The following is a 1153433-nucleotide window of genomic DNA, read 5'->3' as shown; positions in this document are numbered from 1 at the left end:
TGAATAGTAATCCCTTGTGTAACATGCACTCAATTTGTTTATTCTTCTGTTGATGAACATCTGGACTATTTCTAGTTATTGACAATTATGAATTAAGTTGCTATGAATATTCTCTTACAAGTTTTGTGTGTCTGTGTGTGCGTGTGTGTGTGTGTGGACATGTTTTCTTTTTAAAATAAATACATAGAAGTGGAATTCCTGGCTTAAAAGGACAGAACTTTATAAGAAACTGCCAGAGAGTTTTCTGAAGTGATTGCACAACATCACACTCCAATCAGAAATGTATAGAGTTCAAGTGCACCATATCCTCATCAATATTAGTGTTGTGTAGTGTTTAGCTATCCTAATGGGCATGATGTGGTATCCCATTCAAGTTTTGGTTTATTGTTACTTTATAGGAGTTATTTATATTTTCTGGATACAAGTCCTTTGTAATATAAGCATACTGTAAATATATTCTCTTATCTGTAACCTGCCTTTTCATTTTCCTAACAGAGTTTTTGATGAACACAGAATTTAATTTTTTTTTTTTTTTGAGATAGGGTCCTGTTCTGTCACCCAGGTTGGAGCTGGAGTGAGGTGATCAAGTCAGTCTCCCAGGCTCAAGTGATCCCCCTGACTTGAGCCTCCCACATAGCTGGGACTACAGGCGTATGCCATGATGTCTGGTTAATTTTTTAATTTGTTTGTAGAGACAGAGTCTCGCAATGTTAGCCACTCTGGTCTCCAACTCCTGGGCTCAAGTGCTCCTCCTGCCTTGGTCTCCCAAAGCGCTAGGATTACAGGCATGAGCCACTGTGCCCAGCTCCAGGCTTCGAATTTTGATGTTTATAATTTTTTTAAAAATCCATCTTCTTAGAGATATTAAATTTATTAAAATTTTCAAAAAAATAGCTTATGACTATGTTAATATTCTCTGTTATTTGTCTGTTTTTTATTTTATTTTTCTACTCTTATTTCCTTCTTTTAAAATTAATATTTTTAATAAAATTGTAATTTTAGGCACAATTATTTTGAGATAATCTTAATTGGCTTATCTACTTAAATTGAACACATGAGTTTTTAATTTTAAACCTTTTTTCCTTTCTAATCCTTTCTAGTATAAACATTTAAAACTATAAATTTCCTTCTAAATACTTTTTAGCAGCATTCTACAAATTTTGGTATTTTGTATCAGTTATCATTCCATTAAAATATTTTGTAATTTTCCTTATAGTACTTTTCTTCAATATATATTTTACATATATCAAACATTTATATATATTTGTATATATTTGTCAATATTCACATATATTTATATATATATTAGAAGTTTGATTTGCATTTCACATATTTGAGGATTTTGTAGATATATTTTTCTCCCAACTTCATTAAGCATAATTGACAAATAAAAATTGTATATATTTACAGCACACAATATACTTTTTTGTTATATATATACATTGTGGAATGATTAAACCAAGGTAATTAACATATCTATTCACCTCATATACTTATCATTTTTGTGTGTGGTGAGAACATTTAAGATCTACTTTCTTATCAATAGACATTATATTGTTACTGCTTCTCGTTTGATTCTTTTGCAGTCAAAGAGTGTAGTCTATAAGACCACAATCTAGAAATTTAATATTTTTTATGGCTCAACATATGGTCTACTTTGGTGACCGTTTCATGTGAACTTGAAAAAAAAAACCCTCCAGGGACACTGCTGGATTATGACAAAGTGGTTGTCAGTATTGTTCAAATATATACCCTTCTTAATTTTTTTTTTTTTTTGTCTAACTTAAAAAAATTATAATGGTTCCTAAAGAAATGACACTGTTTTCCTTTTTTTTTTTTTTTTTTTTTTTTGAGACAAGGTCTCACTCTGTAGCCCAGGCTGGTGTGACCATGGGCTCACCATGGTGTGAACTGGTGTGACCATGACTCACTGCAGCCTGGACCTCCTGGGCTCAGGAGATCCTCCCACCTCAGCCTCCCATGTAGCTGGGACTACAAGTGCACGCCACCATGCTTGGCTAAATTTTTTGTATTTTTAGTAGAGATGGGGTTTCACCATGGTGCCCAGGCTGGTCTCAAACTCCTGGGACCAAACAATCTGCCCTCCTCGGCCCCGCAGATTGCTGGGATTACAAGCATGAGACAGCATGCCTGGCACCTTTTTTTCCTTTTCATATTTTCCTCTGTTAATTCTCCTTGTCTTTAAATCTAATTTAAGCCTACTGAATTTGATATTTATATAGGCATTCCAGCTTTTCTGTGGTTATATTTGCAGTGTACATATTTTTCTATAATTTTACCTTGAAGTATTTTATATCTTTGTCTTTATTTTTCACATACATTTCTTATACACAGCATAGAGTTGGATCTGGCTTTCTTAAAAGTCAGTGTGATAGCCTATGCTTTTAATGAAAGTGTTTATTTTATTTACATTTGAAATAGTTACTAGTAAGGTTGTATTTGGTCTGCCATTTAGCTATTCGTTTTCTTTGTGTTCATCTATTATATGGTCCTTTGTTCCTTCTTTCTTGTCTTTTTCAGGTTAAACAAATATTTCTTATAATTCCATTTAAATTCCTCCAATGAATTTTGAGCTGTATGTTTTTGCATTTTTTTTTCTTTAGTGGCTGGTGAGTATGTTAACTGTGTTAAAAATCACTTATGGCTGACACTTTATCCAACAAGTTGTTAATTTTTTACTGTAACTGAAATAACATTCGGTCACAGTAGCTTACAAAACTGTTACAAATTAGTTTCAGATAATTAACTGCTGTCCTTAGTACCCAAGTTACATTAAAAATCTTGCACAAATAATAATTCGAGCTCTGAAGAATAAAACTAAAGCAAAAATTAGTCTTAACGGGAGGAGCAAACCATTGAAAACCTAGCTGTTTTGAAGAAGATTAACGAAATTTACCACCTAATGGATTAAACTACTCTCTTTAAAGCATTATGCCATTTTGAGACTAGCATATCTTTTCTCCCCATCAATCATCAACATCAATTCCTTTTTTTTTTTTTTTTTTTTTTTTTTGCTTAAAGTGGATCGGCATATTACGTGAGTAATACGCATGGCTAATTCAAGCACACTTGAACAAAATTCAGTGTTGAAATCATACAACCTCAAGGAATGCTACCAAGTTTAGGAGGCTGCAAACACACCCTGATGGGTCTTTTACACATCAGCAGTTGGCTTCCTTCCCATTCCTGTTTCATGTTTTATGGGTCTTTCAATTCCTAAACACCATGACCTCTGCCCTCTTCCCACTCACTCTCACCACATTACTTGTGTCTTACTCTATGGAGAAAACAGCAATCTCAGATGAAACCCCCTCCATTTCTCCCTCCCGTCTCCCTTCCCTCATTCATGCTGATTGGCCCCACCCATGCTTGTGGATATATCACTTCACTCCCAGTCATCTTTTGACTCTTTTTCTTCTTATGGGGTCTTTCTCCTCAGCACCTGTGACAGGTAAACAACAGCATTAAGAATCTCTACTTCCCTTCTTCCCTTTTTCTTGAAAAAGCAGTCTGTCCTTGTGGACTCCAATTTCCTCGTTGTCCACAGAATCCTCACATTCTGCCTGGAGATTGTACAATGGTGGATTGTTATGCAATCCAGTCAAGATCAACAAATGTCTTTATGCCACCAACTCTCATGGTCACCTTTCTCTGTGTGTTTTTTTTAACTTGACTTGTCTGCAACATTGACACTGTTCACTACTTCCTCCTTGAAATTTTCTTCTCTTTTGGTTTCTGTGATACCAAACTTTTTCTGTTTTCTTGCTGTCTCTATGACACTCTTGATTTTATTCACAGGACTTTAAATCCTGTATTCCCTCTCTAGTCTTTGGCCCTCCCTCCCTTCCTTCCTTCCTTCCTTCCTGCTTCCTTCTTTCCTTCCTTGTTTCCTCCCTCCCTTCCGCCCTTCCTTCCTTCTTTCCTCCTTCCTTCCTTCCTTGCTGCCTTCCTGGCTTTTTTCTTATTTTTTAATTTTTTTTTGGAGACTCACTCTCACCTAGGCTGGAGTGCAGTGGTGCAATCACGGCTCACTGCAGCCTTGACCTCCCAGTCTCAAGCAATCCTCCCACCTCAGCCTCCACAGTAGTTAGGACTACAGGTGTGTGCCACCATGTCTTGCTAATTTATGTATTTTTTTGTAGAGACAGGGTTTCCCTGTGTTGCCCAGGCTGGTCTCAAGCTCCTGGGCTCAGGTGATCCACCCAGCTCAGCCTCCCAAAGTGCTGGGATTACAGGCGTGAGCCACCGTGCCTAGTCACTCTTTTCATCTTTATACTATCTTCCCATACCTAATTCATCTCCTTAACTTCAACTGTCATTTATATGCTGCTGATGCCTAAATTTGTATCTTATGGTTATATTTCTCAAGTTAATTTCAAGCTTATATGGAAAAATGCCTACTGACATTTTCATTTAGATATCAACATCAACATGCTCAAATTAAATTCACTGCTTACCCCCTTTCTCTTCCTGTATTTCCTATTCAATGGCACCACTGTCCACCCAGATAACTTACGCCCATGTCCTGGGAACCACCTTCGTCACTTTCCTATGATGTAAATCATACATCCAATCAAATATTAGCTCATGTAGCTTCTACTTCATTAGTAAATACTTCTCGTGTGCATTCTCTTTTTTTATTCCCATTGTCAACTACTACTTTTTTTTAGCCTCTGACCATTGCTTCTATGGATTACTAGTATAACCTACTAACTAGATTTTCTGGCCTCTCAGTCTTACTCCTGTCCCTCCTGTTCCCTGAAATACTTCAAGGGTCAACTACTAAACATGTAAAATGTGTCCTGACACTCCCTTATCAAAATGACACAAACGGTTCCCAAGATCTCTAGGTTAAAGTTCAAACTCCATTGCCTGGCATAAAAGACTATGAATGCTGACACTCCACTTATTCTGATACTTTATGGCTGGTGAGGTTGAGAAATAAGCCCACCTTCTCAGCCTCACCAGCCTTAAAGCACTATGTATATATCTTTACCCCAGGAAAATCAAATCTGGCAGCTCTTTGGAGTTATCCAACCAGATCTTGATGTTTCATGCTTCTGAACCTCTTTCTATGTCAATCCCTTTCCTGAAATTCTTTTCTTCTCTCCCTTTCCTCAGAAATCCTGCCCATACTTCAAAACTTGGATCAAGTATCACCTATTCTTGTAATTTCATTTTTGTTTAGATACCTCTTCTCTGTTCTTCTGTAGTTTTTCTTGACTCTATCTTTGCACTCTTCACACTATACTTAAATATCAATTTACTTCTCTATGTCATCCCCTTAGGCCACTTGCTTCTTTAGGACAGGCATTAGACCGTGTAGATCTTTGCATCTTCATCACCTAACGATGGGCCTGGTACACAATAGTTGAAGAAATGTTTCCCGAGCAAATCAAACCAAGTCAAATCAATTCAGCATCAAAGTTAATTGATGTTTTAGTGACATACATATTTTAGTGGTATAGGGCCATCTACTATAATCACTAGACATTTCATGTTTAAAAAAGAATAATCACTTTACACATGTAGAACACGCCGAGAAGGGGCATTGGAAATATTGGGTAACACAAAACCTGTTCCTGGGGCCCCTCATATATCTCAGATTCCAAAATCTAATGGTATATGGAAGTTTCTTTCCTCCAGTAGAAGGTTCCCTGGTCCAGGTTTCTGATAGGAACAGGGCAGGTAGAAAATGAGACAGGAGGCGGACACTGAAAGGAAAGTAGGTATCCACCAAAGGGAGGTGGTCAATTATTTTGCTGATGGCAAATGGAAAGTGCATTTAGAGCTACTTTGTGGAAGCCATCTGTGTGCATTTCCTAAGAGGCACTCTGCTATATCATCTCGTTCTGTGTTCTATCAGCAGCATAAACTCTAACTACACATTCTATCTACAAATTAACCTACAGGGGAAAAAGTATATCCTGATGTGATTTTTCTTTTTCTTTTATTTTCCTATGCTGGACAACAATTTGTAAAACTATTAGGCTGAACAATGAAATTGCAGCCTTTCTGGGTCAAAAATGTTTTGTAAAAATCAGCAATTTCATATGGTTCAACAAAATACAGAAAATGTAACTAACTACCTTTACTAAAACAAATACATTTGTCAACAGCTTAAATCAGGGGTGTCCAATATTTTGGCCTCCCTGGGCCACACTGGAAAAAGAATTGTGTTGGACCACACATAAAATACACTAACACCAACAATAGCTGCTGAGGGTTGGACAAGCTTGGCTTAAATGGACTCATTTTCACTTACTATATTAACATGAGTTAGGAGGTATAATGGATATAATGCTTTTGGATTCCTTTCCCTGGCAGAGTAAGATGTAGTTTCTGCATGTAGAAAGAAATAATTTCTTGTTGCCACCAATTAAAATACTGTTTCAGGAGAGCCAGGAAGTATAGGTGAGGACCAATGGACCAACAGGTAATTTCAGAGTAAAATACGTTATTCTTCTTTTGGTCAAATATCCATTCACCTCTTGATACTCCAAGTGTAGTCTGTGGCTTGGTGGCAACTGCATTATCAAAGTGCTTGTAAAAAATGTAATGCAAAGGTTTGGGCTTCACCCCAGAACTACCATATCAGCATATGCATTTTAACAAGAATCTCCACCCACAGTGATTCTGAGCGTTCTTAGTATTTATGCATTGAATCAGACCATTTATTATCAACTTAACATTGGAATAATCTGGGAATTAAAAAAAATTGGTGCTCTGGTTCCAGCCCTAGAGGCTAATATTTAATTGTTATGGAGAATAGTTTGAGTGTAGAAATTTTGTAAGTTGGAATAATAAAATAACAATTACATCTCAGACTGGAACCAGGGGATTTAAATGTACAGAAAAAGTGAAGAACCACAACTCTAGATAAAAGTTTGGGAGAGAAATCCTAAATTCCAGGGAAATCTCAAATTAACATTGTAAAGTAGAAGAACTTTTCAGTATGATGATACATATATACTTAGAATAGGGTTAGTGCTGTCATGAAAAGTAGTCAAACAAACCAAACATAAAACTAAATGTCAAGATGTTTTACAGTTTTAAAAACAGAAAGTGATAGATATTCAATAGCCTGTCAAAATGAAATAACAGTTTCCCTTTGCTCATAGGACTATGATCTACACAAAAGAAGTGTACAAAAAAAATCAACGAAAAGTAGAAAAAAAAGGAAGATATGTTGCTTTGATGATTTATGTATGAAAGTCAAAAAATAATTTGACTGAATGACAAATGACTAGACGCTTGATCTATCACTACAGACTTGGTAATAAAAATATAACCTTAGAAGTATTCCAGGAAAAAGGCAGAATAATGTTCTAAAATTTTATCTTGGGATGAAAAGTCTTATGATATCTTCAGAAATAGAAAGCTAAACGCAACAGAAATAGAATTTAGACCAGCCATTCCATAGGACTTCATTCAAAGTATATCTGTTTTAATTCTTAGAAATCAATCACTTTGTAGATTTGTACCTCTGTATTAACTTAAACATGATCTTCAAACTGCTTAACATATCAACTTTGGTATCTCCTTGATGGGGACACCATCCTCTGACTTAAAAATGCAGCCTTTCAGAGTTCAGGTTCATAAAATTCCCAGCAATAAGAAGAAATGATAAAAATGCTGTCACCTGGAGTGCTGATACTTTAAATATTATCAACAATTAAGAACTTATATTTAAATATTTTTTAAGCAAACCTTAACTCGATCAAAGAGAAGAAACTTTAAATGAACCAAGAGATAATGCAGTTTTTGGTATTTTGATAAATCTCAGTTAACCAATTTTGAATAATGAAATCAAATCAGAATTTCAGAGCTTGAAATAATTTTAACATCTGCAGTGTAGCAGAGTGGCACAATTCAGTTTGCTAGACTGAGTTGAATCTGGTTGAAGACTTTAGTTTTCAATTAAAAATCCTGCCATTGATTCAACTTGCAAATGTCTTCTCAGCCCTGGGTATAACTTTATCCAGTTTGCATTTTGAAGACATTTACATTTCTAATTAGGAAGTGAATGCCACTTGGAAGCAACCTAATCAAATGTCAAAGAAGACATTTAATAGTTGTACCTGCTAAAATATATAGCTAGGTCATTTTTTAAAAAATGTAACTCTTCTAGTCAGCTACTTCTAGGATTTCAAAATCCAAAAGAAATGTTATAAATGCATATAAATGCATTTCCAAAAGAAAATGTTATAAATGCATACAACCATTACTCAAAGAAATACAGACATTTAAAAAATACAGCCGGGTGCAGTGGCTCACACCTGTAATTCCAGCACTTTGGGAGGCCGAGATGGGTGGATCACCCGAGGTCAAGAGTTTGAGATCAGCCTGGCCAACATGGCGAAACCCCATTTCTACTAAAAATACAAAAATTAGCCAGGCATGGTGGCATGTGCCTGTAATCCCAGCTACTTGGGAGGCTGAGACAGGTGAATCACTTGAACCCAGAGGTGGAGGTTGCAGTGAGCCAAGATTGCACCACTGCACTCCAGCCTGGGGGACAAAGTGAGACCCTAACACACACACAAAAAAAATGCATTCTAGGATTTTAGGTACCCCTTACAGGTGAATTAAATCCACATTTCTAGAGAAGCCAAGAAGGCTTAAAGAATCTTAAATCAGATTTTGAACATAAACTAGAGCATAGGGCTGTAACTTAGAGATCACATGACAAGGATTCTGACAACACTGAAACACACAAGAGAATTAATGCATTGTGATTTTCACAGAAAGGATTAAATGGAAATGAATACACAATTACATGAGAAAGGGAAATTTCACTTTCAAATATTTTAAGTATAATCAGTTGTTATAGAAAAGGTGAACTATAGTAGGTATAAGTAAAATAGCTTATTGTGGCATTTCCCATGGGAAGGTTGATTGTAAGAGATCTAGGCTGGGCAGGATGGCTTACACCTGTAATCCCAGCACTTTGGGAGGCCAAGGCAGGTGGATCACCTGAGGTCAGGAGTTTGAGACCAGCCTGACCAACATGGTGGAAACCCTGTCTCCACTAAAAATACAAAATAAGCCAGGTGTAGTGGAACACACCTGTAGTCCCAGCTACTCGGGAGGCTGAGACAGGAGAATCGCTTGAACCCAGGAGGCAGAGCCTGCAGTGAGCCAAGTTCGCGTCACTGCACTCCAGCCGGGGGGACAGTGCGAGACTCAATCTCAAAAAAAAAAAAATTCAATTCTGTGAAAGAGAAGGACTATCATGATGTTGTTAAAGACTTGGAATTTGCATCACGGCTAAATAGATTCACATCCCAGCTCTGCCATGTGCTAGCTACATAACTTAACATTTTTGTACCTCTGTTTCCTTGTCTATAAAGAATAAATAATAATAGACCAAGTCAGGGATGTTGTGTGAAGTAAAAGAGTTAATTAAGGTGTAGCATTTAGAATGGTGTCTGGGACACAGCAACCATTCAATTCAATAAACATTCTTCCTCTCTCCTCTTCTTCTGCCACTTTTTCTTCCTTTCTCTTTCCTGTCCCTTCTCCTCTTCTTCCTCCTCTTGTTTTTCACATAAACAAGAGACAGATAAACTATCTGATTATACCTATGTATTACTCTAAACTTAATATTACACACGTAACTGGAAATATTTGAGTTGGAGATAAAATGATGTCTTTACATAAGATCTTCTTTTTAATTTTTTTATTTAATTTTTTTTTTTTAAGGACAGGGTCTTGCTATGTTGCCCAGTTTGGCCTTGAGCTCCTGGGCTCATACAATCCTCCTGCCTCAGCCTCCTGAGTAGCTGGGACTACAGGCCCATGCCACCACACCTGGCTCTGCAATGGATCATCTGCGTTTTTAGAACCAGCCATTTCAATGGTCAATCAAAGCTCTATCTTACTAAAGAGACCTGAATTTATTAGGTATCTTTCTCTTTTGTTTCAATTTTTTCATGTTCCTTTTTCCAAATTATTTAGAGAGCTTAGAATTTCCACTCAACCCTGAAGACTAATAAAACTTCTCCAATCAAACAACTATCCTGAAACTTTAAGAGGCTCTAACTGGACCTAATATAAACGTATCAGGAAACTCACTGCACAATTGAAGATTCATCAAGAGTGACTTAGCAGATTGTAACTCAGTCTGGGTCCTCTCAATGAGAAACCCTGTTGTGTGACTTAGGTATCCAGCTGCTCAGAAGTATTTAATGCTTTCATATCAAAGATGAAAGAAAAATCTCCTGGAAACTGAATGTATAATCATGTCAGCAGTGGATCCCATTAAGAAAATCAACTATTTTAACCCATGGAAATGACCCAGAAACACTCAGAGAGAAAGTAATGCAATAACTAAGAAAGACAATGTAGGGAAAGGCAGTCATTTGTTTCTAGCTACTTACTGACTACTTTGAAAAATGTCACCCTTTTTCCAGAAAAGTACAGGCCCCTAAATAAAAATGCTTTTAAGAACAGCCAATTAGTCACCAAAAAGTAACTATGTGAGATGACAGACCTGTCAATCTGCTTTATTATTGTAACAATGGTATTTTCTATATGTAGTCCCATAAATTCATGTTGTAAACCTCAAATATACATATTAAAACTTATTTTTAAAAACAGCGGTCCAATTAAATAAATTAAATCAAGAAATCAAATGTGTTAAAATTCTTTGCAACAATACAAATAAATTTACAAAAATTTGTTAGCTTGCATGTTTTTAAAAATTAACCTCAGTAAATGTTAGAAAATATTAAATTAGGCACACTTATTCATTATTACCTCAATCTTGCAGAAATGTTTATTAAATTGGAGTGAAAGGACGATTCTGAAATGTTTTCAATATGCTTAATTAAATAATGAAGTTAGATTTAAATTGGTAATCCTTCCTGCATCTCCACATTCCATAAAATAAAAAACAATAGCACACTTACTTAGTCAGGATGCTATAAAAAGCAGTGTGTGATTTCCCTTAAGTACCCTTTTGAAGAACCGTTTATCTTAATACTAGTCAGGCTGGTCTGTTCTAACTGCGCTTGAATGTTTTCAGGAAAAGTGCTTTGTTAACAACCATAGATATAAAAAGAGTCTGAAGTCTAATTGCGATATTTTGGAATTCTCATGAATGCCTGCTGCATATCAATTATGTAAATATCATCTGAGAATCCAACAGTTGACTCTCTAGTATACCAAAAATCCTATGCTTAAATCGTAGGATTTACTTAACAATTTCTTAGCATCATAAGGCACTGCTTTAAGAAAATCTTCGAAGTTTTATGATTCTTTGATGGCTCAAACAAAACTAAGTATTTTCATTGCGATAAATGGTAATGTTCTAGAAAACTCTTTATCAAAGTATATTCCATAAAACATTAAGTGCATGACATACTACTCATAAAAAAAGTGTTGGCCGTGCGTGGTGGCTCACGCTTGTAATCCCAGCACTTTGGGAGGTAGAGACGGGTGGATCACCTGAGGTCAGGAGTTCAAGACCAGCTTGGCCAACACGATGAAACCCCGTCTCTATTAAAAATACAAAAATTAGCCAGGCGTAGTGATGGGCGCCTGTAATCCCAGTTACTCAGGAGGTTGAGACAGGAGAATCGCTTGAACCCAGGAGACAGAGGTTGCAGTGAGCTGAGATTGTGCCACTACACTCCAGCCTGGGCAACAACGAGTGAAACTCGGTCTCAAAAAAAAAAAAAAAAAAAAAAAAGTGTTAAGAGCAAGCAGTGGAGACATGCCAGTATGAATTCTTTATAACCGTCTTGAAGATTACTCAGGATGCATGTTCTCTCAAAGCAGAGATTTGTCTAAGTCTTGTTCACTTCTGTAGCCCCAAGCCAGCAACAATGCTTGGCAATTAGCAAGCATTGAGCAGAAATCAATGAATGAATGAATTATCAGTTTTCCAGCAGGGAAATTTCTTTAACTTTTTTTCCAGAGTCTCTCACACTTATTCGATCACAAGAATCCTTTGTTTGTTTTTTCCTATTAGCAGGATAGAATATTTTAGATAAACAAAATAAAGAAAGAAGGAAAGGAAGGGAAGGAAGGAAAGAAAGGAAGGAGAGAGAAAGCATAGAAAAAAATCTAACAAATATACATATAATGACCACCCATATTAAAATTTAAAGGTAACAAGTAAAAGAGAAGTCTCTTGGGGACTCTTCCCCCATTCCATTAACTTTATACCCCGTCTCTTCCCTCAAAATGAGGTAACCCCAACATAGGGCTTATGTCCATATGCTACTAACATCCTCCTCTGGGAAATTCTTAATTGAAGGATTGCTAAAGTCCCTTTATGCCCTAAGATTTTAATATATTTCTAGCTAGTATATATTTTGCAGATGATCATTTCTAAAACTATTCACTTACTGCATTAATACAATGATGAATAAGAAATGAATGAAATAAAACACGACAAAATGATGCAAGACAAGGGGAAATTGATATAATGGTATTTATGAACAGGCTAACTGTTCTCTCTTTCAGATGGATTGATATAAATTCTAAAGACATATATAGATATAAACAATGTCCTAAAAAGGCATGGAAGTACTAGCTACTTAACCTAAACTGAGGGGTTTTGAAACTATTCTCTACCATTATAGAGAAAAATATGCTTAACATGTATATATTGGATTTTGACTTACTCAAGAAATCATCTAGGGCTTTAAAGGCAAAACCATGCCTAGATCAAAGTCACAATGTGCTCACATTTACATAAAGATGCTGCCAAGAAGAGGACACCCTTTCCCTGAGCTGAATAAACAATTACTAATGAAAATCTCTTTTATTAAGACCCAGCATACATGAGCCAACATAGTTTAAAAGGAAAAAGATCTATTTCTAAAAACATAGCCAATATCGTTCACAATATTGTTTCAGTGAAACTTTTTTCCCTCAAATTTTCCAGTACCATTATAGATATTTCTAAATTGTCTTGGAAAACCTTTAAGTATGTTACCAACAAGATATTCTTTCAGATATCTAAGTTTTGTTCTTTGCTTCATAGAGCTGATAAAAAGACCTAGGACAATATATTTTCATACTTGCTGTATTTCTAATTTTATGCATAGAAGGTGCTGACCAAGGAGACAATTTAGTGAAATACAATTGAACCCAATACCTGTAGCTGTGTAGATAACTACACACCACTATAATACAACAAAGACTAGACCAACAAAGAATAGCAAGATGTGTGGTTGAATTTTCCACTTTATCATTGGGAATTGGTGTCACAGTTTTATACACAAACACAAGGGTGAGGATTTCATTTCACTTTCAAGCCAACCCACTGACTCCTTCCCATGTTAAATCCCAACGGAGAATAAAACACAACCTCGCCTTTTATCTAGAAGCCCGTATTGCCTTTCTCATATTAAAATAAATGAAATGAATTCATATTTAAAAGATGTTTATGAAAGAAAAGTATCAATTCCTACCTCCATTATCTTTTAGATGTAGTGCTATCTTGGTATCATCTGGAAGAGAAATTCAAAGTTACTATAACAGAAAAGGATTGATTTCAAAGGAGCATAAATCTTATGACTAGTAATTGTCTACTAACTGCCTTGGTCGGAACATGACTAGATTTTGATAATTTATTGTGGTAATTTCTAGTGCAATGAGAGCAAGTCCTTGCTTTACATGATGTAGTTCTAAAATTTCCTACAGAGATTGTAATGTCAAGATTTTGGTAACATCTTGAATGATCCTTAAGATCTACAAGAAAAGTAAGCAGTAATAATTAAAAGTTAAAATACAGCTATTTTTAATTCTCTAAAATCACTTATTGTAATTAGAACCTATAGTTATGACCTTATTTATTCATTTTAAAAAATCAAGATCAAGGAAAATCCAAATTAATTGTGATAGTTAAGATTTGTCAATATTTACAAATTTAACTCCAAAAGTTAAATGTTTACCCATTGCTAGAAAGGATGACCAAAATTCTATATAAAGAGATCTTATCCTGACTGAACAAAATGTAGGATATGCTTTTTTATTTTACTGGTTATATTTCACTCTAAAGGGTAGGGTTTAAATTATAGGAATATTTTCGTGGACTTTAATATAATAATCCAAAATAATATGGATTAAAAGATAATGTTGCTTTTAAAAGCAGTAAAATGCACTTAGCAGCTGCTTTCCACCCCACTTTATTCCAGTTCACCTTATAATATCAAATTAAATTCCAATTAAAAGTTCCATATTTAATTTAATTTTTTATTCAAGCCAAAGAAAGTGAGGCTTATAACACTAAACAAGTAAGACCCATTTATCCCCCTCAAACCTGATTCGTGGCCAGTCTTATGTTTCTGCCCTCTCCCTCCTGGTGGTATCATTCAGAATAGAAAATTATCTTATGTTGGGTAATACACTTTCTTCCTCCTGAGCTGTGCCCAAGCATTAACACTCTCTAGTATTTCTGCCTTCCTTAGAAGAGGAAATAGTTGTTTTCAAGGACAATTTCTATGACACATACAGTGTTTCTGTATAGGTTATAGACCAATATATTTTATTGACTGCATTCTGGAAAACATTAGAATTATATATTAATAGAATTATTTATTGTTCAGAATCCAGAATCAACGGACATTTTATATGCATTTTGCCTTTCTAACCTGTGATTGTGAAGTTGGATTTGCTTAGTACAAAATTTAGCCACATAGGAAGAAATCTGTATTTCTTTTCTAGGAAGGAGAGGACAAGAAGCCAGAATCAATGGTAAAAGCTATGTCTTAAAAAAAGGCACAGTGCATTAAAAGAATCCCAGCATTTACTTTTCGTTCATAATAATTTTGTCTTTTTCCCCTTTGGAAATCCCTTAGAAATCCAGTTTGCCAAAGAATAACTTTAGAGAGACCTAGAGAGTAGGAGCTATTCCAGTACATGTCAACACAGTGATTTTTCCTTCCTTCAGGGGGAAAAAAAAAAAAAAAAAGCAAACTATCTCTTGGGTACCTTCTGTAGGGAGGCTGGTGGGAAACTGAGAAGTCACTGCTCTTCTGGTGGTAGTTAGGACCCTGAACTGGGTGGTTGTCGCTCCTACGGTTGTGGTGGTTCGAGAAGAAGTTTCCACTGGTTCTGTATTCTCACACATCTTCTCTTTTGACTAGTAAGAGAAAAGAAAAGGAAAACAAATGGAGTGATCACAAATCTATTTTTAGAACTTACATCAAAGAAGCTGGGCTGTAAAGCACAAAAGCCTCTCATATCAAGACAAGGAATAAATTACTTTTGTACAAGACTATATTAATGATTTTGCTAATTTATGAAGTTTATAAAATAGGAAAGAGAAAAAGATGGATGGAACAAGGCATTTCCCTTTTTAGATATTTAGGTTTCATCATTTACTGCTGTTAAGCTTTCATATTACTGTTTACCTTGCCCTAAATTTTACATAGGTATATTTATAAAAGACACACTGTCAAAAGGGAAAATTTATACTAGAAGAAAAACAGGTGCATAAAGATAAGGTTTAAAACATACTCAGGTTTGTGGAGAAAAAGTGCATTCCTTTCGTATCAAACTGACAATGCTAAATCCGAAATATTTGCTAACTTCCCCATACTACTTCATTGTTTCAAAAATCATCTGTCACAAGTTGAATGAATGTCTAAAATTTTGTTTTCCTTTATGAAATATTCAAAACCACATAAGCAACGGATTGAACAGAACTCATGTAATCACTCAGCCTATCTTCCTCCTAGCAGAGCTATATTGAAAACATCAGGAAATGAGACATACTGAATTTTTTATTTTTAATTTCTGAAAACAAATCCTACAACCTTCACTGGTAACAACCTCCAACATCCAAACTTTTATAGCTTAGAAGTTGGTGTTTCTATCCACCTTTTGTGCCTCAGTGGACTCCCTCTCTCAGGTAGGCCTTGAGTAGAAAATAACTATTCTGGACATGAGTGGTTCTCATCCCACATTTTAAAATTATTGTTAAATAAATATCATTCTTAAACTTCTCTCATCATTAGTGGAGCACTAGGTGCCTTTCCCCTTGTTAATGCAGACTTCCTGAGACAGCCTCCTTTTCATTAATAGGATATGAAACAGGTTTATTCTCCACTTTAAGTCTAAACATACCAGGGTCTCATTTAATTCCCCAAATTCCAGTTCCTGCACCTCTGAGCCCCATTAATCTAATTATTTCCTTTCAGATACCACTTTAGTTGTCATCCCCACACCCTGGACTATATCTGTAGTGGAAAATGTTTTAGATCTGAAATCATAAGCTCAGTTATCCTTTTTCCATCTATCCCTGTACCTGTGAACTCCAATTCTTCTTATTCTTTGACTACTTAGAAAGCCTAGGAAAATGATTTTGTTTTTAAGTTTCTTTTTCCCCCATTACTTCAACCACTCATTTCAGTAGCTTCAAGCATCTTGCTCTATTTTTTTATTTTTTATTTTTTTTTTAGTTTTTTTTTCTACAACATCTTTAAAGAAAAGATCTGCCTTTTCCCTGCCTGCTCCAAAGCCAGGCACAGCTGGAGAATAATCACACAGACCCGCCATGGGGGCTCCACAAACATCTGCATCCTTAGCAGGGCCGTGCATACCACTTGGCAGCATTGCTGTGTCTTGCTAATCACCTCTCCCATTATGCTCAGTATGAATTTCAAGCTCTCTCCACTTTACCTAAAACTGCAATCCCATCATGATTCTCCCAGTTTTACTCCTTGGGTTCACCTTCCATTTCCTTGATAAATAGGCATGATCAGCAAGATTTCTTTAAATTTCTTAGTGAATCAGCATACTTACTTGACTCTGGGCTGACCTATTCTTTCCTTCTGTGATAATGAATGGGGACCTTTCCTTATAGCCATTCTTTCAACCTATTTCAACCTATGTCCTAGCTCAACTCAGCCCACCTTCACAGGTATTGTGAATTTGCTTATGTGATCATAGTCCTTTCTCTACAATATTTGCCACCTCTAATTCTCTGCTGGCTTCTTATCAACAACACTTAAAGGTACACAAGCATGCCTAATCTTATTTTGCAAACCCAAATTCCAGTTTGCAAAGGGAGGCAGTCCCAGAAGAGGGACTGCCTCCCTCTTCTCCCCAATGCATCCTGACATTATACTGCTTTCCCTCCATTCATACACAGTCATATTTCCAGAGAGATCAGTCTGCCTTGGTCTTCTCAGACTCCCAGCTTTCCCTTTTATGACAATCTTGCTCTTACCTAATCCAACTGAGTTGAAATTTCTCGTACCAATGTTTCTAAATATCTCCTTAGCTAAATATCCAACATCTTCCATGGTGTCCTACTGACACCTCATCAGCCTGTGGTGCAGATGTCCACTCCCCTGTCTTGGTTTCTGTGACACACCCTCTCCTCAATGTTCTGACACCTCCCTCACAACTCCATCTCGATTTCCTTTTATTTATGTCAATTCCTTAAGTGTTGGGGTGGTTCTTATGGATCATTCTTGCTCTGTCACTTCATTCTATGCATTATCTTTTGCAATCTCTTCTACACCCATGACTGCAATGAACATCTTTATGTTGATTATTCATAAATCTATATTTCTAGTCCACATTCCTCTTTTGGATTTCAGGCCCAAAAAGTCATCTATTGACCAGGTGTCTGCATGTGAATGTCACACACATCTCAAACTCAAGGAGTATAGAATGGAACTTGCCATATATTATTCTCTCTTTGTGTTTCTATTGTCAATGAACAGGACCTAGTATTCCGTAAACAGGATCTAATGTTCAGTAAACACCCTATGTTTAAGGTAAAAATCCTAGGCTCAGATTGCTTTTGGCAGTAACGGCAGACTAAGGAACTAAATAGCCCTCCTATAACAAAACAAATAGATTCTGAATAAAACTTGAATTTTAAAGCCTTAGGATTTGCAGGAGGTAAAGAATATCCCAATGGTGCCTTTCCATTGTTTATTCCCCTCCCCACTCAAAAAATAAAACAAAGCAAAAGCTATGTGCTATAAAGACAGTAGGAGCTGTATACACTAAGGGAAGTTAAAAAAGCAGAATTTGCCCTGAGGAAAAAAATCCAAAATCAATATCGCTCTAAAGAGAACAAGCCTTGCAGCAGTAGTAGACAGGGGAGAAAAATCTGAACTTCTCCTCCTCACATTAGGGCAGAGACTTATGGTAGCCTGAAAATCCTGAGGATCCCATCATCAAATCTTCTTTGGTGGAAAACATCACCTATTTAGGTCTTAGAATAGGATCAGACAAATATACACTAAAAAAGAAAAAAAAATAGCTGTCTGAGAAAGACTCAGCAAAAACAATGACCACACTATTTAGATCACCAAAACTTTAGATAATGGGATCATCCAATATGGAATATACAAAAATCATACACGGAATATTTAAAATCATAAAAGATAAAATTGAGAAATGAACGGTTCACATGAAACTATAAAATACTTGGCAGATGTAATAAGTGTCAAATTTAATTTTAGATATGAAAAATATGTTTGTTGGAATTTCTACTTCAGTGAGTAGATTACACAGAATATTAAACAAGATGAAGGGAGAATTAATAAACCGGTAAATACATCTGAAGAAATTGCTCCAAATACAGCACAGAGTAATAAGGAAAGAGATTACATATAATAGAGGTTTAAAAATATGAGGAAAAGATGAAAATGTCAAGCTTTCAAAGAAGTCAGAAGGTGAAAATAAAGAGAGTGGAGAAGTATAGCTGAAGAGTACATTTATCAAGCTTGACACCCAACCAACAGGAAAACACACATTTTTCTTGAACACACATAGACCCTTTGTACGAAATGCCCATGTACTTGTTCATGAAAAATTTCCAATCAACTTTAAAGATCATAACATGTTCTCTGATGATGACTCAATTAGTCTAGAAGTCAATAGTAAAAAATGTAAATTTTAAAAGCCTCTGTAATTAGGAAATGTGATATAATTCATAATTTAATGTATTTCCAATAAAATGTTAGAAAGATGTATTGATTGATGGATTACAGATCTCGACAAGGTGAGTTTAATATTTATATGAAGGACAAAAGCCCTAAAATACCCAAACACTTGTGAAGAAGAAAAAGTAAGGAGATTTGTCCTGTATATAGTAAGATTTCTTATAAAACAATAGTAATTAGTACAGTGGGACACTGATCTAAGTACTGACAGAGCTTTAGAAGAGGAGAGCCCAGAAAATATACATAAAACAGGTGACTTTGCAAGATATAGCCAAAAGAAAGGATTAGTTAACAAATGGTGCTTGAAATTTGGCTATCCATCAAGAAAAAAAACCCCACGATACTGAATCTCTATCTTATATAATACATAAAAACCAATTCCAAATGGAATAGATTTTGACGTGTAAGACAAAGCTTTAAAACATTCAGAAAAAAATACACAAAAATAATACCTAGATGAAATTTGGTAGGAAAATTCTTCCAAAACAAGATGCACAGGCATATAAAACTCATCATAAAAATAAAAGATTCATACATTTGACAGATTAAATTGATAATTAATGTTAGTGAAATAAAATCATAGAGAAAATGAAAAGATAAACCAAATTTGGGAGAAAAAATATACATCTGATTTACATTCTCAATCTTTACACATATGGAGATATTCATTTTCAACATTTTATATTGAGGTAACTGATTATATGAAAGAAATGATTGTCTCAAAACACAACTATGGCTTTGTCAATAGATACTCTTTGGAATTACGTTATTAGATAAGTGAGGTGAGATGGATGAGCACACACTGCTGTCATTCCCTAAATGAAATGCCAAAAGGTTGGTTATAGCTACACTGGCAATACTGCATTTAAAGTTCAAGAATGTTTTTAAAAATGTATTGCTCAAGATCTTTATGAAACATGCCCCCCAAAAATGAATTTTAAAAAAGTCTCTAAGTAACCATTGAACAAATAGTTTTTAAAACAGCATTTCGGCATGGCTTGCTTTGCTAAACTTTTGTAATTGTTAGCAGTTTTAATTCAAAATTGATACCCCAAAACTTAATGAAGGGAGAAGAAGTAAATGCTTTTCTTCATAAACTTTATAAGATATCTTTATATGATCTTGAAATGATAGTATAAATGCGATTCACTGCAAAGCTTTTAAACGGGTTAAAATTGTTTCTGGTGTCCAGTTGCTTACATGACTTCACTGCATCCTTGTCTCTATCATGTTTCCCTCAGAGTTAACATTATACCATCTCTCTATGCCAACTAATGTTATACAATTTCTCATTTATTACAGCACATCAGTTTGCTGCAGTCTTCCACCCTCCACAATACCACTGGTCTTGCTGTTTGAATTACAAAGAGGAACAATGGTTTCGTACATCCTAGAAAAATAGCAAGCATTTAAGAGAACTCCTCTTTGCTCATACAGATTCCAATCCTGGCCCTACTATTCCCTAGCCATTTACCTGACTCTCCAAGAACCCACACTTCACCCCTCCCCACAAGCTCCCCTCACTCCTCCCCTTTCTCTCCTTGGTAATATGGGGGTAGTGACAGTGCAGGCACTGTTCTTCATAGAATGAATATGATAATGAAATGAGATAATACATATAAATAGTTAAGCCCCATGTCTGCATCTATTAGGGGTTGTAGCAAGTTGCTACAATGTAATGAAAATGTTATCTAATTTAACAAAAATAGCCAGCTGTTATTGAACCCCTAATATTTGCAGACATTGGGCTTATAGAAGGATTCTTCTCCTTTCATTAAGTTTTAGGGCATAAATTTTGAATAAAAATTATTAACAGTTAAAACACATATATATGACAGCTTGGTCCCAGGATTCTGTCACAATAAAGCATGTGTACCTCTTCAGGGCATCCACTGTCCACCCAGTCCTGCCGATGACGATCAAATCCACTGGAACATCTTCAAAGAAGACCACAATGCAGTTCAGAAAAGGAAGGATAGGGTGCAGGGTGGTGGACAGAAATTAAAAGTAAAAGATTAGTAGGTAGTTCATTCTCACATGTTCAGTTTAGCGTAACATTAACTCTTCTATAGAACTCGCAACTGGAGAAGCAGGGAAATATTTAGAGGGTTGCTAAATAATCACTCATTGCTTAGGATGTCACTGTTAGGATCGCACATGGCAACCAAATCACTGTTAAAGCAAACTGCACTGTACGGAATACCTAGATCCCTGCACAAAGATAAGACCAATTGCTCTTCTATGAAGTGGATTTTCTTTTACCTTGTATTTTTTTTCTCATCATTGAAACAAATAAATACACACTTTTTTTTGCAAATATTGTATTTCATGATTTCAGGTTCATTCATTCATTCATTTTACTCATTCATTCAAGACCCACCATCACACAAACTCTTTCCCTTTTGTGCAGTAAAATGTTAACTTGGCAGTTGTGGGGTTTTCAGACCCTGCATGTTCCAAAAAAAAGACTGGCCCTTGACTTGCTCTTGAGAAGTAACCTCTAAACTCCTGGACTATCCTGCCTATTAAGAGTGTCTACCTCGGGTCTTGAGCCATGCAGATAGTTTATGCTGACAATTTGATTTATTGTGAATATCTGACTTCATTTACTTGGGACCCTGGGCCATGCTGTAACAGTTTGACCCTGGGGAGAGCTGACGACTGGAAGATAAGATTAGTCACAAGGGCATTCTATCCTGATGAATGAACCCTTAATAAAAACCCTGGAGACCAAGCTTGGGTGAGCTTCCTTGATTAGCAGTACTTGTTGTGTATTATTGCACATTGTTGTTGGGGAAATTAAGTATCATCTGTGCAATTCCACTGGGAGAAGACAACTGGCAACTTGTACTAGTCTCTCCTGGATTCCACTCTACGTGCATTTCACCTTTGCTGATTTTAACTCATCTCTTTTTCCTGTGGCAACCTTGAGTATAACAGCTTTTCTGAGTTCTGCGAGTCTTTCTAGTGAATCATGGAACCCGAGTATCTTCTTGGGGACACCCAGTTGCACTATAAATAGGTCATGTCTAAAATATCTAATTTAGCAAGCATTGTGTTAATTAGACTTTGTTCACTCATACTGTCTTCCTTGACTGGAATAATTTTCTGTCTTCCCTACGTACTCTTACACGGCTCAATAATTTTCTAAGACCCAGAAATTACTATCCAGAGCACATTCTGATAAAGCATTGCTACCATAGTCGCTCCTTTTAGGAGGTTTCAGTTATCCATGGTTAACTATGGTCTGAAAATAGGTGAGTACAGTACAATAAGATAGTTTAAGAAAGAGAGGAAAAGATCACATTAATATAACTTTTATTATACTATATTCTTATAATTGTTGTATTTCATTACTACTTGTTAATTTCCATGGTGTCTAATTTGTAACTTAAACTTTATCATAGGTATGTATATACAGGAGAAAACATAGTATATATAGGGTTTGGTATTATCCTTGATTTCAGGCATCCACTAAAGGTCTTGGAGAAGGGGGGCTACTGTATTGCTGTGAATACATCTTACTTTAATTTTTGTCTCTTTTATGTAAAATCTCATGTACTTATGTGTTTCAGGAAGTCAGGGACCCCGAACAGAGGGACCGGCTGAAGCCATGGCAGAAGAATGTGAATTGTGAAGATTTCATGGACATTTATTAGTTCCCCAAATTAATACTTTTATAATTTCTTACACCTGTCTTTACTGCCATCTCTGAACATAAATTGTGAAGATTTCATGGACACTTATCACCTCCCCAATCAATACCCTTGTGATTTCCTATGCCTGTCTTTAATCTCTTAATCCTGTCATCTTCGTAAGCTGAGGAGGATGTATGTCGCCTCAGGACCCTGTGATGACTGCATTAACTGCACAAATTGTAGAGCATGTGTGTTTGAACAATATGACATCTGGGCACCTTGAAAAAAGAACAGGATAACAGCAATGTTCAGGGAACAAGAGAGATAACCTTAAACTCTGACTGCTGGTGAGCCGGGAGGAACACAGCCATATTTCTCTTCTTTCAAAAGCAAATATCTTCCAAAAGCAAAAAGAAATATCACTGAATTCTTTTTTTTTTATTATTATACTTTAAGTTTTAGGGTACATGTGCACAATGTGCAGGTTTGTTACATGTGCCATGTTGGTGTGCTGCACCCATTAACTCATCATTTAACATTAGGTATATCTCCTAATGCTATCCCTCCCCTCTTCCCCCACCCCACAACAGGCCCCGGTGTGTGATGTTCCCCTTCCTGTGTCCACAGGTTCTCATTGTTTTCCTCAGCAAGGAACATCCCTGAAAGAGAATGCGTCCCTGAAGGTAGGCCTCTGAAATGGCCGCTTCAGGGGCAGCCGTCTTCTAAGGTTGCAGCTGCAGGGATGAAATAAGCTCCAGTCTCCCGTAGCACTCCCAGGCTTATTAGGATGAGGAAATTCCCACCTAATAAATTTTGGTTAGACTAGTTGTCTGCTCTCAAACCCTGTTTCCTGATAAGATGTTTTCAATGACAATGCGTGCCCGAAACTTCATTAGCAATTTTAATTTCACCCCCGTCCTGTGGTCCTGTGATCTCACCCTGCCTCCATGTGCCTTGTGATATTCTATTACCTTGTGAAGCATGTGATCTCTGTGGCCCACACCCTATTCGTACACTCCCTCCCCTTTTGAAAATCACTAATAAAAACTTGCTGGTTTTATGGCTTGGGGAGCATCACGGAACCTGCCGACATGTGATGTCTCCCCCGGACACCCAGCTTTAAAATTTCTCCTTTTGTACTCTGTCCCTTTATTTCTCAGACCGGCCAACACTTAGGGAAAATATAAAAGTACCTACATGAAATATTGGGGGTGAATTTCACCCAATATCTGGCTGAATTTCCCCCGATACTTATGTCTTAATTACCAAACTTAGTTGAGAACGTTTGAAAGCTAGGGTCTTATATTGATCATAATATCCACTATATCTGATACATAATATCTTTTTCATATGAGAAATTCAAACTACTTTTGCCAGTCCATTGAAATTAAAGATATACATTGCCCCTGAATGTTAACATATAAACATATACGATACACTTTGGCTGTGTCCCCACACAAATCTCATCTTGAATTTTAGCTTCCATAATTTCCCTGTGTTGTGGGAGGGACCCAGTGGGAGATAATCTAATCATAGGGGCAGTTTCCCCCATACTGTTCTCATGGTAGTGAATAAGTCTCACAAGTTCTGATGGTTTTATATGGGGTTTCCCCTTTTGCCTGGCTCTCATTCTCTCTTGTCTGCACCATGTAAGATGTGTCTTTTGCCTTCCACCATGATTATGAGGCCTCCCTAGCCATGGGAAATTGTGAGTCCATTAAATGTCTTTTTCTTTATAAATTACCCAGTCTAAGATATGTCTTTATCAGAAGTGTGAAAAATGGACTAATACAATATATCTATATATAATATATAAAAATCCACGTTAATTATATTACTCTAAATAGATATCTATATATTTTTCAAAATAAATGGAAGCTGTTCAACTTTTGCCTTATATTTTCTTAGAGTGCTCAAAGCATTACTTTGCAATCTTTCTTTTTTTTATTATTTTTAACTTGTTTTGCAATGAGTCCACATGATAGCTCTTTCTAAGAACGCTTGCCAGAGATTATGCACCATGGGATGAACGAGCATAATTTAATTCAAGTGGAATGTGAAAACAACCCTCCTGTCAACACAGAAGACCATCTCTCTCATTCTCTCAGGGCATGATCCATTGAAGTTAAGCTATTTTATGCCTACCATCTGTGTTGAACAAGCTTAAGTGTGGAGTAAACATCAGGGTGGGATTTGGCATCCTAAATTTGAGAATCCCCAGTTGGTCAAGGCCATCTCTGGTTACCCAATGAGATTTTGATGTGTGGAGTCTATTTAATTCCAGATGAGTCAGATGAGTGCTCCCTCCTATATTTTCCTTTCGAGTTTGTTTAAACATTGAAGAAGACATTCTGTTTTGGAAGATGGGGATGTATCAATTTTCTACAGAAGAAAAAAACATTTTCTTGGGAGCCACCTGACCATAACCATAAGTAATTCAATGGAACAGATCGTTCTTAAAGCACGGTTTGTTTTCAGTTATTCTGTTTCAAATGTATCCAAAGCCAATGGGATGTACAAACTTTTACCTTATGTTTTAATAAGACGGTGCCAAATCTTAAATTTGCATATCAACTGAAATTTTACCTTGGAATAATTAGTCCTTTAAATTATTAAATTAATCCCAGGGAAAAGTGCAGAAATGCAGTTTGCTTGATTTATTAATTAATCCCCCAATTATGTTGTGTGAAATTAAGTTCTACTGAAAATATAAATCAATTAAGTAATTCATCATTTATTTAAGACAATAATTTCTTATTAATTGAAATTTACTAAGGGCTAGAATGGAAAGGACTGAGAATGGCAAAACAAGTGAGATTTGGTTTGAAAAGCTCATACTTTTTGTGGCATATAGTGCCTTAAAAATGAATAAAACTGGATCCAGCCATTTTAGCATTTTTTAGAGGCCAGTAATCTAAATGGCATCGAAAAGCAATTATAAGCACAAGAATGTGTGTGTGAGAGACAGTTGTATAAACCACTAGGAAAAGACACCTTGATATTATTTCTGAATTCTAAATAAACCAAAATCACTTTTGAGAACAGCTTCCTGTCCCCACTGAGGTGCTGTGTGTGTGTGTGTCTGTGTGTGTGTGTGTGTTTCAAAGCACAATGACATTAACCATATCACTATCCAGCACATTGTTTTCCAACATTTTTAACGGTGATTCACAAAGAGGCTCTCCCACATTGGAATTACCTGAGATGCCTGTCCAAATGCAAATTCATAGGTCTAACTGAGTAAGATTCTCCGGCAATTGGAACTCAGCAATTTTTATTGTAAATAAACACCTTCAGGGGATTCTTACCACACTGACCTCCTCTACAATATATTCAGGCCTCTTGCTCACTCCTGTAGCCCATGCTCTACAACCCATTCATACCCTCCTTTTGCTCTAAGCACAGCAAATTTTTTTCCCTTCCCCGAAGGTGCTGTGCTCTTTCATGACTCTACCTTTGAACACACTATTACATACGGCTGGCCTACCCAACTGGCAAACCCAATCCAAATCAACCCCAATCTCCTCCAAGAAATAGCTCCTTCTCCTTCCACCCAGCAGATTCAGCAACCCTTGCTCAGAGACCCCCCAACACCAAGCGCAAATGTCCACTATTACACTACAATTGGCAGCTTTTGAGTTTATCTTACAAAGCTTTCAGGAGAACATGATTAAAAGTGAGGCTTTGGAATCCAATTGTTTGAGTTAGTATTTTTGCTTGGTCACAAAAAAGGTGTGTGATCTTAGACAAGTTATTTTTCTTTTCTGTTTTTTTGAATGATTGTATTGCATGTTGACAAATTATAATTGCATACATTTATGAGGTACAGTGTGATATTATGATATATGTATGTAATGTGAAAAGATTACATAAAGCTAATTAATATAGCCGTCATCTCAGATACTGATCTTTTTTGTGATAAGAACATTTGAAATTTACCATCTAAGCAATTTTGAAACATAAACTACACTATATATACAATATAGTCATTATATACAATATATAATAGATAGGTACAGCAAAAATACACAAAAATACAAAAGATACAATACGCTATACTCACTGTGTTGTGCAATATATCTCAAGAAACTTATGCCTCCTAACTGAAATGTTGTACTCTTAAGTTATTTTTCCTTTCTAAGCCTGTTTCCTCATCTGTAAGATGAGGTGGGGGAGGTTATATAAGGATTAAAAGTTCGGTATTTGTCTAGTAAAGATTAAGTGTTAGCTTGTTTAATACCTAATTATACCTTTGTGCCTAATAATACCTCTGGTACATGGTATGCATGTACCAAATCTGACTATCATAGAAAAATGAATAAATGAGGTTTTCACTTCATAGACAGGATTTAGAAAATGTTTAGGAGTTAATTATATGTACCATATTAATGTGAAATGTGTTTTATAACATAAAGTCCCTTATCATTTTTGGGAACTAATATCATAGAATATTATGAGAGAAACTCTAATTTGCTCTCACGTATGGGCCAAATCTTTATTCAAAATGGACAGAAATTACATGGTTTGTAAATATTTCTCACATAATTGATTTCAACAAAATGTGAACTCCTAACTGCAGTAGGGTTTTAATGTTTTTATGTCCAAATTATTCTCTTCTCACCATTATCTAATTCCAAAACAAATTAATAGAGAGCTATACAGTACTTCAAATTAATTATACTAATTTCCACTCAATTTCAATGGTGTGTTGATTTCAAAGCCCCCAGGGAACATAGTAAGAGAATTCCATTAAATAAGGCAGCCTAGAAAACAAGCAATATTCTCCCAGCTTGTGGCATGTATCAATTCAAGAGATAAAAGTATAAATCTCATCAAATCTCTAACTTATGTCAGTTCTGCAGAAAGAATTTCAGAAATAGGAATTATTTTGCAAGGGTAATATATTCCTATGTAGGAAATAGAGTAAATGTTAAAAGATACATAAGCAATACATAAGGATCAAAAATGAAGTGCTTGTCTTACTGAGCAATTGAACATGTTTCATTCTGCCAGCGAAATGAAACATCTATGAAGAATTTAGCAAAGAAACTACATAGAATCTTAAGACCCCATTAGAAATCAGTTTATAGATCAGGGCCCAGCAAATTTTTTTTATAAAGGACCAGATAGTAAATATTGTAGGATTTGAGGGCTACGTTGTTTCTGTCCCAACTAGTCACAGCTTGAAAACAGACACAGATAAATGTGTAAACAGATTGGGTGTGGCTGTGTGCCAATCAAACTTTATAAAACCAGAAAGTGGGTCATATTTTTAATTCATTTACTGTAGTTTGCTTAACTATGTTCTATATGTAAAAATAAAGCTCTGTAAAATTATTAAGATTTTTGGACAAATATTACATCAAATTATCTGGTGATTTATATGATCCTTTTAGCCTTAGGGTATTTATCACGATGTGTTATCTTAATGGAAACATCCACTGTGCATTTAGTAAATTTTCTTGCCACAGTATGCAAAAGTATGAAAAATGATCCTCCGGCATCAAAGAAATGGAAAGATGCTTTAAAAAGAAGCATCAGTATTTTAAATGAGATGATAAACAGCAGTGATTACAGCCAATAACATGTTTTATTATGACATAAAATAGGTAACTGGTAGTATGGAGCTGTAAGATATGGGAAAATAATTTTCTTTAGAAATACTGAAAAAGTTTAACTGAAAAATCGTCATAAAATTTAAAATGTTAATTATAATTATCCTTATTTCAAATTATAAATTAGTAAAAAATCGTATCTCATTTCCCATACAGGCATGCTTGCTCCTAGTTGGCCTCAGGCATGAAATGGACAAGTACATTTCTAAACACATTTCCCCTAAAATCAACAATCTTGAGCTGAAAATTTTCAGAATTTTCATACCTGAACCATTTATTATTTACTACTCTGGGAATGACAGATGACTCTATGCATAACCTATTACAGAGACAAAATTGTAGGATCACTTATGAAGTTTTACATCATTAGAATATGCAAGAAGGTGGAGTGTGTTTTCTTCTGATAAAAGATCTTGATGCTACTTGTAGCTGAAATCATAATCCAATGTTCATAAGAATAGTTATCTGCAGAATACAAGAACTTTGCTTTAGAGATGAATTTCATATGGAAAACTGGGATCACTTTACCTAATCACCAGAATGTAGTCATCCGTACATGTGGCATCTTGCAGAGGTGCAGGTTTTCCAAAGTAAAGGCTCAATCTTTCCTGCAGTTTTCTAGAATCTAGAGTAGCCCTAATACGTGTGTATTTACAAAGCATAACAACATCAGGGACTTTTATTCTTCCAATTCTGTCATCTCACTTAAAGAAAAAAATTCGTATTGGGCTGGGCACGGTGGCTCATGCCTGTAATCCCAGCACTTTGGGAGGTCAAGGCAGGAGGATCTCCTGAGCCCAGGAGTTCAAGACCAGCCTGAGTAGCCTGGCAAAACCCTGTCTCTACAAAAAAAAGAAAAAGAAAAATTAGTCAGGCATGGTGGTGCATGCCTGTAGTCCCAGCTACTTGGGAGGCTGAAGTGGAAAGATTGCTTGAGTGCAGGAGGTTGAGTGTAGGAGACTGAGGCTGCAGTGAGCTGTTATCATACCAGTGCACCCCAGCCTGGCCAACAGAGTGAGACTCTGTCTCAAAAAAAAAAAAAAAAAAATTCATCTTATTTCTCTCTCCTCCAAATAATAGGCAAAAAAGGTATTTCCATTACTTTTTAGTTGTTATCCTATCTTTCATTGATAAAATTTCCAACAAGGAAAATGATTTTTGCAATTGGCTTTGCATGCTGGAGTTCTTCTTCCTGTGAATGTCACCTCTTTATAACTAGTCTGTTTTCAGTTTGGGAGCCTGTAGGATAGGAAAGAGTTGACACTGGGTGAAGCTACAATATTGAGTCTTATCTGGAAATAGGTGAATCTTCTCAGAAATCGTTCTGATTAAAAGCCACTGATGATGTTGGCAAAATGTCCTCATTTGCGCATTTTCAGGGCATTACAGGGATGACAAATATATAAAAAGATAGACAGAAATACAAGTTGAAATTGCAATGCATTAAAACAAAGCCACTTATACAATGGGACAATCCACTAAGCCCAGTTTAGGAAACAGCAACTCTAGCTAGATTATTAGATACTTTGGTATTTATTTTATGTCTAAATTTTAAAAATTTCTTAAAATACTACTTAGAATGGGAAAGAGAATGAAGTATTCATTCATTTGAAAATAGCTAAAAGTTACAGTGTTCGACTCTAAAGACTTGACTGATTTGCTTGCAATACTATTCTCACAGTGAAATCCAATTTCTATCTTTGCTACCTGTGTAACTTCTTAAGTGATGCTAGAACATATTGAAATATGCTGGCTAAGGGAGTTTTAAATGGTGCAAGTTTGGGTGTGTATTGACTTACACAATCCTTTACAGAGCACTGTAGCTTCAATAATTTCACAAGTTTAAGCCCTGCTGGGTTATTGCCCTTGTTACATTTTTAAAAACCAACAGATGTGGAAATAGTGAAACCCGAATTCCTCACTGACTTTCAGTTTCACCTGCATCAGGTGGATGGAAATGTATTGGCAACATAAAGTATGAGATTTCTGAAATCTTCAATTAAAATTTCTCCAATATAGAGTCTTTGAACCTCTTTAGAATAAACCATAATAGCAAGTATATTTAACATTGTGTTTGGGTATTTACGTGTATATCTGTGTGTACATATTGAAGCTAAATATTTGTTGCAATGATTCCTTTTTTTCTTGTTCCTTTTTTACAAAGACCCACTTAAAGCACAGATATATTTTCTATGTCATTATATTTCATTTAAAAAATGCTGGTTGCAACCCACTGGGTGAAAATGCTGAACTGCAGCACACAATTTGAAAAATATTGTCCAATAAATAATTCAAACTCTAAATAATATGTATATGTTAAACAGCATTGGCTGGTTTTAAAAATAACCATTTTGCAAGAAATTTACAAAAAATTCACAAACAAACTAAAGTAGGTGTATCCCAATGCTAAGATGGTGTTAGTTTTCCGTTCAACCTCGTCTTTATTTAATGCATATTTACTTGTACCAATGAATTACTCAAATAATCGGAATCACAACATGTAATAGCTTGCTTTTCCAAGTTGATAGTCTAGGCATTTTCCCATGTCCATAAATATCCTTTGAGAGGAAATGTTTTAATTGATATATGACAATTTTACATATTTAATGGGGTATGTAGTTATGTTTTAATACATACAATGTATAGTGATCAGATTAGGTTAATTAGCATATCCATCGTCTCAAACATTTGTCATTTCTTTGTGTTAGGAACATTCAATATTCTCCTTCTAACTATTTGAAAATATATATTATTGTTAACTATATTACAAGATAGAGTTATTGTTAAATAGTTATACTGTTATTATATATGTTATATTGTTATATAGTTTTATATCGTTATAATCTATTATATTGTATATAAAATAGAACATTAGAACTTACTCCCATCTAGCTATAATTTATATCCTTTAACAAATCTCTCCCTTTCTCCCTCTTTCACCTACTCTTCCCAGCCTCGAATATCCACTGTTCTGCATTTTATTTCCATGAAATCACCTTTTATCTTTTAAAGCTTCTGCATATGAATGAGAATGTGTAGCATTAAACTTTCTGTTCTGGACTTCAAATCAGTGAAACACTTAACGTAATGTCCTCCAGTTCCATCCATGTTACTTTAAATCACAGGATTTCCTTCTTTATAAGGCTGAACAGTATTCTATTGTATATATATATATATATATATACACTACATTTTCTTTATCCATTGATCAGTTGTTGGACAGCTGGGTTAATTCCATATCTTGGCTATTGTGAATAGTGCTGCAGTAAACATGGGAGTGGAGATGTCTCTTTAATATACTGATTTCCCTTCCTTTCCATCAGTGTCAAGAAGTGGGATTGCTAGATCATCTGGTAGTTCTATTGTTTTTTGAGGAACTTCCATACTGTTCTCCACAGCGGCTGTACCAGTTTACATGCCCACCAACAGTGCATAAAAGTTCCCTTTTTCTCCATGTCCTTGTCAGCAGCATTTGTTACTTTTTATCTTTTTGATGATAGCTACTCTAACTGGGGTGAGATGATACCTCATTGTGGTTTTGATTTGCATTTCCTTGATGATTAATGATGTTGAGTATTTTTAAAATTATATTTGTTGGCCATTTGTATATCATCTTTTGAGAAATATCTGTTCAGGTCATTTACCTAGTTTTTAATTACGTTTTCGGTTATTTGCTCTTCGGATGTTTGAGTTTCTTGTATCTGGATATTAATCTTCTGTAAGATGAATAGTTTATCAATGTCTTCTATTTTGTAGGTTTTCTCACTTTGCTGTTTCCCCTGCTGTGGAGAAGCTTTTTCGTTTGTTGCAATGCCATTTGTTTATGTTTGTTTTTGTTGGTAAGGGGTAATTTTTAATGACAGCATACACACCATTACACGGTTTTATGGAGATTTATTCAAGCTATATATGAGATTACTTATGTCATTTTAACCCTTATAAAATACACAACCTCACCTTTTTTTGGATTTATATTAAAATGATATTTCATGTTTTAATTAACATTTCTTATATTACTCGTGAGGTTAAATGTTCATTGACTCTTTGTATTTCTACATTTTTAAAATGTACAATCACTTATTTTCCCCATTTCTTTTGATTGGGCTGTTCTTTTTGTTAAAGCAAACATTTCTATACAGTAAGAGCATTAAATCCCTGTCAAATATACCACGTGTCTGTAATTTTCCCTTTAATTCTATTTTTTTCTGTTTTGTTTTTGGCATACAGCAGTTTGTATATTTACATAGTGAAGTTTTCCAACCTTTTCTTTCAAAATTTCTTTTATTGCTTTTCTGCTCAGAAAAGCCTCTCCTACCTTAGCATTAAAGAAATAACTGCCAGATTCTCTCCTAGCTACCCCATTATTTCATTTCTTAGTTTATTTCTCTAAACTCTTTTAAATTTATTTTGGAATAGGGTGAAAAGTAAGAACCAAATTTAAAAATACATATTTTTTTTCCCAAATAGATGACTAACATTCTCAGAATCCTCTGTTGAATAATACCTAGGAGTTTAAATCCTCCATCCTTGTTTTCATTTTTATTTTTTCCTTGAGTAGTCACACACATTTAATTCTTCTCTGAAATTTTTATAATCACATTCTAATGTTCCAAATAATAGTGCTATTGTGAATCTGATCGAATAGATGTGGAAATAGTTGACATCTTACTAAATGCAACTTTACATCCATTAAATGTTTAGGTGTTAGTCAAGTGCCTCATTAAATATTCATTCTTCTTATATAATTTCCATATGTTACTAATTTTGTTAGTAACTATTTTTGCTAATGTTAAGAAGCTTAAATCACTGCATTTCTTAAATAGTCATTTCTGATATAGAACGCTATTGACTGCTGTGTAGTAACTGATTCTTTTATCTACAAATAATAACTTTTGTTTCTCCTTTCCAATAGTCTTATCTCTTACTTATGTTTCTTTTTTCTGTAACTAGAATTACAGAATTATGCTACATAAAAATGCTGATCACATCCTTGCCTTCTTTGTTACTTTAATGTTTCCTGGGCTTCAGTGTTTAGCATATTTTTATGTTGTAAAATAATATTTATTATTGCATGTAGTAAGTATCCTCTGTCTCAGTTTGCTAATGTTAACTTAAAAAAAATGGTTAAATTTTATCAAATATTTTTTCCATCTGTCAAGATGACCAAGTGATCTTCAGTACCAGTGCTACTAATTGCATTAATATATTTCTTTAAATTAAACCATATTTATATTCATAAAATAGATTTATTATTTGACTATGTTTTAGTTATTTTAACTATTGACTGGATTTTTAACTGTTGGGGTTTTAAAATTCTATACAGAATAAATAATACAGGCTATCCATGAATAATCTACAGCTAACCTCATACGTTATGGTGAAAGACTGAATGTTTTCCCTTTGAGTTAGAAACATAACAAAATGGCCAGTCACCGCTTCCAATCAACATTGTACTTTATCAGTATGAAAAAGCAAGTTAAGAACCCAAGAAAGTGAAGCCTTGGGAGAATAAATCATTAATTGCTTTCTGCCTTGTGTCTTCTTCATATGAATGCAAAGTAAAATGATAAATCAACTTACAGCTGGATTATGTGACAAAAACAAGGTAAACACATCAGATTATAGCAGAATTATTGAAGTGTTGACACTCATAATAACCCTCATCGGAGATATAATTTTTTTATGATGTTGGAAAGTTGAAAAGCTAATGATTTCATTAATACAAAGTCAGCTATAACCCAAAGGATATCTTAGGGTTAAATGACCAGAGTTGGGTAAATTTTTGTAGTAAGGTGGAAATTGTAGATAATTAAGAGTTAAAGGTTGCAGACATTTCTCTTTTTGAGATTAGTACCCCATAAATATGTACACCTACCATGTACCCACAAAAATTAAATTAAAAATAAAACATTGGGATTAGTATATACGAAATTTATATCTATAGTCATAGAAGAGTCATCAATATTGAGCTCAAGAAATGATGGGCTTTAGAATTTCCAGAGGAAGGTATTTGCTGGGGTTTAGATGAGAGTGAAACGCAAAGAACAATTAATAAACACAACATTTTCACTGACATTTTGCATTGCCTTTCTGCAAACTACTTTCCAAATCATTTCCCTCTGATTTCTAACATATTTCAGCTGCTTGTCTTCTGTTTTACCATATTCCCTTTTACCCTCCCATCCTACTCACACCCTCAGAAATATTCAACCCAAGCTGCCTTCCCTAGGGAATATTCTCTGATCAAGGAGTATTCTTCTCTTAACTGGAACTCCAATCAAGGTTACAGCACCCACCTTTAGGACAGAAAATTTATTATCTAACAGAAGTTTAATAATTACAAATATGAATACAAAACTTCTGTTTATCAAGAGCTATTAACATTTAAGATCAAGCTAGTTTTTCCAATATTATTAGGAAAATATTTCTTCATTGATTGTTCTTAACTATGACTTGGGCCACTAACCAGAGTATGGCTGAATGCATGTTTTAACAGTTTGGCTTTTTATTTATGAAAGATCTTCAACCTCTTTAGAAACACCATAGAATCCCAGCTACTTGGGAGGCTGAGCGGGGAGAGTCGCTGGAACCCAGGAGGTGGAGGTTGCAGTGAGCCGAGATCACACCACTGCACTTCAGCTTGGGCGACAGAGCAAGACTCCATCTCAAGAAAAAAAATAAAAATAAAGGCTGGGTGCGGCGGCTTATGCCTCTAATCCCAGCACTTTGGGAGGCCAAGGTGGGTGGATCACGAGGTCAAGAGATCAAGACCATCCTGGCCAACATGGTGAAACCCCATTTCTATTAAAAATACGAAAATTAGCTGGGCATGGTAGCACATGCCTGTAGTCCCAGCTACTCAGGAGGCTGAGGCAGGAGAATCAGTTGAACCCAGGAGGCAGAGGTTGCAGTGAGAGCCAAGATCACGTCACTGCACTCCAGCCTGCTGACAGAGCAAGACTGCTTCAAACAAACAAACAAACAAAAAACAAACACCATAGATCTTCAAAGATAAATAATAATCTGAAGCTGATGTATGGTTTTTTTGAAGGAAGACTATGATTGCCATTAGGTAAATGGTTTTGTTTTTTTCTGATTATGTATACATGAATGAAATGTTGCATATTTTTTACTTTAGAAAAAGATGCTTATATTTATTGTTATATAATTCCTAAGAGTAAAATTAGTTATTTTCATAGCTTTTGGCATCTATAATTAAAAGTGACTATTTCATTAAACAACACTGCTATATTTCCAGTTAACTAAAAGTACAACTTCTGAGGCTTGTTCTAGGCAGAAAATTAGCACATCCTGAAGAATTTGGGAGCACATTGCATCGTATTAGAAAAAAAACATCCAACTTTGCCACATCTGACTTTCTTTTCAAGTGCAGGCACTAAGAACAATGGAGCCTGTAGCCGTGAATTAACAATTAACAAGCCGATTAGTGATTTCCAACATTTTTACTTCCAGAAAAAAAAGCCACATTTAATATGGCTATAATGGGAAGAAGAGAGGGAAAAAGTGCAAGTTACTAACACTGTTTGAACTTGAAATAGTTGACATGAACTGTGTTCAACAATTGTCTGTTATACAATTTTCACATCAACTTGACACTATTTCTCAAAATTTTTTCCCATTTAACAACTGCAAAACATGAAGCTGTATTATTTAGTGGAAGGAACATGAACTTTAAAATTGCATGCATAAAACTGGGGCTGGTATCTCTCTCTGCTATCTACTGGAGATTACTGGGTGGTATCTACAGTAAGCTATTATTTGAGATTCTTTTTCAGTAAGATAGAGATTTTGAAATCTAACTTTGCTAGGTTTGGGTGTGTATTAAATGAGATAATGTAAACAAGGCACTCTTTTGGTGTTTGACGTAGAAGGTGCTCAACAAATGTCAGTTATTTTATTCTATACCCTCCACGGCACCTAGCACAGGTCGAGAAGTGCTTATGGGAAGTGCTAATTGAAAATAAGATGTTATTATTTGACATATAGAGAAAATCTACATGAAATCCTCCAAGTCAGGACTTCAGCCTCTTTAGCCACAGAAATCAGTTATAAAACAGGGAGGGAAAATCTTCTCTTTTTGGTAGATGAATTCTATCAAAATCTAAAAGGTCCTTTCCAGCATCCAACTTTGCTATCTTGGTAGGATGGAAGTGAGAGTTGAGTTTTCCAGGAAAGGAGGAGAAAAAGATCTCTCCCCATGGCTGTGAGCTGCCAAAGCAAACAGCCCATAACAAATAAAACTAGTGGAAGTGTCAGGAATCCGTTTTGGACACCCTTTCTTAAGAATTCTTGACTTCATACTAAACGTTATACTTGAATAGCACCTTTACATGCATAAAGGGGGAAAAGAGAGAGCTGTAACTTTTACTTTGTTGGTGCCTTGGAAAAAGGAATGTAACATCTTGGGGGTTGAGGTGTGCTGTGCCTCTGTAAAATGCTATCCTGTCACCAATAGATTTTGTTCAGTGCTGTTCAGTTTAATGGCTTCTGGTGTTTTAAGGTTGTCTATCTTCCTCAGGAACATCAACCATGAATGAATCAACTCATCTCTGTTCTGCCAAGATAGCAAAGTTGGACTGTGGAGCAGAACTAGAAATTATTTTAGATGAGACAATTGCCTCATCAAAGAAACATGTTTTTCCTAATTTATTAGTTTACTACAAATACGCTCCAGAATTTAATTTGGAGTGTTGAGAATTACAGAGAGATGGATAAAGACAGTATTTCTTGTTTATCAGAGAACTTGCATAAACTTTACTCTGTTTTTGAACCATAAACATTTAGAAAAGAACAATAAATGAATAGAGAAGACCATTATCATTGCCCCCATCTCTCAAAGAAGGGCAACCAACATCTGCCCCAGAGAAATAAACGGCTTTGATTTGCACCCACTCCACCCGCTTGTTGCTTAAGAGACAAAGTATTTCTAATCGCGGTTGATTTGGGTCCTTGGAAATGATCTGCAGAAAGAATGGCTGGGTGGATTAGGAAGGTTAGCATTTTCTAACCAGGAAAACATGCATGAATCACTGATCTTCGAGCTCTGTCCAGAGTTCAAGGATCAGTTTTGCAGTCTCTCAATGGCTGCGGTAGCCCTTTCAATGGAGGAGAGATAGACTTGGCTGTGAAGCCCGGACCACAGGCTGCACCCAAGGTGATCTCATCTTATCTGTTTTATATTTGGAGTTTTATTTTTCAAAAATGTTCCTCCTGCTTAAGGAAAATAACAATTTGAGAACCATTTTATGAAATCATTTGCTCATTTCACCCCATTAATTCATCTAGGCTTGTTATGATTATCTTTTATAATGTAATACAATCTTTCAGGTAAGCACTATGAGCCCACTTAAAATATGATAATGTGATATTGATAGGGGACTACAAGAAGAGAAGCACCTTTTTCCATAGAAGGTGCAATGCAAGGGAGTATAATGCCACATAATAGTAATTGAGCAAAGCTCACAAAAATCAGCAGAACATTGTCTCTTAAAAGGTATTTCTTCCTGTGTCCAAGTGGGGCCTGTCGTGGGGTGGGGGGAGGGGGGAGGGATAGCATTAGGAGATATACCTAATGTAAATGACGAGTTAAATGGGTGCAGCACACCAACATGGCACATGTATACATATGTAACAAACCTGCACGTTGTGCACATGTACCCTAGAACTTAAAGTATAATATATATATATATAAAAGAAATTTACCTCAAAAAAGATATTTCTTTAATGAAATTGGCTTTTACATCTTTCAAAAGATATCATATTTGTGAGGTACCTTTTCTAAGCACCAGATTAAATTAGAATATCTTTTAATAAATATGTGGTAATCTATATTAGTTTCTACTAATCGTTCAAACTTGAAAATAGCCATTGTTCAATTTCATTAATTTATTTTGACCAAAAAACATTATGTTTTTCCCTTCATATTTAGAGTTCATGGTAAATTCAGCTTTGTCATCTGAACCCTTAAGGATGATTATTCCCAGTCGAAGTAAATTGATTTCAGTAGAAAAACTTTATCAAGGCTTATAGAGTTTGCTACAAGGTTACCAAGATGACACCCTTAATATTTTAAAAACTTCATGCTTGAGAATTTTAACTACACACACACACACACACACACACACACACACAGCTGAGTTCAATTCGTCTCTCAAAGTCTAAGTTAATAACAATGCTTAAAAATTACATATATATATTTAGTAGTGCCTTTAATATAAAGAAAGCTTTGTTTTCTTTTAAAATTCTTGTTATACCCTCTTTATTATAAATTTGTGAGCTTGCCTGGGTCAGTTTCTAAGATTGCACCAAGCTCAGGTCCTTAAGTAGATTGCCAACAAAGAATTAGTAAATTCATTCCACTTTAAAGCATGGTTCTGGTCATAAAACAGTGTTCTTCCCTATTTCCTTGCTTTTTCTACATCAGATTTGTCAGGCATACAAAATATCAAATTACTAAATGCTAATTCCATTAGACTGTTATGCAGCTCATGTGTACCAATGTTCTATGTCTTATTAAAGACAGCACAAAAAAACGAATTTTAAGAATTTGGGTGTGAAGCAATTTTCTGCTTCATAAAATACACTTAATGTCATCTTATGTTAACAGAAGCACTCTTAGACTTGTAGTTTTTTCTTAAAATTTGCTTTTCCTGAAACTGACTTAGAATTTCAGAGCACACCCCTTTTATCCAGACAGAAAAATATTTATAGCAAAAGCTATGTAAGCATATGTAAAATGCATATATAGTGTTGAATCTTCATGTTCTCTCTCCTTCCATTTATAACACCCATCAACTCAACACCTTCAAAATCATCTCCATTATTCATCTGCAAACACTATTGTATCAGTCTGACTTGGTCCCTCACTTGCTGTCTGCTGTTTCCTTTAATAATACTCATTAAAAGTGTTCATATAGCACACTATCACTGTTTACACCATTAAACTGCTTAAAACCAGATAGTCAATATTTTTTTCAAACTAGATTATTGTGATTACATGTTTGACTTTTTTTCCCATTAATCAATACATTTGTTATGTATCCTCCATTTATCTGGCAAACTTGTACTGTAGTAGGCCAGATACGGTGAATATTCTGGGATTACAGGCCATATGGTCTGTGTCACAAGAATTCCATTATGGAGAATAATTGCACTAACATAGAATTTCTAGCTCTGTCTTAGGTTCTGAATGTACCAAATGAAGTAAAAACTTAGACAAGAGCAGGGATGACTGGAGGATGTCCAGGAATACCAGAATAATTCTAGGGAGGGGGGCCATATAATTTATGGGGCAAACCATTATATTTTTGTAAGAGAAGGAGGCACTCACTGACTAAATGGGACATTGGGACAACAAACCTAAGACATGTGGTGTAGAGGGGACTAATCTGATTCTCATCATTCACAGACAACATTGGTCTCTTTATAGACTCTGTGTTCAATTTCAGACAGTCTTTTTCGTCAAGTTTTCTTGTATACTTGTCTCCTATTACAAATGCATTCTTGTCCACTTTGTTATTTTAGATAACTTAGGTGTATGTTTGCATACTAAAATCTTAAATGTCTGAAGTATTTTCAGCCCATTTTTTCTAAAATGTTAACATCAAAGATTACTCTCTCTTTTCATAGGTCATGTGTCTGGCTCTATGTGGGTGCTGTAGAAATATAAATATATGCTCCACTTTCTGATCTATGAGTAGACAATGTTGCATAAAAAGTGATACAGAAATAATTTTCCCATGAAAAATAACAAATTCTTCAAACACCATTTTTGCTACATGCCATTTTAATTAATTATTCAGAAATTGTTTTGTCATAATTCTCTGTGTGCTATTTTTATTACTTTGTCCAGTCTGTGGTTTTAATTTTTTTATGAGGACCCTACCTTGTCAATTATGCACTTTGCAATAACCTCAATTATTTTCAAAGGCAATTTTATATTTATCTTTCATAACATGCCATTGGAATAATTTTTGATCGGAGGTTAGTATACATAAGCTAGTAAAACGTTTAGAGTAGGCCAGGAAGGGCCTCTTCCCCTTTCCTGATGGACACAACTGCTTAGGATTCATTAGCCAGTCTGTGCACATACTTGGTAAGGCTACGTGTAGCAAAAATTTCAACCTTAGCATTTGCTTTTTCATCTCTTCTACAATCCATGCAGCCTACAAAAAATTTATTTTAAGTCCTGCCTCCACCAATTCCTAGTTTCATAACCTCGGGTAAGCTTTACCACCTTCCTAATTCTCATTTACTTAATTTATAAAACAAGGATTCTAACTCTTAACTCTTCATGCAATTGTAAGGTTTGAATTAGATCAAATAATTAATAGACTTCAGTGACAGTAAAGCCTTTCATGGAATGTGTGGCACATAGTAAATACAAAATAAAAGGTAGCTATTATAAATATTTTAAGCATCTCTAGGTATAAGGCAGGCTTACCCTTAAAACAGCCCTCCTGTCCTTTCTTACAAAGCCCCTGTGATTTTTTATTTACTTACTTGTTTATTTTTTATTATTATACTTTAAGTTTTAGGGTACATGTGCACAATGTGCAGGTTTGTTACATATGTATACATGTGCCATGTTGGTGTGCTGCACCCATTAACTCGTCATTTAACATTAGGTGTATCTCCTAATGCTATCCCTCCCCGCTCCCTCCACCCCACAACAATGAGAACACATGGACACAGGAAGGGGAACAACACACACCAGGGCCCCTGTGATTTAAAATCAGCAAAAGCAGCAGGAAATCTGGGCAGTGACAAAAGAAACCTCTGTGTTAGTGGAGTGTAGGGAAAGGAGAGAATAATTCTGATGAGGGCATGGGTCAATACAAAGGTCTTCTCGGTGATCAGAAGACATTATTTTAGAAATGTAAAATCTGTGCATTTTTAAGAAAACCTATCATTAGAAATTGTTGCAGCCAAGGCCATAGTTCATGCAGAGAATAAGAATAGTTCTTCCTTGACTGTGAAGTGTCATTGAAGAAAAAATTCAAGAACTGAGGGTAAAAGTAAAAGTGGCTTTCTAGGAAGGAGAAAAAAATTAGTCTCATTAATCCAGAATCTGCCAATTGCTTTCTATAATATCCCAGAAAAAGAAAATTAAAATGTTGACCTTTGTTCAACCAATAAATCTTATTTTTATGCTAAATTATCTTTACCTTTGTTTTGCCTAATAATATATATTAACTTGATCACATTGGCTTAAAATAATATAGAATGATTCATCTGGATTTCTTGCACTTTTCCATGAATGACAGAATTCCTAACACATAATTTACTTCAAAACTCTTTGCAGGTCTTCTTAACGGGTAAGATTGCATCTCCGACTCAGAACTGGACAGAAAATAAATGCTTTGGGATTCAGAAAACACAATCAAAATCTTAAGTAGGATGTTCCTATTAAGAAATATAAAATAGTCATATTTCGATTTTCTGGGGTGTAGCTTTTAATGGAAGCGAAACATCAAAAACTTTCCTGATTACATTTTAATAATTTTCTTACATAAATATTAAAAGAGCTGGCTTGAGTATGAACGTGTATTTTAAATGTCTTTCTATATTTTAACATTAGATTTCCCACAAAACAAATAATCAAACCATAAATTACTTTTTAAAAATGTTCTCATTTACCATCGTATCAGCTTTTACAATAGAAAACTGTTAATGTAATGTTCCTTTTATACTCAATACTCAGTTTATATATATATACATATATATTTATTACACTTTAAGTTCTAGGGTACATGTGCACAACGTGCAGGTTTGTTACATATGTATACATGTGCCATGTTGGTGTGCTACACCCATTAACTTGTCATTTACATTAGGTATATCTCCTAATGCTATCCCTCCCCCCTCCTGCCAACTGTGAGCTTTGCCTTTTGTTTTTAAATTTTTATTTCCTTGTCCTCTAAGGATATTTTTTTCCATACCAATTTAGCACCTACTGTTCTTAAAGTGATTCCAACTTCATTTTTGGACAATTAACTTTTAATTATTTCCAGGGGAATTCATTTTATTAGTGCAAGCAAGCTAAAGGAATGAAATATATAATTTTCACTAAAATGCTCCATTTAGATACTCCATATATGTTTGTTAGATTGAATTTGTTGAAGTCTAGCCTTTCTACATTATAACCACATAAAGTGCAGCCACCACAGTTGGTTAACATATAAACAAAACTTTAAAATTACTTGGATCATCTTGAAAAAGCAATTATAAACATATGTAATGCTAAATAATTCTGCAGACTTTATCTCCAGTTTGCCAAATGGTACTCAGATGGGAAGCAAACACTGTATTTGCTGACTGGAAAATCAAAGATAACTTAAAAGAATGTCTTGATATTTCAGGTGGGACTTAGTTATTAGGAGAACTTGGCTTAAGCACCTATTTCTTCAGAGTTTGGAAAAAAAGAAAACCAGTTTTTTTTCTTTATCCACGTCCCTCATTAAAGACTGGTAGATGACTCAGTGGCCAAAAGAAGACAGAGACCAAAATGCAAAATAGATTATTAATAAGTAGATAGATAATATAGGTAGCTATAAATATACAGAGTTCAATACTATTCATATTTGGAAAAAGACAAGAATTACATGCATTTTATATCCCACATCTAGTAAGTCAAGTACTATCTTTCCAGAGGAAGGTGATGTAGCATATAGATTCGGCACTGATAATTTTCTGCTTCTGAAAAGTTTTGAATTTTTCTGAGTGCCCAAATTGCCCTAATAAACTTTTATATATATGTGTATATATATATGTGTGTGTGTATATATATGTGTGTGTGTGTATATATATGTGTGTGTGTGTGTATATATATACATATATATGTGTATATATATATATATAGCCTTTCTTTTAAAAAGTGTATTCCTTTGTTTATCGATGGTTTTATTATAGACAATATGTGTGTGTGGTAAAAATTCAAATCTTTCAAAGATCTGATTATGATGAAATGATAATACATATTTCTCTTTATGCCAGTTTCCAATTCATGACAGGTTCTCCAAAGGGAAGCCCTGTTATTAGTACCTTATGTATTTTTTTCAAAAGTATTATTTACATCAAAATATATTTCAAAATGCTTTTATGTTATGGATAAAATAACATCATACCTCACTGTATTGTTATATTTAATCCATACAAGAATAATTAGTACACTTTTGTTAAACTTAGGTTTGGAAGGCTTAAAAGGAGGTAAAAATAAACTTTTACTTTGCATTCTTAAAAGACAATCTTGTTTATGCTATATTTCAGGACAAGCAATTTAACAGAAAAGCGAAGATTCTTCATTAAAATTTGAAAAAAAAACGGATTATAAAAGGTCTTGTACTAAAATAAATTCAAAGTTCAATTTATCTCTTACAGCATTGTAAGCTAAAAACAACCATCTTAGTTGTATGGCATTTTTAGAACCTCCTTAAATTTCTTTAAAACACTGATTACCACTTGGATAGCAATAATTTAATATCAACTCAGAAGTAAAGAAAGTTCCAATCTTTTTAACTAGTTCACAACATTCTAAAATCTTCTGATTTATGTATCATATACACTACACTTATTCAAAACCTTCTGACTTTCTTTTATCAGGCTCAACTTCATTAGCTCTTAATATGTTTTAATAATAAATATATCTACAGATTTTTTCTATAATATTTCTCAATTCCATATTAAGGATGAATAAGTGCTTCCATACAACTTAGGCAAAATCACTGCAGCTTCCAGGCCCCTTAGCTCAGACATACAAGATCAGCATTTCTATTGCCCTAGTCCTAGACTACCTCAGCATTCCCCAAAAAGGCTTATTAAAAAGCCAAATCCCTGGGATCCACTTTGGACCTACTGAATATGAATCTTTAGTGAGCTGTAGAGCAATCTGCATCTTGACAAAATTCTGTGCCAATTCTTAACTGTATTAATATTAATATTATGCTGTGCAATAAGCCAGGCACAGAAAGATGAGTACTGCATGTTCTCACACACGGAAGCTAAAAATGTTGATCTCATAGAAGTAGAGGATAATGGCTACTAGAGGTAAGAAAGGATGGGGAAAGGGGGAGATACTGAAAAGTTTGTTAATGAATACAAAGTACAGCCCGATAGAAGGAATAAGTTCTAGTGTTCTATTTTTGGGCAATTAACTTTTAACTATTTTAATATATATTTAATAACATATATTTAGTATATATTTAATAACATTCACATTTATTTACACTTATATGAATTGGGGGGCAATGAGTCAAATATCCTTTTATTATCACTGGATGAACAGCATCTATTATGTACTTCTCTATGAAATATATATTTAATATATATTTAATTGAGTATTGAATATATAAAGAACCTTAGATTAACAGTTTTCTATTGAAATGGCTGATATGATGGTAAACGAGAACACTTTTCAAAAATAGTTTACAGTTTAGTTATTTGTTTTGTGGGGAACGTAATGTTAAAATATAGAAAGACATTTAAAATACATGTTTATACTCAACCAGCTCTTTTAATATTTATGTAAGAAAATTATGAAAGTGTCATTGAGATCGATTCTGATTTTTCACTTTCATTAAAAGCTATCCCCCAGAAAAGTGAAAAGATGACTATTTTACATTTCTTAATAGGAACATCCTAATTAAGATTTTGATGATGTTTTCTAAATGCTAAAGCATTTATTTTCTATCCATTTCTGAGTCAGACATGCAGCCTTACCCATTAAGAAGACATGCAAAGAGCTTTGAAGTAAATTATGTGCTAGGAATTACAGTTATGTCAATAACTGTAATTAACAATTTATTGTATATTTTCAAATATACAATAGAAGAGCAGATTATACAGGTTCCTAACACCAAGACATACTAAATGTTTAAGGTGATTGATATGTTAATTATATAGATTTGATCATTACACATTGTATACCTGTATTAAAATATCACACTGTACCCTATAAATGTGTATAATTGTTATGTGTCAATTAAAGATAATAAAAGCAAAAAGATCTACAAAAAAGAAACTTTAAGAACTACTGAAATTGGGTCCATTCAGCTTTAAGGAATATCAGAATCGGATGTATCTAGAGGCCAGATGTATTTTCCATTCTGGGATACAGAATAAGCAGGCTTTATTGCTTTGTTCAAGGTGAGATTGTTTATTGCTGGCTGTGCCACTAGGTATCCAACCAGACATTTCCACGTAATTCACCTAAGGTCATAAAACATGGCCTCCTTTCCCGTAGTATTCTTGGGATCTTTTTTTGAATCTTTTGAATAACTCAGGAATGCTTCCTCAACTTTTGAATGCTCCTGAACCTCAGGTACCCGGCAGCTGAGTACCTCCTGACACAGAAAGCCCAAATACACTTACTGTAGAATACACCATTTGACCCTGCAATCCCATTACTGGGTATATACCCAAAGGAATAAAAATCCTACTAGAATAAAGATACATGCACACATATATTCATTGCAGCACTATTCACAATAGCAAAGACGTGAAATCAACCTAAATGCCCATCAATGGTAGACTGGATAAAGAAAACATGGTACATATACATGATGGAATACTATGCAGCCATAAAAAAAGACCAAGATCATGTCCTTTGCAGGAGCATGGATGAAGCTGGAGGCCATTATCCTTAGCAAACTAACTGAGGAACTGAAAACCAAATACTGCATGTTTTCATTTATAAATGGGAGCTAAATATGAGAAAACGTGAACACAAATTGGGGAACAACACATACTGAGGCCTACCAGAGGGTGGAGGGTGGGAGGACGGAGAGGATCAGAAAAAGTAACTATTGGTTAGTAGGCTTAGTACCTGGATGACAAAATAATCCACATATCAAACCCCCATGACGTGAGTTTACCTATATAACAAGCCTGCATGTGTACTTCTTAACCTAAAATAAAAGTTAAAGAGAAAAAGAATACACTATAGAGAAAGAATCTCATGTAGTGCAGACCTACACTAGTGTGGTCATCAATTTCAGACTTATGAGCAATTTATGCACTGTTGTTTACTGCAAACAATTTAATCTCTCTTAGATGCCTTCAATTAGAAATGACAGCAGTTCTCTCTTTCTGTCTATGATGACTAGGTAGCATGACAATAAAGTATTCCAATTAATATTTTTCAATTAAATAATTTTGTTGAAACTGATATTTCAGCAAGGACTTTTTTTTAGCAAAGACAAAAATGGATTTTGTCCAAATTATAAGTAGATTCGTATTTTTAATTTTAAACTTGGCATTCAACTTATATAGTGAAAATTATAACACTTTTAGCTATCAGAATATTACTAATCAGTAATTCTGATAAGCAAAAAGAAGGAGTGTCAACTTACAAGGAAGTCAGCATATTGGAACCTGGATCAACAAAAGTTTGTAAAACTCTTAATGCTTGGTTAGTTCTAAATGTCTATCTGAAATTAGGTGCTTTGGCAAGCAAAACTTTATCCTATCCCAAACCATTAAAATAAGCCTAAAGTTGTAATTAATTTTAGAACCGGGCTCTTGGATTTCCTACATAGCTTTCATTTTGATTATTAGGTATGAATTTCACAACTAATCACTAAAGCGAGTTAATTTCCTTATATGAAACAATCATGTAAATGTATAGTCTAAAAGTAGTTTCAAATATGAACTTAGACCATAATGGCAAAAGGGTTATAAGCAATGCTTTGTCTCTAGGATATAAAAGGTACCTTTGAACAGGAACAATTATACTGACTCTAACTACTGATTTATTTTAATTTACAGATTTTACTCTTGGTCATATATTCCAAGAATATCTGGCTTGTCATTCAACAATTGTGGTGTCCTGATTCTCTCCTTTCAATCTTAAAATTCTTATAGCTAAATTAGTCCAAGAGAATGCTTTATATGCCCCTGAAGGATAAGCATGGAAGCTGCCCCTTGTTGGAAGGCTAGGCTCTGTGGTGAACAAGTAGGCAAAACTCAGATAAAATCAAAATATGCTAGGAATTCCCTTGGTATGACATTTTTCAGGAGCCTGACACATTGTGTCTTAATACACCCAGTTTTTCCTGCAATGTCAGAATGGACTGTGAGGCCTTGGGTTGACCCTACATAAAGTTGTTGGCTTACTTTGAAAACCTCACTGTATGGAAAATACCCATAGTTTTTTTTGTTTTTTTTTTTTTTCCTTTCAGTTCTGGGATGTATGTGCAGAACGTGCAGGTTTGTTGCCTAGGTATACATGTGCTATGGTGGTTTGCTGCACCTATCAACCTGCCATCTAGGTTTTAAGCCCCGCATGCATTAGGTATTTGTCCTAATGCTCTCCTTCCCCTTGCCTCCCACCCCCTGACAGGTCCCAGTGTGTGATGTTCCCCTCCCTGTGTCTGTGTGTTCTCATTGTTCAACTCCCATATATGAGTGAGAACATGCGGTGTTTGGTTTTCTGTTCTTGTGTTAGTTTGCTGAGAATTATTGTTTCCATCTTCATCCATATCCCTGCAAAGGACATACCCACAGTTTTATTAAAATCACACTTAATGCTGCAAATATACCCACTTAAAGGGGCACATAGAGACAAAACCAAAGGAAAAAGGCATATTCATGTTTCTCTGTTACTTTCATTCAGAAGCAAAAGATTAGTGATTCGGGAAAGGTTGGATTGGTTGAACTACTTAAATTTGTTTTCTGTCTCTGTCTGTTTCCAAACTTAGTTTAATTTCTGTAAGCTAAATGAGCATATGATATGAGTGCAGTTTATTTGCAAAAATTAGCTGCCCCTATGTAAGAAGGAATTATTTTACCCTTAATTAATTTTAATCAATAATACATTTTCATATTATTAACCAATTAGCCAACATTTCTGACTTGATAAATTTTCAGATTTTTTGAAATATAATACACATGATTTATTTAGATTTCACTATGTAAAACTATATATCGTTTGTATATAATTTTATATATAATATAATTTATATATTACATATAATTTTTATATATTATGTTTTATATATACATAAAACAGGTATAACACTGGCGCCTACTTTTAAATCAATTAATTTATGAAATATAGGTGATTCTTTTTGTTTCTCTTTTCATTACTGCAAAGGAATTAAGTTCATTCAATGGAAAATAACAGCAGTTCCAGAGTACACTCAGGGAAATGCAGTAGAAATAACAAAGTTGAAAAATGTAGAAAGTTGTTAGGAAATATCTTTTTTCCATCATCTCATATTTTTTCCCAAATAATTATGTGATACTACTATTCTGTAAATACATATCTTTACCATTTATAAGGAGGGGCTTATTCTGTTTATTCTTTTAATGGATGGAATCATGGAATACTTTTATTTATATGTTTTTACCAGGAGCAAGCTTATAACTTTGATTGGATCAAAGAAAACATAAGGTGGAAAATTTTGTTTTAAAGTGAGGCACCAAAAGACTAACACCAAGAGGTTAAGTGTTCAACATGCCTCACTGCGAATATCTTATGCCATGCTCCAATTTACTTCTCTCTATAGCAATTTGGTTAACACTGACAAAACCCAGTGGATAGTAACAGCCAAAATGGGCAATTAGAATTCTCAGGAAAGTAGATATTCCTGGCCTCAATTATCTGCATAATTCAGGCCAACCATATGTGTAAAATATCTGCATTTGTCCAGACACTGTGTTGGGTATTGTGGAAGATGCTAAAATGAGTAAAAGTGCGTTTCTACTCCTTAGAAGAGCTTATGTTTCCTTATTTCTCCTTTGCTGGTTCCTCCTTCTGTCTCCCAATTCAGGTGGCAAAAATTCAAATCATACAAAAAGTCCATAATAAACAGTAACAGTCTCATGTCTCTCCCTCTTCACTTGTTTCCTGAGTGACAAATATTGTTGTTTCTCACATATCTTTTCAGAGGTTTTCTATGTCTATCCAAACATACCTGTATGTAAATGTATTTAAAACAATTCTATGTAATGAAAAATTAGCATCATACCTTATGATGCCATGCCACAAGGTCAGTTTCTGAAACCTCTTAAGCTGCTTTCAATTTATACTCTCTCCATAGCTGATTTCATTCAGTCCCATGAATTTAAACACTATCTATATGATAATGATTCTACAATCTGAACCTCCAGCCTTTCTTGGAATTCCTGGCTTACATATCCCCTATCTACTCAACATTTCCACTTGAAGTCTGATAGGCATCTCAGACTTATCTTGTCCCAAAGCAAACTCTTCATTTCTTTTCATCCTAGTCTTTATTTCTTGTGCTGTCTTACCCATCTCAAAAGAGTGCCAAAATCCACCAAGTTGCTGAAACAGAAATCTAAGAAATATCCTTGATTCTTCTTTTTCCCATCTACTTCACTTCTAATTCATTAGTAAATAATCTGTTTCAGAAAACCGAACACCTCATGTTCTCACTCATAAGGGGGAGTTGAACAATGAGAACACACAGACACAGGGAGGGGAACATCACACACCACGGCCTGTCAGGGAGTAGGGGACAAGGGGAGGGACAGCAGTAGGACAAATATGTAATGCATGCAGGGCTTAAACCCTAGATGGTGGGTTGATAGGTGCAGCAGACCACCATGGCACATGTATACCTATGCAACAAACTTGCACGTTCAGCACATGTATCCCAGAACTTAAAGTAAAATAAAAAAAAAGAAATGTAAAATAGCCAACCACTATAGAAAACCAATTTGATAGTCCCTTTTAAAGTTACATATTTACCACCCAACCCAGAGAAATGAAAACATCTGTCTGTAAAAATAGTTGTACATGAATATTCATAGTGGGTTTATTCATCACTCATGAAAGCCTCTAAAAACAACCCAAGTCTTCATCTACAGGCAAATAGTAAATAAATTGTTGTGTATTCACTCACTCAGCTATTAAAAGGACCAAATTTCTGATATTTGAACTAGTATAGTATGGATTAATTGAAAAAATGTTACTTTGAGTGAAAGAAAGCTAAATTCAGAATTGTAAATACTGTGTGATTCCCTTTATATATAGGTGTAGATGGGGCAGAATAAATGTATGATGATAGGAAGAAGATCAATGGTTGCTACATAAGGTGGTGGTACCAGGTGAGGAGGAATTTGCTGTAAAGGAACATGAAGGAAATCTGTATTTTGATGCGGTGATGGTTACATGGGAATTTACGCTTTTTAAAGCTGCCTCATACATTTAAAATGTGTGTATTTTATTATATGTAAATTATACTTCAATAAACTTCATACACACACACACACACACACACAAATAACCAGTTTCCTTCCCAAACACCTTGCATTCATTCACCTCTCCTGATCCTCAGAATCATCATCCTCGTCCAAGTTACTATCACACCTCCCGTGCACTATTGCACAAGCTCACTACCAGCCTCTTCCTTTTCATTCTAAACCACTCCCCAAACAAACAAATAAACAAACCAACAAAAACTCTGTTCTCCATGAAGCAGCCAAAGTTCCATTTTTTTAATATGGTAAAATCACACCCCTTCTTCGCATAAGTTATAAAGTCTAAATGCTTTCCATTATTCTGAGGATAAAACTCTCCCTAGCTTACAGAGTCATCTGTGTCCCAGCACTTGGGTAGCTTTCTGAGCTTATCTGATGTCACTCTCACTCCAAACCAGCTCGGAATTCTCCCAATGCACTAGGCTTATTTCCTTTCCTCATCAGGTCAAGCTTGGACCCACCATAGGGCCACTGCGTGGGCCATTCAAATGGCATTGCAAGGCTCTTTGCTTTCACTTCGCTGTAGCTGCCTACCCATCATTCAGATCTTTGTTTATTTATTACCCCCTCCAAAAAGCCTTTCCTGGCCGCCGAGTCAAGAACAACTACTGGCTCTTTCAAATCCAGCAGACAATCCATCACTATCTGACTTTGTTTGCCTAATTATTAATTCATTAATTTTCTGCCTTACTAAGCTAAACTCCAAACTCCATGAGAGCTATGGTTTTGATTAATACTTGATTATTGCTCTAACTACCTCAGTGTTTAGATCAATGCCTGACATGTGTTATGCATTCTACACATTGTTAAGTAAATACATGAGTGAATGAATAAGTGCAAAGAATATATTTTCATTTAAAAACTAATCAAACCACGCTCTCTTCAAAAGAGCAAGGTTACTTAAAGACGATATCAAAAAGTAAACTCCTGCTATTGTTACCAATTTTGCTATATTATCCCCTTACATTTTCCTGTTTATTTCTCTTACCATAACACTCATCACTATTAACTCTATTTTCTATATATCTATTTGCTTAAACTCTGTCTCCGTATACCAAAATGAAAGCTCTCCTTGGGAAGTGATTTTGTCTGTCTTTTTTCACTACTGAATGCACAATCTTGGTAAGTGACTTGAACAGAGACGCTCACAGATTTTTGTGGAATGAGTGAAGCTATAAGGTACAGTTGAAAGTGATTGATTAGGTATTCTCAGTCTGCAATGAGGAAACATAAGCACTCTTAGTTCAAAGAAATGGACCAAGTAATTTAAGTAAGCACTTGAGATCATGGATCTTCTTATGTTCCTCTAACTCAAATTCTCTTAGAGGTTGGGAAAGCCAAAGCAAACATTTTGCCTTAGTTTTTGCTCCTTGAAAAATGGAAATTAAATGAAATAAACAAACCAATTAAAATTATATTATCTTTTTAGAGCAAGCCCTACTTGAGAGTTCAGTAATTACCACCAACCGATTATCATTCAGGGATAAGTAAGCACAAAGAAGAAAGTAAGAGCTATGGGAGAAAAAAATCAGAGGGGCAATTTTTGTGCTGCTTAGGATAAGACTTCTCCTGTTTTGTTGAATTTGTTCATAAAAGCTCTAAAGTCTGGGGAAATGCTTCTGGGCAGCAAAGCAAAGTTTCGAAGCTTACAGGTCTAAGGAGAAATTAATAAAATGCAGTGGGGAAATTAAGTTGAACAAAAGTGCAATGAGGCATAGTTAAACCGATTAATTAAACAGGTTTTGATATGTATATAACTGGGTTGCTGAAGAATTAAAAATAAATGCAAGATTTTAAATAAGTGTTCGGTATTCAATAAAACACCAAAAGGTAACATTCAGAAAACTTGTAGTTTTTTTTAGTAGCGTTCTTTGATGAATTTCTTTCTCATTCATATGCCTCACCAACTCTCTTTTCCCCAGTAATCTTAAAGAAACTATGCTTTCAATAATATGCAAAAGTCTTAGACTTTGCTCGATTTTCCTCTACATTCTTCTTACGCCAGTTTCAAAACGATGATACTTTCTTGTGGTATCAACTAGGAAAGATTTATTTTTCAGTAATATGTCTACAATTTTTCAGAAAGCAATGAAAATTATCTTGCTTAATGCACCTGCAACCTGGCAGGTGTGACACAGAACAGGTATTGAAAACACAAGACCAAAAGCTGGGTGTCACAAAGACGGAGGTTTGATTCCAAACTTATCACTTATGAGCTATGAGACCCTGCACATGTAGCTTAGCTCCTAAAAATTTCAGTTTCCTCCACTGTGAAAATGTTAAGTGTGATATTTGAAAATTCCTTGGCTTAATGTCTGGCAGAGACATCTCTCAATAAACTGAAAGTATTAACAGTAGAAGCAGATTCCAACTTGCAGATATGTTTCGAATGTCAAAATTGCTTGTTTGGAAGTTTAAACATATATTTCATCAAAAATTATATTAAAAAATGAAATGGTCAGTGGTAAGCAGGTTTCTAGATGAATCTTCAAAACCTTCATTTACCATAACATGATTTAAGTCAAAAATTCTTCTAATTGTCTTCTGGTTAGGGGGATCAAATGGTCCTTGTTTTTTTTCTGGACTTTCCTGGTTTTAGCATTGAAAGTCCCTCATCTTGGGAAACCCTTTGTGCTAGACAAATTTTAGCATGATTCCTTCGTTTGGAAGCTAATCATTATTCATTTGTTCATCCATTTTTTTCTGTAGTCCCAGGTATGTTCTTAGGCTCTGGAGATATAAGGGCAAATTGGATATGGTCTCTGCCTTTAATAAACTTAGAGCCTAGCAAAGAAGACGACAAATGAACAAGCGTCAGCAAGCCCTACACAAAATGCTAATGATGGCGGCTTGCCCAGGATGCAAAGAAACATAGCTGATAGGCACCTCATGCAGACTTGGACGAGGTGATCACTGAAATGGATCTGAAGTAGGTATGCAGGTCAAACCAGTGCCTCCTATTTAATTCCTTTGGACATTTTCCATTTCTGAGCTCAGAATTCCTTAAATATACATATTAAAATGCCGTCTCTTTAGATTCCCTTATGTTGTTATCTAAACAGATTTTGAATAACTTCTGATATGCATATAATCTTTATGGAAAACTTAGTAAAATATCAATATAAATAACCAGAAACCTTTGCTTTTATAGCAGTTCCTCCTACTTCGGATATATAACTAACTTAAAAATCTCCTTTTAAAATTGCAAACTACCTGCTTGCTTTTTTATTATTTGGAATTCATTTCACAAAGGAAATAACTAGAACACCCTGTTAAATCGAAAACAAAACAGACGTTATCATAAATAATATTGTTCTAGCCATAATACTGCAGTAGTTGCTCTAAGGTTAGTGAGTTAAAAATGTTTCCCAAAGCTTGTGATCAAAATATCGGCATTTTATTTTTGCATTCTTCAATAAGTTTTAAAGTATTCCTGGAGCATGTCTTTATCGTTACAGCAAATGCTATGGCAAGAAGATGATAAGACAGACTGCTCATACAACCGAAAGCTCGGGTGTAACATACACGGATTAACAGCATGAATATTCGGTTTCCCTCCTGGGGAAAGAAACATTTTTCATAGACTCTGAAGGTGAGAAAGGGACTTATTCTCGGACAGACTGTAAACTTCATGGGGGGCAGGTACCATGTCAATATTGTTTACTGCTGTGTTCCCAGTACCCGGAACATAACTGAGGCACAAAATGGTTGAGTAAATAACAAAACAAATTTACAAGTCTTCATCCTGTATTTCCAACAAATGATTATTCAGCCTCTGAAAAGCTCTAGCAACTGAAAAACCATCTTTGCCACTTGTCAAAATCAGTAAACCTCTTTGACACCAGTAAATTATGCAGCTTAAGTTTCAGGGTTAGCTAATTACAACATGACATCAAAACCACATGTTCTATTTTTGTATTAGATTATATCTCCAATCTTGACTAATAACCTTTGAGATATTGCATAGAAATTTACTAAGAATGTTCATGTGATTATTATAAACCACTCTTGCTATGAAAATATATCTCATAACATGCTTTCTGTAGAATATGAACCAAAATCTTTGGTTTATAGGCTCATCAACTGCTCTATAATCATCCTGTATTTTAAGTCCCACAGAGAATTATAAATATATGTCAGATAATGGCCTTACTGACTATAAATGCTGTTAGTAATTTTGAGCTCTCAAACAAAGGAAAATAGTAAAATATCCACTTACGAGTTTTGTTTTGCATTTTGATCATGATATCTATATATTTTATACATACAATATTGCTAATGCATACATATGCTACACTTTTGACATCCACTTCAAATTCAGTGGGACTTTTTTTTCTTATTTTTTGTAAAAATGGGGTCTGGCTATGTTGCCCAGGCTGGTCTTCAACTCCTGGGCTCAAGTGATCCTCCTGCTTTGGCCTCCCAAAGTGCTGAGACTACAGGCATGCATCCCCCATGCCCAGTTAATTTGTTAAAACTTTTTTGGTAGAAACAGGGTCTTGCTATGTTGCCCAGGGTGATCTTGAACTCCTGGGTTCAAGCATTCCTCCTACTTTCTCTCAAAGTGCTGGGATTACAAGTGTGAGCCACTGCACCTGTCCATAAGTTATTTTTAATTTCTAATCTTTTAAAATATCTTTTTAAATTTTATTATTATTCTTATTATTATATTTTTACCTTTGAAGTTTACTACACCAACTGCAGTTGAAGCCAATCTGAGAAGATACACAGGGGCCACATCTGTTAAACTGGAGACATGCTAGGGAAGAGGAAAGAACAGATTCACCAAGACTAACAGGCAACTTGGAGGGGAAAGAGATTACTCAACCAGAATAAACCACTGTCCCCTAATCCTCAGGAGCAAAATGCCCATGCATGCCAAACACAATTATAATGGTAATTATTTAATATGATTATTATAACTATTGAACAGATCAGATCATCAAATTTGGAAATCATGTTTTCCACCTAGGTTTACATATTTGCTTACTGGGTAATGGGGTCATCTCCACAGCCGAAATGTTGGTAATTTTTGACATTTGTAGCTCTACTCGGTGGTATTCATAAATTGTTCTTCTTCGAACATCTAGAAAAAAAAGGAAAAAAAATCAATTTTTAACATTTCCCCGCTTACAAAACAACAGCATTTTAATAATGGATATAGAATTATATACATATAGCCCAATGTGGTTTTAAAATTAAGCCTCATCCTGTGAGAAGACTGATTACAAAATACATAAAAATCACATGTCAAGTAACCAGAAGTCTTTTTATCAGCGAAGTTGAAAGTGTTGATTAGGGTCTCAGATATCTCACTTACCTATTAAGGCTTCGACTCATTCTCACTCAGACTATACTAAAGATTTTTTTGGATAAATTTACATATTTTCAAAGATTTTGACTCATGAAATCAAGAAGGTAAGATGATACCATTTCTTCCATACTAAAGCTAAAGTGTTTAGAAATGGGTAATTAGAAATGTTTCACACTCTAAATAAAGTTAATGGAGAATAACAATGTGATTGCTTTAAAAGTTTAGAATAAACTTCTTCAATAAAAGTAAAACGGAAGTTAAATCATTCTTCCATTTCCTGGTGATCATAGTTAATAACATTGCATTGTGCTTGAAATTCAATAAAAGAATAGATTTTTAAGTGTTCTCACGACAGACACACACACACACACACACACACACATAACTATGCGAGATGATGAATGTGTTAATTAGCTTGATTGTGGGGAACATTTCAGCATGTATAAATATATCAAATCATCACCCTGTATATCTTAAATACATATGATTTTTATTTGTCAATTATATCTCCATAAAGCTGGAGGGAAAAAAGGAAGTTAAATCACTTTAAAAATAAGGATTGCTATGTATTAAATATACAGTATCATATCTAAGGAAGGTTAATTAGCATTTATATTGCACGATGTAGTTTAAAAATCATTAGCAAATCCATCAATGTCCCTGAGGAAGAAGATAGATGGAGACTTTGACAAGAACTCTAATCATTTAAAATATAAGCAAACATATTTTAACATCAAACCACAACAAAACATTTAAATATACTTAAAATCCCCTTTTAAGCCTTATACTAATGTGCTCGCCTGGGTTTGGTCAATGTAAGTGGAAAAATAATGTTGTCAGCATTTTATTCCTCTCTTGAAATGCCTGTAGTGATAAGAATGCATTTCCGGAATAACACCACATCTATCAGTAATTACTGGGGCTATAAACTATTTTTATTTTTATTTTTGAGACAGGGTCTCCCACTGTTGCCCAGTCAGTGGTGCAATCACAGCTCAATGCAGCCTGGACATCCTGGGCTCAAGCGATCCTCCCACCTTAGTCTCCCAAGTAGCTAGGACTACAGGCATTTGCCACCATACCCACTTAATTTTGTCCTTATTTTTTGTAAAAATGGGGTCTGGTTATGTTGCCCAGGCTGGTCTTCAACTCCTGGACTCAAGTGATCCCCCTGCTTTGGCCTCCCAAAGTGATGGGATTACAGGCATGCACCCCCATGCCTAGTTAAATCTGTGTTGCCTCAGGCTCCTTTGCTAGCTTTTCTGTGCCTCAGTTTCCTTATCTATAAAACAGGGATAATAGCACCTATATTACTGCATTGCTTTGAGGATTAAAATGAGATAATATAGGAATATTGCTAGACAGTCCCTTTCACATTGTAAATGCTCAATACATATTAGATACAATTTTTGCCTAACTTTAATATGACAACCTTAGATCACACAAGTTTTTTTGCTGCATTTAATAATATAATCTCTATAGATCCAAACTCACTGAAATCACACTACAATCCTGGAATCAAACTTCTAGTAATTTTTCTCCATTCCTCACTTAGAGAAAGTTAAATTTATATTGAAATCATTAGACCCAACGATGACCTCCTCTAAAATATAGAGCAGGGAGTGTGGTGGCCCAGATGATAGTGAGTTACCTTTTAGTAGAAGTTTTCAGAAAAGGAAGATACCTACTCATCCGAGAACTTGCAGAGGCTGTCAAATGTTTACTAACAACCTATAAGTATCTCTCCTTCCCTCTACTCATATCTTTTTTTTTAATTATACTTTAAGTTCTAGGGTACATGTGCACAATGTGCAGGTTTGTTACATATGTATACAGTGCCATGTTGGTGTGCTGCACCCATTAACTCGTCATTTACATTAGGTATATCTCCTAATGCTTTCCCTCCCTGCTTCCCCCACCCCACAACAGGCCCCAGTGTGTGATGTTCCCCTTCCTGTGTCTTTTTTTCCACTTCTAATTACTCATCATGACATTATACTGCAGAAGGGGTGGAGAAAGGGTCGAAGCAAACCCTTTTGGGGCTAGGAGTGGCTCTGGGTCACAGGCTGAAAATATCTCAGGGGTATCACATTGGAAAACACTGTTTAAGAACTCTAATCCAGTGAAATTTTGGTATAACTGAAAGATGCATATACATTTTTCAAAAAGTAAACTTCATAAAAATCAGAGGAAATGCTGGTTTCATGGTACATAGTAAGGTTTCATGAAGTATATAAATCACATCCTTTTTTTTTTTCGTTTTTAAGACAAATAAAAAGATGGCTCATCTTCTGTCTGTGTCTAAATAGTATTCATTCCTACGTATTGCTTTCCCATGTATTTTGCTAAACAATTAAGTTCTTATCAATAAATAAATAATGTGGCCTTTCCATAAGATCACTAGGAGGGGGGTTCTTGAGTCTTTGCACAGTACCTGTCATATTACTTGGTGCTTAAAATACTAGTATTCCTTTTATTTCATGTTACACTTTGAAATTCTCAACTACTAACAATGATTGAGAAGCTTCTGAGAGTTATTGATAGTGCGTATGGAGTAAAGAGAAAGTGTGACCATTTTTTGCTATGCTAGTTCTATTACCTGCTCAGAAACCTCTAACTATTGAGAGGAGATGAATTTAACAAAACCCAAATTAATGAGAATTATTGTTGTTTGATGACCTGCCAATTAACGACAACTTCCAAGTGGTCATTTATGTAGTATTTCAGAGATACCTCTGTCAGAAACAAGTAATCAGAATTGTGGTTACCCCTGCCAATACTAGAAGCTTTCATGTGATTCCAAAAATATATTTCGCTCATGGGTCTTCTTCAAGAATAAGCCAAAATAAAGTTGAATTAAATGTTCAGTCTTAGCGATGGTGATTCAACTCCAACAGATCAATACTCACCCATTAGTGCCTTTTAAAAATTAAGAAAAATTAAATCTGAGCGGATTAACACAGAGAGAGAAAATGTGATCGAAAGCTTAAGGCGATGTGTTGCAAAGTGCAAATACTGCATGTTTTAGAAAGCCTGATCAGCATCAGCAGGAGGGACAATGTGATCATATGGAAACACCAAGAATCTTCTTTGATCAATATCCACTCTAGCTGAACTGAACACAGACTAATGAGTACCTTGAGGCATGATTAGCCATGATCTAGTTTATTTTTCTGTCTTGAAAGCATAACATTCACACAGAGACTATATGAGAAATCTCCTAACTTGGCTTACTCATATTGTGTAAGTATTATATTTTGTCTGAATTGTCAAATGAATGATTCACTAACATTTCCCTATTTATGTGTTGCCAATGCTTAATGACTGGCTCCATATGGTTGTATCTTATTTCTTTTCTGGTTCAAATCGAGTCCAGCACAAGCACCGTTTACTGAGTACTCTTTAATGGAAATAGCCTGTATCGTATAACCACAAGATTCATTTCCAGCATGAAGACTCAGGAGAAGAGAGACTCTTGAGATACAATTGACACTATTATAGTGGCTACAAGCTTCCCACAGAAAAGTGCAACGCATTAGCAGAATTAGCTAGTTGGAGTTGTTAAATAAAGTAGCTACAAATAAAAAATGCATTTGCCAGAATCATTTTTAAAATCTCTCTCTGTAGTTCTAATTCTCTGAAATAATAATGTCATTAGGCATTCAATAAAACATAAACCTTGGTTGAGCGTGAAATGCTAATTTAAGCCTTTTAGATTTTCCTGTCAACATTCCCTCATTGCTTGCAAAGTTTCAGGACACTGGTAAAACTTAAATGGCCAGAGTTCCTAAGTTACTTGAGTAAGCATGAAGGAAATAAAAAATAGGACCTAAAACAACCTTCAAATTTATTTTTCTCTCACGTATACTTTCCTAATGGCTTAAACCAGCTGCATTTCCTGCCTTCCTTTGATAATTACTTTGCCCTGGACTTGAAATGTTCCCAAGACATTAACTGATAAACACTCAAGGTGATGGACACCCCAAATACCCTGACCCGATCATTACACAGTCTATGCAGGTAAAAATACTCACATGTCCCCATATGTAAAGTATTATGCATCAATAAAAGAAAAAACAATTAAGGAATAAAGAGAGAATCGTAACCAGCAGAGGGACAGTAAATTGTCCATGCAGTGTCACAGTGGGCCGGTGAGGCAGGTGGGCTGCGGGCCTGTGACAATATCATTGCTGAGGGCTGCCTGTCCTGAACCTGGTGTTTTTGCAGGGGGACATGCCTCCCTGCTCCTGAGACTTATGGGAAGAAGGCATGATATATATTTGCCAAGTCATTACATCTCTCTCTCTCTCTTTTTTTTTTTTTTTCCTTTCCGCAAAGGAGACTGTGACTTCATTAAATTGAATCGGGTGTGTTGGGTCTCAGAAAACAATATCCCAAAATGAAGGCCTCAGAGGCAGCCACTGAAGCAAATGTTTCTCCTTTTCTTTCTTTTAAATTCGTATAAATGTAAGGGGTAGCAGTGCAATTTTGTTACATGGATATATTGTGTAGTAGTGAAGTCTGTGCTTTTGGCGTTTCTGTCACCCAAATAGTGTACATTGTACCCAATAAGTAATTTCTCATCCCCAAACCCTCTCCCTGCTCCCACCCTTCCCAGTCTCCAGTGTCTTTCTTCCAGGCTGGTCTGGAACTGGCGGGCTCAAGTGATCCTCCCACCTTGGCCTCCCAAAATGCTGGGATTACAGGCACGAGCCACTGCTCCCAGCTAGACACAGTTCTAAATTGTTAAAAATTTACTTTCTCTAAAAGTATTGTATAGGATTAAATGTTAATAAATCAAGAAAATGAAATAAAAAAAGAATTTAACCACAAGTCCATGAAGAAAGCCTTTCCTGTTCATAAAAATTTTAGAAAAATTCTCAAATATGTAAAAATTGATTAATCAGTGATTTCCATGTCCAGAAAATTTTAGATTTTTTTACTTATCTTTAAAAATCAAGTCAGAGTCAGTCAACTAGCTTACATTAGAAATGGATGCATTAAACTAATAAAATATCATTTTGTACAATGCTCTCTTTCTTGGAAGTGTTTTATGAGTAGTTACTTTATGAGAAAACATCATGATTTCTATTTATTTCTGCTTTTGTTGAGCCTTTGGTGAGCTAGTGTATACTTGAGAATGTAAGCACCTAATGAAATTGCGCTGTTAAGAGAAGCAATTTTATCTTCTGAAAAATGAATACTTTTGAAGGGTTTTCCATTTTGAGGCGAGCAAAAGTAAGATGACATAATTTACTGGAGATCTGTCGATTGATCTAAGTGAATGAGAAGACTACAACTTTGAAAATAACAAACGAGGCCTAGTTCCTCTGAAAGGGCTTGAACTGGGTTCTAGAAAATATTATAGAATAAAAAAAAGTTCAAGTTTTTCCAAGATTATTTGTATTTTTCATAAGTTTTGACCACATATTTTCATTATAGCTGCTACATAATTATAGTGAATGTGTCCTACCACTAAATCAAAATTGCAAATTGTTTTCTATGGGAAAAATTAGTTATAATGGTTATGTTCGAAAATTTGTTATTTAATAAATACACTTATATTTGAAAATTTATTATTTAATCACGTCTAATATTCTGGTGCCTTTTAAAAAGCAAAGAAGAAATAAGAATAATGTTTACATAAATATTACACTTGGCATTTAATATTTTATTTAATTAAATATTAACTAAATAAATTAATTAATGGATATGGTCTATTGTTACCCTATCCAACATGATAGCCACTAGGCACATCTGGCTATTTAAGATGAAGTTAATGAATTAAATTCAATTAAAAATTCAATTGCTCAGGCTCACTAGTCACATTGCAAGTTCATAGTAGCCACATGTGGCTACTGAAATCACACTATACGATTCAGATTCACAACATTCCCACCAGCACAGGAAGCTCTGAATAGCATACTGGTCTATGCTATTATTATTATTTTAAATTTAAGCTTAAGATAGTGTGCATATTTCAGGGGCAAAGCTGTGTTTTTGTTTGTTAAGGTTATCTTATTCACTGTCTAAAAGTAATTTTAAAAAATTACTGCCTGTGCCGGGCATGGTGGCTCACACCAGTAATCCTAACACTATGGGAGGCTGAAGCAGGAGGGTCACTTGAGGTCAGGAGTTCGAGATCATCCTGGCCAACATAGTGAAACCCCGTCTCTACTAAAAATACAAAAATTAGCTGGGCGTGGTGGATGCACCTGTAATCCCAGCTACTTGGGAGACTGAGGCAGGAGAAGCACTTGAACCCCGGAGGCGGAGGTTGCAGTGAGCCAAGATCGTCCCACTGCACTCCAGCCTGGGTGACAGAGTTAGACTCCAACTAAAAAAAGAAAAAAAGTGGTGCCTAGTCTGTAATCTTATAAAGAGACCACATACAGCAAAATATATACCTATAATTGTTCCTCAAAGAGTTCAAAGACCCTCTTTGTAGTATTTTTTAAATATATTTGCTCTGCTAGTTGTCAGTTTTATTTGTGAAAATGCTTAATGTTTCTTATGGAGCTATGAATAATAACCAGCCAAGCAAAGGTGCATTGTAACACAAACAATGTCAATAAATTTAAAACAGTAGATACTGATACAAAGAGGCCTGATGTTAAGAAAGTACCAAATAATGTACTGTGAGTGAGAAAAATGAAGGAATATTCTAAGGGACTCAGATATAGTCACTGTCATAACTTGGAGTAGAACCATTTTAAGTGAGGTCAGCTGCTTTCCAGACTGGTTTCTAGTGCAAGGCCCTGCATGGGAGTGTTAACGTAACTTTCTCTTTACTTAAGTGGCATGGCCTTATCTGTTCCAAATTAAAGAACCACATGGCATGAGTGGATTTTCCGAGTTTCTTGCTAGAAGGATTAAGCTCATTAAGTTCGGAAAGTAGAGAAACAGTGAGGCCCGATGGGATAAGTCAGCACCCCACAGATGATGATTGAAATTCAAAATGTTACATTGGAGGAGAGAGAAACAAATTAGTGCAAGTGGCACTAGTGAGAATCGTGCGTGTATCCAGGAAGACCTCTGCCTGTTGTGTAAGGATTTGGAAGGACATAAGCTGAGGCTGAGAAAGAATTACTTAATAGAGCTATTTACCAAGAAATTATGGAAATTACAAACAACACATGAATATATGACGGTGTTAAAACTTTCTGGTAATCGAAAGACAACAATGAAATACCATTTCGTGCTTACCAAATTTGCAGAGTTAAAAATGAATATTAGAAAGCTCTTTGGGAAATGGGATATTTCTAATCTAACAATGGGTAGTAAACTGGTACAACCTTGATGGAAAGCAATTTGTCAAAATACATTCAAAACAATATTAACATTCAGCATCCACAAATTCACTTTTTGAGAATCAGATACATGCAAAAATTTGAAACAAGGATGTTTAGCACCATTTTACTGATAATATGCGATGCAAACTATGTAACCAACCTCTTTAGTGACAGGTTACATAAATTATGAAACAGATAAATTTCTTATAACTATTAATGACCACATTTTAGACAGATATTTAACAGTGTAAAAAATATGTTTTATATATGAAGGTGAAAACAGGGGGCAGAATAATTTACAGCATAATGCCAATTTTCTTAATGTGGGTATCTTCATATATGTGTATATTACAAATAAATAGTTGGATACAGATACGTGAAAACATTTATTACTATTTCTCTGTAGTAGATTTCTAAGTAATTTAAATTTTCCTCCTTGGGTTTCCTGTTAATTTATAAATTACTCAGAATTATAATGTGCTATGCTTCTAATCATAATAAGTATATTTTTACATTCATATTTCTGAAATGAACAACCAAAGTCAGTCCTGTACTTAGACCTGTTTTTCATAGCTGTACCTGTGGATATTGAATTAGCTGATCTCTATGGTTCTTTCTGTTTCTAAAGTTTTACAAATACATTTTATGAAAAACAGTGATTTCGAGACATACAGATGGACAGACAGGCAGACATAAGTCTTATGAAGAGACATAAAACAACACACATCGACATAGTCAGAAAGCACTGAAGTTCCAGAGAGACACTGTCACTGTGTTTCTTAGTGGGAATCTCCTGTGGTTCCACTCTGAAGGGCACTCGGGTTTGGCAGTGACATCTAAGTTAGTATCGCTGTTTTTTAAAGTGATAACGATGATGGAAAAAACAGTAACTTTAAGTACAAGTGTACTACTTATTCTCTGCTAGGTAATGCATGCTGTGTACACATTGCATTTTTAGGTACTAAGATGCTCATTTTATATAGAAAGAAAGTTACAGAAATCAATTAAAAGTTTAATGTTTCATGACCAATAATCAAATGACAATATTCCTTATACTTGCTTTACTTTTAATTTCCACCTTTTTTAACATAAGTCTTAGTTTTACCATACTTTTCCCTCTCTTTTTGAGGGAGCAAAGGTATTTCTCTTGTAAACTCAGAAGGATTTATCAATTTACTAACACTGCCTGAATTCCCTTTGATATTGAAACTATCAGATCACCTGATCTTTTATGAAAGAAAATAAAGCTACTTTAATTAATCATGCTTGAAATTTACATTGAAATCATTTACTATTTGGGGGTCTTCAAAAACTGAAAAACAAGTGTTTTGTTGTTGATGTGAGGAAGAATGAATAGGGAGAAATTTTAATAATAAATAAATTAAAATTGCTTTACAGCATTTTGAATGCTTTACCAAATCTTCACCAAATCTGATAAGAATGATATAGTAATGGTGATCTACTGGGAAATACTATTTTCCAGGCTTGAGCTCACATTCCCATGTTCCCATGGCTACATGAAGCCAAAGGTTTAGGTAATATAACCTACGTAACTAAAATGATTAATAGAATAGAAAACTGATCTTATGAGAACAGGGTTCTATGTAACACACCTTGGAATACAGAAGAAATGAAACTACTCACTACTTAGAATAATAATCAGTTGTTCCCTAAATCCACTTGGTGGGGGTAGAAAAGTTAACAGAGGCAAAGTATTTAAATTCCCTACAAAGACAATTCCTAATAGTGAGTGTTGCTAAATAAGGGAACTGAATTTTGAAAAGGACTTAATATCGGTCTAAATTCTGATTGTTGAATATGTAACATAGGTCTGTAGGAATCAACTTATTTCTCACAAAAGAACTGTACTTGTATAACTTGCATTGTGCTAATCTTGGGTTATCCTAATCTCTGGCATAAAGATGCACTTTCTGTTAGCTGAGAATACAATGCAACCATGTATCTCTTGTTATACAGAAGCTCATGCAACAGACACAGTTATACCTTATAAATGTGGGAGAGACTTTTAAGGAGATAAAATTTTGTGTTCCCAAAATGATTTTTAAGTAGAACATATTGATTCTAATTTTCTTGCATAAATATAGTCGCATCTAACAGCAACAATGGCAGAACTTGAGACCCAAATCTTTCATTCCTTCTTGGCTAATTTTCTCAGGATGGAACATTAAGGTTAACAGAAAATGTGACTGCTTTTCCAGTATGCAAATTGTGTGAGGGACATTTTTCTCTGAACTCTACGTTTGAATTAAGTTCTTTTAGATAACTGCTGAGTCCCAAACTTTAGACATAATCTGGTCTGAAAATTCATATAAATGTTGCCAATTTATTAAATGAGATACGTATTTGAAAATATTTTTCCCCCAACACATAACAGTTATCCTTTTACAGCATAACAAAGGATGCAAAATTACACTTTAGGGCCCTGATATCTAAGTACAATTTTATCATTGGGAATATACCAACATAATACTTGCATATTAAACTACATTTGTAAAAAAAATTGTATTTTGGTTGGTGTTTTTTTCTTTAAGCAATAATATATCGGAACAACAATATGGACTAAAAGCCCTGCTGAGTAAGCTGCAAATAATTTTTTTCAGCAATTAAAAAAAGCAACTAATAAATTAAAACTAGTGTTTCTTTTTACTTGTGCAATAATTGACTCAAACCATGCTTGATTTAACAACTCTGAAAGAAAGAATGTGAGAACGGCCATCCTCAAACACAAGCCAACTTCAGCTGTCCTAGGGCTCAGCCTCTTATTTAAGAGCTCTGTCAGGATGCCTTTATGTTGCCTACACATACTCATGTATCCTTGCTTTGTTCACAGTACAATTTAGTTTCTGGAAAACCTGCTTTGATTTAACAATTCCCTTGAATATTGCCTCCCACAAATTCTCAGCTAACAAGGAGAAACCCCATGTTCTTCATCAAGCAGAACCACCACGTATCAATGCCATTCAGTTGTAACATAACCATTCAGTTCTAAGATATCTTACGGTTGTAAGATAACCCTTATAATATTTCTGCTAATCCGTTGCTTTAAAAAGTAAAGCTTCCACTCCGGTTGCTGTCTACAGTTGAGAGTTGACATAATTAAGTACAATCACCTCAAGTCACAACGAAAGAACATGAGCATGTGATAAATTATCTACCACTGTAACCAAATAGAAGAAGAAAAAGAACTTTGAACAAAAGAGAAAAAATGATCTCATCTTGAGATATATTTTATTATCTCCCCTTTCTTTAAATAAGAACACATAGGACACAAACACCCCCCACCCCAACTTCGCGTACTACGACACCAAAGCATCTCTCGGGACTGTTCTTGGAGTGAAGGAGATTCAAAAACCAGAAGCTTTCAACAGATGCCTATTTATAGGGTCAGAATGGCTAATGCAGTTAGCATTTTGGTTTCTAATATAACAAACAGTTGTCCAAAGCAACACGTCCCTTTTTATTCTATAAAATGTAAACTAGACTAGATGGGCAAACATAATTTAAAAAAAATACTTATCTTCTCTGGTGGTAGGTAGAGCTGCCCCCGGATTTTTACTTACCTAAATTTGTACCTTTTCTTTCATCTTCCTTTAGACTCCCAAACAGTTTTACACAAATACATTAAATATAAGATAGCACAGGGACATGGATGAAATTGGAAATCATCATTCTCAGTAAACTATCGCAAGAACAAAAAACCAAACACCGCATATTCTCACTCATAGGTGGGAATTGAACAATGAAATAACATGCACACAGGAAAGGGAACATCATACTCTGGGGACTGTTGTGGGGTGGGGGGAAGGGGGAGGGATAGCATTGGGAGATATACCTAATGCTAGATGACGAGTTAGTGGGTGCAGCGCACCAGCGTGGCACCACGTATACATATGTAACTAACCTGCACAATGTGCACATGTACCCTAAAACTTAAAGTACAATAATAAAAGAAAGAAAAAAAAAAGATAGCACAAAGCTGCGGTTTTGCTCAAACACTTAAGCCAAACATATATGAAAAGTCATATGCCTATCAATCCAATAATCTGTCACTGTTTTATGTCATTCTCATTAATAAAAGAACTGTATCTGCCAACTATCCCAAAGAATCTGGCTGGGCATGGTGGCTCACACCTGTAATCCTAGCACTTTGGGAGGCTGAGGCAGGAAGACCACTTAAGCTCAGGAGTTCAAGACCAGCCTGGGCAACAGAGCAAGACCTCACTTCTTCAAATAATAAAAAAAATTAGCTAAGCATGAGCATGATAGCGCATGCCCGTGGTCCCAGCTACTCAGGATACTGAGGTAGGAGGATCATTTGAGCCTGGGAGGTCAAGGTTGCAGTGAGCTGTGAGTGCACCACTGCACTCCAGCCTGGGTGACAGAGTAAGACCCCAAATCAAAAGAAAGAAAAAAGAACCAAGAAAAAGAGTCCAAAATTACACATTCTTGGTTTCACTACTTAATTTGTCTTTACCTGAGTTAGCTCAAGGGTGACAGAGATAGCCCAATCGGAGTTATAAAGCAAACAACAGAATTAACAAGCATTAATCAGCTAATCGATTAGCTATTTTTTTTTAATTCAGGTACAGCTGCCATAGACCAATTTCCTTTAAATTTACCCCCACAGAGGCTCAGTCATTGCGACTGCCCTTCTTCTACGTACTGGGAATTTGTTGGATCCTGTGGACAACGACAAATGCATCGGACAGTCCGACTTTCACTGGATGATTGGTTGAACTTATCTGTGTGACCAAGACAGGAATCTGGAAAAAAACAAAGCAGGTAACTATATGTTAGATCTGAATTTCATACAGGGAGGAAAGGTAGTAGGATCCTCTTGTTTCATGGACAAAACCATGGGAAGGAGATAAAAGACTAGAAAGGGAGTCAAAGGTATTAGAAAAGAGAGACATACGAAACCAAAAAATAACATCAGTTTAGTGCTATTGAATGAATAGAAGAGACAGAGAGTTCCTGGTTCTAAAGAAGGCTACTTGATGTTGAAAGTAATAGATTCTCAGATAATATAATTGATGTTAGATGCTGCAAACCTATCACACATATAGGCACACCATGAATTCATTTAGTGCTGGCTATAATTTTGGAAACAGATTTTCCTCTTACTATTTGTTTTCTGAAAAAAACTTTACTGTATATTTGTTTTTATACAGTTTTAGAAAATCTTTGTTTATAAGCAGTCTTATAGATATAAAATTTAGAGAAAAACAAATAAATGCAATGTTAAATATACATTTGACAATATCGTTGTTGATTAATATCTAATTAAATTTGGCAATCATTTCACCATTCTGGTTGAAACTACTATGAAAGACTTCTAAGTTCTTATGGGTCATCTCAATGTCACAGTTCTTGTATTTGAATCTCAATGAAACCAAGATCTGAATATGATAGACATTTCTAATATTTACAGTTAAAAAATTATGATACATTGAGAATATATGAAAAATGATATGAGAGTTATAAATGACATGAACTCTTGGGAGTCCATGTTTCCAGATTCAGAAAAGATCCATTGGAGATATGATTACTCTCTTTATTATCAGTTTTACAGAAACAAAAATGGGAATGAAACCATCTTCAATAAACAAAGAAACAGGAAAGTAAAAGAAAAGAATAAATGCACCAAAAACGTCTTTAGGCAGAATAAGCAGATTTTGGGTGATCTGTGGGCAATTCATTAAATAATATATTATATCAGATATTGCTGTGTAAGCCATAATAAACAGCATAACAATAAGAAGGGGAATAAGTTGGAGAGAATATATAATAAGTTGGAGAGAATATATAATACAATACAATACAATACAATCTATAATAAAAACTCTCTGACTTATTTTTGACCACGACATCATGAAACTGTGAAAGGGCTATTTTGTTAAAATGGACAAATTAAGAAAAAAGTTCATTGCTTTTGGAATTTGTGGAATTACCTTGAAACAAGTAAATAGAAGATGACATTTTCCCTTAATGTATTATTTCAGGTCTCTCTTAAACAACGTTAAAGTGTTTGCAAATTTTGTGTCAGTATGCTCAATTCTTAACCAATATAAATTAGTCTTCTGGTATTTGGATAACAGAAACACATAAAACAAGCAAAACAAAATCAAAATTTATATCCCAGTCTGATATACTTTATTTTTTATTTTTTATTTTTGGGACAGTCTCAGTCCATCTCCCAGGCTGGAGTGCAACCTCCACCTCCCGGGTTGAAGCTATTCTCATCCCTCAGCCTCCCAAATAGCTGAGATTACAGGCGTGTGTCACCACACCCAGCTGGATTTTTTTTTTTTTTTTTTTTTTTTTTGTATTTTTAGTAGAGATGGAGTTTCACCATGTTGGCCAGGCTGGTCTGGAACTCCTGGCCTCAAGTGATCCACCCACCTCAGCCTCCCAAAGTGCTGGGATTGCAGGCGTGAGCTACTGTGCCTGGCTGATATATTTTATTTACTGATTTACTAACCTAAATTCAGTATCAATATGTGAAATCCTCTTTCTTAGTGAGCATTATACTGTTTTCCAGTCTTATACCCCATGTTGAGTACTCTAATATGAAAGTAATTTGTATTTAAGACAGACTTACAGTTAAAACATACAAGAAGATGGAAAAGCATAGGGAAAAATTCCAATTCACTTATATTTTTGTATCCTAATAAGACATGATCATCTCATTTTTAAGCAGAATCTATTAATAGAAGCAAGCCTCTATTAATGCCATCATATAAATGCCACTGTTCCTGTCATTTGTCACTTGACCCCCTTCTCCAACATCTATGAGTTCAGTTTTCCTCTGCAAGTTGAAAAAGGCTTTACCAGATAATTCTGTGGTAATTTATTGCTTGTCTTCTTTTCCCATACCCACAGCAGTACTTGAGCTTATACTGCTATCAACTGGAAAATCCTATTATGTCATTATGTATAGTACATGTTTATGTCAGAGCTTGTTTTTTAAGTAACATGTCTTGGTTCCTGCAGCCCTCCCAGATGCATTCTCCACTCTCCAGATTATGCATTCCACCTTTTCTTTCTTTCCTTCTTTCCTTCTTTTCTCTTCCTTCCTTCCTTTTTCTTTCCTTCCTTCCTTCCTTCCTTCCTTCTCTTTCCTTCCTTCCTTCCTTCCTTCCTTCCTTCCTTCCTTCCTTCCTTCCTTCCTTCCTTCCTTCCTTCTTTCTTTTTCTGACAGAGTTTCACTCTTGTTGTCCAGGCTGGAGTGCAATGGCACAAATTTGTCTCACCACCTCCCGGGTTCAAGCAATTCTCCTACCTCAGCCTCCTGAGTAGCTGGGATTAAAGGCATGTGACACTACGCCCAGCTAACTTTGTATTTTTAGTAGAGAGGAGGTTTCCCCATGTTGGTCAGGATGGTCTTGAACTCCTGACCTCAGGTGATCCGCCCACCTCGGCCTCCCAAATTGCTGGGATTAAAGGTGTGAGCCACTGCACCCAGCCGCATTCTACCTTTTCTGTCTCTCTTCCCTATCTCTTCTTCCCTTACCCAGCCATCTTTTATTTTTATTTTTTTCCTCAATCTCTTTCCTTCCTTTCACCCCCTTCCTTTATGTTTTGTGTCTATGTCAAGCCCTCTCCTCCAGTGCTTTTTATTGGTGGTGGGTTGATTGCAGTAATGGCCTCAATCAATGGCTTCCTTGTGCCCAGATCCTCTGTCGTCCTCTCCCACTCAGATTCCAGGCTCAATAATATGGCAAAAGAGGACAGCAGGAAGCTTGAAGCAAAAAAAAAAAAAAAAAAAAAAAAAAAAAAAAAAAGAGAGAGACTTGAAAAACTGCTTACTACTTCCTTTCTTGGACCCTTGCTACAGCCAAGAAAATGTACACTACTGGTCTTCTGCAGATGTATACAAGACACATGAAGGATTTTTTTTTTAATTTTTATTTTTTTGCACCAAAAGTTATCCTTGCCTAGCCAGCTCCCAGCCAGTCCACCAGATAACAGCTTACACATTCAGAAGCTCAGCTGAGATCAGCAGGGTCCAGCCCTTATCAGTAGAACCAGCAAGCTGATTTATAGGCAACTTGTGAGAAATAAGAAATGGAGTTGTTTTAAGCCACTATATTTTGGGGTGGTTTATTACACAGCAATATCAATCAATACATTCTCTGTTAAAAGTCAAATAGCCAATAGAATAGAAAATGGGTGTTTCTCCATAAAATGAGGTAGTATTGCTCATCCTAATTTTCTGGGAATCAGATAAATATCTATTTTTAAGACATTGGGTCTCACTGTGTTGCCCAGGCTGGAGTGCAGTGGCATGATCATAGCTCACTGCAGCCTCAAACACCTGGGCTTAAGCAATACTCCTGCCTCAGCCTCCCTAGTAGCTGGGACTACAGGTGCACACCATCATGCCCAGATTTCAGATAAATATCTAATTCTAGGTATAATTAAACTTGAAAGATTGGAATGTTCCAGTAGAAAAGTTTCACTTTGTGCAGCATTTTTTTTCATTCTTCTGTCTCTTTAGTTTATTCTTTTGTCTGTGCATTTCAAAAACTAAGCCCAATATACATAAATTACCTAGACTTAGATTCATTTAACAGGAGAAAAATTTACCCGAAACCAAAATGGGTAGCCTCACGGTGTACTGAGTTTTCTATCACTGAAAATTATCTGATATATAACTGACCAACCCTCTAGGAAGATCACTATAAATGATCTTTGATTCTTTCAGTTATCAAATTAAATTTTGTTCAAATGATTTTGACTTTTCCAAGCTTCAACAAGTAAATTGTTAACAACGATACAAACTAAAATGATAAGGGTGAAATACTCTACCTTTATGTAAGGAGAGTAGAAGTTAGGTAGAAATCATCATTTGTAGTCAAGAGTTATGCTTTAACTTGTTGCCAGTTTTTTAAATGTACATATTCATGGGTTAATGATTTCTGATTACTGCATCTGTCAAACCACCACTACCATATAACTCTACTATGAGTCTTAATATAATTGGGGATTAGACAGTAGAAAATAGATTCCTAAGAATGATGTCTACTAGATATAAATTATTTTCCCCAAAAGGCATACACACTGTCCATTTGATAAGATAGAATCCATTCATTCATTCATCAGATATTAATTGAATATATTTTCTGTATTATTGTAGGCACTGGAATTACAGCAGATAGGAAAACAAAGACCCTTCTCTCACAGAGCCTACATTCTAGAGAACAGGGACAGGCATTAAAACAAGTGAACATAAAACCTATAGCATACTAGAAGGTGGTTAGTACCAAGGAGAAAACTAAAACAGAGTAAGAAGATAGAGAGGAACAGGGGTCTCTAGGAGAGAAGAGAGTCGCAGAAGCTCTCTCTGAGAAGGTGATTTTTCAGCAGAAATTCGAAGGAAGTAAGAAAATCTGTCATGTGGATATTTGGGAAACAACTGTGGGTAGATGTACCGGCACATGTAAAGGGCTTGACTGAATTTTAGGAGTTAAAAGGTTGTCTCTACAGCTGGAGCAGAAGTAGTAAACAAGTGTGTCAAAGGTGATGGGAGGTGGTAGGGGCAGATCATAGGGAGCGTGTATTCCTTGCAAGCCATGACAGTGACACTGGATTTTAGTCCAAAAGATACAGAAAGATTTGGGAGGTTTTGAGCTGAGGAAAGGACATTCCTTTATTTTGGAAAAATATCACGCTGGCTGCTGGGAAATCAAGACTGTAGAAGGACAACGGGAGCCAGAGAAACTAGTTAGGAGGGTATCACAGTTTTCCAGGTAAGAGAAGGTGCCATGCTCCACCCCAAAGTGGTAACAGTGGTGGAAGTGACAGAGGCCAGATTCTGGAAGAATTCTGTATGCACTGCTATTGAGACTCCCCATAGATTTAATAAAGACAGCGAGGGACAAAAGCAGAGTAAAGGATACCACAAAGGCTTTTGGTTTCAGTAGCAAGAGCAATGAAATGGTGTTTTCATCAGGAATGTTATAGGTTGTACAACTCCAGAGGACTCACTCACTTCACGGTCTATGAGAAGTGTCCTTTCGATATGCAGGGAACAACATATGCAGCTCTCAAGACCAGTCCTGAAACATTCAAAGACCAGGAGAGGAAGCGCTGGAGAGGGATGACCACTTTATGGCAAAACCACTGGCTTCAAATGTTCTCCATTAAAATTTTGTAGAGCTCATGAGTAAGAGCCCAGGATTTCTAAAACTGTACTCTTTCGTCCTGATTAAATATTAAAATGAAAATGTACAAGAAACTTTCAACTCCTTATATTTTCCTAGAAGCCACCCAAGGCTTTTATGAAACCATTACATGCCAGATTTTGAAAAAACTGATTTTGCCAAGTGAATTAAATGCCTAATGTCATCAAAGATTAATGACGAAAAGGTGAACAATTCCAGGCTTTCTCTAAAATTTCCTATGGAACATGTCTGCCTCTCCACACCTGATATTTTCCTATCGTGAGACCAGTCTGCAGGGTCCTCTGTCAGCATAAAATTAGAGACTATATTATTAAAAGGTACATTTAAAATAAACTACTTTTAAAAATATTTATTTATTTATTTACTTACTTATTTATTTGAGACAGAGTCTCATTCTGTTGCCCAGGCTGGAGTGCAGTGGTGCAATCAGAGTTCACTGCAGTCTCAACCTCCAGGGCTCAAGTATCTTCCTGCCTTAGCCTCCCGAGTAGCTTGCTAGTTCTTTTTAATTTTTTTTTTTTTTTTTTTTTTTTTTTTTGCAGAGACAGAGTCTCATTATGTTACCCAGGCTGTAAAATGAACTTCTTTTTGACTAATAACAAAGACATTATGTGTGTGCATATGTGTATGTATAAACAAGCTATTTAGAAGTATAGCTATTTAGAAGTATTGGGCAAATTAGCACAAGAATGAACATGTTATTGTCATGATCACGTATTTTATAGAAGACTCTGTATTTAGAAGGATATGAAGTGCCAAAGTCAATGAACATATGGACCAAAAACATGTTAAAGCACCAAAACTTTAAAAACTTTGATTACAGGAAGCGATTTTCTTATCCTTTCTACAAATTTATATTCATCCTCAAAATGTCTCGTGAGTCATCACGAGATCCTGGGGATGTCAGGAAGCCAAACTGAAATAATAAAAACTCTAAACTACAGAAGTTTTTTTTTTTTTAAACAATGTAGCTTTATTATTTTTAAGTGTCTATAATAGTTGCCTTAAGATTAAAGCAAAGCTAAATTTTAACTGGGCCTCTGTATGATCTGTATTGAATCGCACATTTCTGAGGAATTGGTTTTACAATTACATTCTCTCCACAGGATAGAAATAAAAGGAGCTTTCACGCTGGTTAAAATATGCTTCCATTTTGACCCCTAAAAGCATTCATGAATACTTCTTTTAAATAACAGTATAATTTTTGCTCTATATAACAAGATAGAGATAGGTTTATTACTTGGTATACATTTTTCTATAAGAGATATTAAAGCAAAGCAAAGTAAGCATAGAAGCAGAAAGTGGTTGCAATTGCTACACAAAATCAAGGCAGGAAAAGATGTCAGGGGTAAAAATAGTAGAGCAGAGCACACTGGCCTTTGGAAGGAGAGTCAAAGACAGAAGCTCCTCTCTTCTCCACTCTGTGGTATCTTTCTCCAGCACACAGGAACCCCAAACAATTCCTTAACCATGAGCTTTTTACATCTGTCTCTAAACCAGGGAGATAACAGCATGCCGCTTAAGTAATAGTTAATGGAATTTTATTTTCCTCTTTGTTCTGCCCTGAAAACATCACCAAAACATTCATTTGTTTCCATTACAGGCCCAGCTATCTATCCAGTAGGCAGCACAGTATCTCAGCAAGGGTTTGATTGTATAGTATGTGTTCCAAGGTGTGAATCATATGCCTATCTAACCTTAACTGGAAAAGAATTACTCCAAACTCATTTTTGTTTCCTTGCTAATCTGCAATATGGTGTTCAGTAGCTTAATATTAAAAACAACAGCAACAACAAAATCCCACAATAAACTCAAAGCTTTCTGTTTTACCCATTCTTATCTGCCTGTAACCCTTAACTTTCTCCTTTGTTTTACTTAAGTATCTGACCTGGCTTCAGTGTTACCAGCAGTGAATCTAATTTTTAAGAGTCATGATCTCTTTTATTATTATCAAAACAACAACCTGTAGCACAAGCTACCTTGGAGGCTGAGGCAGGAGAATCACTCGAGCCCAGGAGTTGGAGGCTGCAGTGAGCTATGATAGTGCCATTGCACTCCAGCCTGGATGACAGAGCAAGAAACTGTCTCTACAAAACAAACAAACACATAAAGTCCAAAATATTAATGGTGAGTTGTCTGTAAACTACACTTGAATAGAAGGGCTTTCAGTTAAACTTGACAATGTAAAAATCCATTTGCTTTCCAGGGTATCAGTAACAATTTGCACAATTATTTCCATCTTTTTTTATTGTACAGCTCCTGAACTCTCATCTGCCAGGTATTGAGCAATGCATCTAACAGCGTGAAAGTCAAGGTGAGCTATCATCAAACGATCAATTCCTAACATGCCTCCTGCCCCCATCTCCACAATCATAATCTGTAGAAAATCTGGAAGCAGTCAACTAACAGCATGAAGATGATAAGTAAAATCCACCTCCACTTTAAAAAAGAGGTTTCAAACTTCCTTTCTACATAAGCTACTGTGTGCCTTGGGTAAGAGAAAAAATTCATGAGGGAGAAATTGGAGGGTGCACACTTTGAGTGAATTTTCCAGGCAATATTTGCAAGCCAAGGGCTTCCAGGGCTTTCCGAGTCCTCAAGGAAAAAACGCACATCTATATTTTTACTTGAAATATTTTAATATTTAGATGTTGGCAACATATCTGTTTTACAAACGTGTACACTTAAAACATAAAAACATACACAGAGTAAAAAGTGTGCCCTCTGAGTTAAGACTGCTCACATTGAATTGGAACATGAAGAGTCTGAGCTTCACACAAAAGACAGTGATGCAGGGTGCCCACTTGAAGAAGCCTGTGCCATTGGACTCAAGATAGTCAAGACTCTGGTGTGGATTTTACCTGGGACAATAGCTAGATAAGGAAACTTATCTAAAAATGGCTTGGGACTTAAACATCAAGGGAAAAGAAAGGAGATTAAGGAAAGTCTACACCCTGGGTTTGGGGGAGACACAAAAAATTAGCTAGGCATGGTGGCATGCACCTGTAATCCCAGCTCCTTGGGAGGCTGAGGCAGGATAGTCATTTGAACTCGGGAGGCAGAGGTTGCAGCGAGCTGAGATCGCGCCACTGCACTCCAGTCGAGGCAACAGAATGAGACTCTGTCTTAAAAAGTAATAATAATACATAAAATAAAATAAAATAATTTCCTCTGGGACATTGATCTTTCTACCTGGCTACTTTATTTATTTATTTTTACACACAGCATTTGCCATCAGAACATGATCAAGGGAGAATAATTCAACTTATTTTCTTACACTAGGAAAAGTAAACAAAAAATTAAAATGTCAGGCACTTCTGTATGTGAGATAGCTAAAAAATAAAATATCTCTACAAATACAAATGAATTAGATCCCACATGAAGCTGTGTAGATAAAATTTTAATATTTTACTTGTTTAAAATATAGGGAAGTCCTATGATATAAAATATCTGTCTCTACATTTTCCTTAGAATTATTTCTTGAGAGCTTTTAATCAGCATTTTATTCAATCTGGTTTTCTTACCCTTGTATTAGATATATATGTACATATATATTATTCTTTTCTGCTCACACATTTATCAAATGTCTTGGCTGGATACGCTATATTCACACATCAAGTATTCTCACAGATGTAGCAATAGTTATAGAAGGAAATTACCTTATATCTAAATGGTGGTGGTCTCACTGTTCTGTTCTTTTTGGCCTTCTCTGACTTTCTTGAATTACCTTTTTTCTATAAATTCTACAAGTTCAGCCAATGTTCATCTTTCAATACTTTCAGGCGGCTAACCATGAATGAAGGGTCATTACAGTTTAAATAAGAGAAATAATCTTCAAAGAAATTTAAAAAAAAATGCATTAAGAGCACCATTGAAACTTACAACTAATTGGCAATGGTGATTTATTAACTATGTATTTTTCCATAGAAGCAGCAAATGTGACACCAAGGAACATTAGGTTTAAATACTTAAATAGAATAGATTAAAAAGTGATTTTACTTAATAAACAGTAAAGTTCCTCTATATTGACCTCCTCTAAAATTTGCTGCTGAAGGAAATGGTAAAGCATTCAACCAAGAAAATGAATAGAACAGGCTGACTCCTGGGCTAAGCCTGTCTTGTCTCTTCTGTGATTTTTCTCCTGTTGCCATCTAGTAGGATTATATGACATTTTTATTTAAATTACAGTTTCCTAACCTAATGACTATCCTTATTCCTCACATAAGCTAGTGAAAAAAAAGAACCCGAGTTTGCAGTTGACACAAAAAAAGTCACATCCATCTATAGTTTGTGTCCAGAGTGATTACAAATGCCAAGTATATCAAGAGAATAGAGATAAGACAAGTCAAAGAAACTGCAACTTCTACAAAGTAAGAGTATCCTAGGATAGACAGCATCAAGGCCTGTAAAGATCCTTATTTCAAATCTCCAGGATTTTTTAAATACATTTTTTTTTTTTTTTTTTTGAGACAGAGTCTCCTTCTGTCGCCCAGGCTGGAAGGCAGTGGCATGATCTCTGCTCACTGCAACTTCTGCCTCCCGGGTTCAAGAGATTCTCCTGCCTCAGCCTCCTCAGTAGCTAGGATTACAGGCGTGCACCACCATGCACAGCTAATTTTTGTATTTTTAGTAGAGACACGGTTTCACCATGTTGGCCAGGCTGGTCTCCAACTCCTGATCTCAAGTGATCAGCCCACCTTGGCCTCCCAAAGTGCTGGGATCACAGGCGTGAGCCACCGTACCCGGCCATTGGAATAAAATGTTTTTTTGAGAATTGTTAGTTTCCTTGTTACATTATCAATAGACCACAAATTTTAGAACCATATCTATTGTAATCAAGCAAAAATCATCACTATTTAATGGCAACTTAATATGAAGAAGCTGAGATTTAGGGTTATAGCTAATTACAAATAGAATAGGAAAATGAGAGTTTAATTTCCAAATTCCATGTATTTAAGAAAGGATCCGGTTTTTTTTGGCCTATGTACAGGTTCTTTCATTTAAAAAAGTATAGATTAATAAGATAAATGCTGTGGATAGGCAAACCTTACCTTTGTTCCCAAATGGCCTTGATATGCTATGATATGATATGTTAGGCTATGGTATGATAATGACTGGCCAAGGAAGACTGTCAAGGATATCAAAATGAATGAATTGATTCAGTCACTTATTGAAAAGAAAGTTTTTAAGAGGGCATTCTGGTACAGTAGCTAGGCCTTAGGGCTTTAGAGTCGTATTTCTTTGGATAAATCTTTGTTCCATATCTTTGGAAAAGTTACTTAAGGTCTCTGGGTGTTTCAGGTTCCTTTTCTGTAAATGACAAAAGTAGCTATTCATGGTTTTTGTGAGAAGTATACATAATTTATTTTAAATGCTTAGGTCCGTGCTTGACATATATGAAGAGCTCAAGAAATGCTAGATTTTATCAACTTTGGAGGTTATCGTTAAATGTGAATGTGACTTTCACTTCTGGTTATGGCACACAAGATTAAGATCCTTTCTACCACTTAAATCAAGCAGGAAATGTGAATAAAATATGGAAAGCTTCCATTGAAAACTCAGGTAGTTATCAAAGAGCAAGGTCTTGAAAAGACAAAATCCCAAAGAAAGGAAAATGCAGACGTAAACCCAACAACACTTTTCCCATCAAAGCATTTGCCAATGTATAAGCAAGTGTTAGAGAGTGAGAAGGTCTCACTTACTTAGCCCAGAGAGTTTAAGTTAACTACCCTATAAACTTTCTTTTCAATACATGACTGAATGGTTCAATGGTTCATTTTGATATCCTTGACTGTCTTTCCTGGCTAGTCATTTTCATTCCATAGCTTAGCACCTCATATTATATCAATCATATCATAGCCACTTGTGAACACAGGTAAGAATGATTTGCCTTTCCACAGCCTTTGGGCTGTCTCATGGAGCTGAAGAAAAATACATGCATTCAGAGGCACTAAGGAAAAGGTCCACAGTAAAAATTCAGATCTTTAGTGGAGATCCCTGAAGGACTAGAAGAGTAAGGGCTTACCAGAAATATTCTGGTCTCATAAGAACTGATGCTCAACTTTGAAGGGGCTTAGCTGTACAGTATTAAAGTTATCTGTTCCGTACTAACTGCCAAAAAAATAAACTGTCTTGTAGGAAGAAAACATTATCTACATCCTCAAAGTACTTTGGTACTTTGTAAACCATGTCCAATATTTTATTTTAAAAATCACCTAGCATGCAAAGAAATATGACCAATGAATGAAAATCTGGAGGAAATAAAAAGAAAACAGGTGATAGAGACAGACCTATAAGACATTTAGGTATTGGAGTTATTAGTCATAAGGTTTAAAATAATTGTTTTTAATATAGTCAAGGAAATAGATGTTATAGTTAATTTCATCAGGTAATTAAATCTGTCTAAAAAACAACTGGATACTCTAAAATTGAAAAATGCATTATAATGAACAGTTGGTAATTTGAGAAAAAGAACTTTAAAAAAATATTATTCTTATTGTATTTTGGCTGAATTCTAAGCAAACTCTATCTTTGAAGTTAATTAAAATATGCAGCTGTGTAACAGTAAGGGCCTATAATTTAAAACAGAATTTCAAATCTTTGGTTGAACAACACAGAGCTATAACCTCAGGAAAAATAACTTAATTATTTAAGGGAATCCATGCCTCCACAAGTCTTCTCTCCAATATGGTTCTAGAAAACAACAGGGTATTGGTGAAGAAACACTGAATATTATGAGCAAATCTGTATTCATTCTTATTTTAAGCAGCAGTTGTACTTCCCTATTTCAATCCCACTATAAGCAAGATTGTTATAACTCTAAATGTATTTTCTTATTTATTGATCATTCATCATTTAGTGTGCACTGCAAAAAAATTATGCTATTGAAGAAATGACAATATTTGCAGCATGAAAGGATTGGAGGTCATGTACGTGCTTAGCATGGTTGGCACATTTAAATACTAAGATAAATTGAATGAGGGCATTGAAAATGAAATTTACTTAACTAAATTTATTCAATCCATTACTAATTTTAATGTAAAATTTAATGGTAATTAAAATTTACAATTTTAAAACAAGTCCCAAATTGGTGGTGGGTTTTGTGTAAATCAGAATTTTTCTTCTCATTCACATAAAACATAATGAAACAAAACAAAGCTGGTGTTAGCCTATTAGAAGAAACTTATTACAGAAAGAATTACACGTACTTCCCTATGTATAATTTGGCAAGTTTAGCTTGGACAGCAATGGAAAATTTTACTCCTTGTAATTATATGCTCTTAGAATTTGGTTAGTTCTGCAAATGAAGTAGGAATACCTCTCTTATCTATACTTGTAATTGTGTGATATGACAAGTCTAATAAGCAAGATTGTTAAACAGCCAATATTAAGAAATGCTTATTGGAAAAACAAATGAGACATAGATTTGTGAATTGTTTTACATAATCTCTTTAGGCAGAGAAAATGGTTGAGATGTCTTGGGATCATCAAATTAAATTCTGGATTTATTCTTAACTAGCTCTGTGACCTCAAGTATGTCATTTAATCTCTCTGACTTAGCTTGCTCAGCTATAAAATGAAGATAATCATGTATGATCTATTTCCAAAATTAAGTCATAAACATTTATTGAACAGCTTCTATGTACCACCGCTATTGTAAAATACTTAGGATATTAAAGCTATAGGAAACTATTGAGGAATTAAATGCTATAATGCATGTGAAAGTACTTTGTAAGTGGTAATACATTACGCAAACTACTATTTTATGCTATCACGTGATTAGGAATATTTTTCCAGCAGTGCCAGGAGCTTCTAGCTCTCACCTCAAATGCAAGGGGACTCTCTTATGACAAATTTTACAAATAACAATTTGCCTTAGCAAAATAAAATACATAACAATTATTGGGAAGAAAAAAGTGGTAGACTAGAAAAGTAGAAACTGCTTTGTATCGAGAACAAAGAAAGAACAGAAAGGCAAATAATAAAGTAAAGTAAATAATAAAGTAAAAATGACTTCTTTGAACTCCAAGTGCAGAGGGAAGACATTCTTCAGGACAAGAGCCTGGGAATATCAAGAAAACATTAAATTTGCCTGTCATCTTGAAATTCCCCATAACAAAACAGGAAAACCATAGTGGAACTTTTTTCTTTGATTAAAATGAAGAAAAGAAAAGGCCTTTAAAAATACCAACCAAGAACAGAGAAAAGGAAGAATTCTGCAATGTGAGACACCTTTGAGAACAGCGTAAAGAAAGATGACAATTTCAATAATAAAGACTAGCAAGCGAAGCCACAATAAGAACACAAATTTCTGTTTTGACAAAGCCTCCAGGTGGTAAGACCTAAGTCTCCAAACTTACTGACCTTGAGTCTTTACAGAGACTTGACCAGTGTTGGTTCAAACCGTTGAAAATGAACATTGCAAAACGTCACTGTGCAGTTACAGCAATATACTAGATTGCAATGAAAACTAGAAATGAATAAGTCCTTTTGAGAACTATTCTCTCAGTTTCCAGGGAGTGTGACATAAAAATATAGTGGGCTCTGATATAAAAACATAGCCCTGATGTTATTTCTTTGAGGAATCGCCACACTGCTTTCCCCAGTGGCTGAACTAATTTACACTCCCACCAGCAGTGTATAAGCATTCCCTTTTCTCCACAACCTCACCAGTAAAACTACATTCAGGCCAGCAATCCCATTACTGGGTATATAACCAAAGGAATGTAAATCCATGTAACCAAACACCACCTATTTCCCCAAAACCTATTGAAACAAAAAACTGGGTAGAACAAAGAAAATTTTTAGGGCAGGGAAGATTCTGTAGGACACCATAATGATGGATGCATGACATTATACATCCTTAAAACCCTTAGAAAGTACAGCATCAAGAGGGAACTCTAATCTAAGAACTCTGAGTGACACTGATGTGTCAATGTCAATGTAGGTTCATCTATTGCAACAAATGTACCATTCTGGTGGGGCATGTCGATGATGGGGGAGGATGTTCAGCAGGGCAAGAAGAGTATGTTCAAACTCTGTGTATTTTCTGCATCATTTTCTGTGAATCTAAAACTACTCTAAAAAAGTAAACTCTATTAATTAAAAGAATAAGTAAATCATTCTGCCACACAGACACATGCATATGTATGTTAATTGCAGCACTATTTATAATAGCAAGGACATGGAATCAACCTAAATGCCCACCAATGATAGACTGGATAAAGAAAATCAGGTACATATACACCATGGAATACTATGAGGCCATAAAAGAAATGAGATCACGTCTTCTGTAGGGACCTGGATGGAGCTGGAGGCCATTATCCTTAGCAAACTGATGCAGGAATGGAAAACCAAATACCTAATGTTCTCACTTATAAGTGGGAGCTAAATGATGAGAATGCATGGGCCAAAGAAGGGAACAACAGACACTGGGGCCTACTTGAGAGTGGAAGGTGAGAGGAGGGAGAAGATCAGAAAAAATAACTATCGGCCGGGCGCAGTGGCTCACGCCTGTAATCCCAGCACTTTGGGAGGCCGAGGCAGGAGGATCACCTGAGGTAGGGCGTTCAAGACCAGCCTGATCAACATGGAGAAACCCCATCTCTACTAAAAATACAAAAATTAGCTGGGCATGGTGGTGCATGCCTGTAATCCCAGTTACTTGGGAGGCTGAGGCAGGAGAATCGCTTGTACCCAGGAGGCAGAGGTTGTGGTGAGGCAAGATCTGGCCATTGCACTCCAGCCTGGGCAACAAGAGTGAAACTCCAACTCAAAAAAAAAAAGAAAAGAAAAGAAAAAGAAAAGAAAAAAAAAAAGAAAGAAAAATAACTATTAAATCCAAGGCTTAGTACCTGGGCGAGAAAATAATCTGTACAACAAAACCTCCAGGACATGTGTTTCCCTATATAAGACACCTACACATGTACTCCTGAACCTGAAATAAAAATTAAAAAAAAAACACCATACACTTGGACAAAGAAACATAGAGTAAGACATAGTCTATAATTATAACCTGTTTATACAATTGCCCCCAAGTAAATGAAAAATTTCATTAAAAAAGTTTTTAAAGGAATAGAAATATCTGACATGGTTACAGAATTTTTAAAAGTTGGCCTATTTAATTGTAATTAAATTATGCCGCACTTTATGGAATAGATGGATTTCAGAAGATTTGACCAAAGGGCATTCTTTCTTTATCCTCAACATCCCTTTTATAATCTAGGATTCAATTCTCAAGGAAAAAGTAATCCCTCAGTTGAACATAAGATATCGAGTCTGTAATATTATAAATACCCATTAACCTATGGGTTAATAATGCTCATTAGTAATTCTCACTGTTCAGGTTTCTCTCATAATTAGAGACTATCTAAAACATTACATTTGTAGTTCCTGGAACTTTATTTTTATATTCTTAGTCCAACAGGCCTTACTTACTTTGTCAGAAGAGTTGGAAATCAAACACACAGTTATTCTAGTCTAAGTATTCTGTAAATTTAAGGCTACAATTTAGTAAATTTTCATTCTTTACTTTGTCAGTTTGTTAAAATGAAACAAATCTAAGTTTAAATTTCCTTGTTTTTTCTGTCGCTTAGGTCTCTAATTAATCTTTCCTATCTGGTTTCAACAAACATTAGCCAAAGCTCAGCCGTCCTAGAACTCTCTCAGTACTGGGTCCTTGAGCCACATAAGTTTTCGTGTCTATAAATGCTTTTGAAATTAGAACCAAAATATAACAAAGAAATCAACCAGGTGAAAAAAAAACTAACTAAAGGAAATACGTAAATATAAACATTTAGATTTAGATGAGAAATCCCTCCAAATTGAATTTTTTTCTTAGAGACATTTCACTCTAATTACTCGATAATTAGTCAATATAATTACTCAATAATTTTATGAAATTGATGAGTCCTGATGCCAACAATATCAGAATACAAAACAAAAGAGCTAACAATCAATGCACCCAGAAAATTAAAACTAATCAAAACATTTTTTATTAAGCAAAGGAAACCAAGAGGCAAGAAAATGATTTGAGGATCATGGCTGTAAAATGTCCCTTTCTTGACACTTGGAGGAAAGGCAGCAGTCAAGAACAAGGGGAAGGGAAAGAAATTATCAACGCATCACTTACTTCTTTGTATCCGAAGATGATTCGTCCATCCATGAGCAGGGTTGCCTGGAATGTGAAGCTTCCCAGGTTATAATTATCCTGGAGATGTACATGGTCCCACTGGACCACAAGTGCTGTGCCTATACACCCATTGAAAAAAGAAGAAATGCAATGAGAAAAACATACCAATCAATTCTGGTGGGAGTTTTCACAAAAATGTTTTTGCATCTGGCCTTCAAATCTGGTAGTTGTACTATTTCGATTTTATGTGGTTAATCAAATTCTGTTATTGAAATAGCATTTGGGATTTTTTTTAAAGGATTGAGTATTCTCTAAATATTTAGTAAAATAGAACCTCATACTAAGGTCAATAATTGAGCTAATGCAGTGTGGGGGAATTTTGCCTTAGGAATTTTATTAATGTTAATAGATACTGTCTGCTTAAATTTCCATAAGCCACTTTCAAAATGCAGCCCAAGTGGATTGAATGAACTTCAAATACATTTGACAAATGCTGAGAGAGAAACACATCTAAAAAGTTAGGACCACATACAAAAGACCTGAAAATGTCTTTTCCATACTTAGAATTATACTTTTCCACATTGAAGGAGTTCCTTTAACACTAATGGGAATTTTCTCCTTGAGTTCACAATGCTTGTATTTCTGTCTTTGTTGTGTTTCTTCCAGGAAGCTGTAAGAAGCTCAAAGGGCCCTGGGCTAAGATTTTTGAAGTCCCCTTGAAGCACACTGGGATGAAACTTCAGTGCTGTATATTATATTCTGAATCACTCTGTCAGTGTTTACCATAAACGATTGGGCATGAAATAAAAACTGAAACATAGTTTAATAGTCACCAGTGAGAATTCAAATTTTTGTTTTAACTGACATTGTGTACTCTCTTTTTTTTAAAAAAAAAAGAAAAGAAATGAGCTGCTAAGACTTTTTCTTCACTCTAAATATTAGATTTTTCTGTTTGGTTAGAAAAACAGTTGCCCAAAAAAGTTGTGCTGAAAATGAAAATCATAGAACTAAAAGAGCAAATCTTATCTCCAAGTAATAAATATCTGATATATTTAAAAATTACAATTGCATGGAAGAATTAATTTTCAGTAACTATTTGGTGCTATTAGTAATATCTCTTGAGCTGGTTGACAATTTTAAATAGACACATTATTTCAAATATTTTGAACACCCAATTGTAAGTCCTGAAAGGGTGTTGAAGTAAAGAAATGTATTTCTTTTGAGGCAAAACTTTAAAAGTAAAAAAGAAAAAAAAAGTGTTTTAACTTGACCTTGGTGCTTTTAGCCATTATCACTGCTGTGAGTGAAGACCACTCAGGTCTCTTCCTTCCACGGGCATCTCCGTGTCTATATTGTCCTGAGGGAGGGAGGGAGGGAGGGAGGGAGGAAGGAAGGGAGGGAGGGAGGAAGGAAGGGAAAAGAAAAGAAAAGAAAGAAAGAAAGAAACGAAGCAAGGAAGAAAGAAAGGAGGGAGGGAGGAAGGAAGGAGAAAAGAAAAGAAAGAAGGAAGAGAAAAGAAAAGAAGAGAAAACAAAAAAATAGAGCAAAAGAAGACAGTAGCCATGAAACCTCCCATGATTTTATAAGTATAGGAATTTTCTGATTGTGAAATGCCTCCTAACTTCTTTTTCCTTCACACATGTCTACAACCCTCAAGCTCTAGTCTATTCCTTATTTTCTAGTTTCTATCGCTCTCTGGTGATGCAGTGAAAACAATGAACCAGAGGGCAGAAGATTTAGACTTGCATCTTGTCTCTATAAAACTTTCCTTGTGAACTTGGACACAATTAATCTGCATGAACCCGTTTCCTTTCCTATAACATGGGGAGTATAGTTTTTGCCTTCAAGCGATTCCTGCATTAAATACAAGAAAATACAGTTACCCTTGATTATTTATGAAAATAAGAGGGCTATATAAATTAAAGTTTTTAATGCCAATTCTGAGGAAGGGATTCCTAATATTTTGTTAGTAGCAGGTTGTTAAAAAGCACACTGTTGGCCGGGTGCGGTGGCTCACACCTGTAATCCCAGCACTTTGGGAGGCCAAGGCAGGCGGATCACAAGGTCAGGAGATCCAGACCATCCTGGCTAACATGGTGAAACCCCATCTCTACTAAAAAAAATATTAAAAAAGTAGCCGGGCGTGGTGGCGGGCGCCTGTAGTCCCAGCTACTCGGGAGGTTGAGGCAGGAGAATGGCATGAACCCGGGAAGCGGAGCTTGTAGTGTGCAGAGATCATGCCATTGCAGTCCAGCCTGGGCGACAGAGTGAGACTCCGTCTCAAAACACAAAAAACAAAAAAAAGTGTACTGTTTGCACATGCTAAGTTTTATATTATGTAGTAGCATAGCTCTCTCAACATTTGCTGATTTAAATTTTCTAACCTGCTGCTGTCTTCTCCAGAGAAGTTTGCTTTCCTAAATTGTTGAGTTTCCAATCTTTAAGTATCCTGTCAATGATTCTAACCAAACTTGAAAATATTTCAGCAAGTTGTTGTGGTATTAAAAGGGCTTCGTGAAGAGTCTTACAGTGTTTAAAAGTGTTTCATTCATTTAATAAAACGTAAGTTTTCATTATCATATTGTTTGAACTCAATATTCCTCAATATTCGATTCCTATGGAATAAGTCATTACACAGAAGATATTTCAGTGGGTAAAAAATACATGCATTCTTGAGTATTAATACTTTTACAATTCTCAGACATAAAACTCACTTTACATATGTAATTATTTTTATTCATTCATTGAATAATTATTTAGGACCTACAGCCTAAACAATAAAGTGTCTATGCAGGGTACTGGAGATAAAATGATTTCTTACAGCCACAGTCCTTGTTTTTAAAGAACTTAAGAGTTCAGTTGGAGTAGTATACATCAATTTTTAAAAATCATTCAAATACAAGTAAAATTCAAATATTAAGAGCTACCTAGGAACAAGGTATGTGAGAATATATGAAGAGAGACTTATTTAATATGCTTTATGATTTTGATAGCAACAGTATAAAAACTTGGTCATTAGAATCATGTGCCCATGAGTAAATGACCCTAACATCACCTAGTGAATGTCGGAGTTTGGAAAATAGTCAATGTTCACTAAATCATTTATTATTTCTGTAGGATAGATTCCCAAGGCAATTTTGCATGGCAATCATAGAATAAGTTTCAGATAAGTTTCTGGCTGCAGTTTTGCCTCAAGAATAGTGTACTTACAGTCCACTTGCACATCCTTGGGTGTTAGCACCTCATGAGTTTTTAAAAAATGAAAGAGAAGAGAATATAATAGTTCTTAAAATAACAGAGATGAATCATTATTGCGGCTAACACTTAGAGTTACCTAATATTGGATCATACCTTGGTGTTACTCAAGATGTTCAACGTGTATTTCCTAAGGTGAATGTCTAACTATGTTTAGTTTCCTCGTTGTGCTATTTTGACCTGTAAAATGGCTTTCATCATACTGGTCAGGAGATGGCTCTTAGCAAAGTGATCATATTTCTCCAAGGCTACAGCTACCATCAAGTCTATTCCAACCATAAGCAAATTTCTTCCTTGATCATCAGAAATAAGATAAAAGTAGAAATAACTCTGTTCACCCCAAATGCTTGTATTATTTGCAGGCATAAAATTGTCTTTTAAACAAATAAATATCATTTTTGAATGATAAATACACAGAAAATTCTATATTTAATCATTGCAATATAAACTCTTTGTTACCTATAATTTATTTTCTCTACCAAAGTTACAGCTTTCAATAAGATGTTGAGATGAAAATTCATTTATGTCTCCAAGACCTCGAATTTCTCGCTTGGATTTTGGCACCACTTAATGATATATTATAGTTTTTTTCTCTATTTTATATGTCCCAAAAAGTAATAGCAGGGATACACTGCTCTTGGTATATTTGATAAATCTTGACAGGCTCTCACTCATTTTCTAAAGTCAAGAAAACTTTATTTTCTTCAGTTGAACTACCCACAGCTAACTACTTTATACTTTTAAAAATATGTGTTCATCTTATTCATACATACAAGTCATAAGTTTTGGAAATTTAATGTCAATATATTATGCCAATTGCCTCAACTGGAAGATCAGAACTAACAAAATTATTCTTATTTCCATTTTTTTCTGATGGGAAAATTGGAAAACTGACTTATTGAAATAGCATCAAATAAATGCGTTTGCTTTGTCTGAGGTCTTGTCTACAGCAACTCAGTTTTACTGTGTATAGTAGATGTTAATAAATGCGTTGAATGAATGAATGCCATTTGTGTACTTTATAAATCTTAGCAGTATAATATTTGTCCTCTCAGACCATTTGCATCAAGCAGTTTACACACCAAAAAATAAACAGTTTACAAAAACATTAACATGAATCTGATGCTTGAGGTTTAAAAATATACATGCAGCAAAAAATAGGCTACTCAACACATACCATTATCAAAATATCTGACAGTTGAATTTCTGGATACACTGGGATCGAAATTTGCCATTAAAGGTGCTATGTACTGTGTGGCTGTTAGCATTCGATGTACGACTTCTCCAGTGTATATGAAACCTAGAATTAGAAAAATAGGAAACATATTCAGAAAAAGAAGCCTATATAAAATTATGATTAAAATACTTCCAACTCAATTACAGTCATATTATGAAAATAAAATGTCATGGTAGCTGGAAAAAAAGGAACATATTTAATATCTTAGTATCTAATTAACAATACTTGGTCTGGATTAAGTAACAAATTCTTGTATAATTTGGTAGAACCTTGCAAATCCAAAATCTATAACATATACAATTTAAATTGGGGGGAAAGTGACCATTATCTGGATGAGATTATTAGGCTAAAAATGCTAATACAGTATTATAAGTAATTCAAATATTCAATTTGCTATTATTAATCCCTTGTTATTTTAACAATAGCTTACCACACAAGTCCTTTTAATTAGTGAATTCATTTTCATGATATTTATATAAGCTACCATCTCAGCATAGGAATTTTAGAAACGACATCTGGTAAAATGCAGAAAATGTTTTGATTCTTTTTTTTTCTTGAAAGTTGAAAGGGGGTAAACACCCATGGTGACGTTTTCAAATTGTTGGTTTGCTCAAGCCTCTATATTATCAGCACACTATCAAGAAGATAAAGTCTATATGTTTGCAGGTAAGGTGGTAAAACATTGACAATGCACAAATGCCTCTCTATTTAGAGATTTAATCAATGCCAGTCTATTCTAGCAGTTGGATAATGAGAGGGAATTTATTATGGAGAACTTTGGCTTTGAATTAACTTTCAATAGCTCCTATGTTACATGTCTAACCCACTTTCAATTATTCACACTAGGTTTATTTACTTTGTGGATTATCCATGACAAATTGTTAATCCTGTGCTGGCTTCTTGCTTTCAAGGTCTTTAGCTGCCTGAAAGGAGAGTCAGCCCAGGGATTGCTAACTAATATTAATATTAATCTAAGAAATACACAATTGAGATTACATATGCAAATGCACACACACAAATAAAATGCAAGGCAAATTATCTGTGACAATGCAATTGTAATGTTTGGGCAGTCATCAGTTAATTAGATACCCGACACTAATATAAATCATTTTTCTACTTTCACAGGAATTAATAAGATAATAATATTTAAAGCTCAAAAAATGTTAAACTTTGATCACTCATTTTATGGTCTGAATAAATATTTCATTGGCAGATTGCGGTCTTCATTGTTTCAAATTCAAAATTGTGATGTCTAGGTAAGTTATTGCAGAATTAAACCTGTAGTTATTTACTTAGAAATTAATTTCTCTCTTTTTGGCAATACCTTCTTTCCTTTGACTACCTTTTAACTTTTCATCAAAAGCATAATTGAACTCTAGCTATTCATCTAAAAAAATTTTTAACTGGAAAAATCTTCAATGTGTAATTTTATCATCATGACTTTTTGTTTCTTATGTGACTCCTTGCTTCTTATTTGCCAAGCACTATCTTTCAAAATAAATACCTGATGCTTTAAGCAGAATTTTGTACATTTGTAATTTCACATAGCTCGTGTATTAAACATATTATGGTGATATGGTCATTGCTTTTATTATATTTCCTTCTAGATTTTCAGAGTCATACTCCTAATATTCAAAGTGCAATATTACATCCTTAACATTATAAATGTGAAGAGTAACTGTTTTCCAGGGTCTCTATTTTTTCTCCTATCCTCTCCAGCATGCATTTATAATTTATCATTAGAATGAATACAAAAATTCTATAGATACCATCTCTTAAGAGAAATGTTTGAATTAGACTCTGAAAGTGTTATTTCAGAGAAAATAGCTCCAAGTAGGTTATTTTTCTTCTTTATATTCTCCAAGTACAAATAGAAGAAACTGCTTAACTTGGAGGATGGAGGGCAGTTATTCAAGGAAGGAAGATAATTTTAAATAAATACAAAATCCATTCTCCAAGCCAACTTTGTAAGAAGAACAGCAGCAATCCCTAGAAATACACTGTTGCAAAATGTAAGAGCATTGATGATTTCAGACACTTCAAACTTACTGTTAGTATTTAAGTAAATAAGATATATATACTTTCCCCTCAATGTTTCTACATAGATTTGCCAAGAAACTGCTCCCACTCTCAATAACCCAATTTTTAAATCACAGAAACCATTAACTGTTATTTCTTTTGATCAGGAAAATGTTTCCCAAATCTACAATTTATCAAATGTCAAACGTGAAATTTCAAATTGTTTCCAAAGAACTAAGTAGAAATACAGAAGAATTTGTTAACATGTAAAAGCCATAGATATAGTTTTTAATTTTATTACTAGAATATTAAAATAAGTTATGTTACTATGAGTATTATGGTTGCTACAACCAAAATGAACAAGAAACTGCTACCACAATTATTAGCATGTCTGGCACTACTATTACTACTACCACTATTAGTACCACCACCACAAAGACTTAATATGAAAAAAAAATAAAAACTCCAAGAAGGAAAAAAACCCTACTACTCTGCAAAATGAGTTTAATTTTACTAATTCAGGGAATATTGTTTGTTTTTCTTGGCCATATTGAAAGTTACTTATATCAATATCTCACGTCAGTTTCTAATGACCAAGAAATAAAATTCTTGACTTCTTGGTGAAGCCCATCTAATGATAGGCTTTACCTAGTTCTCCTTAATTTTCCAGATTTTAAAAATATTACTTCAGTAGTGGTTAATAATTGAGTGGAGAGAAACCTTACAAGCTTTCAGGGCAATGTAATTAGGTGTTAAATAAGAAAGAGTTATGCAAATTAATGCAACGAAACTCTAAAACTTTAAAGGTACTCATAGATACCAACACTCCATTAGATATTTACTTCTTTTCTTTGGCTGTTCTGGGCATTCCCAGCTAAAGATTAGATGGATAGATAGATAGATAGATAGATAGATAGATAGATAGATAGATAGATATAAATAGATAGATAGATAGATAGACAGACAGATAGATAGATATTTTATATATATATATGTTATTTTTCTGGTCCTTCATGTTTTGGGGTAATTTAAGCAATATGTTTGTTTGTTTATTTATTTATTTATATTTTTATTTTTTTGAGATGGAGTCTCGCTCTGTCGCCCAGGCTGGAGTGCAGTGGCGCGATCTCTGCTCACTGCAAGATCCGCCTCCCAGGTTCAGCCATTCTCCTGCTTCAGCCTCCCGAGTAGCTGAGACTACAGGCACCCTCCACCACGCCCGGCTAATTTTTTGTATTTTTAGTAGAGAGGGGGTTTCACCGTGTTAGCCAGGATGGTCTGGATCTCCTGACCTCGTGATCTGCCTGCCTCGGCCTCCCAAAGTGCTGGGATTACAGGCGTGAGCCACCACGCCTGGCCGTTTTTATTTTTATTATTATACTTCAAGTTCTGGGATACTTGTGCAGAACGTGCAGGTTTGTTACATAGGTATACACGTGCCATGGTGGTTTGCTGCACCCATCAATGCGTCATCTACATTAGGTACTTCTCCTAATGCCATCCCTCCCGAAGCCCCCCACCCCCTGACAGGCCCCCATGTGTGATGTTCCCCTCCCTGTGTCCATGTGTTCTCATTGCTCAACTCCCACTTATGAATGAGAACATGCAGTGTTTGGTTTTCTGTTCCTGTATTAGTTTGCTGAGAATGATGGTTTCCAGCTTCATCCACATCCCTGCAAAGAACATTAACTCATCCTTTTTTATGGCTGCATAGTATTCCATGGGGTTTATGTGCTACATTTTCTTTATCCAGTCTATCATTGATGGGCATTTGGGTTGGTTCCAAGTCTTTGCTATTGTGAATAGTGCTGCAATAAACATATGTGTGCACGTGTCTTTATAGTAGAATGATTTATAATCCTTCAGGTATATGTTTTAACTATTTTATTTACATGTCTTTGTAGCCATTTGAAGAGCTAATCATACAATGTCTCCTTTGCTTACTATGTGATTCTACTATAAATAGCACTCATCTGCTCATCTGCCTTTGCAGAAAAGTGGTCATTTATGCAGATAATTTGGGACTGAGAAAGACACCTTCATTTAAAAGAATCAAGTAAGAGAAGCAAACATATTTTGTTCTTTGAATCTCAAATAATAGCGAATACATGGTCACTCCCTTTTGCCTTAACAACTAGTAAAACCAGAGTCAAATTCTGAGATCAGTTGTAATCAACAGCTTTGTTCTTGTACCTTGAAAACTTTCCTTGGGCTGCTTTCCATAGGTGGTTTCTAGTCATGTGAATAATCTGTTTTTACATCTGTAAGCCTCATCGAGTCATTTAGGGGATTCTATCATTGTAGATCTTGTCAGGAATAAATCCCATTCAATCACTATAGATTTATTAACCACAACTATGTATTTACTAATCTGAAAAAATATTATTCTGATAATGGTGAAATTAACCAGTATCTATATAGGCCTTCACTAATTATATTATTTTCCTTTTTGTTTTTTTTTCTCTGAGACAGAGTCTTGCTCTGTCACCCAGGCTGGAGTGTAGTGGCACGATTTTGGCTCACTGCAAACTCCGCCTCCCAGACTCAAGCGATCCTCCTCTCTCAGCCTCCTGAGTGGCTGGGATTACAGGTGTGCACCACCATGCCCAGCTAATTTTAGTATTTTTAGTAGAGACATGGTTTCACAATGTTGGCTAGGCTGGTCTTGAACTCCTGGTCTCAAGTGATCCACCCGCCTTGGCCTCCCAAAGTGCTGGCATTACAGATGTGAGCCACTGCACCCAACCTTCATGTATTTTCTTTGTTGTATTCTTGCACTAACTTTAAAAATAATAATGGTGCAATTAGTATTATTTCCATTTATTAAATGAAGTATTTAATAAGGCTGGGCAATTTGCCTAAAGCCACATGGCTAGTATAGGTCTCGTGATTCCAAATGTTACAGACTCTTTACAACATATTTTTGCAGTCATTATGTGTCCAGCCTTACAAAAGGTACATTAGAAGACAGAAAGTTAGGCAGTATTATTTTTACTTCTCTTGAGGTCATTTCTAAGGCAATCACTCTGTAGCAATGCTGACAATCCCCATAAACAAGTTAAAATTGCCACCAGATGACAGTTTTCACAATTATCTGGTAAGTCCTCACTTAACATCTCCAGGTTCTTGGAAACTGCGTCAGTTTCTAAGACTTTAAAGTAAAATAGGTAAGGCAACAATTTCAGCACTGGCTAATTGATATCAGTAAGAATTAAGTTCCTGTGGTATATTTCTGGATACAAAACCTCACCAAACTTCTAAATAAAGTGTTCCAAAAACACTTCTGATATTAAATATTTAAATAAAATTGAGCTCTACATATATTTAAGAAAGGTTAATAAAAACAGATAAGATAATTATTTATCTAGTTATTTTGATTCTGGGTCACAGGTGGACTGAGCCTTTCCTGGCAGCTAAGGGAGTGAGGCAAGTACCAACCCTGGACCAGATGCCATCCCATCCTAGGGCACATTCCCACATACACCCACACTCAATCACATTGAGACCATGTCGACATGCAGTAAATCTGATGTGCACATCTTTGGAATGTGGGAGAAAACTGAAGTACCCAGAAAAAGCCTACACAGACATGGGGAGAACGTGCAAACTCCACACAGACAGTGGCCCTGGCCACGAATCAGTTTTTTTGTGTTTCTTTTCTCATCAACATTGAAGAATGATGTTGAACAGAACAGATTTATTCAAGGATCTGTTATATACTCTACCTCATTGGATTTTATACTTAAACAAGGAGGTTGAGGAAGAAAAGACCTGTTCTGTCTGTGCGAAAATTCCAGCACCAATGTCTTAGAGCAGGGTGGTGGCCACCTCAAATCATGCTACTTTTATTGTAATACCAAAGCCTCTGTTATTTTAATTGGAAAATTTCATAAATAGATTTATATTATATTCCTCTATTGCAATTCATAAAATGAGATGTAAATTGACATAGGAATCACACACGATGCGATAATTCATTTCCTAGTAGAATAAAATGACTTCCTAGTGATGTGACTAAGTTACTTAAACTCTGTATACCTCAGTTACCTAACCTGTTAATGAAAGTGTAACAGAGTCAATATCATTGGGTTGTTGTGATGGCTGAAAGAGTCAGTACTATAAGACGAATGCTTAAAAGTTTGCAGAAAACCAATGAATCACTTATATTTGTTCAAATTTTTACCCCTTGAGGCCTTTTCTATGAAGTATTTACAAGTTAATCTTGGACTTATGCTAGGAGATTTATATAACTTTAAAATTGTGCTTCAGGCCTAAATGTATGACATGTGTCTATCTGCCTTATTCTTGTTTGAGTTAAGGTACATTATTGATCCTAACTACAGGATAATAGATAACAAAAACCTGAGTGTCCAAAGTTCTTGGTTTGATATATTTCTCCTTACATTCTGATGGAACAAGCACCTTGTAAAAATGTTAACCTCCTATTGGTTGCAAGTGGTTGTTTTGTTTAATCGGAAGTGTCACAGTAATAAAGGATGCACAAAGAAGCTATAATTGCTTGTGAAACACTCCATAAAACTTGAATGTGTAAGGTACTCCATAAAATATTCTACTTCATCATATTTTAGTTAATATTTTGGACCCAAAAGGAAAGGTTGGAGTTAATGGGTATGCCTGTAGGGCATTGAACATTTGTAGTTAAATGCTGTCTTCAGAGTGCAAATGATAATGGTATATGTCATCTTTGTTATGACGTATGTACTGTTATCTCTACATATTAATCAAATAAATCTGAAATTTATGATCTTTTATCCATAAGGATTTGAAGACCCACCTTCTCATCGTGATCTCTCACTAACTTTATATATATTCCACTTCTTCTATTCATGAAGAATTGAATTATTTAACTGCGGGTTTGCAGTTATTGTCAATAGCTCAGTGTTGGTGGTGGACAAGTTGCTTGAACAACTTGATGAGGTCTCAGAACAATTCAAATTATGTTTTGCACAAGTTCTATTTTGTAAGTCATGATACATTTCATATACTATAAACTACCTTCTTTAATACAAATACTTGTCAGATGTTTTAACAAAACCATGTGTGGCAGCAATTGATAATTTGAAAATTAAAAGTTGTGGTAAGTTATTTGGTAATGTAACCGTCTGTCAGCTGCTACAGCACAATGACAGGTTTTACATAACAGACTTCCTCTGAATAAAATTGGTGCTAGTAGACCACATAGTTCACTATGAGGATATTGGCTCGTATTTGCAAACTAGACGGTTAATAGAAGAAATGAAGGGAAGAGATAGAAGCATTCAGAAATTCATGTGAGTTTACTAATCTCTGGTTCCTAGGAAGAAAACTATAATATTGTCAATCACCAAATACTTTCCCTTTACAATTCCAACCAGCTGTCAAGTTAAAATATATGAAGGCTTTTTTATATTAAAATATATCCATCAGTTCTCAGGAAGCAAACTATAATATTGTCAATCACCAAAGAGTTACCATATTTATACTTGTAACCAGCTGTCAAGGTAAAATACATCAAATAGATTTTGTATACAAAATTAAAATATATTTACATGTGTTAACATATATCACATGTCATAGACTTCTTAATTTTATTGGCACCATTGGGGATTATAAACCACAACGAAACCATTCCTTGGGGGGAAAAAAGCAACAAGTGACAACTCTGTTATCAGCTGCAAATTATGTTCATAAAATTACCAATATAAAAATTTGCGTTGACCATATACAGAGGCTCTCCCCAGCTCCAGAAAGAACAGGAGCTGAAATGTGTACATGAAGAGGGGAAGATAGACAAAAAACAAATGAACAAACAAAAGCCAAAAATCAAAAACCAAAAAGCCCAAACCTTCTTCCTGAATTTTCACTTTGAACTAACAACGAAATTGTTGATTTCAGTTCTTGTTTCCTCCATCTTGTTCCTCAAAGAAATTCATGTAACATGTTCTTAGTTAATGTTAATTCCTCCTAATGGTCACTGTCAACAGCTCCCCTCCCCACCTCCCTAAATGCTTCTGATTATCTAGGATTTCTAGATATGGGTTCATTCAGAACCATTTCTAGACTGCAGACTATGCATGCCGACCCTTGCAGTTTTATAGTACACAAAGTACCTGGCTTTTCATGGAGACATTGAACTGGCCATCAAGTTTATTTCCTCTATCAAAATAGAACCAAGTAATATTTCAAAAGCCTTAATCGTGCAGGTAGAGTAATGGCAGCAATATGGCAGAATAGGAGTTTCCAGTACTTGTCCACTCTCAGAAAATCAATTTATACAACCATCCATGGACAAAAATACCTTCACAAGAACTAAGAGATCCAGGTGAGAGATTATAGCACCTAAGTGGAGCCCAGAAATAAGAAAAGACAAATTGAAGAAGATAGGTAAGAAAATTTCACATTACCCACATCAAGTCTTCTCCAAGCCTATGCAACCCAGTGCAGAGAAATATACCCTCCAGGTGAGTAAAGTGAGCAGCACCAAGTTTCGCTATAGACCCCAACACTGGCCCATCCCAGTGAACCCCTTCAGGCAGGCTCATAGAGACCTGAGCTCCAGGCTGGCCCATGTGACTCCAGACTCCAGGCCCACCCCAAAACCAGGCCAGCACTTGCAATCCTAGGTTCCAGGCTGGCCCCCATGGCTCCAGGCCCCGGGATGAATGATGTGGCACCCAGTACCAAGTAGTTTGGCCTTCACAGACCTAGGCTTCAAGTAAGTGCCTGTGAACCCTTGTGCCAGGTTGATTCCCATAGACCCAAGATGTAGGCCCAAACTCATTGACCCAGGATCCATGCCTGTCATGCAGACCCAGACACTAGGATTGCCCAGTTAATCGAGGATCCAGGCCTGCATCTGCAGACCCAGGCACCAGGTTAGCTCCTGTGGACCCAGGCAGTAGGCCCACCCAAATGCTTATCTAGCCAGCCTGCCCAAAAACTCCAGAAGTAAGCCTGAACATAGACTTTGTCAGCCACCGGCACAGAATTTCTGGATGGACTGAGTGGTGAAGGACATTCTTTGTCAACATCAGTATATAAAGACTGAAAGAAGTGCCTACTTCTTCAAATGCAGATTACATTACCAATGCAAGGTAACAAGGCACACAAATAATCAAGGAAACATGATAGCATCAAGATAACCAAATAAAGCACCCATAACAGGCCTCAAAGAATCGGAGATCTATGAACTGCCTGACAAAGAATTGAAAATAATCATCTTGAAGCTGAGTGAGCTACAGGAGAACACAAGTACAAAACTAACTGATATTAGGAAAGCAATACATGAATAAAACAAGAAGTTTAACAAAGAGACAGAAACTATGAAAAAAAGAACCAAACAGAAATTCTGGAACTGAAGAAAAGATTAACTGAACTGAAAAATTCCATAGAGAGGTTCAACAGCAGACTTGTTAAAGCAGGAGAAAGAATCAGCAAGCTTGAAGACAGAGCATTTAAAATTACCTGGTAAGAGGAGCAACAACAAAAGAATTTTTAAAAGAGTAAAGAAAGCCTACAGGAATTATGAGACATCATTAAGTGAACCAATATATTCATTATGGGAGTTCCAGAAGAAGCAGAGAAAGAGAAAAGGCAAAAGCTTATTATGCATAAACAATAACAGAAAACTTCCCAAATCTGGAGAGAGAAATGAACGTTCAGATCCATGAAGCCCAAAGAATCCCAAGTAGTTTAGACATAAAGAGATCATCACAAAAACAAGTTATTAACAAATTCTCTGAAGTCAAAGACATAGTGAGAAATTTGAGAGCAGCAAGACAAAAATCTACTCATGACACGAAAGGGAAGGTCTGTAAGGCTATCAGGGTGTTTCTCAGCAGGAAGCTTATAGGGCAAAAGAGAGACAAATAATAAATTCAAAGTGTTGAAAGTAAACCAGCAATGACCAAGAATACTATAACTAGCCAAATTGACTTTTACAATGAAAAAGAGAGACAGAATTTCCCAGACAAACAAAAGACGAGGGAGTTCATCACCATTAGGACTACCTCACAAGAAATGGTAAAGAGAATCTTTAAGTTGAAATGAAATGATAGAAACTAACAACGTGAAAATATATGAAAGGATTAAACTCACTGTAAAGGTCAGAATGCAATCACACTCAGCTATTCTTATATTCCAATAGTGCTCCACAACTCACTTTTAACTCTAGTATAAAAGTTAAAAGACAAAGGTATTGGAAATATAGCTATAATAATTTATTAATGAATACATAATAAAAAAGATAAAATTGTGAAGTCATGTACAAAAAATATGAGAAGACAAGTTAAAGTGTAGTTTTGTATGTGGAGGAAGTTACATTTTTATCAGTTTAAAACATATGCTATGACTTGAAGATGTCTTATGTAAGCTTAGTGGTAACCACAAAGGAAAAATTGATGGTAGACATAAAGATAAAGAAATTAAAGCAAATCACGACAAAAAATTATCAAATCAAAAAGAAGGCAACAAGAGAGGAAGAAAAGAAGAAAAGGGCTATAAAATAGAAAACAACAAAACGGCAATAGTAAATCTTTACCTGTAAATAATTACTTTAAATGTATGGATTACATTCTTCAATCAAAAGACATATAGTGGTTGAATGGATTTTTTTTTTAAAGATCAAACTATATGTTCTTTACAAAAGACTTAACCTTAGCTTTAAGGACACTCATATGCTGAAAGTGAAAGGATGGAAAAAGATAGTCCCTGCAAAAATAGTCCAAAAGAGAGCAGGAGTAGCCATAACTATATCAGACAAAAGAGATGTTAAATCAAAAACTGCCACAAGAGACAGTGATAAAGATATCAATTCATCAAAAGGACATAAAATTGTAAATAGTTATGCCCTCAATATTAAGAACATAAATATATAAAGCAAATATTAAGAGAGCTAAAAGGAGAAATAGTTCACCAATACAATAATAGTAGAGGACTTCAATATTGCCACTTTCAGCAGTGGATAGGTCATCCAGACAAAAAAAAATCCATAAGTATACAGAAGACATGAACAAGACTGAAGACCAAATGAATTTAACAGAGATATACAGAACGTTTCATCCAACAGCAGCAGAATATACATTCTTTACAAATGCACATGGAATATTTGTTAGGATAGATCCACATGTTAGGTCAAATAAAAGTCTTCACAGATTTAAGAAGATTTAGGTAATACCAAGTATCTTTTCAGACCACGATGAAATGAAATTAGAAATCAATAAGAGGAGGAAAATTGGAAGCATTTGCAAATATGTGAAAATTAAATAACATAGTTCTGAACAACCAATGAGTCAAAGAAGAAATCAATAGTGATCTTAAAAGATATCTTGAGACAAACAAAAATGCAAATAAAATTTTCCAAATTTTATGGGATGCAGCAACAGCAGTCCTAAGGGGTAAGTTTATAGCAATAAATGCCTACATGAAGAAAAAAGAAAGATTTCATAAAAGCAACCTAATATGACACCTCAAGGAACAAGGAAACAAGAACAAACTAAGCTTAAGAAAGGATATAATAAAGAGTTAGCAGAAGGAAGGAAATAAAAAAGATCAGAATATATATGAATGATATAGGGACTAGAAAAAACAATACAAAAGATTAATGAAACTAGAAGTTGGGTTTTTTTTAAAATAAACAAAACAGTAACTTTTAGTTAAACTAAGAAAAAATAGAATAATAAAATTATAAGTGGCCAGGTGCAGTGGCTCACGCCTGTAATCCCAGCACTTTGGGAGGCTGAGGCAGGTGGATCACCTGAGGTCAGGAGTTCAAGACCAGCCTGACCAATATGATGAACCCCTGTCTCTATTAAAAATACAAAAATTAGCTGGGCATGGTGGCATGTGCGCATAATTCCAGCTACTCGGGAGGCTGAGACAGGAGAATTGCTCGAACTCAGGAGGCGGAGGTTGCAGTGCACTGAGATTGCACCATTGCACTCCAGCCTGGGCAACAAGAGTGAAACCCTGTCTCAAAAAAGAAAAAAAATTATAAGTGAAAGAAGAGATTACAATTGATACCATATAAATATAAAATATCAGAAGAAACTACTATAAAAATTATATGCCAACAAATTCGATAACCTAGAAGCAGTGTATAAATTTCTGGAAACATACATATTACCACGTCTGAACAGAACAGTATAGAAACAATAAATAGAATAGAAAATATGGATAAAAGAAACCAGAACAAAAAACAGAATAGAAAATCTGAAAAAACAAATAACAAGTAAAGAGACTTAATCAGTAATCAAAAACCTCCAAACAAAGAGATGCTCAGGACCTCATGGCTTTACTGGGGTAAATTCTACCAAACATTTAAAGGATATTTAACACCAATACTACTCAAAATCTTCCAAAAAATTTGAAGAGAAAGAAACACTTGGAAACTCTTTTCTCATGGCCAGCATTACCTGGATACCAAAGTCAGACGAAAACGTTACAATAAAAGAAAACTACAGGTCAATATCCCTGATGAATGTAGATGCAGAAATCCTTACCAAATAATAGAAAATCTAATTCAACAGCACATTAAAAGGATCACTCCCCATGATCACATAGGTTTTATCCTTGTTTTAACATACACAAATCAATAAATGTGATATACTACATTAATAGAATGAAGATTAAAAATTATATGATCATCTCGATATATGCAAAAAAGCATTCGACAAAATTTAACATCCTTTCATGATAAAAACACTCAACAAATTAGGTATAGATGGAATATAACTTAAAATAATAAAGAATATGTATGACAAGTCCACATATAGTATCACACTCAATGATAAAAAGCTAAAAACTTCTCGGGATTAGTAACAAGATAAGGATTCTCATTCTTGGCACTTCTATTCAATATAATATTAGAAGTTCTAGCCAGAGCAATTAATCAAGAAAAAAGAAATAAAAGACAAACCAGAAAGGAAGAAATAAAATTTTCTTTGCAGATGACATAATGCTCTATATACAAAACCCTTAAAACTCCTCCAAAAACCTGTTAGCATTAATAAACAAATTCAGTGAAAGTACAAGATACACAATAAACATGCGAAAATCAGTTGTGTTTCTATACACTAACAACAAACTATCCAAAATAGAAATTAACACTCTCACATACAATAGCACCAAAATTTAAAATATTTAGAAATAATTTTATCCAAAGAGATAAAAGATCTGTAAACTGAAGCATTGGTGAAAGAAAATTAAAGACATCACAAATAAAAGGAATGATACCCTGTGATCATAGATTAGAAGAATTGAAAATTAAAAATATTAAACTTTCCATGTGACCCAAAGCAATCTACATATTAAATGCAATTCTTATCAAAATCCCAATGGCATTTTAAAAGAAATAGAAAAAAAAATCAAGAAATTCATATGGAACCACAAAAGGCCTGTAACTGCCAAAGCTATCTTGAGCAAGAAGAACAAAGCTGGAGGCATCACACTACCTGATTTCAAAATCTACTACAAAGCTACAGAAATCAAAACAGAATGGTTCTGGAATGAAAACAGTCACACAGACCAAAGGAACAGAATAGACAGCCCAGCCCTAAACCTAAGCGTTTATGGTCATGGATTTTCAACAACTATGACAAGAACACAATGTCTGAAAAGGTAGTCTCTTTAATAAATAATGTTAGAAAACTAGATATCTGCAAGTAGAAAAATAAAATAGGAGCATTATTTCACACCATATGCAAAAATCAACTCAAAGTAGATTAAAGGCTTAAATATGAGACCAGAAACTGCAAAACTATTAGAAAAAAACACAGGGAAAATGTTTCCTGACATTGATCTGGGCTACATATATATGTGTATATATACATATATGTGTGTATGTGTGTGTGTGTGTGTATATATATATATATATGTGTGTGTGTGTGTGTATGTATATATAGGATGACCCCTAAAACAAAACACAAATGGACAAATGAGATTTCATGAAACTGAAAAGCCTTTAAAGAAAACAATCAACAGAGTCAAGAGAAAACCTACAGAATGGGAGAAGACATTTGCAAATTACATATCTGCTAAGGGGTCATTATTCAAAATATATAAAGAACTCAGCTCAATAGCAAGAAAGCAACCCAATTAAACAATGGACAAATGACTTGAACCGACATTTCTCAAATGAAAACACACAAATACCCAATAGGTACATAAAAAATGCTCAGCATCACTAATAATTAAGGAAATGCAAATAAAAACCAGAATAAAATATCATACACTTTGGGATGACTATTATGAGCAACATGAAAGATAACAAGTGTTGACAAGGAGGTGGAGAAAGGGAACTCTTATACATTGTTGGTGGAAATGTAAATTAGTATAGTCATTATGGAAATAATGCAGAGGATTTCCACAAAATTAAAAGTGGAACTACTGTATGATAAAGCAATTCCACTTCTGAGTATATATCTGGAGGAACTGAAATCAGTATGTGCAAGGGATAGCAGAACTTCCATGTTCACTGCAGCATTGTTCACAATGGCCAAGATATAGGATCAACCTAAGTGTTCATCAGTGGATGAATAAATTAAGAAAATGTGGTATAGGTACAAAATGGAATACTATTCAGCCTTTAAAGAGAAGGAAGTCATTTGTGTAAACATGGATGAACTTGGAAGAAATTATGTTATGTGCAATAAGCTGGTCCCAGAAAGGCAAACACTATATGTAGAATAAAAAAAGTTAGACTCATAGAATCAGAGAGTAGAATTGTGGCTGCTAGAAGTGGGGGGATAGGGTAAACACGGAGACATTGGCTAAAGGGTGTAAGGTTTCAGTTTTTCAGAATAATAAAGTTCTGGAGATCTCACATATAGCATAGACAACTATTGTTAATAATATTGCATTGCATACTTGAAATTTGCTAAAAGAATAGATCTTATGTGTTCTTACCAAAAAAAAGTAACTATGTGAGGTGATGGATATATTAATCAAGCTTATAGTGGTAATTGTTTCACAATGTATATGTATGTCAAAACACTATATTGTGCATCTTAAATATATACAAATTGCATTTGCCAATTATATCTCAGTGAAGCTGAAAAAAAGTCAATACCTCAAGAAAATAAAAAGTCTTACTCCTACATGGGGGACAAAGAGAGGGTTGCTTTGAATTATTTACACTCCTAGACTGAAGATATGGAGATCCTGTTGTCAAATGCTGGAGTCACATGCTGCAGCCAAATTATAGGTGAGAGATCATCCCCAGGACATGAGGTCTGTTTGGTCTTTGGGTAGACTGCCCTGTGTTTGCAAAGCGTCTGTCTTGAATCCACCTAATACCTTTGACCATGCTCCCTGCAGGCAGCCTTTCTAGAAGACAGTTATTCCACTTCCATGTTTGTGAGTGTTGGTTCCCCCTGGAATTTCTGTCTAGGTTGACCAGAGCCTACATAACCCATTTGGGATAGATACTGTCTAGAACAGCTCTACATTATTAGCAGGGCTTCCATCCTGGTTCTGTTCTGCTCTAGAGAGGGAAGCTCATGCATTATTCTGCCTTTCACTTCAACCATAATGCCCCCAACCTAATGAAGATAACAGTCTTTTTCCTTTTTCCCTTCCTTTTGTTTAAGAGATGGGGTCTTGCTATGTTGCCTAGGCTGCAGTTGAACTCCTGGGTGCAAGCCATTCTCCTGCCTCAGCCTTCCTAGTAGCTGGGACTACAGACATGTTCCACTACACCCCATTTTGTCTCTTTCTTTTCTAAGGACTTAAAAACTATCATTTGAAATCCATTTTTAAAATGTCCAGAAACAGCCTTGGAAGGAAGATGCCCATATATAAAGAGGGGGCTGCCTTTGGATAGGAGTCCTTCTTTCTACATCATCATACCTTATTGTACATGTTGAATATTCTATAGTAAATGAAGCCTTATTTTAAAAATCAGTTCTATTTAAAGTAAAAATATTACATAGCAGGAGAATATCCCTTTCAGATCCTTGCTCAAAATCCAGCCTCTGGTTTACAAAACAAATTTTATTGTACAATTTTGAAATAATTACACTTTCCCAACTCTCATTCTTCCAGAAATGTTTTTGTTTTCCATGATTGTTTACACATTTCTAGGAAAGACAGAGATCTCATCTCGAATTTTACCAGAATCCATCCAAATCAGAACATGCAATGTCCTGAATGTGCTGACAATCTCTCCACTGTCTTTCCCTTTTCATGGCAAGATAAATCCCATTCATTTAGGAAGGAAAAAAGCTCAAAAGGAGTAGAAGAGCTTTGCTTTCTCAAAGACAGCCATCTGCATTGTACCAACATTCCCAAATCAACAGTCTATTCCTTTTTTCTTTTTTTTCCACCCAAATACCTAATGTATCCCAATAATTTCTTTAGATGCTTTGGGTTTTAATTGCCTTAGCACTTATAGATTCAAGCTAATGTCATATCCTTATATATCCAACCTAGTGTTTTATATATATGTATATATAACACATATACAATGTATACATAATATATACATATTTACATATATAATATAGTATATAACATATTATTACATACACATATATAACATATGATATATATACATATATATCATGTTATATATACACATATATTATGTGTTATATATACATATGTAACACGTGTGTGTTATATATACATATGTAACACGTGTGTGTTATATATACATATGTAACACGTGTGTGTTATATATACATATGTAACACGTGTGTGTTATATATACATATGTAACACGTGTGTGTTATATATACATATGTAACACGTGTGTGTTATATATACATATGTAACACGTGTGTGTTATATATACATATGTAACACGTGTGTGTTATATATACATATGTAACACGTGTGTGTTATATACAGATGTGTATTATATATAACATATGTGTTGTATATACATATATGTATTATACATATGTTATATATACATATATGTGTTATATATAACATATATGTATAGATACATACATAATATATATGTATTATATATAATATATATGTATACATATGTGTTACATTATATATAATACATACATAACATGTTATATATACATATGTATGTTATATATAACATATATTATATATATTATATATAACATATATTATATATATTATATATAACATATATTGTATATTATATATATAACATATATATTGATGTTTTATATAGCCTGTGTATATACTATTAAATATATGTGTATATATGTATATGCAAATGTACACATGTATGTGTGTATATATGTAGTGTTTGTATAATAGGTTGTGTGTAAGTATAGCACATATAAAATATATATTATAAATATTATATATATATATATGTTCATTTCTCTCTGTAAGGAGTAAAAATGTAGTGGAAAGGCTCACATTTGAGTTCTCCTTTCTGTCTTACAAGTTGTATGACCTCATGTCATCACTTATTCTCGTTGAGTTGCAATCTCCTCTATAAAATGAGGCTAAAACTAATCCCTTTAAATAACACTGCTGTGTACATTAATCAGTTTAAAAAAAAGACAACATAAATGCAGCTGCAATTGCTCGAAGCAACACAAATATAAGGAGCATTGCACTGAACTCTGACATCCTTTTAAAATCAGAGCTCTATAGAGGCTCTCTATATAGCTGCATTGATTCCTCTCTTTGCTCTTGATCTTTGCAGTCCTATGGTCAGGCTCAAACCTCTGTGATATTTCCACCTTTATTGAGACATGTGCCCTTTTGCAATCTCAGAGTTGTGATCGTGCCTACATTTTCTCAGATGTTTTAGTAGTCTGGTCCCCCAAGGTGATGGTATACAATCTCTCTATCCAGCCCTTCATCCAAGACTACAAACCGGTTGGATTTTGTTCAAGCTTTCAATCAGTTCTACACCACTTCAAATACACCATCCAATTGTGTTTGCTCGGCTAGGACCAGGCTCATAGGATTCATTTCAATCTTCCTTAGGTGCTTCATTTCACTTTTTGGATACGGAGTTGTTAGTAAGTTAAGTCAAGATCTCTACAACATTCTCTTAGAGTCCCACGGCAAGGTGGTAGTACCACTTCCCTAATACTCTGCTTCTCAAGTGCCAGTGGATATTAGGAAATAGGTGTATGGGTAGGGGGTTGATTGTCACAATGTCTGGGGGACATTACTGGGATCAAGCTGGGGGAGGTAGCTGTTAAATGTTTTGGATTTCTGCTCAATGAAGAGTTGTCCTATCCAAATGCCAACTGCAATATTTATAAACAATTAAGAAACTACAAGTTGTTGCTGGTTTCCACGGTAGTCTGCCACTATATTACCCTCTCATAGCTTTCTAAATCAAAGGTCATTACTGTCAGGCCTCTGAGCCCAAGCTGAGCCATCATATCCCCTGTGACCTGCACGTACACATCCAGATCGCTGGTTCCTGCCTTAACTGATGACATTCCACCACAAAAGAAGTGAAAATGGCCTGTTCCTGCCTTAACTGATGACAATGTCTTGTGAAATTCCTTCTCCTGGCTCATCCTGGCTCAAAAGCTCCCCCACTGAGTACCTTGTGACCCCCACTCCTGCCCGCCAGAGAACAACCCCCTTTTTCCTTTACCTATCCAAATCCTATAAAACGGCCCCACCCCCATCTCCCTTCGCTGACTCTCTTTTCAGACTCAGCCCGCCTGCACCCAGGTGAAATAAACAGCCATGTTGCTCACACAAAGCCTGTTTGGTGGTTTCTCCACTCGGACGCGCATGAAATTTGGTGCCATGACTCAGATCGGGGGACCTCCCTTGGGAGATCAACCCCCTGTCCTCCTGTTCTTTGCTCCATGAGAAAGATCCACCTATGACCTCAGGTCCTCAGACCTACCAGCCCAAGGAACATTTCACCAATTTTAAATCGGGTGAGCGGCCTCTTCTTACTCTCTTCTCCAACCTCTCTCACTGTCCCTCAACCACTTTCTCCTTTCCACTCTTCAATCTCTCCTTTCTCTTAATTTCAATTCCTTTCATTTTCTGGTAGAGACAAAGGAGACACGTTTTATCCGTGGACCCAAAACTCCAGCGCCGGTCAAGGACTAGGGAAGGCAGCCTTCCCCTGGTGTTTAATCATTGCAGGGATGCCTCTCTGATTATTTACCCATGTTTCAGAGGTGTCAGACCACGCAGGGACACCTGCCTTGGTCCTTCATCCTTAGCGGCAAGTACTGCTTTTCTGTGGGAGGGGCAAGTACCCCAACCCCTTCTCTCCATGTCTCTACACCTTCTCTGCCTTTCTGGGGGGCAAAACCCCCAACCCCTTCTCCTTCACCCTTAGCAGCAAGTCCCGCTTTTCTAGGGGAGGGGTAAGTACCCCAACCTCTTATATCTCTGCACCCCAATCCCTTATTTCCATGCCCCAACCTCTTACATCTCTGCACCCTGATCCCTTATTTCCTCGCCCAACCGCTTATATCTCTGCGCCCCAATCCCTTATTTCCATGCCCCGACCTCGTATCTCTGTGCTCTGACCTCTTTCCCACTTTTCTGGAGGGTAAGAACCCCCGAACCCCTTCCCTCCGTGTCTCTACTCTCTCTTTTCTTTGGGCTTGCCTCCTTCACTATGGGCAACCTCCCACCTTCCATTCCTCCTTCTTCTCCCTTAGCCTGTGTTCTTAAGAACTTAAAACCTCTTCAACTCTCACCTGACCTAAAATCTAAGCATCTTATTTTCTCCTGCAATGCCGTTTGACCCCAATACAAACTCGACAGTAGTTCCAAATAGCCGGAAAATGGCACTTTCAATTTTTCCATCTTACAAGATCTAAATAATTCTTGTCATAAAATGGGCAAATGGTCTGAGATGCCTGACGTCCAGGCATTCTTTTACACATCGGTCCCTCTCTAGTCTCTGTTCCCAATGCAACTCATCCCAAATCTTCCTTCTTTCCCTCCTGCCTGTCCCCTCAGTCCCAACCCCAAGCATCGCTGAGTCTTTCTAATCTTCCTTTTCTACAGACCCCTCCTCCCCAGGCTGCTCCTCGCCAGGCCAAGCTAGGTCCCAATTCTTCCTCAGCCTCCACTCCTCCACCCTATTATCCTTTTATCACACCTCCCCTCCTCACACCTGGTCCGGCTTACAGTTTCGTTCCATGACTAGCCCTCCCCCACCTGCCCAGCAATTTACTCTTAAAAAGGTGGCTGGAGCTAACGGCATAGTCAAGATTAATGCTCCTTTTTCTTTATCCCAAATCAGACAGCATTTAGGCTCTTTTTCATCAAATATAAAAATCCAGCCCAGTTCATGACTCGTTTGGCAGCAACCCTGAGACACTTTACAGCCCTACACCCTAAAAGGTCAAAAGGCCGTCTTATTCTCAATATACATTTTATTACCCAATCTGCTCCCAACATTAAATAAAACTCCAAAAATTAAATTCCAGCCCTTGAACCCCACAACAGGATTTAATTAACCTCGCCTTCAAGGTGTACAATAATAGAAAAAAACTTGCAATTCCTTGCCTCCACTGTGAGACAAACCCCAGCCACATCTCCAGCACACAAGAACTTCCAAATGCCTGAACCGCAGCGGCCAGACATTTCTCCAGAACCTCCTCCCCCAGGAGCTTGCTACAAGTGCCAGAAATCTGGCCACCAGGCTAAGGAATGCCTGCAGCCCAGGATTCCTCCTAAGCCGCGTCCCATCTGTGCGGGACTCCACTGGAAATCGGACTGTCCAACTCACCTGGCAGCCACTCCCAGAGCCCCTGGAACTCTGGCCCAAGGCTCTCTGACTCCTTCCCAGATCTTCTTGGCTTAGTGGCTGAAGACTGATGCTGCCCAATCGCCTTGGAAGCCCCCTAGACCATCACGGACGCTGAGCTTCAGGTAACTCACACGGTGGAGGGTAAGTCCGTCCCCTTCTTAATCAATACGGAGGCTACTCACTCCACATTACCTTATTTTCAAGGGCCTGTTTCCCTTGCTTCCATAACTGTTGTGCGTATTGACAGCCAGGCTTCTAAACCTCTTAAAACTCCCCAAATCTGGTGCCAATTAGACAATACTCTTTTAAGCACTCCTTTTAGTTATCCCCACCTGCTCAGTTCCCTTATTAGGCCGAGACACTTTAACTAAATTATCTGCTTCCCTGACTATTCCTGGATTACAGTTACATCTCATTGCTGCCCTTCTTCCCAGTCCAAAGCCTCCTTTGCGTCCTCCTCTTGTATTCCCTCACCTTAACCCACAAGTATAAGATACCTCTACTCCCTCCTTGGCAACCGATCATGCACCCCTTACCATCTCATTAAAACCTAATCACCCTTACCCCGATCGATGCCAATATCCCATCCCACAGCATGCTTTGAAAGGATTAAAGCCTGTTATCACTCGCCTGCTACAGCGTGGCCTTTTAAAGCCTATAAACTCTCCTTACAATTCCCCCATTTTACCTGTCCTAAAAACAGACAAGCCTTTCAAGTTATTTCAGGATCTATGCCTTATCAACCAAATTGTTTTGCCTATCCACCCCATGGTGCCAAACCCACACACTCTCCTATCCTCAATACCTCCCTCCACAATCCATTATTCTGTTCTGGATCTCAAACGTGCTTTCTTTACTACTCCTTTGCACCTGTCATCCCAGCCTCTCATCGCTTTCACTTAGACTGACCCTGACACCCATCAGGCTCAGCAAATTACCTGGGCTGTACTGCCGCAAGGCTTCACAGACAGCCCCCATTACTTCAGTCAAGCCCAAATTTCATCCTCATCTGTTACCTATCTCGGAATAATTCTCATAAAAACACACGTGCTTTCCCTGCTGATCGTGTCTGATTAATCTCCCAAACCTCAATCCCTTATAAAACAACAACTCCTTTCCTTCCTAGGCATGGTTAGTGCGGTCAGAATTCTTACACAAGAGCCAGGACCACACCCTGTAGCCTTTCTGTGCAAACAACTTGACCTTACTGTTTTAGCCTAGCCATCATGTCTCCGTGCAGTGGCTGCTGCCGCCCTAATACTTTTAGAGGCCCTCAAAGTCACAAACTATGCTCAACTTACTCTCTACATGTCTCATAACTTCCAAAATCTATTTTCTTCCTCATACCTGACATATACTTTCTGCTCCCTGGCTCCTTCAGCTGTACTCACTCTTTGTTAAGTTCCACAATTACCATTGTTCCTGGCCCGGCCTTCAATCCGGCCTCCCACATTATTCCTGATACCACACCTGACCCCCATGACTGTATCCCTCTGATCCACCTGACATTCACCCCATTTCCCCATATTTCCTTCTTTCCTGTTCCTCATCCTGATCACGCTTGATTTATTGATGGCGGTTCCATCAGGCCTAATTGCCACACACCAGCAAAGGCAGGCTATGCTATAGCACAAGCCACTAGCCTGCCTCTTAGAACCTTTCATTTCCTTTCCATGGTGGAAATCTATCCTCAAGGAAATAACTTCTCAGTGTTCCATCTGCTATTCTACTACTCCTCAGGGATTATTCAGGCCCCCTCCCTTCCCTACACAGCAAGCTCGAGGATTTGCCCCCACCCAGGACTGGCAAATTAGCTTTACTCAACATGCCCCGAGTCAGATAACTAAAATACCTCTTAGTCTAGGTAGACACTTTCACTGGATAGGTAGAGTCCTTTCCTACAGGGTCTGAGAAGGCCACTGCAGTCATTTCTTCCCTTCTGTCAGACATAATTCCTCAGTTTAGCCTTCCCAACTCTATACAGTCTGATAACAGACCAGCCTTTATTAGTCAAATCAGCCAAGCAGTTTTTCAGGCTCTTAGTATTCAGTGAAACCTTTATATCCCTTACGGTCCTCCGTCTTCAGGAAAAGTAGAATGGACTAAAGGTCTTTTAAAAATACACCTCACCAAGCTCAGCCACCAATTTAAAAAGGACTGGACAATACTTTTACCACTTTCCCTTCTCAGAAGTCAGACCTGTCCTCAGAATGCTACAAGGTACAGCCCATTTGAGCTCCTGTAGAGACACTCCTTTTTATTAGGCCCCAGTCTCATTCCAGACACCAGACCAACTTAGACTGTGCCCCCAAAAAACTTGTCATCCCTACTATCTTCTGTCTAGTCATACTCCTATTCACCGTTCTCAACTACTCATACATGCCCTGCTCTTGTTTACACTGCCGGTTTACACTGTTTCTCCAAGCCATCACAGCTGATATCTCCTGGTGCTATCCCCAAACTGCCACTCTTAACTCTTGAAGTAAATAAATAATCTTTGCTGGCAGGACTAGGCTGAATCTCCTTAGGCACTCTCTAATCAGATGTCCTGAGTCATCCCAATTCTTAGACCTTTAATACCTGTTTTTCTCCTTCTCTTATTCCATTTAGTTTTTCAATTCATACAAAACTGTATCCAGGCCATCACCAATAATTCTAAGTTACAAATGTTCCTTCTAACAACCCCACAATATCACCCCTTACCACAAAATCTTCCTTCAGCTGAATCTCTCCCACTCTAGGTTCCCACGCCGCCCCTAATCCCGCTCAAAGCAGCCCTGAGAAACATCGCCCATTATCTCTCCATACCATCCCCAAAAATTTTCGCTGTCCCAACACTTTACCACTATTTTGTTTTATTTTTCTTATTAATATAAGAAGACAGGAATGTCAGGCCTCTGAGCCCAAGCTAAGCCATCATATCCCCTGTGACCTGCACGTACACATCCAGATCCCCGGTTCCTGCCTTAACTGATGACATTCCACCACAAAAGAAGTGAAAATGGCCTGTTCCTGCCTTAACTGATGACAGTGTCTTGTGAAATTCCTTCTCCTGGCTCAAAAGCTCCCCCACTGAGTACCTTGTGACCCCCCACTCCTGCCCGCCAGAGAACAACCCCCTTTTTCCTTTACCTACCCAAATCTTATAAAACGGCCCCACCCCTATCTCCCTTCGCTGACTCTTTTCGGACTCAGCCCGCCTGCACCCAGGTGAAATAAACAGCCATGTTGCTCACACAAAGCCTGTTTGGTGGTCTCTTCACACGGACACGCATGAAAATTACTACTTCAGAATGCATCACCCTTTCCCTTCAACTCAGCACATGTCTCTTACATGTTCATTACTTGATTGTTTTCCCCATCCTCATATACTCTTCTGGATGCCTCTACCCTCAGGTTCATGGTTTTCTCACGAGTATATTTATTTTTGACACATACTCCTAAATCACCTCTCCCAGGAGATTAATTTACCTTCAAGCAATATTTAATTCCCAAAGAGTTTCTACTGGAAAAGATATACAGGGTCAGAAATTGCTTTTGGAATTAAAAAAAAAAAAAAAGGCTTCAATGTAAATTCTGGCCCTGCCATTTAATAATTGCATTGTTACAAATAAATTATTTAAATGCTCTGATATTCAGTTCCCTGGCTTCAAAATGGAAATACTAATAGCCTCTGTGAGAATTATATGAGATAAATAATGAAAACCTAGTATAATCCTGTCCCTGGAATATGGTGGTTTATCATTAAATGTTTAGTTTCCCTTCTTTGCCTTTCTTCCCTGTCTGAAGTTTCTGTAATTTCCTTACAATTACCCAACATTCTACATAGTTGCTGATCATGACCCCATTTCTTGAAAAAAGTTTCCTGGGACCGGCTTTGGATTAAAGAAGAGCTACACTATGGATTTAGAAAAACAATTCACTTTTGTGCAGTGCCGCTCCTATCAGTACTCCTGACATGTCCTATTGGTCCCTTGGTTCTGGCCAGAATGTGGCATTTAAGAATTAGGTCTATGCCTTGACATGAAAACTTTGGGTACTTTACTAGTTCATAATCTGTCCCCGATTGCAGTTGTGTTTGCCATATACTCCTCCTCCTCTCCCCCAGCCCAGGAGCCATCAGATACTGTAGTCAGTGAGAGGGCCAAAATAACCATAACAAAAGAGCATTGACCTGGTTGCATATTCATATTGCAATTCTCTCTTTGTACTTCCAATATGCCCTACGATTTGAACACATAAGACACTGCAAACTGAAAGAAAAACTCACCCTATTTGAGAAAAGAAAGGAATTTATACCACATTTGGCTTAGTTTTTATAAAAGGGTGTGTGTGTGTCTGTGTGTGTGTGTGTGTGTGTGTAGGCATATATGGATGCATGTATATACAGACATATTATATAGACACATATGTATACATGTAGCTACATATATAGAGACGGAGACAGAAAGAGATGGCATGTTAAAGTACATTGATTTTACACATCAATACAAAACACATATCAAGTATCTTTAAATCTGAACCGCAGTAAAATCCAGGAAGCATCCAGCTTACTTAGTCTAAAAGCATTTCAGCCGTGGTCTTTTTCATTTTGTTGACCCAGATACACATACCTTTCAATATCTTGGTTAATTTCATCTTGACTGAGATTTTCAAAAATGCATTTATTTTCACAGACATAATGTGTTCCTCATAAAATTCATGAACTCTATTTTAGGAAGCACTGCAATTACTGAGAACAGGGAGAGACTGAAAGAAGCCCTAAGTCCTTCTAGCCATATCCATGCCTTGTATTTCTCTCCCTACTCCATCCTCCACTCTAAATAAAAAATAAACAAAAATCAACTTTACTCAGAGTCATCTCCTCCTGGTGAAGACTCCAGGGAAGGTTTATTAGAATGTACATTCTTCCAGCATGGTTACTTGTATTTATTTGAAATCTGTTCACAGAGACCAAAAAGAGTAGAATTTGATGAATGTATTAAATTATCATATGCACCCTGAAAATACATATATCTGTTGTGTATCAATTTTTAAAAAATAAAAATAAGAGTAGAATTTGGTTAGCATTACTATTTTTCTCCCTAATTATATCCATTTTCAAATGTTAGAGATTCTATTTCCTATAATTTCACCACAACAACAAAAAATCAACTGACAAGACTGATTTTGATCAAAATACTGATAAGGCATTTTCCTTTGACCTTGGGAGCCACGGCAAGGACAATTGATATTTTAAAATTCTTAAATACATATTCATACGTGTCAAAATATCTTGTGATGTTCATCGAATTTCTATTTATTTACATGTATGACTGTTTGAATAATTTTTAGAAATAAATCTTAAAAAGATAAAAGTCACAATATATGCATAGAATTTCTGTTCATGCACATATGACTAAGTAGGCAATGGGCACCTGTATGTCAGTTTACCTACCATCCAGACTAAAAGGCTTATCTAACAAAAAACAATAAGATCTTTATGATGCAGTGTTTCCCTCCTACTGAGAGCTAATGACTCTTACTCACTTTTGTTTACCATTTTCTTTGTTTTCTTTATAGTTTTACATTATACATTTGTGTCCCTATAGTGTAGCCTATGTTTAGATTACAAAATGATTGATGGACACTGTAAGCATTCTTCTTAAAATTTTTTATTTTTGTTCAATCTGCACTGCTAAGAGAGTCATCCCTGTTCTGCATGTAGTTGATTCCATTCATTTTTCACTGCTGTATCATATTCCTTTATATAAACATGCCATAATTTATTTATTCATTAGACTCTTGATTACATTTTTATTGTCTTGGGTTTTTTTCTTTTTTTTTTCTTTCTCGTTCTTTTTTTTTTTTTTTTTTTTTTTTTTTTTTGCTATTTCACAGTACTTCCATAATTTTTTTTTGCACATGCCCTGTTGCATATGTACAAGACTTCCCTAAAGTATAAACCTAGAAGTTATATGTTTAGGTCACAGGTCATGTGCATATTAAACTTCGCCAGATAATGCCGAATTGTTTTCATAAATATACCAATTGAGACATCTATCACCACTAAGTACATATTCTTGTGGTACTGGGCATTTTCTATATTTGTGCATTCTCATATTGCTATAAAGAAATGCCTGAGCCTATAATATCAGCATTTTGGGAGGCTGAGGCAGGTGGATCACTTGAGGCCAGAAGTTCGAGACCAGCTTGGCCAACATGGTGAGACGTCGTCTCTATTAAAAATGCAAAAATTAGCAGGGCATGGTAGTGCACACTTGTAATCCCAGCTAGTCAGGAGGCTGTGGCATGAGAATTGCTTGTTCATGGAGGTGGAGGTTGCAGTGAGCCAAGATTTCACCACCGCACTCTAGCCTGGGTGATAGAGCAAGGCTCTGTCTCAAAAAAAAAAAAAAGCCTGAGAATGGGTAATTTATAAAGAAAAGAAGTTTGATTGGTTCACAGTTCTGCAGCCTGTACAGAAAGCACAGCAACTTCTGCTTCTGGGGAGGCCTCAGGAAACTTACAATCATAGCAGAAGGCAAAGGGGGAGCAAGACATCTCACTTGGCCAGAGCAGGATGAAGAAAGATGGAGGCTGGAGGTGCGACACACTTTTAAACAACCAGATCCCAAGATAACTCACTCACGAGAAGATGGTGCTGAAAAATTCATGAGGGATCCACACCCAAGATCCAATCACCTCCCACCAAACCCCACCTCCAACACTGGGGATTACAATTCAACATAAGATTTGGATCTGTTAAGACACAGATCCAAACCATATCACTGGTAGTTGTGAAATTATATCTCATGTGTTATTTATTTCCATTTCCTTGAGGTTGAATTAACATAAAATTGAATATTTTCCAGAAGCTAATTTGCCATAGACATTTCATTTTGTCTGAAGTAACTAAAACACCTTAACCTTTTATTATTGATTTCTAGGTATGACTTTTAGCTTTAAAATATAGATCGATAGATAGCTTTCTATATTTTAGCTTTAAAATATAGATAGATAGATAGATAGATAGATATAGCTATCAATAGATAGAGATAGCTATCGATAGATATCGATAGATATAGATAGATGATAGATAGATAGATAGATAGATAGATAGATAGATAGATAGATAATATCCCAGATAATTTCCCAGGTACATAGAAAACACTTACCTGGTTTTTGCTTTTCATGCATTCTTAAAATGCTTCCCTACCCTGAAGTCAGAAAAATATTTTTCCCTACTCTGATGCAATAAATATATTTTTTTCTAAATTGTTCTCTAAATGATTTGTAAATTTTCCTATCACATTTAAGTTTTTCTTTCACCTGAAATTATAGGTTATTAGATACAGATCAATTTGATGCTTTTTTTTCAGTAGAGATAGCAGACTCATTTTTTTTTGAAAATTCCATCCTATTCTTACTGCTGGGCAATACATAGTTGAATTTTCATAAATATATGGGATTTTTTTCAGGAGTCAACTCTGATTCATCGGTCAACTTGTTTATCCCTGTGTGGATGGCTCCATGTTTCCTTGTTATGTCTTTAGACCTGGCGAATCAAGAGTCCATCAACTGTCTGCCTTGAATGTGTGAAAATCACTGTTCCTTTGTTCTCTCATATAAATTTTGTCAGTATACATGTGCACTCACACACACGCATGCACACACAAACACATAAAATAATCATATTATATTTTGACTGAAATTGCATTGGAGTTATAAGTCGGTTTGAGAGGAATTCATTTCTTTTAATTTTGAATCTCCCAATCCATGAACATGGTATTTATCATTATTTATTTATGTACTCTTGGAAATCTTTTAATTTTTTATGACATTTTTCACAACATCCTTCACATAATCTTTATATGTCTTTTGATTTATTTAGCTATTTTGAAGCTACTGTTATTGAAAACTTTATGCTCGATTATATTTTCTGACTGTGTATTCAGAAACACAACTGACTTTATATATTGATTTTATATTCTACAATCTCGCTCAACTGCTGAACTATTTTTTTTTCATTTTTAAGGGATTTAGTATGTGATAATTATATTGTCTGAAAATGAGAACGTATTTTTTCTTCCAGTCTTTATATATTTTATTTATTTTTTCATTTTTATTCATTGTGCATTATTTTAACCCAGAAACAATAAACTCTTCCTTTAAAATAGATACCTAAATGATAAATAACAATCTGTAGAATTTACTTGCAATTAGGTAATAAGCAAAATACAAGTCAGAGACCTAAAACAACTATCAAAAAAATTTTTGTTAAGACTGAATAAAATATTTTGTAGAACATTTAGAAGGGATGTCATTGCTTACAAACAACAATTCTGACTTCAAATTTCTCCTTTCTATGTCTTCTTACTTCTAGTGACATCATACACACTTTGGAGAGAAACAGGTACATTTCTTTCAAGCCACCAATCTGTAGGTATCCAAATACCTTACTTCTAATGTTACTTCATTAAATAACTTATTTTTCCATTCCCTTAACAACCTTTTTACTTCTATTAAACCTTAACATCTGATTATCCAACCAAAGTAAAGCATTAAGAAGTGCTCTCAAAAAAAAAATGGCTTATTAACTTCTCGATTTACTGTGACTTTGCCCAGAGCAGATTACTGATAACAGGGAGAAATGGGTATATAGAAAAAAAAGGCAGGCAATAGAACCAGAACTGTGGGACAACCCGAGAGCAGATAAGTAATAACAACACTACATCTCCTCTTAGTTTAACTGGTGCAACCAAGAGAAAAAGACCTTCCAAGTGCAGCTTCAATATTTTACTGTTTTCCGGGGGGGAAAAAGAATCTTAGGGTTATTTTTCCCATAGCACCTTTACATTTACGTCTACAAAAAGGCTTGGGGGCAAAGCTATGATCTCCTTAGGTTGAAAAGAGGCACTTCTGAAAGGGGACTGCAGGAAGGCATGCAAGGTCTTTTGTGATTGATAACCTGGTTTCCTAACATGCAGCTTTTGTAGAGGAGCAGCGTGAATCCACATCTCAAACACACTTTTGTGTAACTGGTTCAGACCAATCAGAACTGAAGGATGACTTTTTAAAAATTCCACTTTCTATCTGCTAAAGAAGAGAATAAAAAGGGTCATCGTGCTGCGAGGAATTCTTTCCATGGACATTTATCTGCAGCTCCCGTTTAATGTGTGAGTGCACCAGTCAAGATGGCTGAAGGTAGGATTTATCCCGGATAACCTGACCTGACCATGACGGTGCACCTTGTCTAAGTGCTCAAAGCTTCATGAAACTGGGGCAAGCCTATATTAGAGAAGACACTCAATCATACTAAAATAATACTTTTTAAAATTATTTAAATAAAATGTAATAGTATTTTAACCTTTTCACAAATTTTAGATATGGGAAGTATGGGGGAGGCGTAGACAAAATGTTCTAGAGTTCATTGTCTAATCTTCAACACTGTGCATTTCTTACATTGCCATTGTCAAAAACTCTACCCGGGTAAGTATGACATTAATTCTCTCCTGCCTATTTAAATCCTCTCTCAGGAAAGATATAATGGGTTTTTATGTACTAACATGTGAAGGGTATATATTTATTACATAATCACCCTTAGGACTATTTACACATTATTGAGAAAGATGACCCTCGTTAAGCTAAAAAAGTGATTCTCTACTGTTGTTACCAAAAAGGGGCTGAAACAGCTCCAGTGTGTGGCTACTTATTTTTGGCCTTAGATAAGGGGTCAGCTTAGGTGCCCCACACTCAGCCCAGACCATCTCGCAAAAGGAAGAGGACAAGCTGACATGAGTCAAGGTTGCTAATGCCTCTCAAGTGGCCTTTGCTATCCTTTATAAGCTTTGCAATGCTGAAGGTTTCTAAAGACTTGACATGAACACTCCTCCTGGATGTGCCGGTGACAGGTGAAAGAGTAACGTGCTGGCCCTCTGGTTTATGGCAACATGACTACTATCCAATGTCTATAAAAATGACAAATCCCCAATGTCATCAGAATCTAGCCATTCAGGAAACAACTGTATTTGAAGAGAAAGTGGTAAAAAAAAATTGCATTGCGGATTTATTTATCTCCTCATTGGTTGGATGAGCTAGCTTTTAAGGATAGACGGGTCAGTTTACTCATCTTTGTATTCAGTGCTTTACTTGGCACGATACATAAGTCATACATTGGGCTTCAAGTGTGAATTGCTGAATTTTCAAACACAGCAGCTTGCCATATAAAGCCCTCCCTGGTCTGGTCACTGCCTGGCTCTTCAACTTTACCTCTCACCACCCCTCCAGATGTATCCTGTGCTCCAGATACTCACAGTTCTCTCCAGGTACCATGGGTTTATGCATTTTCACAGGCTGCTGTTTCTGCCTGAAATATACTTTCCTGCTTCTGTGCCCTGAAAAATCCTATTCATCTTTTAAGCTTCTCCTCGTCTGTGAAGACTTCTTTCATTATCCACAAACCCAGAAGGCCTGATTACACCCTTTGTGGTCCACACCTGTGCTCATTCAGACGTCTGTTACAGGTCTTCTCACACTGAGTTAAAATTGTTTGTTTTCACATCCATTCCTAGGTCTATTCCCCTCTCTCACCACCTCTTACAGACCCCAGAGGACAGGGACCATAACATTTTCATGTTTGTATTTCAACACAGCGTCTGACATTGATCCGTGTACTCACTGGATTTACAAGTAATCATTGACTGCTTAGTATGTTTAAAGTATTGTGCTGGGCATTAGGGCTAAAGTAGAGAGAAAAGCCTTCTCCGGACTTCACAGAGAACGGTGCATGATGTGGCCAGAGAGCAACAGGCTGAGGTCAGATGGTGGAAGGCTATGCCAGCCCACAGCAAAAGTTTGGGGATGTTTTTCAAAGGCAATGGCCAAACACTGAAGAGTTCAACAAAGACTTGACCAGATTTGCCTAATTGTTTTCTATTTTATTTTATTTTGTTTTGACATGGGGTCTCACTCTGTCACTCAGGCTGTAGTGCAGTGGCACAACCTCAGCTCACTGCAACCTCCGCCTCCCAGGTTCTAGCAATCCCCCTGCCTCAGCCTCCTGAGTAGCTGAGATTATAGGCACCTGCCATCATGCCTAACTAATTTTTATATTTTTAGTAGACAGGGTTTCACCATGTTGGTCAGGTTGATCTCTAACTCCTGACCTTCAGTGATCCACCCACCTCAGCCTCCCAAAGTGCTGGGGTTACATGCATGAGACACCACGCCCAGCCAGATTTGCTTAATTGGAAGAGCATTCTGATAAGCACCACATTAAGGAGAATGTTTTCTTCCAAAGAAGAATGGAGGAAAAAATTGAGAAGGGTACATGGCAAAATCAACTGTGTCTATGTTTTTTTATTGTTCCCCTTCAAACTAGGGAATGGGTACACTAGTGTTTTCCACATTATCTATTGTTTATGCAGCTGAAGTGGTTCAAAAAAAATTTTTTTAAATAGTAAGTTCATTCAGCCAGAATGTGTAGAAAATGAGTAAGGAGGGGTTCACTGTTGAAACGAGAGAATAATTCGCTGTCTATCTCAGGAACCTACGGAACGATGGAATTGGCTTTAATTAGGAGTGGAGTGGGCAGAAGTAGACACATCAGAGAGTTTTTCAAAAGTAGAACCAACGTCCTGATGGCTTATTGGATAAAGGGCGAAAGGGCTGAGGAAGGCGTTCAATGGAAGATGATGGTACCCGTTACTACAGCAAGGAAATTGGAAGAAAAAAGCTAAATTTGGGTTTGAAGGCTGGTTTAGAGTAAAAGTTAACCCAGTCTTGGCAAGCAAGCTAGCTAGCAAGCTAAGAAAGCTAACCCAATTTCTGTAACCCATACAGTGTAAGGTATTACAATAAAAAGGGTCATTTGGTGGTTTTCCATCACTGAACATCTACTTGTTGAGGCAGTTTTCTTTGCATTAAGCCGTTGCACTTTGAAGTGAAAAGTCTGGAGATCTGGGAAAAGAATCCGATTCTCTGATCAGTATTCTCCATTGCAAAGCCTACAGATGGGAGGGATTACCTGCTAAACTAACCATGAAACTGAATTGGCATCTCTGTACCTGATAAGATGAAGATGCATGAACACACACTGGCAAACTACTCTTCCATGAAATAAAAAGATATCACTTCAAGGGTCATTTTATTTCATTTTGACTTATTTTTCCATAGTCTAAAGAAAACCTTAAGCAATGAGCTTATTTGATAAAAGCATTAATTTTCCTGTTGGCAATGTGTTTGTCTATAGTATTAGTACTTCACAAGTATTGTATAAAGAGCTACAGCACATATATTCCACGGTAAAAATTTTCTTTCCAACTTTCATGTGGTCTTATCTTTCGAATAAACTAAGGTAGCCTAAGTATTAACATAATGTTAAATTAAGGCAAAATGAGAAAATTTCTATACTTAAAAATCTAGAAAGCAGAACTCTCCAAGTGTTATAAATCCACCGTGACAGAAGTGTGTTCTGAGGGTTCCCCACTTAATACAGATGAACAAATATGACAGCTTAACAAATTAAAAAGGTCAGTAAATACGCCCATGGGATACTGTCTCACTGAAGCAGGGGATGATGGAGAGGAGGACATCGAGTCAGAGCTCAAGGGAGAATTCTTTTTTTCAGGAAAACAGTGATCAAGTCTGTACATTCAGGAAGAGGAGAAATTTGAAATCCAAAATGAGGCTAATGTCAGAGTGAATACTAATTGGAAAGTAGAACCTTTTTTTTTTTTTCATTTTCCTATGTGAACAATTTAAGTTCAGAAACTGAAAAACTTTGTGAGTGACTTTCAAATATAATTCAATTGCTATCTTGGTCTTTTCAGACTGCCATAACTAAATATCATAGACTGGATGGCTTAAACAACAGAAATTTATTCTCTTACAATTCCGGAGGCTGGAAGTCAGAAATCAGGGAGCCAGCATGGTCAGGTTCTGGGGAGGGCTCTCTTCCTGACTTGCAGACGGTCACCTTCTTGCTGTGTCCTCACATGGTATAGGCAGATGGAGAGACAATGACTCTTCATAAGAGGGCATTAATGACTCTTCATAAGAGAGCATTAATCCCACCATGAGTCTCCCCCTCAATAAATTCGTATAACCCTAATTACCTCTCCAAAGTCTCATCTTCAAATATTGTCACATTGGGAAAGGGGTTTCAGCATATGAATTTGGGAAGAATGCAGACATTTAGTTAAAAAACTGTTAATCAAAATATTGCCAGAGTGTTAGAAATTACTTGAAGTATACGTTAGGATCTGTGAACTTTCTGGATGTTAGAAGAATCTCAAAATACTTGTCCTCTGAGAGAATGAACTTTCTTACGAGAAGGAGTAACCGTGAGATTGGCATCTTGGGATTTCATGCAAAGTTTACAAAATATATTTGGTCATCCTTAACTAGTTTTAAAATGAAGTAAACATGTCTTTCCTGCAATGATTACAGTGTGATTCTTTTTACACTGTTTATTGAGAAAACAAACATTTCAGTTTGACATTTTTGTTTTATCTTTTGAACTAAACTAAACCAAATGTTAGTATATGTATGTGTATAATTTACTTAGAGAACACCTATGGTCCAAGGAAAATGTATTTTTTTCTGAATCACAAGATAATTATTTTCAGAAATCCAAATTTAAAAAGTGTCCTTATCTGTAAAATGATAAAATATTGTAATATTAGTTGCTGGTGTGTGTAAAATAAATACTTCTGTTTTTAAAGTAAATAGAGTCATTGAATCATTAACAAATGGCATGAGGGATTTACCATCAAGGTTAAAATTAATAAGCTGATGTGAAAGTACTAGAAAATGATATGAGACATGTTAAGGCACTTTAGAAGGTATTCCATTGTGAGTACAATGGTTTGCAAGTCTATCACCCACACAAAACTGAACATTCCTCTAGAGCAGGGGACGTATTTGTCATCATAACTCCATCTGCCTAGTGTTCTGTGCAGCCCACCATGGTTCTCCATAAATGCTGGCTGATTTCTGTTGTATAACTAGGCAGGAGAGAAAGTAAAGACACTATTTTTGTTTGGTAGAATTATATGGGTACCCTGGTCAGGGGGTGAGCATAGACAAGGGAGCCCAATAGGTGTCAGAGGTGACTGGAGTAGTACAAGTGTGAGGTGACATGGAACTTGGCTGTTGGCAGAGAGAATGGAAAGGGAGGGATGGCTCAAACAGAGTCTGTGTGGGGAATAAAAGAGCAAGGCCGATCAAAAACAAAACAAAACAAAGATAATTGTAACATGCAGAGATCCTGAAAAACTGGGAGAAAAATAGAAAGACTGATGAACTAGAGAGCAAGGGTTAGGAGAGGAGATGCTGATTCCCCAATCCTGAAGTCCTCCAAGGTCAGCTGCTGGGAGGAACAGTGTGGGGGCACAAGGAAGGGCTGACTGTGACAGTGACCAGCGTTCAGAGCCGAGCCAGGGGGCAGGCTGCTGAGACCAGTCTTGGTGATGCCTGAGAGTGGGAGGGAGCCAGAGAAGGCAGGAATATGCCAGGAAAGATGGCATTACAGAAATCAATGAAGGTGATTTCCAAAAAAAGGGGATTCCACAGTATAAATACTACCATTGAGGCCAATAAATAAGGAGACAGTTTCTGATCAAGCCATTCCCTGTTATTACTTGTGAGAAAGATTGCGGGAGAGACAACAAATTTATGGTGAAAGGGGAGGATAAGTGTTAAGTGGTACTGTCTGTCATTCACTGCCCTCCTTGACCCAGCACTAATTAATCTATCCTGTCTTCTCTCCAGGATAGGCAAGGGCAGGCCTTCTATTCTTGATTCTTTTCCTCCAATTCCTTCCTGCATGCTCTCATCTCTGCTTCCCTTTTCTGGAGAGCACCCCTCCTTGCATAACACCACCTGCCAAAAATCTCACCTTCTCTCCAGCTTTGTCTTCTTCCTGAGCAGTCTCCATTCCTGTCAGGCAGATGTCTTGTGTTCCCTTGAACTTTCCTGTCACTTTTCATCTTTTTTTTCTGGCATGTGGAATATTTTGGATGCCTACATATATATTTTTTGTGTGTTGACTTGTTTCCTTTGCTAGACATATGCCTTCTGAGAGAAAAAGCAGCAGATTCAGCTTTTATTACCTCTCCGTGAATGCTTGGGAATGAGAACTGTGCTTCACACATTTCATTTATTCCTCCGTTTAGCAAGCTGAGGGCTGACTTGATGCCAGATGTTGTTTTGGGAGTTGGATTCAGGAGTAAAATGATAGGGAGGATCTTGCCCTCTGGAAGGTTACTTTCCATGTTTGGAAGTTAATTGAATAGTTAAGTCATTCGAGTTCTAAAGATTTATTGCAATGGGGATCGTTTTCTAATTATAGTAGTTAAAAAAACATTTAAACCTTCTTCACTGAGATGGCCTTATAATTTTCTTCCATGTGAGAGAAGATATCTGAAAGATGGCTTTCAAATAGAAAATTAATGCTTACAATCATTAAGAATATCAAACTGATATTTATGGAGCTAAGCTTACAAACACTGGAGCAGAATGTCCTAGATGAAGAAAGACTCTGGTATAATGAGTTCTTAATGTTTTCAGTGTATCACTGGAAATATAATGTAATGTATCAATTTAAGAGAGAAGCTGCTTTATCTCTCACGGAGTAACAAAAATATCAATATGCTCAAGTTACCAATTTGTATGGAAACATTTAAAGCCAATGCATGGCCACAATTCCCATGGCAGGCAGCAAGATGCTGCTTTATAAAAATAATGCCCTATACAAAAGGATGACACAGTGTGTCATTGAGACAATGTGCAACTCAACAGCTATTGCTAAATGCCTCCTGGCAACAAGAGGGTGAAAACTCATCTTGATATTAAGATTAACTGGCATAAGCAAAATTTTGGGAAAATGTAATATTCTATTTCACAAAGACAAATAAATAAATATCGTATCCGCCTCCCTGAGCGCCAGGTTAGCATTTCAAATAACAATGAATGGGATTCCTCCTACTTATTTTACTAAGCAATTTATTGTCCCAGTATTAGGCAAGATCCAAAGTTCTTCTTTTTCTCCTTGGAGAAATGTTCAAGACATTTGTTGATTTCAGTTCTTATTTGATCTTTACAGTCTTTATTTTATACATAAACAAATGTCCATATAACTTTCCCTTGATTGCATCACAAAACATTTAAAGACACTTAGCAAAACCCTACATTCTTATTCACCTGCAATCTTACTTTGTATCTATTACAAACTTGATATTCATTGAATATTTCTTGTAAAAAATCAGGATAAGGCAGATACGTGGAAGGTTTTAAAGTCAAAGAGATTAGAAGATTGGGGATGAATGGTAATTTGGAAAACTATCAAGTGACATAACCTCAATTTAAAAAAGAGGATGATGAGATTTCTCCCAAATTTAATACTGATAATAACGTATATCCACCCCTTTTCAAGTACTGGCGAAGTGGTATGAGTCCTTTTCTGCCATTATATGATTTTACCTTATCCACCACGCACTGATTTTCTTAATTGCCACTAACAATTTTCTCATCTCCTCCACATAATACGTATCCACTGTCTACTGTACAGATGATATTGGGAAAAGGGTAGAGAAACAAATAAACAAAAAATGCTATTATTTCTGTTTTCTGTGCCTTGATTTTTCCCTTTAATGCTGTAATACTTCACCTTAGTACATTTCCTAAGAATTGTAGGATGCCTTAGAGTTTTTAATCTAATGTAAATTTCCAAGAAGGAAAATTGGTATGTGGTAATCCCCAGGCTTATTTGAGAAGGGATCCAATCTTTTTTTAAATTGCTGACAATCTCTAAGCCTTACAGAACACAACTTGGGAAACATTACATTAGAGAGAAAGGAGTTGAGCCAAAGGATCAAGAAACAGTCACTGTTAATGTTGCCTTGCTGTGCCGACGGATTTTTCATTCAATGCTTATTGGAAGATGAAGTTTTTCTTCTGTGAATTTTTAAGACTGTATTGAAGATTTACTTAAAATCTTTCAAAGTTGGATGATGATATCTATTTAAAGGAGTCCAAAAAGTCTAATAAAAAGAATTGCACAATATTTAATTTGTATCTGAATCATTTACAAAACCTGGTGCAAAGATTAATCTAAAATAATTATTAAAAATAATTTCCTTAGGCATAATCTTCTAGGTTTGTTAATTTTTCCTTCTTTTGCTTGTATTTATTGGTAAAATTGTTTTGTTTCAGATAAATATATACACCCTTATGCCTAGGAGTTAAATGTTTTGAAATAATTTTCATTCTGAGGAAAAAGAAACAGCAAAAGCTAAAATACTATAAACTGAATAAACTCTAATACTCAAAAACCTCTAAATTGAATACCTCTTCTCTACATTGACATTCGTATGTCAGGAAGACTGGTGAAAGTCACCTTTGCATAATAACTCTCCCAGAACAATTTTAGGACATAGATTCTGACAGTCTATGAAGGCCAGTAAAAATCACTACTCTTAGGACAATGTCTCATAAAGACAGATTTAATCTTACAATTGATTACAATTAAAAACAAAAAAAGAACTTTAGGTGTTTCCTGATAGGTGCTTTTTTTCTGCCTTTAATTTTTAATCCAAGCTATTTCAATTCTCCAATTTTCCATCAATGCATATGCCTTCTTTCAGAAATATCAAAGTTAGTCTCTTCTAGAAGATTATCATCCTTTATTCAGCCTTTGAGGAATATTTGTGGAAGGACTAGATGGATAACAGGAAACAACACAGACACAGTTTCTAACCTCATGAAGGCTTTTACTGGAGATGAAAGACATTTAATCAAATAATCAGACACAATGACATATACCAAGGAATAGTAATAGATGCTATCCTATGGAGAAAATATACAGTATGCAGGATACAGTGTAAAGAGTATAGTGTGCAGTACATAATGTAGAATACATAGTCTATAGTATACAGCACAGATATATACTATAGTATATATAGAGTGTATATATACACTATATATACAGTATATGGTATATATATATATATATATATATACACTACATGTCCCCTACATAAAATATAAAGGATAAAGGACTTTAGAGTTTTTTGAGTGTTAGCATTTAATCATTTTAGCTTTTACTGTTACTTTATCCTTTATACTACATGTAATATACATCCAGTATATAGCAAATAGTATATTGTATATTATGGTATATGGTATATAGTAAAAAGCATATAACATATGTGGTATATAGTATATAGCATACAGCAAATAAGCTACAGTATATAGGATATAGCATAGGACAGCTAGGTGAGTGTTCTGAAAGGCCGAGAGTTGAAGGATGCTTAAGAGTTAATTTGGAAAAAAATAGAGAGGTGAAGGAGAGTTCTGGCCAAAGAAAACAGACTATGAACAGCTCTGAGATGATAAAGAATATGGCTCCTTTGAGAGACTGAAAGGTCCTATGACAGCTACCCCCTCCTGTTCTTCCCACATGCACAATCCCATATGCACATTGCCAATGAGAGGCTTGGTGAAGGGGGTTAGAGGGGAGCAAGCTATCTCTAAGGACCATCTCAAGGGATATCACAGGCCAGATTCCAGCACTGGCCAATGTGTCAGTCAGAGTTATCTTTCAAAAGTCAATCCAAAAATGAGGGATTCCCCTGCTTAGGAACCTTCCAGCCTCCTGTGGCTCTTATGACAGAGACAAAGACCCTAACACAGCCCAGACCAACCTCATGGTAAAATCAAGGAGTTTCAGGGCAGCAGTGGCTCTGCCTACTTGGAGACCTGGTATTTTCTTATAATTCAACCCATGAGTCATATGATCTATGTGGCCTGATTTTAAACTTATGTCTAAGTGGAGATTCTTCAACCTACCAATGAATTTTGCAAAACATAAAACAGAAGGAAGTTCCTCCTGCCATGGAAATGAATGTGGTTAACAAAGCCATTATCATCCAATTCCTTACATAGCTGTGTGACTACTTAGAGGCAAGAATTCTGCTTTATCTTTGAATCCCTGATGTTTAGTTTAATGTCTGATACAAAATAACCACTGGAATTATACATGTGGAATTAATGGAAATTTTAAACTATTCAAGGCCAACACTAATTTAAATAATCATACTTTTCAAGGCTTTATTGATGGTCTAATTTAATCTCCAATTTTGAAATGAGCAAATTAATCTGTGGAGATTAAATAATGCTCTCGTCCACATCACTAGAGAGCAGCTCGAGGATTTGCACCGACTGTGGCTCTGAATATGATGATCTCACAAGGCACCAGGCCCGTCACTAGAAGGTTCTTAATGAGGATGTTGAGAGCCTGACAACCAAGGCGATACCCATTTCAGCTTCCTTTGAGAAACTTGCTCCGGGTTGCTGCAGAGAGAAAGGTGAGGTGGGGGTAGGGGGCAGGAGGAGAGACTACAGCCTTGGGTTTACTCTTGACAATCCACTTTGTGAATTATCAGCAGACTGGCTTTTCCTCATCACTCATTCCCCACTCCCAGCTGCTTGGAGAACACAAGAACTGAATTGCACAATGCTTGCTGGAGCCAAATAAGAACAAATATTTGCTTTTTAATGCATAGGTCATTGCTTTTTGCCATTAATATGGATGCCATGTTTATCAAAATAGTCATTCGAGGTTGGCAGTGTTACCACTAGTTGTAAATCATTTTACCTGAGAGTCAGAAGATATTTTCCATGGAAATGACATTGTACATTGTGGTTATATCTTCAAGCCAGTCCAAAAACAGGATGTTGTTTTATGTGGCACAAATATTTGTGGTACATGTAAAACGTTTCTGGAACAGAATGAAGCAGCAGTAATATGAAAATGAATACTATTTCACCATATGCCAATAAAAGGCGGGTGGAGAGTCTCAAGGAAACATAAGCATCACCTTGTTCCTTAAGGTCAAGCACTCAGAGAGCCGGTGGTGCTCCCCAGAGTCCAGGACCAAGAAGATCTGGAAGCTTTTTTTTTTTTTTTTTTTTTGGATGGAGTCTAGCTCTGTCGCCAGGCTGGAGTGCTGTGGTGCGATCTCGGCTCACTGCAACCTCTGACCCCCTGATTCAAGTGATTCTCCTGCCTCAGCCTCCTGAGTAGCTGGGATTACAGGCACACGCCACCACCCCCAGCTAATTTTTGTATTTTTAGTAGAGACAGAGTTTCACCATATTGGCCAGGATGGTCTCGATCTCCTGACTTCGTGATCCATTCGCCTCCGCTTCCCGCAGTGCTGGGATTACAAGCGTGAGCCACCACACCCGGCCTGATCTGAAAGCTCTTATGTTAGAGTTGGCAACATTGCAAGAAGTAAGAGAGATTACTGCTGAAAATGTGTTCCCCCCTCCCCCCCATTTAACAATGTTAATAGTGAAATAGTGAGAGAAAACCCACGTGCCAACAATATTTATATGTAGGACATTTATGTAAACTAATACATTAACAGCAATGGATGCCTACATGGAACCTAGCTGCTGCAGTAAAGAGTTGCTACTTTCATTAGAAAAACAACATATTCAAACAGTGAGCAGTTGAAATAACCTATAAAAATATGTATTACAGAATGCTGTCATACACTGAAGACTAAGTCTTCAGGGAATTCTTACAGGGGCTGGAGTTGGTCTACAGAAAATTCCTAAAGAATGTAGAAACCACTGCAAGATATTAAAGATAGGAGGCTTAAAATTTTCAATAGCTTTTGAAGTGAGAAAACTTCAGTGTAAAACATTTGACAACAAAAACCATAAAAATAAAAATAATATTTGATCCTATTGCCCAGAAGTAACTACTGCTGCTAACATTTTCAATTTTCTTACATTCTGTCAGCAATCTCATTGCGTTTCCCTAGACAATCCATTCTTTCAAGATAAATGTGACTAATTCATATTGTGTCCTCTCTCCTCAAATCTACCACCTATGTTCAGACTTCCTAAGTCTCAGCTAATGACTTTACTTCTTATCTCACTGTGAAAGCAGAAATAATTAGGAAAAACCTGCTCCAATCTTAGGCCAACTCCTTTCTTCAGGTACTGGACCCCATGTCCTTCTGCTCTGAAAGTCTCTGCTCCTTCAATTATATCTTATAAAAGATGTGTCAGCCGGGCACGGTGGCTCACGCTTGCAATCCTAGCACTTTGGGCGGCCAAGGCAGGCGGATCACCTGAGGTCAGGAGTTCGAGACCAAACTGGCCAACATGGCAAAACCCTGTCTCTACTAAAAATACAAAAATTAGCTGGGCGTGGTGGCGCATGCCTGTAAACCCAAGCTACTCAGGAAGCTGAGGCAGGAGAATTGCTTGAACCCAGGAGGTGGAGGTTACAGTGAGCCGAGATTGTGCCACTGCACTCCAGCATGGGAGACAACGATACTCCGTCTCAAAAAAAAAAGAAAGAAAGAAAAAAAGAAAAGATATGTCTTCCCAGTTTTCTCTCTCTCTCTCTCACACACACAAACCGCCTTTAACCCCACATCTCTTCCAGCTATGATGCTATTCCTTTCCTCTGCACCCCTTTACAACATTCTTTTAATGGTTTGTTAAAACTGCTATCTCTGGATCCACATTCAATTTCCTCTCCACCTCTTCCTTGAACCCACAAGTCTCGGGTGTCTGTGCCCAGGACTTTTTCAAAGCTGTTCTTATCAATATGAGTAGTGACATCTACATGGCCTGTCTAATGCTCATCAGAGCACTTGACGTCCTTTGTGGGCCTGATCTTCCATAAAACAGTATTAAAAATTATATGACTGCATTGTTATCAACACAAATACAACCCAAGCAGGTTTCATTTTTATATATGCATTGTCATTATATTTATATTTTTCTATCGATTTGAAAATAAATAAAAATTAAAATATTTTGTGGGCCCCTAAAAGTATTGTGGGTCCTTAGCACTGTGGTCCCTGATGGCTGCATTAACCCTGATGGCGAGATTTCTGTCCTCACCTTCTTAGACTCTCAGAGGTACTCCACATAGTTATCGCCTTCTTGACACCTGTTAGCAAATGTCTTCAAAGACACTGCACTCTTGGTTTTCTTCCCACCTCATTGGCTGCTGTTTCTCAGTCTCTTTTGGAAGCATGTTCTGCCTCTTCCTGCTTTGTAAACATGGATGTACTCCAGGGCTGGGCCTAGGATACCTTCTCTAGCTGCCTACACTCAATAATTTGGTGTTCTTGTCCTATCCCGTGGCTTTAAAAACTGAAAAACTCCTAAAATTATACCTCCAGCCGCCATTTTTCCTCTAGACATTATACTCAAAGATCTTAACTGCTTATCTGACATGTTCATTGGAATATTTTATGGGAATCTTAAATTTACCATGCCTGAAACAGGATTCCCCCATCTTGTCCTTCTGCAGTGTTCTGTACCACAATAATAGGCCCTGCCCATTTGCTCAGTTGCTCAAGCCAAAATCCTTAAAACCACCCTTGACTTTTCTATTTTTCTCGTACCCCTTACATAATTTATAGCAAATATTATTACCAATCCCTTCAAAATATATCCAGAATCCTTCTGCTGCTGGTGATGGAATAGGACAGACATATAGTCCATTTAATAGAAATAAAGGAGTGATTAGATTTATGGACTAAGGGATAGTAGGAATAAAAACAATGACTATATCTTGGGATAAAGGCTGTGGTGCAAAGAGAAACATGAAAGTGTTCTTTTTACCCTGAGACAGATAACGATAATTATGCAAATGCACTGCAATTTAGGAAACACCCAGTTATCTAAATCAAAATAATTTAATCAATATATGTAAGATATTGTCTAGGCGGAATAACAACATAGAATGTAGATTGTGGATTTGATATTACAGCAGACAGAAAACTTCTGAAATACAGAATTAAACAATGAGAAGGTTAGACCACAATGGTAGCAGTCACTGAGCTGAAATAGACAAGGATCTCTTAGAAAGGCTGGTAAAAAACTGACTGGGCACAGTGGCTCATGCCTGTAATCTAAGCACTTTGATATGCGAGGCGGGCGGATCAATTGAGGTCAGGAGTTTGTGACCAGCTTGGCCAACATGGTGAAACCCCATCTCTACTAGAAATACAAAAATTAGCCGGGCATGGTGGGGGTGGGGGGGCTGTAATCCCAGCTACTCGGGAAGCTGAGGCGGGAGAATTGCTTGAACCCGGGAGGTGGAGGTTGCAGTGAGCGGAGATCATGCCACTGCACTCCAGCCTGGGCAACAGAGTGAGATTCTATCTCAAAAATAATTTAAAAAAAAAAAAGGTTGGTAAAAAAACAAGATATTGTCACTTAATAGACTCTAGAAGAAGAGAATGTTTCCTGAGGAGGAGATGATCAGTAGAACCTAATCCCACAAAGAGGTCAAGAATGCAGGTCACTCAATGGCCTTTAGATTTGTTAAGGCGTGGGGGCACTACTGACTTGAGCAGCTGAAGTTTTTTGATGATGAACCCAGGAAGCAAAGTAAAAACATTAAGGATTTTTCAATGATAAGTATTAATCAAAGACTTTTTTTAGTAGAAGAAGTAGCACAATGACTGAAGACAGAAATTAGGTGAAATCAGCTTTCAAGATTTGAAATACAAAGATTTGAGATATGAAGTGCACAATAGCTGAAGAGAGAAAACAGGAAACTTCAAGAAGCAGAAAGGATTGATCTAGAGAGTAGATTCCTTAGGAGTCTCAGTCTAAAGAATAAAATGATTGATGACGGTTGACAGGAGTTTGCTTTATTTGGGTGCATAATTCAATTTCTCCTTTCTTCACTCAGAATTAACACAAACTTTCTGATACTGGCTGAGCTGAACTGAAATGAGAGCCATCCGCCTACTTTGGAAGAATGTGGATGAGTAGATCAACACTACCCCCATCCTCTCAAATCTTTATCCTCACACATCATTTTTAGAAGCCACCGTACCCCTAAACCAGATGCCATCAATACTTATCTCTATCACAATTTTTCCTTTTGACATATTTTCATCATTTGGCAGAAAAAATTTTAAAAAGAAAAAAAGAATCATAACTGTCGGCCAATAAATGGCTTGAAATCTTAGTAACAAGTTCAAATTAAATTACCAAACTAGTAAGTGAGAACAACATACAATATAATATGGTGATTGTCATTTAATTGCCAACACAATTCACAACATGCTGTTAATTTTTTTTTTTTAATTTTAGCATGGGTAGATATAATTAGGGCTGCTAATACATAGTATGCAATTTTCATCTCAATTGAGGTGAGTACTCAGCAAACACTGTGTTCTGGTAATGGACATTTTCAACATCACCTGATTGAACAGAGAATCAAAAGGTACAGTGCACCAAATTTTTGGCAAAAAATATTGAAGTAACCAAAAGACTCTCTTCCCCTTCCTTTCTGTCACCTGTGTTGCTAAGCTGTTATCAATTACTCTGCAGGCCAAGGCAATTTCATCTGAAATTACATATCAGGGAGAGAAGAGAAGGGCAACAGGAATGACATGTCCAGAGCAACCGTATTATAGTCAACTATCAATTAAATTAAGTGTCTTCTGAATTACACAAAATGCTTGCACTTGGCTGATGACAACACAATGTTCATTGTACTTCCACCCTTTCCCTTGGAGGAAAAAAAAATCACTGACATCACATCACTTCCATGTTATGGATTTTCTGTTATGTTACCATGGAAACACCATTTCCTTTCATTATCTCTCTTTCCCGCACAAACACACAAAACGAAAATGGAATTACACATTTATAAACACTTCATTACAAACTCCTCTGGTAACTAGGTCCAGTGAGAAAGAACAGGACTCGATTCTTGCTATGTCAGTCACTGGTTTAATCAGAAATCATTCCTCACTTTTCCCCAGTGCAACATACTGTTTTCCATGATCAGGATTATTTCCGTGGATATAATCAGCATTTGCTAGACTAAGATTCTTTTAAAGCTTGTGCTCTTATCGTGTAGTGACAAGAAGGGCATATTTTGCTTTCTTTAAGGTACTGGTCTAAATTCCTCCTATAAATTTTGTGACAGGGAATAAGTTGTTAGACTCATACTTTCAATTAATTCAATTTTTGAATAGGTAACATATGAAATAATATTTTATTTTTCTTTTGTATCAATAATACATACTGGTTTGTGTTTTTAGGCCCCATAAATCGTAACCGTGCAGTATTACTATTGCACAAAAGGTATTTTGATTTTTTTAAATGTCTACTTTAAAATGAATTACTAAAAACAAAAATACCGTAAAACAGATGATATGATACCAATTAAACATAATTAAAAGAATCTCCCTAGCAACATAATCACTCCCTCAGCCAACTCTAACTAGGCATTGTCCTCCCAGAACCTTTCTAGCAGATCTTTTCAAGTGAGAAAAGTTCTGCGAAAACATTTTCTGATGACTCAGAAGCCCTCACTCACACAATTTAGCACTTGTTTTTCTTATTTTGCTCTTCATGGACTGTTATTTTCTATTTTCTTGCTGAGCAAAGAAACCCCACACAATCAACATAAAGAAAAACTAACTTTGAAACAACATTCTTTTCAGGATCTGTGAGAAGTGGATGGGAAATGAAAGTACGTGAAATATTCAAATTTTCATTTCTAAATAAACGGTAGGTGGAAGATTTTTAAAACTATGATTTATCAAAATGATGGGCCATCAGGCAGATATTAGTTTTGCAAATTAATATTTATATGGTCATAACACAATCAGACCTTAAAAGAGAAATTTCCAAAATAGAACGAACGAGAAGATCTCTTTTGTATGGCTGGAAGAATATACTACAAAATGTTAACAGTGATAATTTCTGGTTGTTGGTATTAATGGTGATACTGTTTTCCTTCATGCTCTTCAGTATTTTCCAAATATTTCAGAATGTGCTTGTTAGTAATGCTTTTGTCTGCAGTAATAGAGAACTCAGCAGTGCGTTAAACAAACATGGGTTTATGTTACTTTATTATTTATTATTATTATTTTCTATATTTTTTCATATCAAAAAGTCTGAAAATGACAGTTGTTAGTATTGTTTAAGCTGCTTAATAATGATCTTCTTATTTCAATTTTCCCATTCTTAGCTGTGTCACTTTGTTGCTTATCAGCTTTTGGCTTCATGATTTAAAAAATACTTGCCTTGGTAACAAGGATGATGTCTAATTTCAAGGTGGAGAATAGGGCCCACGATAATGTTAGCCATTCCTATTGCATTCAGTGCTTCTACCAATGCTCCCTTCAGAGGACTAACTCCCAATCTGATTCTTTTCTTGTGTCTCATTTGTCAGAATTGGATTACAGAGCCATCCAGGGCTGCACGGAGTGTAGAGATAGACTCCCATAATTGGTTTAGATTTATTATAAGCCACTACCTACATATGATGGGAGCAATGCCATCTTGAACAATATCAGGATGCTATTGGCAGGAAAGAAAGTGAGAATGTGTACTGAATAGGATGTTAGGCTGAAAAATGCCCTAACCATGCTCTCCCATCATAAACATCTTCATGTCTTAATCTCTGGAATCACAAATGTTACTTTATATGGGAAAATGTGTTTTTGAAGATGTGATTAGGTTTAGGATTTTGAGATGGGGAGAGCATCCTGGATTCTCTAGGTGGCCCCTAAATGCAATCCATATATCCTTAAAAGAGGGAGGTACTGGGAGATGGGAGATTACATACATACACACACACACACACACACACACACACACACACACACACATGCACGAAAATGACGGGAAGACAGAGCAGAGAGAAGATACAGGTCTTGAGGATTGGAGTGATGTGGTCACAAGTGAAGGTCTTCTGGCTAGAAGAGGCAAGGAACACATTTTCCTGTAGAGCCTACAGAGGGAAGGCAGCACTGCCAATTCTGATTTCAGCTAAAGGACACTGGTTTTGGACTTCTGGCCTCCAGAACTGTGAGAGAATAAATTTCTGTTGTTTTAGGCCACCCAGTTTGTAACTTGTTATAGCAGCCGTACCGCCCCCCACAAAAAAAACAATAAAACTGATAGGAGACTAATATTTTATATCCGCCATATAGTTAGTCTCTCTCCACCACACACAACACACAACTTTGTAAGTAATATAAATAATGCTATATAAATATATAATACTATATAAATATATAATACTATAAATAATATAATGCTATATAAATATATATAACTTAATACTATATAAACATAACTTGAAAGCAATAATCACTTTTAGATGATTAATTTTTAAAATTAAATAATTGTAAAGCAAAGCAATAACTCTTCCTATATTTCCATTTCAAGAGAATATGTTTTCAGCAAGATGTTGCCTCACATTTGAACATATCTTCCCGTGGTCCACAGGCACCTATAACAAATTTCCACTGACTTTTGCAGAGACTACCTGAGTGTTTTCAAAAGTAGATTTGGCTGTACAGTGTAAGTTGTTGATATCTTACTGGGTTTTGATTCATCAGTGTTTTTCTATTCAATCACAACTTTAAAATTAGAAAAAAAAAGTTACAAGTAAAATCAAAACAATTCATGCAAAGCGCAAAAGGTATAATAGGAGGAAATTTTTAAGGATTACATTCAGGAAATGGGAAAAAGATCCTGCTCTCAATTTCCCTACAGAAACAAGTTAAAATAGTAATAGTATCTCTAACCAGCCATGGAAAATAAATGAGGGCTGACCGAATATTGGTTTTCACTTCAAAGTCGGTTATTAAATTTTTTTTCATTTTTCCCTGCAGAACGCAACACGACATGGGCTATTTTCAGACTATGAGGTCTCTTTCATCAAAGTCAGCACTAGCTGTGAAGACCACCTGCTTCCAGTAATTACCGTAAGCACACTCAGTGTCTCCGGATTCAAATGGCCTATTTCTTGGTGAAATAAGACATCTCTTAACTTCAACTGCGTTACATATACTCTCAACTCTAAATTACTTATTCACAGGAGACAAATGCCCCTAGATCAATTCAAAGCACTGATCTCGCTCAGTGGGCCCATCAGAACTCGAATCCCAAGGCACAATAAGAAAACAATCTGCCGAGTATCCGACAGAAATGACTAGATAGATCTGAAAACCAGCCACATGAAAAACTGCAAAACTGTTTTTCTGAAATTTTTATTCAGAGTAACTTAAGAAGGGAATTAATTTCGCTTTTTTTAATGTAGGAAAGAAACAGACCCTACATTTAGAAGAGTAGGTTGTTTGCTCAATACTTATAATAATTTCGTAGCACCAATTAACACTTTCTTGCCTAGCTTCTGTCCTAAACACATGCATCTATAAATCTGCTTGGATTTTCAAGTTTCAAGATTAAAACAAAATACATCTCAGTAATCAGACATACAAAACAATTACTTAGCTTTACAAATTAATAATTCACATAGAATATAAGCTTGAGGTCCTTAGGGCTAAATTATTTCTCCTACTTGATTCGTTTCTGCATGTGGCATGGTTGGTGTCTCTCTTTGTTTTGAGACTATTTCCTGCCTTAAAATCTGAGTACTTGTCCTCTTTCTTCTCTTCCACTTGCCCCTTGCCTCTTCATTTGCTTCATTTTCTCTTCTGCTGCTGCTGGCTGTTTAAATACTCATAATTTTCTTCCCTTACTTTTTATCACCATCCTACACTCCTCTCCCTTCCCTCATCTTTCCTTCCTTTCTCTTTTCTGTTCATCCCATTTTTAGGCTTCTATTTTTATCCCAATTTTCTCCTACAATCTTATTTTCTTTCAGGGTGATTTTATTATCTATAAGGTAATAATTCCACAATTAGTTTCTCTAGCCCTGATTTAAAAAGTGGGGGACGAGGAGTCATGCCCAAATCATTTAATCAAAACTGAAACGTGCACAGAGAGATTCGTTATGCACAAGATACTAATTAGGACAAGAAACAGAGTGGAAAGACCTTTGAAAGGTTACACCGTGCCCTCCTTTTATTCCAGCTAAGGCTTTTCCTAAATCAGCATTCCGGAAGTATTCCAGGGAACACTCGTTCTGCAAAATGGCTCTTGAAAAGAAGAAGAAGAAGAAAGAAGGAGTTCTATGGCCAAATTAATTTGGGAAAAACTGCATACTATGTCTCCCTCATGAATTTCAATGAACATTAACATTGTAAAAACTGAAACATCTTAGAAGATAAATATTTATTTGCATTTAACCCAACATTACACAAACTCATTTGACTCTGCAAGATTTTTAATAAGTCATCTCATCTTCAGAAACATTCCTTTGGCCATTGCAGTAACCTTTTAACTATTTTCTTCTTTAAGCATCATCCTTCTCCAATCCACTCCAAACTACCACCAGGATCATCCATCTAAAACATTAATCACACCTCACAACTCGTCTGCCTAAAATAATCCAGTGGCACCAGGCTATATACAAGATAACATCTGTACTCCTCAGTAGAGCACAGAATTTTTAGTAATTCTATCTTCAGCTTCCTTGCCTTCACTTTTTTTGCCACGAACTAGTCCTTAATCCACTCTCCCTCAGGGTACCTAACACTGTAGTATCACCAAATTACCTAAAATCTTAAAAATGTCCACTTACACCTGATCCTTTCCCTTCTCTCCCCGACAGGCTATTCCATATTTTTTCCATAGTTCTTACGTATGCTCCTTTTAAACACATTTTCTCAATCACTTTCTTTTATGTCCAAGTAAGTTAGTTGTTCTTTGCCTTGTGTTTCCTCACCACTTTGTAAATATCTCTAGAAACATGAATCCCTCTGAATTTATTGCACCTAGGAAATTGCAAGCCTGTAGACCTGTACTGTCTAATACTGTAGGATTAGCTACCATGTGACTTTTGAGCACATGAAATGTAACTAGTTTAAACTGACATGCTTTTAGCATAAAATACGCACTGATTTCACAAGAAAAGAAACAATAAACTTATACCGTTAATAATTTAAAATATTGATTTTATGTCAAAATTATATTTTGGAAATATTTAGTTAAATAAAATATATTCTTAAATTAATTGTGCCTGTTTCTTTTTACATTTTATGCAACTATCAGATATTTTTAAAATTACATGTGCGGTCACATTTGTGGACCACATTACATTTCCATTAGACTTTTCTAATTGTGCAGTTCTAGAAGGCTTGAGCCTTCTTTTATAATTACAGGATCCAGCTATCACTTGAAATCAATACTCAGCAAATGTTTCTTGAATCAATGAAGAAATAAATTAGCAGCAGTGTTTTTACATTGTCTTATAAAATAAAATTCTTGCAGTTCGTTAGCATGACATGAGTCCCAGAGGAAAAAGTCTTCCACATGAATGATCTCAATATTTGATGACTCTAAATGATGTCAGTAGCGACAGCAACAATACCCCTTTCTTAGAAAAGAGAAGGAAAGGAAAAGAAAGAAAAGGTCCAAGATCATGTTGACCTTTTAAATAAACCTTATATCATGAACTATTCTAGGTTAGGATGCACATAAAATGACATCACAGCCTCTATAACTTTCTATGAAATGCATGCTACCAGACTTTGATGAGATCAGAAAAAAAAATAATGAAAAACAAACTCAGTTGTAAGGCAGCTCAAGTCCTCTATCACTTCCAGTCATAAATTGTCTTTTATGAATCACTTCGAGAGCACAATTCCAGAGAGAAATGCTATAGAAACTCTTGTCTAAGCCTGGACAGAAAATCAAACCCATATGAGGTTGTGTATTAGTGAAAACTCTCTGTGTGACCTTAGGCGAGTTGCCTACTGTCTGTGTCTCAGGATATGCCAGAGTTAAAGCAATAATTCTGAAAACTATAAAGCAATTGAAACAATCTAATGCTGATGATGACGTTCTCAGATATTTTAAGCCATACCCAAATTACTTTCAACCAATGTACATGGTAGGATGTTCCTTTACTTCAGCTAAAAATCCAAGTGGTGACTTCATCTACAGATGAAGGCTTTATCTACAAAAGATTTAATACATGGCAAAATATTTTGTAAATTATTTCCTCTATTCCTAAGTTTTCTCCATGTATTTTAAATTTTTGTTAAAGCCATTTGTACTGTTTCCAATTAATGTGGGAAGTAAGAAGAGTAAGCTGCTATTTACAAATAATTTCACTTGAATTTAAAAGATAGTTGGCCAGGCATGGTGGCTCATGCCTGTAATCCTAACACTGGGAAGCCAAGTCCGGCAGATCGCTTGAATTCAGTAGTTCGAGACCAGCCTGAGCAACAGGGTGAAACTCCACTTCTATCAAAAATACAAAAAATTAGCCAGGCATGGTGGTGCTAACCTTTGGTCCCAGCTACTTGGGAGGCTATGGTGGGAAGATCCCTTGAGCCCAGGAGGCAGAGGTTGCATTGAGCTGAGACCGCGCCACTACACTACAGCCTGGGCAATGAAGTGAGACCCTGTCTCAAGTAAATAAATAAATACAAGATAAACTGGTTTTTGTTTTTAGCTATTTTCTCTCATGCAGTTTTTGTGGTAACTTACGTATAAACTAACTTTTTCTGGAAAAAAAAAATTGTTCTTTATTTCCTTAACTGAACAATAAACTTTCCTGAACTTGGTAGCGCATAAGTGAGTGGCCACCAAAGACTGCTGCTGTCATGACTACAAGCATCATGGCTGTGGAAACCAAAGTTCCTATGGAGCTCAGCAAGGGTGGAATCCAAATTTGCCAATGGCTGGCCCATTAGAAACAAGAGCTATATAGTCAAAATATTAATATAGATATTGATAGATAGATATTGATAATCCTAACATCCTATATTAGGATTAATATTCTCCTAATATTTCTCATACATTCTCCTAAATTATTATGGTCTAATATGAAGAATGGGGAGAGAGAAAGAAAACAAAAATAAATATTATGGTGATTTATTTTATACACGAAGTCATTCCATAAAGGGATGATGGAATCCAAAAATCTACTCATTTTTTCCCTAGACTTGTATCAATAATATAGTTATAAACTCAGATTAATCAATTATAAGGACAGAAGAAATGATAACATGGACATTATATTAGTTTCCCGTAGCTGCTGTAACAAATTTCTACAAACATGGTGGCTTAAAACAACATGCATTTATTCTTTCACTGTTCTGGAGACCAGAAGTCCAAGATCTGTATCACTGGGTTGAAATCAAGGTGCCAACAAGGATGGACTCTCTCTGGAAGTTCTAGGAGAGAATGTGTTCTTTATCTCTTCTGCCTTCTGTTGGGGGCTGGCATCCCTTGACTTGTGGCCACATCACTCTGATCTCTTTCCCCGTGGTTGCATTGCTTCCTCTTGTTGTGCTTATAAAATCTCCCTTTCCCTTCCTCTTATAAAGTACTTGTGACTGCATTTAGGGCTGACCTTGATAATCCAGCACAATCTCCCCTCAAGATATTTAATTTGATCCTGTCTCCAATGACCTTTCTTTCTTTATGAGGTAACATTTACAGGTTCTAAGGAATTGAGACCCAATATCTTTGTGTGGCTATTATTCAACCTTCTACAGATCATAAATAGTTTAATTCACTTCCCAACTTCCTTGTCAACAATCAACTTCTGTGAGATTTGTCCAAAATATATTTCCAAAATTTAAACACCTTGTAAGCATTTTTAACATCTTTTTAAATTTCGAAAACCTTTCTAGTCGTGGCCATTCAACCAATATTAACTGAGCACTTACTATAGGTCAAGCGATGCTAACAGTATAGAGTTTATAAAAATATTTATTCAAGCAAAGAGGAATCTTAGTTTGAAAAGTCAATAGCATACATTTCCTCACGTTAACTGTTCCATCAGTGCTACAGACTTTGAAAAATGGATCACCGGATAAGGCTTAAAGTAAACATATTTTAAGTTTTAAAAATCATATGATCAGTTTAAGCTTTAATTTAAAGCTAAAAGCACTGCCCCTCAATTACTTATGTGGTATTTCATAAATACATTACAGAACTGCAATGTGAAAGGACTGTGATCCTTTCCTTCTTTTCTCCACAGAAAGCATTTGTTAAATTGTCCATATGTTCAGTTCCCTAGGATATAATAGGTAGTAAAATGAAGTTTCGTTTAGTAAATATTTGTCTAAGGTTGGGATTAGATGTATAAAATTCACTCATGTATTTATCCAGTGAATATGTATTAACTGTCTTTACTATGATAGGCATTTGCCTAGGTGCTTGGCTGACAATGACGCCATCAAAGGGTGTGGAGGTAAATGAAGGGAATTGCAGCACAGAGGAACAGATGTTTTACAACAGGTGTGAAGAGCAGGTACTAGAGAGAGTAGTCCGGTAATATGGAACTCAGTCTTGGGGGCCGGGGGTGGTTTCTGTGCAGAAGTGCATCAAGCTGAGGCCCTAGGACCTGCAGGGATAATCCAGGTAAGGAATCTGAGGAGGAGCCCTCGCAGACTTAAAGATTTTAAAACTTCAAGCATTTAAAAAGGGCTGAGCTAAGAAGAGGGTTATTGGAACCTGGAAGTACTTAAAAATGTCTGAAACTCAGTGCGGGAGGAGGGGAAATGAACAGCCTTCATTTCATGAAATTCCTACTGAACAGAAAGGTCATGCCTCATCTTAAAAAGGTTCTTACTCTCTTATGTGAAGAAAAGTTTGGAAAGGCAAGATTAGGAGAATAACAATGAGTCAGAAAACTATATGAGCTATGTAGTGGAGAGGGGAAGGTGAAGACCGAAAGTATGTAGAAAACATTTTGCATTAGAGGAATATTTAGATGTATAACTGTTCAAGACTTGGTCATTGTTGGATACGATGAGAGCCAGTGAGAAGAAGAGTCAAGCATGACAGCAAGATTTAAGGTTTGGACAAAGGGGTGGATAAAAATACAGTTCACAGGGGGAAAGGTATGCTGGTGGTGAGAAGTGGGGAGTGTGATGTTAAATTCAGTGTGGCCTTCAAGGCCCCTTGAACCTACTGCCCATGTAGGGCCTCAGCACAGAGATGCCCAAACATGCTGGTGGACAGATACAACTGAATTCCTATAGAGTTCTAGGCTGAACATATCACATATTGATGTTTTAAAACCGGGGTGTGGGGGGGCTGGCAGTAATTAAATTCACAAAGCTACATTCATCCTGTGTGCAACATAGATAGCAAAATGATTTGTTACCTATTACGTCAGAATACTGTGGCTGAAATTGTATTCATTAGACACTTGATTGCATTTTCTAAGGAAAATACCTTAATATAAGAATTGTGCCAATGGGATAGTGCATTCATGATACTAATGATATTGTTTAAAAGTATGCTTTTAAAATTAATATTAACATCTGATAAATCTTTACCTTTTAGGATATATTTTGTGGGGTAATTATTTTCTGGAGCTGTTAATAAGCTAACTAAGTAATGTCAGTTTCTGTCAAAAATATTGTGCAAGTCGTGTACAACGTTAATGGAATATTCACAAGTATTATGCACAGAGAAAATATTCAACTTCAGAATTTCAGGACTTTTCTGTAATTTTTTTCTACCTTGCTAAGGAATCACTCTACTGGAGGCATTAAATGTACCTTAAATATTATATTTATGTGGCACAACATGAAGGAAGGTGAGCTAGTGAGAAGAATGCATATAGTTGGAAAAATAAGTTTAAATATATGGACAATATTGTTTCCAGGGCATGGGGGTAAAAGAACTCCACAACTCATCTCCCTGCATATATTCCCCTCCATCTCATTCATTGACTGTTCTCACCACCAGAGCCACCTCTTGCTTGGATTTTGTGGCTTCCTAATCCTCTATTACCATTTCAGATGTTGCTGGTGAACATAAGGGTGTTGCTTTATATTCTGTGAGAAAGAGTCGCTGTTACTTGATTTTGGTGGGAATTGTACTTGAACTTGAAAAAATAACCTGGTATCTGAGAATACACATGGGCATTTTTCTGTTTTATATTTCATTCTCCTGTCATCTTCCATGGCATAAGATAGACATATGAACCACTGCTGAACCACCATGAACATCTGTGGGCTCTGTGCACCCAGCACTTAGGACAGCTGGTTTACCAACTGGGAAGATTCAGCTTCATTTGTGGTGAGCCAGCTTCCTTGACACTCAGCGGTGCCACTGGCAATGATAACTAACCAAGGCCATGGTTTACCAGGGTGCCCAAGTCAAGGCAACGATGAGCCTTCCCTCTAATCTGAAAAAAAGGACTTGAACCTAACGGTCATGTCATCCTTACAAAGTCAAGATGGAGTCTGTGTTAAAATAAAAAAGATGGGACCATCACAAAATGTATGAATTTTATTTGTTCCGTGTTTCTTATATCAGTTAATTATTATTCTCTCTTGGGCTCTCTTTTACCTGCAGTGACCTAGCATATAGTAAAAGTTTTGTCAATGCACTATTCTCTCACAAATGCTTCCTTTGTAGTCTTTCACCTTGGCCCAATTTACGCACCACTGTTTTTTAATCAAACTAGGAAAATTATGGCCAGGACCCTGTTTTCCATCTACCTTCCATGATACAGACAAAAGAAAACCATAGTAATTTTCTCCATAAAACTTTCAATGACCCCAGCTTACTGGTTAGTAAATAAAGTTAGTTTAACCTTCTCCTAATATCAAGGACTTGTACATAATGTTCCTCATCTGTCTTCCTGGCCTTCTCTCTTAGTAACTCTCACCATGAATCTTAGGGACAAGTCACTGAACTACTCAACAGTCTCCAAACACATGTGTGCGGTTTACCTGTACTTCTACTTCTGCTGCCTGCAATTCCCTTCCCCAGCTTCTCAGCCTACCACAAGCCCACTCTTGCTTCAAGATTCAAGCCAAATGTTACTTCTTCCGTAAATACATTCATGACTCATACACTGGAAATTGATTTTATGTTTGAGCTTACAAAGCCTTTGCTAACATCTCTACATTGTATTTAAACACACACACACACACACACACACACACGTATATACAGGTATTTTTTTAATTTAACAGCAGACGTTTAAATTTTACTTATGTTAACGTTCCTTATTTTGACTCTAAGTTGTTCTGAAGATCCATGACATGTATTAGTTATGGTTCTGACAAAGCACAGATTCAATCATCCACTGTTGAAAGAAGACAGATGCTGGAATGAGTTTCACAATGAGTTGTGAGCCCAGCTTATGCCTGAGTATTCCAAAAGCGATGTGCTCCAGACAAGGTCAAATGCAAAATTTGGAGGAAAAATGATATGCAGTATTAATACTCCTAAATCATAGAGCATTCCTTAGCAAATATAAAAGTAGCAAATTTTCATTGAGTGTTTAGCATTTGCTAAGGACTGCTCTAGGCACTTTAAGTATAATATTAATCCTCATAATATTTTTTAAGATAGGTGTGATTGATATACCCAATTTTCAGATAAGACAGCTAAGGAAAAGAAGACACAAAGCTGTAAATAGCAGAGACAAGATGTGAACCAAGGCCATATTATTTCATAGATTGCCCTTTAACCAACATACTCTGTTGCCTACCTATGAGGTGGAAATTATGAATAGTTTCCTGTGGGTGGTGCTTACAATCTATCTCTACCTTTCTTGGGGACAAAGATCATGCCTTTTGGTTTCCTCAACAGTACCCAGCAGTGTCCCATGTAAATAGCAGACTCTAGTACTAACAATAGGCTTTACAACTGTTATGAAATCATAGTTATCGCAGAGTAACAGCTGTTCACTAAAATGTTGAACTCCAGTAATTCTTCTCAACCAAGAAAAATACCTTATTCACTCGTAATTCTGCTTTCCTCTTAATTGCAAGGCTACAAATTCTCATTTGCCTTGGGGATCTTCACTAAAATATTTAATACATACAGGAAACATTTAGCTCCTTCATTGTAGCTATGTAAAATAAGCATTGGCACAGAAATTGCAGCATTAGGAGATATCGTTACTCTACACATTAGGGACCACTTGTCAGAAGCAGAGTTAAAGTAGATTTGAAACATCTCCAGGCTGCTTAGGTCTCTAGTGCTCTGAAGTATTTGAATGTTCACTCTTTGACCCACGGCTGTTTAGATCATTTTGATTTTAGGAAAAAAAAAGAAGAATGATTATAGAGCCTGTTCCAGAGGAACTTATCCCTTCCGTTTCTTTCATTCTACATGGGCTAAAATGCACTTCATTAGCGTTCAAGTTAAGGCATGAAGATGGTAGTGTGACCGAATGTCATAACCAATGTGTCCTTTGTGCCCTTGATTAAAACACTGGGGAGGTTCATGAATATGTTGGAAGTGGTAGGGAAATTATTAATACAAAAATTCGGATGAAATACAAATGGGCCATGAAAACCACAGTCCCGTAACAGAAATGCTACTACTAAATGTAGCCTATTTATTTTTCTTTTAAAACAAACTGCAAATATATCGCCCTTGGTTTTAAATTATCTACTTCATTAGGTGAAGAAATTGCTTTTTCATTGCTAGCAAGCGGCTCTTCATCAGAGATAGTATATCCAACTGCCAACAAGTCAAGGCTTAACTGTTTAAACTGCATCTATTGGAGGAAGAAAAATTCCATATGGTTGGAAGCTCCTATTGGATCTGTAACCACTCAGGGTTTTACACATGTAGCTCAAGTAATATCTCCCTGGACAACATCAGTATTTCTTGGCTGGAAGTTACTCTCCGTGGAAGGCAAATGGAATAAGAATGATGAATTGTGCTTTACTACATGGAAATGGACAACTTGGCAAATTTTTTTAATTACTCAGCAAGCCAACCATTTTTAGTAGTAATAAATTATCTTAAATATTCTCTGAGTTACAGGTAGATCCTCAATATCTTTGAGCTAAACAGCTCACATGAACACCTCCTCTGCAAGCCAGAGTATGGAGGTGAGGGTGGTATCTGCAAATTTAATATGTGGTTCTCAGATACAATTCTGGGGCCTGTGTAGACCTGCCTAGCCTTGCTACAAAGCAAAGCAGGTTTGACTCCTGTAGGAAAGACAGGCCATGCATTTGAACTACAACCTGAAATAGATTTGTATGTCATAAAATTCAAACCCTTTGAAATGATCTTTTTGACATTGTTTTTTATTTTTGTTGCGTCTTCAGAATTAGGGGCTCACAGGAAGTCCTTACTAATTATGAAGGTATTCTTTATCCTTTAAAATTTGGAAGAAATATCTTCTATGTTCTTTTGCCTTAGATTTGGGATCCAACAGGCTCTATATGGTAGGCTTTAATCTTTGGAGAGACATTGATAATACAAGCCATGTATAAGTGGCACAACGGTTATTCAGATTGGCACTTACATTGCTTTTTTGAAGTTAACTGCTTAGGCGTGCTACAGGCTTGATTTTTCAAGGAGCTGCTACAAATGTTCACTTCAAGAATGGGTGATTTTAATGAGGTGATTATGACAGATGCTGTCTCTTTGAATCCTGTTCTCGAAGGGGAGGAAAAAGAAAACCTTCTCTTCTACGTACCATTTTGAGATCTTATCCAAATGGCAACAATAATGTGAATTTGAAGAGGCCGCCCCAAATTCTGCATTTGGAAGAAGCTGAGAGGCGCCCATAAACCCATGCTTTGCATTTAGGAAAATGTCAAAAAGAACATGCAAAATGCCCTTATTTCCTAAAAATACAGCATAACAAGGCTGAGCATAATGGTTCATGCCTGTAATCCCAGCACTTTGGGAGGCTGAGGTGGGAGGATTGCTTGAAGCAAGGAGTTTGAGACCAACCTGGACAGCATAGGGAGACCCAGTCTCTACAAAAAAAAAAATTAATAAATAAAATAAAATAAAATAAAATAAAATAAAATAAAGTAGTCAGGTGTGCTGGCTGGTGCCTAAAGTCCCAGCTATTTGGGTGGCTGAGATGGGAGGATTCCTTCAGTCCAGGAGGTCGAGGCTGCAGTGAGCTGTGACCACCCCACTGCACTCCAGCCTGGGAGACAGGGTGAAACCCTGTCTCGTCAACAAGCACTAGCTCTCTTTAAATACCATCAGACCACAAACCAGTGAAAATAACAAGTATGTGTCCCCAATGAAAAACTCAGGATGACGGAAATAAAACAGAGGTGACATTGAGCCTTGTAAGAACAATATCCTGCTTTGCAGTCTAAATCTGAATTTGTCAAGCAAACCATTACAAGAAAGTAATTAGATTCTATTAAGGGATGAGTAGTGCCTTAGTTTTTCCTTTTACCATTTATAGGCAGCTGTAGGAATTTATGCCTAAAACCTCTAATTGCTTTCTTGATGGTGCAAATAGAATGATTTTTATAACTATAGTTTTTACTACATAGTTCTCACTGACCAGATGTTATATAAAGGCAGTCTGTTTCTTAAAGTGCATTTTGTTTCTGTAGGAGTGCACATTAAACAAGAGAATCATCTTGAGGGAGGTGTTGAAAAAATGACATGCCTGGGTCCAAGTGTCAGAAGGTCTTAACTGTGTAGGAGTGGTGGTACCTAGAGGTACTTAGATGGGTTTTGGGTCCGCATATCCATATCACTTTCCCATGTCTCCCCAAATCAAATCATAATAATTAATTCTAAGTACTAATCTTGTATACAGTTTGAAATTTGAAACATTAGAAAATGTTGCTATTTTTACTAAAATGAAACAATCTTAGCAACAAAAATGTGGATGCTATGCAAATTCAGCTTAAATATCATGTAGCAGATCATCCTTCCCTTTCCCTCACCTTCTAACCAGGTTACTGACCCTCAGCACCTCCCGCACGCACGGAAATTCCAGAGCAGGCCCTGTAAGCAGGAAACAGCTAAGGACATTTTAGAGAAACACTCCAGGCAATTCTCTGAGGCAGCGTCTGCGGTGCATTCTAACATTTTATCAGTTCTGTGCTAGCCACCTGCTGCGCACAAACTGTTGAGAAACACAGCTGCAGTTTAGTCTATGAAACTAAGATTTTTTTTTTTTTAACAAAAAACCTAAATCACATAGGCCCCCCCCCTACCTTTTTTTTAAGCACACAGATGAGAGCTTGGTACTAACAGTGCCAAGCTGCTTGGAGATATGCTGTAGAAGGTACCGTTGGACAAAACAACCCAGCAACTCTGGAAGAAAAAAGAAATGCACACTTTTGTCCTTGACCCGAGGGTTGTGCCATTTACATATGAAAAAGGCAAGATATTTATTGCGTAGGAAAGACACTGAAAGAAAGATGCCACTGAGACCATATTAAAAAGGTACAGCTTTCTCGATAGGGATACTTTTCCAGAACCAGAACTCATGTGATTTTTTTTTTTTTCCTCTGCCACGGCCTTCGTGAGCACCTTCAGCATCTGGTCCTGAAAGCCTTCATTGTACACATTCTTGACCAAATATAAGATAGAGGAAATTTGTGACTGTCCTATCAGGCCAGCCTTTCCTTCTGTCCAACGGTGTATCTACTAAGGGCAGCCAGCAGCTCTGTGTTGTTAAACACAACTGTCTTTTTAGAGGAATCTCATTGTCTGGAAGTTAAGGTATAAGGCCAGAGGCTAGTTTATTCCTTCTTGCCTAAACTAGCCTCTGGCCTTATGCCTTACCTGGGCAGCTGCCTTCTACCTGCCTTCCACAAGGAATCTCAGATATTCAGAATGATTCTCCACTGTAGCTTCATGAAGGTATTACTGAGTCTTCTCATCCCACTACCCTGTTACAAGGCCTGCTATAAGGTCAGCCCAGAATGACTCCCCACTGTGGCTTCATGGAGGTGTTACTGGGTGTTCTCACACCACCTTCCTGCTATAAGGCTTGCTCCTGCTTTTTGGAGCCTTACTCAAAGACAGGGTGCCTCCAATCAGGACATTGTGACTTAAGTGAATTTAAGTATCGCTTTGGTCCAAAAGAGCTCTATTTCCAAAATTTGACTCCTGCTCAGCTTAAAGCCCAAAGTCACTAAGCCCTTTGGACAACCTAATTTAAAAATGTCTGGCCATCCTGCAAGAGGAGCTCCACCAGTCTTGGCCTTACCCATTTCTAACCCACCTCCTTTTCCGCATTGGTCTACTCTTGAAGTCCCAGTGCTTCTTGCTGCCCAATCTGTAAGACTTATGATAACACCTACAAACCACTTAGATTTTCCTGTTTCTCCTTAGTCTGGGGAATCTGTTTTTAGTTTGTAATTATAACATTGTTAATTCAATAGTTGCCAATAACATAAAAATATGTATTGGTTAATTAAATGGGGATACTTACTATTCCTAGTGGGACTGTTACATTTCAACCAAGAATCATGAAAATCTTTTTTCTGTCCTTCTTTCACTGCAACATTCAGCAATTTGATATTAATTCAGTTTTATCCAGAGGAATCCTGAATGTAATAAACTAGTGTTGTGGGTCCCTTGTTTTAGAATGGTACTCATAAGCCGTTTAATACACAATTTAAATAATTTTTCTTAACAAAATAGGCAATTTTATCAGCAATTTATACTGCCTCAAGCTCTAAAAAATTTGGAAATAAAATAGTTATGGAGAAAGCTTTATACTGCATACTCTTTTAAATATTGTTAATTTTGTTTGACAAATACATATTACAAGATGCTATTAAATAAAAACAAATACATGCACTGGAGAAATTATTCCTATCCAGTCTTACCAAAAAGAATTTTAAATATTAATGCTGTTTGAAAAGTAATACATGCACATAGTAATTTTTTTTTTTTTTTTTTTTTTTTTGAGACAGAGTCTCGCTCTGTTGCCCAGGCTGGAGTGCAGTGGCGCGATCTCGGCTCACTGCAAGCTCTGCCTCCCGGGTTCACACCATTCTCCTGCCTCAGCTTCCCAAGTAGCTGGGACTACAGGCGCATGCCACCTCGCCCGGCTAATTTTTTGTATTTTTTTAGTAGAGACGGGGTTTCACCATGTTAGCCAGGATGGTGTCAATCTCCTGACCTGGTGATCCACCCGCCTCGGCCTCCCAAAGTGCTGGGATTACAGCTGTGAGCCACCCCGCCCGGCCGCACATAGTAATAACTTGAAAAGCACAGATGATTGTGAAAATTACATCTCTTTCCTACTCCTAATCTCCAGCCATCTGTCAAGTCTCTTAGGGGGTTACCACTATTAATAGTTTCTTGTATATCTGTCTAGAGATTTTTCTGCTCACTTGGAAGCATATCTACTTTTCTTCCAAATTATTTTAGAGATAGCTTATACATGTATAAATACATCTGTCTGTACACATACATACATACATACATACATATATATATGTACATATATATGTAAGTAACATTTATCTGCATCCTGTGGTGTTCTATTTTTTTAAATAGGCATACATTAAATATCTCATTCTGTTTAAAGGCCACATAGTATTCTACTCTATGGGTTCCCAGTAGTTTATTTAACCTGTCCAAAACCTGAACATCCTCAATGATGGGCGTTAGGTGGTTTTCAGTCTTTAGCAGTGGATATCCTTATACACATTGTTCACACACAAATACACCTACAAGATACATCTTTACGAGTAGAAATCACAGTGTTAGTTATACATTTTATATTTTAGTGGATAATGATACATTGTCATCAGCAAAGCTTGAGAGTTTCTTTACTCCATACCTTATAGAAAATATCGAGCTACAAAACTTGTTTTTTAAAAATCCTTTGAAAATCACTCAAGTAAAAACAGCATCTCTATAGTTTTAACTTGCATTTCACTTATTAGGAGTGATATTATGTATTATTTAATATGTGTAACAGCTACTTGTATTTCCTTTTTTAAAAATAAACTTTTAATTTTAGAATAAGTTTACATGCACAGAAAGTTGCAAAGACAGTATAGGCCTCCCATATACTCCACACCTGATTTCCCATACTGCCGACATCATACATACCTTGACAAAGGTATGATACCTTTGTCAAAATTTTTGAAACAATATTGATATATAATTATTAGCTGAATTATTGATATTGAATATTGATATATAATTATTAGCTGAATTATTAACTAAATGTATTCAGATTTTTCTATGTTTACATAATGTCCTTTTTATCTTCCTGAATTATATCCACAATATGACATTATATTTAGCTGTTATGTTTCCTTATGTTCCTCTTAGCTGTGATAGTTTCTCAGACTTCTCCTGTTTTTTTTTTTTTTTTTTTTTTTTTTTTTTCAGATGGAGTTTCACTCTTGTCACTTACGCTGGAGTGCAACGGCGCAATCTCGGCTCACTGCAACCTCTGCCTCCTGGGTTCAGGCAATCCTCCTGCCTCAGCCTCCCAAGTACCTGGCACTACAGGCATGCGCCACCATGCCCAGCTAATTTTTTAAAATTTTTTTCTAGTAGAGATGGGGTTTCACCATGTTGGCCAAGATGGTCTCAATCTCTTGACCTTGTGATCCGCCCACCTTCACCTCCCAAAGTGCTGGGATTACAGGCATGAGCCACTGTGCCTGGCCAGACTTCTCCTGTTTTTATTTAATGACCTGGACAGTTGAGGAATACTGGTTGAGTATTTTGCAGGGAGGTGTAGTTTTATCTGGTTTATTTAAAGTTTGTTTGTTTGTTGGCAAATAATATGCCTACATGTGGTTTTTTGGTGATTTTCCAGTTGTTTTTCTCCGAGCTTCCTAGTTTGACATCTGTCAATTTTGGAAAGCACTCAGCTATTATTTCAAACATTTATTCTTTCTCTTTTTCTTCTCTTCTGATATTCCAATTAAGTACATGGAGGTTACAACTTTTATTATTATCCTACTGGTCTCTGATGTTCTGTTCTGCTTTTGTTTTTGTTTTTTTTTTTCATTTTTTTTCTTTGCATTTCAATATTAGAAGTTTCTTAGTCTTTAGTATTTAGTAGGTCTGTATCTTTAGGCTGTGACTCTCTTAAGGGTGTCTCTAGTGGAATAGTTTTCCCCCCTCCCTGCCTCCTATTCCCCTCCCTGGATATAGCATTCCAGATATATTTCCCTAAAGTCTTGATTCTTGTTGACTATGAATTTTTATTTCTCCCTCATGTGAGCCTAGAAGACTCAAGGGGCTTGCTCCAGTGGGAGAAATGACTTTCCCCCAGCTAGGATAAGGTCCTAGGAAGGTCTTTGTTCTGGAGAAGGCTCTAGGTGTATTTCACAATGATTACTCTTCCCTTGCTCCAGCAGAGCCATCCAGGAGTTTCACACATCTTCACTGGGAGAACCTTCTGGGGTTCCTGGGGCTCAAGCCCACAGAAGTTTAAAGGTCCCCCTAAGACTAGAATCCTCAGGAGTTTCTGACCCTTAGGCCAATCCACACTGAAATTCTAGCTTTGTGGAAGTTACCTTTTAAGTGTTATTAGCAATCTGTGGTTGCAGTGGCTTCTGCCCCAGATGGGCGGATCTCCTCTGTGTGTCTTTGGATGTGCCTGTGTCTCTACATTTTGGGGACAGTGGTTTGCCTTGTGTGATAGGGTCAACTTGATTGGATTGAAGGATACAAAGTATTGTTCCTGGGTGTGTCTGTGAGGATGTTGCCAAAGAAGATTAACATTTGAGTCAGTGGACTGGGAGAGGCAGACCCACCCTCAATGGGGGTGGGCACCATCGAATCAGCTGCCAGAGAGGCTAGAATAAAGCAGGCAGGAGAAGGTGGGAGAAGCTGACTTGCTGACTCTTCTGGCCTTCATCTCTCTCCTATGCTGGATGTTTCCTGCCCTCGAACATCAGACTCTAAGCCCTCTTCAGCTTTTGGACTCTTGGACTTACACCAGTGGTTTGCCAGGGGCTCTTAGACCTTCAGGGACAGAATGAAGACTACACTGTTGGCTTCCCTACTTTTGAGGTTTGGGGGTTCATACTGGCTTCCTTGATCCTCAGTTTGCTGATGGCTTCTTGGGAGACTTCGCCTTTTGATCATGTGAGTCAATACTCCTTGATAAACTCCCCTTCATATATCCATCTATCCTATTAGTTCTTTCCCTCTACAGAACCCTAATACAACCTGCAATCTCAGCTCTCTCATGGGTCTAATAGAAATTGTTGATTTTCAGTTTGTTTAGCTTTTTCTCGATAGAATGAGAGTGACAACCCCCAAATGCTTTATAATAAATACCAGAAACCAGAAGTTCCTGCAATTTCTTTTTAATAAACTGTCTTTGTCATTTGCTCATTGTTTAGTTGCTACAGTTCTCTTTTTCTTAAATGAGCTCTTTATATGTTAAGGAGAACAGTCCTTTCACTGTCATATGTGTTTTAAATATTTCCTTTGCCAGTTTTTGGTTTCTTGTTTTTAGTTTCTTTTTTAAATTTAAGTTCTGGAATACATGTGCAGAATGTGCAGGTTTGTTACACAGGTATACATGTGCCATGGTGGTTTGCTGCACCTATCAACCCATCATCTAGGTTTTAAGCCCTGTATGCATTAGGTATTTGTCCTAATGTTCTCCCTCCCCTTGTCCCCTACCCCCTGACGGGCCCCATTGTGTGATGTTCCCCTCCCTGTGTCCATGTGTTCTTATTGTTCAACTCCCACTTAGGAGTGACAACATGTGGTGTTTGGTTTTCTGTTCCTGTGTTAGTTTGCTGAGAATGATGGCTTCCAGCTTCATGCATGTCCCTGCAAAGTACATGAACTCACTCTTTTTTATGGCTGCATAGTATTCCATGGTGTATATGTGCCCCATTTTCTTTATCCAGTCAATCATTGATGGGCATTTGGGTTGGTTCCAAGTCTTTGCTATTGTAAATAGTGCAGCAATAAACATTCATGCTTATGTAGAATGATTTATAATCCTTTGGAATCGCCACACTGTCTTCCACAATGGTTGAACTAATTTACATTCCCACCAACAGTGTAGAAGCATTCCTATTTCTCCACAGCCTTGCCAGCATTTGTTGTTTTCTCACTTTTTAATAATCACCATTCTAACCAGCATGAGCTGGTATCTCATTGCAGTTTTGATTTGCATTTCTCTAATGACCAGTGATGATGAGCTTTTTTTCATATGTTTGTTTGCCACATAAATGTCTTCTTTTGAGAAATATCTGTTCATATCCTTTGCCCAATTTTGATGGAGTTGTTTGCTTTATTCTTGTAAATTTGTTTAAGTTCCTTGTGATATTTCCCAGGTTTTACTTCTCTTTTCTTAAGTGAGGGTGTTTAAATGCCATGAATTTTTAATATATGAAAATTTTATTATATGCATTTTTTTCAATATTTTTATTTATGGTTTCTGGGCTTTGTATCAGTCTTAGAAAAATGCTCCCAATCTCAGGATTATAAAATAATTCTTCTCTAGTTTTCTTCTAATGCATTGTTATATTTTATTTTCATGATAAAATAAATCAGGTTAATTTAAATAATATATTTCAAACCTTGTGGAAAATACGGGAATTCAGAATATAAGAAGCATTAAATACCAGTGGGAGAAATAAACTCTGACAAATAGTGTTAAAACAAATGGGTACCCATCTCTGTTAAAATAAATGGGTAGAAACCAGATTTCTACTCACTCCTTATAATTATTATTACAAGAGGACTGAAATATAAGCAACATTTTTCAACTGAATACTTGGAAACTAGGGAATAGAAACATAAACACAATGTCATCATTTCAAAGCAATCAGTATTAGCTCTTCCTTCCATTGCTGTGTATTTCTAAAAAATTACCATCACAATACACTTACAATATTATATCTTGATTATTACGATATAACATTCTTTCCCTGCTAACACATAATCTTATAACACTCATTTTTACATATCTAATGTTCCATGACTCTTATTTTTCAAACTGTATAGAAATTGGGAGCACTCAATTATCTCCAAATTATATTATCAGTTATTAGATTTTATTCTATTTTTTTAGAGACAAGATCTTGCTCTGTCACTCTGACTGGAGTGCAGTGGCATAATCGTAGCTAACTACAGCCTTGAACATCTGGCCTCGAGCAATCCTCCTGCCTCAGCCTCCTGCGAAGCTGGGACTACAGAAGCATACCACCATGCCCTGCTAATTTTTAATTTTTTTTTTCTGAAGAGATAAAGTCTCACCGTGTTTTCCAGGCTGGTCTCAAGTTTTATTAGATTCTATCTAATATAAAATAAATAGCTTTAAAAATTTCTGCAAGATAATCTTTAATTATTAAGAGGTAGAAAGGTTAAAAAGAGAGTGTGAGAACAGTAAACCCGGCTTATGAAAATATGTTGGAGTAAAGATTTGAAAAATAGTTGTGTTTTCAAGGCATTTTGGAAGAAACTAGTAAGTTACCTGAAGAGATTACCATGCTTCAAAGAAGAAGAAAAAGAAGGGGAGAAGGAGGAGGAGAAGAAGAACAAGAGAGAAAAAAATGTTTTTTCAGAGCTTAATGACTAAAGCTTCATAAACAGTAAATTCATAAATGGCAAATTTTATGCTTTGCGTATTTTGTCACAATTAAAATATTTTTAATGTTTTCACTCTATAATTTACACTTTTTTTACAAAATCTAATTGCTCTAAATTATCTTAATTTATATTTTTCTGGAGTCATCTAAAAGTGCTTTGGATTTTCTCTATAAGCTATTAACGAAATTGTGCTTATTTTTAAAATTAGCTGTGGAAATTGACAATAAGCCAATTAAAAGACATTTTCTTCCATTTTCTTTGCCTTCAGGAGAAGCTTCTCATTTGAACAATAATTCTAGCAGATTAAATGAAAATCTCTCTGTAGCCCTCAGGCTAGTCAGATCAACAAAGTAGTCTAACCCCATCGTAACCCCATTAGAATTAGCCAACAAAATATTTAGATCTATTACTTTTTTATGACTATGTCTCAGTTACAGAGCTATATAGCTCTAAATGAGAGCATATTTTTTACCTACTTTCACATTATACCAACTGGTTTTCTGTAATGTATTAAAAAATAGAAAAATATCTTGAAAATAAAGGTAGTAATGAAATAATGACTACACATAAAGAAAACTGTTTCCCAGTTCAAAGGCAAAATGTCACATAGAAATTGGACTAACATTTAACTTTGCATTTGGGGTTGGATCTTTAATACATTTTTTAATTGGGTTGTTAGCAATTAAATAAAACTCAAGGCAAAAGGCTACCTGGCTGCTACCAAGGGGGATGTCCATTCTCATCCCAATCATCTTACCCTTGATTATCTTTATGCTTTGATGACTTGTCCCTACAATTCTTGCTATAAAAAGGATAGAATGAATACGTGGGTATAATAATATATATGTCATACTGATTATAATGCTTGTTACCCAGTTATAAACCATGCTGTCGCAATTAGAGAAATATTTCGAGATTCTATCGTGTGTTACAAAATTGCTAAATTTTGTAAGGTTTCCAGACAGTGTCCCAGAGTCCCAAAATGTCATCATGGGACAGTCTTTAGAGAGATTCTGAACAGCACCAAAAAATGATAGGTATAGCCATGGTGATCAAGCGGACATCCCAAGTTATTTACATGCTATTCTACTTCCCAGACATCAGTGGTTGAGCCAGCCTTTAATAGGAGCAGTTAGAGATGACAATGGATTAGGTTCCTAAACACTCCTTGAGACCCCTTCTATGCTTTATGGAGAGAAATCTAATGAATGAGGTCATCAAAGAAAACAACAGACAAACTAAAAAGGCAGCACAGGACTTAAAGAGAACGCACTTTGAAAAGAAATAAAGGAGGAAATGTAAGTGGGGGAAAAATGCAGTATTAGCATATGCTATCTATGCAGCATTTTCTATGAAACAGGTATCATTAACATATGTTAATTAATTTAGTCATCACAACAAATTTATGCACCAGGTATTTTTATTGTGCTATTTTATAGGCAAGGAAACTGACATCAGAGAGATTAAGTCATTTGCTGAAGATCATACAGTTACGATTGCCTTGGCTTATGAACTGAAGTATTCAGATTCAAAAGTCTATTTATCTTAACCTGGAAGCCTAACTTCTTCTCTAAGAAAATGCAACTCAATTTCTGGCTTAAGTAGGAATTGAGGGAACTCTTTTGAACTCATTTCTGAAATGGCCAGGGTCTAATGTCAGTCCTGCACTATTTACTATTTCTTTCCTTTATTTTCCAGGATTCGACAATGTTAGAGCATCTGGCATATATTGTTACTTTATTAATTGCACAGAGTCACTTAGACACCCTTTATTTTCAATTGGGTGATGTATTTAAGGATCTGTGTAAAATTGCTATTTATCTGAATTACTGCTGCAGTGACTAGGAAAGGCTACAAGCAAAAATATCATTGCCAGTGTTTCCAATAAAGCCTGGATGTGCTGGAAGAAGATGAATGATGCTTTCCTGGTATAAACATCCCTAAGGGAGTATTCTAGCACTAGCAATCAGTGGACACTTCTGTGGCTGTTATGGCAATGGAAGGGGATGAGCCTGGAGACCATGTTTTTTACCCACACCCTTGTCTTAGCTGATCCACCTTCCCCCATTCCTGTCCTAAAATCATGACTTATCCATCATGTGCCAATGCTCTGCTCACTTTTGTTTACATCTAATTGTTCTCCTTCATTCTACCCATATTTCTGTCTCTTGTATTTTTCTTGCTGATTCCTATTGAGTCAACTCTTGCTCCTGGGTGCTTTCTCTCTGGGTCTCCTACTGGCTTAATTTCCAATTATGCTTCCCACCCCTGCCACAAGGAGCCAGTGCTAATGAAATAAAGCATGTATGGACAGACATGCAGGAGAAGCAAGTGGTTGTGAATATGCAATTCGTGAAAGACAAAACAACATAGCTTGGCGCAGTGTCTCACACCTGTAATCCCACCACTTTTGGAGGCTGAGATGGGAGGATTGCTAGAGGCTAGGAGTTTGAGATCAGCCTGGACAACATAATGAGACTCCATCTCTACAAAAAAATCTAAAAATTGGCCAGGCATGGTGGTGCATGCCTGTAGTCCCAGCTATTTGGGGAGCTGAAGTGGGAGGATCACTTGAGCCTAGGCGGTCAAGGCTGCAGTGAGCTGTGATTGTGCCACTGCACTCCAGCTTGGGTGACAGAGTGAGATCCTGTCTACAAAATAAATAAATAAATATATAATAATGGTCAAGCTACTGAATCTACTGCTGACACTAGACAGCTTGAGGGAGGAGTAAGTTATCAAAGAAGACAGCTCAGATGAACTCTCAGGTTTTTGGAGGTCTATCTCAGAGAATTATTCAGATTCAGCAGATCAGACATCACGCAATTTATCTTTCTCTCTAGGAATCCTTGAGACTTGAGTTTGTAACTTTAAATCATTGAAGCAAGTTGGAATGAATTTACTTTCATCCAGCATCTATCTCTTTAGTATCTTCCATAACACATAGATCTCCAGATTACCATAACCTGTGATCTCTGTTAATAATAATAATAATAATACAAAACAACTCCATTCACCTTCTCCCTAGATGCAGAAAGTTAATGGATACACCATGCTTTGTTTTATGGGGTTATACACTTGAAAGAAGATGTTGTTGGTATTTACAAATCAATCATCATGAGTAATAACTATCTTCCTCTCCTAAAAAGCCTTTTATTCCTGTTATTAATCAAGTCCCTATAAAGAGTATGAAATATTATTTGGGACTGCAATTAAAATATAACCGTTTGAAAGCCAGAACAAAAAAGGAGCAGGGAGATTTGGTAATATATTTCCTGAAAAGCTAATGAAGATAAAATGCATTAATATTTTTTAAAAATCTCTCTTAGTGGGAATTTAAACAGAAAAAAAGCTAATGATTATTGGCCACATATAGGAAACTACTCTAAGTTTGAATTTTAATATACCATACCTCAAAAAGTAAGGTTTTTTGGGGGGGAGGGAAACTGGTGAACTAAGAGACAAAGGAAGAAGGGAGATTTACATTTTACTTTTGCCTGTTTGACTTGTTAAATGTCCACGTTATTAGCTTTTCAGATATGTACAGGTATTACTTAATAAACATTTTAATCTTTTACATAGCAAATGAAATAAAATAGAGCTAAACTTTAAACAGCTTTCTTATGAAATCTGTAAGTAGAAACCTGTGTAGAAAGGGAAGGCAAATTCTTCCTATGATCAAGGTAAGTAATACACATTCATTATTAGCTTTTAAATTCATATCACCTTTGCTTTTCAATCTCATATTCAACTTCCTGCAATTCCACATATTATCTTAATTAAGAACCACCATCTGTCTACATACTTACATTCTGGGGCCAAAATTATCTGTATAATGTTACCTCTTCTCTTCCCCTTTACATAAAGTTGTAATTAACCCATCTCACATGCTCCCATCTCATCACTGTAATGGTACCCATGATGGACTCAGGTAAAAATATCATTCCTAGTGATAGCTATTTGATTACAAATCAAATCCTCAAACTTAAATCTACATTTTTGAACATTTAAAAGATCACACTAGCAGGCTAATAATAAAAAAGAACCAATTAAAATATTGAAATAGAAAGAAAATAATGTAGTGTGATATGCAAAAAACACATCTTGGTGGTATCACTAATGAAACTGTTTTGATGAAATTCACAGAGAACTAGGTTTCTAGTGCCTGAAATATTTGTATTCTGAAGTATTTTTGACATAGAAAGATAAATGAATGCTTTCAGATTCCACTATCAGTGAACCAGAAAATAAAGATATTTCCAATTCACTTTGTACATAAGGATGATTGAAGCTTTTGAATATTAAAATGCTTAATAGGCAAAGATTTTATTTTTATAGTTTATAAATGACCAGATGTTTAGCTATAATTCACATTTTAAACTAGAAACTTAAGCTTATTCGTAGTAAAATACATATAACATACAAAGAGGGGCTGTGGAACGATGTATATGTCTATATTGTTAAACAACTTTCCATTTTTAAATTGTGCTGACCTTAGCAATAACATGAGACATTATCTTGACTTAATTTCAATGTTAAATTTGTGTCTGTGTGGAGAGAGATAGATTTCAAGGAAATAAGGGAAATGGCAAAACAATGAAGTAAGATGAAGAGGATTGTGGTTTAAAGCATTCCCTTTATTTATTTGCACAGCATGGATTCACCATGAAAACATATCACTTTAATTTTTCCCACACCCAATGTAGAAACAGGTTCAAGAGGAATTTGTAAACACAATAAGAACTGACAGTCAACAAAAGAGGCATCTTTTGTGTTTCTACTTAAAACTCCCAGCCCAGGTCTATTTAGAATGGCCTGTAGTCAACTTTATTTAACCTGACTTGTGGTTTCCATTTTCCTTCCAAGCCTTCCATGGTTAAGAACATTTTTAAGATTTGTAAGGCTGGCAAGCATCTGTCAAATAGGTCTATCTGATTATAATATCTGTCTAGTCAATCACGGAAGAGATCCATCAAAAGTCTGTGGTTCAGAAGTCCTTGAAGCTGTTCTTAGCTTGATTCACTGCATCCTAGTGGATCCTTTTGTCTGGAAGTCTTTCCAACCACAGTGATTTAACAACTCAAATGATGTGTCTTGCACTGGCTCCATGTGTGTTTTCCCACTGCACCCATCCTAGTTCAGACACTGTATCCCACAAGCAAGTATTTAAACAACTGGTAACTATTTTTTCTGCCTTCACCCCCGTCACCCTAACCTGCCTTCCACTGACAGATCAGGCCAGATCTACTTCTCTAAGAAACCCAATGCTTGCTGGATGTCATCTAGATTTCTTCCTTTCTTTCTTCCTTCCTTCCTTTCTTTCTTTCTTTCTTTCTTTCTCTTTCTTTCTTTGTTCCTTCTTTCTTTCTTCTTTCTTTTTCTTTCTTTCCTTCTTTCTTCTTTCTTACTTTCTTTCTTTCTTTCTCTCTTTCTTTCCTCTTTCTTTCTTCTTTCTTTCCTCTTTCTCTCTTTATTTTTTTTGATAGAGTTTTGCTCTTGTTGCCCAGGCTGAAGTGCGATGGTGCTATCTTGGCTGCCCACAACCTCCTCCTCCAGCGTTCAAGTGATTCTCCTGTCGCCGCCTCCTGAGTAGGTGGGATTACAGGCATGTGCCACCATGCCCGGCTAATTTTGTTTTTTCAGTAGAGATGGGGTTTCTCCATGTTGGGCAGTCTAGTCTCAAACTCTGGACCTCAGGTGATCCAAACTCTGGACCTCAGGTGATCCGCCCGCCTCGGCCTCCTAAAGTGCTGAGATTACAGGCATGAGCCACCATGACCAGCAAGATTTCTAATGTTCAAAGTACTCCACAACACTCTTCCCAACTCCCCTTCACTAGACTCATTCCAACCCTCTCTTCAGGATAAACTAATTTTAGTTGACAGCCCTCCAAATATACCCAATATGGTTTCAGCGCTGTCATTTAACTCAGTATCCCCTTGTCTGGAATGCCTCTTCCTTCTCCACTTCTTCTCAACTGCCTCTTTGCCTACTAAAATTCTACCTTCCTCTAAGGCCAATGCCAAAGATTATCACTTTCCAAGACTCTTCTTAATTGACTGGCCCAACAAGCATGATCTCCTTTTTCAGCAAGCTCCTGCTCTTTCAGCACCTGCAGTCAGCCTTCTCTATTGCTTATTCGCAGCATGCCTGTATTAGTCTTTTCTCATGGCATACCCAAGACTGGGTAATTTATAAAGGAAACAGGTTTAATGGACTCACAGTTGTACATGGCTGGGGAGGCCTCACAATCATGGCAGAAAGCAAAGGAGGAGTAAAGGCATGTCTTACATGGTGGCAAGCAAGAGAGGGTGTGTGCAGGGGAACTCCCCTTTATAAAATCATCAGATCTCCTGAGACTTCTTCACTAATCATGAGAACAGCACAGGAAAGACCTGCCCCCATGATTCAATTACCTCCCACGTGGTCCCTCCCACAACATATGGGAATTACGGGAGCCACAGTTTAAGATGAGATTTGATTGGGGACACAGCCAAACCATATCAACACCCCTTCCTCTTTTTTGACTCTAAGCTCCTGAACTTAGCTTATCCTTCTCTGTATATAATGACGCATCTTGTGCTTTGTGTTTTGTAGGGGCTCAAGAAACACTGATTGAATGAAATGAACAAAGAAAGAGCAAGCAAGCTATGTATTTCACTGGAACCTTTTACATGAGACTCAGGTTTCATTTTGAAGACACCCAGGTCAATGTGTAGATTATCTTGACTCCGCCTCTTTAAATAGAGCACAGATTGTTATATGCAAGTTGCGTGCTAGTGTGTTTTAAGTAGAGAAACAAAAGGAGTGTCTTTACATTAATGTTTTCTTCAAAGAAGATAGAGATCACTCAGGATGCTAGGTTTTTTTTTTTTTTTCACTTATTTTGAGGATCTTTACAAAGGAAAATGGCTCTTTGAAATCGCAAGGATGATGTAGCTATCTGGTTGGGTTTGATCCTGCCAGTTCCGCTAGGAGAAATCTTACTTCATATTGGCTGAATTGCTGACATGAGTTTTAAAGATAAAACAATTTGAGAAATTGAAAATGCAAAGCTGTCATTATTTTTACACTGTGTGTACACATTTTAAGCACATGTGGTTCATAGTTCACTTTTTGAAAAATTCAGTAGAACACTCTTCACCTAAATTTCAGAAAACATGACTAATGTCGGTATTTTAGAATCACCATATTTCTATTATATTTTATGACATGAGTGAACAGGATATGATTCATGGCTTATTGGGGCCACCTTTCAATTTTCCTCTTCCCTTTTCATTTAACCCTTCAACAAAATTAATTAAATGCCTGGCACTATACTGGATATATCCGATGAGGTCAAAAGACATACTTCTTGTGAGCAATTTCATTTAGATATATTCCTTTTTATTTTCACACAAAATTTAAGTTTCACTATTGAAGTCACTGGTTCTCCCTAAAGCCAGTGTTTCTTGACTCTGTATTTGGTACCAATAGTATGATTCCTTTTCCTTGGGTTGAAGCAACAAAATCACCAAGGGCTTCAATATTTTTCACACAAATAGTTGCAATATTCTTCCAGTTAAATGTACTAACTTCAGTCTTTCTACACTTTAATGTATTACACACACATCTATATTCATCTTCTTAAAGTTTATTACTTAAGGACTAATGACTCGAACTATCCCTTATGGCATTTTGTAAAATTGCCCCAACCTACTTTTCCAATCTTAACATGCCACATTTTTTGGTAAAGATACCATTGACATAACTCAAACTCAATTATTTACTATCCCAAATATACCCTACCATTCTCCTCGTCTGTATATTTACTCAGGATCTTCCTCTCTGTGATCCTCTCTTCCTTCTCTACACAACCATAGAAATTCTGACATCCTCAAGAAAAACTTTGAACAACAATTTTTCTATAGTCTTAAACAACTCTCACTTGAAACTCATAGATGTCTCAGTTATATCATCCCTGGAAACCCATAGCTTATCATTTGTATTTTCTTTTTCTGGTTTTCATTTGTTTTTTCTTTAGAGACAGGGTCTTGCTCTGTTGCCCAAGCTGTAGTGCAGTGGTGTGGTCATAGCTCACTGCAGCCTCAAACTCCTGGCCTCAAGTGATCCTCCTGCCTCAACCCCTCAAGTAGCTGAGACTACAGATGCATGCCATCATACCAGCTAATTATTTCATTTTATTTATTTCATTTTCAGAGATAGAGTCTTGCTCTGTCAGCCAGGCTATAGTGCAATGGCATGACCACAGCTCGGTGCAGCCTCAAACTCCTGGCCTCAAGTGGTCCTCCTGCCTCAGCCTCCTGAGTAGCTGGGACTACAGGAGCACCCCACCATGGTTAATTTTTTAAATGTTTTTGTAGATATAGGGTCTCACAGTGTTGCCCAGGCTTGTCTTCAACTCCTGGGCTCAAGCGATCCTCCCACCTGAGCTTCCAAAGTAGCTACAGGTATGAGCCACTGCACCTGGGCATATTTCATCATTTGTATTTCCTAAGCAATTCCCCACATTCTCCTTCACTTTGCCTAATATTCCACTAAGCTACACACCTCTAAGGCAGTGGTAGACTTATTTACCATCACTCAGAGTTGGTGCTCAAAAAACTTCCATTTACTTGTTGATATTTCTGATTACAAATCTTCTTCTGAATCCTAAATATCTTCTAGGTCTTATATTAAAGTATGGCAAAAAATGGCAATACTTAACATGGTCTCCACACCATCCAGAAGACCCCTGGTAAGATTCAGTGAAGGAAAGAGACTCTGTCTATGGTGCTTTGGGCATAGATGCTCACAGCCTCTTTGTACACCTATGGAATTTCTTTCAATTACTTCTTTACTTACTGTTCCATTTTTATGTGTTTTTCTCCTTCTTCCCTACCCCTGCTTCATAAAGCCTACAGGGATATTCCCTGGCATTTTGCTTATCACTTCTAGTAGCGCTTGAAGATTAAAATATTTCTGACTTCTGAGATGTACAATAAAGAATGATAATTACTTTGTTAGGATATTGCTAATCTCTAAACTAACCTCCAAGCTTGTGGAGAAAAATAAAATTTTAAAAATTTGAGCTGGATTTCAGCTTTATTTGAAGACTCTCAAATGAGTTGTCAATCAAAATAGGTAACACTCAAGGAAAAAAAATGATCAAAGCTAATGCACATATGGTTGTGTGTTTTTGTGTATATATATATGTGTGTAAGTGCATATATATGTAAATATATATTATATATATACTATATATATATCATATATATATTATATATATATAGCAACTATATACATTAAAAGAAAATTTAAGATCACCAGCAGCTTCATTAAGCAGCCTTTCCTTCTATCTCTATTCCAATTTCTGCCATTTGGACAGTCTTACCACACTACCAAAAATGAATTAAAATTTAGAAGAAAAGCAGAGGTGATCTAGGTTGAAAATTATTATAAATACTTTTTTTATCTGCTGAGAAGTTTTTCCAATAACCATACCCTTTCTTTGGTTTTATTTATACCTATGACTTTGTGATAAAACACAATGGTTTTCTCAATAAATATCCATCTTGAAATACAGAGTAAATTAAAAATAATAACTGCAGTCAAACCATAGATTACTTAAGGTGAATGGGTAGAAAACCACTTACCCCCGGTTGCCACAGTGATTTCACGTAGGAAGTGGCCATAAAATGGAAAATCAAAGGACAGATTCACTCTCTGCAAAGAACAACACCAGAGAAAAAAATCAATAATGTGTAGCATAGTAAATGTGAAATGAAGAGCCTTTCACTTAAAACAAAAATGATGCTTCTACTTTACCCCATAATTATTGTAGTTCTCTTTTAAAACCTGAGTCCTCGGTCGTACTAAAGAATATTTTTTCTGGTAATTAAAGTTTTGAAGTATGTGAAAAGAATAAAGTTAACATCACCACTGCATTTTGGTTGTCCACTGAATAATCAGTTCAGTCTTGATGATGAGCAACTTATTCTGAGGTTCTTTTTAGTTTGACTATTTCCTCCAAAATAGTAGAGCATGTTAGGTCAAGATTCATTGGATTAAAAATCAAAATAGATTTTATGTTACATTATTACATTTTTAATTTGTTTTCTATACATCCCATAATGAAAAACAGTTTCACGGAAGAAGATGTCTTGCACTGGTGGATCTAGACCTGCAGAATTTTTTTTTTTTTTTTTTTTTTTTTTGAGTCAGAGTTTCTCTGTTTTGCCCAGGCTGGAGTGAAGTGACGCAATCTCGGCTCACTGAAACCTCTACCCACCTGGGTTCAAACAATTCTCCTGCCTCAACCTCCCAAGTAGCTGGGATTACAGGTGCCAGCCACCATGCCAGACTAATTTATTGTATTTTTAGTAGAGATGGGGTTTCACCATGGTGGCCAGGCTGGTCTCGAACTCCTGACCTTAGGTGATCCACCTGCCTCAGCCTCCCAAAGTGCTTGGATTACAGGCGTGAGCCACCATGCCCGGCTGACCTGCAGACATTTTCATCTTTCAAATACAATCAGCTCTTCAAATTTAGCATATTGTGTCCACTCTTAGAAACACAAGAGTTGTAGGATAAATAATAATGGTTACTGGAGAGCTACTTTTACTTGGTTTGGAGTAAATTACAGAGACTCAGGGAGAAAGTTCCTGGATTGCAACCTTTGTTTTCCTAAAATGGGGCCACGAACTTTAGCTCTTAATATTTAACTCAACAGGTATATAGTGTCTATTTTTTAAAGTAATATATATTAAAATGTTAAAACCCAAAACATATTAAAAATCCTAATCTTTTTTATATGTTTGAAATGATATTAAGTAGATACATTATTATCAGGCAAGAAACAAGAGAAACACTAAAAGTAATGGCAAAAACCGCAATTACTTTTGCACCAACCTAATATAATACAGATGATCAACTGAAATAAAAGTATCCAGAGGGAAAGTAATTAGCTGGTTGAGAGCCCAACAGCACACATGTACAAACTACCTATAATAACAGGCTATTACATTAAAATTCCACAATTGCTATATTATATCTCTCCCAATACACAAATTTTAAATGTAGAAAAGTATATCTAGATTGAATTTAGCTTTTTCCAATTTTGCAAATAATTGCTTTTTTATAGCCATCACGATTTCTAGTTACTTATTTGGCATGAAATTAATCACTCAAAATTTAAAGCGACTTTCAATTAGGTTTTCTTTTTAATGCAAGCCTCATCTTTATAAAAGGTTTATGATCACTTTTATTTTGTGCTGACTAACAGGAACAACAAAACTCATTTTCACAGAGCTAACTGAAATAAGTGGTCACTAAGAACCCTAAAATGAAGGAAGAGTTCAATGGCAGGATCATTTATCTCAAAGATGTCAGGAATAATTTTATAAAAGCACTTGCTTATTATATTGTTTTCCATCATTCTAATTTATTTCCGTGCTTATCAGTAAATTGGTAAAATTTACCTTATGCATTCTCACTTTCAGAGTCAGAGTTTGATTTAAACATGTATCTCTAATGAACCCTATCAATTACCACCAAATATCAACCAAAACGCTATGACATGAGTTTCTCAGCCACTGCAAGTATTCAAATATGTTTGGAATTAGATTAAGATATAAGTTAAAGACCTTTTCTTGAGGACAAATAGATCTTCAAAGGAAATTTGCAAATGCTTCAAGAATTCTGAAGAGCAACACCAGTGACTGAAATGCTCCCCTATTGAAATGACCAGTTTTCCTTAGTTACCACTATTATCTGCTTCACTCTGATATGGAATCATGATGGTAATCTAGGAAGATACTGTCTGCTAAACAGTTGTGTAATCCATTCATTTCTTGCCAGTCGCTACTGATACTCTTCTCCAAACATCAGTCACTATCATTGCAATAACTTCCTCAGAAGTGTCATGGCTCTACTTCTCTTTAAATTCATTCTCTAAGCCAGAGCCTCAACTCCCAGGCCACAGGCCATGGCCTGTTAGGAACTGGGCTACACAGCAGGAGGTGAGCAGCAGGCAACCCAGGGAAGCTTCGTCAGTATTTACAGCCGCTCCCCATGGCTTGCGTTACCACCTGAGCTCTGCCTCCTGTCAGATCAGCACTGGCAGCATTAGATTCTCATAGGAGCGTGAGCCCTATTGTGAACTGCACATGCGAGGGATCTAGGTTGCATGCTCCTTATGAGATCTAATTCCTGATGATCCATCACTGTCATCCATTACCCTCAGATGGGACCTTCTAGTTACAGGAAAACAAGCTCAGGACTCCCACTGATTTTATATTATGGTGAGTTGTATAATCATTTCATTATATATTATAATGTAATAATAATAGAAATAAAGTGCACAATAAATGCAATGTGCTTGAATCATCCCAAAACCATCCCCTCCTACCCTCTGTGGAAAAACCATCTTTCATGAAACTGGTTCCTGGTGCCAAAATGGTTGGGGCTTGCTGCTCTATATTACCTAGCATATCACTCCCCCACTTGAAATCATTTAATCTAGAATTCCATTTTCACTGAGAGTCACACCAACATGGTGAACATGAGTTCTAGAGCACACCATGAACTAGTCCCTGCTACTCGACAACTTTTGCCCTCATACTCTCTGCTCCAGCCAGCCATAGGCAACATCTTTTAGTTCCTTGCACTTGCTACCCTTAGCTCTTGTCTGTGGTACATACACATGACATCCCTTCTGACAATATTCTCTCAACCTTGGTCAGTCATGGCTTCCATATTCTTTAAGCCTTGGCTTAGTTTGGATTACCCCTAAAGCCAATCTTGATATAAGGACTTAGGGGCAGACAGTTTATTTGGAAGGTGATCCCAGATGGCACTTGCTCAAGGAACTAGGAAAAGTGAGACAAGGAAAAGAGAAAAAAACAATAGCAGGTACAGTGTTGGACATGTTATCATTATAGCCGGTTGGGCCTCAGTCCCCATGGTAGCCGGTTGGGCCTCAGTCCCCATGGACTGAGCAAAAGTAGAGAAAAAAAACCAAACAAACAAAACAAAAACCAAAAACAAAACAAAGCAAAAACATGCCCGGAATCATTTCACTGGAGGTCAGGAGGCTGGGACATTCATCTTTCCAATCCTACAGGAAGGACTTTGTGATTAATTGGACTTAAAAGTTGGGAGTGAGTGAGAGACATCTGGAGTCAAGCACAGGTTTCTAAGATTTCTAGCTGGTTGACTGGTGAATCACAGGTCACCAATTGAGATTATGAATGCAGGAAGAAGAGCTATTTTGGTTAGCTGTGAGTGAGAAACTTTGCTGTGTCACTAATTAGTTATGCATCCTTTATTAAATAATAAATGACCCCAAATAGTATATAAAACAAAGGACTCTTCTGCAACCAAAAAGGCTAACAGAACCCTGGGCATTGTCATAAAAAGCAATGTCAAAGAAAAAATCACAGCACTTTGGGAGGCCAAGGTGGGCGGATCGCAAGGTCAGGAGATCGAGACCATCCTGGCTAACACGGTGAAACCCCATCTCTACTAAAAATACAAAAAATTAGATGGGCGTGGTGGTGGGCGCCTGTAGTCCTAGCTATTCGGGAGGCTGAGGCAGGACAATGGCATGAACCCGGGAGGTGGAGCTTTCAGTGAGCCAAGATCACACCACTGCACTCCAGCCTGGGTGACAGAGCAAGACTCTGTCTCAAAAAAAAAAAAAAAAAGAAAAGAAATGTAATACTGAAACAATGGTGTAATTACTACAGTGTAAACATTATGTGCTCTTGGATTTCATCCTTTAAGAAATATTTAACATGAAAGAAAAAAAAAGATTCAAGAAAATGGTGGTGGGAAGACCCAATAAATGGATTAAGAGGCTTGACAAAATAGAAAACAAAAGCTCAGAAGTAAAATATTAAAGAACATAAAAGGCATAAACAAAATCGACTGAATTTGCTAACTAATTTCTTAAAATCTATGGAAAACAGTTAACTATTCAAAAGAAGGGGGAATGGTAACTTTGAGCCAAACAAAAAAAGTATTACGTCTTAATATGGTAGAAAATAAATTTATGAAACATTTTTTGAAGACTTGGTAAAAGCGTACAGAGTCCAGGTGGTTTGCAGTAAATTTATGGCACCTACATCCATATATGACTGTGCCTTAAGGCCACATCATGCTTTCCCAAAACATACCCCATTACAATTTCTCGGGACAACAGACTATCAGACTCATTCAGGTCATACTCCTAGATTTCTGAGTGTGCCTACACCTCTTCTTGCCTTCTTTACATATTTTTCCTATGTTAATTGCTATCTATTTTCACACTAATTATTACAATCTCTGCTAATTCTTTTTTAATAACACAGGAATTATAATCCTAAATATACCCAATTCCCATTTGACTTGTTTGCCTATTTCTCAGTGGTATTGCAAGGATGAATTAATTAGTCAATGCCCCAAAACCTTGAATACAGAAGCCTTCTAATAAAGAGCTAAGAATCTGGAGTGGGCACATTTACAGTCCTCAAAGCCATGTTTTAAAATGTCACTAATAAAAACTTCTTTTTGTTTTAGGACAGTTTCTTATTTACCATCATAAAGCCATACTTTTCTGACTCCCCAAGTCTTTTTATTTCAGCTTTATAAGAAATAATCCTGCTGAAAGTGGCTTGTAGGAAGAAAATTAGTAGTCACTGTGATTTTAATAATTGCTGATCTCATGAGTTTACCATAGCAAAGGATCAAAAGAATACAATGAGCATCCACTTATTCAAGAATGAATTGATAAATTAATCGTTAATTTTTACAGGCATATTTTAATATTCTATTTTTAATCATTCAAATAATTATGTTTGAGGGGCACATATTTGTCTCCTGAAACTCTCAAATAGGTGAGATGTTATTCTTATTAGTAAAGTGGTATTTATGATTTTTTTTCAAAAAACAATTTCAAATATAAGATCAAATAAATATTGAGTCACATTATTTTCAGTTCATTTATTTACGTCAAGTATTAACTTTGCGAAGAGTTGTAAAATAAAAGAAAAATTGTATTTGTTTTATTTATGTAAATATTTCTAGTATATTGGCTTATTTCTGGTAAGATTTACATCTCCAATACATAAAAATGATTCGATAAACACCATATACCTATAATAAATTTAACTGGGATGTGATATTTTCTTCCAAGATACATGTAACAATTTACTAACTTTATTGAAACTGTATAAGGTCCACATGAAATTTATTCATCTATAAATGCTTAGAATAGATTATTGTTGTCTTGCTCCTTTACTCATCATAAAACACACATTTTATCATCTTCTTTTAATGGAAGTATATGGAACTGTATTTTTAAATATTTAATCACTCTTTCCAAATTATTCAATGCTTTAGCATGGTTTTGGAGTTGCAGAGACCTGAAATTACATTTCAGCTTTGGTACTTAGTAACTGTGCGATTTCATACATTATTTAACCTTTTTAATTTTTTAAATTTATTTTTTATTATTTATTTATTTATTGAGATGGAGTCTCGCTCTGCCACCAGGCTGGAATGCAATGGTGCGATCTTGGCTCACTGCAACATCTGCCTCCCAAGTTCAAGTGATTCTCCCGCCTCAGCCTCCCTGGTAGCTGGGACTACAGGCATGTGCCACCATACCCAGCTGATTTTTGTGTTTTTAGTAGAGACAGGATTTCACCATGCTGGCCAGGATGGCCTTGATCTTTTGACCTCGTGATCCACCCACCTCGGCCTCCCAAAGTGCTGGGATTACAGGCGTGAGCCACCGTGCCCAGCCTATTTAACCTTTTAAAGCCTTTTAAAGTTTGCTCATCTGTAAAGTTAAGACACTTCTTCGAAAGATTATCATAAGGATCGAATGACCAAATAATACCTGGCCATCATAAGCACTGAGTCAATGAAGTATAACAATATGCTGTGTACATGAAGGTGTCTAGCAATAGTTCTTTAAAACTAGTTTCCTAAACAAGCATAGCTCCTTATTTGATTCCTAATAAATAGCTGAACATTATTTATGTTATTTCAAATACACCAGTGCATTATCACAGCTCTTAAAGACTTAAACCAATTCTGGTAAATTGTTTTTCTAATAGAATCGGTATCACAATTAGACATGTTTCTAGGCAATGTTACGATGTCTTCATTTTTGTTATATTAAAATAATCATAAGTATTGTATATGCAGGTGTTAAAAGAATGAAATTAACATTTAATAGATCAGACATTATGCTAAGTATTTTGCCTGTAGTTAGCAAGAGTGAACGCTAAAATCAGTAGGTAGAAGTATAATGAGAAGCAGGACATTTGTATAGTCTCAAAGCATCTTTCAACAAGACTTTTTTAATTACAAAAGGAAAAAATGGTAGCTTTACAGTGAAAAGACAAAACCTGGTAGGTATCACCTTAAGGTGATCAAAATTAACCTCACCACTACTGAGACATATTGTCATCATGTACCTCATGATATGATGCACAAGGAAGGACAAAATATCATCCCCATTGTAGTATTGCCAAAAACAGAGACCTACATTTAATCATAAAGCAAGAGTAGACACTCAAAATCAGGGACATTGTACAGAATAACTGGCCAATACTCTTTAAGTGTGTCATGTTCATGAAAGGCAAAGACTGAGGAATTCTTACAGATTGAAGGAGGCTAGAATATTTGACAAATCAATGCTATATGGGTCCTAGGTTGGATCTTGAATAAGAAAAAATAATTTGCTGACAATTAGCAAAATTGGAATAAAGCCCATGGATTAGCTAAGAGTATAGTACCAACGCGAATTTGTTGATATTGTCAATGGTACCATGAGTAAATAAGGTGTTAAAATTTATGGCACTAGGTGAAATCTACATGGAAACTCTTTAAAAAATTTTTGCAAGTTTTTTATAAGCCTGAAATTATTTCAAAACAAAATTTTACAAAAATAAAGGATGAGTGATAAATTCAAATCACCAGTAGGCATTAGAGCTAAGACTCCAATCCAAACGTGTTGGGCTCCAAAATCCTGCATCTTGACAACTGTATAATTTCTATATTTCTTCTTTTATACTACGTGATTCATTTCCTACCTGTTATAAGCTTTCAGTGACTCTGTTTTCTACCTGGAGTCTTTAATACTGTCAGTCTTTTGCTCTTGGTAGACATAACAACATAATTTTCTCTAAAATTTAGTAGTAGTAAAACATCATTTGAAACCACCTAGACACATGAGGCCAGAGACACAAAAGAGAGAAAATTTGAGAAAGGCACAGAGCAGTCTAATCAGATCAAATGCACCAAATAACAGGAACTGGGCTAACAGAGCACCACGCTGGGCTAAGCCTTTGCACCATCAGCAACACCTGGGCCTAGGCACAACAGAGGGCCCCTGCTCGCCCAGCGACCAGCCCAGCCTCAATGACTTTTTTTTTTTTTTTTTAACATTCCAGGATCAGATGTTTTCATTTCTTACCCTCTAAGTATAGTTCCAGGAGCCTGTCTTCTAAATGTATGAAACATTTACTTTCTTTTTTAAAATTCTCAATCGTCATTTCGTGCTTTATTCCCCTATTAAACTGAAATAACTTTGCTTATAAAAGTAATATAGGCCAGGTGCGGTGGCTCACACTTGTAGTCCCAGTGCCTTGGGAGGCAGGAGGATCACTTGAGGCCAGGAGTTTGACACCAGCCTAGGCAAAATAGTAAGACCCTGTCTCTACAAAAATAAAAAAGAATTAGCCAGGCATATTGGCCTGCAATCCCAGCTACTGGGGAGGCTGAGGCAGGAGGATTGCTTGAGCCTAGGAGATCCAGGCTGCAATGAGCTGTGATCACACCACTGCAATCCAGCCTGGGTGACAGAGCAAGACCATGTCTCTAAAAATATAAAAAATAAAAGTAATATAAACTAAAAAGTGGTTGACAGAAAAATGTTAAAATTGATAGGCTTTCACAACAAGCAAATATCAAAGACGGAAAATAAGATATGGAAAGGCATATATGTGAATAAGAGCATTGCGAACTTCCTTGTTATACCCTAAAGTAAGATCCTGCTTCTAGACCACAAGTGGGCCTAGTGTATCCCAAAATAAAATAGCATAGTGGGCAGGATAACTAATAATGCTTTTACCATGTAGAATTTTTTTTAATGGGATTTTTAACCATTCTCATACTCTGGGAGGAGTTGACAGACATAGGTCATTAATCCAGTCCCTGAAAACTCTGGAAACCTAATTAAAAGATCAAAATGTCCATGGAAAGGGGCTGATCAATGCACAAATACACAAACAGAGAACTGGCTACCTCTTTCAGAATAAAGTCCATCAATTGAATTGATTTTCTGAGTTAGGAATTCTAACCTCTTCAGCACTTTTTTCATAGCAGAACTTAGAACTTAATTAATCCTGGCTATTGAATGGTGCTCTTCAAGGGAATATTCATAAACTGGAAAACAAAATGCAAACATTTTCAATTAGCTGATGCTGGTGCACATGAACTTGCGAATAAGTGAACAATCACCATATCTTTTGACCTCTCTCACTGCATGGTTCCCAGCAAACACGTGGCTACAGTAGCTTGCCTGTACTTGCAAACGCTGAGAATTATTCATATTAGTTATGTGATATTTACAACTCAGGCAGAATTCAGAGTCCAGCTGTTCAGGGATACAGAGAGAGTGTGACAGGATTTTATAAAGAACACTTCAAGGAAACATGGGGTTTGGGAGAGAGCCAGAAGAAATTGCTTCTAGATTTTTCATGCTACCCTAGAAGCAAGTCAAGAGAGTTCTCCAAGCTTCTCAAACCTCGAGGTGCAAATGAATCACCTAGGGTTCTTGTTACAATTCAGATCCAGATTCAGGGGGCTGAAATCCTGCATTTCTAGCAAGCTCCTGGTACTTCTGATACTGCCTCCTGAACCCCACTTTGAGTAACAAAGCTCTGTTATAAAAGTGGCCTTTGAAACTCCAAAACCATTGCTGTAAGGAAACTTTGGAAAGAGTGAAATAGGTTAAAAGGATGAATAGACTTGTTTCTGGAAAACATAATCTCACTTTACCTGGTAGCACTTGTATGCCCTAAAATTTTCCATTGACAGAACTGAAATCTAGAGGTTCCTGCTAGACAAGTGTCTTTAAAACTATGATTTGCAAAACCTGAAGGTTGTGATGTTTTTGTGACATCCTTGACCAACGATCCTCAAACAGGGCAAGACAAAAAAATATTTTGTTGTGTTTATCGTTCAGATAATGGAAAGGTCCTTCCTTTTCTCAGTTGCTAACAATCTGCCTTTCAGAGAACAAACTCCCTAATTTCCATTCAGTGGACTGTTTTAAAGGTAAGTGTTTGCATAATAATTATTATTATCGATGTAACAGATATCTTGGACACTATGCCAGGTATTGCTTTAAGCATTGTATAAATGCTAAATTATTTAGTCCTAATGACAACCTTAGGAGGTAAGTGCTGTTATTACTTCCATTTAATAGATGAGGAAGTAATTAAGAAAGAGTAAATAATATACTCAATGTTAAACCTCACAGTTGGCAAAGTGAGGACTCAAATCCAGGCAGTCTGGTTCCAAGTCCATGTGTGTTGACACTACTTCAAGCTGCCACTCCACTAGCATGTTAGGATGAAACGTTCCTAACACACAGAAATGATGAATCCTCTATGTGATGGGTACCCTAAATGCTCCAACTTGATCATTACGCATTCTATGCATGTAACAAAATATCACCTGTACACCATAAATATGTAAAATATTATGTGCCAATTAGAAAATATTTGGAATTCAGTGGGTAAAGTTCATGAGCAAAGTGACTAAATAATTCAAAATTCAATTGCTGTTTGAAATTGAAAGTTAGACCAAGTTCAATTTTAATTCTTCATCCTCCTTTGCTAACTTCTCTTTTTTTAAAAAAAAATTATTGGAAATAATCTCAAATGAAAGAATAGTTACAAAAAATAATACAAAGAGCCCCCCACATCTTTTTTTTAAATGCAGATTCGTGTTTTCCATTTTGCCACATTTATCAACTTTCTGATTTTTTTCAAAAAGTAAGTACATTGATGCCTCTCAACACAGCGTCCGAGAGTTGCTCCCTTCTGACATCCTTTTTGCATCCTACAGTTTAGCCCACATGGAATCAGGACCAATGTGCTTCACCTTGGCCCAGTTATTAAACTTGAACCTTACTTGGCATTTCTTTTCAGACAGATGCTGCAGGGTAGGAAATTTCCGGCAATTTATCATTAATAGAGAGTGTCTAATAGGGTTTCACTTCCAGTCCCGTTGGCATTTTAACAGAGCACCTCTAGCAAAATCAGAAAACAAGATGCCTATTCTCTGGGGCTGGGAATTCTGATGGGAATACTATGTCTAGAACACTAGACATTCTGATGGGAATGAAGTTTATAAACAATCCACATAGAAACCTGGCCATTTTGCGTAGGGTATTATCCATCCATCACCTAAGTGATAAGCTATAATCAGGTAGAAAGGAACACACAAAAATAAAGATATTGGGACCAGGTATAAAAAATATTTTTAAAATATACTGAAATACTAACCTACCCAGGAAAACTCAAGCCTCAAACACAATCTTTTATAATTTAAGATTTTTCACAAGAATTAAGATTATTTGCTTTCAGATGTGTTTACTCTAAAAAAAATTATATTCCATTTACAGTTTGCTAAGTTTTCTGTTATGAAACATTGTCTTTCAAAGGAGCCATGTAAAATCTTTATCATTTAATAACTTTAGGATGAGAATATGTTTTACACTCATGTTATGTAAAATTAAACCATCGTAAGTCTTCATAGGCTCCTGAAGACATGGCAGAAAAGATGATAAGAGTTAAGTTAGAAAAGGGAATCTCAGCTGAAAGGCAGAGTAAATACCTGCCTTGTTTATTGCACCTGAGACATGGTTGAGGGGTCTCCCTTTTAGCAGCCTTTATGATTATAAAAGTTTAATATGAAACCTTCTAACAAAGTTTATCAGAAACCTAAAATGTTTGCCTCACTCATGCCTTTAAAAGGTGAATAGATGTTTATCTATCTAGAATTATTTGATAGCCTTCACTGGTAATAGAGAATGTATTATATTACCTTTCATGGCTAATTTTATGTAAAAGAATGGTGCTCATCCTCCACTAAAGACCCAAGATGAAGAAATAAGATTAAATTGTAATGAAATAGGAACTCAAATATGATCTGTCAAATAAGAAGGCAACTTCTTGCTTTGGGAAGCTAAGGTTTGTTATATGCAAAAGAAATGGATCAATGTGAATTTCTTAAGGCAGCTGTCCTCAAGGCTCTCCAAAGTCCTTTCCATGTCTAAAATGTGGTTCCTAGATTCAGGAAGAACAGTAAGGGTAGATTAAATTATTAGTAATATGCATGTATTTATGTAATTATGTCAGTAAAAGGAGTTGGTTAACTTCAGCATATTAGGTGGGCTTAAGGAATTTTTAATCTGTTGTGAGTGCCATCGGCAGGACAGGGGTAGATGGTTCCATGTACTTATTGGCTTCCAGGCTGGTAGACCAGCCCATTTCCCAGGCATGCAGAGAAATACAATTCAGCCACTCTAATCATGTTAATTTTGTGCAATGAAAAAGAGTCAGGCCCTGGAATAATACTTGGGACAAAGGGGATTAACCTCAAGTTTGGTAAGTGACCTAAGTATAATTCAAGTAAAATGAATTAATGGTAGAATGTGTTAAACTACATAAGTAACTATAAAGTGCCATAAAATCTCATTTGAATATATTGTATGTGGTAGGCAGGACAGACATCACTATCACAACTACATAGTACAGGATGAAATTGACAGGGAATTTAGGGATTTGCCCAAGGTCTCATAGTTGTAATAAACTTGAATTTGGATCCGATGATGCCAAATCCTATGCTTTTGAATCCCTACTATTTTTTAAACAAATTAATCTATGATTACTTTGGAATGTACATCTGTTTCTTAGGAAGTTGAAGACTAGAACACACCTTTTAAATATCCAAAGAGAATTCCTTTAATATTTTATAACTATACGAATGTTCTGAGTATTTAGAATTTGATTAGAGCAAAAGTATGAATAGTATTGAATAAAATATTACATTATGTCCAGTATATTTCTTCCTTTATGTATGTAAAATACTTTATTAAGCTGAAATTAAGCTAAAGAGACATAGGCAGATACAACTTATCCCAATCTGTTATCAAACTTGAGGAAAATCCTACAAGCAAAGACAAGTAAGACCAGGTTGATAAACTTGTGTCCCACTTGAATTGAAGCAACTCAAAAGACAGAATGCAGCAAGTTTATTCAACCAGTCAAACGTAAGAGTAAATAAAAAGCAACCTACTGTTTGACATTATGAACAGAACTCAGGCAAAAATGTGCAGTCTAGATAATAGCCTAATAGAGAAAGTAAATTAAACTGCCTTTCAATTTAATCATTTTGAAAAATGAGCACTTATCAACAGATTTTTGGATGCAAAGAAAAAAATAAATATATCCAATATGAAAAACCAACTTACTAAAGTCGCCATAAACAGCTAAATTTAGTTATCCCAACATAAACATTATGCAAATATGAGACCCATGGTAGTGCTAGCTGAAGCAATGAGTTATTTTCCTGAAGGGAACAAAAGAACCCTCCAGAAAACTTAATTTTTTAAATGAAATTTTCCATGTATATTCAAGTAGTCAGAAATGTCATCAAGGACAGTTCAATATAAAAATTTTAAACAATCAACACATAAAAAGTCATACAAGTTTCATCAAAAACCTTACCTGCATTATGACAGATATAGAGTGAGATAGACAGAGAACAGCACTTCAACCATTTCATTTTGCTGGTGTTTCATATTTAAAGAATCAATCTTCCTACCAACATATAGAAAGATAAAAAAATATTTAAGCCAGAGTATGTTTATGTCTGGCAAACAATATATTGGCAATTGTTTGGCAAAAATATATACATAGAAAGATATAAATAGAAATATATAGATCTATCAGTCATCTTTACCTATCCACCCATCTATCTGTTTTTTTTTTTTTATTATTATACTTTAAGTTTTAGGGTACATGTGCACAACGTGCAGGTTACTTACATATGTATACATGTGCCATGCTGGTGTGCTGCACCCATCAACTCGTCATTTAACATTAGGTATATCTCCTAATGCTATCCCTCCCCCCTCCCCCCTCCCTCCACCCCACAACAGGCCCCGGTGTGTGATGTTCCCCTTCCTGTGTCCATGTGTCCTCATTGTTCAATTCCCACCTATGAGTGAGAACATGTGGTGTTTGGTTTTTTGTCCTTGCGATAGTTGGCTGAGAATGATGGTTTCCAGCTTCATCCATGTCCCTACAAAGGACATGAACTCACATCCATCTATTAATATATCTGTCTACCTAGCTATCTTTCCATCTACCCATCCATCTATCCTATACCTATATCTCTATCCATTCTTCCATCCGTCATCCATCCATCCATCTGTCCATCCATCCATCCATCCATCCATCCATATTTACGCATCTACAAATTTCTCTCTCTGAGAGAGACTCTTAGAGAGACTCAGGTATTAACTTACCCGGGAATGACAAGATGCTAAGTTAGTTTAGCAAGACTCCCCACCCTTGATATCTGACCATCCTCAATACCGATCAAACCCTCATCCCCCACCCTTGCTGTCTAATCACCCTGACCCTCCTTCAGTAAAAATCCTAACAACTCAGTTTAGGCACAATCACCACTAACTTCTCACATCTGACGCCCTCCACTGACGCCCACTCTGCTCTTGGCCAAATTTTCCGTCTTGCTCACGCTACATTCAGAACTGAGCCCAGTTCTACATCAAGGTTCTTTCCCTCATTGCAATAGCCCTAAATACAATCTGGCTTTAATGCTTTAACTACTTTCTTTGACAGGGGTTATTACTTTTTTGTTGTAAAGAATTAGAACTCTCAAACAATAATACTCAGGAACTGTATGGTTTTGTTGAAGTTTTCAGTGTTCTTTTATAACTATTTCATTTTTATTCTCCACACCACACTGTGAGGCAGTAAAGGCAGGCATTTTTACCCCCTTTCTTCCAGGTTACAAAATTGAGGTGCAAAGAGGCCAGAATCCACCAAAATAAGTGTTGGAGATAAGGTCTCCTAACTTCAAACACTGGACTCCTTCCACCAGGACAGAGATATATCTGTAGGAGTTGTGAATCAGAATGTCATCAACTGTCATTTCAGAAGACAAAATAATTCTAATATGTCTGGCAGTTGAATCAAACTCTGTGTCCAGAAATAAATTAAATAACATGAATGTAGAAATATAGAGGAAAATCACAAAAATGTGGAATTTGAAATGTCTACCAAGAGGGAAAAGAACAAGTCCAGGCTGGTTTCTAGGTTTATAGTCAGAAACTTTTAGATTTGCAACCTGAAAACTGTGTGGCTCTGAATGAAGGACAAAATACCCAGATAACTGTGAGAATTTTAATATAAAGTGCCTGCCTCGTTGCTTACCGTATGGTAGGAACTCATACCAATTCTTCACTTTGCTTTATCTAGAAAGACATGGTCTTTGCCTTAATTTGTCAACTGCAAAACTTAGGTTTTAGCATCTGCTTATTTTGCAATGATTTAAGAAATGTTATTTAAACAAAAATGACAATGGAGAGATTTGAAAGCACATGTAATCAAATTCCAGTATATACAGATGTCATGTAAATACTAATGATTATGGCTGAGATGATAAAAGGAAAGAGATACCAATATATTTGGACATCTCAAATATGTGAATTAAATGATTTCTAAGTTTTATTCTGCTCTGAAATTAGAAGATATTATTGTGGATGGAAGAAAAGGGAAAACTTACTTTATTTCCACCCTCCTCCTCTTTCAAGAATATTATCTAAGATTCCAAAATAGTGTTTGGACCACATTTATATGCAGTGATGGTAAAGAGGGAAATATTTCTTTAAAAAAATGTTCCTAGGTAAAACATCTCTTGTAGCCTCCTGTCTTCCATTTCAAGAAGGAGGGAAGTGTGTGGGAAGTTGCCTCTTCTGGGTCAACATTCCTGCCTTCTCACTCCACCTCTTGCTTACTCAAGGCTAAATCGTTAGCCCCCTGGCCCTGGGACTATCCCTAGCTAAATCTTTCTTTCCTTTCTTTCTTTCTTTCTTTCTTTCTTTCTTTCTTTCTTTCTTTTTTTTTTTTTTGCATAATTTGTTGACGGAATATATATTCTTGGGCATGCAAATTACATGAACTGCTGATAAGATTCGAGAAACTCCCTTCTTCCCCTTGGAGCTTAAATTTAAATCCTGTTTCCCGCCAAATTACCAGAGAGCTTTTCATGTCAACGAGAACAAGAGCAAAGCTAATTAATAAGGTTGGATTCGTGTTTGCCATTTTCCATTTTCCTATGTGCTTAACCACCTCAGTAATATGAAGTATGTGTGTGTTTGTTGCATGTGGACGTGTATGTGGACATTACTCAGCCCCCTGGTCACAACATTACCTTAATATTAAAATTTTGTAATCTTTTGTAACTACTTGATTTTATTCTCAGAAAGTCACAATGGAAATGAAACAGAGAACCAGGCAGGATTGGAAAGGTAGAAAGGCCAGTTGAGGAAATACTAAAATATGGATTACTCTATACAATTTGGAAAGCTCAGGCTAATATTTAGTAATTGCATTTATGAAAAAAGAATGTAGGGAATTTAAAAAATATTCTAGCAAATAAATTTATAAGATCTAAGCAGTAAAGCTTATTTAAATGAAGGAGTTCACATAGCATTTTTTTTCAAATGGAAACTAGTTAATATTACCAATCTTGTTGTTATAAATGGAAGTGTGTGTCAGTGTGTTTTAACTGTGTGTGTGGTCATGTGTGTGGTGTGTGTGTGTTTTCTGTTGAGAGTGATAACAAAGTAGATACAGGACCAATGTCTTCTTTATTTCCATAAATAAAGTTTTACTGGAACACAACCATGTCTGTTCATTTACATATTGTCTATGGCTATTGAGCCATAACAGTAGAGTCAAGTAGTTGTGACAGAGACCATAAGGCCTGTAACAACTAAAATATTATCTGGCCCTCTTGAGAAACAGGTTGCCAACCCCTGCTATAGAGTCCAAGCATGGTCCCTGGATTAGTGGCATGAGCATGACCTTGGAATTTGTCAGAAATGCAAATTTTCTGGCCCATCCTAGACCTACCAAATAAGAGATTTGTTTTTTATACTAATAAATAAAAGCACAGGAGAGCACAAGACTGTGGCTAGCAAAGCTCTGTGCTGAGTCAGCCTTGCATGAAACACATCATGAAGTAAAAACTATAATGATGGAATCAGATCTGACAAGACAGAGGCCAAACATATTCAAAATTAAGAGAAAGAGTATTAAAAATAGGGTTTATACCTCCACTGTCATTAACAGTGAATCCAACCCTAAGTGTATATTGCATCTTGAGATACAACATAACCATAATAGCACATATATATATATATATATTTAACCTGTATTTTAGGGTCAGCAGTAAGTGTGAAAGTTTGTTACACAGGAGAACTGATGTTATAGGAATTTGTTGTATGGATTCTTTCATCACCCAAATATTAAGCCTAGCAACCAATTGTTACCTTTTCTGCTCCTCTCCCTCCTCCCACCGTCCACCCTTAAGTAGACTCCAGTGTCTGTTTTTCCCTACTTTGTGTTCATAACTTCTCATCTTTTAGCTCCACTTATAAGTGAGAACATGGTGTATTTGGTTCCTGTTCCTGTGTTAGTTTGCTAAGGATAATGGCCTCCAGTTCCATCCATGTTCCCACAAAAGACATGATCTTGTTCTTTTTATATGGCTGCATAGTATTCCATAGTGTATATGTACCACATTTTCTTTATCCAATCTGTCATTGATGGGCATTTAGGTTGATTCCATGTCTTTGCTTTTGTGAATAGTGCTGCAATAAACATTCACATGTGTGTATCTTTATGGTAGAATGATTTATATTCTTCTGGCTATATACCCAGTAATAGGATTGCTGGGTTGAATGGTATTTCTGTCTTTAGGTCTTTGAGGAATCGCCATACTTCTTTCCACAATGGTTGAACTAATTTACACCATCACCAACAGTGTATAAGTGTTCCCTTTAATCTGCAACCTCACCAGCATCTGTTTTTTTGTTTTGTTTTGTTTTGTTTTGTTTTTACTTTTTAATAACAGCCATTCTAATAGGTGTGAAATGATATCTCATTGGGGTTTTGTTTTGCATTTCTGTAACCATCAGTGATATTGAGCTTTTTTTCATATGCTTGTTGGCTGCATGTATGTCTTCTTTTGAAAAGTGTCTGTTCATGTCTTTGCCCACTTTTTAATGAGTTTTTTTCTTGTAAATTTGTTTAAGTTCCCTATAGATGCTGGATATTAGACCTTTGTCAGATGCATAGCTTGCAAATATTTTCTCCCATTCTGTAGGTTGTCTCTTTACCCTGTGGATCGTTTCTTTTGCTGTGCAGAAGCTCTTTAGTTTAATTAGATCCCATTTGTTAATTTTTGCTTTCATTGTGATTGCATTTGGTGTCTTTGTCATAAAATCTTTGCCTGTTACTATGTACAGAATGGTATTGCCTAGGTTGTCTTCCAGGGTTTGTATAGTTTTGAGTTTTACATCTAAGTCTTTAATCCATCTCGAATTGATTTTTTGTATATGGTGTAAGGAAGGGATCCAGCTTCAATCTGCTGTATATGGCTAGCCAGTTATCCCAGCACCATTTATTGAACAGGGAGTCTTTTCTCCATTGCTTGTTTTTGTCAGGTTTGTTGAAGGTCAGATGGTCATAGGTGTGGCCTTATTTCTGGGCTCTCTGTTCTGTTCCATTGGTCTGTGTGACTGTTTTTGTACCAGTAACATGCTGTTTTGGTTACTTCAGCCCTGCAGTATAATTTGAAGTTGGGCAGTGTGATGCTTCCAGCTTTGTTCTTTTTGTTTAGAATTGCCTTGGCTATTTGGGCTCTTTTTTGGTTCCATACGAATTTTAAATAAATTTTTCTACTTCTATGAAGAATGTCATTGGTAGTTTGATAGGAATAGCATTGAATCTGTAAATTGCTTTGGGCAGTATGACCATTTTAATGATATTGATTCTTCCTATCCATGAGCATGAGATGTCTTTTTCCATTTGTTTGTGTCTCCTCTGATTTCTTTGAGCAGTGTTTTGTAATTCTCATTGTAGAGATTTTTCACTTCCCTGGTTAGCTGTATTACTAAGTATTTTATTGTTTTTGTGGCAATTGTGAATGAGACTGCCTTCCCGATTTGACTCTTGGTGTGACTGTTGGTGGTGTATAGGAATGCTTGTGATTTCTGAACATTGATTTTGTATCCTGAAACTTGCTGAAGTTGTTTATCAGCTAAAGGAATTTTTGGGCCTAGACTAGGGGGTTCTCTAGATACAGAATCATGTCATCTGAAAACAGGGATAGTTTTACTTCCTCTCTACCTATTTGGATGCTCTTTATTTCTTTGTCTTGCTTGATTGCTCTGGCTAGGACTTCCAATACTATGTTGAATAAGAATGACGACAGAGGGCATCCTTGTGTTGTGCCAGTTTTCAAGGGGAATGTTTCAGCTTTTGCCCATTCAGTATAATGTTAGCTGTGGGTTTGTCATAGATGGCTCTTATTACTTTGAGGTATGTCCCTTCCATGCCTAGTTTCTTGAGTGTTTTTAACATGAAGGGTGTTGAATTTTGTTGATAGGTTTTTCCACCAATTTCTAACTCTGAAGAAATGTTTGTTAATGGCTTAAAAACTCATGGGTAACCAAGAACCCAAGCTATGACAATGGCAGGGTATCTAAAATAAAAGCCTCTAACAATTGTATATATTTAACAATCAACATAAAGAGCACCAGGTAAGTTACAACCAGAAGTTCAAGTCCTTCCATTTATGTTTGAGGGACCTCAAGTGTTAAAAGCAACAATGTCACTGCCACACTAAGAAAAAAATGGACTGTCTACAGTATTATCATTTTTCATGACACAATCAGAGAGCTGTCACAAGGCAACCAAGTAAAACCTATTGCAAAGAGAACAGGCTTCTTTAAGGAGAGGCAGGACACAAACTGTCTTACCTTGGGGGGTGGCACAGAGGAGACAGATGGTAGCCATATTTGTACAGAAGAAGAAATCAGCTAATACTTTAACTGAGGAACTCCTTTCTCTGCCTATAGGTGTCACCCATAGTGGCTGACACTAGGACTAGGCCACATCACAGAATCTCCATGTGCATACACCAACATTCAAAATTACACGAAGTATATTTTATGCTATTAAACACTGTAAGTGCAATAGTAGGAAGGTTGTCAAATGCAATACATCCCAGAAAGACATTGTTAAAATCTAATCTTTATCATTTTCTCTTCTTTTGACAATCTGTTGGAAATTCCACCGTGAATTATTTCTAAATGTGTCATCTTGCCTACCTGGGGTTGCCTGAATATAGAAAAAACTGGGGTGGGGGTGGATGATGGAATTTAGCAAGGAAAGGCAGCTACTTCATTTGCTTCTCAGACTCAGAAAGCATGTGCTCTACACTGAAAATTCAGTGAATCATCATGGTATACTATTCTTAATTTCCATTTAGCTTTTAGCAATTGATCTGATAACAAGAACATCTACATACAAACAAGGAAGACCACTGCCAAAAATTTTGATATTTAACATTTATTTAATCAATGCCTCTCTAAATAACTTCAGCCATTGACTCTATTAGTCCTGTCTTTATATCAATAATGACAAAAGCACTTGAAACGTTAAAGTTATTTTCTTTTCACTTCAGGTCATACTAAACTGAACATCTCATGGCTTCATCGATGACACTATCACCACTGTTACCCAGGCCAGCAAAACCAAATACCCTTTAAAATGTGAAATCTGACATTTATCATAAAATGATGATCAAAGAACATTCTGAGAACCAAGTGTGATAAATTTTACACACACAATTTGAGCATCAGCTTTGCTACCTAGGTTAACACCTCAGTTTACCACTTTGTAGTGGAGACCTTGGGCAGGTTATCTGAATTTTCCAAGACTCCTCCATTCTCTTATCTGCAATGTGTGATGTAATAATATTTAAATCATAGGATTGTTGTGAAGATTGAAAAAGCTAATGCATTTGAGCATTCAGGCTGGCCCTTGAATAGGCTATTCATGACCACGTAAGGCAAGGGAGGCTGGTATTAATATTCCTTCTCATCTCCAGTTTACACATGCAGAAAGCACCTCAGAATAGTTAAATTATTGATTTCAGGAGACACACTTAGGAAATAATGAGCCCAGTTTTAAAATATCAGTCTGATGCTTTCTATATTTTATTATTTTTCTTTATATTAAAAGTCTTCATTTAAGACCATAATTTGGTCATATATGTTATCTAAGTCATAAATGACTTCGGTTAAATCTTTGGTTAAATCCAAGACCAACAGCAATAAACCCATGTAAATGGGAAGATACCAAATTCAAGTAATTTTTTAAAATGTTCTATACACACTCATGGATTATAAGAAAACTAAAAATAATCCAAGATAAAGCTCAATTTTGAATACAATATATGTTCATCAGATATACTGAGAAAATTGGTTCAATTAATGGCAGTTTATCAAAATAATTCTATTTCATTTTCTTTAATATCTTATATGCAGTAATCATTCTAAATTACAATTACAGAACGGAATACACTTGAAAAGTGATTACCACAGATAAGGCCATTCTAATATTTAATTATCAAACTCATAAAAGAAATGGTTATAGGCCAATTAAAGCAATTATTTTTTTCACAGTAGGTAAAATGAACCCTGAATGTCCAAACACTTACTGCAGCTTGCCGATGAGTATTGGACAATATTCCATGAATCTTCACTTTATCTTTTTCCATTTGGTCTATGTTCACCCATAAATCCCGGCTGGCAGAATCAGATGGACCATATATTCGAGATATATAGTAATTGTGGTCTGTATCCTCCTGCAATAATAGATAATAATGTATATCAACAACCGAGATGTTTTACCTACAATTCTTTTAAAAAAATCCTATTGAACTCAAGAGTATTAATAGTTTTTAAAAGAGCAAAATGATTTAACTATACTCTAAGAGAAGTGAATATGGATTAAATAAGTAAATGTGCGCACACACACACACACACACACACGAACTGTAAGAAAAAAAGTTAATAAATAGCTCTATGATTTGAACAATAAAATTTAGAACGTGAATTTTGTCTAGTTCATTTATTATCTAAGTGCTAATCAGATAAAATAAAATGATTACTGAAATCCAGGCAAACCATAAATCCCATGTATTTTTTCACAAATCATCAATCGAGATATATACGTAATTGATTACAAAAAGGAAAAGAATATTCTATGCAGTATTCTAAATTGATTTTGCCTTGTGACTAAAAGAAATACTATGATCCAAATGTAAACGTGGAGAATAGTGATTAAATGTTTTGCATATTTAAAAATTTCAATATATATTTCCTTCTAAGTTTTGTATTTTATGTGTGTGTGTGTTTGTGTGTGTATAAAATTAGTAGCCTTCTTTAGAGGAAATTGTTAAATATACAAGACTTGGAAGGAAATATATACTGGGTACAAAGATCTAATTTGTCACCAGAACAAAAAGGTCCTTTTGAACAAAAATGTCTCTTTTGAACTTTTTACTAAAAACCTAAAGTATAATTACAATTAGTAATAACAAATTCAAACTTCTTTTCCTTAAAAATAAGGTTATATCAGGGCCTGCTTTCAGCTAATTGTCCTAGAAATGGAGACAATATATTTTTTCCTTTAATTTGAGTTACTACATTCTACTTTTATTTGAATTCTCATTGTTGGTGTTACCATAGTGCCTGTCACAAAGCCTTTATTCTTCATGGTTCCCACTCAGTGAGGAGATGTAAATGTTTTAAGAGGCAATTTTGATGAGAAATATCCAGAAAAATTATATCATTATTGGCTAATTCTGATTGCAATGTTTTATAACAATGAAATCAATTTGAGGAGTTAGTAGACAAAAAATATTTTAAAACATTCAGGTAAATGTAAGAAAAAATGTTGAATAAATAGGTCTATGATTTGAATAATAAGGTTTGGGATGTGAATTTTGTGTAATTCATTTATCATCTAAGTGATAATTAAATATAATAAAATTATTCTCAAAATCCAGTCAAAACATGAATCCCATGTATTTTTTTAACAAATCATCAATCAAGATATATATGTAACTGATTTCAAAAAGGAAAAGAATATTCTATGCAGTATTCTAAATAGATTTTGCCTCATGACTAAAAGAGAGACTATGATCCAAGTGTAAATGTTGAGAATAGTGATTAAATGTTAACAGTAAGTTTTTTTTATGTAATAAAGACCCTAGCACAGTGGCTCATGCCTGTAATCCCAGCACTTTGGGAAGCCAAGGCGGGCGGATCACCTGAGGTTAGGAATTTGAGATCAGCCTGGCTAACATGGCAAAACACAGTCTCTACTAAAAATACAAAAATTAGCCGGGTGTAGTGATGGGTGCTTGTAATCCCAGCTACTTGACAGGCTGAGGTAGGAGAACTGCTTAACTCTGGAGGCAGAGGTTGCAGTGAGCCAAGATCGTACCACTGCACTCCAGCCTGGGAGACAGAAAAAAAAAACAAAACAAACAAAAAACCCTAGGTATATCTGCAATTAAACTCTGGGTATGGAACACAAATTATATGTATACCTTGGTGAAAGAAAAGAAGGGTCTGCAGAGAAAGAAGAACAAAGTAGATGTAAAGAAAGAAGAAGGAAGATCACGCAGCCCCCAAAAGCTCTGAAACTTCAATGGGTTTCCAGCCCTCCCTCTGTTTCAGAACCTCATAATGACACGGATAGTTTGGGTTGTCTGAGGGTAAAACATACTGTGAATGTGTCTGCGGTATGTATTCTACTCATCTGTGTATATTGGGCTTCACCATCAGAAGATTTGGAGGTGGGAACCTTCCTTGACATTGGGCACAAGCCATTTTGCTCATGTTATTACACTGGTCACAGTGGTTGGTGGCATGCATGAGCAGATAACCTAAGAAGGAGCAATTACTGAGACATTCAGGAATTTAGGTAGAGAAGTGATCATTTCCCTTGCTCTGATTGCAGAGATGTGTGGGTGTGAGACCTGGAATCACTGGCTCCATTTTGCTACTATGAGGAATTTCTGTCTGAAGATAAGGCAAACACATTGCTAAAGAAAGAACTGCAGGCTGGACGCGGTGGCTCATGCCTGTAATCACAACACTTTGGGAAGCCGAGGCGGGTGGATCACCTGAGGTCAGGAGTTCCAGAACAGCTTAGCCAAAATGGTGAAACCCCGTCTCTGCTATAAATACAAAAAATAGCCAGGCGTGATGGCAGATGCCTGTAATCCAAGCTAGTCAGAGGCTGAGGCAGGAGAACTGCTTGAACTTGGGAGGCGGAGTTTGCAGTGAGCCTAGATCGTGCTGTTACACTCCAGCCTGGGCAACAGAGAAAGACTCAAGAAAAAGAAGGAAAGAAAGAGAGAGAGAGAGAGAGAGAGAAGAAAGAAAGAAAGAAAGAAGGAAAGAAAGAAGGAAAGAAAGAAAGAAGGAAAGAGAGAGAGAGAAAGAAGAAAGAAAGAAAGAAACAAAGAGAAAGAAAGAAAGAAAGAAAGAAAGAAAGAAAGAAAGAAAGAAAGAAAGAAAGAAAGAAAGAAAGAGGAAGGAAGGAAAAAGAGAGAGAGGGAGGGAGGGAGGGAGGGAGGGAGGGAGGAAGGAAGGAAGGGGAAAAAGCCAGATCCCTGAGCAAGTCTATCTAGACATGACCTACTACTGGACTTGTTCACTTCCATGAAACCTTGAGTCTTTTTCTATTGTTAAATCACCTTGAATTAGGTTATGGTCAACGAAAAGAATCATAACTGAAAAAACAGGTCTTTTTACTTGCAACCAAACTTAAGCAACTTTGAACAAGGCCACCTAGAATTAATTTCATTGACTATTTTCTTCAAAGCCACCCCTTTATATCATTCACTGAAAATTTTTAAAAATTAAAAATTAAATTATGTAAAATAATAATTCATTTAATTTTTCAGGGAATGGTATAAAAGGTGGTTTGGAAGAAAATATTCAAGGTGTTTAAATCAAAATTTAAATTTTTTCCCTATTGACAGTATTATTACAAAGATTTCAGGAACATTGAGGTTAAAGATGTAATCTTTAGGTGAATTACATAACAGATTCTATGATGCTGCAAAATTTCCCTATAAATACGGAATATTACAAAATAGATATTTTCTTTAAGGTGTCAAAATTTCACAATTGAGTTCAGTATAATTTTTGAAATCAGCATTTATAAAATAACCTTGGCATTTTCCTTAATCTCTGGATTTCTGTGATTAGTTAAGAAAGAGTCTTGAAGTTATCATAAAGAACATCATTGCACTTAAATAATGAATTACCTGCAAAAATATACACGATTTAGTCTAATTACGAAGTCTACCACTGACATACTATGTGAAAATACACCTTCAGTTTTTCTTAAATCAGACCTGCCAAAAACAATATCACATCTTCGAAATACTAGAACTTGGTATTTGACTTCTATAGCCCACGCTTGCCAAGTTGTCATGGCAACTTTTATTCAAAAAGGAAGACAATTTATTGTTTACTTAGGAATGCAGAGACACACATTATTAAATTCCAGAGAGGTGTTTGGTTCAGATATTCAGAAAAACCATAAAATAGATTTCTCAAAAATGTGACATTTTAGCACTAGTAAATTATTCAAAACACGTCTTATCCTTTTTTAGGAGTAATGGCACTTAAAGAGTTGTCAAAAGCCACTTTGAGTACAAAGATTTTCATTTTCTTTTCAAAAGTAAAGCATTTCTAACACCATAGAAAATAAAACAAAACACTACTGTGATATGCCTAGTTGCCAATTCATTTAGGAAACCAACTGTTAGAGAAAGTAGGTGGCACCATGTGTGGTATTAAATCATATAAATCCATGTTTCTCGAAAATGCATGGAAATGTGCAGCTGTAGACAGAGGACCTACACCAAAAATACGGAGGAAAAGTTATCGTAACTACAGCTTAGCCATTCTGCAGCAATCAATCTACATCATTCCTAACCCAAATGCTACCTTCTTTTCTAGCATGGATGTGTTGACTTTATGAGTGGTAATGTTTATGAATGCCTCATGTTGCCTCATGCAGTAATGATATTTGAACTCCAGCTTCATTTCATTTAGAACTTAAAACAAACAAACAAACAAAAAAGATCAAATACATATTGTATGACTATCAGTGTAGTAGTCATTTGATATACATGGATACTTAAAACATAATGAAAATTCTTAGTAAGATTATTTAATATTGAATCAATTGGCCACCACTTGAAGATCATTCCTTAATCAATAAAGGAAGATTATAATTTGAATGGTTCTTGCCAAGTCTTAACAAATATATTGCATCCTTATAAGAGTGATTTCACAAGGGCTACACAGTTCATTTAAAGGTAAATCTATTTTAAAATACTACTTGTGAATATTATACTCCTCAGAAATAGAGTTAATAAAAGAGTCCCCTGTGTTCTAAGAAAAAAACATGCTGGTATAAGAAACCAAAAGGACATGATGAAATAACAACAGGAGAGAAAGAGTGAACTGGCAGTAGTCAGGTAAAGAATTACAGAGATGAACCCACTACTAGCCAGAATAAGCATGACTAAATTACCAGTCAGGACACAGGAAATAGCCCCGAGGTACACACAACATGAAATGGAAAAGAACAATGAAATAAATGTCTGGGATGAATGTTATGGATTGAATGTTGGTGTTGCTAAAATTCGTAAGTGGAAGCCCCAATGCCCAGTGTGCCTGTATTTGGAGACAGAGTCTTTAGGAAGGTAATTAAGGTTAAATAATATCATAAGAGTGGGGTCCTTATTCAATAGGATTAGTGTCCTTGTAAGAAGAGATATGAGATTCATTTTCTCTCCTTCCCTCTCTTTTTAATTCTCTTTTTCTCTTATGTGAGGATACAGAAGGAGGCTGTCTATAAGCCAGAAAGGGAGCCCTCACTAGGAACCCAAACAGCTGGCACCTTGATTTGAGACCTTTACCTGCCAGAACTGGGAGAAAAAATATTTCTGTTCTTTAAGCCACCTAGCCTATCATCTTTTGTTAAGGCATCTCAAGCTGACAAGACAAAAGTCATCACATAAATTGCAGGGGAAAAAAAAGGAGATCAGGTGCATACGTAGTTGTTGTAGAAAACAATTAAAGATATATTAGAAAAATATTTTTCTGAGATTAAGACTTGAATTTGCACATCATGTCTCAAGAAAATTTGCCATAGAATTTTGAGTACTACAAAATTTCCTAATGAGGTTTCCAACAGATTAAACAAGGAAATCTTATAGGCATCTAGAAAGATAAATTGAGTTATCTATATGGAGGAAAAAAATTCAATAAGCTGGTACCTGGTACCTCTCCATAACATCTGATAATAACAATGTTTATGCAATCTCAGAGAATAAAGTCGTGACTCAAGAATTTTTTTGTTCAGCCAAGTTGTAATTTAACTATATAGGCAACACACATATTTCTAACACATACAAATATACAGAGAATATGCCACCAACAAGAACTTCTTAAAAATGTAATGCCTAACTATACACTAAATCAACCAATGGGTGATCAATGTACCTCTAATAAAAATTCCATAACTATTAGCTGTATTCAGCATGTGGTTATCTATGGGAAGAGAGAAACTATAGCAAATCTTCTGATGGTGAGCACTGTCTCCATGAAAATTATGTAAAGGGAAAAATGACCATTTCATTATTATGGTTATAAATCAGAATGCTATTACTATCAACCATGAAAATATAAAAATGACTATCTAATGTTTCATAGCAGGCAACCGACAGATAAATCGGAAAGCACAAAAATAAAGTTTTAAAAATAGTAAACTCAAAATTTTAATGTTTTAGGTAACCTTTTAAGGTAAAAGTCTACAACTAGTGGCCTTCAGGTTGTATACCTGGCACTGAAAGCCCATTATTTTCCTCAAACATAGTATTGTCAACTGAAGAATCATGAGGTTCATAAATTTGGAAAGAAAGCTTTATTTCTCCCTTCCAAATTCTAATAAACTTGGGAAAGGTGAGGGAGGGGATGGGATCTTTATCTCACATTGCATTTCATGTAGTCCACTCACAAACCAGCTGAGAGCTACCAGTCATTTGGCAAGGCAGCTCCTGCAAGCTACAGTCTGGCCACCCTGCAATGGAAAGGGTATCCTCCAGCAAAAGTCGAGAGCAAGACGGGGATTTATGTTAATTAGGGTAGCTGAGTATACATATTCAATAAGGTACAGGAGGAGTCATGAGTATTCATGAAAGGAGAAACACGTACAAGTGCAATCAAGCTTTGTGCTCCTTCAAGGGTCACATGTACAAAAAATGGTATTAGCATGATCCAAGCGTGGAGTTTTGGGCCCTCCAACATCAAAAGGTAAAGCCAAGGACACCAAAAATCTCACTGGGCATCCTCCTTGAGTCAGCGAAAATCTGTCCAGATGTGGCAGTCTAGTTTCAGGAAGGGGTGCATTGGGAAACTGGCGAGTGGTAATGTGGAAACAGCAAAGTGGGAGGGGGAATCCAGTCGCTGCCTCAGATGATTGGCTAAGGGTGATAAAGGAATGAGTCATCTGTTTCTTGTTTTCCAGAGCTGATTTCTGCTTATTCCTTAGAAAGAATTCTGGTTAAAGGTTAATGAGGAAGGGGCGCACTGAGGCATGACTGACCTCCCACCCCACCATGGCCGGGAACTCAGCTCTTAAGGTTTCTCTGAGGTCCTCTTGGCCAAGAAAGGTCGATTCAGCTGGTTGGATGCTTAGAATTTTATTTTTATTTCTCAGCACTTACGCTATAATCTCAGTTTTACAAAGTTACATCTATTCAAATATGAATGTTTATATTTCTACTCACCTATTTCTTTCTCCTCTGATAATTTGTCTAAAGATATGGGTGGAAGATATTTACCTTATATTGACTGGTTAATTCTGGATGATGGAATTTAGGATTCTCCTCCCTCTCATCTGTATTATTTGAATTTTTTATGATAAACACATTATATGCAAACCACTTATTTCTTTTTCTCTATATAAAGCTTTAGAAAATATGTGAAGATGCTCAAGGGTATTAATTGTTGATTTTTTGAATCAAACCGCCAACATATATCAAGAGACACAAGGCCATATGCTATACACAGTAAATAGTTCTATAGAATTTCTATCATAAGTACTTTGAAAAGTTCTCAAAAAAGAATCCTTTAACATACTATAGATCAGATATTCAATATGGAGATTCAAGGTCAATAACCTAAAATTGCTCTGCGAAACAGCTGATATATAAATTTCCATTACCTTTTCTTTCGAATACCAGCTTCGATAACTTAACTGCTGTAGAGTGCAATTTTTTTTACTAATTGCCATAAATAAAATCAGCATTAGGAGAAATGCAGTAAAATATACATCTCCACTAAATTTTGAATGAGAGATTGGAGTTCAAATCTTTATAAAGTGATTTTTTGTTGTAAGTGTTTTATAGAAACATCACAAAATCATCTCCTTTTTTCTCTCGTTTATATTGACAGTAAACTGGACACACAGCTACATTCTCACATAGTTGTGGGTAGATCAGGAAGGAACCAAGGGGCAGAGGAAGATATAGTGTGGTTGAAGACATTAAACTTGCAGACAGGCGAACTGATCTCTAGTTCTCACTGGCTTGGTCCCTAACAAGCTGTCACTTTAGTGAGGTCAATTATCCAGTCAGTTCATTTCAGTGTGGCCTTTCCTGCACATAGATTCCCTCTTTTGCCAGAAGTAAAATCGTACAGAAAAAGGTAGGGGTCTTGGACTTAAAGAGCTGACCAGTGGAATGAGTAACGACTCCTGGCTGGGTTGGAAACAGACCTCATTGAAAGCAATGTGAGATAAAATTCCCACCCCTGAATCTCCACCTTTTTCAATTACCTTAGAAGGTGACCTATAGGGAGTGAGGTGTGGACAGATAATTAAGTCACATTAATTTTTTTAATCAAAAAAAGTGAATGATTGATAGTATTTAGCTTTCTTTCACTGGGTTGCTAAAGAATTATATTAAACGAACATTATTTAAACACATTTGAAAAGCCTAAGAACAGAATATAAAGTATTCAGCATCCTTAAATCAAGCCCAGACAATTTCAGCATGATAAGAACAATCACATATTAGCTTTGAATAGACTTCAGTACCCATCATCAAATACTACATTAATACCTTCTTCAGATACTAAGAACAATTACATGGTATACAATTCAATTTACTGTTAGAGTGTCAGAAGAATTAAAATCAATCCATCTGTCTCCTGTTGGTTATATCAGATTATTGCACCAGCTCTCATTATGCACATCTTTTCCATGTTGTTACAGTTGTTTACCCATATCTTCATCATTTCCCCAAGAATTTTCACCTACTTGATCTATTTGCAGCATGGTCTATCCCTCTAGCGATATCTTATCTATGACTTTTCTAGGTATGATTTATTTGATTCTTTTTTAAATTTTTTTTTATTTTTTTGAGACAGAGTCTTGCTCTGTTGCCCAGGCTGGAATGCGGTGGCGTGATCTCAGCTCACTGCAACCTCCACCTCCCAGGTTCAAGCGATTCTCCTGCCTCAGCCTCCCGAATAGCTGGGACTACAGGCATGTGCCACCACTTCCGGCTAATTTTTTTGTATTTTTAATAGAGATGGGGTTTCACCATGTTAGCCTCAATCTCCTGACCTCATCATCCGCCCGCCTCAGCCTCCCAACGTGCTGGGATTACAGGCGTGTGCTTCAGAAGAGTTTAGTGAAGTGACCCTCCTAAAAACGTTAGATTAGTAGAGTGGGGTGTGTGTATGTGTGTAAATTTACTGTAAGGTCAGAATACTGTACAACACATTAAAGACAGGATTCCAGTGGTATTTCCATTATAAAACAGTTTCCATTTTCCCAGTAACCATCTCTCTCATAGATGAGATTGTCCTCTCTGCTATGCCTAGTTGGGTGAGCTATATGGCCATGAAAGCACAATACCCTTGTGATCTTTCAAATTCATAACAAAATTAACACAGCTCAGTTAAGTGCTTGCCTAGATCTACAGGCATTTTGAGGTATATTAGTATGTGTTTATGTTGGTTCATTTATTAAATGAAATAGAGTGTATTTTTTACTTGGGTACGCTACACCTTTATTTATCTACTCCCTGGTACAAACCTTGAACCTTTTCAAGAATGAGCCCCAAAGACTATTCCCAGGCATGGAGTGATGAGATAGAGCATTAGGAGATATACCTAATGTAAATCACGAGTTAATGAGTGCAGCACACCAACATGGCACATGCATATATATGTAACAAACCTGCACGTTGTGCACATGTACCCTAGAACTTAAAGTACCATAAAAAATAAAAATTAAAAAAAAAAAAAGAAGAAGATGCCAGAAAGAGAATCTGAGGCAGAGTTAGGTGAACTGCCAACTTACAAGGGATTTCTGAGGGCTTCACAAACTCAACAAAAAATGTGATAAAAAAATGTTTAGAATATGTATGAGATTTCTACTAAAATACATAAAATTAACAGTACAATAATGTAGCTCAGAGGAGATTTGAGTTGAAGTACAGTTTCTGACTCTAAATAGGCACTGTAAGTTCCAGGCTTTAGTCTGTATAGGAAGGAGTTGAACTAGATCTCTCATGGAATGCCTTTTAACTAAGCTTCTAAGATCTTTTGGCCAAAAGGCAAACAGAAAGTGATTGCTAGGTATAGCTCAGAAGACCATATGCCTGATTTAAGCGGTCCTCACTAAAAGAGATAAAAGCATGTGTTTGAATACCTAGTGCAGGTAGCTAGTTACAATTAGCACTGGTATCAATTGCATTGTTACATAATCATCCTTGTTGATAAATTGTAGATTGGCCCCAAAGTTGGAGGCAAAATTCACGAATGTGTTGCAGGGAATATAAGAATCTTGGAGACCCTATGCATTTTCTGTATAAATGGAATAAATTATGGGTCTTGCGTATGTGTGCACAACTATCTTTCAAATGCACAATATAATTGTGGTGGGTAAAATGCATGTTCATTTTTCAGAGCCACTGATTATTTCTGTAATTCTTGATACTGTGATTTTCCAATCCACTGGAAGTAAACAACTATGGTATGGAGGGCCTTAAAATTTTCTAATAATTAAAAAAAAATCACCATTTGTAAAAGATGGAAATTTCTGTTCTAGATTTAACAGGGCTGGAAATTGTGTACTGTTTACATACTGCCTTAGTTCAGGCTACCATAACAATGTATGATAGACTGGATGACTTAAACAACAGAAATTTATGTCTCACAGTTCTGGAGGCTGGAAGTCCAAGATCGAGATTCCAGCTGATTCTGTTTTCATTGAGGGCTCTCCTCCTGGCTTGTAAAGGGCTGCTTTCTCCCTGTGTCCTCAGAAGATGGACAGAGAGTTCCCTGGAGTCTTCTCCTCCTCTTATAGGAACACAAATCTAATGGGATTAGGGCTCCACCCTTATGGCCTCATTTAACCTTAATTACTTCCTAAAGGCCTTGATTCCAAATACAGTCACAATGGGGCCTAGGGCTTCAACCTATGCATTTGGAGTGGGCGGGGGGTACAACGTTAGTCCACAGCACACACATACAGGTCCTTTATTAAGTTTGGATTTATAAAAAAGCCCCAGATGCCAGATACATTACTTTCAAAAACTCATGTCATTTTCTAGTACTAATCAGAATTGCCATTCAAGCTTTCTAATATAAGGAGGCTTTTGGAAAAATCCACAGTTATCTGTCTTGATCTATTTCTTACCAAAAAATGGATAACTGACTTCTATGTATAATTTTAAAAGAATTATGCAAAAATTTACTCAGAATCAACTTCTAAAAATTATAACTCAGTTAAGAATTTCACACAATCAACTTCTGTGGAAAAGCTGGGTGGTTTCTTTCTACCAACTTGTGACTACTTGGCCAATAATCTCATTTCTAAAGTAACTGTTACTGTTTAGTCTGGTATTTCCAGTGAAAGGTAAACATATACTTTTTAAAATTTTTTTATTTATTTTTTTTAGACAGAGTCTCACTCTGTCACCAAGGCTGGAGTGCTGTGGTGCAATCTTGGCTCGCTGCAACTTCCACCTCCCGGGTTCAAACGATTCTCCTGCTTTAGCCTCGGGAGTAGCTGGGATTACAGGCACGCACCACCATGCCCAGCTAATTTTTGTGTTTTAGTAGAGATGGGGTTTTACCATGTTAGCCAGGCTGGTCTCGAACTCCCAACCTCAAGTGATCCACCCTCCTCGACCTCCCAAAATGCTGGGATTACAGGCATGAGCCACCACATCTTGCCTAATATACTTTTAATCAGTCAGATTTTTAAAAATACTATTACTCATTTAATGTCAGAGAATGAAACTTTTCTTTAGCCCTTTCTCTTTGTTTCTAACTTCTCCATGTCTTTAAAATCTTAGCCTCCCAGATTCAGGAAGTGATTAACAAGCAATTAATCAGCTGTAAATGGAATTTTTCTAGGAGGTTTGATGTCGTTTGCCATAGAGTTAGAATCTAATACTACATTACCCCTCTGCACATCATTTTGCAAATAAAGATAACTTTCCGAGCCTCTATTTTCAAGATTACAAAACGGAAGTTAGAATAAAACCAGTGTAATCACACTTGAGTTATGTCTACTTGAGATGAACATGTGAATATATGTTGGAAACTATAAAATGCTATTAGACATCACCTTTGTTAACACAAACAGTCATGGGTTGCTTAATGACAAGTTTCTGAGAAATGTGTCATTAGGGAATTTCATCATTGTACAAACATTATGGAGTGTACCTACACAAACCTAGATGGTATAATCTACTTCACACCTAGGCTATGTGGGATGGTCAACTGTTCTAGGCTACACACCTGTACAGCTGGTTACTGTACTGAAATCTGTAAGCAGCTGTAACACAATGGTAAGCATTTGTGTATCTTAACAGAAAAGTTACAGTAAAAATACGGAATCACTGTCATATATGTAATCTGTCCTTGACAGAAATGTTGTATGTATCACATGATTATAAACCATGGCAACAAAAACAAAACAGGCATTCTACATTCTTATGCTATTAACATTAATAGAAGCATGAATTCTCCTCAAACATTAGAGATCTCAAACCAGACTTTAAAGAGTGAGCAATGTTCTGTAGCCTTTGATATCGGAAAATAATTTTACAAATAAATGATATTCTGAAAACTCCCTTTTTACTGAATTTTATATGTGCCTCTAAGCATATCACTTTAATTACGAAAATATGTCTCAAACAGAACAAGCATAGAAAGAGTAGCAATCAAATAAATTAATTTCAACATTAATAGCATATATTATGCCAGCATAGAGAATTATTACCCTAAAGAGAATAAAGAGAATATTTAATCAACCTAATTTTATGAAAATACTGTTACTTTTAATAGTAAACCTAGTATCCAAATATATTTCTGTCTAATGGGATTAACAGCTACCTCTAAAATGAAATCATATATATGTAATTGAAATTCTGGGATTGCATTTTAAAAACCTGACAGGAAGGACAGGTAAAGAGGACATGCTATGTTGGGTGATTGTTTTCAAACTTATAATATTTCAAAATGGTAAAACAATGTATAGCTAAACCTTGAAGGAGTCTCTCTTTATGTATTAATTTTTGGATAAAAAATTCTCATAATCAACTTTTTCACATCTTGCACAATAAAACCTTTTTTAAAAAACAGGATGCATGGTACTAAGAGTCAAAAACAAAATTACAATAGATTTCATATTATCTTAGTTTGTCTCACCTTCAAAGTTTATGGCATTGTTTTGAGGAACGATGAACATGTGAAGAGAAAAAGAACAGTAATAAAGAGAAAACATAGCTTTAAAGCAAATTAATTTTTTAAAACAACCTACAAATATATGCATGATATGGTTTGGCTGTGTCCCTACCCAAATCTCCAGTTGTAGCTCCCATAATTCCCAAGTGTCATGGGAGGGAACTCGAGGGAGGTAATTGAATCATGGGGGTGAATCTTTCCCATGCTGTTCTTGTGATAGTGAATAAGTATCATGAGATCTGATGGTTTTATAAAGGGAAGTTACCCCACACAAGCTCTCTCTCTTGCCTGCCACCATGTAAGATATCTCTTTGCTCTTCCTTCGCCTTCTGCCGTGATTGTGCCGTGATTGTGAGGCTTCCTCAGCCATGTGGAACTCTTTCCTTTATGAATTACCCAGTTTTGGGTATGTCTTTATTTAGTAGCATGAGAGCAGACTAATACAATGCATAATTGGGTATGCTATAATACTTGGAATGCCAAAATGAAGAAGAAATGGGTCACTTACTTTCTGTGTTTCAGCATCCCCTTATGTAAAAATATTTCCAGCAAGCTTCAAGAAGTATCAAGAATATTGAATTAGGGTTCTACATTCTCTCCATCTTTAATCCATTGCCTCAATCCCTGCCATCTACCATAGTGGGATTTTGGTGCTTGTTTCTTCTTTTGGATCCTTTTATTTTTTTTTTTATATATTTTTTATTATACTTTAAGTTCTAGGGTACATGTGCACAACGTGCAGGTTTGTTACATATGTATACATGTGCCATGTTGGTGTGCTGCACCCATTAACTCATCATTTACTTTAGGTATATCTCCTAATGCTATCCCTTCCCCCTCCCCCCACCCCACAACAGGCCCCGGTGTGTGATGTTCCCCTTCCTGTGTCCAAGTGTTCTCGTTGTTTACTTCTCACCAAGAGTGAGAACATGCAGTGTGGATCCTTTCTTTTAAAACTAAGAAAATGATTAATCACATATTTACAAAAACTGGGTAATAAGTGTAACTAACATGTATGTACCTATGAAATTCCGAAGTCCTCTGCTTGGCACATAATATATATTATATATTTAATCCTTCCAACAAACCAGTGAATTAGATGCCACTTTAAAAATAAAGAAACTGAAGCTGAGACATATGGAGTAGCTTCACTAGCACTACATAAATCCCAGGGATATAAAACCAGTTCTATATAACACATACAAACTCCAGAGTCAATGTTCTCTCCACTTCCACAGTACCTTGTAGTTATCAAAATTTTTAGGATCTCAAAAAACAATCACACTTGCTCAGATTGTTTCTATTAGGCTACTTATCAGACCTTCTGTAAGAGCTCTCTCACTGGTCTCCCCGTTTCTCGTATAAGTTCCCCTCACTCTATTCTCTACATAGTAGAGTAATCCTTTTGAAAAGTAAACCTATTAAACCAGAAATCTAATCATATCATGCCCCTGTTCAAATGAGGCTTCTCATCACACTTAGAATAAAATCCAATATCCTTACCACACACTGTGCTTGACACAACCATCTCTCCAACTTCATTTTCCTCATCTCACATGCCACTCCAACCACAATGGTTTTCTTGTTGTCCCATGAATATGTCCATATTCTCCAACATCATACATTGCACCTGCTGTTTCATGCCTCTGAAATAATCCTCCTTTAGTCTGTTTTAATTGTTCTAAGTTCCTTTAAAACATTGTTTATCATCGGATCTTTTTTCTTCTTTCACCTCCACTGAACTTCTTTAAAATCTCTCTCTCTGGGCCAGGCATGGTGGCTTAAGCCGGTAATCCCAGCACTTTGGAAGGCCAAGGTGGGCAGATTACTTGAGGTCAGAAGTTCAAGACCAGCCTGGCCAACATGGTGAAACCTTGTCTCTACAAAAAATACAAAAAATTAGCTGGACATGGTAGCACACACCTGTAATCCCAGCTACTCGGGAGGCTGAGGCAGGAGAATCTCTTGAACCTGGGAGGTTGCAGTAGGCCGAGATTACGCCACTGCACTCCAGCATGAGTGACAGAGTGAGACTCCATCTCAAAATAATAAATAAATAAATAAATAAATAATAAAAACAACTTCCTGTATTGTGTCCAATTCTGTATTATAGTGATTAGAACTTTGCCTAATACCTAATAGATATTCCACACACGGTTGTTGATGTTAGCGCTTCTTTATATTTTACAAGGCTAATTTATTTGGCTTTGTCACCTCCTAGAAAAAAGGTCACAATGGCCTGGGCATGGAGCCCAGGGCACCTCACCAATCCAAAGAATCCTGAATGAAGAGATAGTTGTTTTAAGCCATCAAGTTTTGGAGTTGTTTGTTACTTAGCAGTAGACTACCAACAGAGGTGGCTTGGGACTTTTTGTAATAGAGCATGGACATTTCAAGAATCAAAAACTGAACAGTGAATCAAATTTATAAGTAAATTGGACTGGTTTGTAATGTGCTGCTACATCTTCCTTGCTGTCATGAAGAATCCAGCACTGTGACTTTTTTTCTTTAATAGGATCTTGCTCTGTCGCCCAGGCTGGAGAGCAGTGGCACAATTGTGTCTCACTGCAGCCTGGCCCTCATGGGCTCAGGAGGCTCGCCTACTTTAGCCTCCTGAGTAGCTGGGACTACAGGCACATGACACCATGGTCGGCTATCTTTTTAAAGTTTTTTGTAGAAACAGGGCCTCACTATGTTGCCCAGGCTGGTCTTGAACTCCTGGCCTCAAGCAGTCCTTCTGCCTCAGCCCCCCAAAGTGCTGGGATTACAGGCATAAACCACTAAGCCCAATTCTTTCTATTCCACACAGTGTCAGCTGAGTTCACTGCTGGCCTGCAATCAGTTGGTATGTCAGCTGGGCCTGGTTGGTCCCAGTCAGCCTTGGTCACATGTTTAGGGTCTCTATCTCCATTTGCTGTCTCATTTCTAAGTGGGCTAGATTGGGTTTATTCACAATGGACAAATATGAATCTGAAAGAGCCATTTCTTCAAGGCAGATCTCAAGTTGGTAACTGGGCCTAAATCTAAAATAGAGCCAAGTGGCCATTGGCTGATAAGGGGTCAAACACATACTCTGAGTTCCCCAGAAACCCACACCTTTTTATTTTGGGGACTTTCAGAGCTCACCTGAATCAACTAATCAGCGCTCACCTCTCTCAGCCAGTCAGGGCTCAGCTGTATAAACCAGTCAGGGCTCAGCTGTATCTACCAATCAGAGCTAAGCAAGTTTTGACCCTTTATTTACATAAACAGACCTGATTGGGAACTGTGGCAGGAATCTTTGCTACAAAACCTGAGCCTACCCTTTGCTCTCTGGAACGTACCTTTGTTTTACACCAGAGGCTGCTGCATCTCCTTGGTTTGCAAATTGTTCACTGGAATAAAGTCTCTTTCCTCCAAATTCCTTTTAAGAGGATTTTGTTCACATCATAAAGTGACAGAATCTAAAAGGGGTAAGAGCAGAAGCTGTACAGCCTCTTGAGGCATTGCCTACAAGGTACACAATGTCACTTCACACTGTTTTCATCAGAACAAGTCACAAGGCATGGCCTGGGTTGAAGAGGTGAGAAGAGAGATCCTATCTCCTTATAAAAGGAACTACAGGAATTCATGGCCATTTGTATAATACAATGCCATCCAGTTTTTTGTTGTTGTTGTTGTTTCTTGTTTGTTTGTTTGTTTTGTTCCTGAGCCGTTGAGCTGTTTGGCTACGTGTAACTGTATGGCCACTCTGCCCCATAGAGATGCTGTACCCATTTTCACTTTGTTGAGACATCATTTCATAATACTCTTAAGTAGCATCCATTTTTTTTCAAATAATCTCCAAGAGTGCCTTCATTTGGCATAGAGGAACTTTTAGCAGTGTAAATCTTCCTACTGCTTTCTAAATAAGAATTTAAAAGCCAAATTCAAATGATAAATTCTTCTAGGATCACATCTTAGAAGAGGGAAAACCTTGTTGCCAACTCACTTAATGTCAGGTGGCTGATGTGGAGGGTAAATAAGGGCAGAACAAAAGAAGAGAGCTTGCAATCCTTTCATGAGTTATTAAAAATAAAGAAGCAAGAAGAAAAAGCACAATCTGTTGAGCAGTTTTGTTTTAACATTACCAATGATACTTTCAGACAAATATTTTCATAATATGGTTTGCTGATTTTGCAGAAATATTCTCTTTCCGATCTATAAACCTGGCATTTATACTTTGTAAAAAAATTACAAGATAGCTAAAAGAGATTTTATTTCAGTGCAGCCCAAGAAGTATTTGTTCTTTTTTTATTTATTTATTTTTTATTTTTTTGGTTCTGTCTTGCAAAGTCCCAGGGGTGAGGAGGGGAATCAATATTATTAGCTTTTCACTTTCCTAAGAACTAGCTGGAAAGACCCCAAGAAAAAGAAATATACAGGAAAACATTCAAGAGACTATAGTCCAATATAAGAAGATGCTGTCAAATCGTCTATTTTTTTTACAAGCATTTCTTTTACATGTCATGCATTTAAGTTAACAAGTATTCATGATGCATGGATTATGTATGTGGGAGATATGAAGGGCAACTAGGTATTTATGATCTAGCCTTTGCTCTCTAGAAGTCTGCAGCCTAGTAAGATGATACAGATATTCAAATATCTCTTTTCCAAACCAGTAGAAGATAACTGCTGAAGTAAAGACAAGACTCAGTCTATAAGCCTTCTAAGAAAGGAAATTTCATTCAGTTTTAAAGGTAAGAAAAATAAGGTTCATAGAAGTAAGAGCATTAAACCTGGCCCTGGAAAAATGACTTAGAATTTGAGAAGGTCACTCTAGTCAGAGGCACTGGTCTGATCATAGCACAAAGGGCAGAAATCAACTAGAGGTAATACAGAAACTCTCCAGAACAAAAGCTCATACACAGGAGTAATGTGAATTGAGGACAGTTTGATAGCCAAAATTAGAATGCACAAAGCCTCGAATGTCTGTCCCGAAAGTCTGAACTTGATTCTGTAAAAGATGAGAGCCTTGGAAGCAATGGATTAAATGTGGACTTAGAAGGAACAATCTAGAAAATAGGGTGGAACAGAGAAGGTACAAATTATAATCAGACATTGGTTTGGAAGCTATTTCAATAGGCAAAGAATAAAACTCATAATAGCTCATACTGGGTTACCAACAAGAGCAAAAGAGAAAGAGGCTGTTATGAGAAAGGCTGTAAAAATCTAAAAGACTTGCCAGTATTTGAGAGGGAGAGGAGCACTCAGAAACGACCCTGAAGGACTTAGAATAACTGAGACAGTCCAGAAGGTTTAGAGTAACTTATGCCAGTTAACATTTTGAAACAGAACCTGGTATATCTATATATCATTTTAAATACTAAAAAACAAATATGGGAAAATAATACCATTGATTCCCAAATGTAGTACATTCGCAACTCACAGAAGCAAGGTCTTAGGAGTAATCAGTTGTAATTGAGAGGCCTCCCTCTCATATTCAAATAACACCTGCATTTCTATTTTTCTTTCACTGAGTATTTGATACATGCTTAAAGTGGGACACACCACGACCTAACAAATCCCTTTGAACTAGAGCAGTGTTTCTCAAATTTGTCTGCGTATTAGAATCACCTGGAGACCTTGAAAAATTCCAAACCCCAGGCCACGTTCTAGACCAATTAAATCAGATTTTGAGATGGAATGCAGAGTGTGATCCCAATGTGCAGACCAGTCTGACAACCGCTGAATTAAAAGCAAGTAACACCAATTAGCTGAAATGTCCAAATTGCAACACACTGTACTCTACATGACCATGCCCAAGCCAAGACTTTAGAAATCTATAAAGTATTTCAATTTATCCTTAAAGAGTGATCAAAATGTAAGAATTTCACTTCTGTCAATTTAGAGCTTACCACTTTGCACATCATGTACAGCAAGGTTTATGTTCCAGAAAAGTGTAGGGAAACAAATAGTCCTAAGTCTGTTTTTGAAATGGTGACTCCTAAAGTTCTACCTGTGTTGAAATCAATCTCAGTAAAGTAGGCTGTGTCCAGATTTCTCTTCCTTAATGGATATCAGATCTAGACAATTTCTGAGATTTTTAAAATGTTTCACAGGTTGCACCTATACGTGTTCCAAATATAAATATGGAATCTTCATGTCGTGGTTTCTGCTGCATTGATTTTATGGGTTTTTTTTTTTTTCAGGTTATCCCAGCTTCAAAACAAGTGTTGAGAGAAAGTATCTTCAAAAGTGCAATGGACAAGCTGCATCATGTTGAGATATCTACACAATTTTAAAGATCATTAATCAGACTGCAAGCACAATGCCTTCGTCCATTTGTGCTGCTATAACAGACTTGGCAATTTATAAAAAGAAGAAATTCATTTTCTCACCGTTCCGGAGGCTACAAAGTCCAAGATCAAGGTACTGGCACCTGTGTGGGCCTTCTCGTTGCATCCTCACATAGTAGAAGGCAGGAGGGCAAGACAGAACAAACACTGTACCCTCACAATGAGAAGGAGAGAAGGGGATGAATCCAGTGATTCACGCCCTTTTCATAACAACATTAATCTATTTATGAGGGCAGAGGCCTTATAAACTAAACACTTCCCATTAGGCCCCAGCTCTCAACACTGTTGCACTGGGGATTAAGCTTCAATCATATGAATTCTGGGGGACACATTGAGACCACCGCACTTAAGAACTAGGCTTCGCATAACTATGCCATGCAAAGCATTAAATTGGGTGTGTCTACATGTATTAGAATATATTATGTATATTAGAATATATTATAAAAGTATATTCTATATATTAGAATATATTATAAAAGTATATTCTATATATTAGAATATATTATAAAAGTATATTCTATATATTAGAATATATTATAAAAGTATATTCTATATATTAGAATATATTATAAAAGTATATTCTATATATTAGAATATATTATGAAAGTATATTATATTCAATAGATTAGAATATAATGCTAATTATACATAAGACTTAGTAGAAAGAGATTATATTTAGTTTGGGGAAGATTAAATTTGTGCATCCATCAGTTTAGAAATTTTGGCTAATTTGTGGTATCTGCTCTTGTTTGGTGGTTCCCAGACTTGTCTGCATGTTGGAATCACATCCTGCACTGCAGCCCGGATTCAGATTTAATTGGTCTAGAATATGGCATGGGCTTTGGAATCTGTAGAAGATTTTCAGGTAATTTTATCCATCATACTTTATCCTTAAAAAGCTAAAAGTTGAACCACTTTCCTGAAAAGATACCACTTCACTTATTTTTTCTTTCCTTCAAGGAGATAAATCACATGATTAAATTGACCAGTTTGGACTTCTTATTGGTATTTGATACCCTTAGGGGGAGACTCACAGAAGGAGAATATTCTCTTTCCAAGTCTTTGCAGTTGAAATGCCAACCAGCTGCCTTTTTAGATTAAATGTCATTCACTATTAGGATATTAAAAACATTTATTCAGGAGAATTTCATTTTAAGAAATATATAGCCAGCAATATAAAAAAAAACCATAGTCTCTGCATTTATGCTGCTTATAGTTTAGTGGAGAACATAGGCATTAAGTTTAATTAAACCTTAATAACATAATCTAGAACCACTTGATTTACCTATGCATCTCAGATGAAAAGTCCAAAAGAAATCAGAAAAGGAACTCAATTGAATAATCGAATACTCTACATTAGAGCTCCATATACTTGTAAAGTTCAATGCTTGTAAAAGTAAACAAGTTTCATTTGCTCATAGCTTTCCTCTGCCTGAGTTTATCTACGTAGTTCTTTTCACTAATCTGTAATGTGAATACAAATTGCTTAGAATTGTCAGCAATATAATAAATTTAGTTAATTAATATATAAAATTAAAATTATTACTCAATGGTGAAAATATGAATAATAATCTGGAGGGGAAAACAAGTGAAAAAAAGCTTATGTCAAAGTTATCCTTGGGTCTCATATCCAAAATGTATAAGGAACTTACTGTTGAATAAGTAAAAAACAAACAACTACATTAAAAATGGGCAAAAGACTTGAATAGAAACTTCTAAAATGAAGACATACCAGCAGCCAACAAACATATAAAAAAAAGATTATCACCACTAATCGTCAGAGAAATGCACATCAAAACTACAATGTGATACCATCTTATGCCAGTCAGAATGGCTAGAATTAAAAAGTCGAGGCTGGGTGCTGTGGCTCACGCCTGTAATCCCAGCACTTTGGGAGGTCAAGGCAGGCAGATCACCTGAGGTCGGGAGTTCAAGACCAGCCTGACCAACAAGGAGAAACCCTGTCTTTACTAAAGATTAAAAATTAGCCAGGCATGGTGGTGCATGCCTGTAATCCCAGCTACTTGGGAGGTTGAGGCAGGAGAATCATTGAACCTGGGAGGTGGAGGTTGCGGTGAGTTGAGATTGCACCACTGCACTCTAGCCTGGGCAAAAATAGCAAAACTCTGTCAAAAAAAAAAAAAAAAGTCGAAAAAACAATAGATGCTGGCTAGGTTGCAAAGCAAAGGGAGCGCTTATACTCTGTTGGTGGTAATGTAAATTAGTTTCGCTACTGTGGAAAACAATTTGGCAATTTCTCAAAGAAATTAAAACAGAGCTACCATACAACTTGCAACAGAATTACCAACTAGCAATGGAATTGCTGGGTATATATTCAAAAGAAAATACATCATTTTGGTGTCTACCAAAAAGACACCTGCACTTGTATGTTCATTGCAGCACTAGTCACAATAGCAAAGACACAGAATCAACTTAGGTGCCCATCGATGGTGGATTGGATAAAGAAAATGTGCTACATATACACCATGGAATACTATAAAACCATGAAAAAGAATGAAATCATGTCCTTTAAGCAACATGGATGCAGCTAGAGGCCATTATCCTATAAGAATTAGTGCAGGAACAGAAAAACAAATACTGCATGTCCTCACTTATAAGTAGGACCTGAACGACGGGTATTCATAGACCTAAAGAAGGCAAAAATAGATACTGGGGACCACTAGATGGGGAAAGGTGGGGATCAAGGGTTGAAAAACTAACTCTTGGGTACTGTGCTCAGGACCTGAGTATCAGACACAATATATCCAGGTAACAAACCTGCACACATACCCCTTGTATCTAAAATAAAATTAGAAATTATTTTTTAAAAAAGAAAAACAAAAACAAGAACAAAAGTTATCCTTGGATTTTCCTCTGGAAAAAAAAGTTTATTACTCCAGAGAGCAAGAATGGAGACAATGGGGAAAGACAGCAATGAGAAGAATTAGTATGTTCAATTGGAGACCAAAGATTGTTAATAAATATTCCTTGGAATCAGATGAGCAAGAACAGGCATGAACAAATAGCACATCAGTGTTCTGTTACAACTAGCATAAAATCCAAAGTTCAATATAGGTCTATGCACTAGATTATTTTGACTTAATGATCTCTTACCAATTAGTCCAATATGAAGGACATCATTTATCAAATTCAACACATATTTGGTTCCCTTATGTAACTGAGATTTTACAAAACTTGTGATGGCTTAGAGTTTTTTATTACAAGAAAAAACACCAACAATAGTTTTTAAACCATATAGAGGAATAAAAGGAATGTTTTTGAAAGTCAAGGAGGCAAAATAAGCAGATTGCCTTGGAAACTGTAGGTGGAAATTTCCTCCAGAATATCATATATGTTCCTATTCTGCAGACCAATACATTGACCAATACATCTTATATATGAGATCAATCAATATATTGATTCTGCAGAATAGGAACAAGGAAAATCAATGTCCTGGCAGTTGATATGAGTTCTTAATTGTTGTTATTTCTAGGGTAATGAAGTCTGGCTCCAGAGATCCAGAATGAATAAATAAATCCTCTTTTCTACCCTGTCTCTGTGATCATATGCCATCTTAAATGCAGCAGATACAAATTGAGAAATATATTAAGTAATCAAATAATTTGCAGGGTTTTTTTTAATAAAACATTTTTTTGAAAGTGGCTGCCTATAAATAACTTTTGTGGATTGCAGACTGTCTTAGTCTGTTTTGTGCTGCTATAACAGAATACCACAGACTGGGTAATTTATAATGAACAGAAATGTATTGGCTCATGATTCTAGATACTGGGAAGTCCAAGATGGAAGGGGCAGCATTTGATTAGGGCACTCTTGCTGTGGAAGAAGGGCAAAGAGAGGGCAAGAGAGAGCAAGAGAAAGGAGCTGAACTCATCCTTTTATCAGAAACCCCTCCATCAATAACAGCATTAATCCATTCATAAGGCAGAACCTTCATGGCCTAATTACCTCTTATTAGGCCCCACCTCCCAACATGGCTGCCTTAGGGGTCAAGTTTCAAAAACATGCTTTTTGGAGGACACATTCAAACTGTAGCACATACTTATAAGGTATTTATGACATCGAGAAATGTTTTAGATCTACAATAAAGAATTTGTAAAGCGGTAGTTCCCAAAGAGTAAAATGTGAATAAATGAGGATAACTTGGTAAGACACATGTAGTTATTTATCGATCATTTATTCTATCATGTTTTATTTCTTTTTAATGCTTTCTTTTTCTGAAACAATACGGATTGTAGATAATATATATATAAACATTGTATTGTGGATAATATATATAAACATATATATTTAAAATATTATATATATACATATATATATTTAAATGCCATTACTTTTCCAAAAAAATTAAGAGCCTTTTTTTGCGGGGGGAGGGTTATAATAATATCCAGGCTCCAGTGGCCACTGCCACAGTGTTTGTCTCCCCCTTTGGAGGTAGAATAGAACATATTTAAATAATCCAAGGTATTGGTCATTAAATTGCAGAGCTAAGGTCCAGAGTATTTCTCATACTCTGCCAAGTATTAACATATTTTATTCGCAAAAACTCTAGGAAAGTTGCAAGATTTTCATCTTCAAATTCACAACTCCCTCATCCCAATAACAATAACAATGAATGTAGTAAATGATTATTTGCATGTACATCACTCTTCGCCTTGGTACAGGGCCTTCAAGAACTCCTAAGCTCATTCTGGTTACCCACAGGAGGCGAGGAGGCTATCGTGCAAGCAAAAGGACCCATACTGAATGTGTCAAAGCGTGTAGAGGAGGGAGTTTGTTCACATATTTCTAATCTTCTAATCCTTATTCTAGAAAGCAGCCTGCAAGGTGCTCTGAGGATCAAGCTACCCATGATACAAATAATGGCCACAGAATACATCAGGTTCCAAAGAAATGCAGTCCCTCATGTGGCTTTCAAGGACCTCTGGGTTCTGACCTCAGCCTTTCTAACAAGTCTTCCCAATCATCCTATCTTAGAAGGCCTTTGTCACCCTCCGCTAATACCCCATGTCTCTGCACCCATTTTCTTTCTTCATATTTAAAATCATGGATTTATTTGTTTACTTTATTTCTATCTAACCCAACTAGACTGTAAGCTCCAAGAAGACTCCATTTGTATCTGCTTCATTTACTAAAAAATACTGGCAACTAGCACTCATGAAAGAGCTGTTGAATGAATAAATAGATGAACACAATCTAGGAACCTTATTGCTTTAACGTGTAAAAAAGTGCACTCTGAATTTCTAGATGACAGTTGATAAACAGATATATAGAGGAGAATCCGAGAGTAAATGAGGTATCATTGCTAGTCTGCTGCTACAATACAGTTCCGTGATGCATTCTTGCTGAGTACAATTGAAAGTTCAACATTTTAAGCAGATGTCTACAAAATAAAATGTGAGCTGGGCGTGGTGGCTCACGCCTGTAATCCCAGCATTTTGGGAGGCCAAGGTGGGCGGATCACGAGGTCAGGAGTTCTAGACCAGCCTGACCAACATGGTGAAACCCTGTCTCTACTAAAAATACAAAAATTAGCTGGGCCTGGTGGCGCATGCCTGTAATCCCAGCTACTTGGGAGGCTGAGACAGGAGAATTGCTTGAACCAGGGAGGCGGAGGTTGCAGGAGCCAAGATCACGCCACTGCACTCCAGCCTGGGCAACAGAGTGAGACTCCATCTCAAAAAAATAAAAATAATAAATAAATAAATAAATAAATAATAAAAAAATAAAATGTGACTGGAGGAGAAAGATCAGAATGAGTGAGGTTTGTGTCATTTGAGAAATGAATGGGGAAGAAACCACAGCAAGACAAGAGGGGGTGGCCTTATTGCGTACAGAGGTCAGGATGAGGATTAATATGTGAATAATCTGTGGATGAAAAATTTGGCTAAGAATTGTAAAACAATTTAATCAATTAAAATGTCTAAAACAGAATTTTCTCACTTAAAACAGGATAAAATTACACCAGGGCCTGTCAAGGGGAGGGAAAGCATTAGGACAAATCCTAATGCATGCGGGGCTGAAAACCTAGATGATGAGTTGATAGGTGCAGCAAACCACCATGGCATGTATATACCTAAGTAATAAACCTGCACATTCTGCGCATGTATCCCACAACTTAAAATAAAATTTAAAAATAAAATGGAAGTAACTATGTGCTAAAACAAAACAAAAACAAACAAACAAACAAACAAAAAAAACAGGATAAAGTTACCATAAGAAGATTTTGAGCAAAGGCTTTTGAGAATGTGCAAATGTTTCCTATGTGTGGATATAAAATGTGTTTTATAATATCTGACATCTTTTTAACTATGCTTAACTGTATACTATATTTTGTTTAGTGATGTTTAAAAATAGTTCTGGAAGTAAACTGTGACCAGTTGTTTGCTATTCAGACAGGAAATAATAGGAAATTATTCTGAATTTTCCAAAAAGCTCCAGATTACTTTTTGTCTTCTCCTCTACCTTTCCTTTCCAGGTTTTATTTCTGGCGTGTCCTCTTTTACTTGGGTCAGAGCTCTTAGGACACTATTTATCTTATGCAATACCTCATTCTAAATAGGATTATCTTGGGTATAAGGAAAAAAAGGACTGCTAATTGATGTTCAGTTTTCTCATCAGGCATTAATGTTTACTGAATAATATATGCAACTGTGAGTAGTTCTGTTGACATATGCAAAATGTGTTACAGATATAAAGGATTTAGCTACCCCAATCAGTTTCAAAAATAGCCTAAAGCTTTAAGAACATTAAGGAATAGTGTTTACAAATAATAGATCATGAACGGAGATACACATATATATATATGAATACACTTATATACATATATATATATCTCATGAACAGAGATACATATATACAGGTGGTTACGAAATCTCCAGCACCATAACCAGAAGGAGTCCATATGAATGAAGAAAGAGAAACTGTATAGTCTGGAAAATTAAAGTGGCTTCTTTTGTCTAGGAGATAAATGATCACAAGTTCACTGGGAAATGGACCATGAGGAACTGGGAGTGAAGATGTACTAGGAGTCTGGTATTGTCGGCTATCCATGCAGCCAGTCACAGGATTCAAGAGGAGTTGTATTCTCTTTTAATAAAAAGGTGCTTTGGGTGGCTGAGGCAAGGGGATTGCTTGATGCTGGGAGTTCAAGACCAGCCTGGGTAACATAATAAGACAACCTCTCTACAAAAAAAAAAAAAAAAATTTGCTGGGTGTGGTGGCATGTGTTTGTAGTCCCACCTTTACAGGAGGCTAAGGCAGGAGGATCATCTGAGCCCAGGAATTCAAGGCTCTAGTGAGCTCTGACTGTACTGAGCAGACAGAGCAAGCCCTGCCTCAAAAGAAAAAACAAAAAATAAAAAAAAAGGAAAGAAAAGAAAAGAGATTTTTGTTTTCTTTTTTAAAAAGTACCCTACACTCATAGCTGAGATCAGATTGGCAGGTTAGGTGTTCAACGGATGGAAGTTTCATGAGGATCCCTTTTGGAAAAATGTGTAATAGAACATTTTTCCACATATATAGTCTTAATATGCCTGTGCTGCCATGGCAGCTTAGTGGCCACAGCAAAATACCATAGACTAGATGACTTAACCAACATAAATTCATTGTCTCACAATTTTTAGAGGCTGGAAGTTCAGTGTCAAGGTGCCAACATAATCAGGTTCTTGTGAGGACTCTCTTCCTGGTCTTCAGATGGCCACTTTCCCACTGTGTCCTCACATGGCCTTTCCTCAATGTGTGTGAATGGAGAGGGATGTCTTTTTCTCTCTCTTTTTATAAGCCCACAAATCCTATCAGATTAGGACTCCGTCCTTATGACCTCATTAACCTTAATTGCCTCCTAAAAACCCTATCTCTATATACAGTCACATTGGGGGCTAGGGCTTCAACATATGAATTTAAGTGGATAAAATTCAGTTCATAGCACCAGGCATCAATTACCAGGAACCAGCAGAAAAGGTGCAATGTTGGGGTGCGGGGAAAGGGTCTGCCAAAATCAGTAGCTACAAATAGAAGATGTGGGTCCTGACCCTGCCCTTGCCTGTAATTTCTCAATCTACACTGGACCCAGTTACTTCATCACACACACCTCTAAAACCAGTGTCTTGCATAAGATATCAGCTAGCTATATCTGTAGAAATTATTACAATCATGAGAAGAAATTCTACCAGTTATTGGAGTTAAAGTTTGCCCCTAAAACAGTCAGCTATTTGGTTTTCATTCTTTTTTATTTGGTTGAGCTTCATTATTTAAAAATTTTTTATTAAATTGATATGCTGTCTCTCTATGTTATCCTGGCTGGTCTTGAACTCCTGGGCTAAAGGGATCCATCCTCTCGCCTTGGCCTCCCAAAGTGCTGGGATCACAGGCATAAGCCGCCATGTCCAGCCAAGTTCCATTCCTTTTTATTTAGCTGAGCATGATTCTTTTTTTTCCCCTTCAAATCCACAGACAATTTAGAAATAGTTATAGCTATTTTATATATACTCGATCCACATATGTGGTGTTCATATGATCCTACAACTTAACCCCATTTGTTTATTTTTAGTAAACTAGTAATCACCATAGAACAGCTCCTGTCTTATTAAAAATTGAATCTTTTGTCAATGTTTCAAATCAAGTTGACTTTCTAAAGTCTTGCTGGCAAGTGTAAAATGTTTCAGTATTAAAAAAAAGAAGAAAAAATGATTACATGAAGAAATGTCATTGTTTAAATGACAATATTTACATGCAATTAATAGTAGATGTGAGCTTTTTTTCTCCATATGTTTAAACACTTCTGAAAACTTGGAGTAGTAAACCGCTTATAAGCAGGCAGTAAATTTCCTGTGACTGCAATTTCAAAAACTAATATTTCAGAGAAATATGAACATGATCTTGGAAACTCTCTTCAAAATCACTAGAGGAGATGAGAGCTCTAAAACTATCTTCCATTTCTTATTTTTAATGATTTGTTCTTAATAGAAGCAAAAGGAAGTATTTCATCTGGATAGTGCTTAAATAAAATAAGTATAGGAGAATAGTAGAGAAGAAGTCTGGAATATATATCCAAGAATCATATATCTTACTGATTTCAACTCAACATAGTATGGGGAAAACAGGTAGACAGCAGTGAAGTGTCTCCTGGAATATGGAATAAAATGTTTTCTGGAGAGAAGGCCTAGTAAGATTACATCAGGAAGGTGATGAGTCATTTGCATGGTGTACACTAGCAATAGCAACTGGGGGCCCATTGGAGAGATGGCCCTGTAGAAATATTTTGTTTTGCCATCACTGTGTTGGGCTACATATGACTAAGAAATAATGAATGAATAGCCAATATGTAAGCGTTCGGATGTCTCTGGAGAAACTAGGAGATCTGGCATCCTGGGCCCAGGTTCCTACATGCCCCTAATCCTCCACAGCTGGGTAATGGCTGTCCTGTCAGGCTGGGCATTCTCCTTATGGTCCCCATGGTACCCATGCCCCACTATTTTCCTGCATCCAGAAAGAAAATCTCTTAAGATAACTCATGCTATGTGGTCTTCTGTCTTTCTCCTTCTTTTAACACCGGAACTATTTACCTGCATGACTCCAAGCCCACTTGAATTTGCTCATCAAATGTAAGTGCAGTGATCATCTTTAAACACGAGAATGAAAAAGAAATATGGAACTGAAAAGTTTGAAATCCTTAGAACTCTAGTCAAGTTAACTTTCATGAACTCAGGAAAACAAATTTGGTATGTGCTAGTAATTGAGGAAGTGGAAATCTCCTCTACTATTTGTTCAGATGAATTCTGTTCGGAGGAAGACTGTGTGAGGGCAAAGGGAGTAATCGATCCAAAATAGTGGTTAATAGAGCCCTCTTTAAAGCTGGAATTCGGTTTCTTCATGTGAGAACTAGGCAGATACATAATACTTCAGGAAGATGGAAAGAGAAATTTCAGATTGATCGCATCGCAGGGGAACTTGGAAACAGGTATTTCTTGATACCCTGAGGAGGTTGAGAGATGGATTACTGCATGAAAAGAACCTGAGGAGGGGCATGAATGAGTCTACAAGGAGCAAATGGGTGCACAACCCTGGAAGGGTCCCATGTTTTGATCAGCCTTGTTCCCTTTATTCTACTTAGCTGCCCAGTGGCCCCTGCCCCGCTAGAAGCACTGTGATGCCTGCTCCCTACTGACAAAGCCCAATCAGCACTCAGGGAGGGCAGTTTAAGATTCACAGCAGTGGCTTCAGGTTGTCTGTCATCACTGACACCAACGGGAATCAGTAAGGTGCTTCTCGGTTCTCTCTCTCTATTTATCTCTCTCTGCCTCTCTCTTTCTCCAGGCATGTGTGCTTTGCAGCATTTCAATTTGTGATTGCCTAGGAGAGAAAGCAGAGAGGAAATTAGCTAAGTAGGTTAAAAACAGCCACCTCGGAAGCAAAATGACCAATGTGGAACAGAAGCTGCAGCATGCTAAAGCCAGGAAGATGCTTTCCCTGTAAGCCCCCTCATTGTCTTTGGAAACTGCTGGTGGTTTCACTTTGCTCTGTTCCAGAATTCCGCAAGGAGTGAGGCTGCTAATATAAGCACTGCTTCATCTGACTCTTATTTTGTATGTGGATGGCCTCAAGTCTGTAACTCATCCAAGACACAGGAGAAGAAGGAAGAAGAAAATATGTGCAGGTAGCTTGAGCTTTGATCAGCATAGGTTATTGAGGACTACAGTAGACAAGGGTGGTTTCCAGAAGGTACTAAGCACTGTCCTGTGCCTGAGAGTAGACAGATTTTGACACCATGGCCACCAGGTAAACACTTTCTCATTTCCTCTGTAACTAACTTACTTTCCTCTGTTTTTCATCAGTGTATTCTTTTGCAGAAGAAAATGGTACTCAGATAATTTGAGTGTGAAAACAAATCTACTGCTAGACAAAGAATCCCAGTGGCAAAGCTATAATCACATATTCTACTTCACTATTCATTTTAGTGTGGAAATGGTCAAGTAAAAATGTCAGGCTTTTGTTAGCAACCTAGTTCGACTTCTTGTCACATGGACTCCATTTTACTTCCAGTCCAAACCACAAATGAGTCTTGGTTTTCTTGGTCAGAAAGGAAGTAGTCTCTCTATCCTTTTTGGTTTTATGTCTAACCCTCAGTTAAACACTACTTTCCCTACATCCATACAAGTTGCTTCAAATCAATGGATGCTTTATGAACATGAGCAAAGTACCCAGCATTGTTTCTTTTCTCAAGGAGATTCCAATCTCAGTTAGATTTTCCCCAGACTTGGTCTTTTGAAACAGTCCAGTCATTTCATGGCTTCTTGGTTTGGAGCGATATCCAGAGAGTTTAATTTTCCAAACCTTGATTTAAATAGAGAGGCCCTTTCACTTATTCCAGAAGAGAATGTACTTTATACTCGTGATGGCTTTGCCATAATGGTGACATGGGGAATGGTTTCAGACTACAGAAGTCGTTACTAGTATATGAGTTCTTAGTAAAAAGAAATACTTGGTTGAGAGGGCAAAGTTGCCAATAAGAAAGGAGAGTGAACACGATGGTTGGAACAAACCAAAGTGGACAAGGCTCATGGGGATTTATGTGCTTGTATTGGAAGGAGGCCAATGAGGATGAGAGAATTGGAGATTGCCATTTATGGTGCCCAGAATGTTGGGTTCACCATCGTATCCTCTCTCTATCTTTTCATAATTTCTGATCTCTGTTTTTTTTTAATCGATTATACTTGGTCTCTTTTCATTGTCTCTCTTCCTTGTCTTCCAGAGCCACAAACTAGAGAGCATATAAAGTTTAAGGAATTCAGTGGAGCAAATGGAGTCTTGGCCAGTCTTCCATGTACCTGTTTAGTTTATGTTGATTGTAATGCTCAGTGAAATAACATCTAATTGAAGAGGACAATAAGTATCATGTACAAGGGCTATCCAAGCCACCATTAATTTCTCCCACAAAAGTCATTTTTAATTAAAATCCTTTGAAATAATGCACACATGTTGAGTATGCACATACATATACATACAAACATACACAAACTCACACACAAACACACAGACACATGCACACACATACAAATTACCAAATTTCTCTTTAGAGACTTTGGAAAAAAAAACACTTTAGTATATTCCAACCTTGCCAAGACAGAAGGATTTTTAAAAGCACTGCTGACAATGCCAAGTTCTTGAGTTCCTAATTTTGCAACTGCAGCCCAAAGGAAGACAATGATACATTGATAAGGTGGCCATTGAGCAGAGAGAGGAGGATTGGGGGAAAGCTCTGTTGGAATAAAATGGAGTAAAGTGAGAAAATTAATATTTGTCCCAGATTCTGACTCCCTGCTGTCAACTCACTCCTGGCTTTATCTCACGGACTGCTTCAAAGCTGACAATCATTTTCTCTTCCTCGATTCTTTCTGACCAACATTTAAAAAGTCAATAGAAAATCAGGAGGAACAGTGCCACAGCCATTTACCATTTACTGCAATTTGCATTCACCAGTGATCACTAACTGGAAAAAAAAAATGTTCTCTTTGAAATGTTTCAACATTGTCCTTAAGGAAATGATAAAAATAGAGTTTTTTTCTTTTGTCCTTTTATGCAAATGACTTTGATTGTGTGCAGAATATATCACATTCTCTCTTTAGTAACAAGGTAAGAGATATACATGGACAAAGCAAAATTTTTTAAAATCCTTGAAATGGCTGTTATAATTATTGTTCAGCAACAAAACTATCTGAACAAAGCCTATTAAATACATTCTAAATCTGCTCAAACCATAGCAAACTTATTCAAGGGAGCAAAATAACATTTTGACTCTCACGGCAAAAGTAATTTTAATTTCCATTTTAGTTACTTATGGACCAATAAGTAACTGAGCTATAGCTGCTTCAAGAAGGTGTCCTGAAATAAACAGATTCACCTTGGATGGGTTGATGACAGAAAGAGAGAAAGAAAGAAAGAAAGAAAGAAAGAAAGAAAGAAAGAAAGAAAGAAAGAAAGAAAGAAAGAAAGAAAGAGAGAGAGGGGAAGGAAGGAAAGAAGGAAGGAAGGAAAGGGAAGGAGGGAGGGAGGGAGGTGGGGAGAAGGAAGGAAGGAAAGTGGGGGGAAGGAAGGAAGGAAAAAAGGAAGGAAGGAGAGAAAGAGAGAGGGAGAGAGGAAGGAAGGAGGGAAGGAAGGAAGAAAGGAAGGAAGGAAGGAAGGAAGGAAAGGGAAGGAGGGAGGGAGGTGGGGAGAAGGAAGGAAGGAAAGTGGGGGGAAGGAAGGAAGGAAGGAAAAAAGGAAGGAAGGAGAGAAAGAGAGAGGGAGAGAGGAAGGAAGGAGGGAAGGAAGGAGGGAAGGAAGGAAGAAAGGAAGGAAGGAAACAAGGGAGGGAGGGAGGGAAGGAAGGAAGACTTCCGAATGTACTAAATCATGTTATTTCCTTATGCACATGATAGAAAACATTACTTTCCATAGAGTTTTGAGGAATAGTGAATGTAAAAGATTTCTCTAAAAAGTGTGTTTGCCTTTAGGAGATAATTTTACTATCATCTGGTACAATTGGTAACATGAGAAAAATTTCTAATGAATACTTATAATTTTGTTCTAGCAGATTTCTGTATTTATTCAGAGTTGTTTCCTTACAAAGCCTTATTTAACTACATTTCTCCCATTTGAATGCGACACTCTTCTATTCTGATGAAGATTAACCTCATTTACTCGTAAAAGAAATAAAGCAGTATCTGATTACTCAGTGGACAGAGGAAGATAAGTCATTTTTTATTAAAATATGTTAAAGAAAAAGAAGATGATCATTTATACCTGGTTTTTAAGGTAACAGATAATTCTATAATCCTGTTTACAATGGACAAATGAATTGTTTTCAGTTCTTTGGGAAGGTTTGGTGAGATACCTTGTAAACATTTTCAGAGCATAGAATTTTAAATTAGCTTTTACTCTGTAGTAGTTTTAAGTGACAGAACTAGTAAAGATTTCCATTCAAATAATAAACACTGTGCAAAGCACTGTAATCTTAGAAAAAGGAAGAATATTATAACCTAAATGTTCTTAGGAAAAAATCTGAGAATCAAAATCAATGCATTCATCTTTGAAAATTATAAAAATTTTCATTAAACCACAAAAGATCAGGGAGCATTATTTTTAGGTAAAAAATCCTGTCATGAAATAAAACATCTTCAGTTTTGGAAGTACCTAAAAGAGTTCCTTAATAAGAGGTGATATAACATGTGAATTTTAAAAATTTAAACAATATTAATTAAAGTTTTCTTTGTAAGTTTTTCTTTCAAATTGTTTTGGGCACAAATGGGAACCGCACTGTGAATTCAAAATAAAAGAGATAGACGCTACGTAGGCAGGTAGGTAGATAGGTAGGTATGTAGGTAGATAGATAAACAGATTGATAGGGACAAATCTCTAGATATTATCTAAAAGGTGAATATTAGTGATTTATATAGCTTTGTTCTTTAAGCTAGAGACTGCATAAATATATAAAGTTTACAAAAGAGTTAGAAATTACTTATAAAAGCCAAATAGTTCCAGCCGTAATAGTTTATCACATTCATTCAATTCAGTGCAATGGATTCCAAACTATTACTTCAATTCCATAGCTAAAGCTTGAAATAACATATAGAAAATAACTCAAAACAACCGTTCCCAAGGGCTGCCAAGTTCAGTACTTTTGTTTCTAGACAGATTCAGACATCTATGCATTGCTCGGGCATGAACAGAAGTGTTTTCTTTCAGGGAAACACAAAAAGAAAACTAAGGCAGTCTCTTTTCATTCTAAACATTACCATCTTTTCTTGAACATTTGAGTATTTGATGCCTTCTTTAATAGTTCATAGAGTGACATGTTAGCAAATATTTCTATCACAAACACAAAAGCAATGCATGGATAAGACATGCAAATATTTTTATAAGGAGACCCTTATCAAGCCAGATGCGGTGGTTGACGCTTATAATCCCAGCACTTTGGGAGGCCAAGGTGGATGGATCACCTGAGGTCAGGAGTGTGAGACCAGCCTGGACAACATGGCAAAACCCCATCTCTACTGAAAACACAAAAAGAAAAAAAAAAAGCTGGGCGTGGTGGTGGCACTGTAATCCCAGCTCCTCAGGAGGCTGAGTCAGGAGAATCACTTGAACCTGGAAGGTGGAGGTTGCAGTTAGCTGAGATCGCGCCACTGCACTCCAGCCTGGGAAGCACAGCAAGACTCCATCTGAAAAAAAAAAAAAAAAAAAAAAAGAGAGAGAGAGAGAGAGAGAGACTCTTATCCCCTTATCTATCTTAGATCTGCTTCAGAAATACAAGGTGAAGTATAACTCCCTGAATATTTAGCAGAGTGTAAATATTAATCATTGCTTAAAAATAGAAACACAACTTTTCATACATATGTTTAGATAATCAGAGAAAAAATTAAATGCCTTCTCTATTTGTAATGGCCTATCGATGTGTCTACCTAATAGTGTTTCCATCTAAGTCACAATATTTGACAAAGACACAAGAGACATTTTTGGGGAAGGTTCATAGAAAATTCTGGTTGCCACCATACAATTACAGAACGTCACTGTTTATCAGACACTATCATCCTTCATGTTTTCAGTGAATTGGTGCTAAATTGTTGAGTACACATTAATTTGTATGATAAAATAAATGGCAAAGACTCACTGTGATTCGTGTACCCAAGTGGCATTAGTCTTTGTACATAAGTTCACGGACAGAGTAGATTCATCATACTACAGATCTTCATGGAAATAAGTAGTAGCTCTGATGTTCCCCCATATGCAGTAATAAAAATAATGCTATCAGCATGTCTGTGCCAACTCAGATTTATTTAGCCTTTGAGCTACAATCAATTCATTATTCCATTTGTGATTCTGAAAATCACAGGAAGAAAACCTAGTCTTTAAGGCCTAATCCATTGATATGGAATGGGATTGCCCAGTGAATGATCCCAGAAGCTCTCTCCTTATTGCCAGGAAAACAGATAGCTGAGAAGATGAGTTATGGCCCCCACAGGGACATGAGCTGAGCTGAATTCAATATTCCTTGAGACCTGGTAACTCCAATCTAGGCGCTGGTGGATGACGTTTTTCACACTTTGCTAAACTGCTGGCAGTTAAGCCTGGACCATATGGTGTGGGATCCTCAAATGTGAATTTCCCTGTACAATCCCCCCCCAAGGTTGGGAGAGCAAAGAATTCCCTCCCAGGAGTACCGTCCCTCTGTGGGTGCATCCAGCTGCACTCTGGCCCCATCACACCTCTCCATGAGCCACCAGGAGAATGGAGGCCTCCAGCATCTTTTGACCTCCCTGCTCCTGAGTTCCAGCCCATACTCAATGGCCACTTATTCCTTCATCCTGAGCCCTTCGTTCAACATATAAAGAATGGACATATTCTGAACTACCAAAACAATTAATTTTAACATGATTTTAAAAAATCAACTAGACAAATATTTAGACCTATGACATTGGGGCTGAACTATAATTTTCATATTGAAAATAATAATTTTCATCTGAGTATGTTTGATATGTCCTCTTGGAAATTAGTATAGGCAAAGAAGAGAAATATGTTTGCAAAATGATAAAACAGCAAGTCAGCTGATTGACTGTTACTTGGCATTCTCTATATTCGAATTCACCTATCACTGTCACTATTTAATGCAGAGTAAGGATATATTAAAGTCCTCATGAATGGCTATGGAATTAAAGTAGAAAGAACTGGATGTGATGATCATATAATTAATCTTAGGATCCCTTGGGGAATGGGGAGATTAAATATGAGATTTCTCTTTGAACATGGAGAATGCAAGAATATTATTCACCCTGAAATATAATTCTTGTTCTGAAAATAAATTATATGACTAATGCACTTAATAATTTTACAACCTGCATGTATCATTCTAAAGTCTATTTTCATGCCATAACTATAAGTAAACTCAATTAGCTAACAGTGAAGCATCAAAGAGAAAATTCAGTTATTCTTCATGGAACTCTTTGAAGGACAGCTATGGATTTTTTCCATTTTTGTTTCAATAAAGAGCTGACATGTCAAGCTAAGAATAATCTATAATTGAGCAAGATATATGATACTCTATTTTAATCCTCATTATCTTTTTTGAGGGTGAGCAATAATTGCAGATATCACTTCTGTCTGATTTACTATTTTTGGTACACTTTCTTCTTTGCAAAGTAAAGCCCTCATCAATATGCTAAAAGAAAATGAATGGGAGAAAATCAGAAGTTTAAAATCCATGTGTTTTTGCAAATTACCCAAACAGAAAAGACTGAAATAGATTTTGCTGTCAGTTAACACAACCTTTGGCAACACAGAGTGGAAGAAACAAGGCCGATTCTCAACCCACATTAGATAGGGGCTGTCAAGGTAGCATCAGGCCACTCTGCCAGGAAAGGCAATGACAGAGACCTGCAATTAACCTTCAGAATCAAGCAAGGAACAGAAGTTCGGGCAAAATTTCAGCAATATTGATTAATTTAAATCAATGAGTAGAAATCTAAATATTTCTGAAATTCATATGCTCATCCACAGCCTTTCCCCTAACCACTATCTCATGTCACACCACAACAATTCTAATCTAAATTTAACTCATCTTTTCACTCCTAGATTTGGGATTTCTGATTCAGTTCCCATAGCAATCAGGTAGGAGCATCATTGCAAACTTGCCTTTCTGTATTTAATATTGTATAGCAGTTTCCAAGTACCTTCCTGATAAATTCTAAACACCTTAGTGTCGTACACAATGAAGTTTAAAATCTTGCTCCTGGTTATCTGTGTAAAACACGCTATCTAGTATGACCTTGACACCTGGCTATCTTCTGACACTTTCTTTGTGACTTGGTTCAGATGACACCTCATCACTGCATTAATCCTGCCTCTCCACAGAACAAAGGTCTCCTTCTGCCTGTTCATGAACCAATGCAGTATTTCTCCTTTTCAATTACGTGCTTTCACATGCTTTCATTCTCATCTTCTGTGGAAGCCAACCTGACACCTACAAGCATTTGGAAGATTTCAATACACTTGGAGGTCCAAGATGTGCACTTCTTCAGGATTAATCTTTGCCTTCCCTTTGCACAATTTTCTGATTTTGCAGCCACATGTTAAACATCTACCAGTTTAAGATCCCCCCAAAAGGAAATATTTCACACACAAAAACTCCATCAGATTTTCACATTCGTAATAAATATAGTAAAAGGACTGTTCAATATCAAAGGATACTTTCTTTTGAAAAATGTCAAAAATCTACACTATCACATTCTCCTTGTACGTGTTTTATTCTAAGAATTCACTGAGCACAATAGTAATGTAAAGACAGAACCAGCAAAGCAGCATTCTGCAAAATTTTATCACTCTATTTCTGTGAAATGGGATGACGTCTTACTACTCCTTTATAGTTATATTCATTATTGTAACTGTCAGACCTCTGAAATTGAGTGAGCTTCCTTAGGCTTAAAATATAGAAGAGGAGTAAGATTTTCCACATCTATGGATAATCCAATGTACTCTTTTGTATTAGTCCGTTTTCAAGCTGCGAATAAAGACAAACCCGAGGCTGGGTAATTTATAAAGAAAAAGAGATTCAATGGACTCACAGTTCCACACGGCTGGAGAGGCCTGACAATCACGGCAGAAGGTGAAGGAGGAGCAAAGTCATGTCTTGCATGGCGACAGGCAGGGAAACTCTGTTTTATGAAACCATCCGATCTCAAAAGACTTGTTTACCATCATGAGAACAGTATGGGAAGAGCCTGCCCCTATGATTCAGTGATTTCCCACTGGGTCTCTCCCACAACACATGGGAATTATGGAAGCTATACAACTCAAGAAGAGATTTGGGTGGGGACATGGCCAAACCACATCATCTCTATACTGCAAACATAACATGGAGATTCTGTCCACATCAACATTACAAAATTTGCTTTTTCTTCATAAAATCATCATCAACACAATCACATTTTTTATTTTTATTTTTTTGAGACAGAGTTTCACTTTCATCACCCAGGCTGGAGTGTCATGACACGATCTCAGCTCACTGCAACCTCCACCTCCCAGGTTCAAGCAATTCTCCTGCCTCAGCCTCTCGAGTATCTGGGACTACAACACGCACCACCATGCCTGGCTAATTTTGTATTTTTAGTAGAGGCAGGGTTTCACTATGTTGGCCTGGCTGGTCTTGAACTCCTGACCTCAAGTGGTCCACCTGCCTCGGCCTCCCAAACTGCTGGGATTACAGGCGTAAGCCACCACGCCCGGCCTACATTCTTTTTTTAGATTAAATATTTTCTGGTGACTTATTTCCTCTTAAACAGATTTTCTAGTTAAAGGCTGCAATCAGCTATTAGAGCCCACACAATGACCTTGTGTACAGCAATTAGCAACTGGTAAAATTTTTAAAGAAACATATCGCACAATTTGTAAAAATAAGATGCCAACACAACTGGCAGTGTATGTGTGATAGCCGAAGATCAAAGAGAGTTTTTAGGAATGCATTTAAGAGAAAGACTGTTTCTCTCTACTTTTTAGCTAAATCTATCACATATATTTGTTGATCATTCTTGACTGTACTTTCCTCAGATACGAACTTTCATGCACATGAATAATACAACAGTTGCTGGATACAACTGAAATTTTTAATTAGGTACCAGAATGAGAATTCCGTGAAACATACTGTTGGCAGGCACCTAAATTTAAGCTAAGATTTCTGCTCTCAAAACTAATAGCTAAATCCTTGCAACCCAAAGTGTGGCCTATGGCCTACCCACAACTATATCACCTGAGACCTTATTAGAAACAGAATATCAGACCGGCTCAAGCCTAGAACTAAGAAATCAGAATATGCATTTTAACCAGATTCCCAGGTGATTTGTAAGCTTGTTAAAGTTTCAGAGGCATTGGCCTAGCTCCCAATCTCTGAGTCACTTTTGATCATGAAACTATACTAATATGATCCATAATCCCCATTTTTAAAACCTCCCTTCTTCAGTTATCCAGTGGCTTTTGAGTCAAGGCAAAAAATCACACAGTACAGTCCTTTTAATAAACACTTTCACTGTCCCAAGAGTGGAAATAGGACACTTCCAAATATTGCATGTGAATAAGTGTTCAAAACCACATATTTGGTCTAGCATGTCACAAAGGACTTTGAGACTGATTTCTATAAAGTGAAGAACACTATAAGTGACCAACACTATTCTACAGCAATAGGCTGGTGAAACTGAGCTTTATTAAGCATCAGTAATTTCAGCCAATACTGCTGAAGCACTCTCCATCCTATGAGGTGCTATCATTGCTACGAGAGCTTCATGCCAGATAATGGGAAGGTGCCAGCTTCCAGGGGAAGATGCTTGCCCTGCTCATTTACACATGTATCCCTGAGGTTGTGGAATTCAGTGAAGGCTGCTCCAACAAGGCCAAATCATGAATGGAATCCAATCCTGCCTGAAAGCCCTGTAAGCCTTTACATTCCCAAAATAATTATACAAAGTAGTGCATGCAGTGACTGTTTCCCGACACCTCATTTTTAATACCTACACTTCAGCAGAAGGTACTTTACTTCTCACCTGGCTAAGTGGTTATACGTCCGTATGAATGAACAGAGGAAATACAAGAAGAAAGGTCTCACAGAAATCAACATTCAGATCAATAGCGGCATTTGCCATCTGTTGGGCCCCTGCTTATTCAACAGGATATACAGTTGGCTTCTAGAGATTTTATATGCTCGTGGGAAGAATATTAGACAATGAAAACAATAACAACAACAAAACCTTAACTGGAAGAATTCTTTAACTGGGCTACCAAGTTTTACAATCCTTCCATTATCTGTTCTTGTGAAGAGCCAGAAAAAATACTGTCACCAAGTACCAAGTGAAGAGAATAACAGCCTTTGTGTCAAAACAGTAAACATGCTATTGTCTTGTGTTGGTTTGGGATTTTTGTTATTGTTGTTTTATTTAAGTGAAAGTAGAACATAAAGTGGAGACAATGAAAAAAAATGAGGAGAACATCTGAGGAATACCATTCTGGGTGGTTTTTGTCTCACTGTGATACACATAATTTTAACAGCCACTACTGCAGCCAGGGCTACGAGACAAAATAATTCTGATCCCTGAAACTGAGTTTGAAAGCATCTAAAGGAAAAAAGCACACAGAGTCTTTCTAGCTCATTGTTTGTATTTAGCAATATAAACCAAAAAGATAAGCAAGACCTTGTAACAATGCCAGGCACAGAGTATTCACTTTATAACCATTTGGTTTCTTTCTTATTTCTGTTTAACAATGGGGCAAAACTATTTTCCCCAAAAGAGATGCAATCGTGTTCACAAATGCCTTTTTTACCTTTTTTTTTCTTAGACTGAGTCTCGCTCTGTTGCCCAGGTTGGAGTACAGTGGCGGAATCTCAGCTGGCTGCAACCTACACTCCCAGGCTCATGCAATTCTCATCCTCACCCTCCTGAGTAGCTGGGATTACAGACACTCGCCAGCACGCCTGGCTAATTTTTGTATTTTTAGTAGAGATGACGTTTCACCTTGTTGGCCACGCTGATCTCAAACTACTGACTTCAGGTGATCTGCCCACTTCAGCCTACCAAAGTGCTGGGATTACAGGTGTGAGCCACTGCGCCTGGCCCACAAATACCATTTCAAGAGCCAGGATACGTAAAACTTTCTGATATGGTTTGTATATTTGTCCCTTCCGAATCTCATTTGGAAATGTAATCCCAGTGTTGGAGGTGGGGCCTGGTGGGAGGTGTCTGAATCACAGGGGCAGATCCCTCATGAATGGCTTAGTGCCATTCCCTTGGTGATGAGTGAGTTGAGGAGAGATCTGGTTGTTTGAAAATGTGCAGCACCATGCCCCTCACTCTCTTGTTCCTGCTCTCATCATGTGACACGCCTGCTCCCACTTCATCTCCTGCCATGGTTGAAACCTTCCTGAGGCCACACCAGAAGCCAAGCAGATGCTGGAGCCATGCTTCCTGTAGGGCCTACAGAAACGTGAGCTAAATCAACCTCTTCTCTTTATGAATTACCCAGTCTCGGTATTTCTTTATAGGAAGGCAAAAATGGCCTAGTACACTTTCCAAACTTTCAGAGGTAGATTTTTGTTTCCGCAACTAGTGGCAGTGCCAAGGAGCTACTTGAGGACTTTAGATCCCAATAATCTCCATCAATCCCCAGAACCCCAACAAAATAAATGAATCTTGAAATAAAAGCAGTGTTCTTAGTATGCAACCCTGGCTTCAAGACAAGTCTTTTATGAGCCAGACTGAAACCCCACAATTACCCTCATATGGATACTCAGGGGCTGCTGCTGTTCAAAATCACTACATAATTCAAGTGTCATTTGTCTTTCCTTTTGCTAGAAAGAGCAACGTCAAGCCTAAAGGATCAACCTTGTAAGCCTGGCAAAGCTTGCATTTGAATACCAGCAGGGTTTGAATGCTCATTAATGGGAGACCTTAGGAAAATACTAAAACCTAAATCTGAAATTGCCCTCGTGTAAAAAAATCATTGAAATTGCCCAGAAAACACAGGGACACAAATCTTTCAAGGCTGCTGTGGACCAAACAAAAGAGCATCCACACAGTACCTGGCAGCTCTTAGCCCTGGGTGAGTACCCACCAAACAGTCCCCTGGGCCATTCTTCTGCCCTCTTTTTACTGATTCAAAACTGACACTTTGTGGTCTCCCTCTGTTAAGGTAGAAAGTAGAAAAATTGGCTGAATCACAAAACTACAGCTACAGTAACCACCGGGATTGTATTTTCAGGAGTGTTAATATACCCCCAATCAAAGAGATTTCTTATTTTATAAATGATTAAGAAAATTCAGCACCCCACAGGAGAGATTACAGGGTTCTTGGAATCTGTGTTCTCCTCTTTCCTTTTTCGAAGAAATTTAAAAGTCTTTACATACTTAGGGGGTACGAATGCAGATTTTTTGCATTTCGTCATGGCAAAGTGTGGGCTTTTAGCCGAATAGGGATGTGTTGTTCCCTTTCAATATCCATCGAGTCCTACTTCTGGGCAGAGAGTAAACACCTCTGCTTCTATTCAGTTCTCCTTTCTTGATGCTGCACCCCAGCTAAAGAGTGGCTCAGGGAAGAATTATGTTGCCTACCCCAAGTTGCTATAACATCATCATTGCCAAAATAGCAGGCCACTCTGCAGGAGTCAGAATAGCCTCTTATAGATATCATAAGACTTCTGCTCCTGACACATCAACCGTTGCCTGGTAAGGGACCTGGCTGGGGCAGCCTGCCAACACCATGGCCACATAATAGCTAATGCCATGGAGTGGGGTTTGAGAAATTGCTGTATTTTTCAAATATACTGAATTCCCACAGCCTATACTTCAGATCTTTTGAAGATTTCTCTCACTGTGAGGGAACAAAATGATGCCTTGATACTATTTGCAGGACTAGGTAATATCTGCTTCAGGAAACTGAGTTTTTTTTTCTTAAATAATGAGTATTTCAGGGATTGTGGTGCAGTAAAAAGAATGCTGCCTGGTTCTTAAAAATCATAAGCCTGTCAGCTCAGAGAAAGTAGGAACTGAAACTTCAGGTTGAGAAAGAATGTACCAGCACGCAATGAGCAGACCGTACGTGACGACAGAACTCTGATGCAACCTCTCCAGCAGCCAGTTCAGGAAGCCACACCACAGCCTTGGCAGTAGTCAGCCCGGAAAGGTCAGGACTTCCTTAGTAACTGAGAGCTTCTCTATTTCTTTGTCTTCATACCACTCTCAGGACCAACCATCAAAAGCCAAAGATGTTCCTCAAACTAATAATAAAAGATGCTGTTTCTTGCTGGGTGCAGTGGCTCATGACTTTAATACAAGCACTTTAGGAGGCCGAGGCAGGTTGATCACTTGAGGTCAGGAGTTCAAGACCAGCCTGGCCAACATGGTGAAACCCCGTCTCCACTAAAAATACAAAAATTAGCCGGCGTGGTGGTGCACACCTGTAATCCCAGCTACTCAGGAGGCTGAGGCAGGAGAATGGCTTAAATCCAGGAGACAGAGGTTGCAGTGAGCCGAGATCATGCCACTGCACTCCAGCCTGGATGATAGAGCGAAACTCAGTCTCAAAACAAACAAACAAACAAACATGCTGTTTCTAATTATCCCACCTCCAGGTTTGCCATGCCAACAACCTCTGATCAGAGTGCATCTGAACCTTCTATTTTTCACCAAAAACCTTCCCACTCCCTGACCTGCCTTTATATCTCTGCTGAAAACAAGTGATGGCAGCCGAAGCCGTGCCCGAGCAAACTGGATAAATCACCTCTGTTTGTTCTCATTTGGGCGGTCTTCGCTTTTTTGCCCAAGTTTACTTGCTTGTTTCTGTTGTACCTAGTTTACAAGCAAGATCGTATTTTGTGATTTGCAGCGCTAAGGACTACAGAAACTTAAGAAATAACACCACCTTTGAGACCTTCGAGCAACCCTGAAATCTGCCTAAAATGCACCCTCTGCAAATGTCTGTACTTAGCAAACTGTTCTCTGACCATTCTCCTCCCTCCGCTTCATAGCTCCAACCATAATAAAGAATAACTCACAGTCAGAGAGACCAATCAACCCAGTTTGTCCAGAACTGTTCCATATTTAACACTGGAAGCCATCCTACGTTCCAGAAAACTTCTCGGCCCCAAGCCACTGGAACCAGTGGTCACCCTATGAGACAGTCCTGGAGATGTCATTCTACACCTCAGCCACTGCAGAGGAAATTTACTCTGCCTAGCATGCCCCTCCCTCTTCCCATAAACCGGTCATCAGTTAGGTGAACTCCTCTCAATCTGTCAAGCCCCCACCTAAATGCCGAGTTCTAGGCTAAGCCTCTTTGACAACACCCCAACTCTCAATCCCAAGCAGTTTCATCACACTCTCCTTGATGCCACACTACAGCCTGCATACTTTTATTGTACATATCACATGGCCCTGGGATGATTTGCTTATGGCACTTAGATGCTGTTACACAGGGCCAGGTGAGGTGGCTCATGCCTGTAATCCCAGCACTTTGGGAGGCCTTCGTGGGTGGATCACTTAAGGTCAGGAGTCCAGACCAGCCTGGCCAACATGGTGAAATGCCATCTCTACTAAAAATACAAAAAATAGCCAAAAGTGGTGGCATGCGCCTGTAGTCCCAGCTACTCAGGAGGCTGAGGCAGAATAATTGCTTGAACCCAGGAAGCAGAGGTTGCAGTGAGCTGAGATTGTGCCACTGCACTCCAGCCTGTGTGACAAGAGTGATACTCCATCTCAAAAAAAAAAAAAAAAGCTCTTACACAATGAATTCCTTGAGAGCAAGCACAGTATTGATGCCTCACTGTTATCACCACACCAAGCCTGTGTTTGTCTGTAAATGAATTAATGGATGGTAAAGTGGCTTAGTTATTATATTTATTAATGAATTAAATTGTTCTTTAAAAGAAGTCCAAAAGTTCTAGATTGAGATGAAGAGACAACTTATGTCTATATAAGTTGGGCACCTACATGAAATATATTCATTAATCCATTTCAATTACCCAGACTATTTATCTACCTCGATCTGAGTGTTATTGTCCTGCCCATCATCCAGCAGCAGGTCTGTGAAGCTTCTGGGCTCAGGAGAGTCTTGGCCGACGCTTGCTCGGTTCGTGTCTACAGCCTTGAGAAAGTCCAAGTTTCTTTTCCACCTGTGGCTGTACGCATGTGAATCAACTTCCACCTCCTCCTCTGTGTGAGGGAAGGCCTGAGTAACTCCATACTGCCAATCTGTTTGAAAAAGAAAGAAAATGGGTTACCACTCATTATGTGTACCATACATGCAAGTGCTATCGGCTCGAGAAGAAAAAAGAATTCTGTGAGGCACGAGAATAGGAAACTAACTTATAACAGTTAAATCTGTTTACTTGCAATATCTTGAGCTGGTACGAACATCTCTGATTGGAATGCAATTGCAGGAAACACCAGGAGTTGTGACAGTGGTTAACGGGCAGATCTTGCAGAGTTTTTAAAAACAGATGTGCAGCCCTGAAGCAATGCATTTTTATTCCCTTCCCTTGCCCCCTCCACACGCACACTTCATACACATTCTCTAGCTGTTCCGAGAAAGCAAGCTAGAATCCAAACAAAAGGATGAAACCAAGTAATTGTCAGATTATTTTGAAAATAAAAGTCAGACCTCATTAATTTGTAAGCTTATATTTATTTCATATTTATTTCATGCTGGAGAGCAAAGAGACACCAGTGTATAGGAACGGGTTAAATAATACATGAAATTGTCTTCGTGTAAATGGGCGAAACTACCTTGTAGCTTACAAGCCAGTCTTCATTCATTGCCTGACCCATTTAATAAGTAAGACCCTCAGGAGTCATCACTGTACTTTTGTTCATCTGTGCCGTTCTCACCTTGAAATCTCGTCAGGGTCTAAAGGATGACAGTGATGGGCACTTATAGAAATGGATGGGAAGGCAAGGAGATCAAATCACAAAGGCATTTTAAAGTCATCTGCAGGGACTGGCCTTGCTGACCCAGCTCATCCTGCTACTCCAGGAGGAAAAAATGAGATTTAATCATTGCTTCTCGTCTCTCATTTCAGTAGGTCAGCAGGGGAAAGCATGCCACAAGTATTGGAAATTCAGTTTCTGAACAAGAACAGCCTTCTTCTACCCAACTATTACTAAAAGATATGAATGGACGGGTTTTAGAACTGGCAAGATATGGGTTCAAAAAGGCATAAGGAGCAGTGATTTAATTACAGCCATTATGTTCCCCTTGGTACAAGAACATTCTAAGAAACCAAAATGTATTTAATGCAGCTTATAATACAATGATTCAGCTACTTAGAACTCTAATAACTAACTTAAGGTTACCACTACCAATCACAGGCATAATTACCTAAACTACCTCCTTTTCAACTCAGAAAGGTGCTAGTAATTCTTCTAGACAGAGAGGATATTATTTGGTTTCACAGTAAACCAAAGATCTCTGATTGTCTGATGTCAAGATGCATACAGTAAAAGATCTCTTATTGTCTGATATTATGATGCATAGAGTAAGGATATATGCCTGTCTCATACCAGAGAGAAACACTACCATGATGTCTGCCATCTAGACCTTTCCTTGAGCTCATAGAATGTTAGAGCTCAAAAGGACCACAGAGACCAAAGTAGCCAAAACTCCACAGGGAGAAACCCAAGAGCAAGAGAAATGTAGCATTGTGTTCTTTTTATTGAATTGTTAGAGGCTAAAAAAAAAAAAAAAAACTCACGTACATAAAGGGCTGAGTGTGGACACCCTCCTGCCCTCCATACAGTAAGTGTTTAATAAGCACATCTAAGCAGTATTGTCATCATCACTGTAGAAAATATCTCTTTTTATAACACTGTTGTCCCTACTGGCCATTGGATAGTACTCAAAATGTGTTTATTGACTGACTGAATGAATGGACGAATGAATTGTTGACAGTCTTTCTGGAGCAAGCATCATCGGACCAGGCAAAATTAAGTAATGAAAAAACTACTGTGCAAGGAAGAATCCAGGACTCTTGGGCTGGAATTCTGTCTAGTAGGTTTGCTGGTTGTATGATCCGGCATAATTCTAAAAAGTCTCCGTGCTTTTGTTATTCTATATTTTAAATGAGAATGAAAATATCCTGCCTGCAAAAGCAGACAGCTTTTCCTGAGAATGTGTCAGGCTCTGAGACCTACGGTTTTAGGCAAAGCTACATAAAGCAATTTTACTTGCTTTATTTATATATCCTGCTTCATTACCAAACATATATGAGGCACCTTATAACCCAGCAATAAAACTTTATGACAACCAGATAAGACCTCCTAGCACAACACTTAGGTCAATGTCAGATACCTGCATTTTCCTTGCACTTGCTATAGTAGCTCTTAGCAAGTTACACCCCTGACATAGCTATGCAAACACAAAGAGTCATGTAGGAACCACTGAAAACCCATGCAGGATCCTTGTTAGAATGTCAACCTAGATAAGAAATGGTAGCAAACATCATTCAGAGAATAGATTAAATGATTCCAGATTTTAAAAAATGGTATTTAAAAAACATACACACTAAGGCAATGGTGTTAACCAGAGGCCTATCAGTCTTTCAAAATGTAAATCAGAAAAAAAAAACACCTACAACTTCAAAGGATTTGTCTTCATTAAAATCTTCAAAACAGAATTTCAAAGCAGCTCTTGGTTTCTTTTAAATAAGTGTTACTTATTCCTCCTCGATATTAATTTTTACCATTTTTTAGATATTTATAACATAGGACAAAACAGAACTTTCTGGAATACCCATTAGCACCTTCCCTCCCCTTTTAAATTAGTTTCTGGGATCCTGGCACAGAACAGAAAGTAAACGGAATGCCTAATACTGGAGGAGCCTTCTGCATGGGATTCTACTTCTAAACTTTCTCAAATTCGCTTTCCTATTTTTCTTCCTGCCTTCCTTCTCTAGAGAACAAATGAAAAGGAGCTCCAAAACTTAGAAACGATGAAGTCTCTATTTCCCACTTAAGTTGAAATTTGAGAAGTCTGATGAATGTGTCAAACTCTTGTTTTTGTACTGAACATTCAAGCTCATCCTTTAGTAAGATTATTAGGAAACAGTAAATTTAGCAGACAGGTATGAGACAAGCATATATCCTTACTCTAGCACTTACATGGTTTGGTCTCTAGACAGCTGAGGTTTGATTTTTTTTTCCCCCGACTGTTTAGCAGCGTTTTATGATTTTGTATCTCTCGCTTGCTGTTACCATTGACAGCTGTTACAGTCAAATGTTGACAAACCTCCATCTCTGTGCCTCCTAGAATTTGCTACCTCAAACTTGGAAAACAGATCTCTTGCTTGCTCTAATTGTGTTTGCAAAGAGTAAACAGGATCTCAGGAAAAACCTGAGGTGTTTTCTAATGAGAACATTTGTGAGCTTTAGGGCCTGGCATCCATGAATATCCTTTTGGTTGCTTCTTTTGGTTGGCATTTTAAACCTAATTCTTTCTCTCTGGTTATGTCATGAATAAACAAGGCTACCTGGTCGTGCATAGAGGAAATCCTATTATATGTTCATAATTCAGTAGTACATGGCTCATCAAGACTGAAAAGTATGAAACTGAGTTAGATTTTGATCCCACTTCTAAATGATTTTTAGAGAAGATAAAACAAGTCAAAATATATGTTTTACAGAATAAAGACAGGATAATCAGAAAAATCACAGCTTCGTTATCTATATTGTAAATTACTCCTAGGCATTTCACAGACTTTCAAACTCATACAAATGTTTTAAATTACTCTTTAAATCAGCACCAAAACAAATTACTCAGAAGCAAGATGAAGGAATATATGTGATATAATTTTTCCCTTTCCAGCTGCAGTAAAAACAAAAACAACAGCAGGGATCTTTGAACAGTCTGGCTGAACAGATTGTTTGCTTTCGGTCTACTGTATGTTAATTAAACCACTGATGGAAAAACCTTCAAGGATCATTTTCCCCAACATATTTGGCTATAGTCATTAATCACATAGCTCATGGAAACACTAAATGCATTTCTTGATTCCCATTGGAATATAAGAAGACGAAGCTTCGAAAACACATTTCCGTAAATACAATATATACATTGATCTTAACACATTCTTGAGATTGTTTATCATAATAGCAGATAAACTATTGTAGAAAGTTCTTCATTGTTTTTCCAATAAACATGAGTAAGAAACCCCACAACGTTCAGTTAATCTGAGAGTAGAACAGGAAATTCATGTGTATCCTCATATATATTCTCATATTATTCTTTGCAAACCTTGCAGGTCTCTTTTTTGTCATCACATACTATAATATAATATAAAAGCAAAAGAGAAGAAAGCTTTGCTTGGAAGGATATGTTTATGTATTATTCTAATGATTTTATTAAAATATCTTGCATTTAATTAATAGTTATTTGCTGAAAACATTTGAACATTTTTTGAGTTTTACATACAAAGCACACACATAAGACAGGTGAAACCACCAAAAAGTAACTGCATAAATTGACATGCATCTTATGTAATTAGGATCCATCTCTACTGCACCTTATGACAAACACTTTGACCTGCACATTTCAAGTGAACCAAATCACTACTGTAAATCCTCTGAAACATTCAGATTGTTCACTGAAAGCAGATTGGCTGGATAGATACATTTGAGACTAGATGAAAATATTTGGCTAAGATAGAATGCCATATGTCTTTGCATCTCAATTCATTGCAGAACCAAAGATAAAATTCTACAGAAAATAGTTATATCTTTAGGTATGTCGATAAACTAGACTACTCCAGCTTTGAGGTTTTAACTGGCAGCATTACAGACTAAGGTAGCTACAGAAGATAAAGCTTACAGAATGTTTGGTTCAGAGATACTAAGGAGTTGAATGGGACCTAGACACTCGATTTTATTAAAGCTCTGAGGAAGACTTTTGTGTCTCCTAGGTTGAACTTTGCCTCATATTCTATTCCCACCATAGGTGCTGATATGGTTTGGCTGTGTCCCCACCCGAATCTCATCCTGAATTCCCACGTGTTGTGGGAGGGAAACAGTGGGAGATAATTGAATCATGGAGGCAGGTCTTTCCCATGCTGTTCTAGTGATAGTGAATAAGTCCCATGAGATCTGATGGTTCTATAAGGGGAAGTTTCCCTGCACAACCTCTCTCTCTTTGCCTGTTGCCCTCCATGTAAGATGTGACTTGCTCCTCCTCGCCTTCCCCCATGATTGTGAGGCCTCCCCAGCCACATGGAACTGTAAGTCCATTAAACCCCCTTTTCGTGTATAAATTACCCAGTTTCACGTATGTCTTTATTAGCATGGTGAAAATGGACTAATACAGGTGCCTCAGGTCACATTTCCATCATCTTTTGTCTCCTGGCTTCCTAGCCTGTTTGTTTATTTGTTTGTTTTAGAGACAGGGTCTTGCTCTGTCACCTGGGCTTTAAGTGCAATGGCACGATCATAGCTCACTACAGCCTCAAATCCCTGGGCTCAAGTGATCCTCCCACCTCAGCCTCCTGAGTAGCTAGAATTACAGGTGCACACCACCATGCCCAGCTAATTTTTAATTTTATTTTTTGTAGAGATGGGGTCTCACTTTGTAGCCCAGGCTGGCCTCAAACCCCTGGCCTCAAGTGATCCTTCAGCCTCAGCCTTCCAAAAATGCTGTGATTACAGGCATGGGCCTCCATGCCTGGCTAATTTTTAATTTTATTTCTTGTAGAGATGGAGGTCTCATTTTGTTGCCCAGGCTGGTCTTAAACTCCCGGCCCCAAGCAATCCTCCCACCTTGGCCTCCCAAAGTGCTGGGATTATAGAAGTGAGCCACGGTGCCCAGCCCTATCTAGTCTTATGTTGTCAAATTCTTCCTTTTACAACCTTTTCTCCACTTGCTACCAGAGACACCTTTCAAATTTTTCACTTCACTTTTCTGACAAGCCTCGAATGACTCCTTATATCCACTCAACTATAAGACACTCCATCCTCTTGTTCCAGCTACTTTCCTATCTCTTCCTTGTCCCCATCATGCCTATGTTCCCATCACACAGAATTTAATAGTTTCTTTACCTACAATGAATATAGTTACTATTGCATGGATGAAAGCCTTTACCCTACCCCAAGACTTTGGGAAATCTGATAACTCCTTCAAGATTCAGCTCAATATTGTCTGTTTAAATGAACTTCTCTTGACTCCCCCAGGTAGAGTTAATTGAGTTTTCTTCTATAATCCAGTAACTCCTTTGCCTGACTCCTTCAACATTCTTATGTCTACCACCACTGGAATGTGAGACTGTGCAGAGGAGAGTTAACACAGAAGGCATGAGACTGCTATCCTTAGAAAGTGCTATTTGCAAGTCTGGCCCATATCTGGCATCTGGAAATTTAGATTTAGGGAGGGTTCCCATCATTCCCTAACTGATAAAAGTGGCTCACAGTGCCTAAACCAGGCAAACAATGGGATTTATGCTGAACACCTTCCTTCCTTCTGGGAGTCTGGAATTTTGGTACATGCTAGACAAAAGGTAGTTTACATGACTAGCCCACAGTAGGACCTTGGGGACTGAGTTTTTAATGAACTTCTGGGATAGACAATATTTCACACTGTGAACGTGTTATAACAATTCATTGCTGAAAACATAAAATGCATACCGTGTGTGGAAAGGACTCTTGGAATTTTGGCCCTGGTTTCCCTGGACATTGTCCCATGTGCTTTTCCCCTGTACCAATTTTGCTTTGTCTCCTTTTGCTGTAATAAATCATAACCATGAGCATGACTATATGATGAGTCTTGTGAATCTCACCAGCAAAATCACCAAAGCTGGGGTAGTCTTGGGGACCACTGATACAGAGATGTCTCAAAATAGAGACTCTAGCTTATTTATATTTTTTGTCCCATCAATACAAGCATGGACATTGGCATATAATATGTATCTAAAGTTTTTTAATAAAAATTCAATGAGGCCTGGCGCTGTGGCTCACGCCTGTAATCCCAGCACTTTGGGAGCCGAGGTGGGTGGATCTCCTGAGGTCAGGAATTCGAGACCAGGCTGGCCAATGTGGTGAAACCCCGTCTCTACTAAAAATACAAAAAATTAGGCAGGCGTGGTGGTGCACACCTGTAATCCCAGCTACTTGGGAGGCTGAGGCAGGAGAATTACTCGAACACGGGAAGTGGAGGTTGCAGTGAGCCGAGATTGCACCTCTGGACCCCAGCCTGGGTAACAGAGCGAGACTCTGCCACAAAAAAAAAAAAAAATTCAATAAATGAATGATTAACCAGGTTAACTGCTCATCTGAGACGGTGTCTTAAAAGTTTATGTATGAAACCTCTTGTCTAACTTATTAAGATTTTAAACTGAGTGCAGTGGCTCATGCCTTTAATCCCAGCACTTTGGGAGGCTGAGGCAAGCAGATTGCTTGAGACCAGGAGATGGAGACCTGCCTGGGTAACACAGCAAAACCCCATCTCTACTATAACTGCAAAATTTAGTAAATTTTGGTGACAAACATTTGGGTATGGTGGTGTGTGCCTGCAGTCCCAGCTATGTGGGAGGCTGAGGTTGGAGGATCGCTTGAGCCTAGGAAGACAAGGCTGCAGTGAGCCATGATGATACTAATGCATTCTAGCCTTCCAGCCTGGGTGACAGCAAGAAGCTGTCTCAAAAAAAAAAAAAAAAAAATTTTAATCATGTTTCCAAGTAGTCAGAGAAAATGGTAAAAAAAAAAAAAAAAAAAAGGAGAATACAATGGGAACCTATGAAAGCTTCTCTTTATCCAAGATGATCTTAACCCCAAAATAGCTCACTGGACAGTTGGGTAATGTTTAGCTACACTTATGATTGCAGTTCATCATCTCTGTTCTTTGTGGTTAATGAAATCAGTAAGAAGTATAACACATGTCTTTTTGGAGAATGTGGGCATGGCTATGTGGGATTGAAAGGCTATGAAACTAGATGAAAAAAAGAACAATTTTAAGTTAAAACTAGAAGATGAGCAGAGAATGACTCTGGAAGTTCGAGGCATAAGGGTTCAATCTCTGAGGCAGCAGAGAATTAGAACCATGCAGGCCTATGGCCAAGATGCAACTGCCCTGCACATTCCCTACTCTCTGTCCTTACCCTTCTCTGCCTTTGAAGTCATTGCAGGAATTTGGGCCATTGTAGGGTAATGTTTTGGTGAAAAACATTTGGCAATTTAAAATATACATATATAAAACGAAACAGAACGGGAAAATCCAATTAAACAGGCACTCAATCCAAAATACACACTTGGCCAGGTACTGTTGCTGACGCCTGTAATCCCAGCACTTTCGGAGGCCAAGGTGTGTGGATCACCTGAGGTCAGGAGTTTGAGACCAGCCTAACCAACATGGTGAAAGCCAGTCTCTACTAAAAATACAAAACTCAGCCAGGTGAGGTGGCGCGTGCCTGTAATCCCAGCTACTCAGGAGGCTGAAGCAGGAGAATTGCTTGAACCCGGGAGGCAGAGGTTGCAGTGAACCGAGATTGCACCACTGCACTCCAGCCATGGATACAGAGTGAGATTCCATTTCAAAAATAAATGAATAAATAAATAAAACAAAAATACACACTTAACTAATTTACACTTTTAAAATGTAATGGTTTATAATTTTACTATTAAATAAAAGAGTAAAGAGACATTATAACTTTATGTGTAATTATGATATATTATCCTATGGAAAATATAAAGTATGCCAAGCCTAATGAGCCATAATTAATAAAATTAAGACAACTTTAAGGTATTGCTACATCTTTACTAAAGTATTAAAAATAAATAGAATAAAACTGTATTAATGATTATAAAACAAAGTTGTTTTACACATTGCTTCTAATGAAAGGTTAATAATAATAACAATAACCCTCATTTAGGGTTAGTAATGGGCTTGGGCTTGGCATGAATTATTATCCCATTTTACGGATGAGGGAATTGACGTATGTGAGAAGTCCAGTGATGGTTCGGGGAGGCAGCCAGAGCCGAGTCGTGAGGCTAGGTCTTAATTCCTGTCTAATCTGCCTCTGATTAATCGTTCAGAGGATCAGTTTAGCAATCTGTGACAAAGCCTAGTGATATAACCCAAGAAAACAATCAAAGGAGAAAAAATAATCTAAGCAAAGTGGGCTATTTAAAACAGCAAAAATCTGTAAACAATTCAGCAAGGAAAAGCAAATAAGAAATAGGATATCCCATCACGGTGACTCTGTTAATAGAAGGAAATGAAATGCTGTTAAGGTAAAAACGGAGCAGAAAGTAATACTACAGTAATATTGGTTGTTGTTTTCTATTATATCTTGAAATATTTGGGAAGTACTTTAAAACAATTAATCTTTGCATTAATTGAGGGTTTTCTACTAACTGTCTAGTAGGAATTTAAAAGAAAAATGAAATTCAAGACAATTTTAGCACTTGTTATACTGTGATAATGATAACCTCTTATCTTATAATAAAAGGAAAATGATCAAAGAACTCAGAGCATCCACTGAATTTTCATATAAAATCTGTGTGATTTATTTAAGGAATAGGCTTCTTTCCACAGGAGCCATAATCCACAGATAACCTATGAATAGGAAAAGAGCATTTAATGAAATCTGAAAATCTATTTTTTAATAAGATTCTTGTGATTTTTCACAAAGAACATTGCATCATAAACCCAGAAACCACATAAAATGTTTAGGTATGTAACTTCCCACCATTGGTGAAATGATAGGGTGCAGCTTTATAGCCATATGGTTCTTCCCACCTAGAAAAGTCTACTACCCTCCAGTTTAGCTAAGTGTCTAGTTTTTGTACTTTAGGCTATCTGGGGTCATATATTAAATATTCTACATTGATTTTCAAGTTTTCTATTTTATTTGTGAAAATTCATGTGCTATGATAGTTTAGTGGTTCCAGAGCACAACAATCAACTAAAACCACTTGGTAAAACACTTTCACACTGCTATTCATCTTTAGTCATCTCAAACTGCTCTTGTTTCCTATATTGGGCTAATTTTATAATGAGGGCTCTGAACTAACAGATAAGTCCCACTGCATGAAAAGTTTGAGTCCGCCAACCAGGGGAGATGGAAAATTCTGTAAACAAGGACCAATCATGGCCAATACCTCACTATGGAAAATATGAAATGGCTGAGGCAGAAGAGGCCAGATGTAATCAATTCTTTTAATGGTACCCAGTGTGAGAGATGATCTGCAAATGTCTCGGACCCAAATCACCGAGGGCCTTCTATTAAATCTAGGCTGCCAGATGTCTGATAGACTCTGATAGACTCAATCTCATTCCACATTGTCATAACATTATATTCAGTTTGTGGGGTTGGAATCCATAATGGTGCAACATTGAGCCCAGGCTGACTTACCCAAGGACCAGAGACGACAGCCAATAGATGTACTTCTATCTGATTATGTTTTATAAATTGTATATGATTTAAATCAGATAAATCATAACCCCATTATCATCAACTTACCCAGTTCCCATTCTGATTAATTCAAGGTAGTATTAGGGGTGAAATATTTTGATTTGAAAAACATGTTTTTCTAGGTAAACATAAGATTTTGAATTTAAAAAATCACTTTTCATTTAGCTTCTTTCCTCAAAATGGTAGAACATTAAGCCAAAAAAAAAAAAAAAAAAAGGGAAAATGATGAGAAATAGAAATTTCAACATCACTATAAATTTAACAAAGAAATATTGGGTATTCACAAACTGAATCACAGTTGTTGTTTTTTTTTTTTTGAGACAGAGTTTCAGTCTTGTTGCCCAGGCTAGAGTGCAATGGCATGATCTCGGCTCACCGCAACCTCTCCCTCCCAGGTTCAAGCAGTTCTCCTACCTGAACCTCCCAAGTAGCTGGGATTACAGGCACGTGCTACCACACCCCACTAATTTTGTATTTTTAGTGGAGATGGGGTTTCTCCATGTTGGTCAGGCTGGTCTCGAACTCCTGACCTCAGGTGATCCAGCCGCCTCGGCCTCCCAAAGTGCTGGGATTACAGGCATGAGCCATCATGCCCGGCCTGAATCATACTTTCAATACTATTTCACTCCACTGAATTTAGTAAGATTTTTTTCACTTTTTTGGGAATAAAACATTTAAATCTAGATATGAACTACTGTTCATCCAAGTAGCAGTTTTAAAATAAAGTTCCCAAGAATTTCTAAAATGCTATGAATGTCTGAATTCTGACATTGCTTTCCTAAATGACTTTCCCTAATTAAATTGCATGATTGCATATATTTACACTGATTACATAATTTAACTAACATTGTAAATAATCCACAATCAACAAAATTACATTAAAAAAAGAAATCAAGACAGTAAAAACTATACTAAAATTAGATTTCCATTTTTATGATATATTCCTTAAATATACAAACAACCAGTTAAGAATTAAGCACTAAAATGAGATAGAAACTCACATTTCAGAAGTAATCTATCAACACCTGTAGATTAGTTGAGCTCTGACACTTTTAGAATCCAGCGGCTTCTCTTTTTCTTTATTTTTGAATTACATTTTTATAAAGGGTTTTCATAACTCACAAAAGCAAATTCTAGATAAACTAGAAGACTCTCTAAATAGTTGTTAAAATATATATTTAGAATAAATTCCTTCTAAGGGTGTGGCCTACTTTAGTGTAAGACTAAGAAAAATACCTGAACTTCATAAAATAATTGAAAAACAATGTCTTTCATATAGGACAACAAATTCTTGCCCGGATTTTGCTAAAAATTATGTTTGATATATAGTCACTAATGCTCAGGACAAAATACTAAGACAGAAATCATGTTCTTTATTTTATAAATAAGCAACACCTGAAGAATATGGACTTAACGTGGTCCAGTTCAAAAAGTCATTAAGTGATGAATTTCATTGTATAAATAAAAAAAAAATCCTGGTGGTAAAGTAAGCATGACCTCATTCTAATTAAAAACATTGACCAGGTGCGGTGGCTCACACCTGTAATCCCAGCACTTTGGGAGACTGAGTTGGGCAGATCAGGAGGTCAGGAGTTTGAGAACAGCCTGTCCAACATGGCAAAACCTCGTCACTACTAAAGATACAAAAATTAGCCGGGCATGGTGGCGAATGCTTGCAATCACAGCTACTCGCGAGGCTGAGGCAGGAGAATTGCTTAAACCCAGGGGATGGAGGTTGCAGTGAGTCAAGATCACACCACTGCACTCCAACCTGGGTGACAGAGCAAGACTCCAACTCAAAAAAAAATAAAAATTCACATAAGTAAAAAAATTGAAGGACTCTATAAAATTATTAAATTAAAATACTTTTTTAAAAATATAAAAAATAAATCATTAAAAAGGAAATAAGAAAACAATTAAAATATTATTCTATCCTGGGTGCAGGGCTCAGAGTTATCACCTTAATGAATATGCTTCCAGAATATTTCTCTGAAAGCCTGCACATGTCTTCAAATATACAGGTATGCATGTGTGTACATACATATGTGTCCACATATGCATATAACTTGATTTCAGCACCACATAATAAATATCTTTCCATGTTATTGGCTATATATTATATTTAATGGACAATTTGTGTCTACCATAAACTATTACTGAATTGTTAACATTTTAATTTGATACTAGAGGCTATATTTTTGTGAACAACCGCAATCATTTGCTCAGAAAAAATTTCTGAGTAGAATCTGTATGCTAATGCACTCAGCCTGTATCAGTTTACACACTCACCAGCAGGACATGATAGCATACCACATTTTATAAGGTAAGCTCCAAAACATACTTTACAAACTTTTGCTTGTAAAAAACCATTTACATTTTGTTAAGCATCTCCCAGATATTTTCTTCTTACTCAGGCTAAACCATAGAAAACTGGATTTGTATTGTTAGTCACCTAAATGTGGTATTAGGCCAGGTGCGGTGGCTCATGCCCGTAATCCCAGCACTTGGGGAGGCCAAGCCTGGTGGATCACCTGAGGTCAGGAGTTTGAGGCCAGCCACACTGGGCAATATGGTGAAATTCCATCTCTACTAAAAGTACAAAATTTAGCCAGGTGTGGTGGCAGACACCTGTAATCCCAGCTACTTGGGAGGCTAAGGCAAGAGAATCTCCTGAATGGGGGAGGCGGAGGTTGCAGTGAGCAGAGATGGCGCCATTGCACTCCAGCCTGAGCAACCGAGTGAGACTCCATCTCAAAAAAAAAAAAAAAAAAAAAAAGTGGCATTATTAACTTAACCCTAACTTGAAATTTTGCCAATATAAATATTTTAGACCTTATCAAATGATGGAAAAATCTTGACCAGAAAATAACAATACTGAAAGCACTACAACATTTGATTTTATCCCTGTACAGTGAGAATATTGATATGTTTTATCTTTGCTAAACCATACAATTTTGGAGATAATATCATAACTAAATACTTCATTTTTAATATGTCTGTGGTATAGGTTGAAGTATGCTAGTCCTTGAATCCACTATTAAGTAAATATATATTTTTGAAACTTGAGACCTAATCTTAAATATTATCTATTTTCAGTCACTTCTCACAAATTATAGATAGTGATATTAAGAGGATTACTTAATTTTGAGAGTGAAGGTAAGATATAATTTCTCTAACCTACAAATGGTTAAGGAAAAAAAAGTATGAACTATAGCACAAAAAAATAGTAGGAAGTTGTCAGTTAACCCAAAAGAGGTTCCCAATTTTGAAATATTATTAGAATATCTTAATCTTTCCTGGAAGCTACACATATCAGGTATTTTCCAATTCTGTATTTCCTTAGTTATCAGTTAGGCTTGCAAAGGCTTTCAAAATCATTGAGCTTCTAAAATTCTAACAAAAGGATAGTAAGCTCATGTGACATTACCCCAACAAGGGTGATTATGTAAATGATGAACCTCCAGCCAAACCAAGGACAAAAGCATTACATTTATTCATGACTAACAAAGGCTGGGAGAAGAAAAAGTGTAATTATTTGGTGGTAAGAGTCTAAATTTTAAACAAGATGGGTAGGGGAAAGGGAATAGGGTATGAAATGTAAGTTATATATAAAATGTAAGTTAGATTATGAACTTTTCCTCCTCTTTTCTGTTAACAAAAATGTAAAATAAAAACAAATAACATCGGCTGGGCGCGGTAGCTCACGCCTGTAATCCCAGCACTTTGGGAGGTCGAGGCGGGAGGATCACAAGGTCGGGAGATCGATTGATACCATCCTGGCCAACAAGGTGAAACCCCGTCTCTACTAAAAATACAAAAAAAAATTAGCCGGGGGTGGTGGCGGGCGCCTATAGTCCCAGCTACCGGGGAGGCTGAGGCAGGAGAATGGCGTGAACCCTGGAGGCTGAGCTTGCAGTGAGCCGAGATCGCGCCACTGCACTCCAGCCTGGGTGACAGAACGAGATTCCGCCTCAAAAAAAGAAAAAAAAAAAAAAAAAAAAAAAACCAAATAACATCAACACTCAAAGAATCAACCTAGAGTAAAAAAAAGGATGGCAAGTGTACCTTAATATTTAGATTTCAACCCATTTACATCCAGATTTGCATGCATGACACTCTGGACTAAAGAAAGAGTATTAAATCGGTAAAAAAATTATGTTCTGGGACGGTGGGATGCACGTGACCATGAAAATCTAGACAAACTTTTAACAAACTAGGAAAAGGAAAAAAGAAAGTGACATTGTTTAGGTATTTAGAATGGTGGCAAAGTCACATAATAATAATTTTGATAGTTGGTTAAAGCAGAGGGAACCTCTCTGGAAAAGGCTGATCGAACATGTGGTTATTCTATGAAGGCATCAACTGCTCCTCGCCTGGGTCAGGGGTCATCTCTCTAGGCTCTCCAGCCAAATGGGATTAACCTCACTTGTCTTTTCACTAAACACTGAAACGTGGGTAATGGCTTTGCTCCATTTATGTTTCAATTAATACAAACAGTGGTAGTACTTGAGAAAACTGAGAAAGGGAGATATCAGTGAAATACATATCTTCCTTTCCCAATTAAATATATATCCCACAACCACTTCCCACTTCAAACATCTGTGATAACCAGCCTTGAGCACTTCCAGTGTTCATGCACAGAAATCACTATTTGCCTTGAACTCCAGTCCCACTCAAAAGTAATAATCCTGCATCTCTTCTAGAATAAATTAATGCACATTAACATGTTCCCATTCTACACAGATAATTTTCTTTTGCATTTCCCCAGAGGAAAAGCAAAATGCTCTGAGACAAACTTTCAAGTATACTGCTTATAAGGAATGGCATGTGGATAAAGAGAGGAAAAGACATCACCGTGTTCTCACTTTAACTTTACATAATGTTTCACAACTCCCAACACACTGCTCTGGAGTGAAGTGTTTTAACCTGCCTTTTGTTATGAATTACTTGGCTGGGTAACAGACAGGCAGCCTGGGATCATTTCTTTTTCTTTTTCTTTTTCTTTTTTTTTTTAAGCCATCAACATCTTTCAGTCCTATTTGGAATGCTGAGAGAATGCTTTGTTCCATTCCCATTTATCAATCGAATACTTCATGAAGTTTAATTAAAATTAAGTCAAAAATATTCTCTGTATTTGTATAAACCTTAAATTTGTTAACCTGTTATTGGATTTTCAAAAATACCTGTTTAGAAAACTGATTTAATTTTCTATTTATATGTAAATTCCAGTTTCTAAGCTTGGATTCAGGTCTGTTCTGAGAATGCTAATCCTAACTCGACTGTATTTAAACTCATTGTAAATACACTTAGAAAGACCTCTCACTAGTTCATAATACGTTTATCAATCACTGACATTTAAAACATTTCAGAGTGCTCTGCAAAATGCCTAAGTTCCTGTTTGTGAAAAAAAAGAAGTGGTTTCTCCTCAATTCGATGTAAATTCATCCATTCATTCATTCATTCATTTCTTCTTAATCAAATCATGCCAGCTTCAAGCTTTCCAAAGGCTTCCCAGTGGTTTGCAGAAGCCCCAGCCAAAACATGGTGCCAGCAAGAATTAGCCTTCTACTGGAGGATTGGAAGGAGGACCAGTGTGACTGGAGTGGAGGAAGCATAGGCAAAGTGGTCTGACACAAGGAGGGAAGGTGAGAAGAAACCGTATCCCCCAGGGCCTTGCAGAAAGCAAGGAAGTTGGATTTTACTCTAAGGAGGTGGAAAGTCACTGGAAGGGTTTTAGCAAGAAAAGGCTTGATCCAACACATGACTTAACATGATCACCTCCGCTAATATTGACTTCAAAATAGATTGCTTAAGTATATGTTTTCACCACGTCAGGCTCACTTGATAAAAGCAAACAATGCTTTTATTCTGAAGATATCCGGCTATCACACGTAAAGTCAGTAAAGGATTGACTAATTTGATGAGTTACTTGTTAGCATAAAGAGTGGACTCAGAGAAGAAAAGTAAGTACTTAATTAGGCTGACAGGTGAGTAAAAATTTTAATGTCTAGGATTGTTAATTCCCCATTTCATGTATTTAATAAGACATATGAAGTACCTGAGTTTTCCACATCATCAGCAACTTCTCTAAGTGGAAATAAGAAAACAACTGAACACTACTAAAATCCACTACAATAATCTCTACTATAGAAAAAGTGGATTTAAACTTCCTGCATCAAGGTGTGGCATGGAAGAGCAAAAATAACCTGATTTGTTCTATCCCCATTTTTCTCTGTTTAATATTCCAACAGGTAGAAAGGACAGCAATTAATTTTAACAAATAAAATCAAAGACAGGAGAAGGGGAGGAGTCACCCTAAAATTTATGGTGGCTTATTGGCCATAAACAGAGACTGTGTCTGAGGTCCATATCTTACCAGAAATCTGACCAAAGCATCTCAGTTTGCAATGCATGTATCGCCCTGATAATGTAGGAATGCAAAGAGTAATGAAATTGGTTTCCTAAACAGAAAATAAGCCTTCGCAGCTGTAGAAGATGCTCAAGAAATCTTTGCTGAATGAATGAACAAATAACATTTCAGAAGAAAGAAAACAGAAATGCAATTTCCTTTTACAAGAGTAAGAATTAAAGAAAAAATTAGGGACAGCTGTTACACAACCGAAATTCCTACACTTTGAACATCAATAAAATCTCTACATTCTTCCTATCATTGATAATAAAAGTACACATAAACTAGTTTCTCAAACTTTAGAATGCACTAAAATCACATGGTGTTCCTGAAGATTCCTCAAACCTACACGCTTCACAAAGACCCCTGGGGATACTAAGGCAGCTAGATCAGAGAACTACACTTGAAGAAACATTGTTGTCAGTAAAACACTGAATAATTCTATTTCTCCTGTGTCTCTGAAGTTCAAGGTCATAAATTTATACTTCGAAGGCATCAACCAAAATTACAAGTGAAATATGATTGCATATATAAGATAATCTTTAGATATTGGTTTTGATTTTATTTTAAAAATGACAAGACTTGTTCAAGTATTTGCAACTTTATATTAACTCCTTAGCGGCATACACCTCTTTGAAAAGTGCTTTCTTACTATCGACTTTGTTTTTCACAATAGCCCTTGAATTATGTAAGGCAGTGTCATTGCTCCAATTTTATAGAAGAAATTCAACTGCAGGTGGGTAAAGTGCCCTGTCTGAGGTCCCACCATGTCATGCACAGATATCACTATTTGCCTTGAACTCTAGTCCCACTCAAAAGTAATAATCCTGCATCCCTTCTAGAATAAATTAATGCACAATTAACATGTTTCTACCCTACACATATAATTTTCTCTTACATTTCCCCAGAGGAAAAGCAAAATGCTCTGAGACAAATTTTCAAGTGTACTGTTTACAGAGAATGGCATGTGAATAAACAAAGGAAAACACATCACCATGTCCTCACTTTGACTTTACACAATGTCTCACATCTCAGGCTGACACCTGAGCCTGGGTCTTCAGACCTCAGGTTCAGTTTCAGCTCCCACACAAAGTCCACCTGGGATGTTCAGTGTCATTATCCTGCCTCCTCCCCCCCTGCTTTCACTAGGACACACCTGCCCCAACACCAGACCTCTTACTGGAGTGGCCATCCAGAAATGGGGAACCCTGAGATAGGGGTACATGATGGAAGTGAGGGATACAGGGGACCTGAATTCTTTCTAGAACTTGAATTATACCCATATAGGAAATACATATGTGAAACTCAAAGTGGTAGCTTCTGCTTTTTCTTGCCTGACACTTCGACGACCCGTGGGAATATGTCATCATATGGAAAACCACTGGACCAAGTCTCAGTAACACATTTAAACTGACGTATCACCCTATAGTTTGGGCCTGCCTTTTATATTGTAAATATCAGGATTAATTATTGGAGTGATGAGCTGGGCAGGCCAGGTACTAAGGAAAATCTAGGAAAAGCTCCCACATGCCTAGGATTCACCTGAGGGAAGGTGAGGGACTATTAAGAGTTAAAATGCAGATCTGACTCGGGAGGTCCAAGGTGGGCCTGTAGTCCTGCATTTCGGACGACCCTCCTGGTGTTGCTGCTGCCACCCCTGGTCCATGGACCATACTTTGAGCAGCAAGGTTATAGGAGGGACCTATTAAACCTGGGATTCCAGAAAATAATAGGAACAAAAGAAGAACCCAGATACAGGAGGGAGGCAGAAGGAAATAAAGCTACATACATATTCTTATCTCACTGGGGCGTTAGTTTCTTTGGAGTTACCTAAAATTACTAAGTAAGAGCAGCTATTACACCAGAAGACTTAATGTCTTCACCCCCCCCAGCAGTACATTGTTCTAGTCCATCAGATAATTCCTCCACCTGACTTGACTTCCAAAAAAGTTAAGTAGGCATTTATCCTCTAAGAACAAAACAAACAATACAAAACCTTAGGAAGCCACATATATCAATGTAAGAACGCTTAGAAAAATGCTTAGTAAAGAAAAGTGTTTCTTTCCTTTCTTTTTCTTTTTCGCGAGATAAACAGTATGTCCTCTTTCCCAGTTTGGCTGGGTTAATTCAGAAAAAAGAATTAATTATAAAATAGCATTCACCAATTACTCACTGCAGACCTGATTGCTATCAAATCTACTACCGATAATTAGAAGTATCAAGTGATTCGTTCAGTAAATACTAAAGATTTAGAATTTTCTCTTTAGTGATTAAGTGGAGGTTACCTACAGAGATATGCTGCTTAGAAGAGGATTTATATCATCAAATGTGATATAAGTAATTTTAGATTAAAAACAGTCTAAAGAACATATAAATGGTGTAAAAAGTATGTTAACATTGATAATAGATGATTCTTTGGAGACTATGACCAAGTACTAAAATGAAATTTTAAAAATAATATACCTAAATTTTAGCAGATGTACTGTTTATAGAAATAAATGGACTTTCAGATCTACTGTTCTTTGTTCAATAAAGAGGCAATTGCATAATGATTCAATGTCCCCTCAGTAATATGAATGACCACCTGTGAAGAATGAAGGTTATTTAGTTTATTTCCTTATAATCCTATATTGTGTATCCACCAAAACTAATAAATAAGCTGATTTTTACAGATCATTTATTTTTAAAGATATAAAGGCATGTTTACTAGATGCTGGGTAGACATCTCAAAAAAGAACAACAAAAAAACTTACTGTCGTTGCTGTTGGGCATCAAAAATTTAGCTAGTGAGCATGTTTTCTATTTTTAAACGATGTAACAATCATATCACCTACCGATCCTGTATAAAAACATATATGTTAATTAATTTTACTGTCCTAACATTGAATTGAAGAAAACAAATAAGATTGTTAATATTATTGCTGGTATTTCTGGATTAGGCTGCAAAGAGCAGCCTGTACCACAACTGAAATTAACCTAGGAGTCTATGATATCCTAGAAGAAAGACTGTGAAGGTGTTTGACGGAGGATACTGCAATACTACACTTGCAAATAGACAAAGACTCACAGAACAGAGGGATGGTTCTGAATGTATCTACCACCAATCAGTCACACGGGACCATTCAGGGACTCTAGGATTAAAATTAGTCATGTGACATGTTGTCGTTTCTTCCTCAAGGAAAAAGATTTTGAAATATTATTTCAAATGACTCCTTCATTGTCATAAGATTTTACAAAAATTCAGTTTTAGAAAAATGAATGCATTTACTCTTTGGGGAAAGTTTCTTGTCATTTGTACCAAAATGTGGAATTCCAGCAATCTGCAGAGGCAGGCATCATGAATACTATATATTCTGGACTAATGATAACAGCACTGGAGATTCTCGTTTTACTCTGTCAAAGGGCTGTGGGTGTTTTCACATGCATTGCCTCACTGGACTGACCAGCTCAAAGAAAAGGGAGGTCAGGAGTTTCTGGATGGTTAGGGTTCACAAGAAAGCTTTACAATGAATCGGGACTAGCACTTCATCTTCAGAAAGGCCTGAAGGGCAATTTTGCTCGAACTCCACAGTGGGTCCTTACAATCAGTGCCATACTAATTTGAAATAATCCATTATTGTATGAAGTACATAATTTCAACTTTTTGTGTTTATATTGATCGATACCACTTACAAAGAGTTGGCTGCAACCTAACAAAAAGGCGCATGCTGAATTAGCCACCACTAAAAAATAAGATTGTCACCCACCAGCCTGACTTTCAATCATTCCGTGAAACTCCATCTTGACCCATCATTTTGTGCAGAGATGCTTCCATGTTCTGAGTAAGCTTACTAAGAAAAGACAGGTCAGATGTCTGGGTGAGTCCCAGAGATCTCCTTCTGCTAAGATTCTGCTGCATCAGGTATAGAATAAATTCGCCCATCATCTCCAACGGAATGAGGTTCAAGTCTCAATTGCACTTCAAACTACGTAAACTGACAAAAGACAAAAGCATGTACTACAAACCCATGTATCAAGACTTTAGTATCACTTCCCTCTGGGCCTCAGTTTCTTCATCTGTAAAAGTCTATGAAAACGATTTCATTTTCAAGGTCTAGGATGTGAAACAGAGATTGAGAGAGGCAAACACTAAATTGTTCAAATTGCTTTGTCTCTTCAATAAACTCAAAGAATTTCAAAGTAAATTTAAAACACAGAAACAGAGAGCAACTATTGAAATTCTTGAAGATTCAACTATCAAAGATTCAACTATTGAAGATTCAATGGCTGTCAGTAATTGTCAGTAACTACTCTTAATAATGGTTCAGCAAATGTCAAACAGCTGAGAAACAAAAATAACACAAGATTTTTTTAAAATCTTATACTTGTCACAAAAATCATTAAGCACCAATTCTCCCTATTGAAATAAAGAGGTAAAACTGATTTGGCATTTTTCTTGACAACTTTAAATGTAAACCTTAATGAATTAATCAAGACCAACTCAAAGTGAAAAATACAACAAAAGTTATAAAACCAGATGTTATGGACTGAATGTTTGCGTCTCCCTAACATTTGCATTTTGAAGCACTGACACCCAGTTTGGCTATATTTGGGGATGGGGCATCTATGGAATTAAGTAAAGTTAAATGAGGTTAGAAATTTGACACCCTGATCTCTGATCCTATAAGGTTAGTGCCTTTAGGAGAAGAAATACCAGATCGCACGTGTTCTCTCTCCCTGCTTATAATCTTGACTAACATTATTTACAAGTATTTTCTTATACGTATGTGTGTATACACATAGATGACTTGACTATGTTCTTGCTATATCATTTCCATAGATGTCTGGCCCAAACCAAGGAAATGCCATGTGAGAACATAGCAAACAGAAGGCCAGCTACAAACCAGGAAGAGGTCCCTCACCAGAATCCAGATCTGCTGCCACCTTGATAATGGACTTGTTGCCTTCAGAACTGTACTGAAATACACGTCTGTTGTTTACGCCACCCAGTCTATGGTATTTTGTTAGAGCAGCCCTAACAGGCTGACACAAGACATCACAAACATCACTGATCCTTGACTATGTGTTTAGCAGTTAATTAGTTTCTGGGAGGGATACTGAAGAGTATAAGCTTCCTTCCTAAGTACAACTGGCAAAAATCTGTCAGTATACTGAACCCTTCAACTAGATATACCCACTACAAAGATCCATTCATTTAAGCATAAAAGAGACGTCAAACAAACAAGAACATCTTGCTATTAAAAAATGCAGTCACACCATCAAATTGACATTCACTCTCATCTTTTCTATGTCTTGTATGTCAACAGTTTAGTAAAATATAATTGAAACACGAAGTCAGAGGCTCTATGAAAATCAAAGAGAATTTGAGTATCTCTTAAGATGCTTTTATATTACTTCAAATGGTAGCCAGGATATACGACACTAAGAAAAGGAAATTGTTTTTTAAGGAGACCTTTTCAATGATACACATTCAATTAGAAAAATGAACAGAATGCCAGGCTCCCAGATCAGTCTGAATTATCTAGGCTTAGTCATTTCTCCACTGTGGAAATGCCGAGGGGCAAGTTTATTTTAGGAAGTGGGAAGATGAAGCTCACATTGCCACGTTTAGTCATGTAACTAACCCCTCATAGTAAGGCAAACTGGTCAAGTGGTACCTTTAGAGAGTCTAAAGCAGGAAGGAAAACAAAACCCCAAACAACTCAGGTGATAATTTGAAAAAGTTGCTTTAAAAAGGTGCGGGAGCTCACGCCTGTAATCCCAGCGCTTTGAGAGGCTGAGGCAGGTGGATCACTTGAGTTCAGGAGTTCAAGACCAGCCTGGCCAAAATGGCAAAACCCCACCTTGGCTAAAAATACAAAATTAGCCCGGCATGGTCGTGGGTGCCTGCAATCACTCGAGAGGGTGAGGCGGGAGAATCACTTGAACCTGGGAGGTGGAGCTTGCAGTGAGCAGAAATTGCACCACTGCACTCCAGCTTGGGCCACAAAGCAAGACTCAGTCTAAAAAAAAAAAAAAAAATTCTATCTATCTATCTATTGATAGACAGATGAAAGGAAGAAGTAAAGCTTATCTAAATTGGCTCAGATTATTTTGAAACTATTTATTGAATATTGTGCCAAGTACTGAACTAGGCTCAGGAGGCACAAAGTTAGTATCACGCAGAGGTATCACAAAATTGGCTTTAATATCCCCCTTCCTTTTTTCTATGGGAGCATTTAAAGTCTTATGCAGAAGTGGGCGAGAAAGGTCCCATAGCAAATGAAGTTTATGAATGTTTGGTTAAAACAAGTTAAATATATTTTAAGGCTAAAGAACTACTGTGTCAACATGGACTGAGAATCTTCAACCTGGAGATCTTTTATCAAGAAACGTTTATTTTGTTTCCTGCTCCACAACATACACACTTTATATATACATGCATACATATAAGAAAATACTTGTAGGTAATAATAGTCAAGATTACTTTGTTCTTGTTCCATCATTTCCACAGATGTAAGAAATAATAATTATGAGAACTTACTCTTATCTTGTAATCAATACTTTGCAGAGTAATCAATAAACTATCATTGTAATAATGAGTTATTTGCCTCTCATGCCTCCAATTTAGTAATCATCAAATAGCAGGTCCAATTGTAATCAAAACTAAAGTGCTGAGTTTTACATGGAATTATGAATGATTGTTAGCACACTATTTAAAATCCAATTCAAATGCCAACTAATTACTGAGAGGTGAATCTAGAAATAAAACACACCTGCTATTGCTATATTTCTGAAACTCTAACAACCATTAGTAACACTGAATTCTGCTGGCCATAAGTTACTTTGACATCAGAACTGGGGTGAAATTAAATCTGAACATGAAAACTTTCTTCTCTACACCTGAAGATCTTCTTTTTCAAAAAAGATTGTATAGAATATTTCTATACAAGTAAATCCTTTTTAACACAACACTCTTTACTGCACATATGAATCAAGTATGAATGAAAGAGCTCAGGGTTTTATAAACAGTGGAATAAAAATAAACTATAAAGAAAAAAGTAAGAAAAAAATCCAAGTAACAAGATATATTTAGTCTATAGAGATAATAGAGAAATTGACATGTACAATTTGAGAGTCAGAAGAATCTTAAAGATTAATTAATCTACTTCAGGTTAAAGACTGTAAGCTGAATCTATGCATTTGTTTCTGCTGTTACTATAAAACTCACTAAAATAGGGACCTTTAAAAACCATAAACCCATAAAACAAATAAAATGGAAAAGAACAGAAGAGATACAAAGTTTAGCCTCCAGAAAAATAGAATGCTGATTTGCTCATAGGTTGGATATACCAGAAACATAGGGAAGGTAGGGTAGGAAATTTAGGAGGATTAAGAAGCAGCTAGACTACCAGATGATCTGCTCAATTTAGCAGAAAACTGGAGGCATATTATCTGGAAAGGGTAAAACAGAGAGACACCAGGTGCTATTAACTAAATGTTTATATTTTTCAAGATTTATATATTGAAGCCTAATCCCCAACTGGGTGATATTTGGAGGTGTGGCCTTTGGGAGGTGATTAGGCTCAGATTAGGTCATAAGGGTGGGCCTCCCATGATGGAATTAGTGCCCTTATAAAAAAAAAGAAAGACACATGAGATTTCCCCACCCCACCCCCTCTGCCATGTGAGGATACAGCAAGAAGGCAGCCATCTGCAAACCCCGGAAAGAGTCCTCACCATACATCAAATCTGCTGGCACCTGGATCTTGAATTTCCCAGCCTACAGAACTATGAGAAATAAATGTATATTGTTTAAGCCACCAATCATATGATACATCGTCACAGCTTCCTGGACTAACATACTGTGCAATGGTGAAAGCGGCCACACTGCCCTTATAATCAGGAGATTAGCTGAAAGATTATCATCAGAATGTGGAAACATTTGCCCTCTGCCCCCTCCCCCAGTGGCCTCCTAGAATGCTAATATCCAGGCTTAGGCCCTCCAAGCAGATGGATAGAAGATTGTTCTCCAGGGCAATGTTCCTATCCTGGGGATCTTGTGAAAGATTTTATCAGTAAGTTTGAGGTTAGGCCAGAGATTCTGCATCTAACAATCTTCTGGGTGATGTGGATACTGTTGGTCAGAGTCCATACATTTAGTGGGAGGTCCCAGAATCTCCCCAGCACAAAAGACCGATAAAAAGACCTGGTTGGATCCATCTAGAGTGAATGCCAATCGGCTTTCTAGCATCCCATTTCACAATACGAGCAAACAGCCAAGGACTTCACAACGTCTGAGGAATGCCTCTAGTATAAACAAGTGAGACTCAACAGACACAGGCAATTTGAAGGGAACAGATATTATGCCATGAGATGGACACTATCATTAATATCCTCAGAAAGATCAGAGAATACCTTTCATTCATGAATTAAGAACAGGATTTTATTTAAATAAAAAATAGGAGGAAATAACTCCTAGAAATTGAAATTTCAATATTAGGAATAAAAGAAGAATTAAAAGAGGACATTGAAAGAAAAAAATAAGGGGAAGAAATGGAAAAAATAAGGACAAGAAAATGAAAAAAAAAAATAAAAGAGAGTCAGAAAATATTATTCCAGAAGGCCTCAGAACTCAATAATAGACCACCCCGACACACACAAAAGGGAGAGAACAAGTAAAATATAGAGGGGGAGAAAATTAAAGAAATAATCCAAGTAAGTTTCCCAGCAATGATGAGTTTCCAGACTGATAGAACACAATGAGTGCTCTGCAATGAAAGAATTATACCCACATCTGGGCACATCATCATGAAATTTTTGTATGCTGATGGCAGCTAAAAGTAGTTAAGAGACTGAGAAAGAGAGAAAGAAGAGATCTCACACCAAAGATTAAAATGACTTAGGGCCAGGCACAGTGGCTCACGCCTGTAATCCCAGCACTTTGGGAGGCCAAGGAGGGTGGATCACGAGATCAGGAGTTCAAGACCAGCCTGGCCAACAGAGTGAAACCCCGTCTCTACTAAAACTACAAAAAATTAGCCGGGTGTGGTGGCAGGCACCTGTAATTCCAGCTACTCGGGAGGCTGAGGCATGAGAATCACTTGAACCTGGGAGGCAGAGGTTGCAGTGAGCCAAGATCGCACCACTGTACTCCAGCCTGGGTGACAGAGTGAGACTCTGTCTCAAAAAAACAAAACAAAACAAAAAAACAAACAACAAAAAAAATTACTTAGGATTTCTCAACAATAACACAGGAAAACTAGACGACAAAAGAGCAATGCCTTCAAAATTGTGTGGAGAAACGAATTTCAACTTAAAATTCAATGTACAGCCAACTTTGCATGGGGATAGGCCACTTAGGGATGCAAAGGCTGAGATACTTACCTCCAACGTATTCTTTTTTATTTTTATTTTTAGAAGGAGTCTCGCTCTGTCATCAGGCTGGAGTGCAGTGGCACGATCTCAGCTCATTACAATCTCCCCCTCCCAGGTTCAAGCCATTCTCCTGCCTCAGCCTCCCAAGTAGCTGGGATTACAGGCGCATGCCACCATGCCCAGCTAATTTTTGTATTTTTAGTGGAGATGGGGTTTTACCATGTTGGCCAGGCTGGTCTCAAACTCCTGACCTCAAGTAATCCACGCATCTCAGTCCAAAATATTCTTTTCCAGGAAACTATTAGAGGACATATTATACCAAAATCAGACAGTAAATCAAGGAAAAGTAAAGACAAGAAATTTATGAAATAGGGAATCCAACTCAAAAGAGAGGTGAAGGAATTCATAATATCTGAAACTTCTCAGCTCTAAATAGTGCTCTTATTAGTAAGATAGCTAACAATGTTAATATCGGAAAGTTGGGGGGATGGTGTGTGACAGGGGCTGGATTAAACTTAAAGAACTAAAATCTCATCTTCCTTTGTGTTTTATTTATTTATTTTTAATTAATTATTTATTTATTTGAGATGGAGTCTCGCTCTGTCTCCCAGGCTGGAGGGCAGTGGCGCGATCTCTGCTCACTGCAAGCTCTGCCTCCTGGGTTCACATCATTCTCCTGCCTTGGCCTTCTGAGTAGCTGGGACTACAGGCGCCTGCCACCATGCCCGGCTAATTTTTTGTATTTTTTTTTAGTAGAGACGGGGTTTCACCGTGTTAGCCAGGATGGTCTCAATCTCCTGACCTCGTGATCCGCCCGCCTCAGCCTCCCAAAGTGCTGGGATTACAGGCGTGAGCCACTGCGCCAGGCCTTCTGCTGTGTTTTAAGAGATAATTATTAAAGTTGAAAAACCAGAGCTAGCACTATTACCATATTATTTAGATATAAGTAGAAAAATATCATGAGAAAATAGCTAAAAAGAAGTGAAAACAGTTGCCTCTGGGAAGTGGGATATGACAGAGGCGATGATGGTTTACAACCTTTAAACTATGTGTTCATATGATTTTTATGAAAATGGAATAATGATAACTTTTCTAACACACTCATTTTCATTATGAAGGTCAGAAGATGACCTTTTCCTAGGTCCTTCAACAAGTTGCCTTTGAGAATCAAGACCAGAGCGTTTCATTGTTTCATTATTTAAACTGGAATGATTCTGTTACTAAACAAAATTACAGTCCAAGTTTAGATATTTGTTCACTTATTTATTTAACTGAAATCTATTGAATCCCAACTAGGTTCTCCATGGGTACAGTAGTAAGCAAACCAGACCCGGTCCCTGCCCTTACAGCGTTTATAAGTGGCTAAGAGACAGTATAGGGCATTTACAGCTAACTGTGAGAAGACCACAAGATTTGGAAATTAAGTCCCCTAATTGTATACTCATCTGTTTCTTTCCTTCATTCCCCATGAAAGTTTTTCTCCCCACATACAAGATAATTCTTGACTTCACTTCCAGACACAGTAAACACCAGAGCAATTTATTTTTCCCTTCTTCCTCTGAGCTAACAGTCCAGCCATCAGCCAGTGAAGTATGGCCTTTGAACAACTTCATATTTCCATGTTAATGTTGCTTTGTCACCAACATTTCAGCCCATAGACTGGCTGACAGCCCTCCCTGGGCCACAGAAACCACTAGCTGGTTGTGGAACTAACAATTTACATCTCGTGGTCCAATGAGGATCCAGCAATAAGTTGATTTTGTTGAAGATTGTGGAACTACATGAGAAATTGGCCACTTACCTACTTCCTGATGCAAACATGACATAAGTAATCCTACTTAAAGGAACAGCCACATAATCTAGATAATTTGAGTCTTTCTCTAGCTTTTCAAAAAGAGCTTCAAAAGGCAAACTATTGATGATCTCTATCAAACTTGCTTTCCACCCTTTTAGGCTCTCAAAAGTTGAGTATTGAAAATGTTTGGCATTTAAAACATGGTATACATAAAATATCCCAAGTCTTACTTTTTAGCGTAATCAAAGTAACTATCATGATTCTAGTTTCACCTATAAAACTCTCTTGAAAAAATGAGATGTTCTAATTTTAGCTCCTTATTCTTTACTCCAAATGAAGACTTTTTCAGTCTGTTTCAGGAAGAGTTTATACACTTCCATTCATTCTCTTACTGACAATTCTGAATGTCAAATGGAGGCAGAATGGCGCTCTCCCAGGGAGCTCAGTCCCCATAATGATGGGTGTTCAACCAAAGAGTGCTTATTAATGGTTGTTCTTGGGGCTTTCAGGCTGGTGGGCCACCATTCCCCAACCACTTCCTCTCAGACTGGCAATTCATCATCACAGGGAAAATTCCAGTATTATAACTTTTTCCTGTACTGGCAAAACTGCTGTTTCTCTAAAGGTAAACCTAAAACGTATGTCTTTTGATTCTGTAGGGTCTACCAAAGCAATTTTTTTTGTGTGTTTCTACTTACAGATTTTAACTTCTAAATAGAAAGTAGAAATTCCAATTAGAAGTGGAAAGCCTAAAGTATCTTTGAACAAATATCCTTCTTTTCCTACCAAATTCCTTGACAATAATGAAGACAATAAAGTAATTAGTACATTGCAAGAAGCACAATAGCAATGAGTATATATATTCACATATATATGTATACATATATATGTGTATATATGTATACATATATATGTGTGTGTATACATATATATGTGAGTATATATATACATATATATGTGTGTATATACATATATATACATATATATGTGTATATACATATATATACATATATATGTGTATATACATATATATACATATATATGTGTATATACATATATATATGCAGATCTTGAAGAAAGTTAATCAAAACACCTTCATCAATTGAAAATGACAAAATTTTCACAAAGATATAGAAATTAACCATAGGCACAGCTTATTAAGAAAAAATATAATTAAAATTCAAAGCCAAAAACTCTTTTTAAATCTCATTAAAGACTCTAAGTTAAAAATCTGAATTTTAATCTGTGGATTGAAAGAATTATTGTATTGCTTCCACCATAGAAAAGTTATTAAAATCTTAATAGGTTTTTCCTTTAGCAAAAATACAAGTTAACATACAATTTTAGATATTTTTCTTAATTCTGATTATTCACTACATGTAGATAGGAAGTAGTGAGGTTTTAAATATATTTGTTTCATCAGTGCAGTAAAAAGCACCCTAAGGACACTAATTAGCTCAATTTTCTCCAACTGGTCAATTAAGTACCACTTCCTTCTTATTTCAACATTACATAAAAGTTTAGGCTTTTTAAAAATAACTCTTCCCTATTTTAACAGCTCAACTGTGCCCCTGTATCCATTCTCTCCTTAATCAAGTCTCCCTTGGTCATGATTGCCAGATACATCATTTTTTTTCTTCCATCTTTTATCGTGGGAGATGTGTGTGCAGGTTTGTTACATGGGCAAATTGCATGTTGCTTGGATTTGCTGTACAAATTATTTCTTCACTCAGGTACTGAACACAGTACTCGATACATAGGTTTCAATCTTCATTCTCCTCCCACCCTTCACCCTCAAGTAGACTCTGGTGTCTATTGTTTCTCTCTCAATGTCCACAAGTCCTCAGTGTTTAGCTCCCACTTTTGAGTGATAACGTGGGGTATTTGGTTTTCTGTTTCTGCATTAATTTGCTTAGGATAACAGTCTCCAGCTGCATCCATGTTGCTGCAAAGGACATGATTTCATTCTTTTTATGGCTACACGGAATTCCACAGTATAGATGTACCACATTTCCTTTATCCAGTCCAACACTGATGAGCAGCCAGATATGTCTTGATAGTATCAGAAGTCCTGCTCAAAAATGTATACTGGCTCTAAATTGTCCACAGGATAAAGGCTGGGCATCTTAGTCTGATCTTCAAGTCCATTTCAAATGATACCTCAACTCACCCTTCAAAGCTTGTAGCTATAATGAACTGCTCCCCCATTCCCCAAGTAATTACTGGACCTTCCTCCCTCTATGCACAACGCATGCCAATCCCTGTTCCTAGGATCTCTCCCTCCATCTGCCCTGTGCTTTAGCCGCCCCTGCCCAATCAGATCCCCAGCGAGATTACACATTCACAAAAACTTTCTTCCTCTCGGCATGGCAATGAACATATGCTGACTTATATCACATGTAAACACATCTTCCATTCCTTCTTGGATGGGCTGAGTCGACTTGTTATAATCCCAGCTTGTTATGATCATAACAAGTTATGATCAGACACATTGCTTCATAAAAAAGGAGTTTAATAAATGTTTGTCGAGAGATGAATAAATGGAAAAAACACATGATAAGCAGAAAAGTCTAGAACAACACAGTTTCCTAATAAATATTAGAATGTAGAAAAGCCCAAAAGTATTTCTTTTGCCCAGAAGCTGCTCATTTTTCTTTATCCAAGAATTTCAAACCCCAACCTTTACATCCGGCCCCTATCCAGCCTTCTTACTCACCAGGGTACACAATGTACATCTCAGCCCTCTCATTTCAGCACTCTTATTGAATTCTTACCTCTGATTTCTGGTATAACAACTTTGATTGTTAAGGGGAAATAATAACTAGCCTGTAGTAATTTTTTGCTTACCCATGTTAATAAGGAACTGAGCTATGTGATAAACCCAAATATACAGTGAACTGGGAAGTTTAGTTTTGGCCAATGATTTTCACCTCTTGAAATAACTCACTCATCATGTTATGATTAGTATATAAAAAACACAGGCACATTCACTCCTCTCATTCTCAAGAGCTTCTTGAAAAACAGAAATAACTAAAAGGTAAGCAACAAAATGTGAAGAGGAACAATGAGTCAGTAAGTCAGCTTCTTTAAAATCTAAACAATAATCACCAACGGGCTGTATTATCAATTAACCATATATTATATTAAATCATATCTAAAATCAAAAGTCTTACTAAGACAAAGAGAATCAGGAGCAGAACTTGAAGTTTCTAGGAACAGCTGCGTGGTTTCATCTTTACCTACCCATGGGATTTTATGCTTTTTAGATCCAAGCCAACTTCAGCAAATCCTTCTGTGAGATTGGAACGAAGCTCAGAGAGAGACTCCCATGGAAGAACATGTTTAGTCTAGATTTCTTGGGACTGTTTTAGGACTACTCAGGGGCATCAGTGCAACACCAGGCTTGTTCTCTATTGCTTTTTCACTGCCCTAGTTCTTGAACCAATGGAGGTGCTGCCCGGATGTTGCATCCCACTCCCCAGAAATCCCTTCCTGAACCATGGCAGTATACCTGGGAGCTACAAAACCACAATTGAGGATTTGAGAATTTCATAGTCAAAAGCATCTAAAATATGTCTTTATGTTTACACAATGACATCAATAGGAAAATGCCACATCTATCTTCTCAATGAAAAAAATCGGAAGCCAAGATAATGTCTTCATTGGCTGTAGAGGACGCTACTACTTGTGCTTTGCAGTTAGCAACAGCTATGAAATCTGAAGGGTGATGTGTGTAATCCAACAGGGCTTTCATCATATATAGAAGGCTTAAGTTCACACGACAGTTATACACAGGAAGGCATTCACTGTCTATTGCTTGATTCCATTTCCCTCATATGAACTGTCTTGGAAATGTCATTGTAATCTGTCAAGGGGCTTACTGTTTTAAACTTTAAAAACATTCAGCCTCCTGATTATGATGATGATGAGGCAGTTGATGCATACAAAGTACGAAGGCCATGATGACCAAAAACAGAAAGTTTTTGTCAAACAATAAATCAGTCATTCATGACTGGAATAAACTAATAAAATACAAACAAAGCCTTGACCAAAGCCAATAATGCAAAATGCTTTCTTCATTTTAGAGGAGAGAATAATGCCTAGTAGAAAACAATGCAGCAGATAAAGATAAAATTTCTCTTGGTATAGGGAAGAGGCTGGGGGACAGAGGCAAGTTCAAGAACATAGGCATGAGATTAAACTTCTTCCAATGCCCTCTATTGCTTCTTCATTTAGACTAAAAATGTAGCCACTTTATGTGGCTGACTTCTGCCTTAGAGTTCTCTATGTCACTATGGAGAAAACGGAAAACGTGGACGTGAGTGAACTTCCGGATTATATGCAGTATGTTTTATTTGACTTCACATAGCATTTATTTTCCAAAAACAGGGCATTTTAAATCATTCTGCTGTTTTCTGTTACATTTCTATTCTGTTTTATGACCTGTCTCAATTGTTATAGATGCAGAAACTTACTGCTTCCATAAAGCAAATGCTTTTCTGACAAATTACTGAGTATAGTCAGAATAAAAATTATCTTACCATATTAACTGAAATACTGGCCAATAGCATTCATGAATATACAGAGATCTTCCCATGGTATGTCCATAGGACTCTAAGCTATTCGTTTTTCCCCAAATGGAGTAGCCTGGCTTTTCTACTAAATTCTCACTTTCCATCATACTTTCCAATGAAGCTTTGAAGTAGAAGACCCAAAGCTTTGAAAATATCGATTTTGGACAATGTTAGCAATTTATGTCTTTATCCATTGTCTTATATGTCAATTTCCCTATGAATAAACTTTAATTTACTTCCATCTCCATTGGGGAGGGGGAGGGTGGTGGAATATCATGTCAGAAAGGTTGGTAACATATTTTAAAAATGACTATTTTCAGTTCAAATCACAGTTCGGTTTTCGTGGGATTTAATTTCCACTGAACAGAAACCGAGTACATATGTATTTGATTTCCCCTTAAGGGTCGGTTATGGATGAATGGAGGAACGAGAGAAAATGCAACAGAGAAACCTTCTAGCAGTATAGACAGACAAGTCCATCTTGCCTTCCATCACATGTTTCTGATCTTTTGGTGTCGCCGAAATAAAATGTCTGGCTAGCATATTGTAACTTAGGCTAAAAAAGTAGAAGAGAATCAAACAATTGTCAAAGGTGATCAACTGCATGTATATTGTATATTAAAATTCTAATTAAATAAAGCTGTGAGGTTCTTCAGCTATTAAAAATGTCATCAGCAATGAAGCTAATTTGTGTCTGACCAGGGCTTTTACAGTAACTGATTACTTACAGATGCCAGGTCCCCCAGGGAACTTTTGCCACCTGTTTTCAATTTGTGAATTGGCGGCCTTACCCTGATGAAACTTACTGGTCTGACACTGGGTTATGCCGTCTGTTGCAATGATGTTGGTACTTAATCAATAGTTTTACAGGATACCATCTACATCACTGAAAGACATTTTATTTGAGTATTTCCTCTATATCCTGCTACTATTTACAATATATGAAAATAAAATGGCTTGAATGAATAGCACTGCTCAAATATTACAACCCTGCACAGTTGCTGAATAAGTTCAAAATGACACTCCGCCCCAAAACCAAACAGAATTTTAGAAATGGGCCGGGTGCGGTGGCTCATGCCTATATTCCCAGCACTTTGGGCGGCCAAGGCAGGTGTATCACTTGAGTCCAGGAGTTCGAGACCGGCTGGCCAACACGGTGAGACCCCCATCTCTACTAAAAACAAAAAAATTAGCCAGGCATAGTGGTGTGCGCCTGTAGTCACAGCGACTCAGGAGGCTGAGGCTGGAGAATCAGTTGAACCTGGGAGGCGGAGGTTGCAGGGAGCGGAGATCATGCCACTGCACTCCAGCCTGGGAGACAGAGTGAGACCCTGTCTCAAAAACAACAAAAAAGAAATGAAGGAGATCAGTGAGGTCGTCGTATTTAATCACTCATCTAATACAAGAATTCCTTCCACCATAAACCTGAACAATTGACTTCACTTTCCATTTGAACAGGGTTCACTGTCTCAGAGCAGTTCATTTCCACTTTAATTAAACAGCTGGCAATTGTACAAAACCCATCTTAACGCTGAGTGGAGACCTGTTTACTTGTAACTTCAACTTACTGATTGTTCTATTGTCCAATGCAATGACATAAATGAAGCCTATATCTGACAGCCTTTCAAATATTTGAACTAACTTATCTTTCTCCTCAAGTCTTTTCTAGGTTAAAATATTCCAAGTCCTTTCAGCTAATGCACATAATATTTGTTCCCTTTTCTTCATAATTTTAGTTGATAGAAATCAGATCTGTTTCATCAACATTAATGTAAGCCATGTTCTCTGAAAACACAATACCAAATAATAGTCTTAATTAGGATGCATCTTTGATTTTTCTGGAAAGCAAACTTCTGTCAATATAGCCTAATGCTACATTCACTTTTGATGCAGGATGATCTGATTTTTTACTGTTTTCTCTGCTTTAAAATGAGAAAGAAAGCAAGTCGTGCTGCTAAGGTGGACATGACATAGTATCTGCAATGTTTTTTCAGTATGCTGTAACATCGCTCATTTGTACCTGGAATCTTCAGCTGATTTTAAGTGGTAAGGTCTGATTTTAACATATTTTCACATATTTAATCTCCCCTTATGTTTATTATTATACTTATTATTATGATTGTTTTCTCTTAGTATGTTTATTCTATTTTTTCTAGTTCGAAGATTAGGTTTCATTACAGTAAGAAATGAAATAGTGTTTTTTCTGGGTTTAAGCCCAAATAACTAAATAATACTGTGTTTTGAGGCCATTTTGTTACTTTCTTTTGATTTGTCTTTTTCAATTCCCATTTCATCCAGATACAATGCAGTTCCTATCCTTTCTTTTTACTTGTCTTTGATACTGTTACCATCTTTCTGTGTTCTAGGCATATCTTATAAAAATCTAGCCCAATATGAGAATGCTAATGAACTCACATTGGTTCCCTAAATTACTATTTTTTGCTAAAGAAGTCCATCGGTGATTTTCTACACCCAAAAATTTAGATTGACGCAGCTAATACACTGTACCAAAGCATGTATGTTACACATTTTTGCTTTCTAGATAGAGGTGGGGAATGTGATGGTGTCATTATAGTCACATTTTATACAAGGTTGGCTGCTCCAACTGAGTATAAAATCTGTGCCATAAAACAAGTCTCGCCATGAGGTTGCCATCTGTTAGCACTGACAGAGAGGGGCTGAGATTTACGTCTGGGCAGACCTTTCACAGCTCCGGAATGTGGCTGTGGAAACAGCGACCCAGCACCAGCTGTGATAATCACACTGCTAGGTCCTGGGAGCCCTCTCCCCAGTGTTTCCCCCTGGCCTCTGCATTTCAGGCCAGGATATGTGAGGGAAGCATGCTGGGGGAAAAAAAAAAATGGTAACGCGAACTGTTCTCTTCCCAGGAGGCCTGTTCTCAAATTATGGGTCTCTCAGCACAGTGGGAATGTCTCAGGCCTAGTGTGGTGGGACTACAGTCTTGCTTAATGTTCAGTGGTATTAAGAAAGGTGAAGGGAAGGAAAAGGAAGAGAAAGACTAGTTCAATCACAAAATGCAAAACTGTGTGTTAAATTCATGAGACAAAATAATTTAATAAAATAAGCTCCTTTAATGACATTTCACTTGCTGCTTTACCTCATTTAAAAATGTGACCCAAATTATGATATGCATCTATTTCTATATCTATATCATACAGCTGCATTGGTCTACTCATCTATGTGTGTATATATACACACATATATTTTATATATATGTGCACATATATATTTTTTATATGTGTATATATACATTTATTATATATGTGTATACATATATAAAATAAAATGGCTGATACACATATATGTGTATACATACACATATGTGTGTACTTACACATACTATATACACATACATACATACATATACATATGTGTGTATATATACACATATATGTGTACTTACACATACTATATACACATATATAATTTTAAGTGTGTATATATGTATATCTAGTATATATATGTGCATGAGTACATATATACTATATATACACATGTATATGTGTGCGTGTTTATATATATACTATATATATAAAGAGAAAGAAAGAAATATGACTTTACTCTGTGTTTTTGAGTACCTGCAGTTCTATAGTTATATATTTCTCTAATTTGTAATACTGGTGATTACAATGCGATTATAATAGCACTTCCTAGTCTTCCCTAATTCAGGAAAATTGCTAAAGGTCTACTTGTCCCACTTTACTGATACCTAAAAGAAGCATCTTCTAGAATTGAGACTGAGATCTTGTTAATAAGAAGCGCACTGTCAATCCATTGAGGACTACTGAGATATAATTAAATTAGGAATTTCATTCTAAAACCAGGGCATACAAGCCCAGTGTTAATAATGGCTGTTTGAGGCCATGCCAAAGTCTGAAGTTAATCATCCTGATTTCTGAGATTCATACATTAAGACACTTTCATTGAATTATGTAACCCCCCCCCCAAAAAAAAACTGTTTTCCAGAGAAATCTGCTGTGCTCCTGCAGACCGGGATGGTTCAAGTACATGCAACAATAAGCTTCCTGACTCACAGAAGCCAAGGTATGTGCTAGCACCACAAACACAGCTTTATTATTCCAGAAGCAGATGTCTGATTGTATTGGCAATGTGACACACAGAACAAGTGGGAATTGTTGGTACCCAGGAATCCCAGATGCCATACTAAGGAATTCAGGTGATGTGAAAGTCAGTTCTATTAAAAGGTGATTTATTTTGCAAAAGCATAGCATTTGCCTTGGGACCAAAGGCACATATCCACACCTGTTCAATGGCAGTACCTACCGCCACCAAAAAATGGCCAATAGTCCATGGCAATTATTCAAAATTATCCAGGATAAGACTTTATGATTATGGTAGAACTCCTTCTCAAAGTGTTTGCAGTCTGCCTTGAAACTCTGTCAATCACATTAATCACAGCTAAGTCAGCTGATTTCAGTGCCCAGTGATAGAAACATTTTTAGGAAGTCAAAGATTCTCATGGATCATCTAGTTTAATAGCACCCTCAAGCAAAGGGCCATTGGTTTCATGTGATACTCAATTTTGAATAATGCAAATTATTTCATGCTGTGAAATGCATTACTGTAGAAAAGTGGCCAAACGAATTTCCAAATTTCTCTGTGCGATATTCAAAATGTCATAAATTAAATATTGTCTCTGAAATGGGGACTTACAAGCAGGATAACTGTTATGGAGCACTCTCAGGAACAATTCCTACCTACAAAGGCGTGAGGGAAGCTGGATTAAGCAAAGAGAAAATTTAATTGCAAAGTGGTTGCAACAGAAGCCTGGGTTGCTCCCAGAGGGAGATCTGGAGCTGGAAAGGCTCTTAGAGTTGCCCCCTATGGAGGCATAGAATGCAGGAAAAGAGCCTGTTATTAACCAGGCACTCTGCTAAGGTTAGGAGATAGTGAAGAAAAAAAAAAACAAAAACAAATGGTGCCTGCCCTCAAGGAGCTCAGGCTCTGTCTACTGGGGCAGAGAGACACGCAAACAAATAAAAACACAGCAAGGGGACAAGTGCTGTGACAATAGTGTGTGATCCTGTGCCAGAGAAACTGCATAAGCAACCCACACCCAAGGCTCAGAGGCATTACTACATGAATATAGCTAGGATGATGTATGCTTATTATATTTCCTATAGGGATTGTTTTTAACTCCTTTCAGTGTATTGCTCTTTTGAGTTTCTGAGTTATTTCTTCTGCAGTGATGAAAAATGGAAAGCTATTTAGTATATTATGCAGGAATGGGAAGCTGGAGATTGGAAAAGGGCCAATCCTGAAACTCCATTTTGCTCTCATAAAGGACTGAGGAACATCAGCCCGACCTCCCTTCCTTCTTATTGTTGTGCTCACCCAGTTGAAAACCAACCAACCGACAAAAGATAAAGTTGTAAGCCTCTAAGGGTGAGTTGGAGCCAGCTCCCCAGAATCAATGGTCTGCATCTCTCACCAAATCCATTTCAGTATGGTCTGGCCAGTAACTTGACTTCAGTCTTCAGCCATGGTGGGAATAGCCAAAGAAATTGGCAGAGGCTACAAATCAGGGGCTTTTTCTTTCCTCAGAGAGTCTGTTGTTAAATGTTCACTGGCAGACCATTGCTTATAACCGATGATGCTGTTTTGGCAAAGTGTTCCTAGTTGCCATATTCTTTATATTTTTCCCAATAATGAATTTGCCATTATTGCCCTTACACATTTTAGAATCACTGCATGTAGAAGGTGAAAAACTAATGCTACCTTCCCCAAGAAGCAGACTGCAAGCTCAATTTCTGACTTCAGGCAGGACCTAAAGCCTAAAGAAACAAAAGCTTGTTTTTTTTTTTTTATTATTATACTTTAAGTTCTAGGGTACATGTGCACAACGTGCAGGTTTGTTACATATGTATACATGTGCCATGTTGGTGTGCTCCACCCATTCACTCGTCATTTAAATTAGGTATATCTCCTAATGCTATCCCTCCCCTCTCCCCCCACCCCACAACAGGCCCTGGTGTGTGATGTTCCCACCCTGTGTCCATGTGTTTTCATTGTTCAATTCCCACCTATGAGTGAGAACATGCGGTGTTTGGTTTTTTGGCCTTGCGATAGTTTGCTGAGAATGATGGTTTCCAGCTTCATCCATGCCCCTACAAAGGACATGAACTCATCATTTTTTATGGCTGCATAGTATCCCATGGTATATATGTGACATGCACACATATGTTTATTGTGGCACTATTCACAATAGCAAAGACTTGGAACCAACCCAAATGTCCAACAGTGATAGACTGGATTAAGAAAAGAAACAGAAGCTTGGTTCTAATCAGTGCTCTCAGTGGACATTTTCTCTCTCTTTGGACATTTTCCATCATGCCCTCCCCAAAATCTGTATTCTTGGTTCAAATACATCAGATGTCAGATGAAAATAAAAGTAATGGAAAGGGTTCATACTCTAGTAGGATTCAATGGAGTGTGTTACTTCTGATTTCAAGGGAAATGAATGTGTGAGGGATTCCCCTTCCTTTAATGTCTACTTCTGAAATATTGTAAACCTGATATATAAAGTGAGCTACCAACAGAAAGAATCCAGACAAAGGAGTCTCTCCATAGATAGGGAAGGGAGGGCTCTGAGCTACAGCCTATTACACAATCAAGAAAGAGTAAAAAATACACTTTTTTTTTTTTTTTTTTTTTTTTTTTTTTTTGAGACGTAGACTCGCTCTGTCGCCCAGACTGGAGTACAGTTTCACGATCTCGGCTCACTGCAAGCTCTGCCTCCCAGGTTCACGCCATTCTCCTGCCTCAGCCTCCCGAGCAGCTGGGACTACAGGCACCGGCCACCAAGCTCGGCTAATTTTGTTTTCGTATTTTTAGTAGAGACGGGGTTTCACCGTGTTAACCAGGATGGTCTCGATCTCCTGACCTCGTGATCCGCCCCGCCTCGGCCTCCCAAAGTGCTGGGATTACAGGCATGAGCCACTGCAATTTATAAGTAAAGATGGCTGAGCCGGGCGCGGTGGCTCACACCCCTAATCCCAGCACTTCGGGAGGCCGAGGCAGGCGGATCACTACGTCAGGAAATCGAGACCATATTGGCTAACACGGTGAAACACGTCTCTACTAAAAATACAAAAAAATTAGCCGGGCGTGGAGGCATGCGCCTGTAGTCCCACCTGCTGGGGAGGCTGAGGCGGGAGAATGGCGTGAAACCGCGAGGCGGAGCGTGCAGTGAGCCGAGATCGTGCCACTGCACTGCAGCCTGGTTCACAGAGCAAGACTCCATCTCAAAAAAAAAAAAAAAAAAGTAAAGATGGGTGCATGAGACTCCATCTGAAAAAAAAAAAAAAGAAAAGAACCTCCTTTTCATCACATTTTATCATATTACTGTTGTAAGATAGAATCCTAGTTTCAAACAGAGGATCTGGGATGTATTTTCACTGTAAGCTCTCCTGGGAAAAATGACAAGACATAAAATCATCTAAGTGCTCTAAACTCAGTAAGATTTAACTTGCAACATTCATCCCTTTATTTCCTGAAACTAGTATCTTATATATAAGACTTTTTCCTAAATTTTAGCTTTATGGCAAGAAAAATCCCTGATTTATTTCTTTCCACATTTGAAACACAAATAAGTATCGTCACTAAAAACACCTCATTTCCACATGATAAAAGGCAATACATTCAGTATCATTTTCTTTCAAAAAAGGCATAGGAGATGTTATAATTGGAGCAAGCTCTCTGCTCACTTGGTATACTCCAATTGCCACAACAGAAAATGGATCCTTCAGATTTGTAAGCAAGCGCATGACACAGTAGAAAATGTGTCATCATTTTGAGGGCCCTCCTAGTATGGCAAAAGCATCACCCATGCAAAGCAATCAAGCTTCGATTCAGAAGTTGAGGCAAACCCTGATGAGCAAATTGACTCCTCTCATAGGTCACTGCGATGCTTCCCCAGAGCAAACATTTTTCCAAGACCTTTGTGCAATGTACCACCCAGCCATCAATGGCTGATGTGGGTATCAGTGCCATTTGACCCATTTAGGTGAACTACACACATTAACAGGATCAGCTTTGTCTTCCCTAACTTCCTGGAAAGTTAACCTAGCTCACTGCATGAATTCTAGAACCGATCATGTCATAAGACAACGATTCCTGCTGAACCCTCCTTACGCAATTTTTGTCACTTCTAGTGTATGAGATTTTGCTAACAATTTTTCTTTTCTTACAAGCTTTCTTTAATGTGACACTTGTGTCAGAAACTTAGTAGAATGCTAGGAACAAAAGGTTTTCAAGTTACACATACTCAGATGTGCTTAGAGCTCCACAGTGATCCAACTGTGGCCTCACATTGATCATCAGAGTACCACTATCTCATTTGGTTGGATTGTCATGATGCATGTTGATATATGCAGGGAGAATCAATGACTTCTATTTTGATCTTGAAAACAATGAGTTTGCACAGCGTACATCTCTGCCATGGGGTTACATCCATCTCCATGAGAACAATGCAATAATTATTTCATTATTTCATTTCATTTGTGATTTCAGTAAGAAATCACAGAAGTACTGCCCCAAAACACCACAGAATTTTGTTATAAAAACACACAGGAAGCATCCTGCTAACAACAGCTAAGTAAATTCAAACAGCCCATGCCGTATGGTCTAACTAGTAGCTTTCAGAACTACCTAGCAACACAGTAATACAAGTCAAGGAAAGTAACTTACTGCTCCTCAGCTTCCTGAGGCGCTAAAGAAACTGCTACACTTAAGCCTCCATTGATTTTATATTCTTAGTTTCCAGGGACAGCAAGCTATGTACACTGATGATTTGTATGCCAATTGATTATGCAAATAGCAACTGATTATGCAAATAGCAATATTGCTCAAGGTCTGTGTCGCTTTCATGTTTTAATATGAAATGCTTATTGTAATATGGAAGGAAAAAAATATGTAATCAGTCACCACAATTCCTTGGTCAAGGGATAAACAGGAACTGTCTTTGCTTGGAAAGATATTTTAATATGTGTTTGAATAGATGGTACGAGTGCAAGGTCATAGGACATTTGAAAAATTCAACTTTAGAGTATCTGGAGAGAAGTGTTCTACTTTCATAGAGGATAGAAGAATAAAAGAGGGTAGAGGACAGAATAGGAAGGAAAAAGAGAGGAGCTAGCAAAATCAAGAGGCCCCATCCTCACAAATGTAACAGGTTGGACTGCCCAAAAGACACTGCAAAGAGATAACCTCTGTTTCATTTGGCCAGTTTTTGGTTCTGTCATTTATTTTATTTTATTTTATTCTTCTTATTCATTTATTTATCTTACAGACAGGGTCTCACTCAGTCACCCAAGCTGGAGTGCAGTGGTGAGATCACAGTTTACTGTGACCTGGAACTCCAGGACTCAAGCAATACTCTCATCTTAGCCTCCCCAGTAGCTGGGAATACGCGTGTGCACTACCACCCTGGCTAATTTTTTTTTTTTTTTTTTTTTGAGACGAGCTCTAGATATGTTGCCAGTCTGGTATCAAACTTTGAGGTTCAAGCAATCCTTCTACCTCAGCCCCCCAAAGCACTGAGATGTCAGGCATGAGCCGTCTTGCCTGGCCTTGTTACTGCAATTTAAACCCCTTCTCCAGATTTCCCTTTCCATAACAAGTATTTATGAAGTCATTACATTTTGTGTGAGTGATTGGGGAGGGACTCAAAGATGCTGTGGATTTTCACATCTGTGCCACATAGTACAGCACAGAAAAAATAGGTAGGTGACAGAACTCTGAAATAATAGAGACACAGAAAATGTCCTTAGAATTTTCAGAAATCCTGGCTGTGGCTCTGTATTTCTATAGGTCATAGAATTGGGGGTGAAAGTGTTGAACAAACTCTTCATAGAAGATCTTCAAAATCTGTGGGTCCCTAGGGTTTCATTTGGGTTCCTGGATGTTTTACATTCTAAATACATCTGGCACTCCCAGGAGAGGAGTTTATAAGTGATACATAGACCCCAGGTTTTAAATTGCTGATTTAAATAAAGACCTAAGCTATTTACTCTACACTGTGATATATCTCAGACACGAATATTTCTAAATTTAATTTAAGTAAGTATCAAGGAGACAAGCCATTTCAGGATTCTTAAATTAAGATATGAACTCTTAACACACAGTCAGCATAAATTTAATAAAAACTTGGACAATGTCCCTGCTAAGAAAGGCACCAAATAAACTCACTGCTACAAAGACATCATTTTAATACTTGCTGTTTTCTTTTCAGTGATGAATTATTTTTTAGTAGCTTTCTATCAAAAGGTAAAGTTGGATGAGGCTTTGACCCCATTATTTCGAGTAATAAGCTCTTTGATTTCATCTTCCTTTTTGGTTAGAAATGTGTTTCTCAGAAACACCAAGACAATCATTCCAGGTATCTTTATTATCCTTTCCTTAAAAATCATTCAACAGTTTTGTAAGATTTAAAAAAAAAGGGCTTATCAGATGGACAGTGGGATTTTTATGGAAGGGATGATAATCCTGGGTAAACTGCTCAACATCTCAGGATTAATGTCTTCATTTGTAAAATGAACATTTAAGGAAATGACAGTCCAAATTTAGCTTGATTTCTCCCTTCTATTCAGAAATCACAAAGAAGAATAACAACTATGTTGCTTTCTGTTTCAACTTCTAATCAGAAGGCTGTCTGCCATAGGCCACAAAACCTGGTTAATGATCTGTTAGTGGCTGCTGATCACTCAAGATTTCCTGTTAGCTACAAAATAATGTGCCTAGACAGCATTGGCAAACGGCTCCTCTTACTTCTCTGGAAACAAGGTCTAGTTGAGTTTCAGAACTTAATTTGAAAAACAAAACAAAACAAAAACTTACATACACTTTCTGATATATTTATTTGTATAGATTTAAACACAATTATTTATGATGATCTGACCTTCCTTATACCTAATTTAAGATAAAATTTAAACAAAATCCCTTCCCCAGACAAATTCTGAACTGAGGGGGGAAAAAGGCAGATAGCTTTGGAAGTAACTTCAAGTACTGAACTACGTTACAACCTCTGAGGTATTAATTCTAAATGCCCTGGAAAATCATATTTTACATGCAGTTCCAATTAAATGTAGAACACGAGGAGATCTGGTTACAGAGATACTTGGCTTTATCAGACATTTCATTCATGGCCAAAGGGGATACGTCAGTTTTCCAGTTTAGATTTACATGTTTAGATGCCAAAGAACAGTAGAGCAAATAGGTTATAATTTATTTTATGTCTGTAGGTTTTATTACATATTTACTCAAGCATATAGTGAGTGCTCAAGAAATTTCTCTCAGTTCAGAAAGGAATCTAAACGTTCACTTTCCACAATAGCATGAGACAGGTGTGAACAAAGCCATGGAATTAGTCATTTGTGTCTCTCTTAGAGAGTATACTGTATAACAGGTACCTCACTGCTATACAATCAAGCTTGATTTTGCCCTGAGGTGATAAAGAAGTGGGTTATTATCCTCATCTGCTCTTCTCTACGTGAAACACCAGCAATATACATAGAAACAACAATTTTCATTTAAGAAGAACATGTGTTAATCCAAGAAGATACTAGATGCAATGAACAAGTTAAACTTGTAGCTGAAAGCTGAACTTAACAAGAATATGCAGATCTAAGTCAGACAATCTCAAAAGAATAATTTAACTATTTCACCTTGAGGAGATCACAATCAGAACAGTATTTATAGTTGTTAATCTTTCTGGTAGCACCTAATATATAGACTGCATAAAACTCAAACTCTAAAGAATAAATGTTACTGTCCCAGTAACTTTCATTGCAAAAACTAGATTTGTATTGCTAAGGAATGTGGAAGCAGAATGTAAATTGGTACAACTTCTTTGAAGACAGTTTAGCAACATGTATTAATAACTGCATAACCTTGACCCAGCAAGAACATATGGTCGAATTTTTACTAAAGGGCCCATCAAATCAGTGAACAAAAATGAATGCATGAGTCACTTCATCGCAGTGTTATTTGTATCAAAAACTGGAAAAGATTGACATGCCCATCATGAGGAGCCAGGTGACATATATTATGATGCATTAATTTAATGCAACATTATCCTGGCATAAACGTGGTAATTTCATGTGTTGATATGAGAAGAAGATATTTCCAGCGTATTATGAAGTTAAAAACCTTACAAAATTGACCTAATTTTTGTAAAATTGTATACATGTAATCCAAATGTGTGCATGACTAAAATGTTGTCTGGAACTTTGTGTGTGAAAATACTTTAAGGGCTACTTTCGGGTATCAAAAACTCAGATCTTTTTATTTATATTAAACTTTCTGTATTTCACATATTCTTACAATGAGCATTTACAGTAAATCGTTTATAGAGTCAACAAAGAACTACAAAGAGAGCAATATCCTTCTTAAAATGTGACACACATCAATAGTATACTCTCTGCTCAAAAACTAATTTCCACACAGTACCAGTTCAAAGACTAGAATGAGAGATGGAAGTAAGTTGGTACTAGTTTGCTTGTGAATGCTAAAAGCCCCAGTTTTCAAATAAAGCATATAAATCTTTTTTATGATTTATAAAATTTCCAAATTGTTGAATTTCATAAATTGAGTTGCCCTATATGAAGACAGGAACATTTGTGCTGATATTTCACAAATTATGCCAGTGCCCACAGAGTAGATACCTAAAACTGCCCTTTTATAATTAAACAGAATTGTTCCCAGTAGCACTTCTTAATTGCTAAGTTGTCTTAAGTTTTTACTATCTGCTCTATAAAATAGAAATGGTCATGTAACCTATGGGTGTAAAGCAAGGCATGAGTCATAGACATTCCCGTATTGACATAGTTCAATACACTTGGACTAAGCCAATCAAAACTTTTAGACAACGCTAGTACGTAAGACATGCATATAAGCACTTAACAGACACAGAATGTTCTAAATGCTAGGGACACATAAATATGTGAGACAGATACAGTCTGTGCCTTCATTGATCTTTTATTCCATCTCTCCTTTTGTCCTTCCATGTGTACATTTGCTCATTTATTCATTTACCTATTAATCTACATAATAAATCAGCTAGTGTCTATTATCAATCAGAGATTTGTAAATTCACAAGCCCAAAGGTTTCTTTGAGAGCTGATGTTTTTGCTGAGGAATGTTAATACTAAGATTCCAGAGCTGTACAATAGAAACGGAATGGGAGACACACATGTAATTGTACATTTTCTGAAAGGTAAATTTAAAGGTAAAATTAAGTTTAGTAATATATTCCAGTAAACCTGTCAGATCCAAAATGTTTTCATTTTAACATGCAGTCAATATAAAAAATGATTACTGAGATATGTTACATTGTTTTAAAAAATTTATTCAAGTGCTGAGACACCCCCCCGCACCTGAGAGTAGTTGCCATTCTTTCACTAATATTTCCAGTCAATTAAGACTCGTTTTCATGTAAAAGGGATTGTTTCAAAGCTGTGGAGATTACAGAAACAAATAAAGTATTTATAGTTTCAAGAATTTACAGCCTAATAGAGATGATATGTCCAATATCTACTCTAATAGAAAATTACGAGAATTTTTTTTTTTAATGGAGTTTCACTCTTGTCACCCAAGCTGGAGTGCAATGCCGCAGTCTTGGCTCACTGCAACCTCAGCCTCTCGGATTCAAGCGATTCTCCTGTCTCAGCCTCCCGAGTAGCTGGGATTACAGGTGTCCGCCACCATGCCTGGCTAATTTTTGTATTTTTTGTAGAGATCGGGTTTCACCACGTTGACCAGGCTGGTCTCGAACTCCTCACTCAGGTGATCCACCCACCTCAGCCTCCCAAAGTGCTGAAATTACAGGTGTGAGCCACCACGCCCAGCCAAGAATATTTCAAAATTTTAAATGAAGTGCCATGACAGGTCAAAGGAGGAGAGCTTATTTCCAGTGTGGGAACAGAAAACAGTTATGAACAACTTTTTTTTTTTTTAAGCTGGGAATTTATTTTATTACAGAGCACCCAATGTATTCCAGGTATTGTGTATGTGTTTTACGTATTTTATCTTATTTGGTCCCTAAAACCATTGTATATTAAAAGTGCTGTATTACATTTACAGATAAGGAAACTCTGGCTAATAAAGCCACTTAACCTGAATGAAGGCGGCCCTTGGACCTGGGACCATGAGCTTTCTCTCCCTGACCTTGGATAGCACCGGTTAGAGAATATGGGTGCCATGTAGAAAGATGATGAAAAGAGGAATCAAGACGAGGGTGCATTTCCCGGAAATGGGTTGGGGGATGTCATTTTTCTAGGAACATAGTTCAGTTTGGTACAAAATCCAGGAAAGAGGCTGGGTGCAGTGGCTCACATCTGTCATCTCAGCAGTTTGGGAGGCTATGCAGGAGGATCCCTTGAGGCCAGGAGTTTGAGGCCAGCTTGGGAAACACAGCAAGACCTTGTTTCTAAAAAAAAAAAAAAAAAATTGAAAAATGAGCTGGGCATAGTGGTGCATGCCGATAGTCCCAGCTACTCAGAAGACTGAGCAAGCACTCCAGCCTGGGCAACAGAACAAGACCCTGTCTCAGGAAAAAAAAAAAAAAAAAAAAAATCAGTGAAAGGCAGAAGGAGAAACAACTACAGGCAACAAGGAAGGCCCAACTAGAGCCCAATCTGGACTTCATTTAGTTGACAACAGAGAGTTAGGAATTTGTGAGAAAGAAGGTAATATAATCACCCATTTGCTTTAGGAAAAGGGTCCTGAAAGAAGTGTACAGATAGATATGACAGGGATGGGGGGGCAAGAGTGCCAGTTAAGGAATCACTTATGTGACCTCTCCTGTAAGTAGACCAAAAGGTGTTCTGATTATTTGCTGACTGCTTAAATTGTGACAGAAATATGTTTTTCCAACTTACATCCAATTCCATCTAACCAGTTTGAAACAATTTCATCATGCCTATTTGTTCTCTATGTGAGCAATCTGTATTAAACATCAGTCTAAGTTAAAAATATCAATAAATGGAAATAGAACCTCAATATAATAGTTTTTTAGTCAGTCCGAAATAATTCATTTAAATTAAATTTAAAATAAGATACATGTAAATGAAGTGGTATTGTGAAAACAAAATTAACGCTCATGCCATGTTTTTGTTCTAAGTCCTATATAGACAATATAGACTACAAATGGATCATCAAAAATCAGATATCATGTGCAAATAATAAATTACTCCATTTTACAAAATGCAGATCATCTGCAATATCTGAATAAGCTGTAAGATGTTAGATGCTTACTCCTGGGTTTCTTCTCAAATAGCATTTACCAATTACGTTAGCTGCCAATTACACAAAATTGGCTTAGAGAGTAATTTTATTCAAAATGTCCATAAGGATAATAAAAGATTAATATACACCAAATTTTGTTTTCAGTAGATAATGGTAAATGGGCTGATAGAGAAAATCAGTCAATATACCAAAAGCTTATTATACTTTTCATCAACTATCTACAAAGAAATTGCTTTAAAAGATAAGCCCACACATTTTGCTTAACTGAATCTACTGTTCTTTGATTATTATTCTCATAATCTCTGCCTATTCCAGTGTCTAACTCCTGAGTCCTCCTTCCATCAGATTCAGCTGGATTTATATCACTGCTGTAAATTACTAAGCTTCCAAAGACTCAAGCCAAGTTTTTAACATGATTTAAATGCACGATTTTATCACCCCGCCCACACTTCCAAAAATTATCAGCTGTCACTTTCATTTCCAGACTCTTTGAAATTAAAACAATCACCAAGGCTTGGAAGAACATCATTTCATCAAAACAGTACATTTGCTGTCATATTTAAAAGAAAAAAAAACAGGCTGGTTTCTTTTCATTTCACATTAAGGAAACTTTGTAATAAAAATTTTAAAATCACTCTTAGAGATCACTTTGAGTATGATGATCATAAACTCCTTTCAGAAAAATAATTTTAGAGTTCAAGAAAGATAGAAGATTGGCAGCTCTGAAATTGAAAGTTGAAATGTCTTTTGACTTCTGATCTTTCCAGTCTTAGACAAATCCAGAAGAATGGATTTTAATGCTAATACTACTTCTAGACCTACTGGAAATTTGAACTTTTGATCAAACTGAAAACAGGATTGGTATTTTTGCTAGACCTGTTTCTGTTTTATTGTTCAAAACAAAAAGGTGTTACCCCGGATTTCTCCTACTGCTTCACCTCCCATTTCTGGGCACACTTTTTACCCTTAACAAACAAGCACGTGTGAACTTACACACTCACAGGTATATACATCCAGTGTTTCTGCAAGTTCTAATGGCTCTACCCCAAATACTTAAATCAAATGTCACTACTTCCCTTCCCCTTCATTCCACGTCCCTATTCCGAATCACAACCACCTAGCATGGTCACTCTGTTCTCACTGCGATCTCCCCACACTTCATTTGCTACACAGCGGTCTATACTAACTAGTTGTAAAAATAAGGTCTGAAAACGATGGCTATAGTATCAGAAATTTGTTTCTTAAAAAATGTACAGAAACTATAGAATTCCAAGTTTACACACCTAGGTGGGTGGATCACCTGAGGTCAGGAGTTCGAGACCAGCCTGGCCAACATGGTGAAACCCTGTCTCTACTAATAAATACAAAAATTAGCTGGGCGTGGTGGCACATGCCTGTAATCCCAGCTACTTAGGAGGCTGAGGCAGGAGAATTGCCTGAATCCGGGATGTGGAAGTTGCAGTGAGCTGAGATCATCAAAACAAAAAAAAAAGAAGAAAAAAAATTAAAATTACTTTTCCTTAGGTTGACTCCCTTCTGGCCAGACAAAAACAAGTTAACCTGTTTAAAATGTGCCCCTCATGACTAAGTCTTATTTTCCTTCTGGAAAATCCGAAGCAAGTAACAACTAGCCTATTCTTCTACAGATCTCACTTACAGCTCAATGTATTTCCAAGATAAATGCTTTTTAAATAGGTACATATCCAAGCAGGTCCTCTTTACCCAAGCAATCATTTTAGAAATTCAGATACTCAACATTTCTCTGTATATTCTCTGAACAAAAGATGGAGGCAATGCTCTGAATAAGTCTGGAATGCTCTGGGGTTTTTGACTGCTAAATGGAATTTCCTGCATTTCAACTCCCATTAGTTTTATACAGCCAAAGATTGTTTAATTTCAGCTGAACAATTTTTGGTTTGCTTTTGAGATCCTGTGGGAGAATCCATACAGTATTTATTCAATTAAGGTTGAATGAATTTAGACGGTTGATTTTCATTACTTATTTGAGGATCTTAAGAAATCAATGTCATTTTTCAGAAAGTCAACGGCCAGTCAGCTGGCAAAAAGGCTGACTTAATGAATAATTCACTTTATGGTTCAAACAACAGCTGCTGTTAAGTAGCCAAGCGGACGGAGAGATATCTCTTGGATACTCAAGGGAGGAAGGAAGAAAGGGAGAAGGGGAAGAAAATACCACTTTGTTTTTCTTTTTACATTTTAAAAAATGTATTTTTTAAAATAATTCCAACTTTTATTTTAGATTCAGGGAGTACATGTGCAGGATTGCTACATGGGTATATGGCATGATGCTGCCATTTGGGGTATGACTGATTTTGTCACTCAAGTACTGAGCATAGTACCCAGTAGTTTGTCACCTCTGGCTCCCCTTCCTTCCCCCCTCACCGTGTAGTCTCCTGTGTCTACTGTTGCCATCTTTATGTCCGTGAGTACCCAATGTTTAGCTTCCACTTATAAGTGAAAACATGTAGTATTTGGTTATCTGTTCCTGTATTCACTGGCTTAGGATTAGGGTCTCTAGCTGCATCCATGTTGCTGCAAAGGACATAATTTTGTTCTTTTTTATGGCTATGTAGTAGTCCATGGTGTTTATGTCTCACATTTTCTTTATCCAATCCCCCACTGATGGGCACCTGAATTGATTCCACATCTTTGCTATGAATAGTGCTGCAATGAACATACTAGTACAAGTGTCTCTTTGGTAGAGCAATTTGTTTTCTTTTGGATATATACCCAGTAATGGGATTGCTGGGTAGAATGATAGTTCTGTTTTAAGTTCAAGAAATCTCTAAACTGCTTCCCACAATAGCTGAACTAACTTATATTCCCACCAACAGCGTATAAGCATTCCCTTTTCTCCACAGCCTTGCCACGACCTGTTGTTTTTTTGACTTTTAAATAATGTCCATTGTGAAAACTGGTGTGAGATAGTTAGTATCTTATTGCATTTCTCTAATGATTAGTGATCATGAGCATTTTTTTTTCATATGTTTGTTGGCTACCTATGTGTGTGTATGTGTTTGTTTCTTTGTTTTGAGAAGTGTCTGCTTATGCCTTTTGCCTACTTTTTAATGGGGTTGCTTTGTTTGTTGAATTTTTTAAGTTTCTTATAGATTTTTGGATATTAGACATTTGTCAGATCATAGTTTATGAGTATTTTCTCCCATTTTGTAGGTTGTCTGGGTATTCTGTTGATAGCTTCTTTTCTTTGCCATGCAGAAGCTCTTTAATTAAGCCTAACTTATTGATTTTTTTGTTGCAATTGCTTCTGAGGACTTAGTCATAAATTCTTTCCCAAGGCTGATGTCCAGAATGGTGTTTCCTAGGTTTTCTTCTAGGATTCTTACAGTTTGAGGACTCACATTTAAATCTTTAATCCATCTTCAGTTAATTTTTATATATGGCAAAAAGTAGAGGTCCAGTTTCATTCTTCTGCATATGCCTAGCCAGTTATCCCAGCACCATTTATTGAACAGACAGCCCTTCTCCCCTTGCTTATTTCTGTCAACTCTGTCAACAATTAGATGGTTGTAGGTATGTGGCTTTATTTCTGAATTCTCTAGTCTGTTGTATAGGTCTATGTGTCTGTTTTTGTACCAGTACCATGCTGTTTTGTTTACTGTAGCCGTATACTATGTTTGAAGTCGAGTAATGTGATGTTTCCAACTTTGTTCTTTTTGCCGAGGGTTGCTTTGGCTATTTGGGCTACTTTTTGGTTCCATATGAATTTTTGCATAGTTTTGTTCTAATTCTGTCAAAAATGTCATTGGTAGTTTCATAGGAATAGAGTTGAATCTGTAGATTGCTTGGGCTGTATTTAAAAATACTATTTATTCAAATTTATGAGCATGTAATGTTTCTCCCTTTGTCTGTGTTATCTGTGATTTCTTTCTGCAATATTTTTTAGTTCTCCTTGTAGAGATCTTTCACCTCCTTGGTTAGACGTATTCCTAGGGATACTGTATGTGTGGCTATTGTAGGTGAGATTTTGTTCTTGATTTGGCTCTCAGCATGAACACATTGGTGTATAGAAATGCTAATGATTTTTGTACCTTGATTTTGTACCCCGAAACTTTACTGAAGTCATTTATCAGTTCTGGAACCTTTTGGTAGAGTCTTTAGGGTTTTCTAGGAATAGAATCATATTGTCAGTGAAGAAAAATAGTTTGACTTCTTTTTCTACTTGGATGCCTTTTATTTCTTTCTCTTGCCTGATTTCTCAGACTAGGACATTTAGTAATATCTTGAATATGAGTGCAGAGAGTGGGCATCCTTGTCTTGTTCCAGTTCTCAACGGGAATGCTTCCAGCTTTTTCCCATTCAGTATGATATTAGGTGTGGATTTGTCATAAGTGGCTTTTATTATTTTAAAGCATGTTCCTTTGCTGTCTACCTTATTAAGGGAAAGTATCACTTTGAAAGACAGTCTTCCCATCAATAATTCACTTTGGTCTCCAAAAGTTGGGCTATAATAATGTATCTGGCTATCATATATTGAGCATGGATAAAATGATCAGTACATCTTCTGTGACTCAATTAACATTCTTTAAACAATACTATTGTGTTATGGCCAACAGGACACACACATTACTAACTACACTTTCACTTAAAAAGTATCATATAACTGGAGCAAGAAAATTCCTCTATTATCACATTGCTATTTTCTAGTCCCAGTGTACATGTAGACCCACTTACAGAAGTCTCTAATATCAAGATGAATTAACATTTTGTATTACATATTCACACAGCAAATCAGTATATATTAAGGAATGAATATTTCTTATACATTCTAACATAAGCTGCATTTACCAAGCACCATTCTTGTTATTTTATAATAGTACTCTAAAATGTTAATCTTGTTTATCACATTTCATTTGGGGTTAAAGGTGCATCTCTGATCTATCCCCTCCTATTCCTATTAGTAGTTTTAGTTTTTCACTGCATCCAGCTTCATGTATTCTCAGAAGATATTCAGAGCCCTCTGCTCTGACAAGCCTTGAAAAATGATCATGTCAGAGCACCTGTTAATAAATTTCTGCACATCAGAATTTTTTTCCCACTAGACTACTAATGGTCAAGTATTCAACTAGCCTTAGCCTTCAAACACCCAAGAATGAGTATTTTGATGTGTAGAATGCTTTGTCACAAATTTAGACCCTAGACTCTTCCAGAATGAATATCAGAGCATATGTTTTATACATTAAAATAGCTTTAAAATGTAAATATATAACGTATGTCTATTCTTTTTTTTTTTTTTTTTTTTTTTTGACAAAGTCTCGCTCTGTTGCCAGGCTGGAGTGCAGTGGTGCAATCTTGGTTCACTGCAACCTCTGCCTCCTGGGTTCAAGCAATTCTGCCTCAGTCTCTCAAGTAGCTGGGACAACAGGTGCCCACTACCATGCCCAGATAATTTTTGTATTTTTAGTAAAGACAGGGTTTCACCATGTTGGCTAGGACGATCTCGATCGCTTGACCTCGTGATTTGCCCAAAGTGCTGGGATTACAGACGTGAGCCACCGCGCCTGGCCAATGTATGTCTATTCTAATGCACTTATTAAATAATAATGCAATGCTTTATTATTTAATGAAACATAATATGGGCAGCAGAGCGTCTGAAATAAAGTAACTACAATTTTTAAAGTCAAGTTCTTTTATTATCAACACCTTTCCACAAAGAAAAGAGAGGGTTGGAGAGGTTAACCATGGCTCAAAGGCATAGGAGCGCTAAATGACAAAACTGGAATCACATTAAGGTCTCTCTTCCTTCAGAGCTCAGAGCATTAAATGCCACACAGTCACACATTTTTCTGATCCCAGACATAGTTTTCCATTGAAACAATAAAGCATCATTTATAGAAAAAAACCATCCACCATCAATAGAGATGCGGAACTAGCAAACTGTTGGTCATTCTACTCTGAGTAAGAGTAGAATGGAAGATCAAAATCAATCTTAACTGAGAGCACTGCACTCTTTCCATTATACCAAAAAAAAAAAAAAAAAAAGAAAGAAAGAAAATCATTCTGCAAAGCCATTCTCTACTTGCTTGCTGTTAATAGTCTTGTTTATTTTCCCCATTTCCCTTCATTGAAATTTGAGAAATGGCATCTGTAGAGAACTAGGCAATAGGAAGGAGAACACAGCTCTATTCATTTTTACCTTCTTCTGAGGCCCTAATAATAATATGCTGAATGTCTGGAGCCTCTACTACATAACACATGCCAAGGATACCTTTGGGTATTAATTTAATGAAGAATTGTAGTAGAAATGACAGTTGTGAACTTAAAAATCCATTTCACAGGAAGTCCTTAAAAAAGATTATTTAACCATTTCATCCTTTAACTTTTCTAAAGTGCTTACTGCACTGTACATGATGCCATTTAGTTATTAAAGTGAGAAACACAGTCTCAAACATAAAATATCTTATTGGACCCTTAATTTCACAAGACTCATGTCAATAGTTAAGTTCAATTTCAGAAGCTTTGAGGGACATCTGCAATAAGAAAGGGACTTTTCTAGACCCTGGAGGGAAGGAGGGACTCAAACATGAACGAAACCTATCCATCTCTTCAAGGAGTTATTAATATTAGTAATGACAGTAAAGCAAATATAATAATTAACTATAGTAAAAGTTATAACTTGTTAAACAGCAAAACACTAGAATTGTGCAAAAAAAAAAAAAAGAAAGAAAAGAAAAAAGGAGAGAGAGAAAGAGGGAGAGAGACATAAATCACCCTGAGGTGTATTACAGAGTTTTTAGGGAAGATGTAATATTACTGCCAAATTCAATGAGACAGGTCAATTTTTTCCAAAAAGAAATGTGGATCTAATAATATTAGCAAACATGGGAGCAGTAAAGCACAAGATGTTTTTGGAGAAAGGAAATATTTTGTTATCAGAACATCAGTGAGCAGGAAAAGGAATCCAAGTCCTAGAAAATGTCAAGTAACTTGCCAGGGACACAGAACTAGCATCGGGGTCAGGATTCAAACCCGATAGCCTGGGCTCTGAGTCTGTTTTTACAACTACTGCACTCAACAGTGGTGTGTTTCCCATTGCTGCTATAACAAGTTACCACTAACGCAGAGGCTGAAACAACTCTAGTCTCTTACCATACAGTTTTGGAGGTCAGAGGTTCAAAACTGGTCTCACTGAAATAAAATCAAAGTTTCCATAGGGCTGCATTTTTCTACAGGCTCTAGGGAATAATTCGATTTTTTGTTGTTGTTGTCTTTGCTTTTATTAGCTTCTATAGGTCATTTGCATTCCTTGGCTTCCCCTATCTTCATCTCCAAAGCCAGCTGTCTAGAATCTTCAAATCTTTCTTTATTCTCTCTCTCAGTTCCACTTTTTACTTATAAGGACCCTTGAGATCAGGGGCCCCCAACCCCAGGGCCATGGACCCGACAAGTATAGGTCCGTGGTTTGTTAGGGACCAGGCTGCACAGCAGGAGGTGAGTGGCAGGTGAGCTCCATCTGTATCTGCAGCTACTCCCCGTCACTCGTATTACCGCCTGAGCTCCACCTCCTGTCGGATCAGCGATGGCACTCGATTCTCACAGGAGCACAAAGCCTATTGTAAACTGTACACGGAGGGATCTAGGCTGCATGCTCCTTAGGAGAATCTAATGCCTGATGATCTGCCTCTGTCTCCCATCACCCACCGATGGGACTGTCTAGTTGAGATAAAGTGCACAATAAATGCAATGTGTTTGAATCATCCCCAAACCATCCCTCCCTCGCCCCGTCCACGGAAAAATTGTCTTTCACAAAACCGGTCTCTGGTGCCATAAAGGTTTGGGACCACTGCTGGAGATTACAGCAGGCCCACTAGATTAATCCAGGATAAACTCTCCATCTTAAAGGAACTGATAAGAAAATTTAATTCCTTCTGCAAACTTCCTTCCCCTTAGCCATGTAAGTAACAGAGTCACAGGTTCTGGGAAATAGGATGTGGACATCATCGGTCAGGGGGTCAGGGGAGGGAAAGGTATCATTCTTCCTACTACAAACAACATATTTAATTTGGTTGGAGTGAAGAGATAGAGTGGAAGCTGAAGCCAGAAAGAAAAGTTATAGAGAGTATTGAATATTAATGTTTTTTTAATTTAAACAATGAGAGGCTTCCCCATCCCCTATTATTAAATCTACATTTTCGAAGATTACTCACTCAGGCAGTGACATCTGGAATTAGGTAGAGGAGGAGATGATTGGACGCAGGGGATTCCATGAGGAATCAGCAGATTCAACTGAGCTACTTTGAGAAAATTCTCTATTATGCCACAACCAATTCATAATGATGTTAACAGTGATTTCAATATTGGAAGCATTCTGCCTGATCTATTGCTATCCTTAATCAACGGGCAAAGGGAATTTGAGCAGGATGCAGTATTGGGTCCAATTTGAATCCATGTTGTCTTGCATGGTCTTGTCCAAAATTATAACAGGGGATTTGGAAGCGGGTGTGAAAATATATTTCCAGTCCTCTGGAAACCTTTTTCAACTTAACAGAGAACAGCATAATGTAAATCCTTCATATCTGATTGGAGTGAACTGGGGGCTTTGTCACACTGAATGAAAGTAGTTTGTTGGAGTTAGATACGGGCTCTTCTCACTCCACAAGACTCAGTTAATTCGCTGCTATCAAGAGGCAATTGAACTGACTCTAAGCATATGAGTGTACTTGGGAAGCACAGACAAGATAACACGGAAACACTGTGGAGTCCTCTGTGGATCTGATGAGCCCACAGACAATTCAGGTCACATAACAAACCACTCTCAGCCAAGGATTTCACTAGAACCACAAGGCTAAAAGCCATCCTCCATTCCATCTGGGCTGTACAAGGAAGAATAAAAAACCAAGGCCAAGAGAACTGAATTCAGGCCAGCCCGGCCTTGGCAAAGCAGATCCTCAGTGAGTGTTGCCAGGATGGTATCCAATTCCAAACAAATTGAAGGTTTGCAGGACAGGAAGAATACCTAATCACCAGCAGGACCGCATGACTTTGGTCTGCTACAAGCACGTCAAGATTTTTAAAATTGTCTCAAGAGACTCCCTTGTTAAACCACCTGAGACACTGACAAAAAGACAGACTCCTCAATGAGGAGCCACATTACAGTTACTAGGTCAGCAAAAGAAGCCTTTAAAGGGCCAAAAAATCTACAAGTGCTCATGTATTTATCTGGGCAGAAATATGAACATGTTAAATTAAATTTGGCATAAAGCTGCCTCTTTACATATTTTAAAGGTTTCTTCATACATAATGAACTGTAACCTAACTGGATGTTTAAACAGACTGTAAGCTACTCTTGGGCTGGTCACTGAGTTTTGGCCAATCAAAGGTGGCCAACTGTTCAAATCAGGTTCAAACAAGGCAAACGGAAAGCAGTAACCAATGCTTCTGTTTCTTTTTTTGTTTTGTTTTGTTTTGTTTGAGATGGAGTTTCACTCTTGTTGCCCAGGCTGGAGTGCAGTGGCGCAATTTCAGCTCACTGCAACCTCCGCCTTCTGGGTTCAAACACTTCTCCTGCCTCAGCCTCCCGAGTGGCTGGGATTACAGGTGCCCACCACCACACCTGGCTATTTTTTTGTATTTTTAGTAGAAACGGGGTTTCATCATGTTGGCCAGGCTCGTCTCGAACTCCTGACCTCAGGTGATCTGCCCTCCTTGGCCTCCCAAAGTGCTGGGATTACAGGCGTGAGCCACCACACCCGGCCACCAATGCTTCTATTTCTTTACCTTACTTCCGTTTTCTGTACGTCACTTTCCTTTCTCTGCCCATTAGTCTTCTTCAGTCACATGGTAGCCCTGGAGTTTCTGAAACCTATTCATGTTCAGGGACTGCCCAATTCACCAATGGTTCTTTGTTCAATTAAACTCTGTCAATTTAATTTGCCTGAGGTTTTTCTTTTAACAAACATGAACTTCACTAAACCCTGCAACAATATGAATGCAGACATCTTTTTTTTTTGAAAAGTTACCAACCACACGAGTTAACAGACAAGGAAACATACATTCCAAGTATATAATATCTGGCATATCCATGTGAATTCATATATACTCTGAAGATTTTCATGTCAGAAGTTGGAGGGGAAAAAAAGCAGATTCTTAATCTGCACCTTATTTGCATTTTTTAAATACAGAAGCCGATGGGATGGCTTCTCAGTGGGATTATACCTTTCATTTCTCTATTCTTCGGGAGAATATTTACTACCATCAGACTGCAAGAAAACTCGAGAAATTCTGCACCTACCGGAAAGCATACCAAAGTGATTTCAGGTTCATGAGAACATTGCAGTTATAATCTAAAATTCTTCAAATCGTTATGAAATTTGTGGCCGTTTCTGCATCATCGCTACGGGAAAGTAAAAATTAGCCCACGAGTTTTTAGAGGAAAGTAGTAAGAATTAATACCAAGCCATTTTAATGGTGCAAAGGCGACATTCTATCAAATACGGCAAGTGATGTTCCCAACAAACAATGCATAGCAAAAGTCCATTTCCTCCAAAATGAAACACAAATCACCTTTATTATTACCTGCTCATTCAAGTAGACAAGTCACTGAAATAGCCCATTTTCTTAGGATGGGTCAGTTTGATTTAATACATCTAAAAGGACAAGATGAGACTGTTCCTACTTGAAGTATTTCTTTAGAAGGCTGTTCCTACTTCTTTAGAGACTGTTCCTACTTGAAGTATTTCTTTAGGGTGCAAGGGAAAAGGGAAAAATATTCAGCAAAGTGTGTGAAGAAAGCCAGTGGCCCAGGGAGCTTCGTGTGGTCTAATGTTTTACAACGCACAGCAATTTTGTGCTTCAACAGGTCTTGACCAATAAATTAAAGCCATGCCATTAGTATATGGTTATGCTTATGTGCTAAAGCACTTTATGGGATGAATTTTACATAATGGCTTCTCAATTAAAGAATTTTCACTCTGCAAAGGTGTGGTCTTGTTTCTGGGAGAAATATAGTGAAGACATAAAACTCCTTACATTAGAAGCATAGAATATTCACCCAATACCTAAAGTAGATTATACAGAACATTACAGAAATGCTTAAATTTAGCATCTATTACTGTAACGATACATGTGTATACTGAAAAATATCCTAATGTTACAGAACACTTATAAGAAAAAAAAAAGCTCTATCAAATCAGCAAACAGCAAAAGTTGGCTAAATCTGGATTATTCAATTATCGTGGGTTAACTCCATACTTCGGCTCCAGAATCCTCCTCTGTGAAAATGTTCAGCCTACATTTGATCTTCAGCCACTCTAATGGCAAGTGTATAAGGATGGAGAGGAAGCTGAACAAAATTATTATAACTTCTCTAAGTAAGTGCATGACAAAGAGACTTTTTAAAGTGGTGAGATTACAATTAGTGGCTAAAATGCTGCTTTTGAATTAACTGGAGGCATAATTATTCATAATATACATCTCCTTGTTATTACAAATAACTGCTTGATTTTCCCCTACAAATATTTAAATGAACATTTCGTCAACTAAGGATAAAATGATATAATATACACCAGAAAGTAGATTTGACTTTTCTTTCGAGAATTTTTTGAAGAACCCAATTATTTGTTTCGGTTTTTTGGTTTTGTTTTCTTTTTTGTTTTGAGACAGGGTCTTGCTCTATCACTCAGGTTGGAGTACAGTGGTGCCATCTCCGCTCACTGCAACTATCTCCGCCTCCCAGGTTCAAGGGATTCTCCTGCTTCAGCCACCTGAATAGCTGGAATTACAGGCACACGCCACCATGCCCGGCTAATTATTTTGTATTTTTGGTCGAGACGGGTTTCACCGTGTTGGCGAAGCTGGTCTTGAACTCCTGACCTCAAGTGATCCACTTGCCTTGACCTCCCAAAGTGCTGGGATTATAGGAATGAGCCACCATGCCTGGCCCAATTAGATTTAATGAGAAATGTTTTGAGTCATATAAGACAGTACATAGTAACTACAGAATTTGCCTATCATAAGAGAAATGTATGAAATTTTTAAATGCAACCTCCATAAGATAGTGTACTTAAAATTATTAGGGGAAACAATAACCACAAAATACCAGACAGATAAATATCCTGTCTTTTTAGTATAGTAGAAGGTATTATGTTGCACTATTTAGCACACTATATGGTAGTCAACAGCTTTTACCATCTGGACAATCTTTTCTTTTCAACTGCATCTCTAATATTTTAGTTTAAGTCCATTTAATCTTACTCTGGTCTTTGGAAAAGATAGAGAATGACTGCAAAATTACCACTATCTTTACAAAATAGTCACTGTAGATAGTTAATAAATCTTCCCCTTAGTTCAAGATAAATAATACTTGGGCTTTCTGCTTCTGTGTCCAACTCTTCAGTCATGTTAAAAAGCTCCACTCCAAAACCAAAGTTCTTTTTTTTTTTTTCTCTAAATGTCAAAGACTGGAAACAAACACAATACAAAACGGGTTTGATTAGGAAATAGGTGTACCTCATCTTACGAAAAAAATTAAAAAATACTGAATAGGTCGCTGAAAGAAAATGAGAAGAGCTATGTGAAACAATCCACAGTACATAATGAGAACTCAACACGTTAGTAGAGTCAAAAGGTATGAAGTGAAGGGGGGAAAAAAAGAGAAAGAAGGAAAAGAAAACCTATGGCCATGTTCATTTCCATGAGTGAAGGGTAAAGTTCTTTGTACTTTCAGTAGTCACAAAAGGCATTCTTCTCCCTTCTGTAAAGATCTTCAAAAGGATAAACATGGATTAGGCATTATTTAAAGTGACAGACTCCCATTTGAACTAGCTTAAGAGAGAAAGAGAACAAAATGATGAATTCCTAAAAAAGGTTCAGTGGTGTGCTAAATAGTCAATACTGCTGGTTCCTGCAAGTGACTGGACCCAGACCTTGGAAGCCAGCAACGTGCCAACAAAATGCTCTGCCCATCATGTCTTGCTGTGAAACGACCAGCTCCATCTCCTCCAAGAGCTACAGGATGCCACCAAGGACACCTGCATTCACTGGGAAAGGACAGTCATATGACACTAACTTTCTGTCACAATTCCCAGGTCCAAGAGAGGGGGCTCTGATTGGCCCGCCTTGGTTCAGGGATCCATGTGTGGGAGGGTAGCATCATGATAAGAACACATTATCTCTACAAAGTGAAAATACATAGCAGACTCACACGGTACTGCCTTTTGCACATCCAGTTACTTGAAAATGTCTGGGAAGTGTCTTTGGAAGTTTCCATGACTAGGAATCAGAAGCATTTATCCTTGAGATAAAATGAAACAGAGGCATGGGAAATTCCACTAGGGATGAAGAATTCTTTCATGGCATAGCTGTGTAAATTTAATCAAATCCTATTTGAATTCTGCTTTTATTAGTTTATTTACCTATAAAATTAAAGAACTAATCTCTTCTTGCCCTGAAATTCTTTAGGTCTGCAAGTAAATGATTCTAGCAGTCTACTTCCTGTGTGATGGCAGCTTCAGAAACCAAACAAGATAATTATTTAAATGTTAAACACACCCCACAGCTCAGAGATAGCTCAAATTAGGAATATCCAACATTTACAGGTACAATTAGAAGAATTATTAATAACTACTCTGACAGAATTCCTTCTCATGAAATATTTAATTCTACTGCTTCTCCGTCTCATAAATTCTTTTCAAATATCAAAAGTACCAAAATGTCTCAAATTCTTCTACTAAGAATTTGATGATAATAGGTGGTTGGCATGTATTCTTTTATTTCTTACTATTCGAGGAGACAATGATGATTTATTTTCAGAAAGTTGTTTTAGAAATGGTTGAACATCCAAGAAAAATTGTTTTTTTTTTTGCACAATCAAATAAGCTTTAATAAGTAATGAGATGTGCTCAGACCTACCCAAGTAAAACATACAATGAAGGAATGACCTGTCTTAGGAAATTCAAATAATTAAAAAAAATACTTATTCCATTACTCTTCAATTAATTGTAGCCAAATTCAGATTTATTTTAAAGGTATAAATCATGCAAATAGTTTCTTTGATTCTATATATCATTCTGAATGTTAATGTGCATTTAAAACTTCCTAGCAGATTTAAAAAAATTTTTTTATTAGAGTATATATTTCCATGTTCTAGGCATCTTCGTACAAATCACATCACTATGTTCAAGGTTCTTCACTATATTTTAAATAAAGTAAATTCTCCCAGAATGTAGAATTAGTATGACATTAAATCACGTTATTTCTCTACCTTCCATTTCCAGCATATGAATTTGCTCAATGATAAGACCCTCTAGTCTTGAGATTCTTTCGCATGACTATATTAAATCACTTAAACTCTTTGAAATTACTAAAATTTGAATTTATTCAAGCAACCAGCTTAAACATCCATGTAAATAGACATATTATATAAAAAGCCAACCATACCAATGGAATTCATTCCCTTCTTTGACATCTCAAGTCCAAATATAAACAACTTTCAGATTTTATAAGCTATATAGGTGGAAAATTAGAATTCCCTTCTGCTCATAATTCAAAAACATCCCTATTTTCTGTTATTTATGCCATATTTGTCACATGTCATCCAACAAAAGTCTGGAGTAGAACCCTACAAATAATGGGTCTTTTTCAGCCACTGTGTTCCATTTTCCTTTCCACACATCATTATATGAAGGAAGTTCTTTCCTTTAATGTATGCTTTCTTTGGATAGGTACAAATACATCATCACATGACATTTTTCCAAAGGGAGAAAAAGGAAGAGGGAAAAATTTTCAGCCCTTTTAAATCCTACTTTCTGTGAGCTTTCAGTTAAAAAATCTTGCATATAACTTGGAAATGGAAGTTTAAACGTGTAGCTAGATAAATCCTAGAGCTGCTATACATTTTTTTTTTTTGGCATCTTGGAGAAATCATGTCCCTAAACCCTAATTTGATGTAATTTAACTATCATTGAGAAAACCCTGACCAGGGTTGTCCCTTATTGGCAGATATAACTCCCTGAGATTCTTTCTTTTAAAGCAATATTTTCTTTAGATTTTTCTCCATTTCCAGAGGGGGTGTAATCTGTTCCCCCAACTCAATCTGTAGCCAAGATCACTGCTAATGTTGCTTTACATTGTTAAAGTCCTATTGCATCTTAGCCTAGAAATGGCTGTTTCATTAATTTATGAAGCACAGTACAGATATCCCAGAGGGGACACTCAGATGTGTTAATTGATTACTTTGTATTATTCAACAAATTTGCACCTGTTTATCCCTTATTTATCTTTATTTCATTTGAGCCTTCTCAGCCACTGGTGCATAAAACCTTGAAATATTTTTGGATTCCACTCTTTGATTACAGGATATTTCTCCCTCATCATTATATACAACTGGCTCTGAAGTTCAGAAAATTCTATCTCAGTTTTTTTTCATGCCCACTCTATCCTTGTCACCCATTCATTCTTACTGCCAGTTCTTCAGTTAGGAACATCATTACATTTTTTTCTGGACTACTGCAACAGACTACTTACAGATTGTTTGGTTTCTGTTTCTTCCTGCTCCAATTAATTTTGCACACAACTGCCAGTTTAATCTTCCTCTGACCCAACTTTAATTACAACACTGTTGATAATCAGCCTTCATGTACTGCTGATTGCTTACCCAGGAAAGCCCATCTCTGAAGTTACATTTCAAGACTACCCACAACTTGATCTCACTATCTGATATGGTTTGGATCTGTGCCTCTGCCCAAATCTCAAGTCAAACTGTAATACCCACATTGGAGGTAGGACCTGGTGGGAGGTGATTGGATCACAGGCACTGATTTCCCTGTTGGTGCTGTTCTCGTGATGGTGAGTGAGTTCTAGTGAGATCTGGCTGTTCAAATTGTATAGCCCCCTGCCAAACTCTCTCTCGGTCCTGCTCCTGCCATGTAAGATGTCTGCTCCCACTTTGCCTTCCCCCATCAGTAAACCTCCCTGAGGCCTACCCAGAAACAAATACTGCCATGCTTCCTGTACAGCGTGGAGAACCATGAGCCAATGAAACCTCTTTTCTTTATAAATTAGCCAGCCTCAGGTATTTATAACAATATGAGAATGGCCTAATACACTACCTTTCCAATTTTATCTTCCTATGGTACCAGGTCACTGAAACTCTTGCTTGTGAGAGATCAGACTCCTGCCATGGGAACCACTGAATGCTTATGCCTAAGTTAGAGCCTCAAGCCTCCCCACTGTGCTAGGGGATTATGCAAATTATGCCAAGGTAAGATAACCAACATTTCCTGTATGTAATGTATACAATCTTGTGCCTATGGACATAGGGCTTGCAAATCAAGAGGGCTAGCGATGCCACCAAGCAAATAGAGGTTATGAGTTTTTATAACCACTGAGAAGTCAAATGCAGAAGCATCCAGGGCTGAAGGAAAATGTGTTAGCTATTGTTACCCTGTGCCTAAAGCCATGATTACCACTGATATCAGACAAAGTCAACACCAAGCCAACTAAGTGGGGTACAAGTTCTCCTAAAGGTGTTCTGAAGACAGGATAGTGACCAAGGACTGGACATTGCCTCCTTCTCTGCCTCTTTCTCATATGTCCATCTGACCAGGAACCCTTCCTCATCTAGAAAGAAATTCTGTTTAGATGAACCTGCCCAGAGATGGCCGGCCCTGCCACAGATTGTGGCAAGAAACCTCCATTATCCCTGTCCTTGTGTTTCCTTGTTTTTCTGAGTTACATTCCAGCCATCTATTGGCATGCCAGAAAAGTTATGTTGGGACAATATTCTGATGAAAAATACAGCCTCTGTCCTCATAGAAGTTGCAAATATATATATATATATATAGAGAGAGACTATAATGTGATATGTATTCCAGTAACATTAAGTTCCTATAACCATGGGAACACAGATGAGGGAACAATTCATTCTGCTGTGGATGAAGTTGCCAGCAGGGGTTAGGAAAGAAGGAAGTGAAGAATGAAGAGGTATCTTGTAAACCAGCCCTTAAAATTGAGTACAGGTGACCCAGGAAGATGCTGTGCAGAGACCAAAACCCTGGCATATTCCGATTGAGGGCAGACCAAGCAAAGGTCTGGAAATGATCACAAAGATGTGGGACTAAGACCATCCATGACATGTGAAAGATGACTACATTTAATTTCTGGGCATCAGGAGCCATTAATTTGTCCCACATGCAGATTAATGTAACACTTTGAAAAACATAATCCTGGAGATCATTGTGGAGGATGAACTGAAGGAATGGAGGATCAAAGGAAATCAGGACAGTTTTAGGTAAGAAATGTTGAGGGTCGGGTCTAAGTCTCAATGTCATTGGAGAGCAAGGAACACATGCAAGAGACATTTACAAAGTCAATAAGAACATCAAACATCTAAATTGAAAAGATAAAAAGTGCTGAGATGAGCTCTCGATATCTGCCAATATCTGGAATATTTTAGAAGACCATCATTGTATCAGAATAGGATACTATGTAACAGCCATCTTGCTAAGCAGTTCATATATAAAGTATCTCTGGATGTTTCCATATCCTCAATGCAGATGAGGAAACAGAGGCTTGGAGATATCAAGTTAATTGCCATTGAGTTCCAACCCTGTCACATTCCAAGGCAAATGGTCGTGGTGGGAGGCACATAATTTGTGACATTTGCCAATTTCCTTGGCGTAAATACTCCACCATGGACTATTTCAAGTTACCAACAATACATCACGGCATGAATAGTTGGGATGATATGTGCACAATGAGATCAGTTCTCATAAGCTGGTGTGAGCCCGCCCCAGTGCACCAGTAGATAAAGCTCACAAACATATTGTCAGGCATTATATAAAGCAGAGGCTGGCAAATTATGATCCATGAGCCAAATCCAGCCATCACCTGTTTTTGTAAATAAAGCTTTATTGGAACACAGCCATGCCCATTTATTTTGCTATGGTCTGGTGCTACTTTTGCAGTGCAGTGTCAGATTTGACTAGTAGCAACAGAGTCTCTATAGCCTCTAAAGCCTAAAATATTTACCATCTGTCTCTTTACAGAAAACATTTGCCAACCCCTGACATAAAGCATAAAGCAGACAAAACCAATCTATCCTATTGGAATTCACGGTAATAGAGACCCTGAGAGAGGTGAGATGAGTGGGGAGTTTCCAGAGCAGAGTACACAGGACTTCTGGAGTCCCATTAAAATCCTGCTTCTTAAATCTGGGTTCTGGTTACCCAGTGAAAATATATCAAGCTTACAATTGGAATTTGGAATTTTTCTATATGCAAATTAGACTTCAATAAAAATTTTGTTAAAAAGAAATCAAGACACCCCATGAGCAACTTTATACATTTTGTTTCTCAACCATTTCAAATTTTTGTTTTAATATCAAAATAGCACTAAGAACTAAGACATGTTTGTCTGTTGGATTTACAACAGATGCTGATGAATTCTTTAGATATCTACTAGGAATAGCAGTAACAGGATCTAGCTATTGGATGGATGAGATTCTGGCCCACACTTTTCTTCTGATGGTTGTACTAGAATGTTCACTTCTTTAGTCTGCCGGCAAAGTTGTCATGGTTATAACTTCACTGTCCTAAAATGTGCTTTTGAATACTAATTCCTTTCAGTGGCATTTATGACTCTGTTTATGGGTTTGCTGCACTTCCTTGGGGAGGTGACACTTCATTGTCATTATTGTGAACAGGACTTTAAAACATAGGAGGCAGGTCAATGCATCAGTGTTAACATTCTCTTGGGTGACTGAGTTCTCTTGGATGCTGAGCCAAGCATCTCTTTGCCTCTTGCTAACCACTGATGGGAATAGCCAGATGTGTGCATTGCAGCCAAAGAGGAAGTGGTGGCACATCCAGCCTGAGCTCCCAGGTGTGCTTCCTGGACATATGCACCTCCTCTGGCCAACTCTCACAGCCCATATTTCTCTCTAAGATGAAAGGTGAGGAGCTGGAGCTCATGCATCCTTGGGTTCTTCCATGGGCCAGGTTGCAGTATGGCAAATTTCCAGAGTGCAGATTATTTCCCTCACTCCAGGCCCACACCACCTGTCAGCTGTCAGGGCAATGCCTGGCTGTGCCTCTCTCGCAGCTGGCCAGCCTGTTACTCAAAGCCAGGCGCAGAAGCACATGGCTGATGGTGGAGCATCTGAGGAGACTACTGGTCTTATCAAAGAGCATTAGGTCCCCACTGTCAGCCTCCACCACCCGTGAACTCCAAGGAAGGGCCAGACCAGGTTGTGTGTGCAGTAGTTGCAAAGAGGCTAAAAGCCCCCACAGATAAATGATCAATGATTTGATGAGCAGAACAATGAATTTCTGACTCTTCTACTAAATTTTCAAGGGGAGCATATGTCCTTTTTCTGGAAAAGGGGCAGCCCTGGGGCATTATCAAGGCCGGCATTGATGCTGAAATACTGTGGACCCTACAAGTCAACACATCTCCTGAGATACATGAGAGATATTTCTTTGAATATTTTTTACTAAAAAGCCAGTGAAAGGGCCTGTTTCACCTTAGTGAAAGAAACACAAAAGGAACAGGTCTCGATGAAGACCCTATCATTATAGATGATTAGATGGCTCTTATACAAGCTCAGGGAACCCCTGAAGAAACAGTCTAGAAAGCAAACTAGTTAGGCACTGCATTGGATCGGAAGCACTGCTAAACTAGAACACTGTGTTTATTTTAATCAACTATACCACAATATGGAAAAAGAAGTAGAAGCTATGCCCATAATCTTTCTTTCGCCACCAAAACACCTCAGCAAATTATAGGCGAATTTGATTAGGAGATTGAATGGAGTCAGGCCAAGACTATTAACAAGACTTACCTTTGCTTGCCATCAAGGTGACCAATGCAATGATCGCAATAGGAAACCTCACACTGGTGCACTTACGCTGGGTCTGAAACTATCAACCTTATGCAGAAGGTGGCATCTCTCTTGTTGTTCTATTGTTCAAAGGTATGAATGTGGTCATTACACGGAAGTACCAAGATCTTGTTTTATATTAGCTTTTTCCTTTCCTTTGGTCTAAAAAAGGACCTGAGAAATCCTCAAAGTAACTTTAACTTTTCAACTCTTTACTTATCATTTCTTTCTCATGAATGGTCATGAGCATTATGGAAGATTGCAATTTGCTAAATTAATAAAGGTATTAGAAATACAGATTCTAAATAACTTTAGGACCCATTGTGTAATGCAAGTAAATCAATGGAATATCTACCACGACAGAATATAGTGATTGTATAAGGTAATGAAGTGGTATCCCAATGATCACGCATTTTACCTAGCTCTTCTTTTCAGACTTAAAATTGGAAGGAAAAGTAAGGAATGAGAGAGATTAATAGGACTTTGCAATTATTATTTAATGTTCTACAAAACAAGAAGAATTGACAAAAAGGAAAAAATGATTGCTCAAAGTAATTTCATTTGATATCTTCCTTCCTTCTGTCCTTCCTTCCTTTCTTTCTCTTTCCTTTCTTTCTCTTTCCTTCCTTTTTTCCCTCCCTCCCACTCTCCCTTTCCTTCCTTCCTTCCCTCCTTCCTTCCTTCCCTCCTTCCTTTTTTCCCTCCCTCCTGCCCTCCCTCTCCCCGTTTCCTTCCTTCCATACTTTATCTTCCTTTTCAGTGGAAAATGAAAGAACTTATCTTTTCCTTTCAAACATAATCCTCACCTTTGTGTGTGTGTGTGTGCACGCGTGTGTGTGTGTTTGTGTGTGTTTTGTTTGTTGTTTTTGTTTTTGTTTTTTCAGACTGAGTCTCACTCTGTCACCCAGACTGGAGGTCAGTGGCTCAATCTCAGCTCACTGCAACCTCTACCTCCAGGGTTCAAGCAATTCTCTGCCTCAGCCTGCCGAGTAGCTGGGATTATAGGTGCCCACCATCATGCCTGGCTAATTTTTGTATTTTTAGGAGAGATGGGGTTTCACCATCTTGGCCAGGCTGGTCTCGAACTCCTGACCTCGTGATCCACCCACCTCAGCCTCCCAACGTGCTGGAATTACAGGCATGAGCCACCATGTGTATATGTGTTTTAACTGCTCTAATTGGTGATTTGGGTAGACCTAAAATAAAAAAGCTGTAGTTGAAATTAACTTTTCTATTTCCACAGTAAATGATCTAGGCCAAAATTTAATATTACAAAAGATACTATAAAATGTCTTTAAGAAAAAGAGGAAACAGAAAAGAATAACGAATAATTTTGCTGACGTAGAACCTTTGCTTGACAGGAGTTAAGTAGTTTCCCAAAGATCTCCAAGTACCGAGTGAGTTACCCAGAAGTCTAACCCAGGCCTAGCTAACAACACTTGCATGCTTGGTACCATGCTTGTTTGACACTGATTTTCTTCTGTTGTCAAAATATTACCTAACCTCTCTTTGGCAAAGGGAAATTTTATGTGTGGCAGCAAGAGTGTCCTAGATAAAAGGACTAATACAAAAGGTAACATGCCAAATCCCATCCCCTGTTCTCCAGATCCCTTTCTACTTGACCCAAAGTCATGAACTTCATTCTGTATATCTCAAAGGCGACACACTACCTAAATGGAGCACAACAAATTCAGAAGAACATTTGGTTTGGAAAGTGTCGTGTTCAAACATGCTCAGAAAGAATGTGGTTTTTTTAATTCCCATAACATTCTGACTTTAGGTTCTGCAACTAAAAGCTCCAATATGAGATATGAGGATAATCGATCCAAAGATTATGATTTACTTAAAAGTCATTTTGCATGGAGAGCTATCTTTTGCTCTCCTTCCATTGCCAGTACATATGGTTGGTGTCTTGCTTTGCAGAAGAAAACATAATCCCAAAGTGAGAAAATCAAAAATAAAGAGAAATCATAAAACGCTGTATAGTGTGTGAAACAAATAAACATAAATGAAGGATGCTGAAGGCAGGTCTATGAAAGTGCATGTTTATTTTAATACGTGCTGAAAGATATTTCAAGCCTTGTCACCCTGATAACTCCAGTTGGCTGACTGAATGGTCCTGGTATATAGAAAGGAAAGGCTGGAAGGGAAGATAAGTTCAAGATCAGAAAAGCCACATGTGTGCCAAGAGAAAAGAAAGTGGAGGGATTGTGGAGAAGGATGAGAAAAAAATAAATAGAGGAGTGAAAAATAGACCCTTTGGAAGAATTGATAAATAAATTAGGAGTAGGAATAACACCAGCAATTGAGCCGGTTTCTGGTACTTTGTCAACATTTCGACAAAAATAGCGAACACTATGTCATCATGACTGCAACAAAGCAGGAAGGGATGTTGACCTAGGACCTACTGGGACTGACAGGTTATTTGAACAGCATGTGATACACAGTATCAAAAAGCTGTTTATACAGTCATGCAAGTTCTTCAGGCAGGAAGTTTTTATAAGATTTCATTATTTAGCTTAAACACACACACACACACACACACACACACACACACACACAAATTTCCCAAATTAGAAGATATTTCCTGTTTTGAAATTAAACTTCATTAAGTATATTTCCTGAATTTTTCATCCTTGAAGCTCCAATAATATTTTTTATGTGACCATGTGATTCTTCATTCACAGAAAGAGGGAATGTGGAGACAAGCCTGAAACTGCTCTGTATGGCAGGGAGGGTGAGTCAGATAGAGGCACAGATGATCTGCCTTTTCCTCCTGCCAAACCAGCTGATGCTCCTGTGGGGCAGGAAGGCAGTGACAACATTGATAAACAAGCTGGTGAAGTTCAATCTGGAACTCTGCAGAGCGTAGCGGCCTGAAAATATATCTCACCCCACTTTAAATCTATCAAATATACATAAGGCCAAACCTAGGGGGCGGTGATCGTTACTGGCATTAGAAGGAGAGTCTTCCCTTTCAAAAAAGATTTGCTGTAGGATTCCTTTAAATAGCGAGCCCACTGGAGCATTTAAAATACCTTTTCAAATGATTTACATGCACCTTTTAAATCATACACTCACAGTGAGCGAGTTGCTGAATCCTGTGCACCTGTAAAACAGCTGTTGGGCTGAAGCTTAAGGACGGTCATTAAAAACAGCTTGGCTCACAGCCTGGGTCTTAGGCAGATCAGCGCCTCCACACAGCATTCAGAGGTGAGAGTGGAAAGGAGGAGTGCACACTGGAGGCTGAAAAGGAGAAAACTTGCCAAGCTGGCCCATCCTCAGGACTTCTGCAGTGTCCAGGTTCAGCTCACAAAGGAAAACCGATCATGCTCTTGAAAACCTTTTTCCTGCCATGCATTTGTACTCTTCATCTACCCAAAGTCATCTAACTAACCAGACAAGCTCTCCTTCCCATGGGTGTTTGCCGGTTCCAGAAGACAACACTGGCTGCTCTGAATCCCATCATTCAGCAAACAAAAGCACACCATCTTTTCTTTCTTTCCATCTCTCTTTCTCTCCACTTCCTTTCTCTCTCTCTCTCTTTCTTTCTTTTCAGTGGAGTCTCTCTCTGTCGCCCAGGCTGGAGTGCAGTGGGGTGATCTTGGTTCACTGCAACCTCCGCCTTCTGGGTTCAAGCGATTCTCATGTCTCCAGCCTCCCGAGTAGCTGGGATTGCAAGCGCCTGCCACCAGGCCTGGCTAATTTTTGTAGTTTTAGTAGAGATGGGGTTTCACCATGTTGGTCAGGCTGGTCTTGAACTCCCAACCTCAGGTGACCCACCCACCTCGGCCTCCCAAAGTGCTGGGATTTACAGGTGTGAGTCACCGTGCCAGCCTTTTTTTTATTTTTTATTTATTTATTTTTTAAACAGGCTCTGTTTTAGGTGGTTTAGCAATCTTCCAAATTGAGCTGACATATTTTCCAAAATCAGTATACCCTTCTGTTTATCACAGAGCAAGTATTATTGTTCTGGTCTTCCTATGTATGTAGAACAGGCCCAGTATGCCTGAAATAAAAATTCTGAGTACAAATATCAGCTTCATTGCATTTCATTGATAAGAGTCAACATATCCTTTAAGTCAGCAAATATTTCTCTTGACAACCATGAATTATGCTAAGATCACAAAGCTAAAGACCTCATTAGCGGTTTGCAGAGAGCTCAAGTGGAAAAAACCATCCCGGCTGTTTCTGGAAAAAAGGAACTTTCTATCCTTCTATAAATCAATAAATGTTTGCTACTGAAGTTCTACTGTTTCCAACTGAGACATATCATCCTCATTTTAAAATTGATTTCGGTCAGTTTCTTAATGAAATAATCTCCTAGAATGGAATTTTAGAATTTGGGCCTAAGAAGAGTATAATGCCTGCTGTGTAAATGACATTAAGGGAATTTGGGCAACTTAAAATTTATCTGAAAACAGAAAAAAAGAAAAAATGTGGGCTGGAGCAATGAAATTCTAGGGAGGAAAAAAAAAATGAATAAATGAGCATCTATGCTCTTCTGAGAGCACTAAAAGATGTTCAAATGACACATCCTCCAGGACGGAGGAGAAATTTTCCTTCTGGATTGTGCAAGCAGACCAAGGAAACTTAGCACCACAGTGCTTTCAGAATAACAGTCACTACCACAGTTCCACCTACAAAGTGATTTTCTGGAACTGAATATGGACAGTGTGAAATGAATGTGGGGAGCATTAACATAAAATTACAACAGAAACTATTCTCTTGTCCTTTACCTTGGGACATGCAACCAACAGGCAGTTTTTTTGTATCAGTGGTTATATTTCAGAGTGCCTGGATGGAAACGCAGCTTTGTTTTATTTTTTTCTTCCTGACTCACAGCTTTGTGCTAGTCGTTGCTTAGACTCTGATCCTGTACAAGAGAGAAAAAATTGATCTCAATCCTGTGTGTGTTGGCACGTGTACAAATAGCTTCCAAGTCAGAAGGAAAGAGATCCAAGGGCACTTTAGAACATGATTTTTAAAAGATTTACTGTTAAAACATTTATTTGTCAGTCAGTTGTTAAAAGGTGTGGACAAATTTCCACAAAGAAATGGAGATTCTCTTGACAATCTATTTAACCTTTCACATTGCTGAAACAGAATCTAATTACTCCACGTGCAGAAAGGAAATTTTGAAACCACTGGGGGCTTAGGCTGACTCTCCAAGATAGAAATCTGAGGGTTGGGTATGAATCAAGGGGTCTCTCTGGTCCCATTTGAGTTCCCCAGTAAAAAACTGCTACCCTCTAGAGAGTGGGTTCTTTTCGTTGTTGTTGTTATTTATTTATTTTTTTTCTTTTAGTAGAGCAGGGTTTCACCACATTGGCCAGGCTGGTGTTGAACTCCTGACCTCAAGCAATCCGCCCACCTCAGCCTCCCAAAGTGCTGGGATTAGAGGCGTGAGCCAACCACCATGCCCAGCCAAGAATGGGTTCTTTTTAGAATGATAAAAAGCCCTATCGTCTGGGCGTGGTGGCTCACATCTGTAATCTCAGCACTTTGGGAGGCCGATGTGGGCGAATCAGCTGAGGTCGGGAGTTCAAGACAAGCCTGGTCAACATGGTGAAACTCCATCTCTACTAAAAACACAAAAATTAGCTGGACATGGTGGCACGCGCCTGTAATCCAAGCTATTTGGGAGGCTGAGGCAACAGAATCACTTGAACCCAGGAGGTAGAGGTTACAGGGAGCCAAGATTGGGCCACTGTACTCCAGCCTGAGCGACAGAGCAAGTTTGTTTCAAAAAAAAAAAAAAAAAAAAGTCCTATCTTCCCTTCCATCACCAAAGACTCTCAATCTAGCACAGACGAGATCTCTACGATAAAACTAGTGAAACTCCAGTCTACTCTCCTTTCTCTCAAATGCAGCAAGGTCCTGAGAATTAAGCCCCGCCAAGGGGTGGCCTGGATCTCTGGCACACTTCATCACGGGATGGTCTCCCAAGTGCCCCCATATTATTAAAAGGATATAGGTCTCTTAATTTCTTCTGCTTACTTACCCATTTTTCCAAATTTTGCAATAAACACAGATTATTTGCACTACAAAAAGGTATATTTGTAAAAGCCTTAATTAAATGAAGGCACTCAATTTACCCTGGTATCTAAAGCTAAAAACTCATAAAATGGTATATTGTGTCCATCATTAGTTTGTCCCAACTTTCTCCCCCAGACCTAAAGTCTTTCACAACCTACTACAAACTTAAGATTTGGTGGCATTGGAAAAGAAGTCACTATATCATAAAGACACCTGTACATGTATGTTTATTGCAGCGCAGTTCACAATTGCAAAGATATGGAATCAACCTAAGTGCCCATCAACCAACGAGTGGACAAAGAATATGTCATATATATACACCATGGAATACTATTCAGCCATAAAAAGGTTAGAAATAATGTCTTTTGCAGCAAGTTGGATGGAACTGGAGGCCATTGTTCTAAATGAACTAACTTAGAAATTGAAAACCCAAGATTGCATCTTCTCATAAATGGGAGCTAAGCTATGGGTGCACAAAAGCATACAGAGTGATATCATGGACCTGGAGACTCAGAATGGAGGAAGGTAGGGGAGGTGAGGGATGAAAAACTACATATTGGGTACAATTTACACTACTCCACTTGACAGGTGCACTTTACCACTGTACGATTAATCTGTGAAACCAAAAACCACTTGTACCCCTAAAGCTATTGAAATAAAAAATGTATATAAAAGAAGTTAGTGACATTGAACTTCTCATTTTTCAAGGAGGATATTATACCCACCCATGATTCCTTGCTTTTTTTTTTTTTTTTGCTTTTTTTCCTTGAGATGGAGTCTCACTCTGTCACCCAGGCTGGCGTGCAGTGGGCAATCTCGGCTCACTGCACCCTCCACCTCTCAGGTTCAAGCGATTCTCCTGCCTCAGCCCCCCGAGTAGCTGGGACTATAGCCATGCGCCACCACGCCCAGCTAATTTTTGTATTTTTTTAGTAGAGACGGGGTTTCACCATGTTGGCCAGGATGGTCTCCATCTCTTGACTTCTTGATCCGCCTGACTTGGCCTCCAAAAGTGCTGGGATTACAGGCATGAGCCACCGCGCCCAGCCAATTCCTTGCTTTTATAAATTTGTCTCTCTACCTGGATTTCCTTCATTCCTAATTCATAAGAAAAAATAATCTTATCCTTCAGAGTCCAAGTGAAATGTCAACTTCCTCTGGGATCTCCTAGGTGTTGTCACTCCCTCTCCTGTGCTCCCAATGCCCGTGACTCATAACCTACCCTGTTTGACTGCAGTTCAGTGTCTTGTGTGTTACTTTCACAAGGTGGGGTTGATTTTTCTGCCCAATCTTTTTATTCCCAGAATTCTAACAGAGCACCTTGAATGTTTTAGCCACTCCAAACAAACTGAATGACTACTGAATAAATAAATGACTGAATGAATAAGTCAATTTTGTCAGCAACAACGACACCATAGTAAATCAGAGAGCAGATGGATAAGGTCAGCAAGAAGGGAGGCTGATGACTCTGGGGCTCAAACATTAGAAATGAAGATGAGGAAAGAGACAGAAAGACTTAGGACAACAATCATGATTCACATTGAGGAAAACTCCTAGGTTAGGAGCTACCTGTGAACTTCTAAAGTCTATCTTAATAAAAGATGCAATGATCAAAATGTCAAGGGCTCTCATTGGTCTTTACAGATACGCAAATAATTATCCCATCTCATTGCTACACCACATAGAGTGTCTTATTTCAGTAACTGAAACTACGTGCTTTCTCATTTCACTGTGAAGTCTTCTATACATTTCTCCAAGGCACCGTTGAAACTGGGGGAAGTGCATGCTTTTAACAAAACTGACACTGAGTCTACTCTCACAGCCAATGTCTCCCCACAATATGAGAACAATGGGATAAAATGGAAAGGAATTCTGCATTTGGCCATTTTTTTTTTCCATCTGAGATTCTTTAGAAAGTGATTCAATCAGCCCTTTCCGATAACTGGCTATTGCATTTCTCAGGCAAGACGAACACAGTGCAGCAAGCCTGTGAATTTCCGCCTGCTGACGCCTCTATTAAGCAAACAGGCCTTTCTCTTCTACTCCTTTAGGTGATTTTCGGACAATATAATACTGCAATACTGCAAACAGTAAACACCTGCCACCCACCCTATGGCAGAACTGTAATTTCCATAAAACTAAGCTGCAACAGAGGCCCTGTCCATTCCAATGGGGACGTAATCTCACCTGGATCATTGGCCAAGCACGAATAAAAGTCATTATTTCTTGCCTTTATTTTATACCATGGGATGATAGAAAGTCACAGATTCATAACAGGCAGAGATTGCTGTGTGAGTAACTGGCAATTCTGCTTCTCTAAATTCATTTCTGGTTAAACCAGACCAGGTAGAACTGTATTTTGTGTCACCTCTTTTACTCTCCAAATTTTTTATGTTTACTCCTATTTGTCCTATATTTAAAAAATAAAGAAAAATATCAACTTCAGCTCCCCGAGGTTGCTGCCTAATGCCTCCATGTGGATACGTTGAGCGTTCATACGTGGGAGCTCTCTAATGCCAGCGGATCAATATAATGAGCATAGAGTTTAGACGATCAACCCCGGTACAAAACAGCAACTGAGAAAAGCTCATCAGACTGCACGCATTCTCAGATTACTGTGTGGAAAACAGCAGGTAACCTCAACTCGGTGAATGCTATTCCTCACCTAAGTATTGTCCTACAGAGGCTGATAAAAGCCCGCTTTGGCATGGGCAGATTCTAAACAGAAAAGTCAACTCATCACTCTGTGACTTCAACTACTCTCTGTCACCCCATAGCAGTCCCTTACTCAAAGTCTGTGCAAAGCCCATGTTTGAGTCTACTCTCACAACCAACGTCTCCCCACAATATGAGAACAATAGGAAAAAATGGAAAGGAATTCTGCATTTGCCCATTTTATTTTCCATCTGAGATTCTTGAGACAGTGATTCAATCAGCATAAAACTTAATGATTAAATACATAATCAGATAGTGGCCTTATTTTCAAAGATATGAATGCAAATGTTAATTGCTAAAAACATAAATTTTTAAAAAGCAGATCAAAAGCCTCTCCATGCCCTTCTGTCATTAACTATTCTGAAATGAGGGATTGCTCAACTCCCTCCTGACTATTCTCAGGTCTGTCATATGTCTTTCAAAACTGTCCACACAAGGCCCACTTACAGCAGAATTGCTTGGCTGCTACAGTGCATGCCAGGTGATAAATTCACTGGTGTGCAGAGGCCATGCAGGCTCTCCATGCCTTCTGCTGCCTCCTGGTTCCAGCTGAGCTGCAATAAGCTCGACAGACTTTCCTGCAGGACCTAGGTGACCTTCTCTGGCACTTTGATGTTAAATACAGTTCACTGGTGTCACGGCTGGAACTTAAGTGGGTTAACTGTGCTGTCTCAAGCAGGTTCACAAATTTATATTCTATACAGTCACAGTTTGCAGACCTTTAACTTCACCCCAATTTTGAATCCATTTACTGTCAACCTCCCAAAAAGCACGGCGAGGTAACCGATAAGAAACACAACTTCATTGAGATGTGGGACCGGCCATTATGATCTCTATAGATGGTAATAAAATGGGCACCAGGAAATTCCATTTTCCATCTGGGGAGTGAAGTACATTTTTCTAGCACTAACCTGTCACCTTTATTACAGGTGAACACACAGACACCAATATCTATTTTATAAATGTGGAAACTGCACCATCAAGAAGTTGAATGTCTTTACCAAAACCTGTTACTTACTAGAGACGAAGAAACATGGACACAAGGTATCTGTCATCTTTTCAGATCTCCTCCAAATGATTTACACAGACTGCCTGAGAGTTAAATACAGATCTGGGGATTTTATATCTATTTTTTAACTCTATCTGGAACCACACTACTCATGTTGTGGCTGGGAAAGACGGTTTTCCATTTAGGTTTCAATGTTTTCATCTGTGAATACATAAGGACATTTATTGGCCACTATTATATAACTTTGCCAAGGAATCAAGGCCTTCGCTCATCAGAAATGTCAATGTAATTGCTAGCCGTACATAAAATTCAAAGGAAATCGGTAAATTATATACATAACACACGGGGTATATATATAAAGGAGAGTGGGCTGTGAAGGTGCAAAGAAGGGTGGTAGAGGGGGCTGGGAATGGGAGGCTGCGAGAGACAACCTCTCCGCCAAGAAGCCTAGAGCCTGGTCCCAGGTTTCGGCACCAAATGTTAGGAAAACGTAAAGGAAGAGAGTGAGAGATGGGAGGCAACTCAATGGCCAAACAGGTTTATTCACAGGAATAAGCCTGTGAGGGGTCCCAGTCAGGAGTCTGACTGAGACCCTGATTGCTTACAAGCTGAGGCTTTTATAAGAAAGTTTTTTATTTGGGAGGAGAGGTTGGGTAAATGCTGGCCGGTTGGGACTTCTGGGAACTGTACAGACATAGAGTCTCATTCTGCTGCCCAAGCTGGAGTGTAGATCATGGCTCACTGCAACCTCCACCTCCCAGCTCAAGCAATCCTTCCCCTTCAGCCTCCCAAGGAGTGGGGACTACAGGCATGCACTCCAAATGAAGCTAATTTTTGTATTTTTTTGTAGCCACAGGGTCTCGCTATGATGCCCAAGCTGGTCTTGAACTCGTGGGCTCAAGCAATCCACCAGCCTTGGCCTCCCAAAGTGCTGGGATTACAGGCATGAGCCACTGACTGGCCAAATTATATACTGATAAATAGTAATGGAGGGAATCAGTCATAGATTATTAACTTTATTTTATACAAAATTTGGGCAGGATTTATGTCCCTGTTTTTGCTAGAAAAACCAAATCAATCTTTTCACATGAAATCAAAGATAAGGCTTGTTAGTTCCTTTTTCTCCCTCATTTTCTATTGACTGTCATGAATTTTTAAAATTATCCTTAATTACCTCAGTGTAGCAATCGGATAAAGCAATTTTTTCTGCCCATATCAAATGAAAAGTATTCAGTTTAATAAATATGTATAATAATGCCAAGCCCTCAGAATGACATTTTATTAGCATGAATAAAAATTATATAAATCCTTTGATTTTTACTCTTACATAACTCTTTGATAAACCCTGTGTTAATTCTAAATGTGCTTATGTTTCATCAAAATAATTTGGATTTTCATTGTTCTAACTAGGCAATACTTTATGTCTTTTGTTGTTGTTGTTTGTTTTTGTTTTGTTTTTCTTCAGGCAAGACTTTTCTAACAGTATATCTAAGAGAAATGATATTTTGGGGTGGATTGTCAATAAAGCAAATCTCAAAAATACATAAAACCTCATTCTTTTAAAATAAAACTAGCACTCAACAACACACCTTCTGCTTAATGCTGGCAATTTACAACTTCCTGGTCTAAAGAAATAAAGCCCTGAACAGCTTATAAAATGACTTAAGAGATTTTTATTTTAACATAAGCCAATCTTGCCCAAATAGCATTTGGATGAGTTAAGAATAAACAACATATAAAGAGATTGATAGATCAGATTTCCTTTGAAATCACAAAAGTCTCAAAATTAAGAGTTTTAAAAAGCTTTGCATTTGAGAGGCTCAAAGGTTTTGGACAACAGTTCAGTTATTTTTTCAACCCTCAAAAATGCTTGGTACTATGTCTATTAATAAGGAAATAGTTCAATGAGTCAGTGTCTGAGCTTTCATTGCCTTGAAGCCAGTCCAAAATGGGAATTTCTGGCACTGGAGAACAACTTTATGAGCTTTCAAAACATATTTTAGTTTTTGAAACACTGAGCTGGATTTTGCCACTGAAATCACTAAGCTGAGTCTCATATATACTCTCCAAGGTGACAAGTGTTTATCCCTTCTTCTTGAGTTCCATACAACTAAGCCGTAAAGTAAATGTGGTAGCATCTATTCAAAACTGTACTGAGTGAAAACACACACAGTACTGGTCACAAATGAAGCCTCCAACAAACCCAACCCCAGGGACACTCCAAAAGGCTAAAGTCAAGTAAGTGGAATCATGACTCATAGAAGGAAGCCTCACCTCCAACACCATCTCCTTCCTCCTGATCCCAGAACCTGTGCTTTAAAAAAATAGCAAGTAAACAAAGCTCTCACTGATGTGTGTCTCACTGCCTCTCTACACCAACACACACACATAACCCTACCCTCCAGGGACAGCCCCATAAAGTACAAGTTACGATAAGCTTTTAACCATACTGGAACACTATCTCTCAATTCACAATGGGTAGGCAGAGGCATATGTCTAGCTCCAGAGCCTCTGCCAGCCTGCAGAGCATTTCTGTGGACATCAGAATTGGGTGTCCTCTGGGTGAAACATTTAGACACAGTTGTCCTGGCTGAGAACGGCGGCTCACGCCTGTAATCCCAGCACTTTGGGAGGCTGCGGCAGGCAGATCACTTGAGGTCAGGAGTTCGAGACCAGCCTTGCCAACAAGGTGAAACCTCGTCTCTACTAAAAATACAAAAATTAGTCGGGCATGGTGGTGCATGACTGTTAGTCCCACCTACTCAGGAGGCTGAGTCAGGAGAATCACTTGAACTCGGGAGACGGAGGTTACAATGAGCCAAGATCATGCCACTGCATTCCAGACTGAGCCAGAGTGAGACACTGTCTCAAAAAAATAAAAAAATTAAAAAAAATTGAACAATTAAAAAAAAGATAGACACAGTTGTCCCAACTGGCCCTAATACACTGGGCTTGGCACATGGAATGCAGGCTCTATTTCAGCCCCTTGCCTCACTAGGCCAGGGCCTATGTGCAGAGCACAGACCACACAACACAATTGTCCTGTAGCCCTGTGTAGCCTCACCGGCTCCATGAAAGCTAAAGCTGCAACCTTAAGGAAGAGGGAAATTGTGATCATAACAGAGTTTTCGATGGGGAAAAATGCAGCTAAGAGTAAAATTAACTTAGCATGCTTTGTTTTTGTCTGGTTACGTAATGATGCATGGTCTAAGTCAGTTAATCATCTGAGAGTCTGTGCTCTGTGAAAGCAAGAATCATGTCTTCTTAGAATACTTGCCAAATCCCTAAGTGAATGTCATAGCTTTCCAGAAGAAGGGAGGTTCTCATTATTAGTTACGAGGAAGACGGCCAACAGGGATGAAACTGTCCCTCTGAAACATCTACAAAATCATATATCCTCTATGCTTTTGATTAATTGTCTCTTATTGATGTCCTGTGAACATACTTTCTCAAATTTAACACATAAAAATCAAGATGATTTTGTAGGTCACATTCTAAGTGATACTTTTAAAATTATGAAACCAAAGTCCTGCTTTTAAAATTCATATGCCCAGCGTTTTGGGAGGCCAAAGTGGGAGGATCACTTGATGTCAGAAGTTTGAGGCCACCCTGGGCAACAAAAAAAAAAAAAAAAGAAGAAGAAAAGAAAAAGAAAGCCAGACATGGTGGTGCACACCTATAGTCCTAGCTGCTTGGGAGGCTGAGGTGGGAAGACTGTTTGAGCCCAGGAGTTCAAGGCTTCAGTGAGCTATGATCATGCCACTGCACTCCAGCCTGGGAAACAGAGCTAGACCCTCTCTCTATAAAAAATAAAATAAAATAAAGTAATAAAAATAATAAAAATCATACAAACTGAAGTTAATTTAAATGTTCACTTAAACAGAATAAAGGCTGGGCATGGTAGCTCATGCCTATAATCTCAGCACTTAGGGAGGATTAGGCCAGCAGGTTGCTTGAGGTCAGGAGTTCAAAAACAGCCTGGGCAACAAGGTGAAACCCTGTCTCTACAAAAAATACAAAAATTATCCAGGTGTGATGGTGCATGCCTGTGGTCTCAGCTACTTTGGAGGCTGAGGTGGGAGGATTGTTTGAGTGGAGGTAGCTCTGAGCAGATGGGGGCAGCCAAAAGGGGGATGGAGTGGGAGGGTTTTCCCCTGGAGTAGGGCCACTCAGTGGCCTGGCCTCTCCTCTGACTGCCCCAGCCAAACTCCCCGTCCTTCCACCAGTTCATGGCCTGGTGGCATGCCGCATACACCTGTGCATTCTTCTTGACATCCAGCCACGATCCATCCTCAGTGGAGGAACACATGCTCCTCTGGATGTCCAGCCATCTTTGTGTCTGCCTGCTATGGTCTCTGGGGTTTTTATAGGCACAGGATGGCGGTGTGGCAGGCCAAGGTGGTCTTGGGAAATGCAACATTTAGGGAGGAAATGCCTGTCCTCACCTAGGTCCGTGGGGGTGGAGCCCTAGCCAGGGACCACACCCTCCTCTGCTCAGCACTTCCTTTCCCCCTACCCCACCACCTGTTATGTATCATTTAAAGGGACCATGCTCTTCCCTTCCCAGCACTGCCGTATCACATGCATCCATGACAGCCACAGGAGCTTGGCCTCAGGGTTGGGAATTAGCAGGGGTAGAGGCAACAAGATATACTGCCCCATCTAAAAGTGGTAAAGTGGTAGCAAATACCACCTCCAGCCACTGACTGCTGTGTGAGAATGTTGTTGTTATAAAATTACTTGAGTGTGTGTTTGGGGGTGGGTAAAGTTGTCATTTGTTTTCTTTTTTACTCCATTCCTCCTAAATCAACAACTCTGCAGTATCATAAATCTCTGACTTTTCAAACAGCCTTTCACACACTAGAAGGGAGTTCACACCTAGTGTTTGCCTAGCATTTTCTTCTGCAGACTAAACATAGTAACTTTTACAATCACCTTGTTGTGTTGTGTCTAGAATGGAATCGTCTAGATAGAGTTTGAACACACCATGACCAAAGGGCAACGTTTAATAATAAAAGGCACAAGAAAAAGGCAGAATAAACCAAAGGTCTGATGGGCCAAGAATCACCACTATCAGCTGCAGGTATATATCAAAAAGAAAATGTATTATATAATACCAAACATGTCCATAAGAAATAACTGTGAGGACAATACATATTGCTGTCTTTCTCTGAATTCGTTTTGCTTCTTGTTTTTTAATTGGGTAGACTATCACCTCAATTTGTTAATTTATTTCCTTAAAACAATTAACTATTAATTATAGTCACTGTTATTAGCCATCTCCAATTCTTCCAAGCTGCAGATATTTTTACAGCAGGCTCCCAACAAGATTGGCAGTTTAGAATATTCTCCGGCAGCAAGCTGCATTCCTGTTAGCAAGTGCCTACATGCAAGATAATGTCCTTTTTTAATAAGGTTTTTGTGCAAACCGAAATAAGAACAACACTGTAAAAGCACACCCAATATCGATTAAAACCAAAGTGTTTATAAGATGGATTTTTATTTTCACCCTTTTGGATAAGAATCTGACATATTGTATTAATTGAAAAGCAGTTTTCAAAGAGCACACTATTAGGAATAATCAGACGCTATTTACAGAGTTAGACCCTGTATTTACATTTCTCCCTAGTTTATAGCCACAATGCAATACAGGAAATACCCTATATTTACAAATGTACAAAATCCAAGTTTACATAATCAACACTGCGCTTCTCACAATCTGCCCTGACCCATCCCATGTGTCATTAACTATCCAGATTGTTTCCTGGGAGACAGACCTCACAGGACCCTCAGATGCAGGAATGCAGATTTATACTTAATACAGTCATGCTTATATGCCCTGCAACTCAACTTGCACTCCACACATGATGAAATAACTTCTTAACAATTGAGAAATGCTTAGCAATCTATTACCTGATACCGAAAGGGAAGCCATTCTCATCCATGTCCTTTTAAGAAAGTTTATTTGTTGTTTGAGGTAAGAAAATCTTCCATAATCAACCTACTTATGTTCGTCAAGAGTCTCGATATTGAAGTATGGGAAAGTACTGCCTGTGTTAATATTTTACTTTTCTTTAATATGTTCTCTCACACAATTTCTAAGCCTCCCAAATCCAAAGTTAGAGGCCAGACCAAGCTTCTATTTTTGTTGTTTTAAAATACATCATAGTTGAACACTTTATTTCATTACAAAATAGTTGCATCTATTTGCTCAACTTGTGTTTAATGTACTTGATGTCAGAAAAGATCGGTCAGCTCACGATCCTCCATGCCCATATGTGCTTTTCAATGTTTCCAAGGCCTTCCTTTCACAGCTTCCCTTAATGTAGAGAATGGACTGACTTTGAACTCTACCTGCCCTGTTCTTCTCGTCACTTAGGCTTATAGGAAGCTCCACCTGCTTTGCAAAGCATTTTCTCAACTACTGCAACCCAGGTTAATGACATTCTTTTGAAAAGAATGGGCGGAATTTCCTGACTCTTTCATGAACCAGCTACACATCTTAAACCACAGATCTCTTGGTCTCTCTGAAACAGTGGAGGACTAGATGAAATTGGCATGCCTGGGGTAACTCATCTAAACTAGGATATCTGACCTGCTCAGCTCTTCTGGCAAGAAGATAGTATCTATAGGGCTACCATACACAAATTATCCAATGGCTGAAATGGAGTGTGGGAACTTAGATCTCAGTCCAAAACTGCTGAATGCAGTGATGGGACACCAGCATAGAAAGGGTAAAAATATTCCAGTAGTTCATTCAAACCCGAGGAGAAATACAGTGGGTTCTTTTGGCATAACTCACCAGGAGAGTGTGTGCTGTGAACTTTGCACATAGGTTCACTGCTTTAACATGAGGAAAAACTGATCATGATTGTGTGTTTTCTTTGTTGCCCAGTCCCCCAGTTTATGAGTTATTCACAGGCAGCTGAAGCAGAATATAGGCATTTAATTTATTTTATCGTAATGCATTCAGATGAGTAGGTTTTAAACACACACTAAAAAGTTTACTCAGCTGTTGACACATATCATGGACTTTTGGAGAATTAAAGGTCTCTAAGAGACCCATATTGTCTGAATCCCTTTCTTACTAATGTGAGAAAATACAAACAGCCTAAACTTAAAAGGACAGTTATTGAAATTCACACTGAACATATGTGCTTAAAATCCAGAAACTGCATTCCCTTTCATTGCTAAAAAGGATTGAGGCTGAACTGAATCAGATATTTTCAAGAATTTCAAAACCATTTATGAGAATTTATGTCCACAATTCAAAGGAAAGTCATAGAATTTGAAGAGTATGAAGCATGTTTAAGTTTTTGTGATACTTTTGATGCTCAATTTCAGGATGGATTTGAAGTATCATGGAAAATATATTTTTGTTTATAAGGTAGCCTGGCTGAGCTTAAAGCAAACTGTAGCCCACCAAGAACATAAAATATCCTTAATGTTGTTATAGCAGTACCAAAAAATTGAACACAGTTCTATCCTGCCTCTGTGCCCAGCCTTGGAGCAATGCTGAAGTCACCATGAAAATGTTCTTTCTCACACCGCACTGCTAGACTCAATGCTTATGCCACTCTTAGCAACATAAAGCAAGAGTCAGACTCAAGAAAAGCCCTGACTAAATAAACTTCACAATTTTCTAGAAGAGTTGAGATATTGTCAATAGTGACTTTCCAACTTAGATGATGAAAATCAGTCAAAAGCCACACTTACCAGTGAGCCTTTTATAAAGAATGGTCTTCAAACTCTTTTCATAATACTTTTATTATTTTTAATCATCCCCCTTTTTGAATGACTAAAAAGCTATATTTAACCACTGTTGCTACAAAAATCTCTGCTCTGCATATACACGGAATTTTGCTCTACAGACTCAATGTTGGGAAATCATGAGTATACCTGGATGACATGATTATTTAAATTACAGAAAATTATAACTATGACAATTACTCCAGTTTTCAAGCACTGAATAGGTGCCAGGTATTGTACATATTTATTTCTAATCCACTGATCTTTGGGGGAAAGTTTGAGTTCACTGCAGCTCTACCACTGTGTAGCTCAGTGAGATTTGTCTCTGGACTTAAGTTTCTTGGTATGTTAAATGGTGATAATAATAATAATAAATAATCATTTCCTAAAGTGTGACAATTGTTTTATATAGTACATAGCTTAGCATAGTGCCTATAAATAATTGTTGGCTACCATTACCATTGTAATTTTTATTTGAGTATTTTTGAGACTTTGATTGCTTATGTATCCATATGTATTTTGAAAAAAGAAAAAAAAGTCCCCTTCCAGGTTGGGCACGATGGCTCACACCTGTAATTCCAGCACTTTTGGAGGCTAAGGTGGGCGGATCACCTGAGGTCAGGAGTTCAAGACCAGTTTGGCCAACGTGGCGAAACCCCATCTCTACTAAAAAAAATACAAAAGTAAGCCAGGCATGGTGAGGTGCCCCTGTAATCCCAGCTACTCAGGAGGCTGAGGCAGGAGAATTGCTTGAATCTGGAGGCAGAAGTTGCAGTGAGCCATGATCCTATCACTGCACTCCAGCCTGGGTGACAGAGTGAGACTCCATTTAAAAAAAAAAGAAAAAAAAGAAAAACACAACTCCCTCCACATAATTTCCCCGTAAATATTTTATCGACGTTGATGCGGCTCACATTCTTACCCACAGAGCATTTCCAAGTCAGATGTACTTTGTACTTTCTAGGATGCAAGAGAGGTACACATGAAAGCACCACCTGGCTGTTAGGCTCGAGCTGAGACAGAAGGAAGGGAAAAATAAGCTCTCTACTCCTAAACAAGCTCTCAGCAAGTTGCAGAGGCTACAGCAGCTGTTTTTTTTTCTTCTTCTTCTTCTTTTGGTTTAACATGAATAAATTTTAAAAAGTATACGGAGGACTTCCAGTTCCAGAAGGATGGGGCAAGCATATTTTGCCTTAGTCCACCCTCTTATCATACCTAAAACCTTGGATAAATCAAATGAACCAAGCAGCAGAAGATTCCAAAAGGTAGAGACGGAGAAGACAGAGTTTCTAGGGACCTCAAGATGGAAGAAACAACTTAGTGACCTGATTAAAAGAACTGTTAAAGGAAGTTCTTTAGAGAGAGAAAATTACAACAAAAGGAACTTGGAACATTAGCGCAAAGGAAGAACAATAGAGCAGGAAAATCTATGGGTAAAATACACTACTCATTTTCTCATGATTTTTTAAAATTAAATCTGATGATTGAAAGCAAAATTATATATTGTAATGTAGTTCTCAATGTATGTAAAGAAGACATTTAGGACAATGTGAGATGGCTAAAACGTCTTAAATGATAGTAAGAGTCATACATTTCATTTGAAGTGCCAAAATATTGATATTAGTAGACTTTGATAAGTTTCAGATGTATTGCATCATCTCTAGAGTAACCACTAAAAATATACAAAAAGATATTCTCAGAAAACACTATAGGTAGAGCAAAATGGAACACTAAAAATGTTCAAATCACTCACAGGAAAGCAGAAAGGGGAAGCAGATAAACAACAATAAAGGAAAACAAACAGAAAACAAATACTAAAATGGCAGAGTTGAGCCTTAACAAATTACCAATAATTTTATTAAGTGTAAATGTTCTAAATATACCAGTTAAAGGACAGAGATTGGTAGAGTAAATTTAAAAAAATATGACTCATCAATACAGTGTCTATGAGAAACTAACTTTAATTTTATTGATAGAGGTAGTATGAAAGTAAAGATGTGTCATACAAACACCAATCAAAAGAAATCTAGAGAGGCTGCATTAGTAGCCAGAGTGGCTACATTCATATCACATAAAGTAGACTTCAGACCAGTGAAAATTACCAGAGACAGAAAGGGATTGTCTTGATAAAACTGTCAATCCATCAAGAAGACATACAATTTTAATTCATGGTTTCAGGTCATAAAGGTGTGGGACTAGACTTTGACTATTGTACTTGTGTGACCCTGGGCTTCAGTTTTCTAAAAGTTTCTCTCAGATTCTGTCTTCCCATCCTAAAATAATGGAACTGATGGAGTCTATGCTATAGAATTGTTCAAAGGTATAAATTAGGTCATTACATGAAAGTACCAAGATCTTGTTTTATGTTTGCTTTTCTCTTTACTATGCTATAAATGCTTTGGCCTGAAAAAGAACCTAAGAAATCCTTGAAGTAACTTTAACGTTTCAACTCTTTACTTATCATTTATTTCTCATGAATGGTCATGAGCATTATGGAAGATTGCAATTTGGTGAATTAATAAAGATATTAGAAATGCAGATTCTAAGTAACTTTAAAACCCACTCCGTAATGCAAGTAAATCAATGGAATATCTACTGAGACAGAATATAGTGATTGTATATGGTAATGAAGTGGAATCCCAATGATTACATATTTTACCTAGCTCTTCTTTTCAGAAATAAAATTGAAAGGAAAAGTAAGGAATGACAGAGATTAATAAGACCATGCAATTATAATTTAATATTCTACATAAAAGAAGAAATGAAAAAAAGAAAAATGATTCTCAAAGTAATTTCACTTGATGTATTCCTTCTTTCCTTCCTTCCTTCCTTCTTTCCTTTCTCCCTACCTCCCTACCTCCCTCCCTTCTTCCCTCCCTTCTTTCCTCCTTCCCTTCTCTCCCTCCCTCCTGCTCTCCCTCTGCCTGCTTCCTTCCTTCCCTTCTTTATTGTCATTTTCAGTAGAAAATGGAGGATCTTATCTTTTCCTTTCAAGCATAATACTTACCATTGTATGTGCTTGTGTCTGTGTGTTTGTCTGGGTGTATGTGTCTGTGTTTTAACTACTCTGATGATTTGGGTAGAACTAAAATAAAAAGCTGTACTTGAAATTAACTTTCTATTTCCACAGTAAATGGTCTAGGTCAAAATGTAATATTACAAAACATACAATAAACACTTTCTAAGAAAAAGAAACAGAAAATAATAATGAAAGTAATTCCCCACTCCCAGCATACTCTTCTATCACCTGCTATTGACAGCTGATGACACAGCCTCCTAAAGCTGGCAGGCACTATTATTTTCATCCATCATAATTGATCAAAACACTACAGTGAAGCGAGAGATTTACACATTCACCATACATTTTGACTTAATTTTAAGAAATGACTTAAGTTACCAAATGAGTTACTAAACGAATAATTGTAAATAAAAGAGTTGAAATTTGAAACATCTAAGTTTGAAATCAGCAATGCACTAATAGGAATAAAACTGAGGGTATTAGTCCGGTATTACACTGCTATAAAAAAATACCTAATACTGGGTAATTTATAAAGAAAAGCGGTTTAATTGGGTCATGGTTCCACAGGCTGTACAGGAAGCATAGCTGGGGAGGTCTCAGGAAACTTACAATCATGGTGGAAGGCAAAGGGAAAATAAGCACATCTTACGCGGACAGAGCAGGAGGAAAAGAGAGAAAGGGGAGGTGCTACACACCTTTAAACAACCGGATCTCTTGACACCTCTATCACAAGAACAGCAGCAAAGGGAGAAATCTACCCCCATGATCCAATCACCTCCCACCAGGCCCCACTTCCAACACTGAGGATTACAAATCGACTTGAGATTTGGGCAGGAACACAAATCCAAACCACGTCACTGATGTTCCTAGATTTCTTTTGGGGATTCAATTCATTGTGTATAGCCGCATTCAAAAACATTCAGATGCTTTGACAACTTGTGAGATCTAGGACACTAGAACCTACTAAAGTCATGCTCTTGAGTCAAAGCTTAAGAAAACACAGTCTTTCAGCTGTATTTTTCATAATTAAACTGCCTTAGGAAAGAGGTGCAGATTAACACACCTCCAGTAGCTCCTGGTTTTCTGCACTATACAGTTAGGATAGCTAGTAATTTAAAAAATATAATGAGATCATTGGATGATAATCAGAAGAAAAATCCACTGTCTAGCTAGAGAAAGAGCTAGTGAGGTCATAAATTTATTTTATCATATTTAATTGTTGTCATTTACCAATTTTTATGCTCATAGACTTTATATACTACTAACTTCTAAAAGGATTTGTGGCAGTTTTCAAAGTTATTCCTAATGTTAATTATTACTGTTTTTAAAGTAAGTAAAATAAGGATCTTTAAGGAGGAGTAAAGAAAATAGATGGCACCAATATCTCTTATCAACAGATGTTACCAATATCATTACTCCTGTTGTCCAGGACCAATAAATTTGATTCTGAAAAAAGTGATATCAAAGTCATATGTATCATAAGGTAATTAAGGCAGGATTTGCTAGCCTACATAAGAGATGTTTGATAACTAACTTGTATATTCACCTCCCAAAGTCCCATTCTCTTCATGTTATAGCTAAGCTCTAGCCCATTTTGTTAAACAGTTTACCAGAATGTTCAAAGGGGAAAGTTCAGATTGATTCCTCTTCATTTGATGAATTTTATTTCAAGATAAGCTTATAAAAGTCTGCATTCATAGACAAAGAATAAAACAAGTTTTTGTATTTCTTTTTAAAATATCAACTGGCTTATAGAAAAACAGGCAAAAAAACCCCACTAATATAAAGCATTCAGCAGCTCAGCTCTAATAGCTCTGTACACTCAGACTAAATTCCCTTTAGAATACCAAAGAAGCAAAATGCTTCAGGGCTGTTCGTCCAAAGTCTTGAGATGCTGTGATTGAAAGTAACATGTGGAATCAGTTTGAGAAAAATAAACTAAGTCGAAAGAAAATGGCACAAGTAATAAGCCAAGATAGAGTGGAGCCTATATAGAGAAAAGAAATAGCTTCAGGGAAATATTTTGAGACACAGCAGACAGACATTTCAGAGAAAGAGAAACAATTTGCTTACATAGAACATACACTCTTAAATAAGTATCTATCTATTCACTATCCATATTTGCACAGAATTAAATACTGATCTGTAACACAGAAAAATTGTAATATATTTCATTGATAAAATAATTTTCTTTTTTAATGAACTAAAAATAGAAAAGACTGTATGTGTCTTGGCATGGTAGAAAAAGCTCTCAACTAAAGACAAGAGAACTGGGTTCTACGTGGCTCACTCACCAAAGGCTCTGGCTTCAATGGGGAGGTTATTTCATTTCTCTGGGTCTTCAGTTTTCACAACTATAAGGTGAAACGAGATGACTTCAAAGATCCCTTAAGTTCTGTCTGTGAATCCATAAGCCTAGCACCTCTCATGGCTTGGATGTTTGACAAAGGCTCTACTGAAGCTGATACCTACTTTTTTACCATCACAAGCAAATATAATGTAAGGTATATGGGAAACTTTATATGGCAAAACAGTAACCTTAGAGAACTTGAATGAGACGACTACGGAGGTTTTATTTAAAATTATGCTAGAGCAAATTGGAACATGTTTACAGGAGGCATTCAGTATTTAAAGTTATGTGTAGGTGAAATATACCTAGAAGGGTAAACTTTAGATTTTTATCCCCTTCCACAGATACATTTCAGTTTTTAGCACTATCTCAAAATGATCAACACGCTCAATGATTCCTTTCATGTTTCTGGCCTAGTTTTTGAGCATGCACACTAGATAATCTGTACTCACACTTTCAAATATTATATGGTCTTGGATCAAGGAAGGTTAACACCAGGTAATACCTGCAGCCCATTTCCTGGTGAGCAAGTCACACCCCCGAGAAGGTCCAAACTTTTGAGAGCGAGATGAGGCATAAACTAAGCTATTCTGTTTTGTTTTGTTTTGTTTTTTGTTTTCTGAGACTCAGTCTCACACTGTCCCCCCAGCTGGAGTGCAGTGGCATGATCTCAGCTCACTGCAACCTTTGCCTCCCAGGTTCAAGCGATTCTCTGCCTCAGCCTCGCAAGTAACTGGGATTACAGGCACCTGCCACCACACCAGGCTAATTTTTTGTATTTTTAGTGAAGACAGGGTTTCACTATGTTCACTAGGCTGGTCCCGGATGCCTGACCTCGTGATTCACCTGCCTCGGCCTCCCAAAGTGCTGGGATTACAGGTGTGAGCCACTGCACCCGGCCTGAACTAGGCTATTCTTAGATAGTGGCAGCTGGTGAGGATAGGCATGGAATGTTCTATCTTCCACCTTTGAAGCAGCTCTTCAACATTCCTGCGCCTCTTCTAATAAGAACTCCTTCAAAAAAAAAAAAAAAAAAAAAAGCAACCACTTAAAAAGTGATGTCTCTCCAAGTCTCAGGTGACCAAAAGGGAAAGGGTAGTTATCAGAGCTCTAATGGAAGGACCCAGTCCTTTATTATTTCATAGAAGGCACCAGATCCGTAATCCCACAGTCTCTCAGTGACTCATTTTCCCCGCCCGGATAGTGGTTATAATAGTAGTATCAACTTTATTGAGTTGTGAAGATTAAATGAGATAATCCACTTAAACTCCTTAGAAAAATGTGGAAACACATACTACATGTCATAAAAATGTTGTTGTTCTTCTGATTATCATTATTATCGTACAGCAGCAGCATCCTGACTCCCTGGACAATGAACATTTAATTTCCAAAGATGAAAGAGGTTTACAAGTACAAATCCACTGAACTTGCAGGCATATATATATATATATATAAAAGTGTACAATTTACTAGTCACTGTTACGTCCTGTCCCTGGGGTTCGTGGATGTCAATGATATTGCTGTTACACAATGGTGACTTCAAAAATTATAACATCACTCTGGACCGCTCAGGCTTTGTAAAATGTATGTGAAAGATTAACACAGGCAAACACGGATTTTTGATTTTATGTTCTGTACTAAATATTTCCCAAAATACGTGAAAGTAGAATTTTGGGGTCCCAAGTATGAACAGCACTAAAGATGACATCCTAATGAGTCCTCTAGAAATACATTGAACATACACTCATTTTATAGCACTTACAGCATTTGACATCTAGGGGCTCTTAGAACAGTGACTGGCTTATGGTAAGTGCTACGAAAGCATCTGTTGCTGTTGTCATGATCATCATGATCATTTGTGTAATGACCTATGTACCTGTGTCTATTCTGTCTAGGCATTAGACAACAAGCTTCTCCAAAGTAGGGATCATGGTTTATTCTTCTTGATATCCCTACTACACTGAATACTGCTTAACCTCAAAAGCATTCGCTAATAAATGAATCATTCAATACTCAAATGAATGCAAGAATGAATAGTAAAATAATTGAGAGAGTAAATAAGAGCAAATAGATTTGTTGGTCCTTTTCTCTTCTGCTGTGGTCATCTGATCATTTCCTTAATCTCTTGCCAAGCTGTTGTCAAGTTTGATTTGTGACTTTGGTGAAATATATGCTGGCTTTTAAAAGCCTTACTAATCTCTTTCTTCTTGCTAACTTGCATTTGGATAATGCAATGCTGAGGTGGTATGTCTCCGGGATAAATTCTGGTTTTTCTACAAAATGAAAATAAAGTCTAGTTTGGGCTAGATAAATGTGAATCTAAACAAAGAAATGAGATTAGCTTCACGATCTCATCTGCGTGTGAGTGTGTGGTGTAAAATTGTCACACAATAGTTACCAACATCTCTGAGGTTTTGATTCAGGGATTCTCAGCTTTTATGAGACTAGTCACCTTCTTTACAGGTCCTCAGTTGCAGTTCTTACCCATAGAAACTTGGTTTCTGAGTAGTAACTCACACTATCTAAATTCATGAGAGGTTGATATACACACCAGAATGCTGACATTTTCATGAACACACATCATAGGAAACAGTCATAGGGACCACTTTGCTAGTGTATAAGTTCCTTGGAGGGAACTTTATTTTGGTGGTCAAATTATAATCAAAGTTGTTTGGTGATCAAAAACTCAAAACTAAGGATAATTAGGTGGTCTTAATATAGCAATGCTCAGCAAAGAAAAGCAAGGTCGTCTTCTCATTGTAGGAACAGAGCTTTCTGGGGCCTCTCTTTAGAAACTCCCTTCCCTGGAAATACACAAAGACCCATGGACAGTGTCCTGATATAGTCTCAGGAACTGCTGTGTGATGTAGTCTCAAGAACTGCTGTGTGGAATAAATGAGGTAATGTATATAGGGTATATTGTCAGGTAAGTCATAGTACCACTGAGAAATACAAACACAATCTTGATCCTAAACTTACATTCACTATGTCTTCTAACTGATCCCTGAGAATACCTTTGACTCGTCAGAATCTTAATATGTGCATTTTTTAGGAGTGTTAACATCTCCTGGGCTCCAAGCAAAGGACAATTCAACTCCTATGTTAGAAGAATGTTCTTAATCAGTGACCCTAACTTCCACCCCCATCCCTCTCTTTTAGATATAAATTTTCAGCAGTACATTATCTTTTATGTTTAATAACTGCTTATCAGAAAACAGAAAATACTTGTGATATTTTGATCAATTAGGTACTTCTAACAATTGTAATCCCAATTCACTCTATGTAGAGAAATAGATCAAAATATTGCAGATTACCGCCATAGAAAACTTCTTAAAATGTCCTATTTCAATTTATAAACATGTGTTTTATTTCAAAGAATGATAAGAAATTGATTAGTAAAAGATTTTTAATCTTAAAATAAATTATGTTGACAGAAATTTTGTGGTATAATAACAATGAAAACATAATTTTAAGGATAAAAACATCCATCTAAAAATTCTTAAGATCTTTTTTACTTATATATATTTAGTAAATAGTTGTGAATTATAAGCTGCTATTTTTTAATTGTTTCATTTTAAAGAGTGACATCCCGCTTTTATAGTCAGAAATTACTCTTTTGTAACACAGCGATTAAATCTTATAATGAAAAATTTTGAAGCATGAGATTCGGTAGCTGGGGCCCATGTGGTACCAGTGAGGGTCTGAAAACTGGTCAGATTCTGGGTCTGTTTTGCTGACAGACTTTCTGAAGATGAGAGGTGTGTGCGTGAGGTTCATGGCAATTAAGTTAGAGCCAACGAGGGAACAGTCTGTTATTAGCCAGTCCAACACCCCTTTTATGTCAACTGTAAAATAACCGAGGAAATAGACAGGTTTCCACATTCTTTTAAGTGATGTACAAGAAAAGCATTTGAAGAGCACTGGAGTAAGTTGATTTCCTGTTTTCTGTTGAAGCATTTTCTACTAAAAATGTCAATGTTGCTGATTTAGCCACAGATTTAGGAAAGCTAATATAATAAGGTGTGCTATGTTGCCATTGCTTTCATGTTCCATGACCTCCTTAATCATATTTAATGCTATTGCTTAGGTGTGGTTATTTTGCTGTTCTTCTTTGTTTTGCAGATCGTGGACTGAGTCCGTCTTCAGTTTGCCTTTTCATAATGTTGATCCCAGAACACCATCCTTCGCTGTGTTCGTGTGCTAACTTGTTGATTTTCCTACATACTGTGAAGGTGGGGAGAGGGTGAGGACATCATAAACAAGGATGGAAACATCTTGGGACAAACAACAGAACAGTCAATGTTACATCTGGGTAATAAGACATGAGTGGTTAAACCTTAAGCTTTTTTAAAAGTGTTTATTGGAACTAGAAACAGCAAGATCCTTAAAGGAAATGATCATGGAGAGTCACCACTATCATCTTAAGGCTAGAATTTCAGGCTCTTAGCGCTCAAGAAAATAAAATTCTACTTCCTGAAAATCAAAGGGAAATTTAATGAACACATTTCCATGGAAAAAAATGATTACCATGCCACAATAAATCTTCCTAGGAGTTACACTGCCATCTCTTTGAAGCTGACCAACTTTAATTATTGATCAGTTGCATGCATGCTTCCTTGCTTGGGAAAAAAAAAGAAAAGAAAATATCAGAACCCTCTAACAGGTGACAGGCAGGCTATCACACATGACTGTGCAGTCTGTTCACTGTCAAACACAGGGTGAAGAATGAGAGGCATAGACATTCGGGCTCCAGGCAGACAGAAGAGTAACGCTTAGGATTTTAGGGGAACAATAATGCCCAAATGTCATTTTATATGTGAAAATCTTCTCTGACCACCTCATTTAAAAGGGCAGCAACACACACACATACACAGCATTAAGTATGTCTTTATTATCTGTATTTTTGGTGCTGGGGCCTTCTGACTCAGGAGAAACTGCCCCTTCCTGGATTAGTCCCTTCCTAGAGATAGTAAAAACCCCTGGCCTATGAGCACACCTGTGATATGCAAACCAACCAATCCATGACCCACACCCCTAACCACCTCCCCTATGGGGCTCTCACACAATCACTGTCCACCTGCCCTAATCTCCCCAGAGTCATGTAACAGGCAACTAAGGACAGTCCCTATGCCACAGAATCTACTAAAAGTATTCACACTAGCCAATCCAGAATCTGTTTCCCCTGCCTCACCTGTTTATTTCTGCATAAACCATAATACAAGCTCTTGTCCACATTTTCCTTTTGCTCATCTTCCTCCTGACTGACCCTGGTGCTTCCCCATGTGGCCCTGCGTGCTGTGGAATGATGTGTCTCCTTCTCCTGGGATCTGTGAGTAACAAACTATCACTCAGTGCCAATTGTTTCCTAATCCACTGGCCACCCTGTGCCTGAATAATAATAACACACATCTTACAACACACATGCATGTGCACATACATATGCACACACACACGTGAACACATATACACACGCACTCACACTTTAGTCCCTCTCTCTTCTTTATTTTGCTCCATACCACTCATTACTGTCTAACATGCCCTATCATTCACTTTAGTTTGTGTCTGTTTCACATCACTAGCATGTAAGGCCCATCAAGGCAGAGATTTGAGTTGTTTTTTTTTTTTTGCCACTATTGTATCTCTTCAACACTAGAACAGGGCCCAGATATATAACAGATTCACAGTAAATCTTTGTTGTAAAAATGAATGAACTAGAAATAGCCTCAATAAATGGTTATTCCAACTTACCAACTATTGTCAGAAAGACTGTCTTAAAATCTTCTACTCAAAAACTAAAATCATGGTATTTTGCAGAGATGCCCTAAATTAATTTGGCTTATATCCAACGACACCAGGAAAAAAGTCTAATATTTTGTAACTTCAGGGTACCTTTTGCAATTAAAGAATTCATTCTGGGGTATTCAAAAGGAGCTAATTATTCTAAATCAGAATATAATTGGGAGTGCAATTGAGAATTTTCTATGGCTGACTGGTTGAATTAGAAAAGCAAATCCAAAAAGCGCTCAGTATAGGGACCCTCAATGTTTGCAAAATATCACCAGTCCTGCCTCCTTTCCCCACACTCCGTTGATTTTTAAGTGTGTGAGTCTTCCCAAGATCACTTACTCAGAATGCCTCCTTTGGGTCTCTTACAAGAGAACCCCAAAACAACCTTTAATTGCTTATTTCCCAGAGTCTATCGAAAACCCAGTTAGGAGAAATAATATTTACAAAGAATGGCTTAAAAATATCAGTTTTGCCAAAAGTTTTACATCGCAGTAAACCCAGACCATCAGAGAGCTGGATGTTTGGACCATGTTTCTTTTGGCCTCTAGTTAAATTATGTCCACTGACTATCCTTTTGGATTCATGGCTATGGCTACGCCAAAATCATCCAAGAACCCATTCATACACCAATTAAAATAAACAAAGGGAAAAGTAAACTGTGCTCATCTATCAACAAGGAAAAAATTACAGTGAACCAATCAGAGCACACGAGGTTCTGTTTCCCATTAAGATTTAGGGTGTTACCTATGCCTACACCTTAAAATCAACCTGAAGGTGGTGAGCAGCACAGAGTATTTCTGTGCATATGAGGTGGGTCAAAGAGCACTCTGCAGGAATGATGTCCAATGACATAAAAGGCTAGCACACATTGCGGAGGGAGGGTGTTCCTATTCTACATGACACTAGGTGAAGTGGAGATTAAAGAGGGTCTGACTTCCCAAGAAGTAGTAGTTTATAGCTTTCAAAGATGTCATCTCAAATTTAGGATTCTTACTTATTAAAATCTTTTTCCTAATAACATACATCCTTGGCTTATGCTAAGAAACCCTAACACAGGAAGATGGAGGATAGAAGGCAGGACCAGCTTGCAGCTCCTGCTTGGACAGACAGAGCAGCATGTCAAAACTCATATCGTGAACTTTTGCTCTAAGAACTACCACAGGAACATACCAAGAAATCCAAGAGAATCCTCAGACCCTTTGAAGGAACTAGATCACTGCTACAGCCTTCATGAGACACTGAAAAACTATGAGTCTGCTTGCTTTCTCAGCAGGGAGGCTTGTGGTCTGGGGAAGTTCTCAGCCCTGGTCACCAGTTGCCTGGAAACAGACTCAATGCTGTTGCTGGGGGTGGGCAGGGGTTGGGGCATGGTGGGAGTGAGACCAGCTTTTGGGACTGTGGGCTGTGTGGGAGTGGGGTGAGGCCTGTGACTGCTGGGGTTCCCTCACTTCCCTGGTGACCTGTATGACTCAGCAGAGGCAACCATAATCTAGTAGTAATTACTACTAGACCTAAGAAATGAGATAGACAGCAACACAATAATAGTGGGGGACGTAATGCTCCACTGACTGCACTAGACAGGTCATCAAGACAGAAAGTCAACAAAGAAACAAGGGACTTAAACTATACACTACAACAAATGGACTTAACAGATATTTACAGAACAGTCTGCCCGACAACTGCAGAATATGCATTAGATTCATCAGCACATGGAACATTCTCCAAGACAGACCATATGATAGGACACAAAACAAGCCTCAGTAAATTTAAGAAAATCAAAATTATATCAGGTACTCTCCCAGATCGTAGTGGAATAAAATTGGAAATCAACTCCAAAAGGAACCCTCAAAACCACACAAATACATGGAAATTAAATAAACTGATCCTGAATGATCATTGGGTCAACAATGAAATTAAGACAAAAATTAAAAAAATATTTGAACTGAATGATAATAGTGACACATCCTATCAAAACCTCTGAGATACAGAAAAAGCAGTGCTAAAAGGAAAGTTCATAGCATTCATGCCTACATCAAAAAGTCTGAAAGAGCACAAATAGACAATCTTAAGCTCAAACTTCATGGAGCTGGAGAAACAAGAACAATCCAAACCTAAACCCACCAGAAAAAAAAAATAATGAAGATGAGAGCAGAACTAAATGAAACTGAAACAAACAAACAAAAATATAAAAGATAAATGAAACAAAAGAAACTGGTTCATTGAAAAGATGAATAAAATTGATAGACCATTAGCAAGATTAACTAGGAAAAGAAAAAAAATCCAAATAAGCTCAATTAGAAACGAAATGGGGGATATTACAACTGATACCACAGAAATACAAAAGATTATTCAAGGGTACTGTGAGCACCTTTATGCACATAAACTAGAAAAACCTAGAGGAGATGGATAAATTCCTGGAAATATACAACCCTCCTAGATTAAACCAGGAAGATGTAGAAACTCTGAACAGACCAGTAACAAGTGAGATTGAAATGGTAATTAAAAAAAAAAAAAAAAGCCAACAAAAAAAGTCCAGGACCACACAGATTCACAGCTGAATTCTATGAGACATTCAAAGAAGAATTGGTACCAATGCTATTGACACTATTCCACAGGATAAAGAAAGAGGGAATCCTCCCTAAATCATTCGATGAAGCCAGTATCACCCTAATACCAAAACCAGAAAAGGACTTAACAAAAAAAAAAGAACCTACAGACGAATATCCCTGATGAACACAGATGCAAAAATCCTCAACAAAATATTAGCTAACTCAATCCCACAGCATATCAAAAAGATAATCTGATATGATCAAGTGGGTTTCCTACCAGGGATGCAGGGATGGTTTAACATATGTAAGTCAATAAATGTGATACAGCACATAAACAGAATTAAAAATGATGTGATCATCTCAATACATGTAGAAAAAAGCATTTGACGAAATCCAGCATTCTTTTATGATTAAAACCCTCAGCAAAATCAGCATAGAAGGGGCATACCTTAATGGAATAAAAAATATCTATGACAAATCCACAGCAAACATTGTACTGAACAGGGAAAAGTTGAAAGCATTCTCCCTGAGAACTAGAACAGACAAGGATGCCAACTTTCACCACTTCTTTTCAACACAGTACTAGAAGTCCTAGCCAGACAATCAGACAAGAGAAAGAAATCAAGGGCATCCCAATTGGTAAAGGGGAAGTCAAACTGTTGCTGTTTGCTGATGATATGATCGTATACCTAGAAAACCCTAAAAGCTCTTCCAAAAAGCTCCTAGAACTGGTAAACGAATTCAGCAAAGTTTCAGGACACAAAATTAATGTATACAAATCAGTAGCTCTGCTATAAACCAACAGCAACCAAGCTGAGAATCAAATCAAGAACTCATTCCCTTTTACAATAGCTGCAAAAAAATAAAATAAAATAAAATACTTAGGAATGTACCTTACCAAGGAGGTCAAAGACCTCTACAAGGAAAACTACAAAACACTGCAGAAAGAAATCATAGATGACACAAACAAATGCAAACACATCCCATGCTCATGGATGGTTAGAAACAATATTGTGAAAATGACCATACTGCCAAAAGCAATCTACAAATTTAATGCAATTCCCATCAAAATACTGCTATGATTTTTCACAGAACTAGAAAAAAAAATCCTAAAATTCATATAGAACCAGAAAAGAGACTGTATAGCTAAAGCAAGACTGAGCAAAAAGAACAAATCTGGAGGCATCACATTACTGAACTTCAAACTATAATATAAGGCCATAGTCTCCCAAACAGCATGGTACTGATGTAAAAATAGGATAGGCCAATGGAACAGAATAGAGAACTCAGAAATAAAGCCAAATACTTATAGCCAACTGACTTCAACAAAGCTAACAAAAACATAAAGTGGGGAAAGGACAACCTATTCAACAAATGGTGCTTGGATAATTGGAAAGCCACATGTAGAAGAATGAAACTGGATCCTCATCTCTCACCTTATACAAAAATCAACTCAACGTGGATCAAAGACTTAAATCTAAGACGTGAAACTATAAAAATTCTAGATGATAACATCAAAAAACCCTTCAGACATTGGCTTAGGCAAAGACTTCACGACCAAGAACTCAAAAGCAAATGCAACAAAAACAAAATAAATAGGTGAGACTTAAATAAACTAAAAAGCTTCTGCACAGCAAAAGAAATAATCAGCAGAGTTAACCGACAACCCACAGAGTGAGAGAAAATCTTCACAATCTATACATCCGACAAAGGATTAATATCCAGAATCTACAAAGAACTCAAACAAATCAGCAAGAAAAAAACAAATGATCCCATCAAAAAGTAGGCTAAGGACACGAATAGACAATTCTCAAAAGAAGATATACAAATGGCAAACAAGCTTATGGAAAAATGCTCAACATCACCAATTATCAGGCAAATGCAAATCAAAACCACAAGGCAATACCACCTCACTCCTGCAAGAATGGCCATAATCAAAAAACCAAAAAATAAAAGATGTTGGCAGGGAGGTGGTAAAAAGGGAACACTTTTACACTGCTGGTGGGAATGTAAACTAGTATAACCACTATGGAAAACAGTGTAGAGATTCCTTGAAGAAATAAAAGTAGATCTACCATTTGATCCAGCAATCCCATTACTAGGTGTCTACCCAGAGGAAAAGAAGTCTTTATATGAAAAAGATACTGGCACACACATGTTTATAGCAGCACAATTTGCAATTGCAAAAATATAGAACCAGCCCAAATGTCCATCAATTAATGAGTATATAAATAAATTGTTTTATATATATGTGTGTGTATATATATGTATGTATACACACACACACACACACACACATCACACATATATACCATGGGATACTACTCAGCCATAAAAAGGAATGAAATAATGGCATTTGCAGCAACCTGGATGGGATTGGAGACTATTATTCTAAATGAAGTAACTCAGGAATGGAAAACCAAACACCGTAGGCTCCCACTCATAAGTGGGAGCTAAGCTACGAGGAAACAAACGCATAAAAAGGATACAACGGACTTTGGGGGCTCTGGGCAAAGGGTAGGCGGGGGTGAGAGATAAAAACCTACACATTGGGTACAATGTACACTGCTTGGGTGATGGGTACACCAAAATCTCAGAAATCACCACTAAAGAACTTATGCATGTAACCAAATACCACCTACTCCCCCAAAACCTATTGAATAATAAATAAATAAATAAAAAAGAAACCTGAACACAGAAAACCATAAGGCACCCATTATTTCCAAAACTATGTGGATGTTGATAAAAACTTTGACCACTACACTTCATCCTGAAGAAATACTGCACAGTGTTTGCTTTATTTCCTCACCTAAAGTTGAGGAAAAATTTTGTTCCTTTTAAAGAAATGGCATACATTTTCATAAAGGACATTGAGAATCCTGTAACTGTTGGTTTCTCTTTTGCTTTAGTCTTCAAGAAGTTCAGAACCAAAATCTCAACTTGACTAACTGATTGTTTAAAAGAGGTGGCTCATAAGTTGTCATTCCAAATGCCACTTCCCACCATTCATCTCCCAGGCCCTCCTTGATCTTCTGTTCTCTATATTTTCTCTAATTCTCATATTGCATCTATTTGTACTTCAATCTTATTGTGTGCTTTTCAAAATCCTTTGTGGATTGATGAAAATAATCAGATAATTAAGTAGGCACATGAAATCTCACTGGCTATGTGCCTTTGGAAATAATCATTAAAGTTCCTTTAAGTGGGACATAGAAAAATAATGTGGCCAAATTGAAATTCCAAGAAGTGTGATAAATTTCCTATTTTTATGTCTATATCTTTTCTCATTTGTGATGTATCTCGAAGACTTTAAACATAATAATTCTCTAACCATCTAGGAAAATGTGGCAAAAAGTTAAATAACCAGATGCTCTTGACCCAAGAAATATCAAGATTTGAACTTAACATAAAATTAGAACAGGTGAGCCAGATTAATAAAAAATACTCAAATTAACCCATTTCATATCATGAACACATAAAGGTGTTAAAGAAATCTAAAATATTTCACTAGTATTTATTGTATTAATATATACTGCTAATTTAGTATCCTATCATCTTTTCATATTTGGCTACTATATGAAGTTGAATGATTTATAGATTTTTACAACTTCACTTTTTCCCCATAAGAATTTAGTGATACTTTCAGACCAAATATATACTTAAAATTTACAATTACTAGCAAACTATTGCTCCTTTTTATACTTGGTGGTGACTCAAGCTTCAAAGGTCCTTTCTGAGGCGTGATAAGATTCATGAGTATTTATTCTCATATAATACGTGCAATCAAAAAATCCTGCATTAATTTTGTAGAAATGGTGTCTTAATTAGGCAACAGTTGGTAATTTAAATGCCAAAATGTTTAATTATCAGAACATCACCAGCTCTAGTAGCAGATGAAGGGCAAGCAGGTTGTTTGATCTTCATAAACTACCTGGTTGGAAAAGAAATTGGACCTTATGATAACTTATTCTTATTCCTTAAGTGACTAGCATATCAATGAAGTGTGCACATTTTACATAAGTGTAATGCAAAATTATGAGAAGCAGCTTTAAGGGCAAAAGTCAGATAAACAACTGGTCTGAGAGGCCTCAATGGGACTGGAGGTGATTCTCTCAGATGAAAACGAAAACCACATGAGCCAGGGTGGAAGAGGAGGAGCAGGAGACACGCAAAGAAAATGGTTACCTTCCCCTTCGCAAATCCTGAGTGAATTCTACATGTGGTTAATGGGTCATCTTTTGAGTTTCTGGGTTGTTTTTATTTTATAATGTATTCATTTCTATTTCTCTTTTTGTATTCTAGCATAGACAAAGTGTTAAGAAGTTGTAAAACTCCCAAGGGCAAGAACTCTGTATACGAAATCCAGCCCAGTGGCTATAAAGTAGCTTCCAAGTAAATATTTGTTTAATTCACCCACTGTAGCTTCCAAGTAAATATTTATTTAATTCACCCTTCAAGCTTTATTTTAATATATATTTCATGAATATCTGTTGCGTATAAGAAATTGTTCTAGGTCAAACACGTCTATGGGCAAGGAGTAACTAAGTACGCTGGATTTTGACAATTCCAATTATTTGACAGTGGGACAGGTCTCAACTTCCACTGATCCAGAAACTTCCTCATTTTCTGCTTCCCCGACAAATAGATATATAAGCCATAGGCATTAATCTCTAAATTAATGTCAATTTTTTCATCGTTGTTAAAGTTTGCTGTTGCTGTTAATTTTCTACCAGCTAGGCTCGCCAGACTAGATGAAAATTAGTTTTCATTGTTGTAAAGTTAATTTTTGTTGTCACTGCTCATTTTCCACCAGTTGTGCTTGCAAGACATATGTGTACAATACGACCTATTTTAACGTTTCCAGACACTATATAGTGTAAAATTCGTAAGTGCAGCGCGAGAAAGAGAATTTACCTATATATAACCAAAACAAACCTGATGATTATTATATCTAAATTCCTTGATGTCAAGTTTAAACTGTCTTGCCTGGGATCATTTGCACTCTAAACCTTAACATCACACAATATACTCTAGTAACAAGCCTGCACATGTGCCACCTGAATCTAAAATAAAAGTTGAAACAGAACAAACCAAAAAATACAAATAAAAAATAAACTAGCTTCCCTCTTCTTTGTATTTATTGAGCGAATGATTCAAGGTTAAGCTTTAAATTGTCTGTCTACTTGGAAATAATATTATTTATTTTTCTTTTCAAAAAATCAATAATAAATAAACTTTCAAGTATGTGGTACTCAAGATAAAACAATTTCTTAATGAGTTTGATGTTACAGGGGAAACAGGTATTTTTTTCAGTTTCATTGATTACAGAAGAAGATAAACATGATAGAACTTTCATTTTCGCAAAAACAAATCTTGCAGCTAGTCCTTCTACGTAAAAATTTTTTAATTATATTACTAATAATGAATGTTATTACATCTGAAAATTATCATATATAATCCCACATATTCTCAAATTAGGGAGATCCAACATCTATTGCTAGCCCTGTAACTAACTGGCTCCAAGGTCTTGGACAAATCATTTAATTTCTCATGGTGTCAGCTTTTCACATGTAAAAGTGTTTATTTCACATGTAAAAGTGTTCATTTAAAAAAACCATATTTTATATATAGTCTTAAAAAAGCTTAAAAATTTAAACACAACACAGAAGCATGTACTTATGTTTTCTGTTCCCTAAACTGCTTTCCTAATTCCCTCTTGACTAAAGAAGGGAATTGGCCTGGCGTGGTGGCTCATGCCTGTAATCCCAGCACTTTGGGAGGCCGAGGCAGGTGGATCACCTGAGGTTGGGAGTTCGAGACCAGCCTGACTAACATGGAGAAACCCCCTCTCTACTAAAAAAAACAATACAAAACTAGCCAGGCATGGTGGCATATGCCTGTAATCCCAGCTACTGGGGAGGCTGAGGCAGAAGAATTGCTTGAACCCGGGAGGCGGAGGTTGCAGTGAGCCAAGATCGTGCCATTACACTCCAGCCTGGGCAACAAGAGCAAAACTCCGTCTCAAGAAAACAAAAACAAAGAAAAAAAGAAGGGAATCATGGAAGAGACATCGAGACATGGAGAAAAGAAACAGACTCATATCATTCTGAAATATAGAGGCTCTTTAAACAAGACGAGTCGTGTACTCACAGACAAAAAGAGCTTTGCTGATAAGAAAAGAGTGTAAAACTCCTGAGGGCAGAAACTTATGTGCAAGAAACTGTTCTAGGTGACAGGGGACTGCAGTAAAGAAATGGGTAAAATTTCCCATTTTTAGGGAAGTTATGTTTTAATAGGGAGTAAGACAATAATCAAGTAAATATGAAGAACCTCAGGTGGTACTAAGAGCTATGCAAAAAATTAAGCAGACAGATGGATACATTTTGGGATTTGTGAGGCAGAGAGGCTACCATGTAACAAAATGCTCAGGAAAGACTTCACTGATAAATTGAGACTTGACCAAAGACCCAAATAAGTTGAGAGTCTGAGCCATGCAGACACCTTAAGGAAGAGTGTTCCTGATGCCATCTTATTTTACTGTAATGGCACTTGTAAATTTCTGCCCAAAATTATCTCTCTTCCTCAATCATAAGTGTTATTTACCAAAAGCCCACCATTGTGCAGAACTGCTATCCACGAAGCTCAAATATAAAATAATCAAAGGTAGAAATCTGCCTAGCAAAGTGAGTGACAGGAGTTTCCATGTCACTTGTTATGACGATATTAATGACAAGCATTTATTGAGGACTTACTAATAACAAGCATTTATTGAGGACTTATTTATGTCCGGTACTTTATACTCATTCCTTCATTCAATCCCAAAAATAACCACGGTATCCAGAAAACCTAGTTAACAAACTGGTGTAAGGTTATACAGCTAGCAAAGCATCCAGCCAAAATGCAACCTAGCTCTGTGTTAGTATTCAAGCTCTGAACTGCAATTCTTGCAATTCTCTGCCTCTCTCTGGTGCCAGATTGAGCACCATGGTTTGCCAGAATGTGCCTTCCCTTCCATGTGTGTGCAAAGCTAAGGTTGTGTGTACAAAGCCAAGGCTGTGTTTGCAAGCTTAGGTTATACAGTCAGCTCATGGGCTGCTTTCTTGGACTCTGCCTGATTGGTGGCTGAGTCAGCTCTCAATGGCTGTGGAAGAACTAAGCCAAGATTATGGCAGATCAAGAGAAGAGGAGTTGGATACCTTTTGAACTGAAAGCCTGGAGTGAAGGAAAGTGAAAGACTGCAGGGTCAGCTAGGGCCCCCCCGACCTTGACCTGCTCCAGGACCTTCCTGGAGTGGTACCATGATTCCGAAGTGGGCTTCCTTCTCAGACCTACTTTTCCTTTTTAAAATTTTTTTAGAGACAGAGTCTTGCTCTGTCACCCAGGCTGGAGTGCAATGGTATGATCATAGCTCACTGCAGCCTCAAACTCCTGGCCTCAATCAATCCACCAGCCTCAGCCTCCTACAGTGCTGGGATTACAGGCACGAGCCACCATGCCCAGCCCTTAGCATGATTTTTCAAGGGCAGAAGATGATCTCACATGGTGGCTGGAAAGCTTCCTTCAGGGGCCTGACGAAAGGGAATTTCAGAACTGAGCTGTCTAAGGCGGTGGCCACTAGCCACGTGTGACTACTGAGTGGGTAAAATGGGGCAAGTCCAAAATGAGATGTGCTGTAAGTGCAAAATACACACTAGATTTCAGTGATTTCAAATGAAGAATCATGGAAAATGAATACCACACAAGTAATTTTTATATTTGTTACCCAAGGAAATGATAACATTTTTGATAGGTATAATGCCATATATTAAAATAAAATATATTTAAATTAAATCCATCCATTGCTTGGCTTTAAAAAAATATACGGCTACTGGCAAATTTAGAATTGCACAGGAAGCTCACTTTTGTGGTTTTCATCAAATTTCTATTGGACCATTTTGCTGGAGAATGTGGAAACATTTTGATACTGTTCACTTCTGTCCCCTTTACCTGTCTTGAAGGTGCCCAGCTCTACCATGCTGGGCTGGTTTGTCCCCTGGCCCCTGTGACACCTCCAGACCCATCATCATCCTCTTAGATACAATTATGACTTCCCTGTTTCAAGGCTTCCCCTAGTTGTTAAGAAAAGTAGTTCAGTTTCATCCATGTCCCTGCAAAGGACATGAACTCATCCTTTTTTATGGCTGCATAGTATTCCATGTTGTGTATCTGCCACATTTTCTTTATCCAGTCTATCATTGATGGGCATTTGGGTTGGTTCCAAGACTTTACTATTGTGAACAGTGCCGCAATAAACATATGTGTGCATGTGTCTTTATAGTAGAATGATTTATAATCCTTTGGGTATACACCCAATAATGGGATGGCTGGGTCAAATGGTATTTCTAGTTCTAGATCTTTGAAGAATCGCCACACTATCTTCCACAATGGTTGAACTAATTTACACTCCCACCAACAGTGTAAAAGCGTTCCTATTTCTCCATATCCTCTCCATCATCTGTTTCCTGACTTTTTAATGATCACCATTCTAACTGGCGTGAGATGGGATCTCATTGTGGTTTCGATTTGCATTTCTCTAATTACCAGTGATAATGCGCATTTGTATGCCAGAACTTTAAGTATAATAATAAAAAAACCTGATAGTTCTGATGTAAGATTGTAGATAAAAATAAAAATACTTATGCCAGTTAAATTAGAAAATATTTGGGTATCCACTGTTTATAACTTAAAATTTCAAAATAAATATTTAAAAATTCAAGTAAAAAAGAAAAGTAGTTCAAATAAAAGGATCTACAAATAGATATGGCCAAATAAATGTCCTCCAACCTACTTTTGTCCCCTCAGGAATATATAAATTCCAATTGAAATTGAAAGTGGTTAAAATTCAAATGAATCTCTGATTCATGGCACCAGGGCATATAGGAGAATTTTACGGTATGTCATAGAAAAGTTTGGGAAACAAATTAAGTTCCTAGGATTGTGCTAATAAAAAAAAAAAGGAAAACATCAGTTTTTTGTTTTTGTTTTTGATTGTTTTGTTTTGTTTTACGTTTCCAAGGGATTTCTGGGATCTTGAAGACTTCAGGGACGCTGCAGAAATTTCTTTTCTCATTAAGGTGTACCTTTCTTTTTCCTTGGATGATTCAGAAGGTTTCTCACAGTTCTGCACCATAGCCTGTGGTGCTGTGTCCAGGCTAATTTCTCTTTCTACAGATTGGGCATTGACTTCCTCCTCTGGGTGCTTCTCTGAATTTATTCCATTCGTGGGAAGAGAATCACACCAAATCCAACTCTAGAGCAGTGAAGAGGGTTCAAGGGATTTGAGCTGTTAGCATGGTTGACCCCCCTAACTGGTGAAGTCATTTACTAAACTCTACTCATGAATATACAGATTCCTTCTTCAAAGTTCACTTGTGAGGTTTCCAGAAAGGAAACAGTGCTGGGAAGAGCTGTGTAACTAGTTGAGGAGACATGAGTCGTCATTTCTGACATGACACGCTGATGAGAAAGTAAAAAGGCTGTAAAGGACTGTTTCACTTATGACAGAATTTCACTTACAATAACTTCTGCCTCCAAAATTATTTTCAATTATTTATTACATACACATCTAATGCATTCCCCTTAATTTCAGAAGTATTGCTTCTTGCAAAAGGAGCCATTATTATATTGGTCACATATCCATCTTTTTGCACAGAGCTTCCACCTGATTTAAATCAAGCCCCAAAGTTATCAGGTGGAGTTTATGACCAGCCTTATGCTAGGAAAACTTCTCTCAATGTATTTATGTTAGATGACTTTCTAAAGACATTTACGACTGAGAATGACGATTACAAAAATTCACACATAGGAATTCACTACAAAATTTAAGCAGTCCACAGACTACTTTATTATAAGTGGTCAGCTATTTCAACCAACGAAATAACTGGATATGGTGCTTTTTTCTTCCAAATATTATTTAATGCTTCCTACAACAAACATCAAGAATATTAAACACTTCGAATGTGTATTCAGCCTTGGAAGTAAGTATACAGTGGGGCTTACAATTCAGCATTATGTTTTTATCCACACTAGACCCCTAGCTAAATGTGTGCTTGTCACAGCCACATCTGAATGAAAGCAATCCCCACACCTAGGCGTCCCCCAACCATAGCGTGCATAAGCTGATATGATTACCTATGCTAATCCCCTTGAAACAGGATTATTACCCTTCTTTGATGAAGGTCAGAGCCACGCCCTAAGGATGTAATATAAAGTAAATCTAGATCTCTAAATATCTATGGAATTGAACTGCCTTGAGTGAATCTGATTGTGATGACAATGGCAAATTGTAACAGTGGCAAAAAAAAAAAAAAAGACCATTTCAACTAGGCCAACAGTAAGAAAGCCAGGCTCCTCCTGCTGTCTGATTGGGTCTTAGCTCGTACTGTATACTAAGGGTTTTATTTATAGATAAACAAAATCCTTATTGAGACTTATTGTTGTGCCGGCCCAGCAGAGAACATCAAAACATATTGCTGCAGAAAGTGACCATCAAATACGGGAATGGTTTGCAGGAGAAAGCAGAAGAAATCCCAAACTATAAGAAGTCTACCTTTATTTATAAAAGCTATCTTTCCTTCAAATACAATTCTACTATAGGATTGGGCTTTTATAGCCAAATATGAACTCATAGGAACTATCTGAGTTAAGAATTTACAGCAATCAATATGCCTAGACATGACTATGTACATAGCATTAAGCAATTTCAGCTGGAGTCCTAGTCGTAACTTTACATCTGAAGTCTTCCTGCATAGAATTATTTCAACAAGCATTTTTGGCATGTGATCCACAAGCAAGTTATTTATTTATCAGCACTGGGCGGGTAGTGTGGCATAGTGGTTAAGAGCGGATCTTGGAAGCCAGGCTGCTTGGGTTTGAATCCCAAGTCAACTTCTTACTAGCTGAATGACTTTGGACAAATTAGGTCCTTCAAGTTCACCATGCCACAGACATTCACCTCTAACACGGAGATAATAATAGCACAGACCTCCTTAAGTGGTTGTGAGAATTCACTAAGAGCCCTTAGACAGTGGCTGGCACTTAGTCAAAGAAATATTTAAGTATTTATTAAGTATTATTGTTATATGTAAACATTTATTAAGTGGCTACTGAGTACCAGGTATATATGATTTTTACAGTAAATATTAATGTAACTTGACTATTTCTCCACACTGTCGATATTAATATTCTGTCATTCTAAAGTCCCTTGTTTTACTTTAATGAAAAGTAGTGTCTCTTTTCATAAGTTCTTTTTTCTATAAATAAGCAAATTAAGAGGGAATGATCTAATATGAGAATAAAGCTAGGCTATTCTTTGTTTCAGTAAGGATCCTTTAACCTATTCTGTAAAAACAAAAATCCAATTTTTTCAATCAAAGAAGCAATTTCACATGTAATATTATTTGGCTTTGGCTTTGTTGAGAATTTGAAGGTGAAACCAATTCTTTGGTTTATTAGACTTGGGTTTTACTTCAAAAACTAAGTTATAACAGCTAAACGAAATTAATCTACAAGCGAAAGAGAAGTTTCCTCAATCATGCCTAGCTTTATAATCGCTCCAGAGGCTACCGACCTCCCAAGGGCAGCTGGTCTAAAATTAGGCCTAATCTCTTTGTAGGGAAGACACAGGAAGCTTTTAAGGAGGAGGCAGAGGTGGAGACCCATGGCTTTCTTTTTCCAACGCCTGCAGTAAGTGCTTGAGGAGTTAAGGACCACAGCTCAGAAAATAATATTTCCCATGTTAGACTCTGGGATAATGTCATTCAAAACTCTATAGCACAATCTAATAGATGTGAATGGTAATTACGGAAGATTGTGGAAGAAAAAAGGGAGAAAATAGAAAGAGGCAAAGGAAAGTGCAGGCGAAAGAAGGTAAAAAACCAGCTGTGTGTGGTACTTTAAATTGGGACACAGAAAAATGGAAAGCCAAGAAATCGTGTGCTTTTACCCACATGGAGTGACACACAAACCACTATAATATTGCATTTTGGTATTACTATCCAGAGAATAGAAATACTAAGTACCCAATACTTTTTTGTTGTTTTTAAGGACAATGCAGCATATTTTGCTTTATTCTAACTCCTCAACTGGGTACTTGTATTTTTCGGGGGTGGGAGCGCTGGACAGAGAAAGACATAAAAGAGAAGCAATCACAGATGTCTAGGCAATTGCATAGGAAGAAGACTGCATGGCAGATCAGCAAGAAAGAAATGAGGTCAGAAGTTAGACCCTACATGGGAAAGTCAGAAATGATGGAATCTCAAGGAAAGCAGCAAGGAGGGGGACAGGAATTTCCTGGAGCTGAATAGTTTCAAGTGGCTTTTATGTATTCTAGGCTTCTACAAGCAGGGAGCATATATATGCTGGGAATTATCAGTATCACTGAGAGAAATACATTAGTTATATACAGATGCATGCACATCTAACTATATTGCACAAGTACAAGAAGTCTAAATGGTATTAAATAATTAAATAATTATTCTATGTACACATAGTTCAGTTTAAAATGTGGGGTTTAGCCGTTCTTGATTTAAAAAAAAAAAAAAAAAAAAAAGCAGCGGGGCGCGGTGGCTCACGCCTGTAATCCCAGCACTTTGGGAGGCCGAGGCGGGCGGATCACGAGGTCAGGAGATTGAGACCATCCTGGCTAACACAGTGAAACCCTGTCTCTGCTCAAAAAAAAAAAAAATCCCGTCTCAGAAAAAAAAAAAAAAGCAGTTCTCAGAAAACCAAATACCGCATATTATCACTTATAAATAGGAGCAAAACATCAGGAACTCATGGACATACAGATGGCAACAATAGGCACTGAGGACCACTAGGGAGGGGAGGGAAGAAGAGGGGCAAGGGCTGAAAAACTAAACTAGTGGGTACTATGCTCAGTACCTGGGTGATGGGATCATTCATACCCGAAACCTCAGCATCACACACAGTACATCCAGGTAACAAACCTGCACATATACCCACTGAATCTAAAATAGAAATTTAAAACAAAATTAAAAATTTTTAAAAATTAATTAACAAAATGAAAAAAGCAGTTCTCTATCATGACTATGGAGTTTAAAGGAATTAGAGGAAGCCCAGGGCTATCCCCCAAAGTTGACACAGTAGACTCCCTGTCCTTCACTCACAGCAGGCTATCAAATTTGTCACAGAGTGGGCATTAATAATTGAAACTGGAATAAATACATGAACAAATGAATGAAGGAGAAAGGGCCCTGAAACGCGAGAATGCCTCTGTTAGGATCCCAGTTCTGCTACTTATTCTACCTGTCACTACTCTACGCCTCAGTGGCTTCCTCTGTAACATCCAGGCTAATCTAAAAACCAACAACCCCGTAGTATTTTTGTGAGAATTCAGTGAGAAAATTCAGAGAAAGACTTAACCCAGTGCCTACATGATTAGTCCTCATTTTAATTATATGGGTTACCTGCTGGCACTATTTGGAGTTCATCTCAGAGCACAAAATGTCAAGGCCTCTCTTGATCTATGTTTTTCCTGCCTGTGGATGTCTAAAATTAAGGCCAAGAAACACACTATCTCTTAAAGTTGCAATATTCCAAGGTTTTTGTACTATTTTTACATATTTGTAGTTGGTGCCTCAGTAAGACATGTTGGAAAGGCCACAGATAGGGAATGGAAAAGAAAGCAAATAAGAAAATAACACTCCATTTTATAACCCTAGCATAGTTGTGGTCACTTAATAAGTTTTCCCTTTAAGAGTGCCTGAGTCATTAAACAGGGATACATTTTGAGGGCACTAGGACACTATTTAATTGAATGGCTCCAGCAAGTTATTAAATGAGACCCTAGTGGTTTGAAAACAATTAATGAGTCATTTAATGATTTGCATTCCAGTGTAGTTGGAGGGGCCCAAGTGGCTTGAATGAGTTAATTCACGGTCCCAAGAGCATGATTAATAGCAGGAGTGACATGGTCATTAAGAGAAATAAAAATAACTGGCAATGAAAAGAATAGACAGAGCTTGTCATATGAATTTGAAGAAAAATAATAATATATATATATGTATAAAATGGGATGTACCGTGTCCCAAAATGATCAAGCACTTTAAGTCATAAACAAGGAGGAAATGAATACTAGTCCTGGATGATCTTTCCAATAAAGCAATGGGTCAAAATTTGGGCTCTATTATATTATCATAAAAAATGTTTCCCAGAGATAATGGTATTTTTTTTCTACTACCCTCTGCAAGATTAAGCCATGGGCTAAACTTGAAAAAAAATGTCTATCAAATTACTCCAAAGTATTAAATTAATGTTCATAAGAGTTGAAATTCCTTTGGAGGTAGTCACCAAAGAATACTGGTTGGCATTGTCAAAACTGTGACATTTCTGTTCTATATACTCAGATAATACATCTTGCCTGATTTCCAGCTCATCTCCCTTTTTAATGACATTTTTTAGTAACCGTGCTTTCCTTGATTTTACCAGCCTCACCCTACCCCTCTGCACATCTCATAGGGATGGCCAATCCCACCTCAAACCTCATCATTTGACAAACTTCTCGGATGTATGTCACTTGGTCACCTAGATCTGTGCAAGTACCATCTCTTCCAATGTTGTCCTTGTCTCTGTTTCATCTGCTTAACTTAAAATGTATCCCTCGCTTGCAAGTGAGCTTCCCTGATAATGACTGCTTCTCTGTGCCCTACAGCCATATTCTGGTTACAGTATTGTCCACTGATCTGCTTTTCTTCCCAACTCCTCAGGCCACCCCTCTCTCAACCTCTCTTAGAAAGTGTATTCTCACTCATAGGTGGGAATTGAACAATGAGATCACATGGACACAGGAAGGGGAATATCATACTCTGGGGACTGTGGTGGGGAGGTGGGAGGGGGGAGGGATAGCATTGGGAGATATACCTAATGCTAGATGACGAGTTAGTGGGTGCAGCGCACCAGCATGGCACATGTATACATATGTAACTAACCTGCACAATGTGCACATGTACCCTAAAACTTAAAGTATAATAAAAAAAAAAAAAAAAAAAAAAAAAAGTGATCTCATTGTAGGTCTAACTCTCTCTAGGCCACTGCACCCTGCTCTTGGTAATCCATTCCTGTTCAAATGGTTGCCAAAGAGTCTGTTGGAGATCAATAGCCAGAAGAAAAAGTACTTGGCCTGAAAAATAAAATCTGGAATTTATGCCAAATCCTAGATACATTTGAATCATTTCCCAGTTGTTCTGTACACTCCAAGAATCAGGGAGTGAAATTCCTATCACCTTTGATCCACCCAGTTCAATAAATATTTGTTAAACAATAATTTCTTATCATTCTTTTGGCAAAGCAATAGCCTGGTCTGCTAGTTTGTTTTTTAAAATTAAAGGTATGAAAGGAAAGCTCTTCAAAAAGGGAGTGCTTTAATTATAGCAAATTCATTAACAATTTCTCACAGCTGAACACCAAAGCATCTTGCATGTCAGAAGTGGAGTGATAGGCGTGTTCCTTCACAAGACCACACAGCAAACTGCAATTAAAAAATTATACATGACAGAATGTAGGCTGTGCAGAAGTAATTCAAAGTTGTGTTTTCTTCCTTCTTTTGGTTGGCTCAGCATTAATGTCATTTGTAAGTGACTTACATCCTGCTACAGTTGTCTATGTAATTATAAAAAGCTCTCTATTACTATTTAAAGAAAAAATCTATTTTACTCTTACTTATGTGTCAAGTGACCTGAATAAGTTTTAGCACTTTTACACCCAAGACAGAAGGAAATACTGTCTATGCCACTATCGATATTTTGAGTAATTTCTATTATTTCATTCTCTGTTGATCAATAGGAAATGCATTTAGATTTTACATGTGTGACATACACTTGTGAACATGCATGCACTCACACTTTTTATTTATCCCAGGTACTCTTGAGGCAACATTTCACTCATATAAATTATTTTCCAAGTCTTCGGGGGTTTTTTTGTTTTTTGTTTGTTTTGTTTTTGTTTTTGAGATAAAGTCTCACTCTGTCGCCCAGGCTGGAGAGCAGTGGCGCGATCTCAGCTCACTGCAACCTCTGCCTCCTGGGTTCAAGTGATTCTCCTGCCTCAGCTTCCCAAGTAACTGAAGACTACAGGCACCTGCCACCACACCTGGCTAATTTTTGTATTTTTAGTAGAGACAGGGTTTTGCCATATTGGCCAGGATGGTCTCGAACTCCTAACCTCAAGTGATCCACCTGCCTCGGCCTCCCAAAGTGCTGAGATTACAGGCATGAGCCACCGTGCCTGGCCTATTTTCCAAGTTTCAGTCACTAGCTTCTATACTATTATGTTTTAATGAATAACTGATCCATACTCTAGTGTACAGAAAATGTTATTGGTAACTACAAAGGACATAATTAGAAGATTTAAAAACACATACCAATATCCTAACTAGTGGTTTTCAAAGAAGGGTGTTCTGGGAACCTGTAGGTGTCCCTGAGATCCTTTCAGGGGAGCTATGAAGTCAAAAACTCTTTTCATAATAATACTGAGACGCTATGTTTTTCATTCTCATTCTATCACAAGTATACAGTGAAATTGTCCAGAGGTTATATGACTTAGGATAGCATAAGAGACTGAATACAGAGGGAGATATGCAAATCTAGTCACTTTCTGTTGAGTTGAATGCTAACATAAATACATATTGTGACTCTTTTAAGTTTTTTCTTTTCAGAATTACAGAATTTTTTCTCATAAAAATCTTATTTATTGCCCTGGCCAGAACTTCCAACACTATGTTGAATAGGAGTGGTGAGAGAGGGCATCCCTGTCTTGTGCCAGTTTTCAAAGGGAATGCTTCCAGTTTTTGCCCATTCAGTATGATATTGGCTGTGGGTTTGTCATAGATAGCTCCTATTATTTTGAGATACGTCCCATTAATTCCTAATTTATTGAGAGTTTTTAGCATGAAGGTTGTTGAATTTTGTCAAAGGCCTTTTCTGCATCTATTGAGAAAATCATGTGGTTTTTGTCTTTGGTTCTGTTTATATGCTGGATTACATTTATTGATTTGTATATATTGAATCAGCTTTGCATCCCAGGGATGAAGCCCACTTGATCATGGTGGATAAGCTTTTTGATATGCTGCTGGATTTGGTTTGCCAGTATTTTATTGAGGATTTTTGCATCAATGTTCATGCAGGATAAAGGGTATTCGATTAGGAAAAGAGGAAGTCAAATTGTCCCTGTTTGCAGACGACATGATTGTATATCTAGAAAACCCCATTGTCTCAGCCCAAAATCTCCTTAAGCTGACAAGCAACTTCAGCAAAGTCTCAGGATACAAAATCAATGTACAAAAATCACAAGCATTCCTATACACCAATAACAGACACACAGAGAGCCAAATCATGAGTGAAATCCCATTCACAATTCCTTCAAAGAGAATAAAATACCTAGGAATCCACCTTACAAGGGATGTAAAGGACCTCTTCAAGGAGAACTACAAACCAATCCTCAATGAAATAAAAGAGGATACAAACAAATGGAAGAACATTCCATGCTCATGGGTAGGAAGAATCAATATCGTGAAAATGGCCATACTGCCCAAGGTAATTTATAGATTCAATGCCATCCCCATCAAGCTACCAATGACTTTCTTCACAGAATTGGAAAAAACTACTTTAAAGTTCATATGGAACCAAAAAAGAGCCTGCATCGCCAAGTCAATCCTAAGCCAAAAGAACAAAGCTGGAGGCATCACGCTACCTGACTTCAAACTGTACTACAAGGCTACAGTAACCAAAACAGCATGGTACTGGTACCAAAACAGAGATATAGATCAATGGAACAGAACAGAGCCCTCAGAAATAATGCCGCATATCTACAACTATCTGATCTTTGACAAACCTGAGAAAAACAAGCAATGGGGAAAGGATTCCCTATTTAATAAACGGTGCTGGGAAAACTGGCTAGCCATATGTAGAAAGCTGAAACTGGATCCCTTCCTTACACCTTATACAAAAATCAATTCAAGATGGATTAAAGACTTAAACATTAGACCTAAAACCATAAAAACCCTAGAAGAAAACTTAGGCATTATCATTCCGGACATAGGCACGGGCAAGGACTTCATGACTAAAACACCAAAAGCAAAGGCAACAAAAGACAAAATTGACAAATGGGATCTAATTAAACTAAGGAGCTTCTGCACAGCAAAAGAAACTACCATCAGAGTGAACAGGCAACCCACAAAATGGGAGAAAATTTTCTCAACCTACTCATGTGACAAAGGGCTAATATCCAGAATCTACAATGAACTCAAACAAATTTACAAGAAAAAAACAAACAACCCCATCAAAAAGTGGGCAAAGGACATGAACAGACACTTCTCAAAAGAAGACATTTATGCAGCCAAAAAACACACGAAAAAATGCTCATCATCACTGGCCATCAGAGAAATGCAAATCAAAACCACAATGAGATATCATCTCACACCAGTTAGAATGGCAATCATTAAAAAGTCAGGAAACAACAGGTGCTGGAGAGGATGTGGAGAAATAGGAACACTTTTACACTGTTGGTGGGACTGTAAACTAGTTCAACCATTGTGGAAGTCAGTGTGGCGACTCCTCAGGGATCTAGAACTAGAAATACCATTTGACCCAGCCATCCCATTACTGGGTATATACCCAAAGGACTATAAATCATGCTGCTATAAAGACACATACACACATATATTTACTGTGGCACTATTCACAATAGCAAAGACTTGGAACCAACCCAAATGTCCAACAATGATAGACTGGATTAAGAAAATGTGGCACATATACACCATGGAATACTATGCAGCCATAAAAATGATGAGTTCATGTCCTTCGTAGGGACATGGATGAAATTGGAAATCATCATTCTCAGTAAACTATCGCAAGAACAAAAAACCAAACACCGTATATTCTCACTCATAGGTGGGAATTGAACAATGAGAACACATGGACACAGGAAGGGGAACATCACACTCTGGGGAACGTTGTGGGGTAGAGGGAGGGGGGAGGGATAGCATTGGGAGATATACCTAATGCTAGATGACGAGTTAGTGGGTGCAGCGCACCAGCATGTCACATGTATACATATGTAACTAACCTGCACATTGTGCACATGCACCCTAAAACTTAAAGTATTATAAAAAAAAATCTCATTTATGTAAAGATGTAGAGGTTTATATTTTTAAAGAAGTTCTTGGGCAATTTTTTAAACTCTCATCTTTAATTTCTGACATAGCAAATATTAAGAGATATAACTCACAATAAACAAATTATTATTAATAAGTCCTCAATACTTTTGAAAAGTTTAGTCCGGGCACAGTGGTTCACACCTGTAATTCCAGCACTTTGGGAGGCTGAGTTGGGTGGATCACTTGAGCTCAGGAGTTTGAAACCAGCCTGGCCAACATGGCAAAACCCCATCTCTACAAAAAAAAAAAAAAAAAAACAAAAATTAGCCAGGTGTGGTGGTGCACACCTGTAGCCCTGGCTACATGGAGGCTGAGAGGATCACCTGAGCCCAGGAAGTTGAGGCTGCAGTGAGCCGAGATCAATCACGCCACCACACTCCAGCCAGGGCAGGAGTCAGATCCTGTCTGCTAAAAAAAAAAAAAAAAAAAAAAGTTTAAAGGGATCTGGAGACAGTAATATTTGCACATCACTGATCTAAACAGAGAAGCCCTTCCGTAGCACTAACAAGTACGGAGGTGGGGGAACACTGGACGACTGAAAGGCACATAGAATTTAATACAAAATGCTTAAACTGAATTTTTCTTTTTATTACCCATTCTTCTCTCTGAATTTTTTTTTTCAAGTCTGAGGAAAGCAGAAAGAAACAGCATGAAAAGAGCAGCCAAAAGATTGATCCTAGGAGACACTATTCAAACTATTTCAACATTCTAGAAAAGAAAAGGGGAGGTAAGTTCTCAGGATTTTTTTGTGTGTGTTCCTTGTGACCAACCACTCATTTGAGGTCAACCATTATAAACTCATGTAGGAAGTAGAGCAACCTATACAGACATAAAATAGAGAGAGAATGATGATTTTCAGTTTTGAATTTCATGCTATGAATATTAAATCTGGACAAAATAATCTGCATAGTGAAAAGAAGAGGGTGGAGTTTTGATGGCAACTATCATGGCCACCAAGGCTACCTTATAGCTAACTAAACACCTCTCATGCTTTTCACTATTCCATATAAAATACGCACTTTTAACTTGCAATTTTGTTTCCTAAGAAATTTTAGTGGCCAGGCGGGGTGGCTCACGCCTGTAATCCCAGCACTTTGGGAGGCCAAGGCGGGCGGATCATGAGGTCAGGAGATCGAGACCATCCTAGCTAACACAGTGAAACCCCATCTCTACTAAAAATACAAAAACAAAAAATTAGCCGGGCGTGGTGGCGTGCGCCTGTAGTCCCAGCTACTCGGGAGACTGAGGCAGGAGAATGGCGTGAACCCGGGAGGCGGAGCTTGTAGTGAGCCGAGATCCTGCCACTGCACTCCAGCCTGGGCGACAAAGTGAGACACTGTCTCAAAAAAAAAAAAAAGAAAGAAAGAAAGAAAGGAAAAAAAAAGAAATTTTAATTGCCAAATTTTCCTTGGTAGTGTAGGAAAAACAAACGCACAAACAAAACCAAGACTCAAGCACAAGCAACCACTATATAATGGTGGTTTCATTTTATTTGTTCTTGATACTGTTCTGCTTTTAACATTGCTCAAGGCATAATCTTCGCTGGCCTTGTCAGAATGTTGGGCAATATTGAACTTACATTTAACAAATCTTTCTGACATATGCTACTGTTTATCCACATCTCATCTATTCGTTCAGAGTTGTTTCTTTGAATTCAAGTTTAGAACTTAACATTTGTCCCTCGAAACCTTTCATGCTATTATATTTGATTCATCGATTTAGCTCTACCACATAGCTTCGTGACATCCATTTACGGAAGCAGGGCAGCAAGGTTGAAAAAGAAGTACCTGACTTTGGACTTAGACAGAACTGGATTTAAGTCCTGGGTCTACCAGTTGTTGGCCCGATTTTTTTCAAACTTCACTAACCTCTTCCTTTGCTTTTCCATTATTAACCTAAACATTTCTTCGGCTTCCTGATGATGTTGACCCTCTTCTGGGCTTCTTGTTTTCCTTAATTAGAGAATGGAAATTCCCTGACCCCTTTGTCTTTATTGGCATACTCAGGTTAACGTTGCTGCTCTAGAATAATGGATAATAATGCATTGATGTTTATTGTGTGGAGTAGTGGCAGAAATAAACATAAGTGAAATGTTTAAGATCTTAGGAGGAAAAACAAGCAGCTTTAACTTTGCATGAACCTGAATCTTATTTTAAACAGTCAAATTATTTCAGTATCAGCTGGATTTCCATCATTTAGGAATCCATCATGAGAAACGTCTACTAGTCACTTAACTAGGCACTTAGTAAGCACTCAGTGTCAACATTACCAGAAACATGTCAAGTATTAACACATGAACTTGAGCTGGAACCAGCAGTCAAAACCTTTCCAAAATATCTAACAACGTAAGATGACTGCATGAAGAAGTAACTAGAAATTAAGATAAGCTAGGCATTCTTTCAGTTAGTTGAGGAGGACACTGAGAATTAGTACATTGTCAATATGGGCTTTGCATAGTAACAAGATGTATAAAATATATGAACTGTCATGACCCAATCATTTAAAATTGCTAATAAATTACCATGCCTTCTACAACAGGAAACTGGAGAAGTTATCAGAACTTTTTGGCAGTTTCAATAATTAGGAAATACATGAGCAAATTTTATTTAGTACTGTCATTATTGAAATTCTTTGACCCTTTTCATTTTCTCAATAATGTAACAAATCTTTAACCTTTTTGTTGTCACATCTTGTCCAAAAGTAGGAACTTTCCGTTAAAAATTCTGTTATCTGGCATCATATATATGATGTCCATCAGTAAATCTAGTAGATATTCCATTGAATTAGAAAGTGCTCACAGTTACTAATTAAGTCTTTGTAACTAGTCTTGCGTTAAGCATTGAAAGAGTCTCGGTGTAAAGGAGTCAATGGGGGAAAGTGAAAGGCTCCATTCTTAAAAGAAATTGGCGGCCAGGCGCAGTGGCTCATGCCTGTAATCTCAGCACTTTGGGAAGCCAAGGCAGGTGGATCACTTGAGGTCAGGAGTTCAAGACCAGCGAGACCAACATGGTGAAACCCTGTGTCTACCAAAAATACACAGATTAGCCAGGCATGGTGGCACATGTCTGTAATCCCAGCTACTCAGGAGGCTGAGGCAGGGGAATCTATTGAACCTGGGAGGCAGAGGTTGCAGTAGGTTGGGATCATGCCACTGCACACCAGCCTGGGTGACAGTGCAAGATTCCGTCTCAAAAAAAAGAAAAAAAATTCGCATCTTACACATAAATTTCAGAAACTGGAGAAATGGGAGGTAACTGGGATATTGGAAAAAACCCTCAACTCGTTCAAAGATGTAGGCAGGCTCAGAGCTCATTTGAGCACAACCTAATTTTAAATTACTCTTGTGTAATAATTGGAAAATAACATTCTGGATCTCAAAAGATTGTTAAGAAAATTAAAATGAGATAATTGATAAGAAAGTTTTTGCAAACTCCTAAGAATTAAAAACATGCAAAGTTATTTTTATGAATCATCTTTGCTGATTCCTATAGTATGTTAAATGGTTCTTGAAGATGCAGAAATTGAAATTAAACATTCTGGGGGTAATAACAGCATGATGTAAGGTAGAGGCCCTAAAAGAATAAGAAAATGGAAAAAGAATAATGAAAGTGAAGACAGATGATGTTGGGAGAACATAGGTAACTCATGGAAAGTCCTGAATACTTTATTTCATAGAAAATTTCAAAATATCACTTCAGCAACATTTCTAACTTTAATACAGTAGTCCCCTTTATCTCGAGTTTTGCTTTCCAAAGTTTCAGTTACCCACATTCAAACTGCTGTCTGAAAATAGATGAGGTCAGTACAATAAAATATCTTGAGAGAGAGAGAAAGAGAGAGATTGCACATTTATATAACTTTTACTACACTGTCCTGTTACAATTGCTCTATTTTATTATTAGTTATTGTTGTTAATCTCTTACAGTGCGTAATTTATTTAAACTTTATCATAGGCATGTATGTATAGAAAAATTATAGGGCATATAGGATTTGGTTCTATCTGAGCTTTCAGGGATCCCCTGGGAGTCTTGGTACATATGCCCCATGGATTAGGGAGGACTACTGCAAGTATGTTTTTTAAGAAAAGTATAATAGAGAGGGTTTTTGTCTCACTGATTCTAAATAGAAAATGATTTTTAAGTATCACTATTCAACTTTGCCATGTAACAGATACCACCATATACCAAAAAAATTATTAGTAAATACACGTCTAAGAGTAGTCACCCAAGCATTAAAGGACTGATTATCATACATTGTGTTTTCAATGTTTTGAAATCCTCAAGTCATGGTCTAAAATGTTGTCTCATGTTGCGGTTTCTTACATGGAATGGTTTTACTACTTCAAAATAACGTCAGTCCACATGAGTCAAAACAACTAAAAGTCTGTTTCAAAACTCACCATAATATTTTTTCTCCTCCAATAACATAACAGAAGGAAAGAAAAGTCCCTAGATTAGGGGTTTCCAAACATTCAGAATGGCCAAGAGAACCCAATCAACTCACTGACCACAAAAATCAGAGATTGACCAGCCACAATCTTACACTATCTACTTGCCTCCTGAATTACCCACTGAGTTCCAAACTGGGGTCCCATCTTTACTTCCTTCACACTTTCATTTGTCCTATAAGACACACCTAAATTAATCCTTCCTTCTAAAACATACTTTTACTGCATTTTCTTGATCATGTGTGTGCAATGAATTCCCACTACCTGCCGAAGTCAATACAACCGTCTCAGTCTGCAATGCAAGGCCTTCTATTATGTACCTATGTCTAATATATAAATCACTAAACAAGGGTATTTGTCGAAATGCAAGCACTTGGCAAAGTGTCTAGTACATAATGAGCGTTTAAAATTGAATAAATAATGGCACAATTTGATTTGCACCGTCATACATAGAGATATAAAGCTCACTGACTGCCAGAATTTAAATAAAACAGCATCCACATCATTCTAGATGAATAATATTTACCAAGAAATCAGCACACCTTGGCTGAGTACATTCTATGTGCCCAGCACTCTGATAATCTCATAGTATTTTATAAATCATCAAATCTAACCAGAGCCTAAATATTTCTAATGTAATCAGGCTTACACTTCACATTTTCTTCTTTAGGGTATTTTGGAAGTTGTCATTTTCAGGGTCTTAATTACCTATCCTATCATTGCTTTAGTCCGCTAAATGAAGGGATGTTATTTTTCCTCTAAATGCATGCTTAAGAAATTTTAATCCCTAGATTCTGCAGTGATTCACTGGCTAATGATACAGGTAGAGACAAGACCACTTACTTAAAGACCAACCTGTGTAAGGCAGTGGCATCAATACAAACTAAGGAAGCTTGGGATTAGACTAAGCAAAAAAGGAAATATTCTAAACCTTTGTGGAGGAGAAACCCTCTGCTTCTTCTTAATTCCCCGTGGTATGACTCAAGTTTACTGTTGAAAATCAAAATGCCTAACGAAAGCCATTTCAAAATACTATGACACCCAGAAAAAGCCAGAGTTCATTTTATGTATCTTCTCTAATATGTGGGAGATGACAGGGCAATTTGAAGCTGAAAAGTGTTAGTGGAAAAAAGACACAAAATGATTTATTTTGGCAATAAAAACAAATTAAGTTGTGAAAACTATGCAATGCAACCAATACAACAGAAATACCTTAAACCATTTGAGCTTCAATTAACTGTCGGGGGTAAGGATAGCTTATTGATGGATTAAATAATCCAAATGCCAATGAGCACATTATAAATTAAAGGAGTTTGCCTAGAATTAACTACTATAGTTATCCAAAGATTTTCTTTGGGAATTCTATCATTCACAGAAAAAAATTATTTTACTTCAGCTAGACTCAAGATCGTATTTACTAATGGAATTTGCAACCTTAATGTTTCTTTAAATGTTTATGCTCTTTTCCAAGAAAATACATTTTTTAAATCCACGAGATGGCAATAAGCTTTTATTTTATTTTATTTTTGTATACTGGTACATGGTTGTAGTTCAGATACTTAGGAGGCTGAGACAGGAGGATCACTTGGGCCCAGGAGTTTGAGGCTGCAATGAGCTACAATGGCATAATCTCATGCCAGCCTGGGTGACAGAGTGAGACTCTATCTCTTTAAAAAAAAATCAAGAGTCTGATAAAAAAAAATATGTGATGCCCATATGATATTTTCCAAATATTTATATCCACATATCTTACAGGCAATAATTTGTAAAAAGTACATTTATAGCTTATAGAACAGTCATTCTTACTTATTTTCAATGACTTGACAAATTCTTTCTTGCTCAAGCCCAGTCTAAATGTCTTTACTATGCATATTCTCAAAATCCATCAGGGTTGATCATTATGGCACATATTGTGGCAATGCTGCTGGAAGCTGCTTCAAGCCTCACCAAGGCACTTACTTTCTGGCATTTTGTTAAGTAGGACATGTTACTCCATTGATGCAAAACCCATGTTGAGGACCAAATAAGAGGGAAGGAAAACACATTAAAGCTTTAAAGAATATACTTCAAGCACTGAAATAATTAAGGGACAGACTAAGCTATTATAACAAAGCCCCGAATAGTGGCTCAATGAAGTTACAAGTTTATTTTTCTCTCCAGAGGCAGGCAGGCGGCCAGGCTGAGAGAGTAGTTTTGCTCCATTAGGTCATTCGGGAACGCTGGTGCCATCTACTTCATCGATCCACTAGGGCATGGCCCTTGAATACATACTTGAAGCTGGGTTATCAGGTCCACATTCCAGCCCACATGGAAAGGAAGCAATCTTTTACTTTTTAAAGTAAAAGTAAGAGAGATTTTGCACACATCATTTCTACTCATAATGGGCAAAAACTTAGTCACATAGTCATATCTAGATGCATGGGTGTATGAGAAAATACTTCATAAGCTAATAAGCCATGTGCCCAACTAAGAATTGCATTACCCTGGAAGAAAGGGAGACTGAGTTATGGGGGCGAAGAACAATCTATGGAGTTGGATTTGAATACAAACTAATAGAAATAATGGTGACCTAGAAAAACTTTGTCAAGTCCCAGTTTGCTACAGTTATATCATCTAATTCTCTCTCTCCCTCTCTCCCCTCCCTCTCTCTCTTTCTCATTCTAACTCCCTTCAGCTCCCCTCCCTCTCTCCCCTCATTCTATCTCACTTCACTTTCCCTCCCTTATTTTACTGATCTAAAAAATAAATAGCTTTTATCAGAATATCACTAGTGTTATTTTAACAACACAGAATTCAGTGATCAATTTATATTCAGTGAAATGCAAACAACTTATTGAGGTCATCTTCAAATCTTTAATTGAATTTTCATTTTAGGTAGAATCACATATTTTCTAAGCTTCTTTCAACGTGGGCAATCTATGGCTAATATTAATTACCAGAAGATCAGATACGTTTTTGTATGAGTTTTTTTAAGTACCTGCAATGTAATTTGTAATAACACCTATGAAACATCTGAGTTTAACAACTTTAAGCTAGCCAAAAGATAATATTTAACCTAACAACAGTTACAGTTGTTAGAAACAGAAATGCTTTTATCTGCTATGCAACATTGTCATAACTCAAAAATCTATGAAACACTGTGAAATTAAATTGAAAAACACTGATATACAGAGTTCCTATCACTAGACACATACAGGAGTGATTCTGTCATAACTACTCAGATGTAGTGATACTTTGTTTCTCTCTCTCTCTGTCTCTCTCTTTTTTTTTTTTTTTTTGAGATGGAATCTCACTCTGTTGTCCAGGCTGGAATGCAGTGGCACAATCTCAGCTCACTGTAACCTCTGCCTCCAGGGTTCAAGTGATTCTCCTGCCTCAGCCTCCTGAGTAGCTGGGACTACAGGCACGCACCACCACGCCCGGCTAATTGCTTTGTTTCCTCTCTAAAAATTGGCTTTTAAAATCTTTTCCTTTCTTAGAGGAAGATATACATGCAGCATAGTGTGGGTTGAGAAACCAAAATCACATCTTTGTATACATTTCACCATAATCAAACTGAGAAAAAGATCCAGTTTCTGCAAAGGTTTTGAAATGTTGAAGCATAATTTTCTCTTACTGGTTTCAAATCAGTTTCAAAGATAGCAAAACTCATTTTACCACAATAGAAACGATCTCTTACTCTGCAATCCCAAATCCTTCCTCCTGACCTATTTTTTTTCCTTCTGGTTCCTTTATTACTTTCCCAGACCCATAGTGTAAACAGGACTTGAAAATAAGAAATGGGGAAGGATAAACTAGGAACCAGTGTTTGAACTCATAATCCCCACCACTGATTGTCCTCAAATTTTGTGGAGTCTGTCTGAAGAAAATGCTCCAGAAAAATGCTGCTAAGGTTATTTTTTTCAAGAAAAATGTTACAAAAATTTCAGAAATAAATTTGCATAGACTGCTTTTGCACACATCAAAAAAATCAACATGTCAAGCTATTCTCTCTTAATCAAAATGTCCCATATTTTACATGACATTGAACTAGAGAGAGAGGACAAAAATCTCTCATCTCTCTGATTCTCAAATGCTCGTATTTTATTTTATTTTGAATGGAAAATAGACAGTTGAAGGAAACAAATTTTGCTGTTGATGTCTTAGAAAATTTGAATTAATCACATTTTGGATTTCCATTTCTGCTATAAAACAGAAATTCACGGTAAGAACTCTAAATCCCATTTATGCTCAGCTGAGCATTCTGGGAAGAGATTGAACATTGACTAGTGCACACGTGTGCACACACACACCATACAGCACCTTTATTTCCATCTTACTTATCTTTTATTTTCTAGCTAAGTTTTGGACCTTTTACTACCTCTATGACTGTTAATTATCAAGGTCGTTAGGTGCATAATCCTAACTTGGTTATTCAAAAATTCTACTTAAAAATATTTCTAAAAATGAACTTTATTCCATTTTATCTTTTTAACCTCTTGGATTGTTATTCTTGAATAAAAACCATAGCATTCTATTACATCCATGATGCTCATTACAACCTTCAGTTACCTACTTTTTGTGACACAGTCAATGAGTAAAACTGAGAAAGAGCCACTAACTCCATCCAGCATTTCTTTCCTGTTTATTTTCTACTGCTGCCATATTATTGAACATAAACCGAAAAACTAAATGGCATACAATTCTGCCTTCTGCACCACTTCCTACATCGGATCCTAAGTAAGCATTATAAGGCTAACCACATACTATGGAGCACCTACGAACTGCTTTGCATGCATGATTTAATTTTTGCACCTTCATTCTGAGAAAAATATGATTGGCTTAAGGACTGATGCTGTTAGAGGGTGCCAGAGAAGTCATTTTGATGAATCATCTGCCCCATGACGAGGTTTCCTCTACAACAATTCTGACAGTTGCTTCTCCCAGGTCATAAGTAGGTTACATTCCTTAGCCTTGCACAAGAACCTCGAAGAACAGGTGCCAATGAACCTTCCCATCCTCGTCTCTGAAAAGTCCCCCAACTTCCCTGACAGTCGGGCCAGATATCCCCCGGGTCCCCTAGACAAGCACTCAGCTTTTCCGGCCTTCTGATGCCTTTAACTGAAATGCTTTCTGCCTCTAACTGTACCTACTAACATCACATATACCCTTTAAAGTTCAATTCAAATGTTTTTTCTTTCAAGAAGCCTTGTCTAATAATACCCCAGCTCCTAGAAAGAAAATTCGCTTGTCTGCATCCAATGCATTCAGTCCTTTAGCAATATGATCCTGTTCTCAAGCATATGACACCTTATATTCTAAGTGCTTTTGTGTTTTACTTATTCTTCTCTTAGATGTACAGTCCTCTGAGGGCAGGGATCCTACTTTTGCAATTCCTACACATTACAAGGTCTTTTACAACGAACAAGATTGAGAGTCAATGACCAGCCGAGGTTGAGCAAAGTAGGAAAGACCAGCTGATGTGCCCTGTGGAACTTAGGAAGACTCTATTTCTAGAAAGTGAGTTGCTCCCCTCAGTACTAACCAGTAAGAGGAGATCCATGGTTTAAAAGAAAATTGTTCCATGTCTGCCTAATAGAAATTGTTTCCAAACAGAAAAAAGGCTTTATCTCAAATGCTCTGCAGGTCTACTGCATGTCGTTTTCCTGAAGTTAGACCTGCACTCTAAATTAAATCATAAATACAAGCTCATTAATAGTCCTACACTTGCTGCTGATTTCATTGGCAGGAGTAACAGAGACAATCCACTGTGATCGTAAGTGTTGCTGAACTTTGCTATAAAACTGTGTATTGGGTTAAGCCTAATTTAGTGAGAAGAGTTTCAGACATCTATTGACAACCTTGCTGAACTGGCTCTGTCCTTCTCTGCCTTCTTTGGCCACCCAGATCCACACCTGAAGTTTTAAGAGTATGGAAATCTGGCCTCAACATAAAGAAAAAAACCTCACAAATCATTTATGGTAAATCCTCACAAGAACTAAAAAATTGGTTCCCAGAAGTTACTCTCAAACCTCATTTTGATGCCAGACCATTTTAGGGAGTACCAAATATTGCATGCCACCAAACACCCCTAATCTTACTTTGCAGTGGAAATAGATCTTTGTGATACCAAATAAACGAAATGGAATTTCTTATCATGTACATTTTCTAGTAAAAAGTAAACTTCATATAACGTTTTATAAGATGTTTTACAAATGTTTTTGTCAAGTCCAGATTTGCTAAAACTACATTTCTGGTTCAATGCGCAAAGGATCATACTTTGATAAACACTGGATTAAAGAAATGGTAACTCTAGCTGGGAACTGTGGTGCACACCTGTAGTCCCAGCTACTCCAAAGGTAGAGGAGAGAGAATGGAGAGAATGGCTTGAACCCAGGAGTTTGAGGCTGCATTGAGTCATGATTGTGCCACTGCACTACAGCCTGGGTAAGGGAGCAAGGTCTCAGTTCAAAAAAAAAAAAAAAAAAAAAGAGACGAAGAAGAAGAATGTTAATCCCAATATTCCAGTAGTGGGAAGCTGGATTAGATACACACTCCCTTTAAATCTAAAACCATAATCCACAAAACAAAACAAACAGACCCACAAACTACTCTGTTGAGTGTGCCATCCAATAAGCATGGAATCAGCCAGCATCCCATAGAAGAGTTTTGTTTTGTTTTGTTTTGTTTCTTTATCATTTCTAAGGCATCTCTAGGCTCCCTCCACCCGAAATCTCTGCCACAAAGCACTCTGGGAACTCCATGGACAAACATCGGTCGTGAACTTCAGTGCACTTTGGAGCACATGATAAAAACACAGCATGAACACCCTTGTTTTGAACCTGTACCGACCGTTTTGCTGTATTAGGAGATTTCCTGTCAAAACAATTCTTTGGTGCCAATAGTCAAACAGTTCTGTTAGGAGTTTTGTAATCATTTGAATCAGCATAAAGATTAGACATGTGGAAAACGGGAGTGAACCAAACAGTCCAGACTCTTTCCCGCACACTGGTGACCTTCAAGGAGACCCAGAGAAAATTTAAAAGCGTGTCCCAGGGTGCAACAAATGGTGTGTTTTTTTTACATTTGGGTTCACTTGTCCCAGGGAACAAGTATGTCCCATGATCATAGCCCTCTTTGCCAGAGAACAGCCTGGAGGGAACTCATGGATGCCGACCCAAGCCCAATCACCCCCACCCTGTCTCTAACTCTGCCCAGTTCCCCTGAGCCCCACCCGGTTTCTTAACTCCACAGCTAACACCCCTCTCCCTCTGGAACATCCCAAACTCCAAACCACATTTGTCTAGGTGTGGCTGAAATGCTTTTCCCCTTAGTTAAGCTAAGCCAAAGTCAAAATTATTCAGGGAACTTTACTAAGCACTTAAGGGTAAAACTACAGAAACATTTCAAGTACACAGTGACCTTAGGACAAAATAATTAATGACTGACACCAGCTCTGCTGGGCTGATTCTCCTTATGAGGCCACTGATTTCCGGTCCCGATTTTCATTCTTGCTACATTTGCCAATTTTGACCTATCATGGCTTCTAATAGAGCTGTCACCACTGTCAAGGTGAGTGAGATTTCCTTGACTTTTCAATCCTGCTTTGAGGTGCTCGCCATTATGGGGCTGAACGTCACCTCAGGGATGAAATGGCCTGGGCTGTCTTCTACAATTTCTCTCCTACATGACCTGCGTTGCCTTTCCAGATGTCTTCGTTCATGTCCTGGACTATTTCATGGCTAATGGTCCCTGAAATTTCTTCTTTAACCTGTTGGATTTTCTGAAGAAAAGTAACTCACCCATTGCTCCAAACCAGCATTGCAGCCTACTCACCCTGAAAAGGTGCCTTTCATTCATTCAATAATGACTTATTAAGTGCCTAACATGCCAGGTACACATCCAGGCTCTGGAAATATAAAAGTAAATAAAAAAGACGGAAATGCTTGCCTTTATAGGGTTACACTTAAGGAAATGGGCATATGGTAAACAATGTAAGTTTTTTGTGTTTTTTTTTTGACAGTTTCACTCTTGTTGCCCAGGCTGGAGTGCGGTGGCGTGATCTTGGCTCACTGCAACCTCCGCCTCCCGGGTTCAAGTGATTCTCCTGCCTCAGCCTTCAGAGTAGCTGGGATTACAGGCACCCACCACCACACCTGGCGGATTTTTTGTATTTTTAGTAGAGACAGGGTTTCACCAGTAGAGACTGGCCAGGCTAGTCTCGTACTCCTGACCTCACGTGGTCCACTTGCCTCAGCCTCCCAAAGTGCTGGGATTATGCGTCTGGCCCAATATAAGTCATTTCTATGATACACTAGAGGAAAAGACTCATGGGAGCCAAATAGACAAGAAACGGATATTGGATGATCAATCTGCACAATTAAATGGGAAATATCAGGATGGTCCTCACTGATAAGATTATATTTGGAAAGGACTTTTAGCTCAAAGAATTTAAAAAAGGAAACCTTATAATAAAATTTCTCACTGTGATACAATGTGGCACTAACATGATGCTATGGTCTGTCTTCTATGTTTTCACAGCTCTTTTATTTATCTTCTAATTATTAAAAGGTTCATGATGGAATGTCCCCAAGTCAACACAATGTGGTTAAAAGAATGACAAGGTCCTCATCAATTCCTTTGCCGTATATGTGAACAGTTCTCTTCATGAGGTCCTAATTCTTTAGGAAGAAAAAATGGTGCTGTTCTTTAGGAAGAAAAATGGTGTTACCTCTTGCTTTGCTGTTCTTCTCTTCTTGGGACACTAAATACTATAATGTTCCAGCTTCCAAGAGGATCTCCACCTGCCTTCTGTCCCTGACAATCCCTTGTGATGAGAAAGCATTAAATCAGTTCCTAATGGTTCCTAGCAACCAAACTGCCCAGAGGTCAAATCCCAGCTCTGGTCTTGGGCAATTCATTCAATCTAAATCTCAGCTTATTCATCTGTATAAAGGAGATAATCGCAGAATCTACCTGATGGAAACTGCTTTGCTGTATGTATTACATGAGATCATGCATGTAAAGCACATAACACAGAATCCAGTGCACAGCAAGCAGTAATTAAGTTACATATGACAGATTTTCTCTCCTCATCTGAGCCTGACACCAAACAGGTGTTACACAGAAACAAATGTAACATAATAGTAATAGTTGAAGTACAAATAGTAGTAGTAGGCTGGGTGTGCTGGTTCACACCTGTAATCCCAGCACTTTGGGAGGCCGAGGCAGGCAGATCACTTCAGGTCAGGAGTTCAAGACCAGCCTGGCCAACATGGTGAAACCCCATCTCTACTAAAAATACAAAAATTAGCCAGGTGTGGTGGCAGGCACCTGTAATCCTAGCTACTTGGGAGGCTGAGGCAGGAAAATCACTTGAACCCGGGAGGCAGAGATTGCAGTGAGCTGAGATTGTGCCACTGAACTCCAACCTGGACAACAGAGCAAGACTCTGTCTCAAAAAATAAAAAAAAGTAATAGTAATTATAGCTAAGCTTCATTTAGTACTTACTAATGCCTGGAAACGATATAAGCATTTGCATTTTTCATACATTATTTCAGTTAATTCATCACCTTTAACTATATTCAGAGGTGAAGAACAGATGTCACATTTTCCACTTTGAATTTTGCTGAACTACCCTAGTTGATTTGACCTTTTCCCTTTGATGTGCATTTCTCCTCCTCCCTGTCTATCTTTACTTAATTTGGGTTTTACGCTGCAGTATCTCTTCATTTCAATCATTTTATAATAGTCACTTGAATAAGACCCCAAGTTTGTTCCCTTTGTCGCATTTGTGCAAAACATTACCAAGAAATCCTTACTTTCTCTTAGGGATCATCCTGCTTTCCTCTCCAAGACTATGTGAGTCTCACCAGAAATTACCTTTATCTTGTTCCTTCAAGAGAATGTCCAAACCCCCATAGAGTGCTTTTATAAAACAACATCAAAGGATAAGCTCACAATGACTTATTAAAGGCTTTAATGACCATTGCATTATTGCATATTCCTCCATAATGAATCCTAAATTATATTTGCACTTGTTTTCTAACCAATAACGTAAGGCTAGCTGGCAGTGGCGGGGGAGTGGGTGGGGGGAAGTTAAAAAAAGTTAAAAAGATAATAATAACTAACAAAGCTATAGCTATGGTTCTAGCATTGTTATTACGTTAAATAAGATAAAAATAAAACACTTCAGATAATTAAATAGAAATAAATACTATTCAATATATTAAATATTAATTAAATGTTTAAATGTAACATTAAAAGTAATATAATAACTAACCACATTGTGCTTATTCTTTAATTTAATCCTCACAAGATTCCTATGATATAGTTATTAATATGTTGTACAAATGAGAAAAAATGTTGGCTTAGAGAAATTTAATGTACTGGTCTCCCTCCCTCTCCCCCCCCCCCCTTTCTCTCTTTCTCTCTTTCTTTCTTTCTTTCTGGTAGAGTCTTGCTCTGTTGCCCAGGCTGGAGTGCAGTGGCAGCATTTCAGCTCATTGCAACCTCTGCCTCCCAGGCTCCAGCCATCCTCCCACCTCAGCCTCCCAAGTTGCTGGGACCACAGGTGCATGCCACCACACCTGGTTAATTTTTGTACTTTTTGTTGAGATGGCGTATTTTCATACTTTTTGTGAGACGAGGTTTCTCCATGTGGCCCAAGCTGGTCTCAAACTCCTGAGCTCAAGTGATCCACCCACCTTGGCCTCCCAAAGTGCTGGGATTACAGTCATGAGCCACCACACAAAGCCCCTTTTCACAGTTATTAAAGGTTGAAAAGTATAGAGCCAAATCTTGAACCCTGAGTTCCCTAACTCTAAAGCCTATGACAAGTCACTCTAATATGCCCATAATAATCTGTGGGATAGGGCAGAAGGTGCTAGCATATTTTTAACTAAAAAATTATCACCGAGGGTATAATCAAATGTCAACAAAAAACTTACAAGAAATAAAAATATCTTACATATTTTAACTTGAAGTTTGCAGTTTCTCATTAAAAGTTTTGAATTAACCACAAATATGCTTCATCTTGGTAATTTCTATATACTTGGTATGTTTTGAAATAATATTTAAAGAAGAATAAAGTGTCAAGGTCAAAAAGTATATCCTGATAGAGTAAATACACTAAAACAGTTTTCAAGGAAAACAAATGTATTTTATTAAATAGAGGGTAATTTTTTTAAAATAAATCAACAGAATATACACTAGCAGTGGTCTCTACCTACTGACTGGGTAATTACGTAACTAAATATGAATTTTAAAATAAGGGTCATATTTTTTGTTTCAATGGTATAGAGTTAACATTTTCTTTTCAAGCTAATTTTATAGAGTCAGAAAATGAATAAACTACATTACATCTTGATCAGGTGCAGACATTGCAAGACATTGGTTGCTATTTCCGAGAATGTGCCAATAGTTTGCTAAACGCTGGCAGAACTCCTGGGTACATGGACTCCCTTATTTTAATGCACATGAAGATGACTAGACTAAGCTTCCAAATCTCATATAAAACTACCTATTAAGCTAAATATTGAGAACAAATGGTCACAAAGAAGGGAATGACAGACACTGGAGACTATTGAGGGTGGAGGGTGGGAGGAGAGAGAGGATCAAAAAAACTACCTATCGGGTATTATGCCTATTACCTCGGTGACAAAATAATCTCTACACAAATTCCCCGTGAAACACAATCTATCTATGTAACAAACCTCCACATGTACCCCCGAACCCAAAATAAAGGTTAAAAAAGAGTTTTTCAATTCAATTCAAAAAATACAAAATAAATAAAAATATTACAAAGCCACCTATCACATTGAAACGGGTTCTACGGGCCCCAGATAAGTTTTAATTTCTAAATTGGCATTGACAAATGACTTGTTTAAACCTAGTTGAAACTTTCTAATATTTTTAATGCTGATATTTTACAGATATTTTATTACAATGTATTTATTAATGTTGACAACAAATAACCAAATTTCAGAGAGGCTCTCCTTCTGATTTTTCAAGGTTATGTTTATACATACACACTATATTTTTTTCTGCAGTTTCCAAGGATGAAACTTTACCTCCACCAGGCCTTTCTTCGCACATTGAGAATACCCCGAGACTGGTGAGTGAGAGAGGAATTTGAAGATGTGATGCTGTTGGTCTGAATATGGAAGAAGGCCATGAGCCCCAGTTTGTGAGTGGCCTCTAGAAGCCTGCCACACACCTCCCCACAAGCATGGAAATAAAGGAAAAATTGTGAGTTCCTTCAAGAGAAATTGCAGGTACTTAGTTAGCCTTGAGGAGTCAGGGAGCAACCTGAGAAGTAGGAAGGTAATAATAGCTTAAAAAATAGCCCCCAAGTAAGTTAAAGTTACCCGATGTTTGGCTCCTTATAGAAACTGAACATACCACCTTGACCTATGTCCCTGAGATGTTTTACAGAAATACAGATCTCCACCAGTTGGAAAATGCTGAGCCCTGTCATATAGGCCTCAGACAAGAGGGAACAGAGGCCAGGAGTGGTGGCTTATGCCTATAATTCCAGCACTTTGGGAGGCTGAGGCTGGTGGATCACCTGAGGTCAGGAGTTTGAAACCAGGCTGACCAACAGAGTAAAACCCCATCTCCACCAAAAATACAAAATTAGCTGGGCGTGGTGGTGGATACCTATAATCCCAGATACTCAAGAGGCTGAGGCAGGAGAATTGCTTGTACTCAGGAGGTGGATATTGCAGGGAGCCAAGATCGCACCATTGCACTCCAGCCTGGGCAACAAGATTGAAACTCTGTCAAAAAAAAAAAAAAAAAAAGAGGGAAAGAAGGACCGAATTCCAATTGTCATTCTTCTTTGTTCTAAATTTCTTCCTGAGGGACCTGGACAGAGGAACACCCACAGGCCAAACTATCATATTCTTTTCTGCTGACCCCAACTTTTTAGACAAAGCCTTGCTTCCTTGACCAATTGCAAATCAAAGAATCTCTAAACTTACCAATGACCTGTAAGACCCCGCTTGAAGATATCCCACCCTGCTGGGCCAAACCAATGTATAACCTCCATGTATTGATGTACAATTTTGCCTGTAAGTTCTTCTTTTCTAAAATGTACCCCTGCCTTTCAATTATTTGCCTCTTGGCCATCTGGAAGTTCAGGTCTTAAGCAGTAGCAGCCTATTCTCCTTGCTTGGGACCATGCAATAATTAGTTCACTTTCTCTTGCTGCAAATCCTGGTGTCAGTATTGTCTTGTTCTGTGCACTGGGTGCATGAACCCCAAATCAGTTTGGGAACAGAATGGGAAATTCTAGGTGGAAATTGCAGATGTAATTAAAGTTACTCATCAATTGACTTTAAGATAGGGAGACTATCCTCAATTATCCATGTGGGCCTAGTGTAATCACAAGGTTCCTTTTAAGTGTGAGAAAGAGGCAGAACAGGAGATTTAGCGAGCGGTGTCCCATGGAAGAAAGATCAGAGAAATGCAACTTTGCCGGCTTAGAATAAGGAAGATGGGGCCACAGGCCAAGGGATGTAGATGAGCTCTAGAAGCTGCAAAAGGGAAGGAAACAAATTCTTTCCTAGAGCTTCCAGAAGGAATACAGCATTTCAACAACTTGATTTGAGGACTTGTGACCTCCAGAAATGCAGGACAATAAATTTGTATTATTTAAGCCACTAAACAAATAAAGAATACCCTAAGACTACATAAATCAATTATATTGCTATTCAGTTCCACCCCCCAAAAAATACGTCTAATTTCCTTTGTTTTCAATCATTCTAAAGAGCCAAGAAAACTACAAATTACCTACAAGATAATTTTTTTGCAATGTATCCATTCCAGTAATTTATTTTTTTCATTGGCAATGAAGTATAAATGAGGGGGGGAAGTGTGAATTTGTGAAGCCAGCAGAAGCATATAAGAATCTTTGAGATGGCTGAAATAATAACCAGGAATGTGGCAATGGTAGCCATGTGCTTGTTAGGAAATTGAGGGAGGATTTAAGGGCATCATATTGTAGGTGTTCATCATGTGTCAGGCAGCTGGAAGTTAAGACTGTGTATTTCCAGAAAGAGAGCTTAAAGAAATCTGTTACACAACTGTGAAAACCAACTTTATGCTTACTACTACATTAATGGTTTGTTCTTTCTAAATTTTCCATTTTTAAGGTCTCAGTTCTTTATGAAGCTTCCAAAGATGATCAAGGGTTGAAACAGAAAGTAACAACCTTCAATTAGAACTTTCACAGGAATATTCAGATGCTTGGAGGTACTTTCGACGTTTTTTTACTACCCATTATAATCTGAGAGGCTAAATGGCAGAGAAGTAGCAAAGTAGATGATAATGACGTAGGAAAGACATAAAAACACAAAGCCAAAGAGGCTATCTTTGCGTCCATTCACACCAGTAATGAGAGGGCAGAACCTCCAGAGTACAGTAAAGCTTTTTCACTGTTTGCAAAATGAAGCACAGCCCAACTCTACCATTGTCATGTAGAAAAATACATTTCTGAAAAATAACAAAGAGCCAAGTTTTTTCCATCAGTGTTCTGAACTCTTACGCTCAATATGAAAGCAAAAGATTTTAACCCAAAGTGAAACAGCAGATCACCCAGGAGAGAAGCCACTTGTGCAGGTTTAACTTTGGCTACAGGTGAAGAGTCACTGAGATGTCCCAGCTTTCAGAAAATCCGTGGTCTTACAAAAATCTACTTTCCTCCTCCACTGCCTTCATCACTGGGTCTATGCAGAGACAACCTAACAACTACAACTTTGCTGGTAAAACAACTAAAGAAGAACAATGCCCACTTGTCTTTTCTCTCTCCTGTAACCTCCTCCAGCCACATTGAACTGTGGTCCTTTTCCTAAGACATCATCCTCTCTGTCTTCTGTGAACACTGATGAAGTTCACCCTTAAAGGCAAGAATGCCTCTCTTCCTGGCTTTCTCTGGCTTTTCCAACTCTCACTTACCCTCCCAAACTCAGGGGAGGAAGCCACATTTGACTCACCCTTTAAACTTACAGTAGGTGTCTCTCAATTCCAACTACAGCCCGACGTGAATTCCTTCCTGAGTTGTTTTCCTACTCCCCTGAGAAAGTCTCTTTACTTGTTTGCCCAGTCCACTTACCTGTGCTCTCTTTGAAGGATCTGCCTCTTATTCATCATTGCATCTTCACTGCCTAGCACAACGCTTATCATAGCTGCTTCATGAATAACAGTAGCACATATAATAAAATGAATTAGCTAATTCTCATCTAGGGTCCATCTTCTCCCATTTTGCCAAATATCAGCATCTCATCAGCACTTCCCCTGAAGCTTTAGTATTAGCAGAAAGATAATATTTTGGATAAAAAAAATTTAAATTGTTCCATTTTTGATTTTCAAATTGTTTAGACTTTATATATTTTCACAAAGAATTTGAGACGAAAATCAAAATCAGGAGACAAAATAGGCTTTCCAAGTGATAGTTTCAGAATTCATCTAAGAAGTGTGCCAGATAGATGCCTATTTTAGCCTAACGTAAATATGATTAATCAGCTGAAATCATTCTTTCTTATATTCAAATTTCAAAATCTTGGCAGGACAAGGTGATTCATTCATAATCCCAGCTCTTTGGGAGGCCAAGGCTGGAGGATTGCTGGAGGCCAAGAGTTCCAGATCAGCCTGGATGACATAGTGAGAACCCTATCTCTACAAAAAAATTAAAAAGTTAATTAACTACATGTGGTGCACCTGCCTGTAGTCCCAGCTACTCAGGAGGCAGAGGTGGGAGAATCATTTGAGGTTACAGCAAGCCATGATCACATCACTGCACTTCAGCCTGAGCAAGAGAGTGAGACCCTGTCTCAAAAAAACTTTTTATAATCTTCCCAGGTTTAATAAAAATAGCGTTTTGCTTCAATTTATGCATTTTGCTCCCTCACCTAAGAAAACAGTATGTTGTATTATACATAGATAATTAGCTTTAATTAGAGACCAACATATATTTCATTAATTATTGTATCTAAATCACACACTTATCAAGTCTAATACTCTTTCCCTCTGATATTAAAAAAATTTTTGAATAGTATCTTTGGTCTACAACTTCCAAGAAAAAAAAAAAAAAACGGTTTTTACTCTCTCTCATCCAACATACAGCTTATTTATTACTTTGAACTGACATAAAAAAAGCTTGTTAATTTTTAATATACAAGCTACAAAATATATTAAAATGATATGAAATTAAGCCACGGCATGCATGTCTTATTTCTTTCGGGTACTAAGTCATTAACTTATTCAAGCAAAAATTCCATCCTTGGAGTTATGTGTACAACGAAGCTTACACATGAAGAAGTGCTGCGTGTCACACTTGCCTTTCTGTAGGGCTGTTTGAAGTGGGCAGCGATGCTCCCTGTATTCTAGGATGTTCTGTCCAATATACAACATCTCACAACATCAAATATAATTTCTTTGCAGCCCAGCTATCAGTTTATAAGAGTCAAATGCAAAATGCTCTGTGCAACGTACCAGCCCTGCAAGCACTTCTAGAACATAATGTCAGCCGGCAGCTGTTTCTGAACAATTCCCAGAACTAAATATTGTTTTGAACTGGGATCTGCACAGATGTCTTTGTCAATACAACTTTTGCACAAACATCTACCCAAGATCCAAGATTCATCTAAACAAAACCCGGAGGGAAAAGGGCCCCAAAACATAATAGCACAATATTCACATCCTTAGTTTCTCCGATGCCATTAAAAATTGAAAGATGACATGAAGATTCAACGATGAGTGAGGTGGTTCATTTTACATGGTAAAGATAAAAATCACCTCCTCTTACCCTCTAAAAATAATAGCACAAAAGGAAGGTCCCCATATGTTCTTGTCATTTAAAAAGAAAACCAGAACAGGGTTGATAAAAGACAGACACACGCTACTTCCGTGTATTATAGGAAGCTCTTCACGACCTGCTTCTGCTATTCCTCAGAGCAGATTTACATAGAGTTGCAGCCCCACAGAACTCACCTCCACACTTCTATATTCTGAAAGAATAAGAGATCAGGGCTCTGGGGACTCACGGCAATGAAAAGAAACATATGCAAAACTACAATAAGTTTAAGAAGGCTGGGTATCTCTTGGCAGGGTGTAAATAGATCCTACACCATTTACTTCCATTTTTCCGTGATTGGGAAGTTTCATGTTGAAAAGAAAAGAAAAATGAGTAGCTGTTGCATACTTGTTGTGTAGTGTAGGTATTATAAATGCCTTTACTACCGATACAAAAACCCAGTAAACTTTCTCATTTATGATTCATGAGCTGATTCAAATTCTTAAACTTGAAGAAAACACAAATTAAGAGAAGAGAACCTTCACCCTCTTTGTTCTTCCTTTCCACAATTCTGTTATCTTATTGTAACGCTTGGCTATCTTTACTGCAAATCTTTAGATAACTACTGAAATTCCAGTGCCTGAAAGAGTGCCTTGAAAACAGTGAGCATTTAATAAATTTTTTAATGCATAAACAAGTATTGGCTACATAAAATTGTTACTCCTTGGTTCAGTGGGACTAATTCCATCACATTTTACATAAAAACACCATATCTGAGGAACTGGACACATGAGTGATTGATATAAACCTAGTCACAAGAACCATAAGCTTTTTAGAGAATGTAACTGATTCAAGATGCTAGTTGGATTGTAACACTTTAGTTTAAATAATTTTGGTGGGTTATGCATCAATTATGGCTATACATATAATTCATAATTTTTAATTATTATATTCTTTTGATATATAACTTGCCACTATAAGTTCTACCAAAAAAGTAGATGTTAAGAACATCTTTCCTTATCTCCTCTGTGAAGAATTATTTATCTTTAAATATCACCATTCAACATATCTCCTATATTTAGAGTTTAGGAAAATGAGCTGGCTTTTCCCTAGGTGGTTGAAATCAATCCTACTTGTTAATCAATGTGAGTAGCCCACAAATAACACCTTCTCCGAGTGAAACACCAGGATCTTGATGTAGCTGCAGGTTACTAAGGAAGAGTTCCAGCCATCAACTTCAGAGTCCAATGGAGATATTAGCATGAAGCCAATTATCTTAGCATTCAGAGGGTTATAAAAGATGTGCTCCAACTCTAACTGAGGTGGAGCTAGAGGTCAGAGGAGCTGCAGAAAAGGTCAAAAAGATTGGACATTTGAATTGAGGTTTGAAAGATGAGAAAGAAACTGCAAGGCAAAGAATCAGGGTCAGAAGGGAACCATGAATGAAAAGAATAGGAATATATATGAGAGAGGACAGTACCTTAGGTGAACTCAACTCATTTAGGGGAAGCTGAGAATGGAGAGGCATAAATTGAGGCTGAAAAGGTTACTGGAATGTTGTGCTAATTAAAGGGTTCAGATAATCTCATGGTGGCTAGGGAAACATTAAACTTTTAAGCAAGGAGGGTGGCAAAGTGAGGTTTTATTTTTGGAAAGACCAATCAGGCAAGAAGAGGAAGGAAGGAGACACTGACTGGAAGTGTCTGGCCAAGAGGTTACTGCAAAAGAAAAGTATCCAGCAGGCTGGGCTCGGTGGCTCATGCCCGTAATCCCAGCACTTTGGGAGGCAGAGGTGGGCGGGTCACCTGAGGTCAGGAGTTCTAGACCAGCCTGGCCAACATGGTGAAACCCCATCTCTACAAAAAATACAAAAATTAGCCAGGCGTGGTGGTGGGTGTCTGTAACCTCAGCTACTTGGGAGGCTGAGGCAGGAGAATCACTTGAACCCGGGAGGCAGAGGTCGCAGTGAGCCGAGATCATGCCACTGTACTCCAGCCTGATAGACAGAGCAAGACTCCACCTCAAAAAAAGAAAAGACAGAAAGTTAAAAGAAAAAAAAAAAAATCACCCAGCAAAGCAATACAAGAGTCCTGCAGTAATTAAGTGTCTTGGGGCTAGGAAGAATGGGACAAATTTAAGAGATGTTGAGGAAGTAAAATTACCAGACTTTGACAAGCCTTTAGTTGCACAGAGTAGGAGTAAAGAAGATTAGATAAACCTGGCTCGCAGATTTTCTCTGGTACTGAAGACTATGTACATACTTTTAACCAAATGCTTGCAACGCAGAAGAGAATGAGCTTAGTTCCACCTGCTGAGTTGAGAGTTGTACAGATGGAAAGATCCATAAACAGTACATTCAACACATATTTAGTGAGGATCTGGTCTGTTCAGGTGGTGCTGGGCCCTGGGTATAGTAGATATTTATTGATGATGAACAAAACAGACATGTCTTCTATTCTCACGGAAGTTTAGATTTCTCACAGTGCAAAGGCAGATCTCGAGTAGAGAAAAGGGTGCCTTCAGAGAATGAATTCATTCTCCATTGGTTCATTTCCCCCAAAACTATTTTCCAAAACAGCCAGAACATTGCACACTTAGATACTCTTGTGATGTCTAGTTCAGTGTTCTTTCATTCATTTCTTTCACTCATTCATCAACAGGTATTTATGAAGTGCACTAGGCACAATATTGGACCCTATGCCAGGCATTCTTGCTGCTGGAAAATCTTAGTACCATGGCAAGCACACTGGACTGGGGAGCAGACTTAGTTTGCTCTTAACTCATTTTGCCAAGCTTGCAAAAGTCACTGGATTTACTTTACCAGTGAACAAACATAATTGTTCAGATCAATGATTGCAAACTGCACCCTGCATGACAAAGCCAAGGTCTAATTAGAGGCCAGACCCCCCTGGGGAAAAAAGAGAGAAGAGGGAAAGAGGGTCCTGTTAGTAGTGTGATTATACTCACCCTCAGATAAGCTTTGCTTTTATCTGTATGACACATTTCACCTAAAGTAGGATTTTCTTTGAATACAGATAGGTTTCTGGCAGGGCACAGTGGCTCACGTCTGTAATCCCAGCACTTTGGGAAGCTGAGGTGGGTGGATCACTTGAGATCAGGAGTTCGAGCAGCCTGCACAACATGGTGAAACCTCGTTTCCACTAAAAATACAAAAATTAGCTGGGCACGGTGGAGCGCACCTGTAATCCCAGCTACTTGGGAGACTGAGGCAGGAGAATCGCTTGAACCCAGGAGAGGAAGTTTGCAGTAAGCTGAGATCGCACCACTGCACTCTAGCTTGGGCGATGCAGAGAGACTCCGTCTCAAATAAAATAAAATATAATAAGTAAAAATAAAAGTAGGACTCTGAATCTTAAAAAGTTAAAAATCCATTGAGTTGGATGATTTCTAAGATTCCTTAAAATTCTAAAATGCTATCCTGTGCATTTTCCACATGGAAAGGCTTTAACAAATGGGGATAGGTCCCCAGGTCAACACACTACAGCTTACTTGACCTATAGTATGTCTGAAATTAATATGTAATTTCAATTACATATTATTTGCATATTACATATTAATTGCATATTACATATCAATATGCAATTTCAATATGTAATATGAAAATAATATGTAGCACCGAAAGGTACAGTCTGAAAAAAGAGTGTTGGAAACAAGAAAAATTGTAGCAAGGAAAGGATGTAAAGCATTTAATGCCGTCTCTGGGGCATTAGAGAGTTTGTGGTTTTACAGCGTTGCTTTGGCATCTGCTATTGTGTGAATATGGTTTGTTTTTTGTTTTTTGTTATTTTTGTCTGTCTGTTTGTTTGTTTGTTTGTTTGTTTTTTGCCCTACGGAATCTCATGGTGAAATCTGGTCCCCAATGTTGGAGGTGGGGCCTGGTGGGAGGTGTTTGGATCCTGAGGTCAGATCCCTCGTGGATGCCTTAGTGCCATTCTCATGGGAGTAAGTGAATTATCACTCTTGTTCCCTGAGAACTTCTTGTTGAAGAAAGCCTGGCACCTCCTCCTCTCTCCCTCGCTCTCTCTCTCTCTCGCTGCTTTTCTCATCATGGGTTCCCTGCTTCCCTTCACCTTCCACCATGAGTGGAAGCTTCCTGAGGCCTTCATCAGATGTAGATGTTGGCGCCATGCTTTTTTGATAGCCTGCAGAATCATGAACCAAATAAGCCTCTTTTCTGTATAAATTACCCAGCCTTAAGTATTTCTTTATAGCAACAGAAATGGACTAAGACAGCATTTTCAGCCTTCTCTTTACCAGTCTCTCTTACCTTCCTAATGACTTCTAGTGCCATTATGAAACCTTTTACCTCCTGTCTTCCTGCCCACTGGACCACTCTGCAATGCAAATACTCACTATCCCCAACACTGCTTACTTTTCTTCTCCCAAACTCTCCCCTGCACCTTGCACTCTCAATTAAACTTATGCTTCTTCAATGCAGCTAATTTCATTTAGATGTGAAGAAGACAGAAATCTAAACTAATTCATTTCTATTAACCTGAGAGTTTCTGACTCTACTGAAGGTACTTATATTTTTACAAAGTAATATTAGCTAATTCAATGAATGCCTAATTTGGTGTAAGTTCACTGCAATCTTTAAGCAAAAGGGAGAATGATTTCAAGAATTCTTCCCTTCATTTATTCAACAAGTATTCGTTGAACACTACTTTGTTCTTGAAACTGCACCAAACACTGCAGATTTCTGTTTGAAAAAGGAGTAGATAGTACACCTCAGGAGCCCACAGTTAAGCGGGAGACAGCAGGTTAGCTGCATGGTGCAGGTTCCTGGCAGATAAATGAGCATAGAAAGAATGAGTGATGAAGGAGGGTAATTTGGGGGACTAGAGCCACCCGAGGGAGATTTTTGCTTGAAAATTTGTCCCCAGAAATCAGCAACTCTAAACTGTTCTTGCTATTCATATCTTCTGTCCTTTTTCCACTGCTGGTTCTGTTCCTCCAAGAGGCCAGATGAGCGTTTGGCCAACCTAGCTGCATGTTGCTCCCAAACAACAGTAATAAAAGCAAACAGATGAACAGGAAGTCATTTATAATTTCAAGAACATATTTATGTAAGTCAAACAACAGGCAAGTCCAATTTTTAAAAGTCTCCCAACAAATATATTTAAAATGCCAAAACCACCAATTCTTAGAGAAAATAAATAGTATTTTAAATATTTTGATGATGAATCAATTGCCCATGGATTTGTTGATTCATAATAAATTGGGTAAATAAGATTTCCTTACATCTACTCCTATGGATATTATTCTACTCCCATAAATAATACTTCAGAACCCAAGCGTGTCCAGCCACTGAAGGGAATGGAGAACAGGCATATATTTTAGCACATCTCTAATGTCTTTGTTAGTTTCCTATTTGAACTCTGCGCCATGATGCAATTTGCTTCTTCAAACTGTGCAGCCCATACCAATACATGGATACAAACTTTACAAATTGGAAAAAGAAAGGTCTGACAATGAACCTTTCAGACAATTGCCACTAACTAGAAAAATTGTTCATCTATACCTTTTCTAGATATCTTCTAAATTGATGAGAAGAATATTTAAGTATATGAATAATTCTTGGTTAAAAAAGTACACAAATATAAATGATTCATTTCTATCTGAAGTTCTAATTAGGAGTACAAATGATCGTATCCCTCAGTTGATTGGGTTCAGTTTGCAATTGTAATATTAATACAGCTTTAAGAAGTGTGTCGGTTGCAGATGTAGAGGACAGCGAGAGAGGATTTAGTTCTAGGCCATTTTGGTTTTCTCCTGTCATTGAAATCTAAAAAGTGAATAGTGTTAATTATATTGTGGGAAGCTGAAATAAATAATAAAATGACTTCCTATTTAGTGAGGGTCTTGACTAGCTCTGTAACTTGCTAGCTGTAGAACTTTAGGCAAGTAACTTAATTTTGTACACCTTAGCTCCCTCAGTTGTAAACTAGGTAATTTGTTGCTTATGAAAGTTTAATAAAATAGTCTACTTAAAGGGCATCGCTGAACATCTGCCATACAAGTGTTTAATAAATTATGACTATTATTATTTGTCACTTTAGAAATAAAAGAGCCCCAGCAGAAACTCAGTTTGCATGATCCTAATTATTTTGTACATATCTATCTTCCCTGATGATTTCCAGTAAGGAAATGATTTCAGCAATGATTGATTTCTTTACCCCTGTAACCACGGTATGATGTATCTTCAAGGATGCAATTAAAAAAAGATATTTAAGAATGCTTGTGAAATAAGAAGTAATGGAAAATAAATAAAAAGTCTTCAGAACTCTCAAATTTTTAGTACGAGTTGTTTTGATTTCCCCTATTTATTCATGTCTGGAAACAGTTTATTTTCGGTATGGAGAAAGCAGATGAAATTTGTGAAATGCCAGCGTTGAGCTGTCAGGGCCAGGAAAGACAGGGATGTAAAAAGACGAAATGAGCATCAAAACTCTGAACAAAGCTTGAATTCTTGCTGCGCTTACAGTGATTGACTAATGCTTCTCAAACTCAACGTGAACTTTTTGGAGAAAGTTCTCAATGCCCATCTCTGGGTCCAAGTTCATCACAGACCATCAAACTGGCAGATGATGATGTCTGGCAAACCAAGTTTATTATAAGGAGAGCTGACATTGTGTGAGTGTGTGTGTGTGTGTGTGTGTGTGTCTGTGTGTGTGTGTGTTTGTGTGTGTATAAAGCTTCCACTGTGAGTTATCTTTAATGAAAATCACTTTTATTAGTATAATGTTATCATGCCAAAGCCTAAAAGCAAAAAAATAGAAAAAGACAAAGATCAAGAAAAGCATATAATATATATGTAAACAATAAATAGTTCACAAAACATTCTACACTATTAGTAAATATATGAATTGACAAAATACCTCTGATTTATAAAATCTGACATACCCAGTTTTTAAATAGCACCCAATTTATTTTTGTTTTTGTTTTTTTATTTTTGGAGACAGAGTCTTACTCTATCACCCAGCCTGGATTGCAGTGGCACGATCTTGGCTCACTGCAACCTCCACCTCCCGGGTTCAAGCAATTCTCCTGCCTCAGCCTCCCAAGTAGCTGGGATTACAGGCACCTGCCACCATGCCCGGCTAATTTTTTATATATGTATTTTTTTTAGTACAGATGGGATTTCACCATGTTAGCCAGGATGGTCTTGATCTCCTGACTTCATGATCTGCCTGCCTTGGCCTCCCAAAGTGCTGGGATTACAGGCGTGAGCCACCGAGCCCGGCCTAATGGCACACAATTTTTGAATACTTGCTTTGTTGTAGGCACTAAACTATGCCCATTATATTAGTTTATTTAATATAGATTGAGTATTCCAAATTTGAAAATCCCAAATCCAAAATACTCCAAAATCCAAAACTTTCTGAGGGCTGACATGATGCTCAAAGGAAATGTCCACTGGAGAATTTTAGATTTCAGAAATTTAGGTTAAGGATGCTGAACCTCTAAGTATAATGCAAATATTCCAAAATCTGAAAAATATGAAACCAGAAACACTTCTACTCCCAAGAATTTCAGATAAAGAACATTCAATCTGTACTAAAAGTTTTACAAAAGAAGAAATGAAGGTTTAGACAGTTCAAATAAATTGCCTGAAGGTACACAGAAATAAGAGGTAGACCTAGGACTCAAATCCAGTTCTGTTTGATTCCATAAATAAAAATATCTAAGGAGGAAAAGTGAAAAAACCTCCATTTCAAGGACTTCAAAAGCCAACCATTGACGATAATTTGAAATGACACCAGCCTTTGATGGGCCTGGTACCTCCGATATATTAACACAGAACAACAACAACAACAACAAAATCGTATTTGAGTTTTAATTACTTGTGTATTTATACAGTTCTCTCATAAAAACTGTCATTTCTACTACTAAGTCTCCAAAATTATATTCAACAAACATGTGTTGTATGAACCAGGCACAATTCTAGGCTTGTTGGATATACTCATAAATAAAACAAAGATCCCTGCCCTGAAGTAATTTACATTTTAGTCCCATCACAGTTGAATCTATTCATAGTAATAACAAAAGTGATTTTAAGAACTGTGGGAGATTTCTTCAAATTGAGATATATAAAAATATTTTAAATGAACGCTGAGCTGATTCTAATCACTGTACACATGTTTCTAATATAACACATTTTTCTCGCAGTGGAAAACTGTTATAAAAATGGTGGCCAGGCTCACAGATGTGTGTCTACTCCATAAACTATCAGGACTGGGGTGACTATGTGAAATTTGCCCCTGGCACTCTCCAACACCTCCCCTGGAGTTCCTGGGACTCCTCTTTCCCAGGGGCACCAATTACCCAAAGACATTGGTGTTTGTGGAAGGCCAGGCTAGGCTGGAATTGCAACTAAAGGACAGGAACTGAGGTTTTTTTAACTTCGCTTGCCAAATAAAATATTAAATTAACCTTATAATGTAAAAAAAAATCTAGGTCTTGCGTCTACATGAACATTTCTCAACCAAGATACTTTGGGTTGGATAATTGTTGTAGAGCACTGTCCTGTGTATAGCAGCTGGTCTAGTAGAATCTCTGGCCTCTACTCACTAGACACCAGTAGCACCCCTCAAGTTGTGGCCACCTCAAATGTCTCCAGCCATTGCCATATGGCCTCTGGGAGGCAAAATTGCCTTCGGTTGATAGCCACTGATTTATATTAAAAACAACATATCTAGGACTTTTGTCTGCTATAGTTTAGGCTAGTCTAGTTGTTGTGGAAAGACAAATGGGTGTTTTCTTTTAAGATGCTATCATTTCAGGCAATTATGTAGAGACTGTCCTAAACACAGTTTATATGATGTCCCGATCTGCTCAGGCCACTTGCCTCCCAGGCCTCATCCACTCGCCCTGCTGCAGGGGAGAGCAGCCCCCAGAAATTCCAGCCAGTCTGATAGCACATGTAAGACACCCAGTTGTGGCTATGATAGCCTTGTCTCCTGTCACTACGGTAAATGCAGTCTCCCCGGGGGTCAAGGGCCAGCCTTCTGTGCTGATTCCATGGCACCCACCACAGTGGGAGTCACAACACCTCCGGTGCCCAGGTCTGACTCAACCAGAATCAGGGAAATGCTGGTTTCTGCAGAGCCTGTGCAGAGGGCCAGAGTAAATAAAGGGGAGTCAAAGCCTTCTGGGGTAAATTTGGACCAAAGAGACACAAAAGATGGGAGAAGCCAGAAAAGAAATTGATCCACATAAAGATATATTCCAAGATTTGTTCATTTCCAACAACCTAGCAGGAGACACAACCTGTGGAACCAAGCACCCAGCTATATTTCCTTATGAAACCGTGGCCTTTCATTTACTGTGTCTCTTCACCCCTCATTTTCACTTTGTCTTCACTCTAGTTTTCGAGAAATTGCAACCCCCCCACCCAAAGCAGCATTGGAAAGTTAACTCAAGTTCAGTGTTCTAGAGATCCTGAATGAGACAGAAACTCGAAGGGGAAAGAGAAGAGGAATAAGGAGAGACTGGGGGTGGTGCCCCACACTTGTAATCCCAACACTTTGAGAGGGCGAGGCAGGCAGATCCCTTGAGACCAGGAGTTCAATATCAGCCTTGGCAACATAGCGAGACCTCATCTATACAAAAATAAATAAATAAATAAATAAATAAATAAATAAATACTAAAATTAAAAAATAAAAATAAAGGAGGAGAAACAGAAGGAAGAAATTTGTTACAGCAAAGTGGTAAAATCTAATTACAACACATGCACTCTTCAGCAAAGAGAAAATAATGTTCACATTCTTTGCAGTTCTTATTCAATAAGCAATATAAGAATAATCAGTATTGCTTCTAATGAACTGTGATACTTAATGTAAGAACAAAACCAAGGCATTACTCACTTTAAGTCCTACAGTTTCAGATAATAAATGGTTCCACATTAGATACCTTGTCCATTCCTTCAGCCTTTTAAAACTGTACTCTATTTTCTGTATTATCTTTATCTGTAACCTTTATTGAGCAACTGAAAGAATGAATCTCAAAGTAGTTAAATAAATGGCTTTCTTGAATTGTGTCCAAGATTCAAATTACCTTGATTAGTTTGTGTCTGCAAAATTAGTAAAAAGTATTTTCACTCAGCCTGGTGATGATTATATTGCTTATTTTATTGTGCCAGACTAAGAACATGATTGAGTTAGAACTATCAGTACAATTTGAAGAGATCAAAAAATATTTTTACACAATCAGATTCCTTTACTTAATAATTGACTTGTGGTAACGTTCTCACCTCAGAAGCGTCTTGCAATGGGCACTATTCTGTAGACTAGACAAAATAATAAACTCCACCATAAAAACATAGATTTTTTATTAACTAAATGGCACAAAGTCCACAATATCATCCATTTGGCTGAATATGTGTTTTGATGTGATTATCCATCATTTGCATATTATATAATTATCTATAGTCAACAAACTTTGTGGAATATGAGATGGAACAGTATCACCATGGCTGAAAAACTTTGTTTTCTAGAATCCATTTGTATTTCTCATTTTTCAGTGATTTGAAATCTTTTCCACTGAACTTAGAACAATCCTCAAGGTTTAATATGCAAAGGAGCCTATTGAAAACTTTTTTTTTTTTTTTTTTTTTTTTGAGACAGGGTCTTGCTCTGTCACCCAGACTGGAGTGCAGTGATGCAATGTGGGCTCACTGCAGCCTCAACCTCCTGGGCTTAAGGGATCCTCCTACCTGCTACCACAACCTCCTAGGCTCAAGGGATCCTCCTAGCTGGCACCACAGGCATGAGCCAGCATGCCTGGCTAACTTTTTAATTTGTTGTAGAGATGGGGTCTCACCGTGTAGCCCAGGCTGGTCTCGAAATCCTGAGCTCAAGTATCCTCTTGCCTCAGGCTCCCAAAATGCTGGGATTACATGTGTGAGCCACCATGCCCAGCCTTGATAAACGGTTTACAATGCAGATCCTCGTTCAGTAGGTCTGCAGAGATTCTGCCTTTCTCAGTAACTCCCAAGTGAAACTGATGTTGCTATGGACCACACTTTGAACAAGATCCTAGATTACCTTTCTGTGGCCTGATCCAGTATTTTCTCTTATCCCTGAATGTCAATGTCAGGCTCTTTATTGATTAAAATCCCTGCTCCTTATTATCACCATCTGCTGGTTTTCACTCAGGTCTGACTACCTTGGCTTCTTCAAATAATAAGAGAAAAGATGCCAGGTGCAGTGGCTCATGCCTGTAATCCCAGCACTTTGGGAGGCCAAGGAGGGTGGATTGCTTGAGGCCAGGAGTTTGTGACCAGCCTGGCCAACACCGTCAAACCATGTTTTTACCAAAAATACAAAAAAATTAGCTGGGTATGGTGGTGCATGCCTGTAATTCCAGCTACTGGGGAGGCTGAGACATGAGAATCACTTGAACCCAGGAGGTGGAGGTTGCAGTGAGCCAAGATTGTGCCACTGCACTCCAGCCTGGGTAACAGAGCGAGACTCTGTCTCAAAAACATAAAAATAAAAATAAATGAGAGAAAAGAGCTGAAGGAAAGTGTGGGTTACCCCAGCTCTCTTGATTGGTCATATGCCCCGTCAAAGACAGCTTCTCAGAGTCATAAATGGTTACTGACAAGAGAGGTACTAAAACATGTGAGGAGGGGTAAGTTGCAGGCAAGAAATCTTTGTCAAATCTACGAATTGTTAAGTGTAACTACTGCTTAAAAAACAACAACAACAAAAACCCTAAATATTTTAAGAACTAGAAATGCTACAATTCAGGTCAAATGAACAAATATGTCTAGAGAGGTTATTATAGGAAAGGCCCTAATCTATGTTACTTTATTCCTTTGGATGATGACAATGGAGCAAGAGAAAGGCAATCTTCCTGAGATTTGACCTTCCTTGGAAAGAATAATTGTTCCCCATCTATGTCCAAAAACATAGCACTGTGAAGACATCACTATTTATTACCCTTATCAGTGTCATAAAATACTTTGTTTATATATCTAGTTTTGCCCATTTATCATAAAATCCTTTATTTTGAACACTTCAAAAGCAAGAAGTAGGTCTTGTGATTCCTTAAATCTTCTGGGGTTACATATTTGAATGCTTGGCATGTTGTAAACATTCAACAAAATGTTTGTGAAAGCAAATTGAATGACATGCAGAGTCTGCTATTTTTGAAGCAGAGAGCCCTCTGAGTTCCAACAGCACAGGACTCTGGGCTTTATGGCTGAATCCCTTTTTTACTTAGCTCCAGGTCTGGGGTTGCCATTCGAGAACACTGAGTAAGCCCTGATTTGCTTTCTTATCTGCTACTTAGAAATGCATTAAAATTCATGTCTTTCCTAAAGTGCAGTGTACAGGATATTTTATTTAAAATGCATATTTTGGTGGCGCTTATAAAGAATTTAACAGATAGTAATTTAAATGCAGGTTGTTTGCTTTAGAGTCTCTTAGTATGGGTGTGTAAGTGGTGGACATGGAGGAACCAATTAGACGATTAGTTGGGTCTTTCGTGATGAAATGTTCATGAGATACTAATCTTTTTAGCAAATTTGCTTTGCATTTTGCCTTTTAATTATAATGCCCAATAAAAGGAGTACAGGTTCAAAAGTTTTAAGAACATCGTCTATAAACAACTCAGCTAACTTCTCGCTGAATATTATGAAGTACGGAGACTTTTACTAAAGGAAGTATTATTATTAGGTACTGAAAATTACTGCTGGGGAAAATACATATTTAATTTTTCCTTATTCAAAATGTGTGTGTATCTAAAAAAAAAAAACCTATCAGTTAGGTAGGTGCAGTTTTTTCCTAGGTTAGATAAGGGATATTTCTAATTTAACTACACAGGACAAGGAAATTGACATGTAAAGCAATTATGTCAGTGAAGTCAGGCAGTGTGGTTAGCATTAAATAGCATCACCCACCCTCCTGACCACTGCTCTCTTTAGAGGGTGCAAAGTATATTGATGAATGTTGCTAAGGTGAGTGACAGTTACTGACTACCACCTTAGGTCAATCAAATTACCTTAATATAATTTAGAGAGTAAGGAAATGTAACATAGAGAACTACATTTAATGCTGCTAGAGATGGCCGTACTTGGACCATCCTCAAAGCCCACACCACAGGTGAAGCAGACCTCCCTTTAGGAAGAACTTTGGAAAATCTCTACTGCAATTTATTTTCTCCTACACTTTCTCCTACCACTAAGTGCCTATGTCTTTTTATAGTCCTTTAACTTCAAAATAATCCATCCCATCCATTGAAATAGGATAACAGATATAATATGTACTGTATTAGTCTGTTCTCACACTGCTATAAGAACATAATGGAGACTGAGTAACTTATCAAAGAAAGAGGTTTAATTGACTCATGGTTGTGCAGGGTTAGGGAGGCCTCAGGAAACTTACAATCATGGTGGAAGGGGAAGCAAACATGTCCTTCTTCACATGGCAGTGGCAAGGAGAAGCACCAAGCAAAAGGGGGAAAGGCCCACTATAAAACCATCAGATCACTATCATGGGATAGTGAATGAGTTCACATGAAGAACTGCCCCCATAATCTAATATCCTCTGACAAGGTCCCTCCCAAGACACGTGGGGATTATGGGAACTACGATTCAAGATGAGATTCGGGTGGGGCCACAGCCAAACTATATCATGTATCATATTATATTAGATTTCATCTTGTAGAATTAAGTTTTCATTAAAAAATTTGGTGACTTGTGTGTGTATGTGTGAGAGAGAGAGCGAGACAGAATACTTGTCTACATATACATATCATAGTTTATAATATACATCAATAAATTCATCACATGGAAAAGAAACATGCATTTGAATTATGTTATTGTTATTTATTTTTTATTTCCATTATCTACAATAAACTTGTTTCTTTTGTAATAAAAATACTATTCTTCACTTTTAAAACTATGTACATGTGTGGGTTGCAAAACTACTTGTATAAATTCCACAAATCCCTATGATTAAATAAAAAACAAGGGCATTGAAGGGTCATAAAGGAATTTAAAATTTCCCAAATATATGTGACACAAAATATTAATAGGATATTAATAGGACATTAATAGGGATTCCTTCGTCACATAATCAAATCTTCTCACTTAAAGTGAAAAACTTTTTTGTATCATTGCTCAATGTTGTAGCAATGAAGTGAAATCGTCTTTTCTGAAAGCTTCTTTTCATGAGATAAAGAGTGAGTTCATTAAAAAAACCTGCCATCCTCCCCTTCCAAAACCCTTAGAGGCAAACAGCATCACTTCATGAAATTCAAGTGCAGCCAAAAAGAACAGCCTGTGGGTACAACACAGCCACAGGAAGGAGGATTGAAATCCTAGTGGGTACTTCGTGGAAATATTTGAAATTCTCTACTAACCTACATGGAAGATGTTTGGAAATTCAAGTTAACAACAATGACAACAGTTATTTCTTCTTTTGGTACTTTTGGTAAGTATTTTGAATGTATTTTAGCCATTTCCCTCCAATGCTTCAGGTGGTTCCCTGCCTCACCTAACCTGGATTTGTATTCGCATGGAAGAGGTTTTACAAACATCCTTAAGATTCAAGAACCCTCACTGGATGCCTCCTGTGTCAAGAACCCTGCTGGGGAACTGGTAGAAGTCACCAACAGATAGAGTCCCTCTCTTTTAAGAATTTGCAATGCATCTGCAGGGAGTAGAGGTAAGAGACACACACAGTGAAAACCACCAAACTGCAGAAACAGATGACAACAAAAACTGAGGCAAAGTGTCTAAAGAAAGGATCCATTCCATAAGGAAAAGCAGAGAACGCTTCCAGAAATAGGTACGTCTTGCGTCTCACTTTCATAGCGGCCATCTTCTAGGTGAAATGGCTTGCACTGAAAAAGCCAGGGAACACAATTGTTTCTTTTTTTTAATTAAAAAATAATTTTATAGAGATGGGGTCTCAAAGTCCTGGGCTCAAGTGATCCTCCTGCCTCAGCCTCCTAAAATACTGGGATTACAGGCATGAGCCACCGCACCCGACTTCAATTTCTAATGTATGAAAATGGGATTCCATTGGGTAGGGGACTATTTTGTTCTAACACTGGCATCTAACTGCCTAGCAATCGGTAGGTATATACAATGAATAGTTCTATGGTTAGGCACACAGATTTAGGAGTTAAACACTGTGGATCCCAGTCCTTGCTGTTTACTAATTGTGTAATCCCGGTACAGTATATCACTGTAACCATCAGTTACCCATCTTTAAAATAAAGCCAAAATATAGACTCTATGTGATAGTGGTGTTAAAAGAACATAATCATGCACGTAAATTGCCTAGAATAGTCCATAACACCATTTAGAACAGAATGTATGTTAGCTATGACAAGTACTGGGCTGAAATACATTGAGGTTGGGATTATTAGAAAATGAGAGCGGGGGCAGTAAAGTGATCTTCAAACTTAAATGTGTATGGAATTTCCCGGAGGCTTGTTAAGGTTCAGTTTGCTGGGCTCCACCCCCAGAGTTTGTGACTTAGCAAATCTGATTTGAAGCCCAGAGTTCTTCTTATAAATTCCTAGGTAATGCTGAATCTCCACACTTGGGCAACCGCTGAGTTAACAGCTACATGCCAGGCAGCCTTTTCCACCAGAGATAATGACTTATGCCAGTAGTTCTTAAAACGTGCTCTGCAGACCTGCACAAACCAAAGTGACTCCTTCTGAGTTCCCAGAAGCAGTTCTCAGATTATTCATTTTGCCACACATGAAAATCCACTGTTTGGAATCATCTGGACTTTTCTCTACCCTCTAAACAAATATAGAAAGCATGCACATTCAAACACTTTATACAAAAGCCTATGAAATGCTGTATTATCTTCAGGAAGAACTTCAAGTAAAATAGAACACAATGACCAATAAATTCTTTTTTGGGGGAAGTGTTGTGGTTTGACTCTGTGTCCCCTCCCAAATCTCAGCTTGAATTGTAATAATCCCCAAGTGTTGTGGGAGGGACCCGGGGGGAGGTAACTGAAGCATGGGGGCGAGTTTTTCCCATGCTGTTCTCTGACAGTGAATAAGTCTCAAAAGATCTGCTGGTTTTATTAAGGGAACTCCACCTGCACACGCTCTCTCTTGCCTGCTGCCGTGTAAGACGTGCCTTTTCCCTTCTGCCATGATTGTGACACCTCCTCAGCCATATGGAACTGTGAGTCCATTAAACCTCTGTTTCTTTATAAATTACCCAGTCTCTGGTGTATCTCTATTAGCAGTGTGAAAACAGACGAATACAGGAAGCTTGTCACACTTCTGAGATGGCCACTTGATGCCAGATCAACTATGTGACTTGTGGTCTTGGCCCACGAGACTGTCCTTCCATGTTTCCCTCTTCCCACACTGCATATCTTGACATTGGCTCCCAAAGGAGTTACTGATATCAGACCCCCCAAAAAAGTTTGGTGAGGTAAAGTAAGTCTTCCATGCAGGGTTTATTATGGACAAATCCAAAAACCAATTTTATTGTAATGGACCAAAAAAGTTTATAGTAGGAGTTATTCTTTATAATGAAAGAGAGGTATGATATATGAAAAAAGATAAATGGAAGGTATCACATCAATAACGCAGTCCCTTTGAAAACCAAAGGGTCATTCATTCATAACCCATCAGTAAGACTTGACTTTCTTTTTCCCTCCTCGAGATTTAATCACTTCATAAAGCCCCCATTTTCTCTTTCCAATCTTATCTTCTGTGGTAAAAATATCAAATCACAGGGGATTAATGGAGAAAAATAATGCTCTTTTCCTTTTATTTTATTTTATCCTCCTTCTCCTCCCCTAAAAACAGCTTTCCTGCCACTACCAGATCCAAATTACTCACCTTTGGCACAGGCATCAGGTTTATATTTATTCCTTAGGGTGGTTGCCATGACTACACTTGAGTTACCAAGGAAGAAGTGAAAGGTTGGACTCAAGCAATCTTTGAGTGCAGCTTTGTAAATTTTTGACCTGGGCAGGCTATTTTGGAAATAAAGAGGATTGACCTGAAGGAATTAAATAAATAGCCTCCATAGATAGAGTCCTACTGAGGTAGGAGGTGGGATTCAACTCCAGGGCCAGGGCTCAGACACTGGACCAGATTGAAGACTAACTAAAACAGGACCAAGGAGGAAACAGCTTTAAATCAGGCCCACTAGTATGGCATGCCAATTTACCATTACCATGGTAACACCTGGGAGTTACTGCCCCTTTTCCATGGCAATGACCCAATGACCCAAAAGCTACTACCCCTTCTTAGGAAATTTCTGCATGAACTGCCTCCTGATTTGCATGCAATTAAAAGTGGTATAAACAGAACTGCAAAACTGCCCTGAGCTGCTTCTCTCTGCTGAGTGGTTGACCCTACTCTGCAGGAGCAGTCAAGGAGCTGCAACATCACCAGGGCTATAACGCTGCCTCTTTCATAAAGCTGTTTTCTTCTACCTCTAGCTTGCCCTTGAATTATTTTCTGGGGAAAGCTAAGAACTCTCATGGGGTAAGCTCCACTTTGGGGGTCACCTGCCCTGCATCACTACTAATTTGGTCACCCTTGACATGGCATGACTTACTGGGGAGAAGGGTTTCCCGCTAGGGCCTTGCTCTATCATTAACACTCAGAAGAAGAGTTTTCAAAGATCCCAAGGAACACCTCATGGCACAGGCTTAACGTGACACTTCACCTCCTGCTTGCGATAAATTACCCTTACTCTCTACAGTTCAGTTTATCATTTCATCTGGCAAGAAGTCACCATAATTGTCTCTCCAAAGCTGCAGCAAAAAAACAAATCCTACACATTTATTACAATTTATGAGCACACTGGTGGAACCTTTATGTTATGGCACACGTGGTGAGAATTTCAGACTTGGTGCAAGGGCCTTCTTCTATAGACAGGGAACGTGGAGAGCAGAGAAGGGAAGTGACCTGCCCCACAGGTTGGGGGTGGGCAACTCCCTATGAAAACCACATCTGGAAGCAGACAGCCTGCTAAGGAAGAACCTGTGTCATGTCCCAATGGGTTCCTACCACACATAACAAGTGAATAACCAAAGCAAGACATTTTCTTGTACAGTTAGATCCTGAACCAAAACTGGGGCTATATTCCTGGTTCCAATGTCCAGTACCCTGTGAATTTTGGCCATCATAAGTGACATTTTTGGACAGGTGTATTGGCTCTTGCCTGTAATCCCAGCACTTTGGGAGGCCAAGGCCAGAGCTCAGGAGTTCAAGACCAGCCTGGACAACATAGCAAGACCTCACCTCTACAAAAAGTTAAAAAAATGAAAATATTAGCCAGGTGTAGTGATGCACGCCTGTAGTCCCAGCTACTCAGGAGGCTGAGGTGGGAGGATCACTTGAGCCCAGAAGGCAGAGGTTGCAGTGAGACATTGTCACACCACTGCACTTCAGCCCAGACGACAGAGCCCTACCTCAAAAAGAAAAAAGAAAAAAAAAATTAAAAAATAAAAATAAAAATAAACGGAGGAAAGAAAAGAAAAGACAGTGACCTTTTATAGGACCTCAACATCGCATTAGAAAATCCCTCATTCCTGTAGCCTTTGAAAAGCAAGACCCTCCTCTATTTGTGAGTGTCCGGTGGTTTGTAATACATCACTTTTGACTAAGTCACTACATTTCTACCCATTCAGGCACAGACTTCAGTGAGCATCCAGGAAAATGTCCAGCTTCATTCAGCTTTTTGGTTACTTAGTCATTTTGACTGAAACTCTGTACCCGCTGGGATAGGAACCATTCGTTCAAAAACAAATTTACAAAATAAACTATGATCCTAATCCAGTTTCTCCACTAAAAATCCGACTAATTTTTCAACAAATCATACTTTCGCTCTTCACAGTCACGTCAAAAAACATTCTGCAAGAGAGAAATTGAGGTAATTGATGTTGAGAACACCGCTCACTACAGATACAATTTTCCTGTGTCTGTCTTATCTGTTCTTTATTTTTTTTCCATTTTTATTTATTTAGATACATAATATTTTACGTATTTGCAGAATACATGCCATATTTTGTCACATGTGTAGAATATGTAACCATCAGTCAGGGCATTTGGGGCACCCATCACCTTCACTGTTTATCATTTTTATGTATTGGGAACACTTCAAGTCCTCTCTTCTAGCTATTTGAAATACACAATACAGTTTTGCTAACTACAGTCACCCTCCTCTGCTACAGAATGTCGGGGCTTATTTGTTCTATCAAACTGTATGTTTATACCCACTAACCAACCTCTCTTTATCCCCCTTTACAACCCACACACTCTTACCAGGCTCTGATATCAGTCATTCTATTCTTTAGCTCCAGGAGATCAGATTTTTTTAGCTCCCACATATGAATGAGAAACATGTGGGATCTTTCTTTCTGTTCCTGCCTTATTTCCCCTAATATAATGACCTCCAGTTCTATTCATGTTGTTGCAAATGACAGGATTTCATTCTTTCAGATAACTATTGTGTATATACACCACATTTAGTTATTTACTCATTTTTCCTGTACATTTCTCACTTCTCTTATTTTCTAATGTTTATTTTTCTGTCTCTGATTTTCTTCTTCACTAGAAAGTATCTTAATGCAGCCAGAAGCTCTCAGTGGTACCCGTGGATGGAGTCCTTATGGAGGAATACTACAATAACAGGGGTAGACTCTTTGGAAACCCAGAAAAACTTTACAAATAAAGAACATGAGAATAAATCGATATTGGATAAATTGACATTGAATAATTATCAAATTAATACCTTAGCTTTAAATTGTGAAACAAAAAAAATAAGTATTCCATTGCATTTATCTTTTAAAATGCAGCAATGAAAAGCATGTTTACCACATAAACACTTTGTTTTCAAACAGTATTCATAAATAAGTCAATTGAGCTAAATATGATTTAAAACTACCTTGGTGGGAAACCAAAATGCTGTAGATACAGTGGCAGATCGTTGCAAAGACATTAGGGGTCCGGTAAATTTTATAGAAAAAAAAATATGACATAAGTTAAAAGAATTACTAAGAAGGAGGATATGTAATAAAGGATAAAAATATATTTTTAAATTGAAGCTATGTGGGGAAAACATATCAGCCAATAAACACTGAATACATTTAGCTGTGCACTGCTTTTTTTAGTTACTCCTATCAGATTTGTTTACATCATATCAGATAATATAAACATGACGTCAAAAGATAAAAAGCCTTTATAGAGCAAAAAAGAAAGCTCCATTTATGGCCTATATTAATAAGAATTCACAAGAGAGAGAAGGATATTCATTAACCCATATACGAGGAAAAGTCTATCCACAAGTTAAGACCTACATCCTTCTTCTAAATTTGCAATGTGTTTAGCTGCCTTCAAATTCACCTTGTCCGAGCAAGATAAAAGCTTCTTACTGGCTTAGGTTTTGCAGATAATCTTCAGGCCTATGAGTTGAAGTCAGCATGAGTGTTACTTATAAAGATGTTCATTATGCTGTGACTCAAACAAGTGGGAAAATAAGGTGGTTAAATGATCAAGGTTTCAGTGGGTAATACATGGGAGAAATCAACAGAGAGCAAGGACATTGGGAGCTGCAATTGTCAGGACACTTCTTATGAAAGGACAGGGGTGGGAAATGTATACATTTAGCTGAACCCTAAAAAGTAATCCCAGCATTGAAGCCCATTACTGTACACTGGTGAGTATTATATGCCTCAACACATGCTAAGAGGTCCTGGAATCATATCTCCACTCAGTGAAGAGACATAGATAACACTAGAGTACCAGGTTATCAAAATGACTCCAGTATCCTACTCCAAATCTGAAACCTCAATGTAAATACAGGGATCTGAAGCTACCTGTAAATATTATCATTTATTCTCCTTGTCAATTCTCAGCCTCCAGAGTAGCTGAGATCACAGGCATGCACCACCATGCCTGGCTAATTTTTTAAATTTTTTGTAGAGATGAGGATTTTGGGATGTTGCTCTACCTGGTCTTGAACTCCTGGCCTCAAATGATCTTCCCACCTTGGCCTCCCTAAATGCTAGGATTATAGGCACCGGCCACTGTGCCTGGCCCCAAGTGGTTTTTAATGTGGGGCATGACAGACTATCCATTGGGGTGTTTGTTTCTTTTCATTTCTATTTTTTTGTATGTTATAATGTACATAATACTACTTACATTATAAACATACTGCTATGTACGTATATACTACTATGTTTGCTATAAAATACAAACAGAAATGAAAAGATGTACAGGCACATTAGATATAAATGAGCAATGCTGAATAAAAATCATCAGCGCTTACTGAAAGTTTCCTGTGTCTGGCATTCTGTTAGTCACTTTACCTGAATTAACTAATTTAATCCTCAAAGTCACGAATGAGGTAGAGGTTCTTATTATTCTCATTTTACAAATGAAGAAAGAAAGGCACAGAAGTCTATCTGTCTAAGGTCACAGCTAGTGACCAAAATAGATGGGGAAAAGATGATAGATAGACAGATAGGCAACACTTAAAAAAAAAAAAAAAAAAAAACCCTGAAACACACCATATTCTAATAATGGTCATTTATGATCACTAGATGATAAACAAGATTTTTCTTCTATATACTGTTTTGTATCTTCTAAAATATCTATAATGAACAGAATTGCCTTCATAACTTGAAAGAAATATGAAATAAGGAAAAGCATTAAGTTTTAAAATGGAAACACTGAAATTTAGTGAAAAAGGTAGAAAACCAAAAGACACACTGAAGAACAAGGTAGAAACTTACATTACTTGAGAAATAAAGAATGGGCATGGGCTGATTTTTTAATCATAATGTGCACATTTCAAAGTGTGATGATGGTCAAATGAATAAAAACAAATCTAAGAAACAAGCCTCCATCTGTGAAAATAAGCTTCAACAAGAAATGAAATCACTTTGAAAACGATGTAAGATTTAAAGAGAAGGATTCGAACACTGATGTTCCATGGTTCGGTTAATCAAAAATGCTCAAATGTTTTAGATTGTGATGGGTAAAGGACACAGAGCAATGCCTATTCTAGACAGCTGAGGAAAATTACTTGCTTCATAAGGATTCTAGGCAGGTTTCTGGAATTAAATTGGTGGCAGTAATCATGTTGTTATTAGTGTAATTGCTTTCTGACATCTGTTTCACTGTCATAATCAGTTCTCTGATAATAGCAAATGACATGAATAGTATATATCTAATCAGTAATATTCAATGCTTCACCAAAATAAAATTGAAATTATATACCAATTATATACTCTCCTTACCAAATTCTCTTCAATCACGTAATATCACACATATGATATTTACTGCAATAATGAGGATAGGCCAGTCCTTACTGTCCTTTCCTAGTAATTTGTTTTCAATAATTTTTATGAGGTCATATAAATTAGAAGTTCCTTGATGAAATAAGAATGTATACATTGTGGCTCAAGGCATAAGGATGTGTAATTTTTAAAGAAAATGTGTTTTTATTACCTTTTTATTACCAAAGCTTACTATTCAATGTACTCTGTCTTGGAACTGTGAACTTACTTAGTTTTTAATGATAAATTTAATATTAATAACAGTAAGATTGAAAGAGTATTTTAAGGCTGAGCCTGCCACCACAACTATGGTTATGACCTTCAAAAATAATATAAACTTCCTGGGTTATATTTGTAAAATGAAGAGATTGGACCAGATAACCCCTAAATCCTCCATCTAGGAAAGTTTTGTAATCTTATTTGAAAGCTGCATACTTATCTAAAGCTTAAACACTTGAGTTTTTAGTTAATGTTAATCTTCTCCCTTCTCTGTAGCCAAATGAATAAAACTTTTATTTTAGTTTTAATCCTAAGAGATTCCTTTCCTGAAAAAAAAATAGCATTTCACAACTATATATAGATATTAACTGTCAATCCAAAACACATTGCTGACCACTGGCATTTCCAAGATAGATTTTAGTGAAGAAAAAGAATCTACAGGACATCAGTGCATCAGAAAATGACAGGAGAGTGGTGAACAAACCCTTTGGGTTCCAGTAACATTACACAGGAAATTAGTTAACATTTAGTTTTTGTCTTCAATTATTCCTCCTTATCAAGAAGTGATTTAAAAAATTCTACTGCCAACCTATTCAAACGATGAAATTTTAGATTGTTTGAAGATCTAAATGGCTATTTAGAATGAAAGCAAGTGAATTTTCATTCAACCTTTGTTATCATAAGATGTTAATACATATGCAACCTTAACAGGTAGCAAGAAAGTAAATGGATGTATGCCCAAAATCTACATTCTAAAGAGTCTGCCATTACACATTAATCTCTGTCGAGTATCTCTAGTGTCTGTTTAACAAACAAGTAACAGTTACCATTGGTGAACGCCCCAGATCAGGTACTAAGAATTTTCTGTTTCATATTTTAATCATCACAAAAAAAAAAAAACACCAACATGTGAGGTGGGCATTATCATTTGATTTTACAGAAGACAAAACCAAAGAATTAAGGGTGAAGCAATTTCCCAAGTACACAGAATTAATAATTCATGAAACTTGGAATCAAACCCAGGCCAGTTCTTTAAGGCCCCTGTGAGCTGAGTCTAGATCAGTGGTGTCCAATCTTTTGGCTTCCCTGGGCTACATTGGAAGAATTGTCCTGGGACACACATAAAGCTCACTAACACTGAAGATAGCTGATAAGCTTAAAAATAAATTGCTAAAAAATCTCATAATGTTTTAAGAATGTTTACGAATTTGTGTTGGGCTGCATTCAAAGCTGTCCTGGGCCACATGCCCAGGGCACATGGGCCATGGGTTGGACAAGCTTTCTAGACCTTTCTCTGTTGTTTCTAAGCTGAAGGTAGCAGAGCAGTAACTTTTTTTTTTTTTTTTTTGAGACTAAGTTTCGCTCTTGTCTCTCAGGCTGGAGTGCAATGGCGGGATCTCTGCTCACTGCAGCCCCTGCTTCCCAAGTTCAAGGGATTCTCCTGCCTCAGTGTCCTGAGTAGCTGGCATTACAGGCACCCACCACCGTGCCTGGAAGATTTTTGTATTTTTATTAGAGACGGGGTTTCACCATGTTGGCCAGGCTGGTCTTGAACTCCTGACCTCAGGTGATCCACTGGCCTCGGCCTCACAAAGTGCTGGAATTATAGGCATGAGCCACCACACCTGGCCCCAGAGCAGTAATCTTAAGCAATGCTTATAAGGAGCCGAAGCTTAAACTTGTAACACCTAGAGTCATCAGAATTCACTGGTGAGCACCACAGTCCAGTTTGCATGTGTCACCACTTTTCTAATCAATCAGCACATTGTTAAAATCAGCAATTATATCACACTTATTTATCTTTATTCCCAATTATGAAATAACCATAAAAATAAATTCAATTAAGCATAATTCAGATGGAACTGTTTGAACAGGCTGCGGTTGTGTACACTGTCACACTCAATTTCCAAAACAGGCTTTTATAGCAAACATTTCTATATTTGTTCTATAAGACTGAATAATTGACTTAAGTTCATCTGAGCTCACACTTTTCAAAAGCATTTCAACACCTCCATAAATTTAAGGAGACTATAGCAAAGTGACTTGTCTGTTTTACTTGGACTTAAATTCCTCTGATTACAGATATCCAATGTCGTATTTATTATCATGGGCTAGGAAATCACAGAGTAAAGTTAACAAATAGTATAGAAAATACTAAAAGCTTGAGTTGTTTCCAGTCTTTTATATGTAAATGAATAATTCCATAATCTATTCTAGCAATACAAGTGAATATTTAGAAACTGGAAGTTTAAATTTTTTAAAGTTATATATTAGCCGGGCATGGTGGTTCACACCTGTAATCCAAGCACTTTGGGAGGCCTAGGTGAGAGGACTGCTAGAGCCCAAAAGTTTGAGACCAGCCTGGGCAACATAGCAAGACCCTGTCTTTACAAAAAAACTTAAAAATATTGGGAGTCTGGGGTGGAGAGACTGTTTGATCCCCAGGAGTTGGAGCCTGCAGTGAGTCACGATTGTACCACTGCACTCCAGTCTGGGCAATAGAATGAGACCCTGTCTCAAAAATAAATAAATCAATAAATATATAAATTTATTGAATTGTAACTATTTTTTCCTTCTTGTTTCACCAAAATGCAAGTCATGGACAGAGGAAATGGTTTTACGTTAGTCACTTTTTGCTAATATCTTGTCAGGTTAAGAGTCTTACATGAACAAGAAATAAACTAAACCAAAACAAAAAGGACAGGCCTCCATTGCTGATTTATGTGGAAGCATGTGACAAAGCAATTTACATAGGCAAACAATGATAAATGACCTAACAAGTTCAGTTACAAACTGAACGATCACTGCAGACTGATGCACATTTATATTCTATGTTTGCATTTCTGCATGTCTTATAAAACAAATAGCAAAATCCATTAATTTTGCATTTTGGTGTTTTCGTGTTTGCAACTCATTACAAAGTTAAACTAGGTCGGATCATTTCAGCAAGCACAAACTATGTAACCACCTTAGCGTTCAGCCATAAATATTGTAAAATTATCAGAACCTGACCTAAGCCACCCATTTATCATCTTTTACTTTCTTTCCAACTCATTTGTCTCTGCCTGCCCACCAACACACACATACACACACACACACACACACTCTCTCTCTCTCTCTCACTTACTCAATGAGAAAACAGAGCAATGTTGCAATTACTAAGAGAAACAACCGTATGATCTATCCTGAAAGATAACCTACTGATAAGAAGGGCTTATGTGTTTTAACTTTTGTTCTTGTTTGTAATTTCAAACTTGCATAAGCTTGATATTTCACTTCTTCATTTTTTTTTTTACTTCAACCTGGTGAGGAATGTCTTGCTGGGTAGCATGTTACCGGTGATTACAATCAGCCCTTTTAGTCCTCAAACAATCTTATAAAACAACTGTTGATTAAAAAAAACCTTCAATTCACCTCGCAAGCAATACTTGGAGAAAATAAATAATGTCTCTTTTATAAGACTTTACAGTTTCTTAGTGAGAAGAGAGTTCCAAAAATTTCTTGAAAGGCAATTTTGAACTTATTCCCTGATTCCTTAAACACAAATAAAGGCTAGAAAGTCCCTATTTCACAAATGCTTACTGAGTACCTAATATGTGCAAGGGACTATTTTAATCACCACAAAAATTCATCTTCGCAAGAGCCATAAAATTAATTACAGTGAGGAAAAACGACATTCTTTCTTCTATTTATTATTGTAATTCCCGATCTCCTTATTGGCGAAAGAACAATGGAGTCAGGATTGCCTTTCTTTCAGGGTGTAAAATTGACTTTAAAAAGTGGCTGAAACTAAACAAATTATTTTACATATCCTGGTCTCGAATGCAGCTGTTATTTCTTTATGCTGTTAGAACCATTTCGTAGCCCCAGACTTCACTGATAAAATAAAATGGAACTTACTCATTTTTCCTGCTGCCACTTCTTAAGATGAGATTTTCTTTCCAACAGACTTGATTCTATTTGAGTGATTTCATGGATTTAAGAACTTCAGGTTACATAAAACGTGATATCATCTAAGCCTTAATTAAATTTTTATTAGGTGTCACAGCAATATTCTTGCAAGTGATAAAAGAAAGCCTTTTTAAAGTCAAGTTGCATTTTTGGAAGGCTGTGATCATTTTTGTTGAGACAGTGATCCTAACATGGTTTCCTGTATTGGTAGTATAGATTCTCAACTCACTTATGCACCTACTGATTGTCTTCCCCCAGGCCTATAAATGAGCTCAAATCTCCTTTGCCAGCAAAAAACCCTCTCTTCTCTTATGTTCCCCTCTGGCCACTCCCTCTCTGTCATTTACTTCCCAACCATACTCTTTTTTTTTGTTTTCTTTTGAGACAGGGTCTCACTCTGTTGCCCAGGCTGGAGTGCGGTGGACCAATCTTGGCTCACTGCAGCCTCAACCTCTTGGGCTCAAGAAATCCTTCCACCTCAGCTTCTGGTGTAGCTGGGACCACCGATGTGCACCACCACATCCTGCTAATTTTTTTATTTTTATTTTTGTAGAGATGGGGTCTCACTTTGTTGCCCAGGCTGGTCTCAAACTGCTGGGCTCAAGCGATCCTCCCATGTCAGCCCCCCAAAGTGCTGAAATTATGGCCGTGAGCCACCACACCCAGATCCCAGCCATGCTTTTTAAAAGGCTGGCACGTCATCCACCTTACTGCATCCTTCTCTGATCTTCATCACTACCCTACCACAATCTGCCACCAGCTAGCCACCATTCCTCCACCAAAACCACTCTTATTGAATTCCCTGATCTGTCCTAGTGATGCCTTTCCTAATCTGCCTCTCACTCTAGGTTGCTCCTCCTATATCTCCCGCCTGGGGGCCCATTCCTCAGTTTCCCCTTCCCAGACCAGCTCTCTAGGACTCTGACCTTGACCCTCTGCTCTTCTCTGATTATTCCTGCTCACTGGCTGGTTCCCATCACCACCAGATACACCTCGATGATTTGACATCCTGAACTCGTCTGAGCCCTCCCTGCTGAGCCCCAGTCCTGGGAGAGTTGCTATCTTCACTGGTATGTCCCATGAGCACCTCAGTACTCGCCAAGTCTAAGGTTGAGCTCATGTTTCTATTCCCTAAAGCACCTGGAAAACATGAGAATTATCTTAGCTATCCTCCTCTTATCTGAAGCCTGCATCACATTCCATCTTTATTGATCCAGTAGTGCTGAATTTGGTCTATCTCTAGACCTGCCCTTCCTAGCTGCTCTCCACACTAGAGAGACCCTTTGAAGAGCCCATCTGAGTTTGTCACTCAGCTGATAAAAAACCTGTCTGGGTGCGGTGGCTCAAGTCTGAAATTTCAGCACTTTGGGCCAACTGTCAACTTCATGGGAGAATTCAACACCCGGCTAGGTGTGCAAGACCCTTCCTAATCTTGTGCCTGCTCTTGCCCAACAGGCAAGGGCAGTTCCCTGAAGATTTCACAGTTCTCTGCCCCAGGATTGTCCTCTCTGTTCAGGATGCCTTTCCATCGTCTCTGCCCTCCTGCCACTCACACTTCAAATGCAGACCCAGACATACCTCCCTAGGAAGCCTTCCCTGACTCTCTAGGCTAAGACCTATGCTCCCATTTCTCAATGCCATAGTGAATGCACCCACTCTCTCTCACACACACATATATACACACATCACATTTTCTTACAATTGTCCTTTTTACTTCATGGTAACCTCTACCTGGCAAAGGCTGTATTTTGTATCCCTTCACATCACAATGCTAGGCGCATAGGATACATCTAGCAAATGTTTGTATAGTGAATAAATAATTCTTCTCAGAGCTAAACCTCACTATCAACCCCGACCTAACAGCATATTAATGTCACTTTAATTCAGTCATCTCAGTCCTTTCGAAACAATTACATCTTGAGCCAATTTTGTTTAGTTTATAGGCTAATCCAATTAGATAATTTGGGAAGCTTGAAAAGTTCTACTAATGTCTGATAATATTAACAAACAGTCTATTGCCAGATGTGTATTGAAATGGTGGCATAGGTGGTATACAGATAGTGTAGCAAATGGGATATTGATTCGGTCCTCAGAGACCCCTAACCTCTTTCTTGAGAAGTTTTCTCTCAGCCCCTTTTTGGTATATCTGTCCATCTGCCTTTGTTAACCCCTGTCTCTTCACAGACACACACACACACACAGACACACACACACACACTCTCTCTCTCTCTCTCTCTCTCTCTGTGATTTTGTGCTGTTCTTGATCTAACCAGGGGCCTTGCCAAAGGCTTCCTTTCCCAGTCCATTGAAACCTGGACACTATACCTGTCTTTTTAGCACACCTGTTCTAGGTTTCAAATGCAGAAGATATGGATGACCATTCCTCCTCCTTGCAATATTTCACATTTTCCAAGATATATTAACTAAACCCAAATAAATGACTCTGTAAGTTAATGACAACCTGCAAGTTCATGCAGGAACAAGGACTGGTTCCATTGCTTTCAAATAACACCATAAAGACGTCCACTTCTATTGCCCATATGTTTAGGGCTAGCCTCAACCAAAACACTAAAGGCCTCCATACAGTTCTGGAGAAAAAAAAAAAAAAGCAAAATATGAAACGCCCAGGAAACTCTGAACTCTGAATGCTTTTTAAAGATTTGTATGCATTTTTTATTTTGACATTTCTTATCTTCTATTCATTGATGCAATCTTAGAACAGGTGTCTTTTTCTTACACATAGATTGCTTACTTTTTCGATTAATTCACTAACACACAGGTAGCATTTTGGATTCCTTTATACACAGAGCATCATTATCCAAAAAAAGTTAACTTATCACCCAAGGGAATTGTGTAATCTCCTAAGGTGGTTTATTTATCCCTAGAAACAAGTACATTAATAAGGTCAAAGTATTTTCTTGCTTCAAAGTAGATGACGCGGCAGAATTTCGCTTAGTGTCCTCAGCCCATGCCAAGAAAAGAAAACCGTTTCTGAGATCCTCATCTCATTTTACACAACATGAGTTTGTTAAAAAATAAACTCCTTGAGTGTTCTTTTAATGCACCTTTTATTGGAATAATGTTTTCCACATCCAGATCTGGCCCTAGGCTATCAATGAGTGAGTGGGAGGGTTGTGAATAAGAGAAAAGCTTTGCATTCCAGCAGGCAGCCATGCAAGTCTGAGCCTGCTGGAGGTGCAGTCGGCACTTCTAGTTAATTGCAGCACTGCTGCAATTTACTGTTCCCATGGCCATCAAAGGCTCTCATTGGCCTGAATTTTTCCCAGACCTACAACAGTAGCACTGCACTTGACTATCATTAGACCGAAGGTGATATGGTTTTATGTCTGGTACTTTGAAATATAGATTCATCAATAACCAATACTTAATGAGATTAAGTAAAGTTTTCAGAGAAAATTCCATGCCTTGCCCTGCCCTTTTTTGTCTCTGCCTCTGACATCCTTAACTTCCCACTTCCAACTTCCTTATTTTTTCTACTGAAACCCACCAAACATTCAGAGAACAGACATTTTTGACAACAGTTATTATGACTAGAGAGACGAGTAATTTTACTGCTGTGTTACAGATGAAGAAATGGAGGTTCGAGGGTTAATATTTTTTCCCAAGGTCAAAATGGCAACGAGGAAATTTCAGAGCCAAGATTTGGACTCAAGCCCATCTGGCATCAAAAGCATCCTTTTAGCAACCACAAGACAATCGAATGTTGTCTTCCCTGGAGAACTTTCCCACCACACACACCCCCGCGGGACTCTTCCCCAGGTCTCTTGTGCAACCACAAGTATTGGTTTGTCCCTCGCACTGTATCCATGTTATACACATGCACATAGTCTCTTGTAAGTCACACCCCTTATATATAGAAACCATGTCTTTTTCTATCTCACACAGTGAATTAAAAAATTCGATTGACAGTAGAAACATCTTCCAACTGAAGTTACCCTGGTGGAGGAAAAGGTTAACTAATATAAAAATTATGCAAATTGAACTTTACAAAGATATTTCAAATTATATCATGAAATGTCATATGTTTTAAGCACACATCACACATACATGTGTAACATGTATCATCTCCAACTTATGTATAAAGAATATGAGATAGAATGGCTAGGTTTTCAATTAACCTACAACAGTCTGTTTTATTTCTAATAAGTGCATTCATGCATTCCTCCGTGTTTCTTTTTAATTACTGATTAGTTATTGAGTAAATGAATGGAAAGATAAATGAGTCAATGCATTTATTAGATGCAAGATAGACCTTTGTGGGCTATTCAATAAGTCAGTCAACAATTTTTAAATTAAGAGCCTACTATGTGCTAGGTGCTATGTCTGAAGCATAGTTATACTATTTTTGTTTTGTTTTTAAATTTTTTAAATTCTGGAGAACCCCAATAAACAAAAGTATTAAATAAACAAAATCAATAAGCATTGGCTATGGAGCACTTATGAATAAATGAAAAATAATGAATGAATAAACGAAAAACCCATTTGTTTGATGGGTTTTTGCCTCTTATTTCTGGGTGCAGATTATTGGACTAACAAAAACTATGATATGTCATCCATGAAAGAGTTAAAGCTGTGGGTGTGTACGCAGTAAAGGGATTGCTGGGTCAAAAACATAAATCATTCTACCATAAAGACACACGCATGCAAACATGCATTGCAGTACTATTTACAATAGCAAAGATGTGGAATCAACCTAAATGTACATCAGTGATGGAGTGAATGAAGAAAATATGATACCTATACACTATGGAATATTATGCAGCCACCAAAAAGAATGAGATCATACCCTTGGCAGGAAAATGGATGGAGGACATTATCCTTAGCAAAGTAATGCACAAACAGAAAACCAAATATCACATGTTCTTACTTGTAAGTGGGAGCTAAACGATGAGAACACATGGGCACAAAGAGAACAACAGACACTGGGGTCTACCTGAGGGCGGAGAGTGGGAGGAGTGAGAGGAGCAGAAAAAATAACTATAGGGTACTAAGCTTACTACCTGGGTGACAAAATAATCTGTACAGCAAACCCCTGTGGCACAAGCTTACCTAAATAACAAACCTTCACATGTACCCCTCAGCCTAAAATAAAAGTTAAAAAAACAAAAAAGAGTTAAAGCCTTCCCTTTCATGGTTTCCCACTGCCTAGAAAGTTCATCTATACCCATAGGAAAAATAAAATGAGGACAGGAACTGCTAGCCAAATAAAGGAAGACAGTAAGTGAAACACCAAGAAAGATGAGAAAAATAAGACCCAGGTACAAGAATTGAATATGTAATATCAGAATGGGATTAAAAAATCACCCAAGAAAACCAACAGAGAAGAAAGAATATATCACAGTCACAGCTTATGACTTATCTGATGAATGCCACTGGACATCTGAGATTTGAATCATTTTAATGGTCATTGATAATATGCCCTACCAAATGAAAATTATGCAGAAAAATTCATTAAGTATTTATTAATTGCCTTCTATATACCAAGCACTATGAAAGGTGCCAAGAAAATAAACAAGCAAAAAAACAAACAAAAAAAAGGAAACAAACCTGGTTCTTACCCTCATAGAGCTTACAATTTAGTGGGAAGAATAGTCCTCAATTGAATACTTACACAAATAGCAATATAATTAAACACTTTGATGGATTTCTCAAGACTCTTTCAGCAGCAAGTAACAAATCCCAGCTCAAAATCAGAATTTCCTGCTTTATCACATTGGGCAGTCCAAGATTGCTTATGGATGGCTCTAGACTTTTATCTTCCCAATGCAACAACTCCCAGGAAAAAAAAAAACCTTCTCTCTTCCGGAGCATAGTTAGAGAAAGACCAGTTAGCCTGAGGTCCAGGGGTGAAGATACACTCTGCATGGCCACTTTTGAGACACAAGCTGATCACAGGAAATATGCCACTATTAAAAGAAACCCAGGAGAACAACATAGAGTGGGGAGAGGACATTCCTAAATAATGGGAGGGTGCTGTTACCAAAGGATGGGGGAAAGAGATACTGAGGAGATAGAAATATCAGATGTTCACACCATACCATGAGTATGGAAGAGAGGAAGAACTCTGGAGAATGTTTCAAGAAAAACAGTAAAAGCCAAGGTAAGAAAAAAATGTGCTCTGAGTATAAGAGAAACAAACTGTTGATTACATGGAAGATGCTCACCTGAACGGATTAAAACGTCAGCAAGTGGATCACATTAAGACTGTGAAAAGAGTTAACTCAAGTCCCTGAGTGTGGTACTAAGAGATTGTATTGATTCTTTTGTTGAAAAATATTTAAAAGGCTACCTAGTGATCTGTATCTGAAAAATCTCTTAAATATCTATTTCCCAGGGGCTGTTTCCCAGCTGGACTCCTTTGCCTTGAGATAGGTGGAAAGCTAATTATGCAAATTTCACGGCTCTATCTCTAATTTCTATTTCACTCATTGTTTATCCATATATCATTTTTAACTATGGAATTCTCTCCAGAGAAGCAAATTAACAGATTTTAATATTTTATCAGACAATTCAAGTTGTGGGTTACAAATTAGAGAGGATTAAAATCTTGTCCTTTCACAGCCTTTGAAATGTTATTCAGATTTACAAAGCTCAGAAATTTAAAACTACTCTTGATAACACCGATTAAAGTATCCCTTTCTCTGTTCTTGCTAGCTTAGTATATGACTGGACAATTTGTAAATCATCCTTTGTAAATGACTTCTCAGTTCTTCACAAATATATATGACAAATTATCTTACTTTGCAGTCACTCCATCTCTACCTTCTCTGTACATTTTGACTTTTTTTTTTAATTTTTACTTTTGATATGGAGTCTCACTCTGTTGCCTAGGCTGGAGCACAGTGGCATGATCTCGGCTCACTGCAACCTCCACCTTTTGGGTTCCAGTGATTCTCATGCCACAGCCTCCGAGTAGCTGGGACTACAGGTGCCCGCCACCACGTCTGGCTAATTTTTTGTATTTTTAGTAGAGGCCTTCCAAAGTGCTGAGATTATAGGCATGAGCCCCGGTGCCTGGCCTGTCATTGATACTTTAACCCAGGACATCACATTACAGAAATTGTGACTTAGAAATTTTGCTCAAAGAAACATGTGGTAAGAAAGTATCAACAAAACTCTTTGCATGAGTGATAAACCTGAACAAACACAGCACCATTTATAAAAGTGGAACACTAACAAGCATCCTACAGCAAATTTTCAGAGAGCTTCCTATGCTTGGAGCTAGGGAGGCACTGGAGAATGAGTCACAGAAGGCAGTTTATAGTCAAATGCAGGCACAAGTAATTACTATTGATGATCAGTGAAACGATGAAGACATCAAGGCTAAGTGGAGATCTGAAGGACAAAAAGCCAAAAAAAAAAAAAAAAAAAAAAGAGGAAAGCATGCACCAAAAAGAGGTAAAAGCACGTGCACAATTTCGGAACAGAGACAATGTACGGGGATCCTGGGGAAGAACAGAAAGTGCTGAACTTGAACCTGAAGAGGTCAAACAGGACCAGATACCTTCAGCATGAGAGCAACAGAAAGGCACAGGAGTGGTTCCAACAGAGGAGGGACACAGTCAGATTTGCATTTTAGAAAGATCTTTCTGGCTGTGGAATGAAGAATGGGTTCCAGCAAGGCAACTTTGGAGGTAAGGTGGGAAGCCTTTGCAGTCAGCCAGGCTAGAAAGGCCAGGCCTGTTGAAGACAGAACAATAGAACTGGGGGCTGGAGAAAAGCCATCTGAAGTCAAACAAAAGTCCTTGGCTTAAAAAAAAATCAGCTTCTTATTGGCCATGCCTATTTTCAAACACCTCTTCTAAAAACAGCTTGACAAAACTGAGATTGCACCAATCTGGCTTCCTGCATGGAGCTGTTTTGCAATGTCCAGACAATGAGACTGTCATGTGCAGAATGACTTTAAATATTGCTTGTTTTTAAAAATATCTGAAATGAACAACAGATGTTAAAAAGATAAAGAAGGCTAAACAACCAAGAAATAAAACAAGCTGCCTGGCTTTTCCATGTACTCCTGATTAAAAAATACTCAGATCACCAAGCCTGACTTCAGAGCCGTAGCCAGTCATGGACTGTGCTGAGCTGGAGGTGGAGTTCACATTTTCAAATCAAACAACAAAATTGTACCCCTCTCATTTGCAAATGCCTGTAGTCTAAATAAAATAATAAATTCTATTGTCTATGGAGGGGTAGCAACTTGCAAACTGTACTCTCATTCAAAGTAAATCTCCAATGGGATCGAAATGAATCAGCTAGTGAACCATTGTTAAGGAGGATCCTAAAGCTTGGAGATTTTACCTTTCTTTCCAAAGCTGTTTCTTAGGATGCAGCAAACTTAAGACAAAGTCTTGATTGGAGCGTTGCTGGTCCAGAGATAAGATGCGAAGAGGCAGATTGCGAAAATATCATCATGTCCATGTGTTATTTGAGTTGAGCTCACTCCTCCATCGTGATAGTTCCTAAGAAGCCAGGTATTAACATTTCCTTCCCTTAACTGAGTTGTTCATTTTAATTAAGCTATCATTCCCCATTTGTTTCCTAGGAAACAATTAGATGTATGGTTAGTCTGATGATGTGATAAGAAAACCTCCCCAGCTCTCCATCTGGAAATTTCATTTCAACTAAAAAAGGTCACAGTCAAATAGTCACTATTAACAATTTGTTATGATGGCTGGGCGTGGTGGCTCATGTCTGTAATCCCAGCACTTTGGGAGGCCAAAATGGGTGGATCACTTGAGGTCAGGAGTTGGAGACCAGCTTGGCCAACATGGTGAAACCCCATCTCTACTAAAAATACACAAATTAGCCGGGTGTGGTGGCGCGCCTGTAGTTGCAGCTATTTGGGAGACTGAGGCAGGAAAATCACTTGAACCCGGGAGGTGGATGTTGCAGTGAGCCAAGATCGTGCCACTGCACTCCAGCCTGGGCAACAAAGTGAGACTCTGTCTTAAAAAAAAAAAAAAAAAAAAAAGAAAATTGTTATGAAGCCCTGTGGTACTTGTTCTGGCCATTGGATGTTGTAGAAAAGAAATTACGTAGTCTCCCAGTTGTTTAGAAATTGAATTATTTACAAAATGACCCAGAGATTTCATAAGATTGCAATCAAAAGCCCAAGAGTTTGTAGCAAAATCTGAAATGTTTATTCTAAAATGCCCAAGAGTTTGTAGCAAAATCTGAAATGTTTATTCTAAAATGGCTCTGGAAAAGGAAAGAACCTCCTGAAATAGCCAGCTTCTGAAGAGCAAGAACAAGGAGGACCAGTTTGTCCCGTCAGATATAAAGACTTATTATAAAGCTACAGTAATTAAGACTGTGTATCAGTACAGGGATAATTATGGGTTCCCCCACCCCCTTTATCTTCAAAGTGGATTATCTCAGCAGGGCTTATTTCAGGATTTATCTTTTTGGAGTAGCCCTTTCACAAACCCAATAACCCAGAAATTCTAGCTCTAAATATAAGCCAAGCAACTCCTGCATGTAAACAGGAAAAGACGTTTGCAAGGATGCTCCTACCCTCACATTCACAAGAGCACTAATTATCCATGGATGGAAAACTGAACAAATCAGTTGTGGACCAGCAGATTACAATTAAGACCAACACAAGTAGATGCAGTTGCTAAAAACAAAACAGCAAGTGATGTGATTTATTACACAACTCAGTCTCCACCAAAATTGTTTCACAACATACCCATCAGTATTTTGCAAGTCTTTCCATATTAACAAACGCGACCACAAGATTCTAATACAGGAGCTATATTTACTCACACTTCAGGTAAAACAAAAGGTTTTCAAAAAATTCATTCAGTTTGAACAAAAAAAAAACCTTTTTTAAAGCTACATAAAAATTTTAAAGCCAAGTTATGAATCAAAGTAGGTACAACTGTACATTATACAAGATATATAATATCCTATGCTAGTTTAACAAAACCAGCATATGAAAATAAAGCACTGAGCAATATCTTTGTAATATAGCAAGAATGCTCTCGAACTAAAATGTGAAATAAAATTTGTTTTAACCTCACAAGTCAACTTGATTTTCACAGGGCATCCACAGTTTTCAAAGTATTAAAATATTCCTCAAATTTTTCTTGTATGACAAAAAAACTAAAATGACCCTCCTGTTTCTGCTCCAAACAAGCACCAAGGAAAAAAAGTGCAAAGACACAGTGGTATGTCTCTTAGTTCAATTTTTGTTTCCTGGAATTAGCAAATTAAAGGGCTAAATGACAACAACAAAAAATTCAAAGGTGTATATTCCCAGGACCTATATAAATAGTAAATAGAATAAAAATGGCTAATATCAGAAGCAATAATTCTTGAAAGAATTATGGACAAGCAGTAGATTTTGGGCAATCTTAAACATAAAACTATGGACTGGCAAAATAATTAGGAGGTTGAATGTTTTTAAATTAAAAGTTCAGGACAGCATTCCTTGAAATCACAGGAACCCATATCCACTAAGAACATGACTCAGTTTGCCAAAAATTATTTCATATATACTTTCCATTGGGATATTTTGCAATGCAGATTGCATTTATGTAATTTACATATAGACATTTTTCAATGAATTGAAGGGAAAAGATAGCAAAAGGAGAAGGAGAAGAGAAAGCCAAAAGGAGAAGTCAGCTGAAATACCAGACTTGCTCCCGCCAGCTATGCCCACAGGAAGGTGAGTGGGCCCTTTTGACCACACAAATGAACAAAAAGACAGCATATAAATAACCAGGCTCATTAGGTCAGCGGTAGCTACAGTCTAAGTTTGTATGTTGGAAAGAATTCAGCAAATAGATATAATAGATTCAGCATGAGCAGTACCTGAAATGTACCTTAAATACTTTCCCATCTTAAAACTCATCATTATTGGTATATTTCATGCTCTAAATGATAAATTCTGCCTGTCCTACTTCCCTTTTAAGCTTTAGGGAAATAAATATTTTATTGGATGTTCATATAATGGTTTCAGAGAGAAAATGGTAGGAGTTACTGCTGTAAGCAGTTACTACTGTAAGCAGATATCTGTAACTACTACCCAAAAAACATTATCGAATGTTCAATGTTCCATATTCCAGCTGGACCCAAGAATACAGTATCCTAATCAAAATGAACCAGAGTGTACTTACCAAGCATCATACTCAAAGAGAATATATCAGTTTTATTTAGACTTTTTGTATCACTGAACACTCCAAGGAATATATAGAGAATTGACTTTCAAATATTCGGATTCCTATGCAGTTTTTCCATAGGGCAAACTCTTAACATTCTCTCCATATTCTCAAAGCCTCAATGAGCTACACACCTTACCTACAGGACGAGACCTCGAGCAACATGGATTCTAAGGAAAATGTCCAATTATTGAGTAAAAAACAATTGAGGAACTGAGTAATAAGATTCCAGACAAGTAAAAAGGAAGTCAGTGTGCATCTTGGCCTGTGACCCTCTCTTGACAAAATTCACAGACCACTACCTATGATAAGGCCTCAAGCAGAAAGAGTGAGGACAGCCTATTTTAATTTGAAGGGTAGGGTAAAGGTACCAGTGCTTAGATCTGGTTTGATCGCCTCTGGCGGAAGAGATTTAAAAGTCTGGATATCCAGTAACGTCACTTAGTGTCTGACCCCATGTTCAGATCTGTAATCCTTAACAGGCTAATTCCAAACAGGCCCCTGATAAGACCTCTAATTCTATTTAAATATACAAATCTATACCATCATTCCACAGCTTACCACCTTTTTAATTAAAAAGAGGAAAATAAAACCAAACAATAAATATGAAATGAGTTCACTGTCTGGTTATAAACACATGTGGAATATTTTATATTCTCATCTTTTGTCAGCTATTATCCTGTTAATGTATAACACAATAAATAGTGGAAGAAACTTTCTTAATGAAAGCATCACTACTTAGCCTGTCATTCTCTAGTAACTTCCTCAGCTTAACAGAATCATTGTGTGGGAGGCAGTGAGGGAAGATATCCTGTGTGAACTCAGTGAAGAAAGACCTCTCAGAATGGAGTACTCTACAGAGATAATTAAAGCGTTGGGAAAATGTGCTCAGAATAAAGCCAAAGGGCTGGAATTCATCAGATTAAGAGAAAGTGGAAAGCAACTTAGTGATACACAACCTTATGTATTATGGCGATTCAATTTTATTTGCTTTTTTCCCATCTCCAAAACAAATACCAAACAAGATTTTAAGTGAGAAAAGGTAGAAAAGGTAAGATGAAGACATAGGTAAGCTAGCACACAAATGTAGGCCAGAAGGTTTATATACTTGTTGGAGGTGGGCCACAAATCGTGCACTGAGATTTCAAGAAACCAAAAGTTAAATGGTAAAACTCCTAGGTACTATTTATAATGTCCAGAAGATACAAACAAGTTCAAAAGAACTATGTCTGTTATTGAAACATAAGGTCTCTCACCCTGTCTCTGTCTCTTTCTCTTTCTCATTTTCTCATGGCATAATATCTTGGGAAGCAGACACCGTGCAATGTATTGCAGAATATCCTCATCTACTTCCCTGTAACAGCTCCCACAGCAAGATTTTTTATTATTTTATTTTTTGAGACAGGGTCACACTCTGTTGGCCAGGCTGGAATGCAGTGGTGTAATCACAGCTCATTGCAGCCCTGACCTCCTGGGTTCAAGTGATCCTCCCACCTCAGCCTACCAAGTAGCTGGGACTACAGGTGTGCACCACCATGACCAGCTAATTAAAAACAAAACAAAACAAAACAAAATAAAAAAACTGTAGAGATGAGGTCTCTTCCCTATGTTGCCCAGGCTGGTCTCCAAATCGTGGACTCAAGCAATCCCCCTGTCTCGGCCTCCCAAAGTGTTGGGATTACAGGTGTGAGCCACTGAACCTCACCTCAAAACAGGTTTTATGAGAATTTTTTTTTTTTTTGAGATGGAGTCTTGCTCTGTTGCCCAGCTGGAGTGCAGTGGCGGGATCTCAACCTCCACCTCCCGGGTCAAGCGATTCTCCTGCCTCAGCCTCCTGAGTAGCTGGGACTACAGGTGCATGCCACCATGCCTGGCTAATTTTTTTATTTTTAGGGAAGATGGGGTTTCACCATGTTGGCCAGGATGGTCTTGATCTCCTGACCTCTTGATCTACCCACCTCCACCTCCCAAAAACGTGCTGGGATCACAGGCGTGAGCCACCACGCCCAGCCGAGACAATATTTTTACAGCCTCCTTCATTATAGTTTAGTGACATGAGGCCTAAAACAGTTTAATTCAAAAAGAATCCCACAAAGAACCAAAATTATTTAATAGTCTTCATCTTCAGTGAAATGAAACACCACCACCACCATATATGTATGCATATGTACATATATATGTATACTATATTTTAAGATATTAAATTAAAAGCATAAATAAACATCCCAGCACTTTGGGAGGCTGAGGTGGGTTGATCACGAGGTCAGGAGATCAAGACCATCCTGGCTAACACAGTGAAACCCCGTCTCTACTAAAAAATACAAAAAATTAGCTGGGTGTGGTGGCGGGTGCCTGTAGTCCCAGCTACTTGGGAGGTTGAGGCAGGAGAATGGCGTGAACCTGGGAGGCGGTGCTTGCAGTGAGCTGAAATCGCGCCACTGCACTCCAGACTGGGAGAGAGAGCGAGACTCTGTCTCAAAAAAAAAAGTAAGTAAACATCCAGAAAGAAACTAGCAGTATAGGAAAATAGTGGAATAAACTTTTTGAAAGTCCTATCTATCAACAGAAGGCTTAACGTAAATAACTGATATTAAAATAGGCAAAGTGCCTAAAAAAGACATTTCTCCAAAGAAGACAAAAAAAAAAAATGGCCAACAGGCATATGACATGGTCCTCAACATCACTAATCATTAGGGAAATACAAATCAAAATCACAATAAGGTATCATCTCACACCTACTAATATTAAGATGGCTATTGTCAAAAAGACGATAGATAGTAAGTGTGGGTGAGGATGTGGAGAAAAGGGAACCCTTATACACTGTTGGTGGGAATGTAAATTGGTAGAGCCATAAAAAGAACAATATGAAGTTGCTTCAAAAAATCAAAAATAAAACCACCATATGAGCTAGCAACCTCTCTTCTGTATATATACCTGAAGAAAATAAAACCAGAGCCTTTAAGAGGTATCTTCACTCCCATGTTAACTGAAGCATTATTCACAATAGCCAAGATATGACAACAACCTGAGTGTCCATTGATGAATAACTGGATATATATTCCATATACATTGCATATGTAGTGCATATATATTCCATATATAGTGCATATATATTATATATATTGCATATATAGTGCATATATTATATATATTGCATATATAGGGCATGTATATTATATATTGCATATGTAGTGCATATATATTATATATACTGCATATATACTATATATTGCATATATAGTGTATATACATTATATATTGCATATATAGTGCATATATATATGCACAATGGAATATTATTTAGCTTTAAAAAAGAAGATCTTGCTATTTGTGATAGCATGGATGAAGGTGGGGGACATTGTGCTAAGTAAAATAATTCAGACACAGAAATACAAATGCAATTTGGTTTCTCTTAAACATAGAATTAGAAAATAAACAAGCATCATGTTGCACAGCTTAAATACATATTATTAAAAATTAAAAATTAAAACAAAGAATTTTTTTAAAGGAATGTATAAAAGAAAAAAGATATGAGATTAAGAACATGAGTGAACATTCACTCAGAAACCAGCAGGATAGAAGAATGGTCGAATGAATTTTTTGAAAGTCCCACCTAATAGTAGAAGGATAGTTTAGCAGACTTCTGGATCTTATGCTTTGGTTTCAACAGTTACTCTCCAAAGTTCGTTTTAAATTTATTTCTATCCTAGGGATGGACAAAGTCTTAGCATGGGAATTATTTAAAAAGTCTCCCAACGTGGCATTCAAATTAATAATTCAGCTTGAACTATAGTTCTATTCAGTTCAGTTCAGTCCAACAACCATTTATTGCAACTATTTATTGGTTGTTGCCACAGCAGATTCAGAAATAAATGACAACAGACCCTGACCTCAGGAACGTATGGTCTGGTCTAACAGAATACATGAGAGAGAGGCAGAAATGGAAAGAAAAGGAAACCCTACAATATCAAGCAAGTGCCTTTGAAGAAGGCATAAAGTGCACTGAGAATTCTAAGACAACATGTCCTTTTGTGGAGAGTGTCACTTGAGATAAATCTGCAGGAAAAATTGGAAAATGGATGGATGGAGATGCACTTAGAGAAGGAAGAGCAGGAGGAATGGCAGAAGTGGTAATGCATGGTACACACTCAGGGAACTTCAGCAGCTCATCTGGTGAGAGCTTTCAAGAACAGGCAGGGGAGAGAGGGTGGGAAAGTGCTTGAGGCCACATGGCAATGGCCTTGAAGACCATGGAGAAGAGACTGTATTAATGTGATGAGAAAGTAGCTGAAGACTTTATTTATTTGTTTGTTTACTTATTTTTATTTATTTATTTTTTTTTTGAGGCACGGTCTCCCTTTGTCGCCCGTCCAGGCTGGAGTGCAATGATGCAATCTCGGCTCGCTGCTACCTCCGCCTCCTGGGTTCAAGTGATTCTCCTGCCTCAGCCTCCCAAGTATAGCCAGGATTACAGGGGTCTACCACCACACACGGCTAATTTTTGTATTTTTAGTAGAGACAGGTTTCACCATGTTGGCCAGGCTGGTCTCGAACTCCTGACCTCAGGTGATCCGCCCACCTCGGCCTCCCAAAGTGCTGGGATTACAGGCATGAGCTGCTGTGCCCAGCCTGCAGCTGAAGACTTTAGATCCCATGATCAAGGCTGTTGATCAACTCATTCCTCTTTAAAAACATAATGTTTCTGCAATAGGAGATAGCTTTTAGGAAAAAATGACAAAACTAATTGATAAGGACACATATTTTCTACATACTCTGTGAGTATCTGATTCTTGCAGTGAAGAAACCTGTCTGGAGCAAAATTAGTATCTTTCATTATTAAGTTTTATTCAAATACATTCTCCCTGACAAGAGTTTATTTCTGAAGATCACACTGAAATGTGCAAATTCTCCTGATTATAATAATTCCAAACCTCTAGGCAGACATCCATGAACAACAACAACAAAAATTACCTTTGATATAAATGTTCTACACTACAATTATGTCTCAGTCCAAACTTACCCAACCTCAAGCTTCAAAACTTGTATCTCTTCTCTAAAGGAAAAAGAAACTCATATTTCATATTTTTAAAATTTTGCATGTAGCCTCAAGTCATTGATGGATAAAATAATTAACCTGTCTTTTGTCCAATAATATGACAGATGTCCATTTTACAATAAATATTCACTTGAATTAACCCCTCTATTATATCACTGTGCTCTAGGTTTATATGCAAACAGAAACTTTAATGATTATGTCTCAACAGCAACACTCTCATAACAAACTCTACAAATGAGTAATATTTCAAAGTAAATTGTTTAACTCCAACAAAAGCAGGAAATAACAGAAAAATATTCAACCAGAGAAGAACAACTAAAATAAGTGTAAATTATATGATAAACATAAACTACTTCCCTCTAAAACAGAAAAGGGAATAATAGAGGAAATTAGCAGTTTATCTGCCCTCTGGTGGCAATAAAATCAACTGCAGCATTTACTAAAGTAACGCATAATAAAATGTCCCTGTTATGAAATCAGATATTGTTCCTGTGCCAACATGTCTGTAATAAAAATCCTGATTGTTGCATGACAAATGTCAAGACTATTGGACTTTTCCCCCCATACTGAACTTTTATATAGACTATTTTACAAATAAAGTTGTATACTTTTTTCTGTTTCACCTTGCTTTTTTTATATATTCAGTAAGCTAACCATTTAATTACAATATTTTTTTCATAAAACTACATGTAAATGATGTCCAGGAAAGAAGCTACTTCTGTTTATAAAAGTCTTCGAAAATTTGCCAAGGAATTTAAAACCATTCTTTTTAAAATCAATCCTATCAATATATGGGTTTCTAGAGTATATTTCCCATCAGAAATATTCAACTAGCTTAAAATACCAGTACACTGATGTTGAACATTTTAAGTATTTTATATTTCCCACAGCAAGGGCTTTTAATTATATGGCCAATCTTACTTTGGGATGAATTTCATCCTCAATTTCTGAACTTCTTGGCATAGCAAATGTGTGTGTATTGTGTGTGTGTGTGTGTGTGTGTGTACATATATTCTTTTTTCAGTAACGTTACTGGAACAGGTTTATAAAAAGATAAACATTTGCTGGCATTTATTTTTTTTTCTTTACTGGAAATGCATTATTTATTCCTAGTGCCAAAGAAGTTTTTAAATAAACAACTTGGGATGCATATTGGCACACACATCCTTTTAACCTCGTTTGTGGTGGAGTTAATTGTTTTTATTAAGCATCTATTCATACCATGAATAAGTACATGAAAATTACTGTTGCAATTTTTAAATAACTGTGTCCTTTCCTGGAAGGCTAAAAGTGTTATTTTTTCCGACCAATGAAACGTATCAGAGAAATAAACAAAAGGTATAGTCTACTGTCATAAATCATACACAGTCAAGAACAACCTATGTCCATTAATGCAGAACAATTAAATGTGACAAAGACAAGTCAACACCCAAGAAATCTGCATTTTATTCTCAGCTTTAAAAGTGTTGTCATCCTATTGCCTCCCTGCACATACACCCCAACACACACACCCCTTCAACCATAAATAAGAGCGCAGAGTCAGTATCTGTGCTTTATCTAGAACAGTTTACACCAGGGACAGGCGAAGTGTTGTGACTGTCTTCTAAGTCGCGGCTTGGTAAATTTCACTCAAGGGTTTCCTTCAAGGTCTTCAACATTCACCTTGCCTGGAATCCCCAGGTGTCCCCCCAGCCTTCCATCTGTGACTCTCTAGTTGACTGTTGAGGACGCATGCATACTTTCCGGGCAATCATTTAAATTACACACACACACACACACACACACACACACACACACACACACCAGAAAAGAATTGACAAATTGATTATCTTAAGGAGAAAGTTTTCGTTTTCTTTTCTTTTCCCTCCAAGTTTTTTCTTTTTTCTCTTTCTCTCGTTTCACCTCCTCTCGAAGTCCACCCTAGTTCACCAACTTCTGCCAAGATCTCTTTCTGCCTGTGTCTTCACTTTCTTCACCGAAAGGCAGAAATGGGGAGTAGGCACCCAGTTCGCGGTGGGCAGGGTTCCAGGAGGCAGCCTCCCGCTCGGCGATCGCCCCCGGGGCGCAGCTCCCCGCAGGACGCGCACCTGCCAGGACAGCCACTAAGAGGATGTGGAGGTTGGGGGCCCTCTCGGGGACAAAATCAGGGCACTCCGAGGAACCCTCTGCGCGTTCAGGCCTGTCTGTGAAGCTGGCAGGCGGAGGACAATGGGAGCAGGGGTAGGTCTCCAGAGGCGCGCCCGCCCCCACCTTACCCACCTGCTCCCCACCTCTGCGCCGGCCGCATCTACCCCGCCCCACTTACAGCGCCGCTTGGCCCAGTTCACTAGACGGAGCTAGTGGGGATCGCCAGGGGAAGGAAGGTGCCGCCATAGGGAATTTTCTCGCGCAGAGGGGAGACCTGCAATCCCTGGCTTTCACCACGTCCCCCACCCACCCCATACCACACACTCGCTTAGTTTAACCAGCAGCGAGGAAAGAGGAGGAGCCGGAGAGCACACAGCCTGGAGATGCCAGGTCCTAGGAGATGTATCCACGGAAGAAGCTTTGCTCTCACACTGGAGCCCTCCCTGGGCTACTTGGGGGAGACAGTACCACCCCCTGCCGCCCAGGTGAAGTAAGCCCGAAAGCCTCAAGAAAACCCCTAGTCCCCGGCGTCCTTCTCTTGATAACCCTCTTTTCCCCATTTGGGAAGCCTAAGTTTAGCCGAAAAGCAACTGCAATTAGTTTCCCAAGGGCAGATAGGTGATGTTAGGGGGAGAGGGTAGGGAGCACGAGAGTGCCAGAGAGGTCTTCAGCTGCGCACAAAATCAGCAAGCTAAAGTGCATCTTACTTACCAAGGATTTGGTCTCCGGGTTTCCCATCGGCGAACTGAAACTGGTCCGTGAAGAAGTGGCAAAGTAACACAACTCCTGCAGCGGCCAGGTCGGCCCTCGGGAACCTCGCCATGCCGCCGCCGCCACCTCCCTACCCCGCCCGCCAGTCCTTCGCCGGTGCTCGGGGGCTCCCGATGCAATAGGCGCGACCGGGCCAAACGCTGCGGATCGGTCTCGGTAGGACCCGGAGGCCTTTGTAAATGTCGCTGCGATTTCACAGTAGGGAACCGAGAAGAGGAAGAAGCGAACGCGAGTAGGAGCGCAGCGCTCTTCGGACCTCTGGGGCTCTCTTTGCAACTTGCCACACTCGCAGCCCTCACCCGACACTGAACAACAACTGCGGGGAGGAGAGGCCACTTGGCAGCCGAGGCTCGCAAACTGTCGGTTCCACTCGGGCAGCGCCAACCCGGTGCCCGCAGACGGTGACTTCCGAGCCCCAGCGATGCGCTCCACTGGGTTCAAAACAGATCTAATTCCACAGCCAGCGCCGCTGCCTGCCCCAGATCCACTAGGGCTGGTCGGCTCTGCAGGAACTTTCCTCTGTCTAGGGATGGCCCCGGCAGGAGGTTTAGGTTTGCGGGAAGGAGGTTGATGACGAAACCCTCCCGACAAGTTTTGCTTCTTTTCTTCGCCCGACGCAGGGCGCGCGTCCTTTCTCGCAGCCCGAGGAATGGGCAGCTCCAAAGAGCTGAGCCCTGGGAAGGTTCGGGCTGCAGCAGTCTGAGGTCCGAAGCCAGGAAAAAAATGTGTTTAAAAAAAAAAAAAAGAGGAAGAAGAAAGGAAAAGGGTGGAGTGGGAGGGAGTCAGGCTGGAACCTATCGGGAGAGGGTTCCTCCAGACTCAGGAGGAGGTGGCCCCAAGCCCCCGCGGAGCCCCAGGAGTTTGGTGGCGGAGGAGGCGCTGCCGTAGCCACGCTCCCCCGCGCTCCTTCTCCACACTTTGAGGAGGGAAGGCAGCTCGCAATTTGCCAGATCTGCCGCCGCACCCTCCTCCCTCCTCCCTCCGCCCTCCCCTTCGCTCCTCCAGGCTTCTCCCACCTTCCTCCCTGAAACCGGCAGCCCGCACAGACCTGTCCAATGGCTGCACTTTCCTCGGGGCTGGCTGAGGAGTCGCGGCCAACAGATTAAGCTGGGGGAGCCTAGCGAAGGGGAGGGAGAGGGCCACTCCAGCCCCGCGCGCTCCAGGCAGCCGGCTGCCCCAGAGCGCGGGGAGAGGGGACAGTCCGGGGAGCTAGCGGGGGAGCGCGGGGCGGTACCTCCGCGCCGCCGGGGCGCCATCCTCGCAGCCTGCTCGCACGCCCTGCGCAGCTCCGCCAACTGCGCCCCACACCCACCTGGCTCCCGGGCCGCCTTCGCGCCCGACTGCGGGGGGCGATCGCGTCCCGCTCCGACCCTGGCGGGGTCTCCCTGGGCACGAAAGGGTTAACCACAGCTTGCCCCTTCGCGGAGGCTGGTTCTGGTAGTGGCTGGGGAGTGGAGAAAGCAAACCGGAGCCAGTTCGGTTACCGACTCTGCGAAGCCCCCTCGGACCCCAGCCCAGCGCGGGAGGGTGGCGGAAGGTGGCGCACCGCAGCGTGGTCCCCGCCGCTGCCGCCGCGGCTTTGCAAAGTGTCAGCGGGGGCGAAAGCGAGAGTTTAAAGGAACAGGAGGCCCACTGAATTTCCTACCGGAGCTTTCAGGGGCTCTGGCTCCCCAGTTTGTTTTTGTTTTTTCAGCTCGGGGATCTGTTTCCGCGTTAACCCTTGCCGGCCCTCTCGTTAGTTGATATCTTATTTTGCATACAGTTAATCATTTTTGAAAGGGATAAATACAAGGAAAAGAAGCAAAGCGCTATTGGTTAAAAGTACAGGATCTAGAGCTCGGACAGCCTGGGCTGGAATTTCACCTCCCCCGCAATGAGCAGTTTATCTCCTAGCCTCAGTTATCCATCCATCAAATGGAGAGAATAAGAGTAACGCCCTTATAAGGTGGTTGCAATGGATTGGATGAGTTAACTGTATATTTAATAAATATAGAACATTGCCTACCACAAAGAACATGGCTTTGTTTAAGTGTTTACTAAAGCAAAAGTGAGAGAAGACGACTTCAATCACATAATAAATGTGCATGTGTTCTAAGTTCAAGGTCCTTTCCACTCCAAGCTCTGAAGAGTCTATGGATGCTGTCAATAGATGTCTCGGCTTGCCACAAAACCCACTGGAAGTGGATCCGGATAATCAATCTACCTTTGCAAATGTGATGCTCAAAGGACGGCTCTCTCATGGGAAACAAGAAATGTTTCCCTTAATCCAATACTCAATTTGCTCTTTATTTCCAAACAACAGATATACACGTATAAACACAAACATATATCACGCCTATACTCTTTATTATGCCAGGACCCTGGCTCTTTCCTGAGCTTTCCTCCCACAGGTTGATTTCTACTTAGGTAACTGGGTTTTTCTATTTCTGCTTAACTAGGAGTGTTTAAGTTCTATGTAATATTACATCCGAATTTGAGTACCTGCATATATACCTGCTTAAAATCAAGTTTGAACACTCAGTCTTCTCATCAAAACCTGACTGTGCGGTTGACCCTTGAACAACAGGGGTTTGAACTGCGAGGATCCGCTTTTGCATGGATCTTCTTCCTCCTCTGCCACCCCTAACAGAGCAAGACTAACCCCTCCTCTTCCTCCGCTTCAGCCCACTCAATGTGAAGACGATGAGGATGAAAGCCTTTCTGATGATCCACTTCCACTTAATAAACAGTAAGTATATTTATCTTCCTTATGATTTTCTTAACATTTTCTTTTCTCCAGCTTACTTTAAGAATACAGTATGTAATATGTAGAACATACCAAATATGTGTTAATCAGCTGTTTTTATAATATCAGTAATGCTTCTAATCAACAGTAGGGTATTAGTAGTTAAGTTTATGAGGAGTCGAAATTATACATTAATTTTCTACTGTGCGGGGGTCCGTCCCCCTGACCCCCATACTGTTCAAGGGTCAACTATAGTTTAATTGATGCCGATTCTTTTTGAGGATCATAAATCCATGTGGAAAGCGTCCCAAAATATTCTGCACAACTCCAGCTCCCATCATATCTAAAATAATGGGGAATCCAGCAGAAACCATTTCAAGAAAGCACCTCTTTTTTCAGACCGAGTTATTTCTCCTTCTTTCACAGTAGAAAAATAGGTGTTTCCTCCTCTGAGAACAAGCAAATCTCTACCTCTCCTTGCTACCATTTTCTTTCTTTTTTCCTTTATTATTTTATGTGCGTATTCGCAGGGTTCATTTTTCTTGTTACTTGCGGTCATCAATGCTTTGACCACCTGATTGAAACTATATACTTTTTGTAAGTAGAAATTTGATGCCAAAATTTGAAAGGGGGTAAATGGTCATTCAGGGTCAGTCAGGAAAGACTTTTTTATGTTTGATTATGTCACTGATGCTGCTGAATTGTATTGGTTTACTCCTATCTTAATTTTATTCTGAAGAGCTATACACATAGTAAATGCGGAAGTAAGGGAGAAGATACAAGTAAGCAAAACTCAATCATGCTTGATGAGATTTGCTGTTCAGAAATAAAGAAGAAAGAGCAACATTGTATAACAATAAACTAAAGCTCTGATCATTTGCCTTAAATGTTGATGAATGATTTTTTTAAGTATATTCTGCCTTTACACTGTAGCAAGGAATGAATAAATAAAATGTATGTAGGACAGTATGTTCAGAGTGAAATGGAAAAAGTAGATTACTCATATAATTCTGGCTAAACTAGGGTATTTTGTGGCCTAAATTATTTGGGTTTGCCATACACATTTCACCACAGTAGAAGTGTCTCTTTCCATTTTGTAGTAACAAAGTAAGTCTTTGTGGAAGATGTTACATCTTCCATCTGACATGAGGGACAGATGTAGTAACGGCTGTTAGTATTCACTATAGACATAGGAAAGGAATTGGTGGTTCTTTCGCCTACTCTTAATTTTAGCTAATCTCTCAAGGAACAAATGAATCAGGAACCACAAATGAATAGCACTTAGATTATTTGTCCATGACAAAGATCTGAAATTCATACGACACTCTCTCCTTTAAAGTAATATATCAGAATCTTTCTCAACAACATAGAACTTTGGGCAAAGATTAGCATGTGAGCTATCGCTGTGTGGATTTCAAACCTGTTTACAACCCTTATCTCTACCAATCTTCAGAGAGATTTTTACACACTCCAAGTGCAATACTATCTATAGAAATGTACTTACAATTAATCGCCTCGTATCATCTCTGTCTTTAACAATGTTGTGTTTCCTAGGACCTGTCCAAAATTGGAACTTGGCTAACAGGATGCTGAAGAAAACAGCATGCTCACTTGGAAATGAGATTCTATACATGCTGTAGAATACTTGGCATTTATTATAATCTTTTCTTAACTATTCAGGAAATAGTTTTTGTCCATTTTAACAGGATTTGTTAAAACTTTCTACAATTGCTGTCAGATAAAGGGAAATTGCTATTACTGAATTGCTTCTATTCAGTCCAAATATTATGACCTTTCTTCTAGGTCTCAGCATTTCCTCTCCCTCCTCATTTGGTAGGGCTAATTTTTTGACCTCTGGTATGCAATTACAAGACTCATTTGTTCGTCTTGGCTGATCTGCTCTCAGAATAAACTGTAATTCTATTGTACTGTTGATGGATATTCCAGCTTTTTGTTCTTTATAGTTTTAAGGTGAAAATTTTATCAATTATGTGTTTGAATTGAATAAACATCTTTTTAAAACTCACTTAACAGCTAACATAACTCTTTTTAACTGGAGCGTTTAACATACAAGAATACTTTATGCCTTTTAGCCTCATATCAATACTACATGTACTATCTAGATGAAATTAACAATATAGGCACATTCATAATGAAACAATATCCTGCATTAAAATGGCATACATCTTTATAGCCTCCTTTCTGAATCTTAATGAGCTAAAGTGGTTTTGACCAGTAAATAGCAAAGCATAAAAATGTGTAACTCAAAATGTAGAAAAGATATTAATAAGATGGAACACTATATTATCAAAAGGGGGTAGGAGCATTATGTTACATTTATTTTTAAATGGCAACATTGTATCATAGAAACTTAGACCATATTCCTAAATTGTACTCAAAGATAGGTTAAATTCCTGCATTTTGCAAATAAAGGAAAATGGGCAAGTGCTCAGCAAGCACTTAGTGAATTGAAAAATGAAATAAATGTGTTAAAGAATATGCTGTACAATGCAGAGTGATGGGGCACATAGAAAAGTTCTCAAGCGATTATTGCTTTGGACACAGTTGTCAGCCTTATAGCCTATCCAGATTTTGCTAAACTGGTGGAAATATCTAAACTGCAGGAAATTTGACTCTCAAATATCAGCCCCAGGAGAAATTGTGTTTCTGCAGAGCCCCTAGTGGAGGCTGTTACTCCTGGCACAGGGCTTCTTATGTTGGAGGCAGGACTGCTCTGATTCACATAGGCACCACCACTGCCAGTGTCTGCCAAAATGACTTGTACTGAATTTCCTTTCCTCATCTTGCATTCATCCTGTTTTCATTTACCCTAAATTTCCAGTCTTTTTATTTCCATCTCTACAAAATTTTTATTGAGATATAATTTATGTAGCTTAAGATTCACCTTTTTAAAGTGTACATAATTCAGTGGTTTTTAATATGCCCACAAGATGGTAAAATCAAGACTACCATCTAATTCCAGAACATGTCATCACTCCAAAAAGAAACCCCATACCCATTAACAATCACTGCCCATTCCCCTTTCTCCTCAGCCCCTGGCAAACACTAATCTACTTTCTGTCTCTGGGAATTTGTTCCTCCTGGAGAGCTCACATAAATGGAATCATACAGTATACGGCCTTTTGTGGCTGATTTCTTTTGCTTAGCATAATGTTTTCAAATTCACCCATGCTGTTGACTATATCTGTACTTCGTTCCTTTTTATTTCCAATATTCCATTGAATTATATTATGGATAAAAGATTAAGTCCATCAGTTATTGGACATTTGGGTTGTTCCCACTTTTTGCCTATTATGAATAACGTGACTTTAAAAATCTATGCACAATTTGTGTGAACATATGAGCAGTATGGTAACACTATAATTAACTTTGTGAGAAAATGACAAACTGTTTTCCACAGTGGTTGCACCTTTTTACTTTCCTAACAATACATGAGGGTTCAAATTTCTCCTCATCTTTGCAAATACTTGTTTTTCATTTAAAAAAAAATTACAGTGATCCCAGTTGGTGTGAAGTGGTATGACATTCTGGTTTTTATTTGCATTTCCCTGACGACTATTGATGGTAAGCATCTTTTCTTGGGCTTATTGAGCATTCATGTATCTTCTCTGGAAGAGATCCTCTCTAAACCCTTTCTCATTTTTAATTTGACCGTGTTTTTATTGTTGAGTTGTACGAATTCTCAACATAGTCTGGATGTTGGGCTCTTAAAGTATGTAGGATTTGCAAACATTTTCTGAAAGAAATGACATAATATGGGTTGTCTTTTTGCTTTCTTGATAGTGTTCTTTGATGCACGTTGTTTTTTATTTTGATAAAGCAAGATGTATATATTTTTCTTTGGTTACTTCTACTATAGGTGTCATGTATAAGAAACCCATGCCTAATCCAAGGTTGATTTATGCCTATATTTTCTCCTAAGAATTTTATAGTTTCACTTTCATATTTAGTTCTTTGATCCATCTTATATAAATTTTTGTATAAAATGTGAGGAAGGGGGCAAAAATTATTCTTTTGCATATGGACATACAATTGTCTCAGCCACTTGTTGAAAAGATTGTTACTGCATTGAATGATCTTGACATCATTGTTGAAAATCAGTTGGCCATAGACATATAGGTTTATTTCTGGACTCCCAATTCTATCCCATTAATATATATGTCTCTCCTTATACTACACTGTTTTGGTTACTGTAGCTTTTTGGTAAGAGTTGAAATAAGGAAGTGTGAGTCCTCTTGCTATGTTCTGTTTATCAAGATTGATTTAGCTAGTCTGAATCCTTTGCATTTTCATATAAAGTTTAGAATTCGCTTGTCCATTTCTCCAAAAGAGGCTGTTGGAATTTTGATTGGGATTTAATTGAACCTCTAGATTAATTTTGGGACTGTTGCCATCTTGACAATATGAAGTCTTCCAATCCATGAATGTGAGATGTCTATTAATTTTGCTCTTCTTTAATTTATTTCAATATTGTTATGTAGTTTTGTAGCTTCAATGTACTAGCATTGCACTTGTTTTGTTATATTTATAAGTATTTTATTCTTTTTGATGCCGTTATAAATTAAATCGTTTTCTTAATTCCATTTGTAGATTTCGAGTGGCTCTCATATTAGTTTGCTAGGGCTGCCACGACAAAACACCACTGACTGAGTGGTGTAAACACTCACATTTCTGGAGGCTAAGAGTCCCAGATCAGGGTGCCAGCATTTTTTGTTTCTTCAGAGGCCTTACTTCTTGGCTTGTAAATGCTCATGTTCTCACATGATCATTTCTCTGTGTACACATCTTCCTTTTTATTCAAATTTTCTTTTATCATAAGGTCATCAGTGAGATTGGATTAGGAACCACCATAATGGCCTCATTTTAACGTGAACACCTCTTTTAATGCTCAATTCCCAATTACAGGCACATTTTCGGGTTCTGAGAGTTAGGCCTTTAACATATGAGTTTGGAGGGGGACAAAATCCAGCATATACCAGCTAATAGATAGGAGTACAACTTATTTTTTGTTTATTAATCTTGCAAACTTGCCAATTGATTGGGATTTAATTGAACCTCTAGATTAATTTTGGGACTGTTGCCGTCTTGACAATATGAAGTCTTCCAATCCATGAATGTGAGATATCCCCACATTTCCAATGCATTTATTATATCTAATAGTTTTTTACAGGTGTAAGAATTTCTTAGGGGTTTTTTTTAGGTATAAGATCTTCAAATATCTTTTTCTTTTGTCTTCCTTTCCCATATAGATAGATGCCTTTTGTTATATTTTCTTACCAAATTACCCTGGTTAGAACCTCTGGTACAATGTTAAATGGAAGTGTTGACAGTAGTTGTCTTGCTCTTGATCCTATAGGGAAACCTTTAACTCTTTCACCATTAAACATGACATTAGCTGTGGAATTTTCACTGATGCCCTTTATCAGGTTGAGCAAGATTCCTCCCATTCCTAGTTTATGAGTATATTTATCACGAGTGGGTGTTGGATTTTGCCAATTTTTTTTTTCTGCATCAACTAATAAGATTGTGCATTTGTTTCTTTTATTCTATTGGTATGGCATATTACTTGGATAGATTTTGATGTGTTGAACCAATCTTATATACTCAAGAGAAATTCTACTTGGTCATGGGATATGGTCCTTTTTCTCAGATACTAAATTCAGCTTTCTAGCATTTTTAAAAAATTCTGCATCCATATATGTAAGGGGCATTAGTTTTTATTTGTCTTTTCTTGTGAGGTCTTTGCCAGGTTTTGGTATCAGGGTAATACTGCCCTCATTAGAATGAGTTAGGAAGTGTTCCTTCTTCTTTATCTTTTGGAAACATTTGGAAAATATGTGTTAATTTATCTTTAATCTTTTAGTAGAATTCACCAGTGAAGCCATCTGGGTATGATTTTTTGTGTGTGTGGAAATTTTTTCTTTATTAATCTACTGTTTCTCTTTTTTATCAGTCTTGTCAGATTTTCTATTACTGTTTGAGCCTGTTTCGATATTTTCTTTGTCAGGAATTTTCCATTTGTTATCTAATTTATTAGTATACAATTGTGTATAATATTCTCATATAATAATTTTTATTTCTGTATGGTTGGTAGTAATGTCCACTTTTTCATTTCTGATAACTTGGGTGTTCTGTCTTTTTTCTTGGTAAATTGAAGTAAAGCTTTGTCAATTTTGTTGATCAAAAACTAAGAGTTTTGTTGACATTCTTGATTGTTTTTCTATTCTCATTCTCTATTTCTTTTATTTCCACAATAATCTTTCTTGTTTACCGCCTATTTGCTTTAGGTTAGCTTACGTTTTTTTCTAGTTTCTTAAGGTGGAAAGTTAGGTCATTAATTTTAGATCTATTCTTTTTAAATGTAGGCATTTGTAGCTATAATTTTCTCTCTGAACACTGTTTTTGCTGCATCCCAAGTTTTGATATATTGTGTTTTTATTTCACTAATCTCAAAATATTTTCTAATTTCCCTTGTGATTTCTTCTTTTTTCCATCAGTCATTTAGGAATGTGTTGTTTAATATCTACGCATCAGAGAATATCCCAAATTTTCTCTATTATTGATTTCTAACTTTATTTCATTTTGGTCTGAGAACATATTTTGTAAGATGTCAAACCTTTTACATTTATTGAGACTTGCTGTATTGACTAATACCTAGTCTCTTTTGGAGAACATTCAGTGAGCACTTGAGAAGAATATATTCTGTTGTTTCACAGATGTTCTACAGAAGTCCACAGACATAGAGAATGTTCTGCAGATGTTTCTGGTCTAGACGGTTTATAGGTTTGCACAAGTCTTCAGCAGTATGTTTAATTTTGTGTTTACTTGTTCTAACCACTATTTAATGTCTTCAACTATTATTTTTAACTGTCTTTTTATCTTTTCAATTCTTTCAGTTTGTCTTTATGTCTTTTATGCTCCATTGTTAACTGCATATATGTTTATAATTGTTATATCTTCTCAGAAGATTGACTCATAATTATAAAAAGTTCTTTTGATCTCTGGTAACAAGTTTTGTTTTAAAATCTTTTATTGTCAAATATTAGTATGGACTCTCCAGCTCTCTTGGTTACTCTTTAGATGGTATATGTTTTCCTATTCTTTTAATTTTTTTGTGTGTGTCATTGAATCTAAATTTTATCTCTTAGAGTTAGCATATAGATAAACTTTGTTTTAAAAAAATATATTATGCAATATCTTCCTGTTAATTGGAAAGTTTAATCCATTTAAATGTAATATAATTACTGATAAGGTAAGTTTCATATTTGCAATTTTGTTATTGTTTTCTTTTTTTGTTGTTGTTTTTTGATGGAGTCTCTCACTCTATCACCCAGGCTGGAGTGCAGTGGCACCATCTTGGCTCACTGCAACCTCCATCTTCCAGGTTCAAGCGATCTCCTGCCTCTGCCTCCCAAGTAGCTGTGATTACAGATGTACGCCACCACACCCAGATGATTTTTGTATTTTTAGTAGAGACAGGGTTTCACCGTGTTGGCCAGGCTGGTCTTGAACTCCTGAACTCAGGTGATCCACCCGCCTCAGCGTCCCAAAGTGCTGGGATTACAGGTGTGAGCCATCATGCCCGACCAATTTTCTGTATGTATTTTTCCCCATTATTTCTGACTTATTTTGTGTTTAACAGATATATCTTCTAGCATACCATTTTAATTCTTGTGTTATTTCTTTTCTTTTATATTTTATTTTCCTAGCAGTTGTCCTGTGGATTATAATTAGTATCTTAATTTATAATGATCTAATTTTAATTAATACAAAATTAATTTCAATAGCATACAAAAATGTTGCTCCTATGTAGCTTTGTTATCCCCCCATACTGTTTTTAGCATAAATTACATGTTTATACATTGTGCACCCATCAACATAGATTTATAATATTGCTTTATGCAGTTGTCTTTTAAAGTCAGCAGAAAAAATTACAAAAAAAATAAACTTATACTGTCTTTTATGTTTATGTATGTAGTTGTTTTTACTGGTGCTTTTTAGAAAAAAAAAAAGAAAATTCATGTGAATTAGCGTTACTATCTAGTATTCTTTCATTTTAGCCTGAGAACTTCTTTTAGTATTTCTTGTCGGGCAGGTTTTCCAATGATGAACTCCTTTGGTTTTTGTTTCTCTGGGAATGTTTTATCTTCACCTTTATTTTTGAAAAGTAGTTTTGCCTGCTATAGAATTCTTGGTTGATGAAGTTTTGTTTCGTTTCGTTTTCTAGCACTTGAAAATATCATTTCAATGCCTTCTGGTCTCCAAGATTTCTGATGAGAAATTAAATATCAGTCTTATCGAGAATTCTGTTTATGTGATGAATCATTTCTCTCTTGGTACTTTCAAGATTCTTTCTTTTCCTTCAACAGCTTATTATGATATATCTAGATGTGGATTTCTTTGATTTTTTTTCCTAGTTGGAGTTTGTTGAGTTTCTTGGATATGTAACTTAATCATTTTCATCAAATATAATAAATTTTTCCAACTACTCCCTCAGATTTTTTTTTCTGCCTCTTCTTTTGTCCTCTCATTCTGGAATTCTATTTTGCATCCATCGGTGCACTCAATGTCGTCCCACCATTCTCTGATAGCTGTTCATTTTTCCTTAATTTTTTCTTCTTTTTATCTCTCAGACAAAATAATCTCAGTTGACTGTATTGAAGTTTACTGATTCTTTCTTCTGACTGTTCAGATATTCTGGTGAAACCCTCTAGTAAATTTTTCATTTCAGTTATTATATTTTTCAACCCAGAATTTCTTTTTGGTTCATTTTTATAATTCCATTTATGAGCATGAATTCTCATGCTTTAAAAAAACTTATTTATGCATGGTTTATTGCAGGTTTTTGAAAATATTTGAAATAGTTTGTTTAAATTTTTGTCTAGTGAAACCAACATGAGCTTCTTCAGAGATAGTCTCTATTGACTGAATTTTTCCCTGTGCATGAGCCAAATATTCTTACTTTTTTTTTTGCATGTCTCATAATTTTTTGTTGGAAACTGGACATTTTAAACAATACAGTGTGACAACTTTATAAATCAGATTCTCTCCCCTCACCAGGTTTCATTGTTATTGCTGCTTGATATAGCCACTGTTGTTTACCTAGTAAATTTTCTGAACAAGTTTCGTGAAGTCTGTATTCTTTGTTACATGTGGTCTTCTAAGTCTCTATTTGGTTAGCCAAGGGGTCAGCTAATGGTTACACAGAAGTTTCCACAAAAAAAAAATGGATTGAAAAATTATTTCAGTCTATTGCAAGGGGCTCTGTGTGCTTGTTGGGGTTAGCCTTTAACACTCAGCCTGGCAGTCCACAAATCTGCTTTAAGCCTTCACTTTCTGTTGACAGTCAGCCAGAAGTGAGTCCTTACAGCCTTATAAGGTCTTTCTGTAGGCTTATGCATGCATGTGGCCTTCTACAGTCCAGAAATACATTGTAGCTTCTCAAAACTCATCTAAGTATCTCATTCTTCAGTTTCTCCTTTTAAGCTTTTTGGTTAGTCTATTATTTGCCCCATCAATTATCAATCTCCATAGGCAGCCACAAAGGTAAAACTCTTGCTTATAATTGTTTCCGACAAATGCCCCCACACTCACCTGCCATATGGCTTTTAGTACTGGGAACGTGCCAAGTTACCTTGTAGGTGGGTCTTTCTAGAATCCTTCAGGCAGGTCAAATAAGGACAGATATTCAGGAATGACTCTTTGAAATGGCTCCAGCTCTGTTTGCTAATTCCAATAGCTACCAAGGTGCACCAGGAATGCAGACTGTTATTTTTTATGGTTGCCACTGAGCTGAAGAGTAAGACATAGAACTAGAGCATGATAAAATTCCACAAAACTCCCAGGTTTTTGTTGAGTATCTATTTTTTCTTGAATAAACACTTTCTGGGTTCTTTCAAGCATTTGGTTAATTTCTAGAATCCTGAAAAGGATGATTCTGTTACCTTTGCCGGTTGCTTTTCTAGAGGAGAAAATTTTTGAGATCCTTATTCTAACATTTTTACTGATGTCACTCCTGCACCTTTTTAAATAGTCTGAAAACTTTAGAGATTAAGGACATTTATAAAAAAATAAATTTGAAATAATTAAAGTATAACAAGAAGAAGATACAGTACGTGAAGTTATAATATCTAGTTTAACTTTAACATTAAAGTAAGTTAAGTCCTTCAAAATATGTGGAGATAGAATAGCATCACATTTGTACATTCTTTTGATTTAAGAATATTTGTTAAGAGATTTAAAAAATACACTAGTTCCCCCCTACCTTTTTATGCATTTTGGTTTGAAAATGTTAACATATGTCATAATAGAAAATATTTATATCTTTAAACTCATTAACCTATACTGCCTGCTCCTACACAATGCAGCACTGCAAACTACTGCTCAGCATCCCTTTGAATAATTTTTAACTAAATAAGTATTAACTTTTAATCTGTAAGATAAAAATGAGTTACATCAGGCCAGGCACAGTGACTCATGCCTGTGATCCCATCACTTTGGGAGTCAGGTGGGAGGATCACTGAGTCCAAGAGGTCTAGACCAGCCTGAGCAACATGGCAAGACCCCGCCTCTACAAAAGTAAAAGAATTAGCCAGGCTAATTCTCTGTGTGGTGGCACATACTTTAAGTCCAGCTTGAGCATGGGAGGCTGAGGCTGCAGTGAGCCATGATTGTGCCACTGCATTCCAGCCTGAGTGGCAGAGTGAGATCCTGTCTCAAAAAAAAAAAAAAAAAAAAGAAAAGAGTTGCATAGATGAAAGCTGACTTCTGAGTTATTAGAAATCTTAGCAAATAGTTCAAATAAATATATTGATTTATTTTCTCACTTGACTTCTTATCGATGTATTCTTGTAAAACATTAAAATCTTTTATTAATCAGTCCAGTCTCAACAAGTAAACAGATGCAGAGCATGTTATCATATTTTGAACATTTCTTAAAAGAGGTAGATTCACCTTAAACACATTTCTTTATACATAGATGTTCACTAAAATGAATCATTAAAGTGATTTATTTTAATAGCTCTTTTATCACTAATGGATGTTGACCTCAGCCCATTATTTTGTGCTTCTCCATACTCTTTCTGGTTGGATTTTAGCATGTTTCCGAAGTGATCCTAAGATCTTAAATGGGCTAAAGATGTTTCAAGTTCTCTAACATCCTTTTATTGTGATAAAATATGCATAACATAAAATTTAGCATCCTAACCATTTTTAAGTGTAGAATTTAAGTGGCAATAAGAACTTTCGCATTGGGCCAGGTGCAGTGGCTCGCACCTGTAATCCCAGCAATTTGGGAGGCCAAGATGGGCAGATCACTTGAGGTCAGGAGTTCGAGACCAGCCTGGCCAACATGGTAAGACCCTGTCCCTGCTAAAAATACAAAACTTAGCCAGTTGTGCTGGTGTGCACCTGTAGTTGCAGCTACTCAGGAGGCTGAGGCAAGAGAATAGCTTGAGCCTGGGAGATGGAGGTTGCAGTGAGCCAAGATCATGCCACTGCATTGCAGCCTGAGTGAAAGAGCAAGACTCCATCTCAGAAAAAAAGGACTTTCTCATTGTTGTGCAACCAACATCATTCTCTGTCTTCAAAACTTTTTCATTATCCCAAAGTGAAATTCTGTGTTCATTACACAATAATTCCCCATTCCACATTCCCTCATCCCTTAATAACCACTATTTTACTTTTCATCTTTATGAATTTGACTAGTCTAGGTACCTCATATAAATGGACTCATATAATATTTGTTCTTTGGGGTCTGGCTTATTTCACTTAGTATAATGTCCTCAACATTCACCCATGTTGTGCCATGTATCAAATTTCATTCCTTTTTAAGACTGAATAATATTCCATTGTATGTACATAACACATTTTGTTTATCCATTCATCCATCGAAAGACATTTGTCTAACCTCCTTTCTTGATATGATTTTAACAAAACAATGGCATACAATTAGTCCATATGTTCAATCCAAAACTAACTTGGAAAAGAAAATTATGCTAGCAAGTGAAGAACAAAAGGCATTCCGTATAAATCCCTTAGGCCACATTCATATTTCAAGATACCATATCTACATGACTAGAATGCAGATACACTTGAGATTTTGTTTACCTGCATATGAACCATTCAATACTGACTGCTGGCTGAAAATTAACTTTTACTTGCTCTTTTATTTCATGTAATAAACTTGGTGTAAAAATCTCTATTCTCAATATTAAGATTTGTAAAACACATACACCAAAAGTCTTAAATACTACTTAATAATATATTCTTTATAGCAATGGTTTTGCAATATACCAATTTTAATTTTTTAAAAGACTAATTAGTCCTGTTTGTTTGCTTTTTAGTCTCGTTACTCTGGTTTCATTCTTGCTCTAACCTACTCTTCGACTGTCACTTGCTTCAGAATTTTCCTGGCAATCTGGTTTTTCCCCTAAAGCTCTCCTTTGCATCCTCAAATATTACTACTTTGTTTCTTAAGATATTGCACTTCCATTTCTATTTTATTTTTCTTTTATCCTCAACTAAGACAATACCACAGAATTAATTTGCTATAAACATATTACTGCAAGGAAGGAAATTTAATATCAATGTGATTGCAGATATGAACCATTTAAATGTGAGAAATGTTACTGGATTATCACAACGTATCCACTTTTATTAAGGAATGAAGGCTAAATGTCACATGGGACATGGATAATTAAAATCAACATATACAAGAGTCAAGATTGCTCATGTAATGTGATGTGAAAGCTTCAGAAGGCAAGAAAAGGATGTGGTGAAAACTCTTTCTGCTGTGTATGCAGCCAATTGAAACTCGATGGCTTCAGCAAGTTCCTGCACAGTCACATCAACAGGCTAATATCAACCCAGTCATCTCAGGGATTCTTCCCTGTGCCTCTTTTATGGCCGGGATGAAAAGATAAACCTATTTTTTTTTTTTTTTGAGGCAGGGTCTCACTCTGTCGCCCAGCCTGGAAAGCAGTGGCGTGATCTTGGTTCACTGCTGCCTTGACCTTCTGGGCTCAAGCAATCCTCCCACCTCAGGCCCCTAGGTAGCTGGGACCACAGCACACACCACTACACCCAGCAAATTTTTGTATTTGTTGTAGAGACAGGGTTTCACTATGTTGCCCAGGCTCGTAAACCCAGAATTTTATAGGAAATCATATTTACTTCACATGTGATGCTTAGCAGATCTGAACGTATATTTCTAAATTTAAAAACAATATAATGTTCCTTCTTGTTCTGATAAATAAATAAATAAATAATTTAATGTATTAACTAATTAGATAAACAGTGTTATACTAGGAGAGAATTCGTAGACAAATATTTGGGAGATCAGCTTAGAATAAGCTAATAAACAACCCCTCATTTTAATGGAACAAGTTGAAAATATCTTTCAGATTGAGTTGATGCAGATGGCACAGGCAAGTCAGGCAGAAGACTTCTTTTCACAGTTTATGAAACCAAATAGAACTAAGTAGCATCTTTCAAAAGAGAAATATACAAAATCTTGGCTCAGAAGGCATTATGCTCCAAAGGTCCATGTCTGTCATTTTTAATTTTTAACCTGCAACCTATATTCCCATTAGCAAATATGCTGTGATAAATGTTATGAAGTATGTCAACACCAAAGTAAGTTGCCAGGACAGTCTAAAGTATGTTTTTGGCTCATAATAGTACTGAAATTGTACTTATAGCAGAAAAAAATTGACAAAACTAAAACATATAACCATTAGTTATATACATGGTTATATATGTATAATGATATAACATACATACTTAATAATATCCTACAAGTTAACTACAAAAAAAAAGGATGGGAGATATTTCCGAGAAATACATATGATAATATTACATTGATCTAATAATAATATGATGAAAAGCCATGAGAGCAAAAAAGTAATATGTAACTTTCAAGTAATATGTTATTGTACACTTTGAACTTTCCTATAGCTTCGTATTGAGTTTGTCAGGGCCAAGTACTTAAAAAGTCACAGAATTTGGCCACCAATGCATTTTTCCAGTAGAACATAAGTATTATTTAATCATGACTAATTCACTGAAATATGTATGCACTATTTATTGAAATCCTGCAAAAGATGAAGGAACAGTGAAACTCAGGTATTCTCTGATCTACTTAAAATGACAGACAAATCACAGCGTAATTTGTGTATTAAAAGGCAAATGAAAGCTTTAGAACCTCTTAAGAGCATCCAAAAAATTTTAATGAATGCTAATGTGCTATTGTTAATGAATATCTTTTGCACATAACTGGAAAAGTCTATTCGTTTCTTTTAATACTTGGAGGATTCCATTTATTATTAAAGAATTCAATACTCCCATTTTTTTCTAGTTCTACAGAATGTGGTCTGACATATTTTACTACCTGTGTGTGTTCTCTCTTTCTGGTTTAATTTTAGTTGCCCTGATTAAATCATCCATCATTTTTAGGATGATTTTTCTCCTTATTGGTTTTTGGGACTGCCTCACTAGCTTTAGCTATTTGCAAGTTTCTTTTTCTGATATGTCACTTTGAAAATAGTTCAGTGACTTTCTTACTGAAAATTTTTCTAATAGCATTTTAGTTTCAGTTCATTTTTCTATTTATTATTCTTTATGCTTTTCCTGTCTTTTCATTAGTCAATATGACTTAGGTTTTGAAATTTTGAATTTCTATCTCGATTTGGGGGCTTCAATAAAATAAACAGATCCCCCAAATAAAAAACATTATCTCTATATTTTCATTGTACATCTTGTAAATATTCCATAACCTCTAAATCCTGTGGTAATGAGAGGGAAGAGCTTTTTAATGTATTGGATTAAGATGATCATGTTAGTTACTTACTTTATTTTAGGGACTGGAGAGTTGATATGGTTTGGCTCTGTGTCCCCACTCAAATCTCATCTCTAACTGTAACCCCCACGTGTCAGAGGAGGGCCCTGGTGGGAGGTGATTGGTTCATGGGATCAGATTTCCTCCTTGCTGTTCTTGTGATAGTGAGTGAGTTCTCATGAGATCTCATGGTTTAAAAGTGTGGCACTTCCCCCTTCACTCTCTCTTTCCTGATGCCATGTAAAACATGCTTCCTCTTTGTCTTCTGCCATGATTGTAAGTTTCCTAAAATCTTTCCAGCCATGCAGAACTGTGAATCAATTAAACCCCTTTTTTTCCTAAATCAACCAGTCTCAGGTTGTTCTTTAACAGCAGTGTGAAAATGGACTACTACAAGAGTGTTTTGTATTAATACCCTTAGACCATTCAAACTTTCTATTTTGTGTGGAAGGGAAAGCAAACAGATATATTGCTTAGGGACCTGAGAATTCACTTTTAAATTTACTTGATGAAGGCCAACCAAGATCAAAGTCTAGACAAGAAATGCTTGCACTACAGTACAGAGTGCATACACTATCCTTGGTAGTATCTGAACATGAACATAGAGGATGTGTAAGAGGAGTAGGAGCAAACAACTCCATGCTTGAGTGGGAGGAAGTTCACTGAAAGATAAAAATCAAGAGGTAACATTTCAAAGACTCTGAAGATCTATGAGAAGCTATAACAACTGAGCATACTCTGGATAGATATATATACTAGCAAAAGATGGATCAGAGATAACTGACGTGTAGTTCTGGAGACAGCACCAAAGAATGATTCCAGATACAGGACAGGGAGAGATACAGACAAAATATGATCAGAGGATAGACATAGAGTTACAACCACATAATGATCCCTCTCTTGGTTTCAAGTGATACCCAAGAGTCCTCACATCATTAACTAACCTCAAGACTTGTGTAGCCAATTTTATAAACTCTAAAATTAGATCCAAGATTAATAATGGCCACTTGACTCGGTATCTGCATTTTTATTTGATGCACATTGGTATCTGAATTTTATGTATTTATTTTTGAGATAGGGTGTCACTCTGTCACCCCGGCTGGATTACAATGGCACTATTACAATGGCAACCTTGACCTCCCAGGCTCAAGCGATCTTCCCACCTTAGCCTCCCAAGTAGTTGGGACCACAAGTGTGTGCCACCATGCCTGGCTAATTTTTGTTTATTTTTATTTTTTGTAGAGGCAGGATTTCACTATGTTGCCCAGGCTAGTCTTGAACTCCTGGGCTCAAGTGATCCTCTTCCCTCAGCCTCCCAAAGTGCTGGGATTATAGGTGTGAGCCACCATGCCTGGCCCTGAGGTTTTTACATAAATGTGATTCTCAACAGGATGAACTTGTCATTATTTCCTGCAAATCTGAGGATGTTTTAGGAAAAGCACTCTGATCATCTGAGTGTTCTTCCTGCCCACTGCACAAATGAAAAGCATCCACTGAGACCACAGCATTACAGTAGAGAAAGAGTTTAACTGATGTGAGGCTGGCCCCTGAGGGAGAACTGGAGTTACCACTCAAATCAGTCTCCCCAAAGGCTTAGAGGTTAGAGTTTTTATGGATAATTTGGTGGGTAGGGAGCTAGGGAATAGGTGCTGCTGATTGGTTGGGGATGGATTCATAGGGGTGTGGAAAACAGTCCTTGTGCACTGAGTCTGCCTCTGGGTGGGACCACAGGATCAGTCCAGTCATGAGTCAGGAGTCCTGGTGGGGTCAGTCTGAAAGATATCTCTGAAAACCAATCTTAGGTTCTACAATAGTGATGTTCTCTATATGACCAACTGGGAAACTCATATATCTTGTGACCTTTGGCCACAGAAGCCCTGAGCAATAAAAGATTATAGAAACTATGTATATCTTATCATAATTCAGGTACCTCTCATAATCCTATTCTTGTGGCCTTTTATTAGTCTTCCAAAGGTGGTTTTGGGCCCCTGAACAAGGAGGGGATTAGTTTTAGGGAGGGACCATTATCATCTTTGCTTTCAAGTTAAACTATAAACTAGATTTCTCCCAAAGTTAGCTTGGCCCATGCCCAGGAATGACCAAGGACAGCTTGGAGGTCAGAAGCAAGATGGAGTCAACCATGTCAGATTTCTCTGTCATAATTTTGCAAAGGTAGTTTCAACTATATGTAGATAGAAAAAGAAATGATGTTATAGTTTTGCTTTTGGGAAACAAAAGAAGTCTATTTTTAAAAATACAAACTACAAAATAAAATCTCAATTAATGGGAATATTAAAAAGATAGTTATTCCTTTTTGTTTGTTTTGTTTTGAGGCCATGTCTTACTCTGGAGACCAGGCTGGAGTGCAATGGCACAATCATAGCTCACTGCAACTTTGACCTCCTGGACTCAAGCAATTCTCCCTCCTCAGTCTCCCAAGTAGCTGGACTATGGGTGTGGACCAACACACCTGGCTTTTATATATATATGTATATACACACACACACACACATATATATATATATATTTATTTTTTATTTATTTATTTTTTTGGAAAGTTGGGAGTCTTACCCAACTATCATGGCTCACGGCAAGCTTGACCTCCCAGGCTCAAGTGATCTTCCCACCTTAGCCTCCCAAGTAGTTAGGACCACAAGCGTGTGCCAGCATGCCTGGCTAATTTTTATTTATCTTTATTTTTTGTAGAGACAAGATTTCACTATGTTGCCCAGGCTGGTCTCGAACTCCTGGACTCAAGTGATCCTCCTTCCCTGGCCTCCCAAAGTGCTAGGATTACAGGCATGAGCCACCACGCCTTGCCAAAAAAGATAGTTATTCTTAATGGGGCTGTGGTGTAGCTGCCATACCCTGGAAGTGGGGTGTATGAGAAAGGAATTAGATTTTTATGCTTATTAAAAGAGAACATTAAATAGCACACAAAATATCAATCATGTATAATGGCTAATCAGTGCTGTTACACAACTGCTTGCAGGAGTCAGCATTTAAGTAGCTTTGAATGGCTTAGTATCAAATTGGGGATAGGACTAATTTAGTGACTCCATAAGGACTGCCACTGTGGGCAGTTCCATTCCTTGTCAATCATTATTTTAAAAAGAAGCCTCATGGACCAGGCACAGTGGCTCACCCTTGTAATCCCAGCACTTTGGGAGGCCGAGGCGGGTGGATCGCCTGACGTCAGGAGTTCAAGACCAGCTTGGCCAACATAGTGAAACCCCGTCTCTACTAAAAATACAAAAAATTAGCTGGGCGTGGCGGGGAGCGCCTGTAATCCCAGCTACCGGGAGGCTGAGGCAGTAGAATCGCTTGAACCCAGGAGGCGGAGATTGCAGAGAGCTGAGATTGTGCCATTGCACTCCAGCCTAGGCAATAAGAGCGAAACTCCATCAAAACAAAACAAAACAAAAAAACCTTACAAAATACACAATAGAGATCCTCTGGTATTACATTGAAATGTACTATAAGGGAGCTTTATAGAGCAAACCTTAGATAAATCTGACATCAGCCCCTAAAGCAATGCTGCTTGGAGGTCCCTCCTTCCACTGCCTCTACCAGTATCACCAGATAGTCTCCTTTCAGATGCAGACTTCTGAACCACACCCGGCCTGATGATTCTGATTCAGTGAGTCTGACTCTGGGCGGAACGTGGGAAAGTACTTTTTTAACAAGCTTTTTAGGTGATTAAATGATGCAAGTCATCCTAACACCACACATCCAAAACAACCCTAGGTTAAAGACATCGCAATAAATTTCCATTATACACGTGTATCTGAATGAATTTTTTATACTCTCTCTCGAATGTTAATGATGAATGAGGATAACCTTAAAAGAAAATGTACCTCTATAAAATAATAATGCACAATATTTATTACTTTTATTGTTTGTAGAGATGGGATTGCCCAGGCTGATCTTGAAGTCCTGGCCTCAAGTTTTCTTTCTACCTCAACCTCTCCAGTAGCTAGGATTATAGGAGCAAACCACCGTGTCTAGCTAATGAGTGATTTTTTTTTTTTTTACGCTTCTCTAGTGTCTACATTTTTTGTTTTGTTTTGTTTTGTTTTGTTTTGAGACGGAGTCTCGCTCTGTTGCCCAGGCTGGAGTGCAGTGGTGTGATCTCGGCTTACTGCAACCTCTGCTTCCTGGGTTCAAGCCATTTTCCTGCCTCAGTCTCCCAAGTAGCTGGGACTACAGGCATGCACCACCACACTTGGCTAATTTTTTGTATTTTTAGTAGTGACAGGGTTTCACCATGTTGACCAGGCTTGTCTTGAACTCCTGACCTCAGGTGATCTGCTGGCCTCGGCCTCCCAAAGTGCTGGGATTACAGGCATGAGCCACTGCGCCTGGCATCAGTGTCTATATTTCTGAAGTGTGTTTTATTTGGATTAGAAAGTAAGAAGCATACATTAAAAATTAAATATGAAGCACATTCCTCTAAGATGAAATCCGTTTATATAATGAGTTGTTACTCAGAATTTAGGAAGGACAGTAACAGGTAAGTTGAAGACCAGCCCATCTTATTAAATGGCTCCTCCTTGATTATGTTTATATGTTACCAGTCAAAGCTTAAATCCTTCTGATTCTAAAACAATAGTTTCTCCTATAGGGTTTTTTAGAGATATTCAGGGAAACTTTCTTCTTCCTTGCTTCATTTATCAGAATAAGTAAAACATACCTACAGAAGGCAGTGCATTATTCATATTGTAACTATTTTAAACAGGGATATAATTGGTGTCTGGGAAAACTAGCCCTTTAATTACACATAAAATCTCTCATTGCTTATACATACATATAATGACATCTATTATTTGATTATTTATTTTAGCTTTAAACAACTTTTTAAATTATTGAAAGCAATGAAAAAACACATTATTCATGGCTTTATCTGAGAAAATAGTACAGACTGTAAGAAATAAATACTTCATGTTTTAAGGGTTCACTGTTACCCAAATACTAATTTTTAGCTTTGTGATGTATGCTTTCGGTTATGCAAAATACTTTATAGGAATTAATTCATATGCATCATTTAAATAGCAGTAAATTTATATCTTGTTTTTATATAAATTATATTATCTAAACCTTGTGTTAGAATATGTATTTATTCATTTATTTATTTATTTTGAGATGGAGTCTTGCTCTGTTACCCAGGCTAGAGTGCAGTGGTACAATCTCAGCTCACTGCAATCTCTACCTCCCGGGTTCAAGCAATTCTGCCTCAGCCTCCTAAGTAGCTGGGATTATAGCTGCGTGCCACCATGTCTGGCAAAAAAAAATTTTTTTTTTTTAGTAGAGGTGGGGTTTCACCATGCTGGCTAGGCTGGTCTCGAACTCCTGAACTCATGATCCACCTGCCTCGGCCTCCCAAAGTGCTGGGATTACAGGAGTGAGCCACCACGCCCAGCCTATTTATTTATTTTTTGAGGCAGGGTCTCATTCTGTCACCCAGGCAGGAGTGCAGTGCCATGATCTTGGCTCACTGCAACTTCCACCCCTTGGGATCCAGTGATCCCCCCACCTCAGCCTCCCTAGTAGCTTCGACTACAGGTGCACACCACACACCTGGCTAATTTTTGTATTTTTGTTGTTGTTGTTGTTGTTTTAGTAGAGACAGGGTTTCACCATGTTGCCAAGGCTGGAGAATATTTAGATCGACGAGGGTCTGATACTTGTTCTTCCAAATGAATCAAAGTAGTTGTTCAATAGAAACTGATACTGTCATATACACGGTTTGGAATGTAAAACTTATTAAAAAGTTACAGACCTTGAGAATATCTTATATTTTAGATGTTCTTTAATTTGGGGATTCCGTTAGGTCAACCTCTAGTTTTGTGATATTCTACAGCTGGAATGAATCCTGATCCTCATAACAGAGCTGGGTTCTGCGTAAGTAGAGAGTTCATCCAAATTATGATCAAGCTTGACAGAACCTCTTCTCAAATCAGATTGTGAAGTGGCCACGATGACACTTGAATAAAACAGTGGAGTTACAGTAAAGGGAACAATATCCTTTTTATTGCCTTTTCTTCACAGCTCAGAACAGAGACCAGTCTGGCTAATTTGGGAACGGTGACAAAATTAGTAACGGTTTGTAAACGCATAATTAGATGATTTTTAAAATTTTAACTTTTCATACTTTAAATGTGAGGTAAAATCAACAGTGAAAATGAAATGCCTATCTAGAAAAAATAGCTCCAATTAGCTCATTATTCAATTCTGCCCTTCTCTTTCTCATTCTTCCTTCTTTTAATGCCTGCATTTGCCTTTTCTTGTCTACGAAGATATTTTGGAGTCTAAAAGATTATTGTCATAAAGAAGCTATAATGTATAACCTTGGCTAGTTTCTTCAAGGGTGTTTTTAAGAATAAAATAAAACCTTGGTGCTTGCTTCATTAATATATATACTAAAACTAGAACAGCACAGAGATCAATATCGTCCATGTGCAAGGGTGGTTCACACATTTGTGAATCATTCCATATTTTTCAATCTTTGTGTTGGAAGAGACGAGAGTATGGAGGGAGGATGGAAAAGGGGATTAAAGGGTACTTCATCTCTATCACTAATATTTTACTTCTTATATTAATAAAAGTTCATCTTCACATATGAATCTAAGTGTTAGTTGTATCTTTCTACTGATTTTTGTGTTTAAATATTTTTTTTAAATATTACAGCAGTCATTTCATTTCCAAGTTCTTATTTCTTCCAATTTTATTTATTTTTTTATCTATTTAGAGACAGGGTCTCAGTCTGTTGCCCAGCCTGGAGTGCAGTGGCCCGATTACAACTCACCACAGCCTTAGCTTCCCAGGCTCAAGTGATCATCCCACTTCAGCCTCCTGAGAAGCTGGACCACAGATGTGTGCCACCACACACAGCTAATTTTTGTAATTTTGGTAGAGACCGGGTTTCACCATGTTGCCTAGGCTGGTCTCAAACTCCTCGGCTCAAGCAAGTCTGCCTGCCTCATCCTCCCAAAGTGCTGGGATTACAGGCTTGAGCCACTGCTCCAAGCCATTTCCAGTTTTTTAATCTAAGGAAAATAAATCAGAAGTGTATGCCAAGATTTATACATAAGGATATTCACTTCAGCACTATTTAGAATAGAAAAAAATGGAAACAAGCTAAAAGTTGAACAATACAGAAATGGTTAAGACAATTATAGCAAAGTTATGTGATTATTATACATTTATTCGGAAATCTTACTTTCAGTATGTTTCCTATTGCTGCTGTAGTATATTACCACAGGTCTGGCATGGTGGCTCACACCTGTATTCCCAGTTCTTTGGGAGGCCGAGGCAGAAGGATTGCTTGAAGCTGGGGAATTGGAGTCCGGCCTGAGTAACATAGCAAAAGCCTATCTCTACAATAATAATAATAATAATAATAATAACACAAATAAAAAGCTAGCTGGGCATGGTGGCATGAGCCTGTAGTCCTAGCTACTAGAAAGCCTAAGGTAGGAAGATGGCTTGAGCCCAGGAGTTCGAGATTGCAATGAGCCATGAGTGTGCTACCGCACTCCAACGTGCAGGACAGAGCGAGAGCCTGTCTCTAAAATAAATAAATAAACACAAACTTTGTGTCTTAAAACAACATGAATTTATTACCTTACTAGTCTGGTGGGAGGTCAGAAGTCCAAAATGGGTCTCCAGGGAAAAAGCAAGATATTGGCAGGGCTGCATTTCTTCTCTGGGGGAATACATTTTCCTTACTTTTCTCAGCTTCTGGAGGCTTCCTGCATCCATTGGCTCGTGGCCTGAACCTTGCATAGCTCCAGCCTTTTGCTCTCATTGTTACACTTTCTTCTACTGACTCTGATTCTCCTCCCTCTCTCTTGTGATTATATCATGCCCATCCAAATAATCCAGAATCATCCATCTCAAGGTGCTTAAATTAATGTCTACAAAGTCCCTTCTACCATGTAAAGTAAGATATTCATAGGTTCTGGGAATAAAGATGTGGTCAACAAACCAGTGGGAAATTAGGATATCTCTTCAACTTTTATAACATTTATAAACACATATATAAACTATTATGTACACATTTGGATGGAATTGACTACAAAGCAAATTAGCCCTTCTCAAAAGTTGTTTTCTTATTAACTATTATTTTTAAGCTGTGTAAAGTATAAGCCTGTGTTTGAAGTGCATCCTTCAGTGTGTAACATGAATTCTTGACCCAGTTATCAGGTGACTTCAGTCTCACATGTACATATCATGCAGGCTGGGATTTTTCCATTCATTTTGTTGGACAACACGCAGATACCTACTTTTAGAAATTAAGCAAGCACGGAAATGAATCATTTGTAAGTAAAGGTCTTAATCTGCCTGATTGGCACTTTCTTCTCTTTTCTATGTATCAAGGACACTTAAGTGTTAGAAGGAACAATCTGATGCTGTATCATTCCAGATATCTTTTAAGTCAGAGTATATGTAGTACACACGAAATGACTGACATGCAACTTTCTGGTCTCAACCATAAGATTAACAAAGACTGGATGAGATGAACAGAGACTGGAGAATTTATCATTTACTCTTCCATTTCACTTGATTTTCTTTTTTTCTTTAGTTATGCTACATGTTTATTCTTCTTCTATTACAGAAAATAGTCTATTGAAATTAACAAGTGTAACTATTAACACTATAATTTAAAGATTCATTAAAAAGCAAAATTTAGAGAAATTCAACCACATGAGTATAATAATCAATCATGCCCTTTTGGTGGTTTAAAATGCTATTAGAGTCTTTCTCTTCACATTTTGTGAGAAAATACAAGTCCTAATTTCTCCTCAAATTCTAATGAGATATATGAAAACAATGTAATCTTTCAAAAGGCAGCCATTATTTTATGTATTTGTGCTCTGTGAGAACCTATTAATCTTTTAAAAAATTATTTGGTGGACATTTAAAAAATAAAATTTGGAAGCCATCTGAATTTTGGAAAGGTGGGTAAAGACTGTCTCATTCTATCATCAACTATAATTTTATTACTTTCATATATAATTTCCAATTATAATCCCAAGCCAATAACATGAGAATTATTAAAGCACAATTAACGATGCATCAGATAAATTATGTTTCTTTTTTACTTATTCTATAGTGTCATATGGAAGCTGTGTATTGCCTTTGAAACCAGAAATGTTAAATTCCATGTTTTTAAATCCCAAATCACTGACACCTCTAAATAACTGTTAAATTGTTGTGACTTCTGTTGTTGTTTCCTATGTTTCTAGTTTCAATTGAAAGACCCGAGATCTAGATTTTACTTATTACCTGTGTCCTGGAGCTTGTCAGCCACACCCTCTGAGCATCACATTTCTCCTCTGTAAAACAAAAATAACAATTCCTTCCTTAGTTCAGAAGGTGGTTGTAAAAATGAAATAATATAGAACCACATGGTAAACTCTACTGCAACTAGAAATGCAGTATTATTTTCTATCAGAAATACTAAGTGCTTAGATAAGCATCCCAAATTTATTATTTCAGGCACTTGAAATCTCAGGCTTGGAATGTTACAATGAGTAAGTTACACCTCTTCCTACCATCCTTTCTCCATTTTGTCGCCAAAATTATTTTCTCCGAGATGTTATGCTCTTCACTAGAGTTCAGCCTCCTTAGACTGTCTTTCAAAGCAGGTTTCGGTATTGCCCACATTTCGTGGATCTTCTCCAGTAGCCCTGAAACTTGATGACCTGCCTTTAACCCAAGTCATCAAGTTTAAACCTGTATTCTTTCTGCCTCTGTTAACTTGCTCATGTAATTCACTTTAATGGAAATATACAGTCAACCCCTTATGGTGTCTTCACTTCTTGCTCTATCCATTACTGAATATGTAACCCTATCGCCTTTGAGAAAAACGCTAGTACAGAATGTGCTCTTTCCTCTATATATGCCCACTGCTTTTTAAAATACCAACAGTTTTCAGGTCCATAATTTGTTTTCCAGAGCTTGTATTTTTATCTATTTAATAAAGTTGGTACTCAGCTCAAGATGTTCTCAAATTGCCCTTATATCTTAGAGTGTGGAATCAAAAGATGAATCATAAATGAAAATGATCATGAAAGAGGATGAAAAAAAAAAAGAGGGGAGGCAAAGTTTTGAGATGTTGGGAAAAGAAATCGCTATCCAGGACAGTGAAGAAAAAAAAACTGGGGGGAGAAAAAAATATATATACATATATAAACAATAAAATAAAGAAATGAAACAATTCAATTATTCCCTAGGCTGTTGATTTTTGTTTGTTTTAATGGTTCCCCTGTGTTTTCTCCCGAGGATTTAAATAAGGCCTTTTTAAAGCTGGATCAGTGGGAAGAAGCAGACATTCAGCAGTTCTTGCTGCTTAATTTTGAGATGTAAATTCTTTGAATTCCACTGTTACTGAACATTTTCTCCTTTCAGTTAGTAAGGATAAGGAGAGTGGTCATGATTCAGTACCATTTTGGTGTCTCAGAGTTATGAGAAAATCTAGAAACATTTTGTTCATTGTCTTATTTTTAAGGAAGAGATCTTCTTTCACAGTTAATTTATTCACTGTCTTAATTATTTGAGCTTTTGTCACTGACACCCAAGGCACCACTGTTAAACATTTAGGAATTTATTAACACTTTCTTAAAAATCAGATAAAAATATGAAGTGATAGTCAATTTTGCTTTCAATTTTCAAGGTTTTCTTGAGGGAGCAATCTTCAATTTCATTTAATTTTACCCATGTTTTAAATGTAAAAATAATTTAATCCAGTGTAATAGAAAATATGAACATTATAATTCACATCATGATAATAACCCACTTATTTAGCATCTACTATATGTCAGGTGCTTCATATACATATATCTGATTCTCACAAAAATTTTAAGTGATCAGTATCTTAATATACAATTTATAAATGTGGAACCCAACTTTTTAAGTGAATATGTTGCTCAAAGTTATGCAGCTGATCAATGACAGAGCCACGTTTTTAATCCAGTGCAAACACACACACACATTTTCCACTATGCCATGCTGAACGAGCCAAGCATTTTAAAAATTATGAAATGTCTTCAAACTCTCTGTAGCATTTGTAAAAATGGGACAAAAGAAAACATATGGGTTCCAAAACCTCTCATTATTTAAAATTCATAGTAGAGATCAACCAACTCTTCTATCCTGTGGTATGTCATGCCTGCAGATACCTCTAGGTGTCACTAGCAAGCCTAACGCATAAGTAGAGAAAATGCAGAAAAACAAGGAGATAGAAGAAAAGAAAAACAAAGAGAGAAATAAAACAGAGGATACCACCACCAATTGGCTACCAGAGACCCCTGTTGGATAGATCTACTTTCATATTAAATGCATTTTTGAAAGTGTGTGTGAAAGTCTCATGCACATTAATCAGATAATAGTCAAATATGGGAAGAGTTTCTCTTCCCAGAGAGTTTAAAGAAAAAATTAAAAAAAGGCAACCTCTTTTTGTTACATTTAATCTTCCATGATAAAATTCCAACATTTTATACATATTAAAGTTGTTTTTTTTTTATTTTAATTTAACAACCAAATACAGGGTAGACCTACTTAAATCTAATCAGAATCTGATTAAGATATATATATATATATTTAAAACTTTAAAAATTTTCCACCTCTATTTAAAATGTATTAGGTTTATGAGAGCCATAGTTCCTGTCAGCCAAGTCAGCATGTTTTGTTTTTCAGTTTTCATATTTTTTGTCAAGCAATAAGGACAAAATGCAATAAGATTAAAATAAGTATAAAAACTCTGGTGCACATAAATGGTAATGTCATCAAAAGGGAATAGCCAAAGAAGGGTTCTTTTTTGTGATAGCTTAAAATGTGCGTCCGCTGCTTATGAAAGTCTGAAATCAGAATTCTGAAGGTCGTTTAAAGGACATAGATGTATAATTTGTGAAAATTAAACTTCTATGGAAGATGAACAAATTTAGAAAAAGGTAACTGCCTATAATTATCTACATTTTGTCTCCTTGGTTCAATCTCTCTGAGGCCATCTGGTGTTCCTTTAAGTATAATTTATCAAAAACAGGACTGCATTTTAAAATCTGAAGTAGTGAAAAGGTCACTTCATTAATTCAGGGTTTTTTTGTTGGTTTTTTTTTTTTTGTCTAAAAGGCAAATGCCCTCTTCCAGACACCATGGAAAAATGTAAGAATGGATCAGACTGAGTCTTCTCTCAAGGAGCTACAAACCCTAAATCCATGAGAAGGCAAAGACTTTTTTGATATTGCTGAATTACACTGGAAGACTGGGTGGTAAGCCTTCAACAAATAATGGTTAAGTGGATGAATATGGTCTAAGAAGGGGAATGTATGCTATATAGACGTAGAAAGGAAGGAAAGAGAAAAAAAGAAAAAGAAAGGAAAGAAAAGGAAGGAAGAAAGGAAGGAAGGGAGGGAGGGAGGGAAGGGAAAGAAAGAGAAGGAGAGACAATACTAAAACTAAAGGACTTAGAGCCAGGGGGAACTTTAGCAGTTACATAATCTATGAAAAACCAGTCCAAGGTATTCCATTTAATAAGTGTTAATAAGTGATTGAATTGAGAATTAGTGTTTCATTTATAGTTCTCAATACAATGTTTTCCCAACAACATAGTAAAATAAACAAATATGTACTAAATACCCAAGGTGAACTGAGGCAGGATCAGGCTTTATAAAGGATATAGGAAAAATGTGAGTAGATTTCTTTGCACATTACTGTGTTTGCACAATAAATGGTAACTATCATTTATTAAGTAGTTCATGTGTAGAATTCTGAGGATGCCTCTTATTAATAAAACTATAACTACAAATACTTCTCAAGAAGTAAATAGGAAAATAAGAGCAAAAGGAGTCAACATATTTTTATTTTATTTTATGTATTTATTTAACTTTTATTTTAGGTTCAGAGGTACATGTGCAGGTGCATAACATAGGTAAATTGCTGTCATGGGGGTTTGGTATACATATTATTTTGTCACCTAGGTACTAAGCATAGTACTGGATGGTTACTTTTTTCAGGTCCTTTCCTTCCTCTTACCCTCCTCCCTCAAGTAGGACCCAGTGTGTGTTGCTCCCCTCTATGTGTCCATGTGTTCTCATTATTTAGCTCCCACTTGTAAGTGAGGACGTGCAGTATTTGCTTTTCTATTCTTGCATTAGTTTGCTAAGGATAATGGCCTCCAGCTCCATCCATGTTACTGCAAAGGACGTGATCTCATTCCTTTTTATCGCTGCATAGCATTCCATGGTGTATATGTACTATGTTTTCTTTTTCCAGTCTACCATTGATGGAAACTTAGATTTATTCCATGTCTTTGCTATTGTGAATAGCACTGCATTGAACATACAAGTGCATGTGTCTTTATGGTAGAACAATTTATATTCCTTTGGTTATATACCCAGTAATGGAATCGCCGGGTAATATGGTAATTCTGTTTCTAGCTCTTTGAGGAATCTCCACACTGCTGTCCACAATGGCTGAATGAATTTATACGTTCACAAACAATGTATAAGGGTTTCCTTTCCTCCACAACCTCACCAGCATCTTTGACTTTTTAATAATAGCCACTCTGACTGATGAAAGATAGTATCTCATTGTGGTTTGATTTGCATTTCTCTAATGATCAGTGGTAATCAGCTTTCTTTTTATATGCTTATTGGCCATTTGTATGTCTTCTTTTGAGAAGTTTCTGTTCATGTTCTTTGCCCACATTTTAATGGGGTTGTTTTTGCTTGTAAATTTGTGTAAGTTCGTTATAGATTCGCGATATTAGACCTTTGTCAGAAGCATAGTTGGCAAAAATTTGTTTACCATTCTGTAGGCTTCCTGTTTACTCTGTTGGTAGTTTCTTTTGCTGTGTGGAAGCTCTTTGGTTTAATTAGATTCCATTAGTCATTTTTTGCTTCTGTTGCAATCGTTTTTGGCATCTTCGTCAGGAAATCTTTGCTCATTCCTACATCCTGAATGGTATTGCCTAGGCTATCTACAAGGGGTTTTTATAGTTTTGGGTTTCACACTTAAGTCTTTAATCCATCTTGAGTTGACTTTTGTATATGGTATAAAAAAGGGGTCCAGCTTCAGTCTTCTGCATCTGGCTAGCCAATTATCCCAGCACCATTTGTTAAATAGGGATTCATTTTCCCATTGCTTGTTTTTGTCAGTTTTGTCAAAGATCAGATGATCGTAGGTGTGCAGTTTTATTTCTGGGTCGTCTCTTCTGTTCCGTTGGTCAATGTGTCTGCTTTTCTCCCAGTACCATGATGTTTTGGTTACTGTAGCCCTGTAGTACAGTTTGAAGTCAGGTAATGTAATGCCTCCAGCTTTGTTCATTTTGCTTAGTATTGTCTTGGCTATTCAGGCTCATATGAATTTTTAAATAGTTTTTTCATATGAATTTTTGGTTTCATATGAATTTTTAAATAGTTTTTTCTTGTTTTGCGAAGAAATGCCATTGGTAGTTTGATGGGAATAGCATTGAATCTCTTCATTCCCTTGGACAATATGGCCATTTTTAACATTATTGATTCTTCCTATCCATGAGCATTTGCTTGTGTCATCTCTGTTTTCTTTGAGCAGTGCTGTATATTTTTCATTTTAGGGATGTTTCACTTCCCTGGTTAGCTATATTCCTAGGTATTTTACTCTTTTTGTAGCAACTGTGAATGAGATTTCATTCCTGATTTGCCTCTGGGCTTGGATGTTGGTGTATTGGAATTTTATTGATTTTTGTACATTGATTTTGTATTCTGAAACTTTGCTGAAGTTGTTTATCAGCTAAAGGAGCTTTTAGACAGAGACTATGGGGTTTTCCAGATATAGAATTAGGTCCTCTGCAAACACGGATAGTTTGTCTTCCTCTTTTCCCATTTGGATGCCTATCAAAGTAATTTTAAATAGCACCATAACATTGCTAGACTTTGCCACACTTTACATAATATTTATCTTGGTTCTTTTCAATAAACAGCTTACTAAACATCTTTCAATGTCATGAGGCATTTATTTTTTAAGATAAACTAAGGCTATTAAATGTTTCTTTTTAACTTCAGTTATACCTTATCTCTAGTGTTCTTTGGAAGTCTTAAAGTTTTTCAGCTTTGATTTCCGAATGGTGCCTTTCCCTGAGGATGTTATCCTGTAGAAAAGGCAGATTAATCCAGCATATATCAAATAAGCTGCTCATTTTCCCTGAAGTAAGCTGAACAGCATTGTGGAGTCAGACCAAGTGCTGGAAAATACCTTCCTTGTATCTAGACAGCAATTGCAGGCATACTTGGGAACTTGCTTCAGAGAGTGGTGTTTTTCTTTGTTATTTGTTTTTATGTTTTTTTTTATTCTTTTCTTATTTTTATGTTAGATTTGCTTTTAGGGTAAATAATGACAAAACATGAAATAAGATGGAGAAATATTTGCTGTAAGATCAAGCAACAATTTGAATTTTTGCTTTTGCTGAGATAATTTTTGGCATCTTCATCAGGAAATCTTTGCTCATTCCTATGTACTGAATGGTATCGCCTTGAATACCTGAATGGTATTAACATTCCAATACCTGAATGGTATTGTTATGTTACTTTACATAACAGCTGCACAAGGGACACTCACTAGCACAAGAACGGCAAGGAGGAAATCCACCTCCATGATCCAGTCACCTCCCACCAGGCCCCTCCTCCAATTCCACAGGAGATTTGAGCAGGGACACAAATCCAAACCATATTGTGTGGCTAAATGAAATTATCCGTAACACCTGCCATCACAGTCTTAATAAGTGGTACAAGAATATTCTCAGAACTCTTTGTTTCCATTGGCCATTTAAGTTTAATAGTAAAAAACTGGGTAATGATAACAACGCATCATAAAACCTTTAGAAGAAGAGAAGAATGTTTTGTGGACTATTTTGGCCTTTTCTGCATGGGGCAGTTTTAAGTTATTAGCTTTTAAAGTGAGTAATTTTTAATGGAAACAACTTGATCAAAAATCTGCCACAGAATTTTGAGACCCATTATAACAACATTTAATGAGAAAAAATTATACAGTAATCACTCACATTTAACTTATGTACCTTTTCTAGAACTTAAAAAGTCTGGATTAGAATATAGATAGCTATGTTTATTTCTTAGTTCTCATTTCAGAATCACAAGTTCCTCGAAGTTATAATGTGGGTTGATTTGTTTGTTACCTGATGTTCCTACACTATATATTAAGTATTCTAGGTGCTGCTGCAAAATATTAGTTGACATTACTAATTAATTAACTTCAGACTTAAAAATTATACACGGCAAATTATTTAATGTAGTCACTAAATTAAACCTTTTTAACATTCAAGAGCAATCCATGTTTGCTAAAGCATATTGAGAATATTTAGAATAGAATATAAGCCATAATAAGAAATCAAAATTGTTCATAGGTTCACAAATAAGAGATGCATTTGTTCATTCAACATTGTTCACTACCACAGGGGTTTAGGCCGGTCCCTTTGGGTACAGAGCTCAGACAAGCCGTACATTCACAATGCCTACGTTCCCATGGTGGGAGACAAACTGCAAACAAAATGAGCAAACAAAACCATAAAACTTGGAAGGAGTATGTTCTGGGGCAAAGATCACGAAGTGGGAAAGAATTTGATGTATGTGAAGCTTTTGTAGCTGAAGCAGAGGATGAGAATGGAATGAACATGTAGATGTTCACGAGGGCCAGTGTTAGGAAGTTGAATTTTTACTGTTAAGTACAAAAGGAAGCCATTGAAAGCTTTTAGATAGGGAACTAATGTGGCGTTATTGGAAGGAAATAAACCCCCCAAACAGGAAGGCAAAACCAAACCAAACCACACTGATTGCTATAAGGATGGTGGGGGAGCAAAACTGGATCAAAAGAGCTCCAACAGGAAGCAGCTGCAATAGTGCGTCTATCTAAGAGATGATGTGGCTTATGTTAAGGGGATAGCAGAGGAGGAGAGAAGATGATACAGTCAAGATGTATTTGGGAAACAGAACTAAGAAGACTTGCTGACAGACTGGAAGGGGGTAGGAGGAGAGAAGAATGATCCTGGGATATTTTACTGGAACACAAAGTGGACAAGAGTTCTATTTCCTGAGATGGCAAGGGCTGACGGAGAGTTAGTGTGGCAGAGACCTGTGCTTTTCACGCATTACCAATATTCCCTTTCTTTCTTGGTGTCAGAATTCAGATTTTATTAAGAATGGGAATGGATCCAGCCAAAATCCATTGCTGCCTTCCCTTTCTTGAAGCTAGGTATGTGGCCTTCGGCTGGGTTATGGCCAATGAGATACACATACTCAGAAGTATCATGTGAGATTTCTATAAAGGTGTTTGAGACTACATGATGTGACCCTTTTGTATTAAAGCTAAGCATACGTTTATCTGAAAACATAGCACTTCTTTTCTTAGATAAATATCTAGCAAAAAATGCATACATATGTTTACCACAAGGCAAGTCCAAGAATATTTAAAACAGCACTCTTTCTATAACTTCAAATTAGAAACAGGCCAAAATGCCCATGAACAAATAGAATGGATAAGTAATTTTTGGCATATTCATTCACAATGAAAACTGCTGCAAAATGCCACAAGATGAATGAATTTCACAAATATAATGTTAAAAAAAAGCAAGATACAAAAGAATATATATTATTTCATTTACAAAGGACAGTAACTAACATATGATGTAGGAAGTCAAAGAGTAGATAGCAATGGGAAGGAGGTGGGGTTGATGATTGGGAGAAGCCATTGGGGGCGGTTTTAGGGGTACTGGTGATGGTCCATGTTTTTATATGAGTGCTGTTTTCATAAGTCGTCATTCACTTGGCAGAGTGTCAAATATAATAGGCATTCATTAAAGATGTGTGCTGAATAAACTTGTTGAATTTAAGGTGAGAAGGAGTTTTACCAGTGAGAAAATAGCTGTTGTATTATTGCAGTACTCCATAATAATTTATACTCCTACTGAAACAAAAATAACAAACGTGGTTAGGTTGTGCTTCACATATTCTTTTTAAAGCAAGAAAATATTTGTTAACCATATATATTTTCCACATTTTGAATATTTAAATTAGCAAATTCCTAATTTCTGGAAAATTTCTTATTCAGAGTATTTCTTCCCTGATTATTCTAGATTAATGAGGTAGTGGGGGTGAAAACATGTACATTGGTCACTAAATGTGTTTCTTGTGGTAATATCCAAGACAAAATGGTTTTCATTAAATTTCAGAAATGCAATGTTAAAGTTAACTCTAGAAGTTTTAGAAAGTGCCAGGAGAGAAAAATAGGAAAGCTTAAAAATGTCCCTAAAATGATAAGGCTTTCAACTCCACACTAATAGATTCTGAAGAATAAATTGGAATGCTTGGGAACTGTTACATGACAAATGAGAGTACAAATATTTTCTTTTTCTAAATGTGCTAAGAAAAACAAACAAACAGAAAGATAAATACTTCCTGAAGAATAACTAAGCCATAGAAATTCAGAACATTTCAAATTTATGAGATATTAAAGCCAGGAAGTATTGCACATGAAATAAATTCTAATAATCTTAGAAAAAAATTATAATAATCTTTTGTCTCCATGGTAAAGGAAGGTGATGGATTTCAAAGGGAAAGGAAAAAAAAACACATTTGCACTTTCATGTTCTTCTTTCCTATAACTAAATTTCAGATTTTCTACTTGCAGAAAAGGAGTGAATTCCCTTTTGTATTATAAGGTTAAGGAAGAAGGAAATCATTTGAACTCTCGATTATACTTTGAAGTGGACTCTGATTGTAATAATACTTTATAAACATTCAAACATCCCCAAAAGGCTATTAATAAATAGTTATCTTAGATTTAACAACAAACAAGAACCCCCTAATGTTTCCTAACTACAGATTACATTTCCAGTTCCATTTAGCCAGCCCCGCAAGGGTGCTCCTATTTAGAGGAACCAGGGGAGAGAGCAAATAATTTAATTCAGTGCAACCCATTCAACTCATTGAAAAACTACTCAAAGCATGGGACTTACCAATGGGTATCTATAGTGTCATTGATTGTTTGTTATTATTACTATGGAATGTACATTATGAGAGGCCACTGGAACTCATAGTTCAGAATACAAATTCTAGAGGCAGATAGAGTTTGAATGCTGCCTTCACCACTTTTAAGCTGTGAATTTGGGTAAATTGCTCAACTACTGAGGGCCTCAAAGTCATTAACTGAGAAATGGGAATAACAGAGTCATATGTCACTTCTTGATGGGAATACATTCTGAGATATGCATCGATAGGTGATTTCGTTACTGACAAACATCCTTGGGTGTACTTACACAAACCTTTATGGTAGAGCCTCCTACACATCCAGGTTATATGGAATGAATAGTCTGTTGCTCCTAGGCTACAATATCGCACAGCATGTTATTGGACCGAATGCTATAGGCAATTGTAACACAATGAAAGTATTCATGTGTCTGAACATAGGAAAGGTACAGTAAAAGTATAGTATATAAGAAATAGTACACCTATATAGGGCAGTGACCATGAAAGGAGGTTGCGGAATTGGAAGTTGCACTGGGTGAGTCCGTGAGTGGGTGGTGAGCAATGGCCTAAGACATTACTGTACACTACTGTAGCCCTTATAAACACTGCATACCCAGACTACGTTATTCAAAAATATTTTTCTTTCCTCATTAACAAATTAACCTTAGCTCACTGTAATGATTTACTATATAAAAGTTTGATTTCTAAATTTTTGTCTCCTTTGCAATAACACTTAGCTTTAAAACACAAATACATTGTACAACTGTCCAAAAATGTTTTCTTTTATTATATCCTTATTCTACAAGCTTTTTTTTCTCTTTTTAAAATTTTTCATTTTTAAATTTTTTACTTTTGAATCGCTTCTGTTGAAAATTAAGACACAAACACACATATTGATCTAGGCCAATACAGGGTGAGAATCACCAATTTCACTGTCTTCCACCTCCACATCCTGTCCCACCTGGAAGGTCCTTGGGGGTAATAATATGTATAGAAATGTCATCTCCTGCATAAACAGTGCCTTCTCCTGGAATACTCCCTGAAATATATGCCTGAGGCTGTTTTATAGTTAACGTTTTTTAAGTAGAAAGAGTACACTCTATAATAATAATAAATAGTATGGTAAATGCATAAACCAGTAATAACATTGTTTGTTATCACTAGCAAGTATTATGTATTATACATAGATACGCTATATGTGCTGTATTTTTACATTACTGTCAGCACAATAGGCTTGTTTACACCAGCATCACCACAAACATGTGAGTAATGTGTTTCACAATGACACAATTAGGATAGCTACAGTGTCCCTAAGCCATAGGAAGTTTTCAGCTGCATTATAATATTATGAGACCACTTTTATTTATGCAGTCTGTCTTCCACCAAAACATTGTTGGGAAGCACATGACTGTCTATTTACCTCATGGAACTACGAAGATTAATGAGTTACATGTAAAACATGTGCTTATTATCTAGCACCTAGTAAGTTCTAACAAATGTTAATTATCATCATTGTCACTTTTCTTGCTGTTATTCTGTAACTCAGAGAATAGGAAAGGTCAGAGACTTACAAACTTTGTCCTAAGAAAGAGGGATGCACGAGTCATAATTAAATTGATCCAAGTAATCACAGCATCCCCTAGGGCTGCTGTGGGAGCAGAGTGTGGAAGAAAGAATCAGTCGCCAAAATTGCTTTCTCCATCACTTCCTGGTCTAAGCGGGAGTCTTCCACTACCACTGGGGCAGTTACAGCTCTTCCTATGGATGATGGGAAAAGATACGGGAAGCCCCACTACCTGCTGGACCAATCACTGTGAGACTGAGAGATAAGACCTTGAGGCTAGGTGATGTGAGATGCATGATAATGACTGAGCAATGGGCAGAGGACCCAAGTGAGGACAGTGAGGGGAAAATGAGACTCCTGCTGAGTCTGCCATACCTCCAACAACTTTAAGGAGCTCTTTTTTTTTTTTTTTTGATTGTGTGTTTGTTTTTGATACAGAGTCTCACTCTGTCACCCAGGCTGGAGTGCAATGGCACCATCTCAGCTCACTGCAACCTCCACCTCTTGGGTTCAAGTGATTCTCCTGCCTCAGCTTCCTGAGTAGCTAGGATTACCTTCCAAAAACTCTACCTCCAAATATTATCACATTGGGAAGTAGGTTTTCAACATATGAATTTTGAAGCAAAACAAACATTTAGTCCATTCTATGTATGTATGTATGTGTGTGTGTGTGTGTGTGTGTGTGCTCGCATGCGTGCATATGTGTGTGTGTATATCTGGTTTCTTTTGCTAGGTAGGGTAGTGAGGGAGGCATAAGTAAACATAATGTGTCCTTATGCTTTTGATAATGGTAAATTAATTCAACTTTCTAAGCTTCTCCCCTCTTTTTTATTTGTCTAAACATAGAATTTGTTTTGCCCAATGAGTCAGTTATGACAGGCCTGTCAAACACAGGAATAGACTGTTGCCAAATAGCCTCCAAAAAGCAAGTGCTGCTTTACAATATGAATGCATGCCAGCACAAACGCTCCTCTATCAAAGCACTGAGCCAATATTTCTTAAAACCTATAGTAGACTATATGTTTTACATCAAGTTTAAAACAAAACAACAGTAATGAAGAACCCCAAATGCATTCTATGTAAGGCAGCATGCTTAGCCTTGTTGTGGATAGAAAGACATGCAAAGACCCTACTCTCTAGGTACACAGAAAAAAAGTAAAAACACTGGGGAATGAGAGATATATTCATTCCTGCCATGCAAACCTATGAATGTGAGCCATTCGTTTACCCCCTCTTGGTGAGCCCCAGTTTCCCATACATTCTCAAGTCCCAGGGTTGATCTGAGATAATGTGGTGGTTTTTGTTACTCTTGAAATTCTTGAAATCAATCTGACTAGAATGTATGCACAAGAAACGTAGGCAATAATGTCAAAACATAAGGGAGGTTAAGTGTGCAATGAGTGTTATCGCTACCGTGAGAATCCAGGGCAAAGAGTTCACTGCAGGCTGAGAGGTGGAGGAGAGGCTTCCTGGAGAAGGGAGGACTTCACTGGAAACTTCAAGACAGAGTACGAGATGGATAAACAGTGAAGACAGGATAGGGAGGTTCATTTGGTTGATGTGGCGGTAGGATTGTAGGTGATAAAGATGGAGGGTAATGACATGAGAAGAAAGTTTTGTTGAAAATTAAAAACCACAAGATAGGTTTGGGAAAATAAGCTGCAACTTGTCTATGATTCACTCATTCCCCACTTTTCTGTGAAAAATCTCAAACAAAGAAACATGATGCCTTGTGAGATGAACTTATTCTGGCAATGTTATTAATTACTTATTTTCATAATTTTCTAATAGTGTTATATATTTAATAAATTATGAAACAGAACAATCTTTTATAACATTTTCTAGTTTTTTATTTTCTTAAAGCAAATAAACAATAAATTTGTATAAAAAACCCTTTGTAGTAACAAATAATGTTAAATATCCCGTGAAAAATAACAAATAATAATTTAATAATTTTGTAATATATATAATTGGTCTAGATGTCAATAAATATTTATTTGGCACCTGCTATGTGTCAGGCTCTGTGGCAGGTGCTGGGACAGATACAAATCAAAATGCTCTCTGATTGGAGTAAGAAATAATTTTTCAAACCAAGAGTGAATGGAATAAGGAAGAAGTTATGAAACCAACAAAACTCAGTCAATAATATAATGCAAATAGTTCTTTCTAATAAATGAACAGTTTTGATTTATATGTACTTTATTCCAAAGAAACCTGACAAATATTTTTTGCCTGATTTATTAACGTTGATCGATCCTGATACATAACTACTAATTTCATTCAACAAATATGTTTTTACAATATCACTGCAGAATATTTAAATTAGATTGATTATTCTTAGCTTATAGAGGTGACCAAATTTATCATATAATTATTTCAAAATATCCATTTATTAGAAAGAAGGAAATAGAAACTTTGGAAGTCCCAAAAATGCCTACGAGTTCTGTTTCCTTAACTACAAAATAAAAAGGTGGTGACAGAATGATGACATTACTTCCTGGAAGAAAATTTTACAATGCCATGAATTTGGCAGGGCATATCCTTATCTATCAATTTTCAGACTTAATATGGTTTGGATGTGTGTCTACTCCAAATCTCAGGCAGAAATGTGACCCTAGTGTTGGAGGTGGGGCCTCGTGGGAGGCACTGGAACACGGGAGCAGATCCCTTATGAATGGCTTGGTGCCATCCCCCTGGTAATGAGTGAGCTCATGCTCTGAGTTCACCCAGGATCTGATTGTTTAAAAGTGTGGCCGGGCGCAGTGGCTCACGCATGTAATCCCAGCACTTTGGGAGGCTGAGGCGGTCAGATCACATGATGTCGGGAGTTCGAGACCAGCCTGACCAACATGGAGAAACCCGGTCTCTACTAAAAATACAAAAAGTAGCCAGACGTGGTGGCACACGCCTGCAATCCCAGCTACACGGGAGGCTGAGGCAGGAGAATCACTTGAATCCCGGAGGCAGAGGTTGTGGTGAGCCGAGATTGTGCCATTGCACTCCAGCCTGGGCAACAAGAGTGAAACTCCGTCTCAAAAAGTAAATAAATAAATAAATAAATAAATAAATAAAGTGTATGGGACCTCCTGCTTCTCTCTCTTGCCATGTGATGTGCAGGTTCTCCTTTGCCTCCTGCCATGATTGTAAGCTTCCAGAGTACCTCATCAGAAGCAGATGCTGGCACTGTACTTTGTGTACAGTCTGCAGAACCATGAACCAAAATAAAACCTCTTTTCTTTATAAATTAACCAGCCTCAAGTATTCCTAGATAGCAACGAGAAAACAGACTAACACAGAGTGTTTTGGATTTTCCTTGAAGAAACAGAAGCTATAGCAGCAGGCACACACAAGGTTAACTGCATAGCTGCTTTTCAAGGAAGAATTTGTTAAAGCAGATAGACTCAGACAGTGACATGAACAATGACACAGGCTTTTCACTTGTTATCTAAGTCCCTTTCCTTCCTCAATTCTCTGAGATTTCGCTTCTGTAATTTCTCTGAGTCTACAAAATACCCATCAGTTTCCTCCTACAAATGACTAAACAGTCACATTTTAATTTTTTAAGCAAAGTGTTTAATGTTAGCATTAACAATGGTGATTATTTGTGGGGTGTGGCTAAAATGGGATTAAGAAGATGGAAGAGAGGGGTGAAGACTTGGAAGCAGGGGACAGAGACACGAGAGAGATGTCTCACTGTATATATTTTAATGCTTTCTGGTATCTGAAGCACATAATTGTAGCCCCTTGACAAAAAACACAAGTAAATGCCTAACAACAACAACAAAAAAACAAATACCTACACCCAGCAACAATAACACATCTGGAAAGAACAAAATTTACCCTTCAATATGTATGGAGATTGTTAGTGTTAAATTATAATAACCAGAAGTTGCTAGTGATATATAAGTAAATTAGGTAAGATATTTCAACTGTGAACTTTTCCTGTAAAATATACAACCTACACAACATTTTAAATATTTCTAATGGCTGGGTGCAGTGGCTCATGCCTGTAATTCCAGCACTTTGGGAGGCCGAGGTGGGTGGATCGCTTGAGTTTAGGAGTTCAAGACCAGCCTGAGCAACATGACAATACCACATCTCTACTGAAATACCAAAATTTGCTGGGTATGATGGTGCACACCTGTAATCCCAGCTACTCAAGAGACTGAGGCACAAGAATTGCTTGAACCCAGGAGGCAAAGGTTGTATTGAGCAAAGATCATGCCACTGCACTCTAGCCTGAGCAACAGAGCCAGACCTTGCCAAAAAAAAAAAAAGAAGAAGAAAAAGAAAAAGAAAAAATCTGCTTATGTTTTAAAATATTTACTTAATTGACATGTTTACACCATTAGCTATCTTCCCAAGCCCCAAATGCCTCAGATCATATTACTGTCACTCTACATTTGTGGGAAGGATATCAGTCTAATTCCTCACAGCTTGAGCTAAGGTTAAATATTGCATGCTATTAGTCAAGTATGATTTTACATATGATAATTCACAAAGAAAGCCAACATTTCTCAAGTATTTTCTATTAAAAGAAAAGCTCTCTTTCAATTCTTTCTAAAAGTAAAGAAGAGAGGAGTTTTACTCATTTTCTTATTACATGCTGTTTTTCTAGTACAGAAAACATTTTAAGTACTTTTGCCATTCCTGGGTTCTAAAAAGAGTGGTAAATAAAAAACATTGAATGATTGTGGCTGCTCTAATGCCTTACATCTCTAGAAAGTCTTCCATAGGCAACTTCAAATACATTGCATTTAGAGTACTACAGTACTATCCTTATTTTACACACAAGTCAACAAAGACTTAAGAGGCTAAGGAGTTATCCACAATTACAGAGTTAGTGGAGAAGTATGTTCTCAGAGAAATCCTCATTCAGGCACTTTGCTGATGACATCTGACTACAGGGTGGAAAGAATGACTATGACAATGTGGAAATCTATATGCCTACACAGGGTTAATCAGTGATATTATGATTTGAGAGGCTTTATGCTACAGACTGTATGCTTGGATCCCCCCAAATTTATATGTCTAAACCTGACCCTGAATGCAATGATATTTGGACATGGGGCTTTGGGGAGATGATTAGGTAATGAGGGTAAAGCCCTCATGAATGGGATTAGTGCCTTTACGAAAGCAACCCCAAAGAGCTGCCTCACCCCTTCCACCATATGAGGACACAGCAAGAAGAAGGTCATCTGTGAACCAGAAACAGGCCCTCAATATCTACCAAATATGCCAGAGCCTTGATCTTGGACTTCACAGCCTCCAGAACTGTGAGAAATACATTTCTGTTGTTTATAAGCTACTCATTCTAAGATATTGTATTATAGCAGCCTAAATGGGCCAAAAAACTTTTCTACTTAAATATACATCTTCCCAGAGCTTGGATTCAAGCTGGACCTTGTGGCTGGAATGCCTTCTCCTCAGCCATTGTTTTCCATTAGGCACCGTGGGAATACTGCAGAAAGAACATGAGTTCTCCAAGAGTGTAAGAAAGTGTTGGAAAGTGGAGAAACTATTGTAATAAATATATTTTTAAATCACAAAATTGAGTTGATGAGCATTTAATGTCTACAAAGTGCACATTGTAGTATCTTGCCAAATGTAATTCAACTCATATGATTATGCATAAATGGGCACGTTTTAAATATGTTTCATGTCATTAAGTACTTCAAAGAGTGTCAGAGGCTCTGAGGGACTTAAAAGAACTCCACCTCTTACCCTGGCCTGCCTGGAGACAACTCTACATTGGTCAAATGCCAGCTCAAGTTCACTTCCTCTGAGAGGCTGTTTACTAATCTGCATTTCTGTTTCCTCTAGGCTAAAAAGTTAAGCATGTATTTCTCTGTGTTGTGATGATAATTTATTCGTATTATGACTTCAGTCGTTTATTGTGTTTTTTGTTGTTTGCTTGTTTCTGGGTGTGCTCTAAAATACTGCCTGGATTTTTAGTTTATCCAGAACAGGGACCAGGTATTACTCATCTTTTTATTTCCAGCAGTAAAAACAGTACAGGTAAGATAGTAGGTGCCCCAAAGTCATTTACTGGATTAAATTCCATTTCTGTTCAGATGCCAGAGCACCTGAAATTATACCTATATAATTATACTTTTTTGGAGTTTACCAATATTATCATAAAATGCACATAATCTTGAGAATTATATCGGAGGGTTTTTCCTGGATCTTTTGCATACCTTACTGTTTTACCTAGGAGTGCACAGGTACAGAATATTAGAATCATATTTGATCATTTAACTTTTACTCAAAGGATGATGGCTAAACTGAAATTTCCTCTCTCCCCCATTTACTTTTTCGATTTCTTCTCTTTATTATTATAAAATGTTTTCTCCTCATTCCTTCCAATTTGGACCTATCATAAAGGTTTTTATCAAGAATCAGTTTTCTTTAGGGTTATTTATCTCAAAACTTTGAAGATTCAAGATTTTCTTTCAAATAAACCTTTTCATAATTTACTCTTAATTCTAAGATATTCATTTTCTCTTTTAGTGAATAGGAAAAAAACAAGGGACAGAGAATGCTTATCCTCATATTTAATATTTTCACATTTACTGGTTCTTAATTACAGCTATATGCTACAGATGTCCAGTATAAACTGGATCATTTAATGCATAATTGCTCTTTTTAGATGAACTCAAGATCTACTGCTGTTATTTCCATGGGCTGCAGCAATTACGTACCTGAACAGAATTAAGTTCCCATCTTCTCATGTCATGGGACATTGTTTCATGGACTATAAGAAATAGAAACTAACTTGAGGAGAACGTGTTCTTATCATAGCCAAAGTGATACTTTTACGAATGCTTTGAGGTTCCTGAAAGGAGGAAAACTGCAGATATCACCATTAACTCATGTAAAAAACAAATTTCATTTTGCAGAAACTGATTGTTCACATGATAGTAATATTGTCACTAGAGGAGTAAGTTTTCAAGAAATGCATCATGGACTTGGTAACAAAATATTGTTCATATGCTTTAACTCTTCAATTAACAAGAAAAACCTAAGAAAAAATTTAGATTGTTGAAGAGATGAAAGAGTCGAAGGAAGAAAAGTCTATAGCATATATTTTTGCTTCATTTTGAATTTTATTTTTCATATTGACTTATAGCTAACAAAATGTGTTAGTCTTTCCATAAGGATAACTATTATTTATGACAGCACTGAGTGTGTGGGGGCTGAATTTTTGGTGACAACAGTAACCTTTTTACAATTTGATTGGTTTAATGTCATAACAGCATTAGAATTCCAACACAGACTTTTGAAAAAAACAAGATCACCTATATTTCCAAATTATTTAATTGAATCGTGCACCTAACACCTTAATTTACTTGTTGGTTTTGATCTCTTGTCTCCTTCTTGAAGGCGTTTTTCAAATGGGAATAACAAACTACTAATGTGCTTTTGAGCCAAAAAAGGTTACACGTCAGAGCTGCCTTGCAAAGGCCCTCTTTCGTAGAGCTTTTTTATTGAGGTCTAAGATCAGTTACAGAATAGGACGATGAATGTGGAGCCCGCTGAGTGGCAGGTTTGATATGGCAGAGTTGTAGGCTACAAGCCAGAAGCCAGACTTAAGCGTTCAGTTCCATAACTACACTTTGTGATTGACTTTAGGCAGGCAAGTCATAAATTGTATAAAATTGGGGTGAACATACCTCATTCAAAGAATGGCTTTGAGAATGTGATGAGATGATACATAAAAAATCACTCAAAAAGCGCAAAAGGCAAAACAAATCTCAAACTCTATTTAGATTTTCTCCTGGTCTGCTACCTTAAAGCATCAAGCTTGACCTAAGGTTGAAATATTCTGTTAAACCACAAAACTGTACCAAGAAGCACTTCTTTGGATTTAACTTCAGACACGCTACAGGTTGAGTGTTCCTGATCTGAAAATCCAAAATTGGAAATGCTCCCAAATCTGAAACATTTTTAGTGTTGACATGATGCTCAACCTTACTTTGATATCCAGATTACAGATGCTCAACTTGTAAGTATAAATCAAATATTCCCAAATCAGAAAAAAACCTGAAATCTGAAACATTTCTGGTACCCAGCATTTCAAATAAGTGATACTCAACCTGTATGTACTCTTTTTGGTTGATTTAATTCATCTCTGTTAATACAAATCAGACTTCATTAATAAATAGCATCAATACTTAGATGGGGAGAATAAGTACCGCTGTTCTATTACATAGTATGGTGACTATAGCTAAGAACAACATATTGTTATGTTTCAAGATAGGTAGAAAAGAGGATCTTGAAAGTATCATCACAAAGAAATGATAAAGGTTTCAAGTGGCGGACATCCTAACTACCCTGATTTGATCACTATACATTGTACACATGTATTGAAACACCAGCCTGTACCCTATAAACGTGAACAATTATCAGATATCAATTACAAACAAAATAAATAGCATCATAGCTGTCATTTATTGAAGCACTGTCCACTTCTAATTTAATCGCCCACTAAAAGCTCTGTGAAGTAGCTCATATTACTTGTACTTTAAAAATGAAATTAAAAGAACTTGTTTAAGAAAACCAGAATGTAGGCCGGGTGCAGTGGCTCATGCCTGTAATTCCAGCACTTTGGGAGGCCAATGCAGGCAGGTCACCTGAGGTCAGTAGTTCAAGACCAGCCTGGCCAACATGGTGAAACTCTGTCTTTACTGAAAATACAAAAATTAGCCTGGCATGGTGGCACATGCCTGTAATTCCAGCTACTCGGAAGGCTGAGGCAGGAGAATTGCTTGAACTCAGGAGGCAGAGGTTGCAGTGAGCTGAGATCATGCCACTGCATTCCAGCCTGGGTGAGAGAGTGAGACTGTCAAAAAGAATAGAAAGGAAGAAAGAAAAAGAAAGAAGAAAGAAAGAAAGAAAGAAAGAGAAAGAAGAAAGCAAGCAAGCAAGCAAGCAAGAAAGAAAGAGAAAGCAAGCAAGCAAGAAAGCAAGCAAGCAAGCAAGAAAGAGAAAGAAAAGAAAGAAAAGAAAAGAAAAAGCAAGCAAGAAAGAGAAAGCAAGCAAGAAAGATAAAGCAAGAAAGCAAACAAGCAAGAAAGCAAGCAAGCAAGAAAGCAAGAAAGAGAAAGAAAAGAAAAGGAAGGAAAAGAAAAGAAAGAAAGAAAGCAAGAAAGAAAGAAAGCAAGAGAGAAAGAAAGAAAGAAAGAAAGAAAGAAAGAAAGAAAGAAAGAAAGAAAGAAAGAAAACCAGAATGTAAATCCAGGTCTGCCTGTTGTCACTTTCACACTTTCACATTGGCCTAGAACCACAGATCCATGTCACCTACAGTGTATTACAATCTTCACTGGAATATCTAGGTTACTCAAATTTAACATGTTTAATTCTGAATTCATTATTTTCCTTCCAAGATGAGATTCTCTGCCTTGCATTAATAATTTAGTTAATTATAACAATATCTACTTAGGTTTGCAAGCCAGAAACCTGCATTGGTTTTACGTTCTCTTTCTCTAAACCACCATGGCCAAATAGTCAAAAAAATAGCCACTTCTACTATAAAAGTAGGTTTCACCATCTTCTACCCACACAGCCACATTTTTAGTCCAAATTCAAATAATTGTTGGTTGATATGATAGCCTGTACATTGGTCTCCTTGTTACCAATTATTCTCTATCCAAAAGCACCTATCATGTTGTAACTCCTTATCAAGACACAGCATCCTTTATTAACGTGCCTTGACCTATGTTTCTGGTTTCATTTTCGGCATACTTTGTATCCAATCCTTGGACACACGAAACTTGTCTAGAAAGTGTTTATTCTAGCTTCTACTTCAGTGGACTTCCCCAATATTTCTTGCCTTTAAAACTCTCTTCCATTCTTCAGACTTAGCTTTTCCTAGCTCCTTTATTAAGTCTTTCTTTAGTTATCTGTCTGCATGCATGTGTCTCCTAGTAAACTGACATCTCCTGGAAGGTAAGACTCAGGATTTAGTCCCCTATCCCTGAAAACTACCGTATTATCATATATAGAAGTGCTTAATAATTTTTTTGTGAAATAAATGATTGAATTAATAGTCTACATCTGAATACACAAGAAATTCAAAAGGTTATCAAAACCATATTTTACTTTAATAAGGTCTGGACATATTTATACTCAGTAATATTGTATAGACATAGAAAATGTTAACCTTAAATAATGAGATTCAGAAAATATAATTAGTTATAGAGTATATTCCAGCTCAAAGCTTGAGATAGCCACCTAGTAACACAGATTCCAGTTTCCCTAAATATATACTCCAATTAGCAGCAGTTCCAAGTAGATTTTTAAAGAAAAAAGAAGCCATTCCTAAGTTGTTTTCCAATAATTTACCTTAAAATAACATAAGCTCTTGATTGGCTGTAGATTGTTTTTTGCGTCACAAATTCCAGGAACGTGAAGGTAATTGAGGAGGCAGCTAGTCAGGAACAAAATGCCCTTTAACAATTGCCCTGGCATGAGTGTGGGAGATGTGGAGTGGAACGTGACTGAAATAATGAGTAATGCCCCAACTAGGAAAGGAACGCTGGTTGAAAGTCTTGTTGCCATTGGCCAGACCACCAGGTGGCCCATTACTCAAGATAACCATCACAACCAGATAAGCGACCTGCAGGCCCTACCCCTCACCCGCTTTGCCTAGCAGAGCCTGCATACCCTATCCCTGTTGTTGTCACCAGAAAAAGAGGTCCTGATCCAGACTCCAAGATAGGATGTTTGGATCTTCTGCAGGAAGGAATGCAAGGCGAGTTATAGAGTGCAGTGAGAAGAGAGAGTTTATTGAAAGCTACTCAGTTACAGAGTAGGGTGTTCTCAGAAAGCAAGAGGAGGAATGCAACATCTGTGTTTTTAAGTTTTTCTTATATAGGGGTCTTATCTATGTAAAAGCTAAGCTAAATTATGTCTGCATGTGGGTGGGCTCACAGAATGACAGAATTTATTACTTTGTTGATTTAAAGAAGGTTATCCTTGGCATTTTAGTGCATAAGCACAAAGCATAAGTATTATCACTTAAAAAATGCATATTGTTAAATAATATTGGGACATCTGGGTGTTTAGTTGTCCCAGGTGTTTATCCTTGCAGGCATTATTAAGCTGCTTCCTCAGTCTTAAACATCATATGACCGTGGGTCATGACTGGCAAGGAATGTGCCTTGCTAGTTTTAAGATGGAGTTGATTTTTAAAAAGGTGTCACTCGGCCGTGACACTGCGGTGGCCCATGCCTGTAATCCCAGCACTTCGGCAGGCCAAGGCAGGTGGATCACGAGGTCCAGAGATAGAAACTATCCGGGCTAATACGATGAAACCCCGTCTCTACTAAAAATACAAAAAATTATCTGGGCATGGTGGCGCGTGCCTGCAGTCCCAGCTACTCGGGAGGCTGAGGCAGGAGAAACGCTTGAACCCGGGAAGTGGATGTTGCAGTGAGCTGAGATCACGCCACTGAACTCCACACTCCAGCCTGGGCGACAGAGCTAGATTCCATCTCAAAAAAAAAGAAAGATGTCACTCTGGCTCTCCTATGCTCCCGTTTTCCTAGCAAAGTCAATTCCTCACTTTGCCTAATTAAAAAAATCCCTAGTGGCTTTTTTTTTTTTTTTTTTTTTTTTTTTTTTCTTGACAGAGTCTCGCTCTATCACCAGGCTGCTGTAGCGCAGTGGCATGATCTCCGCTGACTGCAACCTCTGCCTCCCAGGTTCAAGCGATTCTCCTGCCTCAGCCTCCTGAGCAGATGGGATTACAGGCACGCGCCACCACGCACAGCTAATTTTTGTATGTTTAGTAGAGACAGGGTTTCCCCATATTGGGCTGGTCTCAATCTTCTGACCTCATGATCCGCCCGCCTCAGCCGCCCAAAGTGCTGGGATTACAGATGTGAGCCACTGTGCCCGGCCCCTACTGGCTTTTTAAGGAGCCAACCAGAGGATCCTTGTACCTCTGCTGTTTCCCTTGCACTGAAGCACAAGCCCTGAAATAAAGCCTTATCTGAGAAATCCGCTTGGCCCATGTAAATTTCCATTACATAAGGCCCCAAGAGCCTGTGGTCTGTAACAAAAGTAGGTAAGAAAGTAGGTGATAGACTTCCAGCGTGGCAGCATGAAGAACCATGCTGCACTGTTCCTACTGAGATGGCTGAAAACTACAAGAAATAACAACCGTGTAAAACCTCTAGAGATCATCCCAAGGACAAAGAGCAAATGAACAAACATCTATTCAAGAACACCTCTGAAAATTCAGTAATAAAGGCAAGAATTTATAGTACTTGAGCCAAGACCAGTTCCTCCCGACTCCCTGTCATCTCAGTGAGGCAGACTCCACGCTGCTGCCTCCAAGAACACAGGGCTGCCTTTCCTCCCAGTTTGCAGTTGGAGGGCTTTCCTCCCAGGAGGAGCAGGGCATCCTTGCTTTCCATTCCTGATCTCAACCACCTGCTACTGAGGCAAAGTTCTGCCTGAGTGCAGTGGAGGAGTGGGGATACCCGTCTGCCTAACCATCACTCCTTGGTCAGAGACTCTACCATGGGTGTGTTCTGCTGAAATACTGGGGCCATGCTCACTCTTGCTCTCACTCACTGAGTACTGGGGTCCTAGAGCAGGGATGTCACTCACAGAGACTGCCATCATCTCCGCCCATAATTCCAGAACCTTAGTTCAGAGATTTTGCCTGAGTGAAAACAGGCCAAAAAATAGTTAACACCTGATTGACTGATTGAGACAGAGTCTTGCTCTGTCGCCCAGGCTGGAATGCAGCGGTATGCTCTGGGCTCATCGCCTCCCAGATTCCAATGATTCTCCTGCTTCAGCCTCCGGAGTAGACTAACTGGGATTATAGGTGCGTGCCACCATGCCGTGCTAATTATTGAATTTTTAGGAGAGACGGGGTTTCACCATGTTGGCCAGGCTGGTCTCGAACTCCTTACCTCAGGTGATCCACCCTCCTCAGCCTCCCAAAGTGCTGGGATTACAGGTGTGAGCCACCGTGCTCGGTCCACCTGATTTATTTTTAAGGAACTGACTTCATTTGCAACAGAGAAGAAATTCAATTCTAGAGGCACTGTCAAGAATAATGGCAGTTGTGGCTGGGCGCGGTGGCTCACACCTGTAATCTCAGCCCTTTGGGAGGCCGAGGCGGGCAGATCACCCGAGGTCAGGAGTCTGAGACCAGCCTGCCCAACATGACGAAACCCCATCTCTACTAAAAATACAAAAAATTACCTGAACATGGTGGCGGGCACCTGTAATCCCAGCTACTCAAGAGGCTGAGGCAGGAGAATTGCTTGAACCCGGGAGGCAGAGGTCGCAGTGAGCCGAGATCACGCCACTGCACTCCAGCCTGGGCAACAGAGCAAGACTCTGTCTCAAAAAAAAAAAGAATAATGGCAGTTGGAGTGAAAGGCAATTGAAAGGAGATTCAGAGATTCAAGATCTCCTTATAAAGTAAGGCTAGGCTAGGCTCATGCCTGTACTGTAATCCCGGCACTTTGAGAGGCCCAGGCAGGAGGACTGCTTGAGTCCAGAAGTTCAAAGCCAGTGAGACCCCATCTCTACAAAAAACAATTTTAGAAAATTAACCAGGTGTGATGGTGCACACCCATAGGCTGAGCTACTCAGGATTCTGAGGCAGGAGGATTGCTTGAGCTCAAGATTTTGAGGTTGCAGTGAGTTGTGATTGTGCCCTTGTGCTCCAGATTAGGTGACAGAGTGAGATCCTGGCTCTAAAAAAAATAAATAAATAAAAAAGATACAGTCTGAACTGTAGGTCAGCAAGTTTGAAGGAGAGAACCAGGGAATCTGGAAAGAGTCTTCCTGGAGTCTGCCTGAGGTCTGAGCAAAAATCAGTCACTTCAGTAACTATTCCGTCAAAGAAGCTACAATTTGATTGGGTTAGTTCATGGGACAGTTTATGTCACAGGGCATTGTTAAAGACAATAGAACAATCTGCCGGCAACTGGTGGAGTTTAATAGCTAAGAATGGTCAGTGAAAGAGATGAAAATAGTCCTACTAGTACCACTGTCATTCTAGGGTGACTATGGGCACACCTGAAGCTATACCTCCCAGAGGAAAAACATCAAAAGCTAACACCAGAGATGAAGAGAAATAGATTTTGCTGAAATAATCCACTCAGGCAAATAATAACAAGCTCTCCCTGGGGTTGGCTAGTACTCAGAATTTCTGAGTAGTCTTATAAATTAATTAAGATATACATTAAACATATTTGTAATTATATATACTATATAAAATTTTCAACAAAGAAATTGTGAGGCATACCAAAAAAAAGGAAAGTATGACCCGAACAGTTAAAAAGAAAAGTAAATAAAGCAATAGAAACTGCATGTGAGAGAGACCAGATGTTAGGTTTTTCAGAAAAAGACTTTGAAGTAGCCATTATAAGCATGTTCACAGAGCTAATGCAACAAAAAATAAAGAAGTAAAGAAAGAATAAGAACAACATTGAATCAAATATACAATATCAATAGAGATAGAAATTTTAGAAAACAAATGAAAATTCTAACTAATTACTAAAATTTAAAAAATTATCAGAAGGGCTCAAAGAAGGGCGCAACATTAGATTTGATCTCACAGAAGAAACAATAAGGAAGTAGAAGACAGATCAATAAAAATTATGTAAGCTGAAAAACATAAATAAAAAGAATGAATATAAAGTATGAAGAAAAGTGACAAATGCTTCAGAGAAATGTGGGACATCATTAAGCATAACAATATATGTGTAATGGGAGTACCAAAGGAAAGGAGAGAAAGGAACAGAAAAAGAGTAGGCAAAAAATCAACAGTTGAAAGCTTCCCAAATTTACTGAAAAACAGTATTGTACCCATCCGGAAAGCTCAATGCATTTTACATAGGATAAACTCAGAAAGAACCACCAATGTACAAATCATAGTAAAAACGTTGAAAGGTGAAGACAAGGAAAACATCTTGTGGGCAGTAAGAGAAAAATTACTCAGTATTTAAAAGGGAACCCCAATAACATTGCTAAGCCATAAAACAAGCCTCAATAACTTTAAAAGGATAGAAATAATGCAAAATATGTTCTCTGACTACAATGAAATGAAATTAGAAATCAATAGCATTCAAAAAATTGGTAACTCATAAATACGTGGAAATTAAACACACTCCTGAATCATCAGTGGGTCAAAGAAGAAATCAAAAGAAAAATCAGGAAATACTTTGCGATAAATGAAAATGAACACACACCATATCAAAACTTATTAGATGCAATTGAAGCAGTGCCTAGAGGCCATTTTCTTGCAGTAAATGTCTACCACGTAAAGGAAGAAAATATCTTAAATCAATAACCTAAACTTCTACCTTTTGATGCTGGAAAAGGAAGTGCAAACTAAACATAAAGCAAGCAGAATGGAGAATATAATGAATATTAGAAAAAAATTAATGAATTAATGGATAGGAAAATAATAGAGAAAATTCAATGAAACCAAAAGCTGGTTCTTTAAAAAGAATAACAAAATTAGCAAGTCTTTAGCTAGATTTACCACAGAAAAGAGAGAGGACTCAAGTCACCTGAATCAGAAATTTAAAAAGGAACATTACTATGGACCCTACAGGAATAAAAAGGATTTTAAATGAATACTATATACAATTGTATGCCAACAAATCAGGCAGCTTAGGAAAAAATGGCCTAATTCCTGAAAATGTATAAATGACTAAAACTGACTCCAGACAAAAATAGACAATCTGACTAGACATGTCATAAGTGGCTAGAACGAAGGAGTAATAATGATAATAATAAATTACCCATAAAGAAAAGTCCAGGCCTAGAGGGCTTCACCACTAAATCTTACCCAATATTATATTTAAAGAATAATTAAAACCAATTATTTATGGACCCTTTCAAAAAAATGGAAGAGAAGGGAATATTTCCCAACTCTTTTTATGAGACTTCTATTACGTTGATACCAAAATTAGACAAAGACATCATAAGAAAAGTACAGCTTAATATATCTTATAAAGATAGGCACAAATTTCCTTAACCAAGAAAACATAAGAATAAATCTTTAGGACCTTGCATTTGGCAATGGATTCTTAGGCATGGTACCAAAAACATGAACAACAAAACAAAAAATAGATAAATTAGACTTCAACAAAGTTAAAAAAAAAACTTTTGCGCTTCCAAGGACACCATCTAAAAAGTAAAAAGACAACCCTCAGAATGGCAGAAAATATTTGCAAATCATATATCTGATAAAGGACTTCCATCCAGACTACATAAAAACTCTTACAATTCAAAAATTTTTTAAAAATTAAAAATGGACAAAGGATCTGAATAGACACTTTTGTAAGGAAGGCATACAAGTGCCTAATAAGCACATGAAAAGATTCTTGACATAATTAGTCATCAGGAAAATGCAAATAAATATCGCAAGTTACCACGTCCTAACCACTAGGATGGCTAGAATCCTACGTCTGATACTATCACATGTTGGTGAGAAACACCAACACTGGATAAATCAGTACCTTCATACACTACTGGTAAGAATGTATGATCATGCAGCTGCTTTGGAAAACAGTCTAGCAGTTTCTCAAATAATTAAATATGGTGTTATCAAATAACTCAGCAATTCCACTGCTAGATTTCACCCCAAATAAATAAAAACATATGTCTACATAGCAACTTGTATAAGGATATTTATAGAAACACTATTTGTAACAGCCAAAAGGTGGAAACAAACTAAATGTGCATCAACTGATGAACAGATAAACAAAAGGTTGTATAGCAATACAATGAAATACTACTCAGCCATAAAAAGGAATATAGTACTGATATGTTCTACAACACAGATGAACCGTAAAAATAGCATGCTAAGTGCCAGAAGCCAGTCACAACATACCACCTATTATACAATTGTATTTATATGAAAGTCCAAAACAAGGAAATCTGTAGAGACAAAGTAGATTGGTAGATGCCTTGGGCTGGGGTGACAGCTTGGGTGAGGATGATAGCTTGAAAACTATGAGGTTTTTGAGATGAAAAGATGTTCTAACATTGACTATAGTGATGATTATACATAAATCTGTGAATATATTAAAAACCATTGAATAATTGTACACTTAAGTGAATTGGTATGGTATGTGAATTATATCTCAATAAAGTTTTGGGTTTTTTTGTTTTGTTTTGTTTTGTTTTGAGACGGAGTTTCACTCACTGCAACCTCCGCCTCCTGGGTTCAAGCGATTCTCCTGCCTCAGCTTCCAGAGTAGCAGTGATTACAGGCGACTGCCACCATGCCCTGCTAATTTTTGTATTTTTAGTAGAGATGGGGTTCCACTACGTTGGACAGGCTGGTCTGGAACTCCTGACCTCAGGTGATCTACCTGCCTCGGCCTCCCAAAGTGGCCGGATTACAGGCATGAGCCACCACACCCAGCCAACAAAGTTGTTTTAAAAAAGAAGAAATCAGGCAAAACTTTAACATTTTTCAAAAGGCCAAGCATGAGCTAGCATGTCAATTGGTGGAAGGTGGAAGCCTCAGGCAAAAGCTGCATTCACAATTATTTTTCCATAGGCTCCTATCACTTCTTCTCACGAAGAAGTCTGGAGGCAGAACAAGAAACTGGAGATTTCCCTTTGACGGCAACGAAGGCAACTGGCTGGTCGTGGGGGACAAGCCTGGAGTACTATCACTTGGATGGTCTCTGCTGCGATGTAGAAGACTTAATTAAATCACTGGAATAGGGGCAGCAGTTCAGCTCCTTGTCCATATACCGGGAGCTCAGCTGAAAATCCATGTCCTCTGGGGAAGAGTAGAAACAAAATCCATCTGCCTGTAGAAGGGTAGGTAAACCTCTTGTATCTCAGGACACAGACAAAGGTTTATTGCTGCTAGGGAAGGCGGGGACAAAGGGAATGTACTGGTTTGCTAAGGTTGTCGTAACAAACTACTAGAGACTGGGTGGCTTAAATGACAGAAATTTATGCTTTCAGAGCTCTGGAGGAGGTCCAAGATCAATTGGCAGGTTTGATTTCTTCTGAGGTCTCTCTCCTTGGCCTGAAAACAGCCACCTTCTGTGTTCTCACATGGCCACATCTGCCCAGGTGCACATCCCTGGGGTCTCTATGAGTACAAATTTCATTTCCTTATAAGGACACCTGTCAGATTGCATTAAGGCCCATCCTAACAACCTCATTTTAAGTTAATGTCCTCTTCAAAGGCTCTGTCTGCAAATACAGCAGCATTCTGAAGTACTGAGGGTTAGGGCTTTGACATACTAATTCTGAGGAAGACAAAATTCAATTCTTAACAGGATAGAAACTATAACTCCCAATCCTTAGAAAGAGTAGAAAATTGTCTTGTCTGGGATCCTAAATCAATACCCAGAAGAGATCTATTAATGCTGGGTTAGGTCAGAGAACTCTCTCCTCCTTAAGACCAATGCCACAGTGAGGATACCTGGGAGTGGTAAAGTACCACCCCCGAGGGCCAGTCACACACATAGGCCAGAAGGAGACCCAGCCCCGAGGGCCAGTCACACACACAGGCCAGAAGGAGACCGACCTACCCCCGAGGGCCAGTCACACACATAGGCCAGAAGGAGACCCAGCCCCGAGGGCCAAGAAGGAGACCACAGAACTCCCTCCATTGCTGCTCCCACCCTAAATCTAGCACCTTGTGGGGATAGAAAGTGAAGAGAGACTTAGTTTTTTAGCTTAGACATGCAGGTGTTGCTGAACATGAGGGTGGAGCATGAGCACAGAAAAAAACCTCTAGTACCTTAGTCTGTACTCAAAGCTCAAGATAACAATAGCCAATTGCTCGAAGATTTGAAGTCTGGTAAACTAAAGAGCATGAGAACAGAAACAAACACGTAAGCTTCTGATTAAAATATCTCAAACCCACGCACTAAAACCATGACTAAAGAAGAGGTATATGCTCATTTGTACACATAAATACTATTTACTTCAGCCTCTGCTGTTCTATGTATGATATCCAGCATTCAATAAAAATCTACCAGGGCCAGGTGCTATGGTGGCATGCACCTGTAATCCAAGCACTTCGGGAGGCTGAGTTGGGAGGATCGCTTGAGCCCAGGAGTTGGAGGCTGCAGCAAGTCATCATTGTGCCACTGCACTCCTGTCTAGATGACAGAATGAGACCCAGTCTCTTAGAATGAATGAATGAATGAATGAATAAATAAATAAATAAATAAATAAATAAATAAATAAAGCTATTTATCAGACAGATTAAAAAACAAGGAAAACAATCCATCATGAGGAGATAAAGTAATCAAAAGGTCCAGTTTTGAAGTGACTGAGATGTTGAAATTATCTGATAGAGAATTTTAAATAACTATAATTCACAAGAAGCTTGTGGAAAAGTAAACACGCATGAGAAGAACGGGAATTTTAGCAGATAAGAAGAAATCATTTCTAAAAAGTCCAATGAAGACATTAAAAATAAAATGTAGGATATCAGAGGTGAAAAAGTCCTGCAATGGGCTCATCAGCCGGCTAAGCGTAGCTGAGAAAATAATAAATAAACTTGAACATGGGTCAGTAGAAATGATCCAGACTGAAGCTCAAAGATAAAAACTGTAAAAACAAACCCAAAACATACTGAGCTCCCAGGAGCTTCAGGACAATATCAAATGGTCTAACATATACGAAACTGGAGTCCCAAAAGAAGAAGAAGACAGAGAATGGAACAGAATAAAAATATGCAGAGAAAACAGCCAGACAATTTTTTCTTTTTTTTCTAGACACCGGAAAAGGCAAAGATTGTTTTTTGAAATTTTTCAAAATTAATGGAAAAAATATAAGCCATAGATCTATGAAGCTCAAAGAGCCCTAAGCAGGGTAAATTTCTGAAAACACACCTATACACATCATCATCTACCAGCTAAAAATGAATGATAAACAGAAAAATATAGAAAGCAACCAGAAAAAATATAAATATTACAAAGAGAGAAACAAAGATAATAATTTCATTAGACTTCTTAGAAACTCTGTAACTCCTCCAAAAATTAGTGATATCTTTAAAGTAATGCAAGAAATCTTTCAACATGACTTTTATACTAAGCAAAAAAATCTTTAAAAAGTTAATATGAAATAAAAAGTTGATTAGGCAAATAAATAAAGGCTTAGAGGATTTATTGGCATTAGCCCTTTGTTTATTAAAGAAGCTCTTTATTCTTTAGACAGAGGAATATGACATCAGATTGAAAATTAGAAACTATCCAAAGAAACATTGTGCCTGGAAGGGTAAAAATAATGGTAAAATATAAAAGACGTGTTTCCATCTTTTGAATTGCTTTAAAAGATAATAATGTAGAAATATGAGCAATGTATTGTGGAGTTTTGACATACACAGATGCAAAAGTATACAAAAAACAGCATATAGGAAAAGAGGGAGAAGACAGAAAAATACTGTTGTAAGGCCCTTACACTATACGTGAAATGACATTTGAAAGTTTACTGTGATAAGTTACTGATGTATGGTATAAACATCTACATCAATCACTTAAAAATAATATAACATTTTACCTATAGTGGAGTATAAGAAATCCTTAAAATAAAAATATAACAGTTTAAACCAATCTTGATAATAATTAGTGATCTGATGCTCTCATAAAACCTTTGCTATCAGTTGAAAATGCAAATATGTTTTAATATGTCTTTAATTCTAAAATCAATACATTTATCTTTTTACATGCTGTAGTCTTTCTGCAAATTCAAACATAAAATAACTAAGATTAGCTGGGCATGGTGGTCATGCCTGTAGTCTCAGCTACTTAGGAGGCTGAGGCAGGAGGATCACTGGAGCCCAGCCCAGGAGTAAGTTCAGCCTAGGAAACTTAGCAAGAGGCTGTCTCAAAAACAAACAAACAAAAACCACATAAACAAACATAAAAATCCCCTAATATTTATATAGTAAAGAATCTCGTGGAGCAAGTGAACAATATTTTGTTAGCAAGTAATAAGATGAAATCTTCTCCTTTCCACTCCTTACCATGGTAGAAAAAATAATGAACATGCATTATAAAATCACTTTCCAAGGCATTATATTTCTAAATATACCATTGCAAATACATAGACAGTGTAAAAAGCTTCAGCACAAAGAGGAATTATATTTGTGGAGCTTTTAATGGGAAGAAAGGACATGGTTTATTTGGTCCTAATGCGTTTTACTCCACTTTAATTCATACTGATATTTCAGATCCAAAAGACATCAATAAAATATAATATTTATCTTTTTAGTTCCCATCAAACACATTTAGTTCCAATAAAACATAAAAGTTGAGCTTTTAATTGTAATATCAGCTTTGATAATTCTTCAACTTCCAAATTACAGATATTGCTGTAATATGATTCATAGAAGCCCATCAAACACTGGCTCCTTTCTTGCACTAATTGATCTACATTCATTCTGATCTTTGGCTTGGTAGTGGTTTTATGCTTTGCGTAGAAATAAATACTGGCCAGGCTGGTTTTCAGAAATCCTTTTCCATCATTCTTCCTTTCTTTTCAGTTCTGCCTCTAGATGCTGCAGTAGATCAAAGCATCTCAAAAGCAGCAATGTGCTCATTGTCTTTTGAGTCATGGTATGATAGAGAGTGATGAAGAGGAACAAGAATATTTGGAACAGCTACAGTAGTATCTATTATGCATCAATCATAGAAGGGCGAGCTGAACTGTGCAGAATTGATATGTGCCTATTGTAGAAGCTTTTTCTGTAACCTCAGATAGAAATAATCATTTTGAACTAGGATTTTTGGGGGGAAGATAGCCTCTGTTGGACGAGCATTTTCAGTGCGGTAGGTGGTTCTGCAATTAATGTAAGACACATCAAATGAGCAATTCAATTTCAAAGAATTGGTTTTAATTACTTTGGCAACATGAAATGACCAAGCATTGAAATGTATAATACCAAGCACTGGTTGGCAGTCTTTTGAATCAGAAATAGTCTATTTTCATATTTGTGTCTTGCAAGCATCTTAAGTGTGGAAAAATGCAAATGTTTCGGGAGACTGCAAGTGGGCATCTGCCAAATAGGTATCCATTAGGAGAAAAATTTCTAGTGCTCTCAAAAATTTTAAAATTTGCTTTCAGAAATTTCTAGATCACAGAAATCCTGTTTGGCACATGCATAATGTGCCTTGTCTCTATATGTAGGGCACAGGTGACTCTACATGGTTTTCCTCTGTTAACATTTACAATTTTGAATAAAATGTTCCATATTTTATTCTATTTATTATATGATACAGTATCTCTGAATCTGATATACTCCATCAAATGTTCTTCAAAAAGTGAAATTCCAAGATCCTTTTGTAATCAAAATTTTCTAGAGGAATTTATTTTGTAGAAAAATGTACAAATTTAAGAAAAACTGGTGGATTTTTGTAGCTTTCTGATACTACCAAAAAATACATTTTCTAATAGGCACATTATTAGAATGAAAACTGACCAATTTTAGCAACTTAAAAGGTGACTAAAAAGAAAAAAAAGTCTCATGTGAGAAGTTGATCTTAACTTACAGATTAAGGAATCTATAAGTTCCTTACTATTTTTTACATGTAAGGGAAAGATCTGCCTCCAGATTATCACATGGGATTCTTCCCAAGAAACAGAGCTCCCGGGACCCAAGAACTGTGCAGGCATAGAGAGGGCGTGACCTAAGAATTTCCTACCAGGCGCACTGAGACACTTGGCTTGCCTGGGCAGGTGCAGAGACGTGACTTCTTTCCATCATGGCCACAATTAGACTGGAGTAGACTAAAGAGGGTAGCAAAAGAAAGGACTTAAGCCTCAATTTCATGATTTGACACAGACCGGAACCAATCTCCCTCTCTCTCTCTCTCTCTCTCTCTCGCTCCTCTCGCTATATATATATACATACACATAGACATGTGTCTCTATCTCTATTTCTATCTCTCTATATTGTTCTTGAGAATGCTATGCTTTTATCAGTACTTTGTTCTACCATCACTACAAAGTTCTCTGTTAAACTGCACATTTTCTGGACAAAAAGAGTTTTCCTTTTCGGCCTGTAATGTAACACTGGTGTACAGACATGGGATAGAATTATATATGGGTTTGAATGTGCTACTTATATACCTGGACAGATTTAATGCCATTTAAATGAATAGATTTCCTTCTTTCTTTAGCTGAGAAATCATTACTATTTTTCAGGCACACTGACATCAATTATTATCATTTTTGATATTAATGTGATTATAGTGTCGAGTTCTATCACAAGTCTGCTTTAATTTGACATTAAATACCCTCTACTTCCTGAAATTTGTTTCCATGAGCAGATTAATAATGAACAGTATTGTGACATGTATTTTAATGTGTTTCGAGATTTGTACAGTTCAGTACTTTACACATTTGCATCTGCAGCAAAAGTAAGGTCCTATACATTGATTTGTGAGGAATAACATATCACCTCCTCAGAATGTCTCACCATAGAATGTTCACTAGGAAAGTCAAAGTAAAGTGGAATTGTGCTTATTGGAGTCTACTAGACCAAATGAATGCAAAATTTGCCAAGTAAATATTTACTGTGATCCTTCCTGATTTATTTTAAAAGCAATTTTAATAACTTTGCTAATTCAGTGATAACCTTTCATGAGTTTTATTTTTAAGGTATTTTTATTGTTCTGCTCTTACAGTCTGTTCTCAAAGCACGTAATGCCTTCTGTATTAGGGGTTTTCTAGAGGAATGGAACTAGTAGTATATATGTATGCATGAAAGGGCATTTATTAAGGAGAATTAACTCACAGGATCACAAGGTAAAGTCTCACAAGAGGCCATCTGCAAGTTGAGGAGCAAGGAAGTTGTGGGTCAGTACAAGTTCCAAAACTTCAAAAGTAAGAAAGCCAACAGTGCAGGCTTTAGTCTGTGGCCAAAGGCCTGAGAGCCCCTGGCAAACCACTGGTGTAAGTTCAAGAGTCCAAAAGCTGAAGAACTTGGGTCTGATGTTCGAGGGCAGGAAGCACACAGCACAGGAGAAAGATGAAGACTCAATAAGTCTCCCTCATTCCACTTTCTTCTGCCTGCTTTATTCTAGCCATACTGATAGCTGATAAGATGGTGCCCACCCAGATTGAGGGTGGATCTGCCTCTCCCAGTCCAATGACTCAAATGATAATCTCCTTTGGCAATATCTTCACAGACATATCCAGGAACAATACTTTGTATCCTTCAATCCAATCAAGTTGACACTCAATATTAACCATTACACCTTCTGAAAATCTATCAATATAATATTTTGACTGGGCATGGTAGCTCATACCTATAATCCCAGCACTTTGGGAGGCTGAGGCTGGAGAATCACTTGAGCTCAGGAGTTTGAGACCACCCTGCACAATGTAGTGAGACGTTGTATCTACAAAAGAATTTTAAAAATAGCTGGGTGTGGTGGCATATGCCTGAAGTCCCAGACTCTTGGGAAACTGAGGTGGGAGGATCACTTGAGCCTACGAGGTTAAGGTTGCAGTGACCCGTGATGATGCCACCGCACTTCGGCCTGGGTGAAAGAGTGAGACCATCTCAAAAAATAGAAAAAAAATCAAAAAATTTTTTTGTTATTTTAATAATTTTTTTTCTGAAAAACTTAACTTGTGATTGATTATGATTAATCCTGAATAACAGGCAATATGCAAAAGTATCTGTAAACAAGACGTGGAAGAATTATTGGAAACCTGAAGGGATACATTTTTCTAACACATTCCTTGTCTGCATTCCCAGGTCGCCATCTGCATCTGAAGTTGCATTCTTATTCTCTTGTATTCTCAGCCAATTCATAATATATTTCCCACGCATATTATCTATGAACTAATAATGGCAAAAATGGTAGGTTCTTGTAACGGTAGTATTATGAACCGAAAGTTTGTGTATACCCAAAATTCAAATGTTGAGGCCCTAACCTCAATGGGATGGTATTTGATATGAGGCCTTTAGGAGATTAATTAATATTAAATGAGGTTATGAAGGTCGAACACTCATGATGGGATTAGTGCACTTATAAGAAGAGAAACCAGACCAGGCACGGTGGCTAGTCTGTAATCCCAGAACTTTGGGAGGCCAAGGTGGGTGGATCGTCTGAGGTCGGGAGTTCGAGACCAGCCTTGTCAACATGATGAAACCCCATCTCTACTAAAAATACAAAAATGAGCTGAGTGTGGTAGTGCACGCCTGTAATCCCAGCTATTTGGGAGGCTGAGGCAGGAGAGTCTCTTGAACCCAGGAGGCAGAGGTTGCAGTGAGCCGAGATTGCGCCACTGCACTCCAGCCTGGGCAGCAGAGCAAGACTCCATCTCAAAAATAAATAAACAAAGAAGAGACACCAGCGAGGTTGCTTGAGTGCACACAAAAAAGAGGTCATGTAAGGACAAATGGAGGTTGCATCCACCTCCAAGCCAGGAGGCCTCAGAAAGAAACTTGCCTTGTTGGCCCCTTGATTTTGGACTTCCCAGCCTCGAGACGTTTGAGAAATAAATGTCTGTTTTTTAAGCAACCCAGTTGAGGATACATTGTTATAGCAGCCAGAACTAAGAAAAGCACCAACTTATGTTGCTTAAGTTGGTATTCTTTGGTTGTTTAGCAACAGAAACTAACCTTAATAACCTAAGCAAGAAAAAAAAAGACACACTGGAAGGATACCAGGGAGCTCTCAGAATTAAAGAGAAAAGCAGAACAACCAGAATCCGTGAAGAATATGATGTAGGTTTGCTTTGTGAACGGCCATATCAGGAGTAAGGTCATCATGTTTCCAGGCATTTCTCTCAGTTGCTTCAGCCATGTTCACTTCATAACCACTTTCCATTCTATGTCTTTGTTTAAGACGCAAATTCCCACTAGAGTGAACTTCATTGACGTACCTGGGATTGGTAACATTTATTTCATAATTTTATATCAATCTGTATAAGTAACATCTGTCAAAATTATATTTTCTTTGCTGTATTCCAGTTTTTTGACATAGTAAGGCAGGTATCATAATTGAAAAAGGAGAACAATGGTATAGAATTGCTTAAATCGCATGTAAATATCCTTTTTTTTTTTTTTTTTTTTTTTGAGACAGAGTCTCACCCTGTTCCCCAGGCTGGAGTGCAGTGGCACAATCTGGGTTCACTGCAACCTCCACCTCCTGGGTTCAAGTGATTCTCATGCCTCAGCCTCCCAAGTAGCTGGGACTACAGGTGCATACCAACACGCCCAACTAATTTTTGTATTTTTAGTAGAGACTGGGTTTCACCATATTGGCCAGGCTGGTCTTGAACTGCTGGCCTCAAGTGATCCACCCACCTCGGCCTCCCAAAGTGCTGGGATAACAGGCATGAGCCACCTTGCCTGGCCAAATCACATGTAAATATTTTTCTAGAAGATCTGAAATAATTTCCTTTGAAATCATCTTTGCTTTTGGATTTCTGAATGTCTGCTATAGTTATTACTCCATGATTTCTGTTATCTGTTGCCTCAATTTTTTATTGACATTTCCCTAGAAAATCATTAATTTTACCTAGGTTTTCAAATTGATTAGCCTTCATTAGTACAAATAACTTTTTATAGTTTCAAAATCTGGCCAGTAGTTGTAAAGCTTTTCCTTATCTCGTTTCTCTTCGTGATTTTCATATTTTCTTTACTTTATTGAACTAGCTGGTAGCTTATCTCTTTTATTACCGTTGAAGTGCATGGGTCTCATAATCAGTTTTAATATATGCCCGTGCGCTATAATTTGTCAAATTTCCCATTTGATCTTTATTAGTCAGTTTTTAATGTAGTCCATAGGTTTGTTATTCTTTTGCCATTTTTAATTGAATTAAATACATAATTAAATTATCCTTATATCTACTGGCAAAATAAGTAAAGTGACAAATCTTCACGTGCATACATCTTTGGTGACATCTCATAAGAGATAACTCTTTGTCACCAATCCTCAAATATATTACACAATCAAACCGTTCTTTTATCTCTTCTTATTAACAGTTGCATCTGAGACAGATTTTAATTTTCCGTCAGGTAAATAAGTTTCAGTTTGGTTTCTACTTAGGCCATAATGATTTCCATTGCTTTTTGAAAAGAGAACATAATCAATTCAGGTGATGTTAATGTATTGATTTTTTTAGGATTCTTTTAATGATCAATTTTTATAAATATTTCATGGAGCTTGGAAAGATGTTTTTGATAGGGTATAGATTTTTATGTGTTTCTAGACTAGCCTTATTATTTATACCTTATACACTTAAGTTTTTGATGTATTTGATTTGCTAATGACAGGGACAATTATGTTTAAATCTCTCCCTAGTATTGTTTTCTACTCAGAGGAATTTTTTCTTTATATATTTAAATATTATGTGATTTGGTAAAGAGGATTCGTGGCAGTTATGCTATCATATTCTTATCATATTCTTTATAAGCATAATAAGAGCTCCCAGTAACACTTAATGATATTTCCTTGGCTTCAGCTTTTTCAAATATTAATTTTCTTAATCAGAATTTGATTTTGCTGACATTTAAAAAAATATGACTTAGTTCACCACTCTACTTTCAACTTCATTTTACATTAGGTGTATGTTTTGTATACAGTAAGTGTTTTTGTGTTTTTAACCAATAAATATTCTTTTTGCTTTTACTAAAATATCTATGGTATTTATAAATTTTGTTTCCTTTACTGTCATTTTTAAGAGCTGAAAGCATAAAAATTTAGAAAGCATAAAAATTAGATCTCACCAAATACAGAATATCAACAAAGATATTGAAATTATAAAAAAGAACTAAACTGAAATTATGCAGATGAAAAATACAATAACTGAAATTTTAAAAAGATTACTAGAGGGTCTCAAAAGCAGATTCCAGCATGCAGAAGAAAGAAGCAATACATTTAAAGATCATACAATTCTCTAGTATGAGAAACAGAAAGAAAAATAAATGAAGGAAAATGAACAGACTTCAGAGATCTGTGGGAACTATGAAGTACACCAACAACCACTCATGGGAGGCCCAGAAGAAGGAGGAAAAGTAAAATGGCCAGAAAGAACATATGAAGAAATATGGGCAAATATTTCTCAAATTTGATTTCAAAAAAGTATACACATGCAAGAATCTCAAGAAAAACTCTAGAAGAGAACAGTATAAATCTTCTTGACCTTGCAATTGGCAAGAGTTTCTTAGATATAACCAAGGGCAAAACATAAAGAAATCATACATCATAAAAATAAAAACAAATTGTACATCAAAGGACACGATTAAGGAAGCGAAAAGACAACCCACAGAATGGCAGAAAGTGTTTGCAAATCATCTGTCTGATAAGGGTCTAGTATCCACAATATATAAAGAACACTTACAACTCAACAATTTAAAAATAAGTCCATGAAAAATGGCCAAAGTATTTGAGTAGACAGTGTGTTTTTGGAGCTCCCAGCTAAACTGAGGTTCTAGTACTAGAGAAGCTAGCAACCCGCCCCTAACACAATACAATGAAGAACTAGATGTGGGTGTTTACTCTGTGCTTTTCATGTGATACTTCTTTTACCGGGCAGGTGACCTGAAGCCTTGTTGTCCAACCTGTGACTAGGGGATTGTCTCTCACATGGGAAACGTGTTTATACTGGCAGATGCCCTTGTGGCTCTTCTGCAATGTATCAAGTTTATGATTCTCTGACTAAGGCTCTGGGGCTAGGAACCTGACCTTGTGTTCTCTTCTGGTGTCCCAGGGAAAGCTCAACATGGAGCAACCCTTGGTGCTTTAGGTAGAAAGCACAAATTTAATACACCACCACAATAGGGAACAAGTTCAAAGGTTTTTACTTACAGATTCTGGTCAAGGAGGGTGCAATGAGTCAGAAGGGTGGTCCTTTATCCCTGTATCATGTAGGCAGGAATGAAGAGTCAGGCAGAAAGAGAATGAGCTCATGAAGGTATATATAAGGAAATAGGGTGTGGATCACTTTAAGTTTTTGGGCAAATGTTTGAATAGTGCATTTAAAGGAAGTGGCAGGAAAGAGGGAATCCCAGTCTCCCAGATAGAAAAGGCGTCCCTAAGTTCTCATCTCTGGCCACCAGCTTGAGTAATCTGGGTGTGCTCTAGACTGGACACTGTGTCAAGGGTAAATGAGTGCTGCTTCTGGTGTGAGAAAGTTAAACTTGTATTGAAAATGGACACAGGTGCAACATAAAATTTTAAGAATTCATTACACAGATCTCCGAAGAAGATATACAAATGGCTAACAAGCACATGAAAAGATTCCCAACATTATTAGTCATTAGAGAAATCCAACTTAAAACCACAAAACACCACTTTATCACCACTAGGGTGGCTACAATAAAAAATATGGATATTAACAAATCTTTGTGACAATATGGAGAAACTGGAAACCTCATGCATTGCTGGTAAGAATGTAAATGATGCAATCAGTGTGGAAAATAGTTTGGTGATATCTGAAGAAGTTAAAAAATATAACCCAGTAATCTTACTCCTTGATACCTACACAAGATAATTGAAACTATTTGTCACACAAAAACTTATACATGAATGTGCACAGCAGACCTATTCATAATAGCTGAAAAGTGGAAATAGTTCATTTTATCAACTGATGAATGTACAAACAAAATATGACATATCTATACCATATAAATATATCCATATATCTATATATTATTCAACAATACATAGTATTAAAGTACTAGAACACCCTACAACATTGACAATCTTGAAAACATTAGCTAAGTGAAAGAAGCCAGACATAAAAAGTTACATATTATATAAGTTCCTTATTTTTCTGTGAATTCTGCAGAGAAGTAGATAATTTCGTCTCTATTAAATATCTAGAATAGGGAAATCTACAAAGACAGAAAGCGCATTACTGATTGTCAGGTAATGTGGGAAAGGGAGAATTGGGAATAAGGGCTCACAGATATGGAATTTGTTTTTGAGGTGACAGAAACATTCTGGGATTAGACTGTGGTAATAGATGCACAAGATGAGAATATATATAAAAATCACTGAATTTTGTAATTTATATAGGGGTAATAAGGCTATTGTTTTTTGTAAGTTCTTGGATGATGATTCATTTAGGCAGGAACCCTGTTAATGGGGGTAAACCTCCTAGGGATAGTAGAATTAGTGGAATTATAGGTGTCAACCATGCTCATTTGTTTCAGGTATGAGATAGTGACAGGGTTGTGGTGCTTACACTCAGGTTGAGTGCTAGAAATGCGGTTGTTGTTAAGATAAGGTAAATAATCAGGTTTAGGGTGGTAATATTTGGGTTATAAATTAGTACTGCTGTTATTCAACCTCTGCGAGTGATTGAGGAGTAGGCCAGGATTTTACACAGTTGTGTTTCATTAAGTCTCCCTCAACTGCCCACTCTAATGGATAGGATTCTGATAGATAAGGGGATGTTCATGTTTGTGGATGGGAAAATTTGAAACATAATCGAGATAGGGGCTAGTTTTTGTCATATCAGGAGAAGTATACCAGACATTAGAGAGAATTCCTTGGGTTACCTCTGAGACTCAGAAGTGAAAGGGGGCTATTCCTAGTTTTATTACTAGGGCCACTATTTATTATTAAGAATGAGAATTGATTGATAGAGTTTATAATTGTTCATTGTCTGGAAGCCAGGTTATTGGGAGGGATGTCTATTATGAGAATTATAGATGTGCTTGCTTGTGTAAGGAAATATTTGGTGGCTGCTTCTGTAGAGCAGGGATTTATTTTTTAAATTAAGATTGGAGTAAGGCTAGTTTGTTTATTTCTAGGCCTGTTCAGGTGAGAAATCAGTGTGAGCCTAGCATTGTGATAAGAGTTCCTGTGAAAATAGTAAGAGAAATACTAAGTTGAGCTAAGGGATTAATTAGTACGGGAAGGGTGTAACCTACATTTGTGAGGTATGGGCCCGATAGCTTATTTAGCTGACCTTGCTCTAGGACGTGGTGTAATAGGTAGCACAGAGAATTCTGGATTCTCAGGGATAGGTTCAATTCCTATAGAACCTAGGAATTATTTCAAATCCTAGAAATAAGAGCATTTTAACCTCTATTGTTTACTCTATCAAAGTAATTCTTTTGTCAGACATATTTCATATGTTTGGGGTGGGATGCTGGAAATTAAGACAGGCATTGAGATATGTCATATGCAAAAATGCTAGTGTAAGTGCTAAGTTTGTTAAGATGGCAGAGCCCAGCAATTGCATAAAACCTAAAACTTTATAATCAGAATTTCAACTCCTCTTCTTAACAATATGCCTATAATTAACCTTCTCCTTATCCCCATTCTTACCATTATAGCGTTCCTTGCACTCATCAAATGAAAAATTTTAGGCTATATACAACCACACAAAGGACCCAACATTGTAGGTCCCTATGGCCTGCTTCAACCATTCATTGACGCAATAAAACTTTTCACCAAAGAACCTTTACCGCTCTCAATATCTACTATTACCCTTTATATTATTGCTCCAACCCTGGCCCTTTCTATCGCTCTCCTCTTACAAAGTCCCCTCCCTACGGAGGTTGAATTATGCTCCGAGGTCACCCCAACCACATTTTTTAATGCAGGGATAGTAGGCTAGGGCCTCGAGGCTTGTTTGAGTTTTTATTCGCATTAATGAATTAAAGCTCCATAGGGTCTTCTTGTCTTATTTGTTTATATCCGCTTCTTCATGGATAGGTCAATTTCACTGATTAAAAGTAAGAGACAGCTGAACCCTTGTGTGGCCATTCATACAAGTCCCTATCTAGGGAACAAGTGATTATGCTACCTTTGCACAGCCAGGATACCACGGCCATTGAACATATATCACTGGGAAGGCAGTGCCTTTAATACTGGTAATGCTACAGGTGATGTTTTTGGTAAACAGGCGGGGTAAGATTGGCTGAATTCCTTTTACTTTTTGTAATCTTTCCTTAGAGCATGGCTGTGTTGGGTTAACAGTGTAAATAACAGGGTGCTTATTATATTGTTTATTAATATTAGGCTGTTAACTATCAGTGGGTTATTCTGGTCTGATGTAAGCTTATGCAAATGGAGAATGTCTTCGTGATACCTGTATAATAGGCTAAATGGTAAATGTTATGGTATATGAATTATCTCAACTTAAAAAAATCAAAATACATAGTTTCATGAATTATCACATAAATCATGGTTGTGTGATAGCTTCTAAGTCAAAAAGTAGGTAATTGTCAAGACCTCCTTTTCATATTTTCTTTCATAATTTCACCACCTAGACTTGCACACCTAAATACTATATTCCTAATATATATGTTTTTGCATCTACCCTCTTTCCTGAACCTTGTGTTTGTGAGATTCGACACTGTTGCATGTACTGTAGTTTGTTCATTCTATTGTTCTATTTTATTACTATGCTATACTTTACTTAATGTATTATACAGACACACACACACAATTGACAGATATTTGGATTTTTTCCTATTTATCATAATGTGGTGATCCTTATTCTTATATATGTCTCTCAATCCACATATGTATGCAATTTTGTATACTGGTTGCACATTTTAATGGAGACATATATATATATATATATATATATATATATATATATATATATAATTCCTGGATTGACATATATATGGAATTCCTGAAGGGGGTGAATGGTGGGTTATGAGGTAACCATATGCTCAGCTTTAGAAGATAATGACACATTTACACTCTTAGCAGCAGGTATGAAAGTCTACTTGCTTCATTTCCTAGGCATTGTCAACAGTTTCTTGGCAGCATCCTTGGTATTTGCCAGTTGTCTTAGTGAACTTGGGCTACTGTAACAAAACACCATAGTCTGGTGGCTTAGACAACAGAAACATATTTCTCACAGTTATGGAAGCTGGGACGTCTAAGGTCAACGTGCTGACAGGGTAGGTTTCATTTTGAAAACTCCTCTTGGCCTTAGGCAGCTGCCATCTCATTGTGTGCTCACATGATCTATTTTTTTCGCATGCAAGGCATAATGGAGAGCGAGACAGAGAAACAGAGAGAGACAGAGAAAGAGACAGAAAGGCAGAGGCAGGGAGAAAGAGAAAGAGAGAAAGAGACAGAGAGGGACACAGAGAGAGGTTTCTCTGGGTGTCTTTCATAAGGCCACTAATCCCATCATGGTGGTCCCACTCTCATGACCTCAGCTAACATTAGTTACCTCACAAACGCCCCATTTCCAAATGCTATCACATTGGGGGTTAGGACTTAACATATGAATCTGGGGAGACACAGTCAGTCTATAACACTAACATTTAGTATTGTCAGTCTTCTCAAATTTTAGCCATTCTGCTTGGCAAGTAGTAGTATGTATGAACCAATTATCTAGTGCTATCTAGTTGTACATTTAATTTGGATTTGCCAGATAATTTACAAGGTTAGGATGTATTCATATGATTATTTCCTCATTTTGTTTTGTGAATTTCATGTTCAAGTATCTTGCTAATTTTTCTGTTGCTTTTTTCTTATGGATTTAGAGTTTAAAAAAAATATGTTCTGGCCAGGCATGGTGGGTCATGCCTGTAATCCTAGCACTTTGAGAGGCCAAGGCAGGAGAATCACTTGAGACCAGGAGTTTGAGACCAGCCTGAACTACGTACTGAAGTACTGTCTCTCCAAATAAATAAAATAAAAAAATAAAAAGCACACACCAGTAGTCCCAGCTACTCTGGAGGCTGAGGCAGGAGGATTGTTTAATCCCAGGAGATTGAGGCTGCAGTAAGCCATGATTGCACCGTTGCCCTCAAGCCTGGGTGACAGAGTAATAAAAATATATTCTTTGTATATGTATCTTATTAGTTGTATGTAGTTCACTCTTTTTCATCTCTTAATGGCATCTTTTGTTGAACAGAAGTGTCTAAATTTAATATCATCCAATTTATTAATCTTTTATGGTTAATTTTGTGCTCATTTAAGAAGTCTTCCTCTTATGGAGATAACAATCATATTTTTGTATAGATTATATTCTAGGTCATTCTAGGAGGTTTAGTGTTATGTCTTTCACATTTAGATGGACAGATGCTCCTCCACTTATGATGGGGTTACATCCTGATAAACACATTGCAAATTGAAAATATCATAAGCCAAAAACGCATTCAACACATTCAACTTACCAAACTTCATAGCTTGGCCTAGTCTACTCTAGACATGCTCAGAACACTTACATTAGCCTACAGTTGGACAAAAGCATGTAACAAAAAGCTTGTTTTATAATAAATTGTTGAATATTTCATGTAATTTATTGAACACCATACAGAAAGTGAAAAACAATGGTTGTGTGGGTACTCAAAGTACAGTTTCTACTGAATATTCCTTTCATAGCATTGTAAAGTCAAAAAATCCTAAATGAAACCATCATAAATTGGGGAACATTTGTTCAATAAAACCCACCTGGAACTGATAGTCACATAAAGTAGGTGGGGGATGTCAGGTTTCACTAATTTTTCTGCATGGAAACAAAGCTTTAGCCCATCATTGAAAATGCCCTTTCTGCACTATGTTGCAGTGCCCCATTTGTTGGAAATCAGATATCCCTCTGTGTGGGTGTCTATTTCTGGGATATCTACTCTTTCCCTTTGGTTTGTCTATCTTTATAGACAATATCACAACGCGAAAATTATGCTAACTTTATATATGAACTTCAATAAAGAATTCCTCACACCACATTCTTCAAGACTTTCTTGGCTAATTTTAGGTCACTGCATTTCCTTATACATTTTAGAATCAGTTCCTCAGGTCTTTAATATCTGGCAGAAATTTGGTAAGAATTTAATTGAATCTTTAAAGATCAATTTGAAAAAAATACATAGTATGTGTCTCTATTTATACGTCTTCTTTAATATTGCTCATTAAAATTTTTGTTATATGTGTCTTTTGTAAAATTTATTCTAATGTATTTATTTTTAACTTATGATTTTACTTATTTTATATTTGTTTCAAGATCTATAGAAATTCAATTAAACATTATATATTAACTGTATAACTAACAAACCTACTAAAGTCAATAATTAATTTATTAACCTTGAAATTGTTCTAAACTTTCTGTGTAACCAATCATACTAGCTGTAAATAATTACAGCATTTTTTTCCTTTTCAGTCGTTATAACTTATATTTCTTTTTCATGTCTTATTTTCTCACTAAGATACCCAGTAAGCAGTTAAAATATCTTGAAAGAAGTGGCAATAGTGGGTATACTTGGCTTATTCCTCATATCAAGGTGAAAGTTTTCAACATTTTACCATTAAATATGCTATGAGATTTTTTTGCAGATGCCTTTATTATATTAATAATGTTAACTTTCCTTCATTTCCTAGTTTTCTAAAAATTTTTATTATGAACAGATGTATTTTACCAAATGTTTTCTATGCACCTATTATAATTATCATGTACTTTTTTCTCATTCCGCTAATGTGTTGAGTTACACTGAGGTTTTAAGTTAAACCAAACTTGCATTCATAGAGTAACTATAAAAACAGATATATATATAATATATAATATATATTATACATATATACACACATACACATATATATTTGGTTATTCACATATATCATGTATTTATATTATATCACACATTTATATTATATATAACATATTTATTACTTCACATCATATATTACATAATATATATTATATGCATACAATGCTTCACATTTGTGTTTATATGTAACATTGGTCTAAAATTTTTCTTTCTTACAATGTCTTTGTCAGGGTTTGTATCAAAACTATGCTGTGCTCATGACATGTATTGGGAAGTATTACATCTTTTCCTGTTCTTTGAAAATACTCGTAGAAGTTGGTCAATTCTTAAATGAAATGAAATTAAATTAATTAAATGTGATTAATTTTTTTTTTTTTTTTTTGAGATGGAGTCTCACTCTGTCACCCAGGCTGGAGGGCAGTGGCGTGATCTCAGCTCACTCCAAGCTCCGCCTCCCAGGTTCACGCCATTCTCCTGCCTCAGCCTCCCAAGTAGCTGGGACTACAGGCTCCCGCCACCATGCCTGGCTAATTTTTTTGTATTTTTAATAGAGGCGGGGTTTCACCATGTTAGCCAGGATGGTCTCTATCTCCTGACCTCATGATCCACCCATCTCGGCCTCCCAAAGTGCTGGGATTACAGGTGTGAGCCACTGTGCCTGGCCAAATGTGATTAATTCTTAAAAGTTGCTAGTGACAGAACAGGAATTAAAAGAAATTAAAGAATGTGTAAGCAAAAACTCAGTTGTATGTAAGAAAATCCAATTCCTCCTGAAGAAGAGAAAGAGCTGGAGTCCTTTAAAATTAACTGCCTGTTTTTCTGTGGCTAGTGAGCCTTATCTCTCCCTTTCCCAGGCATTGTGAAGACCCTGTTTCTCTAGCTGTGCAGCTGCAAGGTCAATTAGGCAGATAAACTCAAGTCGTAAAACATGTTGTTCCTTGAAAAGTAAGAAATGATGTAATGCATGTCTTAATTGAATAACTGTCTTTGTTTCTCACTTCTGTAATATGCTTCCCCCTGCACAGATCTCCCCCTGCCCCACAAAATGCTTAAAAGGTAACCGGACTCTGTTCGGGGCTCAGTCCTTTGGATGTTAATCCGACTGGGTGGGTGCACCTAAATAATTAAATAATTCCTCCTCAACCGCTCGGTCTCTCTGATTCCTTAATTATGCTGCTGCAGTGAAACTTACGAACTTAGAATTTGTTGAAGGAAGATTATTTAACATGAATCAATTACTTTGTTATAGGACTACTTAGCTCTTATATTTCTTATGTTTTAGAAAACTTGCATTTTTCAGAAATTTATTTCCACTGAATTTTGATTATTTTTGTCATAAAGCTTTTCAATAAACATTTTACTTATCCTCTTAATGTTTGTAAGATCTGGGGTGATTATATCATTTTTATTTCTGACATTGGCTATTTGTGCATTGTCTTTTTTCTCTGATTTTTAAGTGTTTATTATTCATTTTGTAATTTGTTTTTGCCAGAGGCTTATCAATTTTTGTCTCATCAAGGATTTATCACTGTTTTCATAAAAGCAATATTTAGTTTTGTTTACCGACTTTATTTTATATGTGTTTCTATTTCATTAATTTCTTACCTTGTATGCTTGAAAAAACTCCAGTACTGATGAGAGAATAATTATGAGGCTGGCATCTAGAAGGTAGATGTCCTAGGAGGATAGATGGGCAATGGCCACATTATACACATTGTTTGTTACTCAGCTGTCATCTCACTTCCTTATTGCCTTCTCTTACTTCTTTCACTATAAAAATTCTTTAAAAAGATTTGTCGAACAAATTAATAGCAAGTCAAGTTTTGTCACAGTGACTAAATCTTTTCTTTAACCATTAGTTTATGGTTATTAATAGATTAAATGTTTATGTAATAGTTTTAGTAAGAAACTGGATAAAAAAAACTAGATTTGTCATTGCTGATCTATTAGGATGGCATTTCTTTTATTAGCCCTAAATTATATTACACTGACTGCAGATAATTATGCTAATTTACTGAGCAGATTTCTCAGCAACAAAACTCTGGATAGATATTATGAAGTTTCAAGGAAGCTACCTCTAAAAAAGCCAGACCACACCTAAATAAATAAGCAAAAATTTAAATAATTAGAAAAACAAAAAACTCTTTATTATTGCTTCTCCATTCTAGAGAAGAAAACGTGCTTTTTAGAGCACTTTACTTTCTCAGAATGTTTAATGACATGTATCACTGTGAACTTTTAAGTAGGTCCTTAAATATTATAATCATTTATTTTTTGTTCATGCATACTCAAATTGATTCACAGATATAGAGTCCTTTAATTCAAGATATAGCTTGTACCTAGTTTCATTAAAATTTCACAAGTGGATGCTTGTAGAAAGTGGTGCCTTTCCACTCGTAATTAATTATTTAAAGAGTAGGTTCTTGAGTTTGATGATTACTTGCTTTAGGTACTAACCCTTGCATTGGTTTTATAGACATATTAACAATGAAATGCAAAGCATTTTGCAAGTTGACACAAAGAAAAGCAAAATAACATTAAGAATTGCAAAGCTGTCATTGGTTTGACATTGAAACATACACTTATGTTTGATTTTTTTTTTTAAAGGCCATTAGGGGAAAAAAAAGTCCAGTCTTTTTATGTTTCATGATGAATTTTCCCTGGTTTTTATTTATAGGAATGAAATTTAAGACTACTTATAGCAAAAAACATTCCCCTGGATATAGTAATTGGTTTATCTAAAGGTATACCCTTAAAAGCCAAACACAATGCAGTTAGTATTTCAAGGAGAACGTGAATCTTCAGTTCTTTGTGTGATAAATATGAAAAATGATTGAAGAACAGGAAGCTAAAAAGGGAAAAGCAAACTCTTACATAGTTTTTTCAATGTTCCATCTAAATATAAAAAGGAATATTCAAAGATGATATGGATATAATAGAATGATATAACACATTTATATTGTGAGAAAACATTAAAATGAACTTCACATACATTTGCTTTCAGCTCAATATCCTTTGTATTATTTTTAATTTATTATCATGTGAAAACTGGCTGTTTCTGGTTAAAATACACATACTGGGAAATAATGAGAGCACCAATTAGGTGAATAAAGACTACTCTACTATTTTTTTTTTTTTTTTTTTTTTGAGATGGAGTCTTACTCTGTTACCCAGGCTGGAGTGCAGTGGTGCGATCTCAGCTCACTGCAAGCTCCGCCTCCCGGGTTCACGTCATTCTCCTGCCTCAGCCTCCTGAGTAGCTGGGACTACAGGTGCCCGCCACCACGCCCGGCGAATTTTTTTGTATTTGTGGTAGAGATGGGGTTTCACGGTGTTAGCAAGGATGGTCTCGATCTCCTGACCTTGTGATCTGCCCTTCTCGGCCTCCCAAAGTGTTGGGATTACAAGCGTGAGCCACTGCACCTGGCCTACTGTACTATTTATAGTACATTATTTCAACATTGTTCTAAGCTAATGCTCACCAAAATAACTTATTGGGATGATGACAACGTTCTCTAGTTGCCCAATATAGTAGCTACTGGCACATTTAGCTACTGAGCACTTGGAATGTAGCTAGTGCGTCTGAGGAACTACATTTTAGATTTCATTTAACTTTATTGACAGATGGAATCTAATTAAACTAAAGACCTTCTGCACAGCAAAAGAAACTATCAACAGAGTAAAAAGACAACCTGCAAATGGAGAAAATTTTTATAAACTATGCATCTGACAAAGGTCTATTATCCAGAATCTATAAGAAACTTAAACAAATTTATAAGAGAAAAACAAACCCCATTAAAATGTAGGTGAAGGACATGAACAGACTCTTCTCAAAAGAAGACATACATGCAGCCAACAAGCATATGAAAAAAAAAGCTCAACATTACTGATCATTAGAGAGACGCAAATCAAAACCACAGTAAGATACTATCTCACAACAGTCAGAACGGCCACTATCGAAAAGTCAGAAAATAACTGGCAAGATGTTGACGAGGTTGCAGAGAAAAAGGAATGCTTATGCACTCTTCATAGAAGTGTAAATCAGTTCAACCATTGTGGAAAGCAGTGTGGTGATTCCTCAAAGAACTAAAAACAGAACAACCACTTGCCCCAGAAATCCCATTATGAGAGATATACCCAAAGGAATATAAATTGTTCTATTATGAAAACACATGCACACATATGTTCATTGCAGCACTTTTCACAATAGCAAAGACATAGAATCAACCTAAAGGCTTGTCAATGGTAGACTGGATAAAGAAAATGTGGTACATATACACCATAGAATAGTATGCAGCCCTAAAAAAGAATGAGATCATGTCCTTTACGGGAACATGGGTGGAGCCAGAAGCCATTAACCTTAGCAAACTAACATGGGAACAGAAAACAGAATATGCTTAAGGGTATGCATATTATCACTTGCAAGTGGGAGCTAAATGATGAGAACACATAGTGGGGAACAACAGACACTGGGGCCTATTGAAGGGTAGAGGACAGGGGGAGGCAGAGGATCAAGAAAAATGGGTCCTAGGCTTAATACCTGGGTGACAAAATAATCTGTACAACAAACTCCCATGACACAAGTTTACCTACATAACAACCCTGCACATGTACCCCCAAACATAAAAGTTTAAAAATATATATGTAATTTTAATTAATTTAAATTCCAAATTAAATAGCCACATATGGCTAGTTACTAGAGTAGTATATGGTATGTTATTTACATTTACATGAGTAAAAATACATAAAATACTTAGAACAGTATTTGGCAGATAATCCATACTTACTTGTGTTTCTTGTTGCTATTGTTATATAATTGTATGCTTAAAGTATGTTTTGAAAAATAGGTTGTATAATCGTGGGCACTGTACACTGCTGGTTTTCCCTCCTTACACCTTTGCCTATTTTTACCATCACAACGGTGCAAATTTGGACTTATGCCAAAATGTTTTCCAAAGAAAAATGATGCAAAGAAAACTACATTCTTCATTTCTGAATCTCATATCAAATAAAGAAAACTGAACAAGGGCACTGAAACTATTTTACATATTGAATAAGAAAAATCAGTTTTACTTTTTTGGTTCACAGAATTGCAATCTGTATTTATAACACCTTACTAACTACTTGCTTTAAGCAGTTTAGGGCACATATAACTTGCACCTGAAGAAAAATTTAAATACCCTTAAGAGTACTCTCCTTTGGGTGTATACCCAGTAATGGGATTGCTGGGTCAAATGGTATTTCTGGTTATAGATCTTTGAGGAAATGCCACACTGTCTTCCACAATGGTTGAACTAATTTGCACTCCCAACAACAGGGTAAAAGCATTCCTATTTCTCCACATCCTCCCCAGGATCTGCTGTTTCCTGAATTTTTAATGATCACCATTCCAACTGGCGTGAGATGGTATCTCATTGTGGTTTTAATTTGCATTTCTCTGATGACCAGTGATGATGAGCTTTTTTTCATATGTTTGTTGGCTGCATAAATGTCTTCTTTTGAGAAGTGTCTGTTCGTATCCTTTGCCCACTTTTTGATGGGTTTTTTTTTTCTTGTAAATTTGTTTAAGTTCCTTGTAGATTCTGGATATTAGCCCTTTGTCAGATGGATAGATTGCAAAACTTTTCTCCCACTCTGTAGGCTGTCTGTTCACTCTGATGATAGTTTCTTTTGCTGTGCAGAAGGTCTTTAGTTTAATTAGATCCCATTTGTCAATTATGGCTTTTGTTGCCATTGCTTTTGGTATTTTAGTCATGAAGTCTTTGCCCATGCCTATGTCCTGAATGGTATTGCCTAGGTTTTCTTCTAGGGTTTTTATGGTTTTAGGTCTAACATGTAAGTTTTTAATCTATCTTGAGTTAATTTTTGTATAAGGTGTAAGGAAAGGGTCCCATTTCAGTTTTCTGCATATTGCTAGCCCATTTTCCCAACAGCATTTATTAAATAGGGAATCCTTCCCATATTGCTTGTTTTTGTCAGGTTTCTCAAAGATCAGATGGTTGTAGATGTGTGGCGTTACTTCTGAGGCCTCTGTTCTGTTCCATTGGTCTATATGTCTGTTTTGGTGTAAGTACCATGATGTTTTGGTTACTATAGCCTTGTAGCATAGTTTGAAGTCAGGTAGCATGATGCCTCTAGCTTTATTCTTTTTGCTTAGGATTGTCTTGGCTACACAGACTCTTTTTTTGGTTCCATATGAAATTTAAAGTAGTTTTTTTCTTATTATGTGAAGAAAGTCAATGGTAGCTGGATGGGGATAGCATTTAATCTATAAATTACTTTGGGCAGTAAACCATTCTACTATAAAGACACATGCACACATATGTTTATTGCAGCACTATTCACAATAACAAAGACTTGGAACCAACCCAAATGCCCATAATTGACAGACTGGATAAAGAAAATAAGGCACATATACACCATGGTATACTATGCAGCCATAAAAAAAAAATGAGTTCATGCCCTTTGCAGGGACATGGATGAAGCTGGAAATCATCATTCTCAGCAAACTAACACAGGAACAGAAAACCAAACACCACATGTTCTCACTGATAAGTGGATGTTGAACAATAAGAACACACGAGCACAGGGAGAGAACATCACACACCGGGGCCTGTTGGGGGGCGAGCGGCTAGGGGAAGGAGAGCATTAGAGCAAATACTTAATGTAAATGAGTGGTTGATGGGTGCAGCAAATCACCATGGCACATGTATACCTATGTAACAAACCTGCACGTTCTGCACATGTAGCCCAGAACTTAAAGTAGATTTAAAAAAAAAAAAAAAAAAAAGAGTGCTCTCATTTCTGTTCTTTGTTGATTTTCTGTCACTAACCTGTATTTGGGGCTCCTTGTATGTCATGAATTCTCTCAATATCCCTGTGAAGCAGGCCAGTTGACGTTGTACAATAGTCTTTATTATCTTTTGTGTAAGGAATTGCATTTTCCTACATTTTTCATGTAGTAGCCTCAAGTTCTTTACTGAGACCACAGCTGAATTTTAATTCTATTCTTTTTAAAAGAATACTGTATGCTTAAGCAAAGATTCTGAATCTATGTGGATAACATTAGTAGTTTTAAGCTAAAACAAATGCAGCTTTCAAAAGTGCATATGTCCCACAATGCCAAGATTCAGACTGAGTCAAGGACAGGAACAACACCTGCTACTACTACTGATCTTTCCTTGTGTTAATATTTCTCAAATCAAAAACGTTGGTGTCAATATGAAAGCAGCAATTAGAAAAAGATAATACAGAGCAAAAGAATAATGCATTCAAAAAATTAATTTAGATAAAATTTGAGATCAATTTACTGCAACATTGATGAGAAATAATATTTCCCTGCCAGACTGTACTTTTACAAAAGACACTAATAGAATAATGAAACTTACATGGTGTACAACTGACTTTCTATTCGGCTTAGAAATATCCCAGATTATCACGTGGTAGTGACTCCCGGCTTTTTCTCCTCTTCAACGCCTTCAGGGCAAAGGCTCGGCAGATTGTTAATCCATTCTATCTAAATCCACTGAAATGATTGCAGGGCACATTACTAGAGAGAGGAACATTTCTTTCCTTTAGATGCTGATTGCTGCCTAATAGATATAATCCCCTTCAACTTTCCTAACTTCAACTTCGTTTAAGAACCTACCGTCATCTGCTTCACAAGGTGCTTCACAGCTACTCTCAGCGGCAGGGGGTATAAGTGAAGAGTTCCAGCCAATCATGGTGGCCTCATTGCCTTTGAAGAGATTGGCTTAGCCTGAGCTCCACGTTTATGCTGGCCAATAAGAAGAATGCTGTGGAGGGAAGTGCGTGGGGGAAGGGATTTTTTTTGCTGGTAAAACATGAAAAGCAGAAAGAAATGGGCCTTTCTCTGCCTCTGAACTTTACTGCGAACACAACGATGCTGCAGCTCATGGAGCCCTCATCTAACCTGCAGGGGAGCTAACCTGAGAGCACAGGCTGGGAAGTGAAACTCATCAACCGATGAGGTCCTTACTGGGGTCATGGAAGTGTTGCAACGACCATCGTTAAGAGGGGCTCCATCTCCTAATTTCCTGGTTTGGGGGATAATTATTGCCACATGATTCAAGACATTCGCTTGGGGAGTTTTCAGTTTCTTGTAGCTACAAGCTTCTTAACTCATAGGTTTAGCATTATTTTTACGTCTATAGAAAAGTATTAAGTAATTATTTGAAAAAGGCAAGAATAGGAGGATAATTTATCACATTTTTTTACAAAGTGCTGAAACAACTTATGATTATGTTGCCTTGGATTTCTTTGATTTGTTCATTTCTGCCTGTGTGTACACTAAGTCAGTTCACCTGTGTTTCTAAGCTATACAGCAAAGAAAGAGCATTTTAAAACTTCTTTATATGCAGAATCTGAAACAAATTCATTCATCATTTAAAAAAAGATAAAATCAAAGAAAAACAAGAAACTTGATTAAATAGAAATTTTATTAAAATATTCAGATGTTCAGTGAAGATAAGGTACTGATTCTGATTCCATATAAACATTCTGTATATTCTGTAAGAAAATTCATTCATAAATGTTATAATTACACTCGCATTTACAATCCTTTCTCTTTTTACCATTGTAGAAGATGAGTTTCTATCAGATTGTGGAGACTTCAATTTTCTAGAAACTACACATGTTGGACCAGACTTGGTCTCGATGCTGCTGTTTGAGATGATGTGACAGGGTCTCCAGGCTTCCTGATGTTGTGCCATATAACGGGTTTGAGAAGGAATAGACAGAACTCTGACGAAGAAAAACACATTTGAAAGGGTGGAATTTTAGGCATTAAGATAAGAAAACTCTTTAAAGATCACGCAGAATGCAGCAAAGGTCCCAATGGATTTTCACTGGAGTAATAACTAGAACATCCCTGACTCTTGTTCCAGCACCTACAGCCCACACTGCTTGAGTTTCTGACACAAGCCTAGATTCCATGTATCCTGGGGTCCTCAGGACTTAGGCACCACTGCCTCACCTCTGGTGGGGTGGGGAAATGCAATGACCAATATTTTGACTACTGCTTTCTCTGGTGCTGGTTTCACTAAGCCTTCTGTATTGAATATAGTTAGGTTAGACAAAACAAAACAAAACCAATGCCTTTAAGTAAATAAAGGCATTTTATATAAGTTTAAATGCCATTTCATTTAAGTTTCCTGTAAACTATAATTAGATAGTTTACAGGAAAATCTAAAATGTGTGAAATTCTATAGGACAATCTGGTTTCTTCAACAAATAATGTGCAAGAAAAAAAAATAAGAGAGAATGGAGCCTAGAGATGAAAAGAGATTTAAGAGCCATATCTACCCATTTGGATGCATATACCTTCTAAAATTTCTGATTTTTAAAATATAGCAACAACACAAAACCCCAAAAGAAAACCTTTTAGGTTTTAATGAGACACTTGGGGTAGGATGAATACTGAATGTTTGATGGCCTCAAGACATTCTTGTTAAATGTTTAGGGATGATCCTGCAGTATATTTTTAAAAGTCCTTGTCCGTTAAAAACACAACTGAAGTCTTTACAGTTGAAATTAAATGATATTTGAAATTTGTTTGAAAACCTTCTGGAGGGTGAGGAAATGGAGGGCAGTAGAGGTGAAACAACAAAGACCATGGGTTGATAGTCCTTGAAGCTGGCTGATGGGCACGTGGCAGTTGCTTACAATGAACATTGCCATGAATATTGGCATGAATTGCCAACGAATGTTGCCATGAATATTCTCTCCATTTCTGTATCAGAATGTGAGAGTTTTCTCCAATAATTTAAAACATAGTTTGAAAGATAGAGAAGTCTATCTTTCTGATGATGGGGAAAGTAGACCTAGTTTAATCAATACAGAGTCATTTGTTTCTGAAACAATAGAAATCAAAATAGCCACAAAGGTCAGGAGATGCGCCAGGATTTCTTCTTTAGCCATTCATAATGAAAGGAAAACAGAAAATGAAAAAGGAATTTTTCTTTTATCGAAATAGAAAATAAACATAAATCACTTCTGAGGTGCTCTCAAGTCATCCATTACGCCACCACACTCACACACAGTGGAAACCATCTTGAAAGCAGGTTGAAAGGTGGGTCTTTGATGGAGGCCCCTTCCTGTACTTGCTGAGAAGTACAAATCTGAATGCAACAGAACCCATCTCAGTAGAAAGTAAAGAATCCATAATACCTATCGAGCCACTTTTTAGTTACTACAAGTTTATGAGGCACTAATACAAAATTTTATATTTAAAATTGAAAAGATCTCACTTTAATTCCTTATCTCATGTGTACCTTTCAGACCCTAAAAGTTAAACTAAGCTGAGGATAAAAAATATTAAATGTTCTGGCCAGGTACAGTGGCTCACGCCTGTAATCCCAGCACTTTGGGAGGCCAAGGAAGGCGGATCACCTAAGGTCAGGAGTTTGAGATCAGCCTGGCCAACATGATGAAACCCTGTCTCTACTAAAAATACAAAAATTAGCTGGGCATGGTGGCAGACGCCTCTAATCCCAGCTACTCAGGAGGCTGAGGCAGGAGAATCACTTGAACCCAGGAGGTGGAGGTTGCAGTGAGTCGAGATCACGCCATTGCACTCCAGCCTGGGTGGCAAGAGTGAAACTCCATCTCAAAAAATAAATAAATAATAGATTTTCTTTCTCTAGTAAAAATGAAAATATACTTATATTACACCATCCTATTTTGTCAAAAGGATATATTACATTTGTTTTCTTAAATGTGTATGTGTTTTTTTATCCATGAAGTAGGTCTACCTTTTCATTTTTACTCTGTCTTGATTTACTTGTCGAATCATCTAAATTCATTTTCTCTGTGCTTTAGGAAATCATTTACTTCCTGTTTTCATTCCTACCAAAACAATACTAAAAGTGTGTATCGTATCATTACTGATTAAAACACAAAAATTAAAAAGTCAAGTGTTTGGTTAGGCTTCGGCCACAGCACTCAAGGCTCTTAAACTACTAGAAACCACCTGACCTGATACCTCGCTACTCATTTTCATAACCAGGAACAAGATAAAAAACTATGACCTATTTTCATAAAGAAAGAGAATAATTAAAACTTTAGCTTTCTATAATACTCATTTTATAAGGACTGAATTTTATATAGCTCTAAACTCAGATGTAATAAAACTTTTACAGTTCGGAAGTGGTGTGTCATAACTAAACTTACTTTATATCCAGATGAATTCTCGTAACACTTACTTAAGAAAGGAATGGGAAAATAAAAAGAAAGGAATGAGATATTGATCAAAGAGTGCAAAGTTTTTGTGCAGGATGAATAAATTCTGGGGATCTAATGTATAGCATGTGACTATAATAATGTGTGATATACTCAAAATTTGCTGAGAGATCCTAAATGTTTTCAGCACACACACACACACACACACAAAGTAAACTATGTGAGGTGACAGATATTTTAAATAGTTTCATTGTAGTAATCACTTCACAATGTATACCTACAGTAAAATATAATGTATACCTTAAACATATAAAAGTTTTATTTGTCAACTATAACTAAAAATGACTTAAAATTTAAAAAAATCTAAAAAAGGAACAAGAAAGGTTTTCCTTGCCATTTTCTCCCCACTTATAAAAATAAGGGGTAGCCCCAAAAAGGGCCAAGGAAGATGTAATACATTCTCATTTGTTTTTTCTCTTCTAAGTTATCAGGTAATGGCCCTCACTAGTCACCCTAAATTTAAACAGAACATAGAATGCTATCCTCTCTTTTGTTTTTGAAAATAAAATATGAAAGACATTCAATGAATAGTTACTGTAAGCAGCTGACTAATACTCTGTGGGTTAAACTGATATTTCCCAGATTTTTCAGCTCTTTTTGAGTATAAACAGTGACCACAACACCATTTAACAGTGAAGTGATCTTACAAGCAGACTGAAACTGTCCTGAAATGGACAATTCTCACAGCATATTTATAGAGATGGAAACTCCTTTCTACCCCCAGTTGAAATAACTCCACTAAAACATTTCTTTTAGTTATGATGTAGAAACATGATCAAGCAACACTGGTTCAGCGTGTGTATGTGTGTGTGTGTGTGTGTGTTTGTATGTGTGTGCATATGTGTGAAATGATACAGTTCACCCTTGCCACTACCTCTGTTTTCTCTGGGTTGCTCCAGTTCCTGTAAACTGGACTGACAAAGGCACAGTTACCACTTCTCTCGATTTTCCTTAAAGCACACAGGGCCATCAAAAATAAAAAACTATTGACATTTACCATAGTACATTTTCAGGTTATTGTTTGTTAGAAACTTTTGAGAGACATGTTGTCTAGCCAGCACACTTATTTTCATGAATGTATTACCATAAGTAAAGTTTGTTTTTTATTTTTTATCTTTTGCAGGACACCAAGGCAACCACATTCATGAAAGCAAATGTAATTTGAGCTCTGAGTGTTTAGATCCAAATAAACTCAGGCAAATAAAAGAAATTGCAAAAGTTAGTCTTAATGTTGACTTCTTAAAATATTACTCAGTGCAAAGTGTCCAACATTAGAAAGAACAATGTAATATGAAGCTGTACTAGTGATAAAGAAAGGCCATCTTGAAGTCCTTTACACTGCAAAGTGCCAAACCACTACATCCTGAAGACTGTTTTCCATGACAGTATCTGTCATAAAGATCTGTAGCACATGAGTCATAGTCTTTAACATTTTAATCAGCACATTTAAATACAAGTGTTTTGAAAAGTTCTTTAGGGTAGTGTTTCATGAAAATCAAAAACAGCAAGCCCTTGGTAATATCACATATTGGACTACATGTGCATAATTCACTATAACTAACTGGGCTCCATATGATTATTTTCCTTTTATACTTTACTTAAGAATTAATAGACTTATTAGAAGACACACAGCTCTGGACTACTTGGTGACAATTGATGAAGAAAAAATGTCCATCATAGGAACAAAAAAAAGTAACCAAAAACTAAATACACACACACACACACACGAAAGGATCCTATACGCACATGTGTACACACACACACACACACAAGAAAGGATCCTATACATGCATGTGTACACACACACACACAATGGAGAATGGAAGACCAATCCCAGGATGATTGTTTTAAGAGCTTAATGACACGAGTAACAAATATATAATGTATGATAATTGTATAATACAATGTATAATGTATGTATAATGTATATTTTTTGCCTATTCAGGATATAGTGAAAATTAATGTTTGTCAGTAATATAATTCTAAATCCCAAAATAAAATGTAGCAAAAAGGGGGCTCTTACTGATTTGATTTCTGAAAACAAATTGCCATAGGCATAACTGCCTATTGTCATCTACCAAACCACATGGTCCTTTTCAAAGAAACTGCAGCATCAGTGAGCCTAACAGTCTAAACTGGCTAATTATGTTTGGCTGGCAATACATTGTCCCTGTGGATTCAGTGTCTTTTAAGCTTCCTGATCTCCACTGGCTTAAATATACAATAGATTAAATGTTTCACCCTCACTGCGGGTACATTTTGCTTATTGATGAATAGGGCCATATGCATCTATTTTGTGGGTTATTACTGAAAAAAGTCTGAATTGAGTCAACAAATATCTGTTAATTCCTTAAGCACTAATTGAATGCTTATTAGTTGCTCTGATTAATTTGAGTAAGTTGTGTTTGACTCTTTGCCTTTACTTTATTCAAGACTAGTCTACGTTAAATTCTCGGAGTAGTAATCTCAGTACATAGCATGGTTAGTGCATGAACTGAGCCAGGGATGATCCTGGAGTTGAGATTGGGTAGGGAGTGAAGTGTAGTTTTGAAATGCATCAAAATACCAAAGCAGGAAAAATTGGACATGGAAGTAGGGATGATCAAAACATAATAGAAATTAGGAACTAAGTAAAGATAAGACAGACACTGACACCAAGAGCTCAGAAAAATTAAGAGGCTGAAATCAGGCATGAAATCAGGAAGCAGGAGGAAACCCAAACCACAGGGCTAGACAGGACAGATGGTCAAAGCCTGAGCATACAACCAGGAGCTGAAGGGACCAGCTTGGCCGTCAGTTGCAAGGATGTGAGGCAGAAGCAACACAAAAGATCTTGATATGAAGCAATTATTTTTGGTCTTAAACTGCTGGGACTCCAGATGACCCAGACCATGGTCAGCAGGCAGAAGCCAGGTAAATTTATATAATTCTCAGCTCTGTTAATTCAATTATTGAAGCTACTTGTCTTCTGAAAGGGTTTTAAGTCTGAAATAATTTTCTATTAAAATGAAAAAACATTTGAAGGTGTCTGGCCTTCAAGATTTGGGTAACTACAAAGAAGGAAGATGATATTTAAGAGTAAGGATGTGGAGTTGTAATAAAAGAAGAAAGGGTTTCAGTGTGAGTATTGGAAGGTGAGGAATGGCAAATCCTTTCTACTTCAACTTTTGTTTTTTAGTAGTCTCAAATTGCTTTTATTTTTCCTAGATTAAAGATATATCTCCCATTCTTGAAAATCCCTGGATTATTAGACTTAAATTTTAATGTCTTTCTTATTTATTTATAAGGCAAACTATTACACCGTCCACAGATTCTTCCATGAAGGAAATTGCTAGTGTCACTCTATACATTTAGTATTTCAAGTTCAATATTATGATTTTCCATTTTCATCAACTATGTCAATTTGATATTCAAACACAGGCAATTTTACTTAAAATGGTGGATCCTTACATGAGGGAAATAAAATGTTTGTTTCATTACAAAGTTTCCTGCCAGTTCTGAAACTCAATGGTGTAATGATAAGTCTTCATCAGGCCAAAAAAAAAAAAAAAGGCAATGTTTGACTTACTGTATTTGTCAATATGCCGGTAGCTCTTAAGCAGTTGATTTTTTTTCCTCCAATGAATAAGTGAGTTGTAAGAATTGAGGTTCTAAATAATATAACCACCTCTAGGAATAATGATGATAAAGGAACTGACTTAGAAATTTTGAGTAGAGGAAAGGAAGTTGCATGGATCATATAAGTTTTTCTCCCTTATCATGCATTCACATAAATTATTATTGTTTATCTTACATCCATTACGTGCAGATACTGTGCGAAGTGGCATTCTGAATGTGCGACAAGAGACCTAGATCAACGCAGAACTAAGATAATTCTGATGGCAGTTTCCAATTTTAATTTAGTAAGCATATTTATACTTCTAATGGAATTCACTTATTAACTGACAACATTGTTTTAGTGTTGATAAAAGCATGGAAGTGTTTATAATAGTCTGAAATTATTACAAATGGGAAGGGAGAAAAAAAGAATAAAACAAAAACCAATCTATGTTACATCCAATAAACATGACTTTGAGGTGAATATTTTGTATTTTTATTTTTAACAGCTTTATGGAGCTATAAATCACATGCCATACAATTCACAAACTTAAAGTACACAATTCAATAGTTTTCAGTAATGTTATTTTTATTAATTTTTAATTTTTAAAACAGTGGTATATATCACATAAAATTTGCCATTTTAACCATTTCAAGTATACAATTCAATGCCATTAATTCCACTCACAGTGTTGTGCTACCATTACCACTATTTCCAAAATGTTTTTATAACTCTGAACTGAAGCTCCATGGCCAGTAAGCATTAACACCCCATTCCCCTCCAACCAATCCCAGGTAAATTCTGATTTACCTTCTGTCTTTATGAGACTTGAGGTACCTCACCTAAGTGGAATCATACAGTATTTGTCCTTTTGTGTTTGGCTTATTTCACTTAGCATAATGTTTTCAAGATTCATCCATATTGTAGTATGTATCAGAACTTTAATCATTTTTATTGCTGAATAATATTCCCTTGCATGTATATGTCACATTTTGTTTATTCATTCACCTGTTGATGGAAATTTGGGTAGTTTCCATCTTTTCACTATTGTGAATACTGCTATGGGGAACATTGCTGCATGAATATCTGTTTAAGTCTCTATTTTGATTCTTTGAGGTATATAACTAGGAGTTGAATTGATAGAACACACGGTAATTCTTTTTTAACTTTTGAGGAACTGCCAAACTGTTTTTGATAGTGCTGCACCATTTTACATTCCCACCAACAATGTGTGAGGGTTTCTATTTCTCCTCATCCTCATCAACACTTGTTATTTTCAGTTTTTAAATTATTATTATTATTGCTATCTCAGTGGATGTGAATTGGTATCTAATTGTGGTACTGATTTTCATTTCCCTAATGACTAGTGATGTTGAACATCTTTTTATGTTCAACTATATGTAATCTTCTTTGAAGAAATGACTATTCTAGTCCTTTGCCCATTTTGAAATTGGGTTGTCTTTTTGTTCTTAAGTTGTATGGATTTTTATATATTCTGGATATTAAACTTTTATCAGATACGTACTTTTGAATATTTTCTATCATTTTGTAGATTGTCTTTTCACTTTCTTGATAATGTCTTTTGTTGCACAAAAGTTTTTGATTTTGATAAAGTCCAATTTACTTATTTATTTTTTGTTGTTGCTTGTGTTTTTGGTATCATATTTAAGAAAGAATCAATTTCCAAATCCAAGATCATGAAGATTTACCACTATGTTTTCTTTTAAATGCATTATGGTTTTTGCTCTTACATGTAGCTCCTTGATCCATTTTGAGCTAATTTCTGTATGTGGTGTGAAGTAGGGGGTCCATCTGCATTCTTTTGCATTGCAAAATCCAGTTGTCCAAATATCATCTATTGAAGAGACTATTTGATCCCCATTGGATGGACTTGGCATCTTTGTTAAGCATCAATTCATGACAGATGTATAGGATTATATTTGAATTTTCAATTCAGTTCAATTCAATTGATCTATATGTCTGTTCTCATGCCTCATGCCAATACCACACTGTTTTGTTTACTGTACTTTTGTAGTAAATTTTGAAATTTGGAAGTTTGAGTTCTCCAACATTGTTTTGGCTATTTGGTACCCTTGCGATTTATAAATTTGAGAAGAGGTTTTTCATTTTTGCAAAAATGGCTGTTGGAATTTTCGATAGAGATTGCCTTGAATCTGCAGGTTGCTGTATTAGTCTGTTCTCATGCTGCTGTGAAGAAATACCTGAGCCTGGGTAATTTATAAAGGAAAGAGGTTTAATTGACTCACAGTTCCACAGGCCTGGGGAGGCCTCAGGTAACTTACAATCATGGCAGAAGGGGAAGCAAACATGCCCTTCTTCACACAGTGGCAGCCAGAAGTGCAGAGCAAAAGCCGGAAAAGCCCCGTCTAAAGCCATCAGATCTTGTGAGAACTTACTCACTATCCTGAGAACAGCAGCATGAGGGTAACCACCCCCATGCTTAGATTACCTCCCACTAGGTCCCTCCCACGGCTTGTGGGGATTATGGAAACTAGAATTCAAGATGAGATTTGGGTGGGGACATGGAGCCAAACCATATCAGTTGCTTTAGTTAGTATTAACGTCTCGACAATATTGTCTTCCTTTCCATTAACTTAGTGTGTCATTCCATTTAGTTAGGTCTTATTTAATTTCTTTCAATAATGCTTTGTGATTTTAAGTGTATAAATCTTTCACCTCATTGGTTAAATTTATTCCCAGGTATTTTATTCTTTTAGATGCTATTGTCAATAGAATTGCCTTCAAGATTCCTTTTCTGATTGTTCATTGCTGGTATGTAGCAATACAACTGATTTTTAAGTGTTGCTCTTATACCTTGTAACTTCTCTGAATTTGTTTATTTGCTCTAGTAGCTTTCTTGTGGATTCTTTGGGATTTCTTATATATAGTATCATGCCATTTATGAATACTGAATTTTACGTCTTCTTTTCCAGTTTGAATGCCTTTTACTTCCTTTTTTCCCAATTCCTCTGGCAAAAGTTTATTTTTGATAACCACATTTATCCCTAGCTTAGTGGGGCTATAAAACTTCCTTAATGTAAACAATTTAAAGCTAGTGTATAGGAAAATTATGATGGCAATGTTGGACAGTTTCAGGGTATAGTCTCATTGCCACTTAAAGTGAACATCTTTGGACTAGATAAGTGAATAAACCTTTATCTGGGTTGAAAGGAAACAAAGGTGACAGTGAGACTAGCTGTCACTCCGAATGCTGAAGTGTCTAGGACAGAGTGACAGCACAATGTTCCTGCTGAGAGGCCTGTCCTTCAAAATGAACATCTTTTTACACACATTGCAAGTTTATTTTTAAAATACACTTTTATAATTTGTTTCAGTGAGTGTTTTCTATTAACTTTATTTACTAAATTGATTGCCATTTTTGGTGATAAACGGGTGATTTAATTTCTTTATGTTAACTACAGACGTGTGCTTCCCCCGCTACCAATTTACCAGTAAGTCACTTGGTGTGTCTGTAAAACTGCTCAGGCTGCTTAGTGAAACTCACCAGACACCTAGTTTGCATTACCATCTCATGGGAGTAACCCTGTTACAACAGTTCATATTTAAAATTAGGTTTAGAAAATATTCAAAGAAAAATGAGCTCAAAAGCTTAAATTTTTTTATTTTTTAATTTTAGAGACAGAGTCTCACTCTGTTGTCCAGGCTTGTATACAGTGGTGTGATCATAGCTCAGTGCAGCCTTGAACTCCTGGGCCCAAGCGATCCTCCTGCCTCAGCCCCCTGAGTTGCTGGGACTATAGGTGCATGCCAACACACCTGGCTAATTTTAAAACTGCTCAAGCTGCTTAGTGAAATTCACCAAACACCTAGTTTCTACTACTATCTCACGGGAGTAACACTCTTGCAATATGTTCATATTTAAAAGTAGACTTAGAAAATACTCAAAGAAAACTTAGCTCAAAAGTTCAAATTTTTTTATTTTTTATTTTTAGAGACACATTCTCACTCTGTTGCCTAGGCTGGTTTACAGTGGTGTGACCATAGCTCACTGCAGCCTTGAACTCCTGGGCCCAAGCGATCCTCCTGCCTTGGCTTCCTGAGTTGCTGGGACTATAGGTGCATGTCAACACACCTGGCTAATTTTTTAAATTTTTTGTAGAGATGGGGTCTTGCTATATTGTCCAGTCTGGTCTTGAACTCAAAACTCCTGACCTCAAGCAATCCTTTCATCTTGGTCTCCTAAAGCACTGGGATTATGGGTGTGAGCCACTTTGCCTGACCTGAGCTCAAAACTTTAGCACAGATTTTTTTAAGTGAAAGGGAATACCATTTATGAGGGTCATGGATGATTATTTCTGTCGTATCTTGGTGGATTGTGTTATAAACTTCAGTGTCAAAACCTGTCCGCTTGAAAGTATGAAGAATCATACTGTCTGAAATTAGGATAATTACAATGCAGCTGTCAAATGATGTTAATGGATAAACATAATAATTTATCTATCAAAAGATATTTTCCCTGTATTTCGTGTGTGGAGGCATTGGTTCTCATGCTTCCATGAGTGAAATGATTTCTAAACACTGTTTCTAAGATGTCAGACAATATCCTAAAATCCGAGACACAGTCGTCATGAGTTAAATGCCTGAAAGGAACTGATGCTCTCCAATGTGGTAACTCACTCCTTAAGATGGTGGAAAGAGAATTTTTAAATGTTACTTATCATTTTTCTTACTTATTGACATTCACCCAACATGTCTAGGACACATACTACGTACTAAACATTGCACTGGGTCCTAGACTTACTAAGTTGATTAGTATATGGCTCCTACCTCTAGAACTTTTCAGAGGGTGGCAACTGTTGGTTTCTGTCTCTTAGATGAAATGACATGTTTATAAAAATGCTTATCAAAAGTAGGTGCCCACCGATAGTTGAGTGCTATTCTCTTCACCTTCTTTCCTTATGCTTTACTCCTTTTGTCATTTACATCTTCTTTTAAACTTCCTGCTTCTTTCTCCTGACCCCCAAATTTGTGAAATGAAAGGACATTGGTATAAAGAACAATAAGGAGGTGTCAAAATTAATAATCGCTGTAGTACTTTAAATTTTTTCCACCTTTTTTTTTTTTTTTTAGAGACATGGTCTTGCTCTGTCACCGAGGCTGTAATACAGTGGCGTGATCCTAGCTCACAGCAGCCTCCAACTCCTGGGCTCAAGAGATCCTCCTGCCTCAGCCTTCTGACTAGCTGGGACTACAGGAATGTGCTACCACACCCAGCTAATTTTTTAATTTTTTGTAGAGATGACATCTCACTATATTGCCCAGGCTGGTCTTGAACTTCTAGCCTCAAGCAATCCTCCCACCTCAGCCTCTGAACGTGCTGGAATTACAGGTATGAGCCACCATGCCTAGCATTACTTTTAATTTAAAAAAATAGATTAATTTAGAGCCTAGCAGGAACCCTTGCAATCATCTTGTCTCTGTCTTCTATTACAGATGGAGCAACTGAGATTCTTCCCCAACTAGACTATAAGTTCTCTGAGGGATAAGGAACATGTCTGGTTTCCTCATCTGTCTGTCACAGCACCCTGTGAATGCCTAGAAGACAGTAAGAATGAACTGAATGTTTGTAGAAAGAATAATGATAATTACCTATAGTCTAAAGGTTTAGTGATGAAATGAAGTCCACTAAGTTCTCTCTGCTTATTTCCATCCTCAATAATATATTTCCTCAAACCCCACAGAGGAAAGACAATTCATTTTTTACTATTGTTTAATAGAGCCATGTTTGTATGTAGCTTCCTGTTCCGCTTAGCCCAAGACATTAAGTGGGTCAGGAGTAAACTCTGCCCTCTGTTTTTTTCCATTCCTTTGTCACCTGCTCAAGTGGCAGCCCAGAGTAGCTTGGTGGCTTCCCTGAAGATGAGCAGAGTGCAGTAGATTAGGCATGGCCTTTCTATCTATTTCTACAATGGAGAAACTGAAAAAGCTATATGGCTGGAAAAAAATCACCTTGGTACTAATTTGCTATTTTACAATATTTGACAATAAAGACCTGTGGTCTTCCTATGTATTTCTTTTTAAACAATGAGGGGTATGGAACATCTATGCATAAACATCAAGGTCTTCAAGTGAATTTTCAGGTTGTGAAGTATGTGATTTGTTACTACTAGGGAGAGATGTTTCCTAACCATAAAAATGAAAGTGACTTTTTTTTTAAAGGATGCATCTAAATTATAAAAGACAATCATTTCACTGGTGGGAATAGAATTCACTTATTCTGAGTCATGCCTATTACATTACATTTTGTTTAGCATAATTAATGGTGAATCTGAGTTGTCCCACAGAAGTAAACCTTAATTCTCCTCTCCCTACTTCCACCTCTCTCATTTTAAAGTCTTCAATTAGTTTTTCCCAAAAGTTTCCAGTCTTAAGATTTACGGAATTTGAAGCCTTTCCCAAAGATCCAATCTTCCAGATAAAAGGAAAATATAATATAGCATTCCAATAAAAATAAAATATTCTTGGGTTTCCATTTTTGATTATACCAATTTTTAATGTTCATTAAATATATTTCCCTCTGCCAAGAAGAGATCTTTTTAGAAATGTTTGTTTCTTAACCAGTGTACTGTTTTCTTTTTTTTAACTTCGTCTCATCCTAAAAATCAATGAGCAATGTTCTTTTATTTTTTTTTTCTTCCCTGGCTTTATAACCTAAGGAAATAGGTTTTGTGGTATGTTTACTTGTTCATTTTTAACTTGCAGTAATCATGAGAGATTGGTGCCCTGTGTTTCCTATGTAACTCACAGTCTCAAATGATTCACATGTATCATCTTTCTTTTTTCAAAACCTTAAAGTATTATTTTATACCTGGTCTCTGATCATTTACAGTCCATTTTTTAGCCTGTTTGAACAGACTGTTTTTTCAAGGAAAGTAATCATAAATTTTAATTTTAGGCACTATTTTGTCCTTTTTGTAATAAAGACAGATTTATAGCATTTTACAAAAAAAATAGCATAGTAAAAGAACATAAAACAAATACGAAGTAGGAAGTTGGAGAAGGGGAATCTGAGAGCAGGAAAATAGAATTGAGGCAAAGGTAACAAGATGGAGAGTTCATGAAATGGATATCATTGGAGTATGTATATTTATTAGAGGCAGGATGGAACTTAGACTTTAAGATTCTAGAAATCAAATTTAAGCAGGACAATCAATTACACAGGCTATAATTTCAAAAAGAAACAAACAAACCAGATGCTTAGAAGCACTTCTCTAACTCAAGAGATACAGCATTTATTTTGTGGATCCTGTTACTGTAATCTAATGTAACAAAGTAACAAGTCCCCAACCACATTATTTTAGGAAAATCAGCAAAGGGTTACACTAGGTTGTTTCAACTAATACTTTTCAAACACCAGGCTGAAACGATGCCAAGATGTGCTTCAGTAAAAGCTACCCAGAAAGTGTTGGCAAGGAGGGAGGAGAGATTTTATGGAGATCTTGAAGCACAACAACGCCTTAGAGAATTTGATTTTGGGGGCATTTTCATATGTTCATGTTTATCATAAAAAAGTCAACACCAAGCTCATAATTTATAGTCAACACCAAGCTTATAATTTACATCATTGCAGTGTAACACATTAGATCTGTTATAAAAGTCTACAGGTAGAAAAAAAATTGCACAGAGTCATAAGGTAATAGAAGAAATAAGTTGAGTCTATGAAGTCAACCTATTCTCATTGAGTGTACACTCCCATAAAATACCATGTTATCTGACTACTGCTAATAAAAAGAGAGAGAGAGAGAGAAATTATAAGAGAATGTAAATAGTAAACTATCTAATGGCTCTATTCCTGTCAAGATGATTTTTTTTTTTAATAAACAATCTGGAGAAAAAGGAAGAAAGAAAAGAAGGCAATTTGAAAAAGCAAGGATACATTAACGAGAAATGTCCATGAACTCACATTTTCATTTCCAAGTCCTTAAGGAACAAACTGAACCAAATGTTTGGGTGAAAAAGTTCAGAAAGAACTGCGTTTGCCAACACAACCAGAAATGCCACAAAAGGCAGAGGAAAAGATTCATCACCCAGGGTCACAAAACCAAACAATTGGAACACCAAATTTTGCCAAACTCATTCACATGATACAGCAGCTGCTTTATTTTTCTTCCACTCTTTTCAGGCAGGAAGTAAATATGCTGACCACAAAAGCCGTCACTGTTTAAGCACTCTTGCTGTGGCAGAGCATTTTAATGGGAACATGCCCAGGAATATGGAGGCAATTAGTAGGAATAAAACTGACCCAGGTTTCTGTAACTTAATCTTAAAGAAAACCCAGGCTGCCAATGGGAGCTCCGTCTTCACTCCACTTCACAAGTGCAGTGTTAGCAAATTCACAACCACCTAATAGAAACCAGATGCCTAGCAGGAAAGTCCCTTTAGAAATATATTTGATAGCATATATACATATATATATATATATATATAAAATTTGGACAGTGTCTTGCTCTGCTGCCCAGGTTGGAGTGCAGTCGTGGGATCATAGTTTGACCTCCTGGACTCACGCAATCCTCCCTACTCAGCCTCTTGGGTAGCTAGCCCTACAGCCAAATACCGCCATGACCAGCTAATTTTTTTTTTTTAATTGTTCTGCCGAGATGAGCTCTTGCTGTGTTGCCTCGAGCTCCCAGACTCAAGCAATCCTCCTGCCTCGGCCTCACAAAGCACTGGGATTAAAGGCATGAGCCACCATGCCTGGCCTAACAGCACATTTTAAAAACCCATCTTGGCCTAGTAAAATTACTGGAGTCAGTCTTTAGGTAATAATTAGAGAGAAAGACAAAAATATATATAGAAAAAGGTTCATCACAAATTAGAAAAATTAGATGCAAGCTCAATGTCTAATAATAGGAGAATGGTTAAATGATGATGCATGTACTTGACACAGCATTATTCAACCTTTTCAAGTCATGCTTTAAAGAATGTTTGGTGGTACAGGGCTGTGATATGGTTTGGATGTCTGTCCCCTTCAAATCTCATGATGAAATGCGATCCCTAATATTGGAGGTAGAGCCTGGTGGGACCTGACTGGATCATGGGGGCAGATCCCCAGGAAAGGCTTAGCGCCACATCGCCTAGGTGATGAGTGAGTTCTTGCGTTGAGTTCATGTGATTTGGTTGTTTAAAAGTGTGTGGGACCTCCTTCCGGTCTCTTTTGCTCTTGCTCTTGCTACGTGATGTGCTTGCTCCTGCTTTGCCTTCTGCCATTAGTAAAAGCTCCCTGATTCCTCCACAGGAGCTGAGTAGATGCTGGCACCAAGATTCTTATGTAGCTTGCAGAATTGTGAGGCAACTAAGCCCCTTTTCTTTATAAATTATCCAGCCTCAGCCTCAGGTATTGCTGCTGCTGCTGCTGCTGTTGCTTCTTCTTCTTCTTCCTCTTCTTCTTCTTCCTCTGCTTCTTCGTCTTCTTCTTTTTCCTTTCTTCCTCTTCCTCTTCTTCCTCTTCTTCCTCTTCATCTTCTTCCTCTTCCTCTTCTTCCTCTTCTTCTTCTACTTCTTCCTCTCCTTCTTCTTCCTCTTCTTCTTCCTCTACTTCCTCCTCTCCTCCTTCTTCTTCCTCTTCTTCTTCCTCTTTTTTATTTATTTATTTATTTTTCAGATAGAATCTCTCTGGAGTGCAGTGGCACAATATTGGCTCACTGCAGCCTCCACCTCCTGGGTTCAAGTGATTCTCATGTCTCAGCCTCCCAAGTAGCTGAAATTACAAGTGTGCACCACCATGCCTGACTAATTTTTGTATTTTTAGTAGAAACAGGGTTTTGCCATGTAGGCCAGGCTGGTCTTAAACTCCTGACCTCAAGCGTTTCACCAGTCTTGGCCTACCAAAGTGCTGAGATTATAGGTGTGAGCCACTGCACCCAGCCCCAGCCTCAGGTATTTCTTTATAGCAACCCAAAAATGGCCTAACACAGGCTGTGGTTTTCAAAGTGTGGGCTCTGAACTTCTGGAGGTCCTAAGACACCTTCCAAGGATCTACAAATTCAAAACTAATTTTTGCATTAGTAATAAAACACATGGGTAAAATATTCACTGAAATTTCAAGCTAAATTAATGAATTTTTATTATAACAGACTTTTTACTGGTATGACATTTACACTGATGGCCCAGATGTGATGGAGGGGAAAACTGCTGCTATCTTAGCACTAGTTCTTAGCACCAGTTAAAGCCATGGTGCCAAATTATACACTGTGTTCTTCATCACCATCTGCTGCCAGTAAAGTCAGTTATACCTCAAAATGACTTTGATAAATCCTCAAAAATTATTAATCATATTAACTTTCAAGTCATTAGTACAAGTCATTTTTATATTCTGTGAAATATGCATATAAAGCATCTTTGTGGAATACTGAAGCACGTGTTGTCTTATGGAAAAGCACTGAGATTGAGTTGCATGCTAAATGAGCCACTTTTTCATCTCGGAGCAGAACTTGTATTTGAAAGAATTACTGACAGAAAAACTATGGTTCTTTACACTAGGGCATTTGGCAGACATTTTCATAAAAACAAGTGAAGCAAGGCTCTTAAATCAAATAAAACACCTGATAGTATCTATTGCTGATGAGAAACTTGAAACATCCAAAGAAAAATGAGAATTTTGAAAAATCAGTATTGTCCACCATGAGTATGACAAGTTCCCCATACTTTAAATACTTGATTGATGAGGGGTTTCTTTTTTGTTTCGTTTTTTGTTTTTTTGCTATATTGCAGAATGAAACAGGTCAGCATCTGACATACTGCATAAATCACTGAACCAATGTTTTCTAAATGTAACATGCATGATGCTACAAAATCACACACAGGTAAGTGATCCATTCAAAGTGAAAAATAGACCAGTGAATTTTTAATGTAACAGTTCAAAAATTCTATGGATGTGGTTTCAGATTCTGCATTACAACTGCATTTTAAGAAACTACCTCATGTAAAGTTTTGGTGTAAAAGAAAAGTATCAATAATTATCTCAAAAGCTAGTAAAACACAGCTTCTGTATTTTTCCGTTCTTGCATTGCTATGATGAAATACCTGAGACTGGGTAATTTATAAAGAAAAGAGGTTTGATTGGCTCACAGTTCCGCAGGCTATACAGGAAGCATAGTGGCTTCTGTTTCTGGGGATGCCTGAGGAAACATACAGTCAGGTGGAAGCAGGCATGTCTTCCATGGCTGGGGCAGGAGCAAGAGAGAGTTGGGGCAGGTGCCACACAATTTTAAACAACCAGATCTCACAATAACTCACTCACTATCAGTAGAACAGCACTGGGGGGGATGGTGCTAATCCATTAATGAAAACTCCACCCCCATGATTCAATCACCTCCCAGCAGGCTCCACCTCCAACAATGGGGATTACAATTTGAGCTGAAGTTTGGTGGGGACACAGATCCAAACCATATCACCTCCTTTTAAAAAATACATATCTGTGTGAGGTTGAATGTGTTTAATATATTTCAACAAATCAAGATAATGGCTTTAATGAAGAAGTAGATATAAGAATCCCACACTAGCCCTCACTAAAGGTTTGTTTTAGTTTGAGTAGTGATATGATTTGGATGTTTTGTCCCCTTCAAGTCTCATGTTGAAATGTGACCTCTAATGTTGGAAAGTGGGCTACTGTTGAAATGTGACCTCCAATGTTGGAAAGTGGGCCTACTGGGAGGTGTTTGGGCCATGGGGGCAGATCCCCCATGAAGGGCTTAGTGCTGCCCTTGCAGTAATGAGTGAGTTCTCACTCTATGAATCCATGAGAGGTCTAGTTGTTTACAAGAGCATGGCACCTCCTCCCTCTCTCTCTCAATCACTCTTGTCATGTGATGCACCAGTTTCCCCTTTGCCTTCCGCCATGACTGTAAGTTGCCTGAGGCCTCACCATAAGCAGATGCCGACATCATGCTGTTTGTACAGCCTGCAGAACCGTCAGCCAAACAAATCTCTTTTCTTTATAAATTACCCACCCTCAGGTATTTCTTTATAACAGTCCAAATGGAGTAATACAAGTAGCTTTGTTCTACTAAGCACTGGGGGTTCAAATATGAGTAAATACTTATTTACTTGGCTAACATATACTTTTCTCCAATAAATTTTTGCTAGTCACCTATTCTGGAAATATTTTTTCACTCACTTTCTTCAACAAATGTGATACCTCAAAGCCCCACAGTTGGTAAAGGTCATTTTTAAACAGAATGTTACATTTTATATATAGATAAATATTATATATATATACTTTAAATATACAAATATGTTTTCATAATAAGTTATAATGGATATCTTGTCATTTTAAAATATATTAATAAATATAATTGTAAATATCTCTTAGTTTACTTTCTTATATGGTAAGTCTTGATAGGTATAAACCACCTTAAGAAAAGTCTTTGGGGTCTTCAATAAGTTTTAAAGGTGTGATGGTATGTTGAGACCAAAATGTTTGAGAATGGTCAGTATAGGGAAATAAGGAGCAATAAATTTCGTAGCAATTTCAATTTTAAGAATGGTCAGTATAGGGAAATAAGGAGCAATAAATTTCGTAGCAATTTCAATTTTAAGAATGGTCAGTATAGGGAAATAAGGAGCAATAAATTTCGTAGCAATTTCAATTTTAAGAGGAAAGAGTGCATGTACATATTTATATACTGATAAAAGTTCAAAAGAAGATACATCAAAATGTTAACAGTATGTAACTCTGGGTGATGAGATTAACTAACATTTTAAATTATTTTAAACCCATGTAGTTGGATTTCCCAAGTTCTATTTATGGGTCTCTTGTGCACTGGAATCTCAGGGTAGGGGTGATAGTTTCACAATTTGGAAAGATCACAAGCTGTGTCCCCAACTTGAGCTCCCCACCTCCACCCTGCCCACACACCTTGTAGGCCATTTGCCTAAATAAAAGATGCGATCCGCATGCCTCATGATCTTCACGTTCCCTGTTTTGCTGATTCCCGTCTTTTATCATCTCTTCTCCTAGCCCTGCAGCACTACTCAACACTTTTATGGATGTGTCACATTGATACGGGGAGGGGGACAGGGAAGTGCTGGGTAGAAAAGGCAGGTCCCTGGTGAGGGCTCTACCCCCAGGACTGTGCCCACGGACCTAGGTGAGGACAAGCATTTCTGTTTTCTTGCCCAAATGTTGCATTTCCCAGACCATCCTGGCCTGTCAAGCCCCCATCCTGTGCGTATAAAAACCCCGAGACCCTAGCAGACAGACATGCAGGCAGCTGGACGTCGAGAGGAACACTCTGGTGGAAGAACACCCAAACGGACATCAGCAGAAGCCGGTAGACGCTGGCAGGCTGACCAGCAGAACGATGCGGAGTTTGGCCGGGGTGGTTGGAGGGGAGCCCGGCCACTGGGCAGCCCTACTCCGGAGGAAAACCACTTTCCCAATACATTCCCTTCTGGCTCCCCCGTCTTCTGAGAGCTACCACCACTCAATAAAAACCCTTGCAGCCATCCTCCAAGCCCACGTGTGATCCGATTTTTCCAGTACACCAAGGCAAGAATCCAGGAAACAGAAAGCCCTCTGTCTTTGCCATAAGGCAGAGGGTCTAATGGAGCTGAATAACACAAGCTGCCTACAGACAGCTAAACTGAAGGAGCACACTATAACACACGCCCACTGAGACGCTGTAAAAACTCAACCCTAGACACTGCCATGGGGTCGGATCCCCACAACTTGCCTTTCTGCATTCTCCCCCCTAGAGGTTTGGGCAGCGGGGCATGGACGGAGCAAGCCCCACACACCCATTGCATGCTCTGCAAGAGCGATAAAGGGACTTTTCCCATTTCAACATTTTTCTTAACTCTTGGATTTGCTTTTGAATCCCTTTCTCATTGGCCAGAACCTTTGCTAACTCCGGAACCAGAATGACCACTTCTCTGCACGTCACTGTGCATTGTGCATTTTACCATGAAGATGTCTAGTACTTTCTCTCCTTGCAATAAAATATTTTTCCCACTAGATTGCTCTATATGCAAACTCACTCTACTTTCCTTATTAAATTCTCTTAGACATATAATCTCTTGGGTTGAAAATGAATTGCAATACTGCTGTCTTTGTGATTGCCCTTAGCAACCACCTAGCAACTTGCTTCTTAAATATTTTTCAGACAATTAAAAGTTGACAACCTATGTAAGAATCTGTCCAGAAAAATGGACTTAGTGGCATCTATTTATTTACATTCATGTCTCTTGAAGATTAACTTCCTGTGGGCAGAGCCAAAGTCTTTATTTTCCAACTTGCTTAGGAAACATTATTTGAGCTCCAACTATATGCCTTATCCCCTACCACAGAGCTACTCAGAGTGTGGTTTATGTATGGTTTTGGTCTTATCTGGATATGGTTCCAGGATCAGATAAGTATAAGAACAGAGAATAAATGTTTAGAAACATTCATAGCAATCTGACAGAGTAATTTTATGTCTGTTGATGATAAGAATAAGAAAGTTGGACTAGTATTTTATGTGTCTTTTTATTTCCTGTTTCTTTTTTTATGTGTGGCTTTAAGGAGTGGAGAGTTTAATAGGCAAGAAAGAAGGAAGAAGGTAGAAGAATGAAGCTCCCCTGTACAGAGACAGAAGGAGGGGGTCTCCTCCAAAGCTGAAAGAGGAACACCCCCTTCATTTCTGGTTTCTAAGAATTATTTTTATTATATTTTACAAAACATTGGCATATAATGGATTGGAAACAAAACAAAAAAAACAAAAAAACAAAAACAGAGATATTCCTTCAACACACAACATTTGAGTGGCTCTGTTCTATTGACAGGGATATGAGTAAATATTGACTTACATGGTTGACTTCTATTTTTCATTCAACATGCTTTTGCTGGCTATCTCTTCTAAAGATAGTCTTTTCTCTTCCTTTCCCCTTATGAATGTGATATCTCCAAGTTTCCACAGTTGGAAAGGTCCAGGTACTGTCTAACCTTCTCTGGTCATAAGGAAATATTTTTTCCCTACAAATGGCTCTATATGAAAACTCACCATAATTTTTTATTGGGTTCTTTTAGACACATGATCTGTTTGATTGAAAACTAATTCAATGTTGAAGTTAATTATCAGCTTTCATGATTTCCCTTAGCAATCACCTAGCAGCTTCCTTTTTCCTATTTTTTAGACAATTTAAACTTAATAGCCTTATGTTAAGAATCTGTCTAGAAAAATGGTCTTATTTCATTATGACTCCTGCATATCCACAAATTCCTTTACATATATCTCATTTTGGGTTTATTAATACATTTAGTTAAACTGTTCTGAATCTATGAACAATTTCAGCTTTTAGGACAATGGAAACATTGCAAAAAGCAATAAAACTGCATTTTCTTGTAGTTATTTTAAAATAACCTATTTAAAAACAAATTATAGGCATACAAAGATACAATTAGGATTTTATTCGATTTCTTAAAAGTGATCTTTCTCTATTAAATTCCTAGTCAATTGCTCACCATTTTTTCATCCCTGACCTGTGTTCTATTCACAGTAACCATGCAATTCTGAAGCTGACCCAAGTGTTCCATAGAGCTGATGTTTATAGTTTCTCTGACTAAACATAGAAATTGATATTTGTCTTATCTGAGTTCCTTTCTTGGGAAACCAACCATCAGGACTCCCAGATAGTATCAAGGACCTGAAACTCATCAGACCACTGGATCTGGAAAATGAGATGTCAGACCCCTCACCCATTACGATTTTCCAACTGACCACCTGCCCCCTTTTGACCAGCTCCTCTTCCTTACCCCTCTCTAATTCCTGTTTTCCCACAGATGGTTATATTTCTTCCCTGCTACTCCCTGATTTTAATTGGTCAGGGAGATGGATTGAGACTGATCTCCCATCTCCTTGGCTACAGAACCCCATTAAAACCTTCTTCCCTGGCAATACTTGTTGTCTCAGTGATTGGCTTTCTGTGTGGCAAGTAGCAGGGCCTAGACCAAACCCCTGGTGTTTCACAAACAATTCCCTGTCACAGTCTGTGCCACACACATATACACAGGCTGTTCTATTTTTTGGGGTGCTCTTCTTTGACACTTGGTGGATTTCAATCCATGAGTCTAGGTTGGAGTGATACAGCACCTCTGCACCAACCCTTTCTCAACCTTCCATATTATCATTACCTTCAAACCAAAGACTGTCTCTCCTTTTCCAGTGCTTTCTATGAAGTGACTGCATATGTTTGATATATGCTTATTGCAGTATTGAGATTATTTGCTTTTATATATACCTCCTCCATTAGAGCATAAACTATTATTTATTCTTATATTCCTAGCCCCTAACACAGTGACTAGCAAATAATAGGTGCTTAACAGATGTTTGTCAAAAAATATAAGAATGAATTGCTAAGAGTTTCTGACTTACGTGTTTCTTTCTTTGAAAAGATGAAAATAAACTGGTCTTTGAAGAACTTTGATTCATTAGTGAGCTTGAAAACCCAACACAATAAACAGATAGTGGAAGTGGAAGGAGTATCCCTAAGGATGCATTTAAGGAGAAATGATGTGACAGAAGATTTGAAAGCAAAAAAGAATCTATCAGGAAGATAAGAAAGCAATTATTAAACAAAAATTAAGAAGCCGATCGCCCTCCCAAGTTTCTACCCCTTGGTAACATTACTGATTCACACTAGCCAAAAGTGCTGAATAATTTGATACATGCCATTGGAAAACTACATAACTTACTACTAATAAAACACCTCACTTCTTTTTACTGTCTTTCTTCATTTACCCAAGTCACCTCTTTTAAGAGGCATCTTTGATTTGCCTACAACACATTCATCTACACTGATTGCTTGTAGAAGAAAACAATGCAACCCAGAAATGTCAGAGACTGAAAGGTTGTCTTCTTGCTGTGTAAGATTTACTGTGAATAGAGGGAGGATGTGGAAAAATGCTACAACCATTGCTCCAGGGACTATCTCTGCCAAACAGAGACATTATACTGACGAAATGATAATGGTGAAATAGCTGTCAGACCAAATAATTAGAATATGGAGCCGTAATACAGTAAAGTAGTCTTCATATACTTTATACAGTTTGTATTGTTCTATAGGTTGCTTGGAGTTTGTGTCCAATGAAAATGGATTTAGAACAACCTGGGATACTTAGTAATAACAACGCACAAACATATATACACACCAAAGAAGCGTGCATTATTCAATAAATGTGTTCCTGATATGTTGCATGTAAACTGATTTTGTATGGTCAAATAATATCTTAAATGATCAAGGAATTGATTAAAGAAATATGAGATATTAGTTACAATAGGAAATCATTTTGAAATACACGTGAAATTTTAAATCATGTTCCATCAATAAATATGATTATTACTTTTTTAAAAAGGGTTCATCATGCACTCATTTCTCTAAAAAAAAATGCAAGAGTGATATCCTTATTAGTAACATTGGTAAATACGTTTTCAGCTGCCAGGCACTGCTTTTCAGGAACTTAGGGGCAGAATCTGTCACAAATATAGACATCCAAATTAAATAGTCTAAAGTGAGGGCAATATTGGAATGACTGAGCACAGTCCCTCTGCTTGTTTTGTTTGGTTTTGTTTTGTTATTCAGATAGGGTTTTGCTTTGTTGCCCAGGCTGGAGTGCAGTGGTGTGATCATGGCTCACTACAGTCTCCAACTCCTGGGCTCAAGCGATCTTCTCCCTCAGGTTCTGATTTTGCACCTGCCCAACACGTTATTTATAAAATTCCCACAATGTGTTAGGGAAGATGCAAGACACACAATGCTGTCCCTACTTTCCAGAGGTTTTTCAGCAAATAGAATTACAACAAATGAGCCCCAGACTTTGTTGTTTTAACCATCAGTCAGTTGTGTAGTTAAGACCAGCACACAGATAAAGTTGCCGAGTGTCTCATCTAATCATGAATTGTAAATTAGGCGCCTTTTCAATTTTTAAAATGAGCATTAACTCTTTCAGGGAGTTGTAATGCAAAGATAAGTGTAGAGCACTATTCAGTCAAATTAGAGACACCCTAAGAACTGAAAGATTTAATGCCAAGTTACATTGCAACTAGGGAATACTTAGGACCCAAAAGAACTAAGCTCAATATTCTATTTAAATCATAGAATTTCAGACCTGGGAAAGAACCTTAAAATAATTTATTATTTCCCATTATGTTGTGGGTGTGAATGGCTCATAAAAGAGATTAACTTTGGGCAACACAAAGATTATAATTTCATAGTTAAATTTCATATTAAAGGTATAATGAAAAATAATACGTATTTAGACAGAATCTTGCTCTATCACCCAGGCTAGAGTGCAGTGGCCAATCTCCAATCTCAGCTCACTACAACCCTTGCCTCCTGGGTTCAAGCGATTCCCCTGCCTCAGGCCCCCAAGTAGCTGGTGCATGCCACCATGCCTGGCTAATTTGTGTATTTTTTTTTTTTTTTTTTTTTTTAGTACAGACGGGGTTTCACCATGTTAGCCAAGCTGGTCTTGAACTCCTGGCCTAAAGTGGTCTTCCCACCTTGGCCTCCCAAAGCACTGGGATTACAGGCATGAGCCACAGCACCCAGTCATAATGGAAATATTATTAAATGGCACATCAAACCCATGACTTCATGAATATTTTTGCTTAGGAAAGAGCAAAGTAAAAAGACAATTTCAAAAAATGAAAAAAAAAAGGCTTATCCATGTTTCTGTGATACACTGTTTCCATTTCAAAATAAATGTGGCCCGCCAGGTGTGGTGGCTCATGCCTGTAATCCCAGCACTTTGGGAGGCTGAGGCAGGCAGATCACCTGAAGTCGGGAGTTCCAAGACCATCTTGGCCAACATGGTTAAACCCCATCTCTACTAAAAACACAAAAATTAGCTGGGTGTGGTGGCGTGCACCTGGAGTCCCAGTTATTCGGGAGGCTGAGGCAGGAGAATCGCTTGAACCTGGGAGGCGGAGGTTGTGGTGAGCCGAGATCGTGCCTCTGCACTCCAGCCTGGGTGACAAGGCGAGGCTCTGTCTCAAAAAATAAATAAATAAAAATAAAAAATAAATGTGGCCAGGCACAGCGGCTCAGGCACATGATTCCAGTACTTTGGGAGGCCCCGGAAGGAGAATCACTTGAGCCCAGGAGTTTGAATCCAGTCTCAACAATACAGCAAGACCATGTCTGTACAAAAAAAAAAAAAAAAAAAAAAAAAAGCTGGGAGTGTTGGGTACATGTCTCTGGTTCCAGCTATTAAGGAGGCTAAGATGGGAGGATTACTTGAGCCTGGGAGCTTGAGGCTGCAGTGAACCATGATTGTGCCCTTGCACTTTAGCATGGGCAGCAGAACAAGACCCTGTCTCAAAAAAAAAAAAAAAAAAAGAAAAAGAAGGTTAAAAAAAAAAAACACATAACATCATATGTAGTCATGGTCTAAATTGTAGGGGTAGCCTATAAATGATAGAAGTTTGGATAAAACTGATTGATGCCAACTTCCTCATTTTATACATAAGAAAATACACATTATCAACATAATTTCCTTCCCTACTGCCCAAATAAGCTTTCCTCTTAAGTTTTCAGATCTCAGCATTATCAACTGTGCAGTCACCTAAGTATAATACTCTGGGATCATCTTTGATGCTTGCTTTTTTTTTTTTATTTTCTCACTTTCTGTATTAAATGAGAAAATATAAAAATTTAATTTTATAATTAAATTTTATATTAAAGGTATAATGAAAAATAATACATATTTAGACAGAATCTTGCTCTAACACCCAGGCTAGAGTGCAGTGGCCAATCTCCAATCTTAGCTCACTACAACCTTTGCCTCCTGGGTTCAAGCGATTCTCCTGCCTCAGGCCCCCAAGTAGCTGGTGCATGCCAGCATGCCTGGCTAATTTTTGTATTTTTTTTTTTTTTTTTTTTTTTTTAGTACAGACGGGGTTTCACCATGTTAGCCAGGCTGGTCTTGAACTCCTGGCCTAAAGTGGTCTTCCCACCTTGGCCTCCCAAAGCACTGGGATTACAGGCATGAGCCACAGCACCCAGTCATAATGGAAATATTTTTAAATGGCACATCAAACCCATGACTTCAAACCCATGACTTGTATTAAGCAATCACTGCTGCTCAGGTTCAAGTCCTCATCATCTCTCATCTAACTCGTCTGAACAGGCTTATGCCCTCTAGACTGAAAATCTCTTTCTCAATCTTTTAAAATCTATTCTCACACTCTGCATTCTTCTCTTAAACACAGACATGCTCTTGTCTTCTTCTGTTTAGAGCACTTGCCTTGTTCGTATCAGTTAGGGCCCTAGCAGGAACCAGCTGACATACTTAAATTGGAAAATTTGAGTTTTTGATAAAGTGGCAATTTACGAAGGTGTGGCCAGAATAAAGTGAAATCATAAGTGATGTGCATTGGGCTGGGCTAAAAATATAAGGCCTGTTACCACCTTAAGCTGGAGGAAAGAAGAAGGAGAAGGAGAAGGAGGAGAAGGAGAAGAAGAAGGAGGAGAAGGAGGAAGAGAAGGAGGAGGAGGCAGAGGAGGAGGACGAAGAAGACGAAGAAAGGAGGATGAGGAGGAGAAGGAAGAAGAAAGGAGGAGGAGAAGGAAGAAGAAGGGAGGAAGAGGAGGAGGAGAAGGGAGAAGTAGAAGAAAGGAGGAGGAGGAAGAAGAAGAAAGGAAGAGAAGGAGAAGGAGGAAGAGGAGAAGGAGGAGGAGGAGAAGGAGGAGGAGGAAGAGGAGGAGGAGGAAGGGTTACTGGAAGTTGTCAGTGTAAAGGTATGCTGACAGACCTGTCACTCCAAGTAGCCAGGTGGAATTAGGTTGCAGGAAGGAATCCAGGATTATGAATATCCAGTTCTCCCTATTTTTCCTGTCTCAAGGTGCTCCAGTGTGGTCAAACATAATGCAAATTCAGATGACAGGGAGCCCATTAATGAAATCCATAAAAGCCAGCTCCTAGATCCAACTGCTATCCTTCTCTGTCTAGTTGGTGGACAATGGGTGGAGGGTGGATCTGAGAGGGAGACAGGAGACAACACTCGGCCCTTTTTTTCCTTTTTAAACATAAATTACAGGCGGTGGCTCATACCTGTAATCCTAGCACTTTAGGAGGCCAAGGTGGGCAAATCACCTGAGGTCAGGAGTTTGAGACTAGCCTGGCCCATGTGGCAAAAATCCTGTCTCTACTAAAAATACAAAAATTAGCCAGGCGTGGTGGCAGGCACCTGTAATCCCACCTACAAGGGAGGCTGGGGAGACTGAGGCAGGAGAATCACTTGAACCCGGGGCCAAGGGGGGCGGGGGCAGAGGTTGCAGTGAGCTGAGATCACACCACTTCACTTCACTCCAGCCTCTAGCCTGGGCGAAAGAGCAAAAGTCCATCTCAAATAAAATAAAATAAATGAAAATAAAATAAATGAAAATCTCTTTTGTTAGCTTTCAAAGACCTTAACCACATCTCTACAACACACTTTTCTAAGTGTAATCTGTTTCCCTTCCCAGAGTCTCTAGCTGTGTTCATCGTTTTTGAAACCACAAGTTTCTGCATTTTCTTTTATTTTCTTGAACTCCCTTTCCGCATCTCTACCAGATTTCTTCATCCTTCAGATCTCAATCCAAATGCTATCTCCTTTTATAGCCCTGTGAATTCATCCATCCAAATTGCTGGCTCTCCAGTATCTTTCAATACTGGAAGCTCTTCAATACTGCTGGCTCTTCAGTATCCAGTATGACCTTCAAGTCATATATCAAGGTGCACCTCTCATTTGACTCTGAACAAGGAGGTCTAACTTCATGAAATCTCTGGAAAAAGGGTAAGGGGTAGAATGTTTTCTGGGTGGAATAAATAATGACTGGCTTGAAAAAAATGCTTTCTTTCCTTTGAAGCCTCTCTTGTGGGCTTCTTTTTTTTTTTTTTTTTTTTTTTTTTTTTTTTACTATTGCAGGACATGAGAACAAGGTTAGGGATTAAGGGAAAAATCAGAGATCAGGCTGTTTAGGCTTCTCTTTTAAAATAGAAAAGAAGAAAAAAGGAGGAGGAGGAGGAGGAATAGGTGGCGCAGGAGGAATAGAAAGAGGAGGAGGAGGAGGAGGAGGAATCATGCTGGTGGCCTAACCCTGTTTTTAAGGGTAAGATTTCAAAACCCTGTACTCAATTTCCCTTTTCTTGCTCAAAGTTAACATTTAGCAGGATTGTCAGAGCGTGGCCAATACATGCACAAGGGACTGGGATTTGGGAGTGAGGTTTGTGGATCTCAAACTGTGAGAACAGCTTTACTTCTTGTAGGCGAAGGCACATGTGGACACGTGGAGAGAGTAACGGTTTTGCCAGAATTATGAGATGACCTCGGTCACTGTGCTAGTGAAATTCCAGTTTGCTAAGGCTAAGTATTTCTGGGACCAGGACATGCTGACTCGTGACACTCTAGCTGCAAAAGCAGCTGTATGCCTTGAGGTATAGAGTAAGCAAGATTTTGATTTTTGCTAAGGATAAATATTCATCGGTGGGCGCAGACTAGGCCTATCTAGGGATGTCAGGCTTGGATAGCAGCTAAACTTCTGCCTTCAAGGATTCACATTATCATACAAATGTTTGCAGTGAGAAAGGGTCTGATAGAGAGAATATAATATTACAGGAACAGATATTTCATTTGGGGCCAGGGCCAAACATTCAAGAATCTCAAACAATATTCTGTACCTCTCACGGGGTTAGCTAGTCCAAGATTTGGGATCCTAATCACCTCTCTTTCTTTTTTTGTAGAGACAGGGTTTTGTCATGTTGCCGTAGCTAGTCTTGAACTCCTGGGTTCAAGTCATCTGCCTGCCTCGTTCTCCCAAAGTGCTGGGATTACAGGCATGAGCACCCACTCCTGGCCTCTTTCTTTCCTTATCAGAAATATAAACAAGCATCATTCTCTTGATCATTCTTTCCTTCCATTTTACCCCCAAAGTATTTTGGTTTACATTTCTATCATAGCATTCATCAGAGTCAAACATATATTATAACTGAACATATTCAGATGAACCAGAAAGTGAGGGTATTATTTGCTGACACAAAGGAAGTCTTAATAAACGTTTGTGGAAGGGAATTATGAGACTTGCTCCAGATCACTTTCACATCTTATAATTTCCTACTCAACAATCTTTCTACTATTGCATACTTACTGTGATGAACTGAACGTTTGTGTCCCCCCAAATTTATATCTTGAAGCCCTATTAAAGCGATGGCATTAGGAGGTGGGGCCCTTGGAAGTAATTTGGCTTACATGAGGCCACGATGATGGCACCCTCATGCCCTTATAAGAAGGCAAAGAGGCTCCAGATCTTTCTCTCTTTGCCATGTAATAATACAAAGGAAGGTGGCTGCCTGCAAGCCAGAGAGAGGGTCCTCACCAGAAACTGAATCTGCCAGTTCCTGGATCTTAGACTTTTTAGCCTCCAGAACTGTGAGAATTAAATGCTTGTTTATACCACCGAGTTTATGGTATTTTGTTGTAATAGCCCAAACTGACATAAGATTCTATGAAATTATTTAGAATACTTCCAGATCTAAACTTTTCAAACAACTTTTCACATGAATATATGTTATTTCTCAGCATAGCTAAAAAAAAAAAAATTCTGATTTTTAACCTTAGTTAGTTTATTTACTAAATTAGTACAATGCTTCAAGAGGATATGCCCCAATGCTGAATAGTAAACATTTATTGCAAATGTTTCCCCAGTCAAAGATGATACAGTCTAAAAAGGAAAGCAATGGGCATAGTCAGGCTGCTGGTAAGGTAAGAATAAATGGCTTACTGTTTATTTTTACCCTTTATTTTGTAATTTTTACTTTATTTATTTATTTGTTTTTGAGTCAGAGACTTGCTCTGCCACCTAGACTGGAATGCAGTGGCACAATCTCAGCTCACTGCAACCTCCGCTTCCTGGGTTCAAGTGGTTCTCCAGCCTCAGCCCTCTGAGTAGCTGGGATTATAGGGACCTGCCACCACCCCTGGCTAATTTTTGTATTTTTAGTAGAGATAGGGTTTTGCCATGTTGGCCAGGCTGGTTTTGAACTCCTGACCTCAAGTGATCCACCCGCCTTGACCTCCCAAAGTGCTGGGATTACTGATGTGAGCCACTGCACCAGACTTATTTGTGCCCTTTAATCTTGATTTACAGATATAGATTTGATGATTACATCTCTCTTCTTTTACTATGAACTCTTGAAGGCTGCTGTATTTCCTGCTTCCTTGAAGGTGTCATGAATGAGAATCTGGAGTATTTTAAACCATGAGGATAGATGTAGAAGACAGCTTTCAGAGATCTTTCATGATGACTTCTTTTTTGGCCCATCCCCGCCACAAGAGTGCCTTGGTATGTTTCCCTGTAGCTATGGTGTGCTGTGGCCCTCGCCCCATATACAATCATCCTCTAGGTAACACTATTTTGTTACAGGGACAGGAAGCAGAGGAAATATACCTGCAGAGAGAGAATCAAAACAGACGAGCAAAAAGAAACAGAGATGAGAGGCAGATGAAGAATTCCTCTGGCTCAGGCCTTTCTGAGGCCCCACTCATTCATTCCCACCCTTGAGCTCTGTGAGACATCCTGTGTCCTTACCCTAAATTCTTTATTTTGATCAAATCATCTTGAGTTGCTTTTTTTCCCGTGTAATCAAAGTGTCTACACTAACAGGTTAGGTGGCAAGTAGCTAACAGAAGAGTCACAGAATGTATAATAAAATCCAGGAAATCAAATCTCTAACAACAACTTTAAGAGGCCTGTTCCTGTGCTTAGCTTTGTCTGAGCACACCATGCTCCATTCCATGTTTTTAAAAAGCAATACAAAAATTTTACTTCAAGTTATTGAAGTCCTCTTACGCCACAGATTCTTTGTACAAAATCTAATGAAAAATATTAAGGTTAAGGTTAATTTCGAGAGGGTGATGGTTTTCTGCTTACATGAAGTTCTGTGTATCTCAAGGTTTTGGCATTATTTTCAAGGTGAGCCACGTTATTTCATTTAGCCATCTCTTGCCCAAACATTTTAACTTACTTTAGGGCTTAAATGATTTCATGCAAAAAGACTGATTTTGAGGTTTAACTTGTAATATCATTATGTGGATGTAATCAATGGATATAAGCAATGGTTTTGGTGATGCTTTCAAGTAGATAATCTTAAATAAAGTCTACATAATCTTCGGCAATCATATATTGGATACAAATTATGCATACAATCCCAGATACCAGAAATATAAAAATAAGGATTAATATGGAAATAGCTGTTACAACATGATGTCATCATTGCTATAACATTGTTGCTGAGGACAGCATTACTGAGTGACTCACCCTGACAGGATGGCAGGAAATATTTGCCTGGTATCAAATATATGTGCGGTTGAATAGCTCTGCCAGGCAGAGGGCACGAATAGTCATATGCTTTTTGGGAATAGTGAGACTTTTCCCAAGAGTAGGGTGTGGAAGAATGGGAACAGTGAAAAATTAAACTTGCTGTAGTGGTTTTTGAACATTATCACTTCAATATTTCCTAAAATAATTTTGAAAAGCTATGCATCTCCTTTTGCATCTTTAAGTTCATATCTAAGACTTTTACTATACATTTACATTTCTAACATATTCTATGTTGTAGACGTGCTTTAAATATAATAGCACGAAATTCTGAAGATGTAAGTTGAGCTCCTTAAAACTAGATGGATTGTCTTTCATTTAATCTAAAGGACAAAGCCAGTCGGGCTGTCTGTCCAGTCAATGAAATCAGAATTTTCTTTTGAGAAGTTTAAGTTTATTGTCCAATTCAATTAGAAATGTTAAAATACGTCCTAGCACAATCATCTCTATTGATTGCGATTTCTAATTCTAAGGGGTGAGAAGAGAAAGGAAGAAGAGAGAGAAGGGAGGAGGGAGAAGGGAGAAGGTGAGGGATGGAGAAGAGAAAGAGAAAAGAAGAAGGAGGAAAAGGGGGAAGGAGAAGAAGAGAAGGGGAAGGGAGAGGAAGGGAGGAGAGGGGAAGGGGAAAGGGAGGGGGAGGGGAGGGGAGGGGAAGGGGAAGGGGAGGGGAGGAAAGGGAAGGGAAGGGAAATACAGAAACTTGGTAAAGGTTTATCTCCTACTCCTTTTTCCATATTGCTTGTCTCAAATCTCATCTTTTGCTACTTAAGTTTCTTTTTTGGGTGCTTCAGTCCCTGACTGTCCCTCTGCTCCCTTCGTCCAGGGCATATTCCTCCGTCACCCCAACCCAGTTTTGAGATAAGGAAAAGGACATTTGAGAAAGATGAAATGACAAAGAAGGCACAGCAGGCTGGTGCACCTTCCTCAATGAGATCCCTTTCAGAAGAGAATATATGACATTTGAGCATCTGCAAAATGATTCCCTAGAACTATCTGGGCCACATCCACTTATGAGGTCACTGAGGCCTGAGAGTAAGGATCTGAGGATCTGAAGACCTTCAGTAGGGTGAACCTTTGGGTCTGCCTAGCCATCTGCTGGGCTGGTCTGCTTCCTTTGAGGGACTCCTTCTCTCTCTCTTTTTATTTTATTTTATTTTATTTTATTTTTAGAGAGACAGGGTCTTGCTTTGTCACCCAGGCTGGAGTGCAGTGGCACAATCACAGCTCATTGCAGCCTTGACCTCCCAGGCTCAAGCAATCCACTCACCTCTGCCTCCGGAATAGCTGGGACTACAGGCACGTACCACCATGCCTGGCTAATTTTTGTATTTTTCTGTAGAGGTGGGGTTTTGCTATGTTGCCCAGGGTTGTCTTGAGCTAAAGATCCCTCACCTTGGCCTCCCAAAGTGTTGGGATTACAGGTATGAGCCACTGCACCCAGACTGAGGGAATCCTTCTCTCTTGAGTGCAACTTGTAAGAACTTCATTATCTTGGTCCTAAGAGCAGGTGTGGATCAAATGACTCAAAAGGTCACTAAGACTGACAAAAGTCTTGGGTGATAATTGTTTTTGGCAGTCACAGGGAAAAAAGCCTTTTGTTTGGAGATTACGGAAATCAGAAGAGAAGGTATCAAGGAAAGGGAAAATGACAACAGGAAGATAATCAGAGGGTTAGAGACAGATATTATCTTGGACCTAACCCACTTCTATTAGGTAGCAGAGACCAAGACTTGAGTCACCCATAGATCGAGTATCACAACAAGGTAGTTTAAAAATATGAAAGTGCTCCTATTCTTTGCAATTATTCACTTCTTTCATATTTTATCAACCTCCTTCCTTCCTGGTCCAGTTCATCTATCTTGGGCAAATTTCATAAATTTATGGTCACTTTTAATGATTAAAACTTAGTCCAGTCCCCTTTAAAGCTGTCAAATAAAACCAAATTCCAACCTCTATTTGCCTCCTACCCTTTCCTCATGGCAGGTTGCAGATTTGTACAAGGCTGCTGCCTTGAGCAAAGAAAAGGGGGAAGGTTATGTTCTGGCTCTGAAGCATGCCCCTCTCTTTTGTCAAGGCTTAGGTGTAAGGTGTAGTAGACACAGAGAAGAGATGGAAACAGAGGGTGGAAACTTCTTCGGTAACTTGTTACTTGTCAACAGTAGGGAGGTGTCTTCTATTGCAGTGGGTTAATGTAGTTCTGACTTTTTGGCTTGACTTTTCTGTTGTTGTGGCCTTCATGGTGACAGTGTAATGATTTCGTGTGTGTGTGTGTGTGTGTGTGTGTGTGTGTGTGTGTCTAAATCAATTTCACTTGGGACCCTTCTATCATTGGATGTCTTTTGATATACTATGATGTATTAATAGTTTGGTTATTTGTTGCCACCCAAATCTCATGTTGAATTTTAATCCCCAGTGTTGGAGGTGGGGCCTGGTGGGAGGTGTTTGTGTCATGGGAGCAGATCCCTCATGACTTGGTGCTGTTCTTACTGTAGTGAGTGAGGTCTCACCAGATCTGGTCGTTTAAAAGTGTGTGGCACTTCCCCCCTACTCTCTCTCTCCTGCTCCTGTTTTCACCATGTGAAGTGCAAGCTCCTGCCTTGCCTTCTTCCATGAGTAAAAGCCTCCTGAAGCCTACCCAGAAGCAGATGCTGGTGCTATGCTTCCTATATAGCCTGCAGAACTGTGAGCCAATTAAACATCTTTCTAAATAAATGACCCAGTTTCAGGTATGTCTTTGTAGCAATGCAACAATAGCCCAATACACCTTTTAAAGGAAAGGTAGCTGTGTCTACCTTCAGCTCAACCCTGCCCCTATTGCCCTCTCCAGGAAGGGCATCACCTCACCTGAATGAGCACTGCCTGAACAACCCTACAGTTCCAATTTATCTCTATTTTCCATGTTTCCTCAAATGGACTGAAAGTAAACTCCAGCTTTCACATCTTCCGTGGATCTGCATAACTGAGACATAGTACAATTTCCTCCCTCTTTCCTTTCCCTCCTTTCCCTCCTTTCTCCACAGTACAATTTTCTCCCTTCCCAGGTACATATTACACCATGGTCTTTATTATTATTATTATTATTATACTTTAAGTTCTGGGATACATCTGCAGAACATGCAGGTTTTTTACACAGGTATACATGTGCCATGGTGGTTTGCTGCACCCATCAACCCGTCATCTAGGTTTTAAGCCTTGCAGGCATTAGGTATTTGTCCCAATGCTCTCCCTCCCCTTGTCCCTCACCCCCAAACAGGCCCCGGTGTGTGATATTCCCCTCCCTGTGTCCATGTGTTCTCATTGTTCAACTCTCACTTATGGTGAGAACATGCGGTGTTTGGTTTTCTGTTCCTGTGTTAGTTTGCTAAGAATGGTGGTTCCCAGCTTCACCCATGTCTCTGCAAAGGGCATGAACTCATTCATTTTTTATGGCTACATAGTATTCCATACCACAGTCTTTTTAAGACTTGCTGGGACAGAATACTCCAGTGGCCATCTACTTTCAAAACATTAAGCCAAAAATTGTCTTTACACTCCTAGCAACGTTTTCTTTACTCTCTATTCTGATGCAGCTCCGGGGAGATTTTTGTAGATTTTGCACCTGTTTTCTAGGCATCATCAATCTAAACTATTGTCCTTTTGGAGCCTTTCCATCATTGGTTTTGGGTAGTGCTGGTGATGGTATCTTCCTCTCCTTCCCCATTTCTTCTCCCAGGAAAGAGGAAAAACTTCTCACCAAAGATACCGCACTATTCAAAAGACAATAACTTCAAAAACTCTCATCCTCCTTTCTTTCCAGTTGCCTCCTAGTATAGACTGGGAAGAGGAAAGAGATGGTTCAACAGAGATGGTTCTGCATCCTTTTGTGAGCCTCAGGGATTGTGTCTGACCCCAATTATTAGTAGTCTTTGGCAGTTCATAGAACATGTGTTACTTGGACCTCTTATTTGAGGGGTGTAGCCACTTTTACTCAATTCCTTGTGATACTTGTGTATGAGGGATTGATACTATTAGAGCTCTGATGTGTTTGGTAAGACAATAAAAACAGCTATATCTGAGCTTTACACCTCAAATGATGATGGTACCCTTTATTCCTCAGGCTTCAAAGGTAGATTCCAGGATATAGAAATTATAAGCACTAATATCTCATATGTTAAGGTCAAAGTAGTTAGAGAAATATTCAGCTGGAAAGACTAACAAATGGTTGAAAGCATGGTATGGATCTGGAGCTTGGAAAAATATTTCAGTAACAGAGAGACCTGACTTGAAGGCATTTACATCTAGATGTCACTTAAAACCTTGGAAATGAATGACATCTATGGAGAATGTGTAGAGGAGGAAGAAAAGTGGTTGGAGAGGCAAACCCTGGGGCATCTAAATAAGTATTTCTCCCAGTATTACTGGAAGAAAATACTTTTAAAAACAGGGAGACAGAAGAAAAATTGAGGTTAAGAGAAGATGGACAAAGAAATAGGGAAAGGGTAAATAGGAGTAGAGCCTGGCAAAGAAAGAAGGTAAGAAGCAAAGAGAAAGGAACATGTAAAATTAAAGAAAATGAGAGAAATAGAAGAGAGCAAGAGAAGTGGCTCTGTTGGGCTGTGGCATACTGCCACCAATATTTGCCCGAGGGTCCTCTCAATAACTTCCATATGATAGGTTGTTCAACATGAATCTGGAGAAACTGTGAAATTTAGAATTCTTTTGGAACGCTCTTGCTGGGGGTGTGAAAATGACAGGTTGCTTCTATATTACGAAAGTAAACTTTTTGTGTTAACTTGGCTAGGCTATGATGCCCGATTGTTTGGTCAGACACTAGTCTAGAGGTTGCTGTGGAGGTAGTTTTCAGACATGATTAACCTTTATAATCAGTTGACTTTAATTAAGGCACATGGCCCTCCATAATGGGGGCGGGGGCGGGGCGGGGGCTCAAGCGCAGACTGGGATTTCCTTATGAAGAAAGGGTTCTGCCTCAAGACTGAGATGCAAAACTCTGTCAGAGTTTCCTGCCTGGTGGTTTGCCCTGTAGATTTTAGACTCAAGACTGGACCATCAACTCTTACTTGGATTTCTAGTCTGCTGGTCTGCCTTACAGGTTTCAAGCTTGCCAGTCCCCACAATTGCATGAGACAACTGCTTAAATCTCTCTCTCTCTTTCTCTTTGTCTCTCTGTCTCTATCTCTATATCCTATTTTTTTGTGTGTTTTTCTGGAGAAGCCAGACAAATACACTAGTATTTCACCTAGTGGTTTATGTATCTTCTTCTTTCCCTAGATTACAAACTTCTTAAAGTCTAGACTGCTTCTCATTCATGTTTGTGTTCATGTTGTCTAGCATATTGTAGGCTCATAAAAAATAAAGAATTACTAATGAATAAGATAGTCTTTTTTTGTTTTCTGGAGTCTCACTTTGTCACCCAGGTTGGAGTGTGGTGGCGTGACCTCAGCTCACTGCAACCTCTGCCTCCCAGGTTCAAATGATTCTCCTGTCTCACTCTCCCAAGCAGCTGGGATTACAGGCATATGCCAACACACTAGGCTAATTTTTTTTTTTTTTAAATTTTGGGCAGAGATGGGGTTTCCTCATGGTGGCCAGGCTGGTCTTGAACTCCTGACCTCAAGTGATCTGCCCATCTTGGCCTCCCAAAGTGCTGGGATTACAGTTATGAGCCACTGTGCCTAGACCAAGATAGTCTTAATGCATTAAAAATATCATTTTTTTCTAATGAACACCATAATTCTATAATAACCTTGCTGTAATTGCTGTTATCAAGATAGCTGTCTGCTTATTCACATGACTGCAGGCTGAAGATCTGAAGAGAATTCATCAGGCGGTTGTACAATTTGACATCAAGGAAAACAGTGAATTATCCTTTGCTCTGTGACATATTTGGTGTTGCAGTAGATCTGAATTTCTGACCACAAACTCAGGTGTTCAAGATATGATGTATTTCTTTAATTTCTAAAAATGTTATTAAATCTTTAAGTGAGCCCTTATCTTGCTGAGTTCATAAAAGCCAATCACATTTGTTACTTGGTTTACTTGGAACCCATACTAGGAATGAGAAAATGGGTAATGGGTTGAAAAGATCCAGGACCCTTAGTGGCACTGTTGATTGGCAGGGTCTCTGAGTCTTGCCTGAGCCCAGACTGCAGAGTTCCTTCATGCAGATGCAGCAGCTCTTGGCCCCTGTTTTGCACATCCTCAGTACATGGGATGCTTGGGCTAAAACATTAGTGCCACGAGTCCTGCCTCCGTATGTGATATGGTTCAGCTGTGTCTCCACCCAAATCTCACCTAAAATTGTAATAATTCTCATGTGTCATTGGAGTGACTTGGCGGAAGGCAATTGAATCATGGGAGTGAGTTTTTCCCATGCTGTTCTTATGATAGTGATTACGTCTCACAAGATCCAATGGTTTTATAAAGGGGAGTTCCCCTACACAAGCTCTCTTGCCTGCTGCCATGAAAGACATGGCTTTGGCGGCCGGGCACGGTGACTCATGCCTGTAATCCCAGCACTTTGGGAGGCTGAGGCAGGTGGATTACTAGGTCAGAAGTTTGAGACCAACCTGGTCAAGATGGTGAAACCCTGTCTCTACTAAAAATAAAAAATAAAAAATTAGCCGGGCATGGTGGCAGGTACCTGTAATCCCAGCTACTTGGGAGGCTGAGGCAGAAGAATCATTTGAACCCAGGTGGTGGAGGTTGCAGTGAGCCGAGATTGTGCCACTGCACTCCAGCCTGGGCAACAGAGTGAGACTCCATCTCAAAAAAAAAAAAAAAAGAAAGAAAGAAAAACATGCCTTTGCTTCTCTTTTGCCTTCTACCATGATTGTGAGGCTTCCCCAGCCATATGAAACTGTGAGTCCATTAAATTTCTTTCCTTTAGAAATTATGCAGTCTTGGTATGTCTTTATTAGCAGTGTGAGAACAGGCTAACACACTGTGTAAGCAAAGAAAGAATTTCCTTTGCCGTCCTGCTATCTTCCCCAGGCACCACCAGTAATGGCAAATCTAGCCCCTCATCTCTTTTTAGTCGGTGGATAATGTCATATATAAATATTTCAAATATATTCATATATTTTTTATTATACTTTAAGTTCTAGGGTACATGTGCACGACATGCAGTTTTGTTACATATGTATACACGCACCATGTTGGTGTGCTGCACCCATTAACTCATCATTTACATTGGGTATGTCTCCTAATGCTATGCCTCCCCACTACCCCCACCCCAAGACAGGCCCCGGTGTGTGATGTCACCCTTCCTCTGTCCAAGTATTCTCATTGTTCAATTCCCACCTGTGAGTGGGAACACGCGGTGTTTGGTTTTTTGTCCTTGCGATAGTTTGCTGAGAACGATGGTTCCCAGCTTCATCCATGTCCCTGCAAAGGACATGAACTCATCATTTTTTATGGCTGCATAGTATTCCATGGTGTATATGTGCCACATTTTCTTAATCCAGTCTATCATTGTTGGACATTTGGCTTGGTTCCAAGTCTTTGCTATTGTGAATAGTGCCGCAATAAACGTACATGTGCATGTGTCTTTATAGCAGCATGATTTATAATCCTTTGGGTATATACCCAGTAATGGATGGCTGGGTCAAATGGTATTTCTAGTTCTAGATCCTTCAGGAATCGCCACACTGACTTCCACAATGGTTGAACTAGTTGACAGTCCCACCAACAGTGTAAAAGTGTTCCTATTTCTCCACATCCTCTCTAGCACCTGCTGTTTCCTGACTTTTTAATGATCGCCATTCTAACTGGTGTGAGATGATATCTCATTGTGGTTTTGATTTACATTTCTCTGATGGCCAGTGATGATGAGCATTTTTTCATGTGTCTGTTGGCTGCATAAATGTCTTCTTTTGAGAAGTGTCTGTTCATATCCTTTGCCCACTTGTTGATGGGGTTGTTTGTTTTTTTCTTGTGAATTTGTTTGAGTTCATTGTAGATCCTGGATATTAGCCCTTTGTCCGATGAGTAGATTGCAAAAATTTTCTCCCATTCTGTAGGTTGCCTGTTCACTCTGATGGTGGTTTCTTTTGCTGTGCAGAAGCTCTTTAGTTTAATTAGATCCCATTTGTCAATTTTGGCTTTTGTTGCCATTGCTTTTGGTGTTTTAGACATGAAGTCCTTGCCCACGCCTATGTCCTGAATGGTATTGCCTAGGTTTTCTTCTAGGGTTTTTATGGTTTTAGGTCTAACATTTACGTCTTTAATCCACCTTGAATTAATTTTTGTATAAGGTGTAAGGAAGGGATCCAGTTTCAGCTTTCTACATATGGCTAGCTAGTTTTCCCAGCACCATTTATTAAATAGGGAATCCTTTCCCCATTTCTTGTTTTTGTCAGGTTTGTCAAAGATCAGATGGTCGTAGATGTGTGGTATTATTTCTGAGGGCTCTGTTCTGTTCCATTAGTCTATATCTCTGTTTTGGTACCAGTACCATGCTGTTTTGGTTACTATAGCCTTGTAGTATAGTTTGAAGTCAGGTAGCGTGATGCCTCCAGCTTTGTTCTTTTGCCTTAGGATTGACTTGGTGATGCGGGCTCTTTTTTGGTTCCATATGAACTTTAAAGTAGTTTTTTCCAATTCTGTGAAGAAAGTCATTGCTTGCTTGATAGGGATGGCACTGAATCTATAAATTACCTTGGGCAGTATGGCCATTTTCACAATATTGATTTTTCCTATCCATGAGCATGGAAGGTTCTTCCATTTGTTTGTGTCCTCTTTTATTTCATTGAGCAGTGGTTTGTAGTTCTCCTTGAAGAGGTCCTTCACATCCCTTGTAAGTTGGATTCCTAGGTATTTTATTCTCTTTGAAGTAATTGTGAATGGGAGTTCACTCATGATTTGGCTCTCTGTTTGTCTGTTATTGGTGTATAAGAATGCTTGTGATTTCTGCGCATTGATTTTGTATCCTGAGACTTTGCTGAAGTTGCTTATCAGCTTAAGGAGATTTTGGGCTGAGACGATGGGGTTTTCTAGATATACAATCATGTCAGCTGCAAACAGGGACAATTTGACTTCCTCTTTTCCTAATTGAATACCCTTTCTTTCTTTCTCCTGCCTGACTGCCCTGGCCAGAACTTCCAACACTATGTTGAATAGGAGTGGTGAGAGACGGCATCCCTGTCTTGTGCCAGTTTTCAAAGGGAATGCTTCCAGCTTTTGCCCATTCAGTATGATATTGGCTGTGGGTTGACAGAAATAGCTCTTATAATTTTGAGATATGTCCCATCCATACTTAATTTATTGAGAGTTTTTAGCATGAAGGGCTGTTGAATTTTGTCAAAGGCCTTTTCTGCATCTATTGAGATAATCATGTGGTTTTTGTCTTTGTTCTGTTTATATGCTGGATTACATTTATTGATTTGTGTATGTTGAACCAGCCTTGCATCCCAGGGATGAAATTTTATATATATATATATATGATTTCATATATATATAATTTCATATATATAAAAATTTCTATATATATGAAATTTCATATATATAAAAATTTCTATATATATGAAATTACATATATATAAAAATTTCTATATATATGAAATTTCATATATACTTAAATTTCATATATATATATATATATATATATATATATATATGCCCTCAAAAAGGCCCCTAATATAATCTGAAAAGTAAACTTCAGGCTTTAAACTAAAAAACGAAGAGCAATTCTTGTTAGGTAGCTCCTCTTTTCTGCCCAGAAAAATAAATCCATAAAGCAGCAAAACACTAAAGTTTCCTGCATGTAATATGGAGTGAAAGAAAAAAATAGCAAAGGAAATGTTGAAGAAAATTTTTCTGCTATGGTATATTTCATTTAGCAACTAAAGGCATCACTTATCTTATTGGTACCTTTCTGTTTGCAAGAAAACACAAGACTGCAACTGTGATGTGAGTCATCAGGAATGCTAATCCAATACCCAGGAGAGTCCATGTATCTGGAATTTTAAACCAAAGAAAAAGATAAATATGCAGTGAAATATATTACAGACCACCCCAAACCAAGCCATTTGTTTAGTCACAATGTCACCTACTATTCTGAGTGTATGTGAAGTCTGTAGTAGGAGGATTAAACTTGATATGGCATCGATTTCCTTTCCAGCCTTGTCTACATCTGGAAATGAGATAAAATGAAACAGTTGGAAAAAAGAAAAGTGAAAAGATATTTGAACACAACTGGCATGGGATAAAATCATGAATGTCAATAAATAACGAGATACTAGGAACATGGACAACTTTGATAAAAAAACAAAAACTTCAAGCCAAAGCAAAACCAAAATTAAATTGTATTATTTTCATATCATTGTGTAAGATAATTTTCTTCAATATTCATCTTCTTGACTTTATAAGGTAGAAACATGGTTTCCACATCGTTCTTTGTTTTTAAAAATTGACTCATTTTTCACCAGTGTCCAATATTACTTTACTTTATCCATCATTTGCCTCAAATCCAAAAGGCAGCACATTTTTCTATAGTGAAGAGATTCAAGTCATTTCAGGAAACTAACGGAGCAGATTCAAATTTTACATTACCATAAATACAAACCAAAGAACACATTTATTTCTCATTACAAAGGGATAATCCTTCAAGTGTTTAGATTTGGAAACAGGTTAATAATCTCATTTGATGTACTAGTAAATTCTCAGACACTTACTAGGGTTCCATCACCTTTGTTTTATTTAGAGATGTACATGATGAAACTTTTAACACTGGTACGGATGGTCTTGAGAAAGTTAAGAATGAAAGAGTACCTTCTGCCTCTAAGGGATAAGGTTTATTGCTAAGCAGTAAATGTATTGAAATTTTTCTGGTAGTATCTGAAAGTTCATGTATACACATTTGTTTAACAGCAGTAACAGGATACAAATTTCGAAGGGTTTGGTCAAATTTCCTGCCAACTTCACAGTACATGCTACAAAATAGGATGAAAGCGTAGCTTTTGAATATGAGTGTATAAAAACTGAGTGTTAGAAGCAATGCTTCTTCAGTACAATGTATTGAATTTTCACTTAATCTCTTTTAAATTTGAAAATTTGTATGCTCAAAAGTAATTCCTTCACAAAAGCAATCAGCTTCTTTAAATATAAAAAGCTTAGAGGTTCATGGAGGCCTATCAGAATGCCTTTCTTTCTTTAGCAAATATTATTTTTAAAGTAGAAATGAAGATAATTTCATTGTTTTAACGTTTCTGCAATTCAAGTTAAAATAAATTGGAATTGTGAGAGATTGGGGTATTTGTTTTTTTCCCTCACAATCCTTAAGATGCATTCCTTGTCAGTCCTCATTTGACCTTGTGAATCCTACTTGTCAATCTTTCACACGTGCACACACTGGTATGATCTAGAGATGGGGACACATTTTCACTCTGAGTTAATTCAATTCCTTTAAATGTTGAAAGTGCCACTTTCCTGGCATCAGGGCTACAGTAATGATCTTAGACAAATAGTACACGTTTGAATGTGCCTATTGATAAATTTTAGTGGAAAACTGTCTTAGGTTATCAGTTAAAAAAATAATGGAGAAACCCAAGACATATGGAGAAAGAATATGAATGCTGTCTGTCTGTCTAACTATCTATCTATCTACCTACCTATCGTTCTTTCATTCTATCTTCTATCCATCTATCTATTATCTATACTGCCTATTTATCTAAATGTATATATATTTATATTTATATATAAAACCTGGTGATGAACAAATAGAGTACTGAGTGGCCTTTTGACAGTTCTATGGAGAGTTCAACTAGACTGAAATAATTCTTATGTTAATTTTACAGAAAATACACATAGAATGAGGGATAAAACAAAAAATAAAGATAGAAAATTTGCTCTTATTGACAAAAGTTTGCCTATAAAAATAAAAATAACAGAAAGATTTGGTGAGAAATAAACCTCATCACCCATTTAGAGGCCCAGGATATTCTCCAATTCTGAACTTTGTAAAGACCTGTTGTCACATGGGTGACAGAGCAAGACCCTGTCTCAGATAATAATAATAATAGGCCGGGCACAGTGGCTCATGCCTGTAATCCAAGCACTTTGGGAGGCCAAGGCGGGCAGATCATCTGAGATCAGAAGTTCCAAGACCAGCCTGGCCAACATGGCGAAACCCCTTCTCTACTAAAAATACAAAAATTAGCTGGGTGTGGTGGCGGGTGCCCGTAATCCCAGCGACGTGGGAGGCTGAGGCAGGAAAACTGCTTGAACCTGGGAGGCGGAGTTTGCAGTGACTCGAGATCGCTCCACTGCACTCCAGCCTGGGCAACAGAGTGAGACTCCTTCTCCAAAAATAACATAACATAACATAACATAACATAACATAACATAACATAACATAACATAAAAAAATAATAATAATTAAGGTGTTTTACAAAGAAAATGTTACAGTGATTTTCTCCATTATTTTTCACATGGAATCTGGGTAGGGAAGCTTAGCTATCTTCCTCATCTATTTATTAGATTGGTGCAAAAGTAATTGCAGTCATTGTCTCTAAAAGGAATGGCCAAAAGCGAAATTACTTTTGTACCAACTTTCTCAATAGTAAATCAGTAAGATTTGTATAACAACAAAAAAATGTCTAATCCTGAAGGGATAAAGCAAGTATTTGTTTTTAAGTGGTGTGTTGGGTATTTTTATAGTTGGTTGGGGTAAAGGGTGAAGGCTCCTATAGAGAGAAATAGGACAAGGAAAGTGGATAAGCTCTGTGAAGGTAATTCAGTGGATTTAGGCTAGGCTGATGCCAACCAGAGAAAACCAGTGCAAGTGGGGATATTTTAGGCATAGCTGTGGGAAGCCGAGTGGCTAAGTGGGTTGGTGGGTGGGTATGGGAAATGCTGAACGATTGTCTGAGTCCAGAAAGAAGGATCTTAAAGGAATAGCACAGTGAGATTCACCTTACGAGCTTGACAATTACTTAAGGACTAGAAGAGCCCTTTGCAGGTAATCTCTTTGCTATTTCATGACTACACAAGGCTGAATGCAAATATGATTCTGCCCTTTGTGTAATGCAAAAAGATCCATAAAGACCATAAACATTAAATAATACTTGTACTAAGACACATCAGTCTAAATTAGAATGCTTGTTTGTTTTAACGTCAAGAAGAAAAAAAATGTTAGATACGATGTAATTACTTTGGCCATCTTATTATAGGAAATTATTAGAATCAGTTTTACTCATAAAATTAACAATTAAGCTTAATAGGAGGGAAAAAAATCCACTCGTTATTTTTTTTTTTTCAAAGAGCACTCATAAGTAAAAAGCATCCCAGGAGGACCTGATGTATTTTGAGCTTTTATGGGGCTCTACATTTTACCACTTCTTTTGTGTGTCTAGTAAGTGTGACTGTAACACTGCGGCATTTCAGCCTATTTTTTGAACTCTGGAAGTTTAAACTATTACCCAATGTATGTTGCACATGCTGTGGTTACCGCCTTCAAATTCATTTAGCCTTCCATCCTCACTCCCTTCCCTCCACAAATTGTATAGCATTTCCACGATTTGGTTGGGATTGTCACAGTAGGTCGCTAGTCAGATATTAACAGGGCAGGAGAAGGCAACCCTCCACCAGAAATGCCAGGTGACCATCAGGTGATTGTTAGGCAGTTGTTAAGCTGCCTCTCTAAAATAATAATTGGCCACAGCCGGAGCAAGGGAAAGGCAGTCTCCCATTGGATAGAAACACCTGAAACTGGAGATCAGCAGCTTCCTAATAAGATCTCAGGAGTTGAGCAAATGGGCTCACACATGCACACTAAGAGGCAAAACGGCAGTTTAACTGGTATATGACCTTCCTCTAGGGATGTTGGACTGGTAAGCGAAGAACGCCTCTAGTGAGCATGCGCACAACTGCAGCAAACACGCCATGCACGGCCACTCCCAAGCATCAGTGGGCCCCCACACATGCAGACAGCCCACCCCAAGGGAAGAATCAGGGGAGAAGGGATGCAAGACCCTGGAAGTATGCCAACATGTAAAACTCCAAGTCAAACGTCAAAATGTGCTCTTGATCTCTCAAGTTTCCCTCTTGGCCCTCTTCCAAGTGTACTTTACTCCTTTTCATTCCTGTTCTAAAGCTTTTTAATAAATTTTCACTCCTGCTCTAAAACTTGCCTGTGTCTCTCCTCTGTCTTATGCCCCTCGGTGGAACTCTTTCTTCTGCGAAGGCAAGAATGGAGGTTGCTGCAGACCCATAAGAATTCACTGCCTACAGTAACATACTTAGGTGCTGCATGACTCAGATACTCTCCATTGCTAACAGAATTGGATCCTCAACCCAATTCCTAGGGCCATGCCATTTTTCTTGCTGTAACTGGGCTCAGAACCACACCTATCACTGCACGGCATTGCTAATCCATGGGATTGGTTCACAGATAGACATGGATGTAAGTTTGTCCAGTAAGAATTCTGTCACAAAAGGGTACATTTCAATGGATAATTGTGGTAAGAGACCTATTCTCCCCAACTCTGATGTAAAACAGGAAGCATCCAGCTCTCTTAAGTTCAGGTACTCATCTGCTAGGCTGCTACAATAAGCAGCCTAGGGATAAAATCAATTGATAGGAAGACAGAGCCTTCAAAGTCATTGAGAAACAGCAAAATAACTTTGATGGCATTGCAAACTTTTCCATCAGTTCATGTTCCAAGCCTGCTCTGCATGTAGACTTTTAGTTGTATAAGTCAATAAATTCCTGTATCATTTGAGCCAGTTTGAATTGGGTCTTCGATTACTAGCACACACACACATCTACACACAAACTTTAATTCTTCTACTTCTCCATTTTTCTCCCTACAGCTCTGCTCATTAAATCAATAATCCTGTGTTCATAAAATATTTATTGAACATCTACTATGTACAAGGTACTCTACCAGATATGTTGAGGATATAAAGATGGACAAGCCATGGCTGGGGAATTTGTGGAAGTATGAACTTAGAAAGAAAATGAAAAATACATGTAAAAATAACTAAGATGCAAAATAGAAAATAAAATAGAAGAAAGATAAAGAAAAGTTCTTAAAGAGAGCATGAAAAAATTGCCTCATGAATCTTTGTTTCTCCAGACCTAGAAAGTAAAAAATGTGCAATCTCACCTGGGCATTTATGGACCATGTGATATATTAAATTATATTTATTCCAAAGAAGGAAGTGTTTATATATGTATACTGTAACTGTGCTTTGAAAAAATTGGTTATCCAAGTATATAGAAATCCTATAACTGATTTTTTCTGGAGAGATATATCCAAATATGAGTTGTTAATAGGATCCTACACTAACCTGCAGATTTACTAATTCTATATCATAGTATACTGATTCCATACCATGCTCAGTCTCTAATTTTGTAGTTTTAAAGGATGTGGAAGAAAAATTCCTTCAGAAGCAGTATGTTTCGAATATATTCCAGATTCGATTTATAATTTTGTTTCACAGTACATAGCCTTGTTTTTCTTTTTAGCAGGTTATGTTTATTTATTTATTTGTTTTTGAGTTAGAGTCTTGCTGTGTCACCCAGGCTGGAGTGCAATGGCACGATCTTGGCTCACTGCAACCTCCATCTCCCAGGTTCAACAGATTCTCCTGCCTCAGCCATCTGAGCAGCTGAGACTACAGGCATGCGCCAGCATGCCTAATTTTTGTATTTTTAGTAGAGACAGGGTTTCACCATGTTGACCAGGCTGGTCTCAAAATTCCGGCCTCAAGTGATCCATCTGCCCCAGCCTCCCAAAGTGCTGGAATTACAGGCATAAGCCACCATGCCCAGCCATTAGCAGGTATTTTTTATAGCAACTCATGTCTATCATGTTGAAAGGTGATGGTGTTGCTCTCTATTTACATTACATGCTTTAGAAATTATATAAAGCCCACCCAATAAGAAATATTTATTGAGCACTTGTTGTGTGCTAGACAAGATTCTAAATGCTTTCTCGATTTTTATAATATGATAATGTTACAAAGTCAGAATTATTTCCTCATTTCACAGTGGAGAAGATGAAGTCACAGAGAGATTGCGCTGTAAATCACCAAAGGGTGCAATCTGATGGAGATTTTCAACACTGGCTCTGTTGACTACACGGTTTTGCTTCACTAAAGTTAAAATATGCAGACATAAAAAAGAATGAGTTCATGTCCTTTGCAGGAACGTGGATGAAGCCAGAAACCATCATCCTCAGCAAACTAACACAAGAACACAGGAACAGAAAACCAAACATTGCATGTTCTCACTCATAAGTGGGAGCTGAACAATGAGAACACATGGACACAGGGAGGGGAACATCACACACCGGGGCCTATCGGGGGGTGAGGGACAAGGGGAGGGAGAGCATTAGGACAAATACCTAATGCATGCTGGGCTTGAAAACCAGATGACGGGTTGATATGTGCAGCAAACCACCACAGCACATGTATACCTATGTAGCAATCCTGCACGTTCTGCACGTGTATCCCAGAACTTAAAGTAAAATAAATAAATAAATAAAAGAATGTATAAAAAATCATTTGTAATGCTAATTAACTTTACAATTTTTATCTGTTATGAGAGCAACACTCTCATAACATAATAAATTTCTGGCTGTAAAGGTCTGAAAATGTCAGTTTATCACATTAAGCCTCATCCTGCAAACATCTCAAGATATAGAGAGGCAGCTGTGATGCTGGAAAGAGAAAGGAATGCAGGACTCAGGGCACCTGGAGTTCAAGCTAGACTCTGCTGCTTTCTAGCTATGTGGCTTTGGGAGAGTCAGGCAGATTCAGTTTCCTATTTACAAACTGCAGTAAGTGTCACTCTCAGAATGTGTATGAGAATTAAATATTACGATGCACATGAAAATACATTGTAGACTGTAAAGTGCTATGCCAAGCTATTTGCTACACAATCTTCAGCTTTCTGCTATAAATTCTGGTCGTGGCTTTTCCCAGCTGACCTTAGGCCCACATTCCCTAACAGCCTGGCCTGCCAGGGAGCTGGATCTAACAAAGGCAGTCTCCGATCCCATTGTGAGCATTTGGTTAAGACTTAGAAAGAGTAAAAAGTGACTGCCATAGTTTCTGTTTTCATGGCTTACCAATTCTGCCATTTTGAAAACTTCTTCTTTCTTTTTTTTTTTTTTTTTTTTTGGTAGAGATGGGGTTTCCCCATATTGGCCAGGCTGGTCTTGAACAACCTGGCCTCAAGTGATCTGCCTTCCTCAGCCTCCCAAAGTGCTGAGATTACAGGAGTCAGCCACTGTGCCCGGCCTCAAACCCATTTTGATGTCTCAGTAGGCTGGAGGCTTTTGATCATGTTACACAGGAAAGGGAAGAATCAGCAGGTGCTGAAGATGCTCAGGGCCTGCCATGTACATGACTTTTCCCCATGCCCAGGTGAGGTTTCTATCCCATCAGAAGGGCTCCAGGCGGGAGAAAGTACTGCTCTTCCAACTTAACTTGAAAGCTGCAGCTCAGATCGAGTGTTTTCTGGGCCATAGGCTGAGCCTCTGTCAGCAGAAGGGGAAATTGAGGTAATCCTCAGCAAGCCATTCTCATTGTCATGGGTGAATTATATCGCAACAAAATGAGAAAGCAAGAGAAGCCACTAAATAATCTCTGAGCCACAAAGCGCTAAAATTCCACATTGAGTAGCAGTGATTAATTTGCTTGGACTAATTTCTTCCACATCTAATTAGCTCTGGCATGTTTCATAATATTTATAAGTATTAGGCAGAGCCCACCTGAAAGAGAGAGATAAACATCCCGCTCCATTCATGCATAAGAGCCTGTTTTCTTAACATGAAGAGGAGAAAGGAAAAAATAAAATATAATTGGACGCTTTCAGCCACAGCCAACCTAATCAAATCTTTCTTAAATTCTAACAGGTCTTTTGCTATTAGTAGGTTATAATGAAGAAGTTTTTGAAATAACTTATTTCTGAGTGTGCCTGAGTGTCCCATTCATTACTCACTAACACCTGGAACAAAAACTCCTCCTACCCTTATTGTCATTGTGTGCCCATCTCAGCTCATTTGTCTCATTGTCAGAGAAAACAAATGAGGAACCTCACGTTTTCTAAGCATGGGTTCACGATTAATTTGGTAGGAACTGGCAGAGGGTTTACTCCAGTCTTTTACTCGACTTGAATTGTTCTAATAAGTCTAAAGTAAAAAAAAAAAGTTTTATTTATTTATAATTGTTCTAATAAGTCTAAAGTAAAATAAAGTACTAACACAGAGATGTAGTTATTCCATAAAATGTTGGTATCCCAGAAATTAGCTGGGTGTGGTGGTGCATGCCTGTAGTCTCAGCTACAGCTAATGTGGGGAGACAGAGGTAGCAGTGAGCTGAGACTGTGCCATTGCACTCCAGCCTGGAAACAGCAAGACTCTATCTCAAAAAAACAAAAATAAAAAGTGACATTTCCCCACAAAAACCCCATCCAAAGGTCAGTAGCCTTAAAGATAAAAGATAGAGAAAGTCATGAAGATGAGAAAGAATCAACGAAAAAATGCAGAAAACTCAAAAACCCAGAGTGCCTCTTTTCCTCCAAATGATCACAACACCTCTCTAGCAAGGGCACAGAACTGGGCTGAGGCTGAGATGGTTGAACTGACAGAAGTCGGTTTCAGAAGGTGGGTAATAATGAACTTTGTTGAGCTAAAGGAGCATGTTCTAACCCAATGCAAAGAAGCTAAGAACCATGATAAAACATTACAGGAGGCGTTAACCAGAATAACCAGGTTTGAAGCAAGCATAAATAACCTGATGGAGCTGAAAAAACACAACACAAGAATGTCACAATGCAATCGCAAATATCAATAGCCAAACTGACCAAGCAGAGTAAAGAATTTCAGAGCGTAAAGACTATCTTGCTGAAATAAGACAGGCAGACATGATTAGAGAAAAAAGAATAAAAAGGAATGAACAAAACCTCAGAGAACTATGGGATTATGTAAAAAGACTGAACCCATGACTGACTGGGGTACCTGAAAGAGATGAGGAAAATGGAACCAGGTTGGAAAACATACTTCAGGATATCATCCAGGAGAACTTCCCGAGCCTAGCAAGACAGACCAACATTCAAATTCAACATTCAAATTCAGGAAATCAAGAGAACCTCAGTAAGATACTCCAGAAGAAGACCAACCCCAAGACACATAATCAGATTCTCCAAGGTCAAAATGAAGGAAAAAAATGTTAAGGGCAGCCAGAGAGAAAGGCCAGGTCATCTACTAAGAGAAGCCCATCAGACTAACAGCAGACCTCTCAGCAGAAACCCTACAAGCCAGCAGATATCGGGGGGCAATATTTAACATTCTTAAAGACAATAATTTCCAACCCAGAATTTCATATCTGGCCAAACTAAGCTTCATAAGCAAAAGAGAAATATTAATAAAATTCTTTTCAGGCAAGCAAATGCTGAGGGAATTCATCACCACCAGACCTGCCTTCCAAGAGCTCCTGAAGGAAGAACTAAATATGGAAAGGAAAAACTGTTACCAGCCACTACAAAAACACACTGAAGTACAAAGACCAATGACACTATGAAGCAACTACAACAACAAGTCTGCAAAATAACCAGCTAGCATCATGATGACAGGATCACATTCACATATAACAATAGTAACTTTAAATATAAATCAGCTAAATGCCCCAATTAAAAGACACAGAATGGCAAGATGGATATACAGTCAAGACCCATTGGTATGCTGTATTCAAGAGATCCATCTCACATCGAAAGATACACATAGGCTCAAAATAAAGTATGGAGGGAAATTTACCAAGCAAATGGAAAGCAGAAAAAAGCAGGGGTTGCAATCCCAGTTTCTGGCAAAACACACTTTAAACCAACAAAGATCAAAAAAGACAAAGAAGGGCATTACATAATGGTAAAGGGGTCAATTCAAGAAGAAGAGCTAACTATTCTAAATATATATGCACCCAATATAGAAGCACCCAGATTCATAAAACAAGTTCTTAGAGACCTACAAAGAGACTTTTACTTCCACACAATAATAGTGGAAGACTTTAACACCAAACTGTCAATATTACACAGATCATTGAGACAGAAAATAAACAAGGATATTCAGGACTGGAACTTAGCTCTGGATCAACTGAACCTGATAGATATCTGTAGAACTGTACACTGCAAAACAAAACAATATACATTCTTCTTGGCACCACATGGTACTCACTCTAAAATTGATCATAAATTGGAAGTAAGACACTCTCCAGCAAATGCAAAAGAACTGAAATCATAACAAACAGTCTCTCAGACTACAGCACAATCAAACTAGAACTCAAGATTAAGAAACTTACTCCAAACCACACAACTAAATGGAAATTGAACAACCTGCTTCTGAATGATTCCTGGGTAAATAATGAAATTAAGGTAGAAATGAAGTTTTTTGAAACCAATGAGAACAAAGGGACAATGTACCAGAATCTCTGGGACACAGATAAAGCAGTGTTAAGCGGGAAATTTGTAGCACTAAATCCCCACATCGAAAAGCTCAAAAGATCTCAAATTGACATCCTAACATCAAACTAAAAGAACTAGAGAACCAAGAGGAAAAAAAACCCAAAGCTAGCAGAAGACAAGAAACAACCAAGATCAAGGTGGAACTGAAGGAGACAGAGGCATGAAAAAGCCTTCAAAAGATCAACGAATCCAGGAGGTGTTTTTTGAAAAAAACAGTAAAATAGACCACTAGCTAGACTAATAAGAAAAGAGAGAAGAATTAAATAGACACAATAAAAATGATGAAGGGGATATCACAACTGAACCCACAGAAATACAAACAATCATCAGAGAATAGTGTAAATACCTCTATGCAAATAAACTAGAAAATCTAGAAGAAATAGATAAATTCCTGGACACATACACCCTCCCAAGACTGAACCAGAAAGAAGTTGAATCCCTGAATAGACCAATAACAAGTTCTGAAATTGAGGCAGTAATAAATAGCCTACCAACAAATAAAAGCCCAGGACCAGTTGAATTTACCACTGAATTCTACCAGAGGTACAAAGAGAAGCTGGTACCATTCCTTCTGAAATTATTCCAAACAATTAACAAGGGAGGACTCCTCCCTAACTCATTTAATGGGGCCAGCATCCTCCTGATACCAAAACCTGGTAGAGATACAACAAAAAAAGAAAACATCAGACAAACATCCCTGATGAACATTAGTGTAAAAATTCTCAACAAAATACTGGCAAACTGAATCCAGCAGCACATCAAAAAGCTTATCTACCATGATCAAGGTGGCTTCAACCCCAGGATGCAAGGCTGGTTCAACATATGCAAATCAATAAGCATAATTCATCACATAAACAGAACTAAAGACAAAAATCACATAATCATGGATTGTCTCAATAGATGCAGAAAAGGCCTTCAATAAAATACCACATCCCTTCCTGTTAAAAACTCTCAATAAACTAGGTATTGATGGAACGTATCTCAAAATAATAAGAGTCATTTATGACAAACTCACTGCCAATATCATACTGAATGGGCAAAAGCTGGAAGCATTCCCTTTGAAAACCAGCATAAGACAAGGATGTCCTCTTTCATCACTCCTATTCAACATAGAATTGGAAGTTCTGGCCAGGGCAATCAGACAAGAGAAAGAAATAAAGGGTATCCAAATAGGAAGAATTACAGATTACATAATCCTATATCTAAAAAACCCTATCATCTCAGCCCAAAAGCTTCTTAAGCTGAAATGCAACTTCAGCAAAGTCTCAGGATACAAAATCAATGTACAAAAATCACAAGCATTCCTATACAACAACAATATATAAGCAGACAGCCAAATCATGAATGGACTCCCATTCACAATTGCTACAAAGAGAATACAATACCTAGGGATACAGCTAACAAGGGAAATGAAGGACCTCTTCAAGGAGAACTACAAACCTCTCCTCAAGGAAAGGAGAGAGGACACAAACAAATGGTAAGACATTCCAGGGTCATGGATAGGAAGAATCAATATTGTGAAAATGGCCATAGTGCCCAAAGTAATTTATAAATTCACTGCTATTCCCATTAAATGACTATTGACATTCTTCACAGAATTAGAAAAAAGCTACCTTAAAATTCATATGGAAACAAAAAAGAGCCAATATAGCCAAGACAATCCTAAGATAAAGAACAAAACTGGAAGCATCATGCTACCTGGCTTCAAACTGTACTACAAGGCTACAGTCACGAAAACAGCATGGTACTAGTACAAAAACAGAAACATAGACCAATGGAACAGAATCTAGAACTCAGAAGTAAGACCACACATCTACAACCAACTGATCTTTGACAAACCTGACAAAAACTAGCAATGAGGAAAGGATTCCCTATTTAATAAATGATGCTGGGATAACTGGCTAGCATATGCAGAAAACTGAAACTGGATCCCTTTTTTACACATTACATAAAAATTAATTCAAGATGGATTAAAGACTTAAATGTAAAACCCAAAACTATAAAAACCCTAGAAGAAAATTTAGGCAATACTATTCAGGATATAGGCATGGGCAAAGATTTCATGATGAAAATGTCAACAGCAGTTGCCACAAAAGCAAACATTGACAAATGGGATCTAATTATACTAAAGAGCTTCTGCACAGCAAAAGAAAGTATCATCAGAGTGAACAGACAACCTACAGAATGGGAGAAAATTTTTGCAACTATTCATCTGACAAATGTCTAACATCCAGAATCTACAAGGGACTTAAACAAATTTACAAAAATAAACCCCAAACAACCCCATTAAAAAGTGGGCAAAGGACATGAACAAACACTTCTCGAAAGAAGACATTTATGCAGCCAACAAACATAAATTTTTTAAAAAGCTCAACATCACTGATCATTATAGAAATGCAAATCAAAACCACAATGAGATACCATCTCACAGCAGTCAGAATGGCGATTATTAAAAAGTCAAGAAACAACAGATGCTGTGAGACTGGAGAAACGGGAATGCTTTTACACTGCTGGTGGGAATGTAAATTAGTTCAACCATTATGGAAGACAGTGTGATGATTCCTCGAAGACCTAGAACCAGAAATACCATTTTACCCAGCAATCCCATTACTGGGTATATACCCAAAGGAATATAAATCATTCTATTATAAAGATACGGGCTCACATATGTTCACTGCAGCACTATTCACAATAGCAAAGACATGGAGTCAACCCAAATGCCTATCAATGATAGACTAGAAAAAAAATGTGGTACATATACACCATGGGATACTATGCAGCCACAAAACAGAATGAGATCATGTTCTTGGCAGGGACATGGATGGAGCTGGAAGCCATTATCCTTAGCAAACTAACTCAAGAACAGAAAACCAAACACTGAATGTTCTCACTTATAAGTGGAAGCTGAACAATGAGAACACATGAACTCAGGGAGGGGAACAACACACACTGGGTCCTGTCAGGGGAGAGGGAGAGCATCAGGAAAAATAGCTAACACATGCCGGGCTTAATACGTAGGTGATGGGTTGATAGGTGCAGCAAACCACCATAGCACATGTTTACCTATGTAACAAACCTGCATATCCTGCACATGTATCCCGGAACTAAAATAAAATAATACAATAAAACAGTGACATTTGTATGTTCCAGTTTAGAAGACATTATAAATGTAAACAAGATAACAGGATCCAATACTTTTCCCTGATTCAAGATAATGGGGAGAACACATTTGGCTGCATTATTCAAACTTAAAGGAATCATTAAGTCAATTTCAAATCATGACATTCCAGGCATCAGAAAGAGATAAGAATTTTATATTAAAAAACTTGTAGGTTAAAAAATATGTCCAAATTCTCATATTCACTCCATCACTTTATCTTAGTCATGACTGTCCCATCAATTTCGCCTAAATATCTCTAGGCTACTTTGTCCTGCCCATCCTGAATCTGCCATGTGGCAAAGGCCCTCATCACTCTAGTACTGTACCAGGCTCTGAACTGCATTTCCTGACTCCAGACTGATGTCACGTGGTATAAGTTGCCTGACTCAAAACCTTTACTACTTTCCCACAGCTTTTAGAATCTTGTCCCTATGAGGTGGTTTTACATACAGGCATCTTGTTATCTGGCTTCTCGCTGGCACAGCTAGTTTCATCTCAATTCCTCCTTGACTCACAAACCCTCTACTCTTATTCAAAGCCCCTTCCCCCAAGAAACATACTCTCATACTTCAAGGGCTTTCCACGACATCTGTTTTCATTGGCTGGAAGATGGCTTCACTTCTTATCAATCTTGCTCACTCATCTTTACCTTTAAGGATACAGACCAATTATCATTTATCTCTGGAAGCCTTTCTTTGTGCCTGTGCTTTAGACATGCCATCCTTGGTCTCATGGAACCCAGCAAACTCTATGACAGTGCTTAATCACATAGTACTGCCCTTGCCAGTTTCTTTATCAATCTTTGCAAGCTATATGCTTTGAGAAGATAGGATCTATACCTGTTTATTCTTGTACACTGCAATTAGCACAAGCTTGTCCATCAATATTTACTGAAAATATGCATTACCATCACAGTAACAGTAGTTAACATTTGGACAATGTGTTACGGTTAACAAAGCACTTTTTTGGAGTACATATATTATCTCACTTAATAATTAAAATAATCACTTACAATTTTAGCATGCATCAGAATCATCTGGAAAGTTTGTTAAAACACAGATTATTTAGTCTCCTCCCCCGAGTTTCTGATTCATTAAGTCTGGGGTGGCCCAATAATTTCATTTCTAACACTCTCAAGTAATGCTGCCTCCGCTGGTCTGGGGTACACACTTTGAGAACCACTGCCTTAGAACATCCCTGTGAAACGTTAAATGTTATTCCCAATTTACAGAGGAAATTGAAGCTCAGAGAGCAATGGCTTTGTAAGTAGTAAATTCAGGGCCTCTGAACTGCTTGTCTGCTTGTCATTGTACCATGTGAATATTAGTGAAATGGTAAATTTATTTCAGTTCTTCATAAAAGGCAGTTTATATATTATCAAATTCTGTCCTTAGGAGATTATAATATGAAAACGCAAATCATGTGCTCCTGTGTGGTTTTTATTGAAATTTTCATTTGAATTGGTAGTCAAGTTGCATAGAATTGCAAATGTAGGAAGGAAGCACATTTCAACATTTTTTCAAAATTATTACAGTACAGTAGAAATAACTTTAATTACTTGAGTAGAAATGCAGCAGATAAAAAGTGTTCTTCTTTTCCCTCTTTGTTCAAACAGGTTGATGGCACAATGTTACGGCTGAGATGATACTAAAAAAAAGTTTTAGTTTAAAAAAATGTCCTGAAGTTGGTGTTTTGAGCTTCTATTTCTCCTGCCTTTCCTTTTTTTCAAGCTGTTATGAAGTAATATTTCCCTAGAGCTGGATAGAAAAAAAAAGCAAGAAGAAATAGAGAGGAAACTAAATAATTCAGAAACTGGGCAATTGAAAATGGCTGCAAGTCAATAGAAACCAGTCTTGTTTTAAGGTGAAGAAGGTGAAGGCATTAAATTTTTGCTGTGGAGTGTAGTCCTTCCAAGAAACAGGTTTTTGAAATTTTTCTCCTCTTTTCATAGGAAGTCTGAAAAATTTTTCCTTTAAAATGTATATTCTGGCCTCTTATTTCCAGTAAGATCTTATTCATGTTTTCTCTTTATCACTTGAAATATACATAAAAGCACACAAATAAACAAAAATGAGAATGTTGAAATTAGAAAGAATGAGCAATGAATTGCTGGGCTCTGGAAGGAAGGAATTTCTACCAACTGCAGAATCTGTGAGGGGCCAGGCTGAGAATCTATGAGGCTCTAAGACTCTCTTTGACCTTTTGGGAAAACAAGGAGGTTCTCTACTTGCTCAACTAAAACAGGAAATTTTTCAATGGCTTTCCATCAGACGGAGATAAAAAGTGTAAACTCTGAACATGTTGGCTAGCGAGTAATCATTGAGTACCTTCTATTTGCTAGGCTTTGCACCAGGTTGTAGGCATCATATCCTATCAAACCATGTGCTTTCTGGCCTCTGAACTTACTCACTGGAGATGAGGTTACGCCATTCCCTAAATATACTAAGCTTATCCTTTTCTTAGTGACTTCATGTTTGCTCTTTCCAGTGACAGATACACTCTACCCAAATCTTAGACTATCTTGCGCTTTCATGGAATTGAGGTCTTAACTCAAATTATACCCTCTCAGAGATGTCTTAGTCAACAAGTCTAAGATAGGCCACTGCCATCATCTCTTCCCCATCTCTTTTGGATATCTGCTTACCCTAATTCTCTTTATTGCATTTTTTACTACCCAAACCTTATGCACACACACATGCACCCAGATACATACATGCACACACATATAAATTATGTATATATATTTAAAATATATTTGTAAGTATAATAAAAGTACTTAAATATCATGTACATATATTAAAATAGATATATCAATAGAAATCTGAAAACCTGACCAAAATGAATGATTTTAAAGAGACACTATAAATCATAAAAAAGTAACAGAAACTGTATAAATCCATGATAGTTCAATAATATTTATGATACTGAAAAATTCTTACCACATGCTTCAATCTAGGCTATTTGGCTGTTTGTTCTTTCAAAGTTTCAGGAAAAGGTAATCTTCATGCTATACATTTGGAAAATAAGTCAATATTTGCCTGGTAATAGAAGCTCAAAAAATCTTATGCACAGAAGAAAATCTGAAAACAGTGTCATTTATAGATGTGAACATCTTAACTAAATTACTGGCAATCTGAATATAAGAGTATATGGTGCTGCAGCATTTAGTGAACACTGCCTCTTCCCTCACTATACAGTTCTAATCATATAAGGAAAAGGCAAATAATTTTATTTATTTATTTATTTTGAGACGGAGTCCCGCTCTGTCACCCAGGCTGGAGTGCAGTGGCACGATCTCGGCTCACTGCAAGTTCTACCTCCCGGGTTTACCCCATTCTCCTGCCTCAGCCTCCTGAGAAGCTGGGACTACAGGCGCCCGCCACCATGCCCGGTTAATTTTTTTGTATTTTTTTTTAGTAGAGATGGGGTTTCACCATGTTAGCCAGGATGGTCTCGATCTCCTGACCTCGGGATCTGCCCTCCTCAGCCTCCCAAAGTGCTGGGATTACAGGTGTGAGCCACTGCGCCCGACCAAAGGCAAATAAATTTGTATAAAAAGCAGAGGACCTTGTGGGAGAGAAGTAAAAATATAGCAGAAAATCTAATGTCCTAAGTTATCAACAGACTACCTCCAATAATATTTCCACCAAAGAGCACTGTACTTAAGAATTTCCTCAAACTCTTAGTGAATAAATAATCCTCATGTTATATAAGCTCTTCTAAACATATAAAATGAGTAAAATCAAAACTATTTTCCTATTAATGAAGAATCTCTTAAGATATATTCTGGCCTCCATCAATTTACTGGTGAATTATCTCAAAAATGTTTAATAAACAGGTAATTCTCAGGTTATATGTACTCTTTTAAAAAGATGAAGGCTAACTGATAGGTTTCAAAAAGATATATATTGGTTGGGTCCAGTGGCTCACACCTGTAATCCCAGCACTTTGGGAGGCTGAGGCAGACAGATCACCTGAGGTCAGGAGTTCGACTTCAGCCTGGCCAACATGGCAAAACCCCTTCTCTACTAAAAATACACAAATTAGCCGGGCATGGTGGTGTGCACCTGTAATACCAGCTACTCGGGAAGCTGAGGCAGGAGAATTGCTTGAACCCAGGAGGCGGAGGTTGCAGTGAGCTGAGATGGTGCCACTACACTCCAGCGTAGGTGACAGAGAGAGACTGTCTCAAAAAACAAAATACAAAAAAAAAAAAAAAGCTATATATCTCTGTTGCATCAATCAAATATAACACATCTACAAAGTCATAGATCAACCTGAAAGTTGATCTATGCAGTAGATAATCTCCTATAAAAGAGTCTAAAGAGCTGGTAGTAATATAATATTATATATATAGAGAGAGAGATTTAAGAGCAATTCCACTGTTTATATATCTTTGTTGTTAGATGATTTAATGATCTCTGAAATCTTCACACCCTTGGACAAAATGAAAAATGATGGTCTTTAATGTGTAACACCTGTGAAGATGGGGCTGGAGGTGACAGAGATGTGGACTCTCTGGAATAAGAATAGGGTGGCATGGCTAACAATGGAAGAAAAATGAGTCTCCTAGGAACTATTTCATGTTGTAATAGTCTCATAAGTTTTAAGGACAATAGGACATTTACCACCTGGCCTGTGGACACTCTAGTTGGTTAGGGCAAGAGAAAAATTGGAAAAAAGAAAAAATGAAAAAAAAAAAAAGGCAGAGTGAGAGATGATTGCTGATTGCTACCAAAGAAAGGTTGCCTTATCTTCTGCTTAGGGTTCAGCAGTTTCTGTCACAATAAATCCTGGTACCAAGTGATTTTGCCCCATCCCATCTACAGAGCAACAGGAATTTTCTGTTAAATTAAAAATGTATAGAGTTTTCATTATTTCCTGAGCATTCTACCACATTTTCCAGGAAACAAATGGACACTAAAATTCTAATTTTTAGGCAATGGATACGTAGCATGTATTGGTGGTGTTTGTAGCGATAAATATTTATTTATTATTTATTTTTTTGAGATGGAGTCTCGCTCTGTCACCGAGACTGGAGTGCTGGAGTACAGTGGTGCCATCTCAGCTCACTCTATCCTCCGCCTCCTGGGTTCAAGTGGTTCTCTTGCCTCAACCTCCTGAGTTACTGGGACTACAGGTGCATGCCACCACACTTGGCTAATTTTTATATTTTTAGTAGAGATGAGGTTTTGCCATGTTGGTCGGGCTGGTCTCGAACTTCTAACCTCAGGTGATCCACCCACCTTGGCCTCTCAAAGTGTTGGGATTACAGGTGTGAGTCACCATGCCTGGCCAATATTTAGCTATTTTTGTAGCATGTTATATTTACATATGTAACATACACACAGATTGGTGCAAAATAATAAATGTATATCAGCATGGGATTTACATTCCATATTTATACTAAATAGAAGGGGTTTTAAAGTTTAGATTTTAAAAATCTATTCAAGTAGTCCTCATATTGTACATTCCACAGTGTGTACTATACATTTTATGCTAAAATATCTTTTAGAAAATCATTGTCTTATCCTGGCTAACATGCTGAAACCCTGTCTCTACTAAAAATAAATAAAAAATAAAAAAATTAGCCAGGAGTGGTGGCGGGTGCCTGCAGTCCCAGCTACTTGGGAGGCTGAGGCAGGAGAATGGCGTGAACCCAGGAGGCGGAGCTTGCAGTGAGCCGAGATGGTGCCACTGCACTCCAGCCTGGGCAACAGAGCAAGACTCCATCTCAAAAAAAAAAAATCATTGTCTTGTTGAGAAATAAAGATATTATAGTGACCAAAAATATTTATTGAAGGCTAGGTGCTATGTATTAAGAATCAGGATAGCAGCACAAAAGATAAACTCCCTGACTTCACGAAGTTTACATTTTATTGAAGGGAGTGTGTGTATGTGTTGAGAAAGACAATATGCAAAGATAAAAGTAACTAGGTTGTTGGTGGAGTCAGGGGTGTTGCAGTGCCAGTGTGAGGACCAAGTTGGAAACAGCAATGTGGTCAACTCTTTCAAGAAGTTTTATCATGAAATGAATAAGACGAATCTGTTGGAAGCTGGAATAGGAGTGGGGACAAGTGAGGGTTGTTTTGTGTTTTTCTTGTTTTAGGGTGGCCACGTGAATCTGCTTGTTGATAATTCAGCAGACAATTCAGTAGAGTGACTAGTGTCTGAAAAAGAGAGCAAGGCCATAAAGAAAATTCTTGGGAAGAGGAGGAGGAATGGGTTTCCGAGTGTTGGAGGCAAAGGGTCTTTTCTGAGGGAAGACATGGATCACCACAACAGGTGAAGGCTGGCTGATGGGTTTGCTGATGGAACAACTTGGGAATTCTTTGACAATGAATCCCTTAAGAAAATTCATGGGTAAATAATTCGCAGAAATGTGGAGTGGGAGGATTGAGGGGATGAGAAGAAAGCATACATTTGGAGTAATTTTTAACTTCCAGAAAGCATTCAAACTAGAAACATGTAGTGAAACTTTAAGGCAGTGCTGAATGCCTATTTAAGGTTATAACTATGTGTGTGTGTGTGTGTGTGTGTGTGTGTGTGCACGTGCGAGGGAAGAGGGCATTATACTTTATTTTAATTATTTTATGCATATTGTTCAAAAATTCAAGTTGCACTAGAAGTCTTGAGCTCTGATGACAAAGAATTTTGATTTCTTTGTTTCTTCTAGTGTGAACCTCCATTTTGATAAATAATAAACATGCGTGAGGTTCTTTATTTTATTGTTATAACCAAAAATTTTTCTGTATTATATAATCAGCAGTTTCTTATTCACTCACTGCCTCCAAGCAGCCTCTCTCTACCACCTGATATTATTAAATTCATATTCAGAATTTATAACATTATTACTACATAAATAGTATGGTTTACTGCTGAGCCAATAGCGTTATGAGGATTAATGATCACTTATTTTTAAATTTTTTTCTGGAGTTAATTATCTAATTTATTTTCATTTGCTCAGTTCTCTATGCTTTATGGCTAATTCCTAAACTCTCCAACAACTTCTCAACACAATTTTGTACTAAATTAAATTATTAGATAAACTATGAGTACCCTTTTCCTTTAGGAAAGGGAAATTTATAAATGTTTTAGAAGAAGACTTCCAAAACCCCCTGTCCCTTCGCTCCAACCTGAAAGGCTTGCTCTCAGGGTCTTCCCCTTAACAACCTGTAGGCCTTCTCTCGAACATCAGCCCTGAGTCCCACATCCCAGGTCTTCCTCTTCCTCAGTTTCCTCCCTCATTTTGCTAGAGTACAGGATGCATGGGAGGTTAATTTCTAAAGATTGTTTGTTTCAAATACTATGTTCATACTCCATTTTTAGTTTGGTTGGCTTTGGAACTCAGGTTCAAAAATTATTTAATCTAATGAACACAAATCTTCTAGCTTCTAGATAGCTTCTCCATGAACTTCTAGCTTCTAGAGAGCTTCTCCATTATCTTCCAGCTTCTAGATAACTCTATCATCTTCCAGTTTCTAAGAAGATCACTCCAGTATCTTCCAGCTTCCAGTGATTCTTTCAGTATTCATGAATCTTTTTATGTGGACAGTTACATTCACAGATAATCTTTATGGATAGTGCTGCCATCTCAGTTTCCCTGAAATTTCCCTGTGGAGGGCCTTGGAATAAATATTTCCTAATTTATTGTACCTGGAAGTTAGAGGCCTTCATCAATCTGGGGAAATTTTTCATTATTTATTTTACCATTTTCTCCCTGGTCCATTTTCTCTGTTCTCTCTTTCTGGAATTTCTACTATTTGGATATTGAACCTTCTGAATTGACCCTTAAATTTTCTTTTTTTTCCATATTTTCCTTTCCTTTATACTCTTTTTTTGGAGGAGAAGGGGTTGAATTTATATTCCAGTATTTTTGTCAATGTCTAAAATTTTCGAGTGTTGTATTATAATTTCCTAAATCCCTTTTTTCCTCTAGTCATTACTTTTTCACAGACTCCAGGTATATATTCTAACTCTTTGCACATATTAAATAGAATTAAATGTTTCTCTTCAGCTCTCTATGTCATTTCTGTTTCATCAGGGTTATATTTTTCTATCAGAATCTGTTGATTTATTAGTTGTATCTGACTTTCTTATTAGTGGCATTCTCCCACATTTGGTTATTCTCAGCTTTCTGGGTGCATTGATGACTAAAGCCCTGAAAAAATGATCACTGGATGTCTAGCATGGGCTGGACTGGGTGATTGAAGGGCTATGTTTTAGGTCACCAACCTCCCTTTCTTGGTGCATGCCCTATTATAGAATTTTCGAGGCTTCATTCTGGTGTCATTTCGCCTCCCCATTGAGAAATACTTCCATCTTTCACTCTGTGGTGACAGTGGGAGTTTGGCATGGGGAAGATCTAAGAGTGACTGCTGGTGTCCCAGGAACCAGGGAGGAAATGAAACAGGTTTCTCTTCAATAAATATGAAAATGGGCAATTCTTGGATGCTATGGTCTGAATGTTTGTATCTCCCTAAATTTATTTCTTGAGAACCTAATTACCAATTGGATGATATTCAGAGGTGGGGTCTTTGGGAGGTGTTGAAATCATGAGGGTGGAGCCCTCATTAATGGGATTAATGCCCTTATAAAAGAGGCCCCAGAGGATTGCCTTGCACCTTCCATCATGTGAAGACACAGCAAAAAGGCACCATCTATGAACCAGAGATCCAGAGATTGCTCACAACAGACACTGAATTTGCCAGCAACTTGTCCTTGGACTTCTCAGCCTCCAGAACCATGAAAAAAGAATTTGTGTTGTTTATAAGTTACCCCTTCTATGGTGTATCAGGCCATCATTACATTACCATAAAGAAATACCCTGGGTAATTTATAAAGAGAGGAGGTTTGATTGGCTCACAGTTTTGCAGACTGTACAGAAAGCATGGTGCTGCATCTGCTCAGCTTCTGGTGAAGCCTCAGGGAGCTTTCAATCATAGCAGAAAGCAAAGGGGAAGCCAGCACATTACATGGTGAAAGCAGGGGTAAGCAAGCAGTGGTAAGCAAGAGAGAGAGAGAGAGAGAGTGGCAGGGAGGTGCCACACACTTTTAAATAACCAACTCTCATGAGAACTCACTATTGTGAAGACAGCACCAAGCCACAAAGAATCTGTCCCCATGACCCAAACACCTCCCACCAGGCCCCAACTCTAGCATTGGAGATTACAGCTCAACATGAGATTTGGGCAGGGACACAGATCCAAAGTATATCATGTGGTGTTTTGTTACAGCAGCCCCAAAGGACTAAAACATTGGAACAGTACCTCATAGCTGGCCCCTGCTAAGTAAGCTGTTACTGAGTCCAGATATTTTTTTTTTCCTTTTTTAAATAGAGATGAGATCTCCATATGTTGCCCAGGCTGGTCTCAAACTCCTGGCTTCAAGCAATCCTTCGCCTCAGCCTCCTAAAGCACTAGGATTATAAGTGTGAGCCACAGAACCTGGCCTCAGTCCAAAGTTTTTGGCACAATTTTTCTAGAGAATAAATCTCCTTAATTGAGAGGCAGTGCTGGGGGTGGGGCCTTCTGGGGTGCAGCTGGAGTTTGGATATCAAAGAATCCTTACAGGGTAGCAAGCAATTTCTGTCCCATTTAGTGTTTCATCCAGCAGTGTGAGGTGTAGGTTACCTCTAATTCCTGGGCCTCCTAGGGTGTCTGTAAAGTGAATGCATTTGCTCCTCATTGATAGCTTCTTCTGCAGGTACACAAGTTCTAGCTCTTCCACTCAGATAAGTCACTGCACCATCTTCTAAAATGTTATTAACTTTTTTAGTTCATTCTTCACTGCCCTGCCCTTGTAGATTTATATGGCTTTATTCTTTTTTGTTATTGTTTTGGTGAGTCTGGAAAGGGAGAAATGATAAAGGCTTATGCTACCAGCTACCTACCAGCATTTAAAATTTTCTCCATCTACTTTAGCTGCTCTAATGCAGTTATAGAAAAGATAGGTAGTTGGGTTCATTTGGAAGTAAAGTTTTTTCCCAATAAACATGATTCAGGGAGAAAAGTAAAAAGAAATTGGCAATATTCCCAAGAGAATACTCGCAATAATGGATCATGGAATTTAAGTTTGGTAAGAATGGAGGTAAAGGAAGATGAGGAAAATTATGAAATATGTAAAAATGGGTTTGAGGTCAGTAGTTTGAGAATCTGAATAAGAACAGGGAATATTGCAGTGAAAGTACTAGACTGATTCCATAGCCTAGTAGTATACAGCATTATAGTCAGAAACAGTGATATCTGAAATGGAAATACTATAGCTGTAGGTGATGACAATGTCCAGAATGTGACAAAAAGAATGAAAAGATCTGAAAGTATAGAAGACAAGCTAATTAAGGAGAGGTCAGAGAATTGAAAGGACCAAGAGCATTTGGAAGATAAACTCATGGATGGTTAGGTGACTAAGAATGATTACAGGAATGAAAATAAATACAGGTGAAAGATACAAATCAATAAATGTGAGGAGGCTGATGCCAGGAACTATAAGGAGTAGCAAACAGGGTAGCCAGATGGCACATGCCTCAAAGAAGCTTGTGGCTTTGAAAGAGGAGGGAGGACGAAAGTTTTGGGGGAAGCAAGGAGGGATGAAGAGGACACCTATCTCCCTCCTGGGTTTGAATTCCAACCATTTGACTTGTGAACATATAACCAGCTTGCACTGAGAGGGCCACAGCGAAAGCACTGTCCTCCAGGGACAGCCTGTTTTCTGTTAGGGCAAGGAATAAAAAAAAAATCATTAGAGAAGATCTCAAGGCTACAGGACAGTTAGTTAACCACAGAGCTGGAGATCCAAGGGACACAAAGAAAGAGTTTGGGAAAATGGAGAGAGGACAGGATTAATTTAGATGAGCAAATGTATTCTGCAAAATGGAATCAGAAATCCTGAGTGGTAATCGACGGCTTTGAGAGCAAAAGCATAGAGAAGTTAATGTTTAAGTTAAAGCCCTGAATGCCCACGTTTTAGTAAAATTTCAGGGAAGCTGCTGTATCAGTAGTGTGAAATGGTGCGATGTCTTGGGGGAGGAAGGTGAAGGGGATCTGAGTTATGTCACCCTAAAATGTGCCACTTTGGAAAAAGGATCACTTTGAGGCAATTGAGAAAAAAACCACAGAGAATGAACTCTACCATTCCCTTTATCTGCCTGAAAACAGAACATAAATTCCCCTTAGGAAGGTCCTACCCCTGCTCTGCTTCTGGTACGAGAAATGGGAGAATGACCTTATCACCGGAGTAAAGATGGCACTGAGATGCTACGCAAAAAAACTTTATTAGCTAGCCCTCATCTACCATTAGTTTCCCTCTATATTTCTCCCACAACTTTCCACCACAGAAGCTCAAAATCCGTTTTGTTTGTTTGTTTGTTTGTTTTGTTTTGTCTTGTCACTTCTCTGTAAATGTATTGTTCTTTTGTTAGGATGCTATGTAAGCCTAAATTCTAACCACCTCTGAGTTACTCATCACGGAGTTCTCCTACATGTATACATGCGTTAATAAACTTCTGTTTGTTTTTTGTCTTGTTAATCTATATTTTGTCAGTCTAATTTGCAGAGCCCTAGTTAATGAACCTAAGATGGGTAGAGGACAAAGTTATTTTCTTCTCTTACAAAGGTTATAAATATAATCAATCTTAATAAGTGCCTCTTGATCTGCTAAGATTCAAGGTAATTGGCCTTTGGTTTAAACCTAAATTTTTGATGATAGGTGAATGATTAATATTATTTGACGATAATATTTCTAATGAAATGCAAAAAAAGGTCATGATAAAAAGTACAAAAATAAGCATTCCAATGGTTAACAAACTGTATGATCCCACTTTTAAAGGTAAAGATACACAAACATATTAATTTTGGTTATTTCTGAGGTTTTCGGTTTAAACTGGATAAGCTTCTGAATTTTTAAATTATAATAAATATATTAAAACACATTTTTTCAATATAGAAACAACACAAATTTAAAAATTGTATCAGTAATACAGGAATTACATCTTTTTCCTTCCTTAGACGTGGGGCTCCATTTATTTAAAGAAAGATGTTATTCTGTGAAGCCTTTAACTTAATAAACAAGCTTGCTTTTGACATATACAAAGGCCATTAAATTGAATTAACACTTGAAGCCAGCAATTTACAACTACACTCATCATCAGAATTACTAGGAAAGCAATTAAAAACAGAAGGAGGAAAAAAAAGAGATCTCCTGAGCCTGCCCGAGAATTACTGAATCAAAAATCCCTGGAGTGCATGATTATTCTGATGATTAGATAATATATAAAATTTTGAAACCACTGTCACAAGAAAGGTACAAAGCAAAAGAAATTAAATTAGATCTAATTAATCATTAAATTAACAATCTAAATTAGCAGGTAGATGGAACTAGTCACCATGTTTCTTTATTTTATTTTATACTATGACACTAGAGTCTTAGATGGTGTAAAGGCATTTCATTTTATTCTTGCAGCTGATCACAAGAAAAAAAAACCCTGGAAAAAATATGAAAGTCACCTATGGAAGACTCTGAAGGTAGAGAAGAGAAGTCAAATTGTTCAGGGACTTCAGGAATCAATGAACCACTTAGGGATGAATTCCCTCTTGTTTTTGCTTGTTTGTTTGCCTTTTCCTTGTTTCTTATATGTCCCTGCCTGGCAAGTAGAAAAGGCCACAACCCAGAAATGTGTATGGGTGTGGCCAATAAAAGTTCCCCAAAAGGCCTGTTCTGTCTAGCCGAAAAAACACTGGTCAAAGCTAGCCCAGCAGGACAGAACATTTTAACCATATCCACCTGTTGTCCAGAACAATATCTGGGAAAAAAAAACTCCCATTTCTCCACCCTAACAAGTGAATTATTCTGAAATGGTCTGAAAGCAGTTCACCTGTTTCCCAGATGAAGGGTTTGAGAGCTGGATGCTGTCTGTCTGAGGGTTGTGGGAGCTCTGTGGAAGCTGAGTGCAGCCCCTATCATGCATCCTGGGTTCTGCTCTATCTTCTGACAACCCATTAAAAATCATGCTCGAATTTCTCAAAGAACTAAAACTAGAACCACTAATGGATTCTGCACTCCCTCTACTGGCTATCTATCCAAAGGAAAAGAAGCCATTACATTAAAAAAATACACCTGCATTTGTATGTTCACTGCAGCACTATTCACAATAGCAAAGTCATGGAATCAACTTAAGTGTCTTTCAGTGGAGGACTGGATAAGGAAAATGTCACACATATATACCATGGAATACTACTCATCCATAAGAAAAAATGAAATCATGTCTTTTGCAGCAACATGGATGAACCTGGAGGCCATTATACTAAGTGAAATCACTGAGAAAAAGAAAGTCAAATACCACATGATCTCACTTATAAGTGGGAGCTAAATAATTTGTACACATGGGCATAGAGACTGGAATAATAGGCACTGGAGACTCAAAAATATGAAAGGGTGGAAGAGGGGTGAGGGATGGAAAATTACCAATTGGGTGCAATGTCCATTATATGGGTGATGGTTAAACTAAAAGCCTAGACTTTGCCATTATGCAGTATATCCATGAAACAAAACTGCACTTGTACTCCCTAAATCCATAAAAATAAATAAAATAAAATATAGAAATCTAGCAATTACAAAAAATCCCACTACAGGGCCAGCCACTCAAGCCATCCATGGATATGGTATACTCCTTTTCTGAGGGTCAACATTCTATGATTAATGAAAAATGGACTCTTCTCTTGAAGCTTTTTACCTTGGCTTTTTCTAGAACAAATTCTTGGCCTCCACGTCACACTTACCTGGGTGATCTCTGAGTTTTCAGATTTTTGATTCATTTTTCTTGCTCTTACTGCTTTTGTTATGGAATTGGCATGGGTGATAGGCCAAGTCACACCTCGATGAATCATAATCAGGATCATGTTTTCCAAAGTTATATACAGAAATGCACAAAATGGTGCAAAAACATGAGCAGTTGAAAATTTAAAAACCTGACTTTTCTCTTTCCTTGAATAATTGGATGACCTTGAGTAAATCACTAAAACTCTTAATACCTTGGTCTGCACACACTGCTTTATATTCTTTACATCTTAGAAATGCTACAAATACATAACGTTTTAAGAGTGGGAGAGTCTTTTGGATTCTTCAAAAAGAATGACGGTATATTAAATTCGAAAATAGTATTTAATTTTGTTAAATAACAAATGGTGAATTAAAGAATGAGTTATCTATCTGCTTTTTGCTTCTGCAACCTGCTGTTCTGTAATGAAATTAGTGTGCTTCCTAATCTCCCTTAAAGATCAGGTGAAGGAGAGCCTCAATGGAGACTTTCATCTTAAAGGTCCTTTAACTTCCATTCAAGCTTTGATTTTGCTGTATGCATTTTGTTCAAATAACAAGTTAATTTATGTGTATTCAATTATAAATACGAAATAGTGTTAGTATTGAACAGTACCTAGTAAATAGCAAGAATATATGAAAAAAGTCTTATTCAATTATTTTTTTTCTTCCTAGGACTTAGAATAGTACATAATAATTATACTCTTTCATATTAAAATAGTCTGTGATTACATTAACAGATGCTACTTGTTTGGATATTTAAAAAATAAAAATGAAGGAGTATGTGTCATATTGAATCCATTTATATATTGGAAAATGAATTCAGAATCTCAGTTTTTGAACCTGAAGTACTTATTTTGTTCATCTAGGTGTTCGCCATGGTGTTTAATAGATGTATCGTTTCTGACAGTAGCAGTTAAGGCTGTTATCCTTGGTTTGTTCTCTGTAATTATATCCTTGTTAATTTTCATCTGTCACTTGTTTTCCTTTTTACCAAACAAAAATTCTTTTTTTTTTAAATTATACTTTAAGTTTTAGGGTACATGTGCACAACGTGCAGGTTTGTTACATATGTATACAGGTGCCATGTTGGTGTGCTGCACCCATTAACTCCTCATTTAACATTAGGTGTATCTCCTAATGCTATCCTTCCCCCCGCCCCTACCCCTCAACAGGCCCCAGTGTGTGATGCTTCCCTTCCTGTGTCCATGTGTTCTCATTGCTCAGTTCCCACCTATGAGTGAGAACATGCAGCGTTTGGTTTTTTGTCCTTGTGACAGTTTGCTGAGAATGATGGTTTCCAGCTTCATCCATGTCCCTACAAAGGACATGAACTCATCATTTTTTATGGCTGCATAGTATTCCATGGTGTATATGTGCCACATTTTCTTAATCCAGCCTATCATTGTTGGACATTTGGGTTGGTTCCAAGTCTTTGCTATTGTGAATAGTGCTGCAATAAACATATGTGTGCATGTGTCTTTATAGCAGCATGATTTATAATCCTTTGGGTATATACCCAGTAATGGGATGGCTGGAACAAATGGTATTTCTAGTTCTAGATCCCTGAGGAATCGCCACACTGACTTCCACAATGGTTGAACTAGTTTACAGTCCCACCAACAGTGTAAAAGCGTTCCTATTTCTCCACATCCTCTCCAGCACCTGTTGTTTCCTGACTTTTTAATGATTGCCATTCTAACTGGTGTGAGATGGTACCTCATTGTGGTTTTGATTTGCATTTCTCTGATGGCCACTGATGATGAGCATTTTTTTCATGTGTCTGTTGGCTGCATAAATGTCTTCTTTCAAGAAGTGTCTGTTCATATCCTTCGCCCACTTTTTGATGGGGTTGTTACAAAACAAAAATTCTTAAGTGTGTTAGGAAGAATGATGTTGAAGTAACTGAAGTATCTACTACCTCTTTCTGCATGCAAAAATAACAGGCTGAACTTAGGGGAAACATAGTTAAACAAGGAAATCCAATTGTAAAACAGTTCTTTGAGGAACGATGAGAACTGTGGCTAACTAGGTTTCTCTTTTAAGAAAATGTAAGGAAGTGGAAAAGCCTGCTAGAATTAACACCACTGGTATTTTGACACATGCTATTTTATTAGATTGGATATTTATGGGAGAAAATATTCCATGCTTTCATGTGATGACAATCACTCTTTACTCTCAAAAGCAAGTCAAGTCAAAATAAAACAAAACTACTTTTCACATGGAGAAAGGTGAAGGTAGCGCATAAGGTACTTTGGGCATTTTAACATGGTGCCTGATGACTGTAAACATGCCTAGGATGCTGTTCTTCTACTCCCATTAAACTCATCATGCATACAGAGTGACTCATTAAAAGTGTATTTCTCCTCTCACCCTCTAAGGTCCAGGAAGGCAGTAGTACCATCTACCTTGGTCACTGCTTTGTCTACAGGTTTGAATAGGTTTGGTTTTTGGTCATAAAATTTACACATTTTCAATTAAATTGTGCTGATGTGGCTGTATAACCCAGAATGTCACAGAGAAAAAGAAGAAAACTTAAAATCAATATTGTCTGGGAGAAATTTCTCCAAATCATAAATCCGGCAGATTAAGACAAACATACCCGAGCTCTGACATATTGTCTGTATAACCAGACTTTAGTCACAAGTTCAGAGTCAGTGCCTAGCAGAGAACAAAAAAGTCATTTTGTTACTACAAGGGTGTACTTTTCTCTCTATGTCCTTTCAGTGGAATAAACCCCCAGAGAGAAACACGGCCCAAAGGTACTGACTGGGGCATATGACGACTGTCTGATTTAGTTCTTACAGCTAAAGGCACTGTAAAGGGGGATGCAGTTAGGGAGAAATTGTCCTAATAGCTCAGGCTGTGCTCTGTATCTTAGAAAATTCAGTACCTGTTATTTACCAATTCAGCAAATCAGAGGACAAAATAGCATGGATAGGAAATGTTCTACCTCAGTAGAGTGTGGAGCTGAAAATGGAACACTCATCATTGGATTTGAGACGGGGCTTCAAATTACCCAGGAAAAATTCAACAGGGGCATGAGTACCTTATATATTTTATTTATTGACTTTATATTAAAAAATGAGAAAATTAAATATGCAATCTATATGTAATCTTACAATTATGTTAGAAAAAGTTGAAAAGTTGAAAGGAACATTATCCTGAAGATCCAGACAATGCGTTATTCTAAGCAGAAATGGCTTTTATGAGGCAGACAACTGGTGAAGAGAATGAAATTGATATGAACAGGAAAAATATATGGAATCCCATATTAAAATTTAAAATAAAATTTAAGGTTATCTATATATCAGTGGTAATGAATATAGAAATAGGTATTTCAAAAAATAGTTGATTGATGAGGAGTAACTTAAGATCTCATCATGTAAGTAAGAAGATAAAGACAATGATTTAATCCCTTTGTGTTTCTGTTTGCTTATTTGTGAAATACACAAACATAATAGTACCCACCTCCTAGGACTATTGTAAGTCTTAACTCATTAAACACATGAAAGTGCCTAGAACTGTACATATTACACACTCTATGAATATTTGCTATTATTACCATAAACGATCATTTTATTAAGCTCCTAATATATGCAGTGTATAGTGCTAATTATTAGAAGTATAAAGGCTAAAGCAACTGACATATTGACAAAAGTTGTTCTGATAACTAGCAGAAGACTGAAATAGGAAGAGCTCTCTGTCCTAAAATAACCCTGATGGCTAAAGAGCAAAAAGTAGGAAAATACACAGACTAGTCATTTTTTTGGTCCGTTTGGTAAACAGGCAGCTTTCTGCCTTGCCAATTAAAACACATACAGATAACAAACCATTTGTTTTCCAAAGTAAACGTTTGGCTCAATTGATTTTTCATTTCTTTCTTAAAAAAAATCAAGATTGTTTTTAATGGCATTCTTCTAGGAAAACTCATGCAGCAATGACTACTGTCTGAGGTAAACCATCAAGAGAGACCGAGCGTGGTTTTCAACTGTGGCCAATGGTACAGTGGAAAAGAAATAGTATGAAATTGGAGGTCATACCAACTACCATGGTAGGTAAATAGGAGAGAGTAATAGAAATTCAAGTTGGCAGGGACCTTAATTGTTCTTCTTGTTCAAGTCCCTGCCTCTGTTTTGATTTACACATAAGAAAGTTGGAGATCAGAGAAGTGAATTAACTGGAGAGAAATAGCCCAGCTTTTGACAGAGCAGTTATTAGGCCAATAACTCTTGACCCTTACTTAATATAAAGATCTCTCTAATATTCCAAACTGGGGTGTGTGTTTGTGTGTATGTGTGTGTGTGTGTGGTGTGTTTTCCTAACCACTAGACTACCAGGGATAAACTGTTTAGCTCTCCTGCTCTCTTTCAAAAGCTAAAGTATCTTTGATGCTTGATATCTACAGAACAGAAGCTTCAAATAACTTCTATACGCATTATTTTTTTCAGATCTCAGAATAGCCCTATGAATCACCCAAGGCAAACATTGTTACCACATTTTACAGACGAAGATATCAATGTTTAAAGAGGTCTCAAAAGCAAAAATAGCAGAAAGCAAGATGTGTAGACTTAATGAATATATAATGGAGATTCTTAATGTTTTATGACTTGTACATTTTGAAATTAGTGGGTTTTTTTTGTTTGCTTTGTTTTGAGATTGAGTTTCGCTCTTGTTGCCCAGGCTGGAGTGCAATGGCATGATCTCGGCTCACAGCAACCTCTGCCTCCTGGGTTCAAGAGATTCTCCTGCCTCAACCTCCTGAGTAGCTGGGATTACAGGCATGCACCACCATGTCTGGCTAATTTTTGTATTTTTAGTAGAGACAGGGTTTCTCCATGTTGGTCAGGCTGGTCTCAAACTCCCAACCTCAGGTGATCCACCCGCCTCAGCCTCCCAAAGTGCTGAGATTACAGGCGTGAGCTGCTGCACCTGGCCAAAATTAGTGGTGTATTTAACTAATTATTAAATGCATGTGTATATAATCTATATTGTTTGATTCTTCTTTCTTCATTCCTTTATTTTTGAAATAACAAAAAAACCCTGTGAGGTTATAGTCAATAATAATTAACTGTTTAATTTAAAATAGCTAACAGAGTATAATTGGTTGTTTATCTCAAAACATAAATGCTTGAGGTGATGGATACCCAATTCTCCGTGATGTGATTATTATTCATAAATGTTTTACCAAAATATTTCATGTGTCCCATTATATATATGCCTAATATTTAACAACAAAAATTAAAACTAAAAAAAAATGTTAAGAAAAAAATCTCAACTCTGTAATTTACTGTATTTCTAGTCATTTCTCAGTATGTAGGGAGGGCTCCTTCTTGACTGGGTTTCCTGACCCCAGATACAGATGCCCCTGATGTGGACCCCTGGGCTGGAGTGTGTTCTTCCTGGGTTCTTCTGGAAAGCCACTCTGAGCTCTGAGTTTTTAAGAAACAGAAAGGAAAGACCTGAAGATTGAGTATGGAAGAATGTACACAGTTAGGATGTGGGAAAGGGGAGCTAATTCAACAAAGAATAAAAATTCAATTAGTGTAAAGGCCAGATTAGTCCGCAAAGCAAAAGCTGAAGATAGGTCAGAGAGAGAAAAGACTGAATTAGCTAATTAGGGAGTGGGCGAAGGGTCGGAACACCTTTGCCAGTGCACCACAGTATCAAGGGTAAAGGAATGAAAAGACTGTGAGAGAATGAGGATAGCAGCTGTGATGTATAGATTGGAAAAATTTGGTGGATGGAGGGAAGGATACAAAACCATCACTTACCATTTTGGCAAAATATTATTTGATCCATATCTACATTGGTGCAATACATTGATTTAGTAGCAACTATGCTCTTAGATCCTCTAAATTAAAAATAAAAACAAACCAGATCGATAGATAGCTCACAACAAAACTGCAAGTGCTTGTAAGCAGAGTGAATAAAGGTATTACAGCAAATGACACTGTGTGTGTCATAATGAAAAGAGTCCCAAAATAAAATGCTTCATGAAGACAAGGTCAAGGTCACTACTGGACAAGCTGATAGACACCCTAATGAATAAATGGTTGTCTGCTCTAAAATCATCATACCACTCATAAAGCAGGTATACAGCTGAGAAATGTTCCCAGAATGCCAAATTTGTATCTATTGGGAAAGTTTTTGCAAGATTACATGGAGGCTGCAGATAAATATACAGGGCAAAGGTTAATTTGAGTCAGACAGAAAAAAAAAATGTTTGCTGTGTGAAATATTGCCAGGGTTGCTTGGGCCACAGCAGCAAAAGGAATATTGAGAATGAATGGTGGCCCTTCAGCAAGAAGTAATTGGCCCTTATTATTATTCTAAATCATATTTAATAAAGAAAAACACTTATTTATAGAATTAGTAAATTGGAAAGTTTAGGTGAATGTATCTGATTATTGTTCTCACAAAACACTAATTATAAGAGTAATATATAGGCTATTGTAAATAACACCAAATAAAGCACTCTGAAATAATTGAACTTTCATAGATATTTTTCAAATATGAGTTTATAAGTGGTTAGCATAAATGAATCCAAGAATGGCTTGGAATCTCTAAACACCTCAAGTAGTATTAGGACTCATTTATTTGGGTCAAGATATCAGATACTCTGCTTTTTGATAAGTTCTGTAAAATGGTAGAGTTTTCCTTAGTGCAAATCCACTGAAATAATTATAAATCATTTCAAGAATTGAGCACTTACTATATATTGGCATTGTTTTACCAATATTCACTCATTTAATCCTTACACTTAAACTCTGAGATGGGTTCCATTACTATCTACAATTTATATATGAGAATATTGAAGAGAATGTGATTAACATGTCCAAGCTCCTGCAGCTAGACAGCATCAGAGCCAGGTACCAACTGAGACACTCTGTCCTCAAATTCTATACACTTAATCAGCTAGATGGCATCAGACCCAGATACTTACTCAGACACTCTGTCCCCAAATTCCATACACTCTACTGCCTGAAATCAATGAAGGTAACTGTGTGGCCCTTTAGCGGAACAGAAATATGTAGAAATTGGCAGAAGGTAAATCAGAGATGTGGTAATAATGAGTCTTTCTATTTCAATCACTACCTGCTCTAAAAGAAAATCTTTATCCTAGTGGTATTTTTTTTCGAAAATGAGTATGTCGTATGTCTAGATATATCTCACAAAGCAATTATGTTATATTTCATGTATAATTAGAATTGTGAATAAAATGATCTCTCTATATATATATATACTCTCACACATATATATGTACACATACACATGTATATAACTTCCTGGGATCTCTAGGCTCTTTGATGTCAAGAATATCTTCAAATGAACAATAATTACATTGAAGAAAGTAAGATCTGGAGGGCCAAATCATATGGAGAAATTGGGGCCAGAAATGGTTTATAAAATTACTTGTCTCTTCCTGTCATTCAGGCATACTAAGGACAAACTTCTAGAAACAGACCCTTTTTCTCAAGTCTTACTGCAGAAATTTAAAAAGTCTCCAATTTGCACTTCATTTTCAAAATTAATTTGACCAAAAGACTGTGGGAGAACAACAACAACAAGAAGAACAAAAAACAACGTATGCATGTTTCTTTTTGATCTCAAATGCAGTTTCTATAACTTTTGCAGCTTTATTCTGTCTACAGATTCCTATTCTTCATGATTCTTATTCCATAGAACAGGGCAAAGTATTGACAAATTGCATCGTGTTTGTTTCTAAAATGCATATTTAGTTTCACATAATTCTGATTTATTTAAAGTTATTATTAATAGGAAATAATGTGGCACTTCTTTAATCCCTACTGAACTCAAATAGCTCATCTTCATAAGATTTTTATGCAGCAGGTGGGGTAGGAAGCTGAAACAGTCCATAAATATGTAAGCGTCCAGCCCCAGCACACACAGATGTGTCTATCTTTTACATTCCTTTCTTGTGTCTAATTCTCTTGGTAGCCACTTCCTGATTTCCCTTCTGTGCCTGGATATTTTCAGCTTCAATTTTCGTTCTGTCTCATTTGTATTTTACTGTACTCAGCAACAAAGGTAGTTTCTTTCAGGAACTTTGTTTCCTAAGCTCTTTTTACTTCAAGAACATTGGATTTTAGATTCAACTGAAAGTTATTTGTTAGCAATTGAGAGTAAGCGAAAGCAAAGACAAGACAGTCATTTACTACCAGCAAAGGTTTCCTTTCTCAAATATAGTCAGAACAAGCAACTTCACTATTTAATATGACTCTCCTTTTGGATTAATCTATGTAGAGATATTGATAATGGTCATTTGTCCCAGCTGAAGTCAGCCTTTATATTTGTTTCCATTGATGCTTGCACTATAAATCATCAAAACACTGAAAAAATTAAACAGACATTTACATACAGGCTTGAATGATGACTGTGTTTGGTTAAACGTGTTCTGCTACACATCTTGTTAATAAGACATGCTAAAAAAAACCCCACTTTTTTGATAAAATTGTTTTCTTTCCCTTTTCTTAATCGTGGCTTACTCTTTTATCCATCAAATGTGTTTGTTCCCACTGGATGGAGGATGCTAGGGGATGTATCATTCCTGCCAGGTAGATGGCAGTGCTTATGGGAGGTGATAAATCATTTTGTCATTTCAAAAAAATCACAAATTCATCTGCTCCCACAGGAGACAATATTATGCTTTAAATAGCTATGGCTGCCTATTTTTAATGTGGCACATGTCAGGAAGCTACTCACTGTATTAATGATAACTCTGCTCATTGTTAACAAAGAGTTTAATTAAAAAGTTAACGCTTGTGATTAGTGGCACTTGGATTTCACCCATCTGGATGACTCTGGGTTGAGATGTAGAATCATTTCTCAGCAGCAAAGGAGTGCGCAAATTAGCTCTCCATCATAGTCTCAAAAAAATAGAGGAGAAAGACAAGACCTGATAGTGGAAACATTACTGAAATGGATCACCATGGACCACCAAAGAATAACTTTGATATTACTCTGAAATTTACGTAGACTATTTGGATGTTGCCTTTGAGTTACCTGCTTACAGAAGAAGTTTGAAATTACTCTGAAATTTACATAGACTATTCGGACATTGCCTTTGAGTTACCTGCTTAGAGGTAAGAAACAAAGTCTCCCAGAGGCAAGAAGAAAAAACTAAAAATGAACAAATGAAAACTTCAACACAAGAGGACATAGAAACTTTAAGCTCTTTCCCAAGGATTTCTTTCTGCTACTATTTCTGTTTCACTTTTAAACCTATGGAACAACAATTTAGATCTGAGGAAACAAAAAATCTTGCTTTGGGAGGCTGAAGTGGGTGGACTGCTTAAGACCAGGAGTTTGAGACCAGCCTGGGTAACATAGTGAGACCTCCCTCTTTCTAAAGAAATTCAAAAATTGGCTGAGTGTGGTGGTGCATGTCTGTAGTCCCAGCTACTCAGGAGGCTAAGGTGCGATGATCACCTGAGCCCAGGATTTTGAGGCTGTAGTGAGCTATGATTGTGCCACTGCACTCCAGCCTGGGTGACAGAGTGAAACTCTGTCTCAAAAAAATAATAATAATAATAAAATATAAAAGAGAAATCAGCAAGAGGTGGAAACTGATCAGATGTTTCCAGCTGCTCAGGGATGAAAGAAAATGAATGGCTTCCCAAAACACTCAAGACTGCTGATTTGTACAATAGACTGCTAGGAATAATGACCTCTGAATAAGAGAGGCAGATACATTAGAAGGTTTTGCAAGATGATGTTGAATTCAATCTTAGACATACTGATATGTAAATTATGCCCATGGTGATTCCTCCTGGAGAGTTCTAAATGAATGTCTGGCACTTAGACAGATTGTTGAGAAAGAAGCAACGTTGCATGGTGGCAGGAGCCAAAGCTTTTTGTCAGACTGTCTTTGGTTTGAGTCTCTGTTCTACAACTTACAAGCTATATGATCTTGATAAGTTATTTAAATCTGTAAACCTCAGTTTCTTCAACTATAAAATGGGAACAAGCTCTACCCCTAATGTTTATATAAAGAGTTAGATAATGTATGCCAATCACAGGGTATACAATTTCTTGGTAAGCTGGTAGTTCTTAGGTGTTGGGGTTACAGGTGTGAGTCACTGCACCCAGCCAGTTTAATCACCTCTGGACAAATCCTCCTTTCTTCATTTCAGTGCTGACCCACACTTGGTTCACAGAGCATCTCCCACAGCACACAGTGAATTTCATAAAACTCAAATCCCAGAATATCTCTTCCCATTTCTCCAAGGATAAAGCTTATACTCTTTACAGTATCATACACAAACTTTCATGATCTTGGTATATCTACCTTTGAAATTTCACCTTCCATGCCTCTCTCATATGGGCCATATACTCGAGCACTACTAAACTACTTGCAGTTTGAAAATTATGCTTTGGCACATTTGGCTCTGTCTTCTCAGAACATGTAATTGCTTGCCTATTTAGTAAGCACGTATTTATTGTTCAATATTCACCTCAAGAGTGCTTTAAAAATGAAGTGGGAGGACAAACCAACCTTGTATGATAAAATCAGACACACCTGACACTTGCTTTTTTGGTTTCCACATCAGCCAGGGTGTTGGCACATGACACAGGCTGTGCCAAGAACAGGCTCTCATCCTGGACTTTGAATTTGGATCTAGTGATGCCTCATGGTCACCCTCACTGGCCCTGTTGGCAGTTTCATCAGTTGTCAGCTTCTGAGACAGTATCGCCCCAAGGCTAGCCCTAGGTTCAAGTCGCAACCACACTGGTGCCCCTTCTCCATCAGCTCTGTGGCATCAATTTGGCCCTTGTGCCTGGCTTCATAGACACCAAGCCTTGTTCTCCAGACCTCCAAGTGTTTCTGTGGGTCATGCAACATTAAGAAAAACAAAATTCCTCCTCTGTATTTAAATTCGTCAGAGTCATTTCTGTTGCTTGTAACTAAGAGCCCTGACATCATGCCCAGACAGAATGAATCAAGCCCCACTCTCTGATCTCATGGCATTCTTTCTACAGTGCTTACATGTCTTTTACAGTGAGATGTTGTGCAATATCTCATTATATTGTGGCTCTGTTGCTCATCTGTCTCTCCCATTATATTAACCATCTGAGAGCTTGGATAATTGCCTTCTTTATGTTTTTATCCACATCTGATCCCAGGTCCTTGTACATAATAATGCTCATTAAGTGTTGTTTGTTTGTTTGTTTGGTATGAGGGAACTATTTAATGAATAACTGAATAATTGTGGTTTTGAAGTAGTCTGCTTTTTCACGTTATGCTTTTTTTTCCTTCAAATAACGGCCTTCTTTTAAAATAAGAATAATATGTAAGTAGGATGCATTGGCCTACCTTAAATCATTATTTATATTGTTTTCTAAAGACACATAGTTGAGGGATGAAAAAATCCCTTGTTTTTAATTTAGAAAGAAACATTAACTTTTCTGAAGTTAGATAAGAACTACATCACCATAGCACATCCCAACATATTCAAGGATGCTCCAGTCCCAATCAGTTTTACTAACTAATCTTCAGTTAACTAGAAATATCAACTTCCTAACCATGATAGTTAATTAAAATATTACTGTAACTAAGATAGTAACTAAATTCTTTGGACTCGTGGCCATTTAACATTTTTTTAAACAGAGAAAAAGAAGAGAAATGGTATTGTGTAAAATATGCCATTATTGACTTTAAGTATTCCATGTGGGTCAAGAACAGAGACCATCTTTTGATATGGACAAGGGATTCTAGAGATAGCGGGGAGACTGGCTTTCTATTATCCACTCAGTGGGTTTGGAAACCACTCCTGATGCATTCTCTAATTTGCAGTACACTCTCCTGCTGTCAGGATTGACTGTCAGGCCAAAAGGACACCTATTCTCACTCTTAGTAGAAACTGCTGCTAAACTGCTGATACTAAACCTAATAGGAGACAAAGGAGGCAGCCTGGAGAGCCTGAGCTGAATTGAAAGGTGCTTGAGAACTGGTTGGAAATCTGGAATGTTAAGACGTATTAAAATGCGATTACAGAGACATTAGTTGAGGCTGCAATCTACTTTTATTGACTTTACACCTCCCTATAATTGAGAAACTCCCTATCTCCTACTTTACAAATGTAATAAATTCACAACAATATAATTCCATTTCCCCACCTCATCATTATTTTGCTATTATTATGTCTCTTAATCTACATATTTCCTATTTCCTACCTAACGATGTTACAGAAAACTTATTACAGATTTTCTATAAGGTGTTAGTTGTCTTTTAAGGAAAAATAAGGAAAAACAGCATAGTCTTCTACATTTATTTCTTAATTGCTATTCTTGATGCCTTTGTTTTTCTCTATAGATGCACGTTTCCATTTTGTATTATTTCTCTTCAGCCTGAATGTTATTTTTATGCATTTCTTATAGTAGACAGCTGCTGGTGACAAATTTTCACAGTTTTTGTCTATCTGAAGTTGTGTTGTATTTCATGTTCGCTTTCAGTGATATTTTTATTGGACAATTCCTTTTTGCTTCATCACTGTAGACTTTTCCAGATAGGATAATTTCTGTCTTCAAAGCCACTGAATCCTTATTCTGCCATCTGTAATCTGCTAATCCTACTCAGGAAAATTTTCAGTCCAATTATTGACTTTTCAGTTCTAGAGTTTCCATTTTGTTCTTTTTTTATAATTTCCATTTCTCTGCTAAGATTCCATATCTGCTTAAAAATTAAGATCATACTTTCCTTTAATTCTTTGAGCATATGACAAAAACAAGCAATGGGGAAAAGACTCCCTGTTCAATAAATGATGCTGGGATAACTGGCTAGTCATATGCAGAAGATTGAAGCTGGAAACCTTCCTCACACCATATATAAAAATCAACTCAAGATGGATTAAAGGCTTAAATGTAAAACAGAAAACTATAAAAACCCTGGAAGACAAGCTAGGCAATACCATCCTGGACATAGGAATGGGCAGAAATTTTATGACAAAGACACCAAAAACAATCACAACAAAGGCAAAAATTGACCAATGGTATCTAAACTAAAGAGCTTCTGCACAGCAAAAGAAACTATCAACAGAGTAAACAGACAACCCACAAAATGGGAGAAAATATTTGCAAACTATGCATCTGACAAAGGTTTAATATCCAGAATCTATAAGGAACTTAAACAAAGTTACAAGAGAAAAACAACTCCATTAAAAAGTGGACAAAGGACATGAACAGACACTTCTGAAAAGACATACATGTGGCCAAGAAGCATATGAAAAGAAGCTCAATATCACTGATCATTAGAGAAAGACAATCAAAACCATATGAGATACCATCTCACACCTGTCCAAATGGTTATTATTAAAAAGTCAAAAAATAACAGATGCTGGTGAAGTTGCAGAGAAAAGGGAACACTTATACACTATTGGTGGGAGTATAAATTAGTTCAGTTATTCTGGAAAGCACTGTGGTGATTCCTCAAGGAGCTAAAAGCAGAACTACCATTCAACCCAGCAATCTCATTACTGGGTGTATACCCAGAGGAATATAAAGCATTCTACCATAAAGACACATAAACATGAATGTTCATTGCAGCAGTGTTCACAATAGCAAAGACATGGAATCCACCTAAACGCCCATCAATGACAGACTGGATAAAGAAAATGTGGAAGACATCCCATGGAATATTATGCAGCCATAAAAAGAACAAGATCATGTCTTTTGTGGGATCGTGGATGGAGCTGGAGGCTATCATCCTTAGCAAACTAACGCAGGAACAGGAAACCAAATACCGCATGTTCTCACTTATAAGTGGGGGCTAAATGATAAGAACTTATGAACCCAAAGAAGGAAACAACGGACACCAGGGTCTACTTGAGGTGGGTGAGAGGAGGGAGAGGAGCAGGAAAGATAACTATTGGGTACTGGTCTTTATACCTGGGTGATGAAATATTATGTACAACAAATCCCCATGACACACGTTTACCTATATAACAAACTTTCACATTTACTCCCAAAACTAAAAGTTTAAAAAATTGTTTTAGCATATATACAAAATAGATGCTAACTGCAATAATCAGATATTTTGGAGTTGGTTTGTATTGGCTGCTTTTTTCTTTGACTAAGGGTTACCTTTTTCTGAATCTCTGTAAGTTTGTATTCACTTGATCTGTAGGTTATATACTGGAGATATTTTGATCATCTTCCTCTGAAAAGTGTTGATGTTTTTCTCTAGCAGACCTCAGTTGTTCATTTATTAGTTGATTATCTTGAAACTTGTGAAAGCATGGTTTTAAGCTATGATAGGGCTGATCTGTGAAAGCCTAAGGGGTTTTCCAAGCTCCTCTAACTTGGTGGACTCAACCTCCAAACTTTCTCTCCCTGGTGCATTTGTCAAGGTTTGATTTTAGTCTTTGTTGTAATGATCTATGGAATAGGCCTTATTCTGGGGTGTGATTCTTAATCTAAAGTAAGGCTTTATCTTGTAACAGATTTTATGTGTCTTGAATGAATACCAGTGATGCTAAGAAATGTGTTAATAAGATCTTTCTATTTGGTCATGTTGGACTTCCAACACCTGTCAGAACTGCTTGATCTCTAGTATTTCTCTTTCATTTCTGGCCCCACAGCAGTTTCTCTCTGGTAACCCTTGAGGAGTTTTGCACTGTGCATGTGGAACACAGCCTTCACATTCTTCTAGGCCTCTCTTCTGCAGAGGTTCCTCCTCCCTGAGTCCTGCTTTGCAAATTCCAGTAGCTCCAGCTTCCCTAGTCATCATACTCTGCTTGGACACTTACATTCTGTGCCACAATTGGGAAATTATCCCCAGGCAGAGAGTCTGCAAAATCATGGGACTTACCTCCTGAGTTTCTCTTCTCACAGGGACTGCTGTGTGGTGCAGCCCTCTTGTCCAGTGTTGGAAAAGAGTTGTGTCATGTATTTTGCCTAGTTTTATGGTTGTTGAAAACAAGATGGTTAAGTCTTATGTGAGTTATTCCACAATAGATGGAAACAAAAGTTCTAATATTTCATATTATTGACGTAATGACTTCATTTAGTCTATCTCTTGCCAATCTTTTTGACACATAAGATGTCAATATCCCAGGTTAAACCAGTTGGACAGTTCTTGCTCTATCAGTTGCACAATTTACTTAGGCTCTCCCTGTATAAATTAGATTACCATATGTCCTGGTTTACTTGGGACAGTGTTGCTTAATTTGTCCTGGCTAAATTGTGACCCTTTCACATTCAAGTATGTTCCACTTTCCACCTTAGAAAATAAATCACTGGTCACTTTACTCATCTATTCCTATTCCTCTTCAAGTGCAGCCCATTTGTAACAGTCACTTTCCTATGGAAGGCCTACTTGCTATGTACTCCCAAGGAGACTGGGCGTGGTAAGCTCCTCTACTTTGGTTTCCCTCTAACAGGCTGGTCTAATAGTGGTGTGCTAGGAATAAGCAAAACACAGTAGAAATGGCATACTTAATTGTGAGACATCAATTAGATTCAATGAGTTTGGAAAAACATTGCTATCTAAAGATACATGCAGATAAAATAGGGCGTACATTGCAAATTTGCGTGACTTTTTCCAGATAAAACAGGGCACTTTGATGAAATGTCACATTTGCAAGGAGCTGCTTCAAGCTGTACCCTCAGATTTCTCCAGGGAAGTGCATTCGTTTCTTCCTGATGCTAGGGCTCTGTTGTTGAAACATATTAAGAAACACTTCTAGGTCACCTGAGGACATTTTTCAAGTTTCATCCAGCTTTTTAAAGTGATCTTTGTTCCTTTCTCCTGTCTGCTCAATTACCTCTCATAGGTCTTTGATCACTCAGTGCTCAGCAGAGCTCGGTTAGGAGTTTTCAGTTAAGGATTACACCTCCAGCACATTTCATATCTTAAACTACAATGCAATGCCTTCTGTCCCTTTCTTCTGTCACAAACGAGAGTGAAACATGTGTTATCTCTCATTCAACACATAAAACAACTTTATAAAAATGAGGATTATCATTAGCATTATATATATTTTTTTAAAGCACACATTTGCCAGACACTGTTTTGAGTGTCAGGGATACAGAGATAAACAGTACTTACCTCCTATTGTTGATAAACTAATAGAGCCTAACAGAAGAAACTTCAATACCTACTTTAAACTTATTTTTTTTTTTTTTCTTGAGACACAGTCTCGCTCTGTCACCCAGACTGGAGTGCAGTGGTGCGATTTCAGCTCACTGCAACCTCCGCCTCCCAGGTTCAGGCAGTTCTCCTGCCTCAGCCTCCCAAGTAGCTGGTATTACATGTGCGTGCCACTACACCCAGCTAATTTTTTGTATTTTTAGTAGAGATGGGGTTTTGCCATGTTGGCCAGGCTGGTCTTGAATTCCTGGCCTCAGGTGATCTGCCCCCCTCGGCCTCCCGAAGTGCTGCCATTATAGGCATGAGCCACTGGGCCGAGCCCTAAAATATTTTATGATCTACAACTATTTTGGTCATTGGTTAACCAAAAGCTGGAAATGATGTAGTAGATCAGACAGTGTAGAGAGTTTTCCTATTAGTAACCCCAGCCAGCAGCCCCTACATGCCAACACTCTTCCTAATGAACTGCTGTAAGGGAAATGCTAACCTTTGGGTAGTCTCAGGGAAAATCAACAAAAGAAGAAACAGTCTCATGTTTTAAAAAGAAAAGAAAAATTTTTGAAAAAACTTTATCCATGTTTACTATAAAAATAATTTGCTTTTTCTATTTCTACAAGCTACAAAACTTACATTTAGTTCACAAGAACAAAAACAAAGGCAAACCAGAATTTGTTTTCATAGGAAAACAGACAAGTTGTTGTTTAATTTACTATTTAAAAATTAAAAAAAATAATTTGACTCCTATCCATTTTTTTTTTATTATTATACTTTAAGTTTTAGGGTCCATGTGCACAATGTGCAGGTTTGTTACATATGTATACATGTGCCATGTTGGTGTGCTGCACCCATTAACTCGTCATTTACATTAGGTATATCTCCAAATGCTATCCCTCCCCCCTCCTCCCACCCCACAACAGTCCCTGGAGTGTGATGTTCCCCTTCCTGTGTCCATGTGTTCTCATTGTTCAATTCCCACCTATGAGTGAGAACATGTGGTGTTTGGTTTTTTGTCCTTGGGATAGTTTGCTGAGAATGATGGTTTCCAGCTTCATCCATGTCCCTACAAAGGACATGAACTCATCATTTTTATGGCTGCATAGTATTCCACAGTGTATATGTGCCACATTTTCTTAATCCAGTCTATCACTGTTGGACATTTGGCTTGGTTCCAAGTCTTTGCTATTGTGAATAGCGCCTCAATAAACATATGTGTGCATGTGTCTTTATAGCAGCATGATTTATAATCCTTTGGGTATATACCCAGTAATGGGATCGCTGGGTCAAATGGTATTTCTAGTTCTAGACCCCTGAGGAATCACCACACTGACTTCCACAATGGTTGAACTAGTTTACAGTCCCACCAACAGTGTAAAAGTGTTCCTATTTCTCCACATCCTCTCCAGCACCTGTTGTTCCTGACTTTTTAACGATCGCCATTCTAACTGGTGTGAGATGGTATCTCATTGCGGTTTTGATTTGCATTTCTCTGATGTCCTATCCATTTCTTATATACTGAATTCAGAGGTCACATCTAAGATTTTACAAGATATAATGACACTATGAAAATGAGAAAATAAGAAAAATGATCTGATAATGCCTTTGAATTTGAATTAATGTGATTTATTCCAAGTTTTAATCAGTATTAGATAATTGCTTCATTCTATTATCAAAACAATATTAATTTTTACAGGATCTGTTACTTACTCCACATGGACAATAGATTTATGAACTATTGCTTTCTTATCTGCACTAAGAGTCTAGTTTTGAGGGTTAAGAGTTATAGGAATATTACTTACAGGTAGACAAATTTGGTTTACATTCCAATTTTGCTGCTTGTTAGCTGCATGACTTTAGGAATGTATGTCTAATCCTCAAATTCACCATCTGAAAGTAACACCCTCATTATTTTTCTTAGAATTAAATGAGACAATGGTGCCTGACTCATAATATTAAAAAATGGTGACCACTTATATTATTATACGTTATATTATCTACTAACACATTTTTTGGGGTCTTGTCATAGGATAAGATCTTGGAAAGTGCTTATCTTTAAGACGGTCCTGATTTAAGTCCATTTCATGGCTTAGAATCAGATGCTGTCTTGTATGGAAGGATAAAGTCATATAACCTTTACTTACAGAAGCACAAACTGGCCCCCATCACTATGCATGATCTAAATGAAGTAACTGCTTCCTTTTGTTGATGTCTGATGACCGTAAGCAAAGCATTTGGGGGCATAAGTTTCTTCTAGCAAAGTAGACTGATAAGGCAGTTGCAGTAAGAACCTTCTGAGCCTCCAGGCAACGTTAATGTCTCTTTCAAATGAATGATGATGGGATTTCCTCACCAGATCAGGTATCTAAAATGAGCTCAGGAAGAGAGTATCCCACAGAATTTCTGGTTCCTGTAGTTAGGGAACCTACAAACCTATAAAGCATTGCCTTTGAATCTTCTCCCTTCTTAACATCAAGAGTTTGGAGATGAGGAGTTTATCAGGGTTCCAGCAGAACACAGAGGACATAGTCAAGTTGGGTTTTTAAGGAGAGTCCATTGAAGGGAATTTTACAAAACACTGGAAAGTTTTAGGTAATGCAACAAAAGATGGAGCAGTATGTTAGGTCAAGTAGCAGTAAAAAGCCGAAGAGGCAAGAGGAGAGAGCTCTTTGAAGAAACAGATCTGTAGCAGAGAGCTGCTTGCCAGAAGCTGGTTCTCATTAAAGCACAGTCTACAGTGGTGCAGAAGGAAGGGAGCTGGGGAAGATACTCTCATTCTCCCTCTACCCTCTGACCTTTGCCAGTGCATCCCACTGGCTAATTCAGTTAGAAGCCAGAGGATAAGGGAGCCTCTTGACGCAGCCCAGGATGGCCAGCATCCCAGGCACCGAGTATGGGAGAAGAAAGGGAGAGAATAGACAGAAAAGGGGAAACGCAATGCATGCTTCAAGGAAGGGGACAGAATAGGCAGTGTTTCTGGACTTGATACTGTATACTAATAAATATGATTCTACTTAAAACATACTGGTGTCTACACTTTAATTTCATCTGTTATTGGAGTAGTGTGGGGGCTCAAATCAGAATTAGTGCTGATTTTTCTACTCTAATGTCTTAATATGAGCGTCTATTATAAAATTATGTCGAAACTATTGGGCATTTTAGTCAATTAATCAATTAACTTTGGTTAATTGAATAAATAATAAACACAGTCTTATTCATGAATGCTTAAACATTTTTTTTTGAGACGGAGTTTCTTTCTTGTTGCCCACACTGAAGTGCGTTGGCACAGTCTCGGCTCACTGAAACCTCCGCCTCCCAGGTTCAAGCGATTCTACTGCCTCAGCCTCCTGAGTAGTTGGGATTACAGGCACCTGCCACCATGTCCGCCTAATTTTTTTTTTCTTTTTTCTGTATTTTTATTAGAGACGGGGTTTCACCATGTTGGCCAGGCTGGTCACAAACTCCCGACCTGAGGTGATCCACCCACTTCTGCCTCCCAAAGTGCTGGGATTACAGGCGTGAGCCACCGCTCCGGGCTTAAACAATTTTTATTTTACCCACATTACTACTAATTACCACAATACTACTAATTCTACAACAGAGAGAATATAAAAAAAGAGATATGAAGACAACTGGACTTGATCACTAGCCACAAGGATGTGATAAGATGGCAACGTTCAAACTAACTACAAAATTACTACAATAATTAAGTCATAGTGTGAATAAAGTCCAATGAGAACCTGAAGAAGGAATTTCTGGAGCCAGTGGTAATAATCCCTTTGTTTGCTCATGCCTATCAGCATCTACTCCCTGAAACCTATTAGAAATATTCTCTCCCACGCCCTCCCTCTTCCCTAACAAATTTATACCCCCTATTAGTAATACATAGATGCAATAATCTTTGACTCTTTCCCTCTAGGCTCTCAAACTTGAGACATTTAATCAAGGACTTCAAATTTAAGAAGCCTCAGATCTTCTCCTAGGAATGTTACCCACACTGAACTTGAGGATTTCTATGCAGAATGTGATTTTTGTTGTTGCTTTCAGATCTTTCTAATTTGTTCCTAGCTTTAGAAGTAGGTTTGTCCAGATAGATGGTAGGTATAGTTACTGTACTGCTAATTTTGATATTTTTCCCCCTGTGATTCTATTCAATACATTCTAGCTTGTTTTGTATTATTTTGCTTTTCCTTTATCTTCCACTTTTACTGAGGAATGGGAGGTAGCAATGTAAGAGGGTCAACTATGCAGGCAGACTGAGTTTCAAGTAAAGAAATTTGTCATTCTTGTTTGCTTTGGTTAGCTCTTCATACGTATTTTCTGTACCTCTGAATGGGTTTCAAAAGCACGAGTACAGTCTCATTAAAAAAAGAAAAATTTTTAAATTACCCATTGGCTAATTCTTGAGATCACAGAGTTCAATATACCTTCACAGAAGAGTGATAGAATTAACTACCAAGATTCATTAGATTTTCTGGAATAGTCTGTCATCTGGTTTCTACAATTCAAGCCAATATGAGAAGATGCATAAACTAGCAAGCAAAATATATGTTTTGCTGATATAACCCTTTGAAACTAAGCATGTTATGAACTTTTAATAAATTTAGTTTGGGGTTGAGTTTGTAATGTATCATTTGAAGACATTTCTTAGAAATATTCTCCAAATTGAGGCAGATTATGCATTAATCTTTTTTTTCACTCAAAGACAATCTTTTGACTCCTATTATTCTGAACTACTTGTTATTGCCAATAATAAAAGGACAGAGTTTAGATCTGTGGGTTGTAACACCACTTGGGTCATTTAACATACATGGGCATTAAATTTACAATTTCACTCTGGGGAAGCCATGTCTAGTGATTGGGAAATATTTTGTAAAATACACTTGTAATTAAATTTATGCTGCTTGTACCAGCCATGAAAAATCAACTAATGAGCTTGCATAAGGGAGAGGCAAGCTCACATTATATTATAAATTGAGAAACATAGCCACAATGCTAATTCTTTCCTAACAAAGGTTCTTGACTCCAAGAATATAACAAACGGTTTCTGAAGGTCCTGTTTTTTCCATAATTTATATGTTGCCTCCCATGATATGCAAAGAAGAACTAGAGTCTAACAAAGGGTTCTAAATGATGTCCAATATGGTACTGGGGAGAAGACATTTGTTCAATAAGTAAAACAAAATTATACATCTTTCTTAGTGCAGGTGTCTTTTGCTCGTCTCAACCATATTTTTAAAATAAATATTACCCACTACCTTGTTTCCTTTTTGTATTTCACAGTGCATTCTTTTCTTTTGCATGTAAAGCCTCTGTTTAGTGATCAAAGGGCAATGAGTGGTGTCCATATAACTATTGCTTTACACTCTGACATGGACAGTTTATCTATAATATCTTCAGTGTTGCATTATTCGATTATTTTATCTGAGAATGAGGTTTTCAATGCTAACTCTAGAATGTCACTATGTATCTAGCTGTTTGTCACATTCATCCTACCATATTTGCTGTCCTAAAAAAATTACCCGCCATCATAGAGACTGAATTACATTAAATATACCTTAAGGGATGTTTTAATCTGATAAATGCATGCAACAGTCTTTTTCACTTATTTAAGCCTATCTTTTTCTGCCAAGGGACCATTAGTAAAAGTGAATATCCAAGATAAATAAATGTACATGGCATTAAAATGATAATATGGGTAGAAAACAATTATTAGATGATTTCCTATTGGATACAAAAACTATTTTTTTCATATACAAAACTCCATTATTCTAACAAATTATTTTATTTGCCTTTTAAACAATTTTCATTAGATAAACAAGAACTTACTATATCATTTCCACATTTCAGCTATTTTGCTGTGTAATACCACAAATACAGTTATTTCTGGATTGGGTAGAAAGGGGAAAGGAGGAAACTAGATAAGTTCAAAAAATGAAATTTTAAAAGAAACCATTTTAACCACAGGGTAACAGTGACCTAGAAAGATACAAATTAGAATTAGATGCTGTTGGATACCACATTTTCCAAAATAGTCTAGTGCTAGGAGACTCCATAAAATACCTTATATAGAACAGGGTTAGCGTAGAAAGGAACACGAATAAATGTTATCTCAGTTAGCAATTTTTTTGAAATTCCCCACAGACATTTATTTATTTGAAAAAAAAAATTAAAACATACTTTCTTCTCCTGTCTCTTCTTTTCCAGGAATGAAAGTGCCTTTGGATGTTGCAATGGGACCCTAAGGAATGTCAGCCAGTGAGTAGAAGACAAAGAAGTCTGGGTGCGGTGGCTCATGCCGGTAATCACAGCATTTTGGGAGGCCGAGGTGGGTGGACCACCTGAGGTCAAGAGTTTGAGACCAGCCTGGCCAACATGGTGAAACCCCACCTCTACTAAAATACAAAAATTAGCCGGGTGTGGTGGTGCACACCTGTAATCCCAGTTACTCGGGAGGCTGAGGCAGGAGAACAGCTTGAACCCGGGAGGTGGAGGTTGCAATGAGCCGAGACAGGGCCACTGCACTCCAGCCTGGGTGACAAGAGCGAAACTCTTTCTCAAGAAAAAAATAAAATTAAAAAAGAAGACAATGAAGCATCCCTTCCCCCACGGTGGGCCTCACAGTCAATGGGGAGTAACTGCATTTACTCCCTATGCATTGGGGGGAAAGAAAGTGACTTGACCCATTTCAGTGGAACCTGCACAGCTTGGCTGTGGACTTAACCTCCATCTCCATTCTTACCACTCCCCACAAAATCCCATATTTTCTAATATATGTAAAATATAGATACAAAGCCACACATTGACTCTTTAGGGCAATGGTAACTCTAGGTTTAGTTAATGGTGACTGAAACTACATCTTGCCCTGTTGTGTTAAAAACATTCACATTATCTGTATTCTGAAAATGATACTGTGCTTAGCTTCCCACCAGAGGCATATATGTTGGAAATAGGATCAGAGAGCACACTAACATTCAACTGCTATACATTTATACTCTTTTAATTTCCTCTCTCAGTAAAATCATTTGTATCTGTCATTTCTCACACTAACATGGTGGAAGGCTTGAGATGCACACTAATGGTTCCCGTGAGCTACAGGAATGGACCACTGAGATTTAAGTGACTCCTTCAGGGATACTGTGCAGAGTGAAACTCTGATTTTGAAGTGTTATTTTTGTTGCTGATGTCTCAAAATGTATGGTGTGAACTGAGGAAATGTTGCCTTAAAGGGTATGGCATCTCCATGTGTGGTAGGCAGAGAATTATTTTATAGGATTCTTGTGGCGATCAAAGAGATGTGTCTATTTCATTTTAACTCCATCTCAGCCACTTGCCTAATCGAGATCCCTTAGAGACGACTATATCCTGGAGTGTTCTAGAGACAAATAATAAACTCATTTAAGTTTCACCCATCTGTGTACAGCTGAGTCTTCCTTGATGATATAATGGATACTTTTTCTGAAACAAAAGTTCTGGATCAAGACTATTTTATTTTTCTTTGCTACACAATCACTTTTTGAAGGAGAAAAATAGTGCTCATTTTTAAACCCATATGTGTTTCTACATCTGAACTTTTGGACCATGCCATACTTCCATTTCCTAATTTTTACTTTCGGTTTGGTTTTCTTTCTTAGGGAGCTCTGGATGATTTATTCCCCAACCTTCACCCCGCTCCCACCCCCAAACAACCCCGAGATAAAGCAAATTTTGAGAACTTAGTATTCATGAGGCTTCAATTGCAAAAATAAAACATAAAATAAAATAAAGACAAGTTTCCTATTACGATGGTCATCCACATGACAAAAAGGAAGTTAAACTGTTTGCTGACATGTCTCTTATGGTTTGAGTCTGAGCTCCCTTCTTAGGAGTCTTGCCAAAAACTCAGCTTCCACAGACAATCTTCTGTGGGTGGTGACCTCACTGGAATCTGAGGGCAAAGGCTAAAATACATGCCATAATCATTGCAAACAAACCCTAGCTCTGGTGCAGGATTGCTTGACTCACATTTCTGAAGTAGCTGGAAATATGCTTTTTGGACAGTTTAATAGAACAGTAGGTCTCTTCTCTTAAAAACAACACTTCTTGTAGACATTCCACTTCCTGCTTGCAGTACTACCATTTTCCAAGTGATTAAGAAGGCTCAACATACTTTGATTTTTCTTTCTTCTTGATCATCCCTCACTCATACTCAATTAATTAATAATTCTAAAATCTCTTTTCTAAAATAAACCTTCTGCTACTCCCTTAATGCAGTATCACTTTACTTTTAGATGACTAATAGAGTGTCTGTCACTTTTATTATTTTCAGTCTCTGTAAACAATCTCTCTACTTTCATCCCCACCTCCTTTTGTTTTTCCTGTGTCTGTAACATACTTGACATGTTTATATAATTCATGGAAAGTAACAAAAAGGGAAAAAAAGTAGCCTTTGGCATGTGACCTTATTCACAGGCTTTGCTTAGATACTTACCTTATAAAACCTTGGCTGTCCTTTTGTTGACAAATTAGCATGGATAGTTTTGCCACGGCTACCGAATTCTATTTATTTTTATTTATTTATTTATTTTTTTTTGAGAGTGAGTTTCTCTCTCTTGTTGCCCAGGCTAGAGTGCAGTGGCACAATCTCTGCTCACTGCAACCCCTGCCTCCTGGGTTCAAGCAATTCTCCTGCCTCAGCCTCCCGAGTAGTTAGGATTACAGGCACCCGCCACCACACCTGGCTAATTTTTGTATTTTTAGTAGAGATGGGGTTTCACCATATTGGCCAGGCTGGTCTCGAACTCCTGACCTCAGGTGATCCACCTGCCGCAGCCTCCCAAAGTGCTGGGATTACAGACATGAACCACCGTATCTGGCTTACCGAATTCTTATATGTGCCACATGATGCTCTCTCCCTAGGATCACCTGGCTGCTTTTCAAGGAAGTGATCTCAAACCGGTTTTGGGAACTACATGTACTTTCACTACTGCATACCAGTGCCCTGAGTTAGCTCCAGGTGCCCACCAAGTCATGTGGCTGGATGTTGGCTAAGGCATTTCTTTTTTCTACAAAGTGAATACGACAATAACCTCTCCAAAAATAATTTTAATCATATGGCTTATGTAGTTACACACCATCAGCAACTCCTCTCTCAACTGGAATTCTGGAGCCGGGTCAACATGGTATCCAGTTTTATCGTGAGCACAAGGGAAAGCTTCTGAACCTCTCTATGACTAAGTCACTTTACCTGGTGACAATTAATCAACTTGATTTTCTAATAATTTACTTTTGATTTAAGATTAATCTATACTTCCTTTCTACTGTCCTTAATCATTGTTGATACCATCATTATCTCAAGTCTTATCAAATAAGTAGGATAGTTTTCTACCTCTTTTTTTGTTTGTTTGTTTCTGAAATAGGTGGCATGAAACTGACATTCTTGTTCCATGAAAATACGGTAAAGTTTTAAAACCATCAGATATGGGAGTTTGCTTTGCAATTATTTGTTAGGTTGACATATGTATTTTCTTCAATTTTCTAAATGTATATTTCACATTAAAAGGTGAAGGAAAAAGTAAACTTATCAAGTCTTATTGGCCATTTAATAGGATGAATTTTGGTTATCAATTTAATTTATTTAGGGTGACAAGTTTACTTTTATTTCATCCTAAGTCATTTCTGGTAATTTAAAATTTCCAGATAATTACCAATTTTGTATAGTTTTAAAATTTATTGACAAAATAATATAGTAATCTCATATTTAAAAAAAAAAACTACTTTGCATTTTTTTTTTTTTTTTTTGAGACAGAGTCTCACTCTGTCACCCAGGCTGGAGTGCAATGGCACAGTCTTGGCTCACTGCAACTTCTGCCTCCCAGGCTCAAGTGATTCTCCTGCCTCAGCCTCCTGAGTAGCTGGGATTACAGGCACATGCCACCGCGCCTGGCTAAGTTTTGTATTTTTAGTAGAGACAGGGTTTCACCATGTTGCTCTGGCTGGTCTTGAACTCCTGACCTCAGGTGATCCACTCGCCGCAGCCTTCCAAAGTGCTGGGATTACAGACGTGAGCCACTGTACTGGGCCTAAGTTTTATTCTTTCTTCAACCCTAGAAATGTATTTTTCTTGTAATTTGTTCAATTTTTACTATACATATTTATTTTGAGGCTGTGTTTTGTGTATTTAAGTTCATGAGGAATTTTTTTTAATCCACCTTTATTCATAAGAAAGATTGGTCTATACTTCTTTTGTTCTGTCCCTAAGCATTGTTGATACCAACATTATATCCCAATTGTTTTGTTTATCTTCATGTTCTCTTTGGGGATAAACTTCTCTTTTTGCTTAAATACTTACCAAGGAATTGTTTGCTTTATTGGAAAGTCAATGGGTATTAAATGTTCCTAACTCTGTTTGGCTGACAATGTCTTTATTTCACCCTCCTGTCTTAATAGAACTAGTTTACTTGGGTATGAAATTCTAGTTTGACAATTTGCCTTAGTATTTTCTTTCTGTTGTCTTCTGATATCTATTGTCCTGAGAGAATTCCATGGTCAATGTAGTTGTTAAAACTATATAGGTAATTTGTATTACTTCTGTGAAGGCTTTTAAAATATTTTATTTTCCAAAGAATTAGCCGGGCGTGGTGGTGCATGTCTGTAATCCCAGCTGCTGGGAAGGCTGAGGCAGGAGAATTGCTTGAACCCAGGAAGAGGAGTTTGCAGTGAGCCAAGATTGTACCATTGCACTCCAGCCTGGGTGACAGAGTGACGCTGCGTTTCAAAAAAAACAATTAACAATAAATAAATAAATACAATAAAAAATTAAATATTTTATTTTCCTTGTTTTCCTGCAATTTTACAATATGTCAAGGTATGCATTTTTAGTTTATTTCAGTGTATGTTTTGCATGCATGTGTGTGAGAGCATTTTGTGTGTTAATTTTGAGGTTATTTTATGCAAATTTATGCAAATATGAAATATTCTCAGATATTTTATTCTATCAATATGTTTAAAACATATTTTAGCTAAGACTTCTAGAAATCCTAGCAGCCATACATTGTAGCTTTTCCATCTATTCATCCATATATCACATATATCATCACTGTTCTGTATTTTTTAATCTTTTTTTCTTTCCGTGTTGTATTCTGAGTGAATTCCTTAATGATATCCTTCACTTTATTACTTCTGTCTTTGACTGTATTTAACTTAGAATTGGATTTGATTTTAAATTTCCAGGGACTAGTTTTTATGCCTAATTTTTCTTTAATCAGCTGCTTTTGAACTTTTTAACTCTTTTTGTTTCTTATGAACTATATTTCTTCAAGTTTTTGAGAATCATAAACACACTTATATAAACACATTTTCAGTTGACTTATTCTTTTTATTTTATCAGGAGCATATTTTCCAGTTGCCGATTTCACTTTCTGTCTCTTTTACCATGAGATTTTCTTACTATCTTGGAGTTTTATTTTTGAGCTTCTCTTGAATTGAAGTTTTCTCCCTTATGTTTTTCTATGGAGTGATTTTAGGGTTACTTTCCTTAGGTTTTCTTCCATTCTCCAGTTAAGTCTTTTGCTGTTTCAAGGTCCCTGTGCTGCCATCACCTTAGGGATTATTCCTATAAAAGGTTTGATCCAAGTACTAGTTGCAAGGCACTCTGTGATCCCTGCCATGACAAATATTCAGTTCTGGAAAAGCTACAGATCAAGGCAAAATTTTACCATTTCTTCATTCTAATTTCATGGGTACAGGATGTTGCTTGCACATCCAGTTTCATCCGGTGAACCTCTATTTCACCAACCTGGAAGCACTTTTTGTTGATTCTTTTAGTGGAGTCAGATGTCCAGCCAATTTAGCTTTGTTGTTGGTGTTGTTGTTTTTCAAATAGGTCTCTGGCATCCAACTCTTCTTGCTAAGTTTTTATAGCGTTCTGACTTCTTACAGCCTATGTTTATTTTTTAGCTGTGCAACCACATTGAGGTCCCTGGTCTAGTTCACTCTGCCTGCTTTCCAGATGAGTATTACGGAAAAGAGTGCTGTGAGCTTAGCCCATGCCTATTTTTTCCTTTCTTACCAACAGAATCCAGAACAATGCCGAGCTGAAAATCTAAGTCTCCATATTCCGCAAGCATGACTTTTGGAATAGAATTTAAAATAGAAATCCATTTTGTCTTCCATGATCTTTAAACCTGCTACACTTGAATAACATTTCTACCAGATCTCATGACTTCCTTGATCACTCTTGGGTAAACCAATAATGTGATGGGCACTCTAAGTCACAAAAATGGGCCTAATTTTGGTGATTTAAATGCTCAGTCTTGTGTAACAACAAAAACCTCAAATTTAGCAGCATTTCTTCCCCTCCAGAAGGTTGACCATCGACTAAGTAGGTGAGTTGACATTTTCGTTCTTCTTCAGCTACTCCAGTCCCAGTGTCTTCTGCTCATCTGGCATTGGAGTCTGGGAAAGCAGCAGGAAATGAGAGGAATAACTTTTTGATTTGAGTGTGCTTCCAGTTCTCTGGGCCTGGCAGGTATTTTAAGAAGAAACTGTGTAGCCGGGTGGGGTGGCTCATGTCTGTAATCCCAGCACTTTGGAAGGCCGAAGTGGGAGGATCACTTGAGGTCAGGAGTTCAAGACCAGCCTAGCCAACACGGCAAAACACCATTTCTACTAAAAATACAACAAAACTAGCTGGGCCTGGTGGCGTCCCCCTGTAGTCCCAGCTACTTGGGAGGCTAAGGCAGGAGAATTGCTTGAACCCCAGAGGTGGAGGTGGCAGTGAGCTGAAATCGTCCCACTGCACTACAGCCTGGGTGACAGAGTGAGACTCTGTCAAAAAAAAAAAAAAAAAAAGAAAAGAAAAGAAAAGAAAAGAAAAAGAAAGAAACTGTGCCTTATAATCATACTATCCTGAATGTGTTTGAATGTCTGATCTTATCTGGTCTTGTCGAAGCTAAGCCAGGGTTGGGCCTGGTTACTACCTGAATGGGAAGCTTCCTGGGAATACTGTGTGCTGTAGGCTTAAAAAAAAATCTGTAAGTGTTTTTTCACAAGGCTTTTTGGAGTTTCTTTACTTTGGGGTCTCCTCAACTTCTGACAAAACTATTTGGGGAAATCTTTTTGAAGCCACCAGGCTGGCATTACTAATATGGGTAGGATATTATGTCTGTAGGATTTGTATATTTTTGACCCACTTCTAAGGGTAGAAGTGGAGTTTCCAATGTTACAGCTACTCTCACTCTGCTTTGACTTGATGGGCCAACAGCCACAGCAAATGTCTTTAGATATCTCATGTGCTTGACAAACGTTCCTACGGGCTTTTACTACTGTAAGAAACATATCAATGCTCTCTGGGAAGTCCCCTCGAAGTTAATTACACCGTGCTTTTCCAATGAGGGGCGTGAAACTCACAACATGGCCAAGAAATCTTGAAAAGTCATCTCTCTCTCTCTTTTTTTTTCTTTGAGACAGAATCTTGCTCTGTTGCCAAGGCTGCAGTGCAGTGTCACGATCTTGGCTCACTGTAACCTCCACCTCCCAGATTCAAGAGATCTCCAGCCTCAACCTCCAGAATAGCTGTGATTACAGGTGCACACCACCACACTCAGCTAATTTTTGTATCTTTAGTAGAGACAGGGTTTCACCATATTGGCCAGGCTGGTCTTGAACTCCTGACCTCAAGTGATCCACCTGCCTCAGCCTCCCAAAGTGTTGGGATTACAGGCATGAGCCACCATGCCTGGCCCAGAAGTCCACTCTCTTCACATTTCTCTCTCAACACTTTTCATAGCCTCAATGTAGCACAAAAGTTCTAAAAAATCACACTCATAATCTGGATAATCTCTTATTTATTGGTCATTATACCTTAATCTAAACATTCACTTAACATTTTTTCAGCATATTTCTTAGGAAAATGAGACATATGTAAAAATTGTTGGGTGAGACGTCTGGTTGAGCTCTTTTTGTTTTTCTGCCCTGTCTTTTTGGGGATTTGTCTGGAAAGGGGTTAGGGTGGAGCTCTGGGCCCAGCATGTAAGGTTGGGAGAAACATAGATTTGTTTCTGACATCCTTGAATAAGTGAAACAATGTTGGTAATCATTTACCACTAGAATTTTTGTTATCAAAAAAATCATTATTCCTTATGTTTTTAAGCCAGATTTTTATTTCTGGAAACTGAATGATCTTTATAACTTTTACATATACTAAGATAGAGATGAAAAGATTCACCAGCATCACTATGCTGGCTCAGAGCCTCTTCTATCCCCTATTCAGAGCTCTGGGAGAAAGGAATCTATGGACTGCTTTCCTATCCATGTTGCCTGGTTGGCTGGCTTCCTGCTGTTCTTGGCCTATGGAAGATAGCAACTGGAGATTGGAAGGTGGAAGGACAGAGGATGTGGAATACATTTTGCCTGCTTGCTCCAACTTCTTCACGATGGCAGTAACCAGGTTGTCCTCCAACTACAGATTTTTCTTTGAAGCTCTACCACAGTGCCAGTTCTCATTAGAAGCTAGTTAACCAAGGTCTACTCCTTGTCTCTTTAGATTTAGGCTTTCTACTGCTGCTAGTTTTCTGGAGCCTCAATATGTTGTTCTTTCAACCTTGCTCATACCTTCATTAAACTAAGAGGCCACTTCATGAAAATTTTGTTATTTGGGCCATCTGGCTTGAATTCTCTTTCTACCAGGTTCCTGACTGATACTGCTATACAATTATTAAGTGCAGCAGCAGAAGAAACTATCAACAGAGTAAACAAACATCCTATAGAACGGGAGAAAATCTTTGCAAACTAGGCATCTGACAAAGGTCTAATATCCAGCATCTATAAGGAACTTGAACAAATTTTCAAGAAAAAGCAACCCCATTAAGAAGTGGGCAAATGTCACGAACACACTTTTCAAAAGAAGACATACATGCAGGCAACATGCATATGAAGAAAAGCTCAATCACTGATCATTAGAGAAATGTAAATCAAAACCACAATGACATAGCATCTCACACCAATCAGAATGGCTATTATTAAAAAGTCAAAAAATAACAGATGCTGGTGAGGTTGAGGAGAAAAATGAACCTTATACACTGTCGATGAGAGTGTAAATTAGTTCAACCATTGTGGAAAGCAGTGTGATGATTCCTCAAAGAACTAAAACAGAGCTACCATTGGATCCAGCAATCCCAATACTGGATATGTACCCAAAGGAATATAAATTGTCCTACCATAAAGACACATGCATGCGTATGTTCATTATAGCACTATTCACAATATCAAAGATATGGGATCAACTTACATGCCAATCAGTGGTAGACTGGATAAAAGAAGTATGATACATATACATCATGAAATACTATGCAGCCATAAAAAACAAAGAGATTATGTCCTTTACAAGAACATGGATGGAGCTGGAGGCCATCATCCTTAGTAAACTAATGCAGGACCAAAAAACTACATACCACCTGTTCTCACTTATAAGTGGGAGCTAAATGATGAGAACACATGGACACATAGAGGGGAACAACAGACACTGGGGCCTACTTGAAGGTGCAGGTTGGGAGCAGGAAAAAAATAACTATTGGTTATTAGACTTAGCACTGGGTGATGAATAATCTGTCCAACAAACCTCCATGACATGAGTTTGCCTATATTACAAACCTCCACTTGTACCTCTGAATCTAAAATAAAAGTTTTTCAAAGGGCAGTCAAGACAGGTCTTTTAATTCCAAGGCCAGTCTTCCTTCCCTTGTACATCACAATGTTTCATATACTTCATAGCCAATGAATGACTAATTTAGTTTTATATATTATGATGTTTTGCCATAAAAACAAACCAAAAAATATAGGCAAATACTTGTCAATATAAATATATATTTGTTTGCCAGGGCAATTTATCCTAGTTAAATATATGCTTATAAATACATATTTATATCTATAAAATACCTTTCACTTATTCTTTTTATGTACATAACTTGTGTTCTCTTGACACCATAAAATCCATAAACAATAGCAAAAGACAATACATCATAACTTACATTGCTATGGAGAAAATTCTTATAATATCATTTTTAATTTCAACAAATGGAAAAGAATAATATATGCAAAGCCTTATTCTCATTACTAAAGTCTTTATTCAAACTAAACACACTCTCATTCTAACACTCTAACAGGAAAATATTGCTTTTTGGTTTTTATCTACAGAATGAAAAATGTAATTCTTAGAAAATGTTCTTATTCCAAAGTTAGACTTCCCCCTATATATTTAGAAAGCATGCTACATTAGTCCTCAAAATTGTTAGATGGTGGTAGCACTAAAACGAAAAGACTTACTATGAAGTGATATTATATGTTTTCATTCTGGATGCCCAAACAATAAATTTGAAAGAGATGTATTTATGAATTCAATACCAACGTGTATGTTTATATAACCATATATAAAAACTCTAACCACTGATCATGAATAGTCATAATTTAACCTTAAACTTAGGAAAATAAACCAGTTTCATTATCTCCTTCTTTTGCCTGATGGACATAAGGAAAATAAGTCTTTCTCTGAAAAATACAAAGGGATTTCCTTCATGGCAGAATTACAGACAGCAGATTAGGGCAATAGCAAACATAAACTAGTTCTTTCAGAGGATAAGAAAAGTCCCACGGGGGTTTCAAAATTAAAATTCATTGAACTACTTAGATCTGTCAACATTTCTCCACTAAGAGGGATAAGTTCAAAAAGTTCTACCTCATTTGCTAGATTTTGCTTCTGTAAGGCAGAGATCAGCCACCTAGCAACAGCACAAAAGCTTCTACTCTGACATAGTTAAACTCATGCTGGCTGAGCAGGAAGAAAAGCTGTGTAGGATCAGAGCAGAGCTGGATGGCCAGCCGTTCCAGGGCCACTGGAGAGGCCTGATTGGGGAAACTGTGAAATTCAGTCTGAGGAATGACTTTTTTGTCAGCATTCTTAGAAGCTCCAGTCTCTCGAGCTCCACCACTGAGCTGTGTCTCTTGCTTCCATTCAGTACAGTGCGTTGGCCACATGCACACACATCACACACAACAAAGAAAGAAGAGGTGTCATTTTCAACCAACGGCTACCCCATGAAGCTTGGTCGTGCACATACTAGGATGACTGATAAAGTGAAAACTGTGTAGAAACATTTTCCTATGCAGCTACTTTAGGATGGGGGATGGAGTGAGCTTTTTGAATCTCCTGATTCTTACACTCTAGACAGCTATTTCTTGTTCTCTCTTTTAAAGCAAGCCCTCTGGCATTAGATACTGCCTCACAAATAACCCACCACTCCTCTCGGAGGACAGAAATATCTACTTAACAGTCAGGTCATACCAGAGATCTTGGAAAATATCTGGATCACAAATCCCTGTCAGCAATGACCAACGAACAGAATCTGGGCCATGCCTTTCCTTAGAGGATGCCCTCCCTGGATGAGTCAACAGGTCATTCATTTGGAAGGCACCAACTGCCAATGCTTACAGCTATCATCAGGAGCCTAAAAACCATTTAATAGCTAAGTGTACAAACATATCACGAGGCTTGCTTTTTGGGAAGGGGTGCAGAGAGGGGAAATTAGGTATCACTGTGCTTTTCATTTTTGTGACTCTGTTAGCATATGTGATTGGAGTACAATCCAGCTCTGCAAATTAGGCAGGGAAGAAGGCTTGGTGAGCTGGGCGAGAGCAGTTTGTTGCTTCACCTTCAATCACATTCCTGGTCTGTCTTGCTTGCTTGGCTCTGCAGGAGGCAGAAAGTGTGTAATGCTTTCTGACAACACGGAAAGAAAAACTGAGGGACGGGCACATTCATCCGCAGGACACTTTGTTAGAAGCAGCCAACTGACTCTGCCTTTTACTGTAAGATATGTTAGTGTTTTTAAAAATATAAAAACTCTTTTTTCCTTTGTTTCTTACCTGAAAAATTAGCAACATATGTTTTCAAAAATCTTTTTAATGCTTTTTTAAGTTATAAAAAGCAGTACCTGGTAAAATAAAAATGCAAAAATTCAAGTATGAAATCTCTCTTTCCCCCAAGCCAATCTTCTACAGAGCTCACTAACTATTCTTAACAGTTTGATGTGTAACTCACCAGTCTCCTTTTTTTCTTTTTCATACACAGTTACACATTTTCTCCCTCTCCAAATAGGATCTTAATATACATATTATTCTGGCATTTGCGTTTTCACCTAACAATATGGATACTTTTCTATGTCAGGATTTATATCTTCTATTTTAAAAAAATGTTACATACTATTCCATGACACTATTTGGAACACTTAACTGTGTTTTCAATATGGTGCTATTGCAAAATGCTGAGACCAATACGTTTGTGTTTATATTTCTTGTTAATATGTTAGTAGGCTACATTCCTAGGATTGGGATTGTTGAATTAAGGAATGTGTATATTAAAACATTGAATGAATATTGCCACTTTATTTTTCCAAAAGTTGTATTTTTCTCCATGTTGTATATTTAGAAAAGCTATAGTCCCACAAGCTATATATAAAAGGGACAGTGTTTCTATAGTCTCATAAATAATGGATATTACCAAAAAATGTTTTGTCACTTTAATAGGTAAAAACAGGATATCAGCGACTTACTTTGCACTTATTTATTCATTAGGTTGAATTTTTTTTTCAGATGTGTGTTGACCATTTATTTTCCTTTTTCTGTAAATAATGTTTGTCTAGTTTATCTGTTACATAATTTTGTTTTGAATTTTTTTCAGATGTGTGTTGACCATTTATTTTCCTTTTTCTGTAAATAATGTGTGTCTAGTTTATCTGTTACATAATTTTTATTGTTTGAGTATATATTATGACTAATCCCTAGCTGTTGTGTATCCTGTATATTTTCCTCCTGGCCTGGCCTATTATTGTTTTTTCTTTCTTTTTTCCTTTTTTTTTTTTTTTTTTTTTTTTTTTTTTTTTTTGAGACAGTCTTGCTCTGTCGCCCAGGCTGGAGTGCAGTGGTGGAATATTGGCTCACTGCGAAACCTCTGCCCACCGTGTTCAAGTGATTCTCCTACCCCAGCTTCCCGTGTAGCTGGGATTACAGGAACCTGCCACCACGCCTGGTTAATTTTTTGTATTTTTTTGTAATTGTATTTTTATATTTTTAGAAGAGATGGGGTTTCATCATGTCGGCCAGGCTAGTCTTGCACTCCTGACCTCAGGTAATCCACTCTACCTGGCCTCCCAAAGTGCTGGGATTACAGGTGTGAGCCACCGCACGTGGCCCTGTTATTGTTTTTTTGTTGCTTTTTTGTTTGTTTGTTGTTTTTTTCTTAACTTTGTTTATGGTGTCTTTTACCACACTGAATACTTTTAAGAATCATCCATGTGATCAAGTTTTCGAATCTGTTTATCTTTTATTTTACGGCTGCTTACTAAGCTTAGAAAAGACCTTCATACTTCAAGATTTTAAACTATTCTTGTATGCTATTTTCCCAAAGAAATTTTATACTTTTCCCCTATATATATTTTTAATAATTCTGAAGTTAATTCCTGTGTGTTATGTCAATAATAATTTACATTTTAAATTAATGGCTAACCCATTATCTTAATATCAATTATTACATATCCCAACTCATCCATTCTCATTAACTTGAAAGCCACCTATTTTATACTAATTTTAGGTAACCACGTTAAGCTATTTGTAGACTTTTTATTCTTTTCCAAGTGTCTATTTGTCTGTTCCTGTTCCAGCTTCATAATATTTATTACAATGACTTTATAGCAAGCTGTATTGTCAAGTATTGTAAATACCATTTCATAATTTTGGCTTTAAGTTTTATTTATTTTTCCAAGTGAACATTAAAATCCATCTGCCTATTTCAAAATCAAACAAAAATCTAAATTATTAACTAGATTTAATTAGCCAATGTAATTAATTGGCTAATGGTCATTTGTGCAATATTGAAAATCACTAACTCTAGAAAGTGGTTTGTTCATTTTTTTTTTTCTATCCATTTATTTAGGTCTTCTGTGAGGGTCCTTCATTTGTGCTTTTCAGCACTCTTTATGTGGGTGATGTGCATGTACTGTTCAGTATAGGCCTCTATATATTATAATAATTGCTGCTGTTTCAGAATGGAGCCCTTTTCCAATTATCTAGTTTAATTATTGTTACTACTGGTGAAAAGGAAATTCATCTAGTCTTTTATATTTATCTTATGTCCATCTATCTCGCTGAACCCTGTTTTCAATCTAATAGTATTGCAGTACATTTGCGTGGATTTCCTAGGCTGTCAATATCTGCAAAAATATTTGTTTCTTCTTTTTCAATATGTTTAGCTTCTACTTATTTGGCTTGTACCTTTGGCTAAAACCCCGTGAGCAAATAGTAATCCAAGGCCTGGCAGACCTCCCTGACTTAAAAAAAAAAAAAAAAAAATCTTGGTTTTAAGGGAAAATGCCTTCAGTTTTTTGACAGAAAAAACGTTGAAATTTTTTGAAGGGAGAGACTACAGTTTTGACTTTTAGATTTCTCCTATGTCCACCAATGTATTTCAACTTTTATGCCTATTCTTGGGCCAATTTTAGTAATTTCTGTTTCTCTACAAAATTGTCTTTTCCATAAGTTAGATTTGAAAATAATGCACCACCCTGCATGGTCTCTTAAGCTTATTACCTAAAAGATATCTAAATATTCTCCACTTTAAATTGACTTTTTGAAACTTCGGAATGATTTTTCTTTGCAAAACAGTCCAGTGTTATTATGAGGATTTTTGTTAGTCCTTAGCACTTGAGTACTATGTTATATTTGAAAAAAATAACAGCAGAGGTCATGGTCTTAAATTTTGATAATTTGTTCTGTATTCCACCTAGTAAAGAATGATTGCTGGTTGCTACGGAGATGATTTAGCTGATGTTAAATATGCAACTGGCAAACAGATTACTAGTGACTCCCACTTAGATACACAATTTTTAAAAAACATTCTTCAGTAAAGAAAACAACTATTAATGATATATTTCAGCAAGTGCAGTACCCCCTTTTAATTCACAGCTTCATCATGGCAGAGAAGGTGAGTTTTAAGCAAATGTACATTTTCATCTTCGGCCTTAGAGAGAGCTTAGGTCATTTTTTTAAGTCATGGAGTTAGTTAGCAGTGGAGTTCATATCCAAACCCGGGTCTGCCTGTTTTTAGAATCATATCTCTTTCCTTTTTTGTACACTGCACTGCACACAGGATATGATCTGTATGCTTATGGGTTCAGGGAATGTTCTAGAGAGGATATTCCACATTAACTGGGAAGTAAAGGATGAATCTGGAATTTTTCAGTTAGTCAAGGTGGGAAAGCGTAAAATAGGCAAAAGCAACCATAAGAATTTTCATAGCAACAAAACTGCACAGTGTGTTAAAAAAAAGGAAACAGCCAAATGCAAATAAAGTTAAGTTTTAGATTTCCTTTAAGGCATTTTATTCAAATTTGTCCTCATAGTATCATGGAACTCTAGAATCATAAGCCGTCTAGTCAGATCTCCAAAGAGGCAACATCCACAAGGGTTGAGCATAGATCGTGGCCAAAGAACTAGGTTTGAATCTGGACTCTAGCTCTGTTTTATTTTTTGTCTCCGGGAAAAGTACTTAATTTCACCATGTCTCATGTCTCTCTCTCTCTCTCTCTCTTTTTAAAATAGGCTCTCGTTCAGTCACACAAGCTAAAGTGCAGTATTGCGATCATAGCTCACTACAGCCTGGGCTCAAGCAATCCTCCCACTTCTGCCTCTGAAATGCTAGGATTACAAGTGTGAGCCACTGTGCTCAGCCTCATCTAAATGTTCCCGATCTTTTTTTTTTTTTTTTTTTTCCTTTTTTGAGATAGTCTCCCTCCGTCACCCAGGCTGGAGTGTGGAGTGCAGTGATGCGATCTCAGCTCACTTCAACCTCCACCTCCCAGGTTCAGGTGATTCTCCTGCCTTAGCCTCCAGGGCAGCTAAAATTACAGGCATGCGCCATCACCCCCGGCTAATTTTTGTATTTTTAGTAGAGATGGGGTTTCACTATGTTGGCCAGGCTGGTCTTGAACTCCTGATCTCAAGTGATCCACCTGCCCTGACCTCCCAAAGTGCTGGGATTATAGGTGTGAGCCACCATGCCCGGCCTAAATGCTCCTCATCTTAACTGCTAAATTACACATACTATTATCTGCTCCACAGGTTTATGTCATGACCATAGGCATGTCAAACACATGACATGTAATTATCAATAATAACACACTTTTTAGGTTATTTTAAAATTTGAGTCAAATGAAAGAAAGCCACAGAACAGTTTCAGTGATAACTATATATTTTTTCATTTTCCTTTAGCTTTCCCCAGAAAATAACTTTTCTATACCTGGCCCAAGGAATGCTTCTTAACTGTTCTATGTTCCCTTGCATTCCACTGTATGGGTGTATCATATAATAGATTATTCATCCATGGGCATTTAGGATGTTTCCAATATTTTGAAATTATAAAAGCAACAGAGTGAGTAGCCTTATGGACATGTATTTTCACAGTGTTAGAAAGGTGCCTACAGAATAAATTCTATAAATGGAATTGTTAGGTCCCAAAGTGAATGAATATGTAGTTTTGTGAGAGATTACCAAATTCACCTCCATGAGAATTACACCAATTCGCATTAGCAATTAGCAAAGTGTGTGTTTCTTCATATCTTTGCTATCAGAATATGTTGCTTATTCAAGAGGTGAGAAATGACATCTTAACATTGTTTTAATTTGCTTTTTTAAATAAATGAATCTTTTTTTCATATGTTTATGCATTGTGATGGTTAATTTTATGTTTTAACTGAGCTAAGGGATGCCCAGATAGCTGGTAAAATATTATTTCTGAGTGTGTCTGTGAGGATGTTTCCAGAAGAGATTAGCATTTTAATCAGTAGACTGGGTAAAAAAGATTCACCTTCACTAATGAGGGGAGGCTTCATGCAACCTACTGAGAGCCCAAATAGAATAAAAAGGTGAAGGGAGAGGGAAGTGGTTCCTTCTTGAGATGGGACAACCATCTTGCTGCTGTTAGACATCAGAGGTCTTGGTTGTCAGTCTTGGGAGTTTGGATGTACACCAGCCATCCCCAGTTCTCAGGCCTACAGCCTTGGACTGGGAGTTAAAGCACTGGCTTCTCTGGTTCTTAGTTCTTCAAACTGGGACTGAATTACATCACTGTATTTCCTGGTTCTTCAATTTGCAGATGGCATGTTGTGGGATTTCCCAGCCTCCATAACTACAGGAACCAATTCTCATCATAAATCTTTGCTTATATATCTATACATATCCTATTGGTTCTGGTTCTCTGGAGAACACTGATAAATAGCAGCATCATTCTCTATATTTTAAAATGAATTTTTTATCTCTTTCTTCTCTGTGATATTCGGGCTTTCCCTGTATATTAAAATAGTTCTTTGTGTATTAGGGATATTTGTCCTTTTTCTGATACATGCAACATAAGTATTTTCTCTCAGATTGCCATTTATCTTTTGATATTGCTTTTGGTGGTATTTTTTGTCATTAAAAACATTGTTAAAAATAAATTTTTATGTAATTAACTTTATCTGTCTTCAAATGCAATTGCATTTGAGTCATTGAAAAAAAGCTGTTTCCTACATTCATAATATAGAGAAATTTACTGCTTATTTCTTTAGTGTATATGGTTTCACTTCGAACTCTGATTTAAGTGAAGATTATCTTTGTGTATATATAGTGTGAGGTATGGTTCTAATTTTATCTTTTTCCAAATACTTACTAGTTGCCCCAATACTCCCTTTTAAAAAGTTCATCTTTGTCCAGAAATTTGAGATGCCATCTTTTATCATTTACTAAATTTTCATATGTACTTGGATACATTTTTTAACTTTCTACTCTGCTAGTCTGAAATGTCAAATTTTCTATTCAGATGCCTGCATAATACAGTTTAATAATAAGAGCTTTATTCTATTGATATTGGTAGGTTCAGTACTACTGAGCTACAAAGCTCAGTAGTACTCATATTCTCATAGCTTCTCATAGCTACTCAGATTCTCATAGTTTGTTTTTTTTTTTTCAGTGTTTCACTAGCTATTGTTCCACTCATTTCTCCATACGAATGCAATATCTAATTGTTTACCCCTATGAAAACCTTGTAGGTCTTTTTGTTGAGATTGTGTTAAACTTATAGAATTATCTAGGGAGAAGTAACACCTTTACGATGTTGAGTCAACTATCTAGGAAAGGAAATGTTTTTCCACTTGTTTAAGTTCTTCTGGATTGTTTTTATTATACAGATTTGCTTTTATTTTATTAAATGTATTTCTAATATTTTCTCTTTTTGTTGTCAATGTGAATAGAGTTTTTTCATTTTTTCCTTTTAATAGTTTTGTCTATGTATGTAGACTATTAATCTAAGAATACTAATTTTATATCCTCCAAACCTACTTAGTAAATTGTTTTTATTGTTTGAATTAACTTTTATCAATTCTCTAGGGTTTTTCATGTATACCATCATGATAACTTCTTTTCTGATTCTTAATAATTTTTTTTCTTATTGGTGACTACCTCCAGTACAATATGAAATATCAGTGAAACTAGTGGTTATACTAGTTTCTCCTTATTTTATCTCATTTCCATTTCCTTACTTTTGCACCTTTGTTAAAAATTTCTGAATACATTTACATTTGAATATATCATCCTTTGAAAATGATAATTTAATCTTTACTTTTTCAATTTCATTTTTTCCTGGGTTCAAGCAATTCAGTTAATCCAGCCAATTTATTTCCTTGGGTTCAATTGATTCTTACTTTTATTTATTTTTTTTTTTTACATATTTTTACACTTAGACTTTAAAATTTTAAATTAAAGTGTTGCATGTATTTGTTTTCAAATATCCCCAATTATATGTTTTATAAATAATATTTAATTTAACTTGGAATTGGAGTTCAAGGTCTTGATGTATTTTATTTTTTACACCACGTTTCTTTGTTGTTTTTTGGGTGGGGAGGGGAAGTGTTCTAACTGAATTTTATTTTTAACAAAGGCCTTGTATGAATGAAAATTTCATTTGTCTCTTCATTTGATGAAATTTGAGATAGTTTACAAGATTTCTAATTTAAGAGCACCCTCTTCTGTCATTGTAGTAAAATGGAATTTCTTTAATAGATTACTTTTTTTTTTTTTTTGGTAGTTGCTCTATCCTATAAACTGGAGAGAAATTTCTTTTTAGTATGATGAACACATCATATGCTTACTCAATAGTTCTTGCTGCATACATAGAAAATCCCCCACTAATTCTTTTTTGAATGGTAGTTTGGGTTATGGTGAGGTCATTTTCTCATATTTCAATACATTTCAAGAATATATTTCAATGTATTGACGCTTTTCTTTGAAATTTCAGGACTTTCATTCATCATTTATTTTGTGAGCACATATTGAAATAACTCTTGCAATCTCAGTTATACATTAGGGACGGGTCATGAAAATGTATTGAAGACATGATCTTTATTTTCTTGGCCCACGGTCTTCAAAATTTTTGCCCATGAACTCTCCAAAAGAGTTTTTGAAAAATTTCATAGTCCCTTTAATTTTAAGTCAAAATTAATGTTTTTCAGGTTAATATTAATCAATTGCAAAAGATACAATTTCCAGGTTACTGTAAATGAAACTGACATCACTCTCTTAAATGTAGACATCGAAAATGTAATTACAATGGTGACTGAATATGCGTCATCTTTCAATACAAAATACCTATAAGTTTTTAACGGTTAGACATTTTAATTGTGAGCTAAACATCAAATATACTTGGACACAAAGAAGGGAACAACAAACACTGAGGCCTACTTGAGAGTGGAGGGTGGGAGGACGGTGAGGATAAAACTACTACCTATTGGGTACTGTGCTTATTATCTGGGTGATGAAATAATCTGTACACCACACCTCTGAGACAACAAACCTACACATGTACCTGTGAACCTAAAATAAAAGTTAATAAATAAGTAAAAAAAATTTTAAATGTACCTCTCCTCCTTAAACTAACACTTTGATTTCTCTTCTTGACATATTTTATCCTAATCTATTTCATACTTTAGGGTCTTTGATTATATTATTAATCTTTTTTCTGCCACAAAATATAAACAATATATTATTATTATTATTATTATTATTATTATTGAGACACGAACTTACTCTGTCACTCAGTCTGGCATGATCACGACTCATTGCAGCCTCTACCTCCCAGGCTCAAGCAATCCTCCTGCCTCAGTCTCCCAAAGTACTGAGACTATGAGGGTGAGGGTGAGCCACTGAACCTGGCCTTTATTTGGATGAAATGCTTTTTATTAACCATGATATTTTTAAGTTGTCACATTTGTCAGATAGTAATTTAGTTTTGATATCTTGAACAAATTATCAGATCAGAAATATAAATTCTTGCAAAAGATAAATAAGAATTAATAGCTAGAAAAACTTGCAATGCAATGATGTCAGTATATAATGTTACACTTTACAATAGATGTTTCTTTCAGAAAAGCAACTGATCTGTTGTGCTATTATTTATTCCTTTCTTTCCTCTTTTGTGTTAGTTTTAAACATTTTTCATTCCTGTTTCATTAATTTATATAATGTGTACTTTGTAAGAAGTCAGCATATTTTATGTTTTTTCAATGATCATAATTGTTGGAGGTATCCTTAAAAATGAAAACTAGTAAAAAGTTGGGCAAAACAAATTCTGATGATCATAAAGAACAGAATTTTACTGGAAATGCATTTTTTAGATAGCTAGGGCTGATTTTCAACAGGTCGTTTTGTAAAACTAACATTTACAAAATATTGTGGAAAGGGAAGCAAAAGAGGAGAGGAGCCAGAAGGAGGAAAAAGAGACCCTCCCTGGCTGGGCTGGAATCGGCTTCCCAGAAAAAAACATCACCTATGTTGGATCTAAAGGATGAAAAGGCATCCTCTGGGCAAATAGGTTAAACAAACAGAAAGTTCTAGACAGAAGGATCAGTTTATCCAAAGCTTGGAGAAATAGAAGAACAGGGCCTGTCCAGACAACCGGTCTTTTAGAACACGTGAAATTCGTGATGGCTAGGAGATATCCAAATAAAATCTGAATGAGATCTGGCATCGTGTCGGTGGTTAAATCTAAGAATGCGGAGTCTGGTCTGCTGGTAAGCTGTATTCGAAGTCTACAAATTTTATTCACAGGTCCAACGCTAGACAAGATTAGAGAGTGAGCGAGTGTAGACAAACAGAAGAGAAACTGCAAGCATCATCTAACGTCCCAATATTTAGACAACAGGAAAGAAAAAGAATGGGTGAAGGAGAGTGACAGGCATGGGCAGTGATATCCCAGAAATCAGGTAATGAGAAAGAGCAATCCACTGTAAACACTGCCAAGACGAAAAGGTGAAAAGTAAAGATTATCACTTTATTGTAAATTCCAGGTTAAAGTGCCTTTTTAATACAAGGGGTTTCAAATTTACAAGAAGAAAACAAACAACCCCATTGAAAAGTGAGCAAAGGACATGAAAAGACATTTTTTGAAAGAAGACACACATGCTGCCAATAAGCATATGAAAAAAAGCCCAACATCACTGATCATTAGAGGAATGGAAGTCAAAACCATAGTGACATATCATCTCACACCAGTCAAAATGGCTATTATTAAAAAGTCAAAAAATATCAGATGCTAGCAAGGTTGTGGAGAAAAAGGAACACTTATATACTGTTGGTGAAAGTGTAAATTACTTCAACCATTGTCAAAGCAGTATGGTGATTCCTCCAAAAGCTAAAAACAGAACTACCATTGGACCCAGCAATCCCATTACTGGGTATATACCCAAAGGAATATAAGTTTTACTGTCATAAAGGCACCTCCATACGTATGTTCACTGCAGCACTATTCACAATAGCAACGACGCAGAATCAATCTAAACGCCCATCGATGGTAGACTGGATAAAGGAAATGTGGTACATATACACCATGGAATACTATGCAGCCTTAAAAAAGAATTAGATCATGTCTTTTGCAGGAACATGGATGGAGCCAGAGGCCATTATCTTTAGCAAACTAATGCAGGAACAGAAAACCAAACACCACATGTTCTCATTTATAAGTGTGAGCTAAATGATGAGAACACATGGATGCACAAAGGGAAACAACAGACACTGGGGACTATTGAAGCATGGAGGGTGGAAGAAAAGAGAGGATCAGGCAAAATAAAAAATGAGTACTAGGCTTAGTACCTGGGTGATGGAATAATCTGTACAAAATCCCCCATGATGAGCTTACTTAATAAATATTTAACTCAATAAATTTTTGATAAACAAAACTACATGTGTATGTTTGTTACATAAGTAAACTTGTCATGGGAGATTTTGAACCTAAAATAAACCCTGAACCTAAAATAAATGTTAAAAGAATATATAAGGGATCTAGGAATTTAAAATTGTGTGTGTATGTGTGCTTGTGTAAAGAAAAATATATCCAAAGGGATACAAACCTTACTACTACAGTGTAGGATTTGAGTGTCAAGAGTTCTACTTTTTGCCTGATACACTACTGTATATTTTAAAAAGACTCATGACAACCCACATATATTACTTTTTTAGTACATAATTTTAAAGAAAGAAAAACTTGAATGAAATGGCTAAGCTATTACAATATGGAGAAAGTTTCAAAAGTCATTTTTTCATACCTACATTCTAGATAGCACTAATTCCAACATTTGTTTGCATTGATGTTCATTATAGTTATTTCACTATTTGTAAAGTATTATTTGCTATCAAAAATAATACTTTAGGATATTTGATTGACTTTCTTAGCAGTGAATTCCTTTCTACATTTTTCTCCATTGACTTCCTTTCTTCTCCCAATTCTCTGTCTCATCTCCCTCACCTTAGAGTTCTCCCATTTGAGAGAAGTTTAAGACTTCACCATCTGGATTTTAATTTTTCAAGTTTATTTAAGACCACGAGAGTGTTGCCAAGAATGTAAAGCTCTTTTCTTGCTCTTTCTGGGAGTTTTCTGGCCTAACTCTCAGGATTAAAGCGGACAAAAATCAACCTCTTTACTGTAAGCAGTTGACATTAAATAATATTATCTACTCAGCTGATATTTAATAAACTTTTTGGCATCATTCAAACTTCTTTCAGGAGATTTTAGAAATTAATATTATGTATCCTGTCTTTCCATCAAGTAATAGTTTCTGATAAATTAATTTCCATGGAAACTGATATGGGGAAAGTATAATTTTGTTGACATGTTGAGAAATAAATTATGTAAAGTATTGAAAGTGAAAACAGTTCCAAGAAACTCATTAGTAATTACATTTCAACAATGTTAAACTAAAGCAGTGTCTAAATATGGTCCATCATAAAATTTTTGTTATTGTTTTAATTGGTAGAATCTTTTATTTTTTTAGGAATAAATTACTTTTTCTAAACTATGTGTGTTGATTAAGACAGAAATAAGGACTCAAACAACTATTAATCATTGTTTTTCAGATTCCTTTGTGTGTTTTGTAATGACTTGAATAGCAACCTTCAATGAGTTTTCTAATAAGGAAAGTGATATATCCATTGGTCTGGTAAATTATAAAGGCAGAAACACAAATATAATGAAATATTAATCATTTCCTTTGGAGTTTTTGAAACTGTTTTGCACAATTCCCCAAAGGGTGAGAGAAGAAATCAAGCCACCTTTGATATGCAATATAAATATTTCCCCAAAGAAATCACAACGCCTATTTTTGTTTACTCTTGCTTTGAGTATGCAAATGTATTTCTTATCTACACCTTAACTTTACTTATAAATACCCACTGCATAAACCAGCAAATGATTTTATTTATAAATTAATTTCATCCTTTGTTAAAGAGAAATAAGAACATTGAAATGAAAAGAGAAAATACAGACACAAAGTTTATCTGAAATAGAAAGATATTCATATCAGAAAAAAATCTTTTAAAAACCTGATAGAAATAATAAATGCAAGGAATAGTGAGTATTATTAAAATTATATATTACACATATAAAATGTTGAAAAACATGCCCAATCATAATAAAGAGATATTGCTCTAAAATGCACTCACATATTCCTTTACCTTATTCAGACAAATAAATGTAAATAGTACCATTACCCACTATTTTTACCTACTAACCACAAACTGATTGATGCTCTATTATATCAGCCTATAGAAAAATAAGTAAGCCAGCTCCAAAAAATCTTAAAAAAAAATTAAACAATGCTTATTACCGACACATAGGACCATTTTTCTCCACTACACAAGTCCCACCATTTCTGCAGTAATTTAATGGACATTCTAAAAAGAAGCATCACAAAGACACCAGTTAATTATAAATAGTATTAGGAGGAAGAAGAAGATATCACTATTTGTCATTACATTAAATCTAATCTCTGAGAGTAAATCCCTTTCCAGTTGCAAAAAGCAAAAGAATTCCCATAGGCTACTTTCCTGTACTCTCTTCAAATTTGTTCACTGGCCCCTGCTGCCCTGAATGTGTTCATGCCCTTCGCATGCTTGAATAATCCGCAAAAGGAGAAGACTTTTTAAAAAATTATTTACTTGTTTAATTTTTTAATTTTTATTTATTTTTTGCTATTTTTTCTTTCTCCCTCTTTTTTTTTTTTTTTTTTTGAGGCAGGGTCTTGCTCTGTCATTCAGGCTGGAATAGAGTGGTATAAACACAGCTCACTGCAGCCTCAACCTCCTGGGCTCAAGCAATCCTCCCACCTCAGCCTTGAATAGCTGGGGCCACAGGGGCACACTACTACACTTGCCTAATTTTTAAATTATTGTAAAGATGGGATCTTGCCATTGTTGTCCAGTCTGGTCTTAAACTCTTAGCCTCAAGCAATCCTCCCACCTTGACCTCCCAAAATGCTAGGATTACAGGTGCAAACCATCGCATCAGACCTCTTTTTATTAATTGACATATAATAATTTTTCATATTTATGGAGTACAAAGTTATATGTATATAGATAGTGTATAGTGACCAGATCAGGGAAATTAGCATATCCATCATCTCAAAAATTTATCATTTCTTTGTGTTGAGAACATTCAATATCTTCCTTGGAACTATTTGAAACTGTACGATATATTATTGTTAACTATAGTCATCTCACAGTGCTTTAGAACACTAGAACTTCTCCCCTGGATTGGGTATCATCTACTTATTTAGAATGTGTCTGCATGACATATTTGTGATAACAATAAAGTGTTTTGTTTACTGAAATATTTCTCTAGTTCTACACAACAGTCCTCATGTCATGGCAGGCAAAAGCCTTTTTCGATAAGTCACTCACTTATGAGCATGCAGATGTCCTACCTCTGCATCCATGATCAATGTCAGTATAACTCAAGTTCGTCCCTGGTCCTCCTATTTCACTGCTTGTGTCACTCTCTAGTTCCAGTTTAACAAGAGCATTTATTTTCAAAGGTGGTTTACTTATAGGTTAAAAAGAAGCTAAATATCTTCATAGAGTAACTACCGTGAGAGTGGTTAGCACAGTTAGCTCCTGATGCTGTGTTCATACGAGCTGCCTCCTTATTTCCTCATGAGACATCTTGACCTACTAAGGCCTGTCAATTCCCCTATTCAGTTAAGACCCAAGTTGCTCCTAGGCCTTTTGTTTTTACTTAACACACTGCAATTGTACATATTTATGGGGTATAATTCAACACCTTTCTTGCAGGATACCAGTGCTCCCTTGTTGGGTTACTTTAACTCCAACACTTGATTAAAATTTCCTCTGTCTTTAATTTTAATTGAACAAATTTATTCTGAGTCCCTATAAAATGTCTGCCACTGGGCTGGGCACTGGAAATATAATGATAACATAGACATCTTAGTATAGATGTTCACACTGAGGGCACAGGAGCCCAATTGCTCTTCTCAGCTCAATTTATTAGCTGAGTAGTATTGGGTAAGGTAGTTAATCTCTCTGTGCCTCTGTTTGCTTTCTGTAAACAAGGTTAACAAACAATAACTATCTCATAGGGTTGTGAGAATGTTAGAAGAACAACCAGTTCATAGTATGAGTTTAATAAATGTTGACTTTAAAAGATATACAGCCATGGTTCGTGCTCCTACTGTCCTTCCAGATGAAAAAAAAATGTGAGTGTGGCATTAAAATGCAGAATGAAATTACTCTATTGGGATGGATGTTCTAAGGGTGATGGGAACACCAAGAAGAGCACTTCGCTCACGTTTGGGGAGTAAGAAAAAGCTTTCCAGAGAGAATCAGCAGCCATTTATTTGGGCAGTAGTGGTAGTGTGTGTGTAAAGGTGAGCATAAAGACCCAGAGGCCAGAGAAGAGGGTGTTGCATGTTTGAGGAACTGAAGACCGCCCAGACTGGTTGAATTGCTCATAATACAAAGATAGTGCAGAAAAAATTCAGAGACACACAGCTTCTGGGTTACATCAGCCCAGCAGGGCCAACATTTTAAAAAGGAAAGTGTCATGTTTCATGTGTTAGAATTCTGGCTGCAGTGTGTCAAGTCAACAGAAAGACCAAGACTAAAATGTGGGAGCCCCGTTAAAGAGTTTCTTTTTTGTAATAAACTAGCAAAAATATAATGGTTGCCTGAACTAAAGCATTAGGGTGGGGTTGGGGGTAGAAAGTTGTTGAATTTTTAAGAGGTATTTAAATATTAGGATTGAAACATCTTGGTGACTATTTGGAAGAGTCGAGGATAATGGCCACACTTCTGGCTGGGTCATTGGCTAGTTGGTGGTTTCATTCACTGAGGGGGATTTATGGAGAATTAAGATTTTTAAAGGAAAAGATAATGTTATATTTTAAGTGCATAAGGGGCATCGAAGTGGAAGTGACCCGACCTGTGGGCACTGGAATTTGCAGGTCTGAACCTCAGATGAAATATTTAACCTGAAGTAGAGATACAGATTTGTGGTCTTTCTTCAGATTTTTTTCTCTGCCTTTTAGATAGCACCACTGTTCAGGGTTTTTCCTCAAGTCATTTTGACATCATTGCTTCTGGTACACAGATATGCTCCTTGTCTTTGATAAGCCCAATCTTAGCAGAGACAGAGAAAACATTTACTAGAACAGAGAAATGATGATAATCATGAAGGATAGTGAGAAAATAGAGAGCTAGAAATTTTATGTAAGCAATACGTATTGAAGTAAAACATACAAGGAAAGGGTGGCATGAGAGCGTAGCCTGTTAAGCAGTGATAAGGTTTGGTTCTGTGTCCCCATCCAAATCTTATGTCAAACTGTGATCCCCAGTGTTAGAGGTGGGGCCTAGTGGGAGGTGAATGGATCATGGGAGTGGTTTCTAATAGGTTACCACCATCCCCCTAGTGCTGTCTCATAATAGAGTTCTCATGAGCACTTCCCGTTCTCTCTCTCTCTCCTGCCGGCCAAGTGAATATGTGCTTGCTTTGTCTTCCATCATGATTGTAAGTTTCCTGAAGCCAGCTTAGAAGCAGAATCCTGTCTAACTGGCAGAACCATGAGCCAATGAAACCTTTTTTTTTTTAAAATAAACTACCTAGTCTCAGGTATGTCTTTATAGCACTGTGAGAATGGGCTAATAAAGGCAGTCATTGCACACTAGAGAAGGGATAGCAGGCATTAAGAAAGAGGAAAGCAAGGAAGGAGGGAAGTTGCAGTATAGGATCAAAACTGAAATATATCTTGAGTCTGGCATCATTTTTGGTTTCAAAAAAATCAGCAATTTGTTTTCCCGGGGATGTATTTCCCATCTTGCCCTCCCTTAGTCCTCCTTATTTAACTAATTACATAAAACAGGGGAGTAAGGTGCCAAAGATGAGAGTAAGGAGCTCCATACCTCAGGACTGGGGGGCACGCTCCTCTGAACAGAACAAACATAAGCTCTCCTTTACAAATAAGGAATTTGCTGGTTTGACTGAAGAATAGCCACCAAGATGATAAAGCATAAATTGGTATAAACCTTGTTAGATAAGCTGTTTTATGGTTATTTTTTATCTTAGGTATAATTTCAGTCTTCCTCAAATATGGATTTTGTTTTATTGAAACATGAGAAGAGTGTCTGAGACTGCAGAGTATCAGAAAACCAACAGTACAGGAGGGCTGACCATTTTTGGGTGGGTCATTCATATTTAAATTTACTACAAAAAATGAAATATAAGCTTGCTTTACATCAGAATAATTCTGTGTGAATCTAAATATGCATTTTTATGCTCTATAGTGGAGCACAGTGCAAAGAACACAGATGTTCACTGGAACCAGAGGTGAATCCTGTTGTTTAGCAGGGCAGAAAACTCACAGTTCATCTCTGTGATAAGATTTTATAAGTTTCTACTTTAGACCCAGGTTCTTTATCCATAATACAGAAAGACACAGCACAAAGTATTTTCAGCTTTGATTTACTCAAAACAATTTTAAGGAGAGAGCAAATGAAATGGGGAAGGAGACGGATATGGCTAATTAGCCATGAAGAGGCTGAGTATTTCCAGGAGATAAGTAGATATAATTCCCAATATGGGAAGTGGGAATCTATGGGATAATATTACCATTAGCAGAGGTTCCCAATCTTTAGCCACAGCAATGTCTGTCTGGTTTGTACCCCTTTGTGTTGGTTATTATGAATATGTGTATGGAGGCCAATACAATTCACAACTGATTACACAGAAATATCATTCTGAGTATTTCACATTGAATCCCATTCTGATACATCTCATTGGAAAAGCAAGAACATGCATATAAAAACAATAGTAACTTTTAAACGTAAATAGAAATAATTTGCAAGTAAGCCCTCATTTTTCCCCCTTAATGTACATAGAGACTAGGGAAGTGACAGGTGCTATATACTAGTTTGCTGGGAAGATTGATAACCACCTAAGTCCTGGTGTTCCCTGATGATACCTGGCTCAGTCATTTAAGAGTTATGGGACTTTGAGCTAGGTACTCTAAGTATAAGATTCTTCATGTAGAAATATGTATGATATCACTTTCTTATAGGACTGCTAGGAAGGTTAAATTAAATTTGTTACAATTTTTATACTAGTGAATGGTGTGTATAAGGTATTAAATAATTGTTCTCAATCATCTTTCTATACTGGGGGGAGTATTTGCATTGCCTATGAAACCTAGTTTCCTCGATCTTGTTCTCTCCATCTTCTTCTTCTCTTCCTTTTCTTCCTTTGTGGTTATAATCACCATCACCATCACCACTACCATTTACGTAAGGCCTGCTATGTGTCAGGGACTGGCCTAAGAGTTTTACATGTGTTATCTCACTTAGTCCTTCATAACATTGTGTCTTATATACCATAATTATCCTCATTTTGCAGAGGAGGAAAGTGAGGCCTTTCATATAACTTACTTGAGTTAATAGCAAAGAAGCATCTGAACTAGAACTAAACCCTGGTCTTCTGACTCCAAAGCCTGTTAGAGTAAAAATGTCAAATGATTAGCTATTCATCTCAGAATTTCTACAACTGCTTGCAGTTTTTGATGCTGTGGGCATACAAACCCCTTTGAATCGTGTGGCATTTATGTACTGTCCCAGATAAGTATGCATATACACAATTATCTGCACATAGTTTGAAGAGATATATACACCTAGGAGTCCACCCGAAGATTTTGTGCAACAAACCAAGTCTCAGAGGGAAGAGATTATTCTCTTTATCTTGAAATCCTGGCACAGGGACTGCGGGAAAATCTAACAAACCTCAAAAGTTGATATCATAGAAGCAGAGAACAGAACAGTGCTTACCAGTGACTGGAGAGAGGAGAAAAAGGACAGGCAGAGGTTGGCCAATGGGTACAAAGTTACTATTAGATAGAAGGAATAAGTTTTGGTGTTCTACTGCACAGTAGGGTAACGGGTGAATATTAAGATATTGTATATTACAAAACTGCTAGGAGAGAGGCTCTTCAACGTTCTTACCACAAAGAAATAATTAATGCATGAGGTGATGGATAAGCTAACTACCCTGATTTGATTATTATACAAAATGTATGCACTGAAATGTCAAATTGTACCTCATAAATACGTATAATTATGATGTGTTAATTAAAAAATAAAAATAATCATAATAAACAAACTTGAAGTAGCTCCACAGTACTTGCCTGAGAAGTGTTTGTGTTTGTTTTGGTTTGTTTTTTAAATACTTCTGAGACTTTATTAAGCTGTATCATCATCATCATAATAATCACCACCATTATCAATATTTATTATGTATAGTATTATATTTATAATGTCCCATCCTACAATTTTACATTTTTAGTGTCCTTTCCTAATTCTCCTTCAAATGAATGATTATCATAATTATAGTTTCACCTTAGCATAAGCTTTATTAACCTCTACTACTGCAAATGACTTGAAAAACACTTTCAGTTTAGATTTAGCCAGACAAATGCTGGCCAATAATTTCTGGTTGCAAAGCAACAAAAACTTGAAAATAATATATTGCATAATATAAGTTAGGCATGAACAGGATTCATTGAAATATATGTAGCCTGCAACATCTATACAGTGCCCGAGCTTAATGTTCTTGTTTATGACTTAAACCTCAAGGTAGGTGAGGCCAGATAGTGACCATGGTGAGACCACTATGGGAATTATTGGATGCTGTAAGGATTGGGTTTACAAAAGCCTATTAAATGCTGACCTTAAAAGAATATAATGTTGGAAAGAAAGAGTAATGTGTAATGTACATTGACAAATCTTTAGTGTGGGTCAGGCTTAAAGATATCTTAAAAACAGAAGCTTGGCTTTAATATATTTGATTGACAAGCCAAAAAGCATACAACATGTAAATAGATAAAACATAATATAATAGGGATTTTATTTCTGAAAACTGTATTTCACTAGTTCTTTATTTTACTCTAACCCAATATCTGTGTCAACATGACCTTCACTTTCTAAGTGAACTGTAAACATGACTGGTGAGTGATGAAAAGAGACGGACAACAAAAATGTGTTCTATAGCACTACCTACAGATTGTCTATGGCTGGGTATGAATGACAAGTCTTCTGTTTTTCTGATCCTATTTTTAAAAGTAGATTATATCAAAGAAGATAATAGATTATAACATATTATATTTGTGCTCCTATAGGACCATGCTGAAGATAATCTTGTCTTTATGTAAATAAGTTTGGGTCTGGCATAAATACTGTCTTAATAGTGTCAAAGAATGGAGCTATTCAGTAACGGCTTTCCTACTCTCTGGAAAGAAAATAATACTGGTATCTCATCTGAAGTACATGCATTCTGAGTGCAGAGAAAGTGACAAAGAGTATCCATCTTTGCACATTTTATGGGGCCAGATCTGGTCACTTTTTCATTTGCTTTTGTACTCATAAAATGCAGTGGTGTGTGAGTACTCACTTCTAGCAGTATAAAAAAATAAGACTTTCTCACAATGTGATTTGATTACAATTATCATTCTTACACCATATATCTCATAATGTTCTCCTCTCTTGAAAGATACAGAGTATTTTCTTAACTAGTTTTGATATAAAATATTTACAACTTATTTAGGAAATTTCACTGAATATATCTCTATCATTAATTTATATTATCCTTTAGTTAGGACAAAATGATATTACCTTTAACGGTCTGTTATTTTAAATATCATCCATGTGAAATAAAAAAAAATCATCTACTCAGGAGAGATGTTAACAAAGGGCTACAATAAATTAGAAAATTTTAAAGCAGTTTTGATAAAAGTATAATGACAGATATATACTGTCAGTTCCTATGCTGTATAAATGTTCCAAGGTCAGAAGAAAGAAAAATGTTTAGAAGTCAAGCTACGGTTTAATAAATTTCCTATTAAATATGTAACTAGATTATGCAAATAGAAAACTCTTATAAAGAAGTGGACAAAGGAAGACCACAATTTAAAAATAAAATAATAGCACTAGATTGTATAGGGTTTCCTTATTATAGAAACCAAGCAATTTTCAGAGGAGAGATTATTAAATGCTAATAATCTTAAATTACATTGTGTTAAAATTACATATTTGATTTTTCTTTTCTTATCAAACATTGTGTAGAACTAGCATGAGCCCATTATATGTTTATAATATTTTAGACATGTGGCAATTAATGTCAACATTCTTTCTGCCCCCAAACCAAGAATAGAAATTCAATTATTCCATGCTTGCCATTATTTAGAACCTCAAGTTTTAATATTTTCATTGTGTTGCAGGTTAAGTTGCTGGTTCATATCACAAGAATATCTGAATGGAAATGGGGTACCTGAGCAGCTGGACTCATCAAGCTGGAAATCCATGCAGTTGGCAAAACCATCACAGCGCTGGTGGGCTGGGATACAGCTGTTAGAGGAGGCACACACCAGAGCTCCATTAGAACAGCTTTTGTTGGCTGCAAAAAAAAAAGAATAATGATCAGGGATGCCAGCATGATTTTTTTTTGTCCCAATGAATTCTCACAACAAAATAACATAAAACAGTTTATTATATTACTCTTGATTTTTTCTAGTCTGATATTTTAGAACACAGTTCTTTTTGAAGAACATTTCAAATGGATTAACTTAAAAATGTCTGAAAGAAAAACCACATTTGCCTGAAAAATCACTTCGCAGATGTGCATTCTTAGGGACTGAATTGTGTCCTCACCTCAACATTCTTATCTTGAAACCCTAACCCGCAATAGGACTGTATTTACAGATAGGAGCTTTAAGAAGGTAACAAAGGTTATAAGAAGAGAGAGATATCAGGGATGCACTGACATACAGGAAAGGCTACGTGAAGACACAGCAAGAAGGCAGCCATCTGTAAGCCAAGGAGACACCAAACCTGCCTACACGTTGATCTTGGACTTTTAGCCTCCAGAAGTGGGAGAAAATAAATTCCTGTTGTTTTAGCTATCCAGTGTGTGTTATTTTCTTATGGCAGCCTGTGCTGACTAATACATGCATTATGTAGTATTACACATATCATCAAATGCATTGCATGAAATGCAAGCAGACACTGATCTGACTTCAATAGGCAAACATTTCAATAGCATAGAGATGCTAATACTCATAAGACTTTGGTTGTTTCGAAAAGTGTCCTTATTGATGCCCATCAAGAGCACTGATGCCTGTTCAATGGCTACCTAGTCTTGCAAAGCACTTTACCTTTCTGTATACAACTTGATTAATTTAATTATATCTGATTTGTCTACTAGGAAGCTCAGTTTTCCTAAAATAATTACCTAAAATTGTATTATGTTCTTCCTTTCTTTAGGATTACAACTTCCTAGAAAGAAGAGGCTATGGTTGGCATTGGTTTTATGTGTTAGAGTTAAATGGGAACTTCTCATTTCAGGCTGCCACCCAGTGTGAAATATGGTTCCTCTGTTATCCTGCTTGCTTCAGGACCTGGAAGCCAAGAAGCCGGAGTTGCAGGCCTGATCCCTTTTCTGGTTCTCCTCTGGTTCTGGTCTGTGCCAGTGGTGATGTTCATCTTGTTTCTCAGAGTGTTTAATGCGATAACTCTACTCTCTAGCACTGTGATGTGTGTGGAGCAGAGGGAATGTGTCAAAGCATGAACCTACTGCACCATTTTGTCAGAAAGTCTGGATAGATTTCAAAAGCACTAAATAATAATGGTATTGATCTATACTTGTTTTCTAACCCAGCTCCTCTGAGTACCAGGGTTCAGCAGAAATATGTCAAAGGCAGCAGTAGATAGTCAGAACTGTCTTGCACTTAACCCAGGTTCAGCAAGAACAGCTTTGTTTTCCTCTGATTTACTTAACGGTATCATATACAACTTCTCATTTGAACATTTTACTCTAAACCTGCTACTAAAAGTTTAAAGAGGATTAGTCTGAAAAATTCCTTGCACATGAATAAAGACAATGAAGTTACAACCTTTTCAAAGTAAATTATTTAAATGACCCAAGAATAAATGTCCCCATGTATGGTTCTTATACAGATATTGCCAGTTCTTTCATAAATTATTTTTTTCTTCAAGTATAATTATGAGTTGGAACAAATAATTTATTTTACTTATCATAGGTAATTGACACAATTAATTTTGAAAATGGCCCATTAAAATATATTTTAAAGTTGGACGTAAAAAAAATAGTGTTTTTAAGAATATGTATCTCCATTGACTGAAAACGCTGACTCTGAAAAATTTAGGCAATACTCTTTATTGAGCAATTCTTCCTAAGGTGCTAGAATATCAATCCACAACAAAAAATATTGAGCTTCCACCACATGTAACACAGTGTCTTAGAACTGAGAATGTAGAGTGCAGGGGAGAAATTTAAAAATGAATGACCAGAATCATACATGGTGATGACAAGAGAACAAGAACACAGGAGTGATAAACAGCTGAAAATAATAACAAAAGAAATTCCATAAGGTCAAACTTAATAGGCAAAGCATTGTTGTAGACAAGCATTTATAAAAACGAGAATTCCTTTAGCATACGGAGATCTATAAAGGCTGAAGGTCAAGACCAGAATATTGAAATATATTTAAAATTTTAATATTTCTAGAGAAAAGCCATATAGTAAAGTAGGAATAAAGTCTACAGATGGAAAATCAATAAGTTTTCTATTGGTTCAGTGAGTACAGCAGGTCGCTTTTGACTAGGGAGGTTGGATAAGGAAGTAGCACAGATAAACCAAAAAAAAAAAAAGAAAGAAAAACAAAGCTGGTCCAGGCGCAGTGGCTCACGCCTGTAATCCCAGCACTTTGGAATGCCGAGGTGGGCAGATCACATGAGGTCAGGAGTTTGAGACCAGCCTGGCCAACATGGTGAACTCCCTTCCCTACTAACATAATAATAATAATAAAATAAAAATAGCCAGGATTGGTGGCTCATGCCTGTAGTGCCAGCTACTTGGGAGACTGAGGAAGGAGAATCACTTGAACCTGGGAGGTGGAGGTTACAGTGAGCCAAGATCGTGCCACTGCACTCCAGCCAGGGAATGGAGCAAGATTCTGTAAAAAAAAAAAAAAAATCTGTAATCAAATGGTAGAAATTGTCTAGGGTTTCAGAAGAAGACTGATCTTCAGCTTTCCCAAATGTTTAAATCATTTTAGGATATACATAGACAAGATAAATTACATTGCAAACCAAGTAAACTAGGAAATAATAATCTTCAAACTCTTATAAGATAAACTCTTAAAGCAAAATCTTAAAGATAATGTTTATTAAAAATGAAGAAGTATGCACAGGTATATCTCAGCAATATGGCAGGCTCAGTTCCAGATAACCATAATAAAGCTAATGTTGCATTAATGCAAGTCACATAAAATTGTTTTGTTTCCCAGTGCATATAAATGTTATGTCTGCACTATACCTTAGTCAATTAAATGTGCAACAGCCTAATGCCTAAAAAAATAATAACTAGAAAATATTTAGTTTTTAGTTAAGCCAGGCATTGACTTCTCCTCTCTAGCTGTGGAAGTCCTATGTGGCATCTTCTTCCAATAGAAGGCTCTTTCATTGACACTGAAAATCCGTTGTTCAGTGCAGCCACATTCATCAATGATTTTAGCTAGATCTAGATAACTTGGTACAGCTTCTCCATCTCAGCATTTGCTGATTCATCCTGTACTTTCATGTTATGGTGATAGCTTCTTTCCTTCAACTTCATAAACCAACCTCTGCTATCTTCCAGCTTTTCTTCCAAAGCTTCCTCACCTCTCTCAGACTTCACAGAATTAAAGATAGTTAGAACTTTGCTCTAGATTAGGCTGGAGCAGAGGGAATGTGTCAAATAATGAACCCATTGCACCATTTTGTCAGAAAGTCTGGATAGATTTCAAAAGCACTAAATAATAGTGGTATCAATCTATTCTTGTCTTCTAACCCTGCTCCTCTGAGTTCCAGGGTTCAGCAGACATATGTCAAAACTTTCTCCATATCCACAATAAGGCTGTTTTGCTTTCCTATCATTTGTGTATTCACTGGAGTAGTGTTTTAATTGCCTTCAAGATTTTTTCCTTCACATTCACAACTTGGCTGTTTGGAGCAAGAGGCCCAGCTTTCAGCCTATCTTGGTGTTCAACATGACTTACTCATTAATAATCGTTTCTAGCTTTTGATTTAAAGTCAGAGATCTGCATTTCCTCCTTTCACTTGAATACGTAGAAGCTATTGTAGTTGGCCAAACTGCAATATTGTTCAGCCTCAGGGAATGGGGAGACCCAAGGAGAGGAAAAGACAAACAGGGGAATGGCTGGTTGGTGGAGCAGTCAGAACATACACAACATTTATCAATTAAATTTACCATCTTATAAGGGCATGGTTCATGGCATCACAGAACAATTACAATAGTAACATCAAAGATCACTGATCACAGATCACCATAGCAGACATGATAGTCATGAAGAAGTTTGAAATATTGTGAGAAACATTAAAATAGGATACAGACACGAAATGAGCATATACTGTTAGAAAACATGAAACCAAAAAAGGGTCCGCATTGCCAAGACAATCCTAAGCCAAAACAACAAAGCCAGAGGCATCACACTACCTGACTTCAAACTATACTACAAGGCTACAGTAACCAAAACAGAATAGTACTGGTACCAAAACAGAGATATAGACCAATGGAACAGAACAGAGCCCTCAGAAATAATACCACACATCTACAACCATCTGATCTTTGACAAACCTGACAAAAACAAGAAATGGGGAAAGGAGTCCCTATTTAATAAATGGTGCTGGGAAAACTGGCTAGCCATATGTACAAAGCTGAAACTGGATCCCTTCCTTACACCTTATACAAAAATTAATTCAAGATGGATTAAAGACGTAAATGTTAGACCTAAAATCATAAAAACCCTAGAAGAAAACCTAGGCAATTCCATTCAGAACACAGGCATGGGCAAGGACTTCATGTCTAAAACACCAAAAGCAATGACAACAAAAGACAAAATTGACAAATGAGATCTAATTAAACTAAAGAGCTTCTGCACAGCAAAAAAAATTACCATCAGAGTGAACAGGCGACCTACAGAATGGGAGAAAATTTTTGCAATCTACTCATCTGACAAAGGGCTAATATCCAGAATCTACAATGAACTCAAACAAATTTACAAGAAAAAAAACAACCCCATCAACAGGTGGGCAAAGGATATGAACGGACACTTCTCAAAAGAAGGCATTTATGCAGCCAACAGACACATGAAAAAATGCTCATCATCACTGGCCATCAGAGAAATGCAAATCAAAACCACAATGAGATACCATCTCACACCAGTTAGAACGGCGATCATTAAAAAGTCAGGAAACAACAGGTGCTGGAGAGGATGTGGAGAAATAGGAACACTTTTACACTGTTGGTGGGACTGTCAACTAGTTCAACCATTGTGGAAGACAGTGTGGTGATTCCTCAAGGATCTAGAACTAGAAATACCATTTGACCCAGCCATCCCATTACTGGGTATATACCCAAAGGATTATCAATCATGCTGCTATAGAGACACAGGCACACGTATGTTTATTGTGGCACTATTCACAATAGCAAAGACTTGGAACCAACCCAAATGTCGAACAATGATAGACTGGATTAAGAAAATGTGACACATATACACCATGGAACACTATGCAGCCGTAAAAAATGATGAGTTCATGTCCTTTGCAGGGACATGGATGAAGCTGGAAACCATCATTCTCAGCAAACTATCACAAGGACAAAAAAACAAACACCGCGTGTTCTCACTCATAGATGGGAATTGAACAATGAGAACACTTGGACACAGGAAGGGTAACATCACACTCTGGGGACTGTCATAGGGTGCGGGGAGGGGGGAGGGATAGCATTAGGAGATATACCTAATGTAAATGATGAGTTAATGGGTGCAGCACACCAGCATGGCGCATGTATACTTATGTAACAAACCTGCACGTTGTGCACATGCACCCCAGAACTTAAAGTATATTAAAAGAAAAAAAAAGACTATGCTACCTGCAAAGACGGACAAAAAAAAAAAAAAAAAAAGAAAATTGGCACTGATAGACTTGCAGGATGCAAGGATGAAGACCTCCAATTTGTAAAAAATGTGACATCCGTGAAGCGCAATAAAGCAATACACAGTAAAACAAGGTATGCCTGTTTTATTTATTTTATTTTGTATGCACACAAAAATATGTGTGTATATATGTATCTATGATATATATTTGTGTATATATACACAAATTTTTGTGTGCATACATATTTTTATCATTATTTTTCATTGCAAAAAGCTGAGAGATCATATAAGATCATAGTTTCAAGGTTTTAAACAATATAACTTAACATTTTTATACAAATATGGCAGATACTACTCATCTTCTTGAAAACATATATTTTGAACCCTTCCTCTATTGGAGATAGGAATTTATCCATATTTCTTCATCCAATTTCTACTGTGACTGGTAACTTATTTTCAAGTTGACTGTTCAATAAAGAGCTCTAATTTATAAGTGTTATAAGTTCACAACTTTGGCACAAATACAGTTGAAAGACATTAAAAAATCAGAAAATAAATGGTTTCAATATAAAAAGCTTTACTTTTTTCTTAGTTAACCGTTTAGATAGTTAAAAACTGACTTTGGCTTTATGAAATTTGTAAACAAAAATATTAGTTTCTGTTGCATTTTAAATAGCATTAATGTTATATTTAATATTTATAAATTTTCTTTTAAGAGTAGGTAGCAAATAAATTATGAATGCATCTAATATTTATTGGCAACCATAAAGCAAATAACATTGTACTGAATATAGGAAAATAATCTGAGCCATTTACTTTCTATTTTTCCTTCTTTATTAATATAGGTACAACATAGAATAATTGCAAAATTAAGCCAAAAAATTCACACATAAAATTCATGGAAAACTTAGGTTTCAAAATGTTTCCATGAATAATATCTATTTTTTGGTACATTCTCTTTCAGACATTATATTTTAATATCTATAAAATATTTATTTGGCTGAGCACAGTGGCTCACACCTGTAAGCCCAAAACTTTGAGAGACCAAGGCGGCAGGATCATTTGAGCCCAGAAGCTTGAAACCAGCCTGAGCCACCTAGCAAGACCCTACCTCTACAAATTTTGTTTTAAAAAATTAGCCAGACATGGTGGAGCATGCCTGTGCTGCTTGGGAGACTAAGGTGGGGGGATTGCTTGAGCCTGGGAGGGCAAGGCTGCAGTGATTTACAACTGTGCCACTGTACTCCAACCCGGGCAAAAGAGTGAGACTCTGTCTCAAAAACAAACAAAGAAACAAACAAAAATAGTTATTTCATCTATCATCCTAGAAATTGGTATTCTTTCTTAACAAAATAGGCTAAGTAACACAGGGCATTTTGTGCCACATAGCTCATTCACTCAGGTTGATGATACTTTAAACAATTCATGAATGGTTCATTGGCGCTACTTCCTGAAAGCAAAATTTCTTCATTGATTATAGTTGCTGCATGGAAAATATATTCGAACGTAGAGTATGTAAGACTATGGATGTATACCCATTTTCTACTAAAATAAAATCTATATGCAGCAGGTCAATATTTCTAATGGCAGAGAAACTATGGTCTTGGGCTATGAGAATGAAGGCTACAAGCCCTTCAGGGCACACACACCTAACATACAGCAGGATGGGTATTTATTTTATTCTTGATTTAAATTCAACCAGTACTCTTATTAAAATACCTTATCAGTTTAAATAATTTTCAATGAAACTATAAGATAATTTAATGGGGAAAGGATAATAATTTATTGTGTGTATTATGCACTTTACCATATTGATTTCACTTAGTCCTCCAATATCTCCCTGAAACAGATTAATTACCATGATTTTTAATGTCGAAGAAACTGAGGAACACTGTTGTATGAAATGAAGCTGGTAAATGCAGAGGAATAATCTTTACACTGTTGTTCAAAATCACTATCGGATGTTGGGATCTTAGCTTTCATATTTAAAGGCCAATAGCAAAAATATTGATGATAAGGTTTGATCTACAAGTCTTAGGAATTTGGACCATTCTAAATCACCAGAAGTGGCATGCACTTCACAGGACACATCCACCGCTACTGGAAAGGAGGTAAGCTACCCACTTCTTCCCTTTGTTTTTCACAGTTGTTCTGTCACTGGTGGATAGTTTCCATGTACTTCTCCTGATCTATTCTCCACCTTCTCTCCCCATCTGGGCCCTGGAAGGCTGGATGATAAGGATACATTAATAAGCCTTTTAGTCTTCTGGTGTACGATTGGATTTGGTCAATGGCTATCACCAACAGCAGATTAATACAGAGCGAAGAGACTCTTTGAGATCAGCATGGACTAACCGCTTCCCTTAACTAAATGTCATGCCTCTTACCAAGTACTCCCTTCTCACTCTAGGCTCAGGCAACTGAACCTCCTCTCACACTCTTTGGTCTATAGGTGATAAAAACCCCCACTCTTACTATCCCTTATGGCTTTTCTATGCATACTATTTCTCTAATAAACAATCCCCTTATTAATATTTTTTCAACCTATGCGATATCAATAACTATTTCTTGCCAGGATATTGACTGACACAACAGCTGATGAAATCTTGAAACCCTCCTGGTGAACAGAAGATGGCTCTCAGAGGAATATCAGTGAAAAGAGTGTTTCTAGTTTTGTGCTGTTCTTCCATATAATTAACTATGCTTCTTTTTTCTTTTTCTTTTTCTTTTCTTTTATATTTTTACAAAAAGGGGATATGTTTGATAAAAACTATATTGCTTCAGTCCATGAAAAATTAATGTTTCCAGTGGAAAGACAATATTCAATACGAAGTGTTCTTAAACGTTGAACTCACAGGTTTATCTAAACACTTCCAATGCTAGAAAAATCATTTCTACAAAAATAAAGGCCTGCAAATATCAATTATTATCGATTTCCCTGTCTAAAATTGTAAACATCTCCAAATCCTTAGTCCTACAACATTTAAACATGAGAAAGCCACTGAAAACAAAGAAACCAATTCTTTTTTCCTGCATTCCACTCCAATTGCAACTTCTTGAAAGAGTTATCTACAATTGATTTCCCTCTTCGACATTTCCCATTTGCTCTTAAAAAAGAATGGCTTCAGAATTCTGCCCTCCTACTCCATAAAAAGTTCTCTCTCCAAAATCCCAAAAACCACATTTTTGGCTTTTTCCAATTTATATTTTTTAGGCCCTCTCTTATCTGATCTCTCAGAAACATTTCAACCTGTGAATATTTTGATACTAAAGGATTTTTGCCTTTAAGATCCTCAGTCTCTTGTGACCCCGCTATGTCTAGGACCACATCTTCTCAGGGTCTTCAATGTCTGCTTTTTCTAAACGGTCTTTTAGCTGTTCTTTCAGGTTCTGCCTGCCACTTTATCTCTATCCTCTCTCTTTGATCTCATCTACACCCACAGCTTCAATAATCATACGCTGATGGCCATGTAACCTTATGTTATTTTAGCTCTCTCCTGAGCTTTATATATACACTTCCAAACACATTCTGAACCTTTTCATGTGCATGGGTCTCAGGTATCATAAATACAACACATCTAAAACTGAAGCCACATCTTCCCCCAACATGTTCCTCTCCTCTTATTTTCCCTAGCTCAAGCAATGGCACATGAGCTGACCTGATGTCCAAATTAGAAACTTGGAAGTCCTTCTTTTTTTTTTTTTTTTTGATTAAAAAAACCACTCAGACTGCATTCTCTCCCTTTTACTTTCTGGAAGGAAGAGAAGGACATAATCAATGGCAAATGGTAGTTGGAACAAAGCAAGACCAAGAGCCAGCTTCATGCTCAGGAGAGAAGGCTGTGCCTCTTCCTTGTGCTTCTGGTGCCCTATTATGTGTTCAAAAAAACTTCTCTAGTGGCAAACTATAGACATGATCCCTGAAAGCACAGTCTTGGAAGTCACTACTGATTCCTTTCTCTTCCTCATCACCTGACCATCCCTTAAGCCTATTAATAATATTTACCTTACACTGTTACCTAATCATTTGCTTTGTACTTGAACTGTGACATCTCCTAACCATCCCCTCTTCCTCACTCCAATCCATCCCATATCCAAGTTAAGTGCAGTTATATAGCACTGGCATGGTGGCAGGGTGGTGAGGATTCTGCAAGATCTGGGTCCTGCTTCTCTCTCCAGGATTCTTTCTACATTTCCAACCACTGGCTCTGCTCTAGCAACACAAAATATGCTTCACTCTAACGGCTTATTCTCTGCTCCTGGAACAATCTTCACTTCACTTGAATCCAGATCTCTGCTTTATTCGTCCAATGACTATTTGTCTTTCCAAGTTTGGCTGTGTAATCACTATTCTTGTGAAAATGTAAAGACTCCCTAGCACCATAGAGAGTTCCCTACGTGCCTTCTAACACGAGGTGCTTGTCTCTGTCACAGGATTGCTCATATAGTATTCCTCACTTTCACTGACTAGCCTCCTTCCCTAATGTATAGCACATCTTCAGCCTGAGCTCTGACAGTGTCATATCCATCTGTCTCATCAATGTGTAACATAATATGTGGCATCAGTTAGGATCTTAATGAGGTTTGTGAATAAATGAACGAATGAATGTGAGTTTACAAAATGACATTCTAAACCAATAGGAAAGCCCTCAAAGTCTGTTATATCTTCAAATGTTTGGTGAATTGTGGCCACTGAATTCTCTTATTCTATAATTTTGCTCTAGAATTTTGTCCCCAGTCTATTTCTAACATGGGCTTATTTCCCTTTTGGAACAGAACTTCTCAGGACTAGGCAAACTCCAATTTTCCAATGAATGCTTAGCATTATAAGGACACAGTACTTTCCTAAGCTTCTCTTTAAATAGCAGTCTTATTTGAAGCCAAATATCATATGGCTATATTGAACTTAATATGATTTCTATCAGCCAAATTACATTAGAGCTCTGATGGGAACAGGGAAAAGTAATTTGGCAGGCTTTCTCTTTTCTATTCACCTCCATTTGCTTACCTTGTTTCTAAGAAAAGATTAGAAGACCTGACAGGTTGGCTTTATCTCAGAGACAATATATAGGTAGGAAATAACAGGGAGTTGGAAAACCAATTTGTTAGCCCGAACCAGGAAAAGAGTTTCACTGATTTAAGGCTAAAGCCTTTAAACATCCCAAGGTCATCTCTCTTTTCTTTCATTCATCTTTACTCCTCTTCCAATTGTTCCAGATTTCTAGAGGTCCCATATTACACAGGACCCTAAAATAGCCCTTGCTTTCTTCCTTCCATCTTTCCATCTTTCCTTCCTTCCTTTCCTTCCTTCCTTCCTCCTCTCTGTCCCTCCCTCCCTCCCCCACTTCCTCCTTTCCTCCCTTCCCCACTTCCTCCTTTCCTCCCTTCCCCTCTTCCTTCCTTCTCTCTGTCTCTCTTTCTTTTGTTCTTTTCTTTTCTTTTCTTTTTGAGACAGAGTCTCACTTTGTCACCCAGGCTAGGGTGCAGTGGTACAGTGGCACAATCATAGTTGACTGCAGCCTCAAACTCCTGGGCCCAAGCAATCCTTCCACCTCAGCCTCCAGAGTAGCTGGAACTACAGTCATGCACCACCATACCTGGTTATTACTATTGCTATTTTTGTATAGATGGGGTCTCACTATGTTGCCCAGGCTGGCTTAAACTCCTGGGCCCAAGGGATCCTCCCACCTCGGCCTTTCAAAGCGCTGGGATAATAGGCCTGAGCCACTGCACCCAGCCTCATTCAATGTTCCCCTCTTATAGTTACATTTCAAACTGCCTTTTACTATACCAAAAAGTATAATCATTAACGTGTAGTTTATGGAATACTATCACTGCAGCACGCATCCAAAAATATAATATGGTATAATAAAATATAAAATATAAAATAAGTAAGGAAGCAAACAAATAATAAAATGTTAGGGGTATTTGGACACCACCATGATATGTACTCACTTTAAGATGTGTGTAATTACTTCTTACCTAACATTTTCCCTTCCCTACCTGACACTGGCTAATTATACTAAAAATCAAAGGTACTGAATACACAGCCTGGAATTTTACATGCATTTGCTCAACTCATCACAGCCTTGTAAGTCAGGTATTATTGAATTCAATACCTGGATGACAAAATGAAATTGGCAGCACTTAAATAACTTCTGCCAAGACTGCACACATAGTAAGTAACAGGGATGAAATTCAAACCCACATCTCTAGGATGCATTATCCCATGGACTCTTAATGACATGACATTTACTCAGGTAATTATCCAGATCCAACCCTTAACTATATATACCCATTAAAATCAATATTTGTCACTTGATCAAAAAGGAAATCTCTATCAATATGCCCTTTACTTGAGCCATTTTCATGAACCTTTATGGTAGGAAGAAATTCTAACTGAACTTCTTCAAACCACTTCCATAAACACGTTAATGAGATAAGAACACATAACGGCATCTCCCATATGAATGACTCAGATATAAATGGAAAAGGAAAAAGATAGGTTTAACAAAAATTAGCATGACCACAAACGGGGTGTTGCTGGAAACACTAAGCAAAGGACAGATGCCTTGTTTTGCAACATAACACTGGAAGCTGTGTTATTAATGATACAATCACGGTAAGGCTCTAGAGAACTTCATTTTATCTGTCGAGCTTTCTTTCTCATTTTAAAGCAGCATGCCTTCCCTGACACACTGAGTTAGTGAAAATAACTCACAGCAGATGAGCTCATCTTCATTAAAGTGGCAGTCGGGCACTCCATCGCATAGCAGGAGGGAAGGTATACACTCGTCTGTAGAGCACGGGAACTCCATGTTACTACAGAGTGGAGGGGTGGGGCTGAGAGGACAATCCATTTCATCAGATCCATCTATGCAGTCTTCATGTCCATCACACTTCCCTGAGAGAGGGACACATTGGAGTGTATAGATACAAGAAAACTGATCAGCTTCACAGGGTGATGGCTGCACTGGGACAGGACCTAAAAAAGAGAGCAAGTCAAGTTATTTTGGCATTAGGGAGTTTCCCTCCATCCAGTGTTGGGACATTACAGGTTGCATTTCTTATTGTATCAAATGAATTTTATTAATTGAAGTAAATTAATTTCTAATTAGGATTAATATGATGCCTACAAACCTGATTCAAGAATATACCTTATCATAATGTCAGGAACATAAAAAATTATTTTAATTTCAATAATTTGGGGGGAACAGGTGGTTTTTGGTTATATTGGTAAGTTCTTTAGTGGTGATTTCTGAGATTTTTGTGCACCCATCACCTGAGCAGTGTACACTGTACCCGATATATAGTCTTTTATTTCTCACCACATGCCCAATCTTTCCCCTTGAGTCCCCACAGTCCATTATGTCATTATTATGCCTTTGCATCCTCACAGCTTAGCTCCCGTTTATACATGAGAATATACAATATTTAGTTTTCCATTCCTGGTTTACTTCATTTAGAATAATGGCCTCCAGCTCCATCCTAGTTGCTGCAAAAGACATTTTTTCATTCCTTTTTATGGCTGAGTAGCATTCCATGAAGTATATGCACTACATTTTCTTCATCAACTTGTTGATTGATGGGCATTTGGGTTGGTTCCATATCTTTGCAACTGTGAATTGTGCTGCTATAAACTTGCATAAGGATGTGTCTTTTTCATATAATAACTTTTTTGTGGGGTAGATACCCAGTAGTGAGATTGCTGAATCAAATGGTAGTTCAACTTTTAGTTCTTTAAGGCATCTCCATACTATTTTCCATAGTGATTGTACTAATTTACATTCCCACCAGCAGTGTAAAAGTGTTCCATTTCACCACATCCGCACCAACTTCTACTGTTTTTTGACTTTTTAATTATGGCCATTCTTATCAGTACAATATTTTTTAAAAAGCATCATTGACATGAAAACTGACACCTTCAAATTAAAGAAGAAATTTTTATTTCTATGCCTTCAATTGGACTATTAAATCAGATTGTGCTCGAGTTAAAAGATACTTTCATGCAGTAAATTGAAAACTTTGGAAAGATGCACTCCCAGTTTAAGAATTTAAGGGAACTGTTACAATATCAGATATCATTTATTTACTGTCTCTTAGTGGCCTCCACCCAGGGAATCTGGCTCTTGAGACCCTGGCCAGGGTTGGGCCACAGAAATAGAGATCCGCTATGGTTTTGTCACACTGCACTCTGTCCTTGAATCTTGGTTACAGGTCAACGGCCATGTGCTGTCATATCCAAAGCTAGATAAAATCACAGTGTAATCTAAGACGTTGCATTAGGAATCCTGAAGATAACCTGCTTCAAACCCAACCAACTCATTTTACAAACGAAGACACTGAAGCCCACAAATTTTAAATATCCAAAGACTCAATGCTAGTGTAATAAACTTTTGTTACATGAAACTTTTCTGCAGCAAAGGTTTGGGTCTACATTAAGTCAAACTTAAAGCAGAGGCTGACTGTTGAGTGTTGACTATCTCATGTTTCTAAAGGTCAGAGAATGTATGTGAACATATAGAACGGAACTAATTGGTGATTAGTGGGATGCTTCTTACACTTTGTATTGTCTCTGTGCTAGTTAATGAGGGACTCATCAATATATTAAGGGAAAATATAGAGCCAGGTAGCAATGGAGGCCAGTACAGGAATGGTTTGTTTTCTTGACATTTTAAACTACTTTTATTTATGGGTTGTATGAGAATAATTTGTGTTATATGTAAAGATGATATAGCAAATTCATTTAAAAAATGAGATTTGAAAGTCCCTCTCCCTCCTCACTAAACCAATAGTGAAGATGTATCTAGAAGGTATTTAGACTCTGACCCTATGACCAAAGCCATGTATCTGAGATATATGTGGCTGTGCTTAGGGAGCCTATGTTTGTAGAAATCAGTATATTTAAGTAGGAGAGAGATAAATGTATGACTTGGAGACATCGCTATCACGTTTTAATCTAACTGCCTGAGATCACAGCAGCATATAAAATTGCAATGTTCCAATGTACAAATTATAAATTCAAACCTTGAATGCAAATTGGATTTAAATCTTTATACTTTTATATGTAGCTCTTCTGGTACTGGACCATGGTCAAATAAATAGTTTCTCTGCAATCTTTCCATTAGATTAATCTCACACTTAAAGTACAGAATTTTTTTTTAAAGTATTTTATGCATAAAACTTTCATCTTTATGAGCTCACCAAAGGTTGAAAAGATTTAGCAAATTCTTTGCATATAACGAGAATCTAGAACCAACTTTAGTAATATATCTATGACTTAGCTAAGTATTAACCTTTTCTTTTTAAAAAATGAGGAAAATAATGTTCTCTATTCAAAAACAAAGACTTTTATGTTTCCCAGTTCCTATTCAGAATGGTGTGTGTGTGTGTGTGTGTGTGTGTGTGTGTGTGTGTCTCTTTATATTTTTCCTTATAGTGGATATGCAAAAAAAAATTTCTCCTTTTGGAGGTAGGCATTGCATTAAAAGCAGAAATTTTTTTTATTGAATGGTACTCAGAACTCACTTGTTCTAGGCCCTTCTTTTCAAGGACGCCATTGGGCTTGTCCTGCGTATAACAGATACTGGCTTGTACTGCCCAGCTTTCTCCATCCACATCAAGGTGTTCATTCCCCCAGCTCCTGGGAGGTTGCCAGATGACAGCTCATGGTTGAGTCAGGCCCCAGGAATTGCCCTCCAGAGTTACACCTCCTCCTGGGAACAGCTCCATTCATTGACCGGTGAGTTGGAGATAAGATGGCCCAGGCCCTATGCCTCAATGTAGGGCATCTACGAAGAGCCACGGCAGCTCCAGAGCTCCCCGTGGTATCGGCTGAGCCTCTTATTGCACCTGCATCACAGCTAAACCCCACCTGCCACCAGGCAGATGTCCAGTTCTGTTTCCTCCCCTCCTTTGCAGGGATGTTCCTGAGAGAATTTCTAAGAAATTTCTGATTTGGAGTCTGCCTTAAAGTCAGCTTCCCAGGGAACCTGACTTATAACACTCTCCAAACATAAAAATGAATCTAGTTTAAATTAAACCTCCTCTGAATTGCCCCGCAGATTTTCTAATGAAATATTTCTGATGTAGGGAGAACATGACTTTGCTTCCTACAGAGAGTCTAGGTAGTCTCTTAGCCAAGAGGCAGTCCTTCATTCACTCCATATTTCTTTTGTCTCTTGTTTTAACCTAATGAAAATTCTGTATTCTACTATAAATCTATACTTTTTGATATAAGTGGTTTCCTTTCAGTAATCAAATAAAACTAATACTCCTGGAAGATGTACTATCTTTATCTTTTGACTTGGATGCACTTTGCCACATATATGCTTCAAGAAGTGTGGCCGGATGGGCATAGCGGCTCATGCCTGTAATCCCAACAGTTTGGGAGGCTGAGGTGAGCAGATCAACTGAGGTGAGGAGTTCAAGACCAGCCTGGCCAATACGGTGAATCCCTGTCTCTTCTAAAAATACAAAAATTAGCCTGCGTGGTGGCACACGCCCGTAATCCCAGCAACTCAGTAGGCTAAGGCAAGATTATCGCTTGAACCGAGGAGGCGAAGGTTGCAGTGAGCCAAGATAGTGCAACTGCACTCCAGCCTGGACAACAAGAGCAAAACTTGGTCAAAAAAAAAAAAACTAAAATAAAAGGAAGGAAGGAAAGAAAGAAGTAAGTGTGGCCACCGTTAAGAAAGTTAATGTTAATGGATTTATTCTTGGGTTTCACCCATGGATTTACCTAATTATCATAGAAGGATCGCAAATTTCAAGTGTGTTGGAATCAACCATAAAGTTTATCTCATTTTGCAGTTTGCAGTTGATTTATTCTTTAGATATTGGAGCTGATAATAATATACAATTCCTTTAACTCTGTAAAATAAGAACAACATTCATTGTTCTCTTTTTAATACTCTGAAAAACCTCAGCACTACCTTAAATGTAGGTTACTAAGTGAAAGAAGCCAATCTGAAAAGGCTACATGCTGTCTGATTTTGACTATATGACATTCTAGAAAAGGCAAAATTATGGAGACAGGAAAAATATCTGCCAGGAATTATGGGGTGGGAGGTAGGTCAAGGAGGAATGAATAGGTAGAGCACAGGAGATTTTTAGGGCGGTGAAACTAACTGTATGTGTCATATTATAATGGTGGATACATGTCATTATATGTTTGTCAAAGTTCACAGAACTTTCAACACAAAGAGTGAAACTTAATGTATACTATGGACTTTGGGTGACAACAATGTGCCAAAGTAGGCTCATCTCACTGATTGTAACAAATGTTCCACTCTGGTGCAGAATGTTAATAGCAGGGAAGACTATGAGGGTGGGGGCAGGGAGTATATGGGAAATTTTCTTCTCAATTCTGCTGTGAACCTAAAACTGCTGTAGAATATAAAGTATACACATACACACACACAGACACACACACACAATGTATATATACACGTATTAATTTTGCTATATAAAAATAAAATACTGGTGGTGAGATATCTAACTATTTATTGATCTGTCTTATGAAAATTTGAGGAGCAGTTCAGAGCAGATTTAATTTAAACTAGATTCATTTTTATGTTTGGAGAGTGTTATAAGCCAGGTTCCCTGGGAAGCTGACTTTAAGGCACACTCTAAATCAGAGATTTCTTAGAAATTCTCTCAGGAACATCCCTGCAAAGGCATAGGACAGATCTATAGATAGATCTATAGATAGATCTATAGATAGATATCTAACCACCTATATATGTTATATAAAATATATACATATATAAAATATGTATATAGACATATACATATATTATATAAAATATGTACATATATAAAATATGTATATATACATATATAACATATATAATATATACATGTATATAAAATATGTATATATACATATATTATATATATATCACCACCAATATTCCTTAGAACCTACATTGTAACCAACACCTCATGTTTGATGATTTTCTTTTAAAATTTCTATGTTCTAATTTCTCCAAATTTGTTTCAGAATGTAGCAATTCAGCAAGTAAATGCATAACATTTTGATAAATGTACTGTGTCTTGATCAAGCACATCGGTCCATTTCTTACTATGCCCAGTGAGCTGCTTGGTCAGGCTGCTTAAAACCAATGGCATTGAGGTGTAAGGCCAGTGACCGTGCAAGGGAAATGTTGTAAGGTCGGTCCCGACAGTAGTTAGCTTCCTTGGGAATTCATGTTGTTGTTCATTATGCGAGACAATTACTGTGTAGAAGAGCCTAACACGCTCAGAGCAAAAATAAAACTTAGATCAGGAAAGCAAACGAAAATAGCACATTCTGTGTTGATAGTGTCGTTCGCATATACCCCAAAGAGTACCATCAGAAAGGATGAAGGGATGTACAAAAGAAATGTAGATGGGCACTCAGAAATGTTGATGACTGTGACAGAGGGAAAGAGATGAGAAAATAAAAACATTCCAAAAAACTGTTGATTAATTTTGACAAGATGACTCATTATATATCTTAGGGTTGTTTGTTTCTTTATGTTAAGTCAACAGTTTTCAAGCTACATCTGATTAGGGGTATTATACAGACCTAATGCTGGGTGAGAAGAACAAAGAGACTTATATGAAAGCTTAGTTTATGTGCTTTAGGGAGTGTTTCTCAAAAGGAGGATCCCAAGTTTCAAGTGTGTTGGAATCAGCAATAAAGCGTATCTCATGCCATTGTTTGCAACTGATTTATTCTTTGTATATTGAGATGATTCAAGGCTGTACCAGCAATAAAGTTACTCTCATTCACTTGCATGCCACCAAATATGCTTCCTTCAGTAAGGAACAAGGGTGTGGAGTCACAGCTATATATACAGCTATATATATATAGACATACTTTGTTTATACACACTAATACTGGTATACATAAATACCAATATTGGTATTGAGCTATCTATCTTCTATCTATCTATCTATCCACCCATCTATCTATCTATCTATCTTGGATCAATATCCCTTAGAACCTATGTTTCAGTCTGTACACTGTATGTGATACTTTTCTCTTAGACTTTTAATTTTTTAATTTCTCCAAATCCCTTTTAATATTCAGTAATCCAATGCTTAAAATGTACAATAAAATGTTTACCCTTGTCTTTATTGTGCAAGTAATGTGACAAGCACATAAACATCAGCTAGCATGGGTTTCAGCAGAAAACAGGTTAAGAAATGTTGCTTTAGACTGGGCACGGTGGCTCATGCCTGTAATCCTGGCACTTTGGAAGGCCGAGGCGGTCGGATGACTTGAGGTCAACAGTTCAAGATCAGCCTGGCCAGCGTGGTGAAACCCTATCTCTACTAAAAATACAAAAATTAGTCAGGCATGGTAGTGGGTGTCTGTAATCCCAGCTACTTGGAAGGCTGAGGTGACAGAATCACTGTAACCCAGGAAGTGGAGGTTGCAGTGAGCAGAGATTGCGCAATTGAATTCCAGACTGGGCGACAGAGCAAGACTCCGTCTCTACATACATGAGTAAATAAGAAATGTTGCTTTAGAATTTAGGGAATCAGTGTACAAATTAGTTTTGAGAAAAAGGATTCTGCAACAACAGAAAATCCCACAATCAAAGCTATACTTGTGCTCTGTTAGGAAATTGTAATTGCATCACTACAACAGCACCTTCACCAGGTCTTTACTCATGTTTTCCTCAAAATTGTGACTTCAAATAGAGCTTGGACACTCCAAATCATACTGGACAGGTTTTAACCTCTCTTTGAGAATACACTGACATCCTAATGCCCAAAAGAGTAAATGGCATGAGATGTGTGTTCAATCAATATTTCTTACATTGATGAATAATAAATCAATGGTTTAAATAGTAATTTTACTTTTCTTGATAATTAATATGGAGTTAGATAATCAAAATGGATGAACTGAAGAATGCTTTCATTGACTATTTGCATGGAATAAATCATAAATAGTAAAAGCATAGATCAACAATATAGAAATTGGAAAGGTCTTTAAAAAAAATTTCGAATATATTTGAATATAAACTTATAATTAAGTAAAGAACTCTGTCATTCATTTCACATGCATCCTACAGGTCTTTACCAATTGCTTCAGAAGTTTTATGTGATTTTACATAAAGGACTTTTGCAGATGATGTTGTATATACATGTATATATATTTAAAAGAATAAACCTGCCATTTTTGTTTTCTACTAGATCTTAAAAGAGAGGAAAGGAAAATATTTAAGGAAAAAAAAAACACCTAGGATAAGGAATTTAGGAACTGGCATTTCGGAACTTTGACATTCCTAGTAACCAAGACATCTCTCTGATTACCATACTCCACTTCACTTTGTGCTATGCAGACAGTTCCAATTCCTGGCATTTAGGAACTTCGACATTCCCAGTAACCAAGACAGCTCTCTGATTACCATACTCCACTTCACTTTGTGCTATGCAGACAGTTCCAGTTCCTGATATTGTAGGTGTTTCTTTGCCCTCCCACAAGACGTTAAGTTTCATTGTTCATTTAATGTTTGCACAGCAGTAGAAACATATTTCTTATAGGAATAAAAATTACATCACACTGATAATTTGCAATGAAATTCAATGAAATGTGCCCAAGAATTTCATACAAGTTCCATAAAAGCCTAAAGTGCCCAACGATAATCTGATGGATTTTTACCTTTATGATTAATATGTTTAGAGAAAAGGAAAATTGTCTGTTTTGAAAGAAAAAATGACATGCAAGTAGAACTTCAGTTTTAAAGGGCAGAAATTATGTTGTTGCCAAACATTGTCATACGCAGTGATATAGACAGTAAAAATGCTCATTGTAAAATATAACACACCTGTTACAAATGGGTAACTGTCTCTGGCAGGCATTTTAGTAACAGCATTCAAAAAGATTACAAAAGAGGGGAGGAGCCAAGATGGCCAAATAGGAACAGCTCCGGTCTACAGCTCCCAGCGTGAGCGACGCAGAAGACGGGTGATTTCTGCATTTCCATCTGAGGTACCGGGTTCATCTCACTAGGGAGTGCCAGACAGTGGATGCAGGTCAGTGGGTGCGTGCACCGTGCGTGAGCCGAAGCAGGGCGAGGCATTGCCTCACTCGGGAAGAGCAAGGGGTCAGGGAGTTCCCTTTCCTAGTCAAAGAATGTGGTGACAGACGGCACCTGGAAAATCGGGTCACTCCCACCCAAATACTGCGCTTTTCCGACGGGCTTAAAAAATGGCGCACCAGGAGATTATATCCCGCACATGGCTTGGAGGGTCCTACGCCCACGGAGTCTCGCTGAGTGCTAGCACAGCAGTCTGAGATCAAACTGCAAGGCGTCAGTGAGGCTGGGGGAGGAGCGCCTGCCATTGCCCAGGCTTGCTTAGGTAAACAAAGCAGCCAGGAAGCTCGAACTGGGTGGAGCCCACCACAGCTCAAGGAGGCCTGCGGGCCACTGTAGGCTCCACCTCTGGGGGCAGGGCACAGACAAACAAAAAGACAGCAGTAACCTCTGCAGACTTAAATGTCCCTGTCTGACAGCTTTGAAGAGAGCAGTGGTTCTCCCAGTACACAGCTAGAGATCTGAGAATGGGCAGACTGCTTCCTCAAGTGGGTCCCTGACCCCTGACCCCCGAGCAGCCTAACTGGGAGGGACCCACCAGCAAGGGCAGATTGACACCTCACACGGCCGGGTACTGCAACAGACCTGCAGCTGAGGGTCCTGTCTGTTAGAAGGAAAACTAACAAACAGAAAGGACATCCACACCAAAAAGCCATCTGTACATCACCATCATCAAAGACCAAAAGTAGATAAAACCACAAAAATGGGGAAAAAACAGAGCAGAAAAACTGGAAACTCTAAAAAGCAGAGCACCTCTCCTCCTCCAAAGGAACACAGTTCCTCACCAGCTACAGAACAAAGCTGGATGGAGAATGACTTTGACGAGCTGAGAGAAGAAGGCTTCAGACGATCAAATTACTCCGAGCTATGGGAGGACATTCAAACCAAAGGCAAAGAAGTGGAAAACTTGGAAAAAATTTAGAAGAATGTATAACTAGAATAACCAATACAGAGAAGTGCTTAAAGGAGCTGATGGAGCTGAAAATCAAGGCTCGAAAACTACGTGAAGAATGCAGAAGCCTCAGTAGCCGATGCGATCAACTGGAAGAAAGGGTATCAGCGATAGAAGATGAAACGAATGAAATGAAGCGACAAGGGAAGTTTAGAGGAAAAAGAATAAAAAGAAACGAGCAAAGCCTCCAAGAAATATGGGACTATGTGAAAAGACCAAATCTACGTCTGATTGGTGTACCTGAAAGTGACAGGGAGAATGGAACCAAGTTGGAAAACACTCTGCAGGATATTATCCAGGAGAACTTCCCCAATCTAGCAAGGCAGGCCAACATTCAGATTCAGGAAATACAGAGAATGCCACAAAGATACTCCTCGAGAAGAGCAACACCAAGACACATAATTGTCAGATTCACCAAAGTTGAAAAGAAGGAAAAAATGTTAAGGGCAGCCAGAGAGAAAGGTCGGGTTACCTACAAAGGGAAGCCCATCAGAATAACAGCAGATCTCTCGGCAGAAACTCTACAAGCCAGAAGAGAGTGGGGGCCAATATTCAACATTCTTAAAGAAAAGAATTTTCAACTCAAAATTTCATATCCAGCCAAACTAAGCTTCATAAATGAAGGAGAAATAAAATCCTTTACAGACAAGCAAATGCTGAGAGATTTTGTCACCACCAGGCCTGCCCTAACAGAGCTCCTGAAGGAAGCGCTAAACACGGAAAGGAACAACCGGTACCAGCCACTGCAAAATCATGCCAAAATGTAAAGACCATCGAGACTAGAAAGAAACTACATCAACTAACAAGCAAAATAACCAGCTAACATCATAATGACAGGATCAAATTCACACATAACAATATTAACTTTAAATGTAAATGGACTAAATGCTCCAATTAAAAGACACAGACTGGCAAATTGGATAAAGAGTCCAGACCCATCAGTGTGCTGTATTCAGGAAACGCATCTCACGAGCAGAGACACACATAGGCTCAAAATAAAAGGATGGAGGAAGATCTACCAAGCAAACGGAAAACAAAAAAGGGCAGGGGTTGCAATCCTAGTCTCTGATAAAACAGACTTTAAACCAACAAAGATCAAAAGAGACAAAGAAGGCCATTACATAATGGTAAAGGGATCAATTCAACAAGAAGAGCTAACTATCCTAAATATATATGCACCCAATACAGGAGCACCCGGATTCATAAAGCAAGTCCTGAGTGACCTACAAAGAGACTTAGACTCCCACACATTAATAATGGGAGACTTTAACACCCCACTGGCAACATTACACAGATCAACAAGACAGAAAGTCAACAACAATACCCAGGAATTGAACTCAGCTCTGCACCAAGTGGACCTAATAGACATCTACAGAACTCTCCACCCCAAATCAACAGAATATACATTTTTTTCAGCACCACACCACACCTATTCCAAAATTGACCACATACTTGGAAGTAAAGCTCTCCTCAGCAAATGTAAAAGAACAGAAATTATAACAAACTATCTCTCAGACCACAGTGCAATCAAACTAGAACTCAGGATTAAGAAACTCACTCAAAACCGCTCAACTACATGGAAACTGACCAACCTGCTCCTGAATGACTACTGGGTACATAACGAAATGAAGGCAGAAATAAAGATGTTCTTTGAAACCTACGAGAACAAAGACACAACATACCAGAATCTCTGGGACACATTCAAAGCAGTGTGTAGAGGGAAATTTATAGCACTAAATGCCCACAAGAGAAAGCAGAAAAGATCCAAAATTGACATCCTAACATCACAATTAAAAGAACTAGAAAAGCAAGAGCAAACACATTCAAAAGCTAGCAGAAGGCAAGAAATAACCAAAATCAGAGCAGAACTGAAGGAAATAGAGACACAAAAAACCCTTCAAAAAATTAACGAATCCAGGAGCTGGTTTTTTGAACGGATCAACAAAATTGATAGACCACTAGCAAGACTAATAAAGAAAAAAAGAGAGAAGAATCAAATAGATGCAATAAAAAATGATAAGGGGATATCACCACCGATCACACAGGAATACAAACTACCATCAGAGAATACTATAAACACCTCTACGCAAATAAACTAGAAAATCTAGAAGAAATGCATAAATTCCTCGACACACACACTCTCCCAAGACTAAACCAGGAAGAAGTTGAATCTCTGAATAGACCAATAACGGGAGCTGAAATTGTGGCAATAATCAATAGCTTACCAACCAAAAAGAGTCCAGGACTAGATGGATTCACAGCCAAATTCTACCAGAGGTACAAGGAGGAACTGGTACCATTCCTTCTGAAACTATTCCAATCAATAGAAAAAGAGGGAATCCTCCCTAACTCATTTTATGAGGCCAGCATCATTCTGATACCAAAGCCTGGCAGAGACACAACCAAAAAACAGAATTTTAGACCAATACCCTTGATGAACATTGATGCAAAAATCCTCAAAAAAATACTGGCAAACCGAATCCAGTAGCACATCGAAAAGCTTATCCACCATGATCAAGTGGGCTTCATCCCTGGGATGTAAAGCTGGTTCAATATATGCAAATCAATAAATGTAATCCAGCATATAAACAGAACCAAAGACAAAAACCACATGATTATCTCAACAGATGCAGAAAAGGCCTTTGACAAAATTCAACAACGCTTCATGCTAAAAACTCTCAATAAATTAGGTATTGATGGGAGGTATCTCAAAATAATAAGAGCTATCTACGACAAACCCACAGCCAATATCATACTGAATGGGCAAAAACTGGAAGCATTCCCTTTGAAAACTGGCACAAGACAGGGATGCCCTCTCTCACCACTCCTATTCAACATAGTGTTGGAAGTTCTGGCCAGGGCAATTAGGAAGGAGAAGGAAATAAAGGGTATTCAATTAGGAAAGGAGGGAGTCAAATTGTCCCTGTTTGCAGATGACATGATTGTATATCTAGAAAACCCCATTGTCTCAGCCCAAAATCTCCTTAAGCTGATAAGCAACTTCAGCAAAGTCTCAGGATACAAAATCAATGTACAAAAATTACAAGCATTCTTATACACCAACAACAGACAAACAGAGAGCCAAATCATGAGTGAACTCCCATTCACAATTGCTTCAAAGAGAATAAAATACCTAGGAATCCAACTTACAAGGGATGTGAAGGACCTCTTCAAGGAGAACTACAAACCACTGCTCAAGGAAATAAAAGAGGATACAAACAAATGGAAGAACATTCCATGCTCATGGGTAGGAAGAATCAATATCGTGAAAATGGCCATACTGCCCAAGGTAATTTACAGATTCAATGCCATCCCCATCAAGCTACCAATGACTTTCTTCACAGAACTGGAAAAAACTGCTTTAAAGTTCATATGGAACCAAAAAAGAGCCCGCATTGCCAAGTCAATCCTGAGCCAAAAGAACAAAGCTGGAGGCATCATAATACCTGACTTCAAACTATACTACAAGGCTACAGTAACCAAAACAGCATGGTACTGGTACCAAAACAGAGATATAGATCAATGGAACAGAACAGAGCCCTCAGAAATAATGCCACATATCTACAACTGTCTGATCTTTGACAAACCTGAGAAAAACAAGCAATGGGGAAAGGATTCCCTATTTAATAAATGGTGCTGGGAAAACTGGCTAGCCATATGTAGAAAGCTGAAACTGGATCCCTTCTTTACACCTTATACAAAAATCAATTCAAGATGGATTAAAGACTTACATGTTAGACCTAAAACCATAAAAACCCTAGGAGAAAACCTAGGCAATACCATTGAGGACATAGGCATGGGCAAGGACTTCATGTCTAAAACACCAAAAGCAATGGCAACAAAAGACAAAATTGGCAAATGGGATCTAATTAAACTAAAGAGCTTCTGCACAGCAAAAGAAACTACCATCAGAGTGAACAGGCAACCCATGAAATGGGAGAAAATTTTTGCAACCTACTCATCTGACAAAGGGCTAATATCCAGGATCTACAATGAACTCAAACAAATTTACAAGAAAAAAACAAACAACCCCATCAAAAACTGGGCAAAGGACATGAACAGACACTTCTCAAAAGAAGACATTTATGCAGCCAAAAAACACATGAAAAAAATGCTCACCATCACTGGCCATCAGAGAAATGCAAATCAAAACCACAGTGAGATACCATTTCACACCAGTTAGAATGGGAATCATTAAAAAAGTCAGGAAACAACAGGTGCTGGAGAGAATGTGGAGAAATAGGAACACTTTTACACTGTTGGTGGGACTGTCAACTAGTTCAACCATTGTGGAAGTCAGTGTGGCAATTCCTCAGGGATCTAGAACTAGAAATACCATTTGACCCAGCCATCCCATTACTGGGTGTATATCCAAAGGACTATAAATCATGCTGCTATAAAGACACATGCACACATATGTTTATTGCGGCATTATTCACAATAGCAAAGACTTGGAACCAACCCAAATGTCCAACAATGATAGACTGGATTAAGAAAATGTGGCACATATACACCATGGAATACTATGCAGCCATAAAAAATGATGAGTTCATGTCCTTTGTAGGGACATGGATGAAACTGGAAATCATCATTCTCAGTAAACTGTCACAAGAACAAAATACCAAACACCACATATTCTCACTCATAGGTGGGAATTGAACAATGAGAACACATGGACACAGGAAGGGGAACATCACACTCTGGGGACTGTTGTGGGGTGGGGGGAGGAGGGAGGGATAGCATTGGGAGATATACCTAATGCTAGATGACGAGTTAGTGGGTGCAGTGCACCAGCATGTCACATGTATACATATGTAACTAACCTGCACATTGTGCACATGTACCCTAAAACTTAAAGTATAATAATAAATAAATAAATAAATAAAGATTACAAGAAAACTATGAGGGAGGAAACTTATAATTTAGTAGCTGCAATTATAAGTACTCTTGTTTTGAGGTTATTGTGAATTATAACTTTGTGCTTATGTCTCCATAAGAGCCCTTCCTAAAGTATACAAATATTAATTTCTTTTTTACTTTAAAAAATCATCCTCTGTAATAGGGAAAGAGAAAAGAATAATTTGATCTTATTTCATTTCCATATGATTTAATAGCTTAAATATTCCTAGAAAGATGGAACATGACCTCTATTTGACCTCTATTTGACTAAAGACTCAGAGAGTCCTGGCATGCTTGGGAAAGTACACAGAGTGTGTGTAGTATAAGGAATCAGGAAGGCTTGTTTGGCCATGACCAAATGTCAAAAGCCAGACAGAGAGACAAGAGTGAAGAAAATGGAGAATTTTCCAGAACTTATGTCCAATATGGAAGCTAATAAGTACCTGAGAAGAGATGCCAAGCACAAAATGATAACTATTTTCAAAGTGAATAACTGCAGCTAGTCGAGGCCAAAGCTAAATAAAATTAACATAAGAGGGAGCTGGAAAAAATTCAGACTTAACACAACATAAATGCACTTATGTATGTATATGTGATTTGTATAAATATGTGTGCATGCATGTACACACATCCAGAGGCAGGTTACCTGAAAGCAGGAAGCTACTCACTAATAATAGAGGAGTTTTGGAGAAGATAGCTGGGCAGTGGATGATGGGCGATGTCATTCAGAGGAAACATGAGATTGAGGTGGAGAAGTGAAAACCCTATTATCAGAGTTCTTCCTTTCCTCCAGCACATACAGAGGCTGCAGACTTGAAAGAAAATAAGATCTGAAGAAACAGAATGTCTTAAGAGGCCCCAAAAGAGTTATCGCTTTTACCCAATATCAATATTTGCCAGGATTATAAAGAATTCCTCCATAACCAAAAATAGTGATACCACTGCAAATGGCTGAAATTGCATACATGATGAATTTGCTGCCTTCGTATAACCCCCAATAATCTAAAACATATGTAAAAGTGATAGAATATATTAAAAATATAAAAAAGGAGTGTGGTTGCTGGCCATTTTTTCCTGCCATAAGGCCTGCAACCCAGAAGGTCCCCTGTGGATTACAGATTCATTCCTGTTTAATCATTTCCATACGGTGCTATAGTTCCCAGTCTAACATATCAGTGTTAGTGTGGCCACAATTATATGCAATGTTGGACGAGGTTGTGTACTTGGCCTAATTTAACGCTGTTGCTCACTGATAGCTCTAGCTCATATTGACTGCAAAGTTTATTTAATAGCTAAAGCATTCCCCAAATCCTTAACTCCTGACTTCTAACTTTAGGCCCAGTATTATTAAATACATGCCTCTTTTAATTCAATGTTCACATTTCTTCCAGCACACATTTCCCAAAGGAAGAACTCTGCTCAAAAATGGTTCTCCAACGCCTTACAGGGTTAAGTCTACCGTTTTTGGTTGGTATTCAACAAACTGACACCTGATTCAGACTCACCTATGCTCACGTTCTTCCCCATAAAACCCTAAAATTACAGAGGAAATAATGACTATATCAGATGATAGGACATGCATTATATTCTTGGCTAGCTGATATAGGGCTGAGAAAGAGAAAATCATCATCGGTCCTATGAGTGGAAAGCTGTTACTCACAGAAATTATGAGCAGGTGCTTTGGTACCAAAACATAATCAGATCTTTCTCTTAGTATAAAAGGCCGAGAATGGTGAGTTAGAAGCCATCTCTCATCACATACCGTAAATATAGACAATAAAAAAATTCTAGGAGTTTTAGACAATCTATCAGTGAAGGAAGTGTCAAATTTCACATGCACTTTGGGAACAACAGTTTTATCTGTCTTAGAAAGGTCAAATGAGAGACAAATCATTTAGTGACATGGGCATTAGAGAAGACCACTCAAGACTCAGATATTATTCTACAATTGTCTATTAGAGACCTTCCAGGTGCGATATCTCAACTACTTTATGATGCAATCAAATAGAACAAGTGGCTGTGATACCATAACTTCCAGTTAACAGTGATCAGCACTGAAGACAAAGACAAACATAGCTATGTTTAACGGAAGAGTAACTTTTGAGGAATGTGAATGAGTAGCTTAACCTAAACTTTAGAGCATTGTATACGACTGTATCATTATTTTATAAAAGAAAGAGGTTTACATGAATTTCTGCCTTCCTAATAGAAACAACTAAATGTGATTAGATTAAGTTGTGTTGGGTTATCTCGTCCCATTATATAACACGTGTTCTTGGAGATTATTGGTCAGAACTGGGTGGCTCAAGTACGAAGATGTAAGCTAAAAGATGTATATATGGAAACCGACAGGGCGCACATCTCACCAGCATAACATGAGTTACATTACCATCAGAAGAGGAAGGAAGGGCAAAACACAAGGTTTAGATATTTTGGTTCTTGGACTGGTCTTTAAATTGCTTAGTCATGTGTACTGTGGGGAAAAAAAAAAAAAAAAAAAAAAAAAAAAAAACAGCCATGAGCTTGTCAACTCTTTTCTGTCCCCCAGGCTGGAGTGCAGTGACATGATCTCAGCTCACTGCAACCTCCGCCTCCTGGGTTCAAGCAATTCTTCCGCCTCATCTTCCCAAGTAGTTGAGATTACAGGCATGCACCACCACATTTAGCTAATTTTTGTATTTTTAGTAGAGACGGGACTTCACAATGTTGGCCAGGGTGGTCTCAAACACCTGACCTCACGTGTTACATCTGCCTCAGCCTTCCAAAGTGCTGGAATTACAGGCATGAGCCACTGTACCTGGAAGCTGGTTATTTCTCTAATCCCATGCTTTCTATTTTGAGCAACTTTACACTGGTGAAAAATGAAAACTCATATATGTATACAAAGTCACTGTTTGTTGAACCATGAATCCCACCCAGGCCCTCATTTTCAGCTATTTCTACAAATAGCAACTGGTCCTTTCTGGGTGAAATATTGTTACACATCAATAAGATGCTAATGCAAAACAAACAAAACAAAAACTGGTCATTGTGGGAAAGTCTCTTGTTTTTCTATTTGAAAAAAAAAATCTTTTCTTAAAACTTAGACTATTAAGTAAAACAGTGTTGCATTCTCCTATTTCTTAGGCAACAAATGAACTTGTTTTTATAAAGTCTGGATGCTTTCCAGCAAACAACATATGTGTTCCAGGGAATCAGAAAAATCTTAATAAAAGTAGCCTCTCATAGCCCAAGAGAACAAAACAGGGCCAGACTGACCCTGGCTGTGAAAAGCCCACAGAATCTCTCTGACATACTTGGCCTGGTAAAACATTTGGATGCTGAGCTTTTCTGAGTGAAAATAAGAGTCAGCAAAGGTTATAATTTCCAAAAGTGACCAGGAATTTAGGAATTGATTATTGTTTCCATATGGTTGTGAAATGACTAAGTTACCATGTTATGTTTTATTATATATATATGTTATGTTACATATATATTAATGCATATGTGTTTATGTGGCCAATGTCATCATTCACATAAAAGGCTTCATCTTTAAGACAGAGTGTTGGGACACTGATTTGTGTTTTATCTTTGAGTTCTGGATGAGACACTTGTGAAATTCAAGCTAATGGAATATAGTTCACACTGAGAGTGATCTTTCCATGGTTGTCATCTGGAGTTCCTCCTCCTAATTCAACAAAATTCCTTCCAGCCTGATGATCAGCAGGCAACCAAGTAAGAACCACCTCCTAGTATAACAGGCAGACTCCTCCAAAGGCTGACAAGCAGGGAATCCAGGTTTTACTCCCGTAAGCCTGCCTGGTATTAGCATTTAATGGCATTTTCTGGCTCTAATGTTTTTGCCTTCAAATCTAATATCCCTTCTAGGAGCAAAAAGGAATTAACCCATCTTTTGACAAACAGTAAGGACTTCATGACCCACAATAATAGATTTAAAATCTAATAATATTCTATAATCCAATAAGTGAATCAGGATTGCCTGGTAATCATTTCCTTTCGGCTTTTATACATTTATCACTATTCATTTTAAAACGAGGCCTTATGAATCACTAACTGAACCAAAATCATAAAAATGACACTTGTATTAAAACCGTTTTAAATAATTTATCTACAATTGTTATATTACATACAATACATACCTACTCTATGTTATATATTGACTTGAAATTTATTTTACATTTTTCTCAATCAACTTTGAAGTTAAAGATCACTCATTCTTGCCAAATCAAAAAAAAAAAAAAAGACAATGTGGATTTTTCAATGAGGAGGAACTAAAAATGACAGAGAAAAAGCTACAGATATCAACAACACCTTAAAAGATATACTATAGAAGAACTGCAAAGTTAAGACTAAGACAATCTCAGAGCGTGGTTTCTTGTGGGGAGGATTAGTGATAAATTCATGAAGAAAGCAGCTTTCGCTCTGCCCCTGAAATTGGAGGAGGATTTACACAAGAGGAGATAAAGGGCTGTGCTTTCTCAGCCAGAGAAGTGGTAGGACTAAAATCATGGAGATGAGGGGATAAGGGTAATGACTTGAGAAAGACAAATGATCCTGTTAGATGGGATCATTTTATAGACAGAGACAGACAAGTCAGTAGGTGTACTAAAGAATAAGAAACTTATTTAGTAGGCAATTAACCACTTAGCATTTTTCTCCTCTTTATAACTTGTATGAATTTATGTATTTTGATTAATTTCCCTTCCATTTGCTCTATATTATACAACACGAAAGTATACATAGAGGGTTTATTGTTGCTGGTTAATATTATAATTTGGCACAAATGTTGCAGAATTTTCAAGCTTAATTCTGATACAATGAGAATAAGAATTGCTATCATCCAGAGACGCATGTTGTGTAAATGAAGATGATAGAGTAACTTAATGTGACTTTGAAGTGTGGAAATACGACTTGGGATTGGAAGTGGTATGCTCCAACCAGCACTTTCAATTTCAGAGGAATGGCATAGGGAGCATTCAAGATTATTCATAGTGATGTCAGAGGGGTAGATAGCTCAGCTTCCAAAGCTATTACTTGAAGGCAGTGGTATTAGCCAGTCTTACCCTTGAATGTTGTCAACCTCACTTGCTTCCTGCTCATGTCCTTGGTTTGGGTTCTTAGCCTTACTTCTGAATTTTGGAGCAATCCAATATCCTTTCAGTAAACTTACTTTTTGCTTAAGTTAGCCCAAGTGCAATTCTGTTGCTTGCAATAACATATTCTTTGGGCTATTATGGTAAGATAGGGGAGTGGTCTATCTTTCTGGAAATGACAACATAATTGGTACTAGAGGACTAATTTGGGAGTTGTATATGTGTGAGTAAATTAGATATATCAGTTATGTGGCCATTACAGAGATTCTGATGAGCAATCATAAGGTCTCAAATGAGAATTTGGGCAGTAAAAAGAAACTGGGAGAAGAAAAGGTGGCAACATTTATAGAACTTGCTGACTGAGCTGTACTGAGAGTAAGGATATGGAGCAGTGGACAATAACTGGTTTCAAAGTGGATATTTAGAAAGGTATGCACAGGCACTGAAGACATTAATGGCATTTTCTTATTATTCATAACCAAGAGATTTTTGAGGTCTTCTTTACCAACTGAAACAAAAGGTACAAATATCCTTATTATGAAAAAAATTATTGCTCGTTGGCAATAATCTCTATTAGTAATGCTGAGTAAGTGTGTGTTTGTGTGTGTGTGTGTGTGTGTGTGAACCATGGCCTTTACTTTCATTCCACTGTCTAGCTGGGAGGGAGGTGGTGCTGTTGAACCTGGGGCTCACTCCTCTGACACTATGTGTAGCAGACTGCTTGTACTGTGCTGAGCATTTATTTTTAATATCACCTTCAGTGATGTCACATGCACAGCTTGAAATCAACCATGCTGGGAGTATTTATACCAAAGAAATAGACAAATGCCACAAATTGGGGGTTTGTTTAGCCCTACTGGGTCTTGCTTATACCAATAGTTGGTCCTCTGTATATGTGGGTTTTGCATCCCATGAGTATTGCATTTGTCATCTGCATTTGGTTGAAGAAAATCCATAAATAAGTGAAACTGGGCAATTCAAACCCATGTTGTTTAAGGACAAACTGTACTTTAAACTTTCAAGTATGCATCATTATAGCAGTATTTTCTTAGATTGTAAATTCCTTGAGAGCTGTAGACACTACTACATTCCTACCTGTCTTTCCAATCCAACTCAAGGGCACCACATAGATTTTCAACAAGTATTGACTGAATGAATGGCAAACTTAAATTCAAAGACACGCCCAGTAGTGAGAAGTCTTCTGCATCTAACTGCAATGACATTTCTACTTTTACCTCGCTGCCCTAATTCTCAGATCTCCTTTAACTCCCTCCTCATTCTCTCTGAACTTTCTCCTCTCCCATGTCATGCCCTGTGCCTTCTGTTTCCCTAATCCTCTCCTCCAAATCCAGTATCATATAATCATAAAATGGCAGAGTTGGAAGGGATTTAAGCAATCATCTATTTCACTTCCCCAGTGATATAACATGGTCTGGAGAGTTTAAATGATTTGCTTAAAATTGTACAAGTATGGTACAGCCATAGTTTATACCAAGCTCTCCAAAATTTCATTCCAGTGGTTCTCTTTCTATCACTTGATACACCACACAGAGCCTGCTAGACTATTCACAAAATTCATTCTCTCTCTTTCTCTCTGCCTGTCTCTTGTTCGCGATCTCTCTTTTCCCCAAACATGAAATTGAGAACAACTTTGGAGGCTGAGGTCACTGGTGAGTATGAAGAGAGAGGTGCCATATAACATATAAATTCATCTGATAGTGACTTTTACTTAATTATCTCTTCATTCAACATATTTCTCTAGTCATACAACATACTTATTGAATGCTTACTACATAACAGGAACTCATCCAGGCATATAGAATACACCATTGAACACAACTGACAAAGATCTCTGCCTTTAAATAACTTGTGCTTAAGAGATTACATCTGAAAATAGTTACTTGGACTTGCTATTCAAGCCTAGAGATACCAGAGAAGAATGGGAGTCTCTATTCATTAACGAAGTGAGAGCTATTATTTTTCAGCAGTGAAGCAGAATTTGTATTATTCCCCTTGACTTTCTTACGAATTTTATTCTTTATTTTGTTTGGCATCTTGCTATTTGCCAATAACTTATATTTATCAAGTCAAGACAAAAAGGATGCCCTATGATGACATTTCTTTTCTTTACAATATGCATTCACTCTCCGAAGGTCTATTTTCTTTCAATTCAATAACAACAAAACCTAGTCAGGGTGGGTGGGGAAAAAGTGCCCATAATGCTAATCTCCCAAACTGGAGTTTTCTCAGGGTTTGAACATGTTGTAGCACCTCATTATTTATTGTATTTATGTAATGGAGTTTCAGATGCAGCATGTTTCAATGGAGAATATTAAGTGACATATTAGGTCACTTAAGAATTATTCTTAGGTTTTTCAAAATGATTCCTCATTTGCGTGAAGTGGTTAATGCAACTCTTAGGAAAGGCATATTCCTAAATCCTGACAATAACCATTTCATGGATGAGAAAAATCAGGTCCAATGAGTAGTAAGCGTAATGAAGATTTTTTTCTTTTTTTGGGGGGAAAGGGGTGGCTGAGCATGGGAAAAGTTTAATGATTGTTCTGGGAAGAGAAAGAAAATGAGGGAGGCGGCGAATCCCTGCTTTTCCTGCCTAAAGTTGGATGAAATGTGATTTATTTCCTCATGTCTCTGCTCTACTGGGCTTCCATGAGACCACTTCCTTGCTGTCTCTTCTGCCCAGGGCTGCTGCCACCACCTGGCTCAGAGGAAGGGGCACCAGAGGCTGGCTGAGCTGGGTAGGTGCCCTGATCCACCATGCCTGCCATGCAGAGCCATGCCAGCCTTGAGTCCCTCCTAGGAGAGGGCCATGGTGATGTGAGTCTGAGCCTTAACGGCTTCCAGGGCCAGGGAGGGTTTCCAACCACCTTGACCTGGGGCAGGATCCAGAAGGAACACGTGCCATGATCAAGGTCATCTGCCCACTGTACAGAATCTAGAGCTCATGGCTCAGTGGGGTCCCTTCCCAGACAGCAAACAAGAGAGACAGAAAGCAAATCAGGAAGCAGTGTGTAATGAACATCTGCACCCAGTTCTTGACTATAAAATAGAGTTCAATGTTCCCAGTTGTATTAGTTTTCTAAGGTCGCAGTAACAAAGTATCCCAAGCTGGATGGCTGAAAACACCAGACATTTATGCTTCCATAGTTGTGGAGGCCAGAAGTCTGAATTCAAGGTATTGCTAGAGCCCTGCTCTCTCTGAAGACTCTGGGGAGAAGCTGCTCCACTCCTTTCTCTTAGCTTCTTTTTAGCTGACCATGTTGGGCATTCCCTGGCTTGTAGATGAGTTACTCCAATCTCTGCTCCCTTCATTACATGGTACTCTCTGTGTGTTTTCTCCTCTTCTTCTTCTAAGGACATTGGTCATATTGGATTAGGGCCCACCGTACTTCAAAATGCCGTTAATTTACATCTTAATTACATCTACAAAGGCCGTATTTCTAAATGGGATCACATTCTGAGGTCTTGCAAAGGACATGGATTTTTGAGGAGATACTATTCTACCCAGTATACCAGCCAACTTCTCTATGGAAATAATCCACTTCCTAGCTATGGTGCAATCTCCATAGGGTTGTGTCTATTGGTATTTGCCACCTTATTAAACTCCTGACAAAACTGTGTAGAAATGCACAGTATTTTCAAGCCGTTGTTGTTTCAAATATTTTACAACCTCTCATATAGTGTTAAAAGTATCAATGTCCTAACAGTGCTGTCAAATGTTTCTTCATCATGGAGACAGATGAGATCCTCCTTGTTTCAAATGATAGAAGTAAAACAGAAAACACATTTCTCTCTTGGAAACTCACATGGCTAAGGAAAACAGATGCAATAAAAATAAACACACTCTTCTGCTGACTCAGAATTTCTGGAGACGCTCTATTTCATCAAGTTTGTCTCATTTACAAAATGTTGCCCTGGGAAACCTAAAGGAATTAAGGTAGGACAGAGAAGTAATAATGCAGAAGGTAAAGGTTGGTGGGGGATAGGACTGCTGTTTTTAGTGGACTCTTCTACATGGAAAGAAAACTGCAGGTAACTTGGGGTGACAAATGTTGTTCTATATTCCTTCTGATTATGGGAGTTTGTGGGGGTGGTAAAAATGACAACAAAACACCTAATACAAGGTTGAAATGAAGTTGAGAGTTTGCCATTTTTCATCGTAGGATGTTAATCTGGACCTGAGCAGAAAGCTGGCAGGTTCAACATACAAATCTGGATGTTTTGTTATAAGATCTTAAGAAAACTATCTGTTAATTCAGGCGCCTTGGTTCATTTGTGTCTCATCTGAGTTAACTAAGGAAAGACAAACAAAGCTAGTAGTTTTAATGGTATAGACTTTTTCACATTTCCTAAGGGCTGAAGTATGAACACATAAATGAATACTGAAAAAAAGTCTATTTAATTTCTGTTTCTTGCTTTATTCAGTAAACATTCATTGTGGTAGGTCCTGTACTATCAGAATTCTTGCATTTTTTAACAACTCTACTTCATTGGAAAACTGCAACATATTCTGGAGATTTTTAGCCTACAAAATAAAAACTTTAAAGAGGAATGTCTCAAAATTTGACCTATTTTAAATTTAACGTGAAAAAGAATGCTTCCTTTATCCAGCATTTCTGGGAAATGAAGTTTTCCTTGCTAAGTACTAACACTTAAAAGATAATTTTTACCAAATGTCTCTGAGGCATATATATAATTGTTATTTTTTTTTTCCTTCTTGAACATCTAAAAATTCTGTCTGACTTCGTTGGCTGCTATTTGGAAAGTTAAGGCAACTGGAAGAAAAACTGCTAAGGCAAAACTAATTCTAGATTACTCATTCTTACACAGGATAAAGATTTGCTCCAGAACAGTGAAACATCAGATCCCTGAACTACTAGCAGAACAGCTCACTCATAATGTTTATTCTGCCTGATGTTCCTTAACTTTGGCAAGTAAGAAGAACTAATTATAATCTGTTCTCACATTTCACAAAGTTTCACAGATATGAGTTATTATTAACAGGAATAACTATTGGAAAAACACAAGACTCAAAGTAATAGAAATAAATCCATCTACGCAATAGTTCCCTATAATAATTCCAACAAATAACTTCATTTAGGGCAAGATTAAAACAATAATTAACCCAAAATATGTGGTTCTAATAATTATATGTATCATGACTTTATACTTTTACTTGATAAAGTAACATCATTATTTTTTCCCAATTACAAACAACACAGTTTTAAGAAGACATTTAAAAATATGGAAGAAAAATACCACGAAGAAAAGAAAAATAATTCATATTTCTATTTTTCAGAGACAGATATTATATTTTGTATATCTTTCAGGATTTATACATAGATATCTTTTTTGATGGATACCTTATTAAAATTGGTTGCACACTTTTCTTTACCATTTTCTACACTTAACAACAGACTCTTGTATTATTTAGATCTTGCATTGGTTATAACTTTCACATTCACCAATATATTACGCATATTGGCTATTATATGACATAGGTGCTCAATGCCTAAATTATGTATTAGGCACCTCTCAAAATTTTCCACCATAGTGCCACAAACCACAGGGAAGAGGATATTAGTAATAGTGCTAAAGGATCACATTTCTTTAAAGCTTTCTGTTTTCTCTTTGACATTCCCCTCTATAGTAGATTTGAGTTTACTTCAAATGTCACATAATAAATTACTTAACCTTTCTCGCCAAATCTTCAGATAAACCCAATGAATTACATCAGATTTATTTCACGGTATTGCATAATCCCTAAGACATTGCTGTGGATATCTGTATACCCCAGTCTGAGGAGTACTGATTTAATTTATGATTTTCTAAAAGCATCTGCCTGAATCAATAATGAAGTCGTGCTGTAGAAGCTATGCCTTAAGACTCTGGATTTTGGAGGAGAGAATGGGGCTTGGGAGAGGTACTTTTATTACACAAAATGACAAAGTTCAAGGTTTAATACCAAAGGTCTTAGTGTTTTGTTTTGTTTTTAAACCGTCCTTGACAGGAAAGTCTGTTCTATAACACACTGGGAAAGATGAACCTTTATACTTTAGTGAATGTTAGGTTGTTCTTCACACAATCAGTTTTCATTGTTAGTATGTTATTTTGAAAAATAGTAATTTCTTAGGCTACATTTCCTAGGCCCTATGTTAGAATTTGGAGATGGAATACAAGCTCTCAAGCTTCTCTTGCTCTTGAGGAGCTCAAAATTAGTAAAATACATATAATTATGTATTATTCCATTATATACATATGGAATAATATATATGAGAAATATATATAAATATATATTCCAGTATATATATAATTATATATAATGATAAATATGGAATTCTATATATGGACTGCATGTTAATATATGTTACTAATATATAATATAATAATATTAACAATATATAATAATATAATATATAATAATACATTTTATAATATATATACATATTATGGAATATATATATAAAAGACAGAGCCAAGAATGACTGGAAGAAGAGATATTGAAGACACGAGCTACAGAAGACTTTTATGGAGCAATGGCTGAAAGAAGTTGAGAAAGCAAATGTTCTAAAAATATATATTCATGCTTGGGAAGATGGAGATTTTTTTTTTCCTGAGATAAATGGTGAGAAAAAGAGTTTGGAGACAGGTGAAGGCCCATTTGGAGGTGAAAACGAGAAAATTAAAGGAATTTATCACAAAATGGCTTTATTCTATTCAAAGGACACAAAAATACCAGCAAAGTAAAGAACATGCCAGGGAGAAATGGGAGAATTTGAGAATTGCTGGAGAAAATTGGTGCCAGGAAATGAGAAACTCATGCATCTGGGACCCTAAAAGGCCTAGCTAAGGTGATAAACCAGCATATTTAGTGGTCCCCACTAGCATGACCAGCAGCACTTTTGGAAAATTCAGATGGTTATATGACCTCAATTGCAAAGATGATTAAAGCCATTATGGCAGAATATGGGATGAATAATTGATTCATATTACTATATGAATATAGATGTAGAAGATATTTACAATAATAGATTTACTTACTGTAAATAAATTATAATTTATTGTAAATAAGTTTACTTATCATAAAGCTATTATGGCAGAATTTGAGCTGAATAATCTATTCATATCATTATATGAATATGTATCTAGAATCTACAGGGGTGTGCTGATAAATAAATGTATTAACATGTGCAAAATGCTTAGCCAATTGCCTGGCACATACTATTCAAATTCATGTGAAAAAATTAAGAAATAGAACATAATAGAATTCAAAATTCTGAATGCGAATGGATTTGGATAAGGTGTTAATCATTAAATCTATAATTATTGGGGGAAAAAGTAAGAGGCTGCTTATGGAACCCCAAAAACCAGGAGGCCTTGATGATCTAGAATATATATTTTTTTCTTATTAATGTTACTAGAAAATGGGTTTAGGAGGAGTAATGAAGATGAGAAAGTGGTGATTATATGAGATTTTTAATCTTAAGATTTCAAAGGGGATGCTCAGGCCCTGAATGTTAACTATGGGAGTGACTTCCTGAGGAAGCAGGTTCGCACTGGTTATTAGACTCAAAGAAGTTGATGTTTTAGATAGGGTGTGTCACCTGAAGTTGAAATTGCCCAGGATTTTGAATCCAGAGAAAAACTATGAGAAGAATAAAAATTCAGATGTGTGGCCTTAAAAGAAAAGAAACTTTGAGTAGGAGTGTTACGAAAAAACAACAACAACAACAAAACCACTTTTAAAGAGGCATTGAGTAGCTAGAAAGACAATGACCCTACTATTTAATATTTTAAATGGAAGACTCAGTAAGGGAACAAACAGCCCCACTTAGGGGGGAACATCTTAAACAGCAGAAATTCAGATTTCAGTTAAAGGGGTGACTTTTTTAGAAAAGGTGTTTAGAATAGAACTTTTTTTTTTTCTTTTTGAAATAGAATGAGCATTCTAGCTTGTACAATAGAAATGGTTAAGAGAAGGAACGTGGCCTGGGGAAGGGAAAAGCTTAATACAGATGGAGAAGACAGTCTGGAAGATAATAGGTAGCCACAGGGGCCTTTGCCTTGTGCAGTTCTTGTGAACCTTTGGGAATAAGGAAAGCAGAAAATAAAGCTACATTCACCGAACAAAATTTCCTCAGGGTTTCTAAAACAACTTTAGTGCAAAGTTATTTTGTTGCCTACAAGACATGAAAATTTCATGGCAAAGTTCACAGGCAGAGAAACTTTACTTCTTACTATATATGACTCTTTTCCATGTGTAAATAGAACTGGACCCAGAAATAAATGTAATTCCTCAGAAATTCCCAAATCTTTAGTCTATTTAGATACTAAAAACAAATACTTATTCCCATTTTCTGAAAGAATCACTTACCTCCAGTCACACACTCTGGGGTAAAAGAGATGTCATCAAGAGCAATAAAGATGTCCTCATTTCCATCCAAATCAGCTTCAAATGCCACCTTAAACGGACTGTTACTGGAGAGAGGCACATAGCCATATGTCCATCCCATTCTTTTATTTCCAATCACTGACCACACCAGGATGTTTAGCCCCGATTCTTCAATGGTATACACCTTTAAAAATCATTAAAAAAGAACTTTTTATGATTGGATATTAGAAGTATCAAGACATCCAGATGATTGATGAAATAATGAAATCTCTGGCTATGTAACAGCTCAATATATTGACTATTGTATTTTCTATCTGTAGAAATTGTGGGTTATAAAGTGAGCCAATGGATGTTATATTTTCCTGGGTTAGTAGGACCTTTATTTGCTTCTGTCATCAACTTCTGTATGTCAAACTGGACATAATTAAAAAAACCATAACTGTCTTAAGCATTTAAAAAGCTGGAGGAGATATAAACACAAATTTTTTATTGCTAAAAAACTTTGTCTATGTTAGACTAAGGTTGTGTGACTGCAGAAAAAGAGGACCTCATGATACATGAATATGATAAATGAATATGAGATTATAGAAGTCATTTTAAAAACCACAGTAATGTGCAGAAAATATTTTAACATTTTGAAGACAGAAAATCTTCCTGGAGAAACTAACATTGATATTCACCACTTTTTTTAATAGTTCAGTGACTAACAAATGCAAGAAATAAGGAAATAAAATAGAGTTAGCTTTGAAACCAACAAACATGCTAGATTCTAGTATTTTTGCTTATCAGTACAAATAATTAAAAAAAATAAAATATGGCATTTTCTAGTGCTGTTTAAAACATTCTATAATTAAGAAAAAAGTTAAGATTAAAGAGTTATATTTCTATATTCTCTTTTTGCACCTAAATTTTATAGTTATCAGATACCAACATTATATATAATTTGGTAATATAGTAATATTTATACATCATACCATATATAGATATATATATGTAAAATACTATCTATATATCTCTATATATTTATATTTGGCTTATAGTATACTTCAGCAATCAGTTATACAACCCTTTTTTTCACATGGGAAAAATAAGACCCAGAGAAAAGAAAACACATGGATATTAATTTTCTTCTATTGCAATAGTACATTCTTCCAGTGACCTCCCTCTTACTAAAAAATCTTACTGTGTCACTGTTTTCTTAGTGTCAAAATTTAGCTACAGTTAACTTATCCTATAAAATATGGCCTGGCGCAGTGGCTCACGCCTGTAATCCCAGCACTTTGGGAGGCCAAGGCGGGCAGATCACGAGGTCAGGAGATCGAGACCATCCTGGCTAACACGTCTCTACTAAAAATACAAAAAAAAAAAAAAAAAAAAAAAAAATTAGCCAGGCATGGTGGCAGGTGCCTGTAGTCCCAGCTACTACTCAGGAGGCTGAGGCAGGAGAATGGCGTGAACCCGGGAAGTGGAGCTTGCAGTGAGAGGAGATCATGCCACTGCACTCCAGCCTGGGCAAGAGACGGAGACTCTGTCTCAAAAGATAAATAAAAAATATATATCCAAAATTTATTCTATAAGAAGGAAAGAATAACAGTCATCTTATTACGTTTTATGATATTAAATTGTCATTCCAGAAATACTAGCAAGAATCACCAAATATTCCAGAGACAGAAGATAAGAATGCTGCTAGTGTACCCAAGTACAAAAGAAATCTAAGATCAATTTCAGAAATCGAGATGTTAATGGAAATTAAACAAAACAAAAATAAATCAAGATGATTATAAACTAAAGAAAAATTTAAAACTTGCCCAAAGTTTGGAAACCTGAAATGTGAGACTTTAACCCTAATATCAAATTGGACATTTTGGAAAAGAAGCTTCTCAAGACATTTCTCAAGCAAAAAATTACTTTTAATGTTGATCATTTAATTAACAAAAGCAGCTAAGATTCAATATGAAGGGAATTTGGATCCACTGACTACTTCCAGTCTGACACGTAAGCACTCATCCCAAAGAATCTTCAGCTCCAGGATCTGGTGGATACTTGGTTTACAAGTTTATGTAATTACTTTTCCATTTCTTAAAAATCAAAAATAAAAAGATGTGAAGTTTCTAATTCAACTTGTTGGTAATAGAGCATACTATACAGAACCTAATTAAAGTGAACTCTGATTTTTACACAAATCTTGGTTTACATCCCAATAACTTAAAAAGAAATGGCTTTATTATATTTATTTTGTAATTTCTTCCTGGCAAAATTAGTTTACAAACTACATGAAAATGTAACTGCAACACTTTGTTTTTCCCCGAACCTCAGCACATATTTATTTATTAATGTGTCTATTTTTATTGGTTTTACAGTTTATTTTTCTCTCTGCATTCAGTCTTTTTAATCTTCAATCCTACATGCTCTTGTCAAATTCATTTTCCTTCTATTCTCTTCCTACTCTACTTCTCAAAACCACACCATGACTTTCCCTCCCCAATGTCATGAGCATTAAACTCTCCAATACATGTCAACATATCTTACCCCATTATTTGACCCTACCACTAATCCCAATTAATTCTGGTCAACTTTACTAACTCACTATTTACTTCAATGAAATTTCTGGCCAGTTTGTAGGTTATTTCATTAGTAACAGGTTATTTATAATACCTCCAGTATATTAAGTTGAATAATTACATGTTATGTCAAGTGTTTTCTTAGCCACTGTGGCCAATGAGAAAACTAGGAGTATTACTTAGGAACTCATAACATTGTTTATTCATTATGTCTAATGCGAAGCCCACTAACAACTAAAATTATAGCATATATTTCTGTCCTTCAATAGAAATGATATTATTGTATTCTGAGGGTGTCTTTATAACTCTCAGCAAAGTATTTTTAATAACTTTTAAACGTTGATAATTTTGAAAAACCACAATGGCTAACTTCCTTGAAAAAAAATTAATTCTAATGTCATTTGTTTCTAATCTTACATTTATTAAACATACTTAACTAAAACGGCAACTCATATCACAGTAATAATTATTTGAAATAGCTTTCTAAAAATTAACTGCTGGATGAATTTGCCTATATCTATTTTAATATTTTTTAAATTTTAGTCAAACACAGACCCAGTAATATATTAACTGTCAACATTTTATAATGTAAAGTAATAATTTTAGCATAACTTTTGTCATAAAATATGGATTCCAAGAATATACAAAAATATTAAATTATAGTAGAGTTTATGTTATCATCAAGGTTATATGCAAAGATTATATTATGATCAAAGCTACTGCTTATAATGTAGAACATTAAAAACTTAGAGAGAACTTGCTAAATTTAAACATAGATAGACCAAAATCAGGTCATCTAAATATAACTATTATAATATTATCAAATTAAATCTATGTTAAATTTTTTGATGAAGAAACTCCTCAGCATTTATTTTTAATGAAGACTCCTTTGAAGGAAAACATTCAACAACAGATACGAAGAGGTAATAGAAAATATGGTGTTAAGTTCCAGAATAGATGGTGTATTAAGCCATGCATGCATTTCTATAAAGGAATACCTGAGACTGGGTAATACTTAAGAAAAGAGGTTTAACTGTCTCATGGTTCTGCAGGCTCTCCAGGAAGCATAGCACCAGCAACTGCTTCTGGGGAGGCTTCAAAAATCTTTTTCTCATGGCAGAAGGCCAACTGGGAGCAGGCACATTACATGGGGAAAGCAGGAAAAAGAGAGACAGTGCCGGAGGCGGGCGGTGTGCCACACTTTACAACAACCAGATTTTGTGAGAACTCACTATCAGCCATAAGAGATCCACACCCAAGACCCCACCAGGCCCCACCTCCAACATTGGGGATTACACCTCAATATGATTTGGAGGGGACATCCAACCTATATCAGATGTGTATTAAAGACCATCTACTTCAACAATGTCCATGTATCTAGGTTGGCCAGATAAGGCCTTGAAAGAAAATGATTAGGAGTTTTTCCTGAAGTTCCTCTCCTGCAGTTTCCAGACACTCCTGGTGCCTGCAATGTTGAAGGCAGGTCACTGGTACTGACTTGAAGTCTCTGAGTGAAATCCTTTGGCTAAGAAAAACACCGCATGCATTTCACTAGGTATGTAGCTTATTAAAACCAGTGTGTGAAATGCATCAGTGAGAGGACAATATGACATTTCTTGGCCCCAGCTACACTCGGCTGTTCTAAAAGGGGTCTGCTCTTTAATTACCACTGATGAGGCAAAGCAATGAACTGAGTTACTGCTTAATCATTAGAAGTGCATAGTTTCCTATGGGTTAGTTTGAAAACACTCAAATCATATATAAGAAGAAAGAAAAAAATCTAAAATAATAGGAAAATTTCCCTTGAAGAGAAGAGGTTACAGGTTTTAAGGTAAGTTGATACAGGATGGACATAACAACAATGCTACTGATATTAATGAAAATTTAGCTCATTCCCATATTTTCTGTCATGTCTCCTAAGTGATGTATGATTGTAGGGTAAGACCAATTAACTGCCCTCTATAGCTTCAGAATTACAGATATATAGAGAGATCAAACAATCCATTAACTGTACACAGCACAGACTTGCAGTCTCTGGTTCAGCATATAAGGAACTGGAAATCATTGATCCAGTCTTCACACACACACAAAAAGCTGAATAAACTGAAAATCAACAACTATTTTTAGATCCATTAGAGCAGTGATCCCCAGTCTTTTTGGCACCAGGGACCCTTTCATGGAAGACAAGTTTTTCCACGGATGGGGTGCCAGGGGAAGTGACTTTGCAATGAAACTGCTCCACCTCAGATCATGAGGCATTAGTTAGATCCTCATGAGGAGCACGCAATCTAGGTCCCTCACATGCACAGGTCACAGTAGGGTTCATGCTTCTATGGGAATCTAACGCCACTGCCACCAATCTGACAGGAGGTGGAGCTCAGAAGTTAATGCTCGCTCACCTGCCCCTCACCTTCTGCTGTGCAATCTGGTTCCTAACAGGCCATGGGCCCAGAGCTTGGATACCCCTGCATTAGAGAATTGAGGTCATAGGACAAACTGCTGCCCCTAAAACTGAAGAAAGAAAGAGGGGGACACATGGAACCACAATGTACTAGAACAGAAGACCAGGGAAAGGTACTCCTGCAGGAACTAAGACAAGGGTAGAAAATCCTAAACTGTAATTGATCAACTGCTGGAGGCTCAGGGTGAATAAGTTTGAAACTTAAATACTCTGAGGGTTGAGGGGAGGAACTCTTTTGAGGACACCCAGAGTTTCATGAGTTTTACTTCCAGAAGTCTCATCAAGTTCTCTATCTATCTGTCTGTCTGTCTGTCTGTCTATTTATCTATCTATCTATCTATCTATCTATCTATCTATCTATCTATCTATCTAAGACAGCATCTCGCTCTGCTGCCCAGGCTGGAGTGCAGTGGCGCGATCTTGGCTCACTGCAAACTCCGCCTTCTGGGTTCAAGCAATTCTCTGCCTCAGCCTCCTGAGTAGCTGGGATTACAGACACCCGCCACCACGCCTGGCTAATTTTTGTATTTTTAGTAGAGACAGGGTTTCACCATCTTGGCCAGGCTGGTCTTGAACTCCTGACCTTGTGATCCACCCACCTTGGCCTGCCAAAGTGCTGGGATTAAGGGGTGAGCCACTGCGCCTGGCCCCATCAAGTTCTTATAATGAAGATCAGAGGAACATTCCCTTCTGTTTCTGGTAGGAGAGGGGAAATAACTATTTTGAAACATACCAAGAATATTCTGTTCTTGTCAATGAGGCCTGCCCTTAAGGCAAACTATTTAAAGAGAGCTTAACTGACTGCAGCGTACCACAGCCTAACAAAAGTATAGAAGGGAAAATATAAAACCCCATCCCCTCTAGTTCTCCATGGGGGAGAAGGGAAATAACCAGTTCCAGGCATTCCAGCCTTCTTGTTTCATCCAAGAAGGAGAAAAAAGAAAAAAAAAATGCTGAGAGGCAATTGTAAAGGACACAACTCAGGGCACAGTCTCGCTAAAAGACTGAGACCTAATCATAACCCCATTTAAAAATTTCTTCTATTCACAAATTACCCAGTCAAAGGCATTGTTACAGCAGCCCAAATGGCCTGGTATAGCATTATATAATGTTCAAGAGACATAACAATCATTTATGTGTATGCACCTAACAACAGAGCATCATTTGAGGCAAAAGCTCACAGAATTGCAAAGGGAAATACTTGCCAATTTACTAATGAATTTACTATTATAGTTAAAGATGCCAAGATTCCTCTCTCAGTAATTGGCAGATCAGAGGGCAGCAAACCAGTCAGGCAGTAGTTGAACTTAACAGCATCAATCAACTGGGTCTAATTTACATTTATAAAGTACTTCACCCAGAAACAGCAGAATACACACTCTTCTCAAGCTCACACAGAATATTCATGAAGATTGACAACATTCTGAGCTACTAAACGAACTGTAGCAAATTTAAAAGAATAGAAATCATACAATGTATGCTCTTAGAACACAATGGAATTAAACTAGAAGTCAATAACAGGGAGATAGCTGAAAAATCCTGTTTGATATTATACTACACAATTTTCTTTTTATTATAAATTATTTTATTTTTATTTCTCAAATGCCCAATTCCCAAATTGTCATTAGATATATTAGAAAGATTTTTAATTATGCATAGTCAGGAAATTATTTTTATTTTTTCCTTTAGTATGATTATCATTTTTTTATTATACTTTAAGTTTTGGGATACATGTGCAGAACCTGCAGGTTTGTTACATAGGTATACACGTGCCATGGTGGTTTGCTGTACCCATCAACCCGTTATCTACATTAGGTATTTCTCCTAATGCTATCCCTCCCCTATCCCCCACCCCAACAGGCCCCAGTGTGTGATGTTCCACTCCCTGTGTCCATATGTTCTCATTGTTCAACTCCCACTTATAAGTGAGAACATGTGCTGTTTGGTTTTCTGTTCCTGTGTTAGTTTGCTGTGAATGATGCTTTCCAGCTTCATCCATGTCCCAGCAAAAGACATGAACTCATCCTTTTTTATGGCTACATAGTATTCTATGGTGTATATGTGCCACATTTTCTTTATCTAGTCTATCATTGATGGGCATTTGGGTTGGTTCCAAGTCTTTGCTATTGGGAATAGTGCTGCAATAAACATACATGTGCATGTGTCTTTATTTATTTTTTATTTTATTTTATTTTTTCAGATGGAGTCTCACTCTGTCACCAGGCTGGAGAGTGCAGTGGTGCAGACTTGGCTCACTGCAACCTCCGCCTCCTGGGTTCAAGTGATTCTCCTGCCTCAGCCTCCCAAGTAGCTGGGACTACAGGTGACTGACACCACGCCGGCTAATTTTTTGTATTTTTACTAGAGACAGTGTTTCTGTTTCACCATGTTTGCCAGGATGGCCTTGAGCTCTTGACCTTGTGATCCACCCACCTCAGCCTTCCAAAGTGCTGGGATTATAGGCGTGAGCCACCACACCCGGCCATGCATGTGTCTTTAAAGTAGAATGATTTATAATCCTTTGGGTATATACCCAGTAATGGGATGACTGGGTCAAATAGTATTTCTGGTTCTAGATCCTTGAAGAATCACCACACTGTCTTCCACAATGGTTGAATTAATTTACACTCCTAACAACAGTGTGAAAGCATTCCTATTTCTCCAAATCCTCTCCAGCATCTGTTGTTTCCTGACTTTTTAATGATCACCATTCTGGTGTGAGATAGTATATATAATTGTGGTTTTGATTTGCATTTCTCTAATGACCAGTGATGATGAGCTTTTTTTCATATGTTTGTTGGCCTCATAAATGTCTTCTTTTCAGAAGTGTCTGTTCACATCCTTTGTCCATGGTTCGATGGGGTTGTTTCCCTTTTTTCTTGTAAATTTGTTTAACTTTCTTGTAGATTCTGGATATTAGCCCTCTGTCAGATGGATAGATTGCAAAAATTTTCTCCCATTCTCTAGGTTGCCTTCACTCTGATAATAGTTTCTTTTGCTTTGCAGAAGTCCTTTAGTTTAATTAGAACCCATTTGTCAATTTTGGTCTTTGTTGCCATTGCTTTTGGTGTTTTAGTCATGAAGTCTTTGACCAGGTGGATTCATACACGAATTCTACACAATTTCCAATAACACATAGGTCAACGAAGTTCCAAGAGAAATTTTAAAATATTCTATTTCAATTAAAAATTAAAAATAAAATATGCTTAATCAAAGTATATGGGATGAAGTGAAGCAGTGCTTAGAGGAAAATTTTACAGCATTGAATGCATATAGTTTAAAGTAAGAAAAACTGGAAATCAATAAAAAGTTGATTCTTTGAAAAGACTAATAAAATTGCTAAACCTCTAGCCAAGTTACCTGAGAAAAAAAGAGAGAAGACCCAAAGCATTAATATTGAAAATGACAAAAGAACCATCACTACTGATCCCATGAATTTTAAAAGGGTAATGAAAAATATTATTATCATCATTATTATTATTATTGAGACAGAGTCTTGTTCTGTCGCCCAGGCTGGAGTGCAGTGGTACTATCTCGGCTCACTGCAACTTTTGCCTCCCAGGTTCAAGCGATTCTCCCACCTCAGCCTCCTGAGTAACTGGGATCACAGGTGCCCACCATCATGCCTGGCTAATTTTTGCGTTTTTAGTAGAGACAGGTTTCACCATGTTGGCCAGGCTGGTCTCGAATCCCTAACCTCAAGTGATCTGCCCACCTTAGCCTCCCAAAGTGCTGGGATTACAGGTGTGAGCCACCGCACCCAGCCAAAAAATATTATTAACAATATATACCATATATTTGATAATCTAGATGTAATTGACCAATTCCTTGAAAGGCACATCTACCGAAAATTACACAAGAAAAAACAGATAATCTGACTACACCTATATCTATTAAAGAAATTCAATCAATTACTAATAACCTTTCAAAACAAAACCATAATACAAAACCAGACAAAAACATTACTAGAAAGGAAAACTACAGACCAACATTTCTCATAAAGATAGATGCAAAAATTCTCAAAAAGTATTAGCAAATTAAATTAAGCAATGGAAGAAAAGAATAACATACCATGATCTGGTAGGATTTATTCCAAGTATGCTAGGCCAGTAAACATTGGAAAATCAATTAATGTAATCCATCATATCAACAAGCTACAGAATAAACATTAAATAATTATATCAATACATGCAGAAAAGAATATGATGAAAAGCAATACCCATTCATGATGATAACTGTTAGGGAACTAGGAATAGAAGGGAACTTCATATTGATAAAGAATATTGATGAAAAACCTATACCTAATATCATCCTTAATAGTGAAAAACTAGCCATTTTCCTACTAAAATCATGAACAAGCAAGGATGTGTGCTCTCACAACTCCTATTTAACATAATACTGGAAGTCCTTGGTAGCATAATAATAGAAAAAAGGGGGGGAAAAGCATACTAATTGAGAAAGAAAGAAAACTGTTCATAGATGACATGATTGTCTCTGTACAAAATCAACCAATAATCAACCAAAAAACTTCCTGGAAGTGAGAAGCAATTAGAGAAAAGTTGCAGGATGCAAGAATAATATGCAAATTTAGTTATTTTTTATATAGCAGGAATGAACAATTGGAATTCAAAATTTAAAACAATAAAATTTATATTAGCACCAAAAAAGAAATATATATTTATAAATCTAACAAAAAAGTACATGATATATATGAAGAACACTACAAAACTGATGAAAAATCTCAAATATAGATAAATAGATGTTATTTCATGAGGAAGACTCAATATTTTCAAGATGTAAGTTCTTCCCAACTTAATTTATAGATTCAATCAATCATAGTCAAAGTCCTAGCAAGTTATTTTGAGGATACTGAGAGGCTCACTTGGAAGTTTAAAAAGGAAAGTCAAAGACTCCAAATAACCAACACAAGGTTAAAGGAGAAGAACAAAGTCAGACAACTGACACTACCAGACTTTAGACATAATATAAGGCTATAGTAATCAAGACAATGTAGTATTTGTGAAAGAATAGACACATTGATAATGGAATAGAATAGAGAGCCCAGAAACAGACTCACACAAATAGAAGTAACTGATATTTGACAAGGAATCAAAGGCAATCTAATGCAGAAAGGATAATGCAGAACAACTACACACACAAACAAGCAAACAAACAAACAAAAAAAGAATCTAGACACAGAGTATACATGTGTTACCAAAATTAACTCAAAATTGTTCATTGAATTAAAAGTCAACCGCAAACTATAAAACTTGTAGAAGATAACATAGGGGAAAATCTAGTGGCTTTGGGTGTTGCAATGAGTTTTTACATATATTGCCAAAACCGGGAACCATAAATGGGAAATTGGTAAGTTGGACTTTGTTAAATTAAAAACTTCTATGTAAATGACACTGTTAGGAGAATGAAAAGACAAGCTAGAGACCAAAGAAAATATTCTAAAACACATATCTGATAAGGCCTGGTATTCAAAAGATATAAAGAACTTTAAAAACTCAAAAATAAGAAAATAAACAACCTGATGAGAAAAATGGATGAAACATCTAAATAGAAACCTCCCTAAAGAATCTATTCAAATGGCTAATGGCATATAGAAAATACTCAAACTCATTTGTTATCAGGGATTTTCAAATTAAAACAAAAATGGAATGCCACTAAACATCTTTTAAAATGGCTATTTCCGGTATAACCCTGAATGCTACAGCACAAACTTGTTAGCAATAATAAGAAAATTTAGTAAAATTTTATAAAAAATTGAGTGTTGTTTCTACAGACTAACAAAAAAACTATTACAAAAAAATAAGGGGGAGGAGCCAAGATGGCCGAATAGGAACAGCTCCGGTCTACAGCTCCCAGGGTGAGCGACGCAGAAGACGGGTGATTTCTGCATTTCCATCTGAGGTACCGGGTTCACCTCACTGGGGAGTGCCAGACAGTGGGCGCAGGCCAGTGGGTGCGCGCACCGTGCGCGAGCCGAAGGAGGGTGAGGCATTGCCTCACCTGGGAAGCGCAAGGGGTCAGGGAGTTCCCTTTCTGAGTCAAAGAAAGGGGTGACAGACGCACCTGGAAAATCGGGTCACTCCCACCCGAATATTACGCTTTTCAGACCGGCTTAAAAAATGGCGCACCACGAGACTATATCCCACACCTGGCTCGGAGGGTCCTACGCCCACGGAATCTCACTGATTGCTGGCACACCAGTCTGAGACCAAACTGCAAGGCGGCAGCGAGGCTGGGGGAGGGGCGCCCGCCATTGCCCAGGCTTGCTTAAGTAAACAAAGCAGCCCTGAAGCTCGAACTGGGTGGAGCCCACCACAGCTCAAGGAGGCCTGCCTGCCTCTGTAGGCTCCACCTCTGGGGGCAGGGCACAGACAAACAAAAAGACAGCAGTAACCTCTGCAGACTTAAATGTCCCTGTCTGACAGCTTTGAAGAGAGCAGTGGTTCTCCCAGCACGCAGCTGGAGATCTGAGAACGGGCAGACTGCTTCCTCAAGTGGGTCCCTGACCACTGACCCCCCAGCAGCCTAACTGGGAGGCACCCCCCAGCAGGGGCACACTGACACCTCACACGGCAGGGTATTCCAACAGACCTGCAGCTGAGGGTCCTGTCTGTTAGAAGGAAAACTAACAAACAGAAAGGACATCCACACCGAAAACCCATCTGTACATCACCATCATCAAAGACAAAAGTAGATAAAACCACAAAGATGGGGAAAAAACAGAACAGAAAAACTGGAAACTCTAAAACGCAGAGCGCCTCTCCTCCTCCAAAGGAACGCAGTTCCTCACCAGCAACGGAACGAAGCTGGATGGAGAATGATTTTGACGAGCTGAGAGAAGAAGGCTTCAGACGATCAAATTACTCTGAGCTACGGGAGGACATTCAAATCAAAGGCAAAGAAGTTGAAAACTTTGAAAAAAATTTAGAAGAATGTATAACTAGAATAACCAATACAGAGAAGTGCTTAAAGCAGCTGATGGAGCTGAAAACCAAGGCTCGAGAACTACGTGAAGAATGCAGAAGCCTCAGGATCCGATGCGATCAACTGGAAGAAAGGGTATCAGCGATGGAAGATGAAATGAATGAAATGAAGCAAGAAGGGAAGTTTAGAGAAAAAAGAAGAAAAAGAAATGAGCAAAGCCTCCAAGAAATATGGGACTATGTGAAAAGACCAAATCTACGTCTGATTGGTGTACCTGAAAGTGATGCGGAGAATGGAACCAAGTTGGAAAACACTCTGCAGGATATTATCCAGGAGAACTTCCCCAATCTAGCAAGGCAGGCCAACGTTAAAATTCAGGAAATACAGAGAACGCCACAAAGATACTCCTCGAGAAGAGCAACTCCAAGACACATAATTGTCAGATTCACCAAAGTTGAAATGAAGGAAAAAATGTTAAGGGCAGCCAGAGAGAAAGGTCGGGTTACCCTCAAAGGGAAGCCCATCAGACTAACAGCAGATCTCTTGGCAGAAACCCTACAAGCCAGAAGAGAGTGGGGGCCAATATTCAACATTCTTAAAGAAAAGAATTTTCAACCCAGAATTTCATATCCAGCCAAACTAAGCTTCATAAGTGAAGGAGAAATAAAAAACTTTACAGACAAGCAAATGCTGAGAGATTTTGTCACCACCAGGCCTGCCCTAGAAGAGCTCCTGAAGGAAGTGCTAAACATGGAAAGGAACAACCGGTACCAGCCACTGCAAAATCATGCCAAAATGTAAAGACCATCGAGACTAGGAAGAAACTGCATCAACTAACGAGCAAAATCACCAGCTAACATCATAATGACAGGATCAAATTCACACATAACAATATTAACTTTAAATGTAAATGGACTAAATTCTCCAATTAAAAGACACAGACTGGCAAGTTGGATAAAGAGTCAAGACCCATCAGTGTGCTGTATTCAGGAAACCTATCTCACGTGCAGAGACACACATAGGCTCAAAATAAAAGGATGGAGGAAGATCTACCAAGCAAATGGAAAACAAAAAAAGGCAGGGGTTGCAATCCTAGCCTCTGCTAAAACAGACTTTAAACCAACAAAGATCAAAGGAGACAAAGAAGGCCATTACATAATGGTAAAGGGATCAATTCAACAAGAGGAGCTAACTATCCTAAATATATATGGACCCAATACAGCAGCACCCAGATTCATAAAGCAAGTCCTGAGTGACCTACAAAGAGACTTAGACTCCCACACATTAATAATGGGAGACTTTAACACCCCACTGGCAACATTACACAGATCAACGAGACAGAAAGTCAACAAGGATACCCAGGAATTGAACTCAGCTCTGCACCAAGTGGACCTAATAGACATCTACAGAACTCTCTACACAAAATCAACAGAATATATATTTTTTTCAGCACCACACCACACCTATTCCAAAATTGACCACATAGTTGGAAGTAAAGCTCTCCTCAGCAAATGTAAAAGAACAGAAATTATAACAAACTATCTCTCAGACCACAGTGCAATCAAACTAGAACTCAGGATTAAGAATCTCACTCAAAGCCGCTCAACTACATGGAAACTGAACAACCTGCTCCTGAATGACTACTGGGTACATAACGAAATGAAGGCAGAAATAAAGATGTTCTTTGAAACCAACGAGAACAAAGACACAACATACCAGAATCTCTGGGACGCATTCAAAGCAGTGTGTAGAGGGAAATTTATAGCACTAAATGCCCACAAGAGAAAGCAGGAAAGATCCAAAATTGACACCCTAACATCACAATTAAAAGAACTAGAAAAGCAAGAGCAAACACATTCAAAAGCTAGCAGAAGGCAAGAAATAACCAAAATCAGAGCAGAACCGAAGGAAATAGAGACACAAAAAACCCTTCAAAAAATCAATGAATCCAGGAGCTGGTTTTTTGAAAGGATCAACAAAATTGATAGACTGCTAGCAAGACTAATAAAGAAAAAAAGAGAGAAGAATCAAATAGACACAATAAAAAATGATAAAGGGGATATCACCACCGATCCCACAGAAATACAAACTACCATCAGAGAATACTACGAACACCTCTACGCAAATAAACTAGAAAATCTAGAAGAAATGGATACATTCCTCGACACATACACTCTCCCAAGACTAAACCAGGAAGAAGTTGAATCTCTGAATAGACCAATAACAGGAGCTGAAATTGTGGCAATAATCAATAGTTTACCAACCAAAAAGAGTCCAGGACCAGATGGATTCACAGCCGAATTCTACCAGAGGTACAAGGAAGAACTGGTACCATTCCTTCTGAAACTATTCCAATCAATAGAAAAAGAGGGAATCCTCCCTAACTCATTTTATGAGGCCAGCATCATTCTGATACCAAAGCCGGGCAGAGACACAACCAAAAAAGAGAATTTTAGACCAATATCCTTGATGAACATTGATGCAAAAATCCTCAATAAAATACTGGCAAACCGAATCCAGCAGCACATCAAAAAGCTTATCCACCATGATCAAGTGGGCTTCATCCCTGGGATGCAAGGCTGGTTCAATATACGCAAATCAATAAATGTAATCCAGCATATAAACAGAGCCAAAGACAAAAACCACATGATTATCTCAATAGATGCAGAAAAAGCCTTTGACAAAATTCAACAACGCTTCATGCTAAAAACTCTCAATAAATTAGGTATTGATGGGATGTATTTCAAAATAATAAGAGCTATCTATGACAAACCCACAGCCAATATCATACTGAATGGGCAAAAACTGGAAGCATTCCCTTTGAAAACTGGCACAAGACAGGGATGCCCTCTCTCACCACTCCTATTCAACATAGTGTTGGAAGTTCTGGCCAGGGCAATCAGGCAGGAGAAGGAAATAAAGGGTATTCAATTAGGAAAAGAGGAAGTCAAATTGTCCCTGTTTGCAGACGACATGATTGTTTATCTAGAAAACCCCATTGTCTCAGCCCAAAATCTCCTTAAGCTGATAAGCAACTTCAGCAAAGTCTCAGGATACAAAATCAATGTACAAAAATCACAAGCATTCTTATACACCAACAACAGACAAACAGAGAGCCAAATCATGAGTGAACTCCCATTCACGATTGCTTCAAAGAGAATAAAATACCTAGGAATCCAACTTACAAGGGATGTGAAGGACCTCTTCAAGGAGAACTACAAACCACTGCTCAAGGAAATAAAAGAGGACACAAACAAATGGAAGAACATTCCATGCTCATGGGTAGGAAGAATCAATATCGTGAAAATGGCCATACTGCCCCAGGTAATTTACAGATTCAATGCCATCCCCATCAAGCTACCAATGACTTTCTTCACAGAATTGGAAAAAACTACTTTAAAGTTCATACGGAACCAAAAAAGAGCCCGCATCGCCAAGTCAATCCTAAGCCAAATGAACAAAGCTGGAGGCATCACACTACCTGACTTCAAACTATACTACAAGGCTACAGTAACCAAAACAGCATGGTACTGGTACCAAAACAGAGATATAGATCAATGGAACAGAACAGAGCCCTCAGAGATAACACCACTTACCTACAACTATCTGATCTTTGACAAACCTGAGAAAAACAAGCAATGGGGAAAGGATTCCCTATTTAATAAATGGTGCTGGGAAAACTGGCTAGCCATATGTAGAAAGCTGAAACTGGATCCCTTCCTTACACCTTATACAAAAATCAATTCAAGATGGATTAAAGATTTAAACATTAGACTTAAAACCATAAAAACCCTAGAAGAAAACCTAGGCATTACCATTCAGGACATAGGCGTGGGCAAGGACTTCATGTCCAAAATACCAAAAGCAATGGCAACAAAAGCCAAAATTGACAAATGGGATCTAATTAAACTAAACAGCTTCTGCACAGCAAAAGAAACTACCATCAGAGTGAACAGGCAATCTACAAAATGGGAGAAAATTTTCACAACCTACTCATCTGACAAAGGGCTAATATCCAGAATCTACAATGAACTCAAACAAATTTACAAGAAAAAAACAAACAAACCCATCAAAAAGTGGGCGAAGGATATGAACAGACACTTCTCAAAAGAAGATATTTATGCAGCCAAAAAACACATGAAAAAATGCTCATCATCACTGGCCATCAGAGAAATGCAAATCAAAACCACTATGAGACATCATCTCACACCAGTTAGAATGGCAATCATTAAAAAGTCAGGAAACAACAGGTGCTGGAGAGGATGTGGAGAAATAGGAACACTTTTACACTGTTGGTGGGACTGTAAACTAGTTCAACCATTGTGGAAGTCAGTGTGGCGTTTCCTCAGGGATCTAGAACTAGAAATACCATTTGACCCAGCCATCCCATTATTGGGTATATACCCAAATGACTATAAATGATGCTGCTATAAAGACACATGCACACGTATGTTTATTGCGGCATTATTCACAATAGCAAAGACTTGGAACCAACCCAAATGTCCGACAATGATAGACTGGATTAAGAAAATGTGGCACATATACACCATGGAATACTATGCAGCCATAAAAAATGATGAGTTCATGTCCTTTGTAGGGACATGGATGAAATTGGAAACCATCATTCTCAGTAAACTATCACAAGAACAAAAAACCAAACAACGCATATTCTCACTCATAGGTGGGAATTGAACAACGAGATCACATGGACACAGGAAGGGGAATATCACACTCTGGGGACTGTGGTGGGGAGGGGGGAGGGGGAGGGATAGCATTGGGAAATATACCTAATGCTAGATGACGAGTTAGTGGGTGCAGTGCACCAGCATGGCACATGTATACATATGTAACTAACCTGCACAATGTGCACATGTACCCTAAAACTTAAAGTATAATTAAAAAATAAAAAAATAAAAAAATAAAAATAAAATAAAAATAAAATGGCTATTTCCAAATCACTGACATTATCAAACACTCCCGAGGATATAGAGCAACAGGAACTCTCATTCACTATGAAACATTAGAAGATAACAGAGGAGGTTATCTTCTGGTGGGAATGCAAACTGGTATAGCCACTTTGTCAGACAGTTTGGCAGTTTCTTACAAAACTGAACATACTCTTACCATGTGAACCAGCAACTGTACTACTTGATTTTCACCCAGATGTGCTGAATGTTTATGTCTACACTAAATGTGCATGTGATTGTTTATAGCAACTTTATTTATAATTGCCAAAACTTGGAAGCAACTAGCATGTCTTTGAACTGGTGAATAAACGAACTCTGGCACATCCATAGTATGAAATCTTATTCTGCAATAAGTAAATGAGGTATCAAGCCATGAAAAGACAGAGAGGGGACTTACATGTATATTTTTAAGTGAAATAAGTCAATCTGAAAAGCGTAGTTACTGTATGATTCCAACTATGTGAATTCATGGAAAAGGTAAAACTATGGAGACAGTAAAAAAAAGGGTTTTGGGGGAGAAAGGGATAAATAGGTGGAGCAAAGGGGAATTTTAGGGCAGTGAAACTATTCTGCATGATACTATGGATATAGGTCATACATTTGTCAAAATCCATGAAATGTGCAACCCAGAGTGAGCCCTAGTGTAAACTCTAAACTTTAATGATAATGCCTCCATATTGGCTCATCAATTGTAACTAATGTTCCATACTAATGGAAGATGTTAATGATGGATGAAAACTGGGTAGGACAAGGGTAAGTTGAGAGGGATTATATTATACGAAAACTGTTTGTTCTTTCCACTCAGTTTTCCTATAAACCTAAAACTGCTCCAATAATAAAGCTGTTTAATGTTTAAAAGTAAATTTTAAAAATACACAGTACAGAAATGATAGCGCTGGTGAGAGAATTTTCCTTATTTCCTTTGGTTTACTGAGTTGCCTTAGTTGGAAAAACACAAATGTCTCATCAATTTCAATGCCAATTAAAGAAATTATTAAAATAATCACTTGTTCCATTAATACATTTAGTCGCCCTCCTTTTCTCTCCCTCTCTGTCATGCTTTCTATCTCTAATTTTGGACTTTAAAATAAATCAGTAGCATACCATCATTAACCTTGCCAACATCAACTACTTTCCCCAACTCAATCTTTAGAGACCAAACATCTTTGCCTAATTAGAGGCAAGAATGATCAAAGTACCAGGTACATTAATCTATCAAAGGGGGCACTTTAGAATTAATTTAGTAATAGTTCTCTAGAACTGGGTGCCACAGACACATTGTAAGAATGTCTTTACAATGGTGTAGAAGTTTTCTCAAGCTCTGTCTCCCCTACACATTTCCTCTGTATCTTCTCACTACTCTTTGCCTCCTTATGCTCTAGCATAAGGTTACATTGCCAACCCCCTTAAATTCTAGAAACACTCCTGACTTACAGCTTCACATGACTTTTTCTGTTTGAAATGTTTTCCCTCTGACACCTGTATTTGCATGGCCCACCTCCCCACTTCCTTCAAATGTTTGCTCAAAGTTACATTCTTAATGAGGCCCACTCTGACCTCCATGGTTGTAAAAATGAAGTCCTACCCAGCTTTCCCAATCCTCCTACGCTACTTTACTTTTGATGGGGTTTAGATGTTTGTCCCCTCCAAATCTCATGTTGAAATGTGATCCCCAATGTTAAAGGTGAGCCTGGTAGGAGGTGTTTGGGTCATGGGGGCAAATCCCTCATGAATGGTTTGATACCCTCTTCTGAGTAATAAGTGAGTTCTTGCTGGTTGTTTAAAGAAGCCTGGCCACATGAGCTCAACATCACTGATCATTAAAGAAATTCAAATCAAAAACACAATGAGATATCATCTCATGCCAGTCAGAATGGCGATTATTAAAATGTCGAGAAACAACAGATTCTGGAGAGGCTGTGGAGAAATAGGAATGCTTTTACACTGTTGGTAGGAATGTAAACTAGTTCAACCATTGTGTAAGACAGTATGGCGATTCCTCAAAGATCCAGAACCAGAAATACCATTTGACCCAGCAATCCCATTAGTGGGTATATACCCAAAGGAATATAAATCATTCTATTACAAAGATACATGCATGCATATGTACATTGCACTATTCACAGTAGCAAAGAAATGGAATCAACCCAAATGCCCGTCAATGATAGACTGGATAAAGAAAATGTGGTACAAAAAATGTGGTGCATATACACCATAGAATGCTATGCAGCCATAAAAAGGAACAAGATCATGTCCTTTGCAGGGACATAAATGGAGCTGGAAGCCATTATCCTCAGCATGCTAACACAGGAACAGAAAACCAAACACTGCATGTTCTCACTTATAAGTGGGAGCTGAACAATGAGAACACATGGACACAAAGAATGGGACAACACACACTGGGGCCTGTGGGGAGTGGGGTTGGGGAGGGAGAGCATTAGAAAAAATGGCTAATGCATGCTGGGCTTGATACTTAGGTTATAGGTTGATAGGTGCAGCAAACTACCATGGTACACATTTACCTATGTAACAAAGCTGCACATCCTGCGCATGTACCCTGGAACTTAAAATAAAAATTTAAATTAATATAAAAAGAAAGAGCAAGCTTGGCACCTCCTCCTCCCTCCACCTCTTGCTCCTGCTCTCAGCATGTGACATTGCCTGCTACCCGTTCGCCTTCTACAATGATTGGAAACTTCCTGAGTCCTCACCAGAAGCAGATGCTGGAACCCAGCTTCCTGTAGAACCTACAGAACTGTGAGCCAAAACAAACCTCCTTACTTTATAAACTACTCAACTTCAGGTATTTCTTCTTAGCAACACAAGTGGACTAATACAACTTTGTTCCATAATCCTTAAAGATACTACCCAACCTACTTATTACATCTTCTGCTTACTGCCTGTTTCTTTCACTGTAATATAAATGCTGTAAAAGCAGGGGATTTTGTATGTTTTGCTTATTTATGTACCCTAAATGCCTAGAGCACTGCCAGGCACATAATAGGAGCTCAACAAATATTTGCTAAGAATGAAAGAATGGGAAAGTTAAGGATTTAAGAACTTTAGAGTTAGAAAGGACCTTGGAGATCTTCTAGTCTCAAACTTCCTAGGAGATGAGAGAGAATAAGGGACGTGCCTATGTTACTCACCATCAGTAACGGAAGTAGAGTAGAATCTCACGTGTATCACTGGGTAATTGCTGCCACATCACAACATCATGTATGCTACCTCCATCTAGTTTAGAATATTTTCATCATCTATTTATTACAGGGAGAATAATTTAAATACATATGCTCAGAGCTGAGATATATTACTGATAAATCAGGTAATAAAATTTATTTGATCAATGGAATTTTGAAGTAGATTTGATTTTATTCATCAGTTTCTGAATAACAAAAAGCCCCAGGTTTCAATTTAAATAGGGGATTTAACACTAGAAATCAGAGAATTTAGTTATGAAAAGTATAAAATTTTTTAAAACACAGTACAAGCTGTTGAAATGATAAATGGATTTTTTTAAATGATGTAACAAAATATTTTTATATTCTGACATATTGGTTATTAGCCAGAAAAACAGCACAACCAAATGTCTTGACTTAAAATGTATTGATAACATGAGATATATGAAGAATTCAATATATACATATATCCATATATATATACAGAAAACTATTTTTTAATATTTTCCTACTGATATGAAATTTTAAATTGGAAATTTTGTGAGTGTTTTCCTTGTCCAACCATAGAGCCCAGTTGTTTATTTTTTTAGTTATTTAACAGTTTCTTGAGGGCTGCACCTTTAAATTCCCAGATTGTCAATAACCACATACATTATATGGAATAAGGTGAACACGAGTGCATGTATAAATAAAATAGTCCTCTTAGGACTTTTAAACATTCATTTCTAGTAGGAGAGTATCTAGAAATCATCATCTACAAGTCATAATTAGGATGTATGGCTACTATAGTTTTTTCCGTTTATGTATTATATAAATAAACACTTGCATATTAAAATTTGTCTTCTTCCAGGGACAAGTACAATATAATGTAACCACACTTAGATCAAACTGTTATATTTATCAGAAAATAATGTTGTGGACTATAGCTTGAACATGTGGACTGGAAGCATCATGGAGAAGGAGGGCAGGAGAGCAGAACTTGATGTTTATTGTGTATAAGTTATTACAGTGTAACTACTAATGCTTTGCAAAAGCAAACACTGAAAAAAAGAAAAACAAAATAATTTTCTTTTGAAATTAAAAAATATTTCTACGATAATCAATTCATCAACTTATATAAAAGACAAATCCATCTACTTACAAAAACCAGGATTATTCAGGTACTGTTGTGAGAGGTAGTAGTGTTCTTAGTATGTTTACAAATAAGGATACAGACACACACACACACACAAAAATTCAAAACATCAACAAATCCAGGCGCTGGCACTCTGAAAAAAATTAATAAAGTAGGTAGACTGCTAGCTAGACTAATAAAGAAGAAAAGAGAGAAGATTCAAATAAACACAACCAGAAATGATAAGGGTAATATTACCACTGACTCCACAGAAATACAAACAACCATCAGAGAATATTATAAATACCTCTATGCACATGAACTAGGAAATCTAGAAGAAACTGATAAATTTCTGGACATATACACCCTGAAATTGAATCCCTGAACAGGCCAATAACGAGTTCTGAAATTGAAGCAGTAATAAATAGCCTACCAACCAAAAAATCCTAGGACCAGATTAATTCACAGCTGAATTCTACCAGATGTACAAAGAATAGCTGGTACCATTCCTAGAGAAACTATACAAAAAAATTGAAAAGGAGGGACTCCTCTCTAACTCATTCTATGAGGCCAGCATCATCCTGATAGCAAAACCTGGCAGAGATACAAGGAAAAAAAGAAAATTTCAGGCCAATATCTTTGATGAACATGAATGCAGAAATCCTCAAAAAAAATACTGGCAAACTAATCTAGCAGCACATCAAAAAGTGTATTTACCACAATCAAGTAGCCTTCATCCCTAGGATGCAAGGTTCGTTCAACATACAGAAATCAATAAATGTGATTCATCGCATAAACAAAACTAAATACAAAAACCACATGATTATCTCAATAGATGCAAAAAGGCTTTCATTGAAATTCAGCACCTGTTCAGGTTAAAAACTCTCAATAAACTAGATATTGAAGGAATATACCTCAAAATAAGAGCCATACAAGACAAACCCACAGCCAATATTATACTCAATGGGCAAAAGCTAGAAGCATTCCAATTTCAAGACAAGAATGCACTCTCTCACCACTCCTATTCAACACAGTACTCAAAGTCCAGGCCAGGGCAATTGGGAAAGATAAAGAAATAAAGGGCTTCCAAAAAGGAAGACAGAAAGTTAAATTACCCCTCTTTACAGGCGACATGATCCTATATCTAGAAAACCCCACTGTCTCAGTGCAAAAGCTTCTTAAGCTGATAAGCAACTTCAGTAAAGTCTAAAGATACAAAATCAGCATACAAAAATCAGTAGCGTTCCTATATACCAGCAACAGCCAAGCCAAGAGCTGAGCCAGGAATAAAATCCCATTCACAATAGCAACAAATGAATAAAATATCTAGGAATACAGTGAACCGGGGAGGTGAAAGATCTCTACAATGAAAATTACAAGACAGTGCCGAAAAATATGGGAGATGACAAAAATATCAGAGACGATGGGAGGAAATATTTGCATACTGTGCATCTTATAAAGGTCTAATATCCAGCATCTGTAAAGAACTTAAGTTTATAGGAACAAAAACAACCTTATTAAAAATGTGCAAAGGATATGAACAGACACTTTTCAAAAGAAGACCTACATGCAGCCAACAATCATATGAAAAAAAAGCTCAATCAGTGATCTTTACAGAAATGCAAATCAAAACCACAATGAGATATCATCTCACACCAGTCAGAATGGCTATTATTAAAAAGGCAAAAAATAACAGACGCTGGCAAGGTTGTGGAGAAAAAGGAACACTTATATTGTGGAAGACAGTGTGGTGATTCCTCAAAAACCTAGAAACAGAACTAGCATTTTACCCAGCAATCCCATTATGGGGTATATACCGCCCAAAATATAAATCATTCTATTATAAAGACATACACATAGGTATGTATGTTCATTGCAGCACTATTAATGGTAGCAAAGACATGGAATCAACCTAAACCCCTATTAGTGATAAGGGATAAGGAAAATATGGTACATACACACCATGGAATACTATGCAGCCATTAAAAAGAATGAGATCACATCCCGTGCAGGGACATGGATGGAGCTAGAAGCCATTATCCTCAGGAAACTAATGCTGGAACAGAAAACCAAATACCGCATGTTCTCACACTTAAGTGGGAGCTAAATGACGAGAACATGTGGACACATAGAGGGGAACCCACACACACTGGGGCCTATTGGAGGGTGGAGGTTGGAAGGAGGTAGAGGGTCAGGAAAAATAATTAATTGGTACTAGTTATTTGGCTTAATATAGGTGATGAAATAATAAAGAAAAAACCAAGACACATGTTTATCTATGTAACAAAACTGCACATGTACCCCTGAACTTACAATTAAAAAGTTTAAAAACATAATTACTTTGTTACACTAAAACTTCACCACAATTTCTGGGTTTGGATGTCACTGAATTATAAATAATCTAGGACATGTTGTAAAGAATGTATCATAGGCAAGTAGGGGAGCGGGTAATTATAAAAAACAAATCTTAGAACAATCAGAATTAGGATGAAATAACAATCTACAATTCAGCTGGGTCATTAAGGACTGAGGAAATAGATCACTGTTGTCTTTTTTCCACCTTTCTTACTTAAGATGAAGACCAAGAATCCCCCAGTTTTCTTTCTAACACCTCAAAGCAAATTAAATGGGTTTATATATATGAAATACTTTTTCAAACTATAAAGGAGTGTCCAAAATTGGTTGGTGATTATTTGTGATATAGAGAGGCATTTCTCTCTATTATATTCCAGAAGCATAAAACTTTCCCCCAATGTTTAACTTATTAGCCAGAAGGCTGAGCAATGTAATAGTTGGGAATTAGGAACCAGATTCCAATCCTGTCTCTGCCCAGATTAATTGAATGTTTTAGGCCAAGTTACTTAATGTCTTTAAATTTCAGTTTCCACTGCTATTAAATGAAACACATTAATAAGCAGAGCTCAAAGATATTGCAGGTTCAGTTCCAGACTACTGCAATAAACCAAATATTGCAATAACATGAGTCATAAAAATCTTTCGGTTTCCCAGAGCATATAAAAGTCATGTTTACACTATACTGTAGTCGGTTAAGTGTGCAACAGCATTATGCCTACAAAAAGCAATGTATATACCTTAACTTGAAAATATATTATTGCTAAAATATGCTAATGACCATCTCAGCCTTCAAGTCATAATCTTGCTGGTGAAGGGTCTTACTTTATTGGGCTGCTCACTGATTAGGGTGGTGATTGCTGAAGGGTGGAGTGGTTGTGGCAATTTCTTAAAACAAGACAATAAGTTTGCTGCACGATCGACTTTCTTGCTCAAAAGATTTCTCTGTAGCAAATGATGCTATTTGATAGCGTTTTACCCACAGTAGAACTTCTTTCAAAACTGAAGTCAATCCTCTCCAACCTGCTGCTGCTTTATCAAGCACTCTGTCAGCACTTTCTGCTTCACTTTGCACTTTTATGTTAAGCAGGTGGCTTCTTTCCTTAAACCTCATGAACTAACCATCCTCTACTAGCTTCCAACTTTTCTTCCACAGCTTCCTCACCTCTCTCAGCCAAACTGAAGAGAGTTGGGTCTTGCTCTGGATTAGGCTTTGGCTTAAGGGAATGTCAAAGCTGGTTTGGTCTTCTATCCAGACCACTTAAACCTTCTCCATATTAGCACTAAGGCTGTTTTGCTTCATTATCATGTGTGTGTTCACTGGAGTAGCACTTTTAACTTCCTTCACGAACTTTTCCCTTGCATCCCCAACTTGACTAGCTGTTTGGAGCAAGACGTCTAGCTTTCAGCCTATCTCACCTTTCGACATGCTTTCCTCACTAAGCTTAATCATTTCTAGCTTTTGATTTAAAGTAGAAGTGCTGTTCTTCCTTTCGCTTGAACACTTAAAGACCATTGGCCTTTAAGGGTTGGCCTAATTTGGATGTGGTCTTGTCTCAGGAAATAGGAAGGCCCGAAGAGAGGGAGAGACACAAGGGATCCACAGGTCAATCTAGCAGTCAGAACACACACAGTATTTATCAATTATATTCACCATTTTATATTACACTTCATAACACCCCAGAAAAAAATACAATAGTAGCATCGAAGATCACTGATCACAGATCACCATAAGAAATATAATGAGGCCGGGCACGGTGACAATTTTAATAAGTCATAGAGTTGTTAGGGAGGATGATTCAGGCCAGTCACATCTTGCCAAAGATCTACTTTTACTTGGGTGATGGGTAAGTTAGAAGTGTGCAATTAATTTTCATTCGTAATAGATAACTAATTTAACAGGCAAAAAATATTATGTCCACTTTAGAAAAAAAGGCACAGCAATGAAAACTTATAAACACTGGGAATAAGGAAGAAAAAAGAAAATCTAACCAACCCATCAAAAGACTCAAGTAGGCCAGGCATGGTGGTTCACGCCTGTAATCCCAGAACTTTGGGAGGCAGAGGGGGGCAAATCACCTGAGGTCAGGAGTTCGAGATCAGTCTGACCAACATGGTGAAACCCCATCTTTAGTAAAAATACAAAATTAGCCAGGGGTGGTGGCGCATGCTTGTAATCCCAGCTACTTGGCAGGCTGAGGCAGGAGAATTGCCTGAACTGGGAGGTGGAGGTTGCAGTGATCTGAGATTGTGCCATTGCACTCCAGCCTGGCCAACAAGAGGGAAACTTTGTCTCAAAAAAAAAAAAAAAAAAAGTATAGTGATAACAGAAAAGCTTGAAATGTTGGGAGAATTATCAAAATGTGACACAGAAACACAAAGCGAGCACAAGTTTTTGGGAAAATAGCAGCCATACATAGACTTGCTGAATGCAATGTTGTTACAAACCTTCAATTTGTAAAAAATATATATATATATAATATATATATATTATATATATATTATATATATATATGTATCTGTGAAGTTCAGTAAAATGGAGTACAATAAAATGAAGTGTGCTGTAGCTCCCTGATAGATTTGTTATTAGGTTTAAATTTAAGTGAAGTATGTCAATTCATTACCAACACCGAGCACATTTTATTACTATTGCTATTACACATCATATATATCTTATGGTGGAAAAAAGGAGCTAATATAGAAGGATAAGTCATGTCATGTTAACGAGAGTGGTAACTGGGGAATTTCATTATGAGAAGCTGGCATTCTTTTGTGGGATTAAAAAAATAATAATTTCAGATGTAGTTTTAGGTTTTTCAGATTTTTTTTTTAAAGCATTGCTAAGGTCCTTGCAAATAAGAAGGATGAGACGCAGACAGCTTTAGAAATTTCAGAGTTTCTAATCCCTAGTGACTGGGTGTTGGACATAGGTTTCCTGTGTTCCAGTTGGGCAGTCGTTCTTCCACCTCACTTGGTTTGTAATAAACATCACTGAATGTCTCACAGGAGGAAGAACTGAAAAAACGTATAGCTACTATGCATGTGGAAATTGAAATGGCTGATTTGTATTTAGCTCTTCAACGTTAACCCCACATTATTTGAAAGAGACCAAGTAATTAGAAATAGGAGTAATCAGAAATAAAGCACCAAGAAAATGTCTCTTCATAGCAAAATGACCCATGTAGCATTTAATGTTAGTTAGCCCGACACTTAGAGGCTTTTCTCTCAATGAACAATATCACTGCACAGCCCACCTTCAGAATGCCTTCAAAACACCTTCCCTCAAATTGAAAGAAAATTTATACTGCAAGACAGCAAACAGGAAAAAAAATGAATTTCTAAGCTGAATTACTGTTCTTTTAGTAGGTTCTTCAAAAGTTGTAAATATTTAGAAAACTCATTTCTGGTTCTGATGGCTAACTGAAAACACACACTTACCTATACTCTCCAAAAATGTTCCACTGGAAAGACAGGAAAAACACTGACATAAATCAACAGAAGCAATGGAAAATCAGGATCACAGGTACTAGCTTACAGAAATAGTTAGGACTTTTTGGAGGTTTTAAATCAAATGGAAACTGTTTGATGAAAATACATAAACAGAACTGAGGCATTTGCAAACACCTACAGGTGAAAGAAAAGATCAGTACCAATGACAAAAATGTGAACTGTTCTAGCCAAATTCTGGAATAACTCAAAGGGACAAAGACCAAAGAGAAGAAGCTGTGCATATGTCACCATCTGGTAATTAATCCAAGGACTCCAGAAGAGCCAGGTTGATTCCTTGGGTTAGGAGTTGCTGATTCCAGCATTTGTACCCAGAACAGACAAGATGAGTAAATATTGCTGAAATGGAGCTCTGACACAGGAGTTTCCAAGAGTTTGGACTGAGACCAGAGAAATGATGCAATGTCCCTTACGACTGCCATAAAAATACATGTACCTCCTTCAACACATAAACAAGCTAACAATACATCGTCAACATAAACACACTAGAAAACAGCTAGTACTTTACATCAAAGAAATATGAAACCAGAGATGCTGAATCAGAATGCATATTCACTGTTAGGGGAAGGGAATTTCTTACTTGGTCTGAGAAGATAAAGCACACATAGTAATATTATCAACCTAGACTCATCCATCTATAGAAATAGAACACTAAGTAACCAGACAGTTGTGAAAAACTGTAAAATAGAGACACTACATTAAACAGAATACTGAACACCATGGGAAAGACAGTTAACAGAACCAATGGGAAAATAAAGAAAGAAATATAATTAACTCTCTTGAGAGATTTGGGTGTCAGTCATATCTAACAGGCAAATATGAAAGGGGGAAGCATTCACAGTTCTTGGAAATTAACAGTATGATTGTAAAAATAAAAGCCTCAGAGATAGACTGAATAGCAAAACTGACACAGATTAAATACCAAAAAGCGAATAGGAAAACTGAAAGAAGTGATCCTCTAAGACCACAGTGCCAGAGGACTAAAAGCTGAAAACGTCGTGAATTTACATGAGGGGTTGGTGGGGAAAGGTCCAGAAGTTTGCAGATCTGTCTAATAATTTTCCTTGAAGGAGATAACCAAGCAAATTACAGCTGAAAATCTCCCTAAGGTGACGAATGATGAGGGCTCATTAAATTTCCAGGAAAATTTATGGATTCCAGGGAATAAAAAGAACATTTTATTCACATACAGGGAAAAGTAGGTCGTGTAAAAGTCCTGAAGGAGAAATAATCAGACAGACATCAGTCTTCTAAAAGGTAGGCAGGTACTGGATATTAGCATGCAATGCAGCCACATCTTCAATTACGTAAGGAAAAATAATTTTCAACCTAGAAATCTATACCCAACCAATCTTTCCAATATAGACACGATTGCTTTTTTCAATCAGGAACTCAAAAGGTTAGCATTTTGCACTTATCTGAAATGCATATGAGCAAAACATACTGTTACAGGATGAATATATTCCCCTAAAGTTCATATGTTGCAGCCCTAAACCACAGAACCTCAGAATGTGACTGTATTTTGAAACAGGGCCTCATTAAGTTATAATGAGGCTGTTAGGGTAGGCTCTAATCCAATGTGAATGATGCCCTTATAAAATGAAAAAATTTAGACATAAGAAGAAACATGAGGGATAGATATGCCTGCATAGAGGGAAGACCTTGTGAGGACAGTGGAAAGGTGACCAGTGACCAGTCAAGGAAGAAGCCTCAGAAGAACCCACACCTGCTGACACCTTGATCTTGGACCTCCAGCCTCCATGATTATAAGGAAATACATTTCTATTGTTGAAGCCACCCAGTCATGGTATCTTGTTATGGCAACTCTAGCAAGCTAATATGCATATCAAACAAAAAGAATCCAATATAGTAGACTGCATAGGCATTAATAAAGAGTGGTGAGCAAAGATAACTTGCCCACTGCTTGATATTATCATCAAGTAAAATGCATAGTTTTACTTGATGATAACATACTGTGAATTGAAAAACTGAAGAGAGGTCATGGTCATTTTTATGAATATGATTGCCAAGAAGGTAGAGAAATGATTTGCACTTTAGTTCCAGACAATTCTAATATGTCATAGAGCTGTTAGAGAGGATGATTCAGGCCAATCAAATCTGACCAAAGATCTACTTTTAGTGGGTGGTGGGTAGGTTATTAATTTTTATTCATAATAAATACTTTAATAGACAATAAAAATTCGTCCACCTTAGAAAAAAAAAAGGCACAGCAATTAAAACTTATAAACACTGGGAATAAGCGAGAACAACAGAAATCTAGCCAACCCATCTAAAGACTCAAGTAGGCCTGGTGTGGTGACTCACGTCTGCAATCCCAACACTTTGGGAGGCCTAGGTGGGCGAATCACTTGAGGTCAGGAGTTCGAGACCAGCCTGGCCAACACGGTGAAATCCATTCTCTACTAAAAATACAAAAATTAGTCAGGTATGGTGGCAGGCACCTGTAGTCCCAGCTAATTGGGAGGCTGAGGCAGGAGAATCGCCTGAGCCCAGGAGGCAGAGGTTGCAGTATGCCAAGATCACACCATCGCATTTCGGCCTGGGTGACAAGAGCCAGACTCCATCTAAAAAAAAAAAAAAAAAAAAAAAAACACCCAAAACAAAGCAAAAAAGACTCAAGTAGAGGGGAAAAATAAAAAATACCAGTAGAAAACACACAACCAAAAGATCTATATGACAATGAAACTGTAACCACAACACATATAAAAAGACTGGATTTATTTAAAAAACTAGAAGCTCAGATTGTGTGAAAAAAACACAATTCAGCCATATAGTGTTTATAATAGGCATAACTAAAGCCAAGTAGCATGGAATAATAAAGATAAGATACATATTGATTTAACAAGAAGAAGGTGAGGGGAAATTAACGTCAAGTAGAGAGTTTATTTGGGCCAGGCTTGAGGATGGAAACCCAGGAGCATAGACTCCAGTTGCCCTGAATATACACTTCATTTAGCAGCAGTTACAAGTTGATTTGTAAAGGCAAAAACAGGGATAGGGAGTAAGTTGATACAAAGTTGTTTGCCAAGAATTCTCCATTGGTTTGCAGAAATAACGTGGATTAGTGATTGGCTATGCATTGTTAAGCTACAGAGTTTGGGTTACAGTGTCTGGTGTGGCATTATTAGGTTAATTTATAGATGGTTGGGGCAATCACAAGCAGTTTGAAGAGATAACTACATAACTCAAAAAGGGGAGTAAGCCTAGTATGGTGGCTCAGACCTGTAATCTCAGCACTTTGGGATTCTGAGGCAGGAGGACAGCATGAGTCCAGCAGTTGGAGACCAGCCTAGGAAACACAGTGAGACCCCATTTATCTCTCAAAAAAAAAAAAAAAAAGAAATCAGCTGGGCATGATTTTTACATCTGTAGTCCCAGTTACTTGAGAGGCTGAGGCCAGAGAATTGCTTGAGCCTGGGAAGCCAAGGCTGCAGTGAGCTGTGATTGCACCACTGTACTCCAGCCTGACTGACAGTACAAGACCCTGTCTCAAAAAAAGATAAATAAAACAAAAACGAAAAATCAGCTGGGCATGATTTTTACATCTGTAGTCCCAGCTACTTGAGAGGCTGAGGCCAGAGAATTGCTTGAGCCTGGGAAGACAAGGCTGCAGTGAGCTGTGAAAAATCCAGGGGAGTAGGGTGTGATTGCTGTCTCAGTTTAATGTCTCCCTGGATGTAATAATTAATAGTACTCTTGCAGTGCTCAGATAAAAGTTCCTTTATTTTCTTATATGAATCCAACAAAAAATGAAGACAGTAGAACATCCATATTATTAACAAATAATACAGGATTTCCATGGAAAGTACAAAGAGGGCTATTTACTGTTGATAAAAGTTGTAGTTCCCCAAACAGACATAACTGTCTTGAATCTTTAGGCATTCAACAACATAACTTCAACACATAAAAATCTAAGACAGGTAAAACAAAAAGACAAATAGACACTTTTATAATTGTACTGGAGGCTTTTAAAATACCTTTTTCCTACATGGACAAATTAAGCCAAAAACAGTAAGGATAGAGAAGATTAAGGTTTCTCTCTGTATTTCTAACATCTATTTATCTACCTATCTTTGTATCCAACTGAGAAGCTATCATTCTTTCACACATTTCAAGAAAATTTACATCTATATATATAAATTTAACATGTGATAGTGGAGGCATGTCCAATCCACAGGAGAGGACAAAGAATTATATCAATGATATTGGAACTACTATACTGCAATTTGGAAAAAAACCATCAGGAGATTCTAACCTCTCACCACCCATAAACAAAAATGAATTATAACTAGATTAAGTAGTTAAAACTAGAAATCAGAATTATATAATTATTAAAGTTATAAATTATATAATTATTAAAACAAATGAAAATATTTTGTTATTTTATGACAGAAAATGGCTTTCTAAATGAGGCATTAAACCCAGACTCTGTAAGGAAAATAAAGATGGGTGGCTTTCATGAAATAAAAATGTAAAAGAAAAGTTACTTGAGCTTCAAGTATATTAAATGGTTTTTATAAAGAAATAATATTCAGCTTCAGACCGAGACTTCCAAGTGAAGCTGATTTAGGTTCTTTCTCAAGGTGACTTTGCACCTAGTCTGTTTGTAGTCAGGTGTAAGAAAGACCTTCTTTTGCAAATTCCCATGCCTCTGTCTTAAAACTGTGACTTGATTTTAATTTTTAGTTGCATAACTCTTCAAGTTGAGTTTACTTTTATTTTTCTACTTTTATTATATTGTGAAAAGAAAGTCTATTTTGAAGGTCATATTAGATTAGCTCTTTCTCTTGAGTGTCGACCTTTGCATTTTGTGTGGTGCCTTCCCACCCTGCCTAATTTATATTTTAATAGCAAACTTAATACCAGTGTTTTTTGCCATCCTATGGTTTATATTTTCTATTATTCACAATGGAAGATACATAGCACATTTTAGCAAGGTTTACTCTGGCGCAGCTGTCAAAGTGTCTCTTTGCTATCAAGACCTATTCACCCATCTTTGCTAAAGTGTTAATATGAGCCAGTGATTCTTATTATGTGATAGATTATGTTTGTATGCTTGACACACTCCTAAGTGTACCTTGTCGCAGGATCCTAAGTGTCTCTGGCACACCAGACCAAACCTTGCCTTTTTCTGTTATTCAGTAAAACATATTAGATTAAAATATAAGACATTGATACCATAGAAGGAGAAACTTGAATCTATTCTTACAAAGAGAAAAAAAAATACTTTGCTTCATTTTAACTACTGCTATAACACATTACTCGTGTGATATTGTACAAATGATTTCAATGTGCCAGGATGAGTGACACATTAAGAGCTATTGCCCTAGAATATTACTTTTCATGTTTCTGCTGAAAATAGTAAGACATGCTCAGATTTAAGGTATAATCTAGGTTTTATAAATTTGTTAAATATGCTTAAAAACTTCTACACACATCTCCCTACCTTTTATGCATGGGGATAATTGCATATGTCTCTTAAACACTATCTAATATTTTTCTCCAAAGCTACCATTGATAAGCAGTTTAACACCACTTGTAAAAACAATGGCCATGAAGTTCAGCATAAACAGAAATGAAAGAGAACCGGTTAGTCTAGAAAATTAGTTAAAATATACTTTGAAAATGAATAAATTTAGAGACAGAATACTGATAGTGCCACTCAATAACTTTCATAAGACTGCATTTTTACAATGTCAATAATAAAAGAAATACAATAAAAGGCCTGATGTTTCTATCGCCTTAAGCATATGTTATACAAACTAGTACCCACTTAATTAGTTTCATTTTTTTACCCCGAATATATTTTTATTTTTAAAGACACAAGGTCTTGCCATGTTGCCCAGGCTGGTCTCAAATTCCTGGCATCAAGCAATCCTCCTGCTTTGGCCTCCCAAAGTGCTGGGATTACAGCCGTGAGCCACTGTGCCTGGACTTCCATTTTTAATTTCTGAAAATATATATATTTTTGTAAATTTAAGTGGATATTCAACTTTGCATATTTTTTGCTATTGAAACGTCAAGGTTTTTTTTCCACTTCTCTTTTCACTCAACATATGCCTGGAGAAATTTCTGCAACACAAGTGATAACTATGAGATGGGCTGGGTCCTCGTCTATATAGTAACATCTCATGAGAATAACCAGAGCCTTTTTAGCAGCTCATTAACAAGGGTTATCATTTTCTAAATGATTACTTCACTGCAATAAATGATAACCTAGTACCTGATTAAGTGAATATAAGTATCAGCGCATTTCCTCTATTATTAGAAACTCTTTATGCACCATATTTCATTGGTTCATTATTCATATTGCTGTGTTATCTTATTATGGGTTGTGAGAATCATTGTTGAATGATGTATCAAAAGCCTTACTATCTCAAAATACCTTCCACTGTGGGTGCCACGTTTCTTTGCACCACACCCCAGAGGGCCCACAGTCATTCTGCATTTAAGAGACTGAGTTGGGGTAAGACTCTTTTTCTTCCCTGCCAAACTTCCTATTCTGACGATTATATGTCTGCTATCATCACAGGGAATAGAATTTCCTCTTGCACTAGCCTAAAGAAGGGGTTCCAGAAACATCTGCCTATTCTAACAGGACAACTGTAGATCTAATGACAAATTCTAGGTGATTACAAAATCGACCAGAAGGGCCCTCAGTGAGTTTGACAAAGAAGATACAGTCTTGGTGGCCCTTGTCCTTGAGCAGCTCATTCAAAAGTTAATCATCTTAAGCAGCAGAACACACTGGGCATGTGGCATGGGAGGCCGAGGTGGGCAGATCACTTGAGCTCAGGAGTTCAAGACCAGCCTGGGCAACATGGCAAAACCCCATCACTGCGCATGCACGCGCGCGCACACACACACACACACACACACACACACAAATTAGCTGGGTGTGGTGGCGCATGCTGGTAGTCCCAGCTACTAGGGAGGCTGACGTGGGAGGATAACTTGAGCACAGGAGGTTGAGACTGCAGTGAGTGGAGACTGCACCACTGCACTCCAGCCTGGGTGACAGAGTGAGACCCTGTCTCAAAAATACAAAAAAATAAAAAAACAAAGCAGCAGAACAAAAGGATTGCATGGCATGTCTTACAGGCAACTATTGGTAAGACAAATACTTATAGCATCCCCCATATCGGCTCACACACACTAAGCATTTGGGGACACATCTAACTATTTAAGTAACCATGATGCCATTTTGTAAAATTTAAAATTCAAACCAAATATATACTGAAAAATATAATATGCAGAACACAAAATATGCAAAATACCTTTTAAAGAATTAGATTTTATCAACTACTGGTAGAAAATATAAGACAATTTTGAGTAATGAAAATGCAAACCCTCAATACGTCATAAATAGCCCTCTAGTTCTGAAAGGCAGAAAAGCATAGTAGTTATAAGCATAGAGTAGAGATAGGCCATGTGGAAAAACCTGCCCAGCTCTATGACCTTGGACAAATTCCTGAAGCTTTGTCTATCTCATTTGCCTTACCCGTTAAAATGTAGATAACGTCAGTACTTGCCTCATTTGGAGGGTGTGAGAATCAGACTAATTAATTTATGATAAAGGACTCTGAATGGTGTATGGCATATCGTAACCATCTGATCTTATTAAGTCTGACTCTGATATTATTCTCCATTTTTTTCTCTGCTTTTACTATCTTCCTAAATATTACATTGAAACAAAACAAAACAAAACTCAACAGCACCAGCTCATAACAATAATGGTTTTCTGAACTGGAGCATATACATGCTAAATGTCTTATCCTATGGGTTTTACTGAAACTCATTTAGGCCTAAGAATGCCTCAAATCTAAGATAGAGACCATTTCAACACCATAGGCTACTTGTTCTGAAATACGAACAATCGGTTTCCGGAATCCCATATATATATAAACTTATCTGTGATCACGGAAGTTTTAGAAAGTAGCTTTTTCTTTTTTCATGAGCAATTAGAAATTTATATAAATTACAAAAATATTACGAAAAGTATAAATTGTGAGTTACCTATTCATTTTCCTTTTATTTCTTTAAGTTTGGAGTAATAAAATATATTAGTTATTTTTAGAGAAATCATCTTGTTCAGTGCCAAGTTAACTGCTATTTGTAGACCAAATCAATTGAGATAGCATTAAATATCAAAACAAGACAGAAGCTAGGAAGCTGAATAGCTGTAATTAAATAATATAATGGGAAATTAATTTGGTTTCATTTAGGGCTCTTTTGGCAGTATGGATCAAAAAGTGACCACCATCATTTTAAAGACTGCATTAATTTGACATGTAAGTAGGTAACTGAAAGACAGAAAGAAACTGATCTTTGTAAGTTCTTCTGGTTTGGCATTACTAGAAAATAAAGCAATTATTAGGTAAGTACAAATTAGCATTGTTCTCTAATTCCCTCAGCCTTTAATTGAAGGATATTGATGCCCATGTGAACATTTTATTATTCTGATTATCAGTCATTTATGATGAAAAGATATTGAAGTCTTCCTAATTTCTATAAAATATTTTCTTTATGCAGCCCTCTACTTTGAAGGCTGAGATAAATCAGCATAGTTTGGCTTTTTATCCTAAAACATAATAGGAAAATCATAATTGAATTTCACTTTGATCTCACGACTGTACTAGTTGTTGACTGCTTTCACTTTATATGATACACTTCATTAATATGCTAATAAAATTTAGATATGCTTTATTTAGAAAATTATCTTAAATGTCAGTGAAGATCTAAGTCCTGTGCATTATTTACAGACATTGGTTTTCAGTTTATCTTTATATTCCATTTTAAATCAAGCCACATCTTTGTTGCCCCGGACTTCTGAAATCATCCTCACTTTTCTCCCTGTGCAATGGACTGAATATTACTCCCCAAGATTCACATGTTGAAATCCTAACCCCGAAGGTGATGGTATTAGAAGGTAGGGCCTATAGGAGGGACAAGATCATGAAGGGGGAGACCTCATGAATGGGATTAGTGCCCTTATAAAGAGACTGAAGTCAAGTAAGAGAAATGACAGAAAACAAACAACACAGGTAGCTATGAAACTTTCCATTTGTGATATAGTTCTTTGGAAAAATAAAATAAGTTTCCCATGATAAGTAATTACTCATCTTCTGCTGAGTTATTTTATATCAAATGATAAGGAAGGCCCTCTGAGAAAGATGATGTTTGAATACAAGAAGCCAGCCTTGTGAATATCTGGAGAAAGAGGAGGGAGAAGAAAAAGGAGAGAGAGAAGAGCGCTCTCCTGCCTTTTCCATCATGTGAAGTCACAAAAAAGGTCTGGTAAGACACCAAACTTGCCAGCCCCTTGATCTTGGACTTCGCAGCCTCCAGAACTATAAGAAATAAATTTATGTTGTTTATAAGTCATGCAGTCAATGGTATTTGGTAATAGCAACCTGAAAGAACTAAGATATCAAGTTTCATTTTCACTTTGGCGTCCTCCTACCCACCAGATTCCAGCCCTTTTCCATATAGCAGCCAAACAGCCCTTTTACATATTTTTAATTACTCTTCATGTTAATACACTCCGATAGCTTCCCATGGTTTTTAGAATAAAACTGAGTCTCCTTATCATGTACAAGGTCATAAATGACCTGATCTCTTCCTCCATCTTCAATCTTATTTATCCTTTTGTCTATGTTGTTCCAGCTATGCCAGCCCTCGAAATTTCTACATGGGAGCTTTTTCATTAATTTGCAACCTCTGCTTAGAGCAGTTTTTCTCCAGATAGTCGCGAGGCTGACTCCTTCTTGCTCTTCAACTCTAAATCCAAATACCATCTTTCTGAGAGGGGCTTTCTTACCATTAATATAAAATGCCTCTCTCAGCAGGTGATGAGTAATTATCACAGGAAACTTTCTTATTTGCTCCAGTGCTGTATGACAAATGGAAGGTCTCATAGTTATCTGTTTTGTTTGTTTACCTGTTTTCTGTTATCACTACTAGAACCTTATTCAGAAATAAGTTAATGTAATGTAATTAATGTTGAGGACAAATTGAAGCTGACTGTCACTCAATTTTTTTTTATTATTTTGTAAGGTCATAGCACCAAAAGATTTCTGTTTTCTTTACAGTGCACACTTATATCAGACAAATTCAAGTTTAGAGTAGCTAAACTAACATATTTCAAATAAAGGAAGTTTAATATAGAGAGATAGGGGACTGATTACAAAGGCTACGAAAGAGATGAGAAATCAGCAAGGAAATTATGATGCAACCTACCATATGTAGAATGTTTCCATCCCTAAAACGAGAGGGACGAAGGAAGAATGTCACCAAAGTCAAGCTGCTGGAAGAATGAAACAAACCTGCACGTTGTGCACATGTACCCTAAAACTTAAAGTATAATTAAAAAAAAAAAAAAAGAAAGAAAAAAAAATTTTCGGGCATGTTCTATGGGAGCTGGAACTAAGGAAGCATGGCCTAATTGCGGGAAGCTGAGTCACAGATAAGGTACAGTTAGAGACTCAATCCAAAATAGGAAGATAGAGGAGGAAGGCTTGTCTTCTCTTCCTGTCCTCAGGTCTTTTGTGGGTACCTTCCATTGACCAAACCTACCTAGCAAGGCAGAAAGTAAAGCAGCTAGGGAAGTGTAGTTCTCTGGAATACAGAGCAGATCCTGGAAGGGCAGGGAATGCCTAACCTTTAGTGAGATTTCAGAAAATTTACGCTGACAAGGAGACATACTCCCACAGTCTACAATTTGGAATCTCTTTTGAGAATGCATTCCTATTTTTATTGCCTCATAAACCCTTGCCTCTGAAAATTCATCTTAGGTATTTTCTTTGCCACATCCCCTCTGAAGGGTTTCTATAATCAACTTAAGAAATAGTTTCAGACAATTGTAATCTACCATGTACTCTGGAGCCACATTTGCTATTATTAACTCAAGAGGTCATGTGTTTATGGCACATTCTGGGGCAGTGTCTCTCAACCCTTCCAAATATGAGGACCCTTTAGAAATACGTAATTTTTATTAGAAAGCTAATACAAGTTTCATGTACAAAAATTATAAAATACATAAGACTGCAAAATATTAAAATAAACTTTTTCATCTCAAAAAGTACACATAATTATTTTAACCATTGTAGTGTATATTTCTCCATTTCTTTCTTTTCCCTGTCATATATATATATATACGTATATACATATATGTATATGTGTGTATATATATGTATATATGTATATACATATACACATATATACATATATTTATGAGGGAAATATCTATAGCCATATACACATTTTCACACAAAATCTGATTTTTTTAAAAAATTGCATACTAGTACACATATTCCTTAACAATCTGCTTAGGTCATTAAAGAATCATAAACATTTCTTTTTATCACTAATTATTCATTCACAGAATTAATTGTTCTACAGTGTTTCCGTATGACCGAATGTACTATATTTGAGTAATTCCTACTATTTGATGCTCACATGGTTTCCAATATTTACTAGGGTAAACATTGAGATAAAAAAAAAACTTTGGTCGGGCGCAGTGGCTCACGCCTGTAATCCCAGCACTTTGGGAGGCCGAGGTGGGCGAATCACTAGGTCAGGAGATTAAGACCAGCCTGGCCAACATGGTGAAACGCCATCTCTACTAAAAATACAAAAGTTAGCTGGGTGTGGTGGCACCTGCCTGTAATCCTAGCTACTCCGGAAGCTGAGGCAGGAGAATCGCTTGAACCAGGGAGGCGGAGGTTGCAGCGAGCCGAGATCGCGCCACTGCACTCCAGTCTGGCAACAGAGCGAGACTCCATCTCAAAAAACAAAAACAACAACAACAACAAAAACTTTATAAATAAAATAGCATATATATCTATCTATCTTTATTTCATTACAATAAATTTCTAGATGTAAAATGTTTTAGTAAATAATATAAAAATTATAAATTTTTTAATTGTCAAAATATTCTTCATAATTGCAAACTGATAGTCCAGCTAGCAATGAATATCTGTTTCTTTACATCCACACCAACAGCAGATATGATCATTTATTTTATTCTTTTAAGATTTGTTTTATGGTGTCAACATTATTAGAGAAGGGGGAAAAAGGACTTGTTTTTTACTTAGAAAAAGAAGTTTTTTTCCCACCACAAGTTCAGATTATATTAATTGGACTTTTGGCATCAATTATTTGTAAAAAATAGAGCCACAAACATGGGTCCACATCTCCTTTATAAGGAGTGGTCCTGCAGTACTGTAATACCGAAATTAGAGATTGTAAGAAAGCACAAACTTGCAGGTGAAAGAAAAGCATGCTAATGGAAAGCCTCAATCCGAAGAACACGGAGAATGGGTTTCCACTTCACTGGTTCCTCCACATGTAAAATTACTGCATGCTTAGGAAGGTTTTCATCTGTGAATAACTCACGATTTTCCACAGCAATAGTTGAGAAAATAAGATTTGCCCCAGCTGCTATGATCCATCAGTGATATAAGGCCACATTATGAAAACAGTTTTTGCTGAGTTTCTGTAATGGCGAGGGCTTTTTCAGTAGCAAGTAACAAAAGGAGAATTCTACTGGTGCAGAAAAACTGGGATTGAGGGTTTAAACAGAGCAGGTACCTTTCTGTTTCTTCCCCTTTCTTTAGCTCTGTGTCCCCATGTGTTAGCTTCTTTGTCAAACAATCTCTCTCCCTTTGTGGGGAAAGATGGCTACCAACAGCCCCAAGCCTAGTCTATGTTCCTACAACTTGTAATCCAAAAGAAAAAGAAATACCTCTCTTCCTCTGCATTAAATGCTTAGAGGACCCTATGACTGGCCCTACTGAGGTCACCCACGGACGTGGTAAAAGCAAGTCACTGTGGCAGTCAACTCCGCTGATATAGTTTGGATATTTGACCCCGTCCAAATCTCATGTTGAATTGTAATCCCCAATGCTGGAGGTTGGGACTGGTGGGAGCTGTTGGGTCATGGGGGCAGATCTGTCATGGCTGGATGCTGTCTTCATAATAATGAGTGAGTTCTCATGATATCTGGTCATTTAAAAGTGTTAGCACCTCCCTCTTTTGCCTCTGCTTTCACCCTGTGACAGCTCCCACTTTGCATTCCGCCATACTTGAATGCTTCTTGAACCCTCATCAGAAGCTGAGCAGATGCCCAGTGCCATGCTTCCTGTACAGCCTATAGAACTATGAGCCAATTAAACCCATTTCCTTTATAAATTACCAGTCTCAGGTATTTCTTTACAGCAACACAAGAATGATCTAATACACCCACCAAGACTGTTGCTACAGAAAAATCAATATCATGCTGATTGTCAATTTCCTGCCACCATTCTTTCTAGTAGACCTCTCTGAAAACTTCCCAGAGTAGAAAAGCATCGTTATACTTAACTGCTGCCCTCTGGTTAGAAAATCCAGTAAGCACCAAAGTCAGGTATCAGAAATCAAGACGTGAGGTCACTATTTCTATTTCAAAGGCTATTTACAGAAACATGGCTAAACACAGAGGGCCACTTAACTGGGTAACTAAGGAACTGAAGGCCCAGCTGGTGAGTAGCTAAAGAACACAGGGGTGGTCTTTTTGAATTGAGGAAGCAACAATTTCTTAGAAAGTGACCGAAATCTGCCTACATTATATGGAAAGGTCTGGTGGCCTTTCCACTGATGCTTGCTTTGATGAGGAACTGTAGACTAGTGTCCTCTTCAATTGCAGGAATCTGTGTTTAATAATGTCAGTAGAAATAAGGTGTTGTGGAGTTTCTTGAAGCTCAGTGGTTATAAATTACACTAGATAAAATTTAGCATAAGCAATAGGCTAATCTATTGAATATTCATCGATTAGATGTAAAAACTATGAGAAATAATTTAAAATTTTTACATGCTTTGCATTTATTCGTGTGCTCTCAAACTGTTAAAAATGAACCTCTTTCTCTGTTGTTTTACTGGCTTCCTTTGAAAAAACAGACATTCTCATAGAGTCAGGATAAATTCTCAACTTTCTTTGCATGTTTAGATTTTTACTTAAGAGTTTCAATTTCTGTCGCTGTCTAGAATTGATAAGGCCTTTTTTCGTTCTCTCATTTTCCCATGTTTCTCTTCTGACTTCTTTGGTTGACCACAGAGAATATGAGAAACAAAACTGTGTAATAGATATCATATTTTTGAGAAGGGGGGCATGGTGGCTCAGGCCTGTAATCCCAGCCCCCTGGGAGGCTGAGGTGGGTGGATCATGAGGTCAGGAATTTGAGACCAGCCTGGCCAACATGATGAAACCCCATCTCTACTAAAAGTACAAAAAATTAGCTGGGCGTCGTGATGCATGCCTGTGATCCCAGCTACTCAGGAGGCTGAGGCAGGAGAATCACTTGAACCTGGGAGGCGGAGGTTCCAGTGAACTGAGATCGCACCACTGCACTTCAGTCGGGGCGACAGAGCAAGACTCTGTCTCTCCCTGCCCCCCACCAAAAAAAAAGATATCAGATTTTTGAAATCATAATTTTGACTGTGAAATGTTGAAAAAGTTACTAAGCCTCTTTGAGTCTCAGTTTCTTTGTTGTAAAATTGGGAAAAAATATACTTACCTCATCAGGTGAAGGTGAGAATTAAAATTGATACCATAGAGTGTTTATAATACATGTAAATATAAGGCAGAACTTAATAAGAGCTGCTATTATTTACAGAGGACCATATTTGATATAAAGACAAAAATCCCAATTGTATTTATTCAAAAAACAGGATTGGATAATTGTAAGTTAATAACACTAGGTGTGGTGTGCTGATACGTAACCATTTAATTAGAAACCAAGATCTTAAAATTGGTTCATGATGATTGAAAAACTCATTGATACAATGAAAAGTATAAGTGCAGCAACTTATTTCATTAAAGGTATCTGCATTTGGTACAGATTATTGCTTTAAACTAGTTAAAAATAGAGCGCGCATGTTGATTTTACTGTGAGCTGATATATACTTAAAGTCTCAAATTTGCTTTTCCTTAACTGAATTTTGGGTAGAAAATTATCTTCCTCACCATTATGCATCACATCACATTTCTTTACTGTCCCTAGCTAAGCTGCTAATAGAAGATACATGTGGAATCTGCCCAAACTCTTTTATCTCCAGATAATCTTTTAAATACCATACAACATAATTGAGTTCAGGTGGCAGCCGTCAGTGAGATAAATCTTGAATGAGATTAAGATGAATGACAGCACAGCTTGCCAAAGTCCCATTGCCCCAGAAAGAAATGAGAAATTAATGGCATCAGCACTGGCGGTGTGACCAACAAAAATACAAATAAGACAAGGGAAGACAATGTTTAAACATGTCATGCATATTTCAGTGATCATAAATCTCTGGCTTCCTTTTGTACCTTTAATATTCCCATACTCCTGGGATCAATCATGTAGAACCAGAACCGAACAGTACACATTCCAAGGCTTGCTGGGAAGGATTTGGAAGTAGTAATTCTGGCAACAGATCCTTCCTTGGAGCCAGATGAGTTGACGTACAGGAAGTGCTGACCACTACCTTGAAATAGATTAACAAAATTTTTTTCAGTGCTATGATAATATCGCATGAGTCGGAATGTGTTTAAACTATTAACAGATATCTTTTTATCCTTATACATACACACAATCAAACAGAACTCATTTTCATTTTGGGAGTCATATATCAATAACATTTAATTCTTCTGAGCCTAAAAAGTGTCACTATGATCATGTGATTCACAAAATTCCCTTGAGCCAGTGACTAATAAAGTAATCAAATATTGGTTTTGAATATGAAGGTGTATTCCTATTCTCCTAATTTGCTTAAACCTGTCAGATTCCAGCAATAAAATACTTTGTATGCTGTGCATACAGCAAATACAGAGTAGGTACTGGGGACTGATTGGTATTGTATCTTATTTTCAGTTGCTCTGATTCCCACACTGGCCAGGGTAGTAGTGAATGGCTATAACTGCAAAGTGAAATGTGATTCTAAGAGTCATTACAATAGCTTTTTCTGGGTAATACACTATTTCTTTTCTTCTCAAATGCATTAGTATGTGAAAGATTTCTGCATTTAAACACAATTGGATTTTTTTCTGTTGCCATTGTCAGAAATTCATCATAGCTATCATTCTCCTTTGTGGGTAGGTAAATATGAAATATATATATATATGTGTGTGTATTTTTTCCTTAAGTTAAATATTTATTTGTAGTCCCATTCAAGACTACTAATATATTTATATTTATTTATATTAATATTATATAATTATTTATTATATATATTATATATTATATATTTATTATTATATATATTATATATTATATATTTATTATTATATAATTATATAAATATTTATATAAATATTATATATTTATATAAATTTCAACATTTCAACAATGTCCTTCAAAATATAGATGACGATAAAAATGAATACACAATTTTTTAGAGCAATTTTAGGTTTAAAGGAAGTTGAGAGGACAGTAGAGAGTTTCCTGTGTCCTCATACCTCTCCCACAGACCATTTGTGTATTATTAACCTTTTTTGCATTAGTGTGTTATATTAGTTACAATTAATGAGCCAATATTGACACATTCTTATTAATTAAATATTGTTTTGGCTATTCTGAGTCTTTTGCTTTTCCATGCAATCTTTAGAATCGGTTTGTTAATATCTACAAAATAACTTGGGATTGGAATTGCATTGAATTTATACATCATGTTGGGAAGAACTGATGTCTACAAAATATTGTCTTCCTATGCATGTACATAGAACATATTCTATGTTTTGTCTTCTGGGAGTAATGATCTAATTATTACTACATAATGTTATGTAATGTTTCTTTTTATTCCTGTAATCTTCCTTTCTCCAAAGTCATCTTTATCTAAATTTCTACATTCTTTTGATTAATGTTAGCATGGTATATGTTTCTCCATGCCTTTATTTTTAATCTGTGTGTTTATATTAAATGTAGGTTTCTTACTGACGATATATAGTTGGGTCTTGTGTTTGCATCTATTTTGACAAATAGGTGAATTTAGATGATTAGCACTTAAAGTAATTATTCATATAGTTGGACTAATATTTATAACATTTACCATATTTGTCTTCATTTTGTATTCAATATTCTTATATCCTTAATCTTTGTTTTTTCCCCCCCTCCTGTTTTTTTCTGTCTTCTCTGGTTTTTTAATTGAACTTTTCACAATTCTGTTTTTATCCTCTCTTAACATATCAATTTTATATCTTCTGTTTTTACATTCTTTTTCTAGGGACTGACTTTGAATTTGCAATATACATTATAACTACCAAACCAAATCCTCTGTCAAATATCATCATACCATTTTATAAGCAACTTATGTAACAACATAACTAACCCATTTCATGGGTAGTACAAGTACTGTAAAACAGAGTATTTTCAATTATTCCCTCCCACTTCTTATAATATAATTGGGCATTTCTATTCCCCTAGGTTGGTTAGGTTCTGGTAAAATAGTTTTTCTTGAAGGCAGGCCTCGTTAAGAATAGAATGCTCTAGGAATATTTCAAAATGGCTACTTTCCCCCTTTCCCCTGCTGAAAACTGAGAGGATTTTTTCTTTCATCTTTGCTGTGAGAATGTGGGAGGGGTCCTGAAGGGAACATTCACCAAAGTGTGTGGGCTGCCAACGGCTGGGTCCTCATGACATTGTTATCTCTCAAACTTGTCCACCTTGAGGCTGCAGCAATCTGTCGGTTACAGTTAGGATTCCTACACCAGTACTTGTCCCCGAAGAGTTCCCGTTCATGGGCTACTTGCCCAGGTAAGTTACGATAATCTGTGTCTGTCTGGCTGGCTGTCCAATGTTGGGGGTAGTGGTTTGACTGTGACTTCAGTTCTCTAATGAATCTAAAAAGAATTGTTGATTTTCAGTTGGTTCACCTTTCCTTCTACGATGATAGGAATGATGCCTTCCAAGCTCCTTACATGCTGGACTGGAAGATGCAAATAACTTGCATCTATTTTTTAAAAAAAGCTATTTTACTGAAAATTTCTCTTTTCAACAACACCCCTTTATAAAGGCTGCCAAAATAAGAAAATTTCAATAAAATTTATTTTTATTTCTTTATTTATTTAGAGACGGAGTCTTGCTCTGTCGCCAGGCTGGAGTGCAATGGCACGATATTGGCTCACTGCAACCTCTGCCTCCCGGGTTCAAGCGGTTCTCCTGCCTCAGCCTCCCAAGTAGATGGGACTATAGGTGTGTGCCACCAAGCCCAGCTAATTTTTGTATTTTTGGTAGAGATGGGGTTTCACCATGTTGCCCAGGATGGTCTCGATCTCCTGACCTTGTGATCCGCCCGCCTCGGCTTCCCAAAGTGCTGGGATTACAGGCTTGAGTCACCGTGCCCGGCCTAATTTTATTTGAGTAAGATAAGCAGGGAACTTTGTCTGAGAATTATTGCAGCAAAATTTTCAGTACAAAAGATTACACATGAAAGCAACTTGGACTGTTCCTGGAGCATTGGTAAGCTGTTTTCTATCCTCATTGTTCTTTGAAATACATTGTATGTACCACCAAATATTGAGTTAGGAAAATTGAACACAGTACTTAAAGCCACAGAAAAAAAAGTTTTCTAAGTTTCACATTTTGTTCCAAAAATAGGCCTTGTTTTCTTATTTGGAAAATCACAACATAGGTGGCATGCAAAGCCAATACACCTAGACTGCACCTGTCAAACCTACTATGAACGGTGGCTTATTCATTAAAAACGTACTTTCTTTAAATCCAAGGTATTTTTAATTAAATAAGAATATCTGGATTTCTCCACATTCTGTTGCCTTTTACACACTTGAGAATTTCTAATGCATTTAGACTGCACTTTATCGGACCAACTTTAAAACATTATCTTTAGTAAGAAAAATATGGTATAATCCAATGAGCTATAATAACTTTTCATGTACAGTAAGGCTTAATTGAAAGTATGGAATATATTCATCCTATATTGGATGTGAAGAAATAGCCTTGACTTTGTCCCAAATAGTTAAATAACTAATATGTTTGTATAAGTTATTTCTATTTTATAGTTCAGTTCTCAAATACTATAACATGTATAATGATAACTAATGTACTTCCATCTCAGAAGCAGATTCTATTTAATTCAGACTTTAAATATTTCTTTTTCCATGTTGTAATGTCAACCTGATGTTGAAAGCCAAATATTTAAAGCAGTAGGTAAATTAGTAATTAGGTTCACTGACACAAATTTAACCAATTTTGCAAAGTTAGGAACTGAATTCCGATTTAAAATCTTGTATTTATGTAAATGTATTCCTCCAATTGCATACATACATTGAAACTTCACTAATTCAGATATTTCTTTTCAATACTTTTACTCCAATATTTAACTATAAAAGGCCAATTTTAAGTTTCCACAGCAACCTGAATTAAGTCTAACCAAATGCTCCATCCTTTGTAATAACTTACAGGCTCCTGAAGTAACTCAAGTCACAACATCTTTAGAGTTCTCAGTAATTTACTAATAAAGAGAAGTAAAAAACAAAATTGAGATATTTCTTCCAGCCTGGTACCTAACAACATTTCAAGTACTTGAAAAATATTCTAACAACATCGCAGGTACTTGGAAAATTACTGCACACAGATGGAAACAATAATATATGTATTATTGCTTTCTTAAATAGCCATAGTTATTTTCTAATGGGGTGTGTGTCTTTTGGACCCTACACAAATTCCCAAACCTTGAAATCAGACTGAACATCACCTTCTTTCCTATTCTACATTTTCCCCAGTAAATGTCACTTTTGTGACAGCAACTACTAAAACCAGCTTAGCAAAGATATGACTTCGTAGAAAGAAATGTTATACAATCTAATGTTTGCATTTTAGGGCTATGTCATGAAACACAATGTAAAGAAAATTAATTCACTGGGAATGATAATCCACTATTTCGCTGCAGCATATTTATTTTGGCACAGGACAATCAATGTCATGTAAGGCCCAATATCAAAGCTAACCATTCCAATTATTAATTAAGGGACTCTGGGCTGAGTTATCACAGTATATCCCCACTTAACATCTTCAAATTTGCATACTCAATTTTGGTCTTACAAAATTGTGCAGTCTAACACAAAAGTCAGAAAACTGAATCTTGGCCAAAGTATTAATGCATGCCAAGGTATCCATTTTAAAATTTAAGAAAGCAAAAATGTACCTGGAAATTTAAAAGACACCATTGCAAATTTAATCTTTGGCAATTTTTAATTCTGAAACTCTATCTAGCATATCTAAGTTTGACCTTATAAGAGGGATGAACTTTTGTGATGCTATATATATATATATATATATATATATATATATATATATATATATTTGGAGAATCATAAAGATGAAAGTTGCTTAGCCTCTTGAAATTATTAATAGAAATTCATGAATTATCCAGAAACTATGTACTGTATCTCAATGTTATAACACCTTACATTGAATTATACTTTCAGAAATAGACTCATTCTTTATCTAGCAAGCTCAGACTAGACCCACTTTCAAACATTTATAAACTTTCAGTTGCTTCATTGAGACCTACCTATTTATATCTAGCAAAATCCTTGGGGAAGGTCAATGTAGCCTCTTGCACAAAGTTCAGAATATATTAAAGCAGATAATAAAGCTGAAATGTCTAAACTGCCACAGCATATTTAGAATTTAATGGTAAATCATTAAACCAACTCGCTTTATTTATATGACTCTATGAAAAGATCAACAACATTCACAGGACAGCTATTTATAGAAGCAGAATTTTCATTTATTTGTTTGATTTTGGACTGTTTTACAGCTTACTACTTGCCATTTCAAAAGCTACTTAACCCTCATATATTCAGATCAGAATGCATTCAATTAATTTTGTAAAATCGATTACACTTTAATTAAATACTACCAGGTGTAGTGTTCTGGAATATTGTATTCATTAAACATATCTGAATTTTGCCTCTCCCAAACTGACACCAAATATTTTCTGGACACTTTTCATTTAATACTTCACTTTTGCTTGTGTAAGTTTATGATTATAAGTTCTTAAGATTCCTGGGGCACAGATTTTATATTTTGCATCTTAATTAGCTACAATTAGGCAATGAATAGAGATTTCCAATTAATATTCAACTTTTACCTTAAAATCTCTTTAAAAGAACTGCACACATTTTTGAAAATTGTAGCTGCTTAAATGTCAAATACAATAGTATAAATTCAGCATCAAAGTGTACTATCCTCAAATCACAACAGTTACTTAATATCAGAGTGCCAAATATATACTAGCCAAATTCAGAATCAATCACTATGCTTCATGGACATTTTTTCACACTGATGTCAGCAGAGGGTTAAAAATTCTAATTTGCCTTTTAGATGTGATTAGCTACACTCTCAAGATTTTAAAACTGTTTCATTGAGTCATTCTACTATAAGGTAATCAATTTTACATTTTTCTGTTAAAAAAAAGTTGATACTTTTAAAGGAAAGCTAGCTGGGCTCGGTGGCTCACGCCTGTAATCTCAGCACTTTGGGAGGCCCAGGTGGGCAGATCACCTAGGGTCAGGAGTTCGAGACCAGCCTGACCAACATAGGGAAACCCCGTCTCTACCGAAAATACGAAAAAAAAAAAAAAAATTAGCTGGGCATGGTGGTACATCCCTGTAATCCCAGCTACTTGGGAGGCTGAGGCAGGAAAATCGCTTGAACCTAGGAGGCGGGAGGTTGCAGTGAGCCGAGATTATGCCATTGCACTTCAGTCTGGATAACAAGAGCAAAACTCCATCTCAAAATAATAATAATAATAGTAATAAAATTTAAAAAATAAAATAAAGGAAAGGTATGCTTTGACAGCTTCAGTGCCCTAAGAAGAATAATACTTACTGCACTAAGGAAAAATAATAAAAGACAATTTCTCACTTCAAGTGATCTGAATTCAATCCCTGCTTTAAATTAAGACTCAATTTTAGACTTTTTTTTCTCATTTTCCTGTTCATAAAATAAAGCGGGCTAATAGTTTTTTAAAATGCTGTGCGTTATGCCTCTTTCAAAATAGCAAAAGCTCCATTCTTCAGAGTCAGATTTATTCAGTCTGCCTCTGCATCCTCCATAATTTCTGCCTGTCTCTCACTCTCAATAGAAGGGTGTCTAATGACTATCAGGTGAAATGCTCTCAATCTCTTTTTGTGCTTTTATTTTCTTCCCACAGATTTCCAACATGCATCTGCAATTTTTTTTTCTTACTCTGTCTCCCAGGCTGCAATGCAGTGGCACAATCTTGGCTCACTGCAACCTCCACCTCTTGGGTTCAAGTGATTCTCGTGCCTCAGCCTCCCAAGTAGCTGGGACTACAGGCACGCACCACCACGCCCAGCTAATTTTTTGTATTTTTAGTAGAGACAGGGTTTCACCACATTGGCCAGGCTGATCTCGAACTCCTGACCTCAGGTGATCCACCACCTTGGCCTCCCAAAGTGTGGAATTACAGGCGTGAGTCACTGCACCCAGCTCACATCTGCAATTTTTAAAGGCTGTGAAATGTAAATATGGCCAGCGAGGGAAAACGTTTCCTCAAAGTTGTCAGAATGGAAAACACAGATGCAGTGTTTCTGGAGGTGAATGAATTTTTCTCATAGCATTTGATTAAAAAGTCTGTCATTACATTATTTTCATTTGCTTTTTAAAGAGTGATACAATGACTATTTCTTTTAAATGTCATAAATTATATTTTGTTCCAATAAGTAATGCTTTAGGCATTAATCTCTTTTGAGACTAATTATTGCCTCTTAAATAAAAACACTTTTTTTACCAGAATGTCTCATTTTAATGCTATTAACTGTCATCAAAATCAATATTATAAACTCCCCCCATGTGCCCCCCGCAGTATGCATTAATCTGATACAAAAATGAAGCTTCTGGTGGTGGCATGCCAACACAAGGTAGAGTCATCTTATTTTTAAAGATCCTAATATGCTTAGCAGCAAGAATACCTCAATCACAGGAAGATGATATATAAGTGAAATTCATTGCCATTTCCTATAAGTTACAGCTAGAGACAAGAGATTGTGAATCTCTGCATCCTCATATTCAAAGAACCCTGAAAAACCTCTTTATGAGTCATTTACTTGTCAAGATGCCTTTGGAAACATGAATTAACTTAATAACATTTCTGTAACTTTGTTTTCCAAATGAGATTACAAGTAAAACTTGTTTCATGGTCATGCAGGAAGGCAAAACTAATAAATGATAGATACTTTTATTTAGGTAAAATGATAAGTGGTCACTATTATAAAAGAGCTTTGACTTCATTTAAATTTCAGATCTATTTTACCTGGAGGAGTGTGGAAAGCAAGTAAGAACAGAAGAATAGTTATTTTCATTGAAACAGAAATATATTATCACATTATTTTAATGCATATGTAATGGGCAGAACTGTAGGCAGGATTGTCCACTGGTTAAGTCTGAAGGCACTGGAGCTGTAGACTTTGATTTGCATCCTGACTCTATCACTTATTAGGTATGTGACCTTGGGCAACCTACTTAAATTCTCTAGGACTCAGAAGCAATAAGAGATCATTATAGTACATACTTCAGCCTCATGGGGTTGTGGTAAAAATTAAATGATCTACTACATGTAAAGTACTTAGAACATAGTTGCAAATTAGTGCTACTCTCCTGGGAAATTTAGAGAATAGATATAAAGATGATTCTACCAGTGGAAATAAGACAATTAATTGCAAGTTATTGATTGAATAACTACTATAGAGAAGGTAGCATGTCTTTCATTTGGATGTAGAATGATGTGCAAGATAAGACTGGTAAAATACGAAACAAATCCAAAATAATCTTACAAGCTAATAATATGTATCGTTTTAAAGACAAGCTCTGAGTCAAACTGCCTGAGTTAAAAGCCAAATACTGATACTTATAAGCTTTGTGACTTTGGGAAAATTTCTTAATCCCTACTATGTCTCATATTTATCATCTATCAAATGGGGATAATAATAATTTACAGCTCATTTGGATTATTGGGAGCATATAATACCAAATATTGATGTAGATCATAAATGCTACTTAGTTCAACAAATAAAAGATGGCTTAAATTTGGTGAAGGAGGAAAAACTTCATAAAAGGTGTGTCCTAATGGGGTACTACCACTGAAAAACAGGCCATCCTGCAGTCCTTATTTAAGAAGAAGCTTCTAAGGAAACTCAACTATCATGAGGAAGACAAAGACAAGGATGCCAGAGGAAATGTTACCTTCTGACACCTACAGCTATAACAAACAGTAAATACAATCTTAGTCCTAGTCAGGTAAACATTAAAAACCTCACACTAATGGCATTTTAATCTCAGTTCCTTTTACCCAGTATATAGTGTCTACTATCAGCCAAAAATTACAAATCATACCAAAACAATGGTACAATGAAGTATTGATATTAATAAAACCCAAAGTACTTTTGAGGTACAAGAACTCAGTTTGTGGAAGAACATAAGAATTAAAATGAAAAATACAATCTGTAGAAGAATGCAGACAGTCCTTGATGCTAAACTGAAAGGCAATGAAGAGCCTCTGATTATTTGGCGGACCAGGAGTCACCAATTATAAATATTAATCTTGCGTCGGTGTGAAGAGTGGCCTCGTTCAGAAGAATAGTTGCGTTGTAAATGAGTGGCCTTATCTACAATAGCCCAGAAGTGAGTATGGATGACAGATGTGAAAATGCAAAGATATGAAAACATATAATCAGCTGAGAAAGAGAGCTGACAGAATTTGAAATTGAGAGAGAATTAACAGTGTTAACAATGATGATGACAATAACAGAGATACTAGAGTCATGAGAAGAAGATGCTTTCTGCAAGGAAGGCAAGTTTACATTTGAATATGTGACTTGGAGATACTAACAATTACCTAGTAGGCAAATGATAGTATGGAACTCAAATGTGGAAATAAGTGGTATTAAATACACATAATAGCAAGAATCAGGTTGTTACAATTTAAAAAATCATAAAAGTCCTTGAAGAGAACTAGAATATATTCAAGAGGACAGAGACTGCATCTTGTAAAATATTATCTTTACACTATCTAGATCAATGACCAAGAATGAGTGACCAATAATTACTAGTTGCAGAAATAATATTTTGCAGAAGACAGATTGAAGGGCACCAAGGAAGGTGTGGATAGTGAGGGGGAGGATACAAAGTGCGTGAGGAATGGTTATTTAATATATATTTATAACAAAAACAATAATCATTAGAAGAGAATCTAGACTAAGTTTATTTCATTTTGTCTTTTTTTGGTTAAGATCAGAGAGAACTGTGATGCTTGAAGACAAAAAGTATGATGTGGTGACAGAGTGACAGTTTAAGGACACTCAAGGAAATAAATTAAAGGAAGCAAGATTTTGGAAAGATAGAAATGGTTAAGTAGTTCATTATTTTACCGGGAAATAGAGTCTGTAAATAAATACATATTTAGGAGATTCTTTTTAGAGAAATTACGGTGTCTAGATGCTTATAAAACGATGAAATAATTCATCTGAAAAGTTTTCAGATTACATATTCAGAGTCTAATCATGCCCTCCAAGATTCCAAATGAACTGATTCATTCACATGTTTTTCACTCAGTATCATCTCACAGATAATACCTTTGACACAAACAAAAAATGCAAGCAAACAAGCATCATTTGGGTCGTGCTTGAAACATTTGTTAAGTATTCTTGGAAATATTTTAAATAAATGTAGACAAATATACCAAAGTAAAGGAAGGAATATTTGATTGGGTATCTGATTCAGATGGTACATGTGGATGAATAGAAGGGGTTCATATTTTCAGACCAGCATTGCTTTTTGGCAGCAAAATGAAAATTACTGTTTGTTTGATGGGGTGAATAGCTGAAAAAAAAATATAGAGCAGCTGTAGATAATCAGGGTTTGTTTTTGTTGTCTAAACATCACTAAGGTAAAAACCTGTCTCAGAAAAAAAATAAAAGAAACAGGAAGGACCCTAACCTAAACACTCACTGTGGTTTCATAGAGAAACACTTGTATTCTAATTGTGGTTAACAAGCAAACAATGGCTATCATTTATTCCTTTTCACAGAAAACTTTTAAGAAAACTAAATCTGCAAGACACCTTCTGAGGCTTATCACCCAACAAAGTCACCTGGATTTATTTTTTGATGGTATTGTATGTTTGGAGTAGAATACTTGTATTTCTAAAAAGTTAAATGAGACAAGGAGAAAGTAGAAATATACTGATATGTAGGAAGAAAACAGCAACTAGAGTAACTAAGAAGGATACAAAAAACATACTTGTTTTGAGCCATTGGTAGACAAAATGCAATGACAAAGATGATATCAATTGCAGCTTTTTTTTTTAGAAAACAAACCATCAATTACCATTTTTATGTCATCAGTTTTATACATTTTGGGATGTTTTGAGAAATCCACATTAAAGGACAGTGGTTACAAATACAGGCTTTTGCTTTAGATACATACGAGTTTCAGTGCTAAGTTCAACAAGTGCCTTCTGTGTAGTTGGGGGAAAGTTAGTAACCCTCTCTGTGCATCAATTTCCTCTTCCGTGAAAGACTCAAGGTTGTTGTGAGGATTAAATGAAAAAGCCTGTTCAGAGCCAGGTGAACGGTGATTGACACTCAGTGAATAGTAGCTACAAAGGGTCACATCAGTTTTGACAACAAGACATGTTCTATTTAGGTGGACATAACAATGATCTACCTTTAGTTATATGTTATCCCTTTAAAAAGAGGTAAACAATAGCAACTGTAAGAACCCCTCTTCATTTGCTTTGTATGAAAGTAGACCGTTTAATAGTCTTTTGTTCCAAACTAAAGTATTTACTCAATCATTGAACAAATATAATATTTAGAAAATATCAGAACCAGTTTTTTGTTATTGTTGTTTGAGAAGGCACCTAGCTCTGTTGCCCTGGCTACACTGCAGCGGCGTGATAACAGTTCATTGCAGCTTCAACCTCCTGTGCTCAAGCAATCTTCTCACTTCAGCTTCCCGAGTAGCTAGGACTACAGGCACACACCTGGCTACCTTATAAAAAAAAAATTGTAGCAACAGGGTCTCACTATGTCTCCCAGGCTGGTCTCAAATTCCTGGGCTCAAGTAGTACTCCTGCCTCCTGCGATGGCCTACAAAGTGCTAGGATTACAGGTGTAAGCCTCTGTGCCCAGTCTAGAACCAAATTATTTTTAAAAGATGATACTAAAGATTTTTCAAAGTATATAATGAGTATAGGAAATATTAGTAATATTAGTAACTGTTCATTTTATACTAATAGTTTGTCATCTCCTTGATAAAAATCTCCTTTCACTTCATGCTTATATGTTTTGGTGGCATAATAGGAGAAAAGTCAAAGGAAAAGAAAAAGTAGGAGGCAACAATAGAAGAAAATGAGAAAAAAACTGATATTCATAGTGTAGATAAATGCTATTATGCAAAACTTTACTATGCTGATGAATAATTTTGACAATGAAAGAAAATTAGAATAAGTATATACTTTTTTTAAGTAATGGTAAACACGAAGAGGATATTTCTAGGGCAAGTCAAAGAAAAGAGAGAAAAAGAGAGAAAGCTTTTAAAATAACCTGAGATACATGCATACAACATTAAAAAGTGAGATACTGCATTACATACACCAAACAGCATTATAGGGATAATGCTGTCTAATTCATTGTAAAAGCAAAGCATCTAAAGCAAATCAACTTTATGACTAGTGTTGCACTGGCAGTGCTGATGGTCATAATTTTCACTGTGGTTGGGAGTGATTCATGAATGGCAATTGCCACTAAAATTGAAACCAATTATGTAGTAAGCCAAAGTTTGTTCTATTTAGGAAGTTTCAGAACATGACTGTTAGTGAAACAACTAAACATTTTATTAAGAAAAGTACCTTTCTGCTGACAAAGATAATTGCATTTTAGTATTTATGAAAAAAAAATGTTCACACCATTACCTGAAAATGCAAAGCCTGTAACAATTAATACAAAATTTGGAAATAGAGATCTGGATGATTTTGTATAGTGAATTATGAAGGCAACGTATGTCATTATAGAGATGTTATCACACTATCATAAATACTATCTCACAGTAATTTCAAAAAATTACTGTGACTCTGTAATTTCAAAAAATAATAAAATATCAACTTTGACATATAAGAAAAAGAAAATCATAAAAGATAAAGAAAATATAAAATTAACGTCATTGGTTTTTCTCTATGGAAATTATAAAACAGAAATGATAATATCTGCACAATAATTCAGAAGACAGTTATTTATGGACATTGAAATTGCTGATATATTCAGATTGCCATGTTAATGTTGTTAAATTAAATTAGCAGGAGGCCATTAGTCTGAGGTTGTCTCTTTGAGTTTCTGCAAAACAAACTACAACCTAACTTAGTATGTACACAAACTATAATAAAACTTAGGAGTATAACAAACAACAAGAGCTTCAGCTAATTATAAGCAGCTGTATTTCAGCCAGTCACAGGCAGGCAACTAATCACAATATTCCAAAATAAGGCAGATGCCTAGCAGTATAGCCAATCAGGGGATTCCCTAAAGTGCTTCTGTGTTTGGCTCATAAAAACTTGCTCAAACTCAGGCAGAGCTCTCTGAACCTTTTCTGGTTCTGAGTGCTACCTGATTTATAAGTCATATCTGCAAAAATAAACTCTGCTAAATTTAATTTGTCTGAATTAACAGTTTGGTGTCAGGAGTGGGATGTGGAGGAAACCTCCCATGACCCTCAGAAGCACCAAGTGACCAAGCATTATGTCCATTGCTCTCTTGCAACAAGTGAAGGCTGTGGGTGAGTTCTCTCTTAGATTTGAGCTTCTCAAATTTGTGTTTTGAGCTTCCTGATTTTATCTGAACAATTATTGGATACGACTGTGCCCAGGCTCATACTGAACTTCATAACAAAACTGGACTGGATCCAATAGGTAAGGTTACTACATAAAATTGTAGGTCATCTGTATCCAAGGTATCTAGAACTCCCCCATTTGGAACACCAGCTGATTTCATATATGAGAACTATGGACCTAGAATCTGTGTTTTTCTACAGAAATGGGTGAACTTTATCAAAGGTAACTTAGAGTTACATTGGCTACAGTGAGAGAACTCTTTAGAAAAGGCATGATGCATGTCTTTGTATCTATGGGACTAAGAGGTCCTCCTTGTGTGTATTTTAAAACCCAAACTGAGAGATTTAAAACTAGAACCTCGTGCCCTGAGATTTTTGCCTTTATTGTAAACAGCCAGGCTACTGGAAAAGAAATTGCCCGTGTTTTCACCAGCCATCTGATGAATGCACTCACATTGGCCTGGAATGTTTCCCTACTGGAGAAAGTACTTAAGGGCTTGACTCCCAGGACAATAACCAACCAATCCCTCAGATAAAAAAGCATATTTCCATGGTGGGAGTTTCAAGTCAAGCCCCCAAAAGTCTATAGTCTTAATCTATCCAATTGATATTTGGATCATTTTCAGAAAAACGTTTGTTAGAATTAGTTCTGTTTTTTCTATTCAATCCTGCTTCAACCAGAGGAATTACTCGGTCAACTAAAACCCCTCGTCTCAAACCCCTGATGACATGAAAAGCCTTACTTTTGTTTTAAGTGCTTGTCATGGCCATCTTGTCTTAACTGGGCTTTTAGCTATGCCGTTCTTTCTTGGTTTAGGCAGACTACAGTATTTAAGCCTAAAGTTTAAGCTCTGTGACTTTAAGATGTAAAAATTTAACACTGTCTTCTGTAGGACCTCATAGATATCATTTTAAAATGCAAGTATAGAGAAAATGATAATGATGAAGGAGAAGGAGGAGAAGAGGGAGGAGAAGAAGGTGAAGGAGAAGAGAAAGAACAAGGAAGAAGGAAGAGGGAGGGAGGGAGGGAGGGAGGTAAGCAAGGGAGGGAGGGAGGGAGGGAGGAGATGAGGTGGAGGAAGAAGAGTAGGAAGAGGAGGAGGAGGAAGAGGAGGAGCAGGAGGAGGAGAAGATATTTGAAAATTGAACAAATGAAAAAATCTTAAAAGTTTCCCCACAAATATTAGTAGAATATTTAGTCATCTAGGAAAGCAATCTTGTTCCACGGACAAGAAAAAGAATTTGACTCTAAATCTTTAATACATTAGTGAGTTTCATATTATTGTACTTGAAACACGGTTTAAATTTTCAAATAAAAGCTATAAGAAATGTTTCTCTCTCTATATTTTTGTCTAATTGTCTATATGTTATGTATGTGTGGTATTTTTCTACCAGCTTACAGGATTGCCAAAATTAAATTGTAAAAGAGTTCTCTTACATTGGCTTAAAAAAATGAGCACTTGCATAAATTAGATATTCCTTAAACTCTAAGAGAGAAACTAACACAAATTATTTTCAAATTTACATGATCTGGGATAGTCTTTGGTAAATAAAAGCTAATTAAAGTGTGTGAGTTTGATTAAAGCAGGTACATCTCCAGATTTCTCAACATTTGACATAATTCAGATGCACAACTTTTTCTACCTAGGTTTATTAGTAAAACAAGCTTATGTTATCTCTATATTACAAAATTTGTCAGCAATAAAAATAAGACGATAGCTAGTTGTTTAACGTCTCATCTTCATAAGCAATCCAAGCATAATCATAAAAACAAGTGAATTATATAGGTGTAAGTAATCTAATATTCCCATGTGAATGATGTCCTTATACTAGCTGGTTTTAACGTTCTTATCAGCAAGAAGAGAAAGTTGGCCATGCACGGTGGCTCATGCCTGTAATCCCAGCTCTTTGGGAGGCCAAGGCGGGCAGATCACAAGGTCAGGAGATTGAGACCATCCTGGCTAACATGGTGAAACCCCATCTCTACTAAAAATACAAAAAAAAAAAAAAAATTAGCCAGGCGTTGTGGCGGGTGCCTGTAGTCCCAGCTACTCAGGAGGCTGAGGCAGGAGAATGGCGTGAACCCGGGAGGCAGAGCTTGCAGTGAGCCAAGATCGGGCCACTGTGCTCCAGCCTGGGCAACAGAGCGAGACTCTGTCTCAAAAAATAAAAATAAAAATAAAAAAAAAAGAGAAAGTTGAGGCTACGGGAAATCTGTACAAACAACAATTTAAAGTGACCTACTAAAAAAACCTTGTAAGGACAGAGATAAAATTTTGCCTCTTCTATAGTTTCTCATTACAGGACTAAAGATGGTTTAAACTGTTAGTACACATGTTCTGTGTCATACCAAAAAAAGTGTACTATGAAAAAGTACATGTTTCTAGAAATTATGATTCATAGATTTGCCAATCTACAGTAAGCTGGTGTGATATAGCTCAGTAGTTTGCTTCCTAGTGTTCCCTGTAAATTAAGGTCACTAAGAGTTCATTATTTGAATTCATATATGTAACTAAAATTACTAGAAATAATTAGAAAAGCCATTCTAAATCCAAGTATATAAAGATGGTAAGCTATGCATTTGGTAAGAAAAGCTATAAACTTGTATTTTTGTTGTTTGTTAAGTAAAAAAGTTATTTTTTGTCCTAAAGCATAAGAAATGGCTGTTTCAAAATGGGAAAAATAAAAAAGTATAAAACAAAAACTGAATGGACGTAAGGGTATTGTAGATGGAATGGACAGATATTTTATGTGTGATCAAACTGGCTGCAATTAGAAGGGAATTATTTTTAAGTCTTCCAAAAAAATAAGCATTTATATCAAAAGTACACTGATAGAAAACAAGAATTTGATCCTCTATGTTAAACAGCAAGGTTTTCTTGGAGTATTGGTCTGCTTTTAGTAGAAAATTGTAAAAGGCTTTCCTTTAAGATAACTGACCTAGGAAACAAATATTCTGTGTTTCATCAAGATAATTTCCTACGCTTCATGCAGTCTGTATGGGATCTTTCATTTCTTAAGTGAGTTCTGTTTATTAAATGAACTAAGGTTTTTCTTTCCTATAACTATGTACCTTTCTGTATTTGTCTTTAAATATTTTAATTATCACTCTAGTTAAATGAGTAAGCATTGTTTCACATTGCCCTGTAATCCTATTTTAATCAAGTATTTAAAACCTCTTATTTTTCAAGACTTCCCAAAATCAAAGTCTAAATTAGGATCTTTTGACTTTGAACTAACTTAGGGAGTTTTCCTACAGGCCATAGAAATATCTCAAAAGAATTTTTTTCTTTCTCTTTATTAAAAGAGAGGTGTAAAACTAATTAGGCTTATCTAACATGTTAAATGGCAAGGGAAACAACGTCAAATAATAAGTGGTACTAAACCTTATTTCAGTTATATTGTATGATATGTTATTAATATGTGTTTGAGAAATTATATAAAATTCCAAGGAAACTGATAGTTGTAGTATAATGCTGTCAGTCATAATTCTAGTTAGTACCTTAAATTATTTTATGTTGCAAAAACAAAATTTTCTTGCCAGTTGCACTATAATAAATTGTAATAAGATCTTTAAGCCATGGCCATTTTAAGTCTTGTCATCTGTAGATAGTTCATTGTTTTATTCTGTTACGTTCCTGAAAGCTATTACAAACAGCTGTAAGCCTAAAATATTTTATCTTTGAGGGGATTCACGGAAAGGACTCTAACAAGTACAGGCTTCTGGTAACTTTAAGATCCCATCATTTGACCAGGTAAGAATTCTCAGAATTTTAATGAAGAAACTGATTGTCATCTAAATTGCTAACCCAATATCAAGTAGAACAATAATTAATTGAATGCCAAGAAAATGCTGTTGCAGATTTTCGTGGTTCTGTCAGCCAATATTCAAATTGTTAAGATACTGTGTTAGTTAATTTTGCATTGCTATAAAGGAGTACCTTAGGTTGGATAATTTTTTTTTTCTTTTTTTTTGAGACGGAGTCTTGCTCTGTCACCCAGGTTGGAGTACAGTGGCCCAATCTCGGCTCACTGCAACCGCCGCCTCCCGGGTTCACACCATTCTCCTGCCTCAGCCTCCCAAGTAGCTGGGGCTACAGGCACCCGCTACCACGCCCGGCTAATTTTTTATATTTTTAGTAGAGACGGGGTTTCACCATGTTAGCCAGGATGGTCTCAATCTCCTGACCTCGTGATCCACCCGCCTCGGCCTCCCAAAGTGCTGAGATTACAGGCGTGAGCCACCGTGCCCGGCCAGGTTGGATAATTTATAAAAAAAAAAAAAGAAAGAGATTTATTTGGCTCATGGTCCTGCAAGCTGTATAAGCATGGCACCAGTAACTGCTTGGCTTCTGGTGAGGCCTCAGGAAGCTTATAGTCATGAAAGAAGGAAAAAGGGAACCTGCTATATCACATAGTGAGAAAGGAAGCAAGAGAGTGAAGGGGGAGGACCCACACACATTTTAACAATGAGTTCTCATGTGGACTCATTACCAGAGGTGGAGCACCATGCCGTTCATGAGGAATCCATCCTCATGACCCAAGCACCTCTCACTAGGTCCCATCTCCAACACTGGGGATTACCTTTTAACATGAGATTTGGAGGGGACAAACATACAAACCATATCATATATGCAATTTAAGTGAACACAGTAAGATCGACCCAACTCAAATTATCTATGACAAACTATTTAACAAACAGTGCTATACACCTGAAATGAAGAAACAAATGTGTTATTTAAAATTAAGTAAATTCGATGTTAATTGTACACCCATGGAGGACCCAGATGACCACTTGGGTCCTTCCTGAGTCCTTAAATCTTCCATTATTTAAAACTACACACTCCATGAATCATTATGGAAATTTCAAAATGACTTAAATTATGAAAAAAAAATCTTGGAGTGACTAGTCTAAAATTGCTAAAATGGTTTGTAAACATTTTTTGGTTTGTCAAATCCATAATTCTGGGAAGACAATCAAGTCTTTAGGTGTTGCATTTCTACCTATAAATCATTTAAACTTTTACAAATGGATTTAACTCAATTGCCACCTTCAATGGGATATCAATGTGTTCTTGTAGTTTGTATGTTTCCTGGTTAGACAGAAGCTTTCCTGTATAGGAAAGCCAATGCTATGACAGTAACTAAGAGGTTATTATAAATGTTTTTCTTTTATGGGGTATTCTTGAAGAAATTTCCAGTGATGGAGGCACTCATTTCACTGGGCAAATCATCAAACAGTTAAATAAGATATTACAAACACAATGGCATTATGCAAAACTAACTGAATAGACTGGATTGCCTTGGGCAAATGTATTACTGCTGTCCTTGATGGCAATAATATCTATTTTCCCTGGGAAGCACCAATTATGAAATCTTATAAAATAGTCACTGAGGCCTTTGCCCATAATAATAGAGCTGCCTGTATCTCCTGTTCTTATAAATGATGAAATATTGCCAAGCTTTAATGTATTATGCCAGAATATATGTTTACCATGTAAAAAAAGCCCTTTGTTACCCACCAACTGATGATAACCACATTTTTCATGATCTAGGACACAGAATGGCTCTTTTGGAAGTGACACTAGAGAAAGACTGCCCCTGAGCCCCACTGGAGGGAATGATACCAAGCTCTTTTAAGCAATCATACTGCAGCAAAACTTTATAACCTTCACTCTTGGCTCCCTATCTCTCAACTCAAGAGGACTCCTCCAAGACTGCACATCTTTTGGAGACCTCAAGGCAAAACTGACCAAGCAGATTTCTCTTCAGAAGAAGATGACATCCTAGATGTGGCCAACTTTCCCCAAAACAAGGATCAAAACTTCTCCCCTCTCTCATTATGAAAACTTTGTCTTTTTTATTTTTTCTGTGTTTCTTTTCTGTTTACAAATGGTAAGATAATGCCAAAATCAAGATTTCATAGTTGGTAACTTCTGCAGAAAACCTAACTGAATGTTGACTATGTCATGTTAAACCAATATCCCTACATGATCTTAGAGATCCTCTAGTTCACCCTGAAACAAAAGTTACTGATATTCCAAATGTGACCATTTTCTCATATTGCAGATTTGGTTCTTCTATAGGGTTAGACTTTTAGATTCACATATTCATATTCCTTGTTTAAAGCTAACAGTAGGCAAAACATATAGTGAGGCTTTTGCAGTTAATTATGCCAGAAATTGAATAAGAACAACAAAAAATAGTTTGGCATTTTGTAGACAAATATATAACCCTAATTGTTGATGGGCTCTAACCATGCTATGATTTGATAATAACCTTGGATAAATTTTAGTGCCTTCCTACTAGTGACCCTTAAATCACAAGACATCTTAAAGAGAACTGTCTGTTGTGGCCTTGAAGATATATTTTTATTTGTAGAGAATTTAAAGATCAGCCTTGTGCTGATCTTTTTGACTCCATGTCTCAAAAAGAGGCCAATGTGGGTTAGGCATTTTAACGGCACCACTCACTCCATAATCAACTGGAAACTGATCATTGATCTATACAATTCAATTTTCAATGTAAAATAAATAAGATTTTTTCTAGCTGTAAATGAGCATCTTCGGGTAGAACACTCCTTTCCTGGCTTGGCATAAATATAATAAAGTTATGGTTAGAAATCAGTCTCAGATATTAACTGATATAGCTGACTATATTGCAAAGGCTATGGCTGCCCAATACATTTCTTTAAATTCTCTTGATAAGGTTGTTTTAGATAGCAAGATTGTTTTGGACTACCTGTTGGCTGAACAGCGGGGAGTGTCTACAATAGCTAACACCTCTTGCTGCACACGGATAAATACATCTGGTATAGAAACTAATCTGCAAGAATTCAACAAACTAGCTATTTGGTTAAAACAAGTAGATTCCACTTCTGGTTTATTTTTTGATTTATTTGATTTTAATTCGTATGATTCATAGGGCTCCTGCTATGGAGTAAACAATATGGGGAAAAGAAAGAGAGATCAGACTGTTACTGTGTCTATGTAGAAAGAAGTAGACATAAGAGACTCCATTTTGTTCTGTACTAAGAAAAATTCTTCTGCCTTGAGATGCTGTTAATCTGTAACCCTACCCTCAACCCTGTGCTCGCAGAAACATGTGCTGTGTCGACTCAAGGTTTAATGGATTTAGGGCTATGCAGGATGTGCTTTGTTAAACAAATGCTTGAAGGCAGCATGCTTGTTAAAAGTCATCACCACTCCCTACTCTCAAGTACCCAGGGACATAAAACACTGCGGAAGGCCGCAGGGAACTCTGCCTAGGAAAGCCAGGTATTGTCCAAGGTTTCTCCCCATGTGATAGTCTGAAATATGGCCTTGTGGGAAGGGAAAGACCTGACCATCCCCCAGCCCGACACCTGTAAAGGGTCTGTGCTGAGGAGGATTAGTAAAAGAGGAAAGCCTCTTTGCAGTTGAGGTAAGAGGAAGGCATCTGTCTCCTGCTCCTCCCTTGGCAATGGAATGTCACAGTGTAAAACTTGATTGTATATTCCATCTACTGAGATAGCAGAAAACTGCCTTAGGGCTGGAGGTGAGACATGCTGGCTCTTTAAGGCATTGAGATGTTTACGTACGTGCACATCAAAAGCACAGCACCTTTTTCTTTACCTTGTTTATGATGCAGAGACATTTGTTCAGGTTTTCCTGCTGACTCTCTCTCCACTATTACCCTATTGTCCTGCCACATCCCCCTCTCCAAGATGCTAGAGATAATGATCAATAAATACTGAGGGAACTCAGAGACTGGTGCTGGCGCGGGTCCTCCGCATGCTGAGCGCCGGTCCCCTGGGCCCACTTTTCTTTCTCTATACTTTGTCTCTGTGTCTCTTTCTTTTCTCAAGTGTCTCCTTCCACCTGACGAGAAACACCCACAGGTGTGGAGGGGCAACCCACCCTTTCATCCTTCAGTGTCTTGGTATTATCCTTCTGATAGTCATCATAGTAGTCTGCCTGGTACACTGTATTCTCTCAAGGGTCTTAAATGCTTGTGCGTAGCCATTCACTGTGTATCAAATGGTCTCACTTTGGTTTGAACAACAAAAACACAAAGAGAACATAATCATTCAGCTGACTCGATACTGTACCTTGTGAGTTCCATACTGAGACCAGATATATCCACTATGATGGTGACAAACCTTAGCATCAATGCCCAAGGTTTGCATCAATCTCTCAAGATTGAGAGGCTGACCAGAAAAGGGAATTGTCAAAGTAAATAACCAAGAGGCCATTACCCTGAAGTCTTCTTTGTACTTTGAGTTCCTAGATAACCAACTGCAACCTCACTTAGTACAGAAATAAACCAAAACCAAATTTAGGAGTATAACAGACAAATTTCAGCCAATCACAGGCAGCCAACTCATCACACCATACCCAAATGAGGCAGATGCCTAGCTATAGTCAATCAGATAATTTCTCTAACTTGCTTGTTTTGGGCTCATAAAAGCTTGTTGCTCACACTGAAGGGTGGAGCTCTCTGAACCACTTTTGGTTCTGAGTGTTGCCCAATTCATGAATTATTTATTGTGCAAATAAACTCTGCTAAACGTAATTTGTCTAACATTCTTCTTTTAATAATGTTTAATTATTAGGATATACTTTGTTAATATATATAATGTAATATAAAGATAATAGATTAGGCTAAATTGTTACAATTATACCACTTTGCTTTTCATTGTTCTCTTTTTCTCCAAAGTACTTTTTGCTTAAAGTGGATTGGATGTCAAATAGACCATCTTTGCCACTTCTTGCTGCAAGTGTGTAAATTTATAAGTAAAAGACTACTCATCTTCAAAGTTATACAGGGATGGCTTTTTTCAATATTTCTTCAGTCAATTCCAGTGTTTTATTCACTTGGTAGACAAGAAAGCCTTCTTTACCTATGCAGTGTAATATTAAACAGGGTTGTCCAATTAAAATATAACGTGAGCCACATATGTAGTTTTAGAATATTTAGTAGCCACATTTTAAGAAGTAAACAAGTTTTTAGTAATTTATTTAATCTAATATATCCAAAATGTTATAATTTCAACATATAATCAATATACAACCTCCTAGTATAATATTTTATATTCTTTGCTTGTTACTACATATTTGAAATCCAGTTTGTAATTTACACATAGAGCACATGTCAATTTTGACTAGCCACATTTCAAGGGCTCAATAGTTCCATGTGGCTAGTTGCTAACACATTGGACAGTATAGGTTCAGGAGAAAGTGTTTTGAGTCAGAAAATTTGGTATTCCAATCTACCTGCTCAGTCATCCATGTGACATGGTAAAGCTTTTTAACCTTTCTAAAAACATCATGTTTTACATCACAGTGTTTTAAAAATATTAAATGAGACAACATACATAAATTCTTTTTTTCACAGTTTCTGACTCTTAGGAAACATTTAATAAGTGTCAGATCTCTTCCTCTAAATCATTCTGAAATTTCTCATTGTGTTTGAAAAAAGCTTTTTTGTCTATTCAGTATACATCACACATCCATCCATCCATCCACAACACTTTGAAAAACTAAAAACACTAATGAAAGCATCTTTATTGCAGTAGTTACATGTAACATTTTATTTAACTCACTCTTCTTCCCCCACCCCCACCATCCAGAAACTCCTTTTTTTCCTATAGCACTTATCAACAATAACACACTATACAAATTTGTGATTAATAATGCTTCATATTGACTTTCTTTCCCCCTTTGCTACAATGTCAGCCACATGATGGCAGAGATCCTTCTCTGATTTATTCAACAGATATTCCAAGCACCTAGAATAGTGCCTCAAAAAAATGGGCTTCAAAAAAATATTTCTTGATGAATGAATTATTGAAGAAACATTTTTTTCATCATGCCAATGTACATTATTTTACTTTTGTGTCACCCACCTGTGAAAACACCTCCATTTATTCACATACATTTTCAATGTGGTGGTTGAAGCATCATAGAAATCCCAAATGTTTCACTTTAATACTCTCAGGATTTAATTTTATTATTATCATGACTATTGGTAGTAATTAACTCCTTTTGAGTATCCAAACACTAACCAGTATTACACAGAAATTTGTTCTGAATTTGCATCACAATAAATTCCAATGTATTGTTTAAAATTCATATTAAAGAAGAATTTATGTATCATATTCTTTGTTATGTTTCAGTATAACTTGAAAACCTAGTGAAGAGATATTATTATTATTATTATTTATTGTCTTCGCTTCTATGTGGTGTACAACTCCCTTGGTATTTTCTAAACAATCAGTTCTAATTCCACACTAGATTTCATATTGTTAGGTTTTTTCACTAGATTTGATCACATTCATACTTTGTGGGAACGATTTTTCTAAACGCCTTTATTTTGAAAATTTTTACATTTATACCAAAGTGGAAATAATAGACTAATGAACTCCTACCTACCCAAAACCCAGCTTTAACCATTTCAACCCATGGTAATGTAGTTTGGATATTGGTTCCTGCCTAAATCTCATGCTTAACTGAAATCCCCATTGCTGGAGTTGGGGCCTGGTGAGAGGTGACTGGATCATGGCGGAAGATCCCTCCCTTATGGCTCGGTGCTCTCTTTGTGAGAGTGAGTTCTCTGGAGACCTGGTCAGTTAAAAGTGTGTGGCACCTCCTCTCCCTGCCACTTTCTCTCTTGTTCCTGCTTTCACCATGCGTTGTGCCTGCTCCCCCTTCACCATCTGTCATAATAGCAAGCTTCCTGAGGCCTTCCCAGAAGCCAAGCAGATGTTGGCACTATTCTTCCTGTAAAGGCTGTAGAACTGTGAGTCAACTAAATTTCTTTATCACTTACCCAGTCTCACGTATTTCTCTATAGCAATGCAAGGATGGCCTAATACACATGGTCCATCTTGCTTTGTCTATATTTCCACCCACATTTTCAATACTACAGAATTATTTGAAAGCAAGCCTGGTATCAAATTGCACCATCTTTAAATACTTCAGTATATATTTTTATCAGATAATGACTTCTTTTTTATTACTGGCATATTACATTTAACTACACTTATTATCATATCTAACCAATAGAAAATATATTTTATGTAAATATTTACTTATATATGCACATTTGAATTAGAATATATACATGTATATGGAAATATATATATATATCTCAACAATATTTTTAGTATCATGACAAAAATGGTTGCACTTGTATGATACACAAGTGTCAAGAGATATGAATAATTGATGCTCACTTCCAAATCAATGCCTCCTACAGGTGCATCTGATTGATAGCTTTCATTCTAAGTACATGAGAATTTGAATGAGATTGGGCTTATATAGCTGGATAATAAACCCAGTCACAGTTCTCTAAAGAGCAATGAGAAATTTGATTTTTGTCCATTATGCTGAGTTCTGCTTCTTCCAGGGATAACTGTTCTTTTCCTCTACTTTCTCTTTCATGACGTTGGTTGTCTTCAAATGTGTGGTGATTCTTGGTTATTCATTTAAACTCATGAATGAAAGCCTCTGTTGCTTAGCACACAATAAAGAATTTCAATAGTCAACATAAAGAACTGTTTTCCCAACAGACTTCTGTGATTGGGAGGATGAATAGCAGGTGCTTTGGATGTAGGTTGAGCATGCAGGCAAATACACTTCCCCATAGGGCAGGCATTCTCATCCTTGACCACGCACTGGAATCCCACGCAGAATTCTTAAAAATCTTCATGCCCAGGCTACAGCAAAGACCAATTAAATAAGAATCTTTGTGGGTGGGACCCAGCTATTAGTACTTTTATTAAGTCCCTAGATGATTCTAATATGCAGCCAAGGTTCAAAACCACTCCCTATTGTGATGATCCTGTGTAACCCCAACTATGATACTGACTCATTTTCAGGCTGTAATTATCTCATGATTATCTTTCCCCAGGCAGATGTCCAAATTTCTTTAGACTGCCCTTCCCTGACTTTATACTGAGAGAGAAAGCCATTTATGCGAGAAGTTGTGTTTGGAAGCAGTGATCATTGGTTGAAATGTGAGAAGCAGGGCCAATTTCCCTATTCCTCCAAGTGGTCTGAGTGAGTTCCCCTGAAGAGTTCTTCACAGCCTTTCTTAGAATTTGTATTAGTCTGCTAGCACTGCCATAACAAAATACCAGAGGCTGAATGACTTAAACGACAGAAATTTATTTCTTCACAGTTCTGAAGACTGGAAGTCCAAGACCAAGGTGCCAGGAGATCTGATTTCTCCTGAGGCCTCTTTCCTTGGCTTGCAATGACTGTCTTCTCTCTGTGTCCTTACGTGGCCTTTCCTCTGTACTTGAAGATTCCTGGTGTTTCTCCTTCATTTTATGAGGACAACAGTCCTATTGAATTAGGACTCTTATGACCCCATTTAACATTAATCACCTACTTAAAGACCGTATCTCCAAATAGTCACACTAGGATTAGCACTTCAACCTAAGAATTCTGGAGGAAGGGGGCACAACTCAGTCCTTACCAGTACTTTTTACTTGGATCTTAGGATATCTGTATATATGTGTAGCTTCTTTGGGAAGACCTATAGTGAACTATTTTTCCTTAACTTAGGATTTCTGATGTTCTTCCTCCATTCATTCTGATCCCATTTGCCTTTTTCCTCTTCCTCCTACTCTACCTCTCCCTCTTCCTCCTCCTCTGCCTCTTTCTCCTTCTTTTTCTGCCCCAGCTTCTCCCTCATCTTCTCCTTCTTTTTCTTGGAATGCCTCAAAAATTTCTTGTCAAACAGTTGAATCTTTAAAAAATGTGTTACAATATAGTCATTATATGTTTTTGTATATGTGTGTGTGTGTCTATGTATGAGTGTGTGTGCAAGTATGTCTTTAAGTGTATGTGTATGTTTGAGTGCATATGAGTAAGATCAAAGTGGGTCCAAGAATAATGGTCTGGGAATCATGTGAGGGAGTGCTGCCTTTTCTATATCTAACTCCATATCCCTGTCCAACCTTCTCAAGCAAATGAATTAGTACAAGTAGGGGAGTCTCTCTCTACTCTATCAGAGACCAGGGTGATACAAATCAAGAGTGAAATTGAGGTTCAGTGGCCCTGAATACGAAGGTTAAGGGGATCCAGGCAGAGCTGTTTATAAGGAAAGAACACACTACAGTGATGTCCTGGAAAAGGGCTTGGATTCGGATCCATACGCCAGGGTTTCCACTCCGGCTTTGCTACTCATTTTACGGGTTGAGAAAAACCATAATATCTGTGTTCCTCATCTCTGATATCAGAATAATATCCGTCCTGTCTGCCCATAGGAAGTACAGTTATCATCTGCATAACCTGCAGGACACTATCAACCAAATATCAAATTGAGTTGTATTTATTGAATACTATATGTCTTAAATTGCTATGATACATAGGAGAGCATTAGCTTGCTAAGATTATTTGGGGGTGTTTTCTGACCTTGAGTGGTGAGTATAGAAATGCATGATAGTAAGCTTGTATGCTGTTGTCAGTCAGCATATTTGATTCCTTACTTATTTACCAAACATTTAGTTAATTCATATTCTCAGTTCCCAACACAATGAATGGTATTTAGTAAGCACTCAGGAAATGCTTAATGCATTAAGTAATCCAAAATACTTCACTGTCAATAAATATAGTAGGGGATAGTTCCAAGTAACCTACAGAAGTATTTATCAGGTGCAATTCAAACTTATTTAAATGCTAGAGGAGACGTAACAATAGCAAAAGATGTGACAGTTGTCTTACTGGAGTTGATAGTCTAATTGTGGAGATGGCCGATTATATCATTTAAAAGAACATAAAGTTATGAAGGAAGGGAAAAAGAGAGACAGCAGCAGCTTTGTGCCTTATGCCTTCATTAATTCAAGCTACATAAATGTCACTCTTGCCATTCAATCTTGTATACATTAAGTCTAAACAGTATTCATGTGTAGACCAGAGAGTCGACTGATGTTTGTTGTTTCTCTCCCCAACTTCGTCAATGTCTCCAAAAAGGCTCATAAATAGCCCTGTGATGGGCATTGAAAATGGCCCTCTTATGTATCTAATTCTTCATCTTGATAACAATAAGTGCAAAGGTCCATAAATACAATTTTAATTAACAGCTCTGTTGTGATGCTTAGAAATAGACCATAGGCTCACTGAATTTGTTGGCCTTCTCATAAAGAATTTTGTTTTTCCGAGAGCGTCAAAATTAATTAATGTCCTTACAATTTATTCAGCATCCCATTATTTCAGAGATGCCTAAATAGTCTCACTCAGCCGTATTAGTGTATCAAGAATGATATAATCAGGCTGCTTTGAAGAGAGCACTCTGTAAAATATACTGTCTCAAGTAGTGATTAACAAGGAGGATAATAAAGTATTCTGTCAGAATTACTGCTTTTTTTTTTTAAATCTGCAGACAACATTGCTTGTATATAACATTACATAAATAACCAGATTCAAAACTTTTCATGTGATCTTTGATGAACATACACAAGCTCTAAAAGTTCAAAAAAGAAAAATTAATACTCTTATTAATAATCTTTAATGTTTCCATTAAAAGGTATCAATTGATCACTCGTGTTTTCTTTCTGAACAACAGATGTAAACTTTCTCATATCTATTGACTATACTTTAATCTTGTTCTCAACTGAGCCTGCAGTTTTTGTGTCATTAGTATTATTATAGCAGAAGACATGCTCTGTAGTTTTCAAATACCGTCCTAGGATAAGGGAAGATTATGGCAGATAATATCTAACGAGCTCACAGGCATTTGTGTCCACACGTTATTGTCCAGATCTTAGCAGAATAAATGAAAATTGGCTTGTTTCTCATATTTTCTCAGAAAATCCCATATATTCATCTTTGGGAATTATAGAAGTAAAAAAGTTCCATCTAAATGTCAATTTGTTGTTGTGATATTTATCATAATGGAGAAAATAATATGTTTATAATAAGATTTTATAAATTTTGATATTTTCAAAAAGTAAAATACTATAAAACTATGCTGTGCAAGATACTTCACTACATATAAACTTATTTACACTACATTTTTAGAATTACAGAATTAAATAGAAACCTATTTCTCTTTGAAAATGCATAACATTAAGAAAGAATGGGAGTATGAACATACATAAGGCTTATCGATGGCTTTATCATTACTCTGAGGTTACTAGAAAAGTTTTTTCTGCTTATTTATATTTTAAAAATTTTAGAAAAGTTTATTATTTAGTAAAGTAAAATTGATAAATAGAAATATTGAAGAAAAAGTAAATATTAAAAGGACAAGAACAGTTCAGACCTTTCAAGTGGGAAACCTTAATATATTCACCACGTTTTTCACAAACACACAAATGTGCTACCACCATGTATACTGGATTTTCTTTTCAGGTACAGTTCCTGTTACTTGCTTCTTCTTTTCTTTTCTTTTCTTTTCTTTTCTTTTCTTTTCTTTTCTTTTCTTTTTTTTGAGACAGAATCTTGCTGGAGTGCAATGGAGTAAACACGACACTGCAGCCTCAATCTCATGGGCTCAAGCCATTCTCCTGCCTCAGCCTCCCGAGTAGTGGAGACAACAGGCACTCCACCACACCTGGCTAATTTTTTATTTTTTGTAGAGATGGGGTTGCACTATGTTGCCCAGGCTGGTCTCGAACTGCTGGATTTAAGCAATCCTCCTGCCTCAGCCTCCCAAAGGGCTGGGATTACAGGCATGGGCCACCCTGCCCAGCCTTGTTTCTTTTTCTACTGAGTTTATTTCCTCCTCTACTTTAACCCTGTCACCCATTCAAGTAATCTATGGTCAATAAACAAGTATGTATCCTTTTATCCTATCCTCCATGCTCACAGTCATTCATAGAAATATCTATGTACAGATTTATACATATGCACAATAAGGGGGTACTAGTTGTTGTCTGCTTTAGAAAAACTAGATCACACCATCTTAACATTTTGCATATTGCTTTACTCCTTCAACACTGTCATTTGGAAATCCTTTCAAATCAACTATACATGACTAAACTCTTTTTAATGACTGCACAATATTGCACATTGTGGATTTTACAAGTTACCTTGGCTTCCAGGCTGTTTCTCTGGGTTCTCAACAGGGGCAATTTCTAAAGATATTTTGGCTTTATTATAATTAGAAAGAGGAGTGCTTCCAACATCTAGTTGTCAGAGGCCTCAAGTGCTGCTAAACATCTTACAAATGCACAGGTCAAACCCCTAATTAATTAGACTGCCCCAAATGTATTAGCAACCAGATTGAGACACCTTCCAAACACAGGCTGATCTAGCTCTGGAACATTCTTTCCTTAGGTAACCACAGGTCACTTCCTCACAGCTCCTTCAGGTCTCTTGTTGAATGGCATTTCTGTGCAGGGTCTAATTTGACCAGCCTATTTACAGGCCATCCTCCCAACTCCAAGGCACATACCTATCTACTGGCTTTCACACTCCTATGTACTCCATTCCTTTCTTTTTGTCCCCTTAACTTCTAATAAGCCATCTAATTTATTTATTTATTATGTTTACCCATTATCTTTTCCCTCCTTCTGTAATGTAAGCTCTACCGTGACAGGGATTTATGCCTGTTTTATTCACTGATGCATCCACAGGACCTGGCCAAGTGCCTGGCATTTGAGAAATAGTTAAGTGAATGAAGGAAGGAACATATAAATGATCACATAATAGGCATTCATTTATTTCCCATTATTTCTGCTAAAAGCAATGCTGACATAAATATCCTCATATAAGTCATTATGTGCTGGCCCTTCTATGTCCAAGAGGCCAAAATGCTTTCTAAATTGGGTTTAGAAGCTGACTTCAGGTTTTGAAAGTTGACTTCTATGTCAAAGAGGCCAAAATGCTTTGTAAATTGGGTTTAGGAGGTTTTAAAATATTCTGCTCTAAATTACACACAGTTTAGTCTCTGTTTTCTTGCAAAGATTTTCTTGTTTTTATTTGTTACATTTAAGTCTTTATCTAGATTGTATTGCTGTATATGATATAAAACTTGGATTTAAATTTTAAGTCCTTCCAGGTGGATAACCAGATATGCCAGCACCATACTGTATCGTCCATCTTTTACCCACTATTTTAAATATCTACCTTTGTTATACACTAAATCCTTCTAATTACTGACTTAGTTTCTTGATTCTCTGTCCTGTTCATCTTATAGTATACACTAACTTCATGTTTTTAAGGGAAACAAAAACTTGCGAAACGGAGCTACAACATGGCAAGTCAAAAGGAGTTAGAATATTCAATTTAAAGATTAATTCTACCAGACATAAAATTCTACCAGACATAAAAAGAAGAGCTGGTGACAGTTCCAAAAATTCAAGGAGGAGGGACTCCTCCCTAACTCATTCTATGAAGCCAGCATTACCCTGATACTAAAATCTGGCAAAGCCACAGTGAAAAAAGTAAACTACAGGCCAATATCCCTGATAAACACAGACACAAAAATCCTCAACAAAATACTTGAAAACCAAATCCACCATCATATCGAAGAGTTAATTCACCACAATCCAGTAGGGTTCATTCCTAAGATGCAAGGTTGGTTCGACATACGCAAATCAATACATGTGATTCACCATATAGAACGAATTAGGGAAAAATCTTTAAAACAAGAATGAATGTCCATACTGTAATTGAATAGCATGATACATTCAATCTGCCTGGAATGTATAAATAATAAAATTAATGTGCTCTTTTCACTAGTCATATAATGGCTAGGACAATCTTTTGAAAGTTACTTAAATTCCATGTAATCTCGTTCTTTTTTACTGTGCATATGCTTCAACTGTTTTGAAGAATATTGTATTGGTTAGGGTTCTCCTGAGAAACAGAATCAATAGGATGTGTATATATATAGAAGGAGATTTATTATAAGGAATTGGCTCATGACATTATGAAGGCTGCCAAGTCCAATATCTGCAGGGCGGACTGTCAGGCTGGAGAACCATAAAAGCCCATGGTGCAGATGAAATCTGAAGACATTCTCTTGGGGATCCTTCTTGCTGCATAGGCTGGTGTTTTTGTTTTGTTTTTGTTTTTGTTTTTCTATTCAGGCCTTCAGTTGATTGGAGGAGGCCACATTATGAAGGGCAATCCACTTTACTCAAAGTTCATCAATTTAAATGTTGATCTCATCCAAAACACCTCCAATTTGACACATAAAATTAGCATCACAAATATCTTAGATTTTTTTTATCCCTAATAAAAGCTAGATTTCTAAGATAAATTCTGAGTCAGTAGGACTTTTTTGTAAGAGTAAATAAGATTACAAGCTTACTCCTACTTTGAGTCTATTAACTGTAAAGCCATTAAAGATTGCATAATCTGAAATCACAGGGCAGAAAGCAACACTTGTGAAGATTATGCTGATACTCACTCATTCCATCGCCACTTACCATTTTACACTTTGGCTCCTGTACTTCAAAATGATGGGAAGGAAATTGGTGGTCAGCCATTTCATTGTTGTGACTGGCCATTGTCACAACAGGATAACTTTTAGCATTGCCAGTTGTATATCTTTGCATATTGCAATCATTAATCTGAATGCCACCCACCTACACTCCTCCAATTAGGGAATTTAATGGCACCCTTAGGGTAGAGTGAGTAAAATCTGAGTCTCTTAAAATATGAGTCGTGAGCTGCTTTGTTGTAGCAGTGTCAGCTCTGGGTCTATTTAGTAATTCAGAGTTTGCAATAGAAGGGACTAGCCCTCTTTCCATAAAACCTGCTGAGCTCTGTCCCCACATACACATAAGAAATGCACACTGAAATTCACACAAATTGTTAAAGCAGACTTTAAGATGAGTGGGTTTCTTGGTCTGGGGATGGCTACTAGATTTACCTGGCGTGTGATCAGAGTCTGGAAGTAATGCTTTGGCAGGAATTCTGCTGCCAATGGCCCAGTCCAAGTCATCCTCAGAGTCTTGAGTAAGACTGCAGGCTGTGGTCCAGTTTCCTGAACTTGTTTCAAAATTGCAGCTTCCTGTTGTGCTTGTATACTGTGCTGGGGAAGCAAAAACATTAATGGAAGTTTCTGGAAATGTCTATCACATTTGCTACTACCCTATATTTGGGATCATTTAAAATTAGTATCTGCATATTCTAATTCTTTATAAATACATTTACAGCATCGAGACATTTGTACTCATTGTTAATATTTTAATTGAAGGATCTAGAAGCAGTGTATGAATGTTGTCACTTATTCATTAAGGAGTTATATGCATTGACGAATAATATTTATAGATGATAGTTAAAACTGTGTCTACACATGAACAATAAACATAACATTATGCTAATACAAGATTATTCAGGTCAAATAAATAAACAGCTTCAGTTGTCTGGATGTTTAATTCACTTCCGTCCCTTATTCTGATGTTTGAATAGCATAGCCTATTAGCGACGCAAAGTCATTTACTAAAGAAAAGGCACTTTGGGAGAAGTAGTAAACTGTATAGCACACAAATTATCTTGGACACCATACCAATCACTGCAGCATCAAATATCAGAGCTAGTTACTAAATTAAAGAAAGAAATTCTCTTCTAAAAGTGTTGATTGATAACTCATTAAAAATTAAATTATTCACAATGACAAAAATTAATAGATAATAACTGTATCTATTTCTAGTCACCCGTGAAAAGTGCCATCATGATACCCTGATCTAGGCTTTCATTTTTCTTTTTTTTGTACGTCAGTTATTACTTTTGAGCACTCACTGTAAAACCAGACTGCGTTGTACAGACAGAATGAATGACTGGGTGATTTAATCGGTATGAATCAATTGAGATTGTCATTGACTTTTCCTTTCTTTTTAGAAAGAAAGTTTGTGTTATTTTTAAACTTCCTTCTCGTTCACAACTTTTCCTTAACATACAACCAATGTTAGCATATAGAAATGTAATCAGAAAAAAGCCTTGCTGTAAAAATAGATACTAAATATATAGCAAGCAAAGCTTTAATATTTCCACACAAAACTTTCTGGATCCCTGAGATTATTTAAATAAAATATTAGCATTTTACTTCTCAAGCATTATTGTATCTTATCCCTACAAATTACAACCACTTGTATTCATGTACATTCCTTTCGTTCATTCTATATGACTATATATAATCTATTGCTTCTTGTATGCTTATTTATGGGCTCTGTGTGCCTTTTTTGTGTTTGTCATGCCAGTGTTATATAACATAGAATAGTTTTTTATTATGTGATATGGATAAAAAATGAGACATTCCATTCTGCTGGTGTTTAGCCAACACATCTGTAAAAATTCAGAATCTTGCAATGGACATAAAAGACAGTCATCATGTGTTCTTTGGAATGATGTCACCTGCACATTCTTTACTAGTTTTCTATGTAAGTGACTCCCTGATATACAGCCCTACAACATTTATTCCGCATCCTTTTCTATTCTCTGTGATCATCCTTGTACCTCCTGTCCCGACTTGCTTAATATATGACTTCATTTTTGATGCTAAAGATATTTATCCAATCAGGATAAATTCTCTTACATTTCATTCTCTCATTCTCAAAATATGCCACTTTTCTCTTTCCTAAGGCTAATCTCTGTTTATGATCTCAACTCCTTAGGAAAACACTGCTATTGACTTTCCACAGCTTCATTTTCTGCAAAGTTACACATTTTTCCATGTCCTTCAATTTCACATTCTCTTCTAATTCCTTTCTTCTAATTTGCAGCCACACAGCCAGGCTGCCCCTATTAATTTAAAAATATTCACATATATTTGCTTGCTTATATTTCTCACTCTGTATTGGCCTTAGTCATCCCTTTCCATGGCCTTTCACACTTTTATGCAGATTTCCCACCAATCAATAACTGTGATGGTTAATTTGAGATTATTTGAGGTTGTTAACTTGAGATCTTTCCCACTTTTTGATGTGGGCATTTGGTGCTATAAATTTCCCTCTTAACAGTGTCTTAGCTGTGTCCCAGAGATTCTGATATGTTGTATGCCTGTTCTCATTAGTTTCAAAAAACATCTTGATTTCTACCTTAGTGTCATTATTTACCCAAAAGTCATTCAGAAGCAGGCTGTTTAATTTCTGTGTAAATGTGTTGTTTTGAGAGATCTTCTTGGTATAGATTTCTATTTTTATTGTGCTGTGATGGTTGGTATAATTTCGTTTTTTTTTGGAATTTGCTGAGGATTGTTTTATGTACAACTATGTGGTCAATTTTAAAGTATGTGCCATCTGGCAATAAGAATGTATATTCTGTGGTTTGGGGGTAGGGTGTTCTGTAGATGTCTATTAGGTCCATTGGTCAAGTGTTGAGTTCAGGTCCTGAATATCTTTGTTAATTTTCTGCCTCAATTATCTGTCTAATACTGTCAGTGGGGTGTTGAAGTCTTCCACTATTATTGTTTGGGAGTCTAAGTCTCTTCATAGGTCTCTAGAAACTGGCTTTATGAATATGGGTACTCCTGTGTTGGGTGCCTATATATTTAGGATAGTTAGGTCTTCTTGTTGAATTGAATCCTTTACCATATCTACAGTCATTGTCTTTCTTGATCTTTATTGGTTTAAAGTCTATTTTGTCTGAAATGAGGTTTGCAATCTCTGCTTTTTACTGATTTCCATTTGCTTGGTAGGTTTTTCTCCTTCTCTTTATTTTGAGCCTATGGGTGTCATTGAGTGTGAGATGGGTCTCTTGAAGACAGCCAACCACTTGGTCTTGCTTCTTCATTTAGCTTGCCACTCTGTGCCTTTTAATTGGGGCATTTTGCCTATTTACATTCAAGGTTAACATGATAATGCATGGATTTAATCCTGTCATCATGTCATTAGCTGGTTGTTATGCAGATTTGTTTGTCTGGTTGCTTACAGTGTCACTAGTCTGTGTACTTAGGTGTGTTTTTGTAGTGGCTGGTGATGGTCTTCAGAAGCTCTTGTAAGGCAGGTTTGCTGATAATGAATTATCTCAGCATTTGCTTGTCTGAAAAGGATGTTATTTCTCCTTCATTTATGAAGTTTAGTTTGCCTGTATGTGAAATTCTTGGTTGTAGGTTTTCTTTTTCTTTTTTTAGAATGTTGAATATAGGCCCCCAATTTTTCTGGCTTGGAAGGTAAAAGATTCACTGCTGAAAGATTCACTATTAGTCTGATGAGGTTCCCTTTGTAGGTGACCTGTCCTTTCTTTTTAGCTACCTTTAACCTTTTTTCTTTCATTTTGACCTTGGGAAATGTGATTATTATGGCCAAGTGTGGTGGCTCATACCTGTAATCCCACCACTTTGGGAGGCCGAGGCAGGCAGATCACTTGAGATCAGGAGTTTGAAACCAGCCTGGCCAACATGGCAACACCCCATCTCTACTAAAAATAGAAAAATTAGCTGGGTGTGGTGGTAGACACTTGTAATCCCAGCTGCTAATGAGGCTGAGGCGGGAGAATTGCTTGAACCTGGGAGACGGAGGTTGCAGTAAGCTGAGATTATGCCACTGCACTCCAACCTGGGTGACAAAGCAAGACTCTGTCTTACAAAAAAAAAAAAAAGTGATGATTATGTGTCTTGTGGATAATCTTCATGTCTAATATCTTGCAGGGGTTCTCTTCATTTCCTGAATTTGAATGTTGGCCTCTTTAGTGAGGTTGGAAAAGTTTTCATTAACAATATGCTGAAAGCAATTTTTCAAGTTGCTTGCTTTCTCCCTGTCTCTTTCAAGGATACCAGTGATTCATAGATTTGGCCTCTTAACATAATCCCACATTTCTCAGAGAATTTTTTCATTCCTTTTTATTCTTTTTTCTTTATTTTTGTCCATGTTTTTTCAGTAATCCAGTCTTCAAGCTCTGTGATTCTTTCCTTAACTTGTTCTATTCTGGTGCTGATACTTGTTATTACATTGTAAAATTCTTGTAGTGTGTTTTTCAGCTCCATTAGGTGAGTTAGGTTATTTTTTTATACTGGATATTTCATCCGTCAGCTCCTGCATAATTGTTATTCTTAGCTTCTTTGGATTGGGTTTCAATGTCCTCCTGAATCTCAATAGTATTTGTTCCTACCCATATTCTGAATTCTATGTGTGCCATTTCAGCCATCTCACCTGATTAAGAACCCTTGCTGGAGAACTAGCACAGTCCTTTGGAGAACAGAAGACACTCTGGCCATTTGAGTTGCCAGAGTTCTTTCACTGGTTCTTTCTTATTTCTGTGTGCAAATGTTCCTTTAACTTCAGTGTAGATTGAGTACAGTCATTAGAATTCTTTTCTGCATGTTTCCAGAGGGCTGAGGCTTTGCTCAGGGTCTTCATTTGTAGCTGACTTCTTGCCTTTGGTTTGATGGAGGGTATACTAGCAAAGTACTTTGGTGTTGAAGATTTGGGGTGTAATCCAGCCAGCATGTGGCGCTAAGTGCAGTGGTCAGTACGTAGGCTCTTAATCATGTGGCTCCTCTATATTTCCTCACAGTTGCAGCTGTGCTCCCTCTTAATGCCCTGAATGTGTGGGCTCCTCTTCCACCTGAGTGCTGGCTGCAGTTTACAGGCTTGAATTTGTCCAAGTTTTTACTGTGTCGTGGGTGACTATTAAATGCCCTACTTAGTACATCTTGTGGGGAAAATGGTGATTTCACACGTTTTAGAGTCTTCCATTGAAATTAATTCCTTACACTCAGTATTTTTAAAAATACACTTTTGTCGGGTTTTTTTTGTTTTTTGTTTTTTTGAGACGAGTCTTACTCTGTCGCCCAGGCTGGAGTGCAGTGGTACAATCTCAGCTCACTGCAACCTCCGCCTTCCAGGTTCAAGCAATTCTCTGCCTCAGCCTCCCAAGTGGCTGGGATTACAGGCGTCCACCACCAGGCCCGGCTAAATTTTTTTTTTTTTTTTTTTGGTAGAGACGGGGTTTCACCATGTTGGCCAGGCTGGTCTTGAACTCCTGACCTTGTGATCCACCCGCATCGGCCTCCCAAAGTGCTGGGACTACAGGTGTGAGCCACTGCGCCTGGCCAGTGAATTTAAAAGAAGCTAGAAATAACACTAGAAAGTGTTACTCAGTGAACTATAAGTTTTATTTGAGAATGTACATACTATGAAAGAAATACATGATATTTTATACAATTAATACTATAATACTATGGTATTAGTAATAAAGTCTTAAGATGTGTTGATTGTTTTGACTTTTTGAAAATACTTTCATTTAAAATTAAAATACGAAATGAACCTTGAAGACATTAGGGTAAGTGACATAAGCCAGTCACAGAAAAGAAAAATACTATATGACTCCACTGATATGAGGTACCTAGAATAGAAATGAAAGATCTTTTATAGAGATGGAGAGGAGAAGGGTAGTTACCACGGTCTAGGGGAAGGGTGTTATTCTTTAATTAGTACGGTTTTGTTTTTCTTGGATGAAAATAGTTATAGAGGTGGATGGTGGCAGTGGTTGCACAACAATACAAACGTACTTAATGCCATTAAATTATACATTTTAAATGGTTAAAATGGTAAATTTTTTATTATGTATTTTTTACCACAGCTTTTTAAAGTTTAAAAATCTATTAAAAATTTTAAATAGAAAATTGGAAGCATCAGTATAAGATCCTAAGAAATAAAAAATTAAATTGAGCTATACAATAAAAATGTAAATATGCTTGTGTGGTAGTTTGTCTCCAAAAAGGTCACCCTACAACCTTCTCTACATTTGATGTATTTTCCCATTGAAAGTCTAGTCTAGACTTTGTTTTCTCATTGAAAGCCTAGTCTAGACTTTGTTATTTGCTTGGCCATTAGCAAGAATCAGGTATGGTATTATGCAACATCTGAGGCTAAATCAAAGTAACTGTTGCTATTTTTCCTGAGGATCGGGGGACACTTTCTAGTAGAAGCCAGCCCTGTGTACAATGGCTTACCACCCTGTGGCTACCATGTTATGTAAAGCCCAAGCCACATGGAGTACTCTGGAGGATGAGACACCATCTCTAGTAAGACAGAGAGACCAAAGAGTATCAACAGAAGAAGTCATCTTGGATGTGATTATCTAGTTCCACCCTATCAGTTCGACTCAGGCCATCAGAGACAAACTGCCCAGAAGAGCCCTTCATGAATTACTGATCCAAAAAACTGTGAGCAAAATGTAACAGTGGCCTAGACCACTAACTTCTGGGGTAGCTTGTTAGGCAGCAAATGGTAACTGCAACAGGTAGCTGGTATGATATCAATATTCTCTAGGAAAGATAAGATAAATGGAAAAAATATCCTTTTTTTCCAGTACAATATATGGAAAAAAGATGATTTGAATTTAAATATCTGCTCATATTTTAAAATTATATACTTTTATATATGTTTTTAAACATTGCTTGAATTAAAGCTTGAATAAAAATACAATGGAGCCCACCCAGTCCTCTTTCTCCAGTGCAATGTAATTGATAAAAATAATTACTAAACTTGTATTTATTAAAAGTGATCATTTTCAGCCGCATATACAAAATCAACAATTTTTTGGGAAAAAAAATAGAAAAAAAAAAACGAAGACCAATAAAAAAGGCAGATTGCTACCGCAGTTCCTAGAAACTTTAATTCTAACCCTACACACAGTGTGCCTAATTACAGAATGGGATTATTTTTTGGTAAAATGATTTTCTATAGATTTGTTACTGTTCTCAGTATGGGGTAAAGAATATGAAAGTGCTGTCATTTGTATTTGTATTTGATACTTGTATACAAATTTGGGGAAATATTTGGGCTATTCTAAATCTACTCTAGTGCATGAAAATAATATTTCTTCTCCATCATCAACACCAATATCTAACTCTACTTATGAAGGAAAATCTCTGCTGAACTGGCTGCCATACAGCAGATAGATAAACTTACCACAGTGAGCTTCATCAGACCTATCAGAGCAGTCTGGCTTATAGTCACAAAGAAGGTGGGATGCAATGCACTTCTTGTCCCGGCACAAAAAATCAGTGATTTCCGGACAAACCTCAGAGATCTCTCCCACTAGGGAAAAACAAAAAAACAAAAGCAGTATTCCATCAATATTTTCATTAGACTTGAAGATTCCTGTTAGGTATTTTATAGATTTCACACTAGTAAGCAAGTTAAGGATTTCAACAGTTGCCTAAGGTGGACTTCCCCAACTTCCTCTTTCTCAGTCCCACCTTCAATGGTTCAGCAAGTTATATAGATTCTACTTCTGAAATATCTTTTATGCACTTTGATGGTGCTGAAAATCTCCTTGCCTGTGATTCTCATGGATGAGACACTCAAATTTGTGGCCCACAACTACCTGGAACCTGGTAAAGGGTATGTGCAGCCTGCCACCAAATCCTGCTCCTTGTCAGCATGCACTGATGAGATTTTCTGGCCATTTGTGCTAATCGTAATGCTCCTGGTGATCTGAGTCTATAGCAAAGACACTAATTTTAATGATATGTTCCTGTCTTTACTGAAAATTTTACATAAAGAAGATGTTAACTTTATTGGTTAAAGCAACTGTCTATTTCTGCTGAATTTTCACATAAACATACTGGCTGCTGGAGGTTTCATACTCTAAATTTTATTTTGCTTTTTCTGACTCCCATGGGGCAAAATTTTCCTTTTTTATACACATAATTAAAGTGTCCATTGACAAGTACAGAGAACTAACACTATTTTATGCAAATTTTTTGTAGATGAAAACGTATGGACAGTGTTTAATACTCATCCTCGTATAAAAAAATAGTCAAGCCAGCAGACATTGTCAGAAAATTAATTGGCAGCAGACTTCAGGAAATGAATGTGTGTTTTTTTCTAAAACTAAATAGCATGTATTGTGTCTTTTGCGTGATGATCTGAATTTAATTTGATATCACAGTCTAATTTTTATTCATAAGCCAATTTTTCTGCACTGAGCAGAGTCCTGCTACTTCAGTTAGTGTTGTTTTGGTTTGCCATTTCCCCCACCCACCTCAGCCTCCCTTCACCGCACCCCCACTCTACCCTCACCCCCATAACCCTGCCCCCCCCCCGCCCCACTTGGCTTCTTCTGTTTACATCAGTTTTAAACAGAGGTATGACTGTTTACATCAGTTTTAACGAGAGGTATGCCTGTACTCGCTTGTGCAGAAAACATTGTTCCAGATTTAATCGACCGGGTTTATGTCCCTTCACATGGTTTTTAAGATTATTTAAATGTCTAATTTATTTTATTGTAACAGACATTGTGTTGCCAACATTGCCTATTTCAGTGGCACATCACAACCTAATTTAGATAGAAAAATCAAACATTTTAAATGGACAAAGGAAAAAAAGATAAAAAGATATTTTTTCTTTCATAACTGACACTGTATTGGTTGAGGATCAGTACAGACCTTTCAATATGTACACAATTCCTAACACATGTACCAAAAATCTAAAAACCTATATATTGTAATTCTTTTTTAAAGTGATTCCAGTGACTTTCCAGCTTAAAATTTGGAAGCAAATTTTCCTTAAGAGGCTATCAAGTACCAGTATCTTCACATGTTGATAAGCTGTTATCTACATCTCACCAATTCACAATTGAATAGCATGTATGCTACATATGCAAATTTTTGACCTTTCACAGCACAGTAACAAAGTTATTAGGAAAATAGGACTATCACAACCAAAGAGGCTACACAGTGCCCACAATTCTGACAGCAGAGCCACGATCAAGGAGTAGTTTTCTTTAGGAAAAAATTCTACTACAAAACAACATGGGAATAGAAGTAATTTAAAATGCTAAAGACGTTAGATGCAAGATTGTGACTCCATATTGCCATTTAATATGCTTTGTATTATAGGATATAAAAACTAACCCCCATCGATGGAATGTTAAGCTGACACCCAAGACAGTGAAAGCATCCCATAATTCAATATCCCACACTATTCTCTGGTTGTACCAAAAAATAAACAACCAGCGAATGATTTCACCTCTTAAAAAAACGCATTTACACTTAAAAAATAGGATGCGATGGGATTCCCTCCTTCTTAAAAATGTTTCTGGAGCTGCTACTAAACAACTTGCATTTACAAAATGGTTGATAAAAATATTCCCCTGGATTGTACAAGAAGGGAGACAGGGACCACTGATAAGACATGGTACATAGTATTAATCAAACTTGGCTACTTTCTCTCCTGCTTCATCAGAGGCTGGACTCTCCTCAGTTTTCCTTTCCCCGTTTTCTGCAGTTAACTCTTCTTTACTTTCGTGGTTAGCCACTTAGGCCTGTTTTCCCTTTGCTCTCCTTTTCTCTTTTGTTTGTGCTTTTTTGTCTTAAGATGTATCCTTCGCTGCTGCCTTTTTCGGCTTCGCCTGCACTTTTGCAGGAGCAGGTTTACCTGACAACAGCGCTGACCTCCTGTTAGGCTCTTCCTGTGGCGGCCCCTGCAGCAGAGCTGACCTTCCTCTTGGGCATTCTGGCTCCGGAAAGGCGCGTGCGCGGTGCCTGGCGCTGCCGCTCCTCCACCCTCCGAGCTGCTGAGACCCCTGGCGGGGGATGGTGGGAGAACCGGATAGAACCGGATCGGGAGCCCGCCTTCTCCTCTGCCCGCCTAAATTTTTTCAGTACACGGGATCTTAATAACCCATGTAATAACCCAAACTACTTCTTAGAAAATGCAAAGTATTCTTAACAAAAATCCTAACTCTGCAGGAAGGTCATTCATGACATCTGACTTCTTTGCATGGCCACACACCTTTCCATCGTACACGTGGGGACTGAGGCTGATCATTACCTAGTACATAAATCCAAACCCCCTAATAAAGACATTAAAAATCCTTTGTCCTTGGTTCCAGCTTAGTTTTCCAGTCTCATTTTCTGTGACTCTCAAGTACCTGCAATTGTTCTATATCCTATGACTGAAGGTTTCACAAATCTGTCCCTTGCTCTTCGTTTTTTCATGCATTCACAGACGCTACTTCCTGTCTGCCCTGACTATTCCCTCCAGAGCCCCAGGTGCCCGCTGCCCAAACTTATGATTCAATGAAATGACTTCTCTCTCTCTACTTTTGTCTTGCCTTTCTCACTGCCATCTTTGCCCCAGGTGAAACACTTCTGTCTCATGCCACCTAAGTACCCTTTTATTCCTATATTACAATGAGTATCATCACATATAAGAGCTATTTATGCATGGCTGGCTGTCCCCGCAGACTCCAAGCTCCTTAGAACCAGAAGTTTTTATCGTGTTCTCTTGGGCCTCACATAGAACCTGATATATAGTTGGCTCTTTATAAATCTTGGTTATCATAATTTCATAAACAATGGTTTCATCTAAAGGGGGCTTAGAAAAGTGAATTGACATAGAATTTTTAGAGCAATTCTTATATTTAAATATTATTTCATCAGATATGTAGTCAAATGACAATACTTCACAGATTCATAGTGACTTATATTAAAGGTTTACAATTTTTTTATCAACTTCAACAAATTAAATAAAATTCAGCAGTTCCTTTGTTACATAGGTGATTATAGGTTCAGAGGTGATGTACCCGAGTTGGAGGTAATTTACTGACAATTAGGCAGTACTTCCACAAATAAAAAGAACACAACTCTACAGACTTGACTAAAAGTGCATATCCAGAGTCTTTGGATTATGCCCATAATACAATAGCTAAAACCTGTATGATATCCAAAAACAATTTACCAGTAAAATTTGGTATATACAAATATGAAGACTGAAGAAAGAACATCTAAGACAACAGCAAATGGTCCAATTATGGGCATTAAAAAGACGAAGACTTAAAGGTCATATTTACCAAGCAGTTTAGGAACTTTGCCACATAATTTTAATTAACACTAGTGAGAATTTACAGTTAACCCTAGGGCAGTATGTGGACATTTTTCCATATGCAAGTCTATGCATTTGAGATTATTTTATTTTTCCATGCCATAGGATGTAAAGCCATATAATTACTCCACAGGGGAAATGTGCTTTGACGTCACTCTAAATAGTTGGTTCTTTGGCTTTTATTAAAAAAAAAAAGGCTAAAATAGGCTACATCTCTAAATAAGGCTTATTTTCTTTGATAATATAGAATAGCAAAGCCATGAAGAGAAATAAAGTGATGCTCTGAATTGCAGTAAACTGAACAATGACTAGAATATCTATGAAATATTAGGTGTCCAAAGAAAAAAAAAACAAACAGCCTCACATATCTTTTTTAAGAATACAGTAAATTGAAAAGATAGATTTTTTTAATGAAAGACTGTTTTGCATGTGTTTAGCGATTTTATATTTTTTATTCAGCCAAAATGGTAATGATAAAGGCAAAAACTATTCACCTGGTTGTCAAATATATGAAATGAAAGATATCTCACATATTCTATATTTGATGATAAAAGAATGGATGGAACATTGGTGCTCACAATAAAAGTTGAAAATAACCTGGCCGGCAGATTATGGCATATGAAAAAACTAGAATATTTATTTTGCTAGTAAAAGACTGACAAACAGAGATGTAAAGACCTAACTAAAGCATGAGAAACTCAAAGATCCTATGAAGGCCATGGAAAATAATGCAGCCATAAGAAAAGAAAATTTAATCCAGTAAGAACATAAGGTATATATAGGACTAATCTACTGTAGATTTAAACAAACTCTCACCAACATGAAAGTGACATCAATTGAAAACTAGTTTCATTTTACTTTGAAACAGAGCTTACAAATCCTCGATCCTATAAATTTCAATTTGGATTAAAATCGTTTTGTACACAGAGTTCATTACACTGAACTAGATATAATAATTCTATAGATAATATTTATGAAGAAACACTTGTTGTTTTATTACTTTCTTAAGCTGATGACATTCAATATGCTCTGAGATTCCAGACGGCAAGTTTCATATGGACATGCATTTCTAAGTACCTTTGTTTTTCATGTAACCACATGAAGAATATTAAAATGGGCATAATCCCTGCTTTTGAAGACCATGTTATTTAGATGACAAATCCACATATTCAGCTTTGGAATCAACTGAAAAGAAACAATTAGGGTTTCTAAGGCTGCTATATATGTATGGAAGACCTAGTGAAATTCCAAGTACAAGAGAACTTTCCCATGGAATACAGTGAGTCAGGAAACATATCTAAGAAAAGTCCTAAGCAAGTAAACATCTAGATGCATTGAAGGCATGAAAGGAACTTAGACCACAACAAAGAATTTTAACTATCAAAGACTCAAAGATGTTCATGAGTGAGCAGGAGTTAAAAAAACTGATCAGACTTACAAAGGTATGTTGGTCTGTGAAGTACTGGAGAAACTACGTCTTTTGGTTCTGAAAATGCAGATTGACATTTGATTTAATGTGATAAGTAAATGGAAACCTCTGAGCTTTTAAAACATATTTTATTATGGTAAGAGTTTAAACACATAAAAATGTAGAAAAAAAACAATCTCTTCTTCTTTACACAATGTCTTTAACATTTTGTCGCATTTTTCTTTTTCAATTTTTTTGTAACTAGGTTAAATACTTGTAATCATAACATATACACAATATTTTCTCTACCTTTTTATATTTATCATATCATAAATATTTTGTCTGATTTTCACAGTAATCACTAATATCTATAAAATATAATGAAAACTGAATATACCCCTAATTTAGTTAATAATTCCATTATTATTCATCACAGAGTTGTTTCAGTATTTTATATTTAAACAAAACTATGTTTAGCTTCTTCATAATTGGAAGTAGTTATGTAAGACAGACTCCTAACATGTCACTATTGGGTATAAAAATGTATCAATGGATTTGTGTCTTTTAGGGCTTTTGATATCTATCAATAAAATTAATTGCTTTTTTAAAAAGCTACACTGGTTTATTTTATTATTACTATTTTTTTTTTTTTTTTTTTTTTTTTTTTATTGAGACGGAGTCTTGCTCTGTCGCCCAGGCTGGAGTGCAGTGGCGCGATCTGGGCTCACTGCAAGGTCCGCCTCCTTGGTTCATGCCATTCTCCTGCTTCAGCCTCCCCAGTAGCTGGGACTACAGGTGCCCGCCACCACGCCCGGCTAATTTTTTGTATTTTTAGTAGAGACGGGGTTTCACCCTATTAGCCAGAATGGTCTCGATCTCCTGACCTTGTGATCTGCCTGCCTCGGCCTCCCAAAGTGCTGGGATTACAGGCGTGAGCCACCGTGCCCGGCCTTCTTTATTATTTTAAAAATATTTTTAATTTTCATAGGTTTAGGGATGGAAATGGTTTTGGTTACATGATGAATTGTATAGCGATAAAGTCTAGGCTTTTACTGCAACTATAATACAAATAGAGTACATACATTACACTCATCAGATAGTTTTTCATCCCTCGAACTACTCTCTCAGCCTCCCTCTTTCTGAGTTTCCAATGTTCTTTATACCACTCTGTATGCCACTCCATATATCCATAGCTTAGCTCCAACTTTTAAGTGAGAACATGCAGTATTTGGTTCTCCATTCCTGAGTTACTTTGCTTAGGACAGTGGCTTTCAGTTCCACCCAAGTTGCTGCAAAAGACCTTATTTCATTATTTTGTATGGCTGAGTAGTATTTCATGGTGTATATATAACACATTTTCCTTATCCACTCATGGGTTGCTGAGCTCTTAGGGTGATTCCATATCTTTGCAATTGTGAATTGTGCTGTTGATAAACATACACATGGAGGTACCTTTTGTAAATAATGCCTACTTTTCCTTTGGGTAGATACCCAGTAACGGGATTGCTGGATCAAATGGTACATCTACCTTTAGTACTTTAAGAAATCTCCACATTGTTTTCCATAGAGGTTGTATTAGTTTACATTTCCATCAGTGGTGTATAAATGTTCCCTTTTAACAATATCTGTGCCAACATATATTATTATGCTTTTAAAAAGTATTTTCAAATGTTTCCAGTGAGTGGGAAGCATATTCTATGGTTTCATTAATTTTTCTGTAGTCCAATTTGTAATATAAAATTAATCTTTTAAAAAACTGTTGCTATTTTGTTATGAATTATAAAAATAACAAGAAAACCCCATAAATCAATTTTCTGCAAATAATACTCCTTATTTAAGATGAGCTTTATGCTAATTGCATATTGTCTAATAGTAAATTTATTCTTTAAAAAACTGAAAACTGACACATGCACTCTCTTTTTCATGTTCACATACAAGTAAATATGTATGAACATCTGGGTGCATTAATTAAAACAGAAATATTAAAATGCATTTTAGTAGCTAGAAAACTTTTCTTATTTATTTTTATAATTTCAATTTTATTTTAGATTCACAGGGCACATGGCACAGGTTTGTCACATGGATATATTGTGTGATGCTGAGATTTAAGATACAAATAATCCTGTCACCTAGGTAGTGAGCTTGTCACAAAAGTTAGCATGTCAATCTTTGCCCTCCTCCCTCTCTTCTCTTGTCAGTAGTTCCCAGTGTTTATTGTTGCCATCTTTATGTCCATGAGCACCCAAGGTTTAGGCCTCATGTTAAGTGAGAAGATGTGGTATTTGGGTTTCTGTTCCTGTGTTAATTCACTTAGGATAATGGCCTTCAGCTACATCCATGTTGCTGCAAAGGATATATCATTCATTTTTATGGCTGTGTAGTATTCCATAGCGTATAATATGTACATTTTCTTTATTCAATCCACTGTTGATGGGCACCTAGGTTGATTCCATGTCTTTGCTATTGAGAATGGTGCTATGAAGAGCATATGCATTCATGCATCTTTTTTTTAGTAGAAATATTTATTTTCTTTTGAATATATATCCAGTAATGGGATTGCTGAGTTGAATGTTAGTTCTAAGTTCTTTGAGAAATCTCCAAACTGCTTTCTACAGTGGCTGAGCAAATTTATATTTCCACCAGCAGTGTATAAGCATTACCTCACAAGCATCCATTATTTTTTGGCTTTCTAATAGTAACCATTCTGGCTGATGTGAAATGGTATCTCATTGTGGCTTTAATTTGCATTTCTCTGAAGACTGGTGATGTGGAACATTTTTCATGTTCGTTGACCATATGTATGTCTTCTTTTGAGAAGTGTCTGTTCATGTCCTTTGCCTACTTTTTAATGGGTTTTTTTTTTTTTTTTGCTTATCAACTTCAGTTGCTTATAGATTCTGAATATTAGACCTTTGTTGCATGCATAGTCTGAATGTTTTCTCTCATTCTGTAAATTGTCCGTTGACTCTGTTGATAGTTTCTTTTGCTGTGCAGAAGCTTTTTAATTAGGCTCCATTTGTCAACTTTTGTTTTTGTTGCAATTGCTTTTGAGGACTTAGTCATAAATTATTTCCCAAGGTCAGTCAAAAATGGTGTTTCCTAGTTTTTGTTTTTTTTTTTTTTTCTAGGATTCTTATAGTTTGAGGTCTTCCATTAAATCTTTAATCCATTTTGAGTTAATTTTTGTAAAAGGTGTGTGGCCTTATTTTTGGGTTCTGTTCCATTGGTCTATGTGTCTATTTTTTATACCAGTACCATGCTGTTTTGGTTAATGTAGCCTTATAGTTTGAAGTCAAGTAATGTGATGACTCTAGCTTTGTTCTTTGTGGTCAGGATTACTCTAGCTATTTGGGCTCTTTTATGGTTCCATATGGATTTTAGGATAGTGTTTTCTAATTTTGTGAAAAATGATATTAGTTGTTTGATAGGAATAGCATTGAATCTGCTGACTGATTTGGGCAATATGGCCATTTTAATGATACTGATTCTTCCAACCCATGAACATGGAATGTTTTTACATTTTTTGTGTTATTTATAATTACTTTCAGAAGCATTTTATAGTTCGTCTTGCAGATATCTTTCACCTCCTTGGTTAGATGTATTCCTAAGTTTTTTTGCTTTTTTTTGTGTGTGTGTGTGTGTGTGTGTGTGACTGTTGTAAATGGGATTGTGCTCTTTACTTAGGTCTCAGCTTGAACCTTATTAGTGTATAGACATGCTACTATTTTTTGCACATTGTTGTGGATCAGTTACAGGGGCCTTCTGGAAGAGTCTTTCGGGCTTTCTCAGTATAGAATCCTATCATCAGCGAAGAGAGATAGTTTGACTTCTTACCCTATTTGGATGCCTTTTATTTCTTTCTCTTCTCTCATTGCTCTGGCTAGGACTCCCAGAAAATTTTCTATAAAACTGTTTTTTTGTTTGACTTTTTTTTAGCTTTTTAATACATGAATTTTCCTTGTCATCTATCTGTTTTGACTTGTTGATAAATTATCTTTGGACAGTTTTTATGGTAGGCATGTTTCAAAAGTTTTGAATTTGCAAGCAAAAGTTAACCTCTAGTTAGACCTGGTAATTCTGGAGAGGAAACACTGATTGCTATTGAGCAGTGCAAATATGTAGACCAAGATAATGATTTGAACCCCAGTTCTTATAAGAGTTGTAATCTTTGATAAGTCATTTAATGTGATTTCCAAATGAGAATAATAATAATCACTTACTCATACAAAGTACAGTGTGTTTACATCTAGCGATGCCAACAATTTAGAACCTTCCATTTATTCATGCCAGAAACATGTATTAAGCAACTGTCAGACACGATGGAAAATATTGAGATAGCTTTCACCTTCGAGGAATTTATGATCCAATGATGAAAAGTTATTAGTAAAACAGTATATTTAGTGCTATAATTGAATATATTTATGAATTGCTATCAGAAGACAATAAAAGCGGCCCCAGCTTGTACTGGCGTGTTAATATAAATTGTTGATGACCTTTCGAATTACCTACCACGCTAGCTGGTCATTTAACCAAGTAGAATAATAGGCCAGACACTCAATAGAAAGGGATCAATTCCTTTTTGAGTTTCCTTATTTATAAAATTCCATTCTTCTCAGTTTCCTTATCAAGCAAGTTTGGCAACCTATTACAAATAAACATGACTAGAAGATTCATATTTACATAAAGGAAGAACAACATCTGAGAAAATAAAGGGGACATATATTTTGGGAAGATTATGCACCCAAATGTCTCCTCACAGATGAACTACTTATTTCATTTGGTTGCTCTCTTATTCTAGAAGGAACTATCAGAGGCAAGTTTGCAAATAAAAGGACATCTCAGCACTGCCAATGATTTGATATTACATGACCAGTATTTTCAAATATCTAGAACATACACATAATAGAATATTTTCGATTCATCATGATAATTTAAGTCTATCTCAAAAGAATTAGGTTTAAAGGTCAATGCACATATCAGGCAATTAATAGCAACACATCTGAAACTGTAACCTTAGTGATCTCAGTGACAGCAAACTTCAGTTTGCATCAAAATTATCAGAGGTGTTAACAGAGTTACTGGACCATGTATTAGTGCACAGAAACAGTTTAGAAAAATATTTTAAAATGTGATTTCACTGGCAATACACAGAGGCAAGGTGCATGCTGAAAGGAGTATTTCCTGAAGTTTGAATTTTCATATTTTAAATAAAAAGACGACTTCATAAACTGTATGTATACTTGTTTGAAAGAAAAGTATATATATGTATATATACCAAGCTCTCTTTTCTGACATTTTATCTTTAATATTTTGTGCATGGACATATTTTAAATATCCAGTTTTTAAAAATGAATTCTTCATATAATTTTAGAAAAATTGATTGCTGAACCCTAGGTTATGCCTACTTCAAATCACTGGTTTACAGTTTCAGACCCAATCCCCTCCCCCCGCCCAAAAAAAAGCCTGTTTAGAAGGCCTAGAAAGAAGGAAGAAGAGATAACAAGAAATTAAAGCAACACAAGAACAAAAGCTCAGAACTGGTACACCCGACAAGGACCACTATGCTCTTATGCAAAAAGAAGCATTTTCAGTGCTTCAGTGATTCAGAAGTCATCATTCACTCCTTGCCTCTTAGCAATTTCTACTACTGCACTAAAAGGACCCTTGCATAGATATCTAATGATGTCCTAATTACCATTTTAAAATAAATGTCAACCCTTCCCATTCTGGATTTAGTGCTACTGCTGATATGCCGAAAATGGCTTCCACTTTGAAACGTCAATTCCTTAAGCTCTTTGGCATGATATTCCTGGCACCCTGTCAGTGTCTCAACCTTCCTTCTCCTCTCTTGGGTCCTTTTCCAGTCCAGACTTTCAATTGCTAGAAAAACAAACTGTGACTCCAATTCATTTTCCTTGGTAGTCCCACTTGATTTTAACTGCTATCTGGAGGCTGATGGCCCCATGTCTACAATCGCAACCTGTTCCTTTTGCTGAGATCTAAACACTTATTGTACATTTTCTGTGAGATTTCTCTGCAACATATCAGACACACTAAACAGGATTAAAAATTCACACACTAGCTTTTTTCTTTGCCTCCTAATTTACCATTCTCTACTCCTGACTCATGAACAATCTCACAAGAAGCATCCACGTGTGGTCCGGAGATGCACACCATCTTCTTTCACGCACTTGTCCCTCCTCAGCCACGTGGTGGAGAAGGATGGCTGTTTTGGGTCCTGTGGACACGTTTCTATAGCACATGCTTATTTCTGGGCTGTGGCTGCTCACACAGGCACTTTATCAGCTCCTTTTGCTACTAGGTGAGATCATGAGGCTGAGTTCTAACCCATGGAATGTGAGTAGAAGTAATGTGCACACATCCAGGCGAGGCCATACAGACTTCCCCACACTGTTCCCCATGTTCTGTACCTCTCCACGTGGATGGAAAAGTCATGATCAGTGGGATGGACCTTGAAGGCCAGGGATTGAAGGCCTGGGTCCCTGAGTAAATTCAATAGAAAAGCCACCCCACCAATCTGTTTACATGACAGCTGCTGTAAAGTGGATAGGAGATAAACTTCCTGGATTATGTTTTTTTGGGATCTATTTTGTTATAGCAGTAGCCTGATATGATAAGGATGTGATGATGATGATGGTGACACTAGCACTTATGGCGAATTTATACGTGCCTCATTCAATTTAAGCACATTACATATTAATATATTAACTCATGTAATTCTCAAAACAGCTTCGTGAAGCAGGTACTACAATTCTTATGTCACTTACCTAATTTCATGTAGTTACTTAATAGCCAAGCCAGAATACATGCTTTGGCACCACAGTCTTTACCCTTAGCCAACAAAATCCATATGTTCTCTCATCTGACTCAAATATGGATTCCTATAACTCACACCTTAGGTGCTGTTCCTTCCACGAAGAATTATCTGACCTGCCTCAGACCCATCTATCCATCTGGCTCTCCTGGGGCTCCAGATATCCTAATTATAGCACATGATATTGAAATGCTATACAATGGTGCATTTCCTATTTGATTTCTTTACTCTGTAACAGATAAACTAAACTTGCCCATTCTGAAAGAAAATGAAGAATCCTTAAAGGAAGAAACTGTATTATAATCATCACTATATACTCAATACTAGCACAAAACCTAGATATCTTTTGAGTGATCAAATAGTATTTCATGGAACTGTGTTTAAATTTGGTAAAACCGCTTGGGCTGGCTTCACCATTGCAGTGAGAATAGGTGGCTATTTGAAACACCAAATACATTCTAAACATGCTATTTGTACTAGGCTAATTCCTACATTCAATGAATTTAAAATACTTTGGGTAAAATGATTCTTAGAATATTTTACAGTTAAGAATGGTTGCTAAAAAGGCTATCAACCATTGAAAATCATTCAGAGGATAAATAGCCTGTGAGGTAATTATTCTCATTGTCCAAGATAATTTCTGAAATGTGATGTGTTTGGTGACTTTGATACTCTATATAAACACAACTAATGAAGTAATTTACTGGTTGTTATATAGACAAGGAGGCCCATAGTACGTGATGAAATGAGGCAGAAAGCAAAGGTAAACAAACCAGAATTGGGTCAAAGCAATAAGCAGTATTGAAATAATAAATGCTCTTTTTGAGAAAGGTGAACTTAGTATGAGATATAAAATTGCAAGGAAAGAAAAGAAATTAGACTAGGAAACTGTGATCCTCATTAAAAAGGGGCCCTTCTTTAAGGGTACCTTTTCACGTGCTGAATTTTAACTCTAACTTGAAGAAAACCATGATTGATGAGATATGTGTTTAGTCTTAATTAATATTTTCGAATTGCTATATTGAGAGGGGAGTGCACACATTGCTCCTAGCTCATCTCCACTCTACTGAAGGTGAGGTGTAAAATGAAATTTTTACAATAAAGCATCAACGTCATATACATCTGATAGGGAATGGCAAAAGGAAGCAGGTTCAACTGAGCATCTTACTTTTGTCTTGGGAGATGATTATTTCCTTTGTTCAGATAGCTTTTGCTTAGGATTTGCATTGAAGCATTCGCTTATCTGTTCAAAACAATAATGCGCAGTAAGGATATGTGTTTAATTGGCTATATTGTGTGATAGAGTTGATTTATTCTGATGGAGTTTGAAAATGTTAGGGCCAGAGAGTCCTTGGTAAGATTTCCCTTTTAATAAAAGCAGCCCCCAAATCATTTCCTTTCCAACAAAGAGCAGCCTGTAAAATTCAGCTGCAGACATAGAAAGGGAAACTAGAAGCTTGCACAAGCGAATGCCGGCAACTGTGCCAATAGAAAAGGGTTACTTGGGAGCCAGGCATGTTCAACATGGCAGCTCCAACTTCCCTTTTGTCAACCATGTGTACAATAATGAACAGACAACATGGTGACGGCCAGTTAGAGACTCCATCTGCATAATAAAAGATTAGGGTGGGATGACCAGCTTCTTCATGTGCTATGCAAATGTCACACCTGGTCCGACCAATCTCTTGGGCCCTGTGTAAATCAGACACTGCCTCCTCAAGTTTATCTATGAAATCTGGTGCATTTCATCACAAAACTAGAAGTCCCACTTGGGAGCCCCTCTCTCTCTGCAAGAAAGAGCGCTATCCTTTTTTCTCTTTCTTTCGCCTATTAAACCTCCACCCTTAAACTCACTTCTTGTGTGTCCGCAACCACAATTTCTCTGGCATGAGACAATGAACCCCAGGTGTTTGCCCCAGACAATGATGCCACTTCATGACCAAGCAAGTCAACAATTATTGTGTTTATTTATTTATTTATTTATTTCCAACTACTCTAGAGTAGCAGAATAGTCACTCAACTGAGAGCTAACAGGCCTTATTTCTATTTTCCCATTTGTAAAATCCCCCAAGTAACTTTGAATGATATCATTCAATTACTTTGGATCTTTAAAGTGTTATGGAGTTTTGAATATTACACCTTGAAGATACTTAGTTAATTCATTGATAATTCTCTTGTTGCCTTTAAAATATATAAATACAAGTATAAAAATTTCTATAACAAGTCATATAAAAGTATCATTTTCAGCTATGCAATAATATATTCCTCTTATGAGGTAAAATATAAGATTAAAATTCTATTAATATTGTTGAGCACTAAGGGTTAAAACGTATTCTTGTAGTGCATTTCAAGCCACAGGCATTCCCATCTCTGAATGTATGTTTCCACTGGAATGAAAAAATCAAGAATTATATAGAGCTAAGAGTTTACTACCATTGATCCTAAAAAATGAGATGTTGGAATACCTGGAAAAAATGAAAACATTAATGTTTTTCAGTAGAAAATATTTTTTTTTAATTTGACAAAGAAGTTAGGTTAATGAGATGGAGAGTTTGGAAGCGTATGTTGAAATATAGAGATGTATTTCTGAAGTGTACATACCTCCACGAAAGACTCACGAATCTTCTATGTTCATTGTGTAAGAACATGTCATATGAATAAAAAACATAACTAGAGTGTTGTAAAATAAGTGCTATTATGTGCAGCCTGGAATGGTGTCCAAAGTAAACACAAAATGAATGTATATCCTGGTTCAAGATGACCGCTCAGGCTATTGTTGTAGATCCACTTCTAACCTATTCACATACAAATGCCTCAAATCCACAGTCATTGTTTAGCCACCCCACCAGCCTGGGGTAAGCACACCAGCAAGGCAGTTCATCTGAAAGAGGACAGAGCTGGGGAAGAGGCCTACAAAGACCTCTGAAGTAGATATGAACCACAGAAACCTGAGATCCTGGATCTGGAACAGGGAGTATGTCTCTGAGTGGGTGTGTCTTCTTAGCTGGACACACCCCTTGCCAAGTGAGGAAGGGTGTAGCTCAGAGAGGGACAGAAAAGAGCCCTCAAATACTCATTATCCTGGATCTCAAGATGGTATTATATGGCTTATTGACCTAAGGATAGACAACTGATCAAAGACAGAATAACAGGACTATTCCATTTGGGATTGAATGCTGTACTAAAACACATAGGGATGCCAAGTTTGGCGTGGACAGGCATCTAGTGGGCAGCTCATTGGAGCAAATTTCCGTAAACACCTACTGCTGAGATCCTTGGACCTTACTCTCCCCAAGGATGGCTTCCACAATAGTTTCTTCACTTTTCCGACCCATTATCCCCCAGTCTTTGGCAAAAATGCCCTTGATTTATTTAAGGTATGTGCACTAAAAAGAATATTAACTATTAATTGCATCTATTATTGCTCTTTTTAGGTCCCATTGTAAAAGTGAGGGGAGGAGCGGCAACAATAATCACTGATGTGTGTAATAAAAGAAAAACAATCCCACGTTCAAGGAAATATAACTTTCCCAAACATAAGGTTTTAGAATCTCCTTGATTTTGATAACATTAATGGGCTTTAATGAAGAATAAGAGATTTTGAGAAGCTGAGCAATTAGATTGAGACCTTTTAATTAGCCTTTCTTGTCTATTATTGACATAGAAAGGTCACTGCAGAACACAGTTACATAATGTTCAATTTATGTGCAAATTTCAGGGTCAATGAACAAGTTATGTTTTTCTGCATAAAATGAATACAAACAAGTCTAATCACAGCCTAATATTGTCTTTGACCCTTTCCATTGAACTTGCTTATATTTAGGGAATGTATAACAATTTAATCTCTACTATATTTTTGACATAGTATTTCAATCACGCCTTCAGAATTCAATAGGTTTGCTGTGAACTGGGGATTATTATTGACACTGGGACTCAAGATTAATATTTTTACCTTATATTCTTTATTTTGTAATTGTTAACAAAGCTACAAAAAAGAAAATTTAAAGAAAGTTTATTATTATTATTTTTTGAGATGGAGTCTTACTCTGTCGCCTAGGCTGGAATGCAGTGGTGCAATCTCAGCTCACTACAAGCTCCGCCTCCTGGGTTCACACCATTCTCCTGCCTCAGCCTCCAGAGTAGCTGGGACTACAGGCGCCCACCACCACGCCTGGCTAATTTTTTGTATTTTTAGTAGAAACGGGGTTTCACCGTGTTAGCCAGCATGGTCTCGATCTCCTGACCTCATGATCCGCCCACCTCGGCCTCCCAAAGTGCTGGGATTACAGGCGTGAGCCACTGCGCCCGGCCAGAAAGTTTAAAATGTTTTTAAATGAAATCTTAAAATCCTTCAGCAAAATCTGCCACAACTGTGTGATTTGGTTAAATTTAACAAATCTTTCTGAGCCTCATATTTCTCATGTGATAAATAGGGATATTGAACTTCCTATATGAAGTGGTACGTAAACATTTAATGAACTAATGAATGCAAAATTTTCAGTACGTTTGGCATTTAATAAATGTTATATGACATTCATTTTTCTAGGTTTTTTTCCTCCTTGATTCTTAATTTCCTGCCCTGTTACACCCTTAGTTCTATAAAATGGGTTCTACTAAGATTTTGCCAAGATAAAATAAAATATATAAAGTTGACAAAACAGTTCTTGATTTATAGGAAATGTTGAAAGTTCTAATTTTTTTGTTGTTGTTTTCATCCTTGGCCAGCATTCTTTTAAGAACAAAATGCTTCTTTGAGGAAACATAAATAATATTTTATATTATCATTTACTTTCTAAATAAAGTTATAAAATAATATTAGCAGATGATATTAAAATTGATAACTTACAATGGGCTTATTCCTTGTAATGACACCAGGGAACAACATTAGTTGGTGAATGAAAAGGATGGCAGAAGACATTGTTCAACAGACTGTGTCGAAATGTATGGTAGATTAAAAAGAAAAGCTATGCCTTAGAGCAAAGAATATTTTGTTACTAATGAGATTATAGCAGACAAAGACTTGACAATTTGATGAAGAGATTTTTAAAACTTGGCCACTTTTATTCAAATCTCTTTGGATGTATATTGGAAATAGGATAAATTTATAAATGTTTCTATATTTGTAACTGTATATGTACTTATATTTTCTTATTAGCTGCTCAATGACAAAGCAGAAGAGCGATCCTACTCTTCACATTCATCTCTTTACTCATTTTTAAAAAATGACTGCTTAAAACTTGACAAAAGCAATAATAAAAAAATAACCTGGCTAATGAATGGGCAAAGGACTTAAGTAGATATTTCTCCAAAGAACATACACAAATGTCCAATAAGCACATGAAATGATGTTCAACATCATTAATCATTAGGGAAATACAAATGAAAACCAAAATTAGATACCATCTTACACCCATGGGAATGACTACTATGAAAAAAACAAAACAAAACAGAAAATATGTGTGTTGGTGAAGATGTGGAGAAAATGGAACCCTCGTGCACTTTTGGTGGGATTGTAAAATGATAGAGCTGCTATGGAAAAGAATGTGGTGGTTCTTACAAAAATTACAAATAGAATTACCATATAATCAAACTGTTCCACTTCTGGCTTATATTGAAAGGAACTGAAAGCAGGGACTTGAGCAGGTATTTGTGCACTAATGTCATAGCAGCATTTTTCACAATAGTCAAAAGGCAAAAGCAATCCAAGTGTCCATTGACAGATAAACAAAATGTGGTATATGCATACAATAGAACATTATTCTGCCTGAAAAAAACAAGTTTTCACGGAAGTTTTGACACAGGCTACAACAGGATAAGCTTTGAGGACATTATGCTAAATGAAATAAACCAGTCACAAATGGGCAAATACTGTATGATGCCACTCATGTGTGGCACCCAGAGTAGAAAAATTCACAGAGACAGAACATAAAATGGTAGACATCAGGGGCTGGGGAAGGAGAAAATGATGCGTTATTGTCAACAGGTACAGAATTTCAGTTTTGCAAGATGAAAATTCTGGAGATGGATGATGGTGACGGTTGAACAATGTAAATGTACTTAAAGCTACTGAACTGTAGGCCTAACAATGATTAAGATGGTAATTTTATGTTCTATATATTTTACCACAATTTTTAAATACTTTTTTAAAAATTACCTATTTATTTGCTTGTTGTCTGTAGTATGCCAGGCACTGTTATAGGAGCAGGGTATACGCCATAACCTCGCTTTATCCTCAACTTAAATTTTGAGGATAAAGTGAGGTTATGAACAAGCTTTCACATTTCTTATATATGAACAAGCTTTGGATGCCAAAAATGTTTAGCTTCAGTTTCCACTTAGTGTGGAATATTGTCATTTGAATGGCAAATATTATTGTCTAGGATATTAAAATTGCATATTTAAAAAATATATGTGAAGGATATGAGATAAATTCATATTTATCAATGATTAAATTTAGAAGTCAGAAAATCATGATTAGAACAGAAATAAATGATATAGGGAATGAGAAAAAAATTAAAAAGATAAAAAAACTACAAGTTTGTTTTTTGAAAAGACATACAAAATTGATAAACCTTTAGCTAGACTTAGAAAGGCCAGATAACAACATAAATAATATTATAAATGATATTACCACTGTTACCACAGAGATACAAAGGATCATATGATACTACTATTAACAATTGTATTCTAACAACTTTGATAACCTAAAAGAAATAGATAAATTCCTAGTAACATACCTTCTACCAAGACTGAATCATGAAGAAAGAGAAAATCTGAACAGACCAATAATGAGTAAAGAGATTGAATCAGTTATCAAAAACTCTCAACAAAGAAAAGCCCAGGCCTGGATTGCTTGACTGGTGAATTTTACCAAATTCTTCTTTTAAAAAAGATTGATGACAATCCTTCTCAAACTTTCACAAATAACTGAAGAGGAGGAAATACTTCCAAGTTCATTTACGAGACCTGCATCACTCTGATATCAAAGCCAGACAAAAACACTACAGGAAAAGAAAATACAGGCAAATATTTCTGATAAACATCCATGCAAAATCCTCAGCTCTAGCAAACAGAACTCAACAGCACACTGAAAGGATCATATACCCTGATCAAGTGTGATTTATTCATGAGATTCAAAGTTGGTTCAACATAGGTAAATCAAGAAATGTGGTACACCACCTTTACTGATGAAGAATAAAAATCATACAGTCATTTCAATAGATGGAGAAAAAGCATTTGACAAATTTCAACATCTTATGATGAAACTTGTCAACAAATTTAGGTATAGAAGGAATTAACTCAACATAATAAAAGCCATATGTGAAAGCTCAATGGTGAAAAAGAAAAATGTTTTTCCTCTAAGATCAGGAACAAAGCAAGAATGCCCACTCTTACCACTTTTATTTAAGACAGTATTTAAAACAGTACTGCAAGTCCTTGCCAGGGAAAATAGATAAGAAAAGGAAATAAAAGGCATCCAAATTTGAAAGAAAAAGTAAAGTTGTCTCTGTTTGTAGATGACATGATCTTATATATAGAAAACTCTGAAGAATCCACAAAAAAACACCCTGTTAGAATTATTAAACAAATTTTGTAAAGTTGCAGGATGCAAAAATCAACTTACAAAAATCAGTAGTGTTTCTTCATGATAAAAATAAACTATATGAAAAAGAAATTAGGCAAACAAACCCACCTATGAAAGAATCAAAAAAAAATTAAGCAGAGGTGAAATATATGCATACTGAAAAGTAAAAAAATAAAAATCCTGAGAAAAATAGGAAAAGGGACAAATAACTGGGAAGAAATCCCATGTTCATGAATTGAAACATTAATATTGTTAAAATGTCTATACTACCCAAAGTGATCCACACATTCAGTGCAATCCTCATCCAAATTCTAAGTCGTTTTCCACAGAAATAGAAAAAAAGTCCTAAAATTCATATCGAATTACAAAATACGCTGATTAGACAAAGCAACCTCAAGCAAGAAAAATAAAGCCAAAGGCATCATATTTCCTGATTTCAAAACATATTACAAAGCCACAGTAATGAAAACAGTGTGGATACTGGCATTAAAACCAGACCCATAGACCAATGGAACATAATCAAGAGCCCAGAAATAAGCCCATACATGTAGGACTAACTAATTTTGGACAAGGGTGCCAAGAATACATAATGAAAAAAGAATAATCTCTCCAGCAAATGGTACTGGGAAAACTGAATACCCACATGCACAAGAATGCAATTGAACATTTATCTTACAAACAAAAAAATCAACTCAAATGGATTAAAATGAAATAAGACCCCAAATGGCAAAACTCCTAAAAAAAAGATAGGGGAAAATTTCCTTGACATTGATCTTGGCAATAAATTTTTGGATGTCAACCCCTAACGTAAGGCAACAAAAACAAAAATAAACAAGTAAGACTACATCAAACTGAAAAGCTTCTGCATAGTAAAGGAAGCAATCAACACAGTGAAAAGGCAGCCTACGCGACCCAAGAAAGTATTAGGAGAAAATATTTGTGAATCATATATCTGATAACGGACTAATATCCAAAATATATAAGTAGCTCACACAACAGACAAAAAATAATAATTAACTTGCAAAAATTGCCAAAGACCCTGAATGGACATTTTCCCAAAAAAGACATAACAAATGGACAACAGGTATATGAAAACATGGACAATATCACTAATCATTAGAGAAATACAAATCAAAACCTCCATGAGCTATCTCCACACACCTCTTGGGATGGCTATTGTTTTGAAAAATAAAAGGAGAGAATGTGGAGAAAAGGAAACCATTGCACACTGTTGGTGAAAATGTAAGTTGGTACAACCATACAGAAAACAGTAGAGAGTTTCCTTAAAAAATTAAAAATAAAACTATCATAATAAACTGACAATTCTACTTCTGGGTATATATCCCAAAGGAATTGAAATTAATATCTCAAAGAGATATTTACACCTGGTATCATAATTGCAGCATTATAACCAAGATATGGAAACAACCTAAATGTCCATGGATGGATGAATGCATAAAGAAAATGTGGTATACACACGCAATGGAATAGTATTCAACCTTGAAAAATGAAGGGAATCCTGACATTTGGGACAACATGGGTGACTCTGGAAGGTATTAGCTAAGTGAAATATGCCAGACACAGAAAGATAAATATGACATGATTTTAGTTATATGTGGAATCTTCTTCTAGATTCAGAGAAGCATAGAATGGTGATTGCCAGAGTCTGGTGGAAGGGGGAAATGTGGAGGTAATGTTTAAGGGGTACAAAGTTTCAGTTATGCAAGATAAATACGTTCTGGGGTTGCCCTATATTGTATAGTGCCTCCAGATAACAACACTATATTGGATATTTAAAATTTGCTAAGAAGGCAGACCTTATGTTTAGTGTTTTTACCATAAAAAGTCCAATAAAGGGGATGGGAGGAAACTTTGGGATGTGCGGTATATGTCTATGGCCTTGACAACGGTGACTTTTTTCATGAGTGTATACTTATCCCCAAACACATTGAGTTGTATACACTAAACACAGCTTTTTATATGGCAATCACACTTGAATAAAGTTTTCTGGAAAGAAAGAGAATAACAATTTTTGATTATGCAACACTGATTTTTGGCATGTAACTTACTTTTGGCATGTAACCCAGTTCAAACACCTGCAGGACAATGCAATAGCAAAACTCTAATCTTAGCAAACATCCCAATTCTATGTGGATGAGGTTTCTTATTACTTACTTCCATAAAAGCAAAAATTAGAAACAAAATGGAATTCTTTCTTATTTTAGGAATATTCATCCATGATTACATAAAGTAATAGAGAAAATGAATGAGTCACAGCTCTGTGCTTAGTGAAGAATCTCAAACACACATCGCTCAGAAAGAAGCAAGTCACCAAAATGCATACAATTTTGTAGTGTGACTATCTACATAAAGGACAAAAAGTGGCAAAATTAAATAGCATTATTTAGGAATACAATCAGCTGTGCTAAAACTAAAAAAGTCAAGAAGATCATTATCATAAAAGACATGGTAGTGACTTCCTCTAGCAGAAGAGAAAAGTACGTAATTCAACAAGAACACATAAAAAATTTCCCAAAGACACGTAATATGTTTACTTTGTGTGGAGTAACTAAGGGGAACCTCTTATTTTATTATTAAGCTGAAAGCGTACATTAAAAATACTCTTTTATGTGTATAATAAGGGTTCACCTTACTGTCTTCACCTTAGAATAATTTGAAGCTTTAAAAAGTATGGATTCCAGGACCCCATACCCAGAGAGAATGATTTAATTGGTCTGCTGTGGGGCCCAGGCAGAAACAGTATTTTATGTTCCTCAAAAGATTTTTATATGTAGCCAAGTTTGAGAACCACAATCACTGATGCATTTCACGATAGGAAATAAATATTATTTATTAAAAAAAAATTAAGAGGAGGGAGAGAAGAGAGAGAAATAAAGAAAACTGAAAGGAAAACAAAGTTTTACCTTTTCATAGAAATACATTTGTCATGGAGGGCTGTGGGTAACATTAGTATCAGAACCAAAAAGAACAAAGGGCAAAACATTAAACAAGGAGTGTATTTCTGGAAATGGGTTTTCTGGGATTTGTAAAGACTGGAGATACAGAGTCTTTCAGATTATATAAACACTGAGGCTTTGGTGGTGTAGGGCCCCCAGCTAACCTCACAGAGGCTGTGTTCTTACAGTCTGTTTCAGATATTCCCTAGCTTACTGGAAAATTTTATCTAGTTGCCAAAGAAAGCTCTATTCTACTCAACTTTATTTCAATGTGCTTATGATATTTAATATATTCCAAGATAACTTTCAGTCAGTGACTCAACTCATGAAAATGTATCTAGGAAAAAATAACTCACACTAAGGAAGATCTAGAAATATATTCACAAGAGTAAAACATTAATGAGTGATAAAATTATTAATTTCTAAGTATGTTCATTTCTTTTTTGTTTTCTTTCTAAAATTAACTCAACTAACAAATTTAATCTTAGTATAGATTAAAAGAACCTTTTAATATTTTGGACTATGCTTATATTTAAAGCAATTAAGAAAATAAAAGCATCACCCAGTCAAATGAATTCCTGTGAGTCTGTGATAATCAGGATAATCACCTAATTCCATAGTTTAGTTTCCACCAGAGTGGGACAATTAAGGGAATTCTAATTAACCATTAAGAAATAAACAAACAACTAAAATGAATACAGGACGTTCTCTTGGTGCAAAGCACAATAGATTTTTTTTGTTTGTTTTAAAGTATCTAGGCCAGGTGTGGTAGCTCACATATGTAATCCTAGCACTTTGGGAGGCTGAGGCAGGTGAATCACTTGAGGTCAGGACTTTGAGACCAGTCTGGCCAACATGGAGAAACCCAGTCTCTACTAAACATACAAAAATTAGCTGGGCATGGTGGCACATGCCTGTAATCTCAGCTGCTCGGGAGGCTGAAGCAGGAGAATTACGTGAACCCAAGAGGCAGAGGTTGCAGTGAGCCGAGATCGTGCCACTGCACTCCAGCCTGGGCAACAGAGTGAAACTCCACCTCAAAAAAAAAATTATTTTAATTTAAAAAAAATGTAAAAAGTATGTAGATTAGGCAACCAGGGAAATAATACATACTAGCATTTTGTAAAGGGAAAAAATGTTGTTAGACAAAAAAAGCCAAAAAAGCCTTATGGTACATTATTTTGGTAGGGAACTTGGGAATAAGGTATGGTTCAAGGACATTTACATATGAGGACTGCAGCATTATTGTGGGGTGAACTACATCCTTTCCCCCAAAATTCCTAAGTTGAAGTCCCAGCCAACCCCTGGTATCTCAAATGAAGTCATATTTGGAAATAATGCCTTTAAAGAGATAATTAAGGTTAAATGAGAGAATATGGGTAAGCTACAATCCATGTTAGTATATTTGGAGATAGCGCTGTAAGAAAGGTCTTTTTTTTTTTTTTTTTTTTTCAGACGGAGTCTCGCTCTGTCGCCCAGGCTGTAGTGCAGTGGCGCAATCTCGGCTCACTGCAAGCTCCACCTCCCGGGTTCACGCCATTCTCCTGCCTCAGCCTCCTGAGTAGCTGAGACTACAGGCACCCGCCACCACACCCGGCTAATTTTTTTGTATTTTTAGTAGAGATGGGGTTTCACCATGTTAGCCAGGATGGTCTTGATCTCCTAACCTCATGATTCGCCTGCCTCAGCCTCCCAAAGTGCTGGGATTACAGGCGTGAGCCACCATGCCTGGCCAAGAAAGGTCCTTAAATTGAACTGAAGCCCTAAGGGTGGAGCAGTAATCCAATGTGACTTCTGTCCTTAGAAAGCGAGAGACAGACGCCAGGCATGAACATGTTAAACATCCCTAATCTGAAAATCCAAAATTGGTAATGCTTCAAAAGTCAAAATTTTTTCAGCACAGAGTTATGATGTCAGTGAAAAATTCCACACCTGGTCTCATGTGATGGGTCATATATATTATTTAAAATATTGTATAAAATTACCTTCAGGCTATGTGCATAGGTGTATATTAAACATAAGTGAATTTTCTGCTTGGATCTGGACCCCATTCCCAAGATATTTCATGTATATGCAAATACTCCAAATTCTGAAAAAATAAAAAATTCAAGACACTTCTGGTCCCAAGGATTTCCAATAAGGAATACTCAACAGCTACATGCACAGAGGAAAGAACTTGTAATAACGCAAGTAGAAGAAAATCATCTTCAAGCCGTGGAGAGAGGCCCTAGAAGAAACCAAGCCTGTTAACACTTTGATCCTGGACTTCCAGCCTCCAGAACTGTGAGAAAGTTAACTTCTCTTGTTTAAGATGCCTAGTCTGTGGTATTTTATTATGACAGCTCAAACAAACTAAAATAGGCACTAAAATGTAAAGACAGAAAATATAGAAACACATGAATAATATTTATTTAATTTTAGGGGTCTTCTTAAGCCTAATGACAAAGGCAAAAGCAATAAAAGAAAATCTAGACTAAATTAAACAAATTGGAAAAAAAATTTTCATCAAAATTACTAGAAACAATATGCGAAGACAACGAAAATCAAGAAAAACATATTTATATTATATCTTATAAAAAAGGTTAATATAGTTAATGAAGACAGACCACTTCTGAATGAATACAAGAAAGCAAGCAGCTCAGTAGAAATTCTTGGCAAGAAAATAAATGGGTAATTCTCAAAAGAAGAAAAATAAATGTTTAATAATTAGCACATTAATTTTTAAAAAACATTCAACCCCATTATTAATCATAGATGTAAATTAAAACAATCTACAATTTCATTTCCTTATTAGGAAATTTTTCTATTTAAAAAATTGAAATTTCTCTTTAAAAAGTTTGGTGAGAATTTAAAGAAATTGACAAATTATTTCACCTAAATTAAAAAAGGAAAGGAACCTGATGGGAGTGGTGGGATTATAAGAAAGGTTTAGGTTTTTGAATTACAGAGACAGGGAAAGATATCCACAGACTCTGGAGAGGCCAAGCATGGTGGCTCAGTAATCGCAGCACTTTGGGAGGCCAAAGCAGGTAGATTGCTTGAGCTCAAGAGTTTGAGACTAGCCTGGGCAACATGGCTAAATCCTGTCTCTATTAAAAATACAAAAAATTAGCTGGACGTGCTGGCACACGCACCTGTGGTCATGGCTACTTGAGAGGCTGAGGTGGGAGGATTGCTGGAGCCTGTGAAGTTTAGGCTGCAGTGAGCTGTGATCATGCTATTATACTTCAGCCTGGGTGACAGAGTGAGACTGTCTCAAAAAAAATTTTTTTAAAAGACTCCAGAGAATCAAACAACAAGCAACCTCAACAGAGAGTATGTGAAGAAACCGCCCTAAGAACGTGGGGTTAGGTGAAAATTTACATTTGATACAAATTCTTAACTGACAATATATGTTAAAGTCATACTTTTACATATGTTTAAGCTCAGAAATTACCTTATAAAAAGCCATTTATGACAAACTGACAACCAACAGAATACTGAAAGGGGAAAAGTTGAAAGCATTTCCTTTGAGAACCGTAACAAGACAAGGATGCCCACTCTCACCACTTCTATTCAACAGAGTACTGGAAGCCCTAGCTAGAGCATTCAGACAAGAGAAAGAAATAAAGGGCATTTAAATTGGTAAGGAGGAAGTCAAACTGTCACTGTTTGCTGATGATATGATCATATACCTAGAGAACCCTAAAGACTCCTCCAAAAAGCTCCTAAAACTGATAAATGAATTCAGCAAAGTTTCCAGCTACAAAATTAATATACATAATTCAGTAGCCCTGCTATACAACAACAGTGACAAAGCTGAGAATCAAATCAAGAACTCAACTACTTTTACAAGAGCTGCAAAAAAAAAAAAAAAAAAAAAAAAAAATTGGAATTATACCTAACCAAGGAGGTGAAAGACCTCTACAAGGAAAACTATAAAACACTGCTGAAAGAAATTACAGACAACACAAACAAATGGAAACACGTCCCATGTTCAGGGATGGGTAGAATCAATATTGTGAAAATGACCATCCTGCCAAAAGCAATCTACAAATTCAATGTAGTTCCCATGAAAATACCACCATCATTTTCACAGAACTAGAGAAAACAATCCTAAAATTCATATGGAACAGAAAAGAGCCCACATAGCCAAAGCAAGACTAACCAAAAAGAACAAATCTGGAGGAATCACATTACTTGACTTCAAACTGTACTATATGGCCATAGTCACCAAAACAGCATGGTAGTGGTATAAAAATAGGAACATAGACCAATGGAACAGAATAGAGAACCAATAAATAAACCCCAAATACTTACAGCCAACTGATGTTTGACAAAGCAAGCAAAAACATAAATTAGAGAAAGGACACCCTATTCAAAAAATGGTGCTGGGATAATTGGCAAGCCACATGTATGAGAATGCAACTGGGTCCTCATCTCTCACCTTATACAAAAATCAACTCAAGATGGATCAAGGACTTAAATCTAAGACCTGAAGCTATAAAAATTCTAGAAGGTAACATCGGAAAAACCCTTCTAGCCATTGGCTTAGGCAAAGACTTCACGACCAAGAACCCAAAAGCAAATGCAACAAAAACAAAGATAAACAGGTGGGACTAAATTAAAGAGCTGCCGCATAGCAAAAGGAACAGTGAGCAGAGTAAACAGACAACCTACAGAATGGGAGAAAAATCTTCACAATATATACCTCTGAACAAACGACTAATATCCAGAATCTACAATGAACTCAAATAAACTAGCAAGAAAAAAACAATCCCATCAAAAAGTAGGCTAAGGACATAAATAGACAATTGTCCAAAGAAGATATACAAATGGTCAACAAACATATGAAAAAATGTCCAACATCACTAATGATCAGAGAAATGCAAATCAAAACCACAATGTGATACCACCTTACTACTGCAAGAATGGCCATAATCAAAAAATCAAAAAATAATAGATGTTGGTGTAGATATGGCGCAAAGGGAACACTTTTACACTGCTGGTGGGAATGTAAACTAGTACAACCACTATGGAAAACAGTGTGAATAGTCCTTAAAGAACCAAGAGTAGAAATACCATTTGATCCAGCAATCCCACTACTGGGTATCTACCCAGAGGAAAAGAAATAATTATACGAAAAAAAGATACTTGCACACGCATGTTTATAGCAGCACAGTTGACAGTTTCAAAAATATGTAACCAAATGCCCACCAGTCAATGAGTAAAGAAAGAGTGTATATATATATATATATATATATATATATATATATACACACACACACATACACACACACACACACACACACACACACACTAGTCAGCCATGAAAGGGAACGAATTAGTGGCATTTGGCATTTGCAGCAACCTGGATGGAACTAGAGACTGTTATTCTAAGTAAACTAACTTGGGAATGGAAAACCAAACATCCTATGTTCTGACTCGTAAGTGGGAGCTAAGCTATGAGGATGCAGAGGCATAAGAATGATACAATGGACTTTGAGGACTCGGGAAAGGGTGGGAGGTGGAAGAGAGGTGACAGATTAAAAAACTACAAATTGGGTTCACTGTGTACTGCTCACGTGATGGGTGCACCAAAATCTCTCAAATCACCACTAAAGAACGTACTCATGTAACCAAATACCACCTATTCCCCGAAAACCTATGGAAATAATAAATAAAATTAAAATTAAATTTAAAAATAAAAGAAATTACCTTATAAGAAATTGTGGTAGGCTATTGGTTCTCTATACAAATATATATTCTCTTCCTCTTTCCTAGTAATACAACTTAGTTTTGAATAAACACATTTCGTAGATTTCCTTATGATTTAACCACGCAACTAAATTTTGGTTAATTCATTATAAGTATAATTAATACACAAAAGCTTCAAGAAAACAATTTTAAAAGACACCAAGTATGTGTCCTTCCTTTGCCTCTTTCCCTGCCTTATTTTTTCTTGCCAGCCAGATGGAAGCTATAATAACCAGAGCTAAAGCACTCTCTTGAATTATCATTCCTCTCACAATATTTCAGGCAGCCCTCTCTCCGTCTCAACTCTCACTGTACTGCTCTAGTGCAGTTCATTACTTTTTATCCTCACTATTGGACTAGCCATCTATTAGAATAATCAACTTATCTGTGTAATATCCTTCTATACTTGCTAGTAGGAGGTATTGTATTAATATTTATTGAATGCAAAATATCATGTTCTAAGAATAGATTTTCAATGAGCTTATAGTGGATTTGTGTTTTCATTTAGGTTTTAGTAATATTTAGGCATGGTGAGGCCAACAGATCACGAAATGACTGCCATGGAAAAGATAGGTTTTTATACTCACAGAACCTGAGTGAAGGGAGAACACTTCACTGTAGGGAGGCTGCACAGGCAAACACTCGGATTGATCCGGAGGCAGAAGGAAATGGAAAATTGTGGGCAAGCACCTTTATTGTAGTTTCTATGAGAAGCAGATTTACAATTGGCTAGTTTGAATAATTTCAGTAAACTCTGGGGCATGGTGGCTCTTCCTAGTCTCTGGTACTTAACCCTAGGATGATTAGGGCAGGTAGATAGTGGCTGTGAGTGTGAGGGCTTCATAAAGGAAGTAGGTGGAGATGTGGGCTCTAGAGTGGTTGGTTTGCATTTGAAAAATGCACTCAAGAGGAAGTGCTTTACTATCGCTAGGAAGCATCAGAATACAGAAAATAAGACATAGTGAATATGATCTGTATATCCAGCTCCCCTATTCTGGTGACACTCCTTCATCAATAAGGTCACCAAGGTGGAGTTCCAGTAGGCATGTTTGTCTAACGTATCCTGCCATCTGTCTACAATAACTAGTCTGAGGGTGGCCATTTGACCCAAGATAGGTCAGATAATTTAGAAATAAAACTAAAGGATGCCTGCAACAATGTGTCCAGGCTCGTGTATTCCCCGGAGACATGTTTTCTTTATGTATGGTAAAGTAGAGATGGACGTTCCGCAGAAAGGGAAATTAAATATATGAGCTGAAACACACAGGTTCTGTCACCCAGGTTGGGGTGCAGTGGTGAGATCATGACTCACTGCAGCCTCAACCTCCCAGGCTCAAGTGATCTTCTTGCCTCAGCCTTCTAAGTAGCTGGGACCACAGGTGTACACCACCACACCAGCCAATTTTTAAAATTTTTTTGTAGAGATGGGGCCTCACTATGTGGCCCAAGCTGAAGTTCTGAGCTCAAGTGATCTTCCTGCCTCAGCCTCCTCCCACAGTGTAGGATTACAGATGTGAGCCACTGCCCCTACCCCCTCTCACTTTTTAATCTTTGATTTCCATATCTTCCTGATATTGTACTGTATTCTTGATCTATGTGATTCCTTGTACCTTTACATGAACTCCTTTTATGTTTGACATTGTTGGCAGTTAGAGTAAATCTACTTAACATAGAGATTTCCAAGAAATTATCATTAGAAAGTACAAAGACTAAAAGACCAAAAAGTAAGCTAGTGGAAAAAACTCCAAACACATTTGGTTTCTTTCTCTGAACTCCTTCCTGACCTTTTAATCAACGATTTTAAACTCTTCACTTCCCAGTTCCTCCAAGACAACTTTCCAGACAATTTGTGTGAGTCATTTGACTCAAATCCTTCAAGAATCCATTCCATACTACACATTCTTATTCCCCTCTTAAATGAGATTGTGTATATGCTGGGTCTAGTATGATCTTGTCACCCACTGATTTTTCAATATCTATTCATTTCCTTCCATTGTCTTGTCACTTATTCAATGCATGCTTCTGTAAAACAATTAAACAAGTAGGCATGTATGCAACTGATCAGTGGAGGAATTAGGTTACTATAACCAGAAGTTGTATTGATTGGTCCATGATTTTGACCACTACAATAATTCTTGAAGCACCAACATACAGCAGATGAAACCAAAGAGTACTTGCACAGCTGAGCTCAGCAAGTCATACAGGAATCTCAGGACTGCGCAGAGTGTGCTTCAACCAACGTTTTCAGATGAGTTATCCGTATGCTTTCTTTTGAAAGTGCTTCTTTATTGCCTAGTTCTCCTGGTCTTCGGGTAATTTGCTCTTGCCTTCAAAATTCAACAGCCTTAAACATTTTATACTATGTTTACATCAAGGGTCCTTGCCTCCCATCCACCCCCACTGTTTTAGGTAGAGTCATACATTTACTCAAAAGTTCCTCTATTTATTAGGAATTCAGATACTTTAAACTGTACTAGTAGTTTGAATATGATTGCTAGTGTTTATATTAGTGCTGGGTGACTAGATTACCTATGATTTCAGTGGCTTGCTCCAATCCTATTTTTCCAAAGGCTTTCTTCTTTTCATATTATTCAAAACACGAGGTTTTTCAGAAACTTATATGTTATAGTAAAAAAAAAAATCTGTGTGTGAGTATGTGCATTTGTGTGTGCGTTCCATTAAGTGTAATAGACAAGAAAATTTGTTTCTAGTCCTGGCTTAATATTTGTGCATGTATAAATATCTGTAGATTTTATTGTTAACTGTTTCTTTATGTTTGGCTCAACTAGATGTAATTTTCATGTGTTCCACATCTACTCAAGTTCAACTGTAGCTTATACATCTTATATACTAGCATATATCTGTACCGATATTTCAGGACTAAATAACATATACTTCAATTATGTAGTGGAAAAAATATATATGAGTATAAAGTAGGAGTCTTCTTGATAAACATCAATATTCATTTTGAGTGAAAATAAGTAAAATATAGTTCAGTAAAAATTGAAACACCATATCATCACAAAAACTCTATGCAATGGTCCTACTGACCTAGATCCTAAATATGAAAATTTTCATTGTCATTGAAACAAATTCTAATTAGAAATTACATGAACTGAGGATAATGTTAACATTCAGATTTACAGTTGCCTCTATTTGAACCTAGAGATATTTCAAGGGCTATTTAAGCCTTACTAAAATGTCTGGTCAAATAATTATTTTTTCTTAATAATGTAAATGAACCAAGTTATATCATTGTGCTTGGATTATAATTAAATATAATTATATTAATAGTAATATTTATCATTATAATATGATTTAAATTACATCTTTAAATACAGACCTTTTTAACATTCAGATGCTAATTTTCTTAATTTTATTGAGAGACAAAGCAGTATTTGATGCTTTCAAGGTATGTAACAAATGGTTTACGTGAATACAATGTTAAAGTAATTAGATTCTTCCATGGCTTTGACTTTTTAAATTTAAAATCACTGATTAAAAGTATAATAAACTCAATCACATAGTTCTTTTGTTTAAAGAATGGCCTTGGACAAGAAAAAAAGAACTAGTCCCTGATTTTATAAGAAAGAAGTAATTGGGCTCTAAGGCTTAATGAAGAACAATGCAGTTAGTTGACCATGGCAATGAAGCCTCTCTTCTGAAGCCTGTCTCAAATCAATTCAAGCAATAAAAGAAAGTTAGATTTATAACTGGCAATGACTGAATGTAGAGGGTTGATGTCACAAAGACTATTTCCACCTCTTCGTTAAGAATTTTGTTTAGTGTCAACTTTATTCACTGAGGGTACTTCCTCAAAAGGCTGAACCCAGGAATGCTGGGAGCTTTTGGTTAACACCTTTAGACTATTAGAATCTGAAGGTAAGTATACTTCTCTCTTACATCTTCAGGTTGAATAAACCTGCAAAGGATTGATAGCTTGGTTGTGATTTCTTTTTGTTTATTAATTAAGCAACCATAATCCTGAGACTGTGACCTTAAATACAGCAAATGTGTTTGCTTCCAAGGTAGAGAAACTGGAAAACTCAACGTTAAATAATGTCTCTTTATGTAATATTGCACTGTGTGTTAGGTAGTAGATTGCATTGTGTGTTAGGATGGGCTTGATGATATACTTTTAAAATACCACTTAAATCTTAAAATATACTATATATATACGCACATATATATATAACTCAACTATACATATCTAAAAAACAAGTTGGCTAAGAGATTCTCATCTACAGATTCAGGAAGATGAGGCAGATGTAGATATACTATCTGGGATATAAGGCCCCTTTTAACATGCAAGGGAGAGCTGATGAGACTTATTTTTGAATTCAAAATAAATCTGTAACGATGAAAATTGTACACTACATTTTAAATATTTCAACTGGAAATGACACATGCTACTTCCTCACAGCACATTGGCCAGTTCTGATTCTTATTGACCCATTTAAATAAAGGGAAACATGCGGGAAAGAAACTGATGTCATTCAAAGAGTAAATATCTCTACCACATGTGGTGATACATTTTCAAAAAGATAGCATCTGTTTATAAATCAATGACAACGATGTCACCATTCTTACCTTTTGATAATCAAAATTCTTCAATCAATAAAAACCAGTTACCTTTCACTGAAAAGTCAAAATTAATCTTTGTATCCATATATGATATATAGTTAGTAAAATATCAATTTATATATGGACATGTTATTAATATTGATAAGTAAGTTGGAATAGAACATACAATCAGGAGATAAACTAATTATAACAAGCTATTTTTAAACATGACTTTGACACTTTTTGTTAATCAATATTTGCAGGGATGTAGTTACTTCAAATAAGACTATTTTGTCATTTGAGAAGCATTGTGTACTTCATCCTGCCAATAAGTCAAGTTTCATTTAAAGTGCAGGCTTAAATGTATGGATTCTTCTATAAAGAGTATATTTAACAATTTATATCAAGTGTTGGCAGAAAATTTTAGCTCTCGGTACAAAAGGTGCATTGCAGTGTATAAAGAAACCTAGTATAAAAAATAGTCATATATAATCAGGTAAAGAAAGAAACTGCTATGACCTGGGTCTGGTTCAAGTTAAATAATATTTGTAGGTAAGGATCATATTCTTTTCCCACCCTTTCCTTACTGAAAAGATTTTGAATCCAAAATAAAACAAGCCTATAACAGTAAGGATTATTTGAATATTAAAAAATTTTAAAACATCACTTAACAATGTTTTAAAATACTTAAACTAGTACTATTAAAACATTCTACTATTAGAAACACTAATGATATGCCTGATATCACTTATTTTCTTTCAAGACCATTTGAAATCATTGGCAAACTAGATAATGCCAAACATTTCTCCCTGTGGCCTTGGACCAACCCAATTCTCCCTAGTTTCTTGCTTGCAGTTCTCACGAAGAAACGCAGAATGTGCTAGGAATGCAACATTCTGAGATAAGAAGGGATGTTCTAGAACAGCCCGGTCTTAGTTCAAATTTCTTTTAGAAACAGAACATCCTTTCATGCTTTCACCTAAGGTATAAAACCCAGGGCGGGCTTCGCCAGATCATCAGCTGTGGTGCAACAGGGTCTTGCACAGATGAGATTACATCCACCCTGGGCAGCTTTCCTGAGCCTTGGGGGACCAACTTAATGATGAACCCTAATTTTCTGTTGTCCCTTGCTGCCTATCTGTAGGTAATAAACCCACTTTATGTAATTAGTTTATGAGGATTCTGTCTCACCAGACTCAGGCAAGTTGGTAACCAGTAGACAGTGAACCTGCTTGACAGATATGTCAAGTGCTGTGTGACTGCTTTTACCTCCAAGTTGTTTATCATTGTTTTAGTAGTATTCTATGATGTTATGGCTACATATGGCTGTTTCCATGCCATTAAGCATCAGGAGGGAAATCAACTCAGCTGATACTTGGTGTAACATCTAGCTATTTCAATTTTTCAGAGTCTTAAGGATTCAATTAAATATGATGGTGTTGATGAGTGATGGCAATCATATCCAACATTGCTTGAGTAGTTACCATGAAGAATTATTGTATAAAGCACTTAGCATATAGTAACTTTTAAATCCACACTATCATTCTAATAATATAAGGCAGGTTCTTTTTTTTTTTTTTTTTTTAAGCTGGGCATGGTGGTGCATGCCTGTAATCCTGGCTACTCAGGAGGCTGAGGCATGAGAATCGCTTGAACCCAGGAGGTGGAGGTTGCAGTGAGCTGAGATCGTGCCATTGCACTCCAGCCTGGCGACAGAGCGAGACTCTGTCTCAAAATAAATAAATAAATAAATAAATAAATAAATAAATAAATAAATAAGTAAGTAAGTAAATGTCACTTTTAATTATTTCATTAGGGTGAGATGTGCTTTACTTTTCTACTCATTGCCTTCTTCTTTTTCTTGTCTGACATTTACTTTAAAAGAAGACTGTGAGCGATCTGAATGCAACACTCGGAGCACTCAAATGTGAGCAGAAAAACAGCTTTTCATGTAAACTAAGTTAAGAAGGTAAGTTCTGAAGTTAAACTCTATGGAGTTCTCTTTATAGATTTATTTGTGTGTGAACTTTATATAGAGCAATCAGTGTTTTGTGATCTCCCAAGTTCAATTTGAATCCAGAGTGATGCTGCATTGAGATCATTATCATCATGCCACTATTTTTCACTCCAGATAAAATCACTGTTTAAAGGACACTCAGGAGTCATACATACAGTTTTTAACAAGAAAAAAATGAAAGATGCAAAAGTGGCTATAATAAAAAAGAATGTCTTTTTACATTATCTGTGAAGACAACACCTAAGACATCTGAAATTATAAGAATGCCAGCTTCTTTTATTTTACCCTCAAGGTATTTTTTTTCTTTTCATAATTAAGATTATTTGGGGGGTGTGAGTGTTTTGCTATGTATGAATGTAGGGAAAGATTGAGTAGCTACTGTCAAAAGATTCTGGAAACATTCTCTGTTCCCTAAATTATCTCTTCCTTTTCCTTGAACTGAAAACTGGTCATCATTCAATTGAATTTTCTAGATATTCAGTTGAAAAGGCAACATCTTATACCATTATTGGATTCTACCCTGAGGTCCTGGGTTTACCAGTGTCTTTGAGCAGTTCACAGAGGGGTCCTGTAAGTAGAAAACATGGAGGGGAACACACTGGGGAAGGAGACAAATGCCAGGAATTAAGAAAGAGGCACTGAAAAGGGAAACAGAAAAATCCACAAAACTGAACACTCTGGAATGCACACATTTCAGCCCAGCTCTCCGTAGATGTGTGCAGTGCATTGCACAAAGCTTTCTGCAGACTAGAAAATCGATGTTTGCGGAACATGTGAAAATGAAGGAACAAAACAGAATGGAATTCTAAATGTGATGTAAAAAGTGTTGTCCCTAAAACAATTAAGAAGCCTTGCAGTGTAGTTCATTTATATTTATTGGCCAATGAATATTCAGATGCTTGCTATATCTCATGCGTTTTTCAAAGTACCTTGTATAGAGTTAATAATTTAATCCTCATAAGAACTTTATGAGATGGAAGCGTTATTATTACTATTTTATAGATGAAAAACATAAGGCAAAAGAAGATCATGTTATTTGCCTAAAATCATACAGCAGATAGCAAATGGGTAAGCTAGGACTAACACCTAGTGGTCTTATTGCTGATCTGGGATCTTAACAGCTGACATAAATGCTATTTAGTATTAATAGTAAGCTCCCTGAGTATCAGGTGAATGACTGTACTTAAGAAACGATTGTACTTTAAGTAACGTTCTGAAATTTCAGAAGTCATTTAAATTTCGAACTTTAGAATTACAATGATAGGATAACCCTTTCTTTTCAATATGAATTGTCTTCCTACTTCTTTGTTCTCTGGAATGGTTGCTACATTTTATAAGATTTCTGTATAAACCATTTTTAAACCAACCTGAATAAAAAGGAGAAACATCAAATTTATAATCTGTCACTTATTTTTCTATAAATAAGCTACTTGTTTCCTTATTAACTTGTCCAAAAAGGAGAGAGGCTTCTTATTGTGTTCCTGGACAGACTACAGAATATGCCCATTATTTTGCTTTATTTTTCTTTTAAGAAAAATACATTTGATAGTAAGTTGAAGATAGCACCATAATGTATTCAGAATGCAAATAAATAAAAAAGAATATATCTAGCTTTATGTTGGCTATTTTCTAAATATTATCTAATAAATTGAGTTGTAAGTTTTTGAATAGAAAGAAAGAAATATGAAACTTAAATAGCTTTCCTATTTGCAGTTAAAGTAGATAACTACCAAATATGTACCATACATATTATGGTATATATAATGTCCGTGTGTGTGTGTGTGTGTGTGTGTGTGTGTGTGTACGTGTGCATGGACAGTCCTCAATTTACAATGGTTTGATTTATAATCCTTCAACTTTACAATGGGTTTATCAGGACATAACCTCATCACAAATCTAGGAGCTTCTGCATTTACAATGATTTGACTTACAATTTTTTGACTTTATAACGGGTTTATTGGGTATGGAATGCATTTTCAACTTATATGGGTTTATCCATATATAACACCATCATAAGTCCAGGAATATCTGTATTACCATTATATATAGATATATTGATATAATTTATATGTATGTATCATATAATTATATATATATATATATATATATCATATGCATAATCTACCTTTCCTCATTTCTACTCACAACCAATTCTCAAACCTGGCTGCATTTTCCAGTGAATATCTGTTGACTCTTTTGTGATTTTCCTGCCTTCCCCCTTATAGAAATAAATAATACACAAGTCTTGTCACTGTTTGTGGTTTGTCCTATTAGTTTGTATTTTTGGATTTTGTAGGGATGTATTTTCATTTAATTTTGTTGCATATGCTTTTCATGACTTGCTGACTTTGCTAATTAGGTTCTCTGACTGTTTTGTGTGAGGACTTAGGAAAATCCAAAAGCTGTTATGCCACTACTATTGCCATCTTTCCAGAATTCTTGATCTTTTTTCTTTGAGACAGGGTCTGACTCTGTTACCCAGGCTGGAGTGCAGTGGCATGATCATGGCTCATTGAAACCTCCAACTCCTGGGCTTAGCCTCTTGCAATTCTCCTGCCTCAGCCTCCTGAGTAGCTGGGACTACAGGCGCAAGCCACAATGCCTGGCTTATGTTTTAATTTTCAATTTTTTTCTTTTTTTTCAGACGGAGTCCTGCTCCATCACCCTAGCTGGAATGCAGTGGCGTGATCTCGGCTCACTGCAAACCTCTGCCTCCCTGGTTCAGGCAATTCTCATGCCTCAGCCTGCTGAGTAGCTGGGATTACAAGCATGTGCCACAACGCCCAGCTGATTTTTCTATTTTTAGTAGAGTTGGAGTTTCACCATGTTGGCCAGGCTGGTCTCGAACTCCTGGCCTTAATTAATCCACTTGCCTCAACCTCCCAAAGTGCTGGATTGCAGGAATGAGCCATAGTGCCCACCCTAAAATTTTTATAGAGATGGGAGTTTCGCCATGTTGCCCAGGTTAGTCATTCCTTTCATTTAAAAAGTTTTATCGATTTATAATTTACATGCCATTAAGTTTAGCCATATAACACTTAATGTTTCTAATATGTTTATGAAGTTGTACAATGATCACTATAAACAACATTAGAATATTTTTATCACTCCATGAAGAAACCCTATATCAATTAGCAGCCATTCCCCTCTCCCCATTCCCTCACACCTAAGTAACCACTCACCTCCTCTCTGTCTCTATACATTTGTCTGTTCTGTACATTTCATATAAATGGTAGCATACAATATGTGGGGATTTTTTGTGATTAGCAAAATGTGACAGAAATAAACATTCAGTCATTTTTTAAGTTATTTCACATGCAGAACATCAACAACTTCATGATAAATTGTGTGGTGACCTGGTAGTTTATGATCTGAAGTTGGTTTCCTAATATAGGGCAATAAAGCACCATTTGAGAATAATGCATGTTAATAATAATGATGATCACTGTAATAATAAAATGTAACATTAATTTTTCTATGTGCCAAGACTATTCAAAGAACTTCACATATATTAACATATTTAATATTCATGTAAACGTATGATGAAAATAACTATTTTCATCTTCTCAATTTTATTGATGAGGAAACCGACGCAAAGCGAAATGAAGAAACTTACCTGAGCCAGATGACACAGCCAGATGCCATGCCCACATAGTTTGACTCAAGGCTCCTTGTTCTTAACCACTATGATAAAGTGCCTTTCTGACTTTGACGTGTTTTGCTAAATACCATTCTCATCATCTAAAGTGGCAACTGCAGAAAGCAACTTAGTGTAACTTACACTCTAAGCTCCTTCTGATCATCCATGTTACACAGCCCTGATATTTCACCTGCATAAAGCTAAACACTAAGATGATTAAAAAGAATGTTGTTTAGTTCCATTCATAGTCTTTCAAACTTTCCCATAATTTTTTCATGTTTTCTATCTTAACTGAAAAACAATTTGAAAATCCTTGTTAATTGTAGATGGCTAGGCTGTTAAAAACCAATGGCTACTTTTTCTGAAAATGTATTAAATGTGTAATTTACTATATTCAACTATAATTGACAACATGATGCCTCTTTGCTTAATGAAAAAGAAAGAATTATAGGCCTAAAAGCAGTTGATCACTAAATGTAAGATATTAAAGTATAACTTAGTAAGCCAAGTGTTGGCTTCAATTGAACAAAATTAATTGTAATCACGTAAACTCTCACAGAACTCTATTACGAAAAAGGGAAGAAAGAGTGCAGACTTCTACATGAGACGAGCAAAGCTAGAATAATAACTCTCAGTTTCCTTCTGTCCTGAATCAACCCATCTAGGAATCATTCTGCTTCCCTTGAGAGGAAAGGAATTTCTCTTATTGAATAAAGCTTTCTTTCTAAAATCTTAGAGAAAGTTTTGAAGAATTTTTCCTTTTCAAGTTGCCAGAATCATTTCTAGATTGAGTTACTAACCATAATAGAATTTCAACATATTACTTGGAAAGTTACTAGGAGAGAGTTCAAGAAGCATATTCTCATGTCTAAGATTCCCTTTACACAAATGCATGTGCAAAACCTCATCTTCTTTCATTAAGACACCCTCTCTCCAGCATCTTGAAGGCCAAATCCTGTCTCCTGCATGACAAAGACACCTGGAGCTACATGCTCCTTACATGGTATGAAACACATAATTTCTGATTCTATGTAACATAAGGTAGCTGAGTAACAACCACCTTGTCTGGAAACATAGGTTGGAGGAGAGGGAATTCAAAGTTTAAAGAATGTATTTCTAAGTAGAATCTTTTGAAACAGTACCACTCATAAAAAGAGCAGATGCTGTAACACTATGAAAAAACCAAAGTCACATTTTTGAACTGCCTCAGTGAAATGATATTTTAATATGAGAGCAACAATAAAATTAAACAGCATTCAGGTTTAGCTCTTTTAGTCGCAGAGACTTGCTGCCAAGTGAATCAGTATAGAAAACCACAGAAGGCATATCTTTCACTGGCAGTATATCTCACACAGGATTATTTTGGAAACCAAATGGAATAATTCCTGTGAAAGAACCTTGCAAACTGTGAAATTGTACAAATGTATTTATAATTATTTTTGACATTTTCTGGGTAGTTTTGTAAAGAGAATCTAAGTGTAGTTATACTTCTCATTTAGAAACATGATAAATGGCGGTACTTTTTTTTCAAGTTACTGTTCACAGGCTGGAGTAGCATCTTTAAATCTCCCAAGCACAGCTCTCAGCTCAATTTCTGCTTGAATTTTGCCTGATTGAATTTATTTCTTATAGATGCACTAACCACCAGATTTCTAACCTGTTTTTATTGGTTCATTTATAATTAGTTTAAATTAGGTAAATACATGTAAATATTAGGCTCACATTTAAAATTGTGTTGAAAAACAAATTCAGAAGGGAAAAATTATTCATGTTAGAAAGCAGATGGTACGGAAGGAAGAGGGGAGTTACTTGTGCAACTGAAAGATGAAGAAGATATGGCTATGGTCTGACTGTTTATTCTCCTCCCTTCATTCATATGTTGAAATCCTAAACCCAAAGGTGATAGTGTCCAGAGACGGAGTCTTCAGGAAGATGACTAGGTCATGAGGGCAGAGCCCTCATGAATGGGATTAGTGCCCTTATAAAATAGGCCCAAGGGAGCTCATTTTATAAGGGCTCCACTTGGACTCCACCAAGTGAAGACACAGCAAGAAGGTGCCATCTATTAACCAGGAAATGAGCCTTCACCAGATACCAAATCTGCCTGTCTTGATCTTGGACTTCCCAGCCTCCAGAACCACAGGGAAAAAACTTCTGTTGTTTATATGCTACCCAGCTTATGGCATTTTGTAACAGCAGCCCAAACAGACTAAGATAGGTATTATCTCAACATATAGTTTTAAGTTCACAATTATAAAATTATGCCTTTCCATTGATTTGTGTATGTGTACAAAATACATAAGAGTAAAGCATTTTAAACATGTGTAATAAAAATAAAATGGCTAGATTACAAATGTACTTCCAAATGGAAGTGCTTTCTGGAAACTTACCAGTTGTGCAGTTTTTAAATTCAATATCATCAATTGCAGCTCCTCCTCCCAGGTCCCTTGTTCTGATACCTTGAAATATGACTTCAAAATTCCTCAACTTTCCTAGCAGGATGTCAGCCTTTTGCCAATGATTACCAGGGTTCTGCTTACTTTCTTGCCATACTTTTGATAGTCCTTTCTCTGTCTGAAAGTAAAGAAGTTTGTATGAGGGAAATAATCAAACACAAAAGAAGATGATGCAGTGTGGGGCAAAACCCAGTTATTTATCTCAGAAGCATTCGACCAATAAAAACTGAAAAAACAAAGAAGCACTGAATCTGTGAAAGGTGATCTTACAAATTGAGTCATTCTTGTCAAACCCAACTCAAAAAGAGTCAAGAGGTCAGGGGTCAGGGAAAGCACTCAGGGCTCGTAATACTGCTCCAAAAATATAATTCACTACAAACCTGGCTCCTGAAACTGACAGCCATAACCTGAAACTAGTTGTATCTGACAGATACTGAAACAATCTGCTGAGACTCTAAAACTAGTTTTACCCATCATGCACCAGTTAGAGCTTTCCAGCTCTGCACAACTTTACTAGTGCCAATGAACTTTCTTTCACAACAATATGGAACATTTCTTTTTTCTCTCCCGCCCCCCAAAAACTTTTATTTTAGGTTCAGGGGTACGTGTGCAGGTTTGCTATACAGGCAAAATCCTGTCATGGAGGTTTGATGTACAGATTATTTTGTCAACCAGGTACTAAGCATAGTACCAAATAGTTATTTTTACATTTCTCTTTTATAAAACCACCAATCTTCTCTTTGTTCTTCAGATATACTGAAGACCACCTGGTCTGTATATATGCCCCAAATTGCAATTCTTGCTTCCCTCAAAAAAATTTTTAGAGATTTTTATCTATATTTTATTTGACTTCAACACATCTCTGATGATAACTATGACATAGTTTATCTCACCAAAACAGAGGCATATTAATCTACTAAAGTATTTCCCAAAATAAAAACTAGCAGAATTAGCAATACACGTATTTTGGAATTTTTAGAGACACCATTATTATAAATTGCTCTACTTGGATCACAAGGTCAAGAGATTGAGACCATCTTGGCCAATATGGTGAAACCCCATCTCTACTAAAAATACAAACATTAGCCGGGCGTGGTGGCACGTGCCAGTAGTCCCAGCTACTTGGGAGGCTGAGGCAGAAGAATCACTTGAACCCAGGAGGCAGGGGTTGCAGTGAGCTGAGATCACGCCACTGCACTCCAGCCTGGCAACAGAGTCAGACTCTGCCTCAAAATAAATAAATAAATAAATAAATAAATAAATAAATAAACAAACTAAACTAAAATAAAACAAATTGCCCTACTCAGTAAAATCTACCTTTCCTTGCATTTACACGAAGTATTTATATTTGATGAAAACTGAACGATTTACTGAGGCCCTGGGTTTCTAGTTCCAGATGTGATTAGCTATCCAAACTTCTATTCATGTTGTGTAATTATTCAAGTTGTAGCTTCTTACAAAAAGCTTAAATCACTGACAGAGGAAAAGAGAAAAGGAGAAACATGTTGGAGAAATCACTTATCCCTGATGGATGTAATAAAGGATTTATGAAGTGAATTGAGTTAGAAGGAAAAGTGATAATTTTAACAACAGATTCCAAAAATTATATTATTATATACTCAGATTATTTTGATTTTCATAAATTCTGTTATAATGTAATTATTATATAAGTAACGACTATGATTATTTTTACATAAAATTTTTTAATTGAAAAGAAAAAATGAATTTTCTAAAAATCTTATGTAAACATGGATATCTGAGGGTGGCTAACTAGTAATACAATATTCTAATACATGAACAGTCCCAGTACAAGGTAACATGACGTAAAATGACATATAGTCCCAATGACCGAATAAAAATGACAACTTCATTAAAACAGCATATTAACCAGTTGAGCAAAGGACAAGGCTTAGATTGTATACACTGTTCTTTGTTATTCTAGGTCTAGCCCTTTCTGGGAACTAGATGATTTAACAAATCATAATGATGGATATTTGGCAAAGAAAAAAATATACATATATACACACTATTATGTTTATGGTTAGTTCCCAGTTAATATTCCTTGGTCCTGGGTCATCGCATTTTCATGATGATTCACAAGAAAAACTTTGTCTCTGAAGCTTGTAATCAAAAAAGTAGACTAGAGAAGATTTAGGGAAATGACATACAGAAGTGAAGCAAAATGTTCCAATAGATTTATAGCATATAGGTATGAAATGTGTAATTTACACATAATTTAAAGAATAAAAGCTAAAGAGGAAAAAAAAGGAATGTCTGAAGAGGGGATACCAAGGAGCTAGACATTCATAACTTTGTGTTTTCAGGGAACTAATGCTAATAAATATGTCTGATGCCTTGTTCTGCTGAGGTAGATGAAGATGTTTGATCAAGTGGTTCTTCCTCTGCATGGTTACCGAGAGCACAACTATGCATCAGTTAATCTAAAATTAACTTTGCAAAACAACTAACAGTTCATAGATAGATCATTAACGTCCTTAACAAAACAACAACAAATCTGACACCCACTGATTCATGTAACTTCTGTATTGAAAGGGGTGGAGAATTCACACCTAATTAATGGAATTTCATATCTTTTTGATGACTAAAGAAGATAAGTCCTTCTCAAGGTTAGTCTTTGACTCTCAGTGATGTCTTAGTGATTTGAAATCAAAGGGATGGTTAATTAAATTAAAAATTAAAGGAAAGGATGGTCTGTCTGACTCCTAGCAATATTACAGGCTGGATATTGATAAAAGCCTGTCTTGATTTACAAACTTAATTCACTTTACTAACTTTTCCTATTTATCTGCCTCTGCAGTTTATAAAGCCACTCATTAGCTATGCCAAATCCCCAAAGAATTTTCAACAAATACCATCAAAGAAGAGCATATGATCACGCTAATCAAAAAATGCGAACTATTTCTTAAACCTTACAACTGGTCTTCTAGTAAAAAAAGAGACAAATAATGCATTCACTGTCATTTTATGTGTTAGAAAAAAAAATGGGTAAATTATTTTGCAAACCAATCATGGATCAACCTAATGATGATGTACTATAAGACATCATTCTACTATATTAGCTGTTGTTTCATAACATCAAATGTTATCCCTATAACTAACAAAAATACTCATCTAAATGTGGAATGGAGGTTTATTTCCTTATCCACTCATTCATTCCTTTATTCAGCAAACTTTCTGTGCTCACACAGTGCCAGGTACTATGTTAGATGCCAGGGACAAAAAGGTGAAAAGACATGGAGCCTACCTGGAGACGTAATAATTTAATACAGGAGAAAAAGTCATAAAAATAAACTACCATAAAAGCACTCTCACTCTTGCTCGTGCTCTGTGTGTGTGTGTGTGTGTCTGTGTGTGTGTGTGTGTGTGTGTGTGTTCCTAACAGAGAAACTTTTTAAAAAGTGATTATGTAGTCAATTCCCAAATTTTTATTCCACATATGTCGTTACTTCACCTATTTACTTAATATCCTGATTTACATTCATTCTAAATTGTGAAAGTGAAAAATTGCTCACTCCCAACTCATAATTTTGCCACTGCTGAGGGACTTTTCCCTTGTATATATACAGATTTTAATCTCAATACCCAGAGGAAATAAGCATGTGAAAAGTGATTAACCACATTAATAATAGTAAAAAATAGACACTAATACAAAAATGGTTAGAGATATTGAAGAATTATTTTCTTCTCATAATTTAACCTTTTTCCAAATTTTGAATTGATTCCTCACATATAGTATATGCATGGAAATTTTGTCTTGCAAATTGCATATTTATTTTATAGTGTGTTTGTCTTCATACTTTATGCCAGTCTTTCCTTTATTTGCTGTGCAAAGAAAGGCAATAAGAAACATTAAAAAGACAGAACCACTTCAAATTGTACAAACATATTAATAGACAGATCTCCTTGGAAGCTCCATTTCATATGTTTGAAGTGAATATACAACTTTTTCCCAAATAACTAGCCATTTTTTTAAACCATTTAAATAATACCTCTCTTTTTTCCAATTGACATTTTAATCTATTTCTAGAGTTTTTAGTATTTAACAAGGTAAATAAATATAAGAATGTATTTTTCTGCATTTCCAACTGAGGTACTGGGTTCAACTCACTGGGGCTTGTTGGACAGTGGGTGCAGCCCACAGAGTGTGAGCTGAAGCAGGGTGGGGCATCACCTCACGTGGGAACCACAGGGGACTGGGGAATTCCATTTCCTAGCCAAGGGAAGCCATGACAGACGGTACATGGAAAATCAGGACACTCCCACGCTAATACTGCACTTTTCCAATGGTCTTAGCAAATGGCACACCAGGAAATTATATCCCATGCCTGGCTCGGAGGGTCCCATGACCACAGAGCCTCACTCATAGCTAGCACAGCAGTCTGAGATTGAACTGCGAGGCTGAAGGAGGGGCGTCCACCGCTGCTGAGGCTAGAGTAGGTAAACAAAGCGACCCGGAAGCTCAAACTAGGTGGAGCCCACCACAGCTCAAGGAGGCCTGCCTGCCTCTGTAGACTCCACATCTAGGGGCAGGGCATAGCTGAACAAAAGGCAGCAGAAACTTTTGCAGACTTAAACGTCCCTGTCTGACAGCTTTGAAGAGAGTAGTGGTTCTCCCAGCACGGAGTTTGAGATCTGAGAACAGACAGACTGCCTCCTCAAGTGGGTCCCTGAGCCCAAGTAGCCTAAGTGGGAGACACCTCCCAGTAGGGTGACACCTCACACAGCTGGGTGCCCCTCTGAGACAAAGATTCCAGAGGAACGATCAGGCAGCACCATTTGCCGTTCTGCAATATTTGCTGTTCTGCAGCCTCCACTGGTGATACCCAGGCAAACAGGGTCTGGAGTAGACCTCCAGCAAACCTGCAGCTGAGGGTCCTGACTGTTAGAAGGAAAACTAACAAACAGAAAGGACATCCACACCAAAACCCTATCTGTATGTCACCATCATCAAAGACCAAAGGTAGATAAAACCACAAAGATGGGGAGAAACCAGAGCACAAAAGCTGAAAATTCTAAAAATCAGAGTGCCTCTTCCCCTCCAAAGGAACGCAGCTCCTAGTCAGCAACGGAACAAAGGTGGATGGAGAATAACTTTGACAAGTTGACAGAAGTAAGCTTCAGACGACTGGTAACAACAAACTTCTCCGGGCTAAAAGAGGATGTTTGAACCCACTGCAAAGAAGCTAAAAACCTTGAAAAAAGATTAGATGAAAGGCTAACTAGAATAAACAGCATAGATAAGACCTTAAATGACCTGATGGAGCTGAAAATCATGGCACGAGAGCTATGTGATACATGCACAAGCTTCAGTAGCCGATTCAATCAACTGGAAGAAAGGGTATCAGTGATTGAAGATCAAATGAATGCAATGAAGCAAGAAAACAAGGTTAGAGAAAAAAGAGTAAAAAGAAATGAACAAAGCCTCCAAGAAATATGGGACTATGTGAATAGACCAAATCTACATCTGATTGGTGTACCTGAAAGTGACGGGGAGAATGGAACCAAGTTGGAAAATACTCTGCAGGATATTATCCAGAACTTCCCCAACCTAGCAAGGCAGGCCAACATTCAAAGTCAGGAGATACAGAGAATGCCACAAAGATACTCCTTGAGAAGAGCAACTCCAAGACACATAATTGTCAGATACACCAAAGTTGAAATGAAGGAAAAAATGTTAAGGGCAGCCAGAGAGAAAGGTTGGGTTACCCACGAAAGGGAAGCCCATCAGACTAACAGCAGATCTCTCGGCAGAAACTCTACAAGCCAGAAGAGAGTGGGGGCCAATATTCAACATTCTTAAAGAAAAGAATTTTCAACCCAGAATTTCATATCCAGCCAAACTAATCTTCATATCCTTTACAGACAAGCAAATGCTGAGAGATTTTGTCACCACAAAGCCTGCCTCACAATAGCTCCTGAAGGAAGCAATAAACATGGAAAGAACTACTGGTACCAGCCACTGCAAAAACATGCCAAATTGTAAAGACCATCAATGCTAGGAAGAAACTTCATCAACTAACGAGCAAAATAACCAGCTAACATCATAATGACAGGATCAAATTCCACATAACAATATTAACCTTAAATGTAAATGGGCTCAATGTTCCAATTAAAAGACAAAGACTGGCAAATTGGATAAAGAGTCAAGACCCATCAGTGTGCTGTATTCAGGAGACCCATCTCACGTGCAGAGACACACATAGGCCCAAAATAAAGGGATGGAGGAAGATCTACCAAGCAAATGGAAAACAAAAAAAAAGCAGGGGTTGCAATCCTAGTCTCTGATAAAACAGAATTTAAACCAACAGAGATCAAAGGAGACAAAGAGGGCCATTACATAACGATAAAGGGATCAATTCAACAAGAAGGGCTAACTATCCTAAATATATATACACCCAATACAGGAGCACCCAGATTCATAAAGCAAGTCCTCAGAGACCTAGAAAGAGACTTAGACTCCCACACAATAATAACATCCCACTGTCAACATTAGACAGATCCACGAGACAGAAAGTTAACAAGGATATCCAGGACTTGAACTCAGCTGTGCACCAAGTGGATCTAATAGACATCTACAGAACTCTCCACCCCAAATCAACAGAATATACATTCTTCTTAGCACCACATCACACTTATTCCAAAATTGACCACATAGTTGGAAGTAAAGAACTCCTCAGCAAATATAAAAGAACAGAAATTATAACAAACTGTCTCGCAGACCACAGTGCAATCAAACTAGAACTCAGGATTAAGAAACTCACTCAAAACCGCACAACTACGTGGAAACTGAATAACCTGCTCCTGAATGACTACTGAGTACATAACCAAATGAAAGCAGAAATAAAGATGTTCTTTGAAACCAATGAGAGCAAAGACAACACAGAGCAGAATCTCTGGGACACATTTAAAGCAGTGTGTAGAGGGAAATTTATAGCACTAAATGCCCACAAGAGAAAGCAGGAAAGATCTAAAATTGACACCCTAACATTGCAATTAAAAGAACTAGAGAAGCAAGAGCAAACACACTCAAAAGCTAGCAGAAGGCAAGAAATAACTAAGATCAGAGCAGAACTGAAGGAGATAGAAACACAAAAAAACCCTTCAAAAAATAAATGAATCCAGGAGCTGGTTTTTTGAAAAGATCAACAAAGTTGATAGACCACTAGCAAGACTAATAAAGAAGAAAAGAGAGAAGAATCAAATAGATGCAATAAAAAAATGATAAAGGGGATATCACCACCGATCCCACAGAAATACAAACTACCATCAGAGAATACTATAAACACCTCTATGCAAATAAACTAGAAAATCTAGAAGAAATGGATAAATTCCTAGACACATACACCCTCCCAGACTAAACCACGAAGAAGTTGAATCTCTGAATAGGTCAATATCAGGCTCTGAAATTGAGGCAATAATTAATAGCTTACCAACCAAAAAAAGTCCAGGACGAGATGGATTCACAGCTTAATTCTACCAGAGGTATAAAGAGGAGCTGGTATCATTCCTTCTGAAACTATTCCAATGAACAGAAAAAGAGGGAATCCTCCTTAACTCATTGTACGAGGCCAGCATCATCCTGATACCAAAGCCTGGCAGAGACACAGCAACAACAGAGAATTTTAGACAAATATCCCTGATGAACCTCGATGCAAAAATCCTCAATAAAATACTGGCAAAATGAATCCAGCGGCACATCAAAAAGCTTATCCACCATGATCAAGTGGGCTTCATCCCTGGGATGCAAGGCTGGTTCAACATACAAAAATCAATAAACATAATCCAGCATATAAACAGAACCAAAGACAAAAACCACATGATTATCTCAATAGATGCAAAAAAGCCTCTGACAAAATTCAACAGCCCTTCCTGCTAAAAACTCTCAAAATTAGGTATTGATGGGATGTATCTCAAAATAATAAGAGCTATTTATAACAAACCCACAGCCAATATCATACTGAATGAACTAAAACTGGAAGCATTCCCTTTGAAAACTGGCACAAGACAGGGATGCCCTCTCTCACCACTCCTATTCAACATAATGCTAGCAATCAGACAGGAGAAAGAAATGAAGGGTATTCAATTAGGAAAAAAGGAAGTCAAATTGTCCCTGTTTGCAGATGACATGATTGTATATTTAGAAAACCCCATCATCTCAGCCCCAAATCTCCTTAAGCTGATAAGCAACTTCAGCAAAATCTCAGGGTACAAAATCAATGTGCAAAAATCACAACCATTCCTACACACCAATAACAGACTAACAGAGAGCCAAATCATGAGTGAACTCCCATTCACAATTGCTTCAAAGAGAATAAAATACCTAGGAATCCAACTTACAAGGTTTGTGAAGGACCTCTTCACAGAGAACTACAAACCACTGCTCAATGAAATAAAAGAGGACACAAACAAATGGAAGAACATTCCATGCTCATGGATAGGAAGAATCAATATTGTGAAAATGGCCATACTGCCAAAGGTAATTTATAGATTCAATGTTATCCCCACCAAGCTACCAATGACTTTCTTCACAGAATTGGAAAAAAACTACTTTGAAGTTCATATGGAACCAAAAAAGAGCCCACATTGTCAAGACAATCCTAAGCCGAAAGAACAAAGCTGGAGGCATCATGCTACCTGACTTCAAACTATACTACAAGGCTACAGTAACCCAAATAGCATGGAACTGGTACCAAAAAACAGATATAGACCAATGGAACAGAACAGAAACCTTAGAAATAATACCACACATCTACAACCATCTGACCTTTGACAAACCTGACAAAAACAAGAAGGATTCCCTATTTAATAAATGGTGCTGGGAAAACTGGCTAGCCATATGTAGAAAGCTGAAAGTGGAGCCCTTCCTCACACCTTATATGAAAATTAATTCAAGATGGATTAAAGACATAAATATTAGACCTATAACCATAAAAATCCTAGAAGAAAACCTAGGCAATACCATTCAGGACATAGGCATGGGAAACGACTTCATGACTAAAACACCAAAAGCAATGGCAACAAAAGCCAAAATTGACAAATGGGATCTAATTAAATGAAAGAGCTTCTGCACAGCAAAAGAAACTACCATCAGAGTGAACAAGCAACCTACAGAATGGGAGAAAATTTTTACAATCTACCCATCTTACAAAGGACTAATATCTAGAATCTACAAAGAACTTAAATTTACAAGAAACAATCAAACAACCCCATCAAAAAGTGGGCAAAGGATATGAACAGACACTTCTCATAAGAAGACATTTATGCAGCCAACAGACATATGAAAAAATGCTCATCATCACTGGCCATCAGAGAAATGCAAATCAAAACCACAGTGAGATACCATCTCACACCAGTTAGAATGGAGATCATTAAAAAGTCAGGAAACAACAGGTGCTGGAGAGGATCTGGAGAAATAGGAACACTTTTACACTGTTCGTGGGACTGTCAACTAGTTCAACCATTGTGGAAGACAGTGTGGTGATTCCTCAAGGATCTAGAACTAGAAATACCATTTGACCCAGCCACCCTATTACTGGGTATGTACCCAAAGAATTATAAATCATGCTGCTATAAAGACACATGCACACGTATGTTTATTGCGGCACTATTCACAATAGCAAAGACTTGCAACCAACCCAAATGTCCATCAGTGATAGACTGCATTAAGAAAATGTGGCACACATACACCATGGAATACTATGCAGTGATAAAAAAGGATGAGTTCATGTCCTTTGTAGGGACATGGATGAAGCTGGAAACCATCATTCTCAGCAAACTATCGCAAGAATAGAAAACCAAACACCGCATGTTCCCACTCATAGGTGGGAACTGAACAATGAGAACACTTGGACACAGGGTGGGGAACATCACACGTCGGGTCCTGTTGTGGGGTTGTTGCGGGGGGAGGGATAGTATTAGGAGAAATACCTAATGCAAATTATGAGTTAATGAGTGCAGCACACCAACATGACACATGTATACATATGTAACACACCTGTATGTTGTGCACATGTACCCTAGAACTTAAAGTATAATTTAAAAAAAAAGAATGGGTTTTAAGCTACAGATAAAAACCCTCATAAGAACAAAAATAAAATGCAAAACTTGAAAAAATATGAAACAGAATAGCAATAAGCTTTACCATAATACAAATTGAAACATAAATAGACTATGGACTAAAAACTAGTATATAAACAGAACTCTCCCCAAGTCAATGCGAAAATGACAGAAAAACAGAAAAATGTGAATGAGATCTTTTTAACCAATTTACAGGAGACAACAGCTCAACAAGCATAAAGGGAGATGCTCAGACTTGTTGGCAATCAGACAGTGGTAAGATGGACACCTAAAGTGTGATGAGTACGCCCCAGGAAATGTTTTGCAGCAGGGAGAAGCAATGGACTGGATGTATACATCAAAGCCAAGATGGATCTTTAAGACATAGAAAGAAGGGGAAAATGTAATAAACAAAATGTAAGTTTTGACACACTCGAAGTAATAGCACACGTATTATAAAATGTATACGACCAAAGAATATACATTAGAAAGGTTGCCTATGGAGTAAAAGGGAAATGGAGGGGGGAAGGGGGATAAAAGGTAAAATAAAATACATACAATACAAAGTGAAAAATATGAAACATTCAAAACAATAGTCCATATATTATATACTTATTATTTATATCTATATATACACACACTAAATACATTAAAATAAATAAAACTATAATTTCAGCTAATTAGTATAGTTGTATAGCTAATGTACTGCACTCTAAATACTTTGACTTTTAATTATATTGTCTTGTTACTGCATCGATTTTATTTACTCCTTGCTAATATTTATCCCCCCCTTTTTTTTGAGACAGGGTCTTGCTTTGTTGCCCAGCCTAGCGTGCAGTGGTGTGACTCTAGCTCACTACAGCCTCTGACCTCCCAGGCACAAGTGATCCTCCTGCCTCAGCCTCCCACCATCACAACTGCAGGGATGCGCCACTACAATCAGTGAATATTTTTTAAATTTATTTTTGTGCAGAGACCGGGTCTTACTACATTGCCCAGGCTGGTTTTAAACTACTGGGCTCAAGCTATCCTCCTGCCTTGGCTTCCCAAAGTGCTGGAATTGCAGGCAAGAGCCACCATGCCCAGCTTCTTCTCTCTTTTAACTTTATTTGTACATTGCCTTAATCTTTCAGAACAATGTTTAACAATGAACATAATAATGGCTGTTTTATGTAATTTTTAAATTAAATTTTAATTAAAATTGTAATTTTTAAAAACAATTACAAATTAAAATGCAACAGATTGGTAGTTTTCAAGTATAATCTGTGAGAATTTTGAGGAAATTAGCATCTTGTAAACATATCTGTGACCTCATCATGCTCCTAGTTCCCTGATGGAGACACATAACTATGATAGTAAACAGCCAGCGGATTCAAGAAAAAGCATCGGTTGCCAGTGAATCTTGGATGAACGGTACCCGTGCTGCAGGCACTGAGTTCAGAAGAGCCTGGGATAGATCCTGTGGAAAACATTTTTACTGAACATTATTCACGCTGCAGTCTACAAAGAAGGCTTGTCTGTCTGAGCTGTGGGGTCTGGTGGGCACAAGAAAAAAAGTCACTCACCACTCAAGAGAACCCAATAGCTTGTATGAACACTAAAGTAAACCATCAAAATCACACCAAGTCTATTTCACACCCACTGACATGGCTACTATGAAACAAAATAACAAGTGTTGGTGAAGAGGCAAAGAAATTGGAACTCTTGTGCACGTTGGTAAGAATGTAGAATGGTACAGTCACTGCAGAAAACAGTATGGAGGTTCTATAGGAAACTAAAAATGGAATTACTATGTGATCCAGCAATTATGTTTCTGGGTAAGTAATTGAAGGCAGAGACTTGAAGAGATATAGTTGTAAACCCATGTTAATAACAACATTATTTGCAATAGCAAAATATGGAAGCAATCTACATGTGTATCCATGAATGAATGGATATGTGGTATATATAATCCATTATGTAATGTGGTATATACATAAAATGGAATATTATTCAGCCTTAAAAAGCCAATTCTGACACATGCTACAACATGCGTGTACTTTGAGGACATTTTTATATTTGAGGACATATTTCTATTTCTATTGTGCAGAGTAGGGTAGTGACGAAAAGACAAATACTCCATTATTCCACTTATATAAGACACCTAGAGTAAAAAAAGAAACACAGAGACAGAAAGTGAAATGGTGGTTTTTAAGGGTTGGGGAGGGAAGAAAGAAGAGTTAGAGTGTAATGGGTACAGAATTTCAGTTTTGCAAGATGAAAAGAGCTCTTGAATAGATTTTACCACAATTTAAAATAAAAAAATCTAAAAGTCACATCAGGGACTTCTACCAAGGCATATTTAATAGCAGAGAAAGACACGTTCTCAAAAAGAAACTACCAAAAATTGTAAGGAAGGACTTGGAATGGGGCAATTTGAGGATGTAAAGAACTGGGTCTATTAAGACAAAATTATTTCAGAAAAAAAGCTTAAATGAATAATAGAATTGAGATTTCTAGAAGCCAAATATGTGATCTGAAATAAGTGAGGTTATCTCAAAATACAGCATGTATTACTGTATCGATGGGCCTCTAGGCTCTGAAGGTAGACTGCCAGGTCTAAAATTAAGCTCAGCCCTTATCAGCAGCTAGCATTAGTATATAACATTAGTTGTTGATATTATATTCAAATAATATTTATTATAACACTAGTAAGCAAAATGCAAAAAATGAATATTGTGAGTGAAAAGACAAGCAATGTGAATGGATTCAGGAAATATAGATCCAAAGGTGAGTTCCAGAGAGAAATAGATTGAGGAGAAACAATAACAAAAAAATAATAATAATAAAAGACAATTTCTGGGCTGAAGAACAATTCAAAACGTTAAGATTGAAACACGTCCTGGTGACATTTCTAAACTCCAAGTTTAAGAGAAAATGTCACAAGCTTCCAGAAATTGGAAGTTATTTACTTACAAAGAAAGAAAATCATATCAGTATCAGGGCCCTCGCAACTGAAACATTAAATATACAAAGCAGTGGAACAAACAAACAAAAACAAAGAAAACATACATAAATAAAAAGAAGAAACAAAATAAAACGAAGAACAAAGAGACAAAACAGGTGATCTTAGGACCAATACCCAAGCCATCATATCATTTATCTGTTAACTACAAAGATTTAAGCTCTGTATTGTGGCCTTGTCCTTTTGGAGTGTTTGTCATTTTCTTCTGCTACAGAATCCTGTCTACAAAAAAATCACACTCGTTTTGCTAATATTCGTTGCACTTTCAGTGTCTGAAGAATCATTATATTCCCCCTCAAATACTCCTCCTAAATGTAATTGTCATAATATTCTAGAAAACCCAAAAGTATAGAGATGATAAAGCTATCAGTGACTGTCAGTGGTCCAGGAGTATGGGAAGATAACTGAATAGGTGAGGAACAGGGGATTTCTTTAGAGCAGTGACACTTTTCTGTACAATACTGTAATGCTAAGCTCAAGATACTAAGCATTTGTCAAAACTCATACAACTTAACAGCATGTTATGCCATTAAAAGTAAGCCATTTAAAAAGATCATTTAGGAGTTTTGAAGTATGCCAGGAAGAAATGCAGAATCCGACCAATCAATGCAAATGTATTACAAATGTATGAAAAAACCTCATAGACGGATGAGTGGAAATAAGATATTGACCTAGGAAAATGGGGAAATGAGATGGAGTCTGTAAAACTAAAGGGAAAAGGAACTGCACGTAAGCACTGTACTCTGGTTACTAAAGCTGTTTCCTACAGGGGTATAGGTCTACAATTATGAAAGCACTATCCATGTCTACAAAAATTAAATGACTAATTAAATGGTTAGGGGATGGAACCATTTTAATGGAATGTTATATAGAAACCAGGTTTCTCACTGTTGGAGTGAAAGATTACAGTTAAGCTAATGGAGAAGACTGGAATGATCCCTGTGGTAATAGACTGTAGTTGGAAATAATATAAAATTGTATTTAGATCAATTTAGATACAGATGACTGCATATACAAATATTTATAGATATGTGTATATTCATGGATCTCTACATAGACTCAGGTCTCTTAGCTCTGTCAGCTGAGAAGCCCAGCAAGCAACACAGTGCTCAGTTGTCGCTTCTAGTATTATTCTCCAATAAAAGCACCAGTGGTCTTTGGAGAAATGGCTGATTCTAGGACTTGGTCTTGCAATCTACAAGAGCCTGGGACATCTTGTAGGGCTGAAGTCAGAAAGTGGTTAAATAAATAAATTCCCACAATAACGGGGATACATCAGGTGATACAGGTGCTGAGAGCTGTGCCCAAAGCTGGAACAACTTGAGCAACAAAACAGAATACTATTGAATTATAACCCATATTACAAGATAAATATGAATGAGCCCATACTAATATAAATAAATGGTTGAATAAAGAAATAAATGGGAGAATAGATAAATATCCCATGCTAAAGAATTCTAAATGATTTACATAGATCCTCCACCCTTACGGAGGTGGACCATGATTTCTCACTCCTTGAGCGTGGGCTGCACGCAGTGCATTTCTTCTGAAAAGTACAGTAAGGAAATAAGGGACAGCAACTTTCCAGGGATATGGGAAGGAACTTGATAACTTTATCAAGTCTGGTGATTAAAGTTACTATCAACCATGACCTTGCATTTTGATACTACGGACTCTTGACATGACGTGATAACAATGGGACCTCTGTGGTCTTATTCTCCAACATATTACCCCAATCTATTCATTTAAAAAAAAGCATCAGATTAAATACTAATTAATGGGCATTCTAAAAAATACCTGATCAGTATGCCTTAAAACTGTCATGATCACCAAAAACAGGAAAAGACTGGGAAACTGTCACAACCAGCAGGAGGCTAGGAAGGCCTGAGTACTACAACAGAAAATGACATTAGTCTAAAACCAAGGAAATCTGGATAAGGTATGGACTCAGTTACTAACAGCGGACAATATTGGTTCATTAATTGTGACAAATGTACTATTCTAATGTAAGATGTTAATAACAGGGGAAATGAGTGTGAGGTATACAGGAACTCCCTGTACTATCTTTGCAATAATTACCTCAATCTGAAACTGTTCTAAAATAAGGCAGTTAATTAAATAAATTTGTAAAAGCTGCAAAGCTGCTCTCTCTATATATAAATAGGATATTATAAAATAAAATATATATTATAAAATATATTATGTATATTTTTGTATAATTCCCACATGTAATGAGAATTTATCAAATTGATTCTGACAAAGTCAGAACAATTAATAACTGTAAGAACTGTCTGACCTTTATTCATTTTTAATATAATAGAGCATAGCTTTCAATATTTTAATTAAATAAAACTTTCTTTTTGTGTCTGGTGTGTCCAATAATTATTTTGTTGTTAATTTTTTTCATATTTTATCAATTGAACCTTAAGCTATGTTTAAGGCAGACCATGCAAATAATAAATAAAAAGATTCAGGACCATATAGGAATCCTTTTGAATCTAATCAACAACAAAAGAAAAATCATTTTATACATGTGTGGCCCTAATCACTGCCATGAAGGTCCAGATTTATCTTTTGCCTCAGAAAAAGACTACAACATAAAAATATTTCAAGCTACGTAGATGGTTTTCTGGTATTAAAATCCTCCATAGTTACAATAAAATATTTTTAAATATCTTTAAAAAAATGGAAAGGAGTGGCTTGAATGTAGAATAATATGTGAATCTAGATTAATATATATAATTCTTTAAATCATTTAAAATATTTAAAATGTGGAAAAAATTGAGTAATAGAAAAGTTATATTCTTTAAACTGCAAACATTTTGAAATGTTTAAAGTTTATATATATGTTAATTATATTTTGAATTTTTAAAAATAAAATGAAATCATTGTAGACTATTTTAAATTTACATAAAATCTCATCTACAGAAATATCTTGCAAACAGCTATTATTCTTGGAGAAATACCTGTGTCAGTGGCTCTTGCATTTACAGAAAATTTTCTTCCCTGAGAGAATAATTATGAAGGTTAGATCAATATACACATTGGGTAGACATGTGTAATTTTAGACATACATTTATAAAATCGTTTTAAACAGACAGAATGTCCTCCCATTCTTTGCTAAAATAGTGTTCTTTAAATCTGAAATATTTATTTACTGACATTTTTCTTTAAAGATTTGGGCCAATATGCGACTCAAAGGTGACGGAGGAATTTTAATGCAAATTATGAAGATCAAAGGAGCTGAAGAGGTAGAAACCATACTTAGTAATCATTTTCATTTTTACCATACCAGTCTTTCTCTGTTTTCCAGGGTTTCCAATTACAGAACCATAAACTCATTTATATTATATATGATAGAAAGTTTAGTTTCTCTTTCATTCACACAAACACATAAATATGATATAAATATCCCTGTGTGTGTGTGCGCCCGTGTGCGCGCGCGTGTGTGTGTGTGTTTGCCATATAACTGCTGGCAAAGGTCCTTCAAGGGTCTTCCTGTGGAAATAGAAAACACATTCTCACCCTGGCCATTATTTGCCCCTGTCTGTCTACACAGTGGTCACAGTTCCCATGCATGACTCTCACTGAGCCTTTCTATTCTCCACACAGGTGTTCATTTTTTTTCCTCCATGTTCAAATGATCATTTTCTGCTATGCTCATGATTGGAAGTTAATAAAGCAACATCTGACAGCTGCCTCTAGATCTTCAATATAGTTAATGGAGTTAAAAACTTTTCACAATGTCCTAAAACATGTCCAATAAGCCATCTAACTGACATGACTGTTGACCAAAATTTGACTTATCAAGTGATCTTATGAAATCGATACCAAAATATGACACTAAGAGGCTGTCATGTTAGAAGGGCTCAGAGGCCCTCTGCCCAACTTCATTTCCTATCATGCTTCTCCTCACTCCTGCTCCAGTCACACATTCCCTTTCAAAGAGTCTTCCAATGACCCAAGATCCCTCCCATCTCAGGACATTTATGGGAAATACTCTTTATCTTTCCCCATTTCAACCTCCTTGATTTCTGCACATTTCAGTGGAATCACGTCCTCATGGGAGCCTTCACTGACCCCCTCAACAAAGGCATGCCTCCCTGCCATACACTCTGAGAGCAGGATATACTTTTCCTTCTTAGCACTTACTACACTTATATACAGTTTTCCCTGGTATGATAACCTGATAATCTGTCTCTTTGATTAGATAAAAATAATATAATGATAGGCAAAATCTGATAAGGAGTACCTAACACAGTGCCCTGCACATAATAAGTGTTCAATAAATAACTGCAAGTGGAATAACTGTATCTATATATACATATAGGTGTGCAGAGGCATTACAAGTGTATTACGTAAGAGATAATGAGTGTGCATGGAATGTAAAGAATGTAATTTTAAAATGTGTTTATTATAAAGCATCCAAAGTTATTCAGTTTTCTCTTTGAAATGTTCACAAGAACCTTTGGATATTGCAAGTTTGGGGGAGAAAGAGAAAACATATCAGGAATGTAATCATTGGAATTGCAGAAAAGCAATATTTAGTGATTGGCTTTTTCTCTTCAAATATCACTTTGGAGAAGCCTTTTCAGAACTTGCAAAATGGGCTCCATTCTTATTCATGTTGAATCAACTTGCTTTTTTATAGCACCTTTCACTTCTCTTTTCAAAATCATATTTGTGCATTGTCTGTCTTCCCATCACAATTTAAGATTCATGAGGACAAGCCCTTTCTCCACTTCATTCATTTCTGGATTTCCCATGCCTAAAACAGAGCATTGTGAAGGCACTAAATAAGTGTTTATTTAATCAATTAATTTCAACTGAATGAATTAAGGCATTTCATGGAACTGTAACCACTGGCTAAAAGTTGACTCAAAACTTCCCTATCCAACTAATAGATTTCAGATTCTTTCTCTGATATAGGTAAAAAATAATCTTAATTAGTTTAAATTGCATAACTAAATTGCACAAATGTAAAATAAACATTTCAAAATTCACCAAAGGGTGTTTTTCCTAAACAGTGAATTGTTTCATTTACATAGGTGATTTTCCTGAGGCATACTATCATTGTTCTCAGTCTTACATAACACAAAAAAGAGTAAGCATTGTCTATAACAGACAATAGCCAATGTTGCTCATTGCTCTGACAAAGTTATATTCAGAATGACTCATGCCAGGTCCTTACTATACTCTCTGTATAGAAAAGGCTCACTAACCTAATTAAAACCCCAATCCATGACATTCGAGATGATTTCCCACTTAGTGGTTGATGGCTGATTTTCACTGTCTTTCACACTATATTTGGTTCCTGAAGGAGAAAAAAAAAATTCATATGGTAGAACATAGAAGAACACTGGGAAAAAAATAAAAAATGAAAAGGCCTTAGGAAGCACCTGACAGGAAGAGTAATAAGTAAAGGCAGCAAGGTCAAAAGCAATGTGTCAGTTATGAATGACTGTATCTGTCCCATGGCACATTGTCGTTCATGAAGGTTGATAACCATTCAATGCAAACAGAAGAACAGTACTTTATGGCAAAATTATTGGACATAACTCAGCTCACTTGTCTTCCTTGAGGGGTGGGGAATAATGAGAGAGAAAATAAAACAAATGTATGCATGTGAAACAGCAACTGTGTATAAAGGAACAACAAATTCCAAGCCAAGATTCTTGTACCAATTTCTCTTCCCAGAGAACACTTGCATACATTGGGTATAAATGAATAAAAGTCTTTTGAGGAGTGCTAAAAGCAAAATGTTCAACGTGAAATTTTCTGAAAACCAATACTATCTAACAGTACATAAAAATAAAATATAGAAATATGTTACTACTCATAAAAGTCTATACTGTATACATATAAGGGAATCGGATAATTTTCTGCTTGAATAAATTGCTGGATTCTCCAAAATAGAAAAGCTATTTTGTATTTCCTTAACAAGAGACAAGTCAAAATATCCAAACTTTTACTCTCAAAATATACTAATGAATTAGAAAGATATACTGAAAAAAAAGAAGTATAAACCTAAAAAATGAACCTTACGCTAAAACAACAAAGCATTAAATGAAGAATTAAGTCTATAACAGAAGAGAGAAGTCTAGCCATCAATTCATGCAGGATGGGAATTAAGTGGGATAAAAATTGGTTTACTGTTCATGGGGTCAGGGGAGGGAGAGAGTTAGGAAAAATAGCTAATATATGATGGGCTTAATACATAGGTGATGGGTTGATAGGTACAGCAAACTACCATGGCACACATTTATCTATGTAACAAACCTTCACATCCTGCACATGTACACCAGAACTTGAAATAAAAATTAAAATTAAAAAATGGCTTATTAACTAAAGATTAGAATCCCAACATGATAAATTTATTTTTTTCTTACTTACTCAACTCATATATGGAGCATCAAGTCTACATTAGGCACCCTTCTATTTGCTGGTAAAATGTTAAAATAATAGAAACACAACTTAAATTTATGCTTGTTTTACACAAATTCGAACAAGGCATATTTAACTTGCTCAATACATTTTAATACTCCTTAGCGCAGGTGAGGACACATAATGAAACCTGCACAGATACAATCCACATTAAGGTCAAATTTTCATTCAAATCCAATTAATATTAAGTGTCTTTTATGTGTCAATAGAGCTGGGTGTCACATGGGAAAATAAGAATACATGATTTAAGGAGCTCACAGATAAAAGGCAAGGAAAACATGTAATGATTATACTTGTGTGTGAGCAAATTTTATTATATTATAGCAAAAAGGGAGAGTACTTTAGTGGGCTATCAGTGAAATGAAGGACCTGTATGAAATTAGCAAGGTGTAATATAAAGTGTGTAGCACTTGAAATGGGCCTCGGAAGGTGAACAGGATACCAGCAAGAGCATAAAGAAAATGAGGAGGCCGGGGCATGGTGGCTCATGCCTGTAATCCCAGCGCTTTGGGAGGCCGGGGTGGGTGGATCACCAGGTCAAATCAAGACCATCCTGGCTAACACAGTGAAGCCCCATGTCTACTAAAAATACAAAAACAAAATTAGCCAGGCATGGTGGTGGGCGCCTGTAGTCCCAGCTACTTGGGAGGCTCAGACAGAAGAATGGCATGAACCCAGGAGGCAGAGCTTGCAGTGAGCCAAGACTGTGCCACTGCACTCCAGCCTGGGCAACAGAGTGAGACTCCATCTCAAAAAAAAAAAAAAAAAAAAGGAAAATGGAGAAATTCCAAGCAAAGAAACCAAGAAACGGCATGATTGAAGGCACTGGAGTATGGAAGTGTCTGAATATTATCGGAATCTCGAATAGTCTGAGATGTTGAGAACATCAATAGTGAGTTAAAGACCTTAAGAAGTAATGACTGGGTACATTGGCCATATTCTGAAAGCGTCTATGACAAGGATTTGTGGGATGAGTCAGGGCAGGAATCTTAAAGATGGTAGGGAACTTGGGGAGGTGAAGCTCAGAAGCCTGAGAGTAGGCATGGCCTTGGAATAAGCGGGAGAATTGAAGGGTCACATTGAAGATCAAGTTGACATTAGATATCATAAATTCATTAATGGAACTGATCAATATGAGATCAATATCAAGAACTAGAAATTAGATGAAGATAATTGAACGTATGGGGGTAAAATATCTAGGATAGGGCTGAGAATATTGGGGGCTATAGCAGGTATCAAAAATACCCACAGGCTTAGCAGCAACTGGACACAGGCTCTGAGTACCAAGTGACTCTATTTGTTTTGTTTTGTTTTATTTTGAGATGGAATCTCACTCTGTTGCCCATGCTAGGGTACAATGGCATGGCCTCGGCTCACCGCAACCTCCACCTCCCGGGTTCACGTGATCCTCCAACTTCAGCCTTCTGAGTAGCTGGGATCACAGGTGTGCACCACCAGGCCTGGCTCATTTTTGTATTTTTAGTAGAGATGGGGTTTCACCACCAGGCTGGTCTTAAACTCCTGACCTCAGGCAATCCACCTGTCTCGGCCTCCTGAAGTGCTGGGATTACAGGTGTGAGCCACCACGCCCGGCCTAAGTGACTCTATTTGACTCCCAGTCACAACACATTACACATTACATTAGTATGTGACTTTGGACAAGTCACTCAATTTATTCTGGCTTTGTTTTCCTCAGTTGTAACGTGAAGATAACAGTAATACATATTTACAGTCCCTTAATGCAAGCCTTTGTCGTCAAGTGTGTTTTTAAATTTAGAATTGCTTAAACTTTAGAAAGTTCTTATAGTACACATACCATATACTAGGTGTAATAGCCCAGTAAGTTTGTAATAGCAGTTCCATAATAACATACAGGAATACTTCCAAAGTAAAATATATGGCTATTTATGTTCTATGGAATAAATTCAGACTACAGATAGGCTCATGTCAGTTTTTGTCAAATTTGATGGCAAGTGAGTTACAATTTTTTTAAAAAGCTTCAGAGCTTTTTAGACTTTGAATTTATGGTTATTTCTCTGGAATAGATTTTATGCAAATCTAAAAGAATCTACAGCTAATTTCATCTTATTCTGGAAATACAAAATGGGATTAACTTATACGTAAACTTTAAACATTTCAGTATGCTTGCGGTTTAAATAATGTAACTTTTCTATTACCTGATTTTTTTTTCAAATTTTTGACATTTCAAATGATTGAAAGAGTTTCTGGATAGGGGTGTGTGAACTTTAGCACCTAAACCATAAGGTTGTGATCATTAAAAGAGATAATATATGTGAAGGATTTTGGAGAGCATCTGGACCTGGAAGCACTCAGTAGTTCCTGTGGTGGTGAGGATGGTGGTGTTTATGAAGGAAAAGAAGAGGCAGAGATTAGGAGAATAAGCGGAATTTGGGGTTACCATGAGATAGAAAAGTCATTTGAGAAATAAAATGGCAGAAGGTCGTATTCAGGGATTAAAATTTCAGAGTTAAAGATTTCAGAATCAGATCAGAACAATTTCAGGTGAAGAAGACTTTTCTGAAGCAGTTTCCAAGGTTCAGGTCTAAGAAAAGAAAAAAGAGAAGTCAGATAAACCTATGCATGAGCTTCATAAAGAAGGAAAACCTTTGATGAAATTAATTAAACATGGAGCTTGCCGTGAAATCTCGGTGAAACGCTTGGAGATCATCCACCCATCTCCTAATTGCCAACGCCTCATCTCCCAAAGCCTCCCTGCCCACCCCAAGGAGAAACTAAGGCAGTAGAGGAAAGTGACGCTGGGTCAAACTGTTCTTTATTCTGTCCACAAGGTGGGAACGTTGATGCTGATCACAGATTCTGGACAGGTAAGAAAGGCAAAGTATTTACAGCTCTTGATGCTTCTAGCTCAGGAAATTAGTGTATGCAATTTAAGATTTAGGCTGCACTCATGTGTATACAGTGATATGCAACATACATAAGCTTCTCACTGGGATTGCATTCAAGGCAAATTCCATGTCTTAAATCTCTGTGTTCCTCTATCAAAGATGCATCCTACACAGAAGATGCTCAGTAAACTGCAAAATGATTGGGACTCTTTTAGCCCTCATGTAGGTATGTTCTATATATAAATTATAATAATATTAACCCCAAAATAGATGTAACTATACTAGGATCTTACACACAGTCTATATAATGCCAATAATAACCCCTAGAAGACCTATTATTTATCCATTTTACAAATAAGGAAATTGAGGCTCAGACTACTTAGGGGATGAAGCCAAAAATACATTGCAGGAAATTTAAGAGATTGAACCCAGATTTGTTTGAATTTGATGTCCGTGCTACCATCCACTACTAGGAACTAGAGAGCTAAATTAACAAGAGGCCATCTGCGAGACATGGTTTAAGCCAGTGTTAGGCAATTGTCATATTTCTCTTTAAAATGGCAATAACAATACTCACTCTATAATCTATTATCTGGACATTTTAACTGCTGAAACACCAGGGTGAGAATTAAAAATAAAATTTTGATTTGGTTTAGCCTCTCAATTTATTACGTATATAAAAATATGATAGCCATGCTCATTAAGGTTTAATATTATGAAAGAGCTGTGTATGTCCCTTAAAGCCTTGGGCAACAGGACTGAGACCCAAATGCCCATGAATAGTGGATTAATTACTCAGCAATAAATGGAAAGACATTTACAAAGAACAAGGATGCCATATAGAAAGAAAAAATATTGCTTTTATTAATTCATATCCTTGTTCTAAGGATTAAAAATGGAGGAACTGGAATATAAAATATAAAACTAAGCGATAAAACTGGTTAAGAGAAAATTCATGTAAAAATTAAGCAAATTGTAGTGCAATGACTTAGGTGTCAGCATCGACATTCTTCATAGCGACAGTCATTATGGAAAAGAAACTGCAAATATAGACATGCACACACAACACACATTTATATAATCGAAAAGAGGAAGCTAATGAGAAAAGTGTTATGAGACCACATTTAAAAGGAAAAAAATATATATAAAATCCTACCCATAGACTTAAGATGCCAGAATTTATTTTCATTTATCAAAGCCTGAATGTTTTTGTTTGTTTGTTTTGAGATGGAGCCCAGGCTGGAGTGCAGTGGCACGATCTCGGCTCACTGCAACCTCTACCTCCCAGGTTCAAGTGATTCTCTTGCCTCAGCCTCCCGAGAAGCTGGGACTACAGGCATGCCCCACCATGCCCAGCTAATTTTTTGTGTTTTTAGTAGAGACAGGGTTTTACCATGTTGGCCAGGTTGGTCTCAAACTCCTGACCTCAAATGATTCACCCATCTCAACCTCCCAAAGTGCTGGGATTACAAGCGTGAGCCACCGTGCCCAGCCAAAGCCTGAAAATTTTTAAACTGCATGTGGCTAGTAGGAAAAATTACATATATATATCATGACTGATTAGTGATGTCTTTCATAAGTGCTGAATGGGAAAAAAAATCACGCTTTCTGCAGGTATTTTCCATCCCTTAAACTTCATGGTAAGTGACAAATGAACTGAACTCTTTCACTATTCTCAAACTCCACTCATCTATATTTACTTGATTTTGAACTCATGGAGTGTAACAGAAATAATCCAGCTCTCTATTTATTTGACATGTTTTAACCACTAAGTACCCCTTTTTCCTCATTCTGAAACATGAAAACTGCCACATTTACCAAGCAGGCTATTGTGAGGATTGGAAATCAAGGATTTAAAGCTTCTAACATGATGCTTGGCATATGGAAGACATTAACATTTTGCTGATATATATTCATATGTCAACACTCATTAATAAGACTGTTAAAAATATTTTTCTAAAATATAAATAATAATTGTTTAAACAATAGCATCCCTCATCTTATTTTCTTTCCAGTGAAATGTTTTGGGAGAGAGATGAAGAAAAATAAAACTAAGGAAAAATATACATGTATGCCTTAATTTGTCATGGATTAGATTAGTGCTCGGGGATTTGGGCAGGAGGCAAGACTAATGAATGAGCTGGTAGCCTGTGGTACGAAGGAGACTCTAAGGACAAATAATCACCCTTATTTTAATTTTTAACAATTCAATCGTCCTCCTCCACAACTCCCAGGACCACAGACGTTTCCATGCTAAAACTCTTTGTTCTATCAAGAAATGGAGTCAAACGCGGGCTGGAATTCTTTTCCCTCTTACTTCCCTCTCCGGTTTTAAACATCTCAGGAGAATGCACTGAACTCCCTTAATGCAACAAAGAACAGGTACATTGTCCCTCACTTCGCTCTGCCCTTGCAGTTCTCTGCAGCCCATCGAGAACAGTTACATCCTCCCTGTAATGCACACTTGTCAGCCTTCGGTTTAAAAGAAAGAAAGGAAAGAAAAGAAAAGACAGTCACAGACAGATGTGTGGGTATGGATCCATGTATACATACACACACACGTATATACTTCCACACACACTTACACCCTTCTTCTACCAGAACATATTCAATGCTACTATTCCTTAATAGTCACTGGAGACCATTTTTTCCACAGGGCTGACTCACTGCTGATGAATAAAGGGAAGAAGGGGAAATCACAAATAATACACGAAGACCAAACTAAGGTAAAATGTCAGAAGCAATAGCCAAAACTCTATTATTAAGGCTAATAAGGAAAAGACGAATTTTTAAAGCCTAATAAAAAGGGCTTGGGTTTACTTCACATTGTCATTTAATAGCTGCTAAAGGGCAGATTGTCACTCTCTTGGAAAGCCACTCTGGAAGATAAAAAGAGAAAAAATGGCCCCCAAGCACTTTTTAATGATCTGATTAAATATAAAACTATCATATTTTAAAAGGCAAATCCAAAAATAATTCATGTCAACCATGAATATGATTTTTGGAAAGTGTTCTCCCTGTTGTAATCCTATCCTTTTCTCCTTTGTTGCCTTTATTTTTTTATTTTTTATTTATTTTTTTCCATTTCGCTCTTTGGTTCTTTTGACATTCAGTTTTAAAGAGCCACCCTTTTGTCAGCTAGAGACTCAGAATTTTCTAGTGCCTGATATTAATCCAGTTACTGGTATCTGCTCCCAAGCAAATTCAGGTCAGGATTCTACTGCTTTTGGATAAAAGCTGTATCAAGACTTAGAGAAAAAAAACAAATGTGATTTTTAAAGAAAATATTATTTCTTACCACCAAACACAATTGGAGGAGTTTCTGAAAACCAAATCAGGCAATGCTGAATTGTCCATGTCACAAAAGAAATGAACACATTTATGTAATATTTTAATTGTAACACTGAAAATTACTTTAGTTCTGATTTTTGAAATATCTCTGCAAAAAAGCAGATCTCATATTAGTGTATGTTTTTCTGTAGAAATGTGAGTATTTTTATTTTTAAATATTGTTTGAGAACTGAACTTAGTTAAGGTTACATTTAAGAATAATTAGCAGCTGGGCATAGTGGCTCATGTCTGTGATCCCAGAACTTCGGGAGGCTGAGGCAGGTGGATCACTTGAAGTCAGGAGATCGAGACCAGACTGGCCAACATGGCGAAACCCCATCTCTACTAAAAATACAAAAATGAGCTAAGCGTGGTGGTGGGTGCCTGTAATCCCACCTACTCGAGAGGCTGAGGCAGGAGAATCGCTTGAACCTGGAAGGTGCAGGTTGCAGTAAGCTGAGATTGTGCCACTGCACTCCACCCTGGCTGGGCAACAGAGCAAGACTCTATCTAAAAAACAAAAGAAAAAAAAAGAAAAACAAAGAACAAGTGGCATAATTGCAGAAACACACATGAGCTAGATTTCCAAACTCTTGGCTCAATTTTTTTCATTAAACTGATACTCAAAACAAATTGAGTCTTTTTTTCTGTTTTATTTTCGACTATAGATGCTATGTCCATCTCTAAGGTTGCATTGATATTTGTACATGTCATCTCTGTAAGATTAACATCCAACATAAATGATCCATACGAAATAATCACCTCCATGTAGTCTTGTGACATTTGAGTCAGACTCTTCCTATGTCAAACTGTGTTCATTGTTAGGATGGCCGCCGGTATGCAGATTGAAATCAGCCTCCCTGCTGCATCCTGGCTGTTCTTGAACAGCAGGAGGAAGTGCTTCAGGGTGACATGAATCTGCCAATTTTACACGTCTCTTTTCAGTTTTAGGGAAGGGACACATGACCTCCCTCCTAGGGCCTCAATCCCCTAATTTCTCCTCTCCCATTCCTGGCAGCTGAATGGGTGCTCTCATCATTTGACATACATGATGACCTGCCACGGGAACCTCTCCATGTGCCTACATTCTTCTATAGACACTCAGAGCATCACCTGTACTACATAGCTTGCACACAGAGTGACTCACGGCTTAATGTATTTTGTTTAAACTTTGCCATCACCATTCACTTAGAGCACTTCATTGTAGGTTTATGTTTTTCTGGGGGGTGGGAGGGCATTTTTGTATCAGATTAATCTACCTATCATTTGATATATTATTTAATATTTATTTAATAATAAGCTTCTTAATTATTGGGGAAATAGTCTACCTTAAAAATAGTAGAAATCATCATTATAATATTTGTTCATAGATTGGTAATAACTTCAGGTCCACAGAGAGCAAATTTAGAGTCAAACTGAGCAAATAGGATTGCATTTTACCATGGAGTGGTAGGTGTGTACAATATCCTAGATCTGTTTGTTGGAACAATATAAATTGCAATCTGACAAAATCTTCTACATAAGATTTAGGTGATCCTCAAACAGCCATTGCTAGGCTTCCCAAAACTTGCTAAATTGGAATTAGCACATTTTTTGCTTAATATCAGTCTTTCAATTCTAAAGGCATCCTCCAACCTGACAGCATAGGACAGGAAGCCATGAATCTATGGTGAGCACTGCAAGGGCTTAAGAATCTCGCTTCTTAGGAGAACAGTAAATATGAGCAGTACAAGAGATACCAGAGCCTACTTACTGATGGGATTGCCCTGAAGTGAGACAGAAACAGAGTGCAGGCCCAAACTGCTTCTCTTGGAGGCATACTTGAAACACAAGAGCCAAAAATGAAAATGCTATCATTATTTAGCACTTTTTGTCATTGAAATTTCCAGCCTAATTAGTGAGGCTTCATAAACTTTCCCCATTGAGGGGGAAATGAAAACTCAGACAAAATAAACTTCAGGAAAAAATTCTAGACAGAAGGTGAAATCTGGCTTAGAAAATGATATAATATAGTAATTACTTTACATACTCCAGCAAACCATAGGTCGAGGGTATTCTACATCTAATCATGAAGTATAAAAATGCAATTCTCATTTGTTCAATTTCACTCTATATCTGTATCTCTGGGGCCAGAAAGCGATTACTACTCTATGCACAAACAATACAGAGTAATAATTATCTTTACTATCCTTAAATCCTCTCTTACATTTTGTCTAACTAGCCTTCAGGTTTTATACCATGACTGATGCAAATGTTGTAAGTCTTCTGGTTACTCTATGTTTTTCTGTGTTTACTCTCTATATGTGACATTTTTAACATCTAAAAGATATTTTCTCACCAATATCTTTGTTATTGTTTTGTTTGAAATGTATTTCTCATACATTGATTACTGTGTTCTGACACAAAGGTATTTTATTGATCATAAAATTGCAAAGATACTGCAAAGTGGCATTCCATCTCAGGGCTTCACAGAAAATTTTACTAACTACTGGTAATGCCAACATGAGGTTAGAAAAGAACATGATTTAAATGGAAACTAATAGAAGCAGTAAGACTTTCTAAAGGTTAAATCAATGTGGTTTCCTTTTGAAAATGTCTTCCTGGAAAAAAATGCTGTTTTTCTGCACTAGCATCTTTATCAGTCTTCCAGAGGATTCTGCTCATTACTGGGATCATTCACTATTCTTTGTTGTGTTTTAATTATTTTTTGTTGCATCATCAAAGGCAATTTGCTACAGATGGGTCCAGTCATATGCTCCTTCCATCCTTCTTGGCACAAACACACTCACTTTGGCTCTGATCTTCAAAATCTCTGCATCTAAGCCAAACTCTCAACATGTCTTTCAAGTAGAGGGTTTAACCCTTTACTGGCCAGGGGAAAAAAGGCAATAGCAATCTGCCTCTGAAAAGTGGAGAGAAAGACGATTAATTGTAAAAATCGCCTTTATGAGCTGCTGACAATCCAATACTATGATAGTGGGAAAAACACAAATGATGTTTTTAACCTTATTAACATGACTAGAAGATATGGGATACGTTGACTAGTGCAGCCATTAACTGGGGCATAATTATCTAGGGGCACAGTAATTACAGGACTTGGTATCTGTAATGCCTCATACTTACTTCACTGCAGCTTCTAACCAGAAATTAAAAATAATCCCTTTTAAGATTGCCCATCTTTTCCCACAGTTACTTGTTATTCCCTACTTAAGTTAGTGACTTTCTCCATTCATCTCCAAAGCTAGCATTGGAATGTCAGTGCTTAGAATCAGAGCGCATTGGAAAGCCAGGGTTCAAATCCTGGTGTCACTGGCAGAGTTTCTAAAACATAGCATTTAACAAATTCTAGGATGAAAGTGTGCACAAACATGCACACATACACATACACACACAAACAGATGCATCAAAAGCATCTTCAGAGATAGGAAAAGACATCAAGTATTGTTGTTTTGGCTGATTTGAAGGGGGCACTAACCCTTTGAGGTGGCTGATTACAGAGCAAGATCTCTCCCATTACCCCAGACTCTGTGCCCCACATATCCTTGGGAATATTCATCTTTATCATTCAAATCCCATGATCAACCAAGGGTAGAGTCATTTTGCAAGTGTAAGAGAGGGTACTCAGGTAAGTCTATGTGAACAAAGTCAAAATGAATGGCAACTCAAAAGAGACAAGTAGCCCTGTTTCCATAAAAAATGAAATGCACCCTTCTGATTCCAGTGGTGAGGATGGTTTCACAGCCTTCCCCACTTTGGAGTTGCCCATTTGAGGGATGCTGTGAGCCTCTGATGACATTGCTACCCCTGTGCACTGCATTTATTGTGTATCTCTCTATCCCTGGAAGTTTCTGTAAGTCAAATGCATTTTTTAAATTTTACAATATTGCTTTGCAGCATGGGAGACAAAGCTCTGATCCAGGCAGAGTGTATGTGCACAAAAGACTCTTAAGAGACACAATAATAAGGATTTAAAAATAACATGTTCCTTATCTAGTTGCAACTTGATTAAATGGCTTGTTACCCAGAGCATGAATCACTGATGAGCATTAGTTAAATATAGACATGACTTTAAGACAAAACTTATTCCTCTGTTTTTGATATTAGATGTAGGGAATAGTGATTCCATGGAAACAAATATATGATTGCTTTTCCTTATGAAGATAACTTTTGTTAGATATAAGTTCTAAATTTCTTTTCAAAGAATCAATATGTCAGTATGTTCAATTCTTTGCCTTCTACTTTTAAACTTAACTTCTTCATAAAGCAACCTTTTTCGATTACCGGCTCCACCCTGACTCATTCCGATTACCTGCTCTGTCATAACCATTTTTCCTGCCAAACCACTCACTCCGTCATTCTCTTTAAATGAGCCAATCATAATTAGTTTAGCCTGCTCAGTCTAACCCTAGCCGACAGGGGAACGACAGAGCAGCAGGGGCCACGAGCGTCAGGCATAAGAACCCCTTCCCCTCCCTTGTCCAAGTGTGTGCTCCACTGCTCCCTCTGTAAGGGTGCAACCTTCTATAGAAGTATCTTGCCTTGCTGGGAATTAAAAAGAAAATTTTATATTCCAGTGCCATTTATTTTGTGGCACCGAAACTTTACATATAACACTTTGATCTTTCTATTTAATAGAGGACAGTGAGTGACACTTTATGTCTTCTTTTTATTTTTTTCCTTTCCTAATAGTAGGATAGTATTTAGTTTATTGATCCATTCAATAAATATTTATCATGCCTGGCTCTGAGCTTTACGAATAAGAAAAGTTGACAGCTATTCAGGAGTTCAGAGTCTATTGGAAAAGATAGCTGTAAAATACAATACTATAACTACTACAATTAAAGTATGAATATATTGCAGTGATCACTGTTTTGGGCTGGAATGTTTCAGAGAAGTGGTAATACTGAATGGGATTTGACGAGTAAAAGGATTTTTCCATTTGAAAGAAGGAAAATCGGCCGGGCATGGTGGCTCACATCTGTAATCCCAGCACTTTGGGAGGCAGAGGCCAGCAGACTACCTGAGGCCAGGAGTTTGAGACCAGCCTGGCCAACTACTCTTTTTAGTAGAGACAGTGCAACCCCATCTCTAATAACAACAACAAAAAAAATTTAATTTGCTGGGCATGGTGGCGTACACCTGTAGTCATGGCTACTCAGGGGGCTGATACAGGAGAATCACTTGAACCCGGGAAGTGGAGGTTACAGTGAGCTGAGATCGTGCCACTGCACTCCAGCCTGGGTGACAGAATGAGACTCAGTCTCAAACAAACAAACAAACAAAAGAAAGAAAGAAGATGAAGAAGAAGGAGAAGGAGAATGAGAATAAGGAAAATCATTTTAAGAGGACCATGTTTTAAACCAGGAAAGTGTAAAGGATCATGAGTTAAGGGAAATGAAGGTATTAAAAGACAAGGGTATATAGATCACGTGGGAGTCAGGTGGCAAAGGATGGAGATGTGGAAAGGAAGGCGGTTAGCTAGAGAAGGTTGTGCATATTGAAATGGTTGAGTTCATCCTCTGTGGTTATGGGAAACCACCAAATGATTTTGAATAATGAAATGATCATGTATTTGCTCCACCATACTACTTTTTTTGTGGCAGGATAGACAGAATAGCTTTCAAGGAGGCAATGTGGATATAGGGCACTGTCCCAGGCATTAAGAGAGATGTGAAGTTAGAATGAAAGGAGGCCAATCCCAAAATTGCTATGTGATAACCTGAGCTAAGATATTGGTTATAAGGATAGAAAAAATTATGAAAGGCTTAAGGGTTTAACTGATAGACAATCACAATTTATTGACCTTAAGATTTGAAATATATATTTTTTCCATTGGCAGATAAAGAGATATCTCTTCTATGTAGCTTTGAAAATAAGCTTTTATATCACATTTCATGATTAAAATATGATGTCTTAATTTTGCAATTATTTCAGTAATCAGAAATGTATCTAAGGAAAATCATATGATCATAACAGTGTAGCATCCACACTGAAATTATTCTCTGTTATTGTAAACAATTTAGACATCATGGAAGGCACTAAAAACAAACATTCCTTAAAATGTTACTACATGTCAGGCATAGCAGTGGCTGTTGGAGTTCATTCAAAGATGAATAAAACCTTAATCTCAATCTCCAAAAAATGTATGCTGAAATCCCAAGAAAAATATAAAACATACCTAAAAAGAGATGAGCTTGAAAAACATAATATTTTTTTAAAATTATTTTTAGTTTAAAATCTTAATCATGGCACTTATGTTTGAAAGCAATGTGTATTTGTTGGGGGCTGGGGGCGGGGGAATGGTGCATATTTGATCTATTATCTAGCTAGTTTACTGAATATATCTCTTTCTTAGGCACAGATAATCTATAATGATAGTTTATCAACATATCTATATCTATAGATAGATAGATAGATAGAGACAGGTCAATTGATCTACATTCATCCTAAGGCTTTACTTTATAATGAAAATATTCATATGGGATCATCGATATTAAAAAAATTTGTCAAGACTTTTCTTAGATAAATTTGTTTTCCTTAAGAGAAATTAATCCAGAGGGCAGGTGTGTGTATGTGTGTGTGTGTGTGTATGTGTGGTTTGCGGTTGTAACCCCAGTGCACCGTAGGCACTCATTAACTCAGTAAAGCTTTGTTGAACAATAAGGAAATGATGGTTTCACTATGTCATACATTTATATGATGTGACACATAGTGTAATCCATACCATGTTACATGCATTCAGCTCACTGAGAATTGAGATCTTTACATTGTATTGAATTAGTGAGTAAAAACAGCACTCAATTAACTGCTGCTCAAGGTGTACCTAAAAATGAATGATCTCAGTCTAAGGAAAGCATTCTGGAATGCTGATGTGACCCTCAATATCATATTCATTTAAAACTATTACATATGCTGACTTAAGATATAGCTTTAGAGATCTCTGCTTATGTAAATTAGTAAAGCTAATTAAAACTTTACTTAAGAGTAAATTTATTTCACTGCCTAAAGCTGTGGAACAAATTTATTTCACAGGGTTTGTCTTGCCATATTGATATGTTAATGGAATTCAATGAGTATTAAGTACCAAATAGTCCCCTCTCCTGGTATATGTCATAACAAGTTGAAAAATACAAAATGCTATTTCAAAAACTCTTAAGTATTTACAACTAATTTGGGGAAGATAAGTCACATACACATGAAAGTATTATAAAATAGGGAAACTTAAAAATGTCCACCAAAATCAAAGTTCAATTTGGTATGCTAAATTTATTGTAAATCCAATTGATTAGGCAGTTTGATAGGAGTTAAAGAATAAAACAGTGGACATTTATAGCTATATGAAAGGATACAATGGCCCAGAGAGACCATGTGAAGAGAAAAATTAAGGAGGCAAAGACCCAGTCCTCAGGTAATCCAGTATTTAGAAATTGGAAGAGACACAGATGGAAAAAGAGATAAGAATAAAAAGCTGGGAAAGTGGGAGGAAAACCAAGGAGGTATGGTATCCCATAAGCTAAAAAGAGAAAGGGCTTCCAAGAAGGGCTGGCCATAGTTGTTGAATGTGACTGAACAGTCAAGCAATTTGGTGACAGGTAGCGAAGTGTTCATCACCTGTTGGTGAGATGAAACTGATGACCTTCCCAAGAGCAGATTCTATGGCGTTTTAGGGATTGGTCAGTGAATACAAATTAAAGAAGAAAGAGCAAGAATGGCAAGTTTTTGAAAAGTTTTCCTGTGCAGGGAAGCAGAGTAAAGAAATGATAACTCAAGCAAGGAATATGGTAGATGAAAACCTTTTTAAGATGTTTGTAGGCTCATTTGCTGATGCAGTGAGAGGGTGAGACTTGAAATAGAAGAAAGAGCATCAAGTAAACAAGGTCCTTCAGCAGAAGAGCAGGATTAAAATCCAGAACATAGCTGGATAGTAAATAGAGAGGTACTGTATGAGATATAGCTGTAAAAGTTGACTTTTGTTGCCAAACTGTTGAGAGTGATACACAAGGATTACAGGTTTGGACTTTTTTTTTTCCACCTGGCAATGATGAGCTGCTGAATATATTTGAGCAGATGAGAAGGGTTAGAACTCACATCAATGAAGATTAAGCTGCTAGTGGTTATCAGGATGTCCCTGGGGCAATCAGCCTCCAAGATGGACCTTAATCTCTGCCTCTCAATATTCATTTATTCTGGCCTGTGGTGCTCTTCGGTAGTCCCTTCCCACATTGAATAGTGCTGGCTGATACAACAAATCACATATTGTGGAAATGCTGATTTGTGCCTTCTCTGATTCTCTCAACTGGGTTACTTTCAGATAATTTGTGGAACAGATCTCTTCCTTGTAACTCTCATTTAGTTTAATTGGCACAACCACTATCTTGCTTTGTCTTTTAAATCTAACCTACTTCAAACACAATTAAGTAGAACTCCAGATCCTAAAAACCTAACACAAACTACATCCATGATAATAGGAACTTCAGTTTATCCTGGAAGTTAGGCAAATTAGTTAACAAGCAACCTGCACTTTCTTACTAACATATAAGCAGTTTGTTTATAGCCAGAGACAAATCCGAAAACTTTCCTCACTCAGTTTCTACTTTTTTCTTTAAAAGCCCACTTCATTAAGTAAAAGGTTGAGTTTTACCAAATTTATCTAACCGTATTCTTAATATTTGGAATTCACGTGTGAACAACACAGAAAACTGATGGCTGCTGTTTACAAAGATTTACTGTCTAGAGATTTTATAAAGACCATGAGAACACCCTTTTCTATTGGCAGTATTACAAAGCAGGGTTTTTCACTTAATACAATTTTGGTATTGTCTCTCTTTGATATGAAAGCTGTCCTAGGGTCTTTTAAAAAATAATGATCTTTTAGAAGTCTATAGAAATCATCTATTCTCTAGACCCATTTCTTAAAAGAGCACATTAATGAATTTTTAAAAAATTAGTCAACTTTAAAATAATCTGATAATTTGAATATATCTTATTTTTTAAAATCTTGCTTTCCTGCTTGATCTACATGCAGAAATAGTACATTGGTTGTCATTTACCAAGTTTAAATATGTGAATTAACTTAATTAGCCTTAAGCTAGTACAATAACACATTATGAAGATAAATCATCTTAACAACAAATAAAAAATTAGAGGGATTATGTCTTTAAAGTATTGATTTTGTCTAATAATTCACAAGGGGGAATCACAGTATCATTAACTATTTTTAGGAAAAGTTTATGCAACCACCTTTATTGAAATGAATACAAGTCTTATACTAATCTTGATAAGGTATGGTCAACGCCCAAATAAATAAATCCTTTGTATGGATGTGTTTTATTAGTATGCTCTAGTTTTCTCTAGTTTAACACATTTAAAAATTATTGTATCTACTAAAGATTATTTTGTCTGTCCTATGTATTGAATTATAGTTTTGATGTTTAAACAACAACAAAAAATATGTTTTCTATACCTATTGTTTTAATTTCAAAAGTAGAGCTAAATTATGGTTTAAATAGGGCTTCATAGCCTAATAGGTGAAACAAACCATGGCTTACAATATTATTTCTACAGAAAAAAAGTGTTATGAGTTCAAGTAGAAGGTATGCAGATGATTTTATGGAAAATAAGATCATTTGGTCCTGTCTGTAATCAATATGAAACCTGTAGTCTTTGGTCTGTAGTAAAGGGTTGCACAATATGACTCTCTTTTATATTTATAAGAAAGTTATGCCATGTATAAATTTTGCAAGAAACTCCATGAAATTGCTAGCCTGGTGTCCAGGAAATTTCTAGCCTGTAGAGTTCTTGGGGGAATCAGTGCCTCAGAAGATGCTGATTACAGTACTGATTATCAACAGCTTTCACAAAGCCCTCCTTTCCCTTCCCCTACACTCCGTGAAGTAACTATTACATCCTTTCCCAACTTTCACTAATACATTTCTGAGAATAACTACCAAATTTTCACCTCTAACTTTAACATCTTTCTGGACACAGCTGTACAATTCATATTAAATGCTAGATGTCATACAAGCACTAAAATTACATGGCAATCTAAAACCAATTCATCATTTTCTTCTCCAAAACTAGGTTGATCATCTTCCTGAGTTTCCTAAGTTTTACCCCAATAACTCAAATAAAAAACTTAGGATCTTTATGCCTCTCTTTCCTTGGTTTTCCAATTCTGAGTCACAAACCACTTACTTAACAATATATTTTTTAAAATTTATCACATAGGTTGTATCTTATTTGTGACAAAATGACTTATCAGTTATTGCTCTGTAATAATTTTAAGTTGCACCTGAATGGATTTTACTTCTTGTCCCCCCTCTAGTGTGTTCCATTTGCTACCACTACGACAACGTTCTGGAAAATATGCAGGAATTATTTATCCATAATTTTAATTATTAAACAGAGTACATAATTATATAAAGTTCTGTAGAGTCTATAACTAAGAGAACCTTACTGATAAAACTACTAAATGATCTACTACATTTAAGAGGAAATTGAACTTTTTTTTTTTTGGAAACTGATCTTAGAAGGAAGGAGAATCAATTATGAGGAACGCAATTGGTAAAATCATTGTTTTTTTGTTTGTTTGTTTTTGTTTTTTTGAGACAGAGTCTCACTCTGTCACCCAGGCTGGAGTGCAGTAGTGCGATCTCGGCTCACTGCAACCTCTGCTTCCTGGGTTCAAGCGATTCTCCAGCCTCAGCCCCCCAAGTGGCTGGGACTACAGGTACCCGCCAGAGATGGTGTTTCACCATATTGGCCAGGCTGGTCTCAAACTCCTGACCTTGTGATCCACTCGCCTCGGCCTCCCAAAGCACTGGGATTACAGGTGTGAGCCACCACACACAGCCTAAAATCATTTTTAAAAAACCTCACTGGCTATGTGGCAGTGCAGAAAAACAAGGAGAAACTAGAGAATAATAATCTGGTAAATGGGTGGAAAAGATTGGGAGGTAATAAATTAAATTGTCCTAAAATCCTTTTTTTTCATGATTAAAAGAGAAGTAATCTAAATTATTTCTATTTAAATAATTAAAATTGGATACACAGTTTTCAAAGCATAAATCAAAAATTGTAAATAAAGGACATCTCTCAAATTCAATCTAGTATAAAGCAGAAAATTGGTGAAACAAGCACAGGAAAAGTATAGTAAACTGAGTATTACCGTTGAAGGGTTAGGGTGCTTTTTCTGAGAACATAAATCTACCAGTATCTCAGACCTAAATTTGAAATAATGTTGCAAGATGATAAAAAGTTAAAGACACTTTACACAATATAATCATGGTCAAATCATTAATAGTGCCTCAATCTCAAAACTATTTAGTAGTTTTTTTGTTATCAAGGGCTATGAAGTCAGAGACTGAAAATCTTTGAGTCTCAGTTTTTCATTTGTAAAATGCGAGGATAACTGTTTCAAAATATTTTTAAGAGAACTGGGTTACATCATGTATGTGATGGTAACCTTACACATAGGAGGTATTCCACAATTGATGTTAACTATTTTTTTTCTAAGATTTCAATCTCTTTACATAAAGAGATTCAATTTTTAAGAATAAAGTTATGTTATGAAATACATCATATAGGAATAATTTACTTTCTTTCTTTGTAAAATAAAATGTTTGATCTACATAGTAATAGCTTTTAATTTATTCGACACATGAAATGTCTACACTTAACATTACTATGAGAGAAAACAGTGATAGGTAAATCATAGAATTAATCCCCTTGACAGATGAGCAGGATTTTCATGGAAAAAGATGGCAAGACACAAGCTCAGGAGCAGTAGTGAAATGATGATTCTTCTGTTTTATGGTTGGCAGACTCTGCCTCCTGGTGGCTCATCTCTTACATTGGTTTGTCATTTTTCACCATGAGTTCATCATGTGCAGGAGGTTGTGTGTTTAAGTTATCAATTCTTCACTATAGGGCTACAGGTTCCACCTGAAAGAATCCAGGGTCCTACATTTGTTTTAATACTAATGTCTTAGCTCATCATGTCTTCATTACGCAATAGTATACATTTGGATTCCCCACTGAATCACTTGTACAAATTTGGGTTTTCTACTTATATCAGAGACGTTTCAGCCCCCATACAAGATTCCTGACAGGTGACAAACTTCTTTATTCTTTTCCTTGCTGGTTGATGGGGTTTTTCTAGCACCCCTTCAATTGATTAAGTAGTTTAATTGATGGAGGTTAAAAGCTCATTGCTGTCATTTAAGAGAGTACATAATTTTATAAACTTGTATTTATTTATTTGAGACCGAGTTTCGCTCTTTCACCCAGACTGGAGTGCAATGGCGTGATTTCGGCTCACTGCAACTTCCGCCTCCCAAGTTCAAGTGATTCTCCCACCTCAGCCTCCCAAGTAGCTGGGATTACAGGCCCATGCCTGGCTAATTTTTGTATTTTTAGTAGAGACGGGGTTTCACCATGTTGGCCAGGCTGGTCTCGAACTCCTGACCTCAGGTGATCCACCCACCTTGGCCTCCCAAAGTGCTGGGATTGCAGGTGTGAGCCACTGCACCCAGCCATAAACTTCTTAATACCATTACATGTTATACAATTTACTGAAGTAATGATCAATGTAAAGATATGAAAAACCATGAGTGAACTGTCAGTTGTCCCACAAGGCTTATACTTTAATTTTTTAACAGCTTACACATTTAATCAGAAAGTTTTGGCAGCTGCAACATTTTTTTCCATCCATGAACTTAATATAGCTCTATAATTAAAATTTTCTCTTACCAAGCTCCAAATCACTGCTATGCTTAAATAATTCTAGGAAAATACTAGTGTCCCTTGGTTGTTTGCCTGATAAATGTTGGGTAAAGGCTGTGTATGGAATTAGTAAACCTTGAAGTCCTAAACCTTGACAGGTAGTCTGGGGTGATAGTTAAGTGCTCGGATCCTGGAACTGGACTGTCTGGAGTTGTACTCCAGCTCAACCACTTACTAACATTAAAAAGTTAATGAGTTCTCTGTAACTTAGTTATCTGGTCTGCATAAAGTATGATCATGGTAGCTTTTTTGCACTTATTATGCACATTAAACGAGATCATGTAGTTAGAAGAGTGCTTAGTTCACAGGAAGAGATGAATAAGACTTAGGTACCATTAATTGTTCCATTAAGCAAACATTTATTAATTGCCAATTACGAGTTAGGCTGTGTTTGGATAATACTGGTATTAGAGAGCACCAGGGAAATGCTAGCTGCTGCTGCTGCTAGTGGTAGTTTTTGGAACTAAGCATATGTATTCACAAACCCAACTATTTTAGTTTGTGTTCTTCATATCTTTACCTAGCTGACCTAAAAAAGGCAACCTCATGGAGTCTAAACAATATCTTCTCGAAAGCTTGAATTTTATATTTTCAGGATTGGGTCACACATCATTGTGGACAATTGCTACATAATATTTTAAAACCACGCTTTCACTTACTGCTGCCTAAGAGAATGGCCTCATATTTAAAGTCTTCTCATTCAAAAAGTCGCAGATTTGATATTATAATAATCCTGCATTTGGTGAAAATATTTTTCTGAAAAAGAAATTATAGCACATTTACCAAAAATGCCCAATTAAGAGTGAATAAAATGGAAAAAATCCACATGGTCATATAGCTTATCAAGATGAACTATATTACTAGGCAACATTTATGTCAAAAAGATTCATTTATGTTCTTGTACACAAATTCAGTTTTTGACATAGTAGATGTCTAAATCTGTATATTCTGCATTATCCCATAAGCTAAATGGAATTTCTAGAATATTAGTTAATCATGTATTTGCTACTACCATGCAACATTTATTCTTGACTCTTCCTAAAGTAGGTCCTCACTAAACACTTGATAAAGATAAAAAAAAAAGGAAGGAAGGAAGAATGGATGGAGGGGAGGGGAGGAGGGGAGGGAGGGAGGAAGGAAGAAAGGAAGGAGGAGGGGAGGGAGGAAGGAAGGAAGTTGTTCACTAGCTTCTGTCTCCCTCTACTTTCCTAGCGTCCATTATCAAGGTTATTCCCTGAAGTGCACAATGTTCACACTTAGCTGAGAGATTTAATTAAGATTTTCAGAGGTCAAGACCTAGGCTTGTACTATGCAAGTTTTTTGGTTTGAAATGCCTGACTACAGCTTCATTCCAGAATACACATTATTTCATCTATACTTTTTACGTAGTGAGAAAAATGACTGTTTTCTAGACTTGAGGTTCATGAAGACCGCCTTGAGGTTCATTTAGAATGGTTTGCAATGAGGTGAATAAAAAATCTATACTAAACTTGGGTGTGAGATATCAAAAACTATTTATCATACTAAATCTAGCTTAAATCTACAACTTGACATTGGATAATATAGGCAATATGAAAAGCAGAAAGTACAAAAATAATACATTTGGAAAATGTTCAAGAATTGCTTAAATGAGGGTAAAACTGACAAAAAACTATAAGCAGTCATGGATGTTATCCATGTAGTAATTACGTGACATGGCTTGGAACAGACACAGAGCAAGCTACTAATTAACTAAAACCTGAAATGTCAATGACTAAGATTATTTTCTTGTCCATTTTGTGATGATATTGTGGACTACAGATTTTACAGATCTAAATATGTCATGATCACCACATATTATATGTATCAAAATATCACTATGCACCCCATGCATATGCATATTTTTTTCAACTAAAATTAAATTAAATTAAAAATAAAAAAGAAGATGGAGATGCTTTTACATTGTACAAATTGGAAGTAAATTTTGGCTATATAAAAGCTAAATGAAACTAAATCACCACTAGAATGTAAATTTAACATAATTATTTTTATTTAAAGTTCTTATTGTAAGATAACTATGAATTCAAATGAAGTTTTAAGAAATAATATGGAGCAATCTCAAAATATCTTTTATCCAGTTCCCCCAATGGTAACGTCTTTCAAAACTAGAGTACAATATCATAACTAGGATATTGACACAAATACAGTCAAGATACAAAATATTTCCATTACCACAAGGATTGATAATATTCTTCATGTTACTCTCTAATAGCTGTACCTGCTTTTCTCCTATCCCATTTCCCTCCTTAACTTTTTGCAATCCCTAATATGTTATCTATTTATTTTCATTTATTTTTTTTAAAGATGGGGTCTCACTCTGTTGCCCAGGCTAGAGTGCATTGGCATGATCATAGCTCACTGCAGCCTTGATATCCTGAGCCCAAGTGGTCTTCCTTCTCCAGCTTCCCAAAGCACTGAGAGTACAGGTGTAAGCCACTGCACTCACCCCAGCCTGTTATCTATTTCTGAAGGAATTCGGTCATTTCAAAAATGTCATATGAATGGAATCAAAAAATTAGTCACTTTTTGGAATCCTCATCTTTCAGTCAATCTGATTTTTTAGTGATTCATCCAGGTTGTTGCATGCAATAGTTTGCTCTTTTTCATTGCTGAGTGGTATTCTATGGTATGGATGTACCACAGTTTATTTAACCATTCACTCACTGAAGGCCATCTGGGTTGTTTCTAGATATTGGCTGTTACAAAGAATGTTGTTTCTAGATAATGGCTAGTACAGTTAACAGAATGCTGTTATAAACATCTGTGTACAGGTATTCATGTGAACATAAGTCTTCATTTCTCTGGGATAAACAACTATCGGTGCAACTGCTGGATTATATGGTAGTTGCATGTTTAGTTTTTGGTTTATTTGTTTTTGAGAAACTGCCAAACCCTTTGTTACAGAGTTTCTATACCATTTTATATTCTCAGGAGCAATGTATAATGATTCAGTATCTCTATATCCTCCCAAGCATTTGGTATTGACGTTATTATCATTTAAATTTTTTTCACTATTCTGGTCGGCGTGTAGTGATATCTCACTGTGGATTTACCTTGTATTCCCCTAATGTCTACTGATGTTGAAAACCTTTTCATGTTTTTGTTTTGCCATCTGTATATTCTTTTCAGTGAAATGTCTCTTTATATCTTTTGCCCATTTTCTAATTGGATTGTTTAATTTTTTTGTTAATGCATTTCACTAATGTATGATTTTCTTTGTTTGAATATATCACCGATTATTTAATGGAGTTCATCTATTCATTGCAAGGATAGAATATATGACTCCTTTAAAAAACTCAAAGGAGAGTCAAATCTGAAGTCAAGGATCAAGGCTGGGAACTAGAATGTGCTTATGAAGAGAAACCATGTGTGAAGTTTGATATTTGTCTCTCCTTTTGTGTTGAAACTGGCCCAATTTTCCAACAAGCCAGATGCCCATAGAACTGAAGATTAAGAAACCTACAGTTTCACCTACAGATGCACCTGTCGCCTGCTGACCAATTCCTATTCCTTACCCTTCCCTAATTCCTGTTTTCCTTCATGTGGTTACCATGAGACACTAGACCCTTCATTCAACCACCTGCTGCCTGTTGACCAACTTCTCTTCCTTTCCCTTCCTGTTTTCCTTCCCATCTATATAAATCCTTTACTTGGGGAGGAGGAATGGAGTTGAGGTTTGACTATCATCTCTCTGGCTGATGTTACCCATAATATAATAAAGCCTGGCAATACTCATTGTTTCAGTGATTGGCTTTCCGTGAGGTAAGCAAGGGAACCTAGACTGAATCCATGGTGTTTGGTAACAGTGTTATGGAAACACTCATTTTCAGGGTGTTTCAAAACTCTCTGCTTTGAACATTTTTGCTTATACCTCTTGGACACACAGATAAGCATTTCTTCTAAAGAACATACAAAGGAGGAACATAGCTATGTAACAGGATAATATGTGCAGCTTCAATATCACTTACTACTGCCAAATTATTATTGTTTTACCAATTTATACTACTGCCAAAAGTATACTAAATTTTTAATTGTTTGTTCCACATCCATAGGAATCCTTGGTATTAGCTTTTTAACTTTTGCTCAACATTTGGGTATTTAGAGTTTATTTGCATTATCCTGATCACTATAGTGGTAAGGCATCTTTTTATAGGTTTATTAGTTGCCTTTTCTATTTCCTCTTAGGTGTGATACCTATGTATGTGTTTTGTCAATTTGTCTATGCTTTAGCAATTAGAAGTTCTTTATTTTTTATTTTTATTATTATTATTTTTTAAGAAACAGGACTTGCTCTGTTGCCCAGACTGGAGTGCAGTGGCACAATCATAGCTCACTGCAGCCTTGAACTCCTGTGCTCCAGTGAGCCTCCCACCTCAGCGTCCTGAGTTGTTGGGACTACAGGTGCACACCACCACATCTGGCTATTGATTTTTATTTTATTTTATTTTATTGTAGTGATAGGGTCTCCCTATGTTTCCCAAAGTGGTCTTGAACTCCTGGCTTAAAGTAATCCTTCTGCCTCAGCTTCCCAAAGTGCTGGGATTACAGCTGTGAGCCACCATGCCTGGCCAGGGGTTATTTATAGAGGCAGTAGTATATGGCGGTTACAAGCACAGGTACTGAAGCTTAAATCTTGGGATTTGATCCATGCTCATAAAAGCCAGATTCCAGAATTGGGGAGTGGGGAGTAGAGTCAAGACTAAAGGTAGAAGAGTTTGAATTCATCAGGAAGACAGACCTCTCCTCATTTAAGACAGGAAGCAGCACATGTGTTTGGTGGTGGAAGGTATACATGAGGGTTCTACATGAAAAACTAAAAAAAAATCGGATATATTAATCATCAGATTATCCTCCTATTTTGTGTTTTTATGGAGAAGTTGGCACTCCAATAACAAATGAGGGTGTTGTATTTTTTCTCAGTAAAGAGCTAATAAGCGAGTTGTGTATGGCACTATGTCATCTTAATGCTCTTCTGTCTGTGAGATAAGGTCATTATTTGAACATTCACCATGTGTGAGAACGGCAGAATGTTATTTATTTATTTATTTATTTTTAAAGAATACGTCAACAGATCTCAATGCCCTTCCTTTGCTTTAAAAACAAACATTTTCATTTTCCTTGGATATTTATTCATCATGAACAACTCACCCGCTGACAACATTCACCCTTTCTAATATTATCTCCTAAATGACAGACACCCTTAGCCAGGTTACCGGAGGCAAACAGTGAACAGCTTGTGCTCTAAGCTTAACACCTGACGGGATCTCATCGAGGCCCAGCTATCAGTGAACACAGGCATGAAGTTTAATGAACACCCATCCAAACAGACAATGTGTGAGAACAAACACATAGAACGAATTCTGGCATTAAGTGAAAGGGCATTTAAATGGAAATACAATGAAAACTCCTGTTCAGAAAAGTAATAGATTGCACAGTTTTAGATGATACAGATACTAATGCAGTCTATTTTAATAACACAACTAAACAAATATTCTGAATTTTACTTTTTCTCCCTTTCCTATGCTTACATTTTATGAAGGATTAATTTTAGGAAACTTTACCTAAAGTGTGTTAAATGCTTTATAGTTTCCAAAGCACTCTCTCTTCCATTGGTATAGCATTTGGTGGCCCTGAAAACAATTTGCAACTCATGTTATAATCATCATTTTACATATGTAAAGAAAGTAGCTTATGGATTCTAAATAATTTGCCCAAGATAATGAGTAGTAAGCGGCAGAGTTGACATTCAAATCCAAGTCTGTCTCCAGCTACATGACCAGTGATCTTTTGTCACATCTAGGAGCCCACTGTGACATTCTGTTGGCTAAACACCTCATACTTCAGGAAATAAACTCTATAGGTCAAACGGTCTTCATCGCTCCAGCAAAAAGGAAAACAAAAATGCATCCTAACGCAAAAGTAATCCCTATGTTTAGTGAGTGGTGTTATCTGAAAATGGAGTCTATGTATGCATTGGAAGAATAGAACATGTGGCTCCTTTAAAAGATTCAAAGGAATGAGTCTAGGAACTAGGATATGTGTGTGTATGGAGAGAATCTATGTGTGAAAGTTTGATATCTGATTTTCCTTTTGTACTCTGAGTACAGCCATATTCTGGGTTCTAAGATTATAATTAGGATCAACACTTCTGTGAAATCTATAACATGTAAATAAGCCTTGTGTTGGTGTTTTTGTTTTGAACTGATGGATGGGACCAAAGAGAGATGTGGTTTTCCTCCCATTGAATCTCTGTTGAAAACAGTATGTTGATTATAGCAGATGATCAAGTCAGGGGTCTCAGACTCTCAGGCAGCAACTAGAACAGAATAATCAATGGCCAAAACTATTGTTGGAAGTTGCAGGGAAAAGTACACAATGCTGAGAAGCAGTGCACAGTAAACAACTCTGTGGTAGATATAAAAATAATCTCAAAAATACAAGAGAATGGTGGGACTTCAAAGAGGGAGAGGAGGTGACCCTTCTTGTTGAACATAAATTTCCAGAAAAGGTAATAATTTTGTTCATATTTCTCCTTCTACATTCTACCAGTAGTTCTAACTTCCTTCATGCAAAATAACAAATAAGATGTTGAAGTATTCTTACCAAATTAAGAAATATTTAGAAAGTTGAGGTAACGTGTATACATGCAAAACATCACTTCATTTCAATGCCTCATTTCTAAGTTTGATTATTTTCACAAATTCTGCCTTTCACAGGTTTTTTTGTTGTCATGAAAAACCTACTAAATAAAGTGCTACTTCTCTTCATGAATATACATAGGACATGCATTTTCATGGATGCATTCATAAGAAGTTACAAGGAAAAGCAACTAGTACATTTGCTTTCTCTTCTCTGTGCATAGAATTTCGTATATTTTCAGAGCTCACCATATATGAGAAGATGCAAATGGATATATCGAGTGCTCTGTTACGTATAATGATTCTGATCCAGGGTGTTCACAATGAAGTTATTAAATTTAACAGAAATTTTCTGGAGTGCTATTTTTTAAACAAATTATTTCAGAAACAGAATTTTAAGTAATTTGCAGTATGTGTGTGCAAAATGAGTGAAGTGATATAAAATGATCACTTCCCCAGAGGTCTAGGAAAACAAAGTGACTCTATTATGGATATGTCAGTTATTTGCCACCATTGATTGTTTTCCTACTCAATGATCTGGCTATATTTACATTAATAAAATTTTCTAAAATGTTTAACAGTGCTGAAGCTACTTAGAAAAAAACACATATATTTGTGGCTTGGAAGTTTAGAGGAAAATAAGTGGAAGATTTTCAAGGGAGCAACATACATCAGAAACTTCTAATATGAAATAGAATATACTACATCTTAGTCAAAGATAAATTATCTGTAGTTCCAGGTCAACACTCTGCCCTTAATCATTCTACAAGGCATAAAAAAATTTTAAGTACTGAGATATCTGCTTAAAATTATTGTATGACATTTTTTCCTAATGATGTTTATTACTACATGGATAAAGTAATAATAAAAAAAGCATAAGTGCATTCTGAAATCACTGCAAACCATCTATCTATAAAAATAAAACTGTTCACAATCTCCCTACATCTAAGGAAACATAGTAAATTGTAGAAGTTTTACTTATATGCTCCCATTATATTTTGTGTTCAAATGGAAAAACAAAATAAAAAGTATTTTTTTCTCTAAGCTTGACTATATTTTTAGTTTATCTTCTGCTTAGACATTTTTTAAAAACCTCACAAGAAACAAAATTGCTTAGTAAAAAGCTTAACGTGTTTAATGCCATTTGAAGTATTATTTTCTGCTTTTCACAATACATGTTTTCTGATGTTTTATATTCTTTTGACTACCAAGAAAATTCAGCTCCGATTCTAATGAAGCCAACAAAGTAATTAATTTCAATGTTCTGTCTATAATTTGGGGATTTTCTGAAAAATAACTTAGAAACAAACCCTAAAAAGACTAAAGAATATTCTCAACATTCTTTCATCATTCAGGAGCCATATGCAGCTCTAACTTTGGTAAGATTTTATTTGCTGAATGACCCCCAGTGAAGTCAAAAAGAGTCAAGATAACTCATTAAAAATATGACCTGTAAAATCCTTAGGGCTCATGAATGCTGATGAAAAGAAATCCATGAATTCACATAAAAATATTATTTTACCCTTCTTTTTAACCTTAAGTATCTAAGTCACTTCAATTGCTAGCACTCAGAATAATGATCCCTCAGCTCATAAGTCTGAAAAACTAAGTCTGCTTTCTTGTCACCAACAGGTTAGCATAAAAGAGGGCAAAGCAATGCTCAATGATTATATGTGGATATATTAAATGCCACATTGTGAATGGAAAATAAAATGTATCAGCATTTGTAACCCATAACAAAGTCCTCAAAGAGTCATTCATGGAATTTTTAATGGCAAAATCCTAATACATATGGTCTAATTCATAAAGTAAATTCATAACCAGATGGTCTAATTTATAAAAATAATAGTAATTCATCCAAGTCCACTTTTATAGCTTCTATTTTTTATTCATGGAGGCATAATACTCACAACATGATGTAAGGGTTTTAAATCAGGACTACAAAACTAGACTTTTTTTTTGGAAAACATAAATTCTTTTTAGACTGCATAGATAATTCCATCATCAGCTTCCAATTTCCCCTAAATCTTCCACTTTGTAAATTATTATTATAGGTTCACATATTTTTCTCCTTGTTTATAGTTAAGCTTCTTTAAGCACTATAAATGTCTTATTTTTTCTAACATTATATGAGTCTACAATGAGCCATTTATTATGGAGGACACAAAACTAAATTGTACCTACATCTGACTTTCAAGGTTGTGGTAGTAAGTGACAAGACGCAGAAGGGAAAATATTCAATCTGGATCTAGGAAGATGTTCAGGATTTGGTTATGTCAAAATCTACATGTGTGTGTTTGGTGGGGGAAGGATGGAGGGAGACAAGGATTCCAAATGTAGAAAAAGATATGGATTTAACAAAGGCATGGATAAGAAAAAGGCACAAATAAGAGCATGGAAGACACATGTGTATTAATAATATGTGGTTACCCTGGCTTATTAAGAAAGATTTTAAGGGAATAACTATTTTATTTTATTCATTTTTTTTGAGATGGGGTATATTAGTCTGTTCTCATGCTGCTAATAAAGACATACCCAAGAGTGGGTAATTTATAAAGGAAAGAAGTTTAATTGACTCACAGTTCCACATGGCTGGGGAGGCCTCACAGTCATGGCTGAAGGCAAGTGAGGAGCAAAGTCATGTTTTACATGGTGGCAGGCAGGAGAGCTTGTGCTCCGATTTATAAAACCCATTGGATCTCCTGAGAGTTACTCACTACCAAGAGAACAGTACAGGGGAAATCACCCCCATGATTCAATGATCTCCACCTGGCCCCGTTATTGACACATGGGGATTATTACAATTCAAGGTGAGATTTGGGTGGGGAAACAGCCAAACCATATCATGGGGTCTTGCTACGTTGCCCATGATGGTCTCAATCTCTGGGACTCAAGTTTGGTGATTGTGTTAAGTTTGACAACTTGCTCTCTCAAAAGATAAAGAATGATGGCCTTCCCAGAAGAAAGAGCATTCTCAGAGACTGACAGGTGGGACTTGGAGAAAAAGTAGAGGGTATAACATGCATTGTTAAGAGGGGCCAATATTGCCCCCAAGGGGACAAAAATTGGTTTTGGGGGAGCATAATTTTAGATATCATGTAGTTTTTGGCTTTCCAAAGCTCAGTGTTACATGTAAGTCTCATTCTTCAATATTTAATTATTCTTGTTGGGTTTATGTAAGTATCATGTTTTCGTAAGTATCAACATGAGTGGTATTAGAGTTCTTAAAAATTACATAAAAAGTGCACAAGACAAATGCTACAAAATGTTGGCAAATAGATTGTTTTGATTAAATAACTCTCTTTTGATTGTTTGATCAATCTTAAAGTCGTATCACTAGAGGTGGCCAGTGTGTGCCTGTTGGCTGCCACTGACTGTTGTGTTAATGCTTTTTATGCTTGATTCTCGGTGATCTTGTGTGAACTTGAGCCACGAAAATTAAATTAAAAATTTATATTTTGTTAATTCTACTAAAGTTATTTTACCTATCATTATGTCCATTGCTGCAAAGAAAATAATGTCAATGTCTGAATGAATATCTAGCAACTAAGTTGAAATTTGTTTTCTCGTATCAAGAAAAAATTAAAAGTTAAGGTCATTCAAATAATATTTAAGGATTTCATTTTTCAATTGTTTTCCTTCTGCCATTCAAAAAGCAGTTTTGGATTAGTTTTCAATTTGATTACTTCCTATTATTCGTGTTTATACAAACTGCTAATTTCCATATATAATTTGGTACATAACTTATTTAATTTAAATACATTATGTTAGAAGTTACCCAAAAGAAATGATTACGAAGTTAAATTAAAGCCAAATATGTTCATAAGTCAGAAATAATTGAAAATTATAGAAACAATGAAAGCAGTGCTATGTTAACACAAATAGAATCACAGTATCAGATATGCAAATGTATGACGTAGACTGTAGAGGGTAGAATAAATGCTTATTTTTTATTGTCATTAGTATCATATCCTTAATTACTATCCAATAATTGGTGAATTCAGGGGCCACTCAATACATCCCAGGCTTCTCTTCCTTTGTGTATTCTCTCATTTGAAATAATGTTCTCCTTTCTTTCTTCTTCTTCTTTTTTTATTTTTTTTATTTTTGAGACATAGTCTCCCTCTGTAGTCCAGGCTAGAGTGCAGTGGCACAATCTTGGCTCATTGCAACCTCCACCTTTTGGGTTCAAGCGATTCTCCTGCCTCAGCCTCCGGAGTAACTAGGATTACAGGAACGTGCCACCACGCCTGGCTAATTTTTGTATTTTTAGTAGAGGTAGGGTTTCACCATGTTGACCAGGCTGGTCTCAAACTTCTCACCTCAAGTGATCTGCCTGCCTTGGCCTCCAAAAGTGCTGGGATTATAGGCGTGAGCTACCACACCTGGCCTCTTTCTTCTATTTTTTCCAAATTCTACTTGTCTCTCAAAATCCAGTTTAATTTTTTTATTTCTTCTAAACACTTTCAGTCTATAAATATTTCAGTAGCTTTTTAATTCTGATAATATTGAATTATTCTGTAGAGTTGGCATTTATGTACTGCTTGTACATTCAATCTTTCATTCAATTAAAAAAATATGTGTTTAATACCTACTATGTGCTAGGCACTATGCTACTTGCTACAGACAGGACAGTAAACAAGGCAGATGAGGTCTGCGTCATGAAACCTCCCTCATCACTGGAGAATAGAACTTTTCACATACTCAGTCATCATGCAGCGTAGCAGTGCCAGGAGACAAAGACTTAATCATATGGGAACACACCGCCACTGAATTCAAACTCATTCCATGAACCTCAGAGAGGTTCCAGTGCCAAGAATGTAGCACGTGAAGTCATAAACTACTTTTTCAGGAAAAGGACAACTTCAGAATGAGGAGAATTAAATATTGAAGGACATTCACTTTCTAATGAGAAGCTCTTACAACTTCTGATAGAAAGAATCCATGCCATACCGTTGCTTTTTGCCAGCAGTTAAGCCCACTTTAAACTCACAAGCTCCATGAGAGTAGACAGTGTATTTAGGAAAAGCTCACTAAATATATGTTTAAATCGCAATGAATGAAAGCAAGGGTGAAAAGAATTGGGAAGGAGCTGGAAACTCAGTATTTGCAGAAGAAAGTTGTAATCCTAAATTAAAGGAATTGTTAGTTAGAAATAGTCTAAGTTGGGCATAGTATATCCCAAACTGCTCAGCTTTTCTTGTTTATATCTTTCACATAATACTATCCATAGTGGGAGAACAATAGCAGAATTTACCAAGGAGCTTTATTGTCACAACAGATTATCAGAAAATATTCCTGACTTCTTTAGAAGATGTAAAGAAATACACTAATCTAGGAAATGTAAGTCTAAATATTTCTTTATTTGTTAAAAAAAGTTTAAAACATTTATTTTAATTAAAATTCCCTCAAAGATTACAAATGGTATTGTTCTGTATATTCATTTCTTACAGAGATAAGATATCTAAGATTATTGCCATTTTAATTGCTTATTTTATCAATGCATACAAGAGTGAATCACAAGGGTTTTCTCTCTACTCCAACTCTGTAATCTGTAATTGGTAAAAACCGACTGCCAAACTTATAGCAGCATCTGAGTCAGAAATGTGATTCAGTTAGAACAATCAGCCCACTGATAAGCAATTCTACCCTACTTTGGTTGGAGCATGTATTGCAAACTCCATAGAAAATGAAGAGTAGGCAGTAAAAATTAATTAAGAACTTAAACGAGTTCTACAAACAGTTACTATCATGCGCTGAAAACTGTTACAATTTTTCAAGCAATGCCCTACAAAAATGAGAAGAGAAAAAAAGAAATGTTTCACCATGAAAAATGTGTTTGAAATAATCAAAATTCAAATATTTTCAGTAAATAAGCAGAAGTTAAATTGAAATTAACTGGCTCTCAGGATTCCTACACAGACTAGTTGTGTGCACAGCAGTTGAACCTACAAAGTTTCCATGGGCAAATGGACAGCAACCATGTGAAGCCACATTTTAAACTAGACAAGCCACAATATTGCTTTTATTCTCTTCCTTCTCTCAGATCTTATAATACCTAAGATGACAATGTCTATGACTACTTATGACATTTGAAGAGACACTCTTGAGTCTGGGTGACAAATCTCTCACTATATTAATTCACGAGCAGCCAGTATGGAAGTTGCTGACTCTACCTGGCTGCAGGCCTGATGTCTAGTTGGCTGAAATAGCTCTTTGCTGTGGCAGCATTTAAACCCATTTATACTTAATCTGCTCTAAACTTGTCTCAGATAGAATGCTATCTTCAGTGACTTAATGTATCTCAAATGTTAGAAACTGGAATTGCTTTTTCATGTAAGAAATTCCTCTGCAGACAAGGCACACTAATATTTCTTAATAAATAATGTAAACACTGAGCACATAAGATAGATGTCCTCATAAAATTAAAAATTCTTCAGCCTCCTTATAAATAGAATATTAATTTTCAAGAGAGTTATAACATGGATGGAGGAAATACATCTTTATTTTCACAAACTTCAACTAAAGTTCTCGTATTTTCTTCAAATTGTGAATACAGGCAACAGATCACAGGTATTAGTAGTACCTGTGACTTTCTCACCAATAGTAATGATAGATATTTTAATATCCCATTATAATACTTTGGCTGTCTCAAAAGTATCATTTATGTTCATCACGCCTTTAAAATAATGGTAATTACTTCATCCTCCATAAATCTTCTTGTTTAACATATATTTTTCAAAGTCACTATTATAGATTTTTAAAAATATTTTAATAATTGGTATTAATTTGTTTCTAATTCATTCTTTCCTAACCAACATTAAATGCAGCTATTGCTATAAAACTACTAGAAGAAAATATTGAAGAAATGCTTCATGACATCAGAATGCGCAAGGATTTTTTTGGATAAGACCTCAAATTCACAGACAACAAAAGCAAAAATAGACAAATGAGATTGCACCAAACTATAAATCTTCTGCACAGCAAAGGAAACAATCAACAGAACGAAGAGACAATCTACAGAATCGTATAAAATATTTGCAAACTCTACATCTGACAAAGGGATAATATCCAGAATATATAAGGAACTCAAAAAATTCAATAGTCAAAAAAGCAAATAATCTGATTAAACAATGGGAAAAAGACCTTAATATACATGAGTCTTAAATGAGAGCATATACATGGCCAAGAGATATATGAAAAAAAAAATGCTCGGCATCACTAATCATCAGGGAAATACAAATCAAAACCATGATGGATATCACCCCATGCCTGTTAGAATGGGTATTATCAAAAAGACAAAAGATAAAGAAGTGTTAGCAACGTTGGGGAACTAGGATAAGACCTCAAATTCACAGACAACAAAAGCAAAAATAGTATAACAAGTGTTATACACCCAGTAACACTGTCCCCTTGCACACTGTTAGTGGGATTATAAATTAGTACAGCCATTATGAAAACAGTATGTCGGTTTCTCAAAAAAAAAATTCAAACAGAGCTACCATATAATCTACCAAATCCACTACTGGGTATATATCCAAAGGAAATGAAATCAATAGGTTGAGATATCTGTCCTCTCATGTTTATTGTAGCACTATTAACAATAGCCAAGATATGGAATCAACTTAAGTGTCCAAAAATGAATAAATGGATAAAGAAAATGGGGTCTATATACACAATGGAATATTACTCATCCATTAAAAAAATGAAATCCTGTTATTTGCAATAACATTGATAAGGCTGGAGGAAATTATGTTAAGTGAAATATACCAGGTACAGAAAGACAGACACCTCATGATCTCATTCATATTCAGGACCTAAAAACATGTATCTCATAGAAGCAGGGAGTAGAACAGTAGTTACCAGAGAATGTGGAGGGGACAGGGGAGGTGAAGATGGGGAGAGATTGGTGGAGTGTGAAGTTACAGTTAGTAGGAATAAGTCCTCGTGTTTCTTTGCACAGTGAGGTGAATATAATTAAAAATAATATATATTTCAAAATAGCTAGCAGAGAGGATTTTCATTGATCTTACCACAAAGAAATGACAGATATTTGAGGTTATAGATGAGCTAATTACCCTGATTTGATCATTACACAATGTATACATGTATCAAAACATCACATTGTACCCCATAAATATGTGGAATTATTTATTAAAAATTATTTAAAAATAATTTTAAAAATAAAATGCAGCTATATTAAGCATGATTTTAAAATGTCTGAGTTATATTAAATATGATAAGGAATAATTTAGATAAATGCAGTAACTGTTACTAGATGCTGGCAAGCTAAGTTAGAAAAAAAAAAACTGCTGAAGTTGATGAACACAAAGTAGTCACCTCTCCTCTGTAACATGTGTGGAATACATCTATAGATTTATTAATATGTAGAGATGGAAATTTCTGATTTTTATGACTTCAGAGACACTGGAAAACTTTGAGGGACAATAACCTCTCTGACTCCTGAGTATTAGAATATTTTAAATTCTAATAGCAGAAGTTGAGTATAGTGGTTAAGAGTATGAATATTGAAGCTAGAATTGTTTTTTAATCCTGATTATTCAACAAAATTTTTATGTGACAGGGGTCTTCATTTTGTGGTCTGTAAAATTAGAAAACAAAGTATCTTCCTTGCCATCTTATTTTGAAGATTAAATGGATTCATATAGTTGGAAGACTTAGCACATGATATAGAAAAAAACGAGGCCAGCACAGTGGCTCATGAATGTAATCTGGCTCTTTGGAAGGCCGAGACAGGAAAATCACGAGGCCAGGAGTTCGAGACCAGCCTGAGCAACACGGTGAAACCCCCGTCTTTACTAAAAATACAAAAATTAGCCAGGCGTGGTGGCGTGCACCTGTGTTCCCAGCTACCCAGGAGGCTGAGGCAGGAGAATCGCTTGAACCAGGGAGGTGGAGGTTGCAGTGAGCTGAGACTGCATCACTGCACCCCAGCCAGGGTGACAGAACGAGACTTCGTCAAAAAAAAAGAAAAAAAAAAGAAACGAAGGAATGAATGAATGAATTAGTCAATATTTGGACTGGACACAAGAGTAGCAGTGCTAGTGGGAGTAGAAACAGAAATAGAATGGCAACAATAATAGTGATAATGTCATTCTTTAGAGCCGACTATATGCTTCTCTGTAAAGCAAAAACTCCTGGGCTCCTGGGATAAATTAAACTAAGGTGTTAGCATCCTAACGAAAATCTTTTCTTCAAGACAGAAGAGATTCCGGTGGAACTAGCTTCGTAGGACTCCTACTTGGAAATAGTAGAGACACTAAAAGAGGTAAAGAACATGGGAACAGAAGAAGTTTAAAAGAAAAATCTCACATATTCAAAAATATGCCTGGAATAATTATCGCATGTTCTCCAAGATGATATAAAGAAATATTTATTTTATATAACTAGAGCATTGCGATGTTGTTGCAACTAACTGAATTAAACTCTGGGTGTGTTGATATCTTGTGTGGTTATACCTTTGTGAAAAGAAAATAAATCTTGGGGCCCCAGAATCACTTAGCTAAAGGGAAAAGTCAAGCTGGGAACTGCTTAGGGAAAACCTGCCTCCCATTCTATCCAGTCATCCCTTTGCTCACTGAGATACATGCATAACTGATTGCCTCCCTTGGAAAGGCTAATCAGAAACTCAAAGGAATGCAACCATCTGTCTCTTATCTATGTATGACCTGGAAGCCCTCTCCCCAGTTCGAATAGTTCCCCCTTTGCTTCAAGTTGTCCCACCTTTCTGGAACAAACCAGTGTTTATCTTACATATGTTGATTGATGTCTCATGTCTACCTAAAAATGTATAAAACCAAGCTGTGCTCGGACCACCTTGGGCACATGTCATCAGGACCTCTGGAGGCTGTGTCATGGGCACACGTCCTTAACTCTGGGAAAATAAACTTCCTAAATTGACTGAGATCTGTCTCAGATATTTGGTGGTTCACAACTTGAAATGAAAGGATCAACTTTTCTTCAATTATTTGGCCAAGTACACTAGCACAATATAACAAAACTATGCAGATTACACTGCTAAGACACTGAAACGATTCTGAAAAAGCACTAAAAATGTAGTTTAATTGATTTACATTCCAAAATCCACATGACAGTCTTGGAGAAGTCAAATTCCCTATCTAGATTCTATGAATCTCCTATATTATCTATACTCTTTTTCTGAAATAATGAATAAAATGCAAACAGTATACTCAAAATAACATTAGATATTCAGTAGCTTGTCAATATCAAAATACACCTAACTTTGAAAACCTGTCTGATTACTACTCTAGTATAAGCAATTACAGGATGAGTATCCCTAACCCCGCAATCCAAAATCTGAAATGCTCTAAAATCCAAAACTTTTAGAAGGTCGACATGAGGCTCAAAGCAAAGGCTCACTGGAGCATTTCAAATTTTGGATTTTTGGATAAGGAATACTCAATCTGTGTTGTAAATCTTTTCAGATTATGGCAGTGGTGAATATGCGTGCAGAGGACAGGGTGCAGGTGGGTTTGGATGGATGCGGAGAGCTTACCATGAACTCAGTTGCTCCCTAGACTAAGGTTAAAAGTGGACCCAGAATGACCACAGTCTTTTACGTAATCAAAGGAAGCTAGCTTCTTTTTATCTGACATTTTCCACAGCCTCTTGAACAAAATATTTATTTCCCTATTACATATCAAATTTGTTAGATAAAATTTCTAGGAAGACATGTAGAAGAGCCTTAAGTTAGAATTCAGAAAAACTGAATTCATATCCTGACTTTTTTCTTAAAATACCATGTGAGCTGAGGCAAGAAATATAACCTCTTACTCTTACTTCCTTCATCTGTAAAATGAATAGCTGAGAGTAAGACCCCACCAACTCTAAAATTATCTGAACCACTAAGCAAGATAAAGCGATGAACTAATTTAATTGTGGTCTTTCAGCATAACTAGGTTGCTATATCAGGAGGGCTCTCCTGAAACACATTATTTTTCTCCACTTCTGGCTTGAATACATTATGTTTTCTATCATGACTGCATAATGGATAGTCCTGAACACCTTCAATTAAATATATTCAAATTCCCTAAAGCATGCAGTAATCTTGATTAAAACATCAACAGTTTATTACAGATGGAATAGTTCCAAAAGAAGATAATGCTCTTCAGGTAGCAGGTGTTCCTGCATTTTATTCAAAAGGCTGGTTGAAAAGATGCATAGGTCTTTTGTTTCTTGTAGAGGCTAGACAGATTTTACCCAATGAAAACAAATTGTCGAAAACAAAGTCCATTTCAAAATTTCCCTGAAATTACTTTTAGCGTATTCATGTATACATATTACTCATCATTAATTAACCCCATCAGGGCCAGGCGCGGTGGCTCACGCCTGTAATCCAGCACTTTGGGAGGCCAAGGTGGGCAGATCACGAGGTCAGGCGATGGAGACCATCCTGGCTAACATGGTGAAACTCTGACTCTACTAAAAATACAAAAAAAAAAAAAAAAAAATTAGCCAGGCGTGGTGGCCGGCGCCTGTAGTCCCAGCTACTTGGGAGGCTGAGGCAGGAGAATGGCATGAACCCGGGAGGCGGAGCTTGCAGTGAGCCGAGATCACACCACTGCACTCCAGCCTGGGTGACAGAGCGAGACGCGGTCTCAAAAAACAAAAACAAAACAAAACAAAAATTAACCTCATCAGGAAACAAGTGACTAGAAAATAGGTAAAAAATAGTGGGAGTAAAATTTGTGAAATAAGTTAATTTCATGTTGTAAAACCCATTTTCTACTACTCTTGAGTGCTTGTTTTATATTTTGTTTTAAATCTTAGGTGGTCTGGAAGGTAATGCATTTAAATTTAATGAGAAATTTAATACTGAATATAAATGAGTTAAAAATGAAAAATGAGAAATATTAGCAAAAATAAGGATGCCATTTAAAAAATGAACTATTATAAAATTCAGAAAAAGATAGGACCCAGTTATTTTAACTTAGATTAACATCCAAACCTACTCCTTAGAAAGACATACACCAAACCAATTATGCAGACTTTCTAAACTTAATTTCAGAATACCTGAGTTCAAGTCATAGTCAATCCACTTACTGGTGACCTTGAGTTTATAACTTAGCCCATCTGAGCCTCTCTTGACTCACTCATGAAATGAAGGAGTGGAGTAACAGAGATTCTCATTGCTTCCCACAGGCTGAATCTCATGCACACAGTGTTTGGCTTGGTTGAAGCAGAGAGTGAGAGTCAATCATCCTACCTAGTAAACCCTCTGATCGCATACCAAACAACTGTATTTAAAAAATTGTTATTCCTTCAAAAAAGTTTAACTACATCCTTTTAAAGGTTTTTTTTTCTCATTTATAACTAAAGCAAACTTCAAGAAAATGAAAAAATTAACATCAATTTCTCAATTTTTTTGATCCTCTTATTATTCACCCATTGCTTGACTGAAGACACAAAACTTACATTTGTTTCAGTTACATCTCTCTAATGAAAAGCAACTCTCATGTAACCAAAGGCAAAAAATACAGAAATAGATAATATGGTACTGCTTTTCACCAAATGTTCTCAAAAGCAATAGCTTTGCTTTGTTGAGGTTTCTCTGAATTTACTTTCTTATTACAGGAGTCATTTAAGAATCATATATGGCCATTCTAAGAACCATGATTCATTTTGTTTTTTTCTAAAAAAATATTCTATGCAATGTGTATAGATCTGGATAAAGGGGGATCTTCATTTCAATATTAAAGTCAGTGTGGAACACTTGGGGCTCAGGGTTGGGAGTAAACAAATGAGTTTTGGACACAGACATACTTGGATTCATGTTCCCACTCTGTCACTGACTGGGTATTTAGCTATAGGGTGGTAAAGTTATTTCTGTGACTCCTCTACCCCTTTAGTAAAATAAGGCTCCCATTATTTAACTCAGAGGGGTGTGTTAAGAATTCCATGAAATAATATAAGTGATGGTGTTCTATAAATGACGTATTTATGGATGCATTGTTGTAGTGATCTATAGTCAGTATTACCCCATATAAATGATGCTACCAATTAATTATTGTTCAATGGCACATGCTTTTAAATCTGATTCCATGTATATGTTTCTGATTTAGATGATAGATGTTTCTTCAGGCTAGACTTGAACGTCATGCATGTAATGCACAATGGCCATCCCTTCGCAAGGGTTGTCCTAAATAAGGGTTGGCTCCAGCCCAGCCACAACCTCTGGGAGGCCACCACTTTTTTGCTTCATCCAGCAGTCCCTTTTCTGAAGATCTGAGAGGGACACTTGAAGCCTAAAACTTCAGTGCCTTGCTCTCAAGACTTTACAATCAGTTGGTTGAACTAGAATAATTTCTAATGAACAGCCAGTTAGCAGGAATCTTTCTGGAACTGCAAGACACTCAGAAAAGGAATTATTGTGGGAGGCTAGGCAAATGTGGCCAAGGAAAGTTCTGCAAAAGGTCGAGTCTTCCCAATTGGGTGCGACTCGGTGTGGAGGGAAAAGCCAGAAAACACAGAAGGGGGCCTAACTAAGAATAGACAGGGAGTGCCAAGCCAGAGGGAGCGAATGTGTGTACTGGAACATCTTAAAAGACGAAGAGTAAAGAAAGAATTTGGAGGCAGAATCCTTGCCTTTATTGGGCTTACCATCTAGCTAGGATGCTTTCAAACTAATGAGCAAGGTAAAATCTAGCATGATTCCACATAGAGACAGCCAAATAACTACTTTGTAATGCTGGTTGAAAATACATATCTTATTAATCACCAAGATGAAATGATTGCCCTAATACTCATGAATATAGAATCCAAATATATTATGAGAGATTTCTTCACAATCAATGTGACTAATTAAGTACAGGAATATATACTTTTTAAGTGTGTGTGTGTGTATGTTTGTGTGTGTGTACAGTAGGAAGATAGGCTTTTTAAAATGCTGTTAAATTTCCCTAAGAATCAATTAGAGGAACCACAGGAATTCTATGCCATTGATAGGAAGACTAATATCGCAAAATGGTTTAGTATTACACTTTCTAGACATAAAAAGCTTGTTACTGTAACATAATTGAAATGTAAATACGACTGAAGCAAATAATCAAAGCAAACCCCACAGAACAGTACAAAATCTCTAACATGGTGCACACCATAGAATCAAGTATCACATTTCAAGAGTGCTGGTGAAGTCCTCTTATGAGAACTTTAAGTGCTATATTTTTGTAAGTTTCCATCTTTAAATATAAGAATGATTTGCTGTGGTTCTTGCAACATGTATTTTATTAGGCAGACTTTTCTGCATCATTATAGAAGAGTTCTAAGTTATAAAGTCAATTCTGGTTTCCAATAAAACATAGACTCTGCAGACATAAGCTGTTCATAGGTATAAGCTCTTTGGTATTCAGCTCAGGCATTTTCTATCAGTACCAGGGCACTTAACCAAAGCTCATGTGTCATTAAAAAAAAAAAGCAATGGTCTCCACAGCATGCTTTAAAGTAAGCTTTCTTGGAATTCTACCTAGATTCTTCAAATAAATACACACATACCTGCGCGTGCACATATACATCTCCTTTCAGCTACTGTTTTAACTCAGTAAAGAGTAAAGGTGTTTGACCAAGTCTCATTAATATTAATATTTACTACGTTATTTTGTTCCCTGAACACTGTCACTTTGTTATACTAAATTAAAGCTCTGACAGAAACATCCAATTAATCCTTACTAAGAAAATGCATTACTGTGTCACAGTTAATAAGCAGTTTCATGTAATCATACCTTGATCATTCTCCTGAGTAGTTCAGTCCTTTGCACAGTGTGCTTAGAACCAGAATGTCTATTATTAGTTCCCTTAATGATTGCTCATATGTGAGGAAAAATGGATAGCCGGTCTTCTTTCAGATGCACAAATAATTTATTTTCTTTTATTGGAAAGGAAAGGGAAGGAAACAACTAAATAGGAAGAAGAAATGTATGTGTCCTAGATTAATTACTATTATATAAGGAGTCTCTGGGATTCAGTCATAATCACAGGATATGATGTTGAACTCAAAGCTGGTTCTCATGTCTCAGCTTACCAAACCCCATAGATCATTTCAGCCACAGGAGATGGCACCTTTGAAAAACAGGGGGACTTCTCTAGCCAAGTCAACTCCCTCAGGCCACATGCCACCTATAGAGAGGGGCCAGGTGTGGTGGCTCATGCATGTAGTCCCAGCACTTTGAGAGGTTGAAGTGGGAGGATTGCTTGAGCCCAGGAATTTGAGACAAGCCTGGGCAACAAAGAATATAAAATCTCTACAAAAAATATAAAATTATTCTCTACAAAGAATATAAAATTAGCCAGGCATGATAGTGCATGCCTGTAGTCCCAGTTATTCGGGAGGCGGAGGCAGGAGGATCGCTTGAGTCCAGGAGTTGGAGGCTGCAGTAAGCCATGACTGCACCACTGCACTGCAGCCTGAGTGACAGAGCAAGACCCTGTCTCTAAAACAGAACAAAACAAGCTCAGAGGCATCACAGGCCATGTTCCTACCTTGATGAGAATCTGAATGGATCCTGTGGCCTTTGCAGATATGAAATACCAGAAGCTCATGGTGCAGGCTGCACTGGATTCTCGCCACATGGTACTCCTTAAGTGTGCTTTGTCACCCCGAAGGCCCACTGGAGTAGCTTCCAGATACATGAAGTGCCCTAGGAACAAGGACAGAATTCAGAGAAGACCGAAATAACAATGATGGGATTGTTTTTGCATTTCCATCATAGCTAGGGTCTTTAATTACAATTCATATGATCTGAGCTGCCAAAAGTATTTTCATTTGGAACAGAAAGAAAATCTAATAGCCTCGCCTCTAGCTTGCTGACAGAACAATTTCCAACCGTCTGTGCTTTTAGCACGTGCTTCACAGTATGCACATTAACTGATCTGATGGGATATTTATGCCGTCGCATCAACAAGATAGCTACAAAAATTATTTTATAGATTTCCCAAACTATCAAGTGATTGTAAAATAATGTAAAGACTACCAATGAAATCTAAAAAAAAAAGAGTGATATGGTGTGCTTTTAAAAATTTAGTCATCTGTTGAGTGTGTAAATATAACACTAAGAAATTTAATAAGTAACATGGGAAGAAAGGTATTGAGTTTTGTTCTTGTACATTGACATATCCATAACATTTCATGTATGTAGGGCTGAGTGTTTGAATGACACTTTTGCCTTGCTTTCCCTGGCTTGGTCAGTTTTTTTTTTTTTTTTTTTTTTTTTTTAGTAGACCTATGGAATTTCAATATTTAGACTTCTTTGCCTATGATGTAGCATCCAGGGATTCAGGGTCACTTCTTCATTCTGCTACTGTCCTTTATTCCTTCACCAAGGAAAAAAGTTCCTTCACCAAGGAATAAAGTAACAAGCTTTATTCTGCTACTGTCCTTTATTCCTTCATCAAGTCTCAGCCATTCACTACAAAAATGAGCCATGCCCAACACCCTTAACATATGTGGCTTTAAAGTTAAATTTTCATGGCATCTCTATAGGTTTCAAACTCTTTTCTCTTCATATACATCATCTCCACAATCTCTGTGAGGCACACAGGTCAAATTTTATTATCTCAAAATGACGGATGAGGAATTTGAAAATCTGAAATTTAAATGACTTGCTAATGATCACATAAGTGGCAGAATTCAGGGTTATTGATTACAAGTGTGTACCATTTAGGAAAGATGTCTAATGGCAGCATACATTATCATCTAACTTCAATTGCTGAATTAATGATTAATATTGGATTTTGGCTAAAAACTGTTATGGTTTGAATTGTGTTCCCTCCTTCCCAAAAATATGCCAGAGTTCTAACACACAGTTCTTATCAATGTGACCTTATTTGGAAATAGGGTTTTTGCTGATGATCAGGTTAAAATGAGGCTGTTAGGATGGACACTGATCCAATATGACTGGGTCCTAATGAAACAGGGAATATGGGCCTAAAAACAGACATGCTTACAGAGAAGATGATGTGAAGAATTAGGGAAAACCACCATACACAAGCCAAGGAACTAATGAAACTACCAGAATCTAAGAGGGGACATGGAAGAGATCATGCTCCCTCACAACCCTCAGAAGAAATCACCATTGCCAATATCTTGATCTTGAACTTCCAGCATGCAGAATTTGAGAAATAAATGTCTGTTGTCTAAGTCATCCACTCTGTGGCCCTTTCTTAGAGCACCCCTAAGAAAAAAAACACTCACTAAATGTTTGATCGCCTTGCAATATCATCGTGGTGGTCTCTTCAGAGCTCCCCAGCTGCTATCAGAAAAGACATTTTGATGTACATTGTGAATATCATGTGAAAGCAATTACAACAATCTAATAACCTACCATTTTCATTTCCAAGTGTGTGGTCTTTGGGAGGTCTTAAGCTTTGATGAGAGCCAACCCCTAAAACCCAATCAAAGTTGTCAGCCTGGGAGTTTTGCCAGCCACACCAGCCTTTTTCAAAAGTACAGGAGCTACCACACTCATTTTCATCAGTATTATCTCCACAGTTATCCACGAAGTTACAGCTTTGTTCCAGCCTATAGCATTTTCCATTCTGACATTCCTTATAGCCAAGTGGGCAGAAACCTAAAACAAAACAAAACAAAACAAGAATGAGCGAACACTCCTAACACATTCAGTGAGGTCAAAAAGCAGTAAGAGTGGATTCATTTTAATCTATAAAGGAACATATTGTTCTAAGGAATTTGAGGTACCTGAACCCCATCTCTCTCTCTCCCACTCTGCTCCAGAGCTCTAACCTATAGATGCTTATTCATGACTATGATTATTCACAAATGCTAAAAAAAAAAAAGCATCACTTTATTGATCTAGGAAAGTACCCCTCCATCTCCCCAAATGCAACATTCCTAGTAAACTGTGTTCAAGGATGTAAATTATATCTGAGAGCCAATGTGAGGCCTTCTATTTTTTCATCCTGAAACAAAATCTTTAAGGAACTAAGAGATCATGTATTATGTGGCATTTGGAAATACATTCCATTAGCATCCGTCCACTCTAATATTTTTCAGAAGCCACGATATGTAAGATACCTCCTTAGAAGCACGGCTATGCTTATATAACTAATAACTGACACTACAACAGATTTTTCTCTAAAATGCATATTTATTTGTCTATAATTTGGACTTTTAGAAGCAATTTTTCTACAATGCAATGCCAACCATAGAGATTTGTTTACAAAACATGAGAAAAAGCAATGCTTTTGAAGACCTGAGTTTGACCTCTAGTGCAAATATTTATTAGTAACGTGACTTGGATCATACCAACATTTGATAAATTTTAGTTTCCTTAGCTCAAAAGAGAAAAAAAGAGCAAAATCCTAGAGAAGTTAATCTAATTTAAAAGAGTATTGTGTGTGTGTGTGTGTGTATGCATATGTATATGTATTTGTGTGTGTATATATATATCCCACCAGTGTCTAGAACAGTGCCTGGTCCTTACTATGTGATTAGTAAATATTAGTCAAATACATGAATGAGGGAAATAAAGTGCTTTGGAACGAGGTTATTTAGAATGTATATTGAAGGCAATATTATTATACTACTCCAATATTGCAACAGAATTTAACTGTCATGGGTAACAATATTTCAATAGAAAAAGTTGTTCAGAAATCCAGCTTGGGATATCAGCTTCACATTTTTTTCTCTGACACTACAGGATATGACTTTTTTTTTTTTCTTGTCTTCTCCTTCTTCCAGGTAGAGGAGCTGATAACATCACTCCTTGCTTTACTTCGAAGGTGGTAACCCCACCCTGCCACATGAACCTCTGGAGGCAAGTTACCTGGTACATGAGGGTTGATGTGGGTCAGAGGTAGGGGATGAAGTTCAGGTATTTATTATAAGGTTTTCTGGGAGCTGGAAACGGCTGGTGATACAACCTCATACAGAAGCTTGTACCTCCTGGATAAGTCTCACATTTTAGACAATAGATGGTCAAGAGGGAAGAGAGTAGAAGATGAAGATGAATGGAATGCCACATTGAAGCCATTGGAGAGGAAACGTATTATGAAGGCTTCTGGCAATTTTGTGTGTTATGCTGTTCCTGAATTGTTTGAGGTTGCCTAATTAGGTGGACTTTGTATTATGAAGCCATTGAAAATAAGCTTCAACCATGGACTCCGTCTATGACAAAATTTTTTTGGTTAATTATTAATATTTTATGAAATGAAAACACAACATAGCAAAACTTGTGAGATGCAGCAAAAGCAGTACTAACAGGGAAGTGTATAGTGATAAATACCTACATTAAAAAAGAAAGATCTTAAATAAACATCCTAACTTTATTTGACAGAAAACTAGAAGAAAAAGAACTAAGGCCGAAGTTAGCAGAACAAAAATAATTATAAAGATTAGAACATAAATAAATAATATAGAGAATAAACCATAGAAAATGTCAATAAAATACATGGTTCATTTTTTGAAAAGATAAAACTGACAGACACTTAGCTAGATAAACAAAGAATAAAGAAGACTCAGATAAATAAACTTAGAAATTAAAGGAGGAGTTAATACAACTGATTCCATAGAAACATAAAGGATCACTGAGACTTCTATGAACAATTATACACCAAGAATTGAATAACTTGGATAAATGGATACATTCCTAGAAATTCCTACAGCCTACTGAGACTGAATCATAAGAAACAGAAAATCTGAACAGACCAATAATGAGTAATGAGACTGAAATGGTAACAACCCTCCCATTAAAGAAAAGCCCAGAACCAGTTGGCTTCCAGGGTGAATTCCACTAAATATTCAGAGAAGAATTGCCATTAATCCTTCTCAAACTCTTCCAAAAAACTGAAGAGAAGTGAACATTTCCTAATTCATTTTATTAATCCAGCATTATCTCAATACCAAAGTCATGCACAAACACTACAAAAGGAGAAAACTACAGCCAATATCCCTAATAAATATAGATGCAAAAATCCTCAACAAGATAATGGAAAACCAAATTCAACAGCACTTTAAGAGGATCATACATCATTATCACATAAGATTACACCTGATATGCAAGAATAGTTTAACATCAGCAAATTAATAATGTGATACCCCACATTAACAGAATGAAGAATAAAAATCTTATGATGATTTCAATAGATGCAGAAAAAGCATTTGACGAAATTCAACATCATTTCATAATAAAATCTCTTAAACTATACATAGAAGGAATTTACATCAACATAATAAAGGTCATATATAAAAAGCTCAAATACAATATCACACTCAAAAGTAAAAAATTTTCAGTTCTTTCTCTAGCATAAGGAGCAAAGAATTAATGCCCAGTCTTGGCACTTCTATTCAAACTACTACTAGTAGTCCTAGCCTGAGCAATTAGGCAAGAAAAAGAAAAAAATGAAGCATTCAAATATAAAAAGAATAAATGAAATTATATATATTATATAGTATATATAATTTTATCTATACTATATGATATATAATATATAGTAAATATTATATAATATATACTACATAATATATTGTATATATTATATTATATTTACAATATATTATGTAGTATGTATTTTATATACTATATATTATGTAGTATATATAATATATACCATATATTATATAGTATTATATAGTATATATTATATACACTATATATTATATATATAGTATATATAATTATATATAGTATATTAATTATATATAATATAATTATATATATAATATTATATATAATATACTATATATTATATAGCATATATATTATATATGCTATATATTATATAGTAAATATATTATATATGCTATATAATATATAGTAAATATTATATTTTATATACTATGTAATATATAGTAAATATTATATTATATATACTATATAATATATAGTAAATATTATATTATATATACTATATAATATATAGTAAATATTATATTATATATACTATATAATATATAGTAAATATTATATTATATATACTATATAATATATAGTAAATATTATATTATATATACTATATAATATATAGTAAATATTATATTATATATGCTATATAATATATAGTAAATATTATATTATATATACTATATAATATACAGTAAATATTATATTATATATACTATATATTATATACAATATAATATGTAGTATATATTATATTATATATACTATATAATATGTAGTATATATTATATTATATATACTATATAATATGTAGTATATATTATATATACTATGTAATATATAGTAAATATATTATATATACTATGTAATATATAGTAAATATTATATTATATATACTATATAATATACAGTAAATATTATATTATATATACTATATATTATATTATATACAATATAATATGTAGTATATATTATATTATATACTATATAATATGTAGTATATATTATATTATATATACTATATAATATGTAGTATATATTATATTATATATACTATATAATATGTAGTATATATTATATTATATATACTATATAATATGTAGTAAATATTATCTTATATATACTATATAATATGTAGTAAATATTATATTATATATACTATATAATATATAGTAAATATTATATTATATATACTATATAATATATAGTAAATAGATTATATATACTATATGATATATAGGAAATAGATTATATATACTATATGATATATAGGAAATAGATTATATATACTATATGATATATAGTATATATTATATTATATATACTATGTGATATATAGTATATATTATATAATATATACTATATGATATATAGTATATATTATATTATATATACTATATATGATATATAGTATATATTATATTATATATACTATATATGATATATAGTATATATTATATTATATATACTATATGATATATAGTATATATTATATTATATATACTATATGATATATAGTATATATTATATTATATATACTATATGATATATAGTATATATTATATTATATATACTATATGATATATAGTACATATTATATTATATATACTATATATTATATTATATATACAATATAATATGTAGTATACATTATATTATATATACAATATAATATACAGCAAATATTGTATTATATATACTATATAATATACAATAAATATTATATTATATACAATATAATATATAGTAAATATATTATATACAATATAATATATAGTAAATATTATATTATATATACTATATAACATATAGTAAATATTATATTATATATACTATATAATATATATCATATATTTATATAATACATATATAATACACATATTATATATAATACATATAGAATACACATATTATATATAATACATATAGAATACATATATTATATATAATACATATAGAATACATATATTATATGTAATACATATAGAATACATATATTATATGTAATACATATAGAATACATATATTATATGTAATACATATAGAATACATATATTATATGTAATACATATAGAATACATATATTATATGTAATACATATAGAATACATATATCATATGTAATACATATATAATACATATATCATATGTAATACATATATTATACATATATTATGTATAATATATGTATTATATATTTTATATATATATATATATATATAAACTCTTACAACTCTATAGGACAAAACTCAGGTAACCTGATTTAAAAATTGGCAAAAGACATTTCTCCAAAGAAGACATACAAGTAGACAATATATATATTTATATGAAAGGATGCTCAACATCATGAATTATCAGAGGAATGCAAATGCAAACCACAATATCATCTTACACCATGCTCTCTCTTACCTGGAATACTTATCTTCCAATACCAGAATTATCATTCAGACTTTAAGTCTTTTTTCTTAGGATTCCCTTTTTTTACCATTTGGTCTAAGTTAGGTTCTACAAACTTAAATGCTATACATTTCCATAACACCTCACACTTCCCATATCATAGCACTCATCACACTTTAATTCCTTGCTTAATTTATCTGCCTCTCTCAAAGTCCTAGAGAATGTACTATTTCCATTTTGCTGCAGACCCAGGGCTTAGCATCTAGTATCTATTTAATACTGAATAAGAAATAGACTTAAAATAGGCAGCCCATAAAGTTTTTGTTATTGGAAGAGATATTTTGATCATCACATGTAAATATGATTTACCTAAGTAATGGAAATAATAATAACACTTGTCTACCTTTCAGAGTTACAAGTATTAAAATTAGTTAACATGTAATAGACTAAGCAGCATGAACCATATAAAGTATGTACTTAGTAACTCTCAATTCATATTCATTATCAAAAAGTTATCAAAGGAATATAAATCATTCTATCATAAAGGCACATACACATTCATGATCATCACAGCGCTATCCAGAATAGCAAAGACATGGAATGACCCATATGCCCATCACAGTAGACTGGATAAGGAAAATGTGGTATATATTTACCAGAGAATTCTATGCAGCTATAAAATAGAATGAGATTATATCCTTTGCAGCAACATGGGTGGAACTGGAGACCATTATCCTAAGTAAAATAACACAGGAACAGAAAGCCAATACTGTATGTTCTCACTTATCAATGGGAGCTAAACTTTGAGGATATACGGACACTAAGAAAGGAACAACAGACACCAGGGCTTACTTGAGGGTGGGGGATGGGAGAGGACTGCAAATCAGAAAGCCACCTATCAGGTACTATGTTGATTACCTGGGTGACAAAATAATCAGTATACCAAACCCCCATGACATGCAAGTTACCTATATAACAAACATTTCATCTAGATTAGCAAACTGTGAACATAGAGTTGTTCATAGTATTCTTTTATTATCCTTTTAATGTCCATGGTATCTGTAGTGATGTTCCCTACTTCATTTCTGATATTAATAATTTGCATAAAACATTTAATAAATTGTAGTAAGTCATATAAAGAATTTTGGTACTGAAGGTTATAAGAATCTAACTACTAAAGAAAGAGTATATAACCTTTCAACATTTGCAGAAACACTGAGTAGCAGGAGTGGTACAGGATGAAAATCTTCCACCTGAAATAATTTTATCACACAAGTATCTATGTTGTTAAACATTCTAGCATACTAACAGCTCCTACTCAGTGAGCCTTCTGATGAGTGCGGTTGAGGGTTCCATATATTTATAATGACTCCCAGAGCAGACCAGGAAAATTAATGGAAAGAACAAAGTACATAAAGAAGAAAGCCCCGATCAAGAGCTTTATCTGAATTAAACAGCAGGTGTAAATCCCAAGTATTTACTTCTGCAGTCCTATATTACATAAACTCAAACATGAAAAATAAAACTTCTATTATAAAAATCACAGCTACTAAAATTAAGTGACACAACTATGCCTTCTAGTTTGTGATTATATAATAGCAGATAAGCAAAGAATAAAACCATTCAGATATTCTAACTTTTATGCCAACGTTCCTTTTACTATGTCCATTTCTCTCCATTTCTCTAAGACACACACGCACACACACACTCACACATACACACACACACACACTTCCATCTATCAAATAATATCAGATGTCATCCCATGCATCACACTACACTACAAGTAGATCAGGCCTGTTGTGAATGTCAAAATTCTATTTATTTTTACAGGTATTCAGGAAAAGACATCAAAACAACATACTGTGAGGATGATCTAGAGTTTTGGAATTTCTTAGCACAATGAAGTCTGAGACTCTTATATTATTAAAACAAACCTTAATTGTTAAAGCCAGGCAGCATTTAAGAGAACAGACACATTCTTGACATTAAGGGTATAGACTGGAGTAATGTTTTGAAGTTCAATTATCTATAAGCTATTTCTCAAGTATACACACCTGAATATATACACATACAAATTTCATAGTACCATTGGTCAAAATAATGTTTTAATACATACCACAGAATCTGTTAAAATTTTACTCAGTTGGAAATACCATTTATTCCCTGAACTCTCATGTTGCTTGTTGTTCCATAATATTAATGATACTCATTTTTATTGTATTTTATTTTTGAGACAGAGTCTTACTCTGTCACCCAGGCTGGAGTGCAGTGGCGTAATCTCGGCTCACTGCAAACTCCACCTCCCAGGTTCAAGCAATTCTCCTGCCTCAGCCTCCCAAGTAGCTGGGATTACAGGTGCCCGAAATCAGGCCCGGCTAATTTTTTTTTTGTATTTTTAGTAGAGAAAGAGTTTCACCATGTAGGCCAGGCTGGTCTGGAACTCCTGACCTCAAGTGATCCACCCACCTTGGCCTCCCGTTATGCTGGGATTACAAGCATGAGCCACCGTGCCTGGCCATAACCCATTTTTCAATGAGGTTATAATGAAAATAATAGAGAATGCAATACATGATATATCTGTAAGGAGAGCTATTTAGAGACAAGACATTTGGCTAACGTGCCTTCAGCAGATCTTGTGAAAGACTTTGTCACCAAAAGACTCTATTAAGAAATTGCTACGGAACGTTCTTTAGAAAGAAATCAAGTGATCCTAGAATAAAAACCTAAGATGTTACAAAAAATTTCCAGTAAAGAAAGCAGTACACTTGACGGTAAATATAAAAAACAATGACAACAACACTGCCAAATTTTTATGTAATGTATCAAAATGTGGCAAAACAACTAACCACAAGTAAATGGATAGAGAGGAAATGATTAAAACATTTTTAAATTCTATATAATGTTCAAAAGGATGATAAATATATTAAATTACTTTAAACCTTATAATATTATGTATGGACATTAAACTTCTATGGTAAAGACTATATACAAATGTAAGAGGAAGAGAAAATTGGGAATTAAGAGAAACAGTAAATTGGGATTTTACTTAAGAGAGAAAAAGTGTGTAAAGTAAAATTCCAAACACTTTTAAAAGAAATAAGAACGTAATCAAAAAATGAAACAAAAGAACTACCGAACAGCTGAGGGGAATAATTCATACAAATCACTTACGGCCAATAGGTGTTGGAACTCCACCAGAACAGAGAGAATAAGCAGAACTCATGGTATGGAACACTTCCAAGAACAAAGAGGACCATTTTGCAGTAATAAAGAGTCATTCAATCAAAAAAAAAAAAAAAAAAAAAAAAAAAAAAAAAAAAAGAAGGCTGGGCGCAGTGGCTCACACCTGTAATCCTAGCACTTTGGGAGGCCAAGGCAGGTGGATCACCTGAGGTCAGGAGCTCGAGACCAGCCTGGCCAACATGGTGAAACCCCGTCTCTACTAAAAATACAAAAAATTAGCCAGGCATGGTGGTGCATGTCTGTAATCCCAGCTACTTGGGAGGCTGAGGCAGGAGAATTCCTGGAACCTGGGAGGCAGAGGCTGCAGTGAGCCAAGATCCTGCCACTGCACTCCAGCCTGGGTGACAGAGTGACACTCTGTCTCAAAAAAAAAAAAAAATTAAGTAAAAATAAAACTTCAGTGTTTATCCATGTAATTACAACAAACAAACACTGACAGAATCAAAAGGAGAAATAAGCAAATCTGCAAGGTTAGTTGGAAGTATCACCACTCTTCTTTCAGTTACTGATAAAACAGAAAGTAAATGTATGGAAGACATGAACCCATGATCAAGCATACTGGTCTAGTTAACATTTACATAACACTACACCAAACAAGAACAGAATATACATTGTTTTCAAGGACATGTGAAATAGTCACTAGCTGGACCCTATAAAAGGCCATAAAACAGGTTTCAATAAATTTAGAAGAATTAAAATCATGCAGAGTATGCTCTCTAAGCACAACAGAATTAAAATAGAAATCAGTATCAAATTAGGTATCTGAAAAATCACCCAAATATTTGACAACATATTTGTAAGTAACCATTGAGTCAAAGAAGAAATAACAACAGTAGTTAGAATATAGTTTGAACTCTTATGAAAATGAAAACTCAGCATATCAAAATTTATGGGCTCCAGGTAAAGCAGTTCAGGTAACATATAGCTATAAGTGCTTACATTTAACAAAACAAGATCCAAAATCAATTAACTAAGTTTCTATCACAAGAAGCTAGAAAAATAAAAGCAAATTTATCACAAAGTAAGTAGAAGGAAGAAAATAATCAAGAGGAAATATCCATTAAAGACAAAATGAACAACTGTGAAAAACAGCAGTTCAACCAAAAGCTGTTTAGTTGCACATATCAATAAAACTGATAAAACAGCATCTGTACTGATGAATAAATAAATAAAAATAAGACAAAGATTACCAATGTGAAAAATGAAAGACAAGATATCACTACATGTTGTATACAGTTTAAAAAGATAATAAAGGATTATTATGAGCAAGTTTATAACAATAAACTTGACAACTTTGGTGAAATACATCAATTCCTTCAAAAACAAATTACCAAATCCAACTAGAGGAAAAAAAAGGTGAACAGCCCTACAACTATTACATGGATAGAAACCATAATTAACAGTCTTGTCACAAAGAAGACTCTAGGGCAAAATTTGGCTGATGAATTCTACAACACATGTAAACAGAAAGAATAGTAACCCAACATGTACTCTTCCATAAAATAGAGGAAGAGGGAGCACTCTCACGTGTATTTTATGATGTCAATATTACTCTAATACCAAAAACAGAAAAATACATGACAAGATGATAGACCAATATGTCTCATGAACATAGGCACAAAATTTTGTACTAAATTAGCCAATAAAGTTCTGCACATAAGACAGTACGTCATGATCATGTTCATGTCAGAGTGCAAGGAATTCACTTGAATATCAAGTAATATAAATAACCATAAACAAAATGAAGGGAAAAACACAAGATATTTTTAATAGATTCAGAAAAAGATATAAACAAAAAATATTTGTCTTCTGAAATATCTGGCACACATCAGATCAAGAGGTAGACCATACACTGATTGATCACAGGCCCTGTGTTCTTTCAACTATGCGTGTCTTAAGACTTTGCTGGTGCAGATTAATACTTCTTTCCATGGCCACCAAAAAGATGCTGACTGAATCTGGAAAATATTTGTTGATACAGTGGTATAGAAGAGGTTTTGACAACATATTCATTCAACCAAATCCACTTCTACCGTGGATTTCATTTCACCATTATCATCACAAGTGCATGTGATAAATTACAGTGGAGAATTTATTTTCAATAATGCTTTTGGAAATGCAAAACGAATTCCCTTCTTCATTAATTGAATACATATTGTTTAAGCTTTGGTATGGTTCTAGTTCAAGATAGAGAGGTAGCTTCCATATAGTATAAAATCTAATACTGGCCCTCTAGAAGTGTCAAGTTTAGAGTACAAAAATTGTATATATTTGAAAAGCTAAATGCATAATGTTTCTAATAAAGTAGGGACAGAAAAATGTCAATTAATCCAATTATGTTTTAAAATCTGTGCGTCCAGCTTACTTTAATCACAGAATTCTTGATTGACAAAAATGGTGAAAATTGTGAATGAAAGGGATTGGGATTTTATTGCTGGCAATTATCATTGGTATTTCATAGAACTGGGCAAAGCTTTGTGCATAGAGTATTTTAAAATACATGAAAGGAGATTATATTTCATTATTTATAAAGTTTAGGTTTATTAATTTGCTTATAGAATACTGGCAATGCAAACAAAATACTCAGAAATAATAATCTATTAATTCCTGAAATCACCTCATTTTACACCTGATATTTTCCTTTAACGTGTATGTTGATTGTAACAGATTTGTTCTTAATTTATTAATGGTTATAGGATTTGTATCAAAAACGAAAAAAACAATAATTATGACTGAGACTTATACTTTTCAGTTGTTAGTCATGCTTATAAGAATTTTATGTATCTTATTCAATCTTCACATAAATCTTATGAAGTAGTTCTGTTTAATAACCTCATTTTACAGATGAAAAAACTAACGAGCAGAGAATAAAACATCCTCCTCAATGTTACCAGATTTGTTCTTAATTCATTAATGGTTATAGGATTTGTATCAAAAACAAAAAAAACAATAATTATGACTGAGACTTATACTTTTCAGTTGTTAGTCACGCTTATAAGAATTTTATATATCTTATTCAATCTTCACATAAATCTTATGAAGTAGTTCTGTTTAATAACCTCATTTTACAGATGAAAAAACTAACGAGCAGAGAATAAAACATCCTCCTCAATGTTACACAATTGAGTAGGGAGCAGACCTGAGATCTGAATCTAGGTAATTTAGTTCCAGAATCCATTCTCAATAACTTTGCATATTACCAATAGCTTAAGGGCATGAAATGTATTTTAGTAAGAAAATGTTAGTTTCTTTAGTAAGAAAATGTTATATTATTTTTTACTTAATATATAAAAATAACCCATGCATTATTCCTTTTTTAAAAACACAACAAAATAACAACCCATCTTTTCATTTTTGAAGTGATCTTACTATTCTCTCCACTTTGCAAAAGTTAACCAACAAATTATCTAGCAATGGAATTAAGGTGCTTGAACATCAGTTTTGAGCCCAACAGTTATGCATAGTTTTATTTATGCCTCAGCATGATACGTGGTAATAATATGTTATACTTTGCATTGACTATTTTGAATGGAATAGAATCCTGTTCTAAGAATTGTACCACATAGTGTTTCATTTATTTTACCTTAATCATTCTCCTTTTACTTAATATAATTTGAAAAATAAAAGAGTCCTCCTTGCTATTCCTGTATAGTTTTTCCCAATAAATCAACTTAGTGCAACAGTCTTTTCACAAAAGAGGGAGTTCCTTGCTTGGATACTAAGGTGAACTAGATTAATGTATCAGCACTCGGGGAGGCCGAGGTGGTCAGATCATTTACTGTCAGGAGTTTGAGACCAGCCTGACCAACAGACTGAAACCCCGTCTGTAATAAAGATGGGGAAACCCCATCTCTAACAAAATACAAAAATTAGCGGGTGTGTTGGGCACCTGTAATCTCAGCTACTTGGGAGGCTGAGGCAGGAGAATCACTTGAACCCAGGAGGCAGAGGTTGCAGTGAGCCAAGATCATGCCACTGCACTCCAGCCTGGGCAATAGGAGCAAGGCTCCCTCTTAACAAAAAAAAAAACAAAAAAAAAAGGAATGTATCAACTCCTCGACTTTCAAACATTTTTTCCTCCATTGTTTGTTCAAATGGTACACAGTATCAAAATACATCTACCCAGCTACTGTGAGGGAAGCAATTTTTGATATCTGGAGACCTCCCCCTCCTGTCTGTCCCACGTTAACAGCATTTTGCCCCTACACATGTAATTGGTTCTTAAGAGGCTCCTCAGAGAAGCAGGAACTCAAGTGCAACACAACTTAACCATCTTATTAACCACAGATTCATAAGCCAAGATTAAATAAAGGTAGAAATCTGAGGGAATGAAATATGAGACAGTTATAATTTGAAGACGCTGAGGGCAAGGAAAGGAAGAAAGATCTTCTTTAAATAGTGAAATCAACAGAGCTCGAAGTTTTTTTTGTTTTTGTTTTTGTTTTTGCTTTGTTTTGTTTTGTTTTGTTTTTTGAGACGAAGTCTCGCTCTGTCACCCAGGCTGGAGTACAGTGGTGCAATCTTGGCTCACTGCAACCTCCATCTCCTGGGTTCAAGCAATTCCCCTGCCTCAGCCTCCTGAGTAGCCGGGACTACAGGTGTGCATCACCACACCCAGCAAATTTTTGTATTTTTAGTAGAGACATGGTTTCACCACATTGGCCAGGATGGTCTCGATCTGTTGACCTCGTGATCCACCTGCTTCGGCCTCCCAAAGTGCTGGGATTACAGGCATGAGCCAATGTGTCTGGCCGCCTGGAGATTTTTCTTTTTGGAAACTTTTTAATTGTAAATTCAAGTTCCTTCTAGTTTACAGGATTAACTAGTCTGTTTTTGTTGTTGTTTTAATTTCATCGTGGTTGAGCTTTGTTAGCATGTGGCTTTCAAGGAAGTAATTGGTCTCTCTCCTTATAACAAGGAACCAATTACTCTCACATCTTATAACAATGGTTCTCAACCAGTTATGTATCAAAATAATCAGTGTATCTTTAGAAAAATACAGATTATAAGGTCATACCTTCCAACTTAGTAGGAGAGCATGGCGGGTGACAGTATGGTGAGGATGTGTGTCCTTATCCAGGGCCCTGCAGGTGATTTTGGTATATCAACAAGATTAAGATCTATTACCTTAAAGCCCAATATATTGTTCCATAATTAAAGTTTTCTGCCAACTCTTTCTCACCACCAGAGAAAAACCCTTTCTCTATAATAAACACAACACTAGATCAAGCTACACTATCTTATATCTGGGTATACATTAGCTGTCTAACTTTGCATTCCTCTATTGTTGCAATTAGTGAATTTCACCTTGGCATGTATTGAGAAACATTATTTTAAACAATGAAATATTAAAATTACCTATTGTACCTACTTTGGGGAATATTGAAAGTATATCAAAAGAAAATTTTATCAGATTCTCAACTAGTATAAGTTGTGTTTCTACTGACCTGGTTATTGGTTATGGTGATGAGTGTTCAATCTCATCATAATTTTTTCTTTTCCCTCCGGTCAATAAAAAGCTTTTATTTTCAGTCTATATCTAGAAAAAGTGCAGGGCCATAGCATCCCATGGCCCATTTCACTTTGTGACCATTCTTTCACAATGTATTATCATTGCACGTGGTAGGGACTAATGTTTGCCCCCTATATCTGTCCTTTGTTTCTGATTTACAATTCTTAGATGGTTACATGACTGCCCAGAATGAAATCCATTTCCCAGAAAAATGTAGTATGATCACACTACTAGTTTCTGGCTAATATCATATAATCCCACGGGTCCTGTGATGATCTCCAGATACTTTTCTTAAAGGACAGCTGGCATGCACCTGTTGGCCAGTTTCTTTATTTCTTCATCCACCTTGCTACCTGGAAGGTGCATACCACCATCGTGGATCCTGAAGAGTGAAAACTGTAAAGGGCTGCCCAGGACACTGAGTTGCGTTAATCTTGATTCCATAAACCTTCAGTATATATGCATGTGTGTGTATATGTGTGTGTGCACATGGGCGAAACTATACGCAAGTCATTTAAGTGATACTTCAAATCACTTATGAAATAAGATGTGATACTAAATAAAATCACAAAACTGTTTCAAAAATTTGCATAGAACTTCAGGAAATAAACTAAGTAGGTTTGTTATAGCTTGCAGCAAGCAGCCTATAGTAATTATGCTACTGGGCTTTATATCAACCATCAGATTTTTAATGTGAACATTTATCATGTAAACTATTACATTGAAAATTTTAATTTATCTGAAACAGGCTATAGCATTAATAGGAATTGAAATCTGAGCTGCATACTGCAGCAAGATTATACAGTATAATTTCTAGAATATTAAAACGTTCTATGTATCACAAGAAAATGGATTTCTACATTATTACTTCATTGTACTATGCATGCAGTCTAAATTACTAAGGCATTTAAAAAACAGTAATGTGTATTTATATATGCAGACTAAGTCACTGAAAACATTTAAAAAGTAGCTAATGTATGCACATATTTAAATGAACTTTCTTTGGAAAGGCAATAAAGATGCCAAACTTAAAGTCCCCTCACAAATAGCCGCTTAAACAATTTCCCAGTGCAAACAATAATTTATGCTAAGAGAGCAGTAAAGAACTGTATTTCATTTAGTTCTATTGGTTTTGCACTATTCACGGTGAGAGAGAAACAGACCAGTCACAAATTGTTTTGAATTGATAAATGTGCGTTCTTGTATATCTAGTGAAAATCTAACCAAGAGAAAATTTCAGTTTTTCAGTTTCCATGTTGAAGCCTGAGTTATACACACAAAACTGTGTGAAAACTATCAAAGCTTCTTGGTTAATTGACCTTCATAATTTTTAGAAAAACACTGTTATGCCTTGCCTGTGGATTCAAGGACAATGCAAAGTGAAGAATAGCACATATACAAGTATACACGTGTGAGAAACTTAATGACAAGACACGTCCTTAGAAGGTTATATAGAAATGTTTTCTCTCGTGTTTTATGTTGTCATTTTTTTCTTCTTCCATCCCTCCCTCTCTCCCTTCTTCCCTTTCCTCTTCCTTCCTTCCTTTTATTTCTTTTTTTTTGACAGAGTTTTGCTTTTGTCACCCAGGCTGGAGTGCAGTGGCATGATCTCGGCTCATTGCAACCTCCGCCCTCTGGTTTCAAGCGATTCTCCTGCCTCAGCCTCCAGAGTAGCTGGAATTACAGGCACCCACCACCACCACATCTGGCTAAATTTTTTTGTTGTTGTTTCTGTATTTTTAGTAGAGATGGGGTTTCACCATGTTGGCCAGGCTGGTCTCGAACTCCTGACCTCGTGATCCGTCCGCCTCGGCCTCCCAAAGTGCTGGGATTACAGGCATGAGCCACCGTGCCCGGCCCCTTATTTTATTTTATTTTATTTTTTTGTATTTAGCATTTGCTGAAATGCAAGGAGGAAACATTCTGGGAAAAAAAATGAGAGCAACTTTTATTTTTCTGCTTTGTCTACTGAAATTTCATCAATGAATTATTTTTTCTCCAAAAGTGTAAATTCACACTTTTGAAGACTTTTCATCTTTAAAATTCACTTGAGAATAAGCATGGCCAGGGAACTTTCATTCACATGAACATCCATATTTATGTAATTATCTTCACAAAGATTATTTATGAGGAATATAATGATAGCGAAAAATATATGAGCTGATTAGTAATCTTGTAGTCTTGAGAAACCTGCTGAGCTTTTAAAAACTGCACCAGTCTTACGTATTTGTTATACATAAGCTCTCTTATCCAGTTAAATTTACCTTTAATTTAAATTTTTATTAAAGTAATACATAAATGGAGTTTAAAAAATTGAATATTGGCTGGGCACTGTGGCTCACACCTGTAATCCCAGCACTTAGGGGGGCCGAGGCAGGTGGATCACTTGAGTTCAGGAGTTTGAAACCATCCTGGCCAACATGGTGAAACCCCATCTCTACTAAAAATACAAAAATTAGCCAGGCGTGATAATGAGCACCTGTAATCCCAGCTACTCGGGAGGCTAAGGCAGGAGAATCACTTGAACCTGGGAGGTGGAGGTTGCAGTGAGCCGAGATTGCACCACTACACTCCAGCCTGAGTGACAGAGCGAAACTCCATTTGCAAAAAAAAAAAAAATTAAATATTATTTCAAGAGGCCTATGTCTCATCCTACACTAACTCTATGGTACACTTTGGATAAAATCATTTTTAACACCTTTCTATTTTTCTGATATTTTCTGCATGTGTCTAAATATTTATAATGCTAATTTTTGATTTTTCAATTTTACCTTTGCCCTACGAGGGATAAGGATATAGGTCTTATGCTATTTCTTTCCCCAAGATGTATTCTTTTCTCCCCTCAACAATCCAAGAGTTGTTATAATTTTTGTTTAAATGTATATCCATTGTTCATATTACTATAACTATATAAATATTGCAATTAAGTCATATAGTATGTTATATTTAAGTTCTCATACAACTATTATTTGTCTTGAATTTAATTATTTCCTATTTTTATTTAACATAATTGTATAACTGAGTTACAGAACTCCTCTAAATATAATCAATTCAATGATGTAATTATTCACTTGTATGTGTTCTGGAATATATTGCTTCAGTTTAGGGCTCCAGACCCAGTCTGGATGAGCTACCCTTTAGACCTTCTGTATACTCATATCTGTGGGAATTCCCTTTACCTTTCTCATTCATTTATTTCAGAAGTATTTACTGAGCTCCAACTATGATCCAGGTAGTAAACAAAGCAATTAACCAATTATCCCTAGCGCTATGAAGCTGAAATTGTAGTGATAGAAAATACAAAACAATTATATAAATGTTTCATATATACCTTTATATATGCACATAATACATACTATGAGTGAATATAATTGTAAGCAACAAACTTCAAAAAGACAATTATAGAACAGTGCCTTTCAGAAATAATATTTGCAAAAATTTCAACAAACTATGATTAGCTAAAATCTAGCAATATATAGAAGGGATAATAGATTCTGACCAAGTAGGGTTAATTCTAAGACTGTGGGCCTGGGCCAAGATTTGAAAATTGGTTAGTGTAATACCCACAGCTAGATATAAAAGTAAAAAAGAAAAAAACAAAAAACAAAACAAAACAAAACAAACATAATTTTCTGCATAGATTCAAAAGATGATTTGACAAAATGTAATGTTCAATGATGATAAAATCTCTTAGGATATTGAGAATGGAAGGAAACTTCCTCATACTGATAAAGGATACTACATAAAAAATGTACAGCTAATATACTCCATGGAGAAAGGTGGCTTTCCTCTAAAATCAGAAGCAATGCCAATTCTGTTTTTCTTCTTTTCTTTTCTTTTTTAAGAGACAGGGTCTCACTGGGTTGCCCAGGCTGAAGTGCAGTAGGGCCATCATAGCTCCCTGCAGCCTCCAACTCCTGGGCTCAAGTGATCCTCCTGAGAGCTGGGACAACAGGTGCATGCCACCACACCTGGCTTTTTCTTTCTTTTTTTTTTTTTTTTTAATTTCGTAGAGAGAGGGCCTCACTATGTTGCCCAGCCTGGTCTAAAACTCCTACCACATCTTAAAAATATGGTCTTGGATATCCTATCCAACAATACCAAAAAAAAAAAAGGCCTAAATTTTGAAAAGGAAGAAAAACACTTTTTTAAAAATCACAGCTTTTATAATTTTAAATTATAAAGAATTTATGAAAAGGTGACTATTAAAACTAATATGTGGGCCTGGTGCAGTGGCTCATGCCTGTTATCCCAGCACTTTGGGAGGCCAAGGCAGGCAGATTACTTGAGGTCAGGAGTTTGAGACCAGCCAGACCAATGGGGCAAAATCGAGTCTCTACAAAATAAACAAAAATTAGCCAGGTTTGGTGGTGTGTCCCTGTAGTTTCAGGTACCCAGGAGGTTGAGACACAAGAATCACTTGAACCCAGGAGGCAGAGGTTGAAGTGAACTGAGTTTACACCACTGCACTAAACCCTGGGCAACAGAGCCAGTGAGACTGTCTCAAAAACAAAACAAAACAAAACAATATGTGAATTTAGCAAAGCTGTAAAATACAAAAGTATCATATAAAAATTAATTGTAGTTTTAATACAGCAAAAAAACCAGTATGACTTAACGATAGCATTAAAAAAAAAGAGAGACAATTTTTTAAAAAATATAGACAAGATCTATACAATCAAACTAAAAAGCAGCACTGAGACAAATGAAAGAATACTTGAACAATTGAAGAGATATATCATGCCCATGGATAGGAAAAGTCAATATAATTCATACACCAATCCTCCCAGATTAACAGATTTAATAATATGATAATCAATATCCCAGTAGGGTCTCACATTTATATAAAAATACATAGGTCACAAAATCGGTAGTAAAATAAGGCAAACAGATTGATGAAAGAGAACAAAGTACCAGTTGTAGATCTACAGGTATATAATTAATTTTCAACCAAATCTTCCAGGCAATCAATAGGTAAATGAGAGTCATTTCAACAAATGACGCTGGAACACCATACATGACATTAATTCATGATGAATCAGAGGCCTATATGTAAAAGCTAAAACTCAAAAACATCCAAGAAAATACAGTAGAATATCTCTGTGACCAGGGTGGAGAAAAATTCTTTGCAGAAGCATAGAAAGCAGCAACCATTATGGAAAAAGGTTAATAAATTGTATGTCATCAAAACTAAACATTTCCAATCATCAGAAGACACAATTAAGAAAATAAATAGGACACTTACTGAAGAAAGTAATATATCAGTAATATATATAATGATACTGGCATCTAGAGTATATAAAAAATATCTATAACTCAATGTTAATCAGACAAATAGATACTTTAACAGATACTCCATAGAGGAATATGTGTGTGTGTGTGTGTGTACTTATATATATTTAAATATATGTATGTATTTGTGTACTTATGCATATTTGAAAATATGTATGTATTTAAATATATCTGTATATTTATGTATATTTAAATATATTTATGTGGTTATATTTATATGGATATATTCACATATTTGCATATTATATGTAAATATATTTAAATATTTGTGTATTTACATATATTTAAATTTATATATAAACGCACACAATGATACTTCCATCCAGAGTATATAAAAAAACTATATCTCAATGTTAAGCAAATAGATACTTCAGCAGCTACTCCACAGAAGAATGTGTGTGTGTGCATTTATATATAAATATATTTCAATATGTTGTATATTTAATATACAGATATACTATATGTACATATTTTATATTTATATATTTTATTATGTATTATATTTATATCACATAATATATATTATATACACCATAAATGTATACAACATAAGTGTATATTTAAATAGAAATATATTTAGATACAAGAATTAATATTCAAATTTAAATATTAGCTTATATATAATATATTAGTTTACATATAAATATTAGTTTATATATAATATAATATTAAATTTAAATAATTAATATTTAAATGTTATATATAAATATATTTAAATATATATTAACACATACACAGAGGAATAATAAATATATTCCTCTGGAGTATCTGCTAAAGTATCTATTTGTCTGTTTAACATTGAGTTACAGATATCTGTTATATATACTTGATGCAAGTATCATTATATATATTACTGATGTATTATTTAAAGAAATCTATTAAAATTACATATACACACACACACACACACACAAACACATACACACACATACACAAATCACCAAAAAGCACAAGCAAAAAGCTATCAGGAAAAAGTGAATTGAAGTCTACGAGGAAAACACCAAAACACTGAGGAAAGAAATTGAAGAGGATACAAAGGAATGGAAAAACATCCCATGATCACTGAGCAGAATTAATATTGTTAAAATAAGCATACTACATAAGAAATCTATAGATTCAATACAATTTCTATAAAAATATCAATGACGTTCTTCACAGATATAAAAAAACCTTAATACTGATATGGCATTACAAAAGACCCCAAATAGTCAAAGCAATCCTCAATCAAAAGAACAAAGCTGCAGGCATCACACTACCAAACTTCAAAATACATTACAAAGCTGTAGTAACCAAAACAACATGGTATTGGCATAAAAACAGAAACATAGACCAATGGAACAGAATACAGAACCCCAAAATGAATCCACAATTCTACAGTCAATTGATTTTTGACAAAGGCACCAAGAATAGACATTGGAGAAAGGACAGTGTCTTCAAATAAATGGTGCTAGGGAAACCTAGATATCTGCATGCAGAAGAAGGAAACTAGGCCCCCGCCTCTCAGCCTATACAAAATTAAAATTGATCAAAGACCTAATTTAAGACACAAAACTATAAGCCTACTAGAAGAAAACATAAGGGAAATGCTTCAGGAGTTTTGGCTGGGAAATCAATTCATGAGTAAGACCAAAAAAGCACAGGCAAAAAACAAACAAACAAAAATAAAACAAAGTAAATACATGGGATTATATAAAAATAAAAAGTTTTTGCATAGCAAAGAAAACAATCAACAGGGTAAAAAGACAGCCTGTCGAATTGAAAATATTGCAAACTATCCATCCAACCAAGGACTAATATCCAGAATATATGAGGAAAACATACATCTCAACAGCAAAATAATAATAATAATACTCCAATTTAAAAATAGGCAAATGATCTGAACAAACATTTCTCAAAACACACAGAAATGGCCAACAATTGTATGAAAAAAATGATCAACATCACTAATCACCAGGGAAATGCAAATCAAAATCACAATGAGGTATCACATCACCCTTGTAGGATGGCTATTATACAATAGACAAAAAATAAATACTGGTGAGAATGCAGAGAAAAGAGAACTCTTATACACTCTTCTTGAGAATGAAAACTAGTGCAGCCACTACGAAGAACAGTATGGAGGTTTCTCAAAAAACTTCAAATAGAACTGCCATACAATTCCCCCATGGGCATTTATCCGAAGGAGAAAAAATAGTTAGTACATCAAAGAGATATATGCACTTATGTCTACTGCAGCACTATTCACAATAGCCAAGATAAGGAATCAGCCTAGGTGTCCAATAACAAGTGAATGGATAAAGAAAATGTGGTAAAAATATGCAATGCAATCTTATTCAGCCATAAAAAGGCATGAAATCCTGTCGTGAGCAGCAACATGGATGGAACTGAAGACATTATGTTAAGTGAAATAAGCCAGGAATAGAAAGTTAAACAACACATGTTCTCACTCATATGTAGAAGCTAAAATAAAGTTGATCGCCTAGAAGTAAACAGTAGAACAGAGGATACTAGAGGCTTGGAAGGGTAGAAGGAAGAGGAGGATAGGGAGAGTTTGCTAAAGGTATAAAATTACAGCTAGAGAGAAGGAGTAAGATCTAGTGTATTACAGCACACTAGGATGACTATAGCTAACAATAATATATTACAGTTTCAAATAGCTAGAAGGAGGATACTGAATGTTTCCAATACAAATAAATAATACACATTTGAAATGGATATGCAAATTACCCTGATCTGATCACTATACATTGCATGTATTACAGTATCACTATGTACCCCATAAATAAGTACAATTATGATGTGGCAATTTAAAAAATTTTTAAATGCAAATTGGAAGCACAATGCAAGACTTTATGGCCACTAGAATTGCTAAACTTAAAGACACTGGCAAACCAAATACTGGTGAAGATGTGGGGCAACTACAAATTTCATACACTGAAATTTGCCAGTGAGATTATAAAGTGATATACATATTTTAAAATTGTTTAGTTATTTCTTATAAAGTAAGACATGCTTCTGGACCCAGCAACCAAAGTTCCAGGTACTTACAAGGAGATGTGTACATACATTTTCACAGCAGCCTAATGCACAAGGTCTAATGGTTTGAACCAACCCATATGTTCATCACCAGAATGCATAAGCACATTATGAAATAGTCATACAATAAAATGCTATTCATTAATTTAAAATAAACAAGTAAACAATAGAACAATATGGATATGTTACAAAAATATTATGTTGAGATAAAGGAGTCAGACACGCTAGAAAAGGGGTCTCCAAACCCTGGGCCACAGACTGGTACCAGTCCATAGCCTGTTAGGAACTGGCCAAATAGCAGGAGGTGAGCAGCGGGCAAGTGAGCTAAGCTTCATCTGTATTTACAGCTGCTCCCCACCGCTCACATTACCACCTGAGCTCCGCCTCCTGTCAGATCATCAGCAGCGCTAGCTTCTCATAGGAGCGCAAACCCTATTATTTGCTGTGCATGCAAGGGTTCTAGGTTGCGTGCTCCTTATGAGAACCTAATGGCTGATGATCTGTCACTGTCTCCCATCACCCCCGGATGGGACCATCTAGTTGCAGGAAAATAAACTCAGGGCTCCCATTGATTCTACATTATGGTAAGTTGCATGTTTATTTCATTACATATTACAGTGTAGTAATAATAATAGAAATAAAGTATACAATAAATGTAATATACTTGAATCATCCCTAAACCACCCCTTCCCCCTACTCCCCAGTATGTGGAAAAATTGTCTTCCATGAAACCGGTCCCTGGTGCCAAAAAGGTTGTGGATCGCTACTCTAAAATTCACACAATTGATAGGAAGCTCATGACAAACAAATCTAATGTATGGTAATAGACATCAAAATACTGGTTGCCTCTGAGTGCTGGGGTGGAGGGCAGTATTACCGGGAAGGAGAACAGGAAAGTTTCTGGGTTGATGTAGATGTCCTCTATTTTGGTGGAGTTGAATTTATGCTGGTCTGTATTTGTCAGAATTCATCGTATTGTATACCAGAATGAAAGGATAAGATGAGAAGATCCAAGTAAGTCTCAACAGAGATTCGAATGAGAGAAAGCAATATTCAAAAAACATAGTAGCTTGGGTTTTTGTTTTTGTTTTTTTTAGAATTTATAAAACATGTCAATTATCAGACTGAGAAATCTTAATGAATCTCAAACAGGACAAATAAGAAACCCATTCTAATACACATCATAGTATTGAGTGGAATACCAGAGACAAAGAGAAAATCACAAAAGCTTAAAAGGAAAAAAAAAGACTTTGCTTAAAAGGTGTGACAATTAGATTCAGAGCTGATTTCTTGATCACAAAATTAGAAACCAAGAGACAGTGATAAAATGTCTGTCAAAAATATCTAATAGAAAATAACTTCCAACCTAAACCTGTAGTATGTCCAGTTCAACTATTTTCAAACACTCTGTTGAAGTAAAAGTATTTAAGTTAATTACAGGTAACCACAAAAAAAATCATCATTAAAAGCATTTCTTAGAGTTAGCATATTTAAAGAATGAAGAAAATAATCTGAGAAGGCAGAACAGAGATGTAAATAGAGACAAATGAGTAGGAAAACTGGATCTACAAATGTTAAGCATTTTCCTTTTCATTTTATTTCATTTTAAATTAAATATATTTCATAGAGAAAACATGTATGTGTTTTCATTTTTATGGTTTGACACAAAATTTTATATAAACAATTTTAAAATTTTAAATGACATTCTTTTTAGAAATGTTATTTTTGTAATCTATTCACGTATGTGTGAAAGCAGATGATGTGGTGGCAGGTTGGGAAGACCAAATATCAGTTGAAATAATAGCACTCAGATATGCTAATCCCCAATATTCTTTCCAAAGAAATCAAAGAAATGGCTTATGTGGAAAGAATCCTCAATTGAATTAAGGACATTTTCTTGGAACAATGATAGAGTTAAAAATTAAATTATTTTAAACTGCACATCTCACCCCTATTACATAAGTAGAGTACAGCCAATTGGCATTTCAAGTGAAGCTGAAGTTTTCTAACAAATTCAGTTCATTGGGATATGTAATATATTCAGTTTCACACAATAATATTTTTCTTCCAAGAGAAATGTAATGTGTTGTTTCACTTACACTCAACTATTCAAAATAGATTATCATATGACCATTTTTGATTTTCATTTAACTAGAACATATTTTAGGAGCTCACACAGTAAAAAATAGTTTAGTTTTAGTTTGATAACCAAGATAATGCCAATAATTCTGTAATTTCAAACTTGCCTTATATTTCAGTAAAGATTAAGTTTATCAGAAACACAAACACAAACACATATATTACTTAGGACATTAAAAATGTAGTCTTTTGATTTTTAGAGCTCCTAAGAAACAACCAAATTGTGAGTGCTAAGGAACATACTTGTGATACAGGAGCATATTTTGGGGAATTATGCAATGATTTCATTCCTACCAATCACTTATAGGAAATGAGGTATTCATTTTAAGTTAGCATATCAAGTAATAAATTTAAATCATGTCAGTTGTTATTAAACAATTATAGTGCAAGGTTCTACCTTTGCAAGATCCACAGAGCATCACCCTCAGTTAATTTCATCCTTGACACTGATCATTATGATCCTTATATTTTTATTCTAGAAAAGTGACTTCCAGTTCTTTCTTGTCCTCTAATGTAAAAACTGGTTTTCCCTTCCTCCTCCCATGCTGATATTTTTTAACTTTTTGGCCCCTTCACAATCCTTTCCATCATGCCCTAGGATTCTGTGTTTGTAAACAAACTCCTTCATATTCTCAGGGCCTTCACAAAACACTACTCTGTTTCTTTTTTACTGCAATGCAATATTTTCCACCCTGGTTGCATATTAGAATCACCTGATGATCAGTCCTCAACCACAGAAATACTGACTTACGGGACATTGGAAGTGGGATGTCTTGGGAGTTAGAATTTTTAAAGAAATTACTGATGATTCTTTGGAAGCCAGGGTACTATATTCTGGCTCTTCTCACAGGACAAACCCTCCTTCTGTAACTCCTAGTCTCATCAAGACTCACTCATCCTTTAAGACCCATGTCTCCCACTTATGAAACTTCCAGTTGCTTCTTATTTATTGTCTTCTCTCAATCTCCTGGTCAACTCTGGTATTCTCTAAGAATTTGGGCCATTTCTTATAGTCTCATTTCACTACAAGTTTTGTCATTAGACAAGGGATTTCAAGGTTGAGGAGGAAGACACACACAGTGCAAAATTGCTCTCATAAAATTCACCACTGCCTTGCACATGGCTAAATACAATGGCCAGTTTCAGACCTCATTTTGTTTAACCCAGCAGCAACATTTGACGTAGTCACTCCTGGGTAATACTCATTTTCTTTTGGCTTCCAGAACACCGTTCACCTGATCGTCTTCCTTTCACTCTGGTCTATGTCTGTTTTCTTTGTTACCTTTTCTTTATCTCTTGACCTCATAACGTTGAATGTCCCAGGGCTTAGTTCCTGGTTCTTTATTTTTCTCTGGATCTTCTCTTATGCTTTATTATTCATTCTTCAAGGAATAAATGTCTATTCATTCTTTGATGATTTTATATGCATATGACTTTAATTCTGACAACTCCTAGATTAATGTCTGCCTCTCAGGCCTCCCTCAAAGCTTAGATTTGTATTCAAATGCTGAGTTGACATCTGTACGTGCCTAGATGATGGACATTTAAACTGAGCATGTCCAAACTGAATGCCTGAACTCTCCCCCATGAAATCTGCTCCTCCCACAGTCTTCCTCACTTCCTCTGATGGCAAATTCATCCTTCAAGGGCCTCAAGTCAAAAATCTCTCTTAATTCCTCTTTTTACCTCTCACCTCACATCTAGTCTTTCACTTAACCACCTCTTGCTATCTTCTTTGCCACCATACTGGTCTATGGTATTATCATTTCTTGCTTGCATAACTTCAATGTCCTCCTAAGTAGTCCTGATGCTCTTACCTGGTTATTCTGAAATCTCTCTACATTACAGCCAAAAAGATTCTTTCTAAATATAAGTCAGATCACATCACTTGCAGGGTTTTATCCATTTTGCTCAAAATTAAAACCAAAGCCCTTGTAGTAACCTACAAAACCTGCCTCCCCATCTCCTCTCTGACCTCCTATCCCACTACCTTCTTCCAGCTTTAGTTTCTCAGCTACATTGGCCTCTTCTTTAAATTTGTCAGGCATGCCGTGTCTTGGTACCGTCACCTGGGATGCTTCCTATGTGTGGGATTCTCTCTTCTCTGATGTCTGCTTAGCTAATTTCCATATCTCCTTCAAGTCTGCTCAAATAACCTCCCATGAAATTACTTTTTGTCTTTGCTTATCTGTGTTGTTTACATGACCTGATTAGATTTGGAGGGAGTGAGGGTATGTTACCATTAGAGGAACATTACTAGTAATACATGGCACAAAATAATACTTTCAATATTATCTACAGTTACCAGGAAAGAAGTATCCATTAAAGGCAAAGTATTAGAATACCAAATGGTGGTTTCCATAGCAGAGTGAGCGGTATAAGAAATTCAAGTATTATAGGAGTAAATTGGATACACTGAAGTTGATAACCAGAGAGTTTATAAAAAGAAATAATTGGCTCTTAAATTCTTGACTCACGGGCTGGTCAGAAATTCAGAGTATTGCTATGATAGCCCTAAAAGAATTTCTTCTTGCTTGTAGGCACAAAGCTGACGCAGGCAAAAATCAGACACAGGATTTGACTCATCAGATTGCAGAATTAGAATAAAGATTAAAAGCAAGCCTGGAAAGGTCCTATAAGTAAAATTTGGGGCACTTTCTTGGGAAAAAAATTTGAATCTTTAGAATCAGAATGTCACATCTAGAAAATTTATACAACCACAAGTGATTCAAACAATAAAACCCAACTTTTGATAAGGAATACTGGGGTTAGTCAGGGTTTAAATGCAGACGATCTAAATCACCAAAAATATTTTAAGCAGAATGTAATTTTATGGAGAGAATTTTACATAGATAAAATGTTGAAATGGTTAGAGGAGTGAGCTCTATTGAGGTCTTCCAGAAATGGCTCCCAGAATTGGCTGTCCATGAAACCGACTACCAATACAGAAGTCACAGAACATCTTTCTTGATGACTTCTGGGAAATTAGAGATCTTCTGAGTTTAACTAGGGATAAGCCAACAGTCAGTTAAATATCCTAGTTACATAGCACATAATAATGAAAAATATTAAGTTCCTTTATTAAGATGTAGGCTTAGCTGCTATGCCAAACCACAAGATAGCAGTGAAAAGGTGAGAGATTATTCTCTTTTTCACAGAACAATACGAGCTAAGAAATCGTAGGCTGATATGGCAGCTCTTTAGTGTCTGGGGGATGGGAACCAGACCCCTTCTACCGTGTTCTTTGCTGAAGAGGCAATTCTTCAAACTCATGAACTGAGATCAAAGCTTGAGCTCCTGCCCTCACATTCACATGCTGGCCAGTGGGAAGGAGAGAAGGGAAATGGAGGGAATGCCTCTTCTGTTTAATTGCACAAACTACAGATTGTGTATAGTATATGTTCACATTCCATTGGCAAAATATATTCACATGTTCCACACTGGTGATAACAGAGACTGGGAAATAGAGTCGTTACTCTGTTTGGCTATGTATCTATATAAGTATTGGGAGTTTTATTACTACAAGAAACAGAAGAGAATGGCTGTTGAGGAGCAAATAGCAGACTACCACACCTCCAGTCTTGGGTGATTTGATAAAACAATGACAACTTGTTTAGGCAACGGTGCTTACTTTTATGTAGTTAATTTGTGTAATAATGAGACCATAGTAAAGCTATATGAAAGAATGAATTTCAAAAAAAAAACTTCACTGGTTACCTTAACCAGAGATTTTAAAATAATACTATGCTACTATGAACAAATATTGCAGTACAATAATATGCAACTTAACATTATTACTATTTTCTACTAAATCATTCTATAATTTTCATACATAATGATGTCATGCATTTTTAAATTGATGCACTGGGTAAATAATGTGGGAGAAGCTGCTGTGTCAATATTTATAAGGCTGTTTACCATGTGTTGTTATATTCAAAAGCAATTTAAGTATATTAAAAATATTAGCTAGTATTTCCAGGAGTGTTTTCTATGCAGGCCATACAGAATTGTATACAATTTCTGTACTATAACACCTGAAATTGGAAGAAAGAGGATAGGTAAAATATAGTTATCACCAGCAATAGAGGAATTTGGGAATGAGAGTGAGCAGGGACGGGTAGACAATCTAGCTGCCATAATGAAGAAATTTTAGTCCTTAGGACAAATATACAAAAAAGCAGGTTTCCAGGAAAATATCTTATATTTAAAGGAGAGAGAGGCTGTGGAGCTATTTAGGCTATTTATCATTAGATCCACGAACAGAAGATAAGTATTTTTAAATAGACCTAGGTAGCAGAAAATAAACAGAGCTTTCAGACATTAAAAGGCCCAGTTCATCCCTGGCCATTCAGAGATCTTAAGTTTCACAAGTCCAAGTGCTGACCGAATATATACACCATCATGCCCCATGGAGAATTTAAACAAAGTATACCCCCTACTCATATACTTTTAGTAATGTATTCCTGAAAGTCAGATGTCCTGCTTATATAAATGAAATGCTAGATCCTAGAGGCAATTTCCCATTATAATTATAATAATTATTTTAATTTTTCTCTTTTTAAATTTCCCATTATGTAAATGGGGATAATTATAAGGTATTCCATATCTACCATCATTCTAAGTTCTTAAAATGCAGATGAAATCCAGTGAAACTAAAAAAGGTGTAATGTTTATCATGGCATTTGCAAGGGCCATAAATTCTTTGAAACCAGTGATGTCTAACCGTGTGATGAGCTGGTTTGTTGGGTCTTCACTGCTGTCTTCTTTAGACTAACATTACATGTTTATATGAATAAACTTGGTAGTGAATCCCTCAGTTACATTTTCCAAGAGTTCTTTAATTATTTTTTTTTTTCATCTACTTCATCAAAGCCAGCTCTCCTGGGTCAAAATCCTGTATTCTTTTTATGCTCTCCTACCTCGTGATGTCTTTTTTTTCACTTGCTTTGCTTTCCTCTCCACAATTTTCTCCAACACTTTCTCAACCTCTAGGGCCATTTATAGCTCAAGTTAGACAAAAACATGACTACACAGGAAAGACAATAGTGAAATCTATTTGGAAGAATTGCGCAGTGGAGTATTGGCCCACAGTGCATCTAATGCTGTGCTGTTTCTCCCAGTTCCAGCAACACCCATGATGAACAGCCTTCATTGCTACTCCACAAAATCTTCAAAATGTCTTTGTCTACCAGTTTGGAATGGAACTTATATTTGGAATGGAACTTGTGATTTTTCTTGCGCAACATACTGTATGAACAGTAGTCTAGTGTGTTTGGGGTGATGTCAATATGTATTTCCAATACAGATATTAGTCAAAAACCAAAAGCAAAAAGAGGCATTCTGTGAAATTTGGATATTAAAAACCAAGAAGTGTTTTATTGGGAAAACATTAATTTGGAAAATATTTGGTGGAATATGCCAATATTTTTAAAAATGAACTTTTCTCTCCCTCACACACATCATATCCAGCCAACTCATCAACTTCTCTGAATCTCAGTTCTGTTTTGTAAGGTTTTCCACGTTCAAAACTATAATTTCTTCTTTGTCTCCTTTGTCCATCAGTAGCCGTCATGTCACTTCTATCTCTGGATCTTTATTGTGACTGTTCTTTCTTCTCCATTTCTTATTATGTATAATCAGTTAAACCACCACATTTAGCAATTAGAAATTTTAGAGACTTTTTGAAAGCATTTTTTTTTCTAAAGAGAAAGTGAAGGCAAAGGAGAACTGAACCCTTGCTTTCAGCAGAGAATAGAACATGAGGAAGAAAGAACAGCAAGTATAAAATATGCTTTTAAGAAATGTCAACATGTGTACAGTTTAATTTCACAGTCTCCTTAGCAGGAATAAAGAGAGGCAAACAAAGTAACACACAACACCGATTATATTCCATACATTGTTCCAAAAGTGCTATATGTTACTATCTGATTTATTTTTCAAATCGCTCAGAAGTAGATTCCGACAGTCCCAATGGTACAGAACGTAAAGATAGGAATTAGAGAGGTTGAAGTAGATTAGCTGACATCACACAGTTAGTAAGCAGTGTCACGATCCAAGTTTATGTCTTTAAATCTCAGCATGTAACACGTACTTTGCACTAAACAGCATATGTAGGTTTCATGAAATTATTTAGCCACACACAACCAGTCAGATATTCCTAATTCAGGACTCTGACTGAGTTGCTACACCAGCATTCTCATCACTAGGCACTAGTTTTAAAGCACTGCTAAATATTGCAGAGAAATGAGTGACCTGAAAGATGAGCTATTCAGTCCTCATTGTTTTACATATGTTTTTTAAAGAAACTGATTTCCATGTTATATCCCAAAACAGATGTATTGAATAACTCCTGTTTGGAAGTAGCTGTGGTGATTAAACACACACACACACACACACACACACACACTTGACTCCTGCCCTGATTGCATATATGTAGGTTTTATTAAATATATGTCAATAAGTAGAGAATATGACCGTGATTGAATTTGCATATGGACATTTAGAAGAGGAAAGTTGGTTGTCTTTTTCTTATTAAAATTCATAAAACAATTATTTTTATCCTTCATCATTTAGCAATTAACAAAATTGCCATCCAGATAAGCTCTTAAATGTGACTCCTAGGGACTTAATAATAATTTAATATTACTTTTGCTAATAAAGCCCTGGGTCTATTTTGATTAATCAGAATTACTGATTCCAGATTCTGCTCAATTGCATCTTCCTAAATATATACATTTTTCCCCTCTTGTCTTTTCTATTTTAAGCTATCCTTGATGGAGTTGTTAGCCCACACACATGAATACAGATGAAAAGTCTGTGTGAACTAGAGTCATTTCCAAAAGTTTAATGGATGTTGTTACTGTTGCTAGAACATAATGCCATTTATCCCAGTTTACATTGTGCAAATTCCAAGTTAAGCGTTTTTGCCGTAATGAGAAATTAAGAATCATTAAACATTCTAAAGATACACACACATACACTACTCATGAGACATCAAAAATAAGAGATGTTTTCAATAAATAATAAGATTTTATAGTTATAATGTAATATAAAATAAGGATATGCTTGTGATATGTGCAAGAAATATAATTTTGCCAAAGCAAATAAAAGAAACATGTGCTTAATAAAATGCAAATAAACAAGGTTTACTGTCAAATGTTTACACCACCTAAAGAATACAGGTAGAGATATAAAAAATACAGGATAATGTAAAATGAGATTTTTTTTTTGAAAAATACCTACCATATGCCAGACATTAAGTAAATTACATGGGCAGTTACCTCTTTTAATTCTTAAGAATCTTAGAACCTAAGAAACAGGTGGAAATTATCTCTGCTTTATAGAAGAGGAAACTGTGTTTCAGATACATTGGGTAAAAATAGCTAATAAGAGGAGAGTCTGATATTAATATCTAATCCACTAGAACATGGTGCCTGTGCTTTCACATTTGACCTTGAGGTGCATTTTTTTTTTTTTTTTTTTTTTTTTCAGACAGAGTCTCACTCTGTCGCACAGGCTGGAGTGCAGCGGCAAGATCTCAGCTCACTGCAACCTCCGCCTCCCAGGTTCAAGCAATTCTCCCTGCCTCAGCCTCCCAGGTAGCTGGAATTACAGGCACCCACCACCATGCCTGGCTAATTTTTGTATTTTTAGTAGAGATGGGGTTTTGCCATGTTGGTCAGGCTGGTCTTGAACTCCTGACCTCAGATGATCTGCCCACCTTAGGCTCCCAAAGTGCTGGGATTACAGGTGTGAGCCACCGTGCCTGACAAGGTACATTTTTATACTTCTATTAAATAGGAAAATAGCTGAAATTATTGGAAATTTACAAATATCACATCAACTAATGGAGCTCTTTTGTCAGAGACAGGCCCAAAAGTGCCCTAGAGTGCTGATTTTATCTCCTTTGCTGTCCACTGGGGTAACCAATAGCCATGAGTACCTACTGGGTAATTGAAATGTGACTAATTCAAATTGAGATGTGCTGTGAGTGTACAATACACACTGGATTTAAAAACTTAGTATGTAAACAAGAATGCAAAATGTCTCATTAATACTTTATACTGATTTTGTGTTAAGCTGGTAAAATTTGGGTAGATCGAATTAAAATATATTATTAAAATTAATTTCGTTTTTAAAAATGTGACTATTAGAAAATGTAAAAGTAAATATGTGGCTTACACATTGTGACTCTATTGGAAATTCATGGTATTCCTTAACTCGCTTGCACCAACTTCCATAAACATCAAAAGAAACATGCTGGCTTTTCATTTGTTCAAGATACCACTATTCCCACTTCTGGCTTTATCCTCCCCTCCATACAGATACAGACAGATGTTAGATATAGTTACAGATTTACATATAGATATACCTCACCAAGAAAGATGTTCTGTAACTTCATATAGATATAAATGGTATAGATATACATACAGACATAAACATATTTCACCAAGAAAGATGTCCTGTAACTACTGTAGTGGTACTGGGAGCCATTTCTAGAAGACCTCATTAGAGCTCATTCATCCAACCATTTCAACAATTTACACATATAAAATTGTCTCCACCGAATTACACTCTGCTTAAAATATTTAGAGTGACTTATATTGTCTGCATTCCAACCCTAACCCTAGCATATATATATTATATATGATATATAACCTCAGCATATATATATATTCAACATATATATATGCTTAGCTAATGTATATCATATATATATATATATATATATAATATATGTTCTTCCCTAAAAATATCAGACTCCTGCAGAGTCTTCTAAACTCACAGTGAAGTTAAGGTGTTTCAGAATCATTTTGCAGCTTGAGTCTCTAAACCAAGTTTAGCATTTCACTTTTACCAAGAAATGAGTATATACTTCTAGTTTCTGAAGGCACAATTAAAGGTACATCAAGTAGCTTATAGGAAAGTGAACTCCACATGCATTTATTTGTTATCTGCTTGAATGTAAGCGTTACAGCTGAGATAGCTATACAAACATTGCAGTATCTCGCCTCAATTTTCAGAATGCTCCTAATCATAGAAATAAAGGCATTCAGTTGTTTTTCTTGGAGTCTTTCTACTGCAGACATTCCCACAAGTTATCATACTTTATATGAATGAATACTTTTTTATTTTAATGTAATAAATTATATTAATGTTTAATATAATTAACCTTTTATATTAACTTTTCATATTCTTATATTAAATTCTTGTTTATTTGTTTTCTAAGACCATTTAATATCTTTTCAATGTAGGTTCATTTTGAGAAAAAATTAAACTGATACTCAAGGTGGTCCACAATTTGGCTCTATTTCCTTTGTAATATCTCAGATAGCTACATAAGGTGCCCACCTCAGCCAAATCATCACCCACAGCCCACCCTGCAGTGTGCACGAACCATCCCTGTTCTTTCTTATGCCATTCAGCCTGCCTACAGCACTCTCACAACCATATCCTTTATCTGGTCCTCCAGGGCTCAAATTCCACTGCCCCTGCCCTACAAACTGAAGGGATCTTTCCCTCCTATGAGCTCTAAGTGTGGTTCCAAATTCTTGAGCATGCTATAAATACATTTCAAATTAGATATCCTCAGCTGAATGTTTTATTTTTCACTACCACCTCATAAAAGTTTTTCTGCTTACTTTTCTCCAAACTTCTTTTTTATTTTTAATATTTATGGATACACAATAGCTGTACATACTTATAGGGAGCATGTGATATTTTGATACAAGCATGTGATGTGTAATGATCAAATCAGGGTAATTGGGATAACCATCACCTCAAACATTTATCATTTTTTTAAATGTTGGGAACATTCCAAATTCATTCCTCTAGTTATTTGGAAATATACAGTAAATTATTGTTAATGATATTCATCCTATTTGCAACATGGATGGAACTGGAGGATATTATGTTAAGTGAAATAAGCCAGGCACAGAGACAAATATCATGTGTTCTCACTCACATGCGAGAACTAAAAAAAATGATACCACAAAGGTAGAGAGTAGAATGGTAGTTACCAGAGGCTGGAAAGGGTAGTGGGGATGGGGAGATAAAGAGAGGCTGGTGAATGGGTACAAAAATACAGTTAGATTGAAGGAATACAATCTAGTGTTCAGTACTGCGTAATGTTTAAATATTTCTCCTGGTATTTAGTTACATCCTACTCAATATTAAAGTTATTCAAGGCATTTTTTTCCTACCCACTTGCCATCTTGTATTATTTTTAAGAGCAATTTTTTAAAACAAATTATATTCATTAAAAATTTTAATACACCCCCTCAAATATTATGATATTCAAAGAGCTCTGGTATGATTCATCTGTGCTCTTAATTTGTAATTAGTGTATAATCAATACTATTTTGTACATACTTTAAAATTTTCCTGTTGCAGATTTCCTAAAATATGACCTCATTCAAGATTTTACTAGTTTAAAGTCTTAAAATCCCCAACAAGATTGGTTTGTTCCTTTAGTATCCCACTCAATAGTTGTTTATTAAATTTTAAAGTGGTTTAACTTTTTTTTTAATGTTGCTTCCTTGAGTCGGGCATGTGGCTCATGCCTGTAATCCTAGGACTTTGGGAGGCTGAGGCAGGTGGATTGCTTTGAGCTCAAGAGTTTCAGATCAGCCTGGCCAACATAACGAAAATTCGTCTCTACCAAAAAACAAAAAACAAACAAACAAACAAACAAAAACCACCACAAAACTCTTGCTCCCCCACCAACTGGATGCTACAAGATTATTTTTTATTACGATCAAATAATTACTCTTCAAAGGACCAGACTTATATAAGACCTATATCTGCCATCAAACATCCCACACATGCCTTTCTCCAAGAAAGGCAAAGCTTTTCTTGGAGAAGTAGAGTATCTTGGGCAGGTCAATTACCTTTGCATTAAATCCACCTATGTATATTTCCCTTTCATTACAGTCTTAAAATGTTTATTTGCTTTCCTCTATACTATTCCATATAGTGTTAGAAGCCTGTCAGGCAAAGAGCTTGTTTAACTAATTGTCAACTGGGAAACATTTATCTAGAAACTTCTTTGTAACCAAATGAAAATACTTGCTTTGAAATAAACGGGGAAGGCAGAAGTGGCAACACTGCCCATTCCACCTACTATGTTACAAGCCAGAGCAAACAAATTAGTTTGCTCTTAATAAACCATTTTTATATTCATCAATTATAATAAATATAATTTAAATATCAATGAAACTGCACTTCTGTTTTCTACACTAAACTCATGGTTTAAAAAATTAATATCTGCTGGGCATGGTGGTTCATGCCTATAATCCCAGTACTTCGGGAGGCCAAGGCACGTGGATCTCTTGAGCCCCAGAGTCTGAGACCAACTGAGGCAATACGGTGAGACCCCATCTCTGCAAAAAACACAAAAATTTGCCAGGTGTGGTGGAGCATGCCTGTAAACCCAGCTATTCAGGAGGCTGAGGCGGGAGGATCAATTGAGCCCAGGAGGAAGAGGTTGCAGTGAACTTAGACTGTACCACTGCACTCCAGTGTGGGTGACTGAGCTACACCCTGTCTCAAAAAAAGAAAAAAAGAAAAAAAAAGTAGTATCTATCATATCACTGGCTAATAAAATTTACTCCTTTGTCTCATTAATAATATTTATTGCGTTTATTTTCATCTCAGACCTTTAATATTATATGGGTTAATGGTGCTTGCTAATTCTACTACTTACAACATTGTATCTGTAGGAATTATATTGAACATCTGCCAACTCAACATTTGAGCAAAATTCTTTCAACAAATTATCAAAAGTTATTTTAGGTTAAAAGGACATATGGACACATTTAATCATCTGCTTTGTTTCAATATCAAATTGGCATGCTCACGGGTCCATGAAGAAGGTGGCAAATATCATAACCTCAAAAATGTCTAATTAAAATTGAATAACTCAGTCCTCAACTTACCTATGTTTTATTGGAAGTGAATAGATGTTTGCTTAGGATTAAATTCTGAAGCAGACTGCAAACAAAGGAGTCTTCTCTTATTTTATTGATCTAAGAGGAAGGTGACTAAACAGAGAAGCCAGGAACTGATAAACAGACCAAAACTTGGAGAAAATGTGGAAGACATTTTTATGAATAAAGGCTTGAGAAATATTTTTTTGAGTTTAAAAAGATCTTATATTTTCTTTATGAAAGTGATAAATTACTAGGTGTTTATGCTATTTCTTTTGCATTTTCTTTCTTCCTTTTCACCTTTCACCATGCAAAAATACCACACACACACAGATTAGAATGTACCTGTTGGAAGAGGCACTGCCAGTTCTTCTTGCACGGAATCATGGAGTGATAGACAATTTTCTGTAAGCACAATGTCATCAAGGGCAATGTCTCCACGCTGACCTTTCCCAACTCTACCTTCAAATTTGAGTTGGAAGTCTTCATCACCAAACAGTGACAGTTCTTCTCTCCGCCAGAAATTGCCTTGTTCTACAGTGAGGTTAAGTAGAACCTTCGTTTGGTTTGTGACTGACACCTGCATTAAGGTGAGTGCCCCAATGCCATTTCCATACATGTGATAATGAAAAATAATCTGTAATCAAGAATAGGAATATTACATATGATATGATTAGTATAATTAATACGATATTATTTTCAATTCTATCACATTGCCCTCTTCTTGATTAACAGATTTCTGGAGGAAAATTACACCTGTTTATTCTCTTGCTCTGTCTGCACTTTAACACTGAGTGAAGTTAGACCAGCCTTGAATCATATGTTGCAATGTATGGGAGACAGCAGAGGAAGAATCAAATAGAAATTTAGTAGGAATTAAAGGGCTGAGTTTACTTTCTCTCTGTGACTTCTAAAAGTAAGATTCCTTCATAAACTCTTAGAGCCCATTGTCAAAGGAATACAAGATCATTAAATTGCTATGCATTATACAAAAAGACTTTTCATGATTAAGAAATAACAGGAACAAAAGAAGATTATTCTTAATCTCATGAAACTTAAATTTTTTTCTTTTCTTCTTTTGCTTATTCCACTGTCATTCTTGTACTTGAAACACTTTTTCAGTTCTGTAAGATTCTCTGGGCTCCATTTAAATACAGCAAAACCCCAGAACGGTAATTATCCAAATTTTACTTGAAATGCTACAAATGGGCCTTCACAGAGCAACCCAGGGAGCTTTTCTCTGAGTAAAAATTAATAAAAAGTATTTTCAGGGATTAATATTTCAATGTTGCATAGATGAAATTTACTAGATTTTGAGTGATTGTCACACAGTGAAAAAAGTCCAGAAAAATTCTGGGAAAAGAACAGGACAGGTTAGGAGCAGTAGGAATTCAAAGCCTTTAAAGCTTTTGTCTTGTCATTTGTGTGAATGAGGGAAAACAGTGACGAAACTGTTCTGCACATAGGAAAAAAACATGTTTGAAACACTAGCAGTCACATATATCATACTCTACAAGAAGAAAAATGAACACCATTAAATCATATATGCAGTGCATTAATTCAAAAAGGATCAACCAAGAATGGGTGAGCCATGCAGTGACTCTACCATCTCCCAACTGATGAAATCTTTAATTATTATTTTATGACCCCAAAATACTTGTTCTGTGGACTAACTTTCCCAACATGAGCTCTGTGATCATTATGGATTGTCCTGGTACTGGTGAAACTTGGGTACCATGACTCATTTGAGTGAGAAACAAAGTGGCCAGGGGCCAACCTCTCAGACAGCATCCCAGAGCCACCTGTGTGGCACACTTCTGCAAGGACCCCTTGCAGCTACAAAGAGGGACTTCTCCTTTTGTTTGTCTTATTCGTGCAACAAATATGAGGCATATGTTTTATGTCTCAGTAAATACGTTTGTATCTTCTTCAGGTCATTTGCTGAATGATGCCATCAGGTTAACATGCAAACAGATGCACCAACACCCCTATTTCCAAGGGGAACATCTGGTGACCACAAAGCCTAACACAGGGTAGTGAGAGTGAATAAAAATCTTCTAAGCATTGGCAGGCACGGTGGCTCACACCTGTAATCCCCTCACTTTGGGAGGCCAAGGCAGGCGGATCACCAGAGGTCAGGAGTTCGAGACCAGCCTTGCCAACTTGGTGAAACCCTGTCTCTACTAAAAATACAACAACAACAAAAAAATAGCTGTGCTTGGTGGTGTGCGCCTGCAGTCCCAGCTACTCAGGAGGCTGAGGCAGGAGAATTGCTTGAACCTGGGAGGCAGAGGTTGCAGTGAGCAGAGATCACACTACTGCACTCCAGCCTGGGCAGCAAACTGAGACTCCATCTCAAAAAAAAAAAAAAAAAAAAAAGAAAAAGAAAAAATCATTAAGGTCTCATCTCTTCTCTCATCACCCTCTACATGCATCCTTCCTATACACCAACCCCTACAAAGAAAAAAAAATTGATTATTTCTGCTTGAAAGGTATTCCACAAGATGAAGGGGCAGAGGTGATTCTCATAAAAAGCTGGGAGGTCAATCTGCTTACCCGATGAATATATTTTTAATATAGGAGACCCAATATTTCCTAGCACAATCTTTCCTTACTTGCTTTTATTCCATCTATATCATAAATATTCATAAAATGAACCATTCATCATTAATTTTTTGACATTTCTTCTAGGCATACTTCATTATTCTCACACAGATGTTTAAAACATTGGGGACTCTAGTTCTGGGACCAGGGGAATATAGCAATGGATGAAATCTTAGTTACTACAGTATGAAAAAATAATCCACTGGACATTTTTAGAAGTGTTTAAATAGAAAAGCTTAGAGGTCAACCTGGAATTGTCGTATTTTGTATTTAATATTTAATTAGGTTTATAAGACTAAAACTAATTTGTGATTTTCAGAATATCTATAGATGTATAAAGCTAAATTTATAGATATATACCCAACATAGAGAAAATCTGGTGTGCTTGGGTTTTATTCTTGAGAAAGTACTAAGTTATCTGGAAGACAGTAAAAACAGATAGAAACTATACTTGATAAAAACTCAATTTTTGCCAAAATAGATTTGTATGATTTACTTTCATTCTAGACTGCTGACCAAGTGCTGTCACTAAAACTCTCATCTGATCATGTCACTTTCCTTACAGAAAAATCTTCACTGTCTATGTGATAGATGAAATTGCTCTACGAGAGTTAAACTATAAAATCAACTCACGATGAGACAGAAAAACTCTTAAGACAAAGTAAAAGTTTAACATGTATTAATACTATGGCAGTGGTAAGGTGTTGAAGGCTGTTTGATATGTCTCTCTCCCATGGTTAGGGCTCCGTCAGTTGTGGACACAGGCACAGAGAAGTGTAAGTTGGGCTGGGCGCAGTGGCTCACGCCTGTAATCCCGACACTTTGGGAGGTCAAGGTGGGCAGATCACTTGAGGTCAGGAGTTCGAGACCAGCCTGGGCAACATAGTGAAACCTCATCTCTACTAAAAATACAGAAATTAGCTGGGATGGTTGCGCACGCCTGTAATCCCAGCTCCTTAGGCAGCTGAGGCAGGAGAACCACTTGAACCTGGGAGGTGGATGTTACAGTGAGCTGAAATCACGCCACTGCACTCCAGCCTGGGCGACAGAGTGAGACTGTTGAAGGGAAGGGGAAGGGAAGGGAAGAAAGTTTCTGGATGTAATTTGTTTGCTTTTTGGAGTTCAAACATTGGGGAACACTCTAGTCAGAATACATGTGTTCAGAAATTACAGACTGCATTTCTTATTGTAAATGTATTTATTTCTGTATCCATCTCTTGTAAGCAAGAGATCTCTGAGTGCTTGTGATCTCTGAACACTTAATTTGTACTATATGTAAAGCTAAATTTAGTTCCTAGCCTAGCTAACTCAAGTCTTTTATGGAATATAAACAAACAAGCAAACAATAAACAAAGGAAGGTGGAAAACCCTGTAAATACATAGTTATCAAATGAGGCTGCTGCTTTTCCCAAAGAGCCATACAACCTTATTTATACTTTTAATTCTCCATAGATGTTTTCATGACTTTCATGTTTTCATGATACTGACTGTTGTTTAATTCTATTTCTGTTTGTAAAATTTCCATAGTTTTAATAAGTACTAAACTTCTTAAGAGAAAACAACTGATATATCTTACTTCTTCTGTATTATACATGGTTGTGAATAACAACCATGGAATTTTCCAACAGTTTCCCAAACTTCAGTATCCATGGAATTTATCCATAGGAGAAATTCTTCCAACAGTTATAGCAATCCTTCCCTTTCATTCTGAACATCATTTTTTCCCTCCCTCACATATCCAAAGTTGAATAAATTCAAACTCATCTCTTCTCTGGCCCCAGCCACTCTATTTTCTGTATGTCAATTTATCAACTTGCTCGCAATAATTCTGTGTTTGTTTGGTTGGTTGGTTCGATTTTCCCCATACCTTGCAGTTTTTGCTTCTCTTACTTATAACTGGACTTGAAATTCTGGCAGCTCTCATGGGCTGCCGAGGGAACAAACTCTTTATAAAGATGTAATGACCAGATGAATTTCCCAAAGTGTGATCTGCTGCTGGCTCTGTTCCTGCTGCAGGGATGCTGCTAGCTTTCAGATTCCAGTCAAAGTCCTCATCTTTCTCCTGCTCCCAGGAACAAAGGTCAAATTCGAAATCACAGCGCCCACGGGAGGTACCTGGAAAATATTTCCAAATATATGTTACAGAAAATGGAAATTTGCCTACTTTAAAACATGCAATTCAAAACTGCAGTGATCTTGCTGTATCATGTAATATTTGAAACCTTTATAATGCTATCCTGATAGCAACATATAAAGAGACTATTTTGGTTTGCGATACACACAGCTATTTCCGTGGCTTCTGTAAGTTCATTTCTCTACAAATCTGGTCCCAGTTTCAAAACTGATAAACTATTTTAGCATTACACACATTTCCTTCTCTAAATACCTATTTGGTCAATATAATTTATTTATTCTGTCTTCTCATCTATGCTTCTCAGGTCTTGGTAAGAAATTTATGAAGTTTATTATTCTGCAATACATTTTAGGTTGGGTAATGCTGCCCCAAGCAAAAGTCATCATTTATCATAGTAGTTATTTTTTTAGAACAGTTCTTTATTTTAGAGAAAATTGTGAAACAGAAAAGTGAGGTAAAAAGGTGTGATAATTTGAATGAGCTTATCGAAATAAGTTGCAGAAATTAAACATGTTAAGTTGCATTAAATACCACACTATCTCCCAGGTACTTTTTGAAGTATTTTATTACTGTCATTGCTTAAGTTGTTTTATTTTCCCATTTCCATGACAGTAGTAATTACACAGGCATCTTTTTATCGTGCTTCAAGTAAATTATGAAGCTGAAAATGGTAGTGAAGATGTTATAAAACTGAGCATTGTTGTATGAAGGTGTCATACCTTATACATTTATATATTTAGGACTTTTGATACTTTTCATTTTTAAGTCAATATTCATGATTCTGCATAAAACCAATGAGGGAGGCTGGGCATGGTGGCTCACACCTGTAATCCTAGCACGTTGAGAGGCTGAGGCAGGTGGATCACCTAAGGTCAGGAGTTCAAGACCAGCCTGGCCAACATGGTAAAACCCCATCTCTACTAAAAATACAAAATTAGCTGGGCATGGTGACAGGCATCTGTGGTCCCAGCTACTTGGGAGGCTGAGGCAGAAGAACTGCTTGAACCCAGGAGGTAGAGGGTGCAGTGAACGAGATCGTGCCATTGCAATCCAGCCTGGGTGACAGAGCGAGACTCCATCTCAAAAACAAAAAACAAAAAACCAATGAGTGAGTAATTGGTAAGTAACAAAATGTACTGTTTAGAATTCTTTAATGACAATAATTCTTTATGAAGTTCTTCTTGAATATTACAACTGAAAGAAAAATCTGTAAAATCATCAGTGAAATAAGTGTCCAAATATTAAAAAAACTTGAAAAGAACCTAGGGTAGCATGTTGATATGTCTTCAGATAAATGTTTCTCTCTTAAATAAGCCTCATTTAAACAATTGTTCAAAATTTTTAAGGCAAATGAGGGCAAGAATGATTCTGTCATCAAAACACTCAGGGATTTGCTCTCCAATGCACAAGCCAAAGAAAGGCAGATAACCCCACAGATGCTATGGTAATTCCTGGACAAATCATGTACTCTATTTTATTACATATGACTCTTTAAGAATGTCCAAGTTCTATTGCACTTGGCATCAAATCAGTGAGGTTTTTGTTTGTTTGTTTCTGTATAGATACATTCTTACAGTTATCCCAAGTCAGATAAAATTGTCTCAAGGTGCAAAATAAACCAATTACTCTTTGTAGTTTATAAGGTGGAGAATATGAAAGCATACGAGGCTGGGTGGAGTGCTTCACCCCTGTAATCACAACATTTTAGGAGGCTAAGGTGGGAGGATCACATGAGGCTAGGAGTTCAAGACCATCCTGGCCAACAAAGTGAGACTTTGTCTCTACAAATAATTAAATTAAAATTTAAAAATTAAAAAAGAAAACATACGAGTTTTACCATTGTTTCTATGTCATTTGGGGATATATAAGAAAATACCAGCATAAAATGTAAGCTAACTTTATTACACCTCTGAGCAAGAAACTTGTACAATAAAGAAAAAGGGCTTAAAATAATCATTTTTAGCTACTGAAAGAACTAAAAAAAAAGATTACTTCAAGAAAACATCAAGACTAATAATTTGTTTTTCTAAATTGTTTAACAGTCAATACAAATTTGTAATGTCTTCAAGGATAGAGATACATTTTCTGTCATAATTTATGTCATCAAATGAAGAGAATGCCTTTTAAAAATCTAACTGCTAATTCAGTTTTCAAATGTCATTTGAAATGAATTTTGTAATTTTTTTTCCTAGAATAGACTATAATACTTATAACCTCTTGTAGTATAGAATACTGAAGTTCTAAGTATCCTTTCAAAGGACTGGGGAGTAGATGTCAGGAAAATAATAATGAACCCCAACTCAGCATCCAGTTTAGAATATGAACCGCTGTCTTAGTTAAGAACTATAAAATGAAGTAAATAATTCAGTTGCCTTGTGTTGGAAAATTTAGCAGCCTGTGAGAAATATATTAGCATACAGAGCAGCATCTAGAGAGGCCATTTGTACAAGAAAATAATGTGTGCTGCTGAAAAACAGATTTGATATTTTTATTCATGTAAACACTGCTAAATAGATCTTTATAATGTAAATCATATTTTTATTTTGATCTTTTCCCTTGTTTTGAAGTTATGTTTCCTTGGAAAGTTTATTTCTAATATACCAGTGGGGAAAATAAAATAAGCAAAAATAAGTAGTTTGAATTTCACATCACTGTGATGAGGGGGAACAACTTATAATTTCATATCCTATTATTTCCTATAGGCACCAGGTAAAAAAAGTAGCACATAGTCTTGGGAACTGATGCCAATTCCTGGCATTTCTGGTGCAATTAATGCCAATATCAGACACCTGTGCCATCAGGAAGACAATGATCACCTTTGTCTAAAGCTGTGTCATCAATCAAACTATTTTCTACCTTTCCCAATCCTATAATTTGTCCATTGATCGATATCTCTTACAGGTACAAAATATGCCTCATTTGAAAAGGCATATTTTGAAGGAACATAACATAATTCCTTTTGAGGTCCTATCATCAAACTCAAAAAATTAAAATCGTACCATTATATTCATGTATTCATTCAATATAAATTTATTCAGCATATTCTATAAATAAAGCACATTTAGGAAAATAGGAAAAGAGGGGTAGTGGGTATTAAATATAATGTATGCCAGGTCCTAAAACATTCTCTTTATATCTGTCATTTCATTTAATCCTCACTTCGTCTCTATGTAATAGTTATTATTCTTATTTTGGTTGATGAGAAAGTTGAAGTTCGGAATTAAACTTTGCTTAGTATTCCACAGTAAGTAGCAGAGCTATGAGCTGAAGAAGGATACCACACACAGCTCCTTTAGTACTATTCCCTTTGATAATGTGGGATGCAGCAGTTAGGGGTGAGAGCTAAAATAAAACAAATTTACAAATACAATGGGATAAGAAAGTACATGTATCTATAGAAAAAATTCTCTAAGAGACTCCTTCCTCTGTGAGTTGGTACCAACATGAAGATGGCAGTCGTTCAATTTAGTGTGATTATTCTTGAGGTATTATGACATGATGTAGTTCATCACTTCTTTAACTGTTCATCTGAATGTGAATGTCCTACAGGTGTCAATTTGTCATTCAGAGGAAGAAGATTCTGCATTCAAATGAATGGGATCAATTCTATAAATTTTATCTTTCTTTGAAAGATTTTAAAAGATGCTAATATATTAAAGGCTCTGAGAATTCCCACAATATGCAAACTATTTCTTTATACAACAGAGTATATTCCCAATTTATTTGACTAAGGAATCTTTTTTTTTTGGAAGAACTATTAACATATTGTAGAATACTATGCTAATTATACAGGACAAGATTTTCAAATCCTGATGTTAAGACATGAAAGCAAAAGGCATAATTACAGAAGCTAGGTATTAGTTTCCTAGGGCTGCATAACAAAAGTATCACAAACTGGGTGGCTTAAATCAACAGAATTTTTTTCTCTGACTTCATTTTCAGACTGGAAGTCTGAAATGAAGGTGTTGGCAGCATCATGCTCTCTCTGATGGCTACAGAGAAGAATCCTTCCTTGCCTCTTCATAGCTGCTGGTGGCTACAGGCCATCATAGTGTTCCTTGCCTTGTAGACGTATCACATCAATCACATGTCATTCTCCCAGTTTGTCTTCACATCATCTTCTGTCAATCTGTGCCCAATTTTCCCTCTTCTGATAAGTACACGAGTCACAGAATTAGGTCCCACCTTTATCCAGCAGGACTTTAACTAGATGACATCTGCAAAAGCCCTATTTCCAAATAAGCTCACATTCTGAGATTCCAGGTGACCATGAGTTTAAAATTCCAGGTGATCAGGTGTCCACAAATTTTCAGTGGACATTATACAACCCAGTTACTTAAATGTTTACTTGTTTAAAGGTAAATCTCTTGGGCTTTTGCACTATATAATCATATCATTCAAAAATAATTATAATTTGAGCATCCTTGATTTCATTTCATGTTTTATATATTGACCAGAACCACAAAAACAATATTAAATAGTAATACTAATAGTAGATACTTTGACACGTTCTTGATTTTAATATAAGTATTTTCACTGTTCCCTAATTTGTTAGATCAGCTTTAATGTGTTAAAATAACCGTATGCATGCTCTGCATATCGTAAGAAATGGTTGCTTAATTTAAACAAGTATTTTCAGCACCTATCAGCTTGCTACTATTTTCTTCAGTGATTTGGGTACATTAATACATTATGACATTAAAATACACTTAAAATGTTATATAAGATCTTCATCTCAAAGTGTATGATATATTACTATGTATATACTATATATATTATGATGAATTTAGTTTGCTAGCATCTTAAGCTTTTCTGCATGTATATTCACAGGATGTTTGAATATCACTTGTCTAATTTTTGGAGGCTTCATTATCAGTGATATATTAGCTTAATAAAATAAATTCCATCTTTTCATATGATTGAAATAGTTTCTTTGGGCATTATTAGTTCATTAAAATTTGATAGAACTCCGCAGTATCTATCCCAGGAGAAAGAACTGGAGGACATTTGTTGATAAGTTATTTGATAGTTGGTGGTCTTTTCAGGTTTTTTGCTTTATTAGTTAATTTTGGTTATTTTGCCCCTGGAAAATTGACTATATCATTGACATTTGCAAATTAGCACAGAGTTATTGTTCTCTATATCCTTTATATGTCTCCTTTACCAAAACTACATTTATTTGTATCTTCCCTTCTTTAAATTAAAAATTAGTAAAATTTTATCTACTATATCTACTTTTAAAAAGAACATTCTTTTTTTATTTTTTATTTTTTATTTATTATTATTATACTTTAAGTTTTAGGGTACATGTGCACAATGTGCAGGTTAGTTACATATGTATACATTCTTGGACTTATCATTTGAGTTTTTTTCAAGTTAGCATTTCTCATTTTCTTAACAATATTTTTGCAAAATTTTATTTTGAAATAGTTTCAAACTTGCAAAAAAGTTGCAAGAATAATAAAAATATCTTTCATTTACCCTTTAACCAAGTTCACAAATGTTTATATTTTCTCCATTCTCTCCATCTAAATTCATGTGTATGTGGATACACAGGCACACCTCTAATGTGTTGCTCTGTCAATTCTAGGCCATTGCAAAAAAGTGAATATCACAATAAAGCAAATCACATGAAATTTTGGGTTTCTCAGTGCATATAGAAGTTATGTTTACATGATACTACAGTGTCCTAAAAGTGCAGTAACATTATGTCTAAAAATGTAAATGCCTTAATTAAAAATAATTTATTCCCAAAAAATGCTATCACCTGAACACTTAGTGAATCAACATGCTTTTGCTGATGGAGGGTCTTGCCTCAATGTTGATGGTTGCTGAATGCTCAAGATGGTGGTTGCTGAAGGTAGCTACTAAGTTGGCTACTGTAGCAATTTCTTAAAATAAGACAACAATAAAGTTTGCTACATTGGTTGACTATTTACCAAAGACTTGTCTGTAGCATGTGATGCTGTTTGATAGCATTTTACCTACAGAAGAACTTCTTTTCAATTGGAAGTCAGTCCTCTCAAACCCTACTGTTGCTTTATCAACTAAGTTGTAATATTCTAAATCCTTTGTTGTCATTTCAGCCATGTTTACAGAATCTTCACCAGTAGTAGATTCCATCTCAAGAAACCACTTCTTGCTCATCTGTAAGAAGCAATTCCTCTTCGATTCAAGTTTATCGTGAGATCGCAGCAATTCAGACACATCTTCAGGCTCCACTTCTAATTCTAGTTCTTTTGCTATTTCCACCACATCTGCGTTACTTCCTGCACTGAAATCTTGAAGCCCTCAAAGTCATCCACGAAGGTTAAAATCAACGTCTTCCATACTCCTATTAATGTTAGCATTTTGACCTTCTGCCATGAATCACAAATGTTCTTTTAATGGCATCTAGAATGGTGAATCCTTTCCAGAACGTTTTAGATTTACTTTGCCCAGATCCATCAAAGGAATCACCCCCTACGGCAGTTGTCGCCTTATAAAATGTATTTCTTAAATAGTAAAACCTGAAAGTCAAAATTACTCCTTGATTCATGGACAACAAAACGAATATTGTGTTAGTAGGCATGAAAGCAACATTAGTCTCCCATTATATCTCCATCAGAGCTCTTGGGTGACTAGGTGTATTGTCAATAAGCGGTAATATTTTGACAGTAATATATATTTTTTTCTGAGCAGTAAATTTGAACAGTGGGCTTCAGTAACCCATGCAAACAGATGTGCTGTCATTCAGGCTTTGTTGTTCCATTTAGGGAGTATACTCAAAATCCATACTTGGAAAATACGGAAACGTGGATTCATATTGGGAAAAACACTGTTACAACAGGGAAACCTGACAGTTGAAAAGGCCTTTGGTATGAGTCAATGTACTCTCTTTTATGAAAATGTTGAAACAGGAATTAGTTGACTTCCTTCCACCTCCACTGTCAGCCAAGTCAGGGAAGTTATAAAAATGATTCCTTTACTGGTTGGTGTTTCATTTGATCAATTAATTTAACAATGTAATAGATGCGGGGGCTGGTTCATCAATAAGCATGTCCTAATGGAGTTCTCTCACATTTTAATAGAATGGGTTAAGTGCTAGGATGGAGATGAAAAATTTAGGATTAATTGTAATTGAGTATAATAAATACTATACAAAAGTCTAAATGTTACATCCCTGTTTCAATGAGCTTAAACTAAGAAAGACTTAAAATCTGCCGGGCACAGTGGCTCTTGCCTGTAATCCCAGCACTTTGGGAAGCCGAGGTGGGTGGATCGCTTGAGGCCAGGAGTTTGAGACCAGCCTGGGCAACATGTTGAAACTCCATCTCTACTAAAAATACAAAAATTAGTCAGGCATGGTGGGGCACGCCTGTAATCTCAACTATTCAGGAGGCTGAGGCACCAGAATCACTGCAACCTGGGAGGTGGAGGTTGCAGTGAGCCAAGATTGTGCCACTGTACTCCAGCTTGGGCAACAGAGTGAGTTCCTATCTCAAGAAAAGGAAAGAAGGGAGGAAGGAAGGAAGGAAGGAAGGAAGGAAGGAAGGAAGGGAGGGAGGGACGGACGGACAGATGGAGGGAGGTTGGTTAAAAACTGTTTGTATTTTCTGAAGGCACAAATGTCTACAAAGAAAAACTAAGGAGTGTACTGGGAAGTGGGGAAGGACGAAGAGAGGAAGGGAGGGAGGGAAGGAGGGAAAAACTTAAAAACCATTTTTATTTTCTGAAGGCATGACTGTCCACAAAGAAAATCTACAAAACTCTGATAGCTAATAAATGAGTCAGCAAGGTCACAGGACACAAGATTGACATACCATATGAATTAAGGAAAATTAAATAATTACAATTTATTTCTGAATCCAAGAAATGAAGACAGAAATAAAATTAGTATATAATACCATTTATAATCCTTCAGAAAATGAAATAGGTGTAAATGTTGTAAGACATACATAGAATTTGTATGTTGAAAACTACGAAATGTTGATGAGAGAAATGAAAGATCTAAATAATGGGGAGAAACCTACTATGCTCATGATTGGAAAACTCAATATATTAAAAATATGACTTCTCCCCAAATTGACATGGTATTAAATGCAATTTTGATCAAAGTTCCATCAAAATAATTTGTAGATATATATTTTTATAAAATATATATAGAATGTCAAAGGAACTAGAATAACTAAAACAATTTTGTATAAGAAGAATGAATTAGGAGGAATTAATCTAACTGATTTCAAGATTTATGATACAGTTTTAGTTAACCGGACTGTCTTGTACTGGTGGAGGAATAGATACCTGGATCAATAGAACAGAAAAGAACCCAGAAATAGCTCCATGTAAGTACAACTAATTTTTGACAAACGTACAAAAACAATTAAATAAAAGTAGGACAGTCTTGTCAATGATGCTGGAGTAGTTGGTTATAGGCAAACATAAAAATAAAGAAACTGTGACCAAATTTGACACTTTAGACTAAAATTAACTAAATGATTCATACCCTTAAATGTAAAATGTAATATCATACAACTTTTTAAAGAACACAAAGGAGAAAATCAGGGACCTAGGACTTGGTGAAGTATTCTTAGATGTGATATCAAAGCATGATCTGGAAGAAGAAAGATCAATACATTGAACTTCATCAACATTAAAAATGTTTGCTCTGCAAATGATCCTGTTAAGAGAACAAAAAAGACAACCCAAAGCCGGAGAGAAAATATGTGCCATTCACATGTCTGTTAAAAGACTTATACCCATAATGTGTAAAGAACTCTCAAAACTCAACAGTTAAAAAGTCTAATTAGAGAATGGGCAAAAGAGATATTTCAGCCAAGGGGATATATGGATTATAAACAAGCACAGGAAATAATATTCAACATTACAAGCTACTGGGAAAGTGCAGATTAAGAACATGGTGAGATATTACTCCTCAGTTACAAGAAGGGTAATATAAAAATAAAATAGTAACACCACCAAATCATCACAAGGACGTGGAAACACTTGTTCTTGTGTACATTATTGGTGGTAGTGTGACACGACGCAATCGCTCTGGAAAATAGCACCAGGGAATGTTACCTCAATAGCATGAAACATGACTAAGCAATACAAAGGAAAACGTGATTTATACACACAACAACTTTGATGGATCTCAAGAGGATGATGCTGAGAGAAAGAAGATCTTTGAGACCTATTCTCAAAGGTCACATCCTGTATAGTTCCATTTATATAACTTTCTCAACATGATAAAGCAAAGAGATATAAAACAAAGTAGTGGCTTCCTGAGGTTAGGGATGATGGGAATGAGTTTGACTATAAAGAAGTAGTTCAAGGAAGATCTTTGTAAAGATGGAGTATCTTGATTGTGGCAATGATGCTTTACACAAATTTATGCATGTAATGAAATGCTGCAGACTTTCAAACATTGAGACAATATTAGTTTCTGGGTTTTAATACTGGACCATAGTTAGGTAACCACTGAGGGAAAAATGCATGAAGGGTACATAGTATTTTTCTGCACTCTCTTTGAAGTTTCTATGAATTCATAATTATTTCAAAATTGAAGGCTAAAAATATTAATATCACTTGCTGATTATCATTAGGAATTTATGATAGAGTGGTTTCCAGTGTATTTTGTTATTCTGTGAAGTAATAATCATAAATACATTAAACAAAATTTTTCACACTGTGATATACAGAATGACCGTCCTATAAAGGGCATATTTGTGTTCCTACAAAGAAAAAGGCAGTTTTGAGGGTAAATAATTTAGAAAAACTCTATGTGCATCAACCTTTTGAAAATTCATAAGGCACATTATATATCAAACATTTGGAAAATATGGATTATCTCATGAGTGATTCAGAGAGGTCCTTCACATATAATTTTTTCTTCTCTGTCAACGACCTGATTTTATAATCTGGAAAATATTATCCTAAGACTTGCCACTTAAGACACTGCGATAGTGAGAGGAGGGACCACTGCTGGTAATTTTGGAAAGACAATGAATGTGGTCTTAGCTCCTGTCACTCAGCTGCAGTCAGGACAGCTGATCCTTCCCAGAAAGCCTCCCTTAATAACATCATGATACCTGACCTATTTTCTAACATAATTTTTCAAAGAAAACAAAAGCTATTCTCAGTCCATGCTTAATAACATCTCTGAAAACACACTGGTTGTTTTCAAAGCAATGTGTTACTTTCATGAAAGCCCATGTTGGGATTAGTATTTATATATGGCTAAATTATCTTCATTTAGCCCCTCCAAAAGTACTTGGCACTCTCAAGAAATGCAAATGTTTATTTACATATCTCTTTTACTAGACAAGAAGCTCCACAATTATTCAGGTCATATCTTGTTTTCTTTGTTTTTGCTCTAGGGCCACTTCTATTGGGGTTGCCTAATGTTTACCAAATAAACAAATGAAAAGGAAATCTGGTAGTAATATGTCAGATAATGTGAGTGTTAATTATAAGATGCTTCCTTAGATTTTAAATGGTTATTGACTAAGAACAAAGTAATTACGCAGGTCAGTGGTTTTCAGTACCCAGGATAATGCACACTGGTGTACTACTCCCTAGCCCAGAGGCAGTGTACACTGTGAAATTAATTTTTGCCACAACGGAGCACTAATTACAAAATGATAAAAAGTTTCAGATGGAACGTCGACCTTACTATAATAAATAAATAATATACATAATATAACCTTACTGCAAAAAGTAACAATTATACCTTCAAACCACAGTCCCTTCTCCCCTAGAATTCATCTGTTTACTTGGAAATTAGAGAACGCTATATAGTTATATGCCATAACAATTAAAAGAGGGCAGTCAAGATGTGAACACATCAACTCAAAAAACTCAGTAAATAAAAACATCCTGAGGGATAAAGTGGGTGGTGAAATTCTCCTTATGCATTTATAGAACCCAAACGACACTGCTATTGACACGGTGATGAAATAAAAGGGGCTGTGTTTTAATTATTCTTGGCTTTTAAAAATGTCTTTGATTTTTTTAACTCCTTCAGTTACATCGCATATCCTTTGGCTTGATTCATCATTTTTCATTCTTTAGTCAAATATTAATTTCTCAATGAGAATTTCTATGACTACCCTATTTAAAATTATAAGCCACCACTGCAAGCATTTTGCTTTACTTTTCCTTACTTTTTGCTGGACCACTAATCACTGTAATATCTGTGTGTGTGTGTGTGTGTGTGTGTGTGTTTTATATACATGTATGTATAAAATATGTGTGTGTATATATATGTGTGTATATATACATATATACATATATACACTTATACACACACATATATACATATATACATATATATACACATATATATACATATATATATATATATATATAGTGTTATTTTACTTATTTTGTTTGATGTTTGTGTCCCACCCACCACCAACAGTCAGAATGGAAACTCCACAACAGGACATGTGTATGTATTGTTCACTTCATTATCCCAAGAAACTAGAAAAAATGCCAGACGTATCATAATAAACACTTGCTGAATGAATGCTCATTTTTACAAGTTTCTCAAAACCTTCAATAAGTTATATTAGTAGGCAAATACATGCATATGAACTATGTCTTGACTTGAATATATTTTAGTCTATTCAATTCATAAAAACAGAGAGAAAGTTGTAAAAAATATAGAAAGATATACAAAATAAAACAAATTATTGCTAATGGTTAAAAAATTAATATCAAATATTAAAACCAATAAATATTTGCTTATGTTGACAAGGAACTAAAGAGTGCAATACTAGCTCCCCCTTCCACCAGAAAGCTTTGTAAAATTTTTTATATTATTGAGAGCAATGCTTTTCAAATTTTAATACACATATGAATCACCTGAGGAACTTGCTAACATGAAGTTTATGATTTAATGAGTCTCAGATGGGGTCTCAATGCTGGCAAAGATGCTGATGCTCTCTAGACCAAAATTTAAGTAGAGGTGAGTTTAATTATTTAGCAATGCTAAATTTTGCACTGCTATGACATAAAAAGTAATGATATTTTGAAGCACATTTCATCCAGTGGGAAATAACCTGTGTTTAAACATATCTGTAATAATTGTGAAAGACTGCTATTAAGTGATTGAGTATAAGAGTTTGGTTGATTTTTTTATTAAATGTTCTTTCCCCTCATCCTCCCAGTCTATGCAGAGTACACTTTTCTATCCCACTGATTTTGGAAATGGATTTGTGACTTTGTATGGCCAATGAAATATTTAGAGGCATGACACAGGCAGAGAATAAACATTTACTTTCATGGCTGGATTTGTGCCCTTTTCCTCCTATTTTTTGCTCAAAGAACATGCCTTAGGTAGCTGCTGGCTCAAGCCTGGACTCCACCCACACCTTACAAGTAAGCCCTGCTAAGCTCAACCCGAATCACAGAATCTTGTGGGGATGTTAATGGGTACAAAAAAAAAAAAGTTAGCACATCAAATTGACTATAGTCAGTGATAAATTAATTTTACATTTTAAAATAACTAAAAGAGTGTAAATAGATTGTAACACATAGGATAAATGTTTGAGAGGGTAGATATCCCATTCTCTGTGATGTTATTATTTCTCAAGGCATGTCTGTATCAAAACATCTTATGTAACCCATAAATATAGACATCTACTATGAAATGGTTTGGCTCTTTGTCCCTACCCAAATGTCATCTCAAATTGTAATCTCCAAGTGTCAGAGAGGGACCTGGTGGGAGGTAATTAGATCATGAGGACGGTTTCCCTCATGCTGTTCTTATGACAGTGAGTGAGTTCTCAGGAGATCTGATGGTTTAAAAGTATGGCACTCACTCCTTCGTTCTCTCTCTTCTGCTTCCATGGAAGACATTCCTTGCTTCCTCTACACCTTCCACTGTGATTGTAAGTTTCCTGAGGCCTCCCCAGCCATGTGGAACTGTAAGTCAGTTAAATCTCTTTTATTTTTAAATTACCCAGTCTCAAATATGTCTTTATAGCAGCGTGAGAATGAACTAATATAACACATACTATGTACCTACAAAATTTAGAAATTTAAAAATTAAGAAAACAAATCACAGAACCTCATCACATACAGGGTGAAAATAAGAAATGGTTTTTAAATGGCAATGAATTTTGCGGTAGTTTGTTACACAGCATTATCATGATACAGACGACTTATGCAGAAGTTAGTACTTGTAATGGAGTGCGGACATAAAAATTACCTAAAATTTGTAGCAATGGCCAGGATGGCAAGCAATAAAGGAACTATTATAGGAGACTGAAAATTTTGAGATTTATGTTATGTAACATCAAAACATTTGAGAAACCTGGTGCCCAACATATTGTGGAAAGCTGAATATGTATATAATTATATTACAAATTTGTGTGAGGAGCTTTTTGGGCAAAATGTTGAAAATGTGAATTGGCTACTACTTGACGTATTTGATAAGATGCCATGAGAAAAATATAAGCTCAGGAAAGAACTGAGCAGCTAGTAAACACATTTAAGAAGGCAAGGAGAGAGGTCAGAAATTCTGAGATTTTAAACCTCAGAAGTAGAAACTTTAATTGATCATTTAAATAGTGGACTGCTAAAATACATCTTCCAGAAAAGACCAAACCCAGGGCTCCACCATGAAGGCATGGCCTTGGGATAAAGTCCAAACCAAGTGTAGAGCTGCAGACTGTTTTTCAGACTTTTGACAGGAAAAGCATCCTCTTAGGGATGTGTGTGTGTGTATGTGTGTTTGTGTGTGTGTGTGTGTGTGTGTGTGTATAGTCACCCTGACGTGGTAATAGTAGGACTTATTAATTCATTCTAACTATATATATACACATAGTTGTATATATAGTATATAACTAGTATATGTATATACTAGCATATAGTATATATGTAGTTTTATATATATAATATATGTATGTATATGTACGTGTGTGTGTATATATATATACATATAGTTAGAAATAATAATACATACTGTTTGACAGCACATCAGGGTGACTATAATCAATAATATCTTAGTTTTACTTAAAATAACTTAAAGAGTATAATTGAATTGTTCGTAATTCAAAGGATAAATGCTTGAGGAGATGGATACCCCATTCTCTATGATATGCTTATTTCACGTTGCATGCCTGTATCCAAACATCTCATGTACCCCATAAATATATACACCTACTATTATATGGTTTGGCTCTTTGTCCCCACCCAAATCTCTTCTCAAATTGTAATCCCCACATGTCAGGGAGGGACCTGGTGGGAGGTGATATTTTTTATGGTTTATTTTGTTATGGTTTTACAAAAGTCTGAGACATCAAAAAAAACTGTGAATAAATTTAGAGAAAAAGACACATCACACAAAGAATTTAACAGTGGGTGAGAAGCAACATGAACTGCAGAACTTGTAGGTGGGGAGTCTCTTGCAAAAGCAGAAGTCACATCTGCAAACTGGTGAAGAGGCAGCTCTAAGCTCCGTTCAACCACAGACACATCAAAATGCAAGCAGAAAATGTCCGAATCAATGTTGTCAGAACTCTGGAAAGCAGTCAAAAGATTACAACAAGCAAGCAAATGCTGAATCAAGAAGATAGCAACCTAAAAATGGTAGGAAGATTCTCTACAATTTCTTATAGAAGATAGAAGCAGAGGGAATATTTTCTTACTCATTGTATGAAGCCAGTATTTCTAATACCAAAACCAGACAAAGACTTATAAGAAACAAGAACTAAAGAGCAACATCTCTCATGAACGTAGATCTGAGAATCTTCAGTAAAACATTAGCAAACCAAATCCAACAATGTCTAAAAATAACTACATGCCAGAGCCAAAGGGGACTTGTTCCAGGTTTGTAAGGCTGGCTCAGCATTCGAAAACCAAATAATGTAATCCATCACATCAACAAGCTAAAGAAGAAAAATCATACAGTCATATCAATACATGAGAAAAAGTATCTGACAAAATCCGACACCCACTCACGATAAAAACTCTCAGCAAACTAGAAATAGAGGGAAACTTTCTCAACTTCTTAAAGAACAACTACAAAAAATCCTACAGCTAAAATTACATTTAATGGTGAAAAGCTAGACGCATTTTTGCTAATATCAGGATCAAGACAAGGATGTTCCCTCTCACAACTCCTTTTTAACATCACACTGACAGTCCTAGCTCATGCAGTAAAACAAGTAAAGGAAGTAAAAGTTATGCACACCAGGAAGGAAGATATAAAACTGTCTTTGGTCACATATGGCATAATTACCTATGTAAAGTTCTAAAAGAATAGACAAAAATATTCTGTAACTAGTAATCAATTACCGTGGGTTGCAGGATACATGATTAATACACAAAAGTCAATTGCTTTCCTATATATCGGCAGTCAACAAGTGGAATTTGAAATTAAAAACATGATAACATTTATATAAGCACTCTCTCCCCGCAGAAATGAAATACTTAGGTATATGTCTAACGAAGTAGATGTAAGATTTATTTTTATTTTATTTTTGCTTTTTTCTGAGGCGGAGTCTTGCTCTGTTACCCAGGATGGAGTGCAGTGGCATGATCTCGGTTCACTGCAACCTCTGCCTCCCGGGTTCAAGTGATTCTCCTGTCTCAGCCTCCTGAGTAGCTGGGATTACAGGCACCCGCCACCACACCCAGCTAATTTTTTGCAATTTTAGTAGAGACGGGGTTTCGCCATGTTGGCCAGGCTAGTCTCGAACTCCTGACCTCAGTGTATCCATCTGTCTCGGCCTCCCGAAGTGCTGGCATTACAGGTGTGATCCACCGCACCCTGCCAGATGTAAGACTTATACGTGGAAAACTATTAAACTATGATAAAATATATCAAAGACTAACTAAATGGAGAGTTATTTCATGTTCATCAAAAGAAATGCTCAAGGTTGTCAAGATATCAATTCTTCCCAATTTGACCTTTAGATACAATGCACTCCCAATAAAATCCCAGCAAGTTATTTTGTGGATATTGACAAACAATCCTAAGGCTGGCATAGAGAGGCAAAAGATTGAGAATAGTCAAGACAATAGTAAAAATAAAACAAAAGAAGACGCCTAAAACTACCTGACCCCAGGCCTTACAATAAAGTTACAGTAATCAAGACAATGAGGTATTGGCAAAAGAATATACAAATAGATGAATCAAACAGAATACAGAGCCCAGAAGCAGATGAACAAAAATATGGTTAACTGATATTTGAAAAACAGAACATAGTCAAGTCAATGGTGAAAGAAGAGTCTTTTTAGTAAATGGCACTGGAAAAACTGAACATCTACATGCAAAACAATGAATCTAGACACAGAGTTTATAAGTTTATATCCTTCACAAAAATTAACTCAAAATGGACAATAGACATGAAAATGCAAAACTATAAAAATGCTAGAAAATAACATCTGAGAAGATCTAGATGATCTTTTGCTATGGTGATAGCTTTTTAAATACAATACCAATGGCACAATTCATGAAACAAATAATTGGTAAGCCGGACTTTGTTAAAATTTAAAACTGATGCTTTCTGAAAGACACTGTAAAGCAAATTACCAGTAGAAGACTAGTCACAAACTGGAAGAAAATATGTGAAAGATACATCTGATAAAAAAAATTATCCAAAATATACAAAGAACATTCAAAACTCAAAAACAAACAATCTAATTAATAAACAGACAGAAGATCTAAACAGACACCTCATCAAAGAAGATATACAATGGCAAGTAAGCAAATGAAACAATGCTCAACATCATATGTCATCAGAAATTGCAAATTTTAAAAAACGACATACTACTAAATACCTATTAAGATAGCAAAAATTTAAAAAACAAAACTGAAAACATCAAGTGCTGGCAAAGATATAGAGTAACAGAAATTGCCATTCATTGATGCTGTGAAAGCAAAATGGTACAGCCACTTTGGAAAACAGTTTGGCAGTTCCTTGCAGAACTAAACATACTTTACCATATAATCCAGTAAAGTTGCTCCCTGGTATTTACCCAAAGGAGTTAAAAACTTATGTCCACACAAGAACCTGCACATGCATGCTTACAGCAGCTTCATTAATAATTGCCAAAATTGGAAGCAACCAAGATGCCCCTCAGCGAGTGAATGGACAGATAAACTGTGGCATGTTCAGACAACAGAATATTATCCAGCTTTAAAAATAATTGAGCTATCACGTGTATTATTAATTGAAAAAAGGAAATTTGAAAAGGCTACATGCTGTATTATTCCAACTACATGATATTCTGGAAAAGACAAAACTATGGAGACAGGATCAAAATCAGTTGCCAGCTGTTTAAGGGTAGAGAGGAATAAACAAGCGGAGCATAGAGGATTTTTAGGGCAATGAAACGACTCTGTAAGGATACTATGATAGTCGATACATGTTATTATACATTTGTTAAACCCACAGAATATACAGCACCAAGAGTGAGACCTAATGTAAACTATGGAGTTTGAGTGTTAATGATGTGTCATTGTAGGTTTATCGATTGTAGAAAATGTACCACTCTTGTATGGGGAAGGCTGTGGGTATATGGAAAGAAGGAGTATATGTACTTTCTTTCTTTTTTTTTTTTTTTTGAGACAGAATCTTGCTCTGTCACCAGGCTGGAGTGCAGTGGCGTGATCTTGGCTCACTACAACCTCTGCCTCCTGGGTTCAAGCAATTCCCCTGCCCCTGCCTCCCGAGTAGCTGGGACTACAAGCGTGTGTCACCACGCCCAGCTAATTTTTTGTATTTTTAGTGGAGATGGGGTTTCACAATGTTGGCGAGGATGGTCTCGATCTCCTGACCTCATGATCCGCCCGCCTTGGCCTCCCAAAGTGCTGGGATTACAGGCATGAGCCACCGCACCCAGTTGATAACTGTACTTTCTACTCAGTTTGTTGTAAACCTAAAATTGCTATAAAAGTAAAGGAATTAAAAATAAACATGAAAAAAGACAACCTACAAAATGATGATAAATATTTGTAAATTGCATATTTGAAAATGATTTAAGATTTAGAATTCTAAAGAACTTCTGTAACTCAACAAAAGATAAACAATTCTGTGAAAAAATGGACAAAATACTTCCATAGACATTTCTCCAAAAAAGATACACAAATGGCCAATAAGATCAAGAAAAGATGTTCAACATCATTCATCATTAGGAAAATACAAATCAAAACCACCATGAGATTACACTTCATACTCCCTAGGATGGCTCTAACTAAAAAGCTTAAAAAGGAAAGCAGCAGGTCCCAGACCTCCTTCAAAAATGTGCTGCAATACCTTCTCACCTAGGCCTGTCCTTACTGTGCTACTTAAGATTTTAATTTGCCATCCTTCCATTTCATGGTTTCTTAAGTTTTATCTTTTTCTCATAGCACTGATCACCTCTTAACAAGCTGTGTAATTTTATATACACATATGTAAGTGTGTACCTATTACTTAACAAATTGTCTAGCTTACTTATATACACATATGTTAACTATGTACATATACACATACACGCATATGTATATGAAAGTTTACTTACATATACATATGTGTAAGTTTACTTGTGTATAATATATACACAAATATATACACACAATATATTTTGTGTAATATATATACACACACAATATATATTTTCTGTTTAACAAAAAAGTACATGCTCAAGAAGAACAGGATATTTTTTCTGTTTCATTTAATGATATATACTAGGTGTCTCAAAAATTGCTTGCCATATAACAACTGCCCAATAAATATATATTAATTAAATAGTTTTGTCTTTATTTTTCGTTATTCTTGGCAGGGTTTTGAAAATTTTATTGGTCTTCTGAAGTCCTCCATCTTAGATTTGTGTTCTATTTCATTAATTTGTGCTATTACCTAATTGGTTTCTAATACAATTTTTTAAGGCAATACATTTTTCTCTATCTACTGGCTTAGCAAATGCCCACAGTTTATGTTATGCAATATTCTTGTTATTTCTGTTTCAATACATTTTTTAATTTAATGTGATTTAGGAGGGGGCATGGGCTATTAAAAGTGTCTTTTTCCTAAACAACGGGAGTTTCCTAGACATTGTCTTGTCATTGATCTCCAGCCTAATTCAGAAGGTATACCCTAAGTGACTTTAACCCATCAAAAATTACTACTTAAAATTATAACCCTTTTTTGTTCCTTGCTAAATGTTCTGTGTGTGCTTGAAAATGATACATATCTGAAGCTGTGAAACTGTGTTACATATGCCCTTAGGTGCAGATCACTGACTCTGTTGGTCAACTCTATTGCATCCTTACCACAGCACAAAGTTAAAACATTTGGAGAATGCCTGAGATACTCTGAATTGTGTCTCATCCGTAAATAAGCTAATTAGAATGTATTTGGAAGCTAATAAAATGGTTGTTTCCCATAGAAGTCTCTGTATCAATGGCATGATTATGTTCAAATAAGATTTTAGAGTTCCTAGATACACAAATCACTTTGACTACATCCTGTATTGTAGAAGTGTTATTCAGATTATTTTTTAAAATTACTTTTTTATAGATTCTTGCTTTCAGAGTCTACACTGATATACAGATAATTAAAGCAGGATGTACATGTTTATATTACAAAGGATTTCTAAGTATTTCATTCTCTTTGTAGCAGTTGTGAATGGGAGTTCACTCATGATTTGGCTCTCTGTCTGTTATTGGCTGTCGGGGGGTGGGGGGCTAGGGGAGGGACAGCATTAGGAGAAATGCCTAATGTAGATGATGGGTTGATGGGTGCAGCAAACCACCATGGCACGTGTATATCTATGTAACAAATCTGCATGTTCTGCACATATACTCCAGAACTTAAAGTATAATAATAAAAAAAAAATTTCTCCATGAAACGTTTTATATCTTTAAAAAGAGTTGATTTCTTTCATTCTTTCTGCTATTCCTAGATGGTATATTTCTACCTAATCACATTTTCAAAGCCTTCTCAGAGTTATGTTATGTGTTCAAGCTTTACTTAGAATTCTCAAAACAAAACAAAGAAAGGAGACTGCGGAATTTAAACCCAAATACATGGTTGCTTGCCAGCCAAACTTTTGAAATCAGTTGCTATGGTGATTCTTTTAATATTATCTTTCTCTTCTTCTGGGTCAAATTAGGGCATCAAAGTTCATAGCATATAAATATAATAACATCACTTATAATTCATATGGCAGATTCCAGCCACTTTATAACTAAAACGTAACATTTAAGACCAGTAGACTGGAAACACAGTTGAACTTTTAAAAAAAATTAGCAATGCTATGTTAAAAGAAATAATTCTCATGTAATGGCAACCAATGCCAAAATCAGGTTTATTCTGATTTGTTTGTTTGTCCTAGGAGCTGAAAAAGTTTTACTTTTCCTATGCATTATTTGGAACTAATTCAGCTTTGTTGCTCTAATATTACCGGTATGAATATGCCCACTCAAATCTAAAAAAAAAAAAAAAAAAACACAGAACAAGAGGTTTTGCAATCATTCACCAAAAAGCACCTTCTGATACAACTTATCCTCCAAAGGTTCATGATTACTTTTGCCTTTAGGTTTGAAATAAAAGAACTAACAAGACAGTATGTTTTTAATATGTTTCCGATTCCCTTGGTAAATCAGCATACTTTCCCTAATACAGAGAGAAATTCCTAGAAATACGCACAACTTTAGAGCCTAAATACAAAGAGTTCAAGAAATATTTAGCCAGAAATAAAATGATACCTTGAATTCTGAAAAATTACACTAAACTATATCTCTAGGAAAGAGATACACTGGAAACATTACAAATAAAATTCGAAAGCATTATATGTGCTCTATTTAACTGTTAACCTTATTTGTGTAATATTTAAGTGAAAATGACAATGAAGAAAATCTACAAGCATTTGATACAAAAATAACTAATAGCAGAAAATATTCATAAGGTAAAGATAAATATTAATAAATACAGAATTCCAGAGTAGCAAAGTATTTTCCCTTTTTCACATAATGGATATAATAAATAACCCAAAATTGAAGGAATATATAGTCATGTGATTTTAAAAGGACATCTATGTCTATAACTGTAGAGAATAAGTTTTGTTTTCAACTGATACAGTAATTGTCATATTTATGGGGTACAGTGTAATGTTTTCATATATGTATGTATTATAGTACTGATCAAACCAAAGTTAACACTTATCATCTCTCAAACACTTGTCATCTCTTGGTGGTAAAAACATTAAGTTTTTTTTTTTTTAAGATTCAGTTATACACAAAAGTGATAGGGTATATGCAGGAGAATGAAGCTGGAACTCTACCTTTTATCATACACAAATATAAACTCAGGACAGATTAAAGACTTAAAGGCAAGACCCAAAACTATAAAAATTCTAGAAGAAAACCAAGGAAACTGAATTTTTCACAACAGCCTTGGAAAGGAATTTATGACTAAATCATCAAAAGCAATTGAAACGAAACCAAAACTTGACAAGTGGGACCTAATTAAACTAAAGAGCTCTGCACAGAAAAAAAAAAACAAAAAACCTACCAACAGAGTAAACAGACAACCTACAAGACAGCAGAAAATAGTCACAGACTACGCATACAACAAAGGTCTACTTTCCTGAATCCATAAAGAATTTAGTCAATTCAACAAACAAAAAACAACCCCATTAAAAAGTGGGCAAAGGACATGAACAGACACTTTTCAAAAGAAGACAAACAAGGGGCAACAAACATATGAAAGAAATGCTCTGTATCACTAATCATCAGAGAAATGCAAATCAAAACCACAGTGAGACACCATCTTACACTAGTCAAAATGGCCATTATTAAAAAGCCAAAAAAGAACAGATGTTGGCGAGGTTACCGAGAAAAGGCAAAGCTTACACACTGCTGGTGGGAATGTAAATTAGTTCAGCCACTGTGGAAAGGAGTTTGAAGACTTCTGAAAGATCTCAAAGCAGAATTACCATTTGACCCAGCAATTCCATTATTGGGTATATAACCAAAGGAAAATAGATCTTTTTCCCGAAAAGATACACGCATTCCTATGTTCATCGGAGCACGATTCACAATAGCAAAGACATGGAATCAATCCAGGTGCCCATCAATGGTGGATTGAATAAAGAAAATCTGTTACATATACACCACGGAATAATACACAGTCATAAAATAGAATGAAATCAAGTCCTTTGCATCAACATGGACACAGGTGGAGGCCATAATTCTAAGTGAATCAATGCAGGAACAGAAAACCAAACACTGCATATTCTCACTTATAAGTGGATGTTCAACACTGTGTAAATGTGGACATAAACATGGGAACAAAAAGAGCTGGGGACTACTAGAGTGGAGAGAGGGAGAGGAGGAAAAGGGCTAAAAATCTATTGTGTCCTATGCTCACTATCTGGCTGACAAGACTAATCATACCCCAAATCTCCCCATCACACAATATACAAGAAACCTGCAAATGTACCACTGATTCTAAAATAAAAGTTGAAATAACCTTTTTTTTTAAAAAAAGAAGTGGTGTGGTAGCTTGGGCAAAACATTGGATCATAAATCAAAATACTTGAATTCTAATGAGAACACATGGACAAAGGGAGGGGAACATCATACACCAGGGCCTGCCAGAGGGTAGGGGGCTAGGGGAGGGATAGCATTAGGAGAAATACCTAATGTTGATGGGTGCAGCAAACAACCATGGCATGTGTATACCTATGTAACAAACCTGCACGTTGTGCACATGTACCCGAGAACTTAAAGTATAATAATAAATAAAATACTTGTGTTCTAGGACCAACTCTGTCAGTACAAGTTTTATGAACTTTGACAAAACCTAAGGCACTCTTGTTGACAGCTTCATCTGTTGACTGCACTAATAATATCTTTCCCACGTACCTCTCAAGACTTCTGAAGTTCAAATGAAGATTAATAAATAAAAAGGCTTTGAACATTAAGAGTTCTATATATATGTAAGCTCTATATACTGAAGTTGTTCATGATATTCCAGGTTTGGTTCCAAGAAGCAAATAATATCAAACTGCAATATTCTATCTCAGAAATTATTAAAGGTAATGGTGACATAATTTGTCAACCTTCATTTTGACAATTTATATACACCTCACTTGCAGTTAAATGAAGCAACAATTGGACTATGTTGCACAATCTTACAGGCTTAGCAGAATGAGTACATATGGTGCATTTAGCTAAGGATATTTTAATATATGGTGTTCATTATGAGTTGATCTCCTTTAACCATATCACACAGCTGATATGTATCTCCTTGAGAGATCACTTTGTCTATTTTATATACAGGTATTTAACAGGGTGTTGATTTTTTTTAACAACCTATCACATCTGACAATATACACAGAGAAATGACAATCCTCTGAAATGCATCAGAGGCTGTAGGCTCACCAGTCCTGCATGAATTGTCTTTAATGAAAATTTTGCCTGTCATTTAAAAAAAAAAAAATTATTTCAGGCCAGGTAACTCATGCCTGCAATCCCAGCACTCTGGGCAGCCAAGGCAGGCAGATCATGAGGTCCAGAGATCAAGACCATCCTGGCCAAGATGGTGAAACCCCACCTCTACTAAAAATACAAAAAAATAGCTGGGCGTGGTGGCAGGCGCCTGTAGTCCCAGCTATTCGGGAGGCTGAGGCAGGAGAATCACTTGAACCTGGGAGGCGGAGTTTGCAGTGAACCGAGATCACGCCACTGCACTCCATCCTGCAACAGAGTGAGATTCCGTCTCAAAAAAAAAAAAAAAACAAAAAACTTTCATATGAAAAATACTTGTTTCCATTCTGTTTTTCTTTGAAGACACCTGTTTTCCAATTTATCTCCAATTAATACACACATACACACACACAGCCATCAATTGGTTTTAAATGAATTATGATTATAAATGAATTATTCAGAGAAAGGAGAGAACGTGTCAAGTTAAATCACCTTACCTTCCCCTGGTGTTGAGATACACACACTCTGCATGTTTCAACAATAAACACAGATATTGAGTAAGGTTGTGGGAGTTGAAGGCAAAAGTAAGAAAACAGAACCCTTTTACTTACGGCAAATGAAAGTAGTCTCATCTGAATTATCAGCACAATCATTCACAAAATCACACAGCTTGTCTTTGGCAATGCAGTGCTTATTAGCACACATGAATTCATGAGCAGTACACTTTCTCTCTGGGCTAAGCAAAGGGGAGCAATCTTGGAAGGAAATATCATCCACTGCTACATCTCCTATGTAACTGATACCACGTTTGGCTCTGAAGACAATCTAAAAAAAAAAAAGCCAGTTACAGTTAAACTGTCAATCAAGAAGTTCAAAACCTGGGCAAACACTAAGTATCAAGCACATCAATCGTGAATCTGTTTTTTGTTGTTTGTTTTTTGTTTGTGTTTTTGTTTTTTATGTCCCTATGTTGAAAGTGACCCAGGAAATTTAAGGACCATTTAAGACCTAGGTCATCCTCAACACCTAAGAATGTGGGAGCGGCAACACCACTGGCTTATGTCTAGATTTTTAGGATATGGGTCTAGAAAATTTGCAGGAGACACCAATCCACTACTGCCTTTGCCAGCTCTCAGATCTCCAACAAGACCTACTCCTGTTTTAGAGCATCACTGCACAGGAAAACAGTAGATCAGATGACATAAAGTACCAAGAATGAAAAGATACAAGTATATTCTTTATTTTGCTCAATTCTTGTCATTCGTCAGATCTCTCCATTCCTACTGTTTGAAAGCTAAAAGATAAGTCCTCAATACCATGAGTTTTTTTTTTTAATTGGACACATCTTTGGAATTGAAATGATTTTGATTTGCTTTTGATTTATGTATGTGATGAGCAGAATCTTCATGTGTCCTATTGTTTGACAATGATTTCCCACGTGTGTGGACTTCAGTAGAATCAGGAAGAATGAAGAATAGTAACAGGAATCATTAATGCTTTTACAAATTCCATCTTCAATTTATTAACAATACCATTGCTTGGAATAAAAATGAATGTTGTTTCACAGGTACATAAAACATCACATATTCTGTAGTTTAGGATTTTTCAGAGAAATGAATTCAGTCTTTTTATTAAGTTTTTCTGCAAGCTAAGTATGTATATGTTAACATAAGAAATATTGAGATATTTCAAAAAAATTTAGAACAATTGGAGGTGAGTTAACAAGGACAGTTTTACTTTAGTGATTTTGCACGAAATATTTACTGTTACCATATTTAGAAATATCTTTTGACCAATTCTGGACAATTATTTTTCTTAAAAGAAATAATTATAGTTTTTTTCTTTTCCTTCAGATGCAGTAGGTCTTTATACTATTGTGTGAACCTAGGTGTTCTCCTCTTAACATGAGAGGTTGGAATAATTGAAATCATGCCTCTCACATTATCAAAAAAAAATATAACTGTGTACATATATTGACTTTACGTAAAAGGAATAGACTGCTCTTCATAGTAGGTGAGCTTGGAAAGAAAAAAATATTAGTAAGATAGATGAAGAGCTTGAAAGTGATTAAAAAGAGATGAAACCAGAAAGTATAATAAGGACTACGACTTTCTTAAAAGGGAAATTTAGCAATGGAAAAATATTGATATGCAAAATATAAAAGATACTCTATTATCTGGATAGTCTAAAATTTCAATATATGCTGCAATGCTCTGTGAATAAGAAATCAGATAATGCAATGAGTGTTGCACTGTTAACTGGCTTATCTTCTGCCATATAGGTACAACCTCAGATGCTTGCCTTGTTCAAATAATCAAATCATCACTTATATCTCAATGCTTCATATAAGGTTGGTTGGGATTCCCTAGACTTTAATACCAAATGTGATTAACTGTTATTAAAAAAGAGAGAAACTACAATGTATCTTTCTTCAGACAGAATATAGTCAGGGTTAATCATTTTTGTAAAATTTGGTAGACAATGTAGCATGGCAGTTGCATTGTGGACTGGTGGAAGGCCTGACCTTGTCTACAGTCAGCCTCTGCCATTTGTAGTTACATAACTAGAACAAAAGACCTAACATCTGGGTATTTCTGTATTCTAATTTATAATATGGAGATAATAATACTATGTAACTCAAAAGGTTATTGTGAAAGCAAAATGAGTAAATCTTTTAAAAATTCATAAATAGTATGTAGCACTCAGTAACTGCTACATATCCAATTGCTCGAATAGTAAAAATTATTGTAATTAAATATTTTGTTTAAATTTGGGGGGGGGTTCCCAAATAAAATTATACAAGCTTCCCAGTGATGCTTCAGCATACCATTTCTAAAAATATTTTATATGTTTCCCCAAGGGCTAGAGGCAGTCATCTTTGTGAGACTAAAGAGAACAATCTTGTAAGAAATGGCAGAATCACGAAGAGTGTGCCTAACTAACCACTGTCACTCTCGTGCATGGTGCATAGCAATGTGCTTTGCACGTAGTAAGTGCTTAATATGGAAGAAATCACACATAAAACAGCAAATATTCACAAGCCATTAATATTTACTTTTAAGAGTCAAAAAAATCAGGGGTATACTCCTCTTTAATCTCAATATGTGAAAAATTAGAAATTCAGAATGGCTAAATTAATGATTGATTGTATGTGCTGAAATTCCCCTTAATATTACTTCAAACACGATTTTACTATACAAATATTTTACATGCACAGAAATAGTTAAGACTTCATCTCCTGGGGTGGAAGGCCAAGTGTGGCAGAGTAGAATTTTCTACATGTTCTTGCTGAGATTTCTTCTCGCCTCAGTTTAAAGACCTGAGAGGCTGAACAGTTGGGATCCCTGTAATAAAAAGTTTCATGTTGTGCAAGGCTATGAAACTGATATTCAGTCTTCACTGCTTCAGGTTGAACTTCCTTCTTATGCATATCCTAAATTATCTACAAGTGATTCATAAGAAAACTGGATTCCAGAAAGAGGCAAAAGATACATGGGATTTACCACACCTATCATTCCAAGAAATTGGCTGTAACACTTTTCAGTGCTTTTATACAATGGAAGCCTGTATACTCCCACTGGAGTTGAGAGGAGCTGATCTATCAGAGAAAGCACATGATTGTAGATGTATTTATCTGAACATTCACAGCCAACTTGGCTACCCCAGCTGCACATGGAAGAGTGAAAATGCAATATTTAACAAGAATTTTATCCCTTCTATCTGGAGATAAACGGCTCTAAATTCACGGAATTAAGACCCAGGCAGTTAAGACTAAGAAGAAAATGTTGTACATAAATGGCTCTGTGTTCTCACTCTGCTTATTCAAATTTTAACAAATCTTCAGAGCTAAGCCTCATCTTCTGAGAAAATTCCCAATAAAACAACAGCCAATGGAGGTCTTGCTTTCTCGTTAATCCATAAGAAATATGCTTTGTGCCAAACATTTCAGCACATGCTTATTTCCAGTTTAAACATTTTCATCTTCGTACTAGTACTTTTCTTTAGTTATTAATATGTATAGGTCTGATCCTCTTACTATTGTCACAAATTCCATGAAGACAAATACAGCATTACACAATACTGTGCCTCCCAAAAATATTTTTAAATTAGGTGAATCTATTCCCTATAATAAGGTTTAATAATATAATATGTTTTCCAAAGACTATCTTTTAAATTAGGGTTGAAAGAATTAATTGCTGTACAAGCTCTGAGAATATATTTGCAAAACAGAGGTAAATGTTCCTTATACGTGTGAGGCTGATTAGGGAGTGAAGGAAGGTTGTTATTCAAATTAAATGTTCCTAGAGGTACGAATATCTACTTGGAAGAAATCAGAGTATTCTGAAGTTGTCAATCCCTTATGTAAAATGCTCCATGGAGTGTTAAGCGTGGTGTCCACGCATCCACAGAACACATCAAAAAGGGAACGGGGGCAAGAAGACTGTGAGTAGAGAAGGAAATAAATGAGGATGAAAAAAATCAGCAGAACTCACTCACCCCATAACTACCTGTATTACACACCTGTGTATGTGAACGAATGCCTAAAAACACTTCTGCTCTCTTCCACTGTGCACCTTGCTGTCCAGTTTGAGCCCACAATTTAGAAGTAACGTTATCTTTCTTGATGAGTACCTACAGAGATAAATCAAGTAAAAGGCATTGAAGTATTTTATCTTGAGAAATTGCAAACATGTAGAATTCTTCCAGTGATTTTTTTTTTAGTTGCAATATCAACATGAAGTCCTGGAGAGAAGAGCTAAGATATTTTTTATTAGATATCTTTGTTTTCTACAGCATTGTGCCCCTAGCGTACCTCACAAGCTTTCTACAATAAAGATGTGCATGAATATCTGTCAGTCAAGTCCTAAGGTATCTGGGCACCATTTAATTAAGAACTCAACTGCATTAACTTTTTAAAAATCTGGCAGCAGTAACAATTGCTGTTTTATATATTAAATAATATTCATGTGGTCAAATGAGAAAGTATGGAATTGCTTACTAAAACACTCTTTTGAGAATGATCTTTCTCATTAGACGGTTCCAGAGAGGCAGTAATGTTACAATGTCAGCTCATTTCATTGTAAGCGCACAGATGGGTAAGATGAGTGAGCATCTATTTATGCTGCACCAGTAAGAGCTTCCTGCCCAACAACCATGAAACAAACGTGTTCTCATCAGTACTGTACCCCCAATGTAAAGCAGAATCCAGATTACTCTCAGGAAACTATTATGGCTCTTCTTTTAGAATGATACAAAATGAGCCATGAAGAGAGTAACTAAGGCTCAAAGGAGAGTGGAACAATTTCTGATTTTAAAATAACTGACTTACATAGTGTATTAAATGATTTCACAACATTACTTTTTAAAAATAGAATTTATACAACCAAATAATTATTCAGATAAAAGATTTGTGAAAGTCCTGACTTTTAAAAGTGAAGATGAATTTTAATGATTTCATTACCTGTTTTTTTAATTAAATTCACATTTTAAAAATATAATTGGAGTTTCCAGAGTCATAGAAAAATAATGTGTTACTAGCAAAACTATCATGAAATGATCAGTCTATAAAATTCAAATTAATTTGGAACATTATCAAGGTCAAGAAAATGTCATTTCTAACCAATAAGTAAAAATCAATTTTGAAAGGCATTGAAAAAAATGTATAGCAAATGAGTCTTCTTTATATTAATACCACACTATATACAAATCACTGAGAAAAAATATGTTCAAGAAACTTACTAATGCAACATTTAATGTTATTTTATTTATCCATACACAAAAATAAGGCATTGATATCATTTTATTCATTTTATAATTCCATACTTACAAAATTTTAATCCTTTTAAAAAAGTTCATCTACCAATACCAAATTTTATACTGAAAAAATGAAAGCATATTTCACATCATCAATCTTAACCCCACAATATTCCAGGCAAACAATTCTCATTTTATTGACAAAAATCTTACAGTAAGTTGTAGTAATTGTTTTGCCTGAAAACATTTTTAAAAAGTCAATTTACAACAATAAGTTTTAACGTCAACCCAGAAGACCATTTGGATGTCTTTAGATTATTAAACATAACCATGCATGTATACACACAAATATACTTTTTAACTGTTTTCAGAACGAAGTCTCACATTATAAAAAAATTCTAAAATTGATATGAAATTTAATATGTTTTTTGAAAGAAACTATGTTTATCTCAAGTTTCTTTAGAAAAATGAATAACAACAGCCAGGAAAATCCTAGAATAAAACAAAATAGGAGTCAGGGTAGCACCTACTACTAATATTGCAATCAACCTTTTGGAAAACATATGACCTAGCAGTTAGTCACAGTCTGTATCTCTCTACTGAGGAAAAAGAAAGCAGGAAACTCACGTCTAATCTTGTTGCAAATATGCTAGAGATTTCTTGGCAAGCTAATAGTATCTAAAAGGGGGAGAGTCCTTATCAATAGATTGCTTCCAGCAAGATAGCCCTACTCTAAAACTGCTCAGAGTACATACAATTCTGGAATTCGTGGATTTATTTCAGACAGGGCTTCCTGGAAAGAAACACATAAGCTATGAAACACAATAAACAGAGATGCTCCAAAATTGAGTTGGCTTCTTCAATATAACTGAGGTGTCTACGCATATTACTCACGAACTTTATGCATTATTCTCTACCAGGGCATATACAGCATGGGAATACAGGACTTGGGAATCTGAATTAATATTCCAGAACTCTTCTCTGGCCTGTATATGTTGGATGCTCCAGAAAAAAAAAAATACAGGACTTTCTGAAAGAATAGTTAATTCCAGAGACAGGACAGGATAAAAATAAGGTGAAGTTTGTAACATCTTGGCCAAATAGAAAGAATATGCTCAAAGAATAATGGGCCTTTTTAGAGAGACATGGAGTTCGTTAAGAGGGACTCTTATTTCCAAATCTGAGACAATTTGAGGAGCAAATAAATAATAATACTAATAGATTATAATACATTGACTAAAATAGAAACTTATGAGTCCACATTGATATAAAACAGTAAATATGCAAACAAACAGAGGGATGAGAATTTTTTTTCCAACATGAATCCAACCTACAAATGTGGACAGAATAATTGAGTTAGAAAATCACAATTAGGCAATCAGCATTGTAAAACTAGTTCAAGCAAAAAAAAAAAAAAGCCACTACTGAAGGCAAAAATTTGTGGGTAAAATGGAGATGAAATCCATATTTTACATATCCTTAAAATATCTCTTCACAAAATATTTATTGATAACAAAGAAACAAAAGTAATGGGGCTTATAAGGATCACTAACAGGATGCAATAAAAATAACACGATATTGGTTATATAATAGGAAAAAAGAGCTTAACACAATAAAATTAAACTAAGAGACATTTTACAAAATGACTTGGCTATCGGCTTTTAAAATATCAAGTTTATAAAAACCTAGGGAAGATAAGGAATTATTCCTGTTTGAAAGACAGTAGAAAGAATTAACTTGGTATAATATATTATCCTATACTGGATTTTTTTTTCTATAGGGGACATTACCAGGACAACTCGTTTTTTGTTTTTTTTTTTTTAAAAGATCTCTGAGTGAAGTGTATATTGGAGTTGTCTGTGCTGTTCTTGAAACATGTTATGAGTTTAAAACAGCTTAATTTTTTTAACAGAGAAACATTGTGAAAAAGACTATTACAGAATGTAGCACTACTACCATCAAAGGCAACAAGAAGACACATCCAGATATTACCCAAGTGTATATATTTATTTGATTGTGGTTATACTCAGAACACTGATACTGAAACCTGCATATGTTTCAAGTGTAAAATAGTATTACCCAGAAGCTGTAACCTCAGCATAGAGACAACATTCATAATTAAATAGAATAAAAATTACTTATTAGCTATTCATGTCCAATTCTGCTAAAGCTTTTACTCCATATACCACTATAAATCTAGTGAAGTGTTGGTAATTGTCCATTTTCACTTATTAACAGAATATATTTTAATGATACCAAATTATGCACTGTGAACTTTTACAGAGAAAATTCAGAAAATGTGATTGCCTAAGCAGTACCTGGAGAGAACCAACGGTGGCCCCATTCATATGTGTCCAGAACACCAAGGTACATTTTGGTCCCGTGAGTGAAATGATAGGAGTGAGAATGTCAGCCATGTCACCAAATTTCCCATTAGAACTGTCAGCATACAGGTACCAGCCATCTGTGGTATTTCTGGAAAAGAAATTTATCATATTATAAAAAGAATAAGAGGCCGGGCATGGTGGCTCATGCCTATAATCCCAGGAATTTGGGAGACTGAGGCAGGTGGGTCACCTGCGGTCAGGAGTTCGAGACCAGCCTGGCTACCATGATGAAACACCATCTCTACTAAAAATACGAAAAAATAAGCTGGGAGTGGTGGCATGTGCCTGTAATCCCAGCTATTCAGGAGGCTGAGGCAGGAGAATCGCTTGAACCCAGGAGGTGCAGGTTGCAGTGAGCCGAGATCGCGCCATTGCACTCCTGTCTGGGCAACTAGAGCGAAACTCCGTCTCAAAAAGAAGAAGAAGAATATTGTGAAACATAGTACAGTTTGTCACTAACCATATTTTATTGCTTTATATTTTTTCCTAAAAGTATAATGTGTTATATAGCTTAATTATGGTCCATTATCTTCATCAGAAATAATACTTCTGCCACTTTGATTTTGAACCCATAGTCCTTGCAATGATATCAATTGGTACAATGTGTATAAAATTATGACGAAGACTGAAACTACCAAATCTGTAATAACTTGGTTGATATTTTTACAATAATACCACTAATACTCTAATCAGCTTTTTAGAGCTCATTTTAATGTGAATAAAATGAGGCCCTAAAGCACTGATTGCCTTTAGAAGAAACATAAAAGGAAGGGAAAAACATGAATAAGTAGGAGATGAAAAACAGGAAACTGGTCTGGGCTTCAACTTATCAGTCTCAAAGGGTTTCCATTCCAATTTACTCTCTCTATATTGATTTAGCTCAGTTTCACTTCAACACATTTTAGTAACCTTGTATATAATTTTAAAGAATATCCTTTCTTTCCTAGGCTTAAATTAAAGAGGAAAAATAATGATGGAAACAACTAAATACGAATTTTTTTTTGCCATAAAAGAAAGAATTTATGACCCTACTTGGACAATTAATTCAAAAAAGAGAATAAAACATTAAAGTCATTCTAGGTTATACACAGCTTTTTGAAGCATAAAGAAGTGATCCGCACAGTTTGGGTATTCTGGCATTCTGTTTTGGATTAACTTGATTTCTTGCCACTTTCTAAATTAAATATAGATGCTAGAAACTACAGAGTTTAAATTTGCTTCTTATTAAAACTATTTTATTTTGAAATTTTTTATCATTTTGGGGGAATTATGAAGAGCAAACAGATGGAAAGAGAGGTGGAAGTAGTCATTCAGTCACCATGTATTTACTGAGTGCTCAGTCTTGCAGGTCTTGCCAGTGGCTGTCCAAGTTTCTACGAATATAATTGTCTGCAAAAGACACAGCAGGGTTTGGCCTCAGGCCTCCTCATTTACTAGATGGTCAATTTAAGGCAGATTATTTAACTTCTCTAAACATCTTAGTTTCTTCATTTCAGAAAATGAGACAGTTCCATGTATGGTGTTAATAAGAATCATAAATAAAATATGTGGAATATCTAACACAGTACCTGGCCCATTTATATATTTAAAAAATGGTAGTTGTAATTTGTGGTTATATATATATCATTCATTCTTCCTAATGAAATAAGTAGTGTCATGCAAACCACAGAGTTATGAATTAATTTTTAAGATGCAGAATTATCATTTATATTTATCTGAATTACGTCTCAGTGAAAAAGCATTTCCAGCTCTCTTATATATCATACGTTAAATATCCCAGTATAACAGGGATACGCAGAACAAAGATGTATATACTTATACATCCAGATACATAGAGGCAACAGTCAAGAAAAAACTGCATGCACATATCTATATGTATATGATTTATTTAACCTGTAAATCTTTCTTTAAGCAAATGTCAGGATTATTATAATTTTATACTTCATTGAAAATTATTTCAATGTGCTACATCTAAATGTCCACCAGGAAATTGAGTTCTACTTATGAGATATAGCTTGAATTGTCCATTCCTCTCCAATTTTAATGCTACCACCTCATTAAATTTTTACTACCTCTTGCTTAGAATAATAAATCTCCTCATTGGTCTTTCACATCTACCGTTGATTCACTCTATTCATTCTTCACACATCACTTAGAATCATTTTTTTAATGGAGATTGGATTAAATCATGTCCCCCAATCCACTTCTGAAAACCTGCTAAAGTCTTTTTAATTGACATAGGATACCAGGAAGTGGGAGCAAGAAGGAAAAAAGTGAAGTTGATTAATGGGTGCAAACATACAGTTTAATGGAAGAAAAAGATCTAGTGTTTGATAAATCAGTAGAGTGACTATAGTTTACAATAATCTACTGTACACTTCTAAGTGGCTAGAAGGGAATAGTTCAGATGTTTCTAACAAAAAGAAAAGACAAATATTTAAGGTGATGAATATCCCAGGTATGCTGATTAGATCTTTATGATTTAGTTGAATGTATTAAATTATCACATGTACTCTGGAGCTATGTACATCTATCATGCATCAATTAAAACATAGTTTTGAAATAATTAAAAATATATATGTAATATGGCTTACAAATCTCTACATAACTTATCTCTGTCTCCCAGTAGGAATAGGAGTTGGGAAGAGATGATTCCCATCATCCTTCCTGAGCCAATACAATCTGACTCCAGTACAACACTGCATGTGTGAATTATCAAACAAATTGATTTAAAGATTAAATGAAATCCCAACACATTCCCAACAGACTTTATTTTTCAGAAATTGGAAAACTAATGTTAATGAAATACAAGAAGACAGGAATAGCCAATTTTATCATGAGAAGAACAGAGGTGCACGACTTAACCAGACATCAAGACTCCTTCAGGACACAAGCATGGGCAAAGACTTCATGACAAGAACACCAAAAGCAATTGCAACTAAAGCCAAAATAGACAAATGGGATCTAATTAAACTAAAGAGCTTCTGGTCAGCAAAAGAAACTATCAGAGTGAACAGGCAACCTACAGAATGGGAGAAAATTTTTGCAATATACCCATCTGACAAAGTTCTAATATCCAGAAGCTACAAGGAACTTACAGAAATTTATAAGAAAAAAAACAACCCCATCAAAAAGTAGGCACAGGATATGAATAGACACTTCTCAAAAGAAGACATTTATGCAGCCAACAAACATGAAAAAAAGCTCATCATCACAGGTCATTAGCGAAATGCAAATCAAAACCACAATGAGATACCATCTCATGCCAGTTAAAATGGTGATAATTAAAAAGACAGGAAACAACAGATGCTGGAGAGGATGTGGAGAAATAGGAATGCTTTTACATTGTTGGTAGGAGTGTAAATTAAATTAGTTCAACCATTGTAGAAGACAGTGTAGCAATTCCTCAAGGATCTAGAACTAGAAATACCATTTGACCCAGCAATCCCATTACTGGGTATTTACCCAAAGGAATATAAATCATTCTACTATAAAGACACATGCACATGTATGTTTATTGCAGCACTACTTATAATAGCAAAGATTTGGAACCAACCCAAATTCCCATCAATGATAGACTGGATAAAGAAAATTTGGCACATATACACCATGGAATACTGTGCAGCCATAAAAAAGAATGAGTTCATGTCCTTTGCAGGGACATGGATGAAGGTGGAAACCATCATCCTCAGCAAAGTAACACAGGAACAGAAAACCAAACACTGTATGTTCTCCCTCATAAGTGGGAGCTGAACAATGAGAACACATGGACACAGGAAGGGGAACATCACACACTGGGGCCTGTCGGGGGGTAGGGGTAAGGGGAGGGACAGCATCACGACAAACACCTAATGCATGCAGGGCTTAAAACCTAGAGGATGGGTAGATAGGTGCAGCTAACCACCATGGCACATGTATACCTATGTAACAAACCTGCACATTCAGCACATATATCCCAGAACCTAAAGTAAAATTTGAAGAAAAAAAAAAAAAGCAGTTTTATAAAACTCAGGTTAGCAGTTTACCAATTCCATCTCATATGTGGCTACAAAAGAAAATAACTCTAAAAATTGAGATGTTTTTGTCTACAAATGCATTAAATGTTTTAAATGCAATAAATGCTTTAAGATTAAAAAAAAGACTCATTATAAAGATATAGTTATCAGGTGCTATGGTGTGAACATTTGTGTTCCCCCCAAATTCACATGTTGAACTCTTAAATACAAAGGTGATCATCTTATTACGCAGGGCCTTTGGGGAGTCGATTAAGTGACCTTAATGAGATTAGTGCTCTTACAAAGGAGACCCCAGAGAGCTAGCAAGTCCCTTCTACCGCGTGAGGAAACAGCAAGCAGGCACCATCCATGAAGGAGAAAATAGGCCCTCACCAGATACCAATTCTGCCAGCACCATGATCCAAGCCTCCAGAACTGTGATAAATAAATGTGTTTTATTTATAAGTCTCTTTGTTTATGAGATTTTTTGTTACAGCAGCCTGAATGGGCTAAAACATTAAGACAGAGTGGAATTAGAACAAGAACAAACAAACAATCCAGAGAACTAAAAGAAATAATCCTGAAACAGATCCACATGTATTTGGACACCTGATTTATGAAAAGTGTGGCTCTTGTGAAGTACTGATGGAAAGAATAACGTTTTTTATAAATGAACTGAATAAGTTAGTTAGCCATGAGGGGAAAAATGAACCTTGACTGGTATTTCACAGCATTTGAAAATAATAAATTCCAGGTAGGTTATACTTGGAATGAAAGCTTATATAACATAACAATATCTTCCTGATGTGGGAGTATGAAAGTTTGTTTTCAACAGTATATAAAAATCACTAACCGTAAAGGAAGATATTGAAAAAAAGAGACTGCATTCAAAATAAGGATTTCTGTTTATCATAAAAATCAATATGATGTGAAGGCCAACCAGTCAATGGGAGAGAACATTTGTATCACGTTAAATGACTATAACATTTATTGATTGCTTTCTTTGTAGCATGCACTACGCCAGATGTTCAACTGTGTGTGTGTGTGTGTGTGTGTATGTCTGTGTATGTTATTATATGTACATATTTATTTAACTATATACCTGCCAGCTAGAACTGGATAAAATATCCCAAAATGTTGATATATTTATTGCTTTACTTAGGGACCATATCCATTTTGTTGTCTACACAGGGTCTAGCAGACCTTCAAAATAGGCAAAATAACCAAGTGAATTTAAAATTAATAAAGCACATGTGTAATAAAAATATAAGGGTGTGACAGAAATTGTAGACTCAGATGAAATTATACATAAAAAGTTGATCATTGTTTCAGGCTGGGGAAAAAATAAAACGTAAGAAGAGACAGAACAAGGCTAATAGATCTGGAGACCATGGAGAAATTACGTGACTAGAGGTCACAATTCTAGAAATGATAAAAGCATATGTCACTGGTTCTTCAAGTAGAGGTCCCTATATTAATTTCCCAGAAACTACACAAATAATAAAAAAAAAAACCCTAAGGTAACCAAGGTATAATTTCCCCAATCCAATAGAATTCTAGAAAATGCAATCATAAGGACAAATATAAAATAAACTATGGAAACAATTCTCTAATATTATATATCTCTGAAATACCCCTTTCACCTGCAGGGAAAAGAAAAAAAAAAAGGAGATATGTCAGGAGATCAATTTGAAAAATGCAAACAACAAAACTGCATTTGTGTTTTTATCAAACTGTGAACAGTACAATGTAGCAATATATCATTTGGTTGCCAGTCTTATAGGTATTAATTGGGGGCACATGATGTATGTATGATTCCTAATGGAAAAATGAAGAATTGCATAAACACTTGCCTATGTCTGCAATGAGATTATTCAAGCATATACCTGCAGAGGAAGTCAGCTCCTCTCCTGGAATGAGTGCAGCAGTAATGACCACAGCTAACAGTACTGTCACTCATAAAATATCAGCATCCCTCTACCAACCTTCAAATTATCTTTTCTCATACAGAGCGGTAAGTAGGACATTTTATAGAAGCATATCTTTTTCTAATAAAACATATCATAAACCACACAGTAGTAAAGGTTTAAGAAAATCGTGCTTTACTTTCAGGTGTTGCAAAAGTAAGGATCCAAGGTGATAATGTACAAGTCATTTTAAAAGTCATTACATAAAAAGAGATCTGATTTATAGTCCATGCTATTTTCACAAAAGTTGCCTAGGTCTTACAGGATAATCAGTTTCTAAACTCTTACTGTCACACAGATTAAGTAATTAAAACACTGACTGTGTTTTCCTTTGTTGAGAATCTCCTGAGTAGTTACTCTAATTCAGTAAGTAGGAAAAAATACCCATTCTTGAGCAAATCAAGATATTTTTCAGTAAGGCCCATCAATCTTTGGGCCTGGACACACACAGTATGAGAGACATATTCTCCAGGATCAGATGGAATTTGTCCTTTGATTCACTGTGCTAACTTAGGCTGTTTTAGCATATCTGACAAGACATAATCCGCTAAAAAAGCTGTTGTGAACAATACTTTGAGCTGCAGAAAATACAAAAAACTTGCTATGGTCTGAATGTTTAGAGTCCATACCCCAAAATTTGTATGTTGAAATCCTACTCTCCAAGGTAATGTTATTAAGGAGTGGGGCCACTGGGAGGTGGTTGGGTTTTTAGGGTAAAACTGTCATGATTGGGATTACTGTCCTTAGAAAAGAGACCCTAGAACTATCTCAGCTTTTCCACCATGGGAAAACACAGCTAGAAGTCTCTATCTACAAACAAGAAACCTCTCAGCAAATATGTCAGTGCCTTGATCATTGCCTTATTAGCCTTCAGAACTGTGAGAAATATATGTTTGTTGTTTATAAGCAACCCAGTTTATAGCATTTAGAAACAGGGGCCCAAATGAGCCAAGCCAGTGTTCAATAGTACTAGTATTCTTTAAAAAATTTTTTTTTCAGTTTTGATTTTTGTGTGTATCTAGTAGGTGTGTATATCTTTACGGGCACATGAGATATTTTGGTACAGGCATGCATGCGTAATAATTACATCATGGAAAAATTGGTATCAATCTCCTCAAGCATTTATCCTTTCTGTTACAATCTAATCATATTCCTTTAGTTATTTTAAGATGCACAATTAAATTATTGACTATAGTCTCCCAGTGTGCTATCAAATAGTAAGTCTTAATCATTCTATTTTTTGTACCCATTAACTATCCCCACCTCTGCCTTGCTCCCCATACTACCCTTCTCAGACTCTGATAACCACCATTATATTCTGTATCTCCATGAGTTCAATTGTTTTATGTCCAGATCCCACAAATAGGTGACAGCACTAGACTTCTTATAGTTTCCACAGCATTACCCTGGTATCTGCAGCAGATCATTCCTCGTTGTGCACAACTGCTCCCCATTCCCACTACCAACCCCAGTGTGTGGTGATAAAAGTCCCTGACCCACCAACTGCTGGAGTAAGTGGGCTTCGTAAACATGTCAGACCAATCAGAGTTCTTGTGTGGGATTTTAGAATGTAAATTAATGAAAAAAAGAACATTCTGTATTGTTTGCCCAGTCTTCTTACTGGCTGACTCCCCAGAGTTTGGAAACAGCTCTGGCCAACTCCATAGCTCCACACATGCCCTCTCTACTCTGCTGTAGTATTCCAGAAGAAACCAAGAAAGTCTTGTTTTTGACTTTATTGGTCCTTTCCAAAATACACATCTGATCCTAATATCCTGCATAGAAATGTTCACTACATCTTTACTGACTCAAGGTGAAGTCTTTAACTAAACTGTATAGCATTGCTCTGGAAGTAAATACACAGTGTTACTAGAACATATATATTTACCTGTAGAGCAAGTGTCCTTAGTAAATTACATAAATTTACTAAGGAGTTTCCTTAGTAAATTACATAAATTTACTAAGGAGTTTCCTTAGTAAATTACGTAAATTTCCTTAGTAAATTACGTAAATTTACTAAGGAGTTTCCTTAGTATATTACAAAAATTTACTAATGAGTTTAATAGTACCAATATAAAGGAGGCACAGAAAAATAAAAGTACATGATTTATTTAAGTAAAGGCATTAACCCATGAAATGGGTATATGTGGATGTCTGAGTAAATTCATAGGTATATGAATTTAGTATAACAATATACTACTATACTATTTTAGTAAAATTGTACTATTTTAGTAAAACAATATAACTATTTCTAAGTAAACATTATAAATAATAAAATAAAAATTTCAGCTAATATGGACTGTGTGCCTAGTAAATTATATAAATTATATAATACATACATATTATATACATATATTACATATTAGATATATATTATATAAGATAATATGCAATATATAATTAAATATGTATTATATATAATTATATATAATATATAACTATAATCATATAAATTATATTTATATATTTATATAAATTATATTTATATATTTATATATTTATATAACTTATATTTATATATTTATATAACTTATATTTATATATTTATATAACGTATATTTATATATTTATATAACGTATATTTATATATTTATATAACTTATACTTATATATTTATATAACTTATATATTTATATAACTTATATTTATATATTTATATAAAATTATATTTATATATTTATATAAAATTTATATAAATTTATATAAAATTATATTTATATATTTATATAAAATTTATATAAATTTATATAAAATTATATTTATATATTTATATAAAATTTATATAAATTTATATAAATTTATTTCTATTCCAATTTCTACCTTCAAATTTACATAAGTATTCGGACACCCAGATATGCCCATTTCATGGATTCATGCAATTACTTAAATACATCACGCCTTTTCATTTCTCTATGCCTCCTTTATGTTGGTCTTTCTTCCGGGCACACTTATAACTTCTGCTATTGGTCCTCCTTCCATAATACTTACTAATCTTCCACAGTATATTTCAAATGTACCCTCATTTTCAAGCCTTTTTAGATTCCTAGACTCAAGTTTCTAAACTCAAGATTTCTTGATTCACCTAAGAATTCTACAGCAGCTTCCATGTAATTTTTTCAATGCATTCAACATTATAGATATCAATTCATTGACTACATAGCTGGATGCCCAGTAAGTTATAAGTTATACATACCAATGCACACATTTTTAACTTCTTTATTATAATATCTAGAATCTCTTGAAAAGTAGCTTGAACTCAAGTGGCACTCAGCAAATATTCGCTGAATCTGTTGCTAAATAAAACTGACAGAGGATTCTTGCTTTTCTATATGAAATTCTCCTTTATGAAGTAAGGCATCTTTGATTTTGAAAATACACTTACAATTTTAGCAGAGTGCTTTTAGATTTCTCTTTCCTAGTCTCATGAAATAAAAATGATGTAACGACAACATTTTTTGAAATGTTACAGAACCACCTAGGGTTTAACCAACTAAAAAATTCAATAACAAAGGTACCAGAGCCAACTATTCTCATTAGGGGCAACCACAGTTCCTGTTTCAATATTGTATGACATTCACTGGAGAATAACACTTTATGGGGCAAGTATAAACACATGAATAAAAAAGTCTAAGAAATTACATGATGTAATATATTTTATTTAAGGCCTAATTTCAAATAGGACTCTAAGAGTCTCAGTAAATACATATTAGACCTTTATAAAACATTTTAACTGATTCATAATAGATGTACATAGTTTGAGGTATGTGTGATCATTTAATACCTTCATATAATTTGTAAAGATCAAATTGGGGTACTTGGGATATCAATTACCTTAAATTTTTGTCTTTCCTTCATACTGGAAACATTCAAATTATTTTATTCTAGCTATTTTGGGGGAAAAAGTCTCATAAAAGTAAATATAATCTTTGTAAATTAGATTTTAGGACAAAAACATTCACATCTGAGATGTATGAAAATTTTAAATTACAGATTTTAGACCAGTCTTTAAGTTAGGAGGCTTTTAAGTTAATTGTTTAATATTTTCAATATTTATTTAATATTTATTTAATAATATTTATTGAAAATTGTTTAATATTTTCAATAAATCTGAGAAGTAAGGATTATAATCATGACTATTTCCTAGATGAGTTAACTAAAATTACATAATCTGCCAGTGGTAATTTGCATGGTGAGTGCTGAAGCCAGGATTTGAAACAGATTGATGTGCAAATGTTATAGACTGTAAACAACATGTTCTCTTAGTGTAGCACCTGATTTGGCAACATCAGCATCACCATGTTGCTTGTTAAAATGCCAGTTCTTGGGACCTATCTTACACCTGCTGAATCAGTAACTCTGGAGTGAGGGTTCAGTAATCTAACAAAATCTCTAGTTTGTTTTGCTGCATACTAAATTCTTGACCTCTTGGAAGATGTTCCGTTTTTACAACGATCACTGTGGCTTTCCTTTTCAGCCATTGATTGTTTCCCTGCCCTTCATTTCTACTCATGTCTAACACTAATTCACCTGCAGTAGCATTTCCCAGATTCTTCTGAAAGGAAATTTAAAATATAATTTCATCTAAATGTCATCTAAATTTCATCTAATGTCATCTAAAATCAGCATACAGCCTAAGAGTCTATAGGAGGAAAGCAGTGTAGAAGTAGTTGATGGGGTGCTAGGCATGTCAGATGTAAATGATGATCACCATTTTGCAAATGAGTCAAAGTTTTCCAGTCTCATTCTTACACCCTTCAATATTATCAGGGTCTGAAAAAAACTGGAAAAGTATCTTGTGTTTAAAATTTAAATGGCTCCTATATATGTGTATTCACATATTGAAACACTTTTCTAGATGTTAAAAGACTACGATGCTTTCAAATTTTAATCCCTTAAACCTCTGTGCCATTATACATATACATATACACAAACTCTCTCTCTCTCTCTCTCTCACACACACACACACACATATATATATATATACATTCCTCTGTGCCCTGTACTGAACCAGAGGTTAATTAATAGAGCATAAAAATAGCTATAAGGTCTAAAACTATCCACTGTAATGTGTTATACAGAGAAAGCCGACCTTGGATATAAACATTCAATGGAAAAACAGATAAGTTTGTTCTAGTTCTTAACCTCCTCACAGTCACATTTACATGAGGGAATTCACATGGTGCAATTTCTTTCCTGTGTTTTGCCACCAGAGTTCAGTTTCAGTATTTTAATGCGTGGTATATGTACTTTGTTAAGATGATCATGAATTATCATTCTTTGACCTTTACATTGCCCTACAGCTTTGCTCACCAGCAACTGCCTTTATCGGTTATTTATAGCATCATGGCCCGTGATGGAAAGGCCAATCTAAATTCTGAATATATAAAAGATGCAGATAATGCTGGAAGTATTTCAGAAGGTAAACAAATATCACCACAGTGTTTTGTGGCCTATCACTGTTTTTATAATAACATGAGTACAAAATGTCACAACTGGAATTTATTCTAAGGCAATGCTCGCAGTGAGATGGAAATTTTACAAGCTTTAACAGTTTAAATACTGTTGAAAGGAAACTTTTCTTTGATTTGAACATGAATAGTGAATGGGTCTAATCCAAATGAGTCAAATTCAGGATAATTTAACAGCATATTTTCCCATTTCATAAAATTATATCATTGCATTTCATTTCTACCCTGAGCTTTGAAACAATGTTGATTATATTGACAGAAATATAGATTGTTCATAATTTACATATTTTAGAATTTTATTGATAAAAATATTAAAATCTTGAACTTAATGACTTAATTTAAAAAAATATATTAAGTAAAAATTGTTTACTTTTAAAAATCTTTATTTTCTCATTAAGTCACTAGAATACTTTCAGTTCATCACATCCTAGCAAATGTTCAGTTAGAAAATTTTGTATTTAATTTAAAAGGGAATAAAAGGTAATGACTAGCAGGAAATTTAGATATTTACTTTAAAGTAGATATGAGAAAATGTAATTTTAAACCTAGGAATTTCCCCAAATTCTAGCTCAAGACATTTTTCTGTGTCTTTCTTCTTTTTTTATAAGAAACTTCCTACATACTCATGAAAAATATAACCAAGGTTAATAAAAGTAACATATCTGTGCATGCGTTAAGAATATAACTCATAAGGGAATAATCCACAGAAGTATTAAAACTGTATCTAAGCAGCTTAGAAAAGAGAACTAATTTTATCTGAAAGATGTTATTATTGTTACTGTATCTCTTTTGCCCTTGTCTTCAGCTTCTCCTTAACATAAATGAACTATTCTCTTTTGTCTAAATATTATGTGTTTCAACTTTTTCTTTTTATCATTCAAGGTATTTCTCTTCTCACGGCCTAATCTGGGACGAGCACTAAGATAGATGTTGACTAAAAAGTAAATTAGTCAGTGTCGTTTCCCTTGAGATGCTTACAGACTCATGCGGGAGTTAAGTGAATTAATACTGATGGTATTCTGGGACATGCACTGTAATATAGATAATACCCAGAGAAGGGACTGTGGGATCAGACTAGAGAGAGCCATCAAGGAAAGTTGATCTTGAACTCAGTTTGGAAAGATGATTACGAGATCGTTTAATGAAGGCACAGTGGCACAAAATAGAGTCATATTGGAAGAACAGATGGATTAATTGCATGGATGAGAGAAGTAGGCTGCTGACTGAGTCCAAAACAAGAAGCCTGGGCCACACAATGAAAGATCTTAAGACCAAATTTAGGAGATGAAGAACAGCTATTTGGATGTCTTCTGGTTTTCTTAAACTAAAGAATGCAAAACTAAGATGGATTATCTCCTGTGTTCACAGAACATTCCTAATTGGACTTCTGACAATCCAGGTTTGCAAGTTTAAAGCTAATGGTCCTCTTTATCTAGCTGCTTTTTGTTTTTCAACATGCATTTCCAGTTAATCATCATACTGTATTGCCTTTACACCACGAATGTATCACAATTCAGCGTTTAAATATAGTTATCCCTTCAACTGTCCTTTCTAACACTGCTCCTTATTCATCACTTACTCAGAAGATTTCAACAATGAAGCGGCTCCCGTGCATAAAATCATGCCCTACTCAAATCAGTCTCTGTTACCAATAACGTCAGTAAAAAAGCAAATCTAAGCACATCCTTTCCTTCATTTCCCTGTCTCTCTTATGACCCTACTGTTTGCAAAACAGTCCCAACTGTGAGGACCTTTACTCAGTAAAGGTTCCATTAGCCTTCTGACCTTGAATTAGATTTGGCCTGTGTGAGACACTGACAAGAGATTGGAAAGTGAGAGGAAAGAGTTCACAGTATTTATTTCCACAACTCCAATCCCTTTCCTCCCTGACTCACTGTGGGAGCTGGTCTCTTTTAAAGCCTTTTCTTTTGGATGGGGCAATCTGGTCTCCTTCCCTTGTCCCTTTGGATTTAGGTGTTGCTGGTCTTTCAGTGCATCACTCAATCCTTTGTAGTCTTTGCAGTAAAGTCTCTGATTAAATTCTTTGTGCCAACTGTTTCCTGCCTGGGCCCTAACTAATATAGCCCCCATCCTACCCTTTACCTAACTCATTTTTCCCCATGGAGCCTACCGTTCGGTCACAGGTTACTTAACACCACTGTACAGTTAACCTAGGACTCTTCATTGATCCCTGTTTTTACAAAATCTGTCAACTCTTTTTAGAATACTTTTAACCAGCTAGTTCATGCCATACATTTCTCAGTATTAAACACCAACACCACCTTTTCACCTGTTCACACAGTCTCTACTTACTTTCAATCTGTCTTTGACTATCTCACCTAAGCAAATACTTTTTTATCATTTCCCCCAGCACCTGGAATGGTGCCTGTTCAATATAGTACCTTTTAACAATAGTGGCCCATAACACTACTATAGATATACTGTAGAGAACCCTATATATAATAAATTTCAGTTACAGAGGTATAAATACGGTCTGGTAAATGAATATATTTTGGTAAAAATTCCCTCCCATCTTTTACAAAAATGAAGTAAGCAGAGAAAATAAAAGAGATACTATAAATTCTTAAATATTGGTGAGTGTTGTTATTTAAAGACTCTAAATAAAAGGTAAAGGCACCACATTGAAGGAGCCCAAGTTTCTACTCTGGTTGCCATCTCTTCACTAAAAAAAATTATGCTCCATGAATCACCTCTGTGAGAATCAATCTCCACTGAATTCAACAGGCAAGCATAAAAACAAAAGAAATTCTGGTTCATTTAACAATGATAGAACAATGTTAAATTTAGATTTATGGTAATAGAACAAACCTTAAATCCTGTAATTTCCAATGCATTTATTTTTCTTAATCCTGATTTGCAATACAAGCCCAAAACCCAGATTATAAAATATATCTTCATTTTTAAAAAAACTAAAACAAACAGAAACATACTCAATATAATATTAGTCTCTCATACTACCTTCTCAGTTCAGCTGTCTTTGATTTATTACATTCTTAGTACAAAATAATTGTTTTTAAGATTAAACTGCATTTCTTTCTCTGAATTTGGAAATTTACATTAGGTAAGCTCTTTTGTTCCAAACACTGGACTAAAGCTCAAAGGGCCTGAGATAGGAAAGACACACTTTTTCTCTAATGGGCTCACAACGTAATAGGAGAAATGTGTTCTTAAGCCAGTCATTACAGTAGGACAAGTACGGCCAGGTATACTGTCTGACTCTGTAACGTCATGCTAAACTCTACCTGGGGACAAGATATGGTAGCACCTCAAATGAGTATAAAATAGAGAATTATGATATCTTCTTAGAAGAAGAACAAAACAGCCTGCAGAAACTATTATCTGGACTAGCCTAAGCTTAAGACTCCCCCTAGGCCAAGTTTATCGTCCTCACTCTGTCCACTTCTGCTAATCATCCCTAGTCTATTACTTCTTTTTCTATTTCTGGATATAAAGAAGGTCCTAGTATTTTACATCACTGTAGAATGAGTATAGATAACAATAATAGACCATATAGTTTACATAGGAGGAGGATATTGAATGTTCCCAATGTAAAGCCGTGATAAATGCTTGAGATGGTGAACACGCTAATTACCCTGTTCTGATCATTACACACCATATAAAATCAAAACAATTGAACGCACAGACATAGAGAATAGAAGGATGGTGTTACCAGAGGCTGGGAAAGGTAGTGGGAGTCTAGGGGAAATGTAGGGATAGTTAATGAGTATAAAAAAAATAGAAAGAAATAATAACACCTACTACTTGACAGCACACTGGGGTGACTATAGCCGATAATAACTTAACTGTACATTTTAAAATAACTAAAAGAATGTAATTGGACTGTTTTTAACACAAAGGATAAATTCTTGAAGGAATGGATGCCGCATTCTCCACGACGTGATTTCTCATTTCATGCCTGTATCAAAACATCATATGTACCTCATAAATATATACACCTACTATGGACCCACAAAATTTTTTAAAAAGATAAAAGCATTACTATGTACCCCATAAATATGGGCAATTATTATTTGTCAATTAAAAATTAAATTTAATTAAATATTCAAGAAAGAAACAACTTTAGCATAAGGTTAGCAGTAGGTTGGTAGGTAGCAAAATTCTAATTCAATTTTTTTCATTCCAAACCCAATTCTCTATCCAATATTTTTCCTCCCCACTATAAAACTATGGAGGATAACTATGTCTCTGGCATTAGATTCAGCATGTTGTTTTCACTACCAATTTGCCTCAAAGAGCCATGCCATGCAGTTTGCAAGTAAAAATGTGCCTCAGTCTGTTTCCTTAAGAAATGATCATCCTTTGAACTAATATCTCATCCACACCCCGAGTTATATATCACTGAAACTGTATTTTATGACTGAATGTGTCAAATTCTCAATTTTTCACATCTCTCAAGCTAAAAAGTTACAATTACTAGCTGTGTTCAGCTCAGCTCTTCCAAATCTGATGGAGAGACTGCCTCCTGACAGTTGAGGGCTCATAGAAATCGGGTCCCAGCAGAATCACAGCATATGGTACAGATAAGGCAGTAGTGTCAGGCAGAACTAATTCATCAAGTATCCCCCTTAGACAAATTAATGGAATACAGATGAAAATCCTTTGGTTCAGGTGAGAGAGTTTGATGTTTCTGTAGCTGAGAATAGTTATGTCCTACCAAAGTATATAATGGGTACCCACTTTTGCACAATGAATGTGCAATGCATCCCAACTCAAGAAACAGTAATATTGTTTATGTCATAACTGCAGACCCCATGAAGCATAATTTTTAAAATGTTGTTCCCTTACAATTCCAAGGTCTCTGTCATACACCCTCTGTTCAGCATGATTTGATGGTTTTCCTTCTGATATGTTTTGTCTGTATCCCCACCAATATCTCATCTTGAATTGTAGTTCCCATAATCCCCACATGCTTTGGGAGGGAACTGGAGGGAGGTGACTGAATCATGGGGTAAGTTACCCCCATGCTGCTGTTCTCTTGATAGTGAATGAGCTCTCACAAGATCCAGTGGCTTTATAAGGGGCTTTTCCCCCTTTTGCTTAGCACTTCTCCTTGCTGCCATGTGAAAAGGAAACGTTTGCTTCCCCTTCTGCCATGATTGTAAGTTTCCTGAGGCCTCTCAAGCCATGCTGAACTGTGAGTCAATTAAGCCTCTTTTATGTATACTCAGTCCTGGGTATGTCTTTATCAGCAGCATGAGAACAGACTAATATACCTTCATTTAAGTACATATATATATACAACTAAGTATATATACAGTATATATAAGGTATATATATACTACTATACTATATATATACTATATGTACTATGCATAGTATATATATACTATGCATATATATACTATGCATATATATACTATGTATATGTAGTATATATCCTATATATACTATATATAGTGTGGTATATATACTATATATACTATATATACAGTATAGTATATATAGTATGTGTGTGTATATATATACTATATATGTAAATTAGCATTCAACCAATTCTATATAGCATGTGTGTATATAGTGTATATATATATTATATATACACACATACTATATAGAATTATATATATTATTATATAGTATATATACTATATAATATATATACTATATATAACTATATATACTATATAATATACTATACTATATATAGTATAATATAGTATATATATTACTATATATACTATATTATAATATAATATATAATATAATATATAATATAATATATAAAACATAATATACTATATATTACTATATATACTATATAATATACTATATATTACTATATATACTATATAATATACTATATATTACTATATATACTATATAATATACTATATATTACTATATATACTATATAATATACTATATATTACTATATATACTATAATATACTATATATTACTATATATACTATATTATATATACAATATATAGTATCATAAATTGTATAATATATAATATATAGTATATATAGTATATATAATATATGGTATAATATATAATATATACTATAATATATAGCATAGTATATATAGTATATATAATATATAGCATAGTATAGATAGTATATATAATATATAGTATAGTATATAGTATATATTATATAATATATATAATATATTATATAGATTTTATATATACACTATAATATATAGTATATACATAATATATTGTATATATAGTATATACATAATAGATAGTACATATATAGTATATATATAATATATAGTATAGTGTATATATATACTATACTCTCTATATATAGAATTGGTTGAATGCTAATTTACCCAGCAGTATGCTGAGGACAGATAATATCAGGATTAAGTTACTTGAAGAAGTAGGTATTATCCTCTAACAGGGTAAATACAGAAACAATGAAATGAGGACATAGGCTTGAAAAGAAATGAAAGATCATCAGTCAAGCTGCCCAAGAATTGCCCATAGAATATAAGATCTTTCTCACAACAACAAATTGGTTCAAAATTGAAAACTTGCAATACTTTTACTTAGCTTTATATTGATTTATGCTCTAAGAATAACTCCCCAGTGTCTCATATTAGAGCATATTAGGTTTCAAATTACATCAAAATGCACAAAAACAAAAAAAAGTTGTCAAGTCATAACCTGAAAACCTTACTTGGGGCATATTTCTTATTCGTATAATTTTCAAAGAAGAATTTCAGCTAGATTTTTGAAAAGCATTTTCTATTACAACAAAAGTAGTACTGCACATTAATGTTAGATTGAGATTAGATTCCTTGGAATTTTTAAACAAAAGATCGATGTTTTTCTTATTGCCTCATTCCACTGCGTGATATGTTAAAATAGATACGATTTGCTTTCTGAACAAGACTCTGTATACTGGCAAAAACCACAATTACTTTTGCACCAACCTAATAGAAAGTTTCATGGATTCAGTTGATAAAGTCATTCAGGATTTGCATAGTAATGCTATGAATCAACTCCAGCTCAAGGAACCACTGAAAGAAGCAGAAGGCAATGACTTCAATGATTGTGGATGCTTTGTCAATACTTTTTGGTTGATGAGGGAAGGGTGCTATGAACATCTACTGTACTATTAACTCCAATTCAAGCTTTTCCTGACAAAAAGGAATGCTTGCCAAATAGACAATAATCAATGAAAACAAAACAGGCATTGTGATTTGTAGTTTCTCACTGATATCACAATGTGATGAACAAGCTAAATGTGAAGCTTCAAGAAATAAAGAAAAGTTTATTTATGACCTTGGTCACAAAGGTGACAAGTACTAAAATCTACGTTGAAATGGAAACTTTTCATAATACAAATCAATAATAATGATGAAACATATTTTTCAAACACAAATCAACATGCAGGTTAATTTAAATCCAATTGATAGGATTATGTAATTGGCTACGGATCTACAAGAAGAATGTGAAGAATGTTTTGTTGACATTGATAAATTTAGAGTTGCTTTTCAATTTATGATGTATCCCTTTGAAATTGACGTCAATAATACCAATTTAATGCAAGCGCTAAGGAATATATTTGACTTGTACAAATGTAATTTTGAAACTGATATGCTATATTAGTCAAGAATCTCTAGAGAAACAGTAACAATAAGATATAGATAGATGATGATGATGACTAATAGATAGATGATAGAGAGAGAGAGAGAGAGATGAGGGATAGACAGACAGACATTGTGGGAATCGGCTCACATAATTATGGAGGCTGAGAAGTTCCACGATATGCCATGTGTAACCTGGAGAACATGAGAAGCTGATGGCATAATTTAGTCCAAGTCCACAGGCCAGGGAATCTGAGTGGCTGCTCGTTCAAGTCAAATTCACCTTCCCGCTGTCTTTTTGTTCCTCAACGAATTGAATGGTGCCTGCTCACTTGGTGAGGACAGATCTTCCTTTCTTAGTCCAGTGATTCAAATATCATTCTCTTCCAGAAACACCCTCACATACCCAGACATAACACTTGACCAGCTACCCCAGTATCCCTTAACCCAGTCAAGTTGAAACTTAAAATTAAGGATCATGTATGCTTTTGTTTTAAGGTAAAAATGATTCTTCTAAAAAGATTACCCAGTTTTTCATTTTTGGTACTGGACTTTTAAGTATATTTGAAATAACCTGAGTATACGAATCCACTTTTTCAAATGTAAATTTTAGGAAGTCCAGAGAACAACTAATTCCAATGGGATTTTAGTTTTTAAATTACAATGTAGTATGTAATATTCACACTGGATTTTGAAGATTATTTTAAAAAGGACATAAATATCTCAACTTTATATTGATTACACATTGAAAAGACTTGTATATATTAATGAAAATAAGTTAATGTATTATAGAAATCATCTCACCCATTTATTTTTGTTTTTGTATGTTGTGGCTACTAGAAAATTTAAAATTACACACATGGCTTGCATTATATTTTCATTGGATAGCACCAGTAGAGAGTACAAGAGATATGCATTAGTTCAAGTTTGCTAATCGCATTAATTCTATGTATTTACTGTTTTGTCTATTCATTTTCTCCTTTGCAAAGTGTCTTAACATCTCCCATTTCAATTGTGAGTTTTTCTATTTATATCTGTGATTTCTGATCACAGCCAAATATTTATTTATATATTAAATAAGTTATAAGAGACACCCAAACTTGGTACTATCATACTTGGTGTAATGACTATTTTATTTATCATTATAAAATGAATTGTTGTCTCTGTAGTAATTTTGACCTAATGTCTATTTTCTCAGATATTTATATTGTTATGCCAGCTTGCTTGTTTTGGTCTTCGGATAGTATATTATCTTTTTACCATACTATTTTCAAACTTGTTGAATCCTTTTATTTAACATGTTTATTTTTTAAGTACTATACAGTTGGGTTTTGGGGTGTGTATGTATAACTTTTCATCCAGTCTATCTTTGTCTTTCAATTGAGTATTTAGCCCAAACATATTTAATCTTTTGTTACTTTAGGGTTCAATTTTACCACCTTACCATTTTATACTCTTTGTTTCAACTTTTTGCATTTCTTCTTTCATTTCCTTCCCTAACTAATCTGAGTTAAAGATATTTTTGCTTTACTTTTCTATTTTATTAGTTGTTAGTTATAAAATCTTATAATTTTCACATCATCGGAGAAATTAAACATATATCTTTAATAGTTTTAAAAAATTCATCCCTCACCTATTGAATATTTACCTCCTTTTTATTTTTCAAAAAATTAGCCTTGAATTGTAATTCACATACCATAAAGTTCACTCTTCACGTAATTTTTGAAGTACACAATGTAGAGAATTTTAGTATATTCAGAGTTGTCAATCTCTATTAAATTCCAGGACATTTTGATCATCCCAAAAAGTAACCCCTTATCCATTCAACCTTTCTCTATCCTTTGGAAGACTTTCTCTTTCTATAGGTTTGCCCAATCTGGAAATTTCATATCAATGCAATAAAAATACATGTGGCCTTGCATTTGGCTTCTTTCACTTAGCATAATGTTCTCAACATTCATCCATGTTGTAGCACACAACGGTCCTTCATTCCATTTTACAGCTGAATAGCATTTCCTTACACGGATATAACATTTTTGTTTGTCCATTCATAGGATGATGGTCATTGAGTAGTGGCCACATTTTATCTATTATGAATAGTGCTGTTATGAGTACTCACGTACAAGGTTTTTTGTGGGTCTATGTTTTCACTTCTTCAGGTATACACCTATGAATCATATGGTGACTCATTCAATTGGTTGAGGAACTGCTGAGTCATATAATTCTGTTTGACTTTTTAAGAAACTGCCAGACAATGTTCACAGTTGCCTGTATAATTTTACATTACCATTAGCAAGTATGAGGACTTGAATTTCTGCACATTCTCATCAACACCTGTTATTGTCTAATTCTCCTCTATTGCCATCCTAGTGGATGTGAAGTGGTATCTCACTCTGGTTTTGATTTGAATTTTCTATTGACTACTGATGTTTAGCTTCTTTTATTTGACTTTTAGCTGTTTGTATAACTTCTTTGGAAAAACACCTACTCAAATGCTTTTCCTATTTTAAAGTAGGTTATCTTTTTATGGCTTAGTTATAAGAGTTATTTACATATTCTTTTTTTCCTTTTAACTTTTATTTTAGGTTCAATGGGTCCATGGGCAGGTTTGTTAAATGGGTAAATTCTGTGTCACTGAGGTTTGATGTACAAATTATTTTGTCATCAGATAATGAGCATAGTACCCAATAGGTAGCATTTCAATCCTCACCCTCCTCCCACCTCCACCCTCAAGAAGGTCCCGGTGACTGTTGTTCCCTTCTTTGTGTCCACGTGTACTCAATGTTTAGTTCCCACTTCTAAAGAAGAATATATGGTATTTGGTTTTCTGTTCCTGTGTTAATTTTCTTAAGATGATGACCTCCAGCTTCATCCCTGTCACTGCAAAGGGCATTATCTCATTCTTCTCTATGGCTGCATAGTGTTCTATGCTCTATATATGTACATTTTCTCTATCCTGTCTGCTGTTGATGGGAATTTAGGTTGATTCCATGTCTTTGTTATTGTGAACAGCGCTGTCATGAACATACATGTAGTGCATGTGTCTTTATGGTAGAATGATTTATATTGCTTTGGATATATACTCAATAATGGGATTGCTGGATTGAATGGTAATTCTGCTTTCAGTTCTTTGAGAAATCACCACACTGCTTTCCACAACAGCTGAACAGATTTACATTGCCACCAGCAGGGTATAAGCATTTACTTTTCTCCCTAACCTCGTCAGCCTGTGTTAATTTTTGACTTTTTAGTAATAGCCATTTTGACCGGTTTGAGATGGCATCTCACTGTGATTTTGATTTGCAATTCTCTAATGATTAGTGATGAACATTTCTTCATGTGCTGGTTGGGCACCTGTATGTGTAACTTTGACAAGTGTCTGCTCATGTCCTTTGCACATTTTCTAATGGGATTATTTGGTTTTGTTTGTTTGATTTCTTTAAGTTCCTTATAGATTCTGGAAGTTAGGCCTTTGCCAATGCAGAGTTTACAAATATTTTCTCCCATTCTATAGATTTTCTGTTTACTCTGTTGATAGCTTCTTTTGCTGTGCATAAGGTCTTTAGTTTAATTAGGTCTCACTTGTCAATTTTTGTTTTTGTTACCATTGCTTTGGCATCTGCTTATGAAATCTTTGCCAGGGTATATGTCCAGAATAGTATTTCCTAGCATTTCTTCTAAGGATTTTACAGTTTTACGTTTTACATTTAAGTGTTTTAATCCACATTGAGTTGGTTTTTGAATATGGAGTAAGGAAGGGGTCCAGTTTCAATCTTCTGTGTATATCTAGCCAGTTATCCCAGCATTGTTTATTGACTAGGTGAGTCCTTTCCCCATTGCTTGTTATTGTCAATTTTGTCAAAGATCAGATGGTTTGAGGTGTGCAGCTTTATTTCTGGGTTCTTTAACCTCTTCTATTGGTCTATGTGTCTATATTTGTCACAGCACTATTCTATTTTGGTTACTGTAGCTTTGTAATATAGTTTATTGGGTAGTATGATTTCTCCTGCTTTATTTTTGCTTAGGATTGCTCTTGCTATTCAGGCTCTTTTTTGATTGCATATTAATTTTAGAATAGTTTTTTGAATTCTGTGAAAAATGTCATTGGCAATTTGATAGAAATAGCATTAAATCTATAATTGCTTTGGGCAGTATAGCCATTTTAACATTGATTCTTCCTATCCATGAGCATGAATTTCTTTTCCATTTGCTTGTGTCATGTCTGTTTTATTTCAGAAGTGTTTCGTAATTCTTGTTATAAAGATCTTTCACCTGCCTGGTGAGCTGCATCCCTAGGTATCTTGTTCTTTTTGTGGCCATTGTGAATGGAACTGTGTCCTTGATTTGACTCTCAGCTTGGATGTTGTTGGCATATAGAAATGTTACTGACTTTTGTACATTGATTTTGTATCCTGAAATTTTGCTAAAATTGTTTCTTGAATCCAGGAGCCTCTGGGCAGAACCTATGGGGTTTTCCAGTTATAGAATCACATTGTTTGTAAAGAGGATAGTATGGCTTCTTCTCTTCGTATTCAGATGCCTTTTTTATTTGTTTCTCTTGATTGATTGCCCTGGCTAAGACTCCAGAGCTATGTTGAATAGCAATGATGAGAGTGGGCATCCTTGTCTTGTTCTGGTTCTCAGGAGGAATGCTTCCAGCTTTTGTCCTCTCATTATGTTGTCTGTGGGTCTGCCATAGATGACTTTTGTTATTTTGAGGTATGTTCCTTCAATGCCTAGTTTGTTGAGGGTTTAACATGAAGAGATGTTGAATTTTATTGAAAGCCTTTTCTGCATCTATTGAGATAATCATGTAGGTTTTGGTTTTAGTTCTGTTTATGTGCTGAATCACATCACATTTATTGATTTGTGTACACTGTGTATAAGTCTATTTGCAGGTCTCTAAGAATTTGTTTTATCAATTCAGGTGCTCCAGTATTGGATGCATATATAATTAGGATACTTATAGATTCTTGTTGAGTTGTACCCTTTATTATCTAATGCACTTCTTTGTCCTTTTTGATCATTGCTGGCTCAAAGTCTGTTTTGTCTGAAATTAGAATAGCAATCCTTGCTCCCTATTGTTTTCTATTCAATAGATCTTTCTCCACCTCTTTACTTTGTATTTGATAGCTTTTGCCAGCTTTTATGGAGAAGCAGAATTCCCAAGGCACTTATCATGTGAAGCACCCCCTTATACTGCTTTTTATACTATTAATTTTGTGTATCTTAATCAATATATGATTTACATATTATAAATCCATCAATATTATTTCATATAGCATACATTCATTTAAATTAATTTGTACATTTATCTGTCAGCTTTTCATTCAATAATGCATTCCTTATTTCTATCTAGGATTGTTTTCCTTCCGGTTGTAGACATTTCTTTTGTATAAGCCTGCTGATGACAAATTTTCTTGGTTTCATTTGTTTGAAAAAGTCTTTGTCTTAAGTTTTGAAGAATATTTTTACCAGGTATAGAATTCTAGTTTTGATTTTTTTTTCTCTGATACATTGTGCCTGGAACTACGCAAAGGATTTGAGGGTCTGGATGACGTTATCTCCTCCCTAAGAAGATAAATGTTGACTTCTGGCCAGCAAAGTGTCTTCCAGCAAAACATCTTAAATATGGAGTGAACTGATTAAAGTTGTGCTTTGAGGTTTTCTATTCCTGTGAGCCAAAACTCTGCATTCTTAACTTCTCACCCGCCCATGCTGCTGAGCATCTTAAGGTGCTGAGTACCTCTCCGCCAAGACACATTCTTGTGTCTCTTTTCTAGTCCTGCTGATGCTTTTTAAAAAGGCACTCTCCAAGGTTCCACAGTCATTCTCTTCTCTTACAGTTTAGTCATGACATTACCCATTTGACATTAATAATTTCCTATAGTCTCTCTCACACATGTTCCCCTTAGATTTCCCTTTCCCTTTTTCCCTTTCTCCCTTTTCCCCTTTTTCCCTTGCTTCCCTTCCCTTTCTTTCCCTTTGCTTCCCCTTGTTTCCTTTCCTATCCTTCTTGTCTTTCCTATCAGTTCTCTTGTAAATCATATCCTTTGTCCCTTTCCAACCAAATATCATGTTGAAATTTGATCTCCAGTGTGGCAGTGCTGGGAGGTGAAGCAGGAGATATTTGGGTCATGGGCACTGATTATCTATGAATGGCTTGGTGCTTTTCTAGCAGTAGTGAGTTCCCACTCTCAGGAGACTGGATTGACTCTTGTGGGGAAGGGATTAGTGGGTTGTTATAAAGAAAGGAAGCCTCTTAGGCTTGGTCCTTCTTCCCATGTGCCCATTTCCCCTTTGGCCTTTTCTGCTATGTTTTGATGTAGCACAAATTCCTCACCAGAAACTGAGCAGATGCGGGCACCATGCTTCTTGTGCAGTCTGCAGACCATGAGCTAAATAAACCTGTTTCGTTTATATATTATTCAGTCTCAGGTATTCCTTTAGAGCAACACAAAATGGATGAAGACACCTCCCAAGCCGTTGCTCTTACACACTAAGATTTTATATAATAAAATAATCATTTATTGTTTCCCCATGTTGGGTGTAGCCATCGCTTTGCTTGATGAAATTCTATGCAATGCTTTACAGCCAACTCAAACATTACCTTTCCCATAATGCCGTTTTTTTCCCTTTCTGGATATGAAGCCTCTCTCTTCAGTTCCTGTAGAATACTTTGTATCTTCTTTCGGGTCCTTACTTTGTTTTAAATGACACAGTTTTTTAAATCTAAATTTAAAGATCTTTGCATCCCCTGTTACTTTCATAAAATATTTCTCATATCTTGTCTGCAAAATAGCTATAAAATTGCATTTTAACATGCCTTCGAAAGTAATATTTCATAGGGCATACAAATAATGCTATAAATATAGTTTATACATTTATGAGGCAGGGTATGCAGCCACTACATTCTTATAAAAGTGTAACTATATATATAAAGAAAAGTCTTAAAAATAGCCATGATGATCTACACTCTTACCCCAAACTTTATTATTCCAGAAACTGCCACTAATAAAATGTCTAAATATCTTTTTAGTTACCTAAAGAAAACCCAATCTATATATACTCCCTCTTTTAATCTTATGATTATAGAATTAACTCTTTTAAATTATTTTATAGTGAATGAGAAAATTCGTTCATAAAGTGAAAACAATTATAAGTAAATAATTATTTCAATTAAAACAAAGTTCACAGAACTTATATATTTCTAATTAGATCATTAATAATGCTTATACTTTTAAAGTTTAATTTTATCGTTTACTTAAAACTCACCTTATTCTCAAAAACACATGCAATACAGTACAATATAATAAACTAAAAGATACACTCACACAAATATATATATATTTATATATAAATAAAGATAATACCAAGAGAAAAGAGTTGAGGCACTAAATGGAGTCAAGGATAAAAGTAGATCACAAAAGGCATTATCGAAATTGCACAGACTTACTAACAATATACGAAAAATTTGGTTCTAAGGTTTCTATGAGCCAATCTGAGGAAGAAAACATAATTAGTAATAATCATGAGAGCCTTATGAAAACACAAAAACAAACTGATTCTTCAGTAAAATTACATCATGTGCTCATAAAAGACTGGAAACTAATTTCTCACAAATGTCTTTTCAAAGAGAACAAGTATAACATAATTAAGAATTACTTCAATCACATTTTTACAATGCATAATGAAGGACTTCCAACAGACTATTTTATATAACAAATACTCATATATGTCAATTCAATAAATCAATACATGAATAGCCAATAAGATATTTAAATGTGTCCTTCATAAACCAGTCCCAACTTATCTTGAAATGATAGTGCAGTTCTTTATAGTAAGCATATGCCTTAAATCCATTTCCTTTTAACACTTAAGTGCTGAGGAAAAGTTGATAAAACCTCCAGATAATATTTTGATATATAACAATTATTTAAGAATAATTTATCATTCCTGAAATTTTCCCCACAAAATGATGAAGACAGCAATATTTTTCCAAACTGGAAAAATCATGCCAAAGCCTGCTTGTTCCTCTTATAAAACACATAGCTAGGAAAGTCAGACTATCAACTTGCCAAATAAGAAACTGTCAGCCAAAAAAATAATAATAATAAATAAAAACACTAGAAATGTAAAGGACTGCAACTCTGGGAGAGGAAATAGTTACATTTGAGGAAAAAGTGTAACAAAAGTACAGTCAGGTGAGCACATATCCAAAAAGGTAATAAAGGTGAAAAAGTTAAGAAGAAACTATATTTTGGAGCATGAAATATTCCCTGGAACTGTGTTTAAAGTTATCTGCCTAGTATAGATGGCCATTTCCCAAGAGTTGGCTGCCCACCCTTGCAATGCTTTATAAAATACAACCATGTCCACCATCAAGATTCTGATTTCATTGAATGAAACAGGGCCTGGGTATCAGTACGTTTCAACACTGCCTCCAAGTAATTCCACCGTGCTGCCAACTTCAAGAACCAGATCTTGACTAAGTGGTCCTCAAAGTGAGGTTCCCACACCTGTACCATCAGCATCACCTGGGAATTTGTTTAAAATGTAAATTCTTAGGGTCTACCCCAGGCCTACTAAATTAGAAACTCTGGAATGAGCCCAAGATTCCTGTGTTTTAACAAATCTCCAGGCAATTCTGATGTGCTTGAGAATACAGCACAGGTGGAATGTGCTTTGCTAGGTACTAGGGCTACAATGGTGAACAAAATAGCCTCCTTTCTACCTTCCTGGAGCTTGAGGTCTAGAAGACACAGGAAAGATCCTTCCTTTGCAAAACTATTCTTTCTGTCTAGTTTATACCAATAAAACCTGTTCAATTACTTCAATTAATTTTCTAACTTCCAGCTTTTTTCTTTCTCAAACCTGTCTACATACAAATATCACCATAAATATTTAATAAACATCTATTATATTCTGACTGCACACTTCAAACCAAGACAAGGGCACAAACAGGACACACACACACACACACACAAAATATACTTGGGCAAGGCATAAAAAATGTTGAGCTTCATTAGTACCAAAGACATAAAAATATATATACAATTGGATACTATTTTAACTTGTCAAATTAGAAAATATGAAAAAATACTTACATATTCAGTGTTGGTAAGCACATAGAAAGACAGACATCTCATAAACTGCTTTCAAAAGTGGTACATTTTTGAGGAGTAATTGAGACTTATCAAATGCCTAAATTACGAATAATAATTTGTAATAATTTATAATAATAATTAACACAAAATTCTACTGTGTATGATTTCATTTTCCTTTCAGTACATGATGTGACATGTGGCAAAGCTATACATTGTTCAACGAAGATTGATTAAAATTGTTTATCACCAAAAGCAACTAATAACAGTGATGACTTGAATTAGTAAATTTTGGTACATTCACTTAATGGAATACTCTTAACTCATAAAAATATTAATAAATAGATGATTACAGATTGCAAACAAAATTAAAACCATAGTCAAAAACAGTATGGTCAATATAAATGCATATTTATTAAAAATATATATGCTTATATGCATAATGTTCATATCATGATAGTAGGATTATGGTTAATGTATTGTCTTTCTTATCTATATCTAAACACTTTTCTAAAATAAAACTGTATTTTTCTTTTCATAGTTAAAAAAAGAAATTTTGTAGCAATAAAAAAGCTAAGAAATTCTTAACAGTGTATGGTCTTTACCCATTGTATTATTTTAGTTAACTTATATTATCCAACAAAATCCAAAGATAGAGAATGCCTTGGGTATCTTTAAAGACAGACATACAACCAAGCACATAGTCCTGACAGGTCGTTACCTGAGTGGACCACTCTTTCCGTAAGTAAAACTTTCTGCTGGGTTTTATACATCTACTTACAGTTTTCTGTTCTCACAGAGTAGGGGCTCAGGAAACATATGACTAATGTTAAGGATAAATGGTATGCCTAGTCAATACAATCTATGAATCTTTTAGGCAATAAAAATGTTTGATTTGAGTAATTGATATATCTGCATAAATCACTATGTCACAAGATCATACTGATGTCATAAAAATGATTCATATTTCATATGGCATATTCATTTGTTCAAGTTCTTGTCTCACTATAGGGAATCAAGTCTAATTTACCTTTACTTAGTTTGGGAAACGTTTTTCCTACAATTTTTGGGGGCAATTATAACAATTCTTCACAGGAGTTGGAATGTAAGTATAATTATTTCTTTTTAACGTGGTTAAAGGAAAAGCATATTTAAAGATTATATAATGAAAATGAATTTTTAATTTTTGAATGCAATTGTAACCGAGATATAAAAGTTATTATTTTATTATTAGTCAAAAATGCTGTGATCTTTGGTAACATAATTTTATAGACCTTTTTATGACTACCTTCTTAAAACTTTACCTTGTATAGCAAGTATGCTACCTAACCACTCACTCTCTGTGTCATTTTAGATATGGTTCGTATATTTTCAGCACAAATTTTTCTTAAATCCCATGTATCTCAAGCGACTGCATTTCATTTTTTTGTAAACATTTAGGTTCAGGGGTACATGTGCAGGTTTGTCATATAGGTAAAATTCATGTAACGGGGATTTGTTGTACAGATTATTTCATCCCCCAGGTAATAACGATGGTACCCAAGTTATTTTTTCTGGTTCTCTTCCTCCTCCCACCCTCCACCCTCAAATAGATCACAATGTCTGTTGTTCCCTTCTTTGTGTCCAAGAGTTCTTATCATTTAGCTCCCACTTATAAGTGAGAGCATGCAGTATTTGGTTTTCTGTTCCTGCATTATAGTTCGCTAAATATGATGGCCTTCAACTCCATCCATGTTCCCACAAAAGACATGATCTCGTTCTTTTCTAGTTAATTTTTAAAAATTATCCAGATAAAATATCTTTGAATAAAATCAAAATTAAAGTGATTTAATTTACTTACGCACAACAAATTACTGATATATATGAAAATGCAAATAATAGATCCTTAACTCAAGGACAATCTAAAATAAGGACATTGTTTTGTGTGTTTAGAGGGATAATTATGCTTTATATTCAGTCCTATGGCAATACTGCCAGAATGCTGCTTGACAACAAGTATCAAAACAGTTAAAAGAAAATAACTACATACTTGCATTTGGTGTCTTGGCAAAAAAATATATGTATATATAACTACAGTTGATTTAAATTTCAGCTGTTTGCACCACTTGCTTTTTATTGCACTAAAACTGTTTCTAAGTACTGGTATTTAACCATTATTTTAGTTAAAAGTCTTGATCTGTTAGAAATTATGCTGGGAGAATGTTATGGCTTCTAAACTGGCCTATAAAATATTGGCTTATCTTCTTACCAGAGAAGGCAATAATTCTGGTATTTACTGTCTAAGGGACTAAAGCTTTGAAAATTATTATCGTTACAGAAAAAAATTATAATATTTTCTCTTTACTGAAGCTTTTATCCACATTCATATCCAGCACTAGATATAGAAGGATACACAGAGTTAGTGTCACAGTGACATAGTTTGCATTTTTTTTTTTTTTTTTTGAGGCAGAGTCTCGCTCTGTTGCCCAGGCTGGAGTGCAGTGGCATGATCTCGGCTCACTGCAAGCTCCGCCTCCCAGGTTCACACCATTCTGCTGCCTCAGCCTCCCAAGTAGCTGGGACTACAGGCGCCCGCCACCATGCCCGGCTAATTTTTTTGTATTTTTAGTAGAGACGGGGTTTCACAGTGTTAGCCAGGATGGTCTCGATCTCCTGACCTCGTGATCCGCCCACCTCAGCCTCCCAAAGTGCTGGGATTACAGGCGTGAGCCACCGCGCCCGGCCTGCATTATTTATGTGGCTTTTAGTTTATCATGATGTCAAATCTGCACAAATGTATAATACAGATAGGAACGCAGGTGCATGAGCAGCAGTTGGGACCATAACTCATTTCCAACTGAAAGATAATGATCAGTGTTTTTTGTTTTTTTTTAAGTCTGGGTACTTCTACTTTTCAAGATAGTGTATATTCAAACAAATAGTTTCTCAACCACCTGTAAGCAAGTTCTAACATTTTAAGCAAATCCACAACATTTTAAAATATCCATCACTTCCAGGTAATCATGAGATTGGTATGTGTGTTTTTGTTTTGATCCAACAGAAAGACAAAGGTAATTTTGATTAGACCGAGAAGAGATCATGTATGCAAAAACGACAGAAAAAAACATTGTGTATTGTACAATAAATGAAGCAAGCCAAAGGGTGCCTTGATATGATGTTTTTTAGACTGACTCAGGGTAGAGTTTTCCCTCAAAACTATTTTACAATTATAATAGTTCCTTTAGAACACACAAATTTGTTTTTGTTTTTTTTTTTTTTGAGACAGTCTTGCTCTGTCACCCAGGCTGGAGTGCAGTGGCACTATCTCAGCTTACTGCAAACTCCGCCTTCCAGGTTGTAGCTATTCTGACTCAGCCTCCTGAGTAACTGGGATTACAGGCACGCACCACCATGTCTGACTAATTTTTTGCATTTTTAATAGAGATGGGGTTTCACCAAGTTGACCAGGCTGGTCTTGACCTCCTGACATCAAGTGATCCACCTGCCTCAGCCTCCCAAAGTGCTGGGATTACAGGTGTGAAGCACTGCACCTGGCCCACAAATTTTATTTTTTTTAATGGAAGGACCTTAGAGCAATTTTTCTTTCTTATTTTTTTTAAAATTAGTTATTACATTTAGAGAAAAATGAATCTTCTCTGATCAAAATTGGAATTAGGTGAGAAAGCAACCCTCTCTCTTTTAGCAATACCTTCCCCACTTCTTGCCTTGAAAGCCCCTAACAGTGAGATTCTAGAAGCATCTAGAATTTGTAAAAATACAAATTCCCGACTTCATTCCATGATTTTTTTTTTTCTTTTTAGAGATAAAGTGTCATTTTGTCACCCAGGCTGGAGTGCAATGGCATGATCGTAGTGTACTACAACCTCAATTTCCTGGGCTCAAGTGATCCAACCACCTTTCCCCTTTCAATGGGATTACCGGTTTGAGTGACTACACCTGGCCTCATTCCCAGAGATTTTAATCCAAGGTTTTAGAACCTGCATTTAAAAATGTATAAGCAAATTTATACATAAATTTTCAGTGGTATTTAATCTCCATTTTGAGAATTTCCCCCAAGGGTTCTATGAGCATAGTTAGAAACCAATGACCTAGAATACACATAGGTATTCTACCAGACATCATTTCACATGAATGAAGTGTGAGGAACTTTATTTTGCTTAAGGGAATAATTTTATACTAAAAAAAGTGTTAATATTAAACATTATTTAACCAATAGATTGGCATTTAGTGAAATAAAATGTATTTGAGGACCAAGAACTTAAAACTTTGCTCTCTAGCTTCCAGCAATAAAAATGAATAAATTGGATCAAATAAAGCCTTTTCTTATGAGATAAAAATGATCATAAAATTTATGGTGCTTGGCTATGAGCCAGTTTACATACTATAGAAACACTGCCTGGGCTAAGAGACTTGACCAATTAAACTAATTGTGTAGGTCAGAGTACAGGACTCTGAGATCATATAAAATCACAAACGGAGAGGAATCATTACACAAGACCTGCAAATATACAGTATTCTAAGCATATTTAAATGTGAAATATAAGGCTCAGATTCTAGGTGATCCAAGTATCTTGATTCAATGATAAGCAAATAATAATTTTTAAAAAAATTTCTCAGCTGAAGAGAACTCACGATTTTGCCAACTGCCTTAGTAGTTGTTGGAGCATGAATGGGTACAAACTCATTTTATTTAATACTAGATTATGATTCTTTTCTCAAAATACTATGAAAAATACTTTTCTACTAAATATTCTCCTTCTCTACATAATTTAAAGGAAATGGAAATCTTATTCAACCCCAATCTCAAAAAAACATGTAAATTGCAACTGATGATATTGTCATTGAATGATTTTTACTTTATCTTTCCATTGCATTATAGTTGAGAGCAATATTTCCATATACCTTGATTACAACCCTAGAAAAATCACACCAGGTAACCTCGGTTGAGCCCTGCTGAGCAGGAGAAAGGGAGAATCCACTCATCGAACTCTGTGCTGAAAATGCCTCCATCTACAAGAAGAGATGCCTTTTTCTAATTCATGTAAAAATTAATAAACTAGTTGTATGGAATGGTGTTACTCTCCCACAAACATATAAAAAATAAAGATGCAATCTTAACTTTATATCACAGAGTTCACTTCTGATGTACCAAGGATAGTCCATTAAATTGTGGATGCAAAAAAAAGTAGACATGGATGAAATTGGAAATCATCATTCTCAGTAAACTATCGCAAGAACAAAAAACCAAACACCGCATATTCTCACTCATAGGTGGGAATTGAACAATGAGATCACATGGACACAGGAAGGGGAACATCACACTCTGGGGACTGTTGTGGGGTGGGGGGAGGGGGGAGGGATAGCATTGGGAGATATACCTAATGCTAGATGACGAGTTAGTGGGTGCAGCGCACCAGCGTGGCACCACGTATACATATGTAACTAACCTGCACAATGTGCACATGTACCCTAAAACTTAAAGTATAATTAAAAAAAATAAAAAAATAAAAATAAAATAAAAACCCATTTTCTGGGGAGAAAAAAAAAAGTAGAATATCAGGTAGTCATGTCATTTTCATGGTAAAAAATATGCATTTTAAGACCTTGCCTAAGACTCAACTACACAGTGAAAATTTCCCTACATATTCCTACCATACTGTGGCTTTTCTAGACTTTTTATTGTTTCATTAGGTGTATAAAGCGAGAGAATATTTTGAAATATATTATTGTGGTTTTTTTTCTCTTATACTTGCTTATAAATAATCCTTACTTTACTGAGCCAGAAGCAATCTTTGTCTCCAAGACAGCCGGGATCAGAGAAAGAGACAAGAAAGAATTGACAGAAAGCCTTTCAATTTTTAAAACTAATCTTGAGAACTATTTCCAAAACAACATCCTTAAAAACCTGGCTTTAAATTTCTATAGTGAGACGCCTGAGAGAGAAAAGCCATTTTAAAATTAGAAAAGTTTTCCTTCAAACACAAAAAACAAAATTTGGAAAACTGAACTTAGAATCTTACTATAAGCTATAGAGTAGGATATCTGATGCATAAGAACTATTTTTTAAGAAAAGAAAAAATATCAAGCCTTCCTTGGCTGAGGAACGAGCCTAGAGAGAAAAGAAGAAAAGGAGAGGAGATATAAGGTTAAAGGCTGTTCCCTTCTCCACGATTTATTGTCATGTAGAGCACATATGTTAAATATTATCTGACCATTAAGCATTCCGATTTAAAAGTTAATTTTGTGTTCTGTAGCCTATAATTATAAAACACAAATATATTGATGCTAATTAGCAACTAATTCATTCAACAAATAATTATTGAGGCCTATTATACACCAGACACCTGAAAATAATGCAACACATTGGGAAATCACAGCTCCTGGGATTCCTTAGGAAATTTCCAGTCTATTGAAAGTGGTAGGGTGAGAGGAAATACGGAAATACAAATTATTGCTTTTGACACATTGCTACTTCTACCTTTACCACTTATACGTGAAATTCTAGTCCACCTTTTCTTAATGGAGTTATAGATTATTCATAAGATGTAGTTTATTGATATAAGCCACAAAAACTTTCTGTAAGTGTCCTTTGCTTTTTTTGTGAGTCAGAAGCAGCCCAAGGAAAAAAATGAAAGAAAAAAATTTTGAATAAAAAACTTTCAAAATTAAAACATGTTAAATAAAAAACTGGAGCCATCTTAATAGAACAAAAACAATGACAAAAGAGAGATCCAAAAGCAGGGAGGGGTGAAATCAGCCTGAAGCAAATAACTGGATGTTAAAGATATTGTGAATCTCTTTAGTATAAGGCCCATCTGCAGAAGGAGGTCCCACACAGAGCAGCAGAGACACCATTAGTTTTCTTTGAAGCAGCAGCTACAGAGTCTGGGGGTTGTGAAGTTTTAACTGTGGAGAAGGCTGTAAAGGGCATAAAGATTTTGAAAAGATTCTTTAATATAAGAGCATCTGCAATAACATTTCCCTGGAATCATCAGAATGAGAGGAGGAAGGATGGGATCTCGCAGGACTTGGGCACACACAGAACTGTGGACTACAAAACAGGGGAAAGATACTAGTTACGGAACCTCAGAAAAAGAGAAGATACCAAAATAAATAACAAAGAACAAAATGAGGTCAGAAAATCCCTACTTAAAATAATTATTACCATGTGTATGTGAGGAGCAAATGAACAAGGAAAAATGTAAAGAAAATGACACATGAAAAAGAAGCCAGAAAAGGATGAATACTTGTGCTGGGAAGGGTAGCAGGGGGCTGTGAGGGAGGTGGGGATGATTAATGGGTACAAAAAATAGAAAGAATGAATAGGACCTATTTAATAACACAACAGGGTTGTTATCATCGATAATAATGGTACATTTTAAAATAAAGAGAGTAACTGGATTGTTTGTAACTCAAAGGATAAATGCTTAGGGGATGGGTACCCCACTTTCCATGATGTGATTATTATACATTGCATGCCTGTATCAAAACACCTTATATAGTCCATAAATATATACACCTACCATGTACCCACAAAAATTAAAACCAGAGGTTTCAGTGAGCTGAGATTGAGCCACTGCACTCCAGCCTGTGTGGCAGAGTGAGACTCCAAAAAAGAAAAAAATTAAAACTAAAAAAAAAAAAAAGACAAGGCCTTGAAAGATGGGTACTTGAAAAAACCCATTAAATTACTTTGCATGTCATGTTGCTTAATTTTTTTAAATTCATAAATTCATCTGAGTCAGTACCAATACATTCTTTCTCCCTGCTTGTTTACAGCAAGGGCTATCCTTCTTCCAAGGTAAAATTAATAATTCCACCTATGTCTTAGATTCTGCTCCCTATAAACAAGTCCTAATAAAAAACAAGCTGAACAACTATATAACTATACACAGTCATGTGTCACTTAATGACGGGAATAAGTTCTGAGAAATGCATTGTTAGGTGAGTTGTCTTCACCTCAACATCATAGAACACAGTTACACAAAACTATATGGTATAGTTTTTAAATTTATGTATGCAATTTTTATATGAAAAATCAAATATCCCAGCACCATTACTAAATATCAATCATTTTCCCTACCTGGTGTGTGGGAATGCAAATTGATATTGCAACAGATATTGAGGAAAAGAACATTAAGATCATAAAACATCTACAGAAAAAAGATAAAACTATTAATTTTCACATAAAAATATAAACAAAGGAAATAATCATCATGGAATATCTAGCTCAGAAATTTAAAGAATCAGAATACTGCTAAGCTAAAAACTTAAACAGAACTGTGTATAAATATACACAGTCGGAACGATGGGAGGGAGAGAAATAGGAATTTGGGGAGAGAAATAGAGGTTTTATTCCTCTTAATAGGATGTCAATAGAGGAAGCCAAAATTTTTGAATCAAGAAACGACTATATATTCTTTTATAAATATGGACTAGCACCTATAACCAGTCCCTGATAAAAGTGAGAAAAGTATAGAGGAATGATCTTAGGACATAATAGGATATCTCCAGGGAATTGGATTGATATTACTGAAGGAATGACAGCTGTCATTATGACTGTCAATTCTCTTTGACACTTTTAGACTAGATGCATGCAGTCACTGTGATAAAAATTTGTTACATGTGGTACATAAAGATGAAAGAGGTAGACATAAAAAGTTGGTATGTAAAATACAAACATGCTTACAACACTAGAAAATATTCATGCATTTCACAAAAGTGAAAAAAGTTCAAAATGGACAAAAGCCTTAATAGTCAATAAAGAAAAATATCACATTTGTTGTGTAGTCTGCTCTTCTTATCCCACCCCAGCCATGCTGGTCTTCCTGCATGGTCCTGGCTCAGGGCCTTTCCCTTTGTGTTCCATTCAGAAAGAAATGCTCCATCACTAACAAACCCTTTCCTTGTTTCCATTCTGCTGTGTAGCAGTTAACACCATCTGCCCCGCTTTCTATTTATTGACTTACTGCCTGTCTCCCTAATGAGAACAAGGATCATCTGTGTCAGTCACTCGTTTATTTCTAGTGCCTACCGCAGCGTTCTCACACAGTAGGCACTCTATTTCTTCTTTGAAGCAACTTTATAATATTGAGATAATGTGAAATTAACTGGGAAATCCACTAGTTGAGAACAGATTAGTAAACTGTTGAAAGTCATTACAGTGAAATGCAAATAATGATGAATATTTAATGGCATGATTTATTGAAAAGTGGAAAAATCTTTTCATCTATGTTGAAAATCTGCACATTTACCTGTGTTCATACATGTATGACAAATACACATCGGAGTGAGAAAAAGTAGGAAGACAGAAAGGGGAAAGGGGAGGGGAAAAAAGGGAGGCTGAAGAAGAGGAAATGGGAGGAGGAGGTGGTGGAAGAGATGGAAAAGGGAAGAAGGAGAAAAGAGATTTGGGGAGGGAAGAAATCCATAGATCATTTTAAAAACAATATATTAACAGGGCTTTTCAAAGAGTGATAATATTAAATTGTTTTGTTCACTTATTCATGCTCTTCTCCGGTTTCTATGAAATTCACAAGAGCATTCATTGCTTTTTTAATTGATATTTTTTCCATTTTGTATGAAAGAAAACACTCAGCCTTCTTTTCAACTTAACATTTGTCTTTACAATAGCATTGGCCTAGGATAAGGTGGTGGGGGCAGAAATTTGGGAGATGCTTAATAAATATTTCCCAAGAGACATATTCAAAATACATGGTCACTTACTGTGTATGATCCACTGATGGCCTGTGGTTTTCTTCCCCATGATGAATGCTAATCCCGTTCCCAAGCCCCCACCTGAATGTGTTCGAATCTTGAAGCAAATGCACTGGGATTGGTTGATACCATTTACACAGGCTTCTTTTCTCAAAGCCGCAAACTTCCATAACTTGGACAGGGTAGAACAAAGAAAAGGTGAGCTAGTAAGTGGCAGTTTCTATCTGTACAATCTTAATCAGCACTTTCTTACTCTTGTTTTTAAATATAATGTAACTTTTAAACATTATTAAAATAATTAGGCAAATGGTTTGTAAAATCACTGGAAGAGTTTCAAAGAAATCTAGGTTTATTCTAGTCAAATATTTACAGGAAAAAATATAGGAAAAAATACATATACTAATGATCTGGTTTCATGAGGAGGTGAGATTTTAATTAGCTTCTACAGCAGCAATTTAAGCACTTCCATTAAGCAATTTCACTGCTTGCATGATCTCCAAGTTCTGACAAGTCTGTTCTTTTCTCAGTCTCTGAAGGGGTTATTGCTAATTCCCAACTTCAGTTTAAGCAACGAGGTTTCCAATAACTTTTATATTGGACCTGTTTCCTATAAAGTTTTACAGATTCTTGTAATAATTTTATTCTAATATCACAGGAAATTACAGGTCCAGCGATTTTTTAAAATGTACAGGTTATGTGTAAAACTGTTATCTGAATTCTCTCTCCGAATGTGTTCGTGTCTAAAATCTTCCACTGCTGAATAAAAAAGAAATATTCATTCAATGAAATTCTTGTGTATACTATAGAAAACCTGGTGTGCACTCTAGCTTTTAAATGACATTAATAATGGCAGCATACCACTATGACCATTTAGAAATTTGGGTATATGAGTTAATGTGAAATCTGAAAAGGAAACATTTAAAAAAGTGTTTTCAGTCATGACATTCAGGTTGTATTAGTTAATCTCTGACATTAATTGTTTATCTTGTGAAGGGATTTAGGATCCAATATATCTCTGTTCTTCATATCATTTAAAATATATAATTTGTAGGCTTTTAATAGAACGATTAGAAAATATAACATGTCAAGCAAGATGAATAGGTTCTAGGAATCTGCTGTACAATATTACAGTAGAGTCAACCATAATGTATTGTACCCTTAGCATTTTGTTAAGATGGTAGATCTCATGTTATGTGTTCATTTTTTTTTTTTTTTGAGACATCGTCTCACTTCGTCATCCAGGCCAGAGTGCATTGGCACGATCTCGGCTCCCCCTCCCAGGCTCAAGCAATTGTCCTGCTTCAGTCTCCTAAGTAGCTGGGATTACAGGCACACGCCACCACACCCAGCTAATTTGTGTATTCTTTTTGTAGAGATGGGGTTTTGCCATGTTGGCCAAGCTGGTCTCAAACTCCTTGGCTCAACTGATCTGCTCACCTTGGCCTCCCAAAGTGCTATGATTACAGGCGTGAGCCACTGCACCTGGCCATGTTATGTGTTTTTATCACAATTTTCAAAATCAGTTAGAAAATCTGTATAGTTTACAAGCAGATTTGTCATACTATTTTATCTTACAAAAGGGTGGAAGAGACAATATCTCAGTTTATTCATAAATAAAATGGTAATAATTCATTTATATTTGTTCAAAATTATAAAAACTATTTGACTAAGAATAACTTAATAGTAGGCACTCATTTAGGACATTTAAAGAATTTATCAAAACTTCCCCTCTAATCATAAACGACATGACTAAAATGGCAAAGTTGAACTTAGAGGAAATTCAGTATTCCCTAAAGATACTCATTTTGTGTAATTAATTAGGTTTTGTATAAACTCTTACAAACACTACAACTTATATAAGATCATAAGGGGATTCGAATGCCTTCCGATGAGCAAGTCTGAACACCACCACACCTTCCATTGTATTATTTTCTATCTGTGATGCATGATATAAATCCCTGGCTAGCTTGAGTTAATTACTGTCTCATCTTATGCACGAAGTGAGTCAGCTTTGATTTTATGACTTTTTTAGTCTAGATTAGATAGTTAATTGGTGGTGTATTTGTACATTAAAAAACATTTTTTTCTAGATTAAAAGAATAAATATGAACCTCACTGGATTTCTTAAGTCCTAGAATTTCTTCACAAGGTTGACATAAAACAAGGGTTTCACTACTCTCTCTGTGTTATCTGTCTGTTCTAAGCCCTTAATATTATCAAGACACTTGAGAAATATGATGGTACAGTCAATTCACAGGCTACTCCATGAAGAACAGGGAAGGGAAAGATATTTCAAAGTGTTTACCCTTCTGATCTTATGCTTTGCTCATTCAGACACAGATTAATTTTTCTCCTCTCAGACTGTATCTTTGGCTGAGAAGTCCATTTTTAAATTATATAGTTTGTCTTTGATCCATTTAGGAAAAGCCATTGAATTGGCAGGTACCATTGAATTGGCAGGTAAAAACCAGGACACAGGGGATAAAGGTCTCATTTGCATTAAGATAGGTTTTCTCATGAACTCTGCATATTTTAATAGTACTAACGTTGTATGTGCATTTTGGCAATGGCAAAATTTGAATGAATTAATTTGACAGTATTATAAAGCTACCTCCCGTTTATTCCCTATTTTATAGTGTCAGGAGTACAGATCAAAGGGAATGGATGGAAAGAGCTACTAAATGCTACTCCCAGAGTCAAGTAAAGTTTGTGAAAATGATAGTTTTGAATCCAAAACATTAATCTAAAGACACTTACCACTTACTGGGCCTGGCAGAAAATGCATTCTGATTCTTCCATTACAATTTTCTGTATGAATAACTGTTACATTTAGAAGTTGTCCTAACTCATGTTGAAAATATCTAACTATGATGCTAGGCTGTGCTACTTAGAGATTACACTTGTATTTTCTATTTTGTGGCAATATTTAAACAAATTTTAAGAATCCATCTACCACAGGATGCTTCATCTGATTTGTCGGGGCAGTCATATTTAAAATCACATTTCTGCATTTTTTTCGATGCAGTGACCATCAGACCTGCAGACAAATTCATTGTCTGTGCAGTTGTGTGGAGGTAATGTTACAGGAACTGACGTTTCTGGTGGAGTTGGGAGGTCTGCTGGCAAATTACCTTGATAAGAAATAATATACAGGCATCATTTAGCAGGTTTTCTGGTTTTCTACTTCTTTAGAGATTTTACACAATGAAGCTTTCTAAATATGCCTCACAATATCATAGAGAACAGTGGGTAGTATCAGCTACTCTGCTAAAATAAAATTGAGGTTCTTGTTTTTAGTAACAGTAAATAACTAAACAGCTTCGATCATGAAAAATGATGAAGGTACAGATGGAAATTACTGGAAAGCTATTCAGAGCTCACCAAATCAATGGGAGGCCCAAGGCCAGGGCTTAGAGAATCAGCAGGAACCAAGGGAGTTTCAGATTCTGGAATTAAGAGCCAGAGTAAAGATCTAAATAACTTTCTAATTTACTAGGTAAATAACCTTTGTCCTTCCACTGCTACAATAAATCTAACATCTCCTCATCTTTGTTTAACATATTTTCACTTATTTAAAATTCAAGGTTTCAGGAAAGAGTCAAACCTGAAATCCTCATCTAGAAATTTTATACAAGACTACAACTTCCGAAATTACTGAGGATGGAAGACATTTATAGATGATGACTGATTTATAAGTTATTCAATAAACATGTATTGATAACATGTCTGTGCCATACACATGGTAGATGCAGGGAATCCAAGCTGTGGAGAAAAAGTTAAATATTAAACCTGAACTAAATTGAACATGGACACAAAGAATGATCACCAAGTCCCAGAATGGGTTGTGTGAGCCCCTTCAGGCTTTCATCCAGTGTTGTTTAGAAGAAATCTCTATTTCAATCTATTCCTATACGTTAGTTATTGAAAAACAACAGACAGTCACAAAAACAAGTCAACCTTTTTGTGTTCCTTGGGCCCAGTCACAAAGGACCCTTGTGACTGGACCTCATGCCAAACAACTCATTACAAAAAGAGCTAGGGTCCCAGGCTGCTCCGAAGCTTCATGAGACCTCTCCTCCTCTGTGCATGGACGACTGGCCAACTCTGGAGCCTAGGCCGCTGCTTCCGGGCCTAGTGGTGAATCCTCCATTGTCTGGTGAGTGCGGTGTCCAACTCTGGAGCCCAGGCTGTTGCTTCCCAGTTTGGTGGTGAATCCTCCATAGTCTGGTGAGTGTAAATATGTATATATTTTTCCCTTCTCCCCTTCCCATTGCAATTTACTTATTATATCATTTGCTTATTATATCAATTTGCTTATGTTAATTTGCTTATATAATTTGCTTATTATATCTGCATTGCTATTTATGTGGGATAAAGCTTGTTTACCCTTAGAGGTATTGTGTGTGTGTCTTTCCTTCTCTCCTCGTGCATTTTCTGCACAGAACACAAGTCAAATATGCCATCTCTGCCATTAAATAGTTTACATCTAGTGGACAAGGCAGTCAGATGTATCTTTCATTACAGGTATTTGGGATAAATTTATGGTAAAGATAAAACTCCAGGGAAGCAAGAATGGTATCTTTCATCCCTGCATCCATAGCACAATTCACAGACCATGGCATATGGTAGGTATACTGACACTGACAAGTGAATAAATGGACAGATAGATGGACAGATGGATGGATGGATAGATGGATAGATGGATAGATGGATGGATGGATGGACGGATGAATGAATACCAGAGTGGATGAATGAATAAAATAACAAATGGAAGATTTCACAGTGTATTGAAAGAAAACAGAGGAAAACCATATATCAGACGGGAGTCAAATAAGATGCCTTGGCAAGCTGATGCTTAAACTGACTTTCAAAGGTTGATGAGCTCATATTGCTAGGTGAAAAAGAATACAAGGTCTTTATGGGCAAAGAGAAAAAACTTGTGTGAATGCATGGAAATACATTAAACTGTTTTTTTATTTTAAATACTGTGAGAATTTAACATGATAATATCTTGTGATATGATAATATCTTGTGATATGATAAGCATGCGTCTGATTGACTCATTAGATATGGAACTGGAGAGTAGACAGTTACCATAAAGAGCCAGCTGAAATCAACTTGGGAGTCTGAAATAAACACACAAAAATATGGAGAAATAACAAGATATAAAATGTCTATTTCAAGATGTACTTTTTGGCATCAGTGTGAAGCATGAATTGTAGGTTGCTCTAACATTGAAAAAAAATAATAGTTAGAATAGTTAACCTCTTTCTTTAATCCAGTCAACTAATAAACCAAAACAGAGATGGTTTAAAGGAAAGAGCAAAAATCTGAGCAATACTAAACGTCCAGTATCTGGAGGACTGGGGATTTACATGCTGTTGGGAATCTGGGGAAAGTCCAATAACTAGTAGTTTATTTCTTAGCTCAAATGCAGAGGCAATTAAGACCTAAGATTGAAGATAGATCAAAATATCAACTTTTTATTGATATAGCTAATCCTGAAGAAAATTTCCTATTTCTGTAGACAAGTGGTCTTCTAAAATGTGAAACCCAGAAATAAGACCCCGAACTGTGTCTTCCAGGCTATGCTGTGTGAAACTATAGCAAGGAAGATTTGACCAGATTTCATATTTCCTCAGCTAGTAAACATTAAAAAGAAAAGAGGAGGTGAGGGACCAGGCATGCATACTCAGATTCTTCTTGAAAACTCACCAATCCATTGTTGCTCTTCCTTCCTCTGGGAAGGAATGAATAAGAGGATGAAGAGAGACCAGGAATATTAGGCTGCCAGATACAGCTCAGTCTACATGAGAGATTAAGACCAAGGAAACAGTATTCTGATCCCATAGGGGTGAGTTTGAAATGATTAATCAATTGTTAAGTAAATGAGCATTCTATTCCCCAAGATCAGATATATAAAATATAGAAGAGGAGTCAGTTTTTAGGGATAAGAAATATTTTCTCACCAGGTGTGGTGGCTCACACCTATAATCCCAGCACTTTGGGAGGCTAAGGCAGGTGGATCACTTGAGCTCAGGATTTTGAGACTAGCCTGGGCAACATGGTGAAACCTCATCTCTACAAAAATAAAAACTACAAAGATTAGCTGGGCATGGTGGCCCACACCTGTAGTTCCAACTACGTGGGAGGCTGAGGTGGGAAAATCACTTCAGTTGGGGAGGTTGAGGCTGCAGTGAGCCAAGATTACACCACTGCACTCTGGTCTGGGTGACAGAGTAAGACCCCACCTTCCCACCCCCCAACCCAAACAAAAAATAAAAAATTAAACAATCAAAATAAAATAAATGTAAAAAGAAATATTTTCTATCCTAAAATAGAAAGCCAATGACAACAACACAAAAAAAAGGAGATCCTAACAGGTTGGAAACTTTATCTCACATCCAGTTGGATATACTCACGTCTAAGTCATTGAACAAAAATAAGAACCCAATTAGAGGTGAAAGTTATTACCTTCCATAGAAATCTGACGCATCCAACGTTATAATAAAATGTGAAAAAAAATTAAAAAGACAATCATTTTATCATTTTTGAATGCTGACGACTTTGAAGATCTTGAAGGACAGAGTTTGAATCAGAGAAAGAAAAATTCGGTAGCCTTGATGAAAAATTATTTTCAAATAAATCTATAATGAGATTATAAAAATCACTTCTGAGGGAATTTGCTGAGAACTGCAAAACATTCAATGGCCAGGTTGATGGATATTTTATATGTCTCAGTGGAATATATGGAACAAATTTCTTTGAAAATCATCCTTTTAAAATGTTTAAATACAAGGTCTTAAAAATAATCTTCTAATTTGATCGCTAAATTTGTTGTGCCATTTCAGAGCATAATTTACTTACATAATTTTACTGAAAATATACATATATAATTAAAATGCATTAGAAGATGCATGTAAACTTTTTATTTGTATGTCCTATATCAAAAATGGCATCTGGAAAGTGACGTATTTTGTCAAAGTTTCAATGAAAGTTTTCCTTTAACCAAAGCAGGATGTCAAGTTCTTTCACTTTAGCACATGCTCATCCAAGCTGGTTTGTTCCATATTTAGATAATAAAGTTTTAGTTTAAGACAAAGATTTTAATTACACAGAGATGACTGTCATTTGCACTGAGAAAAATGTTCTATGCTCCAATTTAGGCAGCCATTTTGAAATGCGTTAATTTCAAGAGAGAATGGGTAAATGTGTGTTCCAAGCTCAGGGTAAATACACATTACTAGAACAGTAAAAGTCTTAAAAAACAGTGGATCACACATGTTTTCCTATTCTTCACATTGCTGTATATTATGTATATTTATGGAAGTAGACATTTACAATTAATCATCTTACCTTAATACACAGAAACTTCAATAAACAGCTAAATGGAAACACATATATGATGTTCTTCACTGACTGTACTACTTTAAACTTGCTCGATAATACACTTCTAGTCACAAATACCTAGGATTTACTGATTTTTGATTTTATTTTTTATTTTATTTTTATTTTTATTTTTTGAGACAGAGTCTCGCTCTGTCGCCCAGGCTGGAGTGCAGTGTCGCGATCTCGGCTCACTGCAAGCTCCGCCTCCCGGGTTCACGCCATTCTCCTGCCTCAGCCACCTAAGTAGCGGGGACTACAGGTGCCCGCTACCACGCCAGGCTAATTTTTTTTGTATTTTTAGTAGAGACGGGGTTCCACTGTGTTAACCAGACTGGTCATGATCTCCTGACCTAGTGATCCGCCCGCCTTGGCCTCCCAAAGTGCTGGGATTACAGGCGTGAGCCACCTCACCCGGCCGATTTCTGATTTTATTATTCTTCCTTCAAGAGAAGAACATTTCAGGGCAGGACAGAAGCCCAGGGAATTGAGTGTCAATAACTTTGCATTTGAGACAAAGAAGACATCGACTGAACTGCTTCAGATTCAATTACATCTTCTTTAAAAAAATGACTTTAATTATGAATAACTTTAAACATTCATATAAATTAAGAAAATTATATAATAGATACATGACTCCACCACTAAGACTAAGTAAATTGTTATTACAGCATTGTTTCAGATCCTTATATTAACAAATAAATGAGGAAGAAAGAATAGAAAGAAAGAAAACCTTTCTATAAAGCTCAGACCTCATTCTTCCTCTTTCTACCCCTTCACTAATGCCTTCAGAGGGACCCTTATCCAAATACTAGTTTGTACCAATTTGTATTTTCTCATGTTTGTTTTCTAATTGTTTTTATTGTGGTAAATAGTATTAAGGCTATTCACAAGGTTGTACAACAGCTCTTTAGAGCTTTTTTTAATCTCAAAAACCAGAAACTATATCCATTAAACACTTGTTCTCCTTCCTTCCTCCCTCCCCCCAGCTCTCGGCAAGCACCTTTCTACATTGTTTCTATGATATTGACTACCTTAAATAATTCATATGAGTTGAGTCCTACAATGGTTGTACTTTCCTGACTGGCTTATTTAGCTTAGCATCATGTCCTCGAGGTTAATCCATTGTCTTAGTCAGTTCAGGCTGCTATAACACATTACACACTGAGTGTCTTAAACAGCCATTTATTTATCTTAGTCCTGAAGGCTGGGAAGTGTAAGCTCAAGGTGCCAGCAGAAGTGGTGTCTGGCCCACTTCCTGGTTTGCTGATGGCCATTTTCTCCTTGTATCCTCAAATGGTAGAGAATAGGGAGAGAAAAAGCAAGCTCTCTCCTGTCTTTTTATAAAGGCATTGATTCCATCCATGAAAGCTTAACTCTCCTGACCTAATTATCCCACATACAAATACCATCACGTTGGGGGTTGGAATGTCAACATATAAATTTTGGGAAAATACGTTCAGTCCACAGCATCTATGTGGTAGCATGTGATGGGATTTCCTTCCCCCTTAAGGCTGCATGATATTCCATTGTACGTATATACCACATTTTCTTTATCCAATCATCTGTTAATAGACATTTGGGTTCTTCCACCTCTTAGCTATTGTGAATAATGTAGCAATGAATAAGGGGAGGCAAAAATCTCAAGATTCTGCTTGAATTATTTTGGATATGTATCTGAAAGTAGCATTGCTACATCATAGGATAATTCTATTTTTAATTTTTTGAGGAATGGTCATACTGCTTTCCATAATGGCTAAACCACTTTACAGTCCCACCAAGAATGCACAAGAATTTTGATCTCTCTATAGTCTCACTAATGCTATTTTTTATTATTTGGATAGTGGCCATCCTAATGGGTATGAGGTGATGTCTCATTGTGGTTTTGATTTCCATTTTCCTTATTTGATCATGTTGAGCATGTTTTCATATGCTTGTTGGACACTGGCATATCTTTTTGTTCTCATCAACCCCAAATCTGACACCCTATTCCTGTCAGCACTTAGATCAGCAATTACAGTATCATGCAGACTAGTTTTACTGCTCTAAAAATCCTCCATCTATGCATCCCACCCTCTCCCCTAAACAATGGCAAACACTAATGTTTTTACTATCTCCATAGTTTCGCTTTTTTCCAGAACGTCATATTGTCAGAATCGTAGGGTATGTAGCCTTTTCATATTGGCTTCTTCTGCTTAGTAACAGGCAGGTAAATTTCCTTCATATCTCAGCTTGACAGCTCATTTATTTAGCATTGAATAATATTTTTCTCTGGAAGTGATCCAGTGTATTACCTATTTCTCTACTGAAGGACATCCTGGTTGCTTCCAAGTTTTAGCAATTGTGAATAAAGCTGCTATAAACACCTATCTGTATCTAGGTTTTTTGTGTGAATATACTCATTTGGGTAAATACTAAAGCACTTGATTGCTGGATGACACGGTAAGACTATGTTTAATTCTAGAAGAAAATACCAAACCTTTTTCAAAGCGGCTATATAACTTGGTATTTCTACCAGCAATGAACGTGAATTCCTGTTGCTCCACATGCTTGCATTTCACATTTGACATTTTAATTTGTATTTTCCCAATTATGGAAATTATGAAAATTATTGAGATTGTAAAAATTATGTAATTTTTACATCAAGAAATATTTTGGGTGGGAGTGTAAATTAGTTTAACCATTGTGGAAGACAGTGTGGCGATTCCTCAAGGATTTAGAACCAGAAATACCATTTGACCCAGTAATACCATTACTGGATATATACCCAAAGGATTATAAATTATTCTACTATAAAGATACATGCACACATATGTTTATTGCAGCACTATTTACAATAGCAAACATTTGGAACCAACCCAAATGTCCATCAATGATAGACTGGATAAAGAAAATGTGGCACATATACACCATGGAATACTATGCAGCCAAAAAAGGAACGAGTTCATGTCCTTTGCAGGGACATGGATGAAGCTGGAAATCATCATTCTCAGCAAACTAACACAGGAACAGAAAACCAAACACCACATGTTCTCACTCACAGTGGGAGTTGAACAACAAGAACACATGGACACAAGGAGGGGAATATTACACACCGGAGCCTCTGGTGGGTGGAGGGCAAGGGGAAGGATAGCATTAGGACAAATACCTAATGCATGCACGGCTTAAAACCTAGATGAAAGATTGATAGGTGCAGCAAACCACCATGGCACATGTATACCTATGTAACAAACCTGCACGTTCTACACATGTATCCCAGAACTTAAAATATAATAAAAATAAATAAAAGATAAAATTTTAAATGAAATATTTTTAAATACATATTTTTAAAGGGCCACTTTGGTATTTTGCTCTGGCTTATAACTGATGGTTCATATCTCCTATTCTTTTTCCAATTGTATTATAGTTTTCTTATTTACAGGTTTATATTCCACATACTCCATTCTAATCCTCTTATTTATCTGTATGACAAATATATTCCCCTAGTCTGTGAAATGTCTTTTTGTTTTGTATGGTGTCCTTCAAAATAAAAAAAAATGTAATGACCTTTAATTTATCAATCACTTCTTCTATGACTAATGCCTTAAAGTTTCTCTAATTTTTTTCTCTAATATTCGAGATGTTTCTATAATTTTTAAATTTTGATAGTTGTGGTTTGCACATTCAAGTCTTTACTTTAGACTTTATTGTATATTATCTATGATTATAATCTAATTTATATAAATAGCCAGTTTTGATCGATTAGTCTATTGAGCAGCACAAACTTTTCTCACTTATTTACACTTTATTATGAAATGTATAAATTTTTATTACACATGAATAAAAATGAGTAAAATATATGCCTGCTTTAAAGAATACAAGATATGAACCTACCAGTTTATGAAATGTCAATTTCCTGATAGTTTTGAAGCCTCCAGTGTCTTTCTTGCTGATTCCCACCCCTCATTGCTCATCTCTCAAGGTGAGTAGTATACTGAATTATTTTTCATTTATTTGCTTTTATGATTTTTTTCATTTGCAGGTACACCAAATATCCTCTCACAGTTTCTATTTCATTAGGTTGTTATGTGATTAAATGAGTTAACTTTTTTGTTTTTTTGAGACAGAATCTCGCTCTGTTGCCCAGGATGGAGTGCAGTGGTGAGATCTCGGCTCCCTGCAACCTCCACCTCCCGGGTTCAAGTGATTCTCCTGCCTCGGCCTCCCAAGTAGCTGGGACTACAGGCATGTGCCACCACGCCTGGCTAGTTTTTTGTGTTTTTGGTAGAGATGGGGTTTCACCGTGTTAGCCAGGATGGTCTCGATCTCTGACCTCGTGATCTGCCCACCTCGGCCTCCCAAAGTGCTGGGATTACAGGCATGAGCCACCGTACCCGGCCTAACATTTTAAAATTCTAATAATAGTGACAGAATATAGTAAACATCAGGGAGGTCCTTTTTAAATAAAATGGTATTTGGGTTTTTAACTTTAGATGAATGGAAGCTTTCTCTGTATCAGCAACAGAGATTATAACAATTAGAGATTTCAACCAATGCCACGTGGTATTTTCCTCAAGATAGTACTTTAATTCATTAGTGTTAATGTGTATATTGTAATTCAGTAACTCTGAATGCTGTCTAGTATTTTATTATATGAAAATATATTGTAGTTAGCCATTCTACCGTTAATGATTTTGGGGTTGATTCTTCTAAGGTATTGTTTTCTCATTTTGTACATTTCTCCTTATGTATTCTAGAAATGGAATTGCTTGGTTACGGGGTATGTACAATTTCAACTTTAGGAGATAATGCCAAACCAGTTTCCAAAGTAATTCTATACTTCCCAGCAGTATATAAACATTCAACATGCATTATGTACTTGACATTCATTCGTATATTTAGGTTTATCCATGTGTTTGCCATTTTTCATCACATCCCTGGTTGAGCTCATTTTGTGTCTTTCTGAGATTCACATTTACATAGTTCATTTGTCTGAACTGCAGAATCTGGTGCAGTGAAATAATATTATTTTGTGTGTGTGTGTGTGTGTGTGTGTGTGTGTGTGTGTGTGTGTGTGTGTGTGTTATCCTTTGAATGCCATCTTAACCCTCTTTCCTGAAAAAGTTTTGCTTTGCTTTAGGCTAACAATTAATAGTTTTTAGAACTCTGAAAATTATATCTATCCTCTGACTTCTGTTCTTGCTGTTAAGAAGTCAGTCATCAGCCTAATTGTGCTTCTTTTGCAATTCACTCACTTCTGGCTCTCCTCTCCCCTTTCTCTCCATCTTGTCCATCCCATATGCTCTTACTCCCTAATTCTGGCATTTGCTTTGTCTTTCTGTTCTATTTCTCAATACTCTCTCTTTTTTTCTCTCACCTGGAGATTTCCCCTTTTTAAGCTCAGCTTGACATTTAAATCAATGCACGTTATATTATAGTTGACATTTCTAGGAATAAACAGTGTCACAGTTTTTAGGTCATCTGGTCTTCCATACTACTAAAATCAGCAGTCTGGTGTGTGTGTGTGTGTGTGTGTGTGTGTGTGTGTGTGTGAGAGAGAGAGAGAGAGAGAGAGCGAAGAGAGAGAGACAGTCTCACTGTCGCCCAGGCTGGAGTGCAGTGGCGTGATCTCGAATCACTGCGAATCACTGCAACTTCTGCCTCCCAGTTCAAGCGATTCTTGTGCCTCAGCCTCCTGAGTAGCTGGGATTACCGGCACCTACCACCATGCCCATCTAATTTTTTGTATTTTCAGTAGAGACCGGGTTTCACCGTGTTGGCCAGGCTGGTCTCAAACTCCTGACCTCAGGTGATCCAGTTGCCTCGGCCTCCCAAAGTCCTGGGATTACAGGCATGAGCCACTACACTCAGCAAAACCAGCAGTCTGAACTGCATCTTTAGTTCTGATTTCAACTTAACTAGAGAATAATCATTAGAGAGAAATCATGGACATGAGTTGGATGACTTGAAAGAGACACCGGTGAGTTCATACTGAGGAAAAGTAGAGACAATTCATTTTTATTTTAAAAAGGTTTCAGAGAATAAGTAAAAGGACAACTACTCTAAGCAAAAACATTTTAAGAGTTCATAATTCTTAGTCCTATTCTCATTACTTCCTTATTACTCTACCAGAATGAGGAAATTTTACAAACCAAGTAAGTCCAATGTCTTGCATTGAAGAGAAGAGCACTAAAAGAGCTAAATGAGAAAAGCGTTTCTTCTTCTGGAGCTGAACTTTGCAATTGGTGGTGGTTGTAACTGGGAAGATGTTGTTGCAGCTGATTTCACAGATTCAGTGATGTGGAAGTAAAACAGAATCCAGAAACATGGTCAGGCCATTTCTTCATGTGTGACTGAGGCATGACAAGGACTGCAAGATTCCTGATGGACTCTCTGGTCCTCACACATTGTTTAGACTTTCCTCTAAGGGACATGAGGTCAACTCATTTAACTTTGCAAATACTTAGAAGAGTATTTTCTAAAGTATCACACTCTTAACTCAGATGATGCTAGAAATGACTATGCAGTATATAGAAAGAGAGAGCAAGAGAGGCGAGAGAGCGCGTGAGAGCTCCTGTCTCATCCTCTTTTTGTAAGAGCACTAATCCCATTATGAGAACCTCATCCTCATGACCTAATCTCCTCCAAATTACCTCTCAAAGGCCCCACTTCCAAATACCATCTCAATGGGGATTAAGGTTTCCAGATATGAATTGTGGAGTGGGGCAAATATTCAACTTATTACAAAGCTTATAGGGTTTTGTTGGCCTATAATTGCTTAGAATAAGGCTAAAGTTGGTAGCAATGATAGACTTAAGTCTCTTTAAACAAAGAACACTAAAATCTTTGCAGATGAAACAAAAATTGAAAAGATGAAATGCATATGACTGAAGTTTGCACTCACTAAGAAGCAGAGATTAGTCTGGTTTGATCTGATCTTCTTCCACATCTCTGAGCCACAGGGGAACCAAACTACCTGCACATCTGTCATGTGGAAGATTTCATAAGTAGATGTCTCAGGCTCCAAATGGACTCAGTGATCTAACTCCTCGCTCTGTAAGTTCACTGTAACAAATATGACAAACTTCAGGCTACATTAATATATTCTGTCTGGTAAAATAGATTTTCCAACTTGTTTTATACTAGACTTCCCTCCCTACAGCCATTCCCACATTGATAATTAAGCAAATAAAAATAACATTTTAACATCTCTAGTCCTTGATAAATTATTACCAACTTTAGACATATGATTACTGAATGAATTGCTTGACTAATACGAGCCATTGTACTTTATATCTATCTGTAGCTAACAACGTATATGTTTTCCCTGTGACTTTTTGAGTTAAGAAATATATTTAATATAAAAATCTAAAAGTGTATTTGAAGCTTAAACAGTCTCTTTAGAAAATTTAAAATGTTTAAATATCTATAGCTTTTGGGGAATATCGTACATTTCTTCTATTTCACTTAGTACAATAACTTGGAGTTATACTCACAAGCTGAAAGAACTATGTTTAGTATGATTTTATTGAAGTGTCTGTGTTAGATATACTTTCTAGGTGAAAAGGTTTTATGAAAGCATAGCTATTCTTTGGATACTATTATAACAACTGTGTTATAGCTGTTTGCCACAAACTATGCAGTGCTTTTTTTTTTCTGTCTCTGGTAGCCAATCAGCAATTTTTGAAATACTTTTGCTTTATAACAAAGATTCAATGACATTTTCCATCTTTACAGGCATTCTACTATATTTGAATGTGACTACAAATGACTGAAGTAGCAGATGGAAAATTTCCAAGCTGTGAACTAACCATTTAGACAACCTTCTCCATGTTTAACATTTAGCATTTCTCTCAATTAAGAGAGAATGTGAAACAATGTAACAGTTTTAACTTTAAATAAGTTAAGTGAATAATTTGTTCAATTTTATTTTCTAAGAACACAATAAAACTGTTAATTGACCATATCACAGACTTTGGCCAAATTTTTCTTCCCTATATATATGCTAAATCAATTTACAGACTACACCAAAGAAGCTAAAACCAGAATATTTAAGATTGCAATCACCAAGGCTCAAATTTCTTTATTTTTCCCCTGAAATCTTACTTTAAACTGCAAAACTTTCCAATAATCTGGTATTTTCTTCTGAGTCTACACCTCCTTTAGAAAAATACAAAAGAAAGGCATATTTCAAAACACAGTGCTTTCATGTAATTTATTATTCTGAGACAAATATAATGAATACGCCAAACAGCATATTAGAAGACGAAAAGCTGCAGGTGATATCTTAAAAGTAAAGCCAATAGTATTTACACTGTTCCCCTTGCTTTTTGATTCACACTGAAACAAACATTCATCTCTGCAGAATAAAGGAAGACTTAAACACCATTTGTAAATAAAGCTGGTGAGACATTGAGGCTAACGAGAAGGGATGCCAAAAATGTAATCAACCCAATTCAACAACAACAAAACAACACATTTAATGTGTGAGGGGTGGGGGAGGACATCATAAAAATTATGTTAAGTGTCCTTAAAATAGTCATCATATTTTATCAATTTGAAGGCATCATCAGTTGTACAATGTGCCACTGCTTTAGTAACAGTTATCCTGGGGAAAATAAAATACTAATAATAATGTAAACATGGATATTCATATAATACTTACATTGTAATAACTAATAATTTTAGTAACTAACAATTCTAATGTGCATGCTGAAATCTGAAAATTTAAAAGAAAGAGCACATAAATTATTTTTCAATTTGCAGACAGTATTTTGTGATGTAGTCAGTGTTTTATTTTTCTAAATAAACTAGCTATCTCACCAGTAATCCTTGGTGCAAGAAAGAAAATTTCTGTCATATATGTTCAGCTAAAGAAAATATAATTCTGGCCTTTCTAATGAAGGACAGAAAGAATAATGAAAAGCAAATACTTCCTTTGAGATACACACTTTTTAATATAAATGTCTCAGAGCAATTCCTAATCTAATCTGAAGATCTGATTCAAGATATAAGGAAATATCTTTAACTTTGTCATCATTCCTCACCGTGGTCTCCTCAGGTAATAGACAACATCATTTTACAGCTATGCAAAGAACTGTAGAAATGTATTACATGGCTAAGTTCCTACTAGAAATGTAATTAATTTTGCCTAATGGATTAGATTAAAAATAAGAATTTATTTACATATTGCATATCCATTAACAAATTACTGATGCTATAGTTATTTTTAACAACATTTATCTTTTAGTATTTAGAGTTATAAGTGATTTACATATTATCATTACAGTACTAGTGTGTATTCTGTATTCAGAATTTAGAATTATTTTTAAATATTATAAATATAAAAAGATGTAAATTGTGAAATTAAAAACATAAATGTTGGGGTGGGAAGACGTGTAGGATTTTTGTATGGAATTAAAATTAAGTTTTTATCAGCTTAAAATGAATTGTTGTAACTATAAGCTGGTTTTTGTAAGCCTTATGTTAAACACATAGCAAAAACCTATAGTAAATACACAAAAGGTAAAGAGAAAGCAATCAAAGCATACCACTACAGAAAAATCATCAAATCACAATGGAAGATAGCAAGAGAGAAAGAAACAAAAGATCTACGCAACAGCTAGGAAGGAATTTTTTAAATGGCAATAGTAAGTCCTTACCTATTAATAATTACTTTAAATGTAAGTGAATTACATTCTACAACAAAAAGACATAGAATGTCTTAACAGATAAAAAAAAAAATATCCAATAATGTGCTGCGTACAAGAGTCTCACTTCCACTTTGAGGACACAGATATACTAAAACTGAAAGAACAAAAAACACATTCCATGCAAATGCAAACCAGAAAAGAGCACAGGAAGCTAGACTTACATAAGACAAAATATACTTTAAGCAAAAAATGGTAAAAAGAGACAAAAAGTCATTATATAAATATATAGCAATTAATCAAGAGGATATAATAATTATAAATATATATGTACTCAATATGAGAGAACCCAAATGTATAGCAAATATTAATAAATCTGAGGGGAGAAAGAGACAGCAAAACAATAATAGTAAAGGACTTCAATATCCCACTTCCAACAATGGATAGATCATATAGACAGAAAATCAATTAAGAAACATTGAACTTAAATGATACTTTAGAGGAAATTGACCTAACAGTCATATACAAAACATTTCATTCAACAGCAGCAGAATACACCTTCTCAAGAGCACACAGAACATTCTCCAGGATAGATAATATGTAAGTCCACAAAACAAGCATTAACAAATTAGGAAGTTTGAAGTCATATCCAGCATCTTTTCTAACCACAATGGTATGAAACTAGAAATCATTGACAGGGGAAAAGCTGGAAAATTCACAAACATGGCAATTAAAACAACACACTCCTTAAAAACCAGTAGGTCAAAGAAATCAAAATGAAATAAAAAAATCTGAGATAAATGAAAATGGAAACACAACATACCAAAACTTATGGGATACAGCAATAGCAGTTCTAAGAGGAAAGTTTATAGTACTGAATACCTAAAAAATTAAAAAAAATCAGAAATTAAAAAAAACTCAAATAAGCAATCTATCTTTATACCTCAAGGAACTTGAAAAAGAACAAACTAAGCTCCAAGTTAATAGAAAGAAGGAACTAATAAAGATCAGAGCAAAAATAATTACAATGAAGAAAAAAAAGATCAATGAAACAAAATTATTTTTTTGAAAAGATAAAATTAACAACCATTTAGATAAGAAAAACAGAAGACCCAAATAAATAAAACCAGAAACAGACATTACAACTGATGCCACAGAAACACAAAGGATCATACGAGACTGCTATGAACAATTATACTCCAAGAAATTGAATAGCATTAAAGAAATGGATAAATTCCTACAAACATACAACCTACCAAGATGGAATCAACAAGAAATAAAAAAATCTAAACAGATGAATTATGAGTAAAGAGACTGAATAATTAACCAAAAATCTCCCACCAAAGAAAAGTCCAGGGCCTTATGGATTCACTGCTAAATTCCACCAAACATTTAAAGAATTCATACCAATCCTTATCAAACTCCTCCAAAAACTAAAGAGGCAGAAACACTTTCAAACTCATTTTTTAAGATCAGCCTGGGCTGGGCGTGGTGGCTCACGCCTGTAATCCCAGCACTTTGAGAGGCCGAGGCAGGCGGATAACGAGGCCAGGACATCAAGACCATCCTGGCTAACACAGTGAAACCCCGGATCTACGAAAAGTACAAAAAATTAGCTGGGCATGGTGGTGGGCGCCTGTACTCCCAGCTACTCAGAAGGGTGAGGCTGGAGAATGGCGTGAACCTGGGAGGCGGAGCTTGCAGTGAGCCGAGATCATGCCACTGCACTCTAGCCTGGGCGACAGAGCAAGACTCCGTCTCAAAAAAAAAGAAGAAAAAAGAAAAAAAAATTTCAGCCTGATTCCAAGCCAGAAACGGAGACTACAAGGAAAGAAAATTACAGGACAATGTGACTGATGAATATAGATGCAAATCCTCAACAAAATACTAGCAAACTGATTTCAATAACAGTGTAAAAGGATCATATATTATGACCAAGTGGAATTTATCCCTGGGACATAAAGGTGGTTCAACATATGAAAATTAATAAATGTGATACATAACATTAACAGAATGAAGGCTTAAAATCTTATGATCACGTCAACAAATGTAGAAAAGGCATTTGACAATATTTAACATCATTTCATGATAAAAACTCCAAACAGATTAGGAATAGAAGAAATGCTCCTTAATACAGTAACAGTCTTAAAACTTTTAACAAGTATTGGGAGGATGTGGGTAAAAGCAAACCCCTGTACAAGCCCAAAGTTAACATCACACTCAATGGTAAAAAGTTAAAAGCTTTTCCTCTAAGATCCTCAAATCTTTGTCTCTAAGACAAAAATTCATAGAGATCTACAAAACATTCCAAATAGCTAAAGCAATTTTGAACAAGAAGAAAAAAACTGATGGCATCATACTTCCCGATTTCAAATTATATTACAATGCTGTAGTAATCACAACATCATGGTACTTGCATAAAAGCAGAAACATGGACCAATGGAGCATAATAGAAAGCACAGAAATAAGCCCACACATATACAGTCAAGCAACCTATAAAAAAAAGTGACAAGAATATACAATGGGAAAAAATAATCTCTTCAATAAGTGATGTTAAAGAAATGGATATCCACACGCAAAGCAAAATGAAATTGGGCTCTTATCTTACATCATGTACAAAAATCACAAGAGAAAGTATTTCCGAACCATATAACAGATAAGGAGTTAATATCAAACTACGTAAGAAACTTATACAACTCAACAGCAAAAACAAACAAAACAAAAAACAACAACAAATAATCCAATTTTAAGAGGGGCAAAATACCTGAATAGACTTTTTTTCCAAAGAAGACATAGACAACAGGTATATGAAAAGGCACTCATTATCAGTAATGATCAGGAAAATGCAAACCAAAACTACAATGAGATATTAACTCTCATCTGTTAGGATGTCTATTATCAAAAGTTAAAAGATAGCTAGTGTTGGTGAAGATGTGGAGAAAGGGGAACACTTATACCTGTTGGTAGGAATGTAAATTGATACAGCCATTATGAAAAACAGTATGGAGGTTGCTCAAAAAAATTAAAATGTAACTATCCACATAATCCAGCAATCCCAGTTCTGGGTGTATATCCAGGGGCAATAAAATCACTATTTCAAAGAGACATCTGGACTCCAATGAACTCCCATGTTCATTGCAGCGTGATTCACGATAGTCACAATAGGGAAACAACTTACATGTATGGAGATAGATGAATGGATAAAGAAAATCTAATATATATGTACATTGGAACATTATGCAGCTTTAAAAAAATCAAGAAATCCTGTCATTATGAAATTAGAATAATGCCATGTCCATTACACTAAGTGAAATAAGACAGACACAGAAAGCAAATACTGCATGATTACACATGTAAGAGGAATCTAAAAGTTGAACTCACAGAACAGAGTAGAGAGGTAGTTAGCAGAGGTTGAGGGATGAAAGAAATGGAGATATGTTGGTAAGATGGTACAAATTTTCAGTTATCCGAAGAATAAGTTCTGGTGACTATAGTCAGCAGTAAGATATTGTACAGTTGAAAATTGCTGAGAGTAGATCTTAAGTGCTTTTTTTTTTTGAGACAGAGTCTTGCTCTGTCGCCCAGGCTAGAGTGCAGTAGCATGATCTTGGCTCACTGCAACTTCCACCTCCCAGTTTCAAGCAATTCTCCTGCCTCAGCCTCCTAAGTAGCTGGGATTACAAGTGTGTGCCACCATGCCCAGCTAACTTTTGTATTTTTAGTATAGACCACGTTTCACCATGTTGACCAGGCTGGTGTTGAACTCCTGACCTCAGGTGATCTGCCCACCTCGGCTTCCCAAAGTGCTAGGATTACATGCATGAGCCACCAGGCCCGGCCAAGTTCTCTTACCACACACACACAGAGGATGGGTAACTATATGAGGTTAGAGATGTGTCAATTACTAACAGTTTGATTGTGGTAACTATTTCATAATATATAGACATGTCAAAACATCATATTGTACACCTTGACTATACATCATTTTGCCAATTATATCTTAATAAAGTAGGAAAAATAAATTAACAATATTATAAAAGTATTGAAACAAATCAGGTATAATTCATAATTGAGAATGATTTGAAAATTAAATTAGAAAAAAGCTATAGCTCAGAATATGAGAGAGATGACTTGGAAGAGCAAATGATGACGTTTTAAGACAAAGTAAAAATAAACTAATTTAAGGGCATAAAAACTTTTGGGGAATATTAATAACATTTTTGGTCTAATATTTGTTTTTCATTCAAGTCAACACTGACTTGAATTAGAGTAATGGAAAAAACAGCAGGTCCGAGAAATATCTTGTAGTTGTAGTCAGTGGAATTTACAACCGAAGAAGTTTAAGAAGAAAGTCAAAGACGACTGTGGAAATTCAAGCCCAGGTTGCTGGAGAACACTGCTTTCATTAAAATTACAAGGCAGGCACGAGGGGAAAAGGTTGATTTTGAAGTACCAAAGAAAAGTAAAATAATCTACTGCTCAGTCATTTTCTATAAAATAAAAGTTGTAGGTAAGATAGAAACCCACATCTTGGGGATTAGGTCAACATTTTGGTTTGTGTGTATGTGACTTTGAGTTTTTATTTATTTTGCTTTGTTTTATTGGCCAAAGAAGAAAAATGCTATAAACAAATAATCAGTTAATATTAAAAGGAAATCAATGCCCCTTAGTGAAGTTACAAGCATGATTCTTACTTCAGATAACATGATGCTATGAAAAAAAAAATGACTGGAAAGCATCAAGAGTAACATTTTTTTTTTTTTTTACATAGAGCTCAATTTTTATTTTTGTTTCATTTTATGGTAAGATTCCTTTATCAAATTCCTTTATCAAACCTATGGATTCAACAAGCCTTGTGGTTTTGACCCATAGTTTATTTTCTTATGACATTGCAAAAAACACAGCTCCTACAGTTTTTCAAGTTTTTTTATTTTTCTTCCAAAACTTGAAACAGAAAATTGGGACCAACACTCAGTAACTGATATTTCGCATCTCTGCCTATGCTTCTAGTAGCTGTTTTACCTCCCCTTGGAACTGTGAGCCACGGAATGGATTTAGCCGGATAATTAGGGCAACAATAGTTTCAATGGTGACTTGTGTTTCTTTTCTGTGTTCTTTTTTTGTTCTCTTCTGACTCTGAGGTCACAGTGATTCTCTCTAATCTCAGATTTGGGGGCAATGTGGGGAAAGCCCTGGCCACTGAAATCAGACCGGCTTAGGTAAAATCACAGTCCAATCCTTAATTTTGTATTCTCATCCACGCTACTTATGTCTTTAATTTTTCATATCTGTAAACTGGAGATTGTAGCCTCTTCCTTTCAGGTTTAGTGTGTTTGATGAGCCCTATAATACTAGTGGTGAACATTATGGTTCCAAGAAGCAGTGACTGTGTTCTGCCACTTTACAGCTAGGTACCCTTGAGCAGGTTATCTCCTTTTCAATTTCCTCCATAAAACTGGTATAATAAAGGCATTAATCCTGCCCCACATACAACATCTATTCACCTATGATGGACCAGGCACTCTTCTAGACTCTTAAAACATTATAAGATTAAGTAAAATAAAATACGTATGAATGGCCGGTTGTAATATTGTCCCTACACATCACCTCTCTTTCTTGTAAAGATTTTCTATCTCCCCTACCCCTGCTGAGCTCCCTGTAGGTGGAAAATCCTTCTCTGCCCCATTGTTAGGATCTGATCAAGGGATAATGAACATGAACAGACACAGTAAGATGTATACCATGTCCCAGTTGAAATTTCAAATATGCTTTTTTTTTCCATCCTCTATGAAATGTGTCAAATAGGGACTTGGTCTTTTAGCCATGGTCTCAGAGAGATAGGACCACGTGAAACAGAGACACATAGCTTAGAGCTACATAAAATTACACAGAGCTATGATTAAGATCTATCTGTCTGTCTATCTATCTGTCTGTCTGTCTATGTCTTTGCTCTTATTCTCTATGCCAACCCACACGCTTGAGAGCAAGAAATAAATGTAGTCATAAGCTACTGAGACTTGGCTTTCAACAAAAGCTGACTGACATATACTATAGTATCTGGCACATAGAAATACTTAATATTTTAGCAATAATATTAAAACGAAACTAAAATATATAACGAGAGTATATAAAACACCTAAAATTATTGACATTCCTCTACCTACTTATCCATCCAACAAGTATTTGTTGAGTACTAGCATGTGTCAAATACCGTTGTAGGAATTGGAGATTAAACAGTGAAGAGGTGATATACCTGCTCTCATGCAACTAACATCATTATGGGGGAAAACAGAAATTTAACCATAAGGGTGATAGGTGATGTGGAGAAAAATAACACCAGGAATAGAAATAGAAAATGCCAGATAAGAAAGAAACTGTGTTGTGTTGTGTTCAGAGGAGGCTTCCCTGAAGAAGAAACTCTGGCAGAGACCAGAAGGAAGTAAGGGAAGGAGTCAGATAGACATCTGTGGGAAACCTGTTCCAGGAACAGGGGAAAGCAGATGGAAAAGCCCTAAACATATGATATGGTTTGGCTGTGTCCCTACCCAAATCTCATCTTGAATTATGGCTCCTATAATTCCCAAATGTCATGGGAGGGACCCATTGACAGGTAATTGAATCACGGGGGCAGGTCTTTCCTACACTGTTCTTGTGAAAGTGAATAAGTCTTACAAGATTTGATAGTTTTATAAAGGGGAGTTACCCAGTACACACTCTCTTTGCCTATAACATGTAAGATGTGACTTTGCTCCTCTTTCACCTTCTGCCATGATTGTGAGGCCCTCCCAGCCATGTAGAACTGTGAGTCAGTTAAATCACCTTTCTTTATAAATTACCCAGGCTCGGGTATGTCTTTATTAGCAGTGTGAGAATGGACTAATACACCATAAATTGGCTGAAGTGCTCAAGTATTAGCTAAGAGACCTTTGTAGTAGGGAAAAGTGAATGAGATATACACTGTTGAAAGGTGAATTCAAGAGGTATAAGGGGTTAGTCATTTATTCCTTGGAAGCTATCATTAGTTTGAGGTTTGCTCTGAATGAGACAGAAAGTCATAGGAAGATTCTGACTATAGAATGACCTAATCTCATCTAAGTTTGAAAAGAAACATGTGGGCTGCTGTTTTCAGAATATAGCAATCAAAGGTAGGAGCAGATAGATCATTTAAAAAGCAATTGCAATGATCCATGCATAGACACTGGTTGCTTGGACCACGGGGAAAGTGGTGAGGGCAATGAGGAGTGGGTACTAAACCAAATTTGTTAATATAAACCAGATTTGTTAATATGGAATAAGCAGCTAGATATAAACTGTCATTTGCTGAGATAGGGAGGTATACAGGAGTGGCAGGATTGAGAGGCAACTGGTAATCAGGAATTCACTTTTAGGCATTGAGAGGTAAGAGTAAATTTGTTCAATTCTGCCTCTTGTTTTACCAGCCTTCAAGAGAGGGATTCGGCTGTCTCCAGAGTTCTATGAAAACCATGACACACAGTGGTGACACCAATCGATCCTGTTAGGATGCTGAGTGGTGGGTAGGATCAGAGCTGTGTCACATAGCTACAACTGAAAATATTGGAATCAGCCCCATCCCCTGACTCTGCAGGGATGGAGCTGGTGCTCCGCAGACCAGTGAGGCTAAGATGATAGAGCAGGGATGGATATTAAGTTTTCGGCAATTGAGAATGTTGTTGGGCCCCAGCCTCTGATCACTCCAGGGAGGAGATCATGTTCCCTCTTGTCGTGCACTTTAAGAGCTCTCAGTCTGAGTGCCAAACTCCATTAGTTTAATATCCAGTCTTCTTAGATCACTATGCACTTCTCAGAATGGGTTTCTCCTCATAACACTATTCAAGGCCTGGGTTGTGTTTATTTTAGGTTATTTTCTATCATTATCTTTAAGATGCCTTCTAGACATCCAGGTTAAGCTGTTGAGTAGGTAGTGAGTATATGAGTCTGGAGTTAGGGGAAAGTTTGAAAATTGATATATATCTGGCAAATATGTCATTTATGTCATTTTAATAGACATAAATCCATAAAATAGTGAGGAAATGGTTGACAACAATTGTTAGAAATATTTAAAGTGCCTCCCGAGAGTAATCCGAGAGGTTAATAAAGTATCCAATGCGATGTAATTATAAGGCAAATGGTTTGGTTACTGTAACTCCTTAAATATAATGGAATTACATTTTAACTTCAGGCATGATTTTCTAGTATTTTGCATGTGATAAGTCATAGACATAAGTGATTCAAACATCTTGACTATGTTTGACACTTTAAAACTAATTACTAGCAAGGATCTAAAAAAATCTTTTCCAGAGTTAATAGTTTTGAGAAAAAGAATAAAAGCAAGGTCATGTTGGAAATTTTGTAGAAATGAAATATTGATTTCCTTGCAAGTTTTCCAAGTAAACAGATTTAGAAATAACCCCAAATTAAAATGTTCTCTCTTACCAGGGTATAGGGTGCAGTCCATAAATGACAGATCATCAATTGCAATATCTCCAGTGAAGCCATCTCCCACTGAAGCCTCCACCAATATCTAAAAAAATAAAATAAATAAATAAAAATAAGAAATGTGTTTATGTGGTAAAGGAAATTAAGTTATGGAATGGATGAAGAGGAATTTAAAATGTACCCAAATATAACCTTCTGTGCCATTAAAAAATTACTTTGCAGTAGTCTCCAGAAGTGGTCATCTTGCCTTGAATACTTCTAGTAACAGAAACCTCCATACTTCATTGAGCCTATTAGACCCATGGAGCTCACTGCATTTCTGATGAGTTTCCATTTTTGAAATTTCAGTATATTAGGTTGATATCCACTGCCCTATAACTTTCAGCCATTAGTTCTAGATTTGTGTTGTTCCCTTCTGGTCCTTTAAGTATTTGAAGGCAAATAATTGTTCCCTCATCCCCCTGGGTCATCTGTTTCCCAAATTAAACCTCGTCATCCTCCTAGATTTTCTACCAGAGTTACTTGCTAGGATATACAGTTTTAAGGGCTTTAAAATGTTTCTCACATGACACTGATGCTGTAACACTTTATGAAACTGGCTAATCATGATTAGATCTCCTTCAGGGCCACATTAATCACAGTGAACTCAGATGACATTTGTGCTGCTGCAGGAGCTGCAGTTCCACCAAAACTTAGTAAAATATGAAATACCACATATAGACGAACCACTGTAGTATATGGTAGATTGTGATTAGGGTTGAGATTTACTGTAACAGAATTGATCATGATGAATTATTTTAATACTTATGCAAATGTGTTGCATGCTTACTAGGAATCCCAGCATAATTTAATAATAAAGAACTTCTAGCAAACTCAAACTTAGAAAAATACATTATGTTTTCCCATTATTATATGAACATATGTTTTCATTTCATTTTCCTCACAAATGTTATATGTGGGAGTTGAAGTTTTACTTTTCAAGCTCTATCCTTCATTGAAAGTTACCACAATCATTATTTGTTGACATTCTCCTTATGAAAGAAAGTTTTAAAAGGTCAAATTGCTGACCTCAAACCTCTTAACACTTTTCTTCAACTTTCTACCCTTTCTTGAGGTCTACCAGGAAATTAATTAATTTGGGAAATGTTTCTGCATAGAACTAGTGGGCAAATATAGTCCCCCTGACATTGTTTGAACAACATTTAATGGTGTTATACAGGAAGTGTCCTGCTGTTTTACAATGAGTCTCTCCAAACATAAAAATGCATCCTTTTTCCCACGACCACCATGAGTGAAAGGCATTATAGGCAGAGAAAACAAAAATGTATGAAGAATGTTTAGTCCAAACTCATACAATTATTTTCAATAAACCTAAACTAGCTGACAGAATTTGAAAGAACATACTACAGAAAAACATATTCTGTTTTATTTTTAAAAATAGAGTTGGGTGAACAATTGGGGAAAAGGCACAAATATAAATTAATCACCAATTAATGTCCTGTACCCATACATGTAAATCCCACTGCAATAAAACACAGAACATGCTAACAAATTGCTTAGAAGAAACAGCAAAAGAAAGAAGAAACTAGGGTAAATAAAAATAAATACTATTGACTTGGCCTCACTCCTCATGATTATCATTATCTTATTAATGAGAAGGAATAGAAAATTGATATTAACATCCCACTTCATAGAGAGTGAGGCCGCTGTACATATAAGTAGCTGTAAACCAGCTTTAGGGATATATACACATTCATAGCTCCATTCTGGTGTTTGGAGTCAATTGTTCCAAGACTTTTTATTGTCTTTATATAGTCACAAATTGAAGAATTGGCTATTTATGAAAATTTAAGACAAAACTCTGTAACCCAGAGAGGGCCATAACAGGTTAGAGAATGTGATTTGCTCAAGGCATTTTTCCTTTGGAGTTTACTTCATGTTGCATGAGAAGTATTTTAATATTGTTTCTATCTGCATTCAAGGCCCACGGGAAGACAGAAACATTCCAAGACAGAAGACAGTTGGGTTTGCTCTAATACATAATTTAATCATAATTTTTACCAAAATATCTTCAATTTGCTAACCTCTAAATGTTAGCATTCTTGAGAATTAATGAACAATAATTACAATTTGAGAAACTAAAATTGTCCATTTGTATGATAGTCTCAATCTCTTTTGAATATTTAAGAAAAACATTTTTAAAAGACTTTTTGATAATAATCACACTTCAGGAACAAAGTTATGACTGTTAAGGTTTAACCCTACTTTAACCCTATATTTTAGTCTTGCAAAAAAGCTTGGTAAATTATTCTAAAATACTAGTCCTAAGAAAATGACCACAAAAAGAATAAACCCAAATGCCTCTATTATGAAAATGTCACTTTCATTTATGGTGTTTTTCCCCGAGAATGAATAGAAGATTATCAAAACACAAGCATTATACATTGTATATAAGATAGTATTGATTCTGGAAATTAGGGAAGTCGAATTTTACTCCTAAGTCCCATTGCTACCTCACGGAGTGCCTCAAAGGGCAACTGAAAATCCAGTTTAGTTTAAATGACCTGCCTTATCTGTACAGGTCAATTCTACTTATATTAGAACTATCATCGTCTTGGAAATGTTATGAAGTAAACCAGCTCATCCAAGCTGTTCTTTGCATGGGCTGCCACCTGCTCCACGTAAAGACAGACTGGCCTTGGTAACCACGTTGGAACTTTGAGGCTTAAACATTAACGAGGCTCTAGCAACTTTCCTGAACTCATCCTTCTATGTATTTAGGAAACTGAATGACTGACCAAAATTTTAAATGATATAAAAACGACTGTCCTCACATACAAACACATGTTTTAGCCTCCATTAACTCATAAGAGAAATGGAATTAATTCAACCTGCTGCTTACTTTCACTTTAGCCATCATGTATTTGTAAAATATTACACAATTCCAATATAACATATCAGTTTTTAATATAATGTATCCTCAGATACATTATATTAAAAATTGGTATGTTTTATAACTATAATGTATTTTCAGATATATTATAAATTTATAAACTTTAAATAAGAATTTCTGTCTCAAATATAATGTATTTTATATGAAGATACATTATATCTGAGGCAGAAATTTTAGTTTAAAATTTATAAAAAGCACATATTCTATGTGGAGCAACTGGGACTCCAATGCATTCCTGATGAGAATCCTAAATGGCACAGCTATATTAATACAACTAATTTGGCAGGTTCTTATAAAATTAAACATACACTTTTATATGACATGGCAATGCACATGTAGGTATTTGTTTATTCAAGACAAATGAAGATGTGTCTAAACAAGAATCCATTAACAAGGTTTATACAGGCTTTGTTAATAATCTCCAAAAGCTCAAATCAACCCAAATATCTCCCAACTGGTAAGCAGATAAGCAAATTGCAGTATATTCATACAATAGAGTACCACTCAGCAACAAAAAGGAACAATGATGTATGCAACAACAGCTGTGAACCTCAAAAGCATTAAAGTGAAAGAAGCCAGACTCAAAATCCTGTATCATTTATCAGCTCCTTTTATGCCATTTTAGAAAAGTCAGAATTATTGGTGTATTTGAATACTCTCATGCTGCTATAAAGAACTGCCTAAAACTGGGTAATTTGCAAAGAAAAGAGGCTTAATTGACTCACAGTTCCATAGGGCTGGGGAGGCCTCAAGAAACTTACAATTGTGGCAGAAGGGGAAGATAACACATCCTTCTTCACATGGTGACAGGAGAGAGAATGAGACCCGAGCAAAGGGTGAAATCCCTTATAAAACCATCAGATTTTGTGAGAACTGTATGGGGGAAACCACCCCCATATATACACCTGGTCCCACCCTTGACCCATGGTGAGTATTACAATTCAAGGTGAGATTTGGGTGGGGACACAGAGCCAAACCATATCAATTGGGAAAGAAATCAGATTTGTGTTGACAGGAGCTGGGGGTGTAAAAGGAGGAGATTGACTATATCAGGAAATGGAAGATTTGGGGGAATGGTGGAGATATACTCTATTTTGGTTGTAGTGGTTGCTTACACAACTGTATACAGTTGGCTCTTAAACAACATGAGTTTGAACTGCCTTGGTCCACTTATGTGCGGCTTATTTTAAATCAAACACAATAAAAAATACTTGTGGCTGTGAAAGATGTGTATACAGAGGGCCAACACTTTGTTTCCAGTACAGGACTTGAGTATGTGCTGATTTAGTTACATGGGGGCAGTCCTGGAGCTGATCCTCTGAATCCCAAAAGACAACTGTACATTTGTTGAAATTCATAGAACTGCTCACCTAAACAGGATAAAATCGACATATAAATTATACCTCAATAAACAAATACAAAGCATTTATTCTATACTTATTTCCATAAGTCATCAATGTGTCTATTACTTTCATGTCTTTTTCTCAATTGCTAATTTAATGTGTGGCATTTTATAACCAGCATATAGTAATCTCAAGAATCTCAATCTATTCTTCAATTCAGCTATGAACAATTTTCTGTTGCTATCCACTTATAATTTCCTAGAGGACAAATACTTACACTCTCTCTTATACTTCTTAATGATACCCACTTATTTTTCATTGGATTTTCCAATAATCAAAAATGCACAAACAGAATGAAAGGCATTACATGAAGCTCTCTTTTAGCCCATTTTAACACCTAAGGTGTTAAGTAAATTCTTATAAACACATTCAGACAACGATCTAATATTTAACCACATAACCTACAATTCTTGGGAGCTTTTAGAAAATCAGCTTAGAATTCCAAACTTTTTAGGCCAATACTGAGGGAACTATTTGCTGAATACAATATAAAAGAGTTTTTAAATCATCTTTGCAATTGTTTACACAACCCTGAAACCAATCTCTATGAAATAAAACTCAGATTTGACCTGACAAATTTTATGATTCTAACTCTGTGGCTGACTCTATCACATACACAAAATTGCAGAATAATTGGAGTTTTTCAATTACTATAGTAGACATATGAAAACCATTTATCATGAAACAAGGGTCATCAGTGCCATATTAAAACTGTGTGAGAAACTGGGCAAAGGAATGGATAATAATAACATTGTGGTAATAGTAGAGACAAAATAAAATGCTGGGATATATAAGTAGTCAAGAACTATAAGATGATTACTGACAAAAAAATATGATGTCTACCAAATCTGTTTTCTTATTTTGGGAAACAAAATCATAACAAAATTTATGTTGATCTTTTGGCATTATGTTGTATTTCTTCTTAGCTAATGTCTGGCTTATAGCTTGCTGAGAACTTTTGATTAAAAAAAGAAAAATGAGTGCCTACTTAGGCATTGTGCCAAGTGATTCCACAGTTAACAGGAAGAAATAAATTCATCCCCATCCTTGACTATCTCACCATTTACGATAGAGAAGACTAAATGGTGGCCCTTGGGCTGGACCCAGTCCATAACAGTTTCGTTTAACTCCATGAGTGCTCTTGAGTCAGATTGGCTGCCAATATTTTAAAAGTAGGATATCTCACAAGAAGACATTGCTCCTCAGCTGCTGCAGACACTAGTCCTCCCTATTATGCACCCACACCAAGGTTGTCAGCGGCCATTCATTATTTTAAACTTCACCTACTTTATTAGTTCGTTTTCACATTGCTGTAAAGAACTATGTGAGACTGGGTAATCTATAAAGAAAAGAGGTTTCATTGACTCACAGTTCCACAGCCTGTACAGGAAGCATGGCTTGGGAGGCCTCAGGAAACTTACAATCATGGCAGAAGGCAAAGGGAAGCCAGCATTTCCTACATGGCTGGAGTAGGAGGAAGAGAAAGAAGGGGAAAGGGGGAAAGTGCGACACACTTTTAAACAACCAGATCTCATGAGAACTCCCTCATTATCATGAAAACAGCAAGGGGAAATCCACCCCTATGATCCAATCACTTTCACCAGTCCTGCCCCACACTGGGGATTACAAATCAACAAGAGATTTAAGTGGGGGACATAGAGTCAAACCATATCACCTACTTCTTTCAATTCATGTCCCATGTCTGGTTCCCATAGTTATTTGGGTTTGCCATTCCTTGCACAGTTCAAATCAGAAAGCACGAAGGGCCTGAGATTTTACCCTACTTGGAAGCTAATGAGTAAATTTGCCACTATTTCATATATATACACTGATATAAGACACTAGATCCCTGATACAGAAAGACAGGAAAAAGCAACAGCCAGAGAAGTACCTTCCATTCCCACAGGGCAATATGAGGAGGCAGGGATGTTTACCTGCATGTGAGACAGTCACACCATAGGAGAGGAATGCAAAATGAGGAGACTGTAGCTGGAATAGGCTGCTGGCATGTCTGCCCATTCTCCCCTCCAGAGAAAGAGAGGTGGCAAGAAGAGCTTATTTTTACTCTGGAATGTAAGCAAATGTCTCAAGGTAAAGACCATTTAAATACGCCCTTTGCTCAAAGGCTGAACTGTGCCAAACAGAAGAAATCCATGGAGAATTATCTCCAAACAGGGCACTTGGATGGTGCTACATGGTTGAAATATTTCATTTGTGGAAGCATTACGATCCCTTAATTCTTTTCTAATGTATCTGCACACTGGAATGGTTAAATCAACTCAGCCTCCCCTCCCCTTATAAAATGTCTCATTTCATACTCTTCTGAAGGAAGGAGTATCATTTGTTAGAGTCTTCCAGATTCAACTACCCACCTGCTGCTTGCCCACAAAGCCTTTTCCCATCAAGGCCTCTGCTGTGTTGAGGGCAGAGAGTAAATAATAATAATAATATTAAAAGAGAAATCAAAAAAGATTTAAGAAATTGGGCCATTCAAAACCTCAGACATGATTTTTTACTTACAGAGAATTCTTCCTGCTAATCTTGTTGAGTGAAAGAGAATACACACATTGAGAGAGAGAGAGGTAGAGAGAGGGAGGCTGTGGGGAGCTGATCATTACTTTGGAATCTAAACAAATGTCTTACACATATCATCACACACATCATCTCTAAGTACTCAAGTCATATGAGATTAATTTGCTTTTTGCGGTTTTTAAAGGATTCACAAACCACAAAGTTCATTTAAGTTCCATTTTCCTCTGTGTGTTTTTAGATGCGCAAAAAAAGGGCCCAAATTGGGGCACATTTGTGTTTTTGCCTCTAATATATAACAATGCCTTCCTGAAACCTGCCTAAGTAAATTTTAAAAAGAATCAGTGTTGATCATCTTGAAATTAGTTTGCTACTTGAAACTCTGCACACTCACATGCTATTTTAAAATACCCTCTGAGAACCCATATACCCTGTAACCCACTTCGCATCTCATATATTATGTGAATGAGGACAAATTATTCTCAGTTTTTCCAAATCTTAAAAATTATATGGAACCTATTTTACTAAAGGTTACAATGAATGATTTAATTGAAAAAAGTCTGGTTGATATTTTAGAAAAAAGTGAAGAAGGTTCAGAGCTATTGATTAAAATTTTCAGTAATTTGTGTTTTTATTATTTAAAAATGACATAATAAGATATAAGATTTTAACAGAATACAATGCACTACTGTCCGATCAATAGGCTCACACATACCAAAATTAAATTCTTACTTAGGAAGCATAGTTTTAAAATTCTTAAATGTCATTTTTTTTTCCATCAGACTAATTTTATCTTCCATACCATTAAAGGTAATATTTAAGGAAAAGAGTTGAACTCTAATTTATTATTTTAATATACAAGTCTTTCTACAAAAAATCATCATATGACTTTCATTCTCTTTGTAAAAGGAGACACCAAATCCCAAATTTCCCCCATTTTTATGTTTCTATGTAGCAACTTAACACTGATGCAGACCTAAAGCAGAAATTAAAAAAAAGATAGATTTAAACTCTACTTAAACCTTAACTAACCCATATTTGTCTTTTGTTCTAGCTCAATGTCCCACATACCCACCCATTAGTTATTGTGAATTAGAAATTGTATCTGAAGTTCCAGGTTAGATGTTACTTTCTCAGAGAAGCTTTCCTTGACCACTCAAGCTAAGGCTATTTTCTTTTTCTTTTTACAAACTTCTTATTGTTTATAATCACATAAGTATTTGTGCATTTAATGTTCATCTTCTCTATGAGACTTTAAGGACAACCTCCGGGAGGGACACTGAAGGACACAAGCGCTGCAAACACAGCATCCAGCACAGTAACTAACACATGATAAGCTCTTAATGTATTTTAAGAAAAAATGAAACTTCCCCTTTCAACTAAAACTGTTGGTGTTACACTTGGTGCCATGCCATATCCCATCTGTTTTACATGACATACAATTATCAAAAAAAAAAACGTGTGCCAAAGATACTGATTACGCTAATATTTCACACTACTATCTAAACTGCTGACAAATCCTGCATCCTTTTACTTTGAAACCGTGTCTTTCTCTTCCTTACATGGCCTAGTTCCTGGATTCCAATTCGATTTCTACCTACATTTATATAGTTTTGCCATGACTGTCCTCCTTTTTCCATTCCCCAACTTATGCCTGCATTTCCAAGTCCTTTCCTTCAATCTTCGGTTATTTATCAAGCATCACTTTCTATCTGGAGTAATATCAATTTCATTTGTTAGATGAATTAAAAGAAATATATATACACACATACACACACGTATGTATGTATGCATATATATGTGTATGTGTACAGAGACATATACACACATATGTGTGTATATGTTTTAATTTATATTATATATCATATAAATATATTTAATATAAATATATAACATATATTATAAAATATATAATATAAATTAAAACATATACACATATATGATATGCACGTATATCATATATGTTATACATCTGTATAATAGCTATTAGTTGTGGCCAGTCTTACAACATAGTTTTTAAAATCTATCATTTTAATACTAAATGGGTCCATAGAGAACATTTAGAATCTAAAATTCTTAGTTTAGATCTGAATAAATGAGACCCACAAAATTTAAATAACTCATCCATAGGCCCATAGAAAGACCATTGGTTAAATGATGTCCAAACAGTCAAAGAGTCTAATTCTTGACTGGTTTAAAAAGTCCAAATGCTTCAAATTTTTACTTTCACTTTCTCTTTTACAAGGCTTCTTGCTTTTTTTACTGATCACATAGTCACTAATAGGTGTCAAATGACAGAGGAAGCTATACAAATAATACAAAACCAATTTAAACAGTTATTTATATTTAAACAACTATTAATTCTTACTATAAAATTGTAACATCTACCAAGTGGTTAGCACTATACTAATAATATAACATTTTCTACATGTGTCACATTTTATTTTTTTTTCATGGCACCTTAATATTCATTATGTAACTGACTTTGGACCCTTACAAGAGGAACAAGTTCTGTAATAATAAATGTTTTTCCAAAATAAACACTTTTTTCAATTTAGATTTTAAAATCTCATTTTAGTGAAAATAATACCTGCTTTTGAAACTGTTAGATTAAATTAAATTTGGCCTAAAGCTTCCTCCATAGTTATTATGTAGTACTTTGAATCCCTACATAGCAAACAGCAACCTTAGTATGTAAACAACCCGCAATCTAAGCGTATACTCTTGTAACCGAGTGTCTGCCAATCACAGCAGCCAAAGTTCAGCACAAATGATTAAACCATGTTCATATAAAGCAAAGGCCTTAGCACACCATGCTCAAATAAGGCAAATGCTGAGCTCTAACCAATCAAGCTGTTTCTGTATGTCACTTACTTTTTCTGTCTACAAATACTGCCTGCCCATGTTACTGGGTGGAGCTCTCTGAACTTCTCCTGGTTCTGAGTGCTGCCCGATTCATGAATCTTTCCTTGCTCAATTAAATTATGTTAAATTTAACATGGGTAAAGTTTTTATTTTAACAAAATTAATGCTGTTAATAACATTTTCTTCTTTAAAAGTTATAGTATTTCATTTGAAATGTAACTTTCAAGTTTTTATTGTCAAGTTCCTGTCCACTTTGTAATTGCTCTTCAAATCTGACTTCCTTGAAAATAAAAATATAATGTTAATGTTATCTTTTTTATTATTTACATGTGGAAATGCTTTGGTGTCACTTAAGCCTCTGATTCCCAAAATGGTATTTGAGGGTATGTTGAACATTAACTGTGACATGATGTGCACATTATAATGTAGTTTGGGGGTGGGGGAATTTAGTTCATCAAAATCTATAATTTAACATAAATTTCTCCTTACAATAAGGCTAATATATATAAAACAGACCTTACGAGACCAAAGAATCATAAGAACACAGGAATATTCATAAGTGTTGCAAACTCTTTAACATAGAAACTAAACATCACTCCTTAACTGCTTGAAAAAAATAGATAACTTTAATTCCAGAAATCTAGAGTAAAATCTCTTTGGTGGTTTATACCTTCGGAAGCCCTTGCAACCCAAGTTATCCTTGAATATTTAAGAGCTATTTCATTACTTATGTGATTTCTTAATGTGATGAATGTTAAGAGAATATTTTTAATGAAGTAATTTAATTTTTGAACATGTTGAGGGTCATTAATTTCTTAAGGCTTTTTGTTTTTGTATTTCTTTTTCAGTTTGTGAAGATGTGGCAGTAGTACAATCAACAAGCCCTTTGGCTTTTCTATTTAAAAAAATTCCATTTGCAAGAACTTTCTAGATCTTCAGTTCATGAGATCCTAGGCACTATGTAGACTAGCTGTGCAATCAACTATTTTTGATTATATGTTTGGTCAAAGTTTTGCTAAACATCTTTCATCATAATTTCACTAAACCAGGTGGCAGCCTTTCTCATTATACACATTTGTATAATGGGATTTTTGATGGCAGTAAGTCACACAACTAAAGAAAAAAGAAACACACTGTTGTATAGAGCCACATATTCATATTAAGCTCAGTGATAGAGAGCATCCCTTTATATCAAACTGATGAAATTGTCCATTAATGCTTTTCCCAAACTCATCAAGCATCATATTTTTGTACATATAGAAATAAAAATTAAGTATTCAATTCTGACAAATTAGTATACTACTTTCCCTGAAAACTGGGAATTACTTATCAAAACCATTCTCATTGCATTATCTGGCAGCTCAACAGGATGGTCTTTTATCTCAGTTATGCCTGGGGTAAATATTCAAGCAATCACCTCAGCTTCATCTGTCACAAGATAAGCCTGAGTTCTATTTTTTGTTCTTGTACTCTGATGTCCAGCCACTGCCCCAGGCTCCTATTTAAGAGGATGAGTTTGTCTCAAGCAGTGCCTCAAATCAGAAATCCCTTTAAAGCATTAGGTCAGAAATTCCAGATCAAATTACATCCAGGCTTTTTCCCCTTCATGCCCAGGCATCTTACAGCAGAAGAAAATAAGCACTAGCGCCTCATGCCAGCCTCTTATGGTGTCTCCCCCTCTGGGTATATTCAGTTTGTGTCTGGTCTTCAGTGACCTGGACAGTATCCCCATAAAGTAACCATAAAACAAAATGCCAGTTACTTAATACAAAATGAAAATATAACTCTACATGTGTCTGAATATTTATGCTAGCTGTTTATCAAAATATGGTTATCAGGAAAGGAAATCTACTTGAACAAAATGAAGGATAGAAGTGTTTGCTAAGCAGATAAAGTAGAGGGAGAGAGGTCTGGAATATTCTATTGAGATAGTATCAGCAAACTAATATAGTCAGTTGTCTACCAACTAGAAAGGGATACTGTATTGACACCACAGAACTAAAAGCACAGATATAATCTTCACCATTAACAAAACCTCTTATTAACTGTTTGACACATCATCATTTTTTATAATTCAGCTACCTTCCACTGACTGCATTTAAGTTAGCATCTTTGTAATGAAATTTAAAGAGAGAATATAGGGTCCTTGATGCTATTTAGGAGATAAGCTAGAATGAATTGTCACATTTACAACTCATCTCAAGAAATTTTTAAAATATATTGTGACATTCAATAGCATGGCACTTACTTTACACATCACTTAATCTAATGTTTCCCCAATTTGTCTTTCTTACCATCAGAATCACTAACAGCTTTTGCTAAAAATACAGATTCCTAGGATTCTCCTCTGGAGCTTTTGATATTGGTGTTTGTAGGGAATCTACATTTTTGTATAAGACTTTAGGTTTTTCTGATAATTAGGAAAATTTAAGAGCTACTAATCTAATCTAAGTTCTGTGTTAAAAAGGACAAGTGGATTCCCAGGGATATCAAGTCCTCTGCCTGATAACTGAGATATTTTATACTTTTTCACACACATGCAAATAAATGTCCTAGGAATATAAATTACTTGACCTGATAACTGAGATAAGAATGAATTATCAATTCCTCTTAAATCAAATTTCTATTCAACCATGCAATGTGGGGAGAATACAGTATGCATACATTTATTTATTTTATTGCTCAAAAGAAAATTTTTGCTATGTTTTCCCTAGTCTATGGAGGATTCAGTTTGTACCTTGTAGTCTCCTATAAAACCAGCTAAAGCCTACACAAAAAAATCATTTGTAATTTAGATGAGCTCTCTCTTTATTTCTACTTCCTAAGAATCTATTCTGCTTTCTCCAGTTCCTCACATTACCTAGATTATAGTTAAAAATAATGCTGCATCTCATTGTGAACTCTCAGTGTATAAGCTCATGTGGAATCTAGGACTTCTTCAATGACAATATTTCAACACTGAAACAAAATTAATTCTAGTGCAGTCTGAAAGCCACTCAATACACAATTTATTTGTACCTGCTTTTCATCTCTTGGATTCTAAGAGGTATGCTCCAGCAATGATGCAAGCTCACTGACAGAGTTCATGAGTTACTGTAACGTAATTTAACATCATCTAAGATACTATTGTGACTTCTCCTCTCTTGATGGTCTTAGTTCACTGGCCACCTACGGGAGGTGCAGAGAAGCAACCACCTGACAAGGACATCCGTATTTGCTCTTAATTTATACCCAAGGCTGGGATGTTTCATATGATAAAAAGACCAAATACAGAATTAGTCTATATTTGGTCTGGCAATTGATCTCTGCAATAATCAAACCTCAAAGACAATCAAACCTGAAATCTAAGCTACATATTAAATAGCTTGGTTTTTAGGTTGCATGTTGCACGTTGCTGTGTATGCTGGCTTCATAGAAAATGCAAGTAGCAATGGCCATTTTTTAATAGTCATTAGCCTTGGAGCTCTCCTAGTTTTGAATCACATAGAAATAGAAATCAAATCTCACTAGATTTTTTTTTTTTTTTTGAAACAGGGTCTGGCTTCGTTGCCCAGGCTGAAGAGCAGGGCATGATCTTGGCTCACACCTCTGCCTCTCGGACTCAAGCCATCCTCCCACCTCAGCCTTGGAGTAGCTGGGACCACAGGCATGTGCCACCATATCCAGCTAATATTTTTATTTTTGTACAAATGGGGTTTGTCATCTTTCCCAGGCAGGCCTCAAACTCCAAGACTCAAGCAATCCACCTGCCTTGAATTCCCAAAGTACTGGGTTTACAGGTGACAGCCACTACGCCCAGCAACTAAACTTGTAAAAATCAATTTTACATAAAATTATCTAAGTGTGCAAGGAAAGATAAGAAGCCTAAGGAACCAGTGAGTTGAAGAATAAACGCAGTTTAAATCATACATGTAAACAACATGATGTGATGTGGTAGGAATCATCTAACATGCTTTAAAGCATGAGTAAAAGGTCTTTTCTTAGAAAACTGGATCTTAGTTTAGGATATCTTTAGATAAGAGTATGAAAAGTCATATCATATTGATAATTAAAGTGCTTCCTTTGGCTAATTTTAAGGATAGGACATTTACTTTCATATAATTCATAGGAATCTTAGAGTTAAAAATAAAATTTCCCTTCTCAAATCCTTAATTTCATACTTTTTTTGCATTTCTTTCACTTTTGTGTTAATGGCCTATGTCTCAACATATTCTATTAAGCCTTCTGGAAACACATACTTTGTTTTCAGCCTCTTCAGAGAACCATCACTCCACTTCCTAGGGTTCTGAAGAAGCAGACCCAAGCTTATTGTTATTACATATTTCTAAATCTAGGTGACCAAGAAAAATTGATACTTTTCCCATCATACCTTTAAGTTAATAATCAGGTGTATGCTGAGAGGTAAAGACCCAAGAGTGTTGGTTGTCTAATTGTGCAGCTGTATAAACAAATCTTAATGCTTGAAAATATTCAAAGGTTATTCTCACATTGATTGTTGGTAACTATGTGTAACAACATGAAAAGAAAAAAAAATCAAAGAATTACGTCTGAGGATAATACACAATCTCTAAGGGTAAGAAGAGCAACAAAAATTCTGCTTCAATTACTACTGAAATAATATATTTATCCTGTAAAATGTATGGTGGCTGGTTGTAAAAATTAGGCATTAGCAAACTGATAAAGACTTTTTAATGAAAACATTATGAAACACAGTTTTTAAAAAGTTAAATACACCCACACCAGTTTTTCACATTCTTTGGGCTGCTTTAATGCTGCCATTAAATAATTGATTTAGTTGTGACATAGATCCTATGTTCCATGGAGTCTACCATTCATAAAGATGTAATGTAAGGTAACAAAAATATAAATTGTGTGTGTGGGGGGGAGAAGTCAAGAGTATTTTTATGTGACAGAAGTTAAGTTGTTATCAGTGTAAAATAGTCTGTTACAAATACAGGACTCTGTATGTTAGTTTCACTAACCAGAAAGAAATAAATTACAGCAGATACACACACACACACACACAAAAAGGGAAAAGAAACAAAGCTTAGCACCACAGAAAACCACCAAACTAGAGAGATAAACAATAAGAAAGGAAGAAGTGAACAAGTAATCTAAAAAACAACTAATGAAATGGTAGAAGGAAGTCCTAATTTATCAATAATGAACTTGAATAGAAGTGGATTAAACTCTAATTAAAAGATATAAAGTGGATGAATGGATTCAGATAGCAAAACCCACCTATATGCTGCCTACATGATACTTATCTCACTAATAAAGACAAATAGACTGAAAGTGAAGAGATGGAAAAATATATTTTATGCAAACAAATGAAAAGCAAGCAGGAGTAGCCACAGTCATGTCATATTTTAAAAGGCTTTAAATAAAAAAACTATATAAAAAAAGAATGTCACTGTATAATGATAAAAGGCCCAATTCAATAAGAGGACATAACATATATATTACTTAGGTGTAACTATATATGTACCCAACACCAAAACAACCAGATATATAAAGCAAATATTAGATTTAAAGGTAGAGATAGACTGCAACACAATATTAGTAGGAAATTTCAATGCTCCACTTTAAAAATGGACAGATTATATGAAGAGAAAATCAACCAAAAAATGACAGACTCAAACTATACCATAGACCAAATGGACCTAGCAGGTAAAGAAGATCTCACCTGATATGGTTTGGCTGTATATCCCCACCCAAATCTCATCTTGATTATAGCTCCCATAATTCATACATGTTGTGGGAGGGAACCAGTGGGAGATAATTGAATCATGGGGGCGGTTCCCCCATACTGTTCTTGTGGTAGTGAATACATCTAACAAGATCTGATGGTTTTATAAGGGGGAACCCTTTCACTTGGTTCTCAATTCTATTTTGTTTGCTACCATGTAAGATGTGCCTTTCGCCTTCCATCATGATTGGGAGACCTCCCCAGCCACGTGGAACTATGAGTCCACTAAACCTCTTTTTCTCTGTAAATTACCCAGTCTCAGGTATGTCTTTATCAGCAGTATGAAAAAAGACTAATACATCATCCAACAGCTGCAGAATACAAATTATTCTCAACTGTACACCAAACATTCTCTAGAACCAATCATACATTATGACACATAATAAGTCTTAACAAACTTAAGAAGACAGATATCATATGAATTATCTTTTCTGATTACAGTGATATAAAGCCAGAAATCAACAACAGGAAAGCCCTTGGAAATTTTATAAAAACATGGAAATTAAATAGCATGCACCCAAGAAATCAATGGGTCTCATTAAGACATTAATAGGAAAATTTCAAAAGTCACTGAGACAAGTAAGAATGAAAATCCAACATACCCAAACCTATGGAACGTAGCAAAAGCAGTTCCAAGAGGGAAATTTATAGCAATAAAAGCCTACACCAAAAAAGAAGAAAGATTTTCAAATCACAAAGCAAAATTATACACTTCAAGTAACTAGAACATCAAAAACAAACTAAACCCAAAATTGGTAGAAGGAAGGAAATAATAAAGCTCACAGCAGATATAAATGAAACAGACACTAAAAAATATTTCAAAAGATAAATAAAACAAAGTGTAAAGGTAAAACTGACAAACCTTTAGCTAAACTAAGACAAAAAGAGAGAAAATTCAAATAAATAAAAGATGAAAAAGGAGACATTACAACTGATACACCACAGAAATATAAGGGATTGTAAGACATTACTCGTAACTATATGCCAACAAATTTGATAATGTAGAATCAAATGAATAAATTTCTGCACACATACAACTACCAAGATTAAATTGTGAGGAAATATAACATCTGAACACATCAATAATGAGTTTGGAAATTGAATCAATAATAAAACATCTTCCATCAAAACAACAACAACAACAACCAACACCCAGGACCTGATGTCTTCATTGCTGAATTCTACCAAACAGTTAAAGAATAACTACCAATTCTCCACAAACTTTTTCACAAAAGTAATGAGGAAGGAATACTTCCATACTCATCTTATGAGGCTCGCAATATCCTGATTCTAAAACCAGACAAAGACACGCATAAAATGAAAATAACAGGCCAATATTCCTGAAGAACATAGATACAAAAATTCTCAACAAGATACAAGTGAACTGACTTCGACAGCACACTAAAAAGATTATTCACTATAATCAAGTGGGATTCATCCCAGGGATGAAAGGATGGCTTAACATGCACAAATCAGTAAATATGATACACCACCACAATAGAAAGAAAAACAAAAACCATGTGATCATTTCAACAGATGCAAAAAGAACACTTGACAAAAGTCAACATTCCTTTATGATAAAAACTGTCAAGAAAGTAGGTATAGGAGTGTACCTCAACGCAGTAAAGGCCATATGTGACAAACCCACAGCTAACATCTTATTTATGGTGAATAGTTAAATGCTTTTCCTCTATGATATGGAGGAAGACAAGGATGTCAACTTCTACCACTTCTATTTAGCATAGTACTGGAGGTCAGAGCCAGAGCAATTAGACAAAAGAAATAAATAAGAGGGATCCAAACTGGAAAGAAGGAAGTCAGATTGTTTCTGTTTGTAGAAAATGTGATCTCACATACATACGTATACATCTATATATATGATCATATAGATATATATGATCTCTCTCTCTTTAGGGTTCTTTCTATATATACTTATATAGAGTGAGAACCCTAAAGACTTGACCAAAAACTACTAGAAATAATAAATAAATTCAGTAAAGTTGTAGTATACAAAATCAACACAGAAAATTCAGTGGTGTTTCTATACACTAATAGTGAACTATCTGAAAAAGTCATCAAGAAAGGAATTCCATTTACAATAGCTACCAAGAAATCTGCAGATAAATTTAATCAAGGTCGTGAAAGATCTCTACAATGAAAACTATAACACACTGATGGAAAAATTTATGATACACAAAAAATGGACATTATATACTCATGGATTGGAAGAACTGATACTATTGAAATGACCATACTAACAAAATGTCCTACAGATTCAATGCAATCCCTATCAAAATACCAATGAAATTCTTCACAGAAATAGAAAAAAATACCCTAAAATTTGTATGAAACCAGAAAAGACCCCAAATAACCAAAGCAATCCTGTGCAAAAATAACAAAGCTGGAGGCACCACACTACCTGACTTCAAAATATACTACAAAGCCATAGTAAGCAAAACAGCATGGCACTGCCATAAAGCAAACACATAGACCAATGGAAGAGAATATACAGCTCAGAAATAAATTCTCATACCTAAAGTCAACTGATTTTCCAAAAAGGAGTCAAGAGCACACACAGGGGTAAAGACAGTCTCTTCATTAAATGGTACTGAGAAGATTGGATATCTACATGTGGGATAATGAAATTAGACCCCTATCTTCTACCTTATACAAAAATCAACTCAAATGTGATTAAAGACCTAAAGGTAAGATTGAAAACTATGAAAAACTACTAGAACATAACATGTGGGAAATTCTCTATAACATTGGGTTGTACAAGGATTTTTAAAATGAGACGTCAAAAGCACAGGCAACAAAAGCAAAAATAGATAAATGGGGTTTCATCAAACTAAAATGCTTTTGCACAGCAAAGGAAACTTAACAGAGTGAAAAAACAACTTACAGAATGGGATACAATATTTGCAAACTATACATCTGCTAAGGAGTTAATGCCCAGATTATATAAGAAACTTAAACAACTCAACAGCAAAAACATAAATAACTTCTTTAAAAATGGGCAAAACTGGGAGGCTGAGGTGGGTGGATTGCCTGAGGTCAGGAGTTTGAGACCAGCCTGAACAATATGGTGAAATCATTTCTCTACTAAAAATACAAAAATTTAGCCAAACATGATGGCGTGTGCCTGTAACCCTAGCTACTCAGCAGGCGGAGGCAGGGGAATTGCTTGAACCAGGGAGATGGAGGTTGCCGTGAGCCCCGACTGCACCACTGCACTCCAGCTTGGGCAACAGAGCAAGACTCCTTCTCAAAAAAAAAAAAAAAAAAAAAAAAGGACAAAATAAACTAAAAGACAGGCCACAAGAGAAAATATAGAAATGGTCAAGACGAATATATAATAAAATCATGTTCAACATCACTAACCATCAGGGAAATGCAAAACAAAACTACAATGAGATACCAGTTCACCCATTAGAATGGCTATTACCAAAAAGGTAAAAGATAAGAGTTGGCAAGGAAGTGGAGAAAAGGGAACACTTACACACTGTTGATGGGATTGTAAACTAGTACAAATATTAAGCAAAACTTTATGGAAGTTAGTTAAAAAATAAAAAAATAAAAAAATAAACAATCATTCGATCACAAAACCCAGCAATCCCACTGCTGGGTATATATCCATAGGAAATGAAATCATTGTGTTTGAAAAATATCTGCACTCTTATATTTACTGTAGCACTATTTCTAATAATCAGATATGGAATCAACCTATGTGTCTAAAAACAAACAAGTGAATTATATATATATAATATATATTATGAATATTGTATATAATATATATTGTGTATATTATATATAATATATATTATGTATATTATACATGATATATATTGTATATTATATATTATATACATAATGTATATTATATATTATATACATAATGTATATTATGTATATTATATATTATATACATAATGTATATTATGTATATTATATATTATATACATAATGTATATTATGTATATTATATATCATGTATAATGTATATTATGTATTATATATAATATATCATATATTATATATGATATATTATATATATATTATATATGATATATTATATATAATATACCATATATAGTATCTCATATATAATATATTATATATGATATATTATATATACTATGTTATATATGATATATATTATATATGATATACAATATATGATATATACAATATATGATATGTATAATATATTATATATCATATATCTTATATATATCATATATATCATATATATCATATATATGATATATATCATATATCATATATATCATATATATCATATATAATATCATACATATCATATATATCATATATTATATATATCATATATTATATAATATATGTGATATATATCATATATAATATATATTATATAATATATGATATATATTATATATGATATATATAATCTGTCATATATATCATATATAATCTATGTTATATATACACTATATTATATACCATATATATTATATATATAAGATGTATAATATATTACATATGATATATATTATATATGATATATATAATATATTATATATGATATATATATCTTATATATATCAATATATTGATATATATATATCAATATATTATATATGATATATATCATATATAATATATGATATAATATATATATCATATATTATATATGATATATATCTTATATATATCAATATATTGACATATATATCAATATAGTATATATGATATATATATCATATATAATATATTATATATCATATATAATATACATAATATACATTACGCATATAATATATAATATACATAATATACATTACGCATATAATATATAATATACATAATATACATTATGTATATAATATATAATATACATAATATACATTATGTATATAATATATAATATACATAATTTTATAGTTATATATAATTATATGTAATTTTACATAGTTATATATAGTTATAACTATATGTAGTTATAGATAATTATATATAATTTATATACTTATAAATATGTAATTATATATAATTGTAAATACATAAAATATAAATATACAATACATTTTATAGAATATATAATATACAGTATAATATAAAATATACATTATAATATATTATAATATATAATAGACAATATTATATATTATAATATATAATTATATAAAATACATATATATAAATATATTATATAACAATATAGAATATATAATACATACATTATATATAAATATAATATATAATCTATATTATAATATATATTACATAATAATATATAATAATGTACAATATTATAATATATTATAATATCTAATATATTATATGCTATATATGTAATATAAATTATTATATATAATATATATTACATATAATATCTATATTATATATGATATATATCATATATTATATTATATATAATATATGATATATATCATATATAATATTATATCATATATTACATTATATATAATATATAATATATCATATATTATATATATTATATATTATATATATAATATATATAATATATAATATATATTAAATATTATATATAATATGTTGTAATATTATACGTATTAAATATAATAATTTATATTATATATTATATATAATAATTTATATTATATATAGTATATATAATTTATATTATATAGTATATATGATAATTTATATTATATATACTATATATTAATATATATCATAATATATTATATATTATAATATATTATAATATATAATATATATATTATATATTATAATATATTATAATGTATAATATATATGTTATATATTATAATACATTACAATATTATATATTATAATATATTATGTATTATATATTATAATATATATTGTTATATATTACATTTATATAGAATATATAGTATTATATATTATAATATATAATTATATATTATAATATATAGTACTATATATTATATATTATATTACAATGTATATTTTATATTATACTATATATTATATATTATATATTATATAAAATGTATTGTATATTTATATTATATATATTTATAATTATAATATATATAATTACATATTTATAAGTATATAAATTATATATACTTATATATAATCATATATAACTACATATAATTATAACTATATATAACTATGTAAAATTATGTGCAATTATATATAACTATATAAAATTACAGATAATTATATATAACTGTATAAAATTACATATAATTATATATAACTGTATAAAATTACATATAATTATATATAACTGTATAAAATTACATATAATTATATATAACTGTATAAAATTACATATAATTATATATAACTGTATAAAATTATTCATAATTATATATAACTATATAAAATTATTTATAATGTATATAACTATATAAAATTATATAGAATTGTATATAACTATATGAAATTATATATTATATATAACTATATAAAATTATATATAATTATATATAACTATATAAAATTATATATAATTATATATAACTATATAAAATTATATATAATTATATATAACTATATAAAATTATATATAATTATATATAACTATATAAAATTATATATAATTATATATAACTATATAAAATTATATATAATTATATATAACTATATAAAATTATATATAATTATATATAACTATATAATTATATATAGTTATAATTACATATAAAATTATATATAATTATAATTATATATAAAATTATAAATAATTATATTTTTATATATAATTATATATTTATATATAAATATATAATTATTTATTTATATATAAATTATATATAAATATATAATTATATATTTATATATAAATATAGAGTTATATATTTATATATAAATTATATATAATTATGTATTTATATATAATTATATATTGATATATAAATATATAATTATTTATTTATATATAAATTATATATAATTATATATTTATATAAAAATTAGACATATAATTTTACATTTATATATAAATATATAATTAAAATTTATATATAATTATAATTATATAATTATATAGTTGTATGTAATTATAATTATATATAATTATAATTATATAATTATACATAATTATAATTATATAATTATACATAATTATAATTATATAATTATACATAATTATAATGATATAATTATACATAATTATAATGATATAATTATACATAATTATAATTATATATAATTATATATTTATAATTATATAATTATACATTTATAATTATATATAATTTTATGTGTAATTATAATTATATATAATTTTATGTGCAATTATAATTGTACATAAAATTTTATATATATATATATATATATGGACACACACACAATGAAATACTATTCAGCCATAAAAAAAGAATGAAATTCTGCCAGTTGCAACAACATGGATGACCCTGTAGGATACAATGTTAAATGAAATAAGCCAGACACAGAAAGCAAATACCGCATGATCTCTCTCATATGTGGAATCTTAAAAAAAAAAATGTTAATACAGAAGTAGAGTAGAATAATGGTTACCAAACAGTGAGGAAGAAGTGGGGAGGGCAAAATGGAGGTAGATTGGTTAACAGTTATGAAATCACAATTATATAGGAAGAATAAGTTGTAGTGTTCTTTGCAAAGCAGTGTGACTATAGTTAAAAGTAAATTATTGTATATTACAAAGTATCTAGAAGAAAGGATTTTGAAATTTCTTATTAAAAAGAAATGATAAATGCATGAGGTAATTAATACACTAACTATCCTTATTGGATCATTAGACAACATACATATTCATTGAAACATCAAATTGTATCCTATAAATCTATATAATTACAATGTGAAAATTTTTTAAAATAAATTAATGAATTAAATAACAATTTTAAAGTGTTCTGAATCACCAATGCAAAGTTTAGGAGCTTTGTTCTTGACTCAGCCTTAAGACTGAAAACTAATGTGTTAGAAATATTTGTAGATCCTCTCAATTTTGAAAGAATCCTAGCTAAACTACTGAAATATAAAATATATTTTATGTAATATGCTCTTAGGTATATTCTTAGGTGAACTCTGCTTTTAGATGAAGCTTATAAAAATGAAAAACGTATCTGAAATAAAATTTTAAAGTATTTGGAAAATTACAGCTTAATCTATTAAAGACAAATTTTCTATACAGTAACCTTCCTTTTTATGTGCTTTTGAAATGGGATATACAATTATTTTCCCTGATGTGAAGCAAAATATAGAAAGTTGGCATTTTATCTAAGAAGTTAACTTAGGAAGAAAGAGTGAGAGGCAGAGGAATGAGGGAAGAAAGGAAGGCTGATGATGGGATACCTTATCAAGTTGCCTAATGCTGTATTGGAACCTAATAGGCCTTCTAAGGAGTTTTATTACATAATGCAAGACTCCTCAATCTGGGAGGAGGAAAGGGCTTTATTTTTGAGTGGTCACAGGTTGCCCCATGGGCATAAACTCTACCAAGCTTCTAGGTTACACCTACATGAGCATCTCACCTGCTTAAGTGAGAGCAGCCACAAACTGTGGGCCATTCCAGGTAAGTGTCATATCACACCTGCACCAATTAGTCAAAGCCTGGGTCAAAGCCTGTGCAGAACTGATTGCTACAGCAGAGGCTAAAATAAGAAATGGGGCTAAGAGAGTGAAAAGCAGTGCCCATATGTATCCAAAAACAGGTTGAAGATATCTTTAGGAAGGAACAGATAATTTTTTTTATTCATACAATAACAGATGCATATGAACTCCTCGAGTAGTCACCCATTCCTGTCAGCCCTTGGGCTTCATAACTAAATCATTCTTCCTTTGTAATCCAGTCCCACATTTTCAGCTATCTCTATACGTTTATTATCTTAAATATTTCTTTGCTCTATATTCTTCCCCTAGTCTTCAACCAATTTCTTTCTTTATTGTCCCAACCCACAGACTGTTATTTCCACTTCGATGTCCCATAGAAGCTTCAAGGGTTTGAAATACCTAAAAAACAACTCATCTTTCTCCCTAAAACTCCCTCTCCTTCTCCCACTTCAAAATTTCAACTAATGGCTCCCCCTGTTATTCCCACCAGAATCCTGAATGATCCCTGTTTCTCCTCATTCACTCCATACATGTAAATCTCATTAACGTTACTTTCTAGATATTTCATGAATCCTTTCCATTCATTCTGTACTAGAAAGTGTTCCCACTTTAGACCCTGGTGGTTGGTGTCCTCTTACCTAGGCGCTCTCTCTCTCTCTCTCTCTCTCTCTCTCTCTGTGGGTGTGGGTGTGTGTGTCCTGAGTATTTATTTACTTCTGGTTTTTGTTTGTTTTTTAGTATCCAGAATCTACAGGGAACTTAAATCAATTAGAAAAAAAAATAACCTGATTAAAAAATGGGCAAAGGACATGAACAAACACTTCTCAAACGAACAAATGGCCAACAAATACACGAAAAAAAAATGCTTAGAATCACTAATCATCAGAAAAATGCAAATCAAAACACAATGAGATACCATTTCATACCGGTTGGAATGGCTATTATTAAAAAGTCAAAATACAACAGATGCCAGCAGGGCTGTAGACAAGAGGAAGTGTCTGTATATTTTTAGCTATAGCCCTACTTCAAACGTGTCCCCCTTACAGCCAAAAGAGCGGCGTATCTAAAGGACTGTTCTGATCAGCTCACTTACCTGACTGAAACCTTCAGTGACTCCCATGGCCTGCAGGTCAATGCACTAATTCATGACTATAACATCTGAGATATCCTTGATCTGGCTACTGGTCTAGCCCTCTCTGACTCACGCTTTATAAACCATGCATTCTGGAAGTTTTTAGTTGTTTCCCACATCAGCATGCTACTTCCCATCCATGTAGATTTGCAGAGACCTCCTCATCTTTTTAATTCCCAGTTCCCACTCTCAACATGGGCCATCTCCTACCCACACTTCAAAACCTAAGCAAAACAACACCTTCCGTGACACCTCCATGCTGAGTCAGATGCCATCCCCTTTGTATTGTAGTTCTTTGCTTGTGTGCCTTTGTCTCACTTTGTTCTCTTTAAAATAAACTCCATGAGGACAATGATCACCTGCTATTTGTGTTAATATCTCCACCAAGTGGCATAGTGTCTGAAGTATAGTAGGATCTATTTTCAAGGAACAAAAGATTATATCTATACCAATAGACATGAATTAGCGCTTTTTTTTTTAAAGATAAGCTCCCTTTGAACTAAGTCAATGTTTACAAGAAGAGTTATACTAAAAAGTTCACTTTTGCTGCTTACGTTTCATTTATTTCAGGCAATTAATTCATTGTTATTGGTAAATCGATACTTTTTATTGATACTGAAAAGAGAGAAATAAACTAATGACTATCTCTATTAGAGTAGATTTGTTCATATCTATCAGTAAAATGTTAATTATCTGAAAGTCAATAATAAAACATAAACTGTGATCTTAAATGTTTTTTAGGGGCTCAAAAATAATTAGAATTCATGTCAGCATACAAAAAAAGATCAGAGTATTTTTAAGATATGATAAAATTTTATTTTAGTTTCTTAATAGGGATTTTTGTGACCTTATAGAGTTCAACTAATTATAATTTTAAAAATAAGATTTATACAGTTTTAGAATTCGAAACAATTTATAGATTATTTTATTTTTCTTTTGAGGAATCAGGTCATCAGAAGATCAAGGAACACCTATAATGTCACTAGATCCTAATTTAATTTAAATTTTAGAATCCAGGTATTCTAACTCCTGTCTTGATACTATTTCTACTTTATTATGTTGCTTCCCAGGGCTTTAAAAAATAAAAGCTGGGAAATTACATTTGCTTTGCATATACAGCACCAATTATCAAATTCAGCATAAAAGCATAACATGTATACATCAAAAAGAAAACATAAAAACTTCATATTAAAAGCATCTCAAAACAATTGAATATAATAGGGAAACCTTATACAAATGCAACACTCCCCCATTAAAAAAAAGAAACCAATTGGAGAAAAAAGAAATTCAATATAAACATGTTGGAATATAACCTAATTCATTTCAATCCAATGCTTCAAATTGAAAAAAATTAGCACTAATGTTATTTTCCTTTATCATTACAATCTTGCTTTTCATTACATTATGCTATGTTTTGTATTAAACATAAAATCAATTTTTCACCTTAACACATGCTAGAAATACAGAGTCACCATGTTGGAAATCAGTAGAAAGTGTCTTTGTTTCTACTTTTTTTTTTCTTTGAAAAAGCTTTGGGAAAAAAAATCATTTACAATGTTTAATTTTAATAACTTAAAGAATGTAATTGATTTTTGTTTGTTTGGTTTTGACATGGAGTTTCACTCTTGTCACTCAGGCTGGAGTACAATGGCATGATCTCGGCTCACTGTAACCTCCACCTCCCAGGTTCAAATGATTCTCCTGTCTCAGCCTCCCGAGTAGCTGGGATGACAGGCACTCGCCACCACACCTGGCTAATTTTTGTATTTTTAGTAGAGATGGGGTTTCATCATGTTGGCCAGGCTGGTCTCAAACTCCTGACCTCAGGCGATCCGCCCACCTCAGCCTCCCAAAGAGCTGGGACTACAGGCGTGAGCCACCACGCCCAGCCAATTGAATAGTTTTTAACTCAGAGGATAAATGCTTGAGGGGATGGAAAGCCCATTCCTCATGACGTGATTATTTCACACTGCATGCCTGTATCAAAACATCTCATGTACCCCACAAATATATAAACCTCCTATGTACCCACAAAAATTTTATAAAATAATGAAAATATTTTAAAACTAAAAAAAATTGTTTTTTAATTAAGCAACCTTATTTAAATAAAATCATTCTTCCTCATCCTCAGTCCTGGGATCTACCAGAAAGAATTAGCAACATCTTAAAGATGACAAAGTGTTAAAGATAAGCTGCTATTAAGTAAAAGTGTGAAGTGTGGAGGGGACAAGCTGGATGCCTGAACCATTTTGTTCTATCTTTAGGACAGTGAAAGAGCAAGAAGCAGGGTTGGGGTGGGGGACACATATTCTGTTGAGCATTGTCACCACTATATTCACTGAAATTCATCTGCATGCTTGTATGTATACTTTTGATTCGCCTGATACACTGAAAATTATATGAAATTGTTCTCTATTCTTTAGGTAATTATAATCTAAGTGCTAATATGAAGCTGAGAATTTATATGAAATATTTATGCCCACAACAAGACATTTCACCTATTTCCTAGATAACAATCTCACTTTACCCTGCACAAAACAGGCACTTGATCATGTCACTCTGACCTGGTTTGAGTCCAAGGAGACTTTTGTTTTTAAAATAATTTAGGTTAGTAGTTAAAATATGAACTTTGGGCCAGGAGTGGTGGCTCATGCCTATAATCCCAGCACTTCGGGAGGCTGAGGCGGGCGGATGACTTGAAGTCAGGAGTTGGAGACTGGCCTGGCCAACATGCTGAAACCCCATCTCTACTAAAAAAAAAAAAAAAAAAATACAAAAATTAGCTGGGTATGGTGGCGGGCACCTATAATTCCAGCTACTTGGGAGACTGAGGCAGGAGAATTGCTTGAGCCTGGGAAGTGGAGGTTGCAGTGAGCAGAGATCTTACCACTACACTCCAAAACAAACAACAAACAAAAAAATTCTAGAGTCACACTGAAAATCTTAACAACCTGCTTCTACTACTCATTTTTTTTAATTTTTATTTTGACCTGATTTTAGACTGATAGTAAAATGCACAAATAACACAAAGTGCCCCCTATGTCCCTCACCCTACTTCCCCTAATACTAACATTTTCAGAGTCATCCTTATTTTCTCTATAAAAGAGCAGAATTCTCCTTTTAGAGATTTGGAAAGATTATTAAAAGATAAGTTACAAAATACAGTACCTGACATGTATAAAATATTAAATAAATATTAGCCATGCTTAATTATTTTGTTTTAAGTCTATATGAGTCAAGTTTTAGTAGAAATATAGGCTAGAAAAAAAAAAACAGAAAGCGGGACTCTGTGATCCGACTTCGGCTTATAGAACAGACTGTACTAGTTTGTTCTCATGCTGCTAATAAAGTCATACCCAAGACCGGGTAATTTATAAAGGAAAGAGGTTTAATGAACTCACAATTCCACATGGCTGGGGAGGCCTCACAGTCACGGCAGAAGGCAAAAAAGAAGCAAAGGCACATCTTAAATGGTAGCAGAGAAGAAAGCTTGTGTAGGGAAACTCCCATTTTAAAACCATCAGATCTCGTGAGACTTATTCGCTACCACGAGAACAGTAGGGGGAAACCGCCCCTATGATTCAATTATCTCCACCTGACTCCATCCTTGACATGTGGGGATAATTACAATCAAGGTGAGATTCAGGCGGAGACACAGCCGAATCATATCAATGACTAATGAGAGTTATGTCCAGAACCTAAAGAAAACCTGTCTGAGGCCACATTCCCTGTAAAGCAGATTTGAGATAGAGATTTGTGTAGAGAACATTTAACTGGGTAAAATCCTAGGAACCAACAACTGTGGCGAAAAAGCTGAATTGGATAAAGGGAGTTGAGATGTGAGGCAGTCACAACAAATACCTCAGCTAATCTCAAGGGGGAGCTGAGAAGCTGGGCTGACCCTTCAGAGTTGCCCTAAATTGAGGCAGGAGTATGGAGTTTTAATACCTTTCACTGGCCATTCTTCAGATACGAGTTGTCCCCAAGGATGGACATCAGCTTGACAAGTTATTAATTAGATCTCCTGAAAATAAATTCTAGAGAGAATCAGCTGAGAGGCATGATTTGCCAACACTCCCAATAGCTAGGCAAACTTCAGTTTTGAGGGAGGATTTGGGTCACACACAAAAGTCTCCACAACCAATTATTCATGGGAAATTCTATGTAGGCAGAGCTATTTCATGGCCAGTTAATCAAAACTACATAATCTATTTGGTTAAGCAAAAGAAATTAAAAAGATAAAATAAAATCTATATATTAACACTCAAAAGTTTTTAATGCATTTGCCTTGCATTTCGTATGTTTTGCCTTGCATTTCATATGTTTTGCCTTGCATTTGTTTATTTGCTTTTAAGAACCTTTAGAGAACAATAATTACTAATATAATATGGAGTAGCACAGCATACAGGAGGGAAGCTAACTCTCTCCCTTTTCCCAGAACCTGGAACAGCTAAAGATCCTAAGCATTGTCAGCTTTGGTATCTGACATAGTTTGGATGTTTGTCCCCTTCAAATCTCATGTTAAAATGTGATCCTCGATGTTGGAGATAGATGCCTCCTGAATGGCTTGGTGCTGTCCTCTTGGTAATGAATGAGTTCTTACCCTGTGAGTTCATGCGATATCTGGTTGTTTAAAAGAGACTGACACCTCCTCCCTGTCTCTCTTGCTTCCTCTCTCACCATGTGATATGCTGGTTTCCCTTCACCTTCCACCATGATTGGAAGGTTCCTGAGGCCCTCCCTGGAAGCAGGTGCCAGTACTATGCTTCATGTACAGCCTTCAGAACAAGGAGCCAAATAAACCTCATTTCTTTATAAATTACCCAGCCTCAGGTATTTCTTTATAACAATGCAAATGGGCTAACAGAGTATCATTCATGGACAGCGTATTAGTCAATTTTCATGCTGCTGATAAACACATACCCAAGACTGGGTAATTTATAAAGAAAAAGAGGTTTAATGAATTCACAGTTCCACATGGCTGAGGAGGCCTCACAATTATGGCAGAAGGCGAAAGGCACGTCTTACATGGCAGCAGGCAAACAGCAAATGAGAACCAAGTGAAAGGCGAAAGGGGTTTCCCCTTATAAAACCATCAGATCTCATGAGACTTATTCACTACCACTAGAACAGTGTGGGGAAAACTGCCCCCATGATCCACTTACCTCTCACTGGGTCCCTCCCACAACATGTGAATTATGGGAGCTACAGTGCAAGATGAGATTTGGGTGGGGACACAACCAAACCATATCAGACAGTAATAACTTTCAATTAAATATAGCTAGGCTTTCTGTCAGTGGGTCACAGCAGTCTAGAGAATACATTGAAAAACTCTGGGAACAGCAGATATAGAGGTTAGATCTAGAGATTTTGAACAAAGTTTAGTGCTACAATGCATTGGTGACCACAGACAAAAGGTGTCTGTTGTTGTTATAGTTTGTTTTCTGTCTTGTTTTTCATCATGGGAGGACAAAAAGAAAAAATGGGGGCAATGGTGAAGGGGAAATGAAAAAGACCTGCTTTTCTATGGGTGGAAGTGACTAAAAGAGAGAATAAATTTGGATTACACAACAAATGCAAATCAAGTTAGAAGCATGAAAGGCATGATTAAGGCCATAGTTCTAATAGAGATCAGCCAGCGGAACCAGGATCATGCCACACCGAGAGAGGCTGCAGAGCCATTGCCTTCTCTCCTGTCAATGCTAAATTAATGAAATGGAACTCACAGAAGCACTATGTAATCAAATATTGGTGGGACACAAGCAAATTCTGAAAAAGTTTCATTGATCAGTGATAATATCTTTTGGTGTAAATATCTCCTCAAAACATTTCAGGAAAAAAAAATAAAGCTATAATTTTCCTCTAGAAATATTTAACTTCATTATACTAGTTTACTTATTTTTTACCTAATACATTCTGATATATTGTTATGTAGGTTAAAGATGCTCGATTCATGCCACTGTGGAAACCACACATAATTTAGGCAATAATGCAAATTCTTTTCAAATTCTTTTGTCAGTGTATTCACTTTATTTTTATTTCAAACACAATACAAAATTACAGGATGCTATCAAAGTGATGCTACAAAACCCCACTAAAATTTTTTACCTAACACATTCTGATATATTGTTATGTAGGTTAAAGATGCTCGATTCATGCCACTGTGGAAACCACACATAATTTAGGCAATAATGCAAATTCTTTTCAAATTCTTTTGTCAGTGTATTCACTTTATTTTTATTTCAAACACAATACAAAATTACAGGATGCTATCAAAGTGATGCTACAAAACCCCACTAAAATTTTTTCAATTCTTCAAATCACACACTTACACACACACACACACACACACACACACCACACATGCATTCCCCATACAGGCCTTTTTTTGGGGGGCCTGAGTAAATAATTGCATTTTATTTTCAATTTTTCATTTTGAAATAATTAAAGACTTACCAAAAATGTTGCAAAACTACGTGCCTTTTTGAAGTAAAGTCTTGAAAAAGTTGTTTGGTATATCCTTTATAGTAAAAAAAGAAAACACGTGTATATTCTGTTGATTAAAAGCATGCTGAGATTGTTAGACATGTGATTTCATCGGAGACTCCAATATAGAGCATAGCTGTAACGACATCCTAAGAGTGTTCTAACTGAAATGTGTTGGAAGAAGGTTCTAATTTTTTTCAACCCTTCTCAAGTTGGCACTCAGCAGATTTCCACTCTATAAAAATAACTCCTGCTCTGCAACTAATGTTCACAGATAAGCTCCAAACATATTTACAGCTCCATTTAAGTATAATGTACACACAGTAAAATTCACCCTTTTAAATGTGCAATTTAATGGGTTATGGCAGATGAATATCATCATTTGACCACAATCATGATCAAGATACAGAAAATCTGCATCATCACAAAATGTTTTCTTTTGCTGTTTTGCATTTGATCTTTTCTCCATTCCTGAACACAGGCAACCACTAATCTGCTTCTGTTTCTACAGTTTGCATTTTCTAGAGTATCCTATTAGTGGAATGATACATTTGTGTCTTTCATGTCTAGCTTCTTTCACTGAGCATAATGCTTTTGATATTCATTTATATTGCTGTTGTATCAGTTTGCTCCTTTTTATTGTTGAGTGGTACTCCATCTACAACTGGTTTATCCATTTACAAGTTGATGGACACATCTGCTATGAACTTCAAGGATGAGGCTTGGTACGGATATGTTTTTATTTATTTTGAGTCGCAGTGGAATTATTTGGCTATATGATCAGTACTAAGTTTAACATTAAAAGAAACTGCCAAACTGCTTTCCAAAATGTCTGTACCATTTTGAAGTCCCACTAGCCAGGTGTGAATAGCAATTCTTCACATCATGTGGTACGGTCAGTTCTGCTCGTGTCAGCCACTCCAGTGGGTGTACAGTGGTACCTCAATGTGGTTTTAACTTGCATTTCCCTGATGACAGGTAATGTTAAGTATCTTTTCATTTGTGTATTGGACATCATCTCTTTTTAAATTAAAATATCTGTACAAATATTTGGCCCATTTAGGTCAAAATATTATGTTAAAAGAGTTATTTGTGTTTTGTTATTTAGTTTTTTAGTTATGTGTACATTCTAGATGAAAGTTCTTTATCAGACATACTTAAAATTATTCTGTCCCAATCTGTGGTTTGCCTTTTCATTTTTTGATGCTATGTTTTAAATTGCAAAAGTTTTAATTTCATGAAGTCCAACTTACTATTTTTTTCCATTTTCATCCATCCTTTTCTTATCTAAAAAATTTTTAGCTATAGTAAGATTATTAAAAATTTTTCCTATTCAGTAAGCTTTATACTTTTTATATTTACATTATGTAAAAAACACATGTTGAGTTAATTTGAGGATATGGTGTGAGGTAATTCTGAAGTTCATATTCTCCATTTAATATCCAATTTTAATAGTACCATCTTTATAAAGACATTGATTTCCTTATTGAATTATTTTGGCAACTTTGGCCATGTAAGGCTGGATATATTTCTAAATTATTTATTCTGTTTCACTGATATATATGTCTTCTTCATGCCAGTAAGTTTACTGTACTGGTTAGTGTAGCTTTACAATATGTCTTGAAATTTGAAAAGTTTTCTAACTTTATTCTTCTTTCTAAAACATGCTCTGGCTATTCTAGGACTTCCGCATTTAAAAAAAAAATTAGAATCAGCTTTGTAATTTCTCCAAAAAGGCCTATAGGTTTGATTGGGATTGTGCCAAATCTGGAGATCAGTTTCAGAATAATTATCATCTAATAAGTATTACATGTATATTTACTAATGAACTTGATACATATTTCTACCTATTCAATTTCTCGTATTAGTGATTTAGAAATTTTGGATCAGCATACCTTTTATTAAATTTATTCTGAATTATTTTATTATTTTTGAGGCTATTATAAGTTAAATTGCTTACATAATTTTATTTTCTAATTGGTGTTGATTGTGTATAGAAACACAATTGATTTTATTTATTGATCTTTCATCCTACAACTTTGTTAAATTCACTTCATACCTCTAGCACACTTCTGCAGATGCCTAAGGATTTTCTATGTATATGTTTACATCACATGAGAATAGTATTTTTCTTTCTTCCCAACTTGGGTGTCACTTATTTCTTATTTTCTTTTCTTTTCTCTTTATTTCTTTCTTCTTTCTGTCCATTCCTCCTTCCTTCCCTTCTTTCTTTCTCCCTGTTTTAGAATCAGTTTTGTAATTTATCCAAAAGGACCTATAAGGTTTCATGGGAATTCCACTGAATCTAGAGATCAATTTCAGGAGAATTATCATCTCATAAGTATTAAATATTTATCAGTGAACTTGGTATATATTTCCACTTATTTAATATTGAATGCAATACTTTAAAGAACTAGGGAGAGAGGACATCATTGCATTTTTCATAATCTTATGTAGAAAGTATTAAGGCTTTCACCATTTTAAGTAAGATGTTTGCTATAGATTTTTTGTAAACACATAATCAGTTTGAAAATGTACTTTTCTATCCTCAGTTTGCTGGGAGTTTTTAATTTAAAAAATGTGTTACATTTTGTAAATTCCTTTTTTGCATCTATTGAGTGTCACGTGATTTTTCTTTTTTCTGTCAGCATGGTAGATTTTCAGTTGTTGAAACCAACTTGAGATAAACCCCACTTGGTTAAAACACATTATCATTTTTAAATATTCCTAGACTCAATTTGCTAATGTTGTATTAAGAATGTTGCATCTAAGTTCATAATGGTTATCAGTCTGTCATTTTTGAGTTGTGATATCTGTATTTGTTTCTGATATCGAGAGAATCCACGTAAAACATCTACTTCTGTCATCAGTAATAATCTGACCAGGGATAACACCAACAGTTAGAGAGGAACCTGCCATTACCTGTGGCAGCAGAGATATCAGAGATTCCAAAAAGAAAAGCAAGGTTAAATTCTCAAATATAATCACATGAAATATCAGAAAGCCAGGGGACAGAAGTATAGGAGAGCAAAATCTTAGAGGTCAAAACAAGTAGTTAAGTACTGCACATGATAATAAAAAGTAAAGTCTTTTCCTAAGGCAGAGCCTGGCTGCTGCCTAGCTTCTTTGACAATTCTTGGTAGGCTTTCATGGCTTTATAAGGGCTTATACTTTAGGTAAAGTTATAGTCAGGGAAACGGTGGGTGTAGGTTGGCTCTGTAGAAATGAAGCATTACAGGAGCACTGCAGTTAGAAAGAAACTGATACTGATGATACTTTGGTCACACTAATAATACATGCTAATGATAATCATAGCAATCATGGTAATGACAGAAAATATATATATAATATTAACATGCTTCTATTTGCACATATACATATGTGAATAGAAACATTGATTTAAAGACATGAAAGTATAGAAATAGCCTACACCTGATAAAGATATGCTCATACACAATAACAAACATCAGTATAAACAGAGGTTTTGATGTATCACAGAATTCTCCAATAGATCACAATTTTGACACTACAGGAAGTGTCATTTTTAGAACTTTTCTTTATCTCCATTATCTCCATTCTCTATTTCCAACATTCCTGGAGACTGAACTCAAGGATCAGTAAATATTCTCAACCTTAACCATAGCAGACTTCATTCATCCCATATATGCTTGTTATTTTTCCCCATTGACAGAAGGCATTGTACCATAAAATATACAACATATCTCTGACACACCTGATGAAAACAAACAATGGGGAAAGATTTACTATTTAATAAATGGTGATGGGAAAACTGGCTAGCCATATGAAGAAAGCTGAAACTGGACCCCTTCCTTACACCTTATAAAATAATTAACTCAAGATGGATTAAAGACTTAAACATAAGATCTAAAACCATAAAAACTCTAGAAGAAAACCTAGCCAATACCATTCAGAACATAGGCATAGGCAAAGACTTCATGACTAAAACACCAAAAGCAGTGGCAACAAAAGCCAAAATTGAGAAATGGGATCTAATTAAACTAAAGATAGCTTCTGCACAGCAAAAGACACTATCATCGGAGTGAACACACAACCTACAGAGTGGGAGAAAAGTTTTGCAATCTATCCATCTAACAAAGGGCTAATATCCAGAATCTACAAGGAACTTAAACAAATTTACAAGAAAAAAACAACCCCATCAAAAAGTGGGAAAAGGATATGAACAGACACTTCTCAAAAGAAGACATTTATGTGGCCAATAAACACATGAAAAAAAGCTCATCATAGGCTGGGCGTGGTGGCTCACGCCTGTAATCCCATCACTTTGGGAGGCCAAGGCAAGTGGATCACAAGGTCAGGAGTTTGAGACTTGCCTGGCCAATATGGTGAAACTCTGTCTCTACCAAAAACACAAAAAAAAAACTTTAGCCAGGCGTGGTGGTATATATCTGTAATCCCAGCTACTCAAGAGGCTAAGGCAGGAGAATTGCTTGAACCCATTAGTTGGAGGTTGCAGTGAGCCGAAATTGTGCCACTGCACTCCACCCTGGGTGACAGAGCGAGGCTGTCTCGAAGAAAAAAAAAAAAAAAAGCTCATCACCCCTGGTCCAATGAGATACCATCTCGCACCAGTTAGAATGGCAATCATTAAAAAGTCAGGAAACAACAGGTGCTAGAGAGGATGTGGAGAAATAGGAATGCTTTTACACTGTTGGTGGGAGTGTAAATTAGTTCAACCATTGTGGAAGACAGCGTAGCAATTCCTCAAGGATCCAGAACTAGAAATACCATTTGACCTAACAATCTCATTACTAGGTACACATCCAAAGGATTATGAATCATTCTACTATAAAGACACATTCACACATATGTTTATTGCAGCACTATTCACAATAGCAAAGACTAGGAACCAACTCAAATGCCCATCAATGATAGACTGGATAAAGAATATGCGGCACATATACACCATGGAATACTATGCAGCTATAAAAAAGGATGGATTCATGTCTTTTGCAGAGACACGGATGAAGCTGGAAACCATCATTCTCAGCAAACTATCACAAGAACAGAAAACCAAACACCACATGTTCTCACTCATAAGTGGGAGTTGAACAATGAGAACACATAGACACAGGGAGGGGAACATCACACACTGGGGCCTGTCAGTGGGTAGGAAGGAAAGAGGAGGGATAGCATTAGGAGAAATACTTAATGTAGATGACGGGTTGATGGGTGCAGCAAACCACGACAGCACATGTATACCTATTTCACAAAACTGCAAGTTCTGCCTATGTATCCCAGAACTTAAAGTGTATGTATGTGTGTATATATATGCACACAAATGTAAATGTAAATGTAAATAAATTGAAAATGGTAAAAATAGAAATATGTTTCCTACACAAATAGTGACATAATAAAGCAAGATAGAATGTATGTTTGAGTTAAAAAAAAAATTGCTTAGAAGACACCTTGAATTCCATTCCAAGGAACTAGTTTTCAAAAGTTTACAACCAGATTTCAGTTTGGCAAAAGGCAACAATGCTGTTTTGAAAATAATTTCTGAAAAGAGCTTCCCCAGCAGTTCCAAATGGCAGTCCTGATACAAGGAAGTAGGGGCAATTTTGTTACCACCAGGAACATTGAATTTCTTTTCAGACCTTGAAATTCTGGGAGGCCCTCGGATAATAATCAACTACAATATTTTATTTTACATAGAAATATTGTTTTAATGTTAATATAAAAGCTTGTATATGAACTAAAATTGTCAATCTGCCACTTTTAAGAAAGAAGAATCCATTATGTCCCTAATCTATAGTGAGTTGATATGTTCCATAAGCAGTTCTGGAAGGAGGCTACACTTAGAGCATAAATTGGTATAGATCGCTTTGCTCTCACAGATAGCGACACAATATTTTCTGCTGAATGGGAAAAAGTTTGAAGGCATAAATCAAGATAAAGCAATCATCTGACAAAGAATTACAAAGAGGCCCCATACCTTTTTCTTAGTGAACGCCATGTGACACATTGATTTTCCACTGAAGATAAAAGCCAAAATCATGTGTCATCAATAGAAAGCAAGCAAAACTATTTGGTTCAATATGTTATGGTACTTAACAAAAAAAAAACTTGCAGAGAAAAGACAAATCTAAAATGTTGCACATGATTCAAACAAGTCTGGATCAGAAGAGACATTTCAGAGGTCACTGCTAGAGAGTCAAGGATACATTAGAGAGAAATAAACTGCTTTTTTGTTTATCTACTTACATACACAGATACTGTCTGATGAAGATGATTGATATCAGGTATGGTATTTGATGGTATAGTCATTTACAAAATAATTCATCCCTTATGATCTAATGCAATTTTCTTCATATTGCACGTGTATATTTAAATACTTCCTTGTGAAGTGGAGGCTAGCCAGGCTGCTGTTAGCATATCCAGTACATTTCTGCAAATTCCAAAATGGCAAATCCCACAGTTGAAATTTCAACCTCTCTAGCGTCCCTCGGCTGGAGAGCATAATCACGGCAAAAATCTGCAACATCAGAGGTGGCCGCCACAGACACAAAGTCTATGTTCCTCATTCCATTCTACCAAATCTAGTCAGCAGTCTGGGTGAGGGGGCTTGGCAGTATCTATGAGCAGAAAGCATGCAAATGGCTGGTATATGTGCTTCCGGGGGAACTAAGGGAAAAAAAAGAGAGAGGGAGGGAGGGAACAAGAAAGAAGAAGGAAACTCAAGGAGAGAGGAAGGGAAGGAGCCTGGCAAGAAGGGATGGAGGGAGCAAGGGAGGGAGGAATAAAGGAAGGAAGTTACACCAAGTTTCAAAACTGGCCACGGACTGAGAAGGATTAAGAGACAAACTGAATTGAAAGCATTTATGTTCATACTCGGTATTTTTCTTACCCATTCTTGCAAATTAGTAATTTAAAAAATTTCATTTCCACAAATCCACGTGTTCTCTTGTTCCTCTCTCTCCGCTCTTTTTCCTTCTTTCCTTCCTGCCTTTCTTCTTTCTTTTCAACATAGGTTATATAAATGTGTGAGAGCTATCACTAGTCTACATTAATCATCAGGATTTTCCTGTATATTTCCAATTAAGATGACCCATAATAATATTCTACTGTAATTTTGGAGGGTTCAAAATACTAGATGGCATTTAGTGTTTTGGAAATCATTACAAGTCTAACAGGACTTTAAAAAACCTATCAAGACATCTGATGTGTTTTCTTGCCCATACACTCTTTAATGAGGTCTGCTTGACCCTTTCTTCTTCCCTTCTCTAGTCATGGGTTCTTCACACTGAAAACTAAGCTTTGCATCAGTGTTTGACAAACAGGTGACATCATAAACTGCAGTTACATTTTAAATTCAGCTCAAGATGGTAGATGAGAAATCTAAGATTGTGAAGTGAGATTTAGCATGCTGTTCAGTATGCAACGAATCTGAGTGTTGCTCACACAGGATTCGTACCAACAGGCTCCTTCCAAAACCTTTCAATGCAAATTCTAGCAAATGCACACTTGGAAGAAAAATGTTCCATGAAGTTGTATATGTAAATTTATACTTTCAGCATTTATGTATATAATTTCAGGGGAAGTGGGATCAACTTAACATTATTAAACATAGTCCAATGATATTTACAACATAACTTCAGAAACATTTTATTACTAGAAGTATTTAAAAAATGATGTACCATTTAGGATTTAAGACACACCCCACAAATGAAAAAACAAATTAGATTATAAACAACATTTTTTAAAAAAATTATGCCATCTCTTTCACTACAAAATCCTCCTGGGGGAAAAATATCTTTTCCTTCATTATTAAAGGATGTTATCAGAGCACACTGGAATTCTTTCAGATTTAGTCAGAAGGTTCTCTGGAGTTGAGAGATCTATTGGAGAATATTTTATTTGAAAGTCCATGTCCTTTCCCCAGGCCTACATCATATATAAATAAACATTTCAGAAAAGGGGCCATGTTAGGAAAAAGTGGGTTGAAGATTGTAAGACCTGGTTCCTGGGTGCCAAATAATTCACAAGTTGGAATAAGCTGGGTTTTTGTAACACTTCTCTATGACTGCCATTGATACTGAACTATGCCAAGGAACTAAGTCCTACCAAGGAAAAGCAGGAGGAAAACAGGTGTAAGAAAACATTTCCTGTCAGTGTGTCCAGATAGCATGAGTCAACAGCTGCTCCTCATGAAGCCATCGATTTGTAACACTGGAGTATCTAGAATGCATCTGGGTCGAATTATTAAAAAGAAAGTTCTTCTCAAGCTAGTTGTAATGGTAGCTAATTTAAAAAATTAATGTTCTGCGATTCTGATAAAAACCTATGTGGTGAACCAACAATAAAGGCGGCTGAAGATATTGGTATGAAATAGTTATTTTTCCTTATATACCTGGACGTTCATGTAAGAAATTATACTTTTGGAAGGTCTGTAATATGCTCAGTGTATAAGAGTTGAATCATTTTTAGAAGTTATTGTCAGAATTTTGCTTTAATAGTGCAATAAAGTGTGCATTCTCTCTCTCTCATTTTCATTCAACAGTCTCTACAAATTGAGCCTGGCTCAAAGGTCTTTCCCTCTTGGAATATGACTCCTCCCCTGTCCCTCTACATAGACTATTCTATAACAAATTATTTTGCTGTCTTGATTTTTCAGAGACCTCATGCTAGTAGTAGAGAGCCAGGAGAAAGTGAGATGTCCTATATAAAAGGCCTGCTAGAAAAAGAAATCAGCACTGAGTTCTAAGGATACTGAACAACTTTTTAAAAAACAAGCAAGCCATATTAAACACATTAGTTACAACCAAATTAGATAAAACAATGAAAATTATCCAAGAAGAAAAAGTACATCACCTGTCTAGGTTTAAAATTGCTTAAGGCTGCCATCCAAGGACCATCTATGATAACAAATACGGTAGTCTGTATTGACACAAAGTTTTAGTGATAGACGTAATTACATTCTTCTGCTGGTGGTGTTCTAGAATAAATGGAATATCTGCTGATCAAATCTGAATGCATCCCATAATATTAGCATGTAGGATCCCAGCTCTGCAGGCACTATCTCTTTCTCAGATCTACACTTTCAGTATTATGTTAGTTAAAATGAGAAGTATGTTAGAAAATGTCTTTTAGAAAAGAAATATTGGCTGAGTATGGTGGCTCATGCCTGTAATCCCAACACTCTGGGAGGCCAAGGTGAGAAGATCTCTTGAGCTCAAGAATTTGAGACCAGCTTGGGCAACATATCTATAAAAAATTTAAAAATTAGCCGGCGTGGTGCTGCACACCTATAGGCACAGCTACTTGGGAGGCTGAATCAAGAGGATCACTTGAGCTTGGGAGTTTGAGGTTGCAGTGAACTATGAACATGGCACTGAACTCCAGTCTGGGCAACAGAGTGAGAACTTGTCTTCAAAAATATAAAAAAGAAGAAAAAATAGGAAATATTGTGTTCACATATGCTATGGCACTCTTTCTTATATAAACTATTTCTTTGCAGTATTCTAGAGGATTTAAGACAAATTTACCATTTAATAATTTAATACGGTATATTATTGCATCAGTATAGTATGTTATTATATAATTAGTATAAGTGACCAGTGCTGCAACAACCACATTCCAAAATGTATTGTGATCCTCCAAAATTACAATGTCTAAATGACATTATTCTCCTTCATGAGACCATTATACCTTAATTTTTCAGCACCATGAAAATCTACAAATGCCCTCTAAAATATATTTAGAAAACATGTGGGAAAAAAATAGATATAGTTTCAGAAGATACATATATTTTGAAAATTAGCCTTTTTGGAATAAATTATTCTTTATGACATATAAATAAACACATTTTTCAGACTGGCGGGGTAACATTTGCATCAGTCAAAATAATTAGATTACTAAAACTTGTAATCTTATTAGAAAAATGGTTTATTCAGAGAATCATTGGAATTATTAGCCTTCAAGCTGCTATATATTGAATCTGATCAAAATAATTAAGATAATATTATTTCATTTTTCAGTATAATATCTCCTTAGTATTTTTGTTTATTATTTAATATGTGATTATATTTACTTCTGTGAATAATATGGATGAAGATCATTACAGTGTCAAGATCACTGGGTTCAGAACACGGAAATCTCAAGTCTATTCTTTTTTCTTAAATACCTATAAGACTTTAAAGAAGACAGAGTTTCTGGACTCTAATTTCTCTATCTGTAGAATAAATGGGTTAGACCAAATAACTCCTTTCTGCTTATAAATTTTCTAATTATATGACTGAGCTTACACCTGGAAAACAGTCTATCTCCTGTATAAATTAATGATAGAAATGAAAACCACCATGTTTCATGAAATTAACCACATAAATATTAACATCAACTGCTCAGAAGGACTTACGTGCAATTATCACAGGAATTCTGAAGCACAGAGAACTAAATATAAGAAATATAACACTCTTTGTATTTTCAAAGAAGATTTTAATAATATATGTAAACACAGTAGCCTGTTCATAAGAAAAAAGAAAAGTGACGTCTTAGCATATTCAGGGTTCAACCAAAACTACTACTGGAATGTAAATCAAAGTAATATTCACCTAACTGTCATAATTGGCGTGAATAATTTTAAGTAAAACACTTTTATTTGATATTAAATGTGAACAATAAGCCAAAACAGAGAAAATTAATAAATTGATCATTTATTGAAACTGAAATAAAAATATATAATTATTGAAGCCTCTTATACACATAAACCAGTCATTGCTTAAATGAGCTGACATACTAGCTCCATAGTTTCATGTCACTAAGGAACTCTTTTGAACACAATAAAGAAACCAGAATTGAGCACAAAGAATGATGAACTGGGAAGTTCATGGCTTTCTATCCACTAATTAGGAGTACAATCATTCAGTCAAACAGCCACTCAACAAACATTTAGCATGCAGCTTCTGGATACCAGGTACTGGTGTAGGTGCTAGAGCAACAAGGAAATAGTGCCTGCATTCAGTGATCTCACAGGCAAGTAAACAAGTAACTATAAAGACTGCATGATTGATTGGGAGCGGTGGCTCATGCCTGTAATCCCAGCACTTTGGGAGGCCAACGTGGGCAGATCATGAGGTCAAGAGATCGAGACCATCCTGGCCAACATAGTGAAACCCCATCTCTGCTAAAAATACAAAAATTAGCTGGGCACGGTGGTGCACGCCTGTAGTTACTTGGGAGGCTGAGGCAAGAGAATCAGTTGAACCTGGGAGGTGAAGGTTGCAGTGAGCTGAGATCGCACCACTGCACTCCAGCCTGGTGACAGAGTGAGACTCTGTCTCAAAAAAAAAAAAAAAAAAAGACTGCATGATAAATGTATATCTACAAAGGGCACAAAGGAATGAGTAGCTAATCCCCAAAGGCATATGGAGCAGTGAGTATAAGCTTCAGGAAAAGAAACTGAAGTAAAAAACTAACCTGAATCTGAAAAAAATGAGTAGGTACTTTCCAAGCATGTTTCAGGGGAAAAGTTGCAGGATGCAGAAGTCTTCCCAAGTACAAAAAGAGAATGAACTCTGGACTGCTGGCAATTTATGGCACACAGGAATCAGTAAATGTAGGGATGAGAGGCACACAGAAACATGGGCAAAAACAGGAATTTTGACTTTATTCCATAAATCATGGAAAGCCACCAATGGGTTTTAAGTAATAAAATACTAAGAACCAGGTTTGCATTTTAGAAAGATCAATTTGATTTCAGTGAGGAGGTCCAAAAATGAGAGCAGCAAGGCCAGATAGAAGGTCCTACTGCAACTAGCTATGGTTGGAGATGCAGACCAAAACTAAGGTGAAATCATTTAGAAGAAAGAACGTGGATATAAGAGCCATTGGTTTGGCCTCTCCACATCATTTTTTTAATTTTCTTTTCTTTTTTTTTTTGAGACGGAGTCTCGCTCTGTCACCCAGGCTGGAGTGCAGTGGCGTGATCTTGGCTCACTGCAAGCTCTGCCTCCCGGGTTCACACTATTCTCCTGCCTCAGCCTCCCGAGTAGCTGGGACTACAGGCACGCGCCACCACGCCCAGCTAATTTTTTCTATTTTTTAGTAGAGATGGGGTTTCACTGCGTTAGCCAGGATGGTCTCGATCTCCTGACCTTGTGATCCACGCACCTTGGCCTCCCAAAGTGCTGGGATTACAGGCGTGAGCCACCGCGCCCAGCTGGCCTCTCCACATTTTTACTGTTATACTGATAACATGGGGATGAAAGTAAATATTATTTGTATTTAAACTATTATTGTTATGTGAAAATTAAACAAATAACATACTATGATAACATCTGAGGTTCAAGAAATATTAAGTCTTGAAAATAGGAAAGATGAAAGGAAGGAAACAGGGAGTGGGGAGGAAAGTAGGAGAAGAGAGAGAATATGGGAATGAGAGAGGAGGAAAATAATAAGAAAGAAAGCTAGGTATAGTGGCTCATGCCTATAATCCCAGCGCTTTGGGAGGCCGAGTCAGGCAGATCACAAGGTCAGGAGTTCAAGACCAGCCTGGCCAATATGGTGAAACCTTGTCTCCACTAAAAATACAAAAATTAGCTGGGTGTGGTGGCAGGCACCTATAGTCCCAGCTACTCGGGAGGCTGAGGCAGGAGAATCACTTGACCCTGGGACGCAGAGGTTGCAGTGAGCTGAGATCATACCACTGCACTCCAGCCTGGGTGACAGAGAAAGACGCTGTCTCAAAAAAAAAAAAAAAGAAAGAAAGAAAGAAAGAAGTAGAAAAAGATACAGTATTTCTTAATCAGCAGAAGCTACTCTTATTTTTCAATACTCTACCTTTCTAATGTATCACTGACAAGGAAAGGTCTTGAATAATTGACTGAAGTCAGAATAGGTAAGGCACTCTACCTGTGGATACATGAGAGGCCTTAAAAAGTTCATGGAAAATGTATATTATGAAAAAAACTATGCAAAGGTTTCAATTTTGGCAGCAAAATAAACTCATACTAATTTATTATAGCATGTCTGAACAGGATCTAGTTCGAGACAGTAAGAAGGAGTAGACATTAGTTTGAAAAGAGCCCCTAGCAGAGCAATGTAAATTCTGCTAAAATTGAAGCAAGAACAAACATTAGATTATGATGAAGCTTGAGTGAAAGAATGGTGAAATCACTGATGCTTTACAAGAAGCTTGAGGGGACAATGCACCAAAGAAATCAGTAGTTCACAAGCGGACAGCTTTTTTAAAGAAGAAACGAGATGATGTGGAAGATGACGTCCACAGGGACAGATCATCCATATCAATTTGCAAGGAAAAAAATTAATCTTGTTTGTGCCCTAATTGAAGAGGACTGATAGTCAACAGCACAAACAATAGCCAACATCGCAGACATCTTAATTGGTTCAGCTTACACAGTTCTGACTAAAAAATTAAAGTTGAACCAACTTTCCACTGCATGGGTGCCAAAAGTGTCGTGCTCAGATCAGCTGCAGACAAGAGGAGAGCTCTCAATGGAAATTTTAAAGAACTAGGGTCAAGATCCTGAAGGATTTCTTTGAAGAATTGTAACAGAAGATAAAACATGGCTTTCCCAGTATGATCCTGAGGGCAAAACACAATCAAAGCAATGGCTACCAAAGGTGGAAGTGGTCCAGTCAAAGCAAAAGGGGACCACTCAAGAGCAAAGGTCATGGCAACAGTTTTTTGGGGACATTCCAGGCATTTTGCTTGTTGACTTTGTGGAAGGTCAAAGAACAATAATATCTGCATATCATGAGAGTGTTTTGAATAAGTTAGCCGAAGTTTTAGGGCAAAATACCTGGGAAAGCTTTAGCAGACAGTCCTCTAACACCACAATGTTTCTGCTCATTCCTGTCATCAAGCAAAGGCAATTTTGTGAGAGTCTCAGTGGGAAATTGTCAGGCATCCACCTTACAGCTCTGATTTGGCTCCTTCTGACTTCTTTTTGTTTCCCAATCTCAACAAATGTGGAAACGGCACCCATTTTTCTTAAGTTAATAATGTATAAGAGACTGCATTGACATTGTTAAGTTCCCAGGACCATCAGTTCTTTAGGGATGAAAACCGAAGATCACATTTTCAATGTTTATCTTTTAACTTCATTTTTCCACAAACTTTTTGAAGTTTCTCCATACAAATGTCTCCATACAAATGAGCACTTGCAAAATAAGCAGAGAGTCTCATTCAATGGACAGAAAGTTCTGTGCCATCTAAAAATTATCTTAAGCAAGTTCAATGTGTAGCAACAGACTGTATTGATAAATATCAGTTAGGTTGACTTCTGCAATGACCATGATGGAGTAACAAGAACTAGACTTTCTCTCCCTCCTGAAACAACCAAAAAAATGGCCAAAATGTACGCCACAAAAGTTTGCAAGACACTGTAAAGTCAGTCTCAAACAAGGTGAGCCTATCAACTGCCCTAATTTATGCCTGGAGAAAGTTTTCCAGCCCAGTACTCCAGGAGAAGAGCCCAAGAGGAGCCCATTGTTCTCCCTGAGCTGAGGGGACAGAGCTGAGAGTCCACAGAAACCATGTTGACATGAGCTCTCAGGACAAGGTTTCCGAGAAGAAGGAGCTGCACAGAAAGAGAACTCCAGAGCTCTGCAAAGGGTCCCCTTAAAGTACATAGCTAAGTAATTGTTAGGACAGGCCTAGAGAAAAGTACCTACGGTTGGGGAAAGAACACCCAGATAAGATGAAAAGTAACAGTACACATGCTCACCAAGGTCCAGTAATAGTGCTTATTTTATCAGCCAAACCAGAAACACCTCAAGATTCCCAGGGATACCCAGAAGGATCTTGCCTCACTAATTGGGAGTGATTAGCTCTAAAATGAGAGCTGGTCTGATCCCACCTAATGAATTTTTAAAGCAAGACCAAAAAGAGTCAAACTCTTTCCAACTAAACTTAAATACATACCAATACAAAGATCAAGAATATTTATATATACTTCCAGCACTCAATAAGATAAAAGTCACCATATCTGACATCCAGACACAATTTAGCAGAGACGCAACAGTAACAACAAAAGACAGAAGAATGTGGCTCATAATAAAGAGAAAAATCACTCAGTCAGAACTGATCCAGAGTAAATCAAGATGCCAGAGTTATCAGTTAAGAACATTAAAATGCTTATTGAAACAGTATTCTATATGTTCTAAAATAGAGACATGCAAAATACACTAAAGGAGGCTGGGCGCAGTGGCTCACGCCTGCAATCTCAGCATTTTGCGAGGCCGAGGCAGGTGGATCACGAAGTCAGGAGTTCAGGACCAGCCTGACCAATATGGTGAAACCCCATCTCTACTAAAAATACAAAAATTAGCGGGGCATAGTAGCATGAGGCTGTAGTCCCAGCTACATGGTAGGCTGATAGCACATTAGTCATTAAAGAAGAAAAGATAGACACCTCTCAAAATAAAATATAGAGAGAAAATAAATTTTTAAAAAACATGAACAGAGCAATAGTAGACAGTAAATTTCAAGTAACTGAATTTATGTGTAATCCCAGTTCCCAAAGGAGAGGAGAGGGAAGATGTGAAAACATTTGGGACTTTGAGTAAGGCAAAGCTTTCTTTGATATGACCCCACAGCATGATTTATATAATAATATATTGATAAGAAGAACTCATCAAATTTAAAAAAAAGAATCTGCTCTTCAAAAGAATCTATTAAGAGACTGAAAAGACAAGCTGCAGGCTGGGAGAAAATATTTGCAATTCATATATCTGATAAAAGGCTTGCATCAAAAATATATTTTAAAAGCTCAAAATTTAATAATGAAAAACAAACAACCCCATTTAAAACTTGGGTGAAAGACTGGAACAGACATTTCAAAGTAGACATTTGTTTGGTAAATAAGCACATATGCTCAACATAATTAATGCTTAGGGCAATGCAAATTAAAACCAAAATGAGACGCCACTATCTATTTTTAAATAGCTAAGATTAGCATGACTGATAGTAGCCAAGCACTGGCTTGGATGTGGAGAAGCTGAAACTCTCATACACTGCTGATGGGAATAAAAAAAAAGTGTAAACTTTGAAAAACAGTTTAAGAGTCCCTTAAAAAGTTAAACATACTTCTGCCGTAAGACTCAGCCATTGCACTCCTGGGTATTTACCCAAGAGAGATAAAAGTAGGTGTTCATATAATGATATCAACACAAATGTTCATAGCACATGTATTCATAATAGCCCAAACTAGAAACAGTCTAAATATCAATCAATACATTAATGAATTAACTTGCTTTATCCGAATTAATTATGGATACATACTATAACATGAATGAATCTCAAAATAATTATACTAAATGAAACAAGGCAGACTCTAGAGGTAAAACATGCAGAGAAAAAAACATAAAATGTCAGACAAAAAAGTGCATAGTGTAAAATTTTATTTATATACATTTTTTGACTGTATAAATTACTGTCCAGTGACAGAAAGCAGTTCGGTGGCTGTTAAGGGCCAGGAATGAGGGGCCAGAGAAATGTATTATAAAGAGGCATCAGGAAACTGGAGGTGAAGTATATTTCCATCACCTCGATTGTGTGCTGATGGTTTCTAAACTTTCAATACTTTTAGTTTATTATATGTTATACAAAATAAAGCTTGTAATAAAAATCAAAAGATTGAACTGAAGTTTCATGTGTAATGATTTCCTGAGCCTTTACTGACCAAGGCACACATGAAAGCATTGGCTGATTATTTCAACTGACATTAACAAGTAAACTGGTTCCTGTATACTTACATGTACAATTTGTTCCTATCCTATTTCTTTCATTTTACATGAGTGATCGTGAAAAATCTCTGCATTTTTCTTTATGCAAACACAGAATGAGTACCTCCTATCTGCTGGTAATTCCATCTACTATATCACAGTTAATTAAAATGCTGGTTGTTATTGCTGCTGTTTCTCAGTAGAACAGAAACTATGTCTATCCATCATTTAATGGAGAAAAAAATATCCTGTTCCTTAAATCAGTATCTCACCCTGCCCAACCTTTTTTTTTTTTTTTTTTTTTTTTTTGAGGAGTCATGCTTTGTTGCTCAGGCTGGAGTACAGTAGCGCATCTCAGCTCACTGCAACTTCAGCCTCCTGGGTTCAAGCGATTCTCCTGCCTCACCCTCCCAAGTAGCTGGGATTACAGGTGCGTGCCTGGCTAATTGTTTTCTATTTTTAGTAGAGATGCGGTTTTGCCATGATGCCCAGGCTGGTCTTGATCTCCTGACCTCAAGTAATCCTCCCGCCTCAGCCTCCCAGTCTTGGGATTACAGGTGTGAGCCCCCTTTCAGGCCCCATTTTTTACTCACTAGAATGACAAATCCAAACAGCATGGAGGAGCTCTGATTTCATCTTTTCGGGCCTGAATCTTATTATTATTATTTTTTAAGACTAAAAGGAGCCTTAGATAAAAATCAATCAGAACACTGCATTTGTAACCCAACATGGGTCTCAAACCTCAAGTTTCATGTTTGAGGTTCATGACGAAAGTGTTCCTTGGTTAGTCCCACGTCGATCTGGCTATGAAGCTGTTTCCCTGCAAAGTTAATTTTCTCCTGGAAACCAATCCTTGAGTAAATATCATAAGAAGGGCTTATCCACTACATACTAGCTTGAGGCAAATCATAATTGACCCAATGAGACCTTAAGAATTAATTTGAAGTGGATAAGCCATTATTACATAAAAGTCAAAGGACTTCCTTTCCATTTCATTCCATATGATTACATGTATCTTATGTTTGTGGGAGACCAGAACGATGCCACACTGATGGGGGATTCATTCTCATGCTTACACATACTTTACACTGTGGCGGAGCTGAACGATGCCACACTATAGATGGGGGATTCGTTCTCATGCTTTCGGTTTATATCTATCTGGACAAATCTCCCATTCCAATGTGTTCTTCACTGTACAATCTACATCTATGACTTTTAGAAGATTTCAAAAGGTGGCCTGGAGCTAAGTTTTTGGTTACAAAACTGTTAACTAGATTTAGACATTTAGATAGATATAGTGCTTAAATTTGGGTAACTAAAGAAGTTTAGTACATGCATAAAATGTTTAGCTAGGGACAGGTAAGAAGTTTTTTTCCAGTATATTATGTGTAGATTAATTTGACTATAGGATGAAAGAACAAATATTCAAGCCCCCTGCATGTTATAGGCTCTATGATATGCTGGAAAGTAAATAAATGTTCATTAATCACAAAATGTGAGTTCTGGTCCAAATCCCAGTTCTGCTGCCCATAAGCTATTTGGCCAGGGATAAACAACCAGCACTCCAAGCTTTTTTCTTTGAATCTACAAAATTGGCTGAAAGGACTTCTGGCTTACCAAAATCAGGAAATTGCTGAGAGAATCAGATAGATAATATGTAAAATGCCTTTACAAAACTGTTAACAGCCACATACGCATTTGAGCTTGCTATAGTAAGTCTGACTTTTAGAAAACAACAGGCGAAATCTGAAGTAAAGAATATTCCCCCAGGAGTAAGGAGAACTATATTCAAACTCTAGCTCTTCCTCAGAGGAACCGATTGTTGAATAAAGCCTGGATTTCTGTTACTAACCTATAAAATAATAAAAATAAAATGAAATATGCAAAATCACAGATTTCAGTGTCTGTGCTCTTTGCAAAATATCAGAGATTGTGCAAAACTCTTCCCTCCACTTCCAGGTTGTTCATTTCAGTAAAGAAATTACTTGAAATTGGAAGGTCCTGCAGCTGTTTCCAATGGCCACATGTTCATCTTCAGAAATTCTAATCTTACATTATTGGGGGTAGTCAAGGAGGAAACAATGTAAAGACCTTTGATACACCCTCAATTAAATGATAAATGTGTCTCAACGTAACTTTGATCAAATTCCACTTGCTTTTAATTAGAGAATACAGCGATCTTTCATATTCCTTAGACATTCAGATGCATTTCAAATGTACATTATAAAATCTATTATCCATACCTGAAAGGGCTGCCTGCTGGAAATGTTGAGGTGTTTCCTAATCCATCTGTTGCCTTGATTCCCAAATATCTGCCACAGCAGCTGTCCCCTTGAGTCGCTCCAGATTCGTTGGTACATTGCCAACCTATAAATGCGCTTTCCAAACATGTGGTAATAGAAGCGGAAGGTGCAGCCTTTTGTATCAGTGGCATTAAGGATTGGGCTGAGTAAGGCAGCACTGTCTTGAAAAGCCTGCGGCTCTGAAGATTCTATGTAGAGATAGTGTCCTTTAGCTGTGCCCAGAGTGTTATCTTTCATTGGCCCTGTGTTAAGTGTTGGAGTTGGACCTTGGTTCCTGGTCCAATCAAAGTCATCTTTTGCATCTTGCTCCCAGTTACAGATTCCAGTTTCAAAGTTACGCTGCAGCTCAGGTGCTGAAATTCACATGAAATAAAAGCAAAAGATAATTAGGGACAAAAATACATGCAACCACATTCTATTTATTAATATTTAAAGAATGCTAGTTGATACTTTGCTCAAGCCAAGGTAAGCCATTTTATTTTTAAAATCCAACACTGAAGTGTTTTTTTAAAAAAAGAGTTTTTGTTTCTAAATGATATATCAATGAATAATATTTTATGAACTAAAGATGGAATTGCTTTGGACATTTTTTTCCAAATATTTTTTATGCACATCTCTTCTCCATTTCTGTGACCATAACTCCAGGCAAATGATCAAGACCCCATGCCTGGCTCACTGTGAGAAACTTCTGGCTCAGTAGATTTCAACCTCAACTGAATGTTCCAATCGCCAGGGAACATTAAAAAACAAACAAACACTGAAGCCCAGAATTCATCTCCAGAGGTGTTGATTTAATTGCTCCTAGTTGTAAAGCCACGCGTCAGGATTTTTTCGAAGTTCCCTTGGTGATTCTAACAGGCAGAGCTGAGAACAATCATGTGTTAAGAATCACCTGGGGCTCATGGTAAAATTGCTGACTTCATAGCAAAACACTGAAACAGATACTAGCTTATTAGATATAGGGTGAAGCCCAGAAATCCACATTTTTAACAAGCACCCTGATGTAGATGTTTTCCTGACCTCATTCCCAAAATCTCTTGTCTTTGGTTCCATCCCGTCCCAGATCCTAGAGTCCCTACGCATCAGTGCCAAGGTAACAATCCTTCAATGGCAGTATTACCACTTCCTTCTCGAATCCAGGTTCTTTCATGTATGCTCATAGAATCTATACTTAAAAAAAAACTCCTCTTTCAAACTCCACTTCTCCCAAATTAAAATGACTGCCTCATCCCTACTATTCTTCCCCATAGCCTGCACCATCTTCCCCATGTATTCTAAACACCCCACCACTTCCTCCACCTCTGTTTACCCTAATGATAGGTATGTGCCTTGCCACTTTTTTTGCTGTGATTCATCAGTATGGGTCTTTTCTTCTCACTGGATTGTAGCTCCTTTGAGCTGCAACTTCCAACTTCCTTCAGTCCCTAGACCAATTCAGACTTAGGAAGAGTCTTACAGCAGTCTCACCTTATCTGATGTTTTGCTTTTAGCAGTTACACTAACCCACAACCAACTGTGGTAAAAAAAAAAAAAAAAATGTGAAATGGAGAATTCCTGAAATAAGCAATTCATACATTTTGAGTTGCAGGTCATTCTGAGCAGCCTGATGAAATCTTGTACCATCACAAATAGTAGCTATCTCAGTTATCAGATCGATTGTAACAGGATCACAGTGCCTGTGTTTAAGTGTCACCCTTATTTTACTTAATAATGGCACCAAAGTGCAAGAGTTACGGTGCAGGCATATTGTTATAATTGTTCTATTTTGTTAGTAGTTGTTAATCTCTTACAATGCCTAATTTATAAATTAAACATTATCAGGCTGGGCGCAGTGGCTCACTCCTATAATCCTAGCACTTTGGGAGGCCAAGGCAGGCAGATCACTCGAGGTCAGGAGTTCAAGACCAGCCCAGCCAACATGCTGAAACCCCACCTCTACTAAAAATACAAAAAAATTATCTGGGAGTGGTGGCGGGCGCCTGCAATGTCAGCTACTCAGGAGGCTGAGGCAGGAGAATCGCTTGAACCCGGGAAGCAGAGGTTGCAGTGAGCAGAGATCCTGCCACTGTACTCCAGCCTGAGCAACAGAGGGAGACTCTTTCTAAAAAAAAAAAAACAAAAAACAAAAACAAACAAACAAAAATCTTTATCATAGGTATGTATATATAGGAAAAAACATAGTATATGTAGGACTAGGTACTATTCTCAGTTTCAGGAATCCACTGGTGATCTCTGAAGCCCCCAGGTAAGGGGGAAGCCTACCATAGTCAATAATTGAAAAGTCTATCTAAATTTCTAGGGTAATACAGGAACGTGTCAATTTTTCAAATGATATTCACTGTAGCATAAATGGTATAAAATGGGCATTTGACAGTCTTTGGAGGAAGGGGACAGGTTTTAGAATTAACAAGTAGTTCTACATTTTAGCTTCATTTACATGTTAGTTTTTTTTAAATAAATGTCAACTGTCCTTTATTCATGTTAGTAATGACACTTGATGCCAAAAGTGAACAAATACTCTGAAACAATAAATAAAAGGGTATGTGAATAAATGCAGCCAGGCGAGAATAAATCATCTGTCTTGGAAAATCACAGAAGAGGAGCTTAGACCTAATGAAGGGAACCAAGTGAGTAAATGTCAAGTGGGAGATGAGCTTTCTTTTGATATTTCCTCACTTGTGACTAATCAAGACCAGCTGTGATGTGAACTGGGGGGACACAGGGTACCCTCCAGATGTCAGTCTTTGGCTGTAGGGCAGAAGGTGAATGGCAAGTTGCTGCGTTTCTGACATAAAACTGACGCTAAAGCAAACACGTTTTTCTATTGTCTGTCTTGGTGCTGACTGCACACTCAAACTTCATTTCCAAAGGGAATACGCCTAGCTCCACCTTTCCATAAAAGACCGCATCTCTCAATATATTTCAGGAAATCCAACATGGATTTGTGGATCTGTAATGTACACTGTGTCATGAAGTAACATGCCTTGATGGAAAGCCGTGTGAGAAACTGACATTCTTTCACTAATCCATAATCGCAAGAAGTATTTTGATACTATAGTTGTACTCGCATTATCACATCCTACTAAGTGAACACAGGGAAGCCTGAGGGGCAATTTGCTTATTTTTAGCAGCACATTGACATTTTTTAATGAGTGGGATTCAGAGAGCTTGAAAAGATGAAAAGGCTTCCGAAGTTTGCAAAAATGAATTGGCCTTAGGAAAAGTTACACTTCATAGGATAGTCATTGTCAAAATCACCATTTTAATTATACCCACTCAAATATTGGTGTGTAAATTTCATGAGATGCATGGTAATTCTGAGTTTAATAGGCCTGACTTTGATATGCCTTTGATAATATGTGTACCAAAGATTACATATATGCAAAACTGTCTACGATGATTTATATGGAAATTTCTTAATGTTTTCTATGATGTAGTAAGCATTTTATATTTCTACTTTGGTTTGTAATTAGCATCTGTATTTCATGAACATAAATTTAATACATAAAAGAAATAATTTACTTAAAAATAAATTTAATAAATTGCATAATTTATAAAATAATTTTCATATATAAAAGTAATTTATAAAATAAATATAATATTCAACTATCTTCAATTTTAAAAATCATTGCTATTTCTGAATGAGGAATCTGAGTCCAAGGAAAGATGCAAACTTTTTCTTTTCTTGACAGGGTTTTGTAACTCAAAAAAAAAAAAAAATCCTATTAACTTTTAACTTATTTTCGGTACTGCACCACTAAGTGCAGAGGGCAATACTGGAGCTAGGTTCAAATTGTACTACTATGTACTACAAAGGCCTGCGAATCTGGCCTTCCCCACACCTTCATCCTTATTATATTTTGGGCCCTCTTTCCCCTTCATTACTTGCTCCAGCCACACTGGCTATTTTCCATCTGCCTTGCAGCCACATCTCAGGGTTTTTAGATACATGCTTTGACTTGTGATTTTTTTAGATCTGATCTAAGTCCTAATGTCTAGAAAGTCCAATGCCACTATTATATAAGGTCACAGCACTCTTCTTCATCGCTCCTATCAAAGCTACCATTTCATTTTTCTTTATTAAATATTTAGATATTTGTCTTTCAGTAAGATTGTAAGCTCCGCAAGGGCAGGGACTCTGTAGTTGTGTTTATCATTTTATCTCTAGTATTTGGTATCTAGTATCTAGTATCTAATAAATCCACTTAAAAATACTGATGGCTTGACTAATTAACCACACATAACATTCATCAGCTTTGGAGCTATGCTTACTGTTATCGGTTTGATTGGCAAGACAAAAGTGAATTCATCAAGGTCAACACTTTCAAAATGAGAAAGAGAATCCCCCAACCAAAAAGAACTTACCACAGTTGACTTCATCAGTACGATCACCACAGTCATCCACCAGATCACATAACCAAAGCTTTTCTATGCAAGCCCTGGTGTGGCGACACCAGAAATGATCCAGCCCTTCACAGCTCTCAGCAGGAAGAGGGAGAGTACAATTTTCAAATCAGATGTCATCAATAGCTGAGACCCCATCATAAATGCCCAGACTGACTTTATCTAGTGACAAATGGAAGGGCTGCGAAAGGCGCCCTAGCTGAATGGTTGCCTCCAACCATTGTTTGTCCTGATTGTATAATACTCTCCAAATCACTGTTGAGTCATGAGAATTTTCCATATGTAGCTGCAGCTCAGCTGCTCCCACTGACAGGCCATAGTTATAGAACCTAAAAAAGAGTAAATGTAAAAAATGGAAGTGATTTATAGAATAGACTATATATTTAACCTTTAGACTTTTCTACTCAGTCAACAGTCAATTTTAATGAGTTATCATAACACACTTTTCTTTCCTGCAATAACTGTGGCTGTCCATTTGCAAGAGCTTATCTACTGAGGCACACACTCTGTGGTTCTCACAACGCTGGGAACTTGTCTCAAGGAGCTCAGTACATAACAAGAGGAAGAAATCTGAATTAAATTATAATCCATGGTTGGGGGGAAAGAGCCCCTTTCATCTTAAGAAAGAAAACAACATATACTGAGAACACGCTCCTAGGTAAAATTAAAATCATATGAATTTAATGCAATACTATTTTTAGAGTAAAACCAGCAGTAAACCACAGAAATGAATAAGTGCAGAGGTATGCCTGCAAACACTTCACCACTAGGGTGAACTGTTTAATATTGTTTAAATATTTGTTTAATATTTACCAGAAGGAAAGTATGCATCCAGGTCCTGTCTGGCTGAAAGTTGGGCTCTGAAGCTTAGCAACTTGCCACAAGCTGCTGCTTTTCTTCAGAATGAACATAAAATGCCCTGTAGAGATAAAAAAACAAACCCTTCATTAACCTATTGGATTCTAAAATGAGACATCTGCCTCTTAACCCTACACTGAGCAAGATCATTGTCTAACTGAAATTAAAATTATACAATAAACAATCAATCAGTGACTCTTAGTCAAATTTGCTCTGATAAATGTTGAACCACTATCTACATCTCATGCTAAATGACACCAAAGACAATTGGTAATTTCAGCTAGTTCAGCCAAAAATATATCTATATGCTATCTGTACCACCACCCATAAAGGAATCAGTCCATGCAGACAGCATAACTGTAATTGACAATATTCAACTATCTGACTGTTTGTTGTAGTTATCACAGAACCGTACTAGCTTCCCTTTCTCTTCTGAAGTCTAACTAAACAGTAAATAGCAGTGGTTGGAGAGTCCCTGTTTGCTTCTTACCTTGAGATGTGTTGAGACTATGATCCCGAGGTGGAGCCTGGTGCTCAAAATCAGCAGAAAGTTCACTCTGAGAGCTCCGTATCCAGTCAAAATGGTCACCACTAATTGCTTCAAACCAACCACAGCTGTTTGCTTCAAAGTCACACTTGGAAACTGAAGAACAAAAATGTGGCTCTTATGTTGGCTCTCCAAACGCTCCCACACTTTGAAAAGGCAGAGCTCAAATAGAATTCACCTTATTATGCTTCTGTATGCACATGAAGGGCAATGAAGGACACATTTCAGAAAATAAAAAAGATCCTTTCTCATTTGCAAAAATGGAGCTATGCTTTCCATACTGGAGATCGAGAAGGCAGAATTCTCAATTTAAGAAATACAATTTTTTTCCGAATATTCTGAGAAACAGCATCATTTAGCCCGATTGCTTATAGAATTGCCAAAGTATGCCTAATTCATTCTGATACTCATGTTAGTCTCCCTGCTACTGTTAAATCAGCTGGGAGGCATCATAGTTCCTGCAGGGTATTTTATGTTAAATCATGAAAAGCTGCTACTTCTAAACAATTTAATATGTGAAGAATCCCAGATACACTATATTTAATACAATGTGTACCTCCGATTTTCATAGAGCTTAATATTTCACAAAGTGTTATATGCAATGCCTAATTGGTGCAGAAAATAATTTGAACTATTTTTCAGATAAATACGCAGAGAAATCAGTTAAATTCCACAGAGATATTTTGGAAGATGAAGAGGAAAAAAGGAAGAAGAGAAAGAAAAAGAAAGGGAAATCATAATGTTAGTAATGTGATAATATAGCTGATAGTTATTGAACACTTTATGTAATAGACCCTGTGTGGAATATATATATCTAACTTTCACAAACAGCAATATAGGAAGGTATTATTGTTGTTGTTATTTTACGAAAGAAGACAGAGAGGTTGAGAGAAGTTATTAATGTAACCAAGGTCAAATATTTAGGAAGTTGTAGGGTGGAATCGTAATCCAAATATTGTGACTCCTTGGCTAAGATTCTTTCCGCAACTGTTGACAATAAGTGTTAACTGTCATTAGATTGAAAAAAAAAGTAAAGCAAAAAGGTATAATCTGAATTTGCTTGGTGTGAACATTCAGCTGTTACTACACAGACCAACGCAAAATGAAGTTCATTTTCATTGATGATGATTACACTGAAATTCTTAGCCATTGGCTATTTTTATCAAGGAATATAGTAATAAACCGCATAGACACACCGTTGTAAAATAAATTAGGAAGTAAACAATGAGTTTAGGGAAAAATAGTATAAACTAAATCACTAAATGAGATTACAAAATTTAAAATTATAAGGGCATTTTAATGTAATAATAAAATTATAGGGAATTTAACCTAATTGTAAGAGCATTTTAACCCAATGATAAAAATATCATTTTGAATCCTGAAAATGCCTCTTCTACATGGAGAAGAATGTGAGGTAATAATATTACAAACAACTTATAAGTTTTTTATACTTTCTATGAAATATCTAATTTCAAAACCATATTTGCTTTCTATCAAACTTCCTGGCCCAAATTTGGCCAGTAAAGTAGTTCTGAATCTTATCAGAATCAGAGGGAATGTATAAATACATCTATGTATCTAAAAATAAATACTTTAAAAATGTCACATCTACTTTAATATGCAAGAGATAGCTATACTTCAGTATATAAAGACAATTAGAAACAAGCGAAATGAAAGAAGCTTTACTATATTTAGAGTAAAGATTTCTCAGTCGGGCGCCGTGGCTCACACCTGTAATTCCAATACTTTGGGAGGCCTAGGCAGTCTGATCACAAGGTCAAGAGATCGAGACCATCCTGGCCAATATGGTGAAACCCCGTCTCTACTAAAAATACAAAAATTAGCTGGGCATGGTGGCATGCATCTGTAGTCCCAGCTACTCGGTAGGCTGAGGCAGGAGAATCGCTTGAATCTGGGAGGCTGAGGTTGCAGTGAGCTGAGATCCTGCCACTGCACTCCAGCCTGGGTGACAGAGTGAGACTCTGTCTCAAAAAAAAGATTTATCAAGTAAAGTTTAGAAATCTGCGGTAAAGCAAAATTATATACTGCTCAAAAATTAAAGATAATAACAGTAAATAATACAAGTTAGAAATAAAATGCAAAGGATATTTGTCTTCACAGGATTAAAAGCTATCTCCATAAGTACATAATATGCAAACAACACATAAATATACATAGAGTCCAGGGTTTTCAAAGTGTCTAGATGTCATTTCAATACCTGGGAAGCAAATGCTTTTGATTCTTATTTCAGACAATTCAGGGAACTGGATCTAGGAGTTATTGTTATGTAAATATGGGGAGAAAGCAAGTTATTATTAATGTATAATATCTATCTCCCATAGCTACCTGGAAAGGGAACCTTATTATCTGCTATCCAGGGAGACATTGCTATAGAAATAAGTGAATATTCGAATGGTAGTAAAATTTAAGAAATCATTGCAGTGACTTTGTAGTCCTCTTAGATAAGACTCTTCAAAGATAATGATTTTTCAACAGATAATTATGCTGTTAAAATTCAGATATGCTTTTCTAGTATTCTCTATTCCTATAGATTTAAAAACTCCCCTTGATTGATCATAAATGTAATAATCAATTAAATTAGTCTTCTAGTTAGCCATTAATTGAATATATAAATATATATATGTGTATATGTCAACACACATGTATACATATATAAAATTTCTAAGTTAGAAAAGGAGAAATAGCCTGGATATGTTTTAAAAATTGAGATCCTAGGATTTTTCACTGTTTCTGAAGCATTATTGACTTTCTCAGTTATCATCATTGGAATCCTCATTTTTGCAATAATAATTGCAATTAGCATTTACTCTGGGTTTAGTGTATAGCAAGCTTTGTGCTAGGGGCTGTTACAGGCATAACAGCATGCCCATTGACACAAAATTTCTATTTAATAAAAATTATGCCTGTCTGTACTATGGCTATAGGTTAAAAAGCTAATGATTCTACAGCAGCTTTTAGTTGCTGTGAGAAAAATTACCTAAATGGCCTCTATTAATTATGTAAATATCATCACAGCAGTTGTCCCTGGAGAAAAGGCGTCAGGGGATACTTGCTGGGTTGGCTCACAGGTCCATCCCTGTCATTTTTTTGAGCTCTTCATTGAGATAAAAGAAGACGAATTTATGTAGAAGCCAAAAAAAAAAAAAAAAAAAAAAAACCTCAAGCAGGGAGGGGGAAAAAAAAAGCCCAGAATCAGATTCTTTCTTATTTCAGATCCACTGTCTTAGAACTTCTCTGATGGTTCAGGATGATTCTACCGAGGTTTGTTGGTAAGGAATAAACATGAAGTGTACAAAAAAGAAGTCTGAAGTCTGAGCTGGTAATTTGGGCCTCACATAAGGATTTAAACATTCATAGGAGGAAATACATCCTAACGCATTGTGTGGTTGAACTTTGAACAGTTGAACTCCTTCTGGTATTAGCCACAGAGGCAAGATGCACATGTTGAGTGAGAAAAACAAAATAAAACAAAAACAAAACAAAGGCTGAGCATGTGAGTAGTAATTTTAAAAAGTTAAAACCTAGAGCTGCCATTGTGACTTACAGAAAGACCTGAACCAGAAAGAACATAAATGTAGAGTGAAAAACATCTGTTAATACATACATCATCTTATTTAATCCTCATGAAATATCAAAGAAAATATTATTGTCCCTATTTAATTGTATTATTCTTTTTTGAGACAGTCTCACTCAGTCACCCAGGCTGGAGTGCAGTGACATGACCTCAGCTCATAGCAGCCTCAACCTCCCAGGCTCAGGCAGTTCTCCGACTCAGCCTCCTGAGTAGCTGGGAACACAGGTGCATGCCACCACACCTGGATAATTTTTAAAAAAATTTTTGTTGAGTTGGGGTCTCCTCATGTTGCCCACGCTGGTCTGAGGGCTCAGGGGTCCTCCTGCCTTGGCCTCCCAAAGTGCAGGGATTACAAGTGGTAAGCCACAGTGCTTGGCCATGTCCCTATTTTATTTTATTTTATTTATTTATTTATTTGGAGACAGAGTCTTGCTCTATACCCCAGGCTGGAGTGCAGTGGTGCGATCTCAGCTCACTGCAACCTCCACCTCCCAGGTTCAAGCAATTCTCATGCCTCAGCTTACTGAGTAGCTGGGATTACAGGTGCCTGCCACCATACCCAGCTACTGTTTGTATTTTTAGTAGAGATGGGGTTTTGCCATGTTGGCCAGGCTGGTTTTGAACTCCTGACCTCAAGTGATCCACCTGCCTGGGCCTCTCAAAGTACTGAGATTACAGGCGTGAGCCACTGCACCTGGCCCGTGTCCTTATTTTAGATATAAGAAATATGAGGTTGAAAGAGGAGTGACATGTAATTTTTCAGTGCTCATTATTATTGTCACGATTCTAACCCAAACCTGATGGCAAAGCCTATCCTCTTAAAAGTTATACAGCTTCTATTAAGTTAAATCATTAATAATTATAACATTTTTAAACAGCTATTCTATACCAAGCATTATGCTATGTGTTTTTAATGGAAGATGATACAAAATCAAAACATGTACGACCATGGGGCACATTCTGGAAATAGGTGTTACGCCACACAATAATAATTGCTGTTAAGTCCACCACATTGACTCTTCTTGTTCCTTCAAAGATTTTTTTTTTCCTCTAGATTTTGTGCCCCTGCTGAAAGTGGCATGAAGGAGGACAAAAGTTAATTGAGTATTCTAGTATGTTGGCTTAGGTTCATAGAGGTTGTCCTTTCTTTGATTAAGCGTTTGCTATAAACTCCAAATTCATGAATACTCTATTCTCTATTTTGGAACAGGTTCTGTAACGTTGTAATTCTTTTGAGTTTCAGGCTTTTCCATGCATTCTAATGGTTATGTGTTTGAAGTTATCATAAGGTTGAAGCAATTAAACTCTAGACTTCATCAATAGTTAATAGTCATTAATTATTTAAAATAAAATATACAATAGTAAGGGAATGTTTGCAAAAGTACCATAAAATTATTTTAAAGCTGTCTATATAAATGAATAGAAATAATTAACTCTTTTAAAAATTCCAATACATAAATAATGAAATCATTATTGTATTTGGAATGAGAATAATTAATTACACTATTCTACCCATGGCTTAAAGGGTCTCCTGAGATCTAGACAATGCAGATATTATTGGTAGACAATTCCTCATGGGTCTCTTATGCTTCTGCACAGGTTATGAGCAGGGCCATTAACTGCCCCTTTGTTCCAGGCTATCCTTTCAAGGATATTTAAATAGTAGAGCTATGAAAGACAGATAGTGACTCCCTCTACAACAGAAGGCAAGTTATTATCCTGTAGAATAAAGATAATGTCTCCTTCTAAAGAAAAGGTCAGACAAGTTTATTTGCAGCCCATCATAAAAGATTTTAGTTCCATAAGTTTAGGCCTCTTTAGCGGTGATACAAGCCTGCTTCATGTGTACATCTATCTACCTGGGCACCTCTCTGTTGGTCCCTTTCTCAGGGCACATGGGGAGCAAGAAGAACCAATGCAAACACGTTGCTCACAACATTTGCTATACCATTAGTAATAAAGTCATCTGTCTGTGACACAGGAATCTCACCTCTTTTGTCAGCATCCATGAAACAGTGGCAGGCTAACTTGTTTCCTTATCAGTCAGGTAAAATTTTAGATCCTTCACAATACTTGACGCTATGTTAAATATCTATGTATACTACCACTTTGCAGTGAGCCGAGATCATGCCACTGCACTACAGCCTGGGCGACAGAGACTCTGTCTCAAAAAAAGAAAAAAGGAAAGCTTAGACTCTAGTGTGGGAAATTCATAAGCAAGTAAGCAATCATGAGAGAGTAAAAACCACTATGTGCTCATTCATTCATTATTCATTCATTCGACAAAAACTTAGCAAATACATGCTATATGTCTGCACAAGTATAAAGTCTAAGAGCACAGCAGGGAAAAGAAAGAAAACCTCTGTCCTCATGGATTTTACATATGAAAGCCAGGGGGGTGTGGACATTAGTGGAGACAACAATAAAAACACAAGATAAATAAGTAATGGTAAAAGGGCTAATAAAAAATAAAATAAGGAAGAATATTGAAAATGTTAGAGCAAAGGGCTGTAATTTTATCAATGATCAAGGAAGACTTTATAGAAAAGTTGGCAACTAGGTAAATGGCTGAAGGAGGTAGGTGAGGAAGCAAGTTGTGCAGCTATGCCGGTAAAGGACACCCACCACTAAGGGAATCACAGGGACAAAGCCTTGAGGCCATAGCATGCTTCTCATGTTTCAGATGTATTCAGAGACCAGGGTGTCACAAGGACAATGAGTGAGGGTAGAATAATAAGATATTATATTAGACAGTCACTTCAATTTTTTTGGCTATGATTTTGAATGAGATGGGAACCAATTGGGATGTTTTAAGCAGAGATGTGACAACATCTGACTTTACTGAAGAGAGTGGAGGACAAAAAAGGAAGGGGAAGAATACTGCAAAAATCCAGACAAGAAATGAGAATTCGAGGTCAAGGTGTGATATGGTTTGGCTCTGTGTTCCCACCAAAATCTCATCTTGAATTGTAATTCTCACGTGTTGAGGGAGGGACCTGGGGGGACAAGATTGGATCATGGGGGTGATTTCCCCCCATGCTGTTCTCGTTATAGTGAGTGAATTCTCATGAGAGCTGATGGTTTAAAAGTTGTGCTTCTCCTTTCATTCTCTCTCTCTCCTGCCACCATATAAGACGTGCCTTGCTTCCCCTTCACCTTCTGCCATGATTGTGAGTTTCCTGAGGCCTCCCAAGCCATGCAGAACTGTGAGTCAATCAAACTTCTTTCCTTTATAAATTACCCAGCCTCAGGCCGTTCTTTAGAGCAGTGTGAAAACAGACTAATTCAGGGTGGTAGCAATGAAGAAAAAAATAAGCCATTTTGGAGATACTTTGAAAGCAGACATGACAGGATTAATTGATATCAAAGTTGCAGTATGAGAAAAACAGAAGTTAATGATTTCAAAGTCTTTAACCTAAGCATTTGGAACAATGGAGGTACCATTTATGAAGTGCGGAAGACTGTGGGGAGGCAGGTTTGGAGGTGGTTGAGGGAAACAGAATCTCAATTTTGGACATGTTGCACTTGCTGTTCCTATTAGGTATTCAAGTGATCATGTCAGGTCAAGAGCTGTATGTATGAATCCAGAGTTCACATGAGGAGGTTAGGCTGGAGATATAAATTAGAAAATTATCAAAGTGACAAAAAGAAGGCATAAAAATAGGAGAAAAAAAAAAACAAAGAGTGGTGCCCCATGCCATGGGAGCCAAGTCAAGTTTAAGTATTTGAAGGAGGAGGGTGATACCATCTGTGTCAAATGAAGATTGAGAATAGGTCACTGGATCTAGGTCACTGGTAGCTTGGATAAGAAGAGTTTCTGTTGAATGGTGACAGCCAGAGCCTCACTGGACTGAGTTAAAAAGAGATTCAGAAGAGAAAGTTTAAAGAAAGTGAATACAGTGAATTCTTTTGAGTAATATAAAAGAAAGGAGGAAAATGTAAAGGAAATGAGAGAAAAATGGTATGTTAGCAGGAAGGAGAAATTAGATCAAGAGAAGATATTTTTAAGATGTGAGAGGAAAAACATTTTTTTTCTTTCTTATAGAAAAGACTGGTAGACAGAAGAACTTTCAGGAGTAATGCTGTTGAACAGGCAAATAGAGAGGGGTTCTACATAAAAGAAACACGGACAGTTTACTTCGGGTACAGGAGAAAAGACTGACTTTACAAGTGGGTAGAAGTGGTGCTGGAACTTCTAAAAGTTCTTTTCTGGTTGTTTCTATTTTTTCAGTGAAATAGTATGTCAGATCATCAGTTGAGGCTAGGAATAGGGAAGTGGAAGACAGATGTCAAAGAAGACGGAAGAAAAATGTGTTATTCATTGAGGAGGGCGGGGGAAGGAATGGACTGGGGAAAATGCATGTGCTTGCTGGGTAGCACCAAGAACACACTTTAGGGCAGCAATCCCCAATGTAAAGTGAGAACAGGTGTCACTGGGTTTTTGTTTGTTTGTTTGTTTGTTTGTTTTTGTTTTTCCATCTCTAGCCACATTTAGCTATGCTTTGTGGCCTGGATGTGGAGTATAAGGAAAAGGGTGGAGTTAAAGATGAGTACAAAGTTTTTACCTGTAGCAACTGAAGAATGGTGTTGTCATTTCTAACCCCGGGCATACTCTAAGACTGTGTTTGGAGGAAAGTCTCAGAAGCTTGCAGGTGGGTATGAAAAATTTAAGATCCCAATTAAACATCCAGGGGAAGATGTCTAATAGAGAGTTAGATCTGAGTCTGGAGTTCAATGAAGAGGTTTAAACTAGAGATATAAATTTGGGAGACACGATCATATCAACGGCATTTAAAGCTGGAGACTAGATGAGTTTTCTACAGTAGTGAAGATAAAAGATCTAAGGTCTAGACATCAGAGCCAGAAAGAAAAAGAAGCAAAGATGAGAAGGAACAATCAAGGAAGTTGAGGAAAACCTAGGGAATTTCCCATCTTGAAAGCCAAGTGAATAAAATGTTTTCAGGAAATGGAAAATGTGGTTACCTGCAAATATTGCTTTTAGTAATCCCCATTTATTTACAAGAGATATTTTCCAAGACCCTCTAGTAGATGGCCGAAGCTCTGGATTATCCTGAACACTATGTACGCTGCTTTTCTATCTGATAATCAAGTTGGCTAACAGGCAGGAGGGTCATAGACCGCCTGAATACACTGGACAAAAGGATGATTCACATCCTGGGCAGGACAGATAAGGACAGCGTGGGATCTCATCACACTACTCAGAATGGAGTGCAATTTAAAACTTGTGAATTTATTTCTGGAATTTTCCATTTTATATTTTCAGACTGAGATTGACTGTGGAAGGCAAAACTGCAGATAAGGGTGGACTACTGTACAAATCAGGATGAGGGCTAAGAATTGACTTTTAGATGTAACAATATAAGGCCCTTGTGGGTCCTGATTACAGGGGAAAAAGCCTGAATGGAGAGAATTTAAGTAAATATTGGAGGAGAGAATAACTTTTGACAACATCTTTCTAAGACTTTATCAAGGAAAACTGAGAAATGAGGTGGAAAGCTGTCATATAAAATGGGGTCAAGAGAATTGAACAGCATGTTTATTTAGGCTCATGGGGAAGACACAGTAGACAAGGAAAAAGTGGTGGGCTTTGCTGGAGAGACACCATTGAATAGTAAAGAAAGGATGGGACCTAGTTCACAAGCAGAAAGTATAGAAGTGTCCAGACAGCTCGTGTATGGTAATAGACTGACAGTGTCATTATGGAAATTGTATTTTAGAAACTGGGAATAATGAAGAAATCAAGGCTGCTTGAGTAGCACTAAAGACTGACAGTGAAAAAGAAGAGAACGTTTTGTTGTTACTGGATAAATGAGTCTCACCAGGAACTCTTGTAACTCGAGAGTCTTTAAAGAGGACTCAATAGGCTATGAAAAATATTACAAAAATACGATCAATAACTGTGTATTAATTCATACTAAATTTTTATAGTCTTACAAATAACCTATGTTTATTTTCTTTATGTTTATGTTTAAAAGTAAATATAACTTAGGCACATCAGGGTGTCTAAGGAGCACCCACAATTGCGTTTGAAATGTGAAATTGTATTAGTCAGCTCATGTTAATAACAGTATCCACTACTATGCTTACATTTATGAGAAGATTGTTAGTGCTATGGTGATATGAGGTGGGTTGTTATTAGACAAATAATATAATTTTTTTTAGATAATCACATTAACAGTATACTATAGTAATATAGATGAACAAAATGTATGATTCGTAAAAGACCCTTCTATTTTTTCTCTGGGGGTAGGCAGAAATCAGTGATGTATTTTTAAAATAACGTGACTTTTTTCTGTCATGTTAAATGTTTATTTATATTGTCTTTGCATTATATATATGTGTGTGTATATATATATATTTTTTTTTTCCCCAGACTAGGCTAATGATCTCAAATGTTTTATACTTCTTGACAAAAGCTCAATTACCTAAAGAGCCAAAATATGAATATTTTAAGCAAAAACTCAAGTTGCTTGCTTAAAATTCACAGGGATCTCTTATTACCCAAGATAACCTGCTCTCCAGGATATAAGGAATTATTTATATTAACGCTACCCATTTTTACAACCCAAATCAAGTGCAATTGCATTAATATTCCCATGTCTTGTAGCACAACTTAATAATTCCATTTTTCTTTTCTTTGTTTTTTTGAGATGGGGTCTCGCTGTGTTGCCCAGGCTGGATGCAGTGGCATGATCACGGCTCACTGCAGCCTCAACCTCCTGGGCTCAAGAGATCCTTTCATCTCAGCCTCTGAGTAGCTGGGACTACAGGCATGTGCCACCATGCCCAGCTAATTTTTGTATTTTTTGCAGAGATGAGGTTTTGCCATGTTGCCCAGACTGGTCTGGAACTCCTGGGCTTAAGCGATCCTCCTGCCTCAGCCTCTCAAAGTGCTGAGATTACAGGTGTGAGCCACTGAGCCTGGCTTGATAGTTCCATCTTATTTCATGACTATGTATGCCTGATGTTGTAAGTTATTTTATCACTACTTCCCATTCCCTCTTAACAATTATATTGTTGATCATTTGTTGAAATAATGTTGGCCTCCTTTCAGAACTCATTGTGGGGCATACAGTATTTCCAGGAACTGAAGAAATGTTTGAAAAATCTGTTTAATAAATTTCAAAACTGAAAAGAATATAAAGCCATATTTCAAGGATCCCTGTGAGCACAAAAGAACAAATACAAAGAAAACCCACATAGGCACACCCTAGCCAAACTGCCAAAAATCTGTGCCAGAGAGAAAAATGTTAAAAGCATCTGGAAAAAAAAAGCAAAAATCACCTTCAAAGAATAATTATTAGACCTCTTTAATAGATGCAATGGAAACCAGAAGGAAAAGGAATGTTATCTTTAGAGTGTTGAAAGAAAGTAACTGCCAGTGTATTTGTTTTCTATTGATACCCAGGGCATTTGTTTTATTTTAGTTTCTATTAGTTTTCTATTGCTATGTAACAAACAACCACAAACCTAGGGACTTGCAACACTCATTTATTATCTCTTAGTTTCTGTAGGTCAGAGGTCTAGGATGGCATGGCATGGCTGTCTGCTTAGGGTCTTAAAAGGTAGTAATAAAAGTACAAGGTACGATGGCTCTATCTGGAGGCTGGGGGGGGGGGAAAACTACTTCCTGGCTTATTCTCATTTAGATAGCTGGCAGAATTCAGTTTCTTGTGGCTACAAGACTGAGATCCTTGTTTTATTGCTGCCTGTCTGCTGAGGATTTCTTTCATCTCCTTAAGCCCACCTGTCGTATCTTTTCATGTGGCTCCTTACATCTTTAAACCAGCAGTGGTATATCAAGCCCTCTTCTTATTTGCTTTTTCCCCTACTTTTTCTTTATTGTGATAAAATACACATAACATAAAATGTATTATTATCTAAACCATTTTAAGTGCACAACTTAGGAGTATTAAGTGCTTTCATATTGTTGCACAACCATCACCAACATCCATGTCCAAAACTCTTTTCATCTCACAAAACTGACATCTGTACCTATTACACAAGAATTATCCACTCCTTTCTTCCCTCAGGCCCAGGAATCTACCATTCTACTTTCTGTCTCTAAGATTTAGGCTATTCACTATACCTCAGATAAGTCTAATCATATCATTACTTCTTTTTGTGACTGGCTTATTTCACTGAGCAGTATGTCCTCAAGTTTTTTTTTTTTTTTTTCATTTATTTACTTATCTCTTTGGACAGAGTTTTGCTCTATTGCCCAGGCTGGAGTGCAGTGGCACGAGCGATTTCAGGTCACTACAACCTCCTCTTCCCAGGTTCAAGCAATTCTCCTGCCTCAGCCTCCTGAGTAGCTGGGATTACAGATGCACACCACCACTCCCAGCTAATTTTTGTATTTTTAGTAGAGATGGGATTTCACCATGTTGGCCATGTTGGTCTCAAACTCCTGACCTCAGGTGATCCACCTACCTCAGCCTCCCAAAGTGCTAGGATTACAGGTGTGAGTAACCGCACCTGGCCATGTCCTCAAGTTTTATTCACTTTGTAGTGTATGTCAGAATTTCTTTCCTTGTTATGACTAAATAACATTCCATTGTATGCATTCACCACATTTTTCTGATCCACTCATCAGTCAATGAATAATTGGGTTACTTTCAGGTTTTAGCTATCGTGAATAATGTTTCTATGAACACGAGTGTGCAAATATCTCTTTGAGATCTTGCTTTTAATTATTTTGAGTATATACCCAAAACTGGAATTGCCGAATCATATGGTAATTATATTTTTAATTTTTTTGAAGAATTGCTTTCCTCTTCCACAGTAGCTATGCCATTTTACATTCCTTAACAGTGCACAAGAGTTCTGATTTCCACATCCTCACCAACACTTGTTCACTTCTGGATTGGTTTTTTGTTTGGTTTTGTTTGGGGTTTTTATTGTTTTTGGGTAGTAATCTAATGGATGCAAGGTGGTATCTCATTGTTTTGATTTGCATTTCCCTAATGTTGGTGATGTTGGACATCTTTTCACATGCTTATTGGAGAAATGTCCATTAAAATATTTTGTCTTCTTTGGAGAAATGTCCATTAAAATATTTTGTCTATTTTTGAATTGAGCTGTTGGTCTATTATTGAGTTTTAGAAGTTCTCTCCTATATTGTGGATATCAACCCCTTATCAGATATATAGTTTGCAAAAAGTTTCTCCCCTTCTTGGGGTTGCCTTTTTACTCTGTTGATAGTGTTTTAGGATGCAAAAAATTTTAAAGCTCTCATAAAGTCCGATTTGTCTATTTTTTTATTTTGTTGCCTGTGTCTTTGGTGTCATCCATTAAATCATTGACAGACACAGCATCATAAGGTTTCTGTCCTATATTTTCTTCTAAGAGTTTTATAGTTTTAGGTCTTATATTTAGTTTATGGATTGATTTTGAGTTAGTTTTTGAATATGAAGTTAGGTAAGGGTCCAACTTCATACTTTTGCAAGTTGATATCTAGTTTTCCCAGCAGCATATATTGAAAATACTGGATTTTACCAATTGAATGGTGTTGGTACCTTTGCCAAAAAAAAAAAAAAATCACTTGTTCATATATGTGAGGATTTATTTCTGGACTCTGTAATCTATTTCACTGATCTATACATTGGTCTTTTTGGCAGTACCATACTGTTTTGTTTACTGTAGTTTTGTAATAAGTTTTGAAATCAGGGTGTGTGTGTCCTCCAACTTTGTTCCTCTTTTTCAGAATTATTTTGTCTATTTGGGGTTCTTTGAGATTCAATATGAACTTACTTTCTATTTCAGCTAAAAAATGTGACTGATATTTTAACAGGGATTATATTGAATCTGTAGATCACTTTGAGTGATACTGACATCTTAAGAATATTACGTCTTCTGATCTATGAACATGGAATATCTTTTCATTACCTATATTTTTAAAAATTTATTTCAGAAATGTTTTTTATTTTTTATTGTACAAGTCTTTCACCATCTTAATTCCTAAAGACTTTTATCCTTTTTTATGTTATTGCAAGAGAATTGGTTTTTTAATTTCCTTTTTGGATGGTTCATTGCTAATGTAAAGAAATGCAACCAATTTTTGTATTTTAACTTTACATTTTGTTGAATTCATTTTTTAGTTCTAACAGGGTTTTTTTGTAGAACTTACAGGGATATTTACATATAAAAATTCTTTCTTTGTTTCCAATTTGTATGACTTTTATTTCATTTTCTTTATTCCTATTATTTTCTTTTTTGTTATGTTTTAAACTAATTGCTTTTGCTAGTACCACGAATAGAAGTGGCAAACATGGATATGGATGGACATCCTTTCCTTATTCCTGATCTTAGAAGAAAAGCTTTTAGTCTTTCACCAATGAGTATAATGTAGCTGTGAGTTTTTCATACATGGCTTTTATTATGTTGAGGTGGTTTCCTTTTATTCCTGGTTTGTTGAGTATTTTTATCCTGAATTAAATATTGAATTGTATCAAATGTTTTTTTCTGCATCAATTGAGGTGATCACGTGTTTTTTTCTTTCCTTCGTTCTGTTAATGTGGTGCATTACATAGACAGATATTCCTAGGTTGAACCATTCCTGCATTCCAGGAAAAAAATCCCACTTGGTCATGTTGTATAATCTTTTTAATATGCTTCTGAAATAAGTTTGCTAATATTTTGTTGAGGATTTTGCATAAATGACCATAAAGGCTATAGGTTCATAGTTTTTTTTTTGCAGTCTCTTTGTCTGGCTTGAGTCTCAGGGTAATGCTGGCCTCATTGAATAAGTTAGAAAATATTCCTTGTCTTCAGTTTTTTGGAAAAATTTGAGAGGATTGTTGTTAGTTCTTTTTTACATACTTGGCAAACTTCACCACTGACACTAATGGGACAGTTCCAGTGCTTTACTTTGTTGGCAGATCTTTTATTACTCATCAAATCTCTTTGCTAGTTGTAGGTCCATTCAGATTTTCTATTTCTTTGTGCTTTAATCTTGGTAGGTTTTACATTTCTAGGAATCTGTTTATTATACTTAAGTTATCCAATTTTGTGGCATGTACTTGTATATGGTACTCTAATCTTATAATCTTTTTTATTTATGTAGAATTGAAAGTAATGTCCCCACTTTTATTTCTGATTATAGTAATTTGAATCTTCTCTCTCTGTCTATCCCTCTCTCTGTCTCTCTCCCTTTCTCTCTCTCCCTAGGCCCATTTCGTTAAAGGTTTGTCAATTTTACCAATCTTTTTGAAGAATCAATGTTTGATTTCTTTGATTTGCTTTATTATCTTTATATTATTTATTCATTTCTATCAAAGCTTTTCACTTCTACCTACCTTCAGAATAGATCCAGAATCTGCCCACTTCTGACCATCTCTACTGCTCTCTCCCTACCTAGCTCAAGTCACCAACATTTCCTTATTCAGTCCTTGGAATACTCCCCAGCTGCTCTTTCTGCTTCCATTTCTGACACTGGCCAACAGTTGGCAGTTTGCTGGTGATGTCGTCTAGACTTTGGTGTTGCTAGTACCTGAACTTACAATAACAGCTGAGCTGTAGTGATCTTCCGTTGAACATAAAGATTTGCACATATCAACAACATTAAACAAGGTCACTCCGTAGACTGAGAAATAAAACCACACAAAAAGAAGGCCACTCTATTCATTTCTGAACACAGACAAAAAAAGATCACAGTGTAAACTCGAAAGTCCTCAAATATTCATTCCCCTTTCCTGACTGACATGAGTATTGTATTTTAACCAATTATAACTTTAGTTCAATTTCTCTCACCTCCTAAATAAAATTTGTTCAGATATACAATTACAGAATTATCCTATTTCTTGAAAACATCCAATCAAAAGAAAATTCTTGCTTCCTTGAGCCCTTCTCTAAATGATCCAACACAAGTCCAAATCCTAGAACAAGTTCCTCTTGTTAAGCCACGTCCCAGTTTCTCCTAGTAGGCTATTTTCCTTGCTTAGCAACTGTCAATAAACCCAATCTTGTTACAGGTGGTCATTGACGATGGGCATCAATAACCACCTTCTATCTCTTTTCAATGTAGCAAACACAGTGATTGTGGCAAGTCAGATCTTGCAAGTCTTCTGTTCAAAATGCTCCCAGTCTCATTTAAAAGCTAGTGTCCTTACAATCACCCATAAGGCCTCGGCTGAAATGGTCCTCAACCTTGGCTGCACATAATTTAAAAACTGTGAATGCCAGGATTATACCCTAGAGATTGTGATTTAATTAGCCCTGCCTCAAGACTTTTTATTTCCACTTTTATTTTAGATATAGTGAATACATGTACAAATTTGTTACATGGCAATGTTGCACGATGCTGAGGTTTGGAGTACAGATCCCATAACCCAGGTAGTGAGCACAGTACCCAATAGGTAGTTTTGAAACTCACCCACCTCTCCACCCTCCAGTAGTCCATTGTCTATTGTGTCCATATTTATGTCCATGTGAACTCAATGTTTTAGTTCCCACTTACGAGTGAGAACATGTGGTATTTGGTTTCCGTTTCTGTTAATTTGCTTAGGATTCTGGCCTCCAACTCAATCCATGTTGCTGCAAAGAACTCTGAGTGTCTCTCACACACAGCCAATGTTGGGAACCATTGCTGTAGGTGGGCTGCTCTTCCTCAGCCTTATTATCCTATAATTGTTCTCTATAATCAACCTCTTCCAGCCACATTGGTCCCCTTGCTATTGTTCAAATTCACCAGATGTATTCCTGTCCCAATCCCTTAGTTCCTTCTTTCTGCTTAGAACACTCTTTTTTTTTCTTTTGAGATATCTCAAAGCTTGTTTCCTCACCTTCTCAAGTCTTTGTTACAATGCCACCTTGTAACTGAGATGTACTATGACCACTCTCTTGGAAATTGCAAAGTTCCCTTGCCTTCCCCCATTGCCCTTTCCTTGCCTCATTTTTTTTTCTACAGCATACATCCCTTCTAAAAATAGTACATAATTTATTCACTCATTATAAGGGTCAGTCTCTCCCCAGCTAGGAAGCAGGGCCCTAATATTAATCCTCTTTATGCCTTATTTTACAGAGCTATAAATTAGTTTGTGCATGCAAATTTACTTCAAACACTGTCAGCTATAAAGTAAGTGCTTAAAAGTAAGCATGTGAGTATTTATACTACATAAATTAACTAAATTATTATGTGGTCTTTTAGGTGTCTTTAAACCTATAACCCAAAGAGATAATTATATCACATCAGAAGCAGTGTACATTTCACTCCCTACAGTGGTGTGTTTCTGCAAGGCAGGGAGACGTCGATTGCTTGGATGCTTGGAACACTTAGTGTTAGGTGGGGAAGGCTCTTTACACCCCCTTTTTACCTATCACACACATTGCTAACCTGAAAATGGAAACAAAATGAACAAGAGTAGTGGCATGTGAGAAAAGAGAATAACTGAATAGTTTCAGCAGATAAGCAACAAAAAGAAAAGGAAAGGCAGTAATACTTCTAACACAATTTTAAGAGTGAAGAAGAACAATGATCTTGTCAAAAAAAATAATATCCCAGCCGAGCTCAAAGTATGACATGAAAAAAAAAATCCACTCTCTCCACAGTCACCATTAATAATCTAATGTATTGAAACTTAATCTTAAATAATTATAGAAAAAGGCTTTCTTGTTAAATGCCTGACTTTTATTCTCAATAGAATTTTCAATGGCGGAAGAAGAACCACTTATTTTCACTACTATCCTGAATTCTCCTAATTTAACAACATGATTATCTGCAGCAAAGATTGATCAAAATAGCATGGGTTATTTATCAGATTTTACCTGACTATAGAAATAGTTTTCACTTTTCTTTATCGGAGATCAGTGACTTCCATAAATGAGGGTGAATGGACGTTTTCTCCACTTCTTGATTTCATGCCACAGAAATGATGAGCCTTCACCAGAAACAACCTCCCATTAGGGTCTTTCACAATGACATCTGTCTAGAGGGGTTTGTCTGAATAGAAAATAGTTGTCTAGATTTTAAACTTGAGGACAATGAGAAGAGAATGGAAATCCAGTTTACTAAGGAAAAATAACTAGATAGCCTTTTTTCCCTACAGAGACTTATTTGCCAATATGCATTTAATAAAAGGGGAAGATACTCAATAATTAGCAAGTGTAGGTATATTTTCAGACTTTTTTTCCTTGTATTCAGGGCTATGGAAAAAGAATATAAGATAGAACATAGAAAACAGCAGCTCATTTTTCTAGACCTTACAAAATTAAAAGTAATTTGTAATTATACAGAGAGACACATCATAGAAATCCTTTAATATTACAATTAAGATGAAGTATCTCCAATCTAGCCAAAAAGGCCTACTCAGAAACATTTTTCAGAAAATACACTGAAAAAAGTAGTCCTAATTCAAAGACTGACACGCGCACACACACACACATCTCAAAATATATAGAGCAGAGAGTTGCTATAGGAAATTCAAGCCTTCTCTTAATGCATTTATGTAATAAAAGAAAACATAAGTCTCAGTGCAGAGTAATGCAATTATTCTTGGTCAATACTGAGTACATAAGATACATGGCTTGCAAAGTATCAACACACATAAAATGACTTTGTCTCTATTATGCATCTCTGCTGTGGAAATGCCAGTGTCTAATGCACATATTTCTGTATTTAGCAGATATACTAGTTTGAGGAAAATATATAATCAGCATCTAAGATTGAATAAATAAATAAATAATAAATCACTCCTTTTCCTTGTACTATTCAACCTTGGCTAAGGTTTCATTGAATTCAACTACTCAGTAGAGACTTACGTGTTTTTTTTTTCTCATGAGTAGACAGAAAAGTAGAATATAGGAAATTGTTTAGAATTTTTTCATAAAATTAGTACATGCACTTTGGACTAAATAGGTTTTAGACAGAAATAAATTATAGTGCTCACTAAATGTTGTTTGGAAATATTAAAATGTCTTTACAACTTACAGAGCTGCTTAAGTAAATTTTGCCTTTCTTGCCTGCATTACATAGCACAGCCAGAACAAAATAGTTTATATATGTCCTGTTAATACAGTGTAGGTGTGAGAAAATGTACCATTTATACTATTTGACACGTAATATCTTCATTTTCCAGTATACACATTATCTCTTGGAACGAAAGAAAGCACTACATAAAGTAGCATTATTTATTTTAGTCTTGAGGAAACAAAGTATTTGTTCACAAAAATAGGAACTTATAAATAGTATTTGCATAATCATGAAAAGTGAAAGTAAATTTCAAAATGGACTTCAAACACAGGGACACTGCCACAGTTTTACTTTGTTGATATGATTGTTTATTAGCATAATGTTTTGGGGAAACATTTGGCAAAATGTGTTGAATGTCATTAAATGACAATTTAGGCCAGGCATGGCAGCTCATGCCTGTAATCTCAGCACTTTGGGAGGCCAAGGCGAGTGGATCACCTGAGGTCAGGAGTTCGAGACCAGCCTGGCCAACATGGCAAAACCCCATCTCCACTAAAAATACAAAAATTAGCTGGGCACGGTGGTGCTCACCTGTAGTCTAGCCACTAGGGAGGCTGAGGCAGGAGAATCACTTGAATCCGGGAAGCAGAGGTTGCAGTGAGCCAAGACCGCACCACTGCACCCCAGCCTGGGCAACAGAGCAAGACCCTGTTTCAAAAACAAAACAAAACAACAACTACAAAAAACTTAAACCCCAAATTTCCCTTTTTATGATCTATCCTAAAGAAACAATTCAGAGTAACAATTTTGATCTAAAAAAAAATAAAGATAAGCTTTCAAAAATGATGAGGTAGCATTTTGATTGGCCTCAACATCAAATAACCCGTCCAGGAGAAATGGACTTTTCAGAACACTGGAACTATGGGAAGACACCTAGGTACTGGCTCTGCTCTCTGGAGCTCACTCCTCATCTGCCTTCTTTTAGGGTTTGTCCTGATGCCAAGTTTGACTTGAGAGCTAAGATGTGCAGATCATGTTAAACATTCCCTTAAATGAAAACATACAGAGTATTTGTCTAGTTCCTCATAAATGGCAACATGATCCCAGGTCTAAAATCCACTCTGGCATTGAACTTTTCTGATACACTGTAATTTCGCTACGTCCAGGCAAAAATTACATCCAACAGTGATTCACCCTGCAGCCTGTCCCTTAGAGTTTCTGAAGGTCCAGAGAAGTTTTGTTGAGATATGTTGTATTTGTCATGCTATGTAGGTTTTTCAGCCCTTCAGTTATCATAAATAAAAATCAGAGATAATTTAACATCATAGTCAGTGTGTGGTGTTTTAACTGGCAGAGAGAGAGAGAGACTCCTTGAAAACCTGTACACCTGGGTTACATTTTAAGTAACTGCACTTTTATATCATAATATAAATAAGTATGGAAACATTCGATTAAATTATCCAAGGCTATCAAAATTCTGCAAAACTTCCTAACCTCTATGTATCCCAAACAGTTCTTGAACAAATCCAATAACTTGTTCTCTCATTTACCAAAATTGGTTGCAATTTATGTTTGCTATTTTTTTCTACAAAATCTGAAAATATTTCAAGGCACTGAAGACCTAAATTTTTAGCAAACTTAATAACCCCTTTGAAGTAGGTCATAATCAGTCTCATGTAAAAAAGAAAGTAAATTGTGTTAAAGATGGTTGTGAAAGTGAGAAAAATTAAAATAAATAGCATTAAAATATTAAATGTTTGAAATTCAAGAATAGCAATGGTCCTTTTTAGGAGGATTTAAGTTCATAGATAGAAATCCTGAGGGTGGCATTGCCTTTTCCTCCTTATAAGAAACCCCTGTTTTTTCAAGCAGTTAAGGTCTCTGTAAGAGAAGTGATATGCTCATTTGTTCAACATTAGAATCGCAGCCTAAATTTTGCATGCTTCCTTCAAACCTTTTTGCTGCAAAGAAGACAAGAAAAAAAAAAGACTCCTACTTCTCTGTATTCTTCACTGTGTCTTTACCTCACCTCCACTCATTGCCAGAATCTTTAATGAAAGGATTCACAAAAATGGGATGAAGAATTAGCATTTCTATGAATAAACAGATTCACAGTATAAAAATTAGTTTTTTCAAAAAAGCAGGCAAAAAAAAAAAAAAAAACCCTCAAAATAAGACTTTAGAGAACTGGAGGTCGTTTGCTAATTTTCTAATTCAATTCCCTATGAGGGTGGGTCCCTTATCCAAATAGTGATCTTTTATTTTCCTTTTATGTCTAAAAAATTATCTTTTAGGTCCCCGAAAAGCACTATAAGAATTAAAAGCAATTTAATACATTTCAGATTATAAAAGGTACTGTGATTAAAGAAATAATTACTAAGGAGAAAGTATTAAGTATTATTTTTTAAAGACACTCATTCCTTAAACTTCTCGACAGCATTTACTAAGTGACCATTTGACATATTAGAGACTAAGGGCATCGTTTCTCCTCCAAAAGTGAAGTTTTGATCATTGGCTTCAAACTTCCCATTGCTTAAACTGCTCATGTAGGGAACTTTTCACATTTTCTAAAAACATCATTCTCAATGTAATGATGACCTTAAAAGGATAGAAAGGCTATACGATTTGCAGTTAAGAACGTAGGTTTTGGGCCGGGTGCGGTGGCTCACACCTGTAATCCCAGCACTTTGGGAGGCTGAGGCGGACGGATTACGAGGTCAGGAGATAGAGACCATCCTGGCTAACACGGTGAAACCCCGTCTCTACTAAAAAAATACAAAAAAAAAATTAGCCAGGCATGATGGCGGGCGCCTGCTGTCCCAGCTACTCGGGAGGCTGAGGCAGGAGAATGGCGTGAACCCGGGAGGCAGAGCTGGCAGTGAGCCCAGATCGCACCACTGCACTCCAGCCTGGGCAACAGACTCCGTCTCAAAAAAAAAAATAAATAAATAAATAAAAATGTAGGTTTTGGAGGCAGACTGTGTTTAAAATGGAATTCTAACTGATAAGAAACTAAATGACAAGAAAGTTCGTAAAATGAGGAAAATAGTACCTCTTATACTTATTTTGCTGATTAAAAGACTATATAGGTAAGGTTCTTAAACCATGTACATTTGGTAACAGTCTTAATGTATATCAGAGACAGGCCTAGAACTGTTAATCCCTGGCAGAACTTGCAATAGACACTCTTCTTACACAGCAAGAAAACTAGAAAACATCTTAAGAAATTCCTAAAGTATAATAATAATGAAATAAAATAAAATTGCTGCTGAGGACTTACCTACTTTCTATTGAATATATTCTCCAACTTCCTAGAGTTAAAATAGCTACTTGTTTACATCTCTATTCCAGTTATCATTACAACACTATTAAATCGATACATTTCTTACCTAATAGACTAAGCTTCTTTTCTTAATTTTTAAAACAAATTTTATTATGTATATTAAAGATATACAACATAAGGTTATGTGATACACACAGATAGTAAAATGGTTATTACAGTGAGGCAAATTATCCATTATCTCACATAATTGCCCTTTTTTTTCTTTTTTTGTGGCAAGAGTAGCTAAAACTTACTCATTTATCAAATCTCAAATCTCAAATCTGTTATTAACTGTAGTCCTCAAGTGTTATTAACTGTAGTCCTCACGTTGTACATTACATCTCTAGACACATTTCTCCTCCATATCTGTTACATCATATCCTCCGAGCTACATATCTCCATTTCCTTCCCTTGGCCCCTGCCTCTGGTAACCACTGTTTCATTCTCTATATCTGTATATAATTTTTAGATGCCACACATAATTGAGATCATGCAATATTTTCCTTCTTGTGTTTGGCTTATTTCACATAGCATAATTTCCTCCAGATTCACCTAGGATGTGAAAAATGGCAGACTCTCTTTTTTTAAGGCTGAATAATATTCCACTGTTTTTTAGATACCACAGTTTATCTATCTGTACATCAACAGACACTTAGGTTGTTTTCATATCTTGGCTATCAAGAATAATCCTGCAGCGAACATGGGAGTGCAGACAGCTTTATGAAGTGGTAATTTCATTTTTTCTGGGTATATACCCAAAAGAGAGATTGCTAAATCATAGGGTACTTTTATTGCTAATTTTTTTAGAAACCTCCATACCATATTCCATAATGGCTGCACAGTTCACATTTGCACCAACAGTATGAGTACTCTTTTCTCCACGCTCTTACTAAAATGTGTTACGCTTTTTTTTATTATAGCTATCCTAATTGATATGAGGAGGTATCTAAAAGAGTTTTGGATTTGTATTTCCCTGATGATTAATGCCAATGAAATGTGGAATATCTGTTCATATACCAGTTGATTATTTTTATGTCTTCTGTGGAGAAATGTCTATTCAGGGCCTTTGCCCATTTTTTATCTATTTATCTATTTCTGAGTTGTATAAAATCTTCATAAATTTTGAATATTAACCCCTTATCAGATATATGGTTTGCAAATATTTTTCCCGATATGCAGGTTGCTATTTTATTTTGCTGAGTGTTTCCTTTACTGTGCAGAAGCTTTTTAGTTTGAGGTAATCCCATTATTTATTTCTGCTTTTGTAGCCAGAGCATTTGGTGTGATATTAAAAAATCATTGCCAACTCTAATGTCAAGGAGTTTTTCCCCTAAGTTCTCTTCTAGGAGTTTAATGATTTCAGGTCTTAAATTTAGGACTTTCTTACATTTTGAATTTATTTAAGTGTACGGTGTAAGACAAAGGTCCAATTTCATTCTTTCGCATGAGAACGACCAGATTTTCTGGCACCATTTATTGACGAGACTACTTTTTCCCTACTGTGTCCTCTTGGTGCCTTTGTCAAAACTTATTTGGTCTTTTATGTTTAGATTTATTTCTGAGCTCTCTGTAATAGATTATGTTTCTCGAGGGAAATGATCACACTTTCTTCTTACCAAATCTCTTGGTATAGAAAAGATGCTCATAAGGTTTTTTGTGGGTCGCAGCATGGCTGCTTGCCAATGTATTAGCAATCAGCAATGGCCCTGATTTTTCTCGTCATTCTCATGTATGTTTTGAATGCAGAGGAAAGAGTCTCTCCAACTCTTTGCGCCACCACACTTCTGGAAAATGTCTGTGTTCCTCCACTGTCTTGACTCAAAACCACCTTGGTTTTCACCTCGGGTATGGGTAATCAATAAAATGGGATGCTTCTCTTGCCTTTCCTCTTGCCTTTTTTTATTGTGTTCAATAGCACAGTTATTAAAATACTTTTGGAAAAGCTTATCCACCAACAGACAACCTTCTTTTTTTTTTCTTCTTCTGTATTACTTTTTCAGGGATGCTAGGATAGTTTTAGAATCATTTAAGTAGAATGCAGAAAGAATGGAGGCATTGCCCTGGAAAAGGACAAACTGAAAGGAGACTCTTAAAGGTGGAAAAATATATAGAACTAGGCAGGATCTATAGTTTTATGACCATAGAACTATTTATTGATACACTATCATTTGAAATAACATTTGTAAGCAGTATAAAGTCTTCTACTGCTAGTTGTACTGAAATAGCAACTGCTTACGATAATAAGAATACTATGATGTTAAAAATAATTTAATAAATAAATGTTTATAATACATATATTGTGATAAGAAAATATAAGATCTACCCTCTTTTTTATGGGGGGGTGGCAGACAGGGTCTCTCTCTGTCACCCAGGCTGTAATGCAGTGGTGTGATCTCAGCTCACTGCAACCTGCACCTCCTGAGTAGCTGGGATTACAGGTGTGTGCCACCATGCCCTGATAATTTTTATATTTTTAGTAGAGATGGGGTTTTGTGATGTTGGCCAGGCTGGTCTTGAACTCCTGGCCTCAAGTGATCCACCTGCCTCAGCCTCCCAAAGTGCTGGGATTACAGGCTTGAGCCACTGCCTCCAGCCAGATCTACCCCCACAACACATTTTTAAGTGTACAATACATTGTCATTGACTTTAGATACCATGTTATACAGCAGATGTCTAGAGCTTATTCATCTTGTTTGACTGAAAATGTATGCCTGTTGATTAGTAATTTTCCACTTCCTCTCCTCCCAGAACCTGGTTACCACAATTTTACTCTAATTCTACAAATATGACTACATGGATACCTCATATAAGTGGTGTCATGTGTTACTTATTTTTCTATGACTGGCTAGATACATCCTTGCTCTTGTGTTTTGAGCGCTATCCTGCATATATTTCAAATGTTATTCTCCAACAGGGCAAAACTGAAAGTTAGCAGGACGTTTTCATTCATCGCCTCTAGTTTAAAGAGAATCTGGTTTGTTCTCACCGGCAAGTCATTTCCATCATGCAGAGGTCTCTGTTCTGACTGTCTTCATCATACAATGCTCACTTGAGTAGTGTGCACTTTACGTTCAGAGAGTAAATATGTACATATAAATATCTGCTGAAGGAGTCAGTAATGCACTCACAGCAATTAGTTTCATGTGCTCCCTTTGGGCACTCAGTTGGAAAATCGCGTATCTTCCTGGATGAAATACAACCTGCATCCTCACCAGGCACAAATCTGGCTTCAAAATTGAGATTAAGAGCGTAAAACAGGCTCTCTCCCTTTAACAAATAAACAGAATGTAAAATTATTTCATCAACAGTAGCTTTTAAATATTCTGAAGGAGAAGAAGCTTGATTAAAGGCCAAATCAAAGTAGCACTTGCGATTTTCATCACGCGGACTGTGAGCAGAAAACTACAGCTCTAAGATTGCTTTGAAGTGGTGCAGCCATTTGTATGCCTATTAAAGATTTCAAAACTTCAAGTCCTGTACAGGGTCTGGGTAGTCTGGGTAAACCTTTGGCCATTCTGCTCCATACATATAACAATTTACTGTCAATGGAGCATGACACGTTTTTAAATATTCCTTTCAGTTTCTCTCCATAAATTTCTGCCCATTACTAATACTGAACTCCACAAATGAGATCCTATAATTGTCTACTGGACATATTTGCAAAAACAATAAGAAACGCCTTTTTTTCCTTTGTGTACATCCATTGATCTTTCAGGAATCATTCATGTAATTTGTCCTAATTAGATATATTATCTATCCAACTGATCTGGTGTTCAGATGGATGCACATATCCATGAATCCTGAGTGAATTTAAGAAAAGAATTCTCCGTAAGCAAGATCAAGTGTCTCAAAAACTTTTGCTAAGGTTAACTTTAGTAATGATTTAAAACCTTTAACCACACTTTTGCCTCGGCAAGAGCTCAGGAAAGGCTGCCCCAAAGTACCTTGAACTGAAGGAGATTGGGAGGTACCCCAGGAGCAAGGTCACTCTGATCTTCCCTGACCTTTCTTTGTGAGCGCTGGTCATAAAGAAATTATCTGGCTTATCTTGCCTGAAATTAGGTCACAAGATCCTCATTCTAGAGGGGTCCTTTCCTGTTCCCAGGGGTGAAGAAATTCTACACAAAGGAGTCAAGGAGACTCTGAACACAGAGGCTTTGCTAAGTTTCCCTGCTCAGTCTGTTACCATTGGATCATACCCTTTTGTCCGATCACATTTCAAAATGGCTGTTTGTTCTTCACCAAAACTAAGCAGAAAAATACACAGTTTTCTAAATAGGAAAAGGGGCTGAAAAACAAATAAAAACGAAAAAATAAAATAAAGCACATGCTTTTCTCTGGGTCTTTGCATCTTCATTTCTGAAGGCTCTTGTGTCAAGTAAAACTTTGATAAACAAATTTGTTATGCTTTTCTCTCATTAAACTGTCTTTCATTCTCGGAGTGTCAGCTGTGACCCTTATGATGGGTGAGGAAAGGTTTTTGTCACACCTTTCTGCCCCTATACCTCCAAATACTACATTACAAGAGAATGCTCTTCAATGTCAACTTTAATGCTTTTCAGCTATTATGATTCTGGTGATGTGGTATTTAATTAGGAGAAAGAAAATCTTTAATTAAACAACAAAAATAAGGTAATCCTGTTTAACCCTTAAAAACTCGTGAATCTTTTTTTTTTTTTTTTTTGAGAGGAATCTTACTCTGTCACCCAGGCTTGAGTGCAGTGGCGCGATCTCGGCTCACTGCAAGCTCCGCCTCCTGGGTTCACGCCATTCTCCTGCCTCAGCCTCCCGAGTAGCTGGGACTACAGGTGCCCGCCACCATGCCCTGACTAATTTTTTTGTATTTTTAGTAGAGACAGGGTTTCACCATGTTGGCCAGGCAGGTCTTGAACTCCTGACCTCAAGTGATCCGCCCGGCTCAGCCTCCCAAAGTGCTAGGATTGCAGGTGTGAGCCACCGCGCCTGGCCAAACTCATGAATCTTTAAATGAATCATTAAATCTGCTGCTCTGCACTCCTCGGTGTCTATCAGAATCATACACACATGTGCACAGACAAGCATGCACACACGCATGCACACGCACACACACATGCACACATGCACGCACACACACGGACACACAGGCATGCACACACACATATGCAGACACACAGGCAGACACGCGCACACATGCACACACACACACACACTTGCATGAACACATGCGCAGAGCTTAGAATGGTCTATTATGCATGCAGGATACACATTCTGAACAAAGTAAATACACGTTAACCCAATATAAGTTAGCACCCAGAAATATACACTCTCTCGAATGAAAAATATCTTTAATAAAGGACCTTTAATTAAAAGTTCTTTAATCGTCTCAATCCAGAATCATGTGACCCAAATTTTTCTTGATTAGTCCATTCAGCTCCTGTAAGAATACAACTGTTGCACTCACTAAATATGTTGTTTAAGTAAATATAACTTAGGAATATACAGTATGTCTGATTTTCATATGCAAATCTTTTCCATAGATACAGATTAAGAAAAATAAAGTGTGACACTTTTCAGAAAACATTTTTAATATTGTCAGATTCATTGAGATCTGAGGATAGGAGTGGTCAGAGAGAAACATCAATTAGTACTAGAAACAGAAAGTAACTGAAGGTATAGTGTAAATTCTTTCAATGTGTACATGATCCCAGAATCTAAATAATGATTAGGTTTTAAAATACATAGTTGACTATATGAGATCCATTTTTATGGCAACATTTCTGGCCTGTAATTGATATTCTCTCCAAAAAATTTAGTCAAAGAATTAGACAAACTCCATCTGTGATTTGAAAATATTAAATTTTGAATAGAAACACAGAATTTTAAGGTCCAGTTTTAAATTTTGGTTGGCCTTACATCATTTTCCCAAACACAACCTTTTTGCTTTTTTTGAACTCCTGGGTGATCCTGAAATATGAATATTATTACATGCTCATTTGAAGTTCTGAATAAAATTAATGGAGAAGTGAATATTTATAAAAGTGTATTTAAAATATGCAAAATAATTATAATTTTTTCATAATATTTATAATTAAAATATTTGGATGCAATAATTTCAGCTGCAAGCATAGAATATTTTCCATATTACTGGAAGAGAGGCCTAAGGACTAGACCAGATGTTTACCTTTTAAAATATATATATATATATATATTTTAGGTTTCAAGAACAGGTGATATAATCCACACCCTGTATTAGGTATTCGTGACTCTAATACATTTTATATTTTGATACTGAGAAGAGCTTAATTCAATGTTTAAAACAGCAACAACGACAAGGAAAAACTTACACTTGCTTTGTGTACTGGTCCTTGGTAGTGATTTATAGGAAATTTCACATTCCTGGGACACACTGATGTCATCTAGAGCAACGGTAGCATTTGATGACAAAACAGTAGCTTCCAAAATTAACTATAATTACAGAAAGATAAAACTGTTAAAAACACATCACAAAAGTAATGTCTTACAATCATATTTCTTTGTGTAGAGGAACCCTATTTACATCTGTCCCATTCTCCAATCTAATTTTAGAAAACTGTTCTGACCAGAACATCCTAATTTAAATTTATAAAACCATAACTGCTTTGACAGCGTCTTATGTACCTTAATGCCAAAGGTAACCTTGTTTCAATTAAAGTGGTAACATTCATCACGAGTGAAGGGCTCTCTTCTCATTGGAGCCATTAAGAGTCATATGCATTTATAATGAGCTCTTTGGGGTAATCAACTGTGTGACTTACAACTCAATTTAATTGAGATATGAATTGATTTGTAATCAGTGTGCTGAAGGCAATGATTTATTTCCATATTAAAATATTTAAATATTATATACATTCATACAAACATAATATATATTATATACATACACAGAAACATACTCACTGTAGTAAAGCACACATCAATAACCACATACAGTGGTTGATAATATTCATATGCTGAAGCACTCAGAGACATCTATTTAATTTTAGTTTATTCTAACGCTGAATAATGACTGATATAATTTGTTTTCTTTCTTGTTAATTACTCATATTATGTTGTTATTCCAAGAAGAAAAAAAGAGAGAGAGAGAGAGAAAGGAGGGAAAGGAAGAAGTAATTTATGCCAGGAATCTTATGAACCTGCATAGTGGACCACCAGTCCAGGACACAGACAGAAGGTACATTTCTATCCTATCAAGGAGGGTCTCCAGTCTCAAGGATCACTAAATTTACTTGTGCCAGGGCTCAGAACATGCTATCTCAAAATACAACACCTTGGAGTCAGAACATGCTGTCCCAAAATATACCACCTTGGAGTCCCTCTCTGCCTTCCCCTCTCTTTCCTTTGTGAGAGCCAGCCATAAAGGAATTATCCGGCTTACTTCTCCTCAAAATAGGTCATAAGAACCTCATTTAACTGGTGTCCTACCCTATCTATACCTGGATGAAAGAAACACTACACAGAGAGGCCCATAAAGATCTTTGCTGAGTTCTCTCCAAGTTTTTACAATGAGATCATATTCTTTCTGTCCATTTGTATTTCTTCATGATTGTCCATTCATTGTTGAACTTAAGCATAAACATAGAGAGTTTTCCCTGGTCTTCAGGCCTTTGTTTTTGAAGGCCCCTATGTCACATAAAATGTTAATAAATTTGTTATTTTTTTTCTTTTTAACCTCTCTTTTGTTATAGGGGTTCCAGCCATGTCCCTTGTGATGAGTGAGGAAACGGTATTACTTTTCCTCTCCTACACTTCGTATGATACATTCACTACCCTACATCATAAATGCTGTATAAGAAATAAGTATAAGATACTAGGAGACTCAAAGAAGACACTTCATTATTTCTGCCAATAATGAGAGTTTGGGAAAAGATTTGGTGGAGAAGTAATAGTAAGCCTCCATGATACCAAATTTTGTTGGGCAAAACATTTTACCTCGAGAAACTGAGGCAGCAATCACAGCAAAAACACAGAGATGAGAAAGTGTATGGTGTGTTTAGAAAATGTTGATCGGTGTTAACGGAGTATAAGATTTTAAGAGAACAACAAATTAATCAGATAATAGATGGAGAGGAAAATTCCATGAGTTGGTACAGCTCAATTGGAGAGAAACTAGATAGCATTTGTTAAAAAGAAAAATTGCATAGACTATAAAAATTGAGTTAATTTCTTGGCATTTATCCTAGTGAGACACTCAAAGGTATACACATGAAGGCTTGTGCAGGAATGTTTATTTCAGTGCTGGTTTTGATGACAAATGACAGGAAAGAACTTACATGTGAATGAATCAATCAATAGTGAGAAATACTATACCAGTTAAAAATAATATCTATTGCCATGTGTCATTATGGAAAGAAATTAAACATGTGTTTTGGAGTAAAAAAATTAAGTTACAGAAAAATATTATAGTATAATATTACTTAGGCTGAAAACATACAATGGTTTAGATTTCCAAGTATATGTAGTACATTTATACATATTAAGTAAATAGAAAATGGACTGGAAGTAAAAATAAACTGGTATCTGAAGATACTCAAGATAAAATCTACGGTGGGTGATGAGGGTGGTCAGCAGGGACTGTTGCTTTATTTGCAATTTTTGATATTTTAATGTGATGTACATAATATTTTTTTAAGATTCTGATTAGAGATGATTTCTGTAGAATCTTAAACTAAGAAATTTAGCCTTCATTCCAGAGGCAGAAAATAACATAGGTTTTGAAGAAGGATCTTGGTAAAACATACACAAGTATTGTACTTTAGAAATATATTGTGTTTAATACAATTAAGTGACTGTGATTTTTTTGGACAGCTTAACTTTTGAAAGAGTTTTTCTATATTCATTATTATAATACATCTTGCATTGATGTCAATTAAAATAGATGTTTAATTCTTCAGACTCATTAGACAAGCATTTGTTGACCATCATATTTGAAGGTCTGTGCTACTCAGAGAAAACTGGAGAAAAAAAAAACGACAGTTTGAGGCACTTCTCTATGCTCCTAAAGAGGTACACGCTCACATTATTTGAATGGAATGCGTGGGCCCTGGGATGAGGTGAAGTAAAATCCTGAGGTAGTCTTTAAAATGTGGTTACATTATTTTACCTGAAGGGACCCACCAGGTTCCTTTAGATATTCATATTAAAATGGAAGGATAAATCCAACTTCAAAAGCCAAATAAAAATAATATTACGTCATCTATATTTTGCTTGCTTACTTCTACATAGTTAAATTCATAATTATACAATTAGAAATTGTAATTCTACCATTAATTAAAATCATACGAATTTTAAAATACAAGCAATTACTTCCTTCAAAAAATGTCTGTTACACCTGTAAATAATGACCATCTCATGGTTTCAAAATCACCTTGGCTGTCCCTATTTTTTATTGCTGGTTTTAACCAAACTGATATATACATATACATATACATATATATATGTATATATATGTATATATGTGTATATATGTATATATATGTATGTGTATATATGTGTATATATGTATATACATAACCAAACTGATATATATACACATATATGTATATATGATATATATATACATATATGTGTATATATACATATATTATATGATATATATACACATATATGTATATATCATATATTATGATATATATCATATATATACGTATATACGTGTATATATGTATATATGTGTATATATGTATATATATAACCAAACTGATATATATACACATATATGTATATATGATATGTATATCACATATATGTGTATATATATCATATATTATATGATATATATATGTATATACACATATATACGTATATACGTGTATATACGTATATATACACACACACATACACACATATATATGTGTGTATATATATATACACACAGACACATATATATGTGTGTGTGTATATATATGTGTGTGTGTGTGTGTGTGTATATGTATACATATATATATATATATATAAATATAAAATGTTGTGACCAATTCCCTTTCGGAACTACAGTCAGCATCAATTGGTAATCAGTAAGTGAGAAAGAGGTCACTCAGAAGAGCTGTTTCAACCACAGATGGAGGAAGAGTGAAAACCTCATTTGATAAGATTCTCAAGGTAATTGAATAATTTACATTTTAAATTGAATTAGATGACTCACTCTTCTAAAACTATTTTTTGGGATCTTGTTGATTTTTGTTTTATTCAATTATATTATTCCTTCTATGAACAAAATAATTTCTTGCTTAGGAACCACAAAAATTCATAAATGTTCATAATCAAGTGATTACTTTTTACAAGTGCAAAACTCAGGTGCTTTTCCAGACAAATACGCAATTAACATAGAAATCTTGTTTTCAAAAAAAATAACAGGAGCAAAAAATGAATATGAATCCAAGAGAAAATAGAGATATAGTAAGAAGGAGTAGAGAGTAGTAGGAATATATTAATTTTTGAAGAATGATGATGGTATCAATAATAAGAGCAACAGCCACCTTTTATTTAGCACTTACTATATGCCAGTCACATTCACTTGTTTTAATCCTGTGAAGATGATGCTATTTTCATCTTATTTTAAGGTGAAAGAAACAGAAGATTAGAGAATAGAAGTAATTGGTTGAATGTCACATGTCAAGTAAGAAAAATATGTAAGCTGAGCCATTAATGATTATACTATCCTGCATCTCTCTAATGAAATAAAGAGATAACTGGGCTTTAGTGGATGCTGCAGAATAGGGCTGTCTGGAGAAACAAGATTTCATGCAGCTGTAGATTAAGCAGGCCAAGGACACAGCAACTTTACGGAGACTCGATCACCTTTTACTTTTGTGTTATGAATCTTACCCTACACTGAATCGTCAAATAATGTCAGGAAATTGTTATTGATTTATATCATTGACTCCGATAAAGAGAGAACATGGTATCCATCATTGTGTGAAATTTCACAAAAGGTTCATTTCAAAATGAAATCTAAAATATGATACAATTACATTTTAATGGGAAGCTCGAAGAAAGTAGAGCAACTTGAAATCAATGGACTACTCAGAAAAAGTGCCACCTTGAGATACTAAAACAGCACAACAGTTGGGGGGAAAAGAAATATTAAAAGAATCTATTTGTGTGAAAAGCTGAACATAGCAAGTGAGCAGGCCAAGTTAAAACAGATTTAAAAAATACTATTAACTCTTTGACCTAAATTTTTCCAATAAACTCTCACAAGAAATAGAGGGAATATTGAAATGTCATTAATTTGCTGTTCTTACAGAGAAAACAGTAAACCTAATTCTTTGCCAGCAGGAAGAGCAAATGCCCTACCTAACTAGGGGTGCTTATTTGCTATGAAACCCAAAGCAATTTGTATTCTGTTATATTGTCTACAGTTGACATCAAAAGAACCACACTGAATCAGAATTTCATGGCTAAAAGGTAACACAGAGGTCACGTGATTTGATGTCTTTCTTCTTTCCAATATTTGGACTGGATTACACTGTACTGTATAAATATGTTCAGAGCTTAGTCACGCGGAACTGAAAGCTAGACAATGACTAAGGTCACCCTTAAATGATTCAGGCTACTAATCTTAAATCCCAGCCTATTTCCAAGAAGACAAACTTTAAATATTTGAATATTTAAAAAGCTAGATTAACTATTTGTAGGTAGAATATCTTTTTCATTTGTTGTCGATAAAAGAACAAAGTAGAACTGTACCTAGCTAGAATCCTCATGTATATTTTCATATCTTTAAAAATACACTCAGAGAAATCAGGTTAAAGCCAGCATAATATTAGCATCTTTTTTTTTCTGCAGAGGATAAGAAATGGGATGGAGAGAGATACAAGGAAGACAAAAGTTGCATCTTCATAAGCAAACAAACCTTAACATTATAAGCAAACAAAATGTTAACATTAGTTAATCCTGAGCTGTATTTAGGTATTTGTTTCTCTCTGTTTTAACTACTAGTTAGAAATATTTAATAGTAAATATATGCAATACTCATGGATTAAATATTACCATGTATGTATCTGTGCAAGTGTATCTATTTTTATATATTGTGTATGTATAAAATCCAGACTGATTCACAGCAGAACATCAACGCAAGTCCACAGTTCCTTATCTAAAGTCTTTGGGGCCAGATGAGTTTTGAAATGTGAATAGCTCAGAGCTGAGAATGGTAACATAACACCGAGAGTGTTTATTACATGACACCCTCTGGGAGATTGGGGGCAGCACTGTTTAATCAAACCTATCATGAAATCAGCTGCCTAAAGGCCTCATAGTGGTTCAGGGCAGCTTGGGTTTTGCCTCTAAACTCATTTTTAAAAAGCTTATTGCTTTCCAAACTTAATTTTCTAAATTGCTGATTGGATATTATAGGGCTGTCATGGGCTTCTTGAGAGTGAAATGTGAGGGGATGTTTTTTTCTTATTTTTCTTTTACTCATCTGTAGTTTCCAAAATAAATGTGTGCTGTAGCCAACTCATAGGCAGATTAAGTGGGGAGGCACAGAGGAAAAGTCTTAGCTTCTCTGGGGTGAATTCAATGTGACCGAGGCCTCGAAAGAACTCAGCATTGAGGCTGATTGGAGAGAAAAAGCAACACAAGGTGCTGAGCCACCAGCAGGGGGATGAAGGGAGAGGGAGGAGCAGGGCTGGGTTAGAAACCCTCACACATCCATTGCAGCCAAATCACAGAATCTAACCAAACCACTGCCCATCTACAAACTAGTTAATATGCCCCCAGATAATAAGGGATAGTCTCCATTTGCACTGCAAAGCAAAACCATTACTATATCCAAAAAGGAGAACATTAAAGAGAAAACAAAAATTGCATTCACTGAAACTCTTCAGTAATGCTGATGGGTCCATGAGAGCTTCCAGCTGTAGACAGAAATGGCATGTGTTTCAACTCATATTTCTAAATTACTTACTGCTAGAAAGGACATTCTATTTTCTTCTCAATATGTCAATTAATGACAAACTCTGAACGATCTTCTTGGTGAGTTTCATTCTAACTAAAAGCAAACCGAATGAAAACAATTTTCTATAGAATATAAATGCAGGAGGCAAAAGATCAAATTGTTCTGATTTCATTGCCCTGCTCCTTGCAATGGAGATTGACACCAAAATGATTCCATGACCAGCCTTTGTGTCAAATGCTTCCCAATTAAGAGCTGCTAGTATTCATGATATCTTTGTCCATTAAATATGAGAATAGAATAAATTGATCTTTGAGAAGGGACGTTGGGGACCTTCACTGAGTAAAGAAGCCTTTAATGATCAAGCCTAGAGTTCTGATCAAGCGGGAATTCCCTTTATAAAACAGAGAACACTAAGATTTATTGAGTGTCTACTATTTCCAGACAATATCCAAGGAATAACTACAGCAATAAAAACAGCTGAATTCTGTGTTTGTGCCAGATTTGCTTCCATGTGTTTTACAAGTATACACCATATAATCCTCACAATAACTGTATAAAGTAGAGAACAGTAATTGATTACAGTTGATGCTTATGCCCTAGTCTTCTTGCTTTCACGGGGAGGTGGTTCACTGTAGTAACATTGCTGTTACTTACCCCTCACTCCGTGGGAGGAGGAAGATTTAGCTGACTGTGAAGTTAGAAGAGTAACCTGGGGGAGCTCGATTCATCCTCTTCTCCCATTCAACAACCACCATTGGGAGCCAGCCTGTCCTCAGGAGGCATGCACACTGATATTATCTCCGGCTAAAGGTAAGAGACTTCGCCTAGAGTATGAGCTCTATATTTCTCCAGCACAGTCAATTGTCCTCTGGGTAATTCTATTTATTCTAAGATCAAGCATTATTTTAAATAAGTGACTCTACATTCTAAAGCCATCTGCTCCAAAATATGTATTCTCTACCTGTTTAACCTCTATATTTATCTCAATTTGTTCAGAAATGAGGATGAGATGACCTTAAATCCCCAACTATTATCCTCACACCCCACTAATGAAAGAGGCATAGAGGGCTTCGGTAACTTCCCTATAATCATACACTTTTTTGTTTTTGTTTTTTAAGATGGAGTCTCACTCTGTTGCCCAGGCTGCAGTGCAGTGGCGCCATGTCGGCTCACTGCAACTTCCACCTCCCAGGTTCAAGTGCTTCTCCTGCCTCAGCCTCCAGAGTAGCTGGGACTACAAGCACGTGCCACCATGCCCGGCTAATTTTTTGTATTTTTTGTAGAGGTGGGGTTTCACCGTGTTACTCAGGATGGTCTCTATCTCCTGATCTCGTGATCCACCCGCCTCAGCCTCCCAAAGCGCTGGGATTACAGGCATGAGCCACCACCCCCAACCCTTTAACTTGAACCCAAGTTTCCAGAGCCCATGTTCATGGCTGCCATTTTAGCTATATTATCTTTAATATTCAGACTCCCCTGGAGTATTGCTTTTATCATCACTGGTTTTCACACATTAGGAAATTTGATGCACAAAGACAATATTTACACAGTCACTTAGCAACCAATGAGCAGAGCAGAGACTAAAACTCAGACCACTGACTCCAAAACAGTGTGCTTTCCACCATATTCCACTCCATCCAATCTAGTTTCCAAAATAGCTCTTTTCAAATGTCATCCAGAAGACTTATATACAGGAAGGTAGAAATTAGAACACCCATTTGACAAGATACAATTGCCTTCTTTTATTATTATATTTTATTAATACATAGTAGTTGTACATATTTATGGGGTAAATGTGATATTTTGATACATGCATATAATGTGTCACTATCAAATAAAGGTAATTGGGATACCATCTCCTCACACACTTCTCATTTCTTTGTGTTGGGAACGCTCCAAATCTTATCCCCTAAATATTTTGAAATACACAATAACTTGTTATAATTGCCCTACTGTGCTATCAAACACTACGGCTTATTTCTTCTATCTAACTAACTACATTTTTTAACTATTAACAAACCTCCCTTCCTAACCTCCTCCTCCCCACCTTTCTCAGCCTCTAGTAACCACCATTCTCCTCTCTACCTCCATGAGATCAACTTTTTAGTTCCCACACATGAGTGAGAACTTGCCATATTTGTCCTTCTGTGCCTGGCTTATTTCACTTTGTATAATGTCCTCCAGTTCCCAAAGGTGGATAACATTCTCAATGTTACCAGGCAGCAGAAAGTGAGGCAATAGGATTAAAATATTACAGCCCACGTCAGACTTTTTTTCACTACATCATATAATCCAATGTCTTCACTTAGAAATGATTTTAAGTTACTCTTCTCTCTGCCATCTTATTCATTTCTTATCTCCATTTTTGCTACTATTCTACACATGTCTTAAGTGCATAGTCAAAACAACCTCTCTACTCATCACAGATCATGTGTTTGATCTCTGAATGTGTTTGCTTCATTAATGTTGAATAAATTCATGAGCTGTGTGTGTTATTTTGTTATCTGAAAGGATTAGCATTAAATAAGTGTCTTCTGTTGCATTGTATTAATTTCATATGTGCTCACCTGAAAAGGTATGAGCTATGTGTGTTATATTGTTATCTGAAAGGATTAGCATTAAATAAGTGTCTTCTGTTGAGTTGTATTAATTTCGTATGTGCTTACCTGAAAAGGTAGAGTAGATTCTCCCGCTTCTGCAATGAGATCAATTTTTGCATGGCTCCACTGAGATTCAGAGAATCTGATTATTTTGCCTTGCTTTTGCAAGTTTCCATCTAGAGACGTTCTTGTAAAAACTGAGAGATTTGAATGTTGAGACAAATGATACCAAAACTGCACCTGTTGAAAACATGTTTTCAATGATATAAATATTCCATTGACCTGTCTCTGGTAGTTTTTCCTATAATTTGAAATATTCCTGACCTCAGGTGATCTGCCTGCCTCGGCCTCCCAAAGTGCTGGGATTACAGGCATGAAACACCATCTCTACTAATAATACAAAAAAATTAGCCGGGTGTGGTAGTGCATGCATGTAATCCCAGCTATTCGGAAGGCTGAGGTAGAAGAATCGCTTGAACCCAGAAGGCGGGGAGGTTGCAGTGAGCTGAGATCACACCATTGCACTCCAGCCTGGGCAACAAGAGCGAGACTCCATCTCAAAAAACAAAACAAAACAAAACAACAACAACAAACAACAACAACAACAACAAATATATATATATTCCAAACAACTTCTGTGTTAAATATAATCTTCTCAATTCTCCTTTCCCCCAGATGTGTAACCCAGTCATGGGCAGTACCACTGTTTCCATGGAAGTTTCCAGAATCCTTCTCTCTGGCTTCTTACAAATATGAGAGGTACACGTTGAGACTCAACGTTACAAAATCAAGTATTACTATACAAACTTGATGTTTCAAACAAGAAAAACTTTCCTTAAAAATTATTTTCTTAGGTTAATTTTAAAAACTGTAATTAATACTTTATATCAATTTAGTCTCTGTGGTAGCATTAACAAATAACGGGGAAGCTCACAGGATACTGTTCATCAATAATTGAGCCAAGTAAGACAACATTCTTTGAGGGTAGGGAGGCTTAATCATTTCACTTCCTATTCACCATCAATAATGACACAATCTAAAGGTTTGATGGCTTAACTACATAGTGAAGAGAATAGAGAGGATTATGCCAGGTGCTGATAGCAGTAGCCCTAACATGAAATTGCGTACTGTTATTGATTCAACCAATATTTACTGACCACTTTCTAAGTACCTGGAGCTGTGTGAGGCAAAAATTAATTCCCTCAATGTTGTCTGGATGATTCATTCTGTAAAATATGCCCACAAAACCTCCATTAAAACAAGTTCAGGTACGCTGCAGTCAAATTTTTTTGCTTCTTCTCATTATCATATAACAGGTCCTAAGGCTGTATGTTTTAAAGAAAAACCCAACATTTAAAGATGAGGTCCCACAAAAGTGGAATACTTCTCTTTAGATTCAGTGACATTTTTTCAGGTTCATTATATTTTAAATTCTTTTTTAAAAATGTTTTCCCATTCATCATTGTGCTTTTATACTGATACATGGACAGATACTAGTGTATATATAGGCAAGCCATGTATTTCACTGTTGGGACCCAATTCCAGTGATGAATGTTGACCAAAAAAAATGTTTTAAATGCTTTTTTAAAAAAATTGTTCATTTTAAAACACCAAGCATCTATTTGGTACACATTTTTATCAATGTCTACTTAATTGTGACCACCTGATTTAAAAATTCTGATTGTTTATTTCATTTCAGATTTTATTACTGTGCTTACCTTAATTCACACCTTGACAGGTGAGTTAGAAACAAAAATAATGGAAATGTTTAATTAAATTCCATGGAAAGAGAGGATTCATGTTTCTCAACTGCGATTACATTTTAGATCCCTGCTGTAAGTTTCACTATGTCCCAAGCTTGTAAATATGCAAAACAGAGCTTTAAACCTAGTTGTACAAGAGATGTGCATGTCCCATCAGAATTTTGAGCTGTCAAACTGTCACTCAGTACATCACCAGTGTGAAGTTATTTTAATAGTGTATTAAGTATAAATGCCAACGGGATCCATAGTCAATGGGATAAGAGCTCAGAACTTATATTTAATTTACTTTTTTTTATAGAATTTGCATTATGCAGACTTAAATTCTTAAGTTATTAAATACCAAGGAATGTTCCATTATCTTTTGAATTTTTGAGGGTGAAATCACTGAACAAAAGTTATTGATACAGCCCACAAATTTTTTTAATTCATTGTTTTTCCTTTTTACTTTTATTTTAGGTTCGGGGTACATGTGAAGATTTGTTACATAGGCAAACACGTGTCACGGGGACTTCTACAGATTATTTCGTCACCCAGGTACTAAGCATTGTACCCAATAGTTATCTTTTCTGCTCCTCTCCCTCCTCCACCCTCCCCCCTAAAGTAGACCCCCGTGTCTGTTGTTTCCTTCTTTGTGTTCATTGTTTTTATTATTTAGCTCCCAACTTGTAAGTGAGAACATGCGGTATTTGGTTTCCTTTTCCTGTGTTAGTTTGCTAAGGATAAGGGCCTCCAGCTCCATCCATGTTCCCACAAAAGACATGATCTTGTTCTTTTTTTATGGCTGCATATTCCGCAGTACATATGTACCACTCCTTCTTTATCCAATCTGTCATTGATGGGCATCTAGGTTGATTCCATATCCTTGCTATTGTAAATAGCGCTGCAATGACCATTCACATACATGTGAATGTATCTTTATGATAGAATGATGTCTTTTTTTTTTTTTTTTTTTTTAGACAGGGTTTCACTCCAGTTGTTCAGGCTGGAGTGCAGTGGCATGATCACGGCTCACTGCAGCCTCAAACTCCTGAGCTCAGGTAATTCTCCCACCTCAGCCTTCTCAGTAATTGGGACTACAGGCTTGCACCACCACACCCAGCTAATTTTTTTTTAAATTTTTAGTAGAGATGAGGGTTTCACCATGTTACCCAGACTGGTCTTAAACTCCTGGACTCAAGCACTCCACCCACCTCAGCTGCCCAAAGTACTGGGATTACAGGCATGAGCCACTGCACCTGACCTACAGTAGAAAAATTTCTAGTACTGTAGGTATATGTACCCAGTAATGGGATTGCTGGGTGGAATAGTAGCTCTGCTTTTAGCTCTTTGCAGAGTTGCCATACTGCTTTCTGCAACGGTTGAACTAATCTACACTCCTATCAACAGTGTATAAGCATACTTTTTTCTCCACAACCTTGCCGGCATGTTATTTTTTGACATTTTAATAATGGCCATTCTGACTGGTGTGAGATGATATCTCATTGTGGTTTTGATTTGAATTTCTCTAATGATCAATTTTAAGTTATTGATACAAGCTGTGACTTCACATAAGTAGCACTCAAGTATGGAAACTCTGTGCCTCTCAACCTGGTACATGCCAGTAGCAGAACACTAAACCTTAAACTCCAAATCATGAAACGTGTCATAAATTCCTCACAGAACTTATTATAGTAATTTGTATTTTCTAAGTATTCAGTTAATTGCATTAAAAAAAGAAGAAAGAAATGAGAAGACTGTCAGTAAATGCTTATAAACATTCAGAAATATACATAGAGAAAGTAACAGAGAGAGAGAGAGAGGAAAGAGAGGAAGAAAGATAATCTATTCTATGTCAAAAAAATGTATAAGGCATTACAGGTCCTTAGGGACCTTTGAGTCTTTTGGAGGAAAAGTGGCAAAAGAAAATGAACATTTAATTATAATGAGCATAACTACAAAATTGTGAAAATAGTGTGGCTGTTAAATTTAAATTAATTAAAATTAAACAAAGTGAAAAATTCATTTTCTCAGTTATGGTTTTGTTTTTGTTGTTGTTGTTGTTGTTCTTGAGACAGAGTTTCACTCTGTTGCCCAGGCTGGAGTGCAGTGGCGTGATCACGGCTCACTGCAGCCTCCACTTCCTGGGTTCAAGTGATTCTCCTGCCTCAGCCTCCAGAGTAGCTGGGACTACAGGCACGTGCCACCACACCCAGCTAATTTTTGTATTTTTAGTAGCGATGGGGTTTTACCATGTTGGCCAGGATGATCTCGATCTCCTGACCTTGTGATCCGCCTGCCTCAGCCTCCCAAAGTGCTGGGATTACAGGCCAGAGCCACTGCGCCCGGCCTCTCAGTTGTTTTAAATGCTCAATAGCTCTATGTAGCTAGTAGCTACTATACTTAACATAGGGAACATTGTCCATCATCCCAGAATGTTGCATGAAACAGGTCTGCAAAGCATGTACGTGAAAATTACACCAAACATTCAAATTTTATTTACTACTTGATCATTTTTAAAGGAAATTTTCTTGATGCATGCCTGCTTCATTCAAAACAAGTTAAGTAAAATGTTAATAAAAAGGGCTTGCTTTTATTTTTATTGGGTCTCCACTAAGGCAGATTTTATATATAGTATGATTATTCAAGACTTTGAATCACTGCATTCAAGAGAATTTCATGTGGTTAAAAAAGTATCCAACAAACAGTTCTTTCTGAATATTGAAGATAAAAATGGAAGCTCCAATTATTTCATTTTTAATTGTATCCTTATGATTTTAAATTATTTCTATTTTTAAAAAATATATATGTATACATTAAATCATATATTTTACTACCAAAGGAAAGAACATCTGGTGATTTACACCAGTTACTGCATATGGATGAGTACCTAAGCTGGAGAGGGGGTGATAGTCTTAGTTCCATTGGCTCTCGTGTCTGTACAGTGCCTCTGGGACCTTGGGCTCTCTGATACTTCAGTCTGGGACACCCAAGATCATGATTCAGAGGTTCAAAATGAATTCTTCCTTATTTTTCTGTTTTCTTTCTTTCTTTTTTTTTTAATTTTGATCATCTCCTGTTGAAACCCTCCTCTTCAAATTTCCTGCCAATTTTCTCAACTTCCCTATGGACTTTGTTCTAATTCCTTCTCAATCTCAGAGCTCCTTGGTCAGATCTTCATGGTCATTCTCGATTTTACTCCAAACCCTCAGCCACCTCTGCCTTCTCTGCTTCACATCAGACCCCTTATGCCTTCCTCAGTCTGCTTACTGCCACACTTGCTGCACCTTTATAAGATCTAGAATACGAAGATACAGAAGGACAAGAATAGCCAAAAAAGCAAAATAAATAAATGGGAGAAAAGAAAAAAAAACAAGCTAAGATATCTATAGCTCCTCAAAATTCAGCTGGGAATAAGTATATATTGAAAGAGGGGATCATTCATCACATACATAAACACACAGACACACACACACATCCCTCACCATTACCATAGTGATTTTTATGGCTCCTAGTCAGTTATGCTTTTTCCTGGGCATTCTTTTCCTGAACAAGCTTATGTTGAGGTTTAGAATCTTCAATAAAACAGAATCTGTTTTTCCCGTTTAAATGATTAATCTTTATGTGCTTTGATATACAGATTGGAGAGAGCACCTGCTCGCCCTTTCCTCTGTAGACTGTTGCTTCCTCTAGAATCCATCAGCTATTCTAACACTGATCTTTGGATTAAACACAATGACCAGGGAATAGAGCACAACTGCACCATTGCAGGACATGACCCAAAATTACTTTTTTTCTAAATTGTTCTTTGACTCCAGTTCATTGTCCTACTTTGGGGACATTGTAAGACATGGCCTTTTAAAACTCTTTGAGAGAGATTTGTAGAGTGTTATTATTATACTGGACTCACCCTCTTGTAGTTTGCAGCATTTTACACTGAATTGCTGTCAGTATCCCCCACTAAACAACATTTTGTTAGAGCAAGCATGTGTTTAGGTTGTTGTCATTATATTCCCTGCATCGAGGACTGTGATCAACACACAGTAGATAAGCAATATATATGTGTTGAATCGTAGGTATAATGTTTACTTTGGTAATATAGCAAGCACTTGGGAGAAGTCTCAGAAGAACTATTTTCAGTTTTGTTTATTTCTCTTTACTTCCTTGAATCTGAACCACATGTGGCCCTCTCTGCATTGGCAGACTCAAATGTGTAGGCTGGCCCTCATAAACTTTACTTTGGGATCCAACCTATCTCTGGTTTCAACTACCTTTGTCCTGACTTTCTCATTCATATTTGTAAAACAATCTATGAATTATCTTTTACTGAAGGAATATTAATGTACTTGCAAAACAAGCTGGAGAATTAAAAACAAAAGAAAGATCAATAGATGAACATACAAACTAACTTTGAAAGCAAAAGCTTCATATTATCCATCTTCCTGTATTTAATTGTGAAGTCCTAAAAGTAAGAGATTATGTTACTTACACAGTAACTCAAATATGAAAACTCAGAAAATATTAGTACCCACATTAATCCCCTTCATACTTTACATTTCCTAGTTAATTGTAAACAGTAACAGCATTTCAACAGCAGTAAGATAGAATAGCTTTGGGCTCCCTCGTGTTCTGTTTGTCCTATCTTGTATTTCAAAGAAAAATGCCAATTTTCCACTAGTGGCTGAAAGGACTTTTGAAGCATAAATTAAAGTCCGCATCTTGAACAATGATTAGCTGCAAGAACAATTGTCCATGCTGATGGCATGTGTTGGCCACATATAAAGTACAAGGTAATCCATGCAAAATGGCCCTAAAATCGTGCTGTTAGAAATGGCAACTCACGAGAAAGCTCAAGTTGCTTTAAATTCCTTTCAAAAAAAGAAAAAATTCTTAACTGTATTAGTCTGCTAGGATTATGTAGGAAAAAAAAACCATATAATTTCAGAAAATGAAGGCTTTAATCATATCAAAGTACCCCACACTGGTTATCTCACTGCTTGACTCTATTACCTTATAATGAAGAACATTGGTTCCATGAAAGCACTATTATTAATACGTTCCAATTCAGAGGATTGGCTAGATTTTCCAGTTACCCAAGAAGGTAAGAATTTGTTTTGTTTGCTTATTCTGTAACTTTTATGTAAGAAAATATCGACCGGGTGCGGTGGCTCACGCCTGTAATCCCAGCACTTTGGGAGGCCAAGGCGGGTGAATCACGAGGTCAGGAGATCGAGACCATGCTGGCTAACATGGTGAAACCCCGACTCTACTAAAAATACAAAAAATTAGCCAGGAGTGGTGGTGGGCACCTGTAGTCCCAGCTACTCAGGAGGCTGAGGCAGGAGCTTGCAGTGAGCCCAGATTGCGCCACTGCACTCCAGCCTGGGCGACAGAGTGAGACTCTGTCTCAGGAAAAAAAAAAAAAAAAAAGAAGAAAGAAAGAAAAAGAAAATATCACATATTGCCACAAACTTATTTTAAAAATTCATATTATAGTCTTAGAAAAATCCTGAGAACCTTAGCTATGTGTATCTCAGACTTTCAATAACATTCTCCTACAGTCTACTCCTACTTCCTAAACTGGAAAGCATTACAAAGTAACTCAAATATCCTTCCTGCTAACTCAAAGACTCCTAAAATTCAAGCACATACAGAAAAGCGTGAAAAACAAATATCTATTCTGGCAGTCTGCAGTGGCGCCTTGAAACAGTCTCAGTTTTTCAAAAACCAAGGCAAACCATTAAGTCAGTATCCATAGCCTTTAGAGATCGAAGCCTTGGTTTTGAGATAAACTACCAAGCACCCAAAATGTCCATGACAGCATTTTCACTGAGACCCCACCTAAATAACACCCCAACCCCAACTAAGTTACCAATTTAAGCAAAAATTAAGTGTCCTCAAGTGGAAACAATGATAAACTGAAACTCAATCCCAGTGACCACAAATCAATGGCTATCGGGAAGCATACAATGATGGGAAAGGTAGATTACATTTTAAAATCATACACATGCATATGATTTCTCAGTGACTCTAGGTGAGTCATAGGAATTTCTAATACACTCTTAATATCTTCAAATTTCTGTAAAGCAGGCAGAATTAACACATCATATTCCTTTACATTCAATTTTTTCTATATATCTAACATTTGTGATCTCATCACTTTAATGTATGACCTTGAATTAAATCTAAGTTAGCTTGTACTTTCAAAGAACAAGTGCTTCTGGAGTTTCCCCTCAAAAAAAAAAAAAACACCCTATATCTATCTTTTTCTTTTTCTGTCTATCTTATAGGATTTAATTAAAATAAAGAGGTAGGAATGGGTAAAAGGCATTTGGATAAAATGGAAATGGAGACCAGGCATTTGCTTTAATTCTTATTCTCACAAAGAAATGGGAAGAAAAAAAAACAAAAGAAAGGAAAAGAAAGTATCTTTAGGACTTTAAAAGAAAGTATTTATGGACACCACTATTAAGAACTCAGGGCACTCCCACTTAGACTTACACCAAACTGAAAGTATAATTAGGTTTATACCTCGGAATAATATGTCATTTATCACCAGGAATGCCCAAGTAAACTGCTCTAACACTACACTTACAGGCAATGAATTTACTGTGTGGCACTATTGATCTCTTCATTATTTTCTGATAAGTAAAGACGAAAAAATTAGCTGAAATCCTAAGGGCCGAGAGGCATGTTGGAGCTCTCAAAAGGACTGAAAATAAGACAAGCTGAATACAGACCTCTGATTTAGGTGTTACTTTTATGGAAAGCAAAGGAATTATGTTTACTGAATTAACATTATATTTGGTACATATATACCAATGTTTGGTACAAACATTGTTTACCTACTATGTACCAAATATTTTGCCAGGTGCTTTATTTAATCACATTTTAACCCTTGACATTATTCCATATAATCGTGTATGCTTCCAATGTAAACGCTGACATTTAATCCATACAATCATGTATGTTTCTGGTGTAGACACTGAGTCTCAAAAGGCATATACAATTTGTCTGAGCCACAGTTAGAAAGTGGCAAAAGAGACTTGAACCAAGTCTAACTAGTCCATCCTCTCTAATATGCTGCTGAAATAAAATGGGTATTTCACTCCTTAGTTTGTGTTTGCCTGGTACCAGAGGACTCATTTTAAAAACTCAAATTTCAGTAAATATAATCATTTCCATTTATCTTTCTTTCAACAAACACTTATTTAACTGACTTTATTTTTCTCAATGTACATTGTTGGCCAAAAATTTTGGCAACACGTATCCACAGCTTTAGATTATTGAAATGACTATGTGAAAAGAATATAAAGTAACAGAAAGCTTTAATAGCCCTCAAAAGAATGGTGCCAGTTATGTGTTACAAATGGTCTTCTAGAAGGACATAGCATTTTGTGTTGAAATAGCGCATGTAAATCTCTTAATTCATCATTAAAGTGCTAGTAAAACATGGCGGGCATTTACTAGCAGAGTAACCCAAGCTCAGCGATTTACAACCACAGAATGGCCAGTGGAAATTCAGAACAGTTGATTACCTGACATGGGGTAGAGGCAGTGAGCAATTTTGTAAGAACAGGACTTCCAAGCTTGGCCACCCCGGGGGAGCGCTGTGCCTCCAAATAAATAAATGATCCTGCAAAAACAAAGGGAAAGTCATACGGATGCAAGTTCTCTTACACACTTAGCTGTTCTTTGCTCCACAATCTTATCCTTGCACATGCTAAACTATCAATTAGATAAAGAAAAGTACATTTTTTACATATTTACTATTATGGTTTGTAGATAACAAATAGCATTTATACCGGTATAACATTAAATACCTAAAATAACATTTAATCAATTAAAACAAGCTCTTGATCCAAATCACCTAAACAAACATTTCTGTTGGCTTCATTTATGTCATAGAGTTTGACATCAAATTAAATGAAGCTTCTAAGCTGACAATTAGATATTCAACACGCCCTTATGAAATACCCACAAGAGCTTTATTTTTTAGTTTCTTCACAAAGTACCGAAGGATATGAGCTTATGGAATGAATTTTAGTTTCTCCCGGGTCTTACATGTTTGACATTGTTGTCTGTGCTAGAGGGGATTAAAGCTTAATTAAAGATCTAATCTGAACATTAACAAAATCACCACTTTTAGATTTTAACTACGACGGATGTGCTCATGGCAAATGTGCAGGGGATAACATCTCTCAGCAGCTTAAAAGATCACAGGTTCAGAGCTGCTGTCTGGGGTAGTTTCATTGAATATTGAAGACTTACAAGGAAGGCTATACCCAACAATGTCAAGGTCTGATACTGCCCTTTGATAATCACAGTGATAGGCAATTTGGAAAACCAACTATTTTCATTGGAAAATACCGTATTCAGAGAGTGATTTTCCTAGATACAAGTCAATGCCGACTACACACAAAGGAAAGGATTTAGAATTAGAATGTATTATTTTATAGACTCCATCACATGTTTAACCAAACAACCAAGGATGTGAGTCAGCAGTGTCATCTTTGAGTGGGAAAAATAGAACCCAGTTTATATTGTTTTTAAATCTCAAAACCTACTTGGAAAGATAAAGTTTACTGTCCCCAAATTCCAAATTAGAGGTAATGGAAACAGTGCATGCGAGCAAGTTCATTAAATTCTCTATGCTTCACCTAAAAAGGAAAAGAATGGGAAAAGTTGATTTTGAAAAATTCTTCCGCCTAAAAATGCTCAGGTTTAGGTAAAATTCAAATGAATATTTTTAAAAAGATGATCAAAATTCTAAAAACAAATGAACCGATATTCAAAGACCTTACTCCTCCAGTCATTCAAAAGAATATACACAATTTCAAACAAGCTGGTTAATGAAGGTGAGAACATGTACACATTAAGACGCCAAAATCTAAATGAAGCAAAAGGCCTGAATAAATCATTTAGACAACAAAAGTAACTGAAAGAGTAATGAAAAGAAAATCTAGCGAGAAATGTATGTTCCACATCTGAGTTAAATTTAATTTTCTTTTCTTTTTTTTTTTTCCTGAGACAGGGTCTGGCTCTGTCACCTAGGCTAGAGTGCAGTAGCATGATTATGGCTCACTGCTGCCTGGAACTCCTGGGTTCAAACAATCCTCCAACTTCAGCCTCCCACTGGGAGTACAGTAGCACACTACCACATACAGCAAATTTTTAAATTTTTTTGTAGGGGCAGAGTCTCAAACTCCTGGCCTCAAGCAATCCTCCTGCCTTGGCCCTTCAAAGTGCTGGGATTTCAGGCATGAGCCACTGCACCTGGCTCCCTATTTAATTTTTAAAAAACAAATATTTGCAACATTATTCGAGAAACCTCAGATCTTAGAAAAATATGGAGAGCTCCCTGATTCATATTAGGTTGCCAGAATATCTTTAATTTTTAATAAAATGGATGAAAATAGGACAAAATTTAAAACTCTAGAGAGCAATCTCACTTGTGAGCATAGGAACAAATATTCTAATTAAAATGATGTCGAATAAATTTGAAATTGTTATCCAAAAATAGTGTGTCTTGATTAATCTGAGCCTTCCAAGAATGTAGGTTTGGTTTAGTTTAGGAGCTCGGTCTCCATATTCAGTTACAACAACAAATGAAAGTGTCAAGTCATAGAATCCTATCTAAATGTTGAAAAGACTATGAAAAACCAGTGAACAATTTCAAGTCACAAATCTTAATAAAATAAAAGGAAATAATTAAATAAAGACTAGTGAACAACCTCAAAATAAATAGCATTCTAAATGGCAAATGATAAAACAATATTAATTAAAATGGGAAATGACATATTTCTGTCACAACTATCAATTAGAGATAATATTAGGCAATATTTATAATCTTAGACTAATATTATCTTAAAGGTCTGGTGAGTGTAGAAGTCAACGAAATAAAATATATAGTAGACATTATAGAAAAAGAGAAGTAAATTTCCCATGTTTTACCAATAATATAATTGTAAAAATAGAAAGCCAAAGTATTCCATTTTTTATAATTATAGTATCATTTAGAAAATTTGGTAAGCTAAATGGAAACAGATATATTACACAATTACTTATCTTATCTTAGCAGTAAGTTTCCAGATACATAAACAGCAAGAAATGTCCAACTCCTGATAGCAAAATTAATTTTTTTAATGTAGGAATAAATTTAACAGAAAAGGGACATGATTTATATGAAGAACATTATAAACTTTGTGAAAGACTGCAAACTCTCTGGTTAGATGAAAAGAGATAACATGTTTCTAGATGGAAAGATAATAGAATTAAAATATGAAGTTACTGACCATTGATTTGGAAGCTAAATGCTATCCTATGATAATTTTAACCAAATATTTAGAAAGTTGACAATATTGCGTTAAAATTAATATGTGCAGGTAAGGGGTATAGAGAGTCTAAACTCTGACCACAGGCCCAGGGACTTCTAGGAACACGTCCCTTGATTTATCTTCCTATCAGCCTGCTCTAAACAATGAGCCAAGTTAGAGAAATGTGGAATTTACCAGTTTTATTCCTGGTCGTGGCAAGTTTACTTCTGGTAATCAGAATTGTTTATTGTAAAACTCTTACACACCCACATACCCCAGAGTGGCTATGTGACCAGCACAATATAAAAATTAAAGGACAGAGTGAATAGTCTCCCTGGGTTAAAGTGTTCACATCTGGCTCGACCTCACCTTCTGCAAAACAGGTACCTTGTTAATGCACTGGCCTAGAAGTAACACCTTACATGTCTTAAGAACGTTAGAGGCCAGTCTCTATAGCTTTCACAAATGCAAAAGTTATAAACAAGCATTACCATATAGAATAAAGAAATGAATAATAAATAAAATTACTCCAATTAGGTTTGGTTCAGGAGTGCAAGAGGGGTTTAATATTTAAAAAATCAATTTACCTTATAGACAAAAAAGATAATCTGACAATCATATCATAATAGATGCTGAAAAATACTGAAAACTTTTAACATACATTCAATTTCTTAATTTTTTTAAAAAGCACACTCTTGAATAGAAGGGAACATTTTTATCTGATAAAGAATACAATTTTTCAGTAAGCATGGCACTTAAGGTTCAACTATTGACAGCTTTTCCTCTGAGAGAGAAATAAGACAAATCTAGCAGCTACCACCAGTTCTATTCAACACATTCTAGAAATTCTGTCCAGTACATAAAACAACAAAAGGAAGATAGAACTGTTAATATTTAGAAAAAAGGAAATAAAATTGCCATTATTTGCAGACAAAATAATTGTGATCCTAGAAAATAAAATATATATGTATAAGTTCCTAGCTATGATAAATAAAATTAGCAAGGCCACTGGATACAAGGTCAATATTTTCTATAAAAATGCATTTCTATATGTCAGCAATAATCAAAATCAGAAGTTCTTTAAAAGTAACACAAAAACCTAGGAAAATATTAGCAAAAGATTTTCAAAATCTCTACCCCGAAAGCTGTAAAATATTACTTAGTAAAATTAAAGAACACAAATAAATTGAGACACTGGAAACATTTGAAAAAAATATTTTTCAGTGAAATGCAAATAAATATTACATATGAGAAATCATTGTACACCCATTAATTGGAAATTTTTATAGAGAATTATAATGCCTCTTGCTGGTAGGAAAATAGGAAAAAGTAGTCCCATTTTGTCACTAAAAATTGGAGTACCAAAGTTTTAGGGTAAATGAATCTATAAATGTTTATTGAAAATATAAATACATATCTTGCTTAAAAAATATAGAAGTCTCACTCCTAGTTATTATCTATTGCATAAAATCGAAAGTATCCTACAGGAGGAAATGTGTACAAGAGTAAATTTGAAACATTGTCATGATATTGATGTCACTGGATAGGGGAATAGCTAGATACATTATGGTATATCCAAATCAAATAAATTTAGCTAAATAAACAAACATGAATCCAGTATCACAGACTGGATTTTATCTTCTGTCTTAAACGAGCAAAAGAAAAATATTAGAAAAAAAGCATATTTAGCATGGACTGTCAAATATAGGACAATGGGAATGTAAGATAGTGATAGATCACAGGATAGTGATCTCTGAGAGAGAGGAAACAAATGAGTTAAGTCCTGTAATTCCCACAGCTTACTGCCTAGACAGAGTTTCCAGGTGCCTGTGCAGAGGGGAAACACAGGAGTGTGGTAGTCTCCTCAAGTTGAAACAGATAGAGTCGGTGCTTTGGGGAGACCCACATGGGTAGAATTCATAAGACAGAGTGCCAGCTGCCCCTTTCAGGTACTGGAGCTTTGAAAAGACAGCAAGCTCCCAAGATCTGCAGACAGTCCCCCCTAAATTGCCATGTAAGGACCGATCGTGTGCATGGATTGGAGAAACTACCTGAGTCTGGGGGTAAAAACACCTGAAATGAATAGCTGGAACATTTACCGAAGGTCACAGAAAGTCAGGAATGGTAGAGTTCTCTCACCAACCAGAGTGCCAAAAAAACAAAAACAGACATAGGCATTGGATAGAGAACTCAAACCAAATAAACACTTATGTCCAGACAAAAACACGTATGCAAATTTAATGGTGTTTTTACTCATATTTGACAATATTTGGAAACAATCTAAGTGTCCTTCAGCTGGTTAGTGGATAAATGAAGTGTGGCTCATCCACACAATGGACCCAACTATTCAGCAGTGAAAAAGGAAGGAATTGTGGCTGAAGCCAGCGACATGGATGAGTCTCAAGTCCTTTATGCTAATTGAAAGAAGGCAGAATCAAAATGCTACATATGATATTATTCCATTTTCAAGGCATTCTGGAAGAGGCATACACTAGGGCTAGAAATCAGATCATTGGTGTCAGTGGTGGGAGGTGGGAGAATTATTGAGTACATAATGGCACAGAACAATGTGTTGGGCAGGAATAGAATTGTTTTATATCTTCATTTTTGTGATGGTTACACAATTGTGTATGTATGTCAGAACTCAGTGAACTGTACACTAAAATGGTTGAATTTTACATTTAACCAATACTTTATCATAAAAAAATGAAAAAAAATAGACAGTATTTGATGACTTGGAGCAACTGCCATAAGCTATCTTTAGTAAGAAGATAGGGACAATAGTTACAAGATAATATATTTCTTAAAAAACAAACAATCACAGAAACACATATAATTTTGAATATGTATGTATCTACTATATATATATCTGTGTGTGACTATATGAACATAGATAAAAGTGGAACATAATTAACATGAGTTGCCTATTTCGATGGAAATTTAACAGAGTAGGAATAGGAAGGTAGAAACTAAGCAAAAAAGGCAGGAAGGAAATTCGAGGCTTAATTACACACATACACACAAAAACTACATAATATCAACATATCCAGCCTGGTCAACACGGTGAAACCTCCGGCTCTACTAAAAATACAAAAACAAAAAACCAGCTGGGCGTGGTGGTGTGCACCTGTAGTCCCAGCTACTTGGGAGGAAAAGGCAGGAGAATTGCTTGAACCTGGGAGGTGGAGTTTGCAGTGAGCATGGATCACACCATTGCACTCCAGCCTGAGCAACTAAGTGAGACTCTGTCTCAGCTAGTTAGATAGATAGATAGATAGATAGATAGATAGATAGATAGATAGATAGACAGATTTAAAAACTGCAATCTATATGTTCAAGGCTCTAAGAACAAAATGAACCAGAACTCCACTTTCTTAGATATCGGAACTATTAGGCTGCCTCTGACTCTACCAGAAATTTCCATTTCACTTTCCTTTCCCTTCCTAGTCCTTTTTCATTTTTTTTAATTCTCCTCCTCACTTGCAATTTAAAACCACTACTGATTCTCTTTAAGGTTTGATCATGGCAATCATGGGTAAAGAGATGTTGACTCCGTGATCCAGATATATATATATATATATATATATATTTTTTTTTTTTTTTTTAATTGGCCCTTTCTAAAATGAGAAAGACTGCGTTTTTGTCCCTCACACTCTGGGTGAGACCAGCTGCCCCTAGTTTTATCAGTCATATTGTTATCTTTCACTATTCTTCATCTCACCGGAAAAGAATGGGTCTTTCAACATCTAACACAGGGGCTCTATTAGAATCTTTTTAATGCAAATCATAGTTATGTAGTAATTATAAGATGGCAAAAGACTAAAGGTGAATTACAAACATATTTTCTAATTGTCTTATCTGGTGTTTTTCCTAGTCTTCTTATTAGAATGGACAACAAATATCTATTAATATTTATGGAGCTCTTACTACATGGAAAAACCTTCACAGGTGTTATTTCATTTAATCCTCATGACAACTCCACAGGGAAGCTACTTTTCTTTTCTGTATTTTCTATCTAATAAAACTGAAGCACCCTAATATTTAGACATGGGTGCAGTGTCAACATCGTGTCGGAACCCTGGGCAGCCCGTGCTCTTCCCTAACTGGTTATGGTATGCTCACATCAGACCATCATGACACACTGCCCACACAGCTTCCCTTTGAGAATCACTGCCTTGGCTTAGGCCTTCATCATCTCTCACTGATATTTCTTCAGCACATCCATGTTTTTTTGACTCCAGCCTTTCACCCTCTCCATTCTCCTTATCTCAGACAGAACAGCCCTTTAGAGCAAATTTGATTGGTCACATGCTTTAACATGACTACCTGGGTCACCATCATCCTGCAGACACATTTCCAATTCCTCAGCACTCTCCAGAGTCCCCTTCCTTCCTCTCCTGTTTCATCAGTTCTCTTCTCCCTGTCCAATCACACACGTCTTTCATCCCTAACTACTCCCATCTTTCTGCCCTCTTTGGGGATTCTTCCCTCCAATTAGGACATGATCCCTCTCACCTCTCTTTGGTTCCGTCTTCTCTCAGTAATTCCTTACTTCTGGCTTCCTGACTACTTTTCATTTCCCTTCAGTGCTCAGTTCAAGAGTCATCTCCTTCAACAAGGCATCTGGAATCCATCTGAATCACCTTCCATCCCTCTTAAAGCATCCTTCATAACCGATTGCAATTCCTTGCTTATCTACTTAAGCTACCAGACTGAGACCACCTCAAAGGCAGGGATCGTGGCATCCATCTTTGTGCATCCAGGTATCGTCTATGCTATGTATTTAATAATTGGCTTGAACAGAGAAAAAGAAGTAAAATATTATATGAGTTTAGAGAAAATGTGTTGTTAATACATAGTTCCAATGATTTTTAGTCCCCTTTCTATTTTAAACTTTAAACTTAACTTTGTCTGCTACAAAATGTTAAAGAAATGAGTCATGGCACAAAAGCAAAAATTAAGAACTTACCACACTGTTAAACAATTAACTAGGTTTATGGCTGTAGCCAACAGATGGATGGTTGAATTTTCCCACCCCATCCCCTAGCACCCTCACCCACTACCACCAACCCCAATTTCCAATGGCTGTAATTAAAAATATGATCAACACTTATTTTTGGTATAATTCTTTGGAAGTCTGAAAGAAGAAACAAATAGGATAATGTTCAATGAGGTTGAAAGATGATCTACAGTACAAGTACAGTTGTGCTATTGTAAGGTTTGCCAGGTGTGGTGGCTCCCTCTTGTAATTCCAGCACTTTTGGGAGGCTGAGGTGAGAGGATTGCTTGAGGCCAGGAGTTTGAGATCAACCTGGGCAACATGGCGAGACACTCTTTACTTAAAACACATACATTTAAAAAGTAAAGTTAACACGATGCTAACGTATATGGGGAATGACATCCGATGATAAATGTGAACAAAACAAAAGAAAAAAGAGAACAAACCCTTTCTGTTTTATTGGAGTTTCACAGACACTTATTGGAATACCACAGGTAGTTATGGTTCCTCTATTTTAAGATGATATGTAAACACTGGAATGATGGTTAAAAATATATATGTGGAAGAATAAGACTGTTTATTATAAAGAAGCCCGAAGACTGATTAAATTGCATTCAAGTATTTGTAAATTTATTTCACAGATAGTGCTAAATCTCTGTTCTCAGTTCCCAGAAACAAGATTAGACTATTTTTCTTCCTGTTTTGAAAAAAATGGATTGCTCTAAAAAGAAGGCAAGCCTACTGTACTTGATTCTGGGCAACTTGAGAAAATGATCAGAAAACTTTTCCACCTCTTTATGCCTTTGACCCAACTTATAAAAATTGCAACAACAAACATGTTGGTGATTAAAACAATGCTCCTTTCAGGGAACTCAATTACCCACCAATTATTAACTTGGTCAGGAGGTTTTAAAGCAAGACAAACCAGAGTTCCATGTATACAGTCTACAGAATAGAAATGAAAATACACAGTATCATCATCCCACAACATGCAAGAAAGAAAACTATTTTTTTAAAGAGGAAAATGTCCTACCATGATTTATGTTTGCTGTGTGATCAGCTGCAGGAAAGTGGTGCTCTCCATTATTCAATCCTTTCATCAGCTTCCAGTGTGAATCTTCTGTGAGAAATGGCTCCCAACCGCAGAAACCCGACTCAAAGTCACAGGTGAGATGCTTTGCTGTTACACGTAGAAGAGAAAACAGGTGAGGAGAAATGAAGAGCATGCCGGCAAACACTGCTCTACGCTAGCTAATCATCTTAGGAGGCCTGCAAAATTATTCTGCTTGGTAGTGAATATTCTCTAATGATCGGAATAGCTTTCCTTTATCTAGTCACACACAATATCTCAGGTGCTGTGTGAGGCATGACCCTTCCACATGCTTCCATCTGTAAGTCTGGTACATTTCATTCTGGTTGGCCATCTCCATTTTATTTAATGATGCAAGGTGGAACTCCAAAGCTTTTCAGGGAGTAACTAATTTGCTTGCTCAGTATAAACCTGCTGAGATGGTAGTTTAAATGAAAAAAATCCACTGGGAAGGGGGAAGTTTAAATTAATTCTGGACACACAAATAACTTGAGGCCAGCATCTCAGTATGCATTTTATTATTCTATCCTAACACTTTCTCAAAAAAAAAAATACCTAGCCATTTTGGAATTGCAGGTAAATTAGATATTCGGAACTGAGCTGGTGTTATCTTTTGTCTTTTTTTTTTTTTTTTTTTTTTAAGGCAGAGTCTCGCTCTGTCGCCCAGGCTGGAGTGCAGTGGCGCAGTCTCAGTTCAATGTCTGAATGCAATCTCCACCTCCTGGGTTCAAGCAATTCTCCTGCCTCAGCCTCCCAAATAGCTGGGATTACAGGCACATGCAACGATGCTCGGATTTTTTTTTATTTTTAGGAGAGACAGTGTTTCACTATGTTGGCCAGGCTGGTCTCGAACTCCTGACCTCAAATGATCTGCTCATTTTGGCCTGCCAAAGTGCTGGGTTTACAGGCATGAGCCACTGTGCCCAGCCTGAGCCTGTCTTCTCTTAATACATAACTCAAAAGTTGCCAAGCACTTAATTTCCTCCATTTATCATAAAAGAACTGGTTCTAGAGAAAGTCGGGGTTTGGAGCATACTTTATAGGCACCTTTCACAGCTTTGACACCAAATTTATGAGAGAAAAATAGATGGTTTCATAAGACTGGGCATTCAACTAGAAAGTCTAAGAGCTTGATTTGTGCTTTCGAGAAATTCATTTTTATGTGCTTAAATTTCATTTTCCTAAAATAAGAATCATAGTATCAGACTATCTTAGTACTTTTGGGAATAAATTAATACAATCAATTTAAAAGCTTATTCCTAAATATTCCTCTTTATGCTGAGGCAGTTTTCAAACAGTGGGGAAGAAAAGGAGAATTAAGTTGTCAGAAAACACCCATAGTTTTGACAGGATTCCTAAGATCTTCATGCTATCATCTTTAATAACAATAAAAACTGCCAAACTACCACTGAGTTCCAAGTATGTAGCAGGCATTTTACATATATTAACCTTAATTCTTACACTCTACATAGTAAATACCATTTCCTAAAAGAGAAAATTGGAACTCAGAACATGAAGCAACTTGCTTGTGGTACATTTTAGTAAATGGAACATCTAGACTTTGAACCTGTCTGACACCAAAAGCTCATACTCCGAAGCCTCCTTAAACCAGGAACTCTGTTTCATAATTAAAAAGACTCCATCACCATGGGTTTGCTTCTGACCATTGTGTTCAACTTGTAAATTTTAATACGGCCAATTTAACCAGCATATCAAATAAGCTCACTATATCTTAATAATCAAAGCATCTTCAAGTCTCTGTAATAGGGACACCTGATTTTATGACCACATATTTTATCACTGACATGTCAACTCTTAAAACATTGAAGTGCGGTATGCAAATGACAATGTCACTTCCGATTTCTCTACATGCAAACTGAACCTTTAGATCTGAAAGCCATGCTTGTTAGACAGTCATAGAATAGACACTGGGTCTTCCATATCTGTGGGTTCCTTGTTGCAGATTCAACCAATAGTGGTTCAAAAATATAGTATTAGCAGGATGTGCAACCTGCAGATACAAGAGCTGACTTTTCCCCGGGGCTCAAGTTCTCCAGGGACTTGAGCATCCATAGATTTTGGTACAGCATTTCTTTCATTACAAATGAATATTATTTTTCCCTCTAAATGGATTTCCCTACAAATAAAAAACAAGAAAGTTGACTACAGCATAATAATAAAAACATGTTGCACATCGCCTAATGGTGCACTGATATGACAAGGAAGTGCAGTTTGCCCATATACCTAGCTGGAAATCTATTGCTCTTGGCTATGTTTTTCTTTTCTCAGGTGTGTCTACATAATTTAAAGGATATGGCTCTAGATAAAACATTACTCCCCAGGGGAGAGTGCCTTCTGTTTTCTGACACAATCTTGAGCACTTACAACCTAGCTGTGACTTTCTCCCTGGGCATTTACAGAACCCTCTGGCCTAATCCCTCGGTCCTCTGTGAGCTCTGCCACCTTCTATGCCACCTCCAAAATGTTCTGTCAGTTGGTGGAGTATAGAAATATTTAAGACTCAAAGTACATATTTGGCCTCTGAAATGTGCTTCAAAGTTCCAAATTCTTGGCTGTGGATTTGACGAAGGAATCCTTCCACCTCTCTACAAGGTTACCTCCAATTCCTAGAACACACTTTCCTGGAATACAAAATCTTCCATGGGTAGAGTGACCACATGTCTTGCCTGGCCCAGGGTTGCCTCAATGCATGCCTGTTGTCCTAGTATAATAATTAATACTTCATCTCTTCTTTTCCCTCTCTCAGTCCCTGTTTGGGTAATAAACTCAATATTGCACTGTTAGGGCAGCAAATTATGCATTGCTATACAAGTCCATGCAAACAGCAATGTTCTTCATTCAGACAGCTGTTGAAGGCACCATCCTAATTTCCCCAACAAGGCAATGGTGTGAAATGGCAATGAGATCGATGAGTGTGAAAATGGAAAGTACCATATGACTGATGCATCCCACACCCTCACCCAGACTCTTCATAATTGAGCTAGTCGCTCAACCGCAAAGACATAAAGAAAGAAGCTCTCAAGATAAAAGCCACTTTTGATTGTATAAATGTTGAAATTTGGCTTTAGGACAAAAGTTCAAACCATTTCTTTCATTACCTAGATGTTTTATTGGTTAAAAAATGTCAATCATTGTGCTTTTTACAGAATGCTAAACACCACCATCCTTTGAAAAATGAAAATTAGCTTTCAAAATCCGTCACCGTAAAGAAGTGTGAAAGCAACATGGTGACATGGTGCAACCATCTCTGTAAAAACCTTGGTGAATTGATTGGCTGTTTTTACTAATGTGTTCCTGTACACGTAAAAGAATATTTTTTAAAGCTAAAAGTTCAAGAACTTCACTGTACTGTAAAATATAAATCAAATTCCGGTAACTAAATTGAAGTTCTTCCATTAATATCTCCCCTGTGTAATTCAAAAACTTTAAAGTGAACTTATAAATATCTGAAGAAAGCCGGGAGAGTCAAATGCATTCTGGCAATTATTAAATGTCTTATCATACTATATGTGTTAAATGTAAACATTTGCAAAATCTAAAAAAATCTATTCATGTTATAAATAAAGTACTTTCATTAAAACAATGATTTTGATTACTTAGTTGCTTTTATTTTAACTTTCTGTGATTACAGAATACGCTTCACCATCTCTAACCGCAGTATGAGATATGGCGCTGTTCACAGTTTTAGAGAAATTTTACTCAGAGTTCATCAGTTAAAGTAATATTTTAAGATTATGACAAAGCTTTCTCTTGCATATTTAACCACTGCAGCATATGGGCAGACAAGAAAGAATTTCATTGTTCAGCTGAGAAAAAATCTGGATCATGAAAAGTAAAATATTTTATGAATCCTCTAGAAGTTAATCAGCTCTCTGTGAAATAAGAAAAAAAAAGCTATGTATGGGAAATGAATGGGGAATATTTCATTTAATGAGAATATATTAGATTTTAACAGGATTACATTATAAATATTTTGTTAATATGTATTGGAAACCCACACAGATCATTGCTACACTAAATATTTTTATATTGGTATTTCCTTTCCCTTCATGAAGTGTTTTAGCATTCCACTTTTTTTTTTTTTTTTTTTTTGAGTTAGAGTCTCGCTCTGAGGCCCAGGCTGGAGTGCAGTGGTGCAATCTTGGCTCACTGCAAGCTCCACCTCCCGGGTTCACGCCATTCTCCTGCCTCAGCCTCCGGAGCAGCTGGGACTACAGGCGCCCACCACAACGCCCGGCTAATTTTTTATATTTTTAGTAGAGATGGAGTTTCACTGTGTTAGCAAGGATAGTCTCGATCTCCTGACCTCGTGATCCACCCGCCTCGGCCTCCCAAAATGCTGGGATTACAGGCGTGAGCCACCGCACCCGGCCCAACATTTTTTTTTACATGAAAGACATCTAGAGACAATATCACAGTAAAAATTAATGAATCATACAAGATCCTTGGTTTAAATTTCTTTCATTTGACTATTATACCAATGTCCCCTGTGAAGGTACACAATTCATATTAGCATTTAAAATTGTTTTTAAAGTCCTATAATTTAAAAAACCCGTTTTTCATGGAATTTCCTGAACTATTTTGATTTGAAGATATATCTATCATGCCAACTTTTTTGGAACACAGTGAAGTAGATTCTATATATATATATTTTTTTTTCTATATGAGTTATTGAAAATTTTATATATAAATACAAATGTGTATTTTATTGTGGTAAAATATACATGACATAAATGTAACATTTTAACAATTTTTAATGTAAGCTTCTATGGTACTAGGTACATTCCCATTGTCGTACAACCATTACCACCATCCATCTCCAGAACTTTTTCATTCCCAAACTGAATCTCCACCCCCATTAAGCAATAATTTCCATCTCCCCTCCCCTCAAACCCTGGCAACCACCATTTTACTATCTGTCTCTATGAGTTTGCCTACTTTAGGTACTTCATATAACTGGGACCAAACAATATGTGTCCTTTTGTCTCTGGCTTATTTCACTTAACGTCTTCAAGGTTCATCCATGTTGTAGCGTGTGTCTGAAAATTAGATCTATTTCATGTATAAACTGTTCAGGGATCCAACGTGTATCTTTGGACATGTTTGGCATGTTGTATTTTAATTATTTTGATAGAATTTTAAAAACATATTGCATATATATGTATTAATTTTTTAAGCTTTATTGATGTATAAGTGACAAATAAAATTGTAACTAAGGTACGCAATGTAATGTTTTGATATACATATACGTAGTGAAAGGATTACCACAGTAAAGCTAATTAGCATCATTTCATCATATAGTTACCTTTTGTGTGTGTGATCAGAACATTTCAGATCTACTCTCAGCAAATTTCAAGTATACAATACAGTGTTACTAACTATAGTCACCAGGCTGTACACTAGACTCCCAAAACTTATTCATCTTGTAAGTGAAAATTTGTATCTTTTGACCAACACCTCCCCATTTCGGCCAGCCCTCAGCCCTGGACAACTGCCATTCTACTCTCTGTTTCTACAAATTCAACTTTTTTAGATTCCATGTATAAGTGAGATCGTGCTGTATTTGTCTTTCTCTGTCTGGGTTATTTCACTTTGCATAATCCCCTCCAGGCTCATCATTGTCACAAATAGCAAGTTTTTTTCTTCATTATTGCTGAATAATATTCCATTGTGAACACATATACATTTTACACACACACACACACACACACACACACACACACCCCACTTGTTTGATCCATTCTCAGAGACTTCAGTTGTTTTGGCTGGATATTTTGAATAATGCTGCAATGAACATGAGGGTGCAGATATATTTTAATCTTAACTGCCCTCATTTAATACAGGATTAGGTTAATAAACATCAAAAATCTATTGTTTGGTTTTAGAGAAATTTTACTCAGAGTTCATCAGTTAAAGTAATATTTTAAGATCATGACAAAGCTTTCTCTTGCATATTTAACCACTACAGCATATGAGTAGACAAGAAAGAATTTCATTGTGCAGCTGGGAAAAATTCTGGATCATGAAAAGTAAAATATTTTATGAATCCTCCAGAAGTTAATCAGCTCTCTGTGAAATAAGAAAGAAAGCTATGTATGGGAAATGAATGGGGAATATTTCATTTAATGAGAATATATTAGATTATAACAGGATTATATTATAAATATTGTGTTAATATACATTACAAATACACATTATAAATATTTTATTAATATTGATGCTCTTAAGGACTAGCAAAGTAAAGAGAGTTTTTGCTTCTACCCTGAGAGAACTCTGACTTGTTTGCCTTTAGCTTTTATCAATTTTTTTAGATGCCATCTGTTTCTTCCCCTAGCTGTCTTCCTTCCTGAAGCCTATTTGGTACAGTGGTTCTCAAAGTTTCATATGCAGACAAATCACCTGGAACCTTGTTCCATGTAGCTTTTGGTTCTGTAAGGCTGGGCCAGGGCCTGAAGTTCTGCATTTCCACTAAGTTCCCAGGTAATGCTGATGCTCTGGTCCATGGAGTCTGCTGTGGCAGCAAAACCCACAGGCCGTTTTTATTAACTGATTTTGAGAAGCCACCGGTCTGGAGGCTATGTTATGCCATATATTAAAATAATACCTAAAAGTAAGGGCAACTTGATAATGAGAGAAGACCTGAGTGAGTCTGCCTTTGGGGAAAAGCACACTGGCTGTGGAATACCAACTGACAATCCTCACGAGTTCATATTTACTCATTCTCCAGAATTTGGTAAGTATTCCTGGTGCTATTCAAACTGCCTGCACAAGCTATACCCTCCTAGAGATTCATTCTAAAGTGCAATAAAAAAAATATATAAAGGTATTTTTCTTGTGCTTCATGAACATGGAAGAATCGTTTATGAAAAAAACTTGATATTACAAATTCAAATTTGTAAAACACAAATGTTTTCGTATGTGTAAAATGTTTCAATATGGTTTTAAATTTCAAAGGAAAGCCTCTTTTATTTTGTAAGAATATACATATGCACGTGTCTATATGCAAAAATATATTAAATACTTTAGTGCAGCAAATAGTGTAAATTTATATTAATTCTAATAATCCAAATCTATATAATTTCACAGCATAAATAATTGTATATATATTTACATGAAGCACTCATTTTGGTATCAAAATACATGAATATACATATATACTGTATGCAATATGGCTACATTTTTATGACATATTCCCTATATCAAGTCAATCTCAATCATGCAAACATGACAGGTTTTCTTTGGACAAATGAGGTTACACTATTTAAAAACTTAAAAGACTAACAAGTAACACTGTTTTTGTTGAGAAACACAATTACCCATTCCTGCATTCACCCAAAGACAATAGCAGAATATGGCATCAAGAGCTACTGAACTGGAAAAATGTCATATACATAATCAATGAAACTTCAATAAATGAGAAAATATGTCAAAAATCAAATGCTAAACAATTTTTTAAAGGTGAACATAAAGTATGATTTACTACGGGGAAAATAATGGAGGGGAAAAAGCTAAGCTTCCAAATATTCAAGTGCCCAGGTGCAGTGGCTCATGCCTGTAATCCCAGCACTTTGGGAGGCTGAGGCCGGTGGATCACCTGAGATCAGGAGTTCAAGACCAGCCTGGCCAACATGATGAAACCTGTCACTACTAAAAATACAAAAATTATCTGGGTGTGGTGGCACATGCTTGTAATCCCAGCTACTCTGGAGGCCGAGACAGGAGAATCACTTGAACCCGGGAAGTGGAGGTTGTAGTGAGCCGAGATCATGCCATTGCACTCCAGCCTGGGTGACAGAGCAAGACTCTGTCTCAAAAAAAAAAAAAATTATATATGTGGAAAGAAAGGAAATATATTTTCCTTCAGTTATTGACATTAAGAATTATAGAAACTGTTAGAAAGAAATATTTCCCCAACAGAAATGAAGCAAATTGTCTGTAAAAAATTTAAATAAAACATAGAAAGAAACTTCACATACATTGGAGTAAATAAATTGCTCTTACATCGCTTGTTTTGAACAAAAGAAGAGAGCAGCCCAAAAGCTCCTTTGAGCTCACACTGGTTAGCCGATTACTTGGTTTAAAGCTAGGAGTCTGAAGTATTAACTGGATTGCTGTTGATGAACATGGCAGAAGGGGATTTTAGCCTTACTTTCTCATCTCCTCTCTCCTGTGTCCCTCCGCATTGCTCTTAATAAAATCCAAGCTTCCCAAGAGAAACCAATTATACAGAGCTTTTCACTTAAAAGGTGGCATTTATCTTATTACAATATTTTCACCTCTGCTCAACAAAACATCTCACTAAAATAAGACACTGCAGTAAAATAAACGTCAAATTTTTAATATCTTTTAAAAACCACCTGTTTGTGATACAGAAATTGGATTCATATCCTTGGAATTCACGTTTTCTAAAGAGACACAGGGATCTCAGTTGCTAAGTTACCTCATATGAGAATCATCCTGTGGATTGTAAATTAAATTATATTTTTGTTGAACTATGACTATGCTTGAATAGTAATGGGATCTCTTGTCATCACTTCTATCAAAGACTCTTCAGAAAAGGCCTGAAAGAAAGGTGTTGGGGCACTTTGGCCCTCCCAAACGCCAGTCATGGCTGAAGTGATTTCTTTTTTTTTTTTTTTTTTTTTTTTTCAGACGGAGTCTCACACTGTCGCCTGGGCTGGAGTGCAATGGCGTGATCTCAGCTCACGGCAACCTCCACCTCCCATGTTCAGGCAGTTCTCCTACCTCAGCCTCCCAAGTAGCTGTGATTACAGGTGCCCACCACCACGCCTGGCTAATTTTTTGTATTTTTAGTAGAGACGGGGGTTTCACTATGTTGGCCAGGCTGGTCTTGAACTCCTGACCTCGTGATCTGCCTGCCTCGGCCTCCCAGAGTGCTGCGATTACAGGTGTGAGCCATTGCACCTGGTTGGCTGAAGTGTTTTCTACGCAAGTAAGAGGAGAGCGGCCCTTCCTCCAGGGCAGCCATGATGGCTGAAGTGATTTCTACAATCATGGTAGCTGCCCTGGAGGAAGGGCCACCCTCCTCCTACTCATCCCTCCCAGCTACAGCTTCCAAGATGATTGACTAGAGAGGAAAAAAGCATACACAATAAAAGTTAGCAACCCATACTATATGCCTCCAAGGCAAAGGTACAAAAAGTTTCCTTCTACCACCCATCTTCTCTTTAATCAAAGCACACACATTCGCACACCCAGCCAACAATAATCACAACTATTCATTTGTAGAATAAATTGAGAGATGTTGCAGACTTTCCAACAAGCACCAAAACATTAAGTTAAAATAGAGATCCCTGAAGACATAGTACTAATAGTTTCAGAGCAATAATGCATATTTATCACATTTCATACATATGACTTACCTTTGCCTTGATAGAAACAAAGACTGTTTTAAATCCAACTAACAGTCTTGAATTAGAGCATGTAAACTAGTAAGCCATTCACTCACTTACAGCAAGTTGCTGGGTCTTCATCACTCTCATCGGAGCAGTCCTGCCGAGAGTCACAGACAGATTCTTTGGCGATGCACTGGCCACTAGTGCAAGGGAATTCGCCTGCAGAGCAAAGCTTTCTGGATTGGGTCTGTCCACAGGCATAGACCCAGAGGTGATCAAGGGCAATAAAACTTCTCTGGCTCAAAAGAGTCCCTTCAAAAATAATCTTTAGGAAGAAAAAGATTAATTTATGAGTTTGCAATCTCCTTAATAAGACAAAAAACTAAAGAAGGTTGATAAAGACAAAGTAGGTATTGAGAAAAAGTGTTTAAGGCAACCAAGGCAATATATAACAAAGTTCCTGTTTGATAAGCTCAACCCATGCTCATACAACTGATGTAACAAACCTGCACGTTGTGCACATGTGCCCTAAAACTTAAAGTATTAAAAAAAAAAAAAAACTGATGGAAACATTTGCTCCACTAAAGGCTCAGAGAAACCTCCCAGGATCAGGCAAAACACAAGCATCCCACTTAACTATCAAAAATGTCCCTGACTGCAAACTTGTTACTTGGTCATCATCTTTACAGCTCTCTTTCTTTCATTTTCAAGGAAAATAAGAAGTATTGTCATTACTTATAGAACAAGAGCTGTAACTGCATCTGACTTATTTTTTAACTAGTGAAATTAGTATTTGAATACATGAAGAAAAATATCAGGCAAACGGAAACAGACACAATATAGGAATAAAAAAATGTAAGGGAATAAACATAAAACTCTATTCAACTTACATAAAAGAGTAACTTCTTTAATGAGAAAAGAAGTGTCAATTAAAGTAAATAAATTTTGTTGTCACCAATTGAATTGCTAGCTTTTCTGGAGATAAGCAATATTAGCAAATGAAACAACCACACATTGCTGGTCAAGTGTAAGATAATGTCAAAGTATTAGCATTCCTTGAGTTTCTACCAAGAGCAATTATTACTTAACACCAAAAGTGCAGAAGTATAAATAGCTGACTGTATCACAGATAACTAATTATTTGCTGTCCAGAACATTAGCCATGAGCTACAGAGGACTATTTCAATTCAAATTAATGAAAATCAAATAAAATTTAGTTCCCTCAGTCATGGTAGCCAAATTTCAATTGTTCAATAGCCTCATGTGATGAGTGGCTACCATACTGGACATCAGATATAAAGCATTTCCATTAGGCAGAAAGTTCTATTAAACAGCACTAAATGTGGTTAAAATTCCAGCCAGATACTAAGAATTAAAATTGACTTCCTTCAGTTTCATCCAGCTTAAAGTTTCTGAATAGATTTTCTTTTCAAAACACGAGGGATAGGTCAGGTGCAGTGACTCACACCTGTAATCCCAGCACTTTGTGAGGCCAAGGAGGTGGATCACTTGAGGTCAGGAGTTCGAGACCAGCCTGGCCAATATGATAAAACCCATCTCTACTAAAAATACAAAAAATTAGCTGGGCATGGTGGCACATGCCTGTAGTCCCAGCTGCTTGGGAGGCTAACGCAAGAGAATTGCTTGAGACCAGGAGGTGGAAGCTGCAGTGAGACAAAATCCCATCACTGCACTCCAGCCAGGGTGACAGAGCAAGACTCCATTTCAAACAAACAAAATACGAGGGATATATATTTGTTTGTTCATTAATAATTACTTAAGGTCAGATTTTCAGTTTGCAAATATGTCTAATAATTTGGTTTAGAAAATAATATTAAATTTAAATCATATCCAACAATAAGAAAACTTTGTATGCTGCTACATACTTTTCCCATAATGAATATCATACATGTAAAAATTATTAATGTATAGCTGTATATTTTCATAGCAGCAAGAGATCAGAAATGCAGAAATGATATCAATTTGAGGTTCAAAAATTGATGGTTTTAAACTTAGATCTCAAAGGCCTATAATTATTGAACAGCTAATTACATTACATATCCACTTGAGAACCTGGAATAACTCTCAAATTCATTTTCTTTACATTTTACTTTGTTTTATCTTTGAGTTAAAACAAAATTTAATCTTCAGTTTATAAAAAAAGAAACTTGTTTAGTACCTGAGAAGTTATAAAAACAGATATCAGCCTATGAAAATTAAATAGTGTCAAAATGTTAACTCAATAGGCTGTGACAGGATGTATAAATGGAATATCACTATAAAGAAATGAAATTGGCTTCATAACCCACACATATAATCAGTATCATCATTTTATACTCACACTCCAGCATAAATAAACTTACGCATTCTGTGTATCATGTTGGTGCAAAAATAATTGAGGTTTTGGCCATTAAAAGCAATGGCAAAAGCCACAATGGCAAAAGCTGCAATTACATTTGCACCAACCTAATACAACACAAAATATCAATTTAATTTTTTAAGAGACAGCATTCCTATTGAGCCTATGTATGTTTCATATGTTTCTTGGTGTACATAGAGCTTTCCATGTGTTATAAAGATATGAATTATTGCATTCAAAACATTTGCCTATACTCTACTAAGTTTCAATACCAGTTTACTATTTACCTACTTCATAATGCAATTTGTTTCCCTGGGGCAAAGCATGGTGCTGGGGAGCAAGAAAGGAAGGCTGTGGAGAATGAGGAAGCTGTGAACAAGAGTGGATACACTCTATTTCCCCCGCCATGGGAAATTTGGTCTCAGAAGGAAAAGGTACAATTTAAAAAGTAAGCAATCACTCTCCCCAAATATACAAGCACGCATCCCTAACTTAAATGCTAATTTAACTTTAGCAGTGCATGATCAATTTATTGCTGCAAAGCTAAAACTTAAACCATGATAAAAAAAATACTTTTTTTTTCTTTCATACCTTAAATGTCTTCAGATCTTCTGGTATTAACACATCTGCTTTCACCCATTGGCTGTGAGTTGATATGTTGTATGTCCAAAATATTTCTTCTTCCTTTGATTTGAAGAGAAAGACATCACTCATTACCCATATTCTAATCTTCACATTTACATACATGCTCTTTTAATTACATTGTAGTAGGTATTACCTTACCTGTATGATATAAAGTACTAGGAAATCTAAAGTCTTGGTAGTCAAATTGAAAAAGCTGAATATCATTAAAAAATAAGAAAATGAAGCATGTTTATGTAGTAAAGCTGCTTTTTGTAGATAAACAGTATTAGGATGGAACAAAAATTTGGATGAAATCTTTTAAAAAACAGTACTGCGTTTCAAAAATAAAATTCTAAATAACAGTTAATAAGATCAGCAATTTCAATGTTGATCTCAATAACATTATTACATTTTGTAATATTGCCATGATACTAGAAAAGAAAAAGATTACAGGCAAACAATATAAAGGTTAAAAATGTTGTCAGATGCATTTTCTGCACAATTTCAATTTATACTAAATATTTTTTCCTGTGGAAACATTTGGTCCAAGTTCCAAACAATACAGTTACATTCTGAAAATTATATTCTTAATTTGGTCATTCTATCAAAGGCCTATTTACATCTTTTAGAGAAATCTATGTTATGTACCTGTACAATGATCATTTTTCAGATTGCAAAATCTATGTAAAATTGTTACTACATGCTATGAGTGTAGTAACAAGCCTTTACTGCATTCAAAACATGTATTGAATGTAAGAAGCTCAATAAAAGTCTATGGTGAAACTCCATATCTACTAAAAATACAAAAATTAGCCAGGCATGGTGGTGGGTGCCTGTAATCCCAGCTACTCAGGAGGCTGAGGCAGGAGAATAACTTGAACCTGGGAGGCGCAGGTTGCAGTGAGCCAAGATGCCACCACTACATTCCAGCCTGGGTGACAGAGCATGAATCCATCTCAAAAAAACTAAATAAAATAAAAAAGTCTATAAGGTACTCAAAATTTTGTCTACGGCATGTATGGCATTGGTCTTTATGATTTATGTTGATGCTTTTATGCTCTGAAATCTTATTTTTATTTACATTTTATTAGACATTCAAATTCACATTTCTTCCCAAAAATAGACCAAATTGTTCATAATGTTTACATATAGAATGCATGAATTTTTAGGTAACAATATGGTAAAAATGTGAAGATTGACATAATTATGTCTCAGGTTGAGCTCTGAGCCTGGCTCTGTCCCACTTTCTAGCATGAGATAGAAAACGGCCCTGAAAGGCAACATCTTGTTTTAATCCAAATGATAAGTGATATCAATATTTGTGTCCTCACTCAGCCTCACATATTTTATGCATGCCCAAGATTTTCTAAAAATGAATCTACTTTCAACTTAGTCCTGCACTCTCAGATGCCTACTCCAAATTTCCAAGACCTAAATATTTCAGAAGATAGTCTAAATCCATTACAATTTACTTCATTACTTATTCATATCAACTGTGAAGATTTCCGCAAGACAATGAAGCACATGGGGTGGACATATTTTCGGCTGATAGCTTTCATGGCGGATCAGGATGAACTGGAGTTATAAAAAGTTGACACAAGCAACTAATTTTTCTTCTGCTTATTTCTTACACAACTTCAGTTATTTAGCATCAAAACACTTACACCCTACACAGATGCTTTTAGTGACACCTCTTGGCAAATTGCACTCACCACTTTCCCCCGTTTTCATTTTATGAAAATAATTTAGAGTTATTGTGCTCTTTTTTCACAGTGACTAATTGATTCCCCTCTGCTCCCCCTGAAGATGGGTGCACTTACATTTTTGAAAAGTGAGCAGTGTTCTTTCCAAACTTAAATAGTTTTTCATAAGCCAAGTTCATAGTACACAGTGAATGAGATCTATATTTTTCTATACATTTTCCAGTCTGATGGCACTAGCAATGCTTTGTAAAAAGAATTTATTCTTAGTGAAATCAGGTTTCATTTTATTTCTGTTCTTACTCTTCCACTTTCTAGTTACTTTTCACAGGTGTTAATGTAAAAAAGAAATCTCCAACTCAGCAAAGCTTTTCAAGTGATGTTCTACTTTTATCTTAAAATCAGTAAATAATTTTTTTAAAAATATATCTTTGCTCCGCCGGTCCAGGATCAATAATGCCGATTTACCTTTCAAGAAAAATATTTAACATATTTATTAACACTCTATCTCTTAGAGATGCCAGTCTATGCTTTTCTCTTCCAGTGAAGAAATCAAGGGTACCAAAGTCAATGTTGTTGAGTTTCACTACTTTTGATTGCATCTAGGAATAAGACCATGTAATTTGGTAAAGAATTACAAGTAAATTTGGTTGTAAAGAAAAATTACATGTAAATTTCTTGGTAAATAATTACATGGAAACCCTACACAGAACAAAAGTAGTCTGTTGCTATGAGTATTATTTTATAGATCATGGACGCAGATCTAACCCAAGAATGGTTAGATGGTACAAACTAGAATTGCTACACACTTGAGCTGATTCTAAAGAGTGAACTCTTTATTTAACAACTTGCCTTCACCTGAGTTTTTCACTTCTCAAGTTCTAATGTCCTCTGGAAATAAAGAAAACAACCTTCAGCATTCTTGCTAGATATTTCTTGGCTTACCTCCTCACATTTATAGAGTAATAGATGTTCGCAACATACAACAGCATTCTGTTCATGGAAAGATGTAAATCATCATTTTCATCAAGAGCTACTTTTTTAAATGATAGGTTTGTTTGGAGTCATTTTAAGTGTGTGATAAAACATTGTCTTGGGACTTAAATGTACTTTGATGCAGATTTTGCATCAGTGAGTAACATATGTATAGAGGATAGCAAATAGTGTCAGAAAAGACAGGACACCTCACAGGATACTAACAAATCAAACATCAGTCAACAATCTCTAAGATGTACATTCATTTGGTTCTGGTTAATACACTAGATCATTTCCCTATGATTAACTTCTTTTCTTATAACATGAGAGACAGAATCTTGATAACTGTATTACTGATTAATAGAGTTAATGATGTGTGGTATCTAACGTCATTTTTATATGATGTAACACTTGAAGCCAATTTGTTTTCACTCTTTTCTTGTATGGTTCTAAAGCCACCAGAAGAATGGCATGGCTCATTTTCAGTAATTCCAATCTATATACATTCATAATTACATACATACTAAATACACACATTCATAATTACATAATACATATACACATTCATAATTACATACACAGTACATACTCACATTCATAATTAAATACACAATTCCTTTCTACATGCATTGAAACTTTTAAAATACATCACTCATTTTCAGAGCAGATTAAAATAATCCTCAGGATTAGACCATATTATAATACAAATTTCCACTTAAATTTAGGCTAAAAATTCATTCAATTTTAATGAAATAATTAATTATCTGTCATCTGAAAAGCATTACCATAGGCCCACATATATAATTTAACCATTTTAACTATAATTTAAACTCATCGAAATTTCTAGAATTTCTCTACTATGCCTTTATTGAAGAAGGAGTTGGAAATTATAGAATGTTGTAGATTGCATGGAGGCTTGCTGGGATTGGTTCAAACAGCACAGGTGACAGCAACTGAAATATTGAGGCATGAATGGTGGAACATACATGGATACAGTTAAATTTTTTCTCTCTTCCTTTTTGGTAAAATTGATCCCACGTATCTGGACAGTTTGTAATGCTGCAGGAAGGATAGGGAGATGTTGTCCCCTTTTCTTCCTCCCCCCACACCTTACCAAATGGAGTGAAATATATTAAATAGATTGCAGGGCAGTGACTACAAAGTACTATTGCAAAAAACACAAAAACATAACAAGTTCCAGAATGCCAGGAAAATTATATCTCATTCAATTAAAAAAGAATTTATATACATATGTATATTACTTTATATATCTATATGTGTGTATATGGATGTGTGGGGAGATATATATATATATATAATCACATCCACATATCTACAGATATGTGATATATATATGACATCCATATTTATCTATCCATATATTTATATCTATATTGATGTGTAGAGATATATATCTATAGATATCTCACATACATATAGATGTAATTATGTGAATCATATAAATCTGGATACATAAAATAATAAATATATTATTTGTTATATATTATATTACATATAATTATACATTATATATTATTTATTATGAATATATTTATTCATCTCCAGTTTCTGGCAGATAGTTCCCAAAAACCTGTTAATTTCCTAATCAGTAGGGATGTTAATAGAATCTTATGGGACTCATCACCAGAAAGATCAAGCTATGATTAGAAGCTTGGAACTTTCAGCCCCACCTCTTTGGGGAAGAAGAGAGGGGCTGGAGATTGAGCTAATAAATGATCATACCTATGTGACAAATCCTCTATACAAATTCCTGAAGTACAGGTTTCAGAGAGCTTCTAGATTGCTGAACGCATTTTGGTTCCTAGAGGGTGCACACCCGGGAATGCATGGAAGAGAAGCACCACCCCTCTTCCCACATACTTTGCCCTATTCATCTCTTCCATATGGTTGTTCATCTACATTTTTAATAATAAATGGGTAACATGAGTAAAGTGTTTTCCTGAATTCTGTGAGCCATCCTAGCAAATTATCAAACCTAAGAAGGGGGTCATGGGAACTCCAATTTATAGCTGGTAGGTAAGAGGCACAATAGGAAGCTGACATCTGAAGTAGGGGTAGTCTTGTGGGCCTGAGACCTCAACCTGTGGAATCTGTACTATCTTCACGTAGCAGTGTCAGAATTGAGGCAAATCAAAGGACACTCAGTTGGTGTCCACTAGAGAACTGAATTGCTGTGTTGGAAAAAAAACATGCATCTGGTGTCAGAAGTGAGATATTGGGAGTGCTGAGTGCGTAAGAGTAGAAAAAGCAGGGTGTTTTCCTATACTATGGAATCAGCTGTCAGTTTGTTTTTATCTGTTATACTAATTGGAGTACTCACCCAGCTTTACACTTTAGAACTCATTGAGCATATTGGACAAGGAGAGAGAAGAAGAATGGACTCACTCTACCCAGTGTGCCATTGTTCAATATTTAATCAATTATTACCAGTCTTAAAAATTATGTCTACTGCTACCCAAACAAGTAAGTTTTAACCATTATATTTATAGTTCTAATGATATATAGATGTAATGTCCAAAACAGATCACATCAGAGCTTCAATACAGAGCTCACAATACAGAATCTCAGCTATCCCATTTTTATTAGATCTATAGTTTCTTTAATATACTTCCATGAATTTTGAAAACTTTATGAAATAATATTGGGCAAGTTATCACATTAACTTTTGTACATGAGAGTGTCCCCTATCCTAGTTTCTTAATCAATCTTTTTAAAAGTATACCAAATAAAGTCAAGTTAAAGAATAAAAGCCTATGCGCAACTGAGAAATCGAAACACAAGTTGCCAAGAGTTAGAAACTTCATTGATTCAATGAATTTGAAATAAATGCAACTTTCTTCTTACCTTATTATTATACAGTCTTACTCTCAGGACACTGCTTTCCATTGCATAATAGAATTGAAGATGACAGCTCTTGCCCAGGCAATGACACACAGAGCTATTTAGGTAAGCCCTGCTGTCTAAATGGTTAAGAGTGAAAGCATGCTTAGCGCCTACCCATACATAATAACCTGAAAGATAAAAGAAAAAAGAAGCAATTTAGGAAAACATTAGCTTCTTTCTGTCTGACTAAAACTATCACATTTCTGAAGTTTTCAAAACCAGACTTAAAACACAAATATTTTACTTAAAAGGATAGAGTGTTTTCAAATGATTACATCAACTACAAATAACAGGTTTTCATTTTTATATATCATTTCCAATATGTAGAGAAATCTCCTAATTTCTATAATCAAAATTTGATAACACCCTTTTGTAAAAATTCAAGATTCCTGTAAAAGAAACCTACATATACAAATTGCTATACCACCAAATTATTGTCATTTTCTTTTAAATATCACAATTCAATCCTTTTTTAATCAAGAATTTCTCTTCATCCTTCCCAGAATTCTTGCCCCTCTGGATGATTTTTTGATTTACTTTTTGTAGAAAATCCTTTATAGTTTTAGGGAATACAACTTAAAATGTCTTCTTTCTTACCAAGCCACATAGAGGTATGAGATATCTACAGTCCTTTTAAATGTCACCTATGAATTTTGTTTTACATAAAGATATTGTATATAAATTTTTCCCCATCTGATATTTAAAACCAGTTGGAGCTGTTCTTGAACTTAATAACAATGACAACACAGATTTATAAAAAGATTTCTATAATTTTACAACTTCATTTTCAAAAAGAAAGTCTGAAATGCTTCTTCATGCTACTGAAACTGCTGCACGTCTCTGACATTTATTTAAAAAGAAGTCTCTAAGGAAACCCAAATACAACAAGAAAGACAAAAACAAGAACATGAGACCAAATTTTAGCCTCACATATTTACAGCTACAGCAAATACTAAGCATAATATGATCCTTAACTGGATAAACGTAATGTAAAAGCTTACACTATTTACATTAATGTCTTTTGCACAGTAAATCATGTCTGACTTTCAACAAAAAATTACAAGGCACCTGCAAGGCAAAAAGCAGTTTGAAAAGAGTAATTCTAAAAAGTAAAGTCTATTAATCTTTTTAAAAATAGTCTGTACACTATTCACAATAGCAAAGACATGGAATCAACCCAAATGCCCATCAATGATAGACTGGATAAAGGAAATGTGGTACATATACACCATGGAATACTATGCATCCATAAAAAGGAATGAGATCATGTCCTTTGCAGGAGCATGGATGGGGCTGGAAGCCATTATCCTGAGCAAACTAATGCTGGAACAGAAAGCCAAGCACCACATGTTCTCACTTACATGTGGGAGCTGAACAACTTGAACACAGACACAGGGAAGGGGAACAACACACACTGGGGCCTGTTGAGGGGTGAGGGGAGGGAGATCATTGGGATAAATAGCTAATGCACGCTGGTCTTAATACCTAGGTAATGGGTTGACAGGTGCAGCCAACCACCACAGCACATGTTTACTTATGTAACAAACCTGCACATCCTGCACACGTAGCCTGGAACTTAAATAAAATAAATAACCATAATAATAATATTACTGCTACGCCCAAAAAATAAAAAAATAAAAAATAATAATCTGCACAGTAAAATATATAAATATAATGCTAAAGACAGCAAAAACGAATTACATTTATAAATTGTACAAAAAAGAAATTAAATTTCATGCAATTCTAATACATTCTATTAAAAACATATTAAGATACACTAGGAAATAAATAAGAAAATATGAGCAAGTATACACTTAAAACAAAAATAAATTAAGACTTTAAATTAAATGCCCAATAGGCAGAATATAACCTAGACTGGCCATAGTGTCAAAGAGAAAATTCATGTACCAGAAGCCCTGAAATGTAACTCAAAATAGAGTAAATTATATAGAAAATAAAAAGGAGGAGTCAGGTTGTGGAGTGTGAACATTAGTTGTGTTTAATAGAAACTCAAGATGAAAAGATTAGAGGGAGTAAGAGAGAATTACTTGAATAGAATAACATAATTTCTGCAAGTGATGATATATGTGCATTCTGAGCATTAAAAATTAAACATATACTCATTCCTGCACTCATCATACTGAAATTTTCAAATAACAAAGATAAAGAAACATTTTTAAAATCTGCATTAAACTAAAAACCATTACATGCACTCAGACTTCTCCGTCACTACAGCACATATCAGGAGCTAAAGAGGGAAAATCACCCTGTACTTAGAAATTTAAAAAAAAAAAATTCTAAAATTGTATGACCAGATAGATTATTATTTTGAAGTGAGAACAATTTTAAAACATTTTAAGTTTACAGGTACTATGGGAGCTCATCACCACAGATCTTTTCTAAATAAAAGAAAAATTGATTAAAGAGTCAACCTTTGCAAGGGGATAAGGGAACCAAGAAGGAAAGCATAAAATCTAAAAAACAATGGTGAGTAAGAAAAATAATGAAATATATAAACTTACTAATTACAAGTATCATAACAAGATATTGACTTTAAAACTCTTTAAAATGTTCAACTGTAACTCAGGACCAAAAAATAATTAAATGATAGTTTGGTCTTTCTCATGTTCAAGAAGGCAGAAATACTAGAGCGCTTTAGGTTTTGTTAAAGAAATTTCATATAAAGAATATACCCTAAAAATTAAGAATAGTCATAACAATAAGATATACAAATTAAAGCTTCCAGATCAGTGAAAAAAATAAAAATAAAAATGTAACAATACTCACCCCTCCAAGAAAAGAAGAAAGAAAAAAAAGCAAAAAGAATAAAAGTAAACAGAAAATACAAATTAATATGTTAGCAAGAGGAAGAAACTCATTGACAACAGAGCAGTGTTGAAAGAAAGAGAGAAAGAAAGAAAGAAGGAAGGAAGGAAGCATGGATGGAAGGAAGGAAGGAAGGAAGGAAGGAAGGAAGGAAGGAAAGAGAGAGAGAGAAAGAAAGAAAGAAAGAAAGAAAGAAAGAAAGAAAGAAAGAAAGAAAGAAAGAAAGAAAGAAAGAAAGAGCTGGCCGACTTGGCTGGGCATGATGGCTCACACCTGTAATCTCAGCACTTCAGGAGGCTAAGGTGGGTGGATCACTTGAGGTCAGGAGTTTGATACCAGCCTGGCCAACATGGTGAATTCCTGTCTCTACTAAAAATTCAAAAATTAGCCAGGCATGGTAGCACGTGCCTGTAGTCCCAGCTACTTGGGAGGCTGAGACAGGAGAATCACTTGAACCCAGGAGGCGGGGGTTGCAGTGAGCCGAGATCTCACCACTGCATTCCAGCCTGGGTGACAGAGTGAGACTCTGTCTCAAAAAAAAAAAAAAAAAAAAAGTCTTTTAATACTTTTTGTTCACACGATAATAAATCCTGAAGGAAATAATAAAACTTAAAAAATATTGTTAACCTAGTATAATTCTTGTTTTACACTGTTGGAAACATAATTGTTATTTTCACCTTCAGCTCCTATGGCAGAATGTATTTTCAATAAAATATACTCAGTATATTCACCAAGGCCTCCTATGTAATGTCTTATAACTAGTCACCATAAAGCAGAATTCTGAAAGTAATACATAAAAGATATTATTTTTTTTTCTACCTTCATCATCACCTCCTTGATCCTGCTGAGGTGTGGATTCGAATGCAGGGATCTCTCTCGCTTTTGTGCGCATCCAGGAAATTTGGCCAGCAGATGCTTCCGACGTCCACTCACACATGTCAAATTCAAACCCACAGGCCTGACACACTAAACGGGAGAAAAAGATCTTGGTGGACTATTAGTCTGCTAGAGTGGCTGCTTAACCAAGTTATGTGTTGTAATCAACCAAAAGGCTTATATACACACATACACATCAGCACACACTAATTTATATCTGGAAGTTGGGATTCAATAAGCCTTAGAGTGTACCAGCAACTCCATTTTGCAAAAATTTCTCAGTTGACCCACATGTACAATATCCTCTCAAATGTGACCCATTGCCATAAAAAAAGGAGATTCCTAGTTTTTGTTGTATGTGTCACCACTTCAGTCACAATATGTTTTAATTTTTTTAAGAGACAGGGTCTTGTTCTGCCACCCAGGCCAAATGCAGTGTTGCAATCATAGCCCACTGTAGCCTCAAACTCCTGGGCTCAAGCAATCTTCCAGCCTCAGCCTCCCAAGTAGCTAGGACCACAGGTGCATGCCACCATGCTCAGGTAATTCTTTTTTTTTTTTTTTTTTTTGGTAGAGATGACATCTTGCTATATTGCCCAGGCTAATTTTGAGCTCTTGGCCTCAAGCAATCCTCTCATCCCGGCCTCCCAAAGTGCTGGGATTACAGGCATGAGCCACCATACCCAGTCAACAATTTTTAAAATGGCTTTATATTTTACCTTACCTACTTTATGGGATTAGATTAGTTAGTTTAAATTATTTACTATTCATAATCACACTGAAATTTTATAGAAGAAACATTGCATATCATTCCACAATGGCTTTAGTTTGTTTCACAAAATGACATCGCCTTAAATTGATGTATTTAGTATAAACCACCACAGCCTCCCAATAACACTCCAGCTAAAACTAGGACATTAATGTCAACAAAGGTTGGCGTGTGCACTTTCCTGTGAGTGGTCTCTGAGTCTCACATATTGCATATATACCAGAAAAGTGAATATCTCAATTTAACACTTACATCTCAACTCTTCATCGGTAGCATCAAATCTGCAGAGATCTGTATCTGGATGACATAGCTCCCGCTCAGCATTCAATGCTTCTTGACACAGTAAAATTCCATCTGTTAAATTTAAAGATTGGCAAGAAGTGAAATGCAGGTGCAACTGGAAAGACTCAAGTATTTTGCTTTAATGTTAATATTCATTCTACAAAGCACTCTGTAACCAATTTCTCTTTATGGTATCATCACCCTTTAGGTAACCCTATCTCTCTCTCTCTCTCTCTCTCTCTCTCTCTCTCTCTCTCTCTCTCTCTCACACACACACACACACACACACACCACTCAAATAGAGACAGAGAAAAACAGAACAAAACAACTATGCCAATGTTTCAGAATTTTAATCATATCTCCATAATGACAGGCAAGCCCCAAAGCCAATCCTTCATAGGAGTAAAAAAATTGCCCTAATGTTGGAACTCAGAGTCTACTATTTGAAGGACAGTTGTACATGTGTCCAATACAAGATATGGTGCCCCTTAAATGTGGAAGGTGGATCTTCCCTGGAACTGCTTTCTCTGGAGCCTTCCCAAATTGTGTCTGTTGGCCGGCCATGGTGGCTCACACCTGTAATCCCAGGCATGGGCTGGCCTTTGGGAGGCCAAGGAGGGTGGATCACCTGAGGTCAGGAGTTCAAGATGAGCCTGGCCAACATGGTGAAACCCCGTCTCTATTAAAAATACAAAAATTATCTGGGCGTGGTGGCATGCATCCATAATCCCAGCTACTAGGGAGGCTGAGGCAGGAGAATTGCTTGAACCCAGGAGGTGGAGGTTGCAGTGAGCAAAGGTCACGCCACTTCACTCCACCCTGGGTGACAGAGCGAGACTCCATCTCAAAAAAAAAAAAATTGTGCCTGTGTTTTTGTTTTCTTTTCCCCAAGCCCCCCAATATAAGACTTGAAGGTAGACTAGGAGTCCTTTCTGCCCATACCACTTGCAGACAATTCTCCCTCTGACCTTCCTAAATACCCAAGCTTTGACTCTCATGTCAAATGGCACCCCTCACTGTTCCAGCTTGTTACAATCACCTACAGACACTGTAGGTGAGCCCTGAGGATGCCCTGCCCCTCAACCCCTGAAGATTCTAGCTCTGAGCTCACTGTCATTCTCTGTCATGTAAATATTCACTTTTATTTGCTTCTCAGTTTCTTGATCTCTTCTTATTGATGACTTTGAAGGAGAACTTTGATGAAAAACAACCTTTGCCACCACTCTTCAAAAGAAGTATTACCATTACTAATGATGATAACGTTTCCTTGTCTTCATTTCAAGTGGTCCACTCACCAACCATCATCCCTATCTGTCCAGCTCACTTCTTTTCATATCTCTACTCTAACAATATTTCAGCTGCGCCAGCTTCTACAAGCCCAGGATCCTAAATTATTTTCAGTTATTTCCCTCACCTATCTTGTCTTCATTTCCTTTATTAGAGATGTCAGACAAGCAATCACTCCCTGGCCATGCTCATACTTCTCCATACTCTCATGGCAAAAACTCTAGAAAATAAATCCCTTCACTTACTCTAGCCTGTATCTGTGCAGCTGAATGAGTGAAGAAATCATGCAGATTTCACTTTGTCCACAATCATGCAGACTGAAATGACTTCGTATTCATGACTACTCACTCCATTGGCATCAGGGTGACCCTCATTCTTTCCTTTTCTGCATTCCTAGACAACTATTCAAAGCTTTCTATTCCCTCTTTTAACTTCCAGCTCTTCCTTCCCTATTGTCATTCTCAGCTCACCACCTTGCTTCACATTTCATTGGGAAAATGAGAGAAATCAGAAGAAAACTTTACAAGTCGCATCATCAATCTCACTGGCCAGCTGTCCACACGCTTTGCCCCCTGTAGGAGCGGGTCAACTCTCCATGCCCTTCTCTGGATGACGCCTTCCATTTAGACAGAAATTTCATCTCTGCTCGGCTATTTAAGGAATCATGCTGCCAATTTCCTCTCCTCTCATTTACAACGATGTGTTCTCTTTCCCTACAAGATCATTTCCTTCAGGACCTAAATGGCCAAAACTTCATCCATCTTAGAAAAACATTCTCCTGATCCGACAACCTTCTCCAACTAACTTCTCAAAGTTCTGCCTATTCTCACACTGACTCAAACACCAGTTCTTTCCCCTCCTATTCTCTCTTGAATCTATGTCAATAACAGTTTTTTTAATTGAGATACACTTCACAAAACATAGCATTAACCATTTCCATTTTATCTATTTTAAAGTGTACAAGTAGGCTGGGCACAGTGGCTCACAACTGTAATCCCAGCACTTGGGAGGCCGAGGCAGGTGGATCACTTGAGTTCAGGAGTTCGAGACCAGCCTGGCCAACATGGTGAAACCCCATCTCTACTAAAAATACAAAAATTAGCAAGGCATGGTGGCACACGCGTGTAATCCCAGCTAGGAAATCTGAGGCAGGAGAATTGCTTGAACCCAGGAGGCGGAGGTTGCAGGGAGCCGAGATCGCACCACTGCACTTTAGCCTGGGCAACAGAGTGAGAGTCCAACTCAAAAAAAAAAAAAAAAAAAAAAGGCAGGGCACAGTGGCTCATGCCTGTAATCCCAGCATTTTGGGAGGCTGAGGCAGATGGATCACCTGAAGTCAGGAGTTCAAGATCAGCCTGGCCAACATGGCGAAACTCCGTCTCTACTAAAAATACAAAAATTAGCCAGGTGTGGTGTTGCATGCCTGTAGTCCCAGCTACTCAGGAGGCTGAGACAGGAGAATCAATTGAACCCGGGAGGCAGGGTTGCAGTGAACTGAGATCGTGCCACTGCACTCCAGCTTGGGCAACTAGAGCGAAACTCTGCTTCAACAACTACAACAAAAAAGTGTACAAGTCAGTGGCTTTTATTAAATTTGAAATGTTGTGCAATCATCAAACTACCTAATTCCAAGACATTTTCATCACTTGTACCCATCAGTCACTTCACCATTCTCTCTTCTCCCCCCTACCCTGACAGCCACTACATCTGCTTTCTATCTCTATGGATTTGCCGACTCTGCTATTTCACATAAATGGAATCATGCAGGCTGTAGCCTTTGTGCTTGGTTCCTTTCACTCAGCAAAATGTTTTTGAGGTTCATCCATGTTGTAGCATGGATCAGTATTTTATTCCTTATTTGTTTGTTTGTTTTTTCATCACCTTTACCACTCCCCTGAAACTGCATATATCGAGATTGACCTCTATATTGCTAAATCTCATATTTAATTTTTTCATCAACATATTTGACATATCAGTAATATTGGACAGAGCTGATCCCTCCCTTGTTCTTGAAATATTTTCTTCACCAGGCTTTTGCATAAAACTCTTTTCTGGTTTTCTGATTGTGTTACCACCTATTTTTTTTCTCAGTCTCTCTTGTGGTTTTCCCTCATCTGCTCAACATGAGACTGCCTGGAAGCTCAGTCCCTCCATCTCTTCTCCTCTCTACACACCCACAACCTTGTTAATATCACCTAGTAACATGCTATTAAACCCTTTCCTAAATGCTGGGGACTCATAAAATTATACCTCAGGCCCAAAATTTTTGTGGACTCCAACTCTACACTCCAGCAGTATCCTGATACTGACTTAAGCCTCTTCCCTCGGGTCACAGAAATAGGTCTAAATCTTGAAACCACCTTTGCAAAAGTATGACTGAGACAGTGAAAGAGATCTAATTTAATCGACTCCATCTTGCTTCTAACTTCCAAGCTGTCCTTGCTCATTCCTGGGTGGAGACTGGACTAACTTTGGGAGGAACTTAGTTTATAGTTTAAACAAGGATGGTAACAGCCCTTTCCCAAAGCAGACCTCTTTCTTGTCTGGGGACTAGATTGCCTTTGTAGGACTAACATTAGCCACAAGAATAGAAATTATAGTTTAGGAGTCATGCAGCTGGAGGCTACAAGATTCTGACCCTCCCTAAACTGCTTCTAAGATCAGTGCTTGACATATTTCACAGAACCTGCACTTGATGGATCAACTGGCACCATCCAGGTCAATCAATTGGCTCATCTGATCTTGTGGCCTCAACCCAGGAACCGACTGAGCACAAGAAGACAGCTCCGACTTCCTATGATTTCATCTCTGACCAGTCAGCACTCCTGGCTCACTGGCTTCCCCCCACCCACCAAGTTATCCTTAAAAACTCTGATCCCTGAATGCTCAGCGAGACTGATTTGCGTGATAATATAACTCCAGTCTCCCACATAGCCGGCTCTGCATGAATTACTCTTTCTCTATTGCAATTCCCATCTTGATGAATTGGCTCTGCCCAGGCAGCTGGCAAGGTGAACCCCTTGGGCGGTTACTATCTCAATAAACTTCTGATTTTTCTCAACGTAAACTTTCTCTTCCCACAGCCTTTCTTATCCCAGTTAATGAAACTCCATCCTTCTAGTTAAGGCGAGAAATTTGGGGTCTTCCAAGACTCATCTCTTTCTCTCTCTCTCACCAAACATGCAATCCATCAGCAAATTTCTGCATTATCAATAAAACACATCCAGAATCCAACTACATCTTACGACCTCCACTACTACTACCAACTCTGGCTCAGGAAACATCATCTCTTTCCTGATCATCTTAGTAACTTCTTAATTTGTCTTTCTGTCCTTGTCCCTGCTCCACTATAATCTTGAGGGTCAGATCATGTCTCCTCTGCTTAAAGCCCTTCCATGGGTTTTCATCCTACATGAAGTAAACATCAATGCCTTACTATGACCTTCCTCATATAAACCAAAGCCTCTTTCCTCAAGGCCTCTGCATTTATAGCTGGATATATAAATAAAAAAATTAAATCCTAAGCCCCCAACCATCTGAATGGACTCCTCCTCTCATCTACAGACATTCCGAAGTTAACCTGTAAAACTAGTTCAGGCCATGATGGGAAAGTGAAGCCAGACATGCCTCATTATACCCTCCTCCCTTTTGCAATTACTGGTAGAACAAACTAAGTATGATAAGAAACATCTACAGTCTATTTTCTCTGAAGCTTGCTATCTGGAGGCTTCATCTACATGGTAAAACCTTGGTCTCTACGAGCTCTTATTGTAACCTAGACATTACTTTCTATTGATTCCAGGTCTTCAGATAATAACTCAACCAATGGTCAACCAGAAAATCTATAAATCTACCTATGACCTGGAAGCCCCCTCTTCCAGTTGTTCTGCCTTTCTAAACTCAACCAATGTACATCTTGCATTCATTGATTGATATTTTATGTCTCCCCAAATTGTGTAAAACCAACTTGTAGCCCAACTACCTTGGGCACCTGTTCTCAGGATCTCCTGAGGACTGTGTCATGAGCCATTGATCACTCATGTTTGGCTCAGAATAAATCTCTTTTAATATTTTACAGAGCTTGACTCTTTTTGTCAACATATGTAATATTCACATGGCTTATTTCCTCTATTGTTTGGCTATTTTTCTCAGATTATATGTTTTAATGTGACCATACTGACTATTTAAACATCACCATCTCATCCTCATTTCTAGAACTTCTTATCACAGTTTTTTGTTTTACTGTTCTCCATAGCAAATATCACCACTTGACATAAACTATATTTTTTATTTATTTGCTTAGTATCATTTTTCTCCCTGACTAAATTGTGAGCTTGGTGAACGCAATGATTACTATTTGCTTTTTCACTGCTATCACACGACTATCTAAAAAACTTATTGGCATAATAGGTGCTCAATGTATACTTGTTTGATAAATGAATAAATGGCCTAAGAACAACCTGATGAAAAATTTTAAAACATTGTAGACTCAATATACATCATGTTCACTTTTATTTGTGATAAAACTGAAGCAATTGGTTATGGAAATGATTTATGAATGCATCCACAATCTGGTTTCTCATAATGGGAGTTTACAAATGATGAATATGCAAATCCTCTTGAATGTAAGATGCACTGAAAACAAAGCTGCATATGCAATTAAGGGAATGTTGGCAATAAATGAAGCTAAGATTGCACAATAACGATTACCATGAAACAATTAAAACTGTAATTTTTGTAGATTCATATAATAGCTACAAATCTTCTGTCCCTAGAGCTACATAACTAAATATTGGCCATAGTTCAGTTAAATGTTGCATATTATCTCTAATTCATCACTATTTACACAAGACAAAAAAAAAAACGCAGAAGCACTATAAACAAAAATAGCAAAACAGTTGAGTACAAATTGCATGGAATTAAAAACGTAGCTTTTGTCAAATGTATTACATTTCTTTCACCAGTGTCTACCACTTTAACTACCTTTGGCCTGAAAACTGGAATTTACAACCATAAAACCAGTGGTATATGAGTAAGTATTTTGGCCTGGTATGCATAAATTGTCAATTAATAAATCTGGACAGCTATTTTTATTTTAGTGCATTCAATCCCAGAGCTCAAAGCTATTTAAAGATGTCAGTTATTTATACTCATATTAATTCTCCCTTCTTCCCTCTCTCCTCTCACTCTTTCTTTCTTTCTTTCTTTCTTTTTTTTTTTTTTTTTTTTGAGACAGAGTCTCACTCTGTTGCCCAGGCTGGAGTGCAGTGGCACAATCTCGGCTCACTGCAACCTCTGCCTCTCAGGTTCAAGCGATTCTCCTGCCTCAGCCTCCCCAGTAGCTGGGACTACAGGGGTCCACGACCACGCCTGGCTAATTTTTGTATTTTTAGTAGAGATAGGGTTTTGTCATGTTGGCCAGGTTGAGGCTGGTCTCGAACTCCTGACCTCAGGTGATCTGCCCACCTCAGCCTCCCAAAGTGCTGAGATTACAGGTGTGAGCCGCTGTGCCCAACTCTCTTTCTCTTATTCTTACATTGTACCACAATCTGGCAGTACAATATTATTTTAGGGGTTTTCAAATCCTCCGTCAATGATACATGATTAGTGGAATAAGGCTTTGCCAACCATTTCAAGGTGTCTGTACCACTGAAGTCACATGTCTAGGGCCTGCCATCCTTCCAATCTTATCTTGCACAAACAGATTAAATGAAATTGTCCAGACTCTCTCAGAGGGTAGAAAATGAAGTCCAAGTCTCAAGGCCATTGTGGTAAAAGTTATAATTGACATCCAGTTTTTACTCCAGAGGTTTTAGACAATGTGTCAGTTATCCTTATTTGTAGTGGATTTCAAGGAAGGAACAGTTACTGTCTCTTAAAAGAGAACTGGAAGCTACTAAAATAAAAAAGGTCCTTAGTTATTTAACTGGATAATATATATGCATCATTCAGATTCTAATAAAGGGATGACTGGTATATTTGAGGGCTTTACAAATGAGACTTAGGCAAAGTCCTGAGAAACCAATCTAAAAATATTCACAGAATATTCAAAATATTCTGATTGTGAGCCACAGCATGAAATCGTTATACAAAATTATAATCAGCTGTTTCTTTAAGAATCAGTGTTATTCAAGAATCAGTGATTAAACATGTTCTTATTTAATCACAATAGCAAGGCTTGATTTTTTTTTCATACTAGCTACTTTGGTAAAATCTAAAGTGATCCTCTTTTCAATAAATGTACAATAAAATTTCATATCTTGGAAGGGGCAGAGGTTAGAACGGTATTGTTTGAAAATCTGGAAATAGGCTAAACAATTTCTTTCATATTAAAAATTAGTTTTATTGTCCAATTTGCAAAGTGTTCAGAAACTGTGAACATACCTAATACTAAGCAGTTTTATAAATAAAATAGCTTATATGTATTTTTTTCTTTTTTCTTTTGTTTGAGATGGGATCTCACCCTGTCACCCAGGCTGGAGTACAGTGCCGTGATCTCAGCTCACTGCAACCTCTGCCTCCTGGGTTCAAGCGATTCTCCCATCTCAGCCTCCCCAGTAGCTGGGATTACAGGTATGTGCCACCACACCTGGCTAATTTTTATATTTTTAGTAGATACAGGGTTTCACCATGTTGCCCGGGTTGGTCTCGACCTCCTGACTTCATGATATATTTTTATAGTAAAGAGAAATATATATGGTAAAATAATAGTTTCATTTTCATAAATAACGGTATAATAAATAAGCCATATATTATAAACTTCCTCATCTCAGAATTTTTCAACTTTAAAAGTTGGTCATTTCATTTTCAAATTTATTTATAAATTTACATATGGTAAAGTTCCTATTTTCCAGTATTCAGCTCTATGAGTTGTTTTTTACTTTTAAAAAAAAGCTTTTATTTTAACTTCGGGGTACATATGTGGGTTTGTTATATAGGTAAATTCGTGTCATGGGGGTCTGTTATACAGATTATTTGGTCACCCAGAGTATAGACCTCCTCTTCGGTGTCTCTAGACACCTCCTCTCCAAGAAGAGGGAGCACGTGGGAAAGTCCCAGCGTCAGTCAGGAGGCAGAGGAAGAGGAGTGAAATGTAGGTAAGAAACTTTCTTCTCGTTTCTAGGAGAAGAAGCAGGGGAGGCAGGGTAAGCAAGCCTAGGACTGGCTAGTTTTAATGTCAGCAGGCCCTAGAACATAGAAGCTGTTTCTAGTTGTCTGGAACTTGGTTATTATGGGCTAAATCATGCCTCCCAAAATTCCTATGTTGAAGTGTTAACCCAAAGTACTACTGAAAGTGACTGTATTGGAAATACAGCCTTTATAGAGCTAACTAAGGTAAAATGAGGTAACCAGGGTGGCCCTAATCCAATATGGCTGGTGTACTTAAACTAGAGTTTAGGTCATAGTCAGGTATAGAATGACCATGTGAAGACACAGGGAGAAAACAGCCATCTATAAGCCAAGAAGAAAGGACACAAAACTCAATCAATCCTGCTGACATTTTGAACTTGGATGTCTGGCCTCAATAATCAAGAAAAAATAAATTTCTATTGTTTGAGTAACACAGTCTGAGGTACTTTGTTATGGCAGCCATAATAGACTAATATACTAGCCCTGGGGTGTGTAGGGCAGGTGCATAGTGGCCCACGTATGTGAAAAGAAGTCTTTTAGGAAATCTAAATATCATTTTTTTTTCCAGGACAGAGTCTTTTTTTGTCACCCAGGCTGGAGTGCAGTGGTGCCATCTCAGCTCACTGCAACCTCCACCTCCCAGGTTCAACCCTCTGGAGTAGCTGGGATTACAGCGGCACGCCATCATGCCCAGCTAATTTTTGTATTTTTAGTAGAGATGGGGTTTCACCATGTTGGCCAGGCTGGTCTTGAACTCCTGACCTCAAGTGATCTGGTCCACCTCAGCCTCCTAAACAATCATTTCTATAAACCAAAAAGACTTACCACAAGACAGCTATGTTAGAACTTAAGTCCACTCATTTTCTTTAAGTCCACTCATTTCTAAATACAATATTTCTGTTATAATATGGCAAAAGTACCTGTATGTCTATTAAAATATGGGAAATGCTTGGCCCAGATTAATTCTTCTTCAATAAAGCCTCATTATATAGTTTGAGGACTTAGCTTCATTTTTCATACTAAAACAAAAACCTAGAAATAATATAATATTCTTAGCACAAATGTAAGTACTGTTAAAAACATCTTCCCTTGATATTTTATTTAAATCTGCTTTTTTATGGAATAGAGCATATGTATCTCACAAGGAAGAAGAAATAATCCAAAATCTCAAATATTTGGCATTTGAATAACTGCACATGTTCTTTGTTCAATCATTTGGTCAATCTATATTTATTAAGTGCTTGTTCTGTTCTAGGGTCCACAAATGAATTAGACAGGGTAGGAACTATGCCTCAAGGCACTTAGAATTTAGTCATGGAGATAAATCAATACACGTGTGTCTGTGTGTGTGTGTCTGTGTGTGTGTGTGTGTGTGTAGGGGGTGGTAGTGGCAATGTGGAGGGATAGTCTATAAGGGAAAATTCCCTGCACAAGAAACCTCAACTCACAAGAAACTTTTGCTCAGAAACCTGAGCATAAATGGTGGAAGGACATATCAAAAACAAAGGAAAGAAAGAAAGAAAGAAAGAAAGAAAGAAAGAAAGAAAGAAAGAAAGAAAGAAAGAAAGAAAGAAAGAAAAGGAAGGAACAAAGAAGGCAGAAGGGAGAAGAAGGAAGAAAAAGGAAAGGAGAGGAAGAAGGCAAGGGAGGTGGAGGAAGGAGGGAGAAGAAATGTAGGAGGAGGACAGAGGGGAGAGGAATGGGGAGAAAAGAGGGAAGAGAAGGTGGGGAGGATAGGGAGAGGATGAAGGAGAGGAAAAATGAGAAGAAGAAGAAAAAGAAAAGTCATGGAATGAGGCTTTCGGGCAGAGGAAAAGAGGTTTGCATAATACCCAAGAATTAGAGGACACTGTGTTGCTGAACTCACAAGTAATTTGTTTTGACCAGAGTATGGGATTCTTGGGGGAATTGTGAAGGAGGACATTGGACTACTGAAAAAGAGCAGTATCGTGAGGAGCTAATATCATGATAAAATATTTGAATTCTGTCCTGGAGGCAGTAAGACTTATTGATGGATCTATGAGAAGTGGAGACCTGGCCATAGGTGTCTCTTATAAAGTATAATCTGTTGGAAGTAGATTGTTGAGTAGAATACATTAAAATTGGAAGAAAAAAAATATCCCATAGGGGAAAAAAAATGTGGGCTGGAACAAAGTCAGGGTTGGATAAATAGTAGTAATAAATAAGAGGAGAAAATTTAAGAAATAAGGTAGGACATTCCCTCCATAATATTTTTTAGCCAAATTGATATAAAGGTGAAAAAAAGAGAAGAATATGTAAAAATTACTCTTAACTTTTTGAGTGAGAGAAAACAACTGCCAATGACTAAAACAGGGAATGAACGAGAGGGAACAGATTTTGAAAGAAAGTTGGAGTTTACTTCTAAACATTGTTGATTTTCAGTTTCTGTAGCAAATATATTTGCTTATTCCACTCATAAATTTGTTCTCCTTACTTACCTCTATTCCAAAGGCTAAAAGCTAAATATTCAGTTTTGTTAGCCTGCCTAGCAACTAAAGTTATCCAGATAAAATAGTCAAGCCAATGATACGGCCAAAAACATTGCCCCTTCTTATTTCTACCTTCTTCCTGCCCAAAATTTGAGATGTACAGGCCTTTAACGGTCATCTTATAGCCACAAAGTGACAAGCGTAAGGTAGTAAGGCAGATACAAAAAAATAAATTCCTTGGTCCCCGACTCTAACAGTACTGGGGGTGATGAACCTATTCCATAATTATCTCCTCCATTTCCTTAAGTGCTTTAAGCAAACTTGCCTGTTTTCTTGCATCCAAATCCAAGAATCCCTATCCCTATCCTCCATAGGTATAGGATTTTCTGATGACGATGTCCAGAAGATGCTGAACGGCATGTCTCCGATGCTCCCTCCACCCCTGCCCCAACCACCACCACCAGGATTGCATGAGACTAAAACTACTCATTCTAGTTAGCTGGGACTCTGCCCCAAGTACAATCATCAGCAGGATACCAGACCTTGTGGTTCCCAAATGCTAGTCCTGTTTTTAAGCCTGAGCTCTACTGGCTTCATAAAAAAAAAAAAAAAAAATCCTGAGAATCTTATTTAAAATTCAGGCTCCATTTACAGTGATTCCCATCTATCACTGGAGTGAAGCCCAGAATCAATCACTCCCCGATGTGATTCTGATGATTAACTAGGTTTAGTCTGTTATGACAGTGCCTGAACTTGGCTAGAGAGTCCCATTTGGCAATTTAATGCTACTTAATTTTACAATCTCTCACATTTCTGCCATTTACAAAGTGCAGCCCCAGCCAAGTGCCAATCTCATCCCATAATGCTTTATGTTTTTCCTCTATTATTAATCTTCATGCTGCTGTGTTTTCCTCCCAAAAATGTAAATATGTCCTCAATCCTTATTTTACTTGAAAAACAAAAACAGAAACAACTCTCTGTGTCCTCATCTTCAAAGAACATACCAGGTGACCTCATCTGAATCCTGGCTTTCTCCATGAGAAAACTACTTCCTTTGCAGCATTCCCAGGAGATGACATTGTTTGCAATGCCCCATAAAAGGCAAAGCCTAAAAATAGGGTTGCTGTTCATCTAAATCCCCAATGTTGCTTCAACACAAGTATTTATCTTTGAAAGTGTGCAAACATCTTGGTTCATGATATTCAGCTTATTGCCCTCTGTCATACGTGTAGGTCTACTTTCCATATGCATTGATAACTTCAGTCTTAGATTTCAAAGTCCTCCTCTCCAGTCCCAAAGCTTGTCATGTTATATAAATGTCATATTCATTTGAAAGGCTCAGACAATAAATGAGTCTTAACATTTATTGATGCCTCTTCTTTAGTAAATTTCTTCTCCACACCACCTCAAATACATTATGGTTATAATGATGTCTAGAACAATTACCTTAAAAATTGAAAATGCTCATGTTTTTCTATTGGATCACAATTTTCCTTTGAATATTCATCTTTCTGAAATCTCACTTGTACTACGATTGCTTTTGTACTTCTGTAGTGATTTTATAGAGTCTTTGTAAATACTTACTACACATCTGACATTTGTCTTCTGAATATATATGATGGCCCATCTACTTGGTCTTTGTCCCAGTATATAGTTCATGGGTAAGTAGGGAAATGGCTTTGGTTCCCAGAGACAAAGATAGAGAGAAATTTATATCTAAAATGATAGCAAAATCTTATTACAGGCCATCTCAATTCCCAAGCATCACCCAAGCATGTGTGTTTGTAAATTTGTAATGCAAATACAGTTTCAATGGCAGCAACCAATTCCTAACTTCCCTACAGTAGGAAAGTCCAGCCAATAGGTGATTTCCTTGCCTTTTTCTCCTTTGAATGTGATTAGCCAGACCAGCCAATGAATAACACTAGTACAAAATGATCAGGGATCATTTTGTTTGACAGACCCTGACCTCTGCAGAAACTATAAAATTGAGATATATAAAGACATTGCTGAAGGGATCAGGGTCAAGAACCAGATGTCTCATTAAAATTAAGCTGGCTTTGCTCTGGACCCAGGAATACCATGCAAAGTAACAGAAGAGGGGGTATTAGAGAAGATTTTAAATAACAAAGCAGTCAGCAGTAGAGGCTGCATTGCCTTCAGTTAGCCATATATTCTCTACTGATAAATTGCATCCCTTTTGATAAGTCCAATAAATGTTATTTTCTAATAGTGAAACAGCATTGAGGATGACACTTTAATTATTTACTTCTAGGTTTGAGGCAGGGGTGTTATAATCTGGTCCCTTAAAGTTCTCTATTTCAATTGATATACTTTTAAATGTAGCATATAGTGATTTCTCACCTGATAAATGCTGAGCACTAAAAATACAAAAGCAAACGAGAACTTTACACGTTCCAGTGTTAGAAGCAGCTGTCACCAGCTTCTACAAAACCCAGGCTTGGTCTATGTGGCAAGAAACATCTATCCATAAGCTCTTATGCTAACAGAAGGGATGTTAAAAACCCAAGCACGGACTGGAGTGATGTTAGCAAGACAACTGACTAGAGACGCTTAATGTATTTTCCCTCCACTAAAAAGGACTAAAACAATGAATAAACAAGCACATTTTGACAACAGCAGCTGAGGGAAAGCACCAGAGTGTTGCAGAGGAATAGCAGTGACCCTGTAGAGCATGGGGACTCAGAATGGATTCATAGAAAATGGAAGAAAATACCCTATCTAGACTGCCCTGTCTCCCCAGTTGGGAGAGGTTCAGAATCAGAAGTAATTATCCTTGCAAAGAAAAGGTAAGCAGGAGGCCCCCAGCATCCCCCATCAAAGATCAGTTGCCACAGTTTTTGATGCTACAGAACTCTGCAGTCATCACAGGCCTTAAGCCCAGTCTAAGGTCACTGCCAGAAGTTGACATGGTTATGCTGCTCCAAAGAAGGAGCGCACATTGTGCCTTCTCTTCCCGTGATCTACATTGCCGCTATAAAGTGCTATCTTGGGACTGGAGCCATGACTAGAGTGCATCTTTCTCTGGGATCCAGTAGCCACTGCATCTCCCCATCCATGAGGATCTGCTGGCACTACACTGTGCTCCCACGTGGTAGTGTGCCATTCTCCATCCAAGAAGCTATAGCTATCTACTTCTGTGAATAAATTGCCAGGAGGCATTCCAATCTTCAAATTCAAGTGGCTGCAGCACACCATCCCAGCTATTTGAAGCCTATACCTAGTGGTACTGCTGCAACCCCAGTGGCCAAGCTTATGAGATGTCTTTACCCCCAAATTATAGGCAATCTTCCCAACCAGGGAGGTCATGACTGACCCGGAGATAGAGCAGTCCTCATGCATCCTTGTGTGTGAAACAGTCTGGCACCATGAACATCAGCAAAGAAGCCACACCCAACCCGGTAGTGGAGCAGCCCTGACAAACCCTCAATACACGAAACAGCCCAACACTTCTGTCCCTGACAGGGAGGTAATGCTTGACCCAGTAACAGAACAGCTCTCATGCACACTTGGCATTCAGAACAGCCCAGCATCCCCACCCCCAGTGGGGAAGCTTGTCCAAGGAGCTGCACAAACTCCTATAACCTAAGTCAATGAGACACCTTCAGGTATTACTGATGTTGACTACAGCTGAAGAAATTGCTCTGAGACTACACTACTGTGCCCAATCGGAACCAAAGTCAGTGTACCCTACCTAACCAATACTCTAAAGCACAGGTGTAGTAAAGGTACCCTATCTAACCAATACTATAAAACAGGTGAAAATATTTCCCCCTGAAAGCCATTCTATAAAATTGGAAGGAGCAATTATTCCACCAGTTGCACAGATATCAACATAGGGAAACAAGAAATACAGAGAAGCAAAGAAACATGATACCACCAAAGAAACACAATAACTCTCCAGTACCTGACCCCCACCCAAAATGGAAATTTATATATTGCCCAAAAAGGAATTCAAAATAATAATTTTAAGGTAACTCAATGAGATAAAAGAGAATATACACAATTCAATAAAATCAGAAAAAACAATTCATGAGCTCAATAATTAATTGAACAAAGAGATAACATTTATAAGACAGAAATCTTGTAGCTGAGGATATCAACAAATGAAACAAAAAATACAATTGAGGATGTCAGTAACACACTAGTAGAACAAGGATTTTCTGAACTTGAAGACAAGTCTTTGAAATAACTTAGGAGGGAAAAAAAGAAGAGAGAATGAAAAACAGCAAGCAAAGCCTATGTGACCTATGGGAAACCATTAAGCAGACAAAGTTTTGCATTATACAATTTCCAGAGGGAGAAAAGATGAAGAAAGGCACAGCAATCTTACTTATTAAAATAATAGTTAAAAACCTCCCAAGCCTTGGGACAAATATGAACATCCATATCCACAAAGCCCAAAGTCTGCCTTAGATTCGATGTAAAGATGTCCTCTTTAAGACACATTATAATCATATTACCAAAAGTCAAAGACAAATTGTGGGAGGACAGTAAAATTCTAGAATATTTGCATGCAACCAAATTTAAGTTGTTATCAGTTTAAAATAGTCTTCTATAAGATTTTTTAAATGTAAGCCCCATGGTAACCACAGAGAAAAAAATTACAGCAGATAAACAAATGAGAAATAGAAAAGAATCAAAGCTTACCACTATAGAAAACCACCAAACCACAAAGATAAACAACAAGAGAAGAAAGAAACAAATTTCTACAAAATAACCAGAAAATAACGACTAAAATGAAAGGAGTAGGGCCTTATCTGTTAATAATAACATTAAATGTAAATGGATTAAATTTTCAAAATATATAGAGTGGATGAGTAGATTAAAAAAAAAAAGACCAAATTATATGCTGCCTAGAAGAGACTCACATCACCTGTAAAATACCCATAGACTGAGAAACTAAAGGAATGGAAGAAAAATACTTCATGCAAATAGAAACCAAAAGAGACCAGCAGTAGCTATAACTATATCAGATAAAATAGACTTTAATTTGAAAACTGAAAAAATGGATAATGATGGTCGTAATATAATGATAAAGGGATCCATTTAGAAAAAGGATAAAATACTTGTAAATATATATTCACCCAAAACTAGATCTCCCAATATATAAAGCAAACATTATTAGATGTATAGAAATAGATAGACTGCAATACAATAATAGTAAGGGATTTTAACTCCCTACTTTCAGCAATGGACGGATAATTCAGACAGAAAATGAACAAAGAAACATGATATTTAAACTGAACTCTAGATCAAATAAACCTAAAATATATTTGCAGAACATTCTGCTCGATAATTACAAAATACACATTTTCCCATCAGCACATGGAATTTTCTCCAGGATATATCAAATGTTAGGCCACAAAACAAGTCTCAACCATTTTTTAAAAGTCAGAATCATAGTAATTATCTTTTCCAGCCAAAACAGAATAAAACTAGAATTCAACAATGAAATGAACTTTGGAAACTATACAAATACATGAAAATTAATCATACCCCTGAAAAACAAAATAAGCCAATGATGAAATTAAATAGAACATTTAAATATTCCTTGAGACAAATAAAGATGGAGAAACAACCTACCAAAACTTAAGGAATACAGCAAAACCAATTCTAAGAGAGGAGTTTATACCAATAAATGCTTACATCAAAATATTAGAAAGAGCTCAAACAACCTAATGTGTACTTCAAGGAATTAGAAAACACAGGAAGAAACTAAACCCCAAATTAGTAGAAGGAAATAAATAATAAAGATCAGAGCAGACCTAAATGAAATAGAAACTAAACAAAGCAATACCAAAGACAACAAAGCAAAAAGTTGTTTTTTTAAAAAAGATAAACAAAATTGACAAACAATAGCTGGATTAAGGGAAAAAAGATAGAAGATTCAAATAAAATGAGAGATGAAAATGGAGCTATTATGACTGGTTGCACAGAAATACAAAGGATAAAAGACCATTATCAACAACCATAAACTGGAAAACCTAGAAGAAATAGATAAATTCCTGGACACATAAAACCTACTAAAGTTGAAGAAAGAGAAAATCTGAACAGATCGAATCAGTAACAAAATGTCTCCCACCAAAGAACAACCCAGAACCTGATGGCTTCACTACTAAATTCTAGCAAACATTTAATAAATAACTAACAACCTCTCACTCATATGTGAGAGCTAAAAACAAACTGATCTCATGGAAATAGAGAATAGAATGATAGATACTAGAAGCTGTGAAGGGTGAGTGGGTGGGAAGAGAATATAAAGGGGACTGAATACATTCTATGCATGTAACAAACTCACATGTATCCCATAAATATGTAAAATATTTCACTCATAGAATAAATAAATAAATAAAACCAGTCCTTTTGAAAAAAATGAGATTACATCAAACTAAAAATCTTCTGTACAACAAAGGAAACAAATGAGTGAAGAGACAACCTACAGGATCAGAGGCAAGGTTTGCAAACTGTGCATCTAATAAGGGGTCAATACTCAGAATATATAAGAAACTCAAAACAACTCATTTTCAAATAATCAAATTTGAAAATGGACACAAAACCTCAATAGCTATTTCTCAGAAAAATGACCAATAAATAGAATATGAAAAAAATTATCAGCATCATTCATCCTCAGGGAAATGCAAATTAAAACCACAATGAGATATCATCTCATACTTGTCAGAATGGCTACTATCAAAAAGTCAAAGTTAATAAATGCTGGTTCGGATGTGGATAAATGGGAATACTTATATACTGTTGGTAGAAATGTAGATTAGTACACTCATATAGAACATTATGGAGGTTCCTCAAAAAGTTGAAAATAGAAGTACCAAATGACTCAGCAATCCCACTTCTGAGCATTTATCCAAAGAAAGTGAAATCAAAGAGATACGAATTCAATCTCTGTCAAAGAGATTTTTGCATTCCCATGTTTACTGCAGAACTACTTACAATAGCCAAGATATGAAATCAACCTAAGTGTCCATCAATGGACAAATGGATAAAGAAAATGTGGTAATATACATGCAGTAGAATTCTTTTTTATTTAACTATAAAAGGAATAAAAGCCTATCATTTGTGACAATATGGATGAATCTGGAATATATTAAACAAAATAAGACAGACACAGGAAAACAAATACCACATTATCTTACTCATCTGCAAAATTTTCAAAAGCTTATCTTATAGAAGTACAGTGTAGAATAGTGGTTACCAGAGGCTGGGGAGGATAGCGTGGATGGTGTGTGTATAGAAACTGGTCAATGGGTATGAAATTACCGAGAGATTGGAGGAATAAATTCTGGTTTTCTATTACACAGTATAGTTAACAATATTATATTATTTCAAAATAACTAAAAGAGAGAATTTCAAATGTTCTTACTACAAAGAAAAGATAAATTTTTGGAATAACCAATAAGTTAAATACCCTGATTTAATCATTACACAATGGATACATGTATTTAACATCACATGGTATCCCATGAATATATACAATTGTGTGTCAATTAAAAATAAAATAAAACTTTTCAAAAGCCAAGCACAATATCAAGATCCTATGGTCTTTCTTAAGTAGATGAAGACATCTCTTCTTGTCTTGAAATATCATTTACCACAACAACTATATCTTTGTACCAAATTGAACTCAGAAGCTTTATCTACAAAATACCTTCTTTATTCTGTCATATCATGCCACAATATAACAAAATTCTTAAAACCCTGAAATATATGGGTTTCAATATGACTGACTCTTTTTTATTATTGGATTAAGCCTGATATTTTATGCTATTCTAATTTTAATATTGAATTGTTTTTGGAATAATATAAATGAAGAATAGAATATTAGTTAATATAATCAAAGGAACAATATAAATAAAAATTTATATCTGATATATGTAGTTTATTGATGTGTCAAAATAGAAAATAGATTATAACTAATACCTCTATTTTGTATCTTTCAGCAGAATAATCAAACCAATTGTCCAAGAAGACAATTTCAAGTCTATGGAGGCTAGTTTTCTCCCAGTCTCCTAGAAGGCACAGAGTTCTCTTGTTAAGATTTAACTTTAGCCGTTGTAAACATTGCTACAAGATTTCAAGTTTGAGACTAAATTATCCCATTCAGTTCTTTACAGCATCAGTCAGTGAAAAACAGCCAAACTTCACTCCCAGTATAGATCCAGTCACTGTTATACAATGTATTAGAACGAAAAATATCCCACATGAAAACATCAGACAAAAATAAACAGCAGATTAAAGTCGTCACAATGTTTAAATTGCACTGAAATCTTTAAACACAGTAAAGATCAAAATGAGAGAAAAAGTTCTTACCATTGGCAGGCAAGCAGCCTGAACTGAAAGATATATCATCAATAGCAATGACTTCATCCTGTTCATACGTTGAAGCCATTTGACCTTCAAAAACAACCTGCACAAGAAAAACAAAACAAAACAAAAACATAAAGCAAGGAACATCACTGTCTCACAGTGTTATAAAAGAGAGCCTGCAACAGGAAGCATGTCACTCTCTAGAAGCACTTGGGTGATCATGCCAATTCCAGGTGCAAAGAAATCAAAGCAAACATTCTCAAAAACAAAGAAATGCAGGATCATCACTGTATCTCAAATGTCTGGCATAGGATAGGTAACATGATAGTGAAATGCAGCAATACTCACCCAGATTTTTCCCTACAACCATCTCCTATGTTCAGTTCCTATGTGTTCATACTGTTTCGCATTTACCTGCTTTTGGATCCATGCTCCATCCTGAGCTCCAGTTCTTGGCATTTTGCAATTGTGTCCCATCTTCCCCTTTGGTTCTCTAAATCATTTTTTTTTTTTTTTTTTTTTTTTTGAGACGGAGTCTCGCTCTTTCACCCAGGCCGGAGTGCAGTGGCACGATCTGCAAGCTCCGCCTCCCACATTCATGCCATTCTCCTGCCTCAGCCTCCCAAGTAGCTGGGACTACAGGCGCCCACCACCACGCCCGGCTAATTTTTTGTATTTTTAGTAGAGACAGGGTTTCACCGTGTTAGCTAGGATGGTCTCGATCTCCTGACCTTGTGATTTGCCCGCCTGGGCCTCCCAAAGTGCTGGGATTACAGGCTTGAGCCACCGCACCTGGCCGGTTCTCTAAATCTTATCGACTCTTGCCTTAGATGTCATCATCATGCTATCCTATTGCACATTTTCTGCCATTATCTAAACATTGACTGGAAATGATTGTTCTGTGACTTATTGTTAAAATGACTGAACGTGGCCTGTCACAGTGCCTCACGCCTGTAATCCCAGCACTTTGGGAGGCTGAGGCAGGTGAATCACTTGAGGTCAGGAGTTCTAGACCAGCCTGGCAAACATGGTGAAACCCCGTCTCTACTAAAAATACAAAAAATTAGCTGGGAATGGTGGCGGGCACCTATAATCCCATATACTCAGGAGGCTAAGACAGAATTGCTTGAACCGGGAGGCGCAGGTTGCAGTGAGCAGAGATCGCACCACTACACTCCAGCCCAGGTGACAGAGCAAGACTTGTTCTCAAAAAAAAAGAAGAAGAAGAAATGACTGAACGTGACATTAGGATGTGAAGCCCGCCCAAGACACCACTAAGAAAAGATGCTCTGGTATGATTGATCTGAGAAACTTAAAAAGAAGCCAGTCTCCGATTTTCTAATTAACTAAATCGATAGAAAATTGGCATGTTGATGGCAGACATTATCCCACCCTTATTAATGAGTATCACTGATGTTAGAGGCTTTGTGCATTATTCAACCTTGTTTACAACATAAACATTTTATTTTTCAAGAAGTCAGCCCAGATTTTTAGGTTTACAATTGATCTGGATGCAGCAAAACATAACAGATCGTTTTTCTATGGGAAATTCTTTCATCCCTGTACAATATGCTGTACCAATATATTTCCTTTCAAGCCATATGCTACCTATCACTCTATTAAAAGTCCACCGAGAAACATCCACAACCTATAGAAAAATCTGACAATAGGTAGTCCTAAGAAAGTCGTATTTTCTTTATACAAAAATAAGTGTAACTACTTAGAAAATAGAACCATTTTGCAAAGGCCTGGCAAAGATTATTGTGTAGAGATAGTTTTATACAAAGGCAGTATAACATAGTGATTAAAAGTATGGCTAGAATCTGAATCCAAGATATAGCTAGGATCTGAAACCAAGTAGTTTGATTCAAAAGATATTTTTTCAAAAAATATATTTTTTATATATGTAGTTATATAATATATACTATATAATTTATATCATATATCATATATGATATAATATATGTTATACCATATATGTTATGTTATGATTATATTATAATATAGATTATAATTAAATATAGTTTATAATTAAAACATTATAATATAGATAATGTTATAATTATATTATGACATATAATATAAATTAACATATTATATAGATACAGATATTTTTAATCAAACTACTTGGAGATTATATATAATATATAATATATTAATATATATTAATAAATTTGTAATATATACAAATATGTTATAGATATATCTCCAAGTAGAGATATAACATATTTATGTATTATAAATTTATTCTATATGTATCCAAGTTGGATATATAATAATATAATATAATATACATATTATAATATATATTATATATGTGATATAATGTATATATTATAGAATATATATTATATATACATATATGTATAATATACCTATATCATTATATACATATATGTACCTATAGTATATGTATTGTATATATTTTGCATATGTATATATGTATATATACATAAAATTATGTATTATATATACAGATTATATACAATAAAATATACATATTATATATTTTATATATTATAATATCAATATTATATATTATATAATGATATACATATGCTATATATTTTATATAATATACAAGTATTAATTATATAAATTATATAATATGTAATTATTATATTATATATTATTATAATATATAATATATGCATAATACAATATACATACCCAAGTTGGTTATATATAATATATAATTACATATATTATATATATCCAAGTAGTTTGATTCAAAATATCTATTTATAATATAGATATATGTTATATATTTATTACATATTATATACATTTTGAATATATATATATGTATTTCAAATCAAACTATTTGGATTCAGTTCCTTGCTATAACACTTAATAGCAACAGGACCTTGGAGAACTTATTTAACATCTCTATACCTCAGTTTTCTTCTTTGTACAATGTAATGATAAAATGATAGCCTACATGATAAGGAAAAATGAGTTGCGAACATGTAAAACAGTACCTGGTACACAGTTAGCATTAAATAATGTTCACTACTGCTATTGTAACATAGTTATTAAAATATTTAAGCTGTTATATGAATTGCGTGTTTGTAGGTAAAAACCTATTCTTTACAAATTAACATTTTATTCTTTCTGAAAGCTTTTTCATAGAGATAGTCTCTAGCTGTTGCTGAGTTAAGGATACGCCTGCAGTCACCATAGTTTAAAAAAGAAGTAGAAGTAAGTGTTAACTATATCACATGTCTCTGGTTTTTTTTCTCCACACTCCTCACCAAAAAAAAACACCATTCATCTTCGGGGTTGATAAATCAGAAACTTACATAACAAATGTTAATCTCTCTCCTGAAATCTCCTCCCCAGTTTCCACAGCCTGCTGGACATTTTCACTCAGATGACACAAGTCATTTATAATTCAAAACACTTTGTCCTTTCTCCTCGGATTGGAGCTCTCATCTCACTCTCATTTCCTGACAGTGGTACCAGAAGAATGCTGCTCTCCAATGCTCAAAACTCCAAAATGACCTTGAGAGTCCCTTTCTCCTCCATTCTCATTTCCAATGAGATAAGCTCCATTAATCCCTATTTTCCTTTCATTCTTATTTCCTCTCCCATGTCCTCACCCTGGACTACTGAAGTAGCTTTTAAATTACTTTCTTGCTGTAATCCTCTCCTCATTAGAGTTTGCCATAGATATTATATGTTTATTTGATTTTGTTAAATTACATGTTAACTTGGTATAACTGATGAAACGTTATTTTGAAAATTCGCTGCCATTTGAGTCCACTAGCCTAGCAGGAAGGAACATTTTTCTTAGGGAAATAACTATTTCTCGAAGTGGAGGGAAATTTACCAATGGGTCTATGTGGCTGTAAAACACAAGACACATCAGGCATAATTAAATAGTCTAGCTAGACAGATTTAAATGAAAAGAGTTGACAAGGATTTGGGTTAGAATCTGGAAAATTAGCTAAAGAAAGTGGAACCCCAGGATGATTAAAAAAAAGAAAAAAAAATTATTATTATGGTGGCTCACACCTATAATCCCAATACTTTGGGAGGCCAAGGCAGGCGGATCACCTGAGGTCAGGAGTTCGAGACTAACCTGGCCAACATGGTGAAACCCCATCTCAATTAAAAATACAAAAATTAGCCAGGTGTGGTGGTACACACCTGTAATCCCAGCCTCGGGAGGCTGAGGCAGGAGAATCGCTTGAACCCGGGAGGCAGAGGTTGCAATCTGAGATGGTGCCACTGTATGCCAACCTGGGTGACAGAGTGAGATTCCATCTTGAAAAAAAAAAAAAATATATATATATATATATATATATATATATATATATATATATATATGTTCTATGGAGGGTCCTGGTCAGAGCTGTGTTGGTGTATGGTAGTTTTATTTTTAGGAAAAATAGTATCTAACATTCTTTGTTTTCTCCAAAACATCAGCAAGATTATTTCCCAAACACCCACCTCATTTTAATAATGTTGGAGAATATATATATATATATATATATAAAGGAGCAAAGCAGCAAAATAAAAGTGGATCATAGGAGAGATCATGGAGTTCCTATACCACAGAAGTCAGGTATGGCCTGCACTAATCCAACAGTGAACATGAAACAAATTCCTTTCACCCCAAACATTTTAAGAGAAGATGGATGACCTCTGAATAGACGTAAGTGGTCAGCACTCAAGCCACTTGATTTAAATGTTAGAGGAAATGGTGATGACCGATGGATAATACTATCTGGATGGCATTGATACAGGAGCTAGAAAGAAATTATTTAGGCAGATAGTGAGGGTAAAAGAGTCCTTGGCAAGGCTTCCCTTCTACCAAAAAGCAGCCCAATAAATTACTTTCTATAACAAATAGCAGCCTGAAAAATCGAGCTGTAAACATAGATAAGCAAACTGGAAGCTTGCACGGGTGAATGCCGGCAGTTGTGCCAATAAAAAAAGGCTACCTGGGGGCCAGGCATAACCAATATAGAAGCTCCGTCTTGCCTTTTGTTACCACATGCACAGTAAAGAAACGGGCAACATGGCACCAGCCAGTTAGAGAACCATTTGCATAATAAAATATTAGTGTGGGAAAGGCCAGCTTTTTGTGCCCTATGCAAACGGCACACCTACCCCAATCAGTTTTTTGTGCCTTATGCAAATAACACACCTAGTTTGACCAATCTTTAGTGCCCTATGTAAATCAGACACTGCTTCCTCAAGCTCATCTATAAAACCCCCTGCATTTCGCCATGGACTGGAAACCCATTCAGAACCCCTCTCTCTGCAGGAGAGAGCTCTTCTCTTTCTTTCACCTATCAAACCTCCATTCTTAACCTCACTCCTTGTATGTTCACGTCTTTGATTTCCTTGGCATGAAACAATGAACCTCAGGTATAGCCCCAGACAACGAGGCTGCTTCAGAGTGAGTATAAACATTAAAAACACTTACGGTTATATGTATTATGTAAGAGTTTTCTTAATTAGTAGTATACATTCCATTTATTTCCCAAGAAAACATTTGAGACACAAAATGATGAGAGTAATTATTTCCTCATCATATGTTATCATAAATATTATTGAATTAAAAGGGAAAATACCTCGGATTTTCCTACAATCAAACAAAGAGGAGGCAGGACAAAAGTGTCTATTCATTTATAAGTAAAATAAATTGAACCTTGACTTATTAGAAAATGCAATTTGGGAATGAAAAATTACTTTCTTCACATAATGGCTTAGCATTTCTCATCCTTGCATAAATCTGTTTCTTTTAAACTCTTAGCTTTTAGGCCTTGGCTGTTTTCATTATATTTAGAAAAATTGTCTTCAATTACATGACCCCAAACCAGGCCCTGGGCTCTTTACAAATCCATTTCTAATGTGCTGATCTTTATGCTGTACCTCAAAGACTCTTATCACTACGACTGAATGATACTTCATAATGCTGGAGAATCACTATTCCCAGCATCTTAAACAGTAAATGAATAGTCAAGCAAAACAGAATCCTAGTGCTATGTACAACTGTCCTTGAGAAGCTAAAAACACGAGATGTTTCAGATCTCAAATTTCAGCCCACATTCTCCCATCATATAGTCTCCATTACAAAGGACTTCTAGTGCAGGTGGTAACATTTTTGACATTTATTTAACAAAAATGTATTAAACACCTAATATGTGCTTGCACTGATCCTTGTACTTGGAACTAGACCATGACCAAGATATGTAGAATTGTTCATGACTGTATCTGTGTCAATGTGGCTTTTAGTTGATTCCATTTCTATCTGTAGATTCCAGAAGGAAATAATCACATATGAGAAATATTTAATCCATAAGACAAGGTACTAGTTATGATATCAACAACTTGCTAAAAAGAAATGGTAGATATAGAATAAAGTGCAGTATTCCCCTGGCATTATGTGCTATTCAAGTCCTTGGTCTCTACTTCTCTTTATTGGACCCCACTTCCCACCACTAAGAGGGACAAGAGAGACTTGAAAGAAGCATGTGCTTTGCTCTTTGCTGATTCAATAGCAAGTCAAAATCTCAACTTGTGGGCAGAAAATGTTGCTTCCAATGGCAGAAATCAATTAATTTGAGGGAAGCATCCTTCTTCTTGATTTAGGTGTAGTCTTTTACTACACACACTTTCATTTCCTGTCAATGAGAAGCAAAAGTAAAGATGTTCTTGGAATGCATTTCTATTTAAAAAAAATTAAATGGTCAGGCACAGTGGCTCACGCCTGTAATCCCAGCACTTTGGGCTGTAATCCCAGTTCTTTGGGAGGCTGAGGCAAACAGATCATAAAGTCAGGAGTTTGAGACTATCCTGACCAACATGGTGAAATCCCGTCTCTACTGAAAATACAAAAATTAGCCAGGCTTGGTGGCGCACACCTGTAATCCCAGCTACTCAGGAGGCTGAGGCAGGAGAATCACCTGAACCTGGGAGGCAGAGGTTGAAGTGATCCGAGATTGTGCCACTGCACTCCAGCCTGGGCGACAGAGTGAGACTCCTTCTCAAAAAAAAAAAAAAAAAAAAAAATTAAATGTAGATATAAATATACATGCAAAAGGATATTCCTTGCAGCAATGTTTGTAACAGTAAAAACTAGAAGCATCCTCAGCGTCTATCACTGGGGTCGGATTAATGAATTTTGGTACAGCTATATAGTAAAATACTATGCAGAATCAAAATCATGCTGTTTTTGCATTGTGGTAGGCTATATTCATTACCCCAATTTTTCACAGCTCCTGGTATTCACATTCTTTGTTAGTATATGCCCACACTGATTCTGCACTTGACCTTGTGATGGGCTTCAGTCAATAGGGTAATGGCAAATTCAATGCAAATAGAGGTTTGACAAAACTCTTATTGCCTCTGCATCAGCTCTTGGATCCCTGCCTCTGTAATTATAACATGCCTGAGCTAGCCTGCTTAAGAGATGTGAGAGGTAAATGGTGAAAAGCCAAGCTTTCCAGTTGATACCATTATAGACCAGCCAGCTCCTAGCCCACTCACTAACAGATGCATAAAAAAATACAACTAAGATCAACCTATATTTGAAGAACTACCAGCTGAACCTATAGACACATGAAAGGTAAAAAAGGGCTATTGTTTTAAGTCATTAAGCTTTGGGATATTTTCTTACACAGCATTACACCGGTAATAGATTAATGAAATGTACTAACTCAATTTCAAAAAAAATATACTATTGAGTCATGAAGGCAAGTCAGAAAAAATGATTATACGATGATTACATTATACAAAAAAGATGTCTGATTCATATATAGAAAAAAGATCTAGTACAGAGGGATATATACCAATATTTACAATATTTACCTCTAGGAAGAAAAATAGATTGGGGAGTATAAGGTAGATTCTTACTTTAAAATCTATATAATCTTTATTGATTTAAAAAAATTTTCCTAGTGAGCATATTTTCATGCATTACTTATATAATTTTTAAAAATCTTCAAGACAAACCACAGCTATAAATATCATCATCACAATATATATTTTCTCTTCACCTAGCTCATTTGTTAAAAGGACATAAAACTTTATGTGATGAATATTTTAGTGAAATTTCATGTGACTTGCAGAACACTTTGAAAATTGAAAATTGTTTAAAAACCTCTTCAAGGAAGATGTAAGATAAACAGGCAGACAGCAAGCATAAGAACAGATGTGTGGTTTACTAAGTTCTTCATACTATTTAAATATAGCCTTAATTAGGTTAGATGGGAAACAACAGAAAAAGAAACACTCAGAATCCTCTTGAACTATCTGGGAGGCTCAGCATTGTCAGTACATTAGATATAAATACTATTTCCTTGAGCCCAGAATTGTCCCAGTACTTCAGTTGTGAGAGATGTTATCATTTTAGAGCACCTAATTCTAAAGCATCTTTATTAAGGAAGTGTCTTAGTCTGTTTTCTTTGCTATAATGGAATACCACAGACTGGGTAATTTACAAAGAACAGAGGTTGATTTTGCTCACAGTTCTGGAGGCCAGGAAGTCCAAGCACATGGTCGCGGCATCTGGTGAGGGCCTTCTTGCTACATCATAACATGGCAAGAGGCCAAGAAAGTGCCAGTTCAGGTCTTTATCTTCTTATAAAGCCATCAGCTTCATCATGGGAAACCCTGCCTGATGACCTTAACTAACGCTAATTATCTCCCAAAGACCCCACCTCCACGTAACATCAACATATGAATTTGGGAATTAAGTTTCCAACACATACAATTTGGGGGACATACTCAAACCATAGCAGAAAGTTTCCATTAAGAATCATAAATTTTGAGTTTGATAATTTGGTATTTATATACCAATTTAGTCACTTTTTCAATCTTTTGGAGTCGGAATTTTTAAATCTACATAAAAAGGTAAATCTATGTAGACTCTCACAAGATAATTGTGAGGATTAAATAAGATACTTCCCTTCACTATATAAATAAATAATATTATTTAAATACCTTTTGAACCCACCAATAAAACACACAGAAGACAATCACTTATGGGGTAAGATTTTGAGAAAACCTGAATTTATTTTCCTGACCCTAAATATCATCCCCTCTCATTTATTCTGGATCATTGAAATTTTGCATTAGGAAATCCTTTACTTGGTTTAAAGAATGTTCCTTTTTTAGAATTTTACATCTAAAATCCCTAAGGGGAGAGTGAAACCTTAATGTAAGAATAGTGAGTCTGACCTTCACTAACTATGCAATGATGGCTACAATAAACAACTTATTTTGCAAAATTGTGAGAATCAAATAAGGTACTGAATATAATCATGCCTAGCACTAAGAATGGGTCATGTTGAGAAAGTAATAAACATTCTGTTGATCATTCTGACAAATCCAGTCATGTTAAGTAGATTCCTAAAGCCTTCAAAATCCCTTTGAAAAAAAGCAGCTCAACAGAACTATAGATACCTAAAACATTACTATCAGATGGAGCTGTTAGACAAACTTTTATTGAGCTCCTGTCATCTGCCAGGTACTATAATAGACCTGACAATTGAAAGTCAAGTAAAATAAAAATAAAGGTCTCCACAAAATTCCCTATCTAGATTAGAAAAAAATGAAGGAAATAAGAATTCATTAAATAATGTGTTAAATGCAGTAACACAGTTGTGTTTGGGGTGCTATGGAACGAACCAACACAACAATGCTAGATTTCTAGTCCAGCTCTGTCCAAATATGTCAGCCACCAGCCATATGTGGATAGTGTGACTAAATAACTGAATTTTAAATTTTATTTAATTTTTATTAATTTAAACTAAAATGGTCACATAAGCTAGTAGTTACCATATTAAAGAGTGCAAATTTAAACATTTCCATCACTATGGAAATCTCTGTTGGAAAGTGCTGCTCTAGACAAGGAGTCAGTAAACATTTTCTGTAAAAGAGCAGATAATAATTTTTTTTTTTTTTTTTGAGATGGAGTCTCACTTTGTTGCCAGGCTGGAGTGCAGTGGCGCGATCGTAGCTCACTGCAACCTCTGCCTCCCCGGTTCAAGCAATTCTCCTGCCTCAGCCTTCTGAGTAGATGGGATTACAGGCACATGCCCCCGCGCCAAGCTAACCTTTGTATTTTCAGTAGAGACAGGGTTTTACCATGTTGGCCAGGATGGTCTCAATCTCTTGACCTTGTGATCCGCCCACCTCAACCTCCTGAAGTGCTGGGATTACAGGCATGAGCCACCGCGCCTGGCCTGATAATAAATATTTCAGTCTTTATGAGCCACATGTGCTCTCTCAAAACAACTGCACTTTGCCACTGTAGTCCAAAAGTAGCCCAAAACAATGTATTATACAAGTGAGTGTGGCCATGTTCCAATAAAACTTTATTTAGGAACACTAATATTTGATTTTCGTATTATTTTCCTATGTCACAATATTCTTTTTTTTTCCTCCTTTTTAACCATTTAAAAATGTAAAAATCATTCTGAACCATCAGGCCATCCAGAAAACAGGACCTGATTTGTCCTGCAGGCCAGTGTCTCCTGCTCTAGACACTCAAGAAACACCTCAGACAGGTTTTATTTAGTTGAAATTTGAAAAACTGGCACTCACCAGGCTTATAATGTTCTACAGTAAAGTAGAAAAGGAGGAAGAGAAGAGGAAGGAGAGGAAAAGAAAGAGGGGGAGGAAGAGGAAGAAATGCTGAGAGAAATAAGGATGAAAGAAGACAACACATTCAGGGAACACAAGTAAAGCTGAGTATAGAATACATAAGGGTGACAGTGGCTGAAGATAAATTTGGGAAGCAGGGTCAGCAACTTGTAAGCCAGTGTAATGTCCCTTCTTGTAGGTCTATTTGAGTTCAGCTAAGTAGTCAAGCCCACAATACTAATAGGCTGCACTTGGCATGAAATTAATTAAAGGACTGCGGCATGCCAGCAAGTCAGTGTCAGGCATGTTTCCTCAACAGGAGTTCCCACTGCAATCCACAGCCCAATCCTCTTTATCCCCAACCCCAGCTAGCACTTGAGTACTAAGGAATGGTATCGTGGATGTGGGAGCCACATCGATTTAGTAGCTCCACACCCCAAATAGGAACCAATGTATCTTATAACAGTCCTGTAGACACAGCTTTTAGGGATCCAAAGAGACATGCCCCAATGAAACCATCACCACACTGAAGGAGTCAATCCTGTGGTTTCCCACTTGCAATGCTCCTTGAGCAGGTGCAGTGTGTCAATAAGCAATTTTTGCCATTTGTAATATGGCCCAGTAACACAGCTGGACATTCCACTTTTATTGAGTCTTCAGGGGAAAAGAACTAGAAGCACTTATTCAAGATCAATTTCTCATGTAGAAAGGAAAAGAGTTGTTAACCCTTTACTTACAACTATGCTAAGGAACTTGGTCTTCAACTTATATGGAACAGAAATCAATACAATCAAAGTTGCATTTTAGGAAGATTACTATGATATCAACATGGAGGATGAAGGATGGAGGGTGGAGAAAGTTGGCAGCAGCGAGTGGGTTAGACTCTGAGAAACTGAAAAGCAGTTGTTGCAATAATGCAGGAGACCATAATGGCGTGAACTAAGGCAGAAATCATGAAGAGAAAACTGAAAAGATTTGATGACTAATTCAATATGGGAGGTGACAAAAGAGGAAAAGAGGACTGTATCAAAGGTAGTTCCCACATTTCTGACTTAATGACTAAGACTTGAGCGGCCATCAGTCGTTGAAATAGAAAATGTAAGGAAAGGAAAGCTGCCAAAAGTTGTATTAACCTTACAAGAAAAAGTAAATAGCAATTCAGCACCATTTACAAAAGAAAAATACAAAACAATCTTGATTTGTGTTCTCTTATGTGATATCTTGACCCAGAAAAAAATGCACAGTTTTCAGTCTTAGAGCTATCTAAATACAGAGAGTAGTGCTGCCAAATGCACCCACCTATGTTAGAACACTTTATGTTAGAACTAAGAAAAAGTGATTTCTTTTATTCAACTGCTGACCAACAGAACAGATCACTATAAACCTAATTTATTTGATGTGGTGAGTTAGAGGCTCCCTCACTAACAAGGAAGCCAACAAAGGGACTGATGTTGAAGGGAGGATCATTCCTGGTGCTTAATTCATGTGCTTGTTCACATATCAAATCTTGGTATTGTTCCTTTTGAATGACACATATATTTTGCCCTTGAAAGGGTCATTACAACCTGGTCATACCCTTAAAGAGGCATGGGAAAGTATGAATACAAAAAACAGATGGTATTCTCCTTTTAGACCTCCTTAGATTAGTAATTTTCAACAATTTTCTGATTGTAGAATACATATGACATGATCATATTAAAAAAAAAAAAAACAAAGCTAGAGTTAGTGAAAAAAGCCACTAGAAGCCCTGTGTGGCAACCCTAAAACCTGCTGGTTTAGGAACTCTGTGTTAGATTACACCTGTAATCTTTACTTTCTAGCATCTCCCTAGTTCCCATTGCATTAGTGATCTAAAGCCAACCACAGAGTCTGTTTGAAGGAAGATTCTTCAAGGCCTGATGAGCCTGGACTTTGGGAAACATTTCTAGACAATCATCAAATCCATACCTTTTCTGTTACTGCTGCATCTGTAATACATCGCAATGCCCTGAATATCAGAAAGGTGGAAGAGTGAAGTTCCATTCCAAAAATGAAGTCTTGTTAATTATTCCTTAATCCTTCATGCTTATGGAAGTCTAGAAGGATGTACAGAACAAGTCCTTACGTTCAATGAATCATCTACTGCTATCCACAGAGTCCACCTGAAATGGGTTCTCTACACTATTCAAAATGACACACCAAAACCTTAACAATCCAAGGAAAAATTCCATCTCACTTATCAGAATCACCCCAAAAAATGGCACCCTCACCATGAACTTAATATCAGAATAAAAGAAAGGTACAACCCAAAACTTTTCCTCAATCTTTGCTGATAGCAAACATATTACAATATTTGGGCCTGGACAGATGCAATTGAGCTATCTTTCACTACAGGTTTATGGCACACTGAGATTCATAAGTTGCCCTATTCAGCTCAACCTACCCGTTTCTTAGACACCCATCAGGCCTTCATTTTGAACTGCAAATATTTTCCAATTGTCTCTTTCCCACATTCGTTGTTAAGAGGAGGTTTTTATGTCTTGTAAGCAGTTACCCTCAGCTTCCTTTTTCTCCTCTGTCAATGAAAATAATCTGTCTCTATCACTTACTTTTTTATTACTTTTGGCTATTGGTGCAACATCCTAAAAAATACAGAGAATGAGAGTGAAAAAGGCAGAAAAAACATTGGAGGGACTCAGAAAGACTAGTTTCAATGAACAATATTTGTTTAAATCTGGAAAAGAGTGGGAATCAAGACAAAAATCTACCCTTCGGGTTTGTGGCACATGTCATTCCCAGAGAGCTGTCAGTAGGACATGCAAATCAACACAGTCATGGTCCCTTCTCACAAATCTCAAGGTTTCCTGGAGCTTTAATCTTCTGCTTTGGTGTTTACATTCATAACCTTACAGTAGAGGATTTCTGCGCATGTTAACAAATCTCACCGCTGAGCAGCAAACAAATGTTCATTAGATGGTTGTCTTTGCAACCATTGGTCAAACAAAGAGCACCTTCATGGCAGGTGGGCGTCTATAGACTAACAGGAAATGAATGGGTACTGTAAGAACACTTCTGTGCATTTCTGCCAAAAACAGATAAAAGTTGAGCACTAGAAGACAAATACTCAACTCAACTTCACGAACTCCCCTTTCTTTAATTGAAGCAAATTGGGCTATTATATTAACCACATTTCTAGTTCCTGGAAGCTTGATGCTTTAACATCTGCCCTACACATGTATGCTGGACATAACTTGTTCTAGACAACAGAATAATACATATGACTTGCTTTGCTTTGTTCTTTTGCCTCCCTCATCATCCTTTTTTCCTCAGAAGGAGTTCACCTCCCAGGGATGCACTTTTCAAACAAACCAATCAAACTAGAATCCACATCCCCAACCACTTTTCTTATTGGACTTATTTTCTTATTGAACTCTCACACTCCAGGCGATTATATACACACCAGAGCCAGATACTATACAACTAGGGACAGTCTCTATGCCTCAGAGCCTGCTGAAATTATTCAAACTAGCCAATCTGAAGCCTGTTCACCCTGACTCACTCATTCCTTCCTGCAGAAATACAATAAAAGCTCTTACCTACCGTTTGCCCCTCTCCCTCTGCCTCATGTCCAACTCCAGTGCCAGCCCATGAGGTGCCCCATGGTGTGACATGCCCTTTCTTTTGGGAACTGTGAGTAATAAACTATCCTTTTGATAGCAGTTATCTCTTGGTCTTTTGAACTTATTATGCCCCAAATTTTCCATTATACACTATATTTTAGAACACCTGCTGACTTTCACTATAATATAGAACTGAGGAGAGAGAAACCATAGTGATTAGAAGGGAGAATGTACTAAAGTCAACTAAAGTTAAAGTTAATTCCTAGTAACTCTCATTTGGGAAGAAAAATTGTTAGAGAGCTACCATCTCCCAAGGGGCCCCCTGTCGTGATGCCTTATCTCTTC

At 36.4% G+C, this 1153433-nt stretch overlaps 2 protein-coding genes, 1 long non-coding RNA gene, 1 other non-coding gene and 1 pseudogene across 5 annotated transcripts in view; 1 reads left to right on the top strand and 4 right to left on the bottom strand.

The window, feature by feature from the left end:
* Nucleotides 1-418594, bottom strand: part of PLXDC2 (plexin domain containing 2) — a 470147-nt gene extending 51553 nt beyond the window's left edge. Inside the window, exons 1-12 of one of the 2 annotated variants that reach the window (XM_024346245.3) lie at nucleotides 417549-418594; nucleotides 232662-232873; nucleotides 187629-187775; nucleotides 166397-166466; nucleotides 88823-88945; nucleotides 84391-84509; nucleotides 67736-67835; nucleotides 55436-55531; nucleotides 55123-55204; nucleotides 20824-20884; nucleotides 14971-15121; nucleotides 13449-13487 (exon numbers count right to left, since the gene is read on the bottom strand). In XM_024346245.3, the coding sequence (XP_024202013.1) occupies nucleotides 13449-13487; nucleotides 14971-15121; nucleotides 20824-20884; nucleotides 55123-55204; nucleotides 55436-55531; nucleotides 67736-67835; nucleotides 84391-84509; nucleotides 88823-88945; nucleotides 166397-166466; nucleotides 187629-187775; nucleotides 232662-232873; nucleotides 417549-417660 (1312 nt within the window). In that variant the 5' untranslated portion in view covers nucleotides 417661-418594. The remainder of the gene's footprint in view (nucleotides 1-13448; nucleotides 13488-14970; nucleotides 15122-20823; nucleotides 20885-55122; nucleotides 55205-55435; nucleotides 55532-67735; nucleotides 67836-84390; nucleotides 84510-88822; nucleotides 88946-166396; nucleotides 166467-187628; nucleotides 187776-232661; nucleotides 232874-417548) is intronic. The other variant, XM_063781455.1, reaches the window with a different exon arrangement.
* On the top strand, nucleotides 134913-139426 carry LOC104008120 (uncharacterized). Its single transcript, XR_682568.5, has 3 exons — nucleotides 134913-135149; nucleotides 137267-137359; nucleotides 138471-139426. It is a non-coding gene; the product is annotated as an uncharacterized LOC104008120 (long non-coding RNA).
* An 81193-nt stretch (nucleotides 418595-499787) lies between the features above and the next one.
* Nucleotides 499788-1130961, bottom strand: MALRD1 (MAM and LDL receptor class A domain containing 1). The gene is given in 37 exon segments (XM_063780496.1): nucleotides 499788-499991; nucleotides 503362-503437; nucleotides 541307-541412; nucleotides 541509-541588; nucleotides 615210-615276; nucleotides 623201-623326; nucleotides 635608-635871; nucleotides 663321-663522; nucleotides 705786-705943; nucleotides 738139-738300; nucleotides 745124-745252; nucleotides 786176-786359; nucleotides 846940-847097; nucleotides 848781-849026; nucleotides 885710-886001; nucleotides 889836-890083; nucleotides 914124-914337; nucleotides 918034-918144; nucleotides 921585-921741; nucleotides 959503-959665; nucleotides 962447-962507; nucleotides 962509-962624; nucleotides 984963-985050; nucleotides 1035607-1036019; nucleotides 1040032-1040399; nucleotides 1040884-1040989; nucleotides 1041419-1041571; nucleotides 1069645-1069765; nucleotides 1078904-1079077; nucleotides 1088115-1088212; nucleotides 1096925-1097071; nucleotides 1106476-1106683; nucleotides 1109309-1109401; nucleotides 1114882-1115048; nucleotides 1118566-1118712; nucleotides 1119644-1119813; nucleotides 1130867-1130961. Coding segments are annotated over 37 exon segments (5991 nt in total). The 3' UTR covers nucleotides 499788-499868.
* Nucleotides 632606-632822, bottom strand: LOC112204717 (small nucleolar RNA U3). Its single transcript, XR_002938376.2, has one exon. It is a non-coding gene; the product is annotated as a small nucleolar RNA U3 (small nucleolar RNA).
* On the bottom strand, nucleotides 747126-747672 carry LOC112204547 (non-histone chromosomal protein HMG-14-like; annotated as a pseudogene).
* Nucleotides 1130962-1153433: the final 22472 nt, after the last annotated feature.

The sequence above is a fragment of the Pan troglodytes genome, chromosome 8, assembly GCF_028858775.2.
Source record: "Pan troglodytes isolate AG18354 chromosome 8, NHGRI_mPanTro3-v2.0_pri, whole genome shotgun sequence".
NCBI lineage: Eukaryota > Metazoa > Chordata > Mammalia > Primates > Hominidae > Pan > Pan troglodytes.
Note: the sequence above shows the minus strand (reverse complement) of the source record. Positions and strands in the feature narration are given on the sequence as shown.